The sequence below is a fragment of the Anopheles maculipalpis genome, chromosome 2RL, assembly GCF_943734695.1.
Source record: "Anopheles maculipalpis chromosome 2RL, idAnoMacuDA_375_x, whole genome shotgun sequence".
NCBI lineage: Eukaryota > Metazoa > Arthropoda > Insecta > Diptera > Culicidae > Anopheles > Anopheles maculipalpis.
Genome location: NC_064871.1, coordinates 94367384 through 95498673, shown reverse-complemented (window position 1 = coordinate 95498673; position 1131290 = coordinate 94367384). Strand labels below are relative to the sequence as shown.

At 43.6% G+C, this 1131290-nt stretch overlaps 63 protein-coding genes and 6 non-coding genes across 89 annotated transcripts; 29 read left to right on the top strand and 40 right to left on the bottom strand.

Moving 5' to 3' along the window:
• Positions 1 to 62491: 62491 nt before the first annotated feature.
• Positions 62492 to 121759, top strand: LOC126568675 (protein O-mannosyl-transferase TMTC1-like). The gene is made up of 12 exons (XM_050225189.1): positions 62492 to 63288; positions 82354 to 82531; positions 90494 to 90567; positions 95351 to 95671; positions 95767 to 95956; positions 110566 to 110687; positions 111883 to 112047; positions 112172 to 112429; positions 118324 to 118529; positions 118875 to 119010; positions 120930 to 121176; positions 121414 to 121759. Exons 1-12 carry the CDS (start codon positions 62492 to 62494, stop codon positions 121756 to 121758), a joined length of 3039 nt encoding a protein of 1012 aa, XP_050081146.1. The 3' UTR covers position 121759.
• Positions 121760 to 212066: 90307 nt separating this feature from the next.
• Positions 212067 to 213172, bottom strand: LOC126568424 (uncharacterized). Its single transcript, XM_050224896.1, has 4 exons — positions 213017 to 213172; positions 212544 to 212954; positions 212338 to 212468; positions 212067 to 212238 (listed from the first exon to the last, which is right to left on the bottom strand). Exons 1-4 carry the CDS (start codon positions 213170 to 213172, stop codon positions 212067 to 212069), a joined length of 870 nt encoding a protein of 289 aa, XP_050080853.1.
• A 962-nt stretch (positions 213173 to 214134) lies between these two features.
• LOC126568695 (peroxidase-like) lies at positions 214135 to 216727 on the bottom strand. Its single transcript, XM_050225212.1, has 3 exons — positions 216325 to 216727; positions 214935 to 215676; positions 214135 to 214840 (listed from the first exon to the last, which is right to left on the bottom strand). Exons 1-3 carry the CDS (start codon positions 216725 to 216727, stop codon positions 214135 to 214137), a joined length of 1851 nt encoding a protein of 616 aa, XP_050081169.1.
• A 1578-nt stretch (positions 216728 to 218305) lies between these two features.
• On the bottom strand, positions 218306 to 220315 carry LOC126567676 (peroxidase-like). Its single transcript, XM_050223894.1, has 3 exons — positions 219946 to 220315; positions 219054 to 219795; positions 218306 to 218991 (listed from the first exon to the last, which is right to left on the bottom strand). Exons 1-3 carry the CDS (start codon positions 220313 to 220315, stop codon positions 218310 to 218312), a joined length of 1794 nt encoding a protein of 597 aa, XP_050079851.1. The 3' UTR covers positions 218306 to 218309.
• Positions 220316 to 222068: 1753 nt separating this feature from the next.
• LOC126568293 (glutamic acid-rich protein-like) lies at positions 222069 to 223277 on the top strand. The gene is made up of 2 exons (XM_050224747.1): positions 222069 to 222478; positions 222559 to 223277. The coding sequence occupies exons 1-2, from the start codon at positions 222069 to 222071 to the stop codon at positions 223256 to 223258; spliced, it is 1110 nt and encodes a 369-aa protein (XP_050080704.1). The 3' UTR covers positions 223259 to 223277.
• Positions 223278 to 243540: 20263 nt separating this feature from the next.
• Positions 243541 to 270128, top strand: LOC126567809 (serine-rich adhesin for platelets). Its single transcript, XM_050224110.1, has 7 exons — positions 243541 to 244039; positions 250140 to 250232; positions 266533 to 268174; positions 268514 to 269571; positions 269646 to 269816; positions 269891 to 270008; positions 270073 to 270128. The coding sequence occupies exons 1-7, from the start codon at positions 243544 to 243546 to the stop codon at positions 270110 to 270112; spliced, it is 3618 nt and encodes a 1205-aa protein (XP_050080067.1). The 5' UTR covers positions 243541 to 243543; the 3' UTR covers positions 270113 to 270128.
• Positions 270129 to 270678: 550 nt separating this feature from the next.
• LOC126568186 (tRNA pseudouridine(38/39) synthase) lies at positions 270679 to 272889 on the bottom strand. Its single transcript, XM_050224627.1, has 5 exons — positions 272811 to 272889; positions 272500 to 272728; positions 271613 to 272435; positions 271410 to 271549; positions 270679 to 270851 (listed from the first exon to the last, which is right to left on the bottom strand). Exons 1-5 carry the CDS (start codon positions 272877 to 272879, stop codon positions 270679 to 270681), a joined length of 1434 nt encoding a protein of 477 aa, XP_050080584.1. The 5' UTR covers positions 272880 to 272889.
• Positions 272890 to 273798: 909 nt separating this feature from the next.
• Positions 273799 to 278812, bottom strand: LOC126567773 (inactive rhomboid protein 1-like). Its single transcript, XM_050224058.1, has 7 exons — positions 278284 to 278812; positions 275941 to 278224; positions 275629 to 275856; positions 275224 to 275562; positions 274883 to 275137; positions 274558 to 274815; positions 273799 to 274485 (listed from the first exon to the last, which is right to left on the bottom strand). Exons 1-7 carry the CDS (start codon positions 278757 to 278759, stop codon positions 273925 to 273927), a joined length of 4401 nt encoding a protein of 1466 aa, XP_050080015.1. The 5' UTR covers positions 278760 to 278812; the 3' UTR covers positions 273799 to 273924.
• A 2451-nt stretch (positions 278813 to 281263) lies between these two features.
• LOC126567879 (uncharacterized) lies at positions 281264 to 284503 on the bottom strand. The gene is made up of 5 exons (XM_050224221.1): positions 284097 to 284503; positions 282693 to 283910; positions 282455 to 282612; positions 282099 to 282305; positions 281264 to 282023 (listed from the first exon to the last, which is right to left on the bottom strand). The coding sequence occupies exons 1-5, from the start codon at positions 284501 to 284503 to the stop codon at positions 281308 to 281310; spliced, it is 2706 nt and encodes a 901-aa protein (XP_050080178.1). The 3' UTR covers positions 281264 to 281307.
• A 2143-nt stretch (positions 284504 to 286646) lies between these two features.
• LOC126567675 (uncharacterized) lies at positions 286647 to 291704 on the bottom strand. The gene is made up of 4 exons (XM_050223893.1): positions 291206 to 291704; positions 288434 to 288535; positions 286943 to 287040; positions 286647 to 286823 (listed from the first exon to the last, which is right to left on the bottom strand). The coding sequence occupies exons 1-4, from the start codon at positions 291639 to 291641 to the stop codon at positions 286647 to 286649; spliced, it is 813 nt and encodes a 270-aa protein (XP_050079850.1). The 5' UTR covers positions 291642 to 291704.
• A 6288-nt stretch (positions 291705 to 297992) lies between these two features.
• On the bottom strand, positions 297993 to 329072 carry LOC126567790 (serine-rich adhesin for platelets). Of its 2 annotated transcripts, XM_050224089.1 has the most exons (7): positions 328998 to 329072; positions 314064 to 314175; positions 302301 to 302679; positions 301612 to 301702; positions 301271 to 301547; positions 301099 to 301196; positions 297993 to 301022 (listed from the first exon to the last, which is right to left on the bottom strand). In XM_050224089.1, exons 2-7 carry the CDS (start codon positions 314173 to 314175, stop codon positions 297993 to 297995), a joined length of 3987 nt encoding a protein of 1328 aa, XP_050080046.1. In that variant the 5' UTR covers positions 328998 to 329072. The 2 variants fall into 2 exon arrangements, with proteins under 2 accessions (XP_050080046.1, XP_050080047.1); XM_050224090.1 differs by lacking the exons at positions 302301 to 302679; positions 314064 to 314175; positions 328998 to 329072 and adding an exon at positions 301876 to 302008.
• A 23265-nt stretch (positions 329073 to 352337) lies between these two features.
• Positions 352338 to 353608, top strand: LOC126567674 (uncharacterized). The gene is made up of 6 exons (XM_050223892.1): positions 352338 to 352361; positions 352430 to 352661; positions 352741 to 352844; positions 352899 to 353003; positions 353093 to 353152; positions 353219 to 353608. The coding sequence occupies exons 1-6, from the start codon at positions 352338 to 352340 to the stop codon at positions 353606 to 353608; spliced, it is 915 nt and encodes a 304-aa protein (XP_050079849.1).
• Positions 353609 to 354539: 931 nt separating this feature from the next.
• Positions 354540 to 363440, bottom strand: LOC126567736 (phosphatidylinositol 4-kinase alpha). 2 transcript variants are annotated; one of them, XM_050224004.1, is made up of 13 exons: positions 363331 to 363440; positions 363027 to 363240; positions 362182 to 362943; positions 361905 to 362111; positions 360902 to 361002; positions 360503 to 360665; positions 359950 to 360436; positions 358980 to 359208; positions 356245 to 358890; positions 356061 to 356181; positions 355427 to 355986; positions 355105 to 355351; positions 354540 to 355033 (listed from the first exon to the last, which is right to left on the bottom strand). In XM_050224004.1, the coding sequence occupies exons 1-13, from the start codon at positions 363418 to 363420 to the stop codon at positions 354648 to 354650; spliced, it is 6213 nt and encodes a 2070-aa protein (XP_050079961.1). In that variant the 5' UTR covers positions 363421 to 363440; the 3' UTR covers positions 354540 to 354647. The 2 variants fall into 2 exon arrangements, with proteins under 2 accessions (XP_050079961.1, XP_050079962.1); XM_050224005.1 differs by having other exon boundaries at positions 358980 to 359199.
• Positions 363441 to 366823: 3383 nt separating this feature from the next.
• On the top strand, positions 366824 to 370424 carry LOC126567850 (zinc finger CCCH domain-containing protein 18-like). Its single transcript, XM_050224170.1, is given in 5 exon segments — positions 366824 to 368749; positions 368752 to 369255; positions 369343 to 369449; positions 369973 to 370174; positions 370243 to 370424. Coding segments are annotated over 5 exon segments (2916 nt in total). The 5' UTR covers positions 366824 to 366828.
• A 758-nt stretch (positions 370425 to 371182) lies between these two features.
• LOC126567673 (carboxypeptidase N subunit 2-like) lies at positions 371183 to 372300 on the bottom strand. The gene is made up of 2 exons (XM_050223891.1): positions 372275 to 372300; positions 371183 to 372215 (listed from the first exon to the last, which is right to left on the bottom strand). Exons 1-2 carry the CDS (start codon positions 372298 to 372300, stop codon positions 371183 to 371185), a joined length of 1059 nt encoding a protein of 352 aa, XP_050079848.1.
• A 2478-nt stretch (positions 372301 to 374778) lies between these two features.
• Positions 374779 to 375181, bottom strand: LOC126568622 (uncharacterized). Its single transcript, XM_050225130.1, has 2 exons — positions 375098 to 375181; positions 374779 to 374994 (listed from the first exon to the last, which is right to left on the bottom strand). Exons 1-2 carry the CDS (start codon positions 375179 to 375181, stop codon positions 374779 to 374781), a joined length of 300 nt encoding a protein of 99 aa, XP_050081087.1.
• A 5551-nt stretch (positions 375182 to 380732) lies between these two features.
• Positions 380733 to 382881, top strand: LOC126567672 (tryptase gamma-like). Its single transcript, XM_050223890.1, has 7 exons — positions 380733 to 380778; positions 380862 to 381048; positions 381120 to 381522; positions 381589 to 381727; positions 382018 to 382201; positions 382268 to 382667; positions 382735 to 382881. The coding sequence occupies exons 1-7, from the start codon at positions 380733 to 380735 to the stop codon at positions 382879 to 382881; spliced, it is 1506 nt and encodes a 501-aa protein (XP_050079847.1).
• A 52354-nt stretch (positions 382882 to 435235) lies between these two features.
• Positions 435236 to 451268, top strand: LOC126568393 (somatomedin-B and thrombospondin type-1 domain-containing protein). The gene is made up of 4 exons (XM_050224863.1): positions 435236 to 435557; positions 446346 to 446540; positions 449111 to 449231; positions 450923 to 451268. The coding sequence occupies exons 1-4, from the start codon at positions 435314 to 435316 to the stop codon at positions 451254 to 451256; spliced, it is 894 nt and encodes a 297-aa protein (XP_050080820.1). The 5' UTR covers positions 435236 to 435313; the 3' UTR covers positions 451257 to 451268.
• A 25790-nt stretch (positions 451269 to 477058) lies between these two features.
• Positions 477059 to 480638, bottom strand: LOC126568080 (zinc transporter 10). Its single transcript, XM_050224498.1, has 5 exons — positions 480450 to 480638; positions 478149 to 478806; positions 477958 to 478083; positions 477706 to 477884; positions 477059 to 477626 (listed from the first exon to the last, which is right to left on the bottom strand). Exons 1-5 carry the CDS (start codon positions 480636 to 480638, stop codon positions 477105 to 477107), a joined length of 1674 nt encoding a protein of 557 aa, XP_050080455.1. The 3' UTR covers positions 477059 to 477104.
• A 9983-nt stretch (positions 480639 to 490621) lies between these two features.
• On the top strand, positions 490622 to 492595 carry LOC126568098 (synembryn). The gene is made up of 4 exons (XM_050224515.1): positions 490622 to 490702; positions 490782 to 491143; positions 491222 to 491396; positions 491576 to 492595. Exons 1-4 carry the CDS (start codon positions 490622 to 490624, stop codon positions 492593 to 492595), a joined length of 1638 nt encoding a protein of 545 aa, XP_050080472.1.
• Positions 492596 to 493960: 1365 nt separating this feature from the next.
• On the bottom strand, positions 493961 to 495543 carry LOC126568256 (NADH dehydrogenase [ubiquinone] 1 alpha subcomplex subunit 9, mitochondrial). The gene is made up of 3 exons (XM_050224702.1): positions 495388 to 495543; positions 494184 to 495253; positions 493961 to 494116 (listed from the first exon to the last, which is right to left on the bottom strand). Exons 1-3 carry the CDS (start codon positions 495425 to 495427, stop codon positions 494021 to 494023), a joined length of 1206 nt encoding a protein of 401 aa, XP_050080659.1. The 5' UTR covers positions 495428 to 495543; the 3' UTR covers positions 493961 to 494020.
• Positions 495544 to 495876: 333 nt separating this feature from the next.
• Positions 495877 to 498367, top strand: LOC126567913 (polyribonucleotide nucleotidyltransferase 1, mitochondrial). The gene is made up of 3 exons (XM_050224276.1): positions 495877 to 496016; positions 496090 to 498082; positions 498146 to 498367. Exons 1-3 carry the CDS (start codon positions 495877 to 495879, stop codon positions 498365 to 498367), a joined length of 2355 nt encoding a protein of 784 aa, XP_050080233.1.
• Positions 498368 to 503232: 4865 nt separating this feature from the next.
• LOC126567671 (cytoplasmic dynein 2 heavy chain 1) lies at positions 503233 to 516784 on the bottom strand. Its single transcript, XM_050223889.1, has 15 exons — positions 516748 to 516784; positions 516176 to 516674; positions 515986 to 516116; positions 515688 to 515920; positions 515512 to 515611; positions 514926 to 515451; positions 513330 to 514839; positions 513183 to 513265; positions 508708 to 513119; positions 507004 to 508633; positions 506765 to 506935; positions 504751 to 506699; positions 504406 to 504686; positions 503595 to 504341; positions 503233 to 503523 (listed from the first exon to the last, which is right to left on the bottom strand). The coding sequence occupies exons 1-15, from the start codon at positions 516782 to 516784 to the stop codon at positions 503233 to 503235; spliced, it is 12600 nt and encodes a 4199-aa protein (XP_050079846.1).
• Positions 516785 to 517262: 478 nt separating this feature from the next.
• Positions 517263 to 822297, bottom strand: LOC126568338 (protein draper). The gene is made up of 8 exons (XM_050224798.1): positions 822291 to 822297; positions 518969 to 519059; positions 518736 to 518875; positions 518494 to 518629; positions 518248 to 518391; positions 517840 to 518157; positions 517420 to 517560; positions 517263 to 517345 (listed from the first exon to the last, which is right to left on the bottom strand). The coding sequence occupies exons 2-8, from the start codon at positions 519027 to 519029 to the stop codon at positions 517263 to 517265; spliced, it is 1023 nt and encodes a 340-aa protein (XP_050080755.1). The 5' UTR covers positions 519030 to 519059; positions 822291 to 822297.
• Positions 519772 to 524028, top strand: LOC126567670 (uncharacterized). The gene is made up of 9 exons (XM_050223888.1): positions 519772 to 520004; positions 520086 to 520927; positions 520990 to 521106; positions 521186 to 521376; positions 522011 to 522270; positions 522591 to 522725; positions 522793 to 523517; positions 523589 to 523705; positions 523773 to 524028. The coding sequence occupies exons 1-9, from the start codon at positions 519777 to 519779 to the stop codon at positions 524026 to 524028; spliced, it is 2871 nt and encodes a 956-aa protein (XP_050079845.1). The 5' UTR covers positions 519772 to 519776.
• Positions 535306 to 542740, top strand: LOC126568143 (fatty acyl-CoA reductase wat-like). The gene is made up of 5 exons (XM_050224569.1): positions 535306 to 535650; positions 536094 to 536613; positions 537237 to 537543; positions 537636 to 537755; positions 542263 to 542740. The coding sequence occupies exons 1-5, from the start codon at positions 535450 to 535452 to the stop codon at positions 542636 to 542638; spliced, it is 1524 nt and encodes a 507-aa protein (XP_050080526.1). The 5' UTR covers positions 535306 to 535449; the 3' UTR covers positions 542639 to 542740.
• LOC126567792 (protein timeless homolog) lies at positions 543920 to 548952 on the top strand. Its single transcript, XM_050224092.1, is given in 14 exon segments — positions 543920 to 544373; positions 544450 to 545222; positions 545281 to 545568; positions 545635 to 545818; positions 545850 to 545986; positions 546078 to 546158; positions 546238 to 546338; positions 546405 to 546473; positions 546545 to 546596; positions 546665 to 546806; positions 546868 to 547100; positions 547170 to 547264; positions 547323 to 548023; positions 548188 to 548952. Coding segments are annotated over 14 exon segments (4047 nt in total). The 5' UTR covers positions 543920 to 543947.
• Positions 549482 to 550951, top strand: LOC126568263 (sperm-associated antigen 1). Its single transcript, XM_050224710.1, has 3 exons — positions 549482 to 550235; positions 550405 to 550532; positions 550604 to 550951. Exons 1-3 carry the CDS (start codon positions 549482 to 549484, stop codon positions 550949 to 550951), a joined length of 1230 nt encoding a protein of 409 aa, XP_050080667.1.
• LOC126567669 (fatty acyl-CoA reductase wat-like) lies at positions 551077 to 552887 on the bottom strand. The gene is made up of 6 exons (XM_050223886.1): positions 552666 to 552887; positions 552453 to 552590; positions 551802 to 552373; positions 551589 to 551726; positions 551401 to 551517; positions 551077 to 551326 (listed from the first exon to the last, which is right to left on the bottom strand). Exons 1-6 carry the CDS (start codon positions 552885 to 552887, stop codon positions 551077 to 551079), a joined length of 1437 nt encoding a protein of 478 aa, XP_050079843.1.
• On the bottom strand, positions 554000 to 557000 carry LOC126567912 (protein O-mannosyltransferase 1). Its single transcript, XM_050224274.1, has 4 exons — positions 556669 to 557000; positions 556434 to 556599; positions 555823 to 555958; positions 554000 to 555760 (listed from the first exon to the last, which is right to left on the bottom strand). The coding sequence occupies exons 1-4, from the start codon at positions 556998 to 557000 to the stop codon at positions 554016 to 554018; spliced, it is 2379 nt and encodes a 792-aa protein (XP_050080231.1). The 3' UTR covers positions 554000 to 554015.
• On the top strand, positions 565490 to 593352 carry LOC126567890 (ral guanine nucleotide dissociation stimulator-like 1). 3 transcript variants are annotated; one of them, XM_050224236.1, is made up of 7 exons: positions 565490 to 565606; positions 587819 to 587920; positions 590862 to 591135; positions 591246 to 591372; positions 591446 to 591962; positions 592027 to 592634; positions 592702 to 593352. In XM_050224236.1, exons 1-7 carry the CDS (start codon positions 565556 to 565558, stop codon positions 593306 to 593308), a joined length of 2286 nt encoding a protein of 761 aa, XP_050080193.1. In that variant the 5' UTR covers positions 565490 to 565555; the 3' UTR covers positions 593309 to 593352. The 3 variants fall into 3 exon arrangements, with proteins under 3 accessions (XP_050080193.1, XP_050080191.1, XP_050080192.1); XM_050224234.1 differs by lacking the exon at positions 565490 to 565606 and adding an exon at positions 584425 to 584813 and having other exon boundaries at positions 587816 to 587920; XM_050224235.1 differs by lacking the exon at positions 565490 to 565606 and adding an exon at positions 584620 to 584813.
• LOC126568589 (probable endochitinase) lies at positions 570482 to 570872 on the bottom strand. The gene has a single exon (XM_050225088.1). The coding sequence runs from the start codon at positions 570863 to 570865 to the stop codon at positions 570482 to 570484; it is 384 nt and encodes a 127-aa protein (XP_050081045.1). The 5' UTR covers positions 570866 to 570872.
• Positions 594077 to 595653, bottom strand: LOC126567668 (uncharacterized). The gene is made up of 4 exons (XM_050223885.1): positions 595632 to 595653; positions 595540 to 595557; positions 594340 to 595476; positions 594077 to 594279 (listed from the first exon to the last, which is right to left on the bottom strand). The coding sequence occupies exons 1-4, from the start codon at positions 595651 to 595653 to the stop codon at positions 594077 to 594079; spliced, it is 1380 nt and encodes a 459-aa protein (XP_050079842.1).
• LOC126567667 (proprotein convertase subtilisin/kexin type 5-like) lies at positions 595988 to 601198 on the bottom strand. Its single transcript, XM_050223884.1, has 12 exons — positions 601132 to 601198; positions 600927 to 601046; positions 600366 to 600839; positions 599830 to 600312; positions 599273 to 599764; positions 598710 to 599204; positions 597912 to 598649; positions 597389 to 597853; positions 596846 to 597322; positions 596571 to 596780; positions 596248 to 596502; positions 595988 to 596181 (listed from the first exon to the last, which is right to left on the bottom strand). The coding sequence occupies exons 1-12, from the start codon at positions 601196 to 601198 to the stop codon at positions 595988 to 595990; spliced, it is 4470 nt and encodes a 1489-aa protein (XP_050079841.1).
• LOC126567868 (whirlin) lies at positions 611696 to 675789 on the top strand. Of its 11 annotated transcripts, none has more exons than XM_050224199.1 (18): positions 611696 to 611867; positions 622719 to 623122; positions 625970 to 625999; positions 626069 to 626151; positions 627021 to 627159; positions 628880 to 629031; positions 632433 to 632710; positions 633591 to 633726; positions 633802 to 633986; positions 634062 to 634233; positions 634317 to 634433; positions 634754 to 634792; positions 667045 to 667145; positions 667500 to 667755; positions 668941 to 669009; positions 674637 to 674828; positions 674907 to 674999; positions 675499 to 675789. In XM_050224199.1, the coding sequence occupies exons 2-18, from the start codon at positions 622729 to 622731 to the stop codon at positions 675625 to 675627; spliced, it is 2565 nt and encodes an 854-aa protein (XP_050080156.1). In that variant the 5' UTR covers positions 611696 to 611867; positions 622719 to 622728; the 3' UTR covers positions 675628 to 675789. The 11 variants fall into 11 exon arrangements, with proteins under 11 accessions (XP_050080156.1, XP_050080153.1, XP_050080157.1 ...); XM_050224196.1 differs by having other exon boundaries at positions 622719 to 623290; XM_050224200.1 differs by lacking the exon at positions 625970 to 625999.
• LOC126567941 (protein hunchback) lies at positions 654886 to 657073 on the bottom strand. Its single transcript, XM_050224316.1, has one exon. It carries the CDS (start codon positions 657060 to 657062, stop codon positions 654897 to 654899), a length of 2166 nt encoding a protein of 721 aa, XP_050080273.1. The 5' UTR covers positions 657063 to 657073; the 3' UTR covers positions 654886 to 654896.
• Positions 665120 to 816944, bottom strand: LOC126567853 (catenin delta-2). Its single transcript, XM_050224172.1, has 4 exons — positions 814830 to 816944; positions 813757 to 814581; positions 813648 to 813693; positions 665120 to 665129 (listed from the first exon to the last, which is right to left on the bottom strand). The coding sequence occupies exons 1-3, from the start codon at positions 816895 to 816897 to the stop codon at positions 813686 to 813688; spliced, it is 2901 nt and encodes a 966-aa protein (XP_050080129.1). The 5' UTR covers positions 816898 to 816944; the 3' UTR covers positions 665120 to 665129; positions 813648 to 813685.
• Positions 683631 to 685608, bottom strand: LOC126568125 (tubulin-specific chaperone E). The gene is made up of 5 exons (XM_050224542.1): positions 685490 to 685608; positions 685297 to 685397; positions 684786 to 685160; positions 684009 to 684715; positions 683631 to 683926 (listed from the first exon to the last, which is right to left on the bottom strand). The coding sequence occupies exons 1-5, from the start codon at positions 685571 to 685573 to the stop codon at positions 683631 to 683633; spliced, it is 1563 nt and encodes a 520-aa protein (XP_050080499.1). The 5' UTR covers positions 685574 to 685608.
• On the top strand, positions 686229 to 687293 carry LOC126568427 (PSME3-interacting protein). The gene is made up of 4 exons (XM_050224898.1): positions 686229 to 686362; positions 686438 to 686536; positions 686611 to 686771; positions 686848 to 687293. The coding sequence occupies exons 1-4, from the start codon at positions 686266 to 686268 to the stop codon at positions 687286 to 687288; spliced, it is 798 nt and encodes a 265-aa protein (XP_050080855.1). The 5' UTR covers positions 686229 to 686265; the 3' UTR covers positions 687289 to 687293.
• On the top strand, positions 695575 to 759654 carry LOC126568651 (uncharacterized). The gene is made up of 24 exons (XM_050225165.1): positions 695575 to 695627; positions 714940 to 715261; positions 715573 to 715630; positions 717242 to 717375; positions 719332 to 719505; positions 722443 to 723609; positions 725563 to 726737; positions 726810 to 727108; positions 727187 to 727318; positions 727400 to 727453; positions 736497 to 736659; positions 736764 to 736883; positions 742909 to 743327; positions 743433 to 743665; positions 743837 to 744195; positions 744266 to 744332; positions 744415 to 744534; positions 744617 to 744825; positions 753414 to 754054; positions 755489 to 756032; positions 756112 to 756301; positions 756375 to 756530; positions 756609 to 756716; positions 759425 to 759654. Exons 1-24 carry the CDS (start codon positions 695587 to 695589, stop codon positions 759650 to 759652), a joined length of 7113 nt encoding a protein of 2370 aa, XP_050081122.1. The 5' UTR covers positions 695575 to 695586; the 3' UTR covers positions 759653 to 759654.
• LOC126568226 (uncharacterized) lies at positions 757210 to 758496 on the bottom strand. The gene has a single exon (XM_050224670.1). It carries the CDS (start codon positions 758494 to 758496, stop codon positions 757210 to 757212), a length of 1287 nt encoding a protein of 428 aa, XP_050080627.1.
• On the bottom strand, positions 764120 to 765079 carry LOC126568422 (seminal metalloprotease 1-like). Its single transcript, XM_050224894.1, has 3 exons — positions 764992 to 765079; positions 764737 to 764925; positions 764120 to 764658 (listed from the first exon to the last, which is right to left on the bottom strand). Exons 1-3 carry the CDS (start codon positions 765077 to 765079, stop codon positions 764120 to 764122), a joined length of 816 nt encoding a protein of 271 aa, XP_050080851.1.
• Positions 766342 to 768077, top strand: LOC126567666 (seminal metalloprotease 1-like). The gene is made up of 5 exons (XM_050223883.1): positions 766342 to 766358; positions 766743 to 766782; positions 767113 to 767212; positions 767283 to 767468; positions 767533 to 768077. The coding sequence occupies exons 1-5, from the start codon at positions 766342 to 766344 to the stop codon at positions 768075 to 768077; spliced, it is 888 nt and encodes a 295-aa protein (XP_050079840.1).
• On the top strand, positions 770752 to 771622 carry LOC126568438 (zinc metalloproteinase nas-15-like). Its single transcript, XM_050224912.1, has 2 exons — positions 770752 to 771013; positions 771096 to 771622. The coding sequence occupies exons 1-2, from the start codon at positions 770752 to 770754 to the stop codon at positions 771620 to 771622; spliced, it is 789 nt and encodes a 262-aa protein (XP_050080869.1).
• On the bottom strand, positions 774279 to 777203 carry LOC126567849 (protein lines). Its single transcript, XM_050224169.1, has one exon. The coding sequence runs from the start codon at positions 777201 to 777203 to the stop codon at positions 774279 to 774281; it is 2925 nt and encodes a 974-aa protein (XP_050080126.1).
• LOC126568183 (WASH complex subunit 1) lies at positions 780980 to 782519 on the top strand. The gene is made up of 2 exons (XM_050224623.1): positions 780980 to 781072; positions 781152 to 782519. The coding sequence occupies exons 1-2, from the start codon at positions 780980 to 780982 to the stop codon at positions 782517 to 782519; spliced, it is 1461 nt and encodes a 486-aa protein (XP_050080580.1).
• On the bottom strand, positions 782627 to 783277 carry LOC126568570 (protein mago nashi). The gene is made up of 2 exons (XM_050225067.1): positions 782947 to 783277; positions 782627 to 782856 (listed from the first exon to the last, which is right to left on the bottom strand). The coding sequence occupies exons 1-2, from the start codon at positions 783208 to 783210 to the stop codon at positions 782674 to 782676; spliced, it is 447 nt and encodes a 148-aa protein (XP_050081024.1). The 5' UTR covers positions 783211 to 783277; the 3' UTR covers positions 782627 to 782673.
• Positions 785991 to 791740, bottom strand: LOC126567804 (uncharacterized). The gene is made up of 3 exons (XM_050224104.1): positions 791262 to 791740; positions 786808 to 789529; positions 785991 to 786680 (listed from the first exon to the last, which is right to left on the bottom strand). Exons 1-3 carry the CDS (start codon positions 791738 to 791740, stop codon positions 786072 to 786074), a joined length of 3810 nt encoding a protein of 1269 aa, XP_050080061.1. The 3' UTR covers positions 785991 to 786071.
• Positions 800360 to 805566, bottom strand: LOC126567836 (death-inducer obliterator 1). Its single transcript, XM_050224150.1, has 6 exons — positions 805526 to 805566; positions 805074 to 805153; positions 803363 to 804979; positions 801526 to 802079; positions 801289 to 801432; positions 800360 to 801017 (listed from the first exon to the last, which is right to left on the bottom strand). Exons 1-6 carry the CDS (start codon positions 805537 to 805539, stop codon positions 800373 to 800375), a joined length of 3054 nt encoding a protein of 1017 aa, XP_050080107.1. The 5' UTR covers positions 805540 to 805566; the 3' UTR covers positions 800360 to 800372.
• LOC126568525 (ADP-ribosylation factor-like protein 5B) lies at positions 802517 to 1044195 on the top strand. 7 transcript variants are annotated; one of them, XM_050225021.1, is made up of 7 exons: positions 802517 to 802521; positions 1038045 to 1038096; positions 1042949 to 1043064; positions 1043299 to 1043391; positions 1043596 to 1043721; positions 1043944 to 1044053; positions 1044126 to 1044188. In XM_050225021.1, the coding sequence occupies exons 2-7, from the start codon at positions 1038051 to 1038053 to the stop codon at positions 1044172 to 1044174; spliced, it is 540 nt and encodes a 179-aa protein (XP_050080978.1). In that variant the 5' UTR covers positions 802517 to 802521; positions 1038045 to 1038050; the 3' UTR covers positions 1044175 to 1044188. The 7 variants fall into 7 exon arrangements, with proteins under 7 accessions (XP_050080978.1, XP_050080977.1, XP_050080975.1 ...); XM_050225020.1 differs by lacking the exon at positions 802517 to 802521 and adding an exon at positions 902447 to 902451; XM_050225018.1 differs by lacking the exon at positions 802517 to 802521 and adding an exon at positions 902694 to 902699 and having other exon boundaries at positions 1038046 to 1038096.
• LOC126567665 (phosphatidylinositol N-acetylglucosaminyltransferase subunit A) lies at positions 806254 to 808238 on the bottom strand. Its single transcript, XM_050223882.1, has 6 exons — positions 808228 to 808238; positions 807818 to 808154; positions 807632 to 807749; positions 807315 to 807437; positions 806579 to 807218; positions 806254 to 806513 (listed from the first exon to the last, which is right to left on the bottom strand). Exons 1-6 carry the CDS (start codon positions 808236 to 808238, stop codon positions 806297 to 806299), a joined length of 1446 nt encoding a protein of 481 aa, XP_050079839.1. The 3' UTR covers positions 806254 to 806296.
• LOC126567779 (polyamine-transporting ATPase 13A3) lies at positions 848406 to 862157 on the bottom strand. The gene is made up of 2 exons (XM_050224066.1): positions 861312 to 862157; positions 848406 to 851988 (listed from the first exon to the last, which is right to left on the bottom strand). The coding sequence occupies exons 1-2, from the start codon at positions 862013 to 862015 to the stop codon at positions 848460 to 848462; spliced, it is 4233 nt and encodes a 1410-aa protein (XP_050080023.1). The 5' UTR covers positions 862016 to 862157; the 3' UTR covers positions 848406 to 848459.
• Trnah-gug (transfer RNA histidin (anticodon GUG)) lies at positions 868320 to 868391 on the bottom strand. Its single transcript has one exon. It is a non-coding gene; the product is annotated as a tRNA-His (tRNA).
• Trnav-aac (transfer RNA valine (anticodon AAC)) lies at positions 868640 to 868712 on the bottom strand. The gene has a single exon. It is a non-coding gene; the product is annotated as a tRNA-Val (tRNA).
• On the top strand, positions 871767 to 875943 carry LOC126568318 (zinc finger protein 70-like). Its single transcript, XM_050224777.1, has 3 exons — positions 871767 to 871807; positions 872013 to 872234; positions 875106 to 875943. Exons 1-3 carry the CDS (start codon positions 871767 to 871769, stop codon positions 875941 to 875943), a joined length of 1101 nt encoding a protein of 366 aa, XP_050080734.1.
• On the bottom strand, positions 880439 to 880510 carry Trnah-gug (transfer RNA histidin (anticodon GUG)). The gene has a single exon. It is a non-coding gene; the product is annotated as a tRNA-His (tRNA).
• Positions 880759 to 880831, bottom strand: Trnav-aac (transfer RNA valine (anticodon AAC)). The gene has a single exon. It is a non-coding gene; the product is annotated as a tRNA-Val (tRNA).
• On the bottom strand, positions 881083 to 885265 carry LOC126568317 (zinc finger protein 70-like). The gene is made up of 3 exons (XM_050224776.1): positions 885225 to 885265; positions 884797 to 885018; positions 881083 to 881920 (listed from the first exon to the last, which is right to left on the bottom strand). The coding sequence occupies exons 1-3, from the start codon at positions 885263 to 885265 to the stop codon at positions 881083 to 881085; spliced, it is 1101 nt and encodes a 366-aa protein (XP_050080733.1).
• Positions 888270 to 888342, top strand: Trnav-aac (transfer RNA valine (anticodon AAC)). Its single transcript has one exon. It is a non-coding gene; the product is annotated as a tRNA-Val (tRNA).
• On the top strand, positions 888591 to 888662 carry Trnah-gug (transfer RNA histidin (anticodon GUG)). The gene has a single exon. It is a non-coding gene; the product is annotated as a tRNA-His (tRNA).
• On the bottom strand, positions 903583 to 909531 carry LOC126567757 (uncharacterized). The gene is made up of 3 exons (XM_050224038.1): positions 908766 to 909531; positions 907414 to 907676; positions 903583 to 907322 (listed from the first exon to the last, which is right to left on the bottom strand). The coding sequence occupies exons 1-3, from the start codon at positions 909500 to 909502 to the stop codon at positions 903583 to 903585; spliced, it is 4740 nt and encodes a 1579-aa protein (XP_050079995.1). The 5' UTR covers positions 909503 to 909531.
• Positions 1022577 to 1127765, top strand: LOC126568591 (longitudinals lacking protein-like). Its single transcript, XM_050225091.1, has 4 exons — positions 1022577 to 1022581; positions 1126906 to 1127006; positions 1127101 to 1127187; positions 1127571 to 1127765. Exons 2-4 carry the CDS (start codon positions 1126908 to 1126910, stop codon positions 1127763 to 1127765), a joined length of 381 nt encoding a protein of 126 aa, XP_050081048.1. The 5' UTR covers positions 1022577 to 1022581; positions 1126906 to 1126907.
• On the top strand, positions 1049411 to 1055438 carry LOC126568155 (homeobox protein vnd-like). The gene is made up of 3 exons (XM_050224582.1): positions 1049411 to 1049566; positions 1054025 to 1054551; positions 1054624 to 1055438. Exons 1-3 carry the CDS (start codon positions 1049412 to 1049414, stop codon positions 1055436 to 1055438), a joined length of 1497 nt encoding a protein of 498 aa, XP_050080539.1. The 5' UTR covers position 1049411.
• On the top strand, positions 1055972 to 1057686 carry LOC126568200 (Golgi pH regulator). Its single transcript, XM_050224641.1, has 5 exons — positions 1055972 to 1056072; positions 1056165 to 1056435; positions 1056504 to 1056905; positions 1056977 to 1057158; positions 1057230 to 1057686. Exons 1-5 carry the CDS (start codon positions 1056022 to 1056024, stop codon positions 1057683 to 1057685), a joined length of 1362 nt encoding a protein of 453 aa, XP_050080598.1. The 5' UTR covers positions 1055972 to 1056021; the 3' UTR covers position 1057686.
• Positions 1064461 to 1064708, top strand: LOC126568637 (ubiquitin-like protein 5). Its single transcript, XM_050225149.1, has one exon. The coding sequence runs from the start codon at positions 1064487 to 1064489 to the stop codon at positions 1064706 to 1064708; it is 222 nt and encodes a 73-aa protein (XP_050081106.1). The 5' UTR covers positions 1064461 to 1064486.
• On the top strand, positions 1097774 to 1114552 carry LOC126567664 (uncharacterized). Its single transcript, XM_050223881.1, has 4 exons — positions 1097774 to 1097792; positions 1099023 to 1099193; positions 1114216 to 1114334; positions 1114418 to 1114552. Exons 1-4 carry the CDS (start codon positions 1097774 to 1097776, stop codon positions 1114538 to 1114540), a joined length of 432 nt encoding a protein of 143 aa, XP_050079838.1. The 3' UTR covers positions 1114541 to 1114552.
• On the bottom strand, positions 1115915 to 1117995 carry LOC126568218 (BUD13 homolog). Its single transcript, XM_050224663.1, has 3 exons — positions 1117883 to 1117995; positions 1116366 to 1117793; positions 1115915 to 1116283 (listed from the first exon to the last, which is right to left on the bottom strand). The coding sequence occupies exons 1-3, from the start codon at positions 1117990 to 1117992 to the stop codon at positions 1115920 to 1115922; spliced, it is 1902 nt and encodes a 633-aa protein (XP_050080620.1). The 5' UTR covers positions 1117993 to 1117995; the 3' UTR covers positions 1115915 to 1115919.
• Positions 1118550 to 1120716, bottom strand: LOC126568095 (protein FAM98A). Its single transcript, XM_050224513.1, has 4 exons — positions 1120603 to 1120716; positions 1119539 to 1120526; positions 1119068 to 1119347; positions 1118550 to 1118995 (listed from the first exon to the last, which is right to left on the bottom strand). Exons 1-4 carry the CDS (start codon positions 1120647 to 1120649, stop codon positions 1118667 to 1118669), a joined length of 1644 nt encoding a protein of 547 aa, XP_050080470.1. The 5' UTR covers positions 1120650 to 1120716; the 3' UTR covers positions 1118550 to 1118666.
• LOC126568584 (ATP synthase lipid-binding protein, mitochondrial-like) lies at positions 1121425 to 1121994 on the bottom strand. The gene is made up of 3 exons (XM_050225082.1): positions 1121947 to 1121994; positions 1121668 to 1121878; positions 1121425 to 1121588 (listed from the first exon to the last, which is right to left on the bottom strand). The coding sequence occupies exons 1-3, from the start codon at positions 1121992 to 1121994 to the stop codon at positions 1121425 to 1121427; spliced, it is 423 nt and encodes a 140-aa protein (XP_050081039.1).
• Positions 1127766 to 1131290: the final 3525 nt, after the last annotated feature.

Sequence of the window (1131290 nt, the reverse complement as noted above, 5' to 3'; positions counted from 1 at the left end):
AGATAGTAACGGAAAGTAGGTAACAAAACCGGTGCAATAAATAGTGAGATATGACTAGAGGGAAATAATTTTTGAAGCATCGCTGGTCTGGTTAGAGGAAAACTGGATACTTCAAGTATGAGAATGGTTAAGAATCGAAACAAAACTGTCGTCTTTGTTGTGAAATAATCGTTTGGAATAAGAAAATAGTTTGAATAGGGTTTAGAGATTCGAAATTTAGAAGATTTTTTAGCAAATTTTTTTATTTGAATTAGGAAGATTTAAGAAATATGAAAACCAAACGTTTTGAATTTGTTTGGATATGTTGTAGAATTGTACCAAAACTCTCACTTCCATCGTTCAGGAGATCCTGCTTATCAAAATACTTCGAAGTCGAAGGGGAATTCTCATCCGCCAATAAGAATTCGCATATGCAGAGGTCTCGCCTCGTTCGCGATGTCGTCATTGTATCAAGCTTGCCATCAAGAGCAAGTATTTTCTTTTAGCACTCTCGTATTTGTCTTTCAATCCACTCGTACCTAAAGACCTCGTAGTCAAAGGGGTCTTGTTTATCAAAATAACACCTAGCTGAAGAGATTTCATCGTCCAAGAGTCTAATAAATCTCATATACAAAATTGGATTCCGATTCTTGGCATTTGCGGAGCATAGAAGCGAAGTTCTCGGTTTCCAAGATCACCAAAATACTTCGCAAATATGTCTTTTTCTACCCAGGAACATCGGCGTTCAAGCCTCATTTACCAACAGGCTTCGTAGTTAAAAGGACAGTCTTTTCGTCCACGGAGCGCAAACAGATTTCCGACTCAGATTGCAGGCCTATAAATGTTTAGTAAATTACTAAAAATCTCAATTTAACTCCATGAAACGTTATTCCGCTACCGACTGAAGCTTATGCTTGTACTACGCACAACTAACGTTACCGGATGGTTTCCAAAGTTATGCATCATCTTTCAGCGCCCGCGCTACGCAACGGGACGTCCGCGATCAGCGAAAAACCGCGACCTCGCGTTTTAACCTGCATGCATTAACGCTACACACTTTTGCCTATTTTTAAGCTACGTGCCAGGAAAATGCTCGACAACAACAGTGCCACTCGGTGCGTGGTGGTTCGTGGTTTCACAGCAAATACATTTTAAAACCGTCGATGACACGAACGTTGCGGAGATTGCGTTGCGGTTTGCAATAGATTATGTGCGCGAGTGTATGGCGAACCTCACCAATCCTTCCCGCTTTTAGCTGGGACCCACGACCGGAACCGCGGCTATCCATCCATCTATGCAACCGCCGGAAAACCGGGCAATGCAATGCTGCCATTGGAAAAGTCCCTACGGAAACCACCTATGGGCTGGCTAGGTGGCAACCTGTTCACCTAGGGCTTGTTACGTTCCACGGCACAAAACCCCAAAAGCCAACGGCAGCTGGACGCAGCGCAAGTGCAAGTGAAATAATGGCCGCACAAAATAAAAAAGCGAACACCAGCAACCGGGCATGGGAAAGCGTACCGACAGCAGGGAAAGAACCGTTCTTACCGTTCTGCAGCAAACGGTACGCGTTCGGAAATAAGGTACGAACGATTCGCAAGCACTTATTAATGTAATTGAAGTCATATATTTATTGCTAAATCACTGCATCGAACTGCACCGCGAACGCGCTTTCGGACGCGATCGTTTTGCCCGCGAAAAGCGAAACGTTCCAATGCATAGAAAGGACCGCCAACGAGCGTACGGGGCATAGCAGGTACCAAGCTTCAAACGGTACACCCGAACATCGCGATGGTGGGGGTTGATTGAATTATAGTTATGCTTTCGAAAGGTGCAAACAAAAAGAAGGAAAGAAAAAAACGAAGCCTGCAGACGTTTGCGTTTTTGTGTGCAACTGCTATACGAACGTTGGGTTGTGTGCCATCGTAGGAGGAAACTGTGAACAGTTGCTTGCTTTGAAATTTTAGCAAACAATTTAATATCGTTTGTTGGCTGACCCCGTACCATCACTTCTGCATGGTATTTATTCCTCTACACGTCTCCCCCCCCACCCCCCCTCTCTGGAACTTTCCTCAAAAGGCTCAGGTTCCGGGGTTCCATTTTCCAGTTGCCTAGGATTACATTTGAAGTGGAATAATGATTTTGGAGCAGGCGCGCGAGCCCGTTCAGCATTCAAAACCGGGAATCAATTATATGGTTGATTGTGTCTGATTGCTTAATGAGCGTTTTTAATGAGGTTGCTAGTGGCAAGGGGAAACGAAGGGTAGCAAGAGCGCAGGTGAGAAACTGGGAAAAGTTGTTTTATTTTAATTGAAGCTTTTTAATCTACCAACAAAAAACAAAAAACAAAAGCTCCGTACCGGATGGAATGATTATTTACGGAGACAAAGGATCTGATTTCGATGTAACGTGCGTGTGGTATAAGGGAGAAAACTACAAAGAGAGCAATCCAAAGGCTTATGATCAATCATGAGGGTGATCGAGCGCGGGCGCACGCAAGTCAGGCTCGGAATCGGCTTACAGTTTTAATAGATGGGTTGTAGTAGTAAAGACAAGTCTTTCCTTGCATTTGATTGATACAGTCAGATGATATATGAGTGAAAAAAGTGATATTAAAACGTTTGTCATGCGTTTATGCGTTAATGTGCTGCTAATTTGGAAAATTGTATCACTGATCCATTTACTTCCGGCATTCAAATAATCCATCGATTTGAAAATGGTTCAATAAAACAGCCATTTAATTACAGTGATACTTTGTTGGTAGATTTGGGAAATGAAGCTTACTCATTTTGATAGCAAATTAACAACGAAAATGAAATCCATAACCTTTCAGAACTCTGATTAGACTAGATTGTACTCTGATAGACTAAAACGATTCTAGAGAAGCAACATTAGTAATACAGTTTAATTTCTCATTCTGTTAAGCTGTAACTAATCTAATTTCCATTATATTACTCCATAATCAAATCGAATTGATTACTTTAACTAAGCACACGTACACACACGTAAAGCACAAATGGTCAACTATAGAGGCGTTGCATACGAACGAACCGTTCATTACATCGTTTAATTGAGTCGCCGCTCTGTCAATCCACACGGTCATGTCTATCATTAAACCCGAAACGCTCCACTTTCGATTATTGGATGAAACCGTGTGCACCACACCCCATCAACGCAACGAACACAATTGCAGTAATAGCAACAAAAAAAGGGATGGTAAATAAATGTTTAATGAACGAATTGAAGTAATGGGAATCGTTGTTCGGATCGATTAGATCTCCACCGTGTGTGATATTGCATCATGTAAAATGCTTTTTGTTTAATTGGTTGTTCAATTAGGGTCATAGGACTTGTAACTGATATTTCTAGCAGTTATTAAAATGTGCATCAATGTTAAGTAAAACTATACTTTTCTTAGCAATGTTCTTAAGACAAGCGTTAATGGTAACCCTTTTCCAGGGCTACAGGACTCATCCCGTTGCCCCCGGAAGTGGTCCCAACTGTCTTGTTTTGTTTGCCCGACACTTAATGAGAATGTTAATGCTAGAGAAAGGCATAAAGCATAAAAACGAGAACCCGCACCTAATGCGACGTTTCCGGGGGGCGCTAGAAAAGTTTACGAGTCATATTTTCATGTTTAGCCCGAAAAAAAAGGGGAGGTATGCCCACTTCTGCCCGGTTCAGAGAGTCGTCGTCTCTAGACTTAATCCAAAGCTTTTTGTGTTGTTGTTTTGCTGCTGTCTTACTTTACTTCCTTCCTGCGAACGGTACACCAACCAACCGAGGCAACTTTCCTGATGCAGTAGATTGAGATGAGATGAGCGCGCAAATGTAGATCCTGGTCCAGCAGAACACGTGGGATGCCACGAAATTGTCCGCCTTATTTTTACGTGTGTTTGTGAGCGAGTTGTTGGCGTATTTTTTTTGTGCTGCTAAGGCTGGCTCGCCTAATTTGGAGTGATGATGTCGTTTGAAATAAGCGCGTATATCCTTTTGCGCTTCGCCTGCACTCAAGCCTGACGTTAACGTTCTGCAGTTTTTTGGGGAGAAAAGTGCAGAACCCTTGGCCGTGGGTGAAATTGGAGTGTGTGTGTGTGTGTGTTGGTACACTGGATGTTTCGTAAGCCGTGTGCTGGTGGGTAAATAAATTATAGCATGGTCTAGGTACGGGCCGAAAGCCAACCGACCGAGACCCCAGCACTAAGGACGTTTGGAATCCGGAAGCGTGCGATCTCCGGGGCAAGTCGGACCACGGATGTGAACAAGTACTGGTTACTGGACGCAAACGACTGGTTGTAACCTTGCTCGTTATGCATTCCATTCGTGTGGTGTTTTCGTGAGGTTTGCTAGAAATTCGTTACCCAGCGAGGTAATCCGAGATGCGAACAGTATTTTGCTTGCCAGTCCAGTGTTCAAAGTGTCCAAAAAAAAATGTAAAAATAGATTAGGGTCTCTTTTTTCTGTCCTCATTTTGAAGTGACTATCTCGCTAGTTGCTCTTAGAAAGATAATTCTGGGAGTTTTTAAACTAGGATAATTATATTCCTAACAACAGGTGCTGCTTGCAAGAATTATGTTTCAAAGCCATTTTTGTCGAGCAGATTGCATACTTGTAGGCAAACTCAGTACATTCCAATTTCTTAGAACGCGCGGCACACTGCTTCCTGGCTTAACAGCAAATAAAGCATAAAACACATGACTGGTGGCAATATGTCGGTTTACCTTTTTGGCCGACGGTGCACAATCCGCGATGCGTTCGGAATGAATATATGCGATGTTGCGCGTCCAAGGGCTGTGGATGACAGTACCGGACAGTACCTAGCCCACTGTATCTCGGGCAGCAGTTGTGGCACGTCTCAACCATTTTCCCGTCCAAAAGGGGCCACTTGAAGTGCTTTGAAGTTCAGCGAAAGGCAAACAGAACGATGCACGCTGACCTTATATGGTTCCATCCTGCCGGCCTAGCTTGGCTGGACGTTGGAAACCAACCCCTGGCCTCACTCGCTTCGCCCGGTGTGCGGCAAGGGTGATATCGCTTGCCTTCAACTTCATCACCGGTCTACCACGAATGTCTTTGGCGCTTTTGCTTGAGCGCACATTCGGCCACCGTGCAATCTAGCGACTGCGGCTGGAGGTATAGCAAATTTCAGCCAGCCCTTCCTTGGCTTTCCCGGTTGGGCAGGAGAAGCCGATTGGAGTTGTTATTGTTTTCTCATTGCACTTTCAAATGAAAGCCAAACAAGAAACGCTCTCGGTCGGCGGATGAACTGTTACCGTCAAGCCGGAAATGACCCTTGTGAAACGAAGCTTGTGTGCAGTTGCTCTGTTTGATGAGTGTGGTAGTGGGGAGGGGAAAGGTTTTTGATTTCAATTCGACTTCGCTGGCAGTTATTCGCGCAAAATGCACGCGCTTGGTGAAGATACTGATACTGGTGAGGGTTTGTTCGGCGCTGCTCGTCTTAAATTGCTCCAAGTATATTGCGCCCTTTTCGGGCCTTTGCCAACTCGAACTGCATTTAATTAGTGCGGTTGTACAAAGCAGTTTTTGGTGCTGTTCACAGTTTGATGAGTCGTTCAGACGGATTAATGATTGTTCATGGCAAATTCATTGCACGGGATGAAGCTGATTGTGAGTTGCGAGTGGCAAGCTTCGCTCGTGAACTTTTTCCAAGGTATTGTGTTGGGTTGAGCAATGAAAAGAATTAAGCCAGCGGGGCACGATTTAAACAAAATAAAGTATTTCCAACCTTCAACAACTTTGCCTAATTGAAATAATTCGCATTGAGAGGTTTTCTTCCATACCTTTTCTTCAACCTCTTTCCACCATCGACGGAAGTGCGCATTCTACTCATTCTTTCTTTCGCTTGCACACACACACACACACGCGCGCACGGATGCTTCAATGAATGATAAACTTAACCCAATGGTAGGAAAAGATACAAAAGATCTTCCGGCTTTTATGCTCGAACGATAATAAAGGATGCTGGTTGTGAAATTCTTTCCACCGAAAAACCAACCAGGGTGCGTATGTTTGAGAAGTGTCTCACCCTTTCACGTTTTGTGTGTACCAGCTGGGAGTGGCTGCTTAAATTGGTAGCTGCTGTTTATTGTGGTAACAGGAAGTTTAAAAAGTTGGTAGAATGTAATCCTTTCTAGAAGGAAAGAAAGTCGTAGACATTTTCGTGCGAATAATTTATGGTATCAGAAAAAAAAACGCTGCTTGATATTTTTTGGGAGTCTCTTGCGTTTCAGTATTTGCTATAATGGAAACAATTATTCTGATGTTTGAATTTCTAGCCTTTAGACTTGAGATTTACATTCTGTACGATAGGCTAAATAGTAGTCTTTATATTTAATAAGTTTAGTTGCATAATATGTCTTCTGACGGATGACTAGACTTTTCATGGGTGTGAGGTAGACTTATCTCGTGGTGGTAGAAGAGCTCTGCTACCTTCGGACGATCGTAACCTCGTTCAGGGAAACCTTGCCTACTACGGACCCCACAAACTCCTGCAATCCAGGAGACTCCAGCAACAAATGAAATGTACGATTTGCCGCACCTTAATACGTCTGGTATCCCTCTTGGACTTGGACGAGTCTTGGACTATGCTGACGGAGGACGCCAATGCACTCGCCATTTTCGAACGGCGGGTGCTTAGGACTATCTTTGGCAATGTGTGCGAGCAGGGCGTGAGGCGAAGGAGAAAAACTTCGAGCTAGCGGAGCTGTTTGGCGGTGCTGATTGAAATATCCTGACGGTAGGATATGTTGGCTAGGGAAAGTGATGAGGATGCCTGACTCCTGCTCCACCAAAAAGGTGCTCGTCAGCGACCAGTTCGGCACGAGGCGGAACATAGCGACAGGTTGACTATATCAAGTGGAGTCAAACCTGTCGCAGATCGGATGCAGCCGTGGTTAAAGGACTGCAGCCCGAGATCGAGTTTCCAGGAAACTGATTGGCGACCTGGCCATGTCTACGTGACGTGCTCAATCCTGAGCAGATCAAGATAAAGAAGAAGAAGAAGAAGTTATGGGTGTAATTATAGGAAAAATAAAGTAATTTTCTAAAGAAAATGCAGGTTATTCATATGACAGTTAATAATCGGAAAATTTAAAAAGAGAGAATTGCTCATCAAGCTTAACCTTTTTAGGAATAACCTAAGTTCAAAATTGTTATAAAATTAATTCTCTTGAAATTATCATTTTGTCTTCTAGATCTAAGGGGTCGTGACTGGTTATCGAATGGCTTAATAGACTTGTTTATAACACGCAGTTGGATAGTCAGTTCGCAGTTCTACCTAACCGCCTTTTCTCCTCTCTTCCTGTCCCGTTCCTGTATCGTTTGATAGAAGCCATAAAAAGAAATTAATAAAATTATCCCAGATATATAATCAGTTGAAGTTCATACTGAAAATAGCCCTATTTCACTATCAATACCATGCTGGAAAAAGAATTTTCTTAGAAAAGTAATAATTAAGTTTTCCCGATTCTAGCATGTCTGAAGCATGAAATGAATATAATTGATTTCGAAGAAGTAGCATTATACCACCGAATAATAATACCGACTGGTCATTTTGAAATGAGCAATGCCATGCCATAAAATGGCAGGTTAATTTAAAACATTTCTAGTGAACCGCTTCACCGTGCGCAGTTAGTACACTTTGCCTGGCGTTGGCATTTGTTCTGGCGAAAGTGCTGGAACATAAATATGTCATCGCGACCAGTGAGCGAGTGAAAAACTTCGAAAGAATCCATCATTCCGGCCCGGTTGGTCCGGTTGGTGAAGTGAACACATCGAATGGACAAGATAACCATGATCAACTCCCCTGTCTTCTTTGCCCTGCTCGACCTGATCACCACCACCCGCCCTCTGTCCTGGGTGGAGCACGCGACAAAACGCAGACTGTCATAAATTATGCAGCGCGGTTTTCAATAAATAATGAGCAATATTGTACATTTATCGAATTTGATTATTTATGCCGCGCCGACCGGACCGACTGGCACGCGGACACTTACACGGGCGCGAAAGCACACGTACATGCGTCCGCGTGGGAGGGAAAGCTTGCATGTAGAATGTTGTCCCATTGCGATCTTCCCACACTCACAAACACACTCACACGTACGGCCCACCAAAACGATCCATCGGTCATTCGCGTTTCGTTGGGACGAAAGCTGCCAGACGTACACGTGGACAGCAATATGATAACATTATTTATTTTCACTGCAGCGTAGAAGGGAAAAGCGCTTTTACGCCCTTTTACCTTGGTATTTTTCTTTCCTCGCAACGGGTTTTGTGGTACATCGGCTAAAGGGTCGGAACAGGCAGAAAGATGTGTCACGGGAAAAGGGAACCGGTCCCGGACAGTCTCAATTGATGAAGCTTATCTTTGGCCCGGTCCAGCCTACACGATTGAACCAAGCCCAGCCCGGCGGACACGTGTCCAGCGTGTTTCGCGTCCTTACTTCCCGGGGACTTAAACCTCTTCGCAGTTCGCAGTAAACCGGTACGTGGCACATGACACCGGATGCAAAATTCATGCCGCTTTTTCGCTTTTATCCGCTTCGGCAGGTGATCTGCTCGTGGAATGTGGTACTGTTTTTATTCTCCTTTTTGTTTTGTGTGCCATAAAATTTGCTTCGTCATTTTTTTCGCCACCTCCTAGTGGAGGATAGGAAAAAAAAAACGGGACATGAAACTCCGTGCAAACAACAGTACAAACCTGCAAAAATGGGACCGGAGAGGTCGCAGGGAAATACTAAAATAATCGCAAAAAATAGCAAGGCGCAGAGGGGGGTAAAAAATAAAATTGGAAATACTTGACCATTCGCGAAACACGACAGCAACAAGACAGGATATTATGGGTTGTAAATATTCTACGGTCGCTTGACCATCGCTAGGTGCACGCGGCAGGGGGTAGATGTTTTTGGTTTGCTATTATGGATAGCTTGTTAAGTGAGAAAAATGTTAGGCAACATATTTTGGTTCTGCTTGAAAAACATAAATATATTGTAACAAAATTGAGAATATTCTTCTATTTTTTGCTATTAAATTACGCCAAAATTGGTATCTCTAAACAACGATTGCTTAAGAGCTCGAGCGAAAAAGAATAGAGTTGACGGATTAGACATGCAACTACGTCAAGAAGTTTTCTAGAGGTTTGAGAATCCAACTATCGTTGGCAGATCAAGACTCAAAGTGGCCCCAAGCAAATGGACGTTGAGCTTTCTCTCTTAAACACTTAAATAATCGGTAGGTTGTGTTCAGATTGCACTGTGGCTAAACAGTGTGGTAGGTCTAAAGTAAGATAGAGTAATGGCACTTATGCGTCCGCCAGAAGGGCTAGAATGTTGGCTGGAATAGGGCTGAAACATGTCTAAAACAAAGCACTTTTCCGAGATTGAAATTTTATTAATTCAATGTTTCTTACTGCTTGTGCCTGTCCGTTTGTAATATTATAAAAGATTCTCGTACCATCGTAAATAAACTATGGAAATGTGTCAAAAATCCTCCTGATACTCTGTAACACTTATTCACAACGTACTGCATCAAATTTCTAGTTCGTGTCATTCAACACCATTTTATACAACGCTCAACATTGCTTGTTTGCTAATCACCTGGAGCTGCATGTGTCTATTGCCATAAAAAAAACAAGATTTATTGCGCATTTTGCATAACGATGGTAACAAATGGAATTGTAAATTGAAACATCAATTAATTTACGCCACACTGCAAACGATTCCTGTCCGATGCGCTTTCCGCGTTGACAGCAAGCATCGGTGGAAAAACGTGAACACGAGAATTGGACGGATCAAGGCAGGATGCTCTAAAGCACCAGTTTGCTAATGATTTGCAAGGCTTTGTTGGAAAAGTATTGCATTCAAGTCTGATTTCTATGCCAATTATTTTGAAAATAAAATCATATTTTTTGTACGATTCTTTACGGCACAAATATGACACCATGTATGGGCACTTATATTCGTGAAAAAATGGAACATTTTATTCCACCTGATCACAAACAGACATCGCTACTCACAAACGGAAGGACACCTCAAAGCCTCGGAACTAAAAGCGGAGAGAAAGCAAGGAGGAAGGTTCCACAGCGAGTGGATGTGATTTGCAAAACAAGCAACGCGAGGCCATTTGAAGCCGAGCGGTGAGTTCTAATTTTTCCTTCTGCCACTTGCAGCCCAGTCGGAAAACTCATCTGCCGCGCGGTCGGAAAGCGGGCTAAGCACTTTGTCGAGAAGCCATTTTTCATCTCCATCGTCACCCGTCAACGTAGGTGACGTCGGTCGGTTGGACGGTCGGGTCCGCCCTCCCATTCACGGATTACGGTTAATGTTGACGGGTTGAGCTGAATATGACGGTAATTAATTTCATGTGTGTGTGTATTCCGTGTGCCTTTTCTAATTCTGCCTTTTTTAATACTTGGGCAGCTATCAACTCGCCGGAAAAAGCGTTTCCTTCCTCGTACTGGTGAAGGTTTTGAGGCCCGGAAAAGGCCAAACCAGACAAGAAAGGGCTGAAACTGTGAATGCCGGATGCGTTATGAGGAATGCGTCAATTGTCTTGGTATCATTTAAGGGAAATACAAAGGAAGACAAAGGGTGAGAGAAAAATGGGGAAAAGCTCTTTGAGTTTCCTTTGTCTTCCCCTCTATTTCCCTTTTCCCTGCACACAGCTAGAGCGATCGTCGCTCATCATCCGATGCGTGCCAACGTGGTGGTGGAATGCGTGGTGGAAATAATTAGGAAAAGCCACAGCATCAGTGCGTTTTCTGCAGCCGGGAAAACTCTTCCAAACCGGACACACCTTTGCACTGGTGGGGGGAAAAATTGCTCCAAGCCAAAGTGAAAATGGCGCTCGAGCGCACTATCATTACCACACAAATAGATAAAATAGTTCGTGCAACGCAACGCGTTTTCCCTCGAACCGTGGCTGACGCTTCTCACGGACGAGCGTCCCCCGCTTCACAGTGGAGCGCGTGATAAGTGCGGCATTGTTGCCGTTTGTCACCGCGGCCAACCAACCACTAATACACCAACGCCCCAGTCACCAGTCGGTGACGATTGCTATCTTTTTTCTCCTTCAACCAACCTTTCCGCTTCATTCCACCAAACGGGTGCTTAACGGCTTCGGCCCATTTGTGCAAACCTCTCGAGAGTTCTTTTTAATTCATTTTAAATTACCTGCGGTTATTTACTGACTGTCGTGTGCTGCAGCAGCGTAGAAGCGCTTCCGGTTAGTTTTTTCGCTTTGCTGCTTCTCGAGAGATAGGCAAGAAGTGTGCAGTTTGAGTGCAGGTTTTTTTGGTATTATTTTAAGTTTATTTTATATTTTTCTTCCGTGGAAAACCGTGGCTTATAGTTTTGCGTGACAGTTCAGACACTCGCTCGCTCACTGCTGGTAATGGTGAATGGGTGTGTGTGTGTGTGGTGGCATACAGATGGCGATAATTAAAAGCGATGCCGTTTATCTTTTCCCGGATTTGCACAGCACACCAATCTAGTGAGGTGGGTAGACAAGGTAGGATAAAGTCAACAGGAGGATCCTGGAATGGAAGGATGATGACCAACACGGTGCCAACGGTTTGACATTCAGTTTATACAAATGCAGACCGTGCACCATTGAACGAAAGGTATGATTGAGGTAAAGTGTTTTTTTATCTTTTTGGACAGGTGATTTAATAAATAAAAGTTAGATAAACCGAAGGCAGATAATTTCCTCAACAAAGTAGTGACACTCGAAGCTTAAAATAACGAGCCAAATGAGGGACTTACAAAATGAAACGGTTTTAAGAAACAAACTATATTGATAAAGATTGTAGAAGTAATGGAATCTATGGAAAAAAGTAGAATAAGTAGAATTAAACGGGAAAAGGAGACGAAAATCAGGTAGAAAAAAAGGAAACAAAGAGAAAAAAGCGAAGAATAAGAAAAAGTATAAAGAGATTAGGAAAAACAAAGAAAATGATGTAAAAAAGTTTGAAAAGGAAATGAGTAGAAATATCAGAGTAGAAGAGAGCTGAAATTAGAGAAAAATAAGAGCACAAGAAGGATGACTTCATCACAAGCACATGGCGAAGGTAAGGAATGTAAGAAAAAGAAGATATAGAAGAAAAAACACAATCTCATAAACTAACTTCAATGTTTGCATTTTAAATCTATTTCAGTTGTTTTCTGACTATTTTTCGTCAACAATTTTCTGCAGACAATCTTGAACACAAAACACAAAATGGAACCTTTGCCACTTTTCTTTGCTGCCTTATGTTTTGTTCCCCGTTTTCCATTGTGTTGTTGCTGGCCGCTGTCCCTAACCCATTACTGTAAGTGACAATAAAAGGCTAAGGTGTTGAGTGGTGGCAAGAATTAGTGAATTGAGTTGCTTGCTTTATCGGGAAATGGCGAACGGTGGAGAAAATTTGCTGCAACAAAAAAGTGCCAAGATGTCCAACATCAACGCCGCCCGGGCACCTGGAACAAAAGCATTCTTTCACCCATTCGCTACAAATTTGCCGAAGTATCTTTAGTCTGCTGCTGCTGCTGCTGCTTTGGCCGGTTGTTGTAGAAAACATTTCGCTCGTCTGCCCGCAGGTCAGGTAAATTCCGGTTCTTCATTCTGTGTTAGAATCTCGGCATGGTGTGTGGGCTATTGCTGGATGTAAGGTGGGGCGAATTGCAAAGAAAAACTGAAAGAAACTTTTTTTTACCCACCTTTCCTCTTAATTTTACACTTTTCGCGTATTCCGTGAAAAGAAATGTAAAATTAAAACACGGGTACAACTGAGTGGAAAACGGTTCTGGCTGGACGACGAAAGGTTCTGGTGCGTTTTCTTTTTCCAGGTGCTGTTTGTTGCAGTTCAAGGAATTGATTGTTGCCGGTAGCTGATTTATACGGAGCAACACAATTTTGGTGATGAAATTGATTCGAAGAATTGAATTATTTCGGGTAGTTCAGTAAGATTAGAATGTGATCAGCATTAAGCATTGCAAAACAGTAAATTTGTTAATAGAATCCTCTACAATAAACAGAAGAAAAACAAAACAACTTTATGAACAAAAAAAGTAGATCTCCATAGTCTCACTGATCTGTCTTGATAAGCCCGAAACCGAAAAATTCGATCCACTGCCCGATGAGCTTTGTTTGCACGTTCGGTAGCGAATCCACCGAGAAAACTAATTAAACTGTCCCCGGGAGCACGCCGCATCGCCAAAAACAGATGATTTGGCTAGTTTCGCGGCCTCCACGGAAACTCAAACACACAGTCACCGTCGGGCGTCAGCAGTGTCGGCAGTGGTGGAGGTGAAATAGTATACATGTGCCAAAAATTTCTTCAAGCTAATCAATTTCCTGTCAAGCCGATGGTGATGGCTATAAATAATGGCGTTGCATGGCACCTTCATCCATGCACGGCACGCAGCAGATAACCAATCGTACATTGGCGGATCGGCCGATGATCATGATGATGCTCGTGTTGATGATGCTAAAACACGTGTCCATTCGGCAGTACGCGACATTGCATCAGGATGCATTTGGAAAGGATGGTTTGTTGTGTGTATTAGAGTTTGGGTTTTATGTTTGAGAATTATTTGATTTACTTTGGATTGGTATAGAGGAACGCGTGCATAATGCGATATCATACAAAGCTTTCATGAAGTTTCTGGCAGATTCTTCAACATTGGAGAGCCTAAAAAGATTGTACGTGCTGATTTTTAACCCTAGATAGATGATGTTTTTTATGCCTTCAAAGGTGCGATCTTCAACTCGAGATTTAGTACCACTTGCAAAATTCTTAAATTCCTGGCATAAACCTATGATTTTTAAAAGTCATCAGCGTATGTTAGGATCTGAACTGACTTATAAAAAACTATGCACGACGGTTTTCACAGCCGAGAAAAGCAGTATTATAGAGAAGACAGGGAGCGTTTGTTTAGTTGACATAAATTATTTATTAATTATCAGCAATCAATTTTCAAAAAATAAAATTAAATCTTTTTTATTATGCACCTGGAAAAATAACTCTGTTTTAGTAAATAAAAAGTAGTACAATTCACTCACAAAAAAAGCTTACCAAAGGTGTATGAGAAGAAAAAGGTCCATACCCTCTTCTGTCACATTATTGATACCAAATAAGCTCTGAGTCTAATCTACACTATTTGTAAGTTAAGCTTTCACAAATAATACAACCAACATTTTTAACGACCAATTAATTTCAAAATTTAAAATCTACATCTCTGGCAACACTGCCTGTGGCACTCGTTCAGCACGCGCAGCAGAAGAATATTTTCCATTGACAGTTTTTTTTCCTTTCCTTCTGATAAACATTTTCATTTACCTACCGTCCGTACTCTCAACGACACTCATGAGTAACCAGCTTTTTCCTTGCTTCCGCCAGTGAGTAGCAAACTGTCACTAGCACGGCGTGTATAAAAAATCATCACAACAAGCCAACGATTCCGGGTGCATCCTGACAAAATTTTGCGGCGCCGGTGACCCACGGTGAGTGCTGCCCGGCAAAAGAGGTCAGCACATCACTGAGTGTGTGTATGTGTAACCCGGAAGGATGCAGTCGGTACCAACACATGGTCAACTCACCACAGTGTTTTGCCGGATTTCGAGGCCACACACAGGAGTGTCAGGGAAAACATTGTGCAGGGGAAAAAACTGTGCAACTGGGTTTAGCGCGTCTGCGCTCTCGAAAAACAGGAAGCGCCCGTCTAATTTGCTCCGAGAGCGTACGAGACAGAGAGCGAGAACGAGAGAGAGAGAGAGAGAGTGCAAGTGGGCAGCTTCCGTTACGTCGTTCCCATTTTCCCGGCTTTAAGGGATGCAGGAAAAGCTGCAACACTGTGCGATGCTGTGCTTAGTGTCCCGCACCCATCGGACTCCTTGCCTACTGAGTGGGTCCCAAGTGGAAAATTGTTCCCACCATTAAAGTTGAACTCTCTGCATCCTTTCTCTCGCCGTATCTTCTCTCTCGGGATGCATTTTTCCCTTCCGGAAACGGTTCCTGTATCGTGATCCTTTGCTCTTGCTCTCTCGCCTATCTCTCATCCGCTATAGGATGTGTTTGAATGTTTTGAAGCCATTACCACCCTCTCAAACAGCGCACCGGCCACCCCAAAAAAGAAGGCCAGTGCTTTCGTGCGCGATGGGGCGGCTGACATTGGATCAGTCACCGTGCAACCGAGAACCAGGTCAGCGTTGATGTTGATGCGTTTGGTCACCTTTTTCCTTGTTTTCCGTTGTTGAAGGAATTAAAGGTCTGTTTTGGTTTTAGTCCTTCTTTCCCCAATTCCGGGAAATTCACCCCTCGCTGTCCTTCTTCTCCTTTTCACCTTCTCCTCATCATTTTTCACTTCCCGAGCTACCGAGTGCATCGGTGTTGCTATATAATTTTAATGTTTTTGTGCACGGGCCCGGAAACATAATTAATGCAAAAAGCTCTCCGGGAAAAAAGCTCTCGGAAGTCCCGAGCGCTGCTTCCGAGCAGGGGTTTATGTGTTTCTTTTTGTTGTTTTGGTTTTTTTTCTTCCCTCCGCGTGGTTTTCCTATTGCCATTTAGGGAAAGCATTGTTGAGCAAAAGGGAAGGTTTTTCTTTTCCGTTCTTTCGCTTCTGTGAGGTGTGTGTGCTGTTAATGACATCATCCAATGCAGCAGATGGGAAGTGTGTGTGTGTGTGTGTGAATTGGGAAAAGCGAGCACGAAAGGGAAGAAAATGCATGGTGAAAAATGGTTCTTAAAATGAATGCTAGCCAAACAGTTATTCGTGCGGAAAAGCCGGCAAAGTCGGAAGCCAAATGGTACTTAATTTTCGTCCTAACCTAACGGCGAAATGAGACGTGTTTTTAAAGCAATGTACGGAGCCGACTAAGAGATGCGGTGGAAGCGTGTTTGTAGATAAACCAGATCCATTTTCGGCGCATCGTACAGCATCCCGAGCTTGAGGTGAGTGTGCTTTTAATCTTCCAAAATACTCTGCTCTTTTTTGTTTTTTTTTTTGTTTTTGGTGCAATTCTAGAGGGGAGATCATAGGATGTGTTAGAGATTTGCCTTTTCCTTTTCATGTTGCCGAAAAGGTTGGCGGCACCATCAAGATAAAACAAGATGTCATTTTGGCTGCCGGAAAACATCCGGATCCGGGATGAAAGTGGTGAAGACTGCAAACGGGCTGCAAAAAGAGCCTTGAGTGTCGTCGGATGGAAATGGAGGTTCATGTTTTTGTCTCTGGAAGCACCTTACTGTCATTTGGGAGATTTTTGTTTTTTGGTCATATAGATGTCTAAGTGTGCATCACCTGCCACAGGTGGAATGCATTGACTAAAAGCCTAACCTTTTCCTAACGTTCACGGTACTCATTCCGGACGGATATGTTTCTCTACTCCTGAGTCCTGTGTCTGGTGGACAAGTACACCACCGAATTTACATACAACACGACAGAAATGAAAGTGCAACAGCATCAGGAGTAGAGCGGACCCGGGATGTACGATAAAAAGATTGCATCAATGTAAGCGGACCATGAAATGAAAGCTTGTTTGTTGCGAGCGTCAGTGTATTACAGCAAAAAATGTCGAAACACGATGAAGATTATTTTCGGTGATGGAATCTTGCCTTCCAGCTCTGACGGACGGCAGTATGTAGAGACAAAGAACGCGCGTTCTTTGCTTCGGTACGGTACGGCTTGCACTATCGATGGATGCAAAGTGATGAATGTTTTTGTTCATTGCAGTGTATGGCCCGGATATTGAAACTGGCTTAGAGATTGTTGGGGTTTCCTGCTGCTGTTCGATGGATGCGATGAGATTCGTGCATGATGTGAATGTCATGTTGGCGTATTTTTTATCTTTTTTTTGTTTAGATTACACTTTTACGCTGAAACATATTTATTTCGTCTAGCTGATGTTGGCACTGACTCTGTTTTCCAGAGTGCTTTCGATATCAATGTATCAAAGTACAGAGTACAGCGAACTTGAGCGATCTCTTATCCGGTTTGAACCCGCAGCAACAATGATGAGAAAACAAGAATCTGAAGGTCTAAGATTGAGATCTCGGTAATCAGTAATAGACTGTAATTATTCTGTATAGTCACAGTGTTTTTCGGTTTTGACAACAGGTTATCAAGTTCAACTATCTTATGAAAATCCTTGGACATCTTCAATCGTTGCTTTGGTTTTTGGTGGAAAGTTTCAAATAGAAACAGCTTTGAATTAGTGGAACTTCAATACCAAGCTTTTAAATTTATGCACCAATGGAAGAAATTGATGATCTGCCTTTTTAATATGGGTTTTTCATTTTAACTATTCCTGCTCGCACTATCGTAGCAGCTCTCTATCCAAATTGATGGACAAAACCAGTCAGAATATAGAAACCGTACCATGTGTTGTAGTTATTTGAGACAGGTTTAGCTAAACTGTCAGCCAACATAATTGAATATATTAGCTGAAGGCATCCGGTTAGGGGGCGGCCCGGTGGTATAGACGACAGGCGCCGGTCTTCAAACGGCAGGACCGGGGCTCCAATCCTATCCGAACCGTCCCCCCGTAGTGAGGACTGACTAACCAACTACGTGGTATCGGCAAAGCTAGTAAGCCATTTCCATGGCCGGCATGACCTTAGAGGTCGTTAAGTCAAGAAGAGAGAGATCTGAAACAAATGTGGACCTTATTTTTGGGACATAACATTTGGTTTGGTGCAATGTATTTTTATTCTTGCTGAAGGGAATTGAACATGCTTAAATCCTTAACGCAAGAACTAGTTTGATGATGAGGTCTATGTGGCTGGTGATATTTTGTTTCAAAAACCAGGTGTCCAGGCTCGGTTTATTACCAGGTGACCGTTTCAAGAATTCGTCCCCTACAGTAGCTGCTTTTGACTGTCTGAATCATTCGTTTAATAATTCAAACTTCTAATAAATAATTCCAATTTGCGATTATTTTAAACTAAATCAATGCCACTCTTACAGCAAAAAAACAAAAGCCCCAAGCGGTGTAAAATTTCTAGGAACTATTTCTATGGCAGTCTCGTAAATATTTGATCGATACCTTTTGTTAATTTCTTCCCCGAAAATCCATCCTGTGCGCTCGAGAAAACTGATATATTTCATGCTCGAGTGAAGAAATTGTGCGTAAAGTGTTAAAAATGTGGAAAATGACTTAAGCCTCCGACCGAAGTCCACCCGAACCAATTCACCCGTATCATGCACTGGTTCCCAACGAACTCCACACCAGTAGAAAACTTTGCCGAAAATAGCCGTGGCCGCACGCCCGTCCGCCACGAAAGCGAACCAGAATTGACAGCAAATACCATTCCGTGCCATTGCGTTCGATTGTTGAAAATTAATCAACTGTCACAAAACAATGGCAAATTTTCCTATCCCCTCCCTTCCCCAAATGGATCCCCCTAATCTCCCGTAGCTGGACGAGAGATGTGGCAGCGGCGGCGGAGGCGGTAGAAATCAACTTTGCCATCAAAAAACTTTTGGTCGTCGATTTTCTGGGGGAGGTTGGCCCCGGGTACCTTAGGTGAAAAGGTTTGGAAAAGTTTTCTCTTTTGTATTTCCGCCCCCCCCCTCCTTCCTCGCGATCCCCGTCCCCTCCATCATTCCTCTAGTTGCCTTTTTTCAAACCCCGGGAAAAGCGCAGCAGGTAAACCGGGAAATTGAGGGACCTGGACCAACATCAATCGCGCTAATCTGATGTAATATTCTTGCCAGCTTCACTTGCTCGATTTCCTGTCCCCCCCCCCCCCCCCCATACCCACCTGCCCAACCCTTAGCGGGTGTTCATGTTGTGTTTTTCCACCCGTACGAGGGAGATTTTTCGCACCGAGTCTCACATTCGGCTAATACTAACAAAGTGCGATTTTTGCGGTTGCTGATGCTGTTTTCGTGTCGAAGTTTAATCAACAAGTTTTTGGGGTCATTTGATGAATTTTCCCGAATTTCGACGGCACGTGCTGGTGTGGAGGTGGAGACAGACTCGATAAGGCGGGGAAGAACGTTACGGAAGCTGCGTTTTCATTGTATTCAATCGCAACCCGTAAGTACGAAGGTTCGGGAAATTCAACGCGAACACCGCGAACGCGTACATATTTCAATTCAAATCCGTCAGCGGGAAAAACAAAACACCGAGGGAAAAGGCATTTTCCTGGTTCAGCCGCAAACGTGTGTATCAGCTGGTTGAGGATGGGTGGTGAAAGTTGTTCCAACGGCACCAGTAACCCCGGCTGACTGTTTGTTTAGGTCGTTCAATTATAAAACTGGGACTTTGTCACTGGGTTTTTCCCCGGCCGGTACCTTTTATGGGTGTGTGTGTGTGTGTGTGTGTCGTTCCTTTCCGCTGTTGCAACTCGGATGCTAATCGGATTTTGATCCTTCACTTTCGCTTCGTTTTACAATGCTCTCGCATCAAAGTGGAAAACTGTTCAACTTTCGCGGGGAAACCCGTCGTCGCCGTTCACGCTGTCGTGGAGTGGGAAAAAACTTTTGCATTTTGTGCATATTTTCTCGTGCGCAATTTTTTCTGCCCCCACGTTCGCGAAAGTATTATCATTTTGATGCGCAAATTTTTATGGAAATATGCAACCGTTCAGGCTTTTTTACTGCTTCCGCTTGTGCTCGAACGGAAAAGCGTTTTTTCGAATAAGAGAGGGAAAAAAAAGAATTTAAATATTTTACAATTTTCTCTGTAGGTGCGTAATGTGTGTAGGGCCGGGAATGGGGCGGTGGGTGGGGTATGATGTGTGGAGAAAATTAGAACGCATGCCAATTACCCAGCACTTGGCACGGACACCACCGTAATCAGCATCATTTGCGATAAATAAGGCGGTAGCGATCCATTCCCACCCATCGGCGCTCACGTGTTGTTGTAAAGATTTTTGAAATTGGGTCTCAAAAAGCCCCGTGTGTGTCGTGTTTTAAGAGGCGCATGGAAATGCGAACGAGCGGCTTTGCTTCCAAAGCACACGTCAAGGTAGAAGCTTATGAGCTGTAAAAGAAAAAAACCTTGAAAAGGTACATAAAATTATGAATGCTCGCCAGGGTGTGTTTCTGTTTGGTCTTAGACAAAACCGAAAAGATAAAAGAAAAAAAGGAGCATCCGGGGAAAAGTCCCCGAGAGATGGAAGGATGGAAACAATCTTTTAGGATACAGTCACCCATTTTCTCTCACACATTTCTCGTAAAATTTCATCGTGCTTCTATTATACTTAGTATTTTGTTACTTAGTTACTTAATAACTAAGTAACTTAGTAACTAAGTATCTTTAAGTATATTCGTTTAGAAGATATTCCTTAGGCGATGATTCGAATTTAATGTAATATTTTTAGCGTTCATGCGATGATGATTATTTTCGCAATCTATCTAACACAAATTCCTTGTTTCTCAAGCAAAGAGTAAGTTAAAAATTAAATAAAATGCGTACCATACTTAGCTTCGTCACAAAAATAACGATTTGTACCCAAATATCGAACGAAAAAATCTAATTTGTGTTTTATTTCGAAAGATATTTTTTAACTTTTGTTTCTTGTATTACTATATTTCTTCCCTTTGAAACATCCACAAAGTCTACATCGATTCACCATTGCAGTAGCATGCTCATTACCATCTTCAAGGCGTCCGCGTCTTTTCGTGGAAAACCAGAAAATCGATTTTCCAAAATTCCTACCAATAAAGTTCGCTACGAAATGCGGAACCGTTACGGCCACAAATGAAGTAAAGAAGTGGTAGCACACGAAGGAAGGGAGAAAAGTACAACCCAAAATAATTATTAATGGGAAGTGATTATATTGGAAAAGTAAACAAAACGTTTGAAATAAATAAAATCAAATCACCGTTTCGGGAGGGAAAAGAGAAAGAGAGCACCGGTGTGCTATCCAACGCCGGGATAAACGCCGGGTGAGCCGGTTGTTGGCAAGCTGTGTTTGGTTCCCTTTTTGCCACTTTTTTACTCACGAAAAACAACTAGAAAGAAAGCAAATGGAATCCACGATCAATCGAAGGTTTGGTGGGGTGGGGAGCGTGCTACGTTTTCATTTAAATGTGAATTCAATTTAAAGTCTAACTTCATCACGAATTGGAGTGCCAATCAACGCATTTTGGGGATCCAATCGCCGGCTTTTACCCAATATTGCTTCCCAATATGGAATTTGTTTGTCGAGCTGGAAGTGTACTCGGTTTGTTTTTTCTTGTTTTCGTGTGTTTTTATTTAAAAAAAATGATTTCTGATAATGAGGATGTTTCGGCATTGGATCAGAAACCCGAAAGGTAATTTGCAGGATGCAAAGATATTGATAAAATAAATGTAAAAAATGAGAAGATAATTTTTATGCTAGTTTTTGAGTAATTAAACAGTTCCAAAATCAAGATAAAACCACAAAGGATTTGCTAGCCAAAACATCAGAAATACAAATTAAATAATGAATAATTTACTGAAGCTATTCACAGCTGAGGTTAGAAACTATCAAAGTTGTAGTGCCAAACAAAAAGAAACAGCTGTACAGGTCTATCTTGGAGCCTTCTTATTAGGGAAAAGATTTATCAAAGATAAGGTTTTCTCCTTCAGTAGCTTTGAACCTCGTAATGATAAAGTGCCGAGGCCTGCCTCTGGAAGGTAATAAGAAAATATGCGAAACACATTAAAATCTTAAGCTCTTCCATTCTTAGCGGCAATTTCGAGCTTGAAGACTAGTGTCCCACCACGTTCCAATAAGTAGTTGTTTCTATCGAAGCATAAAAACAAAAGAAAATCACCGCGCGACAAAGCGATGGCTGCCAGCTTTTGCTTGCTGTGTTATAAACAATCTCTCCCCATTATCATACCCACTTTTGGGGCAGAGCAAAGTCCTTCCTAAAGCCTTCCAGTGATTCGACGACTTGAATGTCTTCCGGGCACCCGGGCACCGGAGCATCGCAGCTGTAAAGTGCGTGCCGAATGCGGTGGAACATTATCTGTGGAGTGTGTCGGGGAGAGTGTTGTGCCGGGTGGCACGGGAAATCCGAGCGCACTTAAAGTTTGAAATCCAATAATTTATGCTTCAGCATCGTCGGAGCGTGTACGGTCAGGGGACACAAAAAAAACATTTGCCTACGCCGGTCCGATTCGGAACGTCAGATTCTCCTGACCTCTTTCTCATTCATACACACACGCACGCACGTACGGCCCGGTTTATGGATCCCAGGACCAGCAGCAGAGCCCCGGCACGCCCGGCAGAGTGAAAGGTAAATAAACATTATCACAAAAGTTGGCAAGGGCCCGGGATCCTTGCCCCGAGCGCCGAAAGTGGATGCGTAACATTGGACCGGTTGTCTTTCGGTTTCTCTCAGTCTTTTTCCTTCTCTTGTCTCTCTCCTTTTCGCTCCCTCTCCTCTTGCGCTATTGCTTTTGAAACAGTTGGGCCTGAATCCAAATGGCGGCGACCAAGAGTGCCTGCAGGCACTGAAAACGGCAGAAAATATTGAAAATTATGATAACAGCAAATTGATTCTCCTTTTCAACTTTCTCTGCAAAGCTCCCTCCCCAACCAATGGAGTGTATGTGTGTGTGTGTGCGAAAGTATTTGCAAGGATTTCAGCAACGTTGCGACCCGTTAGCACCCTTTCCAGCATCCTGTGTGCCGGGCGTTGCGCTACAAATACCATCTCCGTAGCTCATTGTGTTGCAGTTTTATGCTGATTTCGATATTTCGTGAAACATTTGCGAAACATTTCGCTCGCACAGCCATTACCGTGTGGCTTGTGTAGCTTGTCGTTAAACAAAAGTCCACACAGAAAACACGCAGACAGCGTCTTTTCCAGACAAAATTTATCTGGCCTCTTTGAAGCTCGGGACACTAAAAAAAAAAACACACACACACTTTTCCGTGCAACATTTTCCGTAGAATTATTATTTATGGAAAAATAGAAGAGCCTTTCTTTTACGAGGAATTTGCCTTTTTACCACCTTGCTGGAAGATTTGCAGGAATTGAGAGGCTTTCGGTTCTAGAAAAAAAGGGCGTTGTGGCTGAGGTTGAGAAGATGGAAAGGATGTTCATTTTCGAGTGGGACAATTTGTTTTGCCTTAACAGCACGTGCTTGCGAGTTTTTTTTCTCGTTGTTATAGTTTTCGGGGAACTCGAACGTGATAGGTTGTGTTATGTTTGTAGTGAAATAACAATATTTATTTATTGTTTTTTTTTTTATTATTACTAAGCATGATGGCTCAACGCCATATTGTAAGCATAGCTTAGTCAAACAATAGTTTGTCTGAATGATTGAATTTCAAGCAATATTGCTTACAAAAAACTCCAAACAAAAATCTAGGGAGAAAAAGTCAAACTAATACAGCAATGGATTAAAATAAATAATTCTAGAAATAACTTTATTCCCACTTCAGCAAAACATTGTGGTCGGAAAACAATTTTGACGGATTTTAGCGGGCATAATTTGTCTGCCTTGGTCTAAAATACTCGTAACAGCGTAATCAGTAAAGCTTACGGCGGGATATAAAATGAAAGATAATTCCCTAATCTAATCTGACATGTATCGAATGTGGCATTTTCGCTTATAGGTTATGGGATTAAATCACGTAACGTAAAGCATCCACATAGCCCTCACGAATATGTTAGGATGAGGAATTATCCCTCAAAAATGTTTCATGATGCCGTAATGCTACTGTTTCTGTAATCTTGTGCTATTTAGAGGGATAATAGGGAAGCTATTGGAGACTATACGTTCGCTGCAAAACATTGGTTCTATCGCTCTACCCCTTACCATTGCAATATTCTTATTGAATATGGCAAATTCAAACAATTTGTTTCAGTTATTTTTGGTAATGAAATAAGATTTTTTTATTATGTCACGAAGACGCCAATTAATTCCAAATCCTCGAAAAAAAAGGCCTTTAAAGCACCCATAGAGACTCAGCCGCTTCTTTCCAAGTCCAGATTGTATATAAAAAATATTCTTCTCCTTGACTTATCGACCTTATAGGTCACGCCAGTCATCGATTGACTTAGTAGAATAGCTGATACCACATACTTCAATAGTCCATTATCATTATGACGATATGGTCTGGATAGGATTTGAACCTCGGTCTTGCCATGTAAGGAGAAAATATATAAAATCCGTTCTATTTTTGTGATTTAAGTTAAAATTTATATTATTCTGTAATTTTCAATTTCAATCACTCTTCAATGGATTTGTTTCCTGTACAGAGTGCTGAAGATAAAACTAATCTAATTCTTCATTTTAAACTATTTTGCTTTTCTGCACCACACCACACCAAGGTACGTTTGTAAAGTAGTATTAAAATCCAGGAACTCTCTGCAAAGCTTCGAAATCGCATATTTGTTTATCACTCTACGCTGAACCACTCGGGGAAGTGCTGTTGACCGGGCTTAAACATTTGAATAGTACCAATCGACCAAACCAAAACCAACCGTCCATCTTTTTTAGTTTTTATTTCAAGTTGAGCTACGTGTACATAAACCAAAGACTACTGACCGAACAAACATACACACACACCCTGAAGTGATTCGCCAACTTCCACAGGATGTTGAGAAAAGAGATAGTTTTCGCTTTTATTTTCCTTTTCGCACAAACGGTGCTTCATAGGAAAAATTGGAAAGTGAGCTAGGAAATGAAAGGAAAACTCAAAACAAATTCTAAACCAACTCAACCTGGTTGGGATCTGTTTTTTTTTTTTTTGTTGTGTTCCATCTTACCTCACCATTGAGCGCTTTCATTGGTATCTTTTCCGGGGTTTTAGGTTAGGTTTTGTTTCGTTTTTGCCACTATCGTTCACCAGCTTTGCTTTCTTCTTGGGTTTGCTGAAAGCAGAGTGGCCCTTATGCTCACTGTTCCGGAATAGGGGTTTCCAATTGGCAAAAGGTGGCCGAGACGGCAAATGGAAAGACACAATAAAGGTCAACGTGGCGTCGTCCCTTTACTCCATTCACCAGCGCCATCGAAGAACGTTGTGGCGACCTTTGGCGTTCTGAGATGTGATTTCTTCGGTCACCTGCGGCTTTCGGTGACTTTCGGACGGTTTTGATGAGAGGCAATAGACAAAGAAGTAGAACAAACCACCCCCCTGGAATAAACTTTTTAAAAGTGTCGAGAAGCGGTTGTAATCCGATCGAGATTTGCATTATGCGAAGCGTTTCGATGGATTGAAAGTCACCCGACAGAAAAGCAAATAATCGAACGGGGATTGAGGAAGGCCACCGATCGAGTCAAGCTGATATCACCACAAATCGCAAGCAAAGGAAGTCGAACGCAATGGAGCACGGAAATCGTGTTGAGATTGAGGTTACTTTGGACCGGGAAGTAGGAGAGCGAACGAAAAAACAGACGACGATGACGACGGTGTAGGGCATGTGGTTCGATTCGAGAGCTATTTGCCGACTCGGGACAACGCTGGATGGGGGTTTTTTTTTCGCCTCAGGCAGCTATACCGGGATGGCGCTGGAGTGGAGAAAAACATGAAAGATGGATGAGGTTTTCGGTCGAAGCATTTTATTGTGCTTGCTTAATTGACCGTGTCGGATCGTTATCGTTAAATTGGGTCGGCATGCAGGAAAACAAACGATTAAATGTGGGGAAGATGCCTGGCGGGCATGGGACCTTCCTGAATGGAGAATGTGTGTTCCGGTGACGTGCGACAACCATCATGTATGGAAATGTTTAAAATGTTACTTCGAGAGCACGCCTGCCCGGTGTTCTTCGGGATCGATGTCTGTGTGTGTGTGTGTGTGATTTGGGTTGAGATTGACTTTTTCCTGGATCTAGAGGTTACTCTGAAACATGTGTAAAATTGAAATTGAAGGTCAATAATGTATCGAACTATGGTGAAAAGTTGGAAGGAGTTTGTATCGGTTTTTTTCTTTGGAATGGGTTATTTGACATTTATCTAAAGAAGAGGACTACATTCTTGTAATAGACATGACATCGGAACAGAACTGAAGCTGAAAATAGTGTAACTTATTACTTATTACTTGTTTACCTCCTCTTCCAGCATAAAATGTGGTTGATTGGTTAAGTAAAGTTTGTGGAATCAGTTTACTAGATAATTTTAAAAACCTAAGATTATATCACGTGCTGGGAAATTTTATGTTAAACGCATGATTGGAGAAGTCCTCGGCAATTTCGTGTGATTACTCCGAGGAAAACGACAATATCACGATTCATCAATTCATCAATTCATTCATTCACAATTCATCACGACAATAAAGAACTCACTCCAAAAAAGGAACGAAAGAGGAAGAGAAGCCACAGAAGTTTTGTTGTTTCGCATTTCTGGCCAACAAAACCTTGAGAAGGCTTCTTTGATCTTTAGTAAACTACAATTGAAACAATCAATTAACAATATCCTTATCTTGTTCATGTCTTTTAAGTTTCTTCTCAGACTCGGCCTCATGGTCTCATCACCTCAAGTCTTTTGGAAGACTAGACCTTTCGGTAGACACTCGATCAATTAGGTTTCGTTGTGAGCGTCGTTCTTAGCTGGTGTAAACATAAACATTGAGACCGTAGCTTCTTCACAAGATAATAATTTAGCGATCTCGCCAGAAATTCGCATATATTTCATTTTACTCTGGTACAGCTCTACGACAAATTTGCTTTGGAAAAAACGGAAACCTTTCATTATTTGCTTGAAAAAGGTGACAAATTATTTCATTTTCCTAATTCACTTTATGAACATGACGAGTCACAAAACTGAAGAAAATATTTACCAAGAACCTGACACAAATTATGACACTATCCATGCGTTGGACAATATATGACCACGAAAGAAAACAAGCACAACCGCTCTTCTCACCAAACGCCCTCCCCTTCACCGTCGTGTTTTCCAACGCCCATTTCCTAGCTTCAAGTGAAACTGTCCCATTCCACCATCCATTTCTTTCGCGTGACACAGGTAACGCCACTTATCACCAAAACGAGCATCATTCGTTTTTTCGCACAACCAGCGTGGAGTTTTGTTTTTCCTTCCCATCACGCCTAGCGCGCTATTAGCAATTTGAGGCCAAATTTTGTTCTGCTCCCACTACCCTTAGACAAAAATTTTGTTTTGCCACAACAGAAGGTCCGCCCAGTCAGTACTTTGTGAGGCGAGGCTGCAATCAGCGTGCGGAGAGAAACAGCCGAGGGGCACAGCAGTGTGAGCAGTGTGTCGTCGATTGGAAAAGTTTGAGCGACCAGGTTTTGTTTATTCGCATGTCAAATATAAATTGCGCCAAACGCAAATGGTCCCGTGTCACGTCCGCACGTGGTCAAACAGCGAGCATCGGTTTGTGAGTGTGTGTGTGAGAGAGTGTAGGCGAGGTTCATTAGCATCTTGGCTGTTGTTGTTCGGTTTCGTTTTAGTTGGTCGTGATTTTCCATTTCCTTGAGACTTATTCCTTTCCCAGTAAAGGAAGACAAGAGCTTCTTAGCAGGGTGTTTCGTTTGGCGTTCGTGGGCGACTTTTTTCCCGTGCTGGCTACAGCCTAAAGGTTGCCGGTGCGTGACAATCAGTTTTCGGCCTTCACCCCGGACAAGGTGCAAACGAGTGAACTGTTGTCTCAACAGCTTTGGCTAAGCTAGCAATGGCTCGACTCGATGCGGTTAAACATCGGTCGCTAACGGCAAGGTGTCGGAAAACATTGGGCAAAAACATCACACCAAGGTGACCACCAGCTTTTTTCCCGGGCGAGGACATCGATCGTACCATGATTTGACAATTGTTTGGGTCTCGCTCTTGAACGCGCTCCAGGGGCATTTGATGCATCATTTATGGGCCCCCCGCCTGCGGTGTACTGCTTGTGCTACTGAATGCGAAATAATCCCTACCCGAAGGGCCGGAAAAGCGTCCAAATCCACCTCGTCATCAGTGTGTGTGTGGGCATGAGAAAAATGTTAATGCGAAATCAATCAAGGCGCATTTGAATAAATCCGGACGGCTTCCGTCGTCCGAGCGGTGAGGGACCCTGTGGTAAAAGCCGTAATGTTTATTCAAACAAAGGCAAGAACCTGGACCAAAAAACCCAAAACATATTTCCCTGGAGGAGTGTGAGACGGTATGTATTTCAAGGTTTCGAACTTTCCATTGGCAAGATCACCCCAATGGTCCGAGAATTCTACTTAATATCGTGAGTAGCGAAAAATCGAATTGCCGGAAATTGCTATTCTGTCTGAGCGTGTCAGTGTCGATGTTGTTTTTTCCTCCAACCGCCATACCGTTTACTGCATCCCTCTCTTACCCCACCATGGATATTCGGGTAAAACATACGCCAAAAATCGAAGAATTCCAAGATATTGCTTCATCACCGCCGAAACACTAATTGAGTGTTGCATTACGGTTCCGATCTTCCTGGTCGGTCTCGGGACGGCTAATCAGGGGAGCTCTGTTCGACATGGTTTTAATTCTGTTACACTAGACGAGACGAGCCTGAGACACGAGATGTATTGATGAGCCACTGGACCACGGGTTTTGCTGAAAAATCCTTCCATCACTGTGCCGGAACGCACCGAATCAGCTAATTGAGCGAATTAACTGTGGTGGGCGAGAAAACCGTTCCGTGTCCATCGTTCTTTTCCCTCGCAGGTTTCCCTCTAGTGGGCGGGTCGAAATTGATAATTTATACATTCTAAGCACGCGACAGAAATCAAGTACAAAGACTAAGATACCCTTCGGGTACACTGGGTGGCTAATGAGCAATAGAGCTCGACGAAGAGATTCTCCAGCACGGAAACCAGTCACACACACACACACACACACACACACACACACACACACACACACACACACACACACACCCACAAACATTCAGCAGGGCCCTTCGTTATTTCGTTGCCATCAATAACGCCATCATTAAGGACTGGAGTAAGGGTTGTACCACGGGTTTTCCACCCGAAAAATGGGAGCTCTTTTATCGAAGCATTAGCACGGACCGTGGGCCTTGCTTAATGGGGAGACTGCTGCGTTGGCTTCAAACCACCGTAGGCCTCATGATCCCAAACACCCAAAGGTCTTCAAGAACAAAAAAAAAAAAAACGATCCCCTCCGACGACTGCCCTTCGAACCGGACTATTAATGTATCTTTAATACTCGATGAAAATAGAGCGCAATGGGGAAGAAAAATTGTGGGCGATTGTCTGTGTTGCTGTGACGTTATCACTGGACCATGGGGAATGTCCACACGTCGTCCGTGAGGACCCTGGAGGATTTCCACCTCACTCCCGGCACTGCTCGGATGGTGAAGCGACAAATCTTGAATTGTAATGCGCTATTAATTAAGATAAATTACTCGGTTGATCTTGTAAAATGAAGACAAAGGATATGATCCTCTGTCGCCTAACGAACACACAGCACCAGACACAGACGGGCGGGAGGCTTCTTAATCGTCTTAAGTAGTAGCAGTTCGGTTTCGCTTGTCCAGAGTCAATTATGGACGAGTGGTGGACGAGCGTGAGCAGCGTAAGAGACACTCGATGAGGTTTTGGTTTGGCGACACTATAGTGATAGTGCAGGAAATCTAGCAAAGGCCATTTTGTGTTGAGTGTGATTGCTTCCTGCAACAACCAGGCACGGCAGGGAGGGAAAAACAACATCCTACCAGTGATTAATGACGGTATTATGCGAAGAAGTTTTGTTTTCTGCTCAAGGCGGAGACAAAATGACAATCGTTTGATTTGTACATCAGCAGAAGTGACTTTTGGCAAAACAAGTGCGGCCCCATGCGGCCGAACGGTGCTAAGCAGTTGGAAGATAAGAGGATCTTGCTACGAGCTTCGATAACATCGCACAAAAAGGCATCTGATAAAAGAGCATTCTTGTGTGTACTATCGGAAAAATGTATGGGGCAGTTCTTCGAATTACTGTGCCTTGTTTCATTCGGTGGGTTGTGTTTTTTGGTTTGACTGAAATGCTTATATAAGCCTTTGCAGTTTGTAATTCAAGAGCCAGATAATTCGATCGGAATAAAAACATTAGTTTCTTGTTGTGGTTTTATAAGTTTTAAGTGTAAAAATTTATTTAAATACATTTTTAACTAAAAAAGGGAAACAATAAAATTTGAAAAAGGCAATAACTTATATTTTCATAAAAATAAAAATAAAAGCGTGACGTTGCAATAAACGAAGAAAATTAGTTTATAAAAACAAAACAACAAAACAGTCAAAGCACTCATAGAAAGCTGCACATAAACCTCCCGAAGCGCAGGCTTCAAATTTAAAACCGACAGCAAAACAATCCTGTTTACATTACTTTCGACCCATTAACTCGGGCCGGTTTTTAACTTGAGAAGCTCTTCAAAAACGCCCTAGAAAAAAGCAAAGGAAAATCATCATTTCGTCTGGCTACAAAAAAACGTGTCCGACTTTGACAGGAGCGTACCAGCACCAGCAGCAGCAGCAGCAGCAGCAGCAGCGTTGTACCCGCGGCCATGTTTGGAAACGAGCCAACAAATTAACATCGGCCACAAATGTGGCGATGGTGTAACACGAAAGTTCACTTGTTTCTATTTATCGCTCGCGGCAAGTTGTTGGTTGGCTTCCCTGTCCCGCGCGAATTGGAAGGTGTCAAATGAAGGGGAGAATGCGGGGGGACAGGGAGAAAGCGAAAATCAAAATTAATCTTCCCAAGAAAAGTGCCACCAAGGAGATTTTCTTCGCTCGAGTTGCCACTGTGACTGTTTCGTGAGGTTTGTTTTTCTTCGGTGGGTTTTGAAAAACTCTCCCGTGGGGGATTGTTATCGTGCGGCCACCGGGGGTGAGAGTGTGCGAAGGGCGATGTGCGCGAATGTCCACGATCACAATTTGGCGAGGCGTAAAATTTTTTGCCACTCATCCCACTCAACAAAACTGTCTAATTATTTTTTAATGTAATCCTCCCCGTTTCGGAGTGTCCGTCTATTCCGATCGCAAGGATCGCTACCAACCAATGGGGGAAGTTATTTTCTGGTCTCGTTCATAACCTACGTCCACGTCTGCGGAACAGGATTTATTGAAGGCTCGAGAGCGTAAGCAACGGATATAAAATGGATCATCAATGAGTGATGCAAAGCTGGGTAGGCTTAGCGGCGAGTAGCGTAGCGCACTTCGGGACAGATGCTAGACTAGGCGTAACGCGTCAAGAGTTTTTCACTCACTCGAAAGTGGGGGCTAAGAAACGGAAACGAAGTCAGCCTGAAACCCACTCTCGCAAAGAAGAAAAAATAAAACATCTTGGAATGATTTTCTCCACAAGGTACGTGCACATTCCGAGTGTTTGACCTGCTTTTAACTTTAATTGATCGCAATTAAATGGCAAACAAAGTGGGTCGCTGGGCGAGTTATTTCTTCGTGGTATGTGGCACGAAAAATTAATGAGTTGGTTAATATGCGTTAACCTCAAGCATAATTGAATTCACCGCTCGAAGGCTTCTCTTCTCCATGGGGCAGGGAGTAGGTGCCGTTGCGTGTGAGTGAGTGTGAGTAGAACATGAGAAAAAACACACTTAATCCTCCGAGCGCCCTTCGAAGAGGGTGGCTCTCAAAACACTTCAGGAAATGGGGGTGAGCGAGTGCAATTAAAGGATTAATAGATGCTTCACACTCCGCGGACGGGCTCGTGTTCCGAGTGTTGATGAATCGATAATGTGTTATTGTCTGTTCTTTTCTTTCTCACATGAATTCTGGTTTCCCTACTTTTCATAACATTTCTATTGAGAAATTTGCACGCGAAGCAATTAACTTACCCGTGCTTTCCATTTGGTTCTATTTATATATTCGACTTTGATTGTAAATTATACACATTTTACTACTTTTAAATTTCAAATAAACTTTCCAATTTGTTTATAAAAAAAAGAGACTCATTCATCAAAGTGCAATAAAAAAAGCTCACAGTCTCAAGGCAAAAGTGTCACAAAATGTATATATTTCCAATAAATAATCTACAAACCATAGAACAGAAACGCAACAAAGATTGAATACGATTTGCTGTTTCGTAATTGCTTCTCCATTATCAAACTTCCACACCATCCAGAACCAATAAACCATCCATTGAAGCGAAAGATTAACGGCGAGCAAGCTGCTATTGTCTGTGGCGCTCTTGAACTTTCGAAAAGATAGCTGGAGATATTAATTTTCCCTAATGGAAAATGTTCACCCACCATCGTACACACGTTCCGCAAACGCAAGAGGTCAGCAATCAACCGACCGACCGACACGGCAAAAAGGGATGACCGAAAGCCATCCAACGTCGTTGGCGTCGTCGCCCATCATTTACCTTTTGCTTACAATTTTCTCGAACACGATAAATTGTGTCGCAACCAAGTTGTGTTCGTTTTTGCGAGAAATCCTCATCGGAGTGAGATCAACTAGACTCACACAAACAGTCGTAAGCTGGCACATTCGTCGGGAGGCGTTGACTAGAGGCGGTTATCGCAACGAGCACAAGTTTGGCGTCTCCACAGGGAAAATGGGTGGGAAAGAGGTAGTGTGCTGTGTGGCCGTACGTGTGGGTAAAGAAATAAATTATATTTGAATTAAATATTATTTTAAACTTTCCCACATCCGATTCGCTTCATCCGGTCGTTCCTGTATGGTATCCGATCATGCCCACCCGTCCAATTTTAACGATGGCTCTACAGAGACTGACCATTGAGACTTTCGCTTGTCGTTCCGCTCGAAAGAAAGGGATGGTGTTGGGTATGGGAGACGGGCAGGAAAAGCGGGGAAGGCCGCTGGAGCTGTGGAAGGATTTGTAGCATGCCTGCAGCCTTGCATGCGAGGATTGTCTGTCGTAGCGATCGGATGGATCTGTCCCAAAAGAGTGCTTATGCGGCAGTCGACCTGCCAGCGATTCGATGTGTTCATATACATGAGTGTGCATGAGCAAATACGCCCCACAACTCCAAATCCTGCGCATAGACCACACTGAACACACATACACTCGAGCAGGATGCGAGGTGTTCTGGCTCGGCTCATAGACGATCCATCTATTGGCACATGTCTCGTCAGCATTGCAGAATTCCTAGGCTCTCCCGCTGGCGACACCGAGGTGCAACGTAACCGATGGGTGGTAACGAGCGCTAGCACAGGGAAAAACCATGCCGGAATGTGTGGCTCTGGTGTCGCAGTTATTCTACAATTAAGTCCAAAGGATAATTATGATTTAATGGATGAAGCTAGCCTTTAAGCACGAGCACGGACGCCCAGATACTGGTGTTGGGAGGTTAGAAAACCCGTCTACCAAAGGGAAGCTGCAGGAAGAAAAGTGACTGAAATACAATTTAGCCGCTCTGGTTCTCACGCCAGTGCACCGCAAAAAGCTTGAAGAATCCATTATTTCTAAAGTTATCGTCAATTAGAAGTTAAACCGATTTGCTCGAGATATCTGCAGCACTATCGTCGAGCCGGAAGGAAACCGTTGAAAGAATCGACAAATGTTCTAAGCTGATGCTGGACTTGATGATACACTTTTCGTACACGGCCTGTACCTGGCCTTTTCCAGGTCAATCCATAATTAATTCGTTTCGGGATTCGTTTGAGAGCGCAAAGTGGCTAACGAGGAGAACAAGTTTATTGAGTGCTCGGTGGGATAACAAGTTGTTTTGTGGGACATACGTGATTGAAGAGTTTTCTTTTTTAAAAGGTAGTTATTTAGGTTATTTCCGACGGTGGGATTGAGTGTAATTTAAGATAAGAGATATTTAAAAAAATGCGTTTGGGCACTGGAATGCTGCAGTAAACTTCTATTCATCGCATGGCTTTCTAGCAGACGCGTCATCGCAAAAACTGCTTCTCAGTCTGGGCCTAACATACCTCCAGATTAGGCGACAGTTTATTTGAAGTTTATGGAGTTAGATGGAACAGAAGGAAAAGGAAAGCTATACTTCCGTTTCGTATATTATAATTCGTCAAAAACCTAACTCTCTTTTTCTTCTACTTCTTACAGGTAACTGTTTCTAAACAACCTAAAACTACACATTTAGTGCTGCACTGTAAGTTGTACAAAATGCAACACCGTTCTAACCATCCAATAGCAACCAGCGCACAAGCACCAACATCGATCCTTTATAGAAAATCGTCACGAAATGTCTGGCTTGGTCTGTGCAGATACAACCGCACACGGTTGCTTCCGGCAGGGTTTGGCGAAAGATAATTCCGTTCGCCTTCTTAGGCAGGAAAAAGCATTCCCTCGGTTACCCAGACACACTCCACCCTTTGCCAGCGGTGGTCAATATTTTGCGATGGAATTCCACCTGAAGCAGCCAAGCCGATCGACTCGCTGTCGACCGCAGACGAAACAGTACGCCAAATCTGGTGAACCCGGCAGCGAACGGAAAATATGGCGCCAACATCTGAACCAACATCAAAGAGCTAGGGGATCGGGAAAACTTTGTGCAACCGTATCCCGGAAAGGGCGATGGTTACGCTGGAGTTTGGTATTTGAATAAGTCCACAGCCTCATCGGATCGAAGGAAACCTACACATGCACACACGCACGCTCACACGAAAGGAGGTGCACGATCTGGAAGAGATTGTTTTAGAGCATGTTGAGCATGTTTTTGCATCATGTTTTCGTGGTCTGATGTTTGGTGTATGCAACATTCCCGAACACGTTCCAGCTGGCAGTAGGAGAAGGAGCAGGGAGTCCCGACTAGGGATTTTGCTGCACCAAACCACCAGCAGCAGCTTTTGGGCGAACTTTTCAAACAAGAGAACACGCTGCGAGACTCTTCTCCATACTGACTTGGTAGAGCTCCGAATGCTTCCAAGATAGACTAAGAAAATGGACGAACGGTGTAGTTCGTCCGATTACCTTTCCAGTGTAGTACACGAGTTGATGTCGCGCCTTAGGGGTGCGTTATTTGGTAAGAGCCTTTGCTGTACAACAAATGTGTGATGAACTATTTTAAGCTATTTGCACAATTAAGCCACGTTACCGAGCATTCGATATCGATACGGAATGGCACGCGCGCTTATGTATTCATACCAAGAAACCATCAAGCAAAGATCATACAAATGGTGAAGAATGAGCAGTCTCTGTTGCTGTGAACAATCTTCTAGAGCATATTTTCTTTGCTGTTCCATGCAAACACCTCCCCATTTCCAGCGCGGTGAAAGAAGAAATCAAAATCAATGTCTAATAAACCAGAACAATCCGATTTACTTCCACGTGAGCGTACCGTGCGCCGCTTCGCCGCTTGTTCGTTGAAGTCAAGGTGGAAAGGTGAATTTTTTGTGTTCCTTCTTTTCCGACTTAAAAGAAGAAAGTTCAAAGCCGTTGTTGGAGGATGAGTTTTGTGCTTTTGCAAACATTCGTTGAGAAGATTTCGCTCCCTTTGATTCCCACACAGCAGGAAAAGGTAATGATTCGATTTACAACAAATACGGCATCCAGTTAGGAAAGATTTGGACCATAATGCAGCGTTCGCTTAAGAAAAATCAACATAGCATTATTTTTATGTGGCAAAATTTTCTTCTTAACATTAAAGCTCCCACGGCTGAGTATCGATTTTTCACCTTTACCAGTGGTGCTATAGTAGTTACTTTAAACACATTCCTTTCGGTAGAATGTTCACTCATGCACAGCCTCCTCTGTTGGGATGGGATGTTTCAATTGGTAAAATGCATCATATAGCTTACCAAAACACTTAGGCACGTCCGAGCATAAAGGGCATCCGGATCGGTGTGAGTGTGTGTGCGAGAGTGTTTTTGACAGCTGGTGCTATTGCATCGTTTTCCCACACGGTTTAGCAAAACACTCGAGGACAGTCTCGAGAAGCACTAGAAAACCCCTATTGCCATCGTAGGTGGATGGTTTTGTGCTGCTGCTGTACTGCTGGACGATGGATGCTGGATGATGGAAAGAAGCAATTTCTAAATCCAGTATGCCGTTACAAGCGTAACTGAAGCAGAGTGTCATAACTGCTTCGGCTGGATGGGTGTGATTTTGGACGAGGATAAAGATAATGGGTTGTTTGTGTTAAGGTTTCGTTCAAATATATTTTAAAGTTGTTTTAATGCCAGTTATTAAGCTAGAAATACCGTGCAAGTGACTGTAAAAATGCTGCTCTTGTACCAAAGTGTGGTCAGTTGTTGCTCTGCTTAAACTGTGCTCTAAATATTGATTTTTTACCACATAATTTGAACAGTTAAAAGAACCATAACTCCTTGAAACAGTCAAAGTTATCCAAGCTATAAATAGAATTTCACCACTAATCAACCAGACAGATCCTTTTTAATCATTTGTGTCTTACTTCTCGTTCATCGTACCAGTCGGGGAAGCAAGTAATGACATGCCACAATCTCTATGGGTTGTAGAAAGATTCTTGTCCTTTGAAAAATTGGGTCAAAAATTGTATAGCGCATAAACTGAGCAGATCTAAATATAAATTAGTATTTTACAAATAACAATTATACTATAAGGAACATCTGGAAATATGCAATAGAAAGCTTTTAATCCAAAATAAACTGTAATTGAGCTAAAATAACATGGAGTTTACTGAGTAAATGTTAGCTTAGCACCTAATTCTCCAATGAAAGTATTTTTAAAATTGACTTCATTGAATAAACATTTACAAAACTACTAAGATATCCAATAAAACGGGCATGAAAACAAGCTGTCCGTTTTCGAGCACTTGAATTAAGTATAAAATAATGTGAAAAAAATTTTAAAACATCTATGACGTCAAACGAACCATTTCTAAGCATCACGAGACAAAAGAAAACATCCATTTCTCGGTACCCTTAGCAGATAGTTGATTTTGAAACCCAGTCACAAATTGCTTACCCAAGGTCTATCTCACCTTGGTGTTGCTTTTTTTTTTGTTTTTATTTTCCAAACTACAACGGTTGTTTAATTTTCAGCCCAGGTTAAACTTTTCCCTTTTTCCATTATGATCCGTTGCGAGCTACGAGCCCAAGCAACAACAACACCATGCGGTGCAACATAAATTAAGGGGCAGAGGTGTTGTTCCACCGGGAGCAATACGTGAGCCATGGTGATCGTAAAAATAAATCCAATTTTCCCCAGCTAAACTCACGGATGTAACGTCAGTTTGGTTTTCCCTTTATGACGAAGGAGTTTTTCCTACTAGAGCTTCGACCATTTTCCTACGAAGCTTTTTGTGTTTGGGCGTTTCGACGGTTTAAAGAACGACGTTGGTTGATGATGAAGGAGATTTCATTTTTCAGATGAAAATATAGAAATCACTTGGAGAGAGGGTAAAGTTCTCCACACATCGTTACTTTTTGGGTTTTCGGTTTTCTTCTTGTAGCCGGACAGACATGGGAATTAATGTTAGTGGAAATGGGCTTTCGACTGTGCGTACTTGGAAATTGCAATATTTGGATCGATCAAAATCTTTTTTCTTCGCTTTACGGTGGCGTAATCAGTTCCTCATCAGTGGGGAATGAGCTGATGATGCATTCGAGTCACTTTTCCCAAATATCACAAATTCGGAACCGTAACGAAACCCATATTAGAAGGCTTGATGTCCCGATGAGTCGAGACCGAATCGACAGTCGACAAAACTCCACTCATTTCCTCGGGCCGGGTCACCAGGAAGATGGGGAATGCACATTTGCGAACGGAGGTAGGCTTTTGGGCCTGTCAGTGCCAGGCTGCCTGCGACCTGGGCTTTTCCATTTTCCAACACTAACCGATTGGGACGAGATCGGGTAATTGATGGTTTGTCGGTTTCATCAATGCAACGAAAAGCAATTAAAACCTCATCTCGGTGCGGTTCCTTCCTCTGGTTGCCCGGAGCTTTGGACCAGGTCGCTAGCGCTAATGTGGATGTGAACATAGGGGAGTTTTTTTTTTGCTGTTGTTGTTGGGTAGATTGCATCCATCTGCAGGGCACAAAAATGGGATTGGTAACGATTTGTGTGTCCTGAGTGTAGCAGTGACCGATGCAAAGGACAGCATAAAAGCTTTGCAAGTGGTCGAAGCGTGATGTGTCATTATTGCAATTGAAAATGGATCCGGAATAAATACGGGACGATTGATTAGTTTTTGCTTGCAGGGAAATATGTCAATAAAAGAGTGAGGAGTGTGAGCGGGCATGTGTGTGCGTCAGCCAGGTGAGGAGGCGTAACATTGTACGAGTGTCAATCAAAATGTCGAATGCTTTAATTTTGGTTAAAATGTTTGGTTAAAATATCGGTTAGAATAAGACTAAGTTTGCCGAAAACCATCATATGCTTTAGAGGATGTAAAAAGATAAAATACAAAAAAATTGTCAATTGGTTCGAAGTAGTCAAAGAAGTTTACCAAAGCAATCCAGGAACTGTCGACCCTTGTAACAATCCGTCCAAGTTCTTGTAGTAATAGTCTCTTTGGCGGTGAACGAAAAGTCGACCGATGAGATAAGTTGTGTTCCTATATTGATACCACATTCCAACTACTGACTTTATAAGGAACTGTGGTAAATTTTGAACTGCGAATTTAAAATACTACTGCTTACCTTCAACATCCAGTCGATATGCTATAAATGTGTTGTTGTTTTGGCACCAATTTTCCAATGCGTTTAAATAAATAATGCTCTGTCAGAGAGATAATTAATTCGATTTCCTACGATGGAGTGCTTCAAAATCCTGAACGTCGTGCTTCAGCTTTAACCAGCGCTGGAACAGCCGATGCTTTGAGGTTTAATTTTTCGATTCTCAATCAACTAGCATCAGTGTGCCGCGTGTCTGAGCGCGTGTATGTGTGTGTCTGATTTTCCAACCACACGGAATCATCGCTTCCGTTCCGTAAGACGCTTCATTGCATCACTAATAGGGTAAGAGAAAAGCGCTTAAGGTGCGCCGGGAGATTTAAAGGGGGCCGGGAATCGATCTCACTTTACTGCTCAGGCTTTTCCACGGTAATGTGATACTTTAAAGTGTCGAATAAATTGGTAGCGAACCGTACAAACCGTGTGGGATTAAACTACGCTGCCAGTTGCCGAAGCATTCGGGGAGCTAAAGCCTCGTTCATCAACGGCAGCGGGCTTAGTAGCGGCAGCTCTTGAGCATCTTGAGTGTCACATTGGCTCCCTCTCTCTCTCTCTCTGTCTTTCTCGCTCTGTTCTCTGTTCCAAACCTATCCCATTCTAGGCTCGGTTGCGTACTTTAATGGGATTGCTAATATTTAACCGCATACATAGCAGGAAATATGCTAATTCCACCACGCGCGTTCGTCGGCAGGAGGAAGAATTTTAATAATGCGCCTGCTCTTCGTCTTCACCATACCGACGCCACGCAACCGAATGTCGCTGAAGGAGTCCAGCGCCACTGCTACACCCGTAGCGTCTGTGCCGTCAGGCGGGTCATGCTGGTGTAGCCTTTATTTTAATTTGATTTTCGCTAAGAGCTCGTACACGATGGTGTACGCTAACGCGAGGCAACATCAACAACAGCGGAATAGGGGCGGTAAAAAAGTAGCGAAAAAGAAAGGCTAAACCGGAACCAAGCCCGGTACGACCACGCTCGTTCCTACAAAACAGCAGGTCAAAGCGCTCGGAACTTTGGCCCCGCACTTGGATTGCCATGTTTATGGTCCTAATCTCTATTCAATTAGATGGTGTAAGTGTAAGCTGCACACTGGATGTGAAAAAGGCACGCAGATCCGGCACGCTGCTTCCAGTGCCGGAAGCATTAATGAGCCCTGGAGTTGGATATAATCTCACGATTGTGAAGCAAACCAGCCAGGCAAGAGGTAACCTGCGGGAAAACGTGGGGCTTAAACGGTTTTGGTGTGCTGATGGGAAGTGAAATTTGATTCAATAACGTTTGATAGCATCGAACGGTGGAGTGCTTTTTGTATTTTTGTGTGTTTGTGCTTATCTTTAATCGATGCGGTTTTGTTGGTTTACATTATGAAAGATAGTTTGATTGTGCTGGGTAGAGGCGCAGAATATCAGCTCAAATGATCATGTTTAATTGGGTTTAAAGAAAGATATCGGATTTGTTCTTGGAATGTTTTGTACAGAGAAATAGTTTAGTTTGTAGGCAACATACAGTTCGGATTGAAAATGGATTTAGACGATGGTTGGTTATAGGTTGAGCTAGTGATGCCAATAATCACACGATAAGGCAGGTATGAAAATCCGGACAGCCTCCACTTACTCAAGACAGCTCAAGGAAAGCCAGTCAGTTCACGGAATGATAGTCAAGTCACGGGAGGCCAGTAAGGGCATACTCAGCCCTGCCTCTTGAAGACAGGCTCTACTGTCGCCTGCCACCGGGCCCCCTCAGCTTTCGATTACCTTGGACACATTAAACTCAGAATTGCTTAGCAAAGCTACAATTTCGACAGGTTCTTTGATGGAATTCCTATTCCTGTGAAAGAAAGACTCTAACTGGTCTTAGCCTGCTTAATTGTAACCGTCTACGAACCCGGTGCGATTAATTAGGATTGAATGTTACTCAACGAATCGTGATTAAACACTGCACTTCATCGTGCCAACTTAAGACACTTTACAGAAATTGTGATACACAACATGTGACTGAGTGCTGCCACTAACAGGGCCGGCATTCGAGCTACAGAATCCCATTACCCATCAGGAAAAATAATTCTCAAACATGACACCGACCATTTTGTGCCGTTCAAAGTGGTCGATTGTCCTTTTCTTTCGGCGTGATGGGCAGTAAGTTTTAACGACACTGCCTGAAGCGATAACCATTTCGTGTTTTCGAACGTTTCTGCTCCGAATCCGGGGAATCGTCTCCGGTGGGGGTGCTTGAGAGTCGCTCGGTAATATGTTCGTTATGTTTACGAGTGTTTAGATGCACAATTTTTCCACCCCAACAGAATGTGTGGCCTCCCATGTACGGGGTTGTAGTTCTTTCAACGGAAATCCCACACCTTCTCCACGGCAGGACGTGTTGAAATGATGTTTCCCAAGTTTAGCGTTTGACTGTTAATGTGCAGCCATAAACCTAAAGCGTTTTCTTCGAATCTTTATCTTTCGTTTTGCTCCGTTGCGGTTGGGGACGTTCGGGAGGTGAATGTGAATCTTAAACCGGGCGCAAATGGAGTAAACATTTAAATTCTCGCATGCAATTGACGATTTCCAGCCTGACAAAGAAGGCAGAACGTCGCCTTCGGTGTAGAATGTGGGTGACTAAGCTGTACGAATGGCATACGCATTTTACCATCGAAACGCACAACGTTGAGTGTTTGCTTCCGGCTGGCAAAGCTCGCCAACCGAAGGCAACGGTTGGTGTCTTCGGTCTCGGCTTTACGATTAATGCATCGTTACAGGCAAAGCAATCGATGGAGAAGCAATAATAAATACGTATTTTATGAGCGCTTCAAATGGTTCGGAATAAACGAGGAGGGTTGCACCGTGCAGCGAAAATTGCGCTCCATGGAGTTGGAGTTTGAAAGCTGGCCAAAAACAGGAAGGAAAATCGGCGCAAGGGAGCAAAACAGGCTGTGCTTCCCACTGTGTTTGTTTCGGTTTCGGTTCGTCCGTCGTTCGGTAGCTATGTGTTGGATCGCTTTTCGCAAGACAGGATGGGACAATTTTCGGGAACCATTTTTATTGCCGCAAACGAGACAGTGGACAAGGGATTAAATACAGCGCAGTTGGTCGATTTTGGTCACCGTAACCACATGTTTTTTTTTTTTTTTGTGGTGTGGAAAAAGGGGATGTCGCTTGGGTTAACCACTGGTTCCGTTTGGTGGATGGTTTTTGAGGAAAAAAGATACACATTTTTAAGTGCCTTTCGTGAGGGACGATTTAAAGAGAAGTATTTAAAAATTGAATATGGTAATGGAAGTGGATTGAAGATGAAATTTGATGGGATGAGAAACAAGTTTGTATGAATTATAAAACAGAAAACAAATAAATGAATTCATGCAAGAGAATGAGAGCTTATATGAATTTAAAAACTTGTTTAGCTAATGTGTCATAAAAATTTCATACATACCAACCGTGAAACGGTAATGAAAATTAGATATTCCCGATTAGTCCAAGATTCAGTTCAAGTAATTTTTTGTACAAGAAATCGTTCCTTCCTTGCTTTTATTTCGACCGTTGACACATATAGGTTCCTGTTGTAACCTTATTCATTCCTGGATGGATGGAACAAAAATAGTAAATAATAAAATCAAAGTAATCAACTAACTCTCTGCCCATTTTTCTCTTTCCCAAAGCATAAATATGGGTGTAATTTTTTTCTACAACGTCAACTCATATTGAGACGTTCTTCAAGAGCAACTTTAAAATCACCCCCAGAAGTGCAGACATGCAGAAACCGAATAAGTTTCCCCCGTTTAAAGACAGTAAGCAACTAAACCACATGCCATTGCCATGAATTGAAGGCTTATCATAAGAATAATGGACATCTTGCGCACGTCGTAGTGTCCGCCAAGGGCCACGTTCCTGTCTAACCTGCCCACAACAGTAATGTGCGGTCGTTATTTCACTGGTATTTGACGCATTCTTCGAGAGGACGCTTATCGCGCACAATTGAATTTTGAGCAAATGTGAATAACCTTCCTCCCGAAAAGAAGGGAAGCAAACACACAGAACCCTGTTATGAATACTTCTGTTGCAAAAACCGGAAGCAAACGTGAAGGAAACTGCAGTGAAATACACCACGCGTACACAATAACAGCATTTGCCATTGCTTAATGGTTCGCGAAAATGTGAAGTTGGATGCTATTTCCTCCCCTCGTTGGCCCATGACATCGTTCCGCGAAACGAAACGAAACGAAATAAAGCGAAACATATGTTTCTGTCCAATATGACCAACCTTTGGCGACGCGGACAACTCGAAAAGCAATGGAAAGAGACGATGGAAGTAACCGTTAAAGGAAAACAAATGCTTCTGACACGAACGATCAGCTCGAGGAAAATGGTGCGTTTGATCTTCGAAGCGAGCGCAACCAAAGAACGGACGGAAGCGCAAACTCTTCTTTCACCGGAGAAAGAGAGAATGCTTTTGGCAGACATTTTTTGCATGCATTTCCCACACCATCATTGAGGTTGGGAAATGGGAAAAAACACACTCACAGGAAAAAGGATTTCAGTAATTTATCGTGGCAAGTACACTTTGCCCTCGAGTGCAAGAATAAAATAAGTCTTTAATGTAAAGTTTGGAGGGTTTTTTTGGGTTGAGTTGGATTTTTCCTTGATCGAGGAAACAGAATCATAAATGAATTTGTACTTTTTGTATAGAAATTTGTTTAACTTGATCTTGAACTTTACATAATCAAATTTTTGCAATCTCCGAAACGCGTGTCGCCAAAGGTGAAGAAATCAGGCTCATGCTAATTTCAGTTCATCAATCGAATCGAACAAAAAAAGCGATGATTTGAGCATTTCATTTTTCTTCCGATAACATTTTTCCAATCGTGTACCCGGGGAAATACTTTTCCATCAAACTTTTTCCATCCAACGCTACCACTTGGGCTGCATTAAGTCACTTTTTTTCTCAATCCTCGCTGTCGGAATCTGGGGAAAATCGACAGGAAAGCATACATCACCAGTAAGCCGATGGGGAAAAAGCAAACTGTTTGGCTAATTGAAATTTTTCGACATCGCGACATCCCAACAATAACAGCTTTGAACTGGCCAGGGAGCATCGTCTGTCCCCGGAGGCATGGTCCGTGCTTTCACTTTGCTTGATGGGCGTCCGGATAAAGGCCTGGGCCGTGGAAAACTTAGGATGGTTTTTATTATTTGTCCATTGATTTTTATTTCACCATGGGAGCTAAGAAACCTTGTGGAAAATATAGAATGGAAAGAAGGAAAAACAACAGAAAATAAAAGCAAGAAAAAGCGGGAAAAACTTCCATCATTGAAGTTGGATTGGAACCGCGGGTAGGGAAATTATGAAACACGAGCACGGTCAGCAACGGAGCGTGGAAGAAGTTTGTTAACGAAAGTAATCGCCGAACGGATCGGACATGCTCTGGCAGGAAAATCATGGGGGACATTAATTGGAAACATGGGGTTTTTCTTCTTTCTGTTTGGGTTTCGCTCCCACTCATCCTGGTCGAGTGTTGGGAGGTATTTATTTATTGTGTACTTTGCCTCCAGTTTTCTGGCCACAGCAAACTGTTGGCAAATGATGACAATTATTAATCAAACTGGATTGGAAATGGTTTGGCCCTGCATGGTTCGAGAAATCCAGACAAACTGGAGAGGGAAATATATCGCTTATCATTTTGGGGAAAATCTATCGGAAGATTTGGTTGAAAGTTGAAAATAGAATAAAGTTTTCCCATGATTGATTTCTTTCGCTAGACTCCACGTCTAGCGCTACAATTTCTTATTGGATATGTCAGTGTTTAAGTCTTAAAATGATTGCCGTTTTGAAGGACGAAACTGCTATTATGTGATGCATACTTTCAATTAAAGCTTAGGCGTTTTTACTGGCTCAAAAAGTACCCTCAACTAAAATGGTCTTTAAGAATCATAATTCACCGCGCTTATAAAGGTATGTGGGAAGTAAGTGTCAATTAACTTGTTTTGCATTTGTGAAGCTATTATGAGAGCAGCGAAGCTCTCTTCCATTTATTATGTGCTCAAATAAGACAGAGAAAAGCGACCACAATAAAGTCTGCTTGGTGCAAGTGGGCGGCAAGAATGCTCCACCTACTAATGAGCAGCAGTAATTATGTCCAATAGCAAGTCAAAGTGCAGTACAAAATAGGCTCCTGCTCTCTGTTGATTGTGTATGAAATGAATAGGAGACAGGTGAAAAGATACTTGGAGAGAAAGCATAATTAGAAAGAATTCCCCCTAAGTTCGTTAGGGATAGTGAATAAAACGAGTCTTGGAGAATTTTTAAAAGTTACTCATGTTTTGAAAAGATTGTTATGTAATTTATGTCACATTAAACATTTTTAATTTGGGGAATATTGATGTTTGTATTCGATGTAAAAAATAATCTCTTAAATCAGATCATACATTCCATAAAAAACAAACGTCTGGCGTTATGCTATTTCATTTACTTCACTAAAATGTCTTAATACGATTTTTGTAGCCTGCATTGGCTCATTTTAAAGGTTTTTGCTTCCCTGATTACTCGGTTTTTTTCCCTTCATCCATGGCGAAAACACGCCATCCCCCAACGTGAAAGGGAAAATGAAAAACAACGCTTAACAAAACTCATGACATCACAGAAGTAAAGACGCTCTATATTGTGGGAACTTTACGTGATGCAAATCGCTTCATTACAGCAACATGACACACACGCACACGAACCTTCGATTCCGTAAACTGTTTGATTTTCTTTTTTGACTTACTTCGCCCCAAAACCCACACCCAAACACAACCAAAAACCCTCTAGGGTGCCGTTTTGTGGCACGTTTCTTTAAAAATCGGAAGCAAATGGTTTTCCACAGCTGTGGGACGGGCTTCTCGATTGGTCCACGGAGAATCGAGGGCCACCCGTTGTTGCAGTATCGATCCTTATCCCGACCGCAACGAGTATGACAGACCGTACTACAAATCGACGATGGTGTAAGAATATTGTGTACGCTGTTTTTTTGTTGTTGCTTCTTTTCGCTTCTGCTTTATTTGGATTTGTCGTAATCCATCGAGCACGAATGATGCTGCCCCGTTGTGGTAGAGGTTCAGTGCTTCTTGTTCCCTAATCCACTCCTGGGAGTACAATCTCCCACTGCCGCGTCAAGGCAACGACAATCGGAGTGTTCCGTACGAGAAATGATTCCATTTGCGAAACACTAGAGCACATCCACATACGTGAGAAAAGGTTCACGTTTGAGGACACTGCCGCTGCGAAAGTAACAAAAAAAATGGGAAGAAAAAAGTCAGTGTGTCGTTTTCCTTCAACCGCACGAAGCACTGCCGGGAGTTTCGATCGATAGAAATGATATTTTCGATGGCACACGATAGACAGCTGCCGTATAGTAGGGTGCGCACCGTTCAGTGCTGTATTTATCTGGTTCGTTAAGGCGACAACGTACGGTTATGGAGTTGGTTCAGGAATTCTGCGAAACTATTGAAGCTTGATTTTTTCGTACAACTAATTTCTCATCGTTTTTATTTTGTGTGCTGTCTGCTACAACCACCTCAGGGATCGAGGGAAGAGAGGAAACATGTTCGATTACTGCTGTCCCCTGTCTCAATCATATTCAGCATCATCTTCTGCCCTGTCCTAGCGCCGGGAGTGCAAAGTGAATTTATTCAAACACACTGAACCGTAACCTGATGAGCTTGGAGGAGCTCACCGATGTTTACACCGAACGCTTCAAAAGACTCCATTGCCCCACACCACACAGCAAGCTGGCCGGATGTGATGAGAGCAACTGCATGTGAAGGGAGAACAAGTCGTTGGAAAAATAAGGACATCAAATACAAAAAACAAACCCTCGGATCTCATCGAAGACCACGGTTTGTGAACGCATGCGTTGCTGCCGACGGTGGTGAGGAAATGTGTTTTTAATAGTACGCTCTGCAACATGATTGATTTATGGGGCAAAAAGGATGGTGGTTGTTTGTCATAACGCCCCATAACCACCACTCAACGACCGACAGATAAGGCATTCTCATGTCCTTTGAGCACACGCGTGTATGCTCCACTTTTTTTTTTACACCCCATTGATGATATTTTTGCTCACCCTCGTTTTGTGCTCACCCCCGTACTTGACGACAATTATTTCGTCAATATTGCCATTCAACTCACCCGAGCCGAGACCTGTTGTGTCATGCGTTAGGAAATGGCACTCCGTGTTTGATTTTCTGTTCAATGTTTCCTTTTCCGTTCCTACGTTCGCTGTGCTTAATGCGTCCTGATTGCTCGGTATTGTGCTGTAGGGGATGCTTATAATAGGGGAAAGACAGTAGACATCAGGAGCGTGAGCAAACCCTTTCATGCTTCATCCTACAGTGACCTTGTGCCCTGTGATACACGCACCTGGTATTTTCATTCTCTCGTTGGACTTCTAGGCTTCTTGTTTGTCTCTTACATGCGTCCTTTAGAAGCTTATTTTTAAAAGCATATTTTAGTCCTTCTTACTCATAAAGTGTGTTGAACTGTGAGCTACTGATTGGCTTAATTTTTTTAAGTTATGTTGTGTTATACGGTTGCCCATTAGTATAAACTTCACAAGCTCACTCTTTGACTGAATTCTGTTCTTCTCTTTTCAATTGTTTTTTGAGTAATATTCAAAAATAGATATTGAAGTCTTTCTGACATTCGATTTTATTCCATCTATTCATTACTGTCTCGAAATTATGTTTATACATTTCCTTGTCATCTTTTGCTTTAAGTTCTTTCAGCGATTTCGTGTCTTTTGCTGCAGGATTGAAATTTGTACCTTCTTTGTTACGGAACATTGAATATTTTCTAAGAAATATTCATAACGCCTATGAAGCATAACACTCCTTCGTGTTTTGCTTTGCGTTTTTTATCATCAAAGCCAGTCTTTTTTCTAAGAAATAAGACAATACCGTTCACCTCGACCAGCTCACGCTGCGGCCGCACAGTAATGAGAAAGCCACCAGCTTCTCTTCCGCCTGTTCGACAAGAAATCCACTATCCGCACTAGGCAAATGTACCGGAAACGGGTCGAACACTCACTTCACCAAAAACCCTTACCACCATGCCCCGAAGGCTTCAAAATGTCTTCAAAATGGAAAGGGAATGAAAAAAAAAAAAAAGATTCGGCACGAATCGAAGAAAGAAAGAGTGAGGATGGAAAGAAAACACGCGCCCCGTGCTGAAGAAGCTCTACGACAAAATAATATGAATTTTAATATCTTAACTCACAGCGAAACAGGAACATCATGCTGCACAGCACGGGATCCCGCAAGAAATTGCTCTGCACGGGGACGCTCGATTGTTCGGGAGTGGACGGGATTTTCACAAACCGTCTACGACACCGGGCCGAAGCTACAAGCCAAGTCTGTGCGAGGTGCGAAAGAGAAAGTGCGGGAAACTTTTGTTCCTAACGATCGGGTTGGGCTGGAACACGGTGTGTGTATGAGTGTGTTGAAGAAGTTTTCATTTCTTTTTAAAATAAATAGTTCGGTCCTAGCGTCCACTTCACGGCTTCACGTCGTTGGCATCGAAGAGAGCGCGTGAGTAAAATATGGATCTTGGAACGTCTCGGCTCGAAGAAAGTCGAGTGAGGAATATAATAAAAATATTTTATTCATGGGACAAGCGGTGAGAATATACATTAGTTTTGCTTCGTGCATCCGGCCCCGGCTAGCACTGGCCAGGGCTGGTGGAAAGCGAGACGAGAAAAAATTACCCAACGATGCCAAGGAAAACTATTGCTGCTTCGGCGGGTAGCCAGTCAGTGCCTTTCAGTTGCAGTTGAGCAAGTTTTGAAACGCGCTGCGAACGTGCAAAACCGTGCAGACACCCAGATGGAGTCCACTCCTCGAGGGACTCCTGTGTGGAGCCCCGCGTGTATACCGCCAACCGCAGACGGCGACGAGACGCGACCCAAACCTCTGTACTGGACGGTGAAGACAAATTTCGTACGTCCTTGCCCCGGAAGGAAGTTATTCCTGCCAGTGGAATCAGCTTGATGTCCAGGCCCGTGGTCAACTATGGGTGCAACTTTTTGCCCATGGCTTGTGCTGGTATTCTTCTAGTTAGTGTAGATTCAAAAGTGTGCCCCATCTCGCTGCCCCGTGGGTAACTTGGGGAGCTTTGAAAGTTTTCCATCGTTCCCAAGCGACAAATTAAATCGTCATCATTAGCAACGGGGATGCTTTCCGACTCCGGTGAAGCAGATCAGTATGGAGAACCCAATGGGGAAGGGAGCACAATTTCGAAAGTTCTAGACAACGGTAGAATGGATAAACGCGTTCGCGTGGGACACGATAGATGGAGCGTAGATCGCAATAGATTAGCCCTGTCGATGATGGGACGATGGGGTCGTAAATTTTCTTTGTTCCTCCCTTCATTAGCATGCAAGTATCGCAATCGAGAAAATGTGGCCCCAAAAATCGGCAAAGCTTCCTGCAACTTCGAGAAGGTTGCACGAACGACCACCCTCAACTCCGGGACACTTTCGCGTATCGATTGTTCGGGTAATAAGGTTCAATTACCGCTCCTGCTGTCCACCAACAGGCAACTCTTGCCTCAAAAACTGGCAGAAACTTGGGCAACTTTGTTCACCAAGAGAGACCGTCCATCGAAATAGCTGATACTGTTAGCGCGTACCACAATCACTCTGTCCGGAAGTGGCGTAAATTGAGCTCCAGCAGTAATCCTCTTCAGTTTTCGTATTTGGGCCGTTCCGGCTGTTCCGGAAGTGCTTCCCAGGATCACTTGAATCTTCCATCACATGGTTGGGTGGTAGTTTTTGAGGTTAGGAGCGATCGGCACTTTCTACCGTGAGCCCAAGACATTGTAACCGGAATCCTAAACAAGTGAGTAGAGAGGCGTTTTTTTTTGTCAGTGGTTCAAGTGTTGCTTCTTCGGTGGAGTCGTTGTCGAATCATAGGAGTGATTTCCGAAGTTACAACTACCACACACATCAACAGACACACGCAATTCTTGGGACACGCAAACTTTGTGTGCTAAGAACTTGAGCGAACCGTTAAAATGGTGACGATGAGCACCTGGTTGTTGTGGTTGTGAAGTGTGTGGATAAAGTTGGGTAGCATCACGGGATTCGCTTAATCTCTTATTCACTAAAACGATGACACATTTTTAATATGAGGCTTCAATGCCCCTTCCCCGTTTGGGTTGTGCGGTGACGTAAGATAATGGCGCTCAAGGATGAGCACACCACAAATGCATCCATTTGTACCGAGATCGCTGTTGTCATGGCGTTCGTGAGGACCTGTAAAGCTCCGTTCGAGAGTGTGATGTTGTGCAGGATGCCACCGTATGCCGGCACATACGGTAAGGACAATTTCTTCATCGGGCAACGCCGTCTAACAATTCCACGGCCGGAAAATCCTTGTATCCGGATTCCTGAGCGGCGTACCCGAAGAGCGTGGACAAGTAGCCGTCGTCATTCGTCAAAATGAAATGCTCAAGCATTGTTTCGTGCTGTCGCTTCGTTGGAGCATAAATTGACACGCATCACGCTAGAGACTGGTGTACTGGGCCCCGAGATGCGGTGGCGAGCAGGAACAAAGAAGGTAAACGCGAAGAAAACAGGAAAAAGCACCGGGAATGTTACGTAAAACATCGTGCGGCGTTTTTGCTGTTCATCTGGAATGAGGGAAGCATGAAATTCCTACTCCCACTGGCTGGTCCTGGCTAAATATAAACGTTGGACGTTGGGTTCTCTTCATCAAGCTGAAATGATGGAGTACGGTATGGATGAGCTCGTTTGGCTCGGAGAAATTGCGTCAGGTTGGGTGAGTTTTCAGGTGGCTTCCTTTAGCTCGTGGAGCAATGTTACTTCCTTCTACACCCGGCTGCAACCTGCGAGGCAAGCAGAGCGAACGGAGCACGAAGGTCAAACGGTTCGGGCAAAAAAAATAAAAAAAAGGATGGCTTCTTGCGCTATAAGTGTTGCTTTTTTTTTACACTTAATTTCATTGGGAAGAGAGAAATACGGGGCTGGCTGGGTTAGCTGGTTGATTGTGTGGAGTGTTTTATATTTGCCGCATCGGTGCACTTTGGAGGGTTAATTCGTTTCAGGTGTTCTGCAGTGTTGCGAGCTAAAAAATCATGATTGTCTTGTAAGCGATCTTTCGCTATTTTTGGATGGAATATTTTTCTACTTTAGCGTTGTGTAAAATATTATAGTGGCTGAAAATTTCAGACGGATTCACGGATGAAGTTTATTTTCATTAGTGATAAAACTAATGATTGTGACAATCCCTCTTGAACATTAACGTTTATAGAAAAAAAAATCTAATTTATTTGCTTTTATCCTTCCTTTCATTTTTCTTTGTTCTCAAACCTGTATGCCATTTTTCATCTGAAATATTTTGTTATCTTTATTTAGATGCATCAGTTTTACATTTTTTTGTCTCCTGTCTTTTCTTTCCTTCGGAAAAAATATTTATCTTCAATCTTATATCTTTTCTAAAATCTCTGTGATTTGAATTGGATTCTAATAATCATTCTTAAATATGGTTTCATTTCTGTTGCTTCAATAAATTTCAATGAAAATCACTTTACGTAGTATCTTACTGAACAAAAGAGGTTTTTTTGTTTAATTGATCGATTCTACTCGAATCTTGAAAAATAAAGGATTTAAAAGGAAACACTTCCGGAAAACACTAACTGGCAAGTCTTTCTGCAAACAAATATTCACACGGCTTAATCCGCCTGCTAGATCGTTCCGAAAGCCAAACGCCTAACCAATGGACTGCAAAGTGTTCGATCATCAAGCGAACGCTAACAAGTAAACAATTTTCTCATCAAACTTGATTCATTCCTTCTCACTGGGTCGAGCGGATTCGCATCGTTGCCTTTCTGATCCATATTGCTTTAGCAAGCAACAAAAAAGTGGGGGAAGGAAGCGCGTTCTCCACTCTTTACCAGCTTAGCCAACACTCCAATCATATTTATTCTGCTTTATTTTACCATCTCGACAATCCTTCGCTTGCAGTATTTTTTTGTTGCTTCACCCAAGCGGCACAAGCCACCATCATTTACCAGATTGTTGGCTCAAAGCTTTCCTTGACTGTTCGGTTCCATGTTTTCCCTTAGCTTTCGCAGCAAAAATTTGACTTCCTTTACGGTCGGAAGTTTTTTTTTTATTTTTTATTCTTGCGATAGGAAGGCTTTCCCAAACCTTCATCCCAATTACGACCGGAACACAGGCCACGAAAAACGGCAAAAAAGACGTGAAAAACTCTTTACCCTCTTCGATGGGCTTTTCTCGCAATGGTGTGATCCTTTGCCCGAGCAGCATATCCCTTCATCACTAGTTTTCGACCGAAAGCTTCCGATTTTGCTAGGAACTGTGTGCGCTAGAAGCGACGGCAAAACTGCTGAGATGCAGAATGGGTCGAAAAAATGCCCGAAATTTGCGCATTTCAATTGCAAGGAAATCCGACCGGAGCTGATGATGGTGCGACGCGAATTCGAAGAGCATGAGGAAAGCGACAAGTGAGCTTGAAATCCCAAAACTCCTAAAGACCCCAAGGGATGGGGTCCCACATCTCGAGTCGAAGAACGGAAAATAATCAGAGACACATGCAATCCGGGTGAGAGGTTATCTGTAGACTCATAAATCTCGCCATTACCAAGCACCGTCCGTGATCGTTTTTGCGGGCCGGTGAGGAGGCGGCTGGTGGACGGTGTTCGGTTCGTCCTGTCAGGCATGTCTGCACATACGAGCCATAATGCGAGCCTCACACACGAAGCTTTGGGGTTGAAAAAATCAGTCAGCTGTACGTATTTTAGCTCCCGAAAGCAAAAAAAAAAAGGATCTCAGCACGTATTTCGCTCTAATACACCACACGCCCTCGTTGACTTTTCCCCCAACCCTGCCGGATGGGATTTTATTTTGGCAACGAATATGCACGGCAGGAATTATCTCTTTATTGCCGTTGTACAAACATTTGAATAAATATCAGCAGTCTGAAAAATGGAAGATAAAAATGGATTTGATTTTTTGCTCTTCGTGCTCGGGTGCTTCCATTTTTCCTGCTTGCCATGCCGAGGCTTAGGCAAGGGCAAAGCGAACCCGAGAGAGGAAAAATTGATTCGGAAAAGGATTATGATGATTAACCGAAAATTCCACCGGTCGTTTTCTAGGTTGTTGGCATGTTTGATTCCAACGGCAGTTTTAAATCGTATTCGGGTGGCAGGGCAGGTTGTGGGTAAAGATAAAACGCAGCAGAGGCCACAGGGTGCGAGGGTAAATCATACGCGTCACTATAAAGCTTGAACGTTATCCCTGGGTGAATAATAAAAATGATAATAATGCACATGAAAAAAGCACATGAGAAAAAACAGATAACCGACGGAAGCATCATGATAAGGATGAGCCACATCGTTATGCGCAACCCGGGCTGCTCCCGGGTGCCGCGAACAGGCGGGTCCACGTGTTCCCGAGGAAATGGAAACCGAAAATCATCCACTCGATTGGCATTGGCATTATCATTTTAATCTACAGTGACAGTTTCATCTGTGTGGTGTTTGGATCACGGTGTGTTGGTGTGGGTGTGCGGTGCTGTTAAAATTATGCAGTTGCTTTGTTAAGCAAACGGCTTCAAGAAAGCGCTTTCATTCGCTCAATGGAGGCGCCTGGTGTTTTTTCCTAGTTGGAGATCCTTCGAGAGCTACAAGCGAGGATTCGTTTGTAATCACATTACGGGACGCTAGAAGCATGGAGTGGCGGGGTGGTTGAGTGTGAAAATTTCATTACTGCCTACACCATACCCAGCTCGAGCGCTTTCAGCCGGGTCGAAACGGAAGGAGAAGTGTTGGATTTTGTTTCTTCTATTCCCATTCAAGATGGGTTTTAAACGCGCTAAGCATATGGCTTCGTGTCGTGTGTTTGTGTGTCGTTCTCGTTGGAGTGACGAAGACGATTCCTCACCCAGGATGACATACGTTGTGATACAGTAAGGCAGGGATGGGTTTTCCGGGCAGGCGAATGTGTGTGAGTGTGCTATTATTATTTATACCACAATACACACAACAAAGGCCTCGTTGAACGAGCCGCACATTCTTAAAAGTGAATCTTTTCGACCTTTTTCGGTGGAGCCCCGTAGGTGGGTGAAGAGGTAGGTTGTGTATGAAAAAGGGACACGCGAGCACGACCATGCGAGTGTGATACCGGTGGGTAGTGTATAATATTATGAAAATTTATGCGATAATAAATGTGCTGAAGATGGAAGATGACGTTGAGCTCATTTCAAGACGCCCACACTGACGCTCGATCCCTTCATGCTTATCAGGCTTGGCTGGTTGAGGAGTTTTTCTTAACCGTGTAGCTAGCAAGGTGGTTGGCTGGTTAACGTATATATAGACGCGCAATCTATCGTTGCTTGCTGCATTCAGGTTGGCTGGCTGGTAAATTGAGGATTGATTTAAGGTTGAAGCGATCATGTGAAGTAATCATACAATCAATGCGATATGGCTATGAATAACGCGAGTAGGCACTTTTATTTATGGACCCGGTAGTGCTTAAAAAGCACATGAAATAAGTACACAGTGTTATTATTTCGTATAAAGGGTTCTTTTCCTTATCAATATAATTGTACTTTTTTTTTTCAACACAAGTGGTGTTGACAATACGGCACTGGACCGTCATATTCAATTGTAAATAAATAAATAAATAAAGGGTTCTTTTGAAATAAATTTTACACTGAATAAGATCTTGTTTACCTTCCCAGGCATACATGCAATCAGTGCATGAAAGGCTTATAGGAAAATGGAAGGAAAAACATACCACACTAGAAATACTAGAATCGTATGATATATAAAAAAGTACTGGTCAGAGCCACCATCAATAAAATACTAGGCGTCTTTAACATGAATCATTGAACCATGAAGCCATGAAAACGAGCTAGATTCCATTACCATCATTCATGGTACAAATTATGGAAGCGATACATATTTTACACGTTTTTCGAACTTTTATTCAGAGTTAAATTAAAATTTCTTTTGTATAAAATTAAAATTTTTATTTTCGTAGAAAATCATAAAAGCATCAGAAAATTTCGAAAACAGTAGTGTTAGCTTCACTCGGTTGTCCGCCGTGATGAAAACTATTTGAAACTACTTTAATGAAGCATTCACCATACGGGGTTTTCCACCACATTTCGCCGCACGGATCATGTTCGTGCAAGGTTTTTGTAGAAAATTTTCCGAACCCCACACATTTCGCATATAACCACCCGCAACGTTGTGGTCAGTATCGTGCCATAACTGAACGCCCGATCCGGGAAGATATTTTCGGTGTAACTGGAGTAAAATGTTCTGTCTGAACAAAAGCGGCACTCCGGGCTATCGATACGTTCTTTCCTGTAGCCACGGTGGTGGCGTCGGTTCCGAAAACCATTCCTCTGTGGAGTATCGAGTGTGTGTGCGTCATTTTTGGAAGAGCTCGTTCTAAAGTATCGCGCAGTCCCGAAAACCACACTCCTCGAATGGGACGTTGGTGCTTGAGGGTAGCAGAAGAAGAAAGACTCCAAGGCACTGGCGTCCAAAATGGGACGCCGAAGTAATGGCGCACGTGAATGTCGTTAATTTATTTGATTTATGATTTTCGCCAAGGCAGACTGGAGACGATAGACAACTGGTCGCTTCGCCTGCTACTTACCAGGAAGTATATCTTACCCTCGTTTTCCTCGTTGTTGTCTTATTGTTGTGTTACTCGTGGTTGTTGAGTTGGCGGAGGAGTTGGGAACAGTATGCTACACGCCATTACACCGTGTCCGATCCGATTCATAGACGAAGGCTTCATTCCTTGGGTTGGTGTGTTCCACGCAAGCATCGTTCCACTCTCGCTGCCATCTTTTTTCACCCATCAAACATTACCTCAATGGTGTGCCTCACCTCAAGCGCCAGCTTCTTCTTTCCACTGTCTCGTGTCGTGTTTCGGGCATCGTTTCACGTTCCACCATAAACGAGATCATTATGCAAAATGGGAATCATCCGTGACACAGTTCGCACATTGTCAGTTTTTGTCATCACTCCGCTCCTCACACCGTTCACTCTTACCCCTCCTGGTTAACCCCTTGAGGAGGGACGGGAATGCATAAAAATTAACACAAAGAGCAGCCCGGAGAAAACCAGCAAAAGGCGTACTCTGGCGGCTAAGATTTACTGGCCACGATAAAGAAATTAAACCGGACGTTCGCCATCGCCGTTACCCAGCGCAGCACGTTGTGGTGGTTTATTATTGAATTCATTTTCATACCAACAACGTACCCGCACACGTAATGGGGATGAAAGTAACTGCGTGAAACATTTCTCGGGAGAGGGAGAGAGCGAGAGTCCCGCATCAGTCGGACGAGGATCGTTCGGGTTTGGGTTTTTGTTTGAGGCTTTTAATGATCATCTGCGCCTTAAGATAGGCAAGCATATTTTAAAGCCCATCCGGATGGTGTTCATTTTCCGGTTCACTGCATCCCGGACCCCTCTGGAGAGCAGCCAGAAAGAGCTGGACCCTTCGGTTTGCCTTTTTCTTTATTTTACTTCAGCCAGAAGAGGTCACTTAAAAACACCACTAAATGAGTTTCGTTTCAGCATTTCTTTTTTTGTTTTGGGACCAGTTTCCGGGCACCCGGGTGACTGAATGTGGGATGTTTTTACGACATTTGTCTCACCGTAAAGTATTCAGTGTGAGGGGGGTTTTTCACTTCTTCTTGACATTATCATCCACACGCCCTGGCCGTAAGGTGTCCGGTGGTACGGTGCCGGCCCGACGGAAGCGTACCGAATACCCGATCGTACTGATAAAAATGGGACAGAAAACATGAAAATGAAAGTAATAAACATTAATGCACACGCTCGATGATGGTGATGATGCGCCCGCGGAACGATACGAACGCCATGAAGCAGCGAAGGAAATTATACCTTTTTTATCGATGAAAAAGCACTTGAGCCGTAATGGGTGTACGAGTGCATGATCAAGATATTGCGCATTGTTTCCTCGGTAAGCATGTAGCATGTGTGACACCGGGCCCCAGGCACTTGTGCCCGGAAGCTCGTACGGTACCGCACGCTTCACCCGCGCACAGGAAGGTTATTCAAATTTATGTGCTGATTTTTCATTCCTCTGCACCCGGCCGCCCGACGATGCAGTGTGTCCCTCGCTCACACACCGAGAGCAGTTTCATTTGATATGCAAAAGAAGTAATTTCACATCCACGGTTCTATGGCGCAGAGCCCGGAAGCAATGAATTGATTTGATGTGGTGTCGTAATATTTTTTTTCCTCGTGCTTTATTTTAGTATCTCCCGTACCGATGGAGATTGGTATCCGCAGGAAACGGGGAATAGCGATGATTGGCAGTGGATGGAAGATTACGGGTTGATTGTGCAAACCGTTGATTATCTCTCTGCGAGACGACATCAAATGTGGAAATGAGTTTTCACATACACTTGAGTTATACGTTTTGTAGCTAGCGACAACTTCGAATATTGTAAACATAAATGTGTGCAAAAGTACGCTTCTGCATTGTGCTAAAGTCTAAAACATATGGATAAAACTTTGAAAGTAAAGGAAAATATAATTACCATGTGTTGCTGCTTGCCTAACTTCGGGGGTCGAAAAGTTCTGTAGGAATTTATCTATCATATTATATTCTGTATTTCTGTAAAAATTCATAATTTAGTAATTATTTCAGCTTTGCTAAATTGTTAACTCGATACACTTCTCTTACTCTAGCTTGTCCTTTGCCACAAGCCCGAATATGTATTCAACAAAAATTTCTAGAACTATTAGTGACGCTGCTCTCAAGCAAGCAAGCCTTTAGTCCACTCCATGTACACGATTCATTTGCTCTTCACACAACCCATACACAACGCACTAACGCACAGCGCTAATTAGTAGCAGACCGTTTCACGCACGAGGTACCCTATTTTCGGGAAAATTGCATCAATAATGTCACATCACTCAAAGGCGATTAGCCACACGGTAGCGAAAAGCCGTCGAGTTGACTTATACATTTCCGTGATGATTGTTAAGTTTGAAATGTGCCACACCATCAATATGTGCTTATTAACGAGCTACTGCTAACTCGTGCCAGCCGAATGGCAAACGGCAGATGAGATTTTCACTCTCGGCGACGACGACTGCCAGGCTCCAGTAGGTTTTGTTGTCATGCGAACGTGTGTCTGTCTGTGTCTCTATTTACGGGAACGTTCGTGTTGCGTGTCGCATCGGTCCGGAATATGGTGGCAGCGAAATGATAAATCGTCCACTGATAAACGGCCCGGAAGGTCGAAAAATCATTCCAGCAGCTCACACTGGGTGACACTTTTACTCGATCGAACGTTGCAGCAAAACGAGGCCATACGTGAGACGTCTTTCGCTGTGAATATGTGTGTGTCCGTGTCCGTGTGCACATTGTGATGATGATTTCCATAATCGTACCGGTGGCTTTTATGAAGGCGCATTCGTCTTCGTCCTTCAACCGACTGAAATGATGCCACGGGACATTCTCTTGCGTAAGGTACTCGGCACTCGGCATGACGACGACGACGACGACGGTGCGAATTATTCTGTTGAGTTGGTTTTAATATGAGATTATAATTATACACGACGGATCCACGAGCGCGGAGACATACCACATTCTAGGCGAGGTGAAAAACTCACCCGCACGGGCACCGAACGCCACCCGTAGTACCGTTTGCAGTAATTCTAATTAAATAATTAGACTCCTGCGGTGCTTCTGGGGTGCCCGAGTTCGAATCCGTTTTAACCGCTTCTCGGGCGGTTTGGGGGCTTACTGGGCTAGCGTTTGCCGTTCGTTCGTTCGCTCACTAACACGCGGAAGAACGGCAAAGGACTTCCGCAGTCGCGCAGTGGCACACTTTTATTATTATACGACGCTTAATCACGTTATTTGAAAATAAATTGAAGAACTTATTTCACACGGCGCCGCCACCGCCGTGGTTCTCGCTCGCGCACCACCAATGTCAAATACAAACAAACCGAGGTGGGATACGATATGCGATTATGTTGATGATGATGATGGTGACGACGGTGTGCTTGGTGGAAATTTGGCGCATTCACTCTTCCTCCCTGTCCCCATGTTCCAGCCGCCCAACCTACGCTCCCATGCACTGCCGCACAAATAATGCCGCAACGCCGCAAGATAAGTAATTGTGTGGCGAAAACGAAACACAACCAACACTCACCCAGAGCGGTGAGGGGTGTTCCAGGGAACACAACCGGAAATGAGGTTAGGTGACGCGGTGTAGGGTTCAGTTTTGATAAGCGGCTACCCGTTTGGTGAGAGATGCATCACGGGCACAAAATTTTGGGTGCCAACCACTACTGGCAGCACACAAGCTTGTGAACGTGTGTATTGTGTATGTGCGATCGTATTAACATTTTCGGCTCGAGGAGCGGTGGCGGCGGTGTCGGCTGGTGGTGGCGATGACTTCACTTCATTAGAATGAATAATTGACTTTCGCTGTAAATTGTGGCCATTATTTATTTATTCATATCACGGTGCGTGGATTTCCGGTTCGCGATGATGCAGCGCGAGAAATTCGCGGGAAGCTCGCTGGAATGACATTTAAATTATGATTCATCGACCAACCGGCTGATTATTATATTTGAGTGGGCGAGGCGCGGCGGTGCAGTGCCTAGTAATAGGGCGTCCCACTACGTCCCACTCAGCCAGCGGTGCAACAGTGTTTTACTTTGGGAGTAGGTGTTGGGCAATAGGGTGGATGAATTATTTGTGTTATCGTTGCATTTTCGGCCGGATAAGCAATCGTTCGAAATGATTGATACTGTTTACTTATGAATTTTCCATTTCGTACGGAAAACATTTCCTGTAGCACATGAAGGAATCTCCGGTTGCGTTTTGTCACAGTGTAACTCTTCTGACAATGTTGTGTCTGATTTTATTCTAGAGTAGGATTTTGGATTTTGCTCAGATGTTTACTCGTTGTTTCAAATCTCTGCAACATAATTTCCTTCACTAGAAACAAAAGCATTCAATTGAAATATAAATAATGCAACCAAACTGGTTTTCCTAACACTTCGAATGAATCGCCCATTTCATAGTGTTATAATTTGATTGCTCCAATCCGAATCACTCCAATTGCCACCAACTCGAAGTAGATGATGAAAAGATCACAAGCTGATAGTAATCTCATAACTGTTGTCTTACCAAGCACCAGCAACCAAGCAAAAAGGTTCAACCGAAAAACAATCAAAATACCGCTCTATTGTTTGCTCGCGCAGCACGCAACACCATCACTGCAAATGGCACGGGAAAAACATGCTACGCATCAAATTACCATTTTCACGAACTTCCCAACGCTCCTCGGACGCTGCGGAGCGCTAGCCAACTGTGTTATTTTATCATTTATTTATCAAACGGTTAAAATAAGCAACGGTAAAGCAAACCGGAGGCGCGCACAAGAAAATCTGCCAGTTTGCAGGTCTTGTAAGATGTAACACGCCCCTCCAAAGAGGGAACACCTGCGTGCGTGTGTGGGGACGCAAGGAAAAACTAATACCATGTTTTATTACAACAATCTGGCAGGCCTTCTTCACGATGCTCTTGAGGGCGTCGGAGAGTGAGAGAGAGCAACAGACATGGAGAACGCTTAACAGTGGTCGTTGTTGTTGGCCACCCATAAACAGATGAACCCAATCTGTGCAGATTTCGGAAACAGGCTCCCCTCCACCACCCGGTGCTAATGAAATAAAGTATTTATTTTTTCATTTACTTCCACACGTCGAAGACCAGAGAAGCCTTAAAAAGCGAGGAAAAAAACAAACAGGTGTTTGCTGGCGAAAACGAATATTCATACTCACGGCGGTTTAGCACCGTTTAAAGTGGTTTGCTTCCACTTCCGTCGAGCGAATATTGCCCCAAATCCTTGTACGCTTAAGCGGACGGCAGCCTCCAAACGTCGGGCGTGTGTCTGCTTAGCGGTTTAAATTTCGCTCTGCTCTGTGTGTGTGTGTATCCGTGTGCCTTTGAGTGTGTTTGTGTGAGGTGAAATCGCGTAACAGCAAGCGCGTGAATAAATCAAAACACTCTTCCGGCAAACTGAATGCATAAAACCCGGCTTATGCTTCTTGCTTAGGGATGGGTTATACGGGTAGCGCATTTCCTTCCATTTTTTTCCTTGGTTACGCTTTTCCGTGAGCTTTTCCGGTTGTTCAGTTTTATCATTCCGTATTAACGTGCTTGTGTGTGTGTGTCCTTGTACTAATAGAATTGTTTGTTTCTTTTTATTTCGCTTTCTTCTTTTAGCTATATCTTACAGAGCGAGATGCGGACAAAAGGACTTGGGAAGAAAAGCGGCGAAGAAAACTGGCCGGTTCGGATGAAACTAACGAAGCCATAAAATGAGAAAACCAACCACCGACGAATTCTGCTGGGGATTTCGATGAATCTGAACGGAACCGATGGGCAGTGGGAAATCCTCTGTTTGGCCGCCTGTTTCCATTTTCAGTTAGTGTGTGTGTGTGTGCGGGTGTATGTACGTTTGTCTCCTAGTTTGCTCAATTCTGTACGTGCTTGTGCTGTGAGATGTAAAGCAACGAACCGAAGCGATGCGTACGGGAATGTTTAGTTTTTTTTTATGCCTGGCTCACAATGGGCATTCGACGGATCGATATCCAAACAGTGAAAATTCAAGAGTCTGCTAAGAAGAGTTTAATTTTTTCAAGAAGAGGTTTAGCTTAAGAAATGTTATTTCTGAAGGAAGTGGTTGAAATTTTAGTTTTAGCGACATCCCATGTCTTAGGGTTTAACAGTAAATTTAATTTATTTAAAATTTTAACAATTAGAAAATATTTATATTGCTTGAAACTTACGACCGGGAGGTTGGAAAAAAACAAGTTTGACAAATTTGTAAAAATTTACTTGAAAAATATAGATAAGGTAGGTTACACCAAAGGCGAAAACACTCCTCCTAATGATTTGCTTTCTATTTAAACTTTTACCAGCCTCGTAAGAAAAATTACGAGAAGAATCTTTTGTTCCAATGCTTTATTTAAGCTTACCCATCGCGCACTGGCAACAGTAATGGAACTCTAAAAAGAAACAAACGAAACATGAAAACGAGAAAAAACAACACCAAAAGCGGAAAGATTTGTTTTCCCAACCCCAAACCTCCCGAAGAAACCGTAACGATCCTTCCGTCAATGTCCGGAACTAAAAGTAAAAAAAAAAAACACTCCCACGGGACACACACACACACCCCGGACAACCGGGGGACGGCATTAATGATGAATGTGATACCCGGTGTACCGATCGAACCAAGCGGAAACGGCCATCCTTCCGGAAAGGATCGCACCGGAAGACGCACCGGACCGGAAACGGTAGAGCAAGGCAGCGAGAAATCAGCCAAAACCGGAAATGGCACCGTACGATAAGGCAGGCACCAGCGAGCTGCACTTTGGTAGCAGTTGGACAGCATTTCCGTCCATCGGATTCGGCTACGTAGTGTTTCTTGCTCCTATACTTCTTCTCTTCTATTCGACCAGATTCAGAAGAAAGATTGCATCTTGAGAGCACTCGATGAGAACGCACCGTGAAACTTCGGCACTGACCATCACGCTTTGAAGTAGACGCTGCGGACGATGGGGTTTTCCTTCTAACGATTTTTCTCCCGTTTTTATACTTGCAGGGCTCTGCTTTGAAGTGCATTTTGTGTGAAATTAGTGTCCAGTGGAGCGAAAGTTTAGTGCCAAGTAGCGAAGTTAGAAATTAATAGCGAAATTGTGTGAAATTCCGAATTTCTCGATAAAGCGTGCTGTATCGAGCAGTGTGCTGGGGTTTGCTTTCAGTTATTCCGAGTATTCTTAAGTGCTTCGGTGTGAGTGTGTGAGTGAGTGTCAGTTTGCCTGCATTTGTAGTGGCAAGGTTCGCGGCCTGAAGATGAGAAAAAATTGTCCAACGCGGTGCAAGAAATCGCTCGAGTGAACCACAAGGGTTATTCTTTGTGTATGTGTGTGCGTGTCGTTGTGAAAAGCAAGGAAATTCGTGTAGCATCCGGAAAAAAGCATGAAACGTCGCGTGACGATCGTGTACAATCCGGTGCAACCGGGCACTCGTCACCAACCCCATCATCATCATCATCATCATCATCATCATCACCATCCTTCGCCCCTGCACCAGCAGAATCCTTCTCCGACGGGGACATTCCACTCGACAGCATTAGCATCCTCATCTTCGCCGAACATGATCAGCTCCCTTTGCCTGTCCTGCATGGCGACCTCGTCCACTCCTTCGTCAACGTTCCGCTTCACCACCTCCACGACTGCTTCCTCCTCCTCCTCCTCCTCCTCCACCTCTTCATCATCATCATCCTCATCAGCGTCATCCTTTCCGTGCCAACGGTGCTGCTCGATATCATCCATTTTGAAATCGTCGCCGGCGTCATCACCGTCGCCGTTGAGTGCCTCAGAAAAAGCAGCACAGCTAGAAGATGCTCTTAATAATAATCATGCCCCGCAACATCAGCACCCCTCCCATCACCACCCGCCCCATCAGCATCACAAACCATCGACGGATGGGTGTTGTGCGACAAACGATTGCACCCAGCAGCCCACCCAGCGACCGAACGTACCGGAGCAGGGCTGGTGCATGTACCTGGCCGTCGGGCTAATTGCGGCCCTGTGCTATCTGAACGGCATCCAGGGGGACTTTGTGCACGACGACATACCGGCGATCACGCTCAACAAGGACGTGCTCGGGCACGGTCCGGTGGCGCAGGTGTTCCGCAACGACTTCTGGGGCACGCCGATGGCCGACCTAAGCAGCCATAAATCATACCGTCCGCTGACCACGCTGACGTTTCGGTAAGTTTGATTAATTATTTTCGCACGGTGCCCCTTCACCCGGGCACCTCGTTTTGGTGGCAGACAAACGCACACAAACCAAGTTCTTTGGGGCGAAGTTTTCAAAAAATGGAGGAAGCGAAAAAAAAGGTCACAAAAGACCTTGATATTTACTCATGTACACCGTCATGTGAGTGCGAAATGGGACGGTGCGAAAGGAAGAAGAAAAAATTGGGGTGGTTATGGGACGATAATGCTAAGCCAAACATCCCAACATTCCTATGGATAGTGGAAGAAAAGCTGCTCGCGTGTGAAGGAACCGGGAAAGGATGAAATAATTTTTCCTCCCCTTGGCACTGGCAGCGCTGTCTTGAGTGGTTTTAAAATAATTTCCACAAGCTACGAAGGTTGGCGTAGTTTTGCGTCCCAGACACAATTTTGGAGAAGGGTTTCGGGTAATTGTTTGACCTCTGGTCGGTGGTTTCATTTATCAAAAGTTTGGACGACACTGGGGGTTTGACTTTGGTTTTTTTTCCTTCTTGGAGTTGAGAGTTAGTAGCTTGTGGAGCGTAATTATTGAAAGGTTAAGAAATCATTCGCTTAAAGGAAAAAGGTTTTGTGAGGAGGGAAATTAAAGAAGTTCTTCTTGAAGCTGGGGAATAATTTATCGATGTAGATCATCCTGAGAAAGTAGATAGTAAATTTAAAGAAAATTCGAGATTTTCTCCAATATTAAGGACTAGTTATTTACGAGAACAGGAACACTCCTTGCATTGATTTTCATGCCTGATAGATTTTTCTATTGAAGTGTACAGTTTACATACTACTTTGTATTTGCGTTTGCATTCCTTGAATACATGCTATTAAAAGGGAATCTTTAATATAAGGTTTTTGTCAAATATTGTTGTGTATAGAATGGAGGTGATTTTGCGACATCAAGTTCCATGCAAGATCTCCGAAAGTGATCAATATTTTGGCGTCCAGCAATTTTGTAAAAGTAGTCCGAGTTCTTGGAGAGTTTCCCATATTGAGTGTATCAACATCTGTAGGACTTAGGGACGACAAGCCATAACTAGGAGCACCTAGGAATGATTCGGTGGTAGAGTCGAGAGCGGCTACGGTTACTTAAACGGCAGGACTGGTGAAGGTGCTAGCGAGGGCTAACACCAAACAGATGGCTGACGTGACCTAGTCGTTCGTTAAGGCAAGAAGAACAAGATAGCTCGATAGAACATAGAGCATAGGAGAAATTCTTCTGTTTTGGAAATGGTTTATAGCTTTTAGTCTTAAAAGTATAAGAAGAAGTACTTAGCTACATTTGAAAAAACTTAATGAAATTGAACGAATAAAGTGCTTGCTTGGTGTATTAAAGGTGATCATTTTAAACTACGGAATCGCTTTTACCAGACACGTGATTTGCTAGCACACGAATCGATCTTCTTTACGAGCTGTACACGGGTTGCGGAATGTGAATCCATCAAAATTGACACTTTAACAATAATATGTTAACAGAAAATGATTTTAAAAGCATATTATACCCCTGGTTACGGCCCCTCACCTTTTCAGGATTTTAGATGACGTACGGTTTCAAGAATTTCAACAGCTAGCAGTACTTAACCGGTGTGGTGGTATTTAAAACGTGAGGAATCAATTTAAGCATTGCTAGCACCTTCAGCACACACACACACAAGCTCTTATAGCACAAGAATCAATCTTCTTGTGGATTGTTCATCGGGTGTAAAATCAAAATGCAAGACGCTTGGTGATGTGAACAGGAAAAAGCTCTTCCATGTTCCGTCCCAACATTTGCACCGTTTCGCACTCTTGGTTTTGCTTGACTCTGCTGCGATGTTTTGTGTAGCTCACTTCCACTCACACAAACACAATCACACACACACACACACACCCAAACCACACGTCGTGCGAACGGGGTTGTCGAGTATGTGGCTTTGATTGCACTTGAACCAATCATAAAACATGCTTCTGGTCGTTGCAAATATCCTTGACAAATAAGTAAACATTTTTATGAGCCATTTGACCGCCCCAGACTCTTCAGCTGATGCTGCGTGACCCCCGGAGGGTGGTGGTGGACGAGTTCGGAGTTTCTTTCCGGTATGTGAGCCACCGACTCCTGTTTGAGATGGATATGATGAGGTTGCACAATTTCCTGCCAGCATTCATTCCAGTTTGGGGTGCCGTTTTCTCTGCCTTCTTTTTTTTTTTTGGTGTTGGTGGATAAGGCAACGCAGTCGACAACGTCACGATTCGATTTGATTTGATCTGATTGCGATCTTGGTAAGTGGTGTTTCCCGAGCTTCGGACAATCAGTGTTGTAGTGTGCGGGCAGGAAGTTGTGAACCGTATCACCCAAGACCCAACTGGGCCACTGCAAGGGTAAGCAATTTTTTCACACTTTGAGTACAATTTCAATCTCCCGGTGGCTGGTGCCGGGCATCATATCGAGCGAAAGTTATGCGATGTGGTCTGGTATGCCGTCATATGCACTTTTCCAGCATAGAACGCCTTCCGATTTTATTCAGGCAGCCGACGGAATGGGCATTGTTTGCGAGAAGATGCAGCACGTAGCTCCTGCCATACTGTGTTCCCGGGTCGGGAGAAGGTAGATCGTTTCACCTAGCGCTTAGTGTGCCGTTCACCGAACGGCAAACGCCTGCAGGGACACGTTCCATCCATCTACCCGGGTATGGAATTTCTTGCCGCATCATGGACGGGATGGTTCCTTTTCGAGTTTGTTTTTTTTTTCTTCTACTCTCGTTTTTCCTCGTACTTTGCTTTGGCTATCGTACCAAGGGAAGGTTTACGTGCAGCAGCACATAAGCATCAGGGAGGAAAATGAGAAATTCGAGCAATGGTAACGCAATATTTACCATAAATCTCACATCCTCAGTATGCACACATCATGCCAACGGGGAACACGTGTGCTAAGTCGGTAAGGCGCATCTATGGCAGGGTGGGTGAACTTCATATTTAGCCACACGAAATAGATACGGTCCGTTTTTAAGCAGTGGGTTTAATAATAGAGCATGATGAGGAGGAGTACGTTTTGTCTTACAAGTGATGAAAGGAACAAACATTAGTTTAATTCTAATAACAGCACAATCTTAACCATTAAATTATGTTTAAAAAACGATAAATTCTTAAAATTTTATGAAAGGAATGAAATTAAATCGTGAATAACATTTTATCTACGTAATTTTTAACTAGTTTAGAGAAGTCACATGAGCAAATCTATTTCCCACAATCTTCATGACGCGCTCATTTGCACGTATTTTTCCTCCCCATGGCCACGTACCATAACCGGGGCTACAAGTACCAGAGAAAAAGGATTAGTTTCGGAAGACTAATTGGATTATGAGTTTTACTCTTGTCAATAAAAGCTCCATTGCAGTTATCCCTTTCCATCCAGGACAGGTAAAGTAGTTGCCCGTCCCATCTGGTAGGCGAAAAACAATAAGACCTCAACCCGTGTAAGAGCCGCTAAAGAACAAGACAGATCATTAATAGAAACATCCCTGCCAACTTGGCCATTTTGGGATCTTGTTCACACGAACCATCAGATGGCTTTCACTCTTACCTAACCCAAAACCGACCGGAACTCCCATATCAGCGTACCGTTTATTTACGGTTTAAACATTCCGCTCGATTTCTTTACGATAATTATTTCGAACTCCTTTATTTGAGCCGGTAGCCGGCCAAATAATGCCTAGACGAAAGCACAGCACCGGTGGCGCAAAATGGTGCAACCACTCAGTGTCGGACACCCTTTTCAGCGTGACAGGCACAGGGTTGCTGCGGAGTGGTTTAATTATCAAATCCAAACATGTGGCCCACCGAAATAATGAAACTTTCCGTGGCCCAAAATGCCACGTCCTCGGCCTCGTGTGGAGTGTTTGGGAAAAAGCGCAACCGGCGCGAACTGGAAATGGACCGACGCAAGGCGTCGTATGTGTCATTTTAGCCGTTTCATTAGGTTTTGATAACCCAACCAGAAAGGGTTCGGGTTGGCCAGTCTGTCAGTTTGGGAAGCGTGAGTCAATGACGAAGGGACGAAAGGAGGAGAGAGCAGAATCAACAACAACAACAACAATAACAGCAACCTTCGTCGGCTTTTCCACACGAGAAGGCCACCGATAGGCGTGTACGCAACAGCGCGTACTGCACGTATTCCGCTCGTGTGCGCCGTCAGGGGTCAAACATTTTCGCATAATTTATAAATATGCATGAAAGCTTTCACGAGGTGGGGAGAGTACTTTTTGGGTGGGCGAGCCATCGTTTGCCTGTACGTTTTCTGGGGCCGGGTCGAGCAAGTGCAAACGCACGGCAAACGGACGGATTGAACAGACAGAACCTTCCCAACAGTGTTTCAGAGTGGAGCGAAAGTTTGAACGATGATATAGACGCTAGGTTAGACTGGTCGGACAAGGTCTCTGTTCGCTGGATGAACGAGCAAATGTGTGAATTTGCACACACAGAAACACAAAGCCGGACAAACGCACTCGCAAACACTTAATATGCTAAAGTTACCAGTGTGTGTGGGAATCGTCGGGCACGAGCAGGCCTCATTTATTCCGGAACGGTCGAAAAGTGAATATCGTGGTCAAAAATTATTATAATGAATGACTGGCAGAAATGGCAATGGTTACCGCTTGCGTTGGGATGGGATGGGATTCAGCAGCATAAATCAATACGCAAGTGCATTTGTATTAATGCAAATGAGAAAACTATGTTGCACTACTTCACACGTGGAGGCGTCGTGTGTTTGCTGAAGAAGTGGGAATCATCGGGATGTTCTCTGTGAGAAGTGTTACAGCATTTTTAACACTTTTTATGTATGAAGCCCTTGTACGTACAATATAGTTGTTCTCTAGTCCATCGTTTTCTTCAGATTTAATTTTTGTAATTCTATTTTAGTTCAATTATTCGTCTACCCAATCCAGTGGACGCTTAAACAGCTTCTTATAAGAACTTTATTTACTTAGTTCCAGTATGATTGCTCTTTGCCGTAAGGTCAACGTACAAGTACTTTTTGTTAGAATTTTTCACTGAGGCAACTAGTAAACTTAAATTAAACCATTCGTCAAAATCGTCAATAAAAGTTAGATAAAAATCATACATTTTTAAACCCTTTTAGTCTTTACTTTCTCACATTTGAATCATACCAAAGTAAGTGCCCATCTGCGCCTAAAAAATACCCCATGTTCGTTCAGCAGACCTGATAGCATCTCTTAATTACACCCATCAAACCGGTGACTGTGGAAAGTGTCCATAAAAAAGTCAGGGCCCCACAGTTTTGATCTCTCCTTAACCCATCTGCTGGTCACCTTCTTGCTGTCTTCTTTGGCGATAGCGTTCCAGGGATTGGGAGGTTGTTGGTGGTGCTTTTTTACGACCTTTTGTGTGATCCTTTTTTATGAACCCCTGCAGCAGCATCATCTGCAGCTCCAGCGTCCTACTTACAGTTGAGTAAGAGCCATGTTTGTTTTTCTTTTTTCGTCTTCTTTGGGCGGTATTCCCATTCCAAACCGATTCCATTCCCATTACGGGAACGATGGAAAGGGTTTTGCTGGTGAATAGCTGTGCTCAGCCCTTCCGGAGGGCAAATGCATCAAACACACAAGGGGTAAGTGTAGGCAGTCGGCAGTCTGCAAACAAGGGTAAGAGCCACCGAAAAGTGTCCATATTTATGTCAGCGTTCGCTTATTGATAGCTCTCCGTTTAAGAACCTTCTTCGAGATGTTATCGGCCGAGGACATGCACACACACACACTTGCAAACAGATTGCCATACTCCCTCACCGAGGTCACTTTGCGAACGGAGATGGCTTCTTGATGCAATTTCATTTTTAAAGGACCTCTACGCGTTAGCCGACGTGCCCCAATGATCGATCGAAAATCGATCTACTCGGTTTTCCTCGGCTGGAACACGAGCCGAACCCGGAAATGGGTTTGCTGGGTTTGTTGAGTGAGTGGTTCTGGCCCGTACCTCGGGACGAAGTGTCTTTTCGGCATCCGGTATGAACATCCGGGCTGGCTGTCCGGAGGGGTTGATGTATCGGTTTGCTAGATCGACTGCTTGGCCATTCTTCCTCAAACTTCACGCTCTGTGTGTGTGTGTGTGTGTGTGTGTGTGATCCTTGCACATCACCCGGCCCTATTCAATGTGTGATGATTTATTGAAGGCATTTGAAATTCTAATGTAAATTGAAAATCTGTCCCTCCCTATCCACGGACCAGCTCCAGTGTCATCCGGCGCTGTTTGGCAGTGCCAAAGCCTGATTGGAATGCTTGTGTGTGTGAGTGTCTTCCTTTTTCCGGGGCCACATGATGACAGAGAAACGATTGAGCGAAAGCCTGATGATATTGCAATCAAGCATATCTCCCTTAGGGTGGTACTGGTTGTTGGTTGCTTGTCAAAATGGGCTTGCCTCGTACTGCACTTTGTCGCTACCGGCCTCTTGTTCCTGGAGAATTATTCTTCAATATCTTTGTTCTAGTGTGTCACCGTAACTGTTCCCATTTGGAGATCCATTTTTATCTCCATCTCATACGTGTATGTGGGGGAGTTTGTTCATTTGGCAAGCTTCTATCTGGTGCCTGAAGTTCCTACAATTCCTACATGTGAGCGAAAAATGGTGCAGCTCGGTGCAGCAATGCAGAATGCAATTTTCCATGAGCTTAATAATGCTCTCAAGATGATACTATTACGAGCAGCTTAATGCTGTTACCATTCGATCCAACGACGATCTTCCGACAGCATTTGGAGAAGGCAAAGTTTTCTGCCCACCCCGGTTCGACTTAAACCAAACTCTGGAGAGCTCTGGTGACATAGGGAAAGAGATGCCTGGACACGTTGGGTGTTATAGGAGCAGCGAGCTCAAAAACAAAAACGAAACACAAGAAAGAACCTCGACATTACCAAAACCACCATAACCTAAAAGAACATCGGGTCTGGGTGCATCGGATATCGAATATTGAACCTGGTCTCGTTTGGGGACTTGTGATACAAAGAGGAGAGCAAGACTGAGAGCACGAGCGCATCATCGTCTAAGTTCAAACACGGGGATGAGGGTTTTTCGATTCTTTGTCACACACACACAAGAATCGAAAATCAACCGATGAAAACTTGCCCGGAAGTTGCCCATTCCGGAGGGAAATGGAGAATGAATACGATTCGATTACTTGATGATTCCGGTTTTTTTTTTGTTGCGTTCCTTTGCAATTTTCCAAACTTCTCTAGCTCTCAATAACAAGGCAAGAGTCGCAACCAGTTCCGGGCTCTGGGGTTGAGTACCGCGATTCTATTGCGATGATAGCTGAGGAGCAGTACCGTGCCGAAAAGAAAGTTTATACTCTCGTTGTTGTGTGCATAGATAAGTCTTTCCAGCTTTTTTTTTTTTTGGGACCCACACCCGGCATTGATTATTGTAGTTTCACAAAACCCGGTCAAAACTTCATAAAAACCTGTATTACTGAAAAATCGAAAACACAGAAGACTAAGCGCCATTGGTTCGTTCGGTAGTGCATAAAACGAAAACAAAAAAGCATTTTCCCGTCTCGTTGATGCTCGTTTGCATACGAAAACAATACTACCAGGAAATGGTTTGGACATTTATTGGGGTGGACGGGCGGGTATGTGATCTGGCGACTCGGTGGTTGTTACTGGTTGAGCTTGTGTGTTTTTTTCGTGCAAAAGTAAAGAATAAGCAGATTCTTATCAATGACTTTTGCAGATCGAAGAAGTTTTGGATGCTGTTTTGTTTTGTTTTTATGTGATTTTATTCCTGTGGAAGGAAAAACAATAGAGGAAAATTTACAATCATTCCCTAATGATGCAGTCGAGTGTTGTTAAACTGTTGTAGAATAAACTAGGTCAAGAAAGATTAATGAGGGTCTAGGCTTGCAGCTCTCTGTTATCACAACCAATGTTGTTTTATAATAGGTTATTGAAGGTGTCTAAACTTATATATTTGTTTTACGTGAAGCCGCTTTGATTTCTGTGTGATCGTTTTATGCTTCATTATAAATAATTTTTCAGTTAGTAGAGAATATCAACATTTGATAGGCCGAGTCCGCCTCATACATATAGAAAATAAAAACTACATATCCTATTTACTTACTTTACTGTTTTCATGTAACTGTTATCTAACATACTGAAGAACTGACAATTAAATTGAAACCATACTCAGTTCTTTTTGTAAACTACATTTTAAAACTATTCAAAAAACTTTGCTTCAATTTTTTTTCAATTGGCTTAATATCTCTCAACAATTATTGTTTCTATGAACACTTGTAAGAAAGTAAACATCGAACTCTTGGGAGTGTATTTCCATTTTAGTTTCTCACTCTACGAAAACTTCCCTTTAAATAAATAAAACTTCAAACTGCGCGACTGCACTTGAAGCAAAGCGTTCACGGCGTGGTGACTGGAATGGATGGCAAAACGCGTGGTGCAGCTGAAAATATTTCCACAAAACTTCACGGCAAATGTGTCCTAGCTTCGCCATAAAAATCCGATCGTAAAACAGTAGCGAAAAAACTTTTGCAATAACTTTGTGTAAGGTAGTAAACAAACAATAATAAGCGCACTTCCGGCTTGATGAATCTTTCCCTTCCAACGCTTGAACTAGTCGAACGAGCAGCGAGCTTCGCTTTCCTCGCCGGCTGTTTTTTTTTCTGCTTTTTCCCAGTTTTGACGCTAGTTTTGTGTTGATTTGTTTTCTCTTTATTTTTGTTGTTGCCATAGTTTGGATTTTTTTTGTTGCTGTGTCTGTCGTAATTCGCCATCTCACCAAGCACATTTGGGAAGTGAATCGGAAGACTGTGCTGTGCTGGGATGAAGCAGTTTCGGGGGGAGGAGGGTTGTGGATTGTTTTAGGTTCCATCATCGTTCGTCAGATGAGTTCCGTCCGGGAACCAATCGTTTCAGCGCAAAACCACTTCGACGTAAACATTGTCAACAAAAATCAACAAGGCAACAAGGATTGCAGTAACGGATGGGGCTGGATGGCACTAGTTTGGCAACCATTTTCCACTGCAGATATGGTTGAACTTTGAAGTTACAGTAAGTTTATTTTATTTAATCCCGCTTTCTACGATCCCGTTTTTCTTCCCCCGGCCACTAACCGGTTTCGACGAACACGGACGGTATCCTGCGCATCTGTGTCGGAGCAATTCATTAGATCGGTTTGATAGATTCTGACTGTAGTTCCACCAGTGTTCCGTCCTGAGTCACCATTTCCCATGGGAGGAAGGTTGTGCCGTTTTTCCGGTTCAAGTTTCGATCGGTGCAGAGTTGAAATTTATTTTCCATTACATTTCATCACGACAGTGCCGGGGCTTGATTCGCTATCACTACAATTTGTTGTTTGAGCTTAGCTCCTTTGACCCCTTCCGTATGCTTGAACGTTGCTCACCCCGTTGGTTGGGATGCTTTTTTTTTGTTTTGCCTCCCCATGCTGCCTTTCGTTTCTTTTGTTTGGTGTGTACATCTTTTGTTACTGCCAACGAGCATGATTTAGTGGGAGAACATACAGCAAAACTTCGTTTCGTCGACATTCTGTGTTTTGTGCCCGCGTTGCTTTCTATTCAGTGCAGTGAGTACCTTCCTCGTTTAGCGTTCCAACCAACCCCATGAACCCCTTGAACCTCGGCCCAACCGTCGACGAACTAAACCTCAAACGAACCATCCTCTTCTTGGGTTTGTTCTGTGTGCGTTCCCGCCGTCTTGGAGGTTTCAACTGCGTGTTTACTCTGAATTTAGTTCGTTGCGATTATTTATTCTGTCATCCCGTTGTTTGCCATTTTATTCCCCATGCCAGTACACGGACATTCCTACAGCCGAACACCGGATCACCGGAGCACCGGAGTTTGTTTGTTGACGAAGCGCTCTAGCGCTGTTGGTTTGCGCGGTCTCATTGCGTTCTGTCACGAGGCGAATGGGTTTGGTACGTCACAGCTCACAGCAAGCAACACACACACACACACACACACACAGACACGCAGAGAAACAAAAGCGTACCGAAAATCGTCCGTCCCGACCAACTGAGGGGCCACTTGTCGATTGCATGATGAAAAGCGTAGCGGCCCGCTATCCATCCGGTTTGTTTACCGTTCTCACCAGCTAGCAATAAACAAAAATGATCTACCAGTGGCGGGCTTTTTGGGATAGCACACGCTTTGTTTGGATTGTAAAATATCGTGGCTCGTAGCGTATGAGCATGAGCGTCCTATTCGGTACGCAACGGAACCACCATTGTCTTGCCGAGTGAGTGAAAATGGTTTGCAGTTTCATTCCATTTCGCAATGATCGTGGTGGCGTAATGGCTCTGGCCAAAAGCACACCGAAAAGACAGAAGCAAGTAAGCAAGAAAACGAAAAACGCGTACGCCACACGGCGTCCCTTTATTTTACTCTCACTGGACGGTAACCACCATGCGTCTCTATCAGACCTTCAGCGGGAAGGAAGATTTTACCGAGGCGAATAATTTATTTATCGCATTACGGTTGGCAGTAAAATTAGTCGTTGCATGTCGTAGCGCAGTTTTGCCGTCCCACATCGCAGGCAGAGTTGGAGCGGGCTACACGGAAACCGATTTCGGAAACCGTGTGGAATCGATGGAGACGCCTGGTAGCCGGTACCGGTGCCCTTCCATTGAATCGCGAATGAATGATGGTTTTGAAGCAAGACATTTGACAGGGACTTTTGTCAAACGGTCTTTGATTTGGGTGCTACCACGATAGTGGTGTGCGGGAAACGCTGCTAGCAGTAAGCGTCCAAACAGATGGCAAATATTACCCAATTTTCTTACGCAATCATACGTACAGACGGGCAGCGATGAAGGTAGGCACGAAAATGAAAATTATTTCCCATCCAGCCAAAACGCAAGCAAATAAAAACCCAGGAATCAAAAACCTGCATGTTCTTAGAACTCTCACCACCCTCTCCCCTCCAAAAAAACGTGACAAACCTGTATCAATGTGCTGACGGTAGTGGGGCTCGCCTGTCGTCGTTGCCTGTCGCTGATTTATTAGCCGAAGGCTGGGAATTAATTTGTCATAAAACAAATTAGACGCTGTACAAATTTATTGACAGGAAACAGCAGTCCAGGCTTCCCACGGTCCACCAGTACGGGGCACTCTATTGATTTCATGTTTTTCATTGTTATTTCCTTTGCTGGGATCGTGGGGATCGAATGCGGGAAAGGCATAGGAAGAAAGAAACCGTGGGGATTATTAATTGTTGCAGTTACGGGTTGTTTTATCAATTTTTCGTTTTCCCCAAACGGTGGGTTGTCGAGCTTGATTGGTTCGCTTTGCACGAAGCTTCATACGAGCTGCTTTGCCTGTATGAGCGTAGGTCGAAGGGAGACCTTCCATCCAGATTGTAGTGATGTTTTTTATTCTCTGATAGAATATGGAAAAGATTTTTCAACCATGAAGTAAGGATTAGTTTCTTGCAATCATGGCAGGCGCAACGGTCACTTCGAAATAAAGAACAATTTTCGTCCCCACCTCAAAGAAAGAACAAACACTACGAAACCACACTTTTCAAATATATTTCAGTTGGTTGGAATGATTAAAAACAGAAGGTATTACACTTCAACGTTCATAGTGTAAACATTTTGCTATACCACAAAAAAGCTTGCAGCTGAACATCCACCTTTTTTCCCCAACACAGGCAAACGAATTCAGCAACACCGAAAATGCCACCACTCAGCCGGAAAATTCAGTATGCATACGAGAGGAAAATTGTTGCAAAAAGTTAATGCTCGAATGGGCTGCCGTTGACTGCAGCCCTCATCTAGTGCACGAGTTGCAATTTTAACCACAAACACATATATTTACACACTCACACACTCAGAAAATGCACCAAATTTCATCAGAATTTTTAAACGATGTAACACATTGCACGAGAATCTATTCTGTTGACTTGAAGAATAAAAAAACGTCCCTGAAAAACTAAAGCTTCAAAAACAAAGTAAGAATAGCACAACAAAAAGGAAGCTGGAATTTAAAAACTGATTAAAAAATGCTCAACTCCATGCAGAGAGACACATTGAAACCAGATGGCACACAGTGGGAACGTCAAATGGATAGTATACGGGCTTCAACGCCGATCGTATTCACCCGCATGTGCTCGTTTATATTTGCCATTAAAAAAGTCTTCCATGTGTATGATTTTTTTTTATTTGCCTTGAACGAATTTATCGTCGCTTCTTTGCCTAGGCGCGGTCGTCACAGACAAAATGAAAACAAACCAAAAAAGACATCCTATATCCACCACCCGGAAGTGGGTAGTAGGGCAAAACAGGGCACACAGCAAAATCATACAATGTGTCAGCACCGTCGGCGTCGTCCGTTCCAACCGTCCGCGACCCTGTCAGCTGCGTTGGCAGGCTTTTATTATTTATTATTCCGGTTTCAGCATTATCGAATAATAATGATGTTAATGTTCAAAAACATAAATTTTCGTTTATTTTCCGCCCAGTTTATCAATAACCCATTTTTCGGGCGTGTGCGGCGTTCAGCCCACCAAACAAAAAACCCCATACCGCCGCATAGACTGCCACCCTGTTAAAGTGTCCACAATTATGGGAGAGCTGTGGCAGTATGTGTTTTTTATTCGTGCTTTCTTTCCACCCTGTTTCTTCCCCTTGACCGGTCTTCTCCATCACTCGGTCTGAACGCTTAATGGGTGACGTGCGCGTGGCGTTGAGTTGTGGGAAATATTTGGTTGGAAAACTACGCTCTCATGCGCTTTCATCCGCTTCGAAAAGCAGCGGCAGGCTCCAAAAATGACCAACTGAGTCCAAAAGGGGAAGAGGGCGAAAAGGAGAGGTGAGATAGGATGGAAGGATGTTTAATCGTAGCATTTCCAAAATGGCGCACACAAAAACTCCATCACCCTCATTTTGTTTTTTTTGTTTTTGTTGAACGGTCGTTCGTGTTGATGGAAAAACCATTCCTGACCTGCTTCCCTGGTTTGCCATAGGTTTGCGCTGGCGGGATTGAGCGAGGAAAGGGTTTTAATGAAAGACCACGAGCGTATAAATCAGCGGTCACCATAAACGCCATAAAGCTGTCAGTGCAAGTGGCCGCATTTAGAGGGCGAAAACTCGCGCTCCGCTGGTGCGAAAATGGTCGGCGCGGCGCGTGAACGAAAGTAAATGAACGATCAGGTCATGATGGTGCATCCCGGAGCCCGTCAGTCGCAGCCCCAAATGGTTGCCGGGTTACCAGGGTGCTTCTTAACTTTTACTACCCAACCCGATCCGAGTTTTCGCAAGCTTTTCCAAACTACTCGGTGACGGTGCACATTTCGCTCGATGACGTTGTTGTCACGTTATCGTGTGCGGTTTTTCACCCACCACCAGCCCCGATGTGGTGGCTGGGAAAACTTTCTCAATGGCGCTAGAGTAAAACGGGAGACCAAACCTTCGAATGCGCCGTTGATCGTTAATAGATTCATTAACGATAACATCGTCGATCGAAATGGTTACCCGTCCCATGTTTCCCGTTTGACTTTCTACCCCAACGCTAAGGAACCCCTGCCGGTTCCGGAACGCATTACGGGGGTCGTGGTGGTACGAAGAAAGGACGGTACAGCTTGGTTGTTTTGTGGGTAAGGATGAAAAACAAATTCAGATTCGGGTGCAGGAGTCGGTGTTAATTACAGCCAAAAGTAAAAATCATTATCATTAGCGCAAGTTGGCTGTGGGCTGGGTTGTGGCGCTGGGAAAAGCGCAGCAGTATACGGCACTACCTTACCAGTCCAGCCCTTGGAAGGAGGGTGGAAAGTGACTGTTGGGAGCGGCAAGCGCAAAGAAATGACCTTAATTATAGTTGCTACTCAAATCAGCGCCAGGCAAACAGTGGTCTGCTATGGTCGACGGGCATGGTCCCGTGCTGGGAAATGTGTTTATCGGTGACACACCGGATGGTTTTCGTGGAAAATTAGATGCACGCTGTAAACGTGGGCCGGGACGGTTTCTGGGAAGTTGCGGATGTTTCGAGGTTAAAGCACACACACACCGACACACTTCCCTAATGGACGTTCGAGCACCAAATGGTGAGAAGAAAAAAGCATCTAATGAGGCCCGGGATACACGATGAATAGAAGCGAACATTTTCTCACTCATCCCAAGGGCAACTGTACTGAGTCCACGGTGTAGATAAGTGATTGTAGCGAAAAAAAAGCCAGACAACATGTAAAAACACACCAACTAGGTGACCAAAGACCAAACGTCTCATTAGGAGGGAGCATCCGGCAACATCAAAGCAGTTTGCATTGCTTGGGTGGAAATAGTCCCGATGGCCCACGACGGATGATAAGCATCGGTACGCTAGCGGTTGCGTTTGCTAGTGACATCCATTTAATTTTACACTCTATTGAGACATTTCAATCAAAATGTTATGAGTACGAGCCGGAGTTGGTTGGGGAGTGAGACGCTCGTCTGCCGGTTGTAAAATGAAGTCATAATAATTGGCAGTTGCGAATAAGCTGTTTTGATCAATTGCTTTGATAGAGCGAGTGAATAGGCTGGTACTTTAAATTTCAAATTTGCTTTGTTGGGTGGAAGTAATAATTTGTTTTATATTTATTTAGAAACCGACCATTTTGAAAGGCTGTATAAATTGCTGAAAAATTATTTTTTTACAATACAATCACATAAACATAAAATTTCAAAAAAGTTGACTGTATTGAATTTAATTTATTTTGTATTTAATTGTACAGTGAGCTTTAAAAATTTCAAGTTGAGTATTCATTTTCAATTTAAATCGGATTGACAACCTATTTTAAAAGGAAATCAATCATTCTACAGTTAATTTAGGAAATTATTGTATGCCTCCAGCTTCAAGGTACATATTTCTTTATTATTACGAAAAATATACCTAATATACTGATGTTTGAGACAACACAGCGGTGAGTCGGCTTACTTAAATATAAATACACAATAAATAGTAAACACTATTAACAGTCGATTTGAAAAGACATAAACCATAATCAAGCATGCATTTCTGGGCGCCTCCACCTCAAAGTTAAAAACTTTAAAATAATTGGTCTTTTATTATTTTTTATTTATGTGTTTGTACTTACCCCAGATAAAATTGGTTCATTTTTTCAATAAAAAGAAACGTTTCTTCAAAAAACTTCATTAAACAACTTGCATAGTATCGTCCATTCAAAAATACGCTTCATGTTTGCTAAAATAACTTGAAAATAGCTTCTTTGCATTTAACACAATTCGAATGATTGTATAATTTAACCAATTGAAAGTAGAAAATTGACCACCTCTTGCCCGAAAGCAAATTCACTTCTATGTTCACCGGCAAATCCAGTTCAAGCAAACTTACCCCTTGCATGCATAATAATTAATTCATCAATTTCCAAACACTTTACCCGTTTATTCACGATGTTGCATTTCCCTATTCATCTCATGCACGGTCCAGCCACCGCAGCTTATCGTTCCATCCACTGAATGAAATATAATCAACCAGTAATTTAGCGAAGAGTAAGCATAATGGGGTTGTGGTTTCCTCAACAACAGCTACTTGCCGGTGCTGCTACTGGTCGCAGGATGCATTCTGGATCGGTATAATCCACTCAGACACCCGCCGGCCAGACGCACAAGACGTAACGGGCGCTCGTACACGTACACGTACTACAACATCATGTTACGCTGAAAGCATTTCGAAAATTCGGTCATACTATTGTGTGAGAGCACACTCGAGGGGTTCTGATTGACTTTGATTTCGGTCCGTCCGCACTTCACCATCAACCCCGTGCATGCTGTTTGAAGGGAACGGATTGCCAAATGGAATTATTAAGAGCAAGTTTCGCCCAAAACCCTACCATTGACTTTCTTCATCACATTTGTATGTGTGTGTGTGTCAGTTACAGCATGGAATTTAATTAATATTGAAGCTTATGAGTAAGCGGCCTTGCACGGGCACAAACGGGCGAACCAAAGTCAAAGTCGAAACAACTTTTCGGAATGGAGAATGCGCACACACCGTCGTACGCCGTGCCGGGTGGAAACTTTGACTTTCCAAACAACCCATCCAGTGAGATGGTAATTGATAGGAAAGAGAAGAGGAAGCGTTTGTTCAAACGTTGGGGGTGTGTGCGTGTGCACACACCCCATGTATGTCATGCTGTACTTACTGCTTGATGGGAAACGGATGCAGTGAAATTTAAAAATGTTGTAACATGTATGAGTTATTCAGTATGTTGAAATAAAAGTTTGTTATTTTTTTTGGAAATTTCCCTAGTGTGCGAAATGGGTTTTAATATAAATTCTTTCCCTTATTAAAAACTAAATAAACATTTTTTACCTTACATCAGCAAATTGATTGACGTTTGGCGAACAAATATGCATCAACAATTTTGTTTAAGGTTACAAATATGCCTAAAAAAGACAGAAAAAACGAACCAACGTTTCGCAGCGTTCTATTTGCGTCATATAAAAATAAACTTCGTTTGTGCATAGCTTAGATGCTTCAAAATTTAAAACGAGTCACAGAACTTTCCAATACTACGTCATTCAAAACTCCCAAATAGGTTTTGATTGGAACATCTCAACAAATTTCCCCCCAGAAAAAAAAAAAACCATTCTACTAAAGGCTCATTTTTGGTTAGCACCGTAATCAAAAGCTACAATTTATGGTTCATTATTGCAAATGGATTCAATCACGGTCATGGTAACCATCCATCCACACTCAATTCTTGGACAGCCATATTTTACACCGTACCGTAGCTATTCCGTTCCTATTCGCTTCACAATTAGGAGCGTTCTAGCGTTGTGTATCGAGGTCGTATCCATCTCACCGGAGAGGAATGCCGGCTTGATACGGCGCCAGGACACATACACACACAGACGCGCGCACAACCGCACTTACGGCCAACAAATCTTGATGTACGAGACTGGCTACTCTCGGCCGGGCTGGACCGGTTGGCACACGAATGCCATCAATCAGAGCTCGGGCTCGGAGAATGCAGTGATTTAGATTGTCATCCACCTTGGTTTGGATGAACAGAGGAAAGGGTGACAAGGATGGTGCCAAGTGCTGCCTCCCAAGAGGAGCGGAAGTAGGAAGTGTGTCCACCATCCCGTCCGGAAGGAAATTCATAACGTGTAAACATAAATCTAGATAGCAATTAAGTTGGCAATAAAATCAAAACGATAACGGGCAACGAAGCGTCGTCCACGCATTAGTGTAAGTGTATGTGGGTAGGTGGATGTGTGTATGCGTGACGTGGTGGTTTAGAGTTAGTTGAATCGATCTGTGTGCGTATCGGGTGAATAAATAAAGACTTTTCAGCTTCACTGGCTTCGGCGTTGCTTTCCTGCGCCCAAAGGGAAATAGTGTAAAGAATAGTGCTAAAAGGGGAAGGAACAAGAGGATCGGTAAGGCAGGGAGTCTGGAAGTAACGGAAATGGACGAACACACTCTAGCCAATGCTGTGTGCTAAATACCAACGAGACCGAGGACCGATTATGTGCAGTGAAGCCGTGAAGCCCGGAAAACCGTGAACCCCTTCATGTGCCATAAATTGTGCCGTTTTGCCCGGAATCGGTAAGCCATTTGCGGTCATGTAGACTAAATCGGTTAATGTTTCAGCTTTACGGCAGCCAACCAAACCCGACCCAACAATGGTCGATTGTTTTGGATCGAGACGAAGGAGGAGGTGTTTGGTGAGGGCCCGATACCGATCGAGCACGGTGATGGCGATAAGGTAGAAACCATTTAGTGGCAGCATTTCCTTCGCCAGTAACTTTTCCACTAATAGGCAACGGAAACGAGGAATATTGGGCGAGTGTGTGCGATGCTGGGAAGGCGGTTTGGTGAGAACAACATCCGGCTTTCCTCATTTCGATTTATGTGTCGGGGGTAACTGTACGTGTGTTTGCACGTTGAGACCGCTTATTCCAAGAAAGCAGACGGTTGCAGTTGCAATTGTTGTTATTGCTTCGACGCGGTCCTCACCAGGTGGCACTAGAAGCAATCGAGCCAATTTAACATTTTCGTGCGCGTACGTAACCGTTCGCGGCCAACCAAGCTTTGTTTGACTGGCTTGCGAAGGAATGCGCTGCCGGACTGGTATTTGACTTGTGTCATAATTCTCGAAAACGGGAAAACCGGCTGGTTTGGTTTATTTATCGAATGCAGACGCGTGTGGAAACCTAGCCGTCGGGTACCTAGTAGGAATGTTGCGTTGGTTCGGATTGATTAAAGTGGCTACCACGACTACCGCGAAGAGGAATACTGTGGCTGGGTTTTCGGTGGGCTGTTTGGAGGCTATTAATTACCCTTGATTGATTTCCTTTATGACCTACGTTTATGTATATTGTGGCTGAGGAGTCAGATAAATAATACCTTACTGGTGGCGGTTCCGTACATAAATTAAACAGAATTGAACGTTTATTATAAAGAAAACACAGTTTACCAAAAAAAGCATGCTAACAACAGTTGTGTCCCTTGTATGCTGTGTGAAAATTATTGTATTGCATACATTCAGGTTCATTATCTCCGTCGGGCAATTTAACAGTGCCTACGTGAGAAGGTGTAAAGCGGGTTGCATATATTGAGGCGATTTTACAATGATTTTCAATCGCATCAGGCAAGAGTCGTTTATTTCGCATTCGGTAGCCTTAGTTCATTTAGTATTCGAAGTTCAGTAAATTACGAGCAACGAACTGTGATTACTGGAGAATTCGCGGCTTACCAGTATTGGCTTTTCATGTGTTATTTTCCCGTCTTTTTATTAGGGTTTCGAATTAAACGATGAATAAAACTCTGCCGCATAATTTAACTGCTTCATTTTCCATCTGCTCTTTAACATACCATTCTTTTTATGAACCAAATTCAGTAAAGGAAAGAAAATATTGTTGTTAAACTTTTTTTCCAGAAAAAAAAGAACAACCTCTTCACACAAACTATCTATTTGTAAGACAACAGAATCACTTCCTCCTCACCAATTTCTCATCGTTTAATGTTTACCCTCAGCGCTTGCTAATATTGTTTCTCTGTGTTTTCTTCTTTCTCGCCCATTTCTTTCGCATAGCCTCAACTATCTGACCTTCGGCCTGCGCTCGGTATGGTTTCATGCGACAAACGTGGCGTTGCATGCCGTCGCCACGATGCTCTTCACCCGCGTCTGCCTCACGATAGCGGGACTGCGGCGAAACTTTGCCATACTGGCGGGCGTCCTCTTTGCCGTCCATCCCATCCACACCGAGGCGGTAAGTATGTTCGGCAAACTCATTGGCACCCATTTGCCTTTGTTTTTTCCCACTCACTTTCGCTCTTTCTCTGTCACCCATTGGGGAGTAAAATTCTCTTACCGTTCGTTCACGTGCCTGTTTTACTGTTGGCCAACCGCAAAGTGTACAATCCGACCCGGAAGTGCAAAAACCGAACCGAAAACTTCCGGAGCGACTGATATTCGTTGTTCGCTAACCGCACACCTCCCATGGTCATCAAAAACGACCCCTGCACTGATCTCAGGATCCATCCAGTGGTTCAGCGGTGGGCTAGAGTTGTGTCGGAAGTCGGTACGGATGCGATTTGTGCCCCGATGAGGTTCATTTTGCTGCCCACAGTCCGCAAGGCAAATAGTGGGCCGTGACACCGGTGGCACCTGAAACGATCCGCAATGGGAAATTGAATCAACAGAAGTGAATGCAAATTGGAAATCCTCGGCCAAATAAGAGGACGTAGGACGATGAAAATGTGAGCAAGAAAGCCGAAAGCGAGCGTTGAGAGGAAACGAGAACAAGAAAGTACGACTGAAATAACATCCCAACTGATTCATGTTGTATGTGTCGTTTGTCCGAGCGTCGATGGGTGGAAATAAGCCGCAAGGATTATATATATGAAATAATAAAAAAGAAGCATAATAGAGCAAGTCCGTCGGCTGTTTTGTCCCAAAGCTCACGATGAGTTGGTGTCCTGCTGGTTGGCCTGAAGAAGCTTGGTGGAAATAAAGCTACACGCTACGGCACGGCGGACGTGGAAAGCGAAAATATTTTACACCAAAGCGAAAGCGTCGCGCAAAACGCGAATGAAATATTTCACCCGAACCCACCGAACGTCTTTGGCCTCAGGCCGGAAAAATAGCCTCAGGGAAATGAAAGGAACAGCACTGAGCTCTCCGCATTTCTGCCGTTTTGTTTCCCGTGTTTCGTATGTCCGTGTTGCGCTTCTCATTTCCCACATTTCCATATGGTACGGGACAAATGAAAAATTGTCGCTCGCAGCTGTCCGTACTGTCCGAACACGGGGGTTTGTGCTTGTTCTCGGAATGTTTTATCCCTTCCCTCATGCTTCGTGAACCCCTGGCAGGCTGCCGAAGTAAAACGGAACTCCAACTCTCGCATGGGCAAAGGTTTGACACGGTCAAACGCAGACACACCGTGAGGCCAAAAAGGAATGAGAAAAAGAGCAAATACGGGTCGCCCATTCGCAAACGAGCAGCCATTCGATACAAGCCGACATGTGTCCGGTGGGTCTGCTGGAAACGAGGATTTGCTGGACGGTGCTAATCAACGTGAAAAGGCTCTACCAACAGTTGCACCAGCAGCAGTACCAGCACCCGGTCAACCAATTCGCTTTGCTTCGTTAGCAACGTTCGGTTTGGTGTGTATTTGGGTTGTGAGGGTTTTTTTTTGTTGTTGTTGTTTTGAATAGCAATTTTGATGAGTGGAAAAATAGTTTTCCGTTCCGTGGTTAGATAAACTTGGGACATACTAATTTAAAGTTTTATGCAAAGAAGAGACGATGTAAGGAATGTTGCATCGGGAAGAGCTTTTTCAACCCCAACTTTTATTTATTTTTATCGCCTTTTAGAATGATATTCACTTATGGTTTGAGGTGATGAGTAGGCGAGGAAACACTTTCGCTTTGAATTTTAAGCAAACAAATTCATTCTTAAATTCATTTAAGAAAATTTTAGCAGATTTAGATCAAAATTAAGTTCAGTTTCACAAACACTACCCTTCTTGGCTGAATGACCTCTTAAATACTTTCTTCTTTTGCCCTGCACAACCACTTATGCAACCTTGAAAAGTTCTGGCCTGCAAGTCATGGCTTTCTTGACTTGATTTTTCCGTAGCTTGATTGCTTATCGCGCACTAAAGCTAGTTTGAAAAAGTCCTTGATAACCCTTCTTGGGATAGTTATTTCTCATCACGGGGGAATGGTCCAGATGGGATTTGAACCTTGGTTCTGTCGTGTGAAAACAGTTGTGACAATCAGCCTAGGGGTCAAATTTACGTACTTTAGATTAATATTTTCAATTAACAACTTACTGGAGCAGAAAGCGGTTAATATTGAAGGTACAATCGTATAAGAGCAATTGAGCTGTAGCCCGTGTACTCAATTTAGCACACAAAAATTAATTGAGCATCATGTTCACAAGAGAATATCGCAAATAAAAACAGATTACAATTACATCGTTGAAATGAATAAAACAGGCAGCAAAGCTTCATTTAAGCAAAGGGTAAATATGTTATGCATTTAAATAAAAATTTCTAAACCAACTCTATCCTGTTACGCCCCGACAATGCAAAATTGTCCAAACGATGCTTGTGCAAAGACTTCCATGCTGCAACTATCATGACAAAAGCGGGAAAGGCATATCCTTTAAGCCTTTTCCCGGGATAGAAGTGTTTAGAAGACTACGACTTAGGAGTTGCAGTGGAGTGAAAGTTTCTGCAGCATCGTTCGATGGAAATGCATATTCTAGTAGCCTCAAATGGAAGCCCCTAATTGAACTTTCAACGAGACAAACTACTTTGCATGCGGCTCAATGCAAAAGTGGGACAGAAAAAAAGCGAACAAGCTCCCTTCCCAATTGCCCTTGCCACCCGTGACATGCTTCACTTGAGCCGATCGTGCTCTTCGACAGTAAAACACACATAAAACACACACACACACAGTCGCACCGTCACTAAAGCCAATAAATAATCGAAACTTTTTCCATCTCTTTGATCCGCTTTGCTGATTGAGCCCCGAGCCCGACATCGATCCCGTCGGGACGCCGGATACCGAGCGGGTCTGCAAGCCGGGCACAAGATTGGAACCAGATTTAGATCGATTTCCGCCAAGGAATAACATGCAACGGCAGCTTGACAGACGACAGTGCGCTCTTAAAACTATCCCATCTTCCGACTCGAAGCACTTACGACGGGTGCTTCGTGTCGAAGTAAATCAAGCGTCGCGCACACACACACACACAGACACAGATACACACGTTTGTCCCATTCCAACTGCAGGAGTGTCTTGGAGTCTGATAGGGCAAAATCGATAGCTTAAAACTATCAGCCATTCAGGAGCATCCTTTGACACTTACCACACGCTGTGTCAGACATTGTCCTGCCCCGGCTGATCCGTCTTTGCTTGTGCTTTCTTCTCCAACGACCGGTAAAGATGGTGTGATGTTATTCTGCACCCTTAGAAGCGCCCTCTATTGGACGAATTTGTGGCCGAATTGGAAAGCAGGTGATGTCCGGAAGGTTATGCAGCACCGTCAGACATGGTTTCACATTTTGCACGGCAGAAGATCCCAAGGGGGAATTCGGGTCGCTGGTTAATAGCTACAAACAGACCGTAACGGAGTGTGTTCGGGTGTCCAGAAGTGTCGAGCTCTGAGCGCCAAAATCGATAGCTTAAATTGACAAGTTAAATACCACGGCACGTTCCTTGACGCTGTCGTGAGGCGCCCCAGCAGATGGGCGGCACGTTCACCATCATGAAGGAATTTGTTTTCCTTCATGTTCCGGGCTTCATGGCTGCTTTCCTGAGAGCCTTTGGTCGCCTCTGGTCTGGCCTGCACGACACCGGAGTCAATGAGCAACGATTACGATGGTGTGCGATGCGATGATCGTCGTAAGTCGGAAGTGAAGGTTTCCGTTCCGTGACACCGCGGTGTGGTTAAAGCAACTTGGCAACGATACTGACCGGTACGGGGAACTTTATCGTCTTCCAGTCAGGGATGAACGTCATACGATTTTCATCGAAACGAACTTTGAGAAATTTATGAATGCATCGTTATATCGGCAAACAGAAAACCCCGGTAGCAATTTGGACCTCCATTCTTTGGAAGTTTCTCCAACCTTCCCGGGGGAACCTGGACTAAACGAGAAATCAATATTTTATTCCCATCCCCAAATAAAACGGCCCATCGTTTGCGTCCGTTACTCCTCACGGCAGTAGACAATCCGCCGCGTTTACAGCATCGTTTCCTTCGGACTTTTTTTACGACTTGCCTGAATCGCCAATTAATCGGTCAATCGTTGTCATTAGTGATAAAGGCTCCATAGGCAATGAGGGTGGAGTTCCCCGGTGGTTTCTTGCTGGGGATCGATTTTCCATCGACATTTTCCTGTTGCGTTGTTGAAGGCTTTTGCCATAATACTAGTATGGGCCGTCTGCGACCGACTCGCACACCCACGCGAATGATTTGAAAGTGATCAAAGCTGGCCAAAATTAGGCCACGGCTACTCACGGTTTCAAGAAACTTTCCCCACCGTACGTCTGGCCCTTGGTTTTCCATTATAGCATGCAAAAATATGAACGCTAACGGACATTGAAGCCCGAAACATCAAACGGAACGGAACGATTGCCTTGGAATTTTGGTTTAGACAAGCCTATAGAGAAAAAGAAAAGTGCCAATCAACCGTATGTTTTCGTGATCGTGATTGACGTTTCGCGTTCGCTGGTTTTTGGAGCGTGCTGGAAGTAATTTTGCTCGGTACGTTTGCTCTGTTCGTGCATTCTTGGTAATTGAATTGGTTGTGAAGTTTATCGGTTTCTTAAAAATGGAAGGTGAAAATTATTGATCAGCGAACGGTTCAACGATGGGAATGGAAGATTTGCAAATTATTCTAATTATCATTATTGGAACTAATCAAATGGTAAAAAGAAACGACAGAAAATTGAAGCCTACACATTCAAGTTAAACTTAAAGTTGAAATTTTTATATTTGGTATAATTTAAATAGAGTTTGAGTTTAAATTCAGAGTAAAGAGTGAGGAGTGAAATTGTACTTGAGAAGCTGAAGAGATTTTAAAATAGGATCAATTAAGATGAAATTGCCATTAGGAATGAAAAGAATCAGATCAAAAGCATTCAAGAGATCAACGTGAAAATCTATCGAAACACACTATTTAGGGAAAACCGTCAAAAGCATTTTGTGGAATAATATGGCTGAAAGTAAAGGAATAAAAGAAGGGAAACGGACGGAAAAGATGCGCGGACGCATCAAACGGTGTGCAACACGCCACGATCGGACCAAAACGGAGCGAGTTATCACCGATTTTCCACAGGAAAGTTTTTGTTCTTCCGCCATAACTGGACGGAGAGTGGTGGGATTGGGGTGAGATGCTCCACAAAAAGATGGGCGACTCAAAGACGCATCCAACGCTGGACACCAAGATAGTTCCAGGAATGAAAAAAATATCACCGATTTTTCACGGAATACTGTTGTTCTAACGCATCTAACGGAACACAGAACGTCCCGATCGGTCCAGGAATGGCCTAGCTATCAAAGGTTTCCACGGGAAAGCTGAGTCTTTCCTCGATAACTGGATGAAAGGTTGGAGGGATCGGGTTAGGGTGTTCTACAAAAAGGTGGATGGCCTAAAGACGCATCCAACGGTCGGTCATTCATCCCGATCGGTCCAGGAATGGCCGAGTTATCACTGGTTTTCCACGGGAATTCTGGGTTTTTCCTCCATAACTGGGTGATGGGGTTGAGGGATCGGGTTGATGTGTTCTGCAAAAAGGTGGACGGCCTAAAGACGCATTTAACGGTAGGTCATTCATTCCGATCGAAGTAGGAATGACGGAGTTATCGCCGATTTTCCACGGGAATGCTGCTGGCAGAATTTTCCGGGAGTTATTGAAAAATTCCCCTTCATTCCCTTTAATATTAAAAAAACACGTTGCGGAGGTCTTTTCAAAAGATTTTTAACGAAAGAAATAAAAATGAGAGGAAATAATTTAACACCGGAGAAAAAATTAAAATTGTTCCGCAAAATATTTGTCTTGTCGGAAAGAAATTATTTTCCAACCCGGTTTTAAAATTTCCATCTGCTACCGCCTCGGAATCATGCTCTCCTGTTACTTCTGGTCGGATTTTGCCGCATCGAAATTGGCCAGATTTCGTCCGAAAATCTGCCACCGGGAGCGACTTGAAGTAACAGGAGAGCATGAATTCGTGGAGGTAGCTCGGGCCGACCGAAAAATTGAAAATCCAATCTTAAAATCCAAAGTCATTTTCAAAGTAGCGGAGGAATTTTTAATTTGGAAATCAACTTTTAAAATTTACTTTGGATTTTAAAATTGGATTTTCGATTTTTCGATCGGCCCGGGCTACCTCCACGAATTCATGCTCTCCTGTTACTTCAAGTCGTTCCCGGTGGCAGATTTTCGGCGGAATTTTGGCAAATTTCGATGCGGCAAAATCCGACCAGGAGTAACAGGAGAGCATGACTCCGAGGAGATAGCAGATTGAAATTTTAAAAACGGATGGGAAAATATTTTCTTTCCGACAAAACAAATTTTTTCCGGCACAATTTAAACTTTTTCTCCGATGTTAAATTATTTCCTCTCATTTTGTTTCTTTTCTTAAAAATCTTGTAAAAAGACCTCTGCAACGTCTTTTATTTAATATAGAAAAGAACTAAAGGGAATTTAATAACCACTTTCGGAAAATTCGGCCAGCAGCTTTCCAGTGGAAAATCGGTGATAACTCCATCATTCCTAGACCGATTGCGATGTTTCGCGCACTATTGGATGAGTTGGAAGTTGGACTGCGCAACTTTTTGTAGAACACCTCAACCCAATCCCTCCACCCCTTACCCAGTTATGGAGCAAAAACCCCAGCATTCCCATGGAAAACCAGTGATAACTCGGCCATTCCTTGACCGATCGAGATAAATGGCCTACCGTTGAATGCGTCTTTAGGCCGTCCACCTTTTTGTAGAACACCTCAACCCGATCCCACCAATCTCTACCAAGTTATAGCGGTTAAACTAAAACATTCCCGTGGAAAATCGGCGATAACTCGGCCATTCTTTGACCGATTAGGACGTTCCGTGTACCGTTGAATGAGTTTTTGGACTGCGCAACTTTTTGTAGAACACCTCAACCCGATCCCACCAGTCTCCGCCAAGTTATAGCGGAAAATCGGCGAATACTCGGACATTGCTTGACCGATCGGGACATTTCACAAACCTTTCGATGCGTTTTTGACTCTGCAACTTTTTGCAGAAAAACCCAGTCCAATCCCACCACCCCCTGTCCAGTTATCGGATACTTCGGAAAAATTGGATACTTAGCTAACCAAGAATCAATGTGATATAGAGCCCCAATTTCCAATCCGTTTAGAGAAAGGCTAAATTTACCACTGATTTTTGGCTGTCACTGATGAATTTCTAAATCGGTGTTTTTTTCCTTTTAAAAGCGTTCGATAAAATTCCTTCCAGGGTCAAACCAAGTTGATAGCTACTTTTGCAAGGCATCAATAAAACGATCAACTTTAATTTAAAAAAAAAACACGCCTCGAGCTCCCTGAACCGATAAACGATCCAAAAAACACTTGAAACCCTATTCGCGTTCTTCTCATTCGCTAATGTTTGTTTGAGTTTTGCGGCGTCGTGTTTTCTTTTTACAATTAATTCCATTCTTTCCGTATTCTTCTTCTAGTATAAGCTACTTCCTCGCAACCACTCCATAACTACGAGGCATTGTGTGAGTTTGGGTTTGGAACTGTGCTCCATGACGCCATCATTACTGTGGCGATATTTTTAACAGCCGCTGACTCACTTTCGCTGGCTTCTATTCGCTTGTTGTTTTTTTTTTTTCTGTTTGGCTTTAACTTTGACTACAAGGACTCTGTACTCACCTCCACAGCACTCCCACCGGTGGTCTCCCCGCCGATCCCAGTGGTATGCTGAAAACCAATTCCATTTTATGACCAGCGCCACTACTTTCTTGGGAAGAGGGCCGAGGCTAAAGCTGGGGCATCATGTTCTCATCATGCTTCGGGCAAATCTCAAATTTTATGTCTTAACATTTTCAACCACTCCACTCCCAATCTCTCCCCTCTATGGGTATCCACCGAATTCCTTGGAACATGCCTAACTAATGCCAAGCCGCATCTCACTCAACTTTCTCTCTTCCCATTTTTACGCTTGCAGGTGACGGGCATCGTGGGACGTGCCGATGTGCTGGCGTGTATATTCTTCCTAATTTCGCTGCTGGTCTATCACGGGTAAGTATGGCCGCTTCTAGTTATGACGTGACGTTGGTTTTGACCTCCGAGAGCTTGGGAAGCGGTGGTTCGGTGGCATACATATACGTTAGCCTGCTTGGGTAGCTTCAAGGGATGTGTTTTGCTCCCTTGCAACAGTAATGTCCAGAATTGAAGATGAGGCAGATAGACAGCGCGCGCTAGAAGGTACACAAATCCACTCATGAAAAGCCTGCCGAAGCGCTTACGATTTACGAAGCTTACGGTGGCAAACGAAAATCATAAACGTTCAATTTACGAAACGATTCTCGACGGGTAGGTCTTGCCTCCTGCCGGTTGGCATTATTTCAGTGTGCGCGAGGGCAAAAAGTTTTTCCTTCTTCGTCTCTTGCGCACTAATCCACGAGACCTCGCATGATCCCAGTGCGTACGATAAAAAGAAAGGAGGTCAAACATGCATCTGTATTCTGCGAATGCGTCTGATCATTTCCCTGGACGGTCGTCGGCCGAAAAACTTCTTCCATTCGCAGCGCAACGACGACGTGTGGACGACTGGCTTGCTTGCTTTATGTTAGATTAACACACACCGACCACCAACTAGTGATGGCCTAAAGAGATAGAGATGTTATTGGACCACAAAAAGGAAAGCGAAAAGAGCAAAAGAAAAGAGGGGAAAAAAACAAGAGGGTGTTAAAAGTTTTCCTTATGCGGTAGATTTTTTCACAAAATCCTGTCTGGACCGGATCAAAACGGAATCTGACGTGTGCTGAAATGAAAGAGTTGATGAAGGTGTTACGATACAAATCCGGAATTAATGCATGTGTGTGTATGTGTTTGTTTGTATATGGTCCATGCATAGGACATCAGTCTGCAAATAATTGACTTGTTTTGAATTTTGCGCAGAGCTGCGCGGCTAAGCGAACGCAACTTCAGCCATGGATTCATAACAGAAATCGTCGTGGAATGGAATCAAATGAAGCACAAATGTAACAACATTTGTACTTCATCATTCATTCACCACATAAAGTAATGGATTAAAGAGTCAGTGTTCTTTACTAACAACTGCAATTCTCTATTTGTTTTCTTCTTCAGAACTGAATATATCTCCTATGCTCTCACAGGCCATAAAAATTATTTCTAAACTGCATTAAATAATCATCATATTGGTGAAGACTTCAAACAATTTTTTGGCTTCTGTTTGGCTGGTGTAATGAAGGAATGTAAAGCCCTACTAATGTTTGTAGAGGACATAAAAGCGTGACTTGTGACTTGGACAATTTATTTAGCAATTGATGAAATTTAGCTCCGCGACTCGCTCTTTTTTGTACCATCAAATAATAAGGACCTTATCTGAAGTGACTACTTTCTTGATTTAGCTAAGCTTACTGATGGAGGAGCATAGCATGAGATATAGTGCACAGGATTAACAATCAAAAGCTTTCGTTAGAATATAGACCAGCCGCCCAACATATTGAAACAGACGAAATCGGCAGCTTTTACGCACAAGCTTTGATAGATAACACAGACAATTTGATACACCCCAGCTCCTGTTACGGAAACTTTCGTTGCTACCAACTGTCCACTAGAATAACTTCGAAACTCTCTGTTATGAATCCTTGAACGATAAGAGCTTGGCTTTCAACAAGTTTATTCGTCTTTTTTTTTCGATTTCCATGTTACAATTTGATGCTTAAGTAAAGCAAAGGTGCCTGCACGTGCCACATAATTTACCTTATTGAATAAATTAGACAAAATCAGTCATAAATTAAATAGCATATAAAATGGAAAGAGCATCCTCAAAGGCGCATTATCATCTCCATTCGCTTGGACCTTCTAGAGTTAAATCTTGCGATAGAACTGAAACAATTTGACAAAATAATAAACAAAGCTTTAGTTTACGGGCGTTGGCTAAATCCTTTGGCACCTTCTGAAAGCTTTTCCCATCGCACTATACGGCGAATCATTAAGGCGAGTGGTTGGAGTTGCGTTGGTTGCGAACCTAAAAAGCTTCTAGTCTCGTTTATCCTCGGAGGAGAAAAGGGTCCTTAGTGGTTTTTGCATTTTAATGGCTTCTTTCTCGGCTAAGCAGTAACGAGCAACTCAGCAACAGAACCAAAAAGAACGTTCCTCGTCGAAAAGGCCTATCGAATAGAAATTAAATTCATACGCATTTAGCATAATTGCTCAATTGGCAGCATTTTGCAATATAACAAAAAAGAAAATCGTGAAGAAAATAGAAAAAAACCCTTACCCAACGTTTGCAACTCCGCTAAAGGGGCTTTTCCTAGGAAAGAACGAATGAGTACCGGAGTGTTGAATGATAAATAATAAATGAAAGAAAATTGAAGTACAAAAAAAAAAGGGTGAAAAGGCAGCCCAGCTGGACACGCAACTTGCCCTACGCTTTGATCTAAATCGTTTTGCGATGAAAGGTCCCTCGGCAGGATTTTTTAGTGTGTCGGAATGTTTCCATCAACTTTAATTGCGTACGTCATACGTCGCCAGCAAAGCACATTTGCCACTGGCACACGAACCGAATCAAGAGAGAAAGTTTTGAACCTGATAGGTCATCATAATTCCGGCAATTAGTGTGTTTGAACGTGCCGATTTCAACCCACCGTACCAAAAACAAAAAACAAACGCTGCGTGCCCACTCGTAGCACTCTTTTCAATCGTTTTTCAGAAGAAAAAAGAATTCAGGTGAGTTGGAGAGTGAAACACCCCACCCAAAAACACCTTTCTGCTAGAAGTATGAATAATTCACGAGGGCTAGAAATCGACATTTTAATTCCTTTCGCTGGAAAGTGTGTTGCTTGGTAAGCGACGGTGTTGCTTTCGTGGTTGCATACTTTCAGGCGGGCAACCAATTTTGGCAGGTGTAGCTTTGACCTTTTCGATGGCAGGGTAATGTGTGCGGGTTGTTTGTTTGGGCGATGGAAGTCCTTCCTGTTCTGGACGTTTGTTTAAGAACTCAGACGAAAGTGTGCTGTTGACTGTTTTTCTAATTAAAACGAAACAACGATGACTTTGAGGCGATCCGGTAAAACAACAGCTGGCGTTGGTCAAACCAAGCACTAGCTAAAAAAGGGAAAACAATTGTAAAAACACCATCTGCTGCTTGGTGGGGACTTCTTTAATGTTTCAACATCCTCTGTACGGCGTCTTGTGCATTCTCTTGTGAGGAATTGTTTTCTTGCTTGTTTTTTCGACCTTCTTCTCTTTTGCTTAGTTGCATCAACTTGTGAAGTTTCCGCCATTACATCATGACAGAGTTTTTGTGTCTGTGCATTGTTTAAAAATGTAGCTTCAATGAGCAAACTAGTAAGTAACGAAGAAGAGAAGAACGAAAACCCCGAGCACGCAACACAACACAACACAAAAGAACTTTAAAAAGAAACTTGACTGGTGAACCAGTATGGTTAGTGTTTTTAAGAAAATGAGACAACACCCCGGAAAAACTTCCCATTCCTTTAACGCCGTGCCGCGACGCAACCGGAATGACTGTGTGGAAATGACGGAAATGGCGAACTTTTACCCTCTTTCACACTTCTTACCCGTGCCCCGCACACACCGCTACCCTTTCCCCGACCAATGCCACTGCCAAGTGAAGTTTTAGTGGGTTCATTTTACAAACTAAAAGCGCTTCCAGTGCTGAAGGGCGTTGGATGTGACGTAAAGCACGCTTCTTGCCGCAGCCTCCGCCTGTCGGATTGCAAATACCACCGTTGCAATGCTGGCAGCCAAACCGAAGCAGCCGGCACAAACGGATGAGAGCTACTTACCAAAGAAATGACAATGCAACACAACTTCCTTACCGCACGGTGTTGCCAGTGTTGCCCAGCAATAGGAATGAATGAAATCGGCGTTTGTGTGCTCGCGCTACTCTAACCACCGTGAAAGAAAACTCATCTCAAATGGGAGGGAAAAGAAAGACAAAACCTCAATCGGATAGCTGTGGGAATGACGCCTTTTTCACGGATTACAAGCAACCGCTCTGGTGCGCTCCTCTCTTGCTGCCGTTGTCTCGTTAGTTTAATTTTTGTTTGTGGCTTGTAGTGGAAGGATAAATGAGGACCCCGGTGAGCTTACTTTCATTATTTAACATTTTCCGGCACGGAAAGCTTACACAAAACTCGTGGACCAGCAGGGTGGAATGTTGGGTTGGGATTTTACGTTCGTTCTATTGTTGTGCAGCATGACATGATAGCCATCAAAATGCTTTGATGCATCGGAATAATGCAGCAGTAAGAGCAGTGAAAATAATTAACTTGCCGATTAAAATGTAATTTACTGCCGGAGAATAAATGACAAAATGGCCAAGAAGAGTAGAACGTTAACGGGGATGTTATAAAAAGTGGGATGAAATAATTATTTAACCATTGTATTTGGTGGGAACAAAACCAATACACCAAATATATCCAGCTGCTGCTTAAACAAAGGGTTGTCCTCATTTGAAATATCACGTTTTTTTAGGTTTTTTAATGGATATCTGAATCGTTCAATGCTGATTGATTTTTAATGAACTCCGAATAGACTGAATAGCATTTAATTAAATCAATGCGAAATGTAATTAAGCAAAAACATTTGCTTTATTTTGTAACTTTACTTAAAACAAGACCTACCAGTATGAAGAACTAGCAGCTGTATTTAGTTTAGACTTTGCCATAAAAAGTAGTAAATGTTGTGTAAATCGCACACATGTAAGTGTTCGTATTAGTAAGCCTATGCTAAGTGACGATTTAATTTCACGATCTTATTGATTGAAAAATTAACAAAATTTCTCATTCTATGTTCCTCTTTCCAGCCGTTCCTACGAACCAGACATGAACTCGATCTGGCTCAGCATCGTGCTCGGCGGTTTGAGCATGCTGGCCAAAGAGACGGGCATTACCGTGTTTCTGCTGAACGTCGCCTACGACACGTACCGCAACTGGCCCGCCTTGAAGCGCACCGTGCAGGATATGCGCTGGAGCGAAGAAACGCACCAATTCGGACGCCGCGTGTCGCGTGTCCTGCTCTCGATGGGTGTGCTGCTGGCGGTACGACTAGCTCTGCTGCAGGGTTCGTTACCACGGTTCTCGCAGCAGGATAATCCGACCGCCTTCCATCCGAATCTTTACGTGCGGTAAGTGAATGTTTCCAGTTTTTTTTTTTAATTTCTTCGTACTTTCCTCGTTGTGCCATGTTTCATGTTTCATTTGCTTTGATTTGTCCACACAGTCTGCTCACCTTCTGCTATCTGGCCGCCTTCAACTGGTGGCTGCTGCTGTGCCCATCCACGCTCAGCCACGACTGGCAGATGGGTTCGATCCCGCTCGTTACAACGCTCAGCGATCCTAGAAACCTGCTCACGTTTATTGCGTTCGGTGCGGCGCTACTGTTCGCGTTTCGTGGGCTTATGGATTGTGAGGTAATTAAAATATATCAATTATTTATTGCTTGCTTGTATCCGCTGGTCAACTCGCGATGGTTCACTACGTCGGTGCGATGCTTGCTTTTGTCTGTTGAGCATGGTAGCTTTCGGTACACACAATATCGCAAAATGGACAGCTTCGCCTAGCCTGGCAATCGATACAGAGCGGAAGCAGAAACCCGTTCATCAAATACAAATGTGATGTCCTGTGTGTGTATGTGAGTTTAGTGAATGTGAATGGGGAAGCTTTTCATCCGGTTCCCGGTGTGGTACATATTTTTCGGATTCATTCCAATTCAGCGATATCTGTCATAACAGCAAAAAAAAAAGCATCATTTTCCATCGTTTGTTGCCGCTGCTTCCTGTGCTATGCCCGGTTGCATAGTTTTAGGCGCAAAACTAACGAACAGTCACGGGAGATGCGATTGCACACGCTGTTTCGACATGATTCATATTGCAATACGGTGAGCGCAGTATTTGCGCACGGTTTTATGCGTTTTGCATGTTGGGGGATTTTTTCTCCCTGTTCCGTTCTTCCTCGCACTCCCCATTCCTCTCTTTATTATTATCCAAACGAACAAGTGCACGTGCAATTCCTGCACTTACCGAATTCATCCTGGGCGCAATGGGTGGTTTTGCCGGGATGCCTAGTCCCAGATAGCACGCCAACCGATTGCAATCAACTGTGCAAATATTGTATCATGTGCGGAACACACAGTGTTCGTTTTCGATTTCAACTCACGATTGGAACGATGATAGCATAAGCTAAAAGTAAAGGAAATAACACACCAATCTTGCGTACAGCCAACGATAGGATAAACAACAAAAAAGTTGGATCGAGGACCGCACCACTCACATTCCGCGTTTGCGAACGAGGGAAACGATGGAAAAACTACGGTTAAAATCAAACCTCCTTTCAGACGCACACACAGCACACGGCACAGCTTCACACAGTCTCGATCCAGACACGATTGATTGATGTAATGCATCGATTATTTATTGATCACACTGCAAGCTGCTTATTGACGTTAATTGCCCGACCATGGTCAGTTGAAAGCTTTATTTGCAAACTCATCACGTTCGCTGCCGGGATGCACGTCGCTTGGGTTTAGTCTCGGGTGGAAAAATGAAGTTTATTTTCCACTGTATCGGTGTTTTCAGTTTGATGTTCATCGCAGCAAGCGGTGAGTGTTTTTTTATTGCCTACTAAAATGGGGCTTATTATACTTGGAAGGAATTTTTTAATATAGGGTATTAGAAATAAATGATGCAATTTATGCTATTGTACCCAAAAATATGCAACACATTTTTCACTGAATTTCTATTACACCATAAGGATAATAAACAGAGTGCTTCGATAGTTATTTGCATCTCTTGAAAAAAAAATACAATAAAAGACCTAAGGATTAATCAGGAGTTGTAAGATTTTAATGATCAGTTAACGCTAACTTTCTGCAGCTCTACACTTCTCAGAAGCTCCTTGTTCACAAATGTATGAAAAATTCCCAAATAAACGACTGACGGCCGAAAATAAGTGCAAAAAGTTCTTCAACCCAAGGCCGATAAAAGGTTGCCTAGGATAGGCGAACAAACTCATCGAAAACACCGATAACCGATAACGTTGACAGTGAGCGTGACAAGACAGTTGCGTGAATCGGGCAAATGGAAATTGGAACGAACGGTGCATGCGGTTGGCTTCGGCTCAATGAAACGAAGCGACATTTTCCCCGTATTTGGTGATACTTTTGAAAAAAATTCAATTCCCTCTCCTGTACAGAGCGGACAAGATTGGCCGGCACGAGATAGGGCGGACGCTTCGTAGCGTGCAGTTTCACGGAAAACTGGTCGGGCGTGAAGTGCGAATGTGCCGTGACTCGATACAGTCAATCTCGGGCATCCACTCAGCTCATTAGAACAAATGGGCTTCATTTCCCAATCGTTCATTCTTAATTTCGTTCATTCGTTCAAGTCGGTAAAGATTTCTTAAGCTCAAGCTTGCAGATGCGAATCGTTGGTAACGCTCGATACCGAACAAAGAAGGGACACACGCAAACGTTCGAAAGTAGAATAAAGACCTTGATGATGTAAGCGACTGTGCGAGGGAGAGGTTGAAGCCGGGGAGGGATAGAAGTAAGAGATATCTTGCCTAGGCTCAGCCCCCAACTTCCGGGCTATCGTTGATTTATCTCTCGTTTAGGTTGAGATTTTTCTTTCCTCCATTGCCATCGTGCCGCTCCGGTATCGGTGTTTCCATCAACTGGCGTGGCGTGTTGAGACGCGTTCTGGTTCATCTAATTTCCTTCGCTCCAAACACATGAGCACATGATGATGTTGATGGAGATCTGGGGACGGGGGGTTGGGAAAAGCAGCCGGTGGTGGTGACGCGTTGGCCATTACCTTAGTGAGACCACTTCACAGGCCAAACCAACTCAAACCGAACGCACTTAGTCGTCTGTGTCGGCACCTTTTTGGGCTGGAGAGCAGCAGAATAGAGATACTGAAACCTCAGCGAGGGGATGTGTGGGATGGGGATAGTAGAGAGGGAGGGAAAGTCAGAAGAGAGAGGAGAATGCAGCAACCAGAACCGCATCAAATTATTCTGTTTTAATGCCTTCACCAGAAAACATCAGTTTCAGGCCTCGTCAGTATCTTTAACCTCGTTGCTAGCACGACGAGCTTATTTGAGAGTGCTCTGGTCCTTGGCAAGTATTGGCAGTACGATTAAATACTGGCACAATGGGTGTGACATGAGTGTAGTATGGCAATAAAATATAAAATTTATTAACTATTAAATAATTTATATCTAACCTCTCAAGTATATGATGGAGAATGGAAAGTATTTCCCCTTTTTTGTTTTGCGTTTTTATATAGAATTTGTAGACTTATTGTTTCCAATATTTTTGAGCTGTTTCCAATACATGAGCTGGTAACAAATTGACAAGTTATTATTTGTTAAACAGAAACAATATTTTATACGAAATGCAATGAAAAAATATAGATTAACATATGAACGCCTAAAGCTAGGCAAAATGCATAACAGCAAACACCACGCGTGTATCATTTCTACCTTTCTACGTCCTGTTTTATGTGCAAACTTTTGATACGCCACAGCCAACGCACGCGATGATGTGCGCGACCGTAGCACAAATACGTTAGCACCACCACGATACACGGGGTTTGCAGGCTGTTATGTGTTATCAATCAATCAGGACAACTCTCTCTTCAGCGTCCTTCAATGTGCTAGGCGGTGTGGTATGTGTTGCTGTGGGCATTATGCTTTCCCTTCCTTAAAGCACTCGCTTGTTAGTATTGTTATTTGCGGCTGTTGATTGATGAGACGCAACGATCAACATCCCACTCAGCGCAAACACCGCGTAAAGCTAGACCATCCTGCGTAGACCGTTCGCGAAAGTGGGCTCTGGGAAAGTGTTGCCAGGCACGGCCGCGTAAAGAAATCTGACTCCTTACCGGCGGCCTGCAAACACTGCGCTGCCAGATTGTAACAGCAGCAGCAGCAGTAAATTGATAAGTGAATTAGATAAATGACGTTTTATGTAATTTTTACTTTTTTCTTCACCAGTTTACTGTAGAAGCCCTGGGTCGCTTGATCCTAATAAAAGTTCCGACTCGTACTGGCGAGAGAGTAAGCAAGTAAGAGAGGGAGAGAGAAAGGGAGGTCATGTTTTTCGGCGAAGTGTACCATAAATTTGCGACCTGCCTCCAATTCTTCCCATCTCCCACACCACGTTTCTGTATGTGTGTGTGTCAAGCTGTTCGATCCTTGCACGAGTTTAGCTTGATTGACAGGCCAGTGGCTGGGTATTGGTTTTCCGGATCCGCTGCCGCTCGACAGTTGCAATCGGGATTACGTCAGCTATAAATTGTTGTTTTCGGTGACGACACCGACATATGATCACCGAAATAAACGTACTCCCGCTGTCAATGGCAAAAGCCGACCTGAAGCCGGTTCGGTCGTCGATGTTATCGAGTACAATCTAACGACAGGAGGAACCCGAAATCATGACAGCTTAAGATAAATGATGTACTCCGTGAGCCGTGACCAGGAAACCGGAGCTGGAATGGGGAAGGACGACGGCGAAAATATGTCTTCACGCCATTCGGTCAAACGATAAGGCCTTGTAGGGTTGCGAAATATATTAGCTTCAGCTCAAATAAGGCAAAAGGAAACAACGGTCCTTGCAAGAAGCGCAGAAGGGGATTGAGTCAATTTCTGGAAGAACCTTGTCAATAAAAATGCTGTTTCGGTATGATTGACTATTTTCTGGTTAATTTGAAGAGTTCCCTTAAGTTTGACGATTCAATTGGACTTCAAGTAAACCATTTAAATACCGTTGAAGCACTTCTGTACACATTTTTCAGCTTTAAGAAGCATTAAGTGTTTTAAATCTTCTTACTAAATAAATTGCTGTGAAAATGTGGGATCGAGGAATTTTGTGGTACACATTGTCAGGAAGTTGACCTCGGAAAACCATTTCTAACTAAACTTTTTAGTTTATTATCCTTAAACATGACACGCTTTAGGGTATCATTTTTGTAACATGCCCAAATGCAGTGAGATCCAACTTGAAGAAAATCTTATGAAGTGAATCTAGTTGAACTGACGTTGAAAACTGGAAGGCTCCTCCAGGCTGCTTGTATGCGCTACCTTCTGTCTGGCTTCCTCATACCCGGCACGATGGTGGGCACTCTACACCGTCACAAACATCACACACACCTTGATCGTCCACTTGATACATCTTGATGGCGTTCAGCTCTGGGCAAAGGTAAACAACAAAACAACGATTCACAAAGTCAGTGTATGTACATGAAGTTTTGAAGTTTGAAGCAGTCACTTATTCACTTACTTGGATCGTAATAATCATGCACCAGAACGTAAGCAGGACGTTTCAAAGCTACTTTCGCCCGCCTGAACGAAGTAATCGTAAAACAGTTCCGTTCCGTGCCCATGTTGTTGTAGTACACGACCACAGAAGTTCCACCGAACCGTACCTCCGTTTTCTGTAACCACGCACAACACAATACACACAATAAACCGACAAGAAGTTCCGGAAGTGGGATCGAACTGGGACCTCAACTCCATCGAGTGCACTTACCTGTATGGGATTCTGCTTCGATGCTTCGGTGATGGGATTCTGCTCAACACTGTACCCACTCGGAAAGTTCACCTCCACCAGTGCCATGTTGGACCGACCGTCCGTAAGAATCGGGATGAAGCTGGAGCACACCTGGAGCTGCAGTTGCTTCCCACCATTGGTCAACGTTTTCTGAAGCTCTAGCTTAAAACTGTTGGTAAAGTTCCGCAAATCTACACTATACTCGTATGCCACCTGCAGCAAACCAAACCCAATACCCGCCACGTTGATTTGCATCTGGGACGAATCGTCAATACCTTCAGCGTGGTGAAGGTTTCCAATGTCTTGTGAATTGATGTGGAACTCCTTCTTACGCCCCGAGTACCACAGCTGTACCGAGTAATCGTTCCGGGAGGGTGAGATTTTCTCCGCCAACTTGGTCAGTGCCTTTAGGCCGACGAACGTGTCCTGGGTGCGCGGGAAACTGCCCGGTGTGTAGCGCTGCTTTACCAACCACCGCATAATGGACGTTCCGTCGACGTACTTTTCTGCCAGCACGAAGGAAAGCAACCCGTAAGCGGTCGTTTCGATTCCGTGAGCATCACGCGCCCAGAAGCGTTCCGTTCCATTCCGCTGCACGGTGGACATTCCGATGAGTTTCTCCAGAAATCGTTCCCGCGAGCCGTGTCCCTGCAACATAAGGGCGTACGTCGCGATGGCAAGATCGTACGGATCTTGAATGGTGTCCAATGTGTCAGTCACATATGTGATGCCTTTCGCAATAACGGCCGCATGTTTGGTGGCTGTTTGCGGATGTTCCAGCAGGGAAATTAGCACGAAAGACGTTAACGCAATACCCTGACGCAGTCCTCCCTGCATGTCGCGATGGAAAATGGGACCAACTTCATCGAATCGACCCGAGCTATGCTGCTTGGAAGCGAGCCAATCGTACGCATTCTCCACCATCGTTGGTTTGATCTCGGAAATGTACTTTGCAGCCGTGGCGAGCGTTTTTCCCACGAACGCAGTCAAAAAAACACCACCGCCGCTTTTCTCCCAAAGACCAAACGATCCATCCGGCTGTCGGAAGCGCATCTGGTTCTGGTAACCAGTTTTGAGCAGTCCAATAGCTTTATCAGTTAACGGTTTGTTGGCGGAACCGATCGAAGTGAGGTAGTCGAGAACTTGAACAATCGGTACGAGCCGCATCATGTTCTGCTCACCACAACCGGTTGGGACGGACAGAAGGCTTTCCAAATTGTCCATTACAGAGGTGAGAATGTTTGCTGAAATGAGAAAATAAGTTTCGTTAAAAAATATTTCTCTTTGACAAATTAGGAGCTTGCTTACGTGTGAGAATGAAATCTATCTTCTTGTGTCCCGCATCCGCCTTCCTGTCTATGTCTAAGCTTATGCTGAATGACTGATTGAGGTAGGAATTGTGACAGAAGAATCGAGAAATCATTTCTCGCTTGACCAAACTTTCAGGAAGAACTCGAATGACGCTCTCGATCGTATCGGCAGCAGGATCAATAGAAGCCTTCACTCTTACGATCATTTCACCAAGCTTTCGAGCTTTGATCGGGAATGAAACGGCAACGCCAGTGTCTGTAGTTACTTGAATCGTTTTCGTGTAGCTTGTTTCTATTTAAAAACATTGCAATTTGAATGACTCCCGGCTAAGAAGTTAATATATGAAATGAAAACTTACCTCCAACAGCTTTTCCTACGAATTCCGTCTGATTGTCCACATTGAACAATGTCACCGTAGCTTGGTATTTCCCGGGCAAATTGCTAAAAATTATAAACTGCAATGCAACAGCTTCACCCCGCTTGATGGAGTAGGGCAAGTTCTCCACGATGTAAAACTTCTGTTCCGTAATGAGTTCGATCGGTTGCTTTATGATACCTAACCCGTACACTGGGTCAACCGAGAACCCAGTCAAATGCCAAGCCGTGGTCGTGTCTGGAACAATCTCCTTCATCGTGGTGCTTCCTTTCGATCCAATTTTGGTCGTTTTCCACAGCCAAGAATCGAGGAAATTGGTCCGAAACGAGATCAAGCTTTTGGAAGCGTCTTTTGATGTATCTTTGGAACCGGATCTTAAAGTCTGATCACTTTCTGTAATGAGAAAACCTTGTTAGATTATTTACCAATGGTTTGTAATCCGTGAATATCATACCTCTATCAAAATGTAGGTGTTCCAGTGTACGGGCAAAAAGTCCCATGCTCTGAAAAAGTTGAAGAACCATATTAAGTTTAAGCAGTTAGCATAACTAAGCCACCAAGTAAGTACTGACGTGAAAGAAATCAAATTCATTCTGTTTGAACGTGTGGAATCCATTGAAGACATCCACAATATCCTGCCAAAAGATGTCGTGTTTGGAGCTGGATTGTAGCAAACTCTTATCGTAAGCCGCTAGCGCTACATATGCTCCTGGACGTCCACCAAGAAAGAGATCAAGTTCTTCGCCTGGTTTCACCTTGTTTTTATCAATTTTGAAGCTGAACTGCGAGATGGGAGAAAACAAAAGCTGTTAAGTAAAAGTAAAGTTTCAAGCATATCTCGATATTTTTACTTACATTGTTTCTAAGATCGTTGAAGTCCACATCCAAAAAGTCAACAAGTACGACATTTTTTATCACCGTTGCTACTATAATGTTGGCTTTTGGAACCATTTCCTCAGTCGCTGTTATGGAAAGCGAGTAAGCAGTTACTTTCTTGGGCTGAATGAATCCGGAACTCACTACGTTCCCCTTGGACACTACGTAGAACAGGAAGAAGGGCATCTCTTCATTGCAGGTTACTTTAAACTTGAGCACTTTTCCTGGTTTAACTCTAAAATTACATATGAGTTATAATTTTCTCAAGTCGAATTTTTGGAGACTAAAGCTTACTCTGATTCTAACTCCAACTTCAAGAAAGCTTTTCCTGGCTCGCGTCTAACTATTCGCTCGTACAGCAACTCTTCCTCATCGATGTTAACCTGTCGACGATGAAAATGGAAACTCATTTCACTCAACTTGATCACGCACAACACGCCATTCATCGCTCACGGTTAGATCGATCGCTTCCGAGGATGGTTCAGGTAGGAATGATAGTTTGATTACGCCTTTGTCATCGCTCGTGTAAACTGTTTCAAGATGTTTACCAACACCCTCAACTGTCACTTTGGCGGCAATGCTTTTGGCAGGCTTCCCGTCCTGTAGCAGAAGCACTAGCGAACAGTGGAATGGTTTTCCGGCACGAAATTCTGGCTCTTGTTTAACGAGCTCCACCCGATACTGATGCTTGTAGACGGTGATACGTTGTTGCTTAAAAATGGTCCTATCTGAAAGTGAGTGCATTCGGGAATAGTGCATGAATCGTTAATGCGTCGTATTCTGTAAACTGTTTGGGTGCCGAAACGATAAGGATTACTTGTTTCGGTTTGTGTGAATGCGACGTTCACACGCACGTCTTGAGAATCCTCGTACACACTCAAGTAATCGTTGAACTGAAGCTCCACCGGTGCTGTACCGTACACGGCCACCACCTTTCTTTGATCCAGCTTTTCATCTTCCAAGTACAGGTCGATTGTAGCCGTACCCTTCACCGGCTTCCCAACGTAATACTTCGCGGAAAGCGTTAGATTTAGTCGCTGATGTCGCTCCAGTGGTACAGTACGCGGCCATATCTCCACATCGTACGACGACAGCACGTACTCTTTCACCTCGAACGTTTTGGAAGCAATTTCGTGAGTTCCAATTTTGACAGAGATTTTATAACTCCCAAACACGGGCACAGTTGCAACGTGTAGTTCCGCCTCAAACACACCAACTTTAAGCTTGGCCGAGTCCCACCGACGAATGACATTTCCCAGTGGATCACGAACGGTTACATGGATGGTTTTAACATCGGCCGGTGGTTTCAGATCCACATCCAACACTATCGCACGAAACTGCACTAAATCACCGGGCTTAAAGATGGGTTTGTTGAGTTGCAGTAATCCCGAGACGGAGCTGCTTAGCAGTATTAAATCCGCTTCCTTGTGTAACTTGAATCCGTTCTGTCCATCGATGGATATTTTATAACTACCGGTGGGCAGATTATCGGGCAGCTGTAGGAAATGTTGAGCGGTGTTTATTGGGTGAAGAATTATTTATGCTAATCGCATTTACTTACGGGCAGACTAATTGCAGTGTTTGAGAGCGGTTGCAAGCGAGCTGATTTGTTGATGTTGAGCAGCTTTGTCGCTTTATCTGATGTTCCTTCGATTTTGACGAGAACGTTCCGATCGCTCGATTGCGGCTCAAAGTTGCTTGCAATGAGAGTGTAATTTTGTCCGGACCGGATATACTTTGGACCTACGATGAGAATCCTAGAATGAAACAAGCTGATTAAAGAAGCTCACCAGAATGCCGATTAATTCTCTTACCCAAAACAAGAGTTAATCAGCAAAAATATCACCAAAAGGCACCGGCCCATAGTACGCCGCATCGTGCTTAGCGAGATTTATGGAACAGCTGCAAGCACAAACGTTTCAGTCAGCTGTCGCGGCCAAACTAAAGCGTATGAACAAACGATGCTCACTATGAATGACATGCTAATAATCTGGGGAATACCATCCCACACGTTTACCAACGGAATGAATTGATAAGAAAAAATCCCATCAAATAGAGAAAGAAATGAAATAGCTGATAATGAACGTTCTGATTGCATTGAAAGCAAAACTTAAAGAGATTCTGTTGATGTTGATGCGATTTATTACACACATACTTAAAAAAAAAAGTGAGTGCCAAATCAAACCACTTTTAATGATTAATAATTACTCAGTGATTTCATCTTTCTAGGGTCAAATGCCAGCTGCAACACTGACGAAGTGTTCACTGCGGAAGCCATTCAGGAGTATTATTTGGAAGAATTGTAAGCATTTTGCATGCAATACGACAGAAACGGATCCATATCCATAGAAACACCTTGGCACATTCTGTCGAAGATAGGCTATGAGGAGAGTTTAGAAAGAGAAGTTGAAATAAAATGCCATTTTTATTTTCGTAACAGGGCTCTATTCATAGACTCCAATGAATCCAATTAGCTGTAAACCCACGCAGCACATGTACTTTACATTTCGTTTCACTCAAAATTGTTTGACAAAGACATCACTCCGTCAAGTAAACCGCTTTTCTTATATCATTTCCATTTGACCTAACCATTTCCCGCAGGGTTCCTTTGAGCGATCGACAAAACCTTCCTTCCTGCTGCTGCTGTTCGAAATACAAATACTACAAGTTGATGCTGCTTGTTACAAACATTGTCACTCCAGTTCATTATCCTCATTGATGTTGACTTCGTTAGGAAAAGTGGCCAGAAAGTTTTTGTGTGCCTAGGCTCAATGCTTCACTGCAAAACTAACTTCCCCTAACCCTCGACACACTCGGTTGGTAGTTTTATGGTCAAACGAATCGACCAAACGGACCATCGGATGTTCGACGGTTACTGAGGATGCGTAAAAATATCTGTCAGCACTCTTCATCACGTAATTCAATTGGCTTGGTTCGAAGGAAGGAAAAATACCACCCCAAAACCGAACAACTTTCACAGGACATCTTCAAGGGCGGTACAACAGTACGATAACTGAATAAACACTTTGCGAACAAAAACAGCATGTTTGGAGCACGGGTTTTTCGTTTTTCTTTTTCGTGTCCCTCTATAGGTCGCAATAGAATGATACGGCTAGATACGGCATCCGATTGTCTTGCGGCATATTTCACGGTTCTAAGAATTCGTATGTGTGTATAGAAACTGGATGGTCAGGATGATGTACCGAGAAAAGAAATACGAACGAACAAAGAATAACATATTGAAGCGTCGGCGTAAAAGCGTAGAAGATTGTGCAAGTTTGGACTTGTTTCCATTTAAGTTCGCGTATTCCGTGCTCCAACTCTTGCGTCTCGAATGGTCGAGCAAAATGGTCTACTCTTTGATCTACTGAAACACGCTCGCAAAATGGACTTCTTGAAGTGGGTTGACTTTATTACTGCTGCTTCGGCTGGCTGCTGGACACAAACATACTGGGACATGGTTTGAACAACGAAAAACTGAAAAAAACGGAACCAAACGTACATGCGTGCACACGTGGCTGGGTAAAACAAGATAGTCTAACGTTATTGGAACACACAACGACGACCACGGATGGCTGAGCACGGAGCGGGAAATGAAAGTTGAAAGCAAAAGTGAACATCTTATCTTTCAATCTCATAAAAACACTCGAATCATTGCTCGGTTATTGCTTTTCTTCGCCATTTTGGTACAAAACCTCCACCCGAATGGGGAGCCATCCCTTTCGTGTAGTTGGCAGCAGTGTCAGTAGCATCGACTAATAAAGTAGATGTACGTACGTACACTGCACGATAATAAATACCCTCTCAATACGTTATCTTCATCTTGCCATTTAGTCCCTTTTGCGAGGCTGAAGCGTTTCGAGCTGGGCTTCGGCTTCGTACGCAATTTTATTCAATGAAGTTATACTGGGTGGAGTCGACAACGGCGCACACCGACACATACACGCACAATCGTACATGAGAATGTAGCAAGGCGGTGGAAAACCGCAACTCCAACACTAGCCCGCTTTGAAGGATGTACCGACAGCGGCACAAAAGGAAGACATCGAAGGGACGATCGAGCCATACCATAAATAGGAACGGAATGAAATTAGTCGGTGGATAACATCGAAGGAGGACTACTTAGTAATTTCCCGTGCATTCGGTAAAGATTCACAAGCCCCACTATCAATTCCCTTTTTATCGTATTGCCATGCCCTCACACCGCATACACACACAACACAAAAACTTTTTCCCATACCAGGATAACGGGTGTTTCGGTTCGATACAGCACCGTGTCGGATGGGGGAAAAGAAATTAATTTTTCACACTCCTTGCACCAGTTTTTGCACCTTGTTTTCCGCAGGAACTACGGTAATCGTAAAATTTCAACCCCACCCCGGGTAGCACGAGTGATGTGTAAAGTTTTTGCCGAAAGCCTTTTGCCTTCACTCGATATCGGGTGGTGGTTGCTCGTTGCCCGGGTTGTACCTAACAAATCGTTCACAAATGAATGGACAGTTCATGGTGGCGGTGGTCTTGGTGGTAGATAAAAGATGACCTACCGGAACATTAAAAGGGTCTGTTAGGTTATGTGGTGTGTACCACAGATCGATGTTTTATTAGCTAACGATTGTGGTTTTCTAACGGAAAGTTTGAGATGTGTTTTAGACAGCTTCCTGGCAGTGAAGCTAGGAATAGAATAACTATTAAACCTTACAATTACACAGAATGGTTTAGAGGAATTTTAAGTACACTTTATCAAATGGTTTAGCAAAATAATGGGTTTGATTACAATAAACCAACCCTGCAAAGCTATGGATAACTTCATAGCTAGGAAATATTTTTAGAACATTCGAGCTTTTGTTTCATTTATAAAGCATCCTTAAACTAAAAAGAAAACATTAAAATATCAGCAATTAATTTGTTAACGACAAGGGAAAGTCAATCATCAAGTTTAGACGTATCCAATATTTGAGAAATTGGAGGAGAAACTTCAGGTTGATGCTTAATGCATTATGGTATGGTAGAGTCAGATGGTTAGACACTTTGATCAAACACTTCGAAAAACAGACAGTTGAACTATATTACGCGTTTATTTGTTTTGCAATAATACAGTTTTTTTTTCCTTTTAAGTGAGGACTGTACTTTAATACTGTTTTCAAACTGAATTCCATCAATCAGTAAATAAATAAGGAGCGTCTATTTACAGTAAAATACACTCCGCAAATTACAGAGTGGAAGCGAATACTGGCTTAGAAAACGAGAAAAAGTAATCACACTTAACGCTTTCAAACAATCATTGTAATGAAAAAGCTTCTCTTAACCGACGCTGAATAATTCAGTGGCCGTCGGGTCACTGATCGTGCTCGGTTTTGGTTGCTATAAAATGGCTCAATAAACAGTTGCTCCACGAACCGATTTTCTACACTCGCTCAATGAGAGGCCACGATGTGCTCGGTGTCTGGTAGCCGAGCCAGGTCACCACCGCAATTAATTAAGAGAAAACTAGCGAACAGGCTAAACATTTAGCCGCGTTCCCTCGCTGGCATGGAGGCGCCTGGTCGCCGATAAAATGGGACGACACTTAATTGAAAGTTTTCTTCCCACCAACCCGGGAGTGGAGTGAAAATGCGTGCACTGCACAGTAAATAATTGATTGTGCACAAAAGAAGGAGTGCTACGTGAAGGAGTGCGGTTACAGACGTTCTTCCCTCCCATTTCGAAACACTTCCGAAACAAGCGGAAAAGGAAAGGGTTTTCTTTTATTGCCATGTTATTACAATGTAGCTGCCTCTCACCTTACGAGCACCTTCAAAACAGATTCGACAGGAGGCACGTTTTTCCATCGGTGGCAAACCTTCAACTTACATGGCAAGCTACAACAATTCACCACCGACGGGCGTTGGTCGCTCAGCACAATGTTGAAAGTTTGGGTAAGGTTTAGTCGGGAACTGCGTTCCACGTCTCTATTCCCCATCCCCAGAGAACGGTTGGTCGGTCTCTAACGTTATGAATAAATTAAATAAACTTTTAGTTAAACTTTTCTTTCGACACGCGGCAGATATCTGGCTGGTAATAGTGTAGACTTACTACGTGGAAAATGCTCACCGTTCGCTACGACCCACACCGAAGGGATAGCGGTGGACTTCTGTTTTCCGATTCACCAGCCATCATTACTCTATTATGGTTTTCCTCCGAATGACTGCCAGCATACCTACGGAGGGCGGTCGGTATTGATGTACGTGCGTGTTTGCTTTTTCGACTCGTGTTTGTGTCCGGACGGACTCAAACTGCTTAGCTAGGACGGGGACGAACTTTCCTATCTCATTCGTATTCATTAGGTAATATATGTATAGATCGGGAGTGAGGGAACTGAGTTTACCACTGGAAAACGCCTCCCAATCCGCCCAGAAACGAGCTCTTTCGAAGTAATTCCGCCACGGAAAGCACAGACATTCTGTAAAATAAAACTGTTCCTCCTAGCTGGCGTGCCAGCAAGCAAGAGTTCTTTATGCCACGTTCTGCTTGATCGGTTTTTCGGGGTTCTCCACTGCAAGAAAGAAACATAAAAATAGCTGACTCGAGCTTAGCGTCAGCCCACCGTGGCTGGCCATGGTCGACGCATTCGACATTCGGTCGTGTGGGTAAGCAATATGCGTTTGTGTGTGTGTGTGTGTGAGAGTTGTTCCTTGGCACTGATTTTACTCCGCTGTTCACTGGCTCAAGCTGACGGCGAAAAAAAGCCTGCAACTGTAAGATTTCCGCTTCCGGCTTCGACAGTTTCAACCTAAAACCACACCCAAATGCCGCTCGATGGCCATTTTTTCGCTTGCTGCTGTTGTGTGCCTTGCTGTATATTTCTACGTCATTTCATTCATACCGACGTCGTTTTACCTTCTTTCTTTTTGTGTGCTTTCCCTTCACAGCATCAACGTCACGTGCCGGTGGTATTAGGGTTTCTATTATTAGTGCTGCCGTTTCTGCCCGCCACAAACCTAGTCGTAACGGTGGGCTTCGTCGTCGCCGAGCGAGTTCTCTACATTCCAAGGTAAGTGTTTGTGGTTTTTGTTTACCTTTTTCTTCCTGTATTCTTCCCGGATGCCAGTGTCTCGCCGTAAGCTGGTCTGTGCGAAAGGAAATAATTCCACTATGAAACGGGCGCAGACACGGGCACCATAAAGAAAGCAAAACCTTATCAAACAACGTGCCAGTGCGGTTTGTTTGAGCTTCAAAGGAAAAAAGGGGAGAAGCAAACAGAAAAGAGTAGTAAACAAAAAAAAAAACTAGAAACGTAACGCATTTCTCTGTGTGCGGTTACTTGCTGTAATTCTTTTGCTCCATCTTCTGAACGTTTCAGTTACGGTATGGGTTAGAAGCAGAACTTCATATCGTGCATATAAACATACACACTTCCGTGCACTCTATCTAACCATATTAGTGGGCTACACGTGGCAAAAGAGCAAAGTTTCGCAAATCGTACCAATTACCGTACGACGGCCAGCATGGGGAAGATTACGCGAACAAAAAATAACACGAGTCCAAAAACTTTAATTGAGCTCAGTGTGTTCGTGGTGGTACTCAGGTGCCATTCGAGAATGAAGTCTTTTTTGGTGGCCATCAACAAAAAAACTTCCGGTGGCTTTGTGGACTGAATTTCACGCGAAAAACTGCCTTTGTTTGGATAATTTTTTTGTGTTTTGTTTTTCAAGGTACTTGAGATGACGATTATTTAACTGAAGAAAATTACCGTAAAAGTGATTCACAACGATTAGAGAGAATTCATAAAATATATTTTCATTAAAAAGGTTCCTATCCCCTGTTCCTTAATTTGGTTAAATATTCAAGACCTTCACCTCAATTACAAGTGTATTTAATTTTAAAAAAGGTTGCAAGAATTCATATTTTTGGTTTTCTAAAGCTTACTTAGTCAAAGAACAAAGTTACTTTACTTGAAGGTATTCAAATTGCTTATCCAAACAAAGAACAGTCTAAAGGCTAGACAAATGATTGAATAGCTAGCTAAATTTGAACGACTTTAAGAGACTGCCGGCTGTTCAGCCAAAAGCTAACCTCTTCACAATTAACTGCATTCTCTAAAGTCATCGTTACTTCCCCATGAGTACAGGTCATTAAGACTAAAATTTCCACCACCTTACTTGCACCGTGCAGCAATATCTCATCCTTCTCTTTTTCTCTCCCTTTTTCTCGTGTTCTTCCACTTCTTTTCCCACCGAACAACACAGCATGGGCTGCCTGATTCTGGTAGTGTACGGTGCACAGCGACTCTGGGAACGTTCGGACCGTCTGCGAAGACCGATCCTGCTGCTTACCATCGTATTGCTGGCGGCTGGCTGTCTCAAAACCATCGCCCGTAACCAGGACTGGAGTTCGCGCGAAGCCTTGCTGCGGTATGCCGACACACTACATACACACTTACCTACAGACACAAAATCAATTAAACGCATACACTCGACCCCGGTATGCCTTCAGCTTCATCTCACACTGCTCTGCATTTGCCTCTGCAATCCACAGCTCGGGCCTGAAAACGTTACCGCACAACGCCAAAATGCACTACAATTTCGGCAATTTCCTGCGGGACTCGTCGCAACCGGAGCCGGCCATCGCTCATTATCGGGAGGCACTGCGGCTGTGGCCGACGTACGCGAGCGCCCACAACAACATCGGCACGCTCATGCCGCAGTTCGCCACGGCCGAGTATCACTTCCGGGAGGCTATCAAATATGCATCCGAGCACATTAACGCGCACTACAATCTAGGCCAATTATACAGGTGAGTGGAAAGATGGTGCCCGCCGTGGGTGCCGATGGACTCTCTCTCTCTCCTGGAGACTCGCATGCTCATGTTTCCGTGATCGATCGAGTTTCGTTTTCGGGTCTGCGGTTGGTGGGTGGTAAAAAGCTGTGTTGTGCCAGTGGAAATGGTTTCCTTTTTTTTCCCCGACGCTCGTTTCGTTGCGGGTTCTTTTTGTCACCAGACCGAGGCGCGGTGGATGGATAGTGACAACGACAACGACATCCAATTTGTCTCATTGTGCTGTGTTGTGATGCATCTTGTTCGCACTGCTGGTGGACGCTGCCGCTAGTGAGTGTCGGGAGTACAGAAATTTAATTAGGGAATTGGGATTACGGTACATTAAATGTTATTTGTTATTTTTAAATGTTGTTGTCGGTGAAAGCTCGATTTCGGAGCTGGCAGTATTCCAGAAAACTTTACTTATAGTGGTTTTCCGTTTCTTGTACGAAAAGCAAGCATTTAACTATAAGCGAGAGCTTAATTCTAGCTTTAACTTTTGAGGTTCATGAAATTTTATGTTCTATTAGGGATAGGGAACATAAAATTAAAGTCATCTTTTTCTTGGCTTAGGGATAGGTAAGTCATCTTTTTCTTGGCTTAACGGCTAGTTAAGGTCATGCCTACCAACGAATGTCTTAATTGACTTAAGGTAACATGTTGTTGGTTGATTGGCGTAGCCGTCTTCAACAATGGTCAATATTTGTCCATCGATTAATAACATGTAAAGATAAAAAGTTTCGGACGTATATTATTTACTAATGCACATTTGTTTGCGACAACATGCATTGCTATTTTGATCGATCGATTTATCAAAAAATAGATCCAAATAAAATAAACTGTATGTTAATATTTAATCTGTCTTAACATTCCTCTTTAAGATCTGGTATTTGATAATCGACCAGAAAGCGAATCGCTAATCCATTCACAATACTGTGGTGCTTTAAGACGGCATCCAACCCTTTCTGTTCTCGTGCATCCTGAGCTCAAAATTCCTATCGTCACACTTGAAGCAAATCGCTTTTACCGCTTCGGATGACATGGTCACCACGTAGTTTTTTTCTTTTTCTACTGCTTTGCTCACTCTTTCAATTTATAAGATTCAATTAATTTTCCCCGTTCAACCCGGTTTTGCACGCTGGGAAAGGATTTTGCTCTTCGAACTCTGGTTGAGAGGTTGGTTCCCATCGGTGCATGTTTCGTACCCATCCCGTACCCGTAGCTAAAAGCGTAGCACGGCACTTAAAACTCGTGTTTGCCGGCCAGAGTAAAGCGCGACACAATATTGAGAAGAGAGAGAGAGAGAGAGAGAGAGAGAGAGAGAGAGAGAGAGAGAGAGAGAGAGAGGAAGACCGTAAAAAAAAAGAAAACAGCAAAATAGTGGACCCAAGCTAAGAAACCCGGGGTTTTTTTTCAGCCCCAGGGACCAGCAGCTGTAATTGTGATGGAGAAAATTAAAAGCATGATCACGGCTTCGGTCCCAACGACCGACTGTACGGCAAACCCATCTGGAGGCCTTTCGTGCTTATCCGGTGTTCACAGGGTGTGTTTATGTGTGTGTGTGTGTGCAACTGCTGCTGGTAATGCTTCGCCTTTTCTCGTCACTGTTACGTTTCTTTAATTATACTTTAATCCTATCGTTTGCTTAAATCTTCCTTTCGATCCATCCACACGCTAGCTAGCAAGAAAGCGTTTCGCGTTTGCTCGTGCACGTCTTACGGATGATTCGATACAAAATGTTGCTCTTCTGCAGGCGCGCACTATGGGAGGATTTACGGAGATATTCTTCTTTATTTATAATCTTTAAAAGATATACTTACCCTTTTCGTTACTCGATTATAACGAATCCTTAATTTTACACGCGTCTTGTTTTTTTCGTACGACACCAACGCAAAGAAAATATATTAAAATACTCAAATCTTACTTTCAGCAGGATCGCTCACAGGAACCCTGCCCTTGACAGCAAACCTTTGTTTAGTATCCTTTCGCAGTCTTGGCGTGCTGGAGTGCTAAGTAAAAGAAAATTCCTCCTCTCCTAAAGAAAGCTACTTCCGCATCTACTTGTACTCGTTGCTCTCTTGACGCTATTTTAGCAAGCGCGTCACCCTTGCTTCCAAGAATCCTTCCCTACGGGATCTACTCGTAGCTCTTCGGTTGGCAAGTAATAGAAGCGGTGGCACACGCTCTTACACGCATCCCGAGCTTCTGCTTCCTCACTCCCCTCCTCCCCATGCTGGGATCTGGTGGGAGCACTTCGCTTTATCACGATCATGGTCCTTTTCCGTTCGAAACAATCGAAAGACGCAACACCCGGGATGGCATCGCATCTCGGGGACCAGGTGTTCTGCTACTTAAAAGATTAGTACCAGCTTAGAAATTATAATTGCTCCCACGCTGTGTGCTAGTGGGTGTGTGTATGTGTGTGTATCTGTTTGCTTTAATTCTCGTGGCCCAAGTGTTTTTCCACGTAGCGTTCGCACGCTTCCGCACCCGATTCACCGAGCAACCATTATCTTCGTGGCGTCTTTTTGCCGGTTCCGGGGAAACTGTATAAACGCGCGAGTGTGTGTATGTGTGTATCACATTTGTATGTTATTGCTTCGATACTACACCTTCACCTGAAGGTGGGCACCTTTTTCCTTACAAACAGGCAAACACTTTTGAGGACGAATGGGCCCGCCAGCAAACCGACACTTTTATGCATTCGTTGAAGTGGGCGTGTGCTATTTACAACTTTCCTGCGCTGAAGCAGTAATGAAACGGAGCTTGAGCAGCTACTATGTAATCTCGTTCTGGTCTGGTGTTATACCGGGGATGAGCCACTTGTGGGCAGCAAGTGTGACATCCACTATGGAAGCTTTACCTGCGGCAAGACAAGATGTGTCGTCTACTCGAAGATTACCGCAAGTAAAGTACGTGTAAATGTCGAATCTATTATTACAAAGTCTGTTGACTTGGTTGTGAGGCCACACATGTGGCATGGAACAGGAGAAGAATGATTTTAAACTTTTCAACTCGTCTATGGCTCAATGGCTATGAAATGATAAGGTATTATTTGGAGAACTTTTTGATTTTGCCTCCATAATGCAGAAGTAGTCTAGCAGAGGTAAAGGAGATCAACTTAAACAACATTGTTGGGGATATTCGTTAAAACAAAGCGATTCATAGAAAGCTCAAGCATTTTTCCAATTTAAGCAATAATTCCATTGAGTGAGTGAATATTTTGTTTAAATTTTAGGCTGATAAAAAAAACAACTAAATCTACAAGTAAATTCGATGGATGGTCTATCATCAGTCTGTTCTTGCTCATTGGAGATCTCTTCTTGTTTTGAGCAGAAGAGCTAAGGTTAAATCTTTCTAAACGTTTTTCCTCAAAAGGCAGATAGCCATCGATGGATGTGTCTATGATTCCTCTCCTATTAAGGTGTATAATGTATCAATTTTTGGGGCTATTTTTATTTACATATTGCTGGTGAAAGATCATTTGTCTTTCCATTTTCCAAGGCTCCTATATCCTATAGCTGTACAGTCAGTAATGCAGTAATAGGACACTAGTCAGTACGGGATTTGATCCTCGGTTTGTTTAACAGTTCGAGAACAAATTTTGTTGGCCGAGAAATTCATGCTCAACAAATTGTTAATCACTGCGTTGCTAGCACATCATCTGTAACATAAAGTTTCCTTCAAAGGTTTAAAAGACTTGTGTTACATCATTTCAGTTTCAATTGTTTGTATGACTCTATGATGATAATTTATTCATTTCACTGCTCCAACAAACCTGCCAATGTATGTAAGCAAAACGTCAACAAACGTCGTTGCAATGCAAATTATGCAAAGCATTCCAAACAAATCGTAGCACAGCAAACCGCCAAACAAACTACAAAATTAAAAATTCATGTCCTTTCGACGAAATCCTGAACCGCCCTACCAACGTGCTGTCAACACCAAATTAACTCAACCCAAGTCGTTTAACTGGGTGAAGGCTGACGTGAACCCTCTCTTTCTCTCTCCCCTCTACTCGAGGTAACAGTTGCAACCGATGTCGGTGTAGCAGCAGGCCAAAAGTGAATAACAAAACACACACACACACACACACACACACACACACACACACACACACACACACACACACACACACACACACACACAGAAATAAAATAAAAGAAACAAAAAGTGTCTTTCGCGAACCAATTACAACACATCGCACACTGACATTGCTTACCGAAAAGTTTTTTTTTTATCCATCCTGCCACCAGTTTGTGTTGATGGTTAACAGTTTTGCAACTTGCAACGAATGTGCAGCCCGAAAGTGCATTCTCCCAGTTCCACTGTCCTTGCTTTCGACCCTAGCCTTAGGTTGCGTTCCGTTTCTGCGTGAGTGGAAGCAATCCTGGAAACGTCGCTCTTGCGTGGTGTGAACTTTTTCCTAACTTTCTCCTGTACTATACGGCGGAACAGCAAAGGACGTGGAAAAAAACACCCCATTTTCCCGTTTTTTCTATTTTGTGTTTTGAGGTGGAGAAAAACGTGCCATCAAAATTAACGACAAGATGACAGAGCTGACAAAACAGCAGAACAACCCGTAGTAAAAACATGGGAACAGCTTACATCATCATATTCAAGATAATGATCGTCATCATTATTATTGGCTTTGCGGATGCCATCACAAGTATCAGCACTGCAAAATGTGCTTCACCTTCCAAATTTTTAACAACCAAAATTTATATTCTTCTTTAGTTGAAATTGCCATCGATTGTAAGGGCAAGCAAAATAGTAATAAAAGCAAAACCCACTGCATTTTGGGTTTCTAAACCCAGCGACAGGAGGGAAGTGTTGTTCAAAAGCATCTGTGGCCATCAGTCACCAGATCAGTGTTAAAATTTCGTGTAGCTAGTATAGTATTTTTAAAACATTTTAATGTATAAAAATCATAATCTTAAGATTCTATTTGCTCAGGTAAATGTTTAACTTTTCAATGCTTAAACTTCTGATAAACTGGATATATAAAATAAGAATTTTATAATAGAGCTTTGTAAAATTGTAGCTTCCATGGTATACTATTTTTGTTGAAATGAACAATTTATTATTAATTGCCTTCCTTTTTTAAGAGGTCTTGCGTAACTATTTTTAACTCAATACACAAGAATAATGTTGAAAAGCTTTTTTAAAATAATGCATAAACAGGTTGATTCCTATTGAAGTAAGTGAGGTTTGTTACATAGCTAAATATACTAAATTTTCAGCAAAAAAGACCTTTTTTCTGATATTTTTTCAATGGTTTCCTCCCTGTGGTTGTGTGGAATAGTCGAGGTTTCGCCTTTGATTTTATCCTCCATTGCTACAAACTACCAGGTGAAGCAGTTAAATGGATACAAGCAGGAGCAAATACACGACATAAAGACTGGTACTACCTTTAGATGAAAAGGATTATAAAATATTCATCCACATCCACTACACAACCCACCGTTCAGCGTTGGCAAGCGTAAAGCGTGGAAACGTTGTTAGGACTCCTTGCAACACGTTCTATCTTTCCAGGAAGAGACAGAGAGAAAGAGAGAGAGAGCAGAAGAAAGAAAGGGAGAGAGAGAGAGAGAGAGACAACGAAAGAGATAGGAACGAAAGGGCAAAAGAACTACGAAGGATGTTTTGCTTGTAATTTGGCTCGTTGCCATTAATGGTACCAACCCATCCTCCAAGGTGCTTGCCACGATGAAAGGTCTTTCCTTTCCGATTTTTATCACTCACCTCGTGTCGTGCTTTGGTGAACCAACAACTCCGCGGACTTGCCGTTTTCCGTGCCATTTCTAATCAATTTCTTACTAACGCTTTCCTTTTTCTATCTATTTCTTACTTCCCCACTTTCTCGCACACAGAAAATCGAACCGAACGACCGATGCGATCCGGATGCTGGAACGTTGCATTCAGCTGGAACCACTCTTTACCGCAGCTTACCTGGAGCTGGCGAAGCTGTACGGTGGACAGCCGGCAGCTGCTGGCAGACTGTTGGCACGGGTTGTACGACTCAATCCGTACAATGCGGACCTTCGCCGGCAGTACGGCGACTGGCTGATGGAGCAAAGTACGTGTAAATTATTTATCCTTGCGCACCGAACCCCGTGCCCGTTTCCCGTTCGTCTCGGTGGCGCTAGGTGTTATTTGTTCTTTCTTCCATTCTTTCCACCTCTTTACCCCACTATCACCTAAGAAGGTTACTTTTATTGGTTTTTCTTTTGTTATGTTCGGCGCTCGGTGGTGGTGCCGGTGATAGGGCCATGATCGATAGCATTAGTACACGGTTCCCAATCGTTATCCTTTTATTTATTCTCTCACCGTTTCTAATTTCTATCCTTTTTTCTGCCGTCCGGTTGCTCGGTTGCTCGGGTCGCGCACACGCACCCATCCATTCCTTTACACACCGACACAGAGATGCTGCTGGAAGCGTTCAAACAATACCAGGAAGGGATCAAAATAATGGAAACTCATCAATTATCCGTGATTGGAGCCTGTCGCTGTCTACGCAAAATGGGACAACAGTCGCGATTACATCAAATGGTGCTGAGGTAAGTGTGTGCGATATGTTTCAACATTTCCACCAAATTTCTTCCCCCATCGATGCGCTACCTTTGGCTTTGAGGTTTGGGAACAAAAGGCTGAAGAGATACAATTTCATTTCGATTTCACCGGGTACACCCGTACATTAATCAATTCGTTTCCGAGTGAAAGAGCTTTATGGGTTGCCAGTAGAACGCTAAGGTGACCATCCGTGAACTTGGATTGATGAAAGGAGGACGCACCCGTTCAGATCGAAATGGTTAAATGGTATGATAATTTTGATTGTTTAACAAATTTGCTTCGGTGTTAAGAAAATGGGATGCTGGTGACTGACCGTGCTGGTGATTGTTCAGATGTGGTTGGGTGTTCTATGGGTTTAAAGGGTAATAGAATTTTGGTGGAATTCTCAGAATCAATTAGAGAAACGGGAATTTAATAGTTGATGCTATGATAGACGTCGTACAAGGAATATGTTTGACCATCGAAGGTGTTGTACAAAGCCAATCCACACTGTACCGAAAAAGGCCACACTTGCCGTTTAAGTGTAAAAGTATATTGCTCAGTCGATTTTGCACAGCAACAACCGTCAAATATAAAAATCTGTAATCTCTCATGCATTTTGATTGGAAAATATTGCAATTATTTCCATTTTTAAACAAAAAAAAAACTAAGGCCTTTGAAAAAACTAAGGCTAGGAATCCCGATTGAAACTCACAATTTTGACCTTCATCATAAGGAGAAAAACGGCATATTAGTTATGTTGATAGATTGTTCCTTGTCAACTATTTGAAGGTCAGAATTGATGCACCAGTGACACGATCAAACTGAATTGCTCTTTAACAATCATCTGCAAACCCTTGAGCTGCTTCTGTGATGGAAATGTAATAGAAATCCGGTTTAAAAAAACATTGGAAAACTGAATTCAATCAAGGTGGGGTTAGTGTTTTGCCTAAAGTTAGAACGAGATAAAACGGGCCAAAAAAACGCTCATTTCAATATCGTCGGTATGCTTACACCTTGATGCACAGCATCACAAATGCAAACTTCAGTTTCAGTTACAGGAGCAAGTACCAATTTCTGCACCTTCAATGCTTCAAGCTGCAGAAGAGAAAGGAAAAAAAGTGAGGGAAGTAAAAAGGGTGGCAAGAGTAATTTATAATTCATTTTCTTCACTAGCGGAGATGACATTCTTGATCCCTGGCACCGTGATATTCTGGCGACGATGATGATGACTGTCCAAAGCCGGTTTGGCTCGTTTTTGTCGGATTCGCACTTCGTCGCATTTCGCATCGTGACTGCGTAGCAACCGTCACTGGCATTCAAAGACTCGTTCCCCAGTGAAGGGTCGGCCAAAGCCAAACCAAAGGCTTGGCATTGGGGGGTGGGTTTTTTTTTTTTGGGAGTGTTTTTCGGTTTGGAAGTGGTTTGTACGCTCTAGCCACCGTTCCAAAGCGGTGCTTTCATCGTCTTACGCTGTGTGGTGGATTTGAGCCAGCCGGCGCCGAGACACAGAGGTGGCTGAATTTACGAGCAGTCGCTTTTGAAAAGGGCTGCCTGAAAAAGTGAGAGAAAAACCGGTTCCATTCAGCGGATTTCTATTCCGTATTCTGTATCGCTGCGCCTTCTGCAATCGGCAAAGCACACGGGAACAGAAAAGAAGCCTTCAAGAAGACTACAAAATGGAGTGCTTTTGCTAAGGGGTAGCTGATTTTATGCTTTACCACCCATCCGGATCTCTCGTGCTATTCCGCATTCTACCCACATTCGTGCCACCTCTCGTTCGCCTCGCCAAACAAATAAAACTAAGAAAAAGCTATTCGATGGGGAATGTACGAATCAACTCGTGACTGTGTGCCGGCACACAGAGGTTCGCCTATCCCATACCACTAACCGATGCGATTCGCGTGCGTCTATAAATCTTTTTCAGATGGCAATTTATAGTTCGCTTATCGAACGGCGGCATTCCGATACAGAACGATATCTATCTCCGTGATTGGAGCATAAAGCACGAGCTTCGCAACCGAGCGATGATATACGACAGTGGAAGCAGCAGCGGCAGCAGCAGCAGCACTAGCGGTGCTCCCATCAGCAGTAGCAGCAGCACTAGCAGCAGTATTGTGAATGGCGACATTGCTCCCACCGCCCGAAGAGACGCTGAGAGCATAAAAGATTGCGTAAGTGATTTTCTTTGACCATGCCCCTTCTAGAGATAGTGCGAGAGAGTTTGATGGATTTGTTTTATTCCATGCAATTTTTATTCATTTCCATTTCTCAATTTTTCTTTTCGTTGATGGAGACGCCTGGTGTTTTGTGATTCGTGAACTACCAGTAGTCTCCATGTGTTGGAATAAAATGTGTTATTGATGCAAATTTATTATCGATTCGCTTTCTTCCTCTACTTTCACAAATAGTCAAACTCACATCCCAGTAAACAGACCGATTCACACCCACAAACGGAACCGGCCGAAATAAGCATACGCATTCTGCGTACACCACACTGCAACCGTTCGGAGCATCTGCCCAACTCACTGAAAGCCTGCAAACTAGTGACGGCGTCTTCTACATCGCAGCCCGAACCCACCACCAACTCGAACCCTTCGCCCTCCTCGAGCACGGGGAAAGGTGGTGCGAAAACGAAAAAATGGTCCAAATCGCGTCACAAACCGAAACGACAGCCCACTCCCACTGGAACTGCACTCGATCCCAACGGTGCCCTTGCGCCGCTGCTCGTTTCAAACCTTCTCGACAAGCTGTAACGGACCGTTTTGGGGCTCAGCTGAACGTTTGTAGGCATCCAAACGGTAGACAGGATTACCGCTCAATCCTGCCAAGCTTGGCGTCATGATCGATAGTGATGATTTTATTTCCCCGTTGCGAGTTTGCCAACACGGGAATGAACTGATTTCAACAAGCAATGGAACTAAATCGCATCAGCTAGACGTAGTGCCAGCGCGCTAAAATAATATGATAAATCGCATTACATTACCGAAAAGCGGGACGAGCTTGGTACATAGAAAAAAAAATAACAGAAACCGGACAGGGAGCAAATGAAGACACAACAGCAGTGAGAAACATAGTAAATGACTTACTCAAACGAAAATCACTAACATCGGATCGGATAACACAATAAAAGAGAATGGTTAGCCCCCGGCCGGTATCCGATACTCAAGCGGCCACATCGGACCATCGGGGAGTGCAAGTTGTAATTATTATAATCCCAAAGCCTGTGCTTAACACGCTCGCATTCGTAGCAGCAGCTGTAAATTTTCGTAAAATTCGATTAGGGACAAATCGGACCAGCGACGTGAGCGAACGATTCCAATCCCAATATGCATATACACGTACAGCTATAGGAAACTGTAAATAAACACATCGTCGTGACATCCCGCGGTGAGTGGGCCGGGAACTAGCGAAGGTAAGTGTGAGTGAGATGCTAGTGATTAGTAGAAACGTACGTGGGCGGAACGTATGCATCCTAGACGATACGGGCTGCATAGCAGTGGGAAGGCAATATTTCGATTTATCATTTCAAACAACCGTGAAACAATACACAAGCTAAGGAACAAGACTGTAGTGATGAGAGCAACAATGGTAAACGAACAGGGCAAACAAACTAACTTATTATAATGTGTTTTACACTGAACAAGCTCAAATGGTTTCGATGTTTGTGTGCGAGTGAGAGTGAGGAGCGAAACTTTACACACAAAAAGCTTACACACATAAGCAGACAAAAATATTTTTCTCTATTCGCCTATCACATTGGCTTTGTCATTTTTGGTTGAAAATTGCACGCTTCACTAGTTGCTTTATTAAGTTAAAAATTGTTATCTACAATCGAAAAGGGTTCTTCATTCACAGTTGGAAAAGTAAAAAACGAGGGTGTGTGCTCATCCGAATGGGTGTCGAAAATAAACGAACTGTAAATAGCGTTTAAAGCACCACCAAAACGAGAGAAACGAGTGTTGAACGAGGTGCCCCTGCTTACTGTACTGAAATGCGTCGGTCTGCTCACACCTGTCAGGAATGTCCGTTTTATTGAGTGACTTTCATTGTTTCATGCTGTTCAAGAATTTGTTTTTTATTTTTTCATGCTGTTCGGCGATTTATATATTTTTTTATAACAAACTTTCAAACGCAGAATGAGCACTCAAGAGTAAAAACGAATTTAAACGCAACAACACTCGTGACACTGCATCTACGTCGGAGCAACGATCCACAATAATGACCAGCCAAGAGATTAATTTTATGCGAGAAAAAGCAGCAAAACGCAAACCAAATGTACGCAAGCCTGTTTAATTTTCGAGGCTTCTAGTTGTGTTTTGTTTTTGTACCATACGAATATGACGAACAGGCAAATCAATTACCAGCGATCCAAGTAGTGGGTAGAATGAAGAACAGAATTCACACACACACACACACATACACAAAGACACGTGAAAAAGGTATCCGTAACAACTACTGCTAGCTGTAAATCGACTACTACTACTGGACCGAACTGCAGGCCGAAAGTAATGATGTACATGAAATCAGAAGAACGGAACAAACAAAATTTGAAAGCGCAAACAGGAAAATGCACAGCGAAAAAAATCACACCAGAAGGTATGTAAAGGTATCGAACAGAAGCGAGTTGGGAATTGATTTGAAGAAAAGAGCAAAAAAGATACATGAAATCGACAACAATACTGTGTAAAACCGCTAAAGCGATCAAACTGATCAATAATAAAAACAGCATTTTTAAATAAAATTTTCACAAAAATCATAACCCTTCGGTGTTTGTTTTTATTGCGCTTGTTTTTACAATCACATTTCCATGGTGTTGTTTTTCTTTCTCTTGCTTCCTTTTGCATTTTTTTTTGTGTTGCATTTTTACCCTTTTTCCGGATGTGTTTTTAGCTCACTTCAAACATTTACCTTTGAAAAAAAAAAGCTTCCTGTGGTAGCTTATTGATTTTGACTAAAAAAACATCGAGAATTGGTTTTTTGCTTTTCAGCATTCCAGCTTCGGGTCCATTGTAATAATTGACAAGCTGCACTTGATTGACAGTGCTGATATACGTCACCAAGTGAAAGAGGATTGTGGACGGTATTCAATGATGTGTTACTGAAAACGATGGTACGTTTGAAGCTGATGGGATGCTACTAGTGTTTCGAACGAGAGAGAGCGAGAGCGAAATGCAAAAGCAATAAAGTGCAATTGTCAGTCAGGTGCATTCGTATGGTGAGGTAATAATTTCGAAGGGGTTTTTTTTTTTAATTTTTTACAATAAAATATCGTACTTTTTTACAGTCTAATGGAACTGATGTCATATTGATAAAGAAGGCTTCAATCGAGAACAAAATTCAGAAAAATAATTCCAATTGAGTTTTTTCCTAAAAATTTTCACGTGAAATGGCTTGACCGTCGAGCTAAGCTTTATGTTCGTAAAAAGCCATTTTTACCAGGTTAATCGATTAAAAAAAAACATTTTTATCACGATGGATCAAACAACATTCAATTCTTTTGTTTCTCAACCTATATTTTTACAAAATTTTCTAGCACATTGCTTTCTTTTCCTTTAAGAGGATTGTGAAAGGATTATGCGCTCTGCTGATTTTCCTTTACACAAATGTTTATTTAAATAATCGTTCTAGTTAGTATGAGAGACTATTTGAGATTCGATGCAGCTCCTTTTGTGTCATTAAACATGGCGTTGCTATAGTTTTGCTTAACCAAATATATCTTTATTTAAATGTCATATTATTTATTTGTTTTTGATAACCCTAAGCTACTTTTTAGTTAACCCACGTCGAACTTGAATTGAACGTGTCACAGCATAAAAACAATAACCAGTTTTTCTTCTTCACCGCATATTCCACGACGTTCATAACGTTTCATTTTGCTACTTTTTTTCCAACATGCTCACCGTGCTGTCCGGTAGAACGATTCACTGTCCAGCCGTGTCCAGGCTTCCAAGTCCATAACTCAATCATACAGCGTAATGACCACCAGCAGCCCCTTAAACCTTCATCCTTCACCCAGTCTTTCCTTTTCCCTTTTTTCCACCATTTCGAAACGAACAAATAAACAACGAAGCAATCGCTACCAACACAGCACCGGGGAGTTTCGAAATATGAGGGAATATAATGAGCTTGTGGTACGTGACTTTCACTCAAATGGTGACAAATTAGAACCGGTGGGAGAAAGGGAAGTCATGGGAAGATAGGGAGGAAAATGGCTCCGAAGCATCTCTCTTTTCCGAAGAAAGGACAGCGCTACAGCTCGGATGTGTTGTGAAAAGTTTATATAAACTAACTCTAGCAAACTGTCACGATCACGGTACGGAGCCGGGTGTTCTGGGTTGGGTGTTCTGTGCTGTGAAGAAATGTTGATAAGAATGAGAGAACACTAGCCCTAACCGAATGTACCGGGTCGGACGGGGTAAAACGGATGTGTTAAAACAATGCTGAAAAAGCGCAAGGCTGCCCAAGGACTGGTGGTCGAAACTGAGCCGAGGCAGCATACGGTACGGTGAAGATAACTAACACTATCAAACCCCGCCGGTACACTGTCGTTGTGCAATCAGGATGAACCCGGTACCGGTACCCCAGTACCGATTGCCGCCAGAAGGTTGCCGCACGAGCGAACGTTCAGCGAATGGCGAATGAACCAGTGTCTACTTCCGGGATGTAGACCGAATCCGCCCTATTTGCTTTCCTCTTCGGCTTTCCTTGAATCAGTGCCCGGACGTCCTGTATCTGCAGATACACGACAGAAAAAAAAAGAACGATAGAAGGTCTTTCCGAAACACCCGAAACAGTTATGAAACAATCTAAAACAACTCGTAAAACCTCGTACCCTCAGGATCCAGCAGATACATTCCAACAGCCAGCCTTTTCCACAAACGCGAACCGACCGACCGGGGAAGAAGGGAGAAAAAACACATCACCGGGTGGAAAGTTTTTCCTTTCCTGGTAGACACAATACCCGACACCACCGGACCAGGCGCACGCTCATGCAAGAGCTTCCAGAAAATTGTCTTCTACCTTCGGCACCATCTGCACCGAGCAGTCCATGGAAGCACGCTGGAGGATGCTTTACGCGTTTTGAACAGCACGTGGTACGTTCCAGCTCACAGACATCGGGATCCAGTTTCCTGCGAAAGATGAAAGCGATAGAGCACACGACAGCATTTTGTTTGTCCAGTCGTGCTAAGCTTGAGCTTTTTTTGTGTGTTGTTTTGATGGTTTTTTTTTCTTGGTTCATTTTCATCCAACGAACAAAAAAGTGCTTCAAACCAAATTTTAATAATTTTTAATTTTCTTCTCTCGATTCTCACATTTCCATGTCTCGCTTTGCTAGCGACGGCTCGTGCACCACCGGGCTAGTGGTGGTGTGATGTTGACAACTCATTTCATTTATGGTTGTTGTTTCTGTGCTTTCTATCCGCACATGTTGACAGTGGTTGAGAGCTGTGGATTTTTTGTCAGGAGATGATAATAGTTGCAGGCAAATGGGCAAGGTTTTAGTTTCAAAGTGCAAATAACATTATACTGCTTTTTTATTTAAGTTTAAGTGGACTTTATGCACACCTTTTTAATAATGAAGAAAAACATGGAAAGGAAAGCGATAACAGACAAGTAGCTTGCGAACTGGAGCACTAATAGGAAAACTGCGACGTAAACCAGCTATAAATTTCTATTAAATAATTCGCACTAAATCTTTACAAGCCTAAATGAAGGGAAGGTAATATAAGAATACCTATAATTACTTATCTTAAAGCTTTAAAAGTTATGTTTTGAATAACACTATGAAAAGCAGTTTTAAAAAGCAAGAGTCATGAAGGAGAATAGGAAAACACAGATACACCCAGTGTTCAAAAAAGGGCGACAGGCTGGGCAGCGCAACCTTCGAAGCCTCGCCGCCTCCCCTGGTGCCAGCAGGAAGGATATCCGACGAGAAGAGCGAGTGGCCACGATCCAACAATGGCAGTGTTCCTAGGATCTGGCAGTCGGGAGTTCATCGGCCAGCCGGTATGTCGTGTGGGCTCACAGGATGATTCCTGACCTTCACCAGTGGATGCGAACCGAAACACGGTAAGGTAGATTTTCACCTTTCGCAGGTCCTCACGGGTGCTAGTGCTAGTGGACCACGTAATGTTCGAGTGTTCGGTACTCGAAAACATCCGACAGGAGCTGCTGCGCTGCGGGTCGAGCGATCCTGTGCACGCCGACAAGCTCGGCATGAAGCTACTGGAGAGTCCAGAACAGTGAAGGAACATCCAGGAAGCTGCTAGACAGCCATCCAATGATATGCTGCACGACCCGATCGGACTAAAAATGAGCTAATTATTGTTGATTTTCCACTGATTTAATGGGTTTTGCCGATAATTTCTGAATTTCCCAAAAATCCTCGGAAAATTCTACCAACAGAATTTATTAGAAGCATTTTTTTGTTTACCAAAAATTTTATCTGGAAATAATTATAATTTTAATATAACCTACTAATTATATTTAAAAAAACTGGATAATAATAATATAATTTGAACATAATTATTGAACATAGGAAATAATAAAATTTACTAATAACATATAAGTCAATAGTTAACATCATTTGAGTCAAAAAGAACAAAGAACATAATCCGTTAACACATAAAGTAACAAAATTGGGTATCTGCATGATTCATAAAATGCTTTTTTTGAACCATTAAATAATCCACTAAGCTACAAAAGCGCTGCAGCTGTGTAATATGATCCTCGTCCGCTCCGGTTTAAAATTGCTGCTCCTGCAATGAATAAAAAAATAATTCTAAAATCTTTTACAAGCACCACACATGTAATCTTTTGAAAATTATCGGAAATCGGAAACGTTCATCGAAGCTCGTGGGCACGGACCCGATGCATAAATCAACCTTTTGTGCCTGGCCAGGCACACCAGCTAACTCCACCAAAACACCCGTGCAGCAGAACCGCATAAAAATGGGCTCATTGAAAGGATTTCCTATCACGTTTCTCGGCAAAATAAAGCATGGCTTCCAGAGAGCGGTGAGAGCTTTTTTTTCCCCCCGGCGGAACGGGTTGACAAAGGACGAGAGGTAGGATCATAGGTCAACACGTTCACGTAACGTTAGCGGTCGTTTGGTTTTTTTTGCCTTTGTTTGCCCAAGTCCAAGTCCCAGACGATGTCCAACAGTAAATGGGGAAACCTATCCAAGAGCCATAGGTTCAGCATGTTTGTGTATGTGTGTGTCGAAGCATTTATGTAGCCTTTTTTGCCTGTCTGTCTGTGACCCTTTGGTCAATGTCTCGTTCGATTCTATAGTCTAAACAACGAACCACCGGAAGAGACTGTCGCTTTTCGCGAATCGTACGGAAGTGGTTCGAATGGTTCAGTTCATTTCAGCCGACTGTTCGCTCTACAGCGCTTGAAGCTGGGGCTTGGACAGCAATCGCTGAAAGATGTCCTAATGCTTTCGCCGAACGTGCCAACCTGGGCCGTGCTTGATGCTGGGTCAGTGAAAGGTTTGCTGCAACTCTGCTGGCAAACGAAAGCGAATGATAAAACCACCTCAAAAAAAAAGGACAAAAATGTTCCTTCCTTTTTTTGCGTACCTAGGTTCTCCCGAGCGGTGGACTCCATTTTATAGCATTATCTGTACTGAGCTTCCTGGGAACTGGCTAGTGCCAACTGGATTTTCGTCCCATCCAGACATAACCACTACGTTTGCCTTGTTCGTTGTCTCCGTTGTTGCACACCTAGCACTGGTCCGGTGGACTGTGGACATAAATCTTGGCGAAATACGTTGGCCAATCTTGCACGGCTCGACTGTGCACCGGCATCCAGTGCCATCCGGGGTTGAAGAAATCCCTCTCGAAAATCACAGCCCTGCGAAAGAAGATATTGCGGCAGGATTTTCCCCTAAACTTGGTAGTGTTCTCAAGTCCAGGGAGTAAAGCTACGAAAAAATACACAGACACACACCGTCTGATGGTGAGAAGAATGTGATCCTAAAAGCGATCCTTCTGGAATATGGCACAGTTTCCGGCAACTAGACGGTAGAGGAGACAAGCTGGACGTTTGACTGCCGTTAACGAGCACCGGAAGCTCCAAAGCGCTTCCTAGCCACGCTCAGCCGAGGCAATCTTCGGTCCAGAGTTCAGAGAGCAACTTCAACTGCCATAAACACACCCTCCGTTAAGGTTAGGGTGCGCACCAGGGTTAAGTAAATCGGGTTTCTCCTGGTTTGCTCGGTGATACGGCCGGAAATGGCAATCGAAAGCAGTGGGCAGTAAGAAACGCAACCGAAATAAAGGTGAAAACGATCTACCAATGAAAACTGGACAGCAAGAGTGGAGCTCAGGAAAAAACTTGGCACAAAAAGATGATACTAACGGTGCTGCTGGTGGCAAGCAAAAGGTACAAATATGTTTCCATTTTATCAGGGAAGCATTTAGAGATTTGCTGGTGGTTTTTTGTGCAGTCCGTGGACTGAGATTGTTTTTCGTTGCTTTCACAATGGTATCAGTTTCAGGAACAGGTTGGTGAAGCAATTTTAAGACAACAAAAAGAGGCATTTTTATGTTGAAATTAAACAGAAATATGTTAAACCGTGTTTTATTAAATTTTTTGAAAGTTGTTAAAAAAATGATAATTAAAGCCTTTTGTTGTATGAAGAATAATAGTGCTGCTGAAGTTATTTATGTGTATTGTTATCGTCATAGTCTTCTTTTTCTTGTAGAAGTTGTCTTGACTTAACGACCTCTTACATCACGCCAGATGGCTTACTAGACATGCCGAGATACCACATAGTTTTATAGTCAGTCCTCACTGCTGGGGGATGGTTCAGATGGGATTTGAACTGCGGTTCGGCCGTTTGAAGACAGGCGCTAACTACCGGCCCAACCCATTCGTCATAGTATTTGTTGAATTAATTTTAATTATTGTTTAAGATGACAAAAACGATTATTCTTCTGTTGTTTCAGACTCAATTGCAAAAATGTCAAATACTTGAACAAGACTTTTCCATGACTATTTTTTTTGCAGTGCAATGAGCATAATATTCATTTGTTCTTTATTTAATTCTTTTTCATTTTCAAAGCTTCCATTTTCTTAGAACCGAACATCTCTTATTTTGGAAACCGAAATTAAAAAGCTTTAACTCTAGCCAAATTCTTTAGCAACGAACCAAGATGAATGCACCCGAATGTGCAGCCAACCCCAACCAACCGGCCAGCCCAACAACTGTCAAACTCGGCAGTCCACCCCGGCAGGCGTGCTCTAAGTAACAGCTGCTTCTACATTCCACCACCAACTACATCAACGCCATGGTAACCCGGCCGGCTTTAAAATAAATGCGCAACACTTGGCAGGGCACGAGCACGAGTATGTGTGGCATGAACAATCCATTTGTCTGACCACGGCTGGTCGAATGGCAGAGGGGCGATCTAAGTGGTGTCCGGCGAAAGTACGAAAGCATAAATCTCAGAAGTGTTGTCTTCGCCCCGTGTCCCTACCATCCGCGTTGGCTTCTTCTACCACCACCGTCACCACCAGGCTGACCCCTTGTTGACAGCGGTTGGGTCAGCTAACGGATAACTTCTCGATCTGTGCATGTGTGCATGCGTGTATGTGTGAGAATCACACAAAAGAAGCCAAGCCGAACACGGACAGTTTCTTCCACAGCACCGGTACCGTACCCGGTGCGACAAATGCAACGGGCCATTGCATAAAGATGGTGGCATAACTTTGTTCTTAAATGTGCATTTGCTGGATCAGTACATGCCTGGTACCGATGCTTCGAAGCGTAACTGTTCCGTGCACATTGGTGCCGGCAGCAGCGCACGATTGGTGTGGATTGAGATTGCAATCGATCAAATGGCTGCTTTAGTGCGTTGGCAGGAAGGCACTAAGAAATGAATTGCTTGAGTGCAGAAATCTGTTACTGTTCTGGCGCATTACTTATGCTACTTTAGTTGGTGTAATGAAGAGGAGAACGACGTTTGTGGTGACTTTATTTTCAATTGGATAAGTTGCACTGTTTAGGAAATGTTGTGAAATAGTTTTTTTAAAATAATATTACAAAATTGATAAAATGTCTCTTAAGACTGAACACGCCTTATTTGCTTCATTTACTTATAAATCTTTCATCTCGCTAACCGCGTACTGAGATTTCTCGCCCAGATGAATGCATAATTTAATTAAAATAAATTCTACATTACCTGGGTACCGCAAACATCCATTTGCGTCACAATATTTATAACTCTTGCCGTGTCGAAAAAACGACAGCAGTGGACTTAATCAGAAAAGATGATGATTTTCGCGAAATAATCCATCCAAAAACGAGCAGCATCAGCCCGACTGTCAGCTCGGGCATGATGGATTGCACTATTTAACGAACCCATCGTGTACAGCTGCCATCGCAACTGGAAGCTCTGGCTGGCTGGCTGCACTACACCGGAGTGTCTACCGTGCAAAATCTGTCAACAGTCGCACGCGCGAATGCTGTGGCACAGTCGACGATACAGATAAGGCATGTCATGGGCACCGGTGAAGTTCATTTGGATTCGTGTTTTATTTTAGCTCTTTCGCTACCGAGCTATCAAAACACAGCAAGTAAACAAAATTATGCATAATGATAGTAGTGAGCGAGGGAGAGGGAGAGAGAGAGAGAGAGAGTGTGAGAGAGAGAGGGAAAGTGAGAGAAGCAGAAAATGTTGGAGTGAATATTGTGGAGTGAATTGTGACTGCAAATGAGAAGCGAGCTAAAGGAGTTAAATAAATTTTCCTGGCAGTAAAATGAAGCGTTATTCAATATTTATGGAACAAGAATATAATTGGGACCATTCACGCTGCATTGTTCATTCGAAAATCTTGACAAATATCTTTACTCGAGAAAGAGTTTAGGAACTAGACAACTTGCCGTGGTGGAGCCAACCTCAGCTTCATATAATCGTAACAAAAAAGTAGATGAGTTCTATTATTTTGGTACGATTTTAACTTCGAAGACTAAGTAAGCGCCGAATGCCGAAGGCATATTGTCCAGGAAAATCGTACCTTTTTCTACTCTTATTCAGAAAACTCCAAAATAACACGAAATGTACGATGTATCGCACACTTAAACGATGTAAAGAGGATGCTAGATTCGTTTATGGTTTTAAATACCTATTTTTATGATTTTTTCCTTTTCAAGCTTATTCATGTAAACGCAACGAAAATTTTAAAATAATTTTGAAATCTTACAGAAAGTATTCTTTCATCAATTAAACATCATGAAAAGCACATCGATGTCCACCTTAATTTCGAATGATGAATCTTATTTAAATAATGTTCAACCTTTTTATTCCTCGCGCTCTCGCTCTTACTTTTCCCAACTTACCCATTTTCATTAGCACCACATTAATGCCTCCCTCCCATAGCTAAAACGCAGCGGGCGAGAAATGTTTCCAATGTTATTTAATTTAAATTTCCCCCACAACCGAGAGCCAGCCGCTGCTCAAAAATTGAATCCACCTCGATGAATTTCTATGCATTATTTAATTTGCATTAAAACCAGCAAACTATCGGCATTCGAAATCGAAGACCGGCGCACTCGTACGAAAAACCACAAAACCCGGGTTGGGAAAATTCAACATGCCAGTGCTGAAGCACCACTCGTGAAGTACGAGGGAGAATAGGCAAAGAAAAAACTCCACCCTTATAGATCCCTGGTTTCGAGATACGAATCACACGGCGCTCTGTATTCCATTAAGGTATGCGCACATACCAACACATTCGTACGCGTTCGATTCGTTTCGATTGAAACATCAAAAAGTGAACTGTTCAATATTAATTAACAGTTTCCTGGTTCTGTTGGGTTTGCTTTCTTTTCGCTGCGAATGAAGGTTTCTTCTGTGAGTGTGTGAGAATGCTTTTTTTTTTTTGCAACGAGTTTTCACGAACCACTGGCACAAAGATGTGTTCCTTACCATCGGCATTGCAATTTAACTATTTCCGCCGGTATAATTGAATGAGGTATGAAAAGAGCAAGGCTCCATTTTCTTTTTGCCTGTTTTTTTGTGACCATTTCTTTTGCAAAAGTGTTTCCTTTTTTCTCTGGCTGACTCACAAAAAAAAGGATGCTAAAAAAGGTGGAAATGAAAAACGTTTTTCCATACGATTCCTTCCAACAAAAAAACTCTACCGGACCAGCCAGCCATCGGCGCTCCATTTGTCTGATCTTCAGTTGATTTGGTTCTTTGACCATTCCGAGCAGCCAGTTGAAACAATAGGCGCTTCATTGTGGATGGTTTTGTGGAACGCACCATTTCTATGCATCGGTGATTCCCTTTCGGTTTTAATTGTTCGTAAAGCAGACCAGAACGGTAAAGAAAACAACTCGCTCCACTTCGTTCGTTTCGTTCGTGCCGCAATGCCAGCAGCCTTTAGGGGGAACGATGCGATTGCGATTTCCATTGCTCACTGATGGTGGTTGCACATTTTTCTTCGCAAATCGTGTGGCCCGGGAGCTCAAACTTTTCCAGTCACTAAATTTTCCTTTCATTTTTTACCGTGTGAGTGAGTTTTTTCGTTCTTGGATTGTTTTTTTCTTGTTTCATCGAACGTGGTCCAAATGTGGCTAAGGCCGCGTTAAATGCATTGGAAAAGTGCATAAATTTCTTTCATTTTCTCATTTCTTTTTCAACTTTTTGCGTGCGTATATGTCGCAATCATGAACCGATAATGAGATGAGGAAGTAATTCTTATGAATAGTAAAAAAAAACCGTTGTATACTTAGCTGGTAATAAAAAGAAATATGCTGAAATGACTTTTGTCTCTCAACAACGAGCTTTTTTGTTCCATTTCCTCCATTGCCTGCGGTTAAGCTGGTACTCATCCCATCAAACTTTCAATCTTTTATTTTGTTCTCAGCAAATCCTTCCCACCTTAAAACGGATGAAAAGCCAATTTATTGATCGCTACGGGGTTGTAAAGATGTTGGTGAAGCAGAACGGGGGGGATAGATTATTATTTAAAACCAACGTTTGTGTCTTATAATCGTTGTGTTCCGGTCAACCTGAAGATAGAAAGTGGGAAAAAAGTGCTTAACTTACCCAACCCTGACCATGACAAGCGGTGGCTGTGGAGGTCTTTAGAAGGGAGAAGGAAGGCTAACGGAAAAGACCATCCACGCAGTAGAAAATTATTAATGAACCTTTCGGGAAAAAGGAAATGAGCTTGCGAATGGGGATTAACCGGCAGTGACAGCAGTTTTCAATTTGCTGTTTGACTTGAGCGTATCCTTTTACCGAGGCAAGCCAGCAAATGCTCTTTATTTTGCTACACATTTCTAATAGTTTTGCCTTTTTTTTTTCTTCATTTTTTTTTCATCTACACACTTCAGCTTGAGCACAGTAATGGACTCGGCATAATTTTTCACCCAACCCGAGAACAGAATCAGTTGTCGGTTGCAATTTAAGTTCCCGACGAGAGTGCCGTACATGCTGATGAACTGCTAAATCATCGCTCATAATGCCTCGAATCAAATGATACACTCGAAACCGTACTCGCTCGAAACCTCACGGGTTAGCAAAAGGTTAATGAAGGGGCACTAGCAACTCTCCCTGTACCGTATCGTACCGATTGTGTGGCGTTCGATGAGGTGATGTGGAGTAAGTAGAAGCAAGCCAAACTGTTGTTAGTACTGTCACCGATGAAAAAACCCGATGCCGATGACGAGGCAAAACCAGGACGAACCAAAGTACGGTAGAAGGTTGTAGAAGATAGCGCAATATCATTCCCTAGGGAGCAGGAGTTGGTGTTTGATTATTGATTTAATCGCAACAAGCACACTGAATAAACATTCGAGGGAGACGTGGTACTGACACGGCGAGGCATTACGAAACATCCGACATCATTAGTCCCTCAGTTTGTTGCGCAAGATGGGCAAGGAATCGGTGTGTCATGATTTGAGTGTTGAGGGCTTAGCTTTATGTTACTCGGCTTGGCAGGTGGAGATCATGTAGAGAAGGAGGAATATTTGAAAGAAAAGTTTCGAATTGATAATGACGCAAGAAGCTTGGATTTTATTGTTCATTCAATAAGGGTAATGATTGTCATTTATTTTATTTTAAATTTGATTTTTAAACAAATTAAAGTGTTCCCCTACTGTTTAAAGCTTCGAAAACTAAACATAGACACACAAAAAAAAAACCGTTTTGAAACATGATCTACTCTTTAGTTTAGAAAGCAAAAGACGGATAATTTATTAGAAATATCTTTAAAAAACATTATTTTTCTACCCATGTAGCCTATCAACATTGTCCAGAGAAACAATTAATTCAAGAGAAGAAAGCTGTTCAAAAGAGAACCGATTCGGGGTGTATCACGTATAATTTCAAATGAGAAGTTCATCGATTAATCGATTAAATAAACACTCAAAATTAATTATAGTACTTTGTGCAAAAATACTCAAGCATCAAGCCGTTCCGTGGGTTCGAAATAAATAATGAAATATCATTTGGTGAAATTCCTGCATTGGAATAGCCTTTACCATACATGAAAATTGAATGCAACTAAGCAATATAGTTTACTCGCATACAGTTCTTACAGCTTTTAAGATGGCTCTTCCACCGTAATGTGTAATGGAACTATGACACTTTTCGCTTCCTTTGAACAAAATCAACTAACCGAAAACCACTCTTACAGCATCCAACAATGTAGTAACCCAGGCACATAGTTTCATCAAACACACCTGCCTAGAAAGATACTTCAAGCGATCACAACGATTACAGACATGACTCTGTAAAAATGCCTTTTGTTCCATTCAGTCCATGTACTCAGTAGCTGCCAACTGCTTAGCTCACCTCATTCCCGATACGCCGCACAAGGGATTTCACTCCATGACAAATGATTTTCCGATGCCTGGATTTCTACACTTGCAAATCACAAATCCGTTTCCGTTTGTCACGTGTGGGAGCTTTCTGTGTGTGAGTAACCGTGTCGTCGGAGTGAAAAGTGCGAGAAAGGCGTTTTATTATGTCCCCGGGATGGTGTAGATTTATCTATAGAAAGCACCTCCTGGCAGTGGCAAAGCGGGAAAAGCGCATAAGCAAGAAATCAATTTCTTTTACGGTGAAAGAATCTAACATAACTCGGCTTTTGCTGGTGCTGCTGCTTCGTCGTTGTTGTGTTATTAAGAGTGCGCCCGGGAGTTGTTGCATTCGGATCAGGAGATGTTGACTTTTCCCATCTTGCAAGGAGTAGCTTCTTGTCCTGCCCGACGGAGGTGCACGGTGACAGCAAGCGTGTTAGCGTCGGGCACGGAAGAAAAGTGCTTTGTAACGGTGTTTGTGTGTGTGTGCCTGCTTCCGGCAGGCAGGCGGCCACCAACCAACAGATGGAGCTACTTTCGAGTGTTTCTGACTGTCAGGGTGTCTGGCGCTGCGGTACAAACAAGCGTTTCGGGACCGTGACTTGCCAAGACCGGAGGGAAAACTTAACCCGATGCCACAAAGCTACACGGCAACAATCTGTTTCCCGGTCGATTCCTGTTCCTTTTTTTCCACTCATCCTTCTTTTATCCCCTTTCACTTCTTCAAAAGAGGGAGCAAAAATCATTCGGTACAATGTACGGGATGGGCAAGGCGATCCTGTCCCCTGGCTGGTTTACCGTTTCGACCCATTGGCGACAGCACACAAATACGGCACATGGCTAGGGAATGAATAATTTCCTTCGGTACTGTTGCCTGGTTCTTATGCTGCAATGGCATACAATCGGGGACGCCTTTCTTCGCTGACACGTACACAAAGAGGGAGGCTCACAAACTACTTCACTTCACGTGTTCACCAGTTTTGCTTGCCTTGTTTCGATACTCTTCGGACACGGTGACATGGTGGAAAAGTTTTACTAGCGAGCTGGCTTTTTTTTCCTGTTCTTATACCGCCGAGAGCTTCTGAGATGTTGAGGTGGGTAAATGGAATGATGACACGGTGTCACACTAACAAAACACGAACCACCAGATACCGGAAGGCTGTGCGGCATGTACCGATCGTAAAAGCAGCTGGACGATGAATTGTAATTGAATCTGATGCATTTTTAAACATTTGTTCGGGAAGCGGAGAAACAGTCTTCAACTTGCTGATGAGACTGATACATACACAAATTCTTTTGTGTTGTGTCATGCTGACCTAAGACGAGATCATGCATAAAGGTAGGAACAAGGAATTGAGTTTCAACACAATTGGTTTTAATGGTCAGTATGAACCGAAGTAATGATGTGAAGTATTCGCTACAAATTGAAGAATCATTTCAGACATAGAAAGAGATTAAATAAAAGCTTAGATTGTCTTATTGGTCAAGAATGCAGAGGAAGAAATCTGCGTCATAAGATCCCGGTGAAAATAAGCGAGAAGTCTCCCTACAAATTCTGGCTTAAATGATGTTCGTCTTTGCATTTAATTTATTAATCTTCTAAGAACCTACTACATTGCTTAATAACATCATGGATGAACTGAGTTAGTGAGTCTTGGTTTATTGTACACGACAGTTTTATAATAAACTTTGAGTGGTAGAAGCTCATGAAGCCTTGATTAATACTCCACATAACTTATTAGCTTCCAGGCTCTAAAATAACCACAATCTACTCAGGGCGCTTTTTTAATCCACTCATGATGAATCAAATCTTTCCAACCACGTCATATTCGAACCTATTATCAAATCGGTTTTTGGCGTCCTTCATATTAGCATCCTTTGTCATCCAATTTTACAACAAATCAGACAATAAGCAGCAAGCGTGTAAAACCACTTGCCCTATTATGCTGTTGTAACAATCTTCCGGAGCATGAATTCATTTACGCGTAGTTTTCATCCGATTTGCCCATCCAAACTATTGCACAAACATGAAACCAAATCGTGAGCTCCATTATTCAACAAAAACAAAAATCAAAGTTTCCTACCGTGATCTCTCGATCTCTCTACACCCAAATTCAACCAGGTGTGAGTGGTTGTTTCTGTTTTCTCCTTCATTTTCTATTCTCACTACTCGTGCAAGTAATACAAACAACACTACACTTTGTCCGAGCTGTTCCGGCTGAATGATGCATGAAGAATGAATAAATTTTTAAAGTGCAGCGAGAGTTTTTGCAAAGCAACGGAAAATTGTTGCCTCAAACCCACACGCTTCCCACATCTTCCGCAAATGGTCGTGGGTAGGTGGAATAATCAAGCTGCAGCTGAATATTTCCGATAGTTTTCCAACCGGCAATAGTACAGCACATCTTTCGCATTTTCTTCCCCCGAGACACGGGAAGCACGGCAGCATTCGGTTGGTTCAGATCACCACTCCGTACCCACCTATCGGCCACCCGTTCGTCCATGGTATGGCGCAATCGAGCAGCGCAATGGCTGGAGCCAGCTGGCTCGCCTTCCGGAACCGTAAAGGAAACCAAATAACTTTGGGAGTTTTCGGACGGACTTAACTTTGCATTTTGCCAAAAAGGTGGCCCGCCCCGGCGGGCGGGGATGAAAATTGAACCTTCAAAAGGGAACCCGTGTCCGAAGAAAACATACAAAACACTCAGCACTCTCCGTAGCTGCTGGGTTCCGCAAGGCAAAATGGCGAGGAAATTGCGAGCGGAATAAGTTTGTGCTGTAATTCCTGCATAAATAGTTGAAAATTCCTGGCTTCTTTCGAGCGAAGAGTAAACAAAAGGCACTAAGCAGATGTTCCTCATTCCGTATGCTTATCCGTGTTCCAGCCGGACGAACTTGGCAGCGCGTGAGGGCAGCTAAAGAACCTCGGAAGCTGGTTTACCATCATGGCCGTCTCTTAAACTCCGAACTTCCGTTAGCAACATCAGAAAAGTGCACCGTGTTGTGTTGTGTGCCATAGTGGGCCATAGAGTGACTATATCACTAACACTGCACAGGGCGTGGTGGACCAACTCCTGCCAACGCTGATGGTTATCGAGCCGGCGAGCAAACGAAGCAGCAGTTGATTTTTGAATTCTACGAAAGCAACTTTTCTAAATGGCAACTTTGAGTCCTTAACAGACCGTTTGAGCACTTCCCTGGCAGCCTGGCACCACTAATGATCCACCGATAATATGCATACGTGTACGTATCTTTCGGGCAAAGGAAGCACATATCAAATGCTTCTTGCTACAACTCCCTCCCGACACGCTGATACGTTTGATTTTATCTCACCAGCACCGAACGCCGGATGATGAGCTTAGGAAAGCGAACGAGACAGCTAGGATGCCGTGTCGCGAAAGGATGGCGATAATGATGATAGAGCTAAAATGATGCAAACTTTCTAAATCCATTAAAAGTTTTTACTTTCAAGGGCCGACCGATGCACCGATATTGCGACGTTCGCTGTCGTTTGCCTTCGGCCGGGGGGAAACTTTTCCCCAACGAACCCGAGGATCGTGGGCCGAGAAAAGCAGCTTATTGAAACACTCGCTCATGTTTGGGGCTGCGTTCCCCACCATCCACCGCCGAAGCTTATCGTTGACGCGATGTCGCAACATCTCTGAGGTTGTTTTTTTTTGCCGGCGTGTTTTGCCAAGTCGATTGAAGTTTTTTCACGCCAGTCGATTTCCACGTAACCGGGGAAACGAGATGGTGGATTTATTTCTGCATTTTTCTCTCTCGGTTCCACCTTCGTTCGTACTGTAGGGATTTTAAATCAGCGTAGTTTGTTTTAAAGATTTATCACTCGACGATGCTTTTGCCGCTTTTGTTCGGTGCCGCTCGAAGACGCTGCTAAAGCCTGAAAGAATGTACGGCCCGAGTGTAACGGTTTATAGTGTGAGCGGAAAGTTTTGTCTTTGAGATATAGTAAAAGCATACTTTGGAAGAGCATAGTTTTGTGACGACGATGTACGCGATCGAAGTGTAATAAAATGCTGTGTGTTCGATGGAACGTACTATATGATGATGGTGGTGTGTAGTCATAATGTTGGGGAATTTATTAGAGGATAACTGACATTAAGCTTCTTCCAGGATGAATTTGTTTAAAAGTTATCACTGAAAAAAAGTGAAAGTTTTATTTATACAGTGATCAAGTTTTATTTCATGCTTTGATAGCTAGCTTAGTTGTTTGAACGAGAAGACATTCATGTGTCACATCAATCTTTATTTTAAATGAGTCATAACTTTCAAACAACTGGATTGTGAAAGTCTCAATGCAATTGATGTCAAAAAGTTTTGAATATATGTGGTTTAGAACCCTTTAAAAATATCTTTCGATACTCTGTGGGAAAGAGATTTTTCAGCATCCTTAGTCCAGCAAATTGAATTGAAATTGGTCTCAACTAGATACAAATTAAAAATTGTCTCAATTGCTTCCCACATCGCATATTCACTAAGTTCGTTCATGTTTAGTTTCACTCCTATTCCTCGAAAACTGTTTACAGTTCCATCATCCAACTTATGTTACAAGATTAAATAAATCTAACCCTTCACAAGTACAGCTATCCATCGCCCAAACGAAGCCCTGTAGCTAAGCCACCACAATCCCGAAACCGTTTGCACGATTTTTTGGTTCAATCTCCCAAAATGGCAACAGTACCAGGATGCGTCAAACGCCATAGTAATTTCCACCATCAGATCTCCACCGAAACAAAAGAGGAGAGCATATTGAACCTTCGCCAACCGAGTCCCACATACGATAGCCCGCAGTTCACTATCAAAGCCAAAGTCACCACTTCAAAAGCTAGAGCCCCATCGTCATCGGATACAGCCTGGGTCAAACTTAATCACCTTTCGGCGGTTTTTCATAGCTCGGCTTTTTCTCCCATCGACCGGCCGCCAACCGAAAAAAAAAAAACGTCATGCCTGAGAGCGATTTTGGGGGTTTTGTGTGTTTTACGCAATTTTCCCGGACCATACGCAATCTCCCGTATGTTTGTGTGTGTGTGTGTGTTTACAATATTGACACGCGTGCTAACTACACTGGCATGCAGTGGCGGATGAACCTATGGGCGGAGCTAGCGTTCGCGAGGGGCCTCGCGTTCCAGGGGGCTCTGCCGACTGAGAACCCATTTCGTCGTAGATAGGTATTTCCCATCAACTTCAAAGTTAGATTGAATATAATTTTTTTAATTAAGAATTTAAAGTTGAAAATTTTAGGTACAATATCTGTTATCTCATTGATTGCATAGATCGTGTTGGGACGTTCCACAAAAAGATGCGCAGTCCAAAGACGCATTCAACGATTTGCGGATCCCTCCGATCGGACCAAACCTGAGGGAGTTATCCAAGATTTTTCATTGAAAACCCACTTTTTTGTTGAATAACTTGGACGAGAGGTTGAAGGAGGAGTTATTTTAAGTAATCAAACCAAGCGAGAATAACAGGGCGGAAAGGTGGAGGGATCCGGAAGAGATGTTCAACAAAACGATGCGCGATTCAAAGGCGCATCAAACGTTATACCGGACGCCACGATCGAACCAAAACTGAGCGAGTTATCACCGATTTTCCACGGTAATAATGTAGTTTTTCCTCAATAACTGGGCGAAGAGTATTGGGATGGGGTCGAGATGTTCCGCAAAAAGATACGCAGTACAAAGGAGCATCCAGCATTACATCGGACGCCAGGGACGGACCAAAACTGAGCGTTTTATTGCCGATTTTTCAAGGGAATCTTTCAGTTTTTCCGCAGTAACTGGGCGGGAGGCGGTGGGATCGGGTTGAGGTGTTCTGCAAAAAAGTGGACGACCTAAAGACGCATCCAACGGTAGGTCATTCATCCCGATCGGTCCTGGAATGACCGAGTTATCACTGGTTTTCCACGGGAATGCTGGGTTTTTCCTCCATAACTGGGCGAAGGGGTGGAGGGATCGGGTTGAGGTGTTCTACAAAAAGGTGGATGGCCTAAAGACGAATCCAACGGTAGGTCATTCATCCCGATCGTTCAAGTAATGGCCGAGTTATCACTGGTTTTTCACGGGAATGCTGGGTTTTTCCTCCATAACTGGGTGAAGGGGTGGAGGGATCGGGTTGAGGTGTTCTACAAAAAGGTGGATGGCCTAAAGACGCATCCAACGGTAGGTCATTCATCTCGATCGGTCCAGGAATGGCCGAGTTATCACTGGTTTCCACGGGAATGCTGAGTTTTTCCTCCATAACTGGGTGAAAAGGTGGAGAGATCGGGTTGGGGTGTTCTACATAAAGGTGGACGGCCTAAAGACGCATCCAACGGTAGGTCATTCATTCCGATCGGTCCTGGAATGGCCAAGTTATAACTGGTTTTCCACGGGAATGCTGGGTTTTTCCTCTATAACTGGGCAAAAGGGTGGAGGGATCGGATTGAGGTGTTCTACAAAAAGTTGCGCAGTCTAATGACTCATCCAAGGGTACACGAAACATCGCGATCGGTCAAGGAATGATGGAGTTATCGCCGATTTTCCACTGGAATGCTGCTAGCCGAATTTTCCGAAAGTGGTTATAAAATCCCCTTTAGTTCTTTTCGATATTAAATAAAAAACGATTCAGAGGTCTTTTAACAAGATTTTTAAGAAAAGAAACAAAATGAGAGGAAATAATTTAACATCGGAGAAAAAGTTTAAAATGTGCCGCAAAACATTTGTCTTGTCGGAAAGAAATTATTTTCCAACCCGGTTTTAAAATTTCCATTTGCTACCTCCTCGGAATCATGCTCTCCTGTTACTCCTGGTCGGATTTTGCCGCATCGAAATTGGTCAAATTTTGGCCGAAAATCTGCCACTGGCAGCGACTTGTAGTAACAGGAGAGCATGAATTCGTGGAGGTAGCTCGGGCCGACCGAAAAATCGAAAATACAACCTAAAAACCCAAAGTAAATTTTAAAAGTTGGTTTCCAAATAAAAACTTCCTCCGCTACTTTGAAAATGACTTTGGATTTTAAGATTGGATTTTCGATTTTTCGATCGGCCCGGGCTACCTGCTCGAGTTCATGATCTCCTGTTACTTCAAGTCGCTTCCGGTGGCAGATTTTCGGCCAAAACCGACCCAATTTCGATGCGGCAAAATCCGACCAGGAGTAACAGGAGAGCATGAATCCGAGGAGGTTGCAAATGGAAATTTTAAAAACGGGTTGGAAAATAATTTCTTTCCGACAAGACAAATATTTGCCGGCACAATTTAAACTTTTTCTTCAATTTTTAGTAATTTTCTCTAATTTTTATTTCTTTCCTCAAACATCGTTCAAAAAGACTTCCACAACGTGATTATTTAATATTAAAGGGAATTTAGGGGGATTTTTCATGAACTCCCGGAAAATTCCGCCAGCAGCATTTCCGTGGAAAATCGGCGATAACTTAGCCATTCTTGGGCTGATCGGGATAAATGACATATTGTTGGATGCGTCTTTAGGCCATCCACCTTTTTGTACAACACCTCAACCCAATCCCTCCATCCCTTCGCCCAGTTATGGAGGAAAAACCCAGCATTCCCGTGGAAAATCGATGATAACTCGGCCATTTCTTAACCGATCGGGGTGAATGACCTACCGTTGGATGCGTCTTTAGGCTGTCCACATTTTTGCAGAACACCTCAACCCGATCCCTCCACCCCTTCGCCCAGTTATCGAGGAAAAACTCAGCATTCCCGTGAAAAACCAGTGATAACTCGGCCATTCCAGGACCAATATGGATAAATGGCCTACCGTTGGATGCGTCTTTAGGCCGTCCACCTTTTTGCAGAACACCTCAACCCGATCCCATCACCCCTTCACCCAGTTATGGAGGAAAAACCCAGCATTCCCGTGAAAAACCAGTGATAACTCGGCCATTACTTGAACGATCGGGATGAATGACCTACCGTTGGATGCGTCTTAAGATCGTCCACCTTTTTGCAGAACACCTCAACCCGATCCCTCCATCCCTTCGCCCAGTTATAGAGGAAAAACCCAGCATTCCCGTGGAAAATCGGTGATAACTCGGCCATTTCTGGACCGATCGGGATGAATGACCTACCGTTGGATGCGTCTTTAGGTCGTCCACCTTTTTGCAGAACACCTCAACCCGATCCCTCCACCCCTTCGCCCAGTTATGGAGGAAAAACCCGGAATTCCCGTGGAAAAGGCGTGCAGCATATAAATAGATGCGTTTTCGAGTCGTGAATCTTTTTGTGGAACTTCCCATCTTAAGTCCTCTTCCCCTTCGTCCAGTTATTTCACATGAAAGAGGTTTTCGTTTGAAAATCGACAAAAATTCGCTCAGTTTTGGAACGCTTGGAAGCGTCTTTCAGTCGCCCATCTTTCTTACGTGGCTCCAGCTGGGTAGCAATAATAGGAAACTACCCTAACTTAGGTTCAATTTTATAAAATGCGCCAATTCTCACTCCGCTTAAGGCCTCAGAAAGGCTAAATCTGTTACTGCTATCATGGACACAACATGGGCTATGTGTTTCGTGTTGACCGGCGGCAGCGGTATGTCATGGCGGTACTAAGTCAGAGTTGATATTCCGGTGCTTTCCAAAAACACATCAATTGCAATGAGGTGTTTTTTTTTTGGTGGTGGGTGGAAAAGGTTTCATTTTGGGATCCATTTTGTCAACCAGCGTAACATGAAATAGCCAGTCGATCGATGGCACGGGCTCCATTCCCGTCATCGCTTAATGAAAGTGCGTATCTATTGGTGTTCAAAAATGGACGCGAACCCTTTTTGATGGAAAAGCCAGCAAGTTGTGTAAAGATATAACCGTTTTCCCGATTCAAAGGTTTTTGGTCCTTTTTGCTGTTGTTGGCTTTTCCGAAGGTCAACTGGGAGAAAAAAATGGTCATCAGCCATCCATCCATTTGGGCATTTCACAGGTTTAACCACAAATCGTGCTTTGCGAAAAAAAAAAAAAAACAAAACGAAACGCCCCCCCCCCCCCCCCTCACACAACCACACACTACGATGACTGCGCCAAAGACCATCATTCCTCTTAGCAGGCACTTTTGTACGAGGTTTTCTGCTTCCACTAGCTCATCCCGTAAGTAAAACAAACATTGCTCCTAACATGAAGCCTAAAACGTGTTGAAACTGTATGACCGATAATCGAGGCAAAAGGATGAGTTTCGGCGCTTGTTTCGCCGATCATCGTGCAAAGTGTTCATCGCCGTACATGCGTGTTTGTGTGTGACGACGTCGACGCAAAAAAGGCAAACAATATTTTGCATGACATGATTTTCCAGCCAAACACAAACACATTGTGAGGAGGAGGACAGAGGAGGACCGAAATATCCCGACAGAGAGAGAGAGAGAGCGAGGGAGCAAAAAAAAACATGACATTAACCAGATAAAATATGGAAATCTGACCGAGGCCTCACGAGTAACAACACCAAAAACTGGAAAACGCTACACGAGTGTTTTTCGGAGCCAACACATCCTTTTTCACCGAAAAACTAAACCGCACCGGTGCGAAACCAGGCTTTTCGCTTGTCTAAAATCCTTCTTTTTTTTTAAAGTGGAACAAAAAACAAAACATCTCCCCATTTGCCTGCCTGTTTCTCTCGGTGTCGAAATTTGCGGTTCGAAAGGGTTGTTTGATTTGGGAGGGAAAGGTTCCGTACCCCCTTCTCGCATTCTGTTTCCCTCCCACTCACTCACCCACAAAAAAAAGGAGCAAAACCAACCGGGGATCGAAAATGCTCTCCGGTGTTCCGAAATCCTCGATCATGCGGCCCAATGACCGCTCGTTAAGTCGCTCGAGGGGGACTTTACTCATTGTGGTTTTTTGCCGCCAGTGTATGTGTGTGTGTGTATGTGTATGTGTGGGGTGATGGACCGGGAAGCCAGAATGCCACCAACGACTATCGATGACACTGATGTTGTTGATCCGCTGCGAAAAAGCGGGCCCACGCTGTCGAAAAGGGGTTTTGTTGTCATGTTTATGTTTTGCTTTCCCTTATGCTGCTGCCGCGACACTCCGGCAAAATGCTGATTTCTGATAAGTTTCACAATATACAAATACACATATACACAAGCTGAATACACACAACAGTACAGTTTCTGCAACGTTCTCTGCCCGTTGACCGATGGATGACAGGGCCGTGTGGGGGACGTTAGATCACTAAGGTTGGGGATTGAAGACCAGGTGATGATGATTATGTCGAAGTCATAGGAAAACGGTCGTTTCTATCCCCCCATTCAACTGTCCGCTGTCCGTTGTCAGCGATGAGCTTATGTCGAAGCTTTCGTTTTGTTCGTTTCAACAGTGTGCATAATGGGATGTTAGCAGCAATTGTTGGGTTTAAAATTACAAGTTATTTTAGGAAATAGTTGCGCATCAGCGAGAAAAAAATTATTTTACTACATTTTTTTACAAAGTTCAAATTCAATACCGCAGCAAAGTAATGTGAGTATTGTTGTATTGAACTCAAATTATGAAAATAATACTTTTATTGGTATCTTTAATAGTTTTTAAACAGGCTTGATAAGGATAGATTGAACAGAGAAGAAAGTATCGGTTGAAAAGATTGGTTTTATGGATATTTTTAACGACCCTACTTAATTATGATTTTGATTATTGTTTTTAATAAAAAGCAGACATTTCAGAAGAGAAGTTATGTGCCGAAACGAAATATTCAAAACATAATTCGATTTTTAAATTAATGTCAGCCAACGGACGAAAACAATACAACTACTAAGGTGTTCTTCCTACGTGAAGGACTTAAAACGGAAGAATTTTTTAGTTTGATAATTTTTTTTTGCAAAATTAAGCTTGAAAACAGCACTGTTTGAATGCGACGCTTCGCAAGTGTTGAAGCGTTGCGATACTTAAGCGTCAATCGAAAGAGCGATCACTTGGAAAGCATTCCAGAATGGCATGATTAAAAAAAGGTTTAAAAAAACGTGTTCCTCGGAATGTAGTTGTAGTTCGGTTGGTTAGTTGATTTGAAAATTCGAGAAGATCTCGATCTGTTAAGTAAATTTAGACGAATTTTTGACTAATATTTTGGCGATATTCCCAACATGCCTATGTTAAAGTTAAAAGTGGCCGCTTCAAAGGAAACTCTCTAGCCTCGGTAGTTGCAGCACCGAGGGAAAGAGAGACGAAGCAAACCGATTCGGAAAAACTCTCAAATCCGGTTCCGACCGAGCGCCTTTGATCAATGTTTTTGTTTTTTTGTTTTTTGTGGCAGAGGACGGATGCTTGTGGGTGACAAAAACTGCACCATAGAATATAATGATGAGCGAATGATATTTTGCTCCCACACCCACTCTTCCGCTGTTTCGTTCAATTGTTTCCAAAGTTTTCCGGGAAAACTCAGCACTCGGCTTAGAGGAAAAACCATCTCCGGTTCACTGATCATTGTTTATGGTGCCAACAATGGGGCAAAAACAAACTTTTACTGCGCGTTTTGTGTGCATCGCGCGCAGTGAATGTTTCACAATTTCTCTTTGGTGTGCGGTTTTTCTGGCTAGGTTTTTGTCGCTTTGTTTTCCACCGCAGTTGTTATCCATATGCTGGCGTTTGTTTGCTATGTTGCGATATCGAAAGCATTTGCAGTTTGCTTCAAATAATCAATGTTCACCACCTCACACAGTCGTTTGCTGTCCGACTCGTATTGTGGGGACTGTAACTATTTTTCGAGGAAAAAGAGCATCCCACCAACTGAAAATAGAGCGAAAGAGGGGACGAGGTTGAAAATGTGACGCGGGTGAAGCATAAATATCGTTGCAACCCGTGCGGACAGCACATAATCTGCTGGTCATATAACCCGTTGCTGGTTTTTTGTTGCTTCACCGGCTGGTACATGCTGCTGACATAATTAGTTTTAAGCGCGCGAATGGATGTTATGCATAATTGTATAATCGGTTTTTGTGGTTAATAAAAACGGGGTGAATTGATATTTTATGGCATTTTTTTCTTCTTATTGTAACACACGAAAAAACGAGACGAGCAGCTTGATGATGCTGATGTGATTTGTTGCAATGGGGTTTTGTTTATTTTTATTCTTTCTGGATCAACAATTATGGGTGATAAATTAATCGAGCGAAATAAAGCGCTTTGTCAGAAGCATTATGTTTCAGGGTTTTGTTGAGTAGAGAGCTAAATGGTAAATGGTGATTAGTTGGAAGGATTCTTTTTTTTAATTATAATGTATGCAAAAAAAAAAAATCGATTATTCCAGAAACACAATTCATTCGAAGCTAAATTCGTGATTCGCCTGTTTATAAGGCCTTGTGGAAGGAAAGACTCTTTCAACAATGAGCTACGGACGAAATACCTGCTTGCTGGAGGATTTTTCTGAGCTTTACGGCGAACCGGACGATCTGATCTCTAGGGCATGAGGATGCCGGACTCGTGCCTCACTAAGAAGGTATTCGTCAGGGACCCGCAGTTCGAGACGATGCGTCGGGGAGCACAGTGAGTTCTTTGGCTAGATCAAGTGAAGCGGGACCTGTCGGAGATCGGGCACTTACATGGATGGTAGGCTGTATCCTAAAGAATATTTGTTTACCGGGCCATGTCACGACGACGTGCTCTATAGTGAGCAAACCAACGAGAGATAGAAAGACTCAGAACTGCTATCTTGGTAATAGATCATCTGTAGAGTTAATTTAATTACTTTATTTTGTATTTCATGAATGATAAATTTCCCACTGACACGGCAATAAGTACGATTACAATTCAAGCTAGAAGGAAAAAATAGGTACATTAGGGTAAGAAAATCATAAAACTGCAACAATATTTCCCAAAAAAAATTATCAAATTACACTGAACGCTTACATGCAGTTGTATGAATCACAATAGAAGGATCAAAGCGAAAAAAAATCAGCGTAAAATAAATGTTTATAAGCGTTTTACATCCATTGCAGAAAAAATAATGACCTCGCTTCGTTTTGTTGCTCACCGTGAGCGCAGAATAAACATTACACAATACGCCCGCACCAAAAACGGAACTGAGCATGCAAAATTAAACATTTAAGTTCACACCTTTCACCTGGTTCGGGCTAAAGGGCTCCAAATTCACCGAGCCACCCAGGGGGGGTTAAACTGTGCGGTGTTGTTTTTGCCGATTTGTAAATATTTTAATAGTCCCGCGAAAATTCATGCACACAAACTTACAGAGCCCGTTGCGAAACAAATTACAAAAATCCCACCAACCGCTTCCAAGTTCAGTTGGCAAGTTGGGAGTTCTTACATTGTTTCCGATTGCGAAGCTTCCCTTTGGCAAGGTATTTGGCCAAAGGAAGGCAGAATAGAAGTACAGTTCGTTTAAAAGTAAATAAACAAATAAATGATTGAAGCAACAGTGTAGCGTACGGGAAGCACGAAACAAAAGGAGAAAAATCCTGGTAAAAGAAGAAGGAACTAAATTTAAATAAAAAGCCCACAACGGAACGGAACCCTACCCGAGCAGTCACCATTGGTCGGTTAAATTATTAATTTTAATTATAAATTCCAGAAGTTGTCGCAATGTTTGCTAATCCCGAAAGATACTGCCAGTTGTCGTGTCGCATCTTTTTTGGGGGGAACAAGTCGGAACAGGTCGACCTCTATCGCTGCCTCTTTCTCTCTCTTTGTTTTCAATCCCAAAAGAGTAAAAAAAGGACATTTTTAATTTATTCTGTTGATCTTCTTGTGCGCTTCATTGCCTTTAAGACACAAACATCCATGCAGCGACCGCTCGGATTGGGGAATGCGGGTCTCCATTTGCAACCGTTCGTGGGTGGCAAAAGCAAACCAAGATGATAAAGGATACATAGCCCAACACGAAACAGATGGGCTAAAACAGCAACACGCTACAAAAAAAAAAAAAAAAAAAAAAAACCTCCCTGAGCAAAGCAAGAAAAACGACCGAATCGAAACTACAAGCAGCTTATCCTGGTTCCGATCTTGAAGCGCGAATACCCTGCCCGGCAGCACTGTACACAGCGGGACACAGCATTAATTTAAAACCCAAAAGCAGAAATTATTTGATGATGAGAACTACTACCGGCTACTGCTTTACCGGTTTTTCGACTCAACCGAAAAATTCGAATCGCTTCAATCCGTTCTGGGAGATTGAAGCGAACGAACCGAAACGTCCGTTCTGGTCTCCTTTCCCTTTATGAGTATTGCTTCCTTTTTTTTCCTTTTCATTCATTGGCTCTACGTCTATCTCCCTACGTGAACCAACTGGACGGATGAATGGATTCAAATTCCTGAAGCGCTGTTTCGAATAGCGATAGATTTTGATTAAAAAACCCAAACCCAACAAGCGCTGGCACACTCGAAAAATCCTTCATTTTCCGCCACCACAGCTGTCGGCGATGAAGGCGTACGGGGAGGAAAAATGTGGGCACGAGTGTGTATGCGCGAGGTTCCGGTAGGTAAAACAGATCGACACATTTTCCTTCCTTGGAGGGAGTTTTTTGAAAAAGTTTCTCGAGTGGATCTCGACTCGCCACTGTCCGGGTAGTGGTGCAAAATATACAAGGCACCGGAACGTTTGGAAGGCAACACCGGACCCGTGTTGCGGTCCGTTGTTGCGACACGATTCTGATCGCTGCAAGTGTCTACACAGAACGTGCACGGCCGTCTCGAGGGTGCAGTGTTCTGAAAACATGCTGCTGAATGCAAGTATACCCGGGGCTAACCGGGCGCTACGGCTTTCGATTAGGTTCCAACCAAGTGGTCCAAGCTCATATCGGCAAACCGGTGTGGCATCGAAGAAAAGAGCGGCACAAAGAAGAAGGTGGAAAAGTTATTTCTCCGCCTAACAAAACCGAAACTATTTCCACGTGATGCTTCTGCTCAATAAGCATCCAGGAGCTTGAATCCGGCCCTCGAAAACCCTTATTTCTATCCACTGTCCCGGGTGTAGGCTTGCCGTTTCTGATGCGACGATCGAGAACGTGCAGGATTGTGTGTTTTGTGACCACCACCCCACAAAACTGGCCATTTTACACGTCCGAAATGTTGTCTGATGATGATAGGTGGATGGAGGTGAGAAGAATTTTCAGTTTTAATTATGTTCATCTTCCATAACTATTCGCCAAACTATCTGCATCGAATGAGGCTCCCGTGCTTTGGATGAAACAATTTACACTCACTCTTAAACAAGGGTAAGGGTGGAAATGATTGACTTTTTCGAGTGAAATGGTTTGTCTGCTGGGGGAGGAAACTGGTAACGATTGTTAAACCAATTCATTAGGTTGATGTTAGCAAGTAAAATAATGTTTTATTTTTATTAAATTATGCAAACACCGGATAGGTGTAACGATGTACAATAAATTAAAATAATATCTAGAAAGGAAAGCACAATTCTATCAAAATAAAAAAATACTCCAAAACAGAAAAAACCTTAAGAGAATATTTTCAAAAAGATAAAAAAAGGAAAAAATTCATCGGACGTGAAAAATTTAAGTGAAAAATCAAAGAAGTAAATTTTAGTGATAAATATAAACTATCTTTTACTCAGCGTGTGACTGAACACTTAAGGTGGTCCTTAAACGGCAGAACCGGAGTTCAAATAATATCCGCACTGACTCACCGTGAGGACTGACTATCTAACTACCAATAACTAAAACCAAGAAATAGTAGAAGAAGAACAATTTTCAACTCATTAAAAATTGGTTCAAAGACGATGAAACAAAGTCATAGAAAGACAAATTTAACAATTTAAATAGCCAGTTAGCAAAACACAAACACCACAAGCAACACATTAAAATAAGTAGACTGCCTTTAATCATATTATGAGCGTTTCAAGCCCATAGCATCTTGCAATAGAGCAGAAGTTTCTATGTTAAATTTGACAATTCCATAATGAACGAGCTTTTCTCGAAATGGAAGCAATTTTTCCTTCATGAAAGGGTAAAGATATGACCCGCTTTTCCCTTGCTCATGACCGTCAATGGTTTACGATATGACTGCGGCAATCTTCTTACTAGGGGTTCCATTGCGAGCATAATAAAACCGCATCCATTACAGTACGTCAAATGCATACAGAAGATTTGACATGTCACCCGGAACGAGGCTGTTTGAAATTCCTAACCTTCGTCCAAATTATGCAAAGTCCATCGCTGCCGCCGCACGAATTGCCGTCCATTTTGTCTCTTTTGAAGCAAACTGACGCTCATAAGCGACTCGACTCGATCGCTCTCCGTCCTCTCGACTTTTACCCTTTGTATGCTCCCATTTTCTCACATCACATCCGCAAAACCCGCCGTCCCATTTTGCTCCGATCATCACAGATCCCAGCATCGTGGCACGTGCTGGCTGAAACTGCGGAACGATCGAGTCCGCTAGCCATCATCGGGCCACCAGTTACGTGCAGTTAACTACGAGTCGATTATGAAACGATGCCTTGCGGCGACACCATCGCACAACGACTAACACGGCCAGCATATCGACGGGCAGGAGGACATCACATCACGACACTCACCCTCGGGAAGCAATTTCGATTCCCCATCGTTTAGTGTCTGTATCCGCAGACCGAGTTGTTCCATCGATGGGGGCAGGGGAGTGGTCATAAAATTTTATTTAAAACTCTGCTCATGTAAAGACGGAAACAAGGCGAACAGAACAGGCGATCAACGACCAATGCAACGATGCACCGCTGCCGATGGAGATAATGCAGCAAACGAATGAAAGAAAAAAGCTGGTGGAAAAACGCTCACCACGAATAGGAGAAAAACTACAGACACGACGGACAGTGAGCGGCCGCAGCTTCTTGCACCAGGGTCGAGGATTCTTATCACGTAGTTGCTAATGAAGTTTTTATGAATACAATATTTCTCATTGATTATTTGCTCTGCTGCTGGGGTTGGGGATGAATATTCCCCACAGGAAACTGTCCGACTGTCTTTGCATCTTGCCTACCCGGAACTAGAGACACAAACGACCAAATGGAGCTCCAAGCGGAGGGTCAAGCGGTCTTCATGGCGTGGTGAATGTGAGTCGTTTGATTTTTCCTCTCCATTCTGCAGCATGATTACAGAAACTGGGAAATCCTGGTTGTGGCACCAACGTGAAGTAAAAAAAAAAATCGAGCGCACAGTGTGACTTGACCTGCGGCTGGTTGTGTTCGTGGTCGCACCAGTGTCGTCATCGCCACCATGTCGAGTGAAATACCATGTTTCAGAGAAAGGCAGCGGCATTAACGATGCTGAAATGGTCCGGCAAAAGGACCGAGGCGATGAAAAAATAATGCGCTGCAAGCCCCCGTGAGACAAGGTCACCAAGGGTTCCCGCTAGTCATCCATGGCTCCCCCCCTCTCCCTGCTTCTAGTGCTACGGATAATGGTCGAGAGATTCACGTCCAGCACGGTTGGCCCATTGCCAAACGGATGCTGAATGTTGCGATGCTTACTTTGCTACGAAAAAGGAACCGTACGCCTAGTTCGTTGGGAAAGCGAATGAGCGGTCGCCGGAACCAACGCGCGCATAGAGTGTTCGTATTTTCAATTAGAAACTACTACCAAAACGAGTTGTGTCCCTTCTGATGCCCATCCCTACGTGCTGTTCGCTACTAACAAAAACAAAATGGCAGCATCGAAGCGACAACAGCGAGAGCCGGATAAATCTGAAGCACGTGGAAAATGCGGAAATGAGCCGGTCGAATGAAATAACACAACTCCATCTCGGCTCGTCGCATGTACGCTCATTTTATCTTTGCTCGTTCCCGGAACCGATGAGCATCGTCAACACGCGTATAAAGCGTGAGAGTGATCTGTATATGTATGGCAGGACGTCCTATTCATCGGTGGCCGGTTTGTCGCATTGCTTCCTTTAGTGAGTGTAAATTGGTAACGATTTGTGAAAATGAAGATTTTTTGTTTTTGTGGAAATTAGTGGTGACGATGCTTAAATGAAACATCATTTTGGGGCTGCTTTTGGGTGATAGAGGCCATGCTATTATACTGGTTTAAAGATCTTATCTTTCCTATCTTTCCGGATTATAGGACGATAGTAAGAGATTTGATACCCGATCTTGTCATTCGAAATCTGTCCATGGGCTGCTTGTTCTCAAAAATGTCAAATCAGTGCTTATAAATAAACAAAAACAGACTCAATAGCCCTCCACTCAACTGTACACTGCAGTTGTTTTAGTGGGTGTTTGTGTCAGTGACTGGTGACTAACTAAATGGCCTAAATCGTTGAAAGACACTTGTTTGATTCGTTCAATAGTGTTCTCTTTATGAAGACTTCACGAATAACAAAGAAAGTGATTATTTAACAGTGATTATTCCCAAAAATTGTAATGGGCTTATGGGCTTATGGGCCTAAGTTAAGCAAAAGATGCTTCCTGTTTATCTTTTTGCGTGGTCAATTATTGAATATTATTTATTAAAAAAAAAACATCCTAAAGTGTAAAGCGTTAACGATTCAAAAATGCTTCTGTCTAAAAAATATCTGATCTGTGTAATGTAAACATTATATGGAGGGATAACATTGATTTAAATTGATAAAGCTATAGCCTCCGAAAGATCTTACGTGATAGTTTTGATAAGCAGTAAAAAAAGAGGATAAAAAAAGAAACAAATGTTATTTAATTTATCAAGAGAGCATTATGAGCATTTCATAGCTAAAACAATTGTTCACACGAAGCTTCTGTTGTCAAATCCCATGCAGTCGCTCAGCCTAGAAAGCTTTTAATAAATTTAAAAAAAAAATCTATCGAGAAAATGCTCCTTTTAATTTTGGTGAAGGATTTGAAGGAGTCTTCTAATTTAGTATCGCTCGAAAAGATTTATTTACCACTGCTCGATCTCGGGATAACCACTGAATTGTGCAAATAAGCTACCCTATAGTACAATAAATAAATCGAAAAGCGTACGACATGTACCGTGTTAGCGTGCGTGCCTTATTCAAATTTTCTCCAAGTGGCTCCGGAACGATTTGATACTGTACCGTCCATTGAGAACGGCGTGCTTTCGCACTCTCCCGGGTAAAATATATGCAACTTCACAGCAAATGGAACAAACTTCTCGGTTACGTTAAATGCATGGTTTTGGTTGATTCCATTTCGTCCCGGCTTGACAGATGAAATTAAGAACCTAACCCGGTGTGGAATCGTGTACGCTGCAACAACTGGCTGCTGCTGAATGGAATTTGTTTTCTCTTCAAATCATCCATAGCTTAGAACTACCGGAAAATGGACCATGGAACAAACACAAACACACACATCGAAAGAGGGACAATTTGTCTCGAAAGCTCCCTCGGGGAAATGTAAAACAGCTCCCCAAAGCTAAACACCAGATCAACCTGCCTGCCACCATTTGTGCAGGCGATGGAATGAACAAGTGCTTCTTACGGGGTGAGCGGACCGAAGATTAATTGGATTAATTACTTTCGTTTGCTTTTTTCGTCCACAACCCGACCCGGCCCGACTTGCCCACTTCATTTCCTGTCACATTCCGAATCCGAACGATGGATGGTGGAAAAAAGATCTCTTTCTGAAGAGAGGTTAAAACCGGGTTCCTTCTGTCAGAGTGTTATGTCTTGCCAGTTGGTACGTAAGCTACTACCAGTGAGCTCGGTGTGCAAGCTTTCTTGGAAGAGCCAACGATTCAAAACGAGGGTTTTAAACGATTTGATGAATTTTATCCCACTTAAATTCGGCGAAAGAGAGGTTTTCGTAAGCTTCTTTAGCTTCAGCAACTCTTTTTCTTAGAAAAAGGTCTTCAAGGCAACGCTTGTTTTTAATTGAAGAAAAATAATAATATTTATTATCATCTTCCTTAAAAAGGTACTCAAAAAGCATAAAGCTGATCGTAACGAGAAGAAACTGTTTAGTTTGTTTCACCAATTAGGTCATGTGTAGTATGGTTCATTATTGTGTCATTGTAATTTAAAAATTTTAATTAGTTTGCTACCAAACTTTTTTGTAATGATTTTATTTATATTTACACACATTTTATAATATACAACAATACAACAAAATTGCTACCAAATTTTTTGTATAAATTTAACTTTGAACAAGGCCGGAAAAACACTCACTCACGCACATAACTCCATCCCAATGAACACAAACATTCCCAACCGATAAGTGGCCCCAGGAATGTGAGGTTGGCCCATCTTCCGGGAAATTTGTTGTAGCGTCCCAGGAAACCCCTCCGCCACAAAAGTAATGCCAAGAATTTACCCACTTTAGGGAAGAAACCATTGTTGATCTATCCACCACGCTGTGCGCGCTTCAATTTCCCGCTCCCCCAACACTGATGGTCAACACTGTCCGGGTCGGGTGCGGTTGCCAGTTTTCTAATTCGCTCAACATCATGTCCAGCGATAGGAATGTGATGGCCATGGTTTATGATCTGTTGCTGTTGCTGCTGCTGATGTTGGTTTATCTCAATCTAACGAAACAAAACACAAGAGAAAGAACAAGATGGTCGTTTGTGCGTGTGTAGTTTTTTTGTTTCTTTCCTAGTGTAGACTTTTCCATTCTGTTCCACACAAAGCAGCACAAACACATGAGCACAATTAAAGAAAAACCCAACCCACCGTGGCAGATAATAAATCCACCCCACCGGATTGGGATGTGTCCCAACCAGATCCATCGTCTCGTGTTTTTGGTATGCTAGCTGCGTAAATGAATTTCCATTTTCATATTTATCTGTTTAATTAAAATTCCTAAAATTAGATCTTGTCTTCCCGCACACGCACAAACCGACAGCACAGGAAAAAACGGAAACTGTCGCTCGCCGGTGTCGCTTCCGACCACGTCCGATGATGAAAACCTCCCTGCGCTTTTCTCTCTCTCTCTCTCTCTCTCTCTCTATCTCTCTCTTGCTTTCTGTCAATGTTTTTCCATCCCGAACCCCTGCTTATCCATGGACGTCACCATCAAAGAATCCAAGCAGCGAGAGTGAGATTCAGAAGATTCGAAATGAGCGAGAGCCAAGGCCGAGAAGGAAAAACTTTCATTCATTTCAGTTTCGATCGAGGAAAACCACTCCAGTGCATAATATGCTGGATATTCGGTGTGTCTAAGCGTGGTGTGTTTTTTCTTTTGTCATTCACACCACCAACACCAGCGCAATGTGGCGCCGGAACACGCAGCATAGGATGCTGTCGGCTTCCCGTACGACTGATACTGCCTTGATGCGTACGTCTGTAGGGGTTGGTTGGGAAGGTGGCCGGTGTTTTATTATCTCTCACCCACTTACCGAGTGCGAGAGCCTCACCACCCACCGACCGACCGACGAGCACGGTGACAGGGCGATTGTGGCTCGCTGGATTAATGGCAGCTGAAGTAAAATAATGGCACACGGAGAAAGCTAACAAAAACACGCACACTCCGGAAGCTTGGCACACATTTGCTTTTCCTCGTGATGAACGAAAAGGGAAGCGGGTGGAGCGGTGGATGATAATGATGTGACAAGACTGGAATGAACGATAAGGACGTTTTATCTTTATCCGTGAATTTGGTGAGGGAACGCGCCGATGAACCGCAAACTTCTAAAAACTCCACCAAAGGAAAAACCCCATTTTTTCCTAACCCTTAGCAAACAACTCTCATACAGGAAAAAGAACCCCTCCCCCCCCCCCCCCCCCCCCCGTACGGCAAAGATCGTGTCTCACTCGAGAAGCGTCAGCAAGAGCGAGTGCAAAAAAAAAAACTCTTTCGTCTTTCGTTTATTTGGCTTTTGGGTGGATGTTGCATGGGAGGGTGATGGGCTATACTCCCGCCCCTCCCTTAGAGCCAAAGGTTATTTTGTCTCATTTTATTCGGACTGGTTGGGTGCGTTTTGGACGACAATGTTGGAGCCCCAAGGAAGCCCAGGGCTCGACCGACAGGCTCCCACAACTCCCGTCTGTTGGTCTTGCAATATTTACATTAGCTGATGGTGTTTCATTTGGAAAATTGAAAGACACTCCGACACACCACACCAAACGCTTCTATTTTTCTTGCTTCCTATTGTGATGCGAGACATATGCACGCCGAGAGGGTATTTGCAAGACGGCAGCGGTTGATGGCAGGTGGCACAGGAAGAAAAACGACCGGAAATCGTCGCCGGTGATATCGCGAACGCAAAAGACAATCAATTTCCTATCCCGACCTGCACGAGCGTGTGTGTGTGGAGTTGATTCTTTCTTTTTTTATTTTCTTCTTCTCCAAATCGTTTTTCTTTGCTTCCGAACATATTTTCTTGTCCCAGAAGAATAAGAATTTAGCGAGCAGGAAATTGATCGGCCACAACAAACGAGCCGACTGTGTCGACTTTGGTATCTGTGGCTGTAGCACATTCTGGTCCGTTCGTTTGTTTCTACACGATTTATTACCATTTTCAAACAAACCGATATGAGCCGAATGAGTGGGCTTTAGCGTGAAACGCATTCATTTTGGTGTGTGTGTGCGGGTGTTCATAGAAAAACGAAACAAATCAATTTTGAAACCATACCTTACGTTTCTCGTTTTGCCGCTTATCTGTGTGGATGAAAATTGGTCTTTCTAGGGATTTTTCCTTTTTTTTCTGTGAATGCCGGTTTTGGGTTCAGAGTGGGAATAGTCGTTATTTTATTTAATTTGATTCATAAAAGCCAAGTTCACGCAAACCGGAAACGTTCGATTGACATTTTTGACTGTTGACTGCTAACGAGGGTTCAACTGTTGCAGTGCTTATGTGGTTATGTTTGCTTGGCGGGAGAGTTTTCAATTTTGTTTTGATATTTTCTAGACGTTTTATTTTTTCTGTGGTTTTTTGTAATATTTTTTTCCATTCTTCTGCTTTTTTCTTATTATTTGGCAATTAATTAAAATAATGCTTCCGTATGTTGACTTTCAGTTAGTTACCGCTTAATTACGGCTTTTTATGGTGTTTTACCATCATTTTTACATATTTTATCTTAACCAAAAGCAAATATCGAAATAAAACGAATTCAGTTTGAAAATTTTCCGAAGAGTTTTGCTGAATTAATCTTATATACACATATCTACACTTCTCATCATACCATACTGGCCAACACAACAAAAGCACAACAGCAGAAGAACATTAAGTGCAGACTAAGCACGCAAAAACCCACCCACCATACCATAACTAATTTATAATCGTCATACGGTTAAGCGTTGTAGGGTTTCACTTGCCCAATCCAACGCAAGCAGATATCGGATATCCCGGCTCTAATCTTGCCCGTGCAGAAAACAAACTGCAGGTACACCGTAAAGAGTTTCGGACGCACACGAGCATCGAGTTCCCTGTTTTTTCTCCACCCTCCCTGCATCAGATCTCAATGCAGTGCATGACGGCGTGCGAGTGGATGGAAAGCAGCGAAGCAAAAGCATCACAAACAGGCAGCATAAGGAAGCTGGGGCTGCTGCTTGCGGGAAACAACATTAAATCCAGATGATAACATCTTAGCACATCATAATATTTGCACAAAAACCGTTGATACTCACGCTCCGGCTTTTGCTGTCTTTTGAAGGGTTTTGCGTTGTTTTTTTCCCCCCGTTGTTTCCCGCTTTGGTGGTTTGCCGAACATGGGGGACGATTTCCCTTCCCTGGTTGGATGAGGTGAGCGACAATTCGTTTTTTTTTTCTCTCACTCGGTATTTTCCTCTGCTGTCCACCGGTGTTGATGAAGGTTGAGCAAAGTTTAAAGCGAGAAAAAAAGGAAAAGTGCGTATGTGCGCATATTACAGGACCATCAATTTTCCAGCGAGAGAGATGCTATCCCATCCTGACAATGTACGATGATACAAAAGGGTTGGAAAACATTTGGCAGGAGCACGAGCACCGTTTTCACCCACTCACACAAACACTCAACTCAGCAGGGGACCGAGGCACAGGTGGAGAGGGGAGAAGGGAGGGGTTTGAAAAACCACACCCCTTTAAACATGGGGACATGGTGGAAACCGTTTTCGACGCATTTTCTTTTCCACGGGTACCACCAATTTTGGGGTAAACTTCTCAACCCTTACTCTCCGGGAAAACCGAAGGAAACCTCGAATGGGACAAGTGGAACACCGGGTGGAGGAGGTAATGTTCTTCATAATGTTACTCTCGCAACGCTAAAGGACTCCGGATCCTGTTGACATTTCCCCACCACATACAGCATGCCCTGAAAAATGGGACGACATGGAAAACGGTCCGAGAGCAGCGTCGAGTTTGCTAAATTACACCACCACACGACACGAAACGGATCTTTCACCGAGACGAGATAGTAGCGGGTGGACCGTTTTTCATATTGATGGCATTGCCATTTCCGGTTGCAGGTACGGCGGAAGGGAACGGTAAGCGGGGAAGGTCTCGCAAGCGAAGTTCAACTTACTCGCGGTTGTTGCATTCGAGGCACGTTCGGCTATTGTCGTTGAAGGTAAGCCTTTCGACTGTAATTTATAAAGTCAACAACGTCCCTGGTCGTCTGGCGGGCGTCCATCGCGCGCTCAACATCACGTGCGCCAATATGCGGTTGCAGGTGAAAGTGTGGGACGCGTGTATGTGTGTATGCAAACGCTCACGTAGCCAAAAGGTAAAAACCCAACCACCCAACCGACCCACAGCGTGCGAGCGAGAGCCACATCAGCATCTTTCGGCGAATGGATGGATGGATCTTTCGATCTTGGGGTAAAGTTAAACATCAAAAACACACAACTTATATCCATCCTGAGTTTATGATTGTGTGTGTGTGTATGTGTGTGTGAGAGAGAGAGAGAGATAGAGAGAGAGAGAGACAGAGCGAGAGGATGTAGTCTGCGAGGTGTATGAAAAACTTTCCCACCCATCACACCGGGGGTATTGCTTACCGTACACGAAACCAGTCTTTCTTATCCTTCTAAATACACTTATCGCCATCGGATATGTTGTTCCAATGTTACCGGGATGAGTCTGGGCAGGCGTGAGTTGAAAGTTAGCAAGGAAAACTGCACACCGTCAGCCGAACGCAGCTTGGTTTTTGTGGCAGAAAGTGTGAACGATGAAGGGACCGAAAATTTAGCTCCTGAAAAACACGGAATGAACTTATCGTTTAGGGATATTTGTTTAAGTTTTGCTTTTGCTTTTCACTACTTGTCCGGCTGCTTTTACAACAACTTACTAATAACAATTGTAGGTTTAATCTTTTATGTTGCGAACGTTTTATAGGTTTGCGTGAATGTTATTTATTTGTTAAACAGTGAAGCTCCCTAGAGAGTGAATTAATAAGCAATTTTTTTGCCTTTATTTCAGAAAAACCCCGACTTACTTGAAACCTCTGGTACAAGAGGAGAAAGTGGCACCGCTCTTCACACGACAGGAACGGGGTACAACTCTCCTCTTATACTAGAGAAGTTACTAAAAAAAATTAAACCATTCAGTTTTTTCCACGAAGTAAAACGAAACACTCATTTTGTATTTTAATTCGTCCGTTGTGGCACTTCAAGCATGAGATTAATAATTGGAATGTCCTTCACATTATATTAAACCGCGATTACTTTATGCAAAAAGTCATTGTGTGATACTGGCAACCGACCCGGTATTCACTCCCCCCCCCCCCCCCCCCGTCCTCTTTGTAATCCTCTCACCTGTATCTGCCCACCTTTGGTTAACCTTTTTTTTTTGTTTTCGCCCCTGCCAACCGGGAAATTTGCCTGGAAATACTTCCGCCGCTTGGTGCGCTTTTCGTGGCTGTTTCTCATTGCAAAACTGACATTCCATGCATCTCCAACCGGCCCGACAGTCTGACGTTTGAAGAAGAAGCAATAACAAAAAAAAACACACTCACTCACAGCTTCAACGTACGAGGAGGGGCGATGTAAAACGGCGGAAAACTTTTGACTTGGCTGTCATCTCAATCGGAAGCATCAGGCATGGCAAGCGTCAGGGAAATATGGTATGAGTTTTCCCAAGAACGGGAGGCGGATAAGATGTACGCCTCTCGAACTGGGGCGAACGTTTGAGATTCCCTGAGTGGAATTTGTGTTATTCTTTCTCGTCCTCTGTCTCTCTCTCTCGCTATTAGAAGGAGAAGATTGTCTGGCACGCACAACACGGGATAGCTGCGACCAGAAGAACCCTGGATCTGGCGTACGCATTACCCTGCGTTGGCGTGTGTTTGTTTGCATGTGCACAGCCACCTCTAAGGACGCCATATCATCATCATCATCATCGTCGTCGTCGTCGTGGTGCAGCACGTATTTACCCTCGAGGGCGGTACTTTTTATGCCACTCAAACTATACTTATTGTGATGTCTTCCACCTCGACTAACGGATAAAATGTAGTGTATGAAAAGGGCGGACATTTCTGGGCAAGTGCAAGTTCTTTCTCGGTGAGTGTTTCGTGCTTCTTCTTCTCCTCCGTTTTATGCGGAGTCAAAAAAAAATCAGTCACCAGCAACCAAACGACCTGTTGTGTTTGTTGCAAAAGGGATGCACCAAACCTTTTTTGGGGGAGTTTTTATTTCTGTCATGCAAGTCAGCCAGAGTGGCAGCAAATTTCGTTTTGCTGTTGTGGGGGGTTGATGGTGGAAAGTGTTCTTAAATATATTTCCACCGATTTGGAAGATTACCACCGCAAAATAATGTCTATGCTAATGAGATGCATGACGATGCGACGTAAACGATATGCTGTGCATGTTCTGCTCGGAAGATGTCCTGTCACCCTCGGGAAGGAGGAGGGATGTGTTTTTCTTGTCCGTGGTGCAATGGACGTACCGCACAAGTAGAAGAACATCGTGCACAAAGGAGAAACTCTATGGTTTAAAGGCGCATTAAAGAGGCAACAGTCTGAGTTTGAGGTAAAAATTATACCCTCGTTCTTGCTGTCGTGTCTTTGTGTCATCATTTTATAAGCAGTATTAATATTTTTAATATAACTCACTGTTTTAGTTTTCAAGCCCTGATTGAGTTATTACTTAACTAAACGCTTGTAAAATCTGCTGCCTGACAAGACCAATGTACTGGAATCTTTTAAGTCTAGCTCTCTGCTTCTTTCTGTAAAATTTTAGCCTTAAAAGTAATTTTAAGTCTCTATCACTCTATAAACTAAGTCGTTGTCTTAGGAACTTATGTGAGTTTGGTAAAACTGATGATGTGATGGCAGCCACATTTAGTTGAAGACCCTGGAACAGCTGTTGAAATAATAGTTGGAGGTAATGTCACTTAGGAGGTCTTTAAGATGATTCTCTCTCTCTCTTTCTACTTCTCCCTTTCTCCCTCTCTTTCCCTATTTTCTCTATTTTTGAATCTTTCTGTCTATTTATCACCATCCTTGCGCCCTTAGCTCTTTTCTTTTATATTAATCTGTCCTAATGTCCATCCTGTCAGATTGATGAAAATGATGCTGTTTAATTTATAATTTAATTTAAAAATGTAACTCAAACCAAGATTTATACAGCTAGTGGCTTCATCTGTACGCACAACACGTCTGTTTGAGTATTAATTAGGTACACAATAAAGATATTCCTGATTTCTCCTCACTTCCCAGCCGAAAACTAAGCATTCTTAACACTTCTCAAAACACAGGCACAATTTCCGGGAACTACACCCGCTTCAAATTCAATTGCAACACACACTTTGAGAGAAAATTGGGAAAACACACCCCATAATTGCATCCTGGCGCCAAAAACACAACTTTTAATTAATTTATGAAACCCATGTTATCCTCAAGACGGTTTTCACGGATTCCCTTCGCCGGTAGACTGAAATTAAGCGACTGGCACGAGAGCGAGACGCAAATCTGTTTTGTTTCACGAAGAAAACAAAAACAGAAACAAGTAACACCATTCGGTATTAACCTGGGCCCTTTCCATGCCCCCGTTTTCCAGCGCTATTAAAGCCTTTTAATAATAGAGCACGAAGCGCTGGAACTGTTTCTCATGCACGGTACCAACGCCACCCACCAAAGCATCGGTTATTTATCGCAAGCACACAAATCTACACCGAAAAGAAGATTAATTATGCTTCACAACTGCTGGTTTGGTGCTTTCGTGACCCCTGCCTACTCGTCCGCAGTCACAATCGAATGAAGTGCCACAAGCTGGGATTTGCCAAGGGGGTTCGTTGCTTTGCGCCGCGCTAATGAATTCTTACGCTCGGGAGTTTTTCCTTCGCCTTCGGTTTTTCGCGTGTTCCCTTCTATGGGAACGACGCAGGCCTGTGTAAGCAGGCTACTCATCGAATTAAGTTCTTTCCGTCATTGGTTTTGCTTCATTACGATTCGATGGAGCTGTGCAGCATAGGATCGACGTAGCAGCGAAAGAATAGCCCGCTTCTTTCGGGACGAACGATTATTTCCGGGTATTTTCCCGGCAGCAGGAAGACAGGCCAAACTTTATCCCTGCTGCCCGTTGTAAGCACCGCCTGGATCGATTATTGTTTCTGTGACTGGGAAGGAGAGAAAACAAAAAAAATTGGATCTCTACCAGCAGGAATAAGGCTTAGTGTTAGAAATTCGTATTAAATTAGCTGCCCAACAGCCGTGGGAAGACAACCCGTTGGCAAGGCTAAGCTGGCCGTCTTCCTGCAAACCTGTGGAATGGGAAAACTCCCCCCATTTTCTCTTTTTTCTCTTTGCTTTCCATTCCTCACTCCCTTAAACGGTTCGTTGATTTATGAAAAATGTAAATCTCATCCATCAAAACACTCGTGTTGTCCGATGCGTGTCTTTGAGGTGCTAACAAATTTCGGGCATCGATTGACCTTATCCAACCAATTTCTACGCGCTTCTTCACCAACTTGTGTCAGCCGCGCGCGAGAAGCAAGTTAAATCATTCTTAATTAATTTCAATCCCCCACCGGATCCTCCAGAGAAGGGCTTGGACCACGGGGAGATCGGTAAGAAGTTCACCGACTAGCACGCACGGAGTGTATCGAAGAGTTAGACCGACGGGGTGTTGCGGGATTATCTGATTAAGCTGTAATCAAATCATTCACGTTTTGCAACGCTGTGCGGGATGAACAAATTTGTGGCTGGGTTGGCAAGCGTTCACTGGATTTTCTTCGCAACGCCTTCCACGGCTTTTTGGTGCGTGCTGTGCGAACGACGATTAAACTTTTCCCTCCCTTTTTTTGGCTCATGAGTGAGGGTGAGGTGTTTTTCATCGATGGGAGAAGAGGTGACGAGAGGGGGGAAGGGAAGTGAGTGTTTTAAATAAATTACGACAACCGATCGTTTTGTATGAATTTGTTCAAAGTTAACGGTGCTGAAAAGAAACTGACTGTATCGTGCCTCCGGTTAGGTTTTGTTCTCTGTTTGGTGCAACAAAACGATTTTCGACAGTTGGGTAAAGTCATCAATTTGAATTAGCGTTTGATCGACTGTAAAACGATTAAAATTATGCTTTGTTGGCGAGTTGACGTTTAAGAAGTTCTAAGTTGGAAGAAACAAGCCTTTCCCACTGAGGAAGCGCTAAAAAAATTGTAGCAAATATAATTTCAAATCGGAAGTTTAGTGAATTAGGCATTAGAAGAAGGAGAAATGACTATTTGGAGAAAAATATCGACATTCGTAGACATAAGTCCAAATTGTTTGGTTTTAAGCAACGTTGATCATGGTCTTTTATTTCAACTAATTAACTACAATTGCTCTACATGATGCTAATAATCTTAGCTACCCTTATGAAATATTCGGACAAAAGAATCTTTATTCATTCTATAAAGCTTTAAGGGTAGGAAAAAATCGAAAAATATATTTGCTCAACAAGACGATTGCTACAGCTAAATTAAAATGACATGAATTATTCACTAAAACTATGTTTGATTGCTTCATTTCTGTCAAGCAAATCCCTCAACCACCAGGTTGTCCAGCAACCTAACCAAAAGCTACGAAAACGTGAGTAGAAAAAGGGATTAAAATTTCTGTCTCGTTTGCATCCATTGATGAAGTAACAACGTCAAGCCCGAACAACACTCCAACGAACGCATTTTGACGAGATTCAAAACATACACACAGACGTACAGCTCAACTTAGCACGGTCCACCCGGTGCGCGTTGCACAAAACGAAGGCAAAAGTAAATTGCAAATGTCTCAATCATCATGGACCGGGGCGCAGAATGACATGCACATCGGTACCAGCCAAGGACCAGGATTCCCCAGTCCGAGCGACAAATTTGAGCGCTGCCACCGAAGCGACGACGTCTGCCTTTCCATTTGCTGCTTACGATCGGTAAATTGATTTATACCCAGCGCTTGTGTTTCCCTCGTTAGTGTCGTGTTGCGTCGTGTGCGGGAAAACTTTTTCCCCTACCCAGTACACGGTATCAGGCTGGATGAGTTCCCACTGTTGCCCACTTTGGCATCACGGCGTGATAGGATGAGGTGAGTAGGTTTTTTTTCCTTCTTTCTTCCTTTCTATTTGCCTTTTTCTGCTGCTCGGTTCCGGTGTCGGCTGCAGTTTTCGTGCATGAATTAAATGGAAGGAAAGAGCAACTTTATTAGATTATCTTCATAAAATGGTACTACTTTCTTCGACAGACTGCTGACTTGCGATGTTTCGACGCATTGACGGTGGGGTAAAGTCTTCGTGCCAACAACATCGAGATATTCCTCCTGTCTTCAACCAACGGCCAACAACAAACACCCATACACACTACCGTTGGCTACTCTGTGCAAGCATGCAACGGGTGTAAAGTGTAGTTGCTGAGTGCTGGCTGGGCGTAACGCCCAGGACACACAGGACACTCGGTTGCTGCGGCAAACGAGTTTTGCATCTCTCTTCTCCATCCGGTTGCGGGGTTTCGGTACGGTGCAACCCTCTCGGCAAACAGAACGAAACTGCACCGAGATAAGCGAACAGACACGGTCAACGCACGTGCCGCACAATGGACGCCATCGCTGCCGGCCATAGCGGGAAAGTATCTATCACAATTGAAGACGGTGATTTCATTATCGAAAGAGAAAAGGATCGAAATTGAATTTGGTGGAAATTTTGATGTACACAGATGATGGTGCTGCAACGAACAACACGAGTACGGCGTGAACGATCCTGTAAAGTCTCAAAATGTGGGTGGTGAAGGTCCTCGGATTGACTCGTTGCGGGAGTGCGACATTAGCATGAATAAAAGAAAGGTTAAAACATATTTTTGAAATAAAAAGTTATGGGATCGGAGCGACAAGTAAAAATACTTTATATCATTTTATATTGCACGCTTCATCGAACTAAGAATTATTGTAAATTATTATAAGCCCATTAATTACGTTTACTGATTTATTTTCTGAACGTTTATATCGCATAAAGAAACTATCCTCCGAGTTTTGTAATTTCTCAAACGCAATTTACACTGTTTTTGTAACATTTTAAACAATTTACTTCAGTTTTTTTGCACAAAAAGTCACCAACGAACCTTGTGATGCACTTTCTGCAGGTTGGAAAATTGTTTGTCAAAAGCAAGCACCAGCTTCACACACTCAAAACACCGGTGCATAGGGACAATCTACCTACGGAAGATCTCTCACCAGCTTTCCGAAGCTTTCGCACGGAACAAATCGGATCATGCAGCGAAACTCGCTGTAATGGTTCTCGTCATGGTCGTTCTCTTTTCGCTCTCGAGTGCTACCCGCATCCGCGAGATGTGTTAGAACCTTTTCCCCCCTTTTTTATTACCTCGCGCATTATTCTCCTCTTATCATCATCATCATCATCATCATCACCATCATCGGAAGCTACAACAGTGGTCCATGGGTTTTGCACTATCCACCTTTTTCCCGTAGAATGACATCACGACTGGCAGAGAAATGTTGTTTCCAGTGGTTTGGCAATGTGGTGTGCTAGTATCGGTTCGAGTGGCCGCGCGACTACAATGACGCCTGGTGCATCAATGTATTATGCAGTTCCCGGTACCCGCACCCGGAGCACTGATCACGAACGAAGGCATCCTGCCACGGCTTCTAGTTAACCTGTTTTGGCCGCTTCCCCGCCCCCGTTTTTGCCGTGGTTGAACGTTGCTGAAAATTAAACGAAACATGGCTGCAATTTCAGCAATGTGTCGGCTTACAAAACATCATACCTTTCACATTGTGTCTATCACGCCGGGCTGCTCATTGCCTTCATCTCCCGTGTGCACCGTTATTAGCATCCACACACACACATACACAAAATCTCTGCCACGACAACACAAGACGCTGCTGGTCGCTTAAATTTATGTATATTCAATTCAGCCTCACAGGAAATTATGCTGCTAACAGCGCAAAAAGACAAAGACGTTCTTTCGGTTGCCTCGAGCGCTGTGCGCTGGATTGTGTGCAACGTTGGCCGATCGGCCGACCGACCGACCGACCCGGTGCACATGCCGGCCGACTGGAAGAGGTTGATTAAATTAAACGAAACTGGTAAGAATAAATTAAAGGAATGTGGCACCATCCTGTTATGCAGTCCATGGCTTCATCTTTGTAGTTGCATTTGCAACTCATAACGTGTGCGCAATTCGTTTGCTAAGCGTGTGACACGTTCTGTCATAATAATATCTTTTCAATTTGACTCCAATAAAGATACTTTTAGTACAATATTTAAATAATCAAGATTGTTGTTCATCTTTCAGTAAGATATCGTTATTCAGCATGGAAAGCGCCTGAAGTTATGCAAATAGGTGTTCCTTCGTACATAAAAAATAGTATTCTTTTAGTTTTGTAACGCTGATCAACGGGTAAACGGCAAACCCAATTCAAGAAAACCAAAATTAATGATTAAAGGACCCTCCAGGCGATGCAGCCAATGGAGACTCCATTCAATGTTTCTTTTTTTAAAATAACCGAGATGAAACCGAACAAGAAGTCTACCTCTAAAGCCCTTTTAGCATTGTTAAGCACATCATATTTTCTGACTGCAATCGTTTTAACTCCAAAATCCGACTCATCAATCGCAATTCCCACCAACCGTGCTGCAATCAGTGTGCCATAAACATTGCTTCCCATCAATACTCAACACTCGTTTGCTTGCAGTTATTGTGCCATATTGCTACTGCAGCAAGCTCACTTGTTACACACTCTCACTGCGCCTTGCTGCGTGGTTGAATCAGCGAATTTTCGATGCAAATCCGCTCCATCAAGATGCAATCACGAATGCCCTAACAAAAACACGCGTATCTTCCTAGGTTCAGGTTAGTAACAGTTCACAACAAAAAATTGATTTCATATTTTGGGTTGGTATTGAAGCCGAAATTTTCAATCCAACCGACTTACCCATGCATCAACCATCTTTACCAGCATCTTCATTTCGGGTGTATGTCGGTTTGTTGCGTTCGCTGCAGATATATCGCTAGATGGAACACAAATCGTTCCGCATTTGACGAAGGTTTAGAACGAGTGGTGGAAAGCCACCCACCGATATCGATCATGAAGCAGAACGGAATAAATCTTGCATCTTTGCGTGCTGGAGTTTAGTTTCATTTCTTTGCCCTCGTTTTCAGCCAATCCTACCGGGGTCCGGGAATCGCGCGTAGAAGCTTAGGCGTGTATAGTGGCACACGAAGAAAGCTCCAGGGAAAAGTCTTTGCCATTCCGTGTGGACGTGCATCATGGTGTCCCTGAGGGATAGTGTTGCTTTCCCGTTTTTTCTCGTCCATTCCTGTTGGTTTTGTTCGTTATTTTGAATGCTCTCCATTTCACGCTATCGCATTCGCTTTCTCTCTTTCTCTCTGCACATCCGTAGTCGGTGAAAAGTGAATATTTATCAATTTAGCTACAGCAAAAGCCAATCCTGCATGACGAACCTTCACGGATCTATGGGGATCGGGCCAGACGGGCAAGTAAACGCCCGGTCGGGCGGGCCTAAGCAGGCAACGGGGAAGAAAAAACACCGAAAAAGCTTAACGATGAAGTATCATTCTGCTGCCGCCCGAAGCCTGACATTCATGAGAGACGAAATTGAAATTTATGATTTTTGATACACTTCATGCGGAGAATGTAAATTATGCTGACGGCTCTGCTAGTGCCGTAGTAGCCGTAGCGTAGTGCCCTTGGCAGAGTTTCCGGGTTCCGGGTTCCGGGTTGCTTGTTGTTTTTCCTTTTTTTCTCTCCCTCTTTCCCTCTCCAGTTTTACCGGAGAGTCTCCTCCTAAGCAAACTGAGCAATTGAGCAGCAAGAGAAATAAAATAACAAGATAAATAATAAAAGCACTTGCTTAGCACTCAAGCTCACAAGCTTTTCTTCCCATTCCCTACAAACCGTAAGCCGGAACCCCGTAGACCCACGAAAGCACTAAAGTGAGTGAGTGCTGTTCACGTATCGATCATGCGTCGTTAGTGGATTTTCTCGATGTCGCTAACGGCCGTTTCTGTTAAGCGACACGCCACGCTGTTACCAAAAAAAAAAAAAAACAGAACTCTGAATCTGTCCCCAACCATCCGACAGCATGAAACCAGGCCGACGGTGAAAACGGAGCGCGAAATGGATCTGACGTACATGTCGTACGTAATGCGATCAGACAAATGACGAGTGACGTGACAAAGCGACATCTTACCGGCGGCGTCGACACACGAAACTGCGACCAGGACATCAACCACACAGCCGGTCCCGAGGGCCTCGACCTTAAAGAGAATCATCAGGAGCTTTAGCACTTTGCTGCTGGTGGTGGTGGTGGCGGTTGGTGGTGGTTGGTTGGTTTAGGTTAGTTTTTTTTTGTGCTTTGCGCTTTGCTTCCCGGAAGAGAAAAGTCGAAACTATTCATTAGCGTCGATCATGCACGAGAAGCTGGCACGTGATGTCAATCTAAGATAGTCACAAATTAAGACTTACCGTTAGCACTTTCTTCTGTCGTGCAGCTGTCACGAAAGATTCTTTATCGATTACACTGAACATACGTGATCATAGTTTTCAGTTTATTGGAGTATTTATTCCTCTTTTTTCTTCTTTATTTAATTAAGGATGGGTTGACCGTACTGCTAAAACGTTTAGATACTGAACATATATTTCCCTTGTTTTCTTAAATTACACAACACATGTTAAATACCTTTAAGCAACTTTTATTAACTGAAGATTGCAATGCTTTCATTTAAAACAATTGTTTTAATATAAAATATGACCAGAAATTTCTATAGAATTGTATTGAAATTTTAAAACGCACCGAAAGTCGTTTAAGAGTTTGGAATAGATAAATATTTTTCAAATTATTATACCCTATTTATTCCGTTTCAAAATCTGTACTCTAAAACTTTAAATTTTTCTAGTTATTTCTTCATCTTAAAGTAGCAAACAATAATTACTATTTCACCACTCTTAAGCCCACTCAAAATCCTGATAAAAAAAATCATCATCTTCAAGTATCAACCCTCACCGTTTGTTGCAATCAGCGAAAAGCCATCTTTTACGATGAACATATTTTTCCTGCTCTAGTTTCCACTAACCTCCAGCTCTCAACCACTACCATTACCGCTCGGCTTTCAGTCAAGATTGCACGATTGCTGTCATGTTGTATCATATCATCTAGCACTGCCGCACATTCAATAAACAATTCATTTTTTTTGTCCAACCAGCCAACGGAATTTCATTCTAGAAAGCAAAAATACAAACCCAACCTCACATGTGAAAACATCTTCCACGACGGGGCAAATGTATTGTGTAGTATGCGTCACAAAACGTCATTCCATGTGCGATTTCTGGTGTAAAGGGCTGGAAGAAGAACACTCGTAAGATAACCACCGGGGGGTCTACGGCCGGAACAGGTATGCGGATTGGCAGCGCGGGGGAAAATGTTTTCCCTTTACCACTACAGATAAGCTTGCACGGGTAGGCAAATATCTTCAAGTGGTTGGATAAAACCAAGATCCGCAATCATCATTTGATGGGTGGCCTGACCTCGGTTATACACCGACCCTTTTTACCGTGCGATATTGTTTATCACGCAACAGGGAAGCATACACAAACACACGTATTACGCTAGCTTATCCGATATGGTCCGTCAAACGCCGGGAAGAAAGACAGCTTAACAACAACAGAGAGTGAAAAAAAAGGGAACCGGATGTGGGAAAACCCTGGATCATGGTCTTCATTATTCATGCACATAGACCCACGGTGTGCCGACCGGCGCTCTATTGGTGTAAGTTCAACATCGAAACAGATCTCAACTCAAGAACTATAAAGCCGTACATCCTCACCGGGCAGTTTATAGGAAGGCCCCAAAGCCGCCCCTCCACCGCCGGGCCTCTAGCCCTCTCCGTCCCTATCTCCGAGGAAACGGTCGGAACAGACGTCAAAACAGCTGACAAAATAATCACGCCTCAGCCGACGAAACGACCGACCGGATGGACGAAGGCTCAACGGCCAGGGATAAGAAAATGGCGTACAAGATGTGATGACATAATATTTACATTATCTTTATGAAGTCGGGCCAACCCACTCGCTCAAAACGCCAAGCTGTGCAGCTGTTTCTGTCAAGTGTTTTTTCCTTCCCCATCAGCAAACGATACACTTCCCGTTCTCGATGTTTCTGCTTTCTTGAACGCCTTGAGCGATTTGTTCGATATGATTTTCACCAGTCTCGCTACATCTTCCTCACAGTCAGTAGGATAAATTGAGTGAGATGAGCTGCCAAGGGCTCGAAACAGTAAAAGGGTTGTTGCTGAGCGGCGAAAGACCATGTCCATCGGAAGGAAAACATCCCCCAAAAAACGAAGCTCTTCGAAAAAAAAAAGCATCCTCATTGAAGGTTGATATCGGTCGGCGCTAAACCGAAATTCGTATTGATTAGGTTTTGTGATCACTTTGTCAAAGTCCATCCAATGTCTGGTGGACAGTGAGTGAGAGAAGGAGGTGGTGGGAACGATGTTTGAAAAGCTACCCCCTCAACACTACAAAGTCAATCTGCACGGGGATCTTCGGAAGTAGTTGCAAGACGGAGGGACGGTGGGATGGTTTCGGTAATGATATTTATCTTGGCCAGAGCACGATTCCATTTGTTTGACTACGCCGGTCTAGTGCGCTAGGGCAGTGTAGGATGCGTTTCTCGTTCCTTTGGTTGATTCGGTTCGCCTCCCTTCCCGGGGTGGAAGACAACGAACGCTGTGTGTACTCAGTTGAGGGTCAACCTAGGCAGAATATCGTATAAGACTGCTCAAGTCAGGGATGGACAATCTTTCAACGATACATTGGGTGTATTATTGAAAAGTTAAGCAATATAAAAAGTAAGTCATTGTATCTGAAGACAAGCCTTCTTTCTATCGCTCCGGGCTTTAAACAATTGCTGATGCTGGACGCTTAACTATCGATTGTCTTTTATAAAAAAAACCACTTCACCCTTTCGACAGGAAGAGTTTTTATATTTTAAAAAGATACCCCAAGTGATGACAAATTTACCTGATTTTACCTTTTAAAATCTTATATGTGTAATAAAGAACTCTGAATGTCTTAAGCGTCCTGCGAACCTTCTGTAGAACCCATAGTCTAAAGGACTCCACGGAAGCATAAAATAACGTAAACCTCCTTCAATAAAGCTTTGAAAGATTGCGCCTATGGTATGGTCAGTTATACAATCCGCAAATCATGAAGTCCTGTTTTTTCAACAAATAAAAAACTGATTGCCCGCTATTCCAAAACTTGCCCTCCCCTGACACTTGCCAGCCAACGTACAAACACCTTCTCCTTATTTTTCTTCCTGCTTCCTAGTTCCCTCTCTTTCTCTCTCTTTCCTCTCACCGCAATACTCATCCTAGTACAATCTAAAGCAACCCATTCTAAACAAGATCGGTACGCTGTTCTGTCTTACAGTGACACAGCAGCACATCGATACAATTACTTTTGCCACCGGTGCACTGGAACCGACCGGAAACCCATTCCCAAACACAACAAACTTCCATCCTTTCTACAACAAACTTCCTCCCATCTATCCACCCTTTGCACAACCCCAACCCCACCAGCCACTATTGCCATCGATGGCGCCAGTCAACCCTTTCCCAGCGCTCGTGTGCGAGTTCATGTGAGGAGATAAACATTTTGCTTTCCCCCGTGGCGGTGGCTTGCAATTGTGTATGTTACCGAAGAGACCGAACCGTAACCGGCCAGACCAAGACAACATCTCCCCCCCCCCCCTCTTCAAACCCATCCAAGGATATCAAAATTCGCTCAGTCGACAGTAGTGGCACAGTTCGATTCCGTACTGCCGGAAACATATTACTGCTACTGAATGTCTGCCAGCATTTCTGCTGCTGCGGAGCACCGTTTACACTTTCACTCTAACGACACAAAGCCTTTGGTGTTGTTGGATGGAGAGAGATCCCAATGGGATCGTAGTTCCTGCGTTCTTGATTGCCTTCGTCTTGATTTGCCGAGATTCCTCCCCCTCCCATGCCAGAAGGGTTCATATGGCTAAGTGTTTATGCTTTCCGGACGTTCCGTACCCTGCGCTTGCCAAAGTCTCAGCCAAAGACATCCTATAAGCACCCCATCAACGATGGTGCTCCGTACTGTCCGGGCGGATGGAAACCGTAAGGTTGATAGTTTAGTTTTCCTGTGTCCTGTGCTCACCCTGGAGCAGCAGCATTTAAAGCTCCAAATTTGTTTGAACTGCAAGTAGCCCGGCGGGGATCGGTCCATCTGGACCGTTTGTGTGCGTACGGTGCTGTGTGAGAATGTAATGCTTGCCCTTACCTCCGTCTAGCACACTAGCAGCTCCCGAAACCTCCCGCTTTGCAGTAATCGATTGGGACGAGGTGTTGCTGGTGATCGAACTCGCTTTTTAAAGTGCACAGCAAACACTCGCAGCGTGCGAGCCGGCGATGGCGATGGTGCAGCATCAGCTTGAGGCCAAACCAAACAAACAGACAAAACCGAAAAACCATCATTCAATCCGAAATCGATGCATTCGAGTAATGGTGGCCGACGGTGTTAGGGCAGTTTGTTTTGCGGAAAGCCAGCAATCTAAATACGCCACAAATAGAGGCGCGTAGGGAGCTTATGTCTGAGAGCTTTATATTGTGGTTACTAATACGGAATCGATTATAGTATCCGGTGAAGGGGACGATATGTATCAGCATCGATTTGGGTCGTTTGGTTGAGGATGTTCGAGTAGTTATCCAATTTATCCAATAAAAATGTTTTGAGGCTAAATTATCCATATTACAATTACACGATACTTCATGATCGATAGCAGGCTTAGTGAAGTACCTAGGAAATCTGGGACATTTTATTCATTCCGTCAATATACTTATATCAACAACAGACTTTATTTAAATTAATGAAGTGTTGGAAATTCATTACATAACTAAGAGGTGTAAAATGATTCCATCGTTAACTTAATTCTTCTGAAATAGATCAGCTGGAGTCTTCTTAAATTGAGCAACAATAGGATTCATAGAGGACTCTACGAAAAGGCGACAGAAAGGGTCAAGTCGAAGAGACAATAATTGATTCCACCTTCCTAGCAGCTTCTTTTTATCCGTTTTTTTTTCTTCTTGGCTAAACGATCTACTAGGTCAGGGCGGCCATCGAACGGATTGCTAGCCTCTACGGTACCTCGTTGATAGATAGTCACTTATCACTACGTCCCTCGTCCTTGTGAGATTTGAACTCTAGTGGTCTCTCTCTATCGCTCGAATTTTGTACTCCTTAAGGTACGCAATACGTATGGTATTTATCCTTGAACGATTTGTTTGACGAGTCTTACGAGTCTTGACTGTTGCAAAACGTTGTAATTCGAGAAATATAGTTATTCTTTGTAACGTAAAATTTCGTTTCAACCTCTTGGTTTTACTTATTGCTCTAGTATTTTGAATTCCACCAATCTCCCTTTGATTTCCATTCCTCACTGATTGCATTTGCCTTACACAAGGATTAATATTATCTGAACGACTTTTCGTACACTTCAACCTTTTTGTTCTTGGTATAACATAAAAAAAATATTGTTTTAGACTTTTTACAGCAAAACACCCTATTAAACTTTATGGCAAAATACATTCAGCCAAGCATTAGCAGCCCAAAACCTGTTTTACCGTACTTCAATCTGCTTTCTGCCAACGCTCATTCTCATCATTTTGATGCCATTTTGTTCCACATTTCCAGCTAACGATCGTCAGTTTGGTACGCATCTTCGAGAAAAATCATTATCGTTTTACTGCTTTTTCCAAACGCAAACCACGAGCGTGCGGTCAATTTGCTCTTTAATTTCCGCTGCTATTCCCGGTGCTTTTCAATTATTACCGCTTCCGATCGTTACGTAATTAAAAGGACGATTTTCGAGTTTCGCCGTCATTTTTTTGTAGCACTATATTCTAAACGCTACGTTACCTAGCTACAAACTGCTGACTGCTTCTGCTGGAAAGGCAAGCAAGCGCTTGATAGTTGTGTTGATTTTCAATTAATTTTACAGAGCTTAACGTACTTTGCTTAGATGAAAAGAAAGAAGAAAGTTGAATATATTTATTTACAATTGAATATGACGGTCCAGTGAGAAAGTTGAATATATTTTAAGCATAAAATTTTCTTACATATTTAACTAGCAAACCGTACCATTCATGCTAATTGGACACTCCGTACCCGATAGCCGCAGGGCTAGCGATCGTTCGATTTTCGGTGCGCAGGAAAAGGCGGACAAAAAAGAAAACCTCTTATCATTAGAAAAACTTTTTCAACCACTTTTACCCACTCGAAACTATCGAGCAGTTCCACCTATTGTGGCTTTGGCTCTCGTTGCCGTGGGTGAAAAGATGAAAAAGTTGAACATTCGTCGGCACTGTGGCTACCCGTTTTGACCATTGCCAGTCAAATGTATTGTGGGAAATTTCAACTAACCAAAAAAACATCTCTCTCTTTCTCTCTTTCTCTCGCAGCTTCCGAGGCTACCAGCAAAGAGTTTATTTGGCAGCTCGGTCACAACTTTGCCGCTTGCAATTGCGAACTGCAAATTGCTATCAGTGGCGTTCGATTGTGCAAGTTTGAAGGAGTTTTACCCAAAAGTCGAATAAAATTGAAATTAATCGGTCGAAAAATTACATACAGACGAACCAACCCCGTGGCGGGGCACGAACCAACCACCCCACAATCACACACACACACAGTTGACGCTGAGGTCAAGTGCTCTAGCATAATGTTGGTGAAAATCCGGCGGGAATAAATAAAAAACGCACAAAACGGGTGCACAAAGTTGTTAAACCGGTAAAGTTTAATTGAAAATATGTATTTGTGCCCTATTTTTGTGCAAAACATCAATCGACCGAATGGCATGGAAAGGAGCAAATATTTGCCTGTTTTGCGCAGACCATTTTTGTGTTTTACTGTTTTCCTTCGATGCGGAGTGATGTTTCTCTTTGGGGCCGCTAGTCCTGGGAGCTATGGATTTAGAGAAATGGCACATTGAATTCCATGTGCATGTTTGTTGAAGTGGAAGACTAGTGTGATGGTGCGCTTTGATGCATTTCTATCGAGTGTTCACTTTTAATTAAGTACTCGAGCAACAGAAGCTTTATTTGAGATTGGTATTTTTTGTGAGAAAAGCAATAAAACAAACACATTTACAGCTTTGTAAATGATTCTAGGAAAAACTATTTTTCAATATGTTTTAAAGCAGATAAAGTTTTGCATTTTGACAGGAAAAACAGCTTGAATTGTATATTTGGTATTTTATTTTACAAATGCCCATTTCAATACCGATACAAACCCAACCCATAAACACCGTCCAACATCAGTTGACTCTGTTAGCTTCAATTAAATATTCTAAAGAATTCACTCGGCATTACTTAAACCGTAAACTCAAACACTCGGCCAGTACTCTGCTTCGATCGTTCTCGGTACCTTCATCAACGAGGCATGACTTTTATCTAAAACTTTATCCTAGTTCTCATAGCTAGGGCCCCACTGAATCCACCGGTTGTTTACGCAAACTGAGTAATATGCATGAGCGTTACACAGGCATCAGGGGCACTACCTCATCTCTTCGGTTTGGCATTCAACTCGAGCCACAAATGCACCGACAGTTCCTGCAATGGAACTCCACCACACAGATACTGGGAGTTAGTGCTTAAAATTTTATTTCAAACATTTATTCATCCGAGTGCCATTTTCATCATCATCATCATCATCATCATCCGTACTCATCGTCATACAACCAGAATGCATCTCCAAGTTGGCCGAAAACTTTAAATGTTGTTAAAATTTTTGCATTCATGATTACGGTAAACAATTTGCTCTTATCTGTATGGGCAAAGTGTCGGTACCGTAATAAGTACCACTCGGGCACCTCAGCAAAGACTGAAGCCCGTTTCCTGGAAAGAGGGAATACTCATTGAATAGACAAGAAGAATAAACACTCAAACTGTCGGACCAGGGTAAACGGTTTCTGTCCTGTCCAAACTAATTGCTCTCACGCTCCTGCTCTCTTACTCTCCTTCTCTCTTCTTCTCTATTGGCTAGACAAAGTTGTTCACTGGTGTCCAACACCTATCCTGGGTAGCTCAGCATACTACCGCATACCACCAGCTGATCTTTATGCAATCAGCACAGGCTGAAGATATCATTTAAAAAAGCATCCTCAGCTCCCAAGCTCCCTTACGGAGATCAACCAGCGCTCGAGTTCAGGCCTCATACAACGTGTACCGTGCCAAGAGCACAGCTCAAATTTACATCGCAAACACTTGATTTTAAAATTTCGCTCACCACAAGACGAGCACGTACCGGGGCCGTGCTGTTGGTCTTAATATTTAAGGATTGCATTTCGAAAGGTGCATACGACAGTCGTGTGCTAGCTGGGCAGCATTACGTTCCTTGGTGAAAGATACGATGAAAGGAAGTGACCGGGGTTCGGTGGAATGAAATTAAAAATCCATGATGCATTACTGTTGGAATGTTTTGCAACATTTTGTTGTGTTTTGAATCAAGCTGCTGGGTTCTTTTATTTATGGTGAGATATGCTATCGGACGTATTATTGATATCATGTTTCCTTTCATAGTTACTCATAAACTTGATATCTTAATACACTCTTGATAAGGAACCAGAAGTATGTTTTCCTGTCAACAAATACGCTTCGAAATTCTGGAAAAATTCTAGCAACAAGAACTCTTCTAAAGTAACCTCGATGAATATTGATAGACTACTTACAGTGGCTCTCATCTAAACTGGGAAAATTGAGCAACTTGTCCAGTTCGATGCTTTATGAAACATCAACTCTTGCAATAGGTGATATGCTAAGTACAAACAATGAAAAGTCAGTCAATTTCACTTCCCTTTCATGATAAAGAATAAGGTTCATCAGCTTCGTTGGTCCCTCAGTAGTCACTTTTCTGTTCAAAGCATCAATAAAGGAGCTTGAAAACCAATTCAATAAAAAAAACCAATCTTTTATCTAGGAAACAATAAATTAAAATCGTAATATTTGTACCACTAGGATCAGCCAATGAAAGAAACGCAGAAAGCTTCCTGATGGCTCAATTCCTAGGTGTACCACTTCGGGCAGAAGCAGCTGCATGTGAGAATTATGTACAACACGTCATGTTCATTAAATATTTTGTAGCAACCAGCTTACCGCGACACTGTAAATATTCACATACACATCAACCTCAACATCATTACATACAACTGCCGGAAAATTCCAGCTCCCTTAACGATAACTCGCGTATTCGTTAGATCTAAGTCGACCACTCGGCCAGGCAAGTGTTCAAAATTTGCATTCATCCCGAGATGGATTACGTGGGCCACGGAACCGTCCGGCGGTTGGCTAGGTTACCACCAATGTCAGTTCTTCCCACAGCACGAAATTTGGTTCCAAGTAACAACCACGTGCATCGTTAGCAACACCCACCGTCCCAGACGCTCCTCGGTAAAAATTATGCGATGTGTGATAAATCCTTTGCCGTGGTAAATCCCGAGATATTTTTATTTCTTACAATCAACACGATCCGCACGTTTGGCCGCGCCTGTCTAGTGTAATATTTTTTTACTCGAAAACCTCCCCACTTTCTCACTTCATCTCTTCTTCTCATGCTCAATCTCTCACACATACTCTAGCGGTGCTTGTTACCACGGTTCAGTTGGCCAAATTCAAAAAAGCACCAAACACCAGGCGTCTCCATCGCTAAGGATGCTGCGACTTTCGTGGCAGCATCCGCTTCTGCAGTGCTGTCAGCGATGAACACGTTTTTTTTTTGCCTTTCCCCATTCGTAACCATTACAAACCATAAGGGATAAAAGGACCCACCACCAGCACCGGAGCACCCTTAATTTTCAGCCCAGCATATGAGCTGCCTTCGTGCCGAAATTAACTCTAACGCCCACGTTTTCCAAAAACACCGTCTGCTGGCCCCCAAAACAAAACAAAAAAAAAAAAAGCGCCTGATTCCTACCCATGCCTCGGATGGTTTTTAAATGACTTGAAACCCAAAACTCCTCTCATACCGACTGTATCCGACAGAACCATCGTCTGATCATCTTCCAGCATGCAGCAGTGACGATAAGAGTGTAAAAGACGGCAGAAAGGACGGATGCGGATGTTCGCGTCTCGTTCCATTTTTACAGCGACGGTCCCATTTCCGGCTGGGATGAAATTAGCGTAGCCTTAGCTGATAATGGTTATGTGACTGGGGGAGGATGAAACACAAAATGGCTACCACGTTTAATACTGGTATGGGACACATGGTGACACACACACAGATCTACACAGTTTGCGTTCAACACTAAAGACTTTAGTTTTTTCAACAGTGAATTGCCGCGCCTGCAGCGGGACTTTCACGTGTACGAAAATGAAGCAAAATTTTAATGGCCCATAATGGTGTTTGACGAACGAATAGCAATTTGGCGTAGCTTTAGGTGACTTTGAAATGGGAGTTTTTCTAAACTATTAAATGCATCTTTATGTTGGTAACGATTAAAGACGGTTTTGTGTGATATTTCTAGCAAAATGCATAAAACTCGAGTCAAAGAGGAGACCCAAAAAAGAAAGGACACTGTGAAACTGCGAAAAACAATGAGGTCTACGATGGCATCTCCCTCAAAATCGGAAATTTTACAGGTAAAATACTACAAAAAATAAAGCCTAAATCCTTAAAATTTCCAACCCTTAAAATACCTGCACCAATAGAAAATGCTGCAGAAAATATTCCAACACTCTACTCAAAAAAGGCTTGCCTGCTTCTAGCATCGTTCCAAAACTTCTCAATTCATAAAGCTTTCTAGCGCACAACATCACACAAAACATCACGCTGCGTTACCGAACACCTATCACCGTTGCTCATATTGCTTTCCTTAATCTGCATCTAATATATGCAGCACCGATCCTCGTTTCATCTTAAACAGCTAATTTCAAAAGTTTATTGTCTTCTTTCCGCCATTGCTACCTACGCTCACAAAATACACGAGCATGCCTTCTCGACGTGCTGCCATAAATCACTCACACACATACACACACCAGAGCGCGGGCACGCGTGCAGAAAACACGGATACCTGGCATCTGGCTGGCAAAAGTGATCATCAAAAACACGCGAACCTGAAATTTCATCCCCGTGAATGCCCGTGCGCTGGTGCAAATTAAATCCATGTCGGCACAAAATGACGCCCTGCAAGCGGCAAAATGCGTATAAATTTCTTCGCCAACTCGCTCAACCGAAAAGTGCTTATCGTGTCTTATTAGTGTAGCGGGGGTTCGTCCATGCTCGTGGGGTTGAAAAACGGGGCCGTATTGTTGCAGCATACTGCACACTGGGAGAAAATTGCATACCATCTATAGAGGACGACAAGGCAGGCAACGTGTGTAGCCGGTTACCTGGTACTTTTCTGCTAAAAAACATGCGAGTTGAAAAGATGGTGTGCAAGAATTCATCCTCGGCAGAGGTGGAAAATTGGGCACAAGTCTAAAGAGAATGTGCTCCACTTGACGACACAACACCTCGCCGACCGGCTCCAACTGCAGTTTTGAGTGTAGTTATCAGAGGAGTTAAACCTCGGGCCCAGGGAGTTGATTGCGAGTTGTGTTCGCACATGAACTTTTGCAGGCATCGCTGGCATTATTACTATTATCATCGTCAACATTTTGCCGAATAAAGTCCCGAAAATATTTTTCGTTCTTGCGCCTACAACACCTGCTTGCCAGCATTGCACACAGATGCATCGAATAGCGTGCAGTCTACGAGATAAAAGTCAAAAGGATAGCATAAAAAGGTACAAACACATTCTCTCTCTCTCTCTCGAGCAACCGTTTCAAACAAGTTGAACTCACCTTTCCAGTTGTGTTCTGGAAGTTGTAGTTCCTCGACAGCAGACCAAATTTGTCGAGAAATCATTTTTCTTCTTTTCCTTCTCGCCGAGCTAAACGCATCCAAGGTGGTGCGAGTGCGGTGATAGCAATGGTGCCCGGCCCCCTCTGCTTTCGGCCACTGTTTCCTTCCGCATTTTTCCACCCCCTGCCTAGTGGTGCAATTAGTTATTTCATTTCGTAGAATTTAACTTTCGCACACGGAAGTGTCTTAGCGGACGGAGCGTGTTGACTAAAACGCAGTCGAGTCAATTCGCAAGGCACAAGGCAAACTTCTCCACGGCTCCGATAAGTGCCCCAGAGTGCTGCCGGAGCGTGGTGCCATCGTCACCGTCGTGGATGCTTTGCTCTAAGGTTATTTTTGTGGTTTTACTCATCCTCCACCACACGGCCAGCAGCGGTGCGGTGATGGTTCAGAGGAGTGGTGCTTAACTTTCGCTTCGGTTATTTACACTTCGTTACAATGCTTAGACACTAGCTCGTGCCAAACGGTGACTGTCGGTGGTGCGATTTTCCTTTCAGGTTGTTTTTTTGTTTTCTTCTTAAATTCCTTTGCAGCAAGTATTTGCTCCACTTCAAGCACGGTGCCAGTGCGGAGTGCCAGTGTTTTATTCAAATGTCAAATGCTTGACAATACGCGACGAAAACTTGACAATATTTAAGTGTCTGGCTGTCGAAAATCGAAACACACGCACCGACATCTGAGACCTTGCTGCTTTAGTTGATGGCCAATTTTGTGCGCCGAAAAGCTTGGTCTTAGACTTTCCACAGCACCATTGATTGAGCGCGATAATCGCTCGTGAAGTGTGTGAGCGCTTTGTGGAGCCGTTGACAGGAAAACAAGCTAGAATGAGCAGTTGAAGAGTTTTGTACTTAATTGGCAATGTTATGCTTGTGATTGTAATGATGATGTAAGAAATTTAGAGACAGTTTAAGACCTTTTATTTTTAAAGCTTGTCCTATTACTGGTTTCGACTTTAAAGTATCATAATTTTAAGCCTTTTTTGCCTTTTTTAAGCCTTACATTATTTGAGATGGGTAAAAACTTAACAAAGTGAGGATAACAATTGCCCCTTGATAACCAAATGGTATAAACTTTATAGCTTTAAAAGTCATTCCGATTACAAGACAGAATAAGAATTCCAACAGAATTAGAATAAGACAGAATAAGAATCAAAATGACAGTTCTCCAAGAATGTTATAAAGATCATGGAAGGTTACAAGCAAACAGTGGAAAGACGATACCAAATTAATCTCATTTAACGGCTGCATTTAGTCTAACTAGCAAAACAGCAAAACTGGCTTAAACACAACCGATCCTGGCCACTCTGCTGCTGATTAACTAAGTCAAGCAACCCAGAAATAGCAGCCCAAGACTGTTCGAAGATGTAGAGCTGATCCAGATGAAGCAGCAGAATAAGTCTTACCAAGAGGAAAATAAATGTAACATCGTTCGAAGGTTTTTTTTGGCTAGTATATTTGTTAATTTGTTCGCCAATATCTAAGAAAAAAGTTCGTTAATTAATTGTTCATTTCCGTTCTTTTCACACATACCAAACAATCAACATGTAATGCACACTAACCGCATTGAAAATTAAGTACGATGTAATTTATAATAATTTCAACCAATCCAACCACAAACATTTATTGATTGCCTATTAATTGTGCGCTCCATCTATACACTTCGCCTTCCCCTCCTACGTCACCTCGTTGAACTACAGTTCTTTCACCCTCCTCGGGCTTGTGTTCCAAATCCCAAATCGCTGCCTCCGTTGCATAATCATCTCGGACAACATCATTAAGATTGACGCGAACCACTTGCGGTTAACGGTGGATCAATGTCTGGCCTTTGGCTTCCGAGGTCAGCTTTGTACGGTCGCTCCTTTCCTCTCTCGTGTGGCCCTGGGAACCCATATCCCTCGTAGGATAATTAACAAAACCCGATGTTCGGGCACCCAAATCTCGTGGCCACCATTTCGGTGCAGGTCTCGTCGTCTCACCATCACGATTGCAAAACGTCACAGTTTAGCGTTGGTTACGTGCGCGAAAATCAGTTCGTCCACTCAATCAATCATCCAATCAATCGCTCCATCAATCTGCTGCCTAGTTACCGTTTGCTGCCAGCCCTCGAAATGCATAGCAGTGGACTGTAAGGCAAATCTCTTCCATAATTTACTAATCCCCAGCCAAAGGGAGCGAGGAAGAGCGAGAGAGGGACTGCCAGCTTTACATTAAACCATGTCAGAAATCGATTGCAAAATCTATTCTCACCGTCCCGCTCGCTCGGAACAATATGCATCAAATCATCCATCGCCCAAATACACTACGCCCGTCTACATATCTTCGTGTCTCGCCAAACGCCCCTCCAAAGTACGACCAAAGCGAGTTCGATTATGGCCAACGGTTCATCCCGTGACCAATTCAACCGTGCACCATTTGACGGGCGATAAATTGGGTCTATATATTTCAGTGGCCAGCATAAAAGGTAAGGAAATTAATAAGCTATAAATTGTACGCCCACACTCCAGGCTCCCTTCCTCGGGAAGGGGAGATGCCACACCTACTCCCGGAACTCCAAGCAGGGTGCGATGATTATTATGTTTGCGTCGGCCGTACCGTACGCCGTGTCACCTCAGCCAGTCGACAAGTCGACAGTCTTGCCAGACACAAACTTCTGCTCACGTGGCGTGGTGTTTGCAGCGTACTTTACGCTGAACCTCAGTGAGCAGTAATCAGAAATGATTGAATGATTCCATAAATTACAGCCGCATTTTCTGAGGGGGGAAGAAGGAAACCCAAGCGTACTGTAGTGAAATGCTAGAAATCTCTACTTCATTTTCCTAACACCAGAAACAACCTCTCGCGTTGGTGTGTGTGTGTTTGTGTGTCCCTCTTGGGACACAAAACCGTTTTTCGTCACTTTCATTCTCATCTTTCCACGCATTTTTTTCTATTCTCTCTCTCTCTCTCTCTCTCTCTCTCTCTCTCTCTCTCTCTCTCTTTCTTGAAGTTTTGTGTTTGTTTTCCTTTCGTGGAGTTTTTTTTGACCTTTTTTTTTCAAAAGCTTCCCATTCGTTTTCCGGGGTGTGAGTTTTTCATCCGCATGAATGGTTTGATGTTTTGGCAGATTTGTTTTGTACCCTCCCTCTACATGCTTGAGACCCATTTAAGCTAACCTTCTCCTTTTTTTTTGTGCGAAAGAAAACAACAGTTTCACCATCTTGAAGAGGCTTCTGTTTTCCAGCGAGAGTTTTTCTTACGGCGTAGAAACTGGAAAGGAAACAGACAAGATGGAAAGATACAATCCTTTGGGCAATACACTGTCACTACACCACCCAGTTGATGACCGGCTTTTTATTTGTGGATTCTTTTTTTTTCGAAAAGGCAAAGCACAACGGGGTTTGAGGAATGTGCGGAACTTTGTCGATTGACGTAGGGCAGGAGCTACTTTTTCCCGAGTGCGGTTGATTTGACAGTGTTTGGGCGTTGTTTGGTGCGGGTTATTTTGTTTTTTAGGCAGCCATTGTTTCGCAATATGATTTTGCTTTACGAAGGAGCAACACGAAACATATTCTTCATCAATTGATTTATTATGGAAATGTTGGCATCACTTGTTGTGACTTCGGTTGTTGCGACATTTGTTTGAGTAGAGAAAATGAAATACAAAAAAAATAACAGACAAAATTGATTCCAACAAAGCAAATTGAATACGATTTCAGATTTTACGTTAAAAATAAAAGAAAGGTACAATCTTCGTTTTGCGGTTACCATCAGTCAATTCTTATGAGTCCAAAAATTTTACATTCATACTTTTCTTCTTCAGCAAGGTCAAACTGGCTGTCCAGCTATGTGCGCATCAAAAACAGAAGCCCAAAATTGAGAATCATCCTGACCCTCATAATGATAGTTGTCTGATACTGTGGCCATGGCCATGGGTTTTTGTGTTCAATAGTTACAATTCTTGCACTCTTTCTGAACCTAAGTGGTCAATGAATCCTTCTTCTCCTGCACAGAATGGTTGTATAAGATTCTACGCCTGCGACAGGCAGCTTCTAATGCTTTCAATTTCTGATTTTGGGTGATCATTCCCACGACCCACATCGTCAAAAAATTCGCCATATTAAGGTGTTGAATTTCTCCTCCTAAAGTAGCTTAACTTCGAACGAAATTCTTCACAACTAGTAACTTAACTTACATCGTACTCTCATTACAGTTTTACTCAAATATTGAAAAACAAATTATTAATATTCGACAAGATTTCAGATGTTTCATTTCCATTTCCATAATTTCCATACAAAAAGCTCGTTCCATCCAACGTTACTCAATTAGAGATTCTCCCCTTCAATGCTTTCAAAAACATGCTGAAAATACACAATCATTGAAGAAGAAAGATGCTTCCATACTACAACAAGCTAGATGTTTCAATAGTTTCGACCCTCTCGAAAAAAAGAAAAACAACAAATGAGAGCTATTGGCACTTTCCTTTCAGTACGGCGTGTAATTGAATCTTCCAATCATAATGCGTTCAACCGTGGGTGTGCATCGCCAAGTGTCGATTGAAGTGGTGTACCATAATCATCATCATCAACATCCTTGCACCATCCTTTATCCCTTTTTTTGTGGATCGTATTTTATCTCGGTTTTTATTCCTTCTCCTCGGTGTTCCTTTTTTTTCTACCCTGATGGCCACCCAAAAAAACAAAAAACGACACAAAAACCTTCCCTTTTCAACGGCCCATAACGAATCAATCTGCTGCAGCCAGTACCCCTTGCTTGAACACGGCACACGCAGGTACATTCAATCACTTTCTTTTCGGGCCGTCCGGTTTTGTGGACCAGAAAACGATTACGGGTTTTCTTCGTTTCATCCCTTTAACGAAGCCTCAAATTGATTCCTATCGAATGTAGCATTCCAATGAAATTAAGTTCGATTGTAGAGAGAGAGAGAGAGACAGAGCAAAGGAAAGAAACTACTTCCCTTTTCTATCGTTTTCTTTTTTCTTCATGAGTCGCCTTATTGTTTTACCTTCGTTTCGTTTCGTTCGTTAAATCTCATACACTCCCTGGTGTGAGCTGGGCCCGTAACGTGGTCACATCCCTGTACTTCGCATGTTCGTGTCGGCCCTTCATTCTTTTATCGAAACCGGTAAAGCACAGCCTCCGAACGCCAGCAGCTTCATCATCAGGTGGAAAAACAAGCAAAAGGTTACCAGGCAATAATGGACTCGTACAAGCTTGGAGGCGTCCCTCATTCCATCGATTCTTTCGTCCTTGCCCCAATTCTGACACGAGCGGATCAAGGGTAAGCTGATGTGTTTTTTCCCCCAACTTTTCTTGCTGGTCTTCGGTCTACAACGACGTTGATGGTCTGATCCGAGACAAAATGAAAAGACAGCTCGGATAACCGAATATGAAATGTAGCCTTAGCGAACAACTGAAGAGCCCCCAGTGATGGAAGCAAAAAAATCCAACCTCACAACCTGAAGCCTCTGCTCAAATGGAAGATGTTATTATGATCCTTATGTTCATTTCTTTACATTTCTTACGTTGGAGTCCTGCATTGTCACGCCGCCCACTCCCATCTGTTTGGTTCAACTATTTCTGCAAGTCGTACAACTCAGATCTCTCGACCGTTTTTTTTCCGGCCTTTGGAAGTCCAACAAGAGAACAAAAATATCCAAAAAACAGAGTGAAAAGCCGCCCATCTTTTTTTTCCTAGGGAGGAAGATGAACGGGATAGTTGGTGTCCGTTTCCGGATTAGACGCTGACCATCGTTCGGGCACGGGATCAAGAAACAACGGAAGCACATAAAACCGGAGCCGAAAATTGATGACTCGTTCAAAAACAAGGTTTTAAACAACGAAGGCTGCAAGGAACGCTTTTCCATCATGTCATGCTGGTTGGCCTGAAGGTTGTCCGCCATAGCCTCACGAAAGCAAAACCTCACCGTTCCTGGGACACACCTGACAGCTGAACGCTGACGGATCAAATTTTATGTGACAGTGTCGTCTGCTTCGGTGCCTGATTTCGGTACGGGGTCTGCCGGTAGTGGCGGGAAAGATTAAGAAGTTGTAATAAAAGATTTCATAATATGTTTAGACAACGCATTCCGAACCCCGAGACCCGAGAAAAGAATAGTCGACCATGTGTCTCCCGATCACGACACCCAGCCGTCCACATGGCAGTGAGTTCGTGTTGTTATTCTTTTTTTTGTTTTTGGAGGGATGGACATAAAAGGTTGGGCAGAAAATGGGCTGAGCTCACTGCTTATGAGAGGCAGAGATAATAAAGCTGACAATAGTGAGATGTTCGTTTGGATATATATTTTTTGGGTGTATGTGTGTATGGCTGGCTTAAGATGGTAGATTTGAGACATCATTGCCACAAAACAAGATGTAAGGACAGTTTACAACACTTGTTTATCATTTCAGGCTGTCTTTGTGGGTGAAGATGTAACATTTGGCTTTTTCTGACTCGTCCAAAAACATCCATTTGTTTTCGTGTGAAGAGCAGTTTATGTATGAAAAGGAGAATGGGCTATTCTTATGCTTATGACAATGCACAATAATACAAGTTGTTCGGGGCAATAATATTATTTTTTTATGTTAAATCAAGCGTAATGCAATATTTGATTCAATTATTTGTTTAAGCTGTTTTTTAAGATTATTTTTGGTTTTTTTTATTTAACACAACAAGAGTAAGAAGGGCTTATTGATGGATGGCTCATTCCAGAAAAAGCTTATTAAATAAATCTACGAAATTTAAAAGCAGTCGAATTTTTTACAACTCAATCAATGACACGACACTTCTTTCAGGGTCATCCTTGAGCGAGTTCTGTATAACATTCACAGATTTCAATTCTTTTAAATGGGGTTCAAATCCCATCCGTCTCCCGTAGTGAGGAGTGACTATCCAACTACGTGGTATCGGCAAGTCTAGTAAATCATTCGATGGCCGGCATGACTATCGTTAGTCATTAAGCCAAGAAGAAGAAAGATGTGAATCCTAACCAAGAAAAGGGATTGCAGTGATGAGTATTTTTATCTCAGCCTTGAGACGGAGAAGCGATAAGTTACTTATTAGTAAATATAATTACTAATTACTTTTTGATAAATAGTACTAAAATACTCATTATTTGAATTTATTTCCGTTAAACTGTAAAAAAAATACAAAAATTCAAATCCTTCTTCAGGAGACAATATGTTTTTTGTTATAATCAAATATTAACCAAAAGTATGCACTTTATCAAACAAATATATTATTTGAGTAATTAAATTCCTATGTTCAAATAATGAACAATAGAAGAGTGAGTAAAGCACATCAAAGCCATTTTAAATGGCCTGTCCATTGCAAATATGTGTGATGCTATTTGTAATTGCGTCGTATTATTCAGTAGAAAGATATTTCACCCCATCAAACCAGCAAAGGGCTGGTGTGAAACATACATAAATTCCTCCAATCGATTGCCCTGTGTTATCTGTTTTATTAGAACAGTTCGATGATAAGTTCAGAGAGAATCACAGCCCAAGCCCAGCGCACAATTGTGCATTAAAAATAATAAGTTGAAGGTAGCGAAATATTAAATTAAATATATTTAAGCACCACGTGCAAACTTTTTCCTTCTCCATCAACCAACGCTGTACGGAAACATTCGGTACACCTTTTACAGTCGGTGGAAATATGATATGTTTACATTAATTTCGCTTAATTACAACATATGCTGCGATGGAATTCTATTTCGCGTATCTCGAAAGCATCCAGTCCGACGCCGTGCAAACTTTCTCATTACGGCAAGCTAATGTGACATGCGTGCGTGTGTTTGTGTTGTCCTGAGCTTTGCTCAGTTTGGCACGATCCCGGTGTACGTTTGAAGCGCTGTGTATGTTGTTTGGGTTTACATTTTGGTGTGTCATATGCGTACAACGACAATGGTTTGGTTGTTGATAGGCGAATGGCATTTGCTTGCCAAAACGTGCCTTTCGATATATTGTTGCGGAACCCTTCAACCGGCGTGACAGCATCCTTCAAAGTGTGGTAGGAAGGATGAAAGAGGGTGAGGGAGGCCATGATGACGACGACGTTGTTTGTATTTGATTTGAAATTCATTTGCGGCATGCAGATCTATTTACACATCCATTATCAGGCTGGCATTACAGATGAAGCCTTTGTGCAATTTGTACGTATACGCACACACAAACACACTGTTTATCCTTGGCTTCCCGGTTTCCTGATTCGATTGTCGGCTTCGGATCGATTGCTCACTTTGTTGTCGTGTAGTGCGGAAATGCATTGGAATTGCATGTCTTCGGGGCATTTGATGCATGTAAATATTTTTACAATTGCAAATAAACACAAATATTTATTCAATTTCCTGCCATTGCTAGTGTTAGTAAGCTTTAGGGTTTGGTTCAATCCGTTCGAAATCGGAATACATTGATTTTTATCTATTTTAAATCATTGTATTTTAAAAAAAACCTTGGACGGCAATCTCATACAATTAAAAATTATTAGATTAAAATTTTCTCAACATACTAAGCTCAATATCAAAATCATAGAATTTTAAAATAAGCCCGGAACATGATAAAAAATATTCAAAATGACTGAAAATAATTTAATAAAAAACTTTCCCAAAATTTTTTAACAGTTTTATTTTATATTTCAAAAATAGCAAACAAATGAAGAAACATTATTCTTTATCCTTTACCTTTCATTGCATCTCTCATTGGAAGTCATTTAAAAATACCAACAAAAAAAATCATCGAAAAGAATGTAATCAACAAAGGTTACATTTTGCTCACGAGTAAAGAATGTAATTTTCATTGTTTAAATACAGCCCCTAACGAGCCCTTACAGTGTTTGGCCAATGCAAGCAGAAATGCAATTCTTTACGATTCGAGTAGAAAAAATTTAAATTAAATCTCAAAAAAACCCACACGCACATACATCCACCAATCCGAATTATCGCTCACGCTTCAACGATACTTAATATTTTATCACGCTACACGGTGAAACGCATCCAAGTGCATTGTCCGGATGCGCGCTTGCCTTCTAACGAATCGTATGCAATTCGCCTGCCACGTCGTTTCATGATTTTTACACCAAGCGCAAACAACAATGTAACTGCATACCCGTAATTAAAATTTCAATTCTGTACCACTGTACACAGCCCATACACCCCGTTCATCATCAATCCCCTCTTCCTTCGCAGTTTGACCGTGATGTGCAGTACAATTGTAAGGATTTTACACGACCCATACACGCACGACTCAACATGGACGGTATCAACCAGCCAGCATCAACCGAACCGGCAAGTTCTTTCCATCAGGGTGCGCCGGGTGTTGTAAGGAAACCGTCGGCCGAATTATTCAGCCACCGGAAAACTGGGTACCAATTGCAAATTGCGACACCCGTGAGGTCCTACGCGCCATACACGCGCCAGTTGATAATGAATTATAGCTGTGTACTAATTAAAATAATTAAGCCAAAGCTAACGAATGGCCCCACGAGCTTTGAATGGTTCGCACATGATAGAGCGTTGTGGCGGACCTTCTTTTGTTTGGCTTACATTTTACTTACTTACCCATCGCTATTTTTCCAAACGCACGTGCACATTTTCAAACGAATGACACCATTGGGAGTTGAGCATGTGTGAGTGTGTTTGTGTGTATGTGTGTGTACTGGCAGGAAAGAAAAATTGAATGTTCTCAGAGCGAAAGTACAATGTAGCACCTGTTCGATGAAAAATTACCACCATCCTAATGGCTACCAGCGTACCCAGTCTAGTTTTGCATGAAAAATATCGAACCTCAGTGTCTCTGGGGATCTAAACTTTATCGTTCGTCGTTTTGTACGTAGCAAACCATTCCTCGGGCTAAATTACTACAATTGGTAAAAGCTTGCTCCCGGCGGTATAATTTTCTGCTTCGATCAGTGTTATCGTTCGTGTTCACCAGTGGCTATGATAAACTATGGAGGAATATTTCTTAATTAAAAATTTCGAAATAGTTCAATGGAAAACCACAAAATCCCATGCGAGAAGGATTGTTGAAATAAATATTGGTTCAACTTCGTTCTTGTTGTGCATGACGGTTAATATTTGTAAAAAAATACCCCGAAATTGTATGAGAAATGAGTTGATTTTCATTATTCGACTCAAATCGTAATGTAAAGCACTAAGCGACTCAGTAAAATTATTTTTTTCATATTCCCAAGGCGTCGCCATTCCTTGCAATACAAAGCAATTATTTTTGTAAAAACATAATGTTAATAAACCCAACAAACATTGATTTATCTGTCGAGAAAAAAAACTCTTAAAATAAATTTTAGCAAATGCTCAAAATTTTTTTGTTTGGGTTGTTCATCGAACAACTGTCACCAGGTCAGCTCTTATCACCGATACTCTAACATAAAGTTTTCAAATTTGATTAAAATGTCAAAAACTACAGGATGAGTTTTCCTTTTGTGAAAAAAACATGTTCAAAGTTTTCAAAGATCAAAGCTTGTTGCTTGAAATCATCGACCCCATTCGATGTTTAGTAAAGTACTGGGCGTCTCCATTACACATTTGGGTGAGATTTAAAACCCCGTCCAGCCATGCGAAGATCGGCAATGCTTTCGGCTTAACCATATGGTCTGGACGACCAACATACAAGATCGTTTGTTTAAAAAACAAAAACTTTCCACAAAATGACACAAAAATAAATTAATTTCATATCGTTCATCAACAGTGAAAGCGATCGATTTCATGGAAGGAAATGAACTTTCACGTTCACGTTTCTTAGTTTTCCCCCTGAACCAGACCTGCATCTCGCAAGATTTACCATCCGCACCAACAAAAAAAGGTCTCGATCGGCAGCAAATGAGCTTAAGATGAATAGCGAACGCTTACCCCAATGGTACCAAGCCTCACAGCGACCGAATCACCCTCCAAAGCTACCGTTTACTGCTGGCCCGTGTGCGAACGTGATTGGCATATCATATTTCCCCCTGAAGGACCATCAAGGGAGGGGACCTTAAGAATGAAAAACGACTCACAAACGTTCTCGTTCTTCAGCCGAAAAGCAAAAAAGGCAAACAAGCAACCTTTCCTTAAGAAAATTGTCCAGCAATAGGGGGTCACCTTACATAAAAGAAGACACAGGATCAAAACAACTTCAAGTAGTGCTAACACGAACAAACACACAGCCGTGAGCTAGTGGGAGGAAGAATTTTTCTTCCAATAAAGGTGCACACCATTTGTTACCCGCACGCGGCTATTTTACATCCGAACGGAAATGTTTGCCAGACGGCAAACCAAGCCGCCTTGTTTGGTAGGGATGTCCTTTTATTTTGCTGAGAAGATTTCAATCCATTCATGCACAGTCAGCTCGCTCGCTCTACAACACCTCCCGTTCCGGGGTTGGCCATGTTTACTGGTGCCAGCTGTGAAAGCAGTTGCTTTGCATTGGCCAAAGAAAGGAACCACTTTCCTTTCGAGCGTGGCATATGCATCGGAAACAGCAGCAACAGCAGTAGCAGCAGCAGCAGCAGTAACAGACAGCAGCAACCTCTTACGGAAGCGAAAATGTTGCTCGCCAACAAAACCTTCCATGCACGCCGGTGCCGTTTGCTATCTTTCCACTTCGCACCACACTTGGCAGCATCCAGCGGCTGAGGGTGGCAATAAAAAAGTTTAAGATGTATATAAAATGTCGGCTTTTGTGATGCCAAATGTGAACTGCTTCAAAAAACCGTTCCCAAAACACCTATATTGGTCCCTTTTTTTGTAGTTGGCCTATCGAGCAGAAGTAGTAAAGGAAGTAGCGATGCAGATAGTCCCCTTCCAACGAGTGTTGCCATGTTTCTTTCCCTTTTTACTTCACCGAGCGACGCTCCCGTAAACACTTGAACTTGTTGTCCCAAAGATTCTCCCCGAAAAAGAAAATTTAAGGCAAACACACAGTACAAATGGCCCACCGGTTCGAAGATCGCAGCAAACCAGGGAAAGAAGTAGGGACGTTTCTGGAGCTGCGGATGTTTATTTCTTTTTGGTCAAATGGTGGAAAACGTAATATTGTGCTTTCGTTGAATTTATTGACGAATGGTGCATCTGGCACTGTACCGGGAACCGTCGATGCCGTACGTAAACCCACAAGAACAGCCGGCAATGAGCAACATGCTTTGCGTAAGAATCGATTCCGAAACATGGTTCGATGAAAATGCCAATAACATCTCAGTGCGTTCAGTGCCGCTCGCCGCAACCCACGCTTTAACCGCGAAACTTGGCCACCCCTCTTTCCACCGAACGAACCGCAGCCGAATCGTAAATATTTTGACACTTTCTGGTCCAACGATCGATGGAGGAAATAAATGTTGGTAGCATGAATGCTTTTCCTCACCATGCGTCAAACGTGAGTGCAGTAACGTGTAGAAGAACGCTTTGGATTGGTACTTTTAAAAGCAATCGAACCGATTGTTGATACCGGGCTTGATGAAAAGTCAAGCACATCAAGGGTAGACATGGATGATGAGACGGATAGTGTGGAAGATTTGTAACTAGCAGATATCACTGTCATTCTTTGGGTTTTATCATAAAAAGTATACTGCACACAGTTTAATTTCATTGTTGCATTAAGGTGTATGCTGATGTAAAACAAGTGTTTTCTTCGCATTATTTTATGGCTCACTTGATAATTTTGTGATTTTTCATAACCTTCTTCTTCTTGGCTTAACGACCTTCTAAAGGTCGTTAAGCCGGTCATCAGACGGCTTACTAGACTTGCCGATATACCACGTAGTTCGATAGTCAGTCCTCACTACGGGGGAATCGTCAACTGTAGCCTACTCTACCGGGCCACCCTCATAACCATTTTAATTAATTGTTTATTTCTATAAACTTGGTTGCTCTGGTTACATTTGTCCGCGAGCTTGGTGTGAAGCTTTATGACAAGTTGAACTTCAAAACATTAGTTGACAAAGAACAACAAGACTCTTTCCTCCGTCTGTTTATTAGTTCCTCCTCAATTCTTTTGTTCTAGAGATCTTCCTTGAAGTTTTCCAATCATTTCAATTACAACAGTAATCCTTCAAATAAAATCTTATCTAGAGAGTTAGAAAAATATTCTAACATCCTCCACCAAAACGATACGAAATCGATACACTCGCTTCGCAGTATTTTTGCCTACGAGATTACGCATTTACAAGCAATTGCTACTCGTGTGCACGTGTTATCTCGAAATTGATTACCTTCCGCTTCATCTCGATCTAAAATCATATGCTTCTATGCGGTACCTATGTCATACAAAAACCATAATCATACCGTTCACATACAAGCACATTAAACACACCTTCCGACAAAAGCCTCAACTTTATGTCCTCAACCTTTATACCTGTAATCCTTCCATTTTTATTGTGCACAAAACACAAACACACAATCATAATTGCTCCCTCGCTGACATAAAGCTCTAATCTTTCATGCTGCCTACTGTTGTGGAATGTGCGTGCCCTAACCCATCGGGAAACCACCACCACCAACCAATATAAAATCTAAATAACGAGATTTAAATGATGTGCGGCGTGCGTACGTGAACAGCACACGTAGAACAAACATCTCATCACGATAAGCATCCTGTAAGGGAAGATGAAAGGTAAGGCGCGAAGCGTTGGGTTGAGGCACGTAATAGCACAATCGGCATTAGAATAAAAATGATCAGTACATGCTGGGCGCCCTCACCTTCCGCGTACATCATCCTAGTTATCGTTTCGTATTGGTTTTACTCGGTTTTCTGCAAACCACTTGAAACCACGTTCGTGTCTTCACACCTGTGGTTCAGGATAATGTTTTGGGATGCTTGTGCTTGTGTTGCGTGCATGTGTGTGTGTATCTAAGTGTTTTGTGTTCCTTTTTCTTTTGGATCATTTTTCTGCGTAAATCCACTTATGTTTGAGCCTTGTTTACGGCGCCCGATACGACCTTATTTGCAAAATCACGATCCCTCCAAGAAACCCGATATTTACTTTGGGCACAACCCTGGGTCATAACTGTCCCTCACCGGTGCGAGAACAGAAGGAGTTTTTCCCTTTGGGGGAGAAGGGAGGGGGGGGGGGGGGTTGTTTTTTATCGCTCTCTTTCTTTTACAAACGCATGGGTACAAAAATCGTGCCTTTTTCCTAGCTTTTGGAAGAAAGAAAATTTATTGCCACAAATAAAATCGATCCACAATCCGATCTGCGGTGGAAGACGTTTAGCACCGACAAGAAAAAAAAAGCACCCTCCTTTATTGTTAGGGTGTGCCCCATCATTCGTCTTAATGTAAACAATTCCATAACAACAACCAGGGAGGGGGTGTCTCAAAACGGCTCCATTCGCATTCCACTTGAACACATGAAAACATTGCCCAGAATCACCCCGACAGATGGGAAAGCGTACACAAAATTGATACCTCACACGATACTTATACATCAAAGATTGTCTGGGGTGGAGAAATTTGCCTACACCTACCGGAACGAATGGATGGCTGGATGGATCATGGTCGATGGCGAGCGGGCTATATGGTTATTCCAATCACAAACACGCACTATTGGACCGCTTTTTCAGCCCTCCTATTGGGGTAAAAATGAATGGACATCTATTTTAACATCTTTCTTTGCCGGTAGCGATCAACACAAGAAACAGATAAATCCCCAACCATTGCAGCTGCCATCTCCCCGAAGGTGTATCCGGCCAGACACGAGGTCATATGTATACATATTCCGATCGTTCAGTCAGCAGCATCAGAGGAAGGATGCTGCCAAACGGCAGTGGAAGTAAATGGGAAAAATATGGCTAAACACACGCAATCCTCCACGAAACGAAAGGACCCTACTTTAGGCTTACACCAACACAAAACGGTAGGCCTTCCTTAGCGTCAAACAGAACACGAGAAAAAATGTGCCAGAAATCGTAAATCCAGCCCAGAAAGTACTTTCCGTTTCATTTTCAAAACATGATTTGCATACAGATGATGTGGTATAAATTTCAACATCGACTCGACCATCTTCTGTTGCTGGCTGTTGGCTGGTTGGTGAGGAAAACAAATTGATTGTCTATTTTACTCGCTCGAGAACCAATTTTGGTGCCCAAGCAAACAGCAATGGCAGAACAATGGACGGATTTTTTTTTGTTGTATTGTTACTCCCTTGTGACCGCTCTCAGACACACGCAACAGTAAACCGCAATAAAGCAACAAGACAAATTACACCAAAACGAAGGAAAATGTACAATTGGAAAGTGAAAATACCGGCACCATTTACACACTAATTGACAGTTCGTTTTGCCATTGTTCTGTTCGGATGTAGAGAGGAAAATAAATAAGGGTGTCAAGGCAAGAGCGTATTACCAGCTTAATATTCTTTACAGGATACGATTCATTGACAGTTGCAAGAAGTGATTGCCAAAGTGAGAGATAATTTATGGTGCGTAATTAGTTTAACGGTGCTTAAATCTGTCATGTTCTGGAGCGAAAAGAATTTACGATTGAGATATTAATCTTTATACGCAAACTGAATGTAAGAAACTAGCAGGCAGGTACTTCAATCTGTGAGAATCATTCTTCTGCTGTCCATGTTGTTTTCTTCCAATAAGCTAGCTGTCATCGTTGATCAAGCGCTAAATGAATGTCTTAATCTAACCTGATCATCTCTTCAATTATCTGCTTCAATTTCGTTAAAGTGCTGAGTAAGATAGATATTCTCAAAAAAGGCTATGCACTCGAAGAACTCGACCTCAATGAGCGAATACCTCCAGCCTTGTAATCATTGAATTTAATGAGGGTTTTTTTTTAATTTGAGTTCAATTACATTATAAGCATGATTCACAAACTCTTTATACAAAATACTATAGTCAGCTTTCTTTTCATTCTACAAAACCCTCATGCAACATTGTAGCAAGACTTAGAATGTTTTTCGAATGCAAGTGCTTCAACAAAACTCGCCTATTGCTCGTCTGCACTCAACAACGGCATTATTCATCAGCCAATTTTGCAGCTGCTTTTATTGTTCTGTTCCGACCACAATTTGCTAGCTTTGCCTGCGATTTGCTTGCAACTAAATTATTGTGTACACCAGACATCACCCACAAACTCCATGGCCAGCCCACTTCGAACTTTGCATACCCAAAACACAAATCCTCGCATCAGCCATTGAAAAACATGAAAACCAAGTCTCGGATTGAACAGGTTTTTGCCAGATTGTTTTCTATGGGTATTATACACTCTCTCTCTCAAACACACACAGACACGTTCGGAAAACTTTACTTTTCTTTCTGTGCAGTCAGGAGGGAGAGCGAAACCAAAATCGTTAGCCAAAAAAAAAAAAAAAATCCCAAACAAGCGTGCAGAACCCAACTTTCCAACAATTTCACGTAATTCTCGCTGAGCTGTTTTTCCACCCGGGCGAAACAGTGTGCGGCGCTAAAGATGGCCCAAAACGGTGCCGGACCATACCCTCCCACAACTTCGACAACCCGAACAACCTCTGCCAGCAGTCCAAAGCCGAAACCACCTTTCTATTCCATTATGTCCGCAAAAACTCTCCCCCCAACCGGCCCCAAACCGGTCAACGGGACCACTTGGGGGATATTTATGTTTCGGACTGGAAAGTTTTGAATAATATGCTGTTGCGGAAAAAACCGCAGAACAACTGTTTCCTCCATCGCCCTGGTGGAGCTTTGTGTCCTCTTCCCGGCTTCTTCGGTTAACTAATTTTTGTGTATTATTTTATTCCACTTAAAAAATGTTTGCAAAACAGCTTCCATCAACAAATCTCAATGCAAGCATTCTGATTTGTTGACCATCAAGCAACACGTAAGCTCAACTACTACTTATCAGCTTTTGTTAATTTACACTGCTAACATCATCAATTACTCTGCACAACACAGCAAAGCGTTCGCTTTGTTGTAAAATCTAAATATTCCGTCCCATTTTTTACACCACCGAATGGCGTTCCGTGGCGTTCGTGGTGCAGTTAAGAGAAGCAACGCATCAGCAAAAAGTGTTTATTGCTTCCGGCCAGTCAGGGTAAACCGGTAATAAACAGTTTCCCGAAGCACATTTGCTCCCGCTCGCTCTCATTCTCCTCTTCAACGAACATTAAAAAGCTAAAAAAAAAATGCGAGAAAGAAAATCGAAAACAAAAACAAACCGGACCCGTTACTTGGTAAAGGATTGCGTGAAATTGAGTCCGTGTGTGTGTGTGTGAGGAAAAGCTTTCCTAGATTCACTTGCTTCACGAAGAACTAAATAAGCTCTGGCGTGGTTAAGCTTTCGCTCTCTATTTGTAAAACACCAAAAATTCACTGTTGCAAAACCTCAAAACCTTAGCCGAGGGCGTTTCCCTAACGAACACAACCATCCGGTTTTTTCTGCCGTCTCGTTTTACCGCTCTCTTTTTTTTTTTGCATTCTCATTCCTTCACACTCGTGTAGGAAATAAGGCCCCCGGTTGCTGGTACGCATCGGGGAAAGGATAAACTTTTCGTTTGCCAGAAACACCGAACCGCTTCAGTGAGTCTCTAATAAGCCTTTCTTGCCATACGTACGAGCCGGCGTCCATGGCATCGAGCTTCGAGCTTTGGTCCTACGGAAAGAATGCGAGTTGCGAGTTGTTATTTTAAGCGAGTTCTTTTAGCCCTGTACCATGCATGCGTACCCACACAGGCACACACAAACACGCACACCAAGAGAGGCGAGGTACGGAGTCCCAGGGGCACACAAAAAGCTGGGCAACTGGACCCGAGACCAACATCCACTGTGGAGTGTTTTCTTAGAACAGCCAAACTACGCCACTGCTAATTGCCTTTCGCCACTCAACACAACCATCCCCATTCGGGGTTTGAAGGGGGTGGTGGGAGTATTTTCCAAAACTTTACCCCTTTCTAACCACCGTCCCTTCACCCCTTGTGCTTCTCCTTCTTCCCCCTGTCTGCAACTGCAACTCGACCGAAGCATTTTTGATGTTTGTCTCGGTGAAACCATGGCCAGAACACTCAAGTTCTACGCACGACCGACGGAAACACATGCATACACAGCGAAGGGAGTAATTTTGCCCCCATTTTAAACCCACTTGGCTAGCACCCCACACCTCCACTCTCTACCCATCCCAACACGTCCTTGACTGCGTACCTTGGATGGAATTTAATTTATACTTTCAACTTCAAACTCTACTACTTCAGCGCGCTCGTATGCATGGCGTGCAAAAGCAGGAAGATTCGGTGCTGCAGGCACAACCCGGCTAGAGTTGGTTACACTCTTCAACGCCTCGCCACATTAAGTGGGGTTCAAATGAATTTTGATGATTTCGATACACGGATGCGTACCACCACGAGTGCGGGTTCAAACACGCTCGGTAATGAATTCGGCACGAGTGACAGTCTGTCAATACACCTCAGCCCACGATGAGCTAGATCGAAATTGGTTACACGTTCGATTAGCAGTGGCGTACGGCAAAGACTTACCGATAAGGAGGTAGAAGCAGCACAAAGTGCGTTAGTCGATCGAAAGGGTTTTCCAGCTAAAACGTTTCGCTCTCCGCCCTTTTTTGTTGAAGTAGCGTAATTTGAGAGTGTGTAGCTGAGTTGTGTATTTAGTGACAGATCTTTAGGAAACTCGTACCTAAGTGCTACAAGTTGTTGAGAGTGTGTTAACATGTCGATTACTGCATGTGCCAAAATGGGGACGAAAGACAGTTTTCCTTCCTGGGGTTGGAATGCTTTTTAGCAGGAAAGTTGATAAGGATTCTTGTTTTATGAATTCTAGAAAGGAACTATAAGGAGTTTTGGGGAGAAGCCTCAACAATGGATGAATGTAAGAAAATAATAAGCAACTCAAGCATAAGTTATTGGATCACTAAGAAGGAACTATTTGAACCCCGGGCCTGAAGTGTAAAGACCCTCGCAGCAGTCTGACACATCTACTTTCGAGTTAGGCAGCATGGAGGTCGCACACATTATCACACCTTCGTTGCAGGCTGACTGGAATGAGGAGCGTTCAAACCAGCCGCATGCTACCGCTCCAAAGATACGTGAGACCGTTCGAGCAGCGACGAACCACCGCAGGAACTCTCTGATCTGCCAGACAGCGAGTATCCGGATGACGAAATTGCGCCGTCCTCATGTCCGTCGAGGAGGCGGAAACATCTGGACATTAGGGAGCCTAGTTTGAGAGCGGAGTGAAGCCCTAGGAGCTAATGAGTCGGCAGTGCCCTATTAGCAGAATTTAAAGATATATTTCCAGAACAGCGATTATGTTGAAATTGGAAATACGGTGGAGGACCGTCTTACCTAAAGATTTATAAATAACAATCATACAAAAATTGGGACGGTGCTCGAAGCCATCAGCCATTTTACCCACCGAATCGGATCATGAACATGCATGCATGGCATGCAGGATTGGAAAAATAGACATTCGTCTTGTTTAAAAAAATCATCTATATAGTCATTTCTGTTCATATTAAAAGAGTTACTTGAGGTATTTCAATGACTTTCTGGTTGCCTACCTTCAGGCGTAAATCTATTAATTGCACCAAATATGAACTTCACACTAAACTTTTCATCCTATTAAAGACTACTCTGTCTTGACTTTATCTTTTAACTCTCACACTCAACTCAACAAAACTCAACAAAAAAGTTAAAAATTGAAACATAAAATTTACACTACCAGCCATGTGACCTACCCAAGTAATAAACGCATTGTTCGGATGTTTCAAGCACCTGGTTAACGGCCACCCACAAATACAACTTGCAGTCATCTAAACGCCCTCCCCGGCAAGCAATTTTGCAACAATGTCTCTGTTTCCCATTTCAAATGTCCATTTCACTTCAAAACCAAACGTCAAGCTGAGCCGGTTGGCTAGTCGTTAAAAGTAATATAATTCTCTGTGACAGTATGACTTTGTTCACGGATAAATTAAACACATAAACATTCCATGCCCACCTAGAGAAGCAGGCCTTACCAGCGTCGCTGCCTTCGTGCGATAGAATTTTACCATTCTTCTACCAACTTTCGTGTCTGTGGGCTGCATAAAAATGTTGTCCCATACTCATGTCTCCCGTGAGCTTTTAACTACTGAGCTCTCGTTTTTATTTTTTTGCAAAAAAACTCTTCCCAACCGCTTCGCTTTCATCATTTCAATATGCTGCGAAAATTTGTGTAACTGGCTGGTGTGCAAGATAAGGAAAGAGTAGAAAAACACACTCACCCGGGACATACACTCGTTCGGTGGGAACTTTTTCAATTTTGGTTCAATTTTTGGTCCTTGTTCGGTGCGCGCTTCGGTTTATCGTCCCGTACTCGTTTGTCAGCATCACCATCATCATCATCATCATCATCGCCATCACCGCCATCATCATCATCATCGTAGCCGTCGCCGTCACCGTGGCCGCAATCAAACGAACTCACATAAAAGTGTACGGTTATGAACATCAACATATTCCTCTCCACCGTTTGGCCATTGTTGTCAGTTAATTTTGGGAGCCCGTGTTCATACTTCTATTGCTGCTTTATGGCATGGGCCTTCGGTGGGTGGCAAAGCTGGAGCTCGTTGTGCAAGCAACCGGATACCTTTCAATACCGAAACTCCCACCGGAGCTATCGTCCAGACGATGTTTGGGGGACCACGCAGCCCGCTATGGCTCGAACTCGGCTGAAACTCAGTTATCTAAGGTGTCTTCTTTGCACACTCGCTTCTCTACCCTTTTGCCTTCCTCCCTCCCTCATGATTCTACTCAAAACGGAAAAGGCAACAAAAGTTCCCAGCGCCAACGAACTCACACCGCATAACGATGGAAAACTTTTGTTCGAGTTCCGTAACCGGATCCGAAATCTTTCCGATTGCAGCAATCGAATTGGGTGGACGGCTCCGTTTTTTCATCCTCCCTCTTCTGTCCTTTCCCAATGCAAAAGGGACTCACAAGAAGAAGGACGATCCCGAAACCCCGAAACCGGCACCGAAAGACTCGAGCCCCCCGAAGGCGTAGTTGTTACCCGCTCAATAACAATCTAATTTTATGTTTAATGTTGCTATAAACGTTTTCATTTTATTCAATTTCTGTCTGCCCAAGCAATACTGGCGAACCGGGGAGAAGGATGGTCTCGTTCGGCTGTTTGGCTCACTTCCAAAAAACCCATACCCGTTCGTTCGTTACCGTCGAGCGTTCTGTTTTTCACCCCTTTTTCGCTTTCACACAGTGACGGGTGGATGGATGTGCCGCTGAGCGAAGGAAAAGGGTAAGAATTTTCTTCCCACACACTGTCTCTTCATTGACCACCTCCGACCCACGCAAGCGGTGGGAAGGAAAGCTCGAGTGCTTTCGCTACTTTCGATTGCTTCGCTTAACGATTTATGATTTCAATCGATTAAACAACTCCACTTCTCTTCCAAACGGTCGTCCTGGTAGATTCATCTTTTATCGTTCCTCCATCCGGCGGTAGCCGAAGCGAAGAAATGCTCGCTCTAAACTGGGGCAAACTGTGCTTCGCCTCCGTTGCGCGGATAAGTGCTTAGCGCTTAAAGACCTTTTTAACTCAAAGAGCCCCGTGCGCCACAGCACGATGCAAGATGAAACACTTTTCATCTTCAAGAAGCTTAAGCAAGTATGGGTCCAGAAAATACCGAGAGACCGAGAGAAGAGAACGAGCAAGCAACAAAATGAACAGATTGTCAACTAATCCAGTTCGTAGTAAATTACCAACACATTTTCTGTATTTTCTTTTTCATTCGTTACGGTTTATAAAACCAAATCTTGAAGAAGGAGAAAGAGAGAGAGAGAGAGAAAGAGAGAGAGAGAGAGAGAGAGAGAGAGAATACATAAAATGGTTCCCCTTCAACCACCATTTAATTGTACACTTGTTTTATGGCAGTGCAAAATTTTTTTTTATTTCGAACTTTGCTCATTTGTCGTCGCTTTAGTCCACCCAAATGCTTTCATAAACAAGCCTCACACAGGTATGTTCAAACATTTCGCAAATGCGAATTATATTTTAATAACAAACTTGATTGACAGAGAGCCCATGAAACTAAGGACACTAGCAAAGATATCGGGAAAAAGAATTCCGCGAGTTCATCTGCTGTGCAAAACGAAAATCCTTTTTGTTACGAGATTGGTAGACCGTAAAATGCACCGTTTTTGGTGCCTATTTTAGCCAGTGAAGTCTTAATCTTATTCTATTTTTTCCTACCTTGCTCAGAAAACTCGGTCGAGGGCTGCAGTCCTCCATCCACGGCTGCATCCAAAAGGTTAGACTCCACTTGATCCAGCCAATGATCAAGTGAAGGGTCGCTGACGAACACCTTCCTGGAGGGGAATGAGTCCGGCATCCTCATCACGAGCCCCAGCCATCAAATACTCAAGACATTGACTACCGTCAGTATATCAACATCGTCAAACAGCTCAGCTAGCTTGTGCTCTTTTGCCACACGGCCTGCTCGCACACACCGTCAAAATTAGTCCTTAGCACCTCTCACCACCAGCAGCTGCTTACGTTGTTGTCCAAAGTTACGATTTTTCCAAGGTAGCAGAACTCTTCTTCCCACCTCAAGATCGTCCACGTCAACTGATACTCAGCTTAAGAGTCGAGCTCTAGCCACCTAAAAGCAGGTACTCAGGTGTCTTGGTCACATTGATCCTCAGCCCAATCCTACCTCGAGTTTCAGTCGAATGTCCGTCCGGTGTAGGTGCTGTCACACACGAAGCCTTGGAACGATATTATGCGTTACAAGCTTTATAAGCCTAATACAAATCGTAGTAAATTGTAACAAGTGTATAGCGTAGTAAGAGATTTCAAAATTATCGTAATTAATCAATTAAAAAAACAATTTTTTAAAAAAGTAAAAATTACAGTCGCTCCACTTATTAACTATCCACTTGAACACGACTGTACACAAATTAATGATCGAGCGAAAACGGGAAGAAACACTGGAAATGATCCAACGACGAAGCCGGAAAGGAGTGGCAGTGCACATTGCACAAAAGCATCAAATAATGAAAAAAGAACCCACTCGGCTGAACACATACACCCACATACATTTGTATACCATTTCCGCCATTTCATTGCTGTAATTTCTCGCCTGCAAACCACAAAATTGTATTTAGCGCGCTTGCCTGGTTACTTGAATTACGGTCACTGCGCTGCAATTGCATTTTACTGCACTGCAAAAGGAGGGAAGGTGCGTGGCATTGCCACCGAGCAGGAGAAATGGGTGCCATGTTCCGGTCGGAACATCAAACGGAAAAGCCACCACACACAACATCACGCCCACCCTTCCGGCTGCCAACACAAAAGCGTAACATCGGCCAAACGAAGTAATTCAAACAATTAAAAGGCATTGCTTTCATCTCTCGTTAGCGACACTCTTTTTTTCTTCTTATTCTTCTTCTTCTTTTACCACCCACCTACTTCACTGCTCCTTACTCCTGGTTCTGCAAACGCCCATTTCAATCAAGCAATCGGAAGCAAGGGGAAATGTGCTTAAGCACTTCGAGCACTGTGTGTTATGTTCCTGTTTTTGTCTTTTTTTACCTTCCACACGTTTTTGTCTTTAAATTTCCCTTGATCATACACACACACACACACACAAACATACCCAGCCAAACATAAAAACACTTTCCAAGTTCGCTTGGTACCAGGCGGCCCTAAAATGAAAGCTCTTTTGTTTCGCTAAAAACTCAGCCACTTGAGCTTTCCTTTTTCCAATCTTCCCTTTAAAAGGGCTTGCAAGAGAGGGAAAACTTTTTTTGTATCCCCTCCGCAAACCATTTTCTTTTAACATTGTGTTTTTCGGCTGTGTATGTGTGTGTGTGTGTGCTTGGGAGGGGTGTGCATACTGGCTGTGATTCGTTAGCTACCTTGTTTTGTTAGGTTGGGCAAAGATTTACGGCCTACCACGGCACCGGCGGATGGAGATTGGGAGCTGAGAGAGAATGCAAGAAAACACGACAGCAATTAACGTTTACGGTGAGCCTGCTGGAAAAAGGCGTGCTGGTAAAGTGGTTTCGTGATTAGGAAAGTTAAAAGTCAATACAATGGCTTAGGCTGGTGGGTCAGACAAAACAAAAAGCGGGCGGATTAAGCTGTAGCTTATTATTTCGAGGACACAGTTTGGAAACTTTTGAAGATGAGGTGTTGTAGAAAAAAAAGCTTTCCGCTTAAAGAAAACAAAGGAAATAATTTCGTGTCGTATTATAGCATTTGTAATTAGAAAGCATACTAGCAATAGACGGAAAATTAAATTCAATGGATTTTTTAAAACATTTCTTAAGCTCTGTTACTTTCAGAAATCTTAATTATGATTACGCTGTGTACGTGGGCATGATGAAAAAAGGGGTTTGACTCTCAGTTCCCTTAAATCAAATCACTAAAGATACAAAATCAGACAGAGTAGAAGATAATGGATGAAATTACTCGTAAGACACTTTATGGCTTCATAAAACAACCAAACATAAAAAACGCTCACAAGAAACCAAGCAAAGACAGACTGAAGAGCATTCCTTTGTACCCTTTCGTTCGATTGCAATTAATTGCTACTCTCGAAAAACGCTTCGAAAGATACGACAGATAGATAACGGTAACAGTGACACAAAATATCGGTCCCCACTTCCAAACAGCCCCGGTTCAGGTTCATCTAAAACCAATTAGAAATTCATCGCGGTCCACCGCACGACCAGTTCGAGTGCTGCTACAACAAATTAATCGCTTGTACTCCCTTCGCTGGGACGCCCAAATCCGTCCTATCGATACGACACACACTTAAGGTCCCATTAATCATGGGAAAATTAGTACCGAACCTGTTACCATCGGTGTCGATTCCCCTGACGTTTGTTTTGCATATCCGTTCGCCTTGATGAGTGGTACCGATGTTATCCGAGCACGCTGAACGGATTTTCCATTGCTATCTGATTAACACGATTCCTTGAAATTTGAACCCTTTCCTTTCGTGGGCACTCACACCCATTAACCGCTCCGTAAAGGACCACTATCTGGGTGTCTGTCGTCTGGCGGTTTGTCGGTTTTTATCTGCAATCCAATCGGTTTCGATTTCGATGGCATAATGTGTACAATTAATTATTTACACACAGCACACGGCAGTCGTTAGCTGTACCTCTGTATACCAAGCTGTATTGCAGGTGAACATAAATGGCTTTGAAGTGGAAGAAATCTGATCAAATCGCGTTGAAGTGTTGATATGGAAAATTGGAGATTTAGCACATTTTGTGCTTTATGTGGAAAATGTGTCGAGTCGAATTTGAGCGCATGTTCTAAGACGGCTAGGAAAATGATAAGTTGTTCACTGGAAAAGGGTTTCAAGTCAAAGGCAATGTTGTTTATTATATTTCAATCGCTTTTTAGGAGGTCAAAGATCACATCAGCTTCAAAAACATTACCAAAGGGTGAAAAGTTATTAATTTTTTCCAAAAACGAGTCATAACCAAAGTATAAGAAACTGAAGAAATTATACAAGAAACAGAAAAATAATAAAACAAAAAACCAAAAATATATGCCTCAGTTGGGACGTCACAAAAAAGGTTACAAAAGATACAAAATTTACTACTTTCTAATAAAAATACAATTTCACAATTGAGCATCAATAATAATTTGCACATATCACAAGAAATTCCTTTAAACAAGATTAATATTCGAAATGAAATTAAATATTCTATAGTACAATCGCTGTAAATCAGAACAAAGATCAATAAAATCAAGCAACAACTAACAGCAAATATGTTTAACAAGTTTAATCTAATCATCCAACGAACATGGACGAACACGGACGCACAACCAACTGAGGTCGACTGATTCTCCGTACCTCCACGTTTCGTATTGTACTGAACCATTTCATGCTAAAGGACGTTTGCCTTTTGTTCGTAGCTACAGCCATCATTGTCATGCTGTTCCAACTCATCCCCGTACTGATGGCACTGCTACAGCTGCTAACCCTCACCAAGGACCGTGAAACGATGAAGAGTTATACAATTGTCATTAAAACTTGCATAAGATTAGCCGAACGCACGGCATCGCACTCCGGCATCCGTGAGACGGATATTATCAAAGGCGACAATAATGTGTCGGAGTACCGAGCTCAGAGATACATCAATGGCTTATTAGCATTCCGAAGCGCACCCGCATGCCCGTTGCAGATCCACCGTGCTCCACCGTGGCACGGTGCGTCAGCAGCACACCACTGGATGCGTTTAATATTTCCTACAATGTTATCGAACTGCAAAAGCGCCCGGGTTTAGATGGTTGGAAAATTCTCCGACAAGAACGAGCAAGATGCAGCATACAAGATGAGCAAGTTTTTAATGCAATTGCCACAGTCACTACACCCTAGCGCACGGCTGTGCATTGTGCAGCATCGCCAGTGTGAAGTGCCTCCACTAGTGTGCGAACCCCTCACACAATTTTCAGCCCACGTTTTTGTAGTGGATTGAAGCCTGGCTTACTGTACTTCCGACTGCTACCGCCACTACTATTCTGGATTCAAACGGAAAATACACCACCAAAGGGAAGGACCACTTCACCGATCAGTGCTCGCGTTGCTTGACACTTTCGCTTTGCAAGTACTAACAACAAACCGTGTCGTTTGGTCGAGATTTGCCACCGTTTCACTATCCGTTCGTCCTGTCCTTTTGCAACACTTCTCGTTTCATTTGCGACCCTTATCGACCAGACATGGCACAGGAACCGAAAACCGGATCGCACGGGAAGCCCACGGGTTTCCACGAGTCCATTATGTTATCACTGCGGGGGATAAGATTTATTTGCATAATTTAACATTAAATGTTTTGTACACCGAAGAATAATGGCGAACATGACTTTTCGGTTACATTTAAGTGGTACACACAGACACAAACACGCACACACACAGCCACAGACAGGCTGGACATGTTCGACAAACGGGCAAAAGGTTCAGGGAGGGGTGATGAAGTTGGAATGGCAGCCCCTATTGGCCATTTCGGTTGCCTTTCGGTGGTCGCTCGCTATCATCCTTCGAGGTTAATGCAAATGCACTGTTGACAGCAAAACGGTTACCACGCCCTGTCCACCTCTTCCCGATGGAAGAAAGATCCCTCAGCTCAAGTTGGTGTGGCCATCACATCATCAAACCTCCCACTGCCACCCACTACCGGAAGCAAAGTGCAACATTACTTTGTGCGTCCCATATTCATCCTTCTGTCCTTTATGGGACACCGCCGCCCATTATCGGAAGACAAACACTTCTGCTGATGACTACGTGGATTTGGGTGGGAACACATTGAATTTGCTTCATAAATATGTACATGAGCATGTGCACCCGAAAAGCATTCACATTCACAAAAGTGGACAAAGGAAATGGCGAAGATCTTTTCATAGAACCATGTCACCCGAAGTGTAGGGTCTTCGGCGCAACCATACTTTGCATAAGCCCTTCAACCCCGATAACCCTAACGGGTTCGAATGTGTCACATATTTGCAAATCGTTAGAAGCGATGGTACTGAAAAATTCATGGCAAAAATTGCACCACACAGCAGTGCAGTGGAGCGCCAGTGAAGGACAATGGAGCACAAAAACCCTTATCTGCATCTTAACGGATAGTTTTGCTAAGAAACACAGAGCGGCATCCAGCCTTTTCTCCCATTCTCAGCCATACTCCGCACACTCATCCTGCTGTCCCATTAAACCTTTTACTGAAAAAATAAACCCCAGGTGGAAATGGTGACAAAACGATAAAGAAGATGGCTCCTACCGGGATGCCAAAATTCCTCTCAAACAAAGACACTCAAATCTGCAATTGTTTTCGAATCCGTAACAATTCGTCATAGCTATTCAACATTCTCAAATGCAATCTGAAAATGTTGAGGAAAAAAAGCCTGAAAAAGTTCTTTCTGCTGTAACGAAAAAGAAAAAGAAAAACGCGGTAAAGATGGAAAAAAACGCCCAAGGATTACTCAAGACACAACCTCAATGGAGGCGCCCGGTCCTTGGTAGAATAGTTCATTAAAAAATCATACGATATGATTTGTGATACAACCGATACGTCATGTCGATTCGTTACCCGTTTTTCTAGCTGTGTACAACAAGAAGGAGCCCGAGTGAAGAAGAAAATCACCCCCAGTAGGGTTGTTTAAAATGACAGCATGGAGTCGCTTTTCTTGAGTCATTTTCCCGGACATGGTAATAGCGTGTTGCCGAGGAAATAAAAGAAGTAAAGAAAGGTTGAATGAACTTGCTCATGAGCTTTTGCAATTTAAGCTTTTTATACGAATAATTGAACTGCACAGCTCTATAGAACTGGATATTTGAACTGGACTGGATTATTTACATTTAAATTATCTTTTGAAAACAATGCAAGGTAAAGTAATTGAACATTTATTACTTAATTCACTAACACATTCAAATGAGCAATAAAAACATTTAAACATCGCCAATCACTGTTCCAAATGCTTCAATAAACATTCAAAAAATAACCCACATTTCCCGCAACTCCTGGCTTGCTTTTTTTGCAAACCACCAAAATGTGCCATAATTCTAATCCATTCCATTGATTAGTTTCGCACACAATCCGATGCATAATTGCACAGAACTGCAGCAATTAATCACGACCATCATCATCAATTTTAGCCGGAATGTCAACCAACAGCACCATGTACAAAAAGCTGGCTAGTACTGTCTTCATAATCCAGCCGGAATTTATATGCTTCCCTCATTACCGCTTCGCGGTTTGGCCGGTCCGTCGGTCCGGTCGTTACCCGGGAATTCTGGTTTGAGCCTCATTTCCATTGCAATTACCACACACTTCATAAGCGCACACAGGCAGTTCTTCGAATTCATTTTACCATACGGTTCGCTGGAAAACATTATACCGTACCGTTCGATTGAGTGCATGTTTCCTTTGCCAGCTGAATAAAACATGCTTCGGCATGGTACGGCTCTGCCTCATTTTTCTCGACCATTTACCTGCTCCATTACAAGGAAACTGTCCGTTTGCACTCCGTACGTTTAGAAGCAGACAATGCATGAAATGAGTGCAATATACGCTTCATTACCGAACAATGTTTCCGTTCACATTGGGGATTGTTTGGGAGAAGGATACCTTAAAATCAAAACTGTACTACGAATACGAGATATCGAGATGGCGAAGGGGGCTTTCCAAAATTACAGCATGGTACGATGCATTAATTAAGGTCAATATTGAATCGCTCTAACGACTGAACTTCGTTACAGATATGAAAGTGAGGCATACCTTAGGAAAGGAATCAATGTACAAAGCATAAGATTGGTACACATTTATGAAGGTCCTGTTTTTATTTAACGCTCCAAAATGAGCCTTTAGAACACTCAAATGGTCAATAATTACAAAAACAATGTTATATTTTACATTTACTTTTCATACAACATCAGATAAAATTCATGACATCCAGCCATTTCCGGGAAACTGTTCACTATTCTTTTATGAACACAAACATTGCATACACGATCTAAATACACACTCACATACAGTGAGTGGAAGTTTATTTTTTATTCATCCTTACCCTGCCGCAAAACGCTGTGCCAATAGCTGGATGGATTGTAGTCAAACATGCGCTATCAAAAACGCAACAGTAAATGTAAATAAAACGTATTGTATCGATAATTGCTCCAAACGCCCATAAAAAAAGGGAGAGGAAGAGAAGTGGTTTGAGTGCAATGCATCGATAATGGCTATCGACTAAATCAACGCTGATGCACTCGATTACAATGCGGTGTGTAATAAATAATTAGCCATAAAAATTTAACCATTGTCGTCGAGAACGCCTCCCACTAAATTAGCACATTTGCGGGAGACACAAGCCAGGTAGGGTCGGAGAACGTAGGGATGAAAAAGGAGAGAAAGGGAGGGAGAGCGAGAGAGAAAAAAAACACCACTCCCAAAAGCACATGTGAGAGCCACATAAATTGACCAGGGCACGAAGTGCCCGGTGTTGTGGACGATTGCATGTTCATAAATAAATGTATTACGTCGTCCGGAAATGCCATGTTGTTTTATTATCAATGGCTTTTACAGTCACCCGAAACACCAGGACCCCTGTTGCCATCTGACTGACCTGCCTACGTTCTGGCAGGTGCATGAAAGAAAAAATGCAATTATGCCATTAATTACCTGCATGAGGATTTAATGGACAGCTCGGGAAAAAGGGCCATTGCGTGCACTTTGATATGCGTATGGGGCGGCTCCGGATGTACGACCGGCTGCTTCCTGCTGTCGACGAGATGATGGTACGCCACCGTCCAGCAACACTCGAGACCAGCCTTCGAGGCAATCCGCGAGCTGAGTGTGTGTGTGTGTGTGGTCAGTTAAAAAACGAAGAGGAAAAAATGAGAATCGAAGCAGTTTGAGTACGTTTAGGAGGGCCTAGGCGTTGCTCACCTGTATTCACATGTGCAGTTCATCCGTGCGAAATGGAATCCCAAATCCCGGGCCAGCTGCAGTGAATGCAACGTCAAATGCAATCCGATCCCCTGTCGCTGCGATTCGACGGCCGTCGCGAGAAATGCAATCTGCAACGGGACAGTTGGTAGTTTTGAGAAAGAATTATTTTTGTCATTTTGCCTACATTTAGGCGCACAACTTACCTCAAACAGACAGCGGGTGCAAAAGTGCTGATGCAGGCCCGGTTCCGACTCGACGATGGACCAGATGTAAAGCAGCTTACGAAGTTGGTCGCAGCGGGTTCGATCCGCCCGCTCGATCAGCTGCTTCCCGTCCCAGCTGCAACTGCGCCGACTTATAGCAACACCAACGATCCGACCACCATTCGACGACAACGACCGGTGACTCGCATCGTCATCGCTCAGCGCTACCAGCGTGAAGCTATCTCGCAGCAGCTGTCGAATGTACTCTAGCAACTGTTCGCGGCCCGGTATCACGCCGACGTTCAGCGCACGCAACAGTGGTTCAGAGTGCAGCAAATGGTGCTCCACAAACGTCACCACCTGACGGGTATCTTCCGCCTTTGCCAACCGTACACGGCACGGACAGGGACGCTTCAAAAGGGGAAGGGTCAGACGAGGGTTACACTAGGTGGGTTGAGATGCATAGTACTTACGGTGGCCGATAATGTATTCTGCAACCGGGTGTCCTTGATGTCGAACCGGTCGGCATCGTTGTTTGCCCGCGGGCTGCAATGGGATGATGCGTTGGGATTCGATTTTAAATCCGACAGTAGCGAGCGCCAACGAAACTTTCGTATCCACCGAAGCATACTCGCGTCTGACAGCGCTCTGGGAGCAACCGTAGCCTGTCCAACCAAATTTGCGATGGTTCCTTCGATTTTGCTGACAGTGATTTTAAAATCAAATTGGGAAATGCAACTGAGGTCCATACGAAGAGCACTGCTTGATATGCAAATGTACCGGGGTTTTGAAGTTGTGTTTGTAAAATAATCTTATTCATTTGTTTGCATTGCTTTGCGTTCAAATACAACAGCAGTTTAAAACATTGGCTTTAGGAAAGCTTATTTCTTTTAATTCTATCTTACATTTTAAAATTATTCTTGAAAGGGTCAAAAAGAATTACAAGAATGTAATCTGTAATCTGAACCCGAAGTAGAATGGAATGTAAATCGGTAGATACATGAAAGCTCATTGAACACTTTTATTTTACAAGACACAGGCCCTATATTCCATGCCGTTATAAAAAAGCAAATCATTGCTTCATCGAATTGAATTTTTTTATTCAAACTACAACTTAAAGATTTATAAACCCTTTTAAGCAGTACAATCTGTTATGCCCTTTAAACTCCTTATTTTACACTAAAATATTTTGCTAATTTCACCCCATACTTACCCCCAATCAACGTTTCCCGAATCAACGGATGATGATGTAGCCCCATGTAGGGGTTTTCACATTTACTTTTCCTATTTTCCCATCAACATTGACTAATGCAAGTTTACATAGAATCCAATACACCGTACCGTTGCGTTTTCATTTCTTATTTGATACAAACTGATGGTTGTGCCGTTCGGCCGAATCGATTCTATTCCCGCTTTCCCTGGAAAAGCAAACATATTTGGCAAATAATCCAATTTTAACTCTGTACGCTCTTCCACGCTCTATCCCTTCTCACGTGGACTATCCTCAGCTTGTTCATCCTGAACTCATCCTCTTCATCCAGGCGCACCTGATACCGGCGGGAAAACAGAAAGAGAGCGAAAGGGACCTCGGTTACACTCGCCACGGTTCCAACAGTACCTCGGGTAATTCCGAGCACGGTACCGGACGGTTCTCATCACCGTCCGGCCGAAAGAATGCATTGTGCTGCATTCTCGTGAGCCCTTCCGTATTGTCGCACAGTAACCGCGCTATCGTCGCTTTCCGTATCTCCCGCAGCTGCCGCTCGCTGAACCCGTGCCCGTCCGCGCCATTTTCGAAGAAAAACCTATCGCCAGTACGCGTCCGTCGGAATTGTTCGAGCAGGATGCACAGAAACGTTGGCCCAACGGTTGCGCCCGGATGGTGCATTTCAAGTGCACCGGCCACGGCCAGCTCAACATCTTCCACCGTATCGTACCATCGGGCCAGCTGGGCGACCGTAGCGCGTGGAATGCTCGCGTACAGGTCCTCCCAATGGTTGGCCCTCGCGTATCCACACAGCTGCCGGAAATCGTTGTAGCTGGCAAGTCCATGGTCTCGGGCCCGGTGAATATCGATCGCCTTCAGATCGGCACCGTAGAGGTTTGCGTTCCGGAAGAGAAAGTGTTTGGCTTCGGGCGTCAGCTGGTCGTTGGTGGCATCGTGCGGTTGGGTAGCCATGCCCCTCGTCAGCAGCTCCCGGTGGTTGCGCTGCTCTAGCACGCCCGGCCTCCGCAGCCAGTCCGACAGCCGAATAGAACCGTTTCGTGCGCGATGCTCTTTCGCGTCGTGGTAGAAACTGGAAAACAAAAGGAAAGCTTGTTCCGGTTAGCTAAATATGTACCTCACACCTCCAGCGCCCACATCTCAATCTTCGCCTCCCAACACTCAACTCGAGCTCTCCCACTATCATGTTGTGAAAGTAGCGGAATGCAGCCGTACCGAAAGCATTGCTCACGGTAGGATCCTCCAGGGGGTTGTAGTCCCGCACGAATCCACCGGCATCTGCAGTCGAGTGCAGCAGTCCTTGCTTCAGCATATTCTCCCGGCCCATGTAGTTCGGCAGCCAGTCGTTGTACACCACCGACTGGTATTTGCCAATGTTGATGCGGCGTGCTTCCTGAAACAGTCGTTCGTCGTCCCAGCAGGGATTGAGCTTCGCCAGCTCGCTCGCCAACCGGTTGTGCTCGAGCAGGTGAGCTATCTGTAGAATTGCCAGATGAGGGCTCTGATTGGAACGCAAGTCACCGGTAAGGTAGCACACGTCCGTGTCCTGCCGCATCTGGCAAAGTTTGCTAGCGTTTGGGTTGTGCGGTGGCCAGTCCTGTCCGTGTCGGTGCTCTACCATCATGAGACCGGCACGATGTACCCGCAAACTAGCCGTCTGCTCCACACTGTTGCCGTACACGATGGAAAGATCAAGGAACGCCGTTACGGACGAGAGTTGTTCCGCTGTGCCGTAGTTAGTGACGCAGGGATGCTCTAGTGTCGTCTTGGTGCGTAGCATACTCATGCACTGAATGTCCTCAGAAGGCAGCACTGGATCATCGCGCGGTACTTCGAGCGGCATACAGCGAGGAGGTTGTAAATCCGGTGGAATTCTTTTACCGTTTGGACAACATTTTACTCCAAATACTGCAAATTGTAAACAAAAAACACCAATAAGTACACGATCTAGAATAACAAATGATTCATAAGTTCATGGATATTGTTCTTCTTATAAACAATCCAATCAAGAGTACTCTTTTAACTTCCTTGCCTTATGTGGAAATGGTTCCTACTTGCATCACTAAACAACCTTGTTTTCTTGAGGGAAATTGTTCAATATTTTGCTCAGCGACCGTTCCTCCTAGAAGCGCTAATTGTTAAGCTCGTATGACTCAACCCAAAGACAATTAATCCTTCCTAAACCTTTTCTTATTTGGCTCTACTATTTCAACTATTGCTTAACTCAGTTTACTCCTAGTACCTTCGCAGATCTATCGCGATTTGACGTATCTTTCTTCAACCATTGTGACTTCAAATTCATTTCTTCTATATTCGCTATCTTGTATCTTATGATTCTACTTTCAATTTCTTGCTAAAATCCTTTGAAAACTAACATTATTCGATACTTTAGTTAAATCGACAACTTGAGCGTGAATCGTGGAAAGATATCTCCACCGAACTGATTACATTTACAGTAAAGACTAACACGGTTGTTTCACCAGCAGCTCCGTGTCTAGCTTTTTGCAACTGTTTCCTTCTAACCCGATAAAAAATACACACTCAAAACCAACTCACCATCCGCGGTAAAGCTCATGTCATGCGCAACCAATTGCCCAAACTGCATGTTAATGATGGTGCTTCGTTCGTCTGGCCGCTCCACCTCCCCAAACAGTGCCATCGAAAGCTGCCGAGCATTCGGCATTGGCCGGCCGGAAGACATACGGGCCGGCTCGTACACACCGTCTCCGTACTTCGCCGGCAACAGTCGCCGGTACGGTCGGTAAGGTGTACCGTACAGTGGATTGTACAGACTGTTGCACGACCCGTCCATCGAACGGTACGGGGTGGTACCCTCATCGCAGGATGCAACCATCGGACAAACGGCTAAAACTCCCGTACGGATCAACGAGCAGCACGGCAGCAAAAGCAAACACAGCAAAGCGCGCTTACACTCCACTTCCCGCACGATTGCATACATTACGGCGCACGTACGGTGAGTTTCATTTTCCCAGCGAAAAGTAACACAAACAAAAAAATGCACCGAAATCACTTCACAACTAATATCTTCGAAATAAAAACACTCATTTTTCGACCGAACCGCGCAGCAACTGGTGGCAAATTACCACCCGCTGAAATATGCCAATCGCAGCACAAAATTAATGCTGCACAATGTTTACATGCGCCATAATTTATACTACCGCACACCGAGCCTGGCGTTGATGTCGCGGGAAGTGCAGTAAGAATGTAATTGATACCCGTTTGCTTTCATCCTAACAAAGCAGCTAATGCATGTGTGTGTGTGTGTGTGTGACGCTGATGCGATAAATGCTTTGTGTGCGCGTGCCACGGCCCTTTAAAAACATTCACCCTAAACCGAACACTAAACCACAGTCGCTACCACCAGCAGCAGCCTCACCGCGGGTGAGTTGCATTTACCAGAACGAGACCGGGGCTAGAACCGGCGAGTTGTATGCTGTTCGCGTTACTACCGGAACAAACAATACAGTGTGCCCTCCATTATGGGGTTTGTTGGCTGTTTGTTGCGCGCACATTATACCATAAGCTGCAAATTAAACCCTATCAGGCGCACCATTAGCGAACACTTCCGATTGTCGGTGGTGGCGAATGGGCGGCGAACCTGTTTAGATTGTTTAGAAAATATTGCACCTCATTTTGGCATGCCATTGTTTTCGGGTGCACTGGCACTGTTTATGCATATCGATGACACGGCTAATGTACCGCTGATTGATGAACTGTACTCGCACAAATCGTACGTTGAGCGGTGTCACTGAGCAGCGCATCATGCCCATGTTGATATGGGTTGGGTTGCGGGTTTACGACGACACAATCGTTAACGGAATCTGGAAGTAGAGACGCGTGGGAACAACGCTACGCAGCTGATTTACTATTGCAATAAAAATAGGATCATTTTGTTTCATCGATTACAACGCTTAGGTGAGTGCAAAATTTAAAACTGTTATTTGTTTGTATTTTTTTGTTGATTTTCTTTGAAAAGAGAGCTTTGTTAGCAATAAAGGATCATCGGGAAACACATTTGCCTCACGTTGTACTCACATGGCTGTGGTGTGAGTACGCGACTATCGATAATATGAGTAATGGAGGACAAATGCGAAGGGAACGAGAGCGCGGGAACATCGATGCAGAAGGAGGATTCAGCGAAGCAGCATCATAACCTTCAAGAGCACCGAGCAACCTTCACCTGGATCCATAGGGCGGAAATGTGAAATCCCTGCAGAAGGACTCCTGCATTTGCTCAATGCGGTTGTTAGCCGTTGGGGATCCAAATTACATAACAATACTTCTTATCGGGACCAGTCTTCACACGGTATAACTGAGGCCTCCCATTCTGGCCATTCCCCATTAGCTAGGTCTGCCTATACATCCAATGATAATTATTATCAATAATAATAGGCAGTGACACGATCAAGAATTATAATTTCTTTTTCTCAACTATAAACAGAACACCAATAATGCTAAACTCTATACAATTTATTCAGTCGATTGGCTCTCCCTGGCTAGAAGCAGATTGAAATTGAACTTTAAGACCAACGGCTTAAATTCACCACCGGAAGCTTCTCGCACGAAACGACGGGATTTTCTTCACTTACAAGGAAGAACGCTTGCTCTTGAATCTCCCGAAGCCCATGTGTATTGTCACACAGCACCCTTGCCATGGTTGCCTTGCGAACTTCAAACAGTTGCCGTGCAGTAAATGTACCGCTATTTTCAAAGAAAAACCTATCACCAACCCGACTCCTCCGGAACTGATCCAGCAAGATGCATTCGAACGTTTGTCCGACCATTCCATCCCCGAAGTGACGTTCCAAGGCACCTGCAACGGTCAACTCCACGTCATCCACGGATTCGTACAGTTGTGCGAGAAGGCTGGCCGATTCAGGCATTAGCAGATCAGTAAACTCTTCCCAGCTCGTAACTCTCGGCAATCCACAAAACTCGCGATAATCATTGTAGGACGCAAGCCCATGATCTCGCGCACGCTGGATGTCGATGGCTTTTAGGTCCACACCAACTCTGCCGCCGTGTCGGAAGAGATAGTGCTTAACCTCCGGTGTGAAATGATTGTTGGGGCAATCGTGCGGTTGATGGATCATTCCGCGCGAAAGTGACTCGTAGTTTTCGTCCACCTCCAGCACCGAGGGATTGTTAAACCAGTCGGAGAGACGTATCGATCCTGTGGGTTGTTGTGATTCTGCTACTAAGCTGAAATTTCATAGCATTAATTTATAGATGTCTTCTTACTAATCTTCATATGGTATACTTACTCCAAATGACCCGCGATTAGATTGTGGAAGTAACGGAATGCAGCCGTCGCGAAAGCATTATCCACAGTGGGATCGACGGTGTGATTGTAATCACGAGCAAAGTTCCTTACATCCAGCTCAGGGAGTACACCGGCCTGCAGCATGTTTTGCCGTCCCAAGTATATTGGTAACCATTCGTAGTACACGATCTTTTGATACTGTGCTATATTGAGCTTGCGTGCCTGCTGAAACAGCACACCATCATCCCAGTCCGGGTTCAGCTCAGCCAACTCTCTTGCCAATCGGTTATGCTCCAACACGAACGCCTGATGCAGCAACGTTAGATGCGGACTTTGATTCGACCGAACATCTCCGGTGAGATAGCACGATTCGGAATCATCATTCACGTTACAAGTTGTAGTTCGGTTCGGATGTGCCGGAAGCCACTGTTTGCCATTTCGCTGCTCAACTCCCAGCTGTCCTTTCTCAAAGGTACGCAAACTGTTGCACTGTTCCAGCGAGTTCCCATACACGACCGAAAGATCCAGATAAGCGGTGACCGAGGACAGTTGCTCAGCTGCCTCTCCTTCCTGCGGCGCACACGGATCCTCCAGTGTGGTTTTGGTGCGTACCAAGTTCATGCACTCGATGCCTTCCATTCCGAGAACGGGATCATCCTTAGCCACTTCGATGGGTAAACATCTCGAGGAGGCAAGTTCTCTCGGGACCATTCTTCCCTCGGCACAGCACCGAATGCCACCAGCTTTTTGTGGGATGGAAAATGTCACACAATAATTTGTTAGAAACTTGCACACTTCCATTCGCATTCTTGCCCTTTCTCTCTCTCTCTCTCTCTCTCTCTCTCTCTCTCTCTCTCTCTCTCGTGCTTCATACAATAACAATTGCAACTTACCGTCCGCCGTAAAGCTCAGGTCGTGTGCGATGAACTGTCCGAACTGCATACTAACCAGCGTATTGCTTGGATGCTCCATTTCCGTTTCACCGAAAAGATTCAATGAGAGTTTGCGAGCGTTCGGTAGCGGTTTTCCCGTCCTAGTATGGGCCGGTTCCCAAATGCCGTCAGCATAGTTGGCCGGTACGAAGCGTGCGTACGGTCGGTTTGCTGTTCCCCAGCCGGGATTGTGCAGGTTGTTACAGGAACCATCGAGATGTTGGCTCTGTTGCTCATCACAGGCGGGCGTTTCCGGACAGAGCGTTTGAGAGTGGACATTACTGGACAGTAGAGTAATGCAAAGAAGTGCACCGAGAACGGTCCTAGTCATCCTGATGGCTGTATGAAAATAGTTCGAATTTCTAAAACAGGAAAAAATGTCCAATATGAAATTTCCATGGCAAATTTGATGCTATAAATGCAGTCTGGTTAACAGGCTAGTTTAAGATTCAATTCCAAATTACGACAAGGTGAGAGAGATATCATTCTATTAAAATTTCAGCCACCTTAAATGTTCAAAAACTGTTTTCTAACTCTAAAAACCGTCAACTAAATCAATTACTGATCACAAGAGTCCAACAGCTCGATCTCGATCACATGATTAAGCACAATCTATAATTAACACTTAACAACGAAACACTTTCTCTGCCACTTTAAGCACATCTAATTCTCCACAGAACGTTCCCTTACCAGAGCCCAAAAGCCAATCAACGGACCGCACCAATTCCAATTCAAAAAAAGCCCGTACCTGGCGCAACTTCTTGACAACCAGAAAACTAGGGATTGGTTACTGAATTCGTTACACTTCACGCCCGGCTCATTTATACTAAACCATGAGCTTGCGAAAACACAAAACCATTGCCTAACGCACCACCACGGTACTACCGTAGACGGCCAGGCAAAACGAAACATTAAAGTGGTTGTTATCATCGCTGCCGTTTGTTTTTTTATCAGCGAGCGCGACGTTGTTGCATTCCGTCTAGCGTTCATCGGATGGTTGGTGAATGAATGTGTGTGGGCTATCAATCTCCAGTCTGGTGAATTGTTTGCCAATAACCATGCCAAGGCAATTGTCCGGCCGGTAGTCAAAGCACCAGGTCAAGTGGGCTCGCTAATCGGCTCTTTTCTTTTCGTTTGTGGTTAAGTTCGGTTGTTCCCGGGGGTCCTTATCGCGAGGGTGTTATCTAAATGCTAAATTTAATTGAAACTGAATGGGGGATAAACTGTGATTGGCGATTTGTTGCTGTGAATAGCACTGAACCGTTTGAGGTGCAGTTTTGGATAATAATAGCATAATAGCTTGTATTATCAGCTACGTAACAAGAGACAATTTGAGCTTTGCACTTTGACATCTGATAGTACATTCAATATAAATTAGGCTAAGGACGGTTTCTTGACCGGAAAGCATTTTTGCTGTAATTATTGCAGAGCCGGTAAGACGAACAACGATTAGAAATGGTATCTCTTATACGATGAAAATCACTTTCTTCTATCGTTGCATCATCCAGAACAGTCACTTTCAATTTCTCCCCAGAAAGCCAAATGCAATCAAAATAAATCAACAAAACCAATGTTCAAATTGGGTTAGTTTTTGCTCCACCATTGCTGGTGGAATTCCCTCCCGATCAATCCGCACATCGGCTCTGATGAAGAAACATTTCCTCCCCAGGGAATTCCGTCACCGGCAGCTAGACAGTAAGATGCCAAGATGCAAACTGTCGCCCCACAGACACAATTCGACACCGTCAGCGACACCGAACCGCGCGCACCCGTACACGCGTTCCAGCTGAGTGAGTATGTTGGTTAGATTGCCCCCGGTGTTTTCCTGGTCCACTGGAAGAGTAGAGGGTTTTGTGTGCATTTTTCTGGGACAATGAGTCGAGTGGTCATTGCACAATTTTACGACCGCTAAGGAAGGGAATCTAAACCACATTCCTGCTATAAATCACACTTCACCTAACCGAACAGCATACATTTGCATACGGTGCGTTGAGTGTGACAGTAATACAAGCACAAAACTTAAAGTGTTCAGTGCGATTCTAAGGAAATCTCAGTTGGACCGAGAAAAAACGCCGGTGTTCGAAATGTGTCGTGCGGAAAACTTCATTCTCGTCGCTGTCCTGCTGGTGGAATGTTCCGGTTTGCACATGTACCCGGAAATATTCGACCCGGCGAAGTTCCTGCAACGTCCACTGCCGCTGAAAAGTGTCGAAAGTCGAACGAGTTCCGAGCCCGAGTACCACTCCGGTGGTGGATTTAAGGATGGTGAAGTAGGATTCGTACGATCGACGAGTGAATCGGGCAAGGGTGGCTATCGGCACAAGGAGAACTTCCACAAGAAGGACGGTAACAAGTACGGGCACGAGCGACAAACAGGATTCGGCGAGTCTAAGCACACCGAAAACGACCAGGCAAAGGAACATGAACGGTTGACAGTGGACACGCATCACTACCGGCCAGAACCTACCTACGAAGTCATCGAGGAGCATGCCAGGTTAGTAGAATGGGATACAGTGGTGGCCTGTACACATCCCTCGAAAAAAAACTCGCTCATTTAACTCGTCCTCTTTACAGCGACGTCGAGAATCCGGATAAGAACAAAAAGTACGGTGGTCTCGCATCGTCCAACAAGAACAAGAAAAAGCCCACCGATGAAAAGCCCACCAAATCCGCCAAGTCATCGCGTCAAATGACACCTGCGAAGAAAGGTTCGAATCAGAAGAAAAACCACAACGGCTACGAATCGATCGTTTACCACGAGAACGAACGCGACAGTACGGAGCATGGCTATGGAAAGAAAAAAGCCGTCGGTAAGATCCCGGAAGCCGAGAAGCCTGCCAAACAGATTGCTCACGACGATGGCGATGCGTTCGAGGAGGATAGATTAGAATCGGCCGAACGACAGACAGCCGGCGATGACCACGGCCACGAGTACGACAGTGAGTCGGAAGCGGAAGCTGAACGGGAATCCGATTTCAACGAGAACTATGACGCGTTGCGGTTCGAAGCAGACTTCGATCGGTCCTTCGCTGATGGGGAAGACCATCATGGTGATGATGGAGAAAAGGATGGACGACAGGCGGCGAAGAATGATGAGGATTACGATTACGCGGACGATGATCGGGATGAGGAAGATGATTCCGCTGATGAGGATAAATACCGGGGAGACGATGAGTCTGGGGAGGAAGAGGAGGGCGAGGGCTCAGAGAAAGCGGGCGAGGATCGACAGTATGAGTACGCTAGCGAGGCCGATGGTGATGCGCAAGACTATTGACCGTATTCGTAGGTGATTAAGATTAAGAGGAGGCGATCAACCGTAGCGATAGGAACCACTTAAGTGCGGCTAGTTAACGAGATACCTCGATGAGTAGTGCAAATATGTCGTAATAAATTGAACTAATGATACTGTTATTACTGTACACTTGTGTTGGCTGCAGATTGCTCTGCAAAAGGAAGATTCGGATGCTTGGGTCTTGTAAAGGGCATTTTGTGTCAAACTTCAGCGAATTTTGATTAAGTCATCTGTATTATGATTTGATGTAATCTGCCCTCATTTTGTTACTGATTCCCTTGGCAATTCGTCGATTCCTTCCACGATCAAGTTGTGCTATAAATTTGATCGCTTAAAGCATTGCTGTTCATTATGCGAGCTTTTGTTGTAAAGCTTTATCGCAAAGCGTTCATTCCCTATGTTCATGAGTCAACATGCTTTCTCAGTGCGTAACATTCATTCCGAATTACAGGGCTGAACTACGCTGTTTTGTTAATTGCTATTTTCTTCCGGCAATTTTGTACAGTCAATAAATAAATAAATTGTTCGAAGTTGTTTACAATTTTTAAAAAGAAATGAATGAAATTATAAATAGAATAAATGAATAACAAATTTCAAACAATTCAGCACGAGAGTTTGGTTACTGTCAATTATTTTATCAGTGGATCCGTATACTGATTATCAGTCCTACGTTGAAAATATCGTTATGGATGAATGCACGGTTCTGTTGTGTAGACTAGTGTCAATAATTTTTTGTTACATCGAATAGTGAAAGTTTAATTTTTAAAACATTCTTACCCTTACGTTTTTTTTCCAATAATAGCTTCTAAAATAAACTGTGTGAGTTTACAAAAAATAGTTTGAAAAACACCCAAAAGTTTTAAAAATAATGCAACGAACCCTACCTAAACATACATCGGCAGAATGGGCTCTTGGGGGCTCTCCGTTGCCGCTGCAACCCCTTTTGCACGGGGGAGCCATTCTTGATTCGTTACGGCCGCGTTAGCTCGCGTGGCTGACACGCACATACACACACCCACCGACCCGAGCACATTGACATCGCATTCCACGCGTATGGGCATTATTGGGGGGGTTGCATTAGGCGGTTGGGAGGCTGGTTGTTTTGTTCGCTTTCCTTCATTCTCTCCATCTTCCACCCGAGGACCAGTCACGAAGCCATCCAAATCACATTTTCCGGTGACTGGGTGGGGATGGATGAGGAAGGAATGTGTTTCCACTTTCGGTGTGCATAGTGGAGCTCGAGGTGGTCATAAAGAAAATGTTTATTTCTGGCTATTTTAAGTGAACTTGATTTTCAAAGAAATATAATAAAAATGTATTAAAAAAATCAAATTTATAACATAAAACTCTTATCTAAATTTGCATCGTTGGAAGAAGTTTCCTTCATTGTACTTTAAAAGTAAAATCACAAACCTTAAAGTATAAAATAATTCTACAATGCGTAGCACTTGAAGTCATCTGCTCAGCATCAGCTTGCTGCTTAGCGCTCTTGCAGCCTACATCTCGCTCGAGCTCATGCACGATCGCTAGATCAGCCGACGGGCGGCTACCACTGGCTGCCGTGATCGGGCCGAGATCTTTGCGCGCCGCAGCTATTCGCACGTACGTCCACCGAAACGCACTTCAGTCTTCGGTGGTGCCTTCGAAGGCAAGCATCACCTGTTCGGTCCGGCAGTGTCGCGGTAGGCAAAACAAACTCTTACGAACAACAACAAAAAACCACACCACCATCGAACGACGATCCACGACAGGGTGGAACGCCACTCATTCGCCCTACTCTGCACCCATACACACGTACACAAAGCCGCGCAATTTCGCCCTTGGTGCACATACGGAGAGAAAAATAAAAAAAGCCGAATTAAGCCACATTCAACCGGCTTGCAGCATTAGCATTAGTGCGAGTGCGAGTGTTAGTGTTTCGTTTTTTTAATTCCTATTTTGTGTATTTTTTAGTGTTGTGCACCACACGATATCCACCACAAATCAGTGCGCTTGGTAACTTGGCAAAGACGACTAATTCCTGCCCCAGCAAAACGTCTTCTACCAAACCATTTGAAACCCACCTCGTTGTTGGTATTTTAACTATTTTCGGTTGGCGCTTTCTTTGCTAGTGCGGGTTTTACCGTCTCTCGTGTCACGGTAACCGAGTGTCGTACGGGTTTAACGTTTCAGTGCTTTGCTTTATCACATTTCGGTTCGATTCGCACGAATGTCTACACGCAGATTACGCGCTAAGGTTTTTGCCAGCGAAATGGAATGGATCTAAGCTCGTATTCTCTGCGGGTAGCAAAAGAAATAAAGTTTCGATGAATTCGGGTTACACCGTGCGGGTGGTAGTGAAGAAAAAAGTGTTGGTGACGCGTGAATTTCCACACGCACGGTGATTAGCGACGGCTGGTGGTGTGCGGTCGGTGGTGAAAATTGATCTAGTGAAGCTTATCGGCAGGGCTTAACGTGTGTGCAGGATTTAGTGTGCGTGAGTGAACGAAATATTCTACGAAACCTCCGAGCAAAAATCACTTTTCCGGCCTTCGATGCATTGTCTAGGCTTGGTGTGTATGCAAATTTACATCACACAAGGTTTCGACGGATAAGCACGTAGGTGTTTGGGGTGGTTTTTTTGTGTGAAAAAATAAGAGATAAATTCTACACTGGAATTCTACAAGGAGTACAAAACCGATGCTGCAGCGTTGCAACAGTACACAAAGGTATGAAGGTGTAACAATCCTATGAATATACTGCGCTTTAAACAAGTTTATAAAACTCAGTTAGGAATTAAAATATTTGATAACCGATCGATTAATAGGTACAATAACTTGATGCCACACATAGAGTCTAGTAAGAGTTTGTAAAGTAATGTAAAGAGTCAGCTCTCTTTACGGAAAACTGCAACCAGACTTGCCAGTAATTTTATTCACAACTTAAAAAAGTCTTCAGAAAGCAATTACATATTTTTTTGAATTTATTAGTTACGGCCGTATTTCTTGAAATTTAATATCATATCTGACTTTGCAAAATTCTTCTTACTTATATGCTATATAGAGGGTACTTATTTTCTTCTTCCTCATTTTAATTGTATCTGATTCGGGGTGGGCTGCACGGCTTATAACATAAGTTTACTGCTAATAAACATTTTGTTACATTCAGCTTTAAGCTCAGAGAAGAATTGAATTATTCAATATGTATTCTTTATGCTTAAAAAATATCATTATTTTACATAATTATAATCAATAAATTAACCGAGTATGCCCGGGATAAGGCAAAGAATAAGGAGGAAATGCCTTATCAATATGATTATAAAATTTATTCAACACAAGCTTTGAGCTGTTGACTATACTATTAATTGACTATTAATTATAAATAAAAAAATAAAGAAATAATCAATAAGTTAATAAACAATGCAAAATGTAAAATGGGTTATACGCGGTATTCTACATAATTGAAATATATTCAATAAACCACGGGAAAGCATACAAAGTTCTCGGAATACAATGGATTAACTTCAAGCCCAAAATGATAGTTAAAATTTTAATACTAAAATCTATTGGTTTTAGGTGTTTTTTTCTTTATTTTACACCGTGAAAAGCTTTGTTAATTGCTCAAACCCATACAGAAATCATACTACAAAAGCGACATTGGATATCAATATTGCACCAAGAAATAAAAATTCCATCGAAGCTTCATTAGGTTCTCATGAAACAATAGAGCGCTGAACGGCTCTCTGCTTTTATGCGGTGGAAACATGCAAAAAATTGATTCTTTTTTACCCCTTGGCAGTGAATTTAAAGGATTCGAGAATGCATTGCCGATCGATTACCAGTACACGACTTGTCGTACATTTAGAGGAACAATACATCACTTAAAACCTAAGGAAAGCGCCCCGCAATAAGAGATCGTTGTAAAAATCAAACCAAAAGGGTGAATCATTAAACAAAAACTCCAGCAACCTTTTTTTTCTCTTACACTTTTCCAATTTTTCTTTGGCTCAAGCTTAGGGTGTCTAATTGATGCCGAAATAAAGCCGGCTATAAAGTAAAGCAATAAAAGAAATCAGATCAAACACGTTGAAATTTCTCGTAGGGTGAACCTAACCTGAACCTCGCCTGCAGCCTGTAACGCAACCCGAAAGAGACACGCCGGCGCTTGCCAAAAGCATGCGAAACTACATGAACTAATCGATTTGCTATAATTGCAAAAGGTTCAATCTCTCACTTAACGACTTTGACTTCAAGCCTGACTTTGAGTCGAACGTAAAAAAAACACTTACTCTCTCGCATTTAAGACGCTGTTAGATAGGACACACACCAAAAATAAATCGCTGAAAATACGCACATAGGTGGGCTAAGGGGGTGGATGAGTTTGAATTTATGCGCACGAGTGCTTGAATTCGCGCTTTACTGATTCGTAGCCTAGCGGTGGTTTTTGGCATGCCGAACACCCTGTTCACAACCTTCAACCGGTCTGTGCTCCATTTTGGGACGCTTTATAGAGCCTAGACCACCAATTCTAACTCGCTGCTCTCCATCCATCAAACCGTCTCTGTGGAAGTCTGTTTTTTTTTTCAAACCTTGTTTTTAACATATTTTTTTTCGGTTTTTCGTTTTCTATGTGGTTTTATAGCATCTCACACGTAACGCGATAAGTCGCATACTTGTGGATGGAAATTAATTCTGTTTTTTTTTTTCTTTGATTTACTTTACTTATGCCTTTATGTTCCATCTGTGTTTCTTACTCCACTCCTTACCAGGCACGTGAAAATGGCGCTTTTTGTTTTGGGTTCCAAAACCAATATCGGGAGTCGGTCGGAACAGCTTGATGTGCTGCTGGTCCGGGGTCCGCGTGCGATAAACGGTGATGAATTTTCATGATCTCGAACGGGAACCAGCGAGCAGTATGGCAGCAGGTTTTGGCCCCGGAAGCACAGTTATCGACAATAAATAGAAATAAATTATAAAACTTAAATGCATTGCACCACGCGGAGTTTTTAGCATGGTAAGGGACTGTGACGGCAGCTTATAAAATTATATTGTTTCATAATTTAAAATTACTTTTTCATCATGCATGATGATAGGGGCAATAGGTCTCAATCATTGAATTATTTTCACATTTAATGCTTCAAATTACATCATCGTAATGCTAAAGGTAGCAGTACTTTTTTATTTTTATTCTTTATTGATTTTCTGTACTTAAATCCTGATCACAGCTCTAACAAATACAATTTTTGTTTTGAACGTTTAATTTTTAGTATTTTGAAGGCTGAATCCTGGTCACCTAGACACCACAACATAACCTCTTTCACCTTTTGATTTTTGAACTCAATTTTGAAGTCCTTTAATTCGAAACATTGTGTCTCAATTGTTCCAAGAAAGCAGCGTTGTAAATCAATTCTGTCCACAGCACAAAAACAGAATCTATAGCCATGCCAGCTTACGGATTTTAAAGACACACAATGATTCTCAACTGTCCTAGAAAAAGCTATTTTGTACATGCTTAACCATACATTTATACCAACGAAGCTTCCTGCCGAACGTAACTCTTTCGAAACAAAACTATTCCTAAACAACCGTTTACCCAGTTACGTTTGGAGAACCCTTAAAAAATCCACACTCAAATCCGCCCACCTTGTCAGTCAGTTAATTTTCTCCGGGACTCCCTTTCAAAACAACCCAACCCCAGATCGTATGCATCATCAACAGTCTAATCAACTGTTGAAAGCTCTCTGCAGCCTCCGACAGCCTCGTCCCGCCCGGAATGATGGTCTTTCTCTGTTTCCTTCCAAGAATTTAGTTCCCTCCAAAGACCCTAGCTTTCGATCAACGATCAAGCTGCTGGAGATGGAAATGATAGAGTAAGTTCATCGCGTAACAAATCATCCCAGGGGTTTGAATAAACCACGGGTGCGATACAGCTGATGAGGGCGATGATTTACGTAGAAACTTCCCTTGCCGTTTCTTGTTGTTGTTGTTTTTTTTTCGGAAGGCCTGGAACTCCTCGGCAAATTCCACAGCTTCTCTCGGAAGGTTACAGTTACAAATGTGATAATTAGTGGTAAAACGGTTTATCTTTTATTACCTTTCCACGGAGCTGTGGAGCTGTGGAAGCTTCTTCTTGCCATCCGTTCGATTGTATCGAGGGTTTGCCATTTTCTGTGCTGCCTTTTGACCGACCCGGCTCGGCTATTTCTGGCTGGCCCGAAAATGGTTTACCACTATAAGTCAACCGTCTTACCGTACGGCAATGCGGTAAGCCCCTTCTGGTGTGGCTACTTCTAGGTCAGCTGGAACGGTGCTTGCGTGTGTGTGTATGCTGTGCTACCGTGTTCGTCCGAGTCCATCCCCAAGAAGCCGGTGTGTCGGATTAGAAGGCTATTCAGCGTAGGCACAAATCCGCCAAATGCCAACGGCACAGCCATCGCTCGTGCCAACCTCGCTCGATGCCCGTGTGTCCGATTATTCCGTGAGCTTTAGGGAGGACCGTTCAGCTCAGGGAATGGTTGTGGTGTTGCAACATGCATTTTATCACGAGTCTGCACACGCTATCGAGGGCTGCCCACACTGCACATGAGAACGGTTTTGCCAGAACGTCACTACACCAAATATTCATGCCCAAGAATCCTAGAGCTAGAAGTAGAGCTGGGTGAGGTGAGAGCGAGAGAGAGAGAGAGAGTGAAAAGTGAACAACAAATGCAGTCGACGAGCACGACTAATCCAATTAGTTCGGACTGTGGCTGCCGAGACCGAAGTTCTCGTGCCAACTGCACATAGGAGGAGTGTATCTCGGTCTCGTGTTACAATGCAAAAAGAGCGATCGAATGGGCATGGTCAAGCCACAACCGCGACTCACCGGTACCCGGTTCCGAAAACACTGGAAGAGATTGATGATTTAGTGAAAGAAATTGGAAATTGGAAGAACCCCGGTAGGTGTGCCCTCAGGGAGGCCCGGTTACGGTCATTTGACCATCCGAATTATCATGCTTGCGATACTAATGGTAATCGGGTACGGTTCTTTACCGCACGCTCGTTCTTCACCGAAACCGTTTAGGATGAGTGCGAGAAGGAGGTTGGTTTTGCAAATGCATCATCCACCCTTGAGATTTTCCTGCAGGGGAAAAAGAATAAAGGGACAATGAAGAACTAAATCGTGGTCAAAACTTAGTCTGTTTCATTTGCAGTTTTTCGATAAAAATGTATAAAAATACGTTAAATAGATTTTTCTAGGTACTTTGGGGGTTTCATGTGTCATCCATGCTACATTATTTTCAATTTATTTCCTTAAAAAAATCTGTCAAAAATATTATCAAGCTTGTTTGCAACACATAATCAATTTTAAATGAAAAATTGGCTCCTGGCTCGATTGTTTTAGCACCACGATCCACAAATTATTCATTAAAATTAGCGATTAATGCTTATTTACCTCGTCCAACTAACTATTTTAGATTGCAACATATTGCTACAGATATTATAATCTGAATTTTCTAACATTTTTAACGATACAAAAATCATTATTTTTAACCAATTTTATTCGATTGGAGAACCAGCGTCCACATGGTAATGGTGTGTAGCTTTATACATCCCCGGGCAACAAGAGCTGTAAATCCCACTGTATCGAAGGTGGTATGATTTATGCATCCACTCCACCCTCTGTTCTCCCTCCCTACCTGTCCTCTTCCTCACCCTACCACCTCGCAGCAATAAAGAAAGTAATGCACAATGTTACCATTGTAACGAGATTAATTCTTCCTAATGCTTCGATGCCCTGGCCGCATCTTTTCCACATCCTGCCGGTGGGTCGGTGTTGTGTTGTGCAGTGTTTAAATCGAGAACGATTCCCAATTTTTCCGATTGCACTTTTGCCACCTCTTTTCTCTACCCCTGTCCTTCTCTCTGCCTCGCATACACACACATACTTTGTCGGTAACGCCTGTAGGTTATTGCAATATTTTACACAAGCGGCAAAACTCGTACCACAATGTCCTTTTTTCCCGACGTCCTGGTATGGAAATTGCGTACCATTTTCATTCTTTTTTCTCTACCTCTATGTTGCCATTTGCGATAATGGACGCTTCAGTATCTGTTTCGGTTCTTGTGTGGGCTGAGGTGCAATAATTTAGCAGAGTTTCCGTGAACAGGACGGCTTGGAGAGGGGGGGGGGGGGGGCTGAAATCGGTTCCGAAGCGATCCCTGAAAGCGATCTTCATAAACGCATCCGCATGCTCATACCCATTAATGTGTAGCAATTATTTATTGGTCATTTGTGCAAAGTGTTGTGGGTGTTGTCCAGGACTTTTAAGACCCTTCTCCTTTCAGTGCTGCTCTCCTAAAACACCGGAAGGTCTTCTCTGCAGCAAACCGTTTCACATCGATCATTATTTCCCATCACCCTTGGCAGTAAGGTGGAAGGTTGGCAATTGCTCAATTAAGCTGCAAAAGCATCAACTTCAACCCCATGTACTCGGTCGCCCGGCCGGATGTCACAAGGAAGTTTCAAGAGATGCAGACTCGTAACATCAATGCAATGAATAAATTATGACATAATTAAGTGAGACCATCGCACTCGCACTCGGGAGGGTGTGTGCTGAGCTCCACCTTTTACCAACTTCAAAAAAAAGGGTGCCCAGGGTTTACCGTTGGCCCGTTATTCATTATCATCATTCATCAAAAGTGAACTTTTCCGTATCGCATCGCCTTACCGGGCTCGCTCGCTCGCTTGCCCGAGAGAGGAAAACTTAATGATTCCCATGTATTAGCCCTGATGAAATCGATAGACACTTTCTAATTATGGTTAACGAACCGATTTCTTTCACCACTATCATCAGTACGGTTCCGGAATTATCACAGCACCACCACTATGAAACCGTGGAAATCCTCCTCTCCCCCTCCTCTCTCACACCCTCTTTCCCGATAGCAGTCTGCATATGGATGTGGTAAGCGACGAAAGAAAGAAAGACACACGTGTTTTCTGCTAGTGACAGATCAACCTTTTTTATTTCCCCACGAACTCCAACGTGTGTCTGGCAGGCGTGAGAAATTCAAACTTCAATGTTCGAACGATCGATTCTTATTTGGCAGTCGGGGCTACAGACAACAACGACAGCAAAAAAAAAACCTGGCCGTATGTGGCCACAAAACCGGCAGGTCGAGTGTGAAACATTTTCCGCATTATTAGTACGGGTGAGGAAAGTGTGTTTGGATGTTTTTGCACCTCTACCTCGTTGTTCGTATTAATATTAACGCATCGAGGTTGTTGCTTTTTTCTGCTCTTCTCCTCTTTGCATTTGAACGTTTGCAACAAGCAACAAGCAGTTTGATTCATTTCCTACGATTTAACACGTTCGCTTCATCTGTTTCACCTATGCAGGAACAATTGAACGCACACTAAGGGTTTGAAATGGTTGGTGCATAATTGAGATGAGATAAGATCACACGTTGCAAAGCTTCCTTTTATGGCTTATTTGCTAGAAATATTTAAGAGTCGACGGAGCTTTAAAATTAGAAAAAAACCCTCAATGAAAGCTAATTTTAAGTTCCGAAAAGTCATGTGTCGATGCCAAAAAAAATTGTCATATAATTTACCGATTTTGGAGTCTTCTAAGATAGTACTTTTTGCGGGACATCGACCCAAGTTGAAATATCCTAAAACAGTTTTTAGGCCCCAAAATTGATAAAGAACCTAAAGGTGCCATGGGCAAAAAATTCAAACACTGCATAGGTCTTGGGTCTATTTCAATATATCGCTTTTGAACTGCACCGTAGTTTACTTACATCCAGGGCAGCATGTGACTTATTTTCACCTGAGTTGAGCAACTCGCAAGTTAGTTTGTCTAGTGAAATGAAGCGATCAATCTGGCAATCAGTTTTCCTCGGCGAGTTTCCTGACGGAAAGTTCTCATATTTACTCATCTGACTACGTCCACAGACTCTTAGAGATATCCTACAAATTGGTTGGGTTTTTTGGGATATAATTCAACATTTCGATCGTTTTGACGTATTACTGCCGAGTAAACACAGGCTACAGGCTTTGACTAATTAGACCAAAAGCAGCTCTCTCTCTCTTTCTCTCTCTCTTTCTCTCTCTCTCTCTCTGCATCCTTTTATTTAATATTTTATTCTCTTTACATAAATACGTCGTTAGTTATTTCTTGTGAATTGCCATCGTACCGCTCTACAGGAGAGATTAATTTTTAACCCTTAACGCATGTGAGGCCATCTGCAAAGGATACAGACAAACGATGATGAAGTCATTATCACTTGTTAGCTCCAAACACTGATCGGAAACAAATTGCATCGAGACCGGACCGAAACCTTCCCAAAACAACCCTGCAATGTAGCCCGTTCGGCATCTGCTTTAAAATTTGCCCCACAGTACCCAAAACCGGACAAAACTCCCTAGCTGGGCAGCTATCAATCAAACTATCGTACCGAAAACCCTCTTCAACAGATGTTCCTCCGGCTGGTTCCGGCTGGTGAAAATCATCACCAAAGCATCACGATCATCAGCCCGTTTTCGAAAGGCAGCACACCGTCAAGCAAACGCTGGCCGTAGGGTAAGGATACACTCCCAAAAACCCATCCGTCTGTCGGTCGGTCCTGAGTTGATTGATTTGTTTTCCCTCGGAAAAATGTTTGCCCACATGCCCACCGCCAGGGTCTGGCTTGCGACGGTTTTCCACGGATGGCATCCTACCGCAACGGTTCGCAATAGTGCCAGGCAAATAGCGAATGTTTAATCACGCCTAGTGTTTCCTATACACATATTCGCTTCTCTCTCTTCTCAGGACTCCAATCTCCCAGCTTCCCTCCCAGCTACTGGGGCAGCTGACTGTGCTGGACCAATCAACCCTGTGCCGGTGTTCGCTCCGGTTCGAAACTCTCGCCGCATCCGGACGTGGTGCCGCAAATTGGCGCTGAAAAGTGAAAACAATTCAATTAACGGTTCGACATGGAAATGCACCAAAGATCCACATACCCACAGATACACACATACGCTACACGCACGTACGATATGCTGCGTGCTTATGCTCTCTGCCTTGGAGCAGTCGATAGTGAGGTGTTTGGGAAAAAGTGGACGAAAAAAAAAGAAGAATGGAGGGAAAAGATCACTCCAGTCGGTAGGTTGGCCGGAACAGCTTGGAAGCTGCTGGCCCGCAACGATTGATTGGTTAGACGCGAAACAACACACTCACACACAGCTTATCGCGTGATGGGCGCCCCGTCTGTATGTGAGGAGAAAACAACTCACTCCAAACGGTGAAACGGTGTAGAATAAAGATGGCAATGTGTATGCTTACCACCGGACCGCTCGCTCGGACGATGCAGCCGAGAAAGTGGTTCTTCTGCACAAACGCCACGCACGCCACATAACTCGAAACCGAGCTCAAGGTCAACTCCGGTGGGTTGTGTGCGGGGGAAGGCTGTGGGATGTGTAAAGGGTTTTTGTGCAAAGGAAGCGAAACAGCTTTGGGATCCGAGACACACGCACCATACATGTTAAATTGCTTAAATTTCACCAGAACACGCTCGGCAAAACGAAAGCTTTTTGGGTAGTTGAAGAGCGTTTGGGCTCACGGTTAAAGTTGTTTGCATTTTATCACGGCAAAACATACCGGGAGCGAGTTTTCTGTCGCTCGAAAGTGATGAGTTCATTTAAGCATCAAATTGTAACGCGCTTGTCTAACTTAGCTTACTTGGTTTCGGATTTGTTTTTATTTATTGCTGTTGCTTATTTAACTTTCTGTTTCTACTATTTTTGTTTGATTTTTCATTATTTTTTTCGTCTTTTTCACTGCTTCATTGGGTTATGTGGTTTCAATCTATCTACTTTATTTCCTTTATTTCCTTGTTTGATTTTTTTTTCATGTTAGCTTTATGTTTTGCTGTTGCTTTTGTTGCGTAGAGGTTACTTTTATTACCATTTTTATTTATTTTTAACTTTATTTATAAACGTCAACACAGTTAACAATATTGTCATATCATATCCATTAGCTAAGTAATTCTTTACATTATTTGATGGCGGACGTATCAAAGCCATTATTCTATCTCAAACTGGATCTACCAAGTCTCCTCTGTTAATGTGGAGATCCTTAGAACACTTTACGGGCTGTGTCATTCGATGCCATTCTCATGACTTTACCAGCCAACTGGTACCTTCTTCTACTCGACTTAATGACCTACTAGGTCATGCTGGCCATCGATTGGCTTACTAGTCTTGCTAATACTAGGTAGTTGAATAGTCAGTCCTCACTGTGCGTGCGAATTCGTGCGGACTGGGACTATAAATGATCGATACGGCATCAGCTTCGTCCCTCGCCTTTTATCTCTATAAATGCATTAAGGAGATTTAATTCAAACAGCTGTAAAAACTTTACTTTAGTTTGCACAAAATGTACTGTACTTTGACAAATTTTGATTCGGTACTTTTCTCTGTATAAACATAAGTTTGCTTATATTTGCACTTTTTTCTGATCTTTGTCCTTTCTCTGTTTGCGTTCAAGAACAAACAACATTGTACGCTTAACTTCTACTAGCTTAGCAAACATTTATCTTATCTTGCTACAGAAGAAGAAAAAAAACTCTCACATTTACAAACCACAACTGAACAGCTTCATCTGCGAGCTTAACAACAAAACAAAAACACAAGCCGAACAAATTAAGTCCCTCGAGAAGAGATGCAAGAAGCGAGAAGAAAACATACTAGAAAACAGCTTTAGATAAGCCCAACAACAAATGGTACGCGATGCAGAGATGCTCTGAAGACATGCGTCTTACGATACGTTCTACACGCGTATCCATTATTGCTTCCGACCACCTTACCGCCTCAACCGTATTGCCCTTTTGCCCATCGTTGAGCGTGCTAAACCGGTTCGAACCATTGAATTCTCGGTCTCGGCCCATCCTCAGCCCACACTAGCCAACCAACCAAACCACAAAGGCTCGAGGCATCGTGTGGCGCGTTCGCCTGTGTCGACGAATTGAAAGTCATCAATGTTTAATCAAAATTGCTCGCTAACTCAAGCAGTTTTCCGTTTTATTGGTGCGCAGTTTCCCACTCGGCGACCACGCCACGTTCTTGGCGATCTGATAATGGTTTTTTACAACCCCCGGGGGAGGAATTGGAGAGACAAAAAGCTGGAAAGCATTGCAGAACGCCCAGCTTCCAATGTAGTCGCATTTTCGAGGTTTTGTGCTCGTGCACCAAGACAAGGAAGGACGTGCTAATGAACAATTCTACTTACGCTATTCAAGTGGAGTTTGATAGGAAGGAAGAATAATCTAACGCTAGATTGAGGAATGGAAAAAGGGACGGTTACGGATAGATGCAAGCAAGAAGCAGAGGGAAAAAAAATCATCAGTTGCAAATTGCACCACGACGCGTACGCTCTTGTTGTCGTCGGTCGTCAAAGAATGTGACAGAAAATTATGCTAACGATCTTCAGCGCTCTCTAGCTCTTTTTCCCCTTAAGCCGCTGTCTCTGACTCGCCTTCAGTTGGAGAAGAGCTATTTTTTTGCGCCCCGTTCGGTCACTTAATCCGCGAAGAAATAGCATTGGCGAAGAATGATACGGGGCTGAAGTTCCACTCGTCATCGTCAGCTGCAATGGAATGGAGGATGATTTTAAGATTCCATCCAGACATCCCAACTTTGCACTCTTCGCGACAACGTGAAGCAGCATTCTAGTCAAGCTGGGCAAATATAGTAAAAATAGCTCCAACCATCTCCATCCAGCGAAAAAAAAAAACAATCCTCCTGCGGCAAAAAAGTTCCTCGAGTCGATCATCAACCTGCCAAGCGATGTACCGAGCAACGGAACACACAACAAGATGCTCTCGATCGTAATAGTTGCCATTATGATGATTATAATTAGTGCTATAATTATTACGATTACCGAGCGGTTTGTGCTAGCCAGCTCCCCCTTCCAAAACCCACCTCGTATGTGTCTCCACCACTTTCAGTCGCAAGCAATTGCGACTGGTGACAGTTTTTGCCGACTCTCATTGCCTGCCACTCTCGAACACCTCAGATGCTCAACCAAGCTGGCAACTACTAACCATTGTCTTTTATGGTACCTAATTATGCGAGCAAAAGTTGTGTCCTTAAGGAAAATCGCTCCCCTATCAAAGTGGGTTTTGCCGGTGAAGTTTCTGCCACTTTTGGGAGCCATTTGCTCGACCTCTTGGGAGGAAAACGGCTCAACCTCGTTCCCAGCACTCGGGCCGCAACCTGTGCCGAATATCAATTGTCATCCCGGTTCACCCGGGGTGGGCGTTAAGCTTTTAGCAAATAAATGGGCTATTACTTTCGAATCGCGGGACCAATACCAGCCACCAAGAAGCAGGGATAGTCGTGCCGAATATCGCAAGAATGTTTCTCAGTTTCCTGTCGTTCCGGGCCGATGGCTTAAGATTACGGGTGTATGACATCATCACGATCGAACGACAACGACGAACATGAAAGACGATCTCAGCCAGCTTCTTCTGTAGAAGAAAAAAAGGCTCCTAGGCAGCCGCGAGAAAAGGTGAGACCAATTTAAAAGCACACAAACATACACACATACACTACACTCGCATATTATCGCAGCAGGGTATTTTTTTTTTCGGGGAGCACAAATTACGAAACACCAAAAACCTGTTACCCCGTCGTAATCACCACAAGCCATCGGGACTGGAGGCTGTGTTTGCCCTGCCCAGCCCTAATGGCGTCAAAAGTGCTTCGGATCGGTTTCGGATTAAAAAGGCGGTGATCTACTGCGCACTGTGGATGACAATCGATGATCGATCGATCGATCGATCGTGTGCGTTCATCCGGTCGAAGATTACCGCATCTTGGCGATTGTGTGCACAAACATGAATGCAATAATTGGATTAGCGATGATGACGAACTAGGTGGAGTAGGTAAACACGGAAACTTGAGCAGTTCATAATCGATTAATCGGAGATGAGCTTATTTATTTTGTACACTTTCTTTTGATGTGCAATCATTTGCTTTGGTAGTTACCCAATTAAGGGAAGGGTTATGATAACTGATAAAATTCGCGTTACGAGTATAAAGTTGTCTTAAACGAATTGCGTTGTTTGTGCTTATTTGGCACTGATTTGGACTGATTTTATCTGCTGAATCGTTTGGTTTCGTTCACCTGAAGAGATCACTATAATTTTACATAGTTGTGAGCTAATAAATATATTAGTTTAGATAATTAAATAAGCATTGAATCTGGTAGTGTTTGAACTAACTTTAAAGGGACAGCAGATCTTTTCGTTCCTGTTCATTCAAAGATTCACTCAAAGAGTCCCCCTGACAGAGTGGACCACACCCTAAAAATGAATCAAATTTCGCCCAGATTTTTTTTTACATCAGAAAAATAAAACCCATCGCTCTACCTCTCGATCACTTAAATCGCTTGTTGAAGTTAATGATAATCACACTGCAGCAAAACAAGGATTGAGCATCAAAACAAAACTAACAAAAAATCAAATCTTTTTGATTTATGATCGATCTCCCCAGGCCACATTCCTGACCGGCAAGCTGGGTGTGCGCCCCGCGAATCGACAGAAAAGTGATCGTGATGACGAAATGATGCGCCATGTTGGCCGTCAATATTTGCACAGCAATCCCACAAACTTAGACCCTTAATGGAGTTTGACAGTTCACATTAATTTTCACACCATTCCCTACAGGTTTTTCCCTCTATCAACCCTCCCTTTCCTATTCAACAATGAGAAATTACAGAAACCTCAGCATGAGCCAAGAAATACATCGGCTTATGCTCATTGCAACAATCGCTTACTTTTAGTTTACTTCTGGAGATTAACAGAGGGAAGAAAACTACTCCTTTTTCGTCTTTTCATGCCCCCCACTACTTCTCTCCCTCCCTCTTCACCTTCTTCATCAGGTGCTAAACATGTGCATTATTCCTTTTCCCCTAGCATCACTCCAACAAAGCTCAAAGCTCAAAGAGTGCCGAGAAAATCGAAAGTTTCGGTAGCACTAAATGGCTTCAGCTAAGTACCGCGGGTGTTCTCTCTCTCTTTCACGTACACACAAACACATCTGTGTGGTGCCATGCATCAATCACAAGGTTTCGTAACAGCTACTACACATGGCTGTCATTATCATCCCGTACTCATCTGTCATTATTTTGCAGCCGAAGCCGCTGCGAAACCACTTGTCAGTTCAATTTCGATGCCATCGACAATGACGGCACATGGAGAAGGGTAATGATTTGAAAAGCGGCGCCTGGAGCAGTATATCCGGCCACAGTCATGCTGCGAGGAATTGGTATTGAAATTTGTTGATTATTATTCCAAATCATTCGACTATTTTTTGGGAAGTCTTTGTTCGTTGCTGTGATATAAGGGATAAAGTGGAAAATTAACATTTGCTTAGTCTTTTCTTATTAACATGCTTTTCTATTTGAGTTTTAAAGTTCTGGACTTCAACTGCTTGCATGAAATCAATATCAAAGCTAAACTCATTCACATTTCGAAAACTCCACTTCTACTGACTCGTAAGTACTTTTTCCCAGAGGCTAACTCATCATAAACATTGGTTTGGTCCTCAGGAGACCAAACTTCCCGCACCAGGATCTATCAAACGCTCACCAGCACCAAGAACGAGAATTGTTTTTAAAGCACACACTCTCTCACTTTCTCCGTCTCTCGCTCTTAGCTTTAGAGTTTAATAAAAAAAACTTTCCCTGAGAGCCTTTCATCATGATCCCTGTGTGTGTGTTGTCCCTTGCATAGGTCGTCCGAGCTCTAGGGGGCTTTCCCGGTTCCTAACATCACAACTTCATTATAATGATAATAATAACGGTAGAAGTGGTTCCCTAACTAGTCACTCAACCCGAGCCACTGTGCATCGAGTGCACCTTAAACAGAACCGAATGGGTCAGGTCCAACGAGAGTCGGCTGCAAGTTGCAAGCAAAATATTTAACGACAACTTCACCATACTTTACCCGGTGCACCGACCGAACGATCGTCGACCAGTAAGCCATAATGATTTCGGGCTTTGATCGAGCACCATTAACAAGCTAATAGGTCGGAGCAAATGGATGGAGAGGAGGCGAAAAGTGGCGCGGTTACCTACTAGACTCCCAACTTTATGAGCACCTCAGGCTCATTAGGGTCGCCGAAAGTCTGTAATTCGCGTGACCTAGTAGTCCCCTGATAGCTTGTGCGATGATGAGTGTGGGGTCAGGATCAGGCCACAATAAGCAAGTTACCGTAATTCGCTTTCCCCACTACTCGTCGAACCTCAACCGCTTCTAAAAAAAATCCAATGAAGAAGGGAAATTAAGTTATGTTTTTTTTTTAGCGGCGACCTTCCAATAATCACACAAATACACGAAAGAACTGTTCGCTTCCCAAAAAGGGATGTTAGAGCAGAGCATGAGATAGGTCGCTTTCCTTACGAGGTTTCGCATTTTTCGGCATCCAAAGCTGCGTCGTCCTTATTTCCTTTACAGTCGCATTTAACAAGGGCAAAATCGGCGTCAACTGGAGGATTTAAAATAATTTATTATCAGGCTTCTCGTTAGCGAGTGCGCGAGTGCGATCCGGAACTGGTACCATATGTTTCCCTTATTTTTTTGTTTCTTTCCTTATTAACTAAGAAAAACGTTCTTACTGTCCCGCTTTCCCGGTAAGACCGTGAGACCAATTATGCATCCCTAATAGGCTTAAATTAATTGCCAAAGATAATTCTGCCCAAGCGTAAATGTGAACCTGCCTAATGTTCCCCCATGGAATGTATGTGAGTTCCTGCTCGGGGAGTTTCTGTGTGTGTGTATTTGTTTTTTTTTCACCATACTTTTGCACATTTCTCTCAAGCGTACGAAAATGAGACATGACATTTGTGGAGAAATTATACACTTTATATAATCCTAAGATCCGCATCACGATCAGCAGTAACATGCCACATGCTGCCCTTTGCTGTTTGCTCTTTTTTTTCTGCTCCAGAAGAAAACGGTCTACCATTAGCGGGAGAAAGCAGAACGCCAGTGAACCGGAAAGAAAATTATAGATCACGACACCGCTGGCTCGCATGATTCCGAAACCCCGTGGATTACTGTTTTGACTTTACGCGCAATTTCTGTTAGCGTGTTTTAATGTGAGGCCCTCAAGTTGTGGTCCGTTTCGTACGAATATAGCTAGATAAAGTGCGTTTCCATAAAATATAATCGATACAAACAACGCACGCCTCGTTCGCATCGTAACGTCTCTTGAAAGCTGTCGTTTCAATTAGCAAAAACAGGCACATTTCATTAGAAGACAACAACAAAAAAAAACCGGCTCCGAAGAGGGTACACTTTACAACATGCTGAGATTTTACACTTCACTGCCCCGGTGCGAGATGGCTTGGCGTTGTCGATTGGTTTTATGAGCTGCCGTCTGACTTGACGCGGTACGGTTTAATGGCATGTTTATGGGACAATACTGTTGAAAGCTTTTAATTGGAGGCTCTATGAATGCTTGCAATGAAGAAGGAAATCGGAACATACTTGTTTTGATCATTTACATTGATATTTTATTTCAAGTCGCACTTGTTTGGACGTTTTTAATTCAAAATAAGTAGCTAGATCTATATACGGATACATTATTTGAAGGATTTTTTGTATTATTATTTTAAAAGGTTATTCCTGCCCGTATCTGATCAAAAGCGATAATTTTTTAGTAATTTTGTTATTAGTATTTTTTTATACTAAAACAAGTAAAGTAATCTTTTTAATACTGCAGCTGATCGATCATTTCCTTATGGAAGAAAATCTTCAGTTATATAACTTCAATTATTTAGTATGACGGCACGTCACCGAATTGTATAAAAATGTAGTGTACTTATTACAGGAAAATCATCAAAGGCATAAATTTTCTCTATGAATGATCGATACTGAACGATCGTTTATCGGAACTTCCTAAAATTGTTTGTCCAAACAGCAAAGAGTGGCCTGAATTCAAGCATCTGATATCTGATGAGTACTGTATCACTTCAGATTTAGCTCTTGCCTTCGTTGGTTAATTTTTTCTTTGTAAATAAATATTCAAAATTAATTTTAAACACGTTTTTCTCAACCATCCATTAGCTTGATTTATGTTGGCACACATTTCATTCTCCATCTTGCATTAGATTCACGCCGCTAGAATTGGAAATGAATTCCAAATGCAAAGAATGAATAATCCATCAAACTTTAAACGGTTATTTGAGCATTCATTCATTTTTCAAGCTCTTAATCACCCACTAAAACCGACCCAACGAGGAAGTTTTTGAAATATCCAGTCAACGGCACGTTAAATAAATTTTAAATTAAAACGTTTGCAAAAATGATACGAAAATCCTCATAAATCGATGGTGAAACTCAATTCTCGTAAGCAAAATAACTTCCTCCACTGATGCCCTCCATAAATAATAATTCAATCCGCTTCCATTCGCCGTAATTGTCCCACCGGCCATGAATCTGGCCGCCCCTGACGGTGACAAAATTATCACCCATCAAATGCCATTTTCCAGCTGGCGACAGTGCGTAGTTCCGCGGCCGGGGCAGCGCAGAAACAATAAAGCATTCAACAATTCGAAGACGAAACAAAAAGCTCACCTTTCAGTGCTCGTTTTTTTTCCCTCCCTGCTTTTTCGGGTCTTTCGTTGGTATAAACGCGGAAATTCAACACAGCAGTAGTAGGTACGTACGGGCGCCGCACTACGTTTTGTTTAGGTCGCAAAGTAGGCTCGCACGAGCTTGACGTAACAACGATAGTAAGCGCGCCTGCTTAGACGCAACTTGCCGTCCGCATCGCTACGCATCCTGCTGCATAAGAAAACAACCAAACAACGTACCAGGTGAAGCGATTGTTTAATAATTTCGATCCAGCTCGTTAGGTTTTCCATCGCGTTCAAGGTTTTTTTTTTCATCAAGGTTTTGGTTTGGAAAAGCCTTCGCTTGGGGTGTGCGAAATTACATACCGCCAAACGGATATAGGCATCTTCCGGGGCGTGTTTTGTTTTGTACGAGGCGGCTTCACACTTGGGCGGACTCGTACAGGTAGCCGATAGGTGGCCTGTGTCCTTCGTGGCAGTTCTTTTCTATCTCCGTTAGAGGGCGTAATACTAATCTTTTTCTTTATCTCTTATGTTTTGCAGATTTCTCGCCCCAATCAATGGCCAAACGGATCAACCCAGTTAAACTGATTTCATCGTGGACGTTACAGCTAGGCGATCGGGTTTGATCTCCGACAAACAAACAAAACACCCGAATATACACCCGTTGCAACAAAATATCATGCGCTTGTTTAAAGCGAAAAAACTGCTCGAAGGGCCGCAAGTGTTGGCTCGTGGTGGTGCTGTTTCACCTGCCGAGGCGACCAACAACGCCACCTATAATGACATTATCGTGCTGGCCAGCTCCGGAACACCCCAATCAGCCAAATTTGAGTCCGATCTACCCTCACTGGTGAGCGAAGAGGTGTCGACCGGGACAGAAGCACACACAGCGTCGGATGCACCTTCGGTACCGACCCTGAACGCATTTGCACCGCCCGACAACAATCAGCATCCTATCGATCTACCGACACCGATGGCACCGATACCGCACGCCGGTTCGACCGATAACGTGGTTTGCAGTATTAATAACGCTTCATCAGCCGAGTCATCTCACGTACGCAATCAAGGTGTTGAGGCTCTACTGATGCGGGAACACCTGCGACCGAGAACTCCACCGCCCGGTTCCCAGCTGGTTCATGGCCAACCGAACGCAACGATCGGCCGCAATGGAATTGGTAAGTGATGGTGATTGGTGATTGCTTTGGTGTAGTTCCTTTTTGGAGATAAACTTCCCCTGGCCGTTAACTCATACTCCATACCATGTTCCCAAATAACCCAATTTTAAAGGAAAAACTCGGTAAACCATAAATTTGACTGCAAAACGGGAAGAATTCGAGAATATCCAAAGGGAGAAGGATTCTTTCTGTTTGGGTAATTAAGTGAGATGTCTCTAGAACCGTTAGATTAGATGAATCAATATCGTCTTACATTTTTGGATATCGCTTCTTCAAACGCTAGGTTGAGGTTAATGTGAACATAAATTTCATGGTCAAATTATGATTCAAGAAACTGCTTTGAACTCTTTCAAAGCACCATTAAATAAGATTTATATTTTTGAGACCCTTATAATTAACTCCTTGGACCTTTATTCCAAGAGTCATTAATCTTCAAGTTTCAAGTCAAGTTCAAAACCTTCGTATATTTGACTTAGTTTAGTGCATTATGCATTAATCATAGTAGCTGTTTGTCTGGCTGTCACCAGTCTGATTGCTTATTGCTTATAATTTAGAAGCTTCAAAATTCGATTAGAGTAACTGTTAGGTTCATAATCTACACTTATTTATCATACCAAATTAGACTCTTTAGTGGAAAAAGACGATAATTTATTCACTCTCTTAAGTCCCTTCCATTTTTTTTCTCATTTATTTTTCATTTTCCTGGCAATAGGTCTAGTTGAGCACATGCTGGCGTTGTTTCATAATTTTCTTTTTGTTGAACAATTTATTCAACAGCTTTGGGTATTTTATATAAAGTCAATGCCAACCTTTATTTTTCTAGTTCTTTGTATCAGTGATAATCCCATTTTTAACTAGCCCCAGCAAATTTACTGCTTTGTTTCTCTTAATTTTAGTAAAGAATATTGTTAAGTTACCTAGTCACGAGACTTTAGACGCAATTTATTTGGCATCATTGAGACCATTGCAACCAAGTTTAAATCGTTTGCTCTCATCATAGACTATCTGAAATGTAATACAGCCAACACTCTGATTTAAACTTTATTCAGAAAAAAGCAATAAATAAATTATATGAATCCGTCATAAATAATACAGAAACGTTCCAAGAAAAATTCATCCTACAAACAGAGATTCAAACAATCGCATTTTTTTTATATTTATTCTAAGAACAATGCGCAATGATGTACTGCACCATTTTGCAATGTCCACCATAATACATGGGGTTCATGTTCCAACTAGCTATCGATCATGTCCAATTAAATTAAAAAAACGGCACTGAATTGCTTTAGCAATTTAATTATCATACTATTACCTGGAACCATATTACATCGCAACAAATTCGCTAGAATTAATCGTTCTTGCATCTATTCTGCAAATTAGTTGCAATCGGAATAATCGATCAAATCTAATAGATCTCGTAATCAATTTCATTTTGATAAAAATACACAAATAAATACAAACTGCTTGAATATCTGTATTCACCAGGCTAAATGTCCAATCGTGAAGACAACGATGCCCGACTGTAGCGGAGATTAATTAACTGAAACACGATTCGATAGATTGAGCCCAATCAATGTCCTAATAATGTTCACCAGCATCCATTTTTCCGACAATCTTACAACGTCTTCCGCCACCTTAAGTGCACTTTGTCTTGAGCCGGTACGAGATTACGTTGACCATTCCGTGCCCGACAAAAGCAACAGACAGATACAAGCCGTGTGCTAGTGTGTGTGTGGCACCTTAGCAAATATGTGTACAAATTAATCCGCAATCACATCGCAACGCCCACACGTCCGTCGGTTCCACGCGGACCGAAGCAAGCGCCCGGATTCCCGTGTACGTTCTAATTAAGGAACGATTATAGGCAGGCCTACGTTTTCTCGCCATTCCGCTCGGTGGGTGGTGATGGGCGAGACCATCCGAAGATGGTTAAGCAGCAGCCACTTCCAAGACACACCAATTATAGGGAAGGGTAAGCGAACCGAAACGGGTTGATGCTCCTGCGGGGTTTGGTCGTGCTTGGGTGAGGGTTTTTGGTTGATGCGGTTAAGAACCATCCCTGCCATACGAACCGTACGTTATCGGGCGCACCACCTGGTAGCGGTACTTTTAACGACGATGATGATACCGAGATCAATCTTATCCCATTGCCCATCGGCACTCGGCTGCCCCCGGGGGGTTCATATGTGTTCATACATTATATCACGCTGTCAGAATGATCATTCGCACGCATCCGTTTGCAGGTGGAAAAGCTAGGAGCCATTCAGATTAGGCGACCTACCGAGCGATTGGGTTGGGGTTGATTCATTCGTCTGATTACGTTCCATCCTGGTGCGCACGAATCATGGGTGCGGTGGAATAGGTTGCGTAAAGGTGGTGAAGATTTTGGCTGCTCTCTTGCGCTCTTGCAACAGCGTATCGGCCGTTATGCGAATGAAGAAAATCCAATTATTCGTACGGAGCCCGATAGCGAGGTGGACCTCCGAGACGGTGGGTTAGGTCCGATGGAGCTGGACGAAGCCTGTCAAAGGTAGTGTTGGTAGGTGTATCGTGTTGCTTCTTCCGGAAGGATGTTTATATTGTTCAAATCGTTTGAATAGAACGATATTGGAACGTATCAAGATGATGATTACAATTGATCTTCTTATAGTCGTGTAACGTTTCCATGCTAGCGATGTACACAGTTGTATTCAAAATAATAGCAATTATATCAAAAACTGATATTGTAAATCACAAGGACTTACGTCTTAAGGAAATTCGAATGGTAGTGGATCTCTGCTGGGTCATGCTGGCCAGCTACTGGCTTAAGAGACTTGTTGATTCTACATAGCTGGATAGTCAGTCCTCACTCCTGCGGAATTGTCCACACGGAATATGATACCGAATCACTCAAGATCTTCACAAATTTTTACTATGATCAAATGTTGGTTGGAAAATCTTGAGAGAAATTAACCTGTTCTTACTAGCGTTTATTTACTTCGTATAACCTTTAACTGGATAGTCAGTTCAACTTACGGAGAGACGGTTCAAAAAAGATAACCAGTCCTGCTGTGTGAGGTCACTACCACCTTGACTACCAGACCGTCCTTTACACACCTCTTTGATATAGATTTTTAAATAGTCTGGGATTTTTGAAGCATCCTATAGGATCCTTCGGTCTGTACACGGCTGAACCAGATATTGAATCCTACCCGAATCTCTCCTGGTCTGACTATAAAGCTACGGGTACGATCAAATCAAAGAAGTATGAAATATCTTGAGGTTGGACGACCTAAGAAGATAATAAAGTAGATAATATTTATCATCTTTCCTTGTATTAACTATGCCTTACTTATACATGTATAAATGTATAAATTATCAAATATGGATTTGTTCAGCATACGTTTAAGTTTTTGTTTTGCCTCACCTTCGATTACCAAATGAATTATGAAATGTTCGATCGTTAATTCATTAGGAAGCTAATGGATTTAATCCATCATTTAGCGAGTCTTTTTTTTTTTTTGGCTTGAGTCGTAAATTTTCCGACTGACTAAATTACCCACCACTGCCGACGACGTTGAAGTAGAAATTACATCAGCTAAACTGATGCTCGCCTGCCCCTATGATCGCTAATTCCCATCCCAAGTAACCCGAGGCCCACATCCAATACCAGGTGATTCATAACGTTGGGCATTAACGCATCCACGCACTTTAAGCCCACGATTAGGTACGATGGGTACGAACATTATGCAGTCATGTGCACACAACACAACAGCGACGCATCGAGCTAGGAAAATGGTCCGAAAAAGGGGAATGAAATCGAAAATCGAAATGCAAACACTTTTGCGGGGCCGATTTCTTGTGGTCAATTACGGAGACAGGGTGAAGAAAGAGAGAAACAGCCCGCAAGATGGAGCGATAAGTTCCTCCCGTTGTGGATGATTTATTTTCCACACATACACACAGCCATCAACACAGCCGCTGCATCACAAAAATCCGGATCGTCCTTTAATGCGCTCTACTTGGATGCACAATTTCCAATTCCGATTAGGCGGGTTGGACTGTGAAGTGAACAGAAACACCGCTCGTCACCATAAGCAGCACAAGTAGCATTATTATCGTCGTCATTATCATTATCATCATCATCATCATTATTATCGTCAGTCGTTCGATCGGAGTAGTAACGGAGATATGGTTCCCGATCAAGCGCACGGTCACTTTTCCTATCTTCTACCATGGCCTCCCTTTCACAAATTCATTGTTGATTTACGCTACACCAACGGGTCGTTGACGTCTTTTCCCTGCGCCGAGGGAGTCGGTCAGTCAGTCAGAAAATGGAAAACCACTCATTGACACCGCGCCGTACGCCCGTATTGTCTGTTCGGTCGGCTAAAAAAACACACATACAGACACAAGCTCGAATAGGATAATTTTCCAGCAAACCAACCTGTCACTCTCTCTTTCTATCCATCTGTTTTTCGTTTTCGATTTTCACCTTCGAAGCGCATCATGCAAAGAGCAAGATGGATGGAATCATTTGCAAACGAGGTGCAACCTGAACAAAGTGCTTTCCACCTGTTTCGGGCATTTCCACCGCAGAAAAGTGTTCCTGTGTGGGATAAAATTGAAAAATCGCACCCCACAAACGCACACCAATTCCAATTTGAACTTGGACTTGAAAGACACATGAAAATCGCTATCATTCGGCCCGTGGTATGGAAAGTATCATCGATACCGGCCACTTTCCATTTCTTTTCTTCCATCCATCCAACATCTATACGTCCAACAAACACCTTACGACGAATGGGTTGAAAACCGAAACCGGAACCAGTTGAGTAGAGATTTTGAAGCTTCGTTTGCTCCTCAAGTTTAATCATGAACATTTAATATTGTTAAGCTGGCACTAGTCTTAAGTAGCTGGATGGTACGTGTTATCGTCAAGTGTTGCTAATAGAATCAGTCGCTTTTTGTTTATTTCATTGCAGTCAATTTAAAGGGTTTAAAAATCTCCACCATTTTCCGTGAGATGAACGGCTCATTGGTGAATAATTATCTCTTACGAGGTATTGTTTTCCATCCTCTAAGTTTGATAGAAAACGATAAGCATTAATTCTACGATATGGATTAATTCTTTAAACTTCCAGAACTATTACAGTAGTGGTGGAATAATCTGTAAGTAAAATACTCGTCTAACTTGACTGTAGTAAAAGGGGTCTCGCCTAAGAAATTTCCTCCACTGTACAGATCTCCATCTAAGAGTCCCCGTATAACAAGAAATCTTGTCTTGGAAGAGCTCTGGTTGCCCAGCGATTTCGACTTCCAAAGGGCCTTGTTGTCTTTCTCTTTTTACTTGATTAGCTGCTTGTTTATGGCATCCATAATAGGCCATTGTTGTTGTCGTATTTCAACCACATTCCTGGATGCTTCAGATCAGATGAAATCAGATCTTGTCACTTTAGAAAATGGCGCCTATACCACTATAACGTCAAGAAGATCGTACTATAGAACCAAAGTAGCCGCCTGGGCGTGCGTTTCGAGCACAACTCATCGTGTTCCCTGCATTCGTTGCTCTCCACTCAATAGTACGCTTCAAAAGAGCACAAATAAAGTAAATATGGGAAGCATTTTTATGATTGCTAATAAAAATGCTCCCTCTAAAAGCTGAAACCACTTTACACAGCTCAATATAAACTAGCCAAACACTTTGCACCTGCAATCAACGAGTATATAATAAGCTCATGCTAAACCAGCACGTTTGCACAATCGCCGATACTATCGGCGTTCTCCATCTGCAAGCAAGAAATTCACACTCTGCTCATTCTACCGTACTTCCGAAGCAGCTTATGCAATTCCCTTTTTCCCCTGCCAATTCACCTTGTCACCATCTTGCCAACCACCCCACGATCGGCCTAGTAGAAGTAGTTTGGTTTTAACATTAAACCTCCCGTAGCTAAAATACTTGCCTTTCAGTAGAGTTACCATTCGTGCCTTTCCAATTTTCCATCGACATAACCCTGAACGATACACACAAACACACATGCCTAACACACCTGTCCCTTCAATGCACTTCACGCGCTCACATCGCTTCGTTTCACCCTTCTCCCGCACATCTGGTGTCTAGGTACGCTCGCAGGCTTTCGGATGGTTACCGCCGTACCGGCGATGGTTCTCGAGGACGATCCGCCCCTGAGGGCCACCAAGGAGAGCAAGAACGGTAAGTACGGAAGCGCCCGAAAACGATTGTGTGTGCCGCCCACTTCAAGGTCGATCCCATCCACCTGCTCAGCGCCCATCGGTGCATGCCCTGGGCCGTTTTCGAAATCAAATTCAGATCGACTCAGACGCTGCAACCGGTTTTAAGCCGAGATTGCGAGACGCGTCGTTGGAATGTTGGAACGCACACACACACACGGTCAGACTGTGCATGTGCATCTACAAAACGCTTCTGCCTTACAATGTTGCCCTCCCAAGCCGCTAGATTTCTAGCATACCAACATTGTCTAGTCCGGTTATTTTTATGCAACGACTCGCGGTTACCCTGGCATAGCGTGGGTCATCATATTTTAATCTCTCAAGCCACTTTTAAATTTCACAACGTAACCGGTGCCGGCAGGTCGGAAAGGATTCGGTTGATCGCTTCTTTCTTTTAACGGCTGGTAGTTAAAAGGTCAGATTGCAAGACTCGATCACATCAGATCGGTAAATGTTTCAGTTTTTGCTCCCCTTTTCCAGCTCGGCAAGTTTTGGTCAACTTAAATCAGACGTTAAGCTTGTTTTACACATCTCGCCAACCCCTTTAGCTATGTTAATGGGGCTATAAAACTGTGGTTTAGAGAGAGATATCATAGCGGATTAATCTGATTGATTTCAACCCCAGTTTTTTTTTTTTGTGCGTGTGTAAATGTGTAAACCTTTCTGAACCTCACACAGCTTCTATTTATGAAGCTGAAAACACTAAAAACCACATAATGGACACATTTGGGTCAAGTTCGTCGACGCATCAGACGGGCACGAGCCAATTTTATGGATGCATGCCTAATTTGCATGATAAAATCCCATTTCTGGGCATAAACGTATTTCCACGAACGCGATGTTCGATGTAATCGGCTTAATCGGGAGCAAAATAGGTAAATGAAAGCTAATTAACCCATTATGGGTGATACCTCGTTTTTGATGTCATGTCATCTTCCAGTGTCCCCAAGCGATCGATTTAAACAACGTGTTAGTGTCAATCAGCACACCGATGATTCTTGGAAATTGGATTTAAAATGTTGCTAAAGTTCCCAACATCTGTACGCTTGTCTAAAAGACTTTTTTTAGTCCCAAGCTTTCGTAAAACATTGCTTAAATTGAAGAACTTCGATTTCGACTTCAGAACCTTCATAAATTTATTACTCATAGGTACTTAAGGATGGAGCTAAGTATCGTATCCTTTTGCTATAAAACCTAAAGCTTTATAGCACATCGACAGTGCAATTAATTCATCTGTCGGTTGCAGTATTTTCCTATAAGCTCCATATGATACCAATTTAATCAAAACCCATTCCCCCCTTAGAAGAAACTTCCCTCCATCAACATCAGCAGCCCCCGTTGTTCACGTTAAACCGATAGAGGCGTTTCTGTTGTCAACAGTCTGCTAACCGGACGAATAAAAGCATATCCTAACCCCTGCCGGCCAGAAATGTGTCCGACCACAATCAAACACAAGTTAAAAATGATTTCCGATTACCCGAGATAGGCTAATGAAAATGATTCAACCGATGTGTTGTTGCACGGAGAAACCGATACAACCGTGCCAGGGCACTGTACCAGGAAGTGGGCACCCGTAAACATAAATGCCACATGCCTTATTGTCAACCCTTGCAGCTATGACGCTTGTGACAATATTTCCCAGATAGATGCAACCGTGCCACAAATCCCCAATCGCTACGCTCGTTGCATAACCATTGGCTTGCGCATTTGAGGCACCGAGCAAAACCACATCGAGAACTCTCGATCTCATCTTAAGAACCTTCTGGACCGTACCTTCGACATTTACATACGGCCAGCAGCACCGGCAGCACAAAGGCACTCTCGAAATGGTGAGATGAAATACACCACACAGACACACGAAACGGACACAGCATGCTATCGATCGCCAACAAGAACACCAGATGCACTTCTGCCGCCTTGTGTCATCCTTTGCCGGGTCGGGAAAAACAAGGAAGTGTGTGGGCTTTCGTGTGTAAAATTATACAATCAAACTTAATGAAATCATGATCGAACTCTAGCAGGACACGGAGAGGAAGTTTTTTTTTTGTTCAATTAAACCAAACTCGGATATCCACTTTCGACGGATGGACCTGTCAATTGTTGGGTACTCAACAGAACAGCCGTTACTGTCCATCAAACACTGTTAGACCCATTTCCCTTAATCATCGATAATATCTGATGGCCGCTGTTGTTCTTACGTCAGAAGAGCTTTTTCCGGGAAGTCGATGTGTGTGTGTGTGTGTCAAAACTGACCATATCGAATGGCAAAATAGACCACATTCTACTGCACTGTGGTGTTCTGGAACGTGTAATCGTTCGGAAATATGTACAAAATTGCCTATACTTTCAGTCTTCTACTTCACACAAGGCACTACATTAAATAAACCCAAACAAATTGACATTTTATACTGATTATTACGATAATTATGCTATAAACTTTCTACAATAGAATTTTATAAAAATTGTTCATAAATGATTGCTCAATAATTCAAAAAGTTTTTAAAATTTTTGTCACATTATTCTGATAGCACTCATAAACATATAATTGTAACACAGGGAGTTTTTATTTTTGCAGTTTTGCTTAAAATTGTTGATGCCGTTAACAGATGCCGTTCTCTGAATATTGTGGTAGTTTTTGTTTTTTATCTATAGTATGGACCTTAAACTTATGGACCACTTAAACGACCCGCTGAGCAAAGTATCGATACATTTGATATTATTTTAAAATACAGTTCTTTTTTTCTATTCCTAATCCACCCACAATGGAAACACGAGCACCCACGCAAAACGAAAGGTAGCAAATTACCTGTTTGTTGTCGGTGTTTAAATTTAGAACCTTTATTTAATTACATGAATCCGTCAGGTGAAAGGGGATAAAGCATGCCTGCAAATACCAGCTAAAGCTTAAGCCAGTCAGGCTGATTCTAGCTAAGAGTGGGTTGAACAATTCACTTCACCCTACAAACACAACTTTGACATCATCAACTTCTAGCTAATTTGTACATCTTTGCGATACGACGCAACGACAGAGAGAGAGAGAGAATAAATAGTATGATCATGAGCTTAGAAAATGCAGAAACCTTCAGAGCATTACGACCCACGTGTGGTTGGCATTTTCAAAGCTTTACCCCATACTGCCAATTAAAACTAGCCCACCTTCTCCGGCTCACTGTTAGCTGTTGACCTTCGCACGAGAGCTGGCGTAAAGTTGACTTTTTTTTTTGCAACGGCGCTCCCGAACATCCCACGGACACAATCATACACATGCGAGAGCATTGCTTGTTGTGGATAGATCGAGCGTGAAGCCCATTTAACGTCTTAATTACTTAGCCCAAACCTCCATCCCCAAATGAGCGTTCCAACGAGCTGATTGATTGGTTCGTTTGCGGGCGTCAAATGATTTGCATCACCGATATGGCGATTGGAATGCCGATCGAGTGATGGCAATTTTTGGTCACCATCTTCCGGGCTCGGACTGCCAAATGTCAAGTGAAGTGGTGGTGTGTCCTCGTTTCCTCGAGCGTAGGCCTAAGTACACATCCGGATCGAGTAAGCCTCGCCGCAGTGTGTGGTTCAGCTTCATACTTTTTTTTAGGGATTTTTTCAAAACTAACTTCAACTTGTCTTCCGCAAATATAAACCGCGATTACCGCGACTGAGGTTCGCAATAGAAGAGATAACCTCCTACGCGCCTGCCCCCAAATCATACATCATGGTCCAACGTGACGTGAAAGAATATTCCTGCACGACCACGACGACGACGACGACCGTACACATTGCACAAGGCGATACTCTAAACTAGGAAAAGCCACTCTCACTTGTCCGCGCTGAGTTGTGCTACGCGCGAAACAGCGTACGAAAACACAAACACCCCCTAAAACAACCATTCCACAACCATTCGGGCAAACATAGCAACATCGAGCATAAGGTCTGCCCACGGAAATGATCACGGATCGATGTTGCACGGTACACCCTCGGCTAGCCTCGACCTCGACAGCCAACCGCCACCGGCGTGTGCATGAAAATGAAAGTAATAACAGCTATTTTGTAATACTGTTACTTTCGATTTTCCGATCCCGGCGCTACGAAAATTCGTGTGTGTGATCGTTGGCTGTATGCATCTAACGTGAGCGAGGTACGATCGGCGAGAAGATCTTGTGAGCTTCCTCCGGACGGAAGGTGTGAAGTACTTTCTCCCCAACAAAAGTTTGAAGAACCTGCAAGGGCTTGTGGTTATTATGCAATGCAGCAGCAGCGAGGGCGTGAAACTCTTGGGAATAGATTGGGATAATTTATGGTTTTATGAAGTCAGGGGTGAACCTTTTTCCCCACTACACCGAGAACGATTGGGATGCATTTTCCCACCAGGAGAAATTTGCTGGAATGAGGAAGCGTAGAAAGGTGCTGTGGATAGCAATTAGAGGCTTACTTTATCTTGTGAAATGTTAAACGTTACTATTTCGGAGAGTTTTTTTTAAATATTGAAGCAAAATTACAACATTTAGTCGCTTTTTCATGATTTTGCGTTGCAAAAAAAGCTAAGAATAATTTCAAATGCACAGAATTTTAACACAATGCATCAAATTTCCTGAGGAGGACATTTTTCTGAGAAAGATTTCATTTCGAAAAGTTTGGAAAACCCGAAAGACATGAATGAAAAGCTGAAAAATGTTTAATATTGCGTTTCAGTTTACTAAGAAGCTACAACTACAACAGACAACAGAGCATCCTGGTCATGGCACCAATAAACTATTTCAATAGCAAACTTTCGTTTGAATTTTATCCTCCAAAGAGACATCAAAGTTTGAAGTGGTACGTTTTAGATTAATTTCACGAAAAATGATAACCCATTTACTACAACAACGAACCAAACAGTAGTGAACAATCACTGAAGTGAAATCGGATATCCCATCCCGCCAGTGCAAATGTAAATAAATCCATAAAAAAAAAACATGTTTAAACAATCCCATCGCACCCGGAAGGGATTTGTTTGTGATAATGAAGAGCTGGCAATGGGAAAAAAACACGGACACCATCCAAAAGACATCCCCATTGACACTAGCTCTTTAATCTTTAATAAAATATTCAAACACAACATTCAGCAGCAGCAAATGGTGGAAAATGGCACCAGACCGATGAAAAAGACACCATCCGTTTAACACCACCTCGGGGTGAAAGTAAAACGATTATTATGTTTTTGTGATACCTCGTGCGACAGGGGGAGCGGGTTGACTTGTTTTCCAATTTCCCTACCCTCCCTTATCCCTCACCCCTTGCTTCGTTTGTCCGCTCATCTCGGTACAGTGCGGTACTGTTCAATTGTTGCTAAATATGACGACTAAACAAACATAAACAGCTCCAGGGAAACATCAACAGTGCGTATCGAATGTCCATTATTGTTTGCGAACGGCCATAACACGCCCTCCAGCGTTGTTGCACCGTGCACTGGATGGGATTCCGATGGCGTCACGCTGGTGTACAACATGCACAGAAAACGTCAAAGATGAAATATTATTTTCCACCCAATCGAACCGCTGCTGCATGTCTGCTCGGCTTTAGCTTTTTTTTCTGCTGTCCTGCTGTCCCAACCCGTAATGGTTACGATATGCGCTCGGATGCATCCTGCGCTGGATTGCATTCCCATCCAATATACCGGACTAATCAGCATAATCCTATCAATGGTTCAACTAGTTTTGTTATTTTTCGCATCTCATCTCATCAGTCCTTTCTTCCCCTCACTCCCTTCGAGCTTTTTTTCGGAAGGAAAGCTTTCTAATCACTGACTTATAGCTGGGCCGGGATATCGGGTTTGCCCGATTGCACAACAACGGTTGTTGATGGTACGGGAAAGTTAGAGCTGGTAGAAATAGAGCCGGCTTTTCACCGGCTGTCTACCGGGTACGGGGGCTAGCTCAGGCATGCCAATCTTTTAATAATTGACCGCATCACTGAACAATCTGTATAGTCTCAAATCAAGCAATGATTAGGCCTTTCACCAGTGATGCCTTTGTGAAGCTGTGGGTACGTGTGGCTATGTGAGGCTTCTAATTGGGCCTTCCAGGGTGCGTGTGTGTATGCTTTTTTCTTGCCTTCCGATGGACGTTCCTAACCGGTTGGTTCATTTGCAGATGTGTAGCAAATATAATTACACCTTGCCGGTAGTAGTCACCATCATCAGCAACATCATCCTGCACATCACACCAGCAACAATCGCACATGCTGTACAATATTTTTTCGCATGAACGCATTTAGCATCGCTTCATTTAAATGGGTTTGAATCAATTTTAAAATGATTTGCTTCAAAATGAGCCTTTTTGTTTTAGGTATATTTCAGCATTTCATTGATATTCAGAATCGTGCTTGATATTTTGAATTGTTTATGGATTTATACTAAAGATTAAGTAATTTTGCTTACATGGCAAGCGTAATAAAGGAGGTGAAATGGTGGCAACAACCAGCAGACAATTTTTGGTTTTATTGAGCATTGAAACGTTTGGAAATGTGTTTCAACAGTTAGCTAAAGCTCCGAGTGAAGAACTCGTAAAAAAAATAAGGTACTTCTCGATCGCCTTATTTTACTTTTTGGCTTAACTACCAACTAGGTCACGCCGGCCATCAAAAGGCTTACTAAACTTGCTGATACTGTGTAGTTGATGAGTCAGTCCACACTATGGGGGGATGGTCCCGATGTGATTAGAATACCGGTCCTGTCGTGTGAAGACCACTGCCGCTGCCGCCTACACCACTGGACCGCCCTTGCCACTTCTCGATCACATCTCGATGTTACATCTCATAGCTTTACACAGCGCCTGCTGCTAAGAGATCAAAAATCGGTTTCAAATGATCGTAAAGCTTATGAGGTATACACATATAACATTGCAAAAATTGTTGCTAACGCCTTCTGTGTCTGAGCAATAATATTTGAGAGGATTGTTGCAGTGGCTGAGCTTGAACAGGACTCTCTTCATTGTGACAAGAGATCAATAGAGAGGATTAATCGACTTAAAAGCAATGTTCTATGAAACACTTGAGCTTTGTACATTGAGGTTCAGGTTAAAAACAAACCACTCCAATTGCTATTCCAAGTAGTGAAAATAATTAGATGTAAATATTCATACAAATAATCCTCCACAAGTAGAGCAATATTAGACCCTCATTGCATGAGCTAAACCACCGTTCGGATGCTTTCCGTGCATTCACTGGGTCTGCTTTTGGTGCACTTTCTTGCTGATTAGCTCGAGATGCATTCACCACCTTGCCCTACTCTCGCCCGGCACACGCCTCCCATACCACATGATTGCATTTCAATAATTTCACTTTTCTCCCGACAACTAAATACGACAACGACTGCTACAAAACCGGCCGACCACACCATTAGATACACGCATGAGTGCACCAATGCAACCGTAGGTTGGACCTGTGCCCCACGTTTCGATGCACTTGCACCATTGCTTTAGCTTACAACAGACACACACACACACACACATATACTCACTCACTCTCGCATACCATACTCCCACCCAGCACTATCTCGTCTGGGTGAGCAAAAAAGGGAAAACGGAAAACCGTACCCGTGCTGGGCGGTTTTGGTCGACTTTGGAGGCCGATTTCCATATCGAACATGCCGTTTGTTGAAGAACTTGATTAACATTCCAAAACCACAACATTACGGCAAAAATAGCACCCCGCTCTCTATCTCTTTCTCACTCTCTCGCACTCGGTTGGTTTGCTTAGACACCGCGTGGACATGGCCCGATGGTCAGTCCGGTTTCTTTCGGTCGGTTAAGCGGAACTTTCGCATCGGTTTCGGAACGAGCCGTGCGCGCAAACGGCAATCCAATCCGATTCGATTCCATCCCCGTACGCGGCCCAGAGTCCAGTCGGTGCCCACACTCCGTACTGAATGGGATTTCCCACCTGACGGTAGGTTTTTCGGTCGACGTGTGTGACAAAGACGCGCTCCAAGATTCGATACGTGAGAAACGAATGCTAATCGTCTGTGCAACGAAAGTGTTTCCGCCGGGAAGAACGCACGTCCGGCTGGGACACTTCCCTTGCTAAACAGTGCGCTTCCGGTGGGCTGATAGTGTAGTGAAGCAACGGGGCACAATCCGATTAAGGCCTACCTCCGGGGAGCAAGTGTACGCTCATCTCGATACAGGCAAAACAACCTCCGGCGAGCTCCAATGTCTAAATTGGCCGGGGAATTGTGTGTCCACACCCGGGGAAATGTACGCAGTTGAGCAGTGGTTCACGTGGAAAAGGTTCGTAGTGCATGTAGTGTGTGTATGTGCGGCAGTGAGCAGTGTGTCGCCGAAGGTCGTACGATACATGATCCAATAGCGAAGCAAACTTCTGATGAGTCTCCTTGGTGCCAACCAGAGCGCCAACCAATTATCGCCCCTAAATATCCGATCCAATTAGTGCGACGATTCCGATGCCCATCGGCGTCGACGTACGAGGTCAAGTTTCCAAAAAGCGTTTAATACCATTTGTAGCAACCGCCATCTCGCCCCCCCACGGCTTAAGTTCGCGTGAACTTTGCACAGAACCAAGTCGCGTGCGTGCCGCGAATGCGAGCAGGATAAGATTAATGCAGCCATCGGGGCGGCCAACGCACAGAGGGCAGGATTTATAAGCCTGTGGTGTGGAGTGTTGGACGTGCCCATCCCTAATGGCACGTACGGTGTGCTGTCTGTCTAGCGGTATTTGTGGCGGCGTGAGAGACAGGGAGAACTTCGTGACAAACCTGTCCAAAAAGTGGTCAAAAAAGATAGTGACTTACGGATTATGACGGTAAAGTCCGCGAGCTTGGTAGCTCACTGGTAGACGAGAGGGAAGGGTGGGAGGGAATTGGAGAGGCAAGAAGAAGAATGTAAACATTACAGACACTCGGATTTAGACGTTGATAAATGTGCCAGAATGTCAAAAGTGGAATGGACCTTTTCGGCTTGTTTTTTAAGTGCAATTGCTAGTTTCCAAATATTTACGCAGAGCAAACACAGAGCAGGGAAGAATTTGTAAAAGCATTAAGCAAAACATTTTATTTTATTTTGAATTGTTATGTGCTTTGTTCAAACGTGTTCGTCTGATCAAGCTGTAAAGATCGCTTATTTCCTTATAGGATTTGTTAGGAACAATTATTACAAATATCAAGACTTTATTGATAGCAGATACTCTAGCTAGCATGTAACAGTTTTTCTGAAGAAAATTAATAAGAACCGTGTTTGGTTCTGGCATTTGAAAAAGGTCAAAGAGTAGCTTCTATAACTAGGAGGCTCCAAGCAAAATTGATGAAGGGCTTCCCCTTTAAATACCCGAGAACCTATGACCAAATAGCTGCTTACAGGAAGATTTCCTTATTCTATAAACCCTCAAGATCCGAAGCATCTGCTAAGCTTGCTTGTACTGTGATCGGTCAATGGTTGTCAGCTTTATAAAAGCAGAGTCCTGGGTCCAGCAGGCTAACAATACTTTATGTAAGACTACTCGCCCCGCATGATCCTTTGGAACTGTCACAATTAACATCTGCAGTAGTTCACGATTAGAACGAAGATGTAAACTGGGGGAATGAAGATGTAAAGTAGGGAAGTAAGTAGAAGCTCAAATTTAGCTTATAGCCGTCTTTTTCTTCTGCTTGGAGGAGATCTTGGCGTATCTGTTTTGGGGTATATCTACAAGACAATATATAAGAAATGTCTGATATTCTTAGTGCCTTTATAGGCCTATATTGAGGATAAAGCCCTTATGGACAAGTTTAATGCTCATAGATACAGATTTGAGAATTCTCCTGAATAGAAAGAAGTCTTAAAATCATGATGAAGAACCGCTCCAGCTCACGCAAACTTCAAACTTCATTCAACATACAGAACAAACAAACAAACAAACAAGTCATTATTCGACGATTATACACCATGGCATTCTACGTACACAAGTGTTAATTACATTACGACCAAACCGTTTGCAATTTTTCGTTCACAAACATTTTATCCACATTTTACTGTTCGCTTACCATCAACAAACTGCTCCATTCATTAGAACATGCCTCTGGGGTGCATTTTTTTCCTGTATCAAGGCAAATAAGCTCATCCATCCTAACGCTCCCGATACCTGTAGGACGCTTGCAGAAGATGCATTCCATGCCGCAGTGCAATTAATTAACCTCCGCTCTCTGCTGCTGCTGCTACTGCTGCCCTAACTCATTTGCACCACTCGTCGTGGCTCGTGCTAGCAGCATTTAAAATGATTCCGCATCGACACATCGCTTTGAAAACGTAATATGCGCCCCGTGAGAGCTCGCTACTACCGTAGCACCCGGTCCCGGACCTCACAGGGGGCACTTCAGCATCAAACATTCCGGAAAACACATCAATTAGCCGCATCAAAAGAAAGCATCCGGCTCGACAAGCAAGCACGAGTGCAGTCTACCGTTTAACGCACCCGGCCCGGGAAAGCGCCGAAGATGCTTGTCCACGGGTTCTCCACCTCACTCGAGAGAGGGAGAGGGCACATTTGTTGGAAGCCCCAGAAAACAACACAATTCCCTGTCTAATTGCTCCGCGATCGGGTCTGCACACGGCCCCCTTCAACTCATCCACTCATCCCGAGCCTATCGGAGTATCGCAATAATGGCCAGACCGCTGCGTATGTAGCGAAACAATTCGCTTCCTAATTATCAATTAAACTACTACCATTTGGGCGGCCATTACACGCCACTATTAGCTTCGGGCTACCGTGGATATCGTGCTGTTGATGTGTTGTTGGCGATCACTGGGGATGCTCTCATCTAATGGTGACAAAACAGTGCCATCTAGCGGGTTTTCCCCTGCACATTCCAGCATCCAAGCAGACAAAAGTCAACTGGAGGCTGTGTATGAGCGTGGTACACACCGCATTAGAGCAACTCGTCCATGGTGAATCGGATCTGTTCCAGACCATTAGCTTTAGCTGTTTTCGCTCTTCCAATGGTGGCAAGTGACCGTTGTTGTCTGGTAGACCGTTTTTTTTGTGCGTTATTTACGTCAGTGATGATGGAGAGATGCGATAGGAACTATTACGATCAACATAAGCGCTCGATAGCTCTGGACCTAGCTTACATGTACATCAAAAAGAACTATCCTGACGGAGGGTTGTTTAAGGGAGGGCGCTATCTAGGCACTATGGGATGAGGTCGTATTGGATTTAATATTTAATGCAAATTATTTTAAACCCAAATAGATATTGCAACGACTCTAAACATTGACATTGGAAATGGTTTAGGGTAAGCCATCGTTTTTCAAAAAATATTCCTAACCGCTATTATGTTCAATTCAGCCCCACCGTGCCAGAGCTCACTATGTCATGTAGAAAAAACAAACCCCCCAAAAAAAGGGTCCCACTCGGTACGATACGAGTAAAAAGCTAATGAACCGTACCGAATGTTCAACCCCGTCCAGGGAAAACTAGAACCCACCCCCGAATGTAACAAAGACACTAATGTCTGAATGCCTGGAAGCTGGAACTAGACAGACACAAACACGTGTGTGGGATGGAGAAGTTATGCCACAGCATGGTGTACGAATTTCCGATGCACCTTCCAGCCTTCGGCGTGGGCGATGCTGTCCACACGCTGATCCCTCCCCCTGCTATACCACTGTGACGTGTGACTGGGTGCATCGGGAATAACAAAAACAGCGGACATCAGACATCGGGACCGGAAAAGGTTAGATCCGGTTCTGTCTGTCTCTGTTTTGTTTCTAGCTCGCCACTTTACCACGCATCAAATATTCTCGCTGGAAGGCTAGTTGTTGTTTGGTTCGTTTTTGTTTTGGTGTGTGTGTGTGTGTATCTGCCCATTTCCACCCTCCACACTCTAGTGCGGCCGAGGGAGCTTTCGTCAGCAGTTTCCGGTTTTTAGCCTCTGTTACACAGACCGTTTTTGGACGAGCGTTATTTGGAGTGGTTTAATTTTTCTCTCTTTTTTTTGTCTGCACTCAAAGGAAGGAGTGTTTTTTTTGTGATGTACAATTCGATCCGGTTCGTGGTCACCGCGAGTGTGCTGAAGCGGCAAGCGAGGCAACATCAGCCTCAAAAACATGGACGCCACTTTTTCCACTTTGAAACAACAGCACATTCCATCGCTTTTCGATCGCTGCCGGTCGATAACGTGCCGCCCCGGGTTCACCTTAATTTGAACCTAGCACTAATAATAACAGAAGCATCAGCTTAAACTAAAAAAAAAAAAACGCAATCGAGTGCTGACAGGTTCGGCCGTGTTTTGCGTAGTCGCATCCGCTAACATTGATGAAGTGCGCGTAAACATTGCAGCGCCAAGGGGTGAACTCGTTTTCTCACCGGCTATGGAAAATGTGCCCTTCGCACTGTGGCACATGGAAATGTACTTTTTCTTTGGCTAGACGGACGCTTTTGTTCTCGAGGTATTTGTTGTTGGATTGTTGCAACTCGAAACCCTTCAAAAGGATTGAAGTTTAATAGAAATTCATTCTACGGACGCTTAACAAAAACGATTGATTGCAATTGCAAAATTTAATACTACGGAGGAGTCTTATTGGCACTCAGAATTTTTGGGTAAATTATATCAAATTTCATATCATTCTTATAATGATGATCAATGTTCTGATAATTTTCTATATTAGCTGATCATCCAGATGATCACGTCATCAACATTATCGTCTAGTTAATTATTAGAAGTTCTTTGTTAAACGACCAATTCCTCATCATTCTTCGACAACTATATAAATCAGTAACAATCAGATCATTAATTGTATCCGTACGATCACACTCATCTTTACATTTTCCTATGTAAAATTCATTAGAGTGACCTACTCTACATTCTACATATTAGGCTTCCAATAAATTGCTTTTTATTTATAAGCCATTTCACAACTCTTTCTAAAACTCTTTCCAACACGTGCCTTCGACATCACGCTCGACATAGGTACTGAAAGGCTTGCAATCGTCCTCCGATTACGGGCTATTAAAGATGATAGCGTCCTATTAAATGCTTCACAAAACAGATTAAGGTGAAACAAATAGGTCTCCCGTCCAGTCTCATTCGTTACTGGCCAGGGTTGCATTTTTTTTTCTCTCTCTCTCTCTCCACCCAAGTAAATCCACTCAACTCATCGATCGAGGCATCCAACTCTGCCAACAACAGTCCCATTCCCGGTGTGATGAATCCGGTCTGGCCACATTTTACCCATTGGCGACCTAAATCATAATTAAACCCAGCATCTCCAATAAAATCAATCGCCTAATTGCACTTAACTAACGTGCTGCACGTTTCTGCTTCCCAATAAAGTCCCTCCACCGAGTGGATCCGTGTGGACAACGACGGCAATCCATCCGTGCCTAGCCATAAATCGAACCCGACCGACCAAACCACACGGAAATAATTATTCTATTCTTGGTAATCAGCCCTCGAAAACCGGTCCCGTGATATCGATCGGGGAATCGCACACGGCGGGACTCCAGCGCCTATGAAACCGGGAGCCTTTTGGTCAACCTCAGCACTGGACGCAGCAGCGATCAGATAGAGATCTTTCACAGATTTTACTTTCCGTGTATGCTGCTGCTGCTGCTGCTGCTCGGTGCGTGATACTATTTTGACAGGATCATTAACCTTGTGTGAGCCGTTACGCATCGTGCTCAAGAAAATGCGTGGTCAGCAGCAGCTATCAAGAGCAGGGTTTGAAATTTGTCATCCGATATCTGGCTGAACGTAGCCCACGTTCTAGCACGGCACAGTGGAATGGCCTGGAATGATTTATTGGAACGCATCGCGTTCCCTGGGCACAGGTTCGCCGAGCGATCTATATAAGGAGACGTGATGCCTAACGGTGCTCTCGGTTGCATGCCAAAGCTTCTGCGATTCAAAGCGATCCAGTTAATATAAGTGTGTGTGTGTGTGTGTGTGTCAACTATACTAAACGGGAGCAAGATCTAGCTCCTTATTGATCAAGTTGCAACTATTAAGGTGTAATAGGTGAGACATAATGGGTACAATACTTGATTTACCGAAGTGGTCAACTACATCAACCGGTAAGGTTCTCTTACCAAGAATACACAATGAACAGTTACGTTTGAAAAACCGGCTTTAATAGCCAAAACTTGGATATTGGGCAACTGTAACGTTCATGAGTTTTTGTTTACGATACGAAGACTCAAATTTGATTTAGAGATAATATTCAAATGATTCACCGGGGATGGCTCGGTGGTGTAGGCGACAGCGGCGCCGATCTTCAAACGGCAGGACCGGGGTTCAAATCCCATCCGGACCGTCAACCCGTAGCGATGTCTGACTAACCAACTACGTGGTATCGGCAGTATAGAAAGCCATTTCAATGGCCGGCATTACCTTAGAGGTCATTACGCCAAGAAGAAGAAGAAGAAGAAGAAGAAGATTCAAATGAATGTCCAGAGATAAAAACAGCGGAGACTATTTGACATTCCTATCTGAAATCCTTGAATGAGGCCTCAACTTACAAAGGTATTAGTACTTTATCCAATTGCGATTTTCATGGAGGCTCCATGAAGGCCCAGAAAGCTCTGCTTCCTTGGAGACCTCATCACCGAGAATTATTCGAGAAAATTTTTAAGCTGTAGTCAACCTTTTCAGCTATCCTTATGATAAAAGAAATTGTCGAAATTATACTATCAAACCTTATAAAATGCTTTACGCTCGATCAGTAAAATAGTTTAATTAACACGCTTCATTTCCGTTCCTGTAATGAAGAATTCAATTTCCTGTCCAACGAACAATTCACCCACCAAAAAAAAACCTTCCAATGGCGCACCGGCATACAAAGAGAACAAAATTTATGTCCTTGATGCCATTCCTTACCCTCTTGCTCCCAATTTATCTCAAGTTACTTTGCGACGAACGCTTTTGCCAATATTCTTTCCGGCACACACTGCTACAGTTACAGCTGCGATTTCTTATTGGAACCACATAATCAAGTACCTTCGTTTGGTCCCGTGGCTCCACATGGTGTGTGCAGTATGTTTTCATTGTTGCATGAGTGCTCAATTTACTTTGCCTCCCTCTATTGCCAGGCCACGGGGTGAACGAAATACGATCGAGCAGAAAATAAAATAAAAGCGAAACATTTTTCCGCATGTCTGCGCGCATTAGGAACTCGACACCTTACAATGCACGGCCGTGCGGTGATGGTATCGGCATCGTCTCAGGCGCGATGCAGTTCTACCCTTTTCCTGTCTCGCCCTCTTTTTTTCCCCCTACATCGGCACTGCAGATGCCTTTTCTTTTGCTCAGCCTGCTCCAGTGTGTCGTCATCTCGAATATCCCAACATCACCAACCCAAACCGGCAGCCGGCCGGTAGAAGCAGTCTGCCAAATGGCGCCCCGGGAATATAGGGTTACACATACAAGCCGATTCCATCTGCATGCGCCAATAATCTTCCCGATCATTAAATGCATCATTCCGCCCTTTATCCACCGGTTCAAGGTTCTCCACTGTACAGCATCCGGATGATGCAGCAAGCTTGCGAGGAGCGCAGGACGTCTTTGTGTGGCCGTGTGCAGCAAACAATATCTTTACCGTAGGGAGAATCCCGACGCTTTTTGCGTTATTTACAGTCCGCCCTCTCGCGTGGAGCTGCATCCGTGGTGGTTCACAGGCAACGAAACGGTGCAGAACTTTAAATCACAAATCGACAAATGATTGCCCTGGAGGGGCCGACTCGGATAAAGCACTCTGCCGACTGTGCCGGGCGTTGTGGACCCCGGACACAATAGAGCTTTTATCTCGTCTCGCCCTCCGGAAAGAGGAGAGAGAGATCGATTTGAAAAAATAACGCGAACCCATCGCTCTTTGTGAAGCTTTTACAATGTTATTATTCGGCATAAAGGGATCGCTGGAATGTCTGGTGTGCCGTATGCAAAACGCATCGTTGAAGCAAAACGCTATTGTTGTGTTGCTTCCTTTTTTTTCATTCCAACAGTTGTATTGTTAATTTATTTTTAAACATCCAAAATTGGGAAAAAATCCAATCGTGCTGTGGAAGTTCAAAAGCGTGACGGCCTTTTACCAAATTTAAAATATTGCACTTATTGGAGATTAAGTATGCGTATCGATTGAATTTTTTTCTGGGGAAATTAATAAAAGAAGTTGCTGTACGATGCTGAAAGCATGGGTAATTGCGTGAGACGAGGGTCTCTTACCCAGTCAGCATTGCACTACAAATCAATTACTACTTCATCCACTTACCTGTACTCTCTTGTTTATCCTGCATCGTTACAGTGTTCACATGGGGCCGCAAAATGGGCAAAAAGTTCGATCTTCTTCGTCGCGGGAGCGATGCACACAAGCTAGCCGGACCGGGTAGTGTCGCACTCGTCTCAGTAGCACCCCCAGTAGTGCCACCGACATCCACGTCTACGACATCAATGTCTTCCATCAGTACGGCAGCGTCCATCTCTTCCTCATCGGAACCGTGCATCAGTTCGATCTGCGGTGACCAGGAAAGAAAAGGAAAGTCCACAACCCCTCTGAAAGCATACCAAAGTCAGCGTACCACCAACGGGCACGATCCACTGGTGAAGCTCAACTCGGAACGATCGTCCGGGACGTTCCGGAACTTTTTCTACCGTATGGGATCTACCGGTATGCTTAACCACAAGTCAAACCACTATCAGAAGCAGCAGTTCTTGCAGCAACAGCAACAGCAGCAACAGAATCACCAACCACAACAGCAATCGCATCAACTTCTGCAGCATATGTCTCTCGCCCAAACACAAGCGGACCTAAGCAAAATGGATCATCAGCAGATGCTTTATCGCAGTAGCTCCACCAGTCAGCTGAACACCTCTTCTTACGTCAAGTGTGACGATCCTACCGACGGTATCAATCTAGCCAATGGGCACACAAAACCATCCGTCGGTAGTTCGTCCTCATCATCGCAACTTCATCTGACGGGTTTGCGAGACGAACGTTCGAACGGAAGTGGAGCTGGGGCTGGATCTAGCCAAGCAACGGGCAACACTGGAGCGTCCTGTACAACCGCCACCAAATCATCCAGCTGTGACGATATTGCACGCGTCAGCCAGCAGTCAAGCCCTGCGGAGGGTTCTCTCTCAAAGAAGAATCACTTCCCGTATGCATTCCTGCGCTCGAAGCTTTCTGTGCTTCCGGAAGAGAATGGCGGTTCGGTTATTAACTACAGCCGTATCAAGGAGAATCTTCTACGTACGGGTAATCGCGGCTCGATCGTTAGTCTTCGGTCAGATCTCGATAGTGTGTCCATTACCGACTCGCAGCTTAACATCTCCGGTGAGAGTGGCAGTGATGTCTTCCTGCCGTCTGCAACCGACAGTAAGTCGATCGGAACGAGTAGCGATGTTGGAATTATGTCGCGTAACAACTCCATCAAAACACTAACCGATACGGAGCATAGCTTTGTGCTGAACTATCAGCGGCTGAGCAGTTGTTTGAGCAGCAACGAATCGGGTTACGATAGTGATGGACGCCATGCAGAGGATAAGATCGATGATGCTAGCAATGCATCACTAAACAGCAGTGTGAGTTCCTCTCATCAGCAACATCATTATCAGCACCAGCAACAACTCTCAGGAGGCCTTTCGACGTCCTTCAACGGTGGTGATGCGTATGTGGACGCGATCCGAACGAAGGACCAATCGTACGTCTTCGGTAGTCGGAGGCGTCTATCGTCGTCTTCGTCGTCGATCGTGTCCGGTGTTGGACCGGGCGGAGGATTTGACTGTGGCACGATACGTCGACGGTTCCGGCAGATCAAGTTGGTCAAGCAACAGGGAGACGAAACGATCGGCATTGAGCTGACACCGCAAACTATCGGGCTGGATGAGGGCGAGTGTGAGACGCGCTATCTGGTCACCGAGATCGATCCAGAAGGGATTGCTTACAAGTGAGTATTGACTGTATGATTGGGATAATTCCTGTTACCACTACAGAACCTCCAGTACTCTTTGGGATATTATTTTATAATGAGTAGCTTATTTTAAAAACCTCAAAAATCCATTCTCTATGCGATGATATATCAAACACGTTTCGCATTAAGTCAAAGTGAGCGTAGTTTCTCCCCACTTACCATATATTGCACCCCCCAAAAGTATGATCCTCACGAATATGGTTGGTCGGAACGTGATCTCCATACTAATATTGTAAATGGCAAACAATCCATTATATCACCACTAAAGCTCATTACGCATTCTCTCGTTTCTGTCTTTTATCTCCTCCTCCGAAGGGACGGCCGATTGCGCATCGGCGACGAGATTGTGAACGTAAACGGGCATCATTTACGTGGCCTGCAGTCTCCCAGCACTGTGCACCGTATCCTATCGACATTTGTCAACAATGTCGTAGATCTTGTCATTGCACATGACGAGTTAACTACGTTCAACTCTGACGCCAATCGAAAGATTAAGATCGATTCCCGGCCGATCGGTGGATCCACCCCATCCTCATCCGGTGCGATCTCGATCACCTCCTCCGACGGATCGTCGGCGTCCTCGTCATCCTCGTCCTCACCGACGGCCCGCGCATCCAAGTCGTCCGTAACGGCGGTCGGTGGTGGTGGTGGCGCTGGTGGACAACCCGCCAAACCATTCCCACTCACACCGATCTACGCACCGTCCGATTATGTGCCGGTGTACGCGAACCGCATCTCGATCTCGAACACGATTTGCGACGATGAAAAGTGGCAAATGATTAGCAAGCAGCGGTGTGAAGCGTTGGCCAAGAACGGGTACTCCCAGATACTCGGCTCCAAACGTCTGATCAAGGACAGTGATGAGGAGATGGTTCAGCATAGTGGACCGAATCAATCGAAACACGTGATCGATTCGAACGAAACCGGACTCTACTCACTCTATCGGCCAGTTTCACACGGTAGCATCAATCAATCGATACGCCATCTTACGAGCAGTGGAGAGACGAATGGTTCCCGTGCCTCCATTGCCGAACCAGGACATCCAACCGTGCTGGTGCAGGTGATCTCGGACACGATTCGTCGAAACGTGCCGATCGGTTCCTCGCGCCAAACACCACTCGAAGGCTACCGAGGATCAAAGGTACCGAAAAGTGAAGAAGACATCCCGCGATCTGTACAGCGAATCCGATTAAAATCGAATGATGGTGATTTGGATAGTAAAACGGAAGGAAATGCTGCTCCGTTGCAGCGTTCCAAAACGGAGAACAATATTAGCGATACGCGTGAGGAGTTGAATTGCTCACTGGATGGTACAAAGTTTGAAGCCGGCGTACGGATACTGATCAACGAGGAGGGATCGTCTTACATCGAGGGTAAATACGGTATTTGGATTTCATCGGTAGGGACTTCTCTAAAGTGACTGTGCTTTCCATTTCCCCTTCTTAAGGAATACACAAGTGTACCTATCTTACTGTCACCTTCTACAAGGGTACGGGAATGAAATCGCTTGGATTTAGCATCGTTGGTGGACGTGACTCTCCGCGGGGTAACATGGGTATCTACGTGAAGACCGTTTTTCCCAGTGGACAGGCTGCGCTCGACGGAACGTTAATGGCGGGTAAGTTATCGGACAAAGAAATCTCATCAAGCGAGCTTTCCTAATACAAGAATCAAACCCAAATACGCACACAGGAGATGAAATTCTATCTATCAACGACGTCGCCGTGCAGGGTATGAGCCACTGCGAAACGATAGCACTGTTCAAGAACGTCAAAGAAGGACCGGTTGTTCTGAAGCTGACCCGAAGAAGGTAACAAATTCCATTCGTGCATTTAGAATACAAAAAAGTATAACCTTTCCTCCTCTTTCTCCAGATATCACCGGGCAAAGTCAGTGGATAATCTACCGAACTGAGAGTGCGCGAGCGCGCTAACCACCAGAGCGATTTCAAACGTATAGCCCCACAAAACTCCCGACTATTATTATTTATTCCACCCACGGACACGTTTTAATTCTAGTCACCTGTTCTTGTTATAGTGCTTCTTTCGGTGTGGACCGTGCTGCCGGACACAAAACGCATGGCGTTTTTTTACTATTTCTTTACAAGAAAGTAATAAGCGACCTATCTTTAAGATTTCAGCTACAGAGCAAACCAGAAAGCAAATAATCTATTCCAAAAAAGCAAATACGAATGAGAGGAGACGGCACATCGGCATTGTAATTCGGCACGGCACCTGTACTCCCATGATGGCTGTCACCTGCAGTGATGGCCGAGTTTCGCGATCCACGTCGAACGAATTTTGCTCCGAATCGGACTTGGTAGTTGCTGTAAGGGCATCAAGGATCGTCCTATCGAGTGTAGTAGGTTAAGGGGTTTCTTTTCATATTTTCTTTGTACAAATCTCATAAACATATCTCGTAAAGATAATAAAAAAATCATTCATAACAAAACACAATCTGTAGTATTAAGTGCACTGAGGCTAATTTTCTATTCGTGTCACGCCATGATCTACATAACCGACGTTATTGATGCCTTGAGCTGGGACGTGCTTTGCCGGTCCGTCGCTTCCGTTGGCGTTGCTGTCGTTTGATTTAATGCTAACCTCGATCCGTCGCTTCTTGGCGTAGTGTTCGATACGGTTCTCTAGGCTCTCTGGAAGGTGTGTATGAGAGAAAGAAAATGAAAAAATGTCAGTTTGTACAACAAAATATTTTAAAATCATTGGTAATCATAAGGTAAGTTTAAACAACACGTTCACTTCCACATCTTATTTGGTTTTCTAGTTAATTTGCACAGATTTTGAAGATTTTATAATAATATGTTATCTGTCTTCTAACGTATGCATTAAAAAGCTACTTTTCTTAGATGCATGGTATAATTAAACGCTAAAAGATACTGTAACCATTAAAAAAGCATTGTTTTCGTTAAAGATGTTTAACTAAAGAAACAAAAATCCAATATTTGCCTCGACATCTTGTGAATGTTTGAAGGCACTTAAGCCATAAGACTTTTTTTCTGTTAAAAGGTCGCTTATTTCATCAATTCATCCCTAAGTGTGATCGTACATTTATTTAGATAGATTTCCCTCTTCAAATTTTAAATTTTTTATATAGTATATAATACAATATCTGATATTAATGGTAGCTACCATGCAGATCGTTATGGAAAGCGTTGAAAAGACTCATTTCGTAAGATTCATATTTAGCTTACCACATCGTTGACGTTGAAGAAGAGGACAATATTCTTTACTCCTTACACCTTGCGTCAAAAGAACTGCTTGATCACATATGGGACGCTCTCCATTGTAGATATCCTGCAACGTTTTCAGCATCTCACGAACCATCGTTGTCCTTGAAAGAGAAGAAAAAAATTAATAATTTGAATGGAAATAAAATTATTTTTAATTCTCATACTTAACACTATGTCTCATCCACATTCCTTGCAATTCGGAAATTGTACGGCGCAAATTATCCTCATTATAGATCCACTCCCTCAAATCTGATTCCGTCTGTTCCCGTTCAGTAGATTCGTTGCTTTTCTCATTGAACAAGCATTCGTACAAGTTCAACGGCACATCACTTGCCATACTGTACTGTGGTTTACAGGGATTCTTCTCCACATCGAGCAGTTCCCTCACCACGGACGGTTCTTCCTTGCCCTGGCCAACCAGCAAAAGTACAGCCACAATGCATCGTACCTGATGCCACAGGAATGCTTTCCCTCGAAGCTCCAAGTACATCATATCGTAACTTTTTTCGCTCCAACCATCCAACTGAGATGGCCGTATACGAATCTCGTCGATACTCCTCACAAAGTTAACAACTCCATTTCCAACGTCCATTTTGCAGAGGTTCCTAAAATCATGCGTCCCGACCAGATGACGAAGACTTTCCTCCATCGCCGATATGTCCAGGTCTCCTCGTGGGAAGAAATACCGGTACGTCCGTGAGCGGCAATCGAACCGTGCACTGTACGCTGAATTTATCATCGGCATCCAAGCAAGGCAACGTATATCTTCCGGCAACACCCGGTTCAGCATCGAACAGTAATCCAACTCGGCTGCCAGTTTGCTTTCCTCCAGCTGTTCTTCTGGTCGAAATTTGGACCGAACGTCCAAGCTTATCACCTGATGAAACGCACTCACACCCTTATCCGTACGTCCGCAGCGATTGTAGTTGGAAGTTTCACGACTTTCGATCAGACACACTTTCTTCAGGGCAGTGAACAGATGATGCTCTGGAAATGCGGAAAAGACACCATTTAGGCCTTATGGAAGGTGAACCACGCTTAACAACCTTACCAATTGTTTCGATGGAATCTTCCTGCGCAGCGAAACCTTGATAATCCCATCCGAGATAGTAAAATCGTAACAAAATGTGGCGTTTGAAACACTTGCTAAAATCGAACGGCCGGTGCTGCTTCTTCGCTTTGCCGTCGGTGGTTTCTTGATGGGATTTTAAGCTTTTCTGTACAATACTCTTGAGCTGTGCATTGTGTGCTTCAAGCTGGATTATTTTTGCTATTAATTCCTGTAAAATGGACATAAACATAAATGATTTAATCTGGTTGGAATCGTCGTGCATTCTGCTTGATGTGGGCTTCCTCTCGAACCTCTTTCGTCAGCGATTGCAGCTCATCTTCGGTTGCTGATTTCACTTTTTTGTTCACTTTTACTTCCATATTACACACAGAAATTCAACTTATCACTACAAAATATAGCTTCGTTGCACGTTTGCAAAGAAAAACATCTGATTTCTAAATAAACAACAAAACAAACAATTCACATGCCGGCAGCTGTCAAACGGAAATCATTCGGCTGCGTGCTGACAAAACTGGCTGCAACTGTCAGCACGCAGCCGAAAACGTTCAAACCAACTGGTACTGTCAAATTTAAATTGCTTTTTTAAATAATTATCTTTTTATGAAAGACAGACGTAAATTTATATTTGAGCGATACGGTCTGGCCGTCCCACATGAATTACACAATTACATTTGTGTGGCAGTAGAAAAATTATAGAGAGCAAGAAGAAGAAATAATGAGAGTGGACCGGGGACGACGGGGATTGTTAAAATCCCTGTCGATTTTTTAAGCCTTCCAACTGCTCATAGAAATGGTCTAACATTAGTTGTAGCGATAAACAGTCAATTGAGAAAGGACTACATTTAAAAGCATTTAACTGAAAATGTTCAAACACTTTTTAAATTCTTCCACTCAAAACATTATCAAGACCCATTTCTATGGAAATGAAACACCATGCGTTTTTCATTATATATTTCATTCAATTTTCGTTACTTGTTTTACTTAGATTTAGCCAGCTTCACCACGTGGTTGGTGCATATTGCTCCTTCTCACCCCAACCCCCAACCCCTACACACTTATCTGTATCCACCAATTTTCGCTAACCGCACTAGTTCCACTGACATGTAATATATTTCTGGTGATCCCCCCATCATACCCATCGGGGGTTTTGCCCTGTGTTTCGGTTCGACGACGATTTTTCCTAAACTGGGGAGTGTAATTTCTTCTTTCTCTTTTTTTTGTCTTTTTGCTAGTATTTTCCTGCTTTCGCCCGATTCACTGCAGCTTCGCGGGTGGTATATGGGAGTATATCGGTATATATGCGTTATCGTGTAACGGTACAATAATTGTGATAAGGATGAATAAAATGGAAATCAATCGTACTGATGTCGTACTAGTCGTAACCGAGCGTAAAACACATCGCCGTCATGCGTTCGGGCGCGGATTGCACTGTCCCTTCTCACATATAGCTACCATCTTATAACTATGCATATTGTTGGATTTAGCGTTAAGATTACCGTTGCTGTGGCCGTTACTATTTATATTATTGTATTTGGGATTAATGGCTTTTATCGTGCCGCCCGACATGCTAATAGCACCACCGCCACCAACACCCCCATTACCTCCGTACCGGTTGCTGCCACCACCACCCCCTCCCCCTCCTCCACCTCCTCCGCGATCGTAATCCTTAATCCTGCCTCCACCACCACCCACATCACCCCCACCATTTCGGCCACCCTCACCGGGTAGCATTCCACCGTGCGATGAACCGCCACCACCACCATCGTTACTGTGCTTACCGTTGAAGTAGTTCAACGTGTCGTACGGGTTGAAGTGATCGTGCATGCCATTGTTATCGTTGATGCTCGAGATTTGATTGCCCTCGAGAAAGTTGAGCGAAAAGATGGTCGGGAATAGGTAGAACACGAGAAAGATGAGTGCGTACAGCACGAAATGTAGCACGAAGCAGGTCCACACAAGCTTGATCTGAGGGAGAAATTTTCAATAAGATGGTTGCGTTCTGGAGCTAATGACTTCACACTGGCCCACCAAACTTACCTTGCCTTTTCTACTGTACTTGGCGAAGCTGAGGTATGGGGTAAGCGCTAGGGTGAACGTCGTACCGAACAACAGTCCCGATATTAAACCGGTAAAGTTGTGCTGCCAGGGCAAGGTACCCATACCGAACAGCAAGCAACCGAGGAAGAGCATCTTCAGCATCGCGTACTGCGGTTTCTTCAGGTTGCGCCAATGACACAGAATAAGCAGCACCAGCAGCGAGGATAGTGTTCCCGCAAGAGATGGTAATGGACCGACCTGGAGAAAGGAGAAGAAGCATTAGAGCAACACTTTTTCACGAATTAAACTAGACTCAGATACATACCTCCGCCTTGTACGGCACAAAGATGGCACTGGTCAGGTTGCCCACGATGCCTGATCCGATGTAAACTATCGCCGTTCGCAGCGATCCCAACAGACGCTCCAGATCCGCGAGGAGTATGTGTTGAAAGGCAACAGTGATTATGAGATGAACGATACCAGCGTGTATGTAGAGTGACGTGAACAGCCTGTAGAACTGATCGGGAAGATCGGTCACGATGAACGGAAACATGCCGCACACATCGTTCAGACAGGAAACCTACGAAAAGAGGAAGCAGTCCGTTTTTGAGGTCATAGTTGCAAACCTAAAGGATTCCAAAGTTAGTATCCAAAGTTGCCACCCACCTGTGAACACAGGGAAGCTTCATCGTGAAAGTAACCCCGCACAAAGTCGCAGTACTCGCGGGTCGTGATGCGACATTCGCCCGATATTCCCATACAGCACGGATGGCCAATCACCTCGCAGACCATGTGCTCGGCAGTGTGATCCTTAAAGCGGAAGCGTTGCGTAAACTGATTGTTTTTCCGACAGATAGGCCACTTGGTGATGTCGTCCGGCCATTCGTGCGGTGCGATTGAGGCCGGCGCATCGCAGTACTTGGGATCGAGACCGCAGACGCTGCCCGATATACGGCCGCCCGGGCCCGAATCACCCGGGGACCATTTCTTCCACGTTGAGATGGTCTGGAGGAAAGTGGAGGAAAGAAGCATCAGAAGAGTCCACAACTAATTTAGGAGCAGGATAAGTACCGTAGGCCATAGTCCACGCACGGAACAGTCGGCCTGCGAACTCTGCACACAGCCGGAATCGTCGTTTCGTATGCAGCAGGCCGTTTCCCGTTCCTGTTTTCGCGTCTTCGAGATGAGATCCATTATCTTGCCGTCTCGGCGCATGCAGGGCGCATACTTGGACCCCAGGTGTACCAGATCATCCCGTCGCGGTCCTATCCAAATGTTTCGTGGCTCGTAGTGTTGAACCTACCGGAGAGCGGAGAGCAAGATGGAAAAGAAACGATGAACCTCAAGAAAAAGAGGACATTTACTTTTGGGAGCAATTCTTACCGTTTGCAAGCTCAAACTCGTTACCAAAACTTGACTGCTCTTCTGCTCAAAACCGATCCCGATCGGACCTACACCGTAGCACAGCAGCGTGAGCAGCAGCACCAGAATTTGCGTCGTGTTGATCCAGTACGTAAAGAACGGTCTATAATCGTACCGATCGTCTAGCGCATTCGGACGCAACAATTTGATGCAATGTCTCGACGGTCGTCTCGAATTGTCCAGCACACTCTCCAGTATAGAGCCTGGTATTCGCTGACCGTAGAAAAACTGGAACATCGCATTATTTCTGCCCGCCCGGCCGGTTGGATCCTGTAGATGAAGTTGCTCCTCAGCAGTGCGTGTCCTCCAGCCATTGCTCACCAGCGCACGATCCGTCTCGAGCATATAGATCTGGTGCGAATTATCTTGCACCGCAGCTGCCCCAAGATCTTGCTCCTGTGTCGGTGGCCCTACACCCCCAGCACCCCCATTACCATTCTGGCCACCACCAGGGATGTCGAAAAACATCTCATCCTCCTGTACCGGTGTCAGTCCATCGTAGATATCGTTATCATCATTGTTCAACGCTACGTGGGCCGGTGCAAAGCTACGCGACCATTGCTTCTGTCTGCGTGGAATCCGATTCCGTAGACTCTGCACCACAAACACAATCCCGTTGAGCATCATGCGCGACACGGAAGGTTTCCGTTCGACCAGAAACTCTTCGCTGCTCTCGTGCCGATAGTATGGATTGAACCGCTGACGACGATTCTGTTCCGTTTCCGGTTCGTCTTGGCTTTGTGCGGGCAGAATGTCCGGACGATCGCTGTGCGTAAGATGATCGTTCATCACATCGGCACTCGGTTCGTTAGGGCGTGCGTTTGCTGGCAGTTCGTCCTTGAGGGAGCCAAACCGACGGACAGCGAACCGCTTCTGGCGATCTTCCCACTTTTGCTGCTCGTAATCTTCGTGCAGCTGATCGACGCCGAAGAATTGGGATGTACTGTGGCGGAGATACTCCTTGATGCGTTGCTTGTGCGTCAGGCGCTGTTGGCGAATCGCTTGTACATTACGCTGCAGTGTGGAAGGTGTCGAGTCGGGTTGAAGCCTAGGAAGATGCATATGCTGAAGCTGCTGCTGCTGCTGCTGCTGTTGAGCCTGCTGAGCCTGCTGAGCCTGCTGTGCTTGGTGTTGTGCTTGCTGCTGAGCTTGCTGATGTTGCAGCTGTAGTTGTTGCTGCTGATGATGATGCTGCTGTTGCTGCTGGGCATGTTGTTGCTGCAACTGCTGAAGCTGCTGATAAAGTGGCTGCTGTTGGATCTGCTGATGTGTCTGAATGTGCTGCTGATGCTGGTACTGGATGATTATCGACGGGTTACTGCACGAACTGTTCAGTGCGTGCGATTGCGCGATTATAAGCGACTGTTGTGCGTTTCTTCCATCGTCTCCCGGTGTGGCCAGTGTGTAGTGTTGCTGCTGCTGAGCCTGCTGCTGATGGTGATGGTGGTGATGATGATGGTGATGATGATGAGCGTACGAAGCATGCGAAACAAGCGACGGTGGGCTGAGAGGTGATTGACGCTCCATGTCCGACATCGATACGGAGGAGATCGAGAGTGGTTGTGGACTGATCGGTCCCGAAGTTTGGGTTGTCTGATGTACTCCGGTCGCTTGTCGCAGACTATTGCACTGATAGCATTGCTCTTCGTCCGACGATGGTTGATGTCCCAGTACCATCGGTTCGCTCATGATGCTTACCGGAGTTGCCGCCCGTAACATGGAGTAGTCGGGTTGAAGTGTCTGCCGGCCAAGTGTTGCACCGCTAGGCTGACCGAACGTACAGATCGGTTGCTGACATTTTCCACCAACGGGTCTCGCTCTTGGTGGTGTCGCGTAGTGATCCGTCGTATCTTCGCCAAGCCCGGACCCGTCACCCTTCGACACCTTCAACCGGTAGGGTAGCGATTTGAGGAGCGAGCCCGTCGCATTGTTGGCTTGCGAATGGTTGATGATGTTGATGCCTCCACCAGATGCCATTAAACCCGCCATTAGACTAGCACCAAGTCCGGCACCTCCGCCGGTAGCCTCATGCTGGAAGTTCTCCGGTGGCGGTGGTGTCGGTATGTATCGCTTGACCGGTGTATGTACAGTCGAGGTGAGATAGTTGTAGCTTTCGGAGGTCGTTATCAGTGGTGCATTGCTGATGAGATAGTTGCCAAACTGGTCCAGCTTGGGTTGTGCGGTTTGCTGTGGAGGTGCCGATGCAGGTGGATCTCGGAACCGTTCCGGAACGGGATAGCGTGTCCTGAGAGAAGAATTTAGCAATATTAGACTCCTGTCGAACAGAGATATGTGAGGTCTTACCTTGATCCTGGTGACATGGAGCGATGATGTGGTCCATTGCGCGTCTCTGGATAGATGATGGAATTTGGCACAGAGCTAGTCGAGTATCGGTCGCTGGACACACTGTTCGTTGGTGGAGCTGCGGGTGAGATGCAGCACGGTCTCAGCGGCTCCTCGGTGGCACCATATCGATCCGTCACGGAAGAAACGGAAGATGCGGACGATGGTGGTAGGGTGGGCTGTGATGATGCTGGTGGAGGTTGTGACTGGGATGCGTGTGGTGACTGGGCTACGTAGGCGGTCAGGCGGGATCCCAGGTTCGAGTAGGATGATTCGCTAAACCGCGACGGCGAAGCCGTTGTGCCACCGGGCGGGACCAGCCCACCAGGACCGCTGGAGCCATCGCACAGTCCATCGTCATAGTTGATAGTGGAGGTGACGGTAAACTGCTGCTGATAGTGCTGGTGGCCAAACGATGACCGGCGGCTACGGCTCATGCCTTCAAACTGTCCAAGTGCTCCACTGCTGTCTCTGGCTGTATTTACGCATCAATTCCCGTTTGTTTGTCCTTTTGCTGTCCTATTACTTGTTGGAATATCTTCGTCGATTCCTTCCAGCGTCGTCTATTACATTAAGTCGATTTTTTTATGACAACTCGCTCTGTTTCCTTGTGTTTAGAAGCATGTATTCGTTTAACTCTTGGTCGACCCGAAAACGAATTGTAGTTGAGAAGAGGAACCAAAATCGATCCTACAGCTGCTTCTCCTACACACTAACTCTATGCAGCCCCAACAGGCTGGGACATAAATTTTGCTATCCTATCTCGACGACGACTTCAGAACTTCCAAAAGTCGTCGCAACATTTGACTAACGAAAAATTTGCACTAAAAAATCACTGTGACGATCACAATCCCATCATCCATCAGCTGCAGATTCGGGCCGTGTGTGGCAGTTTGGTGCCATCGTTGTTGGGACTTTTTATTGTTCTTCTCACCCGCCCATCCACAATCTCACACACGCGCACGCACAACACACAATCTATAGGACTCTGCTTTAACGCAACCAAGGAAAAACAGCAAGAACCTGCTGCGTTTCACTGCTTTTCGCGTCCTGCACAGGGAATTGCTTCCGGAGCACGGGGAATAGCTAGGCTTTACACACCGTTTCAGCTACTAATTACATTCCAAAATGGCTGAGTTTGCTAAAATAAACACACCCCAACGCACCAGGACAGGGTCGCACACTGTTGTCCGGCAGGTGGAGAGTACTGGTGGGCACGGTCACTATCCAATCCATCCTTTTACTTCGCACTAGGATTTTTTTTGTGGGATCCTTAATCCTCATCAAGCTTCAGGGAATGCTCGATTCGTTCCGTCACGTTTACCTTGAAACCTGCACATCAGCCGATAAATATGCGATGTATTCCTGCCGTATTCTCGTCCGTGCGACTGCAACCCAAGTGATGGAGCAGAAAAATCCTTCGCCTCACTCTCACTGAACATCCAATACACTGAAGCCCACACGCGCACACACAACACACCACTACCATCACACGCCCATCGTCTCTTCACGACCCAAAAGGACACCCAGAGCTTGATCCTCCACTACGAATTCCCTCTCAGAAACACGCTTTACACGCCTAATTCCATCGATTCTTCATATTCCACACATGCAACACATCCTTCCGATGAGGTTGGGTCTATTTCCAACACTCCATGGTACATGGAACACTCTTCCAAAATCGAACAGAACACGGAACACAACCTGCACGAGACCGAATTTTCCAACGGCACACACGCACACACCCCTATCAACTATCGATTTTCACTGCGGCGCTGTTGGCAGCGCTCACTTTTGACTGAAGGGCTGTGTGACTTGGTAAAGGGACACCTAAAAAATCACAACAAATTTTCCCCACGCACTGGTTGTGTGCGTGTGTGTGCGGTGTATTGTTTTCCATCCAGTGCGCATGTGCCTACAGTTCCTTCTTGCAATCAAGGAAATGTTTTTCCCCAGCCTTTGAATTTTTTTTACTGTGGGGTGTTTTTTTTTTGTTTTCTGATGGAGACGCAGATGCATATAGGCTGTACAAACAAGTGGTTAACTGTGGTTGATCTGAAGGATAGGGGAGTTACATCGTTCTTATCGCTACATGACGTTTTTTTTTGTTTGTTTCTTTATTTTGGTTGATTTGTTTGTGATTTTCTTATTTTTTAGGTATGCTTATCTTTTTTTATTTATTTTGTAATTTCTGTAATTTTTCAAATATATTTTAAACTGTTTTTCATCAAATTATTCTTTTTTAAGTTTTTTTAAATGAGTCGTTAGTCAATTATAATTACGACAATTAAAGAAACTTGCTTTTCTCTGAAAGGTTTTATTTTTCTCGTGTTACAAGTCCATTTAAAAAATTAAGTAATGTAGTTTTTGTTTAAGAGTTATCATTTATTATAGTTTTCTTTCATTTATCAACTTAATTTTTTTAATTTCTAAACTTACCGTTTATAAAGTTTCGAGACAAAACTCATACATCAGTCTATAACAAAAATCGTTTTAAAATATATATTTTTCAGCGCTTATTTCGATCATACACTTTTCAGGCAATTGAAACACATTTTCCTTAAATAGCAAAGCTGAAAGCTTTCCCGCTTTTGAGCGTACATTTGCATTCTTTCCATTCATATCTCATATAATTTTTTTTCCTTCTCACTCTTGCTGGCAGCATCCATCCCAGCTGCAAACGTTCGTCCTTAAACTTAACATTAAATAACAAAGGAAGCTTTCCTCCCCGTTTTATACACCGAGTGCGCGTTGCCGCAGCTGCTTAATAATGCATTTGTTTTTGGCGATTATCTTTTTCATAAGTCCTAGCTAACTGATAAGATTATAAGAGCGCTTGCATTTTTCCGTCGTTGTTGTCGATCGTCGTCGCGTGTTTCGTCGGTCTGCTCGTCTTGGTCTACTTGTACTTGTGCGTTTTAGTTTCTGCAAGAGTGTGCCTTCGGACAATGAGAGCCTCCAGAAGGGACGGACGGAGCGTTACGCTTACTCCTTCTTATCCGGCTTTGGCACGGAGCTGGACGGTCGTGCCGGTAAGGTTGGCGTATCCTTGAGACTCACGTTCACGGCACTGGTCGGGGTGGACGTGTGGACTGCTGCCAGCTCGATCGGTGTGTGTACGGGTGAGTGTTGATGTTGTGAGGCCGCTTCCGCCATCTGAAGCCCGATAGTGGCACCAATCTTTGCGCTTGCCTGCCGGAAGCTATCGCTCAACTTCAGCTGCACCACATTGATGCACATGGAGGTAAGCGCGAGTCCGAAGATCAGATACAGTATACTGCACATCATGTAGATCGGATGCTGCGGTACGTAATCGCCGAAGCCGATCGTCGAGATCGAGATGAACACAAAGTAGAACGCCTCGAAGAAGCTCCAGTTTTCCCACCGACAGTAGATGTTGGCACCGAACAGCATGTACGCAACGAGTATCACGATCGCGACCGAGATAGGGAGATTAAACTCGTCGTCTATTTCGAACGTTTCCGGTACGGGTGTGGTTGGTGTGTCTGGCACTGGGATCGTTTCGATACCGGTGCTTGCTGCTGCCGGTTGTGGTTCCGCTGGTGGAGGCCTCTGGGAGGGTTGTGGCTGTGGAGTAGGCTGCGGTACGGGGATAACTGTTGTGGTAGTAGCTCCTTGCAGTTCATTGTCTGTACTTGGTCTCCTCACCATATCGTACACCACGTTAAGACCCTTCATTACTTCCTAAAATTATTTAAAAAATGCAATAAAATTATTGCTTTCCAAACGAAAAGATAACTTGACATCAAGATAACTTGCCTGAACTTGGGTCGTCTTGCGAACCTTGCGGAACGATCCGGTATAGTAGAGTCGTCGCACATAGGCCCACATGAACTTGATACCTCGTGTAAAGAGCTTGCCAAAGTCGGCTAAAACTATCAAGAAGATTGGTATACCGATAATGGCGTATAAAATGGTTAGGGCTCGACCCGTTGTCGTCGATGGTGAGATATGTCCATAGCCTAATAGGAAAAGAAAGACAGGAAGATGGTTTATTAACTGCAATTCATAATAGTTATTTGTAAATTAATAAAACAGCTTAAGTCCAACAAGAAAGATATATTTATTTCTAATATGTCAGTCGTATTCCTCATAGGAATCTTTTTGTTACCAATCGTTGACACCACCGTTAGCGAGTAGATGACACCATTCACAAAGTTCCACGCCGTATTGCCGCTGTACGTCTTCATTCCCGCTTCGAACGCAATCTGAAGTTCTTCCTCGAACTTGCGCAAACGATTCCTTGCCGATAGCTTCCAGTCCTCTTCCCTGTTTAGGACATGCAATAAACCGATTAGGCGAACCTTTACTAAGTTCTTACAGAAAACTCTCTCGCTCTCCCACTTTACCTTTGATTGTGACTGGAAAGCCAAAGTTGATCGATGAATTCTCGTTTGACACGCTTCACTCCACACTTGTACTGCGATTCGAACGTGCCCTCGGTCAAGCGGAAAGCAATGCCTCCAACACCACACAGCAGAACCATAACGGCAAAATAGAACAAACAGTGGTTCACTTGAATACGAATACGAACCACTTCCTCCGTTTGATCGTCCAGAAAGTCTTGCCACATCTCGTACCATTCTTGGAAGAGCTGTCTCCAGTTGAAGACTTCTCCCGGCTGTTCTACATACAGCACGAGAGGTCTTCGTCGGGTTTGTACTTTTAGCCCATTTTCTTCTCGAGCTGTTTCCTGGTCCAGTGCTTTCCCCTGCTTTTCATCAATTTTCCCATTCGCTTCCGGAACACTTTCAGTTTTCGGGTCCTCCACGAGAGGACCTTTGGAAGGCTCTACTACTTCTTCAAGATCTTTCTTTTCTCCTTCCTCCTCCTGTTTCCCTCCAGCTACTCGTCTATGTGTGATCACCATCTCTGGTTCCTCGTGGCGCGTTTGCTTCTCAATCTCTTCCGGTTGATAATCGGACGGTAACTCCGACTCAGGCGACGTTATACCATCCGTACGTGGTTGGGCTCGTCGAGCACCTGGTTCAAGCTTGGATGATCGCGGTCGTTTCGGTTTGCGGGGTGAAAACCGACGCCGGATCGTATGTTTCTTCTCCTCGTCGGACGATAGACGACCTTCATCTTCGCTGGTCGATGCGGATCGACTAGACGAGCGAGTCTTCGGTACGATCAATATCTTCTTCTTGCCCACAACTGGAGACAGACTATCAGCTGGGCGGGTCGGTGTACGGCTCCTATGAGCGACGGACGGTGCAAGCGGTGGCAACGGTGTAGCTTCGATGCTTTTTGCACGCTCTTCTTGCAATTTCGCTTTTAGTTTACGGCTTTGCTCCTCAAGCATTTCTTCGCGGTACTTCTCGAAGCGCCTTAACCGCATCCGATCCAGCTCTCGTTTTTCCTGCAAGAATTTTAGCTTCTCCAGCTCAAATTTGCGCCGCTCTTCGTTGAATCGCTGCAGGTTTGCTTGCAGAGGGCCAGTCGAATTTGCATCTGCATTTTCGCGTGATCGCTCACTCTGGAATCGCTCGATACGTTCACGGCGTTTGCGTACCTCCGTGTCGGATATACGTCCACCATCGCTCGAGTCGTCTGTTTTGGGTTTGCTAAAACGAAAAATATTTTACAGAAATTACTAGGCGATCTTCTTCATGAGCGCCGAACGACAGATGAGTGGCATTCGATAAGTGTACGATCCGATCCAATCGAGTCTATTGTAAACCTATTTTTATGCCGCCAAGACGTCCTATATCTCGCCGTAATAATTGGCTCAAAGCAGCTGCCAAACTTACCGTGCCGCTGATAGACTTCGCTTCGCACGTCGCAACAGTGAGAATATCTCAGGACTGCTCGGCACATCACCCTCATCCCGTGGAACCGATCGACTTCTCGGCGCTACAGTGCTGGACAGTTTCTTCTCTTTTCTGGCTAGAATTTTATTGCGATGCGAGCTCCCGTACTCCATCGCTCGCTCGATCAAGCTTTTCTTTGACGAGGATGGACTACTTTCAACCGTGCTTCGACCACCGCCACCACCGCGGGCCGATTCGGAACCACTCTCACGATCATCGCAAGAGTTCGATTGACTTCCAACGCTTCCATCGCGTGCCGGATCCGGTGTTGATTCACGCAACTGTCTAGCTGCTCTACGACGCCTTCTAGCCACTACCGGAACTGCACTACTCGCGGACGCATCCATGTTTCGTACGCACGAATTTATTCACCAAAGAGTCACTAGAGTTACACCAAATGAAACCCACGAAGCTATTCCTGCAGAACGGCAACTGTCCCACGCGCTAGAGCGACACCAACGAACACAAGGAATAGGGTAAAAATAATTTTCCACGCTCACGCTCGCATACGGTGGTCGTTCTCGCTCCCAAAATTTTCACATTGCCGCATTTGCCATCACTGCTCACGAAATATGACCCCCTTCTTTCTGCGATGAGGGGATAAGCGCCGGATAGATGAAACCTTTCGCTAAATTTCATTCACAAACTCATCGGAATCGAATTAGCATCACTTTACACTGTATCGATTAACAAGCAATTTTCCATACAACCAAAAAAAAAAAAACACTGAAAACTGATCACTACACGAGGCCCCAAAATGTTGGAAAATGTTCTCTCACACTAACACGGCGAGCAACCACGATTGGAACCGTTCGGGACGGCCGCTCGATGTGTTCTGCGGTCACAAATGGGGCTAAAAATAAGCGAAACCATACCGAAAAGCGTACATATACTACCACTACGCTACGGAGAACGTTTGGCAACGGGATGTACGAAGAATGATTTTCCCTCTTGTTTCCCTTTTCTTTCCCAAGAAAATGTTTGTACGAGAGGCGGCCAAGAGGCTGACATGTGCTCTGGCGGGAAAAAATAATTTGTTATATGATGACGACATAGAATCAGCTGTTTGTGTTGGTTAGTGCACTTGTAATGCATTCTGCGAGTCAATCAATTTAAGCTTCGCTTTCACTACTAACAATCGTAAAGAAAATTCTTCACGAAAAACGTTTCCTTTTGGGAAAAGTGTCCATCGCATTGGTGCAGTAATAGATTCAAGAAAGCAAAACGAAATTCAAATAAACACAAACACATATTCCGCCATCACTGCAAAACGTTACCTGTAATGCGCATCTCTGGAAAAATACGCATCGTCAAAATGCATACTGCATCCTATCGAAAAGGAAGAGGAATTTCTCTCACTTATTCTTAAGTTTGAAGACACTTTATTTTCCCAAAACTCATAACCTTTATGCTCCATTTAATAAAACATTTTCTCATTTTATAAGACGTTGCATTATTTCACCAATTGTACTTTATTCCCAGCAAAACAAAAAAGCATCGTATTCGTGGAAAGCGTTCGTGCACGCGCGTTACGAAGCGTTACCAGCTTCGGAAAATTACGCACCTCCTTCGGCTGCAACAAACAAACGATGGAGCGACGCAACGTAACGCTCTGATGTTGCGTCAAGCACCACCCTTTAATGCAACAGGTTTTGTTTTTTTCCTTTCTACGATGCAGTTCGTTGAGTTTAAAGTGGATTTAAATTTATTGCGATAGGAAAAAAATTATAACAAATTGGGTTTTCAGCTCTTCTAATCGTTCAGCGAATCTTTGCTTGTAGGCTGGTGTTACAAAGTCAGGATTAATTCCTGTTTCTCTAGCTCTTTCGCTAGTTCGACTGGGGTCCTTAATTTGGGCTTACATTTTAACAACCCTTTTCACCGAAAAATAATAATAATAATGGTTTTCAACGTAAAATAGTAGATTGAACACATCTTAAGGCAAGGCATTTGTTAATTTTTCCTAAAGAAGCTACATCTCTCCTTACGTATGGATTTTGTCCTACATGTAAGAAGAATCTAGTTTAAAGCCAGAAGTGACTGCGATTTAAAAGACAAAAAGGTGAGTTCTTCATAGAAAATACTGCGACGTGGATAGCAATCGTCATTCACAATCATTTCCAAATCGTTCCAGTTAATGCTCAGTTGATTCACATATTCATTCGTTGACTTATAAATATTCATTCTTCGCCAAAAAATCTTGTATTTTGATTGAGGGCCCCACATATGAAAACTTATAAATATATTTATAAAGCCATCATAAGAAGGTTCATTGCACCAAAGTGCGATCATAAATTAGAATTCTATTAATGCAACTCAAAGCAAAGAGTCCTATTAAAGATAAATTAGGTTAATGCATGATCCATTTGGCATAACATTTTGTATGAAAATCAGAAACGTTCTTGTGACAAAATCCTTACATTATTGACAGCATTAATTTTTAATTGGAGTAACAAATACTTTTCTTAAAAACTAATACTAATAATTAACTTACTCACCGATAGTCGTGTAAATTGTACCACAGTAGAAGACAGCATTCCAGAAGGACCAGGTCTTTTTATTCTGTTTGTTTTCAAACGATCCTTCCTTGTACGACTGATACAGCACCGCACTGTACTCCTCGACCAGATTGATCGCCCGTCCTTCCCAGATGTCCGGATCCGGATTCTAGCAGTAATCGTAAAACAAACCGGTAGTTTAAACGCATTAAAATTTGCTTTATTGCTTCAACCATTCTAATTATCCTGGGTCTTTTTTTGTGACTCTGAAATATAGAAATATCATACCTCCAGTTTCTCGCGATCCAGTGCCAGAATGCGTAGGTTTTTCGCCAGCATGCGTTTCGCATGGTTTACGTTAGTTTCCATCTTTTTTTCATGCGTTCCTGTCATTTAATTCAGACCCAAAAAAAACAAATGAGAGCCAAAGGGAAACAATAAACAAGTAGTAGTAATTGTAGATGAAATTAATATTTCCGCGAGACGACAAGGCCAACGCGGCGATAGTCGATTCCGAGGGGGATGCACGTAAATAAACAGTTCTAATCGGTCAATTCGGGGATCGATCGCGTTTTGCCCGCCCGGGCCAGACGGTTCAACATGTATCGTACGATCGTATTTCCACCGGCCCGGTTTTAACTTGGTACTATTTGTTTAACAATAAATGCAGACCCGACGATCGTAAAACGTAAACGAGCAATCAAACTCCACCGACGCATCATGACGTAATGACGTATTGGCGGTTCAAAGGACACAAAAAGAAATGCACACACACACAAAAGCAAAAAACTAATAAAATTAGCTCCCTCTCCTTTTCTTTGCCCACCGAAAAAGCAAGTTTTCCATCAGCTGTCTTTAGTCTGCTGGGAAATTTCTTCTCAAAAAACAAACACACAGCACAGCGCTAAACAAACAACCAGTGCGTAAGAGGGATGGAAATAAATATTTCACAAAACGCACACAAAACCTCTCTGAGTGTCTGATGTGTGTGATCGTGAAAGATAGTGAAAATTCATCTCACTTCTCAGCCGTCCCTAACCACCACAGGCCACGAAATCGATGACGTATTCGAAGTCATTTTTCCCAATCGTCTGCAGTCGGAGCGGCGGCGGAAGACCGGTGGAAGGGTAGATTTATTTTTAATCCATCGCCACCCCATAAACAAATCAAAAAACCATCCAACCGCGCGCGATCGCAATGAAACTTGAGCTAGCTGGCTGCCCGCTGACATGAGCAGGTGGTGATCGCGCCGTAGTAGGATCACCAAGGAAACCGGAGAGAATTTTTGAGAAACGGATTTCCACCAGCTAATAATCGGAATGGTTTATTTTTCCACCGGATGGGCGGCACGAAAAAAAGAAGGTGCTTGGGGAGACTAATCGGTTCGTGATCAGGAGGGTAAATAATTGATGAAGTCTTGCGGGAAAAAGCAGACGGCCGCTATCGAGTGCCCTTAGCGTTAGGTGGTGTTAGTTAAGAGGAAACTACAGACACATGCATACGCACTCCTTACTTTCTAACGCGGAGTTAATGAAAATAAAGCACCAGTCAGGGTAAAGATCACGATCAAACACGTCCGTTCCGCCGATGTTCCGGCTCGCTGCGATTCTAATTTATCAACCTCGGGTACATTGAGGCGATAAAAGCCGTGAGTAAGGTTGCGCATCGATTAACGATTGATAAACAATTTCCAATGTCCTTCGGTCGAATGCCAGCGAAACCGGAAAAGGAAAACGCTGCCTGCGGAACGAAGCTCCGAGATTTCAATGCTCAACTTACCAGAGACGCTAGCATTAAGAGCAGCAGCAACAGCAGCAGCAGTAGTATTAGCAGGACCGTTGAAATCATTGTTAGACACATCCGCCAGATTATCGGCCTCACCTAACAGCGCAACGGGGCAGCAGCCATCGATGCGATGATTGGCAACGTTGGTGCATTGCAATAATCGATTATTTAGTGGAAGTTTAGCGGAAATGGCACAAAAGAAACACAGCGAAAAGGCACAATATTTGGCGTAGCACACGTCATACTACGTTGTCTGCGTCATTCTTGACCTCAGCTGGCAGTGAGGGGAGTATTGGTTAAAAGTGTCTCGGACTACGTAAGCGCATTGGTGTTACGAGGGTTTACGATGGGTAGCAATTAAACTGTCTGCGATTGATGCAGATTGGGCCGTTAGTGGAAAATGTGTGTGTTATAAACATGAAGGAGAAAGCCCGATGCGTGGCGGAAATGAATGCGAGGATGTACAATATGTTTTAAAATGGCCATTTGTGAATATTTAATTCGCATTTTTAACTTGCAATGAAACATGCTTCAGGACGATAATGAGAAGTTGTGAGCGGGTTTAGAAAATTAATTCTCATCACAACTGTTTTAGCGACTAATTTACACTTATCTTACTACTTTACTGTCTAAACTAGACTTTCAAATACGGATTTTATTATACAAGGCTACATTTAATAAACAGAGACGTAATTTATCGAAAATAGTAGTTCAAATAATTAAAATTCCTCAAATTGCATACTTTTAGGCGTTCATTCGTTTCAAAGCCGAACAATTCAGATTTAAGTTAAATACCTTTTGAATTATTTATTAAAAGATGAGAAACTTTCATGACATGCTAGCAAACTGGCTGGTCTTATTGGAAAAGGTCTGTTTAATTTTATACAATAAGTAACATAAACGAAACTGAGGAAGTTTGAGGCATATATTTTTTTCTAATGTAATTCGGAGGAAAACAATGCTCATCTGGGTCGCTTTTGGAAACAAGTGCCATCTGAATGAAATGACTTGTTTTTCTCAAGATAACACATGTTGAACATGTAATAAAGTTACATGTCACCTCGGCTTGGGACAGAAAACACAACTGTTTCTGAACAGTTGCTTTACCTAAAATATGCTTCATCGACAAAAGTGATCTTGAAGCGGAATCCCTTCATAATCCCTACTCGGCTTCGGTAACAACACTTATACCAATGTCAAACTTACAAATCGGACTTTAAAGAAAAACACCAACCTCTGTCCTCTTCAGCAAGATATTGTTTCACCGGGAAAATCATTGAAGGGAGAAAAATATAAACCACCTGCATGCCATGCTTCGAGTGACCGTTTGTCAGCAGATCGTTCGTCATCGAGGTCCGCATGATGACATTTGACAGCATTGACATCTTCCTCCCCAAAATAAAGAAAGGGGTCAGTTCCCAGTTTTCCCTGCATCACTCAACGGAAAACACCAAACACGGGAGCACGCTTCATACCTCCGTGAAATAAAATCGACACGCTTTGCTCAACAGTTCGTTGGAAAAACTCGCACCCCAAAACCGCAGCCACAAAACCAAACCAAACGGCCACCCAACACAACAAAAAATGGGTATAATTTTAGCGGATGATTAACGGAAAAATATTAGGCAAAATAAAAATAAATAAATGGGTGACCGCTGCGTGCTCAACGCTGCCCGCCGAACGACAGCCGATTTCCGAGTGACGAGTGTTACGGACCATCATCATCCTCATCGCACATCACACATCTGGGTTTCGGTGTGTCTGTTCGGGAAACCAATGCACAAATCTTTCCAACCGAGAAGGCAATGAGGTAATGGAGGACGCTGGTGCGAAGGTCGACACTGAACAGCAACAAAATAAAGCATAATGTGTGTCTGCAAAGGAGACCGTACACCAACCAGAACGGTAGCAGAGCGGTTGCGGCGGATGATAATGTTTCGATGATGGTCTCCGAATGACATCCGTATCTGGGCTGTGTTGTGCGGTCTCTATGTGTCGTCACGGATTTGTTTAAAATGTATGGTTTTGTGTAGTAAGGTTTGGCAGGGGCCAATAGGTCACCGAGGACGGGGACACTAACTGCTAGGGAAGCGGATGTATTTTTATGGATGTTTAGTGCGTTGTCAAAATGTTGTGTTTGAACGCTGGCATAGAGCAACAGAGGAGACACAACGTGCTCTCCTATAAAAATCACATTGCAATCGTTAATCGTATAAAACGTGAGAAGGAGAAAATTTGAGAGAAATGTGATCGTAGTACGAGAAGGGATGTTTATCACAATTTAAATTATTTTATCTTTGAGTCTAATCTAGATAAGACATAATCTTGATTATCTGGATTATTTGTTTAAAAATTGAAAATCGTACAATCATACAAATGATCGTCCATCTCAAGAAATTTGTTACAGGGTTTTGTAAGATCATTTGGGCGTGTCCTCGAAAATTTTCTCCTTAGTCTTCAACTTCAAACCAGTAGTTTCCAGCAATTTATTGTTATGTGTATGGACAAGTCCTTGGAATGCCTCCAAAATGCATGATCATTACGCAGGATTCTTCATGTGAATGATCGTTCCACCTCCAGAAAATATATCCAAAACTTTTTAAGATCATTTCGACGTTTTCTCAAATATTATCTCCTCTGTGTACAATGAAATTGTTGATGTTCATGAGGGACTCTTTAAGCGAATAATCCGAAAGCAAATAGTTCCAAAACATAATATAAAAAAATGTGCTTCTTGAGATTGATTGGTTTAGGATTTTTACATACCTTCAACAGCGATAAACAGAGCCGCACCGGCCACCGAGTACAGGAACAGTATCAGGAAGAGAAAGAAATGCGTGAACCAGTTCCGGGACCACTTGGTGATTTTGGTGTACATCCAGAAGACGGATTTTTCCCCCACACCCAACCCAGACTTGGCCGTGTTGACCGTAAAGTCTCGGAAGCCTTCAAACTGCTTGAACATAAACTCGCCCGCTTTGGCCGGGTACATCGAGTAGTAGTCGGTGTAGTCGGGCTGTTCCGTCACCGTACCGTCGGCTCCGAGCGAAATTCTTGTCGGTGAGCCGGGCGTTACTGGAGCGCCCGGCTGGTAGAGTGGATTCTGGAGCATCTGATGCTGTTGCTGGTGCAGCTGCTGGAAGTAATGGGCCGGCGAATATTTCGCCGGCGTGTGTTGCTGTGGCGCCACGTAGACCGGCATGGTGAGATTTATCCGTGGCCGGGATCCAGCAGCATTTGCGGTTGCCCTCGAATCGGCCGCTTGTGTCATGATTCTCGGTGAGGCTTGCGTCTAAGTTTAATTTCTTCTTAAATCACAGAAACACAAAAAATTGCTTGCAAAAGGGTTTTTACGCAGTTTTTCTCACTTTCCACACTTGTTTGACGAACAATCTCCTTGAACAACACGCACGAAAGTGTTGCGTGAGTTCTTGCACTCACACAAACACACAAATAGACAATCGAAAAACTTTTGCTTTTGCTGTCTTCTAAAATTATCACCACACACGAAATCACTTTCTTTTTGCGAGACAACAACGGTTACCCATCGGGAAAACACTTTTCCTCTTCAGCGTAACGACGCACAGGACACACATGCACAATTTTCCGTCGCAAAAAAACATCTCGCTGGCACTCCAGCGACATTTTCAGGTCACCTGGGGTGGACCGTGCTCATTCTCAAAAACGGTTCCACGACCAATCTATATTAAGGGACACTTTCGCCAACCGTACACCGTGCTGCACGGGTCAGATGGATTTGGGGTCGGCACTCTTTTTTTTGCCTTTGGTGTTATTGTCACACCACGCACTTGCCCACCATCTATCAATAACGATCGTTCACCAGGGCGTTCTTCACCCACACGTGACACGCGCTGCCGTTTTTCATTAACATACCTAGAAGAAAGAACAACGTAAGACAACAGCACACCAGCCAAGCCAGTGTGGGAAAATTGCAACAAACGCACCACGGCCAGCAGGAATGCGTGTACAATTAACGCAACTGTCAAATAACGTCCGACCGCAGCGGATTTAATGGGAATTTATTATCGAACCGCATAAGAAACGGCAGTGTGGTTGTGTTTGGTGATTCTTTGGTGGCGTTTTCCGCACGCAAGTTATTAATATATCCTTTGAATCACTCATGCACCTATCGGCAGCGTGCTAAGAAATGGGTTCTTCCCACGCTGTTTGCTTTTTGGATGGGGTGCGCTACTAATGAAGAAAGATAATTCGTCCATGATCGGAATGATTGTTTTTCAAAATCTTCACAACAGAAAACGTCCTTCGGGATGGCGACAAACACACGGTTACAAAATATTTACAATCGTTAAATCGTTCTGTTTGTAAACCTTGCTTTTGACATGTTTTCGTTGGCTGTTACACGTTGATTAGATGTTGCATGTTTTGTCTATTTTCTTGTGCGTTTTAAAGTAGAAAAATTTGTTCAATAAGCACTTTATACATCATTACGTTGACTTATGTTTTGACGCATATTATGTTGCTATTAATCATTTTTACATCTTTGAAACATGTTCGCCTTTCTGATTTTATGTTACATGATGTTTACTTCAAACATAACACTTGTTGGTGGGATTTACTGGACTTATTTATTGTACTTTAGCTCTACATTTTTGAGAGCATCGTGAGAGAAAATACACCTCCGAAAGATATGCAATTACAGTTTTTCGATGAATACGATGGAACTTTTGAATAACTACACGGATTTTTTCGAATGGGTAGTTCAATATTTCAAGCCTCTTGTGATATTTTGCAAACATATAGTAGAACTTCTCCTAATGATTTGTGAAGCTCTTCATTGCAATGCAATGTTCCACTATCTACTTGAAATATTCCCCCAAACGATAAGTATTTTAAAAATAAATATATTTCATATTACACCTCAACAGGACATCAAAGCTGTCTTATCAAACCTCTTTTAACTATAATTTTTTTCACAAAAAATGGCGCTCTCTTTTACAATCTTTCAATCATCATTTTATTTTAGTATGATAGCCTGCCTTTATGCCTTATTGTCACAATAATTCAATTAATTACACAAAAAAATAAGGATTTTTTGGGGAATATCAAGGACTGATCCTATCAAATTGATTTTTTAGATAAAAAATCTCCAAACCAATGCGAACTGTAGGCTATTTTATAAATTAAATAGTCGTTTTCTTAACCTATCGGCGAGTGACATCAATTTCTATCACATCTGCACCGGTACCGGCTGTGGTTACATTACGTAAAAGGAGCTAGAATTGGCACACCAAAATCCCCCAAGGTTTTAGAGCCAAAGAGCAGAAACAAGAATCGTTACTTCTGTGAGGAACTTCACAGAATTCCGATCATCCGGTTTTGGTTAAAAAATCTCAAGTAAAAACTGTATCACCTGCAACAGGAATTAATATTCATCTCTGAAAATAGTTGTGTGCGGCTTAGTGAACGTACACTCTCCAGCTGGTTCTAGTTGGTTCAGGAAGTGTCCTATCTAAAGGTCACTTAGCACAAATAACACACTGTATTTCTATCAACTTGGAAACTAGCGTATGAGTCAACCCTCTGATTCCCATCACCAGGCACTTAATTAAGGCTCACTGTACACCACATTTACGGCACTCGACCGTGATGCCAGTCCTGCAGCTTATCTAGTTATGGTGATCGCTTTGTTTTGGTTCGATCCAGCGATCAACTGATCGACCAAAGTCAGAGCTGGCTTTGGCCCGCTTTGGCTTGTCAACTGCACCATCGAACAACGATCATCTCCATCACGCAAACACCAAACTACAGCTGCTGCTACTTGGATGGAGTTTCTGTCAACCTCTTATGGCAATTGGCAAACCTTTCACGAATTCAAACTTCACCAGCATCCGCACTGAACCGTGCCCGCAAGATTTCACTTTCCCCAAAGCCCCAAAGACGCCAAACGGATGCTCTACGTACACACAACAAAAAGAAAAGTCATGGACCACAGTCTCCTAAAAACGGTTCCTTCCACAGTGCCGGCCAATCGTTAACTGTGCTGGCACTGCTAACACGCGCTCGGGAGTGTACAATGTGCCTCAGATCAGAGAGATGTAAGATGCGAGAAGGTATTCGTATGTGTGTGTTCCTACTATTTCGCTGACGCAATGAATATCGCATGCTCTGTCGCACTCACTGCCCTTAGCGCGAGTCAGACCCTTTTTCGCGCTGTTTGGTTTGAATTTTTAAGCGCATAACTGCGCCCTCAATGAATTCAATGAATACGCAAAAAAAGAACCCTCTCATGGAAAGGGTTGTCTCATACAAGGGGGAAGAATATGGGCCGAAGGTAAAAAAGGAAGATAATCGTAACCTTCTTCTTGTGGCCCAGCTGCGTATTTGGTTGGGTCGCGAATTCAGCAAAGGAAGTTATACCGGTCAAGAAGCAAAGGAGCGGTTGCCGTAGTTACAACAAAAGGGTGTAGTTCTACTGTGGGGATGAAAAAGCAATGCATGTACGCTGAAATGATCATGTTTTATATTAGTGATTGTAAGACGACCATACCCAAGTTGTATTTTAAAATATTTAAAAAAATATCTAACTTGAAAAACAGTATTTTTTGTAAAAAAATTGGTGAAAAAAACGGTATAATGTTCACTACATGTCGATGTTACATGCCGGTCAATCAACGATTTTACAACATAAAATTGAAATAAAATATTAAAATCTTTCAGCACGCTCCAATCTTCACTAACTCCTAAGAGCAGTAAAAGTAAAAGCATAAACTGGTGCATTTTATCCGTAACGGTTACTGGCAAGCGGCCAACGTGAAATGGATCCTTCTTGTACCTTTTCCATTGGTTGAACAAACTTTGTCTCATCGATTGAAATTGCCCTCGTCTGCGACAGACCAGTGTAGAACAACAACACTACTAACGGTGCTAATGTGCGAGGAGAATTTTTAAATTAAAGAATTCACCCGAAAAATAAATGTAAATAAATATTATTCATGATTATTTTTAAACAAGTGTTCAAAGGTCTTAATCAGTAGTATATTTAGCTGTCCTAATAATCGACCATATCATCTCTCGTCATCGGAAAAACTTAATACCCTTGCAGGTGACAACCAGACGTTGTCCTCCACGTGCGCTTACTCATTCGTAGCAGGCAAAAATAGAACGCTCCATTAAGCTTACTAAATAAGCTGCACCCCATACTCACTGGAAAGCCGGCAAGATGAACTCACCACTCCACAAATAGTGTCCACAAATCCTTGTCTCCTGAACACTGTAAAGTTGTAAATTCATCCCACTGGGTCATCCACTGCTTCAGATGAGGTGGTTGGATGCGTCAGTGGGTCATATTTGCTTAGAATACAGACCTACCTGACTAGACGTTCGTTCAAGATGCCGATCTTTGCCGATCGAGACGGTCGATTGCGCGTACCATAGCAAACTGCACGCCAAAAGGAAACGACAACCACCACCGGTGGTGGCAGAGAACAAGCGATACGCACTAATTACCGACTTGCGGACATGTCATCGGTGGTGGGAAAAATGTCATCGGGAAGTGTTCGTGTGCGGATTGGATGGAAAAACGCCAAAGCAGCGAGGCAAATATTTATATTTTTAGCCAGCCGGAGGACGGGCTGGTAGCTGAGGTTCAGTGACATCAGTGTTTCGGGTGAGATTTCCATTAGCCGCGGCTGGCAGCAAACGAATGCGTCCTGGAATGTGCACCTCAATGTGCTGGCGGTTGCAGCATAAGTGGTTTGTCATGTTTGCGGACTTTGGACAGGGAGATGACAGGTTGGATGGACTGTTGGCAAACATATTTGGCTCGGAGATAGTGTGACAATTACCACTACATTAACCGATTTCACTTCAGGTCTGAACAAAATAAAATATTACCTTAATTGCGTTAAATTACCATACAGAAACTGTTTTTTATATTTGTTTTACGTTCAGGAAATTGCATTTATTTCTCTTCATAGTGCTAAACATATACATCGATATCGAAAAAACGGGATGATGACGGGATTTGATTTTTCTCTCTCTTTCTCTATCGTCACTCTATGCAACGTCCGAGGGAACGCTCGGAGGGGATGCGGATATCCCAACACACCTGGATATCTTAACAATGTAAAAAAATAGTAACAAAGACACGGAGCGGAGAAACGTACGGATCCTTACTAAGTCGCGTCTACACACACGCGCGCGTGCGCGTTATAAAATATCGCTCAGGCGGAAATAATTAACGACTTGCACTACACTATAACTTCTCTACTATTCGCTCTGCTTCGACAACTAGTTCCAACAATTGGAAACAAAATAGTTTTGATTTCGGTTTCATTGAGCACGCGTCCGCTTGGTTGATTTTTTACTCTGTTTACTTGTTCTGTAACACTAAGTATTAACTTATCTGTCTACTAACACTTGTTTCCGTTAGTGGTGGTAATAGTGGTATTTGGGTTTGCTGTAGCATTAATCGTCGTAAAAGCGAGAGTATATTGTATATGCAAATCCTTCTAGGATAGTAGTAACGTGCTTAGGGTGTATATGTGAATTCTTGCTTAACCACTAATCCACTAGCCAAGTAGTGACGATCATGACTTATCCTTGCTTTTACTTTTTCCCTAAACTTAGCGAATGGTGCAATTTTAAGAAGAAACAAAAAAAACGATAAGCTACAGCCATGTTTACCACACACACACACACACACACACATACTGTTTAGTCAGGAAGATCAACGATTTATATACACAAAAAAAAAGCGAAACACTAAATTTTTGGGTCTGGCATCTGATTCGCACAGATACCGACAGCTCAAACAAAACAACTGGAATAAGCTCTCCAAGCAGATAGATAAGTTCATCTGGATCATCTGGGTATGAGTATCGATCTACGAACGATCAGAGTTAGGATGTATGTCAATACAACGCTTGTCTAGTAATCTCTGTAAATAAAATCCTTTCCCACAAACACGCACTGTTTACTTTTCAATTCCATATAGTCACGATTGACATCCGGTGTTGCATTAACCTTGCTTTAATTAACATACCACTTGCTGTTTTCTATCACAATTTGGAACCATCTCCACAGATCATCCGGACTGATGATCACCTCCTCACAGACTCTCTACTATAATCACTTACGGAATATTCCGGAACGTTGGTGACATTCAAAGCCTCCATTACCTCTTCTGATCCTCTCAAGAAATCTCAACAAAGTCTAAACGAAACAAGAGGCGCGACGGAATAAGGCGGCCTATGTACTACGCGCGTGCTATGTCACAAATGACTCAGGTCCTAACGATGTGTAACGGTGGTGTGGTGTTTTCGTTTTGTTGTTTTCTTGATCATGCAAACAGCGAAGAATGTTAAGCGAAATTTTTGTAATCACTGGACGAGCCCCAGGCTTGTCTATCCTACATACACGCTTGCTAAACGATCGGCGGCCTCTCTATCTACTGCCTAGCAGAAGCATTGGTCCTAAACACGCACATAATTCTGATGTGGAAACGCGGTTCCTCGATTTAACCTCGTTTTGGTGGGATGGAGAGGACACTCAACACACGTAACCGCTTTTTTTACTTGAATCCTTCCTTCGCTCGCTTTTCCCACTCTGCCCGACGCTGCAGGATGCCCTTAAACTCGTTTATCTCATCGTTGCCACCACCGTCCGTCTCGATGATGGTGGCATTCGACGCATTGTTGTTGATGGCACCGACTCCACCACCAACTCCGTTCGTACTGTTGAGCTGGTTTAGCGACGCGATCGTATGGCGGTTGGTGTTAATGGTGTTGTTGTTGCTCACGGTCGACGGGTTCTCGCACCCGGTCTCCTGTCCCGCCGGGATGGTTGGGTTTGTCGATTTTACGAAGTTGTTGTTCACTGGCGACACAGTGACCGTTGCGCTTGGCAGAAGCGTTTTACGCACCTCCACAAATGACGTCGCATTGCGCGGTTGCGCACCGTTGGGGGAGTTGCCGAAGCGATTCGGTACTCCAAACGGTTTGCTGGTAACACTTTTCCGTAGGATGGCTTCTCCAGAAGCGGGCGTTTGTCCATTCTCATTGGAACCATTCTTTAGCGGTACTCCGTCCGTAAGCGTGCATCCATTCTTAAGCGATCCATTTGTGGCAGGTGCTTGTAGAGGAGTTACTGATACCGCCTGCACAAGGCTTGTAGAGATAAGTTCCGGCTGCTGTTGCTGTTGGTGTTGCTGCTGCTGGGATTGCTTCGTCTGCTGCAATCCCACCTTATCCAGCTTTTCCTCGCTCGATTGATTCTCCTTATCGCTATCAATACTCGACAGAGGTTTGCCACTATCTGTCACCTTGTAATCATCGTCCGAACGCAACTTTAACGACCTCCTAGCAAAAACCTTCATCAGCTCTGGCGTGCCATCCTTATCCTTGCCCTCTTTCTCACCGACGACAAACTTTTTGCGCAGCACCACCAACTCATCCCCACTGCTCGAGCCACTGTTGTAGTTTGAGTTGCCGGTTCCACTACCCGCACTGCCACGCTTCTCCAGCAACTCCTCTGAGGTGGACTTTTTCTTCTCGAACTTAATATCCTCCGAGGAGGACGATATCCGCCGCTCGTACTTGATCTTTTCCTCCGTCACCGACGTACGGCGCTGTAGGATTACCTTCCTATCGTCGCTCAGGTCCTGTGAGAGATTCATCGAGTTGCGCTTGGTACCGGCCAGGTCACCCGTTGCTCCGCCATTGCCAACACCACTGCCCTGCTTGCGGAAAGCGGGTGGACTCTTGGGAATGCCGCCTCCCTCCAGCACCAGACTGGATCGTGCCACGACCGATGGTGGCAGCGGTGGTTTGGACTCGGTGATTTCGATGTTCTCGTTGCTGAACCGTCGCTGCAGCTTTATGGCATCGTCTGGCGGTTGATACTGCCCTGCACTGGCAGTGGGACTAGCAATGGCGGGTGAGGTTGGTGGAGCTGGTGTAGGGGAGGTCGTCAGCACGATACTACTCGTTTTAGTTGGACGTCCAGTACCATCGACACGGTTCAGCTGGATCTTCATAAACTCCGGTACGTTCGCACTTATCTGTCCGGTGGAACAAATCTCATCTAACCGTTCATTGCTGCTACCCTCATCCGAACTCTTGATGATGCTCACAAACTGCGACGACACAAGCTTATCAATGTTTTCCTCAATCTGCGAAATGTTTTGATTCGATTTGTTCAAGATGCTGGTCGGCTCGGGCGGTGTTAGGGTGTTAGTCGTCAGAACAATACTCTTCGGCTGATGGTCTACGTACTCTTCGCGCGGGTTCAACAGATTGTTATCGTTAATTTCAAACTTCTGCAGCGAAGCACTCGACGAGAGGAGTCGCGAATCGCCATCATCGTCCGCATTGCTGATGTAGTCCTTAAACACACGCTGCTTGCCGGTGTTCATGTTCTCCGTCATGCTGAAGAACTTGTGCTCGGTCTCGAGGAAGTTGTTGCTGAAATTGCCCACCGACAGTGATGAGCTCAGGTTCGGTAAGCTTGGCACCTGATGACCGCCTGCCTGCAGCTGGTTCGACACACTGTCCGTGTAAGTGCGGAAGCTTTTCGATTTTTCTACCGATTTCGCCCGTTTGCTGGGACTTTCCTTGTTCGCTTCGGCTGCTGGCTGCGAAGAGATGGAAATTTTCGCCAATTTCTGCTGATACGAACTCAACCCGTACACCTTCGGGCTTTTGAGTCGTTCTCCGTGGCTAACGTACTTCCGGCCATCGCTTTCCTCATCATCACCCTCACCACCGTCCACACTGCGCTCGGAGAACTTGCGAGTTTTGGAGACAAGATACTCCTCGCTTTTGTGCAGCGGTACCTTTCCTTCGCCAATTGTAAGCGAATGGCCACTGCCGGACGATGCGACGGACTGTCGGTTAACTTCCACGTTCGAGGAGTAGCGCTGTGTGTGCTGTTGCTGCTCCCTAGCGTTCGCTTCGCGTTCTTCCGCTGTGAAAATATCTTTCGGAAAGACACGCTGCCGTGCTGCTGGCCCGGACTTGATCTTCTTGTATCCGCTAAGCTCTCCCATCTCGGGCTCTCCAACTACCAACGATAACTTCATAATCTGCTCCGTAGGAATGCAATCAGAAATGGCCGGCTCTGCCGAGCTAATGTATACGCTGCTCGTATTGTCTTCCTTACGTGGGGAGGCAGTTACGGACGAGGATTCTTCCTTGCTTGATTCATGTTTCTTCTTTTTGAAACTGTAGTTTAGGATACGCTTAAAGAATCCATCATCTTCCTTCCTCGATGATACAGTGGATGTTCCTTCCACCGTCAGATGATGCTCGGACGTGCGTTCAAACTCGTGGCTCTTGGAAATGTTCCTGTTAACGTAGATCGAGGAACTGGTGACGGGTACGTCGCCGATCGACAGCTTTGATGTGCTGATTTCTTTGGAGGGTGATCTTGGCATCGGGTGCGATGATAGCGGGGTAGATGTACCAGGTGGCATGATACCGTACGGCAACGAATGGGCTTTCTCGTTTGCTTCCTTTGCAGGTGAAAAGTTGGAAGCGATATTCGTGGAGGAAAGCTTCAATGATTCCTCGTTCACTTCGGGCGTCGCTGGCAACAGGGTTGACTGGAAGGGCAAAAAAGAACAACGGAAGTGTTAGCACTGTTATCAGTTATCGTGAGGCGAAAGGCCTTACACATACCTCTCTTGGGCGAGTTCGAGCTCGGGTAGGGCCCTTTTTCTTTGGTCGTACGGCAAGTTTGTGTTTTGCTGCGGAATGGCTCAGTTTCGATGAATCACCTGATTGGGAAAAACGTATGCATCAATGCGTTAGTGAATGATATCACCCTTACTAGCTCGGTGCCAATTCTTACCACTTTCATCCATATTGTCTGATCGGTTCATACTGATCGAACCGGAGGTGGACGAGTCGAGGTGTAGCAAGTTGTGTCCGCTAGCGTTCGATGCGGATCGATCATCATCCATGTCCGAGCTCGTCATGCTCAGTATACTGAGCGATCCTTCGCTTTTGTTCATGCCGCGATCTTTGCGCTGCGGTGTGATGGGACTCAAGGGCAGTCCGAGATCTTCGTCAGAAACTTCTCCCTGTCGATCTTTCCTTCGCTTGCGCAACACGTCTGCTAGTTCGTTCTGGAATGAAAATAACATTCAATGATCCGTAGAAGCTCACAAGCCCACATAAGCCAATATTTACCTTCAGCGTGATCGATAGGCTGCTAGCTGTGCCGGCGGATTCGGAGAAAACACTATCGTGTGATTGTGAAAGTCCATCGCGGCTAATGTCACTGCAAATAGGAGCACAACATTGCTAGCTGATTATCGACTGTGATTAGAGTAACTATCGGGTTATTAAATTGCTAGTTTATTTACTGGAATGCCACACACGTCCACGTCTAACTCAATGAACCCGCTATCGACATTTAATCGCCAACTAGCAAAGACTACACCGAAAACTTACTTTATGGACCCTCTTATCAGTGTTCGATATCGAAGCACTATCGTTGGTGCTCTATCGATTTGGATCATTACACCGTAGCCGATTGCCGATACAAATAAATCGTCACGTCGTTCTGATTGTTTTACGATAAGCTTATACGCAAGCGAAGCCTGTTAAACACACTCCTATCAACTACTTGTCTCAATGGACTAAAACACACTAGCTAAGCTACAGCTGACACTATTCGGGTACGGTTTGGGTTTCTCTTGAGCACCAATTGCCATTTAACTAAGCGTGGTGCGATAAGATAGGAACCACAGGCATGATAACGGACAAGGGTACGCTCCGTCCAACGTTCAGCGACTTTTTCCGAGCACCTTGACAGGTAATGCAATCCCCACCAGTTCTTATCACAATCGAAGGAATCCCAACCCTATCGAACTTACCTATCCACCAGTCGACCTTCGCTTAGGCTGCGCTGATAATCGGACATCTCCTTGTCTAGATCATCGGAGTTCCGTAGCCGGTAGGTTTCGCGTTTGAAGTACGCTCCGGCCCCAATCTGGGAAGTACCGGGTGGTGCGATACCGGCTGCCGACTCGTTGCGGATGGTGATCGGGACGCCAAAACCGGTCCGCGGAAGCGTTGCATCGGTCGTCGAACAGCCGGGTGTGGCAAAGTGGATGTGGGTGGGCCCTTTCGCACCGAGCTGGCCCGGGGCACGGTCCGCCGACGATACGGTTCGGCGACGAAAAATTCGCCGTAGGTTGCGCAGTGGATGGAACCGTTTCCGCTTGGTGGTGTCGCTGGTGTTGGCAGGGGCTGCTGTGGAGTAACGAAAAACAAACACAAACACACAATAAGCTGATGGGAGACTAGACTAGAGGCTGATATGTTAGGTTGTGGCGTAGCATAGCGCAACCCAAGTGTGAGAGATAAGACTCGCACTCTACGACTGTTTGCCTTTTAAGGCAATTGTTTCGCACAGCGATTCGGTCGAACGATTGGTTGTTTTTAGATGTTTGCTCGATTCTATACACATCCATTTATCGATGTCGACTGGCGCAAGTCCTCGTTCAAAGACGCCACACGCCGGCAAGGTGTCTTACAACTCCAATCGTTGTAATCGTACGTCGAATGAAATTTATTTTATTGGAGTTTGCCCTGATAGATAATGATAAAGCATCTACACGCATCCCTATTGTTCGCTTATCGCTACGAATCATTAATATCTGACAACTGTGTTGGGTGTTGTTTTCTTGAAGATAATTTAATCTTTACTACTATCAGCGCTTCTAGCGCTAATACTGTATTATCTAAGGCCGTGGGAGTAATGGACGTTTGGCTGGCAAAAGCTGTCGTCCAATTAGATGCACTTTGCTGCCGGTTCGATCTACAATAAAGTATATGAGTACGTGTGTGTAGCGTATATGACCCCGTGCTGGGGCATGTTTCAGGCAGCTGTGCGACCTGGGTGATATTTACCCGACAATGTTTGCTCTAGCTCCCGTAGACCAACGACGGGTAGCCATTTACAAACATGAGCTTAACCTCTTACAACATCGTGGACCTGATACTGTAAGACTATAATAATGTTACTCATTCCATGTTATTGATTTAAGTAATATGAGACGTTATTTGCACAAGAAGATGACATCCACAGTTAGACATAAACATTTTTGTGAGCAAACCCGAAGAGCAATTACTGTAATGGCGTCTTACGCCACGCTATAAATATTTATCGTTAAATGCAAAAACACAAGCTCTTGGTAGAAAACAAACCCTTCATTGAAGAGCTCTTTTCTTCGATGCAATATGGCGCTCTCTCTCTCTCTGTACACCTCACGCTAAGGTGCTGATCCGCACAAACAATCGCATCATCAATTCCATCAGCCACGCGGTTTAATATGGATGTTCTACAACCGCAATAACCTCTACACTAATACCGCACACTACCTGATGTTCGCAATCGGATGACATCAGCTGTCAAACATTGTTTGTCGGCGGGCGCTGATCGAGCGGTAAACTTGAGCGACAAGGGAATGGAAACCGGACACTCCAACAATAAATACGCCTATTACTACCGACCAGAGACCCGCGGGTGTAGGTGTCAAAAGTATGGTCAATATAAATCAACCGCAACACCACTCTTTCGGATCGCTGGGTCATTTACACGCCTGTCTTTGTCGGCGAATAGTCGACGATCAACTCCTTTTAGCCGTCACACATCAGTGGACTTTAGGCTTGTGCGAACAGACACTTCCTACTGCCGTTGGAAAGTGTCTCGAGGAGTAAATTAAGCGTCAAGCGACAAGTTCATTCATATTCCGACATTTTACGATAGAAGTTGAGTAAGACAGGCCAAACTCTCAAACAATGTATCTAACGACCGACCACTCAGGGATGGAGCTATCTCTCTTTCCAATCGGCAAAGCAACCCATTATGTTTTGTGGCGCACATCGGTAAGTACATCATAACCGGCCCTCTACGCTCGTTCCACTGCTTACACTCTGACCTCTGCTTGTGAGTAAACATTGTGCAGTTGTAATTATGCACAAGAAAGCCCCCATTCAGGACCTGTTCACTCGCTTGTGTCAGAGCTGGTTTTACTGGTAATGTCGTTGCCATCGCTATGAGCTTTTCGATTTAATGTACGATTCGTCCAAACCTCAAGAGGCTACCGAAAACATGCAACCCGAAGCCCGCTTGAAGCTCGCAAGAAAGCCAGAGACACGGAGAGTGAGAAGAAGCCTCTGGTTAAGGTTATGATGGCGGAAGTTAATTATTTACATTATTGTGATTAAGATTATTACCTTGCGCTCTGAAGCAATGACCGATAACTTCGGGCACTTTTTACGTACATGGGTGTTTCTTATTTTTGTGTGTGCTTCCTTCGCTTTACTAGTACTTTATATGGTATGACCAAAAGGCTCAAGGCACGAGCGGCTGGGCAGATGGATAATGATGCGCCATTCGGAAAATTAATCCACCATTTTCTCGAGCGCACTACCCAGGCGGTGAAACTTTGTTGTGTCTCGCTGGGCCTAAGGAAGGGTACTGAGTACTATTTTGTACAAAATTGTCCAATTTTCCAATGCCGTGCGTTTTGTTTTCTCCGGAAAGAGGGGAGGGGGGGGGGATTCGGTTTTTGTTAAAAATAAATTTATTACTCCATTACGTTCGGTGCATTCAAATGGATTCATTTTCGAGCTGGAGAAGGCCTCTGGAAATTCACCATAAAAGGATCCTCACTCGGATCGCGCGATAAGACGGAAGGAAATCTGTTTCGCAACCGAGCTAAATTATATAAATCCACAATCAACGCATTTTAAGCAATGCGAAAACATCTTATCATGGATAAACTTTGCGATTGCCAAAGTTTTACGAGAAGCTTATCATTTCGTAGATCAAAAAGCATCCATTCGTGAGACATCATTTAGTGGAGACAAAATTTGATCTTGGACCAATTCAAAAAAATAATACAAAACAACCGGTCACGGATGACAGTTGACACCTTCTAGTGTTGTTTTTCGCTATTTGAAATGCATTTTAACGCAACACGATCGAAATCGGTTCGGGATGCAACAAACTCGCGCACTGTTTATAAACGTTTATAGGTGCGTGGGGAATGTTTTATTAAAATTGTTTTTATTTACCGACTGCCATTACATTATTTCATCTGCTTTACTTTCTCAAAATATATAAAAGAAACCAATAAATGTCACTCTTTTGCTGAAAAAAAAAAAAATGGTTGCCCAATTTATAACGCATTTATTTCCGAGCATGATGATTGACAGATAATGCCTCGAAAAAATAAAAAATAAAAACATACTTCAGTTCACGAATTGCGTTCAACATTCAACTCAACAAAAAAAAAGCTCAGATTAGATGTCGTTATCTGATCCACCGACCGGCCCATGTTCATCCAGCGCTCCATCATTTCGTCTATCACGTGCACGTGCCAATTGCGAAGGGCACGAGGCCACTAGCACCATCACTTCTCGGTCAATTGTCAGTGGTGGCCCTTTTGCTCACATCACATGGCGCCATTTGCAGGAGCACGAGCCGTCAAGATGGTTATAAATTCGAAAGTATTTTACCTTCCGGCCACGTTGCGAAGGACCAGTTGAAGGTTTCTTTTGTTTTTACTTTTCCCCGAGTGCTTACAAGTGCAATCGACACCCTGTGAGGGATGTGTGTAGGTGGTTGTGTATGTATATTTTTTGTAAATTCGATGTGGCTAGAGGGTTTTAAAATAGAGGGTGATTTCAATGGAATAGCTGTATACTTGACGTCAATTTTGAGTACACAGATCACGTGAAGAGTTCCTGTAGGGTCTTGTCCAAAGTAGGGCTTTTCTTTGGCAGGCCTACAAATGATGGAGTTTTCTTATTCCAGAGTTTTTTTCCTTGGTTCATAATTTATATACAAGTGACAGGATCCAGGATCAACCGTCACTATATTTTTGATCTGATTTTATATATTCTGATCTAAACATATGTAGATTATTCTTCAATAAAATGTGTCATAAACAAATTGGTAATCAGGTGCAGATTCCACAGAGACCATGAAGTTTCCAGCCAGAAATTTTACAGTTCTGAACAGTTCAGTTCGAGGATCACAGAAATACACTACATGTATTACTACATGGACACTACAAACTGATGTCAAAGGCATCAAACGCTCCCTTACAAACCAGGATACCTGTAAAAAATGCTAAACTGCTACTAATTCCACTATTGCAGCACTCCTTATACCAAATATCTGAGTTTCCGTCTAGCTTTTACTTGCACCATTTGTTTAAAAGTCAACCACTCGTAGCCACATAATCTGTACTTCCAATTTCCGGCAGTACGCTTGCCTTTTCAATCAGTAAATTTCTCGTACGCACTCGTCCATCAATCCATCAATCAAATCAAATTTCGGACGCCGGCCTGGAATCCGTTCGACCTTGACGCCCTTGCCGTTTTGTTACACATCCACAGCAGCAGCAGCAGCAGCAGCAGCACCAACTATTATCGTGATTCGCTCAACACAATGCTCGATCTCCCGAAAAATTGGAAGAAAAATTAAAAATACCACACAATGGTGCCCCATTATCAACACCGGGAAAGTGGGCTATTGATTTTCTTCGACTTCTTTTGCTCCGGTGTCTTCTCGGCCACCATTTGCAACTGAAAAATGGAAGCAAGAAAAAGCGTTGCAAGCGTCTCCTTCTGGCTGAGCCGTGTGTTCCGATCGTTGGATGCGCACTTCACTTTGTTTTTGTGTTTATACGCGGGTTTTTTTGTTTTGTTGGATTTGCAAATATGATGCATATTTGATGTGTATGTCCGACTCCACCCATTCAAAAAACGTGCAAGCTTCGAAGCAAAGGAAGAAAAATTCGTCTTCATAAAAGATTGCTCCGAATATGTTTCGGTGTGTGTGTACAAAAAGTTGTGCAAATTTTCCACTATTACAAAGAAGCCAGAAAGAAAGGAAGCAGGAAAAACCTTAACCTTACACCCAGACACACATTTAGCAGGCAGTTGTGCAGTAGCTCATTGAGGGAGGGATCTACCCCTATTTCGCCATTATCTTATGGGCAGCGGATGATGTTGATGATGATGATGATCCATCTCTGAACTATTTCACCCAAAATCATCTGCTTGCATCCAAATCTTTTGGTTTTCCATTTTTTTTTCTTTCACTATTCATTTTTCCATCCAATTTTGTTCGCGGTTACCATAAATATGCGGGAAAAGCGCGAACCCAGAGTAGCAGAAGTAGGTGCATTAATCATTTTGGCTAAATCGTTCCGGGGCGGCATCTGCTTCTTCGCACTGCTGCTTACCAGGCGAGTTTGCCACCGTTAAACATTTGTTTCCTGCCTCGTTTTTTTGGGGGCGAAAGAGGAATGGTTTTAAGGAAACAAAGAGGTACAGACGGCTTAAAGGTGTGCTATTTTTTTCTGATGTGTAGCTTATCGTTATCTGTTTGCTTTGCAACTATTTTCGAGTACCGATTCGAGCACCTTTCCTTTTTCGACGTGAGTCTTCTCTCCAATAAAAAAAGAGCAGCAGCTGCTGTGTTCCAAAAACTTTAAGACTCATTTCGGTATTTTTTTTTTTAACCACCCTGTCCAACTTGGCTTCCCAGATTGAAGGTAGGTGATAGCGAGTAGTAGGCGAGCAATGTGACTTTCTTATCAGCTTCTTTATGTCTGTTTGTCTACCACAGCAGCAGTAGCACGAGTAGCCCTGGACGACCTTTCGGCCTATCATAATCTACACAATTTTAATTTAATTTCACCTCCAAAGCTTAAGCTTTGGATCGGGACCTACACACACACACACACACACACACACACACACACACACAGCTGAGGGCAATTAGCGTCGGTTGTGATGTTTCCCTTCGAAGCCAACCCCACTCCACTTCACACATCACGCCCACAGTTCGCCCGTTTGCAAATCAGATTCTGCTCACTCGCACTTTTGCTTTTGCGTGTCGAACGTCCGTGAGAAAGACGTGCGCCCCCAACAGGCAGAAGAGCGACCCAACCGACAGGCTCTGGTTGGGATGAGCATTTTGGGAACTTTTCACATCATTATCATTGAATGATGGCCGGATGGCACACTTTCCCACACCGCCATCGTGCACAGAGCTTTTTAGACGAATCGGGAATTTTTATTCATTTTCTTCGCACACACAATTTCCACGCTGGCTTGTATTTTGTCGGTCTATCCCGACTTTTTTTTGCTTAAGACACATCTAAAGAAAAAGGAATGACGGTTTTATTTCCCTCCTCTGTAAAGGCTTTATAGTCACAAAGGTCACACACTTACACTAGCTAGCTGAGTAACGATTGCGGCAGACCATTTAAGGGAAATGTAGGAAAAGCTTCTTTGTATGTGAAATGAAGCTAGCAACAAGCTGAAGAAACACTGGTTTTTCACTTAAAACCTTCCCAATTTAAAACACGTATTTTCATTCATTTTCATTTTCACACACAAAAAAAATTAAAATTAATCGAAAATCAATAACTGATGGGGCTTGCTTCCATTCAGTCATTCAAGCATCAAGGACACATTCGTAACATAAACTCCACAAATACTCAAACACACACTCGCCCATGCCTCCCTTCACTTAAGGGCTTGGGAAAATCACCTTGAAACTCACCACCCGCATCTTACTACACCCACAGACACTACCAGAAAAAAATAACAGCTTACACACATTCACTACTATCTTGGAAGGAAACTAGTTATGCTCTCTACACCGAATGGAATAAAACACGCACCCTGTCTTCAAGAGAGAGAAAAAAACGAATAAGGAAAAGCCCACACCAATTGTATTCCGTCAACCACAACTAATCGGGAAAAATTTTGCCCGGCCCTTGCTAACACGATTCTGTTTTTGACAGCTGTCAATAAAACGGTAGTTTTCCCTTGGAAACTTTTTTTTTTGTTTTTGCTTGGTGCACTTTAATTTTGCTAGTATAATGATAATAAACCATTCAAAAACACACCTTTGAAAACGAACCACACGAGCACGATTCGATCAATATACCTTCACTGGGACACCAAGCTAAAGCCACCGTGGATCGAGCTTTCGAGGTTAGATTTAGCCTTGATCGCGATCGCAAGAGACCGTTTTTGGAGCAGACCGAAGAAAAACCCACGCTTCTGGTCCGAACGCGTCGTGTGACGGGAGGGGTGTGCCAGAGCCAGGCACAACACAAAACTACGTCCGCCGTAAGCAAGTAGCCGAACGTCAATGAAACCCGCGGTGCCGTCGACAGCAGCACACCGCGAATCGAGTGGTAAGAGCGAGATACGGTACAGCCCGTGGTGGTTGTGGGGCTTAGGTAAAGATCGCACCCGGCCACCCATACACATGCATTCCACCGCAGGGCCCGTTCGTAGTTCGTAGGTGGAAGTTCGCTGTTTTGCGTTTTCGCGTGCTTCACGAGGCAGCCAGCCACGCGGTACCGTCGGTCGGTGAGATCATCTTCGCCTTTAAAGGTAGCAGCAGCAGGAGTAGTAGTAGTAAGGGTTACTATTTACAAGTGCGCACCGAGGCGAAGCGTGTGGCGTTTTTTTTTTTTTTGCTTCTACCATTTGCAATCTTATTACAAGCACTTTTGGATGCAAATCGCTAATGCAAACAAATTGATTTGCGAGAGCTCAGCCACGCACATCAAGGATCGTATCATCTAAAAAGCATTCTTGTTACACCAAAACAGGTATTTGAAGCGTTGTGAATCAGTGAATCAAGGTTATTGCAGGATTTGCACGGAAAGAGGTGTTTGATTAAAGGGGTGTTCATGCATTAACGTTAAGTGAAGATTATATTTTACCGATTGATGATGATAATGCTACGTAACCGTCATTTAAAAAAAATATATTGTGTATGTTTAGTAAACGATAACAAGGCTTGCGTGTCATAGTAATAAATATCTGCACGAACAAGCATTAAATAGAGATGACAATATTTCAAATAAAATAAAACTATTTCTTTATTTTTAAAGTGTTTATTACAAAAAAGATTTTGACAGCTTTCATATAAAATTTATCAAAGATCTTGTTTTGAGCAGTGATGTTGAAAGAGGCCTCATCAGATGAGTAGAGTATTGTAGTGAAATCACCTTATCACTAAGCTGAGTTTAAATGCTTTCAACGATTAAATCTAAAGGAAAATCATACTCAACTCACTAATTTTACTTCACATATATCAAATAAGTATGCAATTTCAAGTTCATTGTCAGTGAAAGAAACGTTCCCTATTTGAAGCAATATTAATCTATCAAGATAAGATTCAATTATTGAAATATCACCTGAAAAAAAAAATGGCTAACCTATCAGACATCACTCCTACACTAATCAAGCAATTCTGTTGCCTTACGAAGTGCTATCTGATCGCAGGTAAAATGTTGCTATTTTCCACCTGAAAACCCCTGTATTTGAAAAGTACCTTCTACCCAGTGAAAATATAGCAATGACCTTTCTGCATCTAAAATTGAGCATGCAATTCGCACGTCCATTTCTACAATTTTCTATCAACTTCAACCACTTCTCGACCACTTTCACCCTCATCATAAAAAAACACACACACATATTCAAATGTACTGTTCGAAAGTGCATCTTCGCGCGTCAATTGTACGAGATTGCGAATTAAAATCCATCCTATTTGCCAATTATTGCACACCATTCCAATGCAAAAAAAAAAAAAAAACGAGGGCCTTCACCTCGAATGACCTTTTTCCGGTACATCCAAAAAATCGAAAGGTAAAATGCATGTGCAGTGTATGCTCACAAAATTTGACGTCCATCACCGGCAAAACCAAATCAAACGTTCAAAAAAATCCTTCTCGTTCGATCCGTGGAAACTCACGAGGAAAATTGGACTGCACGTGAAAAAAACCCGGTTTTCACGGCCCAGCGTTTTTGTATGTTGGATCGTGGAAGATTCATCAGATACGGGAGCAAGGTTTATGCTCGATAGATTGTTCGAGTTCGATTGATAACAAAAAGGTAGTCAAAAGTGTGATAGGCAAACAAACCAACTGACAGGTAACGGTAGATCGATGGGCAAGTTTTTAAAACGACAAAAATCAAATATCCAACCAAAAAAGGGGTACAGCAGCTGCATTTCCAACGGAAGCAGAAAGCATATGCAAACGAAATTACCAGACGCCGGGCCTGGCCATTAAGATCCAAATAATTGCATACCCACGTATAAGGAGGCCATCTTAAAGCCTCCGTTCGATGGAGGGTGCGAACATGATCGTGAAGCCACCTTCAAGAGCAAAACTCTCATTTTCGATCATCACTTCCTGGCGATCCACCAATTTTTGCCTCTTTCTCGTGCACCTAAACATGTGCGAGCTTCTCACTTTTCACAAATGTCGGACATTCACATCAAAGCGCTTTTGATTATTTTCTATCTTTCTGTGTAATTGGAAAAAAATCGAACCGCAGGGAAAGCTTGGTGACCGTTCGGGTCACTGGCTGGGAAAGTCTTATCACACGCACGCACGCACGCCACGTACACGCATCAGGTTCACTTCCGGTTCAGGTTTAACGCATAACGACTGCGATTATGCTCACCGGTACTGACGCAATCGAAACGATCAAAGCCCGAACATGACAGCGCTGCTGCTTGTGATCATTCATATTAAGAGATTTTATGCATCCCGGGCGTACGAACCGGATGTTGTGGCTGTGGAAAATCTTTGACCCTACGCAAATTACCTGCCCTGTTCGACTGACCAACTGTGTCCACTGGGTCGGTCTGAGGTCGGAGCTTGTTCAGCGTGACTTTACACGACTTTGGTTAGCACTTTTTGCTCTACATTTGCTAACCACTGTTTCAGGTGGTTTTCTTTCTCCTTTCGTTTTATCTTTACCTAAGAGTGCGCAATAAAAGTATCAAGCTTTGATCTAGTTTTGTGATTTTGTTTTGCTTTTTTCTTCTCCATCCATCATTTGTTTTTATTTTTATCTTCCCGTTTTCGTTAACACATAGCGAAATTCCTACGACACACATTGGACTCGCTGGGAGACTTAAGTGACTCCCAAAACACGAACTCCACAACAAGAAACTGCCAAACAAAACTCAAAGCTAGATGAATTAAGGCAAGAAAAGCCAAGCAACAAAACACAACTGCGTCAGTTTAAAACGCGTATCGTAAAAGTAGCAGAACCGTTAGACGGATTGCGGCATCCGTCCCGTGTGTGTGTGTGAATGCGCGCGCGCGTCAGTGCTTCAAATCGGCCGTTTAACATCGCTGCGTACTCCACACACCACAATTACACCCCAAAGCATCTTTTTGGTGGCTCATTTCGGGGCATAGCTACAGTGTTTCACACATCCCCTCCAGTCCCGCTTTAAAGCATCCAGCTCCCTTAAGTTCAGCCCGGTCGAGCTTTACTTAGGGCGGGTACCTGGGATTTTGTTCAATTGAAAACCGCTCCACTTGCTATGAACGCTTCTTGTGCACGTGCTGATTAATTTTACTGCACGTTGTTTTGTACTTTTTTGTGTGTATACTGCTCCTTTCTTCATCCCCAACACCCCAGGCCTTTTGTGCCTTTTGTAGTCGGGGTACGATTTGCCTCATGTATGCTTCATATGTGCGGCGCCGTAAAGTACTGTACTGACGTTACTGTAAAGTTGCCGTTTTCGTACAAACGCTCTATTGCAGCATTACTGGTGGTTTTATGTATGACGAAAGCAGCACCGCACTACGCATGTAAAATCAGTGTGCGAAATAGAAGACGTACCAATCCTACCATTTACTATGGCTTCGATGCAATGGAGATGGGGGTTTGAAGGCCGCAAGGACATGATAACTAAAATTGATATTTCACGTACGCCGTAAAGGGGCAATAACAAGTGACCAAACGCGGGGAGGGCACTTTAAAACAACGGTGTTGAAAAGCGCGGTTATGGTCGAGTGACGTAGATTTAAAATTTATAATAAAAGCAGAAGTACGGATTGTACAAAACATTCCATTTGTTGAGTGTTGTGGAAAATATCGAATCCATCACTCCCCAATCGCTTTCGTTTCCTTAATAATGCTTTTTTGCACTTTGTTGTTAATTTGATTTTTTATTGCGTTATTTTTTAAAATGGGAAAAAAAAATTTGAAAACAACTAATTAAATCCATTTTTAAACTTAAAGAAAGCGTTTCAGCAAACGTAAATCTTTAAGTTCAAATAATCCAACAGTTGACTTCGTAGCTCGAAAGCGAACGTGCGTCGATATTCGAGCAGCAAACTTATGCCCCTCGAGTTATGCAGACCGCAGTACACGGCCACAAAAGTAGCTTTGCTTTTTAAAAGCACAACAGCTTAGATATGCAGACGCAACATGAACGCTGCCGTTCGTTGCACAATGACGGACTGCTGGAGCTTGAGGACCGGATTTTTTGTTATTTAATTTTATTTAGGGATTTATTCATTTACTGTTTTATCAACAATTATATGAACTAGTTGCCAATACAAATTTTTAGTATGATTTTATTTCAATCAGGTCTTTCTCGTTAATTTAAAACCGCGCTGTGCTCCTCTCTATTGGTTAGACGAACTTACCGGTATTTTGTTTTCGAGAGCTAACACAAACACTCGAATCTATCAATGGGCATCACAACGTTATAAACCAATTCTATAATCACTATGTGGTTTTAAAAATCATTTAAGTTGAATAAACAAACTTACCGACTGTTTCCGGTGTGGTGATCGTGATCGGAATGTCCTGCACTTGTGCGACGGGTGCGTTATCCAATGGTGGCGAATTTTCGCGCACACATGACATCAAACCCGCTGACATCTGTGAAAGAAAGTAGACAATTTAGTCAAAACTGTAAGCACGCAATAAATCACGATTGAATTTCTAGTTTGCCAACCGAACGTAAGAAAGAACAAGAAACGTTGCGTGTGTGTGTGCGCTGTTGTGAGAATAACATCATGCATAGCCATGTAGCTAAACGGGGCAGAAGGAAGTGCAACGGCATGCATGGTTGGGACTGATTGATAAGGTCAATTTAGAACCATAGCACCATAGCAGGCTGACTGTCAAGCACGGTTCTTCTTCTAACCTAGCAGCAGGAAGGTTAAAACAATTCCGAAACAGACGTAGTCAGAGACATCGCGCACTGCATTTTATTGATATGAGAAAGAGTTAATGCGCTCGGGTGAGCCATATTACTGTCAGAAAAAAAAACTTGGCGGAAAGAACCTTGCCCGCTGCTTTGCTATGATGCGTGCATCAGGACGTGCGTTCGAGAAATTGTAATGCGCAGTGTCACTAAAACGGAACAAGGAAATGCAATCTGTGATAACGTGTACTTGTGTGGTTTGGAATGTAGTTCTTTGTTTGGTATACACACACACACACAGATTCGTCATATCTGTCAGCATTAACAAAGCGAAGAAAAAAAAGGAAGTAAAAGCTAAACAAACTGATAAGTAATTGTATAATGAACTTTGAGCTGATAAAAAAGTACAGAAAAACATAACTTTTAAGCAGCTATTGCCATTAGGTTCCGATGAAATTAAACGTAAAAGATAAAACCAATTCAAAACAAATAATTTTTTCCACGAAAAGGAAAAATAAAATATGGAAAATGTAAATTAACATTTGGAAGCCAATGAGAAAGCATTTATGATGACAACGAACAAGTATTTGGCACAAATTTTACCAACGAAACATATAAAACAGACAATTGTTTAACAATGTGTAATATAAAAAATTGAGAAAAAAAAACTTCAATTTAGACTAGAACGATGTTTGGATTTTTTTGTAAGTACTCACGCATCGAGTTTTGAACACAGAAGCATGTAAAGAGAAGGGTTAGAGAAAGAGAAATAGAAAATACACACAATATATCCAGGATTATCAATCTACTACCACGCCAATTAGAATAGTGATGAGTGAGTGTGATTTAGGGGAGAAATATTGGGAAGGAAACAACATGTTGACACAAAAACATATGGAAGTTAGGGAGTTAAATTGTGATTAAATGTGTTTTTGATTGTGATTTGTGTTTCAACTCGCTTTGTCGACTATTTGTATTCGGTTGATTCGGTTCACTCGATCCTTGTTAGCCCATCAGTTAAGTTACCTGTAAATAAAAAAGAAACCAAAGAAAACATACTAATTAATATGCAATCTTAAGTGCATGTCTTAATAAATGCTAACACAAACAACGACTTGTTTGTTTTATCTAATAATGTCGAATGCTTTTCGATCGCGATATGAAAAATTAGGTAATACATGCATCCCGTCAGCGGAAAACGGTGAGAAAGCAGCACACAATTGACAGTGAAATGAGCCACCAATCAGACCAAGGTGAGCTAGAGATCAGTAGGTAACGATGGTTTTCCGCTCCAGTTTGCAGCCATCCGAGCATTTTCGTATTACATTTAGTGTACTTTTCGCTTCACGCACATCATCTTTTTTTTTTTGCACAAAGCTTACTTCCACTAAGCAGTTTGTTGTTTGATGGTGGTTTGTGGTGGTGAGTCGCTCATCATCTTTTTCTACTTTTTGCCACCATACATCATGCCTCCAGTAAACCACTAAAAGAGTGAAACCGACACCATTCAGCTCGTTCGACGATTTTCCAAGGCTAACAAGGGGGTGCGGCAGAGCGCAAGTGAGCAAAATGCTCGCATCGGTTTTCATTCCATCACGGATTCCGCGATTCGCGTGCACCCACCACCCACAGCATGTGCCAATCCCCGCTGGGGGGGGGGGGGGGGTGTGATGATTTAAATTAATCCGATTGTTAACTGAGCCTTAACAACGCTATCGCCATTACATTTAATTGTTAGAAAATGGCAAACGTATCGATTTGATGCACAGATTGGCAGGCGGGCTCGGCCAAATCGATAAAGCGAAATCGCGGAAAACGACAAACATTAGAAGAAACAGTGTAGTGTGTTTGCGAACTGCATCGAAAGCAAAACATTGCTAATGGCATTGTAAGGGGTGAAACAATAACAAAATGATGGTGTAATGGTGTACATTAAAATTCATAACATATTTAAAGACCTTCGGAACAATGATGTGCTGTTTTCAATGGGATGTGTGCTGTAATTCGCAAAACTAATTAGATTAAAGAACACATGTTGAGGATTGTAATTAAGGTGAAGTATAAAAAGAGATGTTTAACATGTGATAAAAATTTATTTATAAAACCTTTTGATATCTTGAAATAAGTCAGGTAAGCGAGGTACAACAGGGCAATTCTGCTGTGTGTTGTGAGACTCGCGAATCGAGATCAGATCTGACCAATAGAATAGACTTCAGTTGAAGGATCTCCATACTCTTCTCCGACTGAATACGTCCATGGCGTAAAAAACATATTTTTCCAAATATCTGAGATCGGCAGTCACTGTCCTCCATGTTAGAGGCGGTTGGTTGTCCCTTTTGTCTTGGCATTCTCCAGGATTTCAAACCACTATGTCAACAGGTCCTCCAACGAGACTGGCGATTGAAGAAGAGGCCTTGCAAGCCACCATCCAATATCACTCCCGCAGTATCTAATTTGACTAAGATTAATGGATTAGAGACCTGGCTATGTCATCTAGACGTGCGTGAACCGAATCGGACCAAGGAGAAGAGGCAGAAAAGTTTCAATACTTCATATATCAGTACGAGACATTCTTGATAGTAACTTTCTAACGGCTTGAGGACATAGCATTACATTTACGTAGCAGAAGCTTACTAAAGGATGAAACAAGCGGCAAGCCTCAGATGACAGGTGACAGGACTTCGTCACTGCTAGATCAAATCATTTCTGTTATTTATTTATAAAACAAAATCAAGTGCACCTCTGGTCCACTATTAGGTACGATGCAGATGTGACTTTCGTTACAGTGACTTGATTCTAATCCATTGAAAACGAGCATGCATCGTGGAAAAATTCCTCAGTTCTACTTGGAGTTTTGGGCTAATAAGTGAGCAAACTAATAATTCAAGCAAATTATAGAAGTACAACCCCTCCCAGCGATTGCATTCAACTCCAAAAAGTAATTTCATCACTACCTTTAAGCGTCCCCCAAATAGCAGCGTCCATTTACGCTGATGCGATTTTTTTTTCTGCAAAAAATCAATTTACGACTACGACACCTATTACATCTCCACGCTGGCTGACCTTTCACCAGGATGGCGCCAGTTGTTAACTGTTGCCTAGTCCTCGCCCAACGTTGGACGCTATTTCTATTCCAGGTTTCTACCCATTTATGCTGCGCTACACTATTGCAACGATCCAAGCCCCGCGCTGGCAAGAGAGCCAGGAAATATTGCCACTCGCCATTTCGCTTTGTCCATGCACTACTTAGTGCAAGGGTAATTTATCATCTAGCGCAAGCGGACGGACGAATAGCGACGAGGCACGAGAAATCCTTCCATACCGTACAAACGGTTTTCATTCGTGTAATGAAATTAACCTTTACTTCGAACGCCTCCATCGATCCATAGGCAAAACACACCTTCCATGGGCTCGATCAGTACGAATCTCTCTAACCCTCCTTGGGGGGCTGCAACTGCAACTACTACTCCATTTACTACGGATCTCTATAGCCGTACAGTGTACAGCGATGGATCGGGTGGTATTGTGTAATGCACCGTCACTACTAACGGGCAATGCAGCGTCGCAGTTTTCTCTTTCGTTTAACCGTTCTTTTTTTTCGCATTTCGCGTTCAAAAATAGATAAATAAACCTTTTTTTTTCTTTCTCGGTGGGACGGCAAACATCGTTGTATCGTTGGAACGGATGGAAGCCCAACTGCCATAGCGCCATTTGACGCCATCACCAAGAGGGAAACACTCCATTTCTGCCTAGCGTGTGGAGGAGGTGTGTGAAGAAACGGGCACGGGAATGATATTTCAAATAAGGAAGCGACCATTTTATTGGTCTTTCGTGCTTTAGCTGAATGTTGAATAATGCTCCTAGGACTTGTAAGGGAAGGAAATTCCTTGTTTGGAGTTTTTGAAAGTTTGCTAATATCAATAACAGTTTTTGTTTTGATATTTTATTGTAATATGAAGAAAAGATATAAGCTCATGAGGAAAAACGTAGAGAGCAAACAGATAATTAAAGACATAAATTATCAAAGACAAGAAAATGGATACCGTTCAATAAGACACATTCATCACAACAAGCCTTCCACACAATATTTTACAATAAACACTAATAATCTACAATAAATCAAACACCTAGAATAAACTTTCTCTATCGTCTTTGTAAAACTCAAACAAATTCCCTTATAACACCAACAGCCTGAAAAAGTGCTAAAATCGAAAGTATGCCCACTGGAAACTAGTTTTATCGTCCCCAAGGCTCCAACCGGAGTAGATTGAACGCCCAAACGTATACAGGAAGATGTAATAGCAACATGCTAATCCCGTTCCCAATATTTTCGCCCCTGGACGATGAACGAGTTCCGTTATCTTGCACCACATGCAGCGCAACGAGATTGAAGGAAAAGCTACCAGCAGGAATATGCACCCGGAGCACGAAGGTGCCGTAGATTGCATACGGAAGAATACGATTTTGGGGCAGAAAAGCTGCAAAATAGAAGCAACTTTGCTAAGGATGTCGGATGGACTGTTATGCAAAATAAAATGAAAACCTGCTCTGACGATAACCGGGAAGTCGACTAACCGCGGGAATCGCCAGTTAGACGAGAAGGATTTAGTGCTATTACCGTAGTCCCCAACGCGAACGCTTAACGAATTGCGCCATACCCCGCATGAGGGCATGTACCAATGGTGAACAGGGTATGATTCACAATTCTTGCTTTGCGATCAGGTGTAGCCCGTTCCTTCGGAGCGCTGGTGCGCGTTCCGCCTTATTTATTGCTGACGCCCCGCAGACATGTCGGTGGATCCAACACGGTGTGCAACAGGGATACTAAGCCGCGAAGTTGTTACAGCTTGTTTAAACTGGGAAGCCGAACAAACTACCTGTCTAGCTGACGTACTTGAATGCAAAGCAATGTCGCACAAAAAAATACTTCGACTAATAACTTGTCAACTTCGAAAAGTGGTTTCGTAAGGTTGAGGCAAAAGTTACGTTACGGATTTACTTGACTCTTTAGCAGGAAGGCACGGAATCCTGCTAAAAGATTAATTGTAGCGGAAATGAATCTTTGAGACTCGGGATTTAATTTATTGTTGAATTCATTACGGCAACTTGGAACAATTCCTTTAAGGCTCACAAAGCATCTTTCCACGTCCAATCGACAGCCTCACGCCCACTCAGAAAACGCTCATCCTGTGAGGTTCTCTAGTCGAAAGGAACGTTTTTAACGTGAGAATCCCACTGATCGCGAACCGTGTGTTCGCTTGATTGCGTTAGGATTATGAAAATTCAACTGCTTCTTCAACAACGATCAAGCCTAATGTGGCTTGCCGTTACGCGAATGTGTGCTAAAAATTATGAATGAATGAGAGTTCGATTTCAGTTTCGGATGGAAACTTACCACCAAATGCACCCCGAATCGAAATCGTGGGCGGCTGGAAGGGATATGGCAACGATGTGCGAGATGTGTAGGTGAACTAACACCCAACGTCAGGTTTCTGAAAGATCGTGTGCAATGCAGTGATGCAGCAAATGTGCTGCTGATCTGCCGCCGTCGGGATGATCGTCGTGAGGAAATCTCATCGTTTGGCGCAACGTTTTTGGGGAGTGCAGCTGCAAAAACGATGGTAGGCAACGGCATAGCAAATCGAACATTTTAATGCGGCATGTTACACACCTTCTTCAGCAGTGGGAGTCTAGAAGGAAAACAAAAGCGTGCGCGTGTGGTTTGAGCCTTGGAGGAGAATAATTTTATAAACGTGAAGAAACGTTTGATTGGGACATGGTTGTTTTCCATCAAAACGTGTATGCTAATTAATAATGATTCGATTTCACACATTAGTTTTATGTTTACTGATGGCTTTTTTAAGGAGATACAATAACGTCTTCTTTTTATTTTAATGCGAATCTAAATGCGGATCAGAAAATTAATTTTTAACCGCTGCGGAAAATGTTAGGACTAACAGAGTTTTGGGTACGAGTTGGCCTGTGTCGAAGATTTTTCTATATATCAGTGAATCAAATGTTATTGTGAATTAATAATAATGTAAATAATTAATCTGCCCCAAATAATTATTCAAAAGGCCCACCAAAAAGAGGAAATGAAAGTAACACGACAAGCTTAATCCTGTGACACCAAAAAAAGCAAGTCCTCGGTCAGCTATTATGCATCATCGTAATTTATATAAATCGTTAACTCATTCACTTCCCTTAAAAGGCTCGCCCCAAACTAACCCGCTTTCAGCGCCAAAAATGATGTCATACAACCAATTTTCTTTTCTTTAGCGTTTGTGCTTCCTACCCAAAACCAAATGACCCACAAAACTGATCGGTGTAAGCGACATCCAAATTACGCTCACTTGAGTAACGGGCCGGGAAACCGTGTCCAGGACGAACCAGTTTCTTCTTAAAAGCAAAATAAAATCATTCACTACTCCGCACCCGTGTCCCTCTCCCCCAAATCACCACGCGCTTGGTGCGCCGTAATGTTCGATTCATTTCTCTCAACAGAGTTCTCGTTCAAATTAAGTGGGTCCGTATCTGCATCGGTCAACATTGACCTGTGGTGAAGTTTTTTGATTAAATTAGGTCAATTAATAAAGCTCGCGCCAATAGAAGAGCGCGAGCACGGCGAGCACAGCGTTTTAGTGGTCAGTTCCGTCTGCTCTAAGGCACGATCTTGTTCGGCGACTTCTCGCTGCTCGTTGGGTCTTTCTTCTTCGACAGTTTCGCGATCAATCGATTCGTTTGTGTTCGCGTTCCAACATGAAACCAAGCAGAAGAAGGAGCACTACACATCACTGGTAGGTGGCTTTCACTTTGAAGCCTTCCTCTCCTCCCTCTTCTGCACTCCTTCTCTCGATCGTTTGTAGCAGCTGAACTTTGATACAGATCATACACCATCACTAGTAGCAGGCTGACTAAAGCGGGGTGCTTTCCCAAATCGCCCCAGCTGACCAAAGGAACCATCCCCCCATACTAGACCCCGGTCGAATTATGAACGTGACTGATTCGCATTTTTGATGAACCTCTTTCATTCCTTTACGAGCATAAGGCGTTTTTCTTCTTGCTTTTTGCTCCATTCGAACTATCTTCAAACCTATCACTCGCCTTTATTGCTCGTACCATGCGCAGGTTTTCTTCCTTTTCCATTTTCATACCAAACCGCACGGACTCTCGCGAGTTCGTGTCCGGCTTTGTCGTTGCGTACCAACGCATCACACATGCACCCTTGTCTAGTCGGCAGATGGCGCCAATTAAGCGGTCTAGACCTCGCCCGGGCATAACTTCCCCCCCCATAAACACCCTATCGGATCCCCAGCTTAACGAAGGGAAAACTACTCCGGACGGCTATCGAACGAATGCATCTTGCACACGCATCTACAAGCGCACGGGTTGCCTTCTGAGACAGACCTCCCCAATCAGCTGCTGCACCGGCAAATATCGCTTGACCTACGGCTTCTTTCCTTGGGATGCGTTACTCTGCTTGTTCGTCCGTTTTGTGCCACAAACGGTGAAAGCGACGATTAACGGTGATGTACAACAACCGCGAGGTAAGAAATTGTGACCGGTTTTATTTGCAATATGGGATAGAATATGGTTTAACGAACACTTTATTCTATTATTAGATTAATGCTTATTATAGGCTTTAATAATTATAATTGAATAATGTTGATAATACAAAGGAAAGTGTTTAATTGCCATGAGCAAAATCCACTCGCGGATAGGCACAACTGCATATAAAATCAAAACAAGAAAGCCAAGGACCTTTAGAGCTTGTAGTGCCAAAGAAGAATAATTGCTCAATAACACAACATAGAGATATTCATCGTTTGGGGACTCGCTTGGGGAGGATTCAATGTAGTTCAATGTTCATTCAATGGCTCATTTGATTAAAATATTTGAAGCTTTCTCGGCTTATTTTCATTTGATTAAATTCCTAGCAACTATCAAAATGTTGTAACGTGTCAAAGATTAGAAGACCTGGTCATTTACACAATTACCTTAATATTGATGCCAATTGATGCATTTCCATCCCTAATTACATTGCACTTTCAACAAAGAATAATATTTTTATCGTAACTACAATCAAGCTTTCATCGCTTTGGTGCGGATCCAAACTCAAATTCGAACTGCCAAGGTACACTCCGCCATTAAGAAAATGTTTCCTTATCTTGATGATTTCACATAACAAATTGTAACAATATTTTGACCCACACACACAGCGCCTGGGAGTTTGATTTGATTATTCGTACTTTCGTACACAAATGGCGGAAACCACAAATGGCAGAAGGGGGACGCGAGACTGGGCTTCACTTTCATTGATTGGCTCCGTACATAATTTTCCAAACGCATAATTGCGAAATGAGCAATAAGTTCGTGTGTGCACAGTATGTTTTAAATAATCAAATAACCCGATGCCCCGATAAGGCCGAATCAAGGCAAAGATAGTAAACATCGTACCTTGGGAGTGTTGGGGTGCAATAAATTAGGCAGCATGGATATTTGTTTAAAAAACGAATCACTCTACAAAACGTGCATACGCAGCTGGGCTGTATCTAACCATAGGAGTGTCTGTTTTTCTTTTCTTCTGCACATTGATTAGCGAGCGATCGAGGGAGAAAGGTTCGTAGAAAGCCGTGAAATTTCGTTTAACCGCCCAAAAGTAGAGGCCTTTTTTTGGACGGAAAAAGAAAAAGGATAGGGAAAACAACACTCAAAACCCACTCACTCCCATCATCCGTAATGATCATTATCATCAGCAACATCACCATGCACCACACAAAGCTAGCCGCAGATCTTTGGATTAAGATAGTTACAGCAAATGAGGCTTACTCGTACGTCATTGCAAATTTCGTTGCTCGTGCAGCAGTGCCTCCGTGCGTGTGTTTGTATGGGTACGCGATGGAAAACAACGCATGAACACAAAAAAGCATCCCATCACCAGTTACTTGCCTCAAAGAACGGTATGCGTAAAGGGGTGACGAGGATCGATTTAAGTTGATTGAGTGTTTGACTGCCGAAATTCGTCACGGGCCACTCGTTTTGCGAGGTGTGAAAAAGAGTGTGTCCAGTTTTATTGGACACCGAACATGGTTTAACAGGAAATAGAGCGTAAAGCGAGCACAATTTTGGCGATGAGAAGGAAGTGAACCGAGTTTTTTTTTTTTTTTGGTGAATTACGTGAATATAAATTTCGTGTTTATGATATTTGCGTTAGACGGGGCAAATTTTTCTGTTGTTTCGATACGCAACACACCACACCTCTGTGGTCATGGGATTGTTCTGTGCTGGGTTATAATTTACAATAAGAGCTTACATCTTAAAACAAATGAATCATCAAAACAGAGCAGCAACATCATAAAGCAACCTTTTTCCGCTTCTGGCTGTTGCTTTTCCGTTCTAATGATTTTTTTTTTCCAACACGAAATCGAAAGTCATTGCTGATTTTTGTCGAGCTGTTTCATTCTTCCATTTTGACAAATTAATTTTGTTCCTATCGTGTACCTGTACTTGATGTGTTTCCTAGAAATAGGAAAACACTTGTGAACCTGCATCAAACACTTCTGGCTTAAACAGTGGTCGATAAATGGCGACTTGGTTTTGAATATATCATCAATTGCACAAAGACGAGCCATACGAGTCAGAACTAGGAACAGTCAGCAGTTCCAGGAAGTTTTAACGAGAAAGTAATCCACAATTTTTAATTTTACGGATAAAAAGAAAGATTTAAAAAGTTGACAATATTCTTAATGTTTAACTACGATCTATAATAATGATTTTTAATGCAAAAACGGGGGAAATTGTCGGAGTGAAAATTTAAAAAATATCTCCTAAAATCCATATTCTAACAATTATTTATAACATTCGATCCAAGTAGCTTGCCGACCACTGGAGCTAAACGATAAACCTAATGCTGTAAACTACTGTCGGCGCACCAAAAAAAAATCTGCGACTCACTTCCTTTTCATGAGAGCACCATTTACCACGGCTAAATTTGAGCTTAGGTTCGCTGGCCGGGTAGGAAGCCTCGAAAATCGAAAAATAATATTCTACCTATCGGTCACTTCCTGACTGCTTTTTCAGCTTCTTTTCATTTAATCCAGCACCATAGCAATTGCACACCGTGGAGTGCGTGGTTGGGCGGACGGAATGCCGAACAATGCTCCCGAAACGAACAGCGGGGTGGAAACAGAATCACTTCCATATACATACCTCTGGCACAATAAAGGTGGAAATTGAAGCGTTTTCAGTGAGTTGATTTTGGGTTTTCTCCCCACGTTTTTGTGCAGTTTGGGATGGAATTTGGGAAGTTTTTTTTGTGTATGTTCCTTGTGCTATAATGGTTGTTCTTTTCAACACACAAACACGCATACACGCATATAGTGGTTCGTGTAGCTTTATTGCGTCGAGTACAACGTACCCATTTCCCGCCACGGCCAAAACGAACCCCATCAAGGCGGAACGACCTTGAAGCTTTTCCTTCTTCTGCTACGGTGAGGGGAATGGGAATGGAAAAGTTGGTTTCCAGTTCTCTTTGGAACCTACACTCTGGTATGGTATGATGGACCATGACGAAATAAATCGACCACTGACCGTAGAGTGTAGCATAAACCCCGGGTCCCAGACTAATTTGCCAAGCCTCGGGAAATAATGATCGAATAATTGCTCTGTCACTCCGCACATCGTTTCAAGGTGCAATTGGCAAAGACTGGCTCTGGTGGTTGTTGCTGTGCTAGCTAGTTCCCCATTGCACAACCAAGCATGATAATGCAGCATGCACACACACACACACACACACACACACACACGTTCACTCATAAACCCCAGACACTCCCAGCGTCTCGAAGAAAATATGCTGCGAAGCTTTTGTCTTAATATCTACATTCCATTGACCGACACTGGTAAGTTCGAGTCAGACACACACGCATGTGTGTGCCTCGCCCTCGCCTGGTGTGTCGTGTGTGAGGGCGTGAGCTGGGTACGCGATAATCGACAAAGAAGTAAATGTGTTCCGTGAGAAAATGTAAAGAAGGTCCCCCTAGACACTGTTAAGGCTGACTGGCCCACTGCACTACAATTTGCCGAGATGGAGCCCTTTTTTACTGTTGTGGGCCTTTGCTGATGATCATCGTGTAATATTGACTTCTTGATACGCGAGAGAAGAAGCTGGAGGCAGAGTAAACGTGAATCGATTGGGTTCATTACGCACATAGTAATTTGCATCCCATGAGTCATGAGCTGCATCACTAATGCAGTGTTCCTCTTCATGTAAAATGATTTAATCTATTGTATGCTTTACAATTGAGCTGTATGATCCTAATGGTTTGATTGCTTTAACGGGTATCTTGGAAGAATAATAAAACAATTGGCTCTAGGTGCTGCGATTCTGATTTGACAAAAAATATATTACTGAGATATGTTGCCTGCTACCAAATGGCGTACTAAACTTGTTGATGCCACGTAGTAACGGTAGGAACTACGTGGGAACGGTCCAGATGGGATTTGAGCCCCGGTCCTGTCGTGTCGCTTTGAGTCATATATTCTTTATAGCCTTTTTAAGGCCAGCAATTCTAGAAGTAAAAAGAGTCCTCAACTATTTTAGAATGCTTGACATTCTACGTTTGATGCCCCACAATGTATGAGAGAGGACTTCTGAGCACTAAATATAAGACCTATATCTAACAGCAACCCTTTCTGACTAAATGTATACCAGCACATTTGTAGCTATTTGCGCTATCTAAAACTCATCAGGTTGTCCTACATTAGACATGCAACGAACTATGAAGATAATCTGAAACCCTTGCCGACAGAGAGAACTACTTTCTGCCATTCTTAATGAGCAAGCAGCACGTTATTTCACCATTTTGAAATAAAAACAAAACACACCTCAGGGAAGAACTACAATTCCCCACAACTTGACCTACTACGGCAGCATCAGCTATTCCAGGGTGTAATCGTGAAATTAACAAACACACCTCTCCCCTGCTGCTTCATCCACGACGGACACTCCTCTATCACACCTCAACGCGCATTCGAATGCAGCATAAAGAGCAAAACTTCTCATTCAGAATGTCAGCTCAAGATTTGCTCGTGCAATAATGCATAATGGGATGCAGATATTTGTATGGTGTGTCGTGGACTTTCTGGTGCACATGTTGTAGTCGTGAAGTGTGGCACACACCGCTACGAGTAAGTGCTCAAAATTCAAGGCAAGTGAGAAACATTTTAATGACTGCTCCTACTTGACCCAACGGTATATGGAGAGCAGTCGTATAATTACGCTATAACTGCACAAATTACTTGGGTGAACTTTCAGTGAATCTACTTCCTTAACTACCTTTATCTGTTTTATAGCTTCAATATTTCATACCGAACCAGAGAATGCTGGTGACAGTGTTAGCAACAATTTAATTTATCTTCATCTACACCACTTCGCCATCAACAGCTGCTCACACCAGATCACCATATTACGCAAAAAAAAACATTGCTCCTCACCATTACCATCTTTTGACGACAATTGGAGAAACATTATGCACCGGAGACAAGCCGGAAAGTGAACCGGTTGAAGCGGAAAGTTGCTTAAAGCAGAACCTCTTCGATGGACGACGGAACTAACCAACTAGCCGGCCCCGTCGGTTGACCGGTTGGTTTGACCTCGAGCCAATTCGAGTGCACGTCGCACCGGGGTGTCGAAAGCCAGCATTCCGAATGCACAGACAGAGAGACGATCGCCAATTTGTGAAGCGCTGGGCGCTTTCGTAAGCTTGTTGTCGGCTGTTGTTTGCCTTCACGGTCTGCACATCTTTGCCGACACCGGCACTGCATCATTGTGTGCCCATTGCCCGCGAATGTCCCTGAGTTTGGTGATGGGGTTTCCACCGAAATCTTGTGTCTCTCGGCAACTTCAGTGTCTGCCAATTTCTAGCTGCAGCAATGTCGTCATAAGTTCTCACACTTGTTTCGGGTGACCTTCACTAGAGCCCTGCCCACCGGGCAAAACACAATGCAGTGTAGAATGCAGGATGCAATTTGCATAACCATGCAGTTTCTTGAAACATTTCATGCTCTGTAAACTTTTGTGAAGCGCGCTGCACGCCACGACGAAGCCCAAACACTTCACCTTACCCTTAATATGATAAACCTTTGAAGTCAATAAGATGTTCTTAGACAACCCAACAATCCCTTTCCCAAAAGACCTAGCTTTATTTTTTTTAATAGCTTATATTACTGTTGATTGATTCCAACATTCAAGTAGTCGATTCCCCACTTGTACACATTGACCGACTCTGACCTTCACGAACCATATCATGATGTACAGACCAGTTCACAGAGCCCCCGCCGACAAATTGATGCTGATCAACTTCAATCACTACAGCTACTTCTTCGCCACCTTTTGCCTACTGCAGGCTTCCGGACATCGGAATGATTATTATTATCATGTCCAATGCTACCTACATGCCCCCGCTCGGACATCTGGGTCTGGGTGAGCTCCCTACAATTTTGGAATCAAGAATATCTCCCTCACCACCGACACAACAATCAATCAGCGTTTCAGAACACCGTGGCGCACCTCTCCACTCAACCAGACGACCCTCTGGAACGAAACAACTCTCCGGCTGATTACAACAAGCTACACGTTCCGACTGGGAGGGGAAACAGATTTAATCAGTGTGTTCGGTTGGTGCATTCGCACATCGGGATTTTATGCATCGGTCGTGACATGGACCTCTCCCAGGCGGGAAATTATCGGTACAGACAATGCCCTCTACGGTCAAACACGCACATACACATACTACACGATCGATTGTCATCCGGGGGTTCGGTCGAAACTGCATGGTACGGAAAACGATATTATGGGCCTATTATGAATCGTAAAGAATGTTGCGATTGTCCATCGAAACTCCGAACAGCCACAAAAAGCCACACCCTCAGTATTCAAAAGCCGCCTAAATAAGGGAACAATAAAACTTTTACATCGGATTTATTGTTCTGGGAAGCATCTGATGGTCTGAATGTCCAGGAGGCAGAGCTCCAGTTACAGGTACTGCGAGCAATATTTGATTAAATTCATAAGAATTTAAATCTTTTCCAAAATTCCCAAATATAAACTTTATTAAATTATTGCATAAGTTTTCCCAACATTCAAAATAAATACACACAACAGCCAAACGTTTTTCTTCTCTTTTCTTCTCCATTTTCAATTGATGTAACTAATGAAAAGTTTTAATCATTTTCCCTACCCTACATGAGATATGAGGTAACACAGTTCGGGGAAAACTTTATTCGTCTCTCTTCTGCTGTTCGATAACCATCAAAGCAAATCGAACGGTTAATTATAAATAAAAAAGAGGGACAACAAACTAGCTACGTTTAAGTGGGCGCACAGCCGTTACGGAGCGTTACGTGTGTTACAGTTTTCGAACACTCAGCAGTTCATTAATTAGAAGGAATATTATGTTAGATTATTTAAAAGTATTAATATATTATGATATATTTCAAACCATTCCCCGAAATAAAAATTCATAATTAAAGCATTAAAAATAGATCACATTCTTACCTTGCCGGTTTGATGATGTTGCTTCCTTTCCGGTAAAGAATTATTTCGGCACCCACCAGATTTGGGGCACAAACACACACAAATCTTCACAATTCTTCACCGTTGAGAATGCCAGCTCCGTTGAGAACTCCCGTGATGATGGTAGATTACAGAAAATTATACCAAATAATAAAAAAAAACACTTCTAACTCTGCTTCACTCACTCTCTCTCTCTCCCTTTTTTCTTTTACACTTTAACAATCTAACACGTAAAGAACAGGTTGAAAAATAAAAATTACACACAATGAACAGAAAAAAAGTAAAATAATCACACACACTCGCTCTCCGCACGTTCTTGCACCTATTCTGGCCAGCTTTTCATTGGGCGTTTTTCCACCGCACGGGTAAATACGCCTCCATTACCCGTGGCCAACATTTATCAATTACACTTTGTAATTTTCCACCAAATACACAATCACAATACGGCTGCTGCACGTTTCTTTCGTTGCTCTGCACTGCCCGGCGGTACGTGGAAAATCTTGCTGGAAAAGCGCAACGTAACCCACAGCACTCTTATCGCGCACACAAAACCGACGCACAAATACAGGTGCACCGAGCACACACACACGCACACACTTAAAACTCCCGTTGGCCTCGATAGGTGCGGCACAGGTTGGTAGCAGCGTCGTTTTCCATTCGGCTTTCCGATATTTCACACTTCACCGCTATTGATCCGACGGTAACTATATTTCCTCGGTTTGCTGCTGCATCTACCAGGTGGCGTTTGTACACAACCACCACTGGCTACACACACTCTCTGCTCTCTGGTAGTTTTTTACAGTCTTCTTCTACAACAAAAAGCCCACCAAAAGCGAAAAACCTCCGTCCAAATGGGAGGACGGATGCAGGAGAAATGAAATGATGTAGTCGTTAAGTGTGGTAAGATGTAAAAAAAAACCCACAAACCGCAACTCGGCGCCGTTAAGATGCGCGCTACTCAACATTCTACGGCAGAACGGCAATCGAGCGAAGCTAAAGTGAATCGATTCGCGTCTACCTTATTTTCTTCTACCAATCAACACACGGGCTACGGCTTTGTAAGCCCTTTGCGACAGTGGAATGAAGACGTCACCGGCGAACCGGAACTGACGGACTTCACACACCGGCCAAGCCTGAAACCGCACACTGGAAACGGGCACTCCGGTTTTAGAAGGAACGATATTCCACTCTACCGAGAAGGATGAAGAAGAAAACACGAGCCCACCACCCCCTTCCCGGCTCCGCTTTCCACGGTGAGGGAAATCTGGGTTAAGCCCTCCTCGGAATCGGCAAACTGATTCACTTTTCAAAATAACAGTGATTTTGACGAATTAAATGTTACCATCCGACGTAAGGTGGGATTGTGGGAGCTTTTCATTAGCGCGCGCGAGTACCCACACACGCCTACGAAGGGGGGGTGATGATATTTGTGTTTTTTTTTCTTTCTGTGTTGTGTTTTTATTTTTTGACGCACCACCAACAAATCTTTCTAGTAATGTTCAACAAAAAAAAAAAACACTAGTAGCAGTAGCAGCCAGCAGCAACAGAAGCAACAGAAGCAACAACATCATAAACACACACGCACAACCAGGGTGAAGATTTTCCCTTTATTTTTTTTCCACTTGAACCGAAAGGCTTGGCCTCGGAGTATCGCGAAAAGTAGATGCGAATTGAAATTTAATTAGCAAAAACATATAACGCACGCCTAGGTGCCCGCACGTAGCAACGGTGCTTAGGCCCGATAATTTGGATGATGAAGATTTCATATTATTTGCATGAAGTATTTTTTTTCTTCGGGGCAATCAGTGTGCGAATTTGAAAGGGCGTGTGTGTGTGATTTTTTTACGATAAGCGCATTAACGATGCAAACGGATTGTATTAAGTAGAGTGTGTTTAACGTCAGCTTGGGGTTCTGGCTGTGATGTTGAAGTTGGATGAGATTATTCTAGTATCAGCTCAAAGGAGAATCTGAAAAAGAAACAAACAAAATAGAAAAAAATGTTAATTCTTGTACCTCATATTTAATTTTAATAAATACTAATATTAAAATATTAATTTAACATTCATTTTATTTCCATAGCATAATTGTACGGCGCAAGGTACTGATTAGAAGACTGACCAAGCATATCTGGCTGGCCTAGCCAGATCGTTACAGATCTAGCAATTATTTCTTCTATGATTCAACACAGGATTCGATGCAATGAAATCTGTTGGAGAACGTCATGTTCAAGTTTCCCTTGGCTATTTTCTTCTTGTCTGTATGATCTACTAGGTCAAGTAGACCTCCGACTAGACTTGTTGAAACCTCGTAGTTGTGTCCAGGTTGATAATCCAAGCTGACATCGACTTATAATCCGATTAATCCGATAATCCGATGCTTGTGTAATGTAAGAGAGTCAAGCACGTGGTTTTACTACATCCATTACACATTAAGTCACTAATGCACTCATTAATTAATCCCGACCTTTCCCGAATTTTCCTCTCCTTGTTGTATGCCGTCAACAGTTAATTAATTTTTTGAAATTATATACATCCAATTCCGCCTACCCGAAAAAAGCGCATCAAGTGACGCAACCACGATTTCCCTGCGCGTTACCGAATTTGAACACTCGAAAAATCCGCAAAAATTTCCTCACAAGTATCATCCCGTGACCGTTGCTCATTAGAAAGCACCCCACCAGCAGATAATGGCGAACCTCCAAAATCTCGTGTGGACTAAACATTGCACTGCCTCATCTAAAACCGATTTCATTCGGTTCGCATACTTAATAATGGCCCAACAGCTCAACAACATAAACTTTTCCATTCCGTCACAGGCAGCAGCCGCCGAACGTAATAAAAAAAATGTTTAAAATTTTATCATGTTTTTCCTGCCGCTTTCCCGCCTAACTCAAGCCTCTAAAGCACGCTAGAAGCAGAGACTTGAAGCAAAGTTTTTAAACATACAATTTGCTTCCATTTTTTCCACTTCTAGAAAATCCTAAAACTAACCAAAACACCAACCAAAAGGCAAACGATCAAGCGATGAAAACAAGCGTACGTCAGGAGAAATTTTCCAGCTGACTTTTTTTTTTGTTTTTGCTTCTGTGTTTGCTGTAAGCGGGGTTCGCGAGTCCACACGCGTCGTCCATCCGACCAGCTGGTAATAACTGCTCGTTTTAACTCATTGACCTACCGCCACACTCGCTCACTTATCCCCTCGCACAATTCAACCCTTAATAGCGATCGCTGGCGACCGCGTCGATCGGCCACGAGACCGCGCGCAAATAAACACACACCATACACCCGCGGGGCGGTTTGGAACGTGGTTCGGGACGAACAAGAAGAAAAAAAAAAGAAACACAACATCATAAACACAATTGTCCCTTCGAGCTACTCTTTTTCGTTTCGCGCCGGGGAAACAGTGGTTCAAATGGGTTTTTTGTGCCACCGCACGGAGGGCGGTTTGTTGTGCGTCAACGCAGCACACGGCCGGCGAACCCGATCAACCCGATTTTCAACAACATTAGTCTGGGCCCGTCATGGCGGGCGACCATGAAAATGCTTGTGCGCGTTGAATCCATATTTCACCTTCCTCGGAACTGTCTTTGCTAGTAGTTGTCGGGGGGTTTTTTTTGTTGGTTTTGACCCCCAAAAAAGCTACCCTTCGGGAAAAGCCGGTTTTCTTCATCGACAATGTTGGTGATTTTTGGCAGCAAAAAACAAGACGAAGAGAAAATACTTCAGCACCAAATCCGATACACTTTTCGCCATAAACCAACAGCCCCAAGTGCTGTTGCTTACTGTATGTGTGTCTTTAACTTCAATAAACACGCTTTTACTGCTACTATTCAACAGACTGAAAAAGAGAGAGAAAGAGAGATGAGCAACCATTCAACAACAATCGGCAGCATAAATCAGGGAGTTTGTCTCTAAATATCATGTTCGCAAGCGATTTGTTATCCACTTTTGATAAAACACACCAGGACTAGATAGCTTGCAATCTAAAGCACTGTCTACTGCACGCCAACCGCGACACGAAGTCTGTCTTTGGTCGTGTTTCGTGTTACGCTGAACCGAACCTAGTCAACCAAACCTAGCCGGGTTTGATCGATGGCGACAGCGTGTGGAGGCATTTGTGTCGTCCCCTGATGTCGTGTTTTATTTATTTAGTGCGCATTCTCGCGATTAGCAGCTTATGTTTGGGGTGAGAATTAGAAAACCTCTCGCTGCTCGGAAGGAATGACGAGGCAGCAAGAAAACGGATCGATTCTTCATCTGTGTAAATAAAGTGACTAGAGAGGCGGGCAAATATGTGTATTTATTTCTTATCAAACCCTACAGACAGTGTCACCAGTGTGTTGTGTATTCTCCTTACAGAATCATCGATAGTCGATCGATAGACAAGGTAAAAACGGTTCAGAAGGGATTTGAACCCCAGTCCAGCCGTGTGAATTTTCCTACCACCAGATTAAGCAAAAACTGAGTTATATTGTTTCATAGTTTTGAAAAAACTGAAAAACCAATTTTTTTCATAATTCACAGAAACTTCATTGATGATAAAAGCCACACCAACAAGCCTTACAAGGAACGTACTCATTCAACACGACTTTCATGACCACCTCACCATCATGCAATCCTCTTATTTTACGATCAAATGCACCGTGACCGTCACTGATTTTTTGTCTTTCCCTTTATTCTCTTCCCGATCATGATCAAAGCACGGTGAATGGTTCAAAATGGCTGCAAAACTGCACTCGGTTGCCATTCCGTGTCGCATACTAGCCCGCTTGAGCTTTAGCGTATTACGACAAAGAAAGATCGTGTGCTGAGGCTGATCATGAACCAACACCACGGACCACGGGTATGCAACTAATCAGCTATACCAGCAGAAGAGTAGCAAGAAAAAGAACTTATTCTAGGCTCATTACTTCTTCTGAATGTGTAGAGTTGTAAGTCAAATAGAAAAAGCTTAGGCCGTGCTTGGGATGTGATTAAGATCTCCATTCTTTAGGTTCGCTCGCACGCAAGAACGGTTCAACAAAATGGCGAAGAAAAGAGCATGCAGCTTCATCTCATTTCGCTTCCAGACGCCTCACTACACAGAAAAAAGTGTACTTCAAGTGCGATTGCTGCGAAGTAAAAGAAACACGCCAAACAACAACATCCCTCTGTAGAGTGACTTCTTGCTCTTTTCAAGCATCTTGTATGTTTTCATCCACCCAGCCGAGCCATTCTTTTCGGTGGTTTCGCTCGAACAGCGATTCACAGTGCCCGGTGTATCTTCACGGTTTACGAACCCCGGCACAAGTGCTCCCCTTTTTGGTTAGAGTATGAGTCCAGCCTTTGGAGGTGTACATAGCAAATGGTATCTTTATTCCAAGGTTCAACTAGTTCAGGTGATGTTGGCAAACGATACACTTTGTTGACGACCGCAAATGAGGTGTTGCGTCGATGAGCCAAATCAAAAGCCAGAGTCTTGGCAACAGTAAGGTTAGCTACGAAAGCTTGTTCGGTCTGGGCTTTAGTGGCGTCGAGACATTGAAAACAAACGCTCACGTTTGAGGCTTCCATGTTTAGCTAAAGGAAATGGCAAAGACTTGCTTTGTTTATCGACTTTTTGCTGACAAGTCTTGCTTAGAAATGATCCTCAATTTGTAAACACACATAGTTAACATCGTATGTAACGTGGTAAACAATGTATGAGGCGGTTCTTTGCCAACTTGAATTTAAACGATTTAGTTACAAATAAACTATCAATATCAATGAACCAGATACAATGTAAGCAACTAAAAAACGAGGCCAAGCAAATTGAAACTCTCGATGGGAGCTGATGACAGCTTTTCCAGGAGCCTAATGAACAAAAATCGTTTCAATTACTCCTACGACTTTATTTCAACTGCGGCATGTTTAAATACATTCATCCAGTACCGCTAGTTAACATCCAATACTACTACCATCACCATTTTCTTCACGACATTTACGACGACAGTACATTAACACGTACAAGTGGTCCTACCTGTCATCTCTTGTGCTCCGTTCAACTGTTTAGCCGACCACGCTCTATCGATTCCTCGTCTAGCTTCTTCAACCTATTCCCATTCTCAATCGCACAGATCGAGTTGGCCGAACCGTTCCAATTAAATGTACTCCATTCTCCACACGTCGGAGAAACTTCTGCCCCGGCAAAGTGGGTCACCAACAAGAACGTGGGTGTCTCGTCGTTATACCACCACAATCTGTGCGTGTATATGTTTCTGTGAACCGGCAGAATCACTCACTGAACTGTGTGGTTCTCCCTTCAAAAAGTAATCCCAGCTTTCCGCTGGAAAGCATTCCCAAAACGCACCGGGGTCAACAGTAATGGCAGTAAAACGGCACCAAAACGTAAAGCAAGACCTCCAAGAACCTCCACATCTCTAAGCCTCGGAGCGTAGTGCTCCCGCTCGGTTTCCCTTCCCTTCTCGATCACATCACATTGCGCTTTGCAAATGGAACCAGTAAACCGGAGGCCACAACTTCTTGCCACAACCGGTTTTCGGCGCTGTACCTCGGGGGAGCAAGTTTTCACTCTGAGACCTAAGAAAGTCTCCCTCATATTGTTTTCTTTTTCATCCCTTTTATTGTGTGTGTGTGTGTGTGTTTTCTTCTTCTTTCTCAAGAGACCACCAACCACCACCGATCAAACCCGTGTGCGCCAGGTTATTGAACTGGATTTATAAGCGTATTAAAAGCACTAAAGTTGATGTGCTGCAGAGCATCTGCCGCTTTGCCACACTCAGTTTTGCAAACACCCGCCGCCATCATCACCATGGGCTTAGTGTCACCTGCATCGCAAACAAGTTTCCTACTGGCCTGAAAGCGACCGGAGACAGTTAACCCCTGGCAACCGTACACGTCGGAGGGCATTTTCTATAAAGCCATTTTGCTTCAGCTGAACGGATTAGCTACAGCCCTCGATGGTTCAAAAAATGGTTCATTAGAAATAGAAGGCTACAGAATATATTCTACACCAAGCCACCAAGTTCCTCCTTGGGCTTGAGTTTGGCGATACACATAGCTCACCCCGGCACTGCGGCGTTGCCTAGGCGAAGGGCAAAGTGTAAACAAACCTGAACTCAACCACAGGAAGCAGCAAAGCAGCGAGTTGAAAAGGGGTCCGACGGGTGAGCTTTGGAAGTGAAGCGAGACCCGGGTCACACTACCTGCCGATGGAATTATGCTGAGAAACATGAATGGGTCGGTTTGCCTAGCAGGTTCAATAAATGCCTGCACAGCACAGGTTGAAGTTTCGGAGCTGACGTTCATTAAAGCAAAAGGGTAGAATAAGCTTGGACAGTGGCAGAGAAGCGGAGAGTTCCGTTTGCTGCCTGATTTATGAGATTAATAATGTTGAATCCCTTCCGACAGGTGCTGGATGGGTTTATGCCATTTGACGTGCTAGTTTCCTGCGGGAGTACTGTCACCCGGAGGGGAAACATAAATGAGAAATCGAGCATTATGTGTTTTAGAGCGAGAATTTGATGAACCGGAATTCTTCGACGCTTTAATCCGTGTCCGGAGATGACTTCATACACAACTTACATAATTGGGGGATGCCCAGGTTCTATAAAATTGCTACACATTGTAATAGAATGTACCGTTTGTTTACACAACGACAGTATAAACAAATAACACACAGCACAAGAAGGCAATTTCCCGGTGTCCACAGCATTCCGAAAGCCATATATTTTCCTTGCCCGGCTGGAACACCACACGAAACGAAACCCTATTGTCGATTCAGCCAATTTAACGTTCAATGACTTTCGCCGGGTGCAAATGCTTATGTCTTCTTACCCTTGCGGTACGGGGAACATATCGATAAGTGTGATCGGGAATGTAAATTTCCTCAACTCGGCAACAAAGTCTTGCAATGGCAGAGACGACTTCACTCGTCACTTGTATACTGACGTTTAGCGTTCAAGATGCCAATTATCATGACAATCATCATCCTCCGCTGCATGAAGAAATCTTCTCCACTACAATAGACCAATGCAAGTGGCCTCTTTGTTGGTTGAGGAGCAGTACCTCCCAAAACCTCTTTACACCAACGTGTGTATGTGAGAAACACTCCAAATGTAGCATCCTTGTGGAAGGTTCCCGAGGGCCACACAGAGCAGAAAAAATGGAAAACCCCGTACAGACTGAGTCTATTATGACTGCGTTCAGGTGTTCATATTCGTCGGAGATTGAAATTTGTGATAAATTTTACTGCTTGCGATTGATAAAGAATAAACTCCAGTTTAGGAACTTGTACGCTTTCCAGCTTGTTGATGAGCATTTATTTCACACATGGTTAGCAATTTTCATTCCATTTTCCCGTACGATTCCCGTTATCGAATCGAGCAGAGACGAAATGCTAATTGAAGATACGTGTACGGCAGCTGCCAGTCTATCGATACGCTATCGGCAGAGAGTCTGCAATTGGCGTACACATTTTGACATAGATAAGAGATGCAACGCTTCGAACTTGTATTGATTAGTATCTTGGAACTTGTAGAAGAAAAAAAGGAAGTTGAACATCTAAAACGGCTCGTTTCATTCGAGATAAGTGGTCAAACGTGTTTCGATGTATCTAAGAGTGGCCTGTTTGCCTTAAATTATGATTCAGTCACACTGTATCACCTCCTAACGATGCGAAATTATCCTGTCCAAATAAAATAAAAGCGCCTGAAGTTATACTATTTCTATGTTTATTGGAACCATAAAGAGGATTCATATTGACTCGTTCGGGATCATCGTTTTAATGCCGTGAAGAACTCTTCCTGCTGCAGAGTGGAAACAAAAGCACACCCATCGGAAAAACAATAACGTGTAATCGAGGGCCTGCTTAATGGAAAATGGATGGAGGGCTCTAGAGGGCAAACAGAAAACACTTAATGCTCGACGGGATGTGCAGAGAGCTGTTACTCATCCTAGAAAAGTGAGCCTTCGCTTCAACACTTTAGCGATGAAAATATGGTCTCACATCAGGCATGCAATCTTGGCACATAATGAACGCACACCAACAGCCATCTCTATCGCCATCGCGCATAAAATCGCAACACAAAACGAAAAAAAAAAGTCGGAACCCAAACCCGAGGATAGCACATGTTGCACACATTAACCGTTCGATAATGTTCGAACGTGCCGGTACGGTAGGATGAGATAGGCCGGGAAAATTCATCCACCGAATCCGGACAGTATGCATTCAACCGGATGGTCTCTCTCTCTCTCTCTCCGTCTCTATCGGCACCCGTTGGCGTTTCTTCCAAACACGCTATCCAACAAACGCACCGAGGTGGAAACATTGTACTAACGTGTGTGCGGGCGCGCCCTCCTCTCGCGATAGATATATCAGGGAGCCGCCGGGAGTGAAATCATAAACGGTTCCATTTGCCAGCACCATATACTGCACGGTAGCATGCAGCAGCACCAGTTGTTCGACTAGCCCGGTTTGCCTTTTGCAGGCTGCGGTGCAAGAAGCGTACGTGATAAGAGACCCAAGCGCCTGCCTGCTAAAACAATGCAATTCATTAAACAGTAAACGATTTAGTGGCTGGGCGCAATAGTGGTGGATGGATCTGTATTGGAAAAAAGATTATTTACACCACACGAGAGCAGCGGGAAAAACCAACCGAAACGCGCGAAAATGCAACAATCAAGAGAAGGAGATGGCTCCGGATGGTGGTAAGAAGTGGTGGAGGAGAGATTTTCACAAAACCCTATCCTCTCCTCTGCTTCAACCCTGACCACACACTGACGCTCAGCTTCTTACCTCTCGAACGCGAAAAAAATGTAACTGCTTGTACAACCAACTCCACGAAACGATGAAAAATGGTGCCCCAGTGCGTGTGTGCATGTGTGGATCAATTTCACTTTAAAGATCCTCCTAACAGGCAGCCCGAACGATCCGCTACCATCTCCTTAACCAGCCATCTCACCCGAGGAAGGCGGCCTCAGATCCAAAATGTCTAAGTGGCAACGGTTTAACACAGTGCGATAATTGAAAGTTTGGCCGTGGATTGCGCTGCATCGAACATGCGAAATGATGTTGCATAAAACCCTCGAGCAACAAGCAACAAGCCAGTGCTGTGAGATATGTGTGTTTTGTGTTTTGCTTGTCTTTTTTTTCTATTCGTTTTTTTTTTTTGCAATTCCAGCCGGAAAAGTCGAACCGAGCGAATGAAATGACGCTTTCGCATCTGTGCGGATTGTGAAAACGCCCCCCAACCCCCCACTCCCCCCCCCCCCTTCGAGGCTCAAGTGGAGCAGCACCTTGAGAGGTTGAAATGGAGATTGAATCGATTTGATCATCCATCGAAATTTATGCATCCACGATCGCCACGATCTGTTTCTAAGTAAGATACTGAGGAAGAATGAAGTAACGAGGCGTCGGTGAATTTAGCAAATTTTAGGGGAGATAAGGGAGTTGCTCTTCTATTTCACATTTTCTTTTGAGATATATTAGAAAAACTAGAATTCTTCTAGTCAGATGGCTATGTTTTTTTCTTCAAATTTACATAATGAAATGTCAAAGTCCTTCAAAGATTCGGAGATTATCCTAAGGTTTTCTTTCCGCACATCGAACTCTTGATTTTCCTCTGTTTTTTCCCCCCACAACTGGTGTAAAAATGTGCTATCAAACTTGACAAGTCGTTAAATGTCGTAGACGTCCTAAGATCCAGTGTTATATCTGAAGAATAATATTACAAAAATACAACAAAATAAATGCTCCAATTTCTCCCAAATGACCTCACTAATTACTACTCTTTGACAGCACCCGTTTAGCAGCTACAAGCACGTGACAAAATGGTTAAACACTAGGCGGAAAGGCTTCTGAAGCAAAGAAGCACCATTCTCATTCCGTCCCGAATATAGTTTCTTCTTGGACATTGGGTAAGTAAGCAACAACAAAAAAGATAGAACAAAAACACACGCTATTCTCCCTTCTTGCATTATATTGCAAGCAAACTCACTCTCCTTCCATAATGAAGATCACGTGCAGCGCAGTTCGTGTGTTAGAAAGCAAATGCCTCTCTATCGCCACCATCTTTTGGCTACCCATATATCAACGCTATCGTATCTGCTGTGCACAGTTTGTTCAGACACACTCTATTCTGCGATGCGATAAAATGCAGGCCTTACGGACGCGTGCGAATCACGTCTCCGTCTCGTGTGTTTGCACTTCTCATCTCATCGTGTGCACCATTTCCGTTCCAATCCTCCAGCAAACAGCGAGTGCAACAATGCCCCTTTAAGCACACGAAAAACTCTTGCCAACTGTCTAACATAGAACGAAAAAAGACAGGAAGAAAGCTCACAAGCAGACTCTTCACCAATTGGGGACACGTCCAGGCTTGGCTTGGCGTCAAGCACTGTCCGATAGAGTGTGCGCACGCTATCACAATGCGCCCCTGCAAAGTGTGGACGATGGAGCACATGAAAAATGTATATCGTTTACTTGCCAGAGTTCTTTCTTCGTGCTCTGTCTGCTTATCACCTGCCTTTATTTGCATCCTCGACGAAGAAAAAAAAGAGATTCTTAAGCGACTGCTGCTCTAATGGGCTTCACCATTCGCTTATCACGTTGAGTGTGTGCTAGGGTGTTGAGAATAGCATAAGTTACTGTGTGGGCTGGCGCAGCATTTCGCCCTGGTGAATCTCGTTACGATGCAAACAAACCTTCCGGGCAATCTAGAACCTACTCAACAGCTCAACAAAAAATCCTCCCAATAGATTCCCCTCCTGCCAGTTAGTTCAGTGAGGCAGTATAATTTCTTTAGTTCGCTTTTCTTTGGCTAATTCCTTCGTATCACTTGAGTAAATCGTTGATGAGATGAGTACGCGATCGTACGGGAAGCGATGAAGGAAAGTAAATTTATGAAAAGTGCCCAGACCAGAGCTGAGGAAACAGCTTGAAAAGGCTCGAGTATGAGTGATTGTTTGTGTTTTGCTTCGGCACTCGATAATGTTATTACAGACGATACGTGCTTGCATGCCGAGAGGGTTCATTGCACGGTAAGAATAAGTTTTATTGGTGGAAATTCTCGGCAAAATTAAATAAGATTTTTCAATAAAAAGCAGTAGTACTGTAGTTAGCCATTATAAGCCCATCATTTGCTTAATTGGTCGAAGATCTCTTTGAATACTTTATATAATTTTATTGCTCCCCTCAGTTAACTTTAACTAAATCTTAAAATTTCCCCAATCAATAATTATCCTAACCAGCTAGCCTTCATAAGGTGATTAGTTTTTGCTGCCTAGCTTCTGTTTATAGGGAAAGTTTTGCACGATGCAACACATAAAACTCGAATTAATTAAAGCCTCGTTTAGGTGGAACAGTTTTTGTCCGTGAGTATTGTTGCTAAAATTAATATACTTTTTTGCCTTTGGCTGCACTGTAACGATGTAGTTAATTTGAGCAGAAAAAAAAACACTCTCAAAAAACTTTTATTACAAAACATGTTTGCGCAACTTCTGCAAAACCCTTTGCAACTGGAGCTGCTGGAGCACCTTACCGATTTTTACGAGCGAATATGCTTTTCAGTGTGGGAAATATATTACGCTCACCGTCGTCACACCGCCTAAACCAATTCGATCTTGATCGATCTGGCAAGATTGGCTTATGGGAGGGAAAGAAATATATGTATGAAGTGAACTCATAAGTTGCGAAGAAAAACAACCGAATCTATCTCACCCAGACAAGCCTCGCTTCCAGACGATTAATTTCGGAGGGTTTTTTTGCATCATTCAAGCGCGCAATAGCAAACGCTTTGCTCGTTCATAATTAGTTTTCGCTTTTTCTCAAACACCAACCCAAAAAAAAAACACCGCCCGCTCATCCCCCAATGTAACCCCGTCACACACACACTGTTTTTGTTTCCCTTATATCGGCCAGTTCGATTACGAGCTCTACCAGACCAGACCAGACTCGATGGTGGCTGATCGAGAGGAAACAACCCTATCACGAGTGGATCACGATTTTGTGTGATTTTTATGTAACGAGATGAAATTGAAAGTCTCACCAGCACAAAGCAGCTTGCAAACGGTCGGCACTTGGTAAAAAGAAGCGTAAAGAGTAAAAGAGAGGGAACAAAAACGCCCAAAACTTGTCCGCCAAAGGGATCTGCCAAAGCGGGAGTTAAATTGAAGCGTGATTGATTGGTGAAGTGGTGGGTTCTGTTGTTTGCCGTACTCCCGCCGCCCAACAAAATCACCCCATGTTTGCTTTATTTTTTCAGCATTTCAGCATCATTTCACGATGTTTGTGCTTACATAAAGGTGCACAAATCTTGGCACAAATTAAGATTGGTAATACAGGAAAAAAGTAATAGTTTTCGGCAAAAGAAAAATGATGAGGCAGCAATGAGGTCTACCAATGGAATAAGTTTTCGAATTTTCACATCAACGAACTGCTGGCGTTCATGATCGCGGATGATTATGGTGATCGTTTAAAGGAGTCGCCATTTGAAGGCATCCGCAAGTGCAATTACTTGAGGTAGTTATGGAAAGTGTAGTTCCAGACCATCATTGCCATCATTAAATGACGTCATAATGCACACCGGAAGCACCTCTTCAAAGCTTTATTTACCAATATTTGATGCTATGATAACTGAAATTAGAAAACTTCAATTTAAAGCCGTTATCTGTCAAATAATCGAGCAATCATCGGTGTAACAGCAGGCAAAGAAGAATCAATCAATTTCTCATCGAGCACTTCATGTTGGCCGCTTCGTTTTGAATACAAAAAAAAAACGTCAAAATATATAAAAAGCAGCCGTAGGTCATCATGGCTCAGATCATGAGCTTATTAGAGTTATTGATATCTCGTAGTTGGATAGTCAGTCCTCGCCACTGGTCCGAACGGTCCGGATGGGCTTTGATTCACGGTCCTATTGTGTCAAGAACGGCGCCACTGTTTACTCTACTACCGGACCACCCCGACGAACTTCTTGTTCTTATACTCCGAGTACTTAGAATTGATTTTGAAAGCATATTCAATTTTTTAAATTTTAATACTCTTCAAGTAATCAAATAATTGAATCGGGAAAAAATTGGAGTCTACTGATATTTGTTATAACAATTCATGCATTTTTGCACTGGTAACCCAATCTACCTTCAAAACGCCATTCAATCAAGATCAATCCTATTGTATTGTGCCTCTTTAAACAAAAATCCAATCGTACTTATTAAATGGAAACCGTCACACCGGCCCATTTTCACCAATATTGCACCCGATATTTGGTTCGAAACCATCGTTTACGATCACTTTCTAACCGTGGCTAAGCGCGCTGCTCGCTCGTTACCAGCCTGTCACACAGACGATTTCCGCCGGCAGCCAAGGGGACCGTATTTAGTGGTGCCCTTTTTTTCCTCCCATTCGAAAGTACACTGCACAGCATTGCACCCTACAGTCCAAACAGCAAGGCCTCATCTCATCAAACACAACACCAACATTCGCCACAGTCTGGTCCCAATCGATTGATCGATTTTGTTTTCTTCTTAGTTCAGTCAGTGTCAGCTAGTCAGCCAGTACCACTTTTCCGCACACTGCTGCTGCTGTTAATTTTATTGGTAAGCTTTATTGAACCACGGGAGCGAAAGAACAGGGTACGCAGGGGAGGAAAGAGAACTGATTGTACAATAGAAACACACGAAACAACCAGCACAAATTGAGCTGACAAAGTTGCTGGACTGGAGAGCTAAAAATTTTCATTTCGTGCCCTTTTGTCGGGACGAGGCATTTTACTTTCTACCGGGCCGACAACTCCTCCACGGCATCCGATATCTAGTCGATCCAGCCAAAACTGATCGACCGCTAATCAGTAGGGGAAAATTAAACCACAAGCAAACCCTGCTTGCATGCTTTTCACTTTAAGGGGGCTCGGGACAGCCTGCTGCGCGACCGGCAAATTTGCCGATTGGAAAAACTGGACCACAAAACCCACATCACCGTCATATCATACCTCCCGGGGAGCGGGACCAGGTAAGGGGCAGCGAGAGGGGTGTAGTAAAAATTAATAGCACCACCCAACAACCAGCCCCGAAAGTAAATACACCATCATACGCAGAGATCTCCATCGAAATTCATAACGGAGCACGGCCAGAAAAGATCCAGCCAATGTTCACATACTATTTTTCCGTGTTTCGAATCCTACGACTTCGACGAACGACGAGGCCGGTTAGGGTTGTAAATCATCGTGCGGACGGTTTCAAATTGACAGTGTGCAAGGCGGATGCGGCCGGAAGCTGGATTGAAGTTTGCCGAGAGTAGATTAGCTATCCGACGGGGTTTAATTTCACGGGAAAAACAAGCTCTTGTCGATATGTGACAATTTTGATTTAAGAATGTGTATCGTTAACTTCAAGTTAAAAGTATTTTAATTTAGAAGATTGTGAAAAATTATACCTAAAACGGTTTGTCGCAATCAATTTGTCATGTGCTTTTCAAATAGGTTCAAAAGTTCATTGCAAAGTTCATCTGAGTATAAAGATTGTGGTTTGTGATGATTGCAGTCAGTTTTGGTGTGCGTATTTTAACGTTTAGCGGCTTCATCAACCTTGACAGAGGCTTTAGGAACCCTCGAAGGTCTCTTTGATCACCTATCCTAGAGGTATCCTAGAGTCTGCGCCAGGGAGATAGACTTGTCTGTCTTCTCAGCAATATGGCGCTGGAGAGAGTCATCCGAGTCTTTACCATATTCTAAAAATCAATCCAGATCCTGGGATGTCGGCTGTTCTGCTTTTAAATACTGTTTTACGTAGGGATGATGCTCAGATTGGGAATCGCACCTTTGAAAACATCTAAACCATCACTCATCTGAAGCGAAAAGTTAGCACAGACAATAAGTTCTCGCATACACTTGTGAGGCATGGGCTTTCTAAAAAATTGACGAAATCTTCTTATACACATTCAAGAGGATGATGATCAGAAAAATGTTAGGTCCCGTATGAGTGGAAGGACAATGGAGTAGTCGCCAAGCTCGTTTGGTCTGACCTTATCATGAGAATGACACTGGAATGAGTCGTCAGCATGGACAGAGGAAGCGTGGTAAAACCAGGATAAATTGGAACAATTCCGCCGAATTCGCAGGAATATTGGATTGGTAGATGACGTCGCTAGACCGTGCACAGTTTCGAGGATTTCTACACCAGGCCAGCACCATGAAGCTCGTAACTTTATAATGCGTTTAGCAACAAGTCTGATTGACAAGAATACTTTAATGCTTGACAAAAAATTTTGGAATTTTAATGAAGTCATCATATACTCCAATATTTGTCTAGATTACTTTAAACTTAGTATACAATCAGCTCGTGACCATGTCGATTAAAGAGTTCATCCAGGTGTCGATTTAAATGCCAATAACTTAGACGGCTAGTAACTTAGTATAGTTCCGCTAATTCCCTTCCCAGAATAAATAAGCTGTCAATTCATCCCTACAGGAATGTTAATCCCAACTACATCCATCAGAGAAAACAATCAGCTGTAATACTTTACGTCAATTAGATAATACAGACTAAAAGAAAGGAAAGTACCCGCCCAAGTAGATATGGGTGTGTCTGTGTACGCAATCAAACCATCCTTAAACCAATTATTAACACAATTTATTATCATAATTATAGCACTGTTACCGTACGAAAAGATCTACGATAACACGCGCTTGTCAGCAAGGGAAAATGTGTTATTTCTCAACCGATTTTGTCACACCAATTTTCCCACCGCTACGGAATGCAGCGTGCTTCTTTCTTTCGTTTCCCGTCCGCATATTAATCACCATTTCCGAGCTTACAATAATAAACAAGCATCTTCTTCCCTTCACAACATTCTTGCGGGACCCTTTTCCGAACCGGGATGAATCATCAAAACAAAAAAAAAAGGGCCACTTCGAAAGTCAAACAAGCGCTGCGTGAGCGGTGTGTTGTGCGGTGTTTCTTTTAAGCGAATTATTATAGCCCGGCGTTAACGAAAAGGTATAACACCCCCACAGAGGTTTTTCGTTGACACTGATGCTGCTGCTGCTGCTGCTGCTACTCCACTTGAAAAGCACACAGAAATCTTGTAATAGATTTCACACGAAAACCGCTCCAACAAACCAGAGGATGCGATGTGTCAAACACAAGAAACACATCTTTACTGTTTCAGAACGGATTCACTGTGGGTGCGAGGAAAAACACCCAACAACCCCACATTTTTTCCGGTGTATTTTCCATCTTGGTAATTCTCGTCTTTTGGTCCATTTTGGTTGGCGTGTTGACGACAGGTCGACGCTAACGAGCGCTGCTTACTCACACTCCAGGAATGTGAGTGTTTTGTCGCCATTTTTTTCCTACGCCGGCGTCTCGCTATTCTTCGGATCGAAGAGGCGCTTTTCTGAACATTACGAAAGGAAAATCAAACACACACACAAACACCCCAAAACGCAAGTGTGAGGAAAATTCAATTAAAGCGAATTGTGAACAACGTACCAACAAAATGTGTCGTCTCAGATCGTCGATCCACGGCTTCAGGTTGTGATGCGTCCAATTAGAACCTGCCCTGTCGGTTGGGCTTGGGAAGTGATGGTTGGAAACAATAAAAAGCAAATAAATTATGTTACAAGGATTCTCCTACGGCTCTTGGCTCGTACTGCTCGTAACCGATCGGATGCCTATCAGGTTACAAGCACATCCTGCTGAACGGGGGCGAAAAAGGGCCCAACCCAACTGCTCACTGCTTTTTGCCGCAAAACCGGAACGGCTTAGCCGACAAGCAGGCTACACACATGCCATACAAGACTTGGAGAAATTACCTTTTTTTCCGGTGTTATTTACACATACTTTTTTTTTCGGGAGGGTATTAGTGCAAATCCCATCGAAAGTACGCATTATGTTTTGGCAAATGAGGCTTATCTATTACGCCGGCACTACACTAAATGGAAGGTTTATTGTCTGGAACACTGGGTAGTGTTGTCTAATCGAGTCAAAGGAACTTCAAGGCATTAAGGCAACTAATATTACGCAAAGTGTCCTTTTCATTCAAGGGACTATAATTATTCTTCTTAGTAAATTAATTTAATATAAAACTCATCTCATCTGCTCCATTAATCATCAGTTTACAGCCATGTAGGATCAGCACAAACTTACATGACTCACTCCCAATCCTCCACAGACCCCATGGCCAAAACTGCCTTTCGGAGATGAAACACTCATTCGCGACGTTTTCGCTCCATCTTTGGAGAGTAGCAGCTGCCACTCGAAACAGCACGATCAAGAACACACGATCGACATGGGTCCGTCACATCCAGCAGAGCACGCAAATTGCAACTAATAAGTGACTTATGTGCCCTTACGGCGAGCGTAAAACAAGAAAAAGCAACAAAGAAACACCCTGCCCTGAGAACATTGAGAAGTGAGTCAGAGACGAGGGTTGTTGTGCGTTTCCTTGGAATTGGATGCTTCTCCGGCTACGTCGCCGGTTGATGATTGTATCAATCAGTTCTAGCAACATGTTTGCTTGCGCTTTAACTCATTCAATGCGGTAGTAGAGCACACAAAAAATGGCCACTTGTTCCTGATGAACGTTGCTGCTGTGCCGCGCGCATATGGAGCGTGGCGAGTCGCCATTTGCAATGGTAATGAGGAATTTGCTGCAACGATTATGATAGAAAAAAGGGAGCTGATGGTATAGACGTTTTGTTCTGATAGAGACGTTAGAAATCGATTTGAATAAAGAGGCAATACCTCTAGCTCTACATCTAAAGATTGTTTAGAATTGTTTGCCTAAGCATTTTAATTTTTTTTTTTCGTGTTCTTTAGACGTTGTTTCTTTAGAGCTGAGTTTCGAAGACTTTTTATATATGCGTTTTGTCTTTTACACAATGACAAGGAAGATCCCTCGTATTGAGGATTCCATACTAGCAAAAGTCTTGAAAAGAGCCCTCTAAACTACTGATCAAAAGAAGGTGTTTGACGGATTTTATACGGGAGCTGTCACTGCACCTTCAGAGTAGTGGTTTAGAGGGCTGTTTGAAGAGTTTTTGCTCGTTAGCCATCAGATAGTCGGCATGACCTTGCATGTCGTTAAGCCAAGAAGAAGCAGCGTCTTTGGGACAAGTCGATCTAGTATCTGATACGACGGTTAAACTTCTTTAAAGCAAAACTCTTGCTGCGTTCCTGCTGTTGGAAAAAATGTTTCTGCTCGACAGAATACTAAATCTAATGACAGGCAAACTAGGCTGTTCCACTTGAGGTCTTAGAGAATCTAAAAACAATACTTTTAATACGATTTCCAACATATTCTACAAAGTTCTATTCGATAAATTTTGTTGGATGTTTGAGTAGTTAGGCTGGTAATGTTGGAATTATTTGAGAACATTATAAGGTATTTTGGAAATCTCTACCTCTCTGGCCTTGCAAATTCTCTTAAAATTTCTATCGTCCAACCACTCTTGAGTTGGATCACATTTTAGGTTTTTATAAAGGACCTTTTCAACAATTATTTCGTTCAGATTTTCCCTTTTAAATATTACAATTCTTTATTTTAACAGTAATATAGATACAACGGTTTGAGATGGTCACACCGTTTGTTGTGAAGATTTTGTACCACCCGCACACAACAACCAGTTCCTCCAATGTTCTCTCGACAGTCCTCAAAAAACTGTTTTCCCAATCCTCGCAACCCTGACTGTCGACGATGGTACACCGAGTGTAAAATGACGCCAGTCACCGAAAGGCCTTCAGTTGCTTTCCTTCCACAGCCAACAAACCCCAGGAGAAGCCCTTAAAGTGCGTCGCACATTCCAGAATCGGGGACTACATTTCGGTGCTTCGATCGCTACGATTCTCTCTCTCTCTCTCTCTCACTGTTCTCTCGGTGTCAAGTGTGCGCCCTCCCCCCAAGCAAAGGGAGGCCCTCAAATACTTTACCATTTCTATGGAGCAGAATCCCCAACTGCTAACTAATGAGCATGGACGGGTCGTATCGATTACGCACTCCCTCTCGAAAAAGGAAGAAAATTTGCATTCCTTTCCACAGTTTTCTTCACATTCTTTCGCCCGATGGGGAGGTTTACAATATTTTTTTACCCCCGCAGAAAAAAAGGTTCCCAAAACCCCCCTCGTTTTCTCCAGTGTTTTTCGATGACACGCAATTCCATTTTGGTAAAAGAAAAAAAGGGTACAACGTGGTTGATTGATTCCAATTTTCCAATGGATGGATCACACTTATACGCACCTGGAAGGTGTGTATGCTTGCTTGCTTCGCCCTAATAAGATTTGCGCCAATAATTGAGTTTTTCGCACCCTCGGGATCCGGGAATTTTCCTAAAAGTTCTCTATACTTCTTCCTTCAATCGAGAAGGATACGATGACAGGAAGTCAAAGTAAGTCCAGCTAAGGGGATGATATTCTAAAAAAAAGCCAACAACCCCTAACCTATGCTACGCATTTTCCACTTGCTCTGGTTTTGTTTTCTCTCTCGCGTTGTGCGCGCTACACTCTCTTTCGCTCTCCCGTTCTTTTTTTAAGGTGGCGTTATCTCTCGCTCTTTCTCTCTCGCGCGCGCTGTCTTTCGCACAGCATCCCAGCAGCATCGCTACTGGCTGACCTTGAACTTTGCAGAGATGAAACATTAGGTACGCTCCTCCTGGAGCACGCTGACACAACAAGCAACAACAACAAAGCACCCCACTTCTTTCGCACTTTTGGGGGGGAGGGGAAGAGGGGAGAAACACACCACACCGTTTTGTTTGTGCGTGTTCGGGGAGGGAAAAAAGCACAAAGGAATTCCATAGCACAACCCAAAAAAAATAAATAAATAAAGGGAGCAAATGAGAGATTTAGCTTTAGCAAAACGAGATGATATGAAATGATAAAATACCCTTGGAGATTACTGATTTTTTTTTTGTGTATATTTTTCCTCAAAACAAGAGAATACACACGAATAATTCAAATCCCGATCATTATCAGCCCAGATCCAAAAGCCTACGTGTAGGGAAGTTATTTTTAAAACTGGTGAGGAGGAAATTAAGTGAAAAATAAATAAACTTCCTTTGCTTTGGAGATGGAGTACAATGACGTTTTTGATAGGATAAAAAAATATAAACGGATGTGATGGGATCCAGTAATGTGTTTTTAAGTTCAGTTTTTGTTTAGATTAATGTGGCACCAAAATAGATCCAATTTAAAAAAATAATAACATCAAAATGATTGCTAATTGTAAAATCAGGTACATTTGTTGTTGGGTGTCTTTTCCTGCACTTTTTCCTTTTCCGACGGTTGCAGAAAGAACACTTTTCGCAAACATGCAATTTGGTGGAGTGGATGTTGATAATGATGCTGGTGAGACGGTTGGAATGGAGACAACAAAAACAGCACAACGTGTAACATCATTTTGCAATAAGTGATAATTAGAATCTTGTTCGCTGGGAAAATTCTCTTTGCACTTTGAAATTATCGAAAAATACCGACATAGCACCGTTATCGTGTCAACCGATATCGCACATAACATCGCATCGCACACTTTGGATCGGTTTCGGTTCGCTGCACTGCTCTCACTGATGTTTGGTTCACAGCATTGGGACACACGCGTTGTTGGAGGTCTCTTGCCACTTTGGATTGTTTTCCTACATCTTCCACACTTTTCGTTCATTGACTTATAAAATTTGTACTGCGTATGATATAGAAGTGAAGGCAAACACACACACTCACCAACACGAAAACCCACCACCGGATGTCACGATGATTCTTTTGGGATGCCTGCAATCCGTCGAGAAACGCAGCAGGCATGTGTGGCTGCGATGCATCCTTAGCTTGCCTTGAATTTCGTTCGTTCCCATTCGCTCCGTCACACACATGGCAACCATCGGATATCGGACACAGCACACTTTTACCCACGCACAACACCAGCACACACTCACACACATTCGCCCCTTTTTCCCATTTTACTATCCGCATCCCTTCAGTTTCAAGTGCAACAAAATGCACTTAGCGAAACGAAGCGCAACAAAATCGCAGCCTCTCACTCGCTCCCTTCGTTTTCTGCGCTTTGCCCGCTTATCCCGTAGTTGCCTTCTTCCACCTTCCCACCAGCCCCCAACGGTAAGAAAGGTGATACGATGAAGTAGCTAAATAGCAACAAAAATACTGCAAACGCATATCGTTTTAGTTGAACGGTGATACAGGTTGCATTTCCGGGTAGAAGGAGAAGTAGAGATGAGGGGGGGGGGGCGATTTTTTTGCGCGAAAATGGGAACGATGGGCCTGGCTGGGCCCCCCTTATTCTGGTGGAAAATGTATGCAATTGGGATTTAATGTACACAGTATACCAACCTACTGGATATGGACGAATGGTGCTGCCCTTGCTGCTGCTACTGCTTTCTGCTGTACATTATGCTATTTTCCTATTTGCATTTCCCTCGTTTGGTATGCACTTTTTTGGGTTACACATTATACACACGCGATTTTGCACCGATTTCGATATTCATAATCAATTCGATTTTATAGAAAACAGAAAAAAAAGCTGTCACAACTTCACCAAACACTCTGATTCACTGAATGCTTAAATTTTTCTTTTACCCAGTCATCCGTACAGAACCACCAAACAAAGCGTACGACGATTTCGTTTCTATCGCAACTTGTCGTAATTTGAATTTAAAAAAAAAAACTTCTCCATATAAATTCCAATGCGTCAATAGGTTGCAGTTATATTTTCGGTAGGAAAAGGGACTTCTTTACTTGTTATGTTGCTTCACGGCCACTACGCTGCACCACACGATCCGAACGCGTACGCTGGGAGAGCAATAATACAGCCACGGTAGGAATTGGTTGCCTTCCGTTGCTTCTCTTGCTTTATGACGAGTTGCACGTTGTGCTTTCCATAGTGCAGCGACGCAATTTAAGAGAGCGCGAGCGAAGAAGGTTGAAAGAGAGTATGCGATCGAGCGATGCATGCCGATGCTATGCCACCTCTAGAGTGAGTGAGACACGGAATGTTTGGGAGTTTTCGTTCTCGCTTTCGCTCACAGAGTGCACTCTGTCCATATGAATTAAATTTTATATTTTTCTGTTTTATCCAGAAAAATGGCTCTTAAATATTCACTATTTGCTTCAAATTGTTGCATAGAGCAAAAAACAGTACCAAAATGATGATTTTCCTCATTTTACATAAAAATAATTTTTCTATAAACCTTGATAGCAACACATTGCCACTACGCACCTTGTTTCTGTTGAAGTTAGTGATTACCTTTTTTGCGGCGACGCTGTTTTGGTGGTGGTCAAGAAATCTCACTCCATCTCGTCAGAGGCATGCAATTCAGTTAAACGGGGTACAAAATGAACACGAAAATGGTTGGCAAAAGGGCTTACAGAGTAAGTAACTCGTAACAAAGCAAATAGAGTTTGCCTTTAATGTGATCACTTTTCGCTTCGTGTTGCAGAATTTTAACATACCAACAACACTCCACTTTATATCGGAGGTTAAACTACACCGATGCCTGTGGGATCAGACGCACCAGGATCACTTGAATAAAAACGCACGGGATAAAGCATGGGAAGAACTTTCCCTGAGTTTGGGCTACAATGCGGACGAATTGGTTGCCAAGTGGCAATCGCTCCGATCTTCGTTCCGGCAGTACCGATTCCTAAAACGACGAGCGAAAGAGAGTGGTGGTGAGTAAAGATTCGTACGTGAAACTAGCGGTTCGTGCTTTATTTTGGTGGATAAAATGATTTTTTTTTTCTTGCGCAGACGCCAAGGCTCAGATCATTAAGTGGCCGTATTATTCTGCCATGAGTTATACGAATCGTTCATCAGACGATAACGATTTGCAGGTGATTTCCTTAAGCAGTTGCGTTTTGTCCTCAAAATTCACTCCCTAATATTTTACTATTTTATTTCTCTTCCAGTTAGAAACAAGACTGGTACCGGAAACGTCCGGTATACCGCCAAGTACCGCCAAAAGGCCACTAACAAATCCGGAGCCAACTACACATTCGATCGTCAGTGAGGAGGTATGCTTGCGTACAGTAGAATTAGATGATTCTTGGTGATGCTTGTAATACATGTAATACATGTATGCTTTCTTTCGACTCATTTTTAGATCCAGATTTCTGATCCTGATCAAGATTCAACCGAAGAATATCAACCGCCAACCAAACAAGTAAGTCATTCGTTTCCTCTACATGACCTCGTTCATACTGAAATTTCTTCTCTGCATTTTCTATAGGTCCCGGAAAAAATCTTATTAACCAAACCCGCTCCTTTTATAAAAAAGCAAACACCTCTAAAACTAGGCTCCAAGCAACCAGCGATCGCTAAATCAACCGTTCCAACAACTTCTCATAAAATGCTGAAGGAACCAGAATTCGTTGCTATCCAGGTGGAAGCAATCGATCTACCGTCACCGATTGAGCAAACGTTTACCGGCGAGGGGCACGGTTGCAGTATGCGTGTGCAGTACGAGGATGAAGTGTATGGTCACAGCATTGCGCTACAAATGAAACAGTTTTCCCCGAAAACGAAACGAATGCTACAAATCCAAATACATGAACTCATCTCAAAAGCACAGAAGCAAGCATTTGCAAAAGATTTCGGTTTCTCTTACGATAGTAGTTAAAGGTTGTGAGATGTGTCGGTTTGATGCGTAATAAATAGATGGTTTAATATAATGTTGACTATAACTTAACACTGTGTCTACTTGCTTTTGTAGTTGATTCGGTGGCATCCAGCAACTTTGACGTTCAAACGTTTCAACGTGATCGAGGTCACCTGCCAGCATATCCTGGTGCTCGTCATCGCCGACCTTTAAAATGGCCGCTTGCCATGCTTCCAAACCGAAAGAATTCAAACGTGGTCCATCCATCTGAGAGACGGAATTGTTGGATACTTTCAACGCCATTGTTTCCAGCTCAGTAATACCACAGCACTGTACGCAGAACTGGCCTAAATAGGGTGCCTTGGCAGCACTTTACATGGGTGTGCCATTGTTGCAATCGATATCGAGTACCATCGCTTTCGGATCGCATCGGCGGATCTAACAGTCTCGATGATGCATCTCCTCGTTGATGTACATGTTTGTCTGCATGTTCTAAACGAGCTGGTGGGCCACTATTTTCGATCGTTTCAAGGTGTGCTAAATCAATCGTTCCAACAACTTCTCATAAAATTTGGAAGGAACCAGAATTCGTTGCTATCAAGGTGGAAGCAATCGATCTACCGTTACCGATTGAGCAAACGTTTAACGGCGAGGGGGGGCGAGGCTCTCTTGGTTGGTGAGGTCTTACCCTCCATAAAGGACATCATTTCCACTTAGGTCAGTAGGAATATATCCGCCTCTGCCCACTCCACGTAATTCTCAACTAAATAAAAATTTAACCACAAAATCCGACATATCTTGTTGTCTATGTCCCTTTATGAATGTTTATTTATTTTTTAGGCAGATTTACCTTCGTTCCAACAAATTGCGAGTAACAACAACAAATTTCTACCACACCGAGAATAGGCTAAGTCAGACACGAACACACCTATATAGATTTGATCTAAAGACACCCTACAGTTTACCTTTGGTAACAAACAATTGAAATTTTATATCCCAGCGGACCACCCACCCCCAAGTAAGATTAAATCGATCTGCTCCCACGGATCTACCAATTTGCTTAGTATGGAATTTGATTCTGATAATACTGAATCATGTCGTACGTGCGCGTTCGGAAGTTTTGATACGAGTTCCTGATCACACCCAGCATATGAGCGGCCGCTTCCTTGCTATTCTTTGTCGGTACGAATCGCTGCTTCAGCAGGGTGATCGTTTGACCACGGAAACACGGCAACCCGGTGTCGAGCATTAGCGATACGAGCGTCACAATAGCATCCTGGTATGGGCGAATGGCGAGGAACGATTGCACACAAAGATCGCAGAACCACTTGAACGGTGCCGCCTCCATTTTGCCTCCCATCACCATTACCATCTCGTCCGTTAGTTTTAGGTCGGGTTCGAAGCCGATATTACCACCGGGTGATGATTCAAACATGAAACCAAAATCTACAAGAAAAGCAGAAAAAACGTAGTCAATACTGAGAAGAGCACACGACGACGCCTTGGGTGTGTCCTACCGATGTGAATAATATGACCATCCTTATCGATCATAATGTTTCCGTTATGGCGATCCTTGATCTGCAGCAAGTAACCAATCACCGAGTAGGCGGCCATCGATTTGACAAAGTTGCTGCGCGCCGACTGGAACTCTTTCGACGTTTCATCACCGTACTGATGCAGGAAGTACTCGTAAAGCCCGAAATCGGTCTGACGACCGAGCTGATCACGTGACTTTGCATTCGGTACACACTCAATCACGCCACACTTGGGGAACAGAGAAAAGAATCGAGATTAAGGAAACAATTCTTCAATTAAAGACTTCAATTCCTATCCATTTACCCCTGGAGCAGTGGCAACAACACGGTACGGAAACAGATACAGCTCCAGCCCAACCTGCTGGAACACGTTCTTGAAGATCGAGATCACCTGCAGCGCCAGCATATCCTGGCGCACGTCATCGCCGACCTTAAAAATGGCCGCTTGCCATGCTTCCGGTCCAAGAGAATTCAACCTCGGTCCATCGATCTGCGAGTCGGGATTGTTCGATACTTCCATCGCCATCGTTTCCAGCTCAGTAATACCACAGCGCTGTACGCGGAACCGGGCTAAATAGGGAGCCTTGGCAGCACTTTGCATGGGTGTGCCACTGTTGTAATCGATATCGAGCACCATGGCTTCCGGATTCGATGGAAGGTAGCAGCCGGACTGTACCTTGATGCGACTCAGCGCTTCCAGACAAGCCTTCTTACGTGCCTGCCCTTTGGGGAATGACCGTATCTCACCGCTTACGGCGGTGATTTTTCCGAAGAAATCAAACTCACGCTCGTAGAACCGTTTGGCCGGTCCGGAGAGTGACGAGATGATGTTTTGGGACAGCGATTCTAGTGCGTCGTAGAGAGCTAGCAAGAAAATGAAAGTAATGAAAATGAGGATTTTTTTCCGGGGAAACATGCTATAAGACAAGGATCCTTACAGTCTCGATGATGCATCTCCTCGTCGATGTACATGTTTGTCTGCATGTTCCAAACAAGCTGGTGGGCCACAATCTGCGATCGTTTCGAAATGTGCTTAATAAGCTCCGTTACATATCCCATCTGGAAAATCCAACCAAATAGTTTAAAACACGGAATTCTACTTCTGATCTCTTCCTTTCTTACCGTATCGTGTCGCAACGCTTGTACAAGCTGCGGAATATATGGCAGCACAGCTTCCGCGGGATAAGAGTTAAGCGTCTTCACCGCGTACTGTGCCGTCAGTGGATGTGTCGGATATTGGCGCGAAAAGTAAGACAGCGCCTGTATCGGATTCACTCTCGCCCAAGTCAACATGTACACCAGCTCAGGTGATTCGTTCAGAACCGTCTTCGTGGTGACGAGATACTTCAGCGCTTCGGGAATGTGTACAGCCGCCATCGGATCAGAACAAACCAATCGCGTCACTTCGTCTTCGATTGTTTCCGCGTTACGGATACGTTGCGGTAAAAATACGGCCAACGCTGGATTGTATGACCAAGCTAGGCGGGTAAAGTCACGCCATACGTTTAGCTTCATGGGGCGGGCGCGCCACTCTACTACGGACTCTTCACCAGGAATCTGCAACTCCGGCAGCGAGAGTGGATTCGCCCAAATAAGCATAAACTCAATCTCCACCGCCAGGAGCTCTAGAATGAGGTTACGCTTCTTCATGTAGTCCTTGTCGTACGCGTCCTTCTGGTACGGAGGACGTTTGATACGAGCCGAACGCTTGGAAAGGGTGGACGTAGAGTGGGGGATCGTATTGTACCAGCCAGCATTGCCACTGCTCGTCGAACGTGCGACCTCACTCCCGGCCAGTGATACCGTATCGAGTGAAACCTTCTGCACGGACAGATTCACCGAGGCTGTGTGAAGCTCGTAGTCGCTCAGTTCCGATGCAACCAGATGCTTCTTTTCGCTGCGCATCGTTTGCCAGAATTTCAACAGTATCGAGATATCCTCCAGCAATGCCTCGCGGGACTGACTCGGACAAAGCTGCGGTCCACAGAAATAGTCTAGTGCGTTGGCATAAATCCTCTCGCGTAGAATGTTGCGTGCGAGGGACTTTGGGATAGTATTACCTTGCAACAGCGACAACCCACACTGCAATAGCTTAAACCGACAGCCAACCGTGGAGATGTGACGATTCTGCTTAAAATCCCTACTAAACGGTAGACATCGGTGCAGCAGCATACAGAACATTTCCACCTTATCCCGGTTGCAGTACTTGGCCGTATCGACCATCTCCGACAGCAACTGTAACCAAATCAGATGTGGCGCGACTACGATAGGCTTGGGCACCAGTCGGCAGCCTTCGTAAGCCGCCAACGGGCTCGTTACATCGTTCTCCTCCGAGAACAGTCCCATGCGCTTGTCGAACGTGGTTTGCCACGCCGTTACCATCTCCTGTATGAAGCAAAGCTCTAAATCTTGCCTCGCAGTCAAGATCCACTGCCAACACTCGACGGCCGTCTCCATGGCGCTCTCGGTAAACAGCTGCACCTGGGAGGAGGATATCGCATGCAGCAACTTTCGGTTGGCACTAGAGCACAGTATCAAATAAGCCGTCGCACGCCACAAAGCTCCACGATGCTTCGGATCACTCTTCTCCGCGCAAGCATCCCAGACATCCCGCACCAACCGATCCGCTAGGCCCTTTTTCTCTTCATCTTCCAGCACGGATAGAAGGCCAGATATTTCGCCCGCATATTTACTTCGCAAGCATAGCACCGACACAAACTTAGAGGTGTCACTATTAACGCAGTGAGGACGCTTCGTTGTCGTTGGTATGGATGCATTCGTTACCCAGGTATGCAGGATAGAATCAACCGCCAACGCTAATCCGCTGTGATTGGAGAGCGTAGTCGACGGGACCTGATTCGGATACTCCTGCAGATGGCTGCGCGTTGATTTCGGAGCCCATTTCATCGCTTCGTTAACGATTCCTTGGCAACGATCGGCGAAATCCTTTACCCGACTTTCCCTAGCCGGTAAACTGTCCATCAGCTGCAGCGTATACGGCGTTGAAGCAACCCGAAGCGTTGGTGTTTCCTCGTTCGGATCGAGTGTCAGCGAGAAGGCTAGTAGCTGTAGTACATCCAGCATACACCAGAGCACCTTCCGGTTCCACAGCAAGTGCGGGAACTTGTCCACCAACTGCGACAGATACTGATCCGCTACCAGCTGGATCTGTTTGTGGATGTGGTTAAAGTAAACGAGCAGCAGCATGGCCTGCGATTCAAGGACCTTCTCGCGTACCGAGTCCTGTGCCAGCAGTACGCTGCGGAACTTCTCAAACACCTGATCACCGATGCAGCGGACACATTGCCACATGCCGTACTTATCCTTCAGCAGTGCATTATCGCACAGGTAGCTAAGGATCGGTTCAAGGCTCGGTTCCGAAGCGTTTTCCACACGCAAAATTTCCAACCAGTAAACACTCAGCAGGTAAGCGCATTGGGCAAACGTCAGCTTGTTGATACACGCCGTTATATCTGCTGGAGGGTGGTCCAGTAGGAGCAGGATTTGATTCCGAAGTTCCATCAAGCTAACACTACCCGATCGGATCGCGGACGTGTAGTTAAGCTCGCGCATCTCCGATCGGTGCGCCGTTTGGGAGATGAGTAGCGGAGATTTGGCCGCTATCTGCTGCACGCCCTGGTACCAATCAGAGGGCCAAAGACGCGAATTGGTGAATCCCATCACGACGCAGTACAGCCAGAAGTCTTTGAATAGCTTGTGCAGACGTTGTTTAGGATTCTTGATCGGAGGCAGACGTCGCACGAGGACCTGGAGAATAAGAAAAAAGTTATCAATTAGTATCTGAAGGATTCGTGTGTATTAATGTTTATCAATACTGATATGAAATGTATACTAACCGCAATCACAGGAATAAGCATTCCAAGGTTTCCCGCACTCGAACTAGCTTTCTGCGCCCCAGACGTACTGTCCGACGACCGTTCCGCTTCTAGCCCGATCTGCACAAACAGCTCCAGCAGCTTGCCCAGCAAGTCCAGCATCTCCAGCTCGCCCTGTATGTTGGCGGCAATGTTTGCCAGCGCATTGACGACCGCATCCGACACATGGTGGTATGATTTCCTGTAAACACTGTTGGTTTGTTTAAACACCGACACGGACGGACGGTACACGACGGCACGGCGTTGTTTGGTGGAAGCAAAAATTTTGAAAAAATTTAGATGACTGATTCAGTCGTCACACAGATGCAAAGGGAGGGCACAAAAAACAGCGCAATAACCAAAAAACAAAAAAGGTACATGTACGCCATTTAACACCAGGAAACCGGGGTTTTATTTGCTTATGCTTATCTGAGAGCTCGAAGCCGAGTCGTTCCGATTTTCGGGTGAGAAAACATTTTGGTCAGTCACACAGAAGACGTTTCCTTGTAGAATTACACGGAAATACCGCGGAAGATAGAGAAAGGTAGATGGAGGGAGGTACACGGAGCATGCAATCGGAAGAATCAATCGAGAATGTATCTGAAATATCTTGAAGAACTTTTAACGGAAGGTTCACGCACGAGGTATGGTATGCATTTGAAAAATAGACTAACATATGCATTAAAAAATGGTGATTTTTGCCAGATTCATGATAAAATTAAACGGTAAAATTTTAGATTTTTAAGACCCGGATGTCGTTAAGTCTATACTTTTAAATGCATATGTTAAATAAAATGAGATAGTGTGAAACAGTCAATGAAAATGATCGATATGAGGTTATCCAATTAGGTTGACACACACACACACACATATGAAAACACAGATCCACAAACGGACAAAATGGAATGGTTGAAACGAGGTGGAATAATTACCCTTAAAGCCTTTACATTACCTTTGCTCAGGGTTGGTCGAGTAAGCAAGTGATGCAGCCTGTACGGTGACGCGTGAAAACATTTTCATTATCTCCTCAAAAACCTGCGGCTCACACTTGGAGATGATCATACAGCCCAGCTGATCGACGATCAGTACATTCTGCTCCGATGGTACCTTGCAGAAGCGTTGGATGAAAAATTGCAGAATATTGTTCGTTGTTTTCGGCGTGTCCTTAAGCGCGACTGCCACGTGGCCCAACATAACGATGATGTTGAGCGATACGAGACTCGATTCGCTTTCCTGCTTTTCGGCGGTAAACAGCCGATTTGATACGTTCGCTACCAGTGCCGGTACACAGTACTGGTCGAGTGCGTGAGCGGCCCGGAGCGCGATGCTAAGGTTTTCAATTGCCGCATCACGCAACGCTTCGAACGCTTCCTGGGCGGACTTGGTGAGTCCTTTCGGTTTCGTTGCATGATCGAACGCTTTGAAATCGGATCCTTGCACTAGGAAGAACGGGAAAAGGCGTTAGTTTTAAGAGGAAGAGGACGAAATTTGATACTGATACTTACCCACGATTCGGAAAGGAGCATTTTCTTTATCCTTCTTCGTTTGTGCTTGTGATTGGACGTAAAGCTTCGTTAGGATGGGGCTTGGATCGACCAAGAAGTCTCGTAAATATGATATCGATGTTCCCGCAATATTAGGGAACTTTTGCGCCAGCTTACCCAATCCCTACAAGAGAGAAATACAGCATTAATACAGAAGCTTTTGAATTTTTTTCTTGGCTAACGACCTTCTAAAAGGTCACGCCGAATTCCATTCATAATCATTATAGATATCACTCACTGAGCTTGATAAAGGTATCATTTTGGGAAAGTTCCGTCAAAGGCAAAGGCAAAGAAGCCAATGAACCGTTATCTTGGATTTAAATAAATAAATAAAATAAATAAAAACACTTAATAAATTACCTCTAGGCAAACCATTAGCAGTGGCATATGATCCATCACCACCTTGTGTCCCAACACTGAGTTAAGCTTCTGGTAAAGTCGGCTGCACAGTTTATCGGCCTCTGAAATCAATTTCGAAGAAACTCTTTAGATTTATTCTTGCTTGCCGATTTTCCCGACTTCAAACAGAGGCCTGCGCAATCAATGGACAGAAGCAGATATGAAGTATCACTTCCCACACACACTAGCAGTAAACCGTTATAACCCGCATTGCTTTGCGTGTTTGATTTTGATTCATTTTTCATATTTTACAATTCATTCCCAATAAACCTTTTTTTTTTGTTGATCGAAAGCAAAACAACTCTCCCAACCCAGAAGCTATCGAACGGCACAAGAAAACATAAGATAGGGAGGTAACGGAAACAAGAAACAAAGAAACGAAAACATAAATCATAATCAACCAAATCATCAAACAAAATCAAATAATCATCACCATCACCTAAACCCATCGTGAGTGATAAACTTTCTTGCAGATACGCTAGCAGATCGCACAAGTTGTCGACTGGAACCGATAAAACATTGGATCAGAATTGAGAGAGGATAATTATGCCGAATTGGGTAGCGTTTTGTAACATCGGTGTTTAGAGATGTGCGCACTGAGTAAGGGGTGAGTGAGATTAATTCTGCAAATGAAACTATGGATTCAGATCGGCCTAAAGAGTTTTTCGGATTATTGACACTCTTTTCTGATTATTCTGACATAGGTCGACTACTGAAACCGAAAAGAATGAATGAGTGAGTCTAAAGCGAAAAGAGTGATTAATTAGTCAGCTTTGAGAGTGAGTATTATCCGAAAAGTGTTATCGTAGTGCAATATTTCTATATGAATCTTTAAAGAATGAATGAACGATTTAAATCTCTTTACCCATTCTTTTTTCTGATTCAAATCATTCAAAAGTGTGTGTTTTCTCTTCTCTAATCGGTGTGACTTATCTTTCTCGTTTGCTTCACACAAAAAACTTACCCGTTTCATCACCGATCGCCCATACGAGCAAATCAACGCACGCCGCATTCGCCATCACGTTGATCTTGTACTTGTTCACAACAATGTTCGACGGATCCCGCACACGATCGAGCGCATCGTGCTGCTTGTTCTGCAGCTCCGTTTGACCGATCAGGAACAAACGCTTCACAAACTCTTGCACGTCTTTCGTGAAGGGTGTTGGGAGATCTGAAAGTAAATCGAAAAAAGGGACATTTAATATACATCTTCTCATCTATCAATAAAATGGGGGTTTTACCTGTCTGATTCTGCAATATTTCCCTCAGCAACGTGACCATTACCAGATTGATCGTTTCCGAGAAGCTTTTGTAGCCGTACGGTTTAATCTGATTCAACGCATAAATATCGCCCGCCTGCTCGTCCAAATGTTCCAGCGTTTCTTTCGTGAGAAGCTTTTTAGCGAGCGCGAAAATAGTCTGCAGATGGTTGATCGGGAACTGTAAACGATCGTTCCTCTCCAACGAATCACAGAAGCGCATGTTCGGGAACTGGTTAAAACTTGAACCGTACTTTGCGAAAAAGTACGTCGTCGGATCGTACGGCACGGAGTAGAAGGAACTAAGCTTCTTCCGGCTACTGTTGATCGATTTTTCTGTCTCACCCGCATCTACGGACAGACTGCCCGACATCGACCGTGGGATAATCGAACGAAACTGGCTAACGCTCGTACTATCCTTCGCATCGGCTGAAAGCGGTGTTTCGGGCGATTTTACTACCAGAATTTCGTCCTTCGGAAATAGTCGACAGAGAAGGGGAGGATCACAGGCAGCATAGCGTCCCATCGAACGACTCAACCCGAGCAGCAAGGGTACGGTCGCTTTACAGAGAATAATCGGTGGAAGGGTGCTACTTTCTTTGCTCCCTTTGATCATGTTTGTTAGCACGGTAAGCACCTCCACCTGGTTGAGGATGATTTCATCACGATGCTCCGGACATCCAACGGCTATATCGGACAGGAGACTATTAAGACAGAAGCTAAACTTTTCCGCCGTTGGTATCTCTGAAAAGGGAAGAGGGAAATTTTCATTAGCAAAACTCAAATCACGGCGGGATTTAACTGCCTCGGGGGAGAATGCCACTCACTATCGATTTTATTAGGCTTGACGTCATCGATCCAAACTGCTTTCGGGAGTGCTTTCGCAAGTCGTAGCAGGTAAGGGATAATTTCTTTCCCATACTGATAACCACTCTCGAGAAAGTACAACCCAAGAGCAATGACCGCATCTTGTGCCCGAGCATCGAGACAAAACACTCCGGCCGCATTTTCCTGTGGACAATATTTGAACAGTGTTTGCACCTACGGAGGAGTGAAAAAAAATGTAGTAAAATGACTCAGGGCCGTGGGTTGGGACAGGTTTCAGCTCGTTGCGAAACCTTAAGCACGTACCTTTTCCCACGGTGTGGGCTTGATCATGGCCAGCACACGCGCCAAACATTGGACGGTTTTTTGAAACGAAAATCTCTCATTTCCCACCATAATTGTAGGTGGTATTTTTATCACTTTATCACAAGTTTTAGTTCTCACCGTACTGCAGGTTTTCCTTTATTCCTTTTTTTATTTACTTTTTCGTGTTGTGACGTTTGGCCGATAACGAAATGACAGCTTCGAAAAGTCCATTGCTCGAATCTTTTTCAAATTCGGATCGTTTCGATGAAAACATTGAAAATAAATTCGTTTTTCTTCCAAAAATAAGCAATCATCTCATTAAACTTATTCTTCTGAATGCAATTATCTACTGTTTCAATAAATTTAGCTGATTATTCGCGTTGAAAAAGCACTGTGTTAAAAAATTGAATGCACAGTATGGGCCATTGAAAAGAATCATGTGGAAAAAGTTTAAAACTATAACATTATTTCCCCACTTCATGCATATAGTTCTAAAAGTAGTTTAGTTGTAAGTAAGTGCTTATTATGACATAAAGTCAACCAAAATCCTAAGTTTAGCACTTCCAAACATGTAGAAAGCCTGAGACTGTACACAAATATCAAGAATAACCCACCAATAGTCCAGCATGTACTGTACTAACCCACGCAGATATCGAGGTTACTTTGCACGCAATATGCCGGTAAGAGCGATTAGAGTATGTCTAAAACTACTTGATCATGAAAGAAGAGTTTTAGCAGGTGGTCATAATCATGGACGAAAGCAAATTTAATACCTTCGAGTCAGACAGGTTGATTTTACAATTCAATTCAATTCAACCATCTAGGTATTCTGAAAGGTATTTTGAAAGCAAGTGCTGTAAAATTAAGCCACGTATCAAATTTTCAGCTTGTCCAATATAATGATCCGAAGCATACTTCTCAGCTAGTCAAGGAATGGTTGCTGCACAACGTCGAAATAATGCTTATGCATGTGCCCCAGTTTCCAGATCTCAATTCTATCCTTTTAGAATTCGTTGGATCATTTTGATTCAAAAAATCGAAAATTTGAGATCTTGTATAGAAATTAGCTTAGATGGTTTCACATGGGAGAATGGGAGAAAATTGTTTCCAAACTAAAGTAAATATTGATTTTCTCGCTGAAAAAGCGTTAGCAGAGCGTATTGCAACTAAAGGGAAACATACGGAGAATTAAATTAAGGTTCGATAAACTGCGTGTTTGTTCGGTGTACGAAAAATTTTGTTGCATCGATGTATTGGTAAATTTTATCAACAGATAGAATTGTTTTTTGTTAAGATCAATGCTGTTTGGTGATGAGGGTATATTGTACTATATTATGGCATAAATATAACATTTGTCTTCCTTGATTGAATACGTTTTAACAATTATTTTCGTTCCTAGTCCGAGTATAAATGAATCCGAATTTAATTTCATGACCGATTGCACTTTTTACCCACTGTGCATCTGTCAAATCTGTCAAACCGCCGAGGTTGCATTTTTTCATACATTTTTTTGTCCTTCAGCGTGGCCGCAAGTGAATCCCCTGGACCCTGGTAGCGTACGCGGAAGAAAATATCGATTTTTCCCTATCCCGGCAAAACGAGACGTGCAGCGGATACTGGAAACGGCTGGAAATCGGTACCCTCGTGCTCAACTTCCGCGACGCACCGACCGAGACGTGTGCGTGTCCGTGCGTCTGGAACACAAAACCGTGTGGATTGCGAAACGCGCTTCCTCTTAATTGCGGGAAGAGACAGCTTTCTTCCGCTCCGCTTTTCCGATTCCTCTCACACACCGCAGAAGGTAAGCACCCGACGGTCAGGGCAAAGTAACAGTATAACATTCACGCCCCAAAACATTCCCGTTGCTGTAGCGCATCCGTTTTTGTAGCACATCTAGTATTTACCGAGAGGACAAGCTTATAATGCATCGGTGTATCGTCCTATCGAAATTGCATTAAAACTAGCTCTTCCGAGTAAACAGCGGGAAGCGGTTTGGTCCGCGTTGAAGTGCGTGTGTGTGAATGTGTGTGGGTGTGTGTGCACGCACATACCGTCGTCCGACCCCGTTGTGTGGGCCAGCGCGGAAGAGCGCAGAAAATATGGAAAAAGATGTCCGCGAAAGAGTGAATTGTTGATAATACAACTTTTTTCCTTTCCTTCACCGCTTGCCTCATCCGGTACACGGTGACGCCGCAGCCAGCAGAATCAAGATGGTGGAGTGACCTTTGCATAAATGTACAAACAGGCAAAACAGGAAAAGCTTGCAATCGAGTGAAATAGTTGAAAGCACATTCTCCGGGGGAACGGTTTTCCGGGAATGGTTTAGTTCGCGGTCGCGTTCGCGAGTAAAATTGTACCGAACAAGTCTAGAGCAAAAAGAACCAAAGTACGCAAAACATGTCCATTGGTTCGGCGAACTGGTGTGCGGTGGTTGTTTGCTTGCCAGTTTGGCAAAGTTCGTACCGTAGGTGTACTAATAGTAGTAGTAGTTGTTGTTACCACTATCGAAGAACAATGAGCGGAAGGTCCCGGCGCCGGAACCATCCAGAAAGTGGTGGTGTCACCTAATGCTGTTGTTGTGGGTGGTGTTTTTTGTTTTTGTCGAAAAGTGAAGTAAATCGTTCAAGTTAGCGAAACATACAAGTAAAATCTCCGTCCAGTATGGCGAGATGTGTACATGAAAAACTGTCCATAAAGTATAGCAAGTTATTACTTTTATCTGCCTAACCGGTGTGGGCGAAATGAGTTTGTGAGCCCATTGTTTCGTGTGTTAAAAAAAAAAGCGAAAAAACAGTCTCTTGTGTTCAGTTTAAAATTTCGAATCTTCCCCTTCCGGTTACATTTAAGGTAAGAGAAACCAGCAACGAGCCATCCAGTGATGTGAGTTTTTACAGTGCAGATCACAATTATTAGCATTCTTTCTCCAACATTTGTGTCTGTGTGTGCGCGTGTGGGAGAACGTACAGTGACCGCCAATAATATAAAACCATTTTCATGCCTACTTTAAAAAAAAAAAAATGGTAAAGTTAGACCTATTCGAAGTATCGGAATCAGCTACTTAAAAAGTCGACATGTAAGTGATCTTGTATTATTGGCGTTTACTGTATGTATGTATGACTGTGGAGAGGAGAGAGAGAGAGAGAGAAAAAGGGTTGAAAGAATGTTACCGATGTTCCGATCGGGTTACCGGGGTGTGGGCTGTAAGTGTACCCAGCTTACCCAGTCGTCAAAACATGGACAAGATGGTAACCATAGGAACAGCAAACGGCAAAAGAAGCGTCTGCAATATTTAACTTTATATATTTCTGGTAGTCACGGGGGAATAAAAGTCCCTGTGGGTCGCGGGTGTTGGGAAAGCGTCCCGTCACTGAAGAAAAAATGTGTCCACGAAGGAAATTATTGGGATAAAATAATATGTTATAGCGAAAAGGTCATGTTGCGTGATATTAATTCCTTTTTTCCACTTGCAGCTGAGGATAAAACCCCCGAAACACCGTTATGGACAGCGATGATTCGAGACCGGGTTCGTCCGCTTCGAACAGCTCCGATTCCGAGGCGGAACAGGCAGCGAGTCCGGCCGGTAAGGCCGAGGAGGACGACCAATCGGATGGATCCGGGTCTGGTTCACGTTCGCCTTCACCTGCGTCGAATGCAGGCGACGGAAACGGTGATGGAGGAGTGGTCGCACCTGAAAGAAGCCCCCGACAGTCACGATCGCGATCACACTCCCAGTCACGCTCCAACAGTCCGTGCAGCTTGACGTACGATACCGGAAAGCAGGATTCACTGTCAAGCCCTCCGAAAACGTTCGATGCGGTCAATTCGCCCTCGTACCTGAGTGCGGACAATTCTCGCAGCTCACACCCGAAGTCACCCGCTTCTTCACCGATGCACAACCGGGCCAGCCGTAGTCCGAGCATCGGTTCGCGTGGTGATCGATCACGCTCGCTGTCGAAGGAATCGAACCATTCGGATAATAGTTCGAGCAAGGCTGGTAGTAATCATCGCCGCGGAAGTCTTAGCAGTTCGAATCGTCAGCACCGATCATTGTCCCGCAATTCGACCACTTCTAATCTGAGTGAAAAGTTAAAGGGTGAAGAAATTTCTGACTGCGAAATGGAATCCGATCGGGAAGATAAACCACCCGCCTCACCGGAAGCGTCCGAACGGGTGGATGGTATGGGAGGTCCGGTGGCGAAAAATAACGCTCTCAACATGAGTCACGAAGATTTGAGTGACGTCAGTCTGGAGAGCGACAACGAGCCGGAACCGGAAGAGGAGGACGATCGGGATAGTGAGGTGGAGAGTGTGAAGCGACACGGTCGGGAAGATGCACTTGATGATGATGAGGAAGATGAGGAGGAGGATGATGAGCGCAGCCGGGAACCGGTATCGGCATCGAACGTATCATCCACGCTGGAGCGAGAAGACAGCGAAACGGGCGAACAATTGGAACGTCCGAAAATTACCGATCTTCGGCAGAAGTTGGAAGAAAGAAAGAGCCATCTGCGTAATATGGAGACGGACAAGCACACGGTTAATGGTGGTGGTGGAACGAACGCAAACGGAAGTGGTGGTGGACTGCGCAACCATGATAAGCTGCTTGAGGGTAATCTGATGGACAGCAAGAATGATGAGGATGCGCTTGATTTCGAAGCAGAAGAGGGTGAATGTAACGAGGTGCCGAAGGAGACTGAAAAACCGGACGATGAGCAGGAGAAAGCTAAAAAGGATGACACAAAATCCGCAAAGGAAGCTGCCGATGGGGAGGATGGTGATGAGCTGGAGGAAGGGGAAGAGCTAGAGGAGGGTGAAGTAACTGATGAGGATGAAAAGCGACCGGAAGAATCGGAACCGAAACCGATCTGTCGCTTCTACACTCGCGGCCAATGTACGTGGGGCATGAGCTGCCGGTTCCTACATCCGGGTGTAACCGACAAAGGGAACTACACGATGTTTGACATGGTTCGACCGGTTTCAGTTACACATCAGCCACCGGGATACGCTCCCCATCCGGCACCGCTCTACGCATCCGACTATCGACACGAACGTGCTGCATTGCACCATCTAGCGGCTGCTCATCATCCAGTCGCTGTAGTTGCTCCATATCCACCCACCGTAGGCTTAGCGCCACCTGCACGGCCCGTCGTCGAACCGGTCGCCACGGAAAGTGCTTGGGAGCGTGGTTTACGCACCGCTAAGGAAATGATGCGCAAGGCGAACAAACGCAAAGAACAGGACATAGATTTTGATGATAAAAAGATGAACCTTTCTCTGTCACAGGAGGAACTCGAGAAGGATAATTACTACACGCGTGATCGAGCATCGCCTCCGGTAAGCTATTGGGAAGCTGTAGTAAATCTACCAGAATATATTTTAATAATTATTGTTTGCCCTTCTAGTTATCACCCCAATACGCTGGACGACCCACGGCAGCAGTCCCACCCGCTTACGACTATCCCGTGCCGGCCTCCAAATTCCCACGCGGTGGTCCACCTCCATTCGAGGAGGATGCGTTCGGGCGTACCCATCGCTACCGGGAGCTACCACCACACCGTATGCCTCAGTACGAGGATGAAGATCTGTCCAAGCGACGCCATCCGCGAGCGACGCGTGAAGTGATCCTGCAGCGGGCGGACGATTGGAATGATCCTTGGATGCGTTCGAAATCACCCGGACGGGATAAGCGTGGTCCGAGGCGGGGTGGCGAACGGCGCAGCTATAGTCACAGCTCCTCGTACAGCAGCTCGAGCAGTAGCTCCCGGTCTGGATCGAGTTCGGATTCGAGTCGATCGCCCAGTCCGGCCACGACCAGACGCAACCGGTACGATAGTCATCGGTCGAAGGAGAGTGATCGTCATGCTGGTACAACGCACGTGCGTAAAGTGATCCGTACACGTTCACCAAGCGTTAGTCCACGACGAGGTATGTATGTCCACAGAGCGCTAGGAGAGCGTTAGGAGAGGATGAGTGAGTGTAATATTTTATTTTATTTGTTGTTGCTTGTTGCAGCTCGCAAAGGATCTCCCGTAACAAGTAAGCGACTGGACAAACGTATTGCATCGCCGGTAGTGGAGAAGCGAATGGTCGAGAAAGTTGTTGTAACGAAACGAAAGCTGGTAAGATTGCGCTTTGCAGTAGTGCTTCGAATGCAAATTCGGATAGCTTTAAAACGTCCGGACCGTTCCCCCGTAGCGAGGGCTTGCTATCCAATTACGCGGTGTCTCGATCTCGTAAGAATCGTCTTCCAATAGACCTCACACCTGGACAGAGACCAGATTTCTTTTGCGAAGAGAAGCACTACTAAAATGACTTTGTAATCTATGGTACCTCATCTACCCAAAGATATCGTCCAAGAGACCTCAGTTATTAAGAGAAGCAATGAAGAGATCTCGTGGTGTGCTGGATCTTGCCTAAAGAGATACGTAAAGAGCGTTTTATCAAGGGATTTAGTTATCTAATTCTCTCATCTCCAATAAACCTTGCAGTTCAAAAGATCTCGTTTTCTGTTAATCCTAGTTGACTGGACCCACAAGAGCCCTCGTAGTCGAAAAAACCCTTAGAAGAATTTCCGTTTGAAGCATTATTTTAAAACTGTCACAGAGACACACATCCTGATAAACAAATTTTCTATGATTTCAGTCTCCCCCGATGCACAAATCTGTCGCCACCAAACACCGACGAGCCTCGAGCTCATCCGGATCCGGCTCATCCGATTCTAGCGATTCCGGTTCGGAAAGTTCGTACTCATCCAGCTCGTCCAGTTCGTCCCGCGGCAAGGGTAGAAGCGCAAAGGTTCGTGTAGTCGAAAAGTCCAGCAAATCATCCAGCATGGGAAAGAAAGGTAAGCGTTGCATAGGTACATTCGTAGAGAATCCCTAGTTTCTTATTATCCTCGGTCCCCGGTTACAGATTCGAAAAAGATCAGCGAAGGCAAAGGCGGTAGCGGTGCACAGGTTATTCCACCTTCGAGTGCAGCCATGGAGAAGGCAAATGCAGCCGCGTCGAAGAAATCATCCCGTCGGGAAGAGCTGCTCAAGCAACTGCGTGCCGTCGAGGAAGCGATCGCCCGAAAGCGTACCAAGATATCTTAAGCCCCCCTTTGTCGTCCCTCAAGAAAACGCGAATCATACAGACACACCTACTGTTAGTACTTTCCGTTTCATCGCTACGATTCATCCACTTTTTCCGTGTAATTTGCATCCGAGGACGACGCACCATATCGTGTCGTATTATAGGACTAGAATGTTATGGATAAATTACAGCTTATTTAGGTACCGCAAACACAGTCACACACACACACACACACACAAACCGAGCAAACACCCCCAACCCATTCCAGTATATGAGGACGAAGGGACAGGAGTACCTCTTCAACACGTCCCGGGTTTCGATGCAAACCAACACACATCGGACAATGCAGAGGAGAGGTATACACTATCCCGAAGCTGAAGGAAAAGGGAGGTTTAGAGTATAGATTTTAAGAATAGAAAGATAGAGAGAGAGAGAGAGAGAGAGAGAGAGAGAGAGAGAGAGAGAGAGAGAGAGAGAGAGAGAGAGAGAGAGAGCGGAACACACATACACAGAAACAGCGTTATTTTGCATCATTTTCTTTATTTTCATCTTTTTTTTTGTTGGACAACCCACTTCCTGGAGGGATTCCTTATGGGAAGTGTAGAGATCGGTCGGTAGTGGATAAGCGAAGAAAAAATTGTGGTGGCAACAAACACATCCGTAGGATGCGCGGCATAGTTTGTGTCGATTTAAATGTATTTAAATAAACGAGGAAACATAATATTTTTGTAGAAAAAAAAAATTCAAGACCATGAAAGAACTACACATGATAATCTTCTCACTGATTACCCCCAACATTAACCATTTTCACACCGAGAATGGGACTAAAGTCAGCATTTGCAAGTCTGTTGAAGCTCAACTCTAGGACCTCCAACCGTGTTGGAAGTTGTCCATCGTGTACCGTTATACTCGTCAGTACATTTCTGCTGAGCGTCAGATGTACCAGGTTCGGCATGTTGGAAAACATGGAAAGATTTACTTCCCTCAAACGATTACTGTCAAGATCGATCGTAGTCAAACTCGCGTAACGGCTGGATGACGTAGGCTCTTGAAATCCTTGTATTAAAGCAAGACCCTGTGTGTCCATAGTACAGAACTGGGGCAGGTATGGCGATGACTTAGGTTTGCTAGATTCGATCTGCTCCACCTTCAGAATGCGATTCCTTCTGAGCGTAAGATTATCCAGACAGTTCATGTGTGCAAGCAGCCCAAAGTTGAAGTTCTCCAGCCGATTTTGCTGCAGATCGAGTGCAATCAATCGACGACAGCAGGTACTTGTGGTAGGAATATGTATGATGTGAATTTTGTTACAGCTAAAGTCCACATAACGCAAATTGACCAACGTCTCGAACAGATGGAAATCGATAACGGCAAGCAACGAATTTGTAATGAACAAAGTTTCAAGCGATTCCTGCATGAAAAGCGTTTCCGGAATGGTCTCCAGCAGTGACCGGTCGATACGTACATCCTCCAGATTGCGGCTCTCATGGAAGATCAATGTTTTTAGCGGTGTGTTTGTGATACATACTGTAGATTTCTCCATCGTTAGTCTTAATATTACCGAGTTGAGCTGCGACTGATCTAGCACGAAAACGCGCAAATTGGATAGATTGGGTAGTGTGGTAAGATCGAAAATGTCTCCCTTCACTTGCACGGCCGTTAGCTGGTAGGTTGTGTTGTTGAAGTAAGCAAATGCAAACGAATAAGCTTCGTCGAGATCGAGGTTTTCCAGCATGCAGGTTATATTGTTGCAGGAAAACTTTAATGCACGGGTTGGCGGAGAGAATAGGGCGAACAGGAGAAATGTGGCACTGGAATTGTGGAGTAGATGAAGCAAAAAGATAGGCAGGTTTTGTCCGCAGAAGCTTACCAACATACACAATTGATCGAAGTCATCATTAGCGGTGTTGAACGCTGGAACTAACTGTACCATACCGTCATGCTCTTCGTACAGCTATGCTCAGACTAATGTGCTTATTGAAAGCATATTTTGCTTCACGTACTATATGCGTGAGATTACTGTACGCAAAATCTACTAGCTTAACGTGATTTTAATGAGCTGAATTTTATTTCGAACCTGATTTTTTTGGATGTTGTCTATACGCTTTTTTCATTCATGCATCGACACGTTCGGATGAATTTGGAAAATTTATACAACTTGTTTACATCTTGTACTGACTCAAGTCAGGGGTAATACTCACCTGGATGAACCTCTAGTATTTTGGGACTTCCTGTATAACGTGCTAAACCATAATAATTCCTCATGAACCAAATAAGAGTGGCGTTGATGCATCCTTATGAAGGAAGGGATATAGGATTGGTTGCCGACTACGTACGACTTTGAGCAGTTTCGAGGACTTCCGTAGCAGAGGATCGTATAGTGTTTAGATTGTTTCGTTCGGTGTTTTGCTCGTAAGAAGATTCTTCAGAATGTTGGATATACTGTGAAATACTTACTGTAAAACAATGTATAAGTGACCAAAATATTCCTAGCGTCACTGTTTTAGTGCCGTTGCTTCACGAGGTGATGATCAGGTGTAGCGCAAAACTTAAGGCTCAATTTTTGTTGTGGAGATTTCCCTTTTCTTCAGTAATTATATCAGTTCTAGGATGTAACTTCAATCGTAAAACTCTGTTATGTAAAGAGGAAAATGTGCTCAAAATTACTGTAACAATAGTCAGAACGTTACAAACAAAAGTAACGTTGTAAGCATACTTTTAGGCGTAAAACCTTACAAGTGCTCACTAACATGTGAGAGGTCCTTTCGGTGGCTCCGAGTTTATTGAGAAGAGTGTGAACAGCTACCTCGTGAGGACGAAAAGCTCACAGAGGGCGAAGAGCTACCTCGTGAGGGAGAAGAACTTAGTTCGCCTTTAGAGTTCTCAGTTTATTGAGTAAAGGCATCCCGGTAGCTCTTGAGCTCACTGCCCAGCACTACTTACCATCAAAAAGATTGTCTAGGAATTACTTATCAAATACCTCATTAATCATTGCCAAATGCCATATTGCTTGTCCCTAGCGGTGCACAGGAGAAGGATGGAATAATAGTCTGTCGAAGTTAATCCCCAAACAGATTGAACATTTCCCATTTTCAAGACAAGTAAACAAAAGATCATTGAACTGAGATGTACTGGCAGAGTGATCTATTCCTTATTTTGATGCGTTCCATTAGAACCACCTGCTTCATCATCCAATCTTCGCTATATCTACAGAGAAAAGTGTTTAGAAGAAAGCCGAAGCTATGGCAATGTTGGTACCGGTAGGCAAAAACCTCGTACCATCAATCATCCACAAAACGGACGATGAAATAGAATGCGGAATCAACTATCTACAGCGCATTACCGTATAGAGAAAAAATTAGTTTAGTCGTTAATATCAGGCCAAATCAGTTCATCTCACTAATAAGGAGTATCGGTTTGTAGCAGTTTGGTGAGCGGTGTTTGTGTATCGTGAATATCCTTCACATAACTGTGCCACGGACAGATCGATGGCTTTCGTTTGCATTTGCAAACAGGTTGACCGTTTCGCCGAGAAATCGCAAACTGCTAACCCTAGAAGTCAAGTTCAAATCGAACTTTACGCTTGATATTGAAAGTTTGGCAAACTGGTTTTGCCCAAAAGCAGATAGATTTCCCGGCCGGTGAATATATAATCCTGTTGACTCTAGGAGGTCTTCAAATAACATTTTGCGTCTATGAATGAACTTCGAAGTTCGAGAAGGTATCGCTGGTGAAGGAGACAATCTGAGCGCTAAATGGGCCGTGATTGCGTCTCACCACCATGCTGGAAAACTTGCACGATCACGCTGTTGAATCACAATAAAGGGGTGGATCATCGTTTCATAACCCCCTTTGCCCAGGAAAGGGTCACACAACACAACACAGCACAACAAAATGAAGTCGAGAACGGTTCGCTTTTAATCTTGTACTTCATTATATTTCAGTAACGAACTTAGCCATTGTGTGCAACTAACAACGTGACCCGGTGTCGTAGATTGCGACATTATGACAACACTGCACTGAATATATTTAGAGGACGTTCCAGACGACGATCGCGCCGCACCACCTAGTGACTCGCGGCTAACTTACAAGAGGCAGCTTTACAGACGAAACATGAGTTGCAGAAACTTTGCAGGGTAGGAAAATTATTCGCTCTTGGAAGGTGATTTTCACGCTCCAACACACGCACACAATTACAGACACACACACAATCGCACACACAAGCACACAATTACACTGACGTACTCGGCATGTTGAATCTTTAGATCACACCGTGGCTTAGACATAATTATTTGACTTTTTTTTGGTACACAAGAAAACACGATCACTGTCCAATACTTTTTGAGCAGACTGTGTATGAAGAATCCCTTCCCTTCATATGTTTTGATAGGTTAGGAGTCGCTGCGTGATGGTGGTGGAGCTGCTGGCAACGGATCGAGCCATTACGGTCGTGCCCGTCTTACGCTGGTTCGACTCGTTCGTGAAGCACGTGCAGAAGATCATGTACAGCATCTTGCAGCAGAAATCGGGTGACACTACTGAACGCTTGCCGGTGAGCACATCGACCAGATAGTCACATTCTTGATGCACCTGGAGAAGCGGATGATCATTAATCAATGTGCAAAGTATGTGCTTAGAATTCCTCCACGCGAAGATTCAGTCACGAACAGAGTAGTCCCCCCCGCGTACTTACCTTAACTTCTCGAACCTCCTCAACGCCACTCTCGATGCTGATGACAAAGCTCGGATCGGCTTTTTTCCTTTTCAGAAGCTGCATCTTGCACAGGCAGTGAGTATGAAGCTCCAGAACTAAGTGATCAGCAAATTTTGGAACCTTCCACGTAGAAGCCGTACCGAACGTGATCGGTTTCGTGATCCGGACGCTTTCCTGCGCCAAGACGGTGTGTGCCCGCGATGCCTTAGATCGCGATCGCGAACCGATCGGTGTTGGGTCTCTTGTAGGTTTCCCCACCACACGTGTGCGTTACACCTCGCTGAGCAGCTTCAAGATGCAGGCCTCGCGTTACTTGAATTACTCTCGCGCTTCTCTCGCCGCCATTCTGGTCTATCTCGCTCTATTTTCCTCCCCGGGTGTGTTTCTCGTTCCCTCTGCCATAATGTAAGGGTATTAGTTTGGGGAGTTCTGTACATTAAAGCGAGGCTCCATTTCTGCTCATCATCATCGTGAGGTTACGAGGCCATGACGGATCGTCTAAGTAGCGAAGTGAGCCTTCAAACAATTTTAAAACCAAAATAGAGCCCCTTCTGGTCGTGGTCGGTTAGCTTTCAGGTAATCGTTAAATAGAAGACAGAGCTGCGTACCGTCGTAACTAATCGGACCATCGTTTGATGACTTCCGAAAAAAAAAAAACAAAAATAACAACGCCATTACCTGACGAAGATCACCTGGCAAGTTTGTTCATGCAATTATTCATCAGCCATATCACGACGCAGTCCACCGACTTGACTTGCTATCGTTTTTAGCCGAAAAGTTTTCGCTTTTAACATCATCACCTCCTCCCTCCGCCCGGTGACTCGAGTGGGGGCTTTCACTTTCACTCCCATATCGTGCGTTGTTATTTTGAGACTTGATATTTGTTGGAGATCTCACACACCCTGCCGGTGGTCAAAAATCCGCTTTGCAACGGAACTTAAGGGTGCTAAATGAAGTGATCTTGTAGTGGTTGAGTTGGTGTAGTCAGTGTGCCTCTATCTCTCTCGTGTTCTTTTGTGTTCTCTTAAGGGGAGCACCAGCCACCAGCGCAAAGGATTGGAACGGGTTTGGGGCTGTGTTTCCGAAGACATTACTAGCGCCCACGAGCAGATTGCGCAAATCCTTCCATTCCACGGTAGGTAAACATTGCAGCATTGCGCTACGATGGGATGAAGGTTGGTCAAAATGATCGTTAAGAAATTAAATTATCTTTTTCAGGTAGCAGGTAGGTCATAAACTGGGACCACGTAAAAGAATTATATAATTAGGCAAAAAAAGATTGTACTGAAATATTAAACAATTAGATAAGGTACGCAGTAATGGAGTCTTGATACTAATTATCATATCAGGATTACCTTAATAGTGATTACAAAAGCTATAAAATTAATTAATCAAAATAAAATCCAAATGTCGGGCACTGTGACAGCGGCCTCAACATTCACACAGCTAAACAGGAGTTCAAATCTCATCCGAACCGTTTTTCCGTAGTGAAGACTACGTATCGAACTTCGTGGTAGCAGCAAGTGTAGTATGCCATTCGAGGTCGTTAAGCCTTGTAGAAGAAGATACAAAATACAACAAATAAATTTGAAAAACTAATAATTTTGATGATTTCAAACATCAAATGGGAAGAAAGAGGATTAATCCGTTAGATCATCGTAAAACAAAAATAATCCAAAACAAGTCATCAATCAAAGCCTCACAGTGAAGCCCATGGTGCGCGCATGTTCTCTCGCATTCTTTCGCATTTTATTTGGTGGACTTCTTGTGCAAAAACGTTTATTTCCCAACCATGTGCGTTGGTTCGCTTTACCGTTCGCTGCAAATGCTGCTTATGGTGGTGGAAAAATGCAGCAACTGCACCAACAGCTACGGTCGGCTTAACGGTTTCGTGCTGTGGAGAGTCGGCCAACGGCCCTGACTGTACCTCTCGCAGCTTCGGAGCACGCAAAGCCGGTTCGGGCACCGAAAGAGACGTTCACCTCGAAGCTGGACCCAATCTTGAGGTCACTTGGCTGGGTTGGCTTGGCTCCGCATCACGGTGGTTTCACGTTTGGGCATCAACAGTAAATGATTCAAGGTCTTAGCTAGGGAGCGGTGAGCTGGTGTTAAACTTTCTGGCCATGTGTGTGTATGTGTGTGTCGATGACGATGGGCGCAAGATGAATGGACTTCGGCGGGTTGGCGGGTAAATAAAATCCTGAAGTAATTATTTACCAAGTGCTGAGCACGTATTGTGCAATTGATGGCCGAAGATGTTGACCATGGTCGAGCAAATACAGTTTCATCATACGGCATACTGGTGACTGGTGACATTTTCTACACAGCTGAGAGGAGAAGGGCAGTTAAGGTAGGGAAGAAATAGATGGATAAACATTTTTGCGAGCTCTCGGAAGAACTAGGAATTTATCTTCTACAAATATAGATCTTGGAGCAAGCAAATCCATCGGAAAACTTCGAAACACGTGGAAGAGACTCTATTTCTTGACGTTCGCTTATAACGTTTCACCTAAGCTGAGCGCCTACGATCCAAAGGGCCTCACAAACGAGTTTTTATTTTCGTCGTTTTTGTTTTTGTTTTCGGAGTTCCACGAATGAAGCGAAATGCATCTAAGCTGAGACCTCTGCAGTATTGCATAATTCAAATGACTGTGACAATCACGCAAGTGGAAACGGGCCAGATAACGTGCCGCCTAAAAATGTTGAGCAACACACCAACAACCTAAACCGGAATTCGTACCAATGTGTGTGCTTGTATATGCATTCCAATAGATTTAGGGATGGAATTGAGTTCAGCAATGTAACAATGCATAAGGGCGCTTCTGCGTAGGGTCAGCCCCGCTTGTGCAACATTAAAATGGAAAGGATTGTAGTGTTAGAAGATATAAATTTATTTTCAACAAACTTTTCAAAGTATTAAAATAAATCTAAAATGCTTAATGAGACGCAAAAATAAGAAAAGACGTACAATGACCTTTGGAGACATCATTAACAAAAAATGTGTGAATTGAACAGGTAAACCTAAGAAGCTGGCGAGCATTATACAGGCATTATGTGTACTTGTCTCCTAATGTAATTGTCTCCTAATGTACACCATTACAGGAGAAGAAATTCACATCTTTTCGTGGCGTGTTTGTATCTGGCACATGCTTGCAAAGAATCCGGCTTTACTAATGATATTTACTTCCCAATGTTGACACCAAAAGAACTTTGACACAGAGGCAAACAACAAGCACCTAAGTGAAGAAAAATAAACCAAAACGAGGAATAAATAATTTTACTTCCAAACAATTTCACTTATTTTTTTTTCCAATTTCGAATAAACAAGTTTCCAAAGCCACGAATTACTCATCATGTACCACATAAGCTAACTCCTCAGATTGCACCATTTTAGCCTTAACCGTTGATCCTTGCTTGTGTCCCTTGAGAAGCGAATGGGTGAATTTGTTTGCAGCACTGCCAGGCGCTATTCGTGTGACCAGCTCGTTCAGCTGCTTGATCCGCTGCTTGTGCTGCTTATCTGCATGCTGGCGTAATGCAATACCGGTTGGAATTACATCGTCCAGCTGGCGCATCGTAGCTTCATGATTGCACGACACACACCGCAAAGGTTCGGCACCGTGCAGTTGTATCTTTGCACCGGCAGCCTCAACATTTTTGCGCAGAGTGCGCCGAATGTTTTCCACTACCAGGTGGAAGAAGTTGAATTGATTACGCATCTTTGCTTCCAGCCGGTCAAACTTAGAGCGGTCCGGTTTCGCCAGCAGCTCGCTGTAGATTTGTTTCAGCCGATTTTCTATGCGGTTTATTAATGTTGCGAAATGGTTTACCTGTGCGTTAATGTTAGATTCTAACTGTTCGATCGTTTTAGTAAACTGTTCCTTCGAGAGGCGCGTTTGGAAGTGTTTGTACTCAACGCGATCCTCCATCTGCTGATCGAGTAGATCTAAATGGGCTTCCATTTCAGTCTGCTCCACATCTAAGCGCTCGACTAGCGTGACAAATTTGTTTCTATATTCCTGGTTTAAGTTCTGCAACTCCGCTGTAACTGTTTGCTTGAAAGTCATCAACATCAGTTCCAAATCATCAGTAGCTTCGGCACACTTAGTGCATCGGCTTGCAATGCTGTCCGTTTGTTTGAGCTGCTCTTCTAAGCTCTTTTCAAGCGCTTCTATACGCTCATTACACGATCGAAGCAGCTCCTCAAACTCCCGGGGCCATATAGCACGAATGCTGTCCGCCGTTACTTCCAGCGATTGGCAAGAAGGTGCCGGTGAATCCTCGGAGTTTACTTCCACCTCTGGCAATGGCAACCGAGCAACAAGGCTCATCAACACATTCCGAATAGTGTCTAGCTCTTTCTCCAAATCATGCTCCGGTACACATTTAATTGTACTGCGCCTAGGTACAAGCGATTTAATCGAACTTGGAACGGGATGTTGATAAAAGTCAATCGGCACGGTACCGTCCATGCTGAATTGTTTCGCCGTCTTGAGCAGACTGACGGAGCTACAGTGCGCACGGAAGCCAGGATAGTTGGCTTTTAAAAGTTGATTGATGTTATCCAGCTGAGCCCGCATGATGGCCAGCTCACCACCACCGAGGAAAGGGAGGACGGACTTTTCTAGCCGAGAATACTCCAGCACCGCATCATTGGCCATCGACGTTAGCTTACCGATCGATTCATCAATCTTGTCAAGACGGGCCGCCAGCGTAAGGAAATCGAGCGGAGTGTCCACGGTGGAGTGTAAGGATGAGGTACGACTTCGGCTAAATTGATCCAACTGCTCAGCCGTCGGTAGGATGGCGTTGTTGATTTTGCTCTGCTCGAGCAGTTGCAGTTTCAAATCATCGACGGTGTTTTGGAGGTTTGTTATGTTTGACAGCAGCTCTTGATAAGCGTCCGTATCTTCAAAACGGAGGACGGATGGTTCGCAAATTATAGGATCCGGTTTTAGAATGGCTGACACCTCGCCAACTGGAGGAGATGTTAGTTCCGGCACTGGAGATGCCTCGCTTTGTACCGATGAGGTTTCTACCTGCGCTGAAGAACTTTGAACCTGATCGAATGGCACATTTTCAAGGTTTAGCTTGCTCAGCATTGCCTTCAGCAGTTTTTGCAGCGGCGTAAACTTCAAGTCTCCCGGTTCGGGAGCTCCAAAGGCCTCCGCCAGCAGCTCGGAGCAGGTACGGGACTCACGAAGCGCCATTTTAAAATTCTGGCTAGATGGATGAATTTCAAATAAATGGCAAAACAAATGCTTCACACAGCTTACTGCGCGATCGTGTTCTTGACGATTGCGTAACAAACATCATATCCTACTGAGATGAGACTTTGCAATAGAAAAATAATTTACAACCTTATTCACATATAACAAAAAAACTTGCCATAAAACATTCCGAGTTCAAAATAAACTAATTTTACAACAGTTGTGTTTTATTTGGAGGCACTAATGTCTTTTAACGGTTCGGTAAATTTGAAACAAATTGTTATATAGCGCCCGAGTACAATAAAGCGCTTTTCTACTTAACCGCCACGGGTGGTGGATGAGTATCCAGACAAGCGTTTTATACCACTCCATCCATCCAGTGCTTGGAGAACGGTCCATTCACTATGAAGCCCATCCGCTGGTTGGGATTGATGATGGCACCAATGCTAGGCAAGCAAACACATCACCCCGGCTAATCCATCAAATTTTGCGTCCTAAATCGTCGAAACAATCTTCGCCAATTACTATTGCAGGTCTAGTGATGAGCACCGGTGGAAGGAACGGGTCGTCGTACCGTATTGTGAATGGAAGCACCACGATCATAAGCGATTACCCGTTTATGGTGTCGGTACAGCGGTGGAACAAGGACACACAGACCCACATCTGCGGCGGTACGTTCATCAGCAACCAGTGGATACTGACCGCGGGGCATTGCGTTGAGTAAGTAGCGTGTGATTTTCGGGTGATGTCTTAAGCTGGTTGTAAATCGCTTGTCTCCGATTGGTAACCAGTGATGCGGAGTTTATCAAGGGTGGAATTGTACGGGTGGAATCATCATTTCACGCCTCAGGTGGTATACTTCTTGCGATCGAGCGTACGGTGCTGCATGAGGCGATATACTATGGAGGACCTGGAATTGATTACGATTATGGTTTAATTAAGCTGGCCACTAAGTACGAGCGAGCAGTTCCGGTGCGGCTGATAGCATTGAGGAGACGCTTTCTTCCGGGAGAGCACTGTACGATTGTTGGTTGGGGTTTGACCAAGAATACGGGCGATCGTGAGCAGCTACGAATGGTGAAGCTACCAATCATATCGCGAGCTGACTGTCGTCAGGTCTACTCTGAACTGGAAACAATCACTAGGCGTATGCTGTGTGCTGGATATCATGGAGGTGGTCAGGATGCGTGCGAGGTACTGTTTTAGATGAAATGAAGCTCCAAAAGCTACAAGCTAACATCCAAAGTTCATTCTTTAAAGGGAGATTCTGGAGGTCCCCTACTGTGCCGTGGGATACAGGTTGGTATTACTTCTTGGGGAGTAGGATGTGCTAAACCACGGCGCTATGGGGTGTACAGTAATATCGCAAATCAGCGTGAATGGATACGGAAACACACCGGTGTGTGAGACACAATTAGACTGCAAAGTGGAACGTGTCACATTAACAAAATGACGAACATTAAAGCATTAAAATCAAATTCAATTAATGTGTGTCCCGCATTAGAGCGATGGTTGACGGTGGTGGCCCTATTTAGTACGGTTTCCAATACCATACCAACATGCGGTTAGTGTCGATGATCATCGGATGTTTTGGAGCCTTATTCTACTACAGCGGTAATGCATTTGTCACTCGATTTGGCGGTGTTGTTTTGTGTATTTTATTCCGATTAAAATTTTATTCAGTTACAGTAAGTAGTGTCGGTGGTAAGCGTCAGATAAGTTTCCGGATTGTCAACGGGACGGAAGCAACGATCCTTGCCTATCCGTTTATTGTTTCCGTGCAAAAGTGGACACCAATGGTAAAGCAGCACATATGTGGCGGAACTCTTATTAGCGAGAGTTGGATACTAACAGCAGCCCATTGCGTTGAGTAAATGCATTAAAGTCCTAACAATTTCTAGGATCTCTTCTTAACATCCTATCTCATCTCTGAATTCTGCTTCAGCAAGATCTCAGCCAACACAGTAATGGTTCGAGCTAACTCGTCTTTCTTCAACCGCGGTGGAAAGCTCCATCGAGTGGAGCGTGTTATAAAGCATGAACTTTTCAGCTATGAAACGGGAGATTACGACTTTGGTTTGATGAAGTTAAAGCAACGCTTTAGACGTGGAACGTACGTAAAGCTTCCATCGGGTAGGAGACGTTTTCTACCAGCAGAACGGTGTACGGCCATGGGCTGGGGCTATACGATGGGACCTTCACAGAGAGACCAGCTACAGCAGGTGGTGTTGCCGATCGTGTCCCAAAAGGTGTGTCAGAAATCGTACGAAGGTACGGACACGATTACGGCTCGTATGCTATGTGCTGGGTATGTGGAAGGGATGCGAGACGCGTGCGATGTAAGTGGGGTCGGTGTGATCTTAAGAACACAAAAGAGTTTGTAACAGTCATTTTGCATTCTGGCAGGGAGATTCTGGTGGGCCACTGATTTGTCGAGGTATGCAGGCTGGTATCATATCGTGGGCGATTGGTTGCGCCAAACCGAATAAGTACGGAGTCTATAGCAGCATTGCCGAGGGTCGTGAATGGATCCGAAACCATACAGGTGTATAAGGGCAGCTTCTGTGGAATTGTTTTCATTTTTAAATAAATGTTTTCTCCATAATTCGATGGTCTTAAAAAATGAGAAAACAAGTCCTGTTAAATAAATATTGAATATTTATTTAAAAAAAGCATTAAGATTACAACAAACTGTAATCTTTGCCAACGGAAACAGAAATTTAAAAATTATTAAACCGCCTACAAGTATGCAATCTTCACTACATGTCAAATAAACGGTTTGATTTACACTGAAAAAAAGCTTTCAATTGCCACTTTTAACGGACGTAAAATTAAGTGCGCTAATCACACCACGCTATGCAAATTGTACAATGAAATATAAGCAAGTAAAACAAAAAACAACAAACTTTTTAGTAATTGCTTAAACTTTCCACAAATCCCATAAGCATTCAGGGTGCGCTTTTGCACATCAAACCGGTACGAAAATTTCCAAAGAAAACAGCGCCAAACTAACCCCAGAGGCGAACTGGCGTCGAGCAAAGACTCAGTCAGGAGTTTGGCTGCAAATCTACAACTTTTTCTTCAGTGTGTTTACCCGTGTTGTTTAAGCTGCGCCTCGAGGGGTGGAAACAAAAAGACACAAGAAACACACCCAAAACCTGGTAAGAGGTTAATTTTATTAATTAATTTCGCACCGTCCGCTTTCGCCGTTTACTGTAATGGTTCGTGGTGTAATTTTTATTAATTGAGTGCTTTTTTGGGGAAGTTCTAGGCAAATGGGTTTGCTGCTCATGTTTTGAAATGCTTCCCGCTAATTGCTCGATTCCCAGCTCACCAGTTTGTGCTAATTGAGCAGTTTTCTATCGGCAATAACTGCTGTAGGCAGCTATTTTGAATGCAGTTTAGGAAAATACAAACCAAATAACGGTTCCGTTGCATTGCTTTTAAAAATTTTCCCGGAAACATTCTTACACTAAACCTGTTTCTCTGTTTCATAAACATCAGAATTTGGTACAGTTTGCCGTACTAGGTAGGGCTGTGTACGTGCACTTTTGATAGGTTTTCAGTTGCCGAGGGACAGCAATACGGTTCGGTGAATATTTAAAGGCAACGGTCGCTTCCCAAAAGCATTCGGCAGGATGACCGGTTGTGTACGGGTAGTGTATTGGAAAAGCACCCGAAGGGATTTTATAAATGCACACACAAACGGATTGTTTTACCTCGTTCGAATGTGGTGCAGGCGTACAAGATATCGAAACAAGCATCCAGCCACCACCACCAACCAGTGGTGGTATGTGCACGAGAGTATGGAACGAAAGAGCATTATCGATGTTCTACCGGCGATCGACAAACAGGCATGCACTCATGTTCTAGCAGCAAAAGAAGCAAAAATTAATCTCCCCAGAATGCACAACAGATAACCTACATGACGTACAAGCACGGCTTAACGTAAAAAAATGTGTACCAATTTGAACGCATGCCATGGTTAGTTTGTTTTATAGAGCTTTCCTCGGGTCCGGTTTTGGAGTGATTTAACCTTAAAGTGATTTTAAACAATTTGTTCACCTTTTACCATGATCAAAAGCGGAGTGGGAGCAAAAGTTTTGCATCTTGCTCCTGTTCGATACAACAAATTACAGGCTTATCGATAGCAATAAAGCGTTGCTTGGAAATGTATCACAGTGCCTGATAATGGAACGTTCTAGCCGGTCCGTCACGTACCGGTAATTTTGAATGTTGTGAAGTTTTTGGAGAAGTTTTAATGGCCGGTATTGCTTCGGTGAGGACTGTATACTGCTACTTTTCTAGGGAATTGTTGTGTGCTGTTAACTGACTTTTTCGGTGGCAGCTTAATATTCATGGTTTAATGGGCCGAAGTTGTAAATTGTGATGCATGATCGAAATGAGAACCATTTTGCGGAGGGAGAATGTTTGCCATAATGTCGCAAGGTGCGTTATAAGTTGGGAAGCAGTTTCGTTTGATGTAAATGATCGGTTCGAAGGGAGGGATCTATTCTAATCAATTGATTTGTTTTCATGTCAGTTAGGTAATTTTTTATGAGGTAATGTTTTATACAAATTATTTAAAAATAGCTTCACTTGAAGCAAAACTTGAATAATAAAATAAAACACAACAGTTTTCCGTTTAGATTTGACCCATGGCTGAGCTTTAAAGCAGAAACGCCTGAAGGTATGCAGTGTTATAATTTTCTCATTATATTGTAAAATTTTCACCTTATACCACTTTTTGATTGTTTCATCAATGTACTCGTTCGTAAAGAGCAATTAACTGCCACAGTACTGAGTTTTTCAAAGGATAGGAAGTTTTCAAAGCTCTACATAGTACGATAGAAGCCTTTTTCACCTCATTAACCTTAAAACTGGTCAGCAAAGATGTAACGGACACGGATAAGAAGGAAACGCAACCGATCATCGTGTGTGCAGGGGAAGGTTCTGCACCGACAAGATGACAGAGAGCAATTAGGAGAAAACTGACAAGTGTCACAGATATGGCCAACGAGGCACCGGATGAGAAAAGAAACGGTGAAAAGAGGATATAACAATGGATAAAAATCATCATTTTGTGCCTGATTTGTCTCACTCTTGTTTTTCCCTTTTTCTTGTATCTAGCAGTTACAGGAGTTGAAACTGGACTCAGACAATTGAGTAAGAAACATCACTTTAAATTCATTACTTTTCGTCGACTTTAAACGTCTGGAGCGCAGAGCGAATCGCTTGTTTTCCTAGCATCTGCATAAAAGCGTTGAAAATCAATCATCTGTCAGTTCGGGTCCACCATCCGGAGCCTTACAGCACAACAAGCCATTTGCTCACTGCAGAGAAAAGGAAAACCCACTCACAGAAATGCTCGAAAGATGCTTCATTGTCGAATGCCACGAAAAACACATTGCCATCGGTTGTTGCCCTACATTTAAGTATATTTTTCCCGTGCGTCTGGCACACTGAATTTGCTAGTAAAAATGGTACCGGCTCAGCCGTAGCGTAGCTGATGGAAAAGTTGATGCTTTCTATGCCTTCCCCATCCGTGAAAATGATAGAGTATTGTGAAAAAAAAAAAAACGTACAAAAACACGAAAGCTTCGGTGGCTCACTGCCTGGCATGATTTCCTGCTCGTCAATCAAATAAAAAATGCTAATTTCTGTTTTCCTCCCCAACTCCAATCAGCTTCAGCTATTGCAGAGAGTGGTAACGACCAGAAAAGCGCTTGGCAAGCTTTCGTAGCTAACGGATGGCCAAGGAGTGCGCGATTGCCTCTTGCCTAGGTAGTGGTGGACTTGAAAGAACAAAGCAATAACCAGCGTTTAGTTGCCATTTTGCTTACCATGCGCTGCCATGGGGCCAATTTTCACGCTTTTCAGCATGGCATAAAGGAGGACTGACTGGTTCCGTGACGTGAAAAACAAACTTCTTGTGTTTTATAGGATAAAAGTTTGTTGTTGTTGTTGTTGTTGTGTGTGCTGTTTTCCTTGAAACATCCCGTTGTAATGGAAGTGAAAAGATCGATTCGTTAGAGGAGCTTGGTAAATTTATCGCTTAGAAGTCTTTTAAAGAGAATTTTTATTTAAAAGGGTTAGGGAGCGAGGCGTGTGAGAAAGTAATGAAGGTTTTCATAAAGAGTAAGCTTTGAACATGTTTATCACTTGATCCCTTGAATCATTTTTCAACTTGGAGTAAAATTTCTAATATATAATTGAATATTTCACTGCAAAACTCTTTAAATTACCGTTTGATTCAACATCTTTTTCATCGCTTTTAACACAACCTTGCAAGATCATGTATTACGAATGTATAATTTTCATTTTTATATCAATTCAATTTTTAAATTAAAATAATGTTTTAAGCGGTCAAACTACTTGTATGTTTTTGTAAAAAAATTAGTAGAAGTCAATCATGTAAGTTTTCTTTGCTGATAATTCAAATTATACTTGAAACAACCATATAAAATCACGAGTGAACAATCAAACGATCATTTTACTCCTCACAAACGTCCAGCCTCTTTACCGCTCCCATACAAAAGATACGACAAGCAAACATTTACATAGTCCACCGGTGTGAGTTGTGTCAGTGTTGATTGAGTTTTCCACCCCACTACGACGCTACCAGACAGCCATCAGTTGTGGTTGGTCGTACTCCCTAGACGCAAAATAAAACGGTCTGTTGAATGTGAAACAATAATTCGAAAGCCACAACCACTTTCGGTCGGTGTGCTGTATTGAGCGCAACAGCACAAAAAAACTTTATCTGGTCATCTCTGCTTGCTACTATTGTGGTGAAGTGGGATGAAACGGAAAATACCCACAGAATTTTTCGATTTTTTGTTTTAAACTCAGAGTAATTTTTTTAAAACTATTTTTGTAAAACATAATTCATACTAATGGAGCAAAGCTTCAGTGAAGGGTATGAACGTTTGTTTACAAAGGAAAACTTTCTGCTTTGCAATGGCCAACCGAAAGCACGACACGCTGACGATCCACTGTACTAAAACAATCGAAACACACTTGATTGGTTGTGAATTGTTCTGATTCTGCTTAGAACAAAAAATCCCACCCATTGGCTTAGGATAGCAGAAGAAGAAGTGAGTTCCACTTTTCTATCCAAACAATCGGACATTTCAAATTCAATCCCCGCAAGTTGCAGGGGGCATTAACATTTTACCACACTGCTCTAGCAGCTACTCGCTACACCCATGGGAAAATCCTACAGAAGGAAATCGGTTTTCGAACCGGTCGTGTGTCGTAAGGTTTCTATTTTTCTACAGCCTGTCAGTAAAATTATTCTTATCCATGCTCCCATGGTCTGTCTTGCCCGCTTACAGTGGAGTTCACATGGCCAGACTTGTTTCACCCAACAACAAAAATTCAAAAGTTTTGTTTTGCCCTCTCTCGTGTGAGTGTGTGTTTTCACTTTCTCTTGCTTTTTTTTTGTGCTGTTTTTGGTTTCGTCTGCCACTCTGCTGGAAGCGTAATGAATTATTTAATTTCAGTTCTTTGTCTTTTGAACGTTCGACTTTTGGTTCGACAATTGAGTTTTACTTTGCGAAATGGCTTCGACAGCCGTTGTGGTGATGGATTAGTTTGACGTTTTGCTAACAAGTTTGGTTATGTTTTGTTTTGCAGATGGAAAAGTAAAATTAATTTAAAAAGTATGCAGCAAAGAATGCAATTTTTTAGTAAAAAAGGTTAAGACGGGATGAAATCGTTTATTTAGAGTATTCCTTTCATGCTCGCTTTTTGCACTAGAAACCATTAAATAGCTCATATCACATCGCTTCCAAACATCCCCTTATCTACATAATATCTTATCAGAAGTTTCAATCTATTTGAAGGCTTAACAACATGGTCGATAGCGATAAAGGCTTCGCTTTAATCTTTACCGATTGAAATCTATCAATTTAAAGCAACGACAAGCTCCCACATTGTGCACTGTTGTTCCAGTGTGTGAGTATTTTTTTTCAATCACTTCCACCCAGTATCGGTAAGTTTAGTCACGTTCGGCCGAGATGTGTGAAAACATCTGCAAAGCTCTCTCTTGCGCGCAATAACAACAGCATCAATCCTACGCGCTTCGTAACGGAAACGTTATCCTTAAGGAAAGCATTATATTGCAGACCCCATCCCCCGTTAACTCGGTGGCCATTTCCGTAGCTATGGTGGGAAAATGGGTTCCTACCAACGCTCCCAGTACGGTAGCACGGTACTTCACTTTAAGGCCACGGCTTTTGGTGGATTTTTCACACCGTCGATCGTTGATTTGCCGAGGTGCGAAACGACTAATGGAAAGTGTAAGGAATCTATTGCAATGCATCGGGTAAGGATTGGAAAAAAAATCTAGCTCCCGGGTTTGCTGGGCTGTTGTCGCGTCGAAGGAAGTAGCGTAACCGGAATCGGTACACGGGACGGACACGGTAACAGCATCGTTCGAGTCATCTAACTCTCAGCAAACAATTGCGATACAGCGATGGGTTGACGATTGTACTGGTTTTCCATAGCCGTTCAAATGTGAGTGGATATTTATGAAGTACCGGGCGTCTCCATGTGATATTGGAGACGTGACCGTTGTGCGTACGGGAGCTTTCCTGTATCATATTCGACATTTAAAAGGATTTCCCGGCGCTTCGGAGAAAATGTGTTATGAAACTGCTTCCACAATGGAGAAGCCATGACGTTGGGCTGGCGAGCAATTTTAAAGTATTTGATAACATTTCAATGGAGGAAACGGATTTGTGAGAGCAATGAGCATAAGAAAGTTTTTCGCACACATTTTGATGGTATAAGGTGTTCAATAATAATGATAAATACTTTTTTGACCAGCCAAGATGTCAGTTAAGGATAGGTTTCTTCTAATGTCTCATAATTTGCCTTTCTTATGGCTGTCTGAAAGCACAAAAGCATTCCAAAACAAACGTTGAGAAATAAAATAAAAACCCCTAAAATCGACATAGCAGATCTCCAGAAAGGAACAAAATTCGCCCGCAGTTATCACGCATCATTCGGATATCGTATTACAAAAAAAAGTAGCATCGCCCATCGTTCGTGACATGTGGGCAAGTTCCCATAGCCTGCGGCTTATCGCATACGTGCTCGCAATGAGACAAGCAGCGCCAGAAGCGTGCATGTTAAAAATAATTTTGAATACTTTTAAACTGAAGAAGGACAACTGCGTGCGTACAACAGGAACAATTCAACGCAAGTTCCAAATGTCACTGCTGGGGGGAGTGAGATGGGATTGCTTTTAGCGAATCACGGTACATCAGCATTGTGTTTCAATTTCATTTGCGTACATTATTCGATAGGATTTGTTGTTTTCTCTTTTTTTCTTTGTTCTCCTTGTTGTGCTGTTGTGCGGGATGAAATGAGAGTGCTTCCGGGGAAATGTATAAGTGTGTGCTACTCATAATGCAATGAGAAGGAGAAAGAATTTGTAATATGTTAGCTGGATGTCCCCTGGGGAACAGGAATAATACAGTTGGTAAATTGTGTCATTTAATTGATTGTTGTTGAAATGTGATTCAATGTATTTATGTTTGTTAATAAGTGACAGTCTGACCATTTTGCTAATAAATTGATGAAAAATCAAAATTGAATGCGACCAACAATACGGGTAAAATGGCTTGTAATTTATAATTATTTGTGCTCTGATTGTTAAACATATTTCTTACTCCAACAGTTCAACGACCAAAGCAATGTTTTGAAGGTAGTTCTTATTTAAAATATTCATGTAAAATATTGTATTATATTCTTGATATTGCAAATGAGTAAACAAGCAGATTTAGCTATTCCGTTCCTTTAAGATCTTTAATTGAAATAAAAAAAAGCAATTGTTTTGAGGAGAAAATATTCAATTTTCGAATAGTCCTTTATTTACGAAAGAGAGTATGTCGAAATCCCCAGTTAAACAAGTATTTAACAACACACACCTACATCAATAAACGACTCCGGATTCAAAGTTTAAAGTAACGAAACAATAACCCATAAAGCTGAACGCGAAACTCTTTATATTTAACTCATCGTTTAAATAATGCAAATTAAATCCTCACCCAACAACCTTTGTCACCAAAACCGCACAAAAAAAATAAACGAACGAACGAACACTTAATCCTTTTTCGTGGGTTTTCTAGAGTTTTCAAATGGCAAATTTCTTACCACGGCACTTTCTCTGTGCTACGAAAATGGAAAGATACAGCCAAACACGCGTGCCGAGTGGGACGAAAGGATCATAATTTTATTATCCATCCCTTCAACGGTTTCTTTTTCCCCGTGTCCTTGTGGAATGTGCTCTTTTTATTGCAAAGATGAGTGTCTTGGTTATGGTTGTTCGCACGAAGTGCGTGCCATAAGAAGTAGCGACTGGCATCGTAAATGAGCTACAAATTAAATTAATTTTTACGTTTGCTGCGTCTACCCGAACGTGTGAAACTTTTTTTTTTGTGCTAATGACAATGACACGATAGCGATCACATGTTTATGCGTGTTTATTGAATGTGGTCGTGCTGGTGACGTAAAAAGGGGGCCGAAATTGTGCACATGGAACCAGTCTTCCAAGCAGCGTTTATTAATTATTATTTGAAGCTCTTCATAGATGCTTTTATAGAGAGGCACAGTGTTTGTAATGTAATTTCCCACTGAAATCTAATCAAACTCAAAGCAAATTAGCTTTTATAGGTGTGTTTGTCTTTTGTGTATGCGTGTGTTTGTGTATGGTATAATGTGATCCATATGAAACACCAGATTGCGTGTCAAACTCTGCTCATTATCATAATTTCATCGATACATTTCTAATGAGAAAATGCCATTCAGATTTAACGCTGTCAAAAAGCGGACGATTCAGCAGTCTGCCCACCATTACCGGGCGTAAAAAGCTTGTTCAATGCAACACAAAACAAGGGCTAATGTTATTTGCAAAATTAACTCTAACCCACAATCCCCTCGTCAACCAACAGGCCTACCACCGATGTTCAACAATGGCCGCAAACACAAAAGAGATTATGGTTAGGCGGCTGTCGATGGATTCATGCCACCCTTGGAGGCTGCTCGCGAATACGTTGCGAATGATAACAACACACCCGACAATTGATGATGCTGATACTGCGTAAAATATTATGCTATCGTAAACGTAAGCTACGATCAATATACCGCGGTTGCTTCGTAAGCGGCCATGCTGCCGAGCGATGCACCATTATGGAAAGATCAAAAAGTGTGTAGACCAGGTGGAAGCTAATGCGGACAGCTTTCAAACCATGGTTGGATACTGAGATGCAGTATTTGTTATACTTTAGCTCTTTTAAAATAATATTTGACTCGATGAAAATGATGCCTTTGCTGTGCAATGAGCAAATTCGATAGATTTTAATTCCTTTTCGGCGGAATGGAATACGTCAATATTTTGTTGGTTTCAAATGAAAGTCTGCTAGCTCGATACTTACATTTTCATTTGAATTACCGTTTCGCATGAAAGCGATGAGATCAAACTGTTCGCTAGAAATGCATTGTTGATTCATGATCTAAATTAAGCTCCAAATTTCCTGTGAACTGTTTTGTACACTTCACTGCTCTCTTTACGATGCTTTTAAAAGCTTTTCGAAATATGTATTTATCTTAGATTTTTATTCATGGGACACAAATTTTCCATAGAATAAGTAACATTCTCATGTTGGTTTCGAGCTGGCAATGTATTTTACTCGAAATACCGGAATGGATACCGAAATATGTATTGCAAGTTGCATACCCATCAGGCGTCGAGAACAGAATCGAATGAATTTATGTAATCTTCACAACGTCAAGTATCCTTGCTTTGTTTGTATGCAAATGTTACACCTTCTTAACCGTTACAATGAACCTTAGCATCATTTTCTGGTCTTTGTTCGTCACCCCCTTCTCAAGGGCCAAGCTGTGTGTCACACTGCATTAAATTGTTACCCATCAAACCTGTCAACGTACAACCCGGGAGGATAAATGCAGCTAAAAGGTCTCGTTATTTGTTGGTGTCAGAGAGACGGAGTGAGGAAAAAATAAAGGAATGTATAGAAACCGGCCACTAAAAATACAAAAATCGATCGAAACCGTGCTGCGAAGCAACACAACCGGGCGCAACTGTTGGTAGCAGTGTGAACCTGCTATTTGCATAGCGTTTTGCATTTTAAAACGGTTTTTGCAGGTGAACTGATGCTGAGCGGACGAATAAAAACATACCGACAACACTAGCGGATGAGTAAACATAAATAAAGCGTGTTGCATAGAAAAGAGAGAACATGAAATTAATATTCTCCGCATCGTGGTGAAAAACAGCAACCGATCCTCCCGGTCGATGGTTTTGGTGATGGTGGAAATAGTTAGCCTGCGGGTTGCGGCAAAGAACCCGTCGAAATGACAATCTCAAGCACGTAATTCACGGAAGAGGATCATGAGTTGATGTGTTTTTTTTTTGTTGTTGCTAGTGTATTTTTATTTTTATGAGGTTAGCAATGCATGCGCATTGAGTGCTGGAAGGAGGAAAAATCAACAAACGGGTGTTGCTATTTTTTATTTTATTTTTTTTTCGAGTGGATTGTTTGCAGAATAAAAATAAATTTGTTTTTGTTTGGTGATGCATCCGCTCAAGTTTAGCCAAGAACTTTTTTTAAATCATGCATTTAAACACAAAATTAAAGTTTGTTACTCTCAACCCTTTTTGCTGTTGTATCCTTCAAGCTTGTGCTTTAACATGTCTGTTTTTTGTACCGCATTAAATACGTTTCTCCTGTGCTGGTTGTTGTGCGCTGTAAAGCTGATTAAAGGGCATTTTATGTATCTAAAACGATTATTTATTCACTCCAACCACGGCGTTGTTGTAGAAAGGAGACACAAGTTTAACACTCCGGTGACTTACCCAGACCGACGCCAAGAGAAGCGAACGCTGATAATAAGATCAAAGCGAACACACTATGAATACGGGAGCAGGTGGAACGGGTCGCTTCAAAACCCTTTCGATTATCTTTCTAATCAACCGAAAGCCAAGCATCTGTTCGGGGAAAAGCGCCAGCTCCAAAACAGGTCATCGATGCCGTTTTTATGCCCATTGCGAGGTTCCTCCGAGGTTTCCACCGTCAGCCCGTTTTTCTACCGTTCAGGTGCATCGATTATTTAACCACAGCCGGTTCGGTGCGGTTGGGTGTAAACTTTGAGTCATTCAGGTGTGTACAATACACCTATTGGAGGGGGGGGGGGGGATGGGAGCAGTTTCTCCGGAATCCCTTTTGATTCCTTTTTGTCTCCAAACCAAGTTCTCGATTACGTAGAAAAAGGGCAGGAAATAGAGTCTTCGATCGATATTTAATCTCCGTTTCCAATCAGTTCGGATTGCAGCGATGTAGGCGAAATTTGATGTTTTTTCAATGTAGCTTTATATTACTGAGCAGACATTTATTACAAATTTTAAAGTACTTTTAGTTGCAAAATTGTAATTGTTAGTGAAATTGTTAGTATGGTATTTTATCGCTACATTAATAGGGGCTAAGCCATAGAGCCATTGGCCTTGGTCCATATTATTTTGTATGTTTTGACCATTTTGATTTACCTTTATGTAACAAAGAAATAAAACTAAATGCTGTGCAATCCAGTGATAAACTTTATCAATCTCTTTAACACTCTAATTATTTCCATGTGAACAGGGAATTCCTTTTGCCATAGAATGCACGTCTTCAAAGAATGTTGAAATGATGAAAAGGTATTTCTTTCTAGGTAAGTTCCAAGTTTAATTTATGCCACTTCAAACTTTTCATCCTTCCTTCACGTGAGCGTAATAAAACAAAATGCATAATGCACAAACAATATCTCGCAGCTTGGATCTTGTTGTTTCAATCCCGATTTTCCCACAAAACGACCGCAAGTTTAGTCACACCACTGATGAACACTCCCGCATTTCGGGTGTAGCGAGCCTGCGACCCAACGCTCTAATGATGCCGTGCTTAAGCCCATCGATCAAAACCGGGGCTGTAAGTTTTGAAAATTATGATTAATGCACATGAAGCTGCAGTCGGTGGGTGATGCAGACAGCCCAACCTCCCACACTGGCTAGCAACCAGCGGCAATTGATGATGCAGCTTTATGCATGCAAAACGGAACAAAAACGAGCTGTGGCAACCGCATACAGTTGCTAGTTGCGCCTTAAAATAGCCTTGCACCTGCACGTACACGACGCCTTTGCCCTCGCATTTCCCTGTGGAAGGATTGTTGGCAACGTCGCCTTAGGGAAGCGTAGGGTGGGCAAGTTTTACTGCCCGCGGAACGCAGAAAACCTCGCCCAAGTTTATCACGAACTTAATGTAATTATTAAAGTTTGCCGTTTCCACTTCCAGCGGGTCCAACCCGGGGTGAACTTTGTCGTAAAAGGGCACGCTGCGTGTATAGATAGCGGTAAGCGATAAATGCTTTAAGCTTTGGATGCTTTTGTCGACACCGAAACAGCAATTAAGATGATGAAACGTTGGAGGGAATAGTGTTACAAACTTAGCATTAAAAAGGTAAAAATAAAATCGTAACATTTTAAAAATAATTTAAGGTGGAACATGTAAATAAAAGTACGAAGTTTTGTTGAGAAATGAAGGAAAAATTAAGAAAACATCCTCCCGAGTGTGTCATAAGTTGTGAACAAGCAGTGTAGAATTGAACAAACACCAAAAAGAACAACCAACAAACACTAATCCAATTCAATTCCCATCTGCGTTTTCGTTCGGTGCTCGATACTCGGCACTGGAGAGACTTAAACACTTCTCGGCAACTACTTCATGAGCAATGAATTTTAATTAATTACAGTCGAATGGGAAGACACTGGGGTGAGGCACCGGTTGCACATGGTAGAAAGCATAAAGTTATTCGTCTCCTTACCCGTTTTTCCGGTCCTGTTTGTTCCGTTTTGAACCGTTTCCAGCTCGAAACAGTAAGGCTAAGACTTACTGACGAACAGATGGGTATCAATAACTTCAGTTTGCATAAGTTCCCCGTGGGGCTTTGTTTCCAAAGGGAGCCATGTCAGTGTTGAGGTAGCAGTTTTGGGCGGTGCATTATGCTGATAGTGAAAAGTTTCCCGATGTCGATAGCAATCTTGGGTAAATGGGTGGGTTGGTGGGTTGATGGTCTATGTTTGTAGCTCGTGTTTTCTTGCCAGACACTGTTTTTCTTCATTGCACATCTATTGGCATTTATTGGATGATGATGAAGGAGTCAAGAGCGAAGGTGTTTACACATTGTGCAAGAAGTATTAAGAGGAAAATATTTAAACACACACACATAAATGGTAAGCTTGCAGCTTTGGGAACAATGGCTTCTTTACGCCATATAATAACCGACAAGGTAGAATAATGTTCCATTGCAAGAAGCTTACACAACGTCTTCCGACATCAAACGAAGAAAACGTCGTCAATCACCTACAGAAACGACGATGATAAGACGATAAGTTGCTGTAATTTCATTTTCATCCGTCTCGTTTGATCAATTAGATCCGATAGCGTCCAGTAAGCTCATCATTGCCCTCGGGACTGCTTGTAGCACAAACATTGTGCAGCAGACAGGAAAGGATAAGCAATGCTTCTGCGTCAGAGAGCAATGTTTGAATTATCTGGAAAATTATAATAAAGTTTATTTTGGTTTAGTATGAACTATTTCCCTATTCAAATGGTAGTCCACAAAGCCATAATGAAACATTGTCCCCGTTTTTCTCCGAACATTAATTTTTCTTTTGCTTTCCTTGCTTTTGCAAACCATTAAAGCCTTTCCAGTGTTGCCTTTCCAGCTAACACACTCAACGTAGCTCCATTGTCCGCTGTTATAATGGTTATCAGTTTGATTAACCAATTTGTCACTGAGCGAGAAACAATTTACAATCCAGGCTTCAGGAAAGCTAATCGACCAGTTAATTACTAGCCAGTCCGCTCCAGTTCACCACTGGCCGTCCGTCCGTCCGTCGGTCTCAGGGGTTTGTATCGGAACCTTTCTTTATTATTTACACGACACACAGCATGTCTGGCAGTGGGTCGAGAAGTGCTAATGGCAAATTGAATTTTGTTGTATGAAGAACTCGGGTAGCTCAGGTTTGGGACAGGTGAGAATGGCGAACCGAGTTGAATGATTGTTTGCTCTTTTCAGATAAGAGTAAAGAAGTAAAATTTAAGAAAAACCATCAAAAGCGTGCGCAAGAACGTTGCAGATTCCGTTTGCAGATTTAAAGCCCCTAAAAGTATGCTCACTGCAACACAAATTTAAACAGATCGTTGAAGTAAGTTTGTGCAAAGGGTGCTTTTTTAAATGTTCAGAAAAGGTGGGGTTGTTTGGACACACAATAGTTCTTGAAACATAATTTTAAATTATAAAAGAATTGCATTAAATATTCAAAAGAAAGTCAAAACAATAAGCAGATCTCTGCGTGCTCATGAACAACCGGTTGTGGGTGCAGCGTTCATCGTGTCTCTCTCACATTGGAAGGATCTGAGTTGAGTGCTTTTCACCCTCCAACAAGCGCTCACTCTCTTTGAGTGTTCAGCGGCAAACCGAGAGCTCCACCGTGGCCAATGAACTTCAAGACGCGATTTTAAATAAAGAACAAAACACCCAGCCAAAGAACACAACTTCCCAAACCAACCAGACGTGGAAGACATTATTGCCCGTGCCACAAATTCCGCGGGCACCATGTTGCTTCCCCGATGAGTGACGCAATGCAACCCCAAAAAACTCCCAGACTGCACCGCGGAGACGCACCGGAGACACACACAAACACACAGTGGTCTGGCGTGTTTGTGGTCTGTTTTCTTGGTAGTTTTGGGAGGCTGTTGTGTGCGCGTCTCCTAAATCTTTCATCGGTTTGCTGGCAAGGCGTCGAAAGTGGCAAGCCCTGGAAGCGTGGAAAGGTGTTTTAGAGCAGCCACTTTGCTTGAACGGTCATGTTTTCGTTTGATGGTGTTGTGCTGCTTGTGTACAGAACCACAATATGGTTCGGATGGTTGTGCTCGTCGCGCTACCTTGGCACGATCATTGCGATTTAGCATCTCGATAGGAAGAGATTCACTTTGTTCGGAATAAAAGTGAATCGAAGCGCAGCTAGTATGGGCAAAAACGCCAATGGAATGTCCAGAGAAGATAGAATATTCGCACATTACACGGTTCAGTAGGTGAGGAAACATCCGATAGAAACTAACGAACGATGCCGATGTTGCGATAGACTGGCCGGTGGGCGTCTGTGCTCCGATGGTGCGATATGGCTTGTCGGCGCGTGGTCTAGAGCCCGTTTTTTTTTTTCGAAGAGGGCTTTTCCTCTTCCCACTCATTCAATTCGCATCTTCCCTTTACTGCACGAGTAAGTTTTGCAAAAAAAAAGAGCTCTAAACGTGTGGCGCATGTATGTGCTCACAGCAAGGTACATTGATGGGTTCGTTAAGCGATAAACCTGCGGATAAATTACGTCAATCGTTTGTGTAAAAAAGTTCTTTTTTCACATCTCTCCATCTCTCTCTCTATCCATTTCTTTCCTTCTCTTAGGGAAAAGTGAGCGGGAGGAAAAACATACCGGACAGCTTTGAACTTTGAGCCTTGCCGGTTGCTACGCTGGTGAAGGTGAGGCAGGAATTTAGCATGCGGATAAACTTTCCCATAACAGCTTGTTGGTTGGATTTGCTGTTAGATTTACGGATGAGGAATTTAAACCATCTTGCGGGAACCGGATGTGGTAACCATAGGTGAAATTTGCATTTTATTCTATAAGACGTATTTTGCAATCAACAGCCAGTGCTTTATATATTTATATTCTAGTATTATGGCTTACCGCTGAGCCAGCCAGGGCTTTATATGTGTAAAATGTGTTCAACGATTCTGCAAAGTTATAGTGATTTGTTTGGGGTTGTATTTGAAATCGAAAATGCATTTTTCAGTTCATTATAGAATTCATTTTTTATTTATATCAGTTTCAGCGCAGTTTCACTTTTGATTCTGAATTCATATTCCTTTAAAAATAATAGTTTATTGTTAAACAACATGATAATGAATTTTCTAGCACGAATGTCGCATTCATTGTTTGTTCGTGATTAAAATAACACAAAAGTTACTATAAAACGAACAAAAGAATAAATAGATAACAAAACCGACGTACAAAGTTTCAAAAACGCAGGTTCATTTCCATCCTGGCTTAACGACCTGTTAGGTCACGTTGGAAATCGAAAAGCTTACTAGAGTAGATTGATACCACGTAATTGCATAGTCAAGTCTCACTTGCAGGGAACGATCTGGATGAGAGCAGATTGAACCAATTAAATATACCACAGCAAAACAATTTGTTTTGCTTTTAATGTAGAACGGCCAGCCCGTATTGCTTCATAAAAAATCTTAACAAGTAAACAAAATGAAAAGATCAAAATTATTTTGCAAACAAAAACATCGTCAAAGAAAAATCGCCTAAATCGTCAAAAATTAATGTGCGTGTGGGTAAATTATATTAAAAAAGCAGAGAATCAATATAAATCGATAAAATGAACTCGATTAGTAGTAACACTTCAATTAGTATGGAAAAGTGTTGATGAGTCGTCCTCAGTGTCGAGGAAATGTGCAATTATTGAATTAGAATGGTAATCGACAACACCAACTTTAGCTCCCGAAAATCAGCGCTCCCGTAAACGCTTCATTATGGTGGGGATGATAATCAAGGCTACACGGCCCTGACGGTTTCCAACTCCAACTCCAAGCGCTGTAAACACAATAATTATCCAATCCTTACTGTTTTAGGGGGAAACAGTGTTTGTCTGTTTATTCGTCAGGCAATAGGTCTCATCCGCCATCCCCCAACATAAACAACAACATAAACTAAGCAACAACAACATGGCCACGCGTGTGTGTTCTCTTCTTCCGCACAATCGTAATCGAAATGGCCAACCTACTACACCACCACCACACCAAGATCGCCTGTACGCGAGTGACTTTGATATTCACCGCCAGCAGTCACCTTCGGCACAAGGTTAGGATAGTTTTATTGGAAAATTTATCACACCACCACCTACTGCAGGATCGGTTTTCGGACTAGGCGAGGAAGGTGCGGAGGTCCGGATGCTTACCAGCCGGTTCATTTGTCACGCAGGTCTAGAGTGTGTCATCAGCATCGCCATCATCGTGACGTGTTCGGTACCGGCACCTGTCGCCCGCCTGACGAACTCTAACTGACAGCGATTCCTCTAGCGCCTAGCAGTAGACACCGGCAGCAGTCATCACCAGGCAAGCCCTTTGCGCTGCGGCTGTAAATTAGCTAATTTGCTAGAGGAGAATTTAAATTAGTAGCGGCCGCGGCCACCGACTCGAGGAACTATTTTCGTGCATTTTCGTGTAGCATTCGAACTGTGACCAGGGCCCAGTACCGGTTAGCTTTGCATGGGGACCGGCAGACCTTCGCCGGGTATGCATTTCAACCGTACCACATCTGGTGGCACATAAATCGCACAACCTGCTCGCGCGGTTGCGGCCCAAAGTTCGAAACCGTTGTACGCATTTTATTATGACGCGCTGCTATGCTAACGCTTGTTTTATGTTGCCAGCGCGGTTCTGCTGAATGTGAAGGGATTGTAGTGCAGCCCGTGGGGGGTGCTTGAGCGCTTGAAACAAACAAAGCGATCAGGTGGCTCGTAAAGTGTGCGATAATTTTGATTCAAGCAAAGTTTTCTAATTGGCTGGCAGTAAAACGTAAACATTGAACATATGCTACCTAATAAAGTATATTCCGCTAACAGGGTAAAGGGCTCACAGGGGTGGTTTTAATGACAATGGAAGTTAGCAAAGGAATTTGAGGACAGATCGTTAGCTTAGAGGATTAGTTCTAAAGAACAATAGATTAAAAGCAGTTTTCTTAAGTTAATTAGAAATAAATTAAAAAGGGAAATTAGTTTTTGAATGGATTGATGTTTTTAATTCATTCGCGTCTAAAAAAATGATACATTTTTAGCCTAAGATAGCGGTTTGGGAAATTTACTAGAAAAATGTCACTGCCACTAATCTGATTTTTGGAAAGGTTCATGTATTTTTATGACCACCATAAAGTGCCTTGAAATATGTTCCAAATTAACTACTCTAATGAATGATGTTTACTAAAAAATGTAAACCAAACGAATATGACACAGTACAACTAGTTCGTAGAATCAATTATCAACCAGAAATGAAATATTTGTCACCACATGATAGCTGAATAAACGAAAACTAATCGATTAAATCTTTAACAATATGAAAACCCCACATGGAACTGATTTAAAGAAAAAAAGGAAACTAATAAAAGATACTTCAAGTAAACATTCTACGGCACAAAAATGCCACACGAGTTGTGTATAAAAATAAACCGCCGCTGTTCATCCTTCCCATCTGCAAGACAAGATACGCATACTCGAGGGTAAATTCTATTCATTCTTCTCGACCCTTGATAATATCACTTTTCCTATGTGTATTCGTGTTTTCTCAGGATATATTTTCCATTCAAAATGTTTTTCCTCGCTGCCATCACCCCTTCAAACCCACCACATCATAAGCTCCCCAAGATGCTCCCCGAACCAGAAACATCCCTCAAAAAAGGTTACGGCTTAAGGATCGCCCTCCGTTTTTCCGGTCGACTTGCAGGAGTCCGGGACCGGTTTCTTTCTTTTTGTCCTCCCTCTCCTTCACCTCCCATTACGTTTTCCTCACGTTGCGGTCGTGCTTCGAAAAGGGAAGTATATTAATCAATAAGATTGAACACGCCATGACAATTGTGACCTTTTTGCCGCCGATCGTGCGTACCGGACGGCAATGGGACGAACTAAAGGGAAAAAAAGGTGTACACCGACGGCCTGTGTCTGCTGCCCGAGTTTACGAGAGAGTTTATGCTGGGAGGGAAAAAAAACGAGCACTGGCTCAGCAAAAATTGAATTCTGTTCCGAGTTGTGTCTGCGTCTGTTCGTCCCGATCGGTACGGTAGTAGTTGGGCAAGGTGTTGCGAAGAGTAATGTTATTACGCCGCAACGAGTGAAACACAGTTCATTATCGAACCGGCAGGATATCTGACGCTTTTTTTTCGTATTGCTTTGGTTCATTTGCAGGAAAACCGGACACTTGATTTGCTGTAATAAGAGGATTTTGGATGAACCGTTTGGAGCAATAGGTGTGCCGGGTGTGAGCTGCACGCTGGGGATATGGGACAGTTTTGATTGACCGTAATGGTTGGGGATGCGATTTGGGAGCGGGATTCAGAAAGTCGGTATCCGGTTGATTGTGCTTTTTGACTGTGGATAGGAGAAAACAAAAGCGAAGCTAAGCTAACTTTAATCAGCCGGGAAACTCGGTTTATGGGTGGTAGGACGATTGTATGGAAAATATGGTGATAAATTTGAATCTCTTTTCTTCAAAACGTTTGCGGGAAGCTAGTAAGATTGCAAAATGCACTGACACTGCCGAAGTCGTTCAATACTACTCTTATTCTTTCAAAGATTGTTGTACGAGAAGATGACAAAGTATTGCCATTTCTGATGCATGTAACAAAAATTACACAATAGCCTAACTTTAGGCTGTTTTTTTCTATTAGCGAAATGTAAATTTTAAACTATTATTTATCGACTTTTTTCGTTTGTTTTTCGCACAATCCAACATGATTTTATTAAGCTAGAATGTAATTTAATTTAATTAAATTAAATTATTAAGCTAACCTTTGAAAAGAAAACATCCTCACGAAATTGCATTGCATATCTTCAGGCGCTTATTCAATTTTTCTTCTCAAAATTATCCTAATGAATTAAGCTCAACTCAAACAACATAATTTCCTTACCACATCGCTACGAAATCTGCACTTTCAACTCACTTATCAAAGCTCCGCACAATCCTCCAGATCCTTCCCCATCCCATTGCTGACTGAATAAAACATCGCTTTCAAAATGACATTGACAAAAGAAAAACTAAAGGCAAGCTTACTCAAGCTCGCGCAGACAGAAGCTGAATGAATTGTTCCGGTGGGTACAATTTCCGTGCTTCGGTGAAATCGTTCAATATTTTATTACTCCTTCGGCATCGAAAGAGCCTCGAGCAAAGCTTCTACATTCCCCCCACCGTTCCCAGGGGACGGCACCAAGAAGGGCACCTTTAGAAAAAAAAAGCAGGCACCATTCCCTTCCGAGCCAATTTTATCTGCTAGAGATCAAACTTCCAGCTTTCCTTAACCTTCAGAGGAAAATTGATGAAAAAAGAAAGACAAAAAGAAAAGAAAATGTCGGCACACAGCAGCTTTTCATTTTCGTTGCAACAGTGTGCCTTTTTCTTTTTTCAGTTTAAATTTTTGCTAAAAGAACCACTGCATTTTGAGAACGCATTGTGGGGCTTTGAATGGAGCTAGTAAAAATGGTAAAAAAACAAACTCTCTTCATGTTCGGAAAGCTTACTCTATTCCGAGCGCTCTTTTCTTATTTGGTGAGCATTTTGGTTCGCGTTGCTACGCTTGCAGCAGAATCACAAGCCCCGAAGTCGATCATATGCTTATGAAAGGTTTTTAGCCTTCCACCGTTCACATCGTTCAAAGGTGCATCGAAATCGACAGGAGGAAATTGTTTTTTCGTGTTCCTTTCCATCGGACTGTGAATACATATATTTTCGTAAAAATGTATTTTGACGGCTGCTAGCTCGGGGTTGGCTAACGGTTCCAAGAAACTCATTCTTGTGAAATGATTTTACAATAAAAAGATGGTACTCTGTTGTGCTTGTAACAAGTGTTGTAACTTATTTAAAAAATTGCTCCAATTCGTACCATACACGAACGGCCACAATGCTTTGTTGGTGGAGCTAGAAAACTCGGCACAGGAACGTCAATCAACCCCATACGGGGTGTGTGTAGTTTCGTGGGGCTTGTTTGACAAAAACCGCCCAAACTATGAAGCAACAGAAAACCACATTTTTCATCTGGCTAGTTGTAGCAAAGGCAACAGCAACATTCTTTTCCTGCTGCTCAACACATGTTTTCCACGAGGTTCACCATCACAACACATAAATTGTGTGTCCGTGCTCGGCGAGTGCGTCTTAAATCTGTCGCATGATTCATTCCGTCGAACAAATCGCTGGAATTTTTCCACGTCGCAAGAGGGTGCCCCAGGTTTTTGGGCACACGGCAAATGTATTGCAGCTGCAGTCTGCTGGCCGTGTGATACAAATGCATACTGTGGCCACCACATTCCCATGCTGACTCACCGATCGTTTAGATGCTGGACGATTTAAACTTTGCTAGCAAACAAACGCCCTGTAACGACGAACGGAAGGAATGAGGCCCCAATTCTTGGCTGCTGGAAGACATCGAAACATCCCAGACATAGGAGCTAGGGAAGTAAGTTTAGCACAAAATTAATTACACACACCCGAAGAACGAGCTGAGGCAGCAAAGCGAGATTTTTCCTTACCCCACCCAGAAGGAAATTCAACCCGTAAAAGCTGAGGGCACGTCGGTAAAGATCACATCGTTGACATCGATCATCCGGACCTTGGGAACGGTTTGCGAACGTGCAGCGTGCGAGAATGACGATGTATTTATGTTCTGCACGCGGAATTTCCATCGCGGAAAAATCAAACACACTTTCACATTAGCGTCCGCCCGCAAACGAGCTGGGTACGGTTTGATGAACTCGATGTTCGGTGTTAGAGTTTAGCTGGGTCGCGAAAATAGAACCAACACTGCGGCACAGCACGTGCTTCCGAAGAAGCCTGACGCTGACGACGAAGGAATGGACCGCCAAACGAGCTGTAAGATTGATGGGAAAATGTGCGAAACATTGGCGGAAAAGTGTGACAACACTTAAGCTAACAGCATGAGTCGTGTTGGATGAAGTTGGAGTTATTGCGGAAAAGAAAATGTTGCGACATATGCAAGCTTAAGTGTGACACAAGCCACAGTCAAAGCGAGCATATAAAACGATAAATGGGTTTTGGTGTTTTTTTAAAAGGGATTTGATCTTGGTCTCGAAATTGTTTGATGGTTTTTTAGACTCATAGAGACAGTTATCCTTTAAATATTTGTTAAATATATGAATTGATTTCGTGTGAATTCTCTTAGCATTCTAGACTTGAATCAATGAGGCATACTCAGCGACTTTAGACTCTTTAGAGCATTAGAGTTATCTTAACCTAGTAACAGGCCAGGGTTTGGGACGCGAACTGATGACAAAATAAAGTCGCCAATCAGTTGCCAGGAAATTCGGTCCAGGGCTGCATTTCTTCATCCATAGCTGCATTCGATCTCCGCCAGAACTTATCTACCAACCTCGAAATCATCGTCCTCAACTGACTTCACGTCGAATTGCTTAAATGATTGAATGACAGACAGCAGATAACATACCAAATTCTACATCAAAATGTACAGCATTCTTGAGGTAGAGAAATGTTTGGTTGCAATCAAAGCGGCACCATACACAGACAGGAAATAGAGAATTACCCACGCAGACTAAAAAGACGATGCAAGAATTGATTTCTTAGTTTTATTTCTAAACGTTGCTTTTACAAAGTTTAAGTAAAAAAGCGAATCATTCCTAAAGCTCTACAAAAATCATCCAACGTGTAATAAAAACAAAGCCACACAAAGTTCCACACCGTTATGGCAACCGTCATTCGTTTCCGGTGAAGGCGCACGCACACAGCAATTGAATTTAATCTCAGCCAGCAAGTTGGTGCACTTTGTCCAGGAACTTACTTAGAACAATTTTTATGACTGTACCAATTGCGGCGTCTATTTGACTCCGATTTAGCCCGAAGGTACAAGCTCGCACACCCAGAAGACAGAACTGCGAAAGCTCGGAAATTCGCAAATAAATCTTGCTCGGTGTAATGCTGCAGCTGCAAAAACCCCAAGGTAAGGGAATACGGTGCCAGAGCGCAAAGCCCTCGGAATGCAATAAAGCGTCAGTTGAATTAGATAACTTTGTAGCGTAGATATAGTCGCCCGGTTGACGTTTCTTATGCATCGTTCCTTGCGTATCTTCTCCGAAAGCAGGACAATAAACGAGCGAAGGGTTTACCACTTCATCGTTCATGTCAAACATTTCCGCTACGCACCCGGGAAACGGTCTGGTTGTCGTACTGTTACCAACAGCTATAAATTTAAGACAATTTCGTCCCGTTTTTTCCCCCTGTAGATAACTCCGGAAATGCGGGTATACAGCATTCATCCGTACTGGGTAGTAGGTGAAGTTTATTTCGAAACCTACGTTACCGATGCTGTGCTGTGAATGTTATTCATTTTTATGTCATATTAATGAATGTAAAACCCCACCGTTAGCAGAATAGTTGGTTCGGTGTTTCGGACGAGTTGTGTTTCGGTTTATTCACCCGCTATTAGCAATCCGTCACCCTACCGACCTCAACAGCACCACCAACAGGCCACGGTAGGACACGGAACGCGCGTATCATCTTTCCACCGTCTAATGGGCGGAATGGAACGCTGGCAGAAAATTAAATTCTTAAGAATTTGTACCACCAGCCATAGCCAATGATTGTTGACCGGTTTGACGCTTGTGACGCTGCCGTTCTTTGGTTGGCTATAAATAATGTGCATATTTCATTTCCTGCAAGACCCAAGAATCTTCATTCTTGGCTTGGATGGGGGGGGAGTAGGTTTGGAAATTTCAACAGCGCGGTACCGTCTTCGGTGTCGGGTTTGTTGAGCTTCTTTTGCTCCTGCTCGGGAGGAGTTACCGATAACGATGTGTAATTCATTACTAAGCTACCATCGATGTTGTCCTCCTTTTTCTCGTTCCGCAGTAGTCATGCTGTACCGTTGTCGGTATGATGTTGTTTGTGGTTATGCTACAGGAAATGGTTGAGGATGAGGAACGGGATTACTATATGAAAAAAAGAAGTTGTTTTACAGGCTTGGTTACATATGCAGGATGAAGTTATTCACGCTCGTTCTTATTGTAAGGTTAGTGTGATCGTGTACATATTAATTAAGCCTTCCTGGTGTGACAGTTTTGTGACTAATCGTCTTCGTCTGAGTAGTTCATTCCAAGCCTATTGTGAAGCACTTCCTTACCTTCAAGTCACATAAGCCTGGGTCCACTGGAAAGTAGATGGAATAGATGTGGAAGATATTCCAAAAAAAGGAATGATTTCACTATCACTTAGTACATCGTGTGACTTATGTCGCAGTTGGCATACATTTTTCATTCATAAATTAGACAGTCGATGGATATGAGTGAGGATAAAGTCTGTAAGAGTTGTGATACATTCGATGGCTGGCGAGACCTAGAAGATCGTTGAGCCAAGAAGAAGAAGATATCAGCACCAGTCTTCAAAGTCTATCTTTAATACTCGTAAAACTCTCTCGATAGTTAACAAAAGCGTTTTATGCACGTACGTAAATAAGTGTGACAAACACTAAAAATTCCTCAACTATGTTTAAATATGTAACTTAACAATACGGCTCATAATCCTGTCTTAAAGAACTTTCCCATCGAAACTGGAGCAAACGAGTCTGTTAAAAGCAAAGTTTATCATCTCATCATCGATCCACATCTTAACTACTTCCAGTGTCAAACTCAGGACACAAAGCAAGTGCTTACGCTCCTAATGCCTTCCTCAAACGTCAGCTTAGCTTATCACTTCGCCAACCAGCTCATTATTATTCAATTACTCAGACACCTTTTAGCGAGTGACAACACCTTTTCCAGATGCTTATCACTTTAGTACACACAGTTCAAGGCACCAACAACCTGCTCAGACGATTTATTCACGCTGCTCAGACTACAATAAATCCCTGCAAGCACTGATAACGGGATTGTGAATTTTATGACGGTAATTGAGTTAGTGTTCGGTCGGTTGGATTAGTGAATCAGCGCTGGTGGAATGTTTAACGGGCGATCGAAACAGATTTGGGGTTATTTATGCTAACTTAATTTATGTTTGAATATGGGAATTGGGATAAACAGGATCAGTCAATGTTGCATAAAAAATCATTCTTTAGTGTTGCAAAAAAAAAACTTCTTAAAGATCAATTTTCCAGAGCTCAGAAATGAAGCAGCTTCAAATAGACAAAGTAAAGCACATAAGAGAAAATCAACATCCTTTTCTTTCGTACAACTCGTCGAGGAAAGAGCTCGCTACGAAGGATTCCCGTCGTAATGCTTCCAAATTTTCGCATTCGGTCGGATTAACTGAACCGAACGCAAGCACTAGCAAAGGCGAAAAAGTACGCCGAAGGTGAACGGATCTTACCGGCTTTAGTTGAACAATTTACCCAACCACACACCACAAAACCCGGTTCCGATGAGGCGAAAATTCAAAGAAAAACTGACCACCAGTCAAACCCTGCGCTGGTGATTATGTTCTAGGGGTATTTTTTTATTCTTTCGGCTGCTTTCCGGTGCTATGATTTCTGCACTACATGAATTGATTCGAAAGGAAACGCTTTTGCGAGGACTACCCGCACCAGCAAACGAAAATAAAGGAAGGAAAGAGGAAGCATCCAACCAATGTTGCGCCATCCGCAAACTAAAGCCTCCTGGCATTATTCGGGACTTTCCTTTCAACTCCCCAACTCCCAAAAAAGAAAGGTGCTTGCTGTTTTGGTCTAATCTGCAATTCTACTCTTTTTTGTGGTGATTTTCGTTTGGGGATGAATTGCTGGTTTTTGCTTTCTCCACTTTCGCTACACTCGAGGATGTTCGCTAAAGTTCACTTTTCGAAGGAATGTCCGGGTATCAAATTCCGAGTCCTTTTTTTTTTCGGGGAGCGCCACATTCTTGGCTTGGCTTCCGGGGTTCGGTTTGCTGCAACAAATCGAAAACCACCAACGGACGGCATCCAAAACCGCATCCCGTATGGTGGTGCATCGTGCATCGTGGACGAAAACAACGACTCTTGACGGAAAGTCGACGATTCGGATCGATTTGATGTGATCTGTTGTGTAGGGATTGGAAAAAGCACTCAACAGCAGAAGCAGTAGCTCCATGCCATGAAACGGAGGTTTTCACATCGATGTGCATTTTTCTTCTCGTCTTCCAGCCATGGTGAGCAGGACAACAAACAAAAAAGGCATCAACAGAGGTAATACAAGAGGCCTCCGATGGGTATGGGATAATCTAGCTTTCTAGCTAGGCTTTGTCGGTTGTGCCGAGTGCGAAAAATGAGAACATCACACCAAACACGTGTAGGAGGACACCATCATAAATTAGCTGGCAGAGTCGCCCGTGTACGGCTTTTGCTGTCCCGGGTGGACACGATCTCGTTGGTCCGAGATCGTTCAAGGAGTGTGGTTTCATGTTACTGGGCTTTTTTTGTTGTTGTTACATTTCTTCTTCACCTCAAACCATCCACTCCACTGGACAGTTACGAGTTGGAACCCCGTTTTTGCAGTAAAGCACTGGAGGGGAGTGTGAGCATTAATCAAATGGCTCATAAAAATGGCCAGTCACAATTCGCACGGATGCGAAATGGTTGTGGCCCTTTTCCGGGACGAAGCCATCGATCAGCTGTCTCCGGTGTCAACCGCATATGGCCTGATGGTCGAGTGGCTTGGATTGCTTGGGTGGGTTCCGTGGAGCACAAACGGGTACTGTGTTGTACTTTGGTGGTCTACGGTTGTGTTATGCTAGCTCGCGAAGGATCTCACAGAAATCATTAGGTGTTTTAAGTGCTTCATTTATGTGGCAAATAAAAAGATGGTTTAATAGATAAAAATGACCATTTTGTATGTGTTGCACGTTTGTAGGATTAATCTCACATTATTCTTTACGGCTAGATATGCATACTAAACGCCTGAAACTATGCAATTAATATGTTTTATATTTTTTCAAGTTTCAGAATTAATTATATATTATTATTTTATTATTGCCTTACCTACTTTAAAACTCTTTACGAACAACTCCTAAATGTATGCAAATTTGAGTTTTTCTTGATCAGTTGAAATCAGTTGAAGAATTTTGATCGAGCTTTCTTCTACAAATACTTCTACCTTTTAATGCATTTCAATTTAAGATGCTGGTTTCTACACAATAACACTGTTAAGATAACCCACCTCAAGAAAAGTGTAGTGAAAATTTTCAACATAAATTACACCAACGATCATCACTTCGGTGCCTCAATCAAACAGTCCTTCCCCGACCCATCTCAATCGTTCGGTGTGTCGCCAGCATACGCTTGTGTCGGATATGGAGCATTATTGTATTTTCATGCCGTGTGTCCCAAATTTCCTTTCAGGCAAAATGCAATTTCAACCGACACCGGGCGACATTTGGTTGGCAAATCACAAAGCGCCGAGATGCATGTTGGCAGCTGGAGTTGAATTTTACATACAGCCATCGCCATTGCCTTCGCCTTCGCCAAGATTTCGTTGAAAACTCAACCGAATCGAACCGGTAGACGGGTAATACGATTCCCCAAGTACGGGGTACGTTTGATTGAAAGTGTAAATATTGTAACGAACGAACGTTACGGTGCAGAAAGACGCATGGGAAGGAGATGGAAGAAGAAGGGTAGATTTGCTTCCAAATCCCGTCATCAAATTTACACATTGATAGTGTGCAATGTGCAAGGCCGTGCAGTGAAGTGCCTTTTGCCGTGCTATGCCGGTTCGTCTTTCTTTTGTCGCAAATAAAGTCAATTCGATGGAGAAACTTAATGTATGAATAGGGGAAACTTTCATTTGCAAGTCTTATTTCATTTCACTGCTGTGTGTGTCTATTCGAAAGTTACATAAAAGCTTCATGAAGGCATCTTTAAGATTTAAGAAGCTTTCTTCAAAATAAAATTGTCATGTTGAGATATTCATAAGTACATAAAAAGTACATAATTATTAAGTGAATATTATTGATGTGTCTTTTCGATTCTCCGAAACGCTTCCAATGCCCATTATGAATGCCATATCGACAAATTGTTGCCCTATTGATTATGTTCAGCACCAGCTTTGATGATCGTTTGCAGTTTTCTCCTGTTTTCGAAGCTGAAGGTATCACCTTACTATCACGCCGAACGGGGGCTACCAATGCACGGGGAAATTGTTTGCCAAATCAACATACACCCATCAACAATCGCATTACCAAGCGAATGAAAGGGCCTCGGTCTTTTCGCGCCCCGATTCTGCGGTTCGTGTTTACCCATTCCAACGGTGTCGAATTGAAAGCGATGAGCAGCGGGCAACACCCAGCACCACCGGACGAGCCACCGGTGGCCATGTTTATTGTTGCGCTAGAGCTGTTTCCCTATTGCGCTGGGACAATCTGCCACCTTTCTTCGGTGTACGTTGACAATCATCTTGGCAAATACCTGACTACATGTTGCACACACCCTTCACAAACGTTACCGCCATTCCCGATGTCACGTTGTCCTTTAAATATGTATGTATCATACATACACATGCACACAGCCAGCGCCGCACGACGAGTTGGGTTTCCCTTTGGCTTGTGGTGACTTTTCGCCACCTTCGTGTGAATTAAGAATGATGTTTATTCATGATCCGTTGCCGTACCGTGGTTAACGCCACATGCAAGCGTATGTGTGTCCATCATCGGGCGGTGGAGCAGCAAATCCATGGGAATTACAATGTTTCCCCTTTTCGGGGAGGGGTTGAAGTCCCGACCCTTCGAATGCTTTCTACCCCACGATATGCTGTGTAAGGGATCCCAGAGCATGATTTATGTGCGAATTCTTGCTCCTTCACTGCGGAATGAAGGTGTTAAAATTGTCGGCTTTCGTGTGGCACTCATGAGCCGCGACTGAATTTGAGGCCATATTAAGATAATTCCAGTGCAAAAAGTCTGCGCTCATGCCAACGCCAGAGCATTAGGCTGCAAACAAATGGTGGTGCGAGTGACGTTTTTGTGACAATTTTCTTCATTGCTGAAGATGGTTTTTGGAACGACGACGCTGTCCCGGAGAACGGTTTGGTTTGATTGATTGTTTAAAGCAATTTTTACCACCGTGTACTTCGGTCCGACATCATCTCGTCAAACATTAGCGTCACACGCGTTGTGCTTTATCTTTTCGCAAATTGCTGCCAAAAAGAAACAATCGACTGATTGTGAAGGACGAGTTTTTTTTTCATTGTTGATAGACGAAAACCCTGCCATTCCATTACGTTGGCATACTGCCCGAAAAGCAAAGTGACGCGTTTGGCATTCGCAATCGGTTTGTTGATTATATTATGTTTCAATTACGACGATCTCGTTAGCCAGAGGGAGGCACAGTTTAACCTCATTATGTTTGGTGTGTCCGGTACGTGTGGGATGTATCGGGTGGATGATTATCTGCGGAGAACAAGCAAAACAAATCTATCCCTCAGCCCCCTCCGTAACTATTTTTGACATCGTGCAAAAGCCTTGCCATTCGACCATGGACAGTGTGAGCAGGGAAAGATGGAAGCTGCAAAGTGATGCAATCGGGAATATCGAAATGGAACGTGCTTACGTGCCGAGGACGGACACGGAGGCTCCAGCAATGAACTTCAAATGCACTGTAAATGGGGAAGAGCGATAAGGAGGTGTACTTAAGGTTTTCTTTTGCAAAGACTGCAGCTTACCCGTATTCGATTACAATCGATTGAGATAGTTGGAGCTAGTGTATTATTTGAATGTTATTTGAAACACCAAATGTGTTGTGTTTGGATTTGCTGTAGAACTTATTTTGAGACATTTCTAATGATTTTACCAAAAACAGAAATCATTTTGAGTAGTGCTATAGTGGTTTAGTTTTTTTGAAATGCTTTTTGCCCTTTAAGTTGATAAAAAATCCCTTAAAACTACGCCATTTGTGCTGATTAGAATATTTAGCATAAATTGCATACTTTAAGGCGTGACGGAAAGATAATGCTCATATATTAATTGCATTTAACAGAATATTAAACACAATTAAATTAAATTAAACAAAGGATTTTTCTTTTTACTCTTCGTCCTTTAAGTCTTTTCGATCCATGGAAAATGTTATGCATCTGCAGACCAATATGCTTATACGGGACTTTACTTTGTAAACAAAGACAAGACAAAGAGTTTCCATGTTTGCTACCGAAATCTTCCGGATGTGGTATAGCTGTTCGCGAACATAATACAAACTGTATGGTTACACTAGTCACCACCAGTTAGGCAAACATGTAAACTTTCTTCCTCGTTTAAACTACTTTTCGATACACTGCGAGCAATGGCTTGCACACAGACTGTATTTGAAACTTATATTATAATTGTGCTAAAATAAGTATGGCATATCTGGGAGATTTTTCCATTAAAATTATATACACGCAACGACTGTGATTTAATATGAACCAGTAGACATTTGTCTCGAAAGTTGTCCAATCCAGCACTTCCTGCAACAATTCACTTAACCAACGCCAAAGCAAGCTACTTCATATGAGTAGAGTTAATGATTGCGAGACAAAAAACGAACTACCAGTACTGAAAAGTTCCTGAATAACCATAAAACTCCACCGCAGACGACATGGGCGAAAAACGCTCCTTGTAAACGCTTAAAAAACGCGTATTGTGTGAGAAAAATCCTCTAACGATGCTTCGAACACAAAGCGACCAACACCATCCAGAGGGAAAGGAAACATGAAAGGGAAGGTAAAACATTAAAACCCCGGCTCAAACCACCGTTCGCAGTCCTTTCATGTCGTGTGAGCTTATTGCACTTTCCTCACGATGAGGACGGCCAGAACGAGTGTTTCCGAAAAAGTGCTGCTTGAGTCACAACTGAGGTCAAGTGTGCACTCGCTCGCACCGGTTGAAGTGCAAAAAGCAACACCGGGCTTTGGGAGCTCTTGGGCTTGAGCCGTTGCACGATGTATTAGCTTAAGGTGTAATAGTCCGGAAACGGAACATAACAATCAGGAAGCTTAGAAGGTAATTTATTTAATTTCGCCGAGTTTTAACTAGGGAAAGTCGTAACGGGAAGGGCTTGGATTGCAGGACGAATGTTTAGGTTCTGAAATTAAACAGGAATTATAAACCGATGTAGTTGTGTAAGAATTAATTTAAAATGCAACTCAGATAGCGTCTAAATATTCAAGCTATTCTGCTGCTTTCGTTGATCTTCGATCGGTGATCATTGCTGCATTATTGTTGCAACATTTATATCTCCAACGTCTATCAAGTACTTTGTTGTGCAGTTTCAACTAGAACGCAACAAACTATAACAATACAACTTGCCCAACAGCACAAGCCAACGTAACCAGCAAGTCCCGGTTAATATATTTCCCACAAGAACAACTGCACTGAAGGTAAACCCCACTGAAAAGCAGAATGGATTAATCTAGAACTTCCTAAAACGAAGATTTTCAGGTACCCTGGACGAGAAATTTATTCTGCACCAACATCATGTTGCACGTATGAAGATTAACGACCCATTGTTTCCCGTCCAACCAATCGGTGGTACTACGGTCGGCCAAGAACGTCAGCTCCCAAAGTCCCCGATCCCAAAGTTCACCAAATAAATGACCTTTGCTAGAGAAGGTAGAGAAGGGTGTCCAGGTCTTTGGCGCTGGTTTTACCATGATTGTAACGTGTTGTAGTGCAGGAAAACTATTCACCATTCGCCATTCATTTGTAACACAATGCAAAACCTGCTGTTGCTCCTCTCTTTCTCGCTCTTGGGCAAAGAGCACTATTTGTTCGATTTTGTGGCGATCGATGAGATGTGTTATCCTTGCGTAAATCACACCGTACGGCCTTTAGCTTTGCTAGCGTTACTTCAATAGCGTGCTGCTATGAGTCGCTTACACAAAACTGCGTACAGCAGTTAGTTGTGATATGTTGTTACAGTTGTTGGAGCTGCGGGAGATAGTTTTCGATGTGGAAAATACATCCAGAGCTTTTAGAGCCCGCTGATGTACCGTGCGTGTCAATCAATATCGTTTGATGTGATACGCACGGACTAGCGGACAACGGATTTGTACAACTTCATACTGTTGGAATAGCAGAAGGTTCTGTCAAACATGAAATAATATCTCACATGTAACTTGTTTGCAATAATTCATACTGGATTAACCAGAAAAATAAAGCGCAAAAGATGAAACGATTGTTGTTGGTTGGCAGTATCCATAGCGTCACGTTGGTTCACCATGAGGGCAAGACAACATGATACCATTTCATTACTGCACAGTTACAATCACTTCTCGGAACATAATTGTACCCCGGGCACGGGTTAAAAGTTGACTTCGAGGGTCTTAAAATTTCTGGAATGAACAACACCGGTGTGGCTTGGACACGTTGGATGGAAGCTGGATAACAGTGGCCCACGAGTTATTGGGTATCGAGTTACGGCGAGCGAGAGTGGTTTCCTAGCTAAATTGGTACTGGATTTATTACAATGAAATTGGTAATATTCAAATAATAAAATTAGTTTTCATAAGTTTGTTACAGTTATGAACAAATTTATTTGTTCCGGAGCATACTGTAACCAGTCGCGATCAGGTAATGATCAATAGGATAATAAAAACTTCCACAAATGATATTGAGACTTGTTGAAGCCATGCTCTTTCCGGGTGAAACCACTTCAATTCTATCATGAATTTTTCTTGGGTATTTTTAAAGAATTTAGCTTCCTCAAAGGAATTAATTTTCTTAAATTCTATAAGCCAGACTTGCCTGTTAGTTTCAAGTTCCAAAACATAGAGAAAAATGTCCCATAATAGGCCTCGTGCCAGTGTCAAAGATGCTTACGGTGCATACTCGGTTCGTTTTAAGGCAGTTCCATAAACGTACCGGATAAGGCACATTTTTTTAGATCTCGTAAACAAAAATATGAAACCTTACTAGTCGCCATTAGCGCCACGGAGAAGGAGCGATATCGAGTTCGGCAAGCAAGAAGCCATCACGTTAAAAAATGGCCTCCAATCGGAAGAATTAAGATGCTTGGTAGGCCAATATGGATGCTAAATTCTATTAAATTATAGACAATTTTGATCAATCGTTCACTATGTAGCATGCACAGACAAGATCGTTCTTCGAATTGTAATATATTGTATTAAATTGTAGATATTGCAATTAAAGTCAAACAATTGTCCAGTTTACACAACAAACATAAAAAATTACTCAATCCCACGAGATAATTGTTACTGTTTAAAACTCCCCCTTTCCATGTGGTTAATGCTAAAGTTTGCAACCAGTGCCGAGACTCATACTACCAACCCACCAAAGACCGAAACAATTCCTCTAACCGACGCCAACGACGATGTCTCTGTTTTCGTGAAGATTTTAATTGACTAATGCTGATAGGGCACACGGCACAGGGCTCTGTCCTCCGTTTTTCGTCTCCCAGGCAGTCCCGTAAATCCCGCATTTCGCTCGCTCCTTGCTCCTTGGTCTGTTCGCTTTGATCTCGACACGATGTTTCACTCAACAAGGTTTAGTGTGGTGGGATTGGATTGCAATCTGAAAGCTACTTTCACGTTGATTTAATGCCGTAATTTAGCGGAGCTGAGTACAAAAATCATCCTTATCCCACATGCACGCACTCACGTACACACAGGACCGGTGAAGTCTTTTCGGGAACGGTACTCCTACAGCCGGGTGCTGACGGTTTTGATGCTTGGTCCAAGTTCTGGAGCTACCATGTCTTGAATTGCCTGGAAGGCACTTTAGCATGTGCCAGGGCGGACTGAGCTACGCCTGGCATCGAAATAGGTAGCAGCATCCTTTCGGGAACGTCATCAGGATCGACGATTACCGGAGAGCATCGTTTATCATGCATTCACGTTTTTGGAGGACAAGGGCGTCGTCGTCGTTGAAGTACATGTACATTAACCACTTACGTGTGTGTCTCAGCCGCATCGTACGGGTGCTTATTTTTTGTCTGTTTGCAGTAGACGAGTGGTGTGGATGAAGACGAACGATGATGGTAATGTTGATGATGATGGTGATGGAATACGGTAGAAGAAAATGAAAATAGACAACGGTTTTGGCGGTACGAGAAAGCTTACGCTAAAGTTCGGCTACAGGATAAGGAAATCCTTGGAGAGTAAAATAGTACCACGTCACGCCCGCTTAACCCACAGCCATCAGCCATCGCACCGAAGTGATGTATTGTTACCATCGCAACGACGCTAGTAGACGAATGTATACTACCGAGCGAGTAACGCCGAGCAAGATTATCCGACGCACCAATTATGGAGGTGCCGGCGTGCTGGAGTTCCTTCAAAAAGAAAAATAAACAACGATACTTCTGGAGCATCCCATTATCATTCTCCATGGGCGGAAGCATTAAAACCTTTCTATTGGAAGATTATTTTCCCATTTACCTTGAAGCCGACGCAGTGATGATCCGTGATGGATACGCACGAAGAGGTCACACGGCGCCATGATTGATGACCGTGGACAGTGTGGGCAGTTTCTTGCGTAAAGAGCGTAAAGTTTAATGACGAACTAGTGACAGTACGCGCACTCCAAATGCTCGTTAAATGCAGCTTCGAGTGCAGGCGTGTTTGTTCTCGGTCCGTTTGGCCTCAGAAATGGAGAACGGGTTAATGAGGGAAGCGCGGGATGCGGGATCGGAGTTGAAGGATTGACCATAAAACTCATCTCGCTTCCCGGTGCAGGAAATGGACGGGTCCAGTTCAACGAACCAAACCGAGATCGAGAGTCTTTGAACGCCAGGGCCAACCAACTGACCAACTGGTGTCGGTCGGAGGACACTCTCATCGGAGCAATTATGAAAATTGCAATTAATCAATTTGTCACTGGGAACGCAAACTCATTCGCTGGCTCGCTGGCCATTTTGCTGAAGGTGGATCCCGAAGCATGCAGTTGAGTGTTTAATTGAACGGACTAATTGGCCGGCACGCAGAACACTATCGGACGGTTTTGCCGGCGCAGCAGACGGCTCGTGGAGCAAGTGTCCGGCCACGGCTCGGAATTAGATTTCCGTCCATTGCCATTAAGTGCTAATAGGCTTTCATGGTTGTACATTGTTGTTCGGGAAGGGTTGTTTGTTGGCCATTTTCCATGCGCTAGCTGGCTAGTGCTTTATGAAGATTTATTTTCGGGACGGTCATCTTTAAACTGCAAACTTCAATCGATTCTAATATTTTCTTGTGAAGTTTTCCAACCAACATCACAAATCTGTCCACCTTCCTACATGTGTCACGAGGTTCAAAATTTCAAAGCCACGCAGCTCACTGATCACTAATCACACAAAAATTAGTGTGATGAAACGCGGCTCTACCTAATTACCCAATTTTTCCTCCCGAGCACCAGGAGATGAAGAAAGCCCTTCCGGCACTTGAAACCCCCGGCCAGTGAGGGATTGCTTGCATTCCCACCAAAATTAGAAGTTGTTCATCCGCCACACCACGGGCGGATATGTTGAAACGCGAGACGCATAAACATATATTTTGTTTCCACACCAATTTACTGCTCCCCTGCACGCGCTGTCCAACCGAATGACACTCGAGATTGGTTGCATTTTGGAAGGGGGGAGGGGGTTTGGCATGCGCTTCCTAAATTAGCCGTGTGCGCTTCCCAAAAGCGGGCACCGCAGGAATCGAAAAATCCCAAACCAAACGCGGACGGGACCCGGTACAGGAAATCGAAGCGAATGCGCTTAACATAAATCTCTGTCCCCAGCGCTTGACACTTGCTCTTGCGTCCACCCGGTGTCGTCCCGGTGGGATGGAAGCCGAACCGACCGAGATGTTCCATTTCTAGACACATCCGAAAACGTTGCATCCCTGTCTGGGTGGATTAAAAATCGATACCGCTGTGGAACGCTGGGATGGAAGGTTTTGCATCGTTTTTTTTTCTTGTTTCCCTGTTGCTTTGGCTTTACTGTCGGCAACCGGTAGCCGGTCGGTTTCGGCTTACGAAACGGGTGTGCGATGGCAGAAGGAAGCACGCATGCAACCGAAACAATGTACCATTCGGTTGGCTTGGGGCCGTTGGACTCTGGGCACGGAATCGGTTCGTTCGGCCAGACACAGTGCAGACACTCCGAGCCCAGCGAAAGCCGAGCGAAAAATCAAAAGATTCTCCCCTCTTGCGAATCACGTTCCTTGACGGTGTGTTGTGCATGGAACGTGCAGTCACAGGCTCACAGCTCACCCGGGGAACACAAGCTGCGCACGGGACACGGGAACAAGGCAAATATCTAAGAAAAGGCATATTTTGTTACAGCATGCCAACCGAATCTGAGTCTTTGTCCTGCGTTCGTTTATGGTACAGAACGGCCGTTGCGTTGCTTTTGGGCAAACGGAAAAGGAAATCACTGCATTTGCTTCAGATTGGTAACAAGGAAAAAAGTTAGAGCAGCGAAAGAGATTTAAATAAATTGAGTTTCCGAATGTTCGTTTCTTAAGCAGTTTTTCGTAATGAAATTTAGGTTTTTTAAATTTTGATTTAATACTACAGCTGTTGATTTATTTATGTTTTCGTACAACTTTGTAATGGTTTATGTTTTCGGCTAAATTGTATTCATTAACGATATGTCCTTCACAAATTTTTCCTTTCTTACTGTTTGCCCTTTTTTGTTTCTTAAATAATTTAAGTAATTAATTTAAAAAAATATTATTTTTTTTTTGTATTTTTTGTTTAAAAAACCTTCACAACGATGCCTTGTTTTCCTTTTCCATAACCTTAAAAAAGTGCCCAAACTGCGTCTTCTATGAAATGTGTTTCCTTCTCGTTTGCTTCCTAAAGCGTTCGACCCTCCGGCCAAGACGCCGGACGAACTAAATTTAGCCAACAGTGGCCCGTTGCTGCACACGCCAGCCCATTCGGGAGCACACTCGCATACCATACCAGTTTGAAGACAGTTTCACCTTACCTTTACCATCATCCACCAACCCACCCACCGCCTCATATTTCCTTATGTTCAACCTTTTTTTTACTTTTGCTTTCGTTTTCTTCTCGCTGCTTCGTTACATTGGCGAGGCGGTTGTTGTAATTTCATCCTCGACGGTGATGATGCTTGGCGGTCTTTCTATGACTGCGCCTTATTTGTGCGTGTGTGTTTGAAAATGGTTTGCGTTTTATTTTCTCACTTACCTGTTATGCTTTGCTGTTTTCTTTCTTTTCTATTCTCTTTTCGTTCTTATTCTTCTTCTAGAACGGCGTTATGTACAGTTCAACCCGTTTTGCATGCCGGACCGAGAGCAGCTCATCCTTTCGCTTTTGTCTACGCCTACGTCTACCGTTCTTGTCCGGTAATGTTACTGCTTTCTTAATCTTTCGATGGGCTTTTCGTACGGGTTGGTCAGAGTTTCGGACGCTCGCTTTCCAGCAACAACTGTCTCTTCGTTTGCGCTGGCACTTTTGCTTCCGTACCGAACGGGCTCCTTTTGCCAGAGCAGATACCGTCCACCTCAGGTATGTTATGGATGCAGCCGAGAGAAAAAAGCTAATGATTAATGGCACCGAAGTAATTTAAGTGGAATTTCATTCTTTTTATGTATATACGTATGTGTTTGTGTGGGTGGAGGGCAGGCGGTTGTGAGGCTCGTTATTTTTATGTTATCGTTTGTGAAGTCTGTTTTCACCATTGCTTTTCCATCTTTTCTTTAACTTTTTTTTAATTGTATTTTTTGACTCATTTTACGCAAATCCAACCGCACGCCAGAAAGAAAGCAAGCCAAAAAATATGCAACGAAAGAGAGCGATAGGATTACATTTTTGGAGGGCTAAACTCTTAATCGAACGGATATTAAACGCCATTGGCGGGGAGCAGGGAGCAGAACTGTAATCCAACACCAACAACTTGCAGAGGATTATGGCCGGCGAGAGTTGGTTAAATTGCAATTAAAAATGGGGGAAAAGGATAACATTGGTGCAAAACCGACCCGTGGTGCGGGACATGGATTAAAAAGTGCTTCGAAGTTCGTAACATTCGATTAAAACTGGAAAAGATTCACGCTTGAAGACGGGCGGATGGTACATTCATACTTGTGGGTACTGTTTACCAAAGAAATGAGTTCATCCGAGTGATCCGATCCACAAACAGAAAGAGTAATTTAATTTTTATTAAACGGTTAATTTTTTTTGGAATACAACGGGATATTTATGTATAAATTAGATTTATTTCCAGCTAAATCAGCATTGTAAACACAAGTCAAATCTCTCGACTGCATGCAAATATAATTTTGTATTTTCATAGTTTACATTTTTATATGAATAATGATCCTTTTTTAATTTAAAAGCATTGAGGTTATTACTAATCAATTGATCAAGATTACAGCATGCATACATATCGGCTGAATGTATGCAAATGAAATCTTTTTTTTTCACTGGCTACTGTTTTGCCAGCTGCAGCTTCAAACTAAAATAACTAAAAAGACTCACTGCATTTTTCCTTTTGTCTACACTAACCCTTAACTAAGAAAATGAATGATATGAGTGTTTTGTTGATTCAACTATTCTCTATAATGTTTGATGCATCTTTAAGCTTTCATAATTTTTCCGAAAATTCTTTAAAGCAAACAGCAGCTATGCAGCCTGAATGTGTGCAAACAATTTAATTAATATTTGATTCGTGCGATTCGTTGAATCTATTTCAAATATAAATTCATTTGAACAGTGTGTAAACGATCAAGCCGCTTGTCTCCACTCAAGTACAAGCATAAAACTTCCACCGATGAGTTACGTTTGGGAAAGCATAAAGCACCCACTGTCAGCTCTCACTCTCTTGCTGTTCGACCGGTCTGAGTGACCCGAGCAGCACACGAGGAACCGGCACGGTCAACAGCAACCCAGCGCCAGGAGTATGCCGTGATCGTCCCCACACAAAACACATCATCAGCCCGTTTATGCTCGCAGCATACCGAAGCATCGCGTTCATTTCACTCTCGTGCGTCGTCCCGTGCGGTCGAGAAACTCGAGTGTCCGCTGTGTTGTGACCGTGTTGGCAGTGTTGTCCTGGTTGTAGGTGTAGAATCCGTCGTGAACAAGCGGTGTTTCTTCGGATCTTAACCGAGCATCTTAAACTGTGAAATCTGTACGCTGTGTACTTTTACTTGTGGTGTTTTAAATATAAATATATGATTTTTATTGCCCGGGGGGATTTTTTCGTCTCTCTTTCCTAACACCGGTGTCTAGTGACTGTTTGCCGGGTGATTTACTCGATTTTACCCTTGTCATTCTCTACGCCACGATGCGCGTGGAGCAATCGCGTGGAAATCGCGAATATCCGACTCCTATTTCCGTACGCTTTTTTTTTCCTCAGCTCTTGTCAGTGGGTGCGATATTGATTTTAACCACCGGAAAGGATAGTTTCTTCCCTCTGTTTGTCTAAATTCGTTTAGTGTGCTTTAGAAGCTTTTGGCTCCTGAGCGTTTGTTTTCTCCCTTTCTTTATATGCTTTTTTTACTTTTGTTGTTTGCACTGTTGATCGTGCTTCTTCGGTGAGTTGATGTGTTCCGTTTTTACGTCCAATTTAAAGCATCCTACGCTTTAAAGGAAAAAGTGCCGGTCGTTGTGTACGGAACAGCCAAGCAGCCGGAAAAACGTACTTCAAAAGCTTACAGACCCACGGTTTCATAGTTTAAGAACTGATTTTGTTTAATAAAGCTGTTGCTACAGTGAGTGTAGTGTGGACGTGTGTTTGTTTGCGTGTCCATATGTTCTTGGCAGCATCTGCAGCGACTGGAATAAATGCAATAAAGCAGAGAAATAAATACAACAAAAAAGCAAACACACACGCATAATTCAAAAATTCAGTGCCATTTGAATGATCGAATTCTCGCCCGTCTGTTTGTTTTCGTCTTGTGCAGGAGCAGGAAGGAATCCGGCAGTCAAGACACACATACGCACAGCATAAAAAAGCATAAATAAATAATGTTCTAGTTGTGTGCTAGGGAGGCGTGAGGCAAAACAACGCATTTCAAAGGATTACTCGCGGCGCGTTTGTACCGCGGCAACATAAGGAAAAGTGCGTGTAATTGTGTGTGCGTGTTGCGCAAAGTGAGTGAGTGGAAGTGTGAAAGAGCTTGGTGTTTATTGCTTTCGGATAAGTGAAGTGAGCTTTTTTTTATTCGCCTTCAGTTTTGGCCAGTTTTTGTGCCGTTTTCTTTTTCACCCAACCCCACAACACACCACTCATCCGTGGCTTCTGCATCGAGAACCCGACCCCGAACTCCCGAAGAAAGGAAGGAAAATCCCGAAGGTAAACACGGTGCGAAGCTTGCGCTTTTCTTTTTCGCTTTGAGGATCAGATCGATGTTTACCAGTAAAGTGTGTAAGCTTCACTAAGTGTGTGTATGTGTGTGTTCGTGTGCGAAGGATGGTTAAAGTTAAAACATAAATTGTTTTCCCGACACCCTCTCGCTGTCTGGCTGCAAACATGAATGGGTGAAAAAATCGGATGGAAAAATAGATTCAGAACCATTTTTCCCCCAAAACCGAAGGCCGGGTGCTGGTCTGGTGAGAAGTGTCTTGCGTGGTGAAGCAAAATAATTAAACACTACACACCCACCACCTTCGCACGCGACCTTTCGGGGCGTGGATGATGATGCCACGGCTGAATTGCCTTGGAGGATGCCACTAGAGAAGCTCATGTCGTAAATTGTCCCAATGTTTATTTACCCTGGAGATTTTCCATCATCACTCACTCCATCAAAAAGCGTGCGTTGTGGTGGCTTGTGGGAAGTGAAGAGCGCCTGATGATGGGTTTGCTTTATTTGGAGAAATTCATTTGTTATGAGGAAAAATTATAAACATTAGGTGTGGAACGCTGGCAAGCTAGCCGGCGAAATCTCTTCGACAGTGAGCTCGGATGATATGGTCTCTTGAGGGACAAAGTACCAGAGATTGTGAGGGTTTTTGAACGCCGAAGATCCATGGCCGACGAAGCCACTTATTAGTCGAAGTATCACGGAGGATAATCAATCCAAGATGAGAAGGATATTTGGACGACAGAGTCCCTTGGTAGATGACGCCCAAAGACCCCAAAAACATTTGAAAGACGAGGAGCCTTTGACGGTTAACCGCTGAAGAGAATCTTTAAGTTGTTAGTATAAACGAAGTAAGCAAATTGTCACTGACGTTCTTGAGGAATAGACATAAATTTTTCATGGATTTATTAAATGTAAAGGACATTTAGAATACAGCCAGGTCGATCTAATAGAAAGAAAAACTTTACTTGAAGTTCAAGAATAAGTCTCTTTTATTCTTGCAATACTTCCTGGCCGCACTTGCTTAAATGCCCTTTAACTTTAACCCCTTTTACTGAAAAAAATGATTGGGAAGCTTTCGACTGAACTCATCTTTAACTTTCACAACCCATCTCGACACCCACGTGTCTATAATGGCAAAGACTCTCGTTGATCCTTCGGTAGGCGTTGGCGGCTATCCCAAAATAAAAGTCATAGACCATATCTAACAGGCGTTTGAAAAAATGACGTGTTAATCTGTTTGCTCCCCGGAATGGGGTCCTAGACTTTGGAGTCCGTAAAATTAATTTCTTCGCCTTCAGAAAGCATGTGTGGTCCATGTGTAATGAGAACCGCCCAACAGCACTAAACCGACACTAGCTGGCGGAAGTCGTTAGCAACAAAACAGAACCTCTCCTTTACCGACATTAGCATACACAGGCACACACTGGCCCTTTTTTCCTTAAAGGTTCCATCCATATTATTCCTTAATTTATTCCACCTCCATTAGTGATGATTACTCAAAAACTCGGCCAGTATCCGGGATGATCCTCTTCGCACTGGCACTGACTTTGGTTGCCTTTTTTAATTGCTTCACACAAATTCACCTTGTTTTCTTGGCCTGCCCCTCTTTTTTTCTGTTTCACTTTTATTTACAACCTTCGCTCGTTGTGTGTGGTTGAACCTCTGGAAAGGGTCTAAAGAGCAGCAAAAAAAAAAACATACAACACGATCGTAATAAAACGAGAAGCCTATAATTAATTCGGCAAAACCCTTTAATGCTGATGGCGAATGAATAAAAATCGCTTCCAGACCACACTTCCTTGCTCGAATCCTTTTACCTTGCGTTTCCGTTTTTTTTTTCTTTCAACCCCCGTACTTCTCTTGGGGCCTAACGCTGGGCAACTTGTTGATGAATGTTGTACTAAAACCACAACCAATGGTTGGATTGTTGATGATGACCTCAGCACACCAACAAGCGACCGCCAAGAACAAGGTCACGAAGGTGGGAGGGAAAGAATCACCATTTCCCCATCCCCCATTTCATTCTTTTCATTCCAATCCTCGTCTTCATAACCTCAAGTATCTTAAGCATTCCTGAACTGGAAGAAAAAAGAAAAGAGGAAAATGGAAGCGAGCCGAAATGAAACGTCCAAATTGAAATGGCCATCAAAAAATGTTTCCGAACGGAATGTCAGGCTCAGTTTCTTTCTTGGTTCATCCTCGGAAGCGTGTGGGCAAGCAGTGGGAAATGAAGGGAACAAATTAAACCTCCCAAACTGGCAGGAAGTTGAAAACAAGGCAACAAGGTCCCGGGAAAAAAACGCTCCGTAAATGGATAAAGGCAAAGAAAAATAATTTCTTTTATACGACTCATTTGTGAGGTTTTGATAACGTGCACAAGTGTGTTTTTTTTTCCTTTTCCCGGAGCCAGAGTCCCCGGAAATGGAACCGAGATTGGCATCAGGATCAGGAAAACATGCGTTACCGTGTGCTTTTTTTTATAGGCTGTCGCAAGCCTGTGAATGTGAGTCTAGAAAAAATAAAACCGAAGTCGCGCACGACGGGGAGTCAGACTTTAAATTGGATTTGATAAAAACACGGTCTGAAGGGTGCATTCATTAAAAATGTAATTTGGGTGTGATACCTCACCACACTAGCCATTCCGTTACTTCTCCGCCCCTTTCTGAGAGGGCTGAGAGAGCCTTGAAGGTAGACGGAGAATTCATAATCCCGCTGACTGGCGGGTGAAATGGTCCGAAACGAGCTGCACAAGCGAACAGGCGATCAATGAGAAGTTTTAATAATCTAATAATGCTAAACATTTTATGTTTTTCTTGCCTGTCAGACAAAACTGTGTTCTGAAGAGGGTAACAACACCTTCCTGTGCCTTATTTAATATCACAAAAAAGTAAACGCCAATGGGCTGGTAGCTCCTGTTTGCTTTCGAAATAAAATTGCAGTTTAATGAGCAGCACTACAATATGAGCCCGTTTTTGTGTCGTATTTTAAGCAAAATCATCCGGCAAAGATGGTGTGTGAAAAAAAGAATAAAGGTCAGTTTGAAAATAAACTCATCACTTTCTTACTCACGTATTCTCAAACGAGGTGGCAATGCAAAAAGAGGTCAAGGACTTACGGTGAAACAATGTAAAAACGTTGAAAAACTCGAATTCAAAATAAAATTACCTCCAAATGAAATTTTGCTGTTTGCAACATTTTTTCACAACCATTACCATCCGTTGACAAAGTCAGCTTTTGGTGTAATAATTTTCCTTCTGAAAAGAAAAGAACAAACCACTATTTGAAACGAAAATTGGTTGTCATTAGGGGTTCTGAATTTGCAACAGGATTGGTTGTCTGCTCGAGTATGCTCTAGAAATAATTTCTGTTCTGTATGGAGTCCTTGTGGCAGTCTTGCATGAATGAAAATGTTTGAATCCTTGTATTTCCCCCAGTTTCATTTGGATACTCTCTATCTCGTATTCGAGTCCAGAGCTTCATTTGCACGGCTCGCTCAGAGTCGCTATTACATGGCTCAATTGTTTCATCATCATGAACTTCATTAAAAAAGGAGAGTACACATCTTTGCTAGCGGTCCAAACGAACGCTAGAATAGAATGGAATGAAATTAGGAGCGAAAGCAAGCATAATGCAGTGTTGAACAATCCGCCCATCAGACAGCCGGCCCTTCGAAGCACATTAAATACCTTGACGGTGATGGCATTGGTGAGTCCCTCAGTGCGGCACACGAAGTATAAATGCTCAAGAACGACTTACCAGAGCACCTTCCAAGGGAGCCGAGATGCTTTCAAATGTGCTGCCCGACTATGCTGGGTGATTGCGGCTAAGGAAAAGTCTCCTCTTTCTCCGTGCATTACAACGATTCCCAAGGGATCATGTTTTCCCCCTCTTCAAACCATACCAATCCCGGGTCCATTATCCGGGTCCGGTCCGTCTGTTTGTCATGTTTTGCTGTTACTTATAAAGTTCGTGCTTTCTTGAGTCTTCCCTTTTGTGGGCTCTGGCCAGTAAGTTGGGGTGGAGTTGTTATCAAATTAAAAACTTGTTCCCAAGCAGCCGGAATCGTCTATCGGCTGACCGGGCCTTGTGGTCGTTGCTTGATAGCATTATACCGCGACTCCACTAGGCTTTCAGGCTTGGCTGTAGGGACAAAAAAAAAAGAGAGTGAAAGAAATTAAGCTCACCTCATCATGTAGATAAGAAAAGGAAAAGAAAAAAATACACGGCAACTCTGAAACTCTACCCTAAGACACTCGGAAGAAAAAGGGACCAAGAGCTTCCGAACTTCGATGTCCAAGATGCACAAAAAAAAAGATGGTTAGACGAGTTTGTCCAGCGAAGCAACTATATCTTCCAAACCTTCATAATCACACCGGGTGTGTCCTTGGATGATTTCTTACAACATCCATGCATCAAGTGGAAGCGGACACCCTGATGTTCATTCATAATCACGCCCAGGGAGAGGGCTCATTCGTTCCAAAATTTATTAATGGTGCCTCGCGCCAGACAAACCCTTTACCGGTTAACCAGCAAGCGTGAGCTTGTTAGAGGGTGCAGGTTTTACGAGGTCTCGCTATTGTCTGGAGGCAAGAAAAAGGGCTCCAACGGCACGAACAACGAGATAATCGTTGGGCAATAATCGCTGGATGAGAAACTTATACGACACCTGCTGAGAGGACCGTATGTGAGGCCCTAAACTAGGTATCTGTTTTGTGGAATTTATACGCCTGTCATAAATGGAGCTTGTAGCTCGAGCAGCCAGGGTAGGACCATTTATTAGATCTTGTTTGTTTCTCACGGCCCTATTTCATACAGTCCTGTTTTCCAGAGACAAATATCTCTAGTTTTAGTTTGCCTGATTCTCGTCCCAATTTTGAGATACTTAAATTTATTAAAACAAACGACCATCTGCGAACGCTATGAAATAAACGTGAGCACACGACCGGTACTGTTGGCTTCATCATTAACATGTGCAAATTTGGGCGAGATTTAATTAAAATCGAATCCATAATGTTACTACTACTCACTTCCTTTCGGTTGTTCGGGGTTACCGAACGATCGCAACCATGTCGCTGGCTTAGGGTCTTCGCATCACGCCGCGATTAATTAATTGATTCCCCGTGGCCGGGGCGGAAATGTGGAATAAAATGTGCTTTGAATAAATTATCCATCGATGCCGCGTGGATTGATATTAAATTTAAACCTGCCATCGCTGACGACGACGACGACGACGACGCTTAAGCTAGGAAGGTTGATGATCAAAGAAGTTCAGGTTGGCAAATAGCAATGTCAATGGCAACGTACAAGAGCATGAGTGTGTGTGTGTTTTTTACATGCGAGTGATAGGGTGCGAGCATAAAATACTGTGCAGCAACACCCCGTCATTACGGGAAATTTACGTCTTTCCGCGGTGGCGTATTTTATATTCTTATTCTAACCCCGGTTGACCGGCTGTAGTAAATTATTAGTGAATGAGTGCGAAATGGCCGCGTGCGGGGTTTCATTTTTTTATGGCAGGAAAGCAAAGATAAAGAAGCACAGCTCTCACTAGTTGGAATTTATTGACGATGAAGACATAAAAACTGTCGGAAGGGGTGTATGAATCATCTGGTTTTATGCACACACGCCAGGATGCGGATGTGGGTAATATTTGTATAATTTAAATAATATCTTCCTGTCTTGTTATCGGATGGATTTTCATAAATATGGATATGTTGTTTCCTTTCTGAAGATGTTAATTAATTATTTAGAAATTCATTTATTTTGAACTATTTATTTCAAACAAAGGATTTCGAAATACTACTAAACAGCTATCAATCATTCTGAGAAATGACTAAATGGAATTGCATACCTTTAGGCGTAGTAAATTTAAAGCATTGCTTTACGAGATAGCGAGGTTTAGCGGTGGCTACATTTGCATTTTAAATTTAAAAAAAGTACACTGATAATTTGCAGTATTTAGGGATTTTGTAATCCAAATTTGCATCTCACAATAAAATAAATCTATTCCCATTATGCACTCTGTTACAACATTCACTTTCCTTCTCAGTTCCAGCTGTTAATCGGTCGCGTTACATCAGAACCATGTCACTGCTGCAGACAGTTCAATCATTCTCCTTTTTGAAGCCGCCCGCTAAACGACTTATTCGGCTGCCTCGCAGCTTGTTGCTACTGTGTGAACAAATTATTAATAACCTTTTGACGTCGATTAACACCTTTTCCGACACACAAATATGCACTGATTAATTGACTACGGTCGGTTGGGTTTCGGTTCTTCGTACGCCCGCACGATGGTACCACTTTCAATTTTCGACGAAACTGATTCCAAGGTCGTGCAATTCCATTTAGTGACCTTTGACCACCGTTGAAAATGAAGGGACCGACACACAGCACAATTGTTATCCCGTTGCGTAGGAGCCGTCTTCGGGGCACTTGATAATCACTCCTGCACCGTGTTGATTGAAACTCAACGCCCTTTCCATTTGGCTTCCTTCTCACGATCCGTCGAACAAGGCTCCCCATTTTAAACGTGCCTTTTTGTGGCCATTCATGTCACGTCGCACGAACGTCATCGGTCGGTTTCGAAAACGACAGAAAAGGAATGTTTCACAATCGCGGTGACCAATTATAGACATAAACGTGGCGGGGAGCTTGAAGCCCGCCGAAGGCTTTCCCTCACACTACATGCGCCTTCCCTCGCCCACTAAAGCTCACCCTTATCCTAATCCACGAAGGTGCGATCCGAACCGAATGCGCGTGATGACGGGGTACGACAAGAAAGGCTACCATTTGGAAGAAAAGTGGAATCATGTTCAGCATTTTTTGGGGGAGGCCTGCCCAGCAACGTTTACCTTCTACCTTATCTGAACGTCTTGGTGAGATTCCATTTCAATGCGCGCGCTAACGAATGTGTCAATCAACTGCATCAATAAGTCAAACAATCGGCCATCGAGCACAGGGGATGATATAATAACATTTACAACCGATACCGAACCGGTTTTTTTTTTCCTTCATGGTGCGGTGGAATATTTCCTTCTCGATCGATCGATCGATCGATCGAGCGGCTCCGAAGTGAGAGAGTCGTGTGTGTGTTTTTTTTTCGTTCCTATGTGTCCTTATAGAAATATTATCCAGCCGACAATCCAGCCACGAAGGTATCTGTCAGTTCGATCTGTCATAAGACGTGCGAACTGGTCTGTGACACAAACACGAACTCGCACGAAGCACTTAACCCGTCAAACCGTTCATATGTTTGCGATTTTTTTGCTTCTGCCATCTTAGACAACTTTTCTTACAACTTTTACCTGTCTGAATAATGAAGAAGAAGACGACAAAAAATATGATGACATCGAGAAATAGTTTGGAAAAATAATGGTACAACGACAAATACTATCCTTTCTGAAAATGGCACCACAATGGCTTCCAGCTGTAAAAGACAGCCAGTTTCCCTTTTTGTTGGGATGGGAAGAAAGGTTCAATCCAGATAACGATCCGGTGATGTGAAAATAAGCACGAGAGCCTGTTTGTCGTTGCAACCACCGTTGGTACCAGTCACTGTCGTCGGTGCATATTCTCGATGTTGCAACACTTTCCCGAAATTGGATCGGAAAACGTCGGTGGCTTCCGGTTCCGCTTGCATGAGCTTTCCTTTCTATCCGGTTGGTTTGCTTATTTTATATCAGTTTTCCATCTTCAACCCCTCACCGAGCCAGGAGGAAAAACATCCATGTTCATCCTTTTGAAGATCCTCGTATTTGCCGGTTATTCTCGGGAATTTGCGTGGTATCATTGTAAGAAAGTGAGCATTGAAAATGCATAAGCTTTATTCATCCATTTTTTATGTTTAGCATTTTTTTTTCCTAGATGGAATACGAAGGGTGAACTTTTGTGTCTTTATATACTCAAACACATACTACTGCCAACAGCTACAGAGCATGCTGGAAGCGTCGTAGCTAAGGGTTCGAGTGTAAGTCTTTGGGAAAAATATGCTTTTTCCCAAAGGGGCGCTGCAAAAATGGTGTCAAATAACTTCTTCGCAATTCTCATGCACATCACAAGCTACGTATGGATAAGGGAAGCATAACAATAGGCAGACAAGCTGGCTGGATTAAACATGGTTCCCACTATCCCTTCTGCCACGGTGATGATCCGGCCATGATAGCGTAACCTTCCCCGGTAAACAACAGTGAAGCGACCTCCCCGGCGGAAAGTGATTGCTCAGGAAAATTATAAAACATTCAGAAACTCGCCCCTCACCACCAACAAAGTAAGCCAACTCACAGCCAACAACTCCGAAAAAGTGAAGTGCGAAGCAAAAGTTGGTTCTCATGATTTATCGCATGGCAACGTAGTAGCGCCTTCCGGGCGTGTCCCTTTTTCCTGAGCCCCGAAATTTCCTGACACCTGTATTCTGCTAGCATGGGGCGAGAGATGCAACTCGACTGCAGCAGTCAGTCAGCGTTCCGGCCTGTCACAAGGAACCTGCTGATAGTGAACGCTCCTGGACACGACTTGTGACGGGCGAAGCGTGTGTTTTTTCCCATTTCGAGTTTTGCTAGCGTGCGAAGGGATGAAAATTTTTCTTGATGCTGCTACGAAATTCGAGATGCTGAGTGGTGATGGTGATACACTCCGGCGAATGGTAGATAGTTATTGCAGTGTACCCGTAAGTGGTTTGTTTTCTGTGGAAGCTTATTACAGAGGGAAAAGCTGTGTTTTCTAGGGATGCTTTGTCCGCTATAGGTTAGTTGTCAACCGTGAAATGGGATCCTTTCAGATGGGGTTTGTGAGGGCCTTTTCTTGGAGCAGCTTTTGGGAAGTTTTGCAATCATATTGTTGTCTTTATTAAAATTAGAAATAGTAGGAGAATAAATTGTCATAAATTACCTTCAGAAAACATTTACAAAATTTATAAATAGAGATACAATACCTGTCGTTAGCTTTGTATAACTTATAAATGGCTAAAAGTATGCAATATTCATACGAAAAAAAAGATGAATTGTTGACTGCTGCTTTCCTTTGAATTTTATTTAAATTTATTTCGAGCTGAATGGCCGTATTTAATGTTAAATGTTGATCGAAAATAAAATGCAATCATAAAAATTGAATAAATAATAAAATAAAAATGAATAAATAATAAAAAGAAAATATAATAAAATCATTTAATTACAGCGTAAAGGAATTTCCTCGGAAGCGACATATTTCTGGTTGATTGCATCATTTCAGACGTTCAATGCCCCAAACTCATTCCTATTGAATTGTGTAAAATGTTATAAAATGATCTTATCAACAATCGGTTTATAATTTATCCTGATATGTTTTTGATGCTTTTTTAACCCTTTCACTCCTAATATGACTGCTCACCCAGTCAATCATTTTCCTATATAGCAGCGATAAAGACAAAGAAACCGAAGAGCCTCAATCTGTAACATGTTTCAAATCAAAATCGGATTTCGATTGTAATCCTTTCTGCCTTCCGTAACGGTTTGGCTGGCTAAGTGAAACCATCTCACAATCGGTATCAAACGCACGTCAGTCATCAAATTCTCATCCTTCAAATCGTTAGACTGAGCCGGATCCCCGATCGTTTGTACCATGATCAGCGTCAGAGGATTACACTGACATACTCACCGCAAAGGAAAACCGAGCAATAGGTAAAGAATGTGTGTGTGTCTATAGAGGAAGAAGAGACCTAAATTCCTTTTCTTTCAACCGCCCAAAATGATGGACGATGGGTCGACATCTTTTTTATGATGCCTGTTTCACGAAAGCTTTTCTCCCGCTAGAGGATCAACCGGTTGACGATAAATCGTCTGCATCGGGAATCGTGCAGGTGACAACGGTGAATGGTGCTCAAAACTAAACGAAAGCAAACAATCGCTTCCTCTAGCGCTCTTTCTCTCGCGTCTGTAGACACAAATGTCATCGCGACATATTCCCTAACTAGTCCATCTATGGGCAGCGGGTAGAGATTAGCTTTCACCCATGGACCTGGAGTGGGTGAGATTCTTTTCGTTTTCGCTATACTGATAAACATCGCCTACGCTCTCGAGCATCACCGTATGTCCGTGCGACCGTGTATGTGCCCGGAAGATTCCGGGCTAAGCTTTGGGATTTTATCCTGCTGACCTTTTGTGCGTGGCGACGGCACGGAACCGAGATGAGCGGACGGAACTGCACCGGGTTAATACCGGGAGTGAGGCACTGAACGGAATACCGATTAGCCCAATCTTGACAGCTGGTTGGTGGTTTTCCACCGTTTTCTCCCGCACCCTCACTAATGCTCCTTCATTAGTTCTCCAACATGACACCGGAACGATGGTCACCAGGGCACCGTGGCTATCGAAGCTATTGGGAGCTGTCAGGGCACAAGATAAGCGCTACAAGCGGCCCTCATGGACATGGACAAATCTACAACCGGGCCCACGCACCGCCCGGCAGACGAATGGGGCAAATTAAAGTTAGTTATCTTCGGCAGCCTGCTTGTCGGTCGGATGACTTTCTACCTTCATTATTTAGGTCTCCTTTCATTCCGGACACATGACACACGATAGGTTACGAAAGGATCAAGCTGGACCTCGCTCGGCCCTAGGCAGTATGGGGCGGGAATAAATTAGCTCCACCAGCAGATGGTTGGATGGCGTAGATAGCGACGCCACAAGTAATTCGTTTGTGCAGATTTCGGCAAGCATTAGCGTGTGTTTTGTGCTTTCGTGTGTAACGTTTACGGTATACGCTTTTTTGGTAAAGTTGGACGACTTGACGGAGAGGAGTGTGCGTTGGCAATGGAGAACGGAACAGTCCAACTCGTTAATGGGTTACTCTATCTTGTCCTGCTGCTTGTTACGTTCTGCAACCCTTACCCGTGTATGCGCTTTCCGCACCGACAAACGAGCACCGGTAGATTAGATAGACTTCTTAGGAACCGTAGCCGACGGTGTCGTGAAGTTCGTTTACCGGATTAGAAGGTTTTTGTTCGTCGTTTAGGGGTTCGCTTCAACACCTGTACATGGTTTATATTTCCTTGCGGGTGTCTTTAAGCGCACGGGGAATTATGAATGCTGCAGAGGGAATGATGCTGAACAGTGTTCTCGAGTGGGGTTTCGCAAGCAATTCATAATTCAATCATTCGTTGGACCAAGTTGTCAGGACTCATTCCGAGCGTTGCTGGCAAATTGAAGACGTTGCGTCAAGGTGGGATAGAAGTGACTTAACAAGCTTAAAATTGCTGCTTTCAGCTACTGGGTTATGACGAATGATTATCATGCTTAGGCCAAAAAGATGTTTCACATCGGAGTGCAACGATTAGCGTCCATAATGATGAAAGAAATTATGCCTTATGAAGAAGTTATTCGATGGAAGAGAATTCTTATTTCAGAGAGCGCAGGAAGTGTACGCGTTGGCACATGATTATCATTGTCTTTAATGGTAATTTGATGGCTCTGTTTCTTTTCTGGTTAAGTAAAGGTTCTTTTTCATGTTTTATTGTATTACTTTTCTATTTACTTTGTGCAATTTTCCTTAATTTAAATCAATTACTGCATAAAAAATTTATCTACAAACGGATTACAAGCACGCAACGAAAGGACAGAAAACAATTTCTTTGCTATAATGAACAAGAAAACAAACTGAAACGAACTCATTTCATATAAATCTAATTATAAAACTCAAAAATAAAATGAAAATAGAGTGTTTTCTACTGTTCCCATACGAACTCATATAATCATTTCATGCTTTTATTATTTGTTTTATTTTTAAAATTCCTTTCGAACTTATCTACTTAAACACGACCTTAATTTTCCTAAGGAAGTGTGTGGATTGTATTTAATTACATTCCCTGCACTAAAGGAAAATGTTTAATCGCTAAAAATAAATCACTTCCATTTATCAACCCTTCGTTTGAGCGTTCGTTTGCTAAAACTGCACGCACATCCTCAAAGAGCATTTAGAAAATTTGCTATAATTTATATCCCATCACTTTCCAAAAAAAAAAAAAAAGGAAAATGACTAAACCACTTCATGAAACCCTCCTCTGCATCCATTCATTTCACTGCACATGAAGATAGAAAGAAAGAGAAGCAATGATCTTTAAATCATTCCCACTGATTTTGGCATTTATTTTCAATCACATAAGTAACATTGAAACAACGGCAACCCAGTGGGAATTGGGTTGCGCAAAAGGAAAAAAAAGAGCGAACTGCGGTATCCTCAGAATTCTTCGATCCTTCCGCGAAAATGGGGCGACGGTATTCGGGCAAGATTGTGCTGTGACTTCCTTCGTTTTGGTCAAACAATCTTCCACGGCGGTAAAGCAAGGAAAAATCTCGACCAGAAGTAACTTAATCCTATCTGCTCCACGCTTGCTCTTACCACCACCAGCACCTTTACAAACACACACACACACACACACCCAATTACGGTTGATTTAATGCTCATCGTTTTCTTTCGACTTTTCCACCGCGTTGCAATTATGGTTGCGTTGCGTTTCTACTGAAACGTTCTGCTGAAATCGAAAGCCATTTATTATCTTTACGTTCGGTTCCATTTTCGGTGCAAAATGAAGCGCATTTTCTGATCGTTCCACTTTGTTCCTTTTCCTTTATTTTCTCTGTCTCTCTCTCCAACAGCAGCAGCAGCAGCAGCGTACACGTTCGTGTGGCGTTTTCCCGAAAAAATCACCCCTCTCAGCAGGAAACCATCTTTACACCGTCGGTTTAAGCTGAACGTGCGTTGAACTGCCGTCGAGTTGCAGTGCACCGTGAAGTAGATACGAGAGTTGCATCAGTTTCTCACCGGTCCGGTCCGAGCGACGGACTGTGTTGCTACTGAGAAGCCAGCATCGTTCGTTAACCGACACCGACGACGACGACGACGACGGACAACATCAAACGCCGAACGATGGGAGCGCAGTACGTGCTGTTTGCGGTGTTGCTGGTACCGCTGAGTGGGCTGATTGGGGGTGCGTACGGTGGTTCCTGCCGGGAAGCCACCCTCTGCTGCAATGGGCGCGATTCGTCGTGCGTGGTGCAGAAGGCACCGCTGAACGCGATCATCGAGGACCTGAACGATAAGCCGTGCTACTGTGATCACGCCTGCCTGAAGCTGGGCGACTGCTGCGATGACTTCAAATCGCACTGTGGAGGTAAGTTTTTTGTTGCGTGGAAATTATATGGTTGTACCCGGCTGTTTAGCAGTAGTGTACGCCAGGGAGCTGGAGAAAAGCGATTTAAACGGATTTAAGTGTTTAATGTGATTTAGTAATTTGTAAAGAGCTGCCACACCGCAATGGAAACTGGTGGCAATGATTATATGGTTGGTAATGTGAAAAGAGTGCACAAAGTGTTTTGAGCATCGTTTCTACATGTCTGTCTTCATTTGAGGTTTATCGTTCCACTTTTCGTGATAGTTGGGATTTTATTGCACAAGTCTTTTCAATTAAATCATATTTTTCTTAATCGATATTGTTATCGGTGTTTTAGTAACTTTTCGATAATGTAATAATTTTACGTTCTGTAGCAAGGATTGAAACTTCTCTGGATTGGATGTATTATAATTTTTATCCATGTTTTGTATTGGAAGTAATAAATTTTCGTATGACTATTAACATCAATTTCACGCATAAACGTAATTTGCAACTTTAAATCAAAATCCCCCCACTCTGTACAATCGTGATTTATCGATCAGATTAGCAAACTGACCGCGTGCAAAATCTAATCATCCATCAATCGTTCGCATTTCGCAATTAATCAACCTTGATCGTTGCACCTGAACCTGCACCGAAAACCTGACCCAAAATCGTAACGCAAAGTGATTAAACATTTCCCCATTTTTTCCTAACCCTTCCGGCCGATTAGCTGGACGCTGGACATTACGCGAAAGGTAGATTTGTTGCGCTGAGAATGATAAACCATTTCAAGCAGGAATGCTTTCCGAAACGCAATAAACCCCCGGCGATTTGCTGTGGGTGGGTCATTGAGTCGTGAGCTTTTTTCCCCCATGGCTATTTCTCTTTGCAAATTCGATCCATTAATCCTTTCCGGGTTTCTCGGGTGGTTGTGGGCCACGGTCAGTTGAAGGAAGTAATTGGAAATATTGGACGAACTAGAGAGAAAAAGAGAGAGAAAAAAACAGGATTAGATGCGTTGAAACATTTTTCCTTCCTGATCGATCCTTGCGTGGTTGGATGAGTGCCGTAATAGGGGTCGTTTTTTTTCTTTCCACTCTTCTCATCTTCATTTCCAATTTTGCAAAATTCCAATCGGGGAGTTTTTTTATTTTGGTCGGCCAAACCAACGCCATGATTGCATAATTAATCGTTATGCTGAGCTATGAATCACGCGCGTACGCGCTGCCGCAACGGAAAGATCATAAATCAAGCACTCTGGACACCGGGTCCATTCCCACTGGGGCAGCTTTTGGAAGGGGAGATACTCACTTCATATTATTTTTAGTAAATATTCCACCCATCCAGCACGCTGTCTATCTCGTAGCGCAGCTACCTAGAGGTTCGTGAGTGCAGCCATTGCACTCATCGTCGAATGATTGCATTCGTGGATCGCTATACAGCCGCTACTTGGGGATTAAGCGCAACAGCTCTCGATTTAGACCCAGTTTTCTCTCTTCCCCCTTTCCAAAAACCACCTTTTTTGCGTGGCTAAAATAATCACTGCACTAGATTTGAATATGCAACACCCTAGTGTTGCATACTCCACGATCCGTAAAACGGCATTTTGATACTGGGCGTGTGAATGGAACGCATCAGTTAGTGTAGGCCTCACTCACAAGGACTGCCACCCAACATTATCTCACATTATTTATGGAAATTTTCACCATTCAGGACCCCAATTTAGAACCTCCGCAAAGATTTGCATCGGGATGCAATTTCGTCAAAACATTTGCCTTTCAAAAGGTAAGCGAAAGCGAAGAGGAATCGCACACCGCACAGCAATCCGGACGGGTTCCAAGTTCCGGCTTTTGATTGGATGGAACTAACGTTTTTTTCCCCCCTAACTTTCCTTCAACTCACACCTCCAACACCCATGGGCGGTACCTTAGTTTATGAATATGTTGATGCTTTTCTCTACCTTCCTACACCGATTTCCATCCGGTGCTGTAAAATCCGATTTCATATAAAATGGTAATAATAAAAGAAACTCAAACCCGTGGTGCAAAATTTCACTCCCCTGCATTCCCTCCACCTACAATAATTTAGAATAAAAATTCAAACAAACCACACCGTAAAACAACCATTTCCGGGTCCTAACTAACTTCCCTTTTTGTGCGTGGAAAGTGTTTCGAGGATGGCTAAAGGATGGACGATGGAGGGGCTCCTTTTGGGGGAAAGGATCGTTACCATCAACCATCAACTTCGTCGTCGTCGTCGTCATCATCGGTGTCATCGGCAGCTACTCGGACAGGACTGGTTGCCCGAGTCCGAGATGCCCGAAATAAAATTCATGGAAAACCCGTTGCAACGATTGCGTTCCGACTCTCTTCTGCTCTACATCGGGGGCAAACTTTTTCCACATCGTGATTGGAACCCTTGAAAAAAATATTAAAAATAAAAGAGTCAAAGAAAAACCTGAAATATAAATGGAAATGGTAATGGGCCAACTGTAGGGAAGGGGAGCTAGCTGGAAAAAACCGAACAGCAATAGGATTTCGCCTGAATCACGGCCAGATTCACAAAGACGCCTGCCACTTTTTGGGTACGGCGAAAAGTTCAACGCGATCCCATCCCGACAGTGAATGTTTTAGTTCTATTTTGCAATAATAAAAAGACATAACAAGACGAAGGAAAGGTGATTCTAATGGAGTTTTTTTCCTTCTTGCCTCTATTTGTTTTGTGTTTCTGTTTTCATTAAAATGTTTGGTCACAGTTGAACATTTTCTTCAGCGGTAGGATATGAGGATTTTTTCTGATGCATCGTTACAGGTGATGTTTTATGGTTGTTTCCTTGTCTGGATGGAAATTATGTTTTGAATTTTCAAACAGGGGTAAAGTTTGGAATGTAACTTTATTAATTATTGTATTCCAGGAAACATGAAAAGTGAAGGGTCCCTTTTTGGGACTTTGCATATGCATGAAAATTGAATAAAATTTACTGTAATTTACACAGTTTACATAGAACTTCATCCGACCCTATTAAATGAAAGTTTTGTCAGATAATAAAATGAACCAAAATCTAATGAAGAAAAAGCCATGATCCAGGAGGCTTTCTTCTTCAAAACTTTGGGCTTGGGCCCCAAAACATCCCTCAAACACATCAAAATAGAAATTGAATCATATTTCTATAATTAGTATTAGTTCCTAAACGTAGAAAGTATACGTAGTTTGTCATCAAACTCTATGCATGATAAATTGAACAAATTGAAAAGGTCTTCTTTTTTTACTATTCATAATGCATTTTTGAGCTGCATATTTCACACAACAAGAAACGCCTGATGGTCGTCTTTCGCATGATTAATCCCTCCATACAATTGCTCAAGATAGTCATCCGCCGACTTTGCATACGGGCTTCGCTCTCCAAGACGTTCAAAAGGGGCTGCAAATTTACCATAATTCATCTGCCATCTGAACGCGCTACCGAACGCCCTAGCGGTCAACCTCAAAGCACGCCCATCCCTTGAGCGTGGGAGAGAAATGCATCCCGTGCAATGCAAACGGTACGTGCACAAAATGCTTAAACACTGTTTTCACTGTGTTCTGCTGTGGTTGCTTCTTGCGCCACAATAATGACTGGACGAACGAGTATTCTAAAACGAGCATTTGACTATTTGACGATGAAGATCGTCACCAAATGTGGGAGCAAACGTTCAACTCTTTCTCTAACCCTTTCTAGAACCGCGTAAAACCAGCCCTTTGTGGTTTGATTCCCTGGAAGGTAGACTGTGTGCATAGCATTTTCCGACGTGCTGCTAGCTTTCATGGAAGGAACGCTTGCAACGGCAGGAATAATAATAACTCAATATTGCACTAATTCCACACTTATTGCTTTCTCTCGCCCCAGAAAAAGCCAACCTCATTTTTCCCTTTATGTAGACAAAAACACTCCGGAAACAACTAATAAAGAGAAAAAAACTTCCTAGCGTTCGTCGTCGTTAGATGATAGAAAATTTGTTAGGCAAACAGTTTAACTCGAAGATAATGAAGATTGTTTTCCTCACTCTGTGAGTGTTTGGCGGGGAATAAAAATAAGGGCTGAAGGAATAAAACTTCACCGAACAGCCCTTTCACCTTTTGCCCGGCAAAGTACGCCACCGCGATGCCAGCAACGGAAGGAATAGCATATTTAACATCTAAATTACACTTTGTTCTCGAGCGCGAGCTCGCTGTAAATAATTTACGTCCGCAGCTGGTCGCGTACGCGTACTACTCGCGCCGAATGGTAATTTCTCTGTCCGTGCTGGTGCCGATCGTCTGCCAATCCATTCGTCGACCGGGTGACGTGAAAGCACCGGCACCGGAAGCATTCAACGAACGGGGTGGGGGAAAATTACCAAAAAAAAAAAAACATAATTTTCCTTAGCTTAGGTCTGGTGGAGCGATTGTGATCCGGCGAACCACTGCTGTTTGAAATGTAATTCCTATGTGTGAGTTTGGGTCGTTCCCCTTCCCGCTATCTACTCGAAACTCGAGCGCGTTCTTAGAAGCCTGGCTAGGTTAGAACAACTTTTTGAAACGCTCGCGGGAAGGAAAAACTGATTTTGCTGAGTCTAGAGCGTCAGTTTTTGCTTCTAATCATTGGAGGACTGCTAGTGAAGAGCTAAGAGAAAAAGAGGTGCCGGATACGGCCAACTAAAAAAAAAAGAAGGCAGCAATTTTTCGCACAAAAGTATACCACAAAACTGTGGAGGATGGCCTTAGGCTCATTTGCAATTCGTGTAAGTTGGCGGAGATTGCTTAATATGCGACTATCGGCTGCATTCGTCTGCGTCGAACGATTGTCCGTGGTTTGTGGTACAAAGCCTACGCGACTTTGCAAAGGATGCGCCCCCTATTCTTGAGGATGGCCCAGCCTCACGGCTAGCGATCGAACAAACACCCACAGTGCTTCTCCTTTTTTTTAGGCGTTGAATTATGCATGATTCGTGTGCAGCTTCGTACGCCCTTTAACAGCATCAATACCGCAAAAGTTTGACAAACTCTTTGGCTAAACGAGATACAGATCCGAGTAAGGAGAAACAATGATGACGCACATCAGGTTTTCTTGTTTGGGTTTTATTAGAAGCTCATGGGGGTAAAACTTTTTAAGCCAATCGTTTACAGAAGATTCAGTGCGTTGTGAAAGCGAGATAATAGCTTGCAGTTTGTATTCGAATAATTCCAATTACCCAAAGATGTAATTTAGTACTTTTCTATTCTAAAAAAATACTGTTTGGCGCTACTGTTCTTCATTTATTAAATATAGTTTCGTACATGAATTATCTTTTTTAACATCTAATAATCACTTTACATGAGGTTTTCGCGATCATAAAATTTTATTAATTTTTTAAAATGATTTTTATATGTAAAAGACTTGCTCTTACATGTTTCTTCATCGATCTGCAATGCACAAATGTAGTAATCTCTAAGGAATTAATCATTTTCTTTTAGAATAAAGCGAACTCAACAACTCCATAAATATGTATTTTTCGTAACAACAAAAAATCTTCTCTTTGCTATTCTGGAACTCTTCTCGAATTTTTAAAAAATAAAATTCGTAAGCTCTAGCGCTGAGCCGCAGGAGCCACTTCCTTTACACAAACTTCCATCGTCAAATTTTTGTCAACAGTCTCCCCATCTAAGCTTCACTTTTATTCCTAGAATTGAGGCACAGCAGCTTAAATAAATTTATCTTTTACAGCACGAAAAACACCGGCGCATAATACATTCTACCCAACGGTGCCGTACGTCACTTCATTTACTTCTGCTATTCCATAGCCCATTTTCACCTCTTTAATTAGCCACTCCGGACACAACCTAACTAACGCTGTCCACACATTTCCATGGCTGCGTTAGCGTCAACGGAAGCGGGCACGCACTCTACGAAAAAAAAAAGCAGTAACTTTCCCTTCAAATGAAGTGCAAAATAGTGTCCTTTTTTGTGTTTGTGGTTCTTAGTTCCACCGGTAAGCTTTTCTCTGCTCCGGTATGCAGTGCACTCGTAACAGTGTTGCCAGCTCGGAGAGGATTTTTTTCGGGCGAGTTCCGTTTTTATGTCACGTTTTGTTCGACCCATTCGACCGCACCGCTGTATTACATATGCAACATTTATTCCACATACACAGACGATGTAGAAGTAGTAGTAGCGGAAGCGCATACCCGCTGGGATTATTTTTCAAATGGCAAGAGGTCATGCTAGCTAAAAGCAGTGCGATTTTTTTGCCAGTTACCATGACAGTTTGCGGTAAAATAAAATTACATCGTTAGGAGCCTTATCCTGGGCAGGGAACGGGAAGTGTTACAAGTTTTAGCTCACCATCACAACGAGCAGCTTAAAAGCAAAAAAAAAAAACAAACAAACAGGAAACAAGTTTCGAAAACAAAACTCACCGTTATCATAATTTGTGATGAATGCAAACTTATGACACACGGGCACATAAAATTAAAGTGGCTCACCGCTGACAAACATTAAAGCTTCCATGGTTACACGGTTGTGTTTTTTTTTGTTTTTGTTTTCTTTAATAAAACTCTACCTTAAGTGGAAATTGTAGCATGGCAGCATGATGAAAGCATAACCTTGGCTCAACTTTTTTCACACGCACATTCACACGAGCGTACCTAAACACACAGGTATAGGATTAAAGATGAGTTTCGTTTCATGTTGCCAGTTCCTGGTTGGGAAACAACACGGTCTCCAGCATCCCGCCATCCTTCGGCGTCGGATCAAAGTAAGCCCCCCACCCCCTCCCCTCCCATCCCCTGGTTGCTAGGATGCCATTGCCAATTTTATCGCTTCGTTGATTGTGCTTTTTTAACGGTTTTTCGTTTGGCTGTGAGGTGTTTGAAATTTTGTGATTTACATTCGCGTGCCCTTTGTGTTTGCGTTTGTGGTTTGAGATGCGCAAAGCACGCAGGGATGGAGGAATTTTCATTCAACATTTATATTCCAATCAACAAGCTTATTGTTGGAAGAACAATTGTATAAAAACTGTAAATCGTGTTACAATTAAATCGATTTTTTTCATGCACAACTTGAGTCAGAAGCTTCAGTAATAATTTAAACAATTTTGGTCTTGTTTAAACATTCTTAATCAAGCAACGTGGCTTCTAAAAATATGTAGAACTCACAGTCGAAAGACACAGTGGCTTATGAAACATAAGTTCATTTACTTTTCAAACTATTTTTTTTATAGTAGGGACTCTTCCTCTTCTTTTTGGCTTAACAATCTACTAGGCCACACTGGCCATCGAAATGGCTTACTAGACTGTCCGATACCACGTAGTTGGTTAGTCAGGTTTCACTACGGGGAGGCGGTCCGGATAGGATTTGAACCCCTGTCCTGCCGTTTGAAGATTGGAGGCGGTGTCGCCTGTACCACCAGGGCGTCCCTTTCGATTATCCTAATCGATTATCCTTATATTTTATTAAATTATTATAACTTTCAATAAATGATTAAAACATTGATTTTGATTCCAATTTATTTTATTGAAATTAATTGATAAGTTTTATTGAAATACATAAAACAATTCTCTCAATATTTGTAATCAGCCCACTGAGAATTCTGTTAATGCAACATTTTGAGGAGCATCCTCTCCTACTTATATGGGTTTCTAGGAATGCATCCTTGAGTGCAGCTTTTCAATAGCAAACAGACTTCACACACATGCAATCCCTGCAGCATTGGTTCCCCAACCTATACAGCCTTACAAATTACTGTACCTTCTGGGAATTCATTTCAAAGGGTTGCTCTCATTACGCTCACCTTTTCAAGACCGCTACTTCTGCAGTAAGCTCGCTGCAGTACCTTAACCACTCGTACACGGCGTACGCGTTCACATAAGCTCAGGAAAAGGAAGTTACTTATTCACGTAGGTACTCGGCACCCAAACCATACAATTATCACCCTCCATTGCACCACCAAGGCTCGTGCTGCACCATGCCAGCCGTCTGAATCTGATTGATGAGGATTTAAAGGAAAAGAACGAAAACAAATCTCCCTCAAACGGCAACGAGCAAACGGCAGGGCATGGGCACTATCGAAATTGAATCGTAAATTGTGTAGATGATCACTGTCACTCGCGAGGCATGTTGGCGTGACTGCGAGCGTGCTAAAACGTGACCTTAGAGCGGCATACGGTAAACAGCAAACTCTCGGCTTTAATCTCCCACCCATCCAGAACGTTGCACGGTATTAACACGCTCGTATTCGTAATAAAAAAAAATACGCGCCAGGATTTCAATCTTCGCTTTCGGGTCAATCACCCGATTGCATGCAACACGGTACGGCTGTGTGGTTGTGGACTGATGAGGTGTTCCCTCTCTCTCTCTCTCGCGCTCTGTGTACACACGCCATGCTAATCATAATAAAGCGACTAGCCCTTCAGGCATGATGGCTTGTTCATGGTTCCTGCAATGAAGGTAATAATATTTCATGCCTTGTAAAATGTAAAAGCTTCGCTCCGGTTCTCATGCGAGGTTGGGTGGCGATGTAACGTCCTATAACACCAACAAAGCACATGAAGGTACCGAGCGGCATGCGATGCAGATTTCCAAACGCTTCACTGTGTGAAAACACTCAAACGGGGAGTGTTTTGCCCGGGCAGCTGTCATAAAAGTTTATATCTGTCATTTCTAGCCGTCAACCACCCTCGGGAGGGTGTACGGTTCGTGGGTGCGTCTACTGCGGATACAGAAGTAGCAGCAGCAGCAGCAGCAGCAGCAGCAGCAGCAGCAGTAGTAGTAGAGGTAGCCATCCGAACGTCAGTTGCATCTCCATCGCCGGAAGGTTGTTGGGTTTTTTATTTATTTATTCTTTAACACTGGCACCGTACCAACGTGCAGGTTTGCCATGGTCGGTCGGTAGCGATGGTTGGTGCGCAAAGTGTCGATTATTGTTCATCACAATCAGCATCTGCAGTTGGTGGTGCTACCGGGTATTGCAGAGGAATGGGGCCTTGGAAATCCGATTTGTGCCCGAGTCTTCGTCTTCGAGTGTGCACACGTTTAGCCACTGTTGAGATGGGCCGTTGTACCATGCAGAGACCCAAATGTACTTGTGCAGTACGGCTATCAAGTACGTAAATAGCACAATAACTACAGCAGGGAAGGCTCACACACTGTAAGAGGCATTTGTTTGTTCACGCTCACGGTACGAACATGGCAAACAACGCAAAGTCCCTTTTTGCTCGCCCTTTCCAAGCGACGGACGAGCTATCCCCACCAGGAAGGCAAGTTATGGGTGGAAACTCTGTAAGTGGCTTCCGGTACACCCATCGTACACCTTCCCTTTGTTGGAGCTCCCCTGCCGATTCTCTTAGTATGCCAGCCTTGTGGACTCTTTGATTGGTCTGCAAAGATCTGCATCCGAACGGATGCCACATTCCCGGAACTCACTCCACCCGGACACATATCCTGAAGCACATCGAACATTACATAAATAATAAAACTCTAGAACAATAGCGAATTGCTGCTATTGCCCTGTTTCCGGTTCTCCAAGAAAAGCGGCAAACGATCAAGGGCATCTCCAGCTTGCTCTTGAGCTGTCGAACCAACTCATTCCAGCTGCTGTAGCAGTAAGTCCAAAACTACTTCTACTATACTATACACCAGGCAAGATTGTCTCTGGCGCCAGTGTCCAACACACCCTATGCCGACTTCCACCCTTACCGTGCCATCTGTAGGGTCCACGATGGAATCATGTTTTGCTTTTATTTCTCTCGTTCCCATCGATGGTACCTATTTTGTTTTCCATCTGTAACGCTTCCGTCGTGACGACTCCTTGACGATGTTGTCCTCGCCATAATAGGCAAACATTTCTGCCATTACATAAAACTGCCACACAGCCACACCGCTCTTGGCCGCTCTTGGGGACAGCGAACAGAGAAACGGCAATGGGCGACGTAGAAAGGAATGCTTGATTTTTATTGATCTCGCACCAGCGAAGCCCGGTGAAATATATGAAGTTCCCGACCGAGAGCGAGAGACAGATTTCCGAACAAATCAAAACTTATTACCAACCTGCTGCTGTTTTGTTATTGCTTGCTTTTCTGGGGCTTGTGTTTTTGTGCTCGTAGGAACTACACTGGTAGGACACACTTGAAGTTGATTAATAAAATTGAATATAAATTGAAAAATGTTTGTCCACGATTGGGAATGGCCACGGGTGAACGATTTGCCTCACTTGCAATGTCTGGACGGAATTGGATTATTTCCTTCAATGGTATGTGCTCTAATGGCTTTGAAATTGTAAGGGACAGATGCTTCTTTTAAAATAATACTACACTCGAAGTAGATACCTTCATCCTGAGAATGTACTGAACGTTTCTAGTAGGATTTGTCGTGGAGTTTTCGAATGAATTTATGAATTTATAAAGGGATTGATCTAATATAGATCGATGCTCACGAGTTCATCGGTGCTTATTTTATTCCTGTAACCATCACATTTCACCGCCTGTGAATTTTAATGTAAGAAATGGTTTGAAAGCTTTCATCCTGAATGTAAAATTGTGATTCGTATGGCTATGGCTATGGAAGTTGTAGCCGCAAGTTATTCGAAGTTCGATAAGCACTCGAGACCTTATTAATGGAAATTCTTTACCTTCCATTCCACCACGCTCAAAGGTCAACGGAAATGAGAAGCAACAAATCGGTATCGGCTGCTGGATTTGCTGCCCTTACCTTACCTTATTTGAAATCATAATTCGAAAACACTCCGACCGGCGTGTGCAATTGCATTTATCAATTGAATTGCTAACCAATCGTTTCTCCGACTCTCTTCCTCACAGTGATCGACTGCATCGTCAGTGAATGGGGCCAATGGAGCGAATGTGACACGGCCTGTGGCAACGGTATGATGTCGCGCACTCGCATCATTGAGCAGAAACCGCAGAATGGTGGCAAACACTGCCCGTCGCTGGTGCAGAAACGTGGGTGCCAGGGGCTGAAATGTCACAACCATCACGACCGAAAGGCACTCCGAGGTAAGTGGAATGGGGAAGGGAAAAACAACAACGACGGGGGAAGCAAAACAATATCCGCCGCAATAGCTCCAACTCCAATTTCAATGACACGTGTGGCGAACATGGCCGGGATGGATGCAAAATATTAAAACAAAAAACTCCACTTCGCAACGGAGCCGCTGTGGCCGTTCCCGGATCGGTTCTTCCTTTTTTTAACCCCCTGGATAACCCCTGATACGGCATAAAGCAAACAGTGACCTCCCGATGGTACTGCCATATCGCAGCATGTATTGTAAACTTGTATTGATCTTCGCTCCCAATTCTGCTGTGTATTTTGATGCTCTCGATCGATCGAAAGAAAAAAAAAAGGGTTTCATTTCATTTGTGGTTTTGTCACCGTGTTCAGACATTTCCTTGCCTGGCGGACGTTACACGGTATGCAATCGAAATGCAAAACGGTTTTCACCGCAAATCAAACGGCAACAAATCCTTTTGCAGTGCGGATTGCATGATTGCACGGGGTCGAAGTATTTTCGCTTCACCTGAGCGCGTTGCTGGATTGGCAGCACTCTGCAGTAGATTGGTGGTTTTTTTTTTATTTATCTCTCTGGAGTATAGTTATTGTTTCCGGTGTTTGAGAGCTTTTTTTCCTCCACTCCAAGGGGGATCGCTTTCAGATGTAACTGTCAAACTGGTGCTCAGTATATCGTTTTTTGGCAACGGAGAAAATCATTCAACATCGCCCTTTGCGAACCAGCCCCTTTTGCTATTGCGTAGTCATGTACGTGTGTAGAACCCACCGTTGGTTGGTTCCCAGGAATCACAGCAGCAAACAAACAAAAAAACCCTTAACGTATCCGCCCTTTTGTTGGTCAAAATTTGAAATTGAACATTTTATCACTCATGACAATCAATAGCTGTCAGTGGCGCTCGTACATTTGCCCTGTCGGACAGGCTCGTGTCTGCTCGTTACAGCCAAACTTTTGGCGTACGAGTACGGCCGGAGCTTGTTTGTTGCCCAATTTTTTTTTTTGCGCGCGCGAGTTTACAAATGATTGATGGCCGTATTCGGTGTCAAAGTTCTGCTTCTTTTCTGCCCGAGCTTGTCAGACGGGTAGTTTATTACAGGCGAAGAATCTGGCAATGTTGTTACAAAATCCCGAACCGAAGGCTTAAAGCCCTCACCCTTCACCGCAACAGTCTTTCGGGTGTGCGTTTTTCGCGTTCCCATCCTAGCCGTAGCTTAACCCATTCCGTATGTACACATTTCGGGCCAAATTAATTTTTTTTCGCTCTGGCTTTTGGTGCTGAGTAGTGATTAAAAATGTAGTCCCTTGGTGGAGTGAAAAAATTGTGATATAAAAGCACGATGATGCACAAGACAGTGATTTACATTTTAATAGGCTACCCAGCAGACGCACACACTTCCCGTTTACATGGATAATAAAGTTGTTTGATCAGTGGCGATGGAATTCGGGAAGCTTTTGAGCTTTTTGCTTGTTTTGAGTGATTATAAAATTCCAATCCCTTGGCTCGCTTGTCTACACGGCTGCTCGTTACGTGTTGCATTGGGTCTTTCGAACTCCAGCCAAACCGAGTCTCGCCTTTGGACGCATGGGGCTGGAGAACCTGATGTACGTTGAATAAAGGGGAAAAGCACTACATCAAAGGAAAGACTCGGACACCGTACGTACGAAACAGTCAATGCAATAGCAATTAATGTTGAGTTTACTTTCGGCGACTTTCAGTAACTTTTTGACATTCAAACGATTCTTTTGATGTAAGTTTATCGAAAAGCTTTCAAAAAGTCGTATGAGCTGCAAGCTCAACAGTCGCTAAGCCATGGTTCGGAATTGGGTTATAAATTGATGCCAAATTTACGATCTCTCCTAACACTCCAATCTGCTGTGGGTCTGGTCTGGCCAGTGTCCGCGAATTTAACCACCGTGTCCATCGTTCCATCAACCACGACACCACAAATCCATATTTGACTAGCTTCAGCATATCCTTTCCATACACACACACAGCAAAAACACCATCCCATTTCCATACATCCTTGCCTGGCGCTCCATAAATTCCATCACTAGCAACACTTCCCAGCAAGCAAACACGAGATGCCTCCAAAACACACAGGGACATCATAGACGAAAACAGTTTACCGCAACCCTGATTTAATGGTGCAACGGAACCGTACTTCATGCCTGATCCAGGCCCAGCCATAACCTTTTCCTTCTCGGGCATAACCAGCTGCAGAGGAACCCAACAGCTTGCATCTCCATGATTCAGGCTTTCGTTCGCCCTCAGTTTCACATTTATTCCACCGAACTTTTGCCGCTAAAATAATCAAAAACTTTGCTTGAGTGGAGCTTGATTGCAATGCTGCCACCGGCACTGGATGGTGGTTTGGTAGCGTAGCTGTGTCCACGACCACTCGCCTCCAATGCCGTGATGACGTGCTGACGGCACGGAACTTGCACGGGATTGGATTTTCCAACCGCCACTATACAACTCAACCGGCCAGATGATGATGTTTTCTAATGCTTTTTATTTTTTTGCTCCATCTGCTTCTCCTATTTTTCTCCACTTTCCAGAAACGGCCCTGCTGCTACCGGCTGCCCTGTCCAAGAGCCGCCACGAGAACGATACCAGCGACATTCGGCGAAATCTACGATTGCGCTACAAGAACGCATTCAAGCACAACCGAGGAAATGAGTAAGTATTACCCCAACCCTCGTACCGTTTGCAACTCGGAAACACCCGAAACCGCCTGGATGGCAGATTTTCCCAATCTCCCGATGGGACCGAAAACTGCACCAGGCGCCTTTGGTGGTTGCGAGTGTGAACGGCAGAATCGAAACGTATCGATTTATGCACAGAGCGATGTACAGTAACCGTTTTGCACTTGATTGAATCGGGTGGTGCACGTGGGCGGCAGCTCGTTTGCTAATCGATGCTCGAGCTATGGGAATTAATCGATTTACCAACGGTACAATGCACACAAACTCGTGTATGTGTGTGATGTGTTTTAGAGGTAAGATGTGTATTGTTGGACGAGTGCAACCAATCGGAATGGGATACGCGTTTTCCTGAATGCTGATATACCTGACGCTTATATCGTTCTGTATCGAAATCGAATAAAGTTGGAAAGTCTTTTTAAATAGCACTTGGGAGTTTTTAATATTTTCAATCTACTATTTTGACTATTAAGGTTTAACTAATTTTACTAATATTTCCCTAGTAGACAGAACAAGGAATTAAGCCTACATTTGGACTATGTGACAATCTTTTTTTCCTGAGGACTATTTAGATTCCAATCAAATTTGTTTTTAAATGAGACTGGAATAAAAACTTCGTATGGAAACAATAACCAGTTATTTGATAAGTTGGATCTTGAAAAAGAGGATTTATCACATTTAATCTTTTATTAAAGCCGTATCTGCTCCTAAGAATTCAAAGCTGTCCAATTTTCACTCACTCAAACTGAATTCAGATCGAACCATAAAAGTATAACTATTTGCGAACGCAAAACTAATAAAACCCTTCCTACACTCTCAAGCCAAAGAAAAAATTAGAGAATTGGAGGGGACTTTTGCCGAAAAGCTTTCATGCACTCCAATATTTGTAGCTTGCCAATCAAATGGATGTTATACGTACGACCATCGAACACTTCTGGAATCAAATCAAACCCTTCATTCTTCGAGCATCAAAGAAATACGGCCCAAACAGGCTCCGGTATATCCATTTTTGGTGCATACGAATACGGCAATCCCGAGCAATCGTTTTGCAGAATAGCAAACATTAGTCCAGAATCTTCAGCTGGTTGCAATCCATCCGTCAGCAACCAGCAAAGCCGTATTCCGATTACCACATCGAGATACGTAGTGTAGACGTTCACCTGAACCCGTTACCTGGTCGCTTGGACGTACCCTTCGCATGGGCCTCCAAGAAGGGGTCGCAGCCCTCGGGGATGGAATGCTTTCTCGATCACCGTATATGGTGCCGAGAGTGTACAGAGTTCGCGGTCACGTTTCGTACTGTGTGTGTGCGTACGCGAAATGTGAGCTAGCTTGATTCCTCCAAGAAGCTCTTCCCTTCAGCTCTAGCTGCATCCGCACAGCCACTCGTTCATTGACCGGAGGCGGCGGATGTTATTCCGAGGATATGGAGTGTAATATTTTCTCTCCCGAAACGACCAACGGTTCCCGGTGTTATCGAGGGTTCATCTGCTCGTGACATGCCCCCGAGGCGTGTTATGGTGATTCAATTTTTTCTGCTTTTCGGGTACTCCGATATCAGCTATCATCTGCACGGAAATTGATGTCGATTCGATATTGCTTGGTGCTGCTCACTAAATCTTTCCCTCTCTCTCTTTGTGTGTGTTTGCCATTTCTTTCCCATCATAGGTACTGTGTGGAGTTCGAGGTAATCAAAGCGACCAAGGCATGCCACAAGGACAACACCTACCGTGGGCTCGCCGAGGGTGAGCGTGTGATCGTTCGCTGCGACCTGGAAGCACTGCACGAGGACAAGACAGTCGATACGCTCTCGAGCAACTCGGTGCAGGACGACGAGGAACCGGATACGCCCAAGTACCGCTGCCGGGGCGATGGATTGACGGGGCGCAATACACGCTTCACAACGCTCGCCATGCCCGCCTGCCGGGGCAAGTGGATGCGCCTTACCGTAGGCCAGCCGAAAAAGTGTCCCACCAATGACGCTCAGTTCATTTTCGTCTAAGGTCTATCCCGTGGTATGTTGTGACACCCCAAGCACTCCCCGTTTTCAATTTCATCTATTTTCCCCCACAACCTCCCCGTAAACCGTCTTCCCCGGGGATTGGGACTGGGTTTCGAGAGACCCGGTACCGACCGCATATCACCACAACGCCAACCTACCCAGCTTATCGGCACACACACGTTCACTCTCTCCAAAGTTGTATCCCACTTTTACATCTCTTAGTGTAGCGCATCGTTTATTTACACCAATTGTTCCCTTGAGTGTGTTTCATTTGCCTTTTTGCTCGAAAAAAAAGCATATAAAAAAGGCAACGTTAAGGACACAAAACGCCCAGCGTAAATTGGGAAGGTGGCGTATAGGCGTATAGATACTAACACGATTAAGTAAATTGTACTTCTACAACCAACTACAGACAGAAACGAAACAAAACACAGTACCAAGACGATGTGGTAGGCAAAAATGTTTTAAGATTTAAAAGGAAAACCTAATCGAATAACAAGGTAAACCACTCGCACACGGATACAGAAATTCATTACTAAACAGTAACGCAGATAGTAGAACTCTAAAGCAAATGGTGTTCTATTTAAAAGTGGCAAAAAAACCGTCTGTGAGAATAAGTATAAAAAGAAACAGAAGACAAACAAGAAGTTCTCAAAAAACAGAAACAAGAAGCCATACATGACGAGTGGAAAGAAGAAATGTGAGGTAATGCAGCAAATAAAACACTGCTGTTGTACTGCAGTTCTGTTTTACTGAAAAAATTAAATCTATTCGTTTATTAGCATTTTTTGTTTGTTTTAAGTTCATCTATCTAGTGCGTTTTTACTTTCAAATTGCTAACAAGAAGAACAACAAAAAACACTTGTAAGAAACCGAAGGCAAATGCATATGATAATGATTCCCTTTTTTATCGATGCAACAGGACACGTACATACAACATCTACTTAACTGTAAATAGTATTTTATTAGACTATTTTTATATGCCATTAAGCCGGTTAAATAAGAAACTGAAGTATTTATTAAAAATAGGAAAAAAAACAATAATCCTCTTTGTTGGTGTTCTTGCTGCTCTCTCTCTCTCTCTCTCTCTCTCTGTCTTTGGTACATTGACAGTCCTATCCGAAATGTGTTACACGTCCACTTGTCAAACCAAGCTCATTCATGTTTTCGTCCACCATTCAAATCAAGCGCCGTAAAACAAACACCACCTTTCAGACAGCTTGTTTGGGCTAGCTAGTTTGGGACCCCCGAAAAGCATAACGCCATTAGTCGCCAACTCATTCAATTACCCAAAATGGCTCAAATGGCTTCCGGAAATCGTTGTTTTGCAGGTTTCCGTTATATTGATGATCTAGCTACACCGCTCGTTCACACCCAACGTGTTGTGGCCGTCTTATGCATTTAGACGATTCGATTATGCTAATTATGTGATTTGCCAAAAGTGTACATCCAGCACATCATGTTGCTGCTCCCATCTTGGGCGATTCGTCACACCTCGCATGCCCATCGGAGCCGCTCTAAAGCAAGATCATCCCGTCTTTAATTTATGCTCGACGTCAAGCGATGCCTCCGGCCTGCCGGATAGTCCGGTGGCGGCATCTTCCTGCTATGTGACACCGATCGGCAACGAATCGATTGTCAAGCTGTCGTTTCATCGATTTAGTACTGACGCTAATGGACTGGCAATGACGCGACGCGCCTGTGAACCTTGCATAATTAGGTTTGCCGATGGGTTTCGACAAGCGTTCTAAAAACACGCTAAGAAAAGATGGAACGCTGACTTTCCTTGACTGCACATTTAAATGCTAATGAGTGAAAGTCTTTTGATCGATGAACCAGCGTCCAGTGGCGTGGGTGTGGCTAATTATGGATAGGCTCTCGATCGATAGCAAATAAGTCCAGCATTCGGTGGGTCAAGGCGGGTGATTTTTTTAAAGATGCTTGAAAGAAATATCTATTTGTTTAATAAATAATCACGAGTGGTAAAAAAATACACATTATGGGTTAGGTCAGCTCTCGAAAGTCTCTGTGTGGTATTTATCATAAGGTCATAAGTTTTTTTTTTCTATCAAGTTATAATACGTATTTCTTTCTTAACTGATTGAGCTCTAATGAAGTCTATTTTTGTGTTAGAAAAGTCAGTTCAGGAGTTTGTTGAAAGTAGTCTATTAGCGTACCGAATTCTTAAACTTGATCGGTGTAACGTTGACTGTCGATTTGATCATCATTGTTTGAACATTTTTTGCTGTCCTTGGCGATTCTCCTTCTTTTACCGCAGAACCAGAGATGCCGATAACTTATACTTATTCTTTCCGAAGTTAGTCATCAATTTCTATGCTATGTGGCGAATTCGGTTTCGACAAATAAATTACATCTTGCTTTGTCTAATACTAATTGATGAAGGCAACAACTTCCGGCAGGCGCAACATCAGAAATTAAATTTTGGACACATATTCGACGTCAGCTCTTGATGACCTCGCTTGACTGGAGCTTGATTGAGAAGATTGTTTTTCATCGGCAAACCATCCCACGGAAGTCCTCTGAACCTTCAATCATATGAGTATATTTCAAATTCTTAGCTGTGCAGAATTTCGACTGGGACTCTTTTGCAAAACCCTAGTATATCAGACCCTAGCCTGTTAAAGTTTTACTACCGGGAGTCACTTTACCTTCTTTTGAATGGTTCATTGATGTGTCTTAACGAATTCCAGTTTCTTCGCGTTAATATAAAGCAAATGTTTTGGTCATATTTGTCACAATATTGCTCATAAATAGTACAAATATTTGTCTTGGTTTTTTATTTCTTCAAGGTAGAAGGACGAATATTTCTTATTATCACTTGACTCAATCTTAATAGTTTCCAAGCATGTGAGATCCAACCATTTGTTACACCTACTTTATATCAACAAGATCTGTCCCAGAACGGAGGGCTCACTCTCTTTACTTACCGCAAACCGGACCATAACGATCAATTTTCACTTGTTGCTCGCATTCTGCCGCTCAGCCCAATGTCTCCACACGATTGTTTTTATTACTCCCACTGTGATTGCCAAACTTTTCCCCGAGTGTTGCACTGTGTATTTATCTTGCAACAGGCATAATCGTTCAAGTTTTGCTTCTTCCACTTTGCTGGCGATTCGTCGCCATGGCTAACCCGAAGACACGATAAAGTTTTGCATTATCAAACAGATCACTTTTCGGTGGTCGGTGCAGGTTTCGGGTACCAACTGGAGCAGAGCATTTTGTGTACTTTTGGCCCGAAACCGGGAACGAGAGTGTGCTTAATTAACAAAACTGCAATGGCGAAAGTTTCCACGTACGTTGGCTGGTGCGCTGTTGCCAAGTGAGGGGGGACCAAAACGCGGGAAAACTTTTCACGATCCCAAAAGGACAGCGAAACGACGATGCGACGATGCGTCACTTTTGGCCGGCTGTCACTGTCCTAGATTTGATCGTTGCGCCAGTGCGGAAGACGGGTTGGACCAGAAGTTTGTCCGGTGTATTGCTCCACTGGGAATGGGAGAAACTGAAATGTGAAACATGGCCAAGGGACGTGGATGGTTGTTCGCATAGGCGCAACTTTTTCGTCTGCGATAGACCTAGGTCTTGGGCTTGGGCTGCACCTGAAGTGCTGTAGGGTAGCCTCACTGAAGGGTCTCTTTTCTCTTTCGCTTTTTTTTTTTGCTGTCGCGCTTGAGCAAATGTTTGCTCGCTCGGTTATTCAAAAACATCTTTTATTTACGTTTTCACCAAAGCAAATATCTTCCGCGATGAAATTCCTTTCAGCGGACCTCACCTTCCGTAACGCACCCGTTTCGCGGTGGGTGGGTTTTTTTTTGTGTTGCTGCTTCCTATTGCTTCTGGAATATTTGTATGAAAGGGAGTTGAACGAGAAAAAAAGCAGAAAACATCTCTTCGAAAGTTGGTGGTCGGTTCTGTGCTCTAGCATTCTATTCTAGCGCAAAAGCAATCGGGAAAACTGGGGGAGCACACATAGAAAAAAAAACGAAGTGAACATCGCGAACATTATCAAGCGGTTGATACTTGCGGTCGCCATGCACAAAGGGATGTGATTACTTTTCACTCATTTCCGCCCATTTGTATACACACACACACAAAAGTACAGTGTACCGTCGCACCCACACACCAGCGATCAACGGGCAATGATGAATTCCAGCGGAAAAGCTTCGGCGAACTCATCAGGCCACACAAGCGCAAACATCGCCGTGCTACCGTGCCGATGTGGGATGATGATGTTTCACGATTATGCGGCCAGATATGCGCCTATCGTTGTGCCTCGTCCCCGCTGTGTGCCACCAACCGTTTGTTGGCGAAGAAGTTTTAGCAACGGTTGGCATCTTTAGAATTTTCCGGCGAGTTACTTAGGGAGCATTCTCGAAGTGAAGCGGTTCATTTGAAGCAGCACACATTGCAATTATTATCGTTGAGGTAACATATCCTTTCTTTTTGTATGAAATAGATTATTTATATATTTTTTGCTATTTTTAATTTTCTCCATAAATATGCATTCCTTGGTTGAGCTTGCCTCATACTAGTCGAAAATTGAACGCAGTCTGTTAGGAGAGCTGTGAGAGCATATTTATCACGATGATAAGCTGTCTCACTGTACTCGAGCTATATTGCGATTTACTGAGCTAATTTGTTAGCATGAGCACTTTGTGACTTAACTGAACTTTCATGTATAAGCTTTGAAAAAAAATATATATAAATTGGATCGAGCGTACTTTGGAATTTTGCTCACTAATTCGTGATATGATACTATTGAAGACCTCTCTTGAACTGAGCTGATCTTGAATTCCGGATCTGTATCATTTGTGGTATATAACTCGAGCTTCCAAACTAGCTGAGCATACAATTTGGCCCAGCATTCCAGTTAGAGCCTGAAGTCGAAACGTTGAGAACGTATTCGTCATGTTCTTAACCACATAAACCAAGCGAATAACGATAAAGGATAAATGAATTAGATGATCTCTGTTTTGCTAAAAGGGTCTTCCTCAGCTTTCCTGACAGAGCGAAGTGGATGGTTACTGTCTATGAATTACCAAAATAATATCCTGTAGATGGGATTCTTCTTCTTCTTCTTGGCTTAACGACCTCTAAGGTCATGCCGGCCATCGAAATGGCTTACTAGACTGCCTATACCAGGTAGTTGGTTAGTCAGACCTCACTACGGGGGGACGGTCCCCGGATAGGATTGGAACCCCGGTCCTGCCGTTTGAAGACAGGCGCCTCTGTCGTCTATATCACCGGGCCGCCCCGCTGTAGATGGGATTATCTGATCCGGAAAGTCCTGGAAGGTGTTTGTTTGTAAATTTAATCATTGACATGTTTGTTTGGTTTTTAAAGCCTTGAAAGCTTCCTTGAAAATTCCTCTGCTATATTTTTCAATCATTTCCATTAACCGTGTTGTATCGGCGAATAAAAGCATCTACTACAATCGCTATTTAATACAGTTTCCAGCATCAAAACCATTTACGACACAGTACGCACTGTTTCATTTGTGATTTTTATCTCCTGCTTAAAAATTTGAAAACCGGCTGTGACTTGCAGGCATTTTTCGCAGCGAACAGAAAACCTGATTATCGGAGTCCTAATACCATTCTAACTTGCCAACCGACTCGCCCGTCCCGAGGAAAACATCTAGTGCGAAAAGTATCGTAAACGTTTGCATTCTTCTGCCTTCTATTTATCAACACGTACCATCTTGCACGTCGCCCACAAATGGGCGAACCCCGACGATCCGAACCAGACGCTTTAGCTCAGGTACCTGAGAGTCTTCTGCCGCTCGTCGCCTGCTTCCCTTCTCTCTTCTTCCCCATGACTCTCGGGAGGCAAAAATTATCCCAAACGCGCGTTTGCAACACTTTAGCTGCGCCGCGGGTTCTTTATGCTCCCATCAAACTGCAATTCACTTTCATCACCTTTCGCGGAATAACGACGACTAAGGCTACGGCGATGGTGGCGGCAATAATGATGGCGGCGAAGACGATCATGCTGACGCTCTTGGTATCGTGTTTCATTCGAGTTTTAAAACGACATAAAGCCACCTTCGCGTATGTTGCGCGCCCGTAGGTTCGCTTGTAGGTTCGTCGCTGGTACCTTGCGCTGAAGATAAAACAAAAAATCAGCAACAGCAAACGCCTTCCAGTGACGGATTCCTGCGGCGATGTAATGGTGGTCGGTAAATTTTGCGCAACGTTTTACGATTCCACACGCCGCCAAGCACCACCCGAGGTGGATGGGGCAAATAAAAAGTTTGCAATAAAAGCTGCGGCAAGCTGTCGGCTGTGAAGCAGCGGAAAGCGCTAGAACATACAAGCAAAAGTCAATAAATCTAAAATCAATTTGATTCGCGTTCAACGATGGTACGGTTCGCGGTTGTCAGTAGGCGCTTGGGCGTTTTGTTTCTGCTCGATTGAGTGCCAGAGATCGGTGCCTTGGCGGCAGCAGCAGACCGACTGCCTCAAAGTGCAAAGAGGCTGGCTCGAAACAGCAAGAAATGTAAAATCCACCCGCCTGAAGACTAATGGCATTCGAGGAAACTGGCGTCTCTCTTCCTCTCCTGCTGTTCCACGCGATCGAGGGTCGTTAAAGGAAAAAGAAGTTTCGCTTAAGGATTTTTGTGCTCATTGAAGTAAAGACGGTCTCAGCCCTCACCAAACATCATCCTTCGGAGGCTGCATTGCTGTGGTCTCTGTTTTTTTTTTTTTCGTTTCTTTTCTACTCATCGCTCTTTAATTTAAACGAAACGAACCGTATGGTGAACGGTGCTAAAAAATAACAAACGTCAAATTCACCCACCCATTTACGGAACAACGAATGGTTGTGGCCGTGGCAATCTGTGGAGCCGGGGCAAGTGAAATGATGGAAATTGCTACCACACAATCGAATGAATAATCGTGCGAATGAGACTACTTCGACAGTTATTTGATTGATACCGGTATCGGTTTGCGATGAAGGAGGATGATGATTTGTTGTCCAATACAGGCTTTTGCCAGCATTTTGGATGATTAATATAAATTTTAGTAGTAATGAGTGGTCTCTAGTAAAACGAGAGCTACGGTGCACCTTTTGATGACAGCTGGTGACAGTGTGATGAATATGTTTTTAGCAGTCTTTGATTCTGTTCTACGCTAGAACATCAAGAGGCCTGCCATTTTTACCTTCTACGGACTTAATTTATAAGCATCTGGACAACTGTTGGTCCTTGCGACGAGGATGCAGTCGGGATGAAATTTGATACCTTGCCCTTCGAACTGGCAACGAATCAAGCTATCACTATGCCATCGACTATAGCATAGTTATTGGTGATTGTATCTAGTTCTGAGTTTTTCTATCGCCAAAATAGTATTCTCAGTGAGTTCAACTTCCAAAAGCAATTAACTTATAAGGACAACGATAAATTTAGTTACACAGGATTTTTAATATAATTGTATTGCTTATCGATTAATCATAGCCCAAATTGATTACAATAAGGTAGACGAAAACTTGCGGCTTCGAATTTTAAACCTTAGTGTAGAATTCAGATTAACATTTGTTATTTATTTCGACGTTTTAATGCATTAAACAGTTTTATTCGGATGTTACCACATTCAGCCTTGCGGACAAGCACATAATCTAAATTTTTTAAATATTTTTTTATCAAAATCCTGTAAAAACAGCTAAGCCCCTTCCAATTAAATCGTACTAACTCGTACTAACATCGCATTTTCTAATTTTTACAAAAATAAATATGTCAAATTGTCAAAAACAATCCACTTTTGAATGCCTTTTTATAACAGCGAACCAAAGTTTAATCCCCTTGCAATATAACTCAACCCGAGCAAACAAAATCCATGTCAAGGGCACATTTATCTCAGGGGAGTGTTTCACTAGAAATGCATTTTTTTATCGCAACAATAACTCTTCTTCGACGATGCATGCGTCTTCAATATATTAGTACTGAACAACAAACAAGCCACAGCACATACACACACTGCAAATTAAATCGATCGAGACACGAAAACCCATTCGGTACATCCACTCATCCTGCCCCTGTCTGCCTGTTTGCGTTAATTACGGAAACCGCCGTTTTGAGTGGGTGTCATAAGTCATAAAAAAACAGACAACAGACCAACCCCCGGGTCTGGCCGGTCCTTGGTTGCATCTGGAAGACACAGAAGACATTCGGCAGCACGAGAAAAAAAAACCAGCACGAAAAAATACAAAACAAAAACAGCAGACAAGCGGCAGAACATTCGCTGTTGAAGATGCTGACGAAGCCTGGCTCAAGGATGAGACCCACAGACAGCCTTTTTTTTTGTTTTTTGTTTTTATGCAAGAGAGATAAAAAAGAATACATCACAAGACAGATTTCGTTCCCACCGGGAAGAAGATGCACGGAAACGATAAATTATTATTAAGTAAAAGATACCACTGACCGTGCCGAGATTTGGTGCTTTTGTCTTAAGAAACAAAACGACGGGTTCGGTGTTGAGCCTTCGTCAATGACCGATCAGATCTTGTCCTGTTTGGTGAAGCAGGTCAAAAAAATGCAACTGAACAAGAAGAGCAAGGGGGGAAAAATCCTTCAAAAACCGCAAAAAAATCCCTTCACAATCCTCAGTTACAATGCTCCGATGGAATGCAGACTACTTCGGATCATTTTGTTTGTACAGAAGATTCGTGGAAAAAAGGATTTACAAAAAAAAAAGAGCCTGAAAACAGAAAACGGACACCGGCCTGGTCAGGTATCTTCGGTTGTATGCAACAGCTTGCATTCGGTAAAGTTGGATCGATGCAGCTAGTCGTTGATGGTTGTGATGGCCTTGCACAGCAAACCTTCCCGATACCGATACCTTTACCGGGTGGCAGAAGCAAACTCATCTTTAAATTTATTGATCTCGTTGAGGTACTGTGCTTGAGGTAAAACACCAAATATCTTTCCGTAATTAATTATCCCACACGAGGTTCTTTCCCAGCCTCTCTTGCACTCCGTCCCATTTCTAACTGAATGCTTTTTAGAAGGTTTAAAAGCAAGTAGATCAATATTTACTATCAATTTAAATGTAAATTATTTCCTCTAAGTACTTAAGTAAACAGTATACACCATGAGTGCATTCGTCATGGTCGTCCGGATGGTGGGTGTACTCCCTCTTCTGTCTCTCTTTATGCACTCACAAGCGTCCTGCCGACCACGATGACGAGTATTTGTAATTCATAATGGTACCAGACGCATTAGCATAATTAGAATTGAGTAGAAGCTTCGCATCGCTGTGTACTAGCGGGAAAGCTTCGCGCAACTTGCGGCTTGCTGTACGCAGGAGCCTGAACATCTGTTGGATAGCTGAATTGAGTAGAAGAAGACTATACAGGGTATTGCATTTGTCGGTGCAATCCCTGTGCAAGAGTACAAGTAAATAAATAAACACTATGCATTTAGAAACACTAGTGAAGAATGCTTCTACAACTGATGCTTAATGCTGACAACATTTAAATGGAAATTGAGATTTCTTTGAAGGCATTTTCGACCCTAATCTAAAGTGTAACTTCATTTGTTATACCAAGAGTACATTTCAGCTTGAGAAAAATAAAACAATTCAATAATATGGCCATCAAGATCGAATATTTTCCTCTCGTAATGTGTAAAACTTCATCCGGAGCATCGTCATCTTCTTCTGGCTGCTTAGCTGGGCCGAATTTGCCCAGTAAATTATTCATCATTCCGAGCTGATCCAAATTCTCCCTAAAACCTTTGCCGCCGATGTGCCCGAAGTGTTTCCGGCCCAAACTTCGCTCGGGTGATAATTTTGCGATATTATGAAATGCAAAATCTCGTCGAAAACAGAGTAAATACACACACACAAACTCACCCTCTTCTCATTATTGATTCTACATTATCGGGGCCGAGATTGGGCGGCTGCAGTGATTGAACATTATTCATGAGCCGCCTTTCAAGTAGGTTCCTTTCGTGGATCTCCCATTCCCATGATCGCACGGTGGCCTGCGAGCGCATGAATGGTGACGCATCATGCCGAAAAATCGAATTCTTCCTCAATGAATAGAATATATATATTATTTCCAGCGATCTGCGTAAAACGCACCGTGAACCGAGGCGCCCAGGGAAGCCTCCGGCCATGAGAGCGTGATTAATTTTAAATTACAATTTCCCAAGGTAAGCAGTTGTAATGGACTGGTTCGGAGTGGTTATCGGAGTGGTTTGGAGTGGTGTGTCCAAAAATTATACTTAAAATTCAGTGCCCGGCGGTACATTTTACGGGAAACATGCAACGCTATGCAAACGGTCTGTCTATCGGTCGCGTGGGTTGGGAGATGCTTCTGATTGATTGGAGGATTTAACAGGTGCACATTTAATGCGTGTGGGTGGTGGACAACTTTTCCAACGAAAATGGTGGTGTTTGTTTAAGAGGAAATGTAAGCATAATATGGATTTTTTTTCAGGAACATGATTTTCAAGCGAAATAGTATGATATAATAAGTACTGATTATTATAAATCAGTAAAATTACACTTCCTTGTATGTTTACGATACATAGTTGGAAATCTAAAAATGTCATTCATACCCTTCTTCTCCGGGATGTATTTTAACGATTCGTTCGAATGTCCTGCGAGCAAGTGATAAAGCCACGGTTTCATTGTCAGTTTCGGTAACTTCTTGATTGCTTAGGTCTGCTTAGCTGTTCCTTAACCAATTGTTTACTCTGCAATATTTTGTCTGCGAATAAAAGACTTTAGTTAAAATCCAATTCAATCTAGAGTTGATCGCTAGAATAAACCATCCTCGAGTGAAAAATCATTAAAATTATTCTATACATGTGTCACTTATTTTTAAGTTTTATTTTTCCTAAACTATTGTTTTGATAATTTTTATCCAGCAATCTCAAATGTGTATAAATCTTAGAATATCACATAACATCTCTTACATAAATATTCTTCATCGCGCTAATAAAAAGACATGATGACAAGTTTTAAATCACGCCAGCTAAACTTCCATTCTATTGTAAATAAGATTATTTTATCGCACCACAGCTTACGGATTCTGGAAAATTTTAAATGCCTCCATTGATCTTCATCCTTCAGTAAAGACAGCCTGCTGATGAAATGCTCCTCTTTCAGCGGTTAAACACAAAAATAAAGTAAAACTTTTCGTCTCTGATAACGGAATAAAAATTCTACGAATCGGACACATTTCCACGGCATTCGTGCGTCTTTGTGCCATTCAGTCTGCCCAGCTGGAAGCTGTGTGATGAGTGATAACGAACCATACGACATGGTAGCTTTGCTCAATGGACTGGCGCGTAAAAGAAGCTTAACAAATTACGCCATTGTGGTGAGGACAGCAGCCAAGCCACAGTGCGGCAAAACGGTGAAGATGGTGGTGATCCGGTCCGTGATATGGTAACGGAAAGATGAAGTAAAACATACACTTCCGCAATGTCCAACGAACAAGGGAAAAACTCACCCCAATCCTAAAACCTGTCAAACTCACATCGTCTACGGGATCTGCCCCATCACCGGGTGTGACAGAGTGGCACGCACACGGCTGCCCACGACACGACATGTCCATGGCCTAGCCATGGGCATCCCCGTCGTTGCCGTATCTAATTTTCACCTAATTAATTATATCATCACAATGGCGTGATGTTTGTTGCCACTCAACGGCAGTCAGGGAAGATGGGAAAACAAAGCGGCAAAAAGCGCCATTTGCAGCACTCGTTGTGGATGTGAAGAAAAACTATGACCGATTGTGGTCGATTGGTTGGATGGGTGGAAAAACTCGATTATTTATGCTGAAAATATGATTCCCTCCTACAGCTCTGATGCTTTATACGCTTTTCTTGCTACTTTCCGGACACACTCACACATACACACTGCTTGAACTGAACAATGAGAATGACAATGATGAACGATTGAACGCTGAGAAGGAAGCTTTTCCGTGTTCTCTTTGCATATTTTTTCCAATCATCTAAAATCTCGCAAAATGGTTCTGATGAACAAGGTGAAAAGACAAATGCGAAACGAATCCTGAGGCAGATGATCAATTCGGAACTATCACCATACACAATTGTCCTGCCGATTATGATCAAGCTCCGATCGGAGGTAATTTATTCATTCTATCCATTTATCATGCCCGAATGCTTTAAGTACTGTGATAATTTGACTTTTGGAACAGGACAAAGACACGTAAAATACTTGTTTTTGATTTTTATTAGTTTCTTCTATTGTTTTCATTTTTCTCGCATGGGTGAATTAACAATAAATACTATTTTTACATATCCTTGTCTTATTTCCTTTCTTTGTTATTATTTCCTATTTTCATTTCTCCTCAAACAACATTCAATTGGCACAACCGGCGGTAACATCTGGAAGAAATCACAATTTGTTACGTCCTTTTTCTCCATTCTCCATTACTCCTTATCAAATGCAGCAGAACAAGAATAAACAAGCAAACCGCTCCGAACATTCGTTTCCATTGCCCGGAAAAACGTACACCCCATGGGCGGGAAAATTAAACAAACTCCTGTGGTACGCCGAGCGGCTGAACAAAAGGCTGAACAGAACGTAAAAATAATTGCAACCATGTGCCGATTGCATGCCACCCAACCCAACGTCGAATGAACCCAACGTCGACTGGAAGAAGCATTTCGTACGCCTTGCTTGCTCTTCCCTTTTTTATCTGCTTGCCCGTGTCGTCCTTGCATACGGTGATAGTTTTTATATTTTCCTTCGGCCAGACCAGACATTTCTCAGCAGCAGGCCGCACGCTATACCGGTCGGCACGGACGGCATGATGTGTATCTTGACATGCTGGGACATGCATCACGTGTCACCGCGGCTATTCGGGGAGCATTTATCATTCGGCTAGCGTTTGCCATTGGCTCCAAGGGACGGCTGGAGATAGTTGTCACTCGTGACGGGATGGAATGATTCGTCACATGTGTCACATTGCCAAATAAAGTAACACGAATTATGGCCAAAGACCGCAGCTAGAAGCACACGAAATGTGGCTTACAGTGTGGCTGGGCTTACTTAGAAATAACCAAATTTTTTATGATAAAATAAACTAAGCAAACTGGCGAAGTAAATATGAGGAAAAAATTGATATACCCTTTCCTGAAGCTAGGTCTGTTGTTAGCGCCTAAAGGTAGGCTTTTTTGTAAGACAGCGTATGCTCTTATTAAACCTTAATTGATTAAACCTTAATATTAATTTAAAAACAATAGAAAATCAATCCTTTCACCCTTCCCTATCATCTTAAATAAAGTGAGTACGACGTAAAAGAAATGAATGAATTTCATACTACATTACGCTTTTTTTTTTTTGCATTGTATAGACACAGCAAAAAGTAGGCAAATGTTTCTTCAACACAGATTTTCTCGCTTGTCGTTACTTCCTACTTATTTGTTCGGCACAATACACATCTTCCACGCTGTACAATGTTCTCACCAAAACCATTAATTTTCCAGGGTTTAGTGTGTGTCCAAAAACCCATCAAAAAAGCACACGAAAAACAAAAATACATGATACAACACTATCCCGAAGCATGGTTTAGCTTTATGCATACAAATAGTCCTCAATTTTTGCTTAATTCGGTCCTTTAACTGCCTACAGGGATGTTGTGTTAGAATTTTATTTAATTTACATTCCCGCCCCGGTTCAAGAATCTCCTTCTCTGTCGCCTGATGGTGAACAGGAATCCATGAACGTTACTTTAGCGTGCCGAGTTCCGGCTCATTTGAAGCACGACAGACAGTTCCATCCTTCCTTCGCTCATGCATAGCAAGTGATGAAACTAAGTTTATTACTAGTTCTGGCACGTTCACCTTCAACAATGCGAGCATTAGGCGTGTGATTGATTTTCATAACCATTCGCTGTGTCCTGTGGGAGAATGCTTCATAGTCTCATATCGTACGTACATACAAGCGTATGTACCACGGTCCGATCTTCGAATGTTTTGTAACCACTTCCGAGCTGACAGTGGCATAATGTTGCTAACAGTATTTGCTATTAATTGCTCAGCAGACAATAGCAATAAGCTGGCATAAGTTGAATCGATTTCCTGCTCAATGGTTAACGCCAAATCGAAGCCATCAGGTAGACAAAGACAAAAACGACCGATTGTTCTTTAGGCAACACAGCATAACTTTCTGTTAACGTAATCAAACTCAAACGCATCCAAAGCTTCCTCCAGTCAAGCAGGGTTGAGATTGCGTGCGCTGGCATTAGCTGAGTGTGTTCATGTGTTTGAAATAATTTAATTTAACACGCACGATTAACCTTACCAAGCGGGACAAGATCTTACTCGCGCTGGTCGTGTTTGTTTGCTATTTGTCAGGTTAAGGAGACTTCAGGGGACGGTGAATACTGTCTACGTGCCAGTTGCTTACGAGAAGACCAGGAGTTGCAAGGAAATTGTACGAAAATTATCGTGTGATAGCAAGTAATCACTCATACGTCCTTTAAACTGCCGGTAGCTGTAGTAGAAGCGTCAATTAATATTAGCGTGCTTTATGAGTTAGACGGTTCGGTCATGCTCTGGAAAGGAGCACAAATTAAAGAAAACTTGAATATCAAAAATTACGCACCAATTAAACTACAAAAGATGTAAACATGTACCACAATAATTGATACTTCATTCAGCAAGAGCATGTGGTTTTGTTCATACTTTATTGGCTGCTTTCCTAGCCATAGCCCCACGCGTTCAATGGGAACCAGCTCTTTCATATCCTGCCGATCGATAAAAACGAACCAATTTTTAAAATGAAACCCATTAACTCATCATTAATTTTTATACCACCTTTTTTGAGCAACAGATAACATAGATATGTACACTGGACATTGCCGGACGTCGATGGACAGGCAACAAGTTGACCGCTAAAGCATAACAGAGTATGCGGATGCCAGCCAGACACGAAATATCCGACAAAAAATATAATCGATTGCATACGAGCACCGGAGAACAGAACAGAAAATCGCCCACTATCCAGTGGGGGTGGAAACTTGTCATTAACACTTATGAATGTTTAATGTTTTCTCTCTTTCTCTTTCTCTGAGTATTTCAATAAAATCTAACGTACACGTGATTGAGCTCAAAAGTAGTTTTTTGCCACGGAAATTATAGTTCGTTAGAGTAATGTTTTATTTTTTCGCTCCGAATTCCGAATCCGTAAAAACTTTCAATCCTTATCCTCCATTAGTTAGTTTTCCCCGAGGGTGTCCAATTTAGGGAGGGCACAGAATATAAAGTTGGAAAAAATGCCTCACAACCAAGTGGGAACGTGGTCGGTGGCGAACTTTATCACTGTAACAAAAAAAAAAAACTAGTTCCACCCCCGGGTTGTGTCTGTTTTAAAAACGGAAGTAAAATGTCCACCCAAATGGAACCGAGTGTAAGCGATAACAACAACAAAAGTGCTCCGAAGAGATCCACCGTGAACGGCAAAAAAAAAAACCGCCGCTTCAAAAGCGCAAACGATACCGAAAAGTTGGCGAGCAATGGAATAAACTTAAATCACTCACAAATTGCCCACCGGGGTGCACTTTGTTAAAAGCTCATTTTCTGAGCCGGGAGCAGAGTCGTGCTACCAACACCAAGACACACGGTGCCACCACCGAGGTGATCTGATGAAAGTCAAAATTGAATTTTATCCATCAACACAGCACACATTTCAAGGGAAGGGCAAGGCGCACGACGCAGTCCACCTTTGTCTGCGGAGCTTGAAGGCGAGAATGTAAAGCCACATCATCATCATCATAATTGGACTCATCGTAATGCTCATTAGAGGTCCCGCAGGAATAATTAGCCCGATCCTCCGGTCTTAATCTTGACTGATTTGCATAGTTTGTTGCTAAAACGGATTAACATTCGGCTGCGGAGTGGTTTTGATGCGTGAAACCTTAAAGTGTTGGCGATTGTGTTGTTTGTGTGGAGCACTTAGGGGTGGATGGGTGTATGCAAGATGGAAAGTGATAAAAGATAACAAGTCTTAATAAAGCACTCTCAGCACTTGAGAGTTACTATTTTCCGGAATACAGATTGGAATAGTTAAAGTTTGTAAGTAATAGCACCCAAAAGGCTCAAAACAAGCTTAGGAGGAAAGTTTCGGCAATAGGTTTTGTGACAGTTGCACTCGTAGGGCACACGTTTTTCACAGACATGAAAGAAAATCGCCGTAAGTACACAAACCGATATACACATATATATACACGTGATACACAAACCGATTCATATGACTAGTTGACGACAGTTTGTTCGAAGTTCCTGTAAGTAAGTGCAATTGACTTATTTTATCAGAATGTGACAGAAATGAAATAGCAAAACAAAGTCTACTAAGTAGTGCATATGCATTGTCACAAAAAATTTAAAAATATTTCAAACCAGAACACTTTTTGCGCCTGAACAACGCAACAACGTTTATAAAGTTTTAAAATATTACGTACCACTGCACATAATTCATATAGGCAATGAAACAGCTGTCAGCCTTCTGTGAATTCTCCTAAAGATCCCATAAATCAAATAAAGAATCAATTTTTCCTCATAACCAAATGTCACCGATTATTGTTCAGCGTACGAAAATTTCATAACAAATGACAACAAGCAAACACCATTCATTATTATTCAGCCACATTGTAACCACGAAAAAGAAAACTGCAATAACATAAGCGCACACATCTTGGTACTTTTACACAGATTTATGTTGCGTTTTGCAGTTATGCATAACATGATGATAAAAACCAATGTCCTTTAACATACGCACACAACACAACTGCTCATCGTTTGACCGCAATAAATTTTCAAACCGAAATAACGCATCAATACCCTTCAATCATGCACCAGAAAAGTGGTGAACGGCTACCACCTACCTCATCTTCATCAAGCGAAATTAAGCATAAAACCAACCACTGTCGATGCCATTCACGATCGAATATTGCATACCTTGCACCGTGCGGCAATGGTCTTTTTTTATTATATTGTTCCATTACAATCAAACTGCAAATTGTCCAACCGCAGACGGGTGTGGAGCATCATATCGACAAACATAATCGAAAAACACAAACACAAATTTCTCCCAAAACAAGTAGTGGCACCGGTAGTGATTGGTGATAATTAATTTTACCTCACTGTTCTCTGCCAGCGTAACAAGCTTCCCATGCTGTACAGGATATTATTTTTTTGTGGAATTTTATGCACCGAAATCAGTCGCCAAAAGATTGATGCTGATTGTATGAAATTTTGTAGAAAATTTGTTTGCTTTGCTTATTTAATCAGCCGGACGCAATCACCCGCATACGAAATTGCGAACCAAATAAAGGAACTTTTTAAAATATCTCCTGCTGCTGCTGCATATTACCCTTCCAAATACCATCCTCCTTCAACGTACAGACATCGAACTTAAATGAACCATGGCGTGTGACATGGGGTTTGGTGCATTGAAGGCATCAAAGTTGCTGAAGTTAAAAACTTGTTTTATCGACATTCTTTCAATCCGCACTCGCAGCCTCAACTTGACTGACGAGTGATCAGCTTACGTAGGTACAGGGAACAATATTCATCGCATCGCAACTCTCGCTCCTGATGTTGTCAAGTGAGGAAGCGGAACTTTTTGCCCACTGACCACACTGATGCCGCATCCGGTGATTTCCAGCAGTGCAGAAACTCTGGTCTACATACTTCATTCCATTTTGTCCGCTGTCTCCATGCACCGGGCAACAATACTGCACTCGATGCGGTTCGATTTCATTGCACCGGATCAGTAAGAAGAAATTTATTAAAAAGTTTACCCTCGGATCCGTTCTTTCCACTGTCGCTGTCCGTTCTATCGAAATTGGAATCTTCATTTCGATGCATACTGTCAGTGGCTTGCCAGTTGAGTGGAATTGTTGGAATCTTGTTCCGGGCGGTCATCAAAAAGTCATATGCAAGTAAGGTAAGGCTTACGTCGACATTCTTTGTTTTGAGCGGCATTGGAGTGGATTGGAAATTCGCTTTCCAGGCAGATAATAAATAGTTATTCCGATCGACTCACCGTCAATGTTGCTGTGTTCCGTGAATCATTATCATTTCTGAAAGAACAAATACTGAAGTGTGCAAAGAAATGTACTTTTGGACGGAATCGATTGGGACTGAAAACTATTTTTCTGGTAAAGAAAATTGATACTGTCGTGAGCCTTGAAAACTGCAAAACAACTTATACTACCAACAATCCAGATACTTGTAAACTTTATCGATATGCATAGAAAAGAACGCTTTGAATGGAAAAGAATCAGAGCTAAAGATCAAAATTAAAGTTACAAACGAGAGTGAAACAATCCATTGCATATTTCTAGGCGTCATTACCACACAAATGCGATACGTATCGAGTATAACATGAATAAACCTACGTTTTATTATACTTTGTGCTTATTGTAACACAATGTGCCTTTCCGTAAGCTCCATTTTCAATAGACAATACTGTTTCATCTGCAATTAATAAGTCAAATGGTTTCGTTCAATACTGACCAAAAACAAAAACTTCTCTTAAAAGCCTCGAATTTCTCACACTGCTTGCCACAAAGTAAAAGCTTAATCGGAAGCGTTCTGCAGTCTGCAGAAAGGTATTGACAGGAATTTTCAACACCTTTTCATCCACCCCAATATCCACCAGATAAGCACCCCAAACCCGAACACCTTCATGCTCGGATTACGAAACTACCTTAACCCATTGACGGTGTTCAGAGCAAATGGCATAAATTGAATGCTTTTATGTGTATAAGCCACGCTTGAGACGCTCACCTTTTGCCTACCGACACCGACACGAGCAATTCAGTGTAAAACTATGTCGGTATATGTGTGTGAATTTTCCAACACTGAACACGAACATGCTTCACAAATCCTTACCGACAAACGGTTGAGCTCTCCCGACAGCGCCAGCAGCTTCCAGTCTCGTCGTCAAAGGATTACGCCTGCGGTAGTTTATCGAAGCCCGGAACTCGATCCAATATCCGTTACGGGAGGGAGCTTTCGTACACTTTTCGGGGCCTACCTAGCTTTGCTGCGGTTTTCATTCCACGAAAACACCAACTTCGACAAAGGAGTTTTCGGCAGCCTTTTTTCCTCCCGTTGATTCTTCTCCTTTTTACCGGGAGTGTCGAAAAGTAGAACAACATCGCAAAACTAACGGACTTCCGGGCTGACCATAGCTTTGGAGCAAAAGTTTTTTAGTTGCAAGCTTCCAAAAAGCAAAAAAAAAGGCCGATCCTGAAGTGTCTGCCAGGACGATAAGCACGTTTAAGGAAAATCAAGAAAAAGGTTTATCGATACAGACGGTATATGATGTAGCGATGGCTAGGTGGACATTGGACAGCGAACGTTTTCAAATATTTATTTAGGATTGCTTCGTTTAGTGGGTGGATAATAGAGTACGATCATTCGCTTGATTCTAGCTCCGGCTCGTAGAAATTGTACGAAAAATAATCCAAAAGAAAAGAGCAAGCTTTAAAAATAATATTAAAATAATGAATATTTGCATGCAGATTGCATACGCTTGAGGCTCTCATTATTACAGCCCATAAGACATGTAGATTGAATGTTTCAACCCGCTTAAATTCAAATCATCTGCAACACATAATTATCTATTTATGGCTTTGCTGGAGTAAACCGTACGATAATGAATAATCCCACTGGTTTCTTAGTGTTTCCAATAATCAACTTACAATCTTTCCAGGATTTCAATTGACATTCAGTTATTAAGAATAATCCTATTACCTATCGTTACGTTTCAATAAGCTCATCGTAAAACTACTCACCCCTTCAGCAGCTTGCACACATTACAAAAGCCAAAAACACTTTAGATTTAAAAGCTTCCGAGCGTTCCAGCTTTTAAGAACTTTCCATTAATCGCTCTCCGTACGTTTTCCGCACATTAAAGCGTACTTCGTTGTCCCATTTGCATTAATCCATCCCTGCGCATCGCCATTTAAATTCAACACCAAGGCAAATGCTCCGACCCTACGTACGGAACGAAGCAAATTTAACTAAAACAGCCAATTATCTTCCAATTACGCACTGCTTTTTTCATTAAGCGCTCGCCCTAATGCGCCTACGGGGATCGCCCATCTTCTGGCTTCCATTGCTGAACGTTAGCCAGCAGACGGTGCCGGAAAAGCTATGATTATTAATTTGTTTTTCTTCCAGCCCTCGGGAGCCCGCCGGAAAATCACCAATGCAGGCAAAGCACGCCGAGCGCTCAATATTTTCGTTAATCCTCTTGTTCATTATCATTATTGATGGCCTGACAGGAATCGATTCTTTCTGATTTGAGATAATTCCTTCGATGAGTGTGTGTGTATGCGATTGTTATTCTGTTTGTAAAAAAAACTTTGAGCATCCAAATGATTTTGAGTTCGAAAAATAAATGTTCTTATTGAGCCTTTCTACCTCAGCAAAGTAGAGAGTAAAGCAAAACCATTTGCTTCTGACACAAAGCTTTGCCACGTGCTTTGCTGGTGTGCGAAGTGGAAGGTTTCCCGATCGTAATTGGAAATTTTCATATCAAACGACAAATTGCAGCTGTTAAAGAAATAATGATAATACGTCCTACTTGCCTGCACTTGATTTTCCATCAAAAATGGTAAAGCAACCGAGCGAAACGGAGTATAATCCAATTTTGATAGGTAAACGTCTTTAGAGGTTCATTTTGTGATTCAATTTTTTCCACAGTTTATCATTCTGTTGTGCCCGCTGTAGGGAGATTGTTACATCAATGTTTCGTCTCCTACTGCCCGGAACAAACTCATTAAGGTTCAGTTTCGCTCTCCCTGTGTGCTCGGGAGTGCTTTTAATTATCGAAAAAAGCAGCCACACGCTGTGTTTTGCGTGTCCCCTGTCACTTAGCCGGTCCGAGTTTAACGATAATGAACGTTTGCGGAAACGATTGATGAAGCTGACCAGTTTAAAGCAAGCTTCGTCGCGTCACGCATTACACGTGCCCTGATCCTTGTAATACAATTGTACTGAGATGTGTAGGACGTTTCCGTTACGTTCCAGGGTGGTGAATTTTCCTTTGAAGAAACGTAGGACTGTTTTCATGAATATGTAATCCGATTCGGTGGAGTCGTTGATCGTTTTCTTTTATTTATTTTTCCTCGCAAGTAAGCAGCGGCTAAGTCGTTGGCATGTTGAACATTCTTTTGCATTCTACTGTTCTCCCTAAAAGCACACCTACGATTCTTGGGCCGATCCACACGCTTCCACCATCCAGATAATGGTGTAAATTTTCAATCGACTGAAACAATTTGGATTCTCGCTTGGGGGGGATGAGAGTCAGCCTTCGAAAGGTCACAGGAAGCTTTTGTAAGCTCGTGCCGTTCGTACGATATGATGTTTACACAGTAGAGAAAGTCCTGTGTCCTGCCGTCTGAAATATGTATCCAATTGTGCTCTAATTGCTGTATGTGTGTATGTGGCTTTACATAGCAAATCGACCACCTTATCAGTGATGGATCATGCCGTCGTTAGACGTGCGTACTGCTAGTACTTACAGTTAAGTCGACATGTTCTCCGAGTTCTATAAACGAACGATAAGCACGGTCGGTCAAAGCTTGACACAAACGAGCAGTCATAAACTTAACTTCATCTACCAATTCAAAATCAACCCCCGATTCTCTAGCAAACCTGACAAACCGGGCCAGCAGATGATTGCAAACCGGCTGGGCCTAGAGCCAACGCAAAACCACCATGTAACAATAAATGTCGTACGTGATCTGTGTACTGCGATAAATTCACAAATCCTTCCAATCCCTCAGCGTAATGTTGCAACTGTCGCTCGCCGACTTTATTCCGTACGCTTTGGGTGGTGTTCCACATGGTGCCAATGGGACGGTTGGGCCACTAACCGATTCCAAAGTTCGATTGATGTTCCTGGTGGGCTTCACACTTGTTGACAGGCTGTTTACGGTTTGGCGTTTTGTGCTTTTCACCTCACAATCCCATTATAAGGCGCTGGATGTCACACTTCATCTGAGCTGCGATTTCTCAACGGGATTGTTGTTTGTGCCGAGAGGAGTTTTAATAATGCTGTGCACAATACAAACCTCGTTCGGGATCTTAAGATGAGAAAAAAAAATCAACAAACCAAGGGAAGACCATAGATTGGTATAAAAATTGCATATTTTTAGGTGTTCCAATTTTTATCTCGTTTTCAGATTTGTTGTTTAACATTTTTTGAATAGTTTTGTAAAAAGAAGGGAGATAAACGACTCAAGAAAGACTCAAAACTTTCTGTGAATTTGTTTCAAGGGCTTGAGGCAATAGATTGGCTGTATTGTTCAACCGTTGGCTGGCCTAGACGAAGAAGAAGCATCCTAAACCTCCGAGCTGTTCAATAAAGCTTAGTAATACTACTACTGTAGTTAAAAACATTCAATTATTCATTCTCTCAGGTGATTGAAAAAAAGTTCCAAAATTTAGTTCATGGCCGGTTTGCAGTGCACATAAAACATTTTTTAATAAATTCACCGTAAACACGCTTCACCTAAACCCATCCGTATCCGTTATCGGCCGTCTGTATCGAGCATTGATTTAATTGATCTTTCATCGCCAATCCATTTTTGAAAACACGCGCGCACACACACCAATCACTTTTTCACTCCCCATTCACTCACGAATCTATCCGCTTAAAAACGTTAGAAATCCCAGAAATTGATTAAATCTCATCCTCTAGCCGGTAAATCGATCCACGGGTTTATCCGTTCGTTCAGTACGGTTCGGCACCAAAACAGGACGCACAGTTTCCCACCTACGCAAGCTACTCCTTTCATCTGCGAACCATTTTCCATCAGGCGGTGGCACACCGTCGATGGAAAATTGACGTGAATAATTAATACACCGCAGCTTGGTTATGCTACCGGGCGCAGCCTTTTTTCGGGGATTCACTTTCACCGTTTAGCAGCGATGGTTGGGATGCTTTTGCTACCGATGCGAGATCCGCAGAAGTAGAAGGTAAACACACACACACACACACACACACACACAAACAACAGCAACCGGCATGCAAGTTTCTCCGCCATTTAACGTACGGAACGATCAATACAGGTGTCAATTTAGTGCTCGATTAAACTTTTCATCGTCCTGCTACGGGACAGATCGGCTGCCTCGACCGGATAATGTTTGCTAATCTTTGTCCTGCTGCTGGTTTTTTTTTTTCGTTGTTTTATTTTATTCTTCGATTCAGGGCACGAGGGTTTCTCCCATAAAAACGGACAGTATTGATTTCGGCACAATCAATGCTTCGGAAAAGCTGTGCGTCATTGGGTTTAATGTAGTGTAAGAGAAATGGAATTGAATATTCAATACAGATAATTGATCATCTCCGGGCACAGCCCTGGGCACAAAGATTTGTGCTTTGTTGCTCGCGGAAAGTGTCCCCATTTATCATTTTCCGGTGTATTTGTAATATTAATTATTTGCTACATTAATGAATTGTTCTGGCTCAATTAGTATCGTTTCGAGTGCATTATCAATCACAATTATACAATACCAACATTAACAAAAAGCGTTCTATCTCTCTCTATTCATCTATTAATTATTTATATTAACAGAAATATCTCGTTTGATTGATTTGTGTGTAATCAGTTCCGCACGATTCATGGGGAATTTGAAGCAAGGTTAATTTTTATTGAGGCTGTTACAATTTCCATCCAATATATCATGTTTGCCTTTGTCGTGAACCGTACCATCAAATCAATGAAAATCAATGTTTACACGGTCCGTGTCGTATTGTTCTACACTTGTGTTCTACAGTTAATTAGTTCGTGTACAAACATTCCCTGTTGTCCTGTTGTCATAACCTACGAGCTATTGATGGTTCATAATCATAATTACTACAGTTCCTGGAAATCTTCTCAATTAGAGGTGTTGTGTTGTAGGGGAGAAGTTAGTCCTTAAATCAAATAGAAACAGTTTCTTATCCAAAATGTAAAGTGAAACGTGCATCTTATTCTTAGAAGTCAAATCAATAATTTAAGCATGAGGTCTTATTTTTAATTGATTTATTATCATTCACCGAATTTCACTAAACAATCTTACCTTAGTCTTTAGCATAAATTTGGAGACATAATTTTTTTTAACTTTTATTACTGGATAGTTTTGTATAAATACCTCTTCATGGTCCCTATAGTCCAATCGTGGTACAACTTTATTGTGAAACCGATCCCAGCTCTATCCGACACACTTTAAAAAGCTGTCAACGTACGGTTAAACGTAACCGATATGCTTAAAGTAACTGTATCACTCCCATAAAAGCTTATTTTAATACTCCGTTCCCATAAACGGCGTATCGTTTCAACGTTCTTGTAGTTCCCACCGAAACGTGGTCGTCGTTGGCTAGCAAAACACTCACACAAACTATCTACACTATATGCACCTGCATTTTGGCTAAATTGCATCCCCGAAACGATCTCACGATCTAAACGGTATGCTGCATAGCGCAAAAGTCAAACCATATGTGTTTGGCGTCGAGCAAAATTTCCTCCACCGAAAAAAAAAAGAGAAGGAAAATGGAAAAAAACAAACTTCTACCGTGATGAGCTGCTTTTTCGTGAGTGTACGAAGGTATGGATGTGAGCGCTTTGAAACGAAAAACAGCGCAATAACCGTTAACGGTGCAGACCCTTCTTCTTTGGCGTTGCATGTTGCATCCTGTCGGGCACGTGCGTCCTGTCGAACTCTCGCCCCAGACTGCTAGACTGCACCAAATAAAGATACGTCTGCAGTATGAAGTAGACGAGCCGGCAATTTATAGACCGTTCTCGCTGTGCGGAGCGTTCAGTACTTCAATAACCCCGTGGACGCGAAACGGTACGATATTGCCTTACCGGTGCACTCGTCTCGTAGAAAGCGAAGCGAACCGTGTTCTAGCCGAAACAGTGTGTCTACCTACGCTCCATTTCCCAGCACCAGTCACTTTCGCGCCAGTGGCAATGTTTTCCAATCGGCCACAAGAAGGGTAAGCTTTCAATTACCCTCCGAAAACCTTTGGCGCTACATAATTGAGCAATTAGACCCGGGATCGGATGCGCATCTGGTCGAAAGTTTAGTCCGCAGGGTTTGATCTGGAATCTGCAGCAAAAAGCCATCACGTTATGCTCGACGGTACACAGGTTTGCGGCGCTTTAACGGTAACTGTGTGAGGGAACCGTACCAACCGAAGAATAAATTCCTTTTCTGGGAGTTCCCTCGGACTATGCTGACAATGGAACATTATTTTTTATGCGTCGAATCGTTGAACATGCTCCAGAAAATGAAGATGCACAATTTGTTAACCGAACTGCAGATTTTTAACACTGAAACTGCAGACAAAATTACTTAAAGGAACCATTCCGTTTACACAGCGAAAATGAGTGGAAAATAATTAGACCGCCTGAAAGTATGCAATCAGCAGCACACAAACCATTGCTCGAATATTTAACCGAATACTTAAATTGCTCGAACCGCCGTTTCGTTTCGTAACTAATGTTTCCGTTTCTTTCTTAACGAATCAACAAAGACACGTTTTTTCGGTGTTAATTGTAAAACTTTATCTTAATTCTAGGAAAGTAAAATGCAATTTTAACATTTTCACGCACAACCATTTCGACACTTTTTGTTCTGCTCCTCATAACGTAATAAGCAATATGGCTATCCGCCCGATGAATGAGCGGATGTTTGGAACAAAATATTCTCACACACTCATATGCTATCGTTAAACGTTATAATTAAAATACAATCGATTAGTTCAATTACTTTCGCCCAACGCTCATGATAGAGCGCCTCAGGACTGTTGTTCCATTCTAGTGGCAATACTCTCTTATTTACGTGCTCTTATCACCTTCCGTCTCTTGCGCCTGGCATTCAGTCTTAACTGGGCTTATTTGTACTGTGGCTGAGTCGCTGCCCTCGACTTCGTTTGATTGAGAGACATTGTCTGTCTCTAGCTTACGGTTATCTCCTTCACGTGCTTCAGTGGCCATTGACTCACACGAAACATTGGCCACTTGAACGGTACTAGTAGTCTGCTCGTCGGAATTCACTGCCGTGAGTGCGTTCATTTGAATCACTTCACTACCTTTCGGTTCATGCGAGCAGTCCGTTCGTGGCCGATCAACTACTTCCGTCAGTAATGGCACATTGGCGGCTTCTTCTTGTGACATCGTATCACAACACGTACGGCTAGCGCACTGGGCAATTGTACGGCACTGGATCAAACAACCCTCGAGACAATTGCCAAGGGTTCGTCTTTCGTCCGTCGCTTTAAACTCGGGCTGAATGGTAACTTGATTGATGCCTTGTTCGTGGAAAAACTCAATCACATCGCTGTGGATCTTAAGAAATACCTGAAAAGAATTATTGGGGCGAAGATTAGCTAAAGTTGTTTTACTGTAGCCCAGATGATGCTGTTTGTTGGGCGCTTACCTTCGGGTTGTCAAAGATAATGTGCACCGTCGAGACGTACTGATTCCCGCTCAGCTGCCATATGTGAAGATCATGCACACTGACAATATCCTTAAAGCCGTCCAGCAGTGTTTTCTTGAAGATTTCTATATCGATCGTGTCAGGAATAGTTTGAAGCAGAATCATGCCCGATTCTTTCACTATATAGGAGAAGAAATAAAATGAATAAACTTAATAGGACTTCTTAAGGATAGACATTTCTAAGAGACTTACTGTATGGATAACTCAGAGTTAGCAGGATAATACAGGAAACAATCGAAAGAGCTGGATCCACAAACTTGGCCGTTTCCTCCGTCGTGTAGTACACGATCAGTGAGCAAATAATGACGATCACAGTACCTGGAACAAACGACGGATTAGATGCCATAAAATTTTAATTGTTCATATGCCATTCAACGACTTACTGCAAATATCACGCATCAGCTCACGCACACTCTGACGCTTGGATTGATCACGAAGTTGCGAAGGTGAAACCTGCCGTCTCGAGCCCGAAAGTCGTCGATCACCCTTGCGAACACCATCCCCAGTAACAACGTGATCCAGGATCACATTTCCACTCGATGTGATGTACAGAAAGCTTCCTTGATGGTACGTATACCCACCGATCAAGAGATAACAAAACCCATTCAGTATCAACCCCATCGCTCCTAGGACTAGTATATGCTCCGGAAAGTGCATCGCATCCTGGTGATGAATGTGGGACAGCGTCTGCAGTGCTTCAATGATCGCCGAAAAGCAAAACGATGCCATAAAGATGCACACCACCAACATTGTTAGGATGTCGATGCGTGTCCAACCGAACGTATTCTTAAGGGTGCTTTCCCTTGCCTGACGCGCTTTCACCTTTACGTTGTGCTTGATCTCCATCGCGGATTCTTCACCCTTGCCCCCATCGCCACCACCATCTGAGCTGGTTTTGCTTCCATCCGTCGTGTCTTGACTGGCAAGGGGAACTTCGGCGAATTTTTCTGACCCATCTGAACCAGCCGTTAGCTGTTGTGAGACGGAACGTGCGTCCGGCTTCAATGGACAAGCTTCCCGTCCAGACGGTATGGCACTTTTCTGTTCATAATGAGAAGAAGAGGAAGAGTACATTAATCAATACATTTCAGACAGTAAGGCGCACCGAAAGAGTATCATTATTATCACGCCATTATGAGGGGGGTGGTAGTACAATGGACAATTAATATTCGCTTGTTCGGTATATCGTTGTTGCTATGCGTTGTTATCGGGGTCCTAATCTCATTACGTAAGCTGGCAAACCGTTGATATCGTTGGGTAAGCAATATCTAACGAGCGATAACTATTTCTACAGAGGGTTTGGCATCAAGATCAATCAACACCCTTGTCGGAAGCGCCGACATAAGTGTGGTACTTTTGACGGAGAAACTATTCTCTAATGTCCACTGGTGGGCTCGTAAATCGCTTAGCAACTGATGGGAAAATCCCATGCCAAGTGTGCTGCATACTATTCAATCGTTAATGCTCTTCGTGCAAGAAGTACTTTTGTAGGCCATTTAAAATGAAAAGCCTATTTGAAAACTCAACAAGCCTTTTACATCCAAACAAGAGCAAAACAAAAACTCGAAATATCTGTTAAGAAAGGGAAAAATAAATGCTACATCACGATCATAAGCGCTTTCCACCATCCAAACGGTAAACCATGCTTGACGCCCGCTAGTTAGGCAATCCGCATAGCATACCGGATTTTCTTCCGCTGCAGCTCTCAAACATTTCTTTTCCCTTAATCCTGCTGCCTAGTTTCGTATCGCATTGTTGTGTCTTTCGCTCGCGAATACAGGGAAAGAAATGGGGTTAGCAATATGAGAACAAGCGTAACAAAGGCATCCCGCTGCACTGATAATGGGTGCATAATTTCTATCGCTTCAAGAGCCGTTAATGTACCAGATAGTAGGAAGCGAGCGGAATTGGAGGGAAAAAAATGAAAATCTAACACAGATACAATGAATAGATGAAATCGCATAAACTGCACACACACACGGGGCAGTGCCACTAATGCATCTCCCGCTTTGCCACCACGAAGTGGAAAATGATTGCCATATTATGCCCTACCCGACTTCCAGGCTACGATGCGTTTAATTATGACTCGACAAACGCAAACAAATGCGCCACGCGCCTTCAACTCGGATCACTGTGCAAACTGCACATTCACTGTCGAGCGCAGAAGGTATGAAAGCGAAAGTCAGCTCGTTATTCACTGGGCGGTTCGGAGTTGGATGCGCCGCAACTGCTAAAGCCCAGCGAGCTCGAATACCTCCCGATTGCATACTACATTTATTAGCATGGTTAGGAGATTTGTGTGTTTTTATTCTCCCGTACGATTTACATTATGATTATCGCGACCGGCGTACATACATACGGTTCATTGCAAATGCCAGCCAGTCAGACTACCAGGTCGGTTTGGAACTGGTTCCAATTGGACCACATCAATTATTCCACCGCCGTGCGCGAAGGTACGTCCATCTGCCTTAATTGCTAATGCAGCTCTCAACCTTGGTACCATCTGATCGGGTCTTAATCACTACTCTAGCGAAGTGTCAATAATGTCATAACGAACTGCTGAAGCACGTAATCGAGGTCGGCAAACACACCGAACCGAACCGAAGATGAATACTTAATCAATAATTTTCATCCAAAAGTCCAACAGAAAACCCTCGGCGTAAAACAATCAAAACAAAACTTACCTTTATCGTCAAGATGCAGCCAATGAGGGCGACGATGTTGCAAAGCATATGGTAGGAAGCGACCAGCAGTACCAGCGAATGGGAAACATGGCTCAGGAACAGCTGCACCAGAAAGTAGACGGAAGAAAGGGCTAGTACGATGTAGAGCTGCACGGGCTGCAACCGGTAAATCCACTCCTTCATTGGCATTTTGTGGATGTTTTTGGGGGAATCTAAAGCGGCACTGAATCCACCTCACCGATCCTTCACATATAAAAGCTCTTTTTGTGATACCTCTTCATTAGGTCTGGAAATAAAATAAGTGTAAAATCTGGCGTTACTTTTGAAGATAAGAGTAACTCATGTGAGTGCAGCATGTGTGTTTAATCTATGAAAACGTACTAGAACCTTAGGCGGAGTGCCTCTTAAAGCCTTCATAAACCAAAATATGAACTATAAGGAAACTCAAATTCACAAAAGGCCTGAAATGATAAACCCTTTAGGACCTCCTAATGTCTTCCTCTTCTTTTCACAATTCCTGGACGAATCATACTAAGAAATGCTCCAATTACAACCATTCTTAGTTAATAAACTATTGAAGAATTTTTCGCGCCAACAAAATGTTCTTAGGGAGCACTAAAAATATGACGTGCGAAAGCCCATTTAATCATACTGCTCAGTTTGAATTCAACCTAATGAGGCTTGCATAAATCAGAATTATATTCCTCCCTCAAAAAAACTTCCCTTCGTTGAAGCATTCCAACGAAGGATTGTACTCCCTTCGCTGCAGGGTTCCTGCAGGGGTTTATTTTAATTGTATTTCTCTTTTCGCTGAAACCAGTTTTAAATTCTTTGAAATGATATTTTCTTTTTTTTTCGATTGCTTTATATTCTGCCTTTATCCAAATATTGCATACTAAAACCACATTCTTAGAAGGTGGAGCTCATTTAAAATAATTTTTTAAAAAAAACTTGCACAAAGAGAATGGTTTTTTATGCTACTTTATTGCTTCTACTCTTGCGTATAGTCAACAAACATAAGGAAAACATTCAACAGACATGTAGCACTCTGGTCTCATTGGAGCTGCATGAAATTTGCATCGTCACCAGACTAAACAAATTATTTACATACTCCACCAACGGTTGGGTCACTGTTGTTGTGAATGCATTGTTTTTCATTTATCACAAATTGCTGAATGTACAACCAGGCTTGTCGCTCGGGTTTTGTAGACAACTGACCACGTGTGCTTTTCGTGTGCGAAATAACCAAAAACTAATTGGTTACTTATCGGTTTCTGTCAGTAAAGTGTCGAAAACACTTCCGAAAAAAACGAGCATCACTTACCAGCAACTTCTCTATGCTTGACGAAATCACTAACTAGCTAGAAGTCTTCTAACCTTGCCGCTAAAGTACAACGTGACATGCTTGCGTGCAGCCCAATATAAGTGGCAATGTTATATTTGTGTCGAGCTCGCAAAAACGGATAACGGTCGTTAGCGGCGCGACGCGGTCGGATTATCGACAATAAATAGGGTTCGTGTGGTGCATTGCCGTTCCGTGGGTCTGTTTCGTCAGCATCACACTGAACCCGCACAATAGCTCAATTGAATAAATTGCCCTTCCCGTATGGGGAGGTCTTACTCGTGCTACACATAACACTGACAAGCGCGATAGGAAATGTAACCTCCGTCTAGCGCAATCCACTTTCGTTAATCGTGTGCGAAATGCTCACCGGGGCGTAAGCAAGCGATGATAAGGCTCAGGGCTAGAGTTTGCCAAAGACAAATTTGCACCCCACGGGAAGTGCAGAAGGTGAAATTGTTCATCGAAGATGACAAGCTTGAAAGCAGGTGTACAAAGGCTAAGAAGAAAGCAAAATGAAGCTATAAAATATTATTTGCATAATTCAAATGTGCTCACTGCATACACCACACTCCTTATCGTCGATGGAAGAAAAAGGTAGTTTACCATTTACAACTTCACCTAGCACTGGCTCCACGTGGTAGCTCTTTAGAGACGAACAAATTACCATCAATATACTTTTCACGCTCTGTTATCATTACTACTGCTTCAACTGCGTCGTCTCCAGGCCAGCGGGATTAATTTATGACTGAAAACGTGAATTTCTGACGGTTGCCATTCAACGCAGGGACACCTTTATCGCGAGCACAAGATTTGTCTTATGCCGGTGTCGTATTGGGACCGTGTGCTAAGTTTACACCGGCAAACAAATATGATAAGCCCATCTTGCACACGATTGCGGACCTTTCTTGTGGACCTAGTCTGTGAGTTGCTTGAAAGAGATTAATTTTTTTTTCTGTATTCGCAATCAGACTTCGGTACATGCGAACTTGCGCCAATACTTGTATTAAAAGCGGAATGGTTATTGACGTAACATTGATAAGACTCTGGTATCATTGTGCTTAATGGTAGGAATGTAACATTTGTGAACCAGAATAACTCACTTTGGTAAAACGGTTCGAATGGGATTTGACCATCGGATCTCTGATAGGTTGAACTGTGCTAACTCCTTGAGTCATCAAAGTCCTGAATGATACAAGCCTACAAGTTCTTGTCCCGAACACTCTTCTGTAGATTTGCGCCCCTTGCAACAGATTTCATCGGATGCTGGATTTGTTGGAGTTAAATCGATCACTGATTAAATCCTTACTCTATGGCAGATTTTCCAGCAATGCCGAGAACATCAAATCCTCACACACCACCTGTTCAACTGGCGTGTTCATTGGCCAGTTGGTACAGCACGGGGAAACTGAAACAGGGCCACTATGGTCAGATTACAGTGCAGGGCATCCGGGACTCAATCTCTCCAATTTCTTGGCTTCCCTGAACTGGATTTAAGGGCTGAGCAGGCCAAGAGGAAGAGAAATGAATTTATGGAAAATGCTAGGATTTATGGATTGTGAGCAGTTGTAATCAATATGGCAATTTACACGAAAAACCTTAGCGAGTGAGCGACACGTTTGATGAAGAATTCTAAAAACTGTGGTCGGGGCATGAAACAATATAAATTATTTAAAAGTTCAATCTAATTCCAGTTAATAACACATCATCTCGCCATTGCCATTCTTCTAAACAGATCACCCATTTCATGTTACACGATCCCCTCGCTCTAGATCACTGCAAAAATGAAAAATTCTGCAACAGTCCTTCTCTAACCAGTGTACAAATAATAAAGCTCGGCCCACGCATTGTGGAGCAATAGCCAGCAAAAAAATCGATTAAATTCATGCGACAATCAACCTTGTCAACCACCGTTTGAATTGCATCTGACGGACCCTAATCGGAACTGTGCTCCCGCACCGTGAAGTCACGATCCGGTTGTCCGATTCCGATAGTGAAAGAATAAATTTTTCGAACATCAGCTCCAGCTGTTATTGCACGATCATGGTTTTTTTGTTGTTGTGTGATCAATTTCTGAAACGCAATACACACTTCATAACACACGCTGTGAATGGTTTCTTAAAATAGCTAAATTTTCTAAATTTATTCACCCGGAATAATGGCGACCGGCGGTGTACGTACGGTGATTGTTTGAATTTTGTATTCAAATAAACCTCTAGAATCGGTCTGAAATTATAATTTTCAACACTTAACACTGTTTTCTAAGCATGACGCTTGAGAGCGAAAATTAGGTGGTAATTGCACAGCACAGACGGATTACTCCCGGTTTCAGTCAGATTGTTACCGGTTCCGGGCAGCAAAAAAATGCTTATATTGCTGCCGTACCAAAAACAAGCGCAAAAAATACGTTTAAAGCAGCCACTTTTTTGCTGATGGTTTTAACCTTGTAAACCTATACCTGAAAATAATGGAAGAAAGTGTTCTTTGTTCACAGCTGTTCGCAACAGCATAACAACATTTTATTTTTACGTTATAGACACGGCACGTGTGTCCTCATTCTGACTTGATACGGATGAATTGCTACTTTATGAAGGAATTGCCTGATAGAAATATTTTATTGATCTATTAATTGTAATTAGAAAATATTTTACTGGCTATCCTTGCTTCATCCTCGCTTTCAACCAAAGCGCTTTAAAACGTATAACAAAAGATTGCATAAATCACATTACTCAAAGCAATTTCTTCAGTCTCATCACGCACTATGTGAAGGTCATAAGCAAATAGAAACGTGTCTACTTTCGCCTTTGTTTCAATAGTTGTAATTTTTTTCTCAGGGGGACAATTCAACCCCTTTCAAGAAGCCTGTAATGCCGTCTGCCGCAAAATCGGGTCAATCGGTTTCACTGTTTAACGGTTCGATATGGTGGATGGCACAATTCACGTCAAGGTTACAACTGCATATTTGTGCATTCACCCAACGTCACACAATGTCCCCAAATGGGTTTCACACAGAAACACATAAACCTCCTCCTCCATGGGCTTAATCATCCACGCCCCTACCAAAGATGTCAATGACTTTTGCCATAAACCGCGATAAAGCGCACCATACGTGCGAGCCCCCTCCGCTAATGATGATCATCGTCACCCCTACCAATGGAGCATAGGCAAATTTGGACGAAGTTCGATAAGACACCAAAGCAGCGATGGACATTGAAATTACGTATGCAAACAAACACACAACACAGAGATAGAGAGGGACGAGGTCAAGGTGAAGCGCTTTTTTCTGGGTGGTAACCCAACAGTCTTCTTCTTAATTTTCTTGTCTCACCTTGACGGTTTGAAGGTGGTCAGATATTTGCATCCCACCAGATATTTGGAGAGTTCGGATCGGAGCTAATAATTTTATCAGATGCCATAAATATCAGCGCACTGTAACGCCTACTCTACCGTTGTTGGGACACGAAAAGGCAAACTTTGTCGTTTGGTAAATCAAGTTTCTGGACAGGTGATTGACGTATAGCGAACTAATAGGCGGGTTGGACGAGATTAAAGTTCTACATGCTACAAGCCGGAAGTTCTATCATGCTCATGAACGTATTACAAAGGATTAGTTAGAAAGATATTTAATAAACTATTCACTCCAATTGCTGGGTTGAAGGTAGTGAGGGATAAAACCTTACAAATCTTCCATTCGAGATTTTTATAATTATTCCTTCCTATAAATTTATATAACTGATAATAATAAAACTAAACCCACTATCTAACATATCTGATTCTAATTAAAATTAAACTAACGATGTAAAAATGATAATTTTGAAGCCATTTTACTTGATCCCTTGTGGGAGAACACTCCGAATAATGTTTTGCAGTCGCTCTGTCATCCACATGGCATACTAATGAAAAGTTATCAAATAAATGCCTTATTTTATATCCAACTTTCCGGATGATATTATGCTATATGAAATACTGTAATATCTTACAGATATTAAAGATAAATGGTAGTTCAGGGTGGTAAAGGCGACAGCGGCGCAGATCTTCCAAACTATCCAATAACGTAGTATAAGAAGTCTCAAAATCTCAAAATTGATCTCTCCCACACAATGCTTAATAACTAGTAGTTATGTTGGGCTTTACAAAAGCAATTAGATATCTTTGTTAAGCTTTCCCATACCGCTATAAAGGTTGTTTACAATATATATTAATTGTATTGATATTTTGCCAGCATGCAGGCAATATTTTGTAGAAATTAATTTAATTTTCAATCCATCAATACTCTATAACATTTCCTGATCCCCCAATTGGATGCTTCCCGAGCATAATAATAATTATACATCAACAGCAGGTTCTAATTTGTATCCAAACCTCACTTTCAAGCGCATAATCTCCCATAACAACCGCTCGCTAACCACGCCGACAGTCAAATTCACAACTCAATTAGCGAGATGATTTATCATCAGCCCGACGTACCCACATTAACCTGTTGATAGGGAAATCAAAAACCCTCAGTAAAGTGAACCGGTTCCAGATTAGAAGCGTGGGATAGTTAGATAAGTGTTCCACCAGCTCCCTGAAACCTAGAGGGAAAAACTGACCATTTATAGCGCACCAAGTGGCGAGGAACGTTTTTCGGCGATAACAACGAATGGAAATGGGGGGGGGGGGGGGGGGAAAGGGGGATGCGCAAACCTTTTCCCCGGGTGGGCCACTGATTTGCGGTTAGCAATGTGTGGTACTGCACGTGTCGAAAATTTGATTGACCATCACCGGCCGAACTGAAAACACCTCATTTACCTCGACGTGGTTGGCATGGTAGTGGCCGTTAAAATCATTTAAAAACTATTTCGAGTATCTTTTTCACTAGAACATATTTTTCACTTCACTAATCATACATTTTTATCTGTTTTAACCACTTTTCTGTATCACAATTACCGTATATGTTTGAAAGCAGAACCATTTAATAAATGGAACCTTTTGAATACCCATTCAATCAGTTTCATTTAAAAAAGCACACCTCTTATAGCCGCAAGGGAGGCGATCTGTGGGGCGTGCTTTGTAATAAATTGCCAACTTCCAGCGATCGAAAACCGCCTCCAACCACCCACCGTACATAATCGAACGGGGCGATAAACAATCTTTTCGCAATTTAACAACTGTTCGGTGGGTTGTTCCTTATCGCTACCACCGCAGCGTGTATGATAGATGCGCGCAAAACCTTTGGAGCGATATTTGTGATTAAAAAAGGGAACCGATTCCACAATTGTTTTTCACACAGATACACACTGGATTACATAGCCACAGCACTGTCTTATCGGTAGACCAACAGACAATAAAGCATACGACACATAAGTCCGACGCATTTATGACCTGTCGCCGTTTGGGGCTTTCCTGGGTTGATGCTAGACAGTACCGCAAAAAAAAAGGTTGATGGAACTGGATTAAGGCCCTTTTTACTCTTCTTTGTCACTGTGATCTATTTTAAACATATGAAATTTCACAATGTTTTACTATTTTTAAAAACACACAACCCCATGAATGAGACAGCAGGAATAACCGGCTTCAGTGCTTAATTTTGTAAAAAAAAATTCTAGATTTTTTAAATACATCCCATTAAGCACACGTTCAGGTCGTTCCACTTTACAACCATAAGTCAACCGGTATATTAGAATCACAATCACAAAAAAAAATAGTCAACATCACAAAACACCATCAATTCCCTTCGCGAACCAGTTTAAATTCTAAAAATACTAACACGCGCCTTCGAACAGCAACCGGAACACTTTGTAAAAAAAATACCCAAAACACACTCACACAAATTTCACGTAAGTTTTGATCTGTGTGGGTTGCAAATCCGACCGATGATCATACAGATTGGGTGCGCGTTCCGGCCGGTCGGTTGATCATCCGCTTCCGTCACTTGTTGAATGTGAACTGAGCTGCCGGGTTATGGTTGCGCGTTATCGCCAGCCCAGCAGCAGACCGCGTGTGAAAAACTGTGAAGACTGGCACACAAACCATAGACCGCACACCAATGCAATGGGCGCCCTGTTACACCAACCCACCTCCCATTTTGTACACCCCCTCATCAAAGGGTGGTGGGTTGAATTCCGATTCCCAGCACCGCATCTCCCTAGCGGTGAGTGGCGAGATGGTTTGAATTAAAAATATTGTTTAGTATTTGATGATCGGCAACAAACTGTTTAGTTGAAAATAAAAAAAAATTGGGTGTTTTTAGAACGAGGTTTTTTTATTCCATGTAAGTTTTGTGAATAAACTGGCGGTTCAGTCCTTTTCCTACCCTATCTGGTTAAAGTCCTATTTTTTTCTAAAGGATCAACAACACGAAAAAATGCAGTTTAGGTCATATTTTTAAAGAATTCAAAGAAATTTTGTCTTCAATGGCTTCACTCGAAGGACCCCACCTCGGAGAACGATGCACACTAGAAGCAATGTTGGCTAACGGATCCTCTTAAATCGGCATATCATAATGTGTTATTGATGTCATAGATATTTTTGACGACACACTATCTATTCGTGATTCCATGATCCATGATTATTTGGCCTTTATATAGTTTTGCTCCTCAAGAAACAAGTTAAGTTTTTTAAGGCAAGTTTTTCGCCGAAAAGACTTTTTAGCAATAAAGATTTTTACTCTCTGAAGCCGACGATTACAACACCGTTCCTAGCGCCAGCTTACACGGTCACAGCTGTTGGCAGTGAAATGGAAAAACACATGCCCAAACACTATGCGCCACCAAAAATCGCGGGGTAGATCATAATAAAATTCATTCACCAATACTAGTTCACAACTACGGGAGGCTAGGGGGTGTTGGGTGGCGACAAAGATAACAACAGACCCCGCCTCGACATGGGACAAATGCTTTCGATCAGCGCCAATATTATACAGCTGACTGCTGTTCGACACACACGAGTACTTCAGCGCGTTATGTGAGGCCCCTAACGCACACGTGGATACCCAAACGTGGTGTTGTTTTTGGTTTAGCATAATTAATGCTCATGCATTTGGGAGCGAAGAAGAACTCACGATGCCCAAGACTTGCACTAATACGTATAATCGAGAGGATAATATTTCATAAAGAAGCTTCTTAATGTTGTTGTGTGTTGCATATGCTGTTTTTTTTTTTTAAGTAGTGGAACTAAACGATCAATCATCTGTTTGCCGCGTGTTCCTCCAACGGTCATCCATCCATGCTACATTGTGACGCTCGTATTCGGTATCTATTTTCCATACTGTACACGCTGTTCGCGTGGCTATGGTTTTATCGTCGAAACACGATACGACGGCTGCTCTTGCCGCCGCTTATCGACGGTGGAAAAAGGTCAAATGGAATGTTCACACACCGTGGAGGATCGCGATCACTGTACGATGGGAAGAAAGAGTGCATCTTCACATGTCTGGGCGCGTTGCACGTCACGTGAAGATCGTGTACAGGCATTTTCCACTACAATTTTACACACCATCACTGCTTTGAGAAAATCATCCGAAGCTTACCTTCAAGACTCTTTATGCTCTAATTTTTCAATTTGTTTTTACAATCTATTCACTTCATCCACAAACCTCAACTGCACTGTTCTATGTTCGAGTGCTCACTTTGGACTATTGCATTCCACTATTGTTTTCCAACATTTATGCAAGCCTCGTCTTGTGTCCTCCTTCTCTCCATTTCGTCGTTACATTTGCTTTATGCTTCTTTGTGCATAGGAATATAGGATTCCACAACATGCTCAAGCCAGTGTGGGTGAGTTGAAGCTGAACCGTGTTGATCACACATACACAAGTCAAAAAGGATGCTCAAACAAGGATAAGATCGTTTGCGTGAATCATACGTACTTAATGCTTTAGGGAAAAAATCTTTCCCGCTTATCACTGTATGATTGTTACTGATGATAAACATCACTACAATCATGGTTAAACATGATTTAAAAGCTGATAAAACTTATCTAGCACGATCAAGTTGCATCTTGTACATCTAGCAAACATTTCTTAATAAAGAATATCATAAAGATCAAGGCGTAAGAAAGCATGCACAAAACAAACAAAAACTTGTTCTGATTTTGGTGAATACTCACGCAAGTTTCGGATGAGCTTCTATTGGAATATCAGTTTTTTTGTAGGTGGGAATCTTATTGGATTATTGTGATCTAGAACTACATTTTTACTTCGATTGGCTCATTCATTCAAGTCTTCCACTTGACTTTATCGACCTGTTAGGTAATACCGGCCGTATAGAATGAATAGCTTTATAGAAAAATTAGTCTCTGGTACTAGGTAGAGTGGTCCAGATGGGATTTGAACTGTAGTCAATGGACGGCCAGATTTTTGGCGGTTGCTCAATCGTCAGCGTAAACGACCCCTGCATACGACGCAACGAGTCAACCGTAGTGATTTCCAATTTTTGTAAGAGTGGTTAAATATAACTCAATCATAAATCTTGTGATCAGAAAGAAAAGAAACAGACCTTGGAGCAATAACTATTACATTTTCTTTTGTTAATAGTTCTGCATTTTATTCATTCCAAAACAATAACATTTGACACCTCTGCCATCTGAAACGATGTTTGAAGGCAGCTGTCACTTTGACACCACCCCCACCATCAATGTGCTTGTTTTGCTTTTTTGTTTTGATTGCGATCGATTTGCTCACACAGTCCAAAAGTCTTCGCCATCTCCCCCCAAAATACGATAATCCAATTTATTCATAAAGCTACCGTGGTCGTGATTGTACCGGTCCGCTAAACGGTGTCCACCAGTTAACTTAGTTATAGTGCATACTGTCCCACGGTTTACACCAGCAGGATAGAGTAATAAGGCGATGGATGTGGAAAGTTTAAACTGTTTGCTCAGCGGCGATTATGGGCGGATAAAGGAAGCGCTGGTGAAATTCAACAAACAGGTAAATTCCCTCGCGGGGTAGGCATGTCTGGTTTCGTCAACTTAACTATTGTTTTTTCGGATTTCCCCTGCGGTTTTAGAACTCCCAAGTGTTTAACTTCACGCACTTTACCAGCACGGGCCAGTGGGTGCTGATATGGAACAAGCTGTTCGAATATCTGGCGGACCCGGTCATGCCCCATCGGGTCGATTGTTTGATGGCGATTAAAGTATTGGCCCGCGACAAAACGTATCTAAACGAGACGGTCAGTGTGGAGCAGCTCGACGGGTTGCTGCAGCTGGCCGGCATCGGAACGCTGGATGGGTGTGACGCACCGGAAGAGGTACAGGTGGAAGCGCTCAAATGTCTTAGCAATATGATATTCCAGAGCACCAAGTGTCAGGAGATGTGTCTCAACAATGCTTCCACCGAGGGCATCATAAGGCGTGTTAAGATGTACAAGTAGGTGATTGGGGGGAAGCTCTTCGAAGGGACAAAACAGGAGAACTTCATTCTATTTTCTAATTCCAATTTCCCTAGGGAAGCACCGTACGGATATGATATCAAGTATTTCGACATGAAGCTGCTGTTTCTGCTGACAGCGATCAATTGTGATATTCGAGCCAAAGTACGCGATCAACTGCACGGGCTGGTGTACCTGGTGGAAACGCTTGATCTGTTCATGAGTCAGGCAGCAATATTTAAGGAGTTTAGCGTAAGTTTCTAATTCCAAAGCTGGGTACTCAACGGAGAAAATCGGGAATTTGTTTCACCCGGCAAAAAACCGGGAATTTAAAATCCTGATTTGAGTGGCCACCCCTGAATCCGTGTTTCCTCTTGAAAGGCCCATCAGCTAATCTTCGGTTTCTTTTTCGCTCTCCCCTTTCGATTTAGGACAAAGATTTAGATCTCATAAACGAAGTGCTGAAAGTATTATTCAATCTAACGGTCCGCTCGTCGGACAATCTCGTACCGGAAGAGGAAGAAGCGACCCAATTCCATCGTTTGGTAACCGTACTGCATGATCTGTTCTTCTATCGCACCCTTAACCGGGACAAGATTGTACTGCTTCACTCCAATATTGTCAACCTGCTCACAAGCGTACCGGTAAGCTGTTACGTTGAGCTCGTTTGCCGTTTGAACGCAAAGCAGGACACTCCACCAGCCACCGGTGACGGTATCGATCCACCCGCTGTCGTACCGTTCGAGGGCAACAATGTATACGTGCTGCACGTGTTGGTCGAATTTCTACGCAAAAACTTCCAGAAAGCGGAAAAGAAAACGGATCAATACGAGATGCTTTCACCAATACTGACGGTGCTGATAAAGGCGGTCCGCGCGGACGGTGTGCATCGTCGGTATGTGCGATCGATCATTTTACCACCGTTGCGTGATGTACGGGATCGTCCGGAGATCGGTAAAGAGCTAAGAAACTATCTGTGCTCTCTGCTGACCAGTCCTTGTACACAGATCGCTGACCTGTCGGCTGAGCTATTGTTTGTTCTTTGTAAGGAAAATGTTGGACGAATGATTAAGTACACCGGATACGGAAATGCGGCCGGTTTGTTCGCAAATCGTGGACTGCTTGGTGGTCGTACCGGGAATGGAGGTGAACAGTATTCCTCCGACAGTGAGGACAGTGATACGGAGGAGTACAAACAGATACAGCATGCCATAAACCCGGTCATCGGATGCTACGAACCACCGAAACCGAACCCACTGGAAGGCATGTCCGAGGAGCAGAAGGAGTACGAAGCGATGGAGTTGGTCAAGCTGATGGATAAGCTGCAGCGTCAAGGTTTAATACAGCCGTGTAAAATCGGTGACGATGGAAGACCGCAGGCCGTTGACCACATAATGGAGCTGCAGGATGAGATACCGGAACAGCAGCGAGACCACAAGCGTAAAACTTAAGAAAGCGGAGAAGGAAACCAGCTTTAGCGAGAGCATTCCAGGAAATTATTGTTTTCCATTTGTTTTTTCAGCGGAAATGGTTTCAACGACCATGCAGTATTTTTGCTACAATCGATCCAAGTAGGCGAATAGAGAGAGAAAAAATGGCTACATACTACACACGCGATGCCAAAACTATTTTAGCTCAAATATTCATCGCAGTAGGCGATCCCGACGATCGTTGGTCCCTCTGCGTCGCGGGCAGCACCAAGTTTGCCAAAATCGTTCGCCTATCCGGAAGGATGCGCAATGTAGATGTTAATGTTCCCGTCGTATTTATGTTTCCGTTTTGCCAATTTTTATTGGGCCCCCGGGGGGTTTTGGTGTTTTAAATATTAACTACATCCGTTTCCGTTGCGGAGAATGGGAAACGTTTTTAACGATCCCAACAATTCCACGGGGCGATAAGCGATGCAAAAAAAGAGAATGTTAACATACGAATAATGTGCTTCATAAAGCATCAAGCGCACGGATATGTAGCGAAGCAATGGGGGTGCCAAAAAGTATACGTCTAGCAGCATATTTTTTATCCAGTCCAGACGAGTTTTTCGGACCGATCTATACATCCAAGGATGAAGAAGTCCTTCAATTTGAGTCGAGTCATTGCTCACGATGATAGCAAGTAAAACATATCTGGACAGACCAAACTTTGGTATTCGTATAAAATCATAATTTTGAAAATCTCCTAGTGAATATTGCTCCTATTGGCCAATTTTGATCAGAAAAGAGCTTTGAGTAAAAATATCTTGTTAGACGAATACTTTTGCAACCCACCGTACCAGTCGATATGTATCCACTTATTTCCACTACACATCTCACCAACGCGGCTTTCGCTGCGCTCTCTATATGTCTTGCATGCCAACTGCTACTGCTGGCCATTCGATGTTGTTATTTATTGTGTTTCGGTTGTGGCCCAGAACCCTGAGTCTGGTCATATTTAGTGTTTTTAGTTCCTCATTTTATATCTCGTAACTCCTGAATGTTGTGTAGACTGTTGTGGTTTTAGTTATTTTCGGATTTCGGATTCATTGGATCTCCAGCCAACTCTTCAGCCAATAAAGTAAAACTACCTAAATTATGTGACACCCTGTCCTGGTAGGTGGCGTTCTTTTTCATTGACTTTTCTTCAGTTTTCCAGATCCAGTCCTAATAATAACTCTTTATACGTCGAAGTGCCGTAAGAAGCTTAAAGGACCTCTGTGAAAGTCCAAGACCTCAAGTTCGAGACCATTTTTGTAATTAATTTTCGACCATTTTTTTTATTTGCTTTTTTGTTTGAATTACTTGCTTAAGGGGTTTTATTTTTTACATGCTGCAGTAGTAACAACCAACCACAATTCGCTCGCTCGCACTCTACACTAGAATACGCACGGAAGCCATGCTCCTTTACTGGATGTACTGTGGTGGCGTTGGTTTTTCGAATTCGTCTAGCTCAGCATCGTAGTACAGGGCGGCACGGTACGGTCTCAGTTCCCATGGAACCTAAAAATGTAAATTTACCCATTGATCTGTGTTTTAGAGCGGATATGACCATTTCCCTAATACATACCTGATCCTCCATGTACGTCAGATTGACGCCCAAATCCTCCAGTGTCGGTACACCCTTCTGCACTTCGTCGCTCACGTACTCACGCTCCACACGCTCCGTATGCACATCGCCGATCGGGAACGACGGCGACACCAGCTCCGTCAGCAGCACCTTCATACGGAACGTCGGATCGTAGCGCAGATCGTACCGATAGTAGCCCCACCACTTCTCATCCTTCCGCATCACCTGATGGAACCAGTCCACCAACGCCGATAGCTTGTACCGACGCGGACCTACGGCCTGATACGTCTGGCCCTGGCTGTCCGGATCCTTGATCGCGTTCACAATACCCTGCGCCAAATCCGCACAGTACACCGGCTGCTTAATCGTGCGCTCGCCCTTGTACCACAGCGGCATGGCACGGAACTGCCGGCGCCAAATGTGCGCATAGTAGCGCAGGAAACGATCCTCCTGGCCGTAAATGTCCGACGGACGGAATACGATCGCCTCCGGGAACTCTTCCCTCACCGCCAGCTCACCGTAGTACTTGCTCTGCAGGAATTTGCTGCCCTCCTTCGTGAAGAACGGTTGCGGGTTCGGTGTCGCGTTCAGGCTCGACACATGAACAAACTTCTCTACTCCAGCCTCACGAGCAATCCGTGCCAAACGGCGTGCGCCATCCACGTGCACATCCTTGAAGGTAAAGTTCTTCGTCTCCCAATCGCGTCCAACCAGATTAATCACGACGTTCGAGTATTTAACCGCCTTGTAAATTGCTTCCTCATCCCGCAGATTGTACGGATGAAACAGTACCTGGCCGAGATCGCCGACCAGCTTGAGACGCAACGCTTCGTAGTGATCCGCCCGGTACGGGATGATGACTTGACTGCCAATTTTTCCCAGCTTGTTGCACACATAACGACCGAGAAACCCGGTGCTACCGAACACCGTCGCAACGATCCCATTGAAACTCGAACGGCCACCGGTACCGCGTTTCATAGCGGCTAGATTGGTGGTTTTAATCTTGCGCGGTGCATCGCTGCTATAGTTGGCCTTCAGACAGACGATCCCGAGCAGCCCGGTTTGTTGTTCTGAAAGCAAGGCAAAGAACCGATTCCGATTAGCACCATCCAAAACAAATTACATAACAAACAGATGGATTTGGGTACAGAAACGGATGTCGCTTGTGGCCGGAAAGATTGCTGCCGGTCTGGCGCACACTTACTTGCCAGTTGCACCCCATTTACAAGGATTAGAGATGCCATTTTCGGGACAATAAACCGCAATTTACGGGGCCCTTTCGATGCAGTTCTTTCGTTCGGATTCCTTCCCTGCCTGGTGTTTTTAGTTGGGAAGAAAAATCATTTGCCAGCTGTCAAACTATCGTCTGCAAATTGGTGACGTTTACCAAACGTCAACAGTAAACAATTTTAATTTTTTAATTAAAAAACCTTCCTTAAGGTGCACAAAGATGTATTTCTTGAGTATTTATATAATGCAAATATTTCAAAATGTTTATAAAAAAAAATTTGCAAAAAGTGACAGTTTCGAAACGTTTGATTGAAACGCCATCAGACGCTTGAAATAATAATATTTACATTAGTTTATTCTCCCCCTTTTTTGACAGCCGGTTCACGTAAATAGTGTGGCTGCGGATAAATTCCCCCCGGAAAAGTGGTTCTTAGCATCAACGAACAATTTTTGGCGCTTTAAAATGTTACACAATGTTACAAAACTTAGTTTTTATCGAAGAAAAGTGTTTCACTTTCTGCCAAATGTACGATGGACGGCTAGAAGAAGCCTGATTACGCCTCCACTCGAACAATCAGAAGTTGATGTAGCTCTCAGTACCGGGTATGTGTCCCCACATTCAAAGCGCGGTATTGCGTGAAAAGTTGAAATAAAATGCCTTTCTTTCTATTTGTAGGAGAATATTAAAAATATCATCTGGAAAGTATGCACGATTCGCCGACGGGTGTTCCGTCGTCACGATAGGCGATACGGCTGTAATGGTAACGGCGGTAGCGAAACAAAAGTCACAAAATGCCTCGTTTCTGCCGTTGGTGGTGGATTATCGACAAAAGTCGGCGGCTGCCGGTCGTATACCGACTAACTTCTTGCGCCGTGAACTTGGTCCCTCCGAGAAGGAAATACTATCGGCACGATTAGTCGATCGTTCGATAAGGCCCCTATTTCCGGCTGAGTTCCGGTACGATACACAGATCGTTTGTAATATGCTGGCAATCGATTCCGCAAACCCACCGGATGTGCAAGCAATAAATGGTGCATCGGCTGCCCTCGCCTTAAGCGATATCCCCTGGAATGGTCCGGTAGGAGCGGTTCGCGTAGGTCTCGTAGACAGTGAGGTAATCATCAATCCGACCCGCAAAGAGATGCAACTGAGTTCGCTCGATCTGGTCGTAACGGCAACGCGACAAAACCTGGTCGTCATGCTGGAAGGTCGAGGGAACGTTGTGAACGAAAACGAGCTACGTATGGCCATTAAGAAGGGCACGAAAGAGGCACAGCTTATCGTAAACGGTATCGAGCGATTGCAGAAGACTTGCGGAAAAGCAAAACGACCACTCGAACCACTTCCGGCAGTGGATGAGGAAATCCAGAGCGCCGTCCGGACAATGTCGGAAATGAGACTGAGGGAAATATTTCGAGACTATTCACACGACAAGTTTAGTCGTGATCAGGCAGTCAGCAAGACACGCACCGATACGATCGATAAGGTTTGGTCGAGCTACCCGACGGCCGATCCGAGTCTAATATCCGAGACGTACAATAAGTTCGTCAAGAGTGTGTTTCGTGAGATGCTGCTTGAAGAAAGCCGACGCTGCGATGGTCGAGGACTTGATGATTTGCGGAAAATTAGTTGCTCCGTAAATCTGCACAAACCACTGCATGGTTCAGCATTGTTCCAGCGTGGTCAGACGCAGGTTTTCTGTACTGTTGCATTGGATTCTCCGGAAAGTGCATTACGGCTTGATCCGATCGCATCACTCGATAGTGGAATGAAATCAAAAAACTTTTTCCTTCATTACGAATTTCCTCCGTACGCGACGGGCGAAACCGGCAAAATCGGTCCAATCGGTCGGCGTGAAATTGGACACGGTGCGCTCGCTGAGAAGGGTCTCGTACCAATTATTCCAAACGAACATCCGTTCACGATAAGACTTACCTCCGAGGTGCTGGAATCGAACGGTTCCAGCTCGATGGCAACGGTATGTGCCGGTTCGATGGCACTGATGGATGCAGGCGTTCCTGTACAGGAAGCGGCCGCCGGTGTAGCGATCGGATTGATCACAAAGTACGAAAACAACGATACGAAACATCTGGAAGATTATTGCATACTGACGGATCTGCTCGGCATTGAAGATTATATGGGTGATATGGACATGAAAGTGGCAGGAACACGACGCGGTATGACAGCAATACAGGCTGACATTAAGGTGCCGGGAATACCTTTAAAAGTAGTGATGGAATCACTACAAAAAGCGATGGAAGCAAGATTTAAAATTCTAGACCTGATGGATGAATCGATCAGTACGGCCCGTACTGTTCGGAAGGATTGTTGGCCAGTAACGGATCGATTGGTGATCGAAGCACACCAACGCTCAAAACTACTCGGTCCTGGTGGAACAAATTTACGAAGACTTTACCTCGAAACGGGCGTACAGCTAACGTCCGACGATGAAACAAGCTTCCGGATATTTGCGCCATCTGAGGCAGCAATGCACGAGGCGAAGGAATATCTGGAAAACCTGTTGAAAGCTGAGAAGATACCGGATCTGGAGTTTGGTGCGATCTACACAGCCCGGATAGTGGAGCTAAGGGATACGGGCGTGATGGTTACGCTGTATCCTTCGATGCCACCAACACTTCTTCACAACTCACAGCTCGATCAGCGCAAGGTAAGCTTTGAGATACGGATAACTCTTGTTGCCGCTCTATTTGATCCATTGGTTTCGTTCCAGATTGCTCACCCGTCTGCGTTAGGCTTGCAAGTGGGTACAGAAATACAGGTTAAATACTTTGGACGCGATCCAGTCTCGGGCTATATGCGCCTGTCGCGGAAAGTGCTACAAGGACCAGCTACTGCCATGATCCGGAATCTCGATCGTCCTGCCGCAGCCGCTGCCGGAACTAGGAGTGGGACGAATGAAACAAACGACGGTGTCGAAGGTGTGAAAAGTTAGTCTTTGTCACTCGTATTCTTGTGGTAGGTAGTTTAGAAGAAGAATCGAAAGAAAAAATAAATGTGTACATATTGTATCGTTAAGTATTAATTCAAATCTAAAATTTGATTTCCAATCCCATCACCCCTTCGCCCAGTTATTGCGGAAAAACTGCGGAAAAAGGTTTTTGTGGATTAACTCGTCAGAGGGTGGATGGATCGGGTTGGGATGTTCCACAAAAAGATGTGCGATGCATAGACGCATGCAAAGGAATGCAGAACCTCTTGATCGGACTAAAACTGAGAGAGTTATCACCAATTTTTCACGGGAATACTGTTGTTTTCCCGTCATAACTCAGCAGAGGTTGGAGGAATCGGATTGAATCACTCTCCTGTTGCTTCTGGGCGAATTTTGCCGCATCGAAACTGGCTCGATTTCGATCGAAAATTTGCCTCTGGGAGCGTCTGGTAGTAACAAGAGAGCATGCATTCGAGGAGGTAGATAGTAGTGTCAATTTTAAATTTAAATTTTCATGAAATATTTCAAAAGCTTTTTAAAAGAGCTTTTATAACGATCCTTTCTGCGCCTATCAGTATGCAATATGTATGAAATAAATAAAAAGCTTTAGGTTGCTATAATTACGTAGCTTTTATGCGCCGCAACGTGTGCAATGCGCAATGCATCCAGCTGAGCGAAATTCGATTATTTTTTGGCAAAATACCTACTGACTACCTTGTTCTAATATTACTCATGACCAGTTTCCGTAATAATTGAATAGTGGGACGTTGTAACGTGGTGAAGTGTTCCACAAAAAGATGCGCGGTATAAAAATGCATCCAACGGAATGCCGGACGCCAGGATCGGACCAAAACTGAGCAAGTTATCACCGATGTTCCATGGGAATGCTCTTCTTTTGCACATTAACTGGGCAGGGGATGGTGGAATCGGGAGGTGATGTTCTACAAAAAGATGTGCAGTCCAAAAACGCATCCAACGGTATGCGGGTGTTCCTCGATCGGCCCAGGAATAGCCGAGTTATTACCGATGTTCCACGGGAATGGTTTGTTTTTCCTCCATAACTGGGTGAAGGGGTGGAGGGATCGGGTTGAGGTGTTCTGCAAAAAGGTGGAAGGGCTAAAGACGCATTAAACGGTAGGTCATTCATCCCGATCGGTCCAGGAATGGCCGAGTTATCGTCGATTTTCCATGGGAATGTTGTAGTTTTTCCGTAAAAGCTGAGGAGGGGGTGGATGGATCGGGTTGAGGTGTTCTGCAAAAAGGTGGACGGACTAAAGACGCATCCAATGGTAGGTCATTCATCCCGATCGGCCCAGGAATGGCCGAGTTATCACTGGTTTTCCACGGGAATTCTGGGTTTTTCCTCCATAACTGGGTAAAGGGGAGGAGGGATCGGGTTGAGATGTTCTGCAAAAAGGTGGACGGACTAAAGACGCATCCAACGGTAGGTCATTCATCCCGATCAGCCCAGGAATGGCCGAGTTATCACTGGTTTTTCACGGGAATTCTGGGTTTTTCCTCCATAACTGGGCGAAGGGGTGGAGGGATCGGGTTGAGATGTTCTGCATAAAGGTGGACGGCCTCAAGTCGCACCCAACGGTAGGTCATTCATCCCGATCGGTCCAGGAATGGCCGAGTTATCATTGGGTTTCCACGGGAATTCCGGGTTTTTCCTCCATAACTGGGTGAAGGGGTGGAGGAATCGGGTTGAGGTGTTCTGCAAAAAGGTGGAAGGGCTAAAGACGCATCAAACGGTAGGTCATTCATCCCGATCGGTCCAGGAATGGCCGAGTTATCGTCGATTTTCCACGGGAATGCTGCTGGTTGAATTTTCCGGAAGTTGTTGGAAAATCCCCCTTAGTTCCCTTCGATAATCAAACACACGTTGTGGCGACTGTTTTAAAAGATTTTTAAGGAAAGAAATAAAAATGAAAGGAAATAATTTAAAATCGGAGAAAAAGTTTTAATTGTGCCGGCAAATATTTGTCTTGTCGGAAAGAAAATATTTTCCAACCCGGTTTTAAAATTTCCATTTGGTACCTCCTCGGAATCATGCTCTCCTGTTACTCCTGGTCGAATTTTGCCGCATCGAAATTGGCCAGATTTCGGTCGAAAATCTGCCACCGGGAGCGACTTGTAGTAACAGGAGAGCATGAATTCGTGGAGGTAGCTCGGGCCGGCCGAAAAATCGAAAATCCAATCTTAAAATCCAAAGTCATTTTCAAAGTAGCGGAGGAAGTTTTTATTTGGAAACCAACTTTTAAAATTGACTTTGGGTTTTTAGGTTGGATTTTCGATTTTTCGGTCGACCCGAGCTATCTCTTCGAATTCATGCTCTCCTGTTACTTCAAGTCGCTCCCGGTGGCAGATTTTCGGCCGAAATCTGACCAACTTCGATGCGGCAAAATTCGACCAGGAGTAACAGGAGAGCATGATTCCGAGGAGGTACCAAATTGAAATTTTAAAACCGGGTTGGAAAATATTTTCTTTCCGACAAGACAAATATTTGCCGGCACAATTTAAACTTTTTCTCCGATTTTAAATTATTTCCTTTCATTTTTATTTCTTTCCTTAAAAATCTTTTAAAACAACCGCCACAACGTGTGTTTGATTATCGAAGGGAACTAAGGGGGATTTTCCAATAACTTCCGGAAAATTCAACCAGCAGCATTCCCGTGGAAAATCGGCGATAACTTGGCCATTCCTGGACCGATCGGGATGAATGACCTACCGTTTAATGCGTCTTTAGCCCTTCCACCTTTTTGCAGAACACCTCAACCCGATTCCTCCACCCCTTTACCCAGTTATGAAGGAAAAACCCAGAATTCCCGTGGAAAACCAGTGATAACTCGGCCATTCCTGGACCGATCGGGATGAATGACCTACCGTTGGATGCGTCTTTAGTCCGTCCACCTTTTTGCAGAACACCTCAACCCGATCCATTCGCCCCCTCCTCAGCTTTTACGGAAAAACTACAACATTCCCATGGAAAATCGACGATAACTCGGCCATTCATGAACCGATCGGGATGAATGACTTACTGTTGGATGCGTCTTTAGTCCGTCCACCTTTTTGCAGAACACCTCAACCCGATTCCTCCACCCCTTCACCCAGTTATGGAGGAAAAACCCGGAATTCCCGTGGAAACCCAATGATAACTCGGCCATTCCTGGACCGATCGGGATGAATGACCTACCGTTGGGTGCGACTTGAGGCCGTCCACCTTTATGCAGAACACCTCAACCCGATCCATTCGCCCCCTCCTCAGCTTTTACGGAAAAACTACAACATTCCCATGGAAAATCGACGATAACTCGGCCATTCATGAACCGATCGGGATGAATGACTTACTGTTGGATGCGTCTTTAGTCCGTCCACCTTTTTGCAGAACACCTTAACCCGATACCTCCACCCCTTCACCCAGTTATGGAGAAAAAACCCAGAATTCCCGTGGAAAACCAGTGATAACTCGGCCATTCCTGGACCGATCGGGATGAATGACCTACCGTTGGGTGCGTCTTTAGCCCTTCCACCTCCTGCTCAGTTAATGTGGAAAAAGAATAGCATTCCCATGGAACATCGGTGATAACTCGCTCAGTTTTGGTCCGATCCTGGCGTCCGGCATACCGTTGGATGCATCTTTATACCGCGCATCTTTTTGTGGAACACTTCACCACGTTACAACGTCCCACTATTCAATTATTACGGAAACTGGTCATGAGTAATATTAGAACAAGGTAGTCAGTAGGTATTTTGCCAAAAAATAATCGAATTTCGCTCGACTGGATGCATTGCGCATTGCATACGTTGCGGCGCAAAAAACTACGTAATTATAGCAACCTAAAGCTTTCTATTTATTTCATACATATTGCATACTGATAGGCGCAGAAAGGATCGTTATAAAAGCTCTTTTAAAAAGCTTTTGAAATATTTCATGAAAATTTAAATTTAAAATTGACGCTACTATCTACCTCCTCGTATGCATGCTCTCCTGTTACTACCAGACGCTCCCAGTGGCAAATTTTCATGACAAAATTCGACCAGGAGTAACAGGAGAGCATGCCAGGCAAGGAAGTAGCAAATGGAAATTTTAAAAACGGATTGGAAAATTATTTCTTTCCGTCAAGACAGATACTTTACCAGCTCAGTTAAAGTGTGTTTTTCAATTTGATGTTATTTATTCTCGTTTTTGTTCCTTTCTTTAAATATCCGTTAAAAAAAACCTCCACAACATGTTTATCAAAATTAAAGGGAACTAAGGGGGATTTTCGTACAATTCCCGGGAAATTCAGCCAACAGCATTCCCGTGGAAAATCAACGATAACTCGGCCATTGCTGAGCCGATCGGAAATTCCGGCAATTCGTTGGATGTGTCTTTGGACCGCGCAGCTTTTTGTAAAACAACCAACCCCCTTCCCAGTTATGGCGGAAAAACTACAGCACTCCTGTGGAAAATCGGCGATAACTAGGTCATTTCTGGTTCGATCGGGGCGTTCCGACTAATGATTTTACACGGGAAAGCTGCTGGCGGAATTTTATGGGTGTTTCTGTTACCACATTAGCCAGTGGGTAATCAGCGATAACTCGCTCATTTTTTATTCGAACAAGGCGTGCTGCATACTATTAGACGCGTCTTTGGGTCGTGCCCTGTTATACAAAACAACAAACGAGGCCATAGGATGATCATAGACGAGGCTCGTACTCGTTTCATAACTGCTCTGGCGGAAATGTAGGCAGGATAATCATTCTAAGGTTAAAGGGGTTCTTTAGACGGCGAGGCCACCTTGGACGGCGAAGCTCCTCTGATGGGGAGTCATCACTGACTAAATCAAGCAAACTGTCTAAAGTATGAGATCTATTTTGTTGGACTACTGATAGCTTTCGGGCACGATCAATGCTATACCGGCCGAAATCAGCTGAGTTATGCTCAATCCCGGTGCAATCTCCATCATGATCGTACAGAGCAGGGTGTCACGCGAAATGTTGTTATACAATGGCACCGGTAGTACATCGTCTCGCGTGGACGTTTTGCTAATAGATGTCGATTCACGCGACTCATAGTTCAGTTCAAACGCACCGGTCGCATTAATATCTGGTCCTTGGTGCAGGGCTGTTTGCTGGATAGCTAGCTTATTCTGCCTCAGCGTGCCGCCATCAATCTGGAATCAATTATTAAAGAAAAAGTTGCTTTAACACCTCATTGGACCGATGCGATGATCGAAAATCCTACCAAAAGTGATGCCACCAAGACGCCCTTCTTCGCAGAAAGACCTCCAACTCCGAACGTAGCACATAAAGATAGCTCCGTAGTGGATATAGCAGCCTGTCTAGACTTGCTTAGCTTCAACGCCGTCAGCATCGCTTCCACGTTGAACAGCTGATTGAAGTCGATCTGATCGATCGCAGCTCGTTCCAGCAACGCCCCATACATTCGTTCTGTATGGTTCGCTTTGAACGAAACCGCCCGCAGATACTCGATAACTGATTTAGGTCCACTCCAAATACGACGCCACTGGATCGGTACCAGATTATCGCAAATTGTCGTCAACAGTGTGCGGTCCTTGGCATTTAGGAGTCCTGCATCTTTTAGCGCTACTTTCAGAGCCTGGAAACTTTCACTGATTGCGGTGTAAAGATGTCTTGCCACTGTCAGCTCCGATACGATGAAGATCATCCACGGATCGGTACTATCCCGTGACCGTTCGATAAGAGAATTCAGCCTGGCAATAATTGATGAGACGCTTCCGGAAGCTGAAGAACTACTCGACGTCGTTAGCAGCTTGTTCCACAAACTCACAATAGGCCGAAGCCGTTTGTCTAAGTTTTGGACCGCTCCGGAGGAGAAATACTGTGAGAGCAATATCTTCAGAGTATTTCGACAAAATATCAGATCACGGGAGGCATTCGTTGAGGCAGGAATGCCATAAAGCGTAGGACTGTCGGTATCCGGAAGCTGGTCAAACGCCTTCACATAGTCCTAACGAAATACGAAATGATGAGTTTATGATATGCAGCAGTATGTTTAAAAGAGTGGTACTAACCTCAACATGACTAGAATTGGGTACATTTATGTTCAGGAACATAGGTTGCCAACGACTAGTCATAATCTTCTCATCGATAAACTCTCCGATGAGACACTCCAAGCGATTAAAGTCTTGATCGTTATCTATTCGGCCACCATAGCTAAGCTTTTCGGTTAACCCTTGCACGAGAGGCCAAGGAATTTTTTGAGTACTTCCTGTTGCCGAACTTTCCACATACTGTATCATGTCCATGGCGGTGCGTAGATCCGCATCTGAGAAATCATATCGCTTGCTCCAGCCTGCAAGGAATAAGAACTAATTTAATTTTTTTCCTACTTGAAAGTAAAAAAAATCAAGATTTACCCTGTGGAACGTACGATCGCCTTTCCTGGACGATGGAGTGCAATAGAAACAGTCCCACGTACAGTTTGATCGTTTTGTAGTCACGCTTCTTCGCGCTAATGCTTTGAGAGTGTTGTTCCAGTAGCAGCTTCACCTTATGTTTCAATCCAGCTGGCGATTCGTAAAGCACTTTGTTACACTTCTTCTGGAACGCTTCTCCAATGTGCTGATCCGTTTCCGATGTCAACCACAGACGGAAGCCATCCGCCAGAGAAACCGTCTTCAGTGCATCATCCAACGTAGTCGTCAAGAATTGTGGTACTGTGTGAACGTTTTTGATACAGATCCAGCTTCCCGTGTTGGCTGCATCCTTCACTAGCTTCAACGCTTCCATTTCCTGTCCCTTGCCGATCGAGAACTCACTGTATTTGGTTAAACCAACACCGGGCGTTTGACGGGCGTGATCACGAATTTCCTCCGAAGGATCCATCCCGGATGATGTTACCAGCAACAAAGGTTCCGCTGGAGTTGACTCCTCCGCAAGACTTTTTATCGACGGTCGTGTGCTGTAAAGACTTTTCACACCCAGCATGTTCCGTACCGATCGATGTATTGTTTTGGTGAGCAAATCTGGACGAAGTATTTGCGCGATCAGTATTTGCTGGAAGTCGCTCAGCGAAACGGGTGCGACAGCTTCATCGGCGTCGATGTACTTTTTCCAAGCCGGTTCATTTTCCAACTCTAGGCGGGCGTAAAGCTCCGGATGTAAGGCTTTCAGTGCGAGTACTTTACCTCCCAGTTCTGGTCTTATCCACCGCGGACACTGACCATCGGTGGCGGAAGCGTCAACATTGGTGAAATTGTGCACAAATGATTCCCACTCTCGTTCGGGCAGCAGCTCGGGGAATGCTTGTTTGCAAACGTTGAGTCCTAGAATGATCTGTTCGTCCTTGGGTATGCTTCGGCTAAGCAAGGAGAATACTCTTCGCACCAGTATTCGGTACAGTTCATCCTGTCCAGCGTGTTTATCGTTATCGATCACACTGAGGAATATGGAGATATACTTCTCTACGTTCATTGCATAAAATCGACGAAGTCCCATGTAAACTCTGGCGGCCATCTCACTGAGGGACGTTCGTTGCGTGTAGTGCTCCATAATTGTGTCGCGCACGTGCATAAACTCTTCCAACGATTTTTCAATTGCACTCGCACTGCTCTTGATGCTGTTGAGCGTGGTAAGCAGTGGTTCGTTCTTCAAAATATCTCCCTGAGCGGACGAAAGTTCTTGCAGAAGTTTATCCTGAAGATTCAGCTTTTCCTTCATGAGTTTACCCTCTTCCTGGAGCAACTCGGTGCGCTTCCTTTCAATCTCCGGTTGTTTCGTTTGCACCCATTTGTACGTCAGTACATCCGTAAGTCCGGCGGTAGTCGTGGTGAACTTCAGCATCATCATCTGAGCCCGCAGGCTCTCATCCACCGCAAGCGTTTCATTTTGTGTGATCAAGATCAATTTAAAGTCGTCATGAAGATCGACCGTTTTGTTGCCAACGTGTAGTAGCTTCTTATTGAAGTGACTCTGCACGGTCGTACAGAACAGTGACAGCAACGGGGCCTGAATGGCATTCACATTCTTTACGATCAATATTTTACCGAACCGTACCGCTAGTTCCAGGCTGTAGGCAAACCGTTCCGCACCTTGACTCGTTAGCTCATAGGTGCGGTTTAGGTACATTAGATAATTTGTCAACCACTGTTGACCGTACTCGGAGGGATCGATCAGCAGTGGGATGGGTGTGGCGAAATAGGAAAGGGTAAGGAACTTTACGAGCATGGCGGCATTTTCGCGATACTGTTGATCGGCGCTTAGTCCCATACTTTCCCATATAATCTTGTCTTGATTGGAGATCAACTGTTTGTCCAAATTGAACTCAGGGGTATTTGTTACTTCCGCCAGCTTTTTCATGCAGGACCTTCAAAGAAGAGAGACGGAGTAGAGTGTATGAACTCGCAAAGGTATTAAATGTAAAACCCTTACCTTCTTTCATCGAGACTCATCTGCGAAAGTTGGGTGATGTTAAGTGCAGTCATAAAACATCGCCCATCCAGATGAGCAATTGCATCGTTCAGTTCATCGAGATCCTTACTCCAGCTTGTGTACTCACTGTTAAGATTCTGCACCAATATTTCTGCCGTATGCAATGTATTTCTGTAATGAGAAGAGGTCAATTCTAATAAATAGTACTTGCCTACCGTACTACAGCTATTCTGAATTACTTTGCCTCATCCAACTTTATCTCCAGCATTGCTGCCTCCTGCGTGTACACATTCAACTGCTCGGATAGGCTCCGCACGGTATCGTTCACATTGTCCAGCCCACTAGACAACGATTGCATGTCCGCCTCAGCTTTGTCTAGATTTTCCTTCAGCTGATTCTGCTCGCGCTCGAGTGGCTTAATGCTCTGCATCACTTTCGCGTACTTTACATTCGCGATAACCCAAGCTGCCAGTGGAGCTGCCGCTGCTGAGGCACGCTTCGCATTGCGCTGTTCGTATGACTCCGCTTTCGTCTGCAATAGCTTCTCGACGGAGACACAATTTTCCGGGCTAATGCGTGACGGATCTAGTGAGCGAATGTCCTCCTTGACGCCACGCTTAGCCAGGAACGTTTTCATGCTATTCCAAGAAGTGTCTCGGATGCCCATCAACCTCAGTACACCTTCCAAGATATCCCGAACTATTTCCGGTGGAGCACGCAACGATCGTATCTCGGATAAGGCTTCCGTTTTGATCTGACCCACGGCGGCACTTGCCTCGCGGAGTGTCGGTTCTACCAGACTAAGTTCCTCTTCGATGGCACGCTTTCGCTCGATCAACTTCTCACTGCTCTCTTGTGCTTGTCGCTGCAAGTCGAGCAGTTCCGTTTTTTTATCGTTTGCCGAACTCATCGTGTTGGAGATCATGTCGAGCGATTGGTTCGCTAGTTTGCGCTTCTCTGCCAGCGCTTGCTGCTTTTCTTGGGCTACGAGCTTCAACTGTTCTACTACACGATGCGTTTCCGAGAGTTTATCAACACCTATCTGAATCTTTGCCTTGTACTGCTCTTTCTGGGTCTTTTCCTGCCCATACAGAGTGAAGTACGATCGGATGAGGAAGATCCGCCGTAGCGGGCATAAGCTCCAGTCGGATAGCTTCAAATCGATTAAATCGTTAAAGTACACCGGCAGCGGAACGATCGCGCTTGATTCTGGCTGCGATTGCTGAACGGCATCTCCACCGTTTCCAATTACCGTAAGATAAGTTCTCAAATCTTCAGCACTGGAAACGGTTTCCGGTAGAATCCATACCATTTCTGATTTTTGATGTAGCGCAGGATAATTTTCGAAGAGTGATCGTACGGTTGGTGATCTCGACTCCAAGATCACCACTAGGTGGAAGTTGGCTCGTAACCGTTGAATGAAGTACGCTGACAGTGACATCTGGAACGATTCCAGAGCTGCCTGAGGTTTCAACGGTGCGGCAATATTTTCTAAATCATCCCCAAAAAAGTCAGCCAAATCTCCACCAGCTAGTATCGCTTCACACGTTTTGATTGCACCGGGAAGATAGCTAGCAACGGCATGATGCAGAAAGAAGGCTACGGGCTCATTCTCGAGGGCACAGTTTTGCATCACTATCTTAAGATCGTTGTTGAACTCGGCCATTGAATAGTGTCGTGACATCTGCGGAAATGCTACTCGAACGTTAAGCATTGTGCACGCCGTATGGAGGGCTTGCAGTCGTCCAGATCCTGCTCTGCCAACCAGTACCAAATTCACACAGGGACGTGACAACGCTCGACAGATGGCAGCGACAGTTTCACAAAAAGCGTTGCTTATTGGTACGTCTATAAGGACATTTTCTGCATCTGCGAAGGTTAAGATGAGACGAAAAGACAGTTGAATTAGTACGTCCACAAAAAAGTTCATAAGACATACTTACTGCAAATAGTAATACTATGATCGACCATACTGCGCCATTGATCGAACGATATCATGTGCATGTCACCTCGCCGTTGAGCCCCTTCCTTTGGCACAAACAGCTCACCTCGCTCCATCCGTTCTAGCATAGTGAATTCTTCCCGTATAATATCCTCAAACTGTTCTCGATCCTCTCCCGATACTAAACGATCGCGAAAGATGCGATAACATTCGTGTTGCAGTGCTTTTCCAAAGTTTTCCTCCGTGTAGAACAACATGCCCGCGATCCACTTCTCGATCATTTTGGGTGTAAAACGATAGTGCGTTGCCTCGCTGTGCGGAAACTGTTGGTTGATCTTCACGTACACGTTGATGATGGAGCGTACTAGCTCGTGCAGCTTCAGTCGTGAGGTTCCCTTAACTAACTGATTGTACACTGGGAGCAGAATGTTACGTACGATGCTTTCCATGTCCTGTTCGGTTGGCTGTCCGAAGCGAATCAAACGACACATGGACAGGAACCGTGGAGAAATTATCGTTTTATCGAGATCCGTCACTGAGGCACACACCTGCAAACCGCTTACACTGATCCATTCGACACCTTCGGAGTAGAAACCGTGTCGGTTGATGAGCTGTAACAGTAGTTCCACTACTTCACACGTACCCCAACAATCTACCGTGCAAAGATCGATGTTCTTCAGGAAGAGTACAATCCGGGAAAAGTTTGGACGATATTCTTTTCCTTTGACGGTTGTAACGATCAGTGAGTTTTGCTTGAGAGTGTAGAGAATGTTAGCTGTGGTCAGTTGCGCACTACAGTTGATCGTTACTAGTTGATAACCACTAAACTCGCTTACGATTGTTTGTAGCAGCAAACTCTTGCCATTACCACTTGGACCAACGAGCAGCGTTACGTGGCGTTCTTTGGAGGCAATGATACGCTTCAGCAAATCACTGTTTAACTTCATAAGTGGTGTCCTGACGAGCACATTAACGTAGCTTCCATTTTCGATCGTAGCTCCCGTAATATCGTCCGTACTATACATCTCAATCATGTCCCTAAAGCTGTTGTAATAGTGGTACTCAGCTACTGCTCCATCCGTAATTGCTATGTCCGCCCAGGCATACACCTGGTTCGAGAGTGCATTCTTCGCTGAACTGCCAAGCACTCCATTCAGACCGCAAAGTAAATCGGCACAAAATTGGTCCGCATTTTTTGCGCTCTCGATCGCAACGAGTCCAGTCTGGGCGAGACTTCCCAGTGCGTAACCAGCCGGCCTTTCCTGGTGGTCTTCTATCCAATCGATGGCTCGGTAGAGATGCTGATCGAAGTACGACTTGAGCATATCATCTTGCGAATGTTTTGCCAACCAACCCGCCACAACCAGCTGGTACGGTAGATCCTCTGCATTCAGGTTTATGATGCCCATGCGCGAAATCGTCGCTGGGGATGCCGTCGACAGATCATGTGTTTCAAATATAAAGTTTACATTACTTCCGAACTGAATGCGCCATCCCGAGGGTAGTGTGAGCAGTCGGTTATCATCCAGCACCGAGTTGAGTGCTTCGATCCACTCGGGATCGACGTCTCCGTCGCAGATAATCCACGAGGTAACGTTACGACTTTCCGCGTTCACTGCAACGGCCATCGAGGTCAACACACCGTCGGTCCATTGGCGTGTGTCCGGATCGAGCTTCCCCAGCAATTGCACCCGGTTCATCGATTTCGGTGAGATAGTATGGATGCGTATAGTCTGTCCCTGCGCTATGAGTGCTTCCTTCAGCAGCGCTATAATGGTTGTTTTGCCCGACTGTGGAGGACCGATCACCACCACTCCCATACGCTTCTGAAGTTGTGCCTGAAGCTCCAAACATTTTTCCACCTGACGATCGTTCTGCTGCTGGCCCAAGGTAGAGAAAGCATCGACGATTTTCGCACGCAGGTCAGCATTGGAAGTAGTCTCAATTGGAATGCCGGGAAACACATTGATCAGCAGCACATCGAACCGTTTGGCATCGTTTATGGTAAGCCGACACATCAAGTTCGCACGAATTACGTTCACAACCACTGTCGCTTCTTGAGCGTATTCACGGGACTCGCCATCGGTACACTTTAGCACTCCACCGCACGCCAACAACACAGCTTTAAGCTCACGCAGACCCCAGTCGTAGTGTCTTTGCCGTGAAAGAATCTTATGTGAAAGCTCAAACAATTCCACAATTTGAGCTCCAAGACGATCCGCATGCTTGAAACCCTCCACGAACAGGGTGACGCGTGCGATCTGCTGCGGGCGTGGAGCTTGCATGGCGATTGGACGAAACAGTGCCTGCAGATTAAGCGGAAGCTGCTGACGTCCTCCGTATTCTTCACCAGCCGGATTGAGCGTGACAAAGACGCAACAGTGTTGATCGAGCGGAATCGTTTCACCACCCATCATGACGTCCGATTGCTTGTCTTTGAGGGCACGCTGGAGCGGTTGTATCAGCATAGAGATAGACGATAGCGTTGCCTCCTGCAGTCGGTTAAACTCATCGAAACATCCCCAAGCACCGCATCGTGCCAATCCGGAAAGGATTAGCGCCATAGCGGCTGTGTCGATGTTTTCATCACAGTTAAACACCAGCACCAAGCGACCAAGCATGGCGCCGAGCGATTTAACGCATTCCGTTTTTCCTGTTCCGGCAGGACCGAACGGATTTCCTCCCAGCCCTAGCTGCATTGCCTGCGTTAGAATCAGGTAACAGTTGTGCGCTAGGGAAGTGTACACGAGTTTGCTGTAATTGCCCAGAAACTCGTACGAGTATCGAAACTCGGCGTACACCATGCGTACCGTAACGTTTGCCTTGGGGTCGGCGTAGAACTTGAGCTGCTGTAGCCAATACCAATCGCTCACATTTGTCACGTTGTGTGCGAGAAGGTAGTCGACCGTGGTTTGCTGATACACCAGATCGATAAGTAACGATCGCAGTTTAATCCCCGTTAGCTGATGCTTGCTTTGATGTAGCAGGGCCGAGTACTTTGATATTTCATTCTGCACGTGCTGTTTCAAATTGGCCAACTGCATGCCAATTATTGCCTTTTCCGTCCGTTTGGTGAAGGAGATCGAATTGGCTAAACATATGATCTGCATCGGAAAGCGCTCGATCGTGCTGGAATCGAAAGAGTCAGCCATTTGCAGACTTTGTAAGAGTAGGGTGCGTAATGTGTCCTTAATCTTCTCGACCAGCACGTTCAACCAATCTTCGACGGGAATTCCTTGGATTGTGATAGGCTCGGTAAGTCGAAGATCGTCTCCTTCCTCGCTTGCGAATCCAATCACACTGGTAGCACTATCATCCAACAGCAGCCGATAAACACCGGGGAAAAGCTTGCGGATGTGCTTCTGGACAATGGTCTCCTTTGACGATTGTCCAAGCAGCTCCAGCAGATCATCATCGGACAGGAAATAAAAGCGCGAAAAAGCGTTACGTTTCGATTTGATGTACGCGCTTAGCGCATTTTGACATCGTGTAATCTGTCCCTGCAACGTTTCGATGATCGATAGCACATTGTTGATTTTGTTCACCGAAACCACTCGCGGATCATCGGCGATTTCCTTCATGATGTAACGGAAGTTCTTGTCGATACTTCGAAACACAGCTTCTTCCTTTTTCAACGTCCCTACTCCAAAGATCGGTTCCAGGTAGATCCATCGCTTCTGTATCTGGTTCAGGTGCGTCACAATGTAGTCGAGATTGTTAAGCTTCTCTTCCCAAACATCCGCTTGGTCGGAGAACGATTCGAAGGAGGCCGAATTCTTGGCGGACTGTAGCAAAAATTGATTGTCTCCAATCTTGTTCAGCGTCTCTACGTAGTCTTTGATGAGTTTCATTGAACTACCCTTCGAGTCGGTGTAATCAATCAGCTTCAGCATAGCGGTCACACTCCACTGCTCCAACTCTACTATCGCCTGCCGTATGACGTGTTCCGAGGCAGCACTACGAACGATTGCTTGTATGTCTGCTGCCTGGTCGAGCAACTTGTCACTAGCTGCCAACACGTCGCCCAAGGAAAGATCGTGTTGCGATTTTGAATCGATCGATAACATCATGCACAGCTTTGCCCAATGTTTCTCAATCAGTGCATCAGACTGCAGTGTTGTCAGTACTGGTAGGGCGCCTTTATACCGCTCTACGGTAGTATTGATCCGAGCACTGGCAACGCTGGCCTGTTGACCAGCGGGAGCCTTCTCCCAGCGACCGATAAAGTCCGTCAAAAGGTGAGGACGCCGACGATAGATGGTCCACTCTTCGTTCGCCACAGTGTCGTAGTCGTTGAGAAATTCATTAAAGATGTCCCAATTTTTGCCTTGCTCCGTAATGTCGTGCTCGAGTTTGGTAAAGATTTCATTAAACTCTTTCGGGACAGCTATGTTGAATTTTTCCGTTTGTTTGCTGAAAAGTTTGTAATGATAAATGTGATATAGAAGTAGAATTTTTGTACCTCGAAGGACTTACTTCAATGATTCTCGTTTCGCGAGTATCTGCTTCCATTGACTTTGTCGTTCCCGGAACAGCGACATGTCTGCATTGTCATTTGTCTGCAAAGTAAAATAAAGCCATTTTTTAACTGTACGCTAAAAGATTTTATGATTTGAATCTAACCTCCAAATCTCGTATGGTGGATTCCCACCGAATAGAAAACTTTTCGGCCTCGTCGTTCATTTCATTGATCTGTCGTAGAATGTTCTCCTTTATGATGTCCAACCTTCCTTGCAGCAACGTCTGGTGATTGTCAATCAACGGCTGCAGTTGGTTCCATTGCAACAGGATGCCTCCCAAAGCGGATACTCGTTCCTTACACCATCCAGCCAAGCAAGAATCTTTTCCTTGAAGCGACTTCATCAACTCACCCATCTTAGGAAGATCGTGAATGATCTTTTCATACTTTGCGCTCGATTCAGCAATTCCTAACTCATCCTGTGGTATGTTTTGCAGCACATTGAACGAATACGCCAAATACTCCTGAATTTCCGCAATACTATCCAAAATCGACGTCCGAAGGCTACTGGCCAGGGCTTCCCAGTAGCGACGACTGAGCGCTTCAATATCGCTACATAGCGGAGCATAATTGATTACCAAGCAATCAATCTCCTTCTCACGCTCCTGTATCCTTGCCAGCTGTTGGCTGAATCGCTTGCAGGCACGAAAATTGTTATCCCAGTGCTGCCAGCTTGTACAGTGGACAGTGCACAGTTGCTCCAAATCCACCATCCCTAGCGCCACAAACGGTAGCCAACTGTCGCGAAATTCCAACAGCTGACGGAACACGATCTCTGCCTTCTCGTATATAACGCCAAAGTGCTGATAGTTCCGGTCGATCATAATCTTAAACAGTGCACCGCTCTGATCGGAAAGACCCTTGAAATTGACCGGCTTTTCTATGAACCGTCGTACCTGCGAATAGTACTTTGATCGAATCTCTTCTAGCGTTGGTCGAAATTGTATTCGCTGTTGGCGAAATATGATATCAACATGGATTTCTGGCAGCTTCTGATGCACATCCAGCAACCCGACAATGTACTGGTACTCGAGCACTTTGTACAGTTGGTGGTCCCAGTGCAGCTTGAACGGGTTCAAATTCCCATATCCCTGGCGTTCCATGCTCACAACGATGTCCCTTAGATTGCGTATCTCTTCCTTCCACACATTTGCCTGTCGAATAAGATCCGTGTCCATTAGCTTCAGAATAGCTTTGCGCGCTTGCTCATGATGTCCCGTGAGTTGGTTGTTGTCTTTCAGCAAGCGCTTTACCGCCTCCTGCAATGCTTCGATGTAACGCTCCACGGATTCTTCCTCGCTCCAGGACACGGACTCACTCTTTACCAGTTTTGAAAACTCGATCGCATTTTTCAACATGATCGGCCGAATGCAGGGCACCATAACACCGCCGATTGTGTTGTGAAACGTGGCCACCTGCTGCAATCGCCTAGCGTGTGCAACAAATCGCATCGAATGGGACACATTGCGCAGAATTTCTGGCGAGTGTTTCAATCCCAGATTTTGCAGATGGCGCGCTTCATCGATGAACGTGACCAGTTTCGGTCCGAACGTCACCTTCATGAGCTGATTGTCCGACTTGTCAAACACTACGACGGGTTGGTTTTCTCGCAGGCTGCAATAATTGCAAAAGAAAGAGAGAGTTTGATTAATGGTCCACCATTCAATCTTTCGATTCTGACGCCTGCCGTAGGCACCTACCTCAACACTCCATCCCTGATGGCCATCATGGAGTTTTCTGTCCACGTTTCAAAGTTACCGCGAATCAGAGCCTGCATTTCCTCCTTGAACTCGGTAATGCGTTTCAGTGCTTCCGCCTGCCCATCCCGATCACGACACAACGTACTGACGATCGATTCAAGCTGCACCAGCTCATCCTCAACCACACGGTAGCACCGTGTTTCGGCGACAATCGGGGTCACGTTGCTTTCCGTGAAGTTGGTTGTGTTAAGCATTTCACGCAACTCTCGTATCATCGTATCGATGCCACGAAACACTTGATTGCGCTCCGAAGCTAGAGTTTCCATGATTAGCGGACGTGTTAGAATTTCTTTGTAACGATTAAACACCATCACGGTGTGACGAGGATTTCCACCAGTTTCGAGAATCTTTTGCTGTAGTATGAAAGCTGCACTTTCATCAATCTTCGCGAGAGCGTGCTCCATTTTAGCCTTTGCAGTTTCCCAACGTTTGTTTCCAAGCGGTGTGAGATCGTATATATTTATTCCTGAAAAAATATTTTAGTCATAAGTTTAAGGACACAGAATATTCAGACAGAATTTCCTACCATGAAACGGCAACGCGACTTCGTTTGCAAGTGGGAAATATTTCTCACTTTCAAAGAATAATGCATAAAGCAGGTCTTTTACGTGACGTATCTCCAAAATCTGTAAAGTCACAGAATTTTGAAAGTACATAAAAATTCCATTAATTAAAAAAAACCAATCCCGACCAATCCCATACCTCCTTATAACGAGTTTGGAATTTCGTCAATAGCTTTGATCGATACGGTTCTCCCAACCAAGGGTGAGGCTCACAGTTTGGCCAAAACAAACGCGTCAAGGAATCGAATGTTTGTATCCAAGAATCGAGCGTTTCCTTCACGTGCCCAATTGCGTCATCTAGCGAAACGGTGCCAATGTCCCATACGTCCAGCTCGGTTAGATGCTCTGTGCATGAATTTACGACTCGAACGGCTACAAAAGAGAATAACAAAGACGTAGAAATAATTCCCCTTTAGACTAGACAAACGCAATCCTACAGATCATATCGAAAATGCTGCACATCCGGTTCTGTGGATAATGATTCGGCAAGCGCCATATTTCGTCCAGCGCCGACTGGCACACGTCAATCAGTTCGTCCAGCTTGCTCAAGCTCATTGTCTCGTTGTCGCTGTAATAGAGAAGTATTACTAATTTATGCTAACAATGTGTGATGCAATCCACGCGTACCCAAATTGTTGACTAATCCTTTCCAAAATGGTTGCAAATGATCGAGCTGCTTCCCGGTCCGCCTTGGTTGGCAATGCCTTCGTCTTGTGCATCCAAAAGCTAACCTCATCGTGAAGAGACAAAATTCCCGACTCTGTCAATCCGAGCGAAAGTCCCAGACTGGAGTGAAGATTCTGCAGCAAGGTACGTATCTCGGCCGGATATTCACACTTCTTCAGTATGTACGGTGAAAACACGCGCTGCAGAGAGTTGTAGATAGACTTGGCCAATCCACCTTCCAGCGTGAGCAACCCGATCTTGGCTGCTCCCGTGTGACCACTAAAATCGAGGTTCGGAATCTTGTAAAACAGCAATCCATACTGGTTCTCGACCGGGACACTGTTTTGCAGCAGCACTTCATCGTCCACGGAAACGGCCGCCAGTACGGTAACATCCTCGTTGTCAAGGAACTCCTTGATGACGTCACCGTTTTCCAGTGTCGTCACACCGAAGAACTCAACTGTGAGTGGATAGTGGATCACAAACCTTTTAAGTGCTATTTTCCATTATTGTACGCCACCTAAAACACTTACCACACGCGTTATACACAAATTTGTACCTATTTGACATTATTTCCGTAGAATTTAAACTGGAATTTAATCAGAAAAGGTCCACTTTTTCGGCAGCGTAATGTCCTTGCATCTAACTCGGACCGCTGTCTAGAAGAGAACTGTTTTTGTTGTCCCTAGCCGATCGCCATGGAAACCAATGTCAGGACCGTTGGGCAGGACGTAATTTCGGAAGTGTACTGTACCGGAAACGACAATGGGGAGAGGATTTTGTTTACATGCGTTTTCGAGGTTGCCAGCGAATCGGTTCATAAACAACAGGTGGTTGTATCGCTAAATCGGTTACCCTGGACAACCGAATATTATTGAAGTGTGCAGTGGAGCATAAAATTCGACGATCAAGAAGAAAAAAACTTACGAAGAAATGGATGAAAATCGCTTTTTTTAATGAACGTTTTATTTACCAATACGAACAACGACTCGACAAAACTACAAACAAAATCCAGATACAACAAACTTTAACATGTATGCCCTCGTTTTCAAGGCAACACCCGATGGGTTAAAATGCTTGTTAAAACAGTGATCAACAGAAAGGTAGATGGTCCTACGATCATGCCGGAGTCTGAAAAAAATATCATAAAAATGTAATGAAACTTTAAAGCATTAAAACACTGTTCTACTTATGTATATACTTACTGGCTTTGTAGCACAAGTTATTCTTCTCGACGAATCCGCTTAGACATACGCACGCGTTCATAAAACATTCCATCGTCTGCTCGTGAGGACCGACGTGGAATTGGTAACAGTTTTGATCGTCATTACAACTATCTCCGTGCACTAGAGAAGAGAGAACCAGTAAACACATGAAACATTAGATTAAATTGTTGGAATCTTGCCCCATTACTGCATCAAATCGATCTTCAATCTCTATGGTCGATTACTTCATTCTAACAGCCGTTAGTCCATTTCATCATGTCTACGTCAAGCATTAATTTAAATCAATCTCATAATTTAGAATGCTTTTAAATCTTTCATCTCTCCCTTCGCCAGGTGGGGAGCAATTGACTATCCACAGCTACCATCACGATAATTAAACCCACCCTTCGATCAACCTACCGATTTTTCGCTCGCAAACATTCTGTATCCGTTGCTGGCCGGTCGTTGCGTTGGTAACGTGCAGCGGGAACTGGAAGTGATTGCTATCGCAGACGCACTTCTGCTGATAGCAGATCGAGCCGACCCCGAGCGTGGCAATGCACTGGTTCGAATCGATGCAAGGTTGATCGAGGTCTGCCACCGCCAAACAGCTACTGTTGGTTGTGTCCGCCACAAACTCCGTACCACAGATGCATTGGCCGGCATGGCAGATCGAGTTGGCCGTCCCGTTCGCACAATCATCAATCGTTTCGCAAGGTTTTGAGAGGTTTGCTACGGCTATACGAAATCCAAGAAAAAAAAAAATAACGACACCAAAAGATGAATCTGTGATGAGTCGATCAGTGCGAGGATTAGCCTTATACGTACCTATTATCGAACGGCAAGCACCCTCGTAGATGACGAAGTGTTCCTGACACTGGCAAACCTGTTTGGAACTGTCACAATCCGCAAAGTGATCATGGTTGGAGCACTGCTCGTTATTTTCGCACTCATCGCCCAGCTGTACCGATTCTGCGTACACAATTGGGGAAGGAAAATCATGCGAGGATCGAAAGTAAGGTTAGGTCTGATCAATGTTAAGGATGATGGAACGAGATGAACACAACTACTTACTGTGCACGCACTTCTTCTCCACCCGGCTCGGAAGAAACCCGTCCTTGCACACGCACCGGCCCGTTTGCTCGTGGCAAAACGAATTCGCAACCTGGCATGGACATTGACCACCGATCTGGTTCGAGACTCGGTTAACCTTCAAAGAAAAGCAATGAAAGCAAGAGATCGATTGAAACCGTCACCTGACTTTGGCCGTCTCCCGTGATTGGAAGGTTTCGTGAGGGAAGGTCACGCACGCTTACCAGTGGCTTACACTCAGTGGCATTGCCGGCCTGCAACAGGTCAGTGCACCGGCACCGTTCCTGGACGCACGTGGAATTTACCGTCGCACTGCGGAACGGTTCACAGTCCTGATCGCTCTCGCATCCCAGGTCCACAATATCTACGCGTGTATGTATGTGTGTGTGTGGGGGGGTTTTGAGATTGTTAAGCAATTAACGGCCCTTTGGGTGCGTAATGAAGGGCTGCTACTTACCGCTGCATCTTGCAAAATAGGAAGCGAACACGATCAAAAGAAGTATGACAAATCGTTCCATCGTGTGTGGATCTCGGGATGCAAGGTTCTGCTGATAGCTGACCAAGAGCACAAATGAAGTGATGGACGGCGATGAGCGGCTAGTACGAAAGGGTTCAATGTTCTACCTAGATCTTCTCGTTTTTTTTTTCGACAGTTGGAATCGAAACTGTTGTCATATCGGATGTGTCAAACATATTTAAAATCACAACCTAAAAAACCGACTACTTCCAGCCAGTGCTGCTCAACCAATCTCCAGGAGTACATAAATAACCAGCTACTAGTAAAAGACATTTAGCGATGAGGGGCTATAAATTACGTCCCTCCTCAATTGGTGCCGCCCATCGCTCATGCGTGACCATCGGAACCTGTGGACGCTGCTGGGGATAACAATGCCGAGGCGAGCGTGAGAATAAGAAAAGGCGTCCAGTGCATTCAATAATAAAAAAACCAGCCCAGTTCATGCCTCTTCCAAGGAGCTTTAGCTTACCTACTGAACGATCAACAAACGCCCCACAAACCTAGTGCTGACTAGGTCGGGATGCGTATTACACGGGCAAACACGTTCCGCATGTATTTATTTCCGTATTTCGCTGAGCGATATAAAGGCTTGCAGCAGAACCGTGGCTCTGGTCAGTGCATTTGTAGCCTCTCCTGGTCATCAGCGAGCATCTGGAAGTAGTGTCTAGTATTTGAATTTGTTCTAGTGATTGTCGATCAAGATCCAGTGATAAAAGTTCGCGACTTTCGGAACGCAGAAAAACAAACGATGAATACCGAAACGATCGATACGGGACCAATTGAAGAGGGTACACTAAATGTGGCCGAATTCTATCGTGATGCTACCGTACTCATTACCGGTGGTACGGGCTTCATCGGGAAGGTTTTGGTGGAAAAGTTACTCCGATGCTTCGAGGTGAAGAAAATCATTTTGCTCATCCGACGTAAGGAAAGTGTTAGTGCTACGGATCGTTTGCAGCGGATGCTTGAAGGGCCGGTTAGTGTTGGATTCGTAGTGTTGTGAAGTTAAAATCCTTCCGGAAAATGATTGTTTGATACAATCCAATCCTTTTTGCAGATATTCGACAGGATACGTAGTACGGCACCGGATGCGAAGGAGCGGTTTGCGAAGGTGATCGCGATGGACGCTACGTTCGAACGGGAAGAGATTGTTGACGATGTGGATAAAGCGAAGTTGTGCAATGAAGTGCAGATCATTTTTCACGTGATGGCATCCATCCGGTTCGATGAGGTGCTGGACGATGCGATCGCCATCAATGTAAATTCTGCCAGGCGCCTTTATGCGCTCGCCCGCTCAATGGCGGAACTGCGCTCGATCGTACACGTGTCGACGTTCTACTCGAACTGCGACCGTAACTACATCGAGGAGCGTATCTACGACGATGTACCGTACGGTGGTCTGGAACATATTCAACAATTCTTCAAGATCCTTAACCCGGAGGAAAAGAAACACATGACCCGGGTGATCCTTGGCGATATGCCAAACTCGTACGTTTTCAGCAAGAAGTGTGCCGAAGCGATGGTGGGCCGCGAGTTTGGCAATCTACCGATCGGCATCTTTCGACCACCGATCGTAATATCGAGCTACAGAGAACCGGAACCCGGCTGGGTGGACTGCTTCCACGGTGCTACCGGGCTGTGTGTGCCCGTAGTGCTCGGCAAAACCATGTGGTACTATGGAAATCCGGACGTGAAACCCTTCATGTCACCGGTTGATCATACTGTGTCGGGTCTGTTGGCGGCAGCGTGCGACATTTACCGCCGCCAGTGTACTATCCTGCCGGTCGAAAAACCGGTCCCGGTGTACAACTTTACGTTCGAAAAGAACAGATTCACGTATGGTGATTACGTGCAGCTCGTTGGTTCTGGATTGCGCAATCCACTCGATCGATGGCTGAGGTACAACATACCGTTTAAGCGTTAAGTCGTGAACCTCATCTCTTTACTGTTTGCATTTCCAGTCGCATCAAGTGTCGCATTAGTCCGTGGAAAATCTTTCCCCAAATGCTCCTATGGCTGATGACGCTGCAGGCACGCGTGGCAGATGAAATACTAGCCTGGTTCGGAAAGCGTGGCAGGTAAGGGAAACAATTAACGGCATCACTTATACCGACCATTCATGAATGTTCTAACTGATTGCTTTTTATCCGTATAAAGTAACTTGAAAATCGTTTCCGCCATCACTACGCTGGCCAACGCCGTCGAGTACTTCCGTTGCCACATGTGGACGATGGATAACAGCAACGTGAAGCGGATGCTAGCGCTACTGTCCCGTGATGATGCGCAGCGGCTTGACTTTGACGGCGAGCAGATCGATTGGACGGATTATCACAAATCATACGCCAAGGGTATCACCATGGAGCTGATGAGAAAGAGTCACCGCAGACAGCAACGGTCATGCCGGAAGGCATCGTAATTTGGAAGGACTGCATCACGTGGTTGGATGGATATTAGTGCGTTAAATATTTAATCATATGATAATAAAACGATGAATGAACGATGTTTGCTTGATGAAGAATTTCTCCCTTTAAGTATGCAACGTCTTGTGCTGCTGGTTACTGATTTATTACGTCCGAAACACATTCATTTGGTAATCGTAGGTTGAAGCTACTTTAGCAAGCTTCAATATTTGTATTTGCACAAGTGGAATGGTTATCGCTTTATGGGACACAATATCTAGACGGTCTGTAATGCATTTAGCTAAATTATTGCCAGTACCAAGTTAGAATGTCTCCGGAGTAGTACAATATTTTGTACTCACCTTGCAAAACCTTATACAACGGTTGAACGATCAAGGATATCCTGAACGCGCTTATACAATGTCAATGTCAGCTGAGAACTGTTGATATACTCTTATAGAAGCTACGACCCTACATCAGTCGTAATTCTCAATCCATCGCATCCAGTTCTACCCGATTGGCGGTGCTCAGCACTCTGTTGTCTTGTGCTTCCACAAGTGAAATTTTTAAGCGTTGTTTGTAGATCTGTGCCACGTTAGCATACCAATGAATCTTACCGATTTGAAGCATCATGGTAGTAACACAGATAGGGCGAAAAATTTACACGTGTCAGAGTTTTATCGTGATTCCGTTGTGTTGGTTACTGGTGGTACTGGATTTCTCGGAAAAGTGCTGGTAGAGAAGCTGTTGCGTAGCTTCGATGTGAAGAAAATTGTTCTACTCATACGGGAGAAACGTGGCACCAGCTCGGTGCAACGTTTGCAACAAATGATTAGTGATCCGGTTAGTATTTTTGGCTTTGGTGGATCGATCATTACCAGCTGATGCTGATGAGGAAATCAGACTCAGTGACCATGCCGCTGTACTATCGCCGCACGCCTTGCTCAATGTGGCAAGGATGTCTAAAACTGGTTTGCATCACGTGCACTGGTAGCATAGTGTAGTGAGCGTTGCGACGTGTCCTTGGCTAGAGCAAGTTCATCTAACTGTGATGAAAGCAACCACGCAAGTGCTTTGAACGTGACGAAATCAGTAAACACAACGTTGACATCTATAATTATTTTAATGAAAGTTTTAATCAGCAAATGGGTTCTCTTCTCTAGATATTTGATACAATACGGGCATCTGTAATACACCCCGAGCAGGTGTTTGCAAAGCTGGTGGCAATCGATACCGATTTCACGTCCGATGAGTTTGTGCGGGAACCCTACAAGTCGGATATACTGAAGGAAACACAGGTACGGTACGATCAGAATTCATGAATCCAATCCATGAAAGCAAAATAAAACGGTTATACGTTTAAAGGTGGTATTCCACGTTATGGCTGCAGTACGATTCGACCTGAGCTTTCAAACTATCATGGACACGAACGTTACGGTCGCCGAGCGATTGTACAACTTTCTTCGGGACGCATCACGCCTGCAAGCGATCGTACACGTTTCCACGTTCTACTCCAACTGCGATCGATCGCACATCGAGGAGTGCGTGTACGACGATATCCGTTTCGGTGGATGGGAAAACATTCGACGAATCATAAAACCACTCACGGAGTCGGAACAATTCAAACTGATGCCGGCCATCATATCGCCACTACCCAACAATTATGTTTTTAGCAAAAAGTGTGCCGAAGTCATGATCCAGCAACAGTTCGCTGATCTTCCGGTTGGGATCTTCCGACCACCGATTGTGACGCCCAGCTACGCAGAGCCTGTGCCCGGTTGGGTAGATTGTATACAGGGTGTGACTGGGCTGTGTATACCAATCTTGAAACAGCGTTTGCTTTGGTACTACGGCGAACCTAACACATGTCCCGCATTAGCTCCGGTAGATTATTGTATCGCCGGTATGATCACTGCTGCGTGCGACATTAAAGAGCGACACGAGGAGAATCGTGTGCGGGAATCCTTTGATCGGCATGTTTCTAGCCCTCCGGTGTACAACTTTTACTTTGACAAAAATCGCATTACATGGCAACAGTTCGTTGTTTTAGTTGGTTCGAATCTACCAACTGCAATGGGACGTAAGCTTAGGTACGTTTGCTGGCTGAATGCTGAATAGCATTGCTAGAGTTTCGATAACATTCTTAACAAACTTTTTCCAGTAAACTTCGAACACGCGTTACACGTTGGAGAATCCTGTCAACGATTACCTTATGCTGGATGTTTTTCGTCGCTTACATTGGTGATGCGGTTCTGGCGCTTTTTGGAAAGCCAAAACGGTATGCTAGCGAATGGATTTTTTTGTTCTAAACGGTCTAAACCACTTTTTCTCTCCCCGGTTTGCAGCAATGTTAGGCTTGTCTCAACACTAAACACTTTGGCGGACGCTGTGGAACACTTCCGCTGCAACACCTGGACAGCACGTAATGATAACGTAAGGCGGATGCGATCGTTACTCTCCCAAGCCGACGAAGCTTTGCTAGAGTTTGACGTTGATCGTATAGATTGGGAAGTATGCTTAAAGCACTTCACAAAGGGACTCTCAATGGAATTGGAAAGACGGGAGCTTCGAAGTCGACAGAAAAGAAAACTGGAATGTTAACATCCGGTGGAAGGTGACAGGTTTGATTGAGTGTGCGGAATTCATGCGGTAGGACCGGAGATGGCCACTGGCATGTTCTAGGAGGTCATCTATTCAAGTCAGTAAGCTAAGTTGCGTTGAGGTATGCAGCTATAGCTTGAGAGCACGCAATCAGGTTTGTGTGTTTTTTGAGTCATATTTCTTAAGCAGACGTTTGTGCCAAGGAGCTAATAGTAATTTCATAAGGCATCCTAAACTAAGGAAATAAAATAATAAAATACTGGTATGCCAACATCTTAAACCCAGTTAACTCCTATCTATGGCAGGTCAACGTCACGTGTGTTGATTTACTTCCTTTGAAAATAATTCCAAAATCCATCAAATCCCCAACGAGGGAGGGTTGGGATGATAAGAATTTATATCGGAACAGCATGTTAAGACCTAGTGACATCATTTCAGAATATTATATCATACGCCTTGGCAGTCACTACATCCAACAGCTGGGCTAGGCTTACATTCATTTGATAGATTCCGAACAGACTTCAACTGATAACCGGTACACGCTGCACCAATGACTAATCCATCCATCAACACCACGGCGACGAGTGCTAGCCTAACGGCGAACAGACCAAAGACACTGCGAAACCGATCTGTTGACCAAACGCATCGTGTTGATAAGATAAATAGCTTCAAGTTTGTATTCCGTTAGCCAACGCTTCCGGTGCATATCTTCAACCGGTGCGTGATGATACATTGACCAATTGCCGTAATTTAAAATTAAATAGAAATTAAATTCCTTTATGGATTGTTGTAACGAATTTTAAATTACCTAACGGATTTCATCAGGTGCGCCTAAATGTATGCAATGAAATAACATTCCTCGTGGCTTGCTTTGTGATCTTCATTTTAGATTTTTTTGCAGTGGTATTTAACATTATCTTTTCATGTTCTAATGTTCAGATACACCACTTCAGATACAAAAACGATCAGTTATGTCCGTTAGATAACATACTTTACTCAAGTACAGGTTGGCATCGATAATACCCTCTGCAGTTGCGCAACTTCGGCTGCTTAACTAATTGCGCAAAATTGGCACTAATTTCCACCAAACAATGTGCACAGTTTTGTGGCTTTATCAGTTCCCAAAAAATTAACCACAGCTTGTTGCGAACGCGAGTTAGCATAAATTGTACAGCAAACAGTAAACATCGCGCGCATAACCGTCCCTGGTGAGCGATTGAGCCATTGATTCTTTCGCGGAGCATGCTCTCGCGATCTATTTTGGTCGCACTAGCGAGGTCTTTTCTTTCGGTTTTGTTTTTGGTTTCGGTCTCGTCGTCTCCCAGCTGATTGTAGGTGACGTGTTTATTTATGTACGCATAACCAGAAGGGGAGCAAACATGTGCCGAAGCTGGAGGGCGCACGTGCGTCATACGCAACCGTAGTAGATGACCCGTGTGAGTGGGGAATATCTTAAAGTTAAGGCGAAGAGTAGAGTAGGAAAGCCCGCCATGAATTGTAGGCCAAACCGTTCGCGGAAAGTGAAACCCAAAAAGCAAATGATGATAAAGGTATAAAACAAAACCATCCAAATAAGTAACATAAGATGTAAAGAAACCGTGCGCTCGCACACACGCACAAGTAAAATCCTCAAAACTGCTACGGACGCCAGTGGGACAACAGCAGCAAAATTCGCAACAATCGCACCCCAAAGCCTTGCATAACAATCTGCTGGTGGCTGAAGTTTTGGTTGTGAGGCTTCGAACGTAAGGAGACGTGGTAAGACGTGGAATGAGAAGAAGAAAAAAAAAACACATACGCTGGCATCATCGTTTGCGCGATCATCCGATCGATTTCTGGCGGCACGGGGAAGGCTTTTTGTGTAAGATATGGAGGAGGACAGCCTCCTTCCTCCCTTGTCCGATAGCCATAGGCCCATCTGAGTGACCCGTTATGGAGGCCAACCGTCAGACGACCGAGACGAATCAGTGTCAGGTCGGTGTCAGGCGTGATCCCGATCGCGGGCAAATCGCAGAAGACCTCCTACCGGGGAGATCTCACACGGAGAGCTCGAACTCGGGAGTGTCTCTAATGTAGGACACGCGGAGCAGGATTTTCTGTTTTCCGAGCATGCCTAAGGAATGGGTATATCCGCCCCCGGTTTTGGGGCAGCATTCCGATGCTTTTGGTTAGACTGTAAATAAAAGGCTCCTTCGTAACACGCAGAGAGGGAGAGAGAGAGAGAGAGAGAGAGAGAGAGCGCGCGAGAAACTTACGCAGGGATATCGCGACATAGCGATATCGTTTATCCGCCATCTTTGGTGTTGTTGGTCGGTTGATTGGAGTTGAAACCGTTTACTATAAGCGGTATGATTTTAACATTTTTTGGCGGATATCGATATCCACCATACCTGAGAGAGTCGGGAATGAGCGAATTGTGTAATTTTTGTGTTATTGCTCGATCAGGCTAAGGCCGCAAAAAGAGATAGCTAATGAAGAGAGTTTATTGAAACAGTTATATCCATCGATCTGAATATTTTTAAGGGTTACGCTTTATACTAAAAACTTTGTCCCCAAAACTGTCTCAAATGATATTAATTAAATTTTCCAACCATTCGTCATGTAGACACTGTTCAATAGTCAGTCCGAGTCAATGTCGCGCTTAGGCAAAGTATGAATTTTTAACGATTACACACACGAACTTCAGCTAATCAATCGTACACACTCGCACGCCAACAGTGCGTCACTGCATATGGAACGAAGCACAACAGCAATAACCACCGCTGCTCATACCAGTGTCAGGGTTCGAACCACTAGGCGCATTGCGTAAAAATGCCAAAACACACCGCTACTAGTGAACGGATATACGTACTCTATTTTTAAGGTAGCTGCCATATGCGAACCATTCCCGCGAACCCGCTTGTTGCGGCAGAACGTTTATGCTGGCATGTGAAGCTATTTGTCAACGCACCGTTTTGGCGTCACGTCCATTCTTTCCTTTTTGCGGGACGGCTTTTTTTTATTTCTTTATGATACAAATATCCCAAGTTCATTATAATATATTGACGGATTTTTTTACATCTTTGAGACACCTGTGCGTCACTTGTGATGTTTTGTTATGCGTTGTATTATTTATGATAGGCTTGTCTTCGATTTTCAGATCAATACTTTTAGAGTTTTTTTTTTCGTATTACCTCCTAAAGGCGTGCAACACATGACGAATGATTGTTTCCAAATCCTCACTCGATTAATTGTCTGTTGGTCTATGATTGTATACGTTCAGGCGTTAATATATATATTTTTCAAATTTTGTAATCAATTTCGAATAGTAATAGAAAGAACAAGCTTAAAAGCTTTACCTTCTATCGCCCCCTATTTACACCTTCTCAGTTAGTGGCATCGTAGTAGCAACCCACCACCCAAAAGCTTCTTGACCGCCAGAATCGACCGGCAACCGGCAAGATCCGGCATCAATTGGCACACACGTGTGACAGCAGTACCGGAAACATACGATAGCTAGATTCCACAGGCGCGCAGACGCGCTCAATGCCCTTGTTCCCCCTCACTTGGCGTATCTTTTTTCTTCCTCTAACCAAGCCCATCCTCATGCCAGGGACGTGACGTTTCCGTTACGTCACCGTACCGCATATACGGTTAAAATTCGCAGAATTACCAAGAGATCAAGAATTGCTCGAATAAGAATTGATTGCTGCCGAGTACTGCCGGGGATTTGTTTTTTAGATTTATTTTTAAGACTCTGCCCGCTGGCCGATCGAAAAGGCTTATTAATACGTTTTTGTCCCAGTATGTCGTGTAAGCGTGTCATGTCTCACAACGACCATCCCAACCTTTCTCCTTCACCTTCTAGGGATGCCCTTTCGTCCCTCTGACAACCGCTCACCAACACACGCACAAACAAACCGAAGATGCAGGCCCGAAGACGGTCCCCACAAACACCCAGGTTAATAATAATAATAAACGGTTCACACACACACAAAAATGCGTGCGTACCCTGAGGAAGACGGTAGAGACGCGACGGGCACTGGAAAGGGGAACAGTGTTACGTAAATTCTAATGCCTTTACATCGCGAACCGGCCACACCGCAGCCAGCATCGGGTGCGGAACGCGGGTTATTCGCGGTCGCGGTTCAGCTGCTCCGGCAAATCTGCCCCAAAACTACACCCGCGCGAACGCGCGCCCTCGCCACGTACGGTGCCGTAACGCGGATGCGGGGCTTCGAAAGCTGACCGCTGACCTGAATCTTCCGAGCAACGCCTGGTGAGCCTCAGATGATGTGGACGGGAGAGCAGCGCAGCGGTGGGGAGGTTTTTGGTTACTTCATTCATGCGATTAATTCATCGATTTCGGGTGGGTATAGGCACGAATACAGCAGCTGAGGAGCTGGGGAAGTAAGTGGGTGCGATGGAGAGGAGGTAGCGATTTTTGTTTAAAAGCAATGCCGATAGAAAGATGAGATCGAGAAGAGCCCAATGCATCTTTGCAGCTTTAAGTCCAAATTTTGCTCCAATTTTTATGGAAGAACTCAAAAGAGTTAATTTTCTCTGCTGAAGAGCACTAGGGACATATCATAACGCAGTTTTGGGCAAGCAACTCAGATCAAAACTCGAGATAATTTGAGATTTTTTTATATGCATATTCATGGAACTCGTTGGACTATCATCAGTGCTTCAACTTTAACTTCAACTGCTTTCGCCAGTAATGTCCCTCGCAAAGGGAACCATCCCGATCACTATCCCGATGCTGAATAACGTCAGCACTACTGGCCTATCTGCAACTTCAACTTTGAGGACGGAAATTTGATATCCTTAATCGCCTTTTCTCTAACCGAAGCGATCCTAATCACCTTCTTCCATGCTTTGTTTCGATGACAAACAGACCGAAGGACACAACTTTGCAGCGTACAAAACTGTTTATTTTCCCCAAACAAAACTCTCATACACTTGCCAACTTCCTTCTCGATCGCGCCAAACCAAGCGCCATTACGTAACACGTGCTTTAATGGGGAGGGGGAAGGCGGCTAGGAAGGGGGTCATGTTTCAGCCTCTTTCCAAACACGCAGATCCAAAAAAAAACGACCCCCGAAAAATAATAATAAAACAAACCCACATACAATGAACAGTTTTATGAGCGTAGATCACGTAGAAACGTTGCCCTGTCCCTTGTCGTTGCTTGTGTCTGTGTAAACTCCTTTTCCTTTTTACCATCTTTATCACCAACATCGCGTAAAAATTGTGCGTATTTTATATCGCTTCCCTTGCAACGATTTCTCGTCCACTTTGATATTTCATAATAAACAGCACGCCAGGCTGGGCTGGCGGGACACCGGTGCAAGAGACGTCGAACCACTTCGATACAGTAATGATGCTGCATCATGCGAGTGATGCGAGACTCGCCCAAATCGGTACGAAGAAGCCCCCTTTGCTCGGGTGTCGTTCTTTCTCTTTCCGCGGACCCGACCCATCGAAAAAGAATATCGGGATCGGGGAACCAGGCGCGCTCGCTCGCTTTCTCCTGAACCGGACCTACCGAACCACATTCGAAAAATCATCATCCCACCCCTCGTGTTCCAATGCTGCTTGGGATCGATGGACAGGGTGATGCAGGGGGCATGGTCACGTTGTGGCGCGCATTTTTATTTTTTATTTCATGGCCGCGCTTTACCTTCATTCGGTGGGCCCTTTCCCTTTCAGCCTTTGCTTTGTCTTTTTCTTTCTTTCTTTTGTCTTTGGTTTGTTTATCTTCTCGAGCTCCATTCACTTTCTCTCATGAGCCATCGGGGTGTTTTTGTTTGTTGCGTACTGAATGCACCCGATGCATTCCTGGCATAGTTCTTGGTTCACTTTGAGGTGCCACTCGACCATGCTTTTACTCAAAAAGTGGACACTACTTGCGCGCACTGATTGAATTGATTAAACTCTGCATGAAGGGCACACATAAAGCCGAACCAACGGATCATCATCGCACCCGGAAGAGCAAACGCAAAGGGACAGCCAAAATCCCTTTAATTTTTTTAAAGGGTCGTCTAATAAAAGAAGAATAGCATGAAATAATAAAACCACACCGTACACATCCTGGTTCAAAACGGAGGCCCATAATTGGGGCGCATAATGCACGCACGCACACACACACACACACACACGAAGAGTGTGTTAGGGGTTCAACGTCCCTTATGGTTGATGTGTCGCAGGGTCTCGCTGCTGATTCACAGTCTCGTGGTGTCGTGTCTCGGCTTTTAACCTTCGAGCAGCATTAAGGCTATGTTTACGGTAGCATTATACTTATGGATAATGCACACGATCACCGGGCCACACATACACAAACAAACAGACACCCCAAAACCAATCACAGTTTGCTCAACGGCCAGCAAGAGGGCTGTTAGATTGATTGGTTGTGGTTGTGTTTCCATCATTGCAAGTGTGTGTGTGTGTGTGTGTGTGTGTGTGTGTGTGTGTGTGTGTGTGTGTGTGTGTGTGTGTGTGTGTGTGTGTGTGTGTGAGTAGACACTCACACAAGGATTTAAAAGGATAACGGAAGTGCAGTTTTGAAGGCGGGTTTTGGCCGGCTTGCAAAGCATTTTAACTCTTCTCACACACTTACGCATATCCGAAGGGGTGGAAACGGGACGAGAATGAGGGGCCCCTTTTCCCGGGGGTGCCAGTATGCAAAACAAAAGGGCGCAAAGCAAAACAGTGAGCGTGTGTCCACACCAATCGGCCCACCAGTAACGGCGGGATTTAAAACTGCAACTGAAGAATCAAGCACGCACGTATGCTTCTCCCGAGCAATGTGCGTGAGCAGGCGGAGCCCTGTGTGCGAGAGCGAGAGCGAGCGAGTGAGAAAGGTAAGGGAAGCAAATGGGAGAAGAAAACATTGTAGCATACAGCGTAGCGAAAGTAGGACGAATCTCACGGTGAAAGTTTTTTACTCACGCGCTTCTCTCTTCCTTTCTTGTATGGCACTACTGCGGTTCATCGATGGAAATCATCTCACCGATGACACCGATGGAGAGTAAGAGAGGAAACGGTGAGCAATGTTGGTGGCTGTGTAAATATGTAAGCGTCTATCGGTTGTTAAGAAGCTGTTTATGATGATTTTTGCGAGTCACGGTTTGTATAAGCAACAGTGATTAAAATCATTGAAGACAATCGGAAGTAATATGGTTTAGATTTTGAGGACTAATCAGTTCTTTTCTGTTCTCTTCTTTTAAGCTTTTGTTCATTCTGGCCTTAAAGAGCTGCTAAATTTATTATTCTAATCCTTCCTGTCTTAACGATCTACTAGATCATAGTGTCCATCATAACTTATGTATATCATGTAGTTGGACTGCCATTTCACACTATGGGGGAAAAGTTCACATGGCGCCGCTATTAACTCCATTATCGGGCCGTTCCTATCTGTGTCTGTTGGTCTAATATAAGGAGAGGCATATGCATGTTTTAAAAACTCAAAGACCTAATGAATAAATAAACAAAACAAAAAATTGTAATTATAATGGGGATGCCTGGTGGTTCAGTGCTGATTGCTAATATTAAATCTTGTCCGGATGGTCCCTTGTACGAAGGACTAACGATCTAGTTTAGGGTGAAATAAGTTATTAACGAAGTTATTTTTTTAGGATGTATCCGGTGCCAAACACAAATTAAAAACAAAAGAAACATAAAGCCACTTACTAATGCTTCGTTCTCATAAATTTAAACGATCTTCTCTCGTCTTGGCTTAACGATCTTCTAAGGTCACACCAGCCATCTAATGTCTTAACAAACTTGCTGATACCACGTAGTTGGCTAGTCAGTGCTCACAACGGGATAACGGTCCGGGCGGGAGTTCAACCGGTGCCGCTAAAGCTGCTTCCCCCAGATTGCTCCGTGCTTAAACGAAACAACTCACACTCATCCAACAAAAAAGTGGGTTTCATATTTACACACCCACCGCGAGTGACCACCCGGTATCGCTTGGCACTGCTCACAGTGTCCGCAGGGTACTGCGCATTGTGAGCAAAATCATTCACGGCAATCCCGTCGATATTCATTCATTTCTGAATTCATTCCGAATTACAACGCGAACCCGAACGGACGTGCGTGCGTGCGTGCACCGTGTAGTGTCTTGAAGATTCTTTTTTAGTGTCGGTCCGTAAACAGCATCGTCCGCAGAAGAAGAATAAGTCCTCCTTTCGGGTTAACGGGAGTCCACAAGTAAAGAATCACTCCGTTCAATAAGCTTTCGAAAGTGAAAAATTTGTCTTATTTTTCCCACTGGTAATTTCGGGTAACTTCAAGTGCAACAAACCAGTCAATGTGGGCCAGAGTGAGACGGGTCCACATAATCTCCGTGCGGTGTGTGGTGCCGGATTGTTCGGATGGTAGAGCGTGATGCAGTTACTTTACAGCCGGCTTGAGATGGATTTGCTCATGGATGTGCGTGCATGTGTGTGTTTCTGTATGTGTGTGGGTCTTTTGGGGTGGTTAGAAGAGGGCGCCCAGCGAAAGGAAGCAGGGCAAAGTTAGCGAACACGGGTCCAACGCGAACGGGCGCGCTGCGAGTGAAAGGGGTGGTGGTTGTAGAGCGCACCTGCAGGTCCCAACCGTACACGGCGAGGCCTAGTGGTCGTACCAGCGGTTCAGTGATGTTTTGGATGTTGCGTGCGCTCTATCGTCGTATCGCTAGTGGCACGAGTCGGTCAGTTGGTCAGCAGTCGACAGCGAACCAGTCGGTATCGGAACCTTTCTCTAGCAACACCTTCTACCGAGGACTACCTGGCTGTAACAGGCAGACAGACAGACAGACAGACAGTCAGACAGACAGTCAGACAGTCAGTCAAGTTTTTCGACGCAGTGTGTTCTAATCTAATGTGATGTGTTGTGGATATCGTTCATCAGCAGTAGCTCACTGCTGAGACAGAATTTCGGCCGCTCTGAGACGCATCACGTACGTACCAAGAAGGGAGCAAGAATATCTGCAAGGTGCAGCTGCTGCAAAATGTGTGTCCCTGTTATTTGTGTCCCAACCATATCCTACGACACTGTCCTGTGTCCTGACAAACGAGCGAGCAAGAGACAGAGTGCCTCGTTCAGTTTACCTGTGAATATTGAACTGCAATTGCAAACGAGCGACTGGGGTACTGCTTACCAGCCAGGTCTACAGACGGGTGCAATAGACTGCGATGCAGAAAAAGGACTCTACGGCCCTAAAAGAAAGGGATAAAGTGTATTGAAACGACCTTAAATAGCGATTAAGCCGTAACGTTCCGGCGTCGGTTGCCTGCGACGCCGACGAAAATTGCAGCACGGTTCGCAGTGATTGTGTCGGCCCTTCGAAAGGACAGGCAGATCAGAAAGCCAGTAAAAACACAACCTTCCCCCCGTTTTCCGAAAACAGCGACGTGACGTTCCGGGTGGTGGATGCAGAGAGTTGTTCCACCCCGAGTGTGCGCACAAAAGAAATGGGCGACGAAAAGGCACTTGTCTTTCCGGCCCGTGCTGAGGATTTTTTTTTTTTTTTTGGCAAGTTTTGAAGGGGACAGCTCGCGACGATTGGGATGTACCCGGACGGATTTGCCACTGCTTAGCCTTTTTCGACTGTGTGCCAGTGTATGATCCGGTAACTGGGTGAAGCTGGTCTGGTTTGGAACGGATTTTGACTTCAGATGTGACAAGGCATCGTGTGGACTCGGGCATTGACAGACAATCCCGCGCGCGCGGATGTGAGGGAAGTTTTGTGGATGTGCCGGATTGATAGGGTGCCAGGAAGTTAGGCAACACAGGGAACACATTATCTTCCCCGCTAGCGCAAATCTTATCCGTGGCCGGAGGGAGACAGCGAAAGTGTGTACTGTTGTGCGTGCGTATGTGTGACAGTGTGGTGTGTATGTGTGACGGTACCTTCCGCATGGTGATTTTTTTTCCCCTGTATGACATAAACGCTACGATATGGAAGACACACGACGTAAAGTGCGCCGTTTAGAGCGGTGTATTGTACGCCGGTGGTACAGTATCAGAGCCCTTCGGCGAACCTAATCTGCCCTAATCGGTCGCCACTCCAAGGCGTGGTGATTGAAGTTTGCATGATGCAATTTAGGCAACGCCGCTTCGCTCCACAAACTCCTCCTCACCTTAAAGGGGGGGCTTGTTTGCAAGACGAAGATGGAAAGAGATAGGGCGAGAGAGATTTAGTACCAATTACCAAACCATCATCCACTCCACTAATGTCGCTCCTGAAACCTTCCTGCCAGTTCCCCAACCCAATCCGAAACATCCCAGTTCGCCTGCTCCAGAAACACCATCGGTACACATGCGCACACACCAGTGTGCACGTGTTTTCAGTTGACAGTAGACACACCGCGGTTTGACATTCCGCAGTTTCGCCTACTACGACCAGACCATCGAAGCGGAAACGGTGTAAATTGATTAATATTTAAAGTGCAGAAGAAATTGTAGTCGCGCGCGTAGTAAACGAGCGTGTCTCGGGCGGGTCGCTGTTGGTGGACCGCTGGACGCGAAAATGAACGGGAATTCTGCTTTCGTCCATTTCGTCCCCCCGCACACACACACACAGTCAATCATTCGGGGTGGCAAGAGGGGGACGATCACTGCGTCATCGTGGCGCAGCAAGAGCAAGGGCAGCATTTGTTTACATGTCGATGCACTTGCTAACCGATGCCGTGTCGGTGTTGGTTGGTACACGGTGGAAGAACTGTTGATTGAAACCATTCCCTTTGAGCATTGCTACCCCACTCTTGATACTTGAGTTTGTAAGAAGGGGGACTCACTACTTCTACCTTCTAGCGGTACCACATGAACGACCGAAGACGATAGTAGATAAGAAGCACTAGGCATCTCTACATGGAGACGAAGTTTGTGTACTGAGGCCTACCGAAGTAGTGGTTAGAATTCTGGCCACAGTAAAACGTCAACTTTTTTGCTGTTTTTCTAACCATTGGTGTATCTTATTACAGGAATACTTCGATTATTGTAAGATCCTCTAGCTGTGATCTGTGGGTATGTGCAGATAGTAAAGCAGTGCAATAAAAGTGTGCAGTCGATTTACCAACAAGGAAAAAAAATCGTGCTCAACCTATTTTGATCGCCGATCATTAGCACGGTTCCATAGTGAAGCAAGCAATTAATTAGTGTGCAAGCTGTATGCATTTGCCTACGATATCAATGATCGTTGGATAGTACAAGCGTGTCCTCCAAGGGTGCCAGTAGTGTCCCTGTGTTTGCCGGAGTGCGTGAGTGCGAGTGTGCGTGTGATTGCAGTGCGTCTCGTTCCAATACGGCACCATTAAGGGCCTCGCCTCATTAGTCTATCGGTAATCGACGTCGGCAGCAAGCACATCTTCCACCATAGGGCCTATCAGGGTGCAAAGGCAGGAAGCAGCGGCAGCAGCGGTGCATTCGCAACTTCACAACGGCCACAGCAGTATGAGTGACACCTGCGGCTCGAAGGTGATCGAGTTCTACCAGGACTCGGTCGTCCTGATTACCGGTGCGAGCGGTTTCCTCGGGAAGGTGCTGCTGGAAAAGCTGCTCCGATGTTTGGACGCGCGCAAGATATACGTCCTAATTCGCCGAAAGCGTGACTACAGTGCACAGATGCGATTAGACCAGATTCTTAAGTCGATGGTAAGTGGATATGTGCGTGCGTGTGTGTACGAGAAGAGTGGTGCCAGTCGGGCAATGCAATACCGCGTTTACGTTTAACGCAGGCGACAGGTCCATCGTTGATGTCGCGGATGTGGTTAAATGAGGCAAATGAGGCAAAAAGGAAGAAATGCGCACAAGTGATCAAGTAATCCCGGGTACCACCACTCGGGGAGGCCTGGCCATGCAAGGTCGTTATGCTTAATTAAGCGTCTTAAAATGCGTTATTGCGCGCTACTGTGTCCGTACATTAGGAGCTGTAGCATCTCCACTTGAGATGCTTTCCTTCCCTTCTGTCGTTTGCTTAATTTGATAGAACTCAACATTCTCTCCGTACCTGCGATGTTTCTGTATCTGGCATGTTGTGCTCCAATTTTTCTTTCTCCTTCTCTCTTTCTCCCCATCTTTCCCTTAAACGCGGCCAGTTATTTGACCGTGTTCGGAACGAGACCAAGGCAGCGAAGACCCTATTTGACAAGATCGAGGCGGTCGAGGTGAACTTCGAGCGGGATGATCTCGGCCTAGACCCGGCGCTGCGCGATCGGCTCCGGCAGGAGGTGGAGGTCGCATTCAATCTGCTCGCTTCCGTTAACTTCAACGAAGCGCTCGACCAGGCGCTGGAAACGAACGTCGAGTGTACGCGGCGCGTGCTCAACCTGCTCAGCGGTGCCCGGCGCATCAAGTCCGTCATCCACGTGTCGACGTTCTACTCGAACTGCAACCGGACGCTGATCGAGGAGAAGATCTACGACGATATCGGGTTCGGCGGGTACGACAACATCAAGAGCACGTTCGCGAAGCTGCAGGACGACCACAAACAGTTCCTGTCGCCGGTCGTACTTGGCACGTTCCCGAACTCGTACACGTTCAGCAAAAAGTGTGCCGAGGTGGTGGTGCGCGACAAGTTCGGCCACCTGCCAATCGGCATATTTAGACCACCGATAGGTAAGTTTTAGCTGGAGGAATAACCGCGAAAAATGAATAGCGTAATAATTTACAAGCAGATAGTATTAAGTATTCATTATTCATTATTCCATACATCGGAAGTAGCGCCCGATTGGAGGGTACAATCTTCAATGCAAAGCGAGCAAACCGAAACCACTACTTATAAGAGATCGATTAATGCTTGTAAACAAGTAGCTTCTTCCCTGTGATTGCTGCAATCGAATGACACGCAATTACTTTGATCAATAAAGGATAGGAACCGAGGATCACGCAAATACGCAAATCGTAACACGCATGCGGATCGTGCTGATGTGATCACAGACGATCGAGTTATTGTTTCGATCAGAGAACCACTCCACTCTGTCGGATCATCTTAGCATAAATGCATCTTATCATTGTATACTAAGACCCTCTCTTAATTGTTGATCAGTCGTGTAGGGACAAAGCGTCTGTTAGCTCAAGTTAAATTCTATTGTAGGCTTCTCAGGGCTGTTAAAAAGATCTAAGATTCGCAAGATAAACTGCTGAATAGCAAACATGAAATAGAGCTGTGTCCCCTTCTTCGCCCTACCTCTCTGTGCGAATATTGATTGATAAAAATGTGTGTGTGTGTGTGCTTCCAGTGACCTCCAGCTACCGGGAGCCCGTACCTGGATGGGTCGATAACTTTAACGGACCGAGCGGCATGGTGGTTCCACTGTCCCAGGGCCTCTACAGTGCCGCCCTGCTGGATCCCAAAAAGAAGCCGTTCATCGTACCGGTCGACTTCTGCGTCAATGCGCTGCTCGTGTGCGCGTACGATGTGAGCAAATCGAGCGTCACCAAGAGCATTCCCGTGTACAACTACACCGACGACTGCAACCTCTGGACCTGGGACCAGGTGATCAACGGGTTCTTCAGCGGTCTCGGACCAATCCGGAAACTAGTGGCGTAAGTATTACTTGGACCCCCTGTGAATCATGATCGGTAGCTGTTCATTCGGCGCATTTCTGTTATGCCCAATTTTTTCCATCTCCCATCAGAAAATACTTCACCGGCACAATCACGGTCAACCCGGTGCGGTACGCAATCTGCAAGCGAATCATGATGTTCCAGGCCTTCTGTCTGGATCTGATCCGGACCTTCACTGGAAAAGAAAAAATGTAAGTGTTTATCATCTTTCCATTGCTTCCAAATCATCCAACACTCTTAAGGCATTCTCGTCCTGACATGGTTCGGTTTCCCAGTGTCCGTTAGCGATTTATGGGCCTGCTTCATGTGTTGCGGCCCGTGCAGCATGAAAAGAAAAGCAACATAAAACAGTTCGTTCGCTTTCCCTAGTCGCGGAAAGGGGAAGCTTCCCATCTGGTGTCTCTCGGCGGTCTGTGTGCCAGATAGCTGCCAGTAACTGCCGATGGCTTCGAGACGCTACAGTGTGTGCGGTAACGGTAACTACCGCTCCCGCTAGTGTTCCCTCCGAGGGGGTGAACACACAGTTTATTTCTTTCCACCTCGCTGCAGCAGCTGGGCCGGACCGCTTGGGAGGTTTTTTTTTTCTAAGGGGTACGACGATACGACGTTCGTTTTTACACCGGTGGAAGATGGATGGTGGAAAAATGGCACGCCAGTTAGCTTGGTTGTGGTGGTGGTTGAGGGTTGATGCGCCTCTTCCGCGTCTAATCCTCTCGCACACACTGCAAAGGTTTCGCGAAATTCCGCAAGAGAGTTTGTTGCTCCGGTTTGGCTTCGGTGGGCTGCACTAACTCCGTTGGTGTGTGTGTGTGTCGGAAGGTTCACTGTTTAATCAATGGCAAAACTGGGTTAGCCGGTATGGATAGCGGCTTCGGCCAGGGTGGAAGAATTGCAGTAAAAAAATGGAGCGCCACGCGACCGCCGAATGAGTCCTGAGGTTTTTGTTCACTTCACCACAAGTTTTGGTCGGAAAATCGCCGCACGCAGTACGGATCGTAAATTAGGAGCCTCCCCCAAAACAGTGTTTTTTTTTTTCAAACAGTCTAACGTATGATTGATAGAGAAGGTTAACGAGATCCGACAGCAATCGAATCGATAAGGTTGGAACACCAAGCACTTGGGTTTGGTATGCGTATGGTACGTCGTTCGGTTCACTAATGCAAATTGCAGATTTCATAAAGCTTTCACCCTACTCTGGCACGATCAAAAAAGTGTTTGCGATCGATGAACTCGATCTCCCGTTCCGCGTGACTCATCGCTGCCAGCGGATTGCAATTTTTTCCTTCTCCTTTTGCTTGCCTTTATGGTGTGGCCTTTTTTCTTGCTGAGCATCTTTGCCATGGTGAAGGGGCGAAAGAAAATAGACGAGCTGATCGTTAAATCACTTCATACTCCGGTGCCGGTGGCTTCATTTCCACGGAAAAGCGTCTTGCACGTGGAGGTGTGTTGGTTTGTTTTTTTTTTACGTCCATCGGGTGCTGAGTTTTCATTTCGTTGACACAGAAAGCTACGCAGACGCGGGCTTGTGTTTAGGTGATGCTTGAAGACCGTTGCACGTAATCGGGCGAGAAAGGGGCTTTTTTTTCGGAGGAACAGAGAGATGTTTTGGTTTGTACAAATTAAGTGATTATTTAATGAACTGATAACATATTTATGACGACTGTTGACGATCACGTGGCAATTGTAATTAATGAGCGTTTCGTTTGTCTTTTACTTGGTTGCATGAGGTAATAAAACCCAAGGAGTTCTGTAATAGTTTACTAAAGTTAATGGAATGTTTTGATACATTTTTAAAGTGTAGAGTTGAAGTTTAAGTTCCCTCCTTGAACTGGTAAAATGAAGTCAAAAGAGACAGAAATGCAGACTTGTGCCAAAGCATAACATTATTTGGCCTCTATGAAGCACTTACTAGACTACATGGTATCAGCAAGTCTAGTAAGCTATTCGATATGATTCAGTAGGTCGTTAAGGCAAAGCTTATCCTGTTTATTTAGATTTTAGCTAATTATTTAGCAAATCCAGCAAAGGTTTAGCAAATAGCAAATAACAATTTTTAAATTCTTTACGGCGACTTTACCAGCTATTCTTTAGCTGTCATCTATGTACCTTAAGTGCTAAATGTTTTAACAGAAATTGCTAAGTCCAAGCAAAATCAAGTTATGCTAAGTAAGCACGATGGAACTGGGAATAAACTCTCTCCCGATCATCCGTTCTTGATTTTCCACATAGGAAACTTTCAACGAGATTAGTATAAAGAGAATAAAGAGCTCTTTTTATTCGAAAATCTCTTTCCACTATTATTTTAGAGTAAAAATATCGCAAAATCATCTGAAGCCCCGTACTTATCAGCAATCAATTAAAACAGTTCTCTTGTTTCGCAGAAAAGAAGTCTAACTATTACAATCAGAAGATGAAAAAACTCCATCCAAGAATCCGCAATAATGACTGTTTCCATTCATCTCTCATTACGGGATTATCTGCACACCACTTTACACGCTACCCTGGCTTGTACTGGAGCATAGCCAACGAAGAAGGATGCAATTTGGAAAATTACTCTCCTTATTAACACCATACCGAACATTTGCCCGTATCTGCTAACTGTTTTCTTTGCAAACATTTTCTGCTAAATAAGAGCGCTAATATGCTGATCATTTCTGTCGGCAAAGAACCTCTCTGTCGATCCCGATTGCAAGTTGTGAAATTCTACTTCTGCACAGATAGCCAAAATAAGGGGAATCACATTACAAATTAACATATTCCCGTTTTAAGTATGTGACGTCAGAGTGCGATCGGTACTATGGGCGCTGCAAGGAAGCTCCCTTTAGTTTGCCCTGCTGACGCAGGCGAGCTTACACAACGGAGACTTTGCTTAACGTCAATGAAGAATTCATGTGTCTTTGGTAGAAGAAAGCGATTCCGATGTGGGATTGTTATGTAAAATTTAAATACATCAATTATTGAGAACGACACGCTGGGAAAGGGCTATATGCTTTCCCTGTGTTTAGTATTGGAATGTATTCAACAGAATTTGGGTTCTCAGTTAAATTCCATCCAATTTGTTTCGTCTGTGTGATAAATATGAGAAGCAAGTGGTGACGTCAAAGGTGTACGACAATTTTTGGGCAATGAAATTGAATATCCTTTGCACCGAAAGATTCTTATTCGACTGACGTACCTTTAACACGAACTATTCTCCATAACTATCTCCCCTTTTATCGGTCGGATGTTGAGCAAGCGTGCGAGCAATGGACAAATTGGTTCGTGCAACATTAGACGCATTGGTTCGCTCCGGCTGGCGAAATCGGCTGGCGACAAATCCGACAAGCACGTCTAATGCAAGAACATGGATCGATCCATGGTCAACGGGTTTGCTTTACTTTTGCAGATTTGCGGTGTAATGAACCATGTTTGGCGTTCAGCTAAATGCTTTGCAATAGACAACCTTCCCTACCACCTGCTGTTAGGGAGGGAGGCGGATGGTGACGCCGCTGCTGATGATGATGCCCTCGGTCATATGTTTCGCGTGCTCACGGACATGCAGGTGAATGGTGGATGGCCATGTCGTCGAATTCGGATACGAGTTTTCCGAAGGCGATCGGGAGGTTAACTGCTGCAGCTTGCAGCACTGCACTGATGGATCGGTTGCATAATTAGTGCGCGCTGATCTGATCCGGTGCCGATGAACTGCAGTGCTCAAGAATGGGTTGGCAAGCGATTGCACCACCGGTGCAATTGCATTTATCGGCTCAAAGCCCTTGCCTTGAAGGGTTCTTTACCGATTTTTTTTAACGCGATTGAAGCAATTAAGGTGGCAAGTTGTTTTGAGTAGTACCCTCCTGAGCTCTCCTTCAATCAACTGTTCGGTAACACCGAGCGTTCAGCTTTGGGACAGGGACCGTTAAGAAACTACGACTCTTGTGTGCCCTTTTATCACATTTTACCACATATACCAGATATAATTTTCTCTTCAACAGGTCAGATCGTCAGATTGAATAATGCGCATTAATAATCTCAATAATAAGAGCCTTCCGATTCGGCATCATGTCCCCTTGTCCAATTGTTCCCACGCGAACGTAATTTACGGCGCCAATGCGTGCTGATGGTAAACAAAACGGTCTGACCTCTTTCTAAGCCAAGCGCGGGAAATCCATAAGGCACCCCGGGACGAACGGGTTAGCTGAACTCCCTCCCTCTTGAAAGCCCCTGACCGCGGACGAAGTTTATGTAACCTGTGACCCAAAAATTCACAACAGGGAAGGTCCCGACACACACTCTCTCTCTCTTTCCACCTATCCACGCACCTCCAAACACTTTCAATGACTTCAATCCGGTTTTGCAAATGGCTGGACTTGCATGAGATGATGCTAATTTTTGGGAGCACGAAATCTCGCGACATACCTATTACATAGACCCATCGCACCGCATCGCGGATCGACCCGATTCGGTTATGTCAGCTGTTGATGGACGGTACCGTTGGATACTGAAGACTTTTCGAGGTCTTTTCAATCTTCCTTTTAAAAGAAAGAAGCCTCCGCCAAGAGCTCTCGGAATCGTGCAAGAGTGCTCTTGAAAGGTGCAATTATTTAATTTACTCTTCGTGTATGTTTGGTGGAATTATCCTCGTGCTAGATAATAGATCGTCTTAACCTCGTTAACCTTGTTTTTTCATATTTTCCTCCCAATGCTTAAATCTTCCAGCATGCAACGATTGTTCTCTAAGATGGTGACGCTGAGCGAAGTGTTGCGCTTCTTCTGCCTGAACGACTGGAAGATGACTAACGCCAACATCCGCCGGATCAGCGAGGAGATGTCACCGCTCGAGGCGGAACTGTTCCCGCTCGACATCAGGAAGATCGACTGGACCGAGTACTACCGGAACTTTGTGCCGGGTGTGATCAAGTACGCCGTCCAGCCGCGCAGCCCGCGCAGCCCCAGCATCAGCGAGCGGAAGCTGAAGGAATCGAAACAGATACGGGAATCGAAAAAGCTCAACAGTGGCCTGTTCTACCTGCTGTGGAGCTCCGTCTTTATTATCGCGCTGAAGATATTCAAAAATCTCTTCAACAAGGTGTGAAGAACTTTCCAACTCCAAGTACGCTTCCAATTTATTTAGGTTGAATTTAAGTCGGAAAATGGGACACGAACACAACAGCAAAACACATACAAACACATATACACTCTCTCCATGCTGAGAAAGGAGTGGGTATACATACTATAAGCGCAGGATGGATAGGTCCTGCAACACGGCGCCACACCGCAGCAACCAGCAAACAGCCAGCGCAAGCCGCCGCGATCCGCAAAACAAAACTATTTACTGAACGCAAATAATCACACGACAAACACACATATACAAAACGGTTAAAAAACGGAAACGGAAACATCAACATAACGAGAAAAAAAAAACATCATTTAAAGTATAGAGTAAAAATAACAAGATAAAACAACAACAACTTTGCCACTAGCTATGTAGAGCTAAGATACCTGAAGTTCAGTGACAGATTTTTTCCACAAATGATAACGATTAAATTAATTAATGAATAAAATAAACATTTTGTAGGCTTTTTTGTATCCGGTTCGGGGTTTTTACTTCATTTGTGGGTGTTTGTAGTGGATGTATCACAAAGCGGAGATACTGGGGATGCACTCGTTTTATTTCACTTCATCTAATCCATTGCGAAGCGGAGACCACCGGGCCTGTTGAGGCAACAACGGCGGATGGTTCAAATCCCATCCGCACCGTTCCCCGTAGTGAGGACTGCAACTATGCAACTACGTAGTATCAGCAAGACTCTCGTAAGCTATTAAATGGCCGGTGTACACTTAGCAGGCCGTCGTCGTCGTTCAGAAAATCCATTGAGGAAATTCAAATGTAAAATTATCACTCAATGTTCCCTAAATTGTATCTTTCATGCTGCTTTATCGCGCGTTTAACTACTAAGCAGCCTGGAAGACATTATAGGGGGATCTGCGGTCGTTCTGTGCAGCTCCTAAGCAGCTCTTATCTGCATGATGATATCTTGTTTGTTTTCTTGGCTTCAAAACAACGTTACACCTCGCTGAATTCTGACAATGAAATAAAATACCATAAATTCATTAAAAAACTACAACATTAAGCTAAATCCATTCGATTTCGTTGCATAATTTCCCTTTAAAAATCGTTGTTTATATTATGCACCATTGTGGTGTGTCGGGTGTCGAGGCGCCTTAACATTTTCCAGCTGTCACTTCTGTCAAACGCTCCGGCAAAGCCAAAACGTCAACAAGAAAAAAACCGCGAATTTCAAACAAATTCTATGGAATTTCAAGCAGTGCAGTGTGTGTTTTTATCGTCGAAAATTTCTGTATTAATTTTAAGCTAATTATACGTGTTGTTTGGATGTAAAATGAGTGCCTACTTTGCGGACATCGATGCCGTCTGTTCCGCGCTCGGCTGGCTGGATGGCGATGTGTACCGGATGGATCCGGAGGCAGTGCAAGGCTTGAAGCATCTGATCTGGATCCTGAAGCAGGACCGACCGTCGCACGAATGCCGTCGATACATAGGTGGCAAGCGTATCGTGCAGACCGACCTAATTCCGATGGTGATCAGCAATTTCGACAAGCCGGATGTGGTCGATGTATTGCTGCGGTTGTTGGTTAATCTGTCCTTTCCGACGCTACTGCTGTACAACGGTAACTATCCTCGCGATGCAGTGGAACAGAGGAAGTATATCCGGCTGATAGAGATATGCGAGGAGTACAAGGAAGCGTTTTCGTCGAAGAGTTTCTGGTCGGTGTTGGGCGATCGATTGGAGAAGATCTTGCATACGGTGGGTGCCTTGACACCGGGTTCTTCACAGTTTAAGTATCTTAATAAGAATCTTCCTTTTGTTTCGTTTTTGTTAGGATTGGGCACTACGCAGCGAAGCAGATGGTCTCATCATCGAACGTATCCTGGTGCTAACACGAAACGTTCTTCAAGTGCCAGCAAACGTGGAAAAGGAGAAGCGCTTCGACAACGATGCCAGCCAGCACGATTGTCTGCTGTGGGCACTTCATCAAGCTGGCATACTGGACATCATTCTGTACATTCTTGGCTCGCCGCATGAAAACCGCTACCTCATACACACGCTCGAGATTCTTAGTCTGGCATACCGCGAGCAGTCGGCCGTTCACCTGGCCGATGCCACCCTACAGCGGACCAACATCGAGAAGAAGTCGGACGAGTTGATGCTGATAAAGGCAAGACAACCGACGGCGGCCGATGCGGCCGCACGCAGAAAACCCACCTCGATGCGCCATTCGCGGTTCCGTGGGACCTACACGTACAATAATCTTAAATCCATTTCGGACAGCGATGCAGTTTGCCATCAGGCGTTGGGGAAGATCATGCGGATGGAGTTTAGTGCAGAGAAGCATCGTCAGAAGGTTTCCTTCCGGCAAGCGAAGGAAACGGAAACGCTCGAGCGAAAAAGCATCTTCTCCGTGCGTCTCTTCCTGCGTGAGTATTGCATGGAGATATTACGGGTTTACAACAATATGGTGCGACAGGCCCGACGCCATCTGGACCAGCATGGTACGTCGGTGTCTGAATTCCACGATGATTCGTACCTTCTGTGGGTGATAAGGTTCTTTCTCGAATTTAATCGACATAGCGGATTTAAAATTGAACTCGTGAGGTAAGGTTCACTTAAAGGTTTATCGTTGAAAAAAAACCTAAATTGATTTATTTTTCAGCGAATCACTAAGTGTGGACACTTTCCACTGGACCATCACGCGCATCGAAACGTACTCCGAAAACATCGTATCGGATAAAACGCGTAAATCGATCTGGGCCCGACGACTCCATCTTACTGTGCAGACGTACCGGGAGTTGCTCAACAATTTGTATGTGCTTGCCAAATCGAACGATCCGAATGCGTCTGAGCTGCTTTCCGTGCTGCAAAACAACATCTTTTACGTGGTGGAGTATCGCGAAACGGCTATACATTTGCTGAACAACTTCAAAGACTCCGTCCATACAAGGTACGCATCGAAAATTTTTTTTTAATTCAATACAGCTAATCTTATTCTCTTTCTTGCCAATTTTAGAGCCTTTTTGAGGGATGTTGTTGAAGTTGCACACCTCTTCTTCAGCATGCTGCAACGCTTCTGTAAGGGAACGGTTCGGGTACAGCAACGTGTGAAGGCCAAGCCCAAGAAAACGGCAAAAAAACAAACCCGAAAGGAGAAAACGGAAGAAGAGCAGGTTGGTTGAGTTTTTGACATCTTTTTCGTGTTCATTTATTCTTAAAATTTGTTTAAAGAAACAGGAAGATGCGGAAATGCGCTGGCTGCAGGAAGCACCAACAGTGGCAGCATTGTTGGAAAATAGCGACCTAAAGCAAGAAGAACTTCCAACTCCATTCGACGCTGCTTCGTCCGTCCCGGTTGACGAACAAAAGTAAGTTTCCGTTTTTTACTAAATCTTGTGCTTAATAATTTAGTTTAAATAACGAATTATCCTTCATTTTCTATAATTTTGCAACATGCAGAGGTGAATGTGTGAAACGCATACATGCATTGCTTCGTGATAAGCAGTACGAGCAGGCAATCAAAATGTTATATGCAGCAAGGTATACAATTTATTTCTTTACGCCGAAAGGTATGCAATTTGGTGTTACGATGTTGATTCTGTATAACAATCTTCCACAGATCGGTTTGGACGTTGGATGATTGCTTTGGCAGCGAGACGGCTAGTCCGGACGAGGATTTGCTAACGCTTCGGGACATATTTAGTGCAAATTTATCTTCTGGTAATTTGATGCTATTAAATCATTAAAACCCAACGGAATAACAATGTTGTTCCTCGCTGTTTTCAGACACCGACAAGGAAGATAATGATGGAAATTTAGCGAACGATTCAGACGAAGAAGGTGAAGAGGAAGAAAGTAAGAATTTTTATTTTTTGAATTATTCGCTACTTTTAGAAATACACAGTAAAATATTTATTTCATTACAGGACAAGTGCACAGTGAGGAAAAAGATTTCAAATTTGAAGACTTTTCCAAAAGGTAAGCAGCTAATCTGCAAACGAGTATGAGCGTTGCTTTTCGAATAACTCAATAATTAAATTTACCAGACTCGTGGATCACAGAGTGGTTTACGCGTGCACCACCGTACTAACTGATTGGGAGAAGATAAAAACCCCGTGTCTGAAGGCAGCCGTTACTCTCCTGTATCGGATTTGTGTTGAGCATAAAATGCCGTCTATGCTGTTCCAGGTGAGAAAAGGTTGCTTTCAGCTGAAAGGCCAAAAGAATCAAATGAAATTCCATTTTTTAGATTTCCCTTCTGCGAGTGTTTCAGGGTGTGTTGAACGCACCCGAGGACGAACATTCACGCGAACTGCGTCGTCTTGCGATTCATACGGTGCGCCAATTGCAGCAGAAAGTGCTCTCTGGAACACCAGACGATGGTGGACTTTTGTTCGCTGAGCTGCTCTTTGCTAAATCGACGCGTATTGCTGGTGCCATTGAAATGGGCTACGATGAAGTGTTTGGAGACACAGACAGAGGGTAAAGCAATAGAACATTCAATTTCTCTCTCAAAGCGATGCTATTAAACTTTCGGATCGTTTACAGAAGAACGACTGCTTCCAAGAAGGCGTGGACTGAAGAACAGGAGGCGGAGTTGCATCGCTTGTTTATGGAAAATCAAGAAAATCCCAGTTCGGATCAAGGTAAGAAAGTAGCCTTATTACAAAGAAAAAACCATTGATGCTAATTATTATCTCATAGACGTAATCGATTGGCTGTTGGAAAATCTTATCGATCAAACTCGCACCCGCCGAGGCGTGATGAAAAAACTCAAGGAAATGGGGCTCGTCTTCAAGGGTCCAACAAAACGAAGCAATGCCAATCGCAAGCAAAAGGGTACATGGACGGCCGAAGAAGATGCTAAGCTTGGAACGCTGTACGAAGAGTTGCGGTTGGACAAAAATCCTCTCAAGAGCATCGCGGAAGGGTTCGAGAAAAAGTTCACCAAACCTGCCATTGCTCGTCGAATGGTCAGTCTCGGGTTGATTGCAGACGTGTCGGAAATAATGCCGCCGAAGCGACGCAACCACGAACGAAGGGGCGATAGTGATGATGATGACGATGGTGGCAGCCATAGTTCTTCACTGGATGATGAAGGTAGTGAGGAGGAGAAGGATGATGAGAAGGCAGGAGGACGGAGAGAAGGCGTAACACAGCATCTCAATGAACAGGACGTTAAGAAACATCTAAAAACGCTCGGTAGCGACATGAAGGAGGCCGTACAGTGGCTTATTACATGTTTTGAAGATGTGCTCAATCTGTACGAAGACTCGGATCCTGCGGAAGACAACGACGGAGGTGTTCCGATTGTTCCGATTGCACCGCATCAAACGGCTGCGTTGAAGAAGCTAGAATTTAAGCGTCTGTTGCGTTCGCTCGGTGTGATGGATACTGGCAAACAGGTTTGTATTTTTAGTTTTAACCCAGACAGACTAGTGACCAATGTTCTATTTGCGATATAGTAATTGATTTTTTGTGCTCAAAAACTTCCACAAGTCTTGGTCTTCAATTTTTGGTCTATCTACCCGTAGTTACAGAAGCCCTCAATCTGTTACTCTTGTTTCAGTTCGTCTACCATCGCATACCGTTCAAATTGACGCCGGAAGCTCTGAAAAAACGAATTGAAATACTAACCGAATATTGCGAGAAGGAAGAAGGGCCCGAGTCGGATACATTGGAAAAGGAAAAATCCACCTCAAACGTGATTTCGGACGATGAGCTAAACTCTACAGTACACAAGAGCGTTTCTAGAAACATCCTTTCTGATTCCTCCGATTCTGACGTCCCGGAACATCCGGAAAAGAATAATCGCAAAACAGCTGGAAAAAGAACACCACCAGAAATTGAACGCAGATCAATGTCCCCCCTTGTTGTGTCAGAGGATGAGGATCTTACCGTTAATCCTTCTTTTTCGGATCGACTAGAAAATAATCGGACTTCACAAACACTCGCAGAAGATGAATCTAACGACGCACCGTCAAATGAGGCTACCAGCGCAATTTCCTCCAAACGCAACCGCTCATCAGACTCATCCGATTCCGAGACGAATTTGCCGCAAGTTCGCCGACGCAAAAGGGTCAATCACAACAAACGACGATCGCTTTCACCGCTCGTAATGTCAGACGATGACAACATTACGACGGTGGCTACTAAGCAATCCGTCTCACGACTTGTTGTATCGGACGATGAAAGTGATGCGGAGGCTAGAACGGAAGCAGTGAGTGCGGAACCAGTACCGGACAAACGCAACCGGTCCGATTCCCCAACGGAAGAAAGACCTACGGCCCAGAAGACGCGCAGAAGGGCCGTTATCAGCAGTGACGAGGACTAAAGTGAAATTTGAAAATGACAGTATGATCATACCGGATGGTTGCTCTTAATGAAATAATCTTCAAAGTGTTTATGTAAATAAATAATAGTAAGTCATTATGACAACGATCTATGTGGAGGATGCTTTAGTTTATTCAAAGAAAAATATTTTTTTCGTTTTTCCAAGTTAAGTGTAATAGATGGTCACTAGTCACTAGGATGGCTCATGGCACGAAAAAATAATTGGACAAAAAAGGGATTTTCCGCAATAACTGGGTGGGAGGAAGCAATAGGACCTGGCCGTCCTTTATGAATAAAAAAACTGGGTAGGGGGTGGAGGTATCGGGATGGGACCACTGACAATTATTGCACTTCAAAATTAGTCCCTTTGACCTTGCTATCGACAAAACTTCATCGCAGTTGCCATTCGTTCGTTCCAAACACTCAGTCAATCGCCATAGCAACGAACGATATTTCGCTTGCTTTGTTCGATTACACCCTACCAGTCAACGTTCTCAGCTGCAGTTGAACACGTTAACAGTGGAGAAAAAATGGCGAATAAACCCAAGCGGCTGTTGGAAAAGTATGATCTGTTATTGGATCATTTAGATTTCGAATACTTGCGACAAAGTAACAACGCACGTGAGGTAGAAAACATCTTGAAAGTTTTACGTTCCGGTGAAGAAGGACACTTTCCCCAGTTGACGGCATTTGCAGAGGAGCGACTGAAGTCACTACGTCCCGAGAGTAAGCTACTGCGAAAGGAACAACCATTAGCGACGCAACACACAATGCCCGAAGAGCAATGGCAAACTATTTCCACACGGCTCAACGAATGGCAGAGTACGATGAAAGCAGTCGAGGAGAGCTTACGCTCGATGCAGGACGAAACGGATGATCCGACAGTACCACGCATCCGATGCATTCCCGCCTTTAAGCCCGTGGAAGAGACGGCAGCATCAACAGTGGTGCCGCCAGAAACGAAATGCATCAGATACTGTGATTATAAAAAATGGGACAAGTTTGATGCTGATACGGAGATGCTCAAGATGGACCTGGACGAGGAACGGCACCGGGAGATGGTGCGGATAAACAACAAGAAGAACAGCGAGAATCCCAAAATTGTCGAACTTCCACCGCAAGTGAAGCTGTCGCAGCAGGAGAAGCAAGTCATTGCGGGAAAGCTACGTGAAAAAGGTAACGATAGTTTCCGCGCCAAGGAGTACACGGAGGCAGTGGAAGAGTACAACAAGAGTTTGGATCTGTATCCTACGGCGGCTTGCTACAATAATCGAGCCTTGGCATGTAAGTGGTTGGATTCTTTATTTCTTTTGCATTCGGTAAACACTTTCTTAATCCTAACCTCAATTAGTACACCGCTGAGGTATCCCGTAGGAAATGTAACCTAAAAAAGTAGGGTTAGTTTGTACTGCACTTGGTAAAAGTAACGCTTGTTTGGATTTTTTTTATGTAGATCTAAAACTAAAACGCTACAGCGAGGCAATAGCTGATTGTGACCAATGTTTGGCGCTGGAACCGACCAACCTGAAGGCATTAATGAGAAAAGCGCAAGCTTTAACATCAAACGACAGTATACGAGAGGTACGGGTGGATCTTTTTTGCCCTAATGTTATCATTCATATCGTTAATATTTGTGCCCTGGATTTCTATAGGCCTATCATGTATACTGTAACATTCTTCTGCTGGAACCGACAAATAATATCGCCTTGAGCTACATGGAATACTTGCGACGTCAGCTACCGGATCTTCCACCACCGAATGCCTTCCGAATGGCCATCGAGGAGGTAAGCAATGCCGAAGCGGAAATCGACTTCCGTGACTTGGTACGTCCCAAGAAAATAGTCAAAGACAAGGTACCGGAAGTCATCTCACAATTGAGCAAGGATACCGCCAGTTTAATACGCCGACAAGCTGAAAAGATGACCGATCGCCCCATAGAAGAGCGGACCTTATTCCCTGAGCCACAGCCACGGCGCACACCGCTGATAGAAGAACTGTAGTCCAGTGTCGAGTGTGTACTGTAACAAAATCTTGCGTAGAATCTTCTGATAAACCATGGCTGAGATTAAGAGGCACTTAGCACATCAATAAAGGAGAGCTTAAGCTGATTGGTTTGCTTATCTTTTTAATGCTTTTGCATCCGTTGTCTGGCTAACGAGTGTCGGTTTAGTGCGGCAGCTACACCGTTTACGAAAAACCGGAAATAATCCTTCCAGTCAAGCGTTTCGACATCGAACGGTAGTAGTTGTCTCTCTTCTGCCGTCAATCGGTCCCACAATGTGCGGATATTGCGGTTTTCTGTTGTCCAAGAATGGCAACGAAAGTAACTAGTAGAGTCCTCCAGGGCTACCACTCGTTTAATAGTTTCAAAGTTTCTACAATAGGAGCAGGAATTGTACGCATTATTGAAGTACCTCGGAAAATCAGTGTCATTCTGATTTGGTCTTACTTTGCTTTTTTGCCGAAAAATTTGTTGCAGATGTCTACGACGCAGGCTTGTAGCAGCAACCAATGGATGAACAGTTTCCTCATAAAGGTTGAAGAGGTGATATGGATGGTGTAACGACTTGAAGGGAAGAGTACCAAGGAAATAGATCGAAAAGCGAACAACGAAAAGCGAATGTTGCGGCAACTCACCCAAATATCCTTCCAAGAGTAGAATTGATTCCAAGCGCAAGTAGTGTCCCAACATCTCGATTTTGGAATACATTTTCCTGAAAAGCGTAGTTGTACACCGGGACAATCTCTCCAGTGATAGGGTTACCTAACCGTTTCCTACAATCAAAAGAGTAATATATAGTAAAGAGTAGTTCTCGTTCATCAAGATCAAGCGGCGCGAAAGGTACTCACCGTTGGCTGTTATCCCATCCAACGGCAAGCAGTGCATTGACGCAGTAATCTACCGGAACCATATGAACTGTGGCATCGGCCATTCCGTAGCACCAGTAAATTTGGCCACGTATCACCGGCACCACCATTCCCGCTGGGCCGTTGAAGTTGTTTACCCAGCCGGGCGTTGGCTCCCGGTAGGCGGATGTTACTATCGGTGGCCTAAAGATGGCGATCGGAAGCTGGCCAAACTGTTGCTGGATCATTACCTCAGCACAACGCTTGCTGAACGTGTAGCTGTTGGGCATTGGGCCAAGAATGATTGGTTTCAAACGATCCTTCTCTTCTGGCGTTAGATGGCGGAAAAGACCAAGAATGTTTTCGAACCCTCCGAACGGTAAGTCCTCGTAAATGCGTTCTTCGATGTGTGATCGGTGACAGTTGGAGTAAAATGTCGAAACATGTATGATGGACCGGATGTGCGGAAGTTGCTGTGCAAGCAGGAACAGCTTACGCGAAGAGAGTACGTTCGTATCGATAGCCGTTTCGATGTCTTCGTTGAACTTCACTGACGCCATCACGTTAAACACAATCTGGTATTGGACATTGGAAGCAAGAGACGGTCCATATTGAGAGAACTTATTGAGCAAGGATTGTACACCGTACACTAACCTCCACTTGTGCCGCAAGTAATCGATGGTGATCTGCAGGTGATATGACTACATCCGACTGAAAATTAACCTCAATCGGGACCACTTTCGCAAGGAGAGTCTTTCCTCCATTAGGAGACGCTTTAATCGTGTCGAATATCTGATTGCGGTAGTAATAGAAATCGTGTTAAAAACTTTAACAACTTGTCACACAATTAACTATGCGCACACTGACCACATCTTCAAAAACCTCCTCGAGACGCTCAGCTGCCGTCTTGTTGCGCCTTTCCCGTATCAGCAAAAATACCGTTTTCACCTCGAAACATCGCAACAATTTTTCGAGTAACACTTTGCCAATGAATCCTGTTCCACCGGTTAGCATGATTGTAGAATCTTGGTAAAACTCTCTGACATCATTGGCCCCGGGTGGTTCGTTCACAACACTTAAATCACCCATATTTATATCCTTGAGCTGAGCTTCGACGAAAAGTTCCTGGAGTTCCTCGTTCGGACACGGTTGGAATACTAATGAAAGTTCTTCTGTTAGCGATCCGTGCTTATATTGTTCTTGAGCTAACTTCTCCAAAAAACCCCATCCATCCAGCCGCACCACAAGTAACGAGGTTTGTTTGTACATTGTTGTTTCGGGTGTTGTTTTTTTTTGCGCGCCATCTTTAAGATTGCCAAATGTTTGGTTCTTTTTCTGCTTCCTCATTTTCCTTCCTGTTGTTGCTCAGGCAAACCTTAGACTTTGTGCCGATAAGCTTGCTGCTTCACACCAAAAAGATGTTTCTTCTTGAGTGCTATTGATTTACCTCAACCGGGAAGAAGGATTGTTATGAATGGACCCAATCACGTGAACTGCCGCTGAGCTCCCGTTGGCATGACGCACACAATGTGGAACACTAGAAACCGAAGCGTCCGAAAACAAAACTATCTTCCCAACGAAACTTTTTTTGAGCACATAGTGTACCTCCCGCGCCGGTAAACTGATCTTCGACAACTTGTCCAAATGGGCCCCCCCTCCCACGAGAGGTAAGTGTTTACAGTGTTTACCAATCCAATGGCAGGCACCCCACTAGACAAACGCCAACAAACAAAGCCCTCTCGCTCGCATACCAGCAACCTGAAGTCAGGGCACTACTTTTGGGCACTTTTTTGCTATTTTTTCTACTTCTTCTCTCTTTTAGGCTGCTTCGCAGAAGCTCGATAGTCGTCACAGTCCACCCCGGATTGACCACATACCGGAAAGTCAAGTATCCGTTCAAGCATTCTTTGGTTCGCTTCACGCACTTCACCTTGAAGATTGCCTCGATTGCCTTTCCCGTGTTCCCTAATTCCCTACGAATTCTATGTTTCTGTTTGAGCAGCTGAGAGTGTGATGCGTGAATCACAATTCCAATTTCCCCGTTTTCAAGCACTTCGAATCGCTCGGATAACTCGGAGGATATTGTGAGATTTTGTTGATCTATACACACGACACGCAACTATAAAAGATGAAGGTAACAATGTATTTTCTCAACGAAAATCGAGTATTTTCTAGCGATGTTACAACTAATGTCATCATTCGTGCTTTTAAGTACGCCTAAGGCTTGTGAACGATCAGATCCCAGGTATCCTTAAGACGCAGTTCGAGCACATCGTCAGCGGACAGAGCTGTAGTTCCGTAGCTAAGCACGCTGTACCGTTGGAAGAAGTAGAGCACGCCGGCAAACCATGCGACTACTATTGCGCGAAAGATGCCCACCACGAACGTTGGTTGTTTGACGAACTTTCTCAGGGCTAGTTGGCAGTGGTCCAGCACAAAACAGAGGAGCATCACCTTGAACAGAAGCGCCGGAAGATAGTTGTACAGGAAGAGCGTTCGCTCGACGAAAAAGTAAGGTAGGTAGTGGATCAGATATCCAGCAAGGAATATCTCACCACCCAACCGGAAACGGTCCCACTCGACTGGTTCTAGATCGTACAGCTCTCGGCGTCGTCGAATGAGGTAAAACACCAAGAACCCTACGTACATCAGAATGGCAAGAGTCGCCGAGTACCAGATGACAAGGTTGCCAAGCAGGTGTACCTGGGCGTTCGATTCACCATCGATCCAGTAAGCGATACCTTTATCCATCAGAAGCCACTCTTGCGGTTCTGAGGAGTACATGTGGCTTTCGAGTTTGTCCGCGTGTAGTAGCATCTTCAGCTGCAGCTCTGCGAACTTGTTCCAGAAGGACAACTTCGTAGGTTCCGTCGGTATCATCTCGGTCGCGAGCAGCTTGTTCAGCACGTCCTTCTTATCCTTGTGCTGTGTGTATCGGTGTTCCTCCACGTTCCAAATAGTGTCGATGGTTTGTTGACGACGGTCAGCCGCCACTTCAAACTGATTAAAACCCCAATCCGGCAGCTGTTCTCCGGTGTACTTAAGCGCTCCCGTCGTGTTAACGTGCACCAAACGAACTTGGGACGTGATCGCATGCCACTTATTCTTGGACTCTTTGCCATTCAGGATCTCCACGCGCCACAGCAGGTTGGCCGGCATCGAGATGTTGTAGTCGATGTAGCAGGACACCTCCTGACAGAGTGGTGACATCGGTGAGGCCACATCGTGTGAGTTGAGGGCACGGCTTGTTACGCCATGCACAAGCTGAATGACGTCTCCATTCTCTATATAGTCCGGTTCGTCGTCAACCATCAAGCTGTCCTTGTTGGGTCGCTTCACAATCCACCAGTTGTTGACGTCCTTAAATCCGTAACACGTTACCTGCTGTTGATGACTCGATCCTCGTCCATCCTTGTACTTGATTGGGTAGACGTGTGTGTGCGAGTGCAACCAACAGACACGTCCGTGGGTATGCTTCAGCGTGATTTGCGAACCATGCTGAACGCGCAACGGTTGACCTTTTGTGATCGATGCTAGCCCACCCTCAAGAGAGGCCTGGAACGCGCTCGTCATCACATTGTCATGAGGTCCCGCTTTGTACAGTGTGGCAAAGTGGAGATAGAAACAGCCGACATATACCGCTAACGATACGCTCACGATTAGGATAGCTTTAGCGATCACTTTGAACAGGATGTAAGCGTTCGATTTACGACGATCGGGCAGTTCCATCCAGATGTGTCGTCCGATGATGTACATTGCCAGCAGATAGCTGTAGAATCCGACAAACTTCACGCACACAGCTGCAGTTAGCGAACCGGATGCAATCGTTCCCATCGTCAACCAACGGACAGAGAAGGGTTTGGCTTGCAGGAACTTCAGCACGGTCAGTATGCCCAGGGCTGCGAAGAACAACAGCACCGATTCCATGAGGATGAAGCGGGAATGTGTCAAGAGAGCATTATCTGGAAGAGGCGAAGAATATTTAAGAAGGAATGGACACGGAATGGACATAAAATTTACCTACCAAGGATAATCAGAAGGCCACCAAGAATGCTGACACCTTGACCAAGCTTAACCTGTCGCAGGATGGAATACACGACAGGGGCCAGCAAACTTCCGCATAAGGCCGGAACAAAGCGCAATGCGAGTATAGGGACGGACTAAAAGAAACAATTTAAAAAATACATTTTAATCTCCTGCCATTAAAGAAACGCTGAGGCTATCAATGCTTGACACTGACATTTGCTATGAGCAATCGAACAAATATAAAAGGAAACCTAAACTTTAACGATCCTTCTTCAATTCCACCGTACCAAATCGTGGCAAGGTGATCAAGATGCGTTAAACTCCACAGTAAACAGTAGGCGCGTAATGCGCGAACTGCTTCTTCACTTTCATCTTCATGCGTGTTAAGATTAGCCTCCCCCCCCCCCCCTTCCCTTCTCCCAAACTGTCATCTTCATCAACGGCGAAGGTTACTCGTTGGTCCCGTAAACCCGTTCCGCGACCGCAGCTCATTTAAAGTCGCTATTGTGTATGTGTGTGTATTGCGGTGTCGCAAAACTGGTTCTCATGCGGTTTTGAAGATTTCCCAATTGGATACCACGACCCGACAAGCTTACTCTTTAGACTTACCGCATCATACTCGCTGCCGATTTTTGGAAACTCAAAGCTTCCACTATATCCGACGGCTCCTGCAGCGCCCGCAATCAGCAGCTTCCCCAGTGGTGGATGTTGATCAAAGTAGAAGGTATTTTTGAGGTACAGCGACACAAACTTCCCGAAATGAATCTCGTCGAAGCTGTAGGATTTTAAAGTGAAGCGACTTGTTAGAGAAAGATTGGAGCGATGAAACAATTGGCACACTTACACAACACCCTTCGGATGGGTGATCCGATAGAACCGTGTCAGGAACGAGAGCAAAAACAAACCCATCGTGGCTGCATTGAACTCCAAACGAATTGCGAAGCTAAAGCGATCGTTCACTTCCTCAAGAATCACATTCTGTTCATTGTTGCTATCTTTGGGTTTGGTTACATTCAAACCCTTTGCGGGTTCGTCGCTTGTTGATGAGTGTTGAAGTCTTTCGTTCACATCCGTCTCCATCGATGTCGATCGTTTCTGTTGCTGCTGCTGCTTTTTCTGCTGTGTCTTCCGACTACGAACCGTGGTCGTTTCAGTAGCTTCACTCACTGATTCCATCCTTCGTTGTTTTTGAGCGAGTATTCCTCACGAATCGAGTAAATGCCACGACATTTAAACACTCTGTGTAGACACGATTGTGACGATTTGGCTGTGCGTTTTACGCAACTCGAGGCACACTCTACTGTGTTTCGTGCGTATGGTTTTTGGTAAATGAAGACGGTGTTGTAGAGGTTTCTTTCTGATACTCTACACTACAAAGAAGACACCCCAATACGATCGTATTGGTGTGCGATCGTAGAGATGAAAGTGAAGGCAGTAAATTATGGTGGTGGCAATGAAGGAACTGTTTGTGTTTCTGTCAAAGTGGACAGGAGATGAATGGACAACGAAGAGAATAGGATAAGGGTTGTGGTGATGTTTGTGATGGAAGCGCTACAAAAAATATTAATTTTCAGGACTGTTTTTTTCGTTTATTAATTTATGAACATTCACGCGTTAAGATTTTTTCCACAATTCAATAAAATAAAACTTCAGCAAGTTAAATTGATTAAAATTCAACCCTGACTACCTCGCTAGCTTTCTTCGACGTGTGTATAAATGATTGCCTACATTTAAGGCGTTTAAACAGAATGCAACTGCGTTCAAAACAATCTGATGCAACTGCTGATCGGTTTTTCTCAATCTTAAGTGTAACATATTTGAAGTTAAAGTTAACGAGTTTCATTATTCAAATTTTTAAATTATATTACCAAATAAAGTCTGTCGTGTAACAGTGTCACAACTTGTTTAATTGCTATTTCAAACTACTTTTGCTTGAACGTTTCTTCGTGTTATCATAGTGATAAAATCTAGGCCATGTAGAATGATTTTCTGCTTGTTTTATATCATACTTTATCTCAATTCAATTATTCAATTAGAATGGGGTAGAAATGTTAAAAGTTTAACAAAACTCGATTATCCGTGGATTAAAGCTGCATGTATGGGAATCCCGAATGAACGAGGGCTTATTGTACATGGTATAATCGTTAATAATAATTCACCCACACATGCACCTGTGTAGTTGGACAGGGTTGTTCAAATGGTTTGAAAGGAGGTGTTGTGCTCCATTAGATCAAAATAAAGATGTTGGATCCTGGGACTCGGGACAACCAGGATGCCGAGGTAAGCTGCAAAAAAAAAGCATCAGCTTTAGGTCGCAGGCCACAGGACAATTCAAACTTTTGAAATCGATTTTGAACCATAAAATGACCTTTAAATTGTGAATTCAATTTTTACTTAATTTCCCAGGATATGACGAGCTTGTATACACATAAAAACCCAGAAATTTAAAACTTTCCTATCTCCCACAACCGTACAAAGACTTATTGAACTTTTCATAGATTTTCTCACGACATCACGAGTAATGTAAAATAGTAGGGTTTCGAAACAATTTTTTTAAAGACTTGCATGACTTTTTATACAGCTCCTTTCGCACTTTCATCAGTAAAAAAAGCAAATTAAATGAGAATTTGAAGAATTTTAAAAGGAAACTTAGATACAACACTGCATACGAACCCTGCCACCCAAACAAGCTGCATCTGTGTGTGTATGTACGCGAGAGGGTAGAAAGTTCAACCCCCTGCTACAGTCACACCAAAAGCACACAAACACATACACGATCCCGTCGAAGGTGCGTGGTGGTGGGCTCCGCGATCGCCGCGATCGTTCGTTTGTTTCGTTTGTGTTTCGCTCGCGTCCGGACAACTGGTTGGCGGTGAGTCGCGTTCGCGTATAGCCCTTTCCGTACATTCCACACTACGAACTACTGTGTGTCTGGCTAAAGGTGATCTAGCTGGATGGTGCAATGCAGTTCGTTCGATTTAAAAATAGCACCAGCGCGTAATGTGCACCCGGGTGAGCTTTAGCTGATCGGTGCTAAAATCGCGTACGCGTAGCAGAACACCACGAAAATAAAAACAACTCGTCAAAAAGCGCGCCTCTCACACACAGAAAGCAAACGCAAAACGATGTGGTGCCTTTATTGTTTGAAGAAATAGAAGAAAAGAAAAAAAGATCTTCCTCGATCGGGACCGTCTGGCTGTGATTTGTAGTGTCGATGAAGGTGAAAATGTTTCGTGTTGCGGATTTTTAATGTGTTTCCTCCCCCACCACTCTCTAGCCTGGATCATTCCTTCCTTCCATCAACGTCAACGGGGGTTGGCGATGGTGGTGTCTCTCTTGCGGAAACGTCAAAAAAACGTTTGTCGCGAAATCTGTGCCCGATCCATAGGCAGAAACGTGCGTGTAGGTGCGAGAAGGTGAGCCGAAACATACGGTGAGAGTGTGTGTATGTGTGTGTTTGTGTGTATGTTGGTCTGTTGTTGTTTTGTTGCTGATGTCTGAGCCGTGATTTGGATTTGAAGAATGTGAAATTTGTGAAAGGAATTTCCCATTATACAGGGGTGGTGGGCAGCACGATTATGTTTGATTGTGTCCTACGAGCGTGACTAGTGTGTAGGATGTGTTATTAGATTCTTCTTTCATGAGTGTCCTTGTATGTGTGTGTCTGTGTGTGTGTGTGTGTGTCTCTCTCTAGTTATTAGAAGCTTAGAAGTAGTGATTTGAAAAGCAGCTTCTCGCAAACAATGAACACAGACCAGTGTTGTTCGATTCTTAAGCAACAAAACACACTGAAAGGTTTTGCCTTCCAACCAGAGCCTGTTGGGTGTTTCGTTGTGTTTGTGTGTCTGGGGATCGTTTGTGTGTGATTCGCGTGTACGTGCCTGTGGTCCGTTTACCAATGCTAGAAGAATGAAAATATGCAAATCGTTTTAAGACCGTTCGCCATCATCATCGACACCGTGGGTGCGTGTGGTTAGAAGAGAACCGCGCAGCAAAGGTTACGCGCACTACACGCGCATAATTCAGTCGACTTGCCAGTTTTTTCTTTCTCTTCACGTGTTCACCTTTTTTGCCCGTTTGTCTATCAAATAGCAATGCTTCGCTTGTATGTGATTTTTTGTCTATTGATTTAAGGAAATGCAGTGTTGGGGCTTGTGGCTCGTCAAGTATAGGCACTGCGTTTAATAAGCTATTATCTAATAACACTGCAGGCCTCGTAGATTGTGTACCGTCTTCATTATATCACAACAGCAAACGATGCACGTTTGCATTATTGAATGGCATACAGAGAAAGAGTTGAGCGGCCGTAAAGACGGGGAACCCCTTTATTTCAATGCATGTTTTTTTTTTTTGTTTATTTTGCGATAAATCAAACAAACGAGCTATGCTATTTTGTAGTTTAATTCTCAACATGTGTGCGAATAGAAGATTACAGACAGTCCACAGACAGACAGTAAGTCAGATTATTCACTTCAGCGTTACATTCACTCGTTTTGGGAAAGCGAACATGAAGTGAAAACTATTCTGTTGCCAAGTAAATTTATTGATTTATTTTAGTAGATGGCTCTACGCCGTATTGTCAAAGTGAATTTAATAATTTTATAATTATTTTAAAAACTTAAATTAACGTTCTTTTAAATTACTTATTGGGTGATTTATTTTTATATTATCATTAACATTTTAAGAAAGGCAATGATCAACGAGAATAGTTTTCCTTGCATCCCTCCTTGTCATCAATTTTTATTTTTCGTAGAGTAATGACCTAAAATCAGTTGTTTTAAATTATTTTAAACCATTCTGCATGTCACACAAGAAGCATTTAAATGGAAAACCCTCCACATCCGCCCAAGAAATTTCGTCACAAAACGTTCTAATATCAACCAACCAAAAAGTCTCACACCAAGATGATCGTTCGTTGAGAAAAAGCCTAAGTACGAGAGCGGCTCAGCTGACCTCAATATGCTTGCTTCTCAGCTTTAGAGGGGCTGCAAAAAAAAACACACACTGTTTGCTACAAGGGAGCAAAGAAGGAGGGAGAAGCGCTGCAAGGCGAGGTGGATTATTGTCAGCAAACTGGGGCACGTTTCATCTGACGATAGGGGACAGCAAAGTATCAGCTAAAGTTTGCTGAAAAGCAAGTATAAGAGAGGGAGAAAAACGGTGCTTGAGAAAAACTTTTTTTTTTGGGGGAGGATCGTTTGCTAGTTTGAATACTCTACTTACCAATACACCTGATAAAGGGAGCAAAATTGTTTGCACAAACATCACATCACGCGTTACAGACAGTACATTAATCCTAAAACGCTTAGCGAGCCGCTGTTCGCCCCGTTTGCCCTCAGCTTGATGGGCCTAGCAGCAGAAACGTAACACGTAATTCTTCTTCTGAAACGACGCTCGGGGAAATCGCTTTCGGTACTGATTTAATGCACAGTTTGTCACTTGCAATTAGAGTTGGTTGCATCATTCATTGCTTGAAAAATAGCAAGGCAATAAAGGGACAAATGTTGGGTTGTTGAGAAGCTAAGCTGGGCAATTTTAAATTGTAATCATCAACCTAAAACGATCGTGCACGGTACGGGGCACGAACACTGAAGATGGATTAGGAAATCGATTCGGAGTCGCAGGCGCAGAAGAACAGGTTGAGCTGTGATCAGTCCGGATCGGATGGGGAATGTTGACATCATCACCGTGCTCGGTGAGCCTGTCTACAAAGATGCTACAACACCTGAGCTCCGACGCTGGATGGGGATCGTGATGTAGCTTATCTCGTTTAATTTTTTTTCCTCCTCAATGCAGCAATTCGTGCCGTTAGGAAAAACAATGTCATTTTGTCAGTGGTAGCACATTTGGTAGCACGTTGGGGCAGCTTGTTTTGTGCCACAACCTCATTTGATTCGAGGGGATGTGTTACACGAAGGCAGTTAGGCCATGCGCAGCATGTTTGTGATAAGTGATCATATGTGCTGTGTGCCATTTTGAATGCTGTTTGATGATCTTATTTTTTTCGTGTTGATCCCGAGTACAGTTGTTTTGATGAAGTAGTCTAAAAAATGCGGAAAACATTCATTTGAATCGAGTTTTGAGCAATCTACTGCTATAATTTCTTATAGCTCTGAAGCACCTCATGAATTAACATGAATGTGGTGTGTTTGCATTATTACGACATTGTTCCTGAGTTTTTTGGTAGCAAAATGAACATTTTCTGCATTTTGAATGTCTAAGAATAACCTCTACAGCGATCACAGGGGCCGTAAATATCCAAAATGTTCGGAAAAGGATGTTCGGCCATTTCCTGACGCGAGGCCCACTGTTTCTCTCATCGATCTGTTAATAGACAATCGGATTATAACTATTTGGCTCTCCCTGTCGAGGTGATAGAATCCTCTAGAAGATGGCCAGTTCATCGATAGCTAAGCGGAGTAGAAGTTGAGAGATTTTCTCCCTCTATCACGTTGAATTTAAGCTCGGTAAGCTTCCGAGTTTTGCTACCCACGTAAAACCATGTAATCAGATTCATAACTATTTTCCCTACACTAGCTTCTTTAAAAACCGTTGAAAATTGATCTAAACAAGATAAAAACTGCAGAGAAATTAAGGTGGAACAATCGGGGTGGGCTGTTCCACAAAAAGATGTGCGGTCCAAAGACGCATCCAACGGTATGCGGGATGCCAGGATCGGACCAAAACTGAACGAGTTATCAACGATTTTTCACAGAAATGTTTTAGTTTTTTCTCCATAACTGGGTGAAGGAGTGGAGGGATCGGGTTGGGGTGTTCTACAAAAAGATGGACAGCCTAAAGACGCATCCTACGGTAGGTCAATCATCCCGATCGGTCCATGAATCGCCGAGAAATCAATAGTTTTCCATGGGAATTCTGGGTTTTTCCTATATAACTGGGTGAAGGGGTGGAGGAATCGGGTTGGGGTGTTCCACAAAAAGATGGACCGCGCCCAAAGACGCATTCAACGGTATGCCAGATGCCAGGATCGGACCAAAACTGAACGAGTTATCGGTTATTTTTCGATCGGGCCGATCGAAAAATCGAAAATCCAATCTTAAAATCCAAAGTAAAATTTTAAAGTTGCGGTGGAACTTTTAATTTGGAAACCAACTTTTAAAATTGACTTTGGATTTTAAGATTGTATATTCGATTTTTCGATCGGCCCGAGCTACCTCCACGAATTCATGCTCTCCTGTTACTTCAAATCGCTCCCATTGACAGATTTTCGGCCGAAATCTGGCCAATTACGATGCGGCAAAATCCGACCAAGAGTAACAGGAGAGCATGATTTCGAGGAGGTAGCAAATGGAAATTTTAAAACCGGGTTGGAAAATAATTTCTTTCCGAAAAGACAAATATTTTCCAGCACAAATTAAACTTTTTCTCCGATGTTAAATTATTTTATCTCATTCTTGTTTCTTTACTTAAAAATCTTTTAAAACAACCTCTACAACGTGTGTTTGATTATCAAAGGGAACTAAGGGGGATTTTCCAACAACTTCTGGAAAATTCAGCCAGCAGCATTCCCGTGGAAAATCGGCGATAACTCGGCCATTCATGAACCGATCGGGATGAATGACTTACTGTTGGAAGCGTCTTTAGATCGTCCACCTTTTTTTAGTACACCCCAACCCGATTCCTCCATCCCTTCACCCAGTTATGGAGGAAAAACCCAGTATTCCCGTGGAAAACCATTGATAACTCGGCCATTCCTGGACTGATCGGGATGAATGACCTACCGTTGGATGCGTCTTGAGGCCGTCCACCTTTTTGTAGAACACCCCAATCCGATTCCTCTATCCCTTCACCCAGTGATAGAGGAAAAACCCAGTACTCCCGTGGAAAACCATTGATAACTCGGCCATTCCTGGACTGATCGGGATGAATGTCCTACCTTTGGATGCGTCTTTAGTCCGTCCACCTTTTTGTAGAACACCCCAACCCGATCCCTCCACTCCTTCACCGTTAACAGTTATGGAGGAAAAACTAAAACATTTATGTGAAAAATCGTTGATAACTCGCTCAGTTTTGGTCCGATCCTGGCATCTGGCATACCGTTGGATGCGTCTTTGGACCGCGCATCTTTTTGTGGAACATCTCAACCCGATTCTACCCTCCTCCGTTTAGTTATGACGGAACAACTACAGCATTCCCGTGGAAAATCGGTAATAACTCGCTCAGTTTTGGTCTGATCGGAGTGTTCTGCATATCATTAAATGTATCTTAGGGTTGCGCATTCTTTGTCCCTACTCATGCTATCCCTACTGCTGTGTCCCATCCCTACTCGTTTCATTCATCCCTCACCCAAAAATTCAATTCAGAAAATTGGCGAGAAATCGCTCAATTTCGATCCGATCGAGGCGTTCTCCATATTGCTGGATGTGTCTCTGAGGGCGTAGAGGGTCTAAGAAAGTAAATATCAATGTCTGGTTCTAGTGATCTTCTTCGTGTTTTACTTTATCACATTGTCACTAGCTTAATTTATTATGTTTTAGGTGATTTGGAAGTGAATTTGTTGAAAAATGTCATTGATGAACATTCGCCTAGCGTCCTTCCTCCAATAATATGAAGAGAAATTTCCTTGAGATAACTGGAATAGAATAATAACCGGAATGATGCTCGTGAATCTTCATACATAGTGATATCGTTTCTAAAGCTTTCTTTTCTTTTCTTCGCTTCATCTTCTTTCTCTTTCCTAGTTTTTCAGGTGCTTTTCTTCGACAAGACTGGATGCTAAGCTTGACTCTTCCCTTGTAACATGTAAACACGAACAACTTCACTGCCTGCAAACTCAAAGGCTCCAACGGTGCAACGATAAGCATCACCAATAAAGCAAAACATTCACTACAAGAAGATACTACTCCTCCGGAACAAGTACACGTTGTGCTAACAAATCGAGCATCTTTACCAATTTACAAGCGACGAGTGATTGTGTCTTTTCTTCGGGAGAAATTTTCCACCAAGCCGCTTGTGCGTTGAATGGAAAAGGAATAACAAAACATCCATTCAGTAACATATTGCTCACAAAATCGTTCGACACAACGTCCCGCACAAGTTGGGCTGGTTGTATGCCCGAGCGAAAGCTTCGTCGTCGATCGAGCGGAGAAGATTTCCGCTCGACTGTGACGCTCGTGATCGCTCTCGTGACAGGTGCTGTGTATGTGTAGTTTTCGGTGTGCCAGTGAAAAGTGAAAATTCGATATCGAATAAAGCAAGACGGGGCGACCAGCTCCGTCAGTCGTGATCATGTTCCATCCAGCCAGTCTGTGTGTGCGTGTGTAAACGTCGAATGCAAGTGTCTTCAAATGGTTGTTAGTTTTTTGTTGCCTGCTGCCTTGGAATGTTTTTGATGGGCGTGTGTGTGCATGAGGGAGTGCCGTGTGAAGGAAAATTAGTTAATGCATAAGCCCCGTGCTCTCGCATCTTATTGTGGAAGGAAATGTGAAAGTGCAGCAGCCGGCCCGAGATTTATTACGAATCAATTTGGCAAAGGCTTTCAAATAGCTGTGTGTATGTGATTTTGTGTGTCTGAGTGAGTGAGTGCAAAAAGAAGAAAAATCTCACGAAAAAACAAATTGTGCACGTGGAAAAGTGCATCCTTGAGCGGCCACACCTTTTAACAGCAACGAAGGCCGCACGAACGATTCACGGCACAAGCAGGTCTTCGTTCTGGGCCGGAGTATGGATTACCGTTCCGGCGTACCGTGCCGTCGAGCCGATCGGATACAATGAGCAACGGGACGGTGGCAGGCGGCACTGGCGGCGATGCGGACAGTTTGGTATGATTTTTTGTTTTCCTTTTTGTTTCTAGAATGTTCTTCAATTTAATCAAACTTTTGAACTGGGAACAGGAAAAGGCGTGGCATAAGGAGATAAGAATTTTTAGAATTAAGTAATTTAAATTGAGGACGCACATGACGGATAAAATTTAAAAACACAAGACGCGACATACGCTGTTCAAAACGTTCACAAATAAAGTTAAATTTTCGATACATAATCACAAAGGGATTAGAGGAACCTAAAGGAATATGACGATCTTCTATTCAGTGGCGGATTAAGCCTCTTGGAGGCCCCAAGTAGAATGGAAGTTGGGATGACGGATCAAGTCCTTTGATCCTTTGCCCCTAGATGCAATGGTTGTTGAATCATGCAAATAATAAAGTTTTTGCATGGTGCAATTGGGACTCTCAAGATCAAGTCTTAAGTATTGTCTTAAGTCTTTAAGCCTTGTCTTTAATGGCGCCCTTACACGTAGGTCCATGGCCTCTTAAGCTACTCCTGCTAACACGGAACTCTCACTACGAGGTCCTTACTTCGAAGCAATACTTGGCCTCTTTTTGGAGGTTCTTTATACAAAACAACTTATACGTCTACTCCGCGCACCCTTAAATTCACCAGGGAGCTCCTATCCTGACAGGGGGGTGAAATTGTGTGTTGGGGGGTGTCCCTTACATTTACATATCAACCTGAATATTCTCAAGATTCTCAAAAGATTCTGAAGATTTCTAAAGCGGGGTCGCTTCCACTCGAGGCCCTCGAAGAAGCAGTTCGGGGGGAGGTCTCCAGCATTCCAGGTGGATTTGGGCTGGGTGGATTTTATGTGAGCCAGGCGAAGTACCACGAATTTCTAGTCCAACATGGACCACACTGAGGAGCAATACAGTGTCTTAATCGAGATCGAGTCGTGTAATCACACGAACAAACAGCTGGATGAACTCTGTTATGTATCAATACAACTTTTTACATCATCATTTTACGAATGTACAAGCCTTTTCTTGAGCTGTCATTAAATGTTCTATTATAATTATCTCGAAAGATCAGACGATCGATATTGCGAAACTTTCATGTTAGGAAAAAATATAAAAATGAGTTAAATAGCAGCAATTCAAGCTAATCTGGCAACAAAAGAAACTACTGCTCAAAAAACATAAATAAACATCGGAAGGGAAACAATTTCTTAGCAAACCTCATTTTAGTACCCAGACACAATGAAACTCTCATCGTTAGCTGTTAGTTCCGAAAGGTTAGAATTTGAAAATGACACCTAACCACCGCAACCAACAGAAGCAATTTACCCGTCACGGCACCGAACCCAGTTGATGATTTTGTGGAAGAAGAATTTTTCAAACTAGAAACTGTTAGCTTCTTAGCTAACACAAAACGTGTCACAGTCACACACACCTCCCTAAGGGTCATTGCACCTTTCGACACTCCGTGTGAACCTTTTCCGCGATGGTCACAACCTTTCCGATTGTGTTCACCGCTGTGGGATGCGTTTTTTTGGGGGCAAAATGGTTGTGTCTTTGTGTGTGTGTGTAAGTGCAAAAGATTTAGCATTTTACGATGCCCGATCGAAACGAGATCGGCTCTTTGTAGCATCTTCCCTCGCCCCATCTTTTGGATAGCTTGACCAGACAGATGAAAGCCTAACCGAGCAGTAAAACCGGGCCAACGGTTAGGGGTTGCCTATTTTTTGGAAACCGGCCCAAATGTCTACCGTCTCCCACAGATAGGGACGCCCCAGATGCGGCTGCACGTGAAATGAAAGATGAAAATGTTGCGGTTTGAAAAAATGATCTTTCTTTAAAGGAAAACCGACCCTCTCTGGTATGGAGAGGGTTCGTGGGTAAAAGAAGATGACAACAATTCGGGCCAAAAACAATATTGTTCCACTAGGTGAGAAGATCTTCTGCATTTTTGGAACTGCATGAGAGATCCCCAAAACCGTGTACCTTTCTTCCCACGGTCTGCATGACCGATCTGAAGTGTTTTGTTGTGATTTATAGTGTAGAGAGTTGAGGAAATCGCGATTGTAAATTGTAAATTATGCTGATCTTCTTCTTGTGACAATTTTAGTCACAAAACGATAGTTCATGGTAGTTTGGCTTATTTTACAACCTTTCTGGGTAGCAAGAGCTAGGTAGAGGTCCCAAGGTACAATCGATCAACATCTAATAACTAACTCAATGTCAGAACTCCCCATCAACAACATTGTAAGATCGGCAACTTTCTTCAAAGCAGTTTCCCTTCAAATACCACATTTACCAGAATTTCTGCAATCATTTTGGCGTCCACCTTTAACAACTTGGCACCCCGAAGAGGAGAGAGCACCCCATTGACCAGCTTTTTGTCGGACACCTCGGTATTCCAGGGTTCGCGGTTGCATGTGGTACCTTCTCACCCTTACTACGGAGAGGGCTTTGGTGCGGTGGTACGTGCGTATCTTCAGTTTCGGAACACCGAAAGCGAGAAGTTTAGCGTTAGCGATTGTTGAGCTGTTTGGCAGAGGCTACCGCATTCCACACGCAGCTGAACCGCGGCAGTAGAAGGTGTGCGCCCCACCGTGATTGCATTCGACCACATGATGACCTACATCGGGAAGCGAACGCAAGGCAGGCAAAAAAAACGCTACCACTGACCAACGCTGGTGAAGCGTAAAGAAAGTCAAGGTGAGGAGAGCCTTCGGTGCCGAACACAACGGTTGCAGCGTCTATTCTGTGTGTGTGTGTTTCGGAACACTGAAGAAGAGTTTAGATTGGTTTTCTGCATATAAAATCCATTCACCAGCTTTGTAACTGCTTTAGCGCTGTTTAAAAGCCTCACAAACATACGCGCGCACCCGTATCGGACAAGTGATATTTCCATAGTAAAGAAACGCCCTGATCTGATGAAACGATTTGTACCCCGTGGGTTCATCGTCTTTCAAGGGGTGTGCTTGTGTGCTTGTGTGTGGGAATGTCAACCTTACAAAACTGCTGCATTTTTTACACGGAATGAAATGCTGTGGTCCCAAGCCCCATTTTTCACGATGAATGAATCAGCGGCAGGAAAAAAAAGCTGTATAAAAATGATTGCAAAATGTCAACAATTGTAGGCGGTCCTGTCTTGCTGTAAATGAAAACGAAAGGTTCAATCAGGTGACACACGACACTGGGGCTGTGTACTTGTTCGCCTTCATCGAGAGAGTTTTTGAGAATTCGATTCGCGCTTCGATCGTTAAGCGATCGTGTCTCCAATTCTGATCGTGTAAAATATAATTTCAAACACTCTGGATGTAGCCCCAACCGTAAGATAGCTCTCATTACTGTGTTGAATTAATCCACATCTCATGTACGTTAGCGTTTCGTTTCACTTTCTAATGCCAACCAGAGCTACCTAGGCCTGAGTACGAAGGAGGGCCCGATTATGGCCTTGGAATGCTTACGATTGCTCCAACAGCAAGCTCCACCTGCACCTACATACAGGTACGGTGGCCGATCGACGAAGAAATGGTCAGCATGATTGGAATCGAGAGACGAAATTGTCGAAACAACCGCTTAGTTATGAGCATAACTACGCGCCATGCTCGCAATTGTACTGCGGACTTCATCTATTCGTTCGTACAAGTGAAAGTGTTTTTTAGCGAATTTCTCATGCCGTTTATCAAACATCGTTCGATGAATGTGTTGATACTGTTTTCGTGCAATTTAAATGCTTTCCCAAAAAAAAACTACCCCCGTTTGGGGAAAGTGTTTCATCATGCAAATGGTGTTATGGTGTACCTTTCAATTTTTAATTACGCATTTTTAGCTCATTATCAAATCGTTTGAAGTTTAACAAAACTTCAACCCTACTCACTGTAAAGCCACAACATAATTAATGGGCTTATGAGTCGGCATCGACGAGGTAGGAAAAGTCCTCAAGAAAAATGGAATTTCTCACATCACAACAAACATGGAAGACCCATCGTATGTGAAGGCCGCATCATCACACAGCAGACCCAGAAAACAGGTTCCAATAAACTTTCCAAAAACCAAATTCCACACCGCATCGCAACCGGGATGCGTCGTTACAATGGGCCAATGGGTACCACCGAGCAACCTTGCCCGGTAAAAATTGTAATTAAACAAATCCGTCGGTGCCTCGACCAGCCGGGTCCGGACTTTCGAGCACGATAATTTGGTGCCCAACACTACACTGACCATGAAACTTATGTGTGGTGAGTAGTGTGAATTCTTTAAGCTCCCAATCAGTCGCAACCGCTTATCACAGCGGAATGTGAGGACCAAGGTGGACAGATATGGTGGTAAAATAATGACGAGGAGCTACAACGAGATGCGTAAATGGAGCAAAAGTAAATAAACTTAGAGGGAAAGAGAGAGTGAGTCAAAGAGGGAAACATCAAAAAGTAATGCACCCTAAACACATCCAAAGCCCCCGCCGGATCCGGTCCGCGGTGAAACTGGGCTGGCGTGTTGGTTTGGTAGGGAAAGTTCGGATTCGTGCGTGCACGCATTTGGTGGACCACATCCGGTTTTGGGAAGGAGAAACTCTACGTACGTACGGCTTCAACACGTACCCGGGTTGCGTGAAGTTTAATCGCTAACATTTTATTCGCACCCAAAAGCGTCACTAAACATCGCCACCACCATGTTTGTCACCACCAAAAACCAACGGAAAAGCCACTAAGAATTGTTACGGCAGGAATGTCACATTTGCCTCGGGATGTTGGCCACTGATCCCATTTGGATTATGCTCTCTGCTAGAGTATCGACCATCTGTATCGCAACCGTACCTTGGAACTGTTGTCTATTTTCGCATTTCTCGTATCAGCGGGATTGGTGCCTGTTCTTTTTTTTTTTTGCTTTGTTTATCAGACTTTAAAGTCGTGTTTATCAGCAAACCACATTAGCGCTCACATCACACTGGCCAAGCTGCTTGTTGAACAGCAACCCTGCCGGACATTCGCGTTCGCTGGCAACACCCAGGAAGCAGAAGACAAACTTCTGGCAGGACGTTGGATGGGGCATGTTGATGGTTCCGGATGATGGGCACGACGAGCACTCGTTTACCGTCGACTGTAGACATGATTGGCGCCGCTCGTCGAACCGGTGGCCTGGTGAACAGATTCCGTCGTACGATTTGCCCTCGAAGCAGTAGTAGTACGAGCGGCAGTCCCGTGGGTTAGCGGTTAGATATCTGCCACTTGGACGGCAAACTGCTTCGGCGCTGCTCTGCTGTGCGAGAACACTCACCAACACCAAGATGGCAACCCACATAGCTGTTGATCCTGCGAAGATAGAGAGGATCGTTCAAATTCTAACCGGGTGAGCTTTGGCTGCTGCACGTGCGCCTTACCTCTCATCGTTACACCGCTAGAATGATACTAGTCGCCGTCGAACCGAACGTCACCTGATTTTATAATGTTCTTAGATATCTTTCGTTGCTATCGTGCGGGCCGGTTCACGATAAAAACACTACCTGGTGGCACACACGCATTAGAAGGTCGGCGCGCTCTGCACATCACCGTCCATCCATCCATCATGTTGCCCTGTCTCGGCCAAGGTACGCGGATAGTCTGGAACTGGGACCTTTTGCCTGGGTTTGTTATCTTAACCGCATGCACTAGCTCGGCCTATATCGAGCCCATCTGCGCCCTGTACAGAACTTGTTCTCCTTTACGCACATAGTACTTGGACGTCTGGACTAGAGATCGGAGAATGATTGATGAAGTGCTCATGTTCATGTCGGAGTCTACCAAGCTACCGAGTGTCTTACTAGCAACGCTCGACTCCGACCACCTGGATTCCCTTGCTGAAACGTCACTGCTGCTGGTGCTGCTAAAATTAGTGAATGAATTCATTTTAACGAATTCATTCCATAGCAAAACAATTGTTGTGCGTGCGTGTGATGTATGGAGATGATATGATCGTACCGGTGCGGTGCGTCCATTAGCGACTCCAAGAAATGCGTAGGCCAGCGAATTGCAAAATACTTTTGATTAGATAAGTTTAGATAGTGCTGATTTGTTGTGTGTGCTTTCTTTTTCTTGAGGTGTTTTGGCTGGAGTGCGGAAAACAGTTCCCAATACAGGGAAGTCAATGGCCGAGAGGCTTCATTCTTGTGGGATTAAAATGTGCTTTAGATTATTTCCTTTTCCTATGATTCATCTTCATATCTTCCCAAACAAGCCCTTTCTTTAACCAATTTTTGGTATTTTATTATCACACGCGTTAAATCCTCTTCGATTTCCGCTTTCAAGATAAGAGCTTATTTTCAAAGCACCACAATTTGTGTTTATTCTGATACGATCCACTTTAGCAGCTAATTATTTGTGTGGACAGTAGGAGTTTTTATTAGGTGTTTGTGTGTGTGTGTGCCTCTTACCCAATAGTCAGCACTAAATTGTACAATCGATAGCACCGTTGAACCTCCCCTAACACCTTGTAAACCGTTTTGTTCAGCTTCCCAACCCGTCCAGCATACATCTCCAACATCCCGTGCGATGTACGATCGATGAGTAATTGTTGAAACAGCTGGAGCGTTCTAATTACATCCAGTCGTGCCAGTCTCGTTCGTACCCTTGTGCTCCAGAGAGCCACAAACAAGCAACCTTAAAAAACAATAACATTCGTTCAGAAACTACCGATACACACTATCGGCGCTCGTGAGTTCCCGGCGGAACGCCGGGAGAGCATCAAATTGGGTCACAAATTTTCCACACCCGGCGAGATGCGTTTTCACACTGCTGTGTGTGCCTTTTTGGCGAGCAAAACCCAAAATTGGACCCCCGGATATGCCACTGGTAAGGGGAGGGAGGATTACCAGAGGTACGATACGAAGAGGATGATGAAATGATTCAACATTCGGCCTACGTTCGATTATGGTTGGGTGTGTGTGTGTGTGCCGTTTTGGGTAATTTCATCAGACGCCCCCCGGCTAATTGTACGCAATGTTTTGTGACGGGATGGAGCAGAAGGCTTGAGGGGTGAATTGGATAGGGGTAGGGTGGGCAGGACACATTTTGTAGCTAATGTAATTTTCAACTGACTGTAAAAGATACATTACGTGACAGTTGAAGGTCAGATAGGATTATGTCGAATTGGATTCGTTAGTTGTGTTGAGTCGTATTTTTCACTAAATATTTTTTTAACACATTTAGTAAACAATTTTTTAAACTAGATGGTGAATTAAATAGACTTCTTTAACTAGATAATATAATGCTCTAAATCCTCTTTGTGATGAGAAACATTCGTAGTATCGCCATCTGTTGACGGGTATCACAACTACCAGAAATCAACAACACTACAGGAACGAAACGCGTGAGTCTTTTTCCCTATTTCTCATGCAAAAATGCAATCTCAAAACATTCTAGTTATCTTCGGGAGCATAACAACATTAAGCCTTGGCTTGCATTTTGCGCTCTTGCAGCATGCAATTTTGTAGAACCATTCGAGCGGAAGAAAATTGTCTTCCCCCAGCATTCATCATCCCAGCGAGGACAGAAACCAAGGGTTCATTGACAAAGGGCACGCTAGTTTTTGTTCTCTTCTCCCTTCTCTATCTAGCGTACCGGCTTGGTAGTTGTTGCCGTTGCTGTGTTGCTGCACCTTCGGGTTGTGCTGCACCCATTGGCGCTGTACAGTTACACACAGCTCTTTCATTAAAACCCAGCTAACCGTGACGTCACTGCATCGTCAAGCATAAACGGAGCGAACCAGGGAAAGGAGGGTTTCAAATAAACGTCTAACGACAAGTGTACTGCGACTACGATGTACCAACGATGTTGTGATGTTTGTTACCAGCATAGAGTGGCTACAAACATTTTTTTCTGTGTTTTCATATAAAAAAAAAACAATAGAGTTGATTGTTATTACTGCCCGGTAAACAACCCACATGGCGCTGGTCTGTGGTCAGATTTCACAAATTCTGATCTGATTTGGGTGGCAGGATTCGCTTCTGCCGCTGCTGGCTGACCGACCTGATTGCGGTAGAGTTTCTCTATTTCTCACCTTCACATGGCTGACTACTTCCGCGGCATTTCCGGGAGTAGCGGCGGGTTGGGTGTCCGTTCCACGTGAGTGCACTGGAAAACAATATAAAAATCAGTAGATTAACCCCTCCGGTACCGGGGCGTTAGGAGTGAGGATGCGGGGAGCAGATCGTGATGTCATACGGATAGATAGTAATTTTCGGCTTCCGTCTGTCAAGTTTGTCCGATTGCGAGCATCATTAAATATAAATTAGATACGGAATTGCACTTGATTCTCGTGAGATTGACAGTAAAATACGCCTTAAAAGAGATACCATGTAAAAAGGTTAATAATATTTAGCATATTCAATGATTTTTTAACCACCGGGTTCTTTTAAAATGATTCAATTATTAAATAAAGTAGTCGGGAAGCGAACTTACATACGAAAATTTTTGTCATTTTGTTTGTATAGCTTCTTTAACGTGTAGGCAATTAAAACTATATTTGAATAAATTATTTTAAAGCAAAACACGAAACTAAGAACAGAAAAAAGTGGTCAAACTTTTATGACAACCTTCCAGGCAACCAACTCTCCCTTCTCACTGAGGTGAGAAATAGGGTTTTGCTCACGGGAGAGTCTATTAGCGCTTTCTCACCTTGGTATGTGAACCGCTCTACTTCTCACTATAGTGAGCAGATGCTTCTTACTATAGCGAGTAGTGAGATTTTGAGATGGGTGAACACGCAGTGGTTCACCATTTCATCGCCTGTCTCACGATACCAAGCAACAAAATCTCTCTTTTCACTATAGTGAGCAGGCAGGATACGCTACTGCCCAATAGATGGCGCCAAGCAAAGTAGCTAATCAAATTGCTTCTGTATTTAAAATATTTAAAAAAGGTTTTACTAATTATTTGTATTTTTATTGGCATAAAACTGTACAAAATATGTCAAACTATAAAAAAACCTCAAAAATAAATATTAGTAATTGAACAAAAACAATGAGAAACGCTTATGTGTAGTATAAAAGTATTTCTCTTTCATACTGATTGTTCTGCATTCAAAAACACATTATTATTACTAACAAACAGATTATAAAACAATAAATTATTATAAATGAACCAGCTTAGAATCTCCGGAACCAAGAAGAACAAAAATGAAACACATAGAACTCATACCGGCATGGAGGCATAACAAAAAAAACCCCAACAAAGTTGTATCAACGATCCCTAACGACCGGGGGTTGTACGCTACACAACACTGAACACAACCGCGCAGAAGCTTGTCGTCCGCGAGACAGTTCGGATCGGCATTCGGTGCTTGACGTTCGTTCGTAAAGGTTTGTGCAAGAATGAGGATAATAATAATTCGCAGCGAATTTCCCGATTTGTGTTGTGGTGATAAATGTGTGTTGTTGTGTGTGCTAAAGTGTATTGTTTATACTTCGAGACATGGCAAACTTGTGATCATTAGGGTGTTCGATTTATGTACCCAACCTTTATTGTGATGCTTTGCTTTGAATATATGTTTTAAAGTGACATGTGAAAACGTGAGAAATATTGCTGTGGCCCTCATGGAGACACACAGCAAAGAAGTGGAAGTGGAAGCAGTGAATTAAATAATTATACATTATGTGATACGAGTGTAAAATATTCGCTAAATATTACCTTTCCACCGTTAAGTGTAGGTTCTCTCTCTCTCTCTCTCTCTCTCTCTCTCTCTCTCTCTGCTCGGTGTGAAAACAAAAAAAAGCAAGAGGCAAATTTTCCACACCGGTGAAAGTATGCAGTACGAGGCAGAGAGACGAACACAGTCGGATACGGATACGGGGGAATGTTGTTTGCATGCTGCCGAGATTAAATAATACTCTCAACCCAACAGCCACACTTCCTCTCGATGGACGCAGCGATTACGGACAATTGAGATAGCGCAAAATGGCATGTTATGATGATTCGATGCTTGTCTTTCTACTACCTTTTTGGTTGCGAAGCAAAAACCAAAGCCCTGAAGCATAGAATAAACTGCGAAGTAGGAAAGGGAAAATCAAAACATTTCTGCAAAATCTAACCTTTTCCTTCGATGCGATAGAAGGGTGTAATTATATAAATCCCTCCCGGTCCTCCAAGTCCGCGATACGCAGTGGTACGAAGATTCGCGGCGATGGCCCGTGATAACAACGCCTTGTATCCCTCGTGTCTCGCTTTCCGTTGCTAGGCGACCGCGTGACAGACGCGAGAACGAGCCCGACTGCTGTGCGCTCTCTTGCGCTTGCTGGCGTGAAACACGCGAACGTGTGTTTGAAACATCGACTCGTGCGAGCTAGCAAAGTCCCTAAATAGGACTTATTTTTACACCAGATAGCCGTACGGAAGCGCCAGAATCACATGTGTGGTGTATGTTGTGAGGAAGTGTTGTCTGTGTCAACCTCCCCAACAGCATGGGCGACGCACGTATGAAATGCGGAAAATGCGGAAACTACTCGACGACGTACACAAAAAAAAGGCAGCAAAACCAAATAAGGCCACAAACATAATCAAACGCACGATCAGGGAAGCCACGTGACAAGTGAAAAGGAAAGCTTAGGTTTAGGTGGTGGTGTTGGTGGTATCGGCGTGAGGCAATAAGTGTCAAGAAAGCATGAAATGAAATCAAAGTCTCAACCCTAGCTAACGGAAAAAAATAAAGTACCCGCCATCGGTGGGCGTCTCTTGTACTGCCTGCCGCATGGTGGCAGTTTTCTCTTCCAATTATCATTAAAATCCCATTACCGGGTGTTTTTGTGTGTGTGTGTATGCCTTGCTGAGGATGATTTTCTTCAAAAGACGCAATTTCACAGTTTTCGTTTTCCATTCGTTCAGGTTCGAGGGCTTTTTAAAGGGCGCCTGTTATGGGTAAAACACCAGGGTTAAATGTCGGTGGTTAACCTCAGCAAAGACGATGCGCTTCCGTGTTACTACGGGGCACGAATTTGCTAAGCAGTCCACATCGGTTCAATGCATCGTCCGTCAGCTGAGCGTCAACCGAGATATGACGCTCAAAGGCGCACTTCACACCACTGCCGTCGTTGACTTCGATTGGTTTCCGAGTGACCGATCCACGAGCTTGAAGGCAAATTTTATGCTATAAATAATTTCTGCTCACCTCTGCATTCTCGCCACCTGTCCTCACAGCCCTTCTGTGCTGTGTGTGCAGTGTGGGACAACTCTTTGGCGTGCCCTTAACTACCAATTATAAATAAACACGGCATGGGATTTCGGGTGGCTGTGGTTTGCATCGACCCGCTGTGGTGAGCTTTTGGCAGCGCCGGATATTACTGGAGAAAGAGCGTCCTTCGCACAAGGATTACAAGGGCTATTAAGGGATGATGTTGGGTTTCGCATTAAAAATAGCATAACAGGTCTCTCAATCACAGATTGGTTGGTTATGTTTTGTAAGGATTCCGAGTAAAAGTGCTTCCAGTAAGCTTGAAAGTGATGTGTAGCAGGCATTTTGGTTGATAAAATCATATTAGAATTGATTTGAATGACAATTTAAAAATGTTTTTTTACACAATTCAAACCGGATACTTTCTTTCTCGACAATATTGTTACTATTGAAACTTGGCGTAGTTAGGAAAATTGCCTCTTTTTTTAGGTCAAGTTTCAGCCACTAAATTCATGATTTTACACACATTTAATTTTCCCAAATCAATTATGAGTTTCACTTATTTCCCACCCAGCTACGCTTTCCAAACCTTTTGCCAAAATGAAGTATACAAAATTCGTATTGACAAAATTTCCATGATAAATATGGCTCAAACACTTTTATAATTCTGTTGGCATACATTTAGGCGCCAATACGGGACACAAATTATGTTTTTGTTTTATTTTCATAAAAAATGATGCATGCTATGCTTACAGTTTATTCTACTAATTCCTTTAGTATTGCTATTTGCATACTTTTAGGCACAAGAGTCCGCATAAAATCACAATGCAGTGTTCGCATCAAGAGTTCGTACGCAACATCGTACGGTTGGTGCAGCTAGCAATAAATTAATTAGTGCAATCTGTTATGAGTCACGCGCTTATTTACGTGCTCCGTTTAGTACCCAGCATCATTCATTCAACCGACAAACGTATGATAATAATTATTCGATTCGGTACCCACAGACACACACACACACACACGGTCCTCCAATTGCGAAATCTAATTTACTTCCATTTGGATGTATAATTAATGAAAGCAAACTTCTGTGTATTTGTTTGCTCTGGCCACGGTTAACTAGCGTTTATCATGCCTCACAGGAACGCACGCTTGCTAATAATTACCTCTTGAAAACAGTCAACACCGGCCGGACGCGCTGACTGACTGACAGCTGTAATGAGTGAAGTTGCGAAAACTGTCTCCGGCAGCATGTCACACGGGACGAGCCGAACACCGATTCCATCCGTTTTTGTCCATCACAATAGTCCCCGTTACTGCATCCTTTTTGAGGGAAAGTCCTGACTGACTCACTGGCCGTTCCATTAAGCTCACAAAAGCGAGCTCCTGAATTGACGGTGGGACGAAAGGACGCTGTTGGCCCAGTTTTATGTCCTTATCGTCCCCGCAACAAAACGATGAGTGGCATGTGCTTTTCTTTCCGTTTTTGCTGATGTTTTGCCGAACGAAATCTTGTCTCAGGGTTCTGCTCGAAAAGGGGGATCGTGTTGGGCACGTGCGAACTCGTGAAACGTGAGCCGGTTGTCGATGAAAAGGATAGGTTTTTATGTGCCTTTCGTACAGTTGAGATTTCTTTTGTTACAGATATTTGGAGCAGAGTTGAGATCGCTTCCTAGCGAGAAAGAAGCTGTCTATTTGTATGAGTATGTCTGAACAGGTTGAGGGCACAGAAAACCTCTTCTTTTGAGTAATATATCTAACGCATACTTATGTTTTCTTGAGTAAAAAAATAGCCCATGATGATAACGACTAGATAAAAGTTAAATCTGGTTAATTAAGTGACCCATCTGATTGGTTCCCTTGACATGCCCGAGCAAGAGCATTTAAAAGAGTGCTCCATACACACGATCACGAAGGGCACAATCAATTACACGGCAAAATTGATCATCTCGTTACAATACCTTGCAAAACACAGCCAGCCAACTCTCCATGATGCTGCTGCGGTGTGTACGTGCGTGTCCTCTAACCCTTCAGCAACAGCAGTACATTATGTCAATTGCATCATGCTTCTCGTTGTTTTGATGTTCCCCGTACATGATGTAGAGTTTGAAGTCGACCGTTTGTTGATAAATATAAACAAATTTTCCACCACGCTGCACCCGAAGGACGCTCGCTGCTACGCTTGCGGGTGTGCAGCATTGTTTGTGCATTTGTGCAGGCTGAAAATAGTACCGTGCCAGATGCCAGTGCTTTCTGTGGGAAACAAATACCCGCATCTAGACGATGGAATATTCCTTCTTTTTATTTTGCTTCTAATATAAATATCGATAAAATAAGAAATATGTTTTATTGCAAAAGCATTCAATATTGATAGGATTTCTTCTACATCAAGAGCGGAGCTCACTAAAGCCTTCAATTCTTCAAGACTTCTGGTAAATTATTTCACATGAAGAGGCAATTTAATGCACCTTTATAGCAAATAAATTAAAATGTTACTGCTGTCACAATGATTTTTACGAGTAGTTTAATCAATAAAGTATTCCTGCTCTTATAAACCTGCTTGGGCCTGCGAATTTTGAAGGTTAAACCAGCTTTAAAATGAACGATACAGCTTTTTAACTCTCGAAAAAGCCAAAACCCGTTCTGTTTACATTAACACTCCCTCTCTCTTTCGAAAAATTTGCAGACTCCAATAAATTAATCCCATTAAAACATTGATAGCAGCATCGAAAGAGAAACCAACAATCTACGGCTAGTGTATGCAACTTTACGATGCCTCCTTTTTTTGGCAATCGTCTTCAAAAACCTGTTCAAACCACGGATCCACGGATTGGACTTTCGCCCCTTCCCAAAAAAGCCACCTCCTTGGGTGTTTATGTTTGAACTTATCACAAAACCGGATATGAGCCGGGAATGGGAATTTCATTAGCTCAGCATCCAAATTCCAGCCCCCAGTAGTATACCCTCCCGCGGAAAGAAAAACATAAGCAAAACGAAGACACTCACAAAACCAGTTTCCTTCGAACGAGCGCTCCCGAGGCGGAGGACTTTGCGAAATGTCATACCGAGCAGAAGAATGTCACACAAAGTTTGAGGTAGAGTTTGATGTGGTTTGGTGAAGCTATTTTATATGCTATCTCGCAACGTACCTCATGTGGTTTCAAGTGTAATTGAGGATTGATAAGCATAACTCTAGCAGTAGATACGTACAGGAGGGAAAAAAAGGGTTCTACAGTGGTGAAGTTGTGAAACAAAGAACATCCGCCACACGTTGTCACTCGTGCGTGACCTCCCGTGTACATGCTGCTGAGTTAGAGGGCTCTAGGAGGAGTATCGGGGGCTTAGGTACGGATGGAAGGGAAACAAAACCTCACCGAATTGTGTCTTAGTTGTTGTCGGAGGCTTGTGCTGAGTTTGGGGCTAATAGCCGCGGGAGCCACCCATATGTTGCATTTTTCTCTCTCGGAATCGGAATCACCCGTATTGTGAGGTTTCCCTTAAAGACACAACCCGTAGCCAGAGTCGGCAAAAAAGCACCAAGAAGCATTTCCTTACACCCAAGCTATTAGTGCTATTGTTCGGTGGAACGAGCCCCAACATCCAACATTGTCACAGATGTGTTTCCCTACATGGGGCAAGCTGCTTCCTATGCAGCTAAACTCGTTTCGAATCGATTGGAAATGCCGATCCACCATCGTACAATTACTCTTGCCACATGTTTATACCCGAGTTTTCTTTTTCCCGCAATGGAAAGTAGTCGTTTGTTTCCAGCGCTACCTTGCCCGTAAAAACAACGTCACCCAGGTTGGTGGATGAAAAATAGCATTTGTTTCTTCCGCTATATTTCGTTTGCCAACGTCATGCAATCGGAATTCTCGCATACCGCATCCGCCAGATTCGATTTGTTCCACAAAGAATGCGAGGGCATTACTGCACTACTGCTTCATCCACTGGCAGACGGCACCCGCTGCCTGATGCTCACCCGTACCATTTGATGGGCAAGAGGATGAAGATTGGGTCTATATATAGAGCGCATCAACTCTTCGTTCGTTCGAGAATCAATGATTCAACAACGGTTCCCCGGGATGAAAAGGAAAACCGACCGGTCGTGAACCCCTCGGCCGGTGTGTGCCATGTTGCCAAAAATATCGACATAAGCGGCATTTTGGCACGTGGGAAAACGCAACGCCCACTGCACCGCACTGATCCCGGCCGAACGTCCGGGCAGGAACGCACAGATTATTAATCATGACACATGCCTTCCGGGGAGTACCTTGCCGTGTATCCCGGGGTAGCGTATTCTGGCAACAACTAATAGTTACTGATTGGAACGTCGTCTTAGATTACTCCCACAAGCTTTGGTGGGTCGGTTGACGGTTGATTAACTCCCGCGAAGGTTCCCCCCCCCCCCCCAATCTGGGCCTACGCGATGTTTGTGTTGGGTTAAGTCACGTGGAAAAATGGATTCCGCTTTAGTTGTTGTTTGTTGTGTTTCGGAAACAAGGCCGATTAAGATTGGTGTTGTTGCTTTTTATTCAAGTGATTCATTAAAGAAAATGCGTATGGACGTATGCCAATAACATTGTGTTTAATGTTAGGTATTAAGAAACCTTTTTGTGAGATACGAGGATCAAATGTGCAAATAAATCTTCAATTGGATCGACTCAAAGTTTATAGACACTGTAATCTCTGCTAGGAAAGATCAGGTTTGAACTCCAGTCCTGCCAACCACCAGACCTCCCCGGAGGTTTAGGCTAAATGCAGGCTTTTAGCTAAATGTTTTTTTTAAATAATAAAACAATCAAACGACACATCAAGCTTAAAATGTACAATTTTTTTATTAACAGATTCTTCGCGTATCTCGGAAACTGACTGTATATTTAAACATAAATTCTATGCTGTAACAGACCTGCAACATGCTTCATGCTTGTCTGGATAACATAATGTTTATTTAGTCCCGAAGCTATTCCACGCTAGACTACCCGTCTTGCTAGCAGATAAGCAGAGAAATTATTATGTCGGCAATGGCATCGAATGGTCAGCCTGTTGGCAGAGGTTTCTTTACCACCAAACAGACGCAACCCATACACCAAACACCATTAAATAAACTAACAAACTCCTGGTGTTTTGCATTTCGGTTTTGGCACTTTCAAGCTCGGTGTAGCTTTTCTTCTGCCAGTTCTATCGCGGAAGCCCCTCTTATAAGTCACATAGTCTGCCATAGTCGGTCGTTTTGGCAAACCTTCACTTCCGACACAATAAATCTCCTTTGTCTGGCAAAACTTGCCGGAGTGTAGCATAAACGCCATGTTATTGCAGCTCGTTTACTGTTCCGCATTACTCTTCCCACTGCACTTGGGAAGGACTGCTGCTGTCTCCTTCCTAACAAAGAAAATGGCTCTGTGCTGGCAGGATTTTGTCTACCAACTCCCGTGTCCACTCTACTGTGGCTGGCGAATCCTGTCAGGTTCGCTCCGGCACAAAGCACACTGCAACGATTGGAGGCTAGCAGGCAGGGTTGTACGACTTGTGCCTCTTATACAAGGACCTCACCGGCAACAGTGTGTTTGTTGTGACCAGGGCTAGGTACCAGAGATTGTCAGTCGTGTTGCTGCCGTTCGACCGTGCACCATGCATCCCGACAAGCTGCTCGTACTGCTGGATGTGCGTTTCGGTAAACAGTGTGCAGTGAGATAAACACACAATATTGGCATTTCGTGCTGGGGGTTGCAAAGAGGGCGTAGAGTAAGAGTAGGTGACTGTAGCAGTAGCGGCGGCAGGAACTGTCTGTTACATCCATTGGCGTGGCGGATATTGAAAAATTTAATTACGAATCTAGGACGCGCTCGGATGCTCGCTGCTCGGTTGATGTTTTTGTGCTCGCTAGCTGGCTGGTGTGCTTTCATCGATGGCCAATATCCGATTTTGTTTGTTCTTGTTTTATGTTTGTGAAGTGCATAAAAAAAAGATACTCGGCGTGTGTGGAAGAAAAAACACATATTACGACAAAGTGTGCCAGCGTGTTAAAGTGATAAAGTAAACAATTTAATTTATATGATACGGAACAATATATGTAAAGATTAATTGGAATTAAAAATAGATAAACGAGATCAAAATCGCATCCCAAGGGCATGGCATTGCTTGAGATAAAACGCCTTCGTTTATGCAACATTTATTCTTCAACGACTTCTTTTGAGGGTTTGACGTTCAATCTGAACTGAATCTTATTTTTGTTTACCTTACAAACACCTCGCATCCACGAAGTGTTAGAAGATTTATTTGTGTTTTGATTACAAATATAGCCCTTCACTTTGATGATCGGTTTAGGATATTTTAACTTTTTTTTTCTTAAAAACATTCAAAGATCTTTGAACCTGCCTTGTCCAACCGAATCGCCGTGGATTGACAGAGTGCAACCCAAACCCTTGGTTGGATGGTGATAGAGCAAAGCGAGTTGAATGTTTCAATGTAAACAAAACTGAACACTGAACGAGAATGAACTCTTCTCTTGGGGTGCTCCTAATTAGGTCCTACTAAGTGTTCAATCTGTTTAGACCGATCCATTTCCGGGGTTTGAGTTAAATATTTACGCCAACTGCAGTTCCAGTTCCACCCTTCGATCGTGAGTGATTCTAGTTTCTAGTGCCTATTAGTCGCTACAATGCAATCCAAATTGGTCATTTCGTTCCGTAACGGCGAAAAGTAAGTTGTCGCGTGTCGTCGATTACTCATAAGAATTTCTCGTTTGTGTGGCCCTTTTTTTTTTCTTCCGACGCTCACTTATCCGGCGCGGGATCGATAAATGTTAATTTGAGGCGCGTAAAGCATTATTATCCCACACCTTTGTGGTCGCGTGAAAATTAGACCGACGATCCAACAGAACCTGAGCACTGAAACTCTGAGTCATCCGTTTTTCGGAGGTGGACAAATTCGGTGCGATACCCAACTGCTGTAAATGAGCTAACAGTCCGCACCCATTAGCGCCTCATATGGACGCGTGGGGGACACAATCATCCCCTCCGATGAGCGTGTGCTAGAATTGTTGTTTGGTTCGATGTTGTTGCCTGTTTCCTACAATTGAGTGTATTGTGTGGCGACGCGAGTGACGCGACCAGTACGAAAACACGTGCTTCCGAAGAATATTCTATTATAGCCAGCAGAAAATGCCCGGTCAGGTTTCGTTCCGTGTGAGTGGTTGCGTTGTGGATAGCAAAAGGGAAGTGACGTCCATCTGTCCGCACGAGTGAATTGATTGCGTGTCTCTTAAGGAGTAGAATGTGGCGAGGAGCATCGAGACATTTAATTAAAAACTCTGATAGAAGGAACTTATTCCTACATGCTAAAAGCTTCTCAATCATTGCCGTCTAGAAAATTGGGATAAATTAAGTCCAATTACGCTGACCATTCGAGTAGTGTACGTGTATATGAGTGAGCTATTTCTGGAACTCTCTTAATCAAACGCAATGATCTTCAGCTCCAAAAACCCAACCCGCGATCAATTGAGACGATCAACTTTAACGCATCTCTCTTTGCAGCAGTTACGTGCAGCAGTTTAAACACTTTTAATCGAAGTGATCCATGAGCGAGGCGTGTGTGTTCGCCCATCGAGAACAGTCCAATTAAAGTGTGTTAAAAGTGCGTGTTCACGTGTTCGATCGATTAGTGCTCCGGGTGAACGGCGTGCGTGCGGGTTAAGTGATCGTGATCGAGCATCGAGTCCGAATGTCGTGTACCGAACGCCCCGACAGGTTGACCAATGTTTTGCCCGAGTAACGAAACACTTCAAAGCCTTACGGAAAAGACGAAGCTGCTGGCCCACAAGTGTACGCAGCAGATTCGCAACAATGCCACCGCGGGTACCGCCACCGGAGATGGGGCTAGTACAGGTGCGACAGGTGGTCAGCAACAGGCAACACCGGCGACTGATCCTCAGCGCTCAGCCTGCAAGGAGAATGGAGCGAGCGGAAAGGAGGAACGGTTGGGAGGGATGGCCGGTGGGACGTTGCGTTGTTTCTGTCCGTGCAAGGGTACGATCAGCAAACTGATGAGCAGGAAGTTGGCCACCGCTAGCAAGGAGGGTCAGAGTCAGCGCACCACCAAGTGGTATGTCAAGGTAATACAGATGGCAACACGATCGGGAATGTATGCGGAAATGGGCGAGTATGGTGATCGCGAAGGGGCAAGGAGAGTGGTACGACGGAGGCTTGATAAGACTTAATTCGATTAACTGCTAGATTGGTTAAGAGAAATTGAGGTTAGGCGCGTATTTGGTTAAGATGTACAGAAACGGACGGCGGGCGTATCTGCGCTGTGCTTCTTTCAACAGATCATTCTAGCTCGAACCTTCATTGATGAAATTTGAATCACATAGAATATACCATACAGAACTTCATTCTTACTTGTTTACTATCTTCGGGTTTTAAAGTACCTTAAAGTATGCAATTTTTTTGTAAAATCTGGTTAATCTAAGGGGAATTCCCTTATCTTAGTCCCTTATGAATAAAAAGTCCCTTATGTCTTAGTCCCTTATGAATTCCCTTATCTTAGTCCCTTATGAATAAAAAAGGGGAATTCTAAGGGGTTTTCTAAGAGGAATTAATTTAACGGAGTCTTTGATCGCAGATAACTACAAAATATTTTATATTTTAGATTATCTTAAGTGCTTTGACAAACATCGAAAATTTAAACGAATCTTTTTTAGAAATATTCAGGAATTCTTCTTGGCTTAACAATCTTCGCTCGCATTAGTCTCACCGGCCAAAGAATGGCTAACGGGGGAGTGGTCCGGATGGAATTTGAACACATTTCTCCCATGTGAAGACTGGGGATGAACGCTCCCCTTCACCATCTTTTGTGCTAATGACACACAAAAAATCGCTCAAAACAAGATTGCTATCTAGATAAAACATGATAATGATCCCCAATCACCGATAATTATCATTAGTTTGAGGTACCATAAATTATGAAATTCTACAATTAAGACAAAACAATTGATTTCACTTGAATATAACTCTAACCAACTGCTCGCTTATCACCAAACAATAAAACACTTGCTTGAAGGCAACGAAAATAAATAATCCCTACCCAGTCCTCACACACACCCATCTGGCTTCCAGTGTTTACATCGTAAAGACCGTTCCGCTTTATCTCTGCCCAAAGAAGAGAGCTAGAAATAATCAGCTACATTGAGCCAGCAGGGCTTGAACTTTTGCCCCCTTTGCGTGTATTGAAAAGCCGACGACGACGACGACTACGACGGTGTCGAATCACTTTGTTCCTGTAACAATTGACGCTGTGTGACTCACACGCGGCAGGGTGTGCGCCCGTTCCGAAAAGGGTTGTTCAGAAGTTCAGCGGGCCGTTAATATTAGACTTGGCATGCTGGATTGCTTAACGCTCTTTGACAGACTTTGTAACAGGCGAGCGTTTTTGTCTTTGCCCGCTTATCGGGCAACCAGTAAGAAGACTGTTTGTATGTTTATCCAGTCAGACAGATAGGCGTACGATCATGGGAATTGTATAATAGCTCTGTTGAAGGAAGTGCCGATTGTGCCATATCTGTTGCATCGTGGGTTGAAGAACTATTCAATGCACTTTGGCGCAGCTTGACACGTTCTGCTCGTGATGTAATGTGTGTAGTTGCATACATTCAGGCGCACTGCAACAGAAACGCGACAAAGAGGCTACATTGTAGCTAAAAAGCTGATCATTATTGATGAGTAATTTTATGTGTTGAGGTTTCAAGACACAAAGAGTTAATTATTGTTTCGCTTCGAGGCACAAACGTTCTGTTTTGTTTATTTTCCCTGAAACGATTCTGAGTCACGTAGAGTGATTTTTCACCCTAACGAACCACAAAAAGCAAAGGGCAATATCAATAAGCCATGAAGCAATATTTGAAAAGCATCTCTTTTCAATCCTGAACCAATTATGCTTCTATTGGCTTGATCCTTGACCTTCGCTTTTGTTTTGTTCCTTTTGAAAATAAAGAACTTTTTTCATCCATTGTTTTGTTAGCCATTTTCCATGACATTGCATGACAAGCGAACGCTGTGGAAACCGTGACTTTTCCTATTCTTCCTGCCACAGTCCTTCTGCTACACACGTGTGGCACTCATGTCTTCGCTATTCTATAGAAGAAATTACCTGTTCGAAGGCTGGACAGGTCCCCAACCCTCCCTTCTTCGCACCGTCACGCTTCAGCTGCAGCTGAACATCCGGCAGGAGAGAAGCGCCCTACAAAACAATGAAGCATAAGTACGGCCCCAGCGTACGCAAATCGCATTTCGATGGAAAAACATACGCTTGGGTCCTCCCAATCCCTCTCCCGAAGCAGAAGGTGTCGTCTAAGCTGGTCCGCATATTCATGAGGGTTTTACCATGGCTGCATGGCAATCATCATTCCGGCCAGCTTAAATGCGTAAATTCGATGTGAGATGGAACCGGGCGGTTTCAAGAAGCCGGTTCGGTTTTCATTGTTCTTTTATGGTATTTTATTTTTACTACTTTAAAAAAAGTCGTGACTAGTGACGAGCTCATTTTCTTTGGCCGATGGAAGACCCGGGGAGACCCATGTGAGCCATTTAAAGCGTGCCCACGTGCTGTGACGGATTTGATTTACAGCAAAAAACATCGTAAAAAAAAGGTGGACTGTGAATTGTACTGCTTCGCTTTTGCTACGATCTTATGATACACGTACTCCATTGTTTCTAGCACCAATTAACAGCAGTGGAAGATGAGCGAAAACCCTCCAGCGAATGACAAAGATGTCTCTAATTGACGCCAATATTTAAGAAGAGGTTGTGATCTTGAACTTGTGTCTTCCTAGCATTTTGTCTGCAAGGTCTTTAATTACATCTTTGTTAGATGAGTCATCTTCACCCATTGCTCCAATGCCACGCCGTTAGAATATAGCGAATATAAGCGTTAAGAAAAGTGGTTTTAAAATTCTAAAAATTCTTTTTCATCCTGAAAGAACATCTACTAAAAAGTATCAAATTCCTCCCAAGATGCTCATCCAAATATCACAACGAAAAACACCGATTTAATGGAAATTGTTTCTTGTTTTCTCTTTTCTCTCCCTTTTCTCTTCCCAACACAACAACTTCTTTCCAGCAGCCCACCTGGCGGTTGTGGGGTGAAGAACGTGAGGAGAACGCCATCTACACGGTTTACCTTAAGAAGGTCCGGTACCATCGACCAACACCCAGTGCCAGCAGCGTAAGTTTATTTCATTCTTTTTTTCTAGAAAATCTTCAACAGTTTCGTTTCTATTTTCCATAAATTGAGAGGACAAGACGTCCAAAGGATAGGACAGAACCCGTAGCAAATGGGTTCGATGCGGTAGATGTACACTTTTTTAGTTCGTGCTAATCAGGCCACCGGCCAGACATAAAGACATTGGGTGTGTGTGTGTGTGTGTGTGTGAGTGTGTTTTTTTTGGCATAAAACTAGACGTTCTTCTGCTTTTGGGAAAACCTATCAACCCACACTTGCGAAGGAAAATGGGGTTGTTGTGCTTTATCTTGCCAGAAGCACTGTTCCAGAATTGCATGAATGATGTAGAGAATTTTTCTTTCTCTGCATTGATCTGAGCCATTTTTGCATTAGCTGCACACACTGCAGGGGTTTGACATATGCCTCTCCGTTTTGGATAGAAAAAGTTTAGAACATGAGTGATTGTGGACCGTTGAGACATGGATGATTTCCATGACTAGAAATTTTATATTCCAATATTTATCTTGCCTAGGATGTTCAAGGTTTGGAAGAATGTCTTGAGGAGTTATTGACCTCCATGGACGAATCAAAGCGCATAGCATTCCTTCATCAACTTTGAGAACAATTTTTAGTTGATAAACATTTCTCCTTCAGAAGAAAAAGGATATTTTTAGAAGAGTCAAATCGACTTAATCGTTTGTCAGAAAATATCAAAGGATCTTCAAATTTTTAACTAGAAATAAAGCGTACAGTACAAACTAATCTCCAAGCATAGTTGCTCGACTGTTTCGGCAAGGCATTTTTCTTCTTATTGGCTTAACAATCTACTAGGTCACGTCGGGAATCGATTGGCTTACTAGACTTGCTGATACAACGTAGTTGGATAATCAGTCCCTTCTACACGGGTAAAAAAATAGAAAAATAGCAAGTACAAACATGGCATGATTAGGTAGCTCTTCGGGATACACTTGGACGGCATATCGAATCTCGTCCGGACCGCCTTCCTCTCTATGCAAAACTTACTATCCATCTACGGGTACTACAAAGTAAAAAAAAGGCAGTAATGGCAATGGTAGTTTGCCTAATTTGGTTCTACTCTTGGAATATTGTTCGAAAACCCCTGTACACACAGAACCGAACGTATAATGAATAAAAAAAAAAACCAAATCGAATGCCCTTATTTTGCTGCCCGCCTAGAAATACATCCCGAAAAAAAATGCCAGCTAAGCCAATCTTGCTTGCAAATGGTGATTGACGTGCAAGCGCATTGGAGTGCACTCAGCGTAATGTGAGATGTGTGCTGGATGGTTCGGTCTGGAAGGGTTCGGTAGGCAGCATTTCAATGGCACTGATTGGCGATGCCTGGAACGTTCTCCGCGAACGATGCTCCTAATGGATGCTAATGACGTTTTACGCAGCGATGCTCTCCTGTGCTGCTGGTTTGGCGTTAATTTAAATTGCTTTTTTAATTCAATGTGGGCTAGAAGAGTGACCTTTCGCTAGAAGATTGACCTCCCCGGTCGGGGGGTTGACATTGTAATGCATTTAAGTGGTGGTTTTTTACAACAAGAAAGAAGTAAAATTAAATGTTTGAAATTAGCTAATTGCTGTTGTTTCAGTCGTAATTGTAGATTCGTTTAGCGAATTCTAGCTCTTCAACTTACTCCAGGCGCTTGTTTGTGTCCCCACATCGATCGCAATTAAGATATAAACACAAGATCGAATTAGTTTCCCCCCTGGCTTCGTTTTGCTGGACGGTGACACCCCTGGGACACTGAGGTAAAAGAGCTAAACTGCCATTGTTGCACTTTATCGAGAACGTGGGAACCTTTTATTAACCCGAAACCTCGATTGCATAAGCGTTAGCACCCTGTCGGACCGAACCGGAATACACCTTGGTCGCGGACACTTGGTTGAACACATCTATCTTGCTCTAGGGCGCTTTCCGATACATCGGAACAACATCGAAACATTGTGTGTATGAGTGCGTTACCTAATGGGGTTGTAATGGTTTGCAAACATCTACTTCTCTTGTTTTTCTGCTTCATTCAATTCAATCCGCCCCTCCCGGGACGTTAATGAATGAATTGTGCCCTAAGCGCGGCTGGGTGACACATTCGTTCAACGTTTCAACCGAGGGCGAAAAATGAGGCTAATCGTGGAAAACCAGGGAAGCGCTGTGGAGGTCGCGCCTGGTCAATGCAATTACAAGTGAGACGATTTGTGGTGCAATAGAAATGATTTCTGTACGACACGCAAATACAGTAGAAGCTGGAAAAAAATCACACTGCACACAATAGACGACACTGGACTAGGAAAATCGATTGGTCAAACCCATATTTGCATACAAAATTGATTTAAGTGTACGATTGCTGCAGTCCGCTTTGTGGGATTGATACGGAATGGAAATGGAATGGTGCACACCTGCCTTTTGCCGGTTATGGGTTAGAATTTAGCAGAGCTGCTCGAGCTCGTAGAGGACATTTATGGTCTGTTTGTAGTGACTCGACGTTGGGTAGAAAAATCAATAAATCTACTTTAAAATATTTATCACCGTACTCACCGTACTGGTGCGGACGATTGAGCTCGTTCGATGAGTCACGGTTGGTTTCTTATTTGCTGGTCACTGCTATGTCGTTGAACGTGGTATATTGTGCTGATCATGCTAGAATAAGTTTCTTTTCTTTATTTGGAAGCTCTGTGTAAAATGGTTTCAGCGTTTAGAAATAATAAATAACAAAGAAACAAAATAAATGCATTAAATTGAAAAACAAGAATGCTACTTTAAAAAAGCCTAAAGTTATACTATCCGCATAGCATTACTGCAAAAGCTCAATTTAACCAATTAAAGCGGTTTTAAAATGGCAGTTTCAATATATTTACAAGCAACAAAGACATTATTTTTACATTTGCCCATCTTTATCACATTCGTTCACCTCAACAGCAAGATTCCGACGATGAAATATCGCACCTGGAGTGGGAAACCGTACGGGTACGGTTCGTCAAGGCGGCCACCCTATCCCGGCTGGTTGATGCCCTCGCAACCGACGACGGCGAGCTCGAGAGCACGTTCGTGAACGTGTTTCTGAACACCTACCGTACCTTCGCACAGCCGGAAAAGGTGTTGGAGCTGCTGCTGGACCGGTACGAGAAGCTGCACGCTGAACCGGCCCTCCTGCAGCCCGAGTCCCTATCGGACCAGCACAAGAAAACTCTAGGTAAGGAATGAACCAATTCACCGCTCATTCGTTATCATAATAATGGCTATCACGCGAGCTATCTCGCTACAAAAAAAAAATCTCCACCTAATTGGCAATTCTCCTTATAGTCTCTGTTCTTCACGTGTGGCTCGATGGGTTTCCCGAGGATTGGGACACGGATAATTTGCAACGATTGCTAGCATTCACCTCAAAGCGTTTGCCAAAATCGGAAATACATATGAAAGCTTTAAATAGGTATGTGTTGAACTCGATTTCCGTCGTGGAATTTTCACCCCAAATTGATTGCCTAAATGTCCCTTTTTCCCAGGTTTACACATAGGTTAGATAAGTACAGTAGAATACCACCACCGCTGCCATGGTCCAACGATTATCACGATTTCGCCGACCAGTTCGGTGGCCTCTGTCTGACACCAGCATTCCGCGGTCCACCGTCCCACCTGCTAAACTCGTACCGCTTCCCCAACATTCCGGTGAAGCACTTTGCCGAGCAGCTAACCCGCATGGATATGGAGTTGTTCAAGCGGCTGATACCGCACCAATGTCTCGGTGCGATCTGGTCCAACCGGGACAAGCATGAGTGTAGCTCGGTCCTAGCAACCGTTACCCAGTTCAATGCCGTTTCGTTTCGTGTAATCTCAAGCATACTGATCGAGCCACGGTTAAAGCCACAGGAACGAGCGCTTCTCATCTCGACGTGGATCGATATTGCGCAGGAGCTGCGATTGTTGAAGAATTTCTCGTCGCTTAAAGCGATCATTTCTGGCCTGCAGTCGAATGCGGTGTATAGGTTATCAAAGACGTGGGCCGTGTTGCCAAGGGATAAGGTAAGCTCAACACATTTTCTCCATTTCGTTGATTTTTTATCATATTTTTCCTCTCCTAATTTAGCTGGAGCTTTACAACGAGCTGGCACGAATATTCTCCGAGGACAATAATGCGTGGGCACAGCGGGAAGTTCTAATGCGCGAAGGGACGGCCAAATTTGCGGACACAGTCGGCGAAAACGATCGACACCTGCAAAAGGTGTTCCAGAAGCAGAACACGCTCATCAGCCACGGCACGATACCGTACCTCGGGACGTTTCTAACCGATCTGACCATGATCCACGCTGCCATTCCGGACACACTACAGGATGGGCTGATCAATTTCGATAAACGGCGAAAGGAGTTTGAGGTGCTAGCTCAAATTAAGCTACTACAGGGAGCGGCCAATACGTATCACTTGCCGGATGATCCGCTGTTTGATCGATGGTTCGCTTCGTTGCTTGTGTTGGATGAACGGGCAGCACACACGCTTAGCTGCTCACTAGAACCAGCGCCCGAAATGACTAAAAGGCCTCCAACTCAACACCCAGGAGGGGGCACCGGGGGTGGAGGGGGAGGAGGAGGTGGTGGAGGAACTCCGGGACACAAGAAGAGTGATTCGATAGCTTCAAACTCAAGCAGCGGAGCAGGTTCTCAGTTTTACTGTGATATTAACAGCACGTCAAACGCAAGGTAATTTAGGACCCAGGTTCTCGAAGAATTCTTGGGCACGCGTTATTGATCCTCTTTCTATTTGCAGTTACAGTTCACGCAACAACTCGCTCGATCGTGACGCTACTCCACCGAATGCTTCGATTTTATCTGCCGCTAGCAGTGTGTCTTCCCTCTCGATGGACTCTACAACATCAGGTAGCCAGCGATCGAATCACAATGGAGGTGTTGGTAGTGTACGAACACCGCAATCGAATCGATCGCAAGGCAACGGTACGGTTGCGAACCGAAGCGCAAACGGTTCGAAAGATCTAGAAGCACCCATCATCAATGGGCAGCTGGTGCAAAACTCTCCGCTCAAGAGTAGTTCGCCCGATTTCTACATCATAAAGGTGACGTACGAGACGGAGCAGGTTGAGCTCGATGGTATCGTGCTGTACAAGAGCATTATGCTAGCAAATAACGAGCGTACGCCTCAAGTGATTCGAAACGCGATGCTTAAGCTCGGTTTGGAGGGAGATCCCGATCGGTACACGCTAGCGCAGGTTCTTCCCGACAAGGAACTACTGCTACCAAACAATGCGAACGTGTACTATGCCGTAAACACCGCCTACAACCTTAATTTCATTCTGCGACCGAAGAAGGACACTACGGGTAGTAGCTCTTCGGTGCCGAGTTCCACCGGTCGTCCCTAGGACGATTATTCGGTAGACGTTTGTACATTTATTTTAAGCCTAGTGAATATTTGTGAGAAATATGGCGTTTTGTTATTGCTTGTTTTTAACCCAAACCGATACCATCTATCTTATCTATCGCGTATACCATACGTATCCAGTTAGAGTATTCCCCCTTTCTCACACAAACGCTCGCTTGCGCGTGGTAGATATTGTGTGAGGATATTTTATCTTAGATTCTATAAGACGCTAAGAAAGTCGACATATTTAACAGTAAGAGAGCGTTTAAGGGTAGGTTCAGGGTTTGAAGCGGAATTGCAGTTGACTCCAAAGGGATCAACTGAGTGCGGCGATCATATACACACCGTGCATCAGTTCTAGATGGTGCATTAAACATAACTGAAGGTATTAAATGGAGACAATGGCATCAGGAGAATAAACTTATGCGAAAACCTTTCAACTAACAAACACTCATCCACAAACACAAGACTAGAATTGTAAAACCTCCTTCTACCCAGGTGCCCTCGTTGGAAGAGTTTTGGAAGTGTTTATTTGTTCGGTGTCTTTGCAAGTTTTTGAGCGAGACAGTTCAGGGAAGTGTGAGGTAGTTTCGTGCACGAGGTAACTATTTCTGGATCTATACAACAGAAAGAATCGCTAGCACACGTGGAACACGCCCGTGCACGCGAGTAAGTATTTTATTAGGATATTAATAAACTGAAAACCCAACACACAACTATTGCAAATTTATTTGAGGTTTTGTGCATTTTTTTTTTTTGTTTGTGAAAACTATCCGAAAATAATGAGGAAATAGTAAAATAAAAAGCAATGTAATGTCCACAAACTTATCCCGAAAAGCGAGCTAGAATTTCGTAAAACCGTTCGGGAAACATAATTACAGCCATCGTCGTAGCATGTGTGACAGTCAGTCTTTTTCCATCCTTTGCAAGGATTCGTATATTGTCCGAGGTCCGATATACAGCCACGAATGACTAGAATTGAAAGAAATCTTGTTATTTACTTTGCTTTTGAATTTTCACGTACATTATTACCTGCATCGCCGTACATTCTTGTAAAGCATCCATCCTCATTTCGATGATATCGACACTTCAAAAGCTCATCCCGACGTTGCTCGGCGTCACAGTTCAAAGTATGCTCATTGCTGCATTGATAACAAGCCAATCGATTTGAAGGATATACCTGCTTGTTGCAGTTACTACCACTGCATGCGTCACACGACGATGCATCTTCATCATTACAAATCGTTTCACTGCTTAAATCGGACATACAACCGCGCTGAAGGCTTCCATCAACATCAGTTCGTACATAGCAACGGTCATTTTGAACATGCCTTCTACAGTACTGCACACTACTATCGTCAATTTGCTCCTGAGCACAGCTGACCCGTTGCCGTGAATCACACTGCATACAGCTAAGTGTGTTCGTTGGAAGAAACCCAGCATTACATCCCGACCCATCACAAGCAAGGCAATCACCTCCATTTTGCTCACAAAGCACCATCAGCTCCGGGTCGGAAATGTCCGACAAACATCCTCGCACCAAGAATCCTTTCTCATCCACTCTTGAGTAGCATTTTCCCTCGGAAGGTGTTTTACAAACCGTTGCTGTTCGGCTTCCACTAGAGCAGAGCGTCATGTTCGATGTACACTGCAGGCAACGATCATCTTGCCGGACTGTACCAGTGTTACAATTCCATCTCGAACAAATCTCACACTCTACTGGCGATTCTGGCGAGTTACACTTTGGCTGATCCTCCTCAAGCACCGAAGACAAACAATCCCGATAGGCAACGTGAAAACCATCAAACACGCTAACGCAACGATCACCAGCAACGTGTCTTACACAAGGCTTCTCAAACTGTCTGGGATAGGGTAACAGTTTACAGGAGTTCGAAACACTTGACTGACAGATGTTGCACCTTAGTCTATCCGAAGGGTAGCGATCAATGTTGCAACCCGAGTAAACGTCACAAAGAATGCACCCTTCTCCAGCGGCCACACATTCGGGATCTTTCGAGCATCCGCGATAGGTGTGACCGTTCGGTAGGATTACAGTAGCACAAGCAAGATCTCCCGCTTCGCAATCCTTTGTGAGGGAGGTGTATGGGTTCCAAACGCAATCCTTGTAGCTGGATGAAACGCACGCATGGCAGTAGAATGTGTCATCTGCTATAAAACAATAGCATTACAGAAGCTTTAATAAGAAGTTTATTGGAAAAATGAAACACTTACCACCCGTGGATGTCTGCACTGCAATGGAAAGTAGTAGCAAAAAATGGATCATTCTGAGATCAATTTTCTAGGAAGGTACAGAGAATACTAACAGACGCCTTTGCACGATGGCATTGTCTGAATACTCTTATCGCTCTCTTAAGAAAGCAGTTGAATTGTTTAGACGCCATTTGAAGAGTGAGGCGAGTGCCAATCCAGCTATCAGATTTCACAAACGCTTTACCGTTTGTTTGAGTAGATAACATTCAGAAGTACGATTAATCCTTCCGCATGAAGTACTGATACGGTAATGACTGTGAGAAGAATTGAAGTACATTTTTTGCACACTATTTATTTTAAAGCTGAGATACATACTGTATGAGAACATTTATACACAAAAGCAAAATATTGACTAGCTAGTTTTGCTGGATGTTATACATGAGAAGCATGCGCTCCTCTTTTCCAGTGTTTAGAGCAAAATGAGGAATCCATGGACGATCGCTAGAACAACAAACATTAAAATCGCTGGCGATTTAACATGATTAACACCGTTTAGTGACTTCAGATTGCAATGATCAGTGCTGCATATATAACAGTCCTTACTATCTAATCCTTTGCAGGGATTCTCCATCGCGATGTAGTCTGATTGACAACCCCGCATTACTGTGAAACAAATTTGTAAAAAAATATTAAGAAGTTTGAAATCATCGGAAAGCACCCGAATACTACCTATTCCATTTACATCCTTCGCGTAACAGAGATCATTTCGTCGAAATCGTGGACAAAAGTGTGATTTCAACACGCTCGTCGCCCGGGAACAGTAGTGATCGAGCTCCAACGATCGACACTGTACACACTGTCGCCAGGGCTCACGATTGCATGAGTTCCCGTTGCACACTATGCAGCTGCTGTCCGATTCGTTCAAGCAAATCCTTTTGTAAGGATCCTCGAGCGTTGCAAAGCAGCCACGCACAAGAATGTCATCTGACACGAAAAAGAAAAAGCTATACTGTAATGGGGAGACACTTCACAGTAATTTCCCTGCTACAAACCATTGCCAACCATCGTGAAGCACGGTTCGTTGAGATGCTCACAGAACTGATCAGTACTTGTCCCATTCGCACAGTAAGGATCAGTTGAATCACAAACCAAACAATGCGATGGTCGTAGATCAGCTTCCGGCTGTGAATTGCATCCATCCGAGGCGCATTCGACGCAGGTCTGCTTATGTGCACAATAGTGTCTTCCACATCCTCGATTTACTACGAGAAGGGACATACTTTTAGAAAAAGTAACAGGAGTAGACATGTTTTAAAATTCAAATTACCATCCCCATCGTTGTTGTCCTCGAAGCAATCGTCGTCGATTTTAACACAGAAATCTAGGAATATGTCATCAGTTTGCTTAGCTTTGCAAGAATCTTCCACGACACTGCTGCACGTATAGCAGCTTCGCCATGTTGGTGTGTTGCATCCATTCCCATCGCACGTATGGCAGGTTAGACTGGCCGAACTCTGGCAAAGCATTTGATTGGTTGCTGTCAGCTCTGACAAACATCCACGATGAATGGCTTTCGATGAGGCTCGTCGATAGAAGCATACATCGTCCGGATCGTCGCAGGGTGCCGGCGACGCTGTCCCATTTGTACATCCGATGTGAATATCCGAGTGACATTGCATGCAGTGCGCTGGGTTAAAGTAACTTTTCGAAGAACCTTGATTGCATCCATCCCCCTCACACTGAATGCATTCGTTTGGATAATCACACATGGCAGCGTCAAGGTCGGGCGTGCAGCCTCGTATAACTAACGTTTAGATGTATGGAGAAGTTAAGCCTATTTTGAAGCTTGCTAACGAAAAGCAATACTTACATTCCATTTGATTGAGCATGGCGTAACATTCGCCACGCGTCCCGTGCCGTTGACAGTACTTGAGATTGTCTCTAGTCGTTTGTTTGCTGGAACACTCCTCACTAGTCGCGTTGCTGCACTGGAAGCAGCTTGCCCAAGGGTCATTATTGCAATCATTATCGCTGCAAATCAAACAACGCTCACTGTTGTCACAGTCACCTGGTTCAATATCTGACACACAGCCACGATGAAGGTTCAGATCAGTATCAACCCTTGTAAAGCATCGATCGGTACGATCTCTGCATTCCTGGACATGATCTGCGATAAGATTATCACAGTCATCAACGTCCGAGCGGCAGTGATAACAGGTATGAACAACATCCAGTTCATGTTTTGGAAGATCATTACATCCTTCTTCACTGCATGCCACACACCGGTTATTGCCATCACAAATGTTTACCTGCTCGATCGTACAATCTCTTGTAACTGAAAGGATACCGATCAATTACTACTTTAGGTAGTTGAGGAGTCTTTTTCAACCTACCAAATCCATCTTGAACTGCTGCATAGCATAAGGTACTCTCATGGTAGGAAGAACAAAATTTCACCAAATCTGGCACAAGTTGGCGATCACAGCTTTCATCCGAAGGTGAGCTTTGACACCGGTAACACTTTGGCCATCGAAGTTCGTTACATCCATCTTCAGAGCACACGATGCACGAAGGATCTGTTTCGTTCTTACAGCTTGCCTGCATTTCAACACTCAACATCGATAGACACCCTCGCTCGAGAAGATTAACACTGTTTACGGTAGTATAGCAAAGATCATCTTGTACAGGACATGGTTGGCTCTCGATCGTTCCCAACAAACACTTCACATCGGCTGATGTACACTGTTGACACTTTCTGTACACGAACGACGTTTCGGGCAGCTTATTGCAGGAATCGCCAGCGCAGGTGACACAAGTTGCTGCATCACCGCAAAGCTCTTCCTCTGTCCCAACATCCGAAAGACATCCACGTGCAAGCTGTTTATTTTGATCAATCTTTGTAAAGCACTTCTCGTCGGTGCTGTAAGATTTGCAGAATTCTGCATCACTTTCAGGCTGTTCGCTAACACAATCGTTCGAGATGGATTGATCGCACTGATGGCACTTTGCCCAATGGTTTCGATTGCATCCAGGTTCTTCACATACGATGCAAGAGCGATCGTTTGGATTGAGGCATTTTTGCTGTTCGGTGTCTTCAAGCAACGATAAACAGCTTCTTGTTAGTATGCCATCTGAAAGGAAGAAATCTCATCATTATCTTCAACGATCTTCCAATTTTTTAAAAAGCTCACCAAATATACGCGTGAAACATTTATCGATCTTTTCTGGACATAGTGTTGCCTCAGGAAACTGCTCATTACAATCGTAATTCTCATCCATCGAAGTACATTGAACGCATCTACTGGTGCTCTTTAGAGAGTCTTCCGTTTGTACGTTACAATTTTCCGTTGTGCATGTTTCACAAGCTACATTACCGGTGCAAACATCTGCCGGATTCGCCAACTCCACGGAACAACCCCTTTCAAAATCATCATTAGTGATCCTGGCGTAACAAGAGCCTTGCTCTTCAAACTTAGAACAGAATGAGGCAAAATCATTCAGAGAAGCCGCTGGAGGATCAACACAGTCAGCAGACTCTGATTTTTTGCATTTTAAACACTTTAACCATAGCTGATTATTGCAGGAAGGAGATTGACATGTAACACAGGAAGGATCAGATGTATCACGGCAGATGACTTGCTCACTTTCTTCCAGCATCTGTAAGCATCCTCTTTGAAGGTTTTCACCTATCAAGGAAAGAGTACATAAATTATCTTGGCTAGGTTAGTGACCAACACGTTTCCATACCACCTACCTACTACTCTCGTATAGCAAACATCCTCAAAGTCATCACATTCTTGCGCATTCATCGTGGCTTTGTCGCACTCCTCTCCATCCCTCTCCGTACTGCAACTTATGCACATGGCCATGTTTCGCAACTCATTCTCGTCCACACCATTGCAGCCACTTGTGTGGCAAGCGATACACATCGGATTTCCTGCACACACATCTTCTCCGTTGTTGGCCAAATCAACCTCACAACCTCGTTGGACATTGTCATCCACTATCCTAGCATAACATCGATCATCTGGCAGGAAACTATCGCAAAATGTATGCTCAAGATCAGTTTCTTCTGGATTAGTGCAGCGAGGATCAAGAAGGCTTGAGCAGCGATAACACTTAATCCTTGGATACTGATTGCATCCATGACCAGTACAACTATAGCATGACGTATCCTCCACGTTGCGACACTTTTGCTGATCATCCTCTGCAAGAGTTAACAGACAGTTCCGCTCCAATATGTCACCTTTAAAATGGCCGAGTATGAGTACTTTTTGACAATTACATGAGCAACAACAGCACAATTCTTACCTTCTACCCTAGAAAAACAACTATCTTCTAGCTGATCACATTCCTCGGCTCCGAGATGAACTTCATCACAAACCGTATTATCTCCATTGTTCGATGAGCAGCGAAAGCATTTAGCTACATCATTCAGATACGTTTCTGACTCCACGTTACATCCATCCGATTCGCACGAAAGACAACGATTATTTCCGTCACATATAGCGGCTGACTCTGAGCTGCAGCCTCGCTCAAGATCATTTTCGAGAATTCTCGAAAAGCAACGAGCGTTGGGCAAGAAGTTGGAACAGAATGTTGGGTCCAGTGTGCTACTGATCACCAAGTCAATACACTCTATATTATCTGACTTTTTGCATTGAATGCACTTAAGCAAATGATCGGTATTACAGCCAGGATCGTTGCAGGTGATGCAAGTTGAATCTTCACCGGTACATACATCCTGCTCTGGAGTAGGAAGTGTTGATAGACAGTTTCTCTCCAGAACGTTTCCTGTGAACCGAAAGCATTACTAAAGCTTCTATTTGTTTATAAAACGCACTTACCTTCTAATCGTGAAAAGCAAACATCATTTTCCTGTGCACAATTCTGAGCAGGAATCGTACCTTTAACACACTCATCATTAGAATCATCTTCCGAAGAGCACACTAGGCACTGAGCTGGTTGCTTCAAGGCAGTTTGAACATTGCAGTTAGTACTATTTCTTCCTAAAATGCATCGGTTTTGTTCATCACACTGTTTTCCCGCAAGCACCAGCGAAGACTCACAACCCTTTGCAATAGGCTTCAGTACGGTACTTTCAACACTCTCAACTATCTCATAGCATCGATCGGTGGATCGATACTGAGCACAAAAGCTAACAAGCTGTGTAACGGTGCAACTCTCTGGTCCAGCATTGTTACAGTGTGCACATCGAAGCCAGGACACATTGTTGCATCCATTTTCCGAACAGCTTATACACGCGTGGCCTTCCTCTTTTGTGCAATTCGAATGTGATAAGCACCCACGCAATAGCACACCTTCACGTGTGAAAATTCACAGAAAAAACGTAAGCTTTTAACAAAAAAAAAAAGCTGAAAAAAGGTAGCACTTCAAAAGCCTCTTACCATCGGTCACACTTGTAAAGCAGGCATCACTTCCATCGCTACAGTTTGCAATGTACTGCAGTGAACCTTCGACACACCCTTCTTGATTTGAACCACACACCAGACACTGAGATACGGAAGCTAGAATGATTTGACGCACAGTGATGGAGTAATTAGATAAATGTAGATTTTCGAGGCGTCCTAGTGCTGCATTTTGCTATACTACCGTAAGATGCGTAAAATAACTGGAAGAAGATCAGTAAGCTAACAAGAGCTCCTCGTTGTGTGGCCATCCTCACTAAGCTTAATAGGTGTGAGCGAGCTCAGCTGTAAACTTCAACTGAGTAGAGAATCCTAGTGCTGTGAGCCTATAGATAACCCCTTCAGCAGCTCGAGTGCAGCACCGTAAAGAGCCAGAGCAAACAATGCTCTTATCAGACGTGCTGTCAGTTTCTGTTGATTTGAGCATATAATCGCGCACGTGCGTAGAGCATTAGCATATAACATACTTATCAATAGAAGGTGACTCTACATAGCAAGTTAGTACATCAATATATCATGGATAAAAAAATAGCAAAGATTATGTGAAGCCTTAACAGGAATTTGATCCCAATAGAACACTCTCCTATCTTTACGAAGGCATTAATATCACATGGCTCCAAATGGATGGCTGTCCTACACGTATCACGAGCTTCTAGCTGTGTTCTAAGTGCAGCTTGCATCAAAATCCCTCAAACAATTGAAATCCTCTGCACGATAGCGTCAAGAAGCATTATCGATTTCTGAGGGATTGTGGAGGGATAGATTCTTCCCCGCCAGATGCGCCATTCAAGTGCAGCGTGGACGTGATTGAAGCATTGATTCCAATCGTATTTGAAGTAGTGATTAGTAGAATAACTCTCTATATATTCGTTCCTCGCGCAAGTTACCGTTGTTTCAAATGCTCTTAATTGCGCCCGACGTTTTTGTCACTTAAAAAAAGCTTGTTCAAAAGTGACATTTCGAGTCAATATTTTCGAAAATTCAAACTTTCCTTTGTACATTATTTTCCCCGCAAGCTTTTAAAAGCTTTCCCATGCCAATCAGTGTTCCTCGTTCTATCTCTTTCCATTCTCTCACGCCATAAGCGTGTTTGTGTGTGTGTGTGTGTGTGTGTGTGTGTGTGTGTGTGTGTGTGTGTGTGTGTGATTTTCCCGATTTTGACGTTTTCCTTCTCTCCGGCTTTTCCGTTCCAAAACCAGCGCACCAGCGCACTCTCGAACAAATTTCCTTTTTCTTTTCTCTCGTTTTGATGTGGCATACAAGCTGTCAGATTGCTTCTACTGGAAAAGCTCTCTCTCGCTCTCTTTTTGTGTAAACCAACCAAAACTCTCTCTCTCTTTCTCCCATTACTCCGTGCGAAGTAGCCATGATGAATTTCTTCAGTTCGAGGTGAAACGTTCAAAGTAAAGCATACGACGGTACGATTCGCAACTACAGTTCAACCCCCTGCCTTGGGAAAGTCCTGGGGATAGAGGATATAAAATCAATTCCAGATTCTATTGCTAACCAGCTCAGTGCAAAGTGAGCGGATCTATTAAAATAAAAGTCGCTAAGTGTGCAAGAAGGAAAACAATCGTAGTATAAAAACATGGATAATTGCTTCACCGTGTGACACCCAGCAGCCCCACTACGCTACTAACAGGCTGTTTTGTGTGCCTGCCTACCAAGTGAACCGTGAATGAGGTGGCAATAACCTTCCCTCTTTCATCACCGTTTCTTCCCGCATCGCACACACCCACACGGCGCGGGGGAAACTTCGCAAGGTTGAGTTTCTCTTTTTTCCTCCTACCCAGTTCGCTACATTTGCACATTCCGATAGTGTTTGTCACCGTAAATTGCTTTCAGCTGCGGAAAGGCTGAAAAAAGTGGAAAGCAGCCATCCTGGCTGAAAAGCACAGCTAATCTAAAGTGCCTACAATCAGTATCGTGCTTCTATAGGCCCAGGGCAACCACGGGCAAAAAAGGCATCAAATGGACGTAGTAAATGCTGTACATGGTACCCCAAAAGGTGTGTGAAAGTGAGTGCACAAACGAGCAAGCGACAGAGAGAGAGAGAGAGAGATCGAGAGAGCGAGAGAGCGATCACCATAAAGCGGGAGGGCGGATGTCCATTCTTGGAAAGGTTACTTCAAATCGGCTTGAGATAAGGCGTGCAGCCACGACACGACAAACCGAACGGAATCGATCCAAGTATTCTGTGCGATTATGTTCCTCCACAGGGAACCTAGACATTCGATATCCAGCACTACAGATAAGCGTCCAGAAAACGAGAAATCCGGGGGAACTCCTGGAAAAAAGTGTTGTAACATAACAAATTCTTGTCCAGCCCCCACCCACCCTCACTGATGGGTTTGACTTTGAAAGCAGTGTCCCTTGGCTACCTTCACAAAGGAAACGTTGCCTTCCTTCAATCTTCCCTTTTCCCCTCACTTATCCACTACCCTTCTTAAAGGGCGCCAGCTTACGGACATCATTCGCTGTCAAACGTGCGCGCGTGTGTGTGTGTGTGTCTGTGGCGCTGAAAAATGTGGGTGTGAGCCCGTGACTTTGCCCATCCGCTGTGGGGCCATCCAAAAAACCCAAAGTATAAACATGCTGCCGCACAGTGGGAACGTTCCAAGTGGCGAAGAAAAAAGGCTTTGCCAGTCAAGTTCCTGTTGTTGTTGCTCACCGTTTGTGTGTGTGTCGATGAAACGACTGGAAATTGGCAGGCAGCAAAAAGGAAAAGTGAAAAATGGTGCTTTCACCTATTGTGTGTGCGCGAGCGGAATTAGGGCAAGGTGGCTACAGCAGCAGCAGTAGAAGCAGTGCAGGAGTAGCTACAGTAGCACACAGGGTGGTTCCGTAGGGGTGCGCGAATCCAACACGATTCGTCTGTGGGTGTGTGACGTTGTAAGGGCGTACAGGGGTTGAGATTGTGTGCGTAGTGCAACTGTTTATGTGTGTGTATACGTGCGTGTAATCATGCTGCGTGTGTGTGTTTATAGAATAGTCTGCCGAAGAGAGTCACACGGATAGAGCCGAGTCTACTAAAAGCAGCGCCTACTACTGTGACGGGACCGGTGCTAATGTGTGTGTGTGTTTGTTGGCGCCTTCTAAGGATGTTGGCTAGTATATGGGTGGCGTGTGTGTGTGTGTGTGTGTGTATATGTGTGTTGCGTGTAATGGAATGAAGACGAGCTGGTGCGCACTGTGTGACGTGTGTGTTCCCGTGGAGTCTCGACACACCGACGTCGTTGTCTGGAACCGTGGGAAGGCTTCTCTACGCGAATGTCCTGATGGTGCTGTCGAAGTAGCGCTCTGCTTACTTGATGTTCGCTCACGTACGCGTGTGAGCGTATACGCGACGTTGCAAGAATGTGTTGGTAGTACAGTGTCCAGGGCAAATAGCGACACACACCGTGCAGAGCATAATACTAAGAAGCTTTTAGTAACAACGTCACTAACTACACAACACACCTACTACCGATCGTGGTAGGAATGATTTAATTGTTCCCCGTGCGACAATTAGTACACGTGGATTAGGGGATCAGATAGCGAGTGTGTGTGTGTGATGCTTCTCATTTTCCATTTCAGCTCAGCTAGTAAATCGAAGGAAAACCTCCAAAAACCTTCCTTCTACCGGGGGCTGACTGGTGTGAAAAGCCGACCTTTAATCGCCGTAGCCACCGCAATGGGTGGGTGGACGATTATGGGAATGTTCTCCCCTTCCCCTCCCGCCTTCCTCTCTTGCTCCAACGGTTGTTGCCAGTTTGATTGTGTGAACCAATTCGTAGTCGCCGTGTGTAGTCCGTTTGTTGTGCGAGGATTTTGCGTGCACTGTACAAACGTTTGACGTTACTTGCCTGTTTGGAGGGGGCGTATGGGAAGTCCGGGAACTCCGAGAATCGATTTTCTTTCGCGTGCTTTATGAAACAGTTTTGGAGTCGGGTTTTTCCTTTTTTTGTAACTCATTGTCAAGCTTTCTGGGTCTGGGAAAGAAGGGCAAAGATATTTTCGCAGCTCCTTAATTGACATTGCTAATAAGCTATTTCGGAGGTTTTTACGTTTGCCACGTGTGTGTGCTAGGAATGTTCTGGGATGATTTGTTATGATGGCTTTCGTGAAAAGACTGTTTGGTTGTGGTTTACTAGATTTGTTATTCAGAATTTTGAATGAATTGAAATTTACCAAACATTTATTTACCATTTCATCGTACTGTGAAATGTAGGGAAGTTTAGCGAATTTATTCCAAATATCCTGGACCGTGGTTTGGAATGGAATGTAGCTGATTTCGCTCTTGTTTGTATCACATCAGGTTCAAAGGATTGGATTTAATGGTGCAATTAGTCCAGTTAAGAGTCTCTTTTGTATCAATCAACTGAATTAATTTCAGTTTCAAATGAGTCAAACCTGCTATATTTACAAGCGCTTTTAAAGTGCACCGACGCATACTTACTTAAACGAATAAGACAAAGTAGAGTAGGATAAGATGGATAAGTTTTTGTACAATGCATATTTTGAAGATTTTACGTTCTCTTTGAAGATCATCTTCACATCAACAAGAGGTGCATGGATTGGAGGTGCATGGATTACTTTGGCATAGGACTAGGTCTTAAGCTTCAGAACAACACTTTTGCCTTCTTCTATGGCTCATAAATATTACCATGTACTGATATGATTTCTTGTTTTCCTGGACTTCGTTGTACCCTTAGCTGGTTAGCCAGTCTCCTCGCTCACTAAACCGCCCCTACGTTTTTCACTATGCATTCACTACTTTATTGTCCCACGTTATCACTTTACAGTGTCTAAATTTTCTATTTTTCCGTAACTGATTAAGAAGCCTTGCAAAGCCTCTCATGCTTGGTATTAGCACAGATAACACTAATCATTTGAGCTCCGTCAGTATTTCAAATTTTTCATTCTTCTGCGATTTTAGTGATTGCCTTTTGATTGATTGAAGAGAACATAGTACAAAACAAACATCGTTCCGAAAAGTCGTACAAAAAGATCCATTCATCAATTTGCTGATGAAAATTAAATTCCATCCAATGAACTAGCATGCATATATGAACAATTAAAATCACTTTCCCAAAAAGCACTATCGCTCCCGTTCCCTCCACGGTCGCTGCCATAGAAGAAAAACCAATAAAATTTGCTAAAAGCTCTAACCATCACCATTCTTATTACCATCGAACGATACTTGCCAATTTCACAACGAGCGGGCCAGCAGTGAGCTCTCTTCTGGCCCCAAAATCGAAACCTATTTCAAAACGAGACCTACGATGCCTGCCTGCTAGTATTTCCCACACAAACACACACATAGGACCCCAGGGCTTTCCAATGATCATGTAGACATGTTCTGGAACAATCAGAACATAGCCATAGCCTCACTGTGTGGACGAAGAAGAAAAAAAGGAAATAAATTAGAAACCACGAGAGAACTAAAAGCTCCAAAGATGGAGCATATAAATTAGCTCGCCTTACGCGGTTTTATGCCTATTCTAAACCACCCTCCCGAACAACGTCACCCCTGCTTCACTTGCCAAACTCTAGCAGAAATCGTTTTGGGGGTGAACAGAGAAGACCTTCAGGAAGTCGTCGACGATATTGTTCGTAACTAAACGGCCACTGTCAGAAGATTCGATCGATTTCGGCAGCAAATTTTTGGCGCACAGTGTACAGAACTGTGCGACTACCGCTGCTGATTCGATGCATCCCTCGTAACCCTGGTCTGGGACATTATTTTTCCTGCGCCACATTAACGTTGTGTCGACTTTGGGTGGTGTTATATCTGGCAATGCGTGGCAACGGCGAGAATTGCTGGCAAGGTCGAAGCCAGAAGGGAAACGATCGTTTTTCAGTCGTCCGACTCGGTGGGGCAAAAAAGTACAAACCAAAGGAAGGAGTTGTGGGACCGTGTGCCGATGCTCTACCAAGAGCAAATGTGGTGGGCCTACACACTAGAGAGCATACTAAAGTTCAACATCATAGTCGTGCCCTGCATACGAATATTCATTTTCAGAACGACGATCCTATCTCAGCGTGTATATGTGTTTTTTTACGTTTTTCTTTTTCTGTATCTATACTTTTTCTCCATTGCAATCCATTTCTTTTTTGTTCCTTGACTTCACGCCCCTTCTCCCCCCTATAATGGTGGTCATGGGCTGATACATCCGTACCAGCTAGAAGAGCAACAACGCCGCCAAGCAGAAACAGAAAAACAAAACAAGAAGTTGTACAAAATTAGGCCACACAACTTTTCCCCCAAAATGGTTCTTAGTCCGTTTTTTTTTTGTTTTTTTGCTGCAACGTTGCAGGGTTTGGGAGATAACACCCAACGGAGGAGATGGCATTCTAACGATCGGAGTTGTATGTTTTCGTACACCCAAACCATCCCAGACTGTTCCCAGAAAACGAGCCCTGGACTGGGGGGACAGGGTGTAGCACAACGAAACGACGAGCTATTATGGAAAATTGTTCCGCTTTCCATATGGCAGTCCACCGTCTCTTGCACTGGAACGATGCCGGAAAATGGGTAGTCCAACACGAGCATCACCGGGACGCTTTTGCACGTGTCGATGGATGTGCGGTTGATGATTGATCATGCGAGACCGACCAATCATCTTCTGCTTGCCAAGGAGTACCAGACTTTCCCTACTACAAACGGTACAAACCGTGAACAGCACCGCTTTCCAAATGAGCCATCATTTTGGGAAGGATTAATTCGCCGTTGTTCCACCGTACAACGCACAGTCCCACCGTATCGCACCGTGGATGATAAAACGTGATGAAATTTAATCAAGAATGGGCCGTTCTGCGCCCGTGTTATCTTACGCTGGTTCGGTGAATCAGCGAACCATGATGAAACGGTGTTTCTGCGCTGTATTTGCATGAGATTTGGATTTATTTATTCGATCGATTCGACGATGATTGGAAGATATTTGTCTGGACCGAGCGCCGTCATGCGTGTGTGTGTGTTCGTCGGACGAGGGATGATTTCGTCGCCTCTTGACTTATCAGCGTGTAAATTGATTAGTTCCGTGTGAGGGAAGATTTATGTTTGCATATTGATCGACTTGGGGTGGTGTGTGTGCTGCTTTTTCCCTCAAAAAGAAAATTAATAACGGACTTTGCTATGTACACAAAAGATGCTTTAATTTTCGTATTGATTGCTGTCCAAAACCATTTTCAAGCATTTCAGTGGAGGCGCCTAATACTTCAGTGCTAAGCAGAATGCAAAAAACAAGTGGTGTAGCAGAATTAATTATTAGTTTTAACTGATTGAATTGTTTTGTTTTATGCGCGGTAAGCATAATTATTTTATACAGCCATTAGACATGCACATATAGAGGGTGACATCGTTTGAATAACTTACAAGTTATGTTAACATGGTTTGAAGTTAAAACTTTTTTTTCGTAAGAACGGCCTGGCCGTATTGCTAATAAGTTTAAACTATTCATAACAAATTTCCAATAAAGAACGAAAATCCATTATGAACAAAAAAAATTATGTTCTACGCAATGATGTTGAAGATTATGATGAGATTCAAAAGCATAACATCATAGTAATTGCTTTCCTCGTTCAGGTTTAGTACAAAGTACTGGGCGCCTCCAGTAGCATATTTATTTCCCAAAAAAAAGCAAAGCTAATCTGATATTTACGTTTATTCATTTTGTTGAATTTTGTTATGCAATACATTAATCAAATTTTTAAGAAAATCCTACTTATGATAGCTGTGCCAACAACTGGCACTGTCTGCAGTAAAGCACAATTAATCTAAGCGTCGATTTGGATGTTTAGTGTGTGTTTGGAAATGTTTCAAATTGTGCAAAAAAAATATACATAATGACTTCTTTATTTGTTGACTTTCCACAGGATGAAACATACTTAGTTTACTTCTTCTCATATGCTTTAACATCAATGTCTAACTCGTGCAAAGTTTCATGCAAGTATTTCCATTTCACGGCGAATGGTTTGACACAATTTTCGCATTTTTCCCCCTCAAAAATGATGAAAACGAAATTGTTACGGCAATATATCGCTACGCCTGGAATTGTTTTCTGACTAACTTTACGGAATCAGTTCGACAGCTTGCATTCATCACAGTTCAACCCAGCAGAACTCTGCAACGGGCACCATGCCATCACCTGCTTGCTTTAATAGGCTTTAATGCGAAAGAAATTGTTCTGTTTCGAGCAAGAAGATTAAACAGGGAACAAGGTTTCATTTGGCTTGTTACATGTTCGCGTAACTGTATACCGATCCGATCCAACACACGAGCAGCAGATTCACACGCAGATTTGCTGAAGTCCTCCAACAGTGAGAGAAGAAGCGAGAGCGAATGGAACCTGCTGCCTATGCTCTGAGAAAAAAGCACGCCTTTTCCAAGAGCACCGTGGGAAAGCTTGGTCGTAATGGTCGACGCACCGTCCAAACGGTACACAGAGGGTGGTTGAGCAAACGTACAGGGCGCAGGCGTTTCGGAACAGGAACGACGGTTTTTTGACAGTTCTCCCAATTTTTTTTCTGTTCTTCCTTTCCGGACGAACGGAAAACCTTCCGATACACGGGATATGACACACAGACCAAAAATTTTAAGCCAAAGATACAATTGGTATAAGTGTGGGAGTGGGATTGTATCTCTGTGTGATAGAGAGAGAACGGTAAGAAAGGGAGAGGTGAGATTTGCGAAAAAGCAACTGCAAAAGTGACATGTTTAGTGTTGAAAGTTGAACGTCAGCACACGGTTCGGGCGAAGCATTTCGGGAGCATTTTGCAAATGACGTTTGCGTTAGGCACAATCACGATGATGATGACGCGCATACACACACACCCACATCAGCTCTTACTTCTTTGCAACACGCACCTTGTCACATTCGTCCCCGCTTTTAGTGTGCGTTGCAATTCGACCGTGAATCAGGTTTGCTGGTGCGTTTGGACGTGACAGTTTCCATGGGACGTGTCGCCGTGTGTCCTGATGCCGAAGGTTGCATGTTCCACGAGCTGACCAAGCTTACCTCCACCTTCGTGATAATTCGTTTGATGTGCTCGCTTTGATCTCTAGTTAACACCTTCTCGAAGCTCACGGGATATCTCGGGATAATTGGAGCAGACGCACGCACGCACTTGCTCACCTTGCGAAAAGGTCACGAGGTAGTGTGCGGCTGCCCCAGAGCCGAGGGAAGAGGCGGAATGAAAACCGGGAAGTTTGTGCTCAGGGTCACTCGACTGGAAAAGCAAGAGATGTGCGCGGGATAACACAGTACTCTCGTCCACTCTCGGCCACGGTTGTGCATCTCAAGGCCAGAAACAAGGAACAAAGTTTCGAGCCTTACACGTTCTTTTCTGTGTGTATGTGTCTGTGTTTGAGTGTTCGGGTGAGCAAAGTGTACGTGTGCAGCAGTGCAGCAACAGTAGCAGCAGCAGCAGCAGCAGCAGCAGTAGTAGCTTTGTCTTGCAGTTTTGTTTCGGCGAGGGCCATCTTTTACGTCAAATTTTTGCTGACGTGCTACTTTGCATTCGCGAGGGAGAGCTTTTTGTTGTTTGTTAAAGGTTACGAACATCCAGGACACGGTCAGTATATCTATGCAGACGATGACAAAATCCCGGGCCAAGAGAAACTGTGTCAATGAGCCAGAAAGTGAAACAAACGCTCTAAACCGTAACCGTGTCCTCTATGCGACGACGATTAGCCGCGAAAACAAAAAAAGAAACAGCCGGACGAAAATCGGAAAAGGAAGTGTGCACTGATAAGAGAGGGGATGCTGTCCAGCATTCCTTTGTACTGTTTTTATTTCTATTTTTCACCACCAACTCGCGTCACACCGGTTGATAAGGAAGCAGGTCGGGAAATAGAGCGGATGCACACTTTATCTTCTCTATCGCTTTCGCCTTCGGCATCGATGATGCACATTGGAGCAGGAGTTTTTTTTTTTCTCTGCAGGAAGTTTTTAAGGGCCCCCCCCAAAAAAAAAAGCAGCAAAAACCTTTCTTTATTTATTCACCACCGCATCACGTACTTGGTTGAGCGAAATGCTTTCACAAGTTCGTGCACCAGCTTCTTCTAGTTACCACCAGTTTACGTCACTTGTTACCTTGCGGAACGGTTCGGCGGTTGGATCGTCTGCCTCGTCCGCTCGTTTAAGCATTCCAGTGTTGCAATCGTGCTTGCGGGCGCATGTCACACAGCTAGCACTTGTCCTCTCTATCCCCGATTGATATTAAATCGGCGAAGCATGTTGCATCGAGCCATTTCACGTACCGGGCAACATCTCATCGACAGTAAATCTCATCCATATTTGCAGTGCTGATACTGGTGTTAAGAATACGGTGTGCCGTACGTACGCAGATAGGCAAAATAGAAATGCAATTTGGCACGAACTAAACAAGTGGCAGTGCGCGCGTGATAATCCTAAGATAGAATGAGTGGTTTGGTGTGAAAATCGATACGATCGTACGGGTCAAGTGTCGTCAAAGCCCAAGGCCCCTTTAGCCGAGTGTGTGTGTGTGTGTGTGCGGGTGTCCGGGTGTATGAGCAAAGTGTGAAGTGTGTGAAAATAAAATAATGTGATTTTCGGAACCACCTCCTGCATTTCATGCCGTCGTGCATGTAGTGGTGATCGAACGTAGAAAAAGAAAAAAAAGGAAAGGAGAAGAAAAGAAGTCGAAAAGATCGAATCAAAGTGAAGCATAAAGAAAGCTTTTGTGTGCGTGTGTGTCTGTGCTAAAACAAGTGCAACAAGGAAGGGAAAATAGCTGCCGAGAAAATGAAGTGTCGTATCGTACGTTGTTAATTAGCCTACTAATATGTCAGAACCTTCTTAGTGTGCCCCCGTCAATGATCCCACCCCAAACGGCCATGACCTGATGCGGTGAAGCGATGGATTATTCTCTACTCAGCTGTAGTGCTTCATATTTCGGATAACGTTAACGGAAAAGGTAATTACTGCATAGCTGGAGGCGATCGCTAAACATTAGATAGGATGTGTATGGGTGGCGTCGAATGTAAATTACTACCTGTCTCCTCGATCGGTAGACGGTATCGTTTATACAATCTTTCGAAAATTAGCAGAAAACTGACATTCCTTATCCTCATGTACTTCATTTACTCAGGTGCTAGTCCTGAAGTGATAAAAATAAAATATACCTCCCATTTGTCAAAAGTATAGTTTTGTTCTTCAGGTTACGAATTCGTAGTAAAACCCTCTCTATGAAAAAATCCTATTAAAACTGTAAAAACTGTTGAAACTGGTTCATTCTGAGTTTCATCGTTGCATTAATGATTTTTTTAAGCCTGGATAGGTGAAGTCTTATGTTGATGCTTTCCTGTGAATAGACCAAGTGCTTCTTGTAAGCGTCGTAAGTTAGCATACATTAGTGCTGTGATTACTACACGCTAGAAGAGATTAGTTTTTAAAATGCTACGATTGGATTGCAATGTGAATTGTGCTGAGTTTTCTCCTGCGTACCAGGAATGGTGCGTACGAATCCAAAATTGAGTACTAATTTATGAAGTTGGTGGTAGTAAAAACTTTACTGTGGAGTAAAAAAGTAAAGCCTTTTAAAAAATAAAATGAAAATCTTCATAAGGAAATGAAGAGGTTTTTATCTTAGAGTTGGACTGATAAAAAATAGGAATTGAGTAAAGATCTTTCTAGAATCTTCAAGATTATTGTCCTAGATTTGTAGAAAAATTCCCCGACTTTCCTTGCTTGCCGAATTCGGCATTATTTGGTTTATCAAACCTTTCTACTGGACCATGGCTTATGACACATCAACGTCAGAATAAAAAAAGCTCCAAGCCTTTTTAGATAGTAGCGGTTACACTTTTTATATACTGATTATTAGCCCTCAAGTAATCAAACTAAAATATGTGTTTTAAAATATGTATTTGTAAATATAAAGTCATAACTTTATTTTACCTTGATAGAACCTTTTGCATTGAGCAATAGCTTGCCCTACAAATTCGTTACCACTCAGAGGTGACCCAAACCTTGCGTGAAAACATTCCCAAATGCACAATGTGTTCGGGTCACGCGTTTGGCATCGTGTAAGGGAAGTGCGTACAGTAGAATGAAAAAACGAAACCCTTCACATCAGGTACCATATTATTATCGCCCACAGTGAAATGGATGGTGACATCTGACTCGGAGAAAATGACACCGAAAGACCAAACGCAAAATCCGCACCGGCGAGAGGAACAAACGAACCATCATCCAGCTGCACGCTAGTCCGCGAGCAAGGTCCAGCTTACGCACGTCAGCACCAGCCTTTCGGTGTCGCGTGAAGTTTGGAGACTTTTCATACAGCTTTTTCTCGTGCATCCACCTTTCGCTTGCCACGTCTCTTGCGTAATGTACGGGAGCAAATTGCCGTCCGGAACCATCCTTTGTTGATGTTGAATCAGAAGCGCACGCGGCAGTACTACGGTTGGCATCGATTTTTCCATAAATATTTCGTAACACATATTCTCGCTTCTAAATTCTGGCGTCCTACCTTCAGTGAATTCCTTTTTTTTTTGCTTTCCCAATGCTCCCCGATGCCAGTGTCCTCTTTCAAGCGGGTGTCTCTCTAGCACAGAGTTAAAGCAACTGGGCCGCAGTACCAGTTCGACACCTCTACCGGTGCGTCCGCAAATAGAGGTGTTCTAATGCCATATGTCACACACGAACACGTTTGCTTTAGTTGCGTTTGGCCCTCGCACGCAGCTGTGGACGAGCTGTGCGGTGGACGAGTTTGTTTTATTTGCTCCGTACAGGGGTTTTTTTTTTGTGCTCCGTTTTGAGTCAACTTAAGTTTCATCGTTCGCCGGGTATGGCTTCTGAAAGGTCCTCCCGAGGAGGAGGACAATTAGAACCCACAATGCAATTTACGGCGTACGGTGTGCCATGGTATGACCATATAATGCAGCCGTACCTGCGTGTATTGGCGTGAGCAACAATGTAAAAATAGAAGACGACGCATCACGTGAATTTCGTGCTGATTATGCTAAAAAAAAGGAGCAAAAAATGGTTTTTTGCATAGTCTTTAATGTTTAGTCATTCCGAGTTTATTATATTTATAGGAAACTTAGTCAGCTTTTATAAAACTCCTATTTTTTAATGTTTACGGCATGCGTAGTGCGGCTTGCTTCATTAATTATTTTAAACACATATTTTTTTATTGCCTACATTTAGGCGTCTATCTTTTCCTTTTAGCGGTAATGTTTTTTGTACCGCAAATAATATTTTTTAACATCAATTGTGTTTGTTTGAGCTTCAGAGAAAATTTTTAATCCTGAATACTTTTAACAAATACTTGAAAAAATTTTTATTACTTTTTTATTAATATTTTATTACCTACATTTAAGCGTCCGCATCTCCCATGCTACTATACCAAGCAGTATTTTTGATAAAAATCATTCTAATTTGTAAACCATCACGACTTGCATGGATCCTTTTTGTATCGTTCCATATAAAATACGTCACCCTCTATCTATGTTTAATAATTTGCACCGTATGGCCGTTCCCAGACAACGCCACGCTTGACACAGATCTATCCGACGGGTGCAAATTATCTGTGCTAGATAATGTTCGCGCCGATGCGTCCACAAAACACCCATCACTCCCTTCGGGGCATTGTTAGGTCATGTCATTTGGCAAACGTGCCATAGAGTCAGCGCGAATCCTGGCGAGTATACTAAAATTATAAACCAAAAGAAAAAAAAAAGAGCCAAATAAAAATACACTCCACTGACAGGTGTGTCAACACCAGTGTGTCGACAAAACCCGGCGCCCATCGTCACCAACAAATTTATCAAAAAAATCCCTTTTCATCCAACAACCGTACCGTTCCTCCGGAGCCAAAACGGGCACGAACAGCAACCGGGCCCAGATGTGAAAGTTTTTCGGTGCCAAAACTGGACTGGAACGAAACCACCGATAGACGGAAGAAACCGGCAGCCCAATGTTTTGTAGACCAGACGACCGATTCGGGCATGTCGAGTCACCTAAGCCACCACCATTATCGTTGAAATTGACTTTTTCTCGCTGTGTTTCATTTTTGCGAAACCGGTTGGGCAAGCAACTTACGTGAGCTGAGCCAAAATGTTCACATTTACGTAGAGTGTAGTGTTTAAATTTAACACGTAAAGCCACGCCGTATAGTACACTGGTTATGATGGGTAGCATCGGCATATATTGCAGAGCGGCTTCTCGGTTGGTAAAACAACCCTGCTTTTTTTTTTTTTGGTTCCTGTATAATTATAGGCAATCAAATAAACAACAAAATATTGATCAATCCACCTTGGCAGCGGTGTCGTTTAAAATGTTCATAAATAATCAATAGCTATTTAATGTGCGATTTAAAGCATGGACATGGCTTTGGGAAGCTTATTTTAAGCACAATATTATGGGATTTATTGTTACGAGCAAAATAATTGTTGTTTATTCTTTAGAAAAAATATAACATTTGACTGAGTTTGATTTTGGGTCATAGCACACGCCTAAATGTATGCAAGTCTGTGCTATAATTATGATTTGTCGCATCCTCTTAAGTTAATATCTTCCTCTTCTTGGCTTAACGGCCTTTTAGGTAACGCCAGCCATCTAATGGCTTACGAGACTTGCGGATACCACGCAGTTGGATAGTCGGTCCTCACTATGGGATAACGATCCAGATGGTATTTGAACCCTAGCCCTGCCATTTGAAGACCGCCAATACTATCACATTACCAGCACCTCTTGAGTTAATATCCTTCTGTTAATAATTGAGTTTTATTTTGGTGACTTTAAATTAATGAACTTTTTCTTTTCGATCGATTTAATCAATTTCATATAATAATAACTCTTAAGTATATTGATTGAAAGTAAAATAAGCAACGCATGCAAACAGTTTTGCATACATTCAGTCGGTAGAAATATGATGTATCATCACACTGTCCAAAAACATGCATAATATAATTCCAATGCGATCCATCAACATCAATCAGATAGTACCAATCCTTCTCTACTACAGTTTCAATTGAATTGTTTCTCCACAATTTACTGGTAAATATTTAGTCATCATTAAACCAGTTACCAGTGCACAAATTTGGATCACACCACACTGTACACACCATTTCCATCTCCAGTTAATGTAAGTGCCATTGAAACGAAACACAATCTATTTACATCCACGACACGAAATTGATCGAAAGCCTCTTATTGCATCTTCGTTGCCACTTCTAAGCTACCCGGTAGCAACGAAGCGACATGTTCTAGAGGTGTATAGTTTATTGGCGCTGTTAGAAGAAAATTTCCTCCCCCAGAAAAACAGTGTTCAATCTTCCAATTTGGCACGATCTTGATCCTTGTTTTTTTAGTATTTTTTTTTTTTTTTGGTCGTGCTAGTGCTGTCACTTCTCAACCAAATGCTTTCTTCCTGCCGTTTGTTCAATGCGAAAAAGTTGTACCGAAGAAACACACCGACACCGTAGCGAGCGTAGCGTGTAACGAGGTTCTCCGACACTTACATGCCAATGAAGTACTTTCCCATGGACCGGTGATTAGTCCGCTTTCGAACGGAACACCCCGGAACGTTGGGTGCACCTGCGGGAAAAAGATGAAGGCCCTCTTGTGGGTCAACGATGTTGCGGCAAAATGTGCTCTGCCCTATGCAGACGCTATTAATTGAAATTTATGATGTGTGGAAATTGAAAAGGAAATTCAATAACACGCGTCCAGAGCACTCGAGAACGCTGTGTAGGTGTGTGTGTTTGTATGTGTAGGTGTGTGGGTAGCGTAAATTCCCTTCCTCTTCTTTTTCTTCTTTGCTTCTGCTATGATGCGGTACGCAAAACGAATGCGCTGCAGTAGAAATGGAGTGCCGCATCCCGGCCAAACCATCCATCCATGGGAAGAAAGTACAAGTACGAGACTGCCTTTGAGCTACTACAAGGGTACAAAACAACACGCCACGCACCCGCAACTAATGATGGGGTTCACCGGACTGTGTGACTTTGTTGGGGGCAAGGGAAGCAAAAATAAAACCTCGCACTCGCCGCCCAGTTCAAAGGGGACGATGATTTGAAACATTCGCCAAACTGCACCAAGCTACACGCCATACTGCCAATACTGGGCACAGCATTTTCATGGCTTCTTGTGGGCGCCCGATACGTCCCATACTGGCTGGGTGAAGAACTAAACGAAACGAAACTGCAACCTCACTGCCTTTCGATAACCTGTTGTTGGGTAGTTGTGTGTATGTGAGAGCTTGGTTTCCATTTTTTGGACGGTTTGGAGATTGTTTCATTTCCGACACGAATTTCCCCTTTGCGTGGGAAGCGTTTGCTCTCTCTGGCTGCGATCGGGTGTATAATTGCGTGTTCCGATGACCGGTGAAATTTTGACGGCTAGCAGCAGTCGTACCCGATGATGCGTAAGTTAATTTGTAAATGAAACTGACACCCCTTGACAATTGAAACGATGTCATGCGAATTCTCATTAAACGAACCAAAGGCTTTGTTATTTATTTCAAGTAAAATTTTTTGGAAACGCTTCATAGTGTAATAAAGTGATAAGTCACTGTTGGATTCCTTTTCTTGTTATGCGTAAATATGTTTAATAATCTCGGATGGGAACTACCCATCAGGGCGTTAGTAGCACCTTTATTCTGGCCTTTATTGGCAAGCATTTATGGCACCAACCAAACATACGCTAAAAAATTTCTTTACTAGTTGTAGCCTTTTAAGATGAATTTTTATTTTTAATTTAAATTTGACTCAATAATTAACACTCAAATAAACTACATAAGGATGAACTGACGTTTGAATAAACTGTTGTAAACCGAACAGTGCATCGAGCTCATTCTCGTCCTTCTATCGGTCACTCTGTCAAGGACTGGGGCTCAAATCCCATACGGATCGTTCACCTACAGTAAGGGCTTGAGTAAAAAGTAACCTGGCACATCATTAGGGCAGCCGCATTTGTTAAATTTTAGATCTTATCACAACTAGGAACTACAGAGCGTTTTCTGTTAGTCTTCAATTTTTTTTTTTTTTTCGTTGATTTATAGAGGCTTTGAGTCTTAGAAACTACGTTCGCCTCTCTTTAGTCTTCAATCGTTAATATATTGAATAGTTCTGTGTACTGCTTACTCATGTCGAAAACTCAGGTTGATTAGGTATTTTTGTAGTTAATGATAAGATGATTTCTTACACCTTTTTTATATGATGCAGGTTCTACGTAAATACTATATACAATTGTAAAATTTATGCTTGGAAAATAGCCGTTAAATCAATTTTATTTTTTCATTTTTTTAGTAATCAATTTAGAAAGTTTTTTTAAATTTATTCTTAATCCTTTGTCCCAAAGATCGATTAAATTTAGCCTTTGCATCGCAACACAAAGTATCGTTTTACCCTACGTAAGACTCCATCGCTGCACAAAAGCACAACAGAATTGTATGCATTGATGCACGGAAATAAAGAAAACTCAATAAAAAACCCACGCGATGCAACCACTGTAATGCACGATTTGGTTGCTTCCGTCCTCCATTCGTTCCTCCAAATACCCAAAGCCTTCGGGCTCTTACCATAGCATAATCCGTTGCCCGCTTCCATGAAGGAGCTCCACTTCTTCTCTCCCAGATACGTCCAGCCCGCCCAGCCATCAAACATCAAAACGAATGGCTCTTGTTAATGAAGGATATGTACGGGCACATGCAATTGCATTTGCAGCATGCAGGTAAACGGAACAAACGAGACCGCTTCCTTGTTCCTCACATTCGCTGGCTCGATGTCATACTGTTAGAAAAGGTTGCAGCTGGCTGGGCGCTAATAGTTCCACTCCCGTTTTGTCGATCAAGAAACTGGAATCACTTTCGAATGGGCGTCAAGGCACGAATAAAAAAAAACGACCCGATACTCCGACGATGAAGGCTTGATAAGCAAGCAAGTAACCAACCTCAGGCGGATGCAGGCGAGATGGTTTGTAGATTAGCACGGTTCAGTGTGTGTGTATGTGTGTGTGTGCTCATGGTACAGACGGATCGTTGCGCTGGATGGATGGAAAGAGCAAATAAATTGATTTCGTTCAGGCAGAAAATTTCCACACTCATTTCCGCCATTGCTTACCATCATTTCCGGTGCAAAAGTTTCCGACGATTTCCACTTTTTTCTTCATTCGCTCGATCAGCGTCTACTGATTTGGAGGATAAATGTTGGAAATTTGAATAAATGATAGCTCAGTGCAGAAGATGATTGATAAACGGGAGTTTTTTTTTTTTGCTTATTGACTTGTTTGATTTGACGGACGCAGAATTATTTTTACCATTACTTTATTGGATTGATATGTATGCTGCTGACGCTTGTAATACATTTAATCGTGATCGAAATCGTGTTTGTAACGGAGAGAATTTTATACTTTTTTACCAATCATCTATAACTCCTTTTAAAATCTACATTTGTACAGAAAAGTTACTAAGTATTTAAAAACTCATACTTCTAAAGCTGTGCCTAAATGTATGCAATTTGCTAAGCATTTCCAGATCTTTTATTTTATGTTTACAAAACAACTGCCCTTCTTAAGCTATCATAGATAGAAAAGGCAACAGCTCTTCTACTTTACCGTCTGGGAAAATCATCCTCGTGCCCGGAAGGACAACAGCTTGCCTGTATAGAACCTCTCGCAACAGTTAAAGCGCTATGAGAGCACTTGAGAACACACAAAAACCCCGCACCTGCATGTAATTTGCTCTTCGTTAAGCACGCGTACACTCGAAACAAAACGGAGCGGTTGCTGTGAATGTGCCGCATTTAATTTATTTTATTTTTATTTTAATTTTTTTTTTTTTTTGCAAAATGTGCAGCATTTTGACAGCAAAGAAAGGAAGGAGTACTCAACTTCCGGTTTATTGCAAACACCCTTTCTTCTCATTGTGTGGGGACTGCTCTTTACTAAAACCTGTTGGTCACAGTTTTGGCTTCGGCCGAATTTACCTATTTGTTTGGTAAGACGCAGAAATTGGAGAAAAGCTGAAGAGGTAAATGGCAGACAGGTTCTTTTATTTCTGCACACTGGTACCGGTGACGAATGTCAAGTAAAAGGGCTGCTCTAAGTACGCCAGAAGATGAGAACACAATAAAATGTTTAAGATGAGGATTTAAATCAATGAGAAAAGACACGTGTATGCTTTTAGGCGTTTTGATACTAAAAAGCTTCTAAATTTGTAAACGTTTAAACTATTTCAATCGCTGCATAGATCATAATTCTATGAAAAAAAAACTACAACCTCATTAGAGTCGAAGTATATAGAAAGAACTGTCTTTAAAAAACACCCATTTAGTAATATTTATATCCGAAAACGCTTTAAGCTTCCAACAGTTGCTACCAAACCCTTAGATAACGTATGGCGATTCTACCCATTCCATTCACGGACGTAAAATGTTCCCCAAAGAGACATTACATTGGGCTACTGAGCTTCCGGACATCATTGTTCCGTAGCGTACATCGCAGGCCCTTCGGGACCTTCCCCATTGATTATGCGTGCCTACATGTCATGTGCCAATTTCACATCACCGACAGATCCAGGGGCGCTCGTAGCTTTAGACGCCCAAATGCAAGCAACAAAATTTGCCGTGTACTGGCGTCTGTGCCAATGAATTGATGGTACGGTGAAAAATTAATTAAATTCACTCTACCACATTTGGCAACCGATCAACTGTCCAAATCGCGCATGCAGCAAGGTGCATCGTGTTCAATCTGTTCAAACAAAGCATTTTGTTTTGGTTAGCAGCGCTAACGGTTGATTGCTTACATGTTTACACTAAATGGCGTTGGGCGTGTGTTTTTGCACACGCCTGCACTCTGTGAGGTTTGTTGGTTACGCTAATATAATATTATAAATTGTGATAAGGTGTAATTAGACGAGAATTCGTAATTACTTGAAGTTTACTCGATAAAAATATTTACCTTTGAAGTTAAAAGGTGTAAATCAATTGATTTTTTTAGATTAAAAATTAGATTTGTTTTGTAATGAGCTTTTTTTCTAAAGTGGCAACAGATCAATAAAATAAAGCACTACATTTTCAAGCAATAAATGAAATGTTCTGAAAACATTTTACATCCCGGAAAAAACATCCGATACGAGCGCTCTTCACGTTCAATATTCTTACGAAGCGCTCACTATTTATGAACCATAATTGAACATGCACCGAAAACAATGCGCGATGCTGATAAACATTAATGAAATCAAACAACGAATCGACCCGTCCACTTCCTTCACCATCCCCGATCCACCGTTCAACCCCCGCTTCACCATGATCATAATGCATCGTGATTGTTCTACCGAATGGAATTTATTTGCGGTTGCGCGTTGGTTTACTTTTGCAAATGATTTATGAACTGTTTCGGTCCACGTTTGAAAGCTTTCGGTGCATCGGCGATTGTTAACCCGAACTCACAGCCCATGAGCAAGCAGCAATGCAATGGCAAGTGTTCAATAATATTATTCTCTTACGCGAAAGATAGTGGATTTTATTGTTTTGGGTTATTGAGTGGTGGTTTGTGAGTGTATTTATCTTCTTGAAATGTTTATTTGAACTTTCACGCTCGGATTGCTTACGGCATGGTTCCAACAATGCCAGCTTTTTTTCACTAATCTAATTTTCCTTCCCACCTGTACTTCATGCAATGATTAATAGCTAAAAATCGATTTTTACTTCACCTGGCTCAATTTAATTCCACTTCACCGTGTTATGCAATGAGACAACTCATTTTTCTTACAAAAAGGAAGACTTCCCTCTACGATGTCGTGCCGAACGAATCGAATGTAGCCGACACCGACTCACAACTCACACGAAATGAGTGGAACCAACCTTCCAATAATGTAATTGGCTTCGTTGTTCTAACTTCCGCACGCATACGGTTTATCCACTCATCCCGAGCCATTTCGAAGGCAAGAAATTGGTCACGTTCGAGCAATCGCGAGTCTTGCGCGATAAGTTCTAACTGAGAAACGCCGAACAAAAAAAAAAAAACGATCCCCAAAAAAGTGAACACCACCACGACGTTTCCGAAACCGACTTTACGTTGACCGTGGTCGTAAAAGCGTTAGGTAATTTTAATAAAATTCCACCACGTTTTACGCACTGTGCGCTGTTTTCTGGTGCCGCGAAAATGCTACTTTCTCGGTGAAGGTTTCGGTGTATCGCCCGGTTCGGTAAGAGTATTTGAGTGAGTGTCTAAAGCTAAACAAGAAGCCGTAACGCGCGAAGGCTTCTTATGGTTCGACTAAGGGAAGGAAATGGTGCGGCATTAGAAATATCGAGTTACACACAAACAAAACTAAGAGAAAATAGCAAGCAAAGGAAGAGACGATTTGAAGGTCGATAGAGTATTGATGGCATTGGCGTTCTTATGTTGTGCTGATTTTTTTGGATGAGTTTTACGAACAAACGGAATTATTTTTCTACTCGAAGTGATAGGCAAAATGATAGATAGATTTTTTATTTTTATTTTAGACATGAAACGGGTTTTTGTAAGTACAGACTTAATTGTCTCTCTTCAATTGCTAAATAAGAATGAGACAACAAAATTAAACCCAGAAACATTGGATCATTTGCTGAATTATCAAACAATCATAGCGCCTTCCATTATACTGTATATTGCAATTATGCTGTATATCGTATTCGATATAAAATTAAAAAGTAGTGTTTGACAATTTTAAGCAAATTTCTTTTGATTTATGAACACTCAAGGAATATGAATGTGTAAATCAATGAAATCCCCCTTAGATATTTTTATTTATCTCTCTTCTTGTCCTCTATTGCAGGTGTTTGGAAATGCGGTTAGGGGGCGCCCCCGGTGGCGGAGACCCCCTAGCAATGGGTGCCGGGAACGACTACGCCGAGCTGTGCGATCTAGGCCCGTCCCGATGGAGCTCCCGGAGCGGCTACCAGCAAGTGGCCTCACCGCCAGTCAACTCAATCTACCACCACACGACGGCCGGTGCGGTCGGTGGCGTACCGAGCGTTTCCGGCTCGGCACTCGGCGTCGGGCCCGGCAGCGTTACGACCGGCAGCGTCCACGGCGTGGGCCATGGCGTTGGCCACGGGGTCGGGCTGGTGGCCGGTGGGGGACATGTACGCTCCAACAGCTTCGAGGCCGAGGACGTGATCGGCCCGTACGGCAGTACGCGCATCGGCAACAGCACAAGCTCGCTACGCGGACGTTCAGGTTTATATTATTCACCACCCGGTACTTCATATACAATAGTAGAAAGAGAAAGACCACACTCTCCTCATTATTATTATAACACGGCCGGTGTCCCTTCCAAAGGAGGTTCTTTGCCAAGTAGAAGTAGTTATTTAGAGTCAGCTAGCTTAGGTGTTTCAACTGGTGCAGGTAAAGCAAACGTCTTCTACTTAACACACTCACGATCCACAATCCATTTTTTAACTATCCAATTTTTTAATAGAACATACATTTCCAGAAATCCACCCTTGTCCGCCCAATAATTTTCAAAAACTATGTCCTCCGATTTGCCCTATCTTTCTATCGTTAACATCCTCTGATTGTCACGTTAGAGCTGTTCTTCCTAAATTCGCTCTTAGAATCGTAGTTCCGCCATTAGATGTCCTATTAGATGTCGCTCATAGTATCATCGCGCTAGAACGTTGTTTTGTGTTTCTTCTATTCAGCTCAGCTCCTAGTGTCCAATATATTTTTCTACTTTACTACTCCTGTCTTCTGTTTTTTTTTTGTAAATTTTATCTTCTTAAATCTTGCCTCACATTGATTTCAATGTTTATTGTCCTCGAGTTGCTCTACTTGTCGTTGTTAACTAGCATAGGACCTTCGTCTTTTCTATCTTGGCATGATTACCAGAGCCATCTAACACATGTTTCTTACACAATTTTACATTCTAAGTAGTTTATTGTTATAAATTTTGTTCTTTAAAACATATCGAACAATGTTATAGCATAAACTACTATTAGCATGTACAAACTGTCAGATCTTTGTTACATCTTTGTCAGATCTTTGTTCTCTCTTTCTGTCTCTCTTAATTCTTGCGTCCTATAAACAACGGACATCTTGAATCAATTTGCTAATAAGCTGCTGTTTTTACTAGTCCTTATCTACTAAGCTACTTTGTAGTAGTAGTAATAGTAGTAGTTGTTTGAACCCCCGGTTCCTTTTTGCTCTAGCATCATCACTTCCCACTGACCCCATTTTCCTGCTCGAAATGTCACACAAGTAGAGTAGTTGGTCCTACTATAAACCAGTTGTTTGCCATTCACCTTAGCCTAGTCGCGCCCTTAACAACTATACCCAAGTAGCCCGACCATCTAGATAATTGGTTCACTTCACACTCAATGAACAACTAAATACGATGCAACTGGTATCCTGGTTCTTCTGCTTGCCATTATGTCTATACGAGTCAACCGGAAGTGAAATGCGCGTAATGCATAAGCTGATAGCAGCAGCGTACAATGAAAAATGCAATTTCGATAACAATGGAACACGTGGACAGAAAATGAGAGAACAAAAAAAAGAAGCGAAGTACACACGTTCAAACACACACTACTACTACTTTCCCGGATCCACTAATCCCTATCTGTTTGGCAGTTTCTACTATATCTACCTTCTCTTGCTCTCTGTTTCTCTTGCTCTTTCCTCCTTTAGTTCCTGTCTGTTCCAGCTGTCACGCAATCCAATTCCTCACTCTGTCCAATTTGTTGGCGATCGAACGTTGCCTTTCGGGAAACTTACAACAAAAGGGACCGTCCCCAAACCATTCCACACACACACACATTCAGACAGGCAACACTACTAATACACACATATAAAATCCATCGATCCTTCCCATTGTTTCTGCCGGTGTCTGAGTGGTAGACATTTCGTCCTTTTGGTCATGCTTTTCTTGGAATGTTTTTTTTCTTTCCTCTGTGAAAATTCGCACACATACACATTAGCGCGTTTCGATGGCTCTCTCTCTCTAGAGAGAGAAAAAAAAATGACACAAAATAGCACGAAATCCTTGTCCCTGACACACGTTCTGGTGATTCGTGTCTATTACTGTTTTGATTTTTGATTTCTTTTTCATACACCATACACTGTACGGTCTGTCTCTGTGTATTGTATTGTGAGTGCGTGCGTTAGTAACTGTTACTATTCACCATTTTAGAAAAACCCAAACAAAAAATGGAAGACGATTAGTGTTCCATGCGAATTCTAGTTTGAAAAGTCGATTTTCCCATTTTTTCCTATTTTATGACCATTTTTATTTGAAAGTGTTTTCCACTCTTCTAGAGCACTCTAGCGAACCTTCTCTTTCGTTTCCTTCTACAATGTGATTGGTTTTATCCCCAAATGTGTCTCTATTGTCATGTGTGCGTTTCGTCTAGCTCTGAATGTTGAACAAATGTCTGCGTGTGTGTGTATGTTCTTTATAAATCATGGTTTCTATTTTTTCTAGCGTCTTGTTTTTGCTCCTTCTTTGTAACCATTGTGTGCCATAAGTAAACATTCCTAATTGTTACGATCTCCCTAGAAACCTTTACCAGAAGTAGACCAAATCTTCTATCCCATCTGTCTGTCTGGGGGGTGATGAGTGTTCATACATTCGGCCAGGGAAAAGTTTTTCCTAATCTCCAAGGACTAGCAAGCCCGCATGCCCGCGGTGTGGTGTGCTTTCCCCTTGTGCAAAAGGCATTTAGCTAATTTGGCAGCCTTGAACTGCTCTCACACTTCATCACCCCATCACCCAGGCGTGGAATTGTGAGAGTTCCACGCAGTTTTTTGTTTGTTTTTGCCATGTACGATAACTTCTTTTATCCAATCTTTCCTAGTCGATGTACCCTATTCCTTTGTGATAAAAACTCTTCCCCTTCGCCTTTCGCTTCTCTCCCCCCCCCGTCAACCCCCCCCCCCCCCTGATCCACCTACTCTCTCTCTCTCTCTTCTCTTTCTTTCTTTCTACCGTCCTGGGACCGTTTTTATGTCCAAGGTGTTATTCCTATTCTCTCCCGCATTCTGTACTGTATGCTTGAAAACTTCCACTTTTACCCCTTACAAAATTAGGCACAGTTCCAAATTCTACCAGACATAATGGTAAGAAGCGGCCTATATCACCAGAGCAGGTCATAAGAATGTTTAATACAACTAGTTCGTCTTCTTCAGTTCCTACTAGTTATCATAGTAACGGTACACGTGACCGAGGCCGTCGAAGTCCCGCCAGCAGTCCGCCTTCCACCACCCATCAAGTAAGTAAACATTGTGCGTGTGTTTTTTTTCTGGTAACATTTGAGGCTGTATTAGCAAGCTAAACGAGTGAATCATAGTGACAATGTCATATGCTAGGAGGAAGAAAATCCAATTGACCCAGAAGCTAATGATTTGCAAAACGATCTCCTCTGAAATTATTTGTGTCTACCAGGCTGACATTATTAACCCTTTTATTATTTTAAATTGAAGAGATAAATTGAATAACGTTGAAAAAGAAGTTATTTATTATGTTACTAAATAATAACGACTTAAACAACTACGTTTCACGCTGTTTATAGGCATTTTCTTACCAAATAATCGTGGAGACTCATTCAATCTCTCAAACAATAAGTTCTGGAGTGGCATCCAATCTGAACATAATTGTGACATTGCGACCAGAAAAGTTTCATTTTCTAAACGTTAGCACGGATTAATCCTACATTTTTGGGCGATTTGTAACGATAATTCTTCAAATTTTCCTTACTCACCGTGTTGTTTTTTCATCGGTGGTTTGGCAAAAATATTTTTTGCTGAAATGTATTTTGTTTGTTGACAGTATCATCTCCAGTTGACAGTATTATACTGAAATCGATGAACAATTTTATTCTTATAAAAGAGAAATAAAGGAAGAGGGTGTGTTGATGCCTTCTCAACCATCAGTAAGATTGGCCAGTTTGGATGACATTCATTTCATAACATCGTGCCTTAGCAAAATACTCTTGATATCGTTCGGAACCCTTCATGGGATGCTTGGAATGCAGGAATAAAACGAACATTTTTAGAAGATCGTTTTAATGATTACGACACTTAACAAGTAACAACAACTACCGCCATTTTCTTATAATCTCCACTATATCCCACTCAACAGATTTATCGCGATCGCGACCGAGATCGTAGCATACCAAACATACATCAGCTAACAACCCGAACCGTGAGCATGTCACGTGATCAACAATCCGACAGCAGCCATGGGTTCGGGATATGCGTCAAGGGTGGTAAAGATTCCGGTAAGTAGTCCGCTGTACCTGACCGTTCTACCTGGTGGCGGTAATGGGACCAAGTGCAAGGGCATCAATGCAAAGGGATTGGGATAGAAGGGGAAAACTACAATGAAAAATCTATCAAACGGGGCTGGTCTATTCTGTGTTGGCACAGCTCCAAACCTCGTTTCCAGCAGACTGCAGCAGACGTTGCATCGTACCAGAGGTGTGGAGGCTCTTTTTTTGTTATTTTTTCAATTACGTGGCATGTTTGCTTCTGTTGTTTTCTTTTTTATTGTTTCGTTCTTTTATGTCACACAGTCCATCCAGCAGGAAGCATGTTTTGTGAATCTAATTTCAATTTGTCCGCATCGTACCAGGACGATGCGATGAACAATGACCATATGTGATGTGTGAAAATGATTGACAATTTAATACAGATTTGAAGTCTTGCTTTTCTCTATAATGTGGTATAAAATGGGGAAAAAACTGGTTAAAATCCATCTTTTTTTGCATACATCAAACAGATCCATCGGATCTGTGTTTGAACAGTCAAATGAAAAGCAAACAGGACATGCTTTATGAAGTAGTTTTGCAAAGTTCCCTTTTTTTTGTACCTCGTGGAGATCGACATTTTATTATCTTCGAGTATTAATATTTAATGCATTTTAATAATTCAAAAATATAATATAACAACGTCCCCATAAACTCGTCCAACTGGCTATAAAACGTATCGCATCAACAGCAACAGGCTTTTTTCCCGAAATGGAAGTTCTTTGCACGTACCTCATAAAAAAGCAGGTACTGCGGCACCCGATCATCTTGGCAACCTTCAACCAGTCCACCAACCTCAGTTCCTTTTCTATCGCACCTCTCTTTTACTCACTTTACCGCCCTTTCATCCTCACATAATGCCAGCATAATACCGCAACGGTCCGGATGGTCAGGGTGAATCGATAATAGGACATAGACAAAATGCTTCCAGTCACGAAAACCAACTCCAAACGTCTCAACAAAACCTCATTTTACTGTACAATGTCTCCACCTTCTTTTTTTGGCTTGTTTCGGTCGAGAAGTAAGACTAGTTTTCTGAGGACCAGTTTTTTTTTTCGGGGAACCTAACTACTTTACTGCACCAACTAGTCCACTACTACTCGATTGCTTGATCAACTTCAATTCACTGACCTCGAGGAAAAAGGACCGCTTGTTTTTCTACTCTTTTCTTCTTAGGAAGTCACATGATTAAATTTCAGTTTCATTTGAATGTCAGTACCGTTGTCCGTAATTATGTTGGCCTTTACATTTCGATCTGTTACGAGTTTTACTGAGATATTTGTTCAAATCCATTGCCAAACGGGGAAAAAATACTCATCCCAAAAAAGGGCACGAGCTACGGATTGCCTTTGGGCTCGCCCCCCGTACGTCTCTAAGGAGCATTCCTGTTGAAGCTTTCGATTGCAATTGCATTTGCGTCCAGAGCAACAAAATTGGGCTGTCGTAAAATTAGTTTCGCTCGTATTTTTGGTCTCACTCGAGCCGCACCGCTTCTGTCCGGAGCTGCCCGGATCTATCGAATAGCTATAAAAAGTAAACACACACAAGAAAAGGGGTACGTACAACGTACACGTACCCGGGTGCAGCTCCAAAGTATGGGAAATATTTTTTATTGCCCTTTCGGGTCCCCCCACGCCGCAGCGTACCTTCACCGACCCGGACACACAACATTCGCGAGTACCCACGTTCTCAGCTGCTCTGCTTCCTTCCACAGGAGTCGGTGTTTACATTTCCCGAATCGAGGAAGGATCGGTCGCGGAACGTGCTGGACTGAGGCCTGGTGACACGATACTCGAGGTGAACGGTACACCGTTCACCTCCATCAACCATGAAGAAGCGCTTAAGGTAAGGATGTGGTTTGTGTACATTCGTTTTTTTGTTCGATTTCTTGTTTCTCTCTCTCTCTCTCTTTCTCGCTCTCACTCACTATTCCATAACTCGATATTTTCCCACACTCACACCCAACCGTATACCATATACACCGGCTTTTATTCGGTTCCGCATTGATTGGTTTTTACTATTGGCAAAATGGATTTTTTGTTGTTGGTGGTGGTGGTGGCATCTGGCATATGCAAGCGAGGCTTGTTTCGTGCATTGGAGTACGAAACGTTCAGAGCTAGCTGGTCGAAAGAGAGCAAAGAAAAAGCGTGTACAAATACGTCCAGAATTGAATTATGTTTAGATTGCACATCAATGAAAAATTCTTTTTCCCAGCGAAAAAACGTGACGTTACATCATAAAACCTCTTTTTCGACTGCTGCTGGCGTGATTTGAAGCATGTCGTACAGTAAATGTTTAACGCAAAATTTTAAAAATTCGTTAACTTAAAGTGAATGAAAATCACAAAAGAACAAAAAAAAAAGCATTAAACCCATATGAATCATCCAAATCATCCACCACTAAATGCAAATGATAAAGATTTATTTAAAGAAGAAAAAAAGATTGGCAATAGACTTTCTGTCACTGTCACTGTTCTGTCACTTTCTCTGCTGCCCGCTTCAAGTGTATGCTTGTGTTAACGTTTGTTTCATACAGTTTCCTTCTTTTCATTTGGATTTTTCTTAGTTATTTTTTCTGTAGTAAGTGTGCTTGTGTTGTTTAACTATATTTAGCGTTTTAAACTTTTATTTTTACGGTTTGACTTACTTTGTGTTAAGCAACTTTTTAATCAAGTTGTACGGAACCAAAACCATCATTAGTTAGGCCGGAAAAGTGTTAATTCTTCCAGCACTAAACTACCTCTAACGTGGGAAAGCTTTTCCAAGTGGTAAGATACGCCAAAAAACAAACGATCCCAACGAAAGTTTTAATCCTCTGCATTTCGGTGCACTGCACATCACCAAGCCAGCAAACTACAATAAAGTCCATCGCCAAAGTCCATGTTTTCCTTTTATACATCCGGGAAAAAGTTATTAGCTAACTTCGTTTGCATCACCGCAAAGTGGAATCGTCCATCCAGGCCTGCTGCCTTTTATTTTTCTCCGAAAAAAGCGCATAAACTATCCGTTATGTTGCCACCGGGGGCTGTACAATCCGGAGCAGGGATTTCACACCCATCAACAAACGTTAGCCACCCACCTCCGGTGGATCATTGTTTTGCACCGTGGTTTGGGGAACAAAAAGATAAACAGTTGCACAAAGGCACTGGCCACTCGGGTGCTTGGAAGATACCGCATACAATGCGAGCGATCCGTAAAGAAGTGTGCTTTTCCTTCACGCTAGCAGCGTTGAAAAATGAGCTTGTCGAGCGATGGCGTAAAGCTTGCACAAATGGATGGGAGGTAAAAGAAACTTAACCGAAGAAAAATCAACGAAAATAACTGAGCGACTGCACTGAAAGGACCACCCAAAAAAAAAAAAAGAAAACAGTCCCGTAGTGGTGTGTCATACAAATCTGTAATATTAGAGGCGGCAGTAATGACTTTGGCTCAACAGCGGAAACGACGAGTTTGCTGCATAAATTACAACTTTTACCCAACCTTCTTTTTTTTTCTTCTCCATTTGCCCGTGCAGCCAAACGGCAAGGGCGAATTATCCCACCGGATGATGGCGATTGTTTGCCACGAGGACAAATAGAAGATAATCGAAAAAAGAGCAAAATGTCTTGTGGGTAAAGTTTTCGCGCAAACTAAACGCAAACACTCATAGTGTGGATATAAAATTCAAATGAGTGGCTGGTGGTTTTGCAGTTGGTCGATTGAGACAGTCGAATGGAGCATCTCTTCACCCGAGAGACGGCCTACAAAGCAAGCCTTACTCTGCAAAATGTGTCAATAGAACGATTGGTTCGTCACGACGGAGAAATGTAAAGTATTTTACATTTCGTTCACCAAACAAATTATGCCTCAAGCCAAAACGGGAACATTTATAAAGAAGTGCGAATAACAATTTGCATGATTAACACATGGCCTCCTGAAGAGGATGAAACTGGTGATGGTAGGTGGAATGATTTCATTATCATGTTTAGGAATCATTTTTGGCATATGATACATGCATACCTGGATTGAAATTCGTTAAACTTTTAAATTATTCTAATTAAGATAGAACTAGGCTAAAAATATTCCATTTAAAACTTTCATGCAGTGCACGTAGGTTCAGCTGAAATGAACTGCTGAGATTGGCATGCTGCATTATTCATGGAGGCGCATGGTCACTCACTGATAGTGTCACGAACAGATGTAAACAAATACAAGAAAATCAATTATTTTAAACATGTAGATCTTTCTTTAGCATTAAGTTCAATCATCATCAGCTAAATAATATTCTTAGCCGGTGTAAAAACTTATAAATATTCAACAATTCCTCTCCTTTTTTTTAAATTACTAGGCGCCTCCATTTAATATTTTTAACTACAATATATTTTTTTATTTATGGCTAAGAAAACAGCGTAGTTAGTAAACATTCTATATATAATAAGAAACTAAATTTTTATTTGTTTTTTCTATTACGAAACTTGTAATAGTATGTAAGTCTTAAATAACCGCTATTAATATCCCAGAGTACGAAAGGTATGATAATATCAACACATATTATAACAGCAAGTAGTAGCACATTGTAAGATAAGAAAAGAAGATAAATGACACGAGAATAACTTTTGATAGAAATCCTTAACGTACAAAAATCGTGCCACTCGAATCCTCACGGGTGGATTAGAAGCTCTTTCAATCCATTACGATCTTCGCCGGCATATTGTTTGTAGCATCATGGAGTTTTGTGGTGCTGTTTCCCACACCGCACACCCCGAAAACTGGTTATCGATAAGCGGTTTGACACCATTGTTTTGCGTGCGGAAAATGGAATACGCCTGTCACACAGCATGGATGCCAGACAGATTTACGATCGAACGAAAAAGAGTTGTAGCTATGCAAAGTGATGTGTTACGTTTAATGTATTACCACCGACGTTTTTCCTTCACTCTCCAGAGAGCAAGAGGCAACGTTCAGCCATCATTGCTTCATCGGTCAGATGCTCCGTTTTCTTTGTGTGTGTATGTGTGTATACATCTCCGCTAGTTTCCGTGTCCACCCTGCTAGTTTTAGTTCGATGCTTTGCTGCTTTCTTTTCCATCATTTCTTTCTTCCAATTTTCCGTGCTATGGTGTAGCTTTGTGCTCCTCTGTTATCCCTCTCGAAATGTACTCTGCCCCACCCGCTCCTTCCACCTCCCAGTCCCCTCTCAACTAGATGTCTGTCTCTCTGTCTCTCTCTCTCTCTCCTATTGCCATACTTTTTTTCTCACCAAACCAGAGATGTGTGCAGATTCTGAAATCGTCGCGGCAAATCAGCATGACGGTGCGGGCACCACCGTCCGCCGCCTCGATGATCAACTCGTCCGCCCCGCTGCACGGGTTCGGGCCACCCCCGGGTGTGCCCGGTAGCCGGGTTGCTGGCGATCTTGTGCCACCGCCGCCCGGCATCTATCCGCCGCCGCCGAACCGCCAAACCTGCTCCTGGATGGATCGTCAAGGACGGCCCGCCTCACCACCGTACGAGTACGGTGGCCGACGACCTGAACGACGTGATAGGTGGGTTGTAGTGGTTAGAAAGCGGGCCGAAGGGGGCAGCATGGTACATGGCCTACCTAGAGACGAAATCATCAAATATGAATTATGATTGGGAGAGTGTATTTGGCGGCGTGTTCTAATTGTAGGTAGTGGAGTTTGCTAGGACTTGCGCCACGGTTGGCTACAGTCTTCTATAAGATATTTTAAGAACCTCATTCAATGCATAGATTGTAATTTTTAATTCATAAGCTTAGACCTCCTAGAAATATGCATGCCCTTATTTTCACGATCAAAAGCATGCAGTGCATTGATTCTTTTTTATGAAATCAATATACAGTGGCCACCAAAACTATAGAAATACTATTGTTTTCAACAAGCAAAACATTTAAGCGATGGATAATTGGTTTATTAATGTTTATCGACGTTAAAAAATAAATATTTTTAACATCAAAATTTACATTATAATATGAAATGAATACGTATCGCAATATGGAAAAAACAAAAGCTTTCAAAGGAAACATTTTTCCGATCATGTAATACAGTCTCCAAAGTCCGCTTCTTAATTGTACAACTACCAACAAAAAAATAATACCCATTACATGGATGCCAGCAGGATACGATTTATTTCATTCACGTATGTGGGTCATGCACCATCGCTGTTCCGTTCCCCAGTACTATATGCACAAGAAGTAATTTGCTATTCAGCGGCGCACCATCACCGTGTGGTGTGGCCACACATTGGGGAATTGTTGCACCGTTGCTACTGCAATCGCACAGGAATTAAAATTTATTGCTCTATCTTTTCTCTTTCTTGACCGGCCGGCCGGCCACTGTGTCCGTCCCTGTGGGAATGTCGGTTGCGATCGTAAAATAATGACATTAATGAAAATAACCCCAAAAGAGTGCGAAGAGTCGACCTACTGATAGAACCCGGCCAGTCCTTAGGGCTGATGATACGTGGCGGGGTAGAGTACGGGTTAGGAATTTTTATTACCGGTGTCGACAAGGACAGTGTTGCAGATCGGGCAGGACTGATGGTAAGTTTTCGTGCGAGACGCCCGCTGGGTCCACACTTAACCGACCACTTCCCGATGGTTTCCTCTTCCTCACAGGTCGGCGATCAAATCTTAGAAGTGAATGGTCAATCATTCATGGAGGTTACCCATGACGAGGCTGTTAGTCAATTTAAGTTCCACAAACGAATGTCGCTGCTGGTCCGTGACGTCGGGAAAGTGCCACACTCGTGTACCACCGTTGAGCCGGAACCGTGGGACGCTTACAGCCCGACCGGTGTTAGGTAAGCGCCGAACATCCCACGGAAGGAACTCTACATCACCCCTAACGAACGCAAATTTACACTCCTCTCCAACAGAACGCGCAGGAAATGTCCGGTGTCAGCGATGGTTGAAGAAAAAGCCAGATCCTTATTACCTCGTCATCATTTTGCTAACCTATCATATTATATAGCGGAATATGGTGCTAGAGGAATGACCATAGAGGCCTTCGTATCTGTTTTATTAGAAATGTTAGATACACCCGAAAAGGTAAGCCCGTGCGAGGGATACAACCTGCGGACTAGCTGCTGATATGATGTGTTTTACTTTCTTTATTTGACTTTCCTTCACAGCATACGTTAGTGACAGAAATAAGGGAATTAATTTTCCCCGAGGACAGAACGCGTTACGATGAACTTGTATATAGGAGAGGTAGAGACGTCTACGGTGATCCACTAGATAGGCATAGGGTAAGTGATCTGTGATTTAAGTTTCGTGACAGTTTCAGTATCAGGTGATCGGATGGGATCAGCACCACTATCGCAAAGCCTTCAGTTGATATCACAATATGAGCGACGGTCAAATCCCTGATATTGAACGTCGCTAGTTAGTTCTTGTGTTAATACCATCATAAGTGCTGTTATTACGTCTTTTAGAAGCTCTTGTGACTTTGCGATAATGAATGCTGGCTTTGTGATGTTATCTGGAATCCCTTCTATGTATAAAATGCCTACATTGTTCCCCAAATTAACATCCTTATCTGCCTATCTTCACTCTTTCATTTTCACAGAGAAAAGGAGATCATTTACCTCATTCACACGATATACCGGTAAGTCCTTTCGCACCAAAGTGCACCTACCCTACTAGTACGATTTTGGTTTCCTTCCACTACTTCATCTACTATTTTTACGATCAATATTTGCGCCTCACCCTAACGAGTTTACTGTTTCACTAATTATGCAACTGTGAATCGGCTTCAACCACACACAAAACAAAACACAAAAATTCTTCATCCCGCTCTCAGCTCTTTCCCTTCTCGCTTGTGTCTTGTGCCACACTCTTGTATGTGAAAATGGTGCTGCTGTCTTGAGTATGCATCATCCTCGGCTTCGGCGCGTTAGAAAAACAAAACAATGCTGTTCAACGCATCTATTAGGCTCTCGCGCTGTGTTTGATAATTGCTGAAACAGTAACGCATACATTTGTTCTAGTATTACACTCCGACACATAATACAACCATAACCTTTTTCTTTATAAATATCTCTCCTTCTCGCTCTCTCTCTCTCGCTATTGAAGAATATTTTTCACACACTTGTTCACATGTTACTTTTATTTTCTTCGGCTACAACTACTTTTGAATTTGTTTCTCGAACCGGCTTATGTCTGTATTACTTTACTCTACTCTACCGCTAGCGAAAATTTTATACAACCAAACTCTCTTCCACCCCCTCTCACCGCCATCGAGCCTATACTACCAACCATCATCACCAACTCACTCACTCTTGCGGAAGCTAATGCTTTCTTTTCAACCGTTTTTCGGCTTCGCATACTTGTTGCCTGTGCCGTGGAATTTCGAGATTTTAATCGCATGCGATTACCGGAAAAAGGGTGTCGAGACAAATTTCAAATTAAATCCACACAAAAGATAAATGGTCCAGTCAGTAAATGTGTGTGTGTGTGTGTTTGTGTCGGTTACGTATGCCTTGCGCCCGGATTCAACAGGATGCACGCCCGTCTAATTCCTTCACAAGTGGCAAACAACCGAACGGCATACAACCTTCCCGCACAGCGAGAACGATTGTAAATATTCGTTTCGGCTTTCCGGTGAAGCGACACATTTTCTACTATACTCGCTCTGGCCTTAATCCTTGGCACCACTTTGCCCAAATTCTTTGCTCCCTGTATTGGGAATGGGAACGAGAAGGATTCGAATTAAATCCCGGCCGTTCATTAGCATTACGATTATTTCGGCATATTCCACAGCACCCCAACACGTAACACAAGAACACATGCGGCTCACAACACACAAGTGCACAGTGCACAACACATGTACACCGTATACACAATGAACACCTGCAAGGAGTAGCATCACTTATGATGGATTTTTTCACACTACAAACTAGAACTGTTCGAAAATACACGCTACAACACCACCTAGCAGAACACACGCACTCATATTTTACACACAAATTTAAACATTGAAACGTTATGCATTTTTACTTACATGATTAGAAATCTGAAATTGTAGTTTCTATTTAGTTTTCGGTAGATTTCATCCTTTAGTATAGGAGTGTAGTTATAGCTAGAACAATATGGATGAGATTAAATGGAAAAGATGCTTTTTTTCTTAAGCTATCAGCTTGAATTTTGACTTCAATCAACTTTTTATATACATTATTTTACAAACTGTTATTACTCTATCATCATATCTTCAACATTATCTTGCGACAAAACTCAGTAGAGTTACAAGATTTTTTCCTCCTGGTCAAGTGTTTTTAAGCGTTAAAAGGCTCATCTATTTTTGAAAAATGTTGTTAAAGTGATTAAGCTGAACTGGTCCTGCCGAACGCTAATTAGCTACGTCGCAATTGTTAATGCTTAGGAGTCCTTAAAGATTCTCCAACAGGACAAATATTGTCTTTTGCTTAGCCAAAACTTCAGGTGGTCTAGAGCCTTTTTCGTTATCTAAAACATCTTCAATCCCGCTAAGTGTGAGCGTGCAGATCTTCTGCATTGCTTTTTGTTAATGTTGAAAGGCTTTTTCAATGGCACTTCTGTGTGCTTTCTGTGTTCTACATTTAGCTGAGTCACAAGTGTACTAATTCAAGGGTATTTTCGCCTGTTCATAATTCATGGAACAAAAATCTTGAGAAATTCGTAGATCTACAGATATTCTGGATTCTAATAGAACAAATATTCAAAAATTCATGATCTTAACAGAATCAGCCATCGCTATCGAGAGCTCCATATGAGATCTGAACTCCGGTCCTGCCGCTTGAAAAGCTCTGCTGTCGTTTCTACCACCGAATCGCCGGTTTGACATAAGACATACCTGAAGTATATTAATCCAGAAACATTCACCCTTCAAAAATATTGTTAAATATCTCTTGTGTAGATTGCTATTTTAACATCCACTACAAAGAAGCTCATAAAAATTCAATGAACAATATGTAAACTAGAACAATATGTTAGAGAAAGCTGTTACAATGCAATATCTTGAAACAATTTCAAGGACATACGAATGCAGCCACAGTACCTGCCGATCAGCATCGAAATAAATCCCTTCCTCCCTTTAAAAACGCAAAGCACGAAAGTAGTGGAAGATACTGCAAGATACGAAATAACATTACATGCTACACTATACATCCCCGAAGCAGTATCGCTGCGGTGGTCACCAGAAGCAGCAGTAGAGTGATGCTACTTAGAGGTATCCTAATCTAATTATCTCGTATCGTAATAAGATTCCGGCATTAGCTCTGGTAGCACCGGGTGCGGCTACCGATCGCATCTTGATAGCTTGGAACCGTACACTACTGATGGCCGGCGTTCCTAAACGTAACGATGTGAGATAAAGTTCTTCTCCACTTTACGCCGCAAGCTTAATCGTGGCGATGTCCTTGTAACCTACACGATACACCACTGAGCAAGTATCGTTCTCGTTCGAAAGCTAATATGTTGGAAGATATTGTCTTGGGTCTTGGGGTAAATCTTACCCCCACCAGCAGCTTTAGCTTTAGCTTTCCTTTCCCGTGTTATACCGGATATGTTACCTTTAGTTTTAAAAACCTCCGCCCCAGATTACTTGCAAAAACTCTCATTTCTCCCATAGCACGACGTGGTGTGGTGTGGTTAGTGCAGCGGAAAATGGGAACGACTCGCAATACATATTACGTAGTACCTTCCGAAACTACGCGAAAAACCTTTGAGCGGTAATTGGTTTTCTTATAATCCACTATGCCTGGTACTACTGGCTCTCACTGCTTGATAGTGTCAGCTTGCCAGCAGAAAAGTAAAAAAAAGGAAAATCTGTCGCTGTTCACTTTGAATAGATTAAGAGACCAACCTTGTGTGAGAATTGGTGTGTCTGGTTGGTCTCTGGGAGGAAAACTTTATCTGCTGCTTGGCGGGTACGCTATTGCTACGGTGTATAAAGCGTAAGTTGTTTTCGAGTAGCAAATTCACTTCGCATAACTTTTTCTGCAACATGCAGCCGGAACACGCTGCTCCTTCCTACACATGTTTATATGTGAGAATTCATTTTAATAGGCTGATTTATTTACTCTCTAACATTCGCCTCTTCTTCTCCTAGACGACAGCTTCCTTACTTGTCACGAACCTTTGTAAGCTTTTCTTATCGCTGCTCACGGAAAAGCATTGTAATCGTCTTTCTCGAGCGCAAAGCTCTTCAAACACACGCACGCCATTCAAATACTTTAATGTTTGGGAATGAAATTTCCGGCAGAAAAGGCAAATTGACAGCGTTCCCTGTTTCTTTTCTTTCCTTGCTTCAACCGTTAACCGAGAACATTCTGTTTTTGAGGGGGAGACACAAAACGGGGGAAAAAAGTCCTGAAAACAACGGAACATCTTTCAGACGAGTCACAACTTTGATCAAACTTTACCAAACTTCGTAACTCGTGCTCAGTTCCCACTCGGTTCGTGCACAATCCCATTACGGCAGCGGCCTATGGAATGCATCGAGGCGAAAGTTTCTCAACAAGCTGCCGCCGAGTGCCAGGAGTGAGAGAGAGAGAGAGAGAGAGATAGAAAGAGAGAAAAAATAAGAGTGCATTTGGCAACAGTGCGACATGCGGGTTTTCTTCCCGCATGGGTGGTTAAGCGGGACTATGTGGGCGTGATGCCTTCATTCTGACAAGATGCATATTTGTCCCTTGCCACCGGCGGCTCGAAAGTATTTCATTAAGCACTTGAACCGACAAGTTAGGCCGGTTTTTGTGTGCGAATGTGCCGCTTTTTAAAATGCCGTCGAAAGGTATTTTTCACGACACTCGCATTCTAGGAAGTAGGTTCTCCCTCGGGTTGGGAGAAAGGGTGGTTTGTTTAATGCAAGATAATGGTGGCATTACGTACATTGAAAAGATCTCTAGGAAGGAGTCGTTGTAAGAAGAAGCTAGTTGAGATCAGTAAAAAGTTTATATAAAATTCGTCACACCGAAAAGTTCACTAACATTCTTCAATCAATTCAAATAATGAGTTTATTGGGGCTTTAAGCATGTCGTTAAACAGTTAAGAACAATCCATAATAACGAAAATTATTTATTTAATCACATACATATTTTAATATTCAAAACAAGAGTCCTTTTTCAATGCTGCTTTTTGTTTTGTTTGATAGATTTATTTTAACATAATTTTAAACAATGTTCACTTCATGTAACACTTCCAAAATAATATACAAAAAAACTTATTTTTTAAATAAAATAATACAAAAAATGTTTTACTAACTTCTATCACTTTTTAAGTTTTGTTCTGCTGCGATCCACTGTGAAACTGCAATATTTGCTTGAGATAGTTTAACTAGCCGCCGCTAGAGTGCGCTCCTTTGCTTGAAATATTTCAACGAAATAAACAGCATCGAAAAGAAAACTCTTTTGCTAAATGGAAAATTCGGAAAATTTGAGCATTAAACACAAAATTAGATAAGGATAAGTTATATTTTCATAGATTAGAATGTCTCTTTTTTAATTTAAGTGCTTTTTCAATCAAAATTATAAAATACTGAGTAGAACAACTTTTCATGAATTACCCTGGTTGAAGAGACTGAAATTTCTGATTGCTTGTATCATATTGTACGGAATGATTGATATATAACTGAACAACCCAATTTGGCGTTTGGCATACTTTAAGATGAAAATCATCATTGCGTATTAAAATTATATCAGCGACACATTTCCCACATACTGCCATATCATCTTCTATCACCTATTTTACACTCGTCCGTTTGGTTGCCTTTGTCCAACGTTTCTTCATTTCCGGCGCCAAAACCAGAAGAAAAGAAGACAGAAAACAAAAATAATATTCTGCAAACGATCCAATTAAAGCCAATTGCAAATATAAATTCACCATTCCGTGCATCATAAATCGTTTTTCCCGTTCCTTCTCCTTAACCCTCCACCAAGCTTTCCTCAGGGGTCAGCAACAGCAACACCAAAAAGGTCACCACTGCAATCCTCCTGTAAGGTTGCGCTCCCGGATTCGTCACAATTACGTCTGGAAAATCTTTTCAAAGCTGGGGTTACGCGCGAAAAATGTCCGAGGGGTCAAGCGCATTCACGCATTGCCCTCTCGTTGACCGTTAACCAAGGTTACCGATGGAAAAAGCCTTTTTTCGTCCATTTTTAGAGCACACAGGGATGCTGTGCTTCCCATTACCATGGGAAACAACGGACATTTTAGGCAAGGAAAAACGGGGTTTTAAAGTTTTTCAGCCCCGAAAAATGTTTCCTTTGCAGGGCAGCGAGTTTACCACCCCGGTCACCCAGAAGGGTCGATTAGGTCAGGGCAGAAAACAATAGGCTTCGACCCGGCCTGACCCGATTCGGACCATTAAACATGGTTGGACGACGATATCCTCGAAAGGGATGCGTGTGTGTGTGTGTGTGTGTGTGTGTGTGTGTGTGTGTGTGTGTGTGTGTGTGTGTGTGTGTGTGTACGTCACCCCGTGATCGGGGTGACACAGAGAGATCGCAAACGAAAACATGCAAATAAATAACTTTTCGATGACAGTTTTGGTTTGCCCTTTTTCGAGGTTGAAAAATCGTTCAAATAAAATTCCCAAATTTTTACAATTTCCCAAGTGCGAGCCGGAACAAAGGCATCATTGCACAACACGCGAGGTCAGAATTTATTGGGAAAATCTGTTGCAAAATGTAGCCTCCATATTCGGCCCCCTACTTTTTCTTGCAGACCATTGGTACCATTTATCACACAACTGCAAGTTTTGCTTCAAAGGCGAGCGCATTTCGGCTGGTTACGCTTTCGGTTGCCTCATTGTCCAGCGATTCCTCGAAAAATGAGGGCAGTCTGGCAGATGAATCGTCTTGAAAATTTTATTATTACAATTGTAATCATTCACAGAGGGAACGACGGGATTAAAGAACCCATACCGAGCGAGCTGGTCAGTGTGCCATTGCGCCGAGCAGAGTGCGTGTGAAATGGCGATTGATTGGTCAGCGGTCCGTAACGGTTAAACGTTTATGCCCGTGTGGATGTGGCCGGTTGAAGAATGGCGCCTAAAATCCAATGCGTGGCGTTCGTTGTAATGGCGCTTCCGATCGAGTCGTCGGTTCTTTCGAAGGGTCATCTAATCCGCTGCACGTTAGCCTGTGTGTAATCTGATTTGCGGACTCGATTTCTTTCGTAAGCTTTCGTAATTACGATTGTATTCATTGATGTGCGCTAGATTAGTTATTATGTTTGTGGATGATTTTTTTGGTCCGCCAAGCAGTGTAGTGATTTCCAAAGTGCAGATGGTAATGGTTTGCTTGGAAAAATGTGTGATTTTTCATTATTTTTTAAAGCAAATTTGGATTCAAATCATCTCAATTTAGGTGTAAATTAACCAGCAATTCAAAAAGTTATATTGTCATACAATACACACACAATACTACTCCTGAAACTATGCAATTTACTACAGTTTTTTTATTATTAAATTGATAAAATTCGCTTTTTTACTTTCAACAAGGTTTTATGCATTCATATTGACGCCATTCTTCTTAAATTTAGTTCAACAGATAGTATAGATTCCTGTAGCTCATTCGTATTAAAATAATATTTTTTGAATAATTATCAATGATGCCCCCGTTTCTTTTTGCTTCTTAAAATTAAGTCACAATTCAAAACAATGGTCCATGAATTCTTTATTATTAACAAAACAACATTGATCTGGGCTCTCTGAACTCAGCAGATGTTTGATGATTTTTGAAAGAGCAATAAACGAAATATTTTTCTGAATATTTTACAAAAATATGGAACGACCAGAAGGACGAGCTCAGCTGTTTGATTAATATTGATTTTCTTAAATTTTTCTCCACTCCAAAAAAACAAACTTCCTTCTTATTCCTATATGTTTTTTTAAGGTCTGATTTTTTTAAGGTCAATACCATGCTCACAGTTCCATACTCATCCTTGATACCATATGCCTTACGCTAAAGTATCATTTAAACACCATTTAAAGAACTAAACCTTTCGTTGGCAGTATCGAAGCATCGAAGCTTTCTGGACGAGTCATTCGGTGCAAGTCATGGTTTCGATTCACGGTCGCCTTCGCCACGCATGACAAATATGCAACAAATAGCCGCTGTTGATTGTGGGCTGCGCCACACACAAGAACCTTCACATCACCGTACAAATCGCCCGTCATGGATATTCGATTTTTGAGAGCATCCAAAACCGCACACAGTATTATTGTGTAGCTTTCAATTAGCCAAATGTAGCTGAATGAAGTTTTGTATAGGAAAAAAAATTGGAAATGATTCCTAGCTGCAACTGCTCCAAGTGAGACCGGCTGAGCATCAATTCATTCAGCAAAACAAACACACACAAAAAAGCCAGCCGGCACGATTCGCTATCATTAATCATAAACGGTGGCGGTGAACCGTCCCTAAAAAGCTCTCCAGAATAACCGGGCAAAAAGAATCCTTGCCAGAAAAAAAAAAACATCGGATCGCTATCAAAAAGTCAGGCCACGAGCCACTCAGGACTCGATAAATTAGATCGCTATTGTGTACGATCAAGATTGAAGCTCTTGTTGGTGGTCGTGCTCTTTTTACACGACACTCGTCAATTCTTCGGCCAAGAAAAACCGAAAAGGCGGGCTCTTGCGCAACCAAAAAAAAAAATGTCGCGGTAAGGACCCTTTAAAAACCTATGGCCTAGGGTGACTCGTGCGCAGAACTCAGCCCGCTTCTGCACACCTTTTGCGCAAAATTCTTTGCACTCTACCCTAAGAGTAATGATCTTTTCGACCCATGGGCCGAAAGGTGAAACCCGCGCGAGGGTCATAATGTCTTTGAAATTGAGCATCTTCGGTTACTAAGCTGACCCAAAGACTCCTCTCCGAGTCGCTGCGGGTGTGCGGACCCGACGTTCATGGTGCCCACCTTTCAAGGGATTCGTGTTTGGCTCGTGTTTTGTCCCTGGCAGGAGGAAAACGAGTCTTTCTTTTTTAACCTTTTTCTCTTTTCTGCCGAACCCGGAACAACCTTTGTGCAACGCAAGAAGCATAAACGTCATAATAATGTACATTGTTGCATTTGTAAAACTCAGTGCAATGGGAAAACGAACACAAAACCGAGGGAAAAAGACGCACAAATTGAAGATCTTTGACAGTGTGCTTGGACGATTATTTCCTATTCTTCCGAGCGTGTGCATTCCCAAATCAATGAATTGGGCATTGGAAAGACGAATGCTCTTGAGAGGGAACACACAGGGGCAGCTAACAAAAACCAATCCATCCCTCATTATTTTGCTAGCATGCAAACATAGCCAAAGCAATTCCTTCTTTCCTGGATGCCTTACGGAAGTAAGCTAACGGAAGAGAACGGAAAACAGCATAGAAAGGAACAAACGGTTAGGAAGAAATTTAACGAAACCACCCTCGCCAGCAAATGCATGGCTGAATGTAAAATTAAAGCCCAAGTGAAGTGAAAGCTGCAACCGACCTAAAGACGCAATGCATTTCGATTCATATTCGGCTCAAATTACGCTTTCCATTTGCCTTGCTGCCAGATAAATTCTTAAGCACACGCTCACTGTCACTAAAATGGTTGGTCCGATGAAACGTTTCAGCCGGTTTCGGCGTAATGTGGTGGAAAATTGAGTTCCTGTTCCTGGATGTCTTCAGCATCAGTGTCCAAACGAGTCCAGAAACGTGTGTTTGATCAAGTTGTGTCCACGGTAGGGAAGCGGGTGTGTTGTGTTGTGGAACGGGTTGCACAGTTGAAGAAGAACCGTGAAAGGATACATAAACACAGCTGGACTTGATCACACACATGTCCTGCTTCCTGTGTTGCAGATCCGGTGGTCTCTGTTGTGAAGGAGTGATACTTGTGTTTGGGTTGTTCTTTCTCCGGTGACAACCTCTGTTCAGATTTGGATGGAATAATGGGTTGAGAGTAAGGGATGGTTGTCAACCTTCGCAGGACCCACCGAAGTTCAATTCCCACCATTTCTTGATAGTTCTTTTCTGCATTCAGTCTCCTGAATTCCAACGTGACTTGGAACGCAAAAGAACTTTTTTTTATTAGTTTCATTATGATCATTGAATTGGGGGTTGAGGGGAGATCTTCGAGGTGTTGGATGTGTGGATTTTTGCATTATTCTGTGCCGAGAATGCTGAGGACATTCGCGCTCTTCGATTAGAAGGACCATGGCTAAGAGATCTTTTGCAGCGAGCCTTTTGGACAGTCGGATCGATTCGCCGGTTGTGTCCTCCATGATGATGAACACTTGACGACTTGACGTTGATGAACATCCAACTCCAACAAGGGACGCGTGACGCATTTTTCAATAGGGAAAGGATAACTATAATCATTTTTTGTCCGGCTAGCTTGTTTAAAATTCTTAAGAGACAGCTTTAAGATGCTTCAACAGGGCCATGTGTCATGCCATCTGGTCCGTTGAATTTATAAATAAATTTACAAATTAAGTTAACAAATGCATTCGTACAAGCTCCGATTTTTTCACACTCTCTGTCCGACCAAAGGCGACTAATTCTTCAGAATAATATTGAAAGATTTTATAAATATGTATTGAAGTACCGTAAAGAAAAATTGGGCTAAATTGTTAGTTTGTGATATACATCAGAAAGTACTTCTTCTGGCGAGGCTTTGGCCTGCCATTTCTGCCTTCTTTGATTTGTTTGGTTTGATTTATTTTTTCAGTTTTAATACCTTTTTCGAAAGCATTTCATCTTTCATACCATGATTTGTCAATCTTTCCATACGTAGCATTGAAATCTTTCTTCCCATCCCATCAATTCCCATCGTACCGTGTCCAATTTAAAACACCAATAGCATTAAACGGCACATTCAATGGACGCCTTTAAGGTACCGAATTATTTTCACGATCCTACCCTAAAGCAAACTCTTTTTTTGTGTTGCCGTTTGTCTACCCGTAAAGTCATATTTGCCGATTTTCCAAAAGTCAACAACTAGTGCAATAAAACGATGTAGCAAAAATTTAAAATCAGACCAAAAGTCACATCGAATTTTCGTCGGGGGAGGGTGTTGCCAACAGTTGGAAAAGCGATCAGGGTACAACTTTCCCTTTTTTTCTACACGATCCAATAGTAAAACTCGTTCGATTGATTTGATGGATTCACTCATTACCGAGTGGAAAAATTACTCCGTCTACCCCTTATAGTGTTCGGAAAGGTAGCGTGAAGCGTGTTGGTTTACGTACCTGGTGAGAATTTTTTTACGGCCTCCGTGGTCATTACCCTACCATCCAGTCGGGACTCTGTGTTTGTTTTGTGACGACGTGCACAGACCGTAGCACCGTTAATGACACCTAGAACGGCACTTAGCATGCATGAAAGGAGCATGGCGAATAACCAAAAAAAAGGTCAAAGAAAAGCCTTAAAGAAAGCCCTAGAAATGTCGACTTTCGATTTCTCGACAACAACGCCCACCTCGGGCATACCGAACCAAGCAGGAATTAACTGTTTTATTTTATTTATTTATTTTTTTTTTGTTTTACCCAACGCTGGAGAATATCTTCACGGGAGAAGAGAGTTCCCAATGTCTAGGATGAACTGGTAGAATGGGTCAGCATCCTTTTCTGGAGGTAAGCGTGTAAAACGAGGTGATTAGAAAGGGATTAGATGTTTGGCCAAAAGGATTGGTGTTTCTATGTGTTGTTCAAGGTAAAGATCGTAAAAATTGAATCTCGGACCGTTTCGAGGTAGTCAGCAGTGGAGGGTTTTTTTTTCGCCTACAGTGACCTTTACGGGTGCTGAAAATTAAAAGATTTGAAATTTTTAACACACACCGAAAGGCTTTCCTTTGCCCGGTAGCAGTGTGTAAGATGTGACCTTGGCACCAGGGTGATATTACGCCCAGTTTTGTCATGATCCCTTCACGCACCGAAGCATGAGACACAGTCTGAGACACATGAAAGGATTAGACGTTTGTCTGATGATTTGTTTTTTTGTTTTCTAACATTGGGCAGAGTGTTGATGACACTGTCTGATGCTGGGAACGGAAATCTACTGATAACGAACCTCGGAATTCTCGGGGTAGAAAACGAAAGGGTTTTTGGTAGCATTTGCGACGTACAGAACGAAAGAAAAAATGAAATACCATCAGTACAATTATCGAATAATGCTCACACACAGACAAGCTGAGCCGTGCTTGATCCCTGACGTCTGATCCGTTGGTCTTCCTAGCAGACAAACAAAATCCTGCTCGCGCCAATCTGCCAGCTGAAAAACGGTGCATCCCGTTTCGTTTTGGTCCAGCGGTCCAGTATTGATCGATCGAATGCTGTACGCACAGGACGGTTTTCGTTCGGTCCCTTTAAACGCCGGAGACAATCAATGACCGAGCGCGCTGTTGTCCCCGATCCTGTCCTGTTGTCCCGATCCCGATGTGCCCGGTGCGCAAAACGGCACAAAACGAGCTCATGCGTGTCCGTTTGAATGGATAGAAGAAGCGGAAAAAAAGGATCTTTGACAGTTGATTCAGCTTGCCAGTTCAGCTGACCGGTATGCGTCGGTCCAAACAAGGAGAGGGTCAAGGCCTTGTAAGCCCCAGAAGATGGTCGATTATTTATAGATCATCTTTCCAGCTTACTTCCAACCTAATTGTGGATCGCTCTTTTTTTATCCTTCCCTTATTTATTGCTAAAACTGGTTTTCGCAGCGATACGGGGAAAATGGTTTCCGAAACAATGTGTCCAGCGCTTGTCCGAACAATGGGACAGAGGAGAGCATAAAGGATAACGACACAAAAAAAAAACATCTGATGAAATCTGTCTGCCACAATCAGACCCATAATTGTACATCGAATGGAGAAAACCTGGCCATAAACACCTTCGACATCCTTTTTTTTATTTTGAGTGTGTTGGAAAAAGTGCCTTTTTTTCAGTAAAAAAAATCTTTAAACAACACAAAAAACAACCGTATTGGCCGTAAAACAAACTCAGGATTCAACATGATCGATAGAGGAGAATAGAAAAATGATAGTCCTAAATTCCTGAGAGACACAAGCAAATCTATAAATGGCACGTCCTGAAAGAGGGAAGGCAACATTGATCAAGGATATTGATACCGGAAATTAACACGAGAATTCCTTACGGCTTACGATCGTGATCGTGTTGAATGAGGCGACCAGGACGTGTTGGACGTTGAATTTATAGCGAATCTAGATGGAAAGATTGGTGTAATCCGCTTGTTGCCGTAATAAAACAATATTTTATTTGCTCAGGGGTCAGTAAGCACAGACAAAATGCTAGGAGAATGTTTGCCACACCTTTGTGATTTTTTATCTTGGAGCTTATTGATCTTATAATATATGGGTGCAGGGGTATTGATGAATTCTTTCTCCTTACTAAAATGGTTATTGATGAAACTAGGAAATTGAGTCAGACATGGCTGTTGTTGATTAAGTGGAGGCGAAATTATGGATTCCCGCTGGCAGAACCTTCTGAAAGAGTTCCGGTAGAGAAAGAGTAAACATCAAAGTAAATCAGGAGGGATTAAGAGTAGTATATAGCTGACTTAGGACGGTAGGACAATGGCTAAGTCGATAGCGACGCAGACACTACGAGGTATCAATAAGTCTCGCAAGCCATTATGTGGCTTGATCTACGGGGCGTTAAGCCAAGAAAAAGCTTGAGGAATTTATAATGTTTGGTCTTGGAACCAGATGATTGCATAGCATCGTAAAGATTGCTCAATTAGGGCACAACTCTTTAATATTCTTCCCAAATCTCTTTCATCAGAGCAGCAGAACGTTTGTCCACATACCCTAGAACTTTATTTCGGTAGTTGATAGCTGCCAGATAACTCAAGATGCCAGGGCATCTTCAATTTAATAGTAACAGTTTAATCTTCCCATTGTTTTGTAATTCCTCGTCTTTTTCAAGTTAATTTTAATCAAATGCTGGAAACGTTGTAAAATAAAACGGTAACCAATTTCCTGTTTTAAAGATACGAATTAAGCATAATTCTCCAACGAGAATATTCTATTTCACTCTGTATAAGAGCACCTCTGCAGGGCAGGTCAATTCCAACCCCCATTACTATGCACCTTGTCCCTGCACATGTGCATCTCAATTTCCTAAGCATCCTCAAACCCTCGGTCCTACGAATTTGCCAAAAAAATTACTCATTCAAAAAACGAACAAAAAAACGATCCAATTTCTTTCCCTTCTTTTCGATATCGAAAATCCTAAACCACAAACACGAGAAGCAAAAACTGCCTCAAAGCGAAATAAATACAACCAAAAAAAAAAAAACCATCACGCCTATATCCGCCTGGATCGGTGAAAGCTTAGAATCATGTGCGCGGGTCGGAAGTAATCCACCCGAAACAGCAGAGCAAGGTAAAAAAAAGGAAAAATAAAAAAACTCTAATCCCCCTAGCATGCAGGAATCGAACCCTCAGCTTTAACCTCACACACAAAAAAAATCTCACACAAGACCTCCCCTCTTCGAAGGTTGCCCTCAGTCTGTATGATGCCCTCAACGATGATATGAGTTAAATTTTTTATAGTTAAATTTTATTTCACGCAATGAGAAAAAACGCTTGTTTTTCCGTGGTGTCATTTTACCGTGTGACGTACGATCGTTTCGATCGACGGGACACGAGCCAAACATCAATAAATCCTTCGAGGCAACGGAGTTCAACTGAGGGTTAATCAGTTCCCACCATTTTTTTTTTAGTTTAAGATACCTTTCATTAGCCACGGATTGTTGAAATGCATTCAAAGAGGGGTGCATTAGAGGTCGATGTGTTTTTTTTTTATAAACACATTCTCTTCGCGAGCATAAAAAAGGGGATCGTAACATGATCTAACAAATTGGGTGAGAGCAACAAAAGAACCAACAAAAAAAAACTGTGAGTGCAACAAGTGCGCCATGTTTATTTGTTATTGATTGTTTAATTTTTTATAAAGGTAGTAGAAGCGTTTTTTTTTCGTTTTTCTTCCCTCTTTATGCTCCCTTCATTATTTGTGCGTTAACTTGTTTGACTTTTGATGCTCAATATTGAGATTTTGACGTTTTTATTAACTTCAGTTTGTTTTAGCTTTTTTTCCCTCGTTTCCGGGAAAATGGGCGTTACGAAGCGTATCAAAAATCAACAAGTTAAACCGTGTTTTATGATGGCTGCTAGGGGTAAGCAATTCGAGGCTTCGTAGCGAACAGGTAGCGAACCCTTTTAATAGGCTATACTTAACCCCAATTTAAAAAGGGGTAACATTTTGATAATACAAGCACAAGATGGCCACGGCAAAATGGCGACACATTAACTTTTCGAAGGAGGTAGTCTTGTGCGAAGGGTAGACGATGGTTTGAATTGATTGTGGTGAGGTAAGAATCTCGTCTACTTGTGCATCATAAAAGCATTAAATCCATAAAGCCGAGTCACCAACACGATTCGGTTTCGTTATAGCAAATGAGCATTTCAGCGCGCTCGCGTGTGTGTCATGATCGATGATTTTATAAGCCTAAAAGCGCGCTTGGTAATTCAATCCATTGCCCGATCGATCGTTTGTTTCACGTTTCCGCCGTCCATCTGGCGCGTTTTTCGGTCGATCTTTCGACAAATCCTTACACTTCACCTCATTAGCCGAAGACATTCATTTTACCGCGCAAGCGCACACGACTGGATGGCGCGACGATCTTCAACACGCGCGCCGCACACCCTCCCAAAAGGGCGCAGATGAACAAATACTACGGCGGCAAAAGGAGCAACAAGGATCACGCTGGAAAACGGGGTTTTTCCTGGAAGTGGGAAAAAAATAATAAGGAAATGTCGAAACTAATTTCACACTCAAACCCCGTCGTTCCATTCGTCCTTCCGCACCTCATCACCGGTAACGCGTCCTCATTGACTCCCGTTATTGAGTTTAATGAGCGAAAGCGAGTGAAGTGGCGGAAAGACTGGTCCCGGAACCCGGTAGGGAAATGAAGTTTTCAATTCCTTTTTCTATAAATAAAAACGTTGGCACGCGGCATCCAAACTTGCGGGACGGGTGGTTCGCCGGTGAACAGCGTGGCACATGTGTGCCCCGACAAACCCACACATACCAAAACGGCGCAGCAGCATAAAATATGTGTCACCCGAGTTGTTGTCAGTAAGGAAGCGAAGGACCTTTTTTTTCCTGCTGTTTGGTCGTATTTTCGTTTCGGCACACTTCGCTGGATGCTGTGTGTCCCGGTGCCCGGTGCAACTTCCCTTTTGCGTGTCCCTTGAGGGTGCGCATGTAGCGAGCAAAACTACGGAAAAAAATAATAATAAAATAAACGCGCACCGTATTTAACGCGCAAGCAAGATGGAATGTACGAAGCTGTGGCTAAAAAGAGAACTGCAAGCGGGCAACGGCTGAATGGCTTCGTAACCGGGGTTGCGTTCCCGGGTGTTGCGGTTGTCCTGTTGTCCCGTGCCCGGTGATCCTTCTAACGTCCGGTGTGGAAAAGAAGCGAAGATGCGAAATAAAGGATCCTGATCGCAGCCACCAAACAACAGCCAAACACATCCGATCATTGGTGTCCGATTTTGGTTTCTCTTTCCCTCTCTGTCCATCGCTCCTTCTCTACCAGTCTTCACCCCTGATACGGTACGGATCCTCGGACAGCTGGCGCGTAGGTTGGGATTTTTATAACGGCGCGGCTTGCTTGCTACATCGCAGGAAAACGCTTGTGCCTTCGGTCTCCTCTCTCTCTCTCTCTCTCTCTCTCTCTCTCTCTCTCTTCAAAAGTGCTTCGACAAAGCTGTAAAATGGACACAAGGTATAATGTAAAATGTTCATCGCAAAGGGATTTAGACCGTCTGGGTGGACAACCGGTTGACCAGCGGTAGAGTTGTGCTGTATTATGCCTAGGAAAATGCGTTTTTGAGTGATAATTTAATGAGGACTACGAGTGGTTGCAAAATATCTCAATATGCTTACTATTTCCTACGTAAACTAATAGCTTTTATTATTGTCGAATGAACGAAATTCAACAAAATACTCAGCATTGCCCAGCTATAAGATTTTCAGATTTTTAAACAATTTTTCAACAGATTTATTATTATTTCAGTATGGTCAGTTAGAAATAGACAAGCAAATAGAGTGTACAGAGTTATTAATTCTATATGGTATGGGCCTCAACTTGTATTTCGCCTGGGTCTGCAAGTTTGGGTGGGTTTAGCCTGCAAGAATCTTGATCCACTACTGGCCAAGGCTACAAAAATAAATAAGATACAGACTTAAAAAATTGCTCCAAGCTACAACTTATTTTAAACGACCTTTTCATAGGTTTTGTATCTACAGTTTGTATTGTAACCTTGTAAAAACCTACACAGCTTACATCAATTCAAAATGACATATGCACTCCAGTGTATGGAAATGTTTTTTTATTTTCACATCATGTTTCTCGCTCTCTCTCTCTCTCTCTCTCTCTCTCTCTCTCTCTCAATTTCAATACTAAAATGCATCCGTCTAAGGTTGAACTGAAGTCGCTTGCAGATGCAAAAAAGGAAACCAAATCTCTTTCATTGAGTGGGACATGCTCGAAAGGTGCAAAAAGGGGTTTCCTTTTCAGTGCACGAGTGCAATGAGTTCAACCACTGGGCTCCCTACATGAATCGCACCTTGTGCAGTGTTCTTTTCTTTTTCAACTTTACCAACGAAACTCGTCACGGTGCAAATGGTGTGATTCGGTTGTTGTGTTGAGCAAACAGAGAACCCTTTTTCAAGAGATCCCTTTCTTTTTTGGAAATCGAGTCCTCGGCCCCGATGGAAGGTGTTGATTGGTTAGAAAACCACTGTTGTGTCGATTGCTCTCGACGGAACAAAAATACGTGCTGTCCCCAACAGAACACAACATCATCATCGATCATATTTATTTATTCATGCTGGTTGAGGTCACTTTCTCTCGGTCTCTCTCCCTACTGTAAACTGCACAGCTTACAGTAATTGTTCGTTAAAACGTGCACAGATCGGGCACCACCAACAGATGGATCGATTGAAATCGTTTCTCATCCACGAAAGGGATGGAAAAAACAAAACAGAATAAAATATTCACTCACCCACAATGTGTTGTTTTCCCGTTCTCTGTTCTGCTAGCGAACTCGAGCGCTGCAAAAATATATGGGTTTCGGGACCCAGTCCCAGTCCCGACCCAGTCCCAAGCGAAATTGATTCATTACCAGGGAAAAAACGACGAAAGCGCCAGCACAACCGTCAGCTGTGCTCGTTCTGCGATTCTTCGCTATGCCTTTTTAATAGATTTGCCCAAATGTACTGCCACCGGTGCGGTACTTTTCTGACACATTAGAACTACAATTTCCCAAAACAAAACATAACGCCAGAAACTTGGCTGAAACACAAACGAGATAATGAATTATCGGCGATCAAACACACGCTGGATATTATTCAGCGAATGTGGCATGTTTCAAGGATCGCCGAAAGGAATTCTTCGCTGCGCCTATTTAGACGCAACGCCCATCGGTTCTAACAGGATTAGGCACGTGTAAACGGCAGACCCGACTTCGATGACCTTCGTGCGCGAAGTAAAGATTTATCGTTCTCGTCCTACGCGTTTGAGTCCTTGCTGTGGCATGTTTTTGTTTTTTTTCCACTCCAATACCGACACACACGCAAACTAATCTTGGGTGCTCAGTTTTCTTCGGACCTCATTATCCTTCCGATACGCTTGTATGCAATCGGCGCGCCGAGCAAATGTGATCTTACGACGATCGTTGCGTTGCGTAGTCTAGCCGTTCGCCAACCGAAACTGCCATACTCCACCTCAACCGTCAAGGGTCAGTTGCGTCTGAACCTCAGATATTGTGGCCTCAAAGCTTACGGCACACTCCGGCTGCAGTTCCAAATTCAAAGGGCAATGCTTCGAGTATAAGCAGGGGGAAAAAGCGGGCTTTAGCTGGCACGGACGTGCCACCGTAAGGACCGGCCAGGATTTAATCCCATCCGATGCACTCGGCGTTAATCGTATTAGGCGTTCTGCGTCACCATTTTGCACCTATTGTTGGTGGGTCCTTAGCCATAGTTTTTTTAACCTTGCTAGGTTGAAGTTGAGGAGAAATTGAGACATTCTTTTTGAACCATTTCGATACACTTCTGGACACAGAAGACACAAGAGTGCGAAATTTACTGCTCAACAGCGATTATCGTTGAAGATTCGTTACGTGTGCTCCTTGCGTTAGGTCGTTAAGTGAAATGTCGTCAAACTTCATTCAAACTTCAAGCTCTAAATAAATAATGAGCGAGAAATTCGATTTTTCTGCCTTTACCTTCATCTTGTTAGCTTACTTTTACAATGAATCATTTTTTCTTCGGCATCCCAGCAAGAACATTCCAACGAATATTAACGACGTCGATTGCTATAGCTGCCAGGTCTGACATAGCGCACGCGCTATAATTTAGAACATTGAATTTAAATATCACCACCGCAGGGAGAAAGCGCCACAAACTGTTAAGGGGAAAACATGGATCGATTGATCAATCATCCGCATGTCGTGACCCTCGTTAGCCCGGCTGTTTTCCGCACCACCATTTAGCATAATCTGACTACATACAAGGAAGAAAAAATAACTTCTTCATAAGACGCATATGTGCCGAAGGGAGCAGCATCATCATCGGGATGTGTAGATTGGCATTTAAATTTACGGAAAAATTTCAATTAACTTCCCGAAGCAACCGAAAATTCCAACGCACGTGCCACGTAAATCGTACGCTAAAGGAGGGAGAACCATCATAAGCGAAGTAGCTTCCGGGATCCCTTCTAAGACCCCTCGCTAGCTGTAAGGCACCCTCCATTGCGGGTAGGACCTTTGGAAGTCTTAGGAGTTCGGAAGGAAACCCCTAGATATGATCTTGTGGTAAACACCGGGGCACGTGTCGACCTTCTCAAGAGGTGCCTTCCGAAAGCGATGAAATCGATTCTAGTGGAGGTCGAAGGTCTTTACGGTACAAGAAACAGATAGAGAAAGAGATCAGATGAATAAGGAGTAGAGATCCCAATCTTGTGAGGGGTACCGACACCAAGAAAACTAAGGAATTGACTACCGAACATTGTGATAATTAGCTGTAAAGATCACTCTAATGATAGATTCTAGTCGCAGAGACGCTAAGGACTAGACTTATAGACATTGCGACGTGTTTAATATGATTTTGCTTTATTGTGTGCACCATCAACCAGTATAAATAATCCTAAAGTTGTACCCTAAAGAAGTTCGTAACAATCTCTTAGCTGCCAGCCCACAAAAAAACTGTCCTTTCCTTAATGACTAACGGTTTATACTACGAATATCTTTGATTCTTTGCTCGTTTTGCCTTGCTTTTTTCTTACCCATTATAGCAACTTTCTACTTCCTGTCTTTCGTACTACTACCTAGAGGTTTTTTTGTTCTTGAACTCTTCTGCTCAGTCTTTGGATTGTTTGAGGCTCGCAGCATACACTTGTACCACTTTTTACCGAACCTTTATCGAACTGCCTCTTCCACAACGTTTCCAAGGAAAAGACACATAAAACCTTCGACGACTAGCTTCTGCCATTGCGAATGAAAAGAACACTATTACATACATCCAACAATTCTGATCGCCTACCAGTGTGCATCAATTTTGCATGCATTCTACAATAAATAAATACTTATCAGGTAGAGATTTTCCCGCATGTCCCTTTGTCGAGATTGGGCACGAGATTCGGTACGCCACCATTCGTGACCACCCGTATGTACAAAACATCAGTGAGCCTTACGGGCAATGTGCAGGAAGAAACCGATCCGATCCTCGCTCTTCTCGCCACACATATTACACTTGAACACATCGTCGTAACCATGGTAACCCATGTGGATCGTGTACAGCACATCGTCCCGGAACGCAATGTCGCAGTACTTACACTCGAGCGAACGTTCCTTGGGTGTTGCGGGTGAGTCACGCGAAACTACGGCGGCCGGTGTCACTGTCGCCGGTTCCTCATCGAACTGTGTGTCCATATCGGTCGAAGCGGCAGACGATGTGGCCGGTTCGCTAAGACGCTCCAGCTTAAAGGCACGACCCTTTCGGCGACTCCGTTCACCTTTACCCGTCGTCGAAGGTGTACGTGGGTTCGAAGATACGGACGGTTGGAATTCATCGAATGCCGATGGTTGAAGAAGGGCTGATGAAGCTGTTTCCGTTTCACTGTCGTCTAGCGCGAGTGTGTTTCTACCCGCTGCAGAGGCAGAGCTATCGGCAGCTGCGGCAGTGATCTGCTTTATTAGTTCCTCCCCGAGAGAACCCCCACTGGAGGTAGTCTTCACCGAGAGGTCATTATCGTGGTCCGATCCACTACTGGCACTACCGTTCAGTTTCTCCCCAGTAAGCTGATTCATCAAGTTTTGCTGGAAGCTTCGCGGGGACAGTTGATTCAGACCGGCCTGCTGGTCGGCGAACATCTGGAAGTTAAGGTTGAGGTACGGGAACAGTGGCAAGTTGCCGTTGGCGGCCGCATTCTTGAACATGTGCGCCAGAGGGTTCGGGAATAGTTGGTGTGGGAAGAGGTTCCGCATCAGTCCATTCGTTTGGCCACTTCCTGGCGGTGTGAAAGGAGTCGTCGGAGCGGTTGCCATGCCCTGCTGGCTTAGTGGAGTTAGTGGCGCTGACTGATCCGCAGCGTTTCCAGTGCTGTTGGACGATTCTTGCTGCTTGATTGACTGTTGCTGTTGAGCGTGTTGCTGTTGAAGCTGCTCTTGTTTCAGCAGCAGCTTCTCAGCGTTCTTCTGAGGCTTCGCCTTTGGACCACGTCTCGTGCCGTACACATCGATGATGGGCAGTGGGTTTGGTGTACCGTCCAGATTCAGCACCACGTCCGGCTTGTGCGCGTACTTCCGCAGATGAAGCTTAAGCGAATGACAGTACTTGGTGGCGTAGTTACAATCTGCACACCGGTACTGGAACACATTCGAGTGTGATTTCATGTGCGAGTTTAACATGGATTTATTCACACAGCTGTAACTACACTTCGGACACTGGAATGGTTTCGAGCGCTGATGGTTCCGCAGATGATACTCCAGATGATGTTTGTACTCCGTCACGAACGGACACTTCGGGCAGGTGAGCATTTTCTCCGGCTTAATGTGCGAACGGGTATGCTCCCAGAAGCTGAGCTTTGTTACAGCAATAAAGTCACACTGCTTGCAGCGGAACTTCTTCACCTGCCCGTGGGAGTTTACTTTCGGTTTGCGGATGCCTTCCTCATCTTCACTACCATCGTACGATCCATCCTCACAATCGGAGCCCGGTTCTTCTTCCTTGGTGGGCGTCTCGAGCGGTTCCTTGGGAGATTTCGGTGGCGTTACGTCCATCGGTGGGGTGTGAGTTGGTGTCAGTGAGGCAAGATCGACCTTTCCAGTGCCATTACCGTACATGCGGTTCGGTGTGGCCAGACGCTGCTGCTGTTGCTGCTGCTGTTGTGCAGGTAGCTGATGTTGTGTTGGTGGCGGTGGGATCAGCAGTCCTGAATATCCCGGAGGTGTTAGGGGATTGAAGCCGAGTGGGTTGTATCCACCACCCATCAGGCTTGCCGTTCCTTTCCCCTCGAAGAAGCCACTCTTTCCACTGAGCGAATCCATACTATCAACGCTCTGAGGTGACGTTGGGTTCGAGTGGGCATCACTCGAGAGGAGCGTTGTGTCTTGTTGTGCCTGCTGCTGGTGAAGGTGTTGATGATGCTGATGATGATGATGATGAAGCTGATGATGCTGTAGCGGAAGATGGTGCGAAGGGTGGTAGTCTAGAGGTTCCGATTTGATCGTTAAATCAAACCAACCACCATTCGGCGTTACCGTCTGCTGCTGCTGTTGATGCGCCTGTTCTGCCGGCTGCTGTTGTGTCGCCGTCATCGACATTACGGAATCAAAGTTCTGCATTCTGTACGCAGGAGAAATAAAATAGGAAAAAAGGAAATCCATCAATAAAACATTACGGGATTTTTCGCTTTTTTTCGTCTACAAAGCGTACCAATTCTATCGGTGTGTATTAGTCACCAAAAACCCTAGTAGCCATCGTTCACTTTCTCCCCTAACTACAAGGAGCGAAACACTCACACATACGCAAAAGCCCTTTTAATGGTACGCCCCTAGTCACAGGAACACACACACGTGCGTGCCTGGAAAAACACTTCTATTATTGTGAGGGAGAAAAAATCCCCCAAAATTAAATGTCCCGTCCCATTTTGGGCTACAACAACAAAAAAACCAATGAGAGGGGAGAACAAAAAGAAGCAGAAGAAAAAATACAGCTCATTCCACCCCCACAGCATCTTCGCTGCTGTTTCTCTCTTTCCTCACTCTCTCTCTCTCTCTCGCTCTTTTGCTCGCACACCATAAGCATGATGGGTGATTATTTTTATTTTCATCATGCTTTTTATTTGCTACGTTTTGTTGTGCCTGTGGAGCAGGAGGGTGGGTTTACCACCACACTTCCCTCTACTTCCCGCTTTTCACCCCTCTTCGGTCCATTTTCCCCCTCGACAGTTTGGACAATTTTGTGTACTGTGTTTTATTTTCCGGTTTATACATATGCCCATGAGAGTGTGCGTGTATGTATTATGCTGCCGAGAAGGAGTGTGTGCGCGTTTTACTACGCTAGAGTAAAGCCAATGTTAACTTGTTCTTTTTTTTTTTTTTCGTTGTTGCGAACCGTTTGCTTCCCTTAATGGAAAGCGAAACCAAAACAACGCGTGCACACACACACGCTTTCTTGCGCTTTTGCCGGAAAGAAGACGAAGGATTTTCCCGATGCTAGGAGACTCTAGAGTGGAAAATGCGTACCGAAAGTCCCTGTCCCTGTTGGATGCCTTTGTCTTTTCCGATTCTGTGTTAGATTTTTGCGGATTCTGTTTTTTTGTTGGTCCATGGTGGTCGTTTTTCTCTAACCGCTTATGTACGATGGGTTTGGAAAATCGATAACCGGCTCGCGTTTCCCGTGGAAAGTTGCGTTTTAGTCCTGTTCGTATGGGAGTTTTTTTGTTTGTCCTGTTCTGTTCTTCTCTTTTGTTTGATGGTAATCCAGAATTTTTCCTTCTTTGTGGTGGATGTTTTTTTACTCCTCCTTAGCAGGGCTATTGTTGTCGTGTATATGATTCAGTGGGGGAGCGTTTCACTATGTACATTGTGGTCGTGTAGTAGTAAATAACCATTTTGTGGTTTAGTAAAGGGAGCCGAGATCTATTTGTATGCATTGAGAAATATCAGCAGAAGCTGGGAAATTTGTGTAAAAATTATATCAAACAGCATCAAAAGATTATTTTGTGGAAGTAGTGGTAAAATGATAGGAGCTTGAACTTCAGAATGTTGCTGCATTTAACGATTTTGTGTTGAAATAAAAGAGAATTAATATATTTTTCTCTTGGATATGTATGAGGGAAACAATTGTTTTCTCAAATTGATACGTCTTTAAAGCCCTATGTGTTCTTGAACTTCAAGATATTGATATTCTAACAAATAATCACCACCAAAATCGTTCAATTACTGCATGCTTTTCTCATTTAAAAATTTCAAATCCCCTTTTCACACTTTACTCAGCTATTTTCAATATTTATCCCAGCTCGAACGATTGTTCCCGGTTTTTCTACAAGGAAACAATTCCATAACACTCCCCCGAAGAAACCGAAAACACGCACTTTCCTCACGGCTCGTAAATAAACATTCGACTTTACGATCTCGCTAGTCTTACAGCTTCGAAAAGATCTTTCACGACCCCTGTTTACCCCTTGGTTGATATGGCCGGTCAAAAGAAGACCGATGTGCCACCACCGTAAAAGGGTAAGAGCTAGAACAATAGCACTTTTCCACAGCACAAAACCCTGTTCCCATCGACCGTATCGAGAGTTTTGGTTTTATTTTTTTACAGCTTCCCCTTCTTTTGAAATTTTGGATTGGGTTGTCGCTATTTTTCCGGGTACGATTTGTTGAGGATCGGGTCAAAGCCCAAAAGCAAAACACCACAAACTCATGTCTTCAAAATTTGACTTTCCCATTCCAATTCCCCAATTGGTGATCCGCGTGTCCCTGTATCCTTTTGCTCTTGCTACCCCAATCCCAAAAAAAAGACACCTAACCCGAACGGGTAGCGATCTCTGTTTTGCCGTTACCGAAAAAGAAAGTGAGTGAAAAGTCAAAGTTTGGCAAGTTGTAAAATTGGACCATAATACCGGGCCGATACCGAAGCTTTGCCTGTGCCGGTAATAAACCTTCAAACAACCGTACAACATCTATAAACTGCCCGTAAAATCCTAAGGACAAAAGAGTTGTCCTTCGAATGGAAAAGGATACGTAAACCGGGGGGGCGTAACTGGGTCAATCAACTTACGGGCTCGTACGTGCCCGTAAAAGTGAGCTTTGTGACCTAGGAATGCTTGTGTGCTTACCTGAAGGAGTTCGATGCAAATTGTGATGTTGAAGCAGATCTCTCGATCCTCTCTGGTTCTCTGGTACGTCGAGGTCGAGGGTATTCTGTACTTGATGAAGAAACACTACAACATTTCGGGATGACCGTGCGATCTCTTGGTATATAGTTTTGCTCGTTTGTCACTTTTGCTTTCAGTTTCAAAACACTTTCACTTAAACCCTCAAAAGTATTTTCATGGGTTTCTTCGGATGATCAGTTTTGCTTTAGGAACTTTGTAACTTCACCAAAAAAACACGGCGTATGAATCACTTTATCCTCTGATTATTTCGTTTATTTTCATCCAAATAATCACTTGCTCATAGTTTATGCGCTCACTTAATCCACAAACCACCGTTCCAGTTGCAGAACAATTGCTCGTACAACCGTATGCTTATAAATCCAAAGAATACCTCCTGTTCTCGAGAGAAGCATCAGCCAACTTCCAGTAGGTCCACACCGCACACTGGCGATTTAAAAACTGATCTGAGATTTTTTGGGACCTGCCGTACCACCATCATATCCCTAGGGGTAGTTCGACCAACAGTGCGTGAGGGTGAAACGAGATGGGAAAACTGACGTTCTCTCTTTTGGCTCATCAAACTGATGTTGTTTGCATCGCCTTGTCGTTCCTTCTTCGGCATTCAGTCTATTTATCTCTCGCTTTGACGCCCGTGTCCATAGCAACCGACCAGAAGGTGAAAACATTAAGGAAAAACAGACATCTTCTTGCGTGCGTGTCTGTGTGCGTGCGAGAGAAATAAGGACAGCAACAAGGAATACTCTCAGCCAGTTGCTCAGAAGGTCAGCGGGAAAAATTGATTTTTCTTCATTCGAAACCGAAAGTGAGTGCGTCTGGGTGCTGGGCACAGTAGATAGATTGCAGTGGTGGCCACCGATACCGATTCCGTTGTCTCTTCTTTTCCTTCCTTTTTTTTCGATTCTAGGGCTAAATGGGCTGCACTTTCCTGCTACTACCCTTTCGCACGCCATCGCTAATCACCTACCGCAAAATGTTTGCAGTCAAGGTTCTGTTTCTCGTTTGCCTCGCAGATTGGCAAGTGTGCAACTTTCTCGGGTACCACGGGTCGGTGGTTTATCCGGTTTCGATTTCGTAAGAGTAATTCACACATATATGTTGTGCGGCTTAGAGCACGAGAAATTTGTTTACTGAAGAAGAACCTTTGAAATGTTAATGTATTCTTAAGCTAAATGTTTAATGAGATGTTTAATTGCTAATCATTGAATGATCATACGAAGAAGATCCAAAGGAAACCACCAAATATTTACATATATTTCAATCTGCAGGTATTTCTAAAAGCTACAGACATTTTGGACAAACATTTAATACTGAAAAAGATCATTTAATGAAACTCATTAGATGCACAACAATTTTAATTACTATTGTTTTCATCTTGTCATGTGCTACCGGAAGTCAACTAAAACCCGGAACATAGTCTTTTTTGCTTCTGCATTTCGTCGGTTGTTTATTCTTTCGGTGACTTTTGTGATATTAATCTTAATTTTGTACCTGTCAATTTGATCTGAATTTATTGATGTCTTAATGCATCTTTCAAATAATTGAAACAAGTTTCTGATGCTTCTTGATTCTTCCGATATGACAAAAACAGAGTTTACTTTCATGTTAGTACCGTGAGAAGTTTCAGATTGGAATGGAGGATAAGTAGTTGACAAACTCAAAGAATAAAGTAATTAGAAAATCATTTCAGGTGCCATGATCAGGATTGCTAATGATACACTTCAAGAAAATACTTATCCACAAATAAAAAAAAATACAACTTCAAAAGGTTTTGAGATCAGTAATTTAAATTAAATGTTGATGCCATGACTAGCATTGCTTTTATTAAGCAATTTATTTTTAAAACAAGCACAATAAAACAGCAAAATCCAGCCAACAGAAATCCTCTAGAATGCATTTCTGGTGCCGAGACCAGGACTTTTATTCGATCATAGTTACGGTTCCGGAACCTGGAGCAAATTTCATTAAAAGTAGTCATTTGCAAGGGCTTTAACGTAATTTTTTGCATATTCAAATGCTTGTGCTTCTCATTCATGTTGCTTACAACAGGAATGTTTACGAGACTTTCAAGAATATTCGCCTTCAGTATCATAACACAGCAAAGTGTAATTATTAGCCTAAAACAATTTCTCATTTCTTTCCCGTCTCGACTGTCAAACAAACGGTGCACGTTCAAATCGCCAAATCATGGTCATTGAGAGTCGCCGGGCCGGGTTTGTTGTTTTCGTTCCCAGCTGTCCACCCCAGCAGAAGCGCCTGCGGCTTCCACTTTAATTGCTTTTAAAATGCACTTTAACGACACGGCCCACTACCGCTATGGCACCCGGATTCTACCGGTCAGATGGTGAAGACGGCCTGTGCCTGTGTGGTGCAACGCGGGGCAGTTGCGTTCGGGAGACAAATTAATGAAAATAAATATATTTTGTCAGCGTGTAAAAACACAACAACGCTCGGAAGTGTGATGGGTGTGTAAAAATGGCCTCCATGATCAGATCCAGAAAGGACCACTTTATACGAATGATTGCTGCCTAGCGATGACGAGTGACCGATGCGTGTGTTTTTTTTTTTTTCCTTATAATATTTCCACAATCGAGGCAGAGATGTATTATTTACACTCATAATTTCACCCTTAGCAGTAGCGAAGTGTTTTCGGGGATACTTTCGGTGGTCAGTTTCACTCCAGTGTAATCAAACCCGATTAAACAACGCACGATACTGGGTGTGTGTTTGTGAGGCAAGCGTACCAAAAGATGGGGAGTGGGAAAAAATATAAAAGTAAAAGAAATGGGAAATAAAAGTAAACAACTTTCACATACGCATACGCTCATACCCATATCACTATCGCCATCAGGAAAATCGGAAGAGAGAAAAATTATTGAACGAACCAAAAACCGGGCCTTGTTCGCTATGTGTGTGTGGAAATTCAACCGAAAATGGTTTTGGACATGTGCTTACTACGCTCCGGGGCCAAATACGTTTCCATCGGGGCGATACTACTCCCTCGGGGCTTTTTATTTTCTTCGCACATTGTACTGCACTCTACTAGCGTTTGAGGGAAGATCCATACACGCACAACAAAAGTGGAGAAAAGAAGCAAAAGAAGTGGAGAAAAAATGGAAATCCTCCGTCTGTAAGCAATCAGTAAAATGCTGGGGATAGTGTCATCGTCCACAAAGCAAACGATGCGTAAGAATATGTACCATTTTTTTGGTCTTCTCCCCTTGTTTGGCTACTTCTTGTTCCGACATTCTTATAGCAGTGGTCAAACACTGTAAGCAGTTGCAGAAGAGTTAAAATATTTTATTTATTTCGATACTTTCTACTTGATTCTAAAAATTATAATATTTTCTTTAAGTACGTACTTATTTTGGATCACTTTTCGCTTGCTTTGAAGGAACACATACATAATTACATTTTTCAATTAAAAAGCCGAGTGTTTTATCCCAGAGATAGCACTCAATGTCATATTTTTAAGCGTAGTTAAACTCACTATCTTCTCGTTTAGCTATTCTTTGAGAACTTTTACGTTAAAAAAAAACTATTTTAATGATACTAGAAGTAACGTAAATGCTACAAAAACTAAGTCCCATTACCAACATAACGTTCTTGAAAACGTTTCAAATAAAACGCATAAAGCTACAAAAATGACAAAAAACTATTTTTTTATTAAAATTTGCTTCAATAACCTTCATCACTGTTAATGAAAAAAAATTACAAAAGTAACATAAAAGCAGAAGATAGAAAAAGGAAACATAAAATCACAAAACGCTCATACAAATCTTCCAAAGAACCCAGGCAAAAAAAACCCATCTCAACAGACTTCCAAAAACGAGAACGAAACGAATCACTTCCTGTCCACGCAATTCTAGCTCCCCTATTTTTATGATGGAGTCTCCTCGCTATTTATCGAGTGCTGGCGCCATTTGCTATTTTCGGTGGCAGTTGCTTTCAGTGGTTCGGTCTGTGTGGAAGTATAAGGAAAAAAAGCTCCCCCTCATGCTCATGTCCCCGGCTAAACGAACACACACGCACGCAGGAAATGAAAGGAAATGGCGCTCGATGGGAGGAGGAAATAAATAGCATGGGGAATGGGGAACAATAAAGAAAAAGCCCACATTGCTGTCCACAGGAAAAACTGTGGAACTGTAGTGAAAAGGGGGAAAAAAACCTTGTACTTTGTCTACCGGCACAGTACTCCCTAGTTGTGTTTTTATTTCAAGGCATCGGTTCGAGCTGCTGCTGCTGCTGCCGTTGCTTCCCGAATCCCGATGCCTTACGGGGACATCTGTATGTACACTCTTGCCTGGCCCTTTGTTGATGGCTGTACCACCGTGGTGGAGGGTGAAAGAAATGACTGACACAGAACAGGAGAGCAAATCGAACGAACCAGAACAACAACGAAAAAACCCAAAACCCTGTCCTGTAACGAACGAACAAAACGAACGAATCCACATTTATTTACGGCTCGCGCATTATCCCTCGATTCGTTCTTGCGCCCGTGTGCGTATGCGTGTAATGCAGAGGGTCGAGGCAGTTCTTTTTTTACTTTTAACATTATATAGCGAGCGGATGAAATCAGGGGCGCCATCGTTTGATCGTTGCCTGGAGAAGTTGAACTGTGTGTGTTTTTTTTTTTCTTTCGTTTCGTTCTCCGTTAACCTTTATTTACCTCGGGAAAACCCCTGGTAAAACGGAGCGCACGCATTGGCCGGTTGCGTAAGCGTAAAAATAAAAAAATCTTAACGCAACAAAACACATCCCCTCCAAACCGATTACACAAGTCTGGAGCGTACAGAAGCACAAAAAACGAAAACCCCAGCCGTTTTTCTCTCAACACGGATTGGAGAAAGTTCGTCGCGTTCTATTGGAACGTTGGGCTTCTTTTTTTGCTGGTCGGTTTCCCCTCCGGTTTGAGATGTTGTCGGAAAAAATGGGGTGTTTTTTCTCATTTTTTACTGTATGTATGGTGGTTGGAGAAGGGGTGCGCTAGATATATAAAATGGCGTCACTTGAAAACGATTCCGTTGACAGTCGGAAGTTTCACTTTCGTTGGACATTTTTAATGCTTTTGATGTAAATGAAAAAAATAAAATTAGAAGATTAATGGTATTCTTCGTTTTTAAGTAGCAAATACTAACAATCTTCAACTTATTTTTAAGTTATTTGTATCCTTGTGATTCCTTGATAGATCCTTTATTTGAACTATGACAGGCGAAATATGATTTAAGATTATATTTTAGTTTTTACTGATTTATAATTTTTATCACTTTTTTCATTTTAAAGATTTTTACATGTGTGTCCAACAGACTGTTATTGATATAATGGGTGCAAGTCATGGGAGGGTCAATTAATAGTTTAATAAAAGCATTTTGAATGCTTTTATGTGCATCATCAATATTTTTAACAGCATTACTCTAATCTTTCAACAATTTAACCGATTTGGACTCTACGTTGAGTATGAGTATGGGTATTAAAAACCATCAAAACTTGACACACTCATCGCACACTACTCCTGATAATGTGCATCAATAACCAAACATGCGAAGGCGTTCCTCTTTCTGGCCATAAATTACACTTTCGGTTACCGTACAGGCACCAGCGCATCGACTTTATTTGCTGAGCGATTATTTATGGAAGGATTACTTGTAATCTCGCAACTGCATAGGCAGTTGTTGCAGCAGCAGCAACAATGTCATTTCTGTGGCTGTGGCGCCAGCAGAAGGCCAATCATGTTCCGGGCTCTGGTACATGTCGTCGTCGACGCAAACACACAAAAACCCAACAACTAGCCCCTTCCGGATGCACACACAGGCTCGAACAAGTTGTACATGGCTGTGCGTTCGCCTGCTCTCGGCCATCACTTATCAGCGGAGCTGTGACGATGCACCACCCGTAACACGCTGACGATCGCTTATCACCAACGAAACACAAAGCCAGCAAATGGCGTCCGACGTCGGGGAAAAAACAATGTTTAACAGAATCCTACATTTTGAGCCTGTTCGTTCGTCCGGCCGAGGCTGATGACACCATCGACCGGGGGTTGATTTTTTGATAATGTTTTCTTGATAATGAAGCCTGTACGTAGTGATTGATTTTCTAATGCGCATTGTTTCATCGCTTATGAGAGTTATGGGCTTGAGACATTTGAATGCAATTGCAGTGTGTTAGGGTATTGACACATGGTTGTGTTTGGCCGGAGGCATTCAACATCACTCACGTTCGGAGCCTTTCCAATAACTGAATAGAAACAATAACTTTGATCCGCTTTTGACATATTTTCCAACACCTTAGATTCTTTCTATAATTTCTGGAACATTTTTTCAATCAAAACTTACATAAAAATTTGATTTATATTATTATTTTCTTTTAGCTTCCTTTTTTATTTTGTACAAACAATTTAATCCACCAATCAGCCAGAACTAGTACGGAACAAACGTACCGAGTGAAATATTTCATCGAAAAGCTTCTGCTATTCACCGCTATGTGGCGCTACGCTTCATTCGATATGTTTCTTTGGGTGTTGAGAGCAAACTACGCGTTGTTAACCAAACAAAATACTTTCTTTTAAGAAAGTAATCATTAAAATTAGGATATCTTAAACATAGTAAAAGTTGGAAGTTCAATATTAACTTATCAGGCGCTAGAACCACTTCACTGTCAGGCCAGGAGCTTGATTGACTTCTGGAAGAAAATCCTCGAGGCTACCACCTCGAAGTTGGCAGATTTTGATGCCTTCTATGCCTGCTATACCTTTAAAAATATATTCAAAAAATTCCCCTCGAAAGAATGGATTCTCAGTGCTGTATTATTGCTCTCTAGTTCTACTTAACACACTTATCACTCTCAACATGGATGCTCACTGTACGAGGTAGCCGCTACTAGGTAACATTTGGCTTGCAGGCACGTAGAATCTGCCGACCATTTTGTACCATACACACACCGCATAGCCTTTGCTGCCTGTTTCTTTTTTAATCTCAAAAACTTTTTTCTCCAATAAACTGTAGTTAGTTGAGCTGTTATACTACTTGCCCGCCATTTGTATTTATCACTAGCCTCTTTTCAAAGTAGCTGCCAAGTTTTGGTTTAGTTTCTCTTCTAAATGATATCAGTCACCTCAATTCTGTAGAGACTGTCACAAAACAACACACTATCGCTCGCTCTTTCTCTTTAGCAAACACACAATCACCGATAGTTTGAACACGTTTAAAGTGCGCTCTATCTTTTCGTAGCCTGTCTGTATCAAACGTAGTTGTGCTCTCAATCTTTGCCTTCCTTACATACATCGCATCTTCCGTTCCAAATGGAAGATGTATTTAGTAGCGATAATAATCAAGAAATAAAAAAAAAAAACTTCCACCAAGAAACAACAGAAACTGTTCAGTGAACGATATGCCCCGGTTTCCCATTCATCGCCACTTTTCCAGGTGTCTGAAACGGATCTGGAGGTAATAGAAGCGACCGGTCGCAGTCCCGCAGAAGATTCCGGCCTCGGATTGGCATCGACGATGCCGGACATTCGCAATCGGTACACGAAGCGTGTGACGTGGCCCGGTGGGCACCCGAAACGGTCCCTCAGATATATAATCAAAATTTTCTTTTCTTCTTTTCTTCTTTTTTTTCTCCTCCTTACCTGTTTATGTGTGTTGTTTTGGCGTGATTGGGGTTTTAATGTTCGATTGGTGATGTGCGTTTGTGTGTGATGGGGTGGCTGTATGTGTCTATGATTTTTGTTTTGGTTTTTCCCATTTTCTTATCTTACTTTCATATAAAAAAAACTCAATTTATCTGAATGCAAAATAAATCCGTCCCGGTTTTGTTCGGGGATGTTGCGTTATCATGTCATTCGGTTGCGGCATGACTGGGTGGACACATTTTGCAGCCCGCCAGCACCGCTACCGTATCGGCCTATGTCGGCAGGACCAATCCTACACCATCACGCCTCGTCCCGTCACTTGAACGCATCGTTGGCCGATATTCCGCATAATCCGCTCACGGTCACGCCCAATCGTCTGAACTTTGCGGGCGGCCCCGCAACGGCGACCCTCGGCGCCGGCGGCATCGGTGGCTTGCATCACCTGAATCGCCACAAAATATCCTCCTCCTCGAGCGACGTCGTTAAACAGTTAAAGAATAAGGTGATTGAGTTTAATTTTTTTCATTGCATTATTTTCTTGTCTCATTTCTTGTGTTTTTGTTTGTTTTGGTTTTGAGTTTGTTCGTTTGCCGTTTCTCATCTCTATTTATGAGCACTCAAAGTTTAGGGAGGTAGGATTGTTTCGTTTTTGTTTTCTTTTTAATGGAAAAATGACTTTTATTTTATTTGTTTTCGCACTCATTTTTGTTTATTTGCATTTACTTACACATCACCGTGTTGAATTTTTCACCTTTCTTATTCACTGTTTTGGTTTTCGCTTTAGATTCAAAACTAACCCGTTCGGCTCTTTTAAAAGAACTTCACTACAAACCACAAATTATCTGCAAAATTTCGATCCACTGTGTGCAGTTGTTTTCTACAAACTTTTTAACGAACATTTCAAGCAGTTTTCTTTTTTCACACATCAAGCAAATAATATTGCTATTCTTCTTGTATTTATGTTACGCCAAATTGCAATCTGTCTGTTACCTGTTGCTCCAAACTTCACCCAGCAACAGATGTGTTATAGTATTCTCCATTTATGTTTATCTAATCTTAAACTGTAACAACTAGTTTATAGAACAATTCCTTAAGCGAAAGAATCCAACCTTATTATAGTGTAGCGAATAAGCGTGTCTGTAGAAAATTTGTTTATTAAACAGAAACAAAAAAACACCAAAACAATCCACTAAACTTCAAACAACAGCAAACACTAAATTCAACACGAAAAAACGAACTAACACAACTAAAACAAGCTACACAAGCATTCTCGCCGTCGCCATCTTGTGTTCGTCGTGTATCCCTGTTGTAGTAACGACAGCGATTATTAAGTGTCCTTGTGAGTCATTGTTGCTCTAGCTGTGCTAAAGCGTGTTTTGCCCTCCGTTCGATGACACTTCCCTTCAAAATTCACCTACCATACCTCTTCTCTTCCTCTTTCTCTCTCACAAACACCCCCACACAATTCAATCTTCACATCACGTTTGTTGGTTGTATTCGTTTAAAACTTTCTTAGTTTATCATACACGCTTCTCTGACGGGACCGGTGTCTCGCAGTAGGATACTGACACCTGAGATTGTACCCTTAAAATGTTGCTCATTAATGTAAACGTTTTCTTTTTCCCTTCTCTTTCCACCGTTTGTGGCTGTTGTGTTATGATAATGGCTGCACCCTTGGACGAAACAGGACTACAATGATCCTACACGACCCAGGAGAGGAAGCGAGACTCAGCTATCTAGGGCAGATTACGACTCGGTAAGTTGGGTGAAGGTGCATCAAATCTAAGCTTTGCAGGTCAAAAAATTACACTCGAATCGAGACAATCAACTATCTATTGCTTGCACACAAATCCCTACTTGAATAAAACAATTGTCACATTAGATTGTCTAAACATCACATTTGGTCACTTGATGGTTGTAAGTTTTCCGGAGGAACTCTTTCAGAACTTTCGGCAAATTTTCACCTTCGCCTTCCTTATGAATCGTGGCCCCGCACTCTAGTAGTGCTTTCTTAATCTGTCAGAAGAATTGGGAGACATCGTCTCTGACTGAACTCTCCAATCTTAGCAAGGCTGGTGTCGTGCTGGTCGTCTGCTGGAACGAACTAGTCCTGACCGATCCAGAAGAAAGAATATCAGTCTGATTCATGTAGATTTGACGACGTAACAAGGAAGTAGGAAGTAACAAGGAGATCGTAATCGATCATTCCTTCGAGTGATCGCTTCACCAATAGTGAATGCTTGCCTGCGGTTCGTTCCCGTAAGCAAAGATAGATGACATTATGATACACATGATCATTGCAAGACCATGTTTTGAATCTCAGGCTCGTGAGCCATTTGTGATGGCCGTTAAACCAAGAAGAAGAATTTTCCTAAGTCGTCTACTAATTTACCTTTCTGTACGGTTTATAGTCGTGCAGGTTGGCAAGCATTTGACCAAATTTCATGAACATTTATGGGTGCTCTATCTTTAATAAAAACACAAATCTTTATACGTTATTTAAAGAGCCCATGCACAATTTTTATGATAAATGTAAAGCTTCAATTATTTTATTCATGTGGGCTGTGTTTACTCGCAATCAAGACACGTGCGTTAATTCTGCAATTCATTAAGGCATTTTAATAACACTTTTTTATTCTATTTGTCCTCTAATCAACTCTGCAAAGGATCAGGTAAGTTGTCTGTATGCTTATATTTGTTTATGTGTTTGGTGTGTGTTTTCCCTTCATTCTTGTGAATTGGTGCCACCTTCTTTCATTCAAAAGTGTTATTGAAACGAATGAAAAACATAATAGTAAGCAGTTTATCAACCATTCCCTTTACATAAAATTCAAGCTAGTGAGTTCATTTTTAGTAGATCAATATATTCTATTATAGCTCGGTTGGTTTTTCAAATTTAAAATCTTAAATTTTTAGTCCTATATTTCGATATACTCTCCTTCAGTAAAACACGTATAATATTAAGTGTTATAGCAAGCGATACTATAGGCTTGCTTGTTGTAAGAAACGGGTGCAAATTACAGCTACAGGTAGACAGTGTTCAAAAATTTTTAACCATAGTTCCTTCCGTATAGCTCACAGTCGCCGATAGTGACCATGTATACTCATCACAGATGATTCCTTTTATATTACATTCGCTAGAAACGAATAGCACACAAGTTTCTGGTAGCATTATTTTGCTTTGGGTAAATTTTTATGTTTTATCCATTGATCTCCACTCACAAGTCTCGAAACAATCTACCAGCGGAAAAATTCATGCCATACTATAAAGATTCTTGGGCGAATGACTAGGCTCTAATTTGGATCTCAAAACGGAAACAAACAGGGTTCAGGGGATTTTTTTTTGTTTGGTTCCTTCTAATTGTCATACTTGCACATCGACATCGTGCCACAATACTCGTTGGGTGGTAGTTTTATGGTTCACGGTTTGTTTGTTTATTTTTTTAATGAATTCGCCCGCCACCTTACAGGGAAGCTACTTAGATGGAATACGATCACATTTAGGTGGTTTAACGCAACGAGTCAAATCTTGGTACTGGGGAAGACCTCTCGTAAGTGCAACCTCTAACAATACTTTAACACTTCTAAAACTTTTACCAGTTTGTTTTTGACTTTCGTTTTTTTTTTTTTTTTGGAATTTCCTTCCGTGGAACCGGTTGTGTTTTTCTTATCTGTTTTTTCCTTTCTTTTATTCTCTATCAATATCTCTCTTTTTTATTCCAAATTCACTAATTTTTGCTATTTCGATCATATGTTTATTTAACTCATATTTTTATGATTTAATAAAACCATGCATTTTTCGAATGTCGGTTTTGTTCGGTTTTTACCATCATTTTCATTGTTCGTTTCACATGATTTATCCCTTTTTCCATATTGATCGAAATCGTTCTGGCACTTATCTGGCAAAAGTTCATAATTGCAACCACACACCATTCAATCTGATCCATTTCTGTTCTTTTATTCTTTGTTATGTCGGTGTATATTTGATCTTGCATTTAATTTTCCGCTCTGGCCGGTTGCATTTCTTAGATGCACCCCTTTTCAAACATTGTTAACGTAAAAGCACGAATTGTGTCCATTTTTATAAGTATGTATGACAATTTTTGTATGTTTTTAAACGGGTCTGCATATCGCTTGTGTCACTTGTTTGGTTTTCTATACAATTTTTGTATCACAAAATTATTTGTGTTTCGAATTTTTAATACAAAACCGTGTTGTTCTCAACGTAATGACAGTTTTATTGTTTTCTTTACTATCATCTCTGATTTTTTCTTATTTTTTTCTCATTTTTTTCTCCAATTCATTCGTCATCTTCTTTACTCGCTGTTGACATTATATGGGCACACTTTAACTAAATCTAATTCAATGTGTAGTTAGCTAGAACGTAGAGTTATTTTACTCTTCTTTACACGCACACATGCATGAGATTCGTACATTATTTTGAAAGTACTTTTCGCTCGATGTAGACTTTTGGCAAGCTGTACTTGTATGAACTTTGCTCTCCAAAAAAAGACCAACAAAACACGCAGTCGCGAGACCTATTCAAAACCAATGAGCCAATCGATATTTATACAAATGGACACTTTTTCATTATTAAATTGAGAAACACAACACACCCGATATTGTTTCCACCTTTTCCTGTTTCGTATTAGCCACTGAATTCGGATTTTTTCTTACCAATATGGCCGTTCACACTACACCCTCATTCTGTACTCGAGTGTTCTGGTTTTGCACTGATTCGATATTTGCAAGCATGGGGCACCTTTCTCATAGTATCAAGGATTGAAACGATCTGTGACCAGATTTCTTAACTGCTGGTAGTGTAAATTCTGTACTAAAATATCCAACAAACATTCAACACACAACTCGCTCGTGCATAGCACAATCAAACTTATTTTAGAAATAAGCAATCAAATGAAAACAAAGTACAATAATAAAGCTAAAAACTGAAAGTAGACGTTGAAAGTTAAAGAACAAGAACAAAAATCCAAAGTAAGAGTAAAGTTGATAGAAACACCAGAAAATGCACATGTTTGGCCTCTGATTAAATTGCAATTTTGCGTTGGTAGTTCGCTTTTTATTTGTTCACATTTCATTTCGTTTTGTTATTTGTGTTTCATTTTTTGTTTCGCTTTTAGGTTTGTTGCGTTGTGTGCAAAGTATTGCTTCATTTTTTTTGACAGGTTTGTTTTGTTTCACTTAGTTATGAATTTTTTTTTTTCCTTGTTTTTTCTGTGTTCTGCTCTCTAACTGCTTATGTTACTGTCCGTGACCAGTTAGTCGTTTATTGTTGATTTGTTGGTTCGTTTCACAACGCTTTTAGTTGTCCTTGCTAACGCAAATAGTTTATGAGAGCAGTTTTCGTTTTATTTATTTTAAAAACAGTTTTGATTAAAATTTAACAATTCGAAAGAAAAAACCTGTTGCACATGGAAACGCCACTGCTTTGTTTCTGCATTTTACAGTGCGTACGTATATAATTCTTTTTCATTTTTGTGCAATTCTTTTCTTCTTTTTTCCAACTTTTCTTCCTCTTCTTTCTCTTAATAACAAAAACACTCCGCATTCACGTCGCCTATAAATAAAAACCCACAAAAAAAAACGTATGTCTAACAAACGAAACGAAACTCGAAACGCGCCCGGCCGGTTTCACAATTTTACACAACCCAAATACACCACACGCCGCCCTAGGAACTGTCGATAAAGTTGTCTAGAAGTTTTGATTTGAATGATGAGGACGGAACGGCAGGAACAGGAACACTGTTAGGAACCGATCCAGGTGTCAGACGACATCAGGTAAATTATGATCTATGTGCTGTGTACCGTGTACTCCGTAATTGTGTACCTCCCATGCAAAGTGTCTTCGTTCGGTTTCTTGTTTTTGGCGTAGTCAAGCTGCTAAGAGTGTGTGTCAGTTCAGTTTAGCAGTTTGGCTACCAGTGGGAAAGCTGCTTTCCTTCCACTTCACCTTCAAGCTCACCGTATAGATCCGTAAACGTTGATCATTGCTAGCGGAGAGAAAAAGTTAGCTAATCAGTACTGTTTGCGCACATTATTCGTTTTGGTTATTTGTTACAGTTTCGCGTTCAAACAAACGCCCTTAAATTGTAAGTGTATTACTTCCCGAGGGCACAATTCGATTGGTTTTTGTATTTTAATTTTAAAGCGCCTGAAGGTATGCAATCGCTACTTTTTAGATTCTTTTTGATTTGGTTTTCGGAGCTTTGTTTTCCGGAATCAAAAGTGCATACCTACAGGCGCTAAAGAATCGTCATGGGGAGTATTTCGCTTGACATTTACTTGTTAATCAGTGTTTTTTCTAAGGCAAAAAAAAATGAAAATCGTTCATGTTTCAAATCTTCGTGTGTGTGGCTGTATGTCAATATGTGTGTTTTTGTCAGTTCTGCTAGGTTGTGAAATGTATTTGCTCGATCACTAAGAATAATTCGCCGCTAACAAGTGATCGAGCTGCAAACTCGCTAAAAACCAAAGTGACAACGAACACACTCAATACTGTAACATCCCAGAGCTACACTGAACATACATACAAAAACACACAAACACACTTACTTAACTACCAACACTGTTACGAGATACAAGGCTTGCAGTAGCTCCGTAGTAGCTTTTGTGAGTGTTAAGTGGTAGTTAGTACATTTATATGAAGTAAATGCTTCAATCCGTTGGATAGTAGAGTTTAAAAAAACATGCCTTTATTACCTTAATATCTAATACATAATACAGCAAGACCCTCATAAGAATTCTTCAAATATTATTAGCAAAACACAAATTGATTGTGTCGAATTTATTACATCTGTTAAATGACACCTAACAGCTTTTAGATCTAGCATCCAGTACAGTAGTGCGTAATAGTAGTATCTAGAAGATCATATTTTAGTAGCCAGTAAAAACAATAATAATGCCATTTTATAGCTTAATAATTATTACAAAATGAGTATACTATTATGATAAAAATTAATTATTTAACAGCGTATTTCTATCACAATTCTCTATGTGTTTTTTCCTCATACAAATATTTAACGCACGATACACAGTAACGTATCAGTATGGAGTTTGGTTATAGTTTCATTTTTTTTAACATACTCACGTATCTGTAACAGTTTAAAAGTATGCAAATCGTATTTCTGAACCACTAATGTGATTATTCTCCGATAAGAGAAGGAAACCTTCCGTTACATTGCTTATCCGTTTCGATACAATTATGGCACAACTCAATGTGTTTGTTTGTTTTCTTCTGAACGAGTATAATCATCTCTAACCAAATTATCTTTACTTTCCCCCCTTCAACTGCATCCTCGTTTCGTTCCTGTCCTGGGCGTTTCCTTTGTAATCATCCTTCCGCTTCCGATACCATCAAACTCACAGTCAATGCAACGGCTGCCTTTGGACCAGAACGGATCGTCGCTGGAACAGAATCAAGATCAACCACCACATATAGTACCTGATCATAGAGGAAATCTTCATATAACTGTTAAAAAATCGAAGCCAATCCTCGGCATCGCCATCGAGGGCGGTGCGAACACGAAGCATCCGCTGCCACGCATCATCAACATCCACGTAAGTGATGGTCTGGTGGACCCGCGGCCGGTTCTTGAGGAGAAAAAACGTGTTGTTTTATTATGGCTTTTCTTTTAGGAACACGGAGCAGCGTACGATGCCGGTGGACTGGAGGTAGGCCAGCTGATACTGGAGGTAGACGGGAATAAGGTGGAGGGAATGCACCATCAGGTGGGTTGGAAAGCATTTGCTTGTCTAATTTTCTGATTGAAATAGGCGGTATAAGTGTATTTCTACTTAAATTACCTATTTTTTTCTAATGAAACTTGCCTAAAAGTATGCAATATCATACACAAAACATTATTTATCATTAAAAACAAGCTGTACATAAATATACTGATAGATTTCTTCTGTTTAAGCTCATTGTTATGCGCAATAGTATTCGAATCATTCGTTATAATTTTATTTTAATCTGCATAACCTATCGACAGCGAGCTGTTTTAAGCATGTACCCCTGAAGGTATACAAAAACCTTTTCAAAATGTTCGCTACGCTTTAAGTGCTAGGGTGGATTGCATATTGCATACTTTCAGGCTATAAAAACTTTTTATTTATTCTCTGAAGGAACACACTGACTCTTAGCCTATTTATCAAAAAAGTGTTTCAATCAATTTTACAACTAATTTAACCATTTTCTTCTTCCCTTTCTTCATCTCACCTTCACCCGCAGGACGTCGCTCGACTGATAGCGGAGTGTTTTGCGGCACGCGACAAGAACGACATCACCTTTCTAGTAGTGGAAGCAAAGAAATCAAACCTAGAGCCGAAACCAACAGCATTAATATTTTTAGAAGCATAGCATTTGCTTTCCCTGCCGGCTAGCGATCCGGATAATTCTGAAGTACCAGAAAAAGGGATCGACCTTACCGCTGATAAGCTGAAGTGAACGATCTCGATCATCGTACGTTTTCGTTTCTTCCGTTTCCAAATTGTGATTGTCTCCTTTTTGAACGATCTACTTCTACTACTTCTTCCCTGCGCGCCACTTCCCTGCTCACGTTGCACCCACAATTGCTGCCACGCTGTCGCAATCGCAAGCCTTGATGGTCTTGTTGTGTCGCCTAGCCGCCTATTTTACACGCTTCCGTTTCGCAATTGAAAAATTTGTTTTTTTTTTTTCTCTCTTCTGTTAATGAAACAGCTTTTGAAGCAATATTTGAGCAACGTTACTAATTTTCTTTTTACATCTTGCATGTTATTTACTTTCAAAACGCTGCACGCTGCTTTACGACAAATCAACTAGTAACACACTAATCCCGCCAAACAGCTTTGTCAGGAGAACCGAAATCTCTTCCTCGCAGGTTTTGTTTTTGGTTTCCTTTTTTTTTTTTTCTTTTTTCGCCAACAAGCATTTACAAGTAGCTTTGGTCCTGTTTAGGTTTACAGACAAGTTCACTGCCGTTACCAATATGTACATAGAAACAGTGCGCAATTGTTCAGCAATTGCAAAGCCACACGCCTCAATTCGTACAGCAATAACTATGATATCTCGAAGGACTACAAAGGAAAAAACGAACTGACTAATTTTATTCTCTCTCGCATGATAAGATATTTTGACGCCTTGTTTGACCGCTACTATGAGCTACTTAAGAGCTTTTATTTTTCTACTTGATCGCACGCAATTTTACGTACACGCTTTTTCCGATTACATCTGATTCGTTTCCTCAAAGCTTGCAAGTGAAAAACCTTCCTCTTCTCGCATTTTAACACACGATCAAAAAACACACTCACGCACACGCAACTCGCAAATGCCAATGCAACAACAAGAACACGAAAAAAAAGGAGAATCTAATCAGCAGGGAAAGGAGAATGGTAAAACAAAACGTTCTTTATTCGCGGTAATTCAGAGATATTCTAGCCGTCAGGGATGATACAATGAATGCAAGTTGATCAATAATAATGCAAGCGCCATTACTGGGGGGGGGGGGGGGGGGGGGAGGGAAAACAAAAATAAAGGGAAGGAAAACATTCACGCTCACGAGTCAAATACTACTCGAACGCAAAAGCCCGAAACAACAACGGCCAACAAGTGTTTGTTGCAGTTTCCGATCGATCATCGCACACAGAGCGAAACGGACAAACCTAGCTGTTGATTGGTGCCGTGTAACACCGACACAACAGCCACACTTCCCTCTAAAAACAGAAGTAATCAATCACACAATGTAAACGCAAAAGGGTGACGTGTAATTTTTGACAGAGGGTAAAGTAATACTACTTAAAAGCAGCTTAGTGTAACCGGGAGATAACGTTATATTGGGGAAGAAACTCAGCAAACGCTCCATTTTTTTTATGTGGTGTGATAAAAAACTTATCGCAACGCTCAGACACATTTAACCGCATACTTAGACTATCATCAGTTTATTGCTTTGTGTCGCACGTTTCGCTAGCCCGAACCGTTTACGACCTGAGTGCCAAAGTTTACTGAATCGAACAGATCGACTCCCCACGACACCCACTCCTCCTTCCCATTTTTTCCCCGTTTCTGTATATGCGTATCGTGTTGTTATAAGTACCACGGATGATCTGTCACGATCATCTGTAAACTGCTCGAATCGAGCTCGAATCGATTTAGTATACTAACGCTACCATCCTGCTAGCAAATGCTTGTGTTTGTACAATCAGCAAAACAGCTGTAGAATTGTCTGTGCTCTAGTCTGCAAGTGCTAGTAGTGCAGATGCCTGGATCAGGAGATTAGCTACTAATACCCTCTCTCTCTCTTCATCTCACTGTTTTGCCTACAAATGTCACCTTAATGCTTTTCCAGTACACACTACACACTACAAAAATCCGCACACGTACAAAAAAACGTCACGAAAAAAGGGTCACACACACACAAAATTTAATTAATTCACTAAACACACACACGCTCACAAATACACACACACATACACACAAAACAAACGGAATGTCATTGTTGTTCTTTCGACGCAAAGAAAATGGTATGGGTCTAAAAAACATTAATGCTGAAAGGTACCAAAAACAAAACAAAAAATTACACACAAGCTGTGTGCGAGTGTGAGTAAATTTATAAAATTAAGCTAAAGCTAAAGTACCAACAAATATGTAAAACAAAAAACGCTAGAACAACATTACAAAAGATGGTGAAACAAACAAAAAACAATGGTGAACAAAAGGTCATAAAACAATACCCCATGCATTATCAAAGTTTGTCATTTCATTCGCAAAAAAAAACACAAAAATGGGCTGTTAAACTAGAAGCTGTTAAATTAGAAGCTAAATTTTACCACACACAAGTACACATAAAAACACACAAAGGAATAAATTACGAACAAGCAAAAAAAAAAAAAGAGGACAAAAACGAACGAACTTAGTTAACAATTGGCAGTTTTGGATGAGAATGATGGTTGGATGTGTTGCAGCAAATCGTTAGCAAATGGTGCCATTCGGTCGCTAGAGCTTAAAGATTTTTTTTTCTTGAATTTCGCTCGCTCAATCGCCACTGTAAAGCAAGTAGATGAGCTTTTCCCGCGGGGTTAGGATCACCCGGTCTGTCCATCGATTGGCTATGTTAAGTAGGGGTTTTTAGAGTTATTCAACGATCGCGCTAAAGGGTTTTTTCGTTGGTAGTGACATTTAGAATCAGCGAGCGCATTTTTTGTTTGAAATATTTTTCTCTTTCTGTATAAAACTATCATACCTAAATATAGTGACACGAAAACCCCCTTTCACAGCAGTTCGACAGTAGCAAGCGAAAGTGTTGTTTGTAGTGTTTATGGGTGTGTCTCGCGCTGCATCAGAGCCTTTGATTCGTCCGTTTAATCATTCATTACCGCATGTATTGCGACACAGGTAGAATCGCGTAACGAACGAGTGACTGCTATACGGCTAACTAATCTGACTGATGAGTGATAAGAAGTAGTAAAAACCGAGCATTAACCCGCTCGGTGAAAGAAGGGGCTCGGAAGAAGCAATCGGGATCGGTAGGACGGTTGAAGTTTCTTAACGTTCCGGAGTTTAAAAAGATTGCCTCTGAAATTGTGTTGCTTCAAACCAGGACGTGTGATGTCGAGAGTGGGTGGAGTGAAAGTGAGTGTCGATTCCATAGTAAAAAACTCAATGCTACCAATTTTCCCATCAGTTTCATCTTCAACTTCAGTTGTTTTAAGGTCTCCAAAAAAGAAAAAAAAAAGATTTTTGGACCATCTTTTAAAGCATGGATTAAGGGAGAAAAAAACAGAAAGCTTCGCTTTTAATCCCCAAAATATAATTTGCAACTGCCCGTGCCAGGCAGCCTCCCTGTAGACAGCATTTGCTCCTCTAATTGTGCGCGCTCTAATTGTGGAATTCTCGGTGGAATAGTAGCTTTAAAGCTGAAAACTCCCAGAAACTCCCTAGATGACGATTATATACAGTAAATTATGACCCTTGAATAGAGACAACACTCTCTCACGAAAGCTCTCCGTACTTTATGCGACTGTTATTTGATATACTGTATACTCGGTTGTCGGTGATGTTTCCAAAAAACCAGAAACTATGCGTAATCCGATTGCTGATGACTGCTAACGAACGCTATATTACGAAATGGATCGATTAAATTTGAGTACGAAACAGCAAGCTATCTTCGACACATACACGAACCCTACGAACAGGAGTAAACGTGTGAAGCAATCTTTAAAAAAAAAAACAAACAAAAAACTGCACGCAACGCAATATGCGAAAACACGAAAGTCTTATGAGGACAAAAGCAGACAAGGAAACAGAGAAACAAATGGAGAAGGAAAAAACAAAAAAAACCCTGATTATATACTTATATATAAATATTTAAGAGGATAGAAAACACGCTGCTTGATAGGTGTATAAGGCGTAGAAAAGATGAAAACAAAGCGGAAGTAAAGAGTAATGCATCGGATTAACCTATGAAAAAAAAAACAAAGAAAACTGCTAACACTAGTAAAACAGAGGCGAAAAAAGAAACAAAACGCAAAATGATAAGAAAAGTAAAGGCTTCGTACGATGTACATAACCGTTGATAATTATTTATACCCAAAAAATTACCTAACTAATCACACACAAAAAAAAAAACACACAAACACACACTGTAAACAGATCACCATACTAAAACAAAACAACGCAATCAGACGGGCAAATAGGGTACATATTTTCCATAAAACGCTACACAAAAAACATAAAACAAAAGGAAACAAAATAACAAAACAAGAAAGGAATAGTGAAAAGTGTGTAAAACAAAAAAGGAAACATACTAAACTAAACAGAGGAAAATACACAAACACACTACCACACACTTGTAATCAACACATATTCAAAACGAAATGAAACCTAAAACCACCCCTATATTTGTAGCATTTCTTCTACTCGATAGTATGTGGTTTTGTGAAGAAAGTCTAGAAAGAGCGCCAAAGCTTAAACGAAATACGAGGACAAAAGGATAAATCACAATCACAATTAAAATCACTCACTTACATCACGTATCGATGGGTTGGGTTGTTCGCGTATAATCATGCAAGCATAAGCATATTGCATCTCACACATTAAAACATACACACAGAAAAACATGAAAAGCAGATGAATCTTAATCCTAAGTCACAGCGATGCCGTGACACCGGGCGAAGAAATTATGTATGTCTTGTGTATAGAAAACAAAAGAAAAAAATGGGTAAAGAGCAAGCATCTATGTATAATAAAAGTTTACGAACAAATAGGCTATCTATCTAATAGGGAGGCTTAGGAAGTGAAGGAAGGAAAAACTAAACTCGCTCACGGCATCGTACGAACGCGCATTAATCACTAGTAAAAACACCCAAAACCACCTAGAAACCGAGCTGTCACCGTTAATACTAAAACAAAATACTCATCAAATATGAAACAAAATGCGAACAAAAAAAACAAAACAAACCTTTAACATTCAAGAAAAGGAAGCAAAAAATGATATAAATTTTAGATCATTTAACAAGCAAAAGACGAAAATCGAAACGAGGCATACAAGCGACAAAAGAAAACCTAAAACAAAGCATAAGCACATGAACCTCCCCCGTCTCCCCTTTTTCATCCCATCCGCTCCACATCCTCCCCATGTACTCATAACAAACATACACACAGACACAAACACACACACACACACACATATATAAATATATGCATATACTCATGTAAAACTATTGATATTAAAAAAGTGGTAAACAAACAAAAAACAAACGCGAATAGATGAATAGTAAAAGAAGAAGTAAGAAGAAAAAAAGCAACACAAATAGCTAAAAGCTACAAAATGCCCGGAAACATACACACACACACAACAAAAGAGAAACCGATACAAAGCGCTTTCATAAAGAAGAGAAGAAGAATCAGAAGAAGGAAAGAAAGAGGGGAAAAAACATACATACACAGGTGAAGCGAATCAAGCGTAGATGAATGTGAATGTTTAGTTGTTTCATCTGGTTTTTTTTTCTGTTGTATTTTCTTGAATGGTGTTTTTAAAACAAAGTTTTATATCTTTTTTTCCTAGTTTTTTTTTATTTTTTTAGTCTTCTTAACTATTTTTATTTCCTTCTATTTTTCCTACTTATTTTGTGTAAAGTAAAATAAATTGTAACTTGTTTTTTTTTTGTGCAAAAATAGCAAACAAAAAATACTAGAGCTTCACAAGGAATGAGAGCAAAAAAAAGCATAACTAATACAAAGGCAAGTCCCCCGTAGTAAGAGAAAAAAAAAAGATAAAAAGATAAGTAAGCTATCGGTTCAGGAAAGCTTCGTAATCTGTTGTATGAGCCAGTAAGTAATATAAAAATCGTGCGTTTATGTCCTTGCTGCGGAACGAAATGGGAGAAAAAAGAAGCAAGCAAAAGAAAACAGAAAAGAAAACGCGGTAGAAAAATAGTATATAAAGCCATACACTGTGTAAAATAATGATGACTTTGCTAAGGCCAAAGTACGATGTTTGTTAAGTTTTTCCTTCTGAGTGCTAGAGAGAAATTGTGAAACAGTGCTAAAAAGAAGCAAGTTGTAGCTAAGCTAAGGCGACAGGACGCTGTGCAATGCCGCTGAAGAAATCCGCTGTTGAAAGGGAGTTGATGATATTAGTCCTACGGGGTGTGCCGTAAGCTGGATAACGTAGACGTTCGAACAGCACACGTTTTTTTGCAAGAAGACTCTCATCTTCTTCCGCTACCTAGGGTCGTCAAGTGTCACATCGATGTGCATTTTAAAAGTGCAACAACAAGACCGACACGCCCTAAAGAGAAAGTTCTAAAAATAAAGTAAAAACGAAACCGAACAGAATCCATAACTCTAATAACAACGTCTCGTCATCGTGAAGGCAGGGAAGGCACAGGCACACTAAACGACACAATGATATTATAAAATCAGTAATGAGAAGAAACGAACACAAAAATACTGCGAAATAAAGAAACCAAAACAGAGCATAAGCATAAAAAGAGAAGATGAGAAAAAATGGAAAAAATACTGTTATTAGTTAACAAGGTATAATGCGATAATATGAAAAAAGTATTAAAAACCGAGAAACATTATGAAGCGAACGAGGGATTGATGTGGGCGAAAACAACAACAAAAAAACAAATGCTGAAATAAAATTCACAATGATAAACCGAACGAATGAATGGAAAGCATGGGGAAGAACCTTTTTTTTTTGGTTTGCTCTGCGCGTGGTCCGAAAGGCGTTTGTACTGCGGATTGCATACACGCTGGAATCTTCTTTTTTTTTAGTACAAATCCTTGCGTGGCAAAATCTTCATTCCTTTTTCCAGGAAACTCATTTGAGAAGTAAGTGCACACTAAATAATCTGGATATTCAGGCTCATGGTATGATTTAGCCCATCAACTCTTCGATCATCAAGAAGTCTATCAAGTCACAAGAAGGCAGCAGCTTCCCATCCATGTAGTTGCCCGATCTCCGACAGGTCCCGCTTCACCTGTTCCAGCCTACTCGCTGAGCTCCTCGACGCCTCGTAACGAACTGAAAGTCGCTGACGAATACCTTCTTGGTGAGGCACAAGTTGGGCATCCTCATAACAAGTCGTCAGGATGTCCGGTTCGCCGTACAACTCCAGCCTTCATGATCATTCTTCTCCAGAGTTCATGCTCGAACATACCGATAAAGATGGTCTCCCTGCATAAAGCATCTCCGGATTTCGTTGCTAACGTCGTTGTCCGAAGTTACGACTGTCTCAAGATAGCAGAACTCTTCTACCACCACGAGGTTATCGTCGTCACGTAATACGCTGTTTCCCAACCGGGATACCGTGGGCTGATCCTCCGGCAAGCTGGTATTTCATTTTTGTGTCACGCTTGAGAAGGGTGTACACCTCACACACCTTCTCTGTCGTCTTTCCGATGATGTGGATTTCATCTGCGAAGCTAAGAAATTATGTCTGTGACCAGAGCCTGACGAGTCTAGTTCAAGGCGAGGATTCGGCGCCAAACATGCTTCTAAAAATCTTCCTCTTAACTATGTCTACTTTCTTTCGGTTTTCCGTACCAAAGCTACAAGCCAAAATTTAATATTTTAACAAACACAACGCACTGTGTGCTGTTGTGTGTATCTTTTTGTATTTTTATTAGAGTTAAATAATAAATCTTTTGAGTACAAAAAAACACTTGCATTGCGAGACTACGTTTTAAAAAGTAAAAGGCATTCTTACAAGAAGAAAGCCTATCCGTGTGTGTGTGTGTGTGAGTGAGTGTTTCTTTAACAAACAGGATTAAACGTGACAAGATAGCAGGATATTATGTATAAAAAACACAGACTTAAAAAAAGAAGAATGTTTAAGCCCTAACATCCGAGAGCTTTACTCGTCATCATCCCGCGCTCATTCGAACACGATCGTATCGTTATCCTCGACCGAGTAAAAGTCCAAACTTTTGCCATGATTCTCCAGCGGTATTCGCACCTTGCGCTTCCGATCCAACAGGTACAGTCGTAGCGAGAACGTACAATCCGGCAAACCGAACATCTTCACGATCAAGTTCTGCAGCGTGTGCAGATTGATGCGCTTGGGAACTTTCTTTTCCCGCCGCTCGGCCGTCTTTTCGTTCAGCAGCTGCAGATGGATCATGTTCGTGACCTTGCGCGTATCGGGCAGAAATTGCTCCGGACTGCCCAGCCCTGAAAAAAAGAAAAGAGAACGGACAATGGTGATGAAAATCGATCATTTTAGCTGGCTGGGACGGGGAGAGGGCACACTTACGTTCCATCACACGCGGATACATGCGATGCGACTTGAAGAATGCCTTCAACCGCTGCGCATCGTTGCGTACTTCCGCCCATTGGTTCGCGTACAGTTTCCACATGTCGCACTCGGAATCGCGGCGTAACTTTTCGCTGATCGTAGCCCGATTGAACATACGCAAGCTTGCGATCGAACCGACAATACGGGCCACCGTTTCCTCGTAGCTTACGGCCGGATCCGGATCGAGTGTGACGACTTCCAGATGGGCCAGCTTGTCAATTTCGTTGAAGGTGCTGCACTGGTCCTGTAGCGGATTGTCCCGTAGATAGAGCGTGCGTAGCTGTCGGAATAGGTCCACCTTTTCGTTGTGTGGACAGTCCGGGAACCGTACCTCACGGATACCGTTCCCGTTCAGCAGCAGCTCCTCGAGAGCGGGCAACTTGCCCAGATTGCGGATCGATTCCACATCGCCAACGGAATTATTTTGAAGGTCAAGAATTTTAAGACGACTTAGGGCAACGATGTACGGCGCTTCATCCTCAATGTACTCGATTTCGTTCTGCTCCAGGGAAAGATATTCTATTGCGGGCCACATCCGTGCCAGCCGGACAAGCTCGCTCCACGATCGGATCATGCAGCTTTTGAGAATGATTTTGCGAATGTTTTGGAATTTCTGTGCCAACATACTGATTTGTTCCTCGTACGGATCGGTGAAACGGTTGTTCCTGTAATTTAAGGAGAAACCAACTTCATTAGCTTCAGTTTATGTCCCGATGACTCGCGATGGCCACTTACGATAAATTCAGCTCCTCCAGGCTCGGTATCTGCTCAGCAATGTTCCCAACAACGGTCCAGTTCCACAGGAGCGTCCCGGACACGTCGAGCATTTGAAGATTGCCAAAGTTACTCAAATCGCCGGCCACATTCACCGGATAGTTTCGCACCGAAACGTCCACCAGCCGCTGCAAATTGCTCTGCTTTCCACCCACCTTCTCCATGCCCACAACCTCAAACAGTGGTGCGTGCAGTTGCTTCTGCACCGCCCGGATCATCTCGGAATCGATCCGCACCGTATCGGCCGTCATGGTGTACTTCTCTGTGATGGCCTGTTCGAGGGTTTGGAATTTGGTGAGCTTCTCGCTGCGTATCATCGAACCAGCCGTCGGTGATCTGAAACCAGAAATGCCAGAAAAAGATACCATTGATTGTTTACGCTTGATCGAACCGTGTCGCCAATGGTTACGGCTCGCTGGGTGACGTTGATGAGTCACACACATAGAGTTAAGGAGGGAAGGGGACGATTTACCTTGTCTGGAAGTACTGCACACCGTTAACCGTGCCCGAATGTTTACCCCGCTCCGGATCATCCCATTCGATACCGATCCATTCGCCATCCGTATTGGGAACCTGGTCGGGAAAAGGCAAAACAAGCGGACATTTTTAACACCAGCTGCGGATTCGTGTTGCATCCATCGTGGCCAGTCGTGTTTTTTTGTTACCTCGCCCACGTAGCGAACCGTCCCAAAATGGTGCCCCACTTTAACACGGACACCATGTTCGAGCTGATTTTGCTGGAGTATCATGGTGATGGGGAATTTTTGCACTTCACAACCGTGTCCAGCAGAGCGTCGGCAGCAGTTCACGTTTGGGGTGAATTTTTCGTCGCAGATGTTGGCCAAACACTACCGTTTCACTTCACTCGTAGAGCACACACAGAAGGAAGCGATGATGATTTTAGGTGCTGTGGAGCAATCAACAATGACGGAATGGAATAGTTGGTTAGGGTGCTGGTGGATGGGGATGGTACAGGGGGGAATTGTTTTCGTTGCAGTCAAGGCAAGCAACCCCATCCGAGAGAGCGAGTACGCTATCGCACAAGCGAGAGCGAGAGAAAGAAATGGAAAGAGAGCTGCTGTCAGGTTGACGGTTGGGCAACCGTTGTGGTCAAGTAGCAAAACTAAGGTGATTATTTTGTGATGAATTTAATCAACAAAATCACTCAACAAATAAACTAAAATTTTCAACAAAAAATTTTAAAATATTTTTCTCATGCACAAATGTAGCTAAATATGAAACAAAAAGATAGTTTTTATTTTTCTCTCGTTGACATTTATTTGACAATCGCGCAAGCTTTTCGTACTTGGGGAAGAACGTAAACAAATCGATTTTATTCCCTTGCATCTGTTCTGTGCTGCTTCGTACTCTGCGCTATTTTCCACTTTTGTACAGTACCTGTATTCATTCCTCTAAACATATCCCTTATCGTACATTCGGCATGGCGAGTGGATTCGTAACGGAAACGGAACTTGCTGAGGCACGCCGCATAAGACAGGAAGAATGGGAAAAAGTGCGAACTGAAGATCAGCCTATCGGTATGTTTTGTTGGGAAGGGTTTTATTCGCTGTGATAATTGCTGATTGCGTTGAGTGTTTTCTCCCCCAAAACAGAGGCTCCGGAAGAAGAGTATGATGGACGATCGCTATACGAAAGGCTGCAGGAGCAGAAACAAAAAAAGGATAGCGAGTTCGAGGAAGCACATAAGCTCAGTACGTTGTATAGGACCCCTTTGGGGTGTTAATCATTCGCATTGAATAACATTGTTTTCCGCTCAATCCAACAGAAAACATGATCAAAGGATTAGACGACGATGAGGTGGAATTTCTTGATTTGGTCGATAAAAATCGAATGCAAGCAGAACGACAGGCGCATCTGGAAGAGCAGAAAGAATTGAACGAGTTCCGCGCGAAGGTGGCCACTCTACAGGAGAAACGATTAGACGAGGTAGGGCATACGATTCTGCAGACACGATCTTGCAGTTCGAAACTGGTCACTAAACTCAACTCATTTTTTTTTTCAGCAAATCCAACAGCAAGTTTCCAAACCCAAAGCCACCAAAACACCGATCACCAGTACGCGGCTTAGTCAGAAGCAAATTCTTGCCGGTGTTGTACGTAAGCGTAAACTTGAACCTGAAAATGAACCTGCCGAGAAGCAGACGGTGGCTGCTGCTGCTTCCCTTACCAAACCCGTCAACGGAGAACCAGCGAAACAAATGGATAGCTCTACGAGCGGCACACCACAGAAAGAATCCCCAAAGGATGGCGTAGAAAGTAAGCCAAAAGTGCAGAATGCAGCTATGCGAGTCATCGGGATACTACCCGGTATGGGTTCGTACAATTATGGTGATGATGATTCCGATTCGGACGACAGTTCGGAGGATTCGGAGCTCGACGATAGCCAGGAGTACGATTGGATAGGGCGTAAGATTCGTAAAACTTGTGAGGGCGGCAGTAAGTGATAAGTTTCTGCTTGTCCTTTTCTGTGTTCCTGGTTCGAGTTGGTTTACAATAAATGTTCAATTGCGTCCTAGATCGCTTCAAATGGAATTCCTGGGTCGATGATGTGTGATGTTTACTCTTTCACGTTTATTAACTGATAGTAGGAAATAATGAAGGTGTTGTATTTTTCAACAACTCTGCACTGGAGCTGGAGTGTTGTATTATTCACAAATTCTGCACTGGAGCTACTGTCAGGTAGTATCCCAACCGGACAGTTCCAAGATACGCAGCGCACTGATGCAACAGAGGGTGGGTAAAGTCTAGGGGTTAAAATTTACATTCCAAGGCACTTTAAGAAAGCAGTGGCTAGACGAACAAGAAGTTTATTGAATCATGTTTAAATAGAAAAGAGTTGGAATATTTTGAGGATTAGTCCAATTCGATACGAAACGGTAATTAACTGTACCGCATAGTGCATAAAACTCCTATAAATTCTCATCACAAAGCAGAGAAAATGAGTCCCACCTCACGTATAATCCTTTTCAAAATCTCTAAATGAACGTAAGGGTAACATCCGTCCGCGTGGCGCACCCGAATCAACCCCGAACCGAACTTCGCCATCGTCGTCGTAGCTTAGCAACAGCGAGCAAGCGAACGCAACGAGTGATGAATGGAAGAAGAGAAAGGCAGGGGTACCTCCCTCCAACGAGCACTAGATTGCACGATCGAAGATTTTCAAAATTAAATCTAAATGTTCATACAGGAAGGATGCGCTACTCTATCGCATGGAAAACCGAGTGAAAGTCCTCTTTTCCGCTCCACCATTGCTATAACTCCCACGCTAAATCCGCTTGTAGAATGATACTGCTCTGGGAAAGATGAGGGAATACCTTTAGGACCAGGCGAAAAAGAGAACTTAAGATTGAGTAACGCCGGATGAACAATCGGTATACTCAGAAGGATGCAATGATAGTCAATGTTATTGAATCGCGAATTTACTAATTTGGGTTAGGATTAGTCCAAGTATGATTATTGGCAACTATAAGAGAAGCAATAGTCGAAATTGCTCTTCGGGACGCTTTACATTCATTTCTTTTTTTTATTACTGGATTATTTGCACAATTCACATAATGAAGAATTTGCATATCGTGCGTTTGAGCGATTTTTACAATTCACCAGGACGAGGAAACGATTTTAAAACCCATTACAGTTGACAAGAAATGTTAGCACCTATTACATCTATACAACCGGGCAAAGGTGCCATATTTCATGGCCATTTCGTAGAATAAAATTTATTGTAACCAAGGAGAATTTAGAACATTGCTATCTTAAGTTATTAGCAATACGAACAGGCTGTCAATGGAATAAAAAGGTTTAAGGTTTTCGGATTTCGGAGTTTGCATGCATTGCATTTGCGGGCACACCGGAGTTTGTGGGTGCAAAGGTAGGATCTACTGGGTCTTGACTAGTATTAACATTTTTTCATCCTTACCGTAGAAGAAGAACGGCTGGAATATCAACCGAATTTCCCTGAAAAATAAAAGAAAATCATTTGACAGCTTCAAATGTCACCCTTCGTTAAATATTTCTTCCCCCTATGTGGGTTTTTAACGAACCATGTGCTTCACCAACACTGCCGTACAACCGTGTACGTATATGCAGTACGCCAGCGATGATCGGGTCTCAGCCTACTCGCTGTCTTTTTCTCGCGTTATTTTTCATGAACCACGCGAACGGGTAGGACGTGTGCACGCAAGGAGTTTCCACGCATTGTTTCTGTCGTGTGTAGTAGTAGAGTGAGATTGTGTGTGATCAAACAACAACAAAAAGGGAAAAGAAAACAGGGGAAAACCCCCCAAAAGTGCATCCGAATGCATTTGCGTGCATCCGGATGCTCTATTGCAAACCCTTCCTGTGCTTGCCGTCGTGTATTTTGTGTGCGTATATATGTGTGTGTATGCGTGTGCCTATTCTTTTTGTACTTCGTGTGTAGCTGGTGAAACGTACCGAAAAGAAGGTAAAATTCTCACATTCATATTGACATCATCCCCATTTCCGTACTCCGCTGTTGGACGACGCGCGCACGTGTGTGTGCGTGCGTATTGTGGTCAAATGATTAGTTTAGACTCACAGCTCCTCGCTGGGTCAGAATCATGCAAGCATACAGGTAAAGCGAAAAGGGTCACGCAAAAAGTACTGGAGAAGCTTTTTGGTCAAGAAAAAAAACACCGGATTTTGGAGTATTTGTCCGCGGTCGCGCGTGTGTGCTTCCCCGTGTGTTTGAAAGATCCGAATGAAAATGGTTGTTTTTCCAGCACTGAAAGTGTGTGTGGCTACTAGATGAGCGATTCGGTCGTCATGTGTTGTGCGCTCTGGCCCCCGCAAGCCCCTGTGAGGTGTAGTTGTGTGCGTATTGCAATCGGTCCGTCGTGAAGAAAATCGTGAATTCCGGCGGCGGCGGCAGTTAGCCAGCAGCCGCAGTAGCAGTCAGCAGGAGCGTGTGCTGCAAGGCAACGCCTACCAACCGTGTGTGTGCCGTGTGTATGTGTGTGCGTTGTCTGTCGCGAAAAATAATTTCTCTGCCATCACTAAATGGGGTGAGATAGTAGTTTCAGTACTTGATTGATGATGATGCTGGGTCTGCACTCGCTGGAAAAGTATGCTGTGGCTTTAGGTCGCTCACATCTCGCTGCTGAGATGGCTCCATCCCATTCTTCTTTGCTTTGTGCGTTGGTGGTGTGTGGTGTGCGTGTGTGTGCGTGATGGAGGAGGTAGTGAAGAAAGTCTTTTTTTTTTGGTCTCATCTTTCTTGTACGAGTCGTTTAGTGTGTGTGTGTGTGTGTGTAGCGTGGAAGAAGATTGTGAGATTTGACCCCATGAGATCAATAGTGAAGTTTGGAGTGTTGCAATCATTTTCTGTTCCTCCAGTAGGGAAATTTCAACGCAAACCATTCCCAAAAGGGCACGATCGTCGCTGTTCCATTGTGTAAACGTTTGACGTAGTGCGATGATGATGATCGTGCATGTGTGAGAGAGCGAGAGAGCGTGAGTGAGCGAGATCATTCACTGGAGTGAGCAAACGTGGTGACGTGAGAACAATTCGTATTCTCACCACACGCATCGCAATAGAGTCCTTTAATTTCACCTGCTTTTTTTCATCATCGTTATTTTTTATTGGAATGAGCCAGAAGTGGTCATAAAATGGGGTAGTCAAGTGAAACGAACAAGCAGAGCATCCTTCGATCCACAAAAAAAGGCAGAAGTGTGCAGCGCGTAGTAGAAAGCGCCTCATATCGGTAATCGTGAGCGAGAGAGAGAGAGAGAGAGATAGTCGTCGATGACGATGGAACGTTGCGTTTTGTGTGTGTATGGGTGCAGCCATCTATTGCAGAGCGTGAAGTTCCTGGCGTTCATGTGTGTGTGGGAATGCTGCGGGTATTGCCATCCTGCTTTGTCGACACAACGATGCTGCAGCCAGCGCCACCGACGCACGTGTCGTTGTGTGCGAGTAATGTTGACTGACCGTACAAACTTTTTCCAAACTATCAACCCCTCGGTGGAGCTACCCCCCCACACACATACACACACATACTCATGTGCATAGAAACACTGAATCGGATTACTATGATGAAAGCAAACGTAAATTTAACATTTTCGATCGATTTTGATCATAAAATTGATCGCCTGAATCAGGTAAAGTCCAAAAAGATCCATTTTCTAATTGTATTTTACGGCAAAATGGTGATACGCCTTTATTCCGAGGGTAGCGATGTGTATTGGGTTCCGTGTATTGAACTTACCCACACACATACGTACCCCCTTGCATGATCATGTACTCTCATTGACGGGACTTTTTTATGCTTAAGATTCCGTCAGCGTAAATGCTGTTATGTTCCAGAAATGTTTAGATCATCGTGTACGATCAGAAAGACACACACACACACACACGCATACTTCCTGTCGGAAGCTGATCGTTTTGCTTGGTTCAAAATAACAAGTATAAACCGTCTTATAAAATGATTCATAATCATTTCGTAACCTTTAAAAGAAGAGATTTATCTGCAAATCTGCATAACGTTTACATAAAGCACATGCAAGTTTTCTTTTCAATTGAGGTTTAAAAATTAAGTATATTGTTGGTCCTTTTTTAACAACCCGGATCGTCAATGTTCCTCAGTGCGTTTTTCTGTGTTGGTAAAACCCCAACCCAATGGTGGGGTCGCGCTTCTTCTGGTACGCATACGTCCGCACATCCGCGTGTCTCTTTGCGGGCAGAATGCAATTTAGCGCGCAGTAGTTCTATTTTTTTTTTAAATGTCCCTCCGATCACACGCAGAAAAGGGCCCTACAAAGAGCTGGACTTTGGCTGTATACTGTCCTGCATGTGTATGTGTGTACCACATCACTGGTACTTTATGTTGTTATTTTGTTCACATACGATCTGTAATCTAACTAATTGAAACTCAATCAATGTGAAGTTTAGCTCGTCTGATGCTGGTAAAGAGTTGGCCTTGATCTCGTTTTACACCTCGCGGGAAAAAATGAACTCTACACAGAGAGAGAGAGAGAGTTCGATCTTTATTGTTGCATACAAACCAATATGCTATCCCACACACAAACATACCAATGATCTGTCCGGCCAACGGCAGCAGAAAACGGTCGTATGCAAATTGAGAACACAAATTTATCACAAACCGGAAGAACAGCATCATTGCAAAAAGGGAAAATTTATACATATGTGCGTTGCTCATAAACTATGTGTGTGTGTTCGTGTCCCTTTTGAGATCAGCGGGTGGTGATTGAGATGGGTCACACATATGGAAGAGATGTCGGGCCATGTTCTGCAATTATTTAAAAGTTTTTTTAAAAGCCTTTTCAAATCCCTTACAACTGGTAGGAACCAAGTTACGATGATCGGAGCGATCTTTACCATGCGGAGAAACGTTGCAGAAGATGGCGGAACATCATCTACTTCATCCGCTTTTATGGGCGATCCTCAATTTTAAAATCCTGATCATTCCATAGCTGGTCTTGGGCCTAATATCGCGGATAAAAGCTTGAAGGAAAATCCTCAACATCATCCACAAACAGCGCATGGGATACAGCTTTGTGTACCTTCAAGCTAGCGCTCAGAGAGTGTCCTTTCAAGTGTCTAAGTATTAGACTCTAAGATCATCGCCAAGCTAAATTTAAGAGAACAATAGATTAACTCCATGAGCTGTACGATGAGCTAACCATTATTTAACAAACGAGAACCATTCACGAGAATGACGCCGGAAGACTCAGCACTTAAAGTCTTTTTAAGGCATCCAAATGGACAAGAGGAGGCTTGGTAATTAACAGAATACAATGCTTAAAAGACGTCTGGTCTCTCAAGGACAACAGTAAAAACATCGCTGTATGTAAGGTTTAAAATGTATAAAAATCGATCGATAGTGTATTTTAACTTCTTATGAGCTTTGCCAAGAAGTTCTCTTTTTTCGTGTGAAATTTGAGTCGCTATATCTTCTTCCTAGCTTAATGTACTCTGAGTTCATGTTGGCCATACTTTACTTGATGATGTCACACATTTAGGATAGTCACGTCAGTCCTGACCACGGGATAACGAGCAAGATGGAATTGGCACGCCGGTCCTGCCGTGTCGCCTCACACACTGGCCGCCGTTTCGAATCGATAGATAGTATGCTTAAATAAAGAAAGATAAAATCCTATAATCAATCTGAATTTCGTGTATCCATTTATTTAGACTGCGAAATTACCATAACTCTACGATGGAAAAAGTTTATTGAGATGAAATGAAACGATCTTGGTGGTTGATGCTCTTAAATCGTTGAAGATTGATATGGACAAGGGCTGAATGGTCATCATCGACCTGCAAGGCTCTTCAGTATCTTGGAATACCCAGCACTATTGAATTTTGAAAATAAATGTTGAGAAACACGATGCCTCCACTCCAGGATTGTCTCAAATTTCCTTTTTTCAAATTTTGATCCACAAATATTGCAGGACGTTTGAATAAGAAAACTTTGATTGAACAGACAGTCGTGTGGAACGTTTTCTTAGTCTTCTTAGTAAAGAGACTGCCAATCAATCGTATCTTTGAGCTGATTCCCATTCAAACGTAAGCCTCAACCAAGATTTGCACTCAACCCGGAACTATTTAGTCGTCCACAAGTAATTGGAAAAAGATCCATTTGGCATGTTCATTGTAATGCTGCAATCATTACGATGTCAATGTGTGATAATTTAATCCTCCCTTAAGGTTGGACGCCCTCGTCAGAGAGCAGAATGGAAAGGAAGATTTCATTCAAACAAACATAGTGTTTTTTTTTCTCCTTCACGCTATAATAACTGTCTTTAGAGTGGTGTTGCGTATGAAGATGATAATTTCGGAAAAGTCGGAAAAAGTAAAATTATGATAAAATTATCAAAGAGAAAAAAAGAAGCCCCCAAGACGTCAGCAGTAGCATCAACAGTAGCTGATCGACGATTGGATTAGAAAGACTGATGGGGTTGATGGGGGCGAAGGTAATTAATCCGCCCCACCCGTTCACACCCCCCTTCCCAATCATTGATAATGCGTGTGTATATGAGTGTGTATGAGTAGAGAAACCTTGAGCCGGCCAAACGGGAGTTAAAAAACATTAAATTAGATTAGACCCGTGGTTCCCGCCGCCGGGGTCGGGGTCATCGTCGTTGCGGCCATTTGTGAAAATAATTGCTTCTTCTAATCTGTTCCTTCTTCTTCGTCTTCGTTTGCTACTATCATCACACACTACGGCCGAACGACCGAGAGATGTGGCGAGATGATAATGCCTCCCACCCCCTCCCCCTCCCGATGATGACGCCCCAAAAGGTGAAAGTCATAGTAGCTAGGCTTAAGATAAAGCGACAAAAGAAAGGAGGCAGAGGAGGGAAAAATTGCACAAAAACTAATCCCCCTTCCCCATCACCGGGCATCCAATTGTGTGTGCATATGGGGTTGAGCGCGGGTGCAAGATAGCAAAAACCTTGCGGTAGAAATGCTTGCATATTTGCAACAAAACACACGACAGCATTGCACACTGTAATGCGAGAAAGAGACAGCACGCTAAAAGCTGGATGGAAAAGTGCGTGCGTGCGTGCCCCATTCGCCACCCAAAGGAAAGTGATATTCCTCCATCATAGCAACCACACGACACCCATCGGCTACCCACCACCATTAAAACAAAATTGTGTCTTGTGTGTTGTTTGCCTTCTTCAGTGCGTTTCTATGTGTATGTGTTTGAGTGTTGATAGTGAAAAAGCATTATTGTTTAATTTTCTCCTTCCGCTCTGGAAAACCACGCAATAGCGGAGTATGTGAAGGTGGGAAGAGTGAGTGTGTGTGTGTGTGAAAAGTTAAATGTGAAAATTAAGATGAAAATCTGTCGATGATGATGATGTTTGATGGTGAGAAATCGAAAGTTGGCTGTCGCCATGTGCTGAGATGAAATTAGACAACACACACACACACACAAGTTTGCGGCTTCAAAGGGGGCTGCTCTGTCCTGTCGAATAAGTTGTCTAGCAGTCATAGTAGGCGTGTTTGTGTGCGTTTCTATTGGTTCAAGCAAGCAAAAGTAGCCAGCAGCATCAGCAACCAAAAGTGCGAAGTCGTTGTTCTTTGGAAATCGATTCCGGAATCGATTTTTAGTGCAGTTTTGTAGAGTAATGAAGTGATCATTAGTTGTGTTTATTAATTAAAATAATTCTCTAATTTTATTGATTTTTTCCCTTCCTATTCTCTGTGAAAAATAGTATAAAACGTAGAAAAAATTGACGTGTGAACCGAGTGTGTCCTCGTACAATTGCTCCCCCCCCCCCCCCCACTGCTTGGTGTGGAGAGAGAGGAGTGATGTGAAACTGTGCTACCCGCGTAGTAGTAGTGTCCAAAAAAACTTCAGTGTCCCTTTTTTTGCGCTGTCCGATTTTTCGGATCAGCCAAAGTAGCAAAGGTTTTGGCCCCGAACGAACGAATGCCCACAACGTACTGGACGCCGGGCAAGTGGGTAAACGTACCGAACGTCTTCCCAAGCGTCGCATGAAAACCTAGGTTACGCAGCTTACAGACCCGCTCTCCCCACCGCTCCTCCCCCTCGGGGGACGTCCATGCCGTGAACTCGGTGGGAGAGTCGGCGCCTAAACGCCTTAACACAGGTAAACTACACCTGCAACTATATCCAGATACATCCACACACACACACACAGACACAGCAACAACAACCTCCAATATTGTAGGCCGCGTAATCCTTTTTCGGCAAAAGGATTTGGTGCGGCTTCCGCGAGCGGCAGGATACATGGAGAACAAACTGTCATCCAACGCTGGACCGCCTGACAGGTAAGGTTTGACAGTTTTTGCCTGATGTTACTAACTCTACTCTACTGATGGACTCGTTTATCATCAAGTAATAAGCCTGTATTCCTTTAGTATCCTTTACCATCCTTCTCAAACTCAAGGCACTTTTAGCAGCAAGCACTGTTCTGATAGCTAGTAGTAGTGTGGTTAGAATGTACACCTGAAAGATATTGCTCAGAATTCGTTACTTTAGCGTTAGTCCACCAGCGTTAATTGAAAGATTATACACTTTAGCACCTCCTCATATGATTGATTGTAAAGTAACAGTATCAGCAAAAGTCACTTAAGGACCTTTAGGACTGTACCGAAACCGAACAAGATTTATATGACTCGTTTTACCGCTGTTGAAATCTGTGTTGATAAGGTGTATCTTACGTAAAAATATTACGCACTTCCAGGGTTTTCTGTGGGACGGGGTTCGGCTTATCAAAGCTCGCTTTTTTTTACTGCAAATTGCGCGTTCCATTGTTCGTAGTAATCGGTCAGATAAAGAGAGAAGGAACCTGGACACGAACCCAATTGGCTAGCCCTCGTTTTCTCGTTATGATTGCGTTCGGGAGATTAAAGCTATCTGCTGCTGCTGGTGAAGGTGTTGATGTTGATGATATGACTAATGAGAACAGTGCAACACCTTTTTTTTACTGAACTTTGAATCTTGCATTACGCAACACGCTTTTGTGGGGTCGTTATTGTAACGAAATTTCATATCATATAATAATTCTTTTATGATCAGTGACGTGAGATGAACACGTAAAGTTCCAGAGCCAAATGATGGGTCCATGAGTCACCAATGACTTCGTACGGGGGTAACTGCAAAAAAAAATCCGCAGGATTTATGTCAATAAAATCAACACAAGTCTTCGTCTTCTCTCAGATCGCACTCATCGTTTCTCTGCTTGCGTGTGGAGGTGTTTTGAGACAAAAGGCGGCTCAATTCGAGAATGATGATATAATGTAAAGTTTTCTGCTGGTCTACCCCATACGTGTTAGCTACCGATTTCTGTGTCTGAGATCATCCTTTGTCAGGTGATTTGCCAATTACTGGAAAGTTCGGTAAGCAAAAGACAACGTGCTGAGCTGATTTTTTGTGCTTGGTATGTCACACCTGCAAGTTTCCAACTTGCTACAACTTTGCCGTCTAATCTTGACCTGATTTTTTCCCACCATAATGGATGAGCTTCCATTTCCTTTCTTCTTGTTCGTGAGAACTCTCTAAGTAAAGGGAAAGCAGAGCAGGAGTTCGTTCGTTGGTTGGCAATGAAAGTACAGCGCAGCATAAACAAATAACAATGGAGGAGGCGAGTTGTGGTGATTAAAAATGGATTATACGTTGTTTTAAGAAGCGAAAGTAGAGTCTAGCTTTGAAAACGTGTCTCCAGCTTTGAAGTACTGCAGGGATTTATTAAACATTCTCTTCCGATATGTTTGCTGGGGTAAATTCTTGTTTACATATCCTCCATAACCATCCTCTAAGCGAGCATCACCAGCAGTTTGTGCTTGAGTCATCACTTTGTAGTTATGCCGTGCAGGACGGCAGTAAAGGGTTTTCTTCGAAGACGCAGACAACGTAACGTGCCTGATGGCTACGTTGAGATCCGGTGATCTCATTGAATTCGTAGTGAGCAGAACATTGGATAAGTGGAAACTGGAGATCGGCGAACGGAGAACGGTTGACGATCGTCGCAAAAGGAAGTAAAGTTGGTGGAGAGGAGATTTCATGACAAACCCTCCAATGGCCAGTGTCAAGGAATTATGTACGGTTGACAGTACAATTTCCATCCAATAACCAAGGGCAATTTCGCGTAAAACGAGAGCCTAACGCTCAAAGAGACCGCTCCGTATGATAGTAGAAAGGGTGAGGATAAGTGTCAAAGCGTACACCTACTTCTGCTGCTCATGTGTTAATCGATTTTGTAGCTCCCGTGGAGGCTGTATGTTACATTGAAAATTAATTAGCAATATGCTAATCACGGTAGAGGTATAGATGAAGGGCCTTTTTTTTCTTTCTTTCGGCGTAACTCCGCAACGGGGTTTCGGGCATTTGGGAACCGAAGAGAGCTGATCTAGAATGATCATTGCCTTTTAGATTTTGCTTGTGTGAGGCCTTTTTTTTCCTGGCTGAACGTTCTGTTAGTTACGCTTGTTAACGCAAGCAGCACAAACTCTTATCCTCTCTCCATCTTTAGAACGTGAAACTCGTGGCCTCCCCTGCCCCGGAACAGGCTCATGTGCTCTGTCGTCTTCCCAAGTCTCTGCCTTGCACCGCAGCAAGTCAGCAATCACACGTGCCCAGGCGCTCATGTGTCTACGAATGTGTGTTATTGTTTTTGAATTTCCTTTAGCTACACAGTCGCTGCCGACGTTTTCGCGTCGTCTCTCGGCAGCCACAAAGAAACTGTAGCTGTAGCTGTATTACAAAAAATAAGAGGGAATGCAAAATAAGGCCATCGAATGTTTGGAGTGTGCATATAATGCGCCGGTAGTTAGCGGTGAGCGCTAGCTGGTTGCCAGTTTCTTCCTCGATTGTGCTGCTCTGGTGCGGTGTCGTATGGTACAGCGATTTGTGCATTTAATGATGGAGGAATGCATCTTGTGATCAACCCCCGTTGATTGTTGATGTTGAATCATCAGTCGAGGCGAGGAGGTTGCCGGCGAATGATATGCCGATCGTCAAGGTCTGTAGAACATACTTGCACGACCACGCCATCGATCAAATATGTCGAAGGACAGCTCGAAAGGAAAGTGGTTAATGATCAAAGTATTATTTCGCCCTGACTTAACCACTTTACTAACTGCAATGATGATTGCACTTTGAGTTCTGATTTTCCGATCTCATTTAGGTCTTGCTGTAAACCTACTCCACCTATGACATCGTTCCAATAAAGCCCTAATATAGGGACGCGAAGCAGGTGCCCATCGGATCGTACAATATTCAACCATCGTCTCACACCAACATAGCCGCCTGTATCGGATATCTTCTCGACGCACGTCCACGCTTGTTTTGTGGGAGGTTTTTTCGCCCAAGGGTGACGAAGAGAGCAAACAGTAATGGCCCCACGTCCAAAAAAAAAAAAAAAACGTGAGGGCCATTTCTCTAGTGACAAATGGGTAGTGATAGCGGCTGTTGTGCCTACCCTTGGTTCCCAACTTGTCCCACAAAGGGTGTACAGTTGCATACCCTTCGCACGGTTCACTGACGATCACATGGAGAGGAAGAAATAAACAAAAACAAAAAAAGTAACGAAAGGAAAAGGAAGTTCGTTAGGTGTGTGTTTGATAGGACGGTCGCAGGATAGGGCCCCCCCTCTGGGAACGCACCATTATCTCACAAACCACACCCAGGCCGTAGGTAGTTCGGCGACCGAGGTGTCGCCGGGTGCTGCTCCCTATCGCAAAAAAAAGACAATCCAAATGGTGTGTGTGTGTTGTTGTGTGGGTGGGGCGGCAGGTTTACCAGGAGCAGATGTGGGAAAGGTAGTTGGGTATTTTATGTTTGCTTCCTTCCGCTTCGAATGAGGTTTTATTATGGGTCAAATATTCTCCACATCAATTATTGGCCGGTCACACGGAGGAGAAGGTGAAAGGAAAGAGGCAGATGGTCAATCGATTTCTGGGGCAATTCCGTCAAACAAACTTCTGCACCGTGACTCTGGTCTCATTAGTTCGTAGCGTAGTTTTTATTGTAATGATCAGAATTTGTTTCAAAATTTTGCGAATCAAATCAAGATAGGAACTTCAAATAGGAAAAACTGAGGAAATTTAGCCAAAGTGTAGACTTACCTTTTCTCATTATTATAGCTTAATTACACGCTTTGTCAAATGGTAAAGTACTGTTCATTTAGAATTTGGTCACTCTATCGATTGGAATTTTTGGACATCTATGAGTAGGTATTGGAGCAATCTCTTCCCTCTTATGGAGTGATTTTGGCATGATCGTGCTTGTTTCAATAATTATTAACGATGGAGTTGCAACGTAGACAATTCATTGTGCACACACCCACTAAGAAAATTCAAATTGATCGGGGAGAAAAATAGGAAAATTCCTTAAAACCGCGTCTTCAACTTTTAAATATGTTTTGAAACGGTTTCGGAAACGTCAAAGCGTGGTTAGAATGGTGGAAGATGTTGAGAGCGTTACAGGGCTATCCTTGGACTTTCCGGGAAGGGAATGATGGGGATATTGAAAAAAAAAAAAAAAAATACGGTGCAGCATAAGTCTCGTCAGAAGAATCGGATAGAGTGCAGACTACCGCCCTTTTCGTGCCTCAAAGCAAGCAAACAGAACTCTGAAGCATAATAACATCGCCAAACCACGGACTCCAAAAATTGTATGACCAGGTTCTAACGAGAGGTACGCGGGTTACGTTCTTATGGATGACGAAACGTACATAAAAATAGATTTGTGGCAGGATTCTGGCGATGTTCCCAACAAATATAAGTTCTGCAGCTGTGGGGCCACAAAATACGGGTTATTGTAACGAATCAATCTATGAGCTCGACAGTTTATGATGATCAGTGCCTGGAAAAGTGTGTTTTGCTCTTTATTAAAGCTCATAAAGGACCAAAGAAGCTCTGGCCAGATTTGCCAACAGCCCAACGCGCATAATATTGGATAACACAGCTACAGAAGGTGGATAAACGAGTTGTGCGGCAGCTTTTGAGAGGTATCAAAAGAAAGGATGCTTAAACTCATCCGTACATAAAAAAAATATATTTTTCTAGAATTTTGTGATAAAAGAACAATAAAAAACCTTTCGTTTGATGAAGAAATTATATTTCTACGTTAAAAATTGCTAGTTTTACAGCCTGTGATGAGTGATCGAATTCTTAACGAACGACATTTTGTCTTTGGTAAAGGATCATCCGAAATACTTAATACTACCGGACACGGTCGGAGCTCAATTCTCAGCGGTGGTGGATTCCACACATATGTCTATGACTAGCGATTTTTCAAATTTGTCTCACTAGATTTGGAGGATCTTTTGAAGAGCTTTGGTAGAGGAGAAAAAGGATAAGAACCTTAAGATCTTTTTTTTCTATTTGTTTTTCCAAGACTTCCATACTTTGGTCCATACTCAAGTCATTTTTATTGTTACAAGAAAATTGATCATAAAACATAGTTTTATTTGAAAATGTTTCAGCAAAACTTTTATAAAGCAGTCTTTTAATGCTCCATAAAACAGGCAATCGGATACTTGGTAGCGGTTGCAACGTGGTGACATAATTTTTTTCCAGCACTCTGACAGTCAGTCAGCGAGTTTGACGTACCGTTACCATTTACCGGCATTGTCGACGAAGTCGCCGTCGTTGCTGGACCGTTTAATTCCTCACAGATTGCACATCTGTATCATCATCATTCAAATACAATTCTTCTATTAATCCGTCTACCGTACCAGGCGAGGAACACAGGGGGGGGGGGGGGGGCGCACATGATAGGGGAAGGGAAGAAGGAGTGTAGATCGGCGCGTTAGCATATTACACAGCCCGTTACTTATCGTTACGCTTCGTGCAATTGTATCTTGGCGCACGGTAAGAGAGAGAGAGAGAGAGAGAGAGAGAGAGAGAGAGAGAGAGAGAGAGCTACACGTATAAGTAAGTATACTTGAGCCGAGGGATGAATGACATTGGTACGTCAGAGTAGCATTTTTAGCTGAACAACGGCACGAACAGAATGTCCTATCAATTGAAGTGGATTTCCTATCTTACGCTATAAAACTATATGCCGTGTTTAAAATAAAAAATCATTTCTATATTAAGACGATGATAAAGCAGTACTTGTTACACTGGAAATAGCTAAAGTTTGACATCATTCCAATCGCTTCGTTTTATTTTCCAACTTGTAGGAAGGTGTTGGAGATTGTATTAGAAACGGAAAATCTTCTTTTTTGATTGCTGAATGCGAAAATCAACATCAGGTGGTACCTCTGTTGTTCAGAAAACAGTAGCTTCAGCAGCAACAAAATCCGCAAAAATACGTTCACTATATAAGCAAGACGAATGCCGATCGAACTCGATCGTGTGTGCAAGGGAGGATGAAGTGGAAAATTACGAAAAAAAAATACCCCCATCTTCATTACCAGACTCAGATAAGGGGACATTGTCACAATGGCGAGAGTGGACACAAGACACGAAGAGGAGCGCACTTGACCTGGACAAAACGTGGAAGAAAATGTCTCTTGCCAGCGCTCGGCAGGCTTCGGATTAAGGTGGTAGCGCTTCAACGGTGGTCGATGGCGTCATCCGTCGTCACCAGCCAACGGTTGGAACCACCCCATGGTCGTGCATTTGTTGCAGCAGGAGATAGCTCTGTGCATATGTGTGTACGTATACAGTGACTGCGCGCGCGAGAGAGAGATCCCAGTTGACAATGATTGAAGATTGACGCATACATTCGCGGCCGCGATCGCAAGATCGCGAAATCGTCGCGGAAAAGGTATCTGTGTGTGCGTGTGCTCTCTGGTGCGAAGGCATGAGAAGATGTTTGGATTTAAATCCGTCCACCGCTACTTTTGACCTCTTGTATATGGATGGTGCTGGTCCCTGTGCCGCAAGTCATGTGTCATGCTGCATTGCGAATCCCCCCCCCCCCCCCCCCCCCCAGTGGGTTTGTGCCCTTCACACGCAACTCTCTTCCACGCCAAGAGATTAAGAACACGCGTCGTCGCGACACGGGAGTTTTTTTTATTTAATTTTTAAACATCAATTCGCTTGGTGGAGAAGATGCTTACCGACATTTATCATCGGTGGCAGACTTTCAAATGAATGTCTTGTGTGGAACTGGTACTCTCCCGCGAACAGTGTAGCATGCGAATGCGAAAAACAAAAGAAATTAACAAGCGATCCGCAATTCTTTTGTGCGTGCGATGAGAGCAAGCTGAGCAAGGGATGTATGGTGTCGTCCTTCTTTTTTACGTTGCGATATGCACCTCTCCGGATGCCAATGTGCGCCCACTTTGGCGATTGTGGGCCTCTCGCGCTCTGTTGTTATTGTTGTTAACACACAGACACTTTTGCTTACCAAAGCCCTTCTCGGTTTCTCTTGCTCGCGAATTCTTCACCCTCCCTCCAACGTTGGTATTTTTATTGGCCTCATCTTTCTCCGGGGTTTTCCGCAACACATCGTCGCATTGTGCTGTTGCGCGCCACCTCGCAAGAGACAACACTGTGCGAAACACTCTTCAGTTCCAGTACAGGGCGACATTCCAATAGGGAAGTGCGATTGCAATTGTATGTAATGTGAGAGAAAAGCGATGCTGTGTTGAGTTTGATTTATACAGCTGGGTACAGTTGCACCAGTGTTTTCCAAATGCCAACATCCCAAGCCAAGGGAAATACAAATAAAAATGGCAATCGAAATGTGCTGACGTGACCGAGGAAGGAACGAACTTTGATAAAACGGCAATACGAAACCTTCCCTTCCGCTGCTCGCTGGGGTGTGTCTCTGTATAATACAGTCATCAGCTTCCTCATCGTGCAAATGCAAATCAAAATGCAGCCGGAAGTTATCAATTCATTAGAAAAGAGCTTTTTTTTGTTGTCGTTGTTGTGATTCCAGCATTCTTGCACGAAGAATTTGTAATTTGAACACGTTGTATGCAGTGTTCCTGCGGGAAAAATATAACTCGCGATAGAAGTATCATTTTTTATGCTACATTTAGTAAAATATATGATTTTCTATATTCATTTCTAAATACCATAACATAACATGTAATTTACGAGCCATGGCCATTACGAGTATAGCCAAGTGTATGAATCCCTTGATGCAATGCTCGAAATCACACAAATTATACAAGACTCTTTCTGTTGTGTACTCAAGGCTTATTCCAAATTTTGCTGCAGAGCATCGGAGTATACTTACTTATGAGGTGCTGCAAGCACTCACGGTGTAGCGCCGTCGTCTGCCAGACCATTTTCCATCTCAGATTTGGTCTTCCACGCATCCTTTATCTATGTACGGAATAGTGTACGGACTGGGTCGTTCGGTGTCATTATCATGACATGACCATCTCACCGTCTAGTTCGCTGCACGATGATAAGATCACCGTACTGCTTGTAAAGCTAGTCGTTTATAGCGGCTCCTTCATTGGCCTGCCGAAGGCTACGGAGGAATAAAAATCATGCTGACTAGGATTCATGTCTCAGAGTTGTATATGAGTACTGGAATTATAAAGGTTCTGCACAGTCCCTTCGTAGGTCGCGAAAGGTGGTGCAGATCCATATAGATAGAGAGCAATTTCGGATGACTTCAAAGGCCCCTTTGTAACTCAATGAGTGTTAATAGTAATCGAAGCATACATGGTGGCAAACCCTCCTGAACATCGAAGAACTTCACTGGAGAAGTCAGAGTGGCTACGGGAGTTCTTGGCCTACCATTTCTGGCCTTTACGAAATTTTAGTTTGCTTGTAGCTACTCAAAGCCCCAAGGCCTGGTTTCATTTTTAATAGTTGTTTGTTCTTTGTTTCCAACACTCTATTAACAACAAACTCTACTTTTATTTTCATTTATAGAAGAGTTTCTTATTAATACTTGCTCACAGAATTATGTAAAATGTTCATGCCAATTGTATGAAAAATCATTAAAAATAAACTTTCATAGCATTAACTTAAAAAAATTTAATACAAACCAAATATAATAACGAAACAAGAGTCGTTTTCCGTATCGGACCGTAGTTCGAGTCGGTGTGAGTGTATTTTGCACCCATTTGTTTCTTGTTTGAAACATTGTTTTCGCTTTTCGCACACTGTTCTCTCCCCCTCTATGCTTTTCTCCACCATTTTTATGTTGTGTTTTCATTTTCGAGACGATTGCAAAATGTGCAGCAACGACCAGCTTAGCCCCCCTTCACGCTTCAACCAACCCGCTCTGTTGTACCCCATTTTATATTGGTGGAAGGGTGGGACACGACTGGTGTGTAACACTGCTGTCGAAAGTTCGTCACCCAACAATCCCCGCCCGCCATCATTTAATTGTGGTGGTCGGTTTCATTTTATTAAAGAGGTGGTTTAAGGGAAGAAAATACAGGTGTATATAACGGACAAGCATACACTCACACAAGAGACAATGTATGTGTGTGTGTGTGTGTGTGTGTGTGGTTGTTGGCCGTGTCGTTTCCCGGAATGTGGCCTTAGTCATCGGGTGTACGCCACCACATCGGAAGGAAAATCTAAAACCGACTGCCCAACACGAAGGGGGCGAACCTGACTCAAGACACACAACGCCCTGACGTGTGTTTCATACTTGCTATTGCTCTTTTTGCGTTTTTAGGTTTTTGTTGTTTAATTTTCGTTCCATCGTCGTCGTCGTTGTCACCTTTCGTTGTTTTGGGAGAGTGTTGTTGTCGGCGCGAGGGTTCATGTTGGCCGCGAAATGACACGAATTCCGATATGGGATGGTTGTGCGGTGTGTGTGAAGAGCTAAGCCGAAAGCTGGATTTCGATAGAGAGTCTTGGACGATGGGTCGGTAGGCACTGTTTTGCGATAGGAGGGTTGACATCGCGTTTAATCATAGTGTCTTTCGAGGTAATCTTTTTTTCCTTCTGATTTGTCCCTCCTCGGCGAGCACTGCTTACCGGAAGGTTGGGTGGGGGGTGGTGGGACCAGCAGATGGGAGTGAACCAATTTTAAGCGCAAGAAATGAGTTGTTATAGATGAGGGCACATCCAGCCACCCGTTAATCATCGTGTCGAAATCATGGCAACCCATGTTTCATTATGAGTTTTTTGTCCTGTGTGTTTTCCTTTTCACAATAAAGATAATTAGGAAAAAACATGATCATTTTGCAATCATATTTAGTACCAAAAACAGACTCTTACTTGTGGAGACAGTTCAAAAGAATTGAATGTTTATAAAACCAGAAGCTCTACAGCCTGAAAATGGCTACAAATAATCCCATTTCATATTGAAAAGAGCTGAGAAACATATCTAAAAGAGGGGAGAAAGTGTAACTCTAGGTTTCTGCACAGCACAGAATCTTGATTGTGCTTCAAAAACTTTGTTCTACTTAACATTTTTCTCTAGAGAACCTTGTAATAGTGTATCGCTGACGACACACCCCCCAAGATTAGTCATGCCTTCATTAGAAAATCGAAAAAGCGCGATTCATCGAGAATGTTGAGGCGCAAACCAAAACTGGGATTTGAACTTAGACAGAGCGCAGCGGAACAAATCGTCTCGTGCTTTTACTAACCCTACCATTTGACCGATCCAGAATCCGTACGTTGAAAGAGGCATATAATGGGATTTTTTCAAGAATGCATTATCGCCAATAATTCGTTTCTCAACTGGAAGATTCCACTTTTTCCAATCAGTTTTTTTTTTTCAATTAATGTCTTATCACTTCTCCTCCTTTAAGCTGTCCATAGGCCTAAATTGATTACATCAAATCGTCGCCCTTTTTGGAACGAAAACATCATTAAACACTTCTAGATCGTTCATCCCTTAGCTGGGAAATATAATCACCGTTTACTGTACAATTTTAACGGTTGACATTGGCCCATTGACACAGTTACCAACCGAGCGAGTGTTTAGTCGAAGTCCGTCTCGGGTCCGTTTATTCTGCTGTACGAAATGTACTTTTTAGTATCATTTTTACGCCACCAACCAATAATGTTCTATTAGTCTCTCCTCACACATTTGGTTTGCAAATGGGGGACCGCTCAACGCTCCAGCCAGGTTGCCGGCGAGCCAGGCAACCCCTGCAGAGAAGTCGTAAAAACCGACCGTGTGGTGGTGGTTATTATGGCGGCATTCGGTTGGTTCCGGTCAATGCAAAAGTCGCAATAAATATTTTAAAACAGCAATTCTTGAGCTCGCCGCATCGTAAGGTTTGCAACGACGAACGACGACGACGTTGTGGTGGGAGAGACAAGCAAAACCTCCGTGATACAAGCCCGTGGTGTGTTTATTGGGGTGTGAAATATTTTTAGACCGCATCCAAGAACGTAAAATCAATTCCAAAATTATTCGCCTTCTTGAGGGGTTTTTTGTTTTCTGCTACTCACGTTCATTAATTGTATGTAACGAGATCAGGAGGTGAGGTCGTCTCGAACACAAACCGACCCGCATTGAAGTCATGCGTTCGCATAGATGGTGTGTAACAAGAAAATTAGAAAGTATCTGCTGGCTGTAGTTGGCAGTTTCGTTGACACATGGCTCGAAAGACAGAGAAAGCGTGCGAGGGGACAATGAGGGGAGTGCAGTGTATTTGTCAACAATCGAAAATAAAACCGGTCATACAAGCGAGCAGCAAGCACAGATGTGTGTGCGTGTGCGCAGCCGGTGAGTGAGTGAGATGAGCCGTTTTAACCGCTCCAAGGATTCGAAGGACCGCCGAGTCGTCGTCATATGCCGGCAAAACCTCTGCTCTGCTTGCCGCAAATCATGACAACATGATTTCGCTGTCTGTAGAGAGATGAAAAATGCATCCCCTTTCGTGTGCGCATGCGTGCGAGCTGCTCCGTACCGGCATCCGTACTATCGAGGAATTCGTATCCGTATTTAACGGGCGGGTCTGGGTGGTTGGTTGGTGAGCTTTGTAAGGAAAAAGGGCAGGGAAATTAAATCATTTCAATCTCAATGTAAGAGTGTGTGTGTGCGAGTGTGATGGGTGTATGTTACCAATCTGCAACATCCTCCCCAAACAGCCAAAGCTCCATCTGTCACTAAATGTCAACATTGATGCTGCCGGCGCTTCCTATTAGAGTCTCACACGTATTTTGCTCATCTGGTGTACGTGGTGAAAGATGAGATACTTCTGAACATAAATATCACTTTCGAAAGGGGAAATAGACTGCTTAACGAATGACAGAGTCGGTGCTTTGCTATAAAATATTCAAACAGGAATGAATATAAGGCCCTGATGCAAAGGGAAATTTTGAACATGGGACAGAGTTTGTATGAATAAATCTCGTCCGGAAAGAAATGGAGTTCGTAAATAATTTTTGGAAGTATATTCGCAATAAGGCTTTCCAAGTACAGTCCTCGGTGACCTAATTTTATAGCACAAAAAAGCAAATTCAATGTTCAATTAGTGTATCTCCAGAACGATAGTCCCCAACACCCAATATACAATGCAATAATCGACCCTGCTACTCGCCCCCATCAGAAGTTGAGCACATAAATCCCAGCCCATAAAAACCGATCCTGTTGTGCGTGCGATAGTGAGTGTCGTCACCATCATCGGGTCCTCGTTATCTCTTTGCGTTGACAACGACAACCCCAAAGCGTACCTCGTTTGCTGCCGTCGTGATTGCTCCCAAAGGCAGGAAAGGTAATGGCCAAAGGATGGCAAAATCAGCATCAAGGGAGCGTTGAATTCTTGTAAAAATTATTCGCCGAGATTCGTTAGTTTAATGTGCAAAATGGAGTCCTAGAGTTTCGTGTTTTCGGGACGCATTTTTTCCGGCTTCTCCTGGTAGGCTAGGGGACCTTCTAACCGGATAATAAATGCTTACAGAATGTAAGTTATGTGTAGCCGCACGCACCTTTTATGTAAGGGATAATTTTCATGCTCAGTAAAAACATGTGCGTGTCGGGACACGTGTTCAAGGATTTGCCTTTTTTTTAGAGGCTTTGCAAAGGTTAAAGTGTGTGAAGCGCTTCTGTTCTGTGTCATTTTTATAGCATGTCACATGAAATTTAAATCATTATCGATTATATCGGTGGGAAAATTCTATACATTAATTCGATAGATATTATTCGCGGTCATCTTTGGCAAGACTCCTTGCAAAACAAAAGACAAAAATCGCAGCTGATTTCATTGCTTAATTTCCTCCCACAACACAAGCATCAGCGCTGCTGGCAATTATCCGATTTTCGTCCAACTTTATACTTTATTTGTTTGTGCAGTCATTCATTGCGGAGCGAATCGTATTTTTCTCTTACTTCACTATGTTTATGTCCCTCTGTCATCATTTTTTGGTGTGGCGTGGCTTGGCGTGTGTGTGTTTTATATTGCCGATTTTGTTGCTCCGCGATGTGATGTCACACTCGCGTTTAGATCGTGTCAGCCGCTAAATGGCGCGTATCTGACGCGAACGGCAGCGGCATCCCGTATAACCCGCAGAAATAGTGTGTTGGTGACCATCGTTGGCGTCGTCATAAAGTGAAGAAGGCAAAAAAATAAACCCCTACTAAAGGTACCCAGAAACATGGTCCACTGCGAGCAAAACAGAGAGACGATAAAATAGGTGAAACAACACTGAAGACACCAAACACACACACACACACACCCCATGTTGTTGCTCTTTCCCCCTTGAAGATGGGACCGGCCACAGGTTGCGGCGATCCAAAACGCCGTGTCCGTCGTAACTGGCGCACGCATTACGTAAACCTGTTAGCCTGTCTCAGTTCAAACAGAGCGATTGCACTTAATTAAATCATAATTATATCAGGCCGAGTACAATTTCGTACGAAGCGACTACTAGCGCGCAGTTTATAGGGTGGAGGGGGATGCAAAACAAAAACGATGGGGGTGGATTTGGGACAGTAAATTTTGGGGGAGAAATACTGACCATAACGGACAGCTCGTTACGGAGCAATAGAAATAGTGGAAGCATAACGAAATGGGACGAATACAGCGCTGATGGGGTATGAGAAGATGGGCTTTCGGTGTTATCGTTTGGGGCAAATTGGTTGGTTCCACAAAAAAAAACGCTGTTGGGGTGTTGAGATTTATCACTCCTTTTAAAAATGGATGGGAGGTTAAAATGCTGAAGACAATCACGTTGTGCTAAAGAAGGTAATGAGAATTTTGCGTTTTAAAGCACAAGAGGGTAATTTGTAGTAGTATTTTACATGCTCCAAGGACTCCTCGGCTCTTCGGTCAAGGGCTCGTCGGAAAATATTCTTGAGGGACCTAAGAGCTATGTGCAATATAATTTAAAACATATCTTCTTTTTGATAATTTTGGGTACCAAAACATGGGCCAAAAATGTATTTCTATATTCAACTTCTTCTTCTTGGCTTAACGAACTTCTAGGTCACGCTGATCATCCAATGGCTTACTAGACTTTCCGATACCACGTAGTTGAATAGTCAGTCCTCACATCCGGGAGACGGTCCGGATGGCATTTTAACCACCACGGTCCTGCCGTTTGAAGGCCGGCGCGCGACACCATGGGGCCGCTTTTTTGAATTATGAGGATGAATTTATGCATTTTGAGGTTATTCTGATATCGAAATTGTGTTTAAAAAAAAAAAACATTATTTTATTTATGAAAATAAATCTAGTTTGTAAAGCATTGGCTCAGTCTATGCAAGCTGTAATTTGAAGATAAAAATGATGACCAAAAAATCTCAATTGCATACATCCAGGTACTATACGCTCCAGGCGGAAACCGGTTGAGTTCTGCTAGGTTTTTTTGTTGAATGTTTTTTATACATTTTTTGTAATTCATACAGTTTAAACACATATAGAAAAATTAGAAAAATAATATAATAAAAATCAGAAACATTTTTAATGTTTGTTTTGTTTGCTTTTGTTTTGAAATAATTTCCTGGACGAGTGCAAACTTTAATATTAATTCCATAAATCGTAATTTTACCTTCCAGCTGCGTGCATAGAAATATCTATTTCTGCTATGAACGTTCTACAAAAACTATCATTCTGATATGGACGAAAATAAAGGATTCAAAAATAACTATTGCATACTTTCAGGTGTTTGTAAACCAGTTAAGAGCGCTTCAAAGTTCGCCTGGATTATTTTCCTTTTATATGATTTTTTTTCTTTCATTGGACTGAAGTGTCATGGACATTCAACTGTCCTTCGATGACAATTTTTCAACGGTATCATCTTAAAAAGCATTGTCACACTATCCAGTACTGCTACATCCGGTGCAGAGTGAAGAAACTACTATGCCTTCTCGTCTTCCCATCACACGACTGTTTGGGTAATGTCGCCTGCAACAGAGCAGAAAACCCTCTTCCGCCTCTAGTGTGGTGGACAGTTGCTTCTGGTAGAAAATGTGTTTGTAATCAATCACACCTTAGAGCAGAAGCAGCTCTAACGCGCACGCGAGGGCAGCAGTAATTATCGTTGCCCGTGCCCGACTAGCATAAACAAACATGATGATTTGGTGGGGTTGTGTACCGAGCGCTCTGGACCCGTGCGGTTCTGGTACACGCGTTCTGGTCCGTTCTTCGGAGGTGTACGTATTTGGTCGAGGGTAACCGTACCCGGCTGCGGCATGGGAACGAAGGAAGCAAGAATGCACATCCAAATGCACTTGATGAATTGCAGTGCAGTCAATTTCGAAAAAGAGAAATGCATTCTATCCTTACAAGTGAAGACAGGCGCACACTGTTGTACAGCTGCTGTGGTGTGTGTACTGCATTTATTTCCCCTTTTTATTCCTCTCTCGCTCAATGCTGTTTGTTGTAGCGATTATTATTAGCGGTTTGTGCCATGTGCATGAAATTACTAAGTATGGAGTTTCATTTATCTTTTTTTTTTTTGCTCTCTTTTTATAAAACTATGAGGTGATTTTTTGTATGATTCAAAAGCAGCTACAGTTACTACACAAAAAACATTTCCAATACGACGCACACGTGTAACTTGTTCTAACTGGTCGAACCGGCAGTACGCACACACGTGGGTTTGATTTGTGTGAATTAATCTCTTTCGTCAATCACCAAGTCAATTAAATCGAGTTGCTGTTTGGTGCTGCTGCGGCTGCTGCTGTTTACCAGCGTAATTGGTAAGGCGGCACCCATTGAAGAGTTGCCAAGGAAGGAACGAAGGGAAAATGAGGAATGGAAAGCGTGCTCCGCACCTCCCCTAAGGAAGGGAGAGAGAGAGAGAGAGAGAGAGAGAGAGAGAGAGAGAGAGAGAGAGAGAGAGAGAGAGAGAGAGAGAGAGAGAGAGAAACAAGCTCTTGCTCGAACAGTGGAACAAGTTTAGGCTGCTTTTTCTTTTTAATTTTGGACGTGGAAAACACAGAGGAGAGCAAGTGGCACACTTGTGGATAAATATATCGAATTGAATTCATTTGTAAGAAGAAGGAAAAGGCAGAAAAAATCGTTAAAATTACTTAACAAATTAATTGTATAAAAATAATTTGGATATAAACATGATGAAACAGATTAGGACAGAGACAGAGACTAAGACATTGGCTTTTATTTGCTAGTATAATGGCTATAAGTACTGCACTAATTATGACTAGCAACTTACCTCCAAATTATACTCGATCCACACCACATTTAAGGCAATCACTGTCACCCTGGGACTGGTCACTCCTTTTCGTAGGACGCCGTCCGAATTTCAAAATCTCATCCTGTTAAACTTCAAACGCGCTCGAAAGCATGTCGGCATTCGTTCATTCGTTCGTTCATTAATTCGCGAGGGAGAGAGAGATCAATCGTACCCATACCGTTCGGGTTGGGTGGGGGCGGTCTGGAAGGATGCCAACGCAGTTTTCCTCCTATTTCCTCGTCAATTTTCGTGTGCGCCCCCAGGAAACTGCAGGGCGGCGAGAACGACGGTGATGGTGGCGGAATCGTGTAAATTGCTACTGACAGATTTTATGGTCGGGCAGCAGCAGCTCAACAGCAGTCAGCAATAAGCAAATGGAATACGTACCCGTATGACAAATGAAGAAAACCGATGTGAAAATACGCAAATTAGTCGTGCGTCCAAAGTGCGTCCTGTCCTTTCTTCGTGTGTTTTATTTTATTGCCATCACCTCTTAAACACACACTCCCTTTTCCAAACATCGTCACCACGAACGATTTTATTGCCATCAGTTGTGAAATTAGCACACAAGCAAACGTGATTTATGGCATATTTGAATGTGCTCCGGTCGCGCGGTTACTTTCGATAGGATCAATCGCGCCTGAATTGATGTGCAAAATCCATGTCCCCGGGGTGGAAAATTAAACCGTCCCGATAGTGTGCGCTTCTGTTTTGAAGTTTTGTCACACTTTCACCGTTTAGAGAGATAGCGGCGCACAAGTAACAACCACAAGCGCTTTATCGCGCTGTGGTTTTGTCTCCATGTCTGGTGCGGGAACTTAACTCTTTCAGTTGCAGGTCGTTGAGCAACTCGAGTGTGCGGCTGACAGTCAATTAATAGGATTGCATTTATCGAAAATTAAAATCTCACCAATAATTTAAAGCGCCCACCGAACACCACATTTACACGCGGGGGGAAGACTGTACTTTTGCCTTTGTACGTCCTTGTGGACGTGTCCGTTGCAGATGGAGCACAAGAACAACTAAACTGAAGAGAAAAAAAAACACCAGCAAACAGAGTAAGAGTTCGTAGTCGTCTATCGATTATACAAACATCCATTAAGGAATCGAGTCTCTCTGGTACAGGAAAGCGAAGAAAACCTGCCCATCCTGTGAAGGAAGACGTTGGACGACGGAGCGTATTTTTAGACCCGCGTTAAATGTCCGATCGATTAGCCGATTGTTGTACGACAGCGTCAACCTTCATATATGCTGCTGCTGGGTGGGATAGGCAAGATGAAGAAAATAGACCGTTTTTGCATAATGGAAAAAAATTGAGCACGTTTTTATTTTTGCTCTATTGAAGCAAAAGGGTTGAGAACGTTTTCTCTCTTTTTTTTCACCTTTTGGTTATCGATATCGGCAGTTGCGATTTGCGACACATTTAAACTGGGACATCTGAATAATAAGTCTTTGCGACTCCTCTTCAATAATCCAGAGCTTGCAATTTTTTTTGTAGTGACAGCTCAACAACTTAAGACTTTATCTGCTATGTCCAGAACGCACTCGAAATCAGATAATTGAGAAAATGGCGAACTATTGAGAATTTTAGCTAGAAATCTGTATTTTTTGGATAGTTTTTGTCCAGCCATTCGAGCCATCGAACGACTGCCGTAAGGTAGTTTAATCAGAACATGCTACCACAACTGAAAAAGGGTGTCTTGGTCAGCTTGGATACAGAACTAGGCAGCGTCTTAAAGCCACCAAACGTCAGAACACTCAAAGAATTTTGAGAAGTCATCATAGATATAAAATTCTGTGTTTCTCTTGGACTAGTTGGAAGTTCTTTCAATATCCTATTTGGATAACCTTTGATACTCATCTATCTAATAATCGGTAAGCTATTCCACTGTATTATTCATGAACTTTCACCTTGTACTTTTGCTGCACATGTGTTCTTCTGGTACACGCGCACACATGTCCTCTATCGAAAGCAAAAACACAGGAACGAACAATAATGTGTTCCACAGTGCAATTTTTTACACGATGCAAATCACTGCTCTCTACAACGTCGGCTAGCGATTGAGCGACGGATGGGAGGCCGGACCTGATTCTATGTGTACAAATTTCCCATCCCACGGCCTTCGGCGCACGTCAGATGTTCGGACCTGGTTTAATAGGTCGCCTTCAAGCTAATGGGGAGGAGGACGAGAGCCAAACGACGACGCATCGCACATCCATAATACTGGCAACGGGGGGAAAAAAAGGCGAAGAAAACAGGGCGGGCGTGCAAAGGTGTTTGAAAATGCGCCGAAGGAACGATTATGACGGCGTGTGTGAGGCCGTGGGAGGCAGATGCTGGTTGTGCTGTAGCGCGTCTGGTGGTGAATCCAGCATGCGAGAGAGGGTGTGAGCACGCTGTTGTGCTAGTTATTAGTTGCAAGTGCAAGTGCAAGTGCAAGGGCAAGCGTGTTAACGCAAGGCGAACACGCCTGTTCTCGTGTGGTTCGCCATTATTAATTGTGCGTTCTCGTGGGGTTCGATGTGTTTTCTCACTTGCACTTGCCTTTGTCTGCTTTGTGTATGACTATGTTTAGAAGGAAGCTCACAGCAATAAAGTTTATTTTATAGTTTTACTCTGCTATTATTACCTCGTACATTTTTAGCTTTTTTTTGTCTTGCTTTCAGTTAGGTAGTCATTTTTTGAGTTTTTTACTAGTTATTTTTTTATATTTTACTTATAGATTTAGCCATTTATTTTTTAATTACTGTGTGAGTTAGTTAATTATTTACTGTTCACAATCAGGAGTATCCACTCTTTACACACTATTTTCCAGCACATCACCAAAAATTTCCTCCATCACACACACACTCATTCCTTTCTTCACCGCTTTTATTAACTTATCTCTTTCCTTTGCAAGAAAAAATCCTTATCCTTCCCCTCTACTAATGTTCTTATGTGTTGTGTTGTGGGCTGCTAGACAAGACTTTTATATTTTATATTTATTCCATTCTTTTCTTTCGTTAACTTTCCAAATTATTTGTTGTCCATTCAATTTTGTGACAACGGCTTCGTGCTTCTTCCAAATACCACGCCCCGCTATGGAACGGCGAACGACCCTAGGTCTCCCGTACACAATCCAACTAGCCGCATCCCGACAACCCAGAATGGCAGTGCCGGATCCCCCCGGCAGCAACAGCAACCACACAATGCACAGCAGCAGCAACAGCAGACACAGCAGCCGAGGCCACAAACGCTGACGCCGACGCGGGAATCCGCTGCCAATGGGTCGATGGCGATGCAGACGCTCGTCCTGACGGTGAACAAGGATGCGACCGGGTACGGCATGAAGGTGTCCGGCGATAAGCCCGTGTTCGTGGAGAGCGTTAAACCGGGCGGTGCGGCACGGCGGGCTGGGTTAATGCCGGACGATATGATACTGAAGGTAATGCCGTGTGGAATGTGTCGCTTTTTTGTGTTTTTGTAGTTTTTTTTTGTATAAGCCATAATTCGAACTTTAAGTTCATGTGTTAAAAACAAAAGTCGAGTGTAAAGTTTGCACCTTGTAATATTTGCTTTCCGTTTGCAGTAAGTTAATCTTGTTTTATTTTGTTTTGAAATGTTTTATTTTCATCGCATTCCTCCACCGGCGCGGCACCACACACGACATCGGAATTTGATTTTTCCCTGCCGTTCGCGACTGATGCCCCAAAATCAACAACATCTTCCGACACCTCGCGCCATCTCCACCATCAGGTCAATGGAACATCCGTGCGAGCATTAACCCACACCTACGTTGTGGAACTGATCAAAGGTAATACGAAATGCAGTGTGTGGTATGATGATGAAGGGAGTGCACAAGAAACTGGTGAAACAATAAACAAAATTAAGCGCACTATTCACAATCGGCGGCCACTGGTTGCGAGCACGGGTCGTCTTCATCTGGAACGCACCGCTAGTTATCATCATTCCCTTTATAAAACTTCGGTTCTATTCGGCACCCTTATTCTTTACCCTTAGCAACGCTTCAATCCATCCCACAATGACATATACACCACTCACACGCACATAATTCGTACAGTATTAGTAGAATTAGTAGTAGAACTAAGTAAGCACGTTAGTTCGTTTAAGAATATTCTACTTAAGAGATATTAGAAAAGACTTATTTTGCATTTTGAAAATACAAATCGATTAGCTAGATGAAAAGTGCTGCTCTGCTCTGTCATAAAGCCTTGGTTTCCTAAATTTTGAAAACATTTCCTTTTATCTAAAATTATTATGCCACCCCCTGTATCGTACGTTAGCATATATGGAGAGTCTTTTCTTAATATTATAGCGTTTTATCAATTTTCATACTCAAATTCTCGATCGCTTTTGGATCATTGTTTTCACGGACCACATTTCGAATCTCAGTTTTTTTTTCTGTGGGAAAATAGTCCAATACTCTACAAATCCGCGCTCTTTACCCGTTGGCATGGAACCAACCGTTTGAATGGGAGGGAAAATGTAAACAATCGATCGCGCTACTGAAGCTAGTTGATCGGCAAATTTCACATCATCACGACCACGGGACCTAGATCGGGCAATGCTCGCTGTGTGTCTCTCCAGTGTTATATTGTATTTCAATCATTTCCATTTTCCCTAACCTCAGTTATTGATTTTTGATCTTGAGCATAAAATGGTCTAATAATTTTCAACAATAAATTTTAAAAAATACTGCAATTGCTTTACATTTTGAATGATTTTAGCATCAAAAACAATAAAGATATCATTGCCAGTACTGTCCAAAAATTAAGTTACATGTTTTGGAAAACTTTTGGTCTACTCCAAATTCCTTAAACCCTGTCCCGAGCTGGAGGCCCAACTTTGGAGTTTTATAATGTTTGAATGCATTATCCAATATCAGTTCATTATTCTGACGAAACTTACGTTCACTCTTTTTTTTTTTGGAGTACGGTTACTTGGCTACGATTTCTGGGTTAACTCCTGCAGTTTTTCAGTAATGTGTATGTCAAAATAGCAATTAGTAAATGTGATTTGGTACCAACAAAAAAGTGACTTTAAAATGTACTGAGGTTAAGCTTGTTGGATAAACGACTATTGTCAAGTTGTTATTTGTTCTTATCAACCCATCTTACAAGGTAATTCCTGAAAAGTAAAGCTGCCTCGCTGTGTCAGGCTTAACGTTTCAATTTGTACTAAAAAAACCTTTATTAAGTTATGGAACTTTTTGATTAAAATTGCCATTGTTTGTCTTACAGAATTGGCTATTGACTTCCGCCTGTTTTGAATAGCTTTTCCCCAATACAACCCCTCTCATAAAACGCACCTACTATTTTCATTGATCAGTTGACACGGTGTGTGGTGTACCGCATAGTAAAACTCGTTCTTCTTGCTTCTTTCTCTGTGTGTGTTTACTCTACAGCATCGGACACCGTTGAGCTAACCGTGCAGCGTGGCAGCAACAGAATGCAGCGACCATCGCCATCGACCAACTCCATCGCCCCGATGACGCCGGTTGCGCAACGGAACAGCATCACCGCTCCACAGCCCGTTGATGTAAGTAGTGTACCGCCGCCAGCAGCGCATGATTATGCTGCAGTCGCTGGCATTACTAAATGACCCGAATGAACCATTACAACAATCCAGAATGAAGTTAAACACATTTCCAACCGCAAGCAAGGATTAATTGAAATTCAAGTCACCAGCGCGCGCTCCCAAAAAGTTAAAAGCCCCGCTCGACCGACCGTAGTTTTCTCGCAATTCCGAATCGTTTATTCAACTCATTCTCACCACCACCGCTCAGCCCGACCGGATCTGCTCAGGATCGTTCATTTTTCCACGAATTTACTCCATCATCGATCGAAAAATGTCAAGATCATCGGGAGAGCATCTTTGGCTGTGATCTCTGCTGTTGCTGATGCTATGGCCTGGCTCGCCTGACCAGTGGTGTGTGGTTAGCGTTTTCCTTTCGATTGGTCTAAAAATATTTCCAATCTTCTTCCCAATGTGCGCGCCGGGGGGTGTCGCTTGCATGCCAAAAGAACCAAAAGCGGAAGAAGGTAAAATGGTAGCAAACGTTTTTTGCTTCTACTGCCCAGAATATGTGTCCCTTCTCATCATCATCCTTCCTTCGATCCGATTTGCTTGGAACAGGCCAGGAGAGCGATGCTAATTTCTTCTGCCATCACATTATTTCTGGTCGCTTCCAAAACCAGGGATCCATCACACACACACCCCCGTAGTGGCGACTATTCGTGGCGATGGTCTAAACGCGCCGGGGATATTGGGGCATACATGTGTACGATCGCGATATTGAATCACGTTATTTCGGGATTTTTCATCCATTTTTTGTTGCCACACTTTCTCTCCGGTATCAACGACAAGTTGGTGGAATCATCAAGAATTTTGGCGAACACTGTTGTGGGCCCGTGCGGACACTGGAGGAATGTTAAGTTTTGTGAACTGTGTGTGGTTTTTTCTTTGCTGTTTCTGCAAATTGAGGTTAAAATAAAAGGGCAGCAAATGGGCGCAGGAGAGAGATAAAAGATTGATCCTTTTAGCTAAAGAAAAGCGCGAGATGCGTCGTTTGAATGGGTAATTGGAAATTACCAAGTAAAAGACTCTTCATCTTGGGAGTTCTTTAAATTGTCCAGATATTTTCTGCACCCGTACATTAATAATTCAATTTGGACACATTTTGTATGGATTTTAATAGTCAGGCGCCGGTTTTCACACGGCAGGACCGGGATTCAAAGCACATCAAGACCGTTTCTGCCCAGTGAAGACTTTCCAACTACGCGATATCAGCAAGTTTAGTAAGGCATTCGATGGCCGGATTCAAAGCCTCAATAAATAAATGAAAAATTCGATGACCGGCGAGTCCCCAGACGTTAAGCCGTGAAGAAGAAAGGCAGTAATTTAATTTTATTTTTAATTGAATAATAATTTGTGATGAATCAGATTTGAAATCTAGCAGTATCTTTTCGAATGTCTTCCTTTTGGAACAAATTTGCCCCTGAATACAAATGTTCACCTAGGAAAATCCTCAGAATTCCTTGAAGATGGTCTAACTGGACACTTGACAGGAAGTATTGGGCAAATATATTTCAGTCCTAATATTGTTGAAGGAATTGCATTTGAAATACGAAATGTTTTTGTCGAGCATATCTTGAGCAGTGTCCCGGAATGTTTCAAAGATTTATTTGTCTGTCTCGGAAAAGGTTTTTTTTTTGGGAAAGCTGTATTGTTTCTTGCCACAGATCTAGTATTTCCTTCCTCTTGTCTTAGGCTTGGTAAGGTCCGATCCCCTTGTGTGCAGACCGGCGGCGCTCTTGACTCAATTTTCGGTACACCTGTTATCTAGTATCACTCTGCAAACGATCAGGAGGAAAATGAAAAGGCGATTACATTTATTTTATTTTTTATAATATTCATCATGTTGAACAAGTATGTAGTATAGAAATACCTCTGACTACATTATAATTCCCTTCTCCTATTTTATCTTCAATTTAGTGTGCAAAGCAACGGGAGATGGAGGTACACAAAATTAACACGCTACAGATGATGCTCGAGCAGGTGAAGATAAACCGTGATAATCTTATCGCCAGCAACAAATCGGAAGAGGTAGCCCGGGCCGACGCGACGATCCAGAAGCTAGAGAAGGAGCTGCAACAGATGCTTGGCGAAGTAACGTATTTCAGTTCCCTCTATACTACTTTTATGTTTCCATCTCGTTTAAAGTTTTTCCAACTCCTTGTACCATTCGTTTCGATCCCTTTCCTGTTTGATACCTCATTGGTTTAATAGTTTTCTTCTACTTTTCGTCTATAAAAATCGAAACAAATCACACGCCAACATCTTTCACCTGGCTAGACGGGGGCTGTGGGGGATGCACATGGTGTTTGTTGGGGTGTTTTTTTTCTTCTCTGAATTGTATTTCGCACAATCACCTTTTAGCCTCTGTCTCTTTTACTGAATATTTGTGCACTATTCCATTCGTGGTTCAAGGAGATACGTTGTGTTGTTGCTATTATGAAGAAACCACTTTACCACTGCGCGGTGTAGTTACATGTGGTTGTTGTTCTACATGTTATGTTTGTAAAACTACTCGCTCATTACCCTGCACCGACTTGGAATGGGGTTTTTGTGTTTCACTCAGTGCTGTGGTTTCCATTGTGCGGTGAAGGTTTGTTTTTCTTGGCGTTCTTTTCTTTCCTTTTTTCCCCGAAAACGATGTTTTCCCGCCGTTTTGCTAAGGTGCACGTGTTGCGCATCCCACCCATTACTTTGGTTGTTTGGGAAAATATATTTCCGTGATAAACGATCGATCGATGCGATTATTTCTTCATCGTTTATCGAGCGATTTAATAATGCATTTTGTGCTGTGTTTATGTTTCTTTTTCCATGTATGTTAGTATGTATGTTGCTCTCGATGTTGGGTATGTATTATTTGGTGGTGCATTTTGGTTAACTGTTTTACCGAGTACGAGCGACACTGTCACTGCAATAACCAATCACACCGCTCGCAATCACATTCAATCATTTTCGAGGGTTAAAACACAACATTAACTCAAACCATTCTAAAGCTGTGACACAACAGTAAAAACGTTTCCGAAGCGCTTTTGGTTTCTTTTTGGATCATTTTAACAATTTCATCTGGCCTACGATTGGTCTACTGTTTTGTGTGTTCTAATTCAAACTTGTTTGTTTTGAGAGGGTACGAAGGACAGGTTTGGTGTGTTAAGAATTGATTTTATTTTAGTATTTATACGTTTTACGTTAAATGGAAATTCAAAGTTATTTAAAAAATTTAATTTATAAATTTTATCGAGTATTATATATTAAGAATTAAATTTACACATCATTCTTCCTCCGGCCCCCCCAATACGACTCTTTTGAATCAAGCAAACAAAACAAACAAAACATACATACGCATACTCTGCAGCTTAATGTTCCATCCTTAAGTGGCCATTAAATTAATCCTTCACGGTTCATCAAAATGCATGACGGCATTTTACACACGATACGCACTACCACTATTCAACTATATCTCAAAAGACATTTTGTTTTCCTTTCCTCATGAAAATCATGAGTCACACGGTACAACTTGGCGCAAAATGCAAATGATGCAGTTGCAACGATTTCTTCACCTTATAAAAAGGTTATCCAGAAGCCAAATGGCTTTAAAAACGAATGCCTTAAAAGGTCAACCATGTCCTGCTTTTACAAGTGGGGTTTCTTATGCAGTTTCTAAGCGTTGGGATGGCAAAAGACAAAAAAAGAAACGACAACACTCCACACTCCTATGCAGAAACTTTACATTTATGTTTGCTTTGCTTTATTTTGTTTGTTTTTGTGCTCGCCTCGTGTTGCATTTTTGTTTGTTCCTCGCGCTATAAGGTTATCACCGTTATGAGCATTTTATCATATGCGTATTGTGCGGCATAAAAATATTTAATTTTCTCCTCGCATTTATTCGATGGGTTTGTGAAACGAATGCTCGTAGAAGTTTGTTTTGTTTTTCCTTATTCCTTTCGGAACGGTTTGAAGATGTACGTTAGTAGATGTTTCTTTCTCCATATTGTTACAATTTTGATTTATCAAGTAGAAATATGGAAACAATTATCGAATTCGATTATTGCACTGTTTTATTTTTGTTTGATTTACATTTTTTCGGAATGTTGTTTTTTTTTTAATTAATGTTTACATTTTATGCATTTCGTAATAGGTATTTAGATAATTTCTATTAGGATTGTTGAATGAAACTTTCAGTATTTAAGATATGTTCATTTGCTAATTAGTGTTAGATATTTCTAGGGATGCTAATTTTTGTAAAACAAAGCATTTCTTCAAATATTTCCTATTTAATTGTATTCGACACAATTTTTCCAGATCTCATTACAATATAGAAATAGTGAATCGTTTATATTTTTAAATTTAATTCTGTAGTATGATGGCTTGACGCCATATTGTGAAAACATAGTAGTTAAAAATGACCAGGTCTTCACATGAGGGCACAAAATCTGACGTATATTAAAGATTTAATTAAAGTATTCACATGGCTGAGCAAATACAACAGCGTTTGTCAGCTGCTCCTGTTCCTTGTATCTCTCAAATAGTTTGCCTCAAATGCGTCTTCATTAACAATATGCTATTGTGGTGTGGTGTCTCCTTTTATCGGTTACTGGCACGACAATACCACACCCTAATTCCTTCGATATCTTTTCTTCTCCTCGCAATCTTACGTCCACCTTCTTGTTACCATTTACCACCACCACTTATGTACCTTCATTATCACATTGGTTTCGAGGATTTCTAATTCATATTTAATTTCCTTTTTTATTTTTGGGTCACAATACTGTACTGAATGAATGCATTAAAAAAACAAACAAACAAAATAAACTCCTTCCAAAACACCCCTCAATCTCTCTCTCTCTCACTCTTTCCACAATCCTTCGTATCCTTGATTCTTTCTTGCTCGCTTTCCCTTGCTCATTCGCACCATTCATTCATCGGATGCAACTTCCCTGTTGTGCATCGGTGTTCGGACCCGACCCGATAATGTCCTTGCGACTTTTTCGTCCGTGTGTCGCAACGAATTTTCTCAACGAACAACCTCAACAGCACGGCTCATATCCGGCATTCAGCCCATCGTCGCTCAGCTCACCACCACTGTTTCCGCAACCGCAGCTCCCAAACAGTGGCACTACCACAACGTCGACGCCCGCCTTCCTGTCCCGGTTTCCCCGCTCGCTATCGTCGCTGAGCCTGGGCACGAAGAAGAAATCGTCCGACTCCAAAGAGATAAGCTCACCGGCAGTGGCCACCCTGTTCGGGTCACCCGAGTGCTTTAGCCCAACCGATGGTGGTCCGTTCGCGGGTGGAGGCCTGGCAGGTTCTGGTAGTGCTGCCGGTGCGGGAACACCTACCAAGACGAAGAAGTATAGCGCAAGTAGTGCGGCCGATCATCACCATCACCACCATCTGCACGGAAACCATCATCACATGAATCGATCCGGTCCCTTTGGTGGCAGTGGCAAACAACACCAGCACCAGCAAAGTTTAGACATACCGCCACCACTACCCCAGCGTAACAACATTCCAAAAAAGTCCGAAGATATGGTTGACATGATGATGGTCGGTTCGCGACGCAACATCCTTGTGTCGGATCTGGATCATCAGCTTGTCGCACAGGACACGTCCAGTCTGCATTCGGCCGGATCTTCCGGGTCGGCCAGCTCGAAAGCTAGCAGCGGTGGTGGCAAATCGTCGCGTGGCAAGAAAAAGAATGGCGGTTCACACAATAATAACAATCATAACAGTAGTAGTAGTGGCGGAGGCAATAAGAACAGTAACGCCAACAACAATACAGCCATGGAGTCTCCGTTAGGCGATGTGAATATGACTAAAGGCAGTATGGCCACGGCAACTAGTACGACAGAGCTGCAGGCAGAACCACCACCCTTGCCACCGCGACAACCTGGCATGCTGGAGGTAGTGAACCAGAATCTCATAATGAACAGCGACAACAATGCTGGTAGTAACTGCACCAACAACGCCTCTACAGGCACACCCAATGGCAATAACAACAACAACAATAACAACGGCAGCAGCGGCATTGGTGGCCGAGGCTCGATCGAGTTGCGCCCACCACCGAACAGTATCAATACGCTGATGAACTATCCACTTATAACGACCTGCACCTCGGTGCGCGACAATATGGCCGCTGCCTTTCCGCTCTCCTACCGCCCGAACATAGTACATCAGATGCAGCAGCATCAACAAACGACCGTAAGTAGTCAAGAAACCGTCCGAAAAAGGGCGGAAGAGGAGGAGAAAGAATTGTGCAAATTAGTAACTTAGTGAGGATAATGTGCGAGTGAAGAAAAAAGCAATAAGCTGTTGTGAATGATGAACGAAGACGTTCCACACGGATGATGGCTCTACTAGGCTCTAGAATACTAAAACCTTACACCTTCTGTACAGTGTGATCTCAACAAACCCTGCCCCAACACTAAACATTACGATCTCTTAGCTCTCCTTTTGGCTATACGCCGGCACTACTACGCACACGCGCATACCAAACACACATATACACTACATGTTGTGCCTCGTCTGCGTTGTACTTGTTGTGTATACAAAGCACAAAACATTAAATTTAGAAGAAAAAAAAAGTTTGAGATGGAGAACTCTATTAATGTTGAGGCTCCCGACTCTACATTGTAGTCGGTATCACCTTATGAGGTCCGTTTAGTAACTTATCCCATCGCTTTTACATACAATTCGCGGGGACGCTTACGGGGGAGGTGTATTTTGTGCCATAACAACTACGAAGTAATGCTGTTCTGTCTATCTGTCTGTCTTGTCTTGTCTTGTCTTTTCTATATCTGTCGAGGTTCGTCGGTTTTGTTTTTCTAGTCTCATCCCTGCATCCTTGCGCTGTACTTTGAGCTTTCCCATTCAAGACCCTTCTTTTCTTTCCCCCTGTTGTACATAGATTTCCGCTTCGTTTGTTTTGGTTTTATTTTACTTATTTATTTTATTGTTGATTTTCTTTTATAATATGTCTTTTTCTTTTTCATTATATGGGTATTTGGTTTGTTTATAGGGCAGATTTTACTACGTGTTTGTGTTCGTGTGTGTGTGTGTGGCCACGAAATGCGTGTGAATGAAGCTGCCTACTGACTCGTAGTCTTGTCGCAGAACTCTGCCGAACAGAAAGAATAATCATCAAATAAACAAGAATTCATAAGATTCGTAATAGTAACTTTGACGGAACACATCTCTCAACTCCGAGCATTGTTTTTGGACACATTTTGAAGCATGCACAATTGCCGGCCTGGTAGTAACGTAGATATGTATTAATGCTTTTATCATAATAACCTGCATGTAGTTTATTAGATGGTTGAATATATAATCTAATCTTAGCACGATTAACCTTTTTTCGTCCAGAAAATAGCATACTCTGCTCAATAACAGCATTGCACGATCTGTGTTCCTTAAGTAATGAGATTTTTTTAGATGTTCAATGTTCGGAGAGCCTTCGATTTCGAGAAACCGGAGTGAGGATTTATCATCCAACTACATGGTATCGATAAGTCTAGTAACCCATCGTATGGCTGGCATGACCGCGGAGGTCGTTAATCCAAGACGAAATAAAAAAGAGTCCTATTTCATCTTTTTGGGTTGTAATTTATGACTCAGAAGGAGAAAATTGTTCAGAATTGTAGTCTAATTTTTCGCGTCTCTATCACTTATTTAGGCAATTTTGAAAACCTGCTCGACCATTTTGAAAAAAAAACAACACTTACGTAAATAAATATAAAAAGTAGTATATTAGAGAAAAAATTTGTATAAATGTTGATCATCGAACTCTCAAAAGTGTGCAAACTTAAAATATATCATTACTTTATGAACACACGCGTGTATAACTTCCAACAAACAATTTCACTTTGGGTGTTTGAGTAGAAATCGCCTATTTTTTATAGTTTGAATTGTGTTTCGAGCGGCTGTATTTCCTTATTATGAGCTAATAAGCATTTTTTGCTTATTTTGTATAAAGCCTCCCTTTCTTTTGCGTAGGGTCACTGTGGGTAAAAAAACATTATGTAAAACATTTCCTTCCCGGAACGAGCCAGGATTGTCTTTATGCTTTCTTGTACATTGATTTCACTATGCTAACAAACAGATTGTAATAGTTCTGGTGCTAACACTTCAATTTTATCTCACCGTGTCACCCGTCAGGCGATGAACCAGCAGCAGCAGGCAGCAGCAGGCGTTAATCAATCCATCAACAAGAAACATCGACGTATTGTGTCCTCACCGGAAAACATCGGTTCGAAAGATTTCGGTATGGTGGGCGATCATCATCATCCGCACCATTACCGGCATCACAAAACGTCGTCCGACTCGTGGGACAAGCGTTCGGAGATAACGCCACCGGGCACGCCGCCTCCACCGTACCTGAGCACCTCGATGACCGGCAGTGGTAGTCCGGGCGGCGGTGTTGGTGGTGGTCATCAGCAACACCATCAGCATCCGCACCATCAGCAGCATGGTGGTGGTCATCTGCATCACCATGAGCACACCACTGCCGGTGATCTGGCAATAGCAAACCCTCTCAGTAGCATTAATAACAACAACCATCACCATCACAACAGTAGCAGCATCGGAAACAATGGCACTACCAATACGACCGGTGGCAACAATAACAACTTTAACAGCATTAACAACAACAACAATGGAGGAAGTCATATGAGCTCCTCTTATCATGCGCATCATCACCATGGACAATCACCAATCGGAGGCACGAATACGGGTAGTACCGTGCCGGGGAGTATCGTGGCAGCGCAAGCTAATGTCGCCCAAAAACCAATCATCTCGATGGAAGACGACGACATTTCGGATCAGGAAAGTTTCATCGAAGAAAATAGTCCCTTCCGGTCGCTAACGCAACTGCTCGAAGCGGAAAAGTCCGTCTATCTGGCCGTGTTCTTGAACTTTGTGCTCACCAACTCCGACCCGTCTGCGCTGCTGTTCTATCTGATCACGATGCTGTACAAGGAGGGTAGCGTGAAGGATATGCGCAAGTGGGCGTACGAGATTCATTCGACATTCCTCGTACCGGGTGCGCCGCTACTGTGTGCGAACGTGGACGAAGCGCTGGCACGCGACATCGACGACGTGCTGCAGAAGGAGAACGACAAGGCGGAAATACTGCGGATGGTGTTTTGGCGCAGTCGACTGAAAGCGAAGGAAACGATCAACCAGCAGCTGCAACAGTTTCAGACGAAGCGTACCGCTGGGTTGGGCACAATGTACGGCCCGAACGATCAGCTGCTGCAAATGGCCAAAGGTGACAAGGTGAAGGAGCAACGAATTATTGACGAAACGCTGCTGCCTAAGCTGCAACAGTATCTGTAAGTATGGCGAATGAATAGAAGGAAGTATATCGGTCTATTTATTGAATGTTTTCTTTTTATTTGTTTTAGTGATGAGCTTGAGCGTGAGTCTCCGAAGGAAGATCCAAAGAAGTCGGCACTATGTTCGGCTCTGTCGACCGTACTGATGCGGTTCTTCGTTACCCGCTACAATCCCGGCGGACCGATCGACAAGGTGCATCACTTCGTTAGCCGCGAGAAAAGCTTCAAAAGCCGGCTTATGACCAAGAACCGGAAGCAAACGATCTGTGGCCACAACTTACACCTGCAGCCGTACTACGAAGTGACGCGGTGCAATCACTGTCAGAACATTCTGTGGGGCGTTAGCCCGCAGGGCTACCATTGCACTAGTAAGTATTCCCCGTAAAAGCGAATGGAACTAAGCATTGCATTTGACCGAAAATTTTGCCATTTCTGTACCATTTTAGACTGCGAATTAAACATCCACCGGGCTTGTGCAAAAGATCTGAACGAATACTGTCCTGGGCCGGCGATACAGAAGAATGACAGCAAAATTACCAAACTTATGGAGAAAATCTCGAGTCGCAATCATCATCAAGGTAAGTTAATTAGAATGCAAATTAATTTAAACGGAGGATTGTGTATTTAATTATTTGTTGTTTTTCTTTTCGGTATTGTAGATAAATCTCGCCGGCATGATGATGATGCGACTGCAGACGACACAACTATTAGTGGTAAGTACAAAACGATGGATAGTTTTGTAGTAGTGTATCAAAATGCGTCAAGCTGTATATCACTAATGGAGTATAAAAAGATGATAAAGTCTTGTTGAAGTTGATCAAGGCTAGGAAAAGAGGTATTGAAAATTCAATGTGTTTAATAAAGGTATATGAAATTATAAGTATATGTCCAGGGTCCAGGCCCGGTGGTCTTGCGTGAGCGCCACCGGTATTCAAAGGACAGGACCGGGGACCGTCAAAACCGCAGAGAGGACTATCACAAGCGCGAGTAAGGTCGTTAAGTCAAGAAGAAGAAGAAATAATAATAAATTTATGGCAATAAATTGCTTACTAATTTTAGTTCTATCGAGAGCTCAGCAATTGGTTAAAACTTTATGTTAACGGATTTATTAGAAAACGTTCTTTAACTGAGGTTTGCTCAGTTTTCTTCCAAAAAATTAAGATACTCAAACTCCCATTAATGCTTTTGGTCAATTTTAATGATGATTAAGAGTATCGAGCCCGAGTAACCGGACTGGGGGATCTGATTCCTTAGGATTTTCTTCAAAATAAAAGTTGAATAGAGCAATCGAAAAATGCTGTGCTAAGTGGAACCTCTTCGCTCAGCAAGAAGACCTTTTTAGGTCTAGTATCAATCATTGAACACAGTTCTGCGGCTGCTTTGGCCATAGCTGATAACACTGGAGGCAGCCACTGATCCTCAAAACCAGCTAAATGTTCTCATTCCCATTGTTCCCCGCAAAAAAATCCCTTTCATATAACTACGAGGTACGTTTAAGTCTGATAAATTATTTGATGGCCAGCATGACCTAGAAGGTCGTTAAACCAAGAAGAAGAATATTTTTTTCATTTTTTTAATTTATTTTCATTTCGAAAGGGACGGCCTAGCCGTATTGCTAATATTTTTTTTGTCATACGAGTGCATAAAAAGCAAGGAAAATCTAAACTTGAGACGCTTGAAAAGAGTTCAAATTCTTGTTCAGTATTTCGAAGTATTCAAGAAATACTCCACGATATTGTGTAACGATGTTTAATTTCATAGAAAATGTTTTTACATATGAATTGTGTCTTTTGCGCTCGATGGCTTGTCACTATGGCTTGTGATGGGTGATACGATTCTTGTACGGATCGACCCGGAGTCGGGTTTGTTCCTATAGGGATTGAGTTCGACCCGTGAATGCAACGAGTTAGGATGGCCCAACAGATGCATCATATGCTTTGCTGCAACTACTGGTCTTCCCAAACTCGTTGGAGTTGAGATTACGACCTGTTCCGCTCTGGTTAACTTTTCTTTGGTTTTTGCTAAATTGCTCTGGTTGACCGATGATATAAAATCAATCCTATGCGCATGTATTATTTTGGTTTGGGCATTTATTCTTAAATCTTCTCCAAAAAGCATGCACCATTTTATAGGACTAGTAGATATGCTTTTTTTTCTTCACTAATAAATAAATAAACAAGCAATACGGTCTGGCCGTCCTTTATGAATAAAAAAATAAATAAATCAATAAAGAAAAATATAAAACGAGAAAAATCGAAAGCAAATCGAAAAGAAATTCGTTGTACTATCAAACTACTTAAACTCTCAATCGAAAGATTACCAACGTAACATAATGCATAATAATAATCGTAATTGACTTGCCCTAGACTTGTCTGTCCATTTTTGGCTCGATCCAATTTTAACCATGTGTGTGTGTGTATGTTTGCACGCACCCGTATTTATGGGAAAAGCTACTTCCATTTCCACGGGCACTTCAACACCATCTCTAACGGAATAGATTTTCTCTACAGTGCGCTTTCGTGTGCAACCGGTTCGCGATTGATCAAAAAAGCATTCACCAGTTTAATTACCTACGCTCTTGCTGCTGCTGGTTGTAGCTTCAAAGCTCGTGGTAATGTGGTAGGGTGGCACACAAGCGTTAGGGACAAAACCACCTTAGAAGGGTTTACGTCATTTTCATGTTTCCGAAGAAGGCACGATCGAGGAACTTGTTAGCCTTCCCGCTTGTTCTCTCACACAATATACCAACTTTCTTAGTGTTAGCGAAACGGCAAACGAATTTGTCACGCCGTAAATGTAGTTTTCGATAAGAGAAGGGTGATCGTCATCGTTATTATCACATACTGCCTCTTGGCCTCAGCGATGCTTTTGCCTGTCTGATGACTAACCTAGCCAAGTTTTCAGCACGTGCGTGTGATGAAGCTCACCTTTTGCTTTATCACTCGCGAAGCTGCACGCGCTGCTGTTCGTAGAGTACGCAGCGAGACATTCCTACATCATCAGCCTCAGATGGTGGTGGAGCACAAGAGAGATTTGTGTGTACACAATCCGTGGGCGAGACTAATCGCTTATACTCGGTGTTTGCAATACATTGCAAACAACTTGCATTGGCTTGTTGATTTTTTACTCTTTTATTTCTTACAAAATACCCTCGTCGAGTGCTGGATAGGGCGCGCAATCGTCTCAATCGCCTCAATCGAAGCATTCTAGTAACAAAACATCAAATCAATTGCATTAATAATTTAAAATCTGCACAACAATAATGCAACGAACCTTTATCAAGAGGCCCTTGAAGCGTGGTAGTTGGTTTGATTGTAGTATCAGCAATGCTCGGGCCATATTGCTTCATCGCCATCGCATTTATGTATACAAAAAGGGCATTTTTTCTTCCTCGGATTGTTCTTAACGCGTACTGTGTGTAGTGTATATTTCCTGGGATTCCACGCAATCTCATCATTCAGCCCGTCTGAATGGTTCGCGATCACAATGTCAAACAGCGATTCACACGGTCTCTCTCTTGCTTACAAGAGCCAAACTTACTCACCTCCACCAGCGTCATCGCACGAAGTAGCTAAGCTTGATTCACAATTTTCTCAACCATTGGAGCGTTGCAGGGTTTACCAAGACAAATTAAGCATGCCTGAAACGATGTGAGTTTCGAGATTACCAGTTTTGTTGACAGTTTCGATCTTAAGATATCTTCTTTTCTTTTTCTTTGGCTCTACTAACCTTGTAAGGGCTTCGACTGCCGTTATTGGGTTCCCTAGACTTTGTTTAAGCCATAGCAGCCGAGGCAGTATTGTAAACTGAGAGGTGGTTCAGATGGGATTCGGTATCCCGGCCTGTAAAGACCGGCATTTTTACCGATTCTGACAACGGACCACCTCCCTGCAAAGCAAAAAAAAAAACAGTGTACTTTTATACTAAAATCAAGGATCAAAGAGTAATTTAATTCCCCCCCCCCCCCCCCCCCCCCCCGATTTAATGATCTCCTTTACTAACTGTATTAATTGCTTTTCATATGAACAGTATTGCTACAGAATCTTCATGACAAAGACAGTTGAGTATATGAAATTCTGAATAGTTTTCATCGTGTGATGATGATTCGTGTGTGTGATGTATTTAAACCTATAAAACCCTGTATTCTCTCGCATACGGCATGGACCCCGCACATAGAGAAACACGGCGGAACCACTGTAAACCCTAAGCAGCAAGAACTCACCCTTGTTGACAAGCGTGTTGGGTGGGAAAAAGCAAGCTAAAACCACCCTTGTGGATGGATTGCTCACTTCATCTCTCACATACATCGTGGCTTTATCGTGAATGTATGGTCGCACGGTGCGACGACGATCGCGATGATGGCATGGTGTGGCAGCGGCGAGCGTCTCCATTGTAAAAATGTGCGCGCTCGGTGCAAAATGTGCGCCAACAACGAATGCGCGCGCGACACTTGTGTCGGTGGACCACCGAGCACGACCGGTGGACCATCGATTCGCGGCAGTCGAACGGTGAACGCGGATGACGAACGGACATATCGGCTTAGCCGCTGTTTTTGTCGCGCTATATTTGCGTACGGGATTTGTTCGTTTTTTTCCGTTGAATGAAACGGTTTCATCGATCGTGGTGTTTTCTTAATGGAAATCATTTTAATATTGTCTTTCAATACATAAGAGAAGTGTTAATCAGGTGATTTTCAAAAGCAAAATAGTTGGATTTCAAATAAGAGAAACGTGAAAATCAATATAATTACAATTTTACAGAAGAAAATGTGTATATGCTCTCTGTGTGTGTTAGTGTGTCGTGTAATATTTAATAAGCAAACCGCCTAGCAAGGAAATATTGTTCATTAAACAATATGGTGGCATGGTGTAGTTTGTGTGTGTGCGTGTGGCAAAAAAGGTCAATTGCTATGGTTTTATAATTAAGCAAGCATAGTAATATACTCAAGGTCGTTCGTTGATCAAACACAGTATCTCGACCCCGACCTTCACAACGAGATGGAGATGAAGGGTGACGAGGCAGGAGGGAAGGTGGTAAAGATCGGTAACAATTTCGCGAAATACAGGATGGTAGATCTCTCAGCGCCATCATCGCACACAGTTCGAAGAATTATCGCGGTATTTCGTGTAGGTGTTCACAACACTGATATGTCATCACCGTTTGTGTCACGAACAGATGGGGGTTCTTTTTTCCCCCGTTTTTAAATTCTCATACTAAATCATGAATGATGGAGGCAACATGCATGGAGTAAAGAAGGTTAAAATTGTTTTAGTTGTGATAGGATTCTTAGAGCGACAGATAACAGGGCTACAATCGTGGTTGATCGGTAGCTTTTTCATGACATGACAAACTGCTACAATCCTATGCATTCGGTGAAAATTGAATATGAAATGAACTCTAAGCAGTGTATCTTCATCTAGAAAAATCGTATTTGCCAACCAAAACTTCTGATAGGACACACGATTTCTGAGAGCAAAGATCAACCATCAAAACCCCCACATGAAAGGAGATGGTTAAATAGGAAAGATGGTTTTAATAGGCCCGCAAGACGCTGCACAAGATCCAGAGATCGTTTCTGATCTACTTATTAAAGCAAAGAGCACCACAGCTGATTGGTTAGATATGACTTTGCATATGGTACCACCCACCCAGGAGTAGTTTAGTTTAAGCAGAAACTCATGCCAACAGTTAGTGCAACAATTTGCCGACAATGTGCGCGTTTAACGGCGCAGCAGTGCAGTCCACTCTGCTGGTGACGATGATGGTAATGGTGGTGGTGATGATTACTCTTTGGCAGCGTCACAAGGAAAAACGCAGCTTTATTTAAGACCATCATCGTCACAAGCGAGGGGTTTTTTTTCGGGTGGGTTGCTGCTATTGCTTGCCGTGCTCTCATTGCGAATGATTAATTGCGATGAAGTTGGTAGTAGTTAGCTACGCGTGCTCTGAGGACCTTCCCGAATCATTTGGGTCGCTTGGTCGGTTTATGAAGTACTCGGTCTCCCGCAATTAGTTGTAACGAGAGGCTTCCCGTGATCTTTCGCTACTCGTTACTGTTTCAGTATTATTATCAAAAATAGAATTCTAGTTGAAAATCGGTTCATCCAGTGACAACTTTTCGGTCGCTCAAGCACACGGGTTTTGTGTCTCCAAATCGTTTGAATTCAAATTCAAATTTGAAAAACATTTCAATATTGTCGCCCAATGCGGCGTTCCTTACCTGGCTGCCTGGTTCTGGCGATGGCGCATGAATAATTCATTCAACAAGAACAAGCCAAACAACACGCGAGACGAACGCGCGTTTGTCCGGCTGTCGATTTTTAGCAGTTTTGTTTTTAATCTTTCACTTCACACCCGCCGTCGCTCGCACACGGCTTTTTGGCCGATATTTGGCCGCCCTACTGCTTGTATGTACACACATTCCTGTTGCAGATGAGGCGAGGTGGCCTTACCGCTCACCTCAAAAACATCTCCCTCACGTAGTTCTGCCATCATCCTGTCAAACGTCTAACCGTGACGAAGAACCATTTTCTTCACGAGTTTGAGAAGTGTTTTTTTGGTCGTGTTTTATTCATTCGTTTGGTAAGTTTCTGAACGGAACGCTCTCATGACCGGCCACGGTTTGACGGTTTATTTTTAAAATTTCCGTTCCTTCATCAACCGCACAAAACCAGCCAAAAGCAGCAGGGCATAAAGCAATAGATGTTTCATTGGTGGGGAAGAATCCCATATACTTTCGACACATGTTTGAAGATCGGGTGGACACAAACACACAAGAAAAGCACCACATGCCGCATTGCTTGAACTTTTTTGCTGTAAACCAACTAACAGAAAGCGAACAACTCCCTCAATCGCCATACCAAGATAAACACATACGGCCAATCCGGGCTACGTACGTACGGTCTTTTGCCCTTCTTTCCTTTCGCGAATGGTGTTTTTGTGTTCGGATTGTATTTAACTTTTAACAGTGCGCGGGGCACTGTTTACGCGTGAAAAATCCATCTTGTTTGGGGGTTGGGAAAATTGGGAAGGTTTCTGTACCCTCATTGCCACTAAACATGTTGTTTGGGTAGTGTTTTTTTTTAATACCGATTTGTGATAGTGAAACGCTACAAGGATACAAGTCGCCTGGTAGTTCAGTGTCGTAACCTTCTGGGGCAGTGTAGTGAATAAAAAAAATCGTAAAAGAGAGACAACAAAAAAAGAAGCGATTTTAGGCGAGTCTCCTCTGTGTTTTGCGCGTCGCCTCCGGTGTCCAGTGTGTGTGTGCGTTTGATCATTTTTTGAATGCATGCCAGTAAAGGGACGTCAAGCAACACGTCAGCATCAGTCAGTGTGTCATGATGTGGTTCCGCACGGGAAGCTTTCCAGATGATCGGTTTAGTGTGTCGACGTTGAAGAAGCGCATGCGGCGCAAGAACAAGAGCACTGACGATGGTCCAAAACCAGAAGGTGAACCGCCCGCTACCGGAAGCACCACCAGCAAGGTGGACAGTGTGCGGCGGGAGAAGAGCAAAGATCGGAAGGGATCATCTGATCGGGCCGGATCACCTAGCGCGGGTCCGGTCACCGTAGGCCTGATGGTTATTCGGCCCCCACCGAGGACATACAAGAAGAGTTCGTCCAAGTCTCGTCTCGATGGCTCGAAGAAGGTAGTTACGATGCCGATCACGGACACGCGTACAACGACCGGATCGGCCACGATCAAGAGCTCCAAGTCAAACACGAACCTGAACATTAATACACTGATCAAGAACAAGCTGAACCACAATAAGCATTCGCCCGCAAAGTTCCTGGCAAAGTTGGTCGATCATCATGATGGAGCGGCCGATGGGAAAACTTCCGTCAATGGACCATATCCGTTGTCTCCGAGTAAATCTGTAAGCTGTATTTGTTAATATAAATGTAAAAAAGACCATTATCTTTGACAGCAGTTGGATGGCAGAAGTACAGATTAGAATGATCATATGTTCTTCGTCTTTGGCAATATATCATAAGTAGCGTTGGGTAGTAAGCTCGAGAGCTACTGCTCTCTCTGCTCACTTGTGAGTTATTACGGGTTCGCTCTCACGAGGTAGCTCGTCGTCCTCACGAGGCAGCTCTTCGCTATCTTCAATCTCTCCATCATAATGAGGTAGCTCTTAGCACTCTTCTAGATCTTCTCCCTTACGAGGTAGCTCTTCGCCCTCAACAATCGAGGAGCTACCGGGAGGTCTCACCTCTTACCTGAGCTGATGCTCTCTCCTCTTTAAAAAAAGCTACATTACACAACGCTAATCCTAAGGAAGTATTAGTTGGCCACCGGTCAGTGGTCCAGAAACAGCCTAGATGGTTGGTCCTGTTGTATAAAAGGAAGGAACCACTTTCACTACTGTTGCATTCAAGATAGTAATACTTTCTGTCTTGTACGATCATTTTAATAAATTCTTTCGATATTTTGTCCTGCCATCCAACTGCTGTGCAGGGACAGCAAGAAGCGTATGGCCACTTCAGAAGTGGCGCACATTCAAAACCAGATGTTTAACTGCTTCACGTTTTGTACGTTTTGTTTCCGCTTTCCACACGATCAACAACGCGATCTCTTGTAAAAAAAAATGAACAATAACCACGCCATGGTGACAACATGTGGCCCCCTAAATTTGAATTCTCGCACGACGACGACGATGACGACCACACAATTTTCTCACACACGCACTTGAACGCGGGCTGAACGTAAACAAACACGATCGTGCACACAGATAAGCAGCTCTCGCTCACATCTGTTGCATCTCAGCAGCGGCAATCTAGCGCCTGGCCACCACAAGAAGTACAAGTTGCAGAAGTCTAAATCACGCAAGACCCTACAGCAGCAGGAAAAGAAGCGTTCCTCGATTCCTTCGTCGGGCAGGACGGAAAGCTTCACGAAAACCCCAGAGCCCACATCACTAGATGGTGATTCGGGAGACGAAGGTTGTGGTGGTGATGGTGCAGAAGGAGAACATCTTGAGGAAATGAATGAAGTGGGCGATTCGAATGACACCACCGGAAATGGTAAATATTTCGCATGCAATGCATGTGTGTGTGTGCGAGGTGAAGTGAATGGACAGTTTGATAAGATTACTTGGCTGCACAAAACGGTTCGAGTCGAACAAGACGACTTATTCTTTATGTTGAATATTTTCTTAAAAATTTAGATTCTTATTTTGTTTCTTGTTGTACACAAGCGGGGTTAAGCGATTCATTAAACTCGGACAGAATAAATTACGAATGCAAATAAGCGCCTTACGCGCCTTACGCGCCTTTCGCAGTCAAAGATCAAACCATCGTAGACCTTTCGGTGGATTACCACCGATATGTTCGTAACTCGGAAGAGATCAATTTTCGTTAGAGCATTAGACGACATTATCCGGTATGACGCACGGGGTTCCACTCAAGAGGAACCGTGTTTAAGCATAGCCTTCAGTTTGCATAGACAATGTCGCATCCAAGACCAACAACGCACTGTTGACTTACGCTGCTGGGCTAACCGTAGCATCCTGAGAATGACATCATCTCTTAGCCGGGCAGCTAGCAAAATTCGGCTGATTTCGTCATTCATCTTTGGAGGAGTTTTTAAAAAAGCTTCTTCAAACTGTTGACACATCGGGCCTTCAAGTGTCACACACAAGAGAACCAAGTCCATTAGTGTATTCTTCAACAGCTTGACAAATTTTGATACAGATTTAGTACAACTTTTTACGTATATAAATTTAACTCACCTTTTGTAACCCTTCACAGAGCGAAGTACCAACACATCCTTAGCCCGTCAGCCATCGGACCGTCGTCAGGACCTGAGTGGACAGCTAGCTAACACTAGTGGCACTTCCGACCATCTCAACAGCTCATCGTCCGATGCTTACGGTTACAAACAGTCCGTCGACGATGATCAGTTCCGTGAAAAGTAAGTTTCTTTTGACGCTTCTGTGTAACAAGATGCACTAGACCAGATGGTAACGATGATATTTACCACGTGTCAATTCTTTCCGTCCCTGTCCCAAAAAACAGTGTCAAATCCAAATCTGCTCCCGTATCGGTAAACCGATCCGAATCGTACAAGGAAAGATCGCAGAAGAAAACGCGCACCACGCGAAGGAAAACATCCGATCCGAGTCTAACAAAAACGGCGTAAGTAGTAATTGTAATTTAAAAACCCCTTTTTTGCCATTTGTTTGTAACGTTTATTTTTAGTTGTTACAAATTCGATCTAAATTATGGAATTGCGAATGGCTGACTCGCTGAATACTCGCTGGAGGAATTTATCCGGTTTATTTTTAAATTCCCAATTTACACCGGTTGACACTGGATGACGTTTTTTTCTATCCCAATTGGAAAAAGGGAGAGAGGAAGTCTTGCCATAAGTTATGGATGGAAAATATTTGCCTTCGCATTTCGTAAGAAATGCACACGCTGTGCTTTGCGAGACGTGTTTTGACGCGTGCAGCACATAAAGCACAAGGGAAACGTGAAGCTGTCCCACACAACACATACACACAAGAACGGCGCTAAGAATGTGATGATGAGCAACACATTCGCGCTTCGCAGCGTTGATAGTGGCCACTACGAGGTGTTATTAGTTACGCGTGGATTCTTAAAGGTATATAGAAGTGGGATAGAAAAAGAAAAACGGACGATTATGGTGGGTGACGTCACCACTATGTTTGTGTGTTGGGTAGAAGCGAGGAAAACATGATTGACTACGATCGATTAATGAATCCCATCCACCTGCACCTTCGCCTGGGCATCATCTTACTGTTGCTCCTGGAGCTAGGCGAGGAGTAGGACGCAAATCGTAAACCAATCGGTAAAGATAAATAGCTGACGTAAGCTGAAAATAGAACCTTTTTTTTTGTTTGTTGCCGGCCATGATGGAGATGATGGTGATGATGATGACGACAACCACAACCACCATCATCAATGATTATGGTCTCTGTTTGCCGTTGACCTGCTTCCTAGGCATGCAGCGAAATGTTTTCCTTTTTTTTCGTTCGATGTTAAAGCAAAGCAAAAAAAACATCACTACACAAATATCATCATCACCGGCGGGCAAGTAAAATTGATGGCCACTTTCGAGGGGAGAGGACGATGGCGTCGTCAGTTTGTTTTGTCCTGTGACACGCGGATTGCTTTAATATTATCGGGAAGTAGTCCAGTGCTATCATAAAATGCGGAAAGCCTACGCTAAAATATGTCCTCACAGAAATGGTCACATCTAATTCAGTAAGGAAGGAAAAGCATATCATCCTGACAGAGAAATTAAACTGGGTACAATTAAGTCCTGATATTATCAACTCCGCCTGTCTCATGTAACCTACAGCGGGTCGAACTTGCAAACTAGAGCGATTATATGTACATTTGAATGACTTCATTACGAGGATGCACTTGGCTGAAGATTTGAATCGACGGCCACACTGATCCACTTTGCCACACATTGCTGGACATATCCTGGTGTTCCAATTTCTACCTTTCTGTGTGGATGGAATTTTCCTTTCGGATGAATTAGCCACGTTGGCTAACTTTTCCTCACCTGAATCTGGAGGATATGGAACGTACGCCCCCGTCCTCCTTGCGTCCTGACTAACCCTAAAGCGACGCTTCCGTCACCGGAGTACTACGACCAGAGCGAGGAGTAGATGACAGTTGTGTTACGGTTATCGTTTCCAGCCCGAGTGACAGACGCCCGTTGTTCGATGGGACGCTCGACCCACAAATGGTACTGTGTGCGCACGATCCGAGCAGTTTTTGCCCATCACCGGCCACGCCACTCTTCCCGTGCTCGCCGGCGAATGCGATCCCGTGCCGATGGTGGTAGATTGGCAATATCGGTGCGCGCTGATGAGGGCAGGGAAAATACTGTTTTCCCCCCGTCAGCTCCCACCTACGCCACAATGACTTCACACTGTTGGGGTTTGTTGGTCTTTTTTCTTCTTTTCTTTATTATTCGTGTGCACACACACACACACACACACGCTTTGCTCCAGATGGATCCACATCCGACTACTTCTCTCGAACGCGCGGTCCCGTAGCGAGAGAGCGGAACTCGCAGTAGTAGTCGCGTCGGCCACCGTTGGTCGTCGTACGCCAGTAGCGCACACCGGCCGATAGTAGTAACGCCTGGTAGCAGCAGACCACAGCAGCATTTGCCTAAATACGTGTAGCCAACGAACTGTGGCAGAATTAAACGCGCGCGCCGAGTGTTCAGTACGCAAGTACTGTGTGTCGTTGTGTGTGGTGTCCAGTTTAGTTGTCTGGAATTGGTGGAAAAGTTTTGGGGGATTATTTTGGGAAGTTCGCTGAATAGTAGTCCCATTTGGTCTTGAGGATTACAAGGCCAGGAGGAAAAGCCAGGAATGCGTCGACGGTCCATCCGTTTGGCGCGGGTCAAATCTGCTTCCTTCTCAACCGGCGGACCCAGTTCCCCGTGCCTGTGAGTGTGTGTGTTTGTTGAACGTTAATAGTGTTAATTAGATCAGGAGCAAGATCAACAATTGCCTTCCTTCGGTATTGAAGAAACCCTTAAGAATGTTACTGCGAAATCTCCCTATTTGAACGATTAGCATCCATGCTGCTGAACTGCGCTTTTAAGTGGATTTTACACATTTCTCGCCAAGTGGGCAAACGATAGCGATCTCTCCCTGCGTTGTGCGTCGCGCGATAGTACATAACCTTGGGAAATTCTACACCACCTACACTCCCGGGTGTAATGCATGTAACGCTAGTAAGCAAGTTCCTCGTATGGCCTCCAGTGTTTCTGTACATGTGCTTGTGTACGTGGTGGGTAAGGTATTTGAAGTTGGTGCATACCAGCGAACAGAAAGAAAATAAAACCTCTGGTCACTCGCACGCACCTCCACGGACGGATGGATATCCCCAGCCGTAAGAAACCACGAAGACACAAACCGGAGGAGGAGGCTTGGCTCTAAAGAAAAGAGTCTTGTTAGGAGGAGGAGAAGTACAGTATTTTTCCAATTGGATTTCCATCGGCTTTCCAACCTAATGTAAACAGAACAGTGCGTTTTGTAACTACACACCATTGTAAAGAGGGAGAAAGAAAGAAAAAAACAGAAATATTCAAATACCTGTTCACCTTTTCTGGGAAGTTCTGGGAGGTGTGTTTGTGTATATATGTTGGAGCAGGTGCCTAGGAATGTTTACGACCACACCACAAGGATATGGAGACATTACCGAAGAAAGGAAGGAGATAGTATCTTGCTTGAAATACTACACTATTGCGGTACGGGAGTTATCATTTTTAATGTCTTTATCGAGTTTTCGATAGGCCCCCTGATATGATACCTACAACAAGGGAAAACCATTCACGGTTGTTGGTAAACTTCAAACTTTAACTGTTTCTTTCGCTTTCTGCATGATGGGGCGATCCTGCAGGAAACCAATTATCAAGCACGTTCCATTTCCTGCTAGCTGTCAGCGGCAGTTTCCCCACGCATTTCCTTACCTTTTGTCGTTGTCTATCCTTACGGAGGAAATGCTCGACTCGATGATAAATGAGGCGTCCCGAAAAATTAGGTGGCTCAGAGGGATTTTTTTTAAAGAAAGCAAAGGTGTGGACATGAGCGGGAAAAGAGAGTGTGGTATATAAGGTATACTATCCCTAAAAGAACACTAGCAAACGTCGTCTACACAAATGTCAACACAAAGTGTGGTGGAAGAAACACATAGGGAACAACTTTTGTAACTTCGGGTCGTATAGGAAGAGGATTTTAGCGGTGATCGTCCCTTTTATTTCTGTGGGATCTGGGTCTGGTGGTGTGGGATCAGAACCTGTCCCCAGCAAGCAAAGTTGCGAAGGGAAGGGAAGCACGTAAAACGGTCGTTTTAATGAAGTTTCCTTCCTTTCTTCACTATCAACACACATAGCCGCTTTATTGCCATCCTTTCGTTAGGAAATGGATTTTATTGTCTATTCGCTCGCAGCAGCGGGAGTACACTGTCTCTGAGTTAGTTTTATGCTAACCAATAATCTAAATTCTTAAAGATTTTAATTCCAGCAATTGAATGGAAATTTTATAAGACTTCGGGAATAGAAATTCAACACCATCAAGAAGGAGTAAATTGGAAATTTAAAAAAAAAATTAAGCATTTTAAATCCTAAAAGTAATGCACAGACAAGCAGTGAAATGTGTGTCCATCACTGTACAAAAAAGGGAAAAAGGAATAGGTGTGGATCATTGATTTTGTTCATCGAGAATAACTTTAACAAGCAAAGTTTCTAAAACGGGGATATGGTGGCGAATGTTGACAGCGGTGTGTTTGCAGAACAGAGCAGAGAAATGGCATCTTTCGAACAGTGTCTGTGTGTGGCAGTGGTGTTACAGTAAGTTTCTAAGGTTCTGTCTGCTATTTTTGTGATTCAGACACTAGTTGGTGATGCTAAAGTTAGTTTAAAAGTGATTGTTTCCCATCACGAAGAGACGACAATTCCACTATTTTTGTGTTGTTTTTCAATTAATAATCAATTTCTTGAGTCATGAGTAAAGGGAATAGAGAAATACGTCTGTAATAAAATTCATTCTCATTTGATCATCTGCCCTTTCGTTGGCAGATATTCTTCGTTATCATAGTGAAGCACCTGGCAAAAGTGCAGTTCAGGTATCATTGGTATAGCTTCTAACGAATATCTGGCACAGTTTTTTTAATTTTTCATTATTTGAACAGTTCCGTCAGCAAAACCCTCTCTCCAACCCTTGTTTGTGAGCAATATCGCTTCGTTCGGTGACAAACTTTACCCTATTCTCGATTGCAACTCTTTCCAAAAGGCACGTAGAGAACCAGCCGTTGCAGTGCGCTACGTTTAGAGGATTATGCAAGGCAAGGGGCACACTGAAGAAGAATTGCTTTTCATCATTCCTCGTTCTTTCCCGGCTCGGTTGACTGGACCCTCCTCCTAATTGACCGAGCTCTGTGTGCTGATTAGTAGGAGAACAAGGGATTAGACTGCAGCAAACCAAGGGCAGGCAGGCAATAATGACAAACAAGTATGTGCGGCGTGGTGTTGCACCTGCACCGGGGTGAAATGGAAAAATGGAGATCGAAAGAGTGGCAAGACGAAAGAGAACTCGGGCGGGAACTCTGATATTAATAAGAACGATGGAGGGTATGTTGTAGTACGTCCGATGGGGGTCAGTTGTACGGCTTTGTTGATGGTGTTGGAGAAGATGTACCATGTGCACTACCTTCTCCTTCTCACTGTTCGGTTTGGGGGAATGGTTTTGTGTTTGTGGTGCCACACATACATACCACTACCAACGGAGGAAGATATCCATAACCCGGGGACGGTATGATAGAGAAGCAACATTAGGTAGAAGCTCTATATCACCATCGCCTGAAGTACTGCATGCATGCCCTCCCATGCCTGTGGCAAATTCAGGGTATGATGGTACCAAGATGTGGGTTATGACACCTAGCTCTAGCGCACAAACACACTTAACACAGGAATAACCTCATTTTTCTCCCAGCATTTGCAAATTGGTTAAGGTGAAGGTAATGAATTTGCATTTAAAATAACCTCATGCCGTGGCAGGAATGGTAGCAAACAGTACTGCACAAATTGTTGCCTGTTAGTTGAGGAGGTTGTGTGAAGAATTTCCTGTTGAAAATAGGTTTTGTTTTGGTTTTTGTTTTTGGGGCACGTTTGTTCATTTTAAGGAAGGTCTCAAATTCATTTACTAAAGCTGTATGATGGATATAGCAATTTAGCTAATCAGTATTATAAATTCAATGCTGTTACAATTGAAACGGCCACAAGATATTTAAATCAGCATGCTGTACTTGAGGACCTCGAAGAATTTTGTGTAATTTTTGAGAACAACGGGGCTTCAGATGACTTAAGCGATTAGTGCTCAATATTCTATGTATACGGCATACTACAGATTGACAGGTAGTAAAGCCTCTGAATACGGGTCAGCCTGATGCTCTGATGCTCTGTAAATTTCTGCTGCTAACGATTTCTAGAATGTTTATTAGATGCCAGCCACACTAGAGCCCAATTTTACTTCAATATCCTCAAGGCAATAAATGGTTTTAAGTCGTTTACGAACTTCAAGGTTCCATCAGTTCCACATACATATTTTCAATTTGCAAAGTACTAATACATAAAAAAAACTCTTTTTTTGGCTTTCCTCCTTCTCCCCAGTGATGAACAAAATGAGGCGTCCTCGTTGGCGAACAATAACTATTCCAGCAGTTCCACATCTAGTCTTCCATTGGCACTGGACAGTCGATCGACCTCGCTGGAGGCGGTCAGTGGTGGCACCGGTGCAACGACTGCGGTCTCCTCGGCTGGTCCAGCAGGAACCGTCAGTGGTACAAACCCAACACACTCCCCAGCCGGTGCCTCCATCCTTCCCACGAGTGCATCGACCGTAAGTGGGACGAACGTAACGCATGGCGGAACCGGTCTCGGCGGGCTGAATGTTCCTACCGCCCGCGAATGGATTGACAGTGAGGACGAGGGTACGGTGGAACCGGAAGCCGACTGGAGCTCAAACATCCCGCCCGAAATACTCTCCTCCATCGGCGATCTGGAAAAGAAGCGCCAGGAAGTGATCAACGGTACGTAAATTGTGAACGGCGTGAAACGGCGGCAAGGCTTTCAGTTCGCGCTCGTTCGGGGCAAAGTATGCTGAGTTTCTTTGTTTGTTTGTTGCACACTTGCAGAGATCTACCAAACCGAGCGTAATCACGTCCGCACGCTGAGGCTATTGGAGGGCATCTTCATGCGGCCGCTGCAGGAATCCGGTGCGTTGCCGCTCGAGCTGCTGAACTTACTGTTTCCCCACTCGCTGATCCACCTGAAAGATCTCCATACCGCGTTCGAACTGAAACTGAAACAGCGGCGAAGCGAGCACGGGAACGTCGTACGTGAGATCGGTGATCTGTTGTTAACCATGGTAAGGGTGAATGTACGATCGTGAGAAGTGAGTCAGCGTAGAACAGATATGAGTAGTAACCAGGTGTTATGCGTTCACTGTGGCTCACTTAATACTAAAAATCGTATCGGGAAGCTTAGAAAGCACTATTTGTAAGATATACACACTAATAATACATTTTTATTTTCACAGTTCGATGGGCAAACTGGCGAAGAGCTGAAGGAACATGCGGCACACTTCTGTGCCCGGCAACAGATCGCCCTGGAGGCGTTAAAGGAACGTCGGAAAAAGGATGAACAGCTGCAACGTCTCCTAACCAAGGCCGAATCTCACAAAGCGTGCCGACGACTGCAGCTGAAGGATCTGCTTCCGACGGCACTACAAAGGCTGACAAAGTATCCGTTGCTGTTTGACAATTTGTACAACTTTACCGTGCGTAGCTCGCCGAAGAATGAGAGCGAGGCGCTCGCCATCCGGAAGTCACACGAGTCCGCCAAACGGATACTGGATCACGTCAATCAGGCGGTGCGAACTGAGGAGGATATGCATAAGTAAGTATACTGCTCATTCGTGGAAGCAGTTCTTAAAGTTGTTGATTTATTTACATTTATTTCTGCGCAGGTTATTAACAATCCAACGCAAGCTCGACAAGAGTGGGTTAGATAAGGAAGCTTCTATTGAATTTAAAGTAAGTAACATAATCCATCCGACTAAGTTTTTGAGAAAATTATGTTTTATCTATACCCCTTTTCGTCCTTGTTTACTTCCAGAATATTGATCTAACCGTACGTAAGCTAATCCACGATGGGCCTTTAACGATGAAGAAGAATCCAGGTGTACAACTGCATGGACTGCTGTTCGAAGATATAATGGTGTTGCTGCAGAAGCAGGTTAGTATCCTACGTTCACTGCGAGCCAACTCGTCTCACGACATGTCTTGATACCAATATTCCCTTTCCCTTGCATTCACAGGACGACAAGTATCTTGTCAAGTATCACTCTAGTCCCGGGCTCGGCGGAAGCGAAAGCAAGTACGCCGAAGGCCGCTTTAATCCGATCACCAAAATCCATCTCATACTGGTGCGACAGAGCGCCGTCGACAAAAATACGTTCTTCCTAATCAACACCAACGTCTCGCAGATGCTGGAACTGACCGCACCGAGCAGCACCGAGTGCAAAACGTGAGTACAAAAGTAACATTAGTATATTTGGGGATATGAAATCAAGATGGCACAATCGAAAAGTCTAGTCGAAAACCTGGAGAATTCAACTGTTAGTTTCTATTTGTGTGTTGTTGGGGGGTGGGTTGCAATTACAATGACAATGAAGGGTTCAACAACACAACACATATTCAACTAATGTATTCTTTTGCAACAAAAGCGGTAAAAAAGGCATTCAGGTTGGATAAATCTAAGGTTGTGAAACATCTCAGAGAAGAGGGTAAAATATGCTAGATTTAAGATCATTGACACGCTCATACGTTTGTGGTGTACATGTTGTAAACGGATGTTGACAAAGGAATCAACATTATCTTTCATCAGAACGGTAGCCAAAGATTGGTTGTATGAGGTATAATACTGTTTCAGATTACTTTTTTTTAATGACTAGGAATATATTGTAGTTAGCTCGGTCACAATATTAGTTTTACCAAGAAAGGAGGTAAAGGAATTTGTCGTTGGATGTCCTGTTCTCAGTACGAGGGAACTGTACGGATGGAATTTAATCTGTGGTCCAACCGTATTAAGGCTGTATTGCTATCGTGTCTTCTGCCACCCGAGGCATCCGAGGCTACCCGGTCACGTCGGCCATCAAATAGGTTTGTTGATACCATGTAGATGGAGAGTCAGTCCTCACTGTGGCGGAATGGTCCGGGTGGGATTTGAACCCCAGCCATGTCGTGTGAAGATCGGCGATTTTTGGTTTTACCACCACCACCACTACCACCTTGTTCTGTTAGAGATTTGATTCGTATACTGTGCCAAAGCCGAAAAGGTGACGATGATGAAGTCGCTTGATACGATGATGATGGAGTAGACGCATACTTAACCTATCTCTGTTTTGGATACGTCCTGAAAATGACAACGAACAACGACATCTGTAAATATCTTTCACGCCGCATTCTACTAGAATTCGAGGCAAGAACGAAAGCCTCTCAAATTCTCCATAAAATGGTCAACATAAGCGTGTCTTATATAGCCTCTTGCCGATCTTAGTGTTGTGACATTAGCCTAACAATGTATGCCTCTTTAACATGCTCCGTGCTCCGTGCAATACCTTCCCGTTTTACAACCCAATGAACACACTCATTAAGACGCAAATGGGCATGTCGCGACTACGGTAACCCTGTGTGCTATATTTAGTTGCCAATTTTTGCCACCTCCTCGCTCCTCGCGGGTGTAAGTGAACCATCCCGCCATCCCGCCCTCTGGGTTCCATCCGATACGCATGAATCATTTCTGTTATCCCCCGATGGTTGTGTTTCGATGGATATATTTAGGAAAAAGGTCGCCTTTTTGGTCGCGCCTTTGAAGTTGTTGTATTAGAAGCACAGAATACAAAACGGGTTTTTTTTCTGGTCCTTTCTGAGAAACAAGAAGGAACGAAAAATAATATTGTTTCCCCGCTTTTGTATTACTCATCATCGTGTTATAAGAAAATGAGTAATATTTGTAAGTTTTCCTATCAACCGTGGTACCATCAGCAGGAGCAACAGTGAAAGATGATGGAAAAACATTGTGTACTTTGTTTACCCGGTTGTGCTTAGACTTTCTCTTCTGACGGCGTACCGGTGTCAATGGGATGCAACAAGTTTTCCATCGCTCGCGCATGTGTGTGTGTGTGTGTTTGCTGATGTTCAATGAGCTGATGTGGCGACACGGGCCACATCTCTCTTATGTTGCAGCCATGATGTGTGTCTGCTGTGTCGCCCTTCATTGCCAACTGGTTATTGTTTCATCAGCCGTACAACAAGCCGGGATGATGTAAAGGGCAGGGTATTGCATCGATACAATAAGAGTTTGGCGTGGAACACGTTTCTAACTCGTTACCGTTGCCACTCTTGTCCATGCACGCTCCCATGCTCCTCTTTATAATGATAAACGGGAGCACATACGCTAAGTTGGTGCAACACGTGTAATTAAGCAATGAACGGCGAAAACTAGTGACTAGACGGAGAGCAGCACCTTCAATGTCATCGATTATGTGTATTTTACTCCAGCTACGTTTATTAAAGCCAAATGGTTATGGCGCGTATCTTCCATGTGAATTTCATAAATTTTCTTTACCATAAACTAAACGATAAACTATGGGTATCATTTGTACGACGAAAGCTTAAAGCCGAGTGTTGACACTTACAAAAAGAGGTTCATTTTCTCTTCATCGTCACACTAGTAGTTAGAACTCATTTATAGCAACTTACGGTGTTATAGTATGAATGGGAAAATGAGACTCCATTTGTAGGCAGACGAACTGAAGTGACAGTGCAAGCACAATGCTCACTTGTGAAGCATGAGCTTATTTTTGTTTGCTGAAGTATGATAAGTGGAAAAAAGACACCAGAAGAAGTACTTTAAACAAATAAAACAAATGCCAGCATAATGCTTTCCAGCAGCAAAAACCGAAAACCTCCGGAGCGTGGGAGTTGGGTGTTTTCCGAGAAGCAAAAATTTCGTTTGAGAGCTAAAACAATGCGGCACAGTTAAGAGGAACAGTGGAAAGCTTACCATTTCTGTTGAGAGATGCCTCAAGCCCTTTTGCTTCTCATGCTGTCCTCGGAAAGCATTCATTTAATTGGGTATAAGCTGCCGAATTTCTAAAAAGGCATTATTTTCTGAGGTTCTGTATAAATATGAAGAATATTGAGCATGTGTGGCTACTACGCACATATCTGCTTTACCCCACAAATAGAACTCTGACAGTGAAGGAACTTGAATCAAGCAAGTTAGGCACACATATATACTCATCAAACCCCCCCAATCGATGAGATGGTCACGATGAAACAGATCCACCCTACGAGCGCCCAACCACTACCAGAATTGGAAAGTGTGAAAAGACATTAAGCAGGCTGACGCTAGACCCCGGATTGCGTCGTTGTTCCGGCGGCGCTGGCAAATCAACATCCATGTGCCCACCCTTGGATCCACCCACTGGTTCACAGCAGCGGGAGCATCTGTTTGAAGCGGCAGGTTCCGAACGAGAGCCAGCCAGGTCAAGTACACGCGGAACCTTCTGTTTGGTCAACGGAGCAGCACGGCCAGAGTAATCTCCCCGGGGAGGGTGTGTCCTGATTTTTCCTTGTGCGGAAAAACTCACTCTTGTTTGCATTCAGCACTCGTCCGCCCTTCAGTTTCCCCGTCGGCCATTTGCAGCGCAAACGTAGCGTTTGGTGAAGCACGATCCCGTAAGACGTTAAATTTGTTGAGTAGAACTGTACGTTTACGGCGTGATCGAACATCCACCCACGGGCGGGCAAATGGTAGACCTCTAGTCAAAATAATTTGTGCTAAAAGAACACAAAAACCGAGGCCCCATGTCCATGCGTGCGTGCGTGTGTGCGTATTTTAGGGGTTCGTCTTGCTTCGAACGTGATTCCTGCCTTCTGCGTGATGCTTGAACGGTGGCCGTAGGTTGTGTAGGTCGAGGTTTTGTGTAGGGGAGAGATGCATAGATTTTCCAGCTTAACCTAAACGGGGAAAACGGGAAATTGAAGGAAAACAAAATTATCACAACACATTGCGCTGAAAAGTTTATGCCCGGGTATTTTTTTAATATTACCGGGAAGCATCGAGCAAAAAAGACGCGTGTGCGTTTTGATGGGTGCGTATGATGCGAAATTGCCACAGGAACCGGAACATAACTAACTTTGTTCTGGCTTTGGTGTTCCTTTTTTTTGTTCTTCAATAAAGAAGAATGCGTATTCTTCCTTCGGCAATTCGGTCCATCAAATATAAATTAAATATTCAGAAGGAGTGAAACACAAAAAGTCTCTCCGGAATGTCTGTAAAGTAAATAATTTTTAAAATGTATGCTGAAAATACAGGGTTTGCAAACATATAATGGAGTATTGCAAATCGTTTCAGAAGTTTTACAAAAAGTTGTATAATATGAAATTTGTTCAACTGCGAACAAAGTTTATTTTTTATTTTAAAATTTTTCGAATAATTTTTAAAACGATTTTTGTACTATATTTTTCTTCTAAATAATATTACTGGAAGGTATAAATTGCTTACTTAGCATGCAAATACTTCACTTTCAAAAATATATCAAAATTTTTGATTTACTAATTCCTTTCGTCAGTTGTAATCTGAATCAGTTTTTCACAACATCATCTTAACAACAACTATATAAGAATCAATAATTTTTATTATTTTATTTGAAGGAAGTCGTAAAAGGTTTGTGATTTAAACACCATATTTTCCAATATTTCACATACCCAAAACAAGTTTAAATAGAGTGTATGTGTTTCGTTCTATGTCAAGATTACACGCAACGTAACCCTTCTGTAAGGTCCCTCTTCAAACAAGCGGTACAAAAATAAGCAAAGATCAAATCACTTCGCGATATTGTAAGCCATCCGCCAGATGACAAACTCCTCTACCGGTCCTCTCATCTGCTCGTCACCTTCCGAGATCGACCAAGTTAAGCGTTATAACCGAACGAAGCAAAACGACCACTTCCAAATGGAGAGAACCAGACAGAGAGAGAGAGAGAGGCAGAGCAAAAGATATGGAACGGTTAGACAAACTGCGCAGGGTTCGGGTTCCGGACCTTTTTCTCCTTGCTTTCCGCGCAAACCATTGCTCCTCGGACGCTCCCGACCTCCCCCCGAGTGTGTTGGACGCCCTTTACAGCAGCGTCATCGCTCAAAGCAAGTGGCGGCGGCGGCGGCGAAGACACAAAACCGCTTCTATAAGACCAGTCCGAAACCGGCAGCGACGGCTCAGTTTTCCTCGAGAGTGTGTGAAAACCGGACGCATCCTTGCGAAGCTCGCGTGTGTGGGGCTTCCCGTGTTGAGCGGGAGTTGTCGTGTCATGTTTTTTTTTGTGGAAATACTAAACTCTGGGTAGTGTAGTGAAAGTAATTAATTAGCAAAGTTTTTCCAAAATAGTTTCATTTTGTGCAAACATCGAGTTGAGTTAGTGAACCGTCGAATAGTGTCCGTACGATGTTGTTTTAAATCAGACTAGTGAAACACGAATTAGATTTTACATTATTCATACGTTTTTACATGCGTGACCGACCTCGTGCGTCTGTAGTGTGTTAATGTGACCGAAAAACACCGTGGCCATATTTTTGAAATCTGTCGAATTAACCATAGTCCCCCGCCCGTCAATTGGTGCCTGGGGGGGGGGGGGGGGGGGGGGTTTATGGAACTCGTAGTGGCCAGTGTTTTGGCCCTGTCCATGTTTGTTTACATATCATTCAACATTATTTAGAGATCGACTAGGTCCGGGCCACAACCTGGCAAAAGAGTGTATGGGATCAGAGTTGTAAGACAAGAAACGCCGAGTGATGCGCACACACACTGTTGATGCCACACCAGGATTCATCCATTTTCCCTCCAAATGGCAGAGGAGTTTGGCAAAGTGAAATGTTTTGCCTCCTCAATTTGCCTAACAGATGATATTGGAGAGACAGGAGAGATGGTTAATGTTTGTGAATGGATTGTGAGTGCGGTGGAGGTGATCTTCTCCTATTAGCCAACTGCCAAAAACCCATAGCAAAGGATTAGTTCAAACAAGATATCGACAGACGGGCTAGAATTTTTCAAACAAATGAGTGTTTTTCTTTTGACCAATACAAAAAATCACCCAAAAAGCGTACACATTTGTTTACCGACAGCAGCTTGTTAACTTTAGGGAGAGTTATTTGCCTTCGACGAATTAATCATATGTGTTCTTTTTTATTATTCGGCTCCAAAAGAATCGCTTCAACAACAGTTGCATAGTTTAAAAGGGGTTAAAAGAAAATCTCAAAATAAAATCGTTGTACCAACAAACTCGGGACATATGGCCTAAGTTGTCAGTCTCTATATTATGGTGATTGAGACTTTTTGAAGGCCCAAGAAGCAGGATTGTTCTAGCGGGCCAAAGCATAATCACACAGAACATGAAGAAGAAATATCAACAAACTCGTTGGCGAAGGACCGTTTTGTTTGTCGAAGGACGTCCCTTTTACATTAATTGAATACTCATATATGCCTGTTGGATTTGATGTCCAATAGTTCCTAAACTAAATTGCCTATGGTTGTTGTTGATATGCGATATCAACACACATGCTCGTTGCGAGTACGTTTGGCGATCACCTGGGTGTGTGCTGTCAACATGGAACAGAATCAACATGCGCGCCACCCAATGTGTTTTCGCCGTATACGTACATTTCCATCGGTCGTCAATATAATGGTGGACAATTAGAATGCCGCTCTAAACACGCCTGTTGCAATACGATAAACTATTCAATTACCCCAATCGGTGTGTTGTGTTGTGTGATGTGGTCGAGTACTCCCCGCGAATGGGAATGACGGCATGCAGTGATAGCCAGCGAGTTTGCATGTCGCCATGTTGTTGCAAACGATGCGACATAAGCAATAGGCATCGCCACATTCCTGGACCGCATTTCTAGACACGCAAAAGGATATGGAATTGTTTAAAACTGTCAACATAACAAAACCCATTCTTATCGCTTTTGCTCGTTCAGTCCTAACTTTCTTGACAGTCTAATGATGCTCGGTTGACTAGCCGGGCCGGAAGTTTCTCACATTCCTTGTCACATGAGCACTAGTTTTGCTACAAGCTTTATACAAGCTTGTGCGAAAAGCACAATTACTAATTGACATGACAGACATGACTCCAATCGTGTACTGGGATATTCACTATGACTTCGAAACCATCTCCATCAGGGCTTGGATCAGATTTCATGTGTCTCTAGTTCGATCTAGCGTGAAAGTGTGTGTCGCTGTGCTTGAGACACTCCCAGGCCACAAAACCGCAATTGATTAATATCGTTTTATATTTCACTTTCGTTTTGTGGTAGCCATGTCAGAAAAATCGCTTTTTTTCGTAAGATCTTCTCGTGCACTAAGAGCATGGCCTATTCAAATTGGTCTTGAAGTCACACCACCCTGGAACTAGTAGGTCTTAGCAGATTGGCTTGATTCTTATTTAGTAGACATCTAGGCAATTTTAAATCTCAATTTAAATTATTAATTTAGTTTTAAATATTAATTTTTATTTAAATATTAATTTTGAGTCAATTTTAACCATGTTAAGATGAGATCATCACGTTTGAAGCTATTTCGCAACTTTAGTCCTCAAACTACTGGCCCAAACCCTTCCCTTTAACCCCTATTGTTCCTCTCATATCGTGAGATAGGGATTCAACTGTGGAACAAAGTGTAGTTTACCTCCTCGCTACGCTTTACTCTCAAACGCGGACATTGGAGATATTTGGCAAGGTTATCAGTTACAGAAACTTGGTCCAGATTTTCATGGGCTCCACTGAAGCGCAAGCACGCGCACGCACGCTCTCTAGGGAAGATCACGTTACATCGGAATTTCGTCGTCACAGGTTGACGGAATCGCAAAAGAACAAAGCACGACACGAGTACCTTTTTTCCACCCTTTAGCGATCTTTTGGGGGTGCGCGCTGGATGATGGGTGATTAAATTACCGAAATCCCGCCCGCCCGATGGCTTGAACCAAACTTCTGACCACCAGTTTTTTTTTATTTTGTTGCACTGCGGAGGCATATTACAACGTGTTGACGTTATGCAAGCAGTACACTGCAGCAGTACCTGGATGAGCAATAGTCATTGTCTGATAACGACCGAACGCGGTGTTGGAGGTGGTGATGCCACCAGAGTAAAGAACCATTCTTGTGTACCCGTGTATCGTGTTTATACATCGACCCGGATGGTAGGCAGGCGTTACCTAACGTCGTTAGGTGTGTGTGATTACGGCACACACAACTTCGAAAGCTGAGGGTTTTTAGTAGTCAGTGAGACACACCAGCCAACGTAAGGGAGTGTTGCAAATTTTAATTGGCACTGTTGTTGCGTCCTTCTGATAAGTGAGCCATATTTACCTTTCGAATACCGGAATGTTGGAGATAGTGTGTGTAATACATAGATTTTTGCAGCATTCTTACATGTGTGAAGCAGCCGTTGGATAGTGTGTTTGAATAATGATGATAAGTGATAAGTGAAAATCAATTTTAAAAACACGAAAGGGTGAACATTTCAACTTCATGTTGCTATATATATCCCACGCAGATACACGTGTTGGGTGTGTATTTTCTGAGAAAGTACCAGTGTGAGAAAGCGGAGAAATTAATTATTTACAACACAGCTGTAACGTCAAGGGTGGCATTAAATCACAACGTGTGTGCGTGTGTCTCGTTGCCAAAATGATACGCTTCCTTCGATAGCAAGACAGAAACAAGAACCGTTCGAAAAAGGTGAAATAATGATGAACCTAACAGTGCCAGCCGTAACTGGACGGCTGCGTCGAAAGAGCATCGCTGCCGAGGTGGCCCACTGTCTGCCCGAGCTTCGGTTCGATGGCGGTGAGCACGATGTCACAGGCACCGGAAGCGGTACAGCGAAACATCATGCGAAGCGCCGTGGTAGCCTTGGAGGTGAACCAATCCGGCGGCCATCACTCGTTTCCAGGTGGCAATTTTTGGGGATATTTATATGACCTACGGTGTTTTATTTTTTTATGTGTCTTATGTGTAACGTTCTTGGTTATTCCTTGTCTCTTCTTTTTCTAGATGGTTTAAGCATATATCCGATGCCGCCGATGCGTACAAAGCACGTACCAAAGGAACGCATGAGTACGGTGACGAGAGTGCCGGTGGTGCTGGTCACCCGCCGAAGGACAGCTTCGAAACCGTCACCGAGACGCAGAAGATCGAACAAACCTCGACCCCGATCGAGCGATTAGAGCGCAAGGATACGCAGTGTCGGGCGGTGAGCAGTAGTGCCGGCCACCAGCAGCAGCACCAGCAGCAACAACCGGCCCACGGTGGTCCAGGCGGACCAGCGGGTCACACGCATCCGGTGGTGCCAGGCACTATCGGGCTCGGTGGTCGACCGTCGGATGAATCGCGTCTATCGGCCGGTCCCGGTACGGTGGCCGGTGCTAACGCCAACGAAACGGAGGATAATCTGGAGAACGAGGAGAAGGAAAAGTTCAAACGTACGCAGCGGCACGAATGCAACGGACGTACGTCAGACGATGACGATGAGGAGCCGGACGATGATGATCGATATCCGCGCGGTTCGAGTACGGGAGGCCGAGGTTCGAACAATACGCGTACGATCACGCAGCAGTGTTCGCTGGTCGCACCGAGTGAGATCCATGTAAGCGTGAGTGCGGCACTCACGGCCGAACCCATCCTTACACCGGCGGGTAAGTTGGACAAGCGTGTTTCAGCTTAAGAGAGCTCTTGTTAACGCTGTAAATGCACTTCACAGTGTGAATGGTTGTAGATGGCAAAACCCCCAGTATGCATAACTTAGTTAAAGTCGTGTAAACACTAAGAATATTCATTCAATTAACTGCCAACATTCGCGATCGAAAAGTTACCACTTTACCGCGAGAAGACAGGGAAAACCAGACGAGAAAAGATAACATAACCCATATTTATTTTGCTGTTTTTTACTTCTACGACTCCGACTCCGTAAACAATCGGTTTTGCGAGAAAAACAAAAGCGTAATTTGCGAAGATTTCGGCATAAAAAACTGTCGACAGTTGATGTTGATCGTTATTAATTTCGCCATCGCCGAACGAGGATTTGTTTATTTGCCTTTTCCTGTAAGGTACAGTGTGCCTCATGGATAGATTATTTAGTTTGGCAAGTTGGTACTGTGTAAGCAAAACCAATCTTCAGTATAGGAGGACAATTTCATACACAGACGCGCGATGTGTTCCAAAAGTAAAGAGATGTTAGGAATTTAACTATTGTATGTTAAATTTGTCAGATTTCTCTTGTTTTGCTCTTTTTAAATGTGTTTTATCGATTTTTTATGAGACTGATACGAATTGGTCTTGGCTTCAAGATCTACCTCTGATCACTTTTAGAGCTGATGAGTCCTTTCCAGCTTTAGAGCTGATGAGTCCTTTCCAGCATACAATGAGGTGAAAATCTGTCTGTAACGATAGGTATCCTGGAAACCTTAGTCGGTCGTAATATGTCCCAAAATCTTGCTCCTATCCATAAAAAAATCCTTCGTTTTTGCGAGCGAGGTATGACTATACGAAGATCGTGGAAAATATACGACGACGGGCAGCTATTAAATTCTGCCAATGTCTCTTTTAATTCAACTTTTTTTTTTATCTTAACCTTGAAAGATGTGTAGGATTTCCTGCCAATGTCCTTGCATTGAGTAAAATTAAACTTCTCCCAAACTCAGAGGTTGCAAAAAACAAAGTAGCGTAGTTAAAATAAATGAGTGACCATTATAATCTTCTCTCGCGTGAAATTGAAGGATTCGCTACTTTTGTAAAATTGTCATTATTTCAAGCAATTTTGTTGTGCTTAATCTGTTTGTGAAATATCTCGATCAAAATTAACTTACGTTTGAACGTTAATATGGCTTTTAGTTTAGATCGTAAGGCTTTATTTCTTAAGTTGCTTTTATGTGTAGTTATTTTTATATGTTTGCTGCTGTTGTGTGTGCGTAGTTGTTGCTTCTGTTATCACCTTAACCCTGATTGTTAATGCTTTTGCTGCCTAATAAAAACTAAACCGCAATCCCTACACCCTTGGCTTCTGGTTTATGTGTGTGTGTGTGAACATTTTGCATGCAAACGTCACACTTTAACGTTCGTCTCTTCTACAGAACAATTGCGTCGCTACGATCAACTGATCCAGAAAACGCTCGCCAGCAAGCAGCGGGTCGTGTGCGACATGTTCAAGGTGCCGGATGAACATTTCCAGGCGATCGCCGACATCGCTGCCCAGCCCGAAGCACCAAAGGAACCGACCGACATTGTGCTGGCCGCATTCTCGTACGGTCAAACATTGATGGAGATCCTGACCCAGTACATGCACGTGTCGGAGAGCCAACTGATCAGTGCCGTTTCCACCTCGACCTGTGATGAGTGTAGCAGCAGCGTGCAGCTGCGCGGTCGCACCACCAAGAACCACATTCCGTCGATTACCACCACCACCACTACCGCCGCCAAAGAAACGATCGAATCGACCGTACCGACGATAGGTGGTGGTGGTGGCATTGGTCCACCAGTGCCTTCTTCCGCACCCGCTACCACCATCTCATCCACATCCGCAACCAGTTCCCCGCAACCGATCGGTATAGTGTCGCAAGATCAATCCGTCAACATCACGGAGGATGAGGATGGTTATTGCGAAATTGATGAAGTCCGGTAAATAGGATGCGGTCGATAAAAGCACTTCTGAAAGTAGCTGTTCTAACGATTCAACATTTTAAATTCCTTCCTACAGAGCGGCCGCCGTGCTTTTGGCTGAGAATGAAAAAGCGCGAAAGCTCACGGAAGCATCCAAACTTGCTGCAGCCGCTGCTGCTGCTGTAGATACCTTAGACGACGGTGGAGTTACTGGGAGTGACGTTGGTCGTGCGCCAAAATCACCCGAGTCCCACATAGAGATCAATGAGAATTACGACTCAACGATGGTACGTGCTGGATGCTCCATTCCCTCCAATATATTCCTATTTTAACACTCATTCGATTCAATGCTCTTTGCAGAGTCCATCCATGACGCAAAAATACTCTGGACCTCTGGGAGCGGAGCTATGCGGCAAGAATCGATTGCTTCACGCTTCGACCGTTGCTCCAACCGTACCGTGCCATCTGATAGCGAACTACGTGACTGGTTTAAATGCCCAGATTTCGCAGCTCTTGGTAAGCTTTGCAGTGTAATCTGTATTGGAAGCTGGTAATGTGTATTAATATTCGTTTCGATCTCACCAACGCCCACAGCATAAGATTAATGAAAAGGATATAGAACGAGAACATCTGCGACGGGAAAATCAGCATCTGCGGGAGCTGCTGAATGCAATGCATCAGGAACGTGTTTTAGAATCACAGGTAAGGATAAGTGTGTGATTATACTAAGCATTCTTTCGTTGGAAATGGAAAAAAAGAATCATTTATTAGCCAACCATAATGATTGAATATCCGTCAATAAGGATATTTTATTATTTCAAAATGTTTCTCCAAAGAAAAGTCATTTTTATCGATAACTTGAATACGCATTTTTATATTGGAGTTTTATCATTCCATCTCAATGGATGATTGGACAAATCTATTGATCAATTTATTGAGCGTCATTTCTTCTTTGATCTAATCAGTTAACGTATTATATTTTGCTGTGACACCCTTGCATACTGTTCAATGATATAGAAAAAGCAACAAATTCTAGTTATCTTATCTCATTACGAGCTCAAAATGAGCGGCCGATTTTTCTTATCTCAATCGCTACCATCGATCAGTTTGGAAATGTTCTATATTATTAATAACAATTAGTATAATGGTATCACTTTTAACTTGTCTATCAATCGCCGAAGCAGCGATTCTATGACTAAATGTCAAGCATTTTCCGCTGATTAAACTCAATCAGCATCGGCCGCACAATCCGCTGATAATTCACTCCATTGTACTGTATCTGGCGTGCCTTTTCGGCATCCTCACCTTCCATGAGATTCTCAAAGTTGGCCACCAGCTCATCCGTCTGGTCCATCAGCACAATCGGCAGCACGGATACGACGGACACGAGGGCAAAAAATTCCATCCTTCTTATCTCGTACCGCACGTCCTCCAGCGTTGGTATGGGTCTCGCATCGTACTGAAGATACTCGAGCGTTGCACTGAACGACTCGTAGTACAGTTCGATGAGTTCGTCCAGCCGGGAACGTGTTTCATAATTCGGGCAGTTGGCTAGGGCATAGTTTAAGTCCACTCCCGGACTCGAATAGAAACAGATCTGTAAGTCCACAAACGCAACATCCTGCACGATCGAGGGGTTGTTTGGATCGTAGCGAAACATCATGTTGTTTGACCATAAATCGCCATGATTTAGCACGCGGTAGCCACCGTCCGATTCACAATCCTGCTGTAAACAGTCGCGCAGTCGCTCCACATACACCGGAGCAAGTTTTTCCAGCTTGTTCACAATCGTTCGATCAAAGCCATCCCACTGCGTTTTCACAACGGCAATCAATGTTTCCAGCCCCTTCTCGAAGATGATCCGCATTTGCTCGGACGGTTCACTGTAGTCCGGATTGAACATGTTAAAATTAAAGTGCCGTCGCAACAGATCCCCCTCCTGCACGGCAAACTGCATCGATGCAGCATGGAATTGACCGATCTTTTTCATCACCAGTGCACAATGTTCGAAATCCAGCCCAGCTTGACGGTTTACTGCAACGAAATCCAACGCTTTCAAGTCTTCAAACACAAGCAAACGTTCGGGCAAATCGGAGGCATAAAAGCAACGGGCGGCAAAGAACGTGTCGTTCGTCATCTTGGACAGTTTGGGCACGATATCCTGAAACATGATGGCTTCCTTTTCGTATGCCTTCATCTCGATTATGATTGGACCACGTTGACCAGTGTTTGGAAGACTTTTCACCACGAGTGAAATGTTCCGTGATTCGCTTTGCTTCTCGTTATCCGTGCCATCGACGTAACTCGTCGTGATACGAAACACATCACTCATGTAGTTATCACCATTGGCCGTTGCGCGCGTTATTTTACTTGCGAGTATTCGTGGCCTCAGTACACCGAGTCCATTTTTGATAGAATTTACAATCAGTTGCTCGTTGATGTAGTCCGGTACGGCTATGTCCAGCCCGTCGATGCCGTCCATTCTTGCGCTGCGACGGCAGCGAGCACTTATCAGGTTGTGTTCTGGCCGAGAACTGCACTGCTTCTCCTAATGCCAGTGCGTTAGATTTATAGTGACGCGATAACGAGCTCTTTTCGTCAGCCGGACAGAAAATTTGCTTGCATTTGTTTGCACATTTGACCCATACTCCCTCCCCTGAGATGTTTAGGACAGCGATCGCAATGCGTATAGTGGCAAGTCATTGTCGCTTCACGCGTAGTCGCCCGTTCGTCTTGTCTAGATTAGATTTGCACCCAACTAACTGATTTCAATTGACTCCGGGAAGCTGTTATGATATATGCGCCACAGGGGAGAGGTGGATTAGGGGCTGACACGCGCCTTCATGGTACACTAAACAGGAAAGATTGTATGCTAATGTTCGTCGTACTTCTGGTGTTGTATATCGTATAAAGCGATAGGGATAGAGTAAGCTTTGCTTGCTTTAGAAGCGTGAGTTACAGATAGGCGTTACAGATATGTAAAGGAATGACTGGTTTTGAGGAATTTTCATTCGGTGACTCTGTGTTCCTAGAGATCTCCACGATTATGCATCGTCTTTGGATTATGGAAATTTTTGTTTCAACCAACTGTGGTCAACATAGTCAAGAATTACATTGGAAGATTTATTGTTGCTAGATTTTTTAAGGTTCACCGTCATCGGAACTCTCTTTGTACACAGAGCTTACTATTTAGCTGAGGGTGAAATAAAATCAAGAAAGATAGAAATGGTAGGCCAAGACCTCTCCAGTTAGATTTACAGTGACTAAGCACATGACAAACTAAATTTCTTGAGATGTTTTCTCTTTTATTATGTCAATCATACCAGCAATATGGCTCCATACCGTTCTGGATGAATTTAAAAAAAATATCCATCATACTGTAAGATTTGGAGCTTTTTACAATTTTCCAGGAAACCAACCAAGAACAGCAGCAGCTCGCATCTGGCGATGATCAACCGGTAGCAGCGGCGTCCTCACCATCCTTTTCCACCGCGTGTTCGGAAGTAGCGGCGACCCCTTCTATTCAGCCACAGCAGCAACAATCGTTGCCACCTTCTCTACCGGAGGATCCTACCATCAGCCCCCACACGACCGGGCCAACCGGGAACGACAGTGCACCGACAGTGCCTACGGACTGAAGCAATAAAAGCATGTTGCGGGGGTTCGCAACAACTAGGAGGAAGCAGGCAGCCGTTATTTAAACCGTCACCTCTCCTCCACATCCCTCCACACCTAACCCAACCTAATCAAATTTGTTCGAACGTGTGACCCCGGGTTGTGCTATAGGTAGTAGTAGCAGGTAATGCTGCTTTTAGTGGAAGCACAAAACTCGATCGTATAATACTCTGTGTCCTTGGCTTTGTGAAACATATACCACACAAACACACACACACACATACACTTAGTTTTGAAGGAAGGATAAAACGCACGAAGGATAATATAAGAGATCGAGATGAATGGAAGAATTGGGGGATGGTGATAAGAAGGGAGGGAGGAGAGGAGTAGTAGAATAATAAAGGCCACCTAATGAGAGCAGCATCATCGTCGTAAACAAACGGAACGTACCGTAGTAGCACAAACACCCGTTTTTACATCCATGTACGATCACAGTAGACTTCTTTTTGACATTGTAGTAGCTGCTGAGATCAAATTTTGTACAGAGTCATCATATCTCCCTCTCTCACTTTTGCGCACTCAATCTGTTCTAGCTCCCCTATCTCTCTCACTTCCTAGCGTAATAGTAAAGCAGTGCAGTTCTAGTGTACAATATATCCTTATTTTCAACCTCTTTCCCGTTCTTAGCTTGTAAACACGATGTAATGTAAATGCTCCCAAGAGAAAGGCACATAAGCGCGCATTGTAAGATTTGAAGAAAAAAACACACACACACACATCATGGCCTTTTCTCTTTTCTCGCAAGACTTTCCACTTCTTCCTGTTGTTTTTTTTTTATCCGCGTGCCTTCTGTTTTAGCCGCTCGAATGTGCGTGTGTGCGTTTTATTTTAATTGTTATTAAAACAAGCAACAAAAAAAGCAAGTATGAATGCGTTTTGTTCTCATCGTTCCTTTTTTTTTCCTATAAGTATACGTGAACGTGTTTAGGGCTGTTGTAATTGATTTCCTTCTTTCCACCTACCATCTTAATTAGCGTATGATTTAGTGCAAAGAAAACAAAACAAGAAAAACAAAATAATAGGAACCATATCCCCCTCGGAAGAGCTCCCCCGGCGATCATCTCCATCTTCCCAGCCTTTTTGCATGATCAAGTTATGGAGAGTAGTCTTAATTATCTGATGGGAGAGGTCGGGTCGTCGGGGATTGTTTTCCCTTTCTGTTTTTTTGGCATGAAAGCATTATTTTATGACTATCATTATAACTTAATGTAACGTTATTATTATATTATATAAATATTATAATTATATTATTGTAAAACCCTATCTCTGCTATCGCCGCTACTGCTGCTCTTATTACTGTGAACGCTGTGTATATTACGCCCGAAACCAACCACGAGGGGGGAGCCGATGGGATAAGATTTTCATTTCAAGCCCCCCTCCCCCCCCCCCCCCTTCTCCATAGTGGGATTTAAGGGGATACATTCACTCAAAAACATACTCACATACAGACGGCAGACCCTCTTCCCCCAAACAGTGGAGAGCGGCGCAGAATAAATGGTTTAAAAGCAACAAACGTTGAAAAGAAAACAAAAAACCAGCAGTATTTTGCTACAACATATGTGTTACTACAGCTACACTAGTTTTGTGGGGGGGATGTTACTGTGTAGATTACGTTACAAAATATAAATCAATTGAGAAATATTGACGTGATAAAGACGCGTAAGATTAAACACAATGACTGGGAGTTTGGTGCTGGATCATGTAAAAAGCAGCGATCCTTTTTGTAAACTCCTCATATGAAATGGTAGACTAAGCTGGATGACATTGTAAGGGCTTCAGATGACAGGGAGGATCAATTACTTAGTATATTGTAAAACTGCCAGCTGATATTGTAACCTGATTTGCAGAGCTCCGGCAAGTATGAAGCTTCATGCACAATATCATCGGCTGCGATTACAAGATCATCTGGTAGCTTTACAATGCAGAAGGTAATTGATTCTCCCTGTCATCTGAAGCCCATACAATGTCATCCAGCTTAGTCTACCATTTCATATGAGGAGTTTACAAAAAGGATTGCTGCTTTTATATTAACAAGCGAAAACTCCTTTTTCTACGGGAAGAGCACGGAGCAAACTGTACAGCAAAAAGTATCCACACAAAAGCACACACCAATCTTATGCAATCACACACCACATTTACACTCGATTACGCCAACAAAAATGCCCCTTTTTATTCTACTATTCCTCTAAAAACATACATTATTCGAAACGCTATTACAAACACACAGACTATTAGCGATATAAGCAATCAAACCGATCGTACGATCCGAATGGTGTGAGCGGGGATGATAACACTGAGTAGTTTATACCACTCATAAAATATGAAAGAAGCATGTGATATTTGTTTTTTGATTTCTGACTCATCTCGAAAGTTACGAGCGCCTAATAGACCGTAATATAGGGTTTTAGCCTACCTTTAGGCGTTTGCAGAATGGAAGAGTAAAGCAAGCAATTCGGGGAAGGTGAATACACTCCTTCCTTTTGCTTTGTTTTTGTTATTGGTAAATTTTTCCTGTTGGCTTCTGCCTTACTTCTGTGTCTTCTTCTATATAGTCTTAGTTACCGAACTGTTTTGTTTCCAATTACGAGCCTGTTTTTTTATTTTATCTTTACAAGAAGATAAGCAAGATAGTTTTTTCCCCTTTTTTATTGTTTGTGTAGTGGAGATTTTCGCTTTACTCTTTTTTACTCAAATATTTCCACTAAATTACAGTGGAAATGGGCATAAAAAGCACATTTTATTCTTATAGATTGCATACCTTTAGGCGAGAATGTGTCAGGATTTCGCCTGCATATATGCAACACGCATGAAAATTAAAACATCAAACTGATTAATATTGCCTTGTTGCTGAAAAAGTCTTCACCGTAAGAAGGTGAAGAAACACTCGGCAGCTAGAAAGATAAAAAACACATTGAAATTATCATCAAACACATTTTTAAATCAATAAGCAAAGAATTAGTGAGAAAGAATGCCTTATTTTTCAAGACACAGTTTTGGTAGGCGATTCGGATTCACAAACGGAGCAAGAGAAAGAGGAAATTTCAATGTTTAGGAACGCAATGGATAAAACGATCGTGTTTTTCCTTCAGTTGCCCTTTTTCCGGTAATTTAGGGGCAATCTACGAGACCTAACAGTAACCTTCCAGCTTACGTCTGCTTCGATGTCGACTTTCACAGTAAAAAAGGCTTTTTTCCGTTGCCCTTCGCAGTTTCTGTGGTGCACAATTGCATTGTTTTGTAAATACTAAGCGTGAAAGGTTGGAAAAGCATGCAACACTCCACCACACTGTGTGTTATCTATGCAAATGAATGGGATATTTTTTTCTTTAATTTAAATGCTAAACAAAATAAACACAGCACGAAATCGAAACGCATTTAAATCGAGACCGACCAAACCGTCTGCCTATATCGCGCTTTTATTGTGCAATAATGTTTGCCGCAAGGTTTGCATTCTTTTCCAACTGCACCATCGCTCTTATCGCCCCCTAATATCCCTATCACAAAGCTATACACACATGCCAGGAATTTAACCCACAGCAGGAGAAATGTAAAGGCGAAAAAACGCGTTCGTCCCAAAATACTACTCGAACGAGCGAGATAGGAAGGGAAGGGAAAGGTGTCTGTTGCAACACAAGCCCTCTCGCCATCATCAAATACTCTGTACGACATTGGCGTGCGAATGTTTGCAGGACAACATTACGCGTGCGTTTGTAGGGGTTTTAAATGAACTAATGTAATAAAATAACTAACATATACTCTGCTGAAAGTGAAGGAAGTCTATTTTTTAATTTGATAACTGGCAAAACTAATCATCCAAAAAGTTACATTCTAACGATCATTTTACAACTATAGTGAGATGGGTCGAGGAGTTTCAGCTACCTTGGTACGACCGTAACTTCCGACAACAACGTAAGAAGTGAAATGCCAAGGCGGAAAACCCCATTCTGGACCCTGCTGATGGAGAACCAATCAGGTGAAGTCGAGAATTCTGGAAAAGGATTGACGACCTGGTCACGTCCGAAAGTCACGACACCAAGGGTCACCGGGCTGGTGATCCTCACACTTCATGTTCAGACTATCGAGTGCTAAAAGTCGACTAAAACTACCACAGGATGACTTAACACACCACAGGAGGCGGCGAGTAGAGTATTTAAGTACTCAGGCATACAAAAATAGAAGACGATTCTCTAAGTTTCCAATGGCAGGGCCTCCCAAGTTTGGAGAGATCAAAACAAATGGTGATCTTGAGTAAGGTAAGAGTCTTATGAGTTTTCCATCCCTCTTAACGTACCATGAACTGTTAGTCATCGGCATACTACCAACCCAGGTAAGCGAAAAGAAATTTGAAACATTTTTTATTGTTTTTACAACTCGAAAAAGTCTTCCAAGCCAGAGTCGACCATAAGCATCCTCGCAATAAAAACGCAAACCTAATCCTTACCCAAACACCTGTACATGTGGTTCAGCTTGGAGATGTCCCGCTCGCTCATGCCAACCCGCTGCCCGATCGTAGCATTTGGATCCTTCGGTACGATCGTTTTCTCTCCATTCTTGCTGAAAGCGGTCGGCCCGTAATGCATCACACTGCCATAATCGTACACCACGTTAAAGTCCGTTATCGTGTTCGCATCGTAGATGTTAAAGTTATGCTCCTTGCCCTCCTCAATGTTGTCCCACACGATCTCCACGAACTGATCTCGATCGCTAGCGCTCTGCTGATGGTAAAAGCCAAGCGCATGGATAAACTCGTGCACGATCGTTGCCAACCGGAAGCACCCGGTGTCCGGATCGTACGGCTCGAGGTTAAGCGTTTGAGCGCCGCCACGATGTCCGACGGAGGAGTAGCATCCCGATCCGGTACCGATCACACGCACAAAGTCCGTCTCTTCCGTGCGCGTCACAAACCGAAGGCAGGTGACCGATTCGATCTGTCGAAGGCCTCGCTTGATGTGTGCGATCTGTTCCGGTGCTGTGTAGAGGATGGACAGAAGAAGGAGTTCAAATCAAGCTTCTAAAGGCTATTGGCGTGTGAGGACTTATCACTTACTAAAGTCTTCCTCCACGATCTCATAAGGTACGGTATTTCCCGGCCAGCGGAAGGTAGACGCAATCAGTCCATTGCGCTTGTTGCCCAGTATGGAACGTTCCTGCTCCTCACTCAGTACCATATCTCCCTCAAACTGACCACTCAGTTCCTCCGCCAGCTCATCCGGTCGCAAGTTTCTTAGTCGAGCAGCTTCAAAAATAGACAATGATCCAAAATTATACACAAAGATCACCGTTCAGCACGACATGCACCTACCATTTTCGGGTGAATTCTTAAGAACGCCTGCCTGTACCAATGCCAGGATCGCCAACACCACAAGAAGTAAGCCACGCACCAATACCATTCTTTTCGGAAGTATGTTTCTACGCCACTAGCCACCAGCGTACTGTTTGCTGATGAGCATCGACACCTAGGCCATATATCGGTTCGTACTAGGCACTACTAGAAGGTGGTGGGCGCGACTGATAAGCCAACAATCGCATTGTTGTACGGAGCATCGACAGCTCTATTAACGTGAACATGATTGTCACAGTGGCAAAGAGAGCGAGACCAAACGAAGGCTCCATCTATGCCTCCGAAGATAACGGAAGATAGGAAGCAGCAGGTAGGATTAAGGTGCCGAATCAGTCCACAAGATAACTTCCCTTTCGATTTCGATACGCGATGCAAGTAGGTGGCTGACTTGCAGTATACAAGTACATGAGCAACGGGCTGCTGATGGGCAAAAGTTGTGTCAGACAAAAGCATCCGGACCAGCTTTTGTGACGTCAAGAGAGTGTGCAAATTTTTTATTAATCAAACAGGACACCCCCATACAATACACCAATTCAACCTTGGTTTGTTTTGCTTTGAAGGATTTCCCACAATATATGGAACACGTTTTTGATAAGCTTGTTTATACATTATATATTTGCCAGCTTAAACAGGATTTTTTTGCGATAAGCTCAAGGGTTGATCCCTATCTTATCCATGGTCTAGGCAGACAATTATGGAGAGGTACTCATTCATTCGCCGAGAATAGTTTGAATGTTCACATTAAGATGGCGCTGGCAGCTTTGAGTATTTTTTTAAATGCAAAAAAAAATAACCCACATTGATTTGTTATCAGTATTCGTATAAGTTATCTTACGCCCTTTGAGCAACGCGTTCGAGCTTTAAGCTTGAGTAACATGAAATAAGTTGCGTGGGCTGTAGTTGTCGAGTGTAGCAGTACCTTCCGGAGTATCAGGAAAGATATCAGACAAAAACTAACACATTGGGTAGGCATGGAGATACTATTTCGCATTTATAGAGGCTCAGGACATCTAGGACTAGACTGCATCAAAGAATCGAACAAGATACAAGACAGATTGACTTGTCATGTCAATAGTGGGATCAGACTCTTCAACTAAGTGGTATCAATAAGTCTCGTAAGGTAGTGTTGGGTATTGAGCTGAAGAGCTTCCACTTTTCGAGCTCTTCGTTCTCATGAGGTGTCTCATCGCCATCTTGGAGCTTTTCGCCCTCACGAAGTAGCTCTGCGCACTCGGGAAATCTCACCTCTTCCCATGTTAGTAAGCTGCTGGCCTCCCCTCTTTCAGAAGAGCTACTTTACAAAGCCATAAGATGGCCGGCATGACCTAGTAAGTCGTTAGACCGAGAAGATACAGTTGATAGAGCACTTTAGGAATATCTGCCTTTTCAATTTTCGATTCGGCTTCTGCACCATTGTGGGTTAGATTATTTCACTACAGGCGAACACGGCGCTTGAGCTCCAGTTGCGAGCAGGTCCTCGCAGCTTGAGAGTTCCTGCACATCCCACAGATTCTACCATCAACAGACTGCTAAAGACTGCTCATAGAAGTTATATTACTCACCTAGCAGACAAGCAGGTTCATGGTAAAATGCGTAATGAGTGATTTTTTTTTTTGCTCATTCATTCTAAGCGCACAAACCCTCTCGCGCAGTAAGGAAGAAGAAGGGTCAATATCATTCGAATTATCTCGACTGGGTCAACTAACTTGTAGCGCAAAAATCTACAACCAAGCTAATCTTATCGAGAAGGTGGTAAGGTAGAAGCTCCCTAATTGCCCATTGTGCTTCACCAATGTCGGAAACCTAAGCCCATTGACCAGCTATCAGATCGATCAATTGGTCGCAAATCAGATACGGGCAATAATCGGGAACCGCAGTGATATAAATCAGGTCGTAATCGCTCGTTTGGCGTAAAGATTCTGGGTGGATGATATCGCGAAGACGCTAGTCTAGTGCTGAACTTGTGCGGTGTAGTGCAATCGTGTACAACAGTTGAACGGCAACGAAGAGTCTACAAACATGGTAAGGATTACGGACATTGTGAATTGTGGCCACTGAATTCTGAATGTGTTTTTATTCCAGAGAACTCTTGTGGTAGGATTCTTTGCGTTGGCACTTGTTGCGGCTTCGGTTAACTGTTTGCCAACCGCTGGAATGGCGGTTCCAAACTCTCCAGAAAATGGTACATTTATCCGGTGTGAAAAGTGCGTCAAAGCACTTGTTTTCATACACTTGCGTTGTTCTATTCACAGTGGAACGATTGGCTCATCTGGGTCAGGATGAACTTGCGGAGGAGCTCAGCGGACAGTTCGAGGGTGATATGGTGTTGGACGAAGAGCAGGTTGTCTCGCTGCGCGATAAGCGTAACGGTCTCATCTCCCAGACGCGCCGTTGGCCAAACCGGATTGTGAACTACTACATCCACGAGCCTGACTTCAGTACGTTCGAGTGTGATCATCTGCCTAAAAGGCTCTCTAATGTGTGTCCACTCTTCCATTACAGCACCAGAACAGATCCAACATATCGAGCTCGGTGTACGGATACTGCAAAGTCAATCGTGTCTACAGTTCCGGCGAGTTACTCCCCAAGACACACCCGCTTACATTCGCGTGATCGGTTCCGGGTCCGGGTGCTATTCGTCCGTTGGACATACGGGCGGTGCCCAAAACCTTAACCTGCAACCGAACACCGTCGGAACGGGTTGCTTCCGTATCGGTACGGTGGTGCACGAGTTCCTGCACGCGCTTGGATTCTACCATCAGCAGAGTGCTAGTGATCGGGATGAGTTTGTAGACATCATTTGGGAAAACATTCAGGCTGGCTCGGAAAACAATTTCTATGTGTACGATGCTAACACTGTGACAGACTTTAATGTCCGCTACGACTATGGAAGCGTAATGCACTACAGTTCGACAGCATTCTCGGTGAACGGTCAGCGAACGATCGTGCCGAAGGATCCGAACGCTGCGATCGGTCAACGATTGAGCTTGAGCGAACGGGACATTTCTAAGTTGAACTGGATGTACGGTTGCCTTGGAAAGGTTTGATAATAAAGCGATAATCAAATTGTTGAAGCTATGTGATCCCCAGAGCTTGAGAAAATAAAAAATTAGCTTTTTTATCCGCTCATCCTTTATGAAGAAGTTTTCTCAGTTTAAAAAAAAGGGTTTCGATTAGGTTCCAACTCAAGGCAAGAAGCCTTGGATAACAAAATCAAACGCACAACAGTAGAGGACACCACGGATTTAGCCTTTCTGGTGCACTAAGCGGAGTGGAAATTGCGGCCCTCTATCACATGGTGGTGGGTGGTAGATGGATCGGAGTGGGATGTTCGACAAAAAGATGCGCGGTCCAAAAACGCATCCAATGGAATGCCGGACGCTAGGACTAGACCAAAACTGAGCGAGTTACTGTAAAGCCGAGTTCATGGGAATGCTGGTTTTTTTTCTCAATAACTAGGCGGGGGGTGAAGGGATCGGGGTGGCATGTTGAGCAAACAGCTGCGCGGTCCAAAGACGCATCCAACGCTATTATGAAAGCCAGGGTTGGACTAAAACAGAGTGAGCTATCACCGATTTTCCACGTAATGCTTTGGTTTTTCCTCCATAACATGGCGGGGATGAAGATATCGGGGTGGCATTTTTAGCAAAAAGATGCGCGGTCCAATGACGCATCCAACGGTATGCCGGTTGCCAGGATAGGACCAATACTGAGCGAGTTATCGCCGATTTTCCACGGGAATGTTTAAGATTTTTCGCCATAACTTGGTAGGGGGTGGTGGGATCGGGTTGAGGTGTTGAGCAAAAAGTTGCGCGGTCCATGGACTCATCCTACGGTATGCCGGACGCCAGGATCGGACCAAAACTGAAGGAGTTATCGCCGATTTTTCACGGGAATGTTTAAGGTTTTCCTCAATAACTCAGCAGGGGGTGGTGGGATCGGGTTGAGGTGTTCTACAAAAAGGTGGACGGCCTCAAGACGCATCCAACGTTATGTCATCCCAATCAGTCCAGGAATGGCCGAGTTATCACTGGTTTTCCACGGGAATTCTGGGTTTTTCCTCCATAACTGGGTGAAGGGGTGGAGGAATCGGGTTGGGGTGTTCTACAAAAAGATGGACGGCCAAAAGACGCATCCAACGCTAGGTCATTCATCCCGATCCCGAAATTTTAAAAGTTGGTTTCCAAATTAAAAGTTTCTCCGCAACTTTAAAATTGACTTTGGGTTTTTAGGTTGGATTTTCGATTTTTCGATCGGCCCGAGCTATCTCTTCGAATTCATGTTCTCCTGTTACTTCAAGTCGCTCCCGGTGGCAGATTTTCGGCCAAAATCTGACCAATTTCGAGGCGGCAAAATCCGACCAGGAGTAACAGGAGAGCATGATTCCGAGAAGGTAGCAGATGGAAATTTTAAAAACGGATTGGAAAATAATTTCTTTCCGACAAGACAAATATTTTCCGTCACAATTTAAACTTTTTCTTCAATTTTAAGTAATTTCCTCTCATTTTTATTTCTTTCGTTAAAAATCATTTGAAAAGACCTCCACAACGTGTTTTTTAATATCAAAGAGAATGAAGGGGAATTTTTCAATAACTCCCGGAAAATTCTGCCAGCAGCATTCCCTTTCTGCCAGCAGTGGAAAATCGGCGATAACTCCGTCATTCCTGCTTCGATCGGAATGAATGACCTACCGTTAAATGCGTCTTTAGGCCGTCCACCTTTTTGTAGAACACCCCAACCCGATCCCTCCATTCCTTCGCCCAGTTATTGAGGAAAAACCCAGCATTCCCGTGGAAAACCAGTGGTAACTCGGCCATTACTGGACTAATCGGGATGAATGACCTACCGTTGGATGCGTCTTTAGGCCGTCCACCTTTTTGCAGAACACCCCAACCCGATCCCTCAATCCCTTCACCCAGTTATGGAATAAAACCCAGCATTCCCGTGGAAAACCATTGGTAACTCGGCCATTACTGGACTGATCGGGATGAATGACCTACCGTTGGATGCGTCTTTAGCCATGCACTTTTTTGTATAACACTACAGCCCGATCCTTCCACCTCTACACCCAGTTATTTCGGTAAAACCCAGCATTCCCGTGGAAATCGGCGATAACTCGCTCAGTTTTAGTCCGGCATACTGTTGGATGTGTCTTTGAGCCTCGCATCTGTTTGTAGAACACCTCAACCCGCCTACTGATGGAGCCGCCCAGTCTTTTGTAGCACGGAATGGAATATTCATGGCTAAATTAAAGCTGTTACAAACTTAACTAAAGCGTAGCACATTTTAAACCCATCAAAAGACGTTTTTCTATTGCTAAATAGGGCCTAAATGTATGCTATTAATTAGCTGAATAGCGTACTAAATTTAGCAGCATAGCTACAGTGATGGATATAATGTTATCTCACTTCTATCGTGCTAAAATTGCTACGTCTGAGACTATTCTTTTCTACACCTTACTGTTTGAAGCGAGCACATTTGCAGTTTAACAACCAGTAGACGAAAATCTACGTCAAATACCACCACGGTGCGTTTTAAATCACGCGATAATGGGTTATCGAGAGTCGTCGAGAGATTAAAAACGTTTCCGAGATTAAGATGGCTAGGTACAGTCAGTGAGAAATTGCCATAATAATAAATATGAACGCCACCAATGCAATCGACGAAGCACAGTACCTGGCCGGTGGCTGCAGTTAGCACTAGTGGAGCACGACCGAGAAAATGTATCTCCGGCAGATTATTCAACGATGCGCCTTCTGGTGCGTGCTACTTCCCTGTGCAATGTTGCACCCACTAGCGACAGTGCGGAAGGACTTGGTACCAGCGGATCAGCCAGCAGACGCCTTCGGTGATAACTTCGAAGGTGATATACTACTGTCGGACGTGCAGCTGGCGGAGATGAAGAAGCGTACCGGGATGTATCTGCCGACGTTTATCTGGCCGGATCGCACCGTACCGTATCAAATCGTGGCGACGGACTTTAGTACGTATGCGAACCGGGAAACCATTCTTCAACTAGTTGTTAGTGACTTATGAAGTCTTTCTCTCATCCATTTTCTCCCCAGCTTCGGACCAAACGAATGCCATTCTGGCGGCAATGCGTACGATCGAACTACACACCTGTCTGCGCTTCGTTCCTGCCACTAGCACGACGACTGACTTCATTCAAATAACCACCGGAACCGGTTGTTCCTCGTTCGTTGGCCGTGTACGAGGGGCACAAGCACTCCGGCTGCAGCCGAGCACCGTTGGGACGGGATGCTTCACGCACGGTACGATCGTTCACGAGCTGATACACGCGCTCGGCTTCTACCACATGCAGAGTGCAACGGAACGCGACCAGTACGTGGACATCCTATGGCAAAACATTGCACCCGGACGGGAAGGTAACTTCCAACTGTACGGTACCGATCGGGTGATCAACTATGGTGTCGCGTACGATTACGACAGCGTGATGCATTACCACACGCATGCGTTCAGTGCGAACGGACAGCCGACGATCCTGCCGAAGATGGCGAACGTTGCGATTGGACAACGCACCGGGATGAGTCCGGGTGATATACAGCGCATCCGGAACATGTACCAGTGCTGAAAGGAATATGAAATAATAAACCATCTAGTTTTGCATTTATTTCACACGCAACGTAGTGGGTAGGAGTTGTTTAGCTGTGAGGGGACTGTGAACAGAGCGCGACAGAAATGAACCACAAGAAGTTAGGACCAGTTTTATGGGGAAAAATATAAAATTCCTGCGGCATTAGGATTATTCGCAAAGCTTTTATGTCATCCTCATCATTACTAGGGGTACAAGTAGGGCATTTTAAGGACATTGATTGAAGATATTTTGATAAAATTGAAGATCAGAGGATCAAATATAATAGACTTGCATCAGCAACCAGAAGAATGCTTTCCAAATGCAGCTTAATAGATATCTAATTAGCGAGACTGTGGCCTAGCGATATTCATTCGAAGATTCTTCGCCTTCTCTAGCATTTCCAGGAGATGTTCAGGATAACTTTCTGGCTATCAGTTTTCAGGAAAACGTATAGAGTATAAGGAAGCTGCCAGTGCTCTTTTTCCCCTAATAGAGATTATCGATGTATCAGCTTTGGCTGTAAGCTCTTATCTACAATCGTCATTGCACACACCCGAGTTGTATGCCTATGTGTGTCTTTCCACGTATCGAACTTTTGAGGAGCGAACAGTCGGTTTCATTCCCGCCACTGGAGGTGGAAAACTGAGCTGAGTGAATTGGACAAGTCGTCGAACAAACGAACTCGTAAAGTGTAGGGTACCTTCTCTTTACCTTCGCACACGCACCTTTCTCACCTTGCTTTAACTTTCCACTGAAAAATCCTCAAGACAATATCCGGGTGGGGGGGGGGCTACCGTTCATGGGTTCAAAGTCATGAAGGTTTGAGACAGTTGGGTGCCCTTTAGATTATCGCATCGCTTTGTGATACGAATGGTTTGGAAGGTATGGAAGGTAAACGATACCTTTATACGCAATTTAGCGTCTTTCAACCTTTCTAAGGAACGCGCGATATTGATAACCATGCGTAGAAATAAATCAGAATAAATTACCTGATAGCTGTGGGCTCTTCTTTAAGGCGTTTTCATGAAAAAGTCTTCCCATTTTCACGAAAATAAACGAATGTTTTATCATTGAAACTAAAACCTCTCAACGTACTGTAATTATTTTGTAAAACTGATTAATATCACAAGCGTTTATTTTTATAAATAGCTTTCCAGTTGTTTGCAGTAAGTAAGTAATCTATTTGAAATCGTATTTAATTAATATCACAATTTTATTATTTTTAAATCCGAAAAGTTTGAACCGAAAACGAGCCCATAGTGTACCCGGAGGAAGTCGAACGAAAAACCCTCTTCAAAACGGCTGGTTTTCATTTTCGGGTAACAGGAGAGCATCCAAATTAGGAGGCAACAGCAAATCTGCCATGTACCAGATGCAGCTTCATTCGTCCTATCTCTCTCTTTCTAACACCAGTGTTACCAGGATGCTGATGAGTATTCTCTCGCTCTTACACATTCTCTCCCCGTTCTAAGTATACGCTGAAGTGTATTGGATGCAGAGCATGTGATATCTCTTTCTCTCCTGTTGCCATCGGAAGAGTATTTCTCTCGCTCTTGGCGATCGCTACAGTGCTGGTCATAATTGTATGACCAAAAATAAATTTTATAAATTAAACACAACAAAGTAAATTGAAAATCTTACCTCGGGACTGAAATTAACATTTTTAAAACATTTTTTGTTCATTGTCATCAAAGCAGATCGCTACCCAGGAAATTAAAAAAATCAATTAAATAGTTTATTACGTTCTAATGCTGGAATGGGGTGGGCGCTGGCTTGCTATAAGTTCTACCACGCCCGGCTTAAGACATTCGTTCCTTTTTCAATTATAAATTAAATTACACGTACGCACGTACACCGAGGCCCGGCGGGTGTATTGCGCGCAGACGCCCACGAGTGGTTCGTTTAATTAAAAGAAAAAGGAGGCGGAAGGCACTTATCGAGGCACTTACTATAGGCACATATAAATTAAACTAAAACTTTCTAAACCGAGTTAAAGTAATTTACACACGTCCCTAATTTACGTCTAGATCCTACAGGGGAAGGTTAGGTGGTTGTGTCTTCCATCGTTTTTGGAGTATTGTTTTTGTACAACGATTGATGGGCAAGATTGATAGCATTCGACAGCACCATTATTAATAGTTGGGAAGGGGGGAAACTACCGGAATAGATGGACGTTTTCGTGTGTTCCTCTATTGCCTGCTAACTTCCTATTGGACAACAACAAAACACTGGAATACCTGGAAGACTTTGCCACAATACTTTACTATACACATACATACATATATAAATATGTACACTGGCAAAATATTTTAAAAAGCAAACATCGGAAACGTTCTATGAGCATTATTTTTTACAAATTCAGTCCTACAAGCTAATGGCTAGCTAAAAAAAAAAGTACTAATTAGAGACCGAGGAACAACCGGCATCAGAAGCTTACAAAACAGAAATAGAGAGAGAGATTTTAGTGGATCATCAACCAAACAAACACATCAAAAGAGAGAGAGAGCGCCGCTTCTTTTCGGCTTATCGGGGAGGTCGGTCGGGAAATTGTTCCATTTCTTGCTCTTAAAGATTGTACTGTTTGTTGCATTATAAATTCTACGATTGCTACGATTTATATAGGTACAGACGACGGTGACATGAGCATCCGCATTCAACTCAACTCGTTACCCTCGTAAAGACTTTCGCAATTCTCTATCAACCTCAAGATCGGTGTAATATTGTACGGAAAGAGCGTATCCGCAACGAGCCGACTTATCTGCAAGCGTAAACTAATCAACACCGTCATCACACTGTCCAGGATAACGTTCGCGTTGCTCGTCCCACCGACACCGGTCGCCACTCCGGAATGATCACCCCCCGCTCCACCTGTATGACCGGATGCGCCACCCGCCAATGTCACACTGCTGGACCGATGCTGTAGCAACGTGGCCGCATTGCTATAGCTATTATGGCGATAGTAATTATAACAACTCTGCGTAAACATTGCCCAATTCTGCCGTATGTACTTAAGAAATCGAAGCAAAAACAGCAAAAAGCACGTCTCCGGACTGATGAGCAGATCGAGAAACAGGTGCGTAATGTTCGGTCCCAGGTTGGAAAACTCGATGAACGTGTACACCGGGTTCAGCATCGCGATCAGCTCCGGAAACGCATTGTTCCGGAAGGAGATGCCCGATGTCACGTCCAGCGTGCAGACCATCGCCTCCACCAGATAATCGTCCTGATCGTCAAACAGATGGATCAACACCTTGCTAAAGTGACTCTCCGGGTGAAACTCGAGCTGCGCCTTCAAGAACGTTTCCAGCTTCTTCACCACGTCCCGTATGCTGCGCTCAATCATCTGTATCTCCTGCATGTCGAAATCGCTACTATCGACGCTCGAGTCACTGGAATCGCACCGGATCTCCTTCACAATGACAGCGACCGCCTTCAGCACGAGCAGTGCCATCTTCTGCAGCAAGGTACGATCGTAACACGTTTCGACGGGTGCTGCTGCTGCTACTACCTGCTGCTCCGCAGATCCACCCGTCAGGTCGGAAAGCCGCGAAAGCCGTCGATTCTGGTACCGTACCATCTCACCCTGATAGCCAAGAAATCCCAGATGATTGCTGTACGACGATTTAGGCATTTTGTCCAATATCCGATAATCCTTCACCGAGCGGACAATGTTGTGCGCCAAGCTACCAACCTCCTCGGGGATAAAATCCTGCAGCGCTAGCGTACTACCGTAACAGAGCGCCTCGTTAAACAGTGTCAACATTTGCCGATAAATGACCGCATTCTTCGTGACGAGCAGTAGCAGCTGAAAGTTGTCCAACTGCGAGTGGAACGGTTGCGTCTCCAACACGGACAGATTCGCCTTCACACTGATAATACTTTCCCATAGCCTTAGAAACGTTAGGATGCAGGTTTCGGTCGCTACCATGACGGCCGGATTGGAACTGTTGGCCTGCGCGCGGATAAGCGAGCTGATGTGCTTGACCAGCGCGGACCATTTCCCACTGAGCTTGCTGATCGTTCCGAACTTGATGCCCGTTGTGTCGAAACTTTCCGAATCGGTGAGTGTGATGTAGCGACAGGCGATCGCACTGAGATGGTGGTGACTGTGGTGATGGTGAAGATGGTGGTGGAGATGGTGGTGATTAGCACTGAGCAGCGTATCTTGACTAGATGCTACAGGTGGTGGTGGTGTTGGTGGTTCCGATGTTGCCTTTGCTACCGAGGACGATCCACCCGATGACGCGGAAGAGGAGGACCCTGTTGTTTCGGTGGACATTTCCGTCCTGGCTGGATGAAAAATGTTTCTCGACGCATCACCACCACCGCCACCATCGTTCGCGTACTGATGGGATGCGTAATGGGTTGCGAAGTAATTTTCCGCCAGTGGTGGTGCAGCGTTTCCCGACCCGGATGATCCACCGCCGCCTCCGGCAGCAGCTGCAGCAGCTGCTTCCTCCTCGAGCGGATGCTCCGTTTCGTCCTTCCATTCGACGATGCGCTTAATTACCTCGAGACTCGCATTTATCTTCCGTACCGCGTGCAGATCCAGGTGGCCAAAGTCGAACAGATTCGCCACAAGCTTCTCCAACCATCGGTCATTGTTTGGGTCGTCCTTAACAATGATCAGAAACGAGGACAAGATGCGACCCGCCAGGTAGCTAACGTACTTATTGTTGCAGCTACACAACCCGATCAGCTCATCAATGTCCAGCGCTGGGAAGCCGGCAAACGCCGGACTGCTCGTCGGATGATCGTCACTCCGTATCAGATAGTTGCAGAGCTCCATCACGCCAGCGCAGATGTTACCCTTAATGTTTTGCTTCAAGTACGTATCGAACAGCAGCTGCACGTTCGACAGAAACTTGAGCAGATGTTCGAATGGCCACTCGGATAGCGGGGCAGCAACAATGTCTGTCATCACACCGACGACCAGCCGATGTGCCTTAAACGCTACGAGAAGTACGCTGGAATCGATCGTACACAAGCACTGCCGACCGATCGCTTCCTGAAATGCGGCATGATAGTGTGCGGCACCAGTTGGTTCCTCCTCGTGGGCCGGCACGTTCGTTCCGGCGACAACCAACTGTTGCTGCTCATCGTCCGACGAATGGTCCAACGAAGAAGGTACCAACTTCGTCGAAGAGCAGGAAGGCGAGGATGAGAGGGAGGTAGAGGATGAAGCATTGGAAGAATTCCCACTTGAACTCGCGGGCGTTGTGCTCGTTCTGGGTTCGGGACTTACGATGCCTGTCACCGTTGGTGCCACTACTGCATCCGTGTTGCTGCTGTCCGTGCCCCGATCGTGCTCTATCCGCTGTCGCTTGATTACCGGCTGCTCGTGTGACATTCGTTCCGCCACCGTACCGTTGTTCGATGTTGATCCTCCTCCCCCACCCGTACTCGATGAGGATGATGTATTATGGCCCGTTTCAGTGGGACCACCGGCAGCAGTTAGGTGGTGATTGCTATCCATAATGCGGTCCGAATCAGCTCCGTCACCATTACCACCGTGCTGCTGCAGCACCGCGGGTACTAGACCCTTCACCGACTCTTTGCTCTCGTTCCGAAGCACCATCCACTACCGAGGGTGTATTGTCTTTAATTTAGCTCGCTTTTGGCTCTCACTGTTTCTCCGATTTGATCGTACGCGCTTTGCACTCTGCCTCGGCGATCTATAGCGTCGTCCACCGTGTACGCTTATTGTGCTTTACCGTACTTTGATCTCGTTGGACTGTGTGCCAACTGGCATGGGCTGCTGCATTTGGGACGATCGAATGCATGGCGAATGGCCTAAAAAGAAAATTAATAAGAAATACATTAGTCAATCATAGTGTTGTGCAAGATGTACAATCGTGTGGGAAATTCATTCTGTTTTTACAATCGTACTGCAAGCCGGGATGAGCAAATATTAGGAAGAGTTTACGAGCAAATCCCCAATACTTTTGCAGAAATAAAATGGATAATTGGTAAGAGAAAAAATTATTCTTTACAAGAGAGAATAGTATGAAAGGTTTTAGGCCGTTTTATAAGATAATTCAAAGACTGATCAAAGACTTGGCAAGCATATCGGATGCTTAATTTGAACATACTACGGCAAAAATATGGGACTCTAGGTATGTGGCCTTGTTGAAGAGGTCTGCCCTATTCTATCATGGAAGTTTTTCTTCTAGAACGTGATCCTCTTGTAGGATATCTGCTTCATTCGTTAAATCAGGGATTTAGATTCTTCCTGCGTATTAATTCCTGTTTCTTCCTTCATATAGCTTAATATCCTAAAGATCTATAGAGTTGTAGGATTGATGCCTCTTGAGGTTTTAAATACAAATAAGGGTAACAAATTCCTCATCAAGTCCTTGCTGTTCAGCGTCAGGACTTCAACTCAACTAAGCCTATCATCACAAACATTATCCATCACTTTCCTCTCTTCTGCTGAGGTACAATTAGCTCCACCTGAGATTTGTCCTGCCACTTTTTGGCTTAACGATCTACTTGGTCATGTGTGGGTCTTCTAATGGTTTATGAGACTTATTGTTACTTTAAAGGGGAATATTCCGGATGGAATTTGAAACCCTGCCCTTATTCATAGCATTAAACTTGGGACCCTTTCCACCTAAAATGCCTGGCCTTTATATGTCGAAGATTTGCAATATACATGGTTGTCTCAACCCGATCTAGTATTGGCCGGATTTCTTATAAATCAACGGTAATGATAATGAAACAGTTAATTTCTGGATTCCTACAATAAACGATGCAAATGCTCCTCGCATGCTTGTTCTGATAAGGTAATTAAAATCGATCTATTTTCCACAATGTTTCGATTGAAAATGATTATATCTTCGTTCTGCTTCCTACGTTGTCTAAATTCCATCAACATACTACACCTCTTGCTCATCAAGAAGACCCCACATTGGCAGCAACCTTCCATTAGCTCCTCACAAAAACCAAACCCAATTCCTTTGCTTGGTGAAACGGTGGCAAATTTTTCTGGCCCAACATGAATCGCTTCCCACAAACGCGCAGCGTTGCGACGATTCGTGGCCCAGCAACGAAGGCAGAAATATAGCCCCAAGGTCGAATCAAGAGAACTGAAGAGAAAGAGCACACACGATACAACAACAAAAAATATGCGCGTTTGTGTGTATGCCATAGCAAAGCGTGGTGGTTGGTGGCCATGTCATAAAAACCTCCCCACAGAATATGACCCATACTTTCCGCGCCTATGAATGGGGAAGGGAAGGCATCGCGGCATCGTCTAATAAGGATCAAAACTCCAAAACTCGACAAGCTCTTGAAGATGAACCACACACACACCGCGAGATGAGAAGGGCCCTTCTTGTGGTTTACCTAGAGCTTTCCCAACGGTGCGGGCGCCCGCACAGTAAACCACGCAAAAGGGCCACCCGACAGAAAAAAGCTGGTGGTGACTCCAAAAAAAAGGGGAAAAGAAAACCCCTAGAGAGAACACGGTATGGTGCGGCGGCGATCTTGGGAGAAGATCAGAGGAATGCATACGCACGATCATATCCCATCTTCCACGTTCACCTCTTAATTCGTTCGCCCTTCTCTCCATCCCTTCCAGCCTTTTCCATCTTTCCCCCATACACGCACACACACGTGTGCGCATACAGACGCATACGGACGCGTGCGCAAACATACACACGCGCACGTTGACGCGTCTCTGGAATCGGGCCCAACATGCCCGGAAGTCATCAAAATTCCTTAGAACCATCGGATATGTGTGAGTGTGTGTGTGTGTGCATTTGGGAAAGCCGATTCCGATCAAGCAAAGCAGCAGATCCGAATCTTCCGACCCGTGTTCGAGGAAATGAGGATGATCGTAAAACTTACAACCTAACCTAAGTAGGCAATGGATGGATTGCGTCTGACAGGTGATTATGATGGTGGTATGGTCGTGAACTAAAATGTTCTAGTTGCCCTAAGGGATTATGCTGATGATCTATTGATTTCCTTCAACATCATGTCCTGCAGCGGATTGATTCATATTTCGTTACGCAAACTGCTAAAATAAGTTTCCTGCGATGTCCCGGTTTCGATTAATGTTTCGGGTTTCGGATTTTGACTATTGTGCTACGGGAAAAATTAAGTCAAAGAAGTCCGAAGAAAACTTTTCTAGATTTTAAATATAAAACATAACAAGAAGAAGATACCTACCATTACAGTGTATTCCATGCCATAAGCATTTATGTGAGATCAGACTCCGACAAGATTGAATGAATGAAAGCTTCGCTGCCGGGCGCGCTGCTTGCGCTGCTTTTGCTGGCTTGCCTTTAACGTTGCTAAACTATGTGATCAAGTATGCGACGGTCACCAACACACACTCACACTACTGCTACCAGCGCTGCTGCACGCCAGCCAACACAACCTTTTTTTCGCTTTTTCTCTCTTTCTCTTTCACACTCTTTCTTTTCGTTTCGTTCGTTCCTTGTCACACGCATGCACGCACTCCGATCTTAAACGCGTCGCACCAGACCGCGCTTCACTTCCTTCTTCCCTTCTCTCTTTCCCTTTCGCACTTCAACCACACAACCCGAGCACACCACCACACCACCAAAAGTAACAAAACGCACCACGTCTGAGTGTGTGAGTGAGTGTGTAAGTGTCAAAAAACAGTAGCACTTTCAAAATATTTCCCTTTTTTTCGCACGGGGGAACCAGCGAACGACGACTTGCCGCGCGGGATTCTGCAAATCTGCGTTTTTGGCTCAGATTATGAATGGATTTTTGTTTGCAGCACTTTTACAGCAGCCTAGAGGCAGCATCCAAATTCCAGCCACTGTTCTGAACGGTTGCAATACTTCCCACTTGTTGCTTCCCAGATTCGTCGTGTCGTGTGTGTCCGTGATGATACTGTCGTGTGTGGAGAAAAGCCAAAAGCAAATCGGCACCAGCTCCACAAACCACAAACTTTAGCGATATTCAACGGTTACTACGTGCTGCACTGTATCATTCGATTGCTTGCACAGTTAACAACCGATCGAACAGACCGAATAGCACCAAAAACTTCACGTAAATCGATCGGAACGCACCAGAAACGGACCGAGAAACACACGCACGATTTTTTTCTAAGATGGCGGCGGCTGTTTGGTGTCAAAACTCTGCTTCTCGCTCTCGCGCACACGCGCATTCGAGCAGCGGTTGCGTTCGTACCGTGTTTCGAGCAGCCCGTTTTGACGTTTCGAGCTGTTCGCTCTACGAACCGTGGCCGGGGCAAAACGTCAAGCGCGATACGAAAAATAAATAAATAAATTGCCACAGATCTGCTTGCGTGAATCATACCGCAGTCGGATTAGAATTGAATGTGCAGAAAAACTGTGGCAAAAAACGCTCGAAATGCATTCGTACAGTGTACCGGTGGTGAAGCACGATATTTGCCACGAAGAAATGATCCTCGAAACGATTGATGCCTTCGAATATCTCAACACGGTGTGTGTTTGTGCGCGATCGATACTGTGAATATTGCCATCGGCAGCCACATTATAACTTCGCTTTACTTCTGTTTCAGGTCGTGGAAGACGTGTTTCACAAAATTAATGCACGGATTGCACAAAACAAGCAGCGTTTGCAGGCGCTTGACACGCGCGTCGAAACGGTCAACAGCAAGGTGCGCCAACTGCACGAAACCAAGCAAGCGATCATCATTTACTCACCCAGTCGCTATCCAGCAAGTGATATGGAATCGACAATCAGCCCTACAATCTCCCCCAGCAAAAGCCTTACACCCGTGATGCACCCGAGGAAAATGTCCGTCGGTAGTTTACCGCCCAAACCGTATCAGCCGTCCCATTCGTTGCAAGAAAAGATCCAATTCTATCACGTTAAATCACCGCGGGAAAACGAACGCATTTTCCCGTTCGACACGTCCTCGACGGCAACAAACAAACGGGCCGGCGGTCTATGCGGTCGTGAGTTGGGACCATTCCTGGACACGTTGCTTCTATTTAATGAGGCTACATACGTGCAAGACTACAAGGGACAAGATTGGAAACGATCGGCACGGAAAACCTCGACTCACGGTGGGACGATACGGGAGGAACGGGTACTTTCCTCATCGTCCCCGATCATACGGCACCGGGCGAAGAAGAAGAGTCAGGACATTTTCTACACGCCCTCGCTGAGCGACGCCCCGAAGCTGGACGTTCCGATCGATTTGCCCGATCTGCCGGGTATCGTGAGCAACATTAACTATGTCGGAAACAGTACGCTGATTGCTCCTTCGCTGCAGCTGGCCGGAATCATCGAACAGTTGCCCTCGCTTGAGGATCTCACCAGTGCCATGGATGTGGCGGATCATTCCAAAGAAAAAATGGCTGGAGACAGCTCGGTTGAGCCACCGGCAGCACCGGGAGCTGCATATCGTGGTAGTGCTGTTGAAACCGTCACAACACAACCGGCACCAATGGCCGTTTCTCCACCACCTCCCCCGCCTCCGCCGCCACCTCCTCCACCACCAGCACCTTCCATCACGGATGATCAGAAAAGCGAACCGGAAACTATTAAATCCGGATCCGGATCGAAACAGAAAGACGCTCCAGCATCTGCAGCTTCAACAGGAGGTGACGCCCATTTTAACCTGATGGAAGCAATCCGACGTGCTGGCGGTGCGGGGAAAGCTAACCTTCGGCACAGTGAACCTGCCGGGCAGAGGACCGCCGGCGCCGCCACCAACACCACGTCGGAACCGAAAAGCCTTATCGATGATCTGCACAACAAGCTGCAGATGCGCCGGAAGGGTATATCGGGCACACGGGAACCACAGGAACCAGGCAACGTGATCGATCGGCTGTCCGCGCTAATTCCACCACCAGTACCGAAGCTGCCCACCACGGACGCATCAGCCAGCGAGAGCAACGAGGAAGACTGGGAGGAGTGAAGGGAGGCCGATGAGGTCCTTTTTTTTGTCTGATTTTATTATTACTCTATATATTGTTAATAAAATGAAAAATCTCCATTATTATTATTTCATCAATATAATGTGTTTGGGTATGTGTGAACGGAAAATGATTTGATACTGCACCGTAGCCACGTTAGATTGGTTTAATTTTAAAGTGCAGCCCGATGAGCGAAAACACTAGACACTTTAAATCCTGCACGAGATAGTAGAAACCGCGAAGCCCTTCCGGATCTTTGGACTGATTGACGTCCACCAGCGAACCCGTTTTCGAGGTGGTAAACGAGATGTGCTCATCGCCTATCACTATCTCTAGCTCCTGCAAACGTTATACCGCTGGTTAATCAACGACCCCAAAACACGGTGGCAGCAACACCGCACACACTCCCCCGCCCCCGCTATTCCTTACCTGTCGTCCAACACGATCTGGCGGTGGCCACAGCGAATCATCTTCCGCCATAATTTCCGAATCGAGTATGATGCGCTTCAGCTCCTCCATTACCGCCTGATGCACGTACGCTTCCTTCCGGATCATGGTGTCGTTCTTGTAGTTGGAATTGTTTGCGTACCGCAGCTTACCGTCCGGCCGGAACTCGAACTCTAGAAACTCATGGCCAAACTTGCCCTTGTGGCCGACGTAGTAACGGAGGTAGAAATCTTCCGTGCTGGACATTTTCTATACGGCTTTCTATTCCTCGCGGTAAATGTCTTGCTTTAGCGTTATTTTTTTCTCTTCTCGCTACCGTTTATATCTATGGCGAAAGGTTGTGTCATATTGTCGACTGTTTGACAACTGGCGTTTACGCTCGAGCAAGATGGCGGATGCGAAAGGGAAAAATATACCCAGCTGACAAACACGCCCGTCAAGACACCGGAGTGTTAGCAAGCGGTCGACAAGGCAAATCGTATGGAAATGAAATTGTGGAAATTTCGAACATCTAAAAAAGTCGCGTTCTGACGACACTTTCAATTACTACATTGCTTTATTTACTGTTTGCTTGTTGAATGAGCTTCCCTTCACGTAATACACTATACTGTAGGGAGGTGTTTTTTTCACTTAAGTACTGTTTACTGCTTAAAATCGGTAAGTTAAATAGAGTTCCACATCAACGGTACTCGGCTGTTTCGTTTTGTTTCGCGTTCCGGACTAAGAATACTGTGTACTCAAACAATATGCTATTCCGCTGGTACTTTTCTGATGCACACGCGCGCAGGAAGTTAATCAAATCTTCCTAACAAATAACTTTCACTTAAAATAGTACGTAGATAAATTTTACACAAAACAACATTGCTTCCATGTTAGCAGCACAGATAGAACGCTTATAAAAACAACTCTTCCTCATAATGCTCTTGTTAACTTTGCTGTGGTTGTTTTTCCTATTGCTTAAAAAAAGGGGGAAAGGAATTGGTTATTGACCAAAATATGAGGAGTTTTCTACAAACGGTAATTTTAACTACTACAGCTACCTACAGTACAACAACATAAACAAGTATAAAAATGCACTAGAACACTAGTTGGGTACACGGGGAACGTAGCGTTCCGTTCGTTTTTTGTTTTGTTTAACGGTATAATAAAAATGGGAGGCACTTGATTTGATTTTGACATTCGCTTATCAGGGTTTGTTTTGCTTTCACGTCCATCAGTTCCGAATCCAGCGGGATCACACGCGCTTTCTTTAGCAAAACAAAATGTTGCTGAGAGATGAATTCTTAAACAGGGTAATAATACCTTTTAAAAAACAGGATACAAGTAAGAGTAAAGTGCTACTAAGTAAAACATTTGCAACAGCTCTATATACATGTGCAAACATCATCCCTTTCAATCTTAACACTACAACTTTCTGTCTAATTATGTTGAGACACACAACACAAGGTAAATTACCCTTTATCTGGCTGCTAGAATCTGGCGTTTCTCGATTGGCTACATTATTCACCTCTCTAAATATATTGTGTTTCCCCGTTTCTAAATCGATATGAGCTTTTATCATCAAGTACATGATTCACGTGTTGTCGAACGATATGGACATGCTATTAATATGATCTCTCCTATTGTAAATGTCGTTTACTACCTATTATTAAATACAAACAGCATCCAAAACAGCAGCAGAAGCAGCAAGACCGTTTCTGCACCCCTAAATGCATCGATATCATCATCATTTCCCCTTCTAAAACACCGGGTTCAACTAACTGATGTAACTGTTCAAAAACCTTTCATTAAATACAAAATTGCAGCAAAATGAGCATCGCTTGTACAAACGTTTCTGCTTTAAACAAATGTATGAGCATGTGTATATGCGTTTGTATATATTGAGCTCACACTTACTAATCACGTTTCATTGGTTTTTGTTAACAATAATCGCACTATTTTTGCTAAAAAGTGGTGTAAGGCAAGATTTGTGTTTGTTTTTTTGTTCACAGGATGGATTGCATTTGTTTGTCGTGTTTTCCGTTCCTCTAACTGAGTACGTTCCGCGCCAGTCTTTTCCAATGAAGGAGGAGTTCGTTTTGTTTGTTTCCAAAATGGTGATCTCTTGGAGAGGAGGTGCTTCTTTTAGACATAAAATGAGGATTGTTAAGACTTAAGTCAGATTAGCTTGAGAAAAATGGCGTGGTTGAGTACGGGTTCGATTTGCTCCTATATATTAAATTTCCATACTTTCTTTAAAATTGTTTGCGCTCGAAGGTGGTTGACGGAAGAGCATTGTTAACAGGGAAAATGACTTCATGTTCCTTTTACTTATCGCCGTATAATGGCAAAGAGGCACACACAACACCTCTCACTGCAAGTACTCATACAGAACTCTGTACTGTGAACCACCATCGACAAATGGCATTGCCTAATAGAACAGAATCGAAAGCAATGTTTGGAGTTTGAAAATGTATGAAGAGATAAAATCCTCTCTGTTTCTTCTGTCATCAGTTGCAACATGTATTTTTGCACGAATGCTTCTAAACATACACCCATTTACTGGCACACTATGACACATTGCACTGGTACGGTTGGTTTAGTTTTTTTCTGTTTCTGGGCAACCAAAAACTGTGCCAAGAGTAATGCGGAAAACTATAGCGAAAGAAAAACAATAGAATCGATGAGATAATTTTGCCTACATTTTCCCAACAGCGAGCACAAAGAAGCTGAGCTGGGAAAGCTATGGGAAAACAAACCATTTCATAACATATGTAGTGGAAAAGATAAAAGAACGATGCATGCTTTGTACCACGAACTGGGTATCCAATTGCATTGGTTGATTGTTTCGTTAGCATTAATTTTGGGGCAAGTCGTTTGTTAGCAGCCAAAAACAGAAGAGAAAAAACCCAGAAACACTCATTTGAAGCTGCACTCGCGCGCTGAAGCTGCTAATGGATACATCTTAATCGGTATGCAACACCACACGCACTGTGACGTCTGTGTGTGACTTTGGTTAATATGGTTTATCGGTCGGAGTGAGCAGACTTCTCCTCCGAGGGCACGGCGTCCGGCTGGGCCAGCGTACGATGCCGCTCGGCCAGCTGCTGTTGCAGCCGTACCCGCAATCAGGAAATGATTGCCGGATACCGGTTGATGGTTGGTCCATTGCTACCACTAACCGTGCTGTTGCTACTCACGTACAGATCCGTATTGGAGCTAAGCATGGGACCACCACCTCCGCCACCACCATTTCCATTCGCTCCGATACCATTCGGCACGGACGTGGGAACGCTCGGTTGTATGAGCGATCCGATCGCAGGATGCATAATACCGTCCCGCGGACTGTCGATCGTTAGCTTCACCTGCAGTCCAGACTCCTTGATCAAATTCACCACATCACTGTGGCTCATGCCGGTAATGTCGATCGAGTTGACGGCGATGATACGGTCACCGATCTTCAGCTCACCGCACCGTTCCGCCGGACTGCCCGGAATGAGATCACCGATGGACGAGCCCAGGAACTGCCCGGAAGACGAAATGATGACAAACCCAAACCCTTCGTTCTCTTTCCGCGTCACTAGCACATTGTACGGGTAGCGGGGATTCGGTGGCAAGGGTGGTGGAGGCGGGACCATGGGTTTGGAGAGCTGTCGCCTTCGTAGAATCATGGTCACCTGGCCCCGAAGACCGGCCTCACCCATCAGCTGTACTACGCGATGATGAGAGGCATTTTCCTGGCAGGAATAAATGTAAAACAAATGGATTCAATCAAAGTGTGAACCGCGAAATTAATTTTGCTGTAATTAACACTACGAAAAGACGGTATAAGTCTTGAGAGGTCGGGTAATTTCGTTCACTTACCACATTCACTCCATTAATGTTTAGAATCTCGTCACCGGTAGCGATCCGTGTGTCCTTATCGGCCGCACCACCCGGCACAATGTGTCCCACCGTCACCTGCGAGCCTTCCTCCGTACCCCCTACGATCCGGAAACCAAAACCAAGCGCCTGTCTTTCGAGCGTTACCTCCGTTAGGCTGTATTCGTCGAGCCCGTGGTACTGTCCGCCCATTGCAGGACCACCACTGTGATAGAGCATGTGATGTGGATGTTGTGATGGTGAGTGCTGTTGTTGCTGCTGCTGACCGGGGCTCATCTTCCAACCATTTCCGGGAGGACCGGCGGGATGCATTCCCGGTCCAGGGTTGCCGTAGAAATGCGACATGGGATGTTGCTGCTGTTGTGTGTCGTACAGTGACATCCCATTGCCACTGCCTGGTGATTGCTGTAGATGATGGTGCATGGACGGGTGCATGGGTGATGGACCACCACCACCACCTTGCTGGAGGTGATGGTGATGGGGAAGGTAAAGGTTGTCGTACTGTGGCACAACACCACCGATCGGTGGACCAGGATTGCCCGTTTGCTGCATCGTGGAACGCTTCCGGTCCATCAGATAGTCGTTTAGCCGCTTACCGATGTTGTCACTCATCTGCGGTGGTAGACTGTAGGTACCGTGCGGGGAAGGGTTCATCGGATGAGAGGAAAATTGACGATTCATTAGATGTTGTTGCTGCATGTGATGCTGTTGTTGTTGCTGCTGCTGTTGCTGCTGGCGAAAATCTTGACAATCGTAACAGAAACAATTATCATGATGATACATTGATCCTTGTCCAAGCGGTGGCACCGGTGGAGGAGGAACAAGTGGCGGAGAATAGAGCTGATTATAACCACCGCCCGGTGGACCACCAACACCACCACTTCCAGTCTGATACGGATGATGGTTTCCTCCCGACTGTCCATGATTATTGTAGATCGCCGTATCACTACCACCGCTACCGATCGTCAGCTCACCTAATCGATCGGCCAAATTCGAATGCTTCATGTGATGCTGGAACTGATCCTCTCCACCATGGTGATGATGGTGGTGATGATGGTGATGATGATAAAGCGCTATATCGTTCGCTATCGAATCGTTATCATGCGAGCTACTGTTGGATTTCATATTAAGCTCCAGCTTGGAATCGGTCACACTCTTACCGCCCGCACCGTCCAGCTCGATCTCTTCCGCGTTCAGCTCAGCCAACGGCAAGGAGGGCGTTTTCGCGCGGGCACGCGTATCAACTAGCGGTGTTTTTGGACGCGTCGGCAACACTTCCTTCGTCTGCGTACTGTACAGATCGGCGGTCGGTGTTTTGCTTCGGAACAAATTTCCCGGCACATCCTTTTTCAACATCCCACCACCGCCGCCGTTGCCACCAAACTTTGCCATCTCGATGCTTTTTCGTAGCTTGTTCGTAAGCTTACTGCTGGCGGGAAGGGAGGAGGAAGAAACAGGGCCAACGCCCGGACCAACTAGCATACCGCCAGCACCCGCACCAGGACCTCGCTGAACTTTAAGCGTGGTTTCGATGTTTTTCGGACAATCCTTCAATACCTGCACGACCTCATTGTGGCTCATGTCTTTCACCGGGATGGAGTTGATGCTCAGCAGCACGTCACCTTCCTGCAGATTTTTGCAGCACTGTCGATCGAGAATTTTTTTCACACGCTGCCCATACGAACTGTCGGTAATCGTGAACCCAAACCCGTTGTCACTCTTTACAATGTTTATGTGCAGTACCTCTGGTGGTACCAGATCGTACGGTTTGCCCTTGTTGTAATGCTGCTGGTAGGACAGTGTATCGTTGAAGTAAACGTCACCACCATTGGATGTGATGGTCGGTCCGTTACCATGCACCGTGGAAGATTGAATTTTTGCCAGCGGATTCTTATGCTGCACCCCATCGGAGGATCCCGCCGAATGATCCACCATAAAGCCTCCATTTTCCAAAAACTTCAACTCTCCGTCCGCTATCACTGCGCCGCCATTTTGTACTAGCCCATCGACCGCGATCGTTGTCACCACCTCCGTGTTGGGGTCGTTCGGATCAAACGGCAACGGATATCCGCGGCACACATCCAGATGTACCTCCTCGCCCGGTAGTATTGACTGGAAAATGTTTACCATCTCGTGGTGCGTAAAGCCCAACACGCAGATATCATTCACGTACACCAGCACATCGCCCATCTTCAGCTGTCCATCCATCCACGCTGGCCCGTTCGGTACGATCGATTTGATCTGCAGAAACTCCTCCACATTGTCATCTCCACCGACGATCGTAAATCCGAGTCCGCGGATTGATTTCACCAGCGTCGTCATTAATCGCTCCCCACGCAAATTACTCGGGTTCTTGGTGAAATGATTCACACGTCCACCACCACTGCCCGGGCCACCATTACCGTTCGGTCCCATCGGTTGCCCGTTGGCGTCGAGCAGGGGACCACCAAGACCGCCGCCCGGACCATTATTGCCGTCGACCGTGAGCGATGAGCCACCACGTTCCTGCATCCGTTTGGCCTGCAGTACCGGGTTCTCGTACTGTGTCTTACGGTTGACGTGATCGATGTAGTACGTGCCGTAGTGTGGATCGCAGATCTTTTCCCATCCGTACGGTAGCTCATCGTCCTGGCAGTCTTCGAGAGATTTTTTCTGAAACTTTGACAACCGTGGATCGAGCCAGTGGGACGTTCCTGTGTTGTGGCTGTTAAAAAAAATGGGACCGATAGGGAGCAGACGAGACAAAAATAGTAAATGACATGCTTTGTTTATCAATTGAGAGTAAAAAAATAAATAAAACAAACACGTTGCACGTAATTCTAATAAAAAATGGGAGGTTCGAAATGTTCAACAGCAAACCAATTTGAACGTTTTTTCTTCCCAGCTGTAGCAATACAATATGACGCGCTCTTCCTAATTCAGATAATGCAACAATGAGTCAGACAATTCTTTGTGCGTCATCGTTCGTCCACCAGACGTTCTTTGTTTCGGTTTGTTGCATTAATATTAGATTGTGGAAAAAGGAGCTTGATTTTTTTGTTGCATGACCGTCCGATTTGGCCAAACGATGGGTCCAATAGAAATGGCTTTTTTCTATCAAATGATACTGTTTGGAAGTAATATATTATTAACTTTGACTTTTGTAAACTACATCTAACATGAATAATGAGAATCCCTTGAGAGAAGAACTTGTCTTCAGTAGTTTCAGCGATTTCTCCTTGATAACCTCCTTGATAACCTCACCTAATTGATATAGGCGACTGCGGCGCCGGTCTTTAAACGGCAGGACCGGGGTTCAAATCCCATCCGGACCGTCCCCCCGTAGTGAGGATTGACTAACAAACTACGTGCTATCGACAGTCTAAAAAGGCATTTTCGATGGCCGGAATGACCTTAGAGGTCGTTAAGCCAAGAAGAAGAAGAAGAAGAAGAACCTCACCTAATCGATTCACAATGTGGCGTCCGTGAAGTGGCAATTTCTATTGAAGGAAAAAGAATAAGTCTCGGGGGGCTACGCTAAGGTACCACACAAAGTTTTGATCAAAATTCACTTGGTCAAGAATGCCTTTTTCCTTCTTATTTCAAAAATGCTATTAAGGGGGAATTATACTATCTTAGGACGAGTCCGATAGTTATTCGTTTTATGCTAAATTGACCTTCTAAAATCAAGAGTATTGTTTTGTGGGACATGTCTAACTCATAAACAATTACACTCAAATTCACTCAACAAATTTTGGACCTTATTGTCTGGTGGAGACGTTTTAATGCCCAGTGTTGCTTCCTGCTGCTCACAGAAGACAACATTATCATGGTCAAAAATCTTCCAATAATTACATCCTCATCTACAACTTTGGTGGATACTAGAACATCTCTTCTGTTGCTAAAAGCAGTCCGTTTTGGATGGAATTTATAGTAGAGGTGCTAATCTAATATAGAAAATATACACATTGAAAATAAATATTTTGCTTCCATTCACACCTAATGTAAAGCAGAGCGTTCCTAGCAGTTACTTATTGTCAATTATTTCTCATCACTTAATGCTGTACAGTCGGTGTTAAACGCCCGATAATTGGTAAAGATAACTGAACATTGAGTTTTCAGATACTGAACGATCTTATGTTTACTAACAAGCTGTGTGTTGCTGCATGCAACTTGCTGTAACAGTAGTCGGTACCATCGAAAGACGCTAAGTCTCTTGATGCCGTAATAAGGATTTGGATCTGTTCGATCGCAAGATCGCATCTCTGCAGTTGTATAAAACACGATCTACACGGGGTTAAAAGCGTATCCTAATCTGAGGAAACTTCTCTCTGACCCTCTTTGTGTGAACGACCTACTAGATTACGTCAGCCATCGAATGGCTCACTAGATGGCTTCGATACCACGTAATTGAACAGCCAGTTCTCACTCCTCACATCGGATCCCTTACTACTTACTCGATAAAATACACCTCGCCACTGTCCGTGTAGGCTTTCTCCCATTTTGGTGGCAACGGACCTAACCCATCCTCATCGTCCAGGTGATGCGAGGAAAGGTCCGTTTTTTGGTCATAGTAGCTACCCGTCTCACTGTCACCCGTCGCTATCGAAACGCTACCATCGTTACTTTGCTGCTGTTGCTGCATCTGAAGATGATGGTGGTGATGATGGTTATGCTGCTGCTGCTGATGAAGATGTTGACTATGGTGATGTGGATGTGGTGGCAAGTTGTTACTGTTGCCCGTGTTGCCCCCCGGAGGACCAACACTGGCTGGACCCGAGACACCGTTCAGTCCCGGTGAACCATTGTTGACCCCGTCATTACCATTGCCAGCTTGCGCATTGTTATCGGAGCTACTGCTAACGCCCACTCCACCTTGTGGTGCGTCCTTGTGGCTGGAGTCAGATTTCACACCCATGCTACCCGATTGACTCATTATGTTTCACTTCCGGGGACAGGGCAAAATCGGTCGACACACCACACGGCACAATGTTATGCCATATGCTCTGACCAGTTGCAGCGTAATTACACACCCCTTTAATTCTGTGCCGAACAGAACAAAATGCACAATTCACGTGTAGAGAAGATTACAGTAAGCCTGTATGCGGCACGAGCACAAACACTGGAGAGGCACTATTGATTGTGATTTGTAAAGGGTACTGGTTTCGTTTTTCATGAAAAGCGTCAACACACAAATAGAAAACCACGTAGCACCACCGTCCACGAACACTTTTTGACCCAGTGTATGGAGCATGCCCGCGGCACAAGGGCATATACGGAGCGCACGATCGATTTCGGTGGGTGACACGGACACACGGTGGCCGACGACGACGGTCGATGGCCAAAAATATACACTTTCACCAGTGTGAGAGCAGTTCACACACACGCACACGCATACCACTATACGGCTTTACACGGGAGACGCGTTTTCCGTTCCGTTACTATAAATTCACCTTGGCTGATGATCGAAGCGCGATCGTTGCTTGCTGGAGGTCATCCGTACACGAAAACCACACCTGCTGTCACGCGTTTTGGCCATCACAGAAACGCAACAACAAAAAATCGAAGAAGAGACACACAGCCGCACACGGGACCGGGGGTTGCACTGTCACTTTTCTCACTGTGTTTTTCTATTTGCTCCAGCGAAATGCAGCGAACGTGTGTTGTGCAAGCAAAAGCGCAACGGAGAGAAACTCTACTGCACAACTGCACGTGGCTCATCAACGAATCATCCACAGTTCGATGCAGCTCGATCCACCGAAATACCGGTTGATGACGTTGGCTTGCGGACGATCAGCAAATTCCTTTCCCTGTTGCGATCGATGATGCTTGTCGGTGGTGGTATATCATCATCAACATCATCACAACCGTGCACCGTTTTGTGCTGCCTTTTACTAATGCCGGGTATGGAGGAAAACCAAGAGGCCTATGAATCACCCTCCTTGGTGGATGTTTTCGTTTCGGCTTCACACCACCACCTAGAGAAGGTGACGACGACAGTATGATGATCGAAGCAAGCTTGCGGGCACGAACTTAATACTACGCTCCTATGGTTACCACTTTGATTGTAGACGAATATGATCCCGCAACAGCGCCAGTAGTAGTAGTAGTAGTAGTAGTAGTAATGCTAGACACTAGAAGAGCAATAGAGCCCCGCAACAGCACAGACCGCAATGTTGCAATGTTGCTCACGAAAAAAGGGGCTGAATTAACTGAATGAATCGTCCGCAATCTACACACGGCCAGTACTAATACACCCTTTAGCAAGCGTACATGGGTTTGCTGAGGGGGGGGGGGGGGGGGGGTTGCCTCCGAGTAGGTTGGCTGGTTTTGTTTTGAAGGTGTAGAGTAGCCGACGGTCACTGGACACTTTTGAACACTTCACCGGAAATGCCTTTTAAAAGCGTCACACGTAAACACTAACGCAACAACAAAAATCACTTTTCTCTGTGCAGAATGCAAGAAGAAGAAAGGAAAAACAACGAGAGATGAGAACATGTTTTATATTTTGCTGCTGTTTGTAATACGTTTTGAATAATTAATGGTTTTGTCATTGGTGGATAACTCCCACAATTTCCCAGTCACGATCAGTGTAAATCCTTTTCTCCTGCTTATTCTTGGATTAATGAGGTTACTTAGGTTAGCCGATCATTGAATGGTTCCTAAGCTGATTTTAGGTTTAGTTTTGAAATTGATTTCGGAATGGGTTTACAAAATAAATTAAATGACAATTTTTTCCCCTTTTTTGTAATTTAAGCGAGAAGTTATACGGTTTCAACAATACAAACATTATTTAAATATCCCTCAACACACAATTTCCACAAAATTGAGTAAAATTAATGGCTGAGTAGCATTTAAATTGGAGCACACTCATTTCTCGCTCGCCGTCTCCATGCTGCCACCATCCAACATCATTCACCTGTTGGTCCCTTTACATATGTCAGGGGCTCGGGAACATAAAAATCGGTCACACACACATCGTCACCCGTCAGGTCCCGAATTCTATGGGTCATTTCCACGCGAAAATATAGAAGATGGAAATCAAAAGGGTCGAGGTGATGTGGGGAATAAACATAACCACACACACATACACACACGTACATAAACGACAAGGGAACGCGATGGGGTGCTCTTTAACTTTCTTTTCATTCATTCCACGACGATCCGGGCGCTATCTTTAGCGAAAAATCAACAGAAAGACAAGTGTTGTCCACGGCGATGTCCGCGCGAATCATCGTTAACTTCCCTTCCGAGCCGATCGATTGACACGGCCCGGCCCGGTGGGGTAGCTGGTGGTGGTGCGACGGAGATGGCAAGCAAGCGAAACGGTGGAATGGGCGAAGTGGCGAAAGTTGCATAATAAACATGTCATTATTTCTATCATTTATCTCCTCTCGTTCCACACGCTTTCCCGCAAAACCAACCAACGACTACTTTGATGCTGACGACGGTAACGGTCCGTGGTGGCTTTTCCCATGTTCGCTCCCTCGTCCAGCACATACACACGCACATACACCTGCTGCTACTACGATGATCTCGAGCAGTATGCATGCCGTGCAAACAGGTTAATGATGCCTTCCACGGTACACAGACTGCAGGAGGTGGACGGGGAGGAGAAAAAAGCTACTAAACCGTAAACTTTTGTTTTCTTTGCTCGTATCCCCTTCTTTCTCGCACTATCGCTGCTGTGCATACGTACAGTGGTGGCTAAAACAATAAGACTAGCCAAATTTTCCCAAGTTCCAGGGATGCTTAAATTTGGAAATTAATTTTGAATCATTATTGGCGAATCGAATTGAAAACAGACCCCATTTTAAAACCATACACTGAAATTACTTAGCAATTGACATTGCGTCCACTTCGTGTACACTACTTGAACTACGAAATAATATCGATTTATATGGATTAAGTGTTGTATCGTACACCAGACTTGGATGGAACTGATATTTACAGATATTGAAAATTTACATCAGCAGAAAGTTATTAACTGCGTGTCGTTGATTGGTTTCCAAAGAAACAACTTTTTTGAATAAATGATTGTTGAGTTCGTGTTACTGTTTTGTCTTCCACTGTATACACACAACTCCCTGCTGCTGCCGTGTGTTTTTTCTCATCACACCAACACTGCTCCAACTTGCAATGCTTTGCAGCGCGCGATACATAATTATGTACACCACACATTAATGAAAGTCGCTTCTTGGTCCGTTCCTTTCGTGTAGCCGTACACGTTTTCCCACCGCCCGCTAGTCGGCTACGCTTGCTTTACTTCTTCTGGGGAAGCCAGGAGGTTGTTCTTAAAAAAAAAAACTAGGGTGCAACGGTTCCCTCTCAATTTTGCTCTTTCTTCACCGTGTTCGCTTGTCGCTTGTTTTAACTTTTCTTTCGTTTTTTCTTTTGTTTTTGCTTCCCTCCTTGAGACCGGCGGCACTTGAGCAATGATCGATGAAAGGCCACTTTTCACTGTCTCGTATGGGAGATTCGCTTTGTGTCCTGGGGTCAAATCGATCGATCAATAAAAATTCGCCTCCCAAGACCGCCGGAAACCAGTGGGGACAGAAAATATGTTTTGTGTGCATTCCATTCTCGCGGGCTCTGGGCTCTGGTGCTGCTGCTACGCGCGGCAAGTGAATGTTTTCGACCAAACCAACATAAAAAATACACCCCACACTACAAACCGTGCTATGAGTGTGTATGTTATGTGTGCGTGGCTACTGCTTTTGCTGCTGGTGCACAACGCTGCCGTTTGCCTTTCTGTGTGTGTATGTGTGCGTAGGGGCTATGTATTATGCATACAGCAAGTTTTCATCTGATGGAATTCCATTCATCACTCGCTTCGGTGTACACTTGCAGGACACTTCATTATGCACCATTTCGATTTCAAAAACCCACTTGTTTTCATCTTATCACACAAAACTAACAAAAATTCATCGATTCACTGTACACAGCTTCTTTACACTAGCGGCAAACACTTGCGATGGGACGAAAAAAAAATCATGTGAGCCTCTCTCACTCCTCCGGACGCATCATCAGTGCCGCATCGTAGTATTTTCAAGCTTTTCCACACACGCACACACACGCTTTCCGTTATTACCTTCATGTGTATGACACATTTCGGCCACTATATTCACTATTGCTTTACACAAACTGCACCGAACGAAACGTTTTTAAAGGAAAAACAGCGTCAGAAGATTGAGCTGCACTTCGTCGTCCGACTCCATTTTCAAACAAAACCCGTCTTCTTCTTCATGTTTGCTTTTGTTGTGTGTCACCTTTGCTCACGGGTTGGTGCGGGTTTCTCTACGGCTGAGGTTGTGCTGTCAACGCGTGCTGTCAGCAAACGGATTGAGTTTGCATTCAAAAATTACCGAATTTTACACATAATTTTAACAATTTCCTAAGTTTAAATGAACTGTATTTTCTCTTATTTCACTCCAATATTAAACCACTACAGGTTACTGATAAAAGATCCCTTTAAAAAATGTTATTGAAAGTCTCCTGATGTTCGTTATTTTGATTTTGCTTCCCAGTGAAAAAACTACACAATTTGTGCATGGTATGGATAGACGCGCGTTATTTCTACCGAATCCATTATAAGTGTTATTAATTTAAATCATTCGAGTGAAATCAGAAAATAGAACTTAATTTAAAAATGTGCCTTCTTCCTCATTGTACAAACTTCTTTTTATGATAATTTTTCACTATACTTTAATAAAACACTAACAAATACAGGATGGGATGAAAAAACTGCAATAGCGTAATAGCGTAATTACTTTATATTTGGCAGGAAAACCCCAAGTGGCTATCGTTAGAGCCCTAAAGCATTTAAATGTTAGTCAATCTTTTGTGTCTCATACCATCGATCGAAGCTGAACATACCGCTTCGTGACATTCAGCAAATATTGAAAATAGAGTTTTCACTAAAGCCTTGAAAATTCCAAAAAATGCTAAATCTGACCGTTGCTAAAAAAAAAAGTAAGACTCATAAGAGCCGTAAAATTGCTTCGCTTGACCGCAAGTGGTGAACTGCAGAATTTGGTTTTCTCCAATGCGTAACCATTCGTTATCCAGCAGTGTATGAATAAACAAAATGATCGTATTTACTTGCCTGAGTGTTCAGCAGAGAATTTGCAGCTTCGGTTGCACACCGCAACCTCCAGTACTCAGAAGCCGGTCATGGTGATAGTCTGGGCCGCCATAACCGCCGATGGTTGCACAACGCTCGTATTCATCGACCCCGGGGTTAAAATAAATGCGCAAATCTATCGCGAAAATATTTTGAAGGGAGCCCTGAAGTCCTGGACAAGCTACCATTTTAGCAGCAGTCTTTGGACATTCAAATAGGACTCAGCACCAGCGAGCTCAGCAAGCGCCATCCAAGAATGGTTACGAAGTGAGGTTCGTCGCTTCATTTCCACCGCACAATGGCTACCAAAATCACCAAATGTCAATCCGATGGAATATTGTGCCTGGGGTATTTTGGAAAGCAAGGTTGACACTAAAAAATACCAAAGAGTCGATCACCTCAAGGAAGAGCTTCGCCGAGAATGGGCCGAAATACCACCGGGTCACTTTTGGGCAGCATGCGTTGACTACATTTGCCGCCTGAACGCAATTTGAATTCGTCAATTCGAACAAATCTGAAATGAATATGAAATTGTATGTTATTTCCAAAATTTTTTGTTTCGTACAACAAATTTATAAAAAGAAAACAAATATGAAGTTTGATTTTGTTACTGTTTTTTCATCTCACCCTGTATAAACCATACTCTGTGCCCATAGGGCAGTAGAACAGCCAACCTCTATGAGAAGGCCCCAGTTTCCGAAGAGGTCTTCCAGACGCTCATGCAAATCACAGATTCTTATGCCGAAGTTGTTCTTGCCATCTTCTCCGCAATTCGAATTACCCAACGCTGCAGATCATGTGGAGACGATGGACGAATGATGGCCTTCAACTTTCATGTCGTCTGGGGCAGCATCCGGACGGCTAAATCCGCCACTGTGTGGAGATGTTTCGAGATAGCACCATGCTAGAGTCTGCTAGGTGATAGACCATACTAATGCCACTCTAATTCTTTCAAAACTAATACCCTTAAAAACACTTCTTGCTTTTGTTAAGAAATCCTTTGCAAAAACCAAAGGTTTGTTTTATTTTTACTCCGGCCGATGATTCGATGTGTAGGCGATTGAATGATTTTTTTCGCATCTTTTGCTCCAACGTGAAAGAGTGTGTATTTCTCGAATGAAATCGGATTTTTTTTCTCTCCCCCATTTGTCCCACCTTTCCGTGGGTTTAAAGTGGGGAAGTTATAATAGGGCTATAGAAGAACCTGTCTGCATTTACCGTACACGATTTGTACACGCAGGACACCCTCTCCCGTCCATTTTAAAAGCATAGAAGTAAAAATTAAAATTGAAACAAATTGACACATAGTCGAACGGACTCGATAAGGATAAAAATAAGGAAAAAAATAGAGGAGAGAGAGAAAGAGAGCTTTTTCCACGGAACGCGGATAGAAGAATACACTAATAAAATCAATACGATCAATCTACTACTGTCCCCCCCTTCATCCAACCCTCGTCCAACACTAATGGGCACCTGAGGATCCTTATTAAACGGTAGTTCCTACAGCTGCACTTGCATGTACTTAACGACAGGAATGTAGATTATTATTAGACGCAATAAAATATACTAGTTTACGACGACAGACTTCTTGTCGATTTTTGCATTGCATTAGTCCTAAAAGACCTTGTGTTGTGAGGGATTTTTTTTTTGAATTATTTTGTTGTTGTCGCTATATTAATACTTCAGTACATAAAATTGCGGAGACGATCATACGAAGATAAGGTACTATGAACTACTGAGAGAGAAAGCTATCGCGCGTAAGATAAAGATGTGTAGGAAATGGACAAGATGGAACATTATCACAATTATTGGCGTACGCTTACGTTTTTTATCGGTGGTAACCGCCGAACCACCTTTTAGAGAGCCTAATGTCAGCAGGACAACAAATGCAATTGCTCGGCGGCGCGCTCCTTTTTGTGGCGTTTTGTACTTTTTGTTTCTCATTTCATTCTCGGTTTGTCGGCTTCGTTCTATCCTTTCTATTATAGTAGTATCGTGCATGGCAGAAAAACGAAGGACTAATGAGAATTCTTGATGCCTACACAGGCTAACGATCGCTTCTGATCAACCCTAACCTTATTACTACAGTTTGAAAAACCAAACAAATACTTTAAAAACGAAGAACACCAGCAAGTAAAGCAAACATTAAACGATAACACCTACTTAAAGAAGGCAACAGGTATTTACACGGTTTTGGTTTTTGGTTTTAGGTATTGGGCTACACGTTTTCTCATACGAGAGAGACGTTTGTAATGAACAGCTTTCCATACTTTTATTTTATTGGTTAATCTTAAACGGAAAAGTATTTCCCCCGGGTGTGTTGGGTGCACCAGTGCTTTGTAAAACATTTCATTGTTGTTGTTGCGACAGTTACAATTAAAATTGGGGAGATGCTTTGTAAAAAGAGGGAAAGGTCACTCCATATAATTACCTCACGCGTTGGAGGTATTTATTCTACTGTGAGTTATTAGATAAGAGGGATAAAACACTACACAAGGTATTTTAACTCGTTCGATTGTTTTTTGTTTTTTTTTTTTTGTGAATTACTTTGCTATACCTCTAAACACGCCTATTGGTAATAGTAATGGTTTTTGCAATTAATTAATTATTCTTTCATTACTCGTTCATTTTTTCTTTTTTTTCAATAAGAGGTGTTGTGATTTGCTAGCATTTTGCGGCTTGTTATGCTGCTGGGTAAATGCTCCACTCCAGCCTATCCCACCTAAGCCTGTCATACTTAAATAGTACCTAAACAGAAAAACAAATAAAACGGTCTTTTCGAATTTAAAACATTACCACATACAGGAAGAAAACACCTCAAAGATTCCCCACACACACAACAAACTTTTGGGAATTGGGCGGTCAAATATAAGGTCGGTTTGGTAAAAAAATACGCACATTATTGCATCAAAACACTGAACAACAAATCTCGTTTCCGGTTGGTCCGATAAGTAAAATTGCTTTAACGATGTTACAGCATAATTTGGAGTGCGGGTGTCACAACGAACAGTGTGATACGGGGAAAACAAGTTTAATAAACAAATGTTTGATAATCTATACACCGGCCTGGTTCACAGGCTTACTAAGCACAATCATATAAGACTTTTTTAAACGAAATTGTAAAAATAAATCCAACTAATCAAATAAATCGCCAAGCTTGGATAGAATACCAACGGCTGTTGGCCGTGATGATGATCCTACACTGATAATAACGATTCAATTGTACGGCCACGCTCCTGCTGACAAGATACTTTGTCCTTATTCGAAACTAATCGAAAATTCTCTCGAAAAATGCTCATCACGAAATTGCATAAATGAGGCGTTCAAATACACAACACACAGATATTATAATAACTGCGTGCTACACACTTCTATACTTGTGTATGTATGTGTGTGAGTGTGTAGCCAGAAAGGGGCAAAAGCTTAGGGGTAAGGACAGAAACGGTTAATTATCCTTGACTAACCTCTGAATTTTACGCTTGTCGGCCTCATTCACACCGATCCGCTTGTCCAGTCGATCGAAGATGCGCGCCTTCCGGTTGCTGGTGCTGCTGGTGGCCAACGTTGCTTGCTGCAGTCCTCCTCCTGCATCCTTCCTCTCGCCGGTTGACTGCTTCATTACTACAATCCTTCGGCTGCTAGCTGGAACAGTCACTCCTCCTCCGGCTTCCCCCGATTTGCCCTTCCCGGCTACTGTTACTGCTGCTACCGCTGTCTGCCCATCGGCACCTGCTTTTGCCGACGAGGAGGTCGTAACCATGGCCGTACCACTCGTGGTCGACACCTGACCACTGCTGGTCGTCACACGTGGCGGTTTCCATGGCATCGGTTCCGGTGTCGGTTCGCGGAGCAGTAGCTCTTCGAGCAGATCGAGCTCGATCGCCTCAGAGTTTAGCTCACTGTTGTGCCGTTGCCGATCATCGCTCGAGTGCGGCTCATTGTCAAGCCGTGTACGGTCGGCCGGCGAACGGCGTGCAGTCGGCTCGGACTGGACCGGTTCCGTTGTTTTCTTTTTCAGGGTAATGATTTTCTTTTCCGTCACGACCAACGGTGTCAGCTTGGGTGGAGTGTTCTCCTGAGGTTTTGGCTCCTGGAATAGGGTGAAGTAGAAATTAAAAGTATTGTTGCTATTTACTAGGTAGCCCGGCAATTTTTGACACACTAAAATGTTGGCCAATCAATAGGAAAAACCAAAAATATAGTGGAACGTGCCGAAAAATTACGGAACAGGAACAAAAGTATATGATGTCAAAAAATCAACGGTGGATGGAATTTTAGCGTAAGCTATCAAAATTGTTTAATGTTATTAAACTGTAAGGCATTGTCCTGGGCATAAATATAACCAAGTAGAGTTTACTTACGTTTGATCGCGATTTAAGCTTCTCCTCGGCCGCCCGCTTTCGGCGCATTTCCTTCTCGCGCAACATTTTTTCTCGTGTAGCTTTCTGCTTCTCAATCTCCATCCGATAAGCCCTCGTTTCGGGATCTTCATCGTCGTCATTGCGCTGGAACGGCGTAAGAATGGCAAGAAATGCGTTACTATAAAGTCATCCTTTCCTTCTCCAAGCCCTCCATATATTCTCCAACCAAAAACTTACATCATAATGCCCTCGGTTGTTTTCACCGTAATCGCCACTCTTCCGCCGCTTAGGGAATCGGCTGTCGTCGTCCCGCTCCCGGCTTGCGTTCCGACTCCGTCCAAAATTTCTCCTGCCTGGTCTGCCGAAATCTCGATCCCGGCTACCTCCACGGTGATACCGTCTTGGTGGTGGTGGTGATGAATATTCCCGATCCCGGTCCCGGTCCCGTGACCTTGGTCGCATCTCACGCTCCCGCTCCCTCGACCGATCCCGCGATCGTCCACGCAACGGTTCACGGTCCCGATGGTCCCGTTCACGCTGCTCCCGGTGTTCACGGTCGCGTTCCCGCGAGCGATCCCGGTCGCGTGATCGGGCCCGCTCGCGGTCCCTTTCGCGGTCACGTTCCCGTTCGCGGGACGGTGAACGCTCATGCCGGCGCTTCTCCACCTCGATGCGATTTTTGTTGATAAACTCTTCCTGCTGGCGCAACAGTTCCGCATCGCTAACCTGCCGGGCACTGGCGCCGGCCACAAACTGCTGCGAACTGAGGGCCGCATCGCGCATTAGCTGATCTGCAAGGTTCCGAAAGGTGTGTGTAGACCGAAACCGATTTGATAATAGGGGAGGGGAGTGGGGGGGGGGGGGGGTTGGGTGGTATTAAAATAAAATCACGAAGTCCCGAACGAGCATATGGCGGTGATGACAACTAGCGGTATATATCTTCCAAACATTTTACAAGATGTATATAAGAAGACGAAGAAAACGAATGTTTGGAAGGAAGACGAGAAAAAGAGTACATCTAGTAACGTAGTTCATAATCTAAAATGTGAATTTGAAACTGATTCGTCTGTATGGCTTTTGCCGAAAGCAACAAACTAAAGTGAGAGAGAGAGAGAGAGAGACAGAGAGACAGAGAGAAAAAGAGAGAGAGCACCACAAAGTGGACAAGCTATTTCCAGCAAAAAGGATGATGAATCAAAGCAACCCAATAACACAGTAACACAAACACACACAGTAGTAGCGTGGATAATGTTATGGTAACGGGAACCATTTTTATAAACCATACAACTCTTGCATGTCACGTAAACGACAACAATAGATCAAAGGGATAACAACAATTGATTTACAAAACGGTTTGCGCCTGGCAGGTAATTTTCAATGTTTTAAAATAAATAACTAGGAGATAACTTAATGCCTAAAACTTAACAACTAAAAGGAATACGCTCAACGTACAACATAAACTTTACACATACATTAATACCGGTCGACGACGGGGTTTCGTTTACAATTACGACTTGCTTCGTTGTGTGAATTCGAGTTTCGATTTCTTCACGAATAACAGCCAAAAGCTAGTTCTAACCCATTCCGTTAACACAATCAATCAACAACCATCTTCTTCTTCTTGGCTGAACAACCTACAAGGTCAGGACGGCCATCAATCGGCTTACTTGGGAACAATTGAAAGCATTTTTGTTCTTGTACGCCGTTGGCCGGAAAGTACATGTGATCAAATTTGATTTGTCAAATCAATTTAGTCAACGCCAGGGCGATGACGAAACACGGATTCGGATTTTGAAATTCGAATCCTTATAAGGATTTCTCAACACTGTGAATACTGGCGACATTGCAGCCTCTACCACCGGACCTCCTATAAACATCACAATCATACTTTTTTGCTCCTTGTGTTTGGGTGTGTGTGTTTGTTCTACTCTAGCTGATCTAGTAAAACGTACTCACATACAATTCTCACACAATCAGAACTAACATAATGGTAGTTCTGATTACGTGCGTCAATATGATAAGTTAAAGCTCTATACAAAATGGTATATAAATGCGTAAAACTGGATATACTCACGCTTGACGGCTTCGACGCCACCTTTAAAGTTTGGATTGATCAGCACTTTCTGCGGAAAGCCGGCAACGACGGGTGCGGGCGCCGGTGGGATGGAGTTGGCACTGGCTGTTCCACCACCACCACTACCTGCTCCTCCTGCACCACCTCCTCCCCCGACCGTCATAGGATCGAACGTTCCGGACAGGAGTGATTGTGGTTGCAGCGGTGCGGCGGTTGCTGCTGCGACTGCTACCGTTGCTCCAGGATTACCGATCTGTCCACCTTGCTGTCCTCCCTGGGAAACTGCTGTTGGTCCGTACGGTCCTTTCACCGGCCCTGCCGGACCACCGTTCGGTGGACCAACCGAGCGATACATTTGCGGCCCATTTGCATTGCCCATCGGACGTATAAGACGCGGCGGCATATGGCGTGCCATATCGTATGGATGTCCTCGGGAAGGGAAACCTCGCATCGGTGGCATCAGTGGTCCACTACCGCCGGGTGGTCCCTGCATTAGTACGCCCGGATGCATACCGGGTGGCATTGGACCGGGGAAATTCATACGACCCATCCCACCCCGGAACTGGTTCATCATGTCCGGACCGAAACCGGGTCTTAATGGGTAGCGTTGTCGGTTGCCGCCACCAGGTCTGAAATCCATCCGAGCGCCAGGATGCATCGGACCGAAATTGTTCGGCCGATGGGGACCAAGTATGTTGGGTGCAACCATACCGGAATGTTGCATGAGCTGTTGCGGTGGTAGCAAAGGATGTTTCATACCCGTTGGGCGTGAAGAACGATTCCCAGCAGAACCGGGAGGACCTCCGCTCAGATGTTGATGAAGATGGTGTCCGTGCAGCGGAAGATGACGGGTGTCGTTTTTGATCTCATTTTTCCAGCCACGCTTCTCACTTTGCTCATCCGTATCGCATGAACCATCGTGCTCCGGGTTAGTGTTACTGTACAGATACAGGACGTCTTCGGATGAGGTCGTGTCACACTGTTCGCTGGAAGTTGTCTTTTCTGATAGTGGTGCGTTGTTGTTCGTGCTGCTGCTGGACATCGCGGAGGTCGTTTCGGCAAGCGTTTGTACCGAAGAGCTGTACTCCACCGAAGAGGCCACCGTCGAGCCATCGTCGAGCGTAGATGAGGATGTCGAGCGTAGCGATTCCTTCGATTCACTTGCCAGAAAATCTTGACTTGGTTCACGAGCTGCTCCATCCGTTGCGGTAGTAGTAGGCGATGCGGTTTCAACACTCACTTCGATCTCCGGTCTGCTTTGATCCGCACCAACACTATCGTTTCCTGTTTGGACCGGTTCGGCAAATGGTTCACCGTCGTCCGTAAGCAAACGGGAACTTTTTTGATAACCGGCGTCGTATGTTACTGTGTCACTTTCATCACACTCGCTCTTTGATTCACTTGCCAATCCCAACGTTCGATTACTGCTGCTGGGTGGTGGTACACTTTGCTCCGGACTGTCATCGCCATCATTCTTGCGCACTACAGTTTCTACTGCTGCTGCTACTGCCACAGGCGCCGGTTCACTTTCCCTCGACGCTAACTCCTTGGTAACCCAATCGTCCGTCTCTTCTAGCAAGAAATCTTCATCCGGTTGGTCGAGTTTGATGCCATTCTCTGCAGAAAAAGAAACCCCAGCCGTACATCCACATTAATGATGGAAACAAATAAAATCGATTTCATATCACCCCCGGGGGGATACCACACTTACCGTCGTCGGATAGAAGCAGCTCGTCCTCATTAAGAATGGCAGGATCATCGTTGCCCAAATCGAAGTTAAGCGAGTCGTCACTAAGAATTGTGGGTGTGCGTGGAAAAAAAAACAAAAAAAAAGGTAAATAATTCATTTGGCCTGTGTTCGGTAGATCCTTAACAACTCATATTGCCCAATATCGGCAACGACGCATCCTGGCGGCGGCGAACCATCAGCCACCACCAGCACCACCACGAACACATGTACAATCCCACAAGAAATGTAAGGGAGAGAGTCGCTCAGAAAACCACTTTTTAAGTCCCTTTCACCGGAACTAAACTTTGCAAATTTACCACGCAAAGATAGCACAAACATTGATCGTGTGTTGGGCAAGTTGATTTAATACAAAACTAGCACGCAAGCTATGGCTAAAAGAAATTTAATTGTGAAAAGAAATTGCTTCAACTTACTTCGTCTCGGACATCTTTATGGGCCTATTTTGACAGTTGCTGTCAGTTGCGGGGCATCAAGCGGGAGGCCAGTTTTGAGGCGGTGAGCTCATTCGACTGCATTCATCGAGTCGCCATCTTGAATCACTCGGTTGATCGATTCCCAATGTAGACTGCGTTAAGGAACGGTTGAGTTTTCGTTATTTAAAATAAGGTTTCGCTCTCGAAGGCATTAAACGAGGACGTTCGAATTAGCTTCGGAATATTTGGTACAATAATATGTCTGGAGGAGTTAAACTTTATAATATTTTTTTGCATCTCATTGCAGTCTTAATCTAGCCGTCTTTGTTGCTTGCTAGTGTTGGATAGTGAGCTCGAGGTCTACCGGGAAGCCACACCTCAATAGTTTGAAAATTCTGAGCGCACTCTTCTATTTAAAAAATGCAGCTCCCCTTTCAAATAGAGGCCTTGCAAGCCACCTCTAGAAAAAAAAGAAAATGCAACGAACAGTCTACAGCAAGAAGTACAGTATCGGATCGCCCGTTCAACTAGTACCCTCAATAATTTAATATCAATAACTGTAATGTATATTTATTGCTTAACTAAGAGCATATAAAATAGTCTCATAAAATTGGCTATCATCAGCTACCGCAACACACGTAAAGAGAGGAAGGGCAGATGGTCTTATGCAAAAAATGAATACTCAGTTCCCATAGTTCCACAACGTTGTGCGGACAACACCGAAACATGCGCAGCCCTTCATTCGTCCACCGAGCAAAGGGCTGCTTGACGTCAGGAGAATTTTTCCCGCTTCCGTCGTACCGTCGTACCCGTAAGTCCAACCGTGTTGGTTGACGGCCGTTGTCGCTCGTAACCGGGACTAAGGAAGGGATTGTCCGCAACGCACACGTCTATATGCTTCCGGGGGACGAACCAATCGAGGAAGCGTAGAATAAGATGGCACAAGGAAATGACTAGTACGAATGGCCATACGCCACTCTTGAGAACGCTGGACAACGAAAAAAAAGCGAAGTATTAGTGATGAGATCGTCGTCTATCGTCTAAAAATCTTACTTTTTCATCATTAATTCGAGCGTAGCCGGTGTTTCCCGTAATGCCGTCCGATACACCTTTTCCGTCCGCTCGGTGACATTGTTCCAGTTGTACAAATTGGCCACAATTTGATTTCGCTCGAACGCACACAGACCCTTGTACGATGTTCGGGCCGGTGTCGCCACTAGTCCATCTATAGACCCATTCATATAACGTCTGCTCGTGATTTGTTTCTTTTCCATCTCACGCTCGATAGCTTCACGTAGGCCACGATACACCGACTCAACGGTGGGTTCGGTTAGGATCATAATATTGGAGGGAAGTACTTCCGGAATGCCACCAACTTTCGTCGATACGACCTGCAACCCACATGCGGCCGCCTCCACTATAGCCATACAGTAAGCTTCCGTTAGCGAGGTGTTGAGGAAAATGTGTCCCTGTACCAGTACGTCACGCACCTTTGCATGCTCCAACGCACCGAGCATTACCACCCGGTCCTGCATGTTGTTACGCTCGCGAACTTCTTCCAGCAGGGTACGCTTGGGTCCATCACCACCGATAATAAAGTGTACATTGGGTAGATGTTTTAGCTTTGGTATGATTCCAGCCAACAGATCAACTCCTTTCCGATACACTAGGCGGGATACTACGACAACGTTAACTGGAGGGAGATAAGCAAAAGATAGGACATTTCATCAGTTAATAAGGTCACAGAGACTGAATACCAAAGAGGTGGGGTGCTGGTGGTGGACATTACTTGTTTCATCATCATTCGGTCGTCGGCAGGGGTTCGGTGTAAAGTAAGCCGTATCGACCGCATTCGGTATTACGGACACCTTATCCCGGAGCACTTTCGCACGTAGAACCGTATTTTCCTTCCCTAAAATGAAGAAGTAAGGTAGGTCATATTCATACGATAACTGTTGATCTTATCGTCATATATTTGCATGAAAATTTCAATAAAGATGAGACTGTTTCTTATGTTACTAATAAGCGTTAGTTGAGAATTTTAAAAAATCGTCCATAAAATGTGGTCATTGAAAGAAAGGTCTAGTCTCTGCTGATGGAACTTACCCGTATGTGACACACAGATGCAATGGTTACAGTTGGCGAGTGAAATTTCCAAGAATTTGTTCGTTACCACCGCCGACAAGTCAGCGAACCCGAACAAACTGTGATCCGTAAACACCGACTGTGTGGAGAGAAGATAATTATGAAGGATTTCGATTTTTTATCTATTACCATACAAAAGCTACTGGCCTTTAATCCAAGCAGCTTCGCCACATTCATCGTTTCGTGTGCTAGCGTACTGAACGCGGAATGGCCATGCACGATTTCAATCTGCTCCCGCAGCAAAATGTACCGCAGCAGTGGAATGTTGCAGATCATCGTCGGTAGCACCACCTGATTGTAGAACACCCGGATCGGAATGTAGTACACCTTCAACCCATTGGTCATGTAGCGGACGCCTTTCCGGTCACCGTACGAGTGCGTAATGACGATCACTTTGTGTCCCCGGGCAAGCAAACACTGCGATAGATTAAATATGTGCTCCTCAACTCCACCCATGTTTGGGTAAAAGAAGTCTGATGCCATGCTGAAAGAAGGAATTGAAAGCATTAGGCAAAAATGCTTCTTTATTCGGTTTCTTCCTTACACTTATCTCTTACCATATTTTCATCGTTGTTCCATGAACGTTTTTGTTTACAACGCGCAAAACAGATTCCCGAAAATATCTGGTTCACGCTTTTGCGGCCAAATGTTTGTTTCCGTTTTTGGACAGATTGACAGATTACCACGATGACAGTTGTTCATCGATGTTTGTTTGCTAAAACGTGCTATCTCGGTGTTGCTATATTTGCTAAACGAGCTTGCTATTCCAGGCAACCGGACTACGCGGGTAGCAGGCGAACCGATTCGATTCTATTTAGGTTTCCATACCTTCTGGCCTAGTTACATTCGTGGTCCTGGATTTATAGTTATATAATCCTAGCCTTTTTGGCTTCATTTTCAACAGTTTCATTGCCGCACAACCATCGCATTAGGTTGTAGGATTGTATGCTAGTGACGGGCGCTACGGAGCGTACCCATGTCTCCGATATTGACACAGGTCTGTGCTACGCTGTGCTAGTGACGTGACGGGCGGAATGTACGGAATAGGAATTTCATCGAGAATCGGCTCCAGAATCGGAACCGCTTTGAAATTTCTATCGTTTTTATTGCTATCTGTTCTGGATTGATTTCGAGAAATCGGTTGACGAATTGATTATGGAATCCATTCCCAACATGAAACCGGAAACAGGTAGTTCCTGGACAAGGGAATTGTATCAGGCCTTCTGTCGTCGAAATACAAGCACAGCATTTAATGTGAATTCGCTTCGTGCCTTTATAATATTCAACAAACTGTGATATTATTGGCCGCCACATTAGTTAACGATCAAACATACACGCACCGACCCCCTGCCTTCTTTTTTTTTTTGTTTGAATACCAATAATTTATTTTTATTGCATTTTCAAAAAAAAAGACTCATTTTTCTTTTATGCTTATTACTCATTGTGGTTTAAAATATACCCTTTACTTTGTTGTTGTGTCGTTTTTCTTTTGTTTGTTTGTTTACTTGCAGCGGATTTTCTTTGCAGTAGGAGTAATTTTTCCCCTTTCCTTCTGTCGGTATTAGCAAACGGAAACATTTTCCATTCCTTAATTGTGAATAATGCGACGTGTTTTACTCCGTGTTTGCCTTTTCTTAATCGAATGTCCTGCTTCCCCCGTATCCAACGATACCATCACATTCACACTCTCCCTCTCTCTCACACACACTAATCACTTTGACAAATGGATAGATGCTCTTTCTCTCGCCATCTAGTGTGTGTGCGTGAGTGAACTACAAGATCCTCTAGTATTTTTGCCCTACCCCTTCTTCCATTTAATATCCTGCTTTTGTTCGTCCCCCTTTTTGAAAGCAACAACCGACAATACCCTTTTACTTCCTTGTTTTCTAAAATAGAGCCAATATGATGGGGCAATATACCGTAAAAATAAAATAAAATGAAAACAAAATTTTAGCAGCACAACAGCACATACCACGGGTATAAACGTACATCGGTAATTACACATCTTAACTTATACTTGCTCCCCCCTTTACATTCTGTTCCAAAGGACACAGAGTAGATACAAAATAAAAACGGATGTCTTAAAATCAGCAGTTGAGATAATAATTAAGTTTTGTTGTATGTGTGTGTATATATATATATATATATATATATATATATATATATAGATGGAATTTATAATAATTCAGCTACAATATGGTTGTTGTAACACACAAACGTCGCGTCATCGTTGCCCTACTACCCTGCCCTCCTGTGCTAATCCGCATTTAACTGTGTTTCATTAGATTACTAATTCGGAGTAGTAAAGTACGCGCTTTCTTGTTGTATGTTCAAACGCCCATTTATGCGCACGCGCTTTCTTTCTCTTCACTCTTCTGTCTTTTGTTTTTCATATTTTTTGTCTATTTTGTTTACTTCTTTTCCGCCTGCTTTGTTCTTCTATCTTTCTTCCGATCATCCCCGTTGTTCCGCAGTTGCTTTAAAACAACCAATTGCGCATTTTTAAAACAAAAATAAAACAACGTTTTGTAAATGATGTTGGTGCACAATACTCACGATTTAGACATAAGAAGGAGGAAAAACAAGATAAAGCTTCTATTTTTCCTTTTACTTCCACATCACGCTACTTCTGCTTGTATGGCATCATATATTCCATCCTTCTCCCATCATCATCATCATCACTCGCACACTCACGCACGATCGGTTCACGGTTCCTGGGGGGGTTCACTCTAGACTATACTTAGTGTAGCGGGTTAGCTGCATTCATTGTGGTTGTTGTTTTTGTTTTGCGTGTGTGAGTGTGTGTGTGTGTGTGTTTATGTGTATATTTTTATATGATAAAATTGACCGTAAAATCGTGTTTAATGTTTAAAGTATGCATCCTTCTTCTTTTTCTTCTCCTCGGAATGTTACACACACACTACAACTCTTCTTCTCCCGGTTCGAAGGATTTGAGCGCACACATTTTAGCTGGTTGTCTTTTTTCTGTTTCCTTTTTTGCTTCCTTAATGTTCTTCTCTTTTCATATTTTTTTTGCATGTCTGCATGTATGTGTGTGTGTTATTTGTATAATTACTCCTAATCTAACATTTGTTCTACTGTCGCGTCGTTTTCTTTTTCTGCGTTTTTGTGTATTTGTTGTTCGTTTCTGTTTCACTTACGCTTCTTCCACCCGGTTTTTTCTTCTTTACTTCTTTTTTTCTGTTTGTTGTTGCAGATATATTAAATGTATTTTACGTTCCTAGTCAATATATTTTGTTTTCACAGCGTGGGGGGTATTGTGGTATTATTCATGTGTATATTCATGCGCTATTTTAGTTTTAAGAGAGTTCCCGCAGTTTTTTTTCCTGTTACACCTTATGTAGTTTGGAGTTTTTTGTCATTTCATTGCATGATGCTTCTCCCACACACACACACACGTACGCGCGCACACACACTTGTTTTGTAATCTTACTTTGTTTTAATATCAATATTCTACATTCAGATTCGATTCAATTTAAAGGGGCGAGAGCGAGAAGAAATCGTTCGAAGAAATTTCATTTCCATTTGCATTTGCCAAGAGTGCCTTGTAGCCTTATGTGTTTTGCTCTTACTCTTACTTACTTGGTATCTATATCATTCAACCCTTCTTTTTCCTTCCTTTATCATTTGCACTTGTGTATGCATGTGTGTGTTTTTTTTTTTAATGATTGAGGTTGAGTGAATTTTGAGTACGTGTTTTAAACCCCACAAGGCGCACACATGATGATGTATGTTTTAATGGTTGTTAGAAAACATAAAAAGCATCATAAAAATAAACCCGCATCAACCAAAATGTGTTTTTTTGGGTATCAAATATGCTTTTATGTATGTGTGTGTGTGATGCTGCTGCTGCTGAAGACGTGGCATGCCTTTTTTCTCGTTACTAAGTCCTATTGGCTGAATTTGTTTGTATATGTCCTACTAGATTTATCCTACGATGTTTTTTTTTTGTTTGTTTGCTTATTTTGTTTACCCTTTTACACGCGATAGTAGTATTAGTACAGTTCCAAATATTCCATTGCTTACTGTTGCAAATATATGTATTGTGTGAATGTGTATATATTTATATGTTTTGAGCTAGTACAGAGTGCTGTGTTCCATGGTTTCATACCAGTTTCGCGCGAGGAAGTCTTTCGTGTCCATATACGGTACCGTATACACACATGCACACACACGCACACATATACACATTCATAGGAAACGAAAAGAAAAACAAACCCCGATACATCTTTTATGCTCGCGGTCATAATTGTGTCAACGTGTAATAGCAGGTTTTTCACAGGCTGTGAAACAAGTGTACACATATTTAAAAGCAAACGAGCAACGTGTTTGCTTTCTGGACATGCTGTACACATGCTTGTTTTGTGTCCCGGATATCACACCTGTATGTGGTCGAAGTGCAAAAATTCCTATAATAAGTGGTGGTGGTGATAGTAGTACTAGTAGTAGTAGTAGTAGTAGTGTGGATGTGAGTTCTATTTTCATTTGGAATGCGTGAAGCAACAGCTTCTTCTTTTGGGTAGCAATTCTTTTCGCTTAGACGCGTTCGAAATTTAAACCGCGCACGTATGCGCACTGCACAACAGTAGTAGTTAATGATTAAATATGTCTTCGTTACATTGATCCCCGCCGTCGTTTTAATGACTTGTGTTGAATAATTATTTTGTAATGTTCCATGAGTCACGTTTTTAATGCGATATTTAAGTCCTTCTAGCGATTTTGTGTGTGTGAGAGTGGGTGGTGGGGTTTTTTATGTGCTTTTTAATTTATGAGAGATCCTAAAAAACCAACCAACACTAATACCGATATTCCTGCGCTTTTTACATGTAGGGAATGTGTTGTTGAAAAAATTGTATAAAGGTTCAATAAACAATAAACATCTTTTTCAGTTCTCCAAGTGTACACCAACACATGCGCTTAAGATGTTTTGTTTTAAGGATTCTTTTCCCTTTACACCTGCCTTTATGGTCAACCGTTAAACGGATCATGCACAATATGAAACAAACAACATGCCACACAATAGCTGTCCCATTTGAAGGTAGATCAGCGAAGCACAAAATATTGCAAAAAGATTTCAAAAAATAAGAAAATGCGAGCACCATATAACCTGACACGGAAAACGATAGGAGGTAGAAGAAACCTAAGAAATCTTCATCTTCCAGCGTCTTGTAGCGTTACAATTCCCACAATCTCAACAATAACGTCCTGTCTGACTAATAATATTCTTGTCATAATTAAAAAAAGTAATCCCGAAACCCAGTTAGAGAACACAAAAGTCAAGGAATTCGGGCAACACACTGCAGATTCTATCCTTTTCTTTGCTTCCTGTACACTACTTCCTTCTTATATGTGACTGACTGTGTCTTTATGCTACCTATACTAGAAGTGGTGTGTGAGTGTGTGTGCACGCGTGACAAATGGATGTCAGAGCTACTAACTTGGTTGAGGTTAATAATGCATGAGGAAATATTCGAACTGTTTGCCTTGTGTGGTGCTTTTTGTGAGTTTGTCACGAGAGAAAGAGATAGATAGAGATAGATAAAGAGAGAGAGAGAACGAGATTTTGGAAGCCAGTGCAATTGTGAACGAAAAAAACCCTTTTTTCTACTACTGATTGCCTAAACTCTAGCTGGAGATGTGCTTGGTGTGTAGTTGTTTGCCGGTTGCATATATGAACACTTCACACACATACACACACACACACACACAAACGCGAGCGCGCTGTCGCTATACTACTACGATCTCCGCTTTTTTTCGGTGGCAATGGTCACCACCATTCGCTGTCACACCTTAGAGTATGTCTATCTCACTTTCTCTCTCTCTCTCTCTCTCTCTCTCTCTCGACTCTAAACGGTAGGTCCATGGTGGTGTGGGAAGAGAGGTTTCGATTGGGGGTGGCATGATGAGGTGAGTCTTCTCCATTTAAATGCGACGTCTTTTGCACACTACTAGAGACAGGGGCTATCAGTACCCTGTGTCTGATAGCTTGTTCATTCATCTTCCTGCAAAATAATATACAGAATTGATTATACACAGATCAGAGGACAGTTTTGTGTCAAACCTACCCATCTTAATGGTACCATCCCCCGGAGGTAAAGACATGGCCTGGCCACCATTGTTAGCTGACGACGACGACGATCCCTGCTGACGTTTCATGGTGCGATCCTCGTACCTGGTACCGCTCTGCGATGCCATCGGACGGTTGAGGGTGTTGTTGGGTGAGTTGGGCGAATTGTCACTGTAGCTGCCACCGGCCCCACCATTGCTACTGTTCAGATTTCGCGACGCTATCGTTTTCGTCACAAAGTCCTGCTCCTTCCAGCCGTGCTTCTTGTACACGTCGCGCAAATCCTGATGCTGCCACATCGTAAATAGTAGCTGGCTGGCAAACTTAAGCACACGCGGCGTATACTTCGACTTTTGCCGCGACATGTTCATCAACCGCTCTACGCCACCCGCATCCAGCAGCGAACGGGCAAACTCTGCATTCTTCTTGATCACCTCGTTCAGTGTGGCCAACACTGCCGCTATCGTATCGTCGGACGTGCCTTGATCGCACTGGGGATTGCCCGACGGGAGCTTCTGCACCAGATCGCGCATTGCGTACTTGCCAATCAGCTCCTTGTTTCTTTGGTCGATTGCTAGGTTGCGAAGGGCCGTCGCCACCGCGCACACCACCCGGTCCACCTCCATGCGCAACAGCTCGACCAGTATCGGCAGTCCCTTCTCCTTGCGCACCGTCGCCCGGATCTCTATGCTCGGCTGCCAGTAGCAGGCGGCCAGATTTTGCAGCGCACCAGCCGCCGCCTCGAGCGTTTCCGGGTTCGAACAGCTCTGCAGTAAGGCAAGATAAGAATGTACAACGTCCGGTTGCCACAGCTGTTCGGCTCCTGTACAAAAGGAAGAAATGGAAGAGTGTGTTATTACAGTATGAGTACATTTTCTTAGCTTTTTAAAGAAATGAATGCCGAAAGGAAAATTTTTGGATGTCACGAAGCTGAGATTGATCCTCAAGTTGACAACTCAAGACTCAAGTCAACAGTAATACAAAACAGGAACAGTGATTCCTGCAAATCAACTGAGATCAACTGTCTTCAATTTACTATTGGCCACTGTCCGGTTTTGTCTCATTTCTTACCTTTATAATGTGCAGTGTTTTTGTACGCCATGCGTGCCGGATCACCGTTCGCACTTGAGTGGTCCTTATCCGCTGCCGCCTGCTGCTGTGCGGCGGCTGCCGCTGCCTGTTGTTCTTTCTTCTTTTTACTCGCCCCGAAGCAGCCCAGATTTTCACCTTTGGAAGATGCGGCGCTCACAACAATACCACCACCACCACCGCTACCACTGTGCGATCCTCCGCTTACCCCACCGTCTGAACCGTGATGGGGAATAGGATTTTTATCGTAGTTAGGATCTTCCACCTCCTGACACCGGTATGAGAGATTGCGCAGAATGCACACACAGTTCTCGACGATCTTGTTGCCAATGTTGGACTTCTCGATCGCTATCCTTATAACGTACAGCAACGAATCCACCAGCCCTTCGCACTCACGCAGCTTCTTCCGCGCGTACTCCCCAGCAGAGCTAACGTTCCGCAGTATGCCGGACGCATTGCGGAACACCGTACTCCAGCACGTTTCGCCCGGATTGGTCGGGTCCCAGCCGGAGTGAGGAATTATAATGTACGACACGATCACCACAACCGCATCGTCGATGATGAAGCGCTTCAGATCTTCACAGGACGACATGTTCCAGATAATGCCCGTTACCAGCTCCTTGATGTCGGATTCGGCCGTCCGGCGCAGCAGATGGATCAGCGCCTGAATACCGCCGGCCGCATTAATTGCACGTTTGTTTTCATCGTTCTGCCGTCCGTACGACAGATTCCGCAGCGCGCCACACGCATTCCGAAAGACGTCGGTGTTTTCGTGCCCGAGCAGCTTCACCAGCGGCGGAATGCCACCGAGAGTGCGCGTCCGCTGCTTGTTCGGGTCGTCCATATAGCACAGATGCTGCAGATAGGCGGCCGCATTCGCCTTGATCGCGTTGTTCGGATGGCTGAGGAATCCGATCACCTCGGTAAGGTTCGGATCGCGCCACTTCATCTGACGCTGCTCGTCCATATCTACCACACCGCCACTACCGTCCGGCATGCCGCCACCACCACCACCACCGTTCGAAGGACCGCTCACGCCGGGCCGATTGTTACCGCCCGGGGATGTGATTATGTGCTGTAAAAACACGTGATTATGTATCTGCAGGTTCGAAAGCTGCTGGTGCAGATCATCATCCCCGTCGTAGTAACACGACCCATCCGGGGCAACGTTTCCTACCACACCACCACCACCACCGCCCGCTCGTTGCTGTGCAGCGGCCGCTTCGTACGCAAGCTGTTGCTTCGTGGCGTACGTTGGCTCTCCAACACCACCATTTGGATCCATGTGCGAACTGATCGTACCGTACGGTGGTGTCGACACGTACCCATACACCATGGCTGATGGATTGTCCGGATAAAGCCGATCAACCGGACCACCCTGGGAAGGTGCTATAACGTACTCGCCCATCTCGTCGTACTGTCCCTGCAGGTAGCCACCCGGACCACCCATCATGTTTGCCGACGGATTACCCATCTGCGGTACACTCATCGGCATCGGAATGGAGGATTCACTGTTTTCGCTCGACGTGTGCGGTGTGTTCGAACGGTCATTCATTTGATACTCGCCCAGGTACGACTGTGCGTGGCCCGGATGGTGTGCCGCCTGCCCGAGATCATATCCAGCATCCGTGTACTGCGCGTAATGCTCATAATCCTGATAGTGTCCCTGACCACCTCCACCACCACCACCACCACCGACCAGCGCACCGGGGGGTACGCCGGGCCCACCACCACCACCGCCTACGCCCATTACTTTGGCGCCCGGCGGTAGATGCGATTGCGGTGGACCGCCCACCATCTGTTCCGGTTGGTCCATGTGGTTGAAGTTCAAGTACTGCGTCCGGGTCGTGTACATACCCATCGGCATCGACACGTAGTCGATTGGTTGTCCGTCGGTTCCCATGTCTAGAGGCATTGCTACATAGTCGAACGGTTGTCCAGCATCCGGTCCCAACTGTTTCACCTCGCGGACGACCTTCGTAATGGTCGTGATTTGCTGTGTCGTGGCCTGGTTGTGTGCTCGAGCAATTAGATCATCCTCACTATGCATTGATGGTGATTATAGAGTCGTTTTGCTGCTGTTCAACCACGCCAGTTTTGAAGTATATTTGGGGTTGCACCCGTACCCGTCGTAGGCGATTGCGAGAACTACGTTCTAATGAAGATTAAGTGGGAACCTGCAAAAGTGAAGGGAGAAGAAAGAAGTATAGTAATTAGTATATTTTCAATTCTACTAAATTGATGGCTCATCGACGCTTGGCTTTTGTTGCACACAATGAATCATATTGTAGGATGTATTGCTTTGACAGACTTTGTTGTTATCTAATCTGTCTCGCCTATTTAGTCTAGACGATAAAAATAACGCGCCCTGTTATTATGCAGGGTAAATTAAACTCTTAACACCACTTTGGGAATAGTGAAGAAAAATAACCCCCAGGTGAAGCAGCTATCATAAAGGACACGCGCCTGGGAGATGGGTTTGACTGTCTCCGCTTCAACCTTGAACCGAGCGAATGGCATCAGAAATACTTTAGGTACGAACTTCAGGGACTTTTTTCTATAAGTCAGTCCAAACTCTCTGAGTTGAGAGGTCTAGAGTCTGAGTATCGCCAGGCTACAGCAACAGCTTACCAAGCAGTATAGCAGTGCAAAGACATGTAGACTCTTGGAGCTGCGATTGAGAGTAAAAATTAGAAAATTCAAGGGACGACCACTAGGAGCAGTAAGATATCATGCAGAAGAATACTTCCTCCTTCTTTTCTGAAAATTGAATATAAAATTTCCACAACTGGAAGCTTGCAAAGCATGCTCCAGCCATTGAACAAATTTTAATTACATCCATAACTTCCATCGCTTCGCTACCCGTTTTTTTCATATTTAACAGACCCGTAAGTGTTCATATTTTCGGCGTTGAAGCAGCAACAAAACCGTAAAAGTGTACCTATAACACCAATTGTCTACTACCGCTTTATCCTTCCCCTATATTCACAACGTACAGCGTACACATATTGCATACTTCGTCCTCTGAGGGGACCTGGTGTTCCTCGATGGTGTGATAAAAAGAAACTCAAAAAAACTTGACAACCCACCCACATACACACACAAATGTATGCTTATGATGACGAACCCTTCCTTGATTCGAGACGGCCCAGGTTCATCCTTGCACTCATTATCCAACCTTTCATTTAGCGCTAATTACATGCTATCCATCGTTACATACAGAGGATCGAGAAGCAAAAGGAGATGCATCCACTTCCATAACCAGCGCGCCGACAAGAATCCCGAATGTGACAGTCGTCCTTGTAGCGTGTACAAGGCGTCCGTATTAGCAATCCATCGGTGGTATATGTGTGTGGTTCTCGTCTCGTATAAATGCCTCAGAAGACCTTCACTGTGGCTACTGTTTCCGCTCTGTTCGCATTTGCTGCATCACCACCAGACGACTGGGCGAACACGAAAAGGAGAAAAAAGGGAATAGACAAAAAAGACGGACCCATCATCATGTGTCGTCGACGGTGGCAGCACCCTCGCCGAGTGTCAAGTGCGATTGTGTCCGTGTTGTGTGTCTCGTTACGTTATCCCCAACAGAAAGGGCAGGTTGAAACGATTCCCTATCACACACATACGTACTGGGTGGTGTTTTGTGTGTCTGTCCCTTCTCTCGCCGTACTGTATCTCGTCAGTTCGTGTGTCTGTCGTCTGTTTTCCATTTCCCTGTTGACATTCCCTTTCTTGTCACATCATTTCATGCTGACTCACCGGGGTGTGTTGGTGGTTTCGTTTTTTGACATTTTTTTACAGTTTTTATTTTATGCTGCATCTCAAAAATCTACCCTCTGCAGTTGAGCTGGAAAGATAGATAAAGGCAAGGGCCATCATACTGAAACCGGCCACCAAAACTCGAAAAAGAGAGGGACACCGGTATCGTCGAAGTAGGAGGGGATTTGTTCTTATCTTTTTTAACCCCCAAAAACAAGAAAACCGGTGCTGCGGTGCGCCTCACTATACTGTCGCGGGGTGGGAAAGTGGCAGCGCAGCTTAACTGTGTGAGCGCTTTCTTCCTTCCCAGAGGAAAAGCGAGTGTCACAAGAAATAAGGAGAACTCAACTACCTTCTGGCGAGGGAAGCCCTTTTTCAGAGTGTGTGTGTGTGTGTGTGTGTGTGTGTGTGTGTTTGTTTTGCTTTTTCTCCACTTTAAAAGTAACCACGGGATTGTGCGGGAAACTTCATCACAACCCATTAGGCGAACATAAATTTTGCCACGGTAACGGAGGACCATTTTAAGCGGATATATAAATACAAGGGCTAGAGGGCTAGCAGCGTTATGTTGTAGAAGAACACACGTACGTACAGGAGTGAAAAAAGGCCTTGAAGTCATACTAATTTCGCAACATCCAGTCGAAGAGTCAACAAAAAATGATGACGTGAGAGGAACTTGCTTGCGTAAAAGCACATACGTACGGTGTATCCTTTCACTAAAATTAGAGCTAATTTTCTTCCGTCCATTGACGACACAGCATCGCAAAAGCTGGTACAAAAAGATTGATTGAGCAAGACACGTTTCTCGAGTGTCCGGGTCCCCGCCGAGTACTTCAGTAGGAATGTTTAATTAAGTTGAGTGTATTGTTTGTTAGATGCAAGGATTATACAATTGTAAAAATGAAGAAAACGTGAGTTTGGCAAAGGAAATGATCTAGAACTGAGATAGGTAAATGTTGGCAACGACACGCATACTCATTTGAGTGCCGGTTTAAAACGGTTTTTGATTTAAGAGTGGAAATCTTAACGGTGGTCTATGATCAGCATCGGTGAAGATCTTCTAATACGACTTTAAAACGCAGTAGATAAGCTAAGAGCTCGTTTTGAGTCAGTAGGGTTACAGCCCTTTAGTCAAGGCTGCATTCGATCTCCGACAATTCGAGTCCACTGACTCCACCCACCAACTCCACTCCACCCGGCCAACGAGCCGAACGGTAACATCATCACGTACATTACCGATTTTGATTACGGTCAGGATATCGGCACCGCCAACCAGCTCTTAGAGTTCGCCGATCGAGTGCATTGGCGGCGATGCAGAATACCAAACGTACTAATCCTTCATTAGGCCTCTTGATCGCAGGAGTTTATGGAGCCCGTAGTAATTAGATACCTATATACCTATATAATTAGAGCCCGTAGTAGATTTAACTCAACAGTCCACCCTCGGAGATCGTCACATCGAAAACTACGCCTTCAACTGATGCTCGTCTTCCGAGTCCGAGCTCTTTTGTCAGAGTCACAGTCTTTTAAATATAATTTTTGCCCAAAACAGGCCTAGAAGATGCTCTCGTTATACATTCTAAAACAACAATTTTATACATGTATTTTGTAATGAAAACTCCATTAAAATCACGATGGTTGTTGCAGCGCACGGCACGAATATGTGGTGGTTTCCCTTTTACGATGTCTTGCAGCCAGCCAGCATGCCAAACCAACCAACCAACCGACCAACAACCACTTCAAACGAGGAACATACCATCGATAGCAGAGAGAGTGAGAGTGGTTTTGGGGTTGATGTCTCGAGATTCGTCCCTCGACAAATGTGGTCCGTTCCCTTCCTACAACTACTAAAACCATCATGGTGTGCACTTGAACATTTCTTGGGAAATTCTTCTCACCATTTGCGAGTTGTGATGGAAGAGCGAAAAGCAATTAGAACAGATATTCATTACGACAAAGTTCCAGTCTCCCGATTCCGCCTGGTCTGTCCCTCTTTTCTGTGTATGCGTACATCAAAACTATCATTTGTTGAAGGCAGAAAAGCGTTAGAAACCTACCTACCTAGTACCTAGCCCCAGCACTAGTGCGCCGGGAAGAATGAAAAGTTTCAATCCGCGCTAGAACTACCACTAGACGTGCGGCGCTTGTGCGCCATTATGCGTCCGGATGGGAGGGATTGGGAAATCAGGAGTGTAATCAGGAGGGAAATGTACCGTCCCATACACGACCCCAAAACTAATCCTTCAATCGGAACACAATCACACACAAGTACGGTCCAATTAGAAACTAATTCGTGCTATAATTAAATAGTTGCCAGCGTTATGAAATGTTGTGGTTTATTACTCTTTCATCTTGTGCATGTATCGCTACTGCTGCAAGCCAGAGCACGGACGTATCTTGGGCGAGAACACATCGAGGGTGCTCGATCGATTTTGTAAATGCATTTCGTAGCACCCGAACGACAGAATGTGTGTGTGTGTGTGTTCCTTGCCCGTGGGGGAGAGCGAGTGGAGGGATTCAATACAAATGCCAGCCAACATTTTAATTACTGGTGTTTCTGTTGTCTCAAGAAAAGGGTCCTCAAACTATCTTCCGAACAAGGAAGTTTAGCAAAAACCTATTAGTACAGATCAATTGACAAAAGTTTGTCCGGTTCGTACAACCATTGGGATTCCACCATTTTCCATGCAGCTATTACTCTGCGCGGCACTGACTTCTCTCTAAACACATCCAATTATAAGTTTAATTCACTTTCATTCCGAATTTAGGTATGCTTGTCAACTTGTTAAACGGATTTGCCATTTCTACCGCATCCATACAACAACAACAAAAAAAAACCTCCCCGAAAACCCAGTTTTGGACATTTGCATTTCCCTAAATTTCATCACACACGGCGCGGTGCGTTTTGATCAAAGGTAATAAATTTATCATCAAGCTGCAACTGGGCGAGGAATGAAGGGGCTATGATGAGGCTTTATCGAATTTCCGTCCGTGCTGCTGCTGCTGCTGCTGCAAATCAATTATTCAACCAGAAATCGCTCGAATGGAACATAATAAATGCACCACACAGTAAACGAGGGAAGGACCATCCCCATTTCGGTTGTTTGGCGAACACCGGCACACACACAAAAGCTTTTCCCTGGTTTTTGTTTTAGTGCTGTCATCCGTTGTGTGATTTTGTTTCGATGCGTCGCATTTTGACAGTGCAAAAATCCGCACTTTTGGATGAAATGATGAGCTAGAAGAAGCGAGACGACGGGCGGGACGATTGGCCGGATGATTTATGACATGAAACGGGCAAACAAAAATTAAAAAACCATGCTTACTGCTGCACTTCCGGGTAATGAATAACGCCCAACAATAGCTCCCGGCAAACACGACGATTTATGATGCGTTAGCCATCTTCCTCTGACTACAGAAGGCTTTGTTGCGCGCGAGCCTATTAAATTCCAAATTCCAATGACAAAGATTGGGGCTTTCATCGGAACCGATTGACCAGTCCCGAGGTCTTTCGAGCTTGTCAAATTTTAAATACTGATTCAAATACAGCTGATTGGGGCTTCCTCTCTCTCTCTCACCGGAAGCACACATCAAAAATGCGATTCGTTGTCGCAATAAAAATCACAAAACCGTGAAAATAAACGACGATCAACATTGGGCGGGAAAACGAACACACAAAAATACATGTGGGCGATGAAGGTCGATGGGCACCAACAACCAACCGATGGGGTTTTTTGGACCATCGTCACTATGGAAGTAATGTATGTGGCTAGTGAAGGACGCGCTCTTGATCCGTGCACCATTAGAATGGTGCAGCTATTGAATATGATTCTGTAACTCCAATCAAGCATTTACAATTAAGATTGATAGAAGCCAACAAAATCAAGGCTAAAAGTATAAAAAGTTTAATTTTTTAACAAATTTCACAGCGCAGTTCTGTAAGGATGACACCTTTTGTACTCTAGCAGGTCATTTTTCCCTCTGTGTGGCAAATGTAGCGTCAGATTAATGTTTCATGTTCCACAATGTCTAACCAATGTTCCCACTTCTAGCCGTCTGTTAGAGGGGCTAAGGTTAAGAAAAATCAGCGCATGTGAAATAGAATTTGCTAGAGAATCGGTGGTGTTTTTGGTGATAGTAATCTTTCCGATAATAAATATTTTACGCGTTTGAAAGCAGCTTATGGCACAATATTCCCAGATGATCTTACCGCATGAAATATTTCAGTTTAAAAATGTTGCCTAAACCGTTTTTTTCCTACCAGCTTTTTAGTAACACTTCGTACTGGTGCTCAATGTCAAATTTCGGATCATCGATCAATCCTCATAAAACAAGTTCGGGATTAGGGCGAAAGTTGACGCCACCTAAAGAAAACTTCGTACTGTTTTAGGGAATCTTTTAGTCACCTGGGACAACAAGGGTCCCGAAGAAGTCGATGATGCACCTGAATGAGAAGTTTTTTTTTTTTGGCGAGAACTCCAACCCCGATGCTTTACCTTTTGTGAAACGTACCAACAATTGAAGATGAAGACATTGTACTACAAGGGTTCCCTGTTAGGGAGAGAGCTTTATGGTTCAACATGGAATGTGTCCTGACACATTCCACCTTTCTCAAAGTCTCTCAATTAAACAACTATTTACACCACAATTTCTTCATTTCATCCTAAATTTACGAAGCTCTTCTTAGAACGTGCCCTCATAACGTCTGTAACATACACCCCAAACACAGAGTTTGGCAATTTGATAAGTATGTACACTCAGCCACACGCGTGTACTACGCCGCAACACCATTTAACTGTCTACTTTATTTTCCAACCGTGACAACAATCGACACAGCAACACAAGAATATGATCCGCCCCTTGGGGGTTTTAGGTGATCTTTTGGTGGTTGCTACAAATAAGAAAAAGGATTTCTGAAGGGTCATCATACACTTCTTCTGGACATTGAAGGTCGACCCCCAAAAAGCTAAAGCCGGATGAAGACCGATCTTCAGGCACAGGACAGGCATACAAATTGCACTCCTGGGTAAGGGCAGCTTACACACAGATACGGCCACTCCCCAACCAAGAAAAAAGGGTTGGTAAGAAACACCACGACACCGACACACACACACACACACTTTATGTGCGCTACAGTTATGAGCGACTCCCGTATTCACTCCTTGCCCCACCGTCGTCCCGGAGAGTTGCCGCCTGTTGTTGACACTGCGGCGTCGTAAATTGACCTTTGCGCGCCGCATGTCACCCTGTGCTGCTGTGCGTGTGTACGGGAGGGCTTTATTTGCAAACCACGCGCAAAACCTTCCCCTCCGCTCCCTCTCCGTGTTGGCCACTTGTGCGGTCGACGAGCCCTTGGGGAAATATTCGCGGTTTTATGGGGTGAACCGCGTCATTTTCGAAGCAGCTTTATTTTATTTTCCAGAAGAAAAAAAACCACCAGAATTGCTCCCAGCGCGGCTTTTTGTGGATCGGTTTGCATGTGTGGTTCTGGTAGCGAGAGGGAGAATTCGAATGGGAAAAAATATATACAGCAATAACCCTTGGGCCCATGTCGATCCCCGCTGGAGATCGTCCCCCGTTTTTTTTTTTGTTGGTTTCTCGCCTACCCGCTGTTATGCTTAACGGTCAAGAGATTTTCCTACACGCGATGTGCTTTTTTCTTTGAGTGGACGAAGGGCGCGCGCGACGCGGAATGATTACGAACAAAATTGAAAATAAAGTTCGGTGCGTGCTTGGAGCCGTTCACGTGGAAACTTTTGCCTTCCTTCGTTGTCGCGTCCATACTACAGTTATGGTCGCGAGATCCAGCGAGGAAGCAATATTCGTTGTTCTGTTTCGTGGCAAAACTGCGATGAAGATGATGTACGCGCTGACATCAGAAACAGTAGCAACTTTGTATCCAAGGAACTCTGCAGCAGCAGCAGCAGTTGTCCAAGGGTGTGTACTTCACCTCAAACGCGCGCTGCCCCCGGAAAACCTCGCTCTGAGCCTGGCTGGCTCATGGTGCACAGCCGGCATCAGCAAACTCTGGAGAGTAAAGGAAAAACTACTACTTTGCGGATCAAATCCATTGTACGTGACTGGCTGGTTGGCAGGTTGACTGCTGTTTCGAAGAAATGTGTCGTCTTGGCCTTTGACTTTCACCGGTAGCACAGCAACAAAATTAAAATTCGATCTACTCCAATTATTGTAGTATTTTTTGCATTTTATTTACCGTAAACTCTCGTTTTCTCTATAAAATTTGCGTGAACTTATTATGTTTAAATTAAAATATAAAATAAATCTCAGACACTCTGCGTTGTATTTGCATTACCTTTTAGTGCTTTATTCTTTGCTGTAGTGTTAGTAAAATACTTTACTACTTATAGTGTTTCGTATATCAAGCAAATTCATTAAATTTGTATTACGAAATGAACTTTAAACCATTCCAAACATTTCTCAACATGTCCCAGAATTCATATTGTAATGTCCACTTCCCCGTAAAATGCCACATTCTGTCTGCTGAAGACATCTCTTTCAGCAAATAACACCTCCAATAGGCACATCCACAGCTTCCACACTTCCGGTGGAAGTGCCTCGCTGACGGCCCTTAAACTTGGGCCCTTATTGAAAAATTTGATTTCCATCCAAGCGCTCCCCCTTGTCGCAAGGGTCGTAAAACGGTACGGGCACACTGGCACAGTTGTGTTGGCAAAGTTTATCTGAATTTCATTTCCGTCGCCACGTCAAGGTGTGTGAGCGTTCGCGCGCTTGACTCGCAATGGTTGGAAGTGGCCATAGCAAAAAAAAAGTAAAAAACCAGGGGCACGACACGACGAGGAATTGCTCACCATAACGGCCGTTTTCTAGCACACCAAAGGGAAGGCCGGTCGGTGTGTGTGTGTGTGCCTAGGAGACCAGTAGAAGGTGATTTGCTGTAGGAATATTGATCCTAATACGAACGTGCCGAAACGGAAGTTACTGTATTTCCCACTGGGAAGGTACGGTGGCCAACCATACAGTGGATATTTGCATAGATATAAGCAAACGATTCTTCCATACACCTTTTTAGGCAGTGGAGAAGCGCAGCGACTTGTTGCAGACATTGTACACGCGATATCTACACGGACCGGCTGAGGCAAAGGCGAATAAAAGACAATTTAAATTCTCATCCTCACAAAACGCGCTCTTGGATAGGTGAGAGAAGCATACGTGTGCGACCGACCACCAACCAAAACGAACCACCACTCTGGTGGTTCGGAGGGAGAAACTATTAAATGTACTATTTTTTCATATCAACAACATCCGTACAAGAAAGCTCTAGGATCCTTCGCCGATCCACATACAAAGCACCATGTTTCTGAGGGTCCAGGGTTGATGCGGAGAAGATGGTTTGAAACTGTGCCACAAAACAATAACAATCGGAAAGCACTGGGAGTGACATCTGCCATAAATTATAGCATCTTGGAATACACTCGAGCCGAGACTTTGGGCGAGGACCACTACTTGTGGACTATTATTCCCCAGCATGCCTCCCGGACATTTTGTGTGCTATCAAGTATAATGCAGTCTGACACAGTCTGTCTGTCCACCTTTCTCCACGAGTTTCCGTGTGTTGCTGCAGTACCTTATTTGTGGTGCTTCACATTCGGTTAGATTTATCACGCACAACCACACGGGTATGACGTCTTGTGTTCTGCTGGGATTGTTCTTTACAGTGCCATTTATCATTGAACTTAGGAGAATGTCCAGTGTGAGTAATTTTTTAAACTTTCTCCGACAGTGTATCGCATGCTTTAATGAAAAACACAACCGATAGAATATTTTAAAATAAAAATTTCCTGGTTTTTATATATAATTCTATTTTATTATTTTTGATGGTTCTCTACCATCTTTTTGTACATCTTGCCGTCTTACTAGACTTGCTGATACTACCGCTATTCCGGACGGGATTTGCCGTGACTCCGGTTCTGCCGTGTGAAGACCGAAAACCGCATCGCTGTTATCTCCTCCACACAGGCCGCCCAATCTTTCTACCATCTACTACAGTAGTTCAATAAAGGCTTCCAAGTTCGCCAGAGATAAATGACGTTTATCAGACACTTTACAAGACACTCCACACAATCTACACAGGCCCGTGGTATCGAAGAGCTGTCTTCAAAAAAACAAAATAAGACGATGACTATATTCTATTCTAGTAACAAAACACAGAGCGCACAACGTCACAGGCCGCTTTTTCTGACAGTACACACAACGGTGTCTGCAAAGTTCTCGACCAGTTAGTCACTAGGAGCTAGTAGTACAACCGGGGGACCACCACTTCGTCTACGATACCATCGGCAACCAATAGTTATGCCTTCTGTTCTCTCTCTCTCCCAGCACAATAATCAACCATGACGCCGCGGCTGTGGTGGTGGTGCTGGCTTGATAAATGACTTCCGCTGATGGACGTGAAACCATCAACCCATCACGGACACAATAGGACGCTAGACCTACAATACAATGTGTGCAATAGCAGCAGCAGCAGCCGCGAAGAGACTTACACAACACAGCAGCAAAACAGTGCGAGGATTTGTTGTCTTGTCGGGACCGTTTTTACTACTATCCCTCGCCTTTCCACTCTGAAGATCCAAACCGGCGGCAGATCCGTTTCCTTGAAGAAGACCGAAGCGCAAGGACAATACTGGTCCGTGACAGACCTAACACACCATTAGCTACTTGCTTGAGTAGCATATAATTGACTGAACCCATGAAATATTCATTGTTTTGCTATTTTTGAGCGTCCTACTTCGTACAGCGTACTACAAAACGGAGTCTTATTTTTGTTGGTTTTTATCCGTTTGAAGAAGAATGTCGCGACTTTCAAAAGCAAAAAAAAAGAAATTTTCGACCAGTAGAGATGGACCGAGAGTATCTTCCCGATTTCAAAGACACTGGAAGAGTAGCGTTTTATCTTTACTTTATTGTTATATCTATTGTTTGATGGAAAATCGTTGTCCCTAGGAACACAACAAAACAGCCAAGATGCTATGTTCTGATTCATTTTGATTTGATGCATTAAGGAAAATATAAAACGCTTTATGTTTACAGGAAATTATTAAAGTGCTTGGAATAGGATAATAGTCGCATTTCAGCTCCTGAAAAGTCACATCATCGCACGGGGACACCTCATTAAGCCTCCCCAGACAGGGTTGCTTTCTTATCTACAAAACCAAACGATGCCACACTCGTCGATGGGTTTTGAAAATTGAAAATTATCGAGCGGAAAGCTGATGCGCTAGCGGGCGGGCAAGGCTGCAGAGAGGATTAAGCGCTAGTGTATTGTCACTCGCCATATGCAGCCTCCATTTAGAACGCTTCGATTACGGTTTCGAAGTGCCCAGGGAATGTGGGGGGGGGGGGGAGGGGGGGAGGCATCCTTTCACCTTGCGGTTTGGGTATGTTTGGGTACTCATCCGTATCATAAAAGGGATTTTGGAGGAGAGCACGTAAATTCGCTCGGTTCACTGAGCGAGGAAGAAAATTAATGGAAACGGAATAAAAAGGTGGAGGACCCACACTTAAGGGAGGATCCACACTTGGCTTTTTCCGTTTTTCAATCGATCGAAGTTGTGAAAATGTCATGCAGTTTTGCATGCTTTCAACAGTGTTGGGGACACATTCGCCAGTTAAAGTTGCTTTTGTTTTTTTTTGAAAAATGTGTCTAGTAGAATATTTCTACTTCACATGATGTGTTTTGAACATTTTGATGTCTTTATTGAGTCAGTTTTATTGATTGCTTTCTTTAGAAGAATATCTCTGACTCACTATACTATTTCGACGGTTCTTTTTCGGGTATTTTACCGAAAATAGAATGTTTTTTGTACTACCTGCTACAGGTGAACATGCCTCAGGGCAGTGACTGAATGACGACTGGATATTCTACAGGAAATGACGCTCATTTTAAAATCCTTATGGAGTATGCTATAAAAATGTCATGCACGTTTACCGTACCTTGGGAACGATGTTTTAAGAGTGAACGTGGACCATCAAAATACACAGAAAGGGCATAAAATATTCGCTCGAATGCATCACTTCACGGCGAGCCTCTCTCGCGAGCACCACTGAATTTCGAGTAGATTTTTTTTGGCAAAACCATATTCATAGTAAACGATGTAAGCAAGAAGGAAACATTGGGTTTGTCTGCCTAACTGTCTTTTTCTCAGTACTTCGTGTTGTGCGGTGTTGATAACGATCATTAAAACCACCAAAAAAAGACACTCCGTAGCGTACAAGCTCTGATAGAATAAGCCGTAGAATAAAATCCTTCCTTTCAGATAGCTTCAGCTGTGGTCCCTCGCTCGGACCAGAGAACGCAAAGTGCTAGTTTGTAACATGATTTTTGCTTCCACAGAGAAAGACAATCCTTTTATTTTCAGCGTTGCTGTCTGGCTTTTTACATTCAGAAGTGGGAGAATCTTCACCTCCATCGGGATTTGCCAATGCAGCTGAATGGCGCGCGCCGTCACATATTCGGCGGAAGGAGAGGGTTGAGATTTGACCAAATATTTTCATCCATCGCCATCGCTTTCACTTCATCCAAACGCAAAATGGAGACAACGTTTTCGCTTAACGTTGTACATTTTTTGCAGGAAATTTTGGACTTCGTTCCGTTACATCTCCAGCGATGAGAGATTGTGTTGGGGATCGGCAGTAGAATAAAAACCAGGCTCCGAACATTCGGACACAACCGCAAGGACTTTTCGCAAATCCATCCGCTTTCTTCTGCAGTAAATGTGATGGTTGGACAGCGGCTCTTAGTGCTCGTTATCACCCGTTTCCATTCACAATTGTTACTATCGCCCCCAAAACTAGCTGACGTTGATGCTGGGGACAACATTGTTGAATTTGTTACCGCGTCTTTGGCACAACAACAGGGCGCCCGCGCACATGTGCTATCTGTTTTTGTGTTATCTAACGCGCGCTAACCAACGACAGATAAAAAGGATTGGTTTTTCTCGATTTTCTTTCCCTGCAAGCGTTCAAATGTGTGTGTGTGTATGTGTAGGATTACTTAGTGCAGGTATAAATTTCCAATAGAGCACTTATGATTATGCGCATCAAAGCACTTAGCGCGGTCCTCTTGACGTAACTAAACATTAGAGTCCATCAGTCCGACCATATTTTAAGTGAAAGGCTCTCGTAGCCAAACAAATGCCATATTTCACGGTTTACACAATCAAATTACTTTCATTGCAATTTCCAACAACAAATTTATTGATAAAAAAAAACTATTCGTCCAATTATTATTTCTACCGATTTGACGATGAGAACTAAAGCCACCAAACTGGTCACGTCAAGCAACAAGCTCATTTTGACTATTTAAATAGCTCGTTAGCATTTGCCTTTCTATTGTGTTCAAGTGCACAGCTTTCGGAGAGGGGGTTTTTCCCGCTCAACAAAGAAGCAATGGTTGCAATGGATTTATTTATGTGCACGGACCCTTAGGCCAAGTAATTGAATGACCTCCTCCTCTCCATCTGCTCGAGTAGCAAAAATTAGTATTAGCGTTATGAGCATTAAACGAGAACCGCAATTAAACCTTTCGATTATTAACCCAAATCAGCGCATTAAATTATGGCATGATTTATTTATTATTTATACTTAAATTTGGGCAACTCTTTATTAATGATCTATAGAGTTTTGTTAATTGATTTAGACTCTTTTACTTTTTCGAAACCATTTTTTTGTAACTCCAAAACTCAAGGCTGAAAGCTGCAGAAAAAACACAAAAAGAATTCTAATTCATCTACCCATTATTCGGTGACAAATGAACGAGCTGAAAGTCATCATTCATACACCCATTCGTATGCTAATGCATGTTGTTTTGTTGGCAGTTCGCTCCGAACGGAGAAGAACACGAAAGATTCGTTGCACATTCCACCGCCAGCCAAAAGGCTTTTAGGAGCGCAACAGCATCTTTTCTGTTTTGGTGTGCTGTGACACCCGACAAAAAAGATTCATAAATCTTTCACACGACTTTTTCTTTATGAAACACCCTAAACCGAGAACGATTATGGATGACCACGCGCGCATCCGACTTGCCGCGGGCGCAATTCATTCCATTTTGTTGCTTCTGTTTGGTAGCGCGCGCGCGCTGGCGCGTACTATTATGGCGTTCGGCGGAGCACAAAGTCCATTATTAAATGCACACAACATTCCATTTCTACTACTGTTACTAGAGAGGCTTTATGACACAACTACTGATGGTGGTCATTGATGTCGCTTTCTTTTGCCGGCACCGGTCTGTCGGTTTATGACTTCTTTTCAAATGTTTCGCCCAACCGACTTCAATTGTGGGACAGTCGAATAGTCGCAGCCCACAGCGTGAGGATATGAATTTTATTGCAGAACGTGCTCCGCTGTTAAACTCGCCAAAGTGTTTATCAAATAGTGTAGCAAATGTAGTTACGGAGCACGCGTCTTATGAACACTAATAAATAGCACAATTGTTTTAAGAAGCAACAATAAATTTGTTGAGCCAGTTAGGGCGTGTTTGATGACTTCAGCCAGTTGCTTTTTACAGGGTTACGATCTAATCATAGAGGGACGTAATTCGACAAGGGGACTCTGCAGTACAAAAGTGGAATTTCTAAAAAAAAAAAATAGTCTCTAATTCAAATCCTTTATATGATTGTAAAGTGTAACAGCATCGACCGTTTAGTCGATGCTGATGCTGTTTAGGTCACACTTGATAGTTAGTGATCCTAATAGGATTTGAACCTTGATCCTGACACGTGAAGACCGGAGCCGATGTCTATTTCTATTTCATTAGATGGATCAAAACTCTTTATGGACACATTTTGACACCTGACGTCCGCGATGTGACTAATTTTTCAATACAAACTAGCAAGTAAAGGAGCCTGATGCTTCCCATAAATTCTATTGGTAGCTGCTAAGGTCTCCGAGGGCTTCTCTTCGTCTCATCTACGGACAGCGAAGTTAAGATTACAAAATTACCATCTTTCTCGCCCAGGATGCTAAACTACTAACCTCTTTGTTCAACAAAAAGCTGTATTAAAGCTTAACCAACTTCGCTTTAAAGCGCACACACACACAGCCAAACCAAACGATACCAATAAACCAAACAACACATGTAAATAGGACACGGTGGAAAGAAGAAAAAAACCGATAAAGCTCTCATTTCAATCTACAAAACCAAACAACCAAAACAGGGAAAATACGCTTCATGTGACACTCGCCTGCCCCTAGGTTCGGGAGGTATATTCAGAGACTACTACTGGTCGTTGAAATCGATATGGAAAAATAATTCAAAACCCACTCCCCCCAATCGGGTTGAGTGTGTTTATGTAAGCAAAGGAAGCAGAGCATAATGAGCATGCAAACAACAACATCAGGAAGAAAAAAACGCCCAAAGTGAATGAACGAACCCGAACCAAAGCAAAGCATCATGTTTGTCGTTGCACACTCTCACTCGCCCCCGCTGGATGAATAATTTTTGTCCCAAGGTCTTATTATCATAAAAAAAACCCCCAAGGGCTCGACTTTTGGGTGGGAAGAACAGGAGAAGAAGATTGCACAATTGCCCCCTTAAGTAGGAAAGATCAATTTTCATCCTCTTTTCAGTTCGCGGCCGCTTGTGCCTAGCACACACATGCAGCCAAAGCCACGAGCGGTATTCGTATTTCAAAGCCATTTATGTGGAGTACTTCTTCGCGCGCAAAACAGATGACAATATTATCCAAATGCGAAGGTGATTTATCGCTGTGGGCTGATCACACGTTTCAGACAACGGGGGACAATAGGCAAAAAAAACAATCCAAAAGTTGTACAACAAAACAGATGTATTACTGCAGAAGACTTCAAAATAAATTGTAACTCAAATAAACATTTATGGCCTGGGTCCCGCATCTAACGATAAATTATAACATAAATACTCATGTAAAGAAACCGTAGAACGCCTTACAAAGCCATACTCGACCTTTTGACCAACACCGTACCAACGTAAAACGTCAACCCTAAAGCTAATATTGCCGCTGGATTTTTTTTTTGTCAGTCATCGCACACGTCATTCGTGCCCGTCCCAAAACGACTACAATTGTTTCTGCAGTGGCAAACCCGTACATGTCCGCGTGTACTTGCACCGCTCGAAGTACTATAATACTCGCTACCAACCGGAAGCGATGACTGGTGGTGGACCTCCCCAAAGGGTTCTACTGTTTCCGTGGTTTCGTATGCTGAGCGGAACACCTATGCATGCACGTGTGTGTGAGTGTGTGTTCAGCTTCATGTCAAGAGAGTGGAAAAAATCGATTTTCCCATGCTCGGAAGAATAGCTCTGGCTGTGTAAGGGTGTATGAGCAAAAACCCCGGCTCGATTGGGTCATATTCAGCGAGTCTCACACTCTCACGCCGGATGTGAAAACCCTTTCGGGATGGTATCACGCGGATGTAGTACTTGACGTACACCCCAGGAAGGGCACGTTGGTGAGAGTGGAAGGGAGGAAACACTTCAACCAACCAAGGAGAAGGATGCCCGTTTCGGTTCCTATAATATTAACGCCTTGCCGGTGATGACGTCCCACCTTAAAGCCTTCCCAACCCCCCAAAACACGGACGTGCTACAACATTGAAATTTTGTATGATGTGTACCTCTCGGCACACACATACACACACAGCAACTTCCTTCCATTATTCGACATGTTCACTTCCCTTTCACATCCTTATCTTGGGAGTCTCCAACCCCAACCTCCCCAAATAAAAAAAAAATGAAAGAGGACATAATATATCCTCCCAATCTGTTCACAATTCTCGTCCCAAATCTTCTCTCCCGGTTGGGGACGGCCCTGTAAAGGTCTTGTCTTGATCAAACAAGCGTACGCTGCTTGTGTCTTGTGTGTGTCTCGCAACCACGGATGACAGTGGTGGCTGCTGTCGAGGCGAGAACTTCCGAAGTCAGGAAGATTCAGTTTCAACCTCAACCGAATCCTAGGAATGCATCATTACCGACGGTGCTCAGCTTTTTTGGGGAAGGTAAATGTTCGATGCTTCTAATAACCACCCATCTACACTCCCTTCCCGCGCTCCTCAAAAAGTGCATTTAACGATGTGCCGGAAAGTGTAATATAGTCGGACTCGCAGACGAAGCAGCTGTGGACGGATTCTTCGCAGTTAGTAAGGAATCGTTTCAGCATAAAACTTACATGCTTCACCGACAGTCGACACTCTGGTTGGTTGCGCGAGTTCCAGGATACGGGGAGGAGAGAAGATCGCGAGATCTTATTAAGTTTACTCTTGTGTGTGTGTGTGTGTGTTTTGTGTGGCCCCCTTACTTAGCGCAATGAAGACTGCTGTATCCTTTCAACAGTAGCAATTTCTAGAATCCTGACTAATAGACATTTTGGGGATCTTTTGAGCCACGTATGACTAATCATGCCTAGTTTCAGACATGCTCGAGTCTTCACTAAGGACGAGAGACTTTTTTCAGAAATTGGGCAGCGAACTATTATTACAGCGCTTTTCGCAACAATAAGTATCAACATAAGTAACACTTTGAACGAGCTGAATTGTTGATTAAACGTTGAAATCATTTACATATCTCGTATAGTTATGCTATAAAATGGCGCTCTAAACTGTGCTCAACCAGTTACACAATGTTAAAGAAAGTCCTCAGGATAAGGCTGTAAGACCTTTTGCTATTGTAAGAGCCATTTGTTTCAAAGCTCAGCAAGTTTTCCTCGGTTTTGTTGAAGAAACAGCGAAAAGTCGCAATTGAAGGCGGATTTTTTCCAATCATTTCCATTCCGTTTTCCCACTACCCGACTCATGCACAAGGAGCCCCACATCCTGCAGCAAACCGAGTGGAAGGAAATTGAAAAATTGCACACGCGAAATGGCTCAATCGGAACACGTCTGCTTCACATACGTCTCCAGTCAAGTGAGTCCCTGAGAGATGGTAGATGTTGCTATGAAAAAATTCCTCGCACAGGATCACACAACCCATTAATCACCTATCGGCCTTCGCCATGCTGCGCGGTGCTGCCAGAACCATTTAACCAGACATAACCTCATCTGCTCATCTTTATAAGCACTTTTTTTTTTGCAAGACCTCCCCCCGGCAGTTCCCGAGGTTGATGCTGCTGCTGCTGCAAAAGGTCCGGAGGCCATTTTCTTGATTAATTTATTATTGTTTGCTTGAGAGTTTCCACCGACACCACCATTGTGTTGTATCGAGCTAGCTGCTGCTGCTGCGAGAAGCCCTTTGCGAAAAACGCCAGACATTACGCTACCTCTCCTTGCTGTTGCAACAATATGCTGCTGCTGTGGAAAGAAGGCGAGTGGCGCAATATTTTTTTTTTGTTTTCCTTTCCTATATCGCAAGCGTTAAGAAATATGACCTGAAGAGGTTTTCCTCGTTCGGCTCGACCCTGCGGCACGGTCTGGAAACAATTAACAAGAATGTGCATCACGCTGCTATAGTTCCTTCATCATTCTGCCGAGAGCAGGTTGTTTTCTTGCCCGGAACGTCTTGAGAGAAGGTGGTGGAAAAAACACAACATACCAACAGCACGTGCGCCAAATGGCTAAAACTATGTAGACACGCGCAGGTAGGTGGGTAGTAAGTTGTACGGATGAAGTTTTCGATTGGAACGTGTTGTGTTGGTTATTATAAGAAAGATGAAGTTAACATAATCAATAAAAACACCAAGCTTGCCGGACGTATGATTAACTCCTACCCCGCTGTCTCTTCTGGCAGACAGATTTTTTGACCTAATCCTTGAAAAAGGACTCCTTAAAGGACGGTAACCTAAGGCTAAGGCCTAAGTGATAGTCATGTAACTATCTAGGATCAATACGTTGGTATGTCGGGAGGTTGTCTATGCATCGCTAGTTCAGTAGTTCAGCAATAGACATTACAATTTGACTCCTTAAATTGGACGCTGCGTTATACAAAACAGTGTAATAAAGGTATATCACACACTGTTACTCTTGTTAGACTAACCTCACTGGCAGAGCTCCATTATCGGAAGCTTTACTTACTGGCTTAGAGGGCACCCTATTCAAGAAATGTTTGCTTATCTTAGTGGTAATAAATTTGAACTTCTTTTTTTCAACATTTTCTTAAATCAGCTAAAGTATTTGAGCTTAGCCTTCGAGATCGTACACACTTGAACTCTGACACACAACAGTATAGTTTCTCGTAGAACACTTTCCAGTAAATAGGGGAAAATATTGACTTTTTCTTTTGTGTGTATGTGTGTGTGTTTGTGAGGTGGAGCAATGTACACGAACGAAGGTTCAAGCACAAACACAGAACGAATCCCTTGCCACAGTGTTTACTCCTTCAGTTCAAACCCCCTAACTGGACCATCATTAATTATCTCGTGTGCAGAAGATGAGCAATTATTTACCCCTAGCTAAAACAGAGCTAGAGGGGGGGGGGGGGGGGGGGGGGATGGGTGCTAAAATAAATTTGTTTTATCATTTATATCACTAAAAGTGCAACGGGAATGTGGCAGACGACAATGGTGGAAACAGTGGCCAAAACTTTTCTCCCAATTTTAAATCAAATTCTATACTCGTTGGCACAAATTTCGTGGCTCAGTTGTACGCAGAGTGGTGTTAATAATTTTACTACTAATTACCGCAAATGAAAACGTGCGCTGCTGCATTCGATCTGCACAAAGAGCCCGGGACAAAAAAAAATGTGCTCCCACTGCATGATGATGATCTACAACACTATGCTGCAGCTAGAGCGACCCAAACATCCCCAAATAAAACACAATCTTATCCTGCTGGAGTGGAAAGTGAGCAAAGTCCAGGCTGCGACCCTCGCCGCTATTGGTGATCTGATTAAAGCGTACATTAAACAATCCTATCTAGCAAATTACCTGATTGCAAATCGTATTTTCACCTGCTCTTCCGGCAGTATTATAGCCTTGCCTGGAGGGGTTGGTATGGTCACCGCACGAACTGACTGCGCTTATACATTGGTGCGCGCTGCCGGTGTTGTGTTTTTATTTATTCTCCCAAGTGAACCGAAAGAAAAGAGCACTTCGCCAACAGAGTCATTATTTATCCTTGGGAAACTGTGTATGAGAGAGTCCTTGCTTGCTTGGCTTGTGGCGAAACGAATCCACCAGGATGGTAGCTAGACTAATTTCTCGTATCAAATAATACTTCAACCACCGACAATTCCGGCTATCGAGTGTGCCGGGTACTTTCTGGATATTTTATTTTTTCTCTACAGAGAGAAAGAGAGAGAAGTGAGGGATGTTCAATTTTTCTCCTTTCTGGGTGTTTCCTTTTCGTATCTTCCCGTTTTTCCCAGATGCATCCAGATCCATTATCGGTTCGTTTTTCGCTAGTGGATCGATCCCGGTTTTTGCTCTTTCGTCTAGCAATAGTGTGGTTGTCCTGTGACCCATCCCCCCCTGTACTCTACCTTTAACGTTATAAAGCTTTAAAGGAAGGAGCTACCAGCAAACCCGCAGCCGGCGAATGAATCGATTTTCACCTTTCAATCTCGAAAAGCTTCACCACCGAATGAGATAGTGAAGATTTTTCTTTCCTTTTTCTTCCGGGACACTGATGACCAAGGGAAATGGAAAAGATTTCGCCACTGATTATAGATAATCTGTGCCTTTAGTAGTAGTAGAAGTACTACCACTACTAATCCGATTTGGTGTTTGTGGTGGACCAGCAGACAAGGAATTTTCCCATTCAATAAAAAAAAACATACAGATGGAGAAAATGGTGGCGATGAGGGTTTAGATAAGGATGTGTTCCAGTAGCAAAAAGGACACATACAGGACATAAGCTAAAATTTTCTCCCTTCACATTTTCTTAAGCATGCCGATTAAAATACTGTTCATTTAGAATTTGTTCACTCTATTTATTGGAATTTTTGGAGAGCTATGAGTAGGTATTGGAGCACTCTCTTCCCTCTTATGGAGTGATTTTGACATGATCGTTCTTGTTCCAGTTGTTAATAAAAATGGAGCTGCAACGTAGATAATTCATCGGCAACACCAACTTAGAAAATTCAAATTGGTCAGGGAGAAAAATAGGAAAATTCCCTAAGAATACGATTTCTACTTGAATCAATTTTTGAAACGGGTTTAGAAACGTCAAAGCGTGGCTAGAATGGTTGAATAAAATCGTCGTTCAGCTGAACTGGAAGATGTTGAGAGCGTTACAGGGCTAATCTTTCACTTTCGGATGGGGATATTGCAAAAAAAAAAAAAAAAAATACGGTGCAGCATAAGAACCGTCACAAGAATCGGATTGAGTGCAACCAAACAGAACTCTCAAACTCATGGTTTTGCAAGCCATACCTGCAGCTGTGGGGCCACAAAACATTTGCTTTTTATTCAAGCTCATAAAGGCCCAATTAGGCTCTGGCCAGATTTGCCAACTGCCCAACAAGCATACTATTGGAAAAAAACAGCTACTGAAGTGGATAAACCAGTTGTGTATCAAAGGTATCAAAAGAAAGGATGCTTAAATTCATCCGTACATAAACAAATATATTTTTCTTGAATTTTGTGATAAAAGAACAATAACAAACCTTTCGTTTGATGTAGAAATTATATGCCTACATAAAAAAAAATTTTCGTTTTACAGCCTGTGATGATTGACCGAATTCTAAATGAATAACACTTTAACATAGAATCGTTTATATGGTTGGTAAGAAGGCAAATTTTGTTTAGATATTCCATCGACCAAGAGTAAACTTTTATTGACAATGGAATATTATTAGATTTTAAAAAGGAAATATACTTAAATTGAGAACAAGAAGTTTGAGCTGTGCATAGCAGTGGTGTAGCCGAGTGGACCAGCTCTAGATTGAGTAATATAATTTAAAAAATGGATGTTTTTAGCATAAATCTTTATCTCCTTCTTTGGCATTAAAACATAAGGAGGACGTGGGCTACCATTGTTGGCTTTCCTTGACTAACTGTTACTGTGGTTAGCCCTCGGAACGGGAAGGCTACTAGGGCAGGATTCAATACCTGGTCTTGCAATGACAAAACTGTCGCCACTATCGGTCCGGTCCCAGGTGAAGTCTATGTATATTTTATGTGACATTAGGAGTAATTATGAATTATTCTCTATTATTTATTGAAAACTAAAAACTCATCCGCAAACAATATTGATGAGGATATTTTAATCATCTTCTTGATTCAAATCGATTTACACCGACTACCGTTTTTGGAACCCAAAACCCATCTGCTTCGATCTGCCGGAAGTACGCCAGCCAAGACATTTCCAACCAAGGAAAATTAATTTCCTCTCACCACAAAAATACCAGACTAGAATCGGATGGTAGTGGGTAAGAATCTTTGTCGCCTAATCACAAGATGTAACTAGAATGGAACAAATTACGCAATACAGATATTGGATGAAAGTGTCTGAAAGATGTGTGAATGAAAGTCGTAGCTATTGGCTGGTTTAATGATCCAAAAAGCAGTCGCTCTTCAGATGTACAGATGAAAGCGGTAGGGCATTTCTTTGTTCAGGAATAAAGAGATACTCTTCTGACACAATTTTCTCGTGCAGTACCAGTGTTTTCTTTTGCACCTCGACTGATCCACAGAGGTTCGCTCCGTTGATGGATCAACCGAACCCAACCAAAACCTGAGGTACACATTGGATTGTTTTGATTTTCTTACTGTGCGTCACAGCTTATCACTCCCTCCTCCCGGGGTGTACCCCCTACTCCACAAAGTCACACCGGTACACAGAAAGTCACGTTGTTTCGCGTCCGCTGCACACGACAAAAGGATATCCAATTACTTGTTTCGAGGTCGTTCCGGTTATTTGTCATATTGCTTCGCTTTCCGATGGTGTGATGATGATGGGCTGGCTTTCGCTTTGATTGCCCGCGAACTCAATACGCGGGCAGGACGCGAACAAATAATGCTGCATCCGCCTTGATGCCAGTGTGCCTGTGTGGTGCTTGCTCGACACCCCTTTTCTGGCCCTGGGGGACGATTTATTGTGTCGCCAGGCTGTAAAACGGTAGCCAGAGCTTGCGACGAAGGAAATGAAGTGGTTCTAAGCGATCGCGCGCGCGCGCTCTCGTCCTCCATTATCATTCTCATCATCGTTATCAAGAGTGGCGTGTTCCTTCTTGTCGTTGCTGTCGGGAGTTGAATTCCTTTTTGGGCCCTTTTAACCCCCGTTTCCCACCATGTTTAGGGGAGGGGTTTAGGGGAGCGGGATTGATATTCGATCTTCTTCAATCTGATGATGACCAGATTCTTCTATATTTGGAACTCTTTGTTGGCAGTGTTTTTACACGCTGACCATATATCCGACAGATTGAATTCTTTGCGGGGACGCGTATCTGTTGATAACGAAAGGGAACTATTGGCGATTTATTACCGCCCCATTATGATACCATTCTATACTTTTGTGCTTTTAATTGTAAGAACATTCAGCATACTTCATCACAAAAAAATAAAAGCGCGAGTAAAGTGCACGCGCTCGCTTCGAATCTGTCCCATATGTATTCACCGTAAAATGCCACCGGACGCATGGAGAAAGCGCAATCAGCAGAGCTCAAGCAGCTCCGGTGCAAAAGTGTGCCACTGCGGGCAAGCAAAGCGCAACGAACCGGTTTCGAACCGTGGCCAGCGGTTCAGCCGTCCATTATTCGTTATTATTCGCGGTTTCAATGTTTTGTTGCGTCGACCACGGTTGCCGTCTTAGGGAAATACCGTCGACATCGCCACCCGTGTGTGTCTCGCAACCTTGATTTGTGACGATTTCTAGAGCTAATGAGATGGCGCACGTTTAGATGAGAAACTTGGCTTGATCAGGTGCGGGATGTGGTTATTTTTCGTTCAGCTGGTTAATTTTTAGCACAATTGAGGTGTAGGAAGGCTAAAGATGTTTTTGTTGGTGGATTTCAATTGTTACGAATTAAGAATTGATTTTTTTCGAGCAAAAAGAAAACTAGAGTTGTCCGGTATCTTTTTCATGATATCACAAGATATACGCAGCTAGACGATAGGTTATTATTGGAAGAATTTGTGGATTTTTTAACCGCATCTATGTCTGAGAGGCGTGAGTTATAGGACTAGAAATGATTCAATGCAGTCTCTCCTTGCTTTTTCTGTCCAGTCAGGGGTTTTAAAGTAAGTTTCCTTAGCTGCGTTCAACAAAATTCGGTACAACTTTCAAGGGATAGTAGATTTTAATTGTTAAATCGATGTTTTGCGTTACTATGTTTATTCTTCGGTAGGCTTATGGTGTTCCAAGTAGCAAACCAATGATGTCTATATCATTTCATCAACTTTTAGCAGAATTTGGATCGGCCGAGCCCTCTGATGGATCGTTCTAGTCTTAGCGATCATAAAAAGCCCTCTGATGGATCGTTCTAGTCTTAGCGATCATCTTAGGAATCCTAGTGAGTTTTCCATCATCACTTGACAAGTAATTTTGATCATTGACATACTAAAAATCCTTGTAAACTTGATCATAAGATCCTTATATAGCACAGTTCAAACTGTCATCTTCTTCCAGATTTCCCAAACGGTGCAGATTCAATCAGGTAGGTAGGTTTTACGCATGAGTTTTTCGCTTCCGCCGGAATGAGGATTGAGTATCTAACTACCTAGTATCATCAAGACTAGTAAACCATTCGATGGCCGACGTGATCTAGTAGGTCGTTAATCCAAGAACAAGATCTCCTGTTGATTTCCAGTTGATCATCCTGTTGATTTAGAATTTTGCTTTCGCTTCTTAAAGGGCTTAGGACGGGATCCAAAAAATGTTTTCTTTATAGATTTTGTTCGACATTATAAATTAAATTCTTAATAATTTACTCTAGCAGCAGTATACTAGTGGAAACACAATACATCCAACAACTTGTTTATGTTGCCCCAATGAAGAAACACAAGAACGCTAATGATTCCCCCGTATATGTATGTGTGCGTCTGTGTGTTTGTTTTGTTTTGCCAGCAGCAGCAGCAGCGACAGCAGCAAACAATCATTTAGCAAAACATGCTTGCGCCGTCATTCGCACAATAAACAATTTGTGTGCCTTGCGGGATGTATACACCCCCCTCTGCTACTTCCCTTGCCCCATACTCCATTCTCCCACCACAAAAACGACCGGATATTGTGCGGCAACAGCGTGCGTAGCAGTGAGCACGCGTTGCGTATCTGTGACAATTTTTTTAAAGTCGTTCACCAAATTTGCGTGAGATGCGGATCCCTTCGGGTGAGATGTTAATTATCGCCTTCAATCTCGTGAAACTGATTACTGTCAAGATGTGTTGCCCACACGCACAGCTCACATCTTGCAGGATCTTGCTCACCCTCTCTCACCGTCATCTCTCACAGAGCTCATTTGATTCTCAGCTCCTTGTGAAAGAAAGGTGATGGGTCGCTCATCGCCTTGCAAAAAGGATATGCGGCGCACTTGCCCACAGCATCCACGCACACATACACTCTTGAGCGGCATCATCGCGATGAGAAACAACACACATCACGCAGATCTCGCTCCTCTCTCACGCACAGGTGCGGAGCAAAAAGTCCTTTACACATACACTACTGCACGACGGCGGCGATTTGTACGTTTTCTTCGCTTCTTCGTGACACCGTTGATCCGCACCCGCTCCTGTGGTAAAGCTTTTTCATCCCCTTGGCGTAAATTCTTCCCCCACCTCCTTCTGCTCCGCTGCCCCTGTCTCTTTGCTTGCTGCAGGTACCATTCACCCAACCACCCCTCTCCCACTCTCCTCCCATCATTCCATCATTCTCTCTTCTAACCTGCTTCCTTGGCCCGTGCATGGCGTAAATGATCATAGTAACCCAGATTCCACTTTCTTCACTCGACATACGCACACACATACGGATACACACCGCGGAACCGCTGCACTTTCCGGATGCACGCCCCCGGGGAAAAATGTTTCCTTTTTTTTCGGCACAACCCAAACGATTTGGAAAAGGAAATGAAGAAAAAGAAAAAAACCCTGCACACTCAACGCAAAAAGACAAGAGACACACGCACACGCAGAGGACACATGCACAGTGGGGCGTAATCCTTTTAGGCGTGTGTATTTATTTTCTGCCACTGTTTCTTTTTCCGCTGTTGAGTAAAGCTCTGGGGGGGCACACAGGCGGATTCAATCAATCATCCCAAAATTTTCACCGGGATTCGCGGATTGTCGCACGGAAAATCCTTTGCAAAAAAAACTGGTTGCCGCACCCTTATGTTTTCCAGGGCAGAAGAAGAAGTGTATTGTGTTGACAGGTGTGTGCGTGTATTGTGTCAGACAGCCAGTCAGCGAACTTGGATTTGCTCGTATCTCCTGTTATAGCGTGGCATCTCTGCTGCACTTTTTATCTCCACACACCCATCATCCGTCAGCCACTACAATTTTCTCACACACCTACACACCTTTTTTGCACACGAAAAACAGATTAACACACCACAACCCGGAGCCGTTCCGACCTAAACTTTTCTGTTGATGAATGATAAATCGCGGCTGTTTGTGAATCGCGGATGAGCAAACCGTTCCACACTACAAACACTCGCATTCACCACACACATAATGGCATTAGAGGATTTGCATTCGCGTAAAACAATAGGCAAACTCACTGTTCGCACCCCCCCAAACACACGCGTACGGCCTGGCGCCTGGCCGTCAAAAAGCCCTTCGGACCACTTGCTCGTGTCACGCACGCACTACTATTGCTGACGGGCCGCTCTCTCTGTGTGTGCTCAAGCAGCGTTGCAAATTTTCCATTCGCCGACCCGCCTCCTGTGTGCGCGCCTGTTCGCCAGTGTGTGTTTTGTTTGTGTACGATGTGCCCGTGCGTATTTGATGAGAGAGAGTGCGCACCTTATCTGCTCGCTCGCGTTTCAATTGAATACGGTTGTCTCGCTCAAACCCTTTCGCGGGAGACGTACGTTTTCTCTTCAGCTCTGTGGTGAAAAAATCTTGCTTTTCCGGATTTTCCTGTCCACTTACACCCTCCGCGTACGTTAGTTTTTGCCGTAGTAAGGATAATTTTTTTCCCAAAAATGTACATTTTTAATAACGAAATAAATAGTAAATCCAGACATTCCTAGCATAAATTCGTTAATTCATATTCGAGGTCAGAGTCAGAGGGTGATTTTTCCCCAAGCCGGTATTCTAGCGATTTTCTGCTAACATAAATCAATCGTAGTAGGCTGCTATTGCTGGTGCCGGCCAAATTGCCGAGCGGTCTGTAAAAATTCGTCACATAACACACTACAAGAACCCAATATATCTTCCATCATAAAATCAGGCCACAAATTTGTATATGAGGCCCAAAAGATGCTGATAAACATGATAAATTTCCTGTTCGACTGCATTTGAGGAGTTGAAACATGAATGTACGAGCGAAACTCACTCATTTACATTGCATTCAGAAATACGCATACACACTTATAAAATCAGAGTTTTATAAGTATCCGGTATACCTTTGAAGCATATCAATAAATATTCAAACAACATCGCAACAAATAAAAAAAAAACATCTCTTATTTTCTGCCTGAAAATCAGTTCATCAATAACTTATTTTTTACACTTCTCTCTACATCTCTTTCATACTTACACACACATACGCACGAACGCAAGCACCTATTACTGTACGCGCGTTTCTCGAACGTGCTATTTCGCTCGCACACTCAGCACAACCACATCGGCATGCTTCGTTGTCACCAAATCTCACTCCTTCTCTCACCGACTCTATCACACCGCCGCACTGCTTCTTCTTGGCTGCTGCGGATACTTTTTCCTCTTTTCGCACAAGTTCACACGCCGCGCACCAACCACCTCCGACACTACTTCTCTTTTCGTTTTCTTTCTGCTTCTTCACTTCTTATTTCTTCTGCTAACGCATTTGCTTTTGAACCACCCGCTTCGGTGGCCGAGGTTTGACACTGCACTCACACACACGCACACCCTCGCACCTATTCACCGAATGGGGAAGATGGATCGAATTTTCCACACCCAATTTCACGCACGAAACACAACGTTGCTGTAGAAACTCCAATTACACCGTGCAGAGGAACGTTTCAACTACGGTTTGCACACACTTTGTACCACCATCCGGGGGTTTTACGATGGGTATTTTTGCGAAAACATGCACCACACTAATTCCAGCTCATATCGAACCGAGTCGCCATATTTGTTTTTTTCGGTGTAGCGCTCACCCCTAGCAAGCAAAACGAGTACGGCACTATATCGCTTCGCTTCGCTCACTCACTGTTGTGTCAAGCAGGATCAGAGCGAGAGAGAAAGTCAGTGAGAGCGAGATAGCACGAGGGTGTGTGTAAAATCAAGGTCGGTTCATCGAGGTGACCAAGCTTGAAGTCTGATTTTGACAATTTCACTCGAAATTTGAAATCTATCTTCGAATGTTGAGAAAACCCGTTAATTCTTAAAAGTAGCATCAAGGTCAATTTATTTACGATTTCGCATACAATTGAGACACGCTCTCAAATTATATTAGTGCCATCTAACCAGAGGCGGATCATCCTTCGTCGGAAGGGGAAATCGGCGCAATCTTACTCGGATCCGTGGTTAAATACTTCTCCTGGCTAATCCAGGAAAAAAGGATAACCCATCCGATTTGAGCGAAGCTGTGGAGGACCGACCAGCCCAGAGATTCAGGAGAAGTTTCACCTTTGTCTCGAACTCCAGTAGTGTTTCCCCGTCTTCGTCAGAATAATTACGCGCCTCGCTGTCCGCAGATTTGTACACGGTTACACCGTTCCTGTGACCTCATATTCTCTCCGCTGCCGTATGTTGGGTTTAATAGATATTAGATCTCGCCATTCGCACGCGCAGTCTTACTTCATCGCCTGTATCCTTTCCTTTGAACTCGACGTTCCTTCACTTTTATGTTCTATACCCCTGTATGTTCCTTCTCGTCGACTGCGTGATCCACTACAGATTCACAAGTAGATCTGACAATGTAGCAAGAAACTGCGCGGAATCTCGCGCAGTTTCGCAGGGGGATTGGTTATCCCTTCGGGTGATCGACCCACCAAACGGCAATACTGGGCAACTTGTTAGATTCTCATCACGATTCAAGGCAAGGCGAAGATACAGTATTCTTCTCAGGACACGAGTCTTGGAGTCTAGGATTTCATGCAGCCTGGATGAATTGGATGAGCTCTTTTGCTAGGTCAAGAGGACTCAGACATCAGTCAATATTGGATTAAATCCTTCGGAAATCGGATCAAACTTCATTCATTCATATAGTTTACACATTGTAGAATCGATTTATTTCATTAAATTCAACCCCGAGCTATATGTTGATTTTGCATATATGTATATGTACACAGGACACAAACACACATAATGTCCTTATTCATCAGTTGTATGCGTGTGTTTTTTTCGTCTCATTTACTTTGCAGACTTCGTGTGGTCTCCTGGCATTATTAATAGCACCGTCACAAAGAGTACACACACAGAGCACCGCGCGGTTCTTTTCTTTTCCTCTGCTAAAAAAAACTTATGTTTTCTTTTCTAGTAATCGTTCGTACACATATGTCATACATACATGCAGGCAACGGTATTCGTAATTTTGTAAAGTTGTTTAAAACTTTTCACAAACAAAATGCGCGTATTTCTTCCTCCGCTCACATCTCGGGTGTTTTTATTGTACAATTTGCGAATTGATTTTGAACCAATTCTTGCAACTGGTACTGCCGCTTCTTATACGCTTTGTATAATGTCGTCAATTTAATTTAACTAGGTTCCACTCGTTATTTGTTTTTTTTTTTTTTCAAGACACCTCCAACACCTCACCATTTGCTGCACGGCTATTTTTAAATATAGTTTATAAGTTTAACATATTTTTTGTGGCTAAAGAGTCCTCTCGCACACACTTTCTGGCTGGCCCTCACCACATTTGAGGTGTTTTGTTTAAGTAAAGAAATACGATAAGAAAGGTTGCCCTAATAGGCAGCTAAAACTAGCGATTTTAAATAGAAGTGGCAATGCTACTGCTTCTCAACGGTCTGCAATATAATGATGCTGTGAAGGTGGTGATCCTTTCCATGCATGTCGCGTTTACTCATCTCGTTCGAGCATCCTTTACTAAAAATGTTGTGCATTTCTTATCGTTTGACCCTCTAAGGCATGCTGCTGCCCGGCCGTAAGTATAGTTACTGTTATCTCTTTCCCTTACCTAATTCGTACGCGTGTTTTGTGCACGTGTTTATCAGATACTACGTGCAACACACACCCTTTTCATTGGTAGATTTATCTTTTCCTTTCCGTTTTTTCTGTACTATTACAATTTTGAGAAGGTTTCTTCTGTGACCGTGTTCGTTTCTCTTTTTACATTGATTTGGACGTTCTTTGCACGTTCTTAAAGACCGGCTGCATCAAATTTCTAAATATCTTTCTCTCAGAGCTCTGGGATTTGTTTCCCCATGTGTTTTTTACCCGTCCCTCTATCGTTATCATTGCACAAAAATTGTGAAAGTACTGGTGTTTGTGTGTGTGGCTACTAGGTGCGCCTAGAAAAAAATTACTATTCGGAACTGTGTTTCTGTGGCTTGTTTCAGTAAATAGGTAAGAGCAATAGAACGTTTTTGGAATATGTTTTAGCAGCGTAAATCTAACGAATAGAGAATTTTTGCGTTCTTAAATTGTGAAACTACTTATTAAAAATTTTAACGCACACAAGCCAGTACGCTTTTTGCTTTGCAATTTTGTGTTAATTAAGGTGTAAGTGTGTGCTATTAGAATAGGCATTACACAGTGGTTTCAAGCTGATAAAGCACGAGTTCACATGATTAAAACATACGAATCTTTTGCTAAGCTAGTTATTTTGTGGACACTTGTTTCATCGCATGACGGAAAAAACGAACTATTTTAGAGAAGAGAGAAGAGAAAAATCGTCCTCCAGTACCACCATGCACATTTTTATGTGTACCTATCTATTACACATGAAAGCTCCTTCCTTCTAGCTAGCTATTGGGTTTAGGAAAAACCGGTTGTATCGCTACTGTTCCAATCGTCTTTATGCACACACAAACAAAAAAAAACCTGCGCGCGTGTTCGTCACCTCAACACAACCATGCTACACACAAAATACATATGGAAAACACGCGGACACGATAAATCGTTCGTCCTACTACCTAAACCCCTGTGTGTGTGTATGTCGCTTTCAACTATCGCGTATTGTAAAACGTATTACAAATCGGCCTGGCTTCGTTCAACTACCTATCCACCCTGTGCAAATACTCTCAAATGATGCTGATATATATGTATGTATGTTGATCCAATACGCGATTGTTTTTACTTTGTATAATATTTATATATCTACATATCCTTTTTTGTTTTTCGCACAGCTTTTCATACCTGTCCACACGCAACAACAAAGGCCTTCCTGTAGGGTGGGAATAAAACCCATTTTTAAATTATCTTCACAACACACACACACACAAATGTGCATCGATCGGTCTCCGTCATCCTCAATCGGATAACGTCTCAAATGTGTTGATGTGATCGATCTCCGGTGGTGGTGGTGGTGGTTGGTGGTTGTTAGTACAACTCTCATTCACATTATTGTCTTTCCAGTATCCGTAACACGCTGGCTTTTGACGTAAAATCAATACACAATATCACACAACAAGTATCAACAATAACTTTCGAGGCATCGCATCCTCTTTGCCAATGGCTTCAAGGAATCAACAGCCACGCTTTAGTAGTAGTAGTAGCGATGCTACCGCACCTTCGCTTCTCTATTGTAATAACCGACGTCCTTCCAATGGCATACGACGACCGAAACCACCACACCAAGCCACAGCAGCCGAGCAATAACTTGGAGTGCCGCCGACGACGCAACACTATCAGCAGAAAGATGGCGTCAGTAATCATACTTCTCGCTCGACCAACCGAACACGGTTTTAAAGTCGCTCGGCGAGTGGATATCGCGCTGGAAGCTTTGCTGTATCTGTAAGTACTTGCGGCGTGATTTGGCCACATTGTGCCACCGGTAGCGTAACCTCTTGAAAGCAATCTCATCCACAATCACGTGTTCAATAAACAGTGACAGTAGGAAGTTGATCAATCCATACGCGACGAGATACAGCCGGAAACGAAACTCTCCCTCCGGTGGCATAACAAGCTCGAACTGTTCCGCTATCCAGGTTGGTGGATACACGGTTAGTACGACGGCAATCGCCGCATTCACCACGATGCTAATGATGAAGCCATAGTTGGAGAAGATAGACTTCCGGTAGGGAGCACCCTTGGAGAAGACAATCGCCAGTATGAGATACTGGTAGCAGGAGATCGCAAAGATGGTATAGTTTTCGAAGCATCCGTGATCGTTCAGTTCCCGGTCGGAGGTGTAGTTGAATGGTTCGAACCATGGTTGCGCTTGCACATGATACCAACCGGCCATCTGTATGCCGATCGCTACGATCATGTGCAGAGCGAGGGAGAGAAGCGGCGCAAGCGATATAAGCGAGTTGGAAGGTGTTTGCTTCACAAGCGGTCCATCGTAGGAAGAAGTTTTGCCGAAGAAGAACGCCACAATCGAGATGATAAACAGATCGATATACAGATACTGCCAATCGGTAAGGTTCGAATCGATCGAGTAAAGGATCACGACGGATGCGAACTGAACGAGTGAATAGGCCGCCATAAATTTAAATATACCGAACGAAGTTACCAACGCGGCACGACCCTCCTTGATAACATTCGGCACACAGGCGATTGTTGGATTTTTCGACGTAAATGGTGATGCGACGGATGATTCTGCTTCCGACAGTGAAATACCCGTGTGAGCCGCCTTTAACGCACCACAATCGTTCGCTCCATCGCCACACATTGCCACGTAGTAGCCAAGATTTTGCAGCCCCGTAATTAAGTGTTGTTTCTGATCCGGAGACATGCGCGCAAAAACGGTCCCGAACGAAGTAATCGTTGGTACCAGCTCCGGGAAGTGTTCGTTAATGATTGCCCACGTTTTGCCGGTAAGTGCGAACCGGAACGAACCGGATGCTGTACTCGTACCCTTTCCGAACGTGCCACCATTTACCGCCTTTACATCGTGATGGTCCGGAGGCTCAATGATGATACGATGCGAGTGAATATCCTTGTGGTCGAAGTTGGTACTGAGCTGGGTCGAGATGGTACACGTGTCGATCGAACTGCTGATACTGTTCGATTCTGTCATGAGGGCGTAGTTCCCATTCTCCTTCACTCTGTGGTGGATGGCCGTTCCATCCGACTTACCATCGGTCGGCATCTGATCATTATCGTTAATGATATCGGACTGTGTTAGCTGTGGCTGACCGGTAATATCGTACGACAGGAAGTAACGATCCGGATTTGTTTTATCCGCGTGTGCTGTCACTGTGACAAGATTCTGACCCGCCAGTACCATACCACAGTCGTGTGCGACACTTGCCGCAGTAAGCAGGTTATCTCCGGTTACCATTACCGAGCGAATGTTGGCTGCGTTTAGACTTTCGATCACTTCCTCTGTGTCCGCTTTGAGTCGATTTTCCAATATTACAAACCCTAAGAATTCTAGCTCACACTCTACCTTTTCGCGTGCAATTTTCTGTACCTTTGGGTAGTTTAGCTTCTTGTCCAGCTGTTTGTAAGCGATCGCAATGATTCGATAGCCTTGCTGGGCGTAGAATCCTAGCTTCGATTGAAAATCTTGTGGTATGCTCTCGGGCCTACACAGCGAGCTAATCATCTCGGGCGATCCTTTCACGTACACGTTGAAATGGTTGTCGGACACCTTACGCGTTACTACCGACATTCGCTGCAGTGCGCTTGTAAAGGAAAACTCACGCACAATACCGATATCGTTCGAATTGTCGTACGCTACGTCCAGCTCGAGGTTTAGCTCGTCTCGCGAGTCACCGCGCGGTGGTTTCACAATCGTCGGGAACAGCATGTCGTACTTGGTCTCGTCGGACACATTCGCCTCCTCCAAAATCCAACCAGTCGACTCAAATATCTTCAGATCAAGTGGATCACCACGCATCTCCCCATTGACGAACGTTATCGAATGGCACGTCACCATACCGAAGAGTAGATGATCACTCATCGGTAAACGGGCAATTTCCTTGAGCGGTATTTGAAAACTGTTGGTCGAATCCTTCGGCAGTACACCCCACATATCCAGACCGTCCTCCGTCAACGTTCCCGTCTTGTCGAAACACACACAATCGATACTTCCGGACACGTTGATTGCACGCGGTGAGATACAGTAGATGTTGCTCTTCTTCAAACGCTTCTGAGCGTACATACGGCCAACAGTCATCGCAGCCGGCAGTGCCGGCGGAACAGCGATCGTGATCAGATCCAACGATTCCACAATAATCTTAATCGCACCAATACTGCGGCTTATCTTCGTATAAAGCGTATACACAAAGCCACAGAACGCCACCACACCCAGCACGGTGATGAACTTGTACGAATCCTTCTCAAACTTATAGTCCACCGGAGGTGGATAAAGAATCGATCGGATCAATCCCCCCTTTGCGGTGATGTTGCCCGTGTTCAACACCTTCACCAGCACCTTCTCACTCCCAATGTAACGAGTCTGGATAACGCGTGTCCCGCAGAACAGTGTGTGACGTGCATGCTCCTTTCGATTGTAGATCAAATCACGCTTCAGCGGCAACGGAGTCTTCGTCACTGGAACACTCTCACCCGTCAGCATCGATTCATCCAGGATACAGTTACCCGATAGTAGTACCGCATCACACTGCATCGTACAACCGGTGGCGGGAATTTCCAACACATCACCCGGTACCAGAAAGCGCGTTTCGATCGTTTCCGATTCCATCGTATCGCGCACTACCATTGCTGTATCGGTGCTCTTGACCGTTGAGTATAGGGCACGCTGGTTGCGCTGCGTCTGTATGATCGATACCGTTATACCGAACGCGCTCATCAGTATAATAACGACCGCGTAGTAATAGTACTCGTAGAAGAACCACAGTATAACCGAGAAGATCTGAAACACGTAGAACGGGTTGAGCACCTCGAGAAATAGTAGCGTTAGGACGGTGCGCAGCGGGATAAAGATTTCGTTACTTCCGTAGATTAGCCGGCGGATGCTTTGTTCGTACTTGGATAGCCCTTTCGTGTGGTGGATGAGTACGCTCGGTACCTCCACATCAAGGCCCTGTAGCTTGATGAACTTTTTGCTCACATCACACCAGATGTAGCGAAGCTTTTTGCAGCAAAAGTAGCGCATTGTGCTTGCAAGCTCGAAACGTCCACCTGTCCGATGGTAGGCCACCTGGAACGGGTCAAGCGAGCGCAAGAACCCAATGTAGTCGACAATTCCATTCTGCGTTAGTTCCTTGATCACGTTTCGTGCGTTGGAGGTTGTTGGTTTCTTCTTTTCGTCCAGAATTTCACTAAAATGAAAAGCATACGAGAAAGAAAGCAGATTAGATTTATGTGTAAGCCACTATTTGAGCATTAATTCGGCAGTTTTTTAGTTATTCGTTATGGGAAAGGTATGTGAAAAAAAGAGCTTTCTGTGTTCTTCAAGAGCATCATCAATCTTCAGCAGGAAGGTTTTGGTTTTCCAGTTGTTGACCATTCTGGATAGAATTTGAATCTCGGTCCTAGTCGCCAAGGTGCAAGACAGGTCATAATATTTAGGCATTTAAAGACCAAAATTTAGATTAAATGCAGGCGACATTGTTACCATCGGAATGACTGGGATAACCGATTGTAGGTTACTGTATTAAAAGAATTGAAACTTATGTAACATTATGTAAGAATATCCCATCGAGAGCATCGAGATTTGCCAACAACTAAATCCCTTCAAATCAATGCTCATATCGTTGCGCTTTTAATTGATTTGCCCTATTCAAAGTTTCAATCCTCTCTTTTTCTGGGTCGAACTGCGAACTGCGGACGGCCGGCGACGATCAATCAGCGTGTTGGTTTAGCACAGCGGAATTTCAACCCTCATCCATTTTTATCATAGTCGTCCTGCCCCAATACTCTCACCCCACACCTCTTACTCTCTCTCGCATCAATGGACTGCCGAGCATTGCTTGACTAACGTGCCGGCGAAACGTCCAAACAAATAAACTCTAATTAAGATTGAACACATCGGAAGGACGAGCGTCGCGAGTTGGCTGGCTGGCTTGCTCCTCGTTCTCTCCAACATCAATTTTGTGCATAGCTTTAGAAGTTCTCGGTGGGGAGAACGTGTAGGGTTGAAGGCACCCCCCTCCCCCCCCCACCAGGGGATGACGCCACACATTTTTTACATGGTCCAAATCAACCCACATAAACTGGGATAATGAACTGGGAAGACACTAGCCGGTCGGCCAGACTTGGCCCACGTAAGACAAAGACGGGAATGGAACCAATATAAAGCTTTTTTTTTTGGTTTGGTGAGGCGCATTCTCTCAAGCCTTCTTTTGGCGAAACGTTCCGTTCATTTTATTGCTTTTTAAGAAATCCCTCTCTTTTTCTTGTCTTCTTCATAAACTACCAGACCCCATTGAGCTTTTCGTTTTTTTTTTACACAATATTTTATTCCTTAGTTTGCCGATTACATAAAAAACGGTCGACTAATCCCTAATGCTTTTTGGGTCAGCAGATCCTCGAAAAGGGATATTTTACAGTATCGCTGATTTAAATTCATTCGATGCTTTCGATGCAGAAAAACGGTCCCCCCACCAGCTCAGCTCTGTCAGCGTTTATATCGAGAATATTAAAACTAAAATAAAACAAAAAATTGTTCAGTAGGGAGGTCTTTTTCCAAACCATTTTCTCGGAAGTAAATATACTTAAATAGCAGGCATGCATCTCATCCAAAGTTCTATTTCTATACTTATGCAGAACACCATAAGCCGACCACTCGAGGCACTTTACCCAGTTTAATTAAAACCCTCTCTCAAGGAAACCCGCGCTTCATTCATTCACTGTCACACAAGGGTGTTGGTGAACCGTAACACGAAACCATGATTTGTTTACACTACAAGTCAATTGTTTTATTACGTCCCCATGCAAAGCTTTCAAGATTACCGGGCAGAGTGGCACAGCCGCATGGTGGAAAAAGTTTCAATTATGTGTCAACTGTCGTCGCTGTCGTCTTTCGCGGGCCATGCCAAACCATTTCAATTGGAGACCGCTGCAACATAATGACAATTGTTCAGGCACGAAATGATTATGCATGTTTTCTCTCGAATACTTTTGCGTAACACGTGTGTCGTTAGAAATTATACAATCAAGGCAAGTAGAAGGCAGTCCCCGGTATCATTTTCAACTACCGTGGGGAATGGTAAAGGCTAACGTTAGAAGGGGTGATTATTGAAGTGCGAGGCAAACGGAAGCTAAGGTTCGATGAAGTAGGTCGACATAATAAATCTGTTGACAAGTTCGTGAATAATTTAACCGAGGAAATAATAAAATGCTTTTGAGCGCCACATAAAAATCAATCTTTATACTTAAGTAAGATAAGCACAGGCCTATTTTACCGAATAAAACATATCTCTAAATTAAATCGGGACAAAAAATTTTACATAGGACACTTAGGAAAATATCCAAGATCGTATCTCTTTATTCGGCAATTGCTGGATCTGATATGGATTTTCGGTAACAAGTCTTTATATGGATTCACATAATGAAATGGTAGAACGACTTAGGGGAACATTTCAAACGATAAGTTGAGTATGAGGACCTCGTAATAGAACTTTGCAATCACATAAGGGAATCTTGCATACACTTGAGGGAAATTTGCAACGCGGCTGTGGAATTTTGCAATCAGTTATGATTTAAACAAGCATTATTTAAATTATTTTTTATTAAAAATGCGTTGAATCCTTTTTTCAAGTGATGATTTGATTTAACAGGATAGAGAAACGTTCAGTAAAAATTCCACGGCTGATTGCAAGGTTCCCGAGTCGAGCTGCGAAATTCTTCCAACTGATTTTTTTATCGTTTATTTATAGAGGCTTTGAGTCTTAGAGACTACAATCGCCTCTTAATCCCCCAAGTGAATGAAAGATTCTCCTATATCCTACAGGAGATTTGCAATATTCCATCATCCCTTCGAAAAAATCCACTTAGTGATGTGAAATGGGTAAACTCCGAACATTTGACAGACTCGATGAATCCAAATTAAATCTTTAAGAGTATTCTGTTTCAGACAAATATTTCGATTGGGATATTTCTTATAAAGAATACGTATTAGGGAGTTAGTGGTGACCTGAATAAAAGGCCTTGCCTCACAAGGTCTCTATCAGCTGTCTCTATCTCTATTCTTGAGCTAAATTTGGTCCTTGCACTCCAGGATACGGTGAATGAGTCCTGTTATCAGTCCCTTCATGTTAGTGGTTGCTACTAAACCATCAAAGTCCCTTGTTAAACTAAAGCAACCGATAGTTATTGGTTGGATTTGTCGTGTTAGTTTAGCAGCATTGAAAAGCGCACGTCTCTTCATTGAAACGCTTCAGCTAATCCACCCCTCTCTTACTAATAGGTTTAGGTTCGTGCACTTTTAGTCAACTCATTTGAACAGCGCGGGCGATGGTTCCTAAAACACGAAGCTTAACGTGTTCAACGTGCAACTTACATTGTTGGGGCATCTACGAAGCGAAGGTTACAAAACACGCTCCTTCCACATACCCACAAACGATCATGACACCTGCCGTGGTGAAACAAACGGGGGTACGTGGGGCGCCATCCTTCGATTTTTCTCGCCATATTGCACACGTTTCTAGCGCTACGCTTTATTGATGATCTTCGACGTGACACGTGGTGTGATTCCGTCCCGTTTTGCCACTGATCGTCAGGCGGGTATGCAAAAGCCACCGCTCAGATAAGTCATTGTTCGAATGCTTTATTCTCTCTTCCGATCCGGGTGTTGGCGCGCACTGTTGACGCGCTCCAAACAACCCTAACCGACAAGGGCTTGTGTGCGCCTCGAGGTGTAGTACCACCACCGGGTGTGACACAATTATGCTGATTCTAGGGCTTTTTTTCGCAAAACTCCTGAGAGAGAGACGTATTACTGTTGGGGGTGGTGTTGGGTGACATGTTGGGTTGACTTGCTTAATGATACACGCGGAAGGGCGCGCACACAATCACCCACCTCTACGGTTGGGATGTCTTTGTGTAACGCTCCTTTTACGCTACTAGGTCGTCGTTATACATGCAATGCGATTGAAACGCAAACGGCATTTCAGATCGAGAAGAAGGCGGCCTGGAAGAGGCGGTAGGAAGGTTATTTGAGCACGAGATTGCTGAGAGAAGATAAGGAAAAGCCCATCGGCTTTATGGGATGACGATTAGCGTTTAATAAATTGCTCGCTTTATTGACTAGACTAATCCGAACAGTGACCTGCCGTCTGGCTCCAGGGGTTTACCAAGTTTTTGGTAAAAAAAAAAAAGGAATATTTTACCGTAAATGTTCCAAAGCTTTCCAACTGTCCCGCTATCATTCTCCACACTTTCTAGAGCACTAAAATGTTATCGACCAATTTGCAAACGTGCAACCAGAATCGCAAACTACTACCCTCACCAACGGTTTATCAACTTTTTCCTCCATTTCCTCAGTGTGTTGCAATTGCATTTCCGGCCATTTAATTTGTGCACCCCTAGAGGCCGTAGTGTGACCGGACGCTGTCACATACCGGTGCGCCGAATGGTGTGTGTGTTGTCAGCTTGTTATCGCCGTGTGTTCCAAGAAATAGAAGACTAGGTGGAAATAACACCTGCTACTACACTGATTCCACTGTATTGTGCGCCACTCCACTTGGAGCACTGCTTTGCATTACAATTTGCTATGCAAATGCCACAAATCCTTGCATAAGAAAAGTGAGATAATTCACTCTCTTTAGCATCGCCCACACTTTCACCCCTATTTTCTCCCAACACTCAATTACGGGTTTGTAAAGGTCACTGTCGTTGCAGACACAGATAGACAAGTGTACGATCCGATGCAATCAATGGGCAAATTTAGATTGGAACGCTCATCAGTAATCAACTTCAAGCGAGAATAACCTACTTAGCGAGACCAGCCTTTTATCACCCTCGGCTGTATCGTAAAAGAAGCAGTATTTCTTAATTGTATTATCTTCCTCACCTAGAAATATCTTAAGAATTTCCTGTCGCTCGTCTTTTTTTTTTTGTATGTACACACGAAAGATAACAAGCACCATGTGGTGGAGTGCCCTGTAGTCATCGTACAGTAAGACGCTTAGTCACAGAATGTGTGTACAGTTGGCCTGCATGGTTACAAGTGTGTAGCAGCATCTACCTGCAAATATCAGTTACAACTCACGAAGGGGAACAACAAAAGTAGACTTTTGTAATAACAAAAAAAGAAGAAATAATTCTACAACAAGTACGCCCTTAAGGTCGTGTGTATCGTTAACAAGAAGGAAACATCTTGCATTTTTGCATCCAGCAAAGGAAGACCTCCGCAAGCAAGGTAATCGATTGTTGTGGGGCTTTCCCGATACAAGAAAAAAAAACGTTTTATGGGTTTTATGACCATGGGGGGAACGTGGATAGGTAGGTGGTAGGAGGTGTGTAAGGCGGTGAATCAGATTGATCATTTAAGCATTTCCTTCACAGCACAAAGAAGCCACTTATCGGAAAGGTGATGAAATTTCAAGATATTTTTGAACAGAGTGCTTCAATAATTCAGGGTTCGGCAATCTTTGCGTTGCTCTAAATTAGAATAAAAATTCAAACACAGAACAATGTTAATTTTTCATCGGTTTTTAATACTGGTCCTATCTTCTAGAACATATCACGAAATTCCCGACATTGAAGAACTTTTTTTGTAGATTTCAATCTATTACAATTACATCGATAAGATAAGATAAGCTAATAATTCTTGTCCACAATCCAGCAGCCATGACTAAGTGCTAAACGTTCAGTTAAGCTAAAGCAGCATGGACGACTTTGTCGAGGTATCAACTGTAGTCTAGCAAATAAGCTGTTGAGTCATGCAATACCGATTAAACTATTAAAATCCTATCCAATGAACTGCGAGACAATAAAAGACATCAAGATTGTTCTTCGTTTAACCATTTAATTTAACTATGATGCTTTACAGGGGTTTGCAAGACAGCAAATTAATTCTCCCGCGTCGTATACACAACTCGGAACAATAAAAAATTTACTTCTTTTTTATTGTTTGACGTTCATTTTTTTTTTCATGGAGCTGCAATTTGTACATGCGATTTGAAAATTTATCATTGTAAGCAAGGTTGAAAAAAATCAAACTCCAAAATAATGATACAAATCATTTCAACAAATAATTTCCTACACAAATCACTACGTGTTTGAATCGTTTTTACATGCATTTTCCCAGGCCCAATGTGTGTAGCCTACCGGCATATAGGGAGCATTGCTGTGCGTACCAGAATTAAATTGTAATAAACGATCGTCAGAACCGTCATCCACCGTAACCAGACACGCACACACTAAACGGCACCGTCTAAGCACGACATTGGCCATCAAATCAGATTAGACCTTATCGACAAGTGTGCGCCAAACGATAGAGCACCAATGAAATCGGCAATATGCGCTGTGTCCTGGACCGCAGGCGGCGGATGCGAAAGATTTTATTGTTTTCTCGCTGCATAGAGGCGATAACTATTATTATCACACCGCACACCATCATATCACACAGCGCACATTGGAATGGAATGGACCGGACCAGCACCACCACCACAAACCATTCCATTGACCGTAGTACTATGTCCGATTTTTATTGCCGATCTCGTTTATGTTAACCACACATAAAACACAGTACACTCATCCTTCTACCGGCCGAAAAAATACATCCCGCGAGGCTGTTATGCGCCGCAGCAATATTGTCAAAAGGGGTTTGATTGATTGGCAGAGCGCGTTGGAGGTAGTAATCTCACCTAAATTTGTCGTGCCTTTTTTTCAAACGGAGGGCTTATAATACAAGCAATTTTACAGCTGTAATGGGTGTAATACATCGCCGCAAACATCGTGTGCAGATGATAATGCCGGTGAAGTAGGTTGGCGAAACGGGCGAAGGAAATTTCGGTACGACGCAATGGAATCCGGCTATGTGAGTGAGTATCGTTTGACGAAGATAAGATTGGTAGAGTTGAAATGTAAAGCCCACAAGAATTAGCACGGATAATTGATCGGTTAAGGTCGTCAGGGATGCTACACTTTTTAGTAAAATTGGCTGCGTCAAAAGAATGCTTTAGGAAGGTTTATATTTGCTCCAAAAAAACTGATAAATAAACTTTAACTTCCGCAGATAGATGACACTTTAGAAACGTAAAGTTTCATCGTGCAGACACGGTGACATTTATTTTTGGGACATGGAAAAGCCCTGCACAAGTGTTCAAAAACTGGACCTCTTTTGCCAACACTGTAGAGCAATCATTACCTCGCACTAATCGACGAGAGCTCATGACGCTGCAGCAGTACAAAAGTGAACGGAACGCATATATTCGCAACATGGCAACTACATAGCCTTGAGAGCCTTCTGGCCTATTCTGGCCACTTTCTTAACTCGATTGCCAAACATTAATTGCACGTGAGTCTCTGGGTGTGTTTGTGTGGTTTTTTTTATACATGAGTGTTACATGACTATTTTTTGGAATTCTCTTTTCCTTCGATGTTCTCCGATCAAGCGGAAGGGGAAGTCTATTTTGCGTCATAATAAACTGTATCTATAGGCGACTCGCAACATCAACAACACATTCTTCTACTTTCTGTCTCTCGTATCCAGCGATTTTACGCGACAATCGGCCGGAAGTTTGTGTCGTAAAGGATGCGAAAAAGACTAACCGAAAAGCGAGACCAAATTTAATAACATTCCCGAAACAGAGAACGGAAGAACGCTTCCCACTTGATGTGGACGAAACGTTTGCCACCGAGGACCGAGGTGGCGGGCGGTCGACAAAAACAATTTTTCAATCTACTATCCGACCAGGCCGGGTTCCGCGCTACGATAGCTTGGTTGATACGCTTGGCCCGTTTATCATCTCCACGCCGAAAGGTTAAGAGGTGTGTTGTGTTGGGTTATTTACGCAATCCTTTAATCCATCATTAGGCAAAGCGCAACCGGCGGGATTACAGGGGGCAGGTTGGTCGAGAAGATATATCAAGTATTCAGCTGGACGAGACTGGAAAGCTAAAACACTCCACGACGAAGTTCTGGCTGCACGTTTGGGACATAAAAGGAAGAGCGAGCGTGCACACGAAATGGCTCAAACCATCCGCGAAGACATATCCATCTTCTTTGGTAGTGGTGCCGTTGACATGCTGCCGTTCTTGGGCAAATTTTAGGTCTAGTGGGTTTTTTCGCGTCTTCGGGTGCTTTTAGTCACACATTTGGTATGCAAGACCTGTCAATCTGGGAGCTTTTTTTGTTGTTGTTGTCGATCTCGAGCTGCCCCGAGAGTCATAAGCAACAATTAACCGGTTTTTTGTGTTTCTTCATCGTCATCGCTAAAGTTTGTGTGTTTTTTCTTAGCAACCGAACACAAAACATATATCCGGCATTTGCATGGGATAACACATTGTTGCCTATAAATTAACAACTTTGACATCGTCAAGCGGTTAAGCGGCGAGGAGAGCAACGGAACGTGTGGCGTTTAACAGGAGTTCTTCTACAAAAAAAGGAATGCATTCATCGTCATACTGTTTGTTCAAGTGTATTCACTCTTCAATTCAAACGATGTTATACGAGGTATACGAGGTATTTAACGGTCTTGCTATTGACATTTCGGTTCTTATCTTGCAATGATGAGGGTTTTTTTTTTCATGCGGATGCTTGTAACTAATTTTAATCTTCTTAGCTTAACGGCGTTCTACGAGACCATGCCGACCATGTAATGGCTTACTAGAATTGCTGACATCGCTTATTTGGGCAGTCCGTCCACACTACAGGGGAACGATCCTGAGGGGATGGGAGACACATTCTTCTTCTTCTGCTTGGCTTAATGACTTGCTAATACTACGTAGTTGGATAGTCAAGTCCTCACTTCGGGGCAACGGTCCTGCTGTTTGAAGACCAGTGCCGTTGCCGCATCTACCACCAGCTCCCAGTTCAAAGAGGTCACTTAAGCTTTGATTACTAGCAAAAGCGGTTGAGATAGATTCTTTTTTGTCATTCGAATATCAAATAACACACAACGGGTTCCTAGAAATTCCATATAAGTCATATCAATAAAACACCGGAACCTTCACCGAAACATTGGAACAATTGCATTATCCACTTGCACCGTCCATTCACACAAAACGAAGTCCATTATCATGGGAAAATCCCCGCACACAATTCGTTCCACTGTTTGGATGTAAATCATATCATTCTACCTTCACCTTTCGCGCTCTCTATATCGATAATTAGGCCGTTTAGTGCATGCAACCGGAGGAAAAAAGGGAAAACAAGGTTAGATACTTCTATTAACTTCACCACAAACCACTTCATCACATAAAACAACACCTTCACACACAAAACACACATTATTACCGGCAGAGCATGCCAATGTCAGTCTTCAGGCTAGTTTAAATAATAACGATTTGAGGAGGTCATGTAAATCACAAACGCATTCACACACAACTCGAGTATTGAAGAAGGTTCTTCCGTCCCCTGTGCACTTGACTCGACGCCACGAGAAAGCGCAGAATCTAGTTTGATAACGATCGGAGCAGGCAGACATTCACGCGCCCTTGACAAATTAGCATAAAACAATGAGAGCGGTCTTACCTGATAACATCACCGTTGAGCGTTATGACGTCCTTCACATAGTACAGATCGTGCTTCCGCTGGTACGCCTCATGGATCAGCACCTTGTCCGCACGCTCGAGCGAACACTCCCGGTGCGTCGCCAGCAGCAACCAATGGCGCCGCCAATGCATCACCAACCGCAGGATACCGAACGTCAGCAGGAACCCTACGTAGCAGACGAACGTTTTGCGCAGACATCGCTCGTACCCGGTAATAAACATCTGGTCCTCCTCGCCATCGTTTAGAATATCGTGCACGGACGCCTGTAGGCCGGACTCCTGCAACAGCTCCGCTAAAGTAGATACAGCGTCAGGATGCGATTTCTCTTGCTCGATATCGTATCGGTGTGTCCGGTGGTGTTGATGGTGATGATGGTGGTGGTGGTTCGTTGCTTGGAAAAGCATGGACTTACGCGCTTTCTTGATCTGTACTGCCGCCGGTCCGTCATCTTCTTCTGCTTCTGGTGGCAGCCCCGCACTTACTACACTCTCCACTAAAAACGACGGTACCGCCGCCCGATCGGTTTCGTCAGCTTCGATACGCGCGGCAGCAGGATCTTCACCGTGATGATGACGATCGTCGGTAAGCGCCGTGTCCAGCTGGACATCGAACGTCGATCCTGCTGCCGAACCCGAAGCCGAGCACCGATCGGCCGGGGCCGATCCTTCCGTCAGCGGCATCATGTAGCTTTAACACCCACGTCAGGGAGGTTTCACCCGCGTGACACTCCGACGCGCAATCAGACTGACGACTGAGGCACGGTGCCGGAGCTCGGTCAGTGCAAGCACGCCGCCAACGATGCCTTCAACGACTGCCGGCACGCAATCGGTGCGACGCGCTTCTACAACGACCACCGCAACCACCTTGGTATTGGTAATGGTGAGCGGGTTTGCGCTGGTGTGCGTGAGCGGCTTACCGCAAATAGGAGGGAATCGGTGGGTGGGTGATGTAGATGTTGGCACACAACAACAAATCGTTTCCTCACCTCCTACCTCCCTTTCTTTCCACCTACTTTCTTGCGGGTTGTTGGAGGCGGCGGAGCTCTGGTGTCAGTGGGGCCGATTGACCGCCGCACTCTTGTTATGCTATATCGGTTGGCGGTGTTGGTGGCAATGATCGTTTAGCGCTGATGCTGCTAATGATGATAAGCGGTAGGCGCGCACAGAAGGACGGGACAGGAGGGGCGGCGGCGGCAGCTGATGCTGCTGGTTGGCGCTTATCAGTTGCGCGACAATGTTGATGACTACGACGGACGCGTATCGATGCTATCTCAGCACAAAGATGTCACTCTCCGGTACGGCAGTACAGATCGCGCACATGGTCCTACGAAGCCACTCAGAGCGTTGCGACGACGACACCGACGGGACGTCGACGTCGATTGCGGAATTACGGTTGTGTCCGTACCACTCAGATTCGCTTGTTGACGGGTAAATCAGAAACAAGCTCCTTCAATAGCTGTTGAACTTGACACGAAGATTTACTTCCTTTTAAGCTGATGTAGCGATGCTGGGTCTCTCACTTCAAACTGACGCTGGTACGCTGGTTTTCGACCATCGAACTGATTTACTATCGCATTAGACGACGGCGATCGTTGGTGGTGGCTGTAGCCTGTAAACAGAAAAAGAAAGAAATAAACAAATTGAACCTTAATGAATGGCTGCTGCCAAAGACAGCTGACTAGACAGGGCAACACCTTGGCACACCGACCCGGCCATTGCCGTCTAATCACATTTGCCACGTACGTAATGATCTGCGCTTGAGTCTTCGGCTTAGATCGAAACTTAATACGTAGCGTTTTTAAACATGAGTGGGTAGTATTTGTCCTTTGGCTCGAAATTGTCACGGACAAATGTCAATTGTATTATTTTTTTAGCCTAAATAACTGTTGATAATGTGTAAAATCTTCAATGATTTTGGTATAAACTTACGATGCTAAAATATTCAAAATGCTTTGAATAGCACGCATTAAAAAATATTTAGAAAATTCCCGAAGTCTTCAAGATCGTCTGTGCAAACATCAATAGTTGTCGGAATGCCCTGTACACTAATTTTTAACAAGATAATCAAAAATTGCGACAAAAAGCTTGATAATTTTTTATAAGAGGCAACGGCTCACAATAAAAAAAAACCGTTTAGAGAACTGTCATCTGGAAGGCTAAGTAAATTCAAAAATCTTCCCACAGAAAAGCAAGGACACGATTGCAAGAAAAGCTGATAATGAATAATGACTCAAACAAATGTGAAAAAAAGGTTTCAACAGAACAGCTATGCAGTCATTCAGTTTTTGACTGCAATTGAATCACTCTACCGATCATCCGTGAATGATGATCATGTAATGCACATGGAATGTAGCCAAACAAATCTGTTTGATTATTATTCACCCAATCTTAGCAAAGGGAAAGCGTACAAGTTGCTGCCATCAACATTGGTGATGATTTTGCATCCTACTGTACTCCGTAAGATCAATTAGGACCTCTACTACGGGTGCAGATGGACCGACAAGATGAATGCCTGTGCGGTGCGATGCAGAGACCTTCCCTTCCTATTATATAACCCTCACTGACGACAGCATGTGATTTTAAAAGCCTCCCCAAAAAAAAAGATCGTTCAATCGCTTTAATTGACGTTTAGGGGCGATAAAAAATTGATTTCTAATTGAATTATTGATACTCAATCATCCATCAGACTGGTGGTACGATAAGGAGCAGTACCGGGACGCTTCTTTTGCACCTTTTTCTGGCAGAAAAGCTAAGTGTAAAAATGTTCTAGAAAGACAAAGGAACATCTGTCCTAGGATCTTCCGTGTAACAATTTAGAAAAAAAAAATCGTTGTGGCTGATTTGTTTTATCGTGCCAAACGTCGCAAGATAAGCCACAAGTCGTGCTTCGCCTCCTTCGCTTTACGTTACGTTTCTTTTCTCTGTTCTGGTTCGTTCGTGTAACCATATGGCAGGTGGGAAATGTGTGTCATAAATCTGGCGGTTGCGCAAGGGAATGCCCAACCGATAAGAGGGAGAGCTTGAATCGACCGGTCGTCGTCGTCAAGTGTGACGCAGAATAGGCGCGTTATGGAAATTGACCCCATCGAAACCGTCTCACAACGATCCTTACCCGTAAGGTGGTGCAATACTCGAGTGTGGGAAGGATAGTTCTGTTATAAATTGCCAATAAAAATCACCCATATTAATCCGGGCAACTGGAATACATGGAATAAAGCGGGGGGAAGAAAATCAATGCAATTTTTGTGTTGCACGAAAACAAAAATGTGACGAAATACCACAACTGGGGTTGACTTCAAATGACAAGAAAATGCCTTACTGAAAATCATACCGAAACGCACCTTTTCGTTTGGAGGGCTTCCTGCTTGTTTTTCCCCGTTGCTGCCTGTGTTCGTCCTCGTTTACCAAGCGTACAAGCTGCGACGGGTTCCTGCGACGGCGAGGCGAGAAAGAGCTGGATGGTTGGTGGGTTGGTTGGCTGGACTGGCACTTCCTGATTTGCTCTACGGATCGATAAAAACGTGTGCTCACGCGCCGCGCGTCCTCGATGCTTCTCGCCCGTTATGTATGTGTATGAGTGTGCCGTGTATTGATATGTGGGAAGCCACGGAATATCCTTAGAGTGCGTTGTTGTTTTGGTAGCTGATTTTCGAACAATATCAATCGAAGGCGACGACGATAATTTCCCTGCGGAATTCGTTGAATCCTAGCAGGCAGACGGTTCTGCACCGGTAACTATGATTAAGTATACGTTATGAGGAAGAGGATGTGTTCGTGTGTGCGTGTGTCTGTATCGTAGGGGTTGAAAATTTCCGCTTTTCTTTGATGAATTCTGCCGCTTGTATCAACTCTTGCCAATCACACAAAAACCGTACACGGGAAGGCAGGTATTTTGTATGATGCCAAGGGACTGCGGCATGCAGTATGGTCGTTTTGTGTGACACGTCGCAAATAAAGATGCTAAATTGTGGTGCGAACTAAATCAGCTACATCCTCATCCGATGCGTTTCGAGGGTCCGGGCCGGGGCCGATTCACACACCAACCGAACGACGATGCACGGGTTTTTGTTCTTTTCCGGCGTTGCTTTGTTTCCTGTTTCACCGTTTTCGCTTCGTGCTTCCGACTGTCACCGAATGGCAGGGGACGGAACCGGACATAGCAGCCCTGGGGAGAGCTAGAATGATCCGGGGATCCGGAAAGTTTATTACACCGTCTGGCGCTCCTCTTAGTCACTGCAACGGCACACAGAAGGATTGGCCTTCTGGACTTAGTCACACATGAAAAAACGAGCTACCACTTGGGAAACTGCACACTCACACACACGGTACACTTCCGGTTTGCTGGTGACATGAATTTTGCACACTGACTGACACTTTTCTCCTTCTTTTGCTGCAAAAGGCACACAGCTCACACACGGGTGCACGCGAACACGAAACTGCACTAAAAGGAACACGAGGTCCACTAAACCTTCAGCAGAAACCGCACGAAAACACGATGCTGCAATCGCCTGTGACAGACTTTTTCACCGCAGCCCGCTGCCTGACCGAAAATGATCTTATTTTCGTGCACTTTTTTTCTCGCTGAATGCCTTTCCAGAACTTAACTCCGCAAGGAGGGATAATAAACGTACAAACGCCGAAACGAACCAACAACCGAAACGATGCAGTTACGAATTCGAACACGGCAACGTGTTCGAAAAACCGTTTGAAATTTTTCAAGCGGGATTCCGATTTACGGGCACATGGCCAAGAACAATTTAAATTTTGATTTAATATGGGCAGCGAAGCACGACTTTAGATAGATTTAATTTGTAATGATTTGAAAATGGCTTAGCATGGTTAAAATAAGGTATAAAATTACAGAAAGGTTCTATTTCTACAGAAAGGAAAGGAACAACCGTAAAAATCTAACTAGAACTATGGGTGGAAAACGAAAGCCAGTAGGACTTCATGTGCAACAAGCAATTTTCTGATATATTTTAAAAATAGTTTCAACGTATTGCAGTATTTTACTTCTACCCACTGTATGATAGAAAATGCTAAAGTGATTTTCCCTTATCTATATCTATTATAATATTAATATTGTATTTCCGTAAACGTGCGCTACAACTAATTTAATAATAACAATGGATTTTACCACCGGTGTAGGCGAAGCGATATAGCTTCGTCAATCATTATTACACGGCAGGACTGGGAATCAAACCATATCCGGGATGAACTATTCAACTACGTGTTATATCAGTAAGTCTAGGAAACCGTTAGATAGATAGCCTGCATGTCCTTTGCTGGAGAAGGTCAAGCCGAAAGGAAGAAGGAGCTGTAATATTTAATTCATACTATGTAATCACTTGTTTTTGACAGAAGTCAAATTGAACTACAAGTGGGTTAGATAAATCGTAAAACCTTCCTGGAACCAATTATGTATGCCAAGGCACACTCGTAGTTTTCACCGGAACGGCTTATCAGTAAATAGAATCATATCTCCATCACTTCTATCCACTCGACTTTTCCAACACATTGTTCTTTGTAATAAACCTAAGTCTGCGGCAAGTTACCACGAAGGGATTGGGAAAAGTAATGCAGATCAATGTCGAACCAAGGCGTCGGCCACAACGCTTAGCTCCGGACACGTGCATCATTCCTCACCAGAGGGTGTGAGATTGTTTTTGTCACTTTGATATCGCCTAAAAGGGCTTGCTGACTAGGAGCTAGTGGTAGAGCCTTCGGGGTATATTTCTCATCTTGTGACACATTGCATATTGCCGCTGGTGTAGATTAACTAAAACAAGGGTGACAAATGGGCCGTGCGAATGCATTGCTTAATGATGATTTAATCAGGTGATAGAAACAACACCAGCATTAAAGCTTAAATTTGATGTTTTCAACTAGCAATTACTTATTTTGTAACACTACAACAAACCATCATTTACGAAATATTGCTTCATGCACTCTCACACTCTGAAAGCACCGAAAAGCCCTTCTTACAGCTTTTTCGAACCTCAAATCTGCAGCCTATTCAAACACACTCGTACCCCGGATTATGTTTCCACTATTGACACATCAATTAATTCGTATAATGACTTCTTCCGAATTGTTCCAAACCAACGCCCTGGCTAACCTTCTCTGTCCCTGTGTTGGTCCTTTTGCCACTCATTGAAGAGGCAACGAGAGTGCGCCTCCTCAAATGAACAACAGCTGAATCAACTCTTGCCTGAAGTGGTTACCGCAGATTGCTTCCCGTAAAAAAAGGTACTTCAGGTCCGAAAATTGATCCTCCAGGAACACCTTTGTCAAAGAAACTGATTTGGAAAATGAATTGAAGAGATTTCAGGTAAGATCCATTGCATCTTGATTTTATTATTGCCTGATTACAAAGTGGTGTTCGATGGATTGATGGTTGCCAAATTAAAACCAGCTGGCAGAAGGATTTACTGTCTTCCTTGAGGCTGAAGTCTATGATACCAGATTTTTACTCACAATTTAGCTCTAATCCCAAGCTACAAACAATGACACCACAATAACTAACATTTTCAAAGGACCTCTTCCACTGTGTTTCCCACATGTCTATCGCCGAAACGAAATGATCCCATTCCTGCATGATTCCTTCTTTTGCCGGCGGCAATGCATTAGGCAAATGAGATATCTCTAATGTGGACTTTTGCGTTTCGCATGAAACACCTCGCCATCCAACAAGTCATCCATAACGCCCGGTAGCGATAACGCAAGAGCACCCACCGTGTTGTAAAGCTGGTTTCGAAGCTGTTCCAGCAGCCTCCCAACAAACAGGTAAATAAACCGGGGAAAATCTTTGCCTGTAGACATACCACCTACTCACTCTTACATTCGACGACCACAAAGAGAAGAATTTTACTAAACCTATAACTTAGTTATTTCAAAAAATCATTTGCAGTCGTCTTTCTCCGTCCTCCGTGACAGTGTTCTACTGAAATAGTTTGAGAACTTCTCTCACATCAACTTCCAACAACACTGCCGTGACCAGGATTCGAACCTGGGTTACTACGGCCACAACGTAGGGTCCTAACCACTAGACGATCACGGCTACAGACGGTGACTTGAAAGAGCTTCAGAAAAGCGCATTCAGCTTCCATTCGTGCTCCAAATAACCCCAAAAGAGGGGGAGACTTTCATCTGTCCGTTGCAAGAGAAAGTACACGCCAAACCCCCCGAAAGCCAAGTGAATGGAAAATATACGAAACAATGGTCATTTTGTGGTGGGGTAAGAGCTATCTTTGGCTACCATTCAGAGCAACGAGATCACTCCGAACATAGTGGCAAAATATCTGAGACTGTTTCCGCCCGGGATCGAACCGGGGGCCTTCCGCGTGTTAGGCGGATGTGATAACCACTACACCACGGAAACATCTGTTGTACTTTTCACAAATACATTCGCCATCGAATGCATTCAAAACTGCAATATGCGTCGTCTATGAAGCTCATCAATAAATCAACAAAATGTTCGATAATACCTTTAGCCGACCAACGCAAGAGCCACAGGGCAATCGGTGGTGCAGTTGAATGGTTATTGATTATTTTCATGACTCATTAGGGTAATTGAATCCTCTGGTCAAAGTCCTCGTACGAGGTTAGTATTCCTATCCAGATATTTGAGTTATTTCAATCGCAACTTCACAGTACAATCGACAGTTTTTAACCAAATTTGTGCAATTTTTCCTACAAATGATGACCCGACGGCACCAACACATCCAATCTGAACCAACTTTTCAAATTAATAGTAAACAAGCTGTTATTGCTTGTTGACTGCGAGGCCTTCTAGTAGGCCATTTTAAGGCTAGCATTTGATTGGCATTTCGACAAAAACCGGAGGCCACAGATCTCTCTCTCCTTCTGAGTTTGTTCTATTCTGCTAAAATAAAGCAATACCCCGTTACCAACGCCATGGTGCCGCCGTGTGTCTATATTTTGCCCTTTTTTCCTCGCAGGTTCTGTTCTATCGCCATCCCTCGAAGCCGATTGCCGTGGAAGAAAAACAACTGCGAGGCGAGTTTAAATTTAATTATAAATTGTTGTTTTTCTTCATCCTCGTGCAACAACCATCATCTCGTAACACCCAACACGGATGCAAGGATCGCCGAGATTTCACCGGTATTCGTTACCGACGCATGGCGGGAAATTGCCCAGCGGCCAAATTGCAAACCAGACGAAACACGACGCCACACACCCGGGAAACGCAAACATGCAACACAGCTCAGCTCGATGCCCATGTTTGTCTTAATCTTTCACGGTACCATGTGGGATTTGTCGGGTGGATTGCGATTTTCTATTAGCGTTGATTGGATGTGGCCAAGATGGAAAAATGGTGAAACCACTCCAACGAAAACTGATGGTAACGAATTCCTAAAAATGTTTTACCATCCAATTCCTGGTAAGTAGACCGATAGCGCCATATCAAATCAGTTCAGGCGATTCGTAACACCTCTGTCATCGCGTGGCGGCTCACTAATCGGTTAATAAGGTTTTGCCAAATACATAAACTACCTTCTGCACGAGAGGAAGATGACTCCATGCTTCCGATCTTCCCACTCTGATTAGCTTCGATATTCGAGTTATCCAACACCAGCAACAATCCTCTCACGATTGTGTGTGTGTGTGTGTGTGTGTGTGTGTGTGTGTGTGTGTGTGTGTGTGTGTGTGTGTGTGTGTGTGTGTGTGTGTGTGTGTGTGTGTGTGTGTGTCGCCGTTCCACCAAATTCCTCCCGCCAATGCCCTGAGAGACCTCCAAGGAACGAAGATCGGAAAATCGGAGATTAGAGTGTTTTCCTTGGCATTTGGCCAATCGCTTTTCCGATAAATGTGATCTCGTCCATTTCATTTCTTCCCGAGCGCGCCATCGCTCTCCGTTGTTGTCTCACCAGTGTGGATGCTCTTGTATATCCTTGTCAATTAACAAATGCGCATGCCATTGACGTCACCGGAACACGAAACACCGGATGCGCTTCCTCTTCGCGTGCGCGAAACGTTATCTCTAGCTGTTGTCATCTCGCTTTTCCAAATACTCTCAACTTGCTCTGTCTCGAAGACCTCCTCCGTGTCCTTGCATTCCTTGCCTTGAGCATGCGAACAAGAAGAAGGATCCTTATCGGAGAGTCTAAACCATCCATTACCATCTATGGATGCTTTCCGTGCGCGTTGAGGATCGTCGAGAGAAGAGATAAATACATAATCCTTCTAATTTTCCTAAATCAGTAATCGTTCTCACCCCTGTTTTGTCTTGGCTGGCCGGCCTATACTTTCCACCATGGTGCGTTCTTTATATGCTCACAAGCGTGAAAGAAGGAACCACGTTTCGGACACCAGAACTTTCACAGAGAGCTTATGTTTTCGAAATGACTACATAGGAAGCATACACTTTGCACATAAAGGACAGTCGGCGAGACGAACACGCACAACCTCCAGAGTCAACATCTTCCCCTGCAGAATTGTAAATCAGATTTGGAAAATAAATAATCGCTTATGTGCATGACGCGCGTGTCCTCGCGAAATGATCCGAGTGTGACCAGAGAGCCTCAGAACGAGACACCATTGCGAGCAGTGCGAAAGAGTGGGCCGATTGTGAAAACTCAGTTTTTCCGCTTCCTCGCTCAAACGTCCTCGCCTTACTGTTTCAAACTGCGGAGGTCCCAGAAGGTCCGCGGATTATGTGCAGATCAGTGTCGTGTGTCCCACCCTTCCAAGCAGGGCAATATAAGGGAAGGACTCCTTTCTCTGCCCTTCCTTTACAATCCTTCTGCCTGTTTGTGTCGCTCTGTATCTGTTCTACCACACACATAAGCGTTAAATTTGTTTACCTTGCTGCTTCCATTACGGATTTTCTACTTTGTGCAACGCTATCCTTGGAACACAGGAGACGGAGTCAGGAGAGCACGCGGAAGGACTCGCCAGTGACTAGTCAGCGTCCAGGGAAGGAGCTGTTCGAATGGCGTCGAACTGGGCCAGCCTCACTTTTCAACGAACTGTCGGATCGAATAGGTGCAATCAGAGTTGACACTCTCGAAACTCGTCAGTGGAGTAATTCTTGAGGAATTCTAGACTTATAGTGCTCAGAGAAGAACTGGTTCATTGTGCAATACCTAACAGTCTCGATGATAGTATGTCCTTCTAAACTGGCTCTGTGAACGATTTATTGTGGACGTAATTGGTCTCTAATTGGTTGTTTTGTGCGTTAAGCAGTTAAGCTGTCGAGAGTTCTCTCTCAATTTACTGTGTGAAATCTTTTCATAGTGTATGGGAAAAAATGCCATCATTGTGTTGAATATACCTTAATCGAGATTCCTTCCGGCGACTTCCTGGTCCCATTCTTGTGTTTTTTGTGTGATTCCATCCGTGTGTGACACAAACAAAAGCACCAAAAAACTCTCTTCTGGGACGTTTCCTTAAGCTTTTGGATCACAACGAAATGGCAACAGACGTCATGATGGACTGGGATATCATAGACATGTAAGTGGATTACTTTTTTCTTTATTTTCCCTTGTAGTCTATTGTGACAACAATTTGTCCTCGTAATGGTAATGGACCATTGATGATGGAACACCAATTGAACCGGCTTATGATTTTTAATTAGGCCTTTTAGGTGTGACTTTTGGATTTCCTTCCGATAATGTATCCCTGTCTTTTCTCCGTTTAAAATTATCACTCCTAACAGCTTCAATTTGAACGCCGAAGACCGAGAGTTGGACATCGAGATTCGATCAATCCTGCTCAAAGACACAAGCTACACAACAATACTTTCACAGAGTGATGAGGAACTCATGGACCAACATTCTTTAGAGTTCGACAAAACAAACCTACCGTTAACTGATTTTGATCCACTAAGGCAACTCACAATGGGCCATTCATCTTCCTACTGGAAACCCTCCAAATGCACGTAAGTATGGCGATCAAAAGTCCCTTTCGCAATGACGTTAATGTAGGTTTCAAACGTTGGACCACCTCGCCCTCTGAGCGCATCTCGTACAGAAGGATTAAGAAATTACATTCGCACCATTTGAGGTGGATAAATCTCACAACAAGCAACAAACGTACCTCTACTTGGCCTTGTACTCAGAAGGCTTCCCAGTTTTGGACTATAAACTATTTGTTTGCACAAAACTAACAAGGTTCTGGTACACAAGGATTAGCAACCAAATAGAAGGGGTTCCTCTCCGTAATTGTAGTTGCAGAGAACGCTTTTGTCCTTCCGATTTCGGTTGTTGACATTCAGTGCTCAGTTGCTACCATTTTGTAGACATTGGACTGGCTTCCTTTAAGTCAACATAATACGGCAGCAGCATCCCATTCATGCAAACTAAAATCGTTCATTGAAAAACGCTCCTACTTCTTTGTGCATGAGCTGGAAAATTGTGATGGAAAATGCGTTCTGCACCGAGAGTATGCCAAGCAAATAAAAATTACAACTTGATTGGCTTCATTTAGGGATATGAATACGTAATGAAGTGATCTGAGAATGGAAAATAGTTAGTTGTATAATGGAGAAAAATAACCAATGAATCCATAAACATGCCACACATATTGCAGACGAGGTATCCAGCTGTAAATGATGCTGAATTGCACATGAGCAGCCGCTGGAGCAGAAGGATGCTTTCCAACTTTTTTGTTCCCTGGTTAACTTCAAAATAAATATTCATCTTCACATTCTGGAAGGAGAGCCACAGCAAACTTTAATCATTTTTATCTATTGAAAGGGCAACAATCATGGATTTAGTAATTATTTGAATTTTTGGCACGTTGAGATAAATTGCTCAACTGCTTAAATAAACCTCACCAAACACACGTTTAGTTAGAAGACGGAAGTATGAGGCCTTGTATGAATGGAAACCCAATTTCCCAAGGAGGTCAACTTCTAGAAAGGCTTCTTCTTAACACCTCTTACATACACACACGTGAAGCAAGAACTTGGACGTTACTGGTTGGTTCTGTAATCCTACTTTCTTGCTTGGTCACGTGTTTTCGGCTTATGAAACATTCAGTCTATGGGGCCTTAGGGACGCTTGTTGGCTACACAAAACTTCGCCAAAGTGCTGCAACGAGAACTTTCATCAAGCCAATCTCAATTTCAACTCAAGCGATGCCGAAACCGGATCACAATCTTTTGCCGTCGTTGCCTCGTACTCCAGCAAGACAAAGTTTCTGGGATTGATAAATGTTTAATGATTCGTAAAGCAATAGAGGACGCATTGTTTCTCGAAACTGATGGATTCGGCTGTGTTTGTTATTAGAAATGTGTTTGATTTGGCTCGAGAAGTTTGATTCAGATTGAACTTAAAGATTGAACGTAAATATAAAGGAAACATGTTTGGAGAAGGTACTCCAAACATTCTCTATTAACTTCTCGTGTATTTCTACTACATTAGAGTCCAACTCTTTGCTAATTCGTGTGATAGCTTTTATCATTTTTGTATCAATTAAACGTTATTTTCCGGAGCAAAACTCCAAGAAGCCTTATAATCTAGCGAGTGCGATTACCGTGATTCGTCTTTGAATGCAAGATTCTCAGATCATTTGATCACAAATTACATTAATTACATTATAAGTCTTCCTTGGAAACACCGCGTTAATGGCTAAAACGTTGTTACACTCGATTTAAATAAAACTTTCGTAAAACTTCAGATGAAAAAGGACTTCGAAAACTCAAACATCCTTGATTTGGTACATTAAGAGATGAAGAAACGACTTCGACAGTCGACCAACGGAAAACTTCTTTTTTTTGCGCGAAAAAAACAAGGAACAGCATGTTTAATGAGCGGCCAAGGAAAACAATCACTCGCTGCTCATTATCGTTATTTGCATAGGCACAATCCGGAAACAACCGTGCAAAAGGTGCTCGCGCTATTTGCCACAGACAGTGGGCCATAAAGCGGGAAATAACCGTTGGGACTGCGGTGGTACTTCTGCATGATTTATGTATTTCTCCATTCTTCTCAACTAGAAATGTCCCTACTGCAAGGGTTAAGGATGGCGGATGACGGATCCGGAAATGTTCCGTGACGGAAAGTTTGTGCTAAATAAATATCAACTTCATTTTCCAATTCCCTGGTGCCGTGCGTTGGGAAATTGTTTTAATAATCGATCGAGTGCAGAGCTTGTTGCATACTTTATATCGACCATTATACGGTCAGATGCACTCTATTCAAAGCGACCTAGTCGTGCTAATCAATGGCATCGATCAATAATAGTTGGAAGTTCTAATTTACTCACATCCTACTCGCATCCAACAATGGAAAAACCTATGCAACATCCAGTTACGATTGTTTTGCGTACAAAAACAATGGAAACTCTAATGCTCATGCTCATCCAAAAGAAGTCTGGTTCTGATTCTCTTGCAACCGCTCGATGGCACCCATTTCCACACTTTTCCTACGAAGAAAAGAGCATTTCCAAAGGGGCGTTGCCATTCGGTTGCCAACGCTGCCGGACCAATCAGGTCTCAGTATTCGTCGCCGGGAAGTACGGAAAAGCAGGACGACGATAAAAGGACTCAATCAAGGACTGATGTTGGCTGATGGCGCTCGCTCGTATCTCCCTGATGAAGCATCACAGATTCGATTGCTTGTAGCGAGAAGGTTTCCACAGTTGGGTCTTGTTTGCGGTTAGCTTTAGATGAGATCTACCTTTAAGCTCCAGGTAATGGAAGACTTTGGACAGAATTCCATCATCCGACGGCAATTTACATCTTCCCAAAAACCCACCACCAATTGTTGAGAGTAATTTTGTTTGTGTGTTTGTGTGCTAATTCCAGTACTCCGACGGCAGATCTGAAAGAATCCGTGGACTGTGATGAATCAACTTCCAACATTCTGAAGGACACCGACGACACGGATATCATGTACAAGATTGATGCATCGGTCTCTCCCCAGGACATATGCTCCAAGGGTCCCTATCCGTGTGATGATCAACCCGACAGTGAGAAGAACAACAATCTCCAACCTTGTCCTCACTGCAACAAACACTTCTCCTGCAAGACTTCCCTCGCCGAACACCTTCGACGACACACAAACGAAAGACCGTTCCAGTGTCCCAGTTGTCCCAAGGCGTTCCGGCTCTCCTCGACGCTCTCCGCACACAAGAAGCTGCACGATTTACGAGGACCCAGTCTGCGGTGTGACACGTGTGGACGAACCTTCACACAACCCAGCGCCCTTTCGAGCCATCGGCTTCTGCATCGCGAGGATAGACCCCATTGCTGTGGGCTTTGTGGCAAACAGTTTGTTCGTCTGCACGCCCTCAAGACACACGTCCTGAGTCACGCGAACGAGCGACCCTTCGAGTGTGATCAGTGTGGAAAAACGTTTACCGAAAAGCACGTGCTGGTGCGCCATCGCAAGACACACAGTGATGAGAGACCACACGAGTGTGAGGTGTGCTCGAAGGCCTTCAAGGAACGGTATGACCTGCTGCGACACACCCTCATACACAGTGGACTGCGACCGCACAAGTGTCCGGATTGTTCGAAAACCTTTGTCCAATCCAATGCCCTGGCCAAGCACCGAAAGTGCCACGAACGAGAACGTTTTGTTGGCCACCGGTTGGATACGAAGGCGTTTGTTGTGACAAGAAGCGAAACTACCTGTTGTTAAGTGTTGAATTGTGCAGTTGCAGATTACCTTCGAAGGTGCAACAGGTGCATGAAAGCTCCTGGGAGTGACAGTTGTATGGATATGTGCTGGAGAGTTAGTTTGTAAAATAAATAGACACGTGTTAGTGCAAATATAATCGTTTGAGTCAAACAATTCATTCAGAGTTTCTGGTGTGAACGGTCGAACGGTCAGTAATGTTAGAAAAAGGCTTTCCAAAGTCAAAGAAGACAACTCTTTCTAACCACTTCTCGGTAATCGTAACAGCCATCGTGTTTCCTGTGCCAAGTTTTGTACAAAACGAATGTTTCAGTTGCTTTGAGCCAAAGAAAATATATGAACATAGAAATAAAATGTTGAACCTATAAAGAGAAAAATAAAAAATTATACTATTATGAGCAATATTATTACTAAAAGGTTCTTTTTTGTCATTTTAAATTCGAAATATAATCTCAGGTGATATCTTAGTCTATTAATTTTGGCTTTTATGACATGAAATGGGATTTTTCATATCCTTTAATGTAAGGCCGCAATGGCTTATCCTGCTTAACTACAGTTTTTTTTCGTATGTACGGTCTGGCCGTATTGACTTATGAATAAGACGTGGTGAGGTAAGTCAGTCCTCACTACGGGGGGACGACGGTCCGGATGGGATTTGAACCCCGGTCCTGCCGTTTGAAGACCGGCGCCACTGTTGCCTACACCACCGAACCGCCCCGACTTAACTGCAGTTCTCATGTAAACAACTTATGTCCACCCATCACTGCACAAACAAGTAGGAAAATCAAAGGACATAATTGGTCTATTTGAGGATATTTGCGACCTGCAAACTTTCGACAGTCGATGTGAGCCGCTGTTGATGGCTTGACAAACAATTGCGATAGCAAATAGCAATGGAAAAGATTGCTTTTCTTTACCATTTTGAGAAAATCCTTACCAAAAAATGACCTTTCCTATGTTTGCAGTAGGGGGAATAAAATTGGACAATGTAACGCTCCCAGTAAAACCATTAAGAATATTGAAAATAAAATCGCAAGACGCCTTTTGTACTGAGCCATGGCTCGTCTAATGCCACAATGCTACACACTTGTGGAGAGCGCCTGTCTGTTTTTTCTACTTCAGGGATTTAGCAGGACTTTAATCTCTGGTACACTCATCATACTGGGAGGCTATACATCGTTCGAGCAGCTCGAGAGGAAAAAAAAAGCTTTTATCTAAGGAAAGCAAATCAACGTTGGATTATTTTTGGCAATTTTTTATTCCTCGTTTCTTGCTGCCAGCCATTGGTGTATTGGCTTTGAATCGTTTTATGTAGAGAGAGCCAAAAAAAAATCAATGTTGTTATTTTTTCTCAATCGCACAGAATTATGCATGCAAAGTGATCCGCTTCGGAAATGTTTTTATAGGATGCGCCCAAAAAGACGGGACGGTAATATGAAACTGAAATGGTTTTAATGTTTTTAGAGTTCCTCCTATTTTTCATACGTCTGCCCGACGGCCGATGATGTTAGGGTTTTGGGATTTTTTTTTTGTTTGCTTCATCCATTTTCATATCGATTTGCATGATGGATGTAAAGAAATGTGCAGAATGCTTTTTAAGTTTGGAGTGGAATTTTGCTTACCGACCTTTTTTCCCCTATACGATGCATAATTTTCATCATGTTCGTACTCATAATTCGTCGTCGCCATTTGCTAAACGAAAATATGCCAGTAAAACTTTCATTCATCAAAGGCACTGTAACATAAACGGGGTGACAACCGTGACAAAACGAACCGTCACGATACGATGGTTGGATGATAATTTTAATATGTCCCGAAACTGGTCATGGTGATTGGGATTGCGGAGCAACAATCACGGGCAGTGCTAAAACGGTGGAACCATGTCGAACCAGCTTACACGCAGTCGGGCGTGGCATATAATCCGTCCGTCACATCGTTTTCGGCCCTGTTACCGCGTCGTCCCAATCATCATCACACCACCCTAGTTTACAGAACCACATCATTTACACCCAATTATGTTGTGAATTTTTGCTGAAAGCAATAGGGGAACAAAACTCTGTAACATTGTGTAATTGAAACCATTTTCGGTGCAGAACATCTATACATTTTTTCCCCCTACAAAAAATCACTCAATTATTGGCACGGTTCTCTTCCCTTTGAAAAGGAAAATATAGAAATAAGAAAGCAACCAAATTAATTGCATCGCTCGTTTCAATCAATGGCGGACCGGTGAACCTCGGTGCAGGTTAGGATTATTGGAAAGGTTGCAAACAATGGCGAAACGATACAGTTCGTTGTTGTTTTAGGGTATTATAATCTTAATTAGAATTGACATTTTAAATACTTTGAAAGTCTTGTCCTGGTTCCGTAGTTGGTAGAAGCTTTTTAAAATGAATTATAAGGCATTTGGATGGGGTTCGGTGACCGATACCACCGATATAGGTAGTCCCGGTAGGTTTTCACATGGCAGAACTCTTGGCATTAAATTCCCCAATCTCAAACAACAGAACAAGATCGTCAATTCGAAGGCAGAGAATACGATCATCGATTCCGCGGGTCAGATACAGTAAACCTGATGGAGCGTAGTACAAAAGTGCTAGTACGTTGGTTTTAAATTTTCCTGGAAAATATAATAAATCGATTTTATGTAATCAAAAACTGAGATCTCATGAAGGTAAAATGTAAGTAATTTTACTCAAGCAACTACGTATTTCTTTTGACTCGCCTGTCGTCAAATTGTTCTCCAACGCTAAGGAAGGTTTTTGGAGGGACAAATTAACTTCTAGTCTACTCGACTTTTACAACGCATTGTTCTGACTGATAAACCTTACTCTGCGGCAATTTATCATAAAAGCAGAGCAGAGTCTAAACAAGGCGTCGGCCACAACGCTTAGCAACGTGCTCTGTGCGTTACCAGAGGGTGTGTGATTGTTTTTGTTACTTTCGCATCGCGAAAAAAGGGGGCGCTTAATGATTCTGGCTTAGATTATTGGTGCTGGTGCTAGAGCCTTCGGGGTACGTTTCTCATCATGTGACACATTGCATATTGCCGTTGGTACTTTAAAGGGAGCTTAGTCCAAATATAACTTCAAACAAGGGTGACAAATGGGACATGTTGAAGCCACTGCCTAATTAAATATTAATCCGGAATAGAAATAACACCTACAAAAAAGATGTAACATTTAACCTAATTTAACTTTTTCTGGCTCTAGTGTACAAACCTTGTGTTATTTCAGTAGAATAAACTGGGCCACCTCCAAAGATCCCAAATTTTCATTCACAGCTCCATTATACCGAACGTTGTCAGTCGTAACACACAAACAGCAAACATTCCCACTGCCAAAAAGCAGCTCTGGCACTCAATGGAACCTCAAACACACGGCCTATGCTCGTACCTCGGATTATGTTTCCACTATTTACACATCAATTAATTCGTATAATGACTTCCTCCGAATTGTTCCGGACCTTGGGCTATCCTCCCTGTCCTTATGTTGGTCCTTTTGCCACTCATCGAAGTTGCAACGCGAGTGCGCCTCCTCAAATGAACAACAGCTGTATCAACTCTTGCCTGAAGCGGTTGCCGTAGATTGCTTCCCGTAAAAATAAGGTACTGAAGGGCTTTTGCTAACCTTTTTACGTTTGCTTTTGTTGAAGCGATTGCTCGAAAGATCTATTGCATTGGTGATCTTACTACATTGCATTCTGCATTCTCATTCTGGTTCTGGTTACGTTTCGGGGTTTCAATGGATGATGATTGCTAAATGAAATAGCCAGCCAGCTCTTTCTTTGGATGGTTTTGGGCCATCGGATGCTGCGTATAGCCCGTTGTGGTTTGTATGATTAGCTGCAAACCATGAAATTGAAGATTAGCTGTGGTTCATCGCATTGTTCAATTTGCAAAAAAGAAGGAACGATACCTGGGTTTAAAGAGCAGGATCTTTTAACATGTTTGGTTGTGCAACAGTATTGTAGGTTAGGAAAGGGCAAAGGTACGACTTACCTTCTAATTTTACCGTTCAAATTTGTTTGAAAATGTAGTTTGAGTTTTTGTTTGTTTTAAGCTATCTTTTTATTTTATTTTAGTTTTTATGCAGAGTTGTTATGCAATCTTTTGATGATGGTGAGATTCCTGATGGGATTTTAAACTTAGTGGCAGATCAAGGATTTTTTTAGACCCATGCAAATCACACTGTGCGATGGTCGCTGTGCCGTCGTTGTGACGCGTCCTATCGCAACCGGAGTTCAACTGTTTGATAACTACCAGTAAGATGTTTAACCCGAAACAAACAAAAACGGCAAATTCAAACTGTATTGATTCTTCCAAAACTTGGTAAGGTTATACCAAGCAGAAGTATTAAAAACAGCATTTTGAAAAGCGGACATGATAGTGGTCTTATATTATTATAAAAATAATCTTGACTTCCTCTCACTCGCCTTCCGTGACAGTGTTCCCTCCAGTGAGAGAAGGACTTTAAGAACTTCTCTCACTTTCACACACTGCCGTGACCAGGATTCGAACCTGGGTTACTACGGCCACAACGTAGGGTCCTAACCACTAGACGATCACGGCTACAGACGGTGACTTGAAAGAGCTTCAGAAAAGCGCATTCAGCTTCCATTCGTGCTCCAAATAACCCCAAAAGATGGGGAGACTTTCATCTGTCCATTGCGAGAGAGAAAGTACACGCCAAACCCCCCGAAAGCCAAGTGAATGGAAAATATACGAAACAATGGTCATTTCGTGGTGGGGTGAGAGCTATCTTTGGCTACCATTCAGAGCAACGAGATCACTCCGAACATAGTGGCAAAATATCTGACTGTTTCCGCCCGGGATCGAACCGGGGGCCTTCCGCGTGTTAGGCGGATGTGATAACCACTACACCACGGAAACATATATTGTCCTTTTCACAAATACATTACTAGTACAATACAAGAGCAACATACTAATCGAACCAATTTCGTAACACAGTTTGTGTTAGATAGAAAACACACATATCTAAAGTATATAATTCTTCCATTAACACGTGTCTATTTATTTTACAAACCAACTCTCCAGCACATATCGATACAACTGTCACTCCCAGGAGCTTTCATGCACCTGTTGCACCTTCGAAGGTAATCTGCAACTGCACAATTCAACACTTAACAACAGGTAGTTTCGCTTCTTGTCACAACAAACGCCTTCGTATCCAACCGGTGGCCAACAAAACGTTCTCGTTCGTGGCACTTTCGGTGTTTGGCCAGTGCATTGGATTGGACAAAGGTTTTCGAACAATCCGGACACTTGTGCGGTCGCAGTCCACTGTGTATGAGGGTGTGTCGCAGCAGGTCATACCGTTCCTTGAAGGCCTTCGAGCACACCTCACACTCGTGTGGTCTCTCATCACTGTGTGTCTTGCGATGGCGCACCAGCACGTGCTTTTCGGTAAACGTTTTTCCACACTGATCACACTCGAAGGGTCGCTCGTTCGCGTGACTCAGGACGTGTGTCTTGAGGGCGTGCAGACGAACAAACTGTTTGCCACAAAGCCCACAGCAATGGGGTCTATCCTCGCGATGCAGAAGCCGATGGCTCGAAAGGGCGCTGGGTTGTGTGAAGGTTCGTCCACACGTGTCACACCGCAGACTGGGTCCTCGTAAATCGTGCAGCTTCTTGTGTGCGGAGAGCGTCGAGGAGAGCCGGAACGCCTTGGGACAACTGGGACACTGGAACGGTCTTTCGTTTGTGTGTCGTCGAAGGTGTTCGACGAGGGAAGTCTTGCAGGAGAAGTGTTTGTTGCAGTGAGGACAAGGTTGGAGATTGTTGTTCTTCTCACTGTCGAGTTGATCATCACACGGATAGGGACCCTTGGAGCATATGTCCTGGGGAGAGACCGGTGCATCAATCTTGTACATGATATCCGTGTCGTCGGTGTCCTTCAGAATGTTGGAAGTTGATGCATCACAGTCCACGGAAACTTTCAGGTCTGCCGTCGGAGTACTGGAATTAGCACACAAACACACAAACAAAATTACTCTCAACAATTGGTGATGGGTTTTTGGAAAGATGTAAATTGCCGTCGGATGATGGAATTCTGTCCAAAGTCTTCCATTACCTGGAGCTTAAAGGTAGATCTCATCTAAACCTAACCGCAAACAAGACCCTACTGTGGAAACCTTCTCGCTACAAGCAATCGAATCTGTGATGCTTCATCAGGGAGATACGAGCGAGCGCCATCAGCCAACATCAGTCCTTGATTGAGTCCTTTTATCGTCGTCCTGCTTTTCCGTACTTCCCGGCGACGAATACTGAGACCTGATTGGTCCGGCAGCGTTGGCAACCGAATGGCAACGCCCCTTTGGAAATGCTCTTTTCTTCGTAGGAAAAGTGTGGAAATGGGTGCCATCGAGCGGTTGCAAGAGAATCAGAACCAGACTTCTTTTGGATGAGCATGAGCATTAGAGTTTCCATTGTTTTTGTACGCAAAACAATCGTAACTGGATGTTGCATAGGTTTTTCCATTGTTGGATGCGAGTAGGATGTGAGTAAATTAGAACTTCCAACTATTATTGATCGATGCCATTGATTAGCACGACTAGGTCGCTTTGAATAGAGAGCATCTGACCGTATAATGGTCGATATAAAGTATGCAACAAGCTCTGCACTCGATCGATTATTAAAACAATTTCCCAACGCACGGCACCAGGGAATCGGAAAATGAAGTTGATATTTATTTAGCACAAACTTTCCGTCACGGAACATTTCCGGATCCGTCATCCGCCATCCTTAACCCTTGCAGTAGGGACATTTCTAGTTGAGAAGAATGGAGAAATACATAAATCATGCAGAAGTACCACCGCAGTCCCAACGGTTATTTCCCGCTTTATGGCCCACTGTCTGTGGCAAATAGCACGAGCACCTTTTGCACGGTTGTTTCCGGATTGTGCCTATGCAAATAACGATAATGAGCAGCGAGTGATTGTTTTCCTTGGCCGCTCATTAAATATGCTGTTCCGTGTTATTTCGTGCGAAAAAAAAATTCCCTTGGTCGACTGTCGAAGTCGTTTCTTCATCTCTTAATGTACCAAATCAAGGATGTTTGAGTTTTCGAAGTCCTTTTTCATCTGAAGTTTTACGAAAGTTTTATTTAAATCGAGTGTAACAACGTTTTAGCCATTAACGCGGTGTTTCCAAGGAAGACTTATAATGTAATTAATGTAATTTTTGATCAAATGAACTGAGAATCTTGCATTCAAAGACGAATCACGGTAATCGTCCTCGCTAGATTATAAGGCTTCTTGGAGATTTGCTCCGGAAAATAACGTTTAATTGATACAAAAATGATAAAAGCTATCACACGAAATAGCAAAGAGTTGGACTCTAATGTAGAAGAAATACGCGAGAAGTTAATAGAGAATGTTTGGAGTACCTTATCCAAACAAGTTTCCTTTATATTTACGTTCAATCTTTAAGTTCAATCTGAATCAAACTTCTCGAGCCAAATCAAACACATTTCTAATAACAAACACAGCCGAATCCATCAATTTCGAGAAACAATGCGTCCTCTATTGCTTTACGAATCATTAAACATTTATCAATCCCAGAAACTTTGTCTTGCTGGAGTACGAGGCAACGATGGCAAAAGATTGTGATCCGGTTTCGGCATCGCTTGAGTTGAGATTGAGATTGGCTTGATGAAAGTTTACGTTGCAGCTCTTTGGCGAAGTTTTGTGTAGCCAACAAGCGTCCCTAAGGCCCCATAGACTGAATGTTTCATAAGCCGAAAACACGTGACCAAGCAAGAAAGTAGGATTACAGAACCAACCAGTAACGTCCAAGTTTCTTGCTTCACGTGTGTGTATGTAAGAGGTGTTAAGAAGAAGCCTTTCTAGAAGTTGACCTCCTTGGGAAATTGGGTTTTCATTCATACAAGGCCTCATACTTTCGTCTTCTAACTACACTTGTGTTTGGTGAGGTTTATTTAAGCAGTTGAGCAATTTATCTCAACGTGCCAAAAATTCAAATAATTACTAAATTCATGATTGTTACCCCTTCCCTTACCCTTCAATAGATAAAAATGATTAAAGTTTGCTGTGGCTCTCCTTCCAGAATGTGAAGATGAATATTTATTTTGAAGTTGACCAGGGAACAAAAAAGTTGGAAAGCATCCTTCTGCTCCAGCGGCTGCTCATGTGCAATTCAGCATCATTTACAGCTGGATACCTCGTCTGCAATATGTGTGGCATGTTTATGGATTCATTGGTTATTTTTCTCCATTATACAACTCACTATTTTCCATTCTCAGATCACTTCATTACGTATTCATATCCCTAAATGAAGCCAATCAAGTTGTAATTTTTATTTGCTTGGCATACTCTCGGTGCAGAACGCATTTTCCATCACAATTTTCCAGCTCATGCACAAAGAAGTAAGAGCGTTTTTCAATGAACGATTTTAGTTTGCATGAATGGGATGCTGCTGCCGTATTATGTTGACTTAAAGGAAGCCAGTCCAATGTCTACAAAATGGTAGCAACTGAGCACTGAATGTCAACAACCGAAATCGGAAGGACAAAAGCGTTCTCTGCAACTACAATTACGGAGAGGAACCCCTTCTATTTGGTTGCTAATCCTTGTGTACCAGAACCTTGTTAGTTTTGTGCAAACAAATAGTTTACTCCAAAACTGGGAAGCCTTCTGAGTACAAGGCCAAGGAGAGGTACGTTTGTCGCTTGTTGTGCGATTTATCCACCTCAAATGGTGCGAATGTAATTTCTTAATCCTTCTGTACGAGATGCGCTCAGAGGGCGAGGTGGTCCAACGTTTGAAACCTACATTAACGTCATTGCGAAAGGGACTTTTGATCGGCATACTTACGTGCATTTGGAGGGTTTCCAGTAGGAAGATGAATGACCCATTGTGAGTTGCCTTAGTGGATCAAAATCAGTTAACGGTAGGTTTGTTTTGTCGAACTCTAAAGAATGTTGGTCCATGAGTTCCTCGTCACTCTGTGAAAGTATTGTTGTGTAGCTTGTGTCTTTGAGCAGGATTGATCGAATCTCGATGTCCAACTCTCGGTCTTCGGCGTTCAAATTGAAGCTATTAGGAGTGATAATTTTAAACGGAGAAAAGACAGGGATACATTATCGGAAGGAAATCCAAAAGTCACACCTAAAAGGCCTAATTAAAAATCATAAGCCGGTTCAATTGGTGTTCCATCATCAAGGGTCCATTACCATTACGAGGACAAATTGTTGTCACAACAGACTACAAGGGAAAATAAAGAAAAAAAGTAATCCACTTACATGTCTATGATATCCCAGTCCATCATGACGTCCGTTGCCATTTCGTTGTGATCCAAAAGCTTAAGGAAACGTCCCAGAAGAGAGTTTTTTTGGTGCTTTTGTTTGTGTCACACACGGATGGAATCACACACAAAACACAAGAATGGGACCAGGAAGTCGCCGGAAGGGATCTCGATTAAGGTATATTCAACACAATGATGGTATTTTTCCCCATACACTATGAAAAGATTTCACACAGTAAATTGAGAGAGAACTGTGGACAGCTTAACCGCTTAACGCACAAAACAACCAATTAGAGACCAATTATGTCCACAATAAATCGTTCGCAGAGCCAGTTTAGAAGGACATATTATCCTCGAGACTGTTAGGTATTGCACAATGAATCAGTTCTTCTCTGAGCACTATAATTCTAGAATTCCTCAAGAATTACTCCACTCCACGAGTTTCGAGAGTGTCAACTTCGATTGCACCTATTCGATCCGACAGTTCGTTGAAAAGTGAGGCTGGCCCAGTTCGACGCCATTCGAACAGCTCCTTCCCTGGACGCTGACTAGTCACAGGCGAGTCCTTCCGCGTGCTCTCCTGACTCCGTCTCCTGTGTTCCAAGGATAGCGTTGCACAAAGTAGAAAATCCGTAATGGAAGCAGCAAGGTAAACAAATTTAACGCTTATGTGTGTGGTAGAACAGATACAGAGCGACACAAACAGGCAGAAGGATTGTAAAGGAAGGGCAGAGAAAGGAGTCCTTCCCTTATATTGCCCTGCTTGGAAGGGTGGGACACACGACACTGATCTGCACATAATCCGCGGACCTTCTGGGACCTCCGCAGTTTGAAACAGTAAGGCGAGGACGTTTGAGCGAGGAAGCGGAAAAACTGAGTTTTCACAATCGGCCCACTCTTTCGCACTGCTCGCAATGGTGTCTCGTTCTGAGGCTCTCTGGTCACACTCGGATCATTTCGCGAGGACACGCGCGTCATGCACATAAGCGATTATTTATTTTCCAAATCTGATTTACAATTCTGCAGGGGAAGATGTTGACTCTGGAGGTTGTGCGTGTTCGTCTCGCCGACTGTCCTTTATGTGCAAAGTGTATGCTTCCTATGTAGTCATTTCGAAAACATAAGCTCTCTGTGAAAGTTCTGGTGTCCGAAACGTGGTTCCTTCTTTCACGCTTGTGAGCATATAAAGAACGCACCATGGTGGAAAGTATAGGCCGGCCAGCCAAGACAAAACAGGGGTGAGAACGATTACTGATTTAGGAAAATTAGAAGGATTATGTATTTATCTCTTCTCTCGACGATCCTCAACGCGCACGGAAAGCATCCATAGATGGTAATGGATGGTTTAGACTCTCCGATAAGGATCCTTCTTCTTGTTCGCATGCTCAAGGCAAGGAATGCAAGGACACGGAGGAGGTCTTCGAGACAGAGCAAGTTGAGAGTATTTGGAAAAGCGAGATGACAACAGCTAGAGATAACGTTTCGCGCACGCGAAGAGGAAGCGCATCCGGTGTTTCGTGTTCCGGTGACGTCAATGGCATGCGCATTTGTTAATTGACAAGGATATACAAGAGCATCCACACTGGTGAGACAACAACGGAGAGCGATGGTGTGCTCGGGAAGAAATGAAATGGACGAGATCACATTTATCGGAAAAGCGATTGGCCAAATGCCAAGGAAAACACTCTAATCTCCGATTTTCCGATCTTCGTTCCTTGCAGGTCTCTCAGGGCATTGGCGGGAGGAATTTTGTGGAACGGCGACACACACACACACACACACACACACACACACACACACACACACAATCGTGAGAGGATTGTTGCTGGTGTTGGATAACTCGAATATCGAAGCTAATCAGAGTGGGAAGATCGAAAGCATGGAGTCATCTTCCTCTCGTGCAGAAGGTAGTTTATGTATTTGGCAAAACCTTATTAACCGATTAGTGAGCCGCCACGCGATGACAGAGGTGTTACGAATCGCCTGAACTGATTTGATATGGCGCTATCGGTCTACTTACCAGGAATTGGATGGTAAAACATTTTTAGGAATTCGTTACCATCAGTTTTCGTTGGAGTTGTTTCACCATTTTTCCATCTTGGCCACATCCAATCAACGCTAATAGAAAATCGCAATCCACCCGACAAATCCCACATGGTACCGTGAAAGATTAAGACAAACATGGGCATCGAGCTGAGCTGTGTTGCATGTTTGCGTTTCCCGGGTGTGTTGCGTCGTGTATCGTCTGGTTTGCAATTTGGCCGCTGGGCAATTTCCTGCCATGCGTTGGTAACGAATACCGGTGAAATCTCGGCGATCCTTCCATCCGTGTTGGGTGTTACGAGATGATGGTTGTTGCACGAGGATGAAGAAAAACAACAATTTATAATTAAATTTAAACTCGCCTCGCAGTTGTTTTTCTTCTACGGCAATCGGCTTCGAGGGATGGCGATAGAACAGAACCTGCGAGGAAAAAAGGGCAAAATATAGACACACGGCGGCACCATGGCGTTGGTAACGGGGTATTGCTTTATTTTAGCAGAATAGAACAAACTCAGAAGGAGAGAGAGATCTGTGGCCTCCGGTTTTTGTCGAAATGCCAATCAAATGCTAGCCTTAAAATGGCCTACTAGAAGGCCTCGCAGTCAACAAGCAATAACAGCTTGTTTACTATTAATTTGAAAAGTTGGTTCAGATTGGATGTGTTGGTGCCGTCGGGTCATCATTTGTAGGAAAAATTGCACAAATTTGGTTAAAAACTGTCGATTGTACTGTGAAGTTGCGATTGAAATAACTCAAATATCTGGATAGGAATACTAACCTCGTACGAGGACTTTGACCAGAGGATTCAATTACCCTAATGAGTCATGAAAATAATCAATAACCATTCAACTGCACCACCGATTGCCCTGTGGCTCTTGCGTTGGTCGGCTAAAGGTATTATCGAACATTTTGTTGATTTATTGATGAGCTTCATAGACGACGCATATTGCAGTTTTGAATGCATTCGATGGCGAATGTATTTGTGAAAAGTACAACAGATGTTTCCGTGGTGTAGTGGTTATCACATCCGCCTAACACGCGGAAGGCCCCCGGTTCGATCCCGGGCGGAAACAGTCTCAGATATTTTGCCACTATGTTCGGAGTGATCTCGTTGCTCTGAATGGTAGCCAAAGATAGCTCTTACCCCACCACAAAATGACCATTGTTTCGTATATTTTCCATTCACTTGGCTTTCGGGGGGTTTGGCGTGTACTTTCTCTTGCAACGGACAGATGAAAGTCTCCCCCTCTTTTGGGGTTATTTGGAGCACGAATGGAAGCTGAATGCGCTTTTCTGAAGCTCTTTCAAGTCACCGTCTGTAGCCGTGATCGTCTAGTGGTTAGGACCCTACGTTGTGGCCGTAGTAACCCAGGTTCGAATCCTGGTCACGGCAGTGTTGTTGGTGGAAGTTGTTGTGAGAGAAGTTCTCAAACTATTTCAGTAGAACACTGTCACGGAGGACGGAGAAAGACGACTGCAAATGATTTTTTGAAACTACTAAGTTAAAGGTTTAGTAAAATTCTTCTCTTCCTGTGGTCGTCTAATGTAAGAGTGAGTAGGTGGTATGTCTTCAGGCAAAGATTTTCCCCGGTTTATTTACCTGTTTGTTGGGAGGCTGCTGGAACAGCTTAGAAACCAGCTTAACAACACGGTGGGTGCTCTTGCGTTATCGCTACCGGGCGTTATGGATGACTTGTTGGATGGCGAGGTGTTTCATGCGAAACGCAAAAGTCCACATTAGAGATATCTCATTTGCCTAATGCATTGCCGCCGGCAAAAGAAGTAATCATGCAGGAATGGGATCATTTCGTTTCTGGGATAGACATGTGGGAAACACAGTGGAAGAGGTCCTTTGAAAATGTTAGTTATTGTGGTGTCATTGTTTGGAGCTTGGGATTAGAGCTAAATTGTGAGCAAAAATCTGGTATCATAGACTTCAGCCTCAAGGAAGACAGTAAATCCTTCTGCCAGCTGGTTTTAATTTGGCAACCATCAATCCATCGAACACCACTGTGTAATCAGGCAATAATAAAATCAAGATGCAATGGATCTTACCTGAAATCTCTTCAATTCATTTTCCAAATCAGTTTCTTTGACAAAGGTGTCCCTGGAGGATCAATTTTCGGACCTGAAGTACCTTTTTTTTAACGGGAAGCAATCTGCGGTAACCACTTCAGGCAAGAGTTGATTCAGCTGTTGTTCATTTGAGGAGGCGCACTCTCGTTGCCTCTTCAATGAGTGGCAAAAGGACCAACACAGGGACAGAGAAGGTTAGCCAGGGCGTTGGTTTGGAACAATTCGGAAGAAGTCATTATACGAATTAATTGATGTGTAAATAGTGGAAACATAATCCGGGGTACGAGTGTGTTTGAATAGGCTGCAGATTTGAGGTTCGAATGAGCTGTAAGAAGGGCTTTTCGGTGCTTTCAGAGTGTGGTAGACGACACATGATTTGGGAGAGTGCATTAAGCAATATTTCGTAAATGATGGTTTATTGTAGTGTTACAAAATAAGTAATTTCTAGTTGAAAACATCAAATTTAAGCTTAAATGCTGGTGTTGTTTCTATCACCTGATTAAATCATCATTAAGCAATGCATTCGCACGGCCCATTTGTCACCCTTGTTTTAGTTAATCTACACCAGCGGCAATATGCAATGTGTCACAAGATGAGAAATATACCCCGAAGGCTCTACCACTAGCTCCTAGTCAGCAAGCCCTTTTATGCGATATCAAAGTGACAAAAACAATCTCACACCCTCTGGTGAGGAATGATGCACGTGTCCGGAGCTAAGCGTTGTGGCCGACGCCTTGGTTCGACATTGATCTGCATTACTTTTCCCAATCCCTTCGTGGTAACTTGCCGCAGACTTAGGTTTATCAGCCAGAACAATGTGTCGGGAAAAAGTCGAGTGGATAGAAGTGATGGAGATATTGAGATATGATTCTGTCGTAATTGATTCCAGGAGAGCCTTACAATGTGTTCATCTTATTTGCATTTTAATTTGACTTCTGTCAAGAGCATCCTTTAAAAGAAAATTTTACCAGTGTTCAGTACTATTTAGCGGTACATTTTATTTGAAAACGAATGATACCGAGAGGAAATAAAAGTCTGTTATACTTCAAGGCGTTATAGTTCAAGCTATTTAAAAATGCAATGTCCGATACCCTATATTTCATGGTATGCATAATTCCAAGAGATAATGTGCCACGCCCGACTGAAGCCAAACTATGTTTGCCATCGTTTCATATCTCAATTTCCATGGCTTTTGCTCTCAAATCCCCCTTTGATAAAGTACACTGTCACTGAACTGTTTTGCCATGGTTCGATTTGCTACGGATTTTTTTTTTCAAGTGCCCAGGCTTTAATTCTCATACCTATTTCGATCGAACACATATTTGCAAATGGCGCAGTGTTGAGCAATAGAAGGAAAAAAAAAACTCCGGGAACAATGTGTACACCAATAGGGAAAAAGGCTCGATCGGAAGTATAAAAAAAGGGGATAAGGATAAAGTGTTTCGAGAGGGTGAAAGGGAAAAGAGTTAAAGATTGATAAAAGATTGACAGCAAAAAAAAATATCAAAACTATACTTTGTTTAGGCAAAATTGTGTGGCAAAATAATGGAGAGAGAGTTAAAGAAAATCACATAAACTTGGGATTGCACAAACATGCATCGTTAATAAAAAATCTTTTCCAAGTACATGGCACGGATGCGGGAGATTGAATAAATTTGTCTAAAACAATTATGATGGTCGATGGAAACATTTTTTTTAATTAGTTTTTTTAAACTATCACAATTTTATCATTTAAAAAGAGTGAATTTAACCGTACTAATTCAAAAACGGATAGCTTTCGAGCAGATCGAGCACTTTCGTCATTGAAGCTGCTCGAATGTTCAAAATGCTTTTCTTGGTACTTGAGCTCTTTTTCGAGCTTTGGTGCTTCGATGGAAAAGCTATTTTATAGCAATAAGAATGAATTATTATAGCAAGTGTTAGTTTGCTATAAACAAATGCGATTTAAACGGTGAAATAAATTCCTCCGTAATTGATTTGAATTCGTACGTGTTGGTTTAATTTTATTGAAGTAGAGTTTTTCAGTTTCATTTATCAATTCGTATTCGTGTATGTTTATTTTATCGTATCTAGTGGCAAAACTGTTTGCAAAAGAATGACTAAAGCACGATAATTGGCGACAATGTGTCCACAATCCCCCTGTCCAGCATGAGGTGGTTACCATTACCCAACAGACGCATCAAAGTCCTGTCACATTAAAGCTCGCGAAACCGTCGTATTCACCATGTGGCACACTGTAATCAATTTAAAATGCTTCGGCTCATTATGCTTTGGCAACATTGCTCCCCGGCCGGCGGGTATGAAGCCGGCAGACGATGCCTTTGAACGCACAGACAACACGCGGCAAAAAGGAATGGCCATTCCGGTGGCGGGCCGTTTTGCCCGGAAGAGGTCTGATTGTGGTTGATTGATCACTCATTTTCAGCTGCCAAGCTTGACTTGGTGGGTGACTTCTTCAGCTGGCAGAAGCGGCACTGCCGACGACCGCAACCGCTCACTTTATCAGTGGCCATTTACATTGAGGTCAGTACTTGGGGTAGTACTGTGGCTCAGGCTGCTGGCTGATAAGATAAATTGGCTCGTTAGCAGCAGTGGAAGATGGTAGATGGTGTTCGAAGTTTCCAAAGTAGCAGCAGTAGTGCCAATGTTAAGTTAGTTTTTTTTCCCGGCATAAAAACGGCTCGGGAGTTAGCGATGCGGAAGAAAGTTGTGTGTCCAAAATGGAAGGAACAAGGAGGATTTTGAGGATAAGAACTTTAAAAAGTTTATCGTTCAGGAAGGTTTACACCTCAACAAAGATCTCATGTGAACGTGGACTTTAAATCGCACTTTAAAAAGGGCAACGCTTTAACCACCGATAACCGATAACCTATTCCGGGACTGACCAGTCTGTCATTAATCAACAATAAGAGCCATATGGCAGACAAGTGTATGGAATCTCTGCCCAAAAGGGTCTTGTTCAATTTCCAAGGACAACACTCACACACACTAAACCCGTTCCCGAGAGACATCGATACTGGGGTGGCCTTGATTTTTAAAAAGGGAGCCAAGCATACACACGCTTGAAGACACAAAGAAAAGTGTCCAGAGAGAGAGAGAGAGAGAGGGATAGAGAGATAGAGAGCGAGAGTGTGAGAGATAATGGTTCCAACAAATTGAAAAGGGCTGGGTAAAGCGCCATGCCTTGTTCTTGACCAAAAAAAAAATGCAATGCGGCTAATAAGTGGTAATTTTTTAATGGACTGGAAAGAAACGATTCCTACGATTATACCTCTCCAGCAGGGAAAGGTTCTTGGTTGACTTGACTCGGCCGTCATGCACAGCTATAAATGAGACGATTACACAGGACGAGGATGGCTTTGGTTGGTGTGATGAATTTTCGAGTTCATTTTCCCCGCAAGAAAGGGTATTACCGAGAACAATCTGCTTCTCGGGTCCGTTTCTGTGACCACCCGGTGGGCGAGTTAAGAACTCGCCAAGATGACGCGATGACAAAGCCCAAAGTTTTCTAGAACCACAATCGATACCGCTTCTCGGCACATGAATCCGTTTTCTGCATTCTGCTTCTCCGGCGCCTTGGCCGGAAGTTATGGCCGAAAGAAAGCATGAAAGGAATTAGTTTTACGCAGGTTCGTTTCTCTGCTGTACAATAAGATGAAAGCTTTTGCGGTACTGAAGTGAGGGAACAGCTCTCGCGTCACTTGAGTCACTAGGGTATTTGCTGACTCACCAATGGGGTTGAGATATTTGATTTATGGTTGGGAGAAGAGGGAACAAAACGGGGTGTTGGTGTAATTGTATTATTGAATCACATCTATTGCTAGAACGCCTCAATCGAGCCAAATATGAGCGAGTTATCGCCGATTTTCCACGTGAATGTTTTAGTTTTTCCACCATATCTGGGCGGGGGCTGGTGGGATCGGGTTGAAGTGTTCTGCAAAAAGTTTCGCGGTCCAAAGACTCGTCCAACGGTACGCGGAACGCTCCGATCGGCCCAGGAATGGCTGCGTTATCGTCGATTTTCCACGGGAATGTTTCAGTTTTTCCGCAATAACTGGGCGGGGGTTGGTGGGATTGGGTTGAAGTGTTCTGAAAAAAGTTGTGCGGTTCAAGGACTCATCCAACAGTACGCGGAACGCCCCGATCGGCCCAGGAATGGTCGAGTTATCGCCGATTTTCCACGGGAATGTTTTGGGTTTTCCGCAATAACTGGGCGGGGGTTGGTGGGATTGGGTTGAAGTGTTCTGCAAAAAGTTGCGCGGTCCAATGACTCATCCAACGGTACGCGGAACGCCCCGATCGGCCCAGGAATGATCGAGTTATCGCCGATTTTCCACGGGAATGTTTTGGGTTTTCCGCAATAACTGGGCGGGGGTTGGTGGGATTGGGTTGAAGTGTTCTGAAAAAAGTTGTGCGGTTCAAGGACTCATCCAACAGTACGCGGAACGCCCCGATCGGCCCAGGAATGGTCGAGTTATCGCCGATTTTCCACGGGAATGTTTTGGGTTTTCCGCAATAACTGGGCGGGGGTTGGTGGGATTGGGTTGAAGTGTTCTGCAAAAAGTTGCGCGGTCCAATGACTCATCCAACGGTACGCGGAACGCCCCGATCGGCCCAGGAATGATCGAGTTATCGCCGATTTTCCACGGGAATGTTTCAGTTTTTCCGCAATAACTGGGCAAGGAGTTGGTGGGATTGGGTTGAGGTGTTGTGCAAAAAGTTGCGTGGTCCAATGTCTCATCCAACGGTACGCGGAACGCCCCGATCGAACCAGGAATGACCGAGTTATCGCCGATTTTCCACGGGAATGTTTCAGTTTTTCCTCAATAACTGGGCAAGGGGCTAAAAGGATCGGGTTGAAGTGTTCTGCAAAAAGTTGCGCAGTCTAATGACTCATCCAATGGTACGCAGAACGCCCCGATCGAACCAGGAATGGCCGAGTTATCGCCGATTTTCCACGGGAATGTTTCAGTTTTTCCTCAATAACTGGGTAAGGGGGTGGAGGGATCAGGTTGAGGTGTTGTACAAAAAATTGCGCGGTCCAATGACGCATTCAACGGTATGCAGAACGCCCCGATCGGCCCAGGAATGGTCGAGTTATCGCCGATTTTCCACGGGAATGTTTCAGTTTTTCCGCAATAACTGGGCGGGGGCTGGTGGGATCGAGTTGAAGTGTTCTGCAAAAAGTTGTGCGGTCCAATGACTCATCCAACGGTACGCGGAACGCCCCGATCGAACCAGGAATGGCCGAGCTATCGTCGATTTTCCACGGGAATGTTTCAGTTTTTCCGCAATAACTGGGCGGGAGTTGGTGGGATTGGGTTGAAGTGTTCTGCAAAAAGTTGCGCGGTCCAATGACTCATCCAACGGTACGCGGAATGCCCCGATCGGCCCAGGAATGGTCGAGTTATCGCCGATTTTCCACGGGAATGTTTCAGTTTTTCCGCAATAACTGGGCAAGGGGGTGGAGGGATCGGGTTGAGGTGTTCTGCAAAAAGTTGCGCAGTCTAATGACTCATCCAATGGTACGCGGAACGCCCCGATCGAACCAGGAATGGCCGAGTTATCGCCGATTTTCCACGGGAATGTTTTGGTTTTTCCTCAATAACTGGGCAAGGAGGTGGAGGGATCGGGTTGAGGTGTTCTGCAAAAAGTTGCGCAGTCTAATGACTCATTCAATGGTACGCAGAACGCCCCGATCGGTCCAGGAATGGCCGAGTTATCGCCGATTTTCCACGGGAATGTTTTAGTTTTTCCGCCATATCTGGGCGGGGGGTGGAGGGATCGGGTTGAGGTGTTCTACAAAAAGTTGTGCGGTCTGAAGACTCATCCAACGGTACGCGGAACGCCTCGATCGGTCCAGGAATGGCCGAGTTATCGCCGATTTTCCACGGGAATGTTTCAGTTTTTCCGCAATAACTGGGCAGGGGGTGGTGGGATCGGGTTGAGGTGTTCTGCAAAAAATTGCGCGGTCCAATGACTCATCCAATGGTACGCAGAACGCCCCGATCGAACCAGGAATGGCCGAGTTATCGCCGATTTTCCACGGAAATGCTGCTGGCGGAATTTTCCGGGAGTTCATGAAAAATCCCCCTAAATTCCCTTTAATATTAAATAATCATGTTGTGGAAGTCTTTTTGAACGATGTTTGAGGAAAGAAATAAAAATTAGAGAAAATTACTAAAAATTGAAGAAAAAGTTTAAATTGTGCCGGAAAATATTTGTCTTATCGGAAAGAAAATATTTTCCAACCCGGTTTTAAAATTTCCATTTGGTACCTCCTCGGAATCATGCTCTCCTGTTACTCCTGGTCGGATTTTGCCGCATCAAAATTGGCCAGATTTCGGCCGAAAATCTGCCACCGGGAGCGACTTGAAGTAACAGGAGAGCATGAATTCGTGGAGGTAGCTCGGGCCGACCGAAAAATCGAAAATCCAATCTTAAAATCCAAAGTCAATTTTAAAGTTGCGTCGGAAATTTTAATTTGGAAATCAACTTTTAAAATTTACTTTGGATTTTAAGATTGGATATTCGATTTTTCGATCGGCCCGAGCTACCTCCACGAATTCATGCTCTCCTGTTACTACCAGTCGCTTCCGGTGGCAGATTTTCGGCCGAAATCTGGCCAATTTCGATGCAGCAAAATCCGACCAGGAGTAACAGGAGAGCATGATTCCGAGGAGGTACCAAATGGAAATTTTAAAACCGGGTTGGAAAATATTTTCTTTCCGATAAGACAAATATTTTCCGGCACAATTTAAACTTTTTCTTCAATTTTTAGTAATTTTCTCTAATTTTTATTTCTTTCCTCAAACATCGTTCAAAAAGACTTCCACAACATGATTATTTAATATTAAAGGGAATTTAGGGGGATTTTTCATGAACTCCCGGAAAATTCCGCCAGCAGCATTTCCGTGGAAAATCGGCGATAACTCAGCCATTCTTGGGCCGATCGGGATAAATGACCTGCCGTTGGATGCGTCTTTAGCCCGTCCACCTTTTTGCAGAACACCCCAACCCGATCCCTCCACTCCTTCGCCCAGTTATGGAGGAAAAACCCAGAATTCCCGTGGAAAACCATTGATAACTCGGCCATTCCTGGACTGATCGGGATGAATGACCTGCCGTTGGATGCGTCTTTAGCCCGTCCACCTTTTTGCAGAACACCTCAACCCGATCCCTCCACTCCTTCACCCTGTTATGGAGGAAAAACAGAGCATTCCCGTGGAAAATCGGCGATAACTCCGTCAGTTTTGATCCGATCCTTTCGTCTGGCATACCGTTCGATGCGTCTATGGTCCGTCCACATTTTTGCAGAACACCTCAACCCGATTCCTCCACCCCTTCACCCAGTTATGGAGGAAAAATCCAGAATTCCCGTGGAAAACCATTGATAACTCGGCCATTCCTGGACTGATCGGGATGAATGACATAACGTTGGATGCGTCTTTGGGCCGTCCACCTTTTTGTAGAACACCCCAACCCGATCCCTCCACTCATTCGCCCAGTTATTGCGGAAAAACTAAAACATTCCCGTGGAAAATCGGCGATAACTCGCTCAGTTTTGGTCCGATCATGGCGTCCGGCATGCAGTTGGATGCATCATTGGACCGCGCAACTTTTTGCTGAACACCTCAACCCGACCCCTCCATGCCCCGCTCAGTTATTCCACGGAAAAGGGGTTTTCTAGGGAAAATCGGCGATAACTCGCTCGGTTTTTAGTCCGATCCTGGCGTCCGACATATTGTTGGATGCATCTTGAAGTAGCGCATCTTTTGTGTGGCCTCAAACTTCACTTCCTCCCCCGCCCCCTCCACCCCTCTTGCTCAGTTATTCAACGAAAAGAATGTTCTACCAAGCATAGGGACTGGGAATAATGAAGACTACCTTGCAGCATGCTTCTTAACGGTTTAAAAAACGAATCTCAGGCTCTCAGGGGTTTGTTGGAAGTTCAGGAACAACCAGCTCAGCGACATCTTCACCGTTCTCTCCCAGCAGTTCAGCAGTACTCCGGTACATCATTAGTTCTTGTGTGCAAAAAACCTTTCTTCATGTTACAATTTTATTTCATTTATGTTTAGGAAAAACACCAGACCATTCGATACGCGGTCTCGCCCGGCAGGAATCATTCGGCTGCACAAATTAATTAGCTTTCGCATCGATGAACCGACCTGGGTCGCTCGCATCGGAATTATTGAATCGAATCGCATAGTACGGCCCGGGAGGCACAATATTGGCCTGCGCTAATGAACCGTCAAATGATTTCCCATGCTCGCGCGGACCCGTCCGACGGCCAAAACGGTGAGGTGAATTTTCGGGTACGGTCTCCTGCAGTCTTCGCTGGTGGCACTAATTTGCAACCGCTGGTGGGAAGGAAGGAAGTGGGTAAACTAATTCGATTTGGTGCGGTGTACCGTGCTTCGAACGTTCGGCATAGGATATGTTCGGCTGTTGCGTTGGTGTTGCGTTTTTTGGTTGGCTGGTTGGTTAGCGGAAAGAACACGATACGGCCATACAGCGTCATAAATTAGCCTGCCGAACAGCAAACCGAAAATCATCCCGAAACGGTGCTGGAATAGTAGCCACCTGCACCTCCGGTGAAGTGTGTGCAAGGTGCATCAGATGTACCGTGACAAGGGACGACGACGGTACAAAACAAAAAAGCCCACCTTTGCTAGCATTTAAAACAACTAGTCGGCTCGACTGTCATTCGCTTGCGAGCGACTAGCATTCCACCGTTGGCGCTTAACTGGGTGAAACCAATTGAATCAAATGGCGGTGTTGAAGGCTGCTGTTTCGTTTTTATTGCTGTCCCCCGGGGGAAAGTTCGACGCGGATGAATGGAGGCTTGCGGCTTTATTCAACGAAATAACACTAGAAAACATATTTGCAAAAGAATATTTAGAGCGACTAGACGAGACTCTTCTTGCTGACGAGGCTGCTGTCTTCAGCTGGTCTAACTGCAGGAACCAAATCAAATCAGCGATGCGATGCAGAAAAGCACACTAACCACCGTTGAGCCTTCTTCTAGAGGAAAAAGACAGCAGAAAAATAGGGAAAACCGAGTGAAACCCATGAAATGCAATTGCAATTGAAACAGAGCGAAACTCAATTACGAGATGTTTGACTTCGGCGCGCTACCTGAGCGACCTTGCAACGATGCTGCAGTCCTTCAAGTGTTCTTCTTCATCTCGCCCTTAAGCGGCCCTTGTTGACGGTGTCTAACTCCATTGCAGAGAGCAGAGGTTCAGCTTGTGAATTGAACTGTTATTTATGATCTAAACAAACCGAAAAACTGTACAATTATCGTCCATAATATCACTTTGAGGTGCTTATTCACTTCGAGCTGGACAAGGTTAGTTTGTGCGGAGAATTGTATCCTTCTTTTCCTCTCCGAGGGGACAAGACAAGCGCATGACACAAGCAAGTACGAAAAAAACCCACTTAAAGAAGAATGTGTAAAAAAGTAGAAAAATTATCCTTGAAAAGAACGATCAACGATTGCAATAAACAAACTACTAAAATAATGCTACAAAGAGCTAAGCTGTTTGGCGGTGCTGATGTTCTGACGGTACGAAGACTGCTCGCTCGGCACGAGACCGGATTGCCGAATTTCCTGGAAAAAGTTTGAAAACCTGGCGTTGTGTACGCGACGTGTTGAATTATTTAAAAATAATAAAATTGTGATATCAATTAAATACGATTCCTGATTTATACACTTACACCAGTAGTAGGTCAGTTAAATGTTAAATAAGAGTTAAATAAAAACATTAACAAATTTCTTTTCTTTTTTTATATATTTTCTCGTTTGTTCTTTCCTTTATTTTCTTCCATTTTCACGTACAGACCTATGTTACGTTTTTCTGCATTATTTTTTTTCTCCCACCTTTTCTGCTTCAGCTTTATTTTCCACTTTGTTTTGTTGACCGAGCATATGGAAATTGTTTGTCAATAATGTTTGTGTGTGTGTGTGTGCAGATTGTTTTACTGCAAACACCCACCACCGATTCGGTGGCCGATTCACCGAAAGTACGATCATTTAATTACATTCCTATCTTGGGCTTCCTGTGTGAGAGTGCTTTTTTGTCCTATTTTACGGGAAAAGTGTTACCCCTCGTTTTTTTTCCTTAAATATGTTTTTCCATGTTTTTATTTCTCCTCTTTCATTATAACCTTTTTCTTTTAATTAATTACGTTACTGTTTGCTCTTCTCTTCTTACCCTTTACTTGTTTTTCTTTTCACTAAAAGGTTTTTTTTTGTGCATTGATCGACTCGACTTGCTTGCATCACAATTTATGTATCCTTTCTTTTTGTTATTTTGTTTTACTATTATTATACTAAGTGCTTGCCCAGCGGTGTGGTAAGCTGTTTACGATGGAAACTGGAGGATTGAAAATTTGAGGGATTTAACATAGGAAAATGAAAGGAAAATTGGGTTGCGTGGTGCTAAAAGCAAACGATCGATAGGAAGGACGTTCAATGAATGGGTTAGGGTTTTGCTTAACTATTTGGGTTTTCTTTTTCAAAAAACGGATAATAATACATACACTTACTGGATACTAATTACTTATTTTCTTTCCTTCTTTTTCCATCTTTGAGATAAATCTCCTTATTATCGTGCTGGAGCTGCTTTTCATCGCTGCTTTGCTGCCATTTCTCACACATTCGTTACATCTTCTCTGTTTTGTTCTGCTTGTTAATTGTTTTCCTTTGTTTTCTCACTCTCCAAGGACGAGGTGATCGAACACGTACGACTTTTACCTGTATTTATGTATTTGAAATGCATCGCTTGGCCAATTTCGAATGGTAGAAAAATGCATTTCTTTAAATTTTGTTATTCTAATCATTTACTACCTCCTTAAATGAAAACCAAAAAAGGAAAAACCTTTCTTTCTTCTTTCCGGAGTTTTTGCTCTCTCTCCTTGTTTCGCTCCCATTTTTCCCAGTAGACATAACCTAAAAAAAAACGCAAAAAAGAGGATTGTTCAGTTTTTATCGAATTTTGCATCTTTATTTTTACGTAATTTCTTAATTTACTGAATTTTAATTACTTTTAAATATTCATAATTTTCATTACTCCCATTACACGAGCGCGGCGCCCCGCGTGCGCACACGTTTTCGATTTAAATGTGTTTTGTTTGTTTGTTTTTTTTTCGCTCATCGCTTTATTCACTTTTCTTTTATTTCTTTTCGCGTGTGTGTTTTTCCTTATTTTTCTTTATATCATTTGTGTGTTTTACTTTACTTTACTGGCGATACTATGCGATCCTGCACACACGCGCGTACACTTTTCACACACTGTCGCAGCATTCTAATCAGTATTAATTAATATTTATATACCTTTTTTCCTTTTTCTTGTTTCTTGTTTTATATATATTTCTTCTGTTTTGCATGTGTGTTTGTTTTTATCTCTCGTTTTCTTGTATGTTGTTGTTTAATTTTTAGCCTTTTTCTTTTGCTTTGCGTTTCTCTTGTTTCGCTGTCGTCACTTTTAAACTGCGCGTGTGCATTTTATTGTTTGTTTTTTTGCTTTTGTTTTCATTGTAATAGTACTCCAGGCAGGCGTTTTATCTGTAACTATTTCACGGCATTTTCTACTTGTTTTCTCCCGTTCGTTTTTCTTCACAGCTAGCTGAAATTGTGTGTTTGTTTTTCTCTTATTTTGTTGTGTATTTTCCTGTTTGCAATATGGCTTTTCCTGTGGGTATGTGTGCGTATGTGTGTGTGTGTTCTTTAATCAGTTGTTTTAGTGTCATTTACATTTTCCTGTTTTCATTTTCTTTGTTTTGTTTTATGTTCTCTTTCTCTTACGATTCTTTCGAGAATTTCTCGAGATTATTATGTTCTGAGTTTGAGTTTAATTTTCTAATTTCCTTTGTTTTGTTGTTGACCCTATTTTCCTGACGTCTATGATAAACGTGCACAGATTTCACGACAGGATAAAGAAAAACGCAATGAAAGGCGTAAAGAAAGACGGAATAAAGAAGAATCACGATTTCATTCCATGTTCAACATTTGTGTCGTGTGTGTGTTGGGTCCACATTGTTTCGGGTTTTGTTCTAATGTCATAAACTTTTTACATACTTCTTCTCCATCATCATCATCATCATCTTCTTCATCAGTTCGGACCGTCACAGACCTTCACACACTCTCACTTCGCTAAGCATTTTTTAGCTGCAGTTTAAACACAACTAAAACGGACGTAAACCCTTCATATGTGTGGCTGTTTTAGTTTATTTTTAAATCGATTTTCGAAGGGATTTTTTGTTGTTGTTGCTGTATTTTCATTAAGTAGCTTTTTCGTAGTAGTGGGGTGTGCCTTTCTAGCACATCTACACAACGACTGAAAACTATCATCGCTATCACACGCATCGAAACGTTCGAGGGGACGTTCAACTGTTGCGCACTTATACAAGAACACACACACACACACACAAGGAAAGTATGTTTATTTTAACAAAAACACAGAATAAAATATCCTGCAACAAAACTGTGTTCGTCAATCGAACCCCATTAAGTCGGTTGCGCATTATAAAATAAAATAAAATTGCTAAATGCTTCCCATTTAATCACTTGCTTGCTTCCTGCACCTTCCTTCCTTGTGTGTATGTTTGTGTAGTTTTATCGTTCGTTTTTCTTTTTGTTTTGTTTGCTTTCTACTAAATCACCGCTTCATATAAAATTAACGAACGAATTTCCAACAGATCACACCTTAACACCATTTTAGCTGCATCGTTTGAGCTCGAGCATTCACGGTGTGTGTTGGTGTGTTTTGTTTAGGTGATAAGAGATTAAAAAAAAGAAGAGAACGTGAAAAAGAACAACATAAACCCCCTTCTTACTCTTAGCTCTACACCATTATCGGCCGTTCCTTCCTTCTTGCATGCAGTTTGCGGAATTAATTATGAATAATTAATAGTAATTTTAATTAATAATAATAGCTTTTAAAAATAAAACGAATATTCACATATACATTTATAATTATATATATAGATATAGATATATGTATATACAGATACAGGTTCAAATGTACAGTTTACATTTATATAAAACAGACTAGCGTTTCTTGTTTCCTTGTTCCGCGTGCGCCCACGAAACACACACAATCATCACGATCATCACGATCATCACGAACATGCGGGAACGGGGTTAGGTTAGGCGGACAGCTTGCGTCACAGTTGGGTGGGTGAACGTGTGTTGGGGGGTTGAGGGTTGGCTTGAGTCGGGATGGACATAGTTTTGTTCGTTTTTCTTTTACAAAAGCAAACAAACAAAACATACTTATGGCAAGAAATGCAGCATACTTCTCTCCTTCTTTCTGTACACATACAAATGCGGCACAAACACACACACCCACAAACAGACACATACATTGGTGGTAGGGGAATGGAGGAAAACATTTTCTAAACACATGCTTTTATACGATCCCCTTATACACGACGGATTAAATCATCACAATTAAGTTTACGTGAGTGTTTGTTTTTTTTAGTTCGTTCTTGTCACTTTCTAACACATTATCTATTTTCGTCTGTGTGCGTGTGTATGTGTGTTTGGCTTCTTAATATCAGAACTATAAAGATGTCCATAGTACGGGGCAGGGCAAGTTCCTGGGGTTAAATTGTTAAATTTGCACCTAAATGTAGGCAACAAACAGTCCTTCCCTTACACTCGCCCTTCTAAGCCGTGCTTGTTTCTTAGTAGATCCTGTGTGAAACTCTCAGCCACACTCGCTCGCTCTCACATACAGACAGGCGGAAAACAAAGTCTCTAATTGAGGGGCTATGCCATTTTTGTTTGAGTCCGATTTCCGCATTCCCAGCACGTGCACGTCCCAGAAATGGAAACGTAATAACGAACGGGCGGGATGATTAAGTGGGCCGCTGCAGTACGTTCCACGCGTTACTATTATTTCCTTCAAAAGGAAACTAGAATGTGGCTGTGTGAGAATGTGAAGAGCAGTGCGAGAAAGTGGAAACGTTTCCATCCGAACACGTTTCTTCACACAGGACACAAACATGTGGATGAAAGGAGATCAGTTCCTTCTCGTCCTTTGCTTTGCCTCCTCCTGCCCCCCCTTTTCCGCCATCGATTCTTCAAAACCCATTATTTACATGCACAGCGCGCACAAACACACAAGGCGAGTGTGTGTTTTCCTCTTATCACACCCATCACACACACACACCTCCTCTCCTCTCACACACCGAACACGTAAATTGGCGAAATCTTCTTTTTCAAATTACGAGTTGATAAACATCTTGCCACCCTTGTCGCGCAGGTTTGTCCGCGAACCTAACGTCGGTTCCTCTAGTGCACGGAATCGCACGAAACCTTGCTCGGCCACCAGCATACTTCCATTGTCCTGGGCGCGTTCCATCTTGCCCGGCAGGACACCGGTTGCGGTGGACGTCCCATTAATACCGGGAGGCATACCTCCAACCCCCGTTGGCGTTCCATTGCCGCTACCGCCGATGCTAGCCGTCGGCGAGGGAGACGAATCCATCGGCTGGTGAGGATGGTGGTGCGGGTGGGGATGATGATCGTTACTGGTTGCGTACGGTACAGGACCACCGCCACCTCCTCCTCCAGTGTAGCTCGAGCTGGACGACTCTCGCGATCGCTTCTTGCTGTGATAATACCCATTGGTAGCACCCTCGTCAAAGTTACCTTCCGGTCCGGCATGACCGGCAGCGATCCTTTCGAGTGAATCCGCTGTAGCACCACCATTCAGTAGCCGATCGTTGAAACTACCGGGATGCGGGAAACCATGCCCGGCAGGGTGATGATGGGGCGGAGGCGCTTGTTGATGGTGGGCGGCAGCAGCAGTGGAGCTGAGCGTTTGTGCTCCGGACATTGGGCCACGACGCTGCTGCTGTTGCTGCTGTATCGCCCGATTATTCGAAGAAGCGGCAGATGAAGAGGACGCAGACGAGTTGGAGTTGTTGTTACGACCACTTCCGTGCGGGTTAAAGTGCATCGCGCCGATATTGTTTAGCGTTCCACTTTTTCGCACACCAATCCGCCTATCGAACGAATCTCCAGGACCCCCCGGTGCGACCATGTTGGCGTGGTGATTGTAGTGATGATGACCCATCGTATTTGCACCACCACCACCACCACCACCAAGATCGTTTTGCAGCTGACCACTCTTGAGCGTTTTCAGATTTTTCGAGGCCCGGAACTCACCGCGTGCCATTGACTGGGCGGCACTCAGTGCGGACGGTTGCGGGAGTGTCGGCTGCATGTGCTGCGGATCAAAGTTGGGTCGTTCGAAGTTTTGGAAATCGTAATTACGGTGCGGTGGTGCCATCGGATGTCCCGCAGGTTGTCCGCGTAACGATTTCGTATCGTACTGCGGTGCACCGATCGGTTCCGAGTAGCAGTTGTCCATGATGTCGTGGTACTGGTTCGAGGACGCTCCACCACTACCACTGTGCTGATGGTGATGGTGCTGCTTTAGCTCAAAGTTAGGGTTTTCGTAGTGATCCGGCATGGGTTCAGTTTCGTTGAGGAAATCATCGCCCGGATCGGGACCATGTTCGTTGTTGCTGTTGCTACCGTTGTAGTTGTTGCTGTAGTTGTGCGAGGACGAACGCATACTGTTCGTTTCGAGCGACCGCTGGAACTCGTTGCCAGCACCAACACCCGGCGGACCAAGCTGCAAGTCTTGCTGGTTGGTTTGTTCGAGGTTGAGTGAGTTAAGCGCAAAGTTGTCATCGTAGATCGGTTTCCCGGTACGCATCGTGTAGGTATGAAGATTACGGTTCGTATTGCACACAGCCGGATAGTCCGTCTCGAAGTTCTCCTGGCTCGAGGAGGACGTACAGGGGAACAGCGCAAAGCCGCTCGCATTCGGTTGCTCCATATCCTTCTCGCGTTGGATCACTTTCGACGTGCCAGTCTTCAGTCCGGTCACCCACGACAGCAGTGCCACGATAACAATCTCAATAAACCGTATACTGAACTGATAGCCCCACTGGAACCAATCGATCTCGATGTGCGATGCCCAAAGTGTTCCACCGCCGCCAGGTCGTCCACCGGGACCATCTCCCGGCAGACCGCTGCTTGGCGACAGTTTGACGCGTGTCTGCGAGCTAATACTGATGGCACCGTAGATCTGCAGGGCTGCGAGCAGAATGAACAGCAGCGCCGTCGCGATCGTGATATGAATTGCGTACGACAGATTATTATACCCGTGGATGTAGTTCTGGCTCTTGTGCAGGATGCGCTTCAACAACCGGTACATGTACAGGTACAGAATGCCGAGACTGAGACAGATAAAAATGTAAATGATCTGGCAGATGAGCGAAAGTACGCGTGGCGGAATCTGGATGTTTGTTGGCGGTGTATGACCACCACCACGGCCACCCAGTCCTCCGCCGACCGCTTGTAGCTGTTTACTCTGAAGCTGATGCTGTTTGTGATAGAACTGCTTCGTTTCGTACGATTCCACCAGATGCAGGGTGATGCAAAGCGTGACATGCACCACCGAACCGATGATGATGGTAAGCGGCCTCAGGATGGAACTGTATCGGTTCGTTTTGTGGTTGATCGAGCGAAGTAACAGGAACAGTATAAGGATGGCGAACGTTGTCGTGAGGAAGGTTAGTGGCAGATTCAGTAACAGCTCCGATACAAACAGATTGAAGCTAAAGTGCATGTTGTACGCATCGTAGCAGAGATAGAATATGCGCAACAGACAGATGATGATCAGGATCAGATGGATGCTGATGAAGTACGCCTGCGAGAACAGGTGCGTCAGCTTGTCGTAGAATATGATCTTGAAAATCGAGTACACGGCCAGTATGGTAAAGAGGATCGCCGACAGATAGACGTGAATGTTCCAAGCGATCGTCCACGTGCTAAAGTCCGCTATCTCACCCGGGAAGGTACGATCGTTTCCGTAACCCGGTCCACCAGCTTCCTCACCCGTCGCATTCTTGATCATGACCGATTTGAGGTTAAGATTCGGCATCCGTTGCGTTATTGGCGATGAAGAGGACGATTGGACGTGCATCGACGAGACGGTAGAAGTCGCTATATTAGATGTGCTACCACCGCCAGGTTGCTGTCGTGCTGCGCCCTCCTCAAACGGATCATCCTCATCATCTTCCTCTTCCTCGTCATTCTCCCCTTCGTCATCCTCAAAGTGACGTCTTCCATCACCACCATCTCCTGCTGGACCAGCACCATCACCACCTCCATTCGTTAGTCCATCCCGATCCCGTTCACCATCCAACCCAACTGGCCTGTTTCCAAACGCACCACCCGGACTCTTAGCGTTACTGAGTGAAGTCGCACCACCAGTTCCACCGCCAAGCTCGTAAGCCGGTTGGTTGGGGCGTGGAGCCGAAGTGACCGATCGTAACAACACATCCGGTATCATCTGCGGACGTCCGTTCGAACCGGACAGAATGCGTGAGATCGACGGGAAGTGCATACCGTTCGGGAGTATCGCACTCGAATTGGCGTTCTCATCCAGCAGGAACAGCTTGCTATTGCCATCGTAGCCCTTGGCCGCATCGAGCTTGTTCGACTTCTCCGACGGTGTGTTGAGGGCTTTCTTTCGCTGTGCTTCCATCGACTGGGATGAAGAGGGGCCGGATGAGCCGGGTGGTATCATACCACCGCTAACTTCCGGGTTTCCGACCACCTTCGGAGAACCTGCCGCGTTGTTAGGTGATACTCCTAGCCCACCCGTTCCCGGTGCACCCGGCACTAGATCTGGTGGGCGCATTGGGATTCGTTCGTGCCCGGGCATCAGACTCGGCGGAGGAAGCGGTCGTCGATTTGCGTAGGTGCCGGTGTTGATGATCGTACTGTCACTGTTCGTACCGCGCAGCGTAGGCTTGTCGGCGAAGGGGTTGGTGTAGTTGCGGGGCAGTGGAGGCGTGAAGAAGGTACGCGAAGGCGGTGAGTACGCTGGAATATCGCCCGAGAACATCGAATTCGTTGGAAAGCCCTTTTTCGCGTTGTGACCTGAGAAACAGAAGACCAATGAAATAGAATTAGTAATTAGTTTGAGAGCAATTTATGTGATCTTTCTCCCGTCCCCCTTGAGACAACTTACCGTGCGGATATGGCGTGGAGTTTGAGTGCCGGTGACGATCGTGGTTATGATGGCGGTTTGGGTTCGGATAGGTCGGATTACTGTTGCTCTTGAGAATTTCCGCGTTCGGAGCCGACGTTGGCAGTACGTGGTCCCGCTCAAGATCGAGCTCGTAGTTCCGGTGGTTAGCGCTGATCTGCTGCTGGTTGTAGTGCGAGTCCTTATCACCGAGACCACCGCCAGCGCCCGGTCCACCGAGTGTGTCCTTATTCTTGTTATCGTACCTACACAGGAAGTGCGGAGAACCAGAACAGAAGGCGGGCAAGTTTTAATTAACGTAACGAATTTTCGGGACACTTTCGGGAGCTAATTGACGCATTTCACATGAGAGTGACTGGGTCGAAAGTTAACCGTAAGGGAAAGGAAATTAGGTTTCATGTTACGAGCCGAACAGAGGGAGAACTTCCGGGGACTTGGTTCGTTCCGGATGATGAGTTTACACTACTGTTGCCTTTTTTTTGCTTTTCCTACACACAAAACCAGTATAGCAGAATATAAACGAACGGAGGTTTTCGTCTGGAAGGTGCTTTTTAATACAGTTCTGGGGGAGGTGCCACATTTGCATACTTATGTGCGCTGTTGGTTGGGCAATATGATTTATTGTTTCGTTCCTTCTTGCTCCCAGGGTTCTCCGAAGGAACCCACATCAAACCAGCAGGGTTTATATACCCCATCAATATATGGGCATCGATATTTTTGCGTTCTGCATTACTTTAACCTGTCTAGACATAAATTAACTCTTTTCCGTATGGAAGCAAATAGATTTGAACAACTGGTCATGCGTGGTTTAAATCCAAACTCGGAGGGAGGTTGAGAAGATACAAGAATATCTGAGATGGCAAAGCTTTAATTTCTAACAGACAAAGTTAAAGAAAATTGTAGACAGGGTTGAGGACTTAACAACATTCTAAGTCACACCGGCCATCTAATGGTTTATTAGACTTGTGAATAACATTTAGTTTTATAATTCGTCCTCAACTATAGGGTAACGGTCCGAATAGGATTCGAACCCCGGTCCTACCAAGTGAAGACCTGCTTCGTTGTCGCATCAAATCATCAGTAAATGGTATGGTTAACTTAACTTCTGCTATAAATTCATCCGGCGGCACAAAAAAGTCTAGCTCGGATACTATCTTCAGGTGGTCAATCGCCATAACCCTAAAACCCTGCAATTCTTGTAACGTTACACCCTAAATTTTCTGAACCGCAGCTTAGTTCCGGTTAGAACCTCATCTTCCGGGCCACCATATAATCACCTCCGCAAGGATATACAAAACCTCCCTCCAAAACCCAGTACATAAATCAACACTCACCTAAACGTGGTCAGCAACGGTGTGGAGACGGTCGTCAGGCTCGGCACGTACACGTTATCCGGTATGCTACGCTTCGTTGTCGTGGTGGACCCGTAAGCAACGCGGCTAAACACGGCCGCTATGCTCCGTTCCAGGTTGACACCGCCCAGCTCATCGCCGAACGCTTGCACCGGTGCTTTCGCGTCACCGCCAGGGCCACCGACACCACCGACCGTGTCGAGCAGCACTGCCCCAACACGGCTCGGTCCGGCGAGAACCGCCAGCAGTATACTACTTACAAAAACTACCAACAGTCGCCCGTACCGTCTCGACACGGTGGTGGCTTGCTTTCTTCGGGCCGTGTCCTGTGCCGTTGTCGTCCTTCGGCGAGTACGGGCGGGAGTGATAATACTTCTTCGTCTACTGTTAGCGCCTATACTCCTGCTGCTCAGCCGGGGGTCACTTTTGGTAGTGCTTATACTAAAACCACTGTCGCGGGTACTACAGCAGGTGCTGCTACTACTATCACTGTGGCGCGTGGTAAGGTCCGCGATCGCCATACCGCACACACGGCTACTATCATTCGACGCTGCGGCTAATAATGCTGATGGTGCTGCTGGTGGTGACGGTCGCACGTCTGTAGCCACCGGTAGCATCAGGTCCGTCGTTGCTGCCCGTGAACCTTTCCCGGACCAGCCGCCGGTTAGTGATATTTTGTAACGCTTGTGAAGCGACCGAGTGCCCTCACAGCACGACATCCTGTGTGGCGTGTGTGTGGCGAGGACGGTTTCGGTTTAAAAAAAGCGGGGAACCACCACTATCGCTGCACGGTTGCACATGCACACGGGCCCCGGAATATGAAATGTCTGACCACACGTTTTTGTTCTTTATATTCGGGGGGGTGGGAGTCACGGCTATTATAACACTGAAACGGAAACACACACTTTCACCAGCACATCGAGTCTTTTTTCATTGGGTTAATAAACATCGGAATAACACTGCGCACGTATTCCTACATTTAGCTCCTAAAATGAAGAGAAGAAAGGTACAAGAAAAAAGCATTAGAAAAACATGAACTATGTGGAGTCACCTTCTCCAATTAAATGCACATATTAGGCCTTGATACGCCTTTCACTGCTTTTACGCCCAGAACTTCGCATAAAATTGGGACATTCCCCCCCCGCTATGCATTCGGAAGACGTGTGGTTCTCTGTGTGTTCTTGAGAGAATGTGTGGCCTTCGTCCGATTCTCCAAACCCTAACCCCTCTCTACCGATGTTTTCAATCGGGACAATCCATCACACGCCCGCGGAACGAATCGGACCCGGTTGTTTCCACGGGGCATGTCTTTTTTTTTGGGTTATTCTTTTCCCCGAGTGCGTCCGTGCCTAATGCGCCTTTCTATGCTTAAGTAGTTGGTTTCCTTGCGTTGAACTCGCGCCCGACCAGAGCCCATCCATATTTATCACATACTTGAACATGAGCTATTGGAGGAGCTTAGAGACGACCTGCGCTATTGCTGCCGACCCGAAGTGTATCTTGTTTGGAACGCGGCGCACTCTTACGGAGCCGTGCAGGAAGGTGTCGCGCACGTGTGTGTGTGTATACAACAGGGCCACTACATCATCCTGGGTTTCTTCCCGTGGCAAGACTTTGACCTGCCCCTGCCGTCAGAGTCGCTTCGTTCCAGTGTCCCTTAATGAACGGAACGCTTCAAGCATCTGCCCCGTATGGTCTTGCCTTCTCGTTCTCTCTTATTCACTTGCTTTATCTCCCATTTTCCTTGGTACACATGCAACACCGAGGGTTTTATGTTTTATGTGCCTTTAAACATCACACACACAGTCTGCAAGGGCTGCAGGGAACCACCTTTCGAATCGTGAGCCGCCTGTCAGTTCCTCCCGTCCCGGTCCCCATCATCACATGGGTCGAAATTATCTTTCCATTTCCATTCTCTCTGTTACTTCTTCTCTCGCACACACACACACAAGGCACATTCCGACCACAGGGTTTTTGCTTCTTCATCGATCGTGCCCCGTCCGCATTAGAGCGCGCAGAATCGAGCGGATCGAAAGCAAAACCTGGGCTTGGCCCCTGGAGGACTTGTTGGCGCTGTGTCTATATCTCTGTGTGCATGTGGGAGAATGGGATAGACCGCACCGCTTCGTGATCGTGATCTCGATCGCTCGTAATTTCGTTGCGAGTTGGTGGCTTTCGAAATGTAACTCCGTAAACGGCTACACAACCCAGTAGTGTGCGGTGGACCCGGCAGGAGATGGAAGGAGGGCGTCAAAAAGATGGGAATATTTAATTATTCGTTTCTATCTGTGTTTCTCCGGTACTTCTGGTTTGTGGGGTCCTCTGAGCCGTTCTTTTTGCCCTTCCTTTCTCAATAGAGCTAAACTAAACGGGACAATTTAGCTGCGGTAAAGTGATGCTCTAAACGAGCGCCAGCCAGTGTCGCTCTCTTGCAATGTGTGCTTGTGTCACGCTTCGCTAGAACCCCAACGGAAATTGAGGGTGAGGTCCGCTACGAGTCACTGGCTCAAGATTGATCGACACTGGGGTAGAGACTTCGAACTTGGGGAAGGAGGAGACTTCTATCGGGCGCACTTCTCCAATAAAATTACACCATAAATCACTCTCTTACACACACACGCGCTCACGCACAGTTGCTCGTTCTCGTCTACGTGTGTGTCTCCAAAGGGATCCTTGTAACGCAAGCGGGATTTAGACATTTCTGGTGGCCGTGTTCTACACGCCTAGCACGCTGTTTCCGTGCTCTTGTAGTTATTTTTACATTCGTCGGTCGCTTGTTTAATGGCGGTCCTAGAGACGTAGGTTAAAACCTGTACATCCTCATTCAGAGTTCCTAGACTCTCTTTATGTCATTCGTTTGGAGCCTAGCACGATGGTGTGACGTCATGCTGACTTCATCCTGCAGCATCCTGTAAAGGAAATGAGAGCAAAAAAAAACATGAGTTAGTAACAGGATATTAAAAGAAAGGCAGGAATAAGTAAAAATGGATTGTTGTGCTATTTCTGTACTGATATCATTTCCTTTCCGGAACTTTGCCGCGACGGTACCTTATCGCGGAACGGTTTTGCCCTTTCGAATTGGAAGCTACCTGGTGGTACTTGTTCGTCCATAACCCAGCCATACTGTTATCAAGTTGAGATGTCAACGATGACACACATTCGATTACATTCTTCGGAGTTAGTTGTGCGAGGCGAAATTGTCATGCAAACCAGTTTCTTTTCTTCCACCTATTGTTTTCGGAATTTGGTTGCAACATTTAAGGATGACAAATATTGAAGAAATCCTCGACCAATCGCACCAAGATTAAGGCGACACACAACACAAGAAACGCATTAAAAAGATAGCCTTGTTCTTCCTCTTCCTACTGTCGCTCGTCGATGATCATCGATGTTTAAGTGTTTTATGCGGTTCTTCAATTCCCGCTCGCTTTTGTCATTTGTACAACATACAATCGAAAATGCCGCCGCCACGTTTTGGGTTTTCGCCTACCGACCGAGACCGAGTGGCGGTTTGTCGATGGCCGAATCCTTCAAAACGTCAGGATAAGTGGATGATCGAACGTGCCGAGAGGGGGCCTGGGTTATTGTACAAGGGTCGTGTTGAATTTGTCAACCCTTTTGCTAATTTTTTCCACCATTCCAAGCCAATCACGCCACAATTCCCATGGTGAGCATCGGAACGGATAGGGGCCGTTGTTATCGCTTTATTTAATGGATTCCATGTTTGAAAGGGGGTTTTTGTAGCAAAAAAATATTTGCTATGAAGAAAGGAACAAAGAAAGCGAAGATAGCGCACTTTTATGTCGCCATTTAAATTACCGATAAAGCTCTAAAGTGGGCTAAATAAGAAGAAAAAAGAAAAGAAGAGGAAAGTTGTCGTCTACAAAGACCAAACTGAAGAAAGTAGCTCTTCCCAAAAAAAAGCACTATGAACCAATATAATGAATATGAGTGAGTTTTGTTCCTTTTGCTTTTTTTTCTCTGATGTCCAACAAAAACGAAACCCCGAACAAACTAAGCCGCGACAAACTTTTAGCCGGACATAAATCAAACACGAAACAATGGTCAACCGGCGGAAGCCAGCAAAAGAACTCGAACCTTAAAAGCTTCTGTGTGAATTGTCCTCTCTGTAGCCCCTCCTTCACATCATCTCACCAGAATCGCAAAGGAAGTTACAATAAAAGAGAACAGTTTCGCGTACACACACACACACACGCGGAAAATAGTTTTCCAGTTCCAGCTACAAGGACGCTGCCCGCCATTACGGGACATTCCTTCCTACGACACACTCTATAAATAACCATTGTTTCGTTGAATAATAAGTTGCTGTGGTAGGACCCACTTCGCTTTTGGATGGTCTCTTTGCGTCTGTCCATCCGGCCCAAAAGCTTCCCAGCACTTCCCGTCGAAGTGGGAAAATTGGAAATCGAGCTGTCGTCGGCGCCATTGAATAAAAGTTTTTCTGGCGCAAGGCGCGAACAACCAGAAGAAACGGCTAACTAAATGTTATGATTTATGTGCCTATTGGAAAGTATAGTGTGTTTGTGTGTGGCTTTTGAAAGAAGAAAAAACAGTTTGGCACAGAACAAAAACGGCACCGAGGACCGCTCAACGTCTTCTGTGACCTAAAAAAGAAAAGGCTTATTTCGTGGTGTTTCGCTTTTCTTTCTTTCTATCTTTCTTGTTCTCTTTTTGCGGTAATATCCTGCTCTTATCGGGATTTGTAAAAGTAAGTGCGCTTAAAGTAAGATAAAATTCGCTACCATTGGATTAAAGGCTTGCTCTGTACATGGGCATTGGTTACACTATAAACCCGGTTTTCTTGTGCCAAAGCGACCCAGATTAGCCGTTTTTGTGCCATTGTTAGATTAGTGTATGGCGATCGCGATCGCGATCGGGAAACAGCGCTTGTATCAAGCGAGCGATACAGCGAAAGAAACACCAGAAGGAACGAGGTGCCTGTCTGTCATCTGCCAAGCTCCAAAAATGGACATTGAAGGGCACAAGATAGTGGCAGTATGACCAAACCAATTCTGATTGATTGACACACAGAGCCCGAGAGATAGAGAAAGGGATACAGCTGGATATACACAGATTCCTGATGATTTCTTCCAACAAACAAAACATCGAATCGAAGAGGTTTGGGATTTGCAGTAAAATTGTGCTTTAAATCACCAGAACATTGAACAGCAGCAGAAGAAAAGAAAAGCTCAAAATGGCATCCGATTATGTGTGCGATCGAATGGATCGAGATGGATAATGTGTGAACGAAAACATCCCAACGTCATCAAATTCATGGATGCTGTTGGGACTTTCTGCTTTATTCCTTCTCCCATCCACAGCCGCTTCATCCCGATCCCAACGCTAAACAATAAATATTTATTATGTTGATTTTAATTTGGATGAATGCCTAATTAGCACGCACATCAACGCGCCTTGTGGACCTATCGCGAGCTGATGTTTACTTTTTCCATCACCATCATCATCATCATCATCACCCAGATGGAAAGGGGTTTTATGCTTTGGGAGTTCCAGCCAGCCATCCAGCCAGAAAGAGAAAAAAAGCAGTTCTGGCTTCTATTATTGGACGCCTGTAGCCAGCAGCCAATTTGGAGCATCAAGCGCGGGTTTTTATGTCTCATTTCGTGTGTTTCATCGTTTTATTACGACCCATATTATATTTGCTTTGGCGTTCCCCCTGGTTCCTGTTTCGGTGACGCCCTTACCCCATCAAAAACAACGGATCACATGCGTGCTTGGAGAGTTTCAAATGTCCACTAGAAATAAATTCTATGACAACCTGACGACATTCGACGCTTCAAAACGAGAGTGACCTTCTTCTGTTCCGATTCCCTCCCCGGGGTGTGGAGGATAATCCAAATTATGCTGAGCCTACCACTACACTACTTGGTGAAGTGTACCACCTTTACCTCTGGTAACTTGTTTTCAAGCACGAGACACAAAAAATCCGGGCCACCTATCCAACTAGAGGAAGCTGTGTGTGGTTGAGCCCGCAAACCAAAACGAGAGAAAGTGGGCGCAACAAAGAAGCGCGCGCGTGCAAGATCACTCCCAGGGGCAGCCATTTTAAAATATTAGTGAAACAATAGAGACCCATCGAATGGGAAGCGAGTTGTGTGTGTGTGTGTGTCGCCCCGGTACTACGGTTCACGGTTTTGCTTCGGTGGCATTGGCAAGTGGGTGCCCTATACTACTCGTCAGCACAAATGGCCGCCCAGTGGGGTAAAAAAAGGGAAATGGAAATCCAACGGTGGTGTACAACGGTTAGGCACTTTGCCTGATGTGCTCCAAAACTGTGCTAAGAGGCACGTTCACATTTGCTGTATCGGGCGTTTTTTCTTCTTTATGCTGCTGCTGATGCTGCTCCGTTGTCTTCGTTAAGAGAGAGAGAGAGAGGCCCGGCTGCCGACATCGTTTCCCGACCTCGAGAGAGTGCTTTTCATCGCACCATTATTGAAGATGGTGAGTAGAAGGTCCCGGAAAAGGGACAAAACTGGACCGTCAGCATGCCGCAGGGCACCAGCTTCTCTACTGTGGACCATTACCGTTGGGGGTGCGCGCGAATGGTGAACCCAGCCGGCACTGTGGATCGATCTAACATTATCAGATGATGGTGGTTTTGCTACAGCTAGATAGAGGTGGTAATGTTGCACGGGTACGGTCGGGTAGCATTAGGCACTTTCAGCGGGGCCATTGAATATGGGGCAGCAGTTTAAACGTGCTACGTTACTTAGTGCATGTGAAAAATGAAAAACATTTTATGTCATAGCTCGATGCTGTGAGGAATATTTTCACAAACCCATCATTGAATATTCCAAGGGTGAAAGTAAATATTCCAATAGCATCAAACGATATCACAAGTGTGGCACATTATATGGAAAATTTTAGAAAAGATAATTTTTATTTGGGACGATTCGCTGGTCCTGTCGACAGCGGCTTCGGGCTTCACACGGCAGGACTGGGATTCAAATTCTGCCCGGACCGTAGTGAGGCCTGACTACTCAACTACACGGTAACAACAAGTCTAGTGAGTCATACGATGACCGACGCGACTTTGACCGCTTAACTACTAGTATCGAAAACCGCTTTGGAATATGTTTTGTGTCGAAACTGATAATACTAAATACTAAATATTATGAAAAACACTCATTGGTGTGCGGTATCATCTGCCACATACAAATACTATCGTTGAATTCTTTCCCTTTCTTCAACTTTCCCGCATCATTAAGGCACTTAATTGGTACTCAAGGTTTAGGATAACATTCCAATCGCTAACACACAAAATAGCCTAATTCAAATATCTGATTTCATAACGTTCACCAAAACAACATGCCATCCATGCTATAAATTCTTCCTTCAAACTGGAGCACACCAGTTTGGTCGCTTCCTCGCTTCACAGCAAAACATAGGCTTGTACAAACTTTTTTCTCCCTAAAACCCCGCATGCATTACATAATATTTCCTAGCTTTTTCAAAAATAAAACAACGCAACATTGAAAAAAAAAATACGTCACCATTGTTTATGACCATGATGTGATAAAACAGCTCCGAAAGGAAACCGAAAAAAAAAAAACAAAACTCGTCCACAACACGCGCCCGCTATTTTGCCGCAATATTTGGCGGCGATATAAATTTTGAAACTTAATCACTGCCGCCCCATCAAACAAAGCACGCCGAAACGGGGATCCAGATTGCAATCAAATCCATCGCAGCCGGTCTGGTCACCACCGGGCACACATGTTCAACACATTGCCTGCTCTCCGGCCAGCCAGCCCCGCTTTGCGGTCGGCCGGAGAGCAGACCTCGTCGTCGAAAATGAACAAGATGCGTTTATTATTACACAGCACCAGCAGAGCAGCCTTGGGTATGCCTGGTGTGACGAAGCCGGATGATGCCGTGGTTCCGATATCGAGTTTCCGGTTTTACGAGATAAAATCCATTAACTGTAGCGCCTCTTCTCTCGCGTGCTTTTACCGTCATTTTATCGATCTAGGCGTAGCGATTTGGACCATCAAATCCGTGTGTGTGGACGATTGTGGTTTTGTTTTTAATTAACTCGCTTAATCGGGAAAGAGAGGGATAACGTTTTACAACTGTCACACTGTGTCACCCGGTCCACACACCACAATATCTGCCCTTAATCATCGATTAACTTTAACAGACGAAATTAAACGCTCCGTATGTGTGTGTGTGTCCCCGTTGCATTTGTGGTCGACAAGCTAATATTGGTGCGCATTTCTGCTGCTATTTTACCGTGGTGGGTGCTCTTTATTGATTGAACTATTTTTGTCATTCCACCATTCTGTTCTGGGCACAAGCGACACTGGGAGCTGGAGAGATTGAACGCCAAACGCTAGATCGGAGTTGCAATCGGAGCGTGTAACAAACACTCTTCCCCCGAGCTTTCTCCTTTATTTTGCCCGCAAACGCAATGGAATCTATTCCCGGTCAAGTGCTCCACCGAATGGCGGTTGTTCGCCCTCCGGGTTTGACGAGCAACATCATGGGGAGGGCACAAAGATTGGATATTTTTACTGCAGCGTGTCCTCATTTCTTTTCCATCCCGATGCGAAGAATCGAAGCAGCTCAAATGCAATTCATTTTACGACGACACGAGTTTTCCATCCATCTATCGGTGAGAAAATTTGTTTTCCATGCGGATCCTCGGGTGAACGATGGTGTGCTCGGAACGCAGAAAGACAAACAGCAGAACCCAGGACGGTCCAGAATTGCTTTGCCAGACCATTCCAGATAATAACAGCAAACAAAAGCAAAGTTCATTCGCAGTTTATGTTGATTCGTGCTGTTGATGGGTTGTATGCAAAACAAGTCTTGTGCGCGGAATCCTTGCTGCGGGAACACAGACGACAGTCTTGGGAGAAGTTACTCCAATAAAAAATAAAACAGGTTCCTCAGGTCGCGGATTTTCCATTACTTGCACTGCTAGCATTAGCCAACGACTTGTAGCGTTCAATGTGACTAAACTGGTTTTATTGTTCCTCTCTTTCTCTCTATCTCACCTCCGAAAAGTGCAGTTTTTTGGGCATCACTAAGATCTCCATTGGGCACACAAAATCTCAAAGGTCAAATGGCAATGTACCCTCTCCCCGAAGGGGGGAGGATGCGAAAGATTTCGCAGAATCGAACCGTAGAGAGTATTGCACGCGCCCGCAAGGGATCAATATCCGCGGCGACAAACGTTCAAGTTGAGGCTGCAGTTTCCAGCGGCGGGAAGGGCAGGTTAATTAAAGAACTCTGTAACGGCTGTCACGCGGGCGGTCTGAAACCTGAAACGCAGCCTCCCCGAACCAAACTCCGACACACACACACACACACAACACTCCCAGCTTTTCCCAGAGAGATTTAATTACGTGCACGAGCGCGCGGGCCCTTGATAAAGCACACCAACGATGGACGATGTGAGAGATCTCTTGCGAAGGAATAATGAAACTTGGACTGGTGCGTCTGTTCGGGTGTGTATGTCACTAACGAACACGCGTTTGGTTTGTTTGGTGAAAGAAAGTTTTTCCCGAACAAACTTGAAACGAGTCATAGCAGAAAAAAAAACAAAAGAAGACAGCAAATCCTACACTTTTAAGATGTTTAAGATGTCTTAAACGAAATGTCAAATAGAAAACGAAAAGTAAATCATCTTCTCTAGTGTAAAGAGCGCTGGGAAAACATCGTTCTTTTGTGTCGAGGTTGGAAAGGTCGTCCATAAAATTGCAAACAACAGCTTTGGCCGCGGGACAACCTCCGCTCGAGTGTTCGGTGGGGTCACTTAATGAAGCTGTGCTGCGGTGCAGATGAAACGACCGAGTACCTTAACTCCCTTTTGAATATTTGCGACAAACGCGTCCAACGCGGCGGACGAGGTCCAATTATGAACTGCGCGCATAACAACATATGTGGTGCGTTAGAGCGGGTCGGCTTGGTGCAGTGGCAATAAAAATTCTTGCTTGTTAATTATGCTTTCTGCCTTGTTGGTGGCTGCTAGCTAATGAAGCGCCAGACTTGGAGACTTGGAGAAGCTGGTGACATATTATTAACAAGGATCCGTCCTGTGCATCTAACGACTCTCTTGCCCTAATGGCGAAGAAATGACAAGTTGACTGTGCTGAAGAAATTGTGACGCGTGATCCACGACCGCCGGAAGGAGTTGGCTTCAGGAGATCGGATAATTAACCGAACCCCGAACGAGGAAGTTGGGCAAAAATCTGTCATCAGTCATATCCGCCAAACACTCTATCTTCCATCTGATTGAGGGTAGGTTTTGTGGTCTAAAACATTCACCAAACTGTGGACCGTCTGATGGGACTTAAAGCGATAGAGGACTGTCGGCGTCCTATAATTCAAACAACACCGCCTTGTATGACAACTGTTGGTGGTCTTTCGACGAGTTAATTACTTTATTACCTACGCGCGGCACACGGTCGTGACGCCCGCCATATGTGCTGCTCTATGCTCTCCGTGCGGTGCAAGGGTAAACTTTATGTAACTTTCCTTTCGCAATGTGACGCCGCAAACTGACACCAAACCGTACGTCGAGCACGAGACGACACGTCGTCGTAAAAATGGCAATAAATGAGGCGCGACTTGTTTGGTGAACCGAAATGACCCCTGCCCAAAATTGCGTCCATCACAAGGATGCATGCATGGATGGTGATCGTACGTGATCGAGATTCAACTAGAGGTAGAGGAAGACTGCGCTACACCGCGCTAATCCATATCGTCACGCACTATAGAACACTCCAAGAAACAACGTGCAAAACAAAAATCAATCACACACATTTTGAGGTGTGTCCCCACGATCTTGTTATTTTGTGTCTTGCCTTCTTTGCGGTGATGGTGTTCCGTGACACAACCAACTCGGACATGTGTGGGACGAGAATACATCAATATTATATACCACGAGAGCGGTTGGAACACAACGATGATCAAACTGGGGAGATATTAAAATTACATCAAACCCTCCTCCATAAACATTCACCCTCACTGGATGATCTCCGCTTGTAGCAATCTTGTAGCAGCAGAGAACAGGAGGGCCATAAATTATCCCCTAGATCTGGATCCCTCGCGGCTGTTGTGCCACACATGCCGGTCTGGTGTGTGGTATATAAAATTTAATCTTCTTTCCTGCTTCGGACACTACTGCGTCATCTCACGAACCAAGCAGTGCCGAAATTCGGAAGAAATGGAAGTTGCTCGCATGCAGAAATATTCCAATATTGGAGCAAGTCACCCTAGCAAAAAAACACACAAACGGAAGCAAGTACCTGAGCGGTATTATTATGCTCCGCGTTGCAATAAAAATCGGACCTCCATCTCTGAAAGGGTATGCCGCGCGCTTTACGGAACCTTCATCCACCATGGAGTGGGTTCTTAATTAACGAAACGTAACCCCGAGAACGTCAGAGGGCGGATGTTGAGAGACTGAGGACCCACGGACGGCTGGCTGCAGGGCATTTTCGCTCTGCCACTTCTACAACTTCTCAACATGCTTCTTTCACTCATTGTTAATTTACTGCCGTCCACGAGGCTTTCCTTAGCCGGGCGTGAGGTGTGTCCCCAAGAGGCGAGGAGTGAGTGTGTGTTCTCGCTTCTCCACTTCCATCCATCAATCTTTGCTTTCTTTGGCATCCGTCCGCGAGGTCGTCTTGCGCATTTTGTTCCACACTCTGTGCCGTCCGTTGTTTGCCCAGGGTACTGCCGATCTTCAGCAAGCAATCCCTGGATTTGGACCTCAGCCTTACAACCGTATGTTTCACGATGAATTGCTGACATACCTTTCGGAACTAGGGGACACAAGCAAGGCTAAAAGCGAACGAGATAGAGCGCTCTACACACATCAATCAATGCCGTACACTGTCTGGCTTTCGGAGGGCAGACGGAGCGCGCACAACAATGAACGTTTCCCCCCACCAGGAGTAGCGATCGCTACGACTGGAAGCCGGAAGGAAACGCTTGAGACCCGGCTCCTTTGCCCCGAAGCATGGGTCCGAGAAGCTCCGGGAGTTTTCCCGTGCGCTCCATATGGCACCACCAGCAGCCGAGAGGTTTGGGAGTAATTTATTTCCTCACCTCGACGCGAGGAAATCGTAAATCTACACAACGCCGCGTCCTCGAATGTCGCAGAAAACAATGCCCCTTTTGCCGGTGGGGGCATGTCAAAAGTTGTCCCGTTTTGCTTGCACGATTTGCTGGCGGAACCATTTTTCACTAGGTGGAAGAGTAATAGTCTGGGGGAAACAGTGCTCAGGAAGCTGAATTCCGTTTGCTCAGCTTAAACTATTCGCGAAACTGAACGGTGTGTGATAATGAAAGAAAGTTTTCTATTTTCCCTTCTTTCCCGACACTTTACCGTGCAGAAAGAGGGATAGAGAGAGGGCTAATGGCGTTCCTTTGTCCAATTCCAGTTCCCACTGTCTGATGTCTGCCAACGCGGACCACACTAAACGGGCCGCGGATGGAAAGTGTTTCGCCTTTTTCCTGGAGGATGCGAATGCAGATGCCAAACATCAATTATGCATTTACATCTTTAGGTTAGGTTTCGTACTATTTTTCATTTAACATTGCATCCTGCTCCCATCACTTTCTTTCTCCAGCTCGACTAATTCACTGGGCGGAAAGTTTTTCAGTTTAAACTAAAAAAAAGGAAGCAACACGCAGCATGATAAGACATTTCCTTTTATGCAACGCTTGCAACGCCGCTGCAGCCGAATGCAACGCTCAGTGGAGGAAAGTTTTACATAAAGTTTACTAGAAACTTTGCATTTCTTTGCTAAAGCTGGCGCCATTTTTTTCCCCATTTTCCAGCGAAGCACTTCAGGACAAAAGTTGAGCGACATAAATTTTTTACCTGGAGTCTCCGACCCACGTCTTTCCGAGTGAAAAACCACCCGGAACCATCTTGGCTTAAGATGTCGAAACAAAACTCCTCCGATAGCTTCGGGCGGGCCATTTTGTTGAATCAAAGTTTTTGCCCATAGCGAGTGAGTGAGTGCTGGAACTGGGTTTCAATCAAGGGACCGACGACCGCCGATGCTCTTTTAGCGCTGGGATGGCTAGTTAAATGAATATCAAAGTTTTGATTTGAAGCTTAACAAAGGATTCGCTTTTGGACATCTTTTATAGAAAATCATGTCTATAATTTAAACAAAATATCAACTCAATTAATTTATACTTGAATAACGATTCGTAAAGCAAGGGCGGAGTGATTTATTCTTCCTTTAGTACATTCCGGAAATGTTAATTCAAAGCAAACCGAATTCTAATGCGTGTCTGCTTGACTTCCCGCCGCCGAACCGTTAGCATAAAATGCATTAAATTGTATGCAACACGGCCAATGCAATCGAACATATTTATGCATTCCTGGAAAGGCGGGCTGGACACTCCCCGGACGAATGCAAATGTGCCGTTTTCAATAAAGCAAATGAATATGATTAGTTTTGTTTCCACTAGAAAGCAGCATGCAAATGGTGCCTCTCCGTACTACTGCGCGCCACGGAGCTGATTGGATCAATAATAATCAGCTCGCCCGTAAGTAAAACCGTCCACTGGAGTTTCATCCGTCTCCATTACAAGTGGACCTAAACAACTGCGTCCGGTGAAGCTAGGAAGTCGAATCCGAATTGCCAAAAGACAAGAAGAAGAAAACCTTGATCAAGTTCCCACCGTACACACCATGGACACATCAAGCGTGGTGTCCAAGTTGGTCAAGCAGCAGAAAATAACAAAGAAAAGAATAAAAGAACCCTCAAAGCTTAGGTTGATTATTTCCTGATGAGCTCGGAAATTGATACGCCAACTTAAAGATACAGAGAGAGAGAGAGCGATCAACGAGCAGGAAAGGGGCACAGCTGAAGCAAGGGAAGACTCATCTTACTCCACTCCCTTCCCGCTTATGTCGCGGACTCTTGAGGGAGTATTTCTCCCGATGATAGTGAAGCGCATTAACGCATTGGAATAAGACGAAACAAAGCAAAAAAAAAACGCCGAAATTCGAACTCACCGTCTGGCCGAGTTTTGACCGTTTCATTAGCACTGCTATATGAAAGCTGATTTGGGGATGGAATTTGTATTTCTTTTTATTTATACCATTTTACCCCCTCACGGGGATCTCGCTCCCATTACCGCACCGCGCCAGCAGAGCAGAGCAGTCGCCGAGTCAAAATTTATCGCCGTTTAATTGGACGATGCCATATTTTAAATAAAAAAGCCTCACTTTTTTCGCTTCTTCCACAAATAAACGCGATTGTTGTGCTTCAGAAACGGTGGGTTGATGGGAGTGCCGGTGTTCGGGAATATATTAGTGAACATATTATGGAAAGAAAATCCAATCCGCACATTTAGGACGGGAATTGCAAATCACGCGTCGCGTAATTGCGGTACCGATGGTGGGATCACGAGAACTTTTTTTTATGGAAATGTTATGACACAAAGCGTGCGAAATGAAATCGAAACTAGCGTGCCTCTCGCTGCTACTGTAGAGCTTAACGCCCAAAAACACAAACACACACAGGAACTAGAGTTTGGTAGATAATTCATGCGAATAAAGCGCTCGAGCTCGGCAAGAATCGCCGATGAGCGATAGCGATCAGGTTACGGTGCCCCCGGGAGAATGACAAATTTATTTAAATTCTATGTGAAATTCCACTCGGCAACTTTTGAGTGGTGGTGGTGGTGGTGGTGATGGAGGTTTGCGTTCTGATGCCTACACTCTAATCTCTGCCAAAACATAAAATTAACTAACCCCATAATCTCGACTCAGAATGCTCACATTAGGCCACAACAACGAAAAAAAGAGGCATTAACAGTAAATTGATGCGCATCCCCCCAACAAAAAAACACGACCTTTTTTTGTCCAGACCGCCACTTGTCCAGTCCAGCCACCTGATGGAGTCCGGGAGCCGGTAAATCACAATCTAAATTAATTGAAATGGCATCGAGCGCGTCTCGTCCGTGGCACAAACATTTCGGACAACATTTTCACAGGCTTACGACGGGCGGAAACTTAATCTCCGGATCATCCAGTGTGGCTTTTCGGGATGAGGGCGAACAAAAAAAAAATATGGCCGACAAAACGGTACTAGAGTACCCCATGATCATCATGTTGCTGCTGATGATGCCATCGATGCGTTCGATGCGATCCCGTATTTGCTATCCCATTTCGATTCCCATCATCATCGTCTTCGCCGGGCACGATGCGATGGAGAAAGACAATGTATAAAGAAAGCCAGAAATAAAAGACCTGAAGGAGAACTGGAAAGGAAAGCCAAGAACAACGGACAAGGATCAAATTTCAGACCCATCAGCGTTAAATGTGGCTTCAAAACTTCGTCTTCGGGGCTCTCGTTTTTTTTTTCGGGTTGAAAACTTTCCTTTGCGCCGTTGACTGCCGTTGCCGAATATGCTCAGTTAAGGGTAATTTTTCACTGAACTTAAACCCTCCACCACCGACCACCGACGGTCCGGGACGGAGGCCAGGTCGGCAGAAGATGAAACACAAAACGCGAGCGAAGGCGAGAGAAAGGCCCATCCTCCAATAAATATCCTGAATAGGTTAGTTAGCTTTAGTTCGGAATAGCGCGTCGGAATGGGAAAGGCCGAGGGATTGGATTCGGTTGGAACCTTCCAAAATACACCTAACATCCTCTCGCCACCTTACACACCACTACTACCGGGGGTAACCTTCGGCTTGGAGGGTGAAAGATATGAGGCGGCAGCATTCAGTTGTCATCGCGCGTACATTTCCGAACACTCGGCCACAAGGAGAAGCGCACATTGCGAAGGAAAAGGTCGCGATCTTTTTCCTTTCGCCCATTCTCTCTTTCTCTCTCTCTCTCTCTCTAAATTCCTCTGTTCGTAGAAGTCCTGCCTGACTGATCTAGCAGCTGTTATGTGGGTTATTTTTCGATCAGACCTTCGCGAACAAGCAAAGGTCTTAAATGAGCGTGTGCGTGTCCCGTCGTAAAAAAGGTGTGTTGCTTCTTGCCCACGGTTGCCTAGCATTTGCTACACCGAGTAAAACACACACTCACAGGTACCTGGCACACACGGGCCTGGAGAATTGGATCCGCCGAGCCTGTGTATTTGGCTTGCTGTGTGTATTTATCTTTTATCCCATTTTTTCTCTGTTTCCAATTTCGCTTTGGTAGTTTAAGCGTTTCTTTTTTTTCTGTAGTTCGTTCTTCTTGTTTTTCTTTTTTTTGTTAGTCGGGGTGGGAGTGGAAGGGTGTGGGTGGGGGGTAGATATTCAAGAATTGGTGCCGATCATCGTTTCAAATATACACGGTTCGATAAATGGTTTTCGAAACCGGGCTGAGATGAATGAACAGGGCCGAGGAATGGTTAGTTGATGGACGGCTTGAAGGATAGCAAGGAAACATGAGCCGCTTCTATAAGGTGTCTGTGCAAACATGTGCACAAATGAGAGAATGTGGATTGTGAGCTGTGGCACTTGAGATGATACTCATCCGAGTTGAATGGTAAATAAAATTAGCCTTCATTCACTCTTTGACAATTGAAAGCTGAGATAAACCCTTTTTGAAATTTTTTTTTATCCAAATTAACAAAGGAAATATAATGATTAAAGGATTAAAAACTAAGAGATTGGGATCGATTCTTTAGAGGTTTAGGAAACAAGAGAGAGAATAATTCCTATTGTGTTTTATTTCCTTTCTAAAATCTTATTATAGCAAACAAAATCTGCTAGAAGAATATTTTAACTCCTTCTTTTGGTACCTCTATAAATCTCATGAGGAAAGTAGCCTTCATTGTCACAGTATTCTCTCAGTAGAAATTGATTTTTCAAGCGTATTGAAGCACGATTTGCCTGCGATTCGAACTCTGGAGTAGTTGTATGGAACACCGAAACCGCTGCCACTATGCCACCGAGTTACCGTTAACATGTTTCGTTAAAATCCCTTTAAATGCATCCGCAACCATAACACACACAACTCGAGTTTATCAAATGGTCCTTATCGAATCGCTTTATAAACACAACAAAAAAAAAAAAAAAAACAAAAAACAAACAAACAGCGTAACAAATCACTCACACCCGTTTTGTAAACAGAAGACACATCATATTCCTTCGCCATGCATAATTTTCCTTCCGCATATCAATATTCATCTTCATCTTTCATTCCAATTTATTGTTTCTCCCCGAAAAGGATGTTGATACACCATCATCGCTCCCAATCTTCCCCAAACAAAAAGGCGAAAAAAAACAGCCACACAATCTCCCATTGGGTGATCAAACCATCATCCTCCATTTTTTCAACAAGGACAAGCATACGCAATGGCCGCAGCTTCAACCACACACACACACACACATAATGCCATAACGCACCGTAAGTCCGTAAACGGCGTACAAAAGAAGAACGATGTGAAGGATGGCCAGCTCGGTGGGAGAAAGAAAAGCGATATCCATATATTAATATATTGGATAATTAAAAACTCATAACTATGGTAATGGACCGCCGTGCAAGAAAGGCCGATTTAAATGCAAATGTGGACAGGGAGAGCAGGTTGGCGGGATTGATTGAAACTTCAAACTGCGTCTCCTCTGCTTTTCTCATCTGTTTTACGCTTCCCGTGTCCGTGAAGTTTCTTCCTGGTTTATTTTTTTCCTTTTTTCCCTCACTTTCTTCACTCGAACTCGGTACGAAAAACGATGCATCTCACACCCTCTATTTTCTTCCTACACTTGATTGCGAAAGAAAATGACTTTTTTCTCGCGTCCCGGGCGCGTCGGTTTGGATTTTTTTTTGGAATGCAATTTCAGCTACAACGATGCGAATGGACTGGCAATAATTAAAGCACATCGTGTTGTGTGTTTTTGTGTCCGAAAAGGGAAACGAACTGGTGAATATATTTCCCTCGGAAATGAGCTCGCCCTGTACCCAGTTGCTGTGCAGTGGGAAAGTGAAAGAGTGAAGCCTGCTGAGCATAGCTGAAAGTCGATGAAACAAGAAACAACTTCAGCATGAGCTAATCCTTCTCTTGCCCTAAGTAACTAAGACAAAGAAGGACGGAAGGCAAAGGCAGTTAAACTCGTTATGATTCGTTGTGTCGTTCAAAACCACAGAATATGCAGGAGGCGATAGGGCGATGAAAAAACGATCAGCTACCAAGCAAAAGGACTATTCTAACTGCTCATTGCTCACCAGCCATTGGCCAACAGGCTAGCTCGTCACAGGAAAGGAAAAAAAGATACAACGCTACCCTCGTCATTTTCCCCGGCGCTTGACGGCTCAATCTCTCGCTCCTTTCTCGGTCAGTGCGCGTCAGTGTCAGTTTCGTGAAGGAATTTGAAAACGACTTTTGTGACAGTCGAAAATGTACGCTGGATGCTGAAACTGGGTATTCTTCTACCTATTATTATCGACCAAAGCAAAGGGCGCAATATATTTGTGGGTGCACCTTTAAATATAGGTCATTCGTAGAGCGAGCAGGAGTATAAAAATAGTTAACGAAATTCGAAAGAAAAAAAAGGAAAAAACGATCGGTTTTCAGTTCTTCAAAAACCAATACAAATGTCTTATTTAAATTAAAAAAAAAACAGCGACTCGTAGGTGTGTTAATTTGTTTGTTTGCATACTGTTTCTTTGTTGATCGTTTTCGATGCTCTTCTCTCGTTATTTGTTTAAAGCAAACACCATACACCGTAGATCGGAACACTGTCACATCCATGAATGAAAATGAAAGGGTGCGTTTTATTTAGCTTAGCGTTTGTGGATACGCACTCGTTGCTCGCGCCGTAATGAATAATTAATCTTGTTACTGGGGATACAATTTTATTCATCCGAGCGCGCAAAGTGAAAGCGGATAAACACAAACAAGCAGCAGCACAAACAAAGAAAAACAACATACAAAAAAGCGACAAACAAACGTGCGTGAAAGAATAATATTATTCTATCCCAGAGTGTTGCAACAAGCACAACACTGTGTTAAAAAATTGCGTCTAACAACGTCAAAGGAGAAAAAAGAGCAGCAAAATAAAGATTTAAATAAAAGAAAGCACAAAAACAAGAGCACCCAAAAAGTGGTGTGTAAAGATAATTTATCAGAAGTATAAAATGTATCACAACACAAAGTAGTGGCACAACGGTGTTCGCTTCATTATGTTGGTGCTTTGTTTGATTTTCGACCAAAAAAAAAAGCACGAGATTTTCCGTCCGAGATATCCTTGGGCAGAAGTGATCGTGTCGGACAAGGATAATTTTCCACCACACGCTGCACGAACCCGGGGAGGAAAAAAAATCCTCTCGTTTTTTTTCCGCTGCTGCCACATGGCCATAATCTCACCCCTTTTTAGGGAGGTAAAAATGTTGATTCCCCAGAAAAAAAAAATACGCCGAGCACCTCCGTCCATTATGGATTATCAAAATGGACTGTAGTCAGTCAGTGGTCGCCGATGTAGAAATCGAAAAGGTGGCGGATACCCGATGCACGCACACAGCAAGGCCGTCAGAGATAAAAGCAACAGGGGTGAAAACAACCCCCTCGAAAAGGCGACGAGGGGAAAAGAATATTAATACATCGGGGTCTGGGTTGGCCCGGGATCAGGCTGCGGTGTAAGTAAAAGAACACAACAAACCCGGCAAGAATAATAACGCTGGAGAGAAGTAAATTGATTATGGAAATTGTCCGAAAAAAACGGCCTTTGCCCGGTCATGGTTTTCACCCCTATACACACACATACACATACTGCGGGACCGGTTCACTTCGCTAATGATAGCCGGCAATACTTAATGTAAATATTTGAAATAATTTACTCATTTCATTTCCTTTTGTTCTTCCGCTCTGCATGCACAGACACACACGCACTCGGGCACACCTTTATGCCTGTTTGGGACCATCAGTTGAGGTTCTCATCAACGCCTTTTTTGGGGGGATGTGCCTTTTTCAAACCCCCCCTCCCCCCCCCACCCAAATTCTCGGACTCGAGTGAAGTTCATTCCATAAGGTTTAACCGATCAATGCAACCGAACCATCATCATACAGCGCGTTGCGTCATTTCCTTCTCTTCATTGCCCAGTGCAAGAGTAGAATGTCCCACATGAATGGTGCGCCGTATGGGCTTGGTGTTTCAATTCTACCACGATCCGATCGGCTTTATATGGAGTTTTGGTTGCATAGACCGCAATGCAAAATCTGCAACACCAATGCAATGCTGCGACAAAATCTGCCTTTTTCTTCACCCTCCGGTTCTCCCTCTGGTCGATTCTCATTAAATACCTGCTCTGGAGATGTTGTTGGCGGTAACGATAAAGCGAACCACACCAAAAACCCCCCGCGAGAGATGCAGTCCAAGAATTCACGCTGACTACGACCAAAAAAAAAAAAAGAAACGGACACAAAACCAGTTTTATTCTTGCTTCCAAGCGGACGTCCAACTAATGGACGGAGAGCTGTACGAAGAGTCCAAACCGGGCAAGCGTAGGAACTCCGCGAACGCAACTCGCTGCAAAATTCGCGGGCCCCCCGCCTTTCCGAGCACATCCAAGCCGAGAAGGGAGTAAAACAAGAAAATCTTCAACTCCATCATTCTGGTGCTGGGGGGGGTTGATCTTGCAGTTTGAGCTGGGGTTCTTTGGCGTTCTTTGCAGAAGAAAGAAGGAAAAGTCCGGTATTTGGCTCTGCTTCGAGTTGGGGAGAATAGAGGATAAGAAAGCAAAAGCACACACAGGCAAGCAGAATTTTGAAACGGTAACTCGCCTGCTAAGGATTGGTGGGAATGCAGTGGCAGAAGAAAAAATCTGGAATTGTTCTGAGCAATATGGATTGGAAAAATATTTTTTCAAGGATTGTAAATTAGAATTTGCTCCTAAATAACTTGGAGTTCTTTTTATTGCGAATTATATGTATGAAATTATCTCTACCTAATATCACACGGCCGGACAGGGACAGGTTCAAATCCTATCCGGACTGCTCGCAATCATTCCATAGAGTTCAATTGAAATTTGATCACCTTTACACTACCAAGATCAGTTCGAAGCTATTATTTTGCTGCTAAATATTTTCTCTCACTGAAACGCCCAATATTTGAGCCATTATAGATATAAACAAGAACATATTTTACTATAAAAAAAGTATCAACTAAAAAAATTTTCCTGTTTGGTATTCTCTTACCATTTAGCAACTCTTCACACTGTAACGTTTTAAATCGACTTTTTTATATTTGATAATCATTTAGTTTTATTAAACTATCATGTTTACTATGAAAAGTTGCCAAGGAAAATTTATAACCTTAGGCTGAAGCTAATGCTTCAACATAAATTCCGAAAATGTAACATTAATAATCAGTCAGTCGCCCAACTCAAAAGCGCCTTTTGCGCCCATTTTATTTAGTTCGTTATCATCAAAGTTCCATAATAAAATATTAATCAATTTAAGAAAACTCGTCCCGTTTTCCACACCTCGCATCGTGTCTGTGCCGCTCGAGCTTCCTCCACCACCGATCGCATCGAATGGGGAAGAAACAAGTACAAAACGGCACCAGCATACTACACACACAAGGCCTCTCCCTGTGGTCATGGGCTGCGTTCGCCTGCTCATCGGTTGATCATCACTTCTTGCGGAGGGGACTGCCGCCTGCTTGAAACATTTCTGTAGAGTCACTTGATGTGTTTTTTTTCCCTTCTCTCTCTCTCTCTCTCTCTCTCTCTCTCTCTCTCTCTCTCTTGTAGGGTACTATAAGCTTCTCATCTTTATCGCTTTTCCATTGCGTTCGTTCCGTTTCCCTTCTTTTCCCCTCTCGAGCTTGTATACATTCGAACGCCATACACAATTTGTTTCCTTTCGGTGTTTTCGAACATCGCCATCGTCGTCACTCGGGTTTTGCTGGCGCGTTATTATTGTTATCGTTGCTGATGTTATTCTAGTTGATGAAGCTTTCAATGTTTAGAAGTTTTTCCCCTCCCACTGCCGCTTTCCTGCCTGCTTTTTTGTCCGCCTCCGCCTCCGCCACAAGCACACAATTTTTCATCGTCATCGCGCGCCGGCCAATTCACGGCTTTCCGTGGCCTTTGGAAAAACGGAAACTTTTTTTTCATCCCACATCCACGAAAGGAACCTGCGGGTCGGACACGATGGGATGGTCAGGGCATAATTTTCCACGCTTTTCGAACACACGATATGTTTGCTCAGCACTCAGCAGCACACTTAGCGCAGCGAAAGATCGTGGAGCAATTGGAGGGTTTTTGACGACGACGACGACGACGACGACGACGAGCATGGGGACTTGGAGCGCGTACTTACCGGCACCGTATACTCTTCGGAGATAAATATGTTTTTCAACAAAAAAAAAAAGCCGTATCGCATCATCGAACGGATCGCCGCTTGTTTGTGAGTATTTGTTGTTAGGAGAGAGAGAGAGAGTCTAGAATAACAGCTTCCTAGAAATTATATTTTTAATGCCGTTCTATTCCAATAACGAGCAAACGCTTTCAGGCACCGTATAGTGAGGATTATAGTTGTGCAACTGTACAAATAAGTATCCCACAAACGTTGCTTCCATTTTATTTGCACTTGGTAGGATGGAAGGAAACATGTCAACAAGTCCAACAGTGCAGAAAAATAGTTTGCTTTTCCTCTTATGCAGAATACGCTGCCATATCACCCCAGTGCGTGTGTGTGTGCATGCAACGAACGCAACTAACATGATATTCCCGCTACCCCCGAGGTTTGGTTAGCTTTATCCTCGGCGATTATCCTTGACGCAGGATTGTTTGCTCACGGATTGTTTGTGTGTGTCTGTGTGTGAGAGACAAGAGGTTCCCAAGCTGGCAACATCGTCCGCCATAAATAAATCCATAATTCAACGACAGTCGCCAATAAAAAAGAAGTAAATTCGACGTTTCGCTTCGCCATTTCGCCAGACTACTACAAGGATGAGTGAAAAATGGCGGCCAGGCACCTCCCGGTGGTGGTGAATAGTCCCGCACTAGTCTTCTGCTCAAACAGAGAGATCTCCCACCCCTGCCAACCTTAAGGACAATTCTATTCACTCATGGCGGGATGTATAAAGAGGAAAACTCAGATCGGTGGTAAAGCACTCCCCGCCACCGTGGTTATAAATGAGAAACTTTTCATTCCGGGTTTTCTCCGTTCGCTTTGCTTTTCATCTGCAGTCAGTTCCCCCATTTCCTCATACCCCTCCCCCCGGGGGACTAGACGAGTCCTAGTCTTGTTTTTTTTTCTTCTATGTGACTCTATGGTCGTTCCTTCTGGTGCGCTGTCGATCGAGTCCATCTATATTCTCCTTCCCACCATCATGATGTGTTCTACTTTTCCTTCCTTTTTAGCACACAGCATTCTTGCATTCTTTTCAAATTTGCCACATTTTCCCCCCTCATTTTTCTAACGGCCGCCCAGAATCGCCAAGGATACTTTTGCTCGCCTGCTCGCTAATGTTTCCTTCCGCACACTCTGTATGTGCGCGCCATTTCCTTTTGCTAGGTTCCGCCATAAATGTCAGAGCGTGGCCCCTGTGTATCTGCGACTGAATGGCTCTCTAATGGACACACCAACAGAACACGCACACAAACACTGTGTAGTGGAAATGAAAGCGAGGAAGCTAAAAGAAAAAGATTATGCCGACGAATGGCTATTGATGGAGACGATGAGTTTGGTGTGTTGTGGGACGAAGATGATGGCATATTTTTCCTATTGAAAATTCATACCACCCCCTAAGCAGTGGGTGGAGCCCCCCAAACACCCTGCAAGAACATTTCCGCCGGAAGCAATGAATCCAAGGACTTGCTATTTTTCTACTACATTCTTGCAGTTTCTGTCGCATGTACTGGTCCGAGTCCGGAAAATCAATACATACTCCACAACCCCACCAAGGGGCTACACATTGCTACAGAATTTGGGTACGGGACGAGCGTGACAAACAGTGGCAAAGGCAGAGCGTGTCATTTAAAATGCATCATGCATCGATAAGATGATATCATCGTATGGTAACCTTCCTCCCCGTGTTTCGGTCGTTTTCCTTTCTCGAACCGCTGCGACAAAAGCGCAAGAGATCTTGTGCGATCGATAATACGGCAAACGGTGTCCAACATGTGCAGGCCGAGAGGGAACTATCATCTCCCCCAGCCTTATCGACGACGCATCATAAATCACAGCGAGCGATTTAAGTGAACGAAACGCCAACAAAAGAAGAAAAACTAGACCCGAGTTGGGCTGATGAGCATGATATAATAATAGGGAAGGAAAAAAAGGCGTAAAAATCGAAGAGGGGAAAAAACGAACCAGTATTCTGTTTCAGTTATGACCGAATGCGACGGAATTTGTCAGATCATTTGTCATACAATCGAGAGCATTAGCACCGTGAAAACTGCTTTTTGATAACGGTGGGAAAACTAGGCGCATGCTTGCTTAAAAGGAGTTAAAGTGTATTGTATGAATTATAGTAACTGATCTTAACTATTATAGCAAAGCCGTGTTAAAGAACAGTTTTGAGTATTTCAATGACTTGAAGGAGAAGTAGACTTTTAGGAGGAGAGGTATCGTTAAAATATTCTAGGGAAAAGAAGTGACGATTATTACCATTACGAGATCCAGATCAAAAGCCTTACTCGACGCACCTAATTCACGTGAAATAGATTATGCAGCTACGGGTTAAACTGTCCGAATCCTCTCAAATTTCTTCCCTTAAAGTACTATTTCATTTGCATGTCAAACTGTCCTTGCGTGTCTATAAAAAAATGCTCAAATTCTATAAGAATCCTGATGAATTCAAACATCCAAAGCATTTTTGGCTCTTAACGTCTAAAGACATACTAAAAAGGTTTAAGTCATCAAAGACACCCCCTTAAACAAGGAAGTTCTTGAAGCTAATGCTCAATTTAAAAATGAGATCCAAATTAAGATATTTTTGGGGCAAACAGGAGTTATTCTCCAGGAACAGAAAAAAAGATGTCCAGAACACGGACATTAAGCTGACGTTTCAGAAGATTTATTTTTCGCACTGATTTGTCAGAAGACGCTGGAACTTTCGGACGCCGCGTGCTGTCCGAATGTACAACAAATACACAATTAGTGGTTGATTTTCTAGAAGCTGAAGCGTTCCTTTCTAATTTAGACGAGCATGAATATTTCCCCAAAGGTAAATGAATCTCTTTCAACGATGAGTCCGAAAAAAAAAACCGCCACGCCATAGCACTAGATTCCGATGCATTCCAGGCAAATTAAGCTTCATGGGCGCGCACTATTGTGTGCGGAGTGGATTTTTCCTTTTCCCATCTATGTGTACCCCCCAAAAAAAATGCTCACCATTGAATAGGCACGGTATAATTTTTTTCCAAAAAAAAACCTTTGCCTTTTTGGCTTACCGACAGACGGACGGTCAAACGCACACACACACACACCCATAGGACAAGGGCAGATTCATCGATCAAGGGGGAATATATTTGGTGTGTTCCTTTTAATCTCCACCGACCGATTCGGATTCGTCGGAACCGTGCCCCGAACTCGAGTGTTGAGGAGCCTGGTCGAGTTTGGTCAGCTGGTTGGCTGCGTCCAACAACCGGACAAGGGCCCACTACTGCCCACTTCGAGTTTATTTTCTTTCCTCCTTCACAAACTCCAAAACTTCACAATGCACGTTTGACGGTGCGAGAGGTGCAAGTGGAGAGAATGGAAGGGATAAAAAATCAACATCAAATCAATAAGAATGTTGAGGGCTCAAGAGTAGAAACGCATGGGGAAGGGGGATGGAGTTTGAAATTGCTCCATTCGGTTCGATCGGGTCAGAAAACGATCGTTTTTTTCCCCCTTTATGCGTTACCTTCTTCATCAACTACCAAAGGCAAAGCTCGATGGCGCAGAAAAAGGCCGCTTTTGGTACTTGAAACTTGGTGTGTTCACCCCTCCCTGTGCATTCGGCTCCACCGTACGAAACTCCTGATCCCGGTTGATCTCAATGTCCGAGATCCCAACGTGTGCACTTTCTTCGATCTTGCCGGACAAGAGGGAAGACTTCACAAAAAGAGGTCTCTCGTGGTCTCCACCTCTTCTCGGTGTATCTCTTTCGCTTGATCTCTTCTTCAAACTAAGCGATCATTCCACGGCTTCGGTGGACCTCAACGTGCCACTTCGCTCTCCTCCCGCTTGGAATGCTCTTTTACCACCTAACCGCAACGTTGGGACGGAGCTGTTGGACCAGCGGTTTGCCACCTTCCCTTTTGGTCGTTTGTTTCGTTCTTCGGTTTTCCATTCTTGCTTATTCTTCCACAGCGAGTGCAGCGATTTATTTCAACCCCTCTCCCTCCCCCCTCACGGTGCGCTCTCCTTTCCCTTCTTCTTATCCCTTTTCGGTTCGTCCTAACCGATCGATTCGGCTAAGCGGTTACAGCGTTGCCAAGGTTTGCTGCGCGCTGCGTCAAAAGGCAGCGACGTGACTCTACACGAAAACCCGATTTTCCCTATGTACCTCGTTTCTTGCTCCGAAATTTCGATCTCACAGGCGAAGGGTGCAGCACAAGGGGTGAAACTAACCCCGAAGAAAACAGGGAGAGAGAGAGAGATAGAGAGCGAGAGGCCCGCAGCTTCCATCGCGAGATAGAAGATTGGGATGGAAAAAGCTCTCCCACAAACGAGAGCCATCTTGAAGAGAAGAGGTTGATGAACGCGGGCGCACACACACGCACACACGAGTGATGCGAGAGAGAGTCTGCTACTATTCTCTCGAATTGAAATAATACAGAGCAAATAGGGGAGAGAAGTAAAAACGCGTTCTGTAGTCATCACAGCCAGGCAAACAAAAAAAAAAAGCCCGATTTGATGTGTGTTTCTTTCTTCATCGCATGCCGTTTTTCGTTGCTTAGTAGGCCTCTCTAAACAACACCCCAAAACGCAGCATACGACGCGACAAACGCACGCACACACACACAAGCAGCAGTCAGCATCCAATACGTATGCTTGCCGTCGTCGGAAACTAGAGATTTTCGAATCTGCGGACACCCTCTGTTTCATCCCTTGGCGTTTGCACATCCACTATCCACGAACCAACACATGGACACATGGGGTTCGGGACGGGAAAATGTCGCACACACACATACAAGCAGAGAGGTAGCATAGAGCATATTTACCAGCGCAAGAAGCCTATGAGCAGAAGAACGGATGGAAACAAAGCAATCCGCAGCATGCTTCAAAGCCACACCACAAAACGGCTCGTTTAAATCGTGCCTTCTCTTTCTGTCGCTCACACGGGGTGAGATGCTTTTTTGCTTTTTGCTTGTAGGGCAGCTGGAGATGGAGTACTTCTGGAAGATTGATCTTCTAGAAAAAGGTATTTTTCTCGATGACTCCTGCCCGATGTCCAGAATTTCTTGGAAAAGTTTTCAATACATTTATGTACTCTCTCGTCTGTTGCTGGAAAGACCACCAGAATGATCTTGCATCTCTTCTTATCAAAACCCCTCATCCACATGAGGATTCCAAGGATAGTTTCTTCGTAATCTTAAACCTTTCGTCTAAATCTTAATCGCCCCACGCGGGTTTTCCATTCTCGTACTCTCAAGATGCTTGTTGGTGGTGCTTTTTACGGAATAGTTTTTCGCACTTGACCCATAAGGTATCACTCCCCTTCCGTGCACCACCCTCTTTCGCTCTCTTTTCCATCCCACCAATATTCGCATCGCGCTTACACTGTTTTTGTTTTATTTTCTTCTTTCGCCGGGACGATCTTTTGACTTTGAAGTATGATGGTTTAGGGTGTTTGAAGGTGGCTGCTGAAGATGTTTTACGCGCTTGCTAATACACACCACAGTGTTTGGTTGCTTATTTCTTCATATCCGTGTTTTTTTTTCGGTTGTTGTTTTGTTGGGTGTTGGGTGCAAAGAAGCACCCAACAGTAGGCAGCGCTTTATCCGCTGCGATGATGCTGCGTTTGATGTGCTTCCACCGTCGTGGTTGTTGTGTTGCTAACGGAAACGCGCTGCCAACTCTGCTTTTAACTATTCGTTTCTTTTTCCACAACTTTTACGAGCAGCTTCATACGAAAGCGCACGGGAAAATTACATTTTTATACGTTTTCTTGTCCTAACCTTCACCTGAGGTGTATGATTATTTTTGATTTTTTTTTTTCATAGCACTGGTTTTGAGCTTTCTTCTCGAGCAAACACGAAATTATTCACACACCTTACACACTCGGAAATACACGCACTTCAAAAGCGGATTAAGTTTAGCCTAACAGCCTCTCACGCAAGCTAGCTAAGCCTTCCGTTTGCCAGCGCAAAAAAGTGAAAGGTTCACATAATTTCTCCGAACGAATAGAGTTGATCGGATGGATGATGACAACCATTGGCAAACCGCAAACGAGCGATGTGAAAGCTGGGAAAAACTAGCGTCCCAAGCTGAAAGCCCCGCCGGGATAAGGAAAAAAAAGGGTCGTTTGTGCTCGATGTGAAGAGGTAATTGTAAATTCTCCCGCACACACACTGTGCTCGGGCCCTATCACTTTCAGTTCGAATTGGTTTCGAGTGGCTTGAAGTGAACAAATTAGCGATTCCACGAACAAGGAATGTGTCGGCACAAGCGGTCACATGTTCACATGTTGTTAAACGCACTCATATTTTCCTCTATTTGCGCTCGCATATTATTGTGTCACATTTAATTCACAGTTCATTGTATTTATTTAACACCAATTTTTCACAGTTTTGTATATTTTTCCCTTAACAAGAAACACTTCTTCATACACCTTTTCCTTCCCTTCCTTTTTTTGCTTTTTTTCGCTAAGCAGATCCGCACACTACATAAGCACACCACATTTTACGAGCTTAGGAGTTAATGTTTGCAGATAAATTATCGTTTTTTTATGGAATTTCTCACTCCACCGCGTTGGGACTCACTCGTCTCTAGCATGCCCGAGAAAGGAGGATTAACTGGAACATTTAGCCGCATTAAACACGAAAAATATGACACCACGACGTTAAAATAAACACACTTATTTTCGATTGCGCACGAACAGCGTGTCGAGATTGTACCATTGGGGAAGCTTTTTTTTGCCATACTTTCCACCCAACAATTTTCTCCCTTAACTAACGTAATTGCATATTTTTTACAAGGAAAACCGAAAAAATAAATGTGGAGCACGAGATGCTTGTCAGACGGCTGGCAACAAAATTGATAAAACCTTCTTTTAATTATTTTCGATAACGATTTTCCAATAATTTTATGTTGCAAAAAAAAAGATCCCCAAACAGATAATACGAAAAGCGCATTCCATTTCAAAACAGCAGTAAAATAAAAAGCTGCTCAACTCTACCTATGCATATTCGCCTTTTTTCTTCCATCGCGAACGGACACACAGGGAAAAAGTTAGCCCTTGTAAACAAAATGGCCATCTTTGACAATTTTTTTTGTTGTTGCTCCATTCTCTCCCATTTTCCCGGACTCTCGCCTTCTCTAGAATTCCTCGTTGCGAACCATTTTGTTCTCTCTCACTCTCGATTTGAAAATCGCTTCTCTCGCGAGAAAGTATGAATCAATCGGTCGGTAGTAACAATACCGAACGATAGAGGGCGCCGTGAAAGTGGAATTTCGTACACAATCTTTCGCTCTTTCCCATTCCGAATGGAATGGATTGATGAAAGAAATTGTAGGGTTGCAAAAAAAAAAGGTTTATTTCGAGAAAAGAATATCTAACAGACAAGCACAGAGAAAAGGATTGAAATAAGGTGGAAAAACTAACCCATTTGAAGATATATCGATGAAGCAGTCACACGCGTTGAGTTGAGGTGATGGTGATGGTTGCTTTTCTGGTACATTTTTCTCCATTACCGCTCTGGGTACGCTATTTCCAGTGTAGTTAAACACGGATCCTTTTTAACTCCAGTTTTCGTCACGCGCAGCACCAAAATTTGCATTCTTTTCTGGCGTTTTTCTTTTCTACCTCTGTGTTGTCGGCTTTTATCCACACCTTCTCTACTTTATCGGACTCTTTTTCACATATTCTCAAGCACACACAGCCACACATTAGAAGAACACTTACGCACAGGCCTGTACACACCTGGTCTTCCCTCCCTTTATGCAGGAAGCATTTTTTTTTTATAAACCGCTTATTAAGGAAATTTCAGAAATCCCCATTATTTCATCTTGTACGGCAGCGGAGCGAAGAGCATTTGCGTACTTCTTCCTCTTTGAAAGACACACATACAAGCACACGCACACCGTTTTATGCTGCTTCTCTGGTTAATCCGCGCTACACCCAACCCCATTTCACCCACCAAAAATCTTCACCCCTTTTCCGCAGCAATATTCCCATTCTTGAGATTCGCGGCTAGCCTATATTCACCTTTTCTTTCCAGCGCAGCCAAACGGATAAACGACGCACATGTACAGCTTCTATACACAGACACAAACACACACACCACACATTCATGCACGAAAAAATACACACACCCCACAACCCCGTTCGGTGGTGGCCCCCTTTTGATACTCCTTCTTCATCTATGCGTGCACCCTCGCATCATTCTGCTGGCTGCTGCTGCTTTTAATCTGCACCGCGTTTCCTTAACACACAAACACACAGACACAGAACTACGCACGTACACAACAAGTACACATTGGTGGCTAGAGATCGCCGCCACTGGTAAGGACGACGTCGGTGTCCTTCTGCTGCTGGTTGTCTGCTTGCTGAAGCACCATTATTATTAAGCTGCAAAAGCAGCGCCGGGAAGCGAAATGGAAAATCACCTTCTTCTTTTTCTCACTCACTCGCACTAAACACGCACACAGCAGAATGCCCGCAGGACACTACCACCCCTCGTCGGTGGTGCACATCACACCCCCGCTTCTCTCTGTGTGTGTGTGTGTGTTGGAAGTGCATACACGCGCCCGCGTCCCGGATTCTAACGTAGTTACCGCGTACGCACTCTTCGACGGTTCGTTCGACAATGAATGGCAAAGCGTGAGCGTACCCTCACGATGAATGGAAATACCGAACATCGTACGGCGAGAGAAAAATTTTCAAGAGCGAGAGAGAGACAGAGAGTGAGCAAAATTATGCTCACGCGAGGATTTATGCTGCATCGAGAGCTGCGCTTGTTCCTCGGGAAAACATTCCTCGTATCTGAATCACACAAACTCCGAGGAGTTGCCATGAGTTTTGCATTTTTTTGAAGTAAATTGTTGACTTAAGTTAATCAATATTATCATAAGATTTATAAACTTCAAAAGAGTAGTACAGTAATTCTGTAACAAAAGGTTACTCTGGTGTGTTAAAATCTTCATCGTATTCATATTCCTTGCGAGAGGATGACTGGGAGAGAAGATTCTAGCATAACACTGTGGAGCATAGAATTTTTACGCTATAATTTCTCTCTCGCACACACTGATGAATGATGTTCCAGTTACGCACACAAACACACCGAAACCTTGGTTGAACCGCACACACATACACACACTCTCTCACTTACGAAATTGCTCTAAAAGCAGCAGCAGCAGCAGCAGACTCAGGCGCTCGTTTATGCTCAGTTAAATTGACAGTCGAAGTCCAAAGAAGAAAAAAAAACCCCCGAAAAAGAGACTAACACCACAACTACCCCAAAAACTAAACCAAATCAACATCGAACCATCAAGCGGCGCTTTTGCCCAAAAAAAGTTCATCAAGACGTATCTTTGTGTATGTGTGAAGGGCATAGAAAAAAAAAACTCGCGGAGAACTAAAAGACTAGAGTATGTACCAGGCGCGGACTGGACTAAACGGCGCGTGACTGAGACTCGGGACACTAGGGAGCAATGGGAGGTGATCCCGGGAGGTGGTCCACCATCAGGGTGTGCAACAGAAAACAAAAAACCCAAATGCGGGCCAAACATTAACCCATCCCTGGATTGCGTTTTGTATGGTGTAGAGATTCCCCACCAAAACAAAAAACGCCTCACCGTGAAAAGAAGGTGTTGTCCGAGGCATTATGAAAAACGAGCCTCCGGTGGGTGAACGAAAAAAAAAAAACAAAAGAAATGGTGTGCCATCCGGAACCAAGAGGAGAGAGAGTGCGCGCTCTTGGGTGAATTATGTTTACCCACCCATGATGGGCAACCGGATCAGGGGTGGACCGAATGGTCCGGGGTTGTGTGTGTGTGTGTGTGTGTGTGTGTGTGTGTGTGTGTGTGTGGAAATTTGATTCAGCGCCTAAATCGCGCACCGGGGCTTAATGAAAAATTTAACCTTTTTTTGGCTCTTTTCGGAGGACGAAAAGACCAAGTACAACCAGAAGAAGACAGAATGAAAATTGCCGCCGTTTGAACGGGCACAAAAATTAGATACAGCTCCAGCCTGCTCCCTAACTGGCCACCCGGAAATGCATTCCGTTTCGAAGGCAGTCCGTGTGACGGGAGGGTGTTATAATGAAGCACGCGGAAAGGTGAGCGAAGAGGTTCAGGAGAGGTGGTAATTAATTTGTCATAAGCCCTCTGGACGGCCCCTGCAAGGGCGTGGAGAAACTTGGAAGCGAAAAGGTGAGTGAGGATTTTATGATTATTTTATTTCTAACGTAACTTTTTTAAATGCATTTTTTTTTTCGATAGGAAGGACAGAAGCAACGCAACCATTCCTGACGCGCGGGGTGTGTGGATTTCAGAGCGAGAGCTAAAAAGGTATGCAAAGTTCACTTTCCGTTATTATCTAGGACGGGACGGGCGACTGTGTTTGTGTATGGTGTGCTGGTGCCTTTAAATAGAACGAAGTGTGTGGAAGGTAAAAGTGAGCAAATGGGAAATAAAAAGGCATCTCCTCATATAACCTTGGTGCTGATAAGGATTACTTACGACGGTTCACCATTCCGGGATGGGATGCGTTAAGGTTAAGGTAGTTAAGAGCACCTAGAAGAAATTCTTCGTTTACGAGTTTTAGCTGTTAGCGGGAAAGATTATGCTAGAAGAAAATGTTTGTGGTTTTGCTTATAATTAGATAGAAAAGTAAAAGCAGTACATCAAAATTGTATAATGCATAAAAATTCTAAAACATGCTCTAGAAATGAAGACTTGAAACCTTAAAATATTAAGCAATTGTTTGTTTGATCATACCAATATAGAACTCTCAGGACTCTTGAAGGCTGAACTAATTAGTCGGTTGATTGTCTAAGCCGAATTGATCAGTAATTCCTCGCAAAATCGGATGAATTTCCTTGCATTTCTGTAGCATGCGCTTCATTCGCCAAGAGCTACAGTTCTAGTGGAGAGCTCTACAAACGCCATAAATGCTTCAGAATCTTCAGAATCTAAGGCGAACACCCCATCAGATAGTCGTTGCCATCAAATTTTGGTCCTAAGTCATTAATTTTTATTTTTGAAGGCATCAGTTTAGACTCGTGGGCAACCGTTTTTAAAATTCCTGACTTAGAGGCAAACACTCAGCGGCAAGGAATGTCATTTTGCTCTGACACGTCTCATATATTCGCAGTACGCCAGTGCTCACCGTATAACTTCATAGAGCTTATCGTTGTCTCTGATTTATATTAATTTTGATCGATGTTAAGAGTGATACATGATTCAAATTAGGAAATTAGCCGACAAAGTGGAGAGACTTCAAACTTGGACGATAACACTGAAACATGATGTAACAAGCTGTCGACATCATAGGACAAGCCACAACTAGCAGACTACAACCCTTTGGAAGCCCTTTGGAGAGACTCAAAGGCGCATTTATATGATTAATACGAAGCAGAGTTGAGGGCAGTGAATTTCTAAAAATAAATATAATTGTCATAGTATGTCAAAATAATGAATTATTATCCTTAATTTCATGACTGCTCATTCACAGTAAGTAGCGATTTCTTTCACCCATAGACCATGCTAGACAAAAATTAACAAATACGATTTTTAATTGAGCAGCACACCATCTGTTCTCTCCCTTCTAGTGTTGAACACCCTTGTTTTGTCGTGTTCGTTACATAGCCCAGTCGAGGCCGAGTTAAAATATGCTACCCACTGTTCGTGTCCCTCGCAGTCGGACAAAAACTTGTAGAATAATTCGCAATCAAAAAATTCGCCCATCAAATGCAGCGGAAATTAAATTTTTAATTTCATGCATTTTTGGTTTGATTATTCAGTCGCCAAACGCTGACGCCAATCGTAAGAACATCGCGTCCGTTTTAATACCATCGGTGAGCAAAAGTTAAGAGGTTCAAGCTAGTGGTTCTTGCGGGTGTTCGAAATCGACCGAGACTAGAAATTCCACCGCGTACTAAAGCGTCTCACCGTGAACCGAATGTGTACAGAACGTGCAGTCAATGGGCCCTTTTTTCCATTAAAAATCTACCATCAGCGCTATATCAGCTTTTTTCCACCGTTGAATAATGGTACCCCTGGCGCGATAAGCAGCACCGTGACAAAGCGTGCACCAAAAATTATATCCCGACGTAAAGACAAACCCCAACAGCAGCCAGTAGCAGCATATCTTAAGCCATGGACAGCATCTTAAGTAATCAAAACTCTTGATGAACGACAATCAGACACTTGCTCTCTCTGGTTGGTGGTCCATTTTTTTGTGCGGGGGGTTTTTTTTTCTTCGTTCTCTGCAGCTTATAAAACTGTCACTAGGATGCTCTCACTGGGGTGGAAAAATGGTGTGACTTGCTCGTTGATTTTCTCTCTTCTTTAGTGTTATTCCTTCGTTAACCTCCAAAAATTCATCACGTACCCGGCCACCGTAGAGCGTAATGTGTTTTGCGTCCTGCACAGAAGCAGCGCGGGCAAAGCCCTGTCGACACAGTAAAAAGCTGTCGATTTTTGTTATTAAAAGTAATCATAATCGTGACGTCGGGGTGTTGGAAATGGGTGCGATTTTTTCGTTTTTTTTTTGTTTAGATGGTTCCTGAACTCTTCCCCCCATCATCTTCCACAGATCTTTTCCAAGTTGCGTTTTAGACACTGGTGTAAGCTTTTTTTATGGCCCACAAGAGCGAACGTATCCCTATCTGGGAAAGAGTGTTGAAGCCAAAACGGGCATCATGATGGACTTTTTACGAGCCTTTACGATCGCGGGGTTTCTAACCTTATTCGGGCTGTACTGCTATTTTATGACAAGAACAGGCGGGGCTGAGAATTCGAAAGCCTTCGGTCAATTATCACATTCCGTGTGTGTGCTACATCATCTACTGAAAGGTAAGTTTGAAAGGTATCTTTTGGTGGGTATCGTTGTTTTATTATAACATCTTAAACAGTAGCTTGAACCCTGAAGATCCCTAGTCGATCACTTTCGCCTCGAATGATCCGGATGGTACCTCTTCATTTGGATGCTCTCCTGTTATCCAAAATCCCCAACCAAAACAATTCGGTTGAAATTCTCTCTTGGCAGCATCCTAATCCAGCTCAGTACTTTCAGAGAATGCTCAAAATTTCATATTTCCATTACATTTCAAACGTTCTAATATCTTGAGTCCCGAATCAACCAACACTGCGCGAGGCTCTCGCCTTTTATATGTACAATTAAATTGTAATCTTATCTAGCTCCTTTTTTGTAAATAGAATGTCACGCGCACTGAAAGGAACCATTTCCTACGATTGCCTGTCTATCAGCTCGATTGAAAATAGAAGCACTTCTTACCTTTTATTTTTCGCTTGGCACACTGGCAGGAGGTTGAGTTGACGATGGAAAATGCCACCATATGTGTCAGGGAACGTTCACAACTGTGCTGCAATACTCGCGTGTGACGCGTGCTGCAATGAAAATGGGGAAAAAAAGGGACACATAAGGCAAAATATTTCTCGATAACTTCCGTACAGGCAACACCCCTGTCCTCTGGCGGTGGTGGTGTGCTGCTAAGGACGGACACGTGTCGCTTGATAGATTATATTATTATATTATTATTCATATCTTATGCAGAGTTGGTTTTACATTTGCAGTATTTTTGTCATAACTTTTTGTTATTTATTTGAGTTTTTTAAATATTTTGTTTAACACCGCTTCACCACAACAATAGTGAAAAAAGCGACAAGCTATAGTTTCCTTTTTTGTCGAAAGACAATACTCCAACCACTCGACTCCGAAACTATTCCAATTGACACATCGTTCCGAAAATTGCAATCGCACACGCGCGCGAATGAATTTTTCTCGCTTCATATCACGATTACACATAAAAGCGAACCTTCAACCCCGGCACCGAGTCGAGGATAGTATCGAATTATCACATAACCTCCTGGTAAAATTCCAAACCAAACCGAAAAGCGAACACAGCGCACGGCACACTACACACAGATGAAAGAAGGTTTGTGTTTTCCCAAAACATTTTTCCGACCGCCCGTGGATTCACGCAACCGGCACACAGGGGCACACGGTTTATCAAATGACGCGAAATCTTGGAAAACTATCCGGCTCAAACTGCGACGCAACCATATTTATATCTCCGTCCATCCCTTATCCTGTTTGTAGTTCAATTTCCTACCATGCCTTGGTGCGTGTCCCCTTTTTTTGCCGTGCATGCAGCTAATGCTGTGTGTGTGTGGCCAAAAATAACAACCGAAACCAGTGGCATAAACCACCGCATCAAGTTACGCGCGAGCTCGGTGAGCACCCGATTGTTGCGGCCAGTGATCCCTCTCGTTTTTGCTATCCTCGAAATGTCCCGATATGGCAAGGGATGTTGCGCAGCAGCAGCACCACCGTGTAATTGGAAGGAAGCACATAATTCAATGCTGACCGGGCGGAGGAATAAATATACCTCCCGAATGCGAACGATACCACGGCGCTCAGAAGCGCAAACCAAACACAAGTGAGCAACTTGTGGAAAGAATTTCTGTATGAGTTTGATTATTTTTATGACGCGCTTATCAGCGTGCCAGCATCATCATCATCGTTCAGAGCCGTCATCATCATAGGCAGCTTCGCAGACGGGGATCATGATCGTCCTTGTGACGCTATTAAATTCATTAGTTCCACCGTGGCAACTATTAAGGGATAAACCCAAACGGTATTATTTTCCCTTCAGCTGTTTGAGCGAAGGTATCGGTAGAAAATGATAAACAACTTGTCACATGGTTTGTGAGTCGGCCTGCCAAGTGGTGACAGTTTTCTCGTAGTAGTTTCCCTCTATTTTACGCATTCATTAGAATACGAACGGCACCATATGATGTTTGAGATTCATAGTTTAGATATTTATAAACACATTTGGAAAATAGGGTAAGGGTACGTACGTACGTACGTCATTTATGTTAATCAGCCAGTAGGGCCTAGGTGGCATTAGAAGATTGCTTCGAAAGTATGCAAACATGGGACGGGATTGGGCACGGTTGGAGAGAAGTATTAATAATTTTAGAACTTAAAATATTTTAATAATAACAATGATCTGGAGTTCAGCAGATGTTTTGAAGATCTGGAATGCTACAAATTTTTGTGTGAAGATTTAATCTAGCTTTCGATTCTATATAAAGTGAATAACAAGGCTAGTTATAAGCATACAAAAACACAGAGTCAGCAGTTAGTAAACCTTGGATCTTGCCGGCTAAGGGACTTTATCTCCTGCGGAACCTTGTTTAGGTTCTCGTCATGCAAAGGTGCAGGACTAACTATTGATTGATTGTAGGTTAGAAGTCTGCAGTGATAATGTGCTTTTTGTGACTGTTCGTTGTATTTAGCTTTTTCTAGAAGTGGTTTGCAAGGCATTTATTCCAGTCTCAACGTAGAACCTGCGCTTCCCAGCTGCTAAGAGTCCTGTGGAAAGCCAGAACCAGAAAGACGCTGTTTGAGCTGCCTTGGCGAACAGACCACCTCCTCAACTTAGCTGAAATAAGAAGGACGCGAGGCCTCAGTCTGAGTTACCAGCTAAGCACGCAACTCGTAGATAGTGGCCTTTTGTAAACCTCGTAGATTCGTAAACCCGTGGAAGCATAAGATAGGGAACTTGTGGGGAAGAAGATGTCGATTCACCATTTTGCAGGTTGGTGCCGTTTTCCGTCGTGATCGTTTGTGATTCGAAATTTTAAAATGAAATCTTTAACATCCACTTTTGTTTTATTCATGCAGGATGGCCCCAGCAATACGGTCAATGGTTGGATTTCCAAATTGTTACATCATCAAAATAAAGCCACAAACACCACCCAACTAACCCAACAATAACAAAGCAATATCAAACAGCTAACCTTCCTAATCTTCCCCTAGATACGGTACAATTCTGGCAAGTCCTTAGATAATCCGTTCGATTGAAATGGGTGGGAAAAGCATTAAATGCCGGTTCCAGGGAGCCTGTTACACCAATATCCATTCGCTACATCCGAAACAACCTTTTGTCGGAGCTTTTTTGGTGTATTTAAAAAACAATCTCCCAATTGATTGCACTCGCGCGATATCGGTGCGATGTGCGCGAGAGTTATCGAACGAAGCGAAAAATAACAATATCGAAACGGCCGGAACCGCTTCCCACAGCATCACAACCCTGCATCCCCCTGCTATCAACACCTTTCGAGCTTCCCACAACCATCCATCCCCCCCACAAAATGTGTGAGTCTCCCGGTTCTTCCGAAGGAGCTCAATCGAATCGGATCAATGGAAAAAGTGCTTATCGTCACGCTTCTTAAATCTTTACTTAATCTCAAACCGAACCGGTGCCGGCGATCCGGTGAGTCAGTCGAGCGCCATGGTCGGGTGTGGAGTGAACGCGCTTTTTTTTTTTCGTACGACTATTTCATCCGTTTCGTCGGAAACGTATCCAAGCGGATTAGGGTGGTTGCGTGTGTTTGTGTGGAACTGCTACCGAAAAGGTGCGACCGATGCTAAGGTAGCACACGATAAACAAGTGGTTTTTATCCCGTCAGTCCGACCGTCCGTGAGGGCACCGTGAGGACACGCGGGCACCCTCCTGGTGGCACTTGTTTTATCCCTCCCCACCTAGCGCCACACTAGTCCCAAGACGCCTCCGTCGTGGTGGAGGACTTCCAAGAATCGCCCAAAGGGAGCATAGCGTCCTTTAAGCGTGTTGGTCGCAAAAACCTCTGAACCTAATGCCGATCCGATCCAAGCGCTCACAGGATCCACAACAATAAACAACGGTGTTGTGGCTCCGAGAGTGCGGAAGAGATAGAACAGCTTTCTGGTGGTGTAGAAGCAACATCCAGGACATCCACCTTGTCGGAGTTTGCCGGAGAACTGCTTCGGGCGATGGTTTAGTTGGTTGAGTCTCGACCTTTTGCAGACGGAGTTGCTACCCGTGACAGAAAATACCAAGGCAACGGATGATGGCTCGACAACAACAACAGCAATATCGTCACCTGGAAAAGATGTCCACAGTTGGACACATCGATGGTAGGGAGGGTAGAGTTCGTTCGTAGGCAGTGAACTGGAACACTGCTGGGAGAAGTACGGTACAGCAGTAGTATTTTCATTTGTTGTGCTGCTACTTCTGCCGTCTGTTGGGCAGCAAAACTTCTTTGGAACAACCACCCTCCGTTCCGACATTCGCAAGGAGTTTCCAACCACGCGACGATAGCCTACGGTACCAGAGAGTGTGCTTTCGAAATGTTTATGCGTTCGAACACGAGTACATCTCCAATGTCTTTCTGGGGGTTTGTTTTTGTGTTTGAGCAAATGGATAGCGCAAGAACTTCAACCGAACGAGCCCGGGCGTGGAAATACCTAAGTTCCAGCGACACCGATAGAGGCACACCATCCAACTATCGCCTAATGGATGGCGGAGATGGAACGAAACCGAATTCCATCAGTTCTTTCGGGTGGCGGCAGACTCTCGAACACTCGAGCCCAAAAATGGCTTCAGATGCGGCGTTCCTGTTATGGTGTGGGTTGGGTAAAACAGAGAAAAAGAGCCAGCCGTCTGCAGTATAAAAATTGGAAACTCTGAAACGAATCCGAAAAGCGCGGAAACGTTAATGTATGTAAGAAGGCAAGCGAAGGAACGTTTAGAAGAGCATAAGAGTGGACTGAAAGACAGTTTAAACTATCCCTACATCATCGTCTGTGCGCTCCAAAAGAATGTGTGTGTGTTTGTGTATTGTTCATAACTAAAAAGGGACTTCTTTTTTTCTACCAAATCCCGAATAAACGGGCATCGAGGCCAGAAGGTTTTACGGATGACGCTCCTAGACCATTTCTTAGCCTGTTGGTTTTATTCCATTCTTCCTTTGTATGCTCGCACACAAGACCGAAGTTAGGACCAACCGTTGGAAAGCGAAAGAAAAACATCCGAAAGGTACAGGAGACCAAACTGAAGGCCTGAAGGCATTTCCGGGAATAAGGACTACTTCTGCTGCTGCTGCTGCTGTCTACGTTCTCCACGAGTCCTCCGGAAATGTTCCGCTCGAAAGGGAACGCATCGTAAAAATTCAGGAGACCAAGAATTTCGATTGCAACCACACTTAAAGCAGCAGCAACACGGCCTAAGAAGAGCTTGCATACATCCACACAAACACACGCACCTGATGGTGAGCAGTCCGGCTTGGACGTTCTTCTGATGTAGAAGAATTCACCAAAAAAAAAACAGGGTGGATTAGCAAAAGGGCTTTGGAGGACCCGGGCGAAGGAACGAAATCAAAAGGAAACTGTTTTCTTAGGATCAAACTAGTTCAAGCGGTTCAGGATCAACCGTCCGGATTGGTCGGTTTGTTTTTGTGGGCTTTTTTTTGCCCGCTGTCCGCAAAAAGGCCGAACAGAAAAGTCCACAAGGGTCCTCTTCATCTGCTTGCCCAAAGTCAAGCAGATGATTAGATGGGACTACTTCGGCCGCCTATTGGCACAGTTACGCTGTGAAGAGTAATTTATTAAAGGTTGCACACCTTCTAATTGGACCATTTTAAAACATCGAGTCAGGTAAGGTGAATGTAGAACACGTACTGGTTGGCTTGTGATGCAGTTTTTTTTTTTGTACAAAGACTTCCGACTTGGCGAATGGCAAAATGCAAGGTGTGAAGACATTTCCTGCTTCCCTTTTTTGACAATCGCTTTTTTGCTTTTCATTTCGCCGAAACGGTCAACTTACGTTAAAAACTGCGAACACAACAGTTCCACCGGCCGCCGAGCTTCCTTTGTGGATTCGGAACCACTCACACATCAGCCGCCCACTTTCGTTGGGTCCCGCGTGATACGTCGGCCCGCATGTTAATTAGAGGGCTTAAGACAGCGAGCTTAACATCAATTACGCGAACGCTTCGGCAACAACCGTGGATGATGATTCGGAAGTTGTAAAGATTTTATTGCCGTCGTGTACCATCTTCGTACGGTTGCTGTTGGTCGGCTGGATGGAGGTGTACGTATCCGTACACGGTGTGGAAAGGAAGGCGAAAGATAATCTCGGGGAAGTTATAATGCATGTTTTACGATTGATTCTCGTAGCATTAATGTACCGGGGTTTTTGGGTGTAGAAAATTATTGCTTTCAATTTGGATGTGTGTAATGGTGAAATAGAGCTTTCTTGAGGATGTGTTTTGCAAAGTTTTATTTCTATGTTGCAGTACAGAAAATAATAATAAAAAAAAAACTGGGTCGTTAAGTAAAGATACAGATATGTTGTGAAATATATTCACGAAAAGGGGCTGGCTGTGATATTTGGAGGAAATTTGAATAGGAAAGTGTACACCTTTATCGCTGGTCGGTTTGCAACTGTATATTCGTTTGTCCTTTTTTGTATATAATATTTCATGCAGTTCATAATTCGTGTAGATCGAGCAGTTTCTAACGTCGAGTAGTTTATAACCTAATCTTAGTTTCCTAACGCTTTGTTTTATGCAATTCAAATTTATGTTCGAAAATAATTATTCTAATTCCAACATATGTACACATAAAATCCGACATCTTTAAGTACACAAAAACCGAGCATGGCCGTATGCAGTAACAGCAGTACACAGTACCTTGCGAGCTACCTTATCTGAGGCATATAGTAGCTCACGCCTGAGCAGCGGCTCGCCGTTAGCCGAAGCGGTAGTGACATCAGTCTTCAAACAGCAGGACCAGACCATATGGCAGAAGCTAATACGAGCGTTTAAGCTCACCAATACAAACAAGTGTGGGCAAATTTTGTACCAAAGATAGCTCTTGAGATCGTGCTGAGGTAAAGTCGGCAAGGTCCTGAACTAGGATATGAGTTCAAACACACTCTAGCTATCGTTGTGCCTGGTTCGTTGTGTCTTCTTATAGGCTCAGCAGTAAAATGGCATTAGATCTTAGAGCTGACCTTAGAACACCTCTCGAGTTCTAGACCATGTGAGCCAATGAGCTCAAGTTCATGGTAACAAAAATTCATTACCTGGTTGAGAAATTCTCATGATCTCTCAAACCTACTTACATAACATACTTACACACGAGCTCGTGAGCTATCGCACCTGATCAGGATCTCCTCATGTTCACAAAAAAACGCTTGAAAATGACACATATCTGTTATTATCAATATCAGTCGTTTTTTTTTCTATTTCAATAATATGATCAAGATTGAGAAGAAGCATTGGAGTGCGTTATAATTAATTTATGCGAAAATTTTGTTTCACTTCCTGTTTTAGTATATGTGAGGCTGTGTCTTTAGATGACAGCACCAAATTTAAGCCCAAACATTCACCAATCCAATTCCATTTCCCCGGGAAATTTATTATGATAATACAATCCATTCATCCGGAGATCCCAGCGAGATACCTGTTCCAGCCGGTTGGGTGGTACGCGAACCGATCCATTGTCAATCGCGGATGCTTCATGGATTCCAAATTCAACGTAAATCCGCTTTATCGATTTCGCCTGAAGAACATTTTTGGAGGGCTGATCCGTAGGCTGACTGACATATTCGAAATTCCCCCGAGGGGTGGAGGAGGGAGGGGGGAAGGGGCGGTGGATTAGGGCCTAACCCACTCGCACGACGACGAACAACAATGATGATGTTCGGGCTGCCAGCGTACACATGCGTGACATTTGTCGGAATTTTTGGCCCAACTTCCATTGAAACACCTTCCGGGAAAATTTCGTTACGTCCGCGCGCTCCACACGCTCCACGCACTAATCGAGCATCGAAGGGTTCCACCCAAACCAGCGAAGAGTTCACCCAGGATCAATTGAAGCAAATTATGTTCAAGTGGTAGAACTTCAACGGTCAGGTTGGTTAAAATTATCCTTCCGTCCCGAAAGGGCCTCTCGAGAATTACTGGGGAGCTGGGAGTAGTGTGTGTGTGTGTGTGGATAATCTTATGCTTCTCTTCTGCACCGGGTAAACTGTTTTCCTTTTTGCTGGTGTGTGTATGTGTGTGCCGAGTTAAAGAGCCACACGGGAACAGTTGCGAAAAGGGCTGCCTCAGGGCAGCAAAGCATCGGGGCAAAAATGGATACCAAAGAAGCTGCCAAATTCACTCACATCGATCCAATGTTCGAGTGTTACGGTTCGAAAGCACTTAAAGCGACACATAGAGCATGTTGGCATAAGCGCCGTAGTTTTCCCGTACTACGATGAGTGTATGTGTGTGTGTGTGTGTGTGTGTGTGTGTACGTGTGGCATAGTTTATGCTTTAGGATCTTGGAACACACAAAGAACAAGTTTGCCTTATTGGTGAGGTGAGGCTGCACGATCCAAAGCGGGGGAGGAAGTATTAACAACTATTATGACAAACATTTTCCGCGACAGTGCGCTCTCGCCCGGAAGCGTCCTGCTCGGTAAGAGGAAAATAGTTCGACAGTTGGCGGCCTGCCTATTTTCGTACGCAAACACGGGACACGTGCCCCGCACGGTTTGAGGATCTTTGTTACAGCCGCTTCTGGCAAACCATGGCAAAGCATGATGGACGAGCGGCGAGAAAGTGAACCACTTTTTCCCAGGTATCCAGAGCGGTGGGCGGTTTTTCCCGGGGAAATATTCCAACCCTGCACAATATTTCGAGGGTGGAATGGCCTTTTTTATCCTGCCCAATGCTTGTGCGTGTGTATCGCTTTCATATTCGATGACGGTTGGTACTAAAATGGTGATGCAATGTTCGTCAAACGGCCCATCGATACTAGCAAAAGCTTCCAATAATGTCAGCCAACGAATTTTTGGCAACGAATACCGGACGGTCATTTTCGCATTTTACATTCGATGTCGGATTTAAGCTTGAGCGAAAAATAGTTTTCAAAACGTTTAAACTAAAATTTAATAACCGACCATCACAACCCAACGAGAGCAACATTATCCCACACTCAGTCGCCCCCGTATGCCGTGTTCCAGTACTAATAATAATTATTCTCTCTAATCATCTCCACCGCAGCAAACGGGCAGCAACAGCAGCACAACAACAAAGGCAAGCAAAGCATTTAGTATTTTTGATCTGCTTTGCTGGCAACGCGTTCGAACAACATTAAACCCCGTTTTCATGGTAGCATCATGTATTATGCAAACCCAGTATCGTCCACCGGTAGCCGGGCTGTACTGCACCGTACCGTGTTGCGTTTTATCGTTAGTTTGCATATGAAAATAAAATTAAGTACACAGAACGAAAAAAAGACTAAGGTTCCCACAGTTTTGTAGAAAATATCTAAAATAACGTACACGATGCATACTGGCCGAACCGAAAGAGCACTAACAACACAAAACACCAATCTCCTTCGTGTATATGTGTGTGTGTGTGGGAAAAAGCACATTACTTCACAAATCATGCTACATCGAGCGAGTTGCCGTTGCTGCTGGTAGCTTTAATGAATTGAATGAATTTAAATCTTTCATCAAAGCGAAACGCTCAACATTCGGCGGTGAGGATGGTTCTTTTTTCTTCTCCATTCTGTACCATACACACAGGGTCACGGGGGATATGGTGGTGCCGGTTACTTAAGGTTTTCATGCGCCATCTAATTGAAGTTGACACGCGATGGCATCATCATCATCGTCGCCACCGTCGCCTGGCCACTCGCTAAAGGTACGAAATGTGCGTCGGTTGTGTTGTTGTTTCCTTCCCGTTTTTATTTCCCGATGATTCCACAACAGCCACTGGTACTGTACCTTAATAACCCTTCAAAGGGAGTAGGTGTTTAATTTTTTGTGTGTCAAGCATCACGGTTGATTTAGGAATATAAAATGGAAACGAGTTTTTCAAAAATAAACCCTCAAACAAATTGTACAATTTCAAGAAGAGAATAACATAAGAATTTATTTGTATGTTTCGAACATATTTGCTATACTGTTTTTTTTTGACAGCTATAAGATGAATCATTAATTTATTCATTGGTAAAATAAGTCTACGTGCCGTAAAATAAAGTTTGAATCAAGAAGAGCCTTTCAAATAAAAGTTCTTCCAAGGCAAATATTGAACGCTGGACGAAAGGAAAACCCTTTTTTTTGTATCTTGTTTTCCTAAAATTGACTTATTTCGTTTCTTTCTCTTTCTACTTCTGTTTATATTTCTTCTTTTGATTCTTTTTTAATTTGAAAGCTACGGTCAAGTGAAAGTTTCTATCATGCTAAAAAGCTCTTAAGCTCCTCATGCAAGGGTTAAGATCCGTTCCGGGATCCGTTTGTTGTACGGGTGAAAACACACCACTATTTTCCGTACCACCGTTGTTCAGCCAGAAAAGAAAACATTTTCCCGGTGACTCGCAAAACGCCACGTTCGTGCAGTGCAACATATAGCGTCACGAAGCAAACACAAAGCACACGCTCCACCAGCGTGTTGTGCTGCGTTGCGTTGTATTGAAAGCTATCAATTGTGTGACAAAACAATGGCAATCACGCTCCCGTTCCGGCAGTCCTGGTCATATCATTAAAAATCGACAGCTCTAATTTTGTGACTGTTTGCATCTTGGGCGTTCCCTCCAAAAACACAGTTGATGAGAACGGAGCGGTTCGAAGGGAAGGCCAAACAACGCGTCCAAAGTACCCGACTGCTGTCACGTTTTTGCCATGCTCGGTTGAATGATGAATGCGAATGGTCGTGGGTGTTTTTTTACGCTTTAGATGTTTATCGTTTGTACGCAAAAAAAAAACTCCCCCAAACGAACAGGTACAGGCGCGCTTTATGGTGATATTTTGCATACTTTCAATTCAACTTCAAAACATCATTATGTCATGCCGTGAATGAGATGTGTTTTAACATTTGCACCTTTCAACGGTCACACAAATGTGCCACACACACACACACACACATACAATTACGCATTCAAATGATCATGATAACCGCGAGTCCCTTTCGGTCCCTGGGGTCGGTGAAACACGGGTGCCAGCAATTTGTAAGCTTTTATGCTATTGCATGCAATCTCGGAGCAGCAGCGGAAAAAAGAACAAGCTAAAGACAAACCAATCCAACCACCAAATCTACCACCACGGCAAGCTAAAAAGGAGAAGAAAAAACGACAAAAATTAGCCACCCAACTGCCAGCAACACGATAGAGCAAGAGATGTATGTAAATGATAAGGTCACGACCGGCTAGAAGCCATCGCTGACGACTTATGGACCCCGCTAACCTACATTATGCTTTGCTGCCCAAATTAGGCAACCCATCAACCGTTCGGGAGGTGTGATTGCCTATATGTGCCATGAATGTGTGTGCGTATAGGGCAACATGAGGCTGAGGCTGAGAAAGTAACAAACCTCCCTACTGAACGCGATTTAGCAGCAAAGAAGGGTGAAAAAAAAATCGCACACTTCACCCCCTTTTTTTCAGCTTCGAGGGGGGTGCTGCTTCCCGGAGGGCACAAACAAAAACTACGCGTTTTACTGCGTCGGTGGTGAACACCGAACATTTTAAGTTGAAATTGAAACAGAAGAAAGAAAAAATGAAAACAAATAATTCTACGGACAGGCGACAGGGGGTGCCCGCGCACACGAAAACACAAACGTTTCGACATTAAAATTGAATGATTGACGCCGTCAAAGGGAAGGCCAAACAATAAAATGGACAGCACTTGAAAATTCAACTAGATGCAAGTCTAAGCATACGCACCGGAAAACAAGAGGACCAATTGCAGAGCGTGAAAGAAAAGGGAAAGGCAACAAGCAGACAAACAGTGCTACTAGTGGCAAATATTTTACTCGAGTGTGGATGTGCAGGATAAAGCATGAAAAACAATTTCGATAAAAAAGCGAGGACATTATTGACACTGGAAAAGTGATACCACAAAGAAATAGGAGATCAACAGAATGATTAATATAGAAATACTGGTTCAAGAGGAAGCAGAATAATAGAAGCAGTATACAATAGTAGCAGATTAATAAATATATTAATATAAGTAATAAATAAATTAAAAGGAAAAAATCCCAAAAGACTATTCAGCAGAAAGTATAGCCGTTGAAAGTTAAAAACTATGACTGAATGATCTTAACTAAAACACAAATTCTTAATCAAGAATCAATAACAGATTTGTTAACAAAAAAGGACAAAGGAGGAAAAAATTGTTGACAGTAAGAGTAGCAGATGGATCTCAACCTGTAGATGACGCAATTGAGTTTATGGAAAGAAGAGTAGAGTAGGTCGGAAAGGAGACAAGAAGAGAAGAATGACTAGAGAAGAAAAAGAAAAATCGACAATAAAAGTTAGTAAAGGCAATCAAAACGAAAACAAAAACGATGTAGTACTACAGAGTATGGAATGAATTGGAAAAAAAGGACGAGAAAATTCTAGTATTTAGCAAGAATATGATTTTAAACAGAATAGGAGGAAGAAAAAATATTCTTACATTTTTTGAAAAAGTTTTTCAAAGTTTTACAAGATCAACAGAAACTCAGACGAACTGAGTAGAAGTTGATAATAATTCTTGAGACTCTTTGAACATTTTCGAAATCGTAATAACTGATTGCACTCACTGTAGTCGTAAAGAGGTTGCTCGTGAAAGTATTTACTCTAGATAAATTTAATTTCAATTTACATTATGCACTAAAATTATGGAAATAACATCGACTTGCTTCAAACTAAATGTTTAAATAGAAGAAAATAAATACAATAAATGCAAATAGAAGTTCTCTCTTTCGTCCCATCTTACGTACACTTGAGCGTTGCATGTTTTACCTCCATTTTATACTGCTGTCCAGTTTAACTAACTCATAAAATTTAAGCATTTATTTTTTCCGTCTGTCCGTCCTGCTTTTCTGTCTTTCGAAACGGTTTTCCTTTTTCTGCAACACCTCAGATGACGCGTTTCCCGCCGTGAACGGTTTTATTCCACTGTTCCGCATCGGTTTACGATCGTCTCCGTGTACAAACCATCGCAGCAGGGTGGGTAAGTATTTACACATCGACCCATACGCTGGTGCCCAGCTTGCCAAACAGAAAAAAGAGGTGCACACAGACACACACACACACGGGTCGATACGATCTGCACACGGATCTGGGTTTGCATTTGCATCCCAAATCCAAAAACGCGTCTTTTTTTTTCGAAACGACACGAAACGTTGCAAGTGCACGGAATGTGGTGTCCCTTCCCTTCCAACCCCAAGCAGATGAGGGGAGGATTATTGCGACCGATCGACCACGAGAAGACATCTTTTCCGAAACTCCAATCGAACACCTTCGGAATGTTTGGACGATACAGGGAGAGAAAGCGAGCGAGGCATAGCAACGGAGGCGATAAACCGGCCAGGATGACAACACCAGCGGGCGGTTCTTATTTGCGGCAGTTAAACGGTACATAAAATCTCCCACCCTTCCTTTCACAACCCCCATCTCCTCGTTCCATTCTCCCCGGGCAAGGCACGACACAAACCGCGAACGATCGCAACTTAAGATGCACAAGCAACGGTCACCAGATCCATAAAGCAGACGAGGTGGACACAAAGCTACACTCGGGCAGTAACAAAACTAAAAAAAAAACACACATTCAAGATCGACCTAAAGTTATGCCGCACTAAACGTCGAATAAAAACCTACAAATAACCAAAGCAAAACTAAAACAACACACCAAAACACCGCATTGGGATAAAAAGCGAAAAAAAACGAAACGATAAAACGGCAGAAGAAAATCGTGCATATCGCATCGATGAGTCGGAGAGCAACAGCTTCACATTCACTGTGTCCACCTCAGAATGTCCGCAAGCTGGTGACGCAAAATATAATAAAAAAAAAACTCCGAACCAACGAAACGATCGAAAACGCGATCGATTGAGAAAGTCGGACGCGCAATCGGGGGGAGTGAGCGCAAACGTCGGGACGGGACGAGCGAAATAACTAAATAACCCGAAACTAAATTAAAACCTTTCCAATGACAACGATGAATAAATAAATATATTGCGAAAAGGAACGAAGGAAAGAACGCGAGAAAATCCTCCAGAAAGGCCGCGTCGCGTCGTCCAAGAACGCCGAAACCGAATCTCGATGGCGATTGCGTGTCCATCGTTGTCATTTGTTTGATCACCACCAGGGGTAGCCACCACCCTCCAGAGATGCAGAGAGAGAGAGAGTCGGCCTTCGATTTCCCTTCTATAAAGCCGGGAGTTGGTCCCACGATTTGGTTTGGAGTGCTCGTCCAGAACGAGACACATCGTCTTGGGTTGGCGATTTCGTCACGGACGACCATCGACTTGGTGATCGGATCGGATTCACAGACACACACACACACTCAATACCATCGCTTCCTTCTCTCTCTGTGTCATAATTCTAGATCAAGAAAAATAAAAGCACAACAAACAAACAGAACACTGAAATAATCAACAAAAAAGACGCACGCACCGGTTTCACTAAAGATTCCGCGACCCCGTTCCGATAGTTGATCGCACAAATTACAGATTATGAAATAATTACAATAATAGCATTTACTGGGCTTGCTTTCTTACCACTTTCTGAGCTGGGTTTCCCCGTGAAAACCTTCGATCGATCCCATAATGAGCAGGATGGGGTCAGCAACATAAGACAAAAAAAAAAAACGGAAGGAAATTTGTTCCTTTTATAGCCTCATCATCATCGTACACCGTGCAGTTTTGCTAGGTTTGGTTGAGTGTGTATGTGTGCCAGTTAACTATCATATAATGACTATGCTTTGGCCATCTAGGCGAGACTTATTACCATTCTTGGTAGTAAAAAAGGGTTCATACTGTTGAAAAAGGGGTTTGATTGCCCCTTCGATGGTTTTAGTTGCGATTTAGATTTTCATACATTGAGCAGAGATGAGTGATTTATTCGTGAAAAGTAGTGATATGAATATTCTAATTGTTTTGACACATCAAAGAGAAACTTTTAAAAAGGGTTATTGTTTTACCTACTATTTTAATGAGCTAGCTTTACATTTTAGCTACCTTTACTTCAGTGTACTTCTATTATGCCTTCCCATGGGTGAAGCCGTAAGTGTCATAGCATGATACAATTCAAAATTATTCTTACGTTGAAAGATATTCAATTAAAATAAAGGCAAAATAGGGGCGGCCCGGTAGTGTAGGCGACAGCGACGCCGGTCTTCATCAAACGGCAGGACCGGGGTTCAAATCCCATCCGGACCGTCCCCACGTAATTGAGGACTGATTAACCAACTACGTGATATCATCGGCAGCCTAGAAAGCCATTTCGATGGCCGGTATGAATAATTGCGATAGAAAACCCCGAAAACAAAACAGAAGAATAATTTAAAAAAAAAGTGAAAATGTAAAAGCTTTGAATAAGTCACAAAGAGGCTAAGAGATAGAATGGAAAAGAGAATAAACGACGAATGAAAATAGTAAAAATTACTATACACCACAAGCCGTCAAACTTAAAATAAATAAATAAAATAAAATCGAACGAAGAAACAAGAAGAAAATTACAAATTTAGCATTAGAAAGCAAAACTCCAAAAATAATCGAATAAAAAATAAAAATCCAATTAATCAAAAACAAAAAATGATACAGAAAAACCCAACAACAAAAGAATGCTGAGTATTTGTTAAGTTAAAAAAGAACAACGCGGGAAAATGAGCCAAAAGACATAGAAATGTATGAATAATTGTGATAGGATTATCAGTTAACCAAAGACATAAAGACATGATGTATTCAAAGACGTAACAAAAGACAAAAAACAGTAAAAGCAGTATTCGTACAAAAATATACAATATTTTAGACAAAAGGCTTTGCCAAAATGTTCAAAATGTCATAACGATACCAAAACTTTGGCAAGTATTGCCTCATCCATAAGCATTTATAACACCACAAAAGAATCGTCTCCCTCTTGCCGGTCCAATAGGAAAATAAAGCACGATCACACCATTCCCATAAATGGCATCACCGGATAAAGGAAAACAACGCACATCAACGCACGGCAACGGCAGCCGTTTTGCATCACAAAGAAAGAAGGACACAACCTCCCGCCCGGGAGAAGGTTTCGGAGTTAGGCAGCATAATAATCATAATAGACGCAGCAAAAGCATTGGGAAATGGTTTGCATTCGCATTTGTCGAAACATTTCGTACAAAATCGTGCAATAAGCCTAAAAAGATGGCGAGATTCAGTGGTTAAAGTGCCAATTCTTTGCATTCATACCGTTCGAGTCAGCGTCAAGTACACTGGAGACTGCTGCGAGTTGTAATTAATAATTACAATCGTAGCGAAAACAGGAGAATAAAGCCTCCGGCCATTCTCCACGTCCCAATACGGGAAACAAGTGAAGCTTTTATTTTCGACAAACAAAATTATGGGATGTGATGCACAATTAAACCCGCCAAAAAGGTCTAACGCTCTAAAGCGCCTTGCACCTGGTGCGCGGGGGCCAATTGAGCAAGCACTCCCATCGTGCACAGCCGCCAATAGGTACACTGCGATAGGTCATCATCTATCCACCAGCTTTGCAGTATCGAAAATGCCATCTCAAGCACGGTCGAGTGCGGTGGTGGTGGTGGTGTTTCTCGTTTACATAAGTGTCTAATTTACTGCCCGCGGAATGGCGCGAACTCGTAGTGGGGTCCTGAGAAGCTTAAGAGGCCGGTGGTACCTTCGATCGTTCGCGGCTTTTTCAGATTCAAATTCGACATCGGCACACACACACACACAGCCCGGGTGAAAGGAATCATCGTGCGGGTGCGTGCGCACACTCGTCGTCGAGATGAGCCAGTTGACCTTTTCCGTAATAAAGTAGAAATGTGGCTGCGGCTGATGGTTATTTTTTATTTTATTTTTCCACACACCACGTACCAACGGCCAACCGTGAGGATATTGGTGCTAACGATGTAATGAGGATAAAAACGAGCTTACACACGCACGGCCACTCTGCATCAATAGTGCAGCGAGAGTTCGTGTGTGTGTGTGTGTGAGAGACAGCACAGGAAGTAATTAAATCATCATCACTTCGCAAGGACACGTTCGATTGCAGTATTGAAATTGGATAATTGCTAAAGGCTGCAGCTTATATTGCATCATCATTATGCATTTAAGATCTCTACCTCGCGTGTGGGGTGCGCGTAATGAGGAACTGCATGAGCTGCTGATTCGAACGAAGCAGTATGGGCTTGATAATTAGCAGGAAATTGTTACATTTTTAATTTCCCTCCCACTCCCCAAGAAAAAATAAGTAAAAAAAACCCAAAAAGGGTGAGCAGGTCGGTTGTTTACATATTTTTGCTGCTTGCTGTTAAATTAGTGCCGATGTAATTAAACTTACGTACATCAGTGTTAATTAGTGCAGCAAAATGGTAATGCAATATACGCGAAGGAACTAATGCACCAGGTGGAGTTACATCGAAAGCTTCTTCTCATAAATGCGCTAGCAGATGATTAAGGAGCAGAAATTGAAGTTTTGTGGTAAAAGCAAATATGAAAGATTTAGGAAACGACAATATCATGCAAGAAAACATAAAAATACATCAAAAATAAATAAGAAAAAGATGGAAAATAGAACAAATGCATTGTTTAAAGCAATCAGAAAGGCATACATAATCACAACAAAATCAAAATAATTCTAAAAAATATGTGTTAAATAAAAATATAATTCAAACAAAGATGAAAAACATTATCACCAATTCATGAAACAATCTCATTAGGCACCAAATATAGTGCAAAATCATAAATTAATCCACTCAACGTTCAACTCATAGCATAAATGTCACATAAAGCTTAAGCTTCTCCGCAAGCATTAAACAGTGAAAACATACACCCTAACTGCAAACAAACACCCACCGCGTACTGCATCAGTTCAAAAGAGATACTGTTCGTGTTTCGAATGGGTCCGGGCAAAGAAAAGAAAGCAAACAAAACAGAAAAAAAACGAAAATGAAAAACACTTCTCACGCAGAAGAAAAGCAAACATAGCGGAGTAGCAGACAAAAACGAAAAACAAAAACTATGACAATATTTTCATCTTAGCTTCAAACAAACGACCGTCACACCAAGGCATTAGGGAAAGCAAGAAGAGAAAAGAGGGAGAGAGGATAAGAAAGAGGAGAAACGCACACACAAACACACATACGCTGGAGGAAAATACAAAGCGCACTTGAGATATTTTTCTGTTTCTACATTTTTCGCTCTGCTTTCCTTCTATGGTGTTTTCTGTTTCTAGGTTTTGTTTCGCCCTACGGTATGCGCTTATCCCTTAGTTTATCCCTCCTAAAGTCCATAGAGTCCCATCAGGAGCGACTTTAAGATAAAATACAAGTTTCGTTCCAGTAAAGCAGCGCCGTAGGATCGTAGGATTTTTGAAATGGCATCCGAAATGCAGGGGAAAAGCGATTGGTGGAGGTTGGATTGAAATAAGTATAAACCCACCTTCACACCCCCGGATCGTGCCATCGCCCGCCCCACTCCCTTGTGCCCCATCGCACCAGCAAAAGCACCATAAACAAACAAACAAACATGCCAAACCGTACGGCATGTAGCATCCAACCTAGATTTTCGATTCGGTTTTCCGTGCCCCCTGCTTACCATCCCACACACACACGCACATGCTCTGGCCATGCCCGCTTTCCCCTGGTGCCGATGCTCCATTTTACTCCCGCGGCAATAGCTCGATCGAAGTCAGCGAAGCGTACAGTGGCACACAGGCTCTGCTGCACGTGACGTTCATGAGCCGGTAGTACCATTTCCTTTTTTTTTCCTCTCGAGCAAACGAAGCAGGAAAATATACACAACCTTTCCTCGAACCCTGGAAGAGTGTGTTTGTGCTGGAAATGCAGACCTTGGCGATATTTCATATTCTAGCTCAATCCGAACGCGTGACATCGGGAGGTCGAAAGCGGTGAATGGAATTAGAAGAAGCAGCGACGAAGCAAAAGGACCAAAACAAAAAAGGAATCCCGGGTTTGATTCGTAAATTCGCAATTGGTTTGGAGCGAAAGTATAGGGTGGGTTAAAACGAAAGGCTGCCACGAAATTGCTAAACAAACGCTGTGGAACAAACGATGGGAGGAAGAAGAAGTCAAAGGGAAGCAGGGAAAAATTAAGCACGGTTCAATTGCTGAAAGAAAACGATATAATTCTCATCCGAAGCAGGCATAACCCGGGATACTGCTCGATAGATGAAAGGAAGCTGATGATGATCTTCATGCTTGGCAGGTGAAGACGGCGCGAACACAGGCAAAGAAGAAAACCAACAATAACCCTATAAGCTACAGTGCTTGGAATTTCTCTAAGTGCATGATGGTTTGTTGCGTTTTCAATTACACTTTAGATGAACTTTTAATATTGCTTATTGCCGCAATTGCTGAACAACGGCATAGCATATGGAATTTCCTTACAATCTCTAGTGGTTCTGTTTCTATTGCTGTTGATAGTTCTAGACCAAACCTTTTCAGAATTTCAATTACAATCAGCTCTGCCCTTTGTGCACGAAAATCTTTACCTACAAACTACTCGGCAGTATGTCGTGCGAATGCTTTCTACAGTTCTTTGTGATGTGAAGAATTCTCCCAAGAAATTCATTAAACAAAATTGCATATTAAGAAATGGCGGGGTCCAAAGCTTTGAAGATTTCAAGGCTACAGCCAAAACCACCAGAGCTTCAGCTCAGCCAAATATAGTCCAAATTTTATTGGAAATCCTGTCAATCTAAGCCATCAAGGTGTTACACTTATATACTCGCATTCTTACACCAAACAGGACTGTCAGAAGAGACTTTGGTTTGTTTCCCGATCCACCCAATAATTTTGACCTGCATGGTGAATTGTAATATCCATTCCTTGTTTTCACAAGGTTCAGCTAAACTATCGATTCTTGGGGTGTCTAAGATGAGAGATGGTTGAGGCGCCAGCGTCTGTACCGTTCACTAGTAGTGAGGATTGACTGTCTAACCATGTGATATCAACAAATCTCGTAAACCATTCAATGATCAGCGTAACCTCCGAAGTCATAGACGGTCGGAGGCAACTGCGGCGCCAGTTTTCGCATGGCAGAATCGAGGTTCAAATCACATCTGTATTGTTTCGCTGTAGGGTACATCCATAAAAGTTTAGTAAGCCACGCCAAAAACTATAAATAAATGCGTTTTGTACTGACTGTTATTAAAATTACACTAACTGTAGCACTCTGGAAGAATCACGAGCAGCACTCCAGCGGTTGATTTTCCAATGTATGCAATTTGATTTGAAGTTATTACAGATTATTTATGCAACACAATTATAACCTCCGCGCTAATTATGAATGGAGAATCAAGAGGCCAACCGGTTCCTTCGTCTGCTGCGATTTCCAACCGTTGAAGTTACCTCGAGTCTTGTTGCTCGAAAGTTCAAGAGGAACTTGAGAGAGGGAGCGAACGCAAAACCATGAAAGCAATTAGTTGATTGTTTATTTATGTGGCCATTTTCCAGCTCATATGGAACAACGGTTTTCTATGCTAAGAGGAGAGGGTTGTTCGGTTTTTTTTTTTTTTGTAGAGTTTTGTAGAGCTCGATGGAAAGAAAGAAAGATGACGATTGTTGTCGTCCGTTAGTGTGCACAGGAGAGAGTTCTTTTTTTTTTTTGGCTTACTAATTCTCCAAATGCCACACCGGAATTCACGACCGTAAAGGGAAAGGTGCAGTTTTCTTTCGCTTTCACAATTTTTCCTAGATTAGTTAGGTTTCAAAAGAACGGGAAGAGTGCGCGAAGGCAACAAAACAACAAAAAAAACACACAAACTCCAATAACAAATCGCGTGCCCTATTAGTTAAATGAACCACCTGTGCAAATGGAAGTTGTCGGCAAACGGCCCGGCAGCGGACGAAAGCAATTTTAATTTGAACAATTGCCTAAGTCGTCATCGTCTTCGGGGACGGGATCTCTTGTCGCGCGAGGTGAGAACAGGGTGAAAGACAACAGCAACAGAAACGCCAAGCCACAGCTGCACACGAAGGAATAAAGCTGCACATTTTTGCCCTTGTCGAGGAGCTGTGTGCCGCACACACGTGTTGGGCCGCCGTCGTATAATGGGCGAAAGAGCGAAAAAAAGGGAAAATAATCCTTCAAATACCCGGTAATTACTTAACACGTTGCAGAAGCTCCAAGCTTGGGAGTAATGGTGTTGAGCACAGAGGAACAATATCAATTTCCTTTCCAAGCGCAGCACACACCGTTGCGCGCTGTGTTGTAAAGGCACACCATAAAAGTTGTCCCGAGCCCGAGGGTTTTTGGGGTGGACTTGGGAGGTGCATTAACATCGTTAAACGGCAATAAAGCTGGAAACGGTTTCGTTCCGAGGACACCAGGGTGAGAGAAGAGTGCTTGTTCTTCGGCCGTAAGCGACCACCGAGGATCTACTACTCGAGGCTCAAAGCGTCAGCATGCCAGCGAAGTGACGACAGAATAGCTACGAATAGAAGTCCTGACGCAGGATCTTCATCGGTGACCTCCTGTGTGCTGTAGAAGGTATTAACAGAGCACAAAACCGATTTGTTAATCCTGTTCCTTTCTTCCTTCTTTTTTTTATCTATTTCTCCACTCTTGTTTGGTTGCCTTCTGAAACGACCTTCAGGGAGGATACATTATGGATTCGTTCGCCCGGGTGTGTAGCATTCCTGTGTCTCATTCAAAAGTACAGTATCCTTCACTTCTTCCCGAGATTGCGGCGCACATGTACGCACACAGCTACGTTGGAAAGCAGGGAATTATCTTCATCGACACGGTAATAATATTGCCGTAAAATTAACAGAAAGCGTACGGTTGTTATAGCAAACGGAGACCCTTTTTTAACGTCTATCTTCCATTTTCGATGTTACGAGGATGTTCTGTGTAGGAGGTCGAAATCCGGAACCGATGGCGGCAAATACCCGGGGATACGGGGGTGTCAAGCACCATGACACGGTACGGAAAACGAGCCTGGTTTGTAAGGATTTTGGAATCGGAGAAGTGATGCGATGAGAAATAGCGCGTGTGGAGAAGCGTAAAACGCATTTGTCTGAAGATGAGATTTTTGGGAAGGAAGACCGTTGAGGATCTGGTACACAATGTATTTGGTATGCTTTTTTGTTTTAGAATTCTCAAGTTTTAAAGCTGTTGTAAATCATGAGAGTATCAATTTCAAAAGTGGATTATATGACTTGGAAAAAATAATTTAAAACGACGACTGATTCTCGTTGATGGTTACAGATTATATTTAAATATATTCCTGTCGAAAGACTTTACAGTTAAATTATTAAATAAAGAGTAGTAAAATACGAAAGTCTAAAGGTATCGAACGGCGACGAGCTTTTTGAGCTCGATGATCTTCCTATTGTACAACGAACTTGACTTGTCAGACCACTGGGTGGACTGATCATGTCTTGAGAACGGCACCAGGCATCCAAGTCCATAACTGACATGGAATTTAGACATTTATTTATCCACCAATATGGGCTTTACAAACTCTTGCGAACCAGAAGGCTCCAGCAACATATTCAATTCGCTCTGTGTTGACTTGATCAAGTTGAGTTGAACATGTCGGAGATCGCATTCAAGATTCTAGATGGTTTCTTGGAGACGAATTTGTGAATTTTCCGTGTCATCACGACGCGTTTAACCACGAGCAGGCGAAAAAGAAGCATCAGTCAGAATAGCTGGAAAATTTGTTAGGCAAATTACAGCACTTTGATTAGGAAGCACTTTACGGACGTATGATAAGAAAGTACCCAAGTAAAGGCCAATGCAGGATTAAGTTAAGGATTAAGTCAATTTAAAATAAGAGTCAAGAATACGCTAAATACCCAATCATATTATTCATTATGAGACCCCTACCTGCTAGAAACCTTTGACTAACTTCTTGGCATCTTGTTTATCAAACTACCCTTCAAAACTACTTGTTCAATTACACGCATAATTAGCAACTCCGAAGCAAGCATCGGGCCAAAATTCTATTAGGCTCTCTCCCTTCACACACCTTAAAGCACCATGAAATTGGTACCCCGCATCAGATGCCTAATAAAATTCAATTCACAAATGTTTCAGGCATTAACCATTCCGTAAAGCATAAAATTATGAACCACCACCTCCAAGACGTCGCATGCCGTTTTGAAATGCCATCGAACACTCAACGGCAACTGTGTATTCGACTGTTCAGCGATTGTTCGGCGAACACACTTTGTTTATTCCGAACCTCAAAAACCTTTACCGAGACGGTAACGACGAGGCTTGACAAAATGTCCTTGTCGTTCGGAACGCGGGACCCCCCCGCTTCCCATAATTCACCGCTTCTAATCGCTTTTAATTCAAACTATGTCCACAGATACCTCGTCCAGGGTGAAGGAATTGTGGAATGGAACACAACAACAACAACAGAGTCTCTAATGTGCTGTGCATTAGCAGTGCGGGCGCAATGTTCCTTCACCAGTGCACGGGAGACTCGAAGTTTTGATGTCGCTGGATGTACGGAACGAAACGGTGATGATAAAATTGAGAACAGTAACAAAAAAAAAAAGCGACCCAACAGCAATAACAACGAGAACCTGGTGAACCGACAAACGAGAACAACATTTTCCTCCGAGCCACCGTCGTCGTTGTCGTCGTTGTCGTCGTCGTCGTTGTTGGTGTGGTTTATGCGCTTCGAGGTGCATTCGAGCTGTGGCTCGTTGTCTCGCACCGTTGCATTCTTGTTGCATTTCGGGTGTATGCCTTCAGGGTTGCATTTCTGGAGGCCTTCGCGTGAAGCGGACTACCTGTGCCCGTTCTAGCAAACAGACCGAGAGAGAGATAGAAGGCGAAAGAACTACGGTGCACCAGAGTGGTGTCGTGCTGAGGTGCATTTTTATTTGCCAATCTCCGGACTTTGAAGCTATTTCCCTTCACTGGTTCATTTGAATTCTTTCAGACGCTTCCCGCCGCCGTCAGATGTTTGCAAGGCCACCAAAGGTATATTGTCAATAGTTCACAATTATGCTCCGATGTTGTCCACCGGTGCTCCTCTCCGGGTCTCCGGGCTTTTGCAGGGACTCCCTCAACTTATCGGAACAACCTAGAAACTCGGGTGTTTTACCAGTCCTATAACTAAACCCAGGATCCGAGATCCCGGGAGCTGTGCTATGTGCGGAATACCTTCTTTTTTGTCCATTCCGAGCGTCTCATTCATGTTCCTGTTTCTTTTTTGCAGTTCCTTTCCTTCACCGGTACCTTCGTCTCGTCCCTGGGACTAGGTCCATCTACGCTCAAATCGGTTGTTTTGCCGCATGTTGTTATGTTTTTGCGTTAGTTCTTTTGCACAGTTCCTCCTCCAATCGCTCAGGCATAGTTTTTCCATCCTTTTAACCCTCCTTTGTCTCCCTGCTCTCGCACAGCTTTTCTGTGCCCGGTTCGCCTCTGTTTGCTCCCGACACGGAAGCATCTGCCAACGGAAAAGCCCATTATTTTTGCTTAATGATGATTTCTATCTGATTTTCATAATATCGATTGTGAAAGCGTGACCAAATCGTTGGCGTTTTGTGTTGCTGTTGTTGCTGGCGCACCGATGTGTTGTTCTTGCGCTTCTCGACCCACCAGCCACCACCGATCGATCTTTATGAGGGCAACATAATGAAAAGCGTGCAAGACACAAGGACCTGGGCAGAGAAATTGGAATGGAAGGCAGGGAAGGATGGCCATGCTACTCCCGGCACCGATACTACCGACCCCGACGAAAACTTTATTATGCCCGTGTACCCGGGGTTCGATCAACGGCAGAATCGGATCGGATACAGCAAGAGAATACTTTACCTTCTCCACCATCTCACGGCCTCATCAGCAGTCCTCACCATTCACCACGTTTGCCAAATTGGTTCGCCTTTGTTGTTTGCTGAAACCTGTCTGTGTGTGTTGGGGTGGTTTGATGTTTGGAGGATTTTCCACCCAGCCTCCGTCTCCGGTCTCAACCTACCCTTTAGCCTTTATCTACTCCCGTCCTACCCTTCTTCTCCATCCCTGATTTACGTCTTTTTCACTCTATTGCATTTGTTACGGAATAAATATATTTTTTTGGCCTCACTCACGTTCAACTATACTCCAGCCGTACCGCGGCCAAGCATTGCTTTCTTTAATGCGCTTTTTTTGCCTTGCCTGCTTGCTTTCTCACATAGAAGAAACACACTTTCGGCTGGGGGGGAAGGCGGGTTTGGTTTGTTTGTTTTGTGGGGGACCGCGAACGAACGAAAGCCCCGTAAGGGCGCACTACACGCGTGTGCTTTAAATTTTTACTCAAGAATGCGATACACACAAATATTTGAAAACAATTTTTAAGGGTCTTCCAAGCAGGGTGGTGGCGCTGGTGATGTGTGAAACCTGTCGATAAAGTGTCAAAATTTTGCAGCCAACTAACCAGCCGATGGAATGTTGCTCTCGGTATTTTACGATGTTTGTCATAAAGAGCTGTACTTTACTTATTATGCCGGTCGGAGGACTAGGGGGACCTCTAAGCGTTCTACTCGAGTGAAGCAAAAAATGCGTATTATTGAACAAACGACGCGCGTGACCTTAGAAGATTGACAGGAATCCAAATTTAATCCAATGATTTTTTTTTGTACTTAACAAAAAGGTTTTGTAAACGATACGAAGAATGTTATCGTATAAATAATTTTAAATAATTATGTTGAAACATTTACTAATGGAAAGAATAAATTGCAACAAGAAGCATTCCAATTCTGTTCGAGATGCATGCTCGAAAACATTTTTCCCAAGTCGTCAAAAGTAATTTTAGAATTTAACTTAGGAGATTGAATTTTATAATAAAAGACAACAGCTTTTAAATCCTTCAAATTATAAGAGAATTGCACAAATGCCTGGCTTATGTTTGCTCGTAAGCTAGGCCAGGCCAAGATAGAAAAGCTGGTTTATGTTTGTTCTCGACCGCAAGAAAAATTTAAAGAAAATGTCAATTCTTGAGCATAACTTACAAAAATACCTTCACGAACCACGATAAAATCTATTCAAATAAGAGTATCCAAATCACTTGAATTTGCTTTCACAAAATAGCTTTTTTGTTGCTCCTAAACTTAGCTGTTCCTTCCTGACCAACATCGTTTTTGTTGTTGGTTTCATCTCCCCTAGTGAGATCAAAAATCGTTTATTTATGGTCCATCGTCCTGCAGCACATCACATCACCACCGAGGCGCAACCAACGTTTCGATAATCATCGTAGACAATTTATTGAAATTAAGCTGTACCGCGATTGAATTGCGTGATCATCGTGCCCTAGACATCCCGACAAAGAGAGGGTAAGCGAGCGCGAAAAAAAAGGAAGCTGAACCGATTGTACGGACTCCTTCCCCCTTACGGCTCCCACGTTTTGGGGGAGGCGTTCACATCACACCCTCCACAGACACCATTGAATATTGTTCCTTCAGTTTTTGTGTGTTTTGTTCCCATTTACGAGCACGCAATTTGTGCGCAAAGCGCTTCGATCCGTTGATGGAGGGATGGAAATCGACCCCGGGCAAAAGACAACTACAGACGGACCGACCGAGAACCGCTGGGGGATGAAAAATCATGCCCAACAAACCCTTTTCTCTCATCCGCAACCCGCACTCACCGTCATCTCCGTCGGCGCGCGATTCCGTTAGGGAAAATCCATTTCAGTCAAATAATCAGGCCAATCGGTATAATCATCAATTCATCGCCATTTAATGGTATCGGATGGTGTACACAAGTACACGGGCTTGAGTCTTAGGTCTGGGCTCACCGGGCTCGTCATAATAAACACAACACATGCGGAGGATTAAAAAGGAAACCCTACTGGCGCGCTGGTGGTTTTGCATGGAAGAAGCTTTCAAAGTGACGGCCACAAAAACACGCAATTTCTTCCGATATGTGCACTCATCTACTACGGTTATTGTTTCAACATGTCACGCTCGCTCAAGATGGGTATGCAGGCGGAGTGAAAAGTGGTACAAGCTTTCTAATTCTAAACCTTCAAAGCCGAACCGCCCCGAACTGTGTGGCGTTTGAAAGGCTATTAATGCTGGTCTTGTTTTGCATCGAACGGGATTTTTATGTGATACTATACTGCAGTTTTTTGTGCTCTTCCTTCACCTAAGAGGCATCATTAAGCTGAAAAATGTAGCTACATTTTGTTGTTTGAGAGATTCGCAGGCAAATAAATTGTTGTACTTCGATATCACTGACAGCATGCACCAAGTGACAGAACTAGAAGATATTACTAAATCAGTTTAGAGTGTGAGGTATAATTCTTGGATAGAATAGGTTTACCAAACGTGTTAGAATGAACTGTTTCATATAACTCAATCATTCTGACACTAATTTAGAACACCTTAAGATCTTGTGATCCAACATACCTTCTTGAATTAGGGTTTTCCTTAGAAATATTCGAACAAGACGTTCGCCAAAATTAAACACTCGAGAAAGACATGGAAGATGCACACAATGAGCACTCTAGGAGTTGTCGTATATCTTTGAATGAAATATATGAGTCAAAGCCAAACATTGGTGCCTTCGAGCCAATGATTGATGCCCTCTGGCAAAAATTGGCAACATAAAGTCAAAACTTGATGCCTTACGGATAAAAACTGATGAGCGCTGTGAAAACTTGGAGGCATAGGAGATACATACGTACAATTATACGACAAGAACGCTTCAGACACAAACTGAAAAATTGAAAAACTATTAACGATTTCGATAGCAAATTTCTGTCATTCCTTTTAAGATGACACCTCTGAGAAACAATGCTCAGCAAGTACACTAAACGCGCTTCCGTGTAAGTGAAAAAGATTTTTTTTACTCCTCGCACTGCGTACGGTGCGAAGGGGATTTTTAATGATTTTTAATTTGCTAAGTTGACTAAGATTGCAATTTTACATACATCAATATCCTCTAGAAAGCATTGTTAATTTCGTTTGAAGTTGAGTTGCAGTTAACAACCAACCTTTTTTAAAAAAAATATCACATCCTCGAAATAACGCCTCATTAACTGGCACTCGCCTGCACATGTCAATTTGCATCTGCCTTTGGTGCAATTAATTCACCTCCGCTTTCTTTTTCCGTCTCAGCTCATTAGGCGTCCATCGATAATGGTTCAAGATTCAATTAAAAAAAGCTAAACCACGGAGAGTCAACCGAAGCACGGGTGCTGTTAGGAAAGGTAGAGCTACAAACTAGCTCTTTGCTGCATGAGCAATTTGAAAGGCCTGCGCAATATGCAACGTTCGAAACGTTGAATATCCGGTACCAGACACACACGCGCGCACGCACAATGGAAAAAGCAAATATGCACGCACCGGCCAGATGAAGTCATTCTCCGGCTCGGCGATGTCATTTCAATTAACAAACTTTTCACAAAACCTTAGATTGATTGCTTTTATCAGATGGATGTGTTGCCGGTCCAAACCATTCGTTGGAGCACCGAGGTGCTAGGGCTGTGACCCATCCCAGTGTCCAGCAGAAAAAAAACGAAGCGAAACGTGAGGCTTATCATTTTATGCTCTCTATATCAAACACTACGCAGTGCCGTGTCTGGTGAAGTGTTCCGCAAACTGGGCAATCGGAATGAATTTGCAAATGGAAGTGGCAAAGAAGCAAATGTGAGTGAGCAGCGAAATGGTGATCGATCGTCCCTTACGTCAGGGGTCCTCACTTAGCCATCCCCACTGCTGACATGATGCTGAGATTTTGCCCGAGAAATCCGGGATAGGGAGGGTTGGCGCACAATTTGATTCGAATTTGCGAGTTGAAAGCAACAATTTTCAATAACTCCCACCTGATTAGTCATTATTCAATTTACGGCGAGAGCATCGAAGCTTATCATTAACTCGACTGCATGGTCGATACGAATCGAGGGAGAAACAATTTGCCCCCCTTTTACTGGCGTCCACAAAGTAGCTGTTTGACACTAGACAGTCTAAAGTTGTGACTGGATGTGGAGCAGCACAGAATAATCCTTATTATTTCTTCATATTTTATATGTCCACGTGGAGATCTCTTAAAGGTCTCGTCGCTTGTTTTGTTCACATCTACAAAGGAACAAATAACAAAGCACCATCTATTAGTTACCATTATTGGTCTGTCTCCTGCAGTGGCCACTCGCACAGAGCAAGCACCGAAAAAACACTTTGTAATCCTGCCGACAGATTTTGGTGCGAAGGTAGCACTCCCCACAGGAGCATTCCATTCCAAAATTGGCCAATAGTTCATACAAACGTTGGAAATATTTCATACCACATTTCGCCGTATCGTCCGGGGTAGGTATGAGTTTCAGGATGCCTTTGTTCGCAAATGGGAATTACATTTCGATATTGGTACTTCGAGCTTCGAACTCCGAACACTGCTTACCTGCAAATGGAAAGAAACAGAGAATACATATGTTAGCGTAGAGTAAAAGCACAGGTCGAGGGCGAGCCAGTCAGTCATCAACCATGCCATCCAAAAGTAGCAATAAATTAATTTAGGATTTCCATCCATATCCGGGGCTCACTTCACTGTCACGCAATCGGAGCCGGGGTAATAGACTTTTTCTGCGGAGCGATACGAATCCATTTCACCACACATTTTGGAACGGGGATCGAACCGAAAAATAAATACCCACCAGGCAAATCTGTACCGGAACTGTAATTATCGCGCAAGTACACGAAACTGCAGGGTTTTTTGTTGTTGTTGCTGTGCAGGGCGCACTGATGTACTGTTGCATAAGGCCTCCGGGAAAAGCGGAACGCGATGCTTCGTAATTGCCCGGTGCTGGATGCTCCAAAAATGTATTACGGAACCACCCGCTGGTACGAGCTTTGAAGCGTTGGTGGGATTGGTGTAGGGACAGAAGGGACAGGTAGTAGCACATATTATAGTTATCAGATGTAGGCCACCACCAGCAGCAGAAGCGAGCTGTCAGAAGTTGTTGATTCTGGCTCGGGGCGTGCTCGGGAAAGCTGCATGCAAGGGAGACGACGGGGTAGCCACATGCACGGTGGTAGTGATAATAGGGGAAGAACAGAACTATGCTTTACGGCCAACCACACACACACATATAGGCGCCTGTTCATTCCCTTTTGGGAACCCGAGAACTACACGCGAGCATTGGTTCCGTTGGCACGGTAACAACTATTCATAATAAGAGAATTTTGTACGTGTGTGTGGGCGGGTGCCTATGTATGCCCGGGCGTAGTTTAACATTCCTGCTGATAAGGCGCGCGTATTTTTTCTCTCTCTCTCTCTCTCTCTCTCTCTCTCTCTTTCTCTCTTCGTGAGACACAAACGAAAACAAGAATTTAATAAACTAATTAAACTTCGGTATTGCACTTTGTTGCACATCACTACAGGATCACCTTTATGCTTCACCACTGGATGACTCGGCAGGAGGGTATTGGACGGGATTTCTGAAAATCCGAGTGCGGTTTATGGTGGGTGAGGGGGCGGCATTGGCAGGCTGATAATTTCCTCCAACTCACACCCTCGGAAGTCTGGTGGCCTGCGGCCGTAGGCATCCACGCCACAAAACGGGCCAATTATTTAAGGGGAAGCATTTCCAGTTATGTTTGTTACAGGAGGTTACAGTTTAGCAACATTTGCTTCAACCACCACGATTGTTATTTACGTGTTGGGCGAAGAAAAATATCCTCCATGAAACTGTGTCAAAATTAGCATTACAAAATGCTGATTAGCGAGAGACCAAATGCGAAATTTGAGCCTGTAAATTAATCACTTAATAAGATGTGTTTAGAAAAGTCAAATTAGTGTGAATTACATGGAATGCAGCTCTACAGCATCCAAAGCAAACGCCCATAATGACAGCACTCTCGAAGATATTGAGATGCATTTAAAGAATGTTATAAGATTGTCTAAAGTTCGTGGAAAATTAGAAGCTAAATGTCTCACAAAATACAGGCGATCTTTTTATCTTAAAAAAGCTATTAAAGATTCACACTAAGAGGATTTATCTAAATTAGACTTAGTAGGTCGTTAATCCAAGAAGAAGATAGCAATGAAGTGCTACAATCACTTTGGCAGCTGAAAGAATTTCGCTTATAGTCCAAACTAAGTCGACGTTTTCAGAGGAACTTCAATACTGGAACTATAAATGATTTATGGTCCCATATTCGTCTAGAATCATTGTGAGTGTATCAGTAACTATCACGTTTTCTGTATTGACTTTTGATAAAAATATTGATTTAGAATATTGGACGATTTTGGAGGAAGAGTAGAGGGTCATATATATTCATTTGATATTCATTCTAATTCAATTGTAGTTATTTGTCTGGTAATCATGATCTCCCTTTAGCAGAGTTTCAGTACCCAAAAACCATATCAAAACCAAATAGACGCTCAAATCCCTTAATATAGAACTTTAAAAGCGCAAGTTACAAATACTAGATAATTCAATTTCAAACCACATCACTCAACATACATACCGTGATATTAGCCATCATTTTTACCCTAAACCACTGCCCTACAAAGTAACACATTGACAACAAACGTATGGCCGAAATAATTTCCTTCTAAAGCTACAAATTTGCACCCCCGAAAAAACCATAACAGAAACCCCAAAACAGCTCTTTACGTTTCAAGCAAAAAGCCCAAACTGTCCCCGAAAAAAAATAAAATAAAATAAAACGGAAACTATACTGCACACCACAGCAATCCACCTAGCAAAACCGCACCGATGCGGGTGGCCACCGACGACAAATATTCGTGGCGGTATTGGGTGGCAAAAATCATAACAAAACCGCAGCCAGTTGGCTGGCGCACGGGTTGGGACAATATTGGCATTGATCTAGAAAACACGCCCGAAGGCAAACAAAAAAACAGGAAACGGTGTACGCGAATGTGGCGGAAGGCCGGCAAAAAGGGCAAATCAAATAAATATTTGGCCATTGGCGTCACACATCACTGTGACATTTGCTCCCGCTCACGGGTATGTACGCAATACAACGCTACGGCGAACCTTCCTATACGAGCTGCTCCCAAAAGCACAGGGGATGGTCTGGGGTTTTGTCGAGCAACAAGCTTAGCTCGCTCCAAAATTTGCCCTAAAGACGATCACAAGGTGGTGGTTCTGGAAGTGTGATAAAATTAATGAATTCCGAAACGATGCCCGCAACGGTCCTCGCTAGGGGATGATGGCTAAACCTAAGCTGTGGAATTTACCCGCAGGCGGATCGATGCATCCGCTTCGGTCGACGCACACCAAAACGGCAGCGAACGGTTTTCGCCACTCAACGATGCAAGAAAGTTGACCGACCGAAAGACGCTCCAGCTGGTGCGGCACCAGAGTCGTCCGGGTGGTCGCAGATTGGTGAGATGTGTCACCACCCTACCCGTAGCGGATCTGACCCCGGTCGGCGATAATGGGCGGACGCTCTTGCAGTGTGTCTATGCTTTGTAATTACGAGATTCGACATTGTAGTTGCTGGTGTAGGGCCCTAAGCGTCACCGGGATTTCGCCAGTAACCGAGACTGGCAACCGTATGCTACTCATGAAGCAAAGAGAATTAGTCTCGCCTGGCACATACGCGCGCGTTTTATAATGCGCTTTGCCAGCTCATATGTGCGTGTCTGTGTGTCTGTGCCCAGGGTTAATGGCTGCAGTCAGTCAGAATAAATTTTGCCGGCTAAGAAGCGCTCCCCTTTTGTGAGTGGTCGTCCATCCATGGGGGATGGAGTGCTCGAAAGGAGCTAACATTGCGCGCCAACCAGACTCGGCAACGTGTCTGCGACAGTGAACGTAAATTGAATTAATTTGATTGATACGAGGATAGGATTACCGATTGGTCAATCGGTAAGGATAATCGTTATAAACGAGATGAGCTCTACGTTCTAGCTTTCTGGCAAACGGAAGACAACAGGCGTAGAAAGTTTCAGCTGGTAGGAATTTCCCTGCCCTAGTGAAATTGTTTTCAAGCACCTGCGCTACGGTCAGCCACATCCCAGGATCAACCTTGCAGCGAAATCAATCTCAGCCATGTCACTCACTCATATCCGGAACCTTTCGCTACCGGGGACCGGAGGTCGTCAAGGCTGATCGTGTGCTACCAGTTATTACGCTGATGCCGAGTTGAATAATAGCCGTCCCTCGCAAAGTGCTCCAATTCCTCTTACACGGCTATTCACGTCCAGCTTCATTCCAGAGGATTAGACAAACCCTTTCGGACGAGCAGGGATTATCTTGTACCATCGGTGCAGCAAACAAATGGTAAATGGTTTTCCTTAAAAACGGCTACAAAACGGGATTCTAAGGATCCTGTATGTTGTGCTTATTTTGCACATGAATCTCGTCTAGCCGAGCTTGTGGGAGCTTTCGAGGAAGGAAGAGCATCAGCAGCGGCAGCTTGTTGAAGTTAACAAATTTCTCGCATTTATTATCGTCAGCCGGACGAATCCTGCACGGGCGAATGGACGGAATAGGTGAGACTGCATGCAGTGTGATATGTAATGCGAAGATTATTGCATCCCCATGTGCAGAATTCACACATCGGTTATGGGACCTTCTGGTCGTATGGAGGATCAACGGGAAGTTTTTGAAAGTGCTTGGAGGCGGTTGGAAACTAGCTGGGTATAATAACTATAATTGGCTAATTTAACATGACAAACCAATCCTACAGCAAACTGGATGACTTCAGGATAGCTGGATCAAGAATTTAGCGCAGATTAAAGTGTTGCTTGATGAAGATATCAGAGAAGTATCTTAATTTGTTACACAAGTTTTGTTCCTCCCCTATGTTTATTCTTGTAGGAGTACTACAAAGATTGGGTGCTTCAGATGAACCTAATTGTTGACGTGAAAGTAGAGTCTTCCCTAATAAAAGTTTCTAAACAAGAATCTATTTATTTTTTTTTTTTTCGTTCCAACTCAAACAACCCAACACTAAAGCAGTGGCAGCAAAACCCTTCACCGAAACAAGGTGACATCAGCAGACGAACGGAACATCACTATCGCCCGATGCAATTAAAACCGAAATCCGAGTTAGCACACTTACGCTATATGATCAGCAGCGAACATCAATAAACCATCGATCAAGCTAACAACCTAATAAAACTCCAACTATGTCACTTCTGCCGTAGACGGGTCTCGGGGTTTCGGGCAGTGGCACGAATACGCGGCCGAGCGCGCGCGCGCCTCCATCACGAAACTCGCCGTGTTAGATGTTCGTGACAGTGGATGGCATGAAGGAAGAAAACGCACGGCACGACGATAACAACAAGAACAACATAAAAAGACACCAATGTACGAAAGAAATTGATTGCTCGCCCTACTCAAAACGGAAATCATTAGCGATTTTATGAACAACCCATCAACTCCAACCCTGTCAGCAAACGATGGGGAGGGACTACGCTGGGGACTAGAGAATCATGATGGGTGAAGCCAAGGGACGGGGGAAGGTCAGTCATCCCGTGTCAGATGCGCCCGTGGGTTGGAGATGGCCAAGCAAAAAAAAAAAGGTACAGCAGCAATAATATCAGAAGTTCACTCTCGAACGCATTCGTCGACCCAACCGGCCATCAAGAATAGAGAGAGACCGAGAGAACGATAAATAGAGAGAGCTTTACGGTTCATAGGACAGCTGGGTCGGGCTCGGGTCGGGTGTGAGACACGCTCAAGTGAGATGAGCAATCGACACCATCGACTTGGGGTGTGGAATATTGCGTAAAAATATCTTCACTCACAGCCAGCCAATATCGGTGAAATGGAGCCTTCTAGACAGGGTGATGATAATAAAAACTGCACAACAAAAAGGAACAACACATCGGACATCGGTCATTCAGTGCGAAAAAACGCATCACTTCGTTGCGGTTCGTAGCGAGCTGCTACTCTATAAAAGGATTGCCATAAAGAAGCGGGGATATAACTCATAAGAAATTGATTAAAATGGTAAAACTTCGGATCGATACTACCAAATGGCAGTGTGTAAAAAAAAGACCCCCGAGCAACCCACACAGCTTTAAAATAAGTTTGGTGTAGGACTTTACAGCAGTGTGGCAAGAGTTGGAAGGAAGATAAAGTTAATTTAAAGTTGTTTGAGTAGCATTTAAGATATTGAAGAATATGGTTAGTTCTTCTTGGATAAACGAGGCTCTTTACAATCCTCACTTCGGAGGACGGCCTGGATGGGATTTGAACAATGGTCCTGTAGTTTGAAAATCACAGGACCAAAGTCGTCTCTACCAGTAAGCCACCCTTTGAATCATTAGACACTGCGTACGTCTCTTGGACTCTGCTCAAGATGAAATAGAGACTGAAATTGGTAAAACTCTTAGGACTCTGGCGCAATTCACATCTGACAGAGTTTTATAAAAACAATGGGACAGTTCCCAGATGCAACTAATAACAACATGCACCATATTACATCGCTCCAGGTTCAAAAACTAGTCTCACCAGCTCATAAAACGCGCACTTCAAAAGCCAAAATGAAATGAATGAATTATTCACAAGTACCGGACAGAGGCGAAAGACAAAACCCGTACATTTGCCAACCATTGCGTACAGTCCGCCCACTAAATCGGAAGAGACGGCAGACAGTATAATTTTCCCACCATTTCCGCGTCGGTCCGTTTCGAGGTCCGAGTACGCCCGGCTAATGCATTTGTTTTTCCATCCGTGTGCAACAGTCGTCCGATTTCAATTTATTTTTCCCGGTGAGTTTCAATTTATTTCCTCTAGCCAATGGGGCCACTACCTTTCCGAGCCACTCCACTCTACTACGCAATTAAGCGTGCGAGGAAAAACACACCAGAAAGCATTGGTGCACAGCATTGGAAAATAATAAAAGAACCGGGCCCGCAAAAAGTCAAACTAAAATTGCATATTAATAATCGAACCCGCCACATACTCTCGTGCGGTATCTTTATCTCCAGTCTCGTGGGGTCGTAGTGGTCGGCCTCTCTTCCCGGGGACAGACCATGCCGGGTTGCGGGGACCACACAAAATCAATCATTTTTGATTATGTGTCATTTCACGATCGGACGCGCGGCTCTGTACCGAAATGATAGAAAGTCACTGTTAGCAAGCCGCCTAGCAAGACGACTAGCAAGCTTTGTCGATTCGGAACGGGTGTATTTTTTTGTATCACCCCTTTGCCTCTTTGCACCGAACAGACAATCCATGTGGTGGACACAAGATATGTAGCCGAGTGAGTCAACGGTAGAGACATCCTAACCTTCTACCGGTATCGTACCGATGTAGAGTGTGTGATCGATCCGCCCAAACAAGGGTGCACTGGAGCATGAGATATGGACACGTCCACGTCCAGAGATCCCCTCCAAGAAAATATACACCAACATGAGCACGGTATGATAATGCTATGTCCCCTACCTTACCCACCATTTGTCGACCGCCGAACCGCCGGGATGCCTTCCGTACAAATACGAGAATCACATCGCACACCGTATTGCCACTCATTTATCAGCCGCACAGTTTTCAATACGCCGATAGTCCTCCGTCCGGTCAGCCGTAAGTAATGAATTGTGTCAGCTGTCTTCCGGTGCCTGCATATCTTGGTTCACAACCTCCCCCCGTGGGTTCAATCCCCCACATTCCACAGAACCCTCTCCACCGAAAGGCGAAGAATTCTCGGCACAGGAAGTTTGTGGCGACAGAAGTTCTCGTCCGTAACCGGGTAACCCCTAGTGTTCCCTCCTAGAAACATCCCTTGTTCGCATTTCCATTCCGAAAACGGACACAATATTCAGATTTTCAGAATTATTATCGATTGCATGATTACCCCTTTTTGCTCGACTTCAAACCATGCGCTAGCGGCAAAAGGACCACACTTTACAGGGCGCGTGTGTGAGTGTGTGATTTGTCGTGAAGCACAAATTGCAGTGGAAAATGCATTCGATCGCTTTTTTGTGCTTTTGTGTCGGTTGTCTTCATTTTCTGTGCCACCAGCAATGCTCCCGTCGTATGTGTGGTGAGTGTGCGATAGGGAAATTGGAAAGGCTCAGCGAAACTAGGCCATCCACACACTGCACGGCTGCACCAATCTCCCGTGAGCGCAGTACAATGAATATTTTAAAAAGTACAGCAGAATGAAAGAAAAAAGGCTAAAAACACCCAACTCGCAATCAATACGTCGATAAGTGGCCATGCTTAATGTTGCTGCGGTACGAGAACCGGAGGGTGGAAGAATATAAAACAAAAGACTTGAATAGTTCTTTTTCTTTTGGCGGAGCTCCTCCTCCATTCTTCGATTCTAATCGGTACGAAAAATCCCAGCCAACCACACCACAGGTTTTTCAATTCCATGAATTCAAAAACTTGAAACAATTATGCTGCGATGCACCAAGGGAGCGAAACCTAGAACAACAGGGTGTGTGTGTGTGTGTGAGTGCTTTACGCCACATGCTACGCCGTACGGGGATGGTACAGAATGGAACGACAAAAGGGTCCTACTACGGTCCTACATTGAAACTACCTGGAAACTGGAGATGAGGCCTGGGACAATAGCAACGTACCCAAAAAAAAAAAAAAAAGACCAATGCTCACCATATGGTGTTGTCAACATTCCAATACTATCGATACGAGAAAACTATCGCTCCATACAAGCACCATATGAATCCTTTTATTTTCGTGAGTGGTACCTGCCTACCTGTGCTCGTTATTGGATCTGCGCTTTTGAGATTCTTTTCTGTTGATTAAGCGCCAGCGTGGGATCGTTTTAAGGGAATTTAGTTTTATCTAAACTCCCAATCGAGTCCTTGAAGTGCTTGAGCACAAAATGAAGGCTCTTTTCCAATTCGTTAGAGGAAATGCTGTGATCTATTTCCGATATTCGGAAGCCTGTATGCAATCCCCGAATGCAATGCCCTACTTGGCACATGCTTGATATGTAAATTCCCATAAGACGCCCGGTTTATACTACTTCCCAAAAAAAAAACCCCCCTGATGTCCTAAGGGAAATAATTGGATATCCAAAAATCACCTAATTTAAGCTACCTTATCCTACCAGAGAGCTCAGCCCATGCAGCCCACGCGCTCATTGGGGCATTATTTTATTTAGCTACGAATCGTGCAGGTTACGGACCGCCAAAGCTTCGAAGGTACATAGCATCCGTGTGGACCTGCTATCTTGGCAGGATTGCAACGCACGTAGTACCTGAAACTTTTGCTTCTCCGCACACACCCTACCGCGGTGCGGCTTAGGAATCGTTTGGAGTCAGCCATTTCGGCACGGCAAAACCTGAAACGTGATGCACACACACACACACACACACTCGCCAGTAGCAGCAGTAGCAACTAGAGAGCGATCCCCCTCAGCAAAAAAAAAAAATCGATGACAATTTCATTGAAATTCTAGTCGCCGAACGATGGTTTGACCTTCCCGTTGCTCGGATTTCTCCTTTTGCCGCAATGTTGCCAAAGAGCCTTTTTTACGCGAAGTTATGCATTGATATGCGTTAACACGGGCGGGAGGCCGTGCCGTTTCATCTGCCGGCGACTTCGCACCGTGAAGGGAGGAAGCCTTTTAATGCGCTGGAATTGTTCCTCGTATCGCGAGCGCCCTGTGCTAGGTTGCTATCGAGAAGCAAATGAAACGCTTATCGCTGCCATTCAGCGCTGCACAGACCACGAGGTTCGAACACACACACACACACTGATGGTAAGCGAACGGTCTTCTCCCAACGGTTGCGTAAACAAATACGTTTGAGGATTTCAAGGTTTTCCAATGCTAACCCATAAGGGGTGGGTTCGCGTAACCGTTTCGATAGCACCGAATGATTGGCTCGATTGAGTGCCATCTTTATCTAAATGCTTAAACAAATTGTGAAGCAGACAGCGAGATTTCTTTAACGAACTGAGGGGGGGTTTTTTTTTTGTATAAAAACTCAATAAGAAATTCCATTCCGTTTTCAACATGAATATTACATACGTTAATAGCGTTGTGGATAACTTTGTCGATATGTTATGTCTGTTTAGGATAAATATTTTAGTCGATGAAGTCAATGAGAGGATTTGGAAGATAAAAAATTACCAATTATTTGATTGCTAAATAAATAAATTTAGATTTACGAGAATTTTCATACAGAACTGTCGTTTGAACACGCATGCTGTCACTACTCTTACTTTCTTAGATAAACTACCACGACAAGTCTGATGCTATTCTCAGACATTCATTTTACAGACGCTCGATGGATCTACAAATGCGATAATCCGATATCCAGCACTCAATCTAACACACTAAACTGAATCCTGAATGTACTGTCAGTAAGTAGTATACTGTAAGCTGCTGTCAATGTCTTAGTAAAATAATCCTTTTAAGGTTCTTTATATAAAGAATTTGGTAGTTTTTGGGTTGATTTTAAAAAACAAATTTATGTCTAATGTCCCTTGATGCTCACGCTAGGCGCCAAATATTTTTGAGACTCAAGATGACTCTACAAATTCCAGTAAGAATTATCCTAAGTTGCGTAGTTGTAGGAGGTGCCATATTTTTATACTCCCAGCTTATGTCTTCCAGAAATTCCCAAAACTAAATGTCACAATCACAACAAGAGATTAGATCTTTAAATTATACACAATTTGTTACATTATAACAATCACATTACATGACTAAATACGTCTTCCCAAACACATCAAACCCTTTGCAACATTATCCCCAAACCGAAACCGTTGTTGATACCGTGACGAATTTCGAATCCAGTCCGAACAAAAGACACCACAACGATGGAAAGTAATTTGCTACCCATGCTCCCCTCCATCAACCTAGAATGTGCCAGTTAACAATGGCCCATAAAAAAAAACTATTCCTCCCCGAAAAACAGCACCATCAAACATGTTCCACACCACACATTTACCGAATATTTAATGCTCGCACAACCAGACCAGAGGGTGACACAATTGGACAAGATATTCTGCGTCACTCCAAGCCGTCATCGAAAACTAAATGAGAGGGGAAGTCGTGTCTTTCCGGGTCCGTTGCATAGCGAACGGAACCGCACGTGAAGCCTTAGTAATGACGCTCACATTATTGTTATTATTTTCCGCCACAAAATCCACTCCGGACGTATGAGCTTCTGTGCAGTGAAAGAGAATTTGAATTTGAAAGGGAAGCACATTACGAGCATAATCACGGTGGGTGCATATCATGACGACCAGAAGCTAACACACAATCAGCCCGAAAACGAAAACTTCTTTTGATGCGCTTCTGAAGAAGGTAATAACTTGCCGTCTTCCATGTTGTAAGCAAACAAATAAATGCTTTAGTTCCAGCGCCGTGCTACCCACATGCATCTTGTTAAAGATATTAAACCACCAACAAACAATCTCATTTACGATGCGCGCGCCCCATTAAACTCGTCGAGGTTTACTGTACTGCAAAACCGCATACCCAGCAGGCAGGTTAAAGATGTCTTCGGAATGTTACTCTCCCTAACCTCAACTTGAAACTTTTGCGCCAAGTGCAATGATAAATCTTACATTCCATCGAAAACCATACGCGCGAATGCTTGCCTAGTATTGTTCATTAAAACTTTCCCAAACAGTCAAGGCACAAGATGGCGAGCGCAAATGGCTGCTCCGAAAGAAAAGACTTACACCGTGTTGCGACACGAAGCCAACCCAAAGGGGTCGAGAGTGTGTTCGAAGTAGACAAAACAGCTAGAGTTACCCGACTGATTCTGTTCAAATGGTGAGGACTTTTAATTCGTGACCGAAGCGTATCAAAGTTTACCCGCCGTCAAATGGTATTAAGACAAGTAAGGCGCTTCTCACCGTACAAAATCCTGCCGTTTGTGTGAGCTACAACGCTAGCTTGCAACATCCACCATAGTCTCACAAATCGCGGAAGCTTTCAGGACCTGGTTTAATAAACCGTTTCCTTGGTATTAGCTACAAAAGCAAGGCTAGAAACAGAAACAGAAAATTACTAGCTTTAGAGATTGAAAACGGATATCAGCTTCCGCGGGAGGATATTTAAAAGAGGATACATGCAATATAGACGTGGTTCGAGTGCCAACACACGAGTGCCGCATACTAATGAAGTCAATCGCCAGCGACCATCCTGTTGCAGCGGTGCGTTGCAGCTTATACGCCATCCATTCCCAGCCGGCAGGTTTGGTTCGAGGAAAGCTGCTGAGGTTGGGGAAAATGGTGGCGAAGTCCATCCTGCCCGGGTGAAAAATCCTCGCCACGTCTCGACTCGATCGGAAAACGGTGACATACAGAAGCGAAGGATAACATATTGTGTCATCCGGCATGTCCTGCCAGCATGGCAACTGCATTTTCCCTCGCCACACAAACACACACACGCACAGATATGCTTATTCTGGGAAGCAAGTGAATTCCGAAGCGTACTTCACATTGCAATGCAGTGGCACTGCCAGTGATAGAAATTTCGTCCTTTTTTTTTTGTTGTTGCTTGTGTTTTCCTCTTCCCCCGAAGCCGATGACAAACCACTGTGCAGCAATGGCACAGTGGACTCCCGGGATGGCAAAAACTGCGTTTGCTGCATTTGCATATGCGGGACAAATTAATTATCTGTCAACGGTGGTTGGCATCTGGAGCGTGATGAGCTCACGTACGCACCAACCCCACCACCACCACACACACACACACACACACAAGGCAAGTGGCGTAACACACACGCAAAAATGGAATTGTCCTTCCAGCCAGCAAGCCAGCCATACAAGCAGACAAACACCGAAACCCCCCGAAAAACGTTGCAGATCGATGCGTCAAAGCGTATCTCGTCGTCGTCGTGGTAGTCGTCGCATCAATGCAGTCAGCAGCGCAGCACTGGAGAAACTTATTTTGTGCTAATTATTCTTGTTTCTCCCCCCTTTTCATACAATCTTATCCCGATTGACTGCTGCAGAGCCTGCAGGAGAAAGTGGGTCAACGATAGCTACAGAACGAGCTACACTTATTTCAAATCACATATGGCTGTTCTAGGGGACATGTTAGATTCGTTTAAAACGCCAAAGGTTTTCCAACAGCAAGACACGCATGTTGCCTATAGCTCGCTTCAAAATGTGTGTTTTTTTTTTCGGTAGAAATTATACAAAGATACACGTCAACCTTGTTAGGCATTTGCCATAATCATGGCCGCTCGTACACAACGCACAGAACACAGTTGTCCGCAACCGGCTAGCGAGAACAGTGACATGGAGGCTTATGGGACATTATTTGTTCATGTCATGTTTAGCTGCGGTAGTAAAATTTTTGAAACGAAATAAACATTCCACTCTCTCTATCTCTACACTCGGTCTCAGTTTTCCATCCGAAGCTGAGCCTTTGTATACATTCTGTTGTGGTTTGACTGACGCACACCCGGACAACAATCGGTACGGATTGATTTGTGTACCGCGGTACGCAGCTGGATCGCTAGAAAAGACACGTTTGCGTGATCGTGGTTCAATTGGATGGATTGAAAGGTTTGAAGAATAGCAGGAAGTTGTGGCACTTGTCTCAAAACATAAAATAGTCACGTCGTAAAGCATAATGCAAGGCACGGCTCATAAACATTGTTTAAATTATTATATTTAATCGCCCTATTGTATACAGTGCATTTCAATTGTGATGACCAAATGTTTAGCTGGGTAATTTTTAACACTGTTGTGCAAGGTTGTAAAATATAATGTTGGAAACAAGTTTACAGCCTGATGAAAGCTGTATTCTGAAAACTGCTATAATTTTTAAGCACTTACATTTAGAATACAAATGTTACTCTAAACATTTATTATTTTTATATTAAGGTATTCAAAAAATCAACAAAAATAAAACTTGAACATCAACTATTGACATCATTGATTGATGTTGATGTAAAAAAGATTTAAAGAAGTTAAGAAAAACAAATTTATATAAGAAATTCTATGAAAAGTTAATAAAAATAATTTGGACAAATAAACACACAAACACTAAAAAGCAATTAAAAAAATTACGAATTCTTTTCAAAAAGAGCAATGAATTCATTTTTTAACTTGCAAAAAATACAAAAATCATAACGAATATTAAATCATAAGTGTACCAAAAATAGTAATACAATTATTTAATGTTCAGTAAAAAGTTACAAACAAAAACACAACAAAATCATACTAATAAACTATATCAAAATATACTAAAGTTACCAAGTTTATAAAGAAATATATGAAGTAAAAATGATCAAAGGTTTTCATGTATACGGGAAGTTTAATAAGGTTTTAAAACTTTTCCAACTATTTCAAACTGTTGAAATACTTTAAACGCACACAGAATCCTCAAACTCATCCACCAACCCACACCAACGAGGGAGGAAAAACACATCAATGTGACGTTTAACTTCGAGTCGCGTTTGAGTGTTTTCCAAATCGAAAACAGCCCCTCTTCAACGCGCTATCTCAACGTTCTACCCCTCATTCCTCTATCCTTTCACATCAGCATTACGACCCAAAGGCCCCCATTGTTATGGACGCGGAATGCGTAGCTGCGTACACTACCCCCCATTTTGACGGCGGCCGAATGCCAATGCTACTTCAAAGTCCATCCCAATCCTAAAGTGAGGCACACTGGTCGACACTTTCCCAGCACGAGTTGTAGAAATTGGGAAGGGGCGGAAAGTGCGCGTGGAGGTAGGAAAAATAATAAAAACAAACCCTCGCCAGCCAGCATTTGCTCCGTCCCTTTGCTCCATCGATCACGAGACAGCGCGAAAGACCCTAAGAGAAGTTTTCCGTCGGCACAAACGATGACAAAACTTCGAAACTTTCCGATGATGTCGCGGGTGATTTGAAACATAGAACTTGTGCGGTGCTCACTCTCGCTTCTGTGTATTTGTGGGCGTTTGAGTGTGTGTGTGAGCATAGGCTTGAATTGGTTGATTGATTGAATGGAGTCTAATTTTAAAGTGAGCGCTCAATATGACGTGGACCGAACTTTACGTACTCCCGAGCACCGAAACGGAACCGGACGGCACGGTTCCAACTTTATGAAGGATGCTGCGCGCTGCGGCTGCTGCTGCTGCTTCCGAAAGCATGCTGGTGGTGGGTGGGGGTTCCGCGGACCGAAGAAACTCCACCACTTACACAAAAAGGAAATGGAAGAGAAAAAGTGAACAATGTTGTTCTGCGTCGCTTTTGTCCGCGGCCGCCCAAAAACCCCAGTGTTTAGTTGGATAAATTGTGTTTAATTTTCTAATGGCCAAAGAAAGAAAGGGACACTTTTGTACGGTATCGTGGGGGTATATGTACAAGATCGCACTGCCGCACGAAGCGGCGAAGTGATCTCGTAATCAATTTCAAGTGACCCGAAAACCACTTCAAGCCTGCCTTTGCTCGGTGAAGGTTATTGGAGGCTGTAGTGATGTTGAGACTGAAGAAGTTTGTTCTGAAAAAAAAAGGCCGATGTTGCATTGTTCGTGCTGTCAAACGATACAAGAATTTTGGGGCATATTTGTGATTGATTTCGTACTGGTAGTGTGGAGAAACCGATAAGTTTCTAATGCTGTTTTAAGACTAGACGTTGAAGTAGAGTTTACTTGTTGTAGCATGATCTTTCGGAAATAGCTACTCTGCAACTCTATTGCAAATACTACTCTAGAGCAGTTTTTTTGTGTAAATATAGTACTGCAAGACTAGATGGAAAAGATCCGGAGAGTGTCGGCCTTCGCACGACAGCATCGGGTTTCAAATCCCATCTGGAACGTTCCCCAAGAAGGTAAAGTTTTACGTGACTTGTCTTCAAAAAGTGGACGTACCGTTGTATCTCTAGATAAACTACGACAAATTCTTGAAAACTGAATAGCTCTGGAATTAATTTCCCAGACCAATATGTCTCTACTTTTTTTTTCTTGGCTTAACAACCTACTAAGTCACGGTGGCTCACTACGGGGAAACGGTCCAGATAGCAATTGAATTATGATTGTGTCGTGTGCAGATTGGCGCAGCTGTCACCTCTAGCACCGAATCGTCCTATATGTCTCTAGATTTGTTTACTACTTCCTCGGTGGATCTAGGATCTAGACAAAAGTACTTCTCTACTACTCAAGGATCATCGCAATCAGCTGATGATTTATTTGCGATCTGACCTGGGGAAGATTAGAGCGCCTGGTAGCCAGTTTCATTATCTCAAGCTCATTAACCTCAGTGTAACATTTGGCTAAGAATTAATGAGGACTTTTCGCTTTAGTTTGCGATATCAAAACTAGGCCGTATTTTACTGAAAAAATACATGGAGCATTTCTCTTGTATTCTTTCAAATGTAGTACAAGAGTAGCATCATCTATTGCTTTTTGCATCTTGAACTATGGTAGTGAAAGCTTTGACCTACCAAATCACCCTGTACAAACAACATCAAATCCTAACCTTAAAATAAGAGCGAATTTCATCTTAAATGGTAAATAATAGCTATAATTAGACGAACGTAACTAATACTGTTTTAAACGCATCGCCCGTGGCATATTCCTCTATAATAAAAAAAAACAGAACAAAGAAAAAGAAAACAAAACCCTTTCCAGAGCAAATCATGACACTCATTGGACGTTTTGTTCACACCTTCTTTATCTCAAGCGCCATAAACGATTTCGCATACCATAAACCAATAACTGACGCGAGTCGTGGAAGGTCAACCTAAGCACAAACGCGCGCTTTCTCCCTGTTTTCGTTCCTTTGTATGGCCCACTTCCAATAATTGCATACATACATCTTTCCCCGGCTGTTGGTGCGTTGAGGGCTTCGCGTTTATTAGACAAGCCTCATGCCTATTGACTCAATCTCGCGTCCGTCAACTGCCGATGATTGATTGCGCGAGCCATTTGCCCGGTACCTTCGGGATATTGGGTGTGCGTGAGTGCGTGTGTGATATTGAATAGAAAAATCTGATCATTTTCGTGGACCACGTAGTGCTTGTTAAGCTAGGACGAGATTGTGTATTATATTTGACTTAGATAGCGCCACTCTGTGATTGCAAAATAGACTGTTTTTCTAACTCTCGAGCTCGTCTAAAGGGGGGACAATTTTACTACCCCTTTTTTGTGGTTAAATTTGATTAGAAGTACTCTTCCAAAGCACACGCACATCCGCCAGACGTTATCTCACATCTACGGGACGACCCTCCACACCAGACAACTACTTGGCTGTATGTGGCGCTGTGTGCCTTATCGGTATTATCAGTATTTGGATACCTCATTTATTGCGGCCATCTTTCACGATCGATCGAAAATCAATCGCCCAGTTGTTGGTGAGCAAATGCAAACAAGAATTTGATATTCAATTTCCCTATCAGCTTGACCACGTGATGTCACATGAAGCAATCCTAGCCATGCGTCGGTTAGTGTATGACGCATCGCGAAAAAAAAGAGACACTCTTTCGCCATAAACAATCCATCATTTGAGGTGAGTCAATGAAGTAGATTATTTTATTACATCGACTCATGAGTGGGCTCTTTAGACGTTTAGATTGCTTAATAGAGAAACCAATTTCCTCATTGTGCTCCCCAGATCCGGAAACTTACCGACAAAAAACACCTTTAAACCCAACATGTTAATTACATCGGAACAGGTATAATAACGTTTCCAGGCTCAGTTTTTAGGGTTAAGTTTTTGAAAATGCCCTCCCGCCGGTCGGATGTGGCACAAAGCACCAAAAAGGTGTTCTAACGTCGAAAGTTCTACGAAGTACCTGCAGCTGGTGTTTTGCCCTTTTTTGGGTTGATCTTCGCGGCAAAATCCATTTTGACGGGAGAAAGGGAGAGAGAGAAAGAGAGTGAGCTGAGTAATTAATTGTGGATGTTAATTCGACGTCCGAAGTGTTTCATCCACCAATGATTCCAACGGACAATGGGAGTTTGGTCGGGTGGACCGTCGTTGTTATGCCTGGTGATTAATAATAATACTTTTGCACAGGTAGGAGGATTCAAGAGGATCTGAAAACCCTAGTGGCAAGCTGCAGGAGCATAACGTGCTAAGGGCAACGTCCTTCCTTTTATTAGATCCAGCCGGCCGCCTACTAAGCTGCGGGAATGTTTTTGCATCTCCACCATACAGCAGCAGACGTCATCACGGTTTTAGCTTTCCCAAGAATTAGACCGACGTGCGCCTGTCCCGCACTGCTGCAAAACGGAGCGTCCAGAGCGTCAGCTCTTCACGCCACTAAACCTCGATGTAAGGAAAAGAACACAGGGCAAAGAAAATGGTGTGGGCCTCGGTGAAAACAGCCCCCGAGACAAAAGTGGATGTTTACGCCAAGCGGGGTATGTTTGTAGAATTAATTAGTTCTCCTACTAAGAGCGACGACAGTACCGGGACCCTTCACTGCCACGAGAATATATCCTAGCAGCATCAAGCGCCTGCTGGATGCGCCTACCTGATGCCTCCGCATTGAACGCGACTGACGATGTAAATAAAATGCCAGTCATTGAGTGTGTAGTACTACTACTGCTACTACTACTACTACTAGTGCTGCTGCTGCTACATTAGCTAAGCCGTCACTGAGCATGAAGAGAAAGAGCCAACCAGCACTAGTACCGAAAACGATACAGTAGACACAGTCAGGTTTGTTACCTTTTGTTACGAGGCTGTGACAATGACGCGGCACGGTTTCGCCGTGATGCGTGGCTTCGGTCCAAGCACCCACTCGAAAACTGGCTGTCAGCTTCTTTCCGGACGTTGGCGTAAGGCTCAACAAGATGCAGAGGCATCATCCACAAGGTGGGAAGCTATTTAAATTGCAATGCAGTGTACGCTATTGCGATGGGATAGTGTGAAAATCAGGCCCAGACCGAAGGGAGCATGCAGATTTCACGTGACAGCAACGAGGGTGCACAATAATACAGGAGCATTTTCCAACCACCATTACGTAGGATGGGCTCGAAAGCACGGGTGGCTGTAATTTTGTTACTTTATGGAGGGGGCAGGCAACAATGTTGCTGTTTTGATTATTATTTAAATTGTATCGCAATCTAGCATGACCCAGTTGGGAATCGGATTGAAGCGAAGTGGACATTTCTCATCAGGTGACCATCCATTTGTGGCCTTTTCCAACGTATCAAACAACGCTGAATCCGCGGTGGACGCTTATCAATACTTCAATCCAATCAAGCTATTCATATCAACATCAAACCTACATCAATACTGGATTAGATGAATAAAAAGACGCTCTATCAGGTTCATCAGTGAATAAAGTTCAATTTTTAGGGAAATCGTAGATAATACAATCTCACATATAAATAAAACAAATAACGTACTTGCAATTCAGCTTGATTAGTTCCGAATTTCTTAGGTCTTGTCTGGAGCAATCCAGACCAATCTCTACGAAGAATTTTGTTTTAAGTGATAGAATTAACTTCGGAAAGACTTCTCAATCTCTTACATTAGTTTATAACTTAAAGATATGTTTTGAGCAAAAATAGAACTACGATTTACTCTACCATCGAAGTCTTATGCCACAGAGTCCTGCATTGTGTTTGGATTGCTAGGGAAGCCTGCAGAACTCTATTAATGTTGCAGCAGCAGTGTACCTGTCATAACTGGAGTGTCAACAAATCCATTGTAGCATGGCCCTGATGACCTAGTAAGGTCGTTACTACTTAGGTACGAGACCTGGCATTTTAGACAGCAAACAAAAGGAACATTCAAAGCAATAATAGGAAATTTAGCTCCTCAATAAAACAATTCATAAATCATTGTCCCAATCCAAGAAACAATATTAATTTAACCTTGTCGCTGTTTATCACATGCAACCAAAAAGTAATTATAATTTATTGCATTGCTTCACGTCAGCCGGTCCACAGAGCGGAATTTCGATGTTTGTGATACACTTTCTTCCCACCCAAGACACACAAGCATTCGTACACAGGCCCCGGAGCGTGCGTTTGTCGCTTGACAGGAAACATGTCCCGAGGGAAAGTCCTGCTCCGCCCAACCACCAACCACCGAACCCAAGAGAACGTTCCGATAATCATCATCACCCGGCCGAGTTTCTCTGCGCGAGTTTCTGCCAAAGGTGCGTCTCTAATTCGTCGACTAGCTGGTAGCGTTACTCGAGCCCGATACTCGTCGAGATCGCGAACCGTGCCCTCGACCTTTGCCATGTTCGATTGTCTTGTCTTGTGAGTTGCCCTTAGCCTGGGGCCACAAACCACACATATGAAGGCGTCTCCCTTCGCTCGGTCCGTTCGTAAGTGAAGTTTTATTTTTACAACATAATTTCGTTCCCCGGCTGAGGCCCTTCGCTCGAGCGATATATTTTGCAGACCCACCCCGGTGTCCACTGGGACACTTGTTTTGGAGCGGAAGTGAAACACGCTTTTACGGGCTTTGCGTATGCACCCGGCTGTGTATGCTGTGTATGTGTGTGCTGCTGCTTTTTTGTTCTCCCCAAGGCTCCCCCTCTAATGGCTCATTAGACGTGCCCCGGAAAGGGATGTTGCAAGCCTCACTGTTTGCGGGGGGTCCTGACCCGAAACGAAACAAAAGTGTGGCATTCGTTACGGGCGTGCACGAATTCGTTATAGCATTGTTGCAAAACACTCAAAAATTAACCAAACGGTTGTGTACAAACAATGAGGCTTTATGTAAATTCGAGCGAGAAAAGCGTTTGACGGCAGCTCAAAATTTCCGAAACAGATTATTTCATTACCGTAAACATGTGGCTGTTGTAACATGTGCAGCGAACGGGAAAAGGGGTTTTCGCCATTACGAATTATTGCATGAAAGACAATGTAATTTTTTGATGTTGTTGTAAATATTCATCTATAACACAGGAATGATAACAGCGCATTCCGATCAACATTTTCCGACGTAAAGAAAAATGGTTGTGGATTATTTGATTTTTCCTCCTTCTAGTGTCACCGATATACCCAGTCGGTAGCCGTTGTATACCCAGCTTCTGGTATTTTATTATTGTCCATTTTCGCACATGCACCCTCACACATCTTAATTCAAGCGGCGGGCAATGATACTGACACTGGAATGCATAATTACCGCATTCGTCGGAGGAGCGTGTCGGAGACTCAACCCTGCTCTACGAAGATTACAAAACAGCAAAACACCGAAGAAAATCCCGAGGGTCGACGGAGAGAGAGAGAGAGAGAGAGAGAGAGAGAGAGACAGGGAGGAAAATACAAAAATGTTATAATAAACGCAACCACACCGGAACATCCGGTGCCCGAACGGTGTCAGACCCGAAAATCATTTATTCAGTTTTGTAAGATGAATTTTTCACCAAAACCGTCCACGCCCCGCATTTCCTCCTTCCATAAATTCCATGGACGGTGATGAATTTTTAAGCAAGCGGGTGATGTGAGTACTTATGTATTTGTGTAGTTACAGTGCTAGAAACACAAAGCTGGACATCAACATCAGGGAATCGGCAATCAGCAATTTAGACACCTCATTCAGTGAAGTGTGACTCAGCAGAAATGTGCGAGAAATCTTGTGAATGATAAAATGTCTTCAACCAAAAGCGACTATTGTTTAATTCACGTGGACATTTTTGCTGGGGGGGCTGGGTCTTCTAGTTCGCCCTAAAAAGGATAAATTTTATCTTTATTAACTTTAACGTCGATTGCCCTTCAGAAGATAACTCTTGTCGGGTACGAAAAGATGGGTAGTAGATGCTGTAGTTGCGACGAAGAATTGAATGTCGTGCTAAGAAGATCTTTACTAAACACTTGCTTCCGCAAACTTTGAGGCATAGAAGATCAAGCAAACGTCATTTGTCCTCATGAAATGGGTAGAGTATGGGAGCGATCGTGTGGCAAATCTGGTGATCGATGTTGGTGACAAAGATCAGATCAACGAGTAGTACTAAAGCCATGATCAGATCAATCAGAAGAACGAATTCTCCATACAACAAAGGCCTTCCTATAAAATGATGCAGCTATAACTCCTCTATTGCCTAGTAAAGTGATCTTGTCCTGAGCCCCCTGGTCCCGGTTTGCGTTCGTGCCACTGTACATTCATTTTTCCCTCAAATCAAGCTGCTGTCGACGGCTTTTCCCACATCGTTATTCGTTTTTACGATGCCAGTAGCCCGGCCAACATTAACAGATTGAAGAAGCATTGACAGTTCCCAACTCATCCGAGTGTTTCAGCGGTGCGTAGCAAAATGCGCTTTTTATTGTACCACCTGTCTGACTGTATCGGTCCGCCTACAAACTATCAACGTTAGTGCCAATCTATTATGATGGATGGATCTAACGTTTCCTTTTGCTCCTCGTTTTCGAGGCCCACCACCACCACACGGAGGTATGATAGAAAAATGATTTTTTTTTAGTTTAATTTTTGCTGAACCGCTCTTATGCCGGTCGGTCTGTCGGTTCATACATAACTTAATAGCCAAGCGAAACCGGAAACTGGATATATGAATAATGAACAGACAGACGAACCAACAACCCACTCCGCACATCCATTGCTTTTCCCGTTTTGCTCACTTCATAGCGCTGGGGTTTTCCCATTTTTCCAGGGATTTACTTGCAATGCATCGCCCACATGCTGGATGTGTATGTGTGCGTATATGTGTAGCATCATGTACAGACAGTTATGTATGTGGATAAGAAACGTTGTGGCCGAACGAACAACGCATATTCAGTTCAGTCAATTTGCTCTATTTTCGTATCGGAATCAAATGACACACCCAAGGCCTGCGGGAAAATCTGCCCGGCCTGGGAAGCAACGCATTTTCCACGCAGGATAGAAATGGATTTCACTCGAACAAACTCCCTCCCCCTCGGGAGGCTTTCTTGCTGTTTTGCGCTGTTTTCCTATGAGACTTCGTTCGACTGTCCACAACCCGCAGGATAAACTCTCCCGCACTTCCTCTTTACTGAGTCTTCCGCGCGGATGACCCGGTTCTGCGTTAATGGTGGATTGTGTTTTTATACCATCCCAACGTCGACCGACTGGCAATCGGATCTTTGCCGCGGTTCCACTTTTTTTTTTGCAGAAGCACTAAAGCTAGTCTAACCTGTTGAGACAGAGTGGATAGAATTTCAAACTAAACGACTCGGTGTGTGTGCCGACTTTGACTCCTCAGGGGAATCCGTTGTTTTCATTTTTATTAGGCCTAATCTGTGGCGATCCGCTCAGCGCCCTCGTACCACCAGACCCCCTAACCCACCGGATTCTTCTAGGCGAAGTACGCGATGGGGACGCCCATCGTGACATAATGATGAGCTGAAAATAGTTTTGTGTTCTGTTACTCGGTTGTGAAAGCCGAACCCCGGTGCGCCGCAATTTGGTCGATTTATGCCAGCTTCCTTTCGCTGTCTCGCCGGTCTCCCTTCGCTAGTCCCCCCTCTCGCCGGTTTTCTTAGTATGTAAACGTAGCTTTACATAATAAAGCTGATCGCATCGTAAAAAAACCGCGGTGGAAACAGTCAAGTACTGTGTATAGCGAGTAACACCGACAAATGACTACCGTTTTTACTGACTACGGTTTGACGTTTGATAGGTTTAACCCTTCCGTGTCACGTAGCGTTCTAGGGTCCTAGTGGTTTGATGAGAAAGAATTCCGATTTCTAAAATACTGGATTGCAGCTCCGTAAATATGTAATTACCGGATGCTTGGATCCGGGAGGAATTTTATACTGGTCCTGGCTATGTTCGATGTCTCTACCACAAAAAAAAAAAAAGTTCAAAATATTTAAATATAAGCTCAACCCGAGATCATTATCATAACTCTAGCAAAAACGATAAATTACAAATCTAGTTTAAACCATTTAATTGGAACGTTTTAGTTCATTTGTATAAAAATCCTAGCAATTTAAACAATACATTAATAACGCAGTTTGCTTGCTGTAAATCGCTCCCACATTTATTCTACAATTGTCCTACAGAATGTGAAAATGTTAGTCATGCCATCATTCTTCCATTTTCAAATTCTTTGCTCCTATCTGTGGCCCATTCATATCGTTTACACGTACCCAGCATTCAGAAGCGGTAGGCAAACCGTTCAAACCGAGTGCACATGAAGCTTTGGTTATTAAAATCGCTCGCTCTATATTAAAATCACCTTTAAGCTTCAAATTCAACAAAAGTAATAAAAAAAAAATGTTGGAATTTCATGAACCTTGCGATCTCCGCTAAATTTTCTCAAAAATCGTACCCGCCAACTGTGAACATCTGCTACAAATATTCCATCTATTCCGCATTGAAATTCACAGGAAATTGTACACCAACCATTTTCGAACCGAAATAATCTACTGTCGATTCCAAAATGCTCAAATTGCTCCTATTCCTAGGCAATGTTTATCCTCCAATTCGTGGCCAAATCATTCAAGCATCCACGAATCTGTCGAGAACCATCGAAAACAATAGCAATGCCAATCGTTAGTTCACCACAACTGTTTGATTACACAAGTATTTCAACTCGACTGCTTTTGAGTTTCGCCGTACGATTACAAATTCGTTGAATCACCTCTCTCGAGCTTCCTACAATTTAACAACGGAACATTTCCCTCCCTTCATAAACAGGGCATCCAAGGGTTAATGCTGCTTTAAAACCGTCCTCTTTCGGAGTCGAGTGAGTGAGGGAAATTAACAAGAATTATACCTGCGCCAGGGTTTTGGGTGGCATGAGACACCCGAAGCAGTTTAATGCGATTTTGCTACCCCTAACCAACGAGCAGCAGCAAGAAACGGACGTAAAACCTGATTAAGATGCCTTCGCTAACGGATGAATAATTTTGTCCTGCTTGAGTGCTTGTGTGCATTTTCTTTCTTTTTGTCTAAAGGTTGTCAAACGAATGTTCTTCCCTGCTTTGACCTTTGGGGTGTGGGCCTGTGTTTTTTTGGTCGGAACATGAAGCATGGACGAGAAATTTAATGGCGTGTGTGTAGTGCGCACTCCAGCACTCAACATGTGGGCTGCCCCAGCAGAACCCCCGGTGCACCCGAACGCACATGTGATTGAAAGTGGAGCAGTGAAGTTAATTATAGTTGGAAATGAGAATGGAAAAATGGCCAAACAGAGTAACTACTACCGATAGCAACAATACAAAAAAGCCTCATCCACACACATACAACAACGGGTAACACAGAACATTTTCTCAATTTCGGCTGTTGCTGAAAACAAAGCGAATCGAAAACCCATCTGACACATCGTCCATCTCATCGTCGGGGCAGCCAAAACCATCCATCTCCCCTGGATGGAACGTCAACACACACACACACACAGAAGCAGAGCGCTTTTCCCAAACAACGCCCTGTCTTTCTTTGCGGGCGTCACCGTGCAAAACATTCCAGGCAGCATGTTCCGGTAGTTCTGATACCGCTTTCGGCTACCCCTAACCTTCAACCAAACTCCCTCCAAACACTCACCCTCATCCGTCGGGAAAGTCCTGCCCCATCCCAAAATTACCTAACCGAAATTGTTTTCCAATTAAGCCCCAGTCTTTTGCATTCTTGGAAAATTAATTCGCCCCGGGCTGGCTTTCGGTTTTCCAAAAGGGATCCTTTTTTGTAGAATCAGCAGCCTTCATACGGGTATTTCTGTGTCTATGAACGTATGTACAGGTATTTCATGAAGCCACTGACATAGTGCTTCTGTGTGCCGATCCTGTTTTTCCAACCCAGCAAAATGAGCTTAAGGTTCTCATTTGTTTCCGACTGTACAAGTGTGTGCTAGCGCTTTGCCTTGCACCCGAGTGCCACCTTATGTAAGGCTAGACAAAAACAAAAAAACAAAACCAAAAAAAACCAGGAGCTAGTACATTTCAAATTTTCATGCAGGTCATTACAAAAATTAATTATGGAATCCATACTTTGCTTTGTAACCGCCCTCATGTCGGCACATGATGTGTGGAAAATGGAAAATTTTCTGCTCCCATGCAGTACGCTGTCAGAAGCCATGCTTTTGTCCTTAAAATAATGCTCATTTTGCCAGTTGCTTAGCACCAATGCCGAACGGGAGATGTGTATTGACTTCTTGGAAAGTGATTGTGTGAGGTGTATAAGTACCTTTGCTAAATTTATCCGTACCCACATTGGTCAAGATCTATCGCAGGGCTCTAAACGCAGTGCCACAAACACAACGGCAAAGGCTCTTGTAAATAATCAAACCTAACCACAATCAAGACAGCTTCGGTGGAGCTTTAAATATCCTTTGAACTGTAAAACGATGCAGAAGTCGCTCCCAGCAGGACCCGTCATGAAGTGACAAAACCGCAGACAATAGAATATAAAGCAGTAGTATGTTGGCGAGACTTCGTTGTCTCTTCATTTTTTCGGGGGGGGGGGGGGGGGGGATTTTGAACAAGTGAAAAAAGAGATCTAAACTCCACAGATTATTGAAGTTGTGGAGGGAGATGTCTTACAACTAACACAACTACAACTGTTTTTTAAGGGCCTTGCATTTTTGTAAACAACTTAGCCTCCGAGTCAGAGTAATTTTACTAATTACAAGAGCAAGTCTGCACATGATTTACCATGGAACATTTAGTCTAACATGTCTGAATCTCAAAATAAAAATACAAGCCAACAAGAGCTTTAATTCTTCTTTTTTTTTCTTGGCTTAACAACCTTCTAGGTCAACGCCTTCTGGACCATTCCCCCGTAGCGAGGACTAACTATTCAACTACGTGATTATGAGCTATTCTTATAAGCCATTTGAAGGCCCGCGTGAGCTTAGTATTTTTGTATTTTGTATTTGTATGTATGTTTGTATTTTAGCATTACATCTAAAAGTGCAACTAGACAGTTCCTTCTTTCATGTGAATCATCATGCTTTAAAAATATCGTTCCAAACGTAGTATCAGCATGTCTGTTTTTTACTCCACCCAGATTTCACTTCAACAAAAGAATAAAGTTATTCAGCTCCAAAAAAAAAAAACTCTGCACCAAATTTTGGGCCCAAAATCTCACCCCGCGAGCGAGGAACCCACTATTATCACACCCTTGCCCCCTAAATAAAAAAAAAAAGCTTTTTCTAGGGCATGAAAAGACACCGGAATTGATTGAAGCGCGTTCGATCGTGACCGATGACGTCAGTGATTCAGATGCGCTTCGCACTGACGCAGCCAAAACAACACCCACCGATAGCCGATAGGTGGATAAAAATATAAAGTAGCACAAAACGATTGAGTTTTACACAAAAGAAGACAAAAAGGCAACTAACCGCGCGTTGAAAGAACGAAAAGCCACGGCTTTTTTTCCCTTCCTTACATTTGCTTTCTTTACACTTTTAAACAATCCGCGGTGGTGGTGGTGGCCGCAGCAAAAATTGTGCACCGTAATCGAACGTAATGGATGATTGGTGGGAAACGCAGGTTTGGAGGCACTCTCAAGGAGAAGCTGACAGGAACAACAACACAGCGCAGTCATGTGGCACACCAAAGGCTCGCGCGAGAAAAGGCTCATGCGCACCGCAACAGCGCGCCACCGCGTTCGATTGATTTGATAAATTGACTCCGATAAACATTAGCACGTTCGGCGGCAGTAGTACCACCAGGAGGGTTAAGGATACTATCGTGGCAAGTCAAGACCATGGTAGAGCAGCAACAACAGCAAAAAAAAAACCCCTTCCGTACCCCGTAAGCAGTGCCGTTGTAAAATCTAAGAAAAATCACGCATCACCGCATTAAAGCAGGCGCAAACCGCAACACAACAGTTGCTGTCACGGCGTGGTCCGTTGTTACCCGATACATCCCACCAGATAGCGGATGTCCCCGGGGCGTTATGTTGTGTAGGTTGCGCACGGTGCACGAATCGAAGCCCGCTGCCGGAAGAGAGCACGGAGTCAGGGCAGCAAATCAATAACATCATCAAACCGAACCCGTCAATATCATCACTGAGAAGATTGAGCCCCATCCTCGCCTCCAGGCAGATCTAACCTAACCGAAAATCTTGAAACGTACCTCCTTTGCGTCGGGCGCACTCTACAATCTACCGGTTGGGAAAAGCAAAACACCGTTTGCTGTGACGCCTAACGCCAGGCTCGGGACAAACAACTTCCAAATCAAATAGATCAACTTATGTTTTCGATAATGTGTACGATGTTTAATGTAAAACAAATTCATATCGGTCGATCGCAAAACGCATCTAGAAACCTCGGAAATTTGGTTTCATCCAAACACTCAGAAGGATAATGTCCTGAGGACATGAAAATTCTTACCATTCTCAGGGACAGTTTTATCAAATGTAGACGATTTTATGAAGTCCCACTACGAGGCCTGACTATTTAGCTACGTAATATCAACAAGTCTAGTAAGCCGATGCTATCAAGAAGTTCTAAGCCTCAGAGTTCAGGATAAACGAGATTCTGTACCAAGTAAGACTCCTAGTATGACTCCTAGGAATAGTAATTGGAAACGTCTTGTCGTTTTAGAAAACGTCGGCGTAATACCAAATATGACTTTAACTTCAAACCTCTTCGGTTAGTGACTTCAATCCAGCAGGAATGAGTTGGGTCGTATCAGGGAGTCTGCAGTAATTTTTGGGAAGTGTCCTTCTATAAAATGCATTGCTAAAAAGGCTGCGATTTTTTGGACTATTTGTGGAAAGGAAAGGAAGAGACCTCGACGCAGGACTTAACGAGTGAATGTAGTGACGTGGTACCATTTGGTAACCAGGAGATTGGTCCTGAAGCTCACCAGCGAACAATAGTCTAGTAGCTTAGTTGTCTTCCCTTGTCAGCCCAACTTATAGAGTACCTAAAGGATTGCTTTTTTATAAAAATTCCCTTATTTAGGTCATTAAAAATAAAACAGACAAAAATGGAGGTGAATTTATGAACTAATTTTACCTAAAATGAGTAATGTATAAATAGAAACTAAACCACTGCAGTTCCAAAAATCGATTTTAGATCGATTTGGACGATGTTCCAAAATAATGTTCCAAAATTAGACCCCTCCCCCCGAAATAAACTTCCAACGAACTCGTTAAAGTTAGCTCCTAGAAATAGAAAACAAACTTCGGCTTTCTTACCAGTAAGGCACACAACGTAATTATTTCCTGCCTGCTGTCGAAAGTAAAACACACGCAAACATGCTTCCCAGCAGCTACTAGAGCCGTAAACCCTCCAAATCTCCAAACCCGATGAATCGATCGGTCGTTTAGCCGTTCAATGAATAATTTAAATTTCGCTTTCACTAAGGTCACCGGCAGGAGAAAGGGTCACCACTACCAAAACGGCTTCTCGTTTGACCCCCATTCCATGCTGGTTTGAGAGAGAGAGGCCAGATTGGCCAGACAAGCCGATTGTATATAGTTGGAACGCGACTGATTTCCGTCTATCACTCGATCCGTGGACTCGTGGTTGCTTGACGGGAATTTCGGAAGAAAATCACACGCCATGTTCCGGCTTTGCTTGTTGATATGCGCCAATCTACGGCCGCGTGAGTGATGGGTTGTTGAAAAAGAGACAGAGAAGAGTTTAAAAATAAACCTTCCCTCCACACAGAGGAAGAGGCTGTTGGGTACGGCATGTGCTTAAGCGAAGTCTGGAAAGATACGCTAGCGAAACGCGAAATTTGCCCACAGCACACACAAGTGTCTGTAGTCTCGACACACATCAACCGAAACCCGGGGAGGGCGTGCAAAAAAAGGAGGAAATAATAACAATCATCAAATACCGATTAAGTATCATGGCCATGGCGATGTGAGCAGATTCCATGGGCAACAAAAAAAAACCGCCAAGAGGCACCGGAACCGCCTATTTGCATCACTTCACTCGCGCGGTGTGCACACTAATTCATCCACCACTCAATCTTCAATCGACGCCCTGGAGGAGGGAAGGTAGCAAAAGGGTGAAGATGTGGAGAGGAAACTCTTTGTGAAACGATAGTGAATCAGTTCCCTTCACCGAACGAAACTGATCGCGCGCGCTCGATGATGATCCTCGCCTGCGATCAATGGCGTTCGATTGATGTTCGATGAGCGCGCGCGGCGAAAGGCTCGAATCGATGATGATCGCGATGTGATACCATTTCCTTCTCCGTGCTCTACAAGACGTTAGACGAACCATCAGGAATAGTGGAAAATGGTACTGCACATGGTGAGTGATGGTGGTGCAGTATTTGGATATCTTTGGCCTCGCCACCATCCTGCAATCGGTGGCTTTCCAATGCCGCCCTCGATGTCGATGTTTTAAAGACACAAACAAAGCGACCGAACTCCGGCACAAAGCTAGCGCATATATTTAAGCTTTTAAGCCGCTTGTAACCGCACCATTCACCACCGCGCTGCAAGCGAAAGGGAAGACTGTTTGCGCGGTCGCTTATATCCGAATCGAGGCCGCTAGCGAGCCTTGTGCCTTCGAGCATCTAATACATCGAACCGAACGACGTGCGACGTGCCCGTGCAAAAAACCTCTTGCATCCTTTTGCTTCCACAACGGAACCTTGCGACCTAATGGAACCTTGTGTCTGCCTCGAAGCAAGCAGCAATTATGCACCGCCGCGTTCCTAAGCAGCTTCCAGTCGGTTGGAGCAACAAGAGAGCTTTTAAATGGGTGACCAAGTATGTGTGTGTGTGCCGTAGTCCGGTTTTGCGCTCTCTCAAGACACGGCAGATCACCGACACTTCCTTCCGCAGCAATGTGCACATCGTTTCGTGGGCCCTTCCCCCTTCTAAGCTCTTAACAGCTCCGATCCCGGTCTAACAGCTATTCGCACGCACGGTGTTGGTTACGTTCGCCCATACCAAGGTGGTGCGTCAGCAGTGAAACTGCATTCGTCACCCGGCCTCGGGTCCATCAAAGGCGCTGAACGGGCGCAACACCGTAAGTCACCGCGCGGCTGTGAAGGTGTGACGACGGCACTACTCGGGGGTCGGCATTATGGTCAGGGTCGGATTGTCGGCAAGCTGAAGCTAGGTGTTTATCGAACACGGCCGGGAGACTGCGACCTGCCGACTCGGTAAAGAGCGGCGGAATTGGAGTTGTAAATTTATGGTTTTGATTTTTATTTTCCTCCGTGGAATCGTTACCCCTCCACAAAAACAAACATTATGAGCTTAATCCTTGAGTTCGATTTGGGAGTTGGTCGCACGTTAACCAAAAACACACCCTCGGTACCGCGGGTATGGTTCCGTGCGGAATGATTTGTATTGTTTTTATTTTAATAATTGCTATTTGTTATCGCAGTTTGTAGGGCAATCGGCAATAGGCAGTCTTTGCTGGTGTCCGGGAGGACAAATTGGTGTGGGCTTTGGGCATTCTTTGCAGGCTTTAGATACACGCAACTTGATTCGTTCGTAAAGTCTGGTCAGCTTTTTTTTAGCGAAACGTACAATGAGTCAGAGATGTATGCATTGTTTGTTTTGGCAAGACTGGGTACAGACATGCAGAGTAAGGGTCTGTAGTTGGTCTGTTGAGTCCTCTTATAAGCAACGGAGTTTTTTGAAGTTATGGTTTGATACTCCCGCGGCCCGGTGATTAAGGTCCGGAGGACTGGAAACACGGCAGGACCGGAGTTCTTATCGCATCCGAATCGTTCCTCCATAATGAGGACTGACTATCCAACTATAGGGTATCAACAGATCTAGTCTAAGCCATTCGACGGCCGGATACTTATCGGAATCCAGGTGCACTTCCTAATCCTTCACTTTATTCGTAGGAATCGGAATTCGAGCCGGGATTTGATCCGGAATTCAATCCGAGATTGGTCCCAGAATTCGATCTAGAATCGTATCTGGATCGAACCGGTAAATTACCATGTCTAAACAGCTCTTTCAAACTTCACCATCTCGTGCTCTACACTTATTTGACAGTTGAACAAGTGTCGTCTTAAGAGTTTTACTACTATTTTCAAAGGCTTTTTCATATTAAGCGATTATAACATACTTAAACCAATCTATTTTACAACCAAACATGCAAAGCATACTTCGTGCACATCCACTCAAATTCCATTCCACCGGAAACAAATTTAAAAGCCAATCATTACAAATAAATCGATTATGGCAAAAATTGAAAGTACTTACACAACTTTCTGGCGCGCCCTTTCCTTCCAAGTGTCTTGTGCGTGCCCACCCAAATAGAACGAAAAGCAACGGCAACGGGTAAAATCACGAACAGATTAGGTGACATCATAATCCTTCCCAATCCGTTCACACTTACACTCGTTTGCAAAACAGCACACGGTTCTTCTGCACCTCGAGACTTCCCATGGGAACGCTACAACCCTGAGCCACCCATAGAAAAGAAAGCCATCCCGAATCGGTATGATTATGGGATGTATAAGTATAAGCCTCTCTTCGCTCTTTCCCCGCTGTTTTTCTGTGTATATTTTGCTTTTTCCTTTAACCATTCGAGGCCACACCGAATCGTGCGCGAAGCGAATGACAGATCATAATTATGAACATTAGACGTTCATTAGCCCCGGCAGAGAGAGGGACGCGAGACACTGCGGCACGGTCACTCGGACACTTTCAATCATCCAAATGTCCGGCGCGTTTGCGTTCCCAGGCAACCAAATACACCACCAGCCAGCGAGCCAGACTAGGAGTTCCATCAACGATCCGCCCAACCCAATCTCGGTTTTCGGTGGGGAGGCTTTGTTGAGCTTTTTTTTATTTATTTCGCATACCTGTGAAAAGGAAGGTAAAACGTTTTTAATCCGGCACCGACACTAGCAGATTGGAAGGGAAAAAATGGAGTACACCTGAATCAATCTCCGGGTTGGTGGAAGTAACAATTCCCGAAAGGATGGTGAGGAGGACGCACCATGATGCGCTCGGTTGCAGCAATCATTTCCTCCAGCTTTTGATGGTTGGCACACAATTAAAGATTAGTTTCGGCGCACTCGACGACGCTCGCAAGCAAATAATGCGTGCCAGATGCGAAATGCTGCAAAATAAAGGTAAATAGCGTCCTCTTGCCAGACGCAGCATCGCCGCCTTGCTGCAAACGTAAACGAGTCAGGCGGCACCGAGTGTTAAAAGAAGTATCGAGCGAGCATAAAACGCTCGCAGTTGCCCGAGGGCGAACGGCAACACGGAGACTCCAGAGAGCTCTCCATTCTGGTCGTCGTCGTCATCATCACTCTGCCCTCACCGGAGCCCGCTGCTCCCAAATCCATTATCCACCAAACGTGGAAGACACGGGGCTTGCTGCCAGAGAACTACATGAGAATGAATTTCTCGTCTCTCTACGGAAGACGGTCACCAACCTCCCGACAAGAACGGTTCTTCGTGCACGGGGCTTAACCTGAACAGGGCCGCCAGTCTCCTCCCTGTTTTCGCACCAAAGTTTTTTTTTTTGCCGACAACGACGCTGCTGTTCGCAGACACATCGCAATTGCATTCCACACCACGTTGCACATCTGCATACCTTCGGCACCGCACAGACTCCGCGACTTAACACCTCGGGAGTTTCTCATCACCCCACACAGCCAACGTTTTGCTCTGCACCGAACACCGGCTCCGTTGTCTGGCCCCATCACACACCGCACCGTGGGGTTGTGTGCGGTTCTGTGACACGATGGTGATGGTGAATTATTGGATTTTCTTTGCCTGTTGGGTATGCAATAAAATTAGTTTCAGACCTAAATATCGTTTGTCACCAGTCCACGTTTTCTCGTTTGAGTATGTTTTTTTTTTCTTCTCTGTACCGAGTTTTTTTTTAATTTTCTTTTTCGCATCCTCCGGTAGATTCCGGTAGCAGCACACGCTGTCTTCACGCTCCAAGTGAAGTCAAGGAGAGTACAGAGTGAACTCGCTTTTTTTTGTAGTTGCTCTGCCGACTCCACCCCGTGTGTTGCCAATTTTTTCCCTCTTTTGGCGAGCTTTTGCCAAATGAAGACTATTCGTTCCATTTGGTTGGCACAAAAAGAGGTGTTTTATTGGGTTGTTGAAGTAATTCTGCTCAAGAAAGACACGTTAGATGTACGATAAATTGAAACAGAATTGCTGGGAGCGTTTGTTCTTGCATGTTTAGGGTAGGGAGAAATCGATATGAGATTTTGCAAAGCATTTTATAAATTGCAAATTAAAATTAACATCTGAAAATGACATTAGATTTAGAAAAAAATATTATGCGAGAGGCAATTTTCATAATAAAAAATTCAAAATTTACTCAACATGCTCAACAAAAAGATTGAAAAAAAATTGAAAAATTTACCAGTTCTTGCCATAAATCCTTAAGTCTCGCAGGCCATAAACCCTGGGGTCTTAAAACCGCTGGAAAAAAGATGGAGTTTATCTATCTTACAGAAAGTACGTGGGATATTGAAATAGGAAATAATCTAGAATATATTAGTGTCCTCTATAAGGCCCCGGAATCAAAGGTTGTGGAGATCCTTACAACTGTGTATCGTTTGATTCTGTTTTGACAATCAGTCGAAAATGTGGTCTTGGAGTTATACTTCAGCATAAAATCATAGGACATCTCCTACAGGAGTTTTATGATATGTATGTTATGTCATTTTCCGCATTCAGAATGATTCTCTATGATGGCTAGTCTCATTGATTTCTTTAGCTGCATGTAAGAGTCACCAACTACCAATTCCGACCGATTCTTCAGCCATCATTGACATTTCCTGGCGTACGAATTAGCTTTATAAATCTTGCAACACCACCTCAAATGATGTCCTCCTGGAATCTTATCAGTCTCGAGACAGCTTCCAGTAGCAGATAAATTTTCGCTACTACCCAAAAAACTCAAAGACATAATGCTTATCAAAACTTACGACACAGCTTATTGGGACACCTAATCTATTGTCAGCATAAAATATGCAGCAACATTGCCACCAACACACACTCAACCCTAAATACGTTTTATTTCGTTACTCTAATATTTATTTCATCTTCAACTCCACGATAAGCAACAGTCCACTATTTGGCAGCAACAAAAAAGGAGCTTCCCCCTTTTGCGAAACTCCACCAAACCTGGGTAGCCAAACCAAACCTCCGCCAGATCACAGGCGGATGTCAAGATCGTAGCAGCACCAGAAGGAAAACGAATACGAAACACACAACTCCATTCTACAATGCTCTCTCACAACTAAACCAACGGAAAACCATCCGGTAAGTCAGCTCTCGGGTAGTATCCGTACCGTCAGCAAATGGCAAAACACAGAATCTGCCACACCTTAGGGGCAACACAACCCTCTAGGAAGAAGCCGTTGGTGAGCAGGGAGAGGGTGGTTGGATAAAATGGAAGGGGGGTGAGAAACACAAAACACATATTTCGAAGCGGAAAGGTCAGCGCAATAGTGTCTCGCTGTATTTCGCAGGTTACTCTCCGTGTGCCAGGTTGTCCTTTCTCTATGATTTTACCAACAACAAAAAGAAAACGGCAAAACGAAACGAAAACCACTGAAAAAAGCAGGTCAACGTCGTTATCCGTACGGAAGGATTCTGTGTGGTACTACAAAAAAAATAAAAATGGCGGACCCGGGTGAGAAAAATGTGGTGTACGGCGGGGTATGCATTCCTGCTACTATTTATCATGGCTTCTGCGGTGGTGGCTGGCAAATGGTTAATCATTTTATATCATCAACAACGAGCCACAACAAAACAAATGGCAACCGTTATTATTGCTCAATGGGAATGAACGGCTGCTGCACCCGCTGGTTTTTCCGTTCTTGCTGGTCCGTAGTGCCGTTCTTCCTTTTCGGCACGCTGCTGCGACTGCGGCTGCTGCATGTGCGATCAACAATGCACGGTGTGTAATGTCTATTTTATGTTATTGCCTCCCGTACGGGAGATTTCCTGTGTCCTACCCCTTGGTTGCGAAGCTGCCGTTCCAACCATTCTCCAAGACCCGATGCTGCTTGGAGTGCTAGCAAGACAAACGACGACGCCGAGCCGAGCTACAACAGTGCAGAGAGCGAGCGAGGCTGATCACTTGCGAACAAAAGCAGCGAGTGACAAAACGAACCGTGTCCCAACCACCCAACAGCCGAAACAAACTGACGGATTTGCTCAAATTAAAATAACATTTAGCGCGTACTCATAAGTGCTGCGGTTGCAAGAGTAACTCCCTTTTTGCCCTTTTTTACTCCACCACGACTGCCGCGCCGAGCACCGCGACGCACCCGATCGCGCGACGTTTAAATGATTATGCAGCTCAGCTGTGCGACCCCTTCGACCAGAGCGGCGTACGAGAGATGGGAGTGATTTATGGTTCTTTTTTTTTTTCATTGTTGGGTCCGTGTCTTACCCGACACAGGCACGTCTTCCCGTGTGTGTGTGTGTCTGATGGATTAAGGAGGAATCGAAGTTTCCTTTCTTTTCTGCGGTGCTGCCTAGCTGGTTGTTGTTGCTGTTTGGGCGAATATTGTACGTGCAAACACCCTGCCCGATTCCCAGGCTTCAGTGTTGCAGACTGCTGGGGCAAGAGACAATTATTTACCGAGCGTGGAATGTGACGGGCAAGCAAGTAAACGTTCGGGGCGTTAAGATAAACGACGAAATTCAATTCTCGTTCACGTTCACAAATGCACATGATGCAATATACATTATCATAACCATTGGATGGACGTATCATTTTTATTAGTTGGCTATTAAAGCGCCAACGTTGGACAGTGATCCTTGTGTCGATACGTTGACGTAATAGAAATTATTATTGCTTTGTTTTAATGTGTGCCATGCTGAGGTTCTGATTTTGAAACACGGGTTAAACGTTTGTTTGGACAATGAAACTGCTAAGCATGAGTTAATCCGTCTCCCCAATTATTTCGGTTTTAGTACCAAGTCTGTAATGTAGCCTTAACTTTAATGACTGCGACCTCAATTGATTTGGAAAACTTGTGAGCTAAACAGTCAAGGAGCAACTCATCTCAAGATTTGTTCTTATTGTCAGCTTCACATCCCACAGCTTACCATTTGGATATGGTAAGCCCTTGTGTACCATAGATTTTCACATCTGCATCTCCTCTATTATGGAATATAGTGAGTGCATCGTTAAGAGGCTTCTTCTTCCTCTTGGCCTTTCGATCAACTGGTCACTCCGGACATCGAAGAGCTACTTACTGGAATTTCTGATAACCTAGGATAGTCTTTCCTCATCAAGAGGGGAGCAGTACGGATGGGATTTGAACCCTGGTCCTATTGTATGAGGATTGGACTAGTGTATCACCTGTCCGACCAGCTTCCTTTAATGGATTTAGCACAGATTTTAAGGAAAACTTCAACCCAAATCAAAGTTTCCATATTTTTTTAACAAAACTGTACAACCAATGCCAATGTAGTAGATCGAATGCAGGCTGCTGCTTCCTGAGCAGACAAACTACTCCAAAAATACAAATCGGACAATACAATACATATGCTAATCCTAATATCACTCACCTGAATCGACGTCCAAAATGCTCACGCTAAAATTTGCTCCGCACGAACGAGTTTCCTAGACGCGCATCGAATCATCTGCAACGAAAATCGAGATAAAGAAAAATGAAAAGATATACGAAACAAAACTATATCCAGAAGATCGGAAGAATTGTAGTAACAAAAAATAAAAGGAACACCAACTCCAAGCTACAATTATTACGCCTGCATACGCTCGAACACGCTTCTGTGCTCGGCAAAACCAGTATCAGCCGCGCTATAATTGCTGACTGACGTGAAGCTAGCCAATATCTCGGAATCCTGTCACGTCACGCCCGTCCGAAAGCTGTCTAAATTTAGTTCTCCTCCCCGGGCATGGGCATTCCCTAGCGCAGCTTTTCCACCCATCAACCGTAACCTTCCTTTCCAAGCAGTCAAGTTCGTGGGGACACAGCACGAAATGGACACGGGAAATCGTACCACACACCTCCCCGGTATGGTAGGTACCCGGAGGGGGAGTATATCATATCGGAAGCGAAATATACATACAATCCGTGAATCGTCATCCCGAACGGTTCGCGTTTTGTCTGTCGCGGTGTGCGAGAGAGTATTTTGCGTGCCGTGACCGAAGCATTCGCTCGCATTCCTCGGCTCGCCGGAGTTATTAGCATTTTAATGTGATTATCATCGTAAGAGCCAAATCAATCTGCCAGCAAATTTTCGTAGATTGGATCCAAATTTATTATGCTCTCGCAGCGCCATATTATCCAGACACACAGCCCGGTGTTGCCGCCGAAAGTCAGACGTAAATTGCTCGATTTGGATGTGAGTTTTGGGGCGAAAGGGTGGAAGGGACTAAATCAGGCAAAAAGGGTAAGGATTTGAGCGTAGAGTTCCCCCCCCCCCCTTCTGTGATTCGAGAAGCGGAAAACGGATTGACATCTAAATGAAAATATAATTATTATCTGGCGCATAGTTTCTGCTGATTCTTCGCTCGAGGATCTTACGGCATGGGACCAAGCCGATGTGAAGATACCAATGCGATGTTTGAGAATAATCAAATAATTCCTAAGAAAACAAGCATTAGGTCCTGAGCACTAGGCATTAGGTCCTGAGCATTTGGACAAGATAGCGTGGTGTATTTGCATTCCTTTTTCACACTTCTAGCACCGTAAGCATTGAAGCGGTAAGGAACAAAATCACATATTGTTCCTAACACTCAAATAGCTGGGTTCTTGTTCCGGGAAGGTTATATTAATCTTAAGCTTTGGAATTCTACCTACCCTTAGCCCAGGCCCTGTGCTTGCAGAGGTAGAGTGACCGGTAAAAAAGAAACAAACAAACCTTGTGCATGTGCATTATGCACATTGTGCACAGCCACATGCTTTGCAATTTGTTTGCCTTACCATTATGCCCAAGGTGCTAAAGTTGCCCTCGTTTTGTGTGCACACCTCATTTTCGACCAAAAACCACCAAGACAAAGGCAAGGTTGTACAGGGTTAAGGGTTCTGAAGCTCGCCACTCGACGAGCATAAATCACCATATTGCGTTCGATTTGTCTGAGCATTATTTACTTTATCCGGAGAGCAAAGATTGCATTGGTACATTTCCTTGAACTTTCCAGACACCTAAGGTAACGAAACACCAGCCAAAAAATAATATAGTTCAAGGTGTGGTTTCCACGATTTGTTTTCCGTTTTTCTTGTTTTATTTACTCCAAGCCCTAGTAATTAAATAACCGTCACCGTCCGACCGACCGAACCGGGAGCATTAATTATGGGTAATTACACCGACATTAGAATGGGTCCTGCCAAGCAGAGAGCCGCCGAACGGACTTGCTATTATTTTGGAAATGGAGAACGAAAACTGCATTCAACTACCTTACCAGACACCACCAGCAGCACACAACAAAGCGCACCGGTGACAGAGAAGGCACCGAAAATGATTAATTTGCAAACGACTGGCTCTGCCCCGCTCCGGTCTGCTCTGCTTTCCTTGCCTGCACAGAGCAGACGAAAATTAGGTTCGCTCTTAAGTCACCCTCACTAATGGAATCGCTTTTCGGTGCTGCGAGTTTTCTCGACCGACTCCGAGTCTACCTACACGTTCTCTACCAATATTTGGAGGATGCACGAATTTTCGGGTTTATGCTGCAACTCTCCACAGAAATAAAACAAAAAAGCTGCATGCGAATGGAATCGTGCATAAATTAGAGCTTTTTTTTGTTGCCTACTCTGGAAGGTACGCCCCATACACTAGGAGTAAGGCATGGCCGGCACCCCATTCTGAAGGACGTACGCGAAGTAAAACGCTCGCCACGTTGTACCTATTGGCCATAACATTCGCGGCTCCTCTATAATTTGATGTCGTGAGAAAACACACGACGCGCTCTACCTCAATTTGTAGCATTTGTAGGCTGGTGGTTTACAAAATGTGGAGCTCCGTGGGAGTACTGGAGTATGGGGTGCCTTCCAATTAGGATCTCACCTTGTACGGGTACGAAAAATCTTTCAGCTCACCAGATGAGAGTTCTCGTCTCACACGGGCTGTGAGAGGAGGCTTATGTGCGTTCATCCAACAGCAAGAAAACGAAAGTCTATCATCAACTCACCGATCATCGTCACATCGCACAAGGCCTCGCGCCGAGTGCGAGAAAAGGGTCTCTCACTCCTTCGCATGGAAGCTTCCTTTTTTTTTAAAGCGTTCGCTTCAACCACATCACGGTGAAGATAATCTCCGTCCTGTAACTCCGTGGCCAATCCGTAATTACATCTCCCGAAACCACTTCACGAAAACCACCAACCTCAAAGCACGATCCGGACCGGGCGAGGGGGGAGATTTTATATTATTTTGGCTAACCTCAATTAGAAAATGAGCATATTCGACACCATCGCCGTAGGAGCCACCGAAGGAAAGGAAGGAGCGGTTTGAGGCCATGGCAGTGTGTTCTGTGGCTTTGGTTGGTGATTTGTTTTCTTCGATGTCTCTTCTTCGGTTACGAGAGCTCACACAGCTCGCCTCGTCTATCGCGATGAAGATGAAGAGATCTAGGATTTGTTATAGATGCAAGGTGTGTGTATGCTATTTTTTTCTTCGATTTAATCCGTCTGCTATTGCCCGCCGGAGATGCTGCTAAGGAAGGCTAAAAGCTACCTTACCGTCAGCTAAACACCGGTGGCAAACGTCGGCGTGTCGTGCCGGCGAAGGTGAGGCACTCCACGCTAAGCCACACCATGGCACACAAAACCTAATAACGTCTAAATGCTTCTGCTAGTAGCTGGCCTTTTTTTCTACTTAACCTCCCCACATACGTACGGTTGCGTAAGAAGCGTACCAGAGCATGTGTCGTGTGCGGTAGATATTCACGCACGGCAGACAGATAGACAGAGCTTCGATTCGAATCGGCGCTGGAATCTGCCTCCAGTGGCGGCGACTTTCGCAATCTGCATGCCGCTCTAAAAGTGACAATGAGATTAAGATTATATGCGGGCCTGGAGCTTGCTTTGCTGCATCAACAAATTTTCTTGCGCCACACAAGGTGAGTTGAAGTGGAATTAGCAACTTTGAAAATTACTTTTAAATCGATTAGACAAATATTCACACATTAGCAGGTACTGAGATACAGATTTGATTTACTGTGAAATATTAAGTGTTTTTCTAAGACCCTCTGATAGAATATATTCCATCAATACATTTAATAGCGTCCATCTATTATGTCGAAGCTCCTGTTTATGTTTAAGTTGGCATCTTACGAGTGCACCTGATTCCTTAGATCAAGTCTTCTTCTTCCACCTCTTTGGCTCTACAACTTCAAAAGGTCTTGGTCGATCTTGATCTTTGGCATTTCTTGACTTAATTTTATCCGTAACAGGATAATCAATCACATGTGATGAGGCGAAAGCGGTGCCGGTCTTCACACGGCAGGACCAGAGTGCAGATTCCATCCGGACTCGTAGTAGGGACTGATCATCCAAATACGTGGTATTAACAAGTCTAATCTAGGACATTGGATGGCCCAGTCAATCCTACTTACGTGGGAAACGGTATGGATAGATTTTTCCGTTTTTAATCTAATTTGGTACTTTGACGAGATGGGATGTTAAGGTGCCTACAGTGAGAAACATTCCTCTAAATGACAAAAAAAAATTATTCAAATTTAGTAGAACATTTTCGCTTCCCAAACAGTCGAACTTATTTAGCACTGAAGACAAAAGTTTTGCAGTCACGTCATGACCTTTTCTGAAGGAGTACTACTCAACTTCTTAATCTAATACAGTTATTTGCACATTAGAGCTCATTTTCCAACCCGTTTTGATCCTGTACTTTAAAAATTCATTGCACTCTGCTACCTTCCATCCACGGGTTGTTTCATCTCTACCTTCTACTTAAGGTCACTTTCGCCAAAAAGTCTATTTACAATCAAATGCACTTTCCTCGCATTCCATTAGAAGATCTGATCAGGCATCTTAAGAACAAACAGCAAGTGCCACTCGAGCTCGAAACGGGTTCAGCGAAGCGTACACCGATTACACTTGCACCGCACCATGCTGAAAATACTCTCCACTGCGTTCGATACAAAGACCATTTATCAACTTAATGCGATTTCAGTGCGCTCTGTTTAGCAATTGCAATTTCTTGCTGCTTCATTCATAAACCAGCACACTCTTGGGTCCATTAGCGTTTGACGGTGTTGCAAACTGCAGGACACGACAGGCTGGTGGAAGGCTAATTTTCTGACTCTGGATTTATCTCAAACCGATTATGCGAACGGTTTATCACAGCTGAAGAGATAGCTCATGTGTCGTCCCACTATGGCTTTTCGTTTGCTGTTCGCAAAACTCCAGGTGGTCCATTACCGGGTTAAGATGACCCGGCATGATTGTTGTTTCAATCTCAGCGATGTCCAGAAACCGTTTGCGAGACGGTTTAATGCTTCATCAGACGAATTACTGCTTAATGTCGGCTAAGAAATGTAATTCCTGCTGTAACGATCTCTTCCATGCGCGATCATGACCATTCCGATCGAGCAGTCAGCAGCAGAAACAGCCGTACAAAACAAAGGTAATTAAAGAAGTGAATAAAACCCAACGATACGGATTTACAATCAACTGTCCCAGCAGCAGCAGATAAAGGCGATTTAATGCGGCAACCAGCACAAAACTCCACGCACGCATGACGCCATATGCACACCGCCACGTTGTTGGTGGGCTTCCGAAACTGGCGGTCGCATCGCAAAGTGTGCGCCATTACGGGGCATAACAGCAAGCGTGTTCGTTCGCACAAACACATGTTTTACCCAGCGGGCACAAAACCGTCGGATTAGTGCAGAAAACAAAGCACAAAACGCAACACAGGAAACAGGGTTCTGTGTTTTGCCAACTACACAAGCCCAAATAAATATATTCAACTGTCTCCTACGAAAAAAAAAATAGCTGCCCACCACGAAGTTCGCGCACCCGACCCGCGATTGATTCTGATCCGCTCCACTCGACGGATGAGATTTATTTTTTTTTTTACTTTCTTCCCCCCCCCCCCCCCCCCCGTGATGTCGGTGGTGATGCAGAGTGTTGCACTTGATTCGCACCGGCCGAACCCGTACGTGAAGTCCTCGTGGAGAAGCTTAATGCCGGAGCAAAACGACAAGAGGCCGTCAACCGTCGCGAATGCCATTAACACCGGCGTTAAAGCGAACGGTTCATCAGTCGACAACGCTCCACCGCAACCAACCCAACAACCAGGCCAACCGAGACAGATTATATTGTACTTTATGGATGGTCAGGATTTGTGTCAAAATGTTGTTTCAACTCGCCCTCGTGTGTCGTGGTTTTTTTTTTTTTGCCCGCAATCTCCTTCCGCTTCTCGAGCCGTAAGACCCTCGGGGTGTGGGGGATGGCAGAATGCGATGAATCAGTGCGCCTTGGCTGTCGAGGTATTTCTCGCCTTCGCGGTCACGTTGGTCTCACCAGCTCCGTCTCCCATCGTGCGCTTTTCTTCTCGTTTCCCAATATATCGGCTGAATTTATCTTACCGACACTCGCGCGCTGTGTGGTCTCTGACACACTCCCCCATCATGTGAACCGATTCCCGCGATCATTCCATTTCGCTTGTACTTACAGCGCAGTGCAAGAGCTGTGACCAGAAGGCGCTCCCCGAGAGGGGCATCATTGGAGAATCCCGTGAAATATAACGTTACGGTTACGGCTGACCTTGCCCCACAATGTGTGCTCGCGCGACTTTCTCCTTCCTTTGCTTCCTTCCACTCCATGGCGAAGAGATAACGTGAGGTCGAGATGGTACGCTTCTTCTGCTGCTCCTTCATACAGCGGGATAAACCCATGAAAAATGTAGCTCCAACCAGGATAAATTGAATAAAAACGAACCAAAATCGAGCTAGGAGACAGCAAAAAAAAATATCCCAAAAAGCATGGCAGCAAAACGACAGGCGTTTGGAGTTTTTTTCGTCTTTCATTTCTTGCAACGGTTCATGACTGAGGAGTTGAACCGCAACGTGTACTTCACTGTGTCCTTTTTGGATAGGCAGTAAACCAAAAAAACCCACACACACACACACACACATACATCTCTCTTTTCGCCTACGTGAATGTAGAGGGTTTTAGGCAGAAAGGGAGGTTTTTTTTGGGCACGGTTCATCAGGGCAAGACCTGAAATTGAAGTAAAACTTTGATTGCAAAAACCAAAAGCTAAGTGGAACTGGGATGGCGAAGAGGTTCTTGCTTTTTTGTGCACGATAGACGTTTTCGAGTTCGAACACGAGAACAGAGTCGGAAAGAATGTATGATTTTCACAGTCAGCAATGTTTGTTGGCGATGGTTTGATCTGGGCACTAATGAATATTAGATTTCACATCTAAACTCCAGTCACTCACTTCATTAGGTAAGTGTTATTGTTCCGTAAAAAAAAACAAAGTAGAAAATTGTCAGTGCAACTTCAACTTTAAAGCGAAAGCTCTCTTATTTTCGAATTCATAATACATTGTTGACCTGTCATCATTTTCAAATATAAATAAAAAGAATAATTTAACCGATCACTTTTTTAGACTCCCACCTAAGTTCAGTAGTTGGAGGGTTCTCAATTTAAATTGTCTGGGTTGTCAATAAGTGATAAGACGCCCAGGGCGGATACCATTTAAAAACGCAAGACACGACATATACGGCTCAAAGCAATCACAAAAAGCGTTGAATTCTCGACACGTAACCAAAAAGAGATCATAGGAACTAAAACGAGTACAACTGTACGTCAAGCAGTGGTACAACAGGGAGCGATCTTGCCGGGACTTATAGATTAAGTCTGGAAAGTAGCGTCAGCGTTTCTTTGCGGACTCTATGGGAGCCAGGCGACGTGCTGCTGAAGGCCACTACAGCACAGATGCATACTCCAGCATAGACTGCAGTAAGGAGAGGTACAATGTCTTAATCGAGACCGTGTCGTCGAGACCATGCACTAGGTGTTTCAACAGGCTTATCAGCTGATCACCCTAGGGCGGGCGATGCCGCCAAGCAGCAAACCTAAATCTCTAACGCAGCATTTTCGATCAAGGAGTGGGCCATTCAACGAATAATTGAAACCCACCGAAGAACGTTTCCAAAGGGATGTCATAACAGCACAGCTTAAGTCTTAACATATCCATAAAAACTGACCCAACTCACCCCATGTGGACCACTATACGGATCTTCAACTAAAATAGACTAATTTGTAAAAATAACCCCCATTGCCAGCAAGACCAGCTAATCATAAGGTTAAATAAACAACATAAAATGATCAACCGGAGAAAACAATTACCTTCCGTCTAGTAAAAAGCCTATCTTCAAAATACGAATCTACATCTACATAGCAATTCCGTACAAAAACGGAGCCAAACAAAACCTTATCACCCTTAGGAAACCAGACAAAAAAACACAAAACGACCTCGCGTAGGTTAAGCCACCGTACCCGGACCAACCCTAAGTAGCAAACATTTCTGCATTTAAGGCACAATTTGCAGTGGAGGCACATCAAATTAAGCCTCCACTCGCTTGCCCTGCCCGAAATCGTAAAACTCCGGTGCTCTCTGGCACCGTAAAGTTGTAGCCAGCCGGGTCTGCTGCTGCTGCTGCTGCAACAAACCATAGCCATCGTGTGTCGTAAATAGCCGAAAAAGGCTCACCACCGAAAAGCTTCCTCGTCCAAAACGGCAAGCTGTTTCGGTGGAAGCATTTCGGCGAAGAAATACTTTTCCTCCAAACGGCTCTAGAGATATGGCTCGGAAGAAGTGCGCCGGAAAACACACAACTATCGGCTGCGCGCTGACGTGAGTCCAGCGTGAGGACTTTTTGGGGGAGCGAAGCGATAAGAGCCTTACGGGGTGCATGGAGCAAAACCCATTTGCAAATGAGATATAAGACAAAACTGACGGATTTATGGGTCAGGACTCTCCGCGCGCATCGTTCCTCGAGCATTCGACCTTCTGCCACGCTCGAACTTTTCCGGAGAATTTCGGACGATTCGACACGCTGACTAATGCTTCCGTGCTTCACATTCCACGCGTATTCGCCCACCATGGTGCAGGATGTTCCGGATCCGCATCTCACGGTCAAATGAAAGCCACCAGCAGTAGAATTTCGGTACATGTGTATGGGGAGATCTCTTGTTTTGTTTTTTTCTTTTAACTCTACCACCAAAACCAAGTTTAGCAAGTCTGCGCCCACCTGCACTCCAAGAGCGCTGCCACGGATGGACACCTCTTACAACGAAACGTGTCCGGGAAAGGATTACGACTGGTTGTAGCTTTCCAACTCCAACCCCGGCATCGCTTCCAGCGACCCCGGCGATGTCCACACTTTTGGGGCTAAATTTTCCCAGAATGGATGCGCCTGATGTGATGTTGTTTTTTGCTTCTTGAGGCGTGAGAGCGAAAAACGGTAGCGAATAGAAAAAAAAGCAGTGGAAAAACATTTCCAAATAGGAAATTTTCCCATTCCTGACCTTCGCTGCCTGAAACTGTGTGCAAAAGTATTTGGCAGTTGCTTTCTTTTTTCACCGCTTCCGGTATAGTGACGACGGCCGATGCTGCTCCACAGACGACGGCAAAATTTGGACCGAATTCACTTGCCGCTCGGACGAATCGTTTCGCTTAAATGCATTTCTCTCGAGTTGCACACCATGGACCAGGGTTTATGACGGTTAATTTTAGCACCCGTTATTGCCCACTGCCAGGACAGAGAATGAACAGCGGAATCCGGTATCGAAAGGTCTGTAGTGGCGCAGCGATAACAACAGTCAGCAGTTAGAGCGTTATGGCACGCATTGAAGGTCAGCTCGAAAAGGACGAACCACAAAAAAGCAAAAGTCAGGCTTCGACTCGACCGAAACGTGACGGTTGCTCGTTGCGGGTTATTTATGAAAGTGTACCCAACCACACCAAGCATTAGCTGGACGAGGTCTGTCTCTCGTTGGTGTTTCTGCCGAAGGATGCCATCAATCCCGGTGTAAGGATGCTCTCGCAACGATCGACTTAGCTTCGGACGAGGTTTGGAGAGAGCAGTAGAAGACACAAGAACCAAATCACAAAACACCCGTTCCGGATGTTATGTTAATGAAGCTGCAAAGTTTTCACTAAACGATGCCGTGCGTCTCCCTTTCTCACACACCGAATACGAATCCTCGAAATCCTTTAATGCTTTCTGCGCCCGGACAATTCATCGGGATTCATCTTTTGTCGAGATTTTGTTTGTCTTGTCGCTGTAGCAGCTCGCTACTAGCTATTTTTATTATTAGCATTATCCTTTTTTCGTTTTACTTTCCTACGTCTGGAAGGCAGAGCATTTCGAAGGAAAAAGCTCAACCCTCGCACAAGCTCCACAAGCGCAGGGCAAAATGGAAATAACTCTTTCGAGAAAGATCCGCAAGGCAAGCGGCCACATGGAATAAACCCCATTTTTGCTGTGACGTTTGCGACGAGAGAAAAACAGTTTCCTCCGCTTGCTCACTACCGCTTTGTGTCCTGGCAGGGACACCCCAAACAAAACGGCTCACATCATGGCACCCGACCGGGCGGAAAGTAATTAGCTGGATGTGCAAATAGCGCTGCAATTACGGTGCTTTCGGGAAACAACTGAACTTTTTCACCCGGGGATGCTCCATTTTCTTCACGTTCTCCGTACGGGAACGATCGAGATGTGCCATCGGAGCCACGTTGGTTGTCATAAAGTTTATTTCGTCCCCGTTACGTTACGTTTGCCTTACAGCTTTTACCCATAGTGTGACAGAGCAAACAGAAACGCCGTCCAGGACAGTGGAGGACGCAAACCAAAACTTTCGATCGGCGAAAATCTGCGTGGAACCGTATCCCCGCGTATAAAGCGTATAATACTTTCCAAAGATAAATAAAGTTGAAGCGATCATGTAGCTGCTGGGGTCCTGTGTCTGTGGAACGAATACGTAGGCAAGCATTTGATGTGACATAAATAAAAACGAAAAAGTTTTTTTTTTTATTGGGAGGAGAGGATTATGATATGATACCTTGCGAAGTGCGGTTGAAGTGTATCAGAAGATTGTTTAGGTAAGAAAGGCGTGGAGAAATTCTTTGATACTTCAAGTTCATTTGTTGGGTTAGTTGTTGACGTTTAGAATCTTAAATACAATAAGGTTTTTATTCAAAAAGATAATCCACGGTGCCTTACGAATAGGATATTCGATTCTTAATAGGGCAAAATATTGGACGGTCCAGTGGTGAGGCCACAGCGGCGTCAAACTTCACACGGAAGGACCTGTGAGCTGAGCTGTTCGCCAATTCAACAAAATAAAGATTTTTGTAAGATATTAAATAGAAGGTGATGCACAATGATGCCAGAAGCTCCAAAGCCCGTTCCGGTCTGTTTCCCTGTATGAAGGACTCATATACGGATGTTTGGAGTCAAGGAAGTCAGAAATGGTAATATGGGACTTCAATTCTAAGTTTTCACACCAAAAGATCATAGCCCCTATGGACTGATATCGTAAACTTGAGAGCATAGAAAATTAAAACTCAATCAAATTCAACATTCATTACTTGAGATCAACATGAAAATTACTTCAATTGTCCGTAATGCCCCACATTGGGAATAACTCATTGCTTCAACTTTCTCTCAACATACTTTTACGTCCCAATGTTTCATGCCAACATCTCGTAACCAGAGTATGTCCTACGCAACGCACATCTAAACCACGCCAGACCTCGTAAAGAATTTACTTACCGGTTACCGTTGAGCTGCCTAATGTGCACACAGCACAGCACGACAACCAGCACCACATGATTAGTGAACCCTCACCGGTGTGTCTAAATTAGCCTAATGAAAATCTAGCAAGCCTAACCACCAACCTTCCGAAAAAAGGGCCAATCCGGGGTGTGAAAGTGCGTCCCGCCGTACGACCCATCGTCACACGATGGACAACAATAAACAACCGACACGTTGCGTCACCCCAAACAGGTCCTAGGATGGGGGGGAGGTAGAAGGAAACGCCGGAAACCCATCGGGAGACCCGGCCCCGATGTATGCTCCGTTTTGTCGGCAAACGGCCGAAACCTGACACCTCAACTTTGGGGCCACAAGAAAAAGGTACGCAACGCGGTATGCATCATGCTGGTGTCCGTTGTGAAACTGACTGAAATATGTCTCAAGAGAGAGAGAGGGAGTGCGCTGAGCCCGGCCCAAGACAACGAGACGGCCCAAGACAACTCGAACGAGTTACGGCTGAGCGATGGAACCACGTTTGTAGTGGACACACGTCCAACGCCGTGCTTTTGAACTGCGGATGGCCATAGTTCACACCATCGCGCTCGGTCCCTGGGGGATGATTCCAGCGTTTACAAGGGATGCATGATTAGCATGAGGTGTGCGCCCATGCATCCAGGTTGCACCCCTGCTCGCAGTACTTCGAAGTAGTTCAGCGCGCATGGAGACGCGCGACCTTTTTTTTGGACGGGCCTTTCGACAACAGCTGGAACAACGAGCACCGGCACGACTCCCTAACGAAGCATCCCGTGTTGCATAAAAACGGACACACTCACCCCCCCGGGAAACGCATTCGAAACGTACCTGCGAGCATGGCCTCGTCTGGGTCTAACGGTTCGGACCCTTCGAGGCACTGCACGGTGCAAAGGTCAGCGGCGCCGTAAAACAGCATCGCGGCGCGCGTCCATTCTTCATCCGAAAAACACCACTAACGAGGCGAACGTAATCGAGCCACGATTTGCGCACGATTGGCGAACCGTACTGGATATAACGAACTTCCCCCCTGGTCCGGGAGTTACATCATCATCGGGAGAGAAAGACGTTCCCTTTCCAAACACTGAGGTACCGGGCGGCCGCAACAGGGCGACACGAATGACGAAACACTAAATGGAAAGGGGAAATGATCAATCGATCGATCGAACGGAGTTGCAAGTTGAAGAACAGCAAGACCGCCGCTCCGGTTGGGGTCCTTTTTTGGAAGTCTTCCCCCATAGTCTGCCCTGAATCGGGGGACCTGACCGAAAACTGAGGGAACCTAATACTGCCGTCGCAACCGAGTAGCTGGGGGACTTTAAAAATAGACGGGTGAGTGTGAGAGTGTGTTTGAAAAACAGAGTGAAACCATAAACAATTTCTTTCCACCGGATTACAAGCTAAAGCCAATTTAAGCCTTTTACGTTGCTATTGATTAATGTATGTTCGAAAACAACCGAAGGATTGGTGGAACGGTATAATAACACAAACCACCCTGGACCCAATTGTCGTTGCAAAATGTGTCTCCTCGCTTGTTTTGCGTTGAAAATACACAGGAAGGTTAACTCGCGTTGCTGTAAAGGTTAAAAAATACACTGCAGGTGTGTAATGTGACACTCTGCTAATGCGATAAATCTATGCAAGAAGTTAAGAATACATACAGAATGACAACATTCTTTGGAGTGCTTTCGTAACGAGAGCTACCGAAGGCTACGTATATGAGAATGTAATTTTTGTTTAACACCGTTTAGCTTCAAAATGTTCATTGTTTCGTTTATTTTCTAATAAGAAATAGTGGTTGGTTTTCGGATATTATTTCCTAGTTCTTTGAAGCTTATATTCAAGTTCTTTTGATGTCTGCCAGGATTCAATACTTGATTACTCAGACTCGAATACCGATGCCAACTAAATCGTCCATGATTATCGGACAAGTAAGGGTCATTGTTAGCTAAATATCCACTGTTAGGGTCTACGATGACTTTAGTAAGTTTTTTAATATGTTTTTTGACGTTTTCACGTTTCCTAAAACGATACATAATCTCCATATAAAATGACAGTCAATGTAAGACCGGCGCCAATATTGACTAAGCAATAAAATTTTAGGACATCATTTCTTCAAAAAAATATTTCAAGTTTATGATGTTTATGATCGCTAAGAAACAGTGAAAATTATGCATCAAATGTCAAACACTTTTCAAGCTGTTCGACTGTCTGGCGGAAGCTGCCTGAATTTTTCCAGATATTCAAACTAAGTCATCATAAACCCCTATTATAGTATTCTGTTTCGTAAGAATATTCCCATATTCAAAGTATAACCTTCAAATTGTATTATAGTTGTCCAAGCTTTCAGCAACCATGATAGGATCAGCGTCTACACCATAACTTACACCGAAAAAATAACAAACAATGCGTCTAATGTTCCACGAACGACATGAAAACACCGCTCCCGATACCAAGAAAGCTGACACGACACCCCTAAACTGTCCGACTGTGCATCATTGGCCATCAGTCGCGTAACACAAGATGCAACCCGGGCCTTAAAGCGAGAATGGGAAAACTCCCAAACGCCAGCTGTGCACAAATTGTCAACCCGCGCCGCTCAGCTTTCGTCCAGACAACGCGCGCAAAAATTCCAAACACTCCAAAGCCTGAGACCATGAAATTCTAGCCGTTTCGGTATGCCGCACCGAACACAGCCCGCGCAGTAGTCTGTGGTCAAGTTTTGCGATGCTACACTGCAAAACGGCATGCCCGGCGAAACCAAAACAAAAAAGGCGTTGATGATGTTCTTCTCGCCTGCTCGCTTCTGGTGCTGCAGTGCAAGACTCGCAAGACTCGAACAGTGCAGAGAGCTAGTATGCAGGAGAATTCTAAACCAACTCAGAAGTTGGCTCCACCAAGAAGTGCCCCGTAACGGGAGAACCTGAGTGTCGCGTGGAAAACATTTCAACACACACACAAACAAGAAGTCAAAAAAGCCAAAGCAAATCCCCATAAATTGTGTGATATATGAGTAATACATGGGAAAGACAGGGCACCGTTTTCGCGTCTTTTTCAACACCCCGGGGTCCGGGGTTTGTCTTTTGTGTTCCGACCGACCCGACCCGACGACTATACCGAACCGAAAACGGCCACGGAGACAGCAAAGCCTTCACTTATTGTGCGCCATGAAGCCGTTCGCCGGGGTGAGGCACATTAGTGGGGGTGGCAACATGGGCACACCGCGAGCGCAAAAGAACAAACAAAACGAATCCAGCTACAACAAAAAAAAACCCTTCCATGACCAATAAGTTCTTGCGCTCGTTGTGATTGCGCTGCCCGGAGAGCATCCGCCGTTCGCTTGTCGCAATATTTACCAGATCCCCCCACCGGAGCAAAACCGACCTGCGGAGGACGACACCAGCAACAGAGCTTTTCCTAGCGATTGGTTAATGCTGACAAAATAAGAAATACAACACGCACCACCACCTCGCCGTTAGCTGAGGGTGAAGAAAATGGCGAAACTCGTCCTGGGTACCGCGGGGACACTAAAACCTGCGTGGAAGTTACTCTTTGCATCGTGCCGTTCGCTCTCTGTGAAGGAAGGCGTTTGATTGGAGCTTATGAGTTTCAATGTTCAATCTGTGCAGTTTTCGCTTCACCGAGCCTCCGAAGGTGCAGCAACACCACCGTGCTGCCATCCGCCGTACCATTTCCATGTTGTCGGTTTTATCCCGCTGGGTGTGCGCATCTGTGTATCGCTGTAAGGTGCCCAAACTCGCTAGCTTAGGGCGGGTGAGGCGACCCATCGTTTGGTGTACCTCCGGCCAGCGTGTTTCGCCGGGGTGGCGCGTAAAGTTTTAGACAGCATCAGTAAGTCGGCGGTAAGTCGATGTCGAATCGTAATATGGTGTACGGATTTTTGCACGTTCTTTTTTCGCTTCTCAAAACGGATTTGCTAGCGCGCGGCCGGAAAATGGTGGGTAAAGAGAGTAGGACGAATAAATAAATACGATCGTTCGGGCGGACGGTGGACGACCTGGCGTAGTAAGAGTTGCACTGTTACATGGCGCTGTTGATCGGAATGATCCACTTTACATCGATGCGAAAATTGGGTTTCAGCTGAACAGCAGGATTGGATCAATTACTCATCCATTACAGAAACTGCACCGAGCAAACATAATGCATCAAAACCACTTGGGAGGGAAAATCTTGATGGAGGTTTGTACAACTGTACGGCAAGTGATTGGTTTAGTAATAAATTTGATCAATAGCGGTTCATCGATGAATGTTAGTGTTTCCTGTTTTTCCTATTTGGAGGGACACGATCCAATCGATGGGTTTTTATTCTACGTAATTTCATATGTATTTTGTTGTAACAGATTTCAGTCTGCTGAATCTTTGTCTATTTAGGACTTGGATGACCTAGAAAGTGACTTGGTACTCAGGCCAGGTTGTTAGACAAAACGTTCTTCCGGTAAGAGACGCCGACTCACCAATATGTCTGACCACAGTTCAAAACATGTTTGAACATGGTGGTTAAAGAACTTCAATTTGACTGTCTAATAAACGACTTAATAAAATCCAAATCCTCACTACGGGAGAATGATCGGAATGGGATTTGAAACCTAAACATGCCGTGTGAAGATTTACTAAACAAGCTTTAGCGGACTCTCCTTTTCAATGTGGACCTTCAATGTTCTAACGTCCATTTAGCGGCCTTCACGCAACAGAGTCGTCTTCCTGCATTCTCATGACATGAATGAGAATCAATTAGAACCTGGCAGATTCTTTAATTCTCTCAACAATAAGGCAAAACTTCGAAGAGTTTGTCGTTAAAAATTTGGGGCCAAAAATTTTTCTTAGAATCTGTGATGGCATCTATGAAGAACTTCACCAATTCTGTACTTAGTATATGTCTCCGATGTGTGCATTAATCATTAAATTGTCCTGGCTTTGTCTATCAGAACTTTTGTTGTTATTGGAGTAGAACTCTCAATTTCTTGTTCTTGGCTTAACGACCTCTAAGGTCACGCTGGACATCAAATGGCTTACTAGACTTGCCGGATACCACGTAGTTGGACAGTCAGTCCTCACTACGGGGGGACGGTCCGGATGGGATTTGAACTCTGGTCCTGCCGTATGAAGACCGTCGCCGTTGTCGCCTGAACCACCTTGCGCTTCTATTCTGAACTGCAATTTCTAGTGCACGGTTAGCTAACCTGAGGTTTTCTGTTGCTTCTTCAATATCTGGATCTGAATTTGCTTGACCCCTCACGAGACATATCCCCCGCTAGAGCTTTAAAACCAATTCCGACTCACACACAAACACACAACGGTTTACCCTTTTTCCTTTTACTTATCGCGGTGGTCGGTTGAATTCAATGCAACCTCCAACAACCCCAATCGATTTTCAGTTTCCCCAAGCACACACACACACACACACACACACACACACACACACACACACACACACACACACACCAGTGAGGCAGAGCACATCGGAAGCGGCAACTTTTCGCGGATTATGAATCGATTGCATTTCGCTTACTTTGTCTTGTGTGGCTGTGTGTAGGCCCTCTCTTTTTCCACTACCAGTTTGAGCGAGCGAATGCACATGCAACACGCGAACGAGAGTACGGGAAATCCGCGGGATGATGCCCACTCCCGCCCAACAGTGGTAGGAAGCTGGTGCCGAAGGTGACGAGGATGTGTGTGCAAACACCCGCTGCCAGCTATTGATATCGGCGCCTGTAGGCTGTTGTGTGGATCTAGGCGAAAACGCCATCCTCCTATAGAATGCGACCCTGTGTGTGTGTGTGCCACACTATACATATAGCCAATTCTAGGGTGGAAAGCTTTTATGCATTCGCTCCGTATCGTTTCCCGGCTTCCTGGCTTCTAGCGTTTGCGTAACATTCTAAAAGACGTGATCGTGATGGCGGTGGGATGCTTCTGTGTGTGTGCTTATAATCCCAACCCAAGTAAATGATGGATAAATGGAAGTCGCTTGCGAGAATGGATTTTTCCTTCCAATTTTATGCCACCTTTCGCTGCATTCAACGCGACGACTTTGGTGTGCAGAGATGTGCACGGTGTGCAGTGGCCTGGTTCCGAAAGGGCTTTATTTCGCTGTTCGTGTGTTACAACGATACGTGACCTGCGCGCCCGAGAGAATGGGGCCCTAGATTCCAGGCACCGTCGTTACTAGGCACCCTCGGTATCAAGGTTATGGAAAAAATGGACGTGAAGACGATGCAACAAGCAACACGGAGGCTGCACAGAAGGCGTGGAGCGAGAAAATTACTTGCACCCCTTTTGTTTGCAATGGACACACGGCTGCAATGGGACCGGGGTGTATTCAGACGAAGCGCCCCTTTTTGGGGAGAGAGATTTTCTAAAGCTCCGCACCGAGGCCTCTTTCCCTTTCACTACAAAAGCCTCCCGGGGCGGGAAATTTATCACATCTCGCTCGACAAAGCGTTCCGGATAAGGATTTTCCCTGTGACTTTGAAGCTGTCACTGCATTGCGTTACACAGTATCTATATCGAATGACAAGACGGTACCGGGCACGATGGTGGAGCTGTAGTAAATAAATCTCCTCCACACAGACACACACACTACATCCACCTCGTTTGCCCTAACGTTGCTCTTTGGGCTAATTGTTCCGTACCGGTGCATACTGTCGGTTTGATACAGGATTGATGAACCCGGAGAGTAGTGTTGGGTTACCGGACAGGGGTACGGTTTCATTTGCGAATGGGATGGGATTAGGTGAGGTGTGCTTCTTACGCGCATCTTCCAGCAAAGAAGCGGTGGATGAATCAAGCTCAACCCAGAGTTCAAAAGGTACTGCTGCACCGTATCTTGTGTCCGGGGATGGGCTATAATGAACAACGGATTTAGATTGATTGGTTGAGTGAAACAACATCCCGATTGCTTTTATTTGATACGGCAAATCGTAACGGAGCAGCATCTTGTCTTGTGATACTTAATACTAGATATCTGCGCTGTAAATTACTTCTTCTGTTACGATGGAGAGACTTAATTTTAATTCAACTCTTCTCCACCTGTATTTAGCAGGATTGTGTTAAGATGGTTCAAATTCTAGGTACCAGAAGAGGGCTTTTGGAACTGACTGGGTTTGTTAGCAATGGAGAGTTGGCTGGAAAATTCATCCTGAATGGCAGGCACTGTACATCCATGATAACTACACGCTAATCGCCAAGAAAAAAACCTCATCAAAAATGTTATGGGTGTCCAACTCTGCCAGGGAATCTCGGCTTTATCTGTCCCATATACATAAAAGGATGTATGTTGGACTGCAACAACTACAGGGGTATTACGCTTTTGAATACCGCCAACAAAATATTCTCCCTAATCCTTCAGGATAAGCTTGTCCCATTTCCAGAATTCCGAAACGGAAAATCTACCACTGACCAAATCTTCACCATCGCGGCAAATCTTGGAGAAGATGAACACGTACCATCTCTTCATAGATTTCAAGGCCCCATATAACAGCATAGCCAGCGTAAACTTTACGAGACCATGAGCTCTTTTGGAATCCCGACCAAACCGATCAGGCTTGTTAGAATAACCATGATGCCCACATGCCAGGTGAAGGTGGATGGAAAACTCTCAGGATCCTTCGCTACCATCAAAGGCCAGTGCGTCAGGGAGATGGGCTCGCCTGTCTCCTATTAAACTTGGAAACTTCGGGAACCATCTTCTATAAATCAACCCAGATCCTGGCATACGCTGATGATATAGACATCATTGGTCTTCGGCTCTCCCAGGTAGCAGAGGCCTATCAAAGGATCGAGCTGGCGGCAGAAAACCTCGGGTTGCAGATTAACGAGACAAAGACCAAATCGATGGTGGCAGCACCACCGGCCCTACTAAGAAATCATGTACTACGTGGGAGTGATGTACGGATAGGTGATCGCAAATTTGAAGTCGTCGAAAACTCCACCTACCTACGGGTCAAAAGTCAGTACCGACAACAGCATAAAGACGGAGTTGTGCGCTAGGATGATGGCAGCCAGCCGGTCATTCTACAGCCTGAGGAAACATCTCACCTAAAAAAATCTGTCGCAACGGTCGAAGCTGGGACTGTATCGTAATTTTGTAGTCGCAGTACTCACATACGCCTCTGACACATGGAGCCACTCCAAAACATGCGACGCCCTCTTAACGGCGTTCGAGAGGAAGATGCTCAGAAGGATTGTTGGCCCCGTGTGTGTGGAAGGACAATGGAAGGCTCCTCAGCCGCTACAACGACGAGCTGTACGAACTGTACGGCTACCTCACCGTCGTGCAGCGAATTTTGCTCGCCAGGCTCCGATGGGCTGGCCATGTTATAGCTCAGAAAGTCCTTTTAGGCGTGGTAGGCCCAGATTGAGGTTGAAGGATGGCGTGGAATCATCCGCCATCAAGGCCGGGATAACGGATTGGCGCACGACGGCTCGGGACCGTCAGCGGTAAGTAAAGTAACTACGTCAGGGTTCTGTCAGGAACTAGGCCTCTATAAAAAATTCTCACTTTTCTCTAGAAAGTGGTCATGAAAATCCAATTCTGCATGGAAGGAATATTTAGGTAATATTTAGAACCTTCAGAAGACAGATCCATCGCGTGGAGAAATTGTTGAGAAACTGATCATGAAATATAATGCATTATAATAAACCAGAGAGTCTAGAGTTGCCACTAAAAACCCTCTGCGTGCTAACAACAAACGTAACCACCAACAATAAATTCAAAAAATCCAAATGACTCCTCTTTTCCACTATTGGCATTTCAGTATGTCTACTAAAGCATTAGTAATGCAATCAAACCATAAATCCTAGTACAAACCATCGAACAAGTCTCTTGCATAACCTTCATCAACATTACCATCAACTTTGTGCAATTTCATCCCATCATGAGTCGTGATTCGGTACGCCAGGCGCTTCATTATTCACCACCCCCACCAATCAGTACGGCGCAAGTGGTGACAAAAATTCATTGCAAGCCGCAAGCGATCCGATATGCATAGTTTTCCTTCAAATTTGATTGGCAAAAAAGAGGCACCTTAATCACGAAACACGGAGCCACACGAGGAAAAAAAATGAAAATCATTTTCCATCTTCCTCCTTCTTGGCACACTGGTCAACTGATGACCTGATGGAAGCTTTAAGAATAATAAAAAAAAATTAATCACGATCACCAGCAAAAACACACCAACAACCTCCCTCGACAAATGGCCAGTTGGTGGTGATGCAAACCTCCCCCTCAACCCATCTCACGGTGGCAACGGCCCTCAACCATCCGCGAGGCTACGTTCAGCACGAAGCAATCGAGCCACACCAAATGCACGAAACTACATTTAATCCCGGTTCGTTCTGCAGCAGCTAGAGCGGCCTCGAGGACGACCAGAGTGCGGCAGCCAGCCGTTCCAAACAGCCGATGATTAATGCATTAATCATTCGCCACGCAAGAACCCTCGATCCGGTTGACCACGGTGTTATGGGGTCTTTTTTTTCGTCTTCTTCTTCCTCTGGCTGCTTCTCGAGGCTGTGAAACAGATACGGTTTTTTCGCTTTTCGCTGCGCCAAAGTCCAAAAGGCATTTCCGACGGCTGCCGCTAGCTAGCGACGGCAAAACATTTTGTACCATCGAATCAATAATGTGCCAATGAAGATGACGATGATGATAATGCGCCACGGAATGTCTGTGTCGGCCCCGGGACTGAAGGGGGGGGGGGGGGGGGGATTGGGCCACAATATTGATACAGAAGAAGTAACGAGTGAAAAAATGTGTATAGCGCGATCTGCGCGGACGCCCATAAAGTACGCGGCCCTGTCATGAGTCAACCTGCGTCTTTTGCACCTCCTACCAAGGCTTGAAGATCGACGAAGATCGGCCAGTTATTTCCTGTCCCCGAGCTGAAGCTGATGAAGCCACAAACCGGTACCGCAATCGCTCGATCGAGTGAGCACATTTTATCGATCAAAGTGCTCGGAACTGGAATTTATGGCGTACGTGTGGGGCGTAGAGGGAGGCCTCTAGTAGTCGAACTTAGCGGAAAACTTAGCAAACATCGTGGCCAGTTGTCAGGGTCGTCTCGAACAAAAAAGCGTCAGAAACCGGCCATAAGGATTAGCCCACCCCCCGTAAGAGATGCATTATCTTCAGCGTGCAAAACTGGCCAAGCCCGCCTGTCAGACTCTCGCGGCTCTCTTGGAGTATGGCTATGGTTTCGAAGCGTCGGAGCCACATGTAATCATCATCATCACCATCATCGGGTGATTTGTTTGCGTATGCTAAACGGTGAATCGACAAGTGGTGGCAATCCCCGTGTGTCGGGTGACCTTTTTCCCGATTAGTGCTTTCGATTTAGTGCCAGGCTCCAGTTGTGTGCTCATGGTAATGAGTGAGCATGCATGGATGTTGTTCACCAGGTTCACCATTCTTATCGGTACTTGATTTACACGGAACTGGATATGGCTGTGTTTATGCGCGCGCGTTTGTGCATTGACAGCAGTAAAAACTAATCTCGCACCATAAATGCATAAATCAACGGGTGAAGTATGCAAGTGTCAGCTAGAACAATCCTTCCCAGCTATTCGATCGAAACGCGATACGCAAACAAGCAAACAAACTGAACACGTTACGTACACGTTACACGTTCTGCAGGAGTGGTTGAAATTTGAATCACAACAATTATGTGAGACAGTAGCGGTTGCGGTGCTTCATCAAACAAATTTCATTTAAAATGTGATTTAATTTGAGGTTTGAACAAGCATTCAATTCGTTACATAAAAATGAACACAAAAAAAAAAAGAAATTGATGACAGGAATTATGTATATGCTGCAGCCCAGATGTGCTGCCTTCACCTCGCACATCAATCAACGAACCAAACGGGTTTCTCAATAAAGCGCAATAAAGCACCGCAAAGCCGAGTGCATCCGGGTTGATAATTTGTGCAATTTCTTCTGTAACTAATAATTAAATTTGACGTGTACATTGATGCATATCATTTGCAAATGGTGCGTGTTTTTTTTTGTAGTACAACACGCTAGTGACACTATTAAAAGGGATAAAATTATGCATTAAATCAACGTTTGGCATCGAGCTGGATACGGATGAGTTTAATTGTGAGGAAAGACCAGCAGGGAATTTTGCTCGTGACACTCACTTTAATTGTGTTTTTTTTTGTTTTGTAAAAAAATAGGATTTTTGAAGAAGAATTACTACATCGCCGGTCCAGTTTCTGTAGACCCTTTCAACGTTTTGTAATATTCAAGGGATTTTTTTGTTTACTAGAATGTAGTAATCATTTCGAATATACTTGACGCGACGTTGATTGTCATGGTTCTACCTCATAATTCTTAAGTACTGTTCAAGTAGAATTTGGTCGCTCTATTTTATGTTTAGTAGAACCCCCAGTAGTGCTATCTGGAATTTTTGGACAGCTATGAGTAGGTATTGGAGCACGCTCTTCCTTCTTATGACGTAGCTTTGGTATGATCGTGCATGTTTCAGTTCTTATTAACGATAGAGCTTCAACGTAGACAATTAATTGTGCAACACCCACTTAGCAAATTCAGCTTGGTCCCGGAGAAAAACAGGAAAAATGCGTCTTCTACTTTTGAATATGCTTTGAAAAGGTTTCGGAAACGTTAACGCGTGGCTAGAATGGTTTAACAAATCCTTCGTTCAGGAACAGTGGATCGTCAGCTGAGCTGGAAAATGTTGAGAGCGTTACAGGGCTAAACCTTGGATTTTCCTTTTTATTAAAGCTCATAAAGGCTCAATAATGATCCGTCCAGATTTGCCAACTGCCCAACACTACTTGGTTCTTATTCTAATGAGAAGCCCACCCAAGAAGATCCTGACGTGTTTTATAGTTTCTCTAGCGTTTTGTCTGTCTGTAACGGAGCATGTTTAGTTCTAAGTGAGGGAGAATAGACTGAAATGAGTTTCACATCAATCCTGAAACATGGATCCCACTATTGCAATGCCACCCATCTGACGTTTTCAAAATTATATCTATAAAGTTCTAATAATCAAATGGATATTTCCAAAACCTACTATTCAAACAGGACACGGCTTCTTTCGAATTCATCTTGAACATATGAAACTCGTTTAGGATGCACACTGTCCCGAATGTCCAGATTTTAGGGAGACACCTAATGTGATATTCGATTGCCCTCGCTTCTTCGCCGTCACATGAACATCCATGTTGGAGAAGTGTTGATCAGATAGTCGAAACAGATGATTGCGTGCACGGGAAAGAGGTGAGGCTGAGACTGGTCCTTGGGATCAGCAGGATGTCAGCCGGGAAAGCCATGTCATTAATGGGGATCCCAGCTTTATACTTGGGCCATGAATGGCGAAAGATTCGAGGAGATTTTAGTCGATAAAAATCCATCAGTACACAATGGATGATACAATAGGTCTATGATCTCTTCACCGAAAAAAAAGGTTTAACGTGCGAGATGGCCAATCAATAACGAATGCTCCTTTAAAGACAACTGATCCTTAAATTAATCACTATTTGCCCTACTAGCATGACAGATTAGCCGAAAGTCATGTGTCTCCCCGCCCAAGTTGTCATCAAAAGCCTTTGTCTCTTAACTGTCCAAGAGACAGGTTATTTCCCAGCAGTTTCGACTGCTAAAGCGACTCATCTTGCGTGGCCATATGATTGTATTACAAGACTTTATTATTTAAATTCTCTTTTGCCTAAAAGCTTTGGAACACAATTATCCAGGCCCTTCAATTCCTTCGAAATAGCGTTGTGTGAGAGTTAGAAAATTAAACAGGTCGATTACTAGCTCCCAACAACTCTTTTTAAGCTAAGCTAAAGTTAGCGTAATAGAACGAGTAGCACCCAAAAATTGGACGCAGTCTACAATATCCGCCATCATTCGACATTAACTGTCGACCTTTATTTTTTTCCACGTTCATTTTTGGGGGCTTCAAGCTGCAATCAAACCTACACCGTCATCGTGCAGCGTTATATGTCCCGCGTTTCACGGTCCAGCAATTCTTTAACCTGCCGATTAAACATGATTGAATGGATGACAGGAACTGTTTGCAATGTATTTCTTTTTACCTTTTTTTCCCAACAGCACAACAAGCGACTCATCATCGTTGTGCGTGGTACGTGGTCGAAAATAAACCAGCCAACCAACGAACCGCACTCATACACTCCATTCAGCGAAACGCAAATGAGGCGACAAGAAAAACAGTCTCATGCATGGAAAGGAAATCATCCGCAAGTACGTGCTGCTGGCTGGTTGCCGCTGCCGGTGAAATAGGCTTAAAAATAAAGGGGTAGTTGGGCTCCCTAAATCTCATCAAAACCGTTGACGAAACACAAAAAGTCGATTGCGATGCAATTTTCTGCACTGAGCAAAACGGCACCTTGCAGCAGACCGTGTGCTAGGCCCTCCCCCTGTCCACGTGCGAGTGTGTTGGCAAACAGTTTTCCTCCGAAAAATGACTGTGAGTCTTCCAAACCTCCCAAGTTCCAAAGGAAGTCCCACGGTTCTATTCGGTCCGTCAGTGTTTACGCCAGAAGGAAAGTGTTGTTTCTGTGATTAACAAGGTTTACATCGGCTGCCGTTCTTTGGTGCTGTGGTGTTCTCGGTTTTCTATTTCGTTTGAAATTGCGAACGTCAAGTTTTGCCCCTTTTGGGGAGAGTAACGCCAACTTGTCTGTCTGTCTGTGCCGGTGTTGGTATGGAAATATGGTTCGGGGCGGGTGTATTTATTTAACAACTTTAAACAAAGTGCAATCGTCGGATGCGTTTTTATGTACACGGTTTTTTTCTGCCGTAACTCTCTGCACCCGTTTTCCACATTTTTCTGGGGGAAAGTCGAGTGAGGAATACCTTGGGAGAGTAACGTTTAATTGCACCCACCATCGCGTCAACGAGGCACGAGGCAAACAAATTTGGGTTTTTTTATAACGCGTGCCTGGTAAGCGCGACACCCCTTTCTGACTATGAGGCGAATGCTCTTTTATGCTGAAATTTATGCTATTGGATTCGTTTGTTTTTATGTAGCACCCCGAAACGAAGCGCTTATGCAGCTGTCTAATGCAGTGGAAACAATCATTCGTACATTAAATTAAGTGAACATACCGTCAATCATGCTGGCAAACGGTCGGGTGTCGTCGGTCTTTAGCGGCTGAATCGTTCCTTGTTGTTGTGCACACTTTTCACCAGCAACCAAATCAACCAAAAGTTACCAATATAACAGAAAATCTCATTCTCCCCAGCCGGGTGATTGGCAGCATAATCCCTTATGCCGCATCAGATTTGTAATCTCATCTCTGATTCCTATACGCCAGCCAGACTTTTGTCTGTTCTTTTTTCCTTTCCTATCCTATCTTCGCCTGCACCTGTCTTCTTCCCATTCTACCTATCCTTATCACCTCGGTACGTTATTTAATACATCGCTTTAATGGATGGGATTACTCTACCAATTCAATCAACAACACTTCTTGCACTATCCTGCCAAACAGACTGTATCAAACGCGAACAAACATGCATACATTTTGCACCACTTGCATTCCTGCGTACTCGCACGCCTACGGCACAGAACTGGCAAAGCACAAACCACAATGTTTTATTAATCACTTGTTTAACAGAATTAGTTGCCGCTTTTGCATGCACTTATGTTTTATTTCACATGAAAAACACATCGATTCGCAACCGCACAACTATTTTTCACTTTTAGTTTGTGTTGAACGCTTCCTACGGCTTGAGAAAAAAAAACAACAAACATTGCTAGTTCGAGTAGTGAGCGTATCTGCTCGACTCGAACTGTCATCTCACTGCTCGATGTGCGACGATTGCTAGAACATTTGAAGCGTGAGGTGTGATGAATTTTCTTTTTCTATATTTTCCTAACTTTCGTCTTTTTGTATAAGTTTTTTAACAAAATATGTTTTGAAAATGGTTTAATAGATGTGTAAAATTTAATTGTAGTTCAAAATTTGGGTTAATAAATATAGTCGCAAAACAATGCTTCGTATTAAAGAAAATTATCGATATGACTTTTACAATCAAGAAAGTTGATTACAAAGAGGCGTATACACGTCTTGCAGGGCGTAGTACTGTTTTAAATTTAATTTGTTACCTAGTTTGAGAAGTAACGCAACATGGTAATGTAACAGAGAACAGTGGCTGAACTTTTTGAAAACGCTAAGCTGTTGCAGATTGGTGAGTTGAGTTAAAACGACACCTGTCCATATAAATACAATAATTATTATTTATTTCAAATTTAAGTACACCAAAACCCCCTTTTTCACCACTTATTCACCTGATGGTAAGTTGCACCTTCGATCTATACACATCTTGACCGTACGTGTGTGCTCGGTGTAGCAGACACTTCAGCAACTGTCATCCCCATCAGCGTAGTTCGTACATTGGCTGTATTTTGTTGAAAGTAATGAATATTTGTTGAGTAAAAACACTTTTGTAATGCTTTACCGTTCGCTCGTGTGTCCTCGCATCCGTTTCTCCGTGCGTGAAGATTATCGGTTCGCTTTCGTGAAGGTGTTTTTGAAAAAAGGCAGTAAGTGGTGTTAGAAAACGTGTCACCCTCTGGATGGATCTCTGTGTTACCGTGTTTATCATCCTCACGGGCTCTGATAATCGTCACTCCCGTGATCTTTGTTCACTTTGAGCAATATTCAACGTGTCACCAGGTACCCCCTAAAGCCAATTACAAGAACACAACTCCCCACCACCCCAAAACCCAACGTTCCCTTGTATGGCAGCAGATTTCACAGATTGCTCCAACAAAACTGTCATCTCGGAGCAGCAGCTGAGTAAAGGTCAGGGTGGTGTTTTTTTGCCCTCTTTTTCCAGTTCTGTGTTTGTTGTTCATTTACAAGAAGTGACGACACACACAGATTCATGCAAAAACACCACATCCTGTTACATCTCATCCCCTCAGCAGAAAGGGTGGGGAGTTAAAGGGAAGAGTAAGTTCCGCCAATTTCGTCAGGGGTTGGTCTTTCTTCGTGGAAAAAGAAATTACTGGCAGGGGTGTTACTGGTGAGGAGGAACACAGAGACGCACATACGTTTCCAGCATATAAGAGAAACGGTGAGTAAACAACAATTAGAGTGAAAACGAACGCAACGAAAGAAATCAGCAAAAACACTTTCGCTCGAACACTGCGTCGACTGTCTGTGGTGTGGTGTATGTTCAGCTTTAATGATTTGCTTCTTGAATGAAAGAGTAGTAGACTGCAACGGGGAGTGAAGGGTGGTGCGTGTGCGAGAAGACGCACGTGAAAGAATCGCAACAACAAAAAACGCAGCTCTGTGTGTGCGTAGCAAACAACAATAACACAAGTGCAACGACTCAGCAACAGCAGCAGCAGCATTACACTCCATCAGTGTTGTCTCGTGTTCGTGCCCGAAGCCGTATCCCGTAATGGCCGTGTGATGATGGAGCCCGTTGTAAGGATTCCCGTTCGCTTCAGGTGTCGTGCACCTGCATGTTAGTGCTAAAACGTCCCTTGAGACGGCTCGCAGGATATACAGAGGCATTGCTTACCCTTGCGTGTTTAGATCAGTGTTTGTGGATGTGTTTCTACTGTGTATTTTCCCTTATTACAAATGTTTCTAAAAAGCAATCAAAGTAGACAAAGTTGATTGTGGTGTGTTTGTGTGCATGCTGATTTGATCTTGCGGCATCGATTGCCCTACTGTTAAAAGTGCATCATCATCGGAAAGAGAAAGCCTACTGTAGGTGAATTGCGATATAAGCCTCAAACAAAGGCTCACATCATGGGGTTACTATTTGCAAAAATCTGGAGTTTATTCGGCAATGAAGGTAAGAAATTTGAAGAAAAAACGCATATTGTTCCTTCCCAGTAAGGTACCTCCTTCCCAGGTGGGTCGTGCCTAAAATTGGACATCACTACAATTTGAGGGATTATTTTTATTTCGTTGCTTAAATGCGGCTACTACCGCGTTGTGGTCATGGTCTACTGTAGAAGACTTTTAGATCAATCCCGGACAAACAACCCTTCGGTTCAGTTGGGGCATTGGGGCTAGTGGAATACGTGCCAGTCACAAGACAGGATCAATCATCAAAATCCGTCGAAACCGTCTCCGGCCCGACCTAATAGGACGATCTTCACAAGAACAGAAATTCGGCAGGAATGGTGATCAAATCCTGTCCAAGCCATTCCCCGTGATGAAGACTTACAATCCAACTACGTACTACAAATACATCTAGAGAGCCATTAGATGGCCGGCAAGACCTTAGTGGTCTATAAACAAAGAATATGACTGACTTTTCCTCTCCTTTCGTCTGTTAATCTTTCCAGTAGAACGAATAATTCCTACCAATTGTATCTTGACACAGGTGTTTTAAGTAGAAAAGTTTGCTTTAATCTGAACGTTGGGAACGTTGAGCCAAAGCAGTTACGAATTTCGCGACAGGATATCTCAGGAGAGCTCCAGATGCTATGCAGAAGATGGTCATTGAAGCTTAAAGGGCTCCTAATGTCCTGAAAAATGTTATTTAGTGAAAAAAGGACAGTTTTCTTGAGTTTTCTGAACTTCAAATGTCACCACAACCTATCGTTGTTGGTTCATAAGCGAATAAAGTTCATGTTGAACTTGGTCTGATCACTAGAGCCTTTTGTACCTAATACCTACCAAAATAAAACCTCACGCAACGGCTAAATTTAAGGCTCACTGTCCCATCCTAATCCTGTAGATCCTAACCACTGTAAGAGAGTGGTTGACACAAGCAAAAAGTACTGCAGCGGCAATGAAATCGTTCGTTGGCCCACATTTCGAACGAGAGCCCCATACCTGGCCCCCGTTCACATGGTGTGTCTTTTCTTCAGCGCACAGTGAAAGGTCTTTGCTCTCGATCACGGTCGTGATCACATCCGAACAACGCCATCGAAAAAACATCGCTACCATTTGCTCGAAGGTTTTGTTATTTCGCTTTCTTGTTCACCGTTGCGTGTAGTTGGCTCACGGGGACTGGGTGGCTGACTGGCTGGCTCAATGCTCCAAACGCCACACAAACTCTTATCAACGAAATACTGTAGCATGGAGGTTCCATCCAGCTGCCTACGGCTGCTTATCATCATCATGCTGGTTGTTGGATGGTAAAACGAATTTACTCCCCGATGAGGTGTAGCGAGGAGTCGCCCGAAGAAGCAATGTAAACAATGTACCGCGAAATGTAACTGGGTGAAATGGTTTATTGAAAAGTGGTGTTGTTTCGTTTAGTCGTGTGAATGTTGTTTGTTGCTTAAAAGCGATTTTCTTCTCAACCATTAGATTTTGCGGCGAAAAGAAAAGAAAGATGATAGATAATCGAGACTTTTTGAAGTGATCATTAAAATTATATACAATTAATTTGGAGATTACAATGTTGGATAAGCAAATGTCAGATTAATATTTACATTAAAATCTGCATCTGATAAGATTATGAAGTGTCTGTCGCTCATGCTTGCCTTTAGATGAAAAATAAAAATCATAGATCCATCAACAGCCTGGGTGGTGGTGGTGGGGCCTTCACACAACAGGACTGGGGTTCAAATCCCATCCGGACCGTACCCCCGTGGTGAGGACTGCCATTCGTTAAGCCTAGAAGAAGAGATCCATCAACGCCCGGTTAACCTGACGTGTATTATTAATGGATCTTATTACTTCTAGGAAGGTTTTTTGGGATAGTCCACTAGGTCGATCCATTCCATAATTCGCTGGATTTTTGCCAAAAACCAGAAAAATGTTATCCAAAATCAACAGGTTTCCAAGCGCTACTCCACCTAAGTTCATGGTTTTAACGTTTGAGGCTTTTTGCCTGTGTCAACCTTTTTTGCTGGCGGCCGAGTCTATAATCCGAGTCCCCAAGGGCAAAAGAAAAAACAAACAACCACCCTGTGACACGGAGGAAACATTTCTATCACAGTTTTGCCTCCTTCCCGTTTTTTAATTTCGCCGGTCGGTTTCGCGAGCTTCCGATGAGAAGGTGCGTTGGTCTTCTTTTTTTTTCTGCGTTAACATTAAGCCCGACCGTCTAGCGAACTTTAAATTCCGAAGGTCACATTGAAAAGTGAAACCATCAATTTTCGGGGCGGTAGAGGTAACGATTATCTGTTTGTGCTTTCCATCGACTGAATCGTCTGTTTTGTTGGTTGTTGGCTGGGTGCTAAGGAGTAATAAAAGCGTCTAATATGCCTCTCTCTAGCCTAGGTGCTCTGCTAAACAATAACTATTTTAGTTAGATTATTACTCCTACTTTGGTGCATCAAAAATAGAATTTAATCTTTACTGTTTTTCTTTTTAGCTATCAGTAAAACGTGCCTAGGGATGAAACAACAAACAGCACAACAACGCTCTGATACGCATTTGCGTCAGGTTAGGCTGTGCAACAACAAAATAAACACAAAAGAAGGAAACAAAAATCGATCGAACGGGGAAAAAATGAGGTTGACTACGAAACTGCTCCGGTTTCTCACTCGCTTGGAACGCGTGACGCTTGTGTACAGCGTCCACGTGTGGTTTCGATTTTATTTTAAACATTTCATCACGACCGCCAACGAACACTAGGCACGATGCCGCACGGTCGTCCCAGTGTTGTCATTTGTTTGTGTGATAAATTAATTAAACGTTACATAAAGCATGATTTTGTACGTGCGAGCGTCAAGTGGACATTAGGAAATTTGATGTTCCTTGTTGCTTCTTGGAGTTCGGTCTTCCCGTTAATGAAGTAGAATGTATTCGTATGCAATTAAACTGTACAAGATTAATCTGTTTTTTTTAAATAACACTCAATTATTTCATATGGCCTAGTTAGGATCGGGTCCGGACCCCGACGGATAGAGGTAATAGCGTCGCCGGTTTACACGCGACAGGAACGAGGTTCCATGGAAGGAGTAGCAATTCGATCTTCATTCAGACTTCATTGTCTTCTACAATGGCTTTACAATCTCCAAGAGATTTCTTAGTCTGCCATTGATTACTTTCCTTGATTTGATTATATCCGTAGCTGTATATTCAGTCCTGCGTACCAGAAAACGATCTTCTGTTACCAATAGTAGTGCCGGTTACGAGAATTTGAAGGATTATTAGGAAGGAGGATTATTTGAAGCACATTGAAAGATATAATACAATTCCCTCGATCATGCAAATTTTCCAAATCTGTTGTTCGTCAGCAATAACACTAATCCTTCAAACGACATCCAAAGTAAGGCCCAACTTTCACCCACTCGAACGTGAATCATTTCAATCCAAATTTGCAAGAGGAACGCTGCAAACATATATGTATATGTGGTTTGCTACTGATTACTTAAATTTAAATAAATTACTTCCGTGCCTTGCCTTACCCATCACGCCCCAGGCTACTTTCGCTTGTCTCATTCGACTTGCATCCGTGGCCGTATGTAGCGCGTTCAACACGTACTTGACAAATATCACTCCTACCTTCCGACACGACCCAGCAAATGGTCCGAAGTAGAAATGACTTAATCGTTCAACTGGATCAAGTTTGCCACAATTAGAGTGTCCTAGTGCGCTGTGTGCAGTTAGTAGTAGTAGTGGTAGGCCCTGACCACTCACTTTAACCCTTGCGCGGCGGGATATAAAACGGACGATATTCATCTCGTCGTTCATCAAGATATCGACCCTGGTGGGTAGTTTTAAATGTTCTTTGCTCCACTTCTGTACATTGGGCGGTCGATGGAAGCCAGCCTTTTAGTTCAGCTCTCTTTTGAGATTTTGGAGTGTGTGTTTGAGGAGTAGTTTTTTCCCCCTTCTCGATCTAACGATCGTTTTGGCGTGGGATAATGTACAAACCATCTGTGTAATGCGTTCACTGCGTACCAGAATGGGAAGTGTTGTGCGAGAGAATTATCTGATAATGTCACGGTCGATCGAGCGTTAAACGAGGCCCCTCACCAGCGCAGGAATGTGGAGATGCTGTAATACTTTTTATAGCAGAAACGTGTGTGTTCGGGCAGCAGCTGCACGATGACGTATCGTTTACTGAAATCGGTCGACCGGGGTGCTGTAATTGACAATTACATCGCTATCCTAAACTGGGGTTAATCTGAGGTCTTTCAACCTTCTGAGGGATTTTTAGAGGTGCAGCAGCAGCAAACCAAGATCAAACGAAACTCCCTGGTAGTGGTGTGGTAACACAGAAATTATAGCAGATGCAGACTTCCAGCTCGTCATGCTCTACATCTCTCGACTGTGGTCAAATTTGAATGTTTATTGTTTGTTTAAGCAATTCTAAACATATTTCATGTATAAAACAAGCATAGATGGGTTTAGAATTTATTTTCAAATTGGAAAAAAGCATAAAGATCCATTCAAACTATCTATAGACTTTATTACACTCCATGAGATTTCTCTTCAGCGCGACTCATGTGCGGTTCCGAGGTTTTTGACCGAGGTTATGGTTTTTAATGTTTCCCATGTGTGGGTATTGCTTTCCTTTGCGCATTCCGATAGCCTGTGCAAGAATTTTAGTTTATGATGTGTAGTTTGAGACCTCTAATACTAAAATACTCTTATTACATTCGTATTCAACCTATGAAGCATACTTTAATTATTATCATTTCATTAAGCGACACAAACTAAACATCATTTTAATTTTAAATCTTGATCCAAAAATGTTAATACTTTTTTTCATATTTCCATTCCTTTTGCAGAACACAAGCTCGTCATGGTGGGATTGGATAATGCCGGCAAAACTACCATTCTGTACCAGTTCCTCATGAACGAAGTTGTTCACACCAGCCCAACGATCGGCTCGAACGTAGAGGAGGTAATTCTCGTCGCACTTTCTGTTCAGCTGTGCTCATATTTACTTCTTTCTGTTCGGTTCTTCATAACAACAAACATAAAATTGTTGGAAAAGATTTTTCGTTTTGCTACAGCAGAATATAAGCCGCTTATCTACTGAAAATACTGACAGCCATTTGTTTGCTTTCTTTTTCTGCTTCCTTTGCGCAATGTTGCCGCCGTTTGACGCACTCGTCATACTTCGTCCCACGCACAGATTGTATGGAAAAATATTCACTTTCTCGTTTGGGATCTTGGCGGACAGCAGAGTTTACGGGCCGCCTGGAGCACGTACTACACGAACACAGAGGTAAGTGTAACATCCGTGCTTAGCAGTACCGTGCAACACGTGCTGCACGTGATCGCGTCGTTTGTTTGCATTACCGACTTCGGACGTAAATGTTGGCTCGTGGATCACAAAGAGCCTGATACTAGATTGGTGCCGGCATGTGACTTACGGTGAAGCCTATAAGACTTTGGGTTAATTGTATGCTCTGTTTCGTACTCTCTCTAGTTCATCATCATGGTCATAGACTCGACCGATCGCGAACGGTTAGCGGTGACACGGGAAGAATTGTACAAAATGTTGCAGCATGAAGACTTAACGAAAGCTAGTTTATTAGTGTACGCAAATAAGCAGGTGAGTGTATTCGGTAAACGTTTGTAATGTGTTCATTTGTTCAACCAAACCTGAAGTAAAGCTGAATAAAATTTAAATGTGTAACAACTTGCAAGCTATTGTTTCTTGCATGCATTCAGGCGTTTACTTACAAGCTAGAGATAATTTTATACCCTTTATAAGACCTTACTTAGTCCCCTAAAATGTATATTTTCTTTAATTCTATGTCTCATTCCATTACAGGATCTAAAAGACTCGATGAGTGCAGCGGAAATTTCCAAACAGTTGGACCTAACCTCAATCAAAAACCACCAGTGGCACATACAGTCCTGTTGCGCGCTAACCGGTGAAGGGTAAGCGTCTGTTTTGTCCTTAAATAGATCCTCCCGCTAATCCAATCTCTTCACACCATTTCCTTTTTCCAGCTTGTACCAGGGATTAGAATGGATAGCTCAAAGGATTAAGAAGAAATGACATCACCAACCTGCGTAAAACTGATGGTGTAATGTAGCGATATGTAAAATCGGGCGGGAGGTCCAACTCACCCACGTTCGTTTTTTTTTGTTTTGCTTTTTGGATGGCGAGCGAAGCAATCGTAGCCGGAGTTTTGACGCTCGGACGGCAAAGGTATCCTTTGCTAGTTTGCTGCAGTTTATTAGCAACAGCAAGGCGCAAGAATCCATCAAAAGCCCTAGAATATTAATCGTGGAATAGGTGAATACCCCGTACGCAGACACACTAACACACTGGTCAAGGGTGTAAGATAATGGATTAATTGCCGCATATTAAGTTTTAGGATAGGAAGCAAACGAAAAGTGTTGATAAACGCATTCTGCCGGGTGAATACGACTGTGAAATAAGATTTAAAAGTACTAGCGTACAGCCAAGGGTAAACGTGCTCGTCAGGAGGCAAACACGCGTTACCCCGTGGAACCCTCAATTAACAAGCAAATGCATAGCGATAGAGAAACTTGTATAAAGATAGCCAAATGTCGTAAAAACGATCGCAGGACAGTTGTTTCTCCTCCAAGCAAGTCTTCGGTTCCACGTAGGACGAAGTCTGATAGGAAAATGTCATTGCAAATATGTATACAATGTTTAATATGAGCAGGTACTTTACAAAAAGCAGTGAAGGAATATGAAGAACTCCGTAGCCAAATCACTACCATAAGGACGGTAACCCTCATGCCGTTAGAATTATGCTGGAGATAGATAGAGTGATAGATGCATTGGAAAAAGACACCCCGGTTGGACATCCGTTTCGCGGTTCCAAAAACGGTAGAAGAAAATTTAAAGTAAATCGTAAGGTAAGCATTTTATGTTTTAGAATCGTAAAAAAACACCACCCGGTATGTGCAGTAGTGTCTGTGTGTGTTTCGGATGTAAAGTTTTATCCTTGTTTCTTACGTATATTCAATTCGATATTGTACATTTGTCAGGGGTATTGTGTTGTGAGCAGAAAAGAAAGGAAAAGGAACGCCAATCAGGTTCTTGAGAGCGTGTGTGTGTATGTTAAGAAAGGGGAGTGTTAACTGTTGCACTAAATGTAGGTTAATAATTAAGAATTATTATGGTGTAAGAAGCTGACGGCTATCGAGGGTCGAATGAATGAGACATTACTTACAATTATCTAGTTAATGCAAAGTGAAAACAACGTAACAAAAAAATATATATACATGTACGTATCGAAAACAGAACCTCGATTATCATAATATACACAAACAGGTAAAAAAAGAAAAGTTTTTCAATTTAACGAACCAGCTAAAATTTATCTGTAATTATTTCGGTTATCTTTTTACTTTGAAAAGCCATCCTTTTCGAGTATTAGGACTTTTTTCAAAGACCGCGACTTGCGCCGGGGAGGAAGATCTACCTGACTTCTCCTCATCCTAGAGCTAGAGAGGGCCATCCGTGTCTCGAAGATGGCCCTCTGATTTAAGAGAGTCTAAATTCCAGCAAGCTAGCATATAGAAGAAGGTGCCCGAAATAATCAGAGTTCACTCAGCTCAATCCGAATACCGTGAACCCTGCCACTGGTCACTAGTTTCATCGTGGTTTCATTTTCAGGATTTTCTCCTGCTTTATCTCCTTCCTTTTGGCCTGCTCAGTGCTGCAATTCGTTTCCAGGAAACTCGGTCTTGGGCTGCAGTTATCCATCCACGACTGCATCCGATCTCCAACAGGTTTGACATGACTTGATCCAGTCAACGGGCTCGCTGGCATCCTCATCACCAACCATCGTATTTTTCCGGCTTTGACTACCGTCATGATAGTCAAAGTCAGCACGTGATTCATTCTCCTTCGCCACGCGCCCTGCTCGCCCACACCGCCAAAGATAGTTCTTAGGGCTCGTGTCGTATAAGTGTTCGATTTATATAAAAAATATAAATAAATAAAATAGCACGAATCCTCTGCTGAAGATCGTCGCCGCCAACTGATATTCCGCTTTCGAGTCGGACTATTTCACGGTCAGTGTTTCCGGCAAGCAGGTACTTAGGTTCGTCGCATTGATCCTCAATCCAACCCTATTGGCCTCGCGTTGTAGTCGGATGTACGCTTCGCACACCACCGCAGATGTCCGAACGATGATGTCAATGTGATCCGCGAAACCAATAAATTGAGGAGTTCGGGTGCCCGGATGTCGAAGCCCGCGCCTTCTAGAGAGATGTTGGACAGCAAACAGGACCGTTCGTCGTTATTCACACGAAGATTAATCATAAATGCTACTATTTCAACATAAAACATAAAAATTTCTGTTGCATTCGCACATACCGTTGGGCATGTGTGTTACAAATTGCCTACATTTAGGCGAACAAAGTAATGCTTTTCGTTAAAAATTTAATTTTCTCCGTTATTGGCGTAAAATTAATAACGAACTCAAAAGGACAAATATATTTCAAAAAAAGTGTAGTAGCTGCACCTGCCTGTACGATTGGCATACGAATGGTGGAGTGTTATGATGAGATGAAGCCTGACTGCACTTATGCTCCCACCAGAAGGGAACCATGTTCGTCCCATACTTGTCAGGGTTCGCCTAGGCCCTTGACTCGTTCGAATCCGGACTGTGGAGACCGTGGACGTACTCAAGCGCGAGCGCCTGTAAAATGCTGCAAACGCTAGCAGCCCGGGGCCATAAAGTGGCTTCATTTGCAAACAAAAAACCTCACCACGACTGGTAGGACCCACTTCCGGACGGTAAATATCATTAATTAGCATTTCGTTTCGCACTTTAAGTCGAGTGTATGTTGGTTTGCTTGCTACCGAAAATACTTCAAACAGGACGGTCCGTTGGATGGGAAGCTTGCCTCACTTCAAACGCCCTCGGAAAGCGGAAGTGATCGCGCCGACTAGCAAAAGGAAGGATTTAAAAAGTAATATATCTGTACTTAGGAACCGGTCGTATAAATTGAGACATTTTAGCAGTCGAAGAGACTCAGGGGCTTTTCCCGTTTTGCTACGGGGTTTTTGAGATGCTTTCTAGCCATGCCGGTGATGTTTTCTGCACCCACCCATCTTATCAGCAGCACCGATAGTTGCTTATCGCAAAACGATAGTTTGCAATCGGGCTGCAAGCAATAATGTGGCAGGTTTTTCACTTATTGGAACACAACAGCGTGCGGGACGACGATGACGACGGCGGAGCAATGTTTGCGTATTCGTCATATCTGTTGCGCCGCATGTCACTCCCAGTCCCACTATAAAAAAATAGGTGGTAAAGTTTAAAAACTTTTGCCCGTTTTTTTTTTGTACGCTCTGCTCTCATCGCACTGTTGCTGTTTGCATCCGTCTGACTGTCCCGTGATAAGAGACAATCACTAATGCAGGTTGCATATGCACCGTGTGCATCGTCTAACGTACCGGCAGGGCTTGGCGTGTGTATCGATTGGCAAGGACAAGCATGGGTAAACTCCATGCGTGGCTGTGTGGTTAAGCAATAGGTCGACTGGCCTCTGGGATGTAATAAAATTACTGCACTTGCAACACTTCTTTGGAACGTCATTGAATGTGAAAGAAATTTGAAGAACTAATTCGTACTAAACTGATAAAATGAAATGTGAAACCGTAAATATAAATACAACTGTTGTGCTGCGTTTGAGACCCCTGAAGGTATGCAAATTTTATTTAAAAGCCTTTTTTACATAGTATTCATAGTGTTTGATCTACTAGATGCTAGTTTTCACATTTTGATCAGTCATTTATAGCACTTTTCTTTAAATCTCTTCTTGTCTTACATGTACATTATGCATTTTGATTTTTTAATTTTAACTCTCGAAGAAAAGCATCAATTTCATAGAGCTAGATCATGTCTAGAAGTAAAAATTACTTATAAAAGTAGCTTAGCTTCTTCTTAACGACCATCTAGATCACGCCGGCCATCGAATCGCTCCGACTAGACTAGACTTATTCGTACCTCGTAGTTGATCACTTCCATGTAGCGAGGCCCTGGCTATCAAACTTCCGGAGTAGCGAAAAGTTAAGTTCGATGGCCGGCATGATCTAGCTGGTCTTTAAGCCAAAGAGAAGGGTCAGTCCTCACCACGAGGAAACCACCCAACCCAACCCAACACCCAAAAGTATGCAATCGTTACTTCCTACTACCTTGTCGGCCAATGGAACATTATTTTAATGTACTTCTGATAAAGTTTATGTATAATTTAAAGTAAGAATCGCCTTCTAGTATGCAATTTTAATTCCTCTTTTACTACCTAGGGTTTTAGTGTCATTTGAGCATTCTCCTTGCTTGAAATAGTTTGACTAACTTTTGTTTTCAGTCCTATGCGCCTGAAGGTATGCAAATGGTTGACTCATAAAACGCTCCGAGATTCGAAGCTGATTCTATTCCGATATTAGGATCATAGTGTATTATCACAATATTATCGTTGGATGCATTCGTTGCTAGAATCTCTTAACAAAGCTTTCACATGTTCACATACAGTGCTACCTGATGGAGACTAAAATTTTCCAATAAGCGATCATCACCTCTCGCTCTCCTCTGCTGCTCTTCTCCGCCGTTCCATTAAAGCTCCCCATCGCCTGCTGATAAAGAAGATAGCGGCAATCGCAATTCGCCCGCCCCGGAGCTCGTTGTTGTTCGTGCGTGCATATACATGCGAACCGATGTGCTGTGCAAATGCACACGCTACCACCCGCTAGCCTGACCATCGGTACGCCCTGTTTTATTTTATTTTTATTATCAATCGTTGATAATGTGAAATTAAACATTAGAGAAATACTGCCGTATTAATAAGGTGCGTCTTGAGCCGGGGAAATTGAGGTGCGTTAGGATGGATGGGAGGGCTCACCTGCCGAAGGATGATTGCTGTGCAGCGGTGCACCGTGGTTAGTGTGCAAGACCTGCGGCCAGTTAAAGCTCGGCGACACTCGATAGCGCAGTGATAGCGACAGGGACAGTTCTACCAGGCCCGGGGTGCGTTATTGGTCAGTTGTGGACCGTGAATCCGTACGGAATCGCTGGTGAAGTTAGTCGATGGTCAGCAGCCTTTAAGGTTACATATAGTGGTGGTGGATCATCGGTTTTTTCGGTTAGCAAGAGTCCGGCACGTTGCGAAAGTGATTAATATTTGAAGTGTTAATTGCTCGTCACAAAAACTGTATACTGTGCTAGGATTTGTGAAGTTGCGAAAACGAGTGCCTTATTCATGTGCCATTAATATCTTTCAACGACATTTTGAAAGTCTTTTTTACAAACGATGAGTCAAGGAACAAACGGATTACCCACCGGTCAGCCACCGACAACAGCATTTTATCCCTACGCAAGTCTTCATGGGCCGGACGAAGCATATGATGCGAACTTTCATATCTTCCCGCCGGACTATTATGCGCCGGAGTGTGATTATCGAACCGAGTAAGTACGTCGAAACATCGCTCTTCGCTACCTTTGACCAAGGGAAGGGCTTATTGAACGATTATTTTCAATATCATATCATACCATCCGGAGACTGCTGACAAGCACCATAAGGGTTATTTATGATCTCGAGGGGGGTTTGGAGACACACTGCCTTCCACTTGCTTGTGGGATAGATTTTTGTACGGAGATTAATTGAAAGGCTTAGGTAGGAATCACCGGAGCAATCTAATCTCCACGTGCGGCCACCAGTAGATCTGGTGGAAATGTCATAAAAAGATATCAATACTTTTTTGGGGTGAAAATTCAAGTGGTAGATTGGCCACTTGAATTTCGGTTTGATTTTTGATAGGTTTGTTAGGGTGTTTTACCGAACAGTGAGCTATCTGCTCGAGTGCTTGCTGCTCAATAAGATCATAAATTGTTACTTTTGGGAACGGTTCTGATTGCAGCTTTAGTCAGTTGAGGCTTCGGCTTTGCAAGGCATTTAGATTCACGAATAATAATCATTTTTTTGACTTAGAGAAAGGAATGCTTATGGCTATGCGATAAGAGCAATTGGCAAGGAATTGGGACATTTTATATCTGTTTAAAAAAGCTATAAATTCCCCATTAAAAATGAAACTGAATGAAAAAGAATGGCAATTGCATACATTTAGGCGTTCAGTTCCATGATTTCTTCTCCTTCTTTGACACTCAACACTGGAGAAGTTTCGGAGGCAAACTTCATTTGAAGATTAAAAATTTCGATAATTTTCCCCCGAGATTACATTGTAACCAATTCATCAAAAATCAAAACGACCATCTGAACCCTTTTCGTCATCGAAACATTGTTATCCAAAAAGCCTGTGACTTCCGCCAGCACGCTATGTAAAGCTAATTTAAAATGACAATCAAACATTTTCTCCTGTTCATTGGATTATAAAGCAAAACAAAGGTAAAAAACCAGAAATAATCATCATCAATCGGTAGCGACGTCACGTCAAGGCACAAATCAAATTAGCCCTATATCAATAATTGTGGTTTTGCACCGAAACGAAATGGCCAATCGGGCTATGGTGGATAAAAATAAATAAACGACCTTCTTACGGTCCCCTTTACAATGTATCAATGGCAGAAATGGCTCTTCATGCAAATTGGAATCATTTTTCGTTGGGGATTTTTTGGCTCTATCACCCATTTACTTTACAAGACTTTGACTCTTTTTGGCGTGACCCTTTGTGAAGCCGGAAAGCATGCTTTTGCCTGCAGTTCTTTAGCGTGGTGAAAGGGTCTGTTTCGTGCTCATTTAATAAAGCTTTAATTTTTTTTTTTTTGGGCACTAGACTTTGAGTAGAAGAGTAGAGGATATCCTTGTTTAGGTGAGTTTCAAAACAATCTACTGAAGAAGAGTTTAAAAAGTGTAATTACAACACGTACAACTTACTACTATTGCCTACATTTAGGCGTAAAGTATTTGTTAAGTTTCTTAATTTACTCTGCAACAATATTTTTATGTTAATAAAGAAACATTTCAAATACATTATTCCATCTCAAAGAAACCTTTTACTCTCACCCAATAAACGCTCGGTCAAGCTGATTAAATGTGACTAAAATCAAACAACAAGCACGCTTCAACCATCTACAAACAAGCTGTCAAAAGGGCTCAACGAAACAAAAAGGTCGGCTTTGTTTAAAAAACCAATTACAAAGTTCCCACGAGCCGGGTTCGTATTAACCCCTCGACCGTAAGGTGGAAGATTGTTGTTGATGGACGAAAATACCCTTAACTACAAAAAGGGAGAACATCTAGACGTTCTAGTAGTAATTGAAGCCAAAGAAAACTTCAACATTGTGCCTCCTCCATCCAGCTCCATCGATAAAGTGCATTCGTGTAAGTGCAATTGCAGAAGTACCGCAACAATACCGTTGATTTGTGGTATTATGTACCGTGCAGCTACGTCGAATTAACTTCTGTCCATTCGTTGCTGCTCATCATCTACCAAGAGTGCTCTACTTGGTGGCTTTCGTTTCCCTCGGCAGGACACGAGCACTGCAGCCGTCCGTGATGGTCGTGGGAATCGACGCGCATTGCTTTACTAACAAACTAATTTCAACAGCAGCAGAAGCAGCAGTAACAACTCCACCTAAGGAAGGACTAAACGCCGACTATAACAATGAAATTGGGCCCCCTGGGCAATTTGCTGCTGACGTATATGGCGCATTTGCGTCCCGAGCTCGATGGCTTTTACGATCGCTTTTACATGCTCATCCGTAATTATGAAATATTTATGATTGTTTATACGAACACTGTTTGATATGGGGCTCGTAAAGGGACTTGGGATGGAAGATATGCTTCAGTGGTTCGAGTTTCCTAGCAGGACATTAAAAGGGGTTTAGCTGTGTAGACCGTCGAATCACTGACACTGAGAGGTAGAGGAAACCTAAAGTCAGTCAAGTATGTACCGCAATCGAACCAATTCTTCGTAGGTCGGATTCGTTATGGTCCGGAATGGTCCTTTAGCACGAGCATGCTAGTTGGCCCTTTGGCTGGCAGATTGTTAAATGCGATCAAGCATGATGATGATGATGATGATGGCACGCGATTTGCCTAGCAGTTCAACTTTGGAAAGCTTTACGTTCTTCTTCATTAGGCAGGTACCCTTCACCTGGGTCATATGGATGGAAGCCGGGAAACTTTCACCAACTTCGTGCAAACATACGTGAAAGCTTCACCCTGCATGGGCAAGATTTATCGGCCCTTTTGTGCATTATTTTGTTCAGGGTTTTTATCGGTTTGCTGTCGAGTTTCATGGGAGTTTAATGGGAACCTGTTTAGAACTGCACTTATGCCGATAGAGTATTGCAGTATGGATGGGTGCATGCACGCTCGATTGATTGAGTGGAATTTGAAGACTGCAGACGGTAGAACTGTTTTAAATCAATAAACGTTAATTCAGGCCGCTGAAAGTTTGAAGTTATTTTTACAAAAATTTAAACTAGATTACTCGAACCAGAACTAGAAATTGCACAAGTTATACTAAAAATGATGTTAAAAGTGAAGTGTCTGTAAATACATTTAATTAACAAGATTTTGATATCTACAGAGACAGGCTTCAAACAAAAATATACCTCCATTTTCAACCATTTTTGCAAAATGCAAAATCAATTAACGATTAAGCGCCTTTTTCCTCTTCATAATCACTTGCATTCACATACAATAAATTCGAAATTAATGGAAGAAATAATTAAAAAATACTAATTTCTATTTCTAATCTCTAATTGTTGTGAAACCCTCCGTATGGTACGCCTCCTTTTTAATCAGAAAGGGGCGTGTCCAAACACTTAGAAAATAAATCCAGCTAGCACGTTCTACCCAAAAACTGGACAAGGATACTAGTTTCAGCTGTAAATAATAAAGATAAAAGGATTCTATAGTATTGGAATTACAAACTAAATTTGAGAATAGTTCAAGAAATGGCTTTTGAGAATTTAAAATGACGAAATTGCGTCTAGTTCTCGGGAGAAACATTTAAATATTAGATGGTTCCTACTGCGCAAAATCATTCCTACCAGTCCCCTTTGCCAGTGTCCTTCTACGAGAACGGGTCCTTCTAGTACGACCCACAGCTCACTCGTTCAGTAACGGTTAGATCCTCCGAGGATCTACTTCATCTACTTCAAGTAGCGCCAGTGTGACGCAGTGGATAGTGTAGTATAAAATCACCCTGGCAAAGGAAAAAGTGACCGATCCGCGGCTGGAAAAGCTGCTCACAAAATGTGCCCCATTTCTATCGTGGGCACCAATCTTCATGCCCGCCGCAACGCTCAATCACAGCTTGCTGCGGGCAGCCCTGTACCCGATCGTGCTCAACTCCTCCATACCACGGTGAGGAGCGCGCTGTTTAGATATCTGATAAGAGCTGGACGGGCTAGGATTAGGATTAATGCGCACCGAAACGTGCCAACCGTGTGTGTTGGTTTTATTGCGGGCGTGCTGATAAGCCGGGCCCGGTTAAATGGTGGTCCGTGCGGATGGAAAAGTGTGCCGAATGGTGTGATTTGTAGGACAAGGCGTTTTTGGATGCTAGTTTAAAAAGCTTTCAACGAAAAAGTGTTAAGAAATCTAGTACAAAAAATTCAAAATAATTTAATTTGTGACCAAATTTTCTAAAAAATGGGGTTTGTGAAGTTTAATACATAGTTCTGGCACCAATTAATCATTAGGATTTTGTAGATTTTTTTTAATAAAAAAGGATGATGTGTGAACTATAAAGTTATAGTGAACTATTTATAGTGAACTATAAATAGAGTTATCAGTTCTTTACTAACGATGCTTTGGATAGATGGATTCCTGAGGGTGCTCTTTAACCAAATTCGGCCATTTGGCTTGTCTGCAAACTCAATTTTATAACAAACCTTTTAACATTCATTAACTTTTAAATTCCTTCCATTGTATTTGTCTTACGCTTCCTGCAGCATCCTTGACAGCATGCGAATGGCTCCATCGCAACGCTCGCAACGATTTCACATTAGCAACATTTTGGAGCTAAACAGTCAGCAACATCAGCAGCAAGAACCCGCCAGCAAGGAACAACCGAACGTTACCAGTCTCTCAACATCGACCGTACTACAGCCTCATGTGCCTCACGCTACCACGTACCCATTCACAATTTCTGAGTTGGAATCGCAACAAAATGCTGCCAGTCAGCAGACACTTGACGTTACCGCTCCTGGGAGCTTTGCTGGACCGACTGTGGACGACCAGCCATCACTTCCGTACGGTGCAATATCCACACAGAGCGCTTCCTGTTTACCGCTGCAACCCGTACTTAATGCTTCCACTCTTGGTTCCGGTATACCGTACGATCCACCACCGTACTATCCGTATTCGCATCACGCGCATCACCTGTTCGGAGGATCCAGTACCGCTTTGGGTTCGTCCGGTGTGGCGTCAGAGCCAACACGATCCTCTTATTCTTATGGTGCTGTTAATTTAGATTATGGTAAGGGAATATTTTTCCAATTTTTCATGCAAAATGTTTCTTAAAAAATGTTTCTTCTACGCCCCGTTACAGTTCCTTCAGTTATCCAACACAGTGCTACAAACGAGGTGTCCAATGCGTCCAACAGCCAGCAGCTCAGCCCAGACAGTACCTCACCCGGTCCCGAACTCTACTCATTGGCCAGCTACAACAACATTCCCCGCGTGGTTAACGAAGCATCGGACCGACTGGTGGGCCTCGAGTCCGATGGTCCTTCACTCGATCCGGAATGTTCCGTTGACACGAACAACAACCAACACAGTCCTCAAGACACGCCGGATGATCTTGACTCACCCGATCCACGTACGAATCGCTCCGGTGGACATCGTGGTGATTCCGGGACCGGTGGCAATGGTCACAAGAAACGAAAGCGACGCATACTCTTCTCCAAGTCACAAACATTCGAACTGGAGCGTCGCTTTAAGCAGGCTCGCTACTTATCCGCACCCGAGCGGGAACATTTGGCAAGCATGATTAACCTCACACCAACGCAGGTCAAGATTTGGTTCCAAAACCATCGGTACAAAACAAAGCGAGCTCAGACGGAGAAAAGCACTTGCTATGGAACGCCAAACGTGCTTGGTGCGAGTCCACCGAAGAAGATTAATCCTCCGGTGTTGGTGCGCGATGGGAAACCGTGCCCGGATGTGCTGCAGCATCAGCATCATCATCAGCAGCAAGCACAGCAGCAGCAGCAGCAGCAGCAGCAGCAACAACAGCAAGCACATGCTCATCATCATGCAACACCGGCACACTTTCATCATACGTCGTTTGGTGCGGTACATGGGGCCGGTTTGCAGCCGCCCGGCAATGGAATGCTTCCCGGTTCTTCTCCACGCATGTGGTAACTCAAAACGGGAAGATAATTTGGTCGGGACAAGTTTTTTCGTTACTTCGAATAAAGAGTGCAATATTATTATTTGATTCTAAATATTCCTTTTTGGTTACTTAACTCTATTTGCTTGAGAAATTAGGCGAAACGGTTATGCCACGTTTTGTTGAGCGCAGGTGTCGTGAGTTTTTCAAATGTTCGACATAAGCTTCCGACAGATTTTAAATGCGTTTCCGACATTTCGACATCGAGAAGGTGCGAAATATCAAATTTTTACACAAATAACCATCGGAAAATTGGGAAAATTGCTGTTTGTTCATAAAATGATATAATTTATTTGATTCATTTAATGAATATATTTTTAAAATATAAAAAATCCCTTGTCGATTTCCTTTGCTTCATTACCAGTGTGCTACTATCAAACCGTTCTGTCAGCTGAGCGCATCCCATTTTGACAGACGTTGAAAAAGCCGAAATAAACAAATACCTTTGCCACGGTAAAAGAAATTCGTTAGCGCAGCGCCTTCTTTCGCAGCCAAACGTTCAAGAAAAAACGAAACGATGCGAACATTCTATAATTAAAGTACCAAAGCCTACAAATGATGGAGCTGCCTTTACTCGGTGATACGTTAATCGTTCTTGTGTCTCAGGTACGGTACTACGAAGGGGGTGCCCGGAATCGATCGGAATGCAACACGTCCTCACTCTAATATCCTTTACTCTTTCGCCCATGCTTTTGTAGCTAATCTTCTTCATCGGAGGATGGGTATTTTTCGTGAAACAGCTGTTCCGTAACTACGAAATACGGCATGTGTTCGTACAGCTGATCTTCTCATCCACCCTGGCTCTGTCGCTGACGATGTTCGAGTTGATTATTTTCGAAATCATTGGCTTTCTAGATTCGACCTCACGGTATTTTCACTGGCGGCTAGGGCTAACACTACTGCTCATCATGGTGATTGCTGTGATACCGTACTTGATCGCCTACTCCTGCATTAGTAATGTGCGGATAGGTATGGTTGTGTGCTTAAGGTGTACCGGCGAGTCGGGTTTCTACATTTTAGTCTCTTTTCTCTTTCAGTGCCCGCCAGATGGGTTCAGCCGCTTACAACACTCATCTGGCTGTGCTATCTGTATGGGTTCTGGCGCATCGGAGACCCTTTTCCACTGCTAAGCGTAAGCCGAGGAATCTTCACAATCGAACAAGCCGTATCACGTATCGGTGTGGTCGGTGTGACCGTGATGGCTGTACTGTCCGGGTTCGGTGCCGTTAACTATCCGTACACCAGCATGTCTTACTTCATACGGCCCGTGTCACAGAGTGATGTGGCGAATATTGAGCGAAGGTTGCTCCAGACTATGGACATGATTCTGGTGAAGAAGAAGCGCATTGCGCTTGATCGTAGGAGGAACAAACCGAACCAGAAGCAAAGCATTTGGGGCATGATAAGCAGTGTCACGCAGAGGCCTGCCGGTGCAGAAAGTAAGGAAGATCAGTCGACGAATATCCATCTGCATAGATATAATACGTTTAAATGCTCTCTTAAACCGTAGACATTGGACAGCTGCGGTTAGAAATTTCCGCCCTTGAAGAACTCTCCCGACAACTCTTCCTTGAAGTGCATTCGATGAAAAATATGCAGGAACGTCAACGGTGGGCTGCCACTCTGCAAGGAAAATATTTTAACGTGCTGGGTCATTTTTTCAGCCTCTACTGTTTGTGGAAAATATTCATCGTAAGTTACTTCCTTCGCTTCTATACAGTCCTATTAACTCCAAAAACTGTAATGATGCCGTTTACTTCCAGTGCACAATTAATATCATCTTCGATCGTGTTGGTAAAAAGGATCCGGTAACACGCGGTATCGAAATTGCCGTTCACTGGTGCGGTTTCGAGATGGACATTGCGTTCTGGAGCCAGCACGTGTCTTTCCTTCTAGTCGGCTGCATCGTGGTTACCTCCATTCGCGGCCTGCTACTCACGCTGACGAAATTTTTCTACAAAATCTCGTCCAGCAAATCCTCCAACATTATCGTGCTGGTACTGGCCCAAATAATGGGCATGTACTTCTGCTCGTCCGTACTGCTAATGCGCATGAATATGCCGGCCGAGTATCGGGTAATTATAACGGAGGTGTTGGGTGGGTTACACTTTAACTTTTACCACCGTTGGTTCGATGTGATCTTTCTGGTAAGTGCGCTGGCGACGATTGTCGTGCTATATCTGTTGCACAAACCACCGAACGTTGATTCTAGTATGTAAAGACGAATGTATGCCATGCCATGCGATGTGGACCTTCACCTTCACCAAGGCCTGACAGGCCTCTAACGCCTAATATACACGGAACTCCATCCCAAATGATCAGATTTATTGTTGCAATCGTTCTCATATCAATCCCAAAAAGAAAAACGGGCTCCCCAAATGCGCGTCCTCTCATGCGTTAATCGGCTTTCTGTTTCTTATTTTTATCCATTCCGACATTCAGGACACGATAAGCGTTGATGTAAATAATCGAGAAGAGACGAACTCAATAGCAACGAATAAAGGTTGTTTATTGAAAAGGAATGCTGTGTTGCGTTTGTAGTTGGCTTGGACAGCTTGGCAGGAATCTCTCTCGTGTCTGTAGGATAACAATTACATCAGAGATCTGACTCGAATTAGGGCCAGATATCCCTTATGACGCTATGATGCATCAGCTCAAACCTCTTCATTCCTCTCTACGGGGGAACGGTTATAGCCTTATCACTGGACGGCCCCTGAGGTAAATACTCCTAAAACGAACCACCACGAACGAACGAACGAACCTCACGCGCCACCTGCTCATCGATGTCACCGATCGGAAGCCCAAAGCTATGGAATATTTATCGTTAATAAAGAATCCCTAGGATGAATACTGATGGCTTACTAAACTAGCTGAAAGCACTTAGTAGGAGAATCCAGTCACTTGGACTGTCGTGTGAAGACCAGCGCTGCAGAACTGAAGTCCGTCTTATTGTAGATCGGTTACTAGCCTTTGCTTCCACAGTACAGAGTACATAATTGTTGCTTTACTAGGCTCTACTACTGTGTGACACAGTTTGTTTGCTTTAAGTAATGACTACAAATAACATTTTTGAAAGAGGTAATTTTTTCCTCTTAGTCACTCGGTGGTAAGGGCTCTAAAAAGCATTTTTTCCCATTCAACCGTCAACCGTCAATTGCTGCTAATAATTAATGGTTAACAAAATCGCGGTTCTTGCCCCCCAGACACACACGCACACTTCCATTAGCTCTGTGAGTGGGAAACACCGTCATCCATAGTTAATGTGTGGAGGGCTTTCGGTTGCCTGTTTCGTAGTTCAGTCACTTAATCAAATGAAACTCAACAAATCAACCGTGTTCGGGTTTACCGATTGCGGATCATCGCTGACTGTCTCCTGTCGAGGCACAACGTTCGCTCACCGGCACACAAAGTGTAAGTTCATCGAGCAAAACGCCAGAGCATGTGCCCTTTTTACCCGGTTCGAGTATAAATTCGAGGAAGGCCGAAGCCTTTTTCCTTTTTTGCTTCAACCTAGCCGTGCGCTCCGTTGTCATGCCGATGGTCCATTTTATGAATAAACAACCCCTGTACAAACACTCTTACATACACACGTACACCCACTGTCTCCCTCGCGGCACGGTTTGGAGTCCGTGGAACATGGGGACCGAACCGTTTCGTTCGGTACTGCTCCGATCGCACGCCGTCAGTCGTACATCGGTTCACACGTCATCCGGTACACGGGAACTACAACATATGATTCCTCAGTGCAGACGGGGCCTCACGGAATCGGAAGGTTAACTAGTGCGGGAATGGTCCCTTAGCCCGTGGTGCTATAGATCGGTCCTAACCGTAGTCGCAAGTGTCAATAGCGCCAGCAAGACCTGCCCGTTATTAATCGCAAGTACGGGTGCAAAAGTTCCCTCGTTTCACGCGCATTAAATCGTTGTTAATCGATACTTTCGGTTTATTACAGTTGGTTCCTTGGTGCGAAGTTCGTTCAGTGTGATCATTTTGCATAGAGTGTTGTGCTTTGTAGTGATATACAAAGAAGTCTCAGAGTTGTTTTACATTTGAGAAGACTTTAAACACCAAGAGTGCTATCAACAGTTCCCGTAAAAATAGTGAACAAAGCTTGAGCTGTCCGTTCTTTCATCTCACACGATTCGTGATCGTATTAGCTTCGCGGCGAGCATCTCATCGTTCGAATTGTAAACAGCGTACAAAATCAATCAATCGTTGTTTGATCGAAAAATACTCGCTGCGGAAGTCTGCACCGACGTGCAACAGCAACAACAGGTTGCAGCAGTCCTATAGACGCGCCAACGCGCCGTGTGTCCACGCTTCACGGTCAACCCCGTGTTTTGTGTTGCAACTTCACGCGTGCACGTATGCAATGGAAGAGTGGTAAAGGTGAAGATAATTAGTAAACTACTAGTGCGCCGCAAAGGTGAGAGACAGATAGGTGGGAGGGGTTGCTCCCCAGCGAAAGGGCAGATGATTCCATGTAGTTAATCGTTTGCGTGCCGTAGACCATCATGGGTTGCAACACTAGCCAGGAGATACCAAGCTACGGTGGTGGGCAGAAGACGACGGACTCGGCCGCTGCCCTTGGCGAGCTGCTGGAAGGTGATATTGAAGAGGGTAAGTTCAAAATCCCACCGAAGGAAAAAAAAAACTCTATCGATGGAACCAAAAACTATGGAGACTCCTGGTTAGTTATCACGTGTGCAATGGAGACGCCTGCTAGATTGTGGAATGTTAAAACGTTATGGATTTAATTATTCAAGTGTACTTTACAAATTAAAAGTTAAAAAGCATAATCACAACAAAAAAATCAGCGATTATATTCTTCTTGGCTTAACGACCTCTAAGGTCATGCCGGCCATCGAAATGGCCTACTAGACTGCCGATACCACGTAGTTGGTTAGTCAATCCTCACTATGGGGGGACGGTCCGGATGGGATTAGATCCTGCGTCCCCGGTCTTGCGGTTTGAAGACCGGCGCCACTGTCGCCTACACCACCAGGCGCCAACTAAAATTTTCACACGGCAAAACTAAAAAATGATCCCTAAATAGGCATCATTTCAGTGAATTAAATGTTATCTGTTAAACATTGATGGAGACGCCTGGTGGTTTGTAAAAAGTAGCACGTGGTTGAACGTTGAGTTTAACATTAAACTCAACACAGATTGTTTTAGTTTTATGCGAAAAAAGTGGATTATAAACATTTATCTGCGCTCGACTACTAGAAGCAGCCGAAAATGGAAATCAAATCCCAAAATTTTCAAAAAATAAAATTACACCAAAATACAACAGTTACATCAAGGATCCCATTCAAACCTTCTCCGATAGCTCGAATCTGCTCGAATTGTGCTTTTGGCGCTTTCGTGAAAGCTCCACTCGCTTTCCTCAACTCTCAAAAATCTCTAGAGCTGACGCTCTCTCTCTTTCTCTCGCTCTCTCATACTTCTACCCGCCATTACATCACCTGTAATCACCGTTACCAAGGCACCAAGAAAGCCTTCGTGTTCGAGCACCGGTACCGGATCGGGTTTTCGAGCAGCACGCGCGATTCGGTTCGGGTTCGGCCTTTTGTTGCTGCCATTGGTACGTATTCTACTGTAGCTCCTTTGCCACATGGTGCGTGTGCATTCGCATCACACTGTTCGGCTCGCAACCAGAACTGTTCAAGGCTTTTCACCACACTCTGAAGTGATACTCGCTACGGTGCACACGTGCCAGTCGAACAACCGGAACGAGCGTGCTCTGGCTGGAATCTCTCTCTCTATCTCTCATTCACCGTGTGTGTATCCGTGTTCGAGTGCAACGCGTGGTTGTTCCCTTCAATCCGGTTGGTTTGTATCCGTTCTGCCCGTTTAAGGTACAGGTCAGTTCAGGCCCGGCCCGTGCTTAAGGTGCTCATCCGCGAAATCCGCGTCGTTGCATAATCGCAGAGAAACGGTGAAGGTCCGTTACCGGTGTCCGTGCGGCGTGTGCGTGTGTTACATTCTTAACAGGCGGTTTGTGTGAAGTGCCACAGCGACTTATCCACGGCCAAGTGTACCTCGTACCCGTGAAGAAGCCACAAAGGTAACGTTTTTTTATGATTCCTTTTCCTATTCATCCTCTGTTGATATTCGCGGTTGGGAAATGATTTCCTGACTCACAAAATTGAGGTGTGGTAAATTATTAATATAATTGTTTTCCGACATCGGGCTCACCGTGCTTAGCTTCCGTTTCCATAGAGCCTGAGCATTGATTCATATTTCCACACAAGAAATACCGAAAAGCGGACAAAACTTGGCCGCCTGTTATCATCAATCTAACTTTTCAAACCACTCTACTTTGAACTTTCTGGCCCCGGTTCTGGCACGTCTCGCTGCTTCAATCTCGCTACTCCATCACCAGAACCTTCGTTTTCCGTTGAATAATGTACGCCGGTTTTGGTTGCCGTTAGCAAATGAGAACGGATTTGCTAATATGGCCCAGCACACTGCCTGAGCATTGCTGCTGATGTTCTTGGAAATGGGTGAAGCAAGATCTGCCAGTAGAATCGATCTGGCAAACGAGTTACAACGAGCCCGGCAAGGACCGTTTTTTGGGAAGTTTCGGTTTCAGCTTATTGATTCTGTGCTTCAATTTTTGATGCACTTCCCGTGGTCGGGTTGCTGCTGCAGCCGAGGTCCTAACCTGGAAAATGGATCGATTGAATCAGTTCTTGCTGGGCTCCTCACTCACTTTGATTTAGTCGTTCCTTTATGCCATACAAAGTAACGAAAGCATCCACGAAGGATGGCACCATTCGGCTGCTCCATTACAACCACCGGTTTGTAGGGGGCGCCCACCGTGGTTGCATAAGAACTTGAACCGAACGAGCAGGGGGGACATTTTTTTTCGTCCTGCCATTCTCGAGTGCTTCTGCTTTACTTCAACTTGCAGTACGTGGTTTAATGCTCACCGTGGGTAGCTTTTTTCTTGTGGCCGGACGAGTGAATCATTCACTAGAACTGTCGACCACGGGTGGAGCAAGCCAACTTATTTTTTTTTACAAACTCGACAAAATAAAGACACTTCATTTCTTCGCTCGCTTGTCCGTTCCTTCTTTTCTTATTGGAAGAGTGCCCCCGCTTAACGTGGCAAAACCGTTTCTGTGCTTGACAAATGCGCAAACCACCACGTGCACAAGCAATGTCTTTGGCCAACTATGTATATGAGGTATACGGAGCACACTAAACGATTCAGTAGCATTTACATGATTTCGAAACATCATTACCATGGTATGACTGTATGAGGTTTCAGACCACGTCGGAAGGTTGGAAGGATGTCTGGGAGGAGCACATCAAGGAATGGCCGTTATTCCGTTTATTGATCATACCCTCGAAAAATTTCCACAGCACGAAGGTCACAAAAGTGAGGTTCTCTTCCAGAAACTGAACCTAGGATTTGATATTGTAACCACAGCTCGAATAATCAATTGGTTAGGCTCGTTTCGGTCGTTTTCGAAAGTGGTCTTCAAGTTTGTGGAGCAATTAAAAAACAAAAGCTCTCTTGATCATAAAGTACACTTCTATCTTCAAATGTCCTATCTGCTGACACTATCAAATTAGCTTCAATGAGACCAATTTAAATAATAGTCGCATACTTACCGGTCTCGAAATAAAACTATCTGTCCATACTACTCGCAAAAGGGCTGGGTTGGCACTGAGAAGGGGCGCAATAAATCTTCTCCACACTCCAAGGCTTCGGCTTATAAGACACCAAATCGTCCGTTTCATGGGGTCTCTCCACCCCTCAGACCAGTCCAAATATGTCATTTGCATAGCAAGAAGGGCGCTTATGAATAAAATTATCGGTACGAAGTTCCTTCGCCGAAGGCACATATTCAGCCCAAGATGGATTGTTTCGCCCAGTTGTGGTTGTTTTTTGTTTTGTTCCTGCGTAGCCGCGCTGGGGGGATTATCTGGGGCAAATGTTGACTAGCTTTCCACTTCCAAGTCGAACCTGTTTTCTACGCAATTCTTCTACAATAAACAGATTCGGTTGTTTTTCCTACTATTTATTTATTTTGTCCTTCTTCCGTTAGCGAGCCCTTTTTTCTCTGTATCTCCTTGTCTAGAGGTTGAGGATGATAGTGAATGGAAAATTTAAATTTCGATGAACTCTGGTAGTGGCCCACCGTATGTTGTACAGCGTAATGCACTTTTAGTGTAGAATCGTGTGCGTCCATTCTCTGAGCAACTCTTCTACCCCCGCGGGTTTGGGAAGAGCATGAAACTTTTCCCCCAAGCAGTCGGTTTATTTACTTTGGAAAACGTTCAAACCGGTTATATTAAATTATCAGCCCGTAAATGTGATGAAAATTTCATCTCGCTCATGAATAATTTGCAAATCCATACAAACCCACGTGGAGCGAAAAGAGACGAGTGAGGCAAAACGTGTGCTTTGAACGTTGTTTTAAACTTTCAGAAAGAAATGTACACATTACTTCGCTACATCGGAGTATATAAGGATGTTTCTAGCACATCAGAAGCAAGTTTATCGCAAGTTGTCCACTTAGGTTTAAAATTATGAGGCTGTATGAGGGCCAATGGGGTTCCATGAAGGTTCCAACGTCATTTTTGTCAAATAATCTCCACAGTGCTTTGAATTGATTATTTTTCACGATCATCTTCGAAGAGTTAAGCTAATGGCTGCTTTCAAGAACTATAAAATACCAATTTTCTTATATTACAACCACAAATTATCATGTAATGATGTTACAAGCTGCAATCCTACCGGAAAGGGTTTTCAACAGAATATTATGAAAAAATGACACTGCACATGTCCACACGGTGCGCCCACTATCCAGCACGTCAGCTTTGACGTTTTGCGCGACCGCTGTTTGTGTTTACATCGCGCGTTTCGCTCATCAAAAAGCATTTGTATCGCAAAGCTAAAACAGCAAAAGTGTGTGTCCGCTCGTTTTCTAATTTGCCGGCACATTTCTCTCTCTCTTATCCTTTTTTCTTCTTTGCCAGCGCCCTATTTTGTTTTGGCCGCGATGCTGGAAATTACGTGCAACGATCGGTTGGGCAAGAAGGTGCGCGTAAAGTGCAACCCAGACGATACGATTGGCGACCTGAAAAAGTTGATCGCCGCCCAGACCGGAACGCGCTACGACAAAATAGTGCTGAAAAAGTGGTACACAATCTATAAGGACAATATCAAGTTGGCGGACTACGAAATACACGACGGCATGAACATCGAGCTGTACTATCAGTAGATGTCCTCGGATGTAGGACCCGGCCCGCTAGGGTTGGATCCAGCGAACGGGTTTGCCAGTGTGTGTGCTTGGTGGTTGTTGTCATCGTATCGATTTTCTGGGGTTTTCAGGCTGCTCCGTGACCGTGCCGGGGCAAGCGTAACTCAAGACGAAAACTAAACAACAGCTAAGGCACAAATGCACGTTAAATGCTGAGTAATGGACTGCGGCTGCCGCCGGAGAAGACTTTGAAGAAGAGCATGAAAAGAAAACGAATGAAAAATAGGCAAGAGATTTTAAGATAAGCTTCAGATAAAGTAAAACACAATAAGAATTCATTCTGTAACTGTTGGAAAGGAAATAAAAATGTACTAAACGATAACACATCTGCGCACACTTGATACTGTCTCGTTTGCACCGAAAATTTAACAGCCCAGCGGAATGTGCTTTTGCTTCTCCACGAAGCTATTTCCTGAAGTGGTTATCACAACCCACTATAAACCACCCGATCTGGCACCAAACAAACGCCAGATTGCGCCACTAGTTGTACTGCCAAACGGTGTTGGTGTAAATGTTTCCTTTGCTCGCATGCAATGATTTATCGGTTATGGTAATGTAGCCAGATCGTGTGTGAAAGCTCGGTTCCACACATTCCGTGTTTTAGTTTTACATGTAACATATTCATGCTGCTAGAGCATTTACTCGTCAATCTGTGCCAAACTGTGCACCTCCTTCACGAGCACCCAACTCTCCCCAGCGTGGTACCTCGAATGGTAAACCTCGGTTGTTGTGAAATTGTAAATGACGGTGGTCTCACCGAAACGTGACGGGCTTATGAATTGTTGGCGCAAAACGTTGTCAATGCAAATTTCAATTCAATTCGCACCGCACTGTGAAGAACGTGCAAAGAGTGAAGTACCAAGAAGGGATATCAAACTATCGTCTGCTCGCTCGATATTGATTCCTATGCGGGACGACGAAACAGGACATAGAATGGATAAACTAATTGGTTTTGTAATTCAATAGTAGAGCTGGCAAGATTTATTTGTCTGTATAGAGAGATGGAGCTAGGAAATATTTTATTTCCAGACTGCTGCCGTTAAGTATCTATTTTTTTTTTTTTTTACTTAACGATTACCCAGCCAGCAACGAAAAGGATACGATCATAAATAGGTTTGAGTTTTGTAGTTTCTGGCAGAAAAATATACTGAAACTGCGCAGTCCGATGACCGAGAGGTAACTGAGTCAATCTGTCACGCGGTCGAACCCGGTATCGAATTCTGTCTTCGATGGCGGATCTTTAGCAAGAACAGACGATCCGGCTATGTGCAGCAAATAAGTCAGTATACGATCGGTATGAACATAGAACATGAACATAGGCATCCTGCGAATAGGACAATGACAACACTTCATTTAACTGCAACCTATGGAAGAGAAAAAGATTATGTGGCTGGCACACATCGAGGCCCCGTAGTCCAACGGATGCCAGGGATATTGGTAGAGGCGTATCTTCCTATAATCGAACTGGGCGGCCGTGCTAGGCTCTCAGCAAACGAACCACCTTTGGGAATCGGCAGTCCTGATATTCTAGGTATGACCTCGTCGACCAGACCTATTAAAGACTTAAGAAACCAGACTCCAAACGTCTTTGAAGTCTTTGAAGATAGGAGCTGATCACATAATTTTCAGACAGTCCAATTAAAGCATGTTGAGGAACCAATTACCTCGGCTTTAAGCTTTCAACATTCAAGCCTTGTTTCCAATTTAAAAAAAAAAAAACCTGCTAGAGAGCAAAAAACAATCAGCCACTTATGTTCAGTGAAATAGCCACTTGGCCTCGTGCCATATCTCTGGCCGCTGTACTTCAACAAATTATTCTACTCTTGTTATTGGCAACTGAAACCCCACATGAGTAGCACTGACCGCAAGTGCAACATATTGTTGCAATGATGAAGTATACGTGTCAAAGCATTCTGTCCACCCGGCAAATACTAATAAAGGACAGGGCATATGGTGGGCAAAAATTGACCTAACCTTACCAGGTACCTCAAAAGGCTCACTGCTGCTAAAGAAATGTGTAAGCACATGCGGTTTGCATCCCTCCAAACCAATTAGCCTTTTTATCATGGCCGCCATTCGTTTGTGTCGGTGATTGTTTGGTACCCGCGTGGTCTCGTCACGACAAAACGGAACAGTCATTTACAATCCAACCAGCGAACACAGTCAATTTGAACACGGATTGTTTGGATCCTACCCCGGGACACGTAGTAATCCTTTTTATTGAAATCGATAAATCAACGTGGCGACACCGCGGCAAACTTGGTGCCATTTTTCGGAAATGGTACTCAATTCCGGAATGTCGCTCTGTGCGCTCACATGCGGAAAAAGGATATTGGCAAGACGGGCTTAGGGATAGGGCCGTACTGCCAATATGTCACCGTCTACCATCAATAGAGCCATCCGTGGATTGTGTTGTGAACATTTTTCATCGGTTTGCCGGTCCCTGCCCCTTATTTCGGGAGGCTCGACAAACATAATGGAGCCTCGTAATTGCAATTTGTGGTGACTTAACCGACGAGGTGGGGGGGGGGGGGGTATAGGTGAGGAAAGGAATGGAAGACCAGTGGATCGGTGAATGGTCTCTAGCATAGGGAAAAAGGATTTGTCCCGAGTTGTCAAGGCTAACGGAAGTGCTGTTGAAAATGAACGCTTTATGCCTTTCGCAAGGGTTCTGGCACCACTGTCACTTTCTTTGCTATGATCCGAAAGCTTTTAAGTACGGTTCGGTCTGTTTGGTCGGTACCACCTGTAAGTAGCAGAGTGTGAATCGATCCGCTCCGTTGGATTAGGTACGTAGGCGTTCGAAGCAAGCCGAACTTTCCATCTTAGGTTTTCTTTGCTTTCCTTTTGATAACATCCGCCTCCTCACAGCTTACGAGAACTTTGCGAGAATCTCACCCCGTGGCAGGATATTGACTAGAACCCCAACAGAATCGGTCTCATCAGGTTGTCGGTCGAAGTCGTACAAGTGATTGAGCGAATTTACACCGACCGGGAAGCGGGGAGCCGAGTGTGACGCAACCAACACCTGATTAGCCGATCGATCGGTGTGGACAATCCATGGGGACCGGACATTTCAATCAGTCATGTTCGACTGAGCACATGAAAGACGAGAAACGAGTTTAGTAACATCGGTAGCATGTAAACTAACCGGACACGGTTGAACGTACTGCAGTAATCGCTTGATTGGCAGCTAACGCTCTATCCTTGACCCACATTCCGGATGGGGTGGGGGAGGGATGCAGTGGCGTGGCGTTTTGCATTACCGGAACTCAATTATTCCATTTTTGACGTCGTAAAAGGGAGTGTAATTAGATTGAGGGATACGTAAGCGTTATTGGGACCGAGCCGAAGCAAACCGGTTGCGTTAATAATGCTTCGAATTTCTGATCGAGCGGAGGGAACCTCAATTTCCGTTCGCAAACATTCAACATACAAGCATTCACCATTCCGCTTTACGGGGGATTTTTATCCCTTTTTCCGCGCAATTTACTACCATCTGCACGTAAACACTTCTGCATACCATTACACTTTATGATGCTATTTCAGAGTGCAGAGTTTCGCATGATAAGATGGTGGACAAACGCTAGTGTTTCCCATTGCATCTAATTTTTTACACCATCTGGGAAACAAACAACGTGACACGCTCGTTGCTCGCGTACCAAATACTTCCACAACTTTTAAAGGAGAATTGCACTGTACTATAATACTCCTTTAAAGTGTTATATCTAACGGTTCCGGTGGGTTTTGTTTCGTTAGGGCAAACTTTACCATAATGGAGACGCCTGGTACTTGGTACACGATAAGCTTTTTCATAGTGTCCAGTGAGCAATTTAATAACTGCACGACAGCAAAGAACACCAGCGAGAGGAGTGCGGCGTAGTTTATTGAATTTATAATAATGGAACATAAAAGGGAACATTTTGCATTCCTTTGCATGTGTTCCGTGCAAGTGGCAGAACAAGTACAACACACAAGCACAGCATGGCAAAGCTTGCGTCAAACCATCAAACTGGGATGAAAAAGATGAAAGACAACACATTACAACGATAGCCGGAGGAGGGTCTTTTGTCCGCTTTTAATTGAATGCTCTCCCCGGTCGGTTGGTTGGTTGGTCACCTACACAGTAACACAGAATTCTGGGACCATGTTTGTTTGGTTGGTTTGTTTATCCATTAAATAAACAAACTCACACACTTACTTCAATCAATAAATTGATTTTTCGTCACTTCGCCCGGTTAGATTCCTGGTGTCGGTTTTATAGAGTGTCGTAATCGGCTACGAAACAGACGAGAATGATTCGTGTTAAAAGTGAGAGACAAATGCAAAAAAACACACCGATCGCCGAACACCCACTGTCCCTTTTTCTACCAATAAAACCCTGCCGTGCCAAGATTCGCTAGCTCGCCAACATTCGGATCGGTACCAATGCCCGAGGAGATTGTTTTAATTAAAATTAGATTCAAATTTTCATCGGTTCATCAGATCTCGTGTTTATTTTCAATCTACGTTGGAATGTCCTTCGCTCTCGTGCTTGATGTGCGTCCGTCTCTGTGTTCCTTTTCATCCTCCTGGGCTGGCTGGGTGGCTGAAAATAGGATTCCAAACTTAGGAAGAAGAAAAAACTAAACCCCGAACCCAAACTCGTATTGGACATCAGTTGGGAAAGTGAGAGAACGAAATGGAAAGGAACAAGTGACACTTTCCCCACATGGGGCGGTCCAGTGTGCGATGGAAGTTTTTTGAAAATGTGACTCCATCATCCCGTCCTCCGACCTGGCCTGGCACACGGGATTGATTTCCCCTTTACGATAAGGCAAGGCAACGAACGAGTCACGGAATTCAATTTGAATCTCAAGTGCAAATGTACATGAAAGACGACGACGGTGGAACGCTTTCGGTTCGCCATCGTGGTGTTCCGGTGTTCTGAAGATGAGTTTTCTCTGGCCATTATTTGTTTGAAGGAAAAGTTGCACGGGTTTTGCAAAAGAGTGGTAAAATGCAATCTTGCGGTTTTTTTTTTTCACTGCAGGTACGATGTGTTTTAGCATATAAATGCACTCCGGTGATGAGGCTGTTGCAATGGAAGAATAGTTTTGTGAGCGAATGACTGTGACGACGATTCATAATTCATGAAGTTTTACAGAATTCATATTTTTTTGTATCCTTTTCTTTATAACCCTGAATTATTTCTTTATGAATAATACATTTTACGTAGATTTTCTTAAAGAAAATTTTCTCTATACTTCACTACTTTCCTTGTTTAAATAAACAAGATCGAGCAACATGCAATTAATGCTCCTCCAGGAACTACCCCCTAAAAACCTGTTACACTCGCGAAAATAGCTCCTTAAAACATGTAATTCCACTCTCATTACACATGTTCCCTCTTTTTGCGAAAGGACAACGAATAAAGCACTACTTATCCTGTTACACATCATTAATCTCCGTCCAGTCAGCTGCACGCGAGCATAACTTCTTGCTTTCCTTAGTTCGTTCTCATCCATCGTCATTGTGGTTAGCAAAAAAAACATCTCTAAACCTTCATTAGCATGAATGAAAAGCATTGAATGTGGGATGTAGCTAAAGCTAACCTAAACAACAATCAGCACAAAATGGACTCATTAGTGTATTAGTGGAGCAGAAGGGAAAAAAATAAATAAACAAGCATATGACCCAATGAACCATTAGTTGTTCCAACCGATTGCTCATGTCAGAATGGTTCATGTTCGTACGTATGTAATGTAGCGAAACGGAATGGTGAATTCCTTTCCATTTTTTTTTATTGCTTTTAATGTGACTCTCTGCAACTGACACTATCCAGCGAGGATGGTCAAAAATAGAATATTTCGAAATTAAATGAAAAATTCAAATATCATGTGTTTTTTCCATAACTCAAAAGCAACGTAAGGTGAAAGAATTTTAGTATTTTGATACACCCAGTAATTTATACAATTAAATTGAAATTTTTTAAAAATTATGTGAAGTACTGGGCGTCTCCTAAGCCGTCATACTCAAAATAAATACAAATACTGAGCATCTCTATATATGAAAGCCATATTTATGACGCTAGGATCTAGGAGGAAGGACCGCTAGGAGAAATGCAAAGGAAATATCTTCAAATTGCGTAAAAAATACTACTGAACAATCAATATTAAGCACAAATAATGCTGTTTTTTACCACACTTTTTTCCTAATTCTAACCTTTTTGGCCATTTTTCCCACTGTCCCGATCAAGTGTTGTTTTTCTTTGCAAACTAACTGACCATAGAACGTGCCTCCAATGGGCAGGATTAAAATGAGGAAATGGCTTAGGAAGCAATCCCTCTGACCCGCGCTGCCACTTCCGGCAGAACGGAGATTTCGATCAACCGTCCATTACGTCCGTTTTTACAGCTCCTTGCATTATTCTGGTGACTTTATGTACAGAGGTGGGACACCGGGAAGGTGGCGGTAAAATTCAGGTTGGCTTTTACCCTTCCCCGCTTATTGTGCTCGTACATTAGCTGGAATGAATGTATGTTTATTCTGTGTCACATTCCATCCTGCTAGCGACCTATTCAGGTAAGAGGGTGAATGTCAATAATGGCAAGGCTTTAAGGTTAGACTATGGGGTACCGTTAGTTCCACACAACTGGAGGCTGATATCCATATGCATTAACCTTCCGTATGCCACATCCGCTGGAACATATCGATTGAACTGAGGAGGGAAAAACTCATTTCTCAATGCCATTCCCGGTTACCTGTTCGCTTTCCGGTTCGATTGTCCAGGTTCGCTCCGATTCCAACCGGTTGGGATGGAACAGGCAACCAACCGAGCAAAGGCACCACAGTGTCGTAAATAATTAAACACTACAAGAACAACAGGAGAAAGCTCTTAATTAAAATGTATACAAGGGAAAGGCATCGTACCGTGGTGGGTTTTGTGCGCTGCATCTGAAGCCATTACGCCAATGGGAGCCAACTTCCCGGAGAAGGTGCTCGGTGAATACACACGAATCTTTGACATCTTCTCGCTTCACGCAGCTAATCGTTGGGGTGAACGTGTAGAAAGGTATCTTCCAGCAAAACACCTGTTTCATCTGGTCATTATTATACGGATCCTTTCCACACACGTATTCCTCGGGAGCTTCTCGTCGACCTTCCCAAGCTAGGCGATTGTAATTAGTATTGATTGTGAATTGTTATCAAGCAAAAGCCATGACTAACGTCATGGGATACGTGATAATTGAGATGGATCCTAAGGCTCGTTAGTCCAACCTTTTCCCCCCCTAGGAACGAGGAAGGGAGAGCGAGCGGGTTTCATGTTCATTCAGAATTCCTTGCTACTCCAAAAACGGTGAAATCGCAACCAGCTGTTGCATATCTGGAATGCATTCATACTTTTCTCGACCCTACAAATCGCCCTCCGGTGGAGCAATGCCAAAGGAAAGTGGCTTCTGCCGTCTGACAGTACTGTCGACTGGATCTGGTGCAAATTGGATTAAGTGTACTTGAGGTTATAGGCAACCGCGACCACGAGAGCGGAAGGTTAAATGTTTTATATGCTACCCTGTTATTATTTGCACCACAGCAACACACACACACCCATGATGCCAGTGCTCGATAATCCTCTGCCCTCACTGCAATGATGATGTACGATAACGATAACGATCAGCCTTAAACCTTCCCACGGCACTTTAAACCCTCACCACTACTTTGATGACAGTGGTGTGAAAACATTATGCACGAAAGGTTTCCGCACATGTTTTATAATTTAACCGTAAAGCGAAACGTTTGTCACTAGCACCCGACACAGCTGTTGACGATTACCGGAAGGATGATGTAAAAATGGCATCATCGAATGTTTCGAAAAGTAGTTAGTGTCAGGTGCTGCTACCACACAGAAGGAACATGGACGCTAGAGCACTCTGGCGGATGTTACCAGCAGTAGAGTTCCCACAGTGAGAATGGTTTTATCGATTTGTGCAGCCAGCTGGAAGCTTTGGATCCACTCACCCAGCGATTTCACCTTCCAGCGCCACATTAAGGGAGACAATTATCGAATAGCGTTGCTAAATGGTGCACATGCCTTTCTTCATTTGGCAATTTAACGTGTCAACAGTGTGTATAAGGGCACTAGCGGAGCGCACACGGTGGCACCAAATTACGCTTAAATGGATCTCACCGGAGGCTCACCCGGAAATGGAATCTAAGGGATTTGAATGTGAATGTATCGTTCGTGGGCTAGAGCATGGAAACTATATTCAACCGTTTGCCTAATTCCGTGCATGGCAATTAGCCTCAGCCAACGGTTGATCCTAGGCATTAAATGAATGTATGTGTGCGGTGAATAATTAAAGTATCGTTTGTGTTTGCATTTAATATAAAATGAAAGACTTAAGCCAAATTAAAGCTCAGCCATCCGCATCCTCATGTGTGCCTTTAAAACTTAACATTGGTATGATATGTTTAGCCGCAGTGGAAGCAATGGAAGACCCTCTGGCATATGGTTGGAGGTTCTGGGATTTCAAACTGTAAGGACTAGTTTCAAATTCCAATTGGAACTTTTTCTGTTGGAAGTTTTAACTGACATTCCGAATAATTAAGGTTATAAGCTCTTCGATAACACTCGTTTGCTGCTCCCTTTAATGAAATGAGTTCTCGTGCTAGCTTAGTAGATCTTTTACTCATCTAGCTCAGCCTCACAAGAATTAAACAAACAGTCTACCTACCGAGGGTAAATCTACATATCAAGGATATCTCGAAAAACGTTAACTTTCTTAAGATAAACTCTCATCTTTAGCCTTTTCTGTTTTGTTTGTTACTTCAACGCAGTTCCGGGAAGGCTCTAACAATAAGAAAGAACTTCTCGGAAGGCTCCCTAACATCTCGAACACAGTATCATGCACGGATTGCTCTACGGTTTGTACAATAGATAGCTTAATGTAGTACGATTTGTCATGCCCTAGGGATAATCAATCATTTTTATTGATTATTAGTAGGGGTTTCTCTTCTTTTGTTAACATTAATGCTATACTTTTCTTCACAAATCTATTTAACTTATATTAATCCACGCGTCGCATTATCAAGATCCAGTTCTGACAAACTTTCTATGTTGTTTCTTATGAATCAGGAATAAGAAGCTCCATGTTTCCAGCTTCTTTCACTGACAGAAGTTTGCCTTAATTCCATTTTTATATGAATATAGAAATTTCATAGAAATCACAATTTCTGTACCGTCGAGTTTCTAGAAATATGTTCTACTCAATTTAATTAATTTTCCAATCATCTTCAGTATTAATATATAAATCATACGACCAAGCTGCAGTTCGAAAAAGGTTTCTACTTTATCAGCACAATATCAAAACATTCATCACCCAGGAAACTCACCTTCCCCAAAAACCAATTGCCTACCGATTTTACATTCAAATTCTACCAATAAAAAACACTTTTAACACAAAAAAATGCCCGTTTAATCATTTTTTGGCCGCTCAATTTATCGTAACGACAATTTCCCAATCGGTTCACGTCGCTCGATAAATGCCGATAAAATTGAAGAAAAAAGAAGCATCTCTCCCATAAAACTTCCCTCAAGGCACATAAGTTCCAGTGGTACAATGGTAGCCCCTCCCCTCCCCGCAAAAAAAAGCTGGTCCTACACAATCATCACGGCCACCATCATCCGGACCGGAAGCACTAATGCAGGACGGGACGCTTTTTTCGTGAAGCGAGTGGATAAATCAAGGGAAAAATGGAGCAATATAAATGAAATGGTTTCCCTGTAGAGCAGTGTGAGAGCATACCAGTTTCGCCCATAAATAATATCCGTTCGAATCTTCTTGCGTTCGGTGCACAATGCCGGTGCACAAACGGAGCAGGCCAACCGGAAGTGGGTTTGAAAATTGGCCGCATACAGCATTGAGCAACTCTCAAGAACAAAGTGTTGTAACGAGAAGAAACGTTCATTTTGCTTTTGCCGGAAACCATTTCAATGCTACTTGGTACGAGTAGACGATGGCTGTGCTTCGACTTCATGCGTCATACAGCGTCACAAACGAAACTCAGACATCAGTATCGGTGCGGGACTCACCTTACAGGTGGGTGTGTTTGTGTGACATTCGCAACGATGGTGGATGGTTTTTTGGAAAAAGTAGCAAAAAAACACATTCCTTTCTGATATAAAAAATGGACGAATCGTAACGAACTGCATGGAAGATTATCTCATAGAGTGTGTCCTCCTTTCCCTTTTTTTCTTTCCTTCTTTTGCTCAGTACGGCTTAGGTAGAAAAGCTCTGCCATGTTGGTCAGTGCTGGGTGGGAGCTTCATAAGCCGCAATGGTACGAAAATAATCATATTTTTCTGATACCAGGATAATGCTAGTCGAGCGTGTAGGTGATTCGTTTAGCTTTCGCCACTGACTTCAGCACCGGCTTCGGGAGGGATTGGCTCTGGAGCGTGATGCTAAACCAAAATCAGATTGACAGCTGGAGCTACAGAAAGCATTAAATTGATCCAAAGTTATTCCCGACGGGACTCAACGAAAAAAAAAGGAAATTGTGAAATATTGTAGCATGAATATTAATCTGAATTGTAGGTTTTCGATTTCGGTACCTTCTATGAGTATAATTTACATGAAACAGTTTGATGAGGTATTGCTGAGGAATTCTGAAGCCCACAGGAGAGGTTTTTTAGAGAACCCTGATCACGAATTTGGCCATTTCTACACTATTGTAAAGTCCTTCACTGAACATATTGATTTAACATCGCTCTCTTTCAAGACATCAACTATTCATCGAGAATTGATATAGGCACCATTTTTACCCTTCATTAAAGAGGCGCTTGTGTGGCAATAACTGGCAGAACTAACATGCACTACATGTCGAACAGAGCGCTAGGAACACGAGCACCACTATTCCAATGTCCCTTTTTTTACCCATCCGTACTTCCCATATCGATCCGATCGCTGTGTATCGTCGATATCGTTACTAGGCAAAAATGGGAAAACATTTTAATAACACAGCGCCACAGCACAGCACACACAGCATGCATCGGAAGAATGCGCCCCATTGATGCTCTCGGATGCTGGAAATAGCATCAAACAGTGTAGTGTGTTATATATTGCGAGAGCAAATATTTGTCAACATGATTCAACGCCGGAAGGAACCCGAACCCGATATTCCCAGTTACGGTGGAGGGAATGCTGGTTGGAAAATGATTTGCCATTCCCGGAGTTGCAAAACCCTCCTGCTGAGGATGATGATCATGGTGAGGAAGGCGACGATGACACTGAAGACGGTACTCATTGAGGTAAAATGTCACAAATGTTTTGTACCAATTTGCACACCAGGGGGTTGGATGGTTGAAGACGAGATTCTCCATTTTTTGAGTTGTAAATGTTACCGGACCCAACGTTACAGGACGTGTTAACATGTTGGCCAGCGATGAAACCAACTATATAGCATTGGCAGCCCAAAATATGCCCCAAAGCTCCGAACGCTATCACACGTGGCCATTCAACGTGAGCTAGCTTTTTGGTCGTGAACACTCTGCTTCACACGAGTTGGGCGTTTTGGTTGCGAAAACCCAGAAAGCCTTCCTGAAGGTATCTGGGTCACCGCCGGACGTGTATGGGCACACGCGTTGTAATACTCTATCTCGTTTTATCTCCTTCGCTTCACACACCGCCACAAACCACTTCGGGCAACGTTTGTAGCAACCAGCGGCAAGGACCACTTCCGTGTCCTTCACATAGTTCGTGCATAATTAACGGGTTTCCCACCTACCTGCTGTCAAACCCGTCCTTCGGAGTGGGATGCCTCTAGCGCAGCTACATGGTACACCACTTCATAAGCACACCAACAAGGATGGGTTATGATGAAGTTTCGCTTCCCTCGCACACATTCTTCGGGTTGACTTTTGGTCCAAGAAGAACAATCCTCTGTCGTTCGCTTCACCGAGCTAACGGAAGCAAAAGTAACGACAGCAACAAAAAACAAAAAGACCAGAAGATTATGCCAAGAGACGTTCGTGCCTGTTCGGTGTGGCACAGCGTCATCTTCGTCATCGTTGGGGTTGAGATAAATTATTTTCCAAAGAAGATAAATCAGCCACGGATCATTGGAAGCGGACCATGCTTGTTTCGACGGTAGAGGCCGCAAACTTGTTTAAGTCAATGTTTGCAAGACGTTCAATTAAGCAGCACGCAAAACGGCTCGACTCTTGCGCTGGCAGTTCTAAGATCATCCACACACATACACTCACGGGTTGGGGGGAGGGGGGGGGTTCATAATTTCGATGAATGATGCTGTGCTGTAAGGCGTTGTAGCTCCGGAGATTAGGTAGGTGCGAAAGGATGATAAGGAAATTATTATCCACGCGAAAAGAGTTGAGCTTTAAGCTTTGCGGGCTAATCCTGCGTGATACGTGTTGTTACAAATTATGTCACAATATGTATGGAATAAAGTCGTAAAATTATGAGCTATGTTATGAGTAAAAATATAAGCAAAAGTGTTGTACATTTGTGAAGTTATTATAAACAGGAAGGCAGTTTTATTTTGCGCCAGAAACCAAAACAATTCATTCTAACGTTCGTTATGAAAGCCTTGAGTTCATTAATATATTATATAAAATTCTACTTTTTCTTCTTCTTCATCATCTTGTGCTTCTTCTTCTTCTTTGGCAATAAAATCTATCAACGTCTTGTCCTGGCATTTCTGGTTTTCCTGAATTTAATTTTACCCTTAGCTGGATAGCCAGTGCTACCAGTCTACGGGGAGATGTTCCTGACGGGATTCGTTACCAAGTCCTGTCGTGTGGTGCCACTAAAATCGCAGCCACCGGACTGTCTCACTATAATGGATTATGACAGTTTATTTCATCCATTTGCTAATCCAAGCAATTTTATAAGCATGAAGAAATTAATCCATTAGAAGTCCAAGAAAAATGATGGTTCATTCCAAGATGAGAATATAACAGAGGATATAATTACAGTTAGCTATATCATTCAGAATCTAGTTGAATTTGCATGAATAAATATTTGTGGCATGGCCGGGCTACTAATACACATACCTTCCAATATTCAATATCATAAGGATCCTTCTGCCAATAGAAATTTCCAAGCCTGTCTCTACATGAATTCAAATTATGAGCGACTGGACCGAGTATTGAGGACTGACAATCTAGCTACGGCTAAATTTAAGCCAAGGAAGCCATTTAGGGCAGACAAAGACCACTCGAGGTTGAAGAGTTATTGTCAAAATTGTCAAAATTATTCCAAAAAGTCCAACGTTTTCCCAAGCATTTCAAAGCTTTACTGACATTTTATGGCACATGTGTGGGATTTCAAAACAAGAGAACGTTAGACGACTAAGAATGAACCGAAAATGAACAAAGATGTATACCCTTTCTGCGGGCAACTCGATCGAATCCCAGAAAAGCTTTAATTGAATAGACTGTTGCCAAAAATAAATTCCGAAACTTTATTCTGCTCATAACAATAATGAATTTTAACAAACCAAGATAAAGCACACTCACCACAGACCGACTGACACAGAGAAAGAGCTTTCTGTTTCATTTTCCGTGCTCGTGTCTCAACTCAACACGCTCCTTTCAAACGTGTGCCCGGGTTTTGATGGACACATTGTTTCACGCTTTCCAAGACGGCTTCCGGTTGGCTGACGCTCAAGCGTGTGTTGCAGTATTCAGCCGTACGTACCGCTAGCCGGAATGGGAAAAGACGGGTTTTACAATTTTAATGATAACTAACGAGAAAAGTTTTTCCCCAAGTGAATGTGCGTGTGTGTGTGAGTGCTTCTCATATAGCTTACATTGTACAAAGAGAGGATAATTTTAGCCCACTTCCATGTGAGATCGGCTCTCTCACTACCACCAACAAAGCAAGGCAAATGTTTCGCAGCTTTGCAAAACAGCATTATAAATTACGTTAATTAAAAGCACTCGGTAATTTTACACCAAAAGGACTTATGAAAGAAAATTTGAACGTGATACGTGGCGGTGGTATTAAGTATCATAACAAACAAAGCGTACGTGTGGTGGATGGGAAAACACTCAATCGAGAGGAAAAATAGCAGTCCAACCGCATGTAAATATTGTAATTAAAATTGTGGCCACTTTGTACTGAGTATAAATGTTATACAAAAAAAAATCCCTATCGTGGTTTAATTAAATAGCGACACAAAATGAGGGCAAAAACTCGATTAATTTAACAGAAAACGCAGAAAACCAAATAAAATTAATGTTTCCTCGCCAAAGCCAATTTATCGGTTGATTTCATAAACCGAAACTAATTTTGTTTTTATCTTTTACAATACAATTTGTGGCTTGAACTCCCAAATGACTGAATATGGGATTCATGTTTCTTTATGATTTATGTTTCAATTTTTCTCCGTTTGATCAATTGGCACCGACCAAACCGTCCAGGATGCACAGTTTGCAATTCTTTATTTGCTTTCCATGGCTTTAACTTCAAAGCACCCCTCTGTCCGCGTGACACGCGACAACATGCCTAGAAAGACGGGTTGATAAAAACAAGCAGCACCGATACCGATCAATAAGCAACTGGCATTGATCCGCAACGTTTCAATAATTCACATCCGGGTGAAGTTTGCATGCCGGCTTAAGTACAGTGAAACCCGATTGCATGCCAATACTCGTCCGGTACCGGTTTAACGGTACCGGTATCGGTAATTTATCATGTCAGCCTCAAACGATCCGTTTATTGGTGTGACAGTCCATTAAGCCTGATGCTACCGTTGCTACTGTTCCCGATGCGACCCCCTACCACTGTCATTTCTCAATAAAGCAAACTCAATTATGTGCGGCTACTTTAGGTGGGTTCGGTTCGGTGCGCTTCTGTTTTCTCTTCCGGTGTATTCTTGTTCCCACGTGCGCGCACACCCACCCGTCAGGGTCATTTTAATTTGAAGACAAGCCCCGTACCTTACTCGCCTCGCGGTCGTCCCGACCGTGAAAACGTATGAAATAGGACACGCTCCGGAAGTTGAACTTGGATTCTTCTTGCCTTTTTTTACTGGCATTCTGTAATGTTTCCGGGAAATGTTGCTTTATACACTGTTAGGAAGCGTTTCGTTTTTTTTCGAATGCACACTCTAAACTGATTCTTGAAGGCAAAAGTCCTATATAAAAGAGTGAAGAAAAGAAAAATCCTTCCGTTGTTGAATTTTCCACAAAATTCCATCTTCATTATACATTTTCGTTTCTTCGTTCGATTGATTTTTTTGCCTTTTTCGCTACCGTTTTGGCTCTTTCCAAAGGAATGCTAAGAATCGCGTGTGCTTCTATTTGGTCGATGAATTTAATTTCCGAACTCGCTTTAGAGTCACCGGAGGTCTCCTATCTTTTACGTTATGTTGTGTCTGCCCCTTTTTTTATTCTTCACTTTAGCACGTCAAAAGCGGTATGGCTCCCTGTAGGGCAAAGCCTATTCTGTCTCGGACACCACTCGGACACTCGGTTCGGACACAGCCTGGGTGAGAAACCATCACCGGCAGAGTGTATTGGTCTTAGCACCAAAGCTGTCAGGAACGTAGCACAGTTACAGACAGGCAGTGGCAGGCCCACAACCCTCTACACAATTACCATCGTTCGGTTTTTGGAGTGTAAAATTGTTTAAGGACTCCCAACGACCAACCCAAAACTCCTACTGCCTAAAGGAAGCAAGTACAAGCGAGCCACCATTGGCCAAGCCTCATGGACCGAACCGTGACCAAAACAACAAAAAAAAAAAAGCCCGATAGAAACTGTTGAATAATTGATCCACCATAAGAAATAGCATTATTTTTCCTTTTCCGGAGCTTTTTTGTTCGTGCGCAACATGGAAGAAAATTTTTGCTTGGAATCCTCTTTTTTCTTTCCCAAAGCACTTTTCCTTCCTTTTTTTTTTGGAGGCCAAAAAATGCGGACAATCCTTCGTTCCGTTCCGGTGCAGCATAAAGGTAGGATGGTTGCCAAATAGGAGAAAACATACGCCCCGAAAAGTCAACTAAAACGAGGTACAGAAAGAGAGAGTAAATTAACCTTTTCGGCAAGATCAAAAGTATGGGCTGACCTGTAAGGGGGAAAAAAGCCTTTCACTCTGGTTTTTTCCAGCGGGAAGCTTTTGCCCGTCATCTTCCTGGACAGCATGATAAGCTACTTTGCTGCCCACACGCTACACTGTCCAACACCGAACACGTTGGGTGATCGTGGTGACGCAGCAAATAGGCCATGCTGCATACGATATGGATGGGTTTTTGTAGTGAAGTTGAGCAAATTTGCTTGTTGGAGCTAGGTTTGAGTTCCACCTATCTAGTACACGAGTATGATAAACACGATGGCTTTTATATAGTGTTACATGGATGTTATAATTTTTAGCTTGATGATGTAAAACCCTTCGTAGTTCTGATGGACTATTTGTATCATCCATTCAGTATAATGATAATTATTTTTTTATTTTTCTTACCAAAAGTCTTATCGATTGTTTCTAAATGATAGGGTGCAAATCCCATCTGGAACGTTATCTTGTAATGAGGACTGAGTATCTAAACTACGTGGTATCAAAGAGTCTTGAAAACCATTTGATGAACCGGCATGACCTAATTGTTGATCATTATATCAATCAGACGAAAGCGGAAGAAGGTTTGTTCTATAATTTCCCGAATTAATATAAAACAAAATTATTCAAAATATAAATGATTTATCTATAATTGGCATACAAAACCCATCTTTGTTCAAGCCCTCCGATCGACTAGCCAAATTTTGAAGGCTTAAAAGCGGTGTTGCTCTCTGGCATCCTTAGTGTGAAAAAATCCTTTTTATATAGGTTACAGAATTGAAAAACTACCCCTTTTTTCAACGACCATAAAAATAAAGCGATCACATTACTGACCGTTGCAGCTTACAACGATGGCACACAAGTAATGATTAAGTCATAACAAGCTCTTAATGCCAAGCAAGCCGAAGGAAGCACAAGTGCCTTTTGATCGATTGCACCAAAAAGTCTGCTCAAAACTGTCATTAATGATCGATAATGTGACAACTTTTGCTGCAGTAAAAAAGTTTTCACCCCTCCAAAGCTCACACTGGCAGCTATCTCTGTGTTTTATCGATTTTTGTTTTTACCATTTGTAGACAGGAAAAAGTTTCACAAGCTGCAACAGTTTGTTAGTTTTTGGTCGTGCTTTTTTTTACCTAAAAATTTTCATCCACCACGATGAAAAATCATCTCTTCAAAGCACTGAATACTGTCCAAAAAGCTTACACTTTTGATCAATCTTCTTCCGGGTCCATTCATTAATTTTTTTTCCCAGTGGTAAGGGTAAAACCCAGCCCGTCAGACATTCGCTCGTTTCAGGCTTAAGTGATTTGGTTTCCGGTGTAACGGGCATAAAAGAAACCACTTCCAGGTAGGGAGTGTTTAGCAAACCCGCCCAAGTGTCAAGTGCCGTTGTTGTGTTCGGGGTGTAGAAAAACTCTCCGACACAATGCAATTTTACACCGTTGAAGCTGCACACCAAACCACACTACAAACCCGAGCGAAACCGTGTCACAGCGAACATTTTGGATGGAAAATATTTGTGCACCACGAGACAAGCGCTTGAGATGAAGGGCATGAAAGCATTATTTTATTTTACCCAAGAGCCATGCTCCGCTTGCGATGACACCGCTCGCTTGTTGCCGCTTTTGGGTTGCAAGCATTGAAAGCACAAAATGGCAAACGAAAACTGTCACCGTCAGGCAGGTAAAGGTGCTCTGATTTAAGCGAAAACCTTCTGCCATGACCGTTAGGAATCTTGATGGGTATGGTCCTGGTGCCATTATCTGCGTACCTGTGACATGGCATTTGAGTTGTGTCGTTCACGAGACGGTGTATGGATGGTGGTGACATTGGCCGGGACGAGCTTTGCTTCAAAAGCACCCGGTAGGGATGGAGGTTGTAACATTCCGCAGATCGTCGAGACACACGAAGCAGTTAGCATGCAGACGTATCCTTTCCGTTGTGAGATGTTGATTAAACTCCAAGCATTTGCCGCAGCCGGATTAAGGTTCTGTTGATTGAACTTGTGTAGCATGGACGTTTACGACCTTGGCCAAAATGGAAAGGGACGACATACCAGCGCATTAGCATTATGCGGAATTTGCAAATGCAAACATTTCGCAGCGATGATACGTACGATTTGGTCAAATGATCAGTTCTGGTACCTCTAACACCACGAGAAAGCAACCTTCAGTGAAGCTTTTTCAGCGAGCAAACGATTACGAACTTGAAACAATTTCAATTTCGTGTCCATCTTTCACTTGGTTGAGCACACTCACACACACACGCGAGATACAAACAGGATGTTCCATAGCATCACCAACATTAAAATTAGTCCGTTAGAATGACGGCCCTCAGCTCAGCAACGTGTGAGACGCCTGGTAGCGCATGTGAGTCGCGATGGAGACGCCTGGTGTCCCGTACTAAAATGACGGTCGTCATGGTGGTGGTGACCGTGTGATAACAATAGTCACACCACCCAGCTACATTCACATCCGAACCGGAAGCCATCTTTACATTTTCCACTCCACAATCGCATCCAGCAAAAACCTCCCAAGGCCTAGTCAGCCTTTGTCTTTGTCGTATGAATTCATCCTCCCGTGGCATGGAGGCGCATGGTTATTGTTAACTGTTTTGTTGCTGATGTGTGGCAACCGTTTGACAGTTGGAATTATTGATTTTATACCCGTTGCAGCAACGCACTGGCAATGGGTAGAGCAAAATAATAGAACTTCCCTACACCATTCAATAGCATTGTCCCGTAACGAGTAAAAACATTAACGATAATTATGTTTTCTAATTGTGAACTACCTAGCCTACATCGTCTGCTGTATATGCCCGTGGCTGGTGTTTGTTTCGCATTTGTTACGAGGGCTTTTAACGAACCATGAATAAAGTCCCTAATCCCGAGTGTGGGAAGATTAATTTGCAAACAAATTTCACCAATAAATCATGTGCGCTCAGCACGAACCGCTTTGGGGGATGATTTAGACAGTGAGTCTAGAATAGCGCACCGGAACAGGGTGCGGTTATGGTGCGGTTAGGCAAAACTGGTTGAAAAATTAATCGCTTGTCCTGTGCGTGACAGTACAAGCTTCCTTTCGCTTACTCTTTTCCACATTGCTGTGCCGTTCATTCATCCATCCCGCAGCTATGTGGGCCTCTGGTTCGATCAACAGGCTGCAAGAAAATTAATGACGACAAGCCTACCAATCATTTGCAGCACGTAAACGGCTCGTTTTGGGGTGGATATGTTTTAATTTCCATTTCGTGTTTGCCTTAAAGTCGTGTACGGTGCGAGAAGGGAGAGAACAATTGCCGCCAGGCAGACAAACATGATTGAAGTGGATGATGCCCTTCACGATAGCGTTCCCGGGGTTGTTGTGTAGGTACATACGAGCGCTGTAATGTGTAGGTTTGATTTATAAGCTTCTTTTTCCGGAATAATTCGCAGAGTATATCCTGCAAAAAATTACACTTTTTTCGCTTTTCTTGCATTCATATGGCATTTATTTTTTCAAATACTCTTCTCTCCAATCTGTACTCAATCAATTCTCACCACCTAAACCACCTAGTTGAAAATCCACTTCTCCCTTCATTCTGGTTTGAAACTCGGGCTGCAATTGAATTTTTTAAAACCAAACTTTGTTTCTGTTGCTGAATAAAAAGAAACAAACCGCTCAGCCACAGACTATGTTTTTTTTTTTTGGATGATTTATCGTCGCACTCGACAGCGATAAATTGTCTTCACCGTTTTTTTCTGTTTCAGTGTTGTTTTATTTTTGCATTCCGTCCGCTTCCCCAAAGCTCTTAAATTGCACTAACCTGGAGGGCGATTTTCTGCTTTAGCTCTCTGCACCCTCTCCAACGAAACGTCACTTAAGTCCGTCAACCGAATATGCAAATTCGCTATATCCTGGGAAACGACCAATATGCGGATACACCGGCATACCGGTTGAGCTCCACACCGGGTAGAAAACCCCGGCGTGAAAGCTACGATCCTCTCAGGAGATTGGAACGGAGGACACGAAAACATCGCTATAAAACGGTGACGGTGGAAATTTTGATGAAACTATTCAACGAGTTGCCCCGGAGCAGTTGAAACCGTGGGCCACGGATTTTGCATCCATCGGCTCAGCTTTTATGGTCCCCTTGGAGAAGAATTATGGATTGTAAACGAGTGAAGATTGCCCGTCCGCTGACCTGGGTGGATGGGAGGTGGATTACAACGAGGGTTCAACCTTGGAGCGGGAATAAGAGAGCATTGTTCCAAGTAGTTTTAAGGATGAGTTTACGAGTGGTTTGGTTGGTTGCTTGCGCACCAAAATTGTGGACAGTATTCTACTCGGTAGGTCGGTGGGTCGACCTAAATTGTGTGAGTATACTGTGAAATATTTTATAATTCCTTACGAAAAGACCTCGCAGTCGCTGAACCGCCTGATGCTAGAGCTGCGTTTTAATCATTTTTAATGTCTGCTATAAATAAAATGTTTATACAAGCATTGATTCATGTGCCTGAATTGAAAGTTTAAAGCTATACTTGGGATAAATGCATTAAAATAACAGCAATAAAAATCTACTTTTAAGAGCCTAACTTAAGAAATCAAAGGTTAAGGCGGCTACATCTGCTATACATTTTATTCATGTGTCTGGATCATAATTTCTGCGGTATACTAAGCTCAACAATTTCACATAAAATTACAGTAAAATGATATGGCAATTAAAATTGATTTTTATCTTCACCTAACAGCAAACAGCTCTCACTCCGAATCCAACCAAGCCAATTAAAGCTGCATGCTCATGCTGTGGCTCCAAATCCACGCCAAACTTATGCACTGCAGCACTCGGAAACAACCGGCGACAGCGTACCAACTATCGTTTTGATCCCTAGTCCTGCCCTAGTACCGCTAGACTCCGTTAAAGCTGGTTGGACGAAATTTATTACCTCCGGCCAAAACGGCATTTGGGTGTTTTTGAAAAGCGGATAAGCGCACAGATTTTTGGAATTTTCCCTCTTGCTCCGAAAAGGCATAAACAAAAAAACGGGGAAAATTTTAAACAAAAGCCTTCTCGGTCCTTGGCTTTGTCATCGGGCAAAACGGGTCTGGGAAGGTTGAGCTAGAAAAATAAAAATATATAAACACAAACATTCACATTCACTGGAACCCCGAGACCCGAAAAGTTTAAAAACGACCCCCGTGAGAAAGGCCGTTCTGTACTGGGGTCTTCGGCCATCCGCACTAACCCCACCGGGCTGTATCAGATGCAAGGATGTTTGACCATCGCCATCCATCGGCCTAATGCTATCTCGCACCGATATTTGCTTTTGCTTATGTTTTATTCAATGTGTTGGTTCACAAGCGCTTCACCTTTTGTGAGGCGAACCGAATGCGCGAAAGTCACCGTCCAGGTCGAAACGGTTCCGTCTCGACAATACAGCAGAAACAGATAACGAAAGCCATAAAACCATTCCGATTCCAAGGGTTCACCGTTCAGGAGCACTATGTTATCGCAAGGCAGTAGTAGTAGTTTGTTCACTCTTTTCTTTTGTTTGCTCCACGGCTTTCGATGACCTTCGCTGGTGGTGCTTACAAATGGGGCTGAAAGAAAAAGGACGTCCAAATGCCGCCCAATCACCATACTGTATCCCTTCAAGACACGACAGAAAGGCTACGAGCCTTTTCCGTAAGAACATGTGTAGTAGGATGACAGCCCATTCTTTTAACCTTCGCGTCATATACAGCTTACGTCAGGTACTGCATATGCTTTCCATCCACTTTGTACCTCATTTTGTTTTGTCTCTTCTTCAGCACCAGCACGCGCGGTTGGATACTATTTTTAGCTCGACGCACAACCTGGAGCCCATAAGGATTAATGAGTGCTTTTTCGTTTTTCGTAGACGAGAATTTTATCACCACACCATCGACCACCAACCCGGACCAATGTTCTGCGGTTTTTGGTGGCTGGTGATGGCCGCGAAACGCGGTTAAAAGCTTTTAGCTAGTCGCTTCGGTGGTTCGGCGAACCAGCGAACGAATCTATAATGGCATTAATTAGACCCCACCCCATCACGTCGCGTGGTAGAAATTAGGTTTTCCCCAGGAAGGGAAATGACAATAAAATCAAATAAAAACACGAAACAATTGCTAGAAAAACATGCTTCCTGTCGTGTATGTGTGTGTGTGTGTGTGTGTGTGTGTGTGTGTGTGTGTGTGGGTGTATGTGAATGTGTTCCTGATTGCAGTTAGTTCTCTCGCACAGCATGATGCGATGCTCCTTCCGGAGTCAAGCTCTAATTGGATGTAAATAATTCACCCAACACAACGAGCAATGCATAAATGCATCCTCTTGCAGGCAGCCATTTTAATGCTGCTGAGTGAAACAATGGGACGGGAGGGAGAGGGGAACATGCCCAAAGGCGGCATGTTCAATTGATTGTACAAATGAAATAAATGCCTCGATCATTTTACTGTGTACGTTCGTACGAGTGCTGTTTCCCACGCACCCCAGAGGACATCTGTTTGATGTGCATAGTTTCGGCGAAAAATGGGCTCCGTGTGCACGCCGGGTACGATCGGAACTTATTCGATTGCTTCGTTAATTAAGTGTGACTGGCGGAAATTGGGAAAGCGCTGGATGTTGAATATTTCATTCTGAGTGTCTTTATTTATGAAAACCTCATTTACTGGCTATAAATTCGTGACGGTGTTGCCGGCGCGACAAAAAGCAGATTGGGGAACATTTCCATAGTTTTAGATGCTATGAAAAAAGCCTGTGACATTATAAAGAATTTTTAGTGGCTTATTATTCATACTTCATTGTAAGTAGCAAAATTGAATTCTTATAATATTTTAGGGTTCTTTCTTAAATAACAGAATTTTCTTTTGAGTTATTTGTGACATTTTAGTGCTTATATGATAAGGGTGTTAACAGGAAATCATCCCTTTGCATGTCCCAAAAGTCTATTCATTTATTTTTTCCAAAAAAGTTAAAAAAATTTATACCTTTATAAAAGAAACTGACAATCTCTTAACTTATCCCAACCATTTATAAAATTGTCATCTATTCCTTATCATTGCTTTATGCTCGATGATTTACCCCAAAAATTTACAGTTAGTCACCGGCTTTTATCACAGGCAGGAGCTACAAAAATTATTATTCATTCAATTCAATTCAATTCATTATCATTTATTATTATTTATTATCAATTGTTACTAGCGCAAAGTAGTTTTTTTAAAGAGTAGAGGGCTTCTGTTCACTAACATGTCATCGGAAAGGTGAGACCTCCCGTTTGCTTCGCGTTGAATGAGGACGAAAAGCTTGAAGAGTGAGAAGAGCTTCCTCGTGAGGATGAAGAGCTATCTCGCATCAGCTTTCAAAACATATAAACAGCCTTATTTCGTATAAAATTTTTTTCACGATAATTCATAGAAATTCATCCTAAAAACGTTGCATTATGTCCTAGTCTGTAAAAATTTAATAGATTCATATCGTGCTTAACACTTTTAGTAGCAGAAATGATGCTCAGTGAGCAGCAGTCACCATTTTTTTCCTTTCCGTGACCTTATTTTTCTACATTAATGTTTGCGCCTTATCTCGTGATGCGTAAAACAAAGCGAACATGTACCGGATGTTCACTCGCTGCACCTTTTGTCGTCGTCGAACCGAAACGAAATTTCTATTTGAAAATCCGGTCCACACCAACACACACCCACCCACAATCTGCATTGGCATTTGAAATATCAAACAGCATTCAAACTCGAACGCACGTGCCCGGTACCGGGCGTACCTGATTCACAGGAAAACTAACAGAATTGCATACCGAGCGGGGTTCGATGGGTATGACCAGTAGAACGTGGCTATCTGCTAGCAGCACGCACGTGCCGTTATTGCACAACCAGTAGAAAGAGTCGGAAGGCTGCAAACACATGAACAAATAACATGCAGCTCACGATTGCCACCACCAGCAACCTCCATTTTGATGGCCACCCGGGTGTGGTGCAGCTCCCACTGGGAAATTGTAGCGTCATGTTATCCCGCTGGTGACCTGATTCGCAGAGCAGTTCAAACGATTTGTACGAGGAGGAGGTCTGACCACACGCTGCGATGACGATGTTCCATCAATCCGGCAAGCGGGTTCTTTCGACACTTTACCAGCTTTGCCGGAAAAGCTTTACCGCACCGGTTCTCTCGAGACACTCGCAACCGGGAAGGACAAGACATGATAAAACACACATGTCTACCATTTCTCCTTTCATGTGCTTTTGCAGCTGTATCTAGCCTTTGCAACAAGGCATCTCCATTACTCCTCGTTGATGTATGTGCTCTCGATGTCACCTGCTTTCACCTCGGCAGCACACACGCCGTGATTAGTGCTGAGTATGTCGAAAAGTTCAACCGTGCCGTGCAGGGATTGTCATGCTTCGGCTTCTTATCCCATTCTCATTAGCTCGAACACACGAGTGTCCTCTACGCTCGCTCATGCTTTTACCGGCAAGAATAAAAATCAAATTCTATTCGACTAACGTCACAACGATGCTTGGAAGGATGAACTTTAGGTCATCCCATTTCTACCAGAAAGCCTTCTTCGGTCAAGGGCGTACAAAATTGGAAAACTTTTCCCAGGTTATATCTCACTAACTTCACGACACACACCCACTTAGGCACATGGGGAAACAAAAAAGCACCTTGTGTAAGTGAAAATATTGCTCTCAATTAAGGACACACATACGCTATTCCATTTTGTGTCGGAATGGCTCAAACTCGCCACGGCCCTGCCTGCCGGGTGTTTTGTAATCTACCCATAGGAAAGAGATGTAAATTGTTGGCAAAGTATCATTATGTGCCGTAAAGCTGCCGGTCAACAATATTTCAAAACCACATGACGAATGGTTTGTGGAGTGCTTGTTGGTGAGGCAGTGACACAGGAACGTAACTTTACGTTCTGAATTTAAAAGTGGTTGAATGCTGAAAAGGGGAACGCGATGGAAGATAGTCAACGTTAGGTGTAAGTAGCATATCTTACAGATACAGATACATTTTCTAAAGAAAGATTTATAGCTTCTTTGCAGTAACAAATTTTGTGGTTGAGAAATGAAGCATCTAAAAGAGAAGCACATCTACATTTTTCTGTGAAAACGTGCTGCATTATTACTAGCTACTTTCGGTTCGATTTCTAATGAGACTAGAGTAAACTTGAGGCAGGATTTAGAAGTGTCACAATGACCTTATATTCCCTGGCTATCATAGCAATACAGTATGATTCCAATAGATGGCACCGATATAAGAAAATAGCCATCAATTTAGATTTCCTTTCTTTCTTATACTTACTAGAACTGAGTATCGAATCCCGTTCAAATTGTTTCCCAACATCATCATCTTCTTGGCCTGCTCAGGGTTGAGCGAGTCGCGTTTCGTTGTATACTGGAATAAACATCCAGCGACGGGAAGCAGTAAATAAATGGAGCTAGAAATCGTTGGTTGATACCTCTGGAGTTTAAAGTGCCTAAGACGAGAAGAAATTATCGTTCACTAAATAAAGCAGTGCCTCTTTAAAATGTCGTCTGGTCACATAAGCTCTATATGCGAATTTATGCCCAAAATTATTCTAAATATCCAAGATTTTCTTCGGAAATCAAGTGGCAAGATTTTTCCATAGGCTTTCTCTCTGAGGCTGAAAAGATGGTTTTTTTATTATTTTGTTTACTTTTTGTGGTTTTAAATTCGAGGGCCAGATCGTATTTTTTACACTGCGTATAGTGTTATCCTTAGTATTTAAGTATAACACACTAGCCTGAGAGTGTTACGTCTAAACGTTATTTTTATAACCTTTATTTAAATCATGATACCTCTTTTGATATAAAAGTTGATCCCACTCTACTGTGGTTGATAAAAGTACAGAAAAAATGAAGAATATTAACTTCCTACCACTGAAATCAAATCGTCTCCCAGCTTCACTATTGATCCAAGCGGCAGAATTCGTTAGCTCTCTTCACTTATATTTGCTTACTTTATTAAACATTGCAAAGAAATTCTCGTTATTGTAAAACTTTGCAACACTTCATGTAAAGCATTCAGGGGTGGGTTGTAAAAACATCTTCCGATTGGCATTCTTCGGCCTGCCGCAGGAAAGTTTACATCCGCCTGCCGAGCCTTACCCATTGAATGGAGCTCCTTATTTGTCCGATCGGCAATCTAACAACCTCGAAACAACTCGAAACAAACTCGTAAAATCCTTTCCATCCGGCACAATCGGTACCAGAATTTATGTTAGCCTTGGACCTCTGACCCCGTTGATGGGGAAAGAGCGTAGCTCAAGCTACAACGGGAAGAAACGAAGTAGTGAAGCCATTCTCGATTTCACTCGCTCATTCTTTTTTCTCTCTCTCTCTCTCTCTCTCTCTCTCTCGGCGTCCAAGAAACGAGCAAACACTCGTTTATTGGTTCCACAAACAGATAGCACTTACCGGAGCATGCCGTTTTACCCGTATATGCTGGGTAACAAAAACCCGGGGTTCGAGGGTTATTGTTTGACGAAAAAGTGAAGAAATAAATAAACTAGGCGCACCTAAACGAAGCGAAATGGCTGAAGCATGCTGGAACTTCCAATAACTTACCATCCGAAGCAGTGCCGTCAGTACCAGCGGCGCAAATCGAAGAAAACACTAATAGAAAGTAAACTATTTCCTCCTTCTCCATCACACACACGCTCTCTGTTCGTCATTTCCGCTGCATTTCCGCCGAGTTCATCTAGTCGTTTCGATCGAAAGCGACCAGTTTTCGATACGATCGTAAATAAGAAAGATAATCGTCCGACAGGCCCAAACACAAGCACCATGGGGGTTTTTGTGAAAAGTCCCATCTGCACGCCGTTTGTACCACCTTCCAACCATCTTTAGTAGCTGGGTGTTGGCCAACCAAATTCCAAAAAGAAAGTGGAATAGTGCTACTTGGCTAGCAGCCCAAACGAGCTGAAATTCGATAGGGAAAATCCGTATCTAAAGATCCGTATCGGTGCTGGGATCTGTCGCCCTTTTTTTTGTGTGTGTCGTATACCAACACTTGAGCGCAGCTTTGGGCAATGGGACTTTCGGGCAAGCATTTCACCACAGACAGACATGTTTCAAAGCGATAAGGAACAAGGAGAGATCCCATCGAATGCGTGCTCAATTCGATTGTGTATGTGCCACGTAGGAACGTACTTGGGGAGCAAAAGCTTACATTGTTAAAATCGAAATTCAATTTAAATGAATGTTTCAGCTGCTTGCTGCCCATTTGCTGGTGTATATGTGTAGTAATATCGTACCGGTGGTGGACACCAAATTCACATACACAAAACAGTAACAGACACACTTCAACCGACATAATCTGACATGAATTCGACAGCCATTTAGTTGGTCAGCAGAAAGGGAAAAAAACAAGGAAGCTTTCCCCATCACTCGAGGAGAAACCTTGAGGAGAAAATCAATGCACCGTAGTGTATCGTTGATCGCAAAGTTTATTGCTGGCCAAGCCCTTCGATTTTATTTTAGTGCCCGGTTGTTGCGACCGTCTGTAATAATATTAATTTAGTGGAACGAACGAATAATCTTCCGTTCCAGCATGGTAAAAGCACATGAAATGGCTACATTTCTTTCTATTCGATTTGTTTCTAATAAAATCCATTCTTATAAATTACTGATGAATATGGTTTATAGAAACTTCACATCAAACAGCAATAATAAACATTTATCCCTGGGTAATACAACACTCACACACATACACAAAGACCAATCAAATATGTACCAATTTTCGATTCCTATCGACTATACAACATTATCCAAAATCCATTCGCCTGTACCCTGCCTTACCGTGTGACCTTTCGGAGGTTTTGTTGGAAAATGGACAGGGATTCACTTGACAGCCTCGATTATTTACGTCCATCAAGCGGCCCTCGGATCGTGTAGTTAGTAGCACGAAATTTTCGACCCCGCGCCATCCAACAGCGGATTATACCTGCTGCTGCTGCTGCTGACCGAAAAACAGGCCAGGCAACAAATGTCGAATGTAGCGAAAAGCTTCCTGGTTAGCGAACGTCACATAATCAGGCGTCCTTCAGGCGTATAGACCGATATAGTCAGGCGATATAGCCAGCGCATGGCCCGGTGGTTGGGTTGGTGGGATACACGGTCCATAATTTAATAGCGGGCGCAGCATAACAAGCGCACACGTAACGATCCATCCACACGTACCATTAAGCTATTTTTATGTGTTTTCTTTTCATTCGTTTGGTCGGTGTGTGAGTTCAGGAGGTGAACTCGTAAAGGTAGTTTCGAAGATAATATCGATATTTATGGTATAGAAATAAGTGGCAGCTCGACGAGAGATAGGAAATCTGATACTAATAAGTGTGTTCTACGCAGATAATTATTTTTTAAATAGTCGGCAGAACAAAACTTACTATCTGTTCGTGTTTACTCGGCTGCACATGTGATTCATTGCTATAATTAAGCTGCTATAAGTCATTCCTAATTCGACCGTTGTACTGTTTATATTATTTACTTAGTGAACTGTCAATCATCGATTCTATGACGGTATTGTAAACGAGGTACGATTTTATTTTAACAATTTAAGTTAATCCTGATCCATTAATAAATAATCAAGTTCAGTTAAGCCATTAGGTGACAGGCCTGACCTAGTAGGTCGTTAGAGGAATAAGAAGAAAGACTATTAATAAATTCTGAAGACTAAAAATGGCCAATCTTTCCTTTTTTTTTCGCTCAAAATTCTTTCTTGTTAAGCTCATCATGTTATTCATTTTCGCACCAAATAAAGTTTATTCAGCACAAAAAAAAAACAAAATTTTCTTTGAGCTTCTTCTAAAAATTAAAACCTCCAATCAGAATGTTTTTCCTTCAAGCAAGCAGTCATCCCATCCCCCCACCAGAAAGGTTTCAGAAAGCTTATTTTAATCATCTTAAATCCATCTTTTATGCCTACCGAAAAGCATGATTTATGCTCCATCCACACCTCACACCGATGCACCGCGTACAGCGTAAGCACTTGGCACAACAACAAAAACGGCACTTTCATCTTTTGGCACGTTGCGCGTGTAGAAAGGCAAAATAAAAGGCTGATGACGTGGCGTGAGTGAAATTTGTGGGATGAAAAATGTTGCCTCTGATGTGAGAAAAGCAAACGCAAAATGGAAACGCGGCACCACTCAGAAACGGGGTCATTCGGCGTAACCCGCCGATGATGATGAGTAGCACATTTTTGCTTGATTCTAGTGTGAGCGGGCTCCTCGTGATTAATCTTGATTTTTTTGTGCCTTACCTTGCCCGGAAAAAAACCCAGAAATTACGCAAACGGGAGCGCTGTCATCCGTTGCCGGATGTAACGAAACAAATGAAGAATAAAAGCTATTTATTTTTTTGTCCTCCAAGAACGATTTGTGTCACACGCGCCGAGTCCGGGCGATATAGATTTATAAATATGCGAACCATAAACCATTATCGATTCTAGAATCAGAGAGCGAAAAAAAAAATTCCCCCAGGTAATCCTTTCGCGGGAAAAAAAAAATGCTTTTCGGTAGGATCGATCGACCGGCAATCTGGGTCATCTTGTTAGTGTGCTCCTCCCCAGGAATGGATCAAATAGTATGAAAAAAGGCGTATAAATATCACAACCGAACGAACCTACTCTCCATGGTTCCATCCTTCTCCACAGCTTTCAATATGCCAGGCAATGCTGCGGCTAAAAATATCAGCCCATCAACAAACGGACTAACTATTGTAAAAAAAAACGCCAGTACAAGTTACAGGTAGAAAAAACACTTACCGACCGATGCTATCGACAGTATCGGGTCAGGTGGACAAAAGGGTTTTTTTTCTTGTCCTTTTTCGGGTCCATCCCACAGCACGTCGTAACGTAAGCGATCCACATCATATTTTATGGATCACCGGAGAGTAGACACGAACCGTAAAATCCCGCATGTGGAAAAAATTTCACTCAAATCCATCCAACACGCCAGCAGAGAGCATTTCCTGTCCAACCGGGAGGACCGAAAAAAGACAATCCCTCCCCCCAAACACAGGTAGCCAAACAGGGCTACGCAAGGACGGAAAACTTTTGCTACGCAACTTTTACCACATCCATTTAAAGGTGGTCCCGGTGGTATCGGGGAGGTTGTGACGCTTGTTCCTGCCTTTAAGGGCGCAACGGTAAAGGTAAAGGTGTGCCCAAAAAAGCTGGGGTGGTCCAAGCCAAGAAAAAAAAACCTTGGCTACAAGAAAAAACCTCGCTGCGAGCGTTTGAATTTGAAGACATACCTTAAGCAACGATCATCTTCTTTGGTTGCCGTGGCACTGGCACAGGGTAAACAAATTCGTGAAATTTTCTTTATTGAATTTAGTCCCCACTCCCATGTCCCCAACACAACACACAGCGGCGGACACAGCGGGGGAAAAGCTTCTGCATTCCATCAAAAACTTTCGTTCCGTTTGCTTCGGGGTAACCGCCGATGCTTGGTGGAAAATATTAACACACACACACAGAAACAGTTGCGTCACACCTGATCAAACTTTGCGTTAGTATAAGAGAGAGAGAGAGAGAGAGAGAGAGAGAGAGAGAGAGAGAGAGAGAGATGGAAAACAATTTGCTCCAAGCTACGAAACTGTGGGTACATTTTTGCAACAATTTCAAATTGCTGCGCCAGTACTACTAACCGCCTGTGGGACGGTACAGGACGTGCGGAAGGTCGATTAGCATTTCGATCCATGATTTCCATCCTACACATACGGTTAGCACGGTGTGAACAGGGAGCCGTGCTGCGACGAGTTGAATCAAGTACATTTTGCAAATGCAAATCAGCGAACTCGTTCGGGAGCGCAACACTTTTGCACCAACTACGTGTTTAGTGCAACACTTTTGCACGGTACAAAACTGTGGCCAAACACATCGGAACCTAATCGGGGAGTGTGTCTCAAAAAAAAGTGTGAAAACAGCAGCCCCAGATGCTGCTACGCGAGGGGAAAAAAGTACCCCAAAAGTAGAAAGAAACTAACCAAAAAAAAAGCACACACAGCGTAAGGTTCCATTTTGTGTTCATTAGCATACATGAATGTAATTAGTGTATGCAGCACTTGGGAAGAGTGGGCAAAGCTCGGGTGGCTGGAGCTAGTTTAATTGGAATCAGTGATGAATTCATTAAATGCACTTCGGAAAAGTTTTTTGTCGCATCACACTTTCGGTGGCTGTTATGGTGGTGGAGCAGAATCCCGGGTGTCCGGGAGTCATATTAAGCCACAACAAACTAACGAACTGGATGGGATGGGAAAGTTATTGCTTGATGAACAGTGTGGAGGCAGTAATAATTGAAGGCAAGTCGATAGATATTCATAAATAATTTGCGGAAAGAGGAAATGACTTTTTTCAGCTTTGAAAGTTGAACTTCAACATTAGCTTGAGTGCAGGAATCCAAATTGAAAGAGTTTTCGCATAACTCTGAGCTCGGGAGCTGCTGCTAGCAGCTGTTACCTAACGAAATAATCATGTGGCCATAAATTGACACAGAGTAAACTTCTGAAGTAATATTTTCTTATGATTAGGAGGCTGGACTAACTATATCCAACACCGAGTACAAGCAATTCAAGAATGTCAATAATATCATCTCCAAACCACTCGTGGCTGTCGATAGACAAAGAAGAATTCTTGTAATGGGTTTAAAAAGGCTTAAAAACTTGGTAGGTTGTCTAATTTCAAGAATCTAATTCTTGCTAAGCTCTTCGAAGTAAGTAATAAGTCTTGAGGTTTCTTGAGTTTCCTACAGATAATTCTTCTTACCCATAAGATACACGTTTGGGAGGCCTTTGATAAGGAAAGAAACATTCACTTAATTACACAAAGTCTTAATGGCCTTGTCCTAAGCTAGTAGTTTTCAAACCCTATTAAGCCACTGAGGTTTGGTGAGTCTAGGATTGTACTCATTTATTGAACATCGCAACATAATGGTCTTAGAATTATTTAAAACAATTTGCTCTTTAATACCACTTTGGTCCATTGCCAACAATTTCGGCAATTCCTCAAAAGAATATTTAAGTGCTAAAACTACGCCAATCGTGCACTGTAACAGGTGTTTTGCGTGGAAAATATTCCTCCAGCTGTAATTGATTTCTGCCAAAATCCTTATCTGTATCTTGCCACACATTTCTTGTGTTTACTTTATCCCGGAGGTAGGCATCGTTTGGGATAACTTCAAGGGCACGGGTCTCTATCTGTACGTCATACTTGTATTGTTCAGTTTTTGTTAATCTCCCATCCGAGTTTTTCTTCGCAGACTAGGTTTTAGGGACAAAAATTTAATTAGAAAAATAAATACTGTTGAATAATTCAAATGATCACATGGACTTAGAAATTTAAAACTTCTTCATAAATACTTCCAATGTTTATTGCCCTCGGCTAGAGTTCTTGAATTTCAATGAACTTGTACTCTGTCATGCAAAATTTAATCATACACGCACCCTCATACGCCCCCTGTTAAACATGTTAAACATTTTAAATCCTTATCGCCCCACCTACGATCACGCCGGGTGACAACGTATAAAACATTGCCAAATTTTGTCACTTGCTCATCTGGGGAACACAATCTGTGGCGCTTGGGTGCTAACACGTAATAATTCTCCCCACCCGTACATCTCTGAAAGGCGCGTGTATGTTCCCAGGAGACGCTTGCAGGCAGTGTGACGCTAATGGAACTTTTGTGAGTGAGTGTAAGAAAATTCTAACGCACAAACGTGTGACAGACACACGTGGGATACTGCTTGGCTATATTGGCAAATTTTACGTGCCTGTAATGCCATTTTAACACGCTGAGAATACCTGTGCGAGCATTATTGAAAAATGTTCCACGTGTGATGAAACAAAGTGCTATTAAAACTGGGTTCATTCTCGCTGTCTTTATGGGATGGTGATTGTCCGCTTGAATATTGGCACAGAATGAGCCCGTGAATGATGGGGCTAATGGGCGAACGTAACGACCCAAAAATGTGTCTGTTGCTCTTGAATGGTGGAGCGAAACTTAGGTACGCCTGGTAAGCCTGGTAACGACCTGGTAACTCGAAACGGGGCCCGTACCATTGCTGGTTGGTGTACAACGCACAAATCATAATTTATACACCTTGTAAGCCAGAACCGTTCTATTTGCTGGCACGGCAGAAACGTCAACCAATTCACCACGCTATCACAACTGGGTCCGAGCCCATTTTACCGCCCCTTGTTAGGTTAAAGGTTGCCCACCGATACACTAAACAACCACCGAACGGAATGCACATTCAATATTTATTTGTTTACGTGTCCAATGTATTGGAAAAAGGGACTTTGCAAAGCAAACAGTTCGACAGAATCTGTAGCCGACAATGCTATCACCGCAGGACCGCAGGAAGGCAAAATTTTCAAACCCGACCGATGATTTATTGTGTACCGACGAACCGCACAAACGCAACCAGACTCGGCGCTGTAGTGAATGTCGATACTGATAGCCTGCGAACCTTTTTTGGTCGGGAAGTTTTTGTCTAATTTGAAAAGTTTGTCACACAGCTTGCCGTCGTTGGTGAAGTCGCAAAAGGTTGTACATCAACTTCTGAAACAACACAATTTTACGTGTGATGTGAGGGTAAGCTGGTAAAGTCGGAACGGCTCATCTTGCATAAATTAATAAGCTTGAGAAGCTTACAATTAAATAAACAGTAATTGGGTCACCACTCAATGGGGTTTTATTCAAAATTATTCAGGATGCTCAATTAAGCTTGAACGAGCGCAATAAAGCCGTTTGATATCATTTTGATAGGCTTTAAATCGAACGGCAAGGAATTTTAGCAAATTTATTATAGGAATGAACAACACTTGAATCAAATGTATTCTTTTTCTTCAAAACCACATTGTAAAATGGAATAAATATATATTAAATTGCTAATGATACTTCAGAAATGTTTTAAACAAAATATTCTCACAGTACATTTGCCTTCCCAAAGCTTGCCTAAACATAAAAGAAAAGCAATAAAACTGCAAAAATGTTGTACCAACAGCGCTCGTTGTTATCACAGCTCGGTCTCATTAAACGGACTGCTTTATTTAACGCCACGTTTTGCAATTGTTTTTCTTCGCCTCCATTACCACGGAAATGGCGCTCCTTGCGCGGTAATGCGATACAATATTTAATCATTATTTCGCTTTCGCTTTATCATTCCTTTACACGTACCAGTCGAGGCGGCAGCGACCAAGATCCAGGCAGCGTTCCGTGGTCACAAAGTGCGCAAAGATATGAAGCAAGGAGACGGTGTAACCGAGCAGGGCCAGCAGAAGCAGGACCAGCAGACGGAACGGGAACCAACCAAGGAGGAGCTGGAGGCCGAATTCGACCCGAACGACCAAGGTAAGGGGTTGGGGACATTCTCGCGAAGAACTGTGAAGAAGGCTCGGGAAGAATGTGGATAATTTTATCACGTAAACACCACACGGGCAGCTATTTTTGGGCACAGGTTTAGCAGTTGGATTCAATTGAACGGTTAAATAATTATAGGGGCTCACCGCGCGCTGGTGAACGGTTTTTGGTGCGGTTTTTGGGATTAGAAATGTTACTGCTTACATTTCCATTCCATTATAATTATCATCTATGGAAAATGGATAGCATTTTCGTTACATTAAGCTTATTTTTAGTGTGAAAAAGGACGTGCAACAACACATTGACAATGAACTGACATTATAATGAACTGTATTTCGAGATTTAAGACATCGTTGTAGTATTTTTAACACAAGAAAAGGACGTAAAATTGAACTTAACTCCAAAAATAAACACTTGAACTATATTCTTATTGGCTTAACGAACTGTAAGAACATGCCGGCCTTCGAAATTGCTACCTAGACTGCCGATACCACGTAGTTGGTTAGTCAGACCTCACTACGGAGGGACTATCATTTCAGTACAAACAATCAACTTTAAAAGCAACGTTTTAATCACTCACTGTACCTTTTTATGTCATTTATGAAATTTTAATGATCAATTGTATCACACCCACTTACTCAAGTCAATCAGAAAAGGATAATACACTCACACCCAGCCCAGGTACTGGTTAATTTGTCACTCACTCGCTGTCCCGCACCCCAACGCGATGCGAGTGATTATAAAGTCTTCAACATTAAAAATGCAACCCGAAAAAATATCCCACCGACAAATGCACTGCCCACCGTGTGTGTTCTGACCACATAATTACGATGTAGTACCGGACGGCTCACTTTCACAATTGGTGCTGTTTGTCGCCATTTTCTTGTTTTCCCTCAGTTTCAAAAACTGACCGCAATGTGTGTGAGTGTGAGTTTGTTTATTTTCTCTCCACTTTCTGTTTGCACACGGCGTGCTGGTATGACAGCGCTGGTGCCATATCATCGCGGTAGAATATTAATTAAAATTGATATCCACCATTAAGGATAATTGGGTAAAAGATGAGGTCACTGTGCAGGACGATCCAAACGGTACGCTCCTGGTATCAGCGAAAAAATGGACACTAATGGCTGTGCTTCTGCGAACGAATGAAGAACGAAAACCTACCAAGTGGTTGTTGCTTTGGTCGATCAGGCATCACTCCTGCTCAAAACTTGTGCCGCCCGGATGCCTTTTCTTTTCCTGGGAAGTGCCGTGAAGTTTGGTGGCTGAGATTGTAAGCAACCTATTGCACCTGCTACCTGTCTGTAGCAGTGGCGGTACCTCGGCGGTAAGATTAGTGTGAGCTTTGTGCTGGGAGGATGCTGTGAATGGGACCCTAGCGATATGCTCGTTCCGGTCATTTTGAAACAAAGAAAGCAAAGAAAAACAATACCGTCCGAAGGGCTACAGTACGAAGTTTCTGGCCATGGTTGAATGGAGCGACCGTACACGCTGCCGAAGCATGGTTGGTGGATGAGTTTTTATTGTTTCTTTTCACCCACGATGCCAATTTAGCGCAATATTTCGCCACATTCTATGGGAACGACCATTTTCTTGGTGCTCGGTGCCGGTCCAAATTGGAAAGAAGCGCGCACGATGACGCTGCTGATGGGATGGGCGGGTACCGGGTGCAGGAAGTTTGGTTGTGTTTATTCGCCGACCCGGCCAAGGGTTCGGCCAAGGGTCAGGTGATCTAGAAGCAGGTTTTTTTTTCTCACTGTAATACCACCTCATGCAAGGGTAATAAAAATGGAAAAAAAGATAATTTAACCCCTTTTGCTGTGCGCAGCGAAATTGGCCACGAAGGTTCCAAGGTTGCACGGTTTAATGCTTCTGTCCTAACCAATTACGCATTTGGCGTCCATTCTTACCGGACGATGTGAACCATTTGTAAGGATCCGAAAAGCGTTTCATCTCTATCGCTCATCTAACAAACCATTCGTTGCTCTACTCAGGTAGCAAATGATGGCAAGTCAACCAGAATGGCCTCCATTGTATTGTATTGTATGTCAGAATGAAAAATCTGTTCCACCCCGAATGCGTTCAAAAAATGGAAAATAAACTCCATTTGCCCGCTGCACAATGGCAGATAAATGATGAGCATAATGACTAAACGGAAGATCGTTAACTTAAAGACAGTCTACGATCGCTAGATTCCGCTAGAATTCTGTTGCAACCGTTATAGGAACCGTTCGCCATAATGTGCTGCACCATCTCAAGGCGAAATTTGAAGCAAAAGATAAAAGAACCGGGGAAGCTTTCCCTAAAATGGCCAATCAGTTGGCAAACTAATTGGCAATTTCGGTTCTACTGCTCACGAATCGCTCATTCGACAAAGCGAACTCGTACTGTCCAGGGAGGGTTGCAAATTGAAGATATCAATTTTTAATGAAGCATCTGATACGGTGGATGAGCTAAGAAGTGCTCTTGAAGCCTATTCGGTGTGTATTTGCAGTATTGATTTATGGTTTGCTATCTTTCTATTCGGTTCTGGTCTGTTGTGGTTAGAATTTTGGATGTTTTATAGACAAAAAATCCTTATTTTGATTTTTATTAATAAATATGTCAATGCTTTAACCCCGGGAAGACAACAAACATCAATCCTACTGTGAAGTTAGCCGACAATATATCAATCATTTTTATTGATACAGTGTTTGGAACAAAATATAAAATGTAAATAGTAATGAAAATTATTTATAAAAATAATCCTAACCATAATAATGTGTTGATTTCTCTTTTAAAAGTGGTGCCTGCTAAAAATGGAGGCGCCTGGTGCCTGATCGATATTTCTTTAAGTAATTGAAAAGATCTTTCAAAATAAATAAATGAATAAATAAATAAATACATCTTACAAAAACCCAAAGTGTTGTGCACATTCTTCATTTATCTGTTATGAAATGCTTCAAATTGATGCACAAAAACTCATCATAACAACTTACCACGCAACAACGCAATCAATTCTCACAAAGCACAATTTATTCCGCCACAAAATTTCAATGAGCTGTTTTCAACACCAGCACAGCGAACTTTCCACCACCTGCGTGAAAAGTGCAACATGAAACATACCAACCCACCAACAGGATGACGATAAATGTTCACACAAACTCATCGCACTCTCCACAACTGGTCGGTTTCGCTTGCACAAAGTTGTACCACCCTTTAAGCTCGAACATACGACCACGACGACGACGCACTGCCACAAGCTCTCGACTAGCATAACCCAGCCTCCCGATTCAGTTCCCGGCCTGCGCCGCTGCACTTGCACAAACGAAAAACGCAACGGTTAGCAAATTCGCTACCGTCCACGAAATTGCAACTCAAACCACCATTAATAAATTGGTTTCTCCGACTGTTGGCAGCTCACTTTGCGTGGAAGCTGCAACTTAACTGAGTGAGAGAGAAAGAGAGAAAGAGAGTCTGCAAGAGAAAACTGCAACAGCAACAACAACAAAAAAAGGCATGGTACGTGTTGCCCCACAAGAACAGCATTCCGGGTCGGGATGCTCGGGAAGAAACTTTATCCTTTCTCAAGCCTCAGCAAGCAGCCCGTCAACGGGAGCCGTTATCTGCAGCATAATACTTATCTGCTCATTGTCAGCAGTGAAGCGGGAGCTTCTTTCCTTGCCACCCTGTAGCAATATCGTGTCGATAGAGCAGGTTAGAGCAAGCAGACCGGGAAACCTTACACAAAGAAACCTTGCCAGACTCGAAGAAACGAATGTTAGTTTCAGTGGCTAAATAACCGCACGCCAACTACACCACTATGCGATGCGTGTGATGAATAGACCGTTTGGCAATGGATGAAGGTGTTCACATGGTGCTTTTCTGCACCATGAACGAGCCACACGGATGCACAGCGAGCACAAAACAATTGCAAGCATTGACCGTACAGTATGGCTCTAATTTTCCGCCTACACTCAACAACTCAACTCAAACCTGATGTCAAGTGTTTTATTTTCTTCTTTTAAGCAAAACGACTGTTGACGTCTTTATTGTGGTCAAAACGTATGCAATTCGTAAAGCATAATTTGTTGAATAAAATAGGAAATATTACTACTTCTAGGGAGATAATTGCTACCTGAGGCACTTGCTTTTGCTGTTGGACAATAATGAATAGTCTGTACTCACTACGGTGGGACGGTCTGGATGGGATTTCAACCCCGATCTTGCCGTTTGAAGACCGCTGTCGCCTACACCAACGGGCCCCATTTTTCTGCATGTAGTAACTGTATTGATCGAAAATAAGAGAAACACGAGTACTGGACTTCTAATCGCCTAAAACTATGCAATGATAGAAGGAAACATGACAAGCAGGACAATAGTTTCTAATGTTAATAATTCTTCAGAAAGAACGGGCATTAATGCGTTTATTGCAGCTAAGTGCACTGAAATAAAATTACTTTTAATCCGATCCTTTTCCTATCGAACCACATTTTCTTTCGCATCAGACAGCTCTGCTTTAGCTTGTCTTGTGGTCACTATTCTCTTGAAAGATCGCTTAAGACATAATAACATGATTTATGTATTTATCATTTGCTTTATGTGTTTGTCTTCGCTTGTTTAAAAATTAGACTAATTTGATTGTCGCTCGCACATCCTGTCACGTATCGTTTCTGGACACTGCCACAACAGTGTAGACGGGTGAGAAAATTGTACTGCCAAACGTGCCTAACAACACGCAGTACAATAAAGTCGGCCCGGTACGGTGTGGTGTATATAAAAGGAACTTTCAACTGTGAGCTCTTTGTTTTCCTTTCAACAATAGCCACTTAAAAGTCAGGAACTGCACTCTACATGCGCTGCTCTGGGGAACGTAGAAGCAAAGCCAAAAAAAAAGGACTCACATACTCACCGCATTTGCCTCGCGATGCATTCCACCACTAGGCAATGCATATTCTTGCCTAGGAGACGCGTTACCTTATGCTGCACATTTTGGCCAATGTTTTCGTTTCATTATTCACCACGAATTTGTGCACTTTTGTGGCACCCTTGCCTGCCATATGGTAAGAACGCTGATACTCGAAACTCTTTCCCCTTTTTTTCCTATTTGCTTCTCACGTTCAGCAAATGGTACGTTGCTGTGTACCGTTACCAGTGTTAGCCAGTTTGTTCATGTTTATTTTCTCCTATGGCCGCACTCACATACAAAAGTCTCACCGGGAATGAGCTTTTTTTTCCACGAGCCAGGAAGCATTGTTTTGATTGAGCTTCTCAAATAATCCTAAGCAGCTTAGTAAATGATATTAATAGCTTTAATAGCACCGTATCTGAATATCGCTGTACAATAAGCTTTTGGAAGGCAAAAGAGGACCACTGATGAAATGAAAGAACTGATGGAAGGATGAGGAAAAATCAAACATCAACCTATTACACCGAAATTCGCGTAATGAACTTCCAAAAGACTTTGTTTTTCAGCTATAAATTGAATTTTAATTCAATTCCACACGAAATACTATGATGCTTGCTCATGCATTCAGGCTTAGTGTTAAACAACGTTCGAGGAAATCAATTCTTGATTGAGATTCGTGCGCTGAATAATTTATTTTTGAAGAGGATTAAAAGTTTGTGTCGATAATTGAAGGAGTTTAAAATTGAACCTTGATCGTTTTTCAACACAACTTTGGGTTTGAGAATTGGCGTTATGTGGAATAAAATCTAAATTTCAAAGTGAATTGATTCTTCATTATTTTTTGTCTTAAACACATCGAATGAAGGCGCTTGTTAATAATAATTAGGCAGAGCATAAGGCAAACAAATGTATCGCTAATTAACATATGTGAAATGAATACTCGAATCCAAGTTGAAATGCTTTATTTCCTAGATGAATTGATTTTTCACCCTGAAGCCCTTAGCCCTAGAGCCCTTTCCTTAATATTTCGGGGCAAGAATAGAGACACGTAGAAACGTTTCACACAGATTGTTGCGTGTACGTGATGTGCACTAAATCATTACACAGCATTCCCTTTCCTATCGACCATAAACTGTAGCACCCGTGAGCAAAGGTGATGCTTGCGATAATGTATGCCATCTTCAACCTTTGACCTTTCCTTTCTTACCCGAATGTCCTACCTTTTCCCGGTGCATACTAATGTGCTTCCCTGGGTCGTCGGGAACGAACGACAGCGAATACCGAAAGCGTTTATTTAAGCAAATTTATTTTTACCTTCGATCCGACCATAGGCGGGAGAAGGTTGTGCGTATGAGTGTGCATGTGGCTGTGAGTGTGTTGGTCTGTGTCCCAGGCCATAGACCATAGGAAATCCGATCCATCATACATATCGATACAGCTGTTGTATGCTGGCATGCTAATCAAATTCGCATCCGAGTGGTACATTTGCTCGTAAAATATTCATTAACAGCTCTCGCTATTATCATCATTGTAATGTGCAAATGTTTACCATTTAAACATCGGTTGAGTGGGACAGTAGAAAATCTTCTTCTTATCAGCTATTTTGTTGAAGGGAGCCATGAATAAAGAATCTTTTAAGATAAAAAAAGCTTTTTATATAGAATAAGCTTCCAATCAACAAAGAATTCATAGCCTCTTCCCTCATTATCAAACACAATTGAAAGTACTAAAAACGAAAGAGGAAAAGAATGACCTCAACATTCCGAAAGTGGACAACAATCGTTTGCATAATACCCCACGGCGGGTAAATTATGTGTCAACCAAAAAGGAAAACAATTAACAACCACCTTAACCCTCTGAATGGATAATCACCATCACCAGAGCTCACGATGTGCGCCACACAAAGTTCAAACCGGTTGGAATTGAAGTGAATTAAAAACTTTTACCATCACCATCGGACCTTTGTCAAGGGGTGTCCTTGCCTTGTCCATGCAGCGATCAGTTCCCAAAGTTTTTTCTCCAAGGCGAGAGTGCACTGCATTGTCAGGGACGCCATACTTTTGCGAAATGAAATATGATACTTGTGCCTGCCACGGGTTGACACCGGTGCTGGTTGCGATTGTTTTTTCCGCCCAAGCGGTAAGTTTTGTTGCAGACATTTTGTTGCTTTCATTTTTTTTGTCTTCTTCTTCCACAAGGAAGCTTCAACATGCCTTTGAAGTGAAAAATGGTACGAAAGAAGAAGTTTTGAGCTGAAAAGAAAATTAACAAAAGCACCGGATGATCACGATTTAGATTAAAAACTAGATGAAAAATGAAACCCGGCGAGTACGATTCGTGTTGTGTTGTTGATAAATTTCAGTTTAAATGGAATCGCGTATAGCTGTGGCAAGCAATCAGGAGAAAAGCTTCTACTTTTTGCTGGATTCATTTGCAATATGAAAATATAAAGCTGCCGGCTTCAAATTTTATAGCTCTTTCATTATCGAAACGACACCAACGATCTTCACGTTTTCCTTGTTGCACAAGAAACAAGCAAAGCGCCGCTTGTACGCCAATCTTCACACTAACAGGCACTGGCAAGGAAGAAACGAACACATTGGTGCGCTTATGTCATTAAATTTGTTCTTACCTCCTACGACTGGAACCAGAAATTCAGGAAAAAAAAAACGATAAACAAGCGCAAATAAAGCTTGTAAAACAGGCGACTCCACACTACGGGCTAAATCAGCAGGTAAATGTTTAAACTGCCGCCCATAATCTGCGGACGGATATATCCTCGACCCCAAACGGACTGAGTTCTGTGTATTTTAACTCACAACGATAAGAGGCAGAAGAAGAAACCAGCACTGTGACCAGCTTGGAGGACACAAGCACGTTGTCTCACGAGAGAGGGCGAAAGAGAGCTTTGGAGCTTAATTAAATGTGATGTGTAATCGTAACTACAACAGAAGCACCAAACCGAGCGTCACCACCACCACCATAACAACGGACATGGACACGTGAACCTTCGGGTGTTTTGCTGTACAAACAGTACCCAAGTGGCTGCCTCGAGTGGCAGAAGCAACACGAGCAAGCATCGAATGAAATCTTGCTCCACCGGGACAACGGTGAGCAGGCGCCTCCACCGACAGGAGTTCTTAAAATTTTAATCATTTAATCATGGTGCACAAGAACCTTCTCCGCCCAAGATGAGACGATGTTGGGAGAACTGTTTTCTTCTCATCACAATTCCTGCAAACCACTCGACCGTTCGAGGTTTTGCTCACCGGGTTCTCTTTTTTCACTGTCGCTGCCGCACTGTTTGTCACCGATTTGGACCGACAGAATGACAGTTGTAGCTTTGGAGAAGAGGGGGAAGGGGGGGGAGGGGGTTTGTGCTTTTGGAGTGATTTAGTATGCGCGTTGTAAGCGGTGCCATTTATCAGCATGGGTCAGTGCTTCTGTCGTAAGAATTGTCGGTGCGTATCGGTTGCCGTAGTTTGTTTGTTGCGAGGGTTGTGATAGAAACTTTTGCTGCCCACAAAATTGTCACGCATTTACGGTAAAATTTTGCAAAGTATTATCAGCCAAAGTTTTCCTTTGGGCAATTATTCTTTTTAACGAGGTAGTATTTTTTTCCTAAAGTAACAATTTGCCAGGGATTATCTTGTTCGAGTCTGTGTGGACAAGGAGCAGTTTTGCTTGTAAAGCTCCTTAAAAATGATGTAATTCGTCATCAACTCTTGGCCTGTCTTATAAATACTTTCAATACTGTTGAATCGTGCGGAATTATGACCCAAGTCAGTTTGTAAGATTTTCGATGTTTGCAGGCTAAAAAGCTCCTTGCTCTCTACACAAATCGCCGACCAAAACTAACCAGGGCCGGCCAAAACCTAAGTCAAGAGGTGACAACACTTCACAAAGCGAAAGACAATCCTGGCTTCTAATCGCATGACAAAGCCAAACCCTCCCCGCACTGGGAACCATTTTTTCATCCCCAATAACAATTTTCCTTTTCGCAATACTTTTCCTATAATCCCTTTTGGCGCGGATAAACATTTACCCACGCCTGTTTACATACTGTCGCACCACCACCACCACCACGTCAAAGCTTTTGTAGCGCCCAGAAAGATGGCCTCCGGCGCCGCACAAAACACACTCACCCAGAACCATTATTATTAGGCTGGTGAGTTCATTAACACCCTCGAACGAAGCTTCGATGGTGTGCTTTTAGGATTAATAAGCGATATTATGAAAATTTTAAGAAAGCGATACCATCAATGCCGAAATCCGGGAAAATCAATTTTCATCCTGCGGCACGGTGAAGCCCACGGTTCGCAACGAACGCTCGCTAATTGGATGGCCCGGTACGCATAATGCATGCCACCGGGGCATCGAAATTCGTCTAATCAAACTTTACGATCGGAAGCCGCGGAAAAGTCTGTTCTAACGGACGCAGCACACAAAAAAAATGGAAAAAGGAAAATAATCCAAACGACGGTTTTATCTCCGGTCCAGAGAACGGTACAATATCATTAAATTTTGGATTTTAGAATTATTTATTTACCCTACATTTGTGGGGGGGGGGGGGGGGGTGCTTCGCTGCATGTGTAGAGCGTTTCAATACGTTCCTCATGGCAGCAGCTTCTCGTTTCCAACTGTCCCAGTTGTATACCTTGGAGAATCGAAGCGAAACCCGCGTCTAACCGAATAATACAGGCCGATAAATAAATAAATCCACGCTACGCATTTTCCGAATGTTTTTCGTTTTTCCTTTTCGATCCCCTCATCTCTCTCTCTCTCTCTCTCTCGGCAGCGGCTTAGTGGAATTACTAAAGTCCATTTGCCATTCAGTGGGCCGGGATTGTGTTTGTTGTTTGTGGGCTTTGTTTTTCTTACTGCTTCCCACTCGCATGCCCACTACCTCGCATCCAACCAACGCGTCCTTTGCTTTGACAGGAAGGATTTTGGGCACGGTTTGGAGTTGTAGTGTTTTTTTTTTTCGCCGTTCCGTTTCGTACGAGAAAAAGCGAAAGCCAGACCCACACTCACCACCAGCAATGGCCACAAATATTCGTCCCGTTTCTACTCAATTTACAATTACACGAGCGGGGATTGCCGTTTTTCTGTTTTCGGTTTGATGTGCAAACACCGAAATCGAAACTTCCTGCCTGTCTGGTTGAAACCACACGAACTGGGTTGCGAAAACATGGGTTCAGCTTCAGTGGTAATTCAATTCCACGTTTCCAGCTCCGATCGCTAGCCAACCAACCGAAGGTTGTGCTTTTGCTTGGCTTTTGCGACTTGCACCATCGGAAATTGGGGATTAATATACGCAAAACTGAGCAAAGGATAAATTTCTTGACGGAACGAGTGAGATCGATGGAGACGCATGGTGATTTGTAGATGGGCACATAAATCACCCGATATCGATTACCACGGGTAGGCAAATGAATTTATCGCTCTCGATTGGGGATAATATATTTGCTTAAGATCATCGTTTGATTATTACCAAAAAGACAAGTCGAAACATTGAAAGAAAGCTTCATTGGATTTTCAGCGACTTTCCAATGCACTGTCCGTCACAGTTGCTTCCTCAACAGTAATACTATCGCTAGCGGAGATTAAAAAACTTTTGTCTGTCCGATCGATGGTACACTCTTTGCAGATTACTTGACGTGTAGTTCGCAACTGGTGAGTTAATTGGCATAGTTCAAGTGAAGAAAAACTTTTCCACTGCTTCCCGCGCCCGCGTTCTTCACACCGATATTACCACGGCGAGAGCTAGAGTTTGAAAATATTCCAACACGAGCATCCCCTCTCCAGTGGCACATAAATGCACTCTAGGTCCCTCCTACAGGGCACCGGGTTGTTATCTTTCCGCCATAAAATGCAAAACCTGCAACTGCAAGGGCATGAGAGGTTGGAAAAAAAGCTTCTCTCCAATGTTTTCCATTTTCACGGATGCTTTTTTCTTTACTGACAACGAGCTGTTATTATCTAACCATTCCGGTTGAGCGCGTTGTAGCACGATTCACTTCGACAGTACCACTGAAAGCCTACCGGTGTTGCTGGCTTGGCTCTGGCCTGTATTGACATTTATTGAAGCAAATAAGGAAGAACGTAAATAAAAAATACAAAAGAAAAAACAAACGACGCTATAAATACACTATAATGGAGTCGGCTTTTTATGGTATACCTTCTCCGCTTTTTAAAGGCCTTTTTTGAAATTTATTTATTACGTGCACACATAGTCGCTTATTGATTCGCCGTAAAATGCAGACAGTGAAAGAGAACCGTCTGCTTAATATCTCAATTCCCGACCAATCGTTCCCACTTTGGTTGACCCAATTTTCCATCCGCTGGCTCCTATCGGGCTCAAACCGCAAATGTTTTGGCTCCCAAAACAAACACAATCAGCTTTGATAATGTTATATTGGGAAGGGTATTTTGTCGTAGGTTCGAAGGAAGTAATTTTACTAAAACATTCACTTTCCCTCGATGGGCCTTCTCCACATGGCACGCGAATGTCGTAAGGAGTTTTTTCTTCCCCCCCCCCCCCCCCCCCTTTCACCAAACTATCATCATTCCTGTGGAAAGCTCCGACACGTCGTGCTCATACAAACACACACACACACACACCATCGAACCATCGCTTTCTCCTCGGTGAACATTTCGGGTTCGTAAATAAAACATTCCTCGCCACGTCGCGCTATCGTCGGTTCGATAGGACTGAATATTGGGGAGGAATCGCTTCCGCTACACACTTTAGTGTAAATATTTAATTTCGATTCGTTCGCTCCGAAGCTCACGTTCGTTTGCGATGGCTTGTGAGCGACTTCCGTCACTGTAACACGTCAGAGTGAGGCTACAAAATTTGGCTAGGTTTCCTTGTTTTTTTTTAAGGAACCAAAGCAGTTTAATCCTCATAAAGCAAGCCAGCAACACAGGAATATCGGCAATGACGTCCAATCCGACAGCCATGGAACCCATGTAACGGCCATTGTTGTTCGATGATGCAAAATGGGAAAAATCAATGCCGATGATTGGGTTCGATGAGCTGTCCGTTGCTCACACTGATGGCGATCGGTTCCGTCACCGGAAGCCACGTACATTCATCACGCTTCACGCTGACACACTTCAACGCGCGTAGATCGGAATCGAGGAAAAAAAGGGCCGCACTGCGATGCTTAACAAAACGGTCAGCAGGGATGATAATAATTCTTCGAAAACGGAATTAATTCCATGTACGTTAATTAATAAAAAAGAGGGGGATTTAATTTGAATTGATGGATGTAATATAGGATGAAACAAAGGCGCACACACAGGTAGAATGAAGCTTTTTTGTAAGCTTTCCTGTAATGGAATTTCGTTCATTGGAATTTATTGTCAAATAACACAACTTTATTGCGATTTCTTTTTGCATTTTTCCATGCTTCAGGACATATACACACAAAAAATTAAAAGATAACGAAAAAAAGCAAATTAAAGTTCATAAATAAATAAATCACTACAAGATGCACACACTCACGACTGTCCTTCTCGCGGTAACTACTCTAATTGAGATTTAAATATACATCAGCTCGTAAAAGAAAACCACTCGCAATGGGGCTAATCAAGCAAATTGGAGCCCAGTTTAGCTGTTTCGCTTTCCTCGCAAAGTAAACTTTTTAATCAACGCCCATTCGGGACAAAAAATGGAGCAAGGGGAAAAGATACTTTTTTCTGATTTATTTAGGAATTCGTTGCAGTTTACAGTTTTATTTAAAAATATTTTAAATTCTTTTCTGCTTAACTTAAGGCTTTTAAATTGTGAAGGCCACCTTAGTCCAGATAGAAATGGGGGAAAAAACCAGTCATCCAGTACAGTAAGAACCAATTTCTTCATATCTGTTCTGGCACTCGTGCTATTCGCTTGTTCACCGGGCGAACAAGACATACGCGAAGAAATCTAATTTCCATATCATTTTCATCGCTCGCTGACGCTGTTAATACGAGTACGAAAGGGGCTTCAGAAGCTTAAACTGTTTCGTTTCACAAAACCGTTTTCCATAATGCTAGTGAGCTATAGTAGTGTGAATGGTGTGTACGGTATTTGCGTCAGATCGCGTTAAAAGTAATACCAGACGTTATGCAGCACAATTTTTGGTGAACCAAATCGTCTAAGCCTTGTTTCGGCTCAGTCACGCTGTTCCCTAAACGTTTAAGAAACGATTTAAATTTCTATGTCTTTTTTTCTAACTAACCATCCAAAAGTTTCATTATTTATGGCATTTTTTTACACTTACTGCCAAGAATTATGAACCATTATTGAGCACGTTCAGAAGAAAAAAACCTCATCAATTCAATAAACCACCTTTATCGCAATCTTGGTTTACAGAATTTTATTTATTTGCTGCACCCCTTACAATGCCTTACCGTGAACCGAGTACCGAGACAACTGTCGCCGACAAACACACAATAGTCGGGTATTCTTACATGCACAAACGCATAAACAACCGCTCACAACCGCATTAGTGAACCGCCGACCGGCTTTGGTCAAAAGGAAGGGAGGGAAAACGCAGAGCGTTTTAAGTTGAGGTGAGGAAAAAATGGTCTTGTAAGCTGCCTCTTAAGATCCTTCCCTCACCGTCGATTCGATCAATTCACGGCTCTGGATGTTGTTTTTCATCGTGCTGTGAAATGGTTGTTTTGTGTATGTGTATGTGTGTGATCGATAAGTGGAAATCGGAGAAACGATTCCACGAGCTTCCCCGAGCTTAACGAGCCATCATTACGGGGCGTAAGTGATGTAACAAGTGTTTTTCTTTTCCCAGTTCTGACACGAAAAGATGCTTGGTATGGTTTTCATACACAGAAGTAGAGTGCACGGCACAATAAAGGCGATATTTCCCTTTTTGCTGGTGGCGAATTCTTTGTTAGATCGAAAAGAAAGCGAACAATTTGAAGATATTTATAAAGTTTTATTATAATCATAGAAAATTGAAATAAAAAATTATGTAACAGTAGGCAAATTAAAAAAAAAAAAGGTGAAAATAAATATACAACAAAAACCAAATGACCAACTAGCGCTATAAAACTTCTTTTGGAAAATATAGAGTATAGCTTACATGGTTACATATTGGTATATTGGTCATTCGGCAGACAAGAGACCTAGACCTGGACACAAGAAAGCGATGATTAATACCACGATACAATACCGGACAAATCGGACCGAACTATGAAACACCATGCAGCAGCACGAATTCCCTGGGAAGCTGGTTGAGGGCCACTAGGGCACTAGGAGATGCAGCCTCACCGGAGTCTGCAGCAAGGGGATGGACTCTTCTGTGTGATGTTCAACATGGCTCTGGAAGGTGTTAAGCGAAGCGCAGGCTTCGACATTCAAGGCACGATTTTCATCCAATACCTTCAATTTCTCGGTATCGCCGATGACTTCGACATCATCGGACGGAATAAAATGGAATTGAAAATGTAGAAACAATTTTTTGACAACAAAACTTTAGTCAATATTCTGATCCTAATCCTGAAATCCTAATGTACCATAACATTGAACAAAAACAGAATAAAATACACAATAAAAACAGAATAAAAAACAAAAAAGGAGTAGAATAATCTAAAGCCTTTAGCGAACCGATCGTATCACTTTGAGACATAGATATTTACGGTAAATAATTACTCCAAGAAATGAAAAAAAAAATCAAATCAAAGCTAAAAGCATCAAGGAAGAATAAATAACCTTTACTGAAGAAGCCGATCGTTTCGTAGTTTTATTACCTTCGCAGCTAATGAAATTAAACAGACCAGCAAACGTAACAAAAAAGCGACCCAAAAGTTCTTAAAATAAGCTTTCAACTCTAAGAGTACTTAAGCCACCCTGTATAGTGGTGGCGATGCAATAAAATTTCATTTGACGTCACACACATACAAACCGTGGCAGTGAGATATCCATCAAATTGAAATTGATTTAACGATGTTTCACTGCACGTAGTGCCCCCCGTTCGGTGTGCCGTGTGCCATAAAATGTAGACCAATTGTTCTACTGCCTGAAAAAGTGGTCTACCACAGCGTTTTCTCTTTGCATTTTGTCTGCATCAATCAAATCGTATTCATTGATGATTTTCTTTTTCTCATTTCGGGCAGAGCTGACCCACGCCGCCACCCGTATACAGGCCAGCTTCCGTGGCCACATGGCCAGAAAGACGGCCGGCGCAAAGGAGGACGAGAAGAAGGAGGTGGATATTGATGAAATTACCAAAAAGGTAAGACGCACGGTCTGCGGTGAAGCATTAATTGGTTCAACAATTCACATGAAACGACTCGTTTTTTTTTCCCCCGCTTCCAGGTCGCCGAAGAGCTGGACATCGATATGGACGATCCGGAGCTGCACAAAGCGGCCAGCAAAATTCAGGCCTCCTTCCGAGGTCACAAGGTGCGCAAGGAGGTGCCGAAAGAGGGCGAAAATTAAGCTGCGCCAAAGTGCTAAGTGCAAGAAGCCCCATTTTTGGTAACCAGGCATACATCATCAACCACATCAGCCGGGTGTGAGATGGCATGCTCCCTATCCTGTCCCCGCCCGACGGTGAGGGTATTTTGTGCGTGTGTACGGCACACACACTCTCTACGAGTATGTCGCAATTTGTGGAAATTTAATGATAAATCTACTAATAAAAAGAAGCAAAACAGCTAAGAGACAGAGAGAGCGTGAGAAGAAAAATCTAAATAAAAATGGATGAAATTGCACTTGTTATGATTTTATAAATTTTATCGATTTTATCGAATCGAATATTAAACACTAGAAAAAAAAAAGAAGAGAAGAAAAAACAATCCTAAAAGAATAGAGAAACGAATGTCAGTTAAACAGATCAAAGAAAACCAACACACAAATACAAATACACACTAGCGCTCCTCTACTGAACGTTTTGTGCGAATTTCTAGTAAATAATATAGAACGACAGTCCAGAAAAAAGCGAATCATCAAGAGCAAGTGGTATACAGGAGACGGTAGAGCTAAAGGTAGAATGGAAGCGTATTAGCCGTATTGGGAAAAGCGTATCGGAAAAGCTAATAACACTCTAAACATTTAAAATTACACGCACCGTAAAGCGAAAGATGAAAACCACATATAAAACACAACAGAAAAAAAAACACACACACAAAGTTTACTCTTTAAGCTAATAATGCAACAACAGCAAAAGAAAAGGAAAACATTTAGAAAGATGATATAAATACAACGGTCAACCCATTTCTATTAAATAATCACTCGAATAAAGAAAGAAAAGCCACAAACAAACAAACCAACAAAGAGACATCAGAAAGGATAAGAAACGATTCCAGCGTATGTTCCAGAGTATCGGACACACTTTTCAATCGCTCGATGAAACCGTTCGCGAAATCATGTGTAATATCCGTGTTTCATTTTACCTCATAAAGGACAGGCCCCCAGGAAGGGAAGGACTACAGATTTGAAAATAAAGCGAGAGCACGTTTTAACATCAGAATTACCCGTCTTTCGACAGAGGCGCATGATTTTTTGCTGTGTTGATCTTGCTGAACGTTAAGTAGGCATTGACAGACATCTTCAAGCTCTACAAATTTAAGTTCAAGCAGGCGGCAATTTGCTCCGATTTGTAACAGAATTGTATGGGGAGGGGGTGGCGAATTGGGAAGAAAGAAATGGTGAGGTGAAACGGGACACGAGATAAGAAGGACAACAAAATGCCATGAATGTAATACTGTCGTCAATAGGCAAAATAAATGCATAACTACATTGAGCTTTAAATCCCAACAATGAGGTGTATTTCTTCTGTAAATCTTTCTTTTTTTCTTGTTAATTTCAGTTGTTGTCTACATGTCTTCCACACTGTACTTGTACGCCTCTTCCTCGCCCGCCTTCTTCTTGCTCGTCGTCTCGAACCAGCTCTTCTCGAACCCGTTCGAACGGTCCACGCCATCCCACCGATAACCGGGCCGTATGCCGAACCGATTATCGGGGAAAGCGCCCTGATAGATGGGCTTTTCCACTATACCGGCCCGTTTGTTCTCTTCCTTCTGTTTGCTGCGCAGATACTCCAACATCGGATCGCCGTCCCGTTCCTGCTGCTTGAGGTATTCGTCCAGATCCTTATCGTCGGCGTACCGTGCCAAAGGTTTCTCCATTTCGTGTGCCGCTTCCTGTAGCTGTGCTTTGTAATCTTCCGCCTGTTTTACACTGTGAGGAAGATAAAAAAAAACAATTAATATTAATATTACAGGTACATATACATATTATTACCCCCAAAAAAATTACCTACCCTTTTCCCCACCGGGAATAAACTTCCTTCTTCTTCTCGTCATGCTTTCGCTTTGCAAGTTCTTCCCGCAATTCCTTTTCGACGTCCCGCCGTCTACCCGATTTGTCACGCACAACCGTGTCCGCATACCGACCAGATACATCGTCGGACATCTTCATCAGTGCATCCCGTTCTCGTGCTCGATGCTTTTCATTCTCCTCGCGTAACGATGCTGCATCTTGCAACCCGGCTCGCTTACCATCAAGCGTTTTACTCATCCGTTCGGGAGGATGTTCGTTTCTTCTTTGCGACGGAGACCGAGGTTCCTGCTTGACCCGCTGCTCTATCTCACGGTGATGTCTTCCACGTCGGTCCGGACTTCTTGAGGCGCGTCGTAAACTCGCCGTCGCCGCTTTTCTTCGTGTTGGACTTGCATCCGAATCTCGGCGTCTTGGTGGTGAAAGATCAGAGTCGGAACTACGCCTTTCTTGCTTGATTCTTATTGGAGGTGATGCTGCTCTAGAAGGATGTCGTGAGGTACCTTCACGGGTATTCGTTTCTCGCCGTCTAGGAGGGCTTTCGTCTGAATCGCTCCGACGTCCAGTATAAGCATCAGGTCGACTACGACGTGGTGGACTTTCGTCAGAATTGCGTCGTCGGTTGGAAGAATTTTTCCTTCGGGAAGGACTTTCATCATACTCTTTCGATCGATACCGTGCCTTAGACGTTGACGGTTCATCACGTTCTTGATCGTCTCTGTCTTTCTTCCCGGAAGGTTCCTTTTTACGATTCCGATGTTTTGGTGGACTCTCAACCGAGTCACGACGATTGCGGTTCCTTTCTGCTCCTTTATCATCCTTTCTTCTTCGCGGAGGACTCTCATCTGAATCATTTACTCGATGCTTCCGAGATGGACCAGGATCGGCGTCTTCCCTTTGCTTACGTTTGCGCGGTGGACTCTCATCCGAATCTTCTCGTCTACCACGTCTTCCCCTTTCTCTTGCTCCGTAAGAATCTTTATCCTTCGACCTTCTTCCGGGAGGGCTTTCATCCGAATCCTTTCCGCGTCGATCGGCTTTACCTGACGCACCTTTACGTGGTGGACTTTCGTCTGAATCGTCTCGTCTTGCTTTCCCCCATAAACTTTCCTTCTCCTTCGATCTTCTTCTCGGTGGACTTTCGTCCGAATCCTTCCGTCGACGATTCACACCATTTCCCGGTGGACTATCCGCCCGATTACTTTCCCGCAGCATAGCATCAAAGCTATTGGCCACAGCTTTCCACTTGGTGCTGCTAAAATCTTCCTTAGCTCTCAACTCAGGTGGACGTTCGTCGATAATTCCAACGACGAGCGGTGCTTCTTCATCCAGTCCGAACAGATCCGTTTCGTCGGCATCGATCCTTTTCTGAAGCTCCGATAGATCCAGATCATCATCGACTATGACCACACTGTAATAGTATCGGGAATAAAGGTAACCAAAGGTTAATCATCTGTCCGAACTCCCGAAATCACTCTCACTCATACGTTTCACACTTACTTGCCCGGTTTGGTCGCTTTTTTATCCTTTTTCTTCTTTTTCTTTTTCTTGTCTTTATCATTCGATAGATAACGTTTTAAATACTCTTTCTGGTCGATTTTAGGGGCCATTTTCACGGTAGTTTTCCAATAAAGAAGCTGATAAATATTCTGCACGTAGAACGAAAATGAAATGCCGCGAGAAGGTTTGTTTACGTTTGTGTTGCATTTTGACAGCTGGCAGGTGGTTTACCCATTCAGTAACGTCATGCGTGACCCTTCAGAAACATTCCAATTATTCAAAACAAAATCTTTTATTACAATTAATTTATTTTTTGATGTTTTTTAGTTAAAGTTAGCATAACAGAGTATAAAACATCATGTGCGTCATCTCACGCATCATCCGTTTAAGCAAAACCTTCCGAACAAGCATTATAATCTGTTAGAAACCCATGTAAAGATGAGTATTAGGGCATCGTGATGCATTCGGTCATCGTAAAGTGCAACATAATCCTTTCTACTCAAAACATGAAATTATATTTTAGTTTGTATTTATTTTGACTTACTACAAACCCTATAACACTGGCCAGATCTAATTCTCTTACCATAAAGGCGCATTATCTTAATTACAATGACGGCATAATACCTTGAACGTTAAAAGGAACCAAGCAAACTGATGAGCAATTGACGCAACCAAAGATTTATTGATGGTTTAATGAACGGAACATGTACGCTATGTGCCACATTCTCACTGTATGGCAGGAAACGAATTGAAAATGCGAATGGAACGTGATGAAAGGTGTTTCTTAACGTCGTCCACCCCCTCGATTGTAATTTGAACGACCACCACCTCCACGGCCACCACCCCGACTATTGTACTCATTGTCGTAGTTGTTACGGTTGTCTCCATACCCGGTACTGCCACCCCGGTCACCACCGTAACCTCCACCGCGATCTCCACCATAACCACCGCGATCTCCGCCATAACCACGATCGCTATAACCGCCTCCACCCCCACCACGATGATGGTCATTGTAACTGGCACGACTGCTGCCCGAATGGTTACTGTACTGATCGCTGTTACCGCTGTAGCTACTGCGTCCCGAACCCGATCCGTAACCGCTATGATTATAATCTGGAATATTGAAGGAATTAAAAGCACTTTACGGTGATCCTTCTTAAGATTTAAAAAAATAAAAATAAATACCTTGCTGAGATTGTGACCAGCCGCCCTGCACACGACTTCCTCGATTCTGATTATGTCCGCCACCGCCACCACCTCCCTGGTGAAAGCCTCCAGCACCACCGCCACCACTGCCATTGCTGTTCCCGGCATTGCCACCACCTCCATGGCTGTAGCCACCTCGACCGCCCTGGTGATAATTTTGACCTACTCCACCACCCTGATTGAAGCCCTTGCTGTTGTTGTAGCTACCCTGCTGTTGCTGGAATCCTCCACCGCCGGCACCACCACCTCTGCCGCCACCCTACAAACAGAAAATTTGTTTTATTACCATTTCCCAGAAATTCCCAACCGTTTTACGACTCACAGCAATATCCTAACAGAAGAATAGTTTAGGAAAGCATTGTAATCGATTTAAAGTAGAAATAATTTACAACGAGATCGAACCAACTACAGGAAGCGGGATTTTGTATAAAATATAATATTTTTACATACCCTGCCACCACCGAACCCTCCACGGCCGCCACCGCCACCGCCAGTATTGCGCTGCGTTTGCCAGGACGGCATTTCCAACGGCGGTGGATTGTGTTCATACGCCCGTCCACCCCGATCCGGCACACGTCCAATAATATGGCGCTGAATCTTGCTCTTTGTGTTCTTCCGCACGGACGCACTGCTCGTCTTCTCGATGATGGCAAGCGTTTCCCGGGCAGCTAGCAACGCCGCAATATCCGTATCTCGTCCACCAATCTCCAAACCGTCAAGCACCTTCCGCTTCTCGGCATACCGTTCCGCAATGATCTGTTCCTTGTCTTTTACACGATTTGACCATTTAAAGCTCTGAATCGTTACATCCAACCGTGTGAGCAGCATCTTTCTTCGCAAATCATACTCATTGTCCAGATCCTTCTGCAACTTTTCCAGCTTGGCCCATTGTTCCACCGTTAGCCGTTCCTTCGGATTGAACAACGGTTTGCTGAGACGGTTTTCTCCCGCCTTTCGAATCGTTTCGTCCAGACTCGCGTTAATCCGCTCGAACAGTGCTTTCGGTGGTACATTGTTCGGTGGTTTTCCCATCCCGAGCGTAATGCAGATGTCCTTCAGTGCTGCCGCGGTTGGTGATTCGTGCAGCGTAATGACGTTCGACTTTTCCTTCGGTTTCAGTGATTCGAGCATTTTGAATGCCATCAGCTCGTTAATCAAATAATCCAGCAGCAGCAGCTTCGATTCGAGCGTTTGCAACCGATCCGATACGTGGCCGGAAGTTAAGCTCGAGTACGGGCAGGTAAGCTCCTTCAGAAACGCCGACAGCTCCAGCACGAACGAACTAGCATCGTCGCTCTTGCCTACCCGCTCATCCAGCTTCCCTAGTACCCTGATTTCCTCCGTCAGCCAGATAACAGCGTCCTGAAACTCGCCACTCTGCGGACCGGCAAATATTGCCGTCGATGCATAGTTTTGATCGAGGAACGGTCCATCGTACCTGAAACCAGTTGGAGCAAGAGTTGTGTTTGGATTGGCGAACACGATTACTCATCCTTTGACCGGAAAAAGCTCACCCAACATTTCGCAACTCGTAGATTAGTTGAGCTTCGTCTGCCGCCATGCCACCCGACGTTGAACAAAATGCTAGAGAGCTCTGGAGCACAGAAAGCCGGCTTTTGCAAACCGTACGGCTGGAATTGCTTTTACAGCCCACAGGGAAAATTAAAACACAATGAAGTGTGAATTTCGACTGGATGTTGCAGGTTGGAAAATGTATAAACGCTGAAAATAACACCTCCGTTGCAGGGGATAAACACAGTTGCTTTCTTAGCAGTACGGAACGAAATAAAATCTCTCTGGGATATTTTATCGTTCGCTAGCCGCTGGGAGCAGAAAATGCTGCCTGTCAAAGTTGTTGTTGTTTGTGTTCATGTTTCAAAGGAAGATATTGTATGGAATAAATTTTCAAGCAACATTTTGAAAGAAAATTTATATCGCTGGCCGTTAGCATGAAAGTGGAATGAAAACGATGCGAAATATGCAAACCTTTTCCACATTCCTGAGCAGAATATAACTAGGGAAGACCAACAATTATAAGGACTTCATTGCAGCTTGGTGATAGCTTTTAAGGCCACTCTATTATGATCCTCGCAATCAGTTTTGCTTTTTTCGTGCGTGCCTTTATTTCATTTCATCGATATTCGGCATACAAAGTGTGTATTCTTGACCATGATTACCATGCATTTCCTATGCACTACACCAACATGAAGCTCTCACACCTCAAAGAGAAATGATGAAGTATTCCCTATTGATGCATTGCGTCTTTCGGAAAGGTTACTTTCTACGGAATATTCTGTACCGTGTAACTACATGTAATATGATGCAAAAATAACGAATTAGAAAGCAAACAACAGAAGGAAAGCCATCATGAGGCAGAACAGGCCCATGGCTTCGGAAAGGGCGAACCCTAAGATGGCGTATGAGAACAGTTGTTGCTTGAGTGACGGATTCCGAGCATATCCTACAATCAGTGATCCAAACACTGTCCCGATTCCGGCCCCTAAATAGTATAATGCAAACAAAAAAAGTACATTACCATGAATATTCATTTTATATCTTCTTTTCTACTGCACACTTACCTGATCCGGCAACTCCTACCGTAGCAGCGCCAGCCCCAATAAACTTGGCCGCAGAATCAATGTCACGACGGATCGTGGAAGACTGGAACGAGCGAACCTGAGACAACAGAGCTGCAGAATGGTTCTTCTGTCCACTACCCGGATAGTTTTTCAAGCAAATGCTGCTGCCTATTATTGGGCGAATGTGACAAGCATTGGCTACACTGCGCATCTACAAGTTGATGAAAATGGGTCATGGTTTGGGGCAGTGATAAAAAGCTACTACTTTCTGTTACTTACCAAGTTCCGTGTGACTGAGGTCATACGAGCTGCGGACGATACCATCATGATGACGCTTAAGGGGCTTAGTTTTTAACAGTTTCAACAAGACCTGCAGACCAACGGAGAGAGGATTGCATCAGAATACTTGAGCTGGTGTTAACAATTTTGCTGCATGATTGAAACTTACACTCTACTGGAGGAACGGAAATTCCAAGTATCCGTACTCGCTGTATGGTTGCTATGATTATTTTCTTGTGCAGCAATTTTGAAAACTTCGATATGCGGAATATGCCCGTGTTTTGAGTTCCTTTGTCTACTGTGATCAAAATTAGACTAATTTTGGAGCGAAGAACGACGCGTGCATACACCGGCAGGCAACCAACCTCGAGTGACAATTATTTCCCTTTCGCAGAATTTTTTCTGCTCGCAGCAGCGATTCAGCAGCATAGCGCGCTCGACGGGAAGATAATGGGAGTTTTTGGATGATTGTTGATCTTATTTAGATACAATAGGATGATGTTACGATGATTGTCATAATTATATTCGATATAATTATTAATATAGGCGATTTTTCTTTCTACTTCTCTGATTCATGTTTCGTAACGGCTTTTTTAATTAGTTTTGCTGAATGTCTACGGCATCGGACACAGCATTTCAATTTCCAGGACTCTCGACACGAATTTAAAGCAAAAGAACAATCGCCCAAGGCTCTCAGGACTCGTATATAATTATTTTTCCTCAAACAGAATGCTTTTTCGAAATAAAAAGTATTTTAAGATAATAAATTATTCATTTAAATGACATTTAACTCTCTCCACGAATGACCATGTACCGGTAGCACTGTGCGATTCCGCGGACCGACTCCATTTTGCATTTCTCTTTTCGTCGAGCCCTGTGTTTTCGTGATCTTGTCCCGTTCCATTCGGTTTCTGTGCCAAAACAAAACGGCGGCTCGTAAAGTAAGTGTGTGCGGTACGCGCAACGAAACAGGTTAATCATTCTTTCCTAAAAGGTTAGTTTTCCACCTCCTCCAACTATCTGTGAGGGGTGGTTCAAACATTGCCGTAAACATTTGTTGAAGTGCAGCAAGAAATCACAGTTCGGTCTTGCTGTAGCGGTGGCGGCATTATTCCCATAGGTCGTGTGACAAGAAAAGGATTAGAAAAGATAGACAAAACGGTAAAAGCGCGTCTCACTGTTGGAGGAAAAAACGGATGCTAGAGAGAAAACTCGCTACGTGGACGGAATGAGTTTGTGGAGTTTAGAGAGCTGAATTTATGATTCATTTCCAAGCGTGTCGCTAAACGCACGAAGAAGGAAAGGGTTTTTGTCTGGTTCATTTTAGCCTTGAAGTATTGCGAGTCCCAAGTTTTCGCTGTGTGCATGTGTGTGTGCAGTGTATGTGTCCGCGGCTAGAGTTGTATAATTCGTATGCCACAACGAGCGGTGAGAAGAGCATCCCCTAAAAGATAAGCGATTGTAGTGAAATTCGGGTGGGAAGCGAAGCGAACCTCAGGTGATGTTGGTGTGTGTTAGTTTCTATTCACGGCCTGTGAAGTGCAGTGAAGTACATCCGCGTCCAACAACGGGGTAATCGCGTGAAAGTAGAAAAAATCGTCGTTCCAGTAGTGTGTGAGTTAAATTTTGGCTGCTTCTTGTGTGGTACAACAATTGAAGATGATGCAAACAGAAACACCGGCATCACACCTCACACCAGGGGCCATTTGCTTTTCCCGGGAGAATGGTCTATTTTGCATCAAAATCTGTTTTTCTAATGAAATGTTTTCTTGCATTACATTGCGCCGCACTTCCTAAATTCTTCGAAAATCCGTCTTGAAGTGGCGTGGACTAAAAAAGTAACAATCGTAGAAGGCTGTTTACTTTATGTTTGTGCAACGGCGACAGCAGCACCACCATCGTTCAATTGTCAGTGCCTGCTTGTCTGGTTTGTGAGACAAAAAGAAAGAAAGTGTGTTTTTCTCGCTAAATTATCGCCATCACGCAGTAGTTTATCCGCAAAAAACCATTATTTTTATTTCTCGCACACGTAGAAATGGCGATTATAGTAATATGAATGTTTTGACCTTTTCGCACGATCCCATTCCCCATGTTCACGCGGTGCTCCTATGCGATGTTGCTGCGGGCGCGCTCGTCCATGTTGGGTAGGAAACGAAATAGACAAGAAAAGTCGAAATAACGCAACCCAAAGGACCTTGGATATATGTGGTGCATTCAATTCTCCACACAAACACACGCACGCACGCCTAAAGTCAGTGCAGCATTTCCTTTCTCACCCTCGGTGTGTGGTGCAGTCGAAAAGGCTCTCAAAACCGTTTCTCTTATAACCCACGAAGCCGAAAGATACCAGCGCACACAACAAAAACAACACAACCCTTGTGGAAAAACGAAACAAATGCAAAGAAATTACACAATGCCATTCCAACCCCCTCCCTGCATGGATGGTCTTGTGTGTAGGTGTGCATACGCAAACACTCATACACAGAGACAGATGTGTTCCGGAGAAGACAAATGCAGGGTGGCAAACTGAAATCATCAACCAAACACACGAATGGATGCATCCATGTCGTCGGTTCGGCAATGTCATTCATGCAGGGCAGCATGGATGAGATGAAAAAGAAGTACAAAAGCATGCAACATAACCCACACACACACACACAAGAAACAACAGTGCATTAGGTGTCTCGCGTCTTTGCCTGCATCTCTCATCCCGGGTTCTGCTAGGGTCTCTATTTCTTCAAGCTTCCGCCGTCACCACATTGCACGCACACACGATACACCGGGGTGGTTCAAGCATAGTTGCCGAATATATTGAATCAGCCAGCGCGTAGTTGGCGTTGGAATAAAAACAGCACATCTACAGGGTGTCCCACATAGGATTGATGTTTGTTTGAATATTTTTACAGTCCTTCAAGACAGATCTCCAAGTCCAAGTGGGCTAGGTCATAGCGGCGCCGTTCTTCGCACAAGAGGCCGGGTAATCCAATTTCATCTCGATCATTTCCTCGTAGCGAAGAAGAGCGGGCAACTGGATTAGTCCAATTGAAGGAGTCTCAACACTAACTGATACCATTACGCCTAGAGTAGCGATTGTATGGTCGGCATAACCTCGGAACCAACATGCACTAACCGTATTGAAAAAAACTATGATGCGGCCACAGATGTTGGTGGTACACCCTGTATCATGTGTTCTTGAGCATAGGAAATGTATTTTGCACTGTAGCCACATCGAAGGCTCTTTCTCTCTCTCCTAGCGGGGTAGGTTAGACAGGCGAAAAACTCCTTTTGGCTTTGCTTTGTTCGTCGGGGTGGCCGTTAGGGATCTGAGTGTGGTGGGTGGGGGGAGGTTGTTCTTCATCGCCGACGTCGTAAACTATTGCGCGCACACCGAATGATGTTTTCTTGCCGCCTGTGTGCGGTTTATTATTTTCAACCGAATGCAATCCATCGTTCTGCTTTGGGTTGTTGGGTGCTGTGGCACGTAAAGCAAGGTTTTCGTAGTGTCCGTTCTACCACAAGAAATCGATTGAAAATTGAAGCAGGCAAGCGAGCCTGTTCCGTTCGGTAGCCGAAGGTAAAGAGTAGTGGATAATTTTATTGTTGTTGTTTAGGAATAGTTTAAAGTAATATATAGGAAGCATGCAAGGAACAAAAAACAGTGCCCCAGTGTCCAGTTCAGGCTAATTAGCGAAGGAGGAGAAGCAATATTACTACGAACGGATATTACCGTATTTCCGCAAACTTTTGGTTATGTCAGACCATCCTCACTGGAGAGGCATATTTTCCCCATAGCCTACTAATTCTATGTTGGTGCGATGTGTATGGTCGGCCGACGAGAATAAATCTACTTCTCATCTCGTGTAGAAAACGAGGCCATGGAACACCCGATATAGGAAGCGAAAAACGGTATCCATGTACGATTTCCTCTAATTTTTTAGGTGCGAAATAATAGCTATAAGAATGGCCCCGTTATACTCGTAAGAAGCGCAGCTAGCTGATGATGAAACCGATCCCCGAGACCCGTCAAGAACGAAGCAAAACAAAAACGGATAAATGTACGGAAGACATGAAGAACGAGAAAGAACACGAAAGGCAGAAACGACACAATATGAGATGATGCGCGAGGTTGGTCCTCCGGGGGTCGGATAGAGTGGCCCAATTTGCGTTTGGTAGAAGATGATCTACCGAAGAATCCGGAAAAGGGTTGTGGAAGGTTGGTTGGCCTTTCTAATTCTTCTCTAGTTGTTCTTTTTTTTTGCTCTTGCTGGTAGTTCGGTTCTTGCTTAGAAGACGAGACTACCAACAAAAGATGCACACTGGCGATTGCACATAATTCTAGCCATTTTTCTGTAAGAAATCCTCCTCCTTAGTTGGAGCATCAAGAAATGGCAAAAACATAACCCACCCACCCGCCGACCCTTACGCGCTCTATAAGCGGTGGCTGGACCCCTCCATTAATTTGGCCCTCGCTCTCCCTCCACCAAATCTTGGTACAAAACGAGGTCAAACCACTACACACGTTCCAATGATTGGAAGAGGAACCCACTCCGAGGGGTCTTTTTTTTTTTGTTGTTGCCGAATGAATGGATACAACGACCATTTTATTCATGGCATCATAAAATTGTGCAAATGTTTCTTATCCACTAAAAAAGAAAAAAAAAGCAGTAGCTTTTTTTGGTATGGCAATGCATTTGTTAATGCAATCGTAAAATTATGTAGGTCGTATTTGAATTTAAGTGCTCTATGATAAAAACAGTATTTTCCTATTTCCCACCAACAATTAATATTATAAAAATTTTCATTTTCAGATTAAAAAGAATAACAACTCCCCTCTTCGCGCTGAGTGTTGTGTTTGGTGTGTTTCGGTTCGATTTTCGTTCACCGTTTGTTCTCTTCAGTGTTGTTTTGTTTTTTTCTTCTCTTGGGTTAAAATTCACAATCAACTAACAACCGGGGAAGAGATGGCAGACCAACAACAGTACTTCCTTAAGTGGAATGACTTCCAGACGAACATGGTGACATCGTTCCGTCATCTACGAAACGAGAAAAGCTTTACAGACGTAAGTAGCAATGGGGGTCTCATTAGTGGCCGTTTAACAGTATGCTTAACAGATTGTCTTTGTTTCTTTCTTTCTCTGATATACATATATATAGGTAACGCTCGCTTGTGAAGGACAGACATGCAAAGCTCACAAGATGGTCCTATCGGCTTGTAGTCCATATTTTAAATCCCTTTTGGAGGTAAAGATGAGTGAATTAGTTTGATGGGCAAATTGCTGTGTTGGTCTGAATCGATTCCGGAGCGCTCCAAAATTTCTGGTCCCGATTCCGGATAGTATGTTCGGAATTAGGATTCGGAATCAGTTCTACGAAATGAAATCGATTCTGAAAATCGCAATCTGTTGTGAGATTGGCTTCGGGCTCGATTTAAGAAATAATTTTGGAGTTGGGTCCGGCATTGGTTCCGGAATCGATTGCACAATTTTTTTCCAGAATCAAAAACGATGCTGAAAACGGAATCGAAATCAGACCCGATGCCGAACACGGGGTGCTCATCTCTAGAGCGAATCAATTCAAACCCGGAACAATTTAATTGAATACCTTTTTTTGTTGATTTGTTTTAGGAAAATCCCTCCAAACATCCCATCATCATCCTGAAAGACGTTTCCTACAACCATCTGCAGGCGATCCTCGAATTTATGTACGCGGGCGAGGTGAATGTGTCGCAGGAACAGCTACCGACCTTTCTCAAAACCGCCGACCGACTGAAAGTGAAGGGCCTGGCGGAAACGCCAACAAATATCAAACGGGAAGGTTGAGGATTCGCCACACCACCATCACGCGCGTTTGCCGTTGTGGGGTAGACATCCACATTCACGCTCCTGTACGTTTTTTTTTCTTTCGTCGTCATTATCCCTTCCTTTTTATTATCGAAAAAGAACTCTTTTATATATACAACCATTACATATATATACACACACAAAAACAACAACACCTAACACGGATACCGATACCGATTAGCTATTAGTAGTGAAGAAACGAAAGCGAGAGAGTAGGAAAGGAGGAGGGGGTGTGTGGCGATTGTTTAATATCGAAAACCCGTGGCTCTACCCACGGGTGTGTGTGTGTGTGTGGAGAGGAAAGGGGGAGATGCTGCGGACCACACGTTCCATGATGGGGAAAGGGTTGCGCGGAAGTATGATGTTAAACTATAAGCGGCTCGCATATTAATCTAGACAAACAAAAAAGGCAAAAAAGCGAGGTCAGTTTGATGATAGGGAGAAAGAAGGAGCAATTATTAGAACCGATAGTAAAACAAAAAAAAACTAATTAAGCAACAGGTGTGTGTTTGCGTGGCGTGCGCGCCTTGATATTGCGGTATATAAAGTAAGTCCGCGGAAGCGCATTGTGGTTAGGTGTGAAAAGTGAAGGAAGGTTGAACGTTAAGAAGAAGGAGGGCATCTCGTGTTAGAGGGAGTACAGTCTGTTAGAGCTACAATTAAGTGCGTGAAGTGAGTGAGTGAGAAGGAAACCGAAGGAACCAGCAAATTGTGTGACCGCCCCAGGCAAGAAAAGGGAAAATGTGTCGCATAATTATTATAGTGATAAACAAAATAATAATTCTTCTAGGTGGGGAGAAAACAAAGGACACCAGGAAGAAAAATCCGCAGTAAATAGATCAAAGAAAAATGAAAATGTCTGACACACACACAGACACTGCGAGAGCTAGGATTTGCTTTCTTTTCTTACCTTATCTCATATTTTTTGTTTTTTTTTTTTGCAATATTTGTCCACCAAGTGTTTTAAACAAACGTGCGGTGTTTGAAATAACAAAAAAATTTGATGTTACGTATTTTAAACTGCACATTTGTTTCATACATTTGAACACTTGTTTTATGATTCCTCACAAAAAAAGGGAAACAAACATACAATCAGGTGCTATGAGTGTTTGTTATTTGCATCCTTTCAGTTCTCCACAAGAGGCAATCTTTCTGTTTCACAGCATAGCAAAATATGCATCCAATGCTCTAAAAGCCGTATTTGCTTGATGGGTAAAGGCCTTAATCGTGCATAGACCATAGAGAGGGAGGGATTTAACACAAGTAAAAAGGAAAAGGAAGCAGCAGTTAACCAAGATTACGTGCGTGCGTGTGTGTGTACATTGGATAAAGGCATAAAGTTAAGAAGAGCACCACATAATTACCATTTATTCCAAATGAAGAACTTTGTAAAATTTTTCCTTCCCGAACACGACTCGCAGGTTGATTTTTATTTTGTTTTTTGTTTTTTTCATCGTATTCTTCTCAGCAAAACAAAATTAAAACCGCTATATATTTTCGCGTTTTTTTTTAAATATAAGTTCCGTTTCTCTAGAATGTTGTGACCACCCGATGGGAACATTAAAATTGTCCCTGAAATAATAATTGATTTTTCCCCTCATTTATTTTTCTTTTAAACTATTTCTGCCACAATGAGGCGCGCAAGAACGAAGAACAGTTGAGTTTTTGAAGCTACAGAAGACCGACGGGGGAATGCTTTTTTTATAGTAAGTACGCGCCAAACGCATAAACGAAAGAAAGGATGGGCGCACCGCATCAAACAAGATGGAGTCTTTCTTCTTTACTTTTGCTGACGGTTTGTTCGGATTGCGTTTTGCGAGATAAAATGTACATATATTAGCAATGAAGAGAAATGAGAAAACAAATCACTTTCACTTGGTCTTATCCATCTGACGGAGGAAATACTATCAATTTCATCATACACCAAAAGGGATTTCCTTGCGTTTTAATTCAAAAGAACACAACTTTTGCTTATTTTTCTATTTCAAAACCACCTATTATTGAATTAGCTGTTTGTGTGCTGTTAGAATTGCGTTTAGATTTTTTTTTGAAAACCAGCAGTCTCTTTTTGAACTGATGAACTTCTATTGAAGGTCACGCCACTTTTTCCGTTATGCAAAGTATAAATAATAATATTGCAAAAAGAGAAAGAAAAAAAAACATCATACAATACACACACACACACCTTCTTATATATTACGTTCTTTGTTAGCACCTATTACTGATTCTCTCTTGCTGGAGACGCGAATACATTTTGTAGGAAGTAAATAATTCTATACGGCGGCAGAAGCTGACGGCGTCGTGTCGTGTATTTGTAGAATTTTATTTTCGGTACCAAGTTTTTGGAAGGCAAAAGCAGCGGAAATGTGTCATCCGAAATGGTTTTATATGAAAGAATTCCCTAGGCCGGATAACTATGTTACACAGGTAAGAATTTAGCATCTGCTGTCTGTTAAAAATATCGTAAAGAGGATGGAAATCTGATCGTTTTACTGTGCTTGTAGTTGGATTCTTACAAAATTATCTTGCCCCATTCGTAAAAAAAACAGACTTCTAAACGGAACATCAACGATCAGAAGCGATCTTCTTTTTGCTTGATCATCACAACTTCGAGAGAGATACGGTCTGGCAATACCGGCTTTCTGTAATTTCGTTCCCCACCACACAACTACGATCAGAATCGTCAGAACAATATCCTCATTTGTTACCTGATCTGTTGCTGGCGGGAACAAAACCGGATGTAAGCATACTGTACGATACGGTGCGCTAGCCTCGTCCCAACTGGTATCAAAATTTGCTGACCCACATACACTAACTAGCACCTTTCGAAAAACACATCCACTCAGCTGCTTCCTCTTCGGTAAACGAGCAGCCCGAATCACGCGAAGGAATGACCCAAACTCTCGCGCAGTTCCTTACTACGCCGTCAGATACATGTATCATGTATCAGACAGATAACTTTTTTCCTGAGTCGTCCAGGACTAGTTCCTATCAGTGGATCCGGTTTCGGATGCAGGCATCACCAGTTTCGCTAAGGTCAGCCGAGTAAGCCTTTTTTTCCTGAACGAGCCAGGAAAAATTTTTAACGGCAGACCAAAGTTCCAACAGTGACAATTCTCTCTAATGCTTTCGACGGAGCCGGGAAGCACTACTGGCGTGCGGGACAGACATCCGTAGGAAGGCAAAGGGAAACCTTCTCCCGAATCTAAAAGAGATCCTCCCAAAGACTTACACTCGTATTGGGTGCCCTGCATACGGGGATATGGGCCTTCTCGGAAGGAAAAAATACCCTCTCCCTCCGGTCAGCAATTGGGACATGGGCCCCCACATCCAAGCCGTCTAGGGGGTCTCCAAAGTTCTTGATCCGCCACTGATTGGAGGTAGCCATGTCAAAACGTTTAGCCATGCTTTACCATCAACCACCACAGGAGGAGTTGTGCTGTCCATGCAGTGTAAAATGTTACCACTCCGCACGACACAAAAACATGACGGAAATAGGGGAAA

Excerpts from the sequence above, each read along its gene's own strand:
- LOC126568675 (XM_050225189.1), top strand. The coding sequence starts at position 62,492 with ATGAAACGTCGCGTGACGATCGTGTACAATCCGGTGCAACCGGGCACT. Across the intron at positions 63,289-82,353 it reads CTGACCACGCTGACGTTTCG|CCTCAACTATCTGACCTTCG; the intron begins GTAAGTTTGATT and ends TCTTTCGCATAG. Across the intron at positions 119,011-120,929 it reads TTACATCAAATGGTGCTGAG|ATGGCAATTTATAGTTCGCT; the intron begins GTAAGTGTGTGC and ends AATCTTTTTCAG.
- LOC126568424 (XM_050224896.1), bottom strand. The coding sequence starts at position 213,172 with ATGCTTCGGTGGATACGAAAGTTTCGTTGGCGCTCGCTACTGTCGGAT. Across the intron at positions 212,469-212,543 it reads GCACCCGCTGTCTGTTTGAG|ATTGCATTTCTCGCGACGGC; the intron begins GTAAGTTGTGCG and ends GTCCCGTTGCAG. Across the intron at positions 212,239-212,337 it reads AACTGCACATGTGAATACAG|CTCGCGGATTGCCTCGAAGG; the intron begins GTGAGCAACGCC and ends ACACACACTCAG.
- LOC126568695 (XM_050225212.1), bottom strand. The coding sequence starts at position 216,727 with ATGTATGCAATCGTGCGGGAAGTGGAGTGTAAGCGCGCTTTGCTGTGT. Across the intron at positions 215,677-216,324 it reads CATGAGCTTTACCGCGGATG|TATTTGGAGTAAAATGTTGT; the intron begins GTGAGTTGGTTT and ends TACAATTTGCAG. Across the intron at positions 214,841-214,934 it reads ATGATAGTGGGAGAGCTCGA|TTTCTACCACGACGCGAAAG; the intron begins GTTGAGTGTTGG and ends TTTGTTTTCCAG.
- LOC126567676 (XM_050223894.1), bottom strand. The coding sequence starts at position 220,315 with ATGACTAGGACCGTTCTCGGTGCACTTCTTTGCATTACTCTACTGTCC. Across the intron at positions 219,796-219,945 it reads CCTGAGCTTTACGGCGGACG|CTGGTGGCATTCGGTGCTGT; the intron begins GTAAGTTGCAAT and ends TCCCACAAAAAG. Across the intron at positions 218,992-219,053 it reads CTAATCGCGGGTCATTTGGA|CTTAGTAGCAGAATCACAAC; the intron begins GTAAGTATACCA and ends ATGAAATTTCAG.
- LOC126568293 (XM_050224747.1), top strand. The coding sequence starts at position 222,069 with ATGTGTCGTGCGGAAAACTTCATTCTCGTCGCTGTCCTGCTGGTGGAA. Across the intron at positions 222,479-222,558 it reads GTCATCGAGGAGCATGCCAG|CGACGTCGAGAATCCGGATA; the intron begins GTTAGTAGAATG and ends TCCTCTTTACAG.
- LOC126567809 (XM_050224110.1), top strand. The coding sequence starts at position 243,544 with ATGCGCTTGTTTAAAGCGAAAAAACTGCTCGAAGGGCCGCAAGTGTTG. Across the intron at positions 269,572-269,645 it reads GGGATCGTCTTACATCGAGG|GAATACACAAGTGTACCTAT; the intron begins GTAAATACGGTA and ends CCCCTTCTTAAG. Across the intron at positions 270,009-270,072 it reads CTGAAGCTGACCCGAAGAAG|ATATCACCGGGCAAAGTCAG; the intron begins GTAACAAATTCC and ends CTCTTTCTCCAG.
- LOC126568186 (XM_050224627.1), bottom strand. The coding sequence starts at position 272,879 with ATGGAAGTAAAAGTGAACAAAAAAGTGAAATCAGCAACCGAAGATGAG. Across the intron at positions 272,436-272,499 it reads AGATTCCATCGAAACAATTG|AGCATCATCTGTTCACTGCC; the intron begins GTAAGGTTGTTA and ends CCGCATTTCCAG. Across the intron at positions 270,852-271,409 it reads TCTTCAACGTCAACGATGTG|AGAGCCTAGAGAACCGTATC; the intron begins GTAAGCTAAATA and ends CACACCTTCCAG.
- LOC126567773 (XM_050224058.1), bottom strand. The coding sequence starts at position 278,759 with ATGAGCCGTAGCCGCCGGTCATCGTTTGGCCACCAGCACTATCAGCAG. Across the intron at positions 275,138-275,223 it reads AAGCTTCCCTGTGTTCACAG|GTTTCCTGTCTGAACGATGT; the intron begins GTGGGTGGCAAC and ends CTCTTTTCGTAG. Across the intron at positions 274,486-274,557 it reads AGTACAGTAGAAAAGGCAAG|ATCAAGCTTGTGTGGACCTG; the intron begins GTAAGTTTGGTG and ends TTTCTCCCTCAG.
- LOC126567879 (XM_050224221.1), bottom strand. The coding sequence starts at position 284,503 with ATGGATGCGTCCGCGAGTAGTGCAGTTCCGGTAGTGGCTAGAAGGCGT. Across the intron at positions 283,911-284,096 it reads CGAAGTCTATCAGCGGCACG|CAAACCCAAAACAGACGACT; the intron begins GTAAGTTTGGCA and ends TTTTCGTTTTAG. Across the intron at positions 282,613-282,692 it reads CTTTCCAGTCACAATCAAAG|GGAAGAGGACTGGAAGCTAT; the intron begins GTAAAGTGGGAG and ends TGTCCTAAACAG.
- LOC126567675 (XM_050223893.1), bottom strand. The coding sequence starts at position 291,641 with ATGCCGGTCTACGTGGCGCCACAGCAACACACGCCGGCGAAATATTCG. Across the intron at positions 288,536-291,205 it reads TCTGTTTATCGCTGTTGAAG|GTGAGGCCGATAATCTGGCG; the intron begins GTATGTAAAAAT and ends TTGCGCTGTTAG. Across the intron at positions 287,041-288,433 it reads TCTTAATGCTAGCGTCTCTG|GAACGCATGAAAAAAAGATG; the intron begins GTAAGTTGAGCA and ends ATTAAATGACAG.
- LOC126567790 (XM_050224089.1), bottom strand. The coding sequence starts at position 314,175 with ATGTCAGCGGGTTTGATGTCATGTGTGCGCGAAAATTCGCCACCATTG. Across the intron at positions 301,548-301,611 it reads GCCTATCGATCACGCTGAAG|AACGAACTAGCAGACGTGTT; the intron begins GTAAATATTGGC and ends TTTTCATTCCAG. Across the intron at positions 301,197-301,270 it reads AGACAATATGGATGAAAGTG|GTGATTCATCGAAACTGAGC; the intron begins GTAAGAATTGGC and ends TTTCCCAATCAG.
- LOC126567674 (XM_050223892.1), top strand. The coding sequence starts at position 352,338 with ATGGTTGGCAAAAGGGCTTACAGA. Across the intron at positions 352,845-352,898 it reads TGATTTCCTTAAGCAGTTGC|TTAGAAACAAGACTGGTACC; the intron begins GTTTTGTCCTCA and ends TTTCTCTTCCAG. Across the intron at positions 353,004-353,092 it reads ATTCGATCGTCAGTGAGGAG|ATCCAGATTTCTGATCCTGA; the intron begins GTATGCTTGCGT and ends ACTCATTTTTAG.
- LOC126567736 (XM_050224004.1), bottom strand. The coding sequence starts at position 363,420 with ATGGTGGGAAATGAGAGATTTTCGTTTCAAAAAACCGTCCAATGTTTG. Across the intron at positions 362,944-363,026 it reads CAAGCCTAATAAAATCGATA|AGATACCAACGGCGGAAAAG; the intron begins GTGAGTGGCATT and ends TTCCCTTTTCAG. Across the intron at positions 356,182-356,244 it reads AAGCGTTGCGACACGATACG|ATGGGATATGTAACGGAGCT; the intron begins GTAAGAAAGGAA and ends TGGATTTTCCAG.
- LOC126567673 (XM_050223891.1), bottom strand. The coding sequence starts at position 372,300 with ATGACTTCGATCAATTGTGTATGTTG. Across the intron at positions 372,216-372,274 it reads TCGATCAATTGTGTATGTTG|TGCCACATTTCTCCTGTTCG; the intron begins GTAAGCTTCTGC and ends CCACAATTCCAG.
- LOC126568622 (XM_050225130.1), bottom strand. The coding sequence starts at position 375,181 with ATGCAGCTTCTGAAAAGGAAAAAAGCCGATCCGAGCTTTGTCATCAGC. Across the intron at positions 374,995-375,097 it reads AGGAGGTTCGAGAAGTTAAG|GTGCATCAAGAATGTGACTA; the intron begins GTAAGTACGCGG and ends CCGCTTCTCCAG.
- LOC126567672 (XM_050223890.1), top strand. The coding sequence starts at position 380,733 with ATGAAGCCCATCCGCTGGTTGGGATTGATGATGGCACCAATGCTAG. Across the intron at positions 381,523-381,588 it reads GTGGTCAGGATGCGTGCGAG|GGAGATTCTGGAGGTCCCCT; the intron begins GTACTGTTTTAG and ends CATTCTTTAAAG. Across the intron at positions 382,202-382,267 it reads GCAGCCCATTGCGTTGAGTA|CTTCAGCAAGATCTCAGCCA; the intron begins AATGCATTAAAG and ends CTCTGAATTCTG.
- LOC126568393 (XM_050224863.1), top strand. The coding sequence starts at position 435,314 with ATGGGAGCGCAGTACGTGCTGTTTGCGGTGTTGCTGGTACCGCTGAGT. Across the intron at positions 435,558-446,345 it reads CTTCAAATCGCACTGTGGAG|TGATCGACTGCATCGTCAGT; the intron begins GTAAGTTTTTTG and ends TCTTCCTCACAG. Across the intron at positions 449,232-450,922 it reads AAGCACAACCGAGGAAATGA|GTACTGTGTGGAGTTCGAGG; the intron begins GTAAGTATTACC and ends TTCCCATCATAG.
- LOC126568080 (XM_050224498.1), bottom strand. The coding sequence starts at position 480,638 with ATGCCAATGAAGGAGTGGATTTACCGGTTGCAGCCCGTGCAGCTCTAC. Across the intron at positions 478,807-480,449 it reads GCTGCATCTTGACGATAAAG|AAAAGTGCCATACCGTCTGG; the intron begins GTAAGTTTTGTT and ends CATTATGAACAG. Across the intron at positions 477,627-477,705 it reads TTATCTTTGACAACCCGAAG|GTATTTCTTAAGATCCACAG; the intron begins GTAAGCGCCCAA and ends AATTCTTTTCAG.
- LOC126568098 (XM_050224515.1), top strand. The coding sequence starts at position 490,622 with ATGGATGTGGAAAGTTTAAACTGTTTGCTCAGCGGCGATTATGGGCGG. Across the intron at positions 491,144-491,221 it reads AGGCGTGTTAAGATGTACAA|GGAAGCACCGTACGGATATG; the intron begins GTAGGTGATTGG and ends CAATTTCCCTAG. Across the intron at positions 491,397-491,575 it reads CAATATTTAAGGAGTTTAGC|GACAAAGATTTAGATCTCAT; the intron begins GTAAGTTTCTAA and ends CTTTCGATTTAG.
- LOC126568256 (XM_050224702.1), bottom strand. The coding sequence starts at position 495,427 with ATGGCATCTCTAATCCTTGTAAATGGGGTGCAACTGGCAA. Across the intron at positions 495,254-495,387 it reads AAATGGGGTGCAACTGGCAA|AACAACAAACCGGGCTGCTC; the intron begins GTAAGTGTGCGC and ends CCTTGCTTTCAG. Across the intron at positions 494,117-494,183 it reads TGACGTACATGGAGGATCAG|GTTCCATGGGAACTGAGACC; the intron begins GTATGTATTAGG and ends TTACATTTTTAG.
- LOC126567913 (XM_050224276.1), top strand. The coding sequence starts at position 495,877 with ATGTTACACAATGTTACAAAACTTAGTTTTTATCGAAGAAAAGTGTTT. Across the intron at positions 496,017-496,089 it reads GATGTAGCTCTCAGTACCGG|GAGAATATTAAAAATATCAT; the intron begins GTATGTGTCCCC and ends TTCTATTTGTAG. Across the intron at positions 498,083-498,145 it reads CACAGCTCGATCAGCGCAAG|ATTGCTCACCCGTCTGCGTT; the intron begins GTAAGCTTTGAG and ends GTTTCGTTCCAG.
- LOC126567671 (XM_050223889.1), bottom strand. The coding sequence starts at position 516,784 with ATGTCAAATAGGTACAAATTTGTGTATAACGCGTGTG. Across the intron at positions 516,675-516,747 it reads ATTTGTGTATAACGCGTGTG|TTGAGTTCTTCGGTGTGACG; the intron begins GTAAGTGTTTTA and ends ATCCACTCACAG. Across the intron at positions 506,936-507,003 it reads ATAAAGTTGGATGAGGCAAA|AAATACATTGCATACGGCAG; the intron begins GTAATTCAGAAT and ends TTCTCATTACAG.
- LOC126568338 (XM_050224798.1), bottom strand. The coding sequence starts at position 519,029 with ATGGAACGATTTGTCATACTTCTTTTGATCGTGTTCGCTTCCTATTTT. Across the intron at positions 517,561-517,839 it reads TGTTTGCGAGCGAAAAATCG|TGCACGGAGATAGTTGTAAT; the intron begins GTAGGTTGATCG and ends TCTCTTCTCTAG. Across the intron at positions 517,346-517,419 it reads TAACTTGTGCTACAAAGCCA|ACTCCGGCATGATCGTAGGA; the intron begins GTAAGTATATAC and ends TATTTTTTTCAG.
- LOC126567670 (XM_050223888.1), top strand. The coding sequence starts at position 519,777 with ATGAATACCGAAACGATCGATACGGGACCAATTGAAGAGGGTACACTA. Across the intron at positions 521,377-522,010 it reads TCACAAATCATACGCCAAGG|ATCTGTGCCACGTTAGCATA; the intron begins GTATCACCATGG and ends CGTTGTTTGTAG. Across the intron at positions 523,518-523,588 it reads GCAATGGGACGTAAGCTTAG|TAAACTTCGAACACGCGTTA; the intron begins GTACGTTTGCTG and ends AACTTTTTCCAG.
- LOC126568143 (XM_050224569.1), top strand. The coding sequence starts at position 535,450 with ATGAGTGACACCTGCGGCTCGAAGGTGATCGAGTTCTACCAGGACTCG. Across the intron at positions 536,614-537,236 it reads CATATTTAGACCACCGATAG|TGACCTCCAGCTACCGGGAG; the intron begins GTAAGTTTTAGC and ends GTGTGCTTCCAG. Across the intron at positions 537,544-537,635 it reads CCAATCCGGAAACTAGTGGC|AAAATACTTCACCGGCACAA; the intron begins GTAAGTATTACT and ends ATCTCCCATCAG.
- LOC126568263 (XM_050224710.1), top strand. The coding sequence starts at position 549,482 with ATGGCGAATAAACCCAAGCGGCTGTTGGAAAAGTATGATCTGTTATTG. Across the intron at positions 550,236-550,404 it reads CAATAATCGAGCCTTGGCAT|ATCTAAAACTAAAACGCTAC; the intron begins GTAAGTGGTTGG and ends TTTTTTATGTAG. Across the intron at positions 550,533-550,603 it reads CAAACGACAGTATACGAGAG|GCCTATCATGTATACTGTAA; the intron begins GTACGGGTGGAT and ends GGATTTCTATAG.
- LOC126567669 (XM_050223886.1), bottom strand. The coding sequence starts at position 552,887 with ATGGGTGATTTAAGTGTTGTGAACGAACCACCCGGGGCCAATGATGTC. Across the intron at positions 552,374-552,452 it reads TACTTGCGGCACAAGTGGAG|ATTGTGTTTAACGTGATGGC; the intron begins GTTAGTGTACGG and ends GTCCAATACCAG. Across the intron at positions 551,327-551,400 it reads TTTTTCGGCAAAAAAGCAAA|AAACTTTGAAACTATTAAAC; the intron begins GTAAGACCAAAT and ends CTCCTATTGTAG.
- LOC126567912 (XM_050224274.1), bottom strand. The coding sequence starts at position 557,000 with ATGGAATCAGTGAGTGAAGCTACTGAAACGACCACGGTTCGTAGTCGG. Across the intron at positions 556,600-556,668 it reads ACCCATCCGAAGGGTGTTGT|CTTCGACGAGATTCATTTCG; the intron begins GTAAGTGTGCCA and ends AAAATCCTACAG. Across the intron at positions 555,959-556,433 it reads TCGGCAGCGAGTATGATGCG|TCCGTCCCTATACTCGCATT; the intron begins GTAAGTCTAAAG and ends TGTTTCTTTTAG.
- LOC126568589 (XM_050225088.1), bottom strand. The coding sequence starts at position 570,865 with ATGTGGGTTGCCATCTTGGTGTTGGTGAGTGTTCTCGCACAGCAGAGC.
- LOC126567890 (XM_050224234.1), top strand. The coding sequence starts at position 584,457 with ATGTTTTGCCCGAGTAACGAAACACTTCAAAGCCTTACGGAAAAGACG. Across the intron at positions 587,921-590,861 it reads CAACACCCAGTGCCAGCAGC|CAAGATTCCGACGATGAAAT; the intron begins GTAAGTTTATTT and ends TCACCTCAACAG. Across the intron at positions 591,963-592,026 it reads CCGTGTTGCCAAGGGATAAG|CTGGAGCTTTACAACGAGCT; the intron begins GTAAGCTCAACA and ends CTCCTAATTTAG.
- LOC126567668 (XM_050223885.1), bottom strand. The coding sequence starts at position 595,653 with ATGCCATCGTGCAAAGGCGTCT. Across the intron at positions 594,280-594,339 it reads AAGAATGTACGGCGATGCAG|TCATTCGTGGCTGTATATCG; the intron begins GTAATAATGTAC and ends TTTCAATTCTAG.
- LOC126567667 (XM_050223884.1), bottom strand. The coding sequence starts at position 601,198 with ATGGCCACACAACGAGGAGCTCTTGTTAGCTTACTGATCTTCTTCCAG. Across the intron at positions 599,205-599,272 it reads TTGCTATACGAGAGTAGTAG|GTGAAAACCTTCAAAGAGGA; the intron begins GTAGGTGGTATG and ends TTTCCTTGATAG. Across the intron at positions 596,503-596,570 it reads CTTCACGATGGTTGGCAATG|ATGACATTCTTGTGCGTGGC; the intron begins GTTTGTAGCAGG and ends TTTTCGTGTCAG.
- LOC126567868 (XM_050224192.1), top strand. The coding sequence starts at position 622,729 with ATGCGGTTAGGGGGCGCCCCCGGTGGCGGAGACCCCCTAGCAATGGGT. Across the intron at positions 633,987-634,061 it reads TACAGCCCGACCGGTGTTAG|AACGCGCAGGAAATGTCCGG; the intron begins GTAAGCGCCGAA and ends CCTCTCCAACAG. Across the intron at positions 634,234-634,316 it reads TGTTAGATACACCCGAAAAG|CATACGTTAGTGACAGAAAT; the intron begins GTAAGCCCGTGC and ends TTTCCTTCACAG.
- LOC126567941 (XM_050224316.1), bottom strand. The coding sequence starts at position 657,062 with ATGCAGAACTTTGATTCCGTAATGTCGATGACGGCGACACAACAGCAG.
- LOC126568125 (XM_050224542.1), bottom strand. The coding sequence starts at position 685,573 with ATGATACTCCAGCAAAATCAGCTCGAACATGGTGTCCGTGTTAAAGTG. Across the intron at positions 685,398-685,489 it reads CGGTTCGCTACGTGGGCGAG|GTTCCCAATACGGATGGCGA; the intron begins GTAACAAAAAAA and ends TTTCCCGACCAG. Across the intron at positions 685,161-685,296 it reads GTGCAGTACTTCCAGACAAG|ATCACCGACGGCTGGTTCGA; the intron begins GTAAATCGTCCC and ends TTCTGGTTTCAG.
- LOC126568427 (XM_050224898.1), top strand. The coding sequence starts at position 686,266 with ATGGCGAGTGGATTCGTAACGGAAACGGAACTTGCTGAGGCACGCCGC. Across the intron at positions 686,363-686,437 it reads AACTGAAGATCAGCCTATCG|AGGCTCCGGAAGAAGAGTAT; the intron begins GTATGTTTTGTT and ends CCCCCAAAACAG. Across the intron at positions 686,537-686,610 it reads CGAGGAAGCACATAAGCTCA|AAAACATGATCAAAGGATTA; the intron begins GTACGTTGTATA and ends TCAATCCAACAG.
- LOC126568651 (XM_050225165.1), top strand. The coding sequence starts at position 695,587 with ATGGAGAACAAACTGTCATCCAACGCTGGACCGCCTGACAG. Across the intron at positions 715,631-717,241 it reads CGTTGTGGAACTGATCAAAG|CATCGGACACCGTTGAGCTA; the intron begins GTAATACGAAAT and ends TTTACTCTACAG. Across the intron at positions 754,055-755,488 it reads ACCCATCCTTACACCGGCGG|AACAATTGCGTCGCTACGAT; the intron begins GTAAGTTGGACA and ends TCTCTTCTACAG.
- LOC126568226 (XM_050224670.1), bottom strand. The coding sequence starts at position 758,496 with ATGGACGGCATCGACGGGCTGGACATAGCCGTACCGGACTACATCAAC.
- LOC126568422 (XM_050224894.1), bottom strand. The coding sequence starts at position 765,079 with ATGGTATTGGTGCGTGGCTTACTTCTTGTGGTGTTGGCGATCCTGGCA. Across the intron at positions 764,926-764,991 it reads TAAGAATTCACCCGAAAATG|CTGCTCGACTAAGAAACTTG; the intron begins GTAGGTGCATGT and ends CTATTTTTGAAG. Across the intron at positions 764,659-764,736 it reads GATCGTGGAGGAAGACTTTA|CACCGGAACAGATCGCACAC; the intron begins GTAAGTGATAAG and ends TCCTCTACACAG.
- LOC126567666 (XM_050223883.1), top strand. Across the intron at positions 766,783-767,112 it reads CTAATCTTATCGAGAAGGTG|AGAACTCTTGTGGTAGGATT; the intron begins GTAAGGTAGAAG and ends TTTTTATTCCAG. Across the intron at positions 767,213-767,282 it reads TCCAAACTCTCCAGAAAATG|TGGAACGATTGGCTCATCTG; the intron begins GTACATTTATCC and ends TTCTATTCACAG.
- LOC126568438 (XM_050224912.1), top strand. The coding sequence starts at position 770,752 with ATGTATCTCCGGCAGATTATTCAACGATGCGCCTTCTGGTGCGTGCTA. Across the intron at positions 771,014-771,095 it reads AATCGTGGCGACGGACTTTA|CTTCGGACCAAACGAATGCC; the intron begins GTACGTATGCGA and ends TTTTCTCCCCAG.
- LOC126567849 (XM_050224169.1), bottom strand. The coding sequence starts at position 777,203 with ATGGTGCTTCGGAACGAGAGCAAAGAGTCGGTGAAGGGTCTAGTACCC.
- LOC126568183 (XM_050224623.1), top strand. The coding sequence starts at position 780,980 with ATGCATTCGTACAGTGTACCGGTGGTGAAGCACGATATTTGCCACGAA. Across the intron at positions 781,073-781,151 it reads CCTTCGAATATCTCAACACG|GTCGTGGAAGACGTGTTTCA; the intron begins GTGTGTGTTTGT and ends CTTCTGTTTCAG.
- LOC126568570 (XM_050225067.1), bottom strand. The coding sequence starts at position 783,210 with ATGTCCAGCACGGAAGATTTCTACCTCCGTTACTACGTCGGCCACAAG. Across the intron at positions 782,857-782,946 it reads CAGATCGTGTTGGACGACAG|GAGCTAGAGATAGTGATAGG; the intron begins GTAAGGAATAGC and ends TAACGTTTGCAG.
- LOC126567804 (XM_050224104.1), bottom strand. The coding sequence starts at position 791,740 with ATGAGTCAATCGGGTAGCATGGGTGTGAAATCTGACTCCAGCCACAAG. Across the intron at positions 789,530-791,261 it reads GGCGAGGTGTATTTTATCGA|CCACAACACAGGAACGTCCC; the intron begins GTAAGTAGTAAG and ends TTTTTTTAACAG. Across the intron at positions 786,681-786,807 it reads ACATTAATGGAGTGAATGTG|GAAAATGCCTCTCATCATCG; the intron begins GTAAGTGAACGA and ends TATTCCTGCCAG.
- LOC126567836 (XM_050224150.1), bottom strand. Across the intron at positions 801,433-801,525 it reads ACAACCGAGGGCATTATGAT|CGCAATGACGACGATGAAGA; the intron begins GTAAGTTTTTGG and ends ACGCCGTTCCAG. Across the intron at positions 801,018-801,288 it reads AGCTTAAATCGCGATCAAAC|GAGCCAAAACCTCAGGAGAA; the intron begins GTAAGTAAACTC and ends ACCCTATTCCAG.
- LOC126567665 (XM_050223882.1), bottom strand. Across the intron at positions 807,750-807,817 it reads CGAAGCTGCTTGGATTAAAG|TCGGTGTTTACGGATCACAG; the intron begins GCCAGTAGCTTT and ends CTCTCCACACAG. Across the intron at positions 807,438-807,631 it reads CATCTGTGTGTCACATACGG|GGAAGGAAAATACGGTTCTA; the intron begins GTAAGTTCCATC and ends TCTTCATTTTAG.
- LOC126567853 (XM_050224172.1), bottom strand. The coding sequence starts at position 816,897 with ATGCATAGTGAGGATGATCTAATTGCTCGAGCACACAACCAGGCCACG. Across the intron at positions 814,582-814,829 it reads AAACACTGCACATTATAAAG|GAGCCGAACAGCTGTGGCAA; the intron begins GTAAGAAATGAG and ends CCTTTTGTACAG.
- LOC126567779 (XM_050224066.1), bottom strand. The coding sequence starts at position 862,015 with ATGATGCCGCTGACGGAAGGATCGGCCCCGGCCGATCGGTGCTCGGCT. Across the intron at positions 851,989-861,311 it reads CTCAACGGTGATGTTATCAG|TGAAATTCTGGACGAAAAGA; the intron begins GTAAGACCGCTC and ends TTTTCATTTTAG.
- LOC126568318 (XM_050224777.1), top strand. The coding sequence starts at position 871,767 with ATGGCAACAGACGTCATGATGGACTGGGATATCATAGACAT. Across the intron at positions 871,808-872,012 it reads GACTGGGATATCATAGACAT|CTTCAATTTGAACGCCGAAG; the intron begins GTAAGTGGATTA and ends CACTCCTAACAG. Across the intron at positions 872,235-875,105 it reads TGGAAACCCTCCAAATGCAC|TACTCCGACGGCAGATCTGA; the intron begins GTAAGTATGGCG and ends TGCTAATTCCAG.
- LOC126568317 (XM_050224776.1), bottom strand. The coding sequence starts at position 885,265 with ATGGCAACGGACGTCATGATGGACTGGGATATCATAGACAT. Across the intron at positions 885,019-885,224 it reads GACTGGGATATCATAGACAT|CTTCAATTTGAACGCCGAAG; the intron begins GTAAGTGGATTA and ends CACTCCTAATAG. Across the intron at positions 881,921-884,796 it reads TGGAAACCCTCCAAATGCAC|TACTCCGACGGCAGACCTGA; the intron begins GTAAGTATGCCG and ends TGCTAATTCCAG.
- LOC126567757 (XM_050224038.1), bottom strand. The coding sequence starts at position 909,502 with ATGTCGTGCTGTGAGGGCACTCGGTCGCTTCACAAGCGTTACAAAATA. Across the intron at positions 907,677-908,765 it reads CCGTTGCTGACCACGTTTAG|GTACGATAACAAGAATAAGG; the intron begins GTGAGTGTTGAT and ends CTTCCTGTGTAG. Across the intron at positions 907,323-907,413 it reads CTCCACGCCATATCCGCACG|GTCACAACGCGAAAAAGGGC; the intron begins GTAAGTTGTCTC and ends TCTGTTTCTCAG.
- LOC126568525 (XM_050225014.1), top strand. The coding sequence starts at position 1,038,051 with ATGGGGTTACTATTTGCAAAAATCTGGAGTTTATTCGGCAATGAAG. Across the intron at positions 1,043,065-1,043,298 it reads TCGGCTCGAACGTAGAGGAG|ATTGTATGGAAAAATATTCA; the intron begins GTAATTCTCGTC and ends TCCCACGCACAG. Across the intron at positions 1,044,054-1,044,125 it reads TGCGCGCTAACCGGTGAAGG|CTTGTACCAGGGATTAGAAT; the intron begins GTAAGCGTCTGT and ends TCCTTTTTCCAG.
- LOC126568155 (XM_050224582.1), top strand. The coding sequence starts at position 1,049,412 with ATGAGTCAAGGAACAAACGGATTACCCACCGGTCAGCCACCGACAACA. Across the intron at positions 1,049,567-1,054,024 it reads GAGTGTGATTATCGAACCGA|CATCCTTGACAGCATGCGAA; the intron begins GTAAGTACGTCG and ends CGCTTCCTGCAG. Across the intron at positions 1,054,552-1,054,623 it reads TGCTGTTAATTTAGATTATG|TTCCTTCAGTTATCCAACAC; the intron begins GTAAGGGAATAT and ends GCCCCGTTACAG.
- LOC126568200 (XM_050224641.1), top strand. The coding sequence starts at position 1,056,022 with ATGATGGAGCTGCCTTTACTCGGTGATACGTTAATCGTTCTTGTGTCT. Across the intron at positions 1,056,073-1,056,164 it reads TAATCGTTCTTGTGTCTCAG|CTAATCTTCTTCATCGGAGG; the intron begins GTACGGTACTAC and ends ATGCTTTTGTAG. Across the intron at positions 1,057,159-1,057,229 it reads GTTTGTGGAAAATATTCATC|TGCACAATTAATATCATCTT; the intron begins GTAAGTTACTTC and ends GTTTACTTCCAG.
- LOC126568637 (XM_050225149.1), top strand. The coding sequence starts at position 1,064,487 with ATGCTGGAAATTACGTGCAACGATCGGTTGGGCAAGAAGGTGCGCGTA.
- LOC126567664 (XM_050223881.1), top strand. Across the intron at positions 1,099,194-1,114,215 it reads ATTCGACCCGAACGACCAAG|AGCTGACCCACGCCGCCACC; the intron begins GTAAGGGGTTGG and ends CATTTCGGGCAG. Across the intron at positions 1,114,335-1,114,417 it reads TTGATGAAATTACCAAAAAG|GTCGCCGAAGAGCTGGACAT; the intron begins GTAAGACGCACG and ends CCCCGCTTCCAG.
- LOC126568218 (XM_050224663.1), bottom strand. The coding sequence starts at position 1,117,992 with ATGGCCCCTAAAATCGACCAGAAAGAGTATTTAAAACGTTATCTATCG. Across the intron at positions 1,117,794-1,117,882 it reads AAAGCGACCAAACCGGGCAA|TGTGGTCATAGTCGATGATG; the intron begins GTAAGTGTGAAA and ends ATACTATTACAG. Across the intron at positions 1,116,284-1,116,365 it reads TATTCCCGGTGGGGAAAAGG|TGTAAAACAGGCGGAAGATT; the intron begins GTAGGTAATTTT and ends TCTTCCTCACAG.
- LOC126568095 (XM_050224513.1), bottom strand. The coding sequence starts at position 1,120,649 with ATGGCGGCAGACGAAGCTCAACTAATCTACGAGTTGCGAAATGTTGG. Across the intron at positions 1,119,348-1,119,538 it reads GAGGGTTCGGTGGTGGCAGG|GGTGGCGGCAGAGGTGGTGG; the intron begins GTATGTAAAAAT and ends TTCTGTTTGTAG. Across the intron at positions 1,118,996-1,119,067 it reads CTGGTCACAATCTCAGCAAG|ATTATAATCATAGCGGTTAC; the intron begins GTATTTATTTTT and ends TCAATATTCCAG.
- LOC126568584 (XM_050225082.1), bottom strand. The coding sequence starts at position 1,121,994 with ATGATGGTATCGTCCGCAGCTCGTATGACCTCAGTCACACGGAACTTG. Across the intron at positions 1,121,879-1,121,946 it reads CCTCAGTCACACGGAACTTG|ATGCGCAGTGTAGCCAATGC; the intron begins GTAAGTAACAGA and ends ATCAACTTGTAG. Across the intron at positions 1,121,589-1,121,667 it reads GGTAGGAGTTGCCGGATCAG|GGGCCGGAATCGGGACAGTG; the intron begins GTAAGTGTGCAG and ends TATACTATTTAG.
- LOC126568591 (XM_050225091.1), top strand. The coding sequence starts at position 1,126,908 with ATGGCAGACCAACAACAGTACTTCCTTAAGTGGAATGACTTCCAGACG. Across the intron at positions 1,127,007-1,127,100 it reads ACGAGAAAAGCTTTACAGAC|GTAACGCTCGCTTGTGAAGG; the intron begins GTAAGTAGCAAT and ends ACATATATATAG. Across the intron at positions 1,127,188-1,127,570 it reads ATTTTAAATCCCTTTTGGAG|GAAAATCCCTCCAAACATCC; the intron begins GTAAAGATGAGT and ends GATTTGTTTTAG.